We start from the raw sequence: 1153433 nt of genomic DNA, 5'->3' as shown, positions 1-1153433 counted from the left end.
TACAATCATCAAATTTTGGTGAAGGCTTGTTCCGAAGAAGATGCTTCTGTGACTGGAAATGATCATCCTGAAGTTCTATTGTGACAGTGGACAGTGAGGGAAGGGAAGGAGGCAGGAGCCCTCTCTGGTGGCTACAGAACATTTGAACAAGTGCACTTAGAGGAGACGAGGTTTAAAAAAAAAGGCCATTTATCCACTGAAAACTTTAAATGCACTGTTGATAAATTAGCCTAAATTAATCCACTGAGGATTATCATCTTTCTGCCTAGAATTAAACCCTTTATAAATCGAAATCACATTTGGTTTCATCTTTCGGGGCCTTCATTTTTCCCCAATTTTTGCTGCCTGGGTGTCTCCTCTATCAGTTATATTCTGCTCACTCCTGCTGTATCCGCATTTTCAGTTAACAGTCTTCAGTCATCTCAGCAGTTCTTGGACTGAAGGAATAGGGGCCCTACCCTGCAGGCCACAGTGGGAAAAACATAAAAACTGGAAGGGTCTGCTTTGAAATGGAAATGAGGAAAGGAGAAGATGAAGGAAGGGAAATACGAATTGAAGACAGAGCTTTCCAATTTTTTCCCTTGAAGTACGGCTAATAGAAGCAAGAAGGGAAGACATTGTGAATCTGGGGGTACAGCCTGAAGTAATCCATCACTCACACAGATTTCCTTTGAACTCTCAAGTTTAATCATTGAAAGTAAGAAAATTTGCATTCCATAACATAACTTTATTTTATTGGAAAAGTAATACTTAAAATGTCAATTTTGTTATGTTGCCACAAATACCCACCCCCCCAACCCCCGCCACCCCACCCCACCCCCACCCCACCGCCAATGCAATCTTTGATAAAAACACAGTAGGGGGAAGGTGCACCATGTTTAACTGGGGATTTCTCTGAACTCCTGACATCTCATAGAATACCTCAACTACTTATCAAAGAGGCCGCCTTAGACCTAGCCTGACTAAATTTAGGAAATTTGGTTGGTGTTCCTGATACTAAAACATCCTAAAATGCAAACATATTTTTACAAATTTTAACAATACACGTATAAGATGGCACAAAATTTCTCTCCATTTATCCATTTTCCATAAGGCTTTCTAGTTATTCATTTATTAACAGGTTCGACATTTTTCCTACTAACTTCATATAGCATCTTTATTCTATACTAAATACCCATATTCAATTTGGTCTATTTCTGGATTTTCTATTCTGCTCCATTGGTTTGTCTAATGACGCAATAATATTAAATTGTTTTAAATTGTGGGAAATTCATTGTATAGTAACCTCCTCATTCCCTATTTGTTTTTCTTCTTTTTCAGCATTTTCTTGTTTATTCTTGCCTTTTGTTTTTTCCAAATGAATTTACAATCATATTGACTAGCTGAAAAAGTAGTCTGCTGGTATTTTATTGGGATTTATTAAATGTAATTTAACCTAGGGAGAACTGGTAACTTTATAATACTGTGTTGTCTTATTCATGAATAGGATATGTCTTTCCATTTGATCAATTCTATGTACTTCAGGAGTATTTTTATATATATTTTCTCATATGCATTTTTAATATTTCTTGTTAAGTTGTGCATAGGTGTTTTATTTTCTTTTCTGTAACCATAAATGGGGTTATCTCTTTTATTATATCTTCTAACTGATTTTTATTTGTATATTTAATGACTTGATTTTTGTTATTAATATATGCCAGTTATATTACCTTCTGTTTACTAAATTCTTTTATTGTTAGTAAGAATAGCTTTTTATGGATTCTTTTGTGGTTTTCAAATATCTAATCATATCACCTGTAAATTGAACTTTCTTTGTTTCATTTTGATCTTTCTTTCAGATTAATGCACCTCTAACAGATTATCTATCCTAAGTGCCTTGGCTAATTCTTCCAATACAATGTTAAAAAGTAGTGGAGATAACGGGATACTTTTCTTCTTCAAGAATTTTGTAGACAATTCTTCAGTGTTTCTCTCTTAAGGAATATGCTGCCTTTGCAACTGAATATATACACTTTTCTTGTTAAAGAAGTATTCATTTGCTCCTATTTTTTCTAACTGTCTTTAACTTGAGTGAGTGTTGAATTTTGCCAAACATCTTTTCTGGCTCTATAGAGAGGATCATATAATTTTTCTTCTGGGTTTATTAATATGAAAGATTTTATTAATTGATATCTTCATATTACACTACCCTTGTATTCTGGAATTAACTTCACTTGGTCATGATGCATAACTTTTAAATTGCTATAGGATTCTGTTTCCTAATATTTAAAATGTAACATTTTATTTGATGCTATACAGTTCACAGTGATTTATTTATTAGTTATGCTTTTGGGTTTATCCACTTATTTATGTAAGTGGAATCATACAATATTTGTCTTTTTGTGTGACTGCCTTATTTCATTGAACATAATGCTTACAAGATTCATCCATGTAGTCGTATGTATTATAACGTCATTCCTTTTTATGGTTGAAAAATATTCCATTGTATATATACCACATTTTGTTTATCCACACATCTGTCCACGGGCACTTGAGTTCTTTCCACCTCTTGGCTATTGTGAATAATGCTGCTATGAATATTGGTGTATGATTATCTGATTGAATCCCTGATTTCAATTCTTTAGAGTATATAACTGGAAGTTAAATTACCAAGTCATATGGCAATTCTATGTTTAAATTTTTGAGGAACCACCTCAAACAGTTTTCCACAGTGGCTACACCATTTTACAATCCCACCAACAATGTACAAGAGTTCCAGTTTCTCCATATCCTTGCCAACACTTATTATTTTCCATTTTTTAAATTATAGCTATACTACAAGTGTGCAGTGGTATCTCATTGTGGTTTTGATTTGCACTTCACTTCCTAGGGAGCTTCTGAAACCAAAAGAGCTAGAGAAATATTGTCAAGAATATTTCCAAGAAAGCATACCCTGCATGTTCATAATGGCTTATCTGCTGCTTTTATATTTGAAAGATAGAATAGATGGATATTAAATCTGGCACTCATATTTTCTATCCTTGATTATTTTTAAATTGCCAACTGGCATAAATGTTTCTATTCACAACTGTGTCAAAAATTTGCTTTTGTTTCTCTAATAATGATTTGGTCTTTTTGCCATGGTACTCAAAGTAATTATTCTTTTTCTTTGAAGTCAATACTCTTACTAGAATAGGTGTTAAAGATACAGAATGTACATTTCGATATGCAGTATTCAAAATATCCCTAATTCAAGAAAGTTGTCTTGGATTTCACTTCTTTATATTTGTTATATCATATTGATTATTCATTAATGATAGTGTCTTATTATATAAATCCTGAGTCATCTTAGCCTATCTTCAATATCTATCACTTTCTCTTGCATTCCTTTAATTCTGTCATTTCTCTGTGATATCAAAAATTTTCTCCTTTCCATATTTTTCATCTAAATTCATGTCTGTTGTGTTTACTCATTTTTATGTTAATTCTGGTTTAGTCTCCATTTTTTTAAGAAAAAAAATTTCATTTTCAATTTTTTCCTGCATTTTTCACATTTATTTTTAGATCTTAATTTTTGTTCACTAATTATTTTAGTTTTCTAGTTGTCATTTATGTTGGTGTTTCACCTATTTTTAGTTTTCCTAGTGTGTTTTGGTTCATTTTGTATTTTATTTGCTTTGTGAGCACATCTTTCTAATTACCATTCATTTTCTAGGGAGTTGTTATTCCATTTCTTGTTCTTTTTTATATTATGAATACTTGATATGAGATTGATTCTACTCTATTTCTGTTTATTACTTTTTAAATAATATTTCCCTATACACTTAGAAGGGATGGGGTGCCAAAATTTCAAGCTTCATGATTCTAAGAGCTCCTTCTTCTTTAATTTCCCAAAGTAATAAAAAACATGGTGCCATATTTTCAGATATCAGTTTATTCTGCTTCTTTCCCTACCTTTATCTTACTGATCTATTTACTGCCTGTATTGTTTCTGCCGCATTCAGTTTAGATTCTACTCCCAGAAATTTCTACTCAGTGAAAGGCATTGCCTTTGAAAGGAATTCGACTTCTTAATATTGAGGGTTTACAAGGCCAGACTGTTCTTATACACCATTGCAGTCACCTGTGAGCTAAATCCTATACATTCACTTCCACATGCAGCCACTGTTCTGAGCTTGATGATTCAAGAATTCTCTTGACCTCAGGACTATCAGAAGCCCAATTTCTTTTTTGTTCCTTCTCAGATAGATGCTGACATCACTGCAGGTTTTACACCATTAGGGGTTTATTCATACATGCTCATGTCTGGAGATTTATGGGGATCCTCTTTATCTATTTTAATAATGACATTGCCTTTTGATCTGCTTTTATCAGGGGATTCAGGGAGTCTCAAGCGCCTCATATTTGCCATTTCTATCTTTCCATATTCATCTCATTATTAGAATTTAAAGTAGTTATTATAATTAGAATAATGTTACCTAGCATTCATTAAATTATAGTACTAGAATCAGAACGAAAACTGTTATAAAGATCAATAATTTTGGCACACAATTTCGGTAATAAATCAAAACAGTCAGTGAAATTAAGTGCTATTGACTGAAGAGAGAGCACTCTCAGTGTAAATGATGAGGTAATTAAAAAGCAACGTTAAAGTTAACACACCTTTAAATTCACCATTATTGACATTACTTTTATGTAATAACAGGGAAAATGCTGGTCATGTGGCTGAAAATCCAGTAGAGCCCTATTGCTCCCCTTAGCCAAGTCATTGCTGATTTTAAAGCACAAAGTATATTGCTAATTTAAGAAGTTAAGGGTTGTACACATTTTTAATTGCACTTCATATGTGACATTCCTATCTTATCATCCATCATGGATTCACAGTGGGAAGATCTACATGGAAAGAACTCAAGAACTAATTTGTCACTTTACAACTCTTGTTCCTCCTATGTTGTTAGACTCTCATTATCACCTCCCCTTCCCATTTTAAGGCAGTTTAATACATTGCCATCCAGTCAATCCTTTTTGGTTAGCTATTGAGGTTTTCTGCATTTATTTTATATTTTCTACAAAAATATATATATTTCAAAAATTTTGTATCTGTTTGGAGGAATTTGTCTTGAATTCCTCCAAACATTATGTGATATCTTCATAAAATGTGACTACCTGTTAATTGTTAGAAAATGATGATTTCTTCTAAACTTGGGCTTATCCTCTACAGCAATTGTAGTCCAAGTGGAAAATCTAAAAAGTAAAATTAAAGTAGGAAGGAGGGAGGCAGTTTGGGATCTATATCTACTAGAGATTGCCAGGCAGATGGTATTTTTAAATGACGATGACTTATTCAAGTTAGTATTACAGTTGAGATCTTCATACAAATTTTCTGTCTCCATTTTTAGTTTTCCTTCTTCTATGTCAGAATTACCCAAGTGAATATGCAAATATGTTGTATTCAAGTACGAAGTGAGCACTTACCATGGGGAAAGCATTTTGCTAGACATTTAGGAAGAGACAAATATCTGAAACAATAATTCTCAAAGGGGGGACAAGAACACTTGGAAGTATCTACAAATGGATCAGGAACTATGAAAATCCAAGGGTGTTTCCAAAGCATCCATTACTATTATGGTAATAATTAATAATATTTTATTTTCAAAATACTACATGTATATTATGGGATATAATATCAAATGGATAGGCATTTTAAGAAAAATATTTTTCTGATTTAAAGGTAGAAAAATTTGAGTTGTATCTCCACCTCTGCTGGTATGTGTTCATTTCTCATTGCTTTTGGAGTCCCTTGGTAGAAACATTTTTATTTTTAAATCCAGTATAATAAACTAATCCCAATACTTTATGTTGTAAAGAATTTACTCAAGGCCTAGTGCTAAGTTTACTAACTTGTCATTGTGTGTTTTCTATTATATATCATCATATATATATATATATATATATATATATACATGATGATATATAATAGAATATATATATATACGCACACACACACATACGCACACAAATAAATCATTGGGTTTTATTTTGTTTTGCTTTTTTGTTGTTGTTTAAGGTCTTCAACTTATATGACTTCTCAGGAGTTCTTGATGCAGTTAGCCAGCTCTACCTAAACACAGTCCCCTTCTATGACACCTTTCTTTCCTATTGCTGTGCCAGTGATAATGATCCTCTGCAAGTTCATCTTTGTGTACCCATCCCTAGACAGTAGTATCTATAGGGCTGGGTCCTGAGCTCTATTATCTTTTCACAGAACGCTCTGACACAAGGAAATCTCATCTTCTCCTATTGCCTCAAATACTGTTAAAATGCCAATGATATATATCTAGCTTCCACCTCTCTTTTAAGATTCCCATCTGTGTATTGAACTTTCCTCTTGAATTTCTACTTGGGTATCTCACAAAATTTTCACACATGGCAAGGCGCAAACTGACATCATCAACCTATTTCACTTAGTGGTATACTCTTTTTCTGATCCCTCAATTCAGTAAATAAAATCATATCTACCTGGCTACTTATAACTAAAAAATCTGGGAATGACTCAATAAATCTCTTCTCCCCATCTCCTCTCTACATGCAGTGCATCATAGGATGTTTCTATAATATATATCTCAAATCTACCTACAGTTGCTCATTTCCACAGTGCTGTAGTTCATGTTGCCATCGTGCCTGACAGTTGACACTAATGGCTCCCCTCCTACAGTCCATTCTGTGCAAAGCTGGTAGAGTCATATGTTCATAAGGCAAATGAATCATGCATGGTCTGCTGGTTTGAAACTGTTATGTACCCCACAAAAGCTATTTTTTTTTAATCCAATCTTGTGGGTGTGAACTTATTGTGGGTGGGATCTTTTGATTAGGCTGTTTCCATGGAGATGTGACCCACCCAACTGTAGGTGAGATCTTATGATTAGATTATGTCCAGGGAAGTGTGACCCTGCCCATTCAAGATGAATCTTAATTAGTTTACTGGCACCCTCTATGAGAGGATAAAAGGCAGAGACATTTTGAAGAGAGGAGAGACACTTAGAGAAAAAACACCCAGAGACATTTTGGAGACAGCCATTGAAACCAGATGTTTGGAGTTGCTAATCTAAGAGATGAAGCCTAGAGTTTGCCCTGGAGAAGCTAAGTGAGAATGCACAGATGATTAAAGAGAGGGCCTCTGGAATCAGAAGCTGAAAGCAATGCAGCCTGGGAGCAAAGGACCAGCAGACACCAGCCACATGCCTTCCCAGATGACAGAGGTGTTTCAGATGCCATTAGCCTTCCTTCAGTGAAGGTATCCTCTTGTTGATGCTTTAGTTTGGGCACTTCAATGGCATAAGAACTGTAAATTTGTAACCTAATAAATCCCCTTTAAAAAGTCAATCCATATCTGGTATTTTGCATTCAGGCAGTTTTAGCAAACCAGAACATGTGGCCTGCTTAAAAATCACAATGATAGCCTGTTATGCTTAAGGTACAATTAAACTTCCTTCATAGGTTGTACAAGGATCTGCGTTAACAATGCTGACTCATCATCATCTTCATCTTGCAGTGCTTTCCAGTTCACTAAGGAAACACAAGCCCACATTGGCCTTCTTCAAGTTCCTCCAACAAACTGAGAACTTTTCAACCTTAGGTTTTTGCACACACCATTCCCTTCATCTGAAATACTCTACCAACCATCATTCTCTTGCCGAATGATCTCTAGTGCCTCCTTTGAGCTTCAGGTTAAATATCACTTAATTAAAGAGGTCTTTCTTGCCACTTCTCTCCCACCTGTCTCCAACCACAAGTAAATCCCTGAACTTTTCTATCAACACATTTACCTAAACTTGTAATTATGCTTTCTTTTGTATTTCCTTAACATCGTATTCCCCATTACTCTGTAAATTCTATGAGAACAGAAACTGTGTTTGGCTATATTTTTCTATGTCTTTCTCCAGAATCTAGCACTGTGCTTATAAGCATTCAATAGATAATTATCGAATAAAAGTACACATTCCTTCTCAATAATTTACAATAATATAAGCATCTTAAATGTAATATTTTTGACATTCTAGTGAGAGATACATTGCAGAACATTAAGTCATTTAGAAATGCACTGCATTTGTTAACAAGATGGTCAATGTCTTAGCCCGAACCTCTGGCAGTGAAGTAGGTAAAGAAACCCTGGAATTGCATAACCAATCCCAACTATGAAAAATATCACTGAAACCATCAATCCATAGCATAATCATAATTGTTTATACATTAAATCACAAAACAAATAACTACTGATAAGATTTCAGTTATGGCCAAAATGAGTCTGCTGAGGTTTTGTTATATTTGATATAGCTTCATGAGAAAAATACCTAAGCATATTTATGAATGAGATTCCATTGTAACCAGTTGAACATTTGTAGTACATTCCTTGTTAGCTATACTCTAATCAAAAGTGACAAATAAGTGCAATAAAAATATCCACAAATATCATTTCTAGCAAAAACACTTCCCAATGGCTCTATGCAATAAACTAAACATTACCCCAGAGATCTGGAAATCATTCATTTACCATTTCTGAAAGACCTATCCACATATTTTCCCCAACTTCCCTTTTATAAAATATCTGAAGAAGCTGATACCTAGATTCATCAGGGAGTCATTAAGCTTCAATCAGGCCTCACCTTGGATACTCAAGTCCCTACAACTAGTTGATTAATATTGTATTTGTCAGCCATGAAAATTACATATCCAAGACCTCACATGTAATTTTTCCTGAGATGAAACAGGTCCAGAGGAGATGAGATGGAAGTATGTCTCTCCTTATTAATTCTTTCCTAAATGTGTTTGTATTGGAGTATCTTGCTAGTTTCTTTTGGACTTTTGTCCTGCACTGCTTTAGTAGCTAAAATAAGGTTAGATAGATTAGATTTCATTTCCAAATGCAATGCTAAATAGTCTGTTACTAATTATGTGGTAAAAATAGATGGGGAAATAGAAAATGAAAGGGCCTAGAAAGCAACTATTACAATTAAATATTTTCATAAATACTATCATCAGTCCAAATACTCTGAGGTTTTGGAGCTGATGACTGGGTTTGAGCAAAGGACTACAATTCAAAGACACCACAGCTATTTTTCAGCTCCATCAATTTTGTAGTCAATTGAAGATGCCTATCAGCACCATTATTCATTTTACATTCATTTTTAAAGTTTTACTTGAAGATGAAACCATGCATCTTTACTAAATTAAAAGGAGATGAATTGTAGAAGAAAAATAAAAGGTAAATTGTTTAAAGGAAAACTGAAATGGAAATCCTAAAAATGAATTTTTAAAAATTTATATATGTATATGTCGAAGGGCCACGCAGAGTAAGTAGGCAGGAGCTTCATCACTGTGCAACCATTAGCATATAGATTTCTTGAATATGTCACATGTCCTGACTGAGCTTCTATTTACTCTTGGGTAAAGTGGCAGTTAAGATTAATCATCATTTTGCTATGAGAATAAGGTAAGATATTCAATATGAATATATTTATATATTGTAAAATTCGGTGCAAACTTGTAACACTTAAAAGTATTATTATCTTCATTATCATCTCATAATATTCATTAATGTAATATTGTTTTTGGATTCTATTGACTATATTATTTATCTCTCCCTGATACTCTTCAAATTGTTAATAATCTTTTAAATAAATATTAAATATCACTGTCACTTTAAAAAATAATTTGAATTTGAATTCAATAAAATATAGGATTTTTTTTCATTTTAAATAATTTCTATTAAAGATATTCATGAAGTTCAGTTTCTATACTAATATATATATGTGAGGGGATTGAAAATGCCAGTGACAATTTGCAGTATTTCTTCCTCTGTACTACCTGCTAAGTCTGAAGGGGAAAAAAAAATGTCTAGTGCTGGAGCTTCCTTCTTTAGTTTTGTAAAATGAAACCATTGAAATAGAAGTTATGTTAACCTTGTGTTAAAGTGAGGAAACCATGTTTGGTTTTCCCATCAGTCTTCAGTTAGGTTTAGAACTAGCTCTAGGGAAGGGTGAATATTGACAAACTTCAGGACAGTTCTCTTCTCCCTTTGGTCATCCTTGACTACCTTTTCCTTTCCATTCCTGCCTCAAACTACAGTTATTACAGGTCCTCTATGACATTCTGCTTATATTCATCCCCAGAAGAGAGTCACATGCTCAGGGCATTTTCAAAACTGTTTCAACAAAGTTCCCTTCAAAATGATTCCAACTTTTCTTCCTTCCAGCCTGTGCTGCTCAATGCCCCTTTTTGTCTAACTTTCTATTTTCTCTCTGTAACCCTCAGACACAGTGCATCAAATTTATTGCCTCAGCTCAAAATATGTCCTTCTCCTTACAAACAGTTGCAGTGAACAAAAGAGGAAGTTCCTAACTTTTTTGTCCAGAATTTTAGGTTCTTTATATGCTGTTCCCAACATAACTTTCAATTCCTGTAACTCAAACTAGTAAATCCTTGACATGTATTAGAGGTACTTCTTCAATTCAACTAAAAAAAAAACACTTAAAAATAAGCCATGCGTTATGCTAAGCAATGGAATTAGCAGGTAACAGAGGAACCAAAAATACTGAATCTCCAACTTTGCAAATATCCTGATGTGATTTAATTGGATAAAGTATAATTATAAACATAGGTGACCTATTCAGACTCTTGATAAGAATGCTTAAATAGAAGCTTAAGTTCACTTATATAAAGAAGCTTGTCACTTGATTACATTTTCTCCACAGCCCTGGGTCTCACATGCACCCACTAGCTACAGAAAGTGTAAGATTCATATTTGTACTTCAACAAAAATTACAATTTCTTACCTGTAGTAGGTTTTTAGAATTTGTGATAGGTTGAAATATGTACCCTAGAAGAAAATTTTTTCTTTGTCCTAATCCATTCCTATGGTGTGAACCCATTGGAAATAGGACCTTTCGAACATGTTATTTTTAGTTAAGGTGTGGTCCACCTGAATGAGGATGGAGCTTAATCCTATTACTGGAGGCACTGTGAACAAAGGCCACATAGAGGAGCCAGAAGCTAGGAGTCAATAGCACCCAAAAGTGAAAGGAGAGGATAGTGCCACTTGGAGAAGCCAAGGAACCCAAGGAGTGCCGAGCAGCCAGAACACTACCGACTGTGGGAGTAAACAAGCCTCCTAGCCTCTGAGACCATGAACCAATAAATTTATGTTGTTAAGCCAACCAATTATGTGGTATTTGTTATGGAAGCTGGGAAACTTAGGGAGTATTGTTTTAAAAAATGTCAAAATTTAAATGCTTAAAACCAAGAATGTGGAGTTTTCCCTGAATTATCTATAATATATTTTACTCTCTCCCAGAGTTTTAAAAATGTTAACATTACTATTCTCAAGAGCTTTTTATTCATATTTATGCACCATTTTTCCTATTGTTTACATGATATTTTTATTTACATTGGCCTTAGAGCAATCTCTCCATCTTGCATGCTTTTATTTACCATTGCCTTATACCAAGCAATAGTACTACTGATGAGATCATTTAAATTGGCTTTGATGTAATAATTAGGCATTTATTTCTTACTAATATGCATTTTAATATATATATACAAACTGAATTGAAAACAGTCACCTGTGTATAACCTAAAATAATCTCATGTGTCTAATGGAATAATTTTTTTGTTTAACTTGAATTTTCCCTTTATTAGACTGTGTTTTAGACTTTGGCCTCTATTTAGAATGACCTTCTTTTCTACCCTACAAGGTTCAATTTCATTGTCCTTTGAAAGAAAACCACAAGTGATACCTTTTCATAATGTTTTCCTGGTCTTTTATTGCTTTTCCCACCACCCAAGTCAAAGCCATCTCTCCTTCTGTAAATACTCACAGTACATTAATTGCCTCTCCTCTTAGGATTACTCCTCCATAAAACAAATGTATTGCTTTAATGCAAAGGAGGAAATTGTTTTAGAGGGAATATGATTTAGAAAAAAGAAGGCTTATATTCTTTTTCATTCACTGAGCAGTGATTAAAAGGGAATATACCTAACATTCCCATTGAGACTACAAATAATAGAAAGACAAAGGGCAATTACAAACTAAGCACAACAATAAATGAAAGGTAAGAAAGATACTAGAGCTATTTTCTTTCTCCTTTAGCCTCTAACTACAACCAAAACTTCCCTACTATACATCCCATCCCCAAATACCAAGAGAGAGGGGAAGAAAAAAAGAATTCCTCTGTGTTATAGGCACTTGCCAAATGATTTCATACAAGGAGTACTTCATTTATTCCTTCATCATCACTTTCACTTAGCTATTATTTCCATATCAAAAGTGACAAGTTGGTATTCAGAAAGGAAGGAGAAGAAAAATGAGAAAAAAGAGGTAAGAGGCATCATGAAAGTCAATCATGAAAATCACATTCTAAGAATTAATTCATTTCAGTGGTAACTAAATCATTCTTTTTATATTGTCATCATCTCAGTAATTGGAAAGGAATGATAAAATGAAAGGTCAAAGATTCATGGGTCTTTGTATTTTTCCAAATTCTTGTTATGTTTCTTAAAGAACAAATTTTTTTGGTTTGCTAGATCTGATGAAATGCAATTTACCAGAAATGGGTTGGCATTTTCAGTGGGGATTTACTTGCTTATAAGTTTATAGTTCTGAAGCTGTGAAAAAATGTCCAAATCATGGCATCAACAGGAAAATACCTGGATCCTGAAGACTGGCTTCTGGCAAGCTTGGGCTCCTCTGTCAGATAGCAAAGCACATGGCAACATCTGCTGGTCCTTCTTTCCTGGGTTTCATTTCTTCCAGCTTCTGGTTCCAGCAGCTTCCTCTCTTGAGCTTCTCTGGAGCATTTTTCTGTGAGCTTCTCTTAATTTCATCTCTCATCTTCTGTATGTGTTCCATCCTCTTATAAAGGGCTCCAGTAAGAGGATTAAGACCTTGAATTGTGTGGGTCACATCTCAATTGAAATAACCTAAACAAAAGGCCCCATCCACAATAGGTCTATACCAACAGGAATGGAATAAGAGAACATGACCTTTTCTGGGTACATACAACTTCAAACTACTACAGAGATAAATATGTAATTATGATGCTCATTTATTTTTCTTCTTATTCACAAATAAATCACAGTATTTGATTTAATAAGTGAACTCAAGCCTCACTTATTTTGATGCAGCAGTTTGCAAACTTGATGTATTCTATGCAAATGAATTTTACTATGTAAGCAACCAAACTAGTGTTTAAACAATCTAATCTGCATGTTTTATCGTCAGATGTTAATAATGGAAAATAAAAGATTTGTATTTCTCCTTTAAAACTTTATTTACAATAGATTTTTCAGCATTAACTTTTCAGCATTAACATAGTGACATCAAGCTATAGCAATTAAGGGAACATCCATTAATGTCCTATACAATAAAACTGCTTTTTTGAATTCTCTAACAATGAATTACTCTAGAGGAGCCTAATTTACCAGGCACTAAATTAGATGCATATAAAATCCCAATCTTGTTCAGCTTATTTTCCTTTAGGAAATATGTGCCAGTAAATATTTGTTAAGAAACAACATTAAGTTACATATATAAATATCAGCTTAATTGAAATTGAATGTTTACTTCTAATTCATTCTTTATGCTTGAATAAGATAGTGAACCTATTCAGTTTTTATGACTTCATTTTTCCTGTACTTATGAGGGGAAATAAACAATGGGAACGTATCTCCCTAGATCTAAAGAGGTTAGGAAAGAAGAGGCTTCTCATCTTATATTCTTGGGGGACAGGAGGGACAGCAGGTAATCACATCCTAAGAATTAATTCATTTCAATGGTTACTAAGTCATTCTCTTTTTATTTTCATCGTCTCAAAAACTGGAAAAGGAAGGATAAAATGAAGGTCAAAGATTTACGAATATTTGTATTTTTCCAAGTTCTCCTCTGTTAAATCTTGCTAGCTTTCTTGGAGAACAGTTTTATTCAAGATCTTATTGTAGACACAGGCCCTGACATCTATGTTGTTATAAACTAGCAATGGAAGTGAGGGTATAGTTTCAATCTATTAGCTGAAAATCTAGAATTTAGGATTTAGGAGTTTAGAAACAGGGTACAAAGAATCTAGCTACAACTAAGGGCAATGAATGAATAAGATAAGCTTTTTATGATAAAATATCAAGGTTGAAGTAGTCTTATAAATTTCCTTCTTTTCCTCCCATTTCCAACCCTATGTATGTGGGTTTTTGCACCATCATATTAAGAGAGACAGAGAAAATTAATAGGCCACAAAATGGGAAGTTATTTTCATTTCAAAATCAGCAAAATCTTTAGGAAATAGTATCTCCACTGCTGAGACAATACTTAATTTTCATGGTGTGGGGTATGCCATATGGTTAATATAATTTCCTATTTTATTAGACAGAGGATTCTTCCTTATTTATGTTTCATATGTCCCTAGAGGCCACAAATAGAGAAAAATGGATCTTTGCAGCCAATAACGCCAAGAGCTATGAAGTTCCAACAGTGTGTTGCTACTTAAAAATAGATGCAAGAGGGTACACAATATCCTTATAAAGCTGTTTTTCCATAATAGTACAAACACTTTGCCTTAACAATGATATGATAGTAGTATAGTTTATGTAAAAATATACATCAAGCCATATTAATATGAGAAATATCAAGTGAGGTACAAACTCCAGTCAAATATAGCTCATATCATCAAGTTCAGTCCTTTGAAGATTCATGATGCAGATCAAGAATTATCTCCAAATGACATTTTTCCTGACTTCTCCACCCCTTCCTCAACACCCATTACAAAGGACTGGCCTTCCTTTGGTGCCTACACCGTACTCAGACCTACTTCTATTACAGTGTCTAAAACTTTAATAACATTTTCAGACAAAATTTCTCTCTAAATAAAAAGAACGGTGTTTTTTGTCTTTGTACCCCAGAGATAAGTGTTACCTGGTCTATGGTAGAACGAATCTCAGTAAACATTTGCTAAATTTGTTTGATCAAAGATATGAGTACAGAAAAACTCTATAAAGTGAGCTTCTGGTTTGAAACATCAACTGTGTTAGAGCTCTGGCTCCATCCCCACTCCCTGATTTTTCTTAATATTCACTGACCAAGAATTACCAAGTATTATTCATGATGTAGTATAGCTATAACTGGCAACCTTTGTGACATCTTGCCATTTCAAGCTCTCTCTTCTCTTAGAACTGATACTCAAAGCAGTGGGCTTATGCAGACTTGTTTGTATTTTGTGAACTCACTCCGCTCTGTCTGCCCTATTTCTTTATAACTAATAATCTTAAAAATAGTGGCTTAAACTAAAACCATTGTTTCGTATTATTGCTCATGGATCTGGGACTAGGCTTATCTAGGCAGTTCTTACACAAACCCTCCCAGGAGAATGTCAGGTGATGGCTGGGGTTGGAGACATTTCAAAGGCCTCCTTACTCACACATTTTGTATCTGGCAGTAGGCTGTTAGCTGGGACTGCAGGTAGGGCTGCCAGTCAAAACTCTTACATGTGGCCTCCCCATGTGGCCCAACTTCCTCACAGCATGGCTTCTGAGTTCCTAGAGGAAAGCATTCCAAAAGAACCAGGGAAAAGGTATGTTATCTTATATGACACACGTTGGAAGCCACTTAGTTTACCTTTTATCATACTCACAGGCCCACACAGATTCAAAGACATGGAAAGCAATCCCCTAGCTCTTGATGGAAAAAAGTATAAACATCTCATTGTAAGAAGATCACACAGGGTGGGAGGTTGTGTTGAAGCCATTTTAGAAAATGCAATTTCCCATGAGTGGTAGATAACTTTCTCAACTTGGGCCATATACTTCTTTCTGAGGACCTGCAATTAGCACTCAGGCCCTAGTTAGTCACTTCCTAAATTGGAGTTTTCGTGTAGCCAAAAAGCATAAATAGCCAACCCGAAGTGCAAGAAAGAGTGAAACAAATGCCAAGAGAAGAAATGATAAGTGTCAGTGTGAGCATGGGTCAAAAGAGAGATTAGCCATATTTCTAAATATTTTATTTTCTGATTCTAGTCTTTCATGAATTTCAACTATTTTTTCTAATTTCGGATTTTGCAATAAAACTGTATGATTTCCTAAAACCATCCCTCCGTCTTATTTTTAAATGAGGTTCTTTTCTCACTTTTTCATTAACAAATAGCCCTTGTTAACATATATTTTGATATATTTCAATAGTACTTTTCAAGTACTTCAAGAGGAAGTCTTGTTATGTTATTCCAAGTTTCAACATCATGATATCTGTGCTTTCATCAACATAAAAGAAAAATTACCTTTTATTATGACCATAAAGTTTCCTGCCCTTGTAATACATTTGATTCAAATAATTATTCCTCTCTAACTCTAGAGTAGCTTAGGGACAAGACAGTCCCAGAAGTGAGGGTTGATTAGAGTATGAGAGTTTGAGAGCTGATGCTGCCATTCAGGCCATTTTATTAATGTAAACTTTATGCCTGCTTTCACAGATATTGCCTTTTTATTTTGGGGCACATTCATATTCCACCTCATTCTACAAAATATTCAAGATGCAGTCTCAGACCAAATCTTCTGGAGAAAAATCCAATTATATACCGTCTTCATCCTCAGTAAATACTGATGAGACTGCATAGAGTACACAGTGTTAGGACCTGAAAATTCCACAGAGACCTAAGACAAATAGTACTCTAATCAAAAGAATACAATACATAATTTAAAAGAAAGAACCCATAAATCAATATAAATAATCATAGAAGAATGCATGTGATAAATAGCAAGTAAGTGGATTTGACACTTAGTGTTTATAGGAGTTTAGAAAATGATCTTAAGAGTTTATAACAAGTGGAAAATGTTTCATGACTGAAGGGACTCAAATTGGGCTTTAGATGAAAGATGGTACTTAGATAGTTGGGAGAAAGCAGAATTATTTTTAAAGGGTCAGGGCACAAATAGTAGAGGAGACGGCAGCAATGCTTCCTCACACAACTTTATTAGAAGTTATTAAAACTCTATTGCAGCGCTAGTTATTTCTAGGCTTCAATATGGCCTCAGGCTCTGATTTAGCACAGAACTTCAGGTAGACAGTACCAAACAGTGGGGAGCTTGGCATACAAATTAATATCTGCTTGCCTTCCAAGGGAGGGAAAGTCAATAGGAGTTGGAGACTAGAAAGAGCAAAGTTATTTCAATTCCACAAAATCCTAGCTAAGGCTTCATCTAATTAGCAACTAAAATTTTCAAAGATTTTGAGGAATAATGGGAAAAAAAGCATGACATGCTCTTTGAAAGTCACTGCATGTTTCCCACATGCAATTTTGTTCAATTGTAGTAGTAATTTAAAAAAATATATGTATAAGAATGGTTGGAAGACTTTGGTAAAGACGATGTTATAATGTAGATTGACAGTATCTCTTTCTCCCAATACTTAATGGAATTAACCAAATTTAACCAAATAACAAGAAGAACAAGAACAACAATAACAACAACAGGAACAGCACACTAGGAAATATCTATAAATGTATGCCTGAAATTTTATAAATTCTAGCCAAGGAAATGAACAGAAAATGCTACTGTACATTGACGTAATGCAGAATAGCTCCAAACCCCATTCTGCCCCCATTCCCCCAAAAAGTAGTATCTGGGGAAGGAGACAATTCAATATAATCATCAAACTTCTCACTATAAATTCAGAAAGTAGTAAGAAAGTCAAGGTAATACCTTTGAGAAGCCTCTTCATAACTCCATTGGACTTCAGCCAGGCCAGAAAGGGCTACCATGTTTTACCACCTTTCAGGGAACAGCCCTGAGGTGAGAAATGAACAAAATCCACCTGACTGTGAAGTTAGCCATAGTACATGCATTTAAAGAACCTCAGGGAGATTACAGAGCCCAGATCCCACTAAAGACTATCTACTGTACCCAACCCCAGATTTCACAGTCAAGATGCTGAAAAATAATCTCCAGTTCTCAAAGTATAGTTTTGTCAGCGGATCTGAGAATTTCAGTAGTTTTAAAGAAGTCAGAAAGGATTTTAAGAATATTCAACTCAAAAATCCTACACTAAATAACTAAGTAAGTAGTATGATATATAGGGAAATAAATACATAAATAAATAGAATTAATGTCCACATGAGGTTTCCCAAACTTTACTGCTCCCCTCCCTTGCATAAACAAGATAAAAATAAATGCCTTCATGTCACAGACACTATTAATTGCTTAACTATAACACTTCCCCACTCTGTTTCTACTGCCTACAAGAAAATCCCAGTTTCACTCAACAGTCTCATGTGCCCAGGTACAGAAAATGAAGCATGATTGGTTTAAGTCCTTTGCCAAAAACTGTTTTTTCCCAGTTTACTATCTGTGGATTGCAAAAAGACTGAATTTTGGCCGATTAGATAAACAGGCTTTTTGGGAAGACTCTTTTCCCCATGGATAACTTTATCTTATTAGTTGGTTTGAGGATATGATGACTTTAGCTTATAAGCTTGTTTGAGGATACAGTGATTACAGTTCTTCAGCTCATCATTCAAGCATGAGGAAAAGCCAATGGATACAAAGGAAGCCAATCCAGAGTGCTTACTATCAATATCTCCCCTGAATGAACCCAGAGGTGCCCACTTGAGTCTACTTGTCTTATAAATATTATGTGCCCTTTTGGTATAATCAAGTTTCTTTTACTTTATTCTAAACTGAATAGAATGGAAATTAGCAAACATAATACAATGAAAAGCAGAGAGGAAAGAAGGAAGGAAGGAAGGAAGACAGGTAAAGGAAGACTGCATGCAAAAGAGCAAGAATCCAATGAATTAATGTTTTCTAGCTTCAGCAACTTGATGCTTTAATATCTATAGATGCAGGTGACCATGTCCCATGTACACCTCTGTTATTTCTAGCTAATTTTGACCCCAGAACTGCTTATAAGTAAACAACGTCAAACTTGCAGGGATAGCACTTTCAAATATAGCCATCCAATCCCATGTTGGTGTACCCCTGCCTCACCCTTACATTTTCCCCATGGAAACCTTAATAAAGGCTCTTAGTTCTGCTTTCTCTCTGTCTTGTGACTCACACCTGGTGTCCTTCCTGTGAAGCCCAATGTAGTGTAGGGCTTTTCCCAGGGAGTTGTGAATATAATAAAACTTTAAAATTCTTTTAGTCTCTCTTTTGATCTGAGTCTGGCCTTACCATACCTCATACAAAGAGAGAGATGAACAAAAAAAAAAAAAACCAAGATAAGCAGAAAACAAGACTCTAGGAAAAGAAATACATATGCCTAGGAAAATTCAGTTCTACAAGAAAATAAGCAAAAATAGAATAAAATAATGAAACAAGTAAAACAATTATTGCAAAGAACAGAAATTCAGTATACCAACTTTCTCATTTTTGGTTCCTGTTCATTGCTCAAACAACTGCCAGAGACTTTGAATTCAACATAGGCTGGGGATTGAAATGAAAATGATAGCAGAGGAGAGAAGGTATATATTCCCAAAAGGTATTTATTCATTTACGGTATCTAAAATCTTGTAAATAGAATTTGAGTGTGCTCAACCAAGGAGGATTGAATTTACTTTGGGCAGAATACATTGATATAGGTTCCCTAACAAGCTATTCTTCAGGCAACATGCTAAGCTGCAGTCTTACTGATTGGTTTAGTTAATGCAAAAGTAAATCTAACCTTGTACTATATTTCATGATTTTCTAGGACAGAAATCTCATAAAACATAGAAGCAGCTATTTGAAGAATTTAGGAGGTAGAAGTGTTTTGTTTCACCTTGTGCTTACCCATGTCAAAGGGAAAAACTGTACCGGATATTGTGAAACAGGCAAGATGACTCCATCCATAGCTACCATGTAAGGCAAGAGAGAGAGTAGAATTCACCTCCAACAAGCTTTTAAAGGGCTTAAATGGGTTGGAGGATGGTGGGAGGGTTGATCACTGTGATGCATGAGTGATTTTGAGCTTGCAATCTGGACTACTTTGTTCATCTTATTTTCCTTTGCAATAAATAGGCCACTGGATTTTATAAGGGCTGGGATGGAGGAGAATGACATGAGGAAATACATAGGAACCTCTCAGGTGCATATTTATACTTACACTTACAGTCCCAGTATAAGGGTTAGGGTCAGAGGGAAGCCAAGCACCTGGAATCAGGGAGAGGTGTGTCTAAAACTTGATCAAACTAAAGGGAAGTTAAGGCAGTCCAGATCAGTGTCTCCTTTTCTTCAAGACAACTGGTATTTATTCATTGCTGAACAACTCAGAGGAATAATATATTTGGTTAGGATGAAGTCAAGTTTAAGAAATAGATTCTTGAAGACTCTTGTTGGCATTGCTGCAGTTGAACCATTTGCTGAAGGATTATGATAAAAGTCAGTTGTTTTAGGGTCAGGCATCTTAGAAAGTGATGTATTAAAAGAAAAAAGAGAAAAACTAATATAGAAAGGTTGTATTAATACCTAAAAGATTGAAAATCTTTTTATTATGTAGCATATAGCTCACTGAGTTTTTTGAAGCTAAGATGTATCTGCTGTTGGTGCTATTATCCAGTCATAGTTTTCTCTCTTAAAAGAGCATATATATCTTGAGCATTTTACCAGGCTTCTGTGGTGACCCAAACAGTGGCTTGTTCAGAGAAAAATCCAGTGCATGCATGGCCTGCTTGCAGTGCTTCCTTATATCCTGGGGAAAAGGCCAGCTAAACTTGGGTAGTCAGGTTCTAGTTTTCAGTGATGTCAAGTTAGATGGTTGAAAGGAAAATTGAAAATACTAATTTGGACAGTTCTAGCCAGATTTTGAAGGAAACTGTGAGAATAAGGAAATTGGTAAAGGCTGGCAATATGTATGTGGTAACAGGATCTAGTCCAATTTACAGGTAGATAACAAAACCATGACGCTAACTGCAGTTTACAAAGGAGGTGCAAAATAACTCAAAGGTAATGATGGAGCAGAATCAGAAAACCCACAGGAGTATGCTATAGTTTTCTAATGAAACAAAATTTTTCTCTATGCTCATCCATATTTTTAAGATTTTTTTAAATTTTTCTGTCACCTTATACATAATCTAACATTTCCCCTTTTAATCACACTCAGATACATATTTCAGTGCTGTTAATTGTGCTCACAATGTTGTGTCACCACCACCATTTGATCAAAGACAATCCAAGAGAAAGATTATTCTTTATAAAGAAATCTGGTTTTATTAGATTTGGCCTGATTATCTACAAAGCTGCAGCAAGAATGATAATTTACAGTATAGGCCTTTTAAAATTTGTCTTGTTGGCAGTTTTTAAAAGTAATCTCAGATTGAACTTTTTAAAGCCTCTCCAAGCTAGGATGCCAAGCCAAGAACTTTCCACCAGATTTCACCTTTAGTACTTACAGATTTGGGCAAATTCCTCTCCTTAAGGTACAACTCCAAAATCATGTGGTTCCTGGGCCTGTCAGGAAGTGACCTTCTTTACTTATCTTTACTTATTTACTTTAGAACTCTGTAAACCCAGGTAGCCCACCAGTTTTTTCAATGGGCTTTGTAAGCATTGATTCTACAAAGTCAACTTCTTCAAAAGTATCTGGTCATATCTGATTAAATGAGCATGATTCCAAAATATGGCATTCAAGGGATTAGATAGTCAATATTTCCCAATTATTTCCTATGAAAAAAGAGTACAGATTCTTACTGAACCAATATAAATAATCATATTGCCATGAAAATAAGAATAATCAAGAGTTTCTGAATCCTAGAGGATTCAGGCAGGGAAGAAAAAGATAACTATTTCATTTCTATTTAGAAAGTATAGTCTACTAATTTGTTGGGGGTTCTAGATGGCTTAAAGTAAAACAGAACGGGATTCCTTATATCTAGTAGAACATAAAAGTATTAGCAATATTCCAAGTAAAACCCTTAAGCATTCTTTATCAGGTCCCCAGTCCTATATAACTGATTCCTGTTCTACTTTATCTTCTATTAGCACTGTCAGGAATCCATTAACTTTGCACTAGAAATCTGGAAATTTTGACTCAGCCCAATGGTATGGTCTCAAAGCAATATTATTAGATGTTTGTGCCCCAGAGTAACTGGCATAGTTCTTTCCATGTGTCTTTGAGACAGTCATTTTTCTGTTGAAGATGAAGGGCTATGACCTATAGCTTATTGCAAGCACTTTCAGGGAAACATTAGAGTAAGGAACTGTCTGTAGATAATAGAAGAATTTAAATGGCCATGGTTAACTTATTACTGTTTTACAAAAGTAAAAGATCTGATGAGAGATCATTATAAAAATAGTGCAACTGACAAGGAAATTTGGTTGTTTCAATGGCATGTAAGATTTTTCAAGAGTAATTGAAATTAAAACCAATAACACTGTAGTCTTATTGTCGAATTTCAGAAAAATAAGCACTAGGACATGTATGTCATGGACAGTGATGGCATTGACAAATCACTCAAACTTTATACAATTTCTGAAATATTTATATTAATAACATTTTATCCATACAAGTTCAACCAAAGTTAAAACATCTCTTATAATTTGATAACACTTTCCATGCACCCCATAACTGATTAACCAAACCCAATTATTTTTAGCACCTCTCTTTTTACAAGGTGAATGAAAAAAATCCATTGTGATTTTCCAAAGGCCGTCTGGAAATTCCCAAAGATAATCAGAGAGCAAGAGGACATAATTTAGGATCTGATTCTGGGAAGTTGAAATGTGAAAATTATCAGGAATTTTGAACACTTGGTTAAATAGGATCATGGGTGACTGTGAAACAATAATTGTCTCTCTATTTAACCAAATGAAACAATGACAGATTTGAAAAGTAATTATAGAAGGTAAACTGTTTGTAAAAATCTTAGTTCGTTTAAAAGTGAGAAGACTTGAGTCTCTAAAATAATCAAGGACACCATAAAGTCAATATAACAAAGGAAATTATTTTAGTAAGACAGAGAAGATCTGTCTTCTAGGTCAATTACTCAGAAGGTAAAGGAAAACCTTTTATTAACACATATTAAGAGCAAACCAACAATCCAAGAAAGTTTTGTCATTTTAACAGGGAAAAAAATAAATTCTAGATTTGCATCAGTATCCTATTTGATATTAAGCCTTTAAAAATCTTAAAAATGAATCCATCAAATTTTACCCAGCTTTGACTGTGAAAAAAATAAAATTCTCTTTTTATAAATTTTTTATAACTTTCCATATCTATTTATATTTTATCCTGTACTTTCTTCTTTCTCATACTGTAGCAATTAGTCATTTAATTTAGGACAAAACTGTTCTCATTTTCCTTAAGAAAAACACACTTTGCAGACCTTTCATATTTATTTTAGTATGTATAAGATTTTAAATCATCAAAAAGTCTTTGAATCTACAAGGTGACATCCTACAAAATACAATTACTGTTGAAATAAAGTTTGTCAGAATAATTACTCAATTTGGTTAAATGCAAATTTATACATTTTTATTATCTTAAACAGCCAGTAGATGTAATGCTAGCTTATATAATCAGTGAACCTGAATAAGTTTAGGCAGAACATACCCAAATAAAATAAAAATGCATAAAAATATATGCTTGTGCTGTATCTCATACCGATATACTCGGAATACATATTATTTATAGTAAACAAATAATATTAAACTAGTCTTATTTTTCTAAGATTAATTTAAATTTTGTGAACCTGAATTCTTAAAACGTTTAGATTAGTGTTTATAACAATACTTTTTACATTGATTGTATTAGAAGTTCAATTTCTTTACTCTCTGAGATTTTAAAATTATTTAATTTATGATAGCATTTATTTTCTCTAAGCCAACTTGAATATAGTTCCTTTAAGGAATTGTATAAGTTAATTTGGTAATACTGACCAGAGGTAGCAAAATATAATACATATGATACATATACATAACTAAACATACAGACAGACACAAAGAGAGAGCTTATAGCTTCAATTCTAAAATTATCAGCCATAGCAGATATTGCCACCTGCCACCTCAGTCCTCCCACCCACAGCCAAGGTCAATCCAACTGTGTTCTTTGACATCACTGTCAAAGGTCACATTTGGTTGCATCTCCTTCCAACTGTTTGCAGATGAAGTTCCAAAGATAGCAGCAAATTTCCATGCTCTGAGCACTGGGGAGAAAGGATTTGGTTATAAGGGTTCCTGCTTTCACAGAATTATTCCTGGGTTTATATGCCCAGGTGGTGACTTCATACACCATAATGGCACTGGTGGCAAGTCCATTTATAGGGAGAAGTTTGATGATGAGAACGTCAATCCTGAAGGCATCTTGTCTATGGCCAATGCTGGTCCCAACATGAATTGTTCCCAGTTTTACATCAGCACTGCTAAGACTGGGTGGTTGGATGGCAAGTACATGATCTTTGGCAAGGTGAAAGAGGGCATGAATATTGTGGATGCTATGGGGCACTTTGGGTCCAGGAATGGCAAGACCAGCAAAAAGATCACCATTGCTTACTGTGGACAAGTCTAATAAATTTGATTGTATTTTGTCTTAACCACCAGGCTGTTCCTTCTGTAGCTCGGGAGAGTGTCCCACCACTCCTGGTATACTCTCAGTATCCTATCATCCTTGTGCTCTCACTGCAGTTCTTTGGGTTCTACATTATCCTCCCCTTCCACATCTAGCTGCCAGAGTTAAGTTTATGATTATGAAATAAAAACTTAAACAACAACAAAAATGTCAGCCATGAGTTAGACATAAACACAGAAATATAAAACTCACTATTTGAAATATGAATTGGCTTTTGTCTTTCCCCATTTTAGATTATTTTTATCATGGTTGTATACCTGTCTGATGGGACATGTTGAAGTCACTTTCTTAATATGAGAGTTAAAACTTTCCCACCAATATTGGTGGAGGAAATGCTCAAGATTTTCTTCACCCTGATATGTAATCGTGTGGAGGATATGAACTAAATTTTGGGTAAGGGACTAAGGAGAGATGAAGCAGCCATCTAGGCATCTCCAGAGTCAATCTGACTAGATTAAAATATGCAGTGTATTCCAAATTAAATATTATTTTTAGCTTCAGATGATTGCTTTTGGGGTCCCTGAGCCCCTGAAGAGCCCCAGTGGGGAGAAGGGCCCAAACCTCCAGTTCCATAGGGAACTGAGGGGCTGGAATGAGAAGAGAGAGAACTCAAAGTAGCTAAAAGAAAGGTTGGAGGTCATTAAAAGAAGGAAAGAGAAGAGAGCTTGAGAGAAGGCAGAGGTCTTAGATGAGCCAGTTTGGAGAGATCTCATTTCCTGAAGAGGCCACTGAAGTTATAGGAAATTCTTAGTGAAATCAAGCCATGGAGAAAGATAGAGTTAGCACTGTAGTGGCAGAGCATATAATCAACAGGAGTCTTAAGAGAAGAATCAGAAGATTGAGCATTTCCCATAGTGAAGGTGGCAGTAAACAAAGACCAAAATTCAAATGAGGACTTGAAAAAAGAGACATTTCAAAATTTAAATGAGATCTCAACACAAAAGACAAACAAAAGATAGAGGCCTAACTAAATGAACCAGGAAGAGTCCAGCTCAGCAGGAGGAATCAAGGGAGCCAAGACTTCCCTCCAGGAAGTTTCTCATTCAAACAGAGAGGAGCCAGAAAGAGACACGCTAAGTGGAAAGGGTTAGCAAGAAAGAGCCAGGAAAAGTCCAACTTATGGGAGTCATCAATAATAACCTCACTAAAAAAAAAAAAAAGCCAAGGCAACTTCTGTACAGGAAGCTTCCCAAATGAAAAGAGCTAGCTCAAATCAAACACCCAGAAATGTACTCTTAGCCAAAATTGAGTTCTTACAGTGCTTCAATGAACAAACTGTCTGGAGCACCAAATCAGGAGTCAGACGCTCACCAGGTTCCAGGCATCCAAGCAGGAGGAGGACAAGAGGTTTGTGTTGCATCTCAGTCCAGTTGAGAAGTCTATTGCCCTGTAGATGCTCTGATCCTACCCAAGTCACTGTGCCAGTAACTGTAAAAAAATAATTAAACCTGCATTGAACCGTGTGGCATAGGCGAGGGTAATGCCATCATTCCAGGCTGCCAAGGGAGGGGAGAGAGAGTGGAACTCAACTCCATTGAAACAAAGGACAAGCAAGCTTTTCTAAGGACTCAGAGTGGGTTGCAGGATAGTAGAAAGACTGATCACTGGGATGGGTGAGTGATTTAATGAGGTTGCAATTAAAACCACTTGATTCAGAGTGTTCTCCTTTGCAGTAATTAGGCCAGTTGAAGTCTGTAAGAGCTGGCAGGGAGGAATAAGGAGATAAGGAACTGCCTAATAGGAGGCTCTCAAGTACCTGGATGGTCTAAGGGCTGGAATGAGGGGAGGTCATGGGCCTGGAGTCAGGGAGAAGCCTGTCTAAAGTTTACTCAAGCTAAAGGGAAATTATGGCAGTCTTGGTCACTTGCCTCCTAAAATTAACTAAAAATAAAAATAAAAACTTAAAAGGCTTGTCCTTCATTCTGATTTAGAGTAACAAGTGGTGTGCCAGAATCTTAAAGAGCCCTATACTGTTTTCCTATCACGCATCTCTTGGTGGGAAGATTTGTAATTGATCTTCATAATTCCAGTTGGACTGGAAGAGGCTCAGGATTGCCAATCAACTGAAGCGAAGTGGATATGATGCTCATCATAGGTACTAAAAGAATCAGATCTCTGAGGATGATATAACCCATAGATAACTTAGATTTCATTTAGTTAAATAAGTTATCTCAAAAAAATAAAATCAACAGGCAATCCAAAAAGTATATGTGACTAATAAAGTATGTGCATGACTTAAGACACCATGCTAGAGAGTTTGGTATCAGAGTTAGGTATTACACGCAGAGCACTCTGAAGGTGAGGTTTTGTACCTTTCAGAAGAAGTCACACAAACTATGTGCCTATTGTGAATCTTCCTTTTAGCCTTCTCTAATAGAATTTTCAAAGTATTCCTGTTCTGGAGAAAGATTAATATCTATACCTATAGGGAACTGTTGAATACTGGCTCCAATTCTATATTAAATCTAAAGAACGTTGAATGCTACTTCAGACCACTGGTCAATGAGGTCAAGTGAAAAAGTTCTCACCTAAGTCCATCTCAAAATATTCCCCTTTAAAACTGAAAAACATTTATGTTTATTTACCAATTTCCTGAATAAATATAATCTGAATTAGTTTTTTTTAAATTTGTATTGAAGTGTAATATACAGCAGTAAAAGGTACCTACCATAAGTGCACAACTAGATACATTTTAACAACCAGAATATCATAAAAGTCATTGTGTTACTAGAACCTCAGGAGCTCCCTTTGTGCTTCCTGTCAGTTACTTACCCCTCCATTTCATAACTGCTTTCCTCACTTCTAACAGCATCAATTAGTTTTGCCTCTTTTTTTTTTGCACTGTGTATAAATGGAATCATACTATATATACTCTTTTGGGTTGGTCTAAATGTTATTTGTAAGTTTTTCCCCATTGTTGTATGTATTGTAAATCACTTGCTCCATTGCAGTAAGAATAGTATCCCTGTGTATGAATGTACCACTTAACCATTTATAAGGTTCTACTCTAGAAGAGCATTTGAGTAGTTTCCAGAATGAGCCTATTATGAATAGTGCTGCAATTTACATTCTTGTGCTTCTCCTTTGATGACATTTCTAGGTACACATATCTACTTGAATTGCTGTATCAATAGGTATAAATATAGTCAGCTTTAAGTCAACACTGACAAACTGTTTTATAAAGTAGTTATACTAATTTAAACTTCCGCTAGCCATGTATAGGAAGTCCAGTTGGTCCACAGGCTCTACTATGTTGTAGTACCATTTTCATTTCAATTTGCATTTCCCTGTTGATTGATGAAATTGAGCACCTTTTCATATATTTATTGTTTAGTTGATATCTAATTTCTGAGGTGCTTTTCAAATCCCTTGCCTAAGGTTTTTTTTTTTTTTTTTAATTAGCTTTTCTTTTTCATGGATATTGTGGATGTGCATGTCTATGCAACTCCTATTGGAAAAGTGCTTGTTTTAGTTTGCTAAAGCTGATGAAATGCAATATACCAGAAATGGACTGAGTTTTAACAAGGGGCATCTATTAGCTTACAAGTTTACAGCTCTGAGGCTATGAAAATGTCCAAATCAAGGCATCAACAGGACAATAACTTCTCCCTGAACAAAGACTGCTGGTGGTCCAGGACTCCTCTGTCAGATAGCAAGGCACATGGTGGTGTCTGCTGGTCCTTCTCTCATGGGTTTTGTTGCTTTCAACTTCTGGTTTCAGTGGCTTTCCTTCTGAGCTTCTGTGTGTTTCTCTCTTTTAGCTTCTGACTCTCATGGATTCTGTATGTCCTCTCTCATCTTCTCTGGCTTTTCTCTCTGAGCTTTTCTAGCTTTTTTTCTGTGAATTTTGTCTCTTATAAAGGACTCTAGACACACCTGGGGCATGCCTCAACTGAAATAACCTAATCACAAGGTCCCACCTACAGTAGATTTACACCCAAAGGAACAGATTAGCTTTAAGAACAAGATCTTTTCTGGGGTACATACAGCTTCAAATAATCACAGTTTGTGATCTTGCCATTTCATACTGAGCAACTAGATTTCCAGATACTTCTAACTTTGTTCATCAACTGAGCTAGATCTAGCTTCATCTTTATTCTGAATACACATTAATTTCCTAAATTTGACATTTTGATCCTTTTCCCCAAAATTCACTATTTCCCATATTTCAGCAGACTGAGATTTATCCCCCTCTTTCTTGCCTTGCCAAAGTATTTCCCTTTTTTTTTTTTTTCCACTTGTTTAGAAAATTTCACTGGATTCACAGCTGCTGGGTTCTAATAGCTAGGTACACCTATGCCAGTCACTACCAAAGCTTAGGTTGCAGGCTGCCCTTTGAGCTGCCTTAGCTATCTGAGGAATTGTGCTCCAGATGCCAAAAGGGCAGCAACATTGAGGACAGAACCTCCAGTAGCTGCAGCTGCTGTAGCTGTTTCTGTTTTTGTTTTTCAATCATTTCCTTTTCTCATTGTTTTTGTAATTCCTTTGCCCTTTCCAACCTCCTGGCTAAGGTTTCTTATGCATTGTTTACTGTGTTTCTACCTCTAAAGGCAGGTGAACTAGAAGTCCTGCTTAAGTTGCTGCTAAATCTTCTTGATTTTTCAATTATCTTCTATCTCAACTCCTACTCTTTGTCCTACTTCTGCTTCTACTCCTATGCCTGTGTGTTGATCTTGAGCAGGAAAGAGATCAGATCTGATGTTTTCTCTCCCTGCTTCTGGATCATGTTTTCTTCCTCTCTCTGCTTCTGAATTGTGACTTCCTCTGCCTCCCACTCTTGGATGGAGACTTCTGCTCTCTACTTCTACTACATGACACCTTTCATGAGATCTAGATCTTCAGAGACTTCTGCCTCTTGATGACTTTCTTGCTTTGTGTTTGTGTCTGTCATCACCATTTGATGAATTTAGTTACCCTCTTCTTTTTATCAGAATAACGTTGTTTGTCATTATGTTCCTCAGACTTGTGTTTCTTAGAGGATTTATCTTTTGATTCATGTCTTCTTGTCTGATTATGAAGTAGGCTTACTATTTTGCTATTTGAGTCTGCAGGGTCTTTAGTTCAGTTTCTTCATGCATTAGCATGTTCTTTGCTTCTGCCCTGGCTCCTGCGTTTTCTTCATTGGTTATCTGACTTTGGTTTTCTTTCTCTTGACCTTGATCGTGATCTTGAATAATGATATTTTGAGGTTCTAGGAGAAACAGATACATCTGACTACACTTTTTCTGGTCTGTATCTGGAGATATCTTTTCTGGGCTAGTCCATCTCATTCTGTATCACTAGACAATGCAAATTTTTATTTCTGTGAGGACAAATATTTTATAGCATAATGGAGGTGCCCAGAAAGAATAAAAATTAAATATTAAAAGTTTCTCTGAAATCTTCTCTAAGTATGGCTTAGTTTCAATTGAATAGGGACCCATGTAAATCTTAATTGCTAACTGCAAAACTGCTCTGTAATCTTCCAGCATTACTCTTTCAGAAAGCCATCTTTGTTCCTTAAAATTTATATCTTTTTTGAAAACTGCAACGATGCTCAAGACACAGTATACAAATATTCTCCCAGGGCAAGGAAGATAAGTACTGGATTTACTACTAGGCCACTTCTCCAGGGGATCGTGTCTTTTTATTGAAGGAGACACACTATACTCCAGACTCCCGGCTGCTACAGCCACTTGCCATTTTCAACAGTACCAACTGCCCCTAAGCTTCACAACAGACTCCATGCTTTAATCTTAATCTGATTCATTTTCATCTCACATGTGTTTCCCAATTTTCTCCCTGACCTACAATTTTCTGAGATGTCTAGACTTTAAAATCAAAGTTTAGACAACTGCTTTATTTTTGTTTTTCTCCTTAGTCTCACAAGTCCCTGAAACAGTGGTCATGGAATTGGCAAATTGATTTATAGGAAGAAAGAAATAACATGATAAACATCAGGGAAAATGGTATCATTTTCAAATACATTGTTCCTATACAATGAGACTTGTCTGAATTCTGCTTTGTTTTGTTTTTAACTTAGTAAACTTGAACAAGTTATTTAACCTCTCTAAACATCATTCCCCTCATATGGGAAAGAGGATTCAAAAGAGCAATATCTCAGAACTGTCATGATTATTAAATAGCAATCTACAAATGACTCAGCATGGTATCTGGCTCTTTTAAAACACTGAACAATAAATTTTAGCTACATATAAACCATATATTTATTAAATAATTTATAATGAACAGCTAAGAAGAGAGAAAGTCTGTAAAATTTCCCTATATTGGTCCTAAAAACCTAACTGCTATAGGCATCTTACTTGGGGTTCTGCTGCTGGGTATGCCACCAATAATTTCAGAAAACCTCTTAATAATAACTCAAGTCTAACAGACCTCCAGAAGTGGGGCTCTAAAAGTTCTGATATAAGTGACAACATGGATGAACCTTGAAGACATCGTGATAAGTGAAATATGCCAGACACAAAAGGATGAATATTGTATGATCTCACTGATATGAAATAATTAGAGTAAGCAAATTCATAGAGTCATAAACTAGAATACAGGTTACCAGGGACAGGGGTTGGGGTTAGAAATGGGGCAGTATTGCTTGATTGGTACAGAGTTTCTATTTGGAGTGATGGAAAAGTTTTGGTAACGGATGGTAGTGATGACAGCACAACGTTGTAAATGAAATTAACACCACTGAATTATATATTGTAATGTGGTTAAAAGGGGGGATTTTAGGTTATATATATGTTAGTAGAATAAAAAGTTTAAAAAAACAACAACATAGGAGTATACAACACAAACAGTGAACCCTAATATAAACTATGGACTATAGCTAATGGTATACTTATAATAACATTGTTGGATCAATTGTAATGAAGGAACCACACTAATGTAAAATGTTAATAATAGGGAAAATTGGGTGTTTGGGTATGTGTGCGTCTCTTTATCTTCTGCATAATTTTTCTGCAAAGTTATAGCTATTCTAATTAAAAGAAATTGAGGCTGTAGGATCCAGCCAGCTAACATAAGAATCAGCAAAATTGACAGCATCCCTAAAGGGAAAGGACAGGTTAATGCTCACTGCCAGGAATCTTTCCTCCAGCATTTTAAAGCTCAGATGAGGTCATAGATGAGAGAGCTCTCAGGGCTTCCTAAGGCTTTCTAATATTGCAAGTGCCCATGTGGGCCTATCATGTCATACATCAGAGATAAAAGCTTTCACTGTGCTGTCTCACAGCAAAACTCTATGGTCTTTGAATTTCAGATGTAAGAAGAGGCAGGCATACCAATCTGTTTACAGTGGCTTGAGGAACAAAACTGTTCCTGAAATCTTATTGAAAGCACAAAAACTTTAAATCTTAGCACAAAGAGGGGTCCAAGATTTCAAGTTCATCCTATACTGTTGAAATATAAATAATTTTAATATCACTTTAGGATTGTGTGTATGTGATATTCTTTATAATATAATCAAGGCACTCTTTTCCATTATTTTCCATGATCTATGTTTATTTTACCTAAATTTTAAATTGTAATTATATATTATATAAGTAGATTTTATATATAGCACATTTTTACTAAATATATATATACTATATATTTATCCACAGTATATTTCCATAAATTTGGGTTTTGCTATAGCCTATATAAACAACTGGAAACATTCAGTCCATTTTCATTTATTATAATTACAAAAATATTCACATTAAAAATTAATATTTATACCTATGTTTCCTTTTAAGAGTTTTATAGCTTAGCTCTTACATTTTTGTATTTGCTATATTTGGATTTATTGTATGTGCATTGTGTGAGATAGGGAATCCTAGTGTGCTTATGGTAGTTAATTACTGAAATGAGATCAAAGTGAAAATCACTGGAGTCGAAAAGGACAAACATAAGTATATACACCAAGATGGTCAATAATAGAAGGAGTTAGAATTAAGGGGAAGATCTAACAACTTGGTCCACAGTCTCAGTTTCTGCAGGGAGTACATCCATTTACTTTTCAATTTAGTGAGTCAGGTACTCTCTCAGTGCCTGTGTAATCTTATGTTGTTAGCAACCTTATCATGTGGTCCTGATTCACATGTATGTCAATTACAACACATTTACAAAATTTTATAGAAGTTGATTCGTACTTGGCTTTTCTCAAACTACGTGTCAGAATTTGTTCCTTGTGATCAGGTACTATCAATCTACCCTGTATCTATCTATCTGTCCATCTATCTATCCATCAATCCATCTAATTCCTAGAAAGAATATTTAAATCCAGGTTGTAGGAGGCCAACAAAATACAAGAATTCTGTGATGAAGATTTAATACAATTTTTTATGGAAACATAAGAACAATGAACTCTGAAATTAGTGTGTGCATATTGTAGGAATATTTATAAAGCATATATGTTATGACAGCATCTTAAGAGGAAACCACCCTTACTATGTTAACCTTGGCAAGAGTTTCAGCCAGACTCTGAGTGAGGACTTCTTTTATAAAACTGTGATGGACACTCAATTTACCACAAAATTGTTAACTTTGGGTATTGTCTTTGTCTACCAAAGGAAATCCCTGTGCCTTGTAAATGTTGAGTGTTTACTGGGGCACCAAGACCTCTTTCTTAAGTGGGGTAGGCAGGTTAATGGCTCTACTAAAATGTATATGGCCTAATCCCCAGAATTTGCTAATATGTTATGTTAAATGGCTAAGGGGAATTAAGATTGCTGATGGAAATAAGGTTGCTAATCAGTTTACTTTACCGTAGGGAGATGATCCTGGATTATCCAGGTGGGCCCAATGCCGTCACTGTGGTCCTTAAAAGTGGAAGAAAAAGACAGAGGGAAATGTGACTATGGGAGAAAGATACAGAGAGATTCAACATTGCTGGCTTTGAAGATGGAAAAAGGGGCCTTTAGAAGGTATAAAAAGGACAGACAATGGATTCTTGCTCAGAGCCTTCGAAAGGAATGCAGCTCTGAAAAACACTTTATCTTCTTTTTTTTTCCTTACAAGTAGTAATCCCAGAATATTTTTTTTTCTTTTTTCTTTATTTTCTATGGAAAAAAATCTTCATGTTCAGTTAGAAAGTTATAAATCAGTTTATATCCAGTGCTCCCCAAAAATCTAGATCTAATGATGTAGATACCATGATGATATCCATTTTACAGATTAAGAAATTAAGCCACCATAAATTTAATGTTGCCTATCACGAAGTTAGCACTTAAGGAAGCCAAGATTCAAACTAGGTAACTCAGTTGAGATTATCTACTCTTACTGAACTAGACAATCCTGATTTTCAGTATATGCCAAGAGATGAGTCTATGGCATGCGCAGTCTGAAAGCTTTCTAAGTAATTCTGCCATTGACTCCCAGTTGGGATGTCTTCCTCTAATCGAAAAACTCTGAGCCTATTGCTAAAACGGGATATAAGGTTTTTTTCTTCTTGATATAAAAATGGGTGGGGGAATTGACTAAAAAGTACAGTTGAAGTGTCTTTCTGACTTGAAGAGTAATGTTAAATTACATGGCATAATACTTCCAATGCAGGACAAGGAAACAGTTCTCATAAAACAGTAGTTTGATACCTTACTTTTAAATCCTGAATGAATATTATACAGAACACTCAAAAATGTGGCCCTTTAGATGCCTACCTTGTAGTGTGCTAAGCCTCATTGGTGTATGGCATGAGGACAATCTTCACACTTTGGGCAAACTGTCTAAAGTGATTTTAAAGTGCACTTTCATATCATTCATATCAGATTCTTTAGTGTCAAAAAGACCTCTTTCTTAGGTAAGGAATGATGGTTTTGTTTTCCCTATTTGGCCCAAAAAGACCCTAGTATAAGAAAGTGATAAACAGTGCTACTTCTGATTCAAAAAATTATGTCTTCTGAATCCTGATCTTGTGGTCTGCCTTTGATTAAAAATGATTCTTCTTAGATTTATGAAATTAAGGGTTTCAGTATTCAGCTTAGCAAACCATATCTCTTGCATATTCATTTTGAATAAAAGTGGTTCATAAATCAGGAGGCCATATAAAATGGGAAGATGCTATATAAACAAGCATCTGGTAGACATCAACAAGATTTACCATACCCTATATATGTAAGAAAAATGAGCCTTGGGCAGAGTAAAAGAAAATGCACTCACTGTGAAAGAATTCACCTGAATAAATTGGGTCTAAGGAGGCATAAACTGTTACTTTACCCTCTGTGAAGGGAAATCAAATGAACAGAACAGATGAAGCATCAGTAAAAACTTTGTTGTCTGGGGAAGAAGGAGAAAAGTACAAAAAGAAAACGAATGACTTAATTAAAATGTTTTCCCAACCTCTAGTATGAAAGTTAACAACAAATTCTTTTACTTAATCAAATTTTCTTCATATTAAAATTATTTTCTGCTGTTTTGCTTTGGGGACTTAGGCCAAGTGTATGAATCAAAATCAAGCATACTATCTGAACAAGAAATCTCATTCCACTCTGAGGATCCATGTTGAATTGTATTTTCCTGTCCTGCATACATGAAGACCATATTTTTCTTCTATTACCTTTTCGTTTATCTTCATAATGAACTGTGCGTTTCAAAATAATTTTATAAGAGTGAATAAAACTATATTAAAGAAATTTGAGTCTATTATACACACATTCAATCCAACAAAGTCGTGAATCTGCCTCCTAAATGATATTTCAAATATATTAAGATATTTCCTATATTTAATATTTTCCTAGTTCAAGCCACCATCATCTCTTTTCTAGCCAACATACTTTACTAAATGGTCTGTATGTCTGCATTCTTGATCCTTTAATCCATCTCTACATACTTCCTAGAATGATCTTTTTAAATGTTATGGTGAAACATTCCATAGCCATGTTAAATATATTTTAATCTTTTTACTGTGGCCTGTATAATAGAGGACCACATAATTTTTCTCCAAGCTAGAACACTTTTGAGACAAGTAGTGGGTTCTCCAAGGATGTCAGTTAAAAGAGTAAATTCCTTTTTTCATTCTGCTTTCTTCTTCAGTAGAATCTTTCAAACTTCCTTATTACCAACGAGCAATTGCATAAACACTTTAGCTTGGCATTCAAAGCCCTCTGCAATCTGTCCCTGCCCTGAATATCCCACGAGATACAAGCTACAAGCATCCCCTAAACTAGCAACGCAAAAGTTAAGCAGTTCCCATTGTGATAATCCGCACCCGGGGGAATATCGCCTTCTCCTGACTTTGCCTTTGTGCTTCGGCTTTTTTAAATTCCAAAAGGTTAGGTATTGCTCTCCCTCCAGGGACTCTGGCCTCTGACTGATCATTTCACAGCCATTTCCTCAAATTCCTTAGGTCATTTATTCAAGAGGATGAAATTAAGTGGGAAGAGAAGTGGAAAATTGTAGTGTGGTAAGGTAGAGAAATGAAAGTGGTTAGATAGGTAAACAGATGCGTAGATATAGAGGCATACATGGTAAGAGAAAAAATATAAAGTGTGGCTATAAAATAATGGAACTTATTTCATTAACTGTTTCTATTTTCTACTTTCAAAGAGGGGTAAAAATATTTTATCCAGGTGACTGTGTTAAATGCAATGTATTTGATGTATACTTACTTTTCTACAAATCTATTACCCTATCAACCTGCAGTGTCTTCTGGGTAATAAAATAACTTCAACTCTTTTTTACTGACTTAATTTAGAAATTATCTTACACATAATAGGTAACAAATATTCAGTAGTACACATGTCAAATGAATTTTATGATAATTTTGATGTGATCCTGCCAAAAACTCTTTCTAATTAATATAAAAATATGGTCACATAATTATATATATGTAAATGACCCTATTTATGATATGCCAATTGCATGCAAATTTGTATCTGTATAATTACCTAAGTATATTTATGATATACCAGTTATGTGAACATTTATATTTATGGGTGTGTTTGTATAATTCAATCCTTTAAAGATGCCTGACTAAAGGAAAGTAGTGTTCTGAGGAACAGGATGAGTGCATGCTGCTATAATGTAAGGCAGTGTGTAGGACTTGAGGTTGAAATCATCAAACCTTGTGGATTCAGGGTTAAAGTCAAAATATTGTGACTCTGAGTGTAGCCATTATCCATAGCAAAGCTTTTAATTTTTATTTATTTATTTTTTTTGAGATTATCAAGTAGTAATAGGATAGGAGATGAATGGTTAGAAATTTGGTGATGGTTGTGTCATTTACTTTCAAGATGATATCATCGCACACAGAAGCCAGTTGATATTTCTCATAAAAATGAGACAAGAGGACCACAGAATAGAAAATTTTATAAGTAATTTTGTGGTTTGTGCTACTATTCATTCTGTTTTGCTTGTTGTGTGCTTTGCTTTCAAAATCATAAATGCCAACACTGTAATCTTCTGTAGTTTTTCAACCATAGACAAATTTACAGTGGTAATAAAGAGCAGCAAACATGATTTTTTTCCCTTCAAATACCATTAAGTTGTCCAATGTTTCCATTATATCTCTTTAAAGTATACCAAAGTTCAGCCAATACATTTTCCTGCCCTTGCTGATAGTGCATCTGTTCTTTCTAATATATTGTCATGAAATGAAATATCAATTTAGATAAAGATTTTAAAGGATACTATGGCATTTCATCATGCTAAGCAAAATTTTATGTGAGTGTTGCCACCTGAATTTATTCATATATGCCTTAGAATGTTTAATACTGTTCATCTCATTTAAACATCATTTATTTCTGATTAAAAGAGAAGCTTAAGATATGGTGTGTTGAGGGGACATGATCTGACTCTTGGCAAAAATGTACTAAATATATGGTTGCACGTACTATAAAATCTGATCAATTGTATGTTAGGAAAAACGGCATAGGGATCTTGTTGGAGTGCTAGGAGGGAGAAATTACCTGCTGATAATTTTATGCTTAACAAATTAAAGTCATTTTTGTTAAGAATCTTTGGTAATAAATGTATTAATTTATACATTCATCTTTTCAATGTTTCCCTATTTTAACTGGCATTTTCAATTAGCTGATTAAATAGGAATGCATATTGCATCATTTTAGATATTTCTCTTGAAAAAAAATCAAATCATTGTGGAATACACATAGTCTTGGCAATCTGAATGTCTATCCTCCAGTAATCCTCAAAATATTCCAATTTCTATCCTTTTCTACTAATGACATCACTGTATATATTCTGTCTGTAGAGACTCAAAATTTTAAATCATTTAAAAAAAACTAATTAACTGAAATATACAAATAGGATATTTCACAAATGTTAAGTGTACAGTGCAATAAATTTTCTCAAAAGGAGCATGACCTGTACCCAAGCAAACTTATCAAGAAAAAGAACATTATAGCCCTCCAGAAGTCCTCAAAACTAATATGACCTAAGGCTGACTAAACACTGCTTTGAATTTTGACATCGTAGATTAGTATTACCTGCTTTCAACATTTATATAAGTGAAATCATAGAACATCAACCTTAATTAGAAGCTTCTTTCACCCAACTTTATGACCATGAGATTCATTCATGTTCTTATAGGCAGTGGTAGTACATTCTCATTGCTGCATAGTATTATATCATATAAATATATCATAATTAAGTTGTCCATTAAATAGCTGATGGCCATGATGTTTCCAGTTTGAGACTATTATGCATGGTGGCATTATGAAAATGTATGTTTTTTATGAATTTATTTTTGCATTTTGGTTGGATATATACCTAAAAGTAGAATTGCTAGGCTCTATCATATAAGTATGCTCAACTTTAGTATAGAGATTGCTATACCATTTTCCCATAGTGGTTTAAACTCTCACCACTAATAAATGAGGGTGAAAGTTGCTCTACACCTCTGCTAACTTTTGGTGTTTTCTTTCTTTTTGAGGATGGTAGAGTGCCATTATATGGTAGTTTGCTTTGCATTTTCCTGGTGACTAGTGATGTTGAGACTTTTAAATAATGATTCATGTTAATATCATACTGACTATCTCAGTTTTTGAATGAGTAAAATAATTTTCTTTCAATTTTTGAAGATATTTTCACTGAATATAGAATTCTAGAATGACAGTTGTGATATTTCAACAATTTTTAAATATTGTTTTATTTTCTGTGGTAAACGTATTTTCTACTGATCCTTTAAAGTAATTGAGTCTTTTTTCTCTCATAACTGCTTTTAAGAATTATCTCCATGTATGGTTTCATTTTTCCTGTGAAGAAAAGATATGTTTTCTTTCTTTCCTTCCTTCTTTCCTTCCTTCCTTCCTTTTCTCAGATTATGTTGAGCTTTATCTGTGCACTGATATCTTTCATCATCTTTGGCAAAAACTTTGGCCATTATCTCTGTAAATATTGCTTTTGTCCCTTTTCTTCATTTTCTTCAGAAATTTGAATTAAACAAGTTCCACCTTGCCCAAATATCTGTAGGGCTTCATTTTACATTTTCCAGTCTTCTTTATCTTTTTTTTTTTCTGCTTCTGTATGTTTATTTTAATTTGCCTTGATATCCAATTTACTTATCTGGTCTCCTGTCTCATCTAATCTACTGTTCCTAATTTCAGACATTACAGTTTTCACTTCTAGAATTTATGTTAGTAACTTCAATGTTGTGGGAGTTCCAGGCCCCCAAGTGTCTTGAAAACTGCACACAGCAGTTTGCTTGACCTAGGACAGTTAAGGTCTGACCTATTCTCCTTTAATATCAGGTGCTAAATGGAATCTATACCCAAAACTACCTCCTCCCTGAGATTCCTTGAGATATTGTTATCTACAAAATAATCTATAATCCTCCCTTCTTCCCTATTGATTACCATCAATCCCTCCCTACATTGCACAACCCCACTCCCCGCCTTATGCTCTCATACATATTGGAATGTTGAGCTCTTATAACCAGCTTATTCAGCCCCCCAAAGTGCAGACTATTTCTACATTGTGCTCTGAACTCACCACCATTCAGAGCAGTTCCTGAATCCATTTAGAGAAGCTCCTGATTTCAGGGCAACGTGACTCAACTTCCCCACCCTGTAGGCAAGTCCCATAATAAAAGCTCATGTCTCAGAACATGTCCTGTGCTTTCTTCTGTCCTTTGGCTACAAAAGCCCTCTTGGGCTGTGACAAATATTGACTCTAATTTTCTGCTAAAAATTTCCATTTTTGTTCAGTTTCTCCCACTTCTCAATTTTCTTCAACATATTAATCAAAGATGTGTCAAATTTCCTGTCATCTAACTCTAGCATCTGGTTCATATGTGACGCTATTCCTGTTATGCATTTTATTAATATTGTCCAAGAAATTTGTTAATGAATGCCAGAAATTGTGTATAAAAAATTATAAAGTCTCCAGAAAATATTTTCTTTCTCTGAAGAGCGTTCAAAATTTTTGATTAAACTTACAGAGTGATGGCTCACTCCTTAATCCAAAAAAGATTGGGATGAGGAAAAGCTGGATTATGGTTTTTTCATGTTTGGTCTTTTTTTGGCCTAACCTTCTAAGGTTTTCTAATAACAGCCTCTCTCCCAGTAAGGTACCAACCCATACTTTTGACTTTTGAGACTGCTGAAAGCTCTGCTCTGCTTTTTAGATGCTTTATATTTAGGGTTTTAGTCTCTTCTCTATATTATTCCCAAATTCAGCAGGTGTCCTAATGAAATAACTGTGCAAGTTTTTGAGTCCTCATTTCCCCAAAATATCCACATCCTACAGCAGCAGCATCCTACAGCAGCAGCCTTATATATACGACAACACATATTTTCAGCTTCTTACACCCAAAGAAAAGCAGTTTGGGATTCAATTCACCTCTCTGAAGTTCTCTCATCTCCAGTTCTTACCCCTCAGTTTCATGTTCCCTCAGGAGTTCACATATAGCTCTCTAATGAATTATTTCTATATTTTATCCAGATTTTCTTGCCATTCCTTGCAGAAGTTTTCATTCACCCCTAGCTAGACCCTTCTGCCATGATGCAGAAGTCCAAATGATGAACATTTAATGTTGATAAAATATTATCACCTTTAAAATACAAAAAACACAAACAAAATCAAACAATAAAACACCAAAAATATACCTAAATATTATGGTAAAAAACACTGTCAAGATGGCATCTTGGTAAAATAACAAATAATTTCAAGGGATCATAATCCATCTACAATTCTTTTTATCATGCAATACAATTCTGCCAAACCAATGTACCCATAAGATAAACATGCATTCATAATTGAGTGCAAAGTGCCAATTTATATTCTTTGAAATATGTCTATTTTCTTTAGTTAAAGCTAAAATATATTAGTGTATTTCCATTTATGTAGAATTCAAGAGCTTTAAGTTAATCTAACAATCTATCTTCATGATCATGTATAAAATATTTTTAAATTGGTATGAAAATTGTGCATACTTGAAAATATGCACAAGTTTGATAAAAAAATGCTTACTTGGCACAAAGGATCTAGCTTCATAAACGTTTATATAAACTGAAATTAAATCATTCTATATAACACATTTAGCACATTGAATTGTACAGCATGGACTATTTCGTGTTCTCTTAGATGCAAATATCTAGAGAAGGTGACTCAGAAATCATTTTTAAAATGACCTTCATTTTGTGAAAGCATTATTGTTTTTAAAGCTTTAATACAGATCAATTAATCTTTCATAAGTACTAGCAAAGTTTTCTAACAAATGGTAGAATAAAATATTTAGGATTTGAATATGGAGATTTTTAATTGTTTGAAGTTCCCTTTTTTCTTATGAGAGATATGGATTTTGAAATGTAATTCTTATTGGAGCAAAATGATTTTTTTTTTTTTAAGACATTGGTCTTTGTCTAAACATATATAAATAGATGTTGGCGACTTATGAAAACCTCATATACAAAAGATCTACATACAAATAGAAATAGTGGATACAATGTATCTTCTTATCAGATGGGAAATAGCTTCAAGGCTTTTTATCATTCTGTAGCCATCAACTCTATGGAGCTAGATCACTGCCCTCTTTTTTGTTGACAATGGGAAATGACTGCAGTTGCTGGGGAAAATATTGGATTTCTTTTTATTAGGGAACCTGAGTCCTCTAGGATAGACTGAATGGAGAACAGATGTAGAAGTAGTATGTAATGTAGTGGTTAAGAATGTGAGTACATGTCAATCAAAATATAGTTACCTTTTCTAACTTGTAACCATATGACTTTGAAGACATATCTATATCTGCATGTATAGCAGTATCTCTAACAATTTATATCTATTATCAGTTATATATCTGTCTTCCTCTCTGTCGTCTTCTCTCTATCATTTCTATCATCTCTATAGCTATGTTTTCTATCTATTCATTCTCTTCAAACCTGTTTCCTTGTACATAAAATGCAAATACATTTAGTTCATACCATAGAGTAATTAATGAGATCATGTATATAAATTGGTAGCCCAGTGTCTGGTTCTCAGAAAAAATAATTACTATTACAGTTTTTAAATTTTAAATTTTTCATAATGTAATACATTTTTCTGAAAGGAATGGTTTTATTTTGATTTACATTGTGGTTGTTTTTAATACGGTATATGGGCTAGGCTTAGAAAGTAAAGATAGTTTAAATCAAGGATTAAAACTATGGCATACTTGTCAACTCCAGCAACCAGCTCGTTTGTAAATAAAGTTTTACAAACTTCATTCTTTATATATTGTCTGTGATGACTTTCATGCTACAATAGCAAAGCTGAGTAGTTGTGAAAGATACAGTAAGGTCACAAAACCTGAAACTGAAATGTTTGCTATCTGGTGCTTTTCAGAAAAAGTTTGCCAAACTCTTCCTTGAATCATGATTTAAGTGGCAAAACAGATTTAGAAATTGTACAAAGAGCTAACAATAAACAAAGTACCAATTGTTAATTTTGAAACTTTCCATATGATTTTTTTTCAATTTAAAATTCATCTAAAATACAGGAATGTGGATGATTTTTATTCAGTATATTAGCATTATTGGGAACTCTCTTAATATGCTTACTTTTTAAAGTTACCCTGTTTTTCTCTACAGCCATTAGATTTCCATTTTTTCAAACTTTTACCTACGAAGATTAACAAAATAGTCTACTAGTTTCATTATTAAATATATTAAGTGTACTTTTAAGTGGCTCAATCAGATGGAATGCTCAGCATCCTGTATCCCTTGATCTTTTAAATTTTTCAATCCATAAATGTTCATGTCTTCTTAAGTTACTATTTTAAAGCAATAGGAAGGTTTTATTTACAAATTAATTCCTAAAGACAGATGATAAAAAATATTTCCTCAAACACTTTCGTTGGTTTACATGGCTATGCATCTCTGCAGTTGCCCATGAGAACTATCAAGCCATTTGACCTCTCCCTTTGTCTTCTGAAACACATAAGATGAGAACAGAGATTTTACTATACTTTTGTAATGTTACAGTTTTCTCCTTTTAAATTAGATCAATCTTCTACTGTGAAAGAGAAAGGGCTATTAAAGGGACATCCGGAATTCAACCAACCCCAAAGGTAACAAACTTTTACAGAAAAGTGAAGATACATTTGTTCACTAAAGCAAAGCAGGATGCTTGAAGTTTGAAAAATATTTACCAGGAGACCTTTGCTTTTCTCAAAATTCTGGGGTGAAATTAGCATCTAATTTCTTAAATAAATTATCTGACACTAAGTACCATTTATTTTCATTCATTATTCTTTCAGTCATTCAAAAATAGTCCTGGGTGCTTATTATGTGCCAGACAATGTGCTCAGTGATTAGGATACTAATGAAGGGAAAACAAGGTTCAGTTTATGACTCCATGATGCATAATCAAAAACTCACCTTGGGGGAGAGAAGCTAAGATGGTGCATAGAGAGGTGTGTAATTTAGTACTCTGGAATAACTAATAAACAATCATGAACAACTAGTAAATAATCTGGAACAACTGCTGGGGGACAACCATGACTGTCCACACTCATACACCAACCTGGATTGGGTGGAAAGGCTGGGATCGCAGCAAAAATCTGTAAGTAAATAGGGCTAACCCCCTCTGCCATGGCAGGCTGAGCCTCAGGACCTCACTGTGGGAGAAGCCAGCATTCCCTCAGCAAGTGAATATAGTTCAGTCCAGCTCCAACTGGGGTTTTCATTAACAAATGTGGACTGCTAAATACAAGCTACAAACATAGACAAGCAGCAAAGTACCCTAAGGTCACTCCCAGTGGGGCTGATAGAGATGAAAAAACATTAATTAAAAAAAAAAAATACAGACTTTTAGAGATTGACCTTAGAGAGCTGGAAAATATCTGTGCCCTGGGAGGGGGCACCTGGAAGACCAAGTGCTCTATCTGACCAATGGGCAAAATTTGGGAGCTGTGGACTGGATCTGAAAGGGGGCTTTCTTTCCCTTTTTCTCTCTCTCAACCTGAGTGGCTCAGTGGAGCCTGAGCCATTTTCAGTTTACAGCACTCTCACCCAGACAGGGGTGGAGTTGACAGAAGAAACTATTGAAATGCAGAAGATAACTCCCTAAGGGATGTATCTTCCCTAAGAGGAAGCTCAAGGGCCTGCTCCCCCTCCTCAGAACTCAGACCCCAGGGCTTTGGTGAAAACAGCCAAACAGAAACAACCTAAGTTAAAAATTAAAGAAGCCACACCTCTTTACACCATTTGGGAGTGATAAGATGACAGGTGCCACCTGCTAGGTTAGGAAAAGCACAGTGACTAGAGGCCTCGCAGGAAAGTCTGTCAATCTCTAAGACACACACTCAGGGATACTTAAAACTGAATATAACCCCATTCTGAGATCTGAACCCATTTTGGTCTGGGAAAATCTGATTGAGGTAACTGGGGAAGCCAGATGCCTAGACAATAGAGGACTACAAACTACACTGGGAAGGGCAAAGATATGACCCAGTCAAAGGAACAAACTTACACCTCAATCAAGATACAGTTGAGATATTCTTTCACTTTAATGAAACAGTCAATTAAAGATTTTCAAAGAAATCTGCTAAATCAAATGAAAAAACAAATCAACAAGTTCAGGGAAGATATGGCAAAAGAGATGAAGGATATAAAGAAAACACTGGGTAAACATAAGGTAGAAATCCAAAGTTTGAAAACAACTACTGGCAGAATTTATGGAAATGAAAGGCACAATATAAGAGATGAAGGACACAATAGAGACATACAACAGGAGAGTTGAAGAGGCAGAAGAAAACACTCAGGAACTGCAGAACAAGACACCTGAAATCCTACACACAAAAGAACAGATAGGAAAAAGAATGGAAAAATATGAGCAACATTTCTGGGAATTGAATGACAACATGAAGCACATGAGTGTATCTGTCATGGGTGTTCCAGAAGGAGAAGAAAAGGGAAAAGGGGAAGAAGAAATAATAAAGGAAATAAGAAATAAAAATTTCCCATCTCTTATGAAAGACATAAAATTACAGATGCAAGAAGCGCAGTGTAGCTCAAACAGAATAGATCTGAATAGACCAATGGAAAGACACTTAATAATCAGATTATCAAATGTCAAAGATAAAGAGAGAATCCTGAAAGCAGCAAGAGAAAAGCGATCCATCAATACAAAGGAAGCTTGATAAGACTATGTGCGGATTTCTCAGTAGAAACCATGGAGGCAAGAAGGAAGTGGGGTGATATATTTAAGATACTGAAAGAGAAAAACCACCAACCAAGAATCCTATATCTGGCAAAAGTCTCCTTCAAATATGAGGGAGAGTTTAAAATATTCTCTGGCAAACAGACAATGAGAGAATTTATGAACAAGATAGCCACCCTACAGGAAATACTAAAGGGAGCACTACAGACAGATAGGAAAAGACAGGAGTGAGAGGTTAGGAACACAATTTTGGGTGATGGTAGCACAACAATGTAAGTACACTGAACAAAAATGACTGTGAGTATGGTTGAAAGAGGAAGGCTAGGAGCATGTGGGACACCAGAAGGAAAGAGCAAAGATAATGACGGACTGTATAACTCACTGAAACCTAGAGTTCTCACAAATTTTGATAAAATGTACAAATATGTTTTTACATGAGGGAGAACAAATGATTGTCGACCTTGCAAGATGTTAAAACTGGGGTGGTATTGGGGGAAAAATACAATCAATGCAAACTAGAGACTCTAGTTGACAGAAACATTGCATTATGCTTCCTTTAATGTAACAAAGGCAATATACCAAAGCTAAATTTCTATAAGAGGGGGATATAAGGGAGGGGTAAGGGGCTATTGGCATTGGTGATGTTGCCTCTTTTATTGTACTTTAGTTTAATTCTACTTTCCTCTTGTTGTTTTTTAGCTGTCATTTTTTCTTTCTTTTTTTTTTTCCTTTGTCTCTCTACCTTCTTTGAATCTTCCTTTTCCTTTGTGGAAGAAATAGAGATGTCCTTATATAGATAGTGGTGATGGTGATGAATGCATAAATGTGTGATTATGCAGGGAACCACTGATTGTTTACTAAGGATGGAATGTATGGTGGGTGAACAAAACTGTCTAAAAAAAAACAGGATGATGAAGAAAACTTAAGGGCACTATATTGAGTGAAATAAGTCAGACACAAAAGGACAAATATTTCAGGGTCTCACTGATACGAACTAATTATAATATGTAAACTCATAGACACGAAATATAAGTTACCTGGTTATGTAACAAGGCTAAAGAATGGGGAGCAGTTGCTTATTATGAGCAGAATGTTTAACTAGATTGAACTTAAGTGTTTGGAAATGGACAGAGGTGATGGTGCCATGTTATTGTGAGAATAACTAACAGTGCTGAACGATGTGTGAATGTGGTAGAAAGGGGAAGTTTAGAGTCATGTATGTCACCAGAAGGAAAGTTGGAGGTTAAAATATGGGAATTTATTAAACAGTGAATCTGGTGGTGGACAATGTCCATGATAAATGTACAAATATTAGAAATCTCTTTCATGAACTAGAACAAATGTATGACACTGTAACTAGAATTTAATAATAGAGGGGTATAAAGGGAAAAAAATATATACCTATTGCAAACTATGTTTTACAGTTAATAGTATTTTAACATTCTTTCATCAACTGTAACAAATATACTATACCAATACCATGAGTCATTAATGGAGGTGGGGTGGGGTTAGGGGTATGGGAGGATTTGAGTGTTTTTTTGTTTGTTTTTATTTCCTTTCTGGAATAATGGATGCACAGCTGTATGATGGTACCATGGGCAATCGATTGTGCACATTGGATGATTGTATGGTATGTGAAGAATCTCAATAAAATTGAATTTAAAAAAAACTCACTTGTGGAATTGTGGGAAGATAGCAGAGTAGGATGCTCCAAGATTAACCCTCTCCACCACAACAGCCATTAAACAAGCAGGAACTGTCTGAAACAATCTGGAAACTCAAGAGTCCAGTGGAACACTGTAGAGCATCCAAGGAAGAGAGGGTGGAAGAGCTGGTAAAATACAGTAAAGACTAGTCAACTGCTCTCTCCACACAGCTCTGGTGCTCATCCCCACTCATGCATCAGGTCACCTTTGGTTCCGACCCCTGGCTAGCTCGCAGGTAACAGAGAGGGATGCAAAAATCCACCTCCCCAAGATCAGAGGCAGGCACAGCTGATCACTGACTGTGGATTTTGATTAGTGATTTCGGATCACTGGGGGCCCAGCTCTGAGGGTGGCCATTGTTCCAACCCACCTGACCAAGGTGGCTGAGAAGACTTAAAGACACTCAGGACTGCAGTGGATAGTTCAAGCACTGCATTTGCTGGGCAGGTCAGGGAAGCACATCTTTGGGGAGCTGTCTCCCTTTCTGATCCCTCCATAGGGCAGTTTGGATCCAGTATTTGTTCCTTTCTTGGATACCTGGCCTTGCTCCAGCTGGGAAGATTGACTTGAGAAAGCCTCTCTGGCATGTCCCTTCCCTCCCAGAATTTGTCCCCAGACAAAAGAATTTGAGACTACGAGAAAGCAGTGTTAGGAATGATTGAGTCAGACTGTGGAGGAAAGTTTACCTGTATCAAACACTGGAAAGTGGGAGAAGGTCTGCCTACTGGGAAATAAAAGGGGCATTCAAACTCCTGTAAACAGGGGAACCCTAAAGCAACTAAAAAGTACAAGCCCAGTTCAAGACACAGGCCCAGAAAAGAAAGTAAGCATCCTGCACTTTGCATCCACCTTAGGCAGACTTTGCTGATAGGAAGCCTGACACTCAAGAAAATCTTTGTCGTAATTTCTGTCCCCAGTAGTTTACAAAATCAAGAAACAGACATCTCAGGTAATAAACCTCAGAGATAATATTTTAAAATATAAAATGTACAGTGTGCAACAAAAAAGTACAACAAAAGAGTAAGTGCTCAATAAATAAATGTTTATTATTATTAGTTATTATATACAATAAGGAATATATATTTAGTTATATACAATAGGGAATATATATATATATATATTATATTAGCTATTATTCCAAGTTACTATAAATTTTTAGTTATATACAATAAGGAATATATATATACATATATATTAATTAGCTATTATTCCAAGTTACTATAAATTTCCTTGTCTGTATAAATAATATTAGAGAATCATACAGCAGGACTTCCACTACAAAATACAGAGTAAATAGAAATATGTGTTTCTGATATGTTGTATCAAAAATATGTCATATAATGAATAACACTGTTCTTTCTCTAAGGATGGAATTTTTACTTTGAATAGTATTCATTTCATTTCCAGATACTTCTCAGCCATGGATAAGGAAAAAAGTTATACAACTATTCAACATCGTAAAAGGTAACCAAACACATGAGTTTTTTAAGCTTCATTTATTTTTACTTTATGTATGTGGTGACACCAACATAAATATCAACTTTTATTTTATAAGGATTCGGATTTTAAATCTTGAACTTCAGTTTCATAGAATTCTAAAAGATTATATCTGTGTTTGCACTGTTTTTATAAGAACCTGATGTACATCCAAAAAGAAAATCTATAGAAATGTGTATGTTCAAGGGTTGTCACTGTCCCTAATAAAGACTAAACCAGATTATTATTTATTGATAATTTAATTCAAAAGAGAGCGATATCACATAAAAAGACGCTCAACATATTAGTCATCTAAAAAGGCAAATTAAAACCACTGATGACAATGCCAAGCATCTGCAACATTGTGCATTTCCTTTGCCTGTGAATAGTGTTGGATGTTCATTAGTTGTTAAAATAAAATTAATCATACCTTTGAAAACTATGTACTTTTTCAATTATTTTGGTTAATCACAATAATGTAATTCTCAAAGGGTTTTTAGAGTTTCAGGAAAGAATGTCATGATGATAAATATGTATCATTGTCCTTAATGTGATTTTTGTTTGTATTTAACTGAATTTCTCTCCAATTCTACCCAATACAAGGAATCTAACTGGAGATAGTGTTATGTATCATAACATTTTATTCAAGTAGAACAGCACATGCTTAAATGTACTCCAAAAAGTTATAAATATTTTCAGAAAGTAAGCTACATGTCATAGCAGAATGTTCTGTTCACTGGAAAAGGACTCAGAAAGTTGGTTTATCCACATAAAATCATTAATTTGCTGGGTGCCTTTGAGGGCATTAGTCTATAAGCCTCAGTTAAATCATCAGTGAATAGAATAAGTCATTTTAAAAATCACCTCCAATTCTATTTTTATGTGAGGCCAAAAAAGGGCTCTAGGATTTTTCAGAATTATCAAGTTTATGAATTTTTTGTTACCCATTTAAAAGAGTGCAATGTGCTACCATATTTCCCATTTCTTATTTTATATCAGATTCCTTGCAATGGTGATAAGTAGAATTTCCCTATTCTCCTGAAGAGGATGATGTGTGAGAAGTCAAATTTTTGTTCTTCCAGATAACTGTATGTGTACTGAAACAGCTTTAAAACAGAGCCAATTGTTTTAAAATAGCAGATTATTAAGTAAAGAGTTACAGATGTAGTTTAATTGTACTGTGATTTATTTGCATGATGCATTTTCTACTCATTTTTAATATAACAATCCAGCAGCAATTAAACATGGAAGCTTGTCTCTATAGTCTAATATTGTTCAATTTGTTCCTCTCTTAAATCTGTTACATTTGAACTTCTAGTTAATATTAGTTCATTTTAAAAAGAAATCTAACTACTGCAATTAGTATTTTAAAGATAAGTTCTTTAGTGTCCCCAGGAGAATATGATATAAGCATATAATGTTAATTTGTTTGTCTTCATATAGTACCATTTTTCTTTAATTAAGTAGATACCAAAAGTTTCAATGGGAACCTGTATAAAATGCTCATATTTGTAAAGATTACTCTTGTGTACATTAAACTTCATCAGTGAATCTAAAGGAAAATGTAAGTTAATAACTGAGAACAGTTAATTTTGCATAATTATTTTAATTCAATAAAAAATCATATAAATCTTTAATTTGAGTGGTATTAACTCATAGTATAAATAAGTTAAATATTTGTTCTTATAAGATAAAACTTCTCTTTATTAAGATTTCATTTCATATCTCACAAAACTGAAGAGAATGTCATAATCACTTTAGTTACAAAGCTAACTCAGCTCTTTAGTGAAAATCATAAAAATAATACTAGAAATTTTTTTCAAAATTACAAAACAGCAGGAAAATTTTGTGTGGCTTTAAATATCCGTAGTGTTACCTTATTTAAAAAAATATTTCTAGCATATAGCAATGAAAATCTATAAAAAGAGATTCTAAAACTGAGAAATAGAAATGTTTCCAATCACTTCCTTCATGACATCAAACCCTTACCAAAGCACAGTATTAGACCAAATAAACCAATACCTTTCATTATTAGAGCAGTTGTGGGTTTAAAGAACAATTATTAGTAAAATATAGAATTCCCATATACCACCCTGCTGTTAACATCTTGCATTGGTGTGGAACATTTGTTACAACTGATGATAGAATTTTTTAATTGTACTACTAAATATAGTTCATGGATTAACTTAGGGTTCACTGTTTGCATAGTGTATTTCCATGGATTTGTTTTTAAATTTTTATTCTGTTACCACATACACAATCTAACATTTTCCCTTTTAATCACATTCAGATATATATTTTGGTGCTCAATTACATTCACAATTTTGTGCTACCCTCACCATCATTTATTTCCATCATTCCAAATAGAAATCCTATACATTTTAAACCTTAGCTTCCCCTTCCCTATCCCCACCCCATCTCCTGGTATCTATATTCTAGATGCTGACTCTATGAGTTTGTTTATTCTAAAATTTATTAAGACATATTATCTTAAACTTATTACAAAGCCACAGTAATAAAAACAGTAGGGTACTGGCACAATGACAGACATGTAGACCAATGGATTCAAATTGAGAGCTCAGAAATAAACATTCACATTTATGGCCATCTTATTTTAGACAAAGGGACAAAGACCTTTTAATTGGAAAAGAATAGTCTCTTCAACAAATGGTGCTGGGAAAACTGGATCTCCATTTGCCAAAAAGAAAAAGGATTCCTACCTCACACTTTATATGAAAACCACATCAGAATGGATCAAAGACCTAAAGATAAGAAACCAGAATTATCAAACTCTTAGAAGACATAAGGAGGGAAGCACGTTCAGGAGCTGGTGTTAGGCAATGGTTTCTTAGACCTTACACCCAATGCACAAACATCAAATGTAAAAAATAGATAACTATTACTTCCTCAAAATTAAAAACTTTTGTGCTCAAAAGACTTTATCATGAAAGTAAAATAACAACTTACACAATGGGAGAAAATATTTGGAAACCGCATATCCAATAAAGGTTTACTATCCAAAATATAATAAGAAATTCTTCAACTTAACAACAAAAAGACAAACAACCTAAATAAAAAATGGGCAAAAGATTTGAAAAGATATTTCTCCAAAGAATATATACAAATGGTCAGAAATCATATGAAAAGTTTCAGTATCATTAGCCATCAGGGAAATTCAAATCAATATCACAATGGAATACCATTTCACACCCATTAGAATGCCTGCTATTAAATAAATGGAAAATGGTAAGTGTTGGAGAGACTGTAGAGAAATAGAAACATTCATTCATTGTGGGTGGCAATGTAAAATGGTGCAGCAATGATAGAAGCTACTTTGGTGGTTCTTCAGAAAGTTAACTACAGAACTACCATATGAACCCAGCAAACCCACTGTTAGGTATGTACACAAAATAATTGAAAGCAGGGACTCAAACAGATATTTGTATATTGATGTTCATAATGGCATTATTCATAATTGCCACAAGACGGAAGCAACTCTAGTGTCCATCAACCAATGAAAGGATAAATAAAATATGATATATGCATATAATAGAATATCATTCAGCCATAAAAAGGAATGGAGTTCTGATACTTGAGACAACATGGATGAACCTTAAAGAAATTATGTTGAGTGAAATAAATCAGACATAAAAGGACAAATATTGTATGATCTCACTGATTTAAATGAATGCTTTTAAACACAAGTATTTGGAGTTTATGTGGCATCTAACTGACCTCAATCATTGATTTCCCTCCTTCCTGAAACTGTGTTCAGTCATAATGGTTGCTGGCATCAGATCAAAGTACAAGGTCAAGACTGGATGTCCTTTTATCTTTTAGAGAAAAAAAACAAAAACATAAACAAAATAAAACAAAAGAAACAATAAGACACTTTTATTTACAGATTCATTATCAGGGACTAGGGTTAGGTTGCATGAGAAAATTTTGTTAAATATTAATAATTCTGGAGAATAGAAGCAGCAATCTTGAATCTTTAAAGTTTATGTTTATAATATATTTTACTCTTTATGTGTGTAACATATTTGCATTTTAAAATGACTTTCACTTGTGTTTTTATTTGCTCAATTCAATTAAGGAAGATATTTGAAGTACACACAAAGAGCACATTTACTCTTTATTTGTATATTTTAAATTTTATAGGCACCCATTTTATTATCATTCAAATGAGCTAATTTTCAACATCATTTAACAAAACCATTTTTCCCACTGTAGAACTCAAACATGACACAATAGGTTGCCTTTTAAAATATAACTCAAGGCTTAAATAATTTTAATTATATCAGTATGTAAGAACTATCACTGAAAGTCTATCTCTGTTTCTGGTCAAAATTTATTTGAACGTTGAACAGCATATCCTACTTGCAGCAACAATTGCCAAAATATATAATGTTTAATTTTTCATAATTTCTCTTTTCATTTCCATTTATGAAGGCAAATAAGTCTGCTAATAAGAGTGCAATTTCAATTGTATCTATTTAATTACATCATTTTGATTTTCCCAAATGGTCTATATTTGGAAGGTGTTTTGGTTTGCTAAAGCTGACAGAATGCAATATACCAGAAACAGGTTAGCTTCCACAATGGGATTTTATTAGCTTGAAAATTTACAGTTCTAAGGCCATGAAAATGGCCAAATTAAGGTATCAACAAGACCAATACCTTCTCTTAAGAAAGGCTACCAGCTTCTGGGACACCTCTGTCACAATGGAAGGCACATGACCTATGTCTGCTAGTCCTTCTCTCCCAGTTCAGCATCTGGCTTCAGTGGCTTTCTCTCTGACTTCTGTGAGTCTTCTCTTAGCTCTTCCAGGGCTTTTTACTGTCTAAGCAATCTGGGCTTTTTGTCTTTTATCCTCTCATAAAGGACTCCAGTAAAAGGATTAAGATCCACCTTGAATGGGCTGGATCACATTTCAATTAAAATAACCCAACCAAAAGATCCCACCCACAATAGGTCTGTACCCACAGGAATGGATTAAAAGAACATGGCCTTTTCTGGGATACATAACAGCTCCAGACTACCACAAGCTCTAACAAATGCCAGAAACTATTATAGTCATTTTAATTATAGTGTAGTCATTATCTTATTTAATGCACCCAACAAGCCTAAATGATAGATGCTCTTATTGTTGGGATTTCTTTTCATATTACCCCCAATCGGAAGACAAGTATTTGGAGTTTATGTGGCATCTAACTGACCTCAATCATTGATTTCCCTCCTTCCTGAAACTGTGTTCATTCATAATGGTCCCTGGCATCAGATCAAACTACAAGGTCAAGACTGGATGTCCTTTTATCTTTTAGAGAAAAAAAAACAAAAGCGTAAACAAAACAAAACAAAAGAGACAATAAGACACTTTTATTTACAGATTCATTATCAGGGACTAGGGTTAGGTTGCATGAGAAAATTTTGTTAAATATTAATAATTCTGGAGAATAGAATTTCCTATTAGGGTTGCTATTAGATGGTGTTACCTTGGACTGTAGCAGTGTGTTGGTATGTAGATGGCTTTGAGATTTGTTGGAGGTAGAGCAGACAGGACTTGCTCAGATATTGCTTGTAGAAGGGAAAGATAGGAAGTGATGGGCAATTATTGATTCTGAGGTTTTAGACTTGAACAAAATCATGTTTTGTGATTCCACTTGCAGATATTGGGATTACTTTCAGGAGAAGAGATTTAATTGGGGAGGGAATCAAGGGTTCAGTTATAGACTTTTAAGTCTGAAATATCTATCATATATATGATATGAAACATGCTTCTTCATAGTTTTTTTTCAGTTTGTTCTATTCCACCCCTTAATTAAAGAGTCACAGAGACTATTAATATCTCTTCAGCATGGTAACATTTAAAATACTGGAAGTCTTCTGTGCTCAAGTAATATTCATGTTCCTTCTAGCATTTGCATTAAGATATGTTTCCCCTACCATTTCATTTGCTCTCCTTTGAATATATTTCAACTTGCTTATATTAATCCAAAGTGGGAGCTGAGACTGCAACATAACTGGACAGAGACACATGGAGATATTTTGAAGAAGTGAATTTAATGCCTGAATCATAACCTGTCAAGTCCTCCTATTCTAAGAAATAACAAGCAAACAGAATTTTATTCTCTTAAGAAATATACATTGTCTGACTGAACTGACTAGCATATGCTGGTAGGTAAATAGAGACCAGAATATGCTCTAAGAATGGTAGTTTGTGATTGTGTACTAAGGAGAATGTCTGGATTGACAATGGGAGAACTCAGTTTCCAGTAATGAGGAGAGGAATATTTAAAGGCAATGGAAAGACAGATGACATGCATCAGAAAGAGACTGGTTTCTCTAGTGCAGAATAAAGTAGGATGATTTATGGAGTTTCTTGTAAACCAAGTGTGGGTGAAAGATGCTATATATATATTACTACTTAATTAGAATTTAATTGTCCTCTTTAAACCAAAAATTAAAAATAATGAAAAATAAATAAAAACAACACCCAAAAAGACCTTAAGATAAGGAATCAGAAAGGTCCTTACTCTTAGATATTTTCCTTTTTCTAGGCAAAAAGGGAAATCAACTAGGTGGTGTCAAGCCAGGGTTACAGCCCTGATATTTGAACTTTTAGATTTCTCAGTTAAAACAGATTTTATCTAATTCTGGCAACTTTCTTCAAGAAAAGTGGTTTGAGGTTAAGCACATTTAAATGTCATGCAAAGAGAGACTAAAGCAAATGGGGGTGTTTAGCCTGAAGAAAATATTTAGAGGAGGAATTACGGTTTTCTTCAGATATTGGAAAATTTGCTCTGTGGAAAAGGAATGAGTGAGTCGTTGAGTGGTCTAGTGGGTAGAACAGAGACTGTATTTGGTGGGAGGTACAGGGAAACTGTAAAGAAGAATGTTCTAAAAATTACAGTTATCCTCCAAATTACTTTGCTACATTATAAGAATAGAGATCTTCACCTCTTCTGGGAGATAACAAAGTTTGTACAGCCACTTGGAGTAAAAAGACATGGGGGAAAACAAACACTGAGCAGATATTTGAACAATGTGATCTTTAATGTTTTTTCCAGCTCTGAACTGTAAAATTTTGCAATGAAGAAGACAGTCATAGTTTAATTCAATATCTAAAGTGGATATTGAAACAGCGATTTGTTGAGACACAAAATAGGGGGAGAGGAAAGAGGGTAGAGTAAACCCATGCCTCGAATGCTCCTTTGTCAGATATCCGTGCGATTGAGTCATGAGCTGGAAGAGCCATTCCCACTGAATTATTCCTACTGGATGTTCCAGGAGAACAGTTTCCTTCCATGCAAATTATCCCTAAAACCAGGAGAAGAAGAATGGAGAGATGGGTATAGTCAATGCTGCTTTCTTCTTTCTTCCCATCTCCAACTATATTGAACTGTTTTTCTTGTTTTAAGCACTGAACAAAAGATATCCCATCAAAATACAGAGATGAGTTAGGGAGGATTCAAATAGGCTAGCTTAAATTTAACTAAGGTCTTCATAGATATACTCTAAAGCATTATTGATCATGTTATTTTCATTCAATAAAGAGCAAATGGAAGGAAGTTCAGCATAGCCATTAATGAGACTACTCCATTGACATTTCAAAATTTTCTTTTCATTGATCTTTAAGTACAAACAGGAAGAAGAGTGTTTCCAAAGGTGGACTACAGTATTACCTATTTTTTTTAACATTTTAATGTTAAAAACATTTAGCATTACTTCAAAGGCTATCCAATATTTGATATTCTCACAAAATTTCAGAAGTACTAATACTTCAAATAAATCCCTCTGTGTTCAGATACTGGAGGATAAGTAGTTATTAATACATGTTCAGCCTGTCATTTCTTCCTGCAAGTAACATTTATCCAGAATATCAAGTCCATTTATATCCATCAATAATGCATATTGTAGGCATTCCCAAATAATGAAAGTAAGTCCATAAGAATGATTTTTTCATTGGAAAATGAAAGACCAAATGATCTCTTCAATATAGACAATATACATATTTGGTATATATTAATGTAGCTTCAAAATTTCTTATTTAATCATTATCTTGAATCTTCTTTAAAAATATAAATATGGCAAAGGCTTTGTTGTTTCATGGTCTTTTAAAATTTCTGGCTCATTATGAAGCATAAATTTTGACTTTTCCTTTGTTATTATTAACAAAGGCCCTTTAATATATATATGTGTAATTATCAGAGAAAAATATAAGGATGTAAAAGGTGAAGAAAATTACATCATAAACATACATTGTAATCCTTATAAATATGAATATATATATGAATATGATATCAATATGAGGATAACTATGTCTATATGCACATAGGATTGGTTCAATCAAACTAACAGAGTTCACTAAAGTACATGCTAAATTAGTCTGACAGGAAAACAAACATTTAAGTGAATGTGTAATAAATCAGAGTTGCCTAAAGGCAAGAAGGGAAAATATACATTCTTGTCCCTGGGAATTTACTGGGGAGGATATCTGTTTGATGAGCAGTAGGGGACAAAACAAAACACAAAGATAATGAGATGATCACTTTGAATACTAGTGTGGTCTGTCAGCCTGAGTTATAAATACTTTAAATGAAGATGTTTCTCAAAACAATGTTCTTTAATGGTCAAAATTTATTTCAAGACGTTTAATAGGATTGCACTTAATCCATGCTCTTTTAAAACTGTTCAGTAGAAAAAAAATCTGCTATCTTCTGTTTTGCTAACTCCAAATTTCATTGAATTCTATTGATTGAAGCAAAATTTTCATGGTATAGTTTCTTTCACATATTTATTCCAATGATTCTATGAGGTTTTAGGGGTATGTTTCAGTTTGCTAAAGCTACTGGAATGCAATATACAAGAAATAGGTTGGCTTTTTCAGTGAGGATTTATTAGGTTGCAAATTTACAGTTCAAAGGCCATGAAAATGTCAAAATTAAGGCATCAAGAGGAAGATGCCTTCTCTGAGGAAAGGCTGCTGCCATCTGGTGTTCTCTGTCACATGGGAAAGCACATGGTGATGTCTGCTGGTCCTTCTCTCTTGGGTCTGGTTTCAATGGCTTTCTCTCTCAGCTCCTGTGGATCCTTGCTTATTTCTCCTGGGGCATTTCTCTCTCAGCTCTCTGGGCTTTTACTTTTGCCCTCTTCACAAAAGATTCCAGTAAAGAATTAAGAACCACCTTCAATGTGCTGGATCACATTTCAATTGAAATATCCTAACCAAAAGGTCCCACCCACAATAGGTCTGCCCCCACAAGAATGGATTAAATGAAAATGGTCTTTTCTAGGATACATAACATTTTCAAACTAGCACAGGGTACATGGAGGAACTGCAGAAGTTAACCTATAATGAAAGAGAACAAGGACAAATGGATAAGTTTTTGTTGAGAGTTTTGCAATCAGGATAGAAAGAATATTTAAATCATCCAGAGAAGGAATTATGATGGCAGATCCTTCTATGCAGTTCAGAGATAGTGTAATGTAATCTTTTTCAGATACTCTTCACTATGAAAATGCATAATATAGGTGGATAAATTGCAGAGCAGATAATTTTGTTGCTACTTAAAAATCTGTTTTTTGTGAAAGATAGAAAATACAAGATGACTCTTTGCCCAGGTGCTCCAATTATAAAAATGGTAATGGTAATAACAACCACTACCACACTAACAATACTATGAGAAACATAATTTACAGACTATCTCATCTACATTTATGTCAATTGATCCTCCAAACACCCTTCTGAGCTCATAAAGGAAAGTATTATTTTCACCATTCTATAGATGAGAAAAACTAAAGCTCAACATTCTACATGACCTGGCCATTAGTTATCAGTCATGTAAAGTCATAGTATATCCATTATAACCCTTGACCTCAAAATCATGGTATGAAATTTGCAATTCTCAGAGCTAATTATGAGAAAATCATTTTTATATGTTTAATTGTCCATTTGGATAATCTCTTTTGTGAAGTTCCTGTTCAAATGTTTGCCTATTTTTAAAATTGCATTGGCAGTCTTTTCCTGATTGATTTGCAGTGGTTATTTCATCAGATATATCAAATGTCTTTCTCACTGTGTATCTTGCCTTTACACTCTTTTATTGGTAATGTTTGATAAATAGAAATTCTTAATTTTAATATAGTCTAATTTATATTTTTTCTTCCTGAAGTCACTGCTATTTGTGTCCTAATAAATCTTTGTTTGTGTCTACCTAATAAATATGTTCCATTTTTTTTCTTAAAATTCTATTTCTTAACTTTTCACATTCAGATCTACAGTCCATCTAGAATTGATTTTTCTGTATGGTATAAAATTAAAATTTATTTTTTCCATATAAATTATTCTATATGGATAATTCATATTTTTTACATATGGATTAACCTTTTATTGAAAAAATACTATCCTTCGCCCATCCATTGCACTGTCACCATTGCCATATATCAACTATATATGTATGTGTTTGTGTCTCTACTCACTATTTTGTACAATTCTTTTGCATGTTTATCCTTGTACCAATTTCCCACTATCTTAAATACTGTCCTTCACAATAGGTGACAAAAGTCTAAACCTCTTGCTGAGGTCTTTTTGGGTATTCATGGCCCTTTGCATTTCCATATAAATTTTAGAATAACTTGACAATTAAAATTATAATCTTGTGGAATTTTTATTTAGATTCCTTTAAATTTGTATAGACCAATAATATAGATTATTTTTTTGCCTGTTCATTTTTTCATTACTTTTTGTCTTCTGGGATAGTTACTAGAGACCACGGTTCATATCACTTGGGTATTTAGAGGTCTTGTAAGTTATTGAACAAAACATATTTTCTTGGATAAGGATTAGTAGGTGAAGGGGGGGTCGCTTTTATTTTCTATGGTGCTTGCCATTCCATCATTTTAATGTGTTCATAATATTTGTCTGGAATGGTAGCAGTATGTATGTACAAAAATAAAGATGTTTAATAGTTCTCCCATGATTTTCTTCTATCTGTGGTATATACTCAATCAGAATTCTAAGCATTTCTATCAGGAGAGAGGAATAAAATCCCAAACCAATCTTCCAGTGATATTTAAAAATCTTATTATCAGCTCCCTTTGTCATTTCACAGTTTTTATTTTCATCCCCCATGGAAATTTGCTTATGTTAATATTTTAAACAATTTAGCATAATAAAACTATTTCTCCATATTTATTCAATTTGAATATAGCTGCAGTTGAATTGGGTGGAGAGAGAAGATTTTAGGGAAGGGGCTGCTGCTTTGTTAAAACTATTATTTAGAGATTTGAGATTTCAAATAATGTAAGATTTTTGTGTCAAAGACAAGCGTCCTCAGACTATAACCATTTCAGTGGGTTTAGCAAGAGGAGAAACTCACAAGAGTCAGGGAAGCTCATCTCATATCCATCTCTCAAGGAAATGGGCCCCAATACATTCTTTTTCATGAGAAATCAGAAGGCCTCTTCTACCCACAACCAGATAAATATCAAGGCACCTACTATATTAAAATTAAATCCTCTGAACTCATACTATTTTTCCCTAAACTGTCAGTGGTTGGAGGTAGTCTGGATTAAAATACACCTTTATAACTTCCCAGACAGACAGATTTTCAGTGAGTGGCCATTAAAATGAAATCTCACTTGACAAAATGACCTTCATAATGTCTCTTCATGTTCAAGAAACTACATTCTCCTAGTACACAGAGCAATTTATTTTAAGGTTTCCATGGTGCTTTCTTGTGTTCTCTCATTTATATCAGAAGTTTCCTGTGTATTTCCTTTTCTTGTAGAATTTTCATTAAGGGAATAATGGACAGATTCATGAGATCCCTACAGTAACATCAAAACCTGCTCTTATACCTGACATTGCCAAATTTCCTGCTAACTTCAACTTGTAAAGCTGCAATAAAGGGAAATCTGTATACAGGGCTCCTGGTTGGAATCTTCAAATAAACACCAAAACAAATGAATAAAAGATAGCTCAGGACCGTTTCTCAGCTTTCAAATTGTCAGGAAACACAAAGGCTGATATTGCCTAATGTTATTAAAGGCATGATGAAACAAGCAAAGTATAAAACAGCAAAACTTTTTGGAGTGCAAAGGACAGTATCTATCAAATTTAAAAATGCATTTGCACTTTGACATAGCAAATCCACTTCTAGGAATTAATTTTATAAATAAAATTGTAGAAGTGCATAAAATAGAAAATAGTTGCGCAGCATTGCTTATAGTAAGAAATGACTGGAATCAACCTAATCATCAATCAATGAGTGAAATAGATTATAGTACATCCATAAAATGGATTTCTATTAAATGATTAAAAGAATGAGATATATCTCTATTCTACTATTAAAAGGTTATCTGACATAAGGAGAAAGAATCTCAATAAAGCCAGGCAGTTTGTCAACTATGCAGTAAACTACCTAAGGTAAACAGTTTAAAATGAGCATTGTACAATTTATTTTCTTATAGAAATTTTTATGGGAATGTTGTACAGTATTTGTAAGATCATGACAAGAATATAACAAAAAAAACCTTCTTACTAGAAATTACAAAACAAAATCTTGTCCTAGATATCTACCCAGCTCTATTTGACTTTTTAATATATTATAATTAATCCAAACAAAAATACAGTGTGCCAGTGTGTGGGAAGTGTTACACAGCCAAATCCAAAGGACACAGATTATAAAAGAGCACTAAATTTTGCCTCAAGCTGCAGTCTGTGGTAGAAGGTATCCTGTTAAAAACTCATAAATGAACAACTTGCTATTCAATCTACCATGGTTGCTTAAAACATCAAAACTTTTACTAAATTTTTTGTATCATTTGTGTTGACTAGATGTCTGGATTACTTCTAAATTTGGGAGATATATATATACATGTATATATATATATATATATGATGTAGTTTGAAATAATAGTTTCTGCCATGTCTTCTAGCTATAAAGTGCTTTATGTATGATTATTCCACAAGTTTCAGAGGAAATCAAAGCATAGGTAGCAGCAGATCGAGCCTCAATATTTGCAAAGAAACTCCACAAATGCATTATAATAATAAAGGCTGTTATTTTGTATACAGTTAAATTTGTTAAGCAAAAGAAGCAGTGTGTCTTTATTACTGTGTATCCCCCACTAGGCTTCACCCAGTGAGCAGCTTTTCAAAACTCATTTGCTCATTGCCTGTGAGTTTCCTGCTGATATTACCATTTAATTCTCCATCTCTCTCAGCTAATACAATCTCATATTAGACAAGCTCTAGAGAGTAGAGAAACAGTAGAGTATATGACAGGTATTCAAACTTACAGTGTTTATTTTTTTAAAAAAAAATCTAGAGACAATATTATAACAACAGCAAATCTCAAAGAAAACAAAGTCATTTTTCTACCCCCTTTCAAACTAAATTTCCTGTCTTTATTGCCTTACAATCTTTTAATGTATGCATCAATGATTTTGATTAGTTGTAGTCACAGGTTGTACACCATTTTTATTTTGCACATAAGATATTTTAACATAAAATATTCAACTGTTCTGCACATTAGAGGCTGACCCTAGAAATTTAAAAAGAAAATCAGTAAATAAGTGAAATCAATAGATTAAATTGTAAATTAAATTAAATTAATAGATTGAAGTAAAAGTAAAAGAAGAGAGGGTTGTAAACAAACTTTGAGGTAAGCAGTGAACACAACCTTTAAATCCAATAAACATTAAAACATGGATTTTTCTCCTATAGATTAAAAAAACTCTTTAAATGGAGGTTTTAATAACATATAAGCATGTTTCATTTTTCTTAAAGTTAATTTACCTTAAGAAAGTGGATGCCACAAATGAGAGAAATGTTTAGAAATGTAGTAGGATACAGATAGGTAATGAATAATAAAAAAATGGTTAGGAAGTAAAATTGAAACCACATATGAGGAAAGTATTATAAAATTTTCTCTGAGTGCTTATTATTGGAGCTCTTTTTTCAGAGGAATTATTTGGATCTCAAAATTCCACTTTGGAAAATTAGGATTTTGAATCAAAGTCACTTCCAACTGTAACATTCTGTTTGTTACAACAGAATATACATCAAACAAGGTGGCCCAAAAGAGCAAAGGAATTGTGCCAAATTTCAAGCCATTTAAAATTGCCATGGATGGACAAAAAAAGTTAATTATTATTTAAAGGAACACTCAGACTAAATTATTACATTTCATCTTAAAAGGCAAAAGAAACATTCCATATATACTAATTTAAGAATTATAGAATATAAGTAATAGGGGCTCCATTTACCTTTGTGTTGTTGTTTGCTTGCTTACTTGTTTTTTGTCCATTTGTTTATTTTGAGTGTGCTTTTTTGTTTAATCACTACTTGAATGTTTGGTAGGAAAGAAATGTTACCTGAATAAATATCAAGCTAATGAAATGTCTGAGTTGGTGTTTAAACATAGGTCTATGTTCTTAAGTTTTCATTCCTATACCTAGTCAAAAAGTGCATTTCTTCTTCTTTTCTTAGTGGAAGCCATGTTGGAGGGAGGGGTGCATGAATCTTCTTAATTAGTTATAAGCAATTATTACACCTTTACAAAGAGTACTATAATTGAGATTAATCTTAATCTGTTTTTGAAGCCAGGTCATTAACTTCCAAAGAAGTTAACTTCAAATGAACTATTAATGTATTTGGTCTACATGCTAAATTTTTACATAGAATTTTGCAATTTATAAAACACTTTTATATACATGATCATTACACAGTACACGGAGTGGGAACTATTACCATAAATTTTCATGGACAGTAACAGAAACTCTGACAAAAAGTGAAGAAGAAATAAAAGCCAAGTTTTCTGGCTCCAAGTAACATATATCTTTTTAATTACCATACATTCATTTATCTCCCTAATGAGTCATGTTCAAGAACATTACTAGCTTCATGTGTTTCAAGGGTGAAGAAAAAATGACAACAACAACAAAAGCAAACAAATCCATGAGATATTCTATTCACCCAAAATTTACAGTAATCAAGGAGAAAAGATACTTGAAACCATATAATCTATTTATTTCTTCAAATTCAAAATACTTCTCTTTCATGGCTCAGTATCTTTATAAATACTGTACCTCCCAACCCCCTACCCCACACCTAGTAACCTCCTTTGTAGGGAAGCCTTATTTAAGTCTTAAAACTCTGTCTAATGTTTTTTCTTATTGCACCATGGAGATTTTTATTCTAATAATTATCACAGTTTTTGTGGAATTGTAGTCTATAATATTCTTTGAAATTTGTTCTCTACTTGTTAAATTGCACATGGAAAGTTATCACATTTATGTACATATGTTATATTCTACAATAAAAAATATGATAAAAATTATAATTTTAATTCTATGTTTTTGCAGAATTATTTGATTACTATCTCCCCCTCCCTTTTGTTGTAAACTCCATAAGACCAAGTGACATATTTAGATGTTGTGTATTTAACATTTATGGTTGGATTCTTGTCATTCATTTTTTAAATGTCTGACAAAAATATTGTCTTACATATGACTTTAGTAGTGAAAAGGCAGTGTGAAAGAGTTAGAATGTTCAAGGGAAACTTCCCTGATAAGGGAGACTTAAGTTAGGCTTACAATATTGGTAAGATGAGGAGAGAAAGGACATAAAAAGTTGACTTAATTGGATTTTCCTTTACTTGAAAGTATTCCAGATGGGGAGACAACATGAAAAAAAAGAAAAAAAAAAAAGAAAAAATGACTTCAAGTTTATCAGTGGGAGCAACAGGTATGTATGGTTTTAGTAAAAGTTCAGGTTAGTAAACATATAGGGCAGTATCATGGTTTTTGTTGTTGTTTTTCCCTCTTTACAAGGCTAAAATTACTTCACACACTTGTTTTAAGTGTTCAGTAGATCCAGGCTATCCCACACATCCACTTTTGCAACACTTGGATTGCAAAGCATTTAAGAAGTACGTAAAATCAGGTAGTTGGAGATCAAAGTGCCATATTTCATTGAATCCAAGATGCCAAACATTGTAAGACGTCATTATATTATGTATAAAAAGAAAGAAAAAATGCTTCCAGTTAAACTATGATAGTTATAGTTTATTTCTTTTCATTTAGTACTTGCTCTTACTCTTATCACATAAATACCCTCTCCCAAAGTGATTTTCCTCCAAGATACAAGGTAATTAGCATTGTCAATGGATTTAAATGAAGCCTACTGGCAGCAGGCTCTAGAGCTGCATAGCTGTGTCTGCTTCTCACAATGAATGGATATACAGGAAATCTAGATTTAGAAAAAAGATCTTAAAAGAAGCCACATTTTATCCTTTATGCATCAAGGCATTTAACATTAAGTTGTATAATCTTCTACCAGAGACAAAAGAAACTAGAATCACTTACTCAAAACAGCACTGCACACTTCAAATGCTTTCAAGCAGACTAAATAAGTCAAAATATTGGCCAACCTGAGATAGAAAACAAAACAAAAACAAACAAAGAATGAAGTTAAAAGATATTCTTCTTATGCTATTCCATATAAAACAAATAGCTCAGTATATGCAGTTAAGTGCAGAAGAATCAGCAGAAATTTCCTGAGATAATCCCCAGTTGATCACAATGAATTTTTATTCATTTTATGTTTTGCTGGATTCTATTTCCTAATAATTTATGAAGGATTTTTATATCCATAGTCAGGATGGATACTGGTTTATAATTTTAGTTTATTGTGATGTTTTTGTCTGGTTTTTCTATCAGAAAAATGTTAACCTCAGGATGAATTAGAAATTATTCACTTCTTTTCAATTTTGTGGAAGAATTTATGTAGAATTGCTTTTTCCCTTCCATGAATATTTGGTAGAGTTCACCCATAAACTCATAGGGTCCTGGAATTTTCATTATGGGTAGGCTTTTAACTACACATTCAAATTTTGAAATCAATACAGGGCTATTCAGGTTATTGATTTCTTCTTGAGGAACTATTCATAGTTTATGTCTTTGTGCAGAACTAGGGCATTAAACCAGGCAAGCTTCCTCTAAATCCTATACATGAATTACTGTGCAAGTTTAAGTTCATTTTAAAGATGCCAAAAGACTGCAATACAGAGAGAGATAGGAAACCAACAGAAGTTAATTAGAGTGAAGGTTTAGAGGATTCCTAAATTTCCCCATAATCATAGGCATTTTTTTAAGATTGCTGTTTTTTGTTTGTTTTGTTTTGTTTTGTTTTGTTTTTATTAGAGAAGTTGTGGGATTACAAAGCAATCATACATAAAATACAAGACTGCCATATTCCCATATACCACCCTATTATTAACACCTTGCATTGGTGTGGAACATTTGTTACAAGTGATGATAGCAAATTTTTATAATTATACTAATAACTAGACTCCATGGTTCTAGTCCCTGTTTTCACTTCTTTCTTTCAGGTATATACCTAGTAGTGGGGTTCCCAGATCATATGGTAGTTCTATACTAGGCTTCCTGAGGAACCATCAAATTCTCTTCCACGGAGGCTGCATGATTTTACATTGCCAGCAGCAATGAATGAGTGTTCGTTTCTCTGCATCCTCTCCAACACTTGTGATTTTCCATTTTTTAATAGCAGCCATTCTAATAGGTATGAAATGGTACCTTATTGTGTTTTTGATTTGCATTTCCCAAATAGCTAATAATGTTGAGCATATTTTCATGTGCTGTCTGGCCATTTGTATATCTTCTTTGGAGAAATATCTATTCAAATCTCTTGTCCATTTTTTTAATTGGGTTGTACTTTTTGTTGCTGTTAAGTTGAACGATTTTTTAATATACTCTTGATAATCAACCTTTATTAGATTTGTGGTTTCCAAATATTCCCCCCATTGTGTAGGTTGACATCTTACTTTCATGATAAAGTCCTCTGAGGCACAAAAGTTTTTAATTGTGATGACATCCCATGTAGTTATTTTTTCTTTTGTTGTGTGCATTGGGCATAAAGTCTAAGAAACCATTGCCTAATACAAGATCCAGAAGATGCTTCCCTATGTTTTCTTTTAGGAGTTCAATAGTTCTTGGTTCTTATAATTCTTATATTTAGGTTTTTAATCCATTTTTTTGCTTGATTTCTGTATAAGGTGTTTGGTAGGGGCCCTCCTTTTTTCTTTCTTTCTTTTTTTTTTTTTTTTTCAAATGGAGATCCAGTTTTCCGAGCCTCATTTGTTGAAGAGACTATTCTTTCCCAATTGAGTGATCTTTGCCCCCTTATTGATTCCACTGGTCTATATGTCTGTCCTTGTGCTAGTACCATGCTGTCTTCATCATCATGGCTTCATAATAAATTTTAAGATTGGTAAGTGTGAGTCCTTCAACTTCATTCTTTTTCAATGTGGCTTTGGCTATTCTGGGTCCCTATTCCTCTATATAAATTTGATGATTGGTATTCTAGTTTGCTAATGCTGCAGAATGCAAAACACCAGAGATGGACTGGCTTTTATAAAAAGGGGGTTTATTTGGCTATACAGTTACAGTCTTAAGGCCATAAAGTGTCCGAGGTAACACATCAGTAATCAGGTACCTTCACTGGAGGATGGCAAATGGCATCCGGAAAACCTCTGTTAGCTGGGAAGGCACGTAGCTGGCGTCTGCTCCAAAGTTCTGGTTTCAAAATGGCTTTCTCCCAGGACGTTCCTCTCTAGCAAGCTTGCTCTTCTTCAAAACGTCACTCACAGCTGCTCTCCCTTCAGTCTCTTTGAGTCAGCATGTTTTATATGGCTCCACTGATCAAGGCCCACCCTGAATGGGTGGGGTCACGCCTCCATGGGAGTATCCCACCAAAGTCACCACCCACAGCTGGGTGGGGCACATTCCAAGCAAATCTAACCAGCACCAAAACGTCTGTCCCACAAGACTACAAAGATAATGGCATTTGGGGGACACAATACACTCAAACCGGCACAATTGGCTTTTCCATTTCTGAAAAGAAGTTTGGAATTTTGATAGGGATTGCATTGAATCTATAAATTGTTTTGAATAGGATTGACATCTTAATGATATTTAGTCTTCTAATTCATGAACTGAAGATGTCCTCCATTTATTTAGATCTTCTTGATTTCTTTTAGTAGTGTTTTAAAAAATCTTTAGTTACATTTATTCCCATATATTTGATTCTTTTAGTTGCTATTGTGAATACATAATACATTCAAACCAGCACAAATACTTTTCTTGATTTCTTCTCGTTGTTCATTGTTTGTATATATAAACACTACAGATTTTTGGGTATTTATCTTGTATCCCACCACTTTAATGAATTCATTTATTAGCTCTAGGAGCTTTGTTATAGATTTTTCAGGATTTTCTGTATATAGGATCCTGTCCTCTGCAGATAAGGAAATCACATCCATTTTTAAAGCCAAATTCAAAGGCTTTATTCCTGAAATATGACTTAAGAAATACAGGTTACAGGTTTACAGGACATAGTATGAATCAAACCTTATGAATAAAGGGTTTTTGTAAATAGTAATTCTTGCTGCATTTTATATTTTCACACGGCATTTTTTCTTCTAAAAATCTGTTTCACTTGTGACATGAACACATAACCTTCACCATCCCGTGTTATTTTTCACAAAACTTCAACTATTCTGCTTATCCCTTTCTTAAGGCAATAAGAAATAACAATTTTTAGATAATCAAAATTGTTGCCTTTCTCTCAAGAACTGACTGATCTGCCTAGCGTCCTTTGATCTTACTTAGGCAGTAATTAATACATGCCAACAATCAGTTCAAATAGAGACAAGATTCAAGTTATTCTTGGTCCAAGCCAACAGATGATTTAATGTTTTCCTCCATTTTTTTCTCATTGAATTAAATGTGTTTTTTTTTTCCTGCAGTCATGTTGAAACAGACTACTAGTTAGCAAATATAGAATTCACTATTGCTCCTTCATGCACACATCCAATAAAAATTAATGGAATACTTGTAATGTACCAAATTGGGTTTTGAATAGTGAATAAGACACCCAAATTCCTGCTCTTTTTGAGCTAACAGTGAGTCATATAATAAAAAGGTAAAATTTAAACCAATAACATGGATACAGATGGTTATGAGTGAAGTGCAGCCATGAAATAAGGTATGTGATAGAAGAGTGATGGGGGGGTGGGGTCTTCTTTAACTGGGTTGTCAGAAAAGGTGTTTCTGTTGATTTGACTCTTTAGCTGAGAACTGAAAGTGACAACGAAGATGCCACTGCTGATATTAAATTAATTATCCTTTGATTTACCAACCTTCAAACATTAATTGTCAAAAATTTCAGAAATTGGTTATATTAGGCTGGTGCTCTGCCATCAGTGAGTTAGGAAATGACTCTTGAAGCAATTATCAGTTGCTCCACAATTAAGAGGCCCATCCCGAGGCAAGTCTAATTTAAAAATAGCAATAAATTCTGTTTGCATTTAAAGAGCACTATGTAGTATTCAGAGTACATTGGCAAGCATTAGTCTATTAAAACTTAGTGAGATAAATTTTATTTCTGTTCTAGAGATGAAAAATCAAAAGCTCAGAGAATTTAAAGCAAAATGAAAAGTATACAAAGCTACCATACATACTCATAAGTAATTACTTTAGTTACAATAATAATGATAAAAGCCACAGCTACTTCTCAATAAATGCCATTCCATTACTTAATGGCATCCTCACTCTGATTTTGCAAGTCGGTATTATCAACCCATTTTACAAATGATGAAACTGAAGCTAAAGAAGAGCTCAACCTAGTAAGTAAGCAGAACATAGTGATTAACCCAGTATCCACCACAAGCTGAAAATATAGCATTGAGTTAAAAGAGCATGGAACTGATCTCAAACCCCTAAATCTTCAAATTGCGAGCTGTTTGACTTTGAACAAATAGTTTAATTTTTCTGAATCTTATTCTCACCATCTCTAAAACTGAGGCTTACTCATACCTTATATTTTTATTGTGAGAACAATTTTAGAAAACCTCCATAAAAGTACCTAACAGTAGGCATTATTTTCTATTTATCCCCTTTTCTGTACAGAAGTCTTATATAGGATATAGGAAAATAAAACTATAATGGATAAATAAAAAAAAGAATTTCCAAATGGAGTCTCTATTATAGCTAGTTTTTGCAATTTATATTATTCTAATGCTAATTTGATGAAAATACATGCCGTTGAATATATATTCTCTTTTCATCACTTGAATATCTGTTTTAAGTAATTAATAAAAGTTTAGTGCAAAACCACTGTGAGGTGAATTCGTAATAAAGTCTGACTCAATTTTTGATGTTAGACACCTGACAGCTTTCAAGCTCCATACATCTCCTTTCCTTTCTTGTGCCATGTCTGAGAGAACCAGTAAAAAAGGCCTGGTACTCCCTCCCTTGACTAAGGTGGGAATATTCAATTCTGTTTTTTATGGTAAGCTCAGTTTGATATCTTTATCTGGAAACTCCATGGATATTTCAAAATTCACATGTCCAGAAGCTGATTCCTTCATTTTTCCAAGTCCTGTCTCAAGATTTCCAAATTGCATTTAATGGTGAAACTATCCATTAAATCTCACAAATAAAGATATATTTTAAAAAAAACCTTCGGATTATCTTTAATTCTATTAACATTCACATCTTAAGAGCCACAAATTTTTTTTCAATTCATCTTAACATGTCTTTTGAATCAAGCCCTTCTCTCTATTTTTTCCACTTCTATCTTACTTCAAATACTAATCATTAATTAGCTAGTTACAGAAAAAGAAAAGTTACTGTGCTTTGTATACGTTAAATTTGAGGTGTTTGGGGGAACCAGGAGGAAATGTGGTAACCTGTTTGGCATTTGAGTCTGGAATTTTATAGATAATTAGTAGCTGCCTATAAAATAAATGTTGTGATTGTTCTGATTTTTCTATGACAATGTTAACTATAAATTTTCACAATAAAGATTTGTGAATGATCAGCACATAGATGTTAGTGAAAATTATGAGGTAGGACTACAGCATGTTGAAAAAAAATGTAGATTTAAATAACTAGAAGAAAACCTGATTTCCTGTTCAAAACAATAGACTGAGCACAGTGATTTATTTCCTCTCTTTCCTCTTAGAGTAGAAGATATTAATAGTATGAAAATGAAAAAAATAGGCATGGGGCAAATGAACAATGTGTTACCTGATGATGCAGAGTAGTGTAGAATACTTGCAGAGTGAGCAACAGCCAAGAAGGAAGACAGTCTGCCCAAAATACCCACTTGGCTCTGGCATCAGCTGGTAGGTGACCAGAGAAAGTTATTTGCTTTTTTACATGTTTGTTGCTTGTTTTAGACTCTTAGGTAGACTTCCTTGGCTTTATTATACTTCTTTTATAATGTTCCCTTCCCCAGAAGCAGATAATTAATAAATGTTTAGTCACCTAATTTGATTCTGTCAAGGTGATTAACAAATAATTTCAGTTGTCAGAAACTCTTCAGATAAAAGGGAAAGATTCATTTTTTATTGAGCATTTGACAGATCTACGATTTTCAATATTTTCACATTTAAAGGTAACATCCAGGATGAATAAAAGAGGTTTAAAAGAGTCAATATTAGATATTTTACATAAAGTGACATTTTGAATTCATTATTTTAAAAAGAAGCATCTTAAAATCATTTTAATTTTCTACTAGTGTGGCTCCAAATAAGCCACTTTGACTCATTTTGGTTGTGAAGAAACCTGAATTCAACAAAACACTATTTAGAGTTCAATTTTTGCTATGACAAATTTCCATTTCCTACTAAGTGTATGGTCATAGTGTACATATTTCAGATTAAATCTTCATCCTAGTGATAGGTGTAAGTTTGGAAAATCTTAGAGAAAAAGTAAACAATTCAGAGAGGATGAAATAATAACATCTTTAAAGAAGTGAACACATTCTTACTTAGCTATTTGTTCTCTAAGTCTCCCATAGTTCTACGAATTCTTTTTCTCTTCTATCCAAAGTTTTTTTATTTTTGTCTTTGATCCTTCATTAGCTTTCTACTAGAAAAAAATAGCTGTGTTTCTACATTCCAAGCTTCTACCTAAAGTGAGTTCTGTTAATAACTTGGAAAAGAGCCTTCCAGAAGGAGAAAATAAGTGCAAAGATTAGTGACTGGGGGTTTTGTGGCATAGTCAGGAAAGAGCATGAAGGCCAGGATGGTCGGAATGAAATGAAGAAGTTGAGAGAGTGGTAAATGATAAGAGAAAACTAGCAGAAGTATCAAATTGTGTATGGTTTGCAGGGCACTGTAAGAATGTTATGTTAAACTTTAAGTGATTTGAAAAGCAACTGGAGGATTTTGAGAGGAGTGACATGACGACATCATTTTTAAAGGATCACATTGATTACCGTATGAATAACAGGCTTCGATGGATGACTGGAAGTGAAGAAGCCATTAGAAAGCTGTAGCAATAATTCAGGCAACAGATAATGCAGTTTAGATAGGTTAGGAATTGGGAGAGGCAGCGAGACTTGCCAACATGATTTGCTGATGGATTAGATGTGGAAAATGAAGGGAAAAACAGGCAAAGAGGTAATGCCAATTTTTTTGGCCTGAACATTGGTGGATTTGATGAGAGCAGTTTTCATGGAGCAGAATGAGTTCAAGATTAGATGGGAGCAGAGAAAATAGAGAACATGAATAAAGACCACTCTTCTAAGAGTTTTGTTAGAAAGAGAACAGATATAGGCAGTGGCAGCCAACCAGGGATATGGATTCAGGAAAATATTCTGCACTATTGATGATATTATAGCATCTGTATATAATGGTGTTTAAAACTTATAATAAAGGAGAAAGAAGGATAAACATTAGCACAAAGTTGTTAAATGGACAAGAAGGGATAGGAACCAGCACATGACGGGAAGGTGCCCCTAGACTCATGAAAAGTGTATTCTTTGGAAAACAAGAAAAAGCAGAATATAAAGGTACCATTGGCGGCAGATTGCTAGATTTGTTGAAACCATGTAGAAATTCTTTCCAATTACTCTTACTTTCTTTAGGAGGAAAAGAAGTGGGAGAGTATTTTGGGAGTTTGAGGAGAAAAGATGTGTGAAATAATTGCCTGTGAGAGTGGGAGAGTGAATTCACCAGGTTAAATAGAGTAGGATCAATGAATGGGTCTCACCAAGGACCATATGGTCAAAAGTTTAAATTTAGACCAATTAGTAGGCTTGTGTTTTTGTCTACTTACAGGACAAGAATAGGCAGAGATCAGAATTGAACTCAGATTCAGGATGTGTAAGGTGGGTTCTAAGATAGAGACAGAGGCAATGGGGTTAAGAGAATAAGCAAGTGAGTCATTTTAATAAAGGATTATTGAATCTGAAGTGGTGAGGAGTGAAACAAGAACTTGAGATAGATGATTGATAGTGCAAAGCTCAATAGATAAGATGTACCAGTGGGAATAAATTTTTTATTTTTTATTTTTTTTTTTAGTTTGGCTATTTGAGTGAGTAAGAGGCAAAGACAATAGGCAGTCATTGGAAAATGGGATGTTTAAAGAGTTGGGAAGATAGGAAATTACTGGAAGTAAAAAGATAGGGCCATGGTAGTGCTGGGACTTAGGGCCACAGGAGAAGAAAAACTTGAAGACCTGTAAATTCAGAGAGTGGGAGAGATCAGAGATAGGAAGGAAGAGACAGATTTCTATTAGAGTGAGAAAGTTAAGGGAATATTCAGACAAGACATTATGATAGAGGTTACTTTGCTGAAGCTATATTATGAGTTCCAGGAGACGTAGCAGGAAAGTTTGAGGGCATCAGGAAATGGGAAAGGAAAAAGAGTACTTCAGAGACGAATGAAAAATAAATTATGAGGATTGAATTTTCTGTGGTTACTGAGGTTAGTGTGAATACAGGGCATGGTGGGATTCATCATGAAAAGTCTCTTAGAGGAGGCCAACAATCCATTCTAATTAGTCTTCTTCCTGGAACTGTTCTGTTAGATTGTAATGGTCATTTGCATAGGATGAGAGAGAAAGGGGAATTCTGCCAAAATTTGCAGAGGTCTATGTGTTCCCTTTTTAAAAACTTCCAACAGCTGTGCCAATGCCAAGCAATTAAAATATTTCTCAAAGGCAGAAAGTTGCAATATCATTGCTATATTTATGTTTTGTCATGTTTTTTGAAATATTTGGCTAAAAAGTTTCAAGTATTCTTCTGTAAACAACAGGTTTCTTTATAAAAATAATTTTGTGTATGTATTTTTAAATAATACTGTGAAACATTTAAAAATGGTAAATATTTAGGTGTTTGCCTATCCTATGCGATAATTCAGTGCAGGGTTGGTTAGCAGGGAAATTGTGGAACAGTTTCTTATGTATCATCACTCCTTCAGCTTCTCATCACTTGAATCACATTGAAATAAATAAGATTATAACTTATACAAAACTAGAAATCCAAAGCACATATATAATTGTATATAATATATACTAAAAGATCTATGGAATATGTATCATACACACACACACACACACACACACACACACACACACGCACACACACATGCACACACATTCGATCAGATGTTCTCAAAATGTTGTCCAGGGATCAAGTTCATCAGAATCATCTAGGGTATTTAACATGCAGGAGTCTTCACACATCAAAGCACCACCTGAATCATATTCTCAGTACAGGGGAGGCTAAAATCTGTATAATTAATAAATTCATAAAGAGACTTACAGGTACACTAAACTTGACAACCACTGTAGAGCTCAGAAAGAGTAAGTTTTAGGTGAAGAGACCACATATTTATTTTTAAAAACATCAGAAAAGACTGCTATGACTAGGAATATAAACAATAAGGTTTGTTTTCATTCTTACCATATACTTAGTACTGTGTTAAGCATTGCCTTAAATCGGGATCTCCCAGAAGCACACTCTAAGCCCTGAGACAAGGATTCAAGTACAAGTAAGTTATCTTAGTGGTAAAGGAAACACCAATCAGGGATGAGGGAATTGTGGTGATTAAATACTGTGTCAATTATATTTCCCAGAACTACCTTCACTGTTTGGTTCCAGGTTAAAGTTGGCTGCAAGAGAAATATGCACAGAACCGAGAAGGCAGAAGTGACGTAGCAGCTATCATGTTTAGAGGGACACCTTAGAGTGCCAGGGATTAAGGTCACTTATGCATGTGTCACTGATTTGCTTGCTCACCTTGTTAGTGTGTGCAGCACCCAGGTCTGGAACTCCTCCAACTCCCATCAGATCTCCGACTCCACCTTTTGGATTGCTAGACAGGCACGTGTGCAGATTTGTGGCAAACAGTTTCAGGCTTCTTTGCAACCTACCTGGGCCACTGAGGTCAGAGGCAATGAGAGACAGATGAGGCTTTTCATCTGTCTTCATAGTTTCCAGTTTGCCTCTCTGTCCCCCACTTCACATCAAGCCTCTTCTCCTAACATACAGGCCTGCTGACCTAGAACAACTTCGAGCCTACCACACGATGCAAAGATAAGAACCTTCCTTAGACGTTTCTACTAGTTCTCACAACTTTGTATGTTCTAATCTCTATAAAAAATCTCTTATTCTTTATCAACTCGTAGTGGTCTCACATTCTTAATCAAACCCTAACTCATGACACAGGGAAGGGAAGAAAATCAGTAAAGGGAGCATTATTAAACAAGTTACCACTATAGGCAACTGGAGGGCAATCCCCACAAAACTTTGGGAGCCAGTGTAGAATATATATCTTGGAGTTATCCCACCTTGGCAAAGAGGGAATTGAAATGTTTGTCTGCCAACTTATGCCAATCATTAATTGAGAGATGCTCCCAAAGAATAATTCTCCAGAACCTCCAACCTGCCACATCTATGGGCAAAGCAGACTCCAGTGGCTAGATAAAGCCATCCAGCAAAGAAGCATAACTGCTGGCAGATGGAAATCAGCTCATCTGCACAGAAAGGGTGGAGGCCAAAGGGATGTGTGAGTTCTGAGAGAATCATATATGAGAACTTTGAGCCTTAACTCTTTTATCCTCACAACTCTGCAAGGTATTCAGTATTATTTCCCTTGATTTATGAGAAAAAAATTAAGTTTGGAGAGTTTAGGCAAATTTCCCAAAGTCACAGAGCTGATAAGTGGAGTTAAAACTTTAAACCCAGGTATAACTGATTTCCAAATCTGTGCTTTTAACCTTTATGGTAGCTGCCAAATCTAATTTCAGTTTCTTTAATACTATGTGACAGCATCACCACCCATGAATCTGTTAGTTCGGTGGAGAACGGCTTTTACTCTAACACATACCACAGATGTTTGTGAGTGCTTAATTCCCTGAACCTATCTACTTTATAGAATCTCATACTCCCATGTAGGTGGACCTTAACTGAGGATTTCACCTGAGAAGAGCCCAGAAAAAGGTAAGCTCACAAATCTGGTCCTATATATAAAGTGCACAGAGTGGGATTTGTTTGAAGCAAATTATTTCTTTATCTTATTCCATGTTTTCGCCGTAGACTCCAACTGCATTTGGGGGGAAAAGAGAAGATGAAAGACTCTGAAATTGCAAAGAATAGTTGGGTTAAGCCAGACATATCAAAAAGATATCAAAAAGAATGTATTCATGGGTGAAGGCAAGATCTAGCAACAAAGAGACAAGTTGTAGGAACTGTTGAACCAGAGGTTAGTTCAGCAATTGAACCAAGTTTAGTTCAGCAATTGAGTCAGGGACTAAAAATAAACATAATCAAAATAAGCTGGTCTAGAGAACATACTGAAAACAGGTGTCAAAGCAATACTATGAAGTCTGGGCCTACCTCCCCAGCCTCACTTCTCTCCAATTTCTGCCTTAAACAGTGCGCTCTGACTTGATTCCCAATGGTGTAAAGATTTATCAGCCTACTATACTCTGTATCTGGATCTCTGTACATATGATTTCTTTATTAGAAAACACTTCCCTTTATAGCTAACAACCTACCCAATAATAAAATATTGAATAACATTCCCATAATATCAGCAACAATACAAAGATGTCCAATCTCACCAATATTCTATTCGGTCTTGTTCTGGAGGTTCCAGTCACTACAATAAGGCAAGAAAGAGAAATAAAATGTATAAAGATCAGAAAGGATAAAATGAAATCATCTCTATTTATACATGACACAATTGCTTATGTGTAACATCAACATAAATGTATGTAGAATAAAATAATTATTAGAAACAAGAAATAAATTTAGCAAGCTTACAGGATGTATGGGAATATTTTAAGAATCAATTGCTTTTTATAGTAGCAGTACACAATTGTAGAAATACATTAAAGAAACAGAATAAGTTCTGAAAAACATAATACACAGAGGAATAATTTAACAAGCCATGTAAGACCACTGACATGCACATTTGCATTTGTTCCTAGTCTGTAAACTCATAATTTTGAAGAGATATTAAAGGGTAATTTTGTTCCAATTCTAAATTCATCCTGATATGCCCTTAAACCATTGAGACAGATGAGTTGTCAATAAATATTTAATAGCTCTCTCTTTCTCAACTTTTTAAAAAATTTAGTGTCTTTACCAGAAAAAAAAGTGAGACAGTTGGACTGTTACATCTAATGTCCCCTTCTACTTGTCTTTTTAATCTTCTATGACAACTACTTTTTATGTTTTTTATGGAGCTAACACGCTCCAGCAATTACAATTTTTTTGCCTACCAAATATCCTTGAATCAACTTTCTGTACAAAAACATAAGAAAAGAGAATGTTATGATCAAAAGTTGAACTTGGTGAATAAACTTTAAGGAAGGAAATGTGTTAAATATACATTATATGAATATAATATTATTATAAATATAAGTAAACATTCATCTTACTGCAAAAATATTTCCTATATAAAAATTGACACAATTAAAAAAAAAACAACAAAATAAAGCCCCTGAACTGCTAACGAATGCTGTTGAGAAAAATGAAAGATAATCTAAACAAATGTAGTAATATATTATATTCTTGAATTGGAATTCTCAATATTGTTAAGGTGGAAATTCTCCCCAAATTGAACTATATATTCAATTTAATCCCAATCAAAATCCAAGCAGGATTTTTTTGTTGTTGTTGAAATTGACAAGATGATTCTAAAATTTACATGAGCATGCAAATGTTCTAGAAGAGTCAAAACAGTGAAAAGAACAAAATTGGAGGCCTTGTACAGCCTCACTTCAAAAGAGTGTGATAATGGCATATGGGTAGACACCCAGATCAATGGAAGAAAATGGACATCAAAAGAGACCCACATATATATAGTCAGATGATTTCTGACAAAAGCACCAAAGCAGGTTAATGGGGAAAGCAGAGTCTTTTTCACAATTTTGCTGAAACAAATAGATACCCACATGGGGGGAAAAAAATGATCCCACAACACACACACAACAACAACTTGAAAATGATCCAAGCCCTAATTGTAATAAATAAAACTATGAAACTTCTAGAAGAAAAAATAAGAGATGGGATACAGAAAGTATGAACTTGAAAAAAAAAAAAAAAAGAATGGATAAATTGTACTTAATCAAAATTTAAAAATTTGCTCTTCGAAAAGCATTGCTAGGAAACAAAAATGCAATACAGTCTAGGAGCAAATAGCCATATCACATATATCTGACATATGTCTTCTATCCAGAATATCTATGTCGATCTATAATTATACTAATCAACAATAAATAGACAACCAACCAAATTCAAAATGTGAAAGATATGAGAACAATTTGCAAATGATACATGAATGACCAAGAAGCACATATAAAGATACTTCAAATTTTTAGTTATCAGGGGCATGCAAATTAAAACTGCTGAATGACTATATCAAGTGTTCACCAAATATGGAGCAATTAGAATTATGATACATTGTTGTCAGGAATATAAAACGATATCATACTTTCTTAAAAATTAAAGATATGCCTGCCCCCCACACAAGCTTTCCATTATTAGCTATTAACCAGTAGAAATGAAAACATATATCAACCTAAAAACATTGCATCTTTATTTACAATGATTAAAAACTTGAAATAATCCAAATGTCTATCAAGAGCTGAGTGGATAAATTCAACATGGTACATTCATTGCAATGGAATACTTACTCAGCAATTATAACGGGAGCAAATGACCGTTACATGCAGCAAATATAGATGATCCTCAAAATAATAGTGCCGTGTGAAGGAAGCCAGAAGTAAAAGAATACACACTTTGTGATTCCATTTATAAAATTTTATAAAAGTGAAAACTAATAGTGACAAAATGCAGATCAGCAGTTGCTTGGGGCTGGAGATGGAGGGACAGTTGCATCGCAAAGCAGACAGAGGGATTTTTTGAGTTGATGGAATTGTTCTGTACGTTGTTTGTGGTGGTGGTTTCACAATACATTAGTTTCCTAGGACTGCTGTAACAAAATATAACAAATCATGTGACTTAAAACAATAGAAATTTATTCTCTCAAAAGACTGAGATCTAGAAGTCTGAATTCAAAGTGTTGACAGGGCCATGTTCCCTCAGAAATCTCTAGGGGAGAAGCCTTCCTTGCCTATTCTGACTTCTGGTGTTTGCTAGCAATTCTTGGCTTGTAGGTGCATCACTCAAAACATCTGCCTCTGTTGTCACATTGCCTTCTTCTCCCTGTGTCCCTCCTCCTCTTCTCATAAGGATACCTCACATTGGATCAAAGCCCACCCTAATTCAGTATGACTTCATTTTAACTTGAATACCTCTGCAGCGACCCTACTTCCAAATAAGGTCACTTTCAAAGTTGTAAGGCTTAGGACTTCAACTTATCCTTTGTGGGGACACAGTTGAATCTCTAACGAATGGGTATATACAAAACGTCAAATTATGCACTTTAAATTTGTGTGTTTCATAATACATAATTTATATCATAACCAATTTGATAAAACTGGGTTCCATTTCAGTCACTGGTATTTTTATTTTAAATCAACCCAAATTATTCTTCTAATAGCAAAGGTTATGTAAGACATGGCATTACTTTGCATCAGTCAACTTGACACAGTACTAACCTATTTATAATTAAGACCTCATGTTACTAGAATAAAGAGTTAATAATACCCAGGTCTAATGATTTACTGTATCACAAAGAGAGGAAACAAACAAAAATCTCTCAAACACCTGCCTAAATAATAGCTTGACAACAAAATAATACAACTAAATTTGCTGCACCTTTAATTGATACCTGTGACACTATAATTATGCATACCAGGGTTACCAAAGTTAATAAATACTTGTTAATTGTCAAAAGCGATTTTTAACATTCTGTCTGATAATAACCCATAGTGGTGCCAGGAAATTGTTTTATTTGCAGCATTGAAAGCTCTGCAGTAAAGAGCTTCTGAGTATGTCATTTCACTAATAATTGATTTCCTTCCCTTTATTTTCAAGCAGCCTTTGAGTAGAAGAAACATTCACTAAAGTGCATTCATAGCATCAAAGGCAGAGATCTTTTCACATATTTGATTGTGATACTGACATTATATTGTGTTCCATCTCAATAACCTATGTACCATGTTTTACGTCTATAAATAATCTAATAAAAATCACTCCTCAGTATAACTCACTCATTTACTTTTATATTCTGCTTAAATAGTACTGATTACCTACTAAATCATTCAGCACATTTAAATTAATTATTTCTGAATGCTGTCTTAGCTCCTTGGAAAAGAGTTTATATCGCAGAACTCAGTTAATGTTTAATTCATCTCTTCATCTTTCTCTACTGAAAAGTCATGACTACATATAGTAGTAAATACCAGAAATAATTGCATCAAATTAGAGATTTTTGACTACTTTTGTATCCACTTTTTATTTCACTTGTACATATTAAATATCTACTTTATACAGGGTGTGGAGATCAATGTAAAGACATTTAATGCATAATTCCTTCTTTAAGATGCTCTTGTCATCTAGCATAATATGGTAATTCAGGTCCTTGGAGGAGAAGCAGCCAAGACATGATTACATGTGTTAAGAGACATATTTGAGGAAACAACTTTGAGGGAAAAATGGAAGAAAGCATGAAAAGTTGGGGACAGCTGTCAGACCTCAAGACAGGGCTGACATTTTTGAAGGAGAGCAGGAAGAAAGGAAGGTTGGGTATGAAGAGTCGTAGATATCAGTCAGTCCTTAAAAAGTTTAACCAAACAAATAGTGAGTCCTTGAGTTAAAGTTTTCTGTCAGAGGAACCCTATTTCTTGAAGGAATGGTCCAGAATTAGTATCTCTACCATGCACAGTCATTGAGGTACAGCTCATGAGAAGAGTGGGCTTGGCACAAGCATGGCTCTGAATCCACATTGAAATCTGTTGGTTTGTCGGTCAACTATGCACCTCATGATTGATCTGAACAGTGCAATTTCCTGACTACCACAGTTCACCCCTTCTACCACATAGTTCAACTTCTCTATGCAGGGCCAGGGAGTAGCTCTTCAACAGCTCCTATTGACCTCTTTCTACTGAGAGAAAACTTGCAAAAGGGATATAAACAGGAGAAGGGTCAGCCTGTGTCACTGTAGTTGGTCTTAAAGCTACTCTTCCACAATCCATTGTAAATTCCTTTCATCCTATCACTTTAGCAGGTCTTGGTGTTTTACTTTGCTCTCAAGTAAACTTGCATTTCTGAGCATGAAGGCCTTGGAAATCCTGTCCTTCTCTACCTGGTGTTGTTCCATATTTCCTTTCACCATTACAGTGGAGCAAGAGAATGCTAAGAAGAACTCAAGTGGACCACTTGGATTCCATGCATGGTCCTACCTGCCTCCATTGTGTAATAGGGTTCCTACCTCATCCTCCCTAAGTCATTTATGTTTACCCCTGTGAGGTCTCAATATCTGGTCTTCTTGTCCAAGGAGATTAGGAGTCTCAAGTGTTTGATGGCCATCATAGCATGTGGTTCAATGGGACATGTGCTATGTCCCCTGAAAGAGTGCACTCTCTCCCTTTGAGTGTTAGAACTTCTAACCATACAGATCCAAGTTTTGTGTGGATGTGAAGCACAAGATACTCCAGTGAGTTATCATATATAATGGCAAATGGGCCCATTCTAGTTTCCAACCTTGGTTCTCAGACTCATGTTTCTTCCTGTTGGGAACACAGAGCCATATAAAAGTCTCGGATTTAATGCATGTACTTTCAGAATGTTGCCTTCAAGCTAGCATTTCAGCTGAGCCTTTCGAAGGCCATTCAAGTGCTGGATGAACTTTTGCACCATGATAGCTCTTATATCACAGATCAAGAGCCCAATGTGGGCGTTACACTAACTGCTAAGAATATCAATTCCAAGTTTGCACCCAAGGATAGGGGAAATGACCACTGGGTAGGTTTGTGCACCCAATATGCCCTTTATGAGCTGTACCAGATTACCATTTATTATCTCTCCCATTATCTCTCTTGAGGTATCAATGTCATCTCAGACTCTGTGTTCTTCAAATGTCTGATTATTCCACTTTCTCTAATATACCATCACCCAAATAAATGGACGTAAATCCCATGGGAGAAGGACTAAGGGAATTATTGCAATATAATATTTGCTAAGGTTTTACAGCTTCCTTCCTCCTAAGACTTATCAACTTCTTTAGTCAATGGATTCTAGTTTGAAAATTGGCAAAAGATTGTAACTTTGTAGTGGATTGATCATATTCACAGCTTCTTGACTTTTCATTCCTGCCCTGTACTGGTTATGGATTTTTAGTAGGACACTTGATAGTTTCTCATATATTATTCCCTTAGGGAGGAAATGTTCTTAGCATTCATTTCCACAACTTCCTGCACACTGAGCTCCCTTGAACTTTCCTCTGACTGCTGATAATTGTAACCTCCTGGCTCTAGGCTGTTAAGCACTGCCATCTGGCCGTTATTACATTGGGGTCCCACAATCCCATTGGATATTAACAAGTACAGTTCTATAGCCAGCTCTCCTGCTCTCAGCCCTAGCCTGCACTGGAGAGTCACCCCTGAACTGTTTTGCGATATTGATACCCCTCTCACCAGTGCATGCCCAATGGCATTAGTGAAGGGTATGTCTTCTGGTAGGTCTTCTGATCTCACATAATAAATTCATTCAAGCATGCCTGCTTCAATATCTTTATATCTATCTTTAGAGTCTGCCAGGGGAATTTGGGCATTCCTTTCTCATTGTAGGCCAGCTTTCCCAGCTTCTAACAGACACCCAAGAATGGAGTTGGCTCCATTTTCTAAAGATTTTGGCAGGGCGTTTAAATCCTGTAACCTGAGAAAGTACACAAAAGTCAAAGGATCTTGCTTCTTGTGGTTACCTTGATCATGCACCCTCCAAATCTAATCCTAGTGCATCATCCTGGCCATGCCCATAAATAAATGCTAATTCTTGTAGCTCCTTTAGTGTACAACACATTTCCTCCCTTATTATGTCCAGCATTTATCCAGCTGGGTTATACTGTGATTTAACCATGGTTTTGAGGCCAGCTGCCTGGTAAGTTTGTGTGGGCAGCTTCTCATGGGAGCACTTGTTACTATGAAATGAAAAGGCCTCTTCAGCATCTTCCAGCACATGAGTAGTTCCAGCTTTTACTAGGGAAGGGAGGCCAGCTTCTGCAAGCATTTAGATTTCATAGGGTTCAACTGAGTAAATATGTGTAGGGGTTCCATCTAGATATCTCTATCCATGTTTCAGGGTTTCTGGTTTTCTTAAAGAGTGTCCCAGACTTATAATAAAAACATGCTTTGTTTGAGCATTTATATGTTTTTGGAGATCTGCAACCCTGACAATTAAGTCCTCAATTTGCTACTCAGCTGTTCAGGTTCTCCACTTCAGGAGATAAAATCCTCCTTTTAAGCTAACAAAAAGTTCTTCTGGCTCTCATATTTAGTCTTTACTTGTTAATAATAGTTTATCATCTAAACCACTTAGGAGTAACCAGCCAACTATATTGGCTTTGTAGGAGTCATTTAGAATAGACACATATTTCAAATACCTGAATCATTAAACAGACAGAGATCTGGTGGTGTTCAGATCACCAGGAGTGAAGTATTTAGCAAGTGGGCTAACCCCATATGGCAGGAAATATCTATGCCACACATATAATCTATTATGATGGTGCCCTCTTTGCCCCCAGGTGGTAAGTGATCCAGTCTCCAGACTCCACCTTACCGCTCATTTCCTTGGAACACTCCTGGTACCACTTGTGTTATCTTGGTCCTCTAAAAAGCAGATGACAAGATAGGATTAGACATGCAAGAATCGTACTGGGTGAAAAGTCTGTGAAGAATAAAGAGGAGCAAGCATAAGAAGAATATAGCCTTTAGACCATGAGAGAACACTGACAGGTATGAAAAGAGGAAATGAAGGACTTTTGGTTAGAAAGAATCTCAATCTGCAACACAGTTCTAGGAGTTTCTTCTAAGCCAGAGTGAATTTCTCAGGCTAAATTTTCCCAACCAGAGCAGTTCACTCTTTTACAGGAATGGACCTCTATTAGTAACTAAACCACGTGCAGTCATTGATTGGGAGTAGACGGTAGGAAGCATGGGCTTGGCCTATATGCAGTGATGAAACTTGGAGGGAGCAGCTGAAGCTGTCAGTCAAATATGCTCCCCATAGCAGATCTGAGTGATGCATTTACACGGTTGTTTCAGTTTGCTAAAGGTGCCAGAATGCAATATACCAGAAATGGGTTGGCTTTTACAACGAGTATTTATTAGTTTACAAATTTACAGTCCTAAGGCCATGAAACATCCCAATAAAGGTATCAAAAGGACAATACCTTCTTTGAAGAAAGACTGATGGCATGCAGGATCCCCTTTCACATGGGAAGGCACATGGCCGATCCTTCTCTCCTTGGTTTCATTGCTGCATTAATCAGGGTTCTCTAGAGAAACAGAACCAATGGGAGATATCTGTAAATATGAGATTTTATAAAAGTGTCTCACGCAACTGTAGGGATGCCAGAGCCCAAAATCTGTAGGGCAAGCTGGAAGCTGGCAACTTTGATGAAAGCTTTTGATGAATTCCCTAGGAGAGGCTGTCTGACTGAAGTAGAGATGGAAATTCTCTATTCTGACTGCTGAATTCATCACCTCTCCTTTCAAAGACTTTAACTGATTGGATTAAATGTGGCACTCTTCTTAGTTAATTCTAGATGTAATTAACCATAGTTGCAATCAATTTACTGATGATTAAAGTCCACAAAATGTCCTCACAACAAGTTAGGCCAGTGCTGGCTTGACCGGACAACTGGGCACCCTCACCTGGCGAATTTGACACATGAACCTAACCATCACAGTTGCTTTTAGGTTCTGGTTCTTTCAGTTTCTGAGGGTCCTTGATGGTTCTCTCAGGGCTTTTCTTTCCAAGCCCTCTGGGTGTTTCTCTCTGAGCTCTCTAGGCTTTTTTCTGTCTTTTATTCTATTCATAAATAACTCTAGTAAAAGGATTAAGTCCCTCCTTGAATGGGGTGGGTCATTTCTCAATTGAAATAATCTACCCAAAAGTTCTCACCCACCAAAAGTCTGCCCCCCACAGGAATGGATTAAAAGAACATGGCCTTTCTGGGGTACATAATCAGCACAAAGCTTTAAACCAGCACAATTGTCTGCACATAGGGGAAGTAAATAAAATCTCAAATATGCAATGCAAAGTGTTGAGAACCGTAAGTGAGGAACAGATGAAATATGCTGGCAGTTTAAAGGAGAAGGTATTTATTTGAAGGTAGGAGAATAGCAGAAAAGTGCTGGTTTGGAAGAGGATGAATATTTTATGAAGTGAGTAGCATTGGAACTGACACTTGAAAAATGTGAAAGAGGAATGGGATTGGATTTGGAAGAACAGAGGAAAAGGACATTCCAGTTAGTGGGAACAGTTAGAGCAAAACATTAGCTTCTTTGGGAAATGGCCATGAATAGGGCTTGAACTATGTGAAGAGTTGTGGGGGAATTTCATGGAAGGGAAGTTAGGGGGCATCTGTTCTGCATTCTGACCTCTGACAGCACTTCCTACACTACTTAATCATGTTAATTGTGAGGTAATCTGTCATTTCCAGTACTGTGAACTCCTCAAGAAATCTGATTATGACTTTTATTCTCTTGCACCTAAGACAATGAGTAACAATAATGTTAATGTTGGATATGTCTTGAGTAAATCAATGACTAATGGGGATATTAATGGGGATAAATGGTATTGGATGCCGGTCTCACAAATTTGTACTGTTTCTGTGCTTGTTTTACTGTTATTTTCTCCTCTTGTGAGTCAGGTCAGTAAATAGTGAATGAGAGTTAGCTAAAAAAAAATTACTTTAAATAAATCTTTACAATAATTTATATTTCTAATTATCAACTCAAAAAGCAATAACTCATTATAATTTACTTCCTCCCATTACTGTGCTTATGTTTTCATTTTTTAATTACAACCTAAGCTACCTTTCAGGTTAATATTAGACTCAAAATGTAATATTGCTTTTCTGATTATAAATGTAATACATAGATTAAACTGTAATCACTGTAATAGCACTACAAAGAAATAACCTTAGTAGTTAATATTTTTCTATAGTTTCTTCCAATAATTCATTTTGGAAATTCTTTAATCCTTATATAAGATTTAATTAACACATAAGCATTTTTCTTTATATTTGCAAAATATTGTGTGAGAAGATATTACATTAAATATTAATGTGGTACTCATTTTGAAAATAACATAATATGAGTTATTATTTTGCCCTAAGGTACCAGTATGGTTCTTTCCTTTTTAAAAAGAGAGGTATGTGCATTCTAATATTCTCTTTATTCATTCTTGCTGTTAGGAAGCTCAAAGACAAATTTGATGCCTTAATTACAGCATCTTCTTTTACTATATATTCTCAATTTTTAATTTTATTAACCTTATTATAAAATTCCTATTCTTTCCAAAATTTGGGATAATTATTTCAATGGCTCTTTCTTGGATTTTTATTGTTTACATCCTTCGTCTATCCAGGGTAACTTCTGGAAATAATTCAAACACAGGTGGAATGTAGACTCCCAGTAAGTAAATGTTCACAGTATTCCAAAACATTTAGCTATTTTTCCTGATTACCCATAACTCATTTCATTAACGCCTTCTATTTTCACCAGTATTTTCAGCTTGGAGGGACTTGGTCACAAAAGCAAATAATTTCAAATTTTAAGGGGCTTATACTTATAGAAAGCATTGGAACATCTCTGCCTCTATATGGACTTTAGCTGCTTATTATTTTTTAAGTCTACAAGTCTACCATTGAAGCTATGTGGTTGTTTGGAGCATTGTGCCTCAGAAAAGCATGTTCTTAAACTTACTCCATTCCGGATGAGGTTACTTCAGTTAAGGTGTGGCCCAACTCAATCAGAATGGTTCTGCATCCTATTACAGGAGTTCTTTAAAAGCAGAATGAAATTCAGACACAGAGAAAGAGACAGACAGTGCAGCCAGAGGCTGGAAGTCAATGGAACCCAGACGAAAAGGGAGAGGCCAGGAAAGGGCACCATGTGCACTGCCATGTCACAGACGAGCCAGGTACTATGGATCACCATCAGCCAGCCCCAGAATGCCAGTCTTCAGAAGAAAGCATCTCCTTGATGATGGCTTGACTTGGACTTTTACCTTCAAAATGGTGAGCTAATAAACTCTCATTGTTGAAGTCAACCCATTGCAGCTTATTTGCTTTAGCTACAAGAAAACTATCATAAGCAACCTAATTTAAATTGAGGACTTCAAGAGACTCTTGGCTTTAGTCAATTGAGAGGAAACATAATTAACACAATTGTGGAGTACAATTTCCTAAAGTACTATTAAAAGAGTACAAGCTATTTGCATTTATGAAGTCACTTCTTTTCACATCAGTCTAAAAGCTCAAAGTTTTGTCCAATAAGGGCAATAAAGAAAATGAGTGTTTTAAATATTTTCTCAAAACAAAAATTTGAACATAGAGAACATTAACTTTTAGAATTAGAAGACATCTTAGAACATAAAGCTGAGTAAAATAAGCCAGACACAAAAAGAGAAATATTGTATGTTACCACTAATGTGAACTATGTAAAAAATGTAAAATAAATATTTTATATTATAGAATGTAGGGAACCTAGAGATACACAGCAACTAGTGAAGGGGGAATGATTATCTAATAAGAACAGATAAGCTATTGAGGGTAATCTCAATGTTATGGGAATGCTCAGGAATGATTATGGTTTGCAAATTTTCTTGGGTATAATAGGAATATGTTGGAAGCAATGTAGTTATTTTAGGTTATTTGTTTCTCTTATTCCTTTGTTTTGTTTGAAATGTTTTTGTTTTTTTTAATTTTTTGATAAAGTTATAAAAAAGAAGAGATCTAAAAATATTCTAGTAATTAGCTGGCAAATACATTTCTATCTCACATGATAAATCAACTTCATTGTTAGCAGCTGTTTTTAAGTTCTATGTTAAGAATAATTTTATAGCCAATATGTGTGTGTTTGGAGGGGCCTGTTGGCTGCATTCTGATGGGATAGCAGAACCAAAGATGTGAGGAATGGAAATGGTAAGACCTTTAATGGGTATGTGACAACTTTAATTTAGTTGTTTCAAAATTTATAACTGACAGATCTGAAGTACTGAATAACTGAATTTTTAGTATCATGAAGTAACAGTAGTGGAGCCCAGGATAGAATTTTGGCCTCCCACTTCCAATATCAGTGCTTTCTCTACTGAACCATGTTTCCCCCTGATAAAGTCCTGTCAAAGTGGTTGATAAACTCCCTACCTAAAACATCTATATAAATGAGAGTGTAAGTTTTAATTACAATATAAGTGATTCAGTATCAAATGTTAAGCATTTCATGAAGATACTTAGGGAATTTAATTTTTCAATAAACAGGGTAGCGATGTCTTGAGATTGAATATTATAGTTTGCAAATTTGATGCCTGAGTTCTATTTAATAATATCTCTAAACAAACGTGGGAGGAATTTAAAATAATTGACTTACCAAAATCTTTCAAGAATTAAATTTATTGAGGTCTAAATTCTGAGGTCAATTAAATCTAAATATTACTAAGTGATTAATAATTTTTTAAACTTTGCTTTCTACAAAATGAATTTCAAATTAATCAAGATATTTTAGTTATAGTGCCATCTATAGAGGATGAGACACCTGCCTAATGTGTTTGATGATTCACTTTAACATGAAAAATTTTGGTATGAAAATTTTGTTGACTTTGTTATTTGGAAAAATATGCTTGCAATAATGAGAATTTATTACAATAATAAATTCAAAATTTTGTGGGAATGACAAACAAAAGTGGATTTATGATGATTAGGCAATTGTTTATGAAACAGAAGTTATTAGGGAAACCATTCCTCTTTCTGTACTTTGAAGTCAAAGGATCAGAGGAATCAGCAAACTTTCTCCCCTTTCTTCTCACATGTGTGCTGTATCATCAAACATATTATATGGGAATCATTGTCACTGGCTTACATGATAGTCTGGAAAAGATAAAACAATAGAAAGAAAACAGGTCAGTGATTGTCATCAAGCAGGAATGCAGGGAAGATTTGTCCTTAAAGGGACACAAGGTAATTTTAGGGGTAGTGAAAGTGACTTTTCTTTACCTTGATTGTGTTAGTCGTTAAGTGACTCCATACCTTCCGAAAATTCATAAAATTGTACGTAAAAAATGGTAAATTTTATTGTATATAAAGTCACCTCAGTAGACCTGATAACAAAATCCAAAAACACAAAAGTGCATTTATAAAGCAATCAGAAGTTCAAATTCCTTTCTCCACCCCAATGAATGATCATTTCTGCCCCACCCTGTAGCAGGCTGAAAGATAAATGTGTGTAAAGTGTCTTAGAACCGGGAACACCAGACATAGTTGAGGATAGGAATATCATAGTGAAATAAAGATATTAAAGAAAGTCTACAGATTGAGATCACTAGCTTTCTTTTTACATGGCTTCCAGGCTTAAAACTCTAAGACAGGCTATCTGAATATTTGTCTCCAGATATTCTTACTAATTTATGATTAAATATTTAAAGATAATGACTTTAGGGGTTCTCTAATGAAAAGGGCCAACCAGATCAACATGTAGTGAACCTCACTATCAACAAGCACGAAACATATTTACATACCTTCGGTAAGTATTCTAATATCCTCCTTGTAAATAAGAGTGGACAACCCAAAATCCCCCTGACACCTGAGGAAAACAACTCATATTAAAGTAAAAGTCACAAAACAAACAAAACAAATACAACAAAAGAAAAACACAGAAGAAAGCAAACTGGAGGAAACAAAAACTCTGTAAGAAGAAAAACATTTCAAAATTTTAATATTCTTAGAGGAGATAAGAAAGTATAATTCATTCATAAATAGAGTGGATTGGTCTGAAAGAAAATATTCAGAAATAAAAATAAGTCCTGGAAATTAAAGAAATTATTACAAAATTTTAAAAAGTAGAAAGTTTGGAAAATTAGATTGTTAGATTGAGAAAATCTCCCAGGAAGTAAAACAAAAGGACAATAGATAGAAAACAGAGAATAAATAAAATTAAAGGACCTATTCAGGAGGTTTAGAAGGAAGTCAGAAAAAAGAAGAGAGAAAATGGCAGGAAGAAAATTCTCAGAGGTGAAGAACTTGAGAATCCAAATTGAAAGAACGACTAAAAGCCCTTTCAGCAATTAAGTAGCAGTTGAGTGTCTTCAAGCACATGATTCAGTTTCTCCAAGGTTTATCAAATACTGACATATTCTCTCTAAAACAACATCTTTACTTTCATTCATTACTAAGAAAGCAATGTTCATGGTGTAAAAACCCTAAATCTATCATAGTACTCTCTAAATAGTCATCTATCTTGAGATCATTGTTTTCACTTTGCCATGTACTTTTTACTTGCACAGACTGAAAATAATTTTCCTTGGAAAAAGATGAAAGTGTAATTGGAGCTTAGTAAGAGTGATTTTTTCTATCATTTGTCTAAAATTCTGAAATCAAACAATAGGTCTATTTATTTTCTTCTTTTGCATACTTCAAATAATAATCTTATGTTAGAGACCATACTGGGTTTTAACTCTAAATTCAAATTATTTTCTAAATTACTGTTAGATATTGAAATACCTGAGTCATGATGCTTTCTTATGTCTGAGTATTCAGTAATTTCTTAATTCATCTTTACAAAGGATTGGATTCAAGAAATGTATTGAGTTATTATAAATACTATGCTTTTTAAACCTAATTTTATAACTGTTTGATATATTTTAAAACTTATAGAAAAAAAGCAAAAGAATCCCCTACACCCTTACTCAGATGCATTATTTTCACCCCTTTGTTTTATTATCTTTGTTGTCTTTCTCTCTAAATCAATTGGAGTAAATTGAAGATACTGCACTTTTATACCTAGAAATTTTACTTTGTATTTCTAAGGATAGTATGATTATAATAATCACACAATTGTAGCATAATCTTTGATATAATTTTTTTATCTATTCTATATTCCACATTGAAATTTTATGTATTTTCCCAATAACATCCTCTGTAGTTACTTGATTCCCATTCTAGGGTCATGCATTACATTTAGTCATGGTTCTTCAGTCTTCTTTAACATATAATATATGTATAACATTTCTGCACTTTTTTTTGTTTTGTTTTGTTTTTCGTGACCTTGATAATTTTGAAAATAACAGTTATTTTAATGAACATCCCTCAATTTTGAGTTATCTGCTGTTTACTCATTATTAGATAAAGATTATACATTTTTATGGGCAGGAATTCTATAGAAGTGATATTGAGTCCTTCTTAGTCCATCATACTGCCTACACATGATATTGTTCGCTCCTATTGTTGGTGACACCAACTTAAATTTTTGCTTCAGTGATGTCCTAAAGATTTATCCACATCAATGTTATTATTTTTTCCTTTGTAATTAATGAGTAAATTACAAAGAGACACACTGAGACCATGTAAATAATGTTTCTCATCAAACTTTCACTTACTAATTTTAACAACCATTTATGATTTTTGTCTGAACCAATTATTACTGTAAAGGTTGTCAAACAGATATTTTCTGAGTTTATTAATTGATATTATACTTAAGAGATCTTCTTTCTAATTTATTTATAAATAAAAAAAAATGCGTTCTTATTTTATTCAGTGGGATTTCGTCCATTACATCTTTATTGATTTGGTGGTCATTTTGCCCCAGAGTTAGTTAGTGAGATTCCTGTGTCTTTAGGTATGTTACCATCATTATTTGAGCATTCCCTTCATTTCTAGCACAACAAGATATTCCTAGCACATTGTATACTTTTCCATTGTATACTTTTCCTCAATTCTAGAATCAGTCATTTCTCAAAGGATCTCTGGTCCCTTCTAATGGAGAATGGAATGTAGAAACCAAGATTTGGGCTGCTAAGTGCTTTTACATAGATTAATTTTTCTTCCTAACATTTGGTGGGAAGTAGCTATTTTATAGCTGAGGAAAATAAGGAATAGAGAGGTAGTTTTCCCAAAGTCATAAATCTAGTAACTGATAAATGAAAGAATTAGATCTCCACCTCCTGATTTCAAGTGGTTGTTTTATTTATTCACAGCAGCTTCCAATACTGTATTTCATAGTAAACTTAATCCATTAATTCTAATGAGTTTTATTGAGTACTTACAGGTATTTTCTAAGTACTGGAGATACAGCAATGAATAAATCAACTAAAAATCCCTTTGCTAATGGGAATTATTTTCCAATAGTGGTAGGCAAATGTGTCAACTTACATTCATATGACAACTTGGCTATGTTTCGGTGACCAAGTTTTTGGTCAAGCAACCACTGGCCTGATTGTTACTGTGAGGATATTTTGTGGACTTAAAACATCAGTAAATTGATTGCATCTATGGCACATTGCATCCAAAATCAACTAAGGAGATTGCGTTTAACAATGAGAGAAGTCTCATATAATCAGTTGAAGGCTTTAAAAGGATAACTGATGATTTCAGCAGTCAGAGGGAAGAATTTCCATCTCTATTTCAGCAAGCCAGCTTCTCCTAGGGATATCATTGAAAACCTTCATTGGAGATCCCAGCTTGTGGCCTGCCTACAGAATGTTTACTTGCCCAGCTTCACAGATGCATAAGCTAATTCCTGTAACAAATCTCAAAATATTTACATATATAAATATTTATTATTTTTATAATAATTTTATAAATTATATTATTTATATTTTTATTTGTATATGTATATGCATATATTTATATGCATGTGTGTGTGTGTATGTGTGTGTGTGTGTATCGCCTATTGGTTCTGTTTCTTCTACTATGAAGAAAATAAAAATAGGGAAGGGAAATAGGGCACACCAGGTGGGAAAGGATGCAATTTTAAATTAACCGATCCTGGAAGAAATTGCTGAGAAGGGACCATTTATGTGAAGACCTTAAGTGGGGGAGATGCCATGTAGTTATCTGGGGCTAGAGAATTACAGGTAGAGGAAAAGCATGTGCTGGGTACAGGTGTGATTGAAGAGCATAAGGAAAACAGTGCAGCCAGAGTGCCCTGGGAAAGGAGAGTGGTAGAGATGACACCTTGTGCTTCTCTTGAGAAAAAGAGAAGTAGATTTTAATACAGAGAACAAAGACACATTATAATAAGGAAAATGAATGACCACTATACTTTGAGAAAAAGCTTATAAAGAATTGAGAGAGAATTTTAGAAAACAAAAAGAATTTTAAGATAAACACAGTTTACAGGAAACAAAGAATCAAAGAATGGGGATAGGATGCAGACTGAACTTCGACCATGGTATTTTTAAGAGAAATTAAAAGAACATGTATTGTTCAACATTAGTAACTAATTAGATCAGAAGTTAGCATTAAGAAATGAATGAACACATAATGGAAGACTAAAAATGGCAGTAGTAATCTGCAGAATGTTGATTTGTTTTCTTATTTTCTCTCCTTATATATTTAATTTGTACAGCAAATATATTTGCTTTGATGGCACTCAAAGTCTATTTGAAAGCATATAAAACTAACATGAAACTCAGAACCCATCTCTGACAGGACATTCGTTGGCTAGTTTTTCTGACAATAAAACAAACAAATCAATAAATAAATAAACTGATGAGGCCACACTTACTACGCTTCCCAGAATGCTTTCCAGGGTTCCCTGAGTCATCACATGGAATACACTTACCAGGAAAACTGCTTTTCTGCACTAGAATTTAGAGAAGAAGAAATAAAGTTTTATTATGTTAAGTCACTGATATTTCACTTTTTATTTGCTGCATTGCCTCATTTTATTTAACAAATATTTTTTCTTACTTCTGTCCCTGACATCCCATTTTAAACTTTAAAGTTTTTTTCTGTTGTTATATGTGAAGAAACACAGGCAATGAATGAAATAATATGGAATTACAAATAATCCAGATCATTGAAATGCTTTTTCATTCTTGAATTCATTGCATCATTTCTCTATTCTCCCTGAGAACATAAATGAAAACTTTGAAGGCCCTCTGCCTTCTCAATTTATTTATTTTAAAACCTAAAATAGCATTTTTGCAAATAATTACAAAATACTGTATATTAATTATAAAATATTCCTCATAATATATTAAAGAAATATAGAGAAAATAACACTGTTTATTACCATATAGCACCAACCTCTCCTTGGATAATGTAATCAACAACATTCCTAGGTAACTTTTTATAGCAAAAAAATCTACATTATTCATTTCATTGGATTGAAATAATTTTTCTAACAACTAGTACTCAAGTTCTTCTTACAAAAAGATTAAAATTAAATTCTACATCTTTATAGATCATTTTGGAAGGGGTAGCTTGTCTGAGGGCATGATAATGAGGAGATGTGAATAAAAATGTAGGCTAAACTTCTATGCATAAGAAATTTGAGAAGTTGGAGGTGAGGTAGAAGCCAAAGAGAGGGGAGGATTCCAGCACGACAGGAAGACAGATCCTGTGGAAAATGGTAACTATTGTGAAATTCCTGTTTCCTAGTACAGTTCCCACAGGACTTTTAAAAGGGTATGTTAATAACTCTGTTCTAAGTACTTTGGGATTTATGAGATGTTTCAGTTTGCTAAAGTTGCCGGAAAGCAATATGCCAGAAATGGGTTGCCTTTTTCAATGGGGATTTATTAGGTTAGACGCTTACAATTCTAAGGCCATGAAAATGTCAAAATTAAGGCGTAAAGAGGAACCTACCTTCTTAGAGGAAAGGCTGCTGGCATCAAGGTTTCTTCTGTCACATGGTAAGGCACATGGCAACACCTGCTGATCCTTCTCTCCTGGGTTCTGGTTTCAATGGCTTTCTCTCTCAGCTCCTGTGGGTGCTTACTTATTTCTCCCAGAGCATTTCTCTCTAAAGCTCTCTGGGCTTTTACTGTCTTTTATCCTCTTCACAAATGACTCCAGTAAGGGCTTAAGACCCATCTTGAATGGGCTGGGTCACATCTCAATTGAAATAGCCTAACCAAATGTCCCACCCTCACTAGATCTGCCCCCACAAGAATGGATTGAAAGAATATGGTCCTTTCTGGGATACATAACAGATTCAAACCAGCAAATGAGACATAAAACACATACATTGCCCCAAAACCTCAGAAAAATCTGCAATTATATGCAAAGCTTTAGGGCTGACTTGTTTTGGGAACACCCAGTAAAAGGTGCCCCATTAAAGATCTCTGGCACAAGTCCAGCTCTTATAAGAGTGTGGAGCCATAACAAACAAGCATATAAGCCCAACCTGTCCTCCAGAAAGGTAACTGCCACCAATAGTTTTAATAGTGAACATTTTCTCACAACTTTGCATCTTGTTGAGGTTCCTTTAACCTTTGTTAAATTCGTTTATTCAACATATATTTATTGATTAATTACTCGTCTAGCTCCCAGGGATATAGTAATATACTAGGGAGGTTTCTATGCTCTAACAATATTTATACCATCTAGTGTGTGTGTGTGTGGGGGGGTGTATGTTTGAGGGATGGAGGGGGCAGTGAGGAGTTGAGATGAGGGTAGAATAAGGAATAAAGTACACAAGTGAAAAATAATTACATAAGTGATATAAATAATTGCCCAATGAGAAATGAGATCTCATTATGTTCATTGCCCTTTTATTTCTGAGGCTGGCTTTTCTAAACCTATCCTCTCTTTGTGACAGTAGTTGAGTACAGGATCTATTCTTTTGGTCTCACTCTAAGTCCTGGAGTTACCTCCCAGGAAGAAAGTGGGCAGAAATGAGGTGCAGCTCTGTTACCCCAGAAGTGATCTCCTCTTGGAATTTTCTCATATAGGGAGAATATGGTAATGTGTTCAGATCTTGTTCAAGAATCAAAAGTACATTTATTACTTCCTGCTGAATCACCTGAAAGCCTTTTTCCTCTTAATGCATTTTGCTGCCTCTAATCTCTTCAATAGATATGTCTAATTTCTTGCCTGTTTAATATGAACTTCCTTTTCTACAAGCTCACTTTTAATTAAACTCTCTAGTTTTTATGGTTGAGATCTTTTATCAATTATATTAAATCATGAATATTATCCATATATAGAATTACATCCCAGAAGCACACTCTTTCTATATTAGGCAGTTAACGAACCTCATAAAATCTATTTATTATGAATCCTATTTATTATGGTTTCACTTATGCTTGTTTGCTCATATTTCAGTGTTTCCTCATCATTGACTACAGTTGCATATGAACTTAAATTACTATTTTAAGGAATTCTTAGTGAATTTTGCCCTTAAAAGTTTGATTCCTGGTTTTTCATATCTTATTTGCCTTATGAAACTATTATATAACAGATTATGATTTTTTATTAAAAAAACAAAACTATAATTCATACATACAATTAGCAATAGATAAAAAGTTCAATAACTAACATTTATTACATGTTCTCCATGATCTGGATTTTGCTATACAAACATTACAGAATCCATTTCCTATAGTCCTTGTATTTTTCACTATTTCTTTTCTGTAGTGTGCTTGAGATGGCAGGGATTACTGCAAAAGATTTTCTATGAGTGAAAAAACTGATTTGTGGCTTGCTATGCTCTTTTGAAGAATAGCTGAAGTATATACTTCAGTATAGAAAAGTATATACTATAAAATCAAAATGTATTTTCACTAAAGTGCCAGGCTTTATTTGTCAGGAGATTCCAAGTCCATGCAGAAATAACCAAAAACTGAAGCATCAGACTCTTTTACAAGGCAAATACCTGCTTAATGCTCATCCTACTGGTGCACCAAACATTGGTAGAGGGGCTTTGCTCTTGGTAGTGTCTTGGGACCCAGGCTAATAGAAGCTTGTGTTAACATCTGCTTCCAAAACCACTTCCACCTGGGAAAAGAACATTGAGAATCTGGAAGTGGCTCGTAAAGCTTCCGCCCTGAAGGGACCCATGTCAGTTCCACCTGTATTTCATTGGCTGCTGCAAGTAGCATGGCCATGCCTAATTTAAAAGGGGGTAAGGAAGGACAATGCTTCTGTGTCCCCACAAGGGAGACAGCTGGAAATACTTGGCTAACAGCCCTTTCTACTGTCATGTATACAAAGCTTTATTTATCAACATCTGTAATCTGATGTTATCATTTCAAATGTCAGCCCCAACACATTTGAAAAATCACTACTTACAAAAATGACCCAAGATCCGACGGACTAAAATGATTATACAAAGAATTCTGTGATTGATGAAGGAGAAACATTTCACTGAAAAATAAGCTGATGGACTGAAAATCATACTTTTCCTTGTACATTAAACATGTTAATATTATTCACAATGGATCAGATTTTTCATTCAAATTTGATACTACTTTTCTTTTTATGCCTCAACGTGTATCTTTCTTTGAATTATTTTTAACATAAAATATTTTACCAATGTGCCAAATACACACAAAATAATAACCAACCTCCAAAATTTATACTCTTAATACATCAGTCATTTTTGTTCTCATGTATTATCTTCCAGACTTTCCTCAAAAACAGAAATATATTTTTAAAACGACTTTGCAAAAATTCTAGTTTCTATTTATTCTATTTCTTTATAAATGTTATATTACCTTTTGCTGATATTATGCTTATAAACATGGTAATACAGTAATTTATTTTCCTTAAAGAAATGAAATTTTAGCTGAGAACTGAAAGGTAATTGATGTGAATAAAGGAAAGGGAAGGAGCAAACTTCATTCCCAGCAAAGGAAATTGCATGTCAAAGGTCCTCAGGTGAGAAAAAACTTGGCTCATTTAAGAACTGAAAGAAGATTGCCTGGGGCATAAGGAACTAGAGAAAGAATGACACTAATGAAACCAGTTTCTCAAGCAATGCCCTTATTCTCTCCCTGTTATGCAAATTAATACACTTTCTCAAACACATTGTGCATTTTCTCTTTCCCAATCAGGTATCTCTGTCCACTCTAGCCCAACATTCTTCAGTCCATCCAAGAATTTCTATAGCATTTTTTCTTTGCATCCTCATTCCGAAATGTTCACATAGAGTCTGGTATTATCACTTACCTGATTGTCTTAACCACATCTGGTTTCCTAGTCATATTGTCCCCGGCGGGTTTGGGTCATGTCTCACATTTTAATATGTTGTCCTTGGCATCTGCCATACATAGTTCTTTTCAAATGCTGATTTTTCAGTTAATGCTGGCCAATTTTGTGAATTGCCATAAGGTAATGTGTACACAATATGAATATATTCTTCTTTCAACAAATATTTGAGATCACTCGCTCTGTGTCAGGCACTAGGCTAAGCATTGGGGGTGTAGGGAAATCACAGATACCTGTTAAATAGCCATCCTCAAGCCTTCAGCTACCTCCACCTCCTTTTCTATTGTGTGTCATTCCACAACCTGGGGGAAATGTTAAGTGTGATGAAAAAAAACCTGGCCAGATCTTAAACCTGGAAACTGGGAAGAAGCAGCCCCAGATGCTTATCAGAACAGGAATTCTCCATGGCAGGGCCCACTATTTCGAGGTGTGTAAAAACCACACTCAAACAGTATAGATTTGTCTCTTCTCTGGCACAAAGTGGGGCGTGCCGAGCTGCCATCAATGGACTCTGATCCAGAGCAGTTTTCAGCCACCCTGGAAGATCAGCTGCAATGAGGCTTCTTCCTTCTGCTCTTTTGGAATCTTTGTACTGTGTAAATGACAGAGATCATTTGCTCTTTCTGGACTCTTTATATTGTGCAAGTTATAAAGGGATCATCTGCTGAAAGTTTTGGTTGTGTCCTGAACCTGTGTTCTAATGACACACTGTTGTAGCAACTCACTCCAAAGGGGTTGCAATGAGTTTCTGCTCTCAGCAAGTCAATGTTCAATATTGTGGTCATAAGACATTAATGAAAGGCATTGCAAATGTGTTTGCCTGTCTAAGAATAGGAGAATACATATAGGAATAAGCAATAGCTTACACAGCTGGCCTGGGTTCGAAGGTGGTGGATTCAAGTGTATGGACTCTTATTTGAGGTGCCTCTCAGTTCTCATGGAATCAGGTCTGAGTTTAGTGGTCAATGAAGTCCTCACGGAGTAAGGAACCACAGGATAAGAAAAGTAAAGTAAGATCTGTCTTATTGCCCTTATCACTGGGAGATAAGGCCATGAGATTAAGCAAGGGTCACCTACTCTCCTTTTTGATGCTTTAGTCTAAAAAGTAGGTATATACTACTAGGAAGCAAACACCCATGAGGAGTTTACATTATAGTGGAGGCAATTTCTAGTCATTCTATAGTTACAAGCATTCTATTCCTTATTGTGTCAATTCCCATTGTATCAAGCATCCACAATCTATTTCCTATTGTGTCATTGGCCTGTACTAGTTCTGACCAGGGATAACTGCAGAGGACTAAGAATGCATCCCAATGTTTGAAATGCTTATGTCTAATGATTTCTAAGTACCACCATTCTACTTGGCATACTTCCTTCCCAACAGCTGCAAACATTGTGTGGTAATATAACATGAACCTTCAGGAAAGTAGAGACAGAAAGGAAGACAAGGTCACTGAGTGGCTTCCTCTTTAATAAAAGATCTCAAATGTCATATCCAGATGTCACAGTATTTGGAGTTTGGGTTTGAAGTTTGCTCTTTGTGACCTGAGAATAACTATAGTTCTGTACTCCCCAAGAATAGCTTTTCTGCTCTCTTGATAGGATTATGACTCATAAACTTTTGTAATCTTTCTAAAACATAAAATGTTTTTATCTCATAAAGGTTAAGGTGACAAGTTACTGGTCCTGTGTTCACTTTATTCGGTTGGCATTTGACTCATACTCCTCATGTTTGGGGCCCCAACCTCTACTCCTGAGGTTGTGAACCCATTTTTAAACAGAATCTTTTGATGAGGTTACTTCAGTTAAGGTGTGGCCCAACTAAATTAGGATGGGTCTTTGTACCATTACTGGAAGACTTACAGAGAAAGCCACAGAAAGAAAAGCCATGGGGACCAGCCAGAAGTTGGAAGTCAACAGAACCTGGAAGAGAAAGAAGACACTGCCAAGTGAATTACCACGTGACAGAAAAGCCAAGGACCAGAGGTCACTGGCAGCCAGCTCCAGAATACCACAGTCTTTGGGAAGAAAGCATCACCTTGCTGATGTCTCCATTTTGGGCTTCTTCTAGCCTTAAAACTATGGGCCAACAAATTCTTGGTGTTTAAGCCAACGCATTGTATGGTAATTTGTTTTTGCAGCATAGAAATTTTGCAGAAATGTCACAGCAAATATGTGAGACCTTAAGCAAACCTCCCAAACTTTGTCACTGCATGTAGGATGCTTCAGATGTAACATTTCATAAATTTAAAAACAGTAAATAGATTTGCTTTCCCTCAGTCCATAAGTGGAACTAGCTAATCCAGGCTATTACATTTAGTCCTTACAGCAGATATTTTCACAGTTACGTATACTCCTCCCTCCATTCAGGCTATGTACACAATTGTGTTTGTTAGACTGATATCAGGATCACACAAATAACCTCTCATCAGTAAAAATTTAAAAGTATTAACAAATCTCAGTGACATTATTCCACTTGATTCCAAATTAAAGTCATTATAGGAACTTTTTCAAAAGCTTGTTTTCTAGGAACTGTAGGCTAGAAACATGAGGAAATTAACAAGAAGCAAAATTATCAATGTTGGTATGTATAATGTCTTCCTGTTTTGGTATTGTGTTCTATTTCTAGATTTTGTATGGGATTCTTTTAAATTTCTTCCACTTCCAACAAACTGATGTTTTTTAGCACAGTCCATATGTTTTTTATAGCCAATACATACATCCTTTAAAAACAAACAAACACACATGGGCATTATGAGTTTGCAGCTTCTGAATTCTTTAATTTTACTACTGGAGCATGCATTGACACTATGATTAGCATATACCAGGGTAATAAAAAGGCAATACAAAATTGGAGGAATAAAATAATTTAGAATTATGGATAAATCAAATAACAAAATAATAATTCCAGTTGTAATTGTGTAAGAAATGACTATTTTGAATCTAAGAACTGTAAATGTAATGTTTTTAATATTAGAATTTGTTCTAGTTTGGTAATGCTGCTGGCACACAAAACACCAGAAATGGATTGGCTTTTATAAAAGGGGGTTTATTTGGTTACAAAGTTACAGTCTGAAGGCCATAAAGTGTCCATCAACAAAGAGTACCTTCACTGGAGGATGGTCAATGGTGTCCGGAAAATCTCTGTTAGCTGGGAAGGCATGTGGCTGGCATCTGCTCCAAAGTTCTGGTTTCAAAATGGCTTTCTCCCAGGACGTTCCTCTCTAGGCTGCAGTTCCTCAAAAATGTCATTCTTAGTTGCTCTTGGGGTGTTTGTCTTCTTTTAGCATCTGCGGAGCAAGAGTCTGCTTTCAACAGCCATCTTCAAACTTTCTCTCATCTTCAGCTACTCTCTCAGCTTCTGTGCATTCTTCAAAGTGTCCCTCTTGGCTGTAGCTCCTCTTCAAAATGTCACTCACAGCTGCACTGAGTTCCTTCTGTTTGTCAGCTCATTTATATGGCTCCAGTGATTAATTTAGACCCACCCTGAATGGGCGGGCCAACACCTCCATGAAAATTATCCAGAGTCATCACCCACCGTTGGGTGGGGCACATCTCCATGGAAACACACGAAGAATTACAATCTAATTAGCACTGATAGGTCTGCTCACACAAGATTACATCAAAGATAATGGCGTTTGGGGGACATAATACATTCAAACTGGCAAAGAATTATATTTTGTTTTTATTCAAAATTCTTCATGAGTTGGTCTTTTTTCAGTTGTTTACATATATGTACTTATTTTCTTCTTTGAGAACCTAATTTTTATGTGCAAAAACTGCCACACCTTCAAAATCCATTACATACACATGCAAGCAGACACAAAAGAGGAAACAGTGTGTTTTGTGGCTATTTCTGGTAAATGGCCTCACAGAGTATTTCAGGTTTTTAGAAAGTTTGAATCTGTGGATTGATGATGGGCAGAAATCTTTCATTGTAGCTAAGAGTGTAGCAGTAACCTTTTAAATTTAACCTTAAAACTGTAAGCAAGGTGTGAAGTTGAGCTCTTAGTGTCACAGAAAAGCAACATATAAATTTAAAGTCTGCACCCAGTTATAAATAGGCTTTCATCTATCATACCAGACTTGGAGGCTCCATGTCCAGGAATCATGAGATATAAATCCTAAAGGAAGCAGTAAATAACTGAAATAAGGAACTGATGGAGTTCTCCAGACGCTGTTGTCTGTTACCCAAGATGATTATCTTTCTTTGTCTCTAATGTCTATAAAAGCCAATTGAAAAATCACTACTGGAAGGTAGATTAGGGAAGTTTCTCTTGACCTCCCACTAGCATAAATAAGCCTCATTTTTTCCTTCTCAGCCTGTTCAGTGTGTCTCACATTAAGTTGCACCAAGCGATGAACCCAGATTGAGGGGGAAGGGGGAAAGTGGCAGGAGGCAGGGGACGCACATCTACAAGAGAAGATTTTTTTCCCTCTCCTGGGTGAAGAAGGAAATATGGCCAAGCCATTGTCAGAAAACAATATTGAAATGATGGAGCAGGGAATATGGTAGTGCTCATGGAGAAACAGAGCAACTTTCTTATTGGAAGATTCATAGATTTAGAAAGAAAAACACAGTTTATTAATAGTTTACTATCAAAGTAAACTCAAATTAAGGCTGGATCCCAGTAATCAAGGATAAAGCAGAAGGAATTGCTAACAGGATCCCTGGTAATAGAATTACTTGTAAAATTCCTTTTTCTTTTTCTGTCCAATGCCCGCAAGTATGATGTAAAGTGTCTAAATTCCATGAGAATGAAATGTGCATGAACACTTTAACATTATATTATAATATGTAGACTTAAAATGTATCAAATACAAACATGTACTTTTATAATTCTAAATTACTCTTCACCTGGTGCTGTCAAGCAAAGAATATTGGCAAAATGGTTTGAGTATAAACCTGACCTATTTTGGAAAGAGGAGAACATATCAGTGCAACTTTCCTATGTCATGGAACCTAATGGAATGTAGGTGACATCTACTTATTATTATTTGTTATTATTATTCATTAAAAAATATATTGTCCAAACTAAACTCAATTTCTCATTTACCACTGCCAGTTGAAAATTATCAATCTCCCTGTCATGGCCCGTGAGGGCTTTGCTAGTCCAGAGGCCAAAGAAGATACTGGGCATTTTCTGATAAATGAATTTTATTCAGGGCTCGCTTACAGGGTGAGAAGTGTGAAGAGATCATCATGGTGCTCTCTCACGGGCCAGGCATCACATTCACAGGGAAGTTGACCACGCACTTAAAGAGGGTAGCAAGCCAGTTATAAGGGTTTGAGATAAAGACATTCCTAAGGGTACAAGCAGGGGAACTGAATATTGTGGTGTGGGGGGTGGGGTGACGATCCAATAGATAACCACAAGAGTGTTAAAAAGGAAGTAAACTATTAACACTTGACAGCAAAAGGTCTCGGGACCATTTACATCTTGCTCCTTTGTAACACCAAGAGTTTCTCACCTCCTGCTTACATCCCATTTCACATTTTAAAGTTACCTTTTAAGGTTAATTTACCATTTTTTCTCTATTGGTTTACAAAGATGATAGGTTAAACATTAGCTGCCCAGGTCATGCAGATTGCTGTGGGATGACAAGTTCCGCAGGCCTGTTTTGTTCAGGCCAGGGGCTGCCACACTCCCTTTGTAGATTACTCTATACTTTGATATATGAGATTAAACAAAATGGAATTTCTACACCTAAGAGATTTAATGTGGAGTCAGAAGGCCATTCAGGAAGTTACTTAAGCAAATCTCAGCTAGATATCACAAATGTCCCAGGTATGCAAAACCAAAAGCAACAATGTATCTGAGGACATCTGAATGCCATGAACCAATTACAAGATAAAAAAAATCAGTGAACTGCCTAACTTGAAGGATATTTGAAAAGCCACATAATTCTTTGCAAACAACTTATGTAATCTTCTTTTTCTCTAAAAAACCCATGCTTGGAAGCCCCAAGATAGGACACAGTTTGAGTTACTACCTGAATCTGTGCTCCCCAAATAGCAATTATGAGACCCCAAATAAAAGCTATTGTTGCCTTGCAGCTCAATCTGTAATTTCCCAGTCGACAACTTAATAGTTATTGCTATTTTAGTTCATTTATTGTGACTGTGTCTCATCCGTCAAACTACATTTAAAGAACTTGAAGTTATGTGTAACTCAGGGGCAAACTTTAAAATTTTAGAACATTTTCTAATCTTATGAGCTATACAATTTTGTGAAATTCATTAATTTCTCTGAAGTTTAGTTTCCTCTTCTTTAAAATGACCACTTGCCTCACAGGAATTTTATTGGACTCAAATATGTTAATTTATATGAAAACACTTTGTTAACTTTAAAACAAAGTAAACATATTTTTGGAAATCTTATAAAGAATACACTTCAAAGATAGTCTATAGTGTTTTGTCATGAATGATCCTGTTCAACATAACTGACACCGTTTCAAGTCAAATGTTTCTTTCACTCCAGCCAAAATATTGAGAAACTGCCTGCTGAGAGTATATTCAAATTCTGCAAACAATATTAAAAGGTCCTACCTTTAAAGATTCACATTAAGCTACTTCTTATCTCTGTAAGGTGTTGATTAATACAAAGCTTCCTAGTGGTAGGATGTGGCCTTCAAATGAGCTGCAAAGGGATTATAGTATGCCATGAAATATCAATTTTTGTACATTTTTACAATAATAAAGGTTTTAAAATCATTTTAACAATCATTAAAATTTTTGTAACATTTGAAATTATATTTGAACACTATTTGTATGGCTCTCATAAAATTCCTAAATTGAATGATTTTTATCTGGGCATGAAGATTTAATGCACAGAACCAGCAGTCAGAAAACCTCTCTGCTGGGGCTGGATCTCACAACACCTCAAATTACCATTCCCCTTGAAACACCGAGAAAGTTTGATTATTGCTTTAGTTATAATTTAGATAGCAAAGTAAAGTTCTTTGTTTTTTATGAGTGTGTAAAAAGGTCAGGGTTTCTATTTAAATTGTTATTTTTCATAATATCTTCATAATGAAAATGTGATTGATATCTTTGATAGTTTTAGTAGGATTTGGTATTGGATATTTCTATATAGAATAAAATTGATTTTGTTGTTACTAGCTGACTGATTGTAGGATTTTGACAATAAAAATTACCTCAAATTCTTATTCATGATGGAGTTATGTTATGAATTAATGCCTGTTTTTCCAAAATACCAAATAATGATACTATTTAATCATTCATAAAATGGAAGATATTAGGCCTTTAGACATTCAGGAAATTATGTTTTCAAAAAGTATTTTACAATATTTGAATTTCATGGTTTTAAAATAATTGTTATTGAACTAAATGATAATTTATATAAAATATTTTCTATTCTCACAATATACTCAATTTAGGAAATTACATATAATATATTCAAATATATTCTTGGTGCCTCAGAAAACAGCTCAACTTTGTTTTTTGAATAATTTTAAAGCCGTAATGACCTATATTCCCCTGAAGTACACTGAATTTATTTATTCAATTAAATTTAAATTTATTTACCAATTTTTAAAAATTTTTTCTACTATAAAGAACAACTGATTAGATCAATAGTTGACAGATTTACAGGAAAAAGTTTATTTAAAAACAAAAATAGTTAAGAGACCAATTGGCTATATAAATGAGGATTATCTTAAATTTAATTCCTATTCTCCAGCACTTTTCCTTTCCTTAGTGGGAAGAGCTGAGTTGTTTTGTGTATGTCTGTGTGTGTTCAGGCCCTTTGAGCTATTTTTATTTGTGTAACAAATGCCCCATTTTGTTACTATTGTCCTATTTCCATGAAAAATTTATTAAATGGAACAATGGTGCCAGCCAGACCTCTATCACCTGATCCAAAAAAAAAAAGCCATTTTATACATACAAAGGAAAAGTTGAACTGATTTAAATTTCTAATAAGCACAATTTATAAAACAGTATGTTTCTATGAGCTCAGTTACAACATTTTCAGATTAAGCTCAAAAAGCTGTTTAGAAAATATTGCAATCAACAGCTAATCCCAAAATGTCTCACACAATTGCAAAATTGCTTGTTTCACCAGCCTACAGGCAATTTTCAGCACTATGGTTTGCACCAATTCAGCAAGGAAGAGAAAAAAAAAACAAAAACATTGCTATTAAAAAAAATCTTACTATAGGAATTGAAAACCTGGCAGATGACCATAAAGACAACACAAATCCAAATGATTACTAGATTTAGAAAGTGTTTGTACTGATTTGAATCTGTTATGTACCTCATAAAAGATTATGTTCTTTTAATCTCCTCTTGTAGGGGCAGACCTATTGTGGGTAGGATCTTTTGAGTAGTTTGTTTCCATGGAGATGTGACCCACCATATTGTGAGTGGCACCTTTTAATTAAATTATTTCCATGGGAGATGTGACCCCGCCCATTCAAGGTGGGTCTTAATTAGTTAGTGGAGTCCTTACGAGAGCCCAGGGAAAGAGAAAGAGACAGCCCAGAGCAGACACAGTCCCAGAGGCTGGGAGATGCAGACAGAAAGACATTTGGAAATGCTATAAGAGAGGAAGCCCAGAGTTTGCCCTGGAGAAGCTAAGTGAGGACCCACAGAAGTTTAAAGAGAAAGCCTCTTGAATCAGAAGCTGAAAGCAATGCAATCCAGGAGCAAAGGACAAGCAAACTCTAGCCACCTGCCTTCCCGGGTGACAGAGGTGTTCCGGACACCGTCAGCTTTCCTTCAGTGAAGGGATCTTCTTATTGATGCCTTAGTTTGGACACTTCTATGGCCTTAGAACTGTCAATTTGTAGCCTAATAAATCCCTTTTATAAAAGTCAATCCATTTCTGCTATGTTGCATTCTGGCAGCTTTAACAAACCAGAACAGTGCCCATTGCTTACTGGTGAATACAGATATTAGTCCCTGTGCTCCAATAATTGCATTGGATAGAATCCTGGAGGAGAAATACTTAAAAGAAATGTATTTTTTTCTGCAAAAAAATATGCCAAAATGAACTCTAAAGTGGTAAATTAATACTTTAGAACAAATAAGATATCTTGATAATCTGCTTAAGTGTGTGCAGATGCTGCAGTGAGAGAAAAGAGACATCTTTAAATTTTAATTTGGAAAACAGAGATAAACTGAAACATGGTTATATTCACTGAGAAGCTCCCACATGTAAATGTTATCCTGTAAACCTAAATTGCATATTGAGCGGAGTTATCAAATTGATGGCGCCAATAACATAAGTTACTAGACTTGATGTTTTCAGTTTTGATGTAAGGAAATTGGATCAGTGTAAATCTTTAGCTTCATACAGAAATTTTGTTGTTCAGAGGAACATATTGTAAAAGGAGTTTATGAGCTCAAAAATTTAGAAAATGAATCCCAAATTGCAGATTTTTAAAAGGATAGTCATTGCCCTTAATATGTATTTACTTAATTGACAATTTTGAACACCTGAAAGAACTTAATTGGAAATTGCCAGCATCGTGAATATAAATTAATGTATGCCAATGAAGTATATGGACTCAGGCAGAGGGGGTACCTAACTTTGGAGAAGTGAATTTGAAATTTTTAAAAAAGACAAGAGAACTGTGCATGCTTAAGGGAAACTTTCTTCATTACTTTTAAATAACTGACATGAAGAAATCTGGTTGAATTTGAAATTCATTTAAATTTTCACAAACATCAACATAGCATGTATCATTTTAAAAATTGGAATTTTATGTTTGAAGAATAATTGTGTCCTTGACATAAAATTTAAAGAAATAAAATTAATGGAATTTGGCTTAATGGTGAGAAAAATATTCCTGACAATGAGGAAATGAGTAATAACTATTTTTCTGCCTTCTGTTATCTGCCTACTTGTGCAAAACTTTCAAAAAAGTAATTGGAAACTAAAATGAAGGAGTGTTACTGAGCACTTTAATCAGAAATTATGCATAACAATTTTTAAATATATGGAAAATTGTGCTCATAGCTGTGAGCTCAAGTTTCTCCTCTAAAAAACAAAAATTCCATATTACATTGGAAAACAAACTATTTACATTTTGTCCTGAACCAAATGAAAATCCTTATTTATGGAAACTGTGATGTAGAGTAGGCTAAGTAGACTTAGAGTCTGAGTTCATACATTTTGAAAGCTAAATCAAAGGAAAAAGCTTTTTTACCAAGTTTAGTATACATGAGCTAATAAATTTCTTCTGGATAACCTTAAACAAAGTAATTCTGAAAATGAAAGACATTATTGTTAATAATTTTACCAGGACCCCAGAAACCAAAACTCTCCTGAGCAAACCAGGAAATAAGGTGTTTTCATTTCAAGGTTGCTGAAACAAATGTCATATAGTGGATTGGCTTAACAACAGGAATTTTATTGGCTCACAGTTTCAGAGGCTAGAACGTGTTCTTCCTCCCAGGTTGTTATTTTCTGGTGGGCTGGTAATTGTTGAGGTTCTTTGGCTTTTCCGTAACAAGGCAGTGCTCATGGCAACATCTTGTCCTTTCTTTTCCAGGCTTCATTGACTTTGCACTTCTAGATGCTCTCATGGCTTCTCTGCCTGTATGAATTTCATTCTGCTTATAAAGGACTCCAGATCTAGATGAAACCCAGCCTGATTCAGTTATTCCACACCTTAATTGAAGTAACATCTTTGAGATTCTGTCTACAAGTCCACATCCACAGGACCAGAGGTTTGGACCTGAACATGCCTTTTGTGGAGGACATGATTCCATTCCTAGCATAAGGGCACCCTAGCAAGAATCACAAGAATCACAGCTAATTTTTTGCCATACAAAACTTCTGTGTAGCACAGCATCAGAGGACCCCTAGTAAACACACTATATTGTGCTCTGGAGGATACCGATCACTAAGAATTCAACACTAACAATGCCCTGTGGAGTTGTATGATGTGGTAGACCTGTCCTTACTATAAGCCAGGCACACTTCTGAGGTTTTTAAATTATATTAAGTCACTTTTTCTCAAAACAACTTTTTCTCAAAAACATTACAGATAAGGGGAAAAAGATACAGAAGTTGAAAAACCTGTCAGAGACACACAGGTATTTAGTGGTGGAGCTAGGATTTGAACCCAGGCAGTCTGGCACTCAATGACTACATTATATTGCCTCCCTATAAATATTCTTTCTTCAGTATATTTTCTTTAGCAATTAGATGTGAGGGTATAAAACTCTGGAGATGTATAATGCATTCCTAGAATTTATTTCTTTCAAATAATTTCCATTGCCTAATAGAAAACACACATGCTACAAATACACGAGTTGGCAACATTTCACAATGACTAGCTTGAAGTAAGAGACATTGTAAGTCAGAGCTTCACCTCAGACAGCTGTACTTTGAATTTTAAAGCAAAATGAACAAATCACATCACACACACACACACATTCTTAGAATTGTATTCTTCTCTTTATTATTCATATTTCATATTTCCAGGCTCAATGATGATGAAAGGGGACACTCATGAAAAATTCACACCTTCCCTCATTCTGACACAGCCATTCAACTGGCACAATCTAAATGTGCTCCCAATAAAATATTTCCTGGAAGGAAGAATTCTAAATCAACCTTAGTTAAAAATGCAGCAAGACATGGGTAAGGTAAAAGGTTTGGTTAGTATTCCTGAGTGCATAACATTTAAAACTCACATTCCATATAATTTGTAGCTATGCTTGTTATCAGCCCCAGGTGTAAATATGCAAATCACTGCAAGGGAAAAGTGAAAGCATTACCAAAAGAACCACAAACTGCCGGGGAAGGGGTCCTATGCAGAAAACAGCAAATATGTGAAATAAGAGTAAGTGTCCACTCCCAAACCATAGTCATATTATTAGGACTTCAAGCTTAAAATGAAACTAAAATTTCATCTACCAAACATATTTCCTTTGGGTAAGGAACTTTGATAATTTAAAGCAGTTTCTGTTATCACTTAATCTTTATTCATTATTGTTTCTGTATGTATATAAATCCTTCTGGATATAAATCAAACCAGATAATGGACATATATATGTATCTATTTGTCCATTATGTTACCATGTGAAAAAGATTAGGTGAATTTTCTATCTCTGTCTGTGATTAGGATGGTCTGGCTTAGGATATATATTATATGGAATACCAGAATATTACTTTGGGTCCCTTGAGAAGCTTCCAATAGTCCTTCAGAATTATTTTCAGCTGTGCTAATGAGCATCTAGGGTAATCCAGGGGCCTTGGAAATATCAAAGTAATAGTACATCATCAGGCGAAGCAACCCTGAGGGATGTACAAATAAGAAACGCCTATGAGATTGCTTACTAGGGGAGACCTGGCATAGTACTGGTATGTTACAAATAAAGAAAGCAACAGTGGTTCCAAATATGAAAGTCAAATCAATTATCATGAAGATTAATGCTTTGAATTGCAGGCATCTATTTTGAAGTCAATTTTCTTCTCATTTGTTACACTGTTCACTAAGCTCCAAGGTGAATGGCATAAGGATGGTTAAAATCTTTTCAGCAATACCAAGGGAGCCAACCAGCCTGTTCATAACATTCCACTGGAAAGCAGTCCTACTTCCAGTGCAGCAAAAGTGCATGCCCTCTTCTGGATACAGTTCAGAAAGCACATGTGCCCCACTGGCAGTTACAGGCACGGAATCATGCAGACTCTTTGCTGTTAACAGAAGTTCTATTTCTTTATTCAAAATGCATTACCATTTCTGAAAAGCAAAATTCTTGTTACAGAAATTTATAAAATTCAGACACTTAATAAAAGTAAGAATGCCAAAAGTCATGTTCCACTCAAAAAGCCAAGAAATTCAATATTAGCCCCTTCTTTATCAGAGAAATGAAGTAAGAGGACCCGACTGAAGTTGTATCAATGTTTAAGTCTGTATCTTCTATGCAATGATTTTTTTTTTATTTTTAAGGTTTATAGTTGTAATCATAAAAAGTAAATCTGATTAATAAATGACATAAGGTAAGTTTATAGTTTTTTGTATGTACTAAATTCACCAAATGACCTATTGATCTTTATATGTAAAGAAAAACTATGTATAGCCATATATTTGAATCTAAGTGACTCTCTACTGACAGTTGGCATAAAATTAAAGGAAAACACTATTAATTAAAATCAAAACTTCATAACAGATCTGATATAGAAGTTCTTTTTTTTAGGAATTCAAGGGAAGTCAAGTCCTTATAGTCTTTGCCCCCAATCAAGTGTACAACTGTGATATCTTACAACTCTCTCCAAGTAGTTGTGACACAAAAAGGAATACCACTATCAGTAATAACATTTTTACTAGGGTTTTATTAATGTAAATTATATTTTAATTTATCCTAATGTTATAAAGGCATAAGATGAGTAATTTTAGGGGAATTTTTTCCAAGTTACTTTTCCGAGTTGCTTGACATATATTTCTACGAAGTTTCCTGTGGTTACTGAGCACTCATTGAAAACAAGTCAAACTTTAATAAATGTCCCTGTATTCCCAGTTGCTTCTTCTAGACAAATTACTTCATTCCATTTTTGAATATTCTATTTATCTCAAGATAGTTACATATCCATCCCTATTGATTTTCAGCTTTGAAGATTAATATCCCATATAACAAGGTAAGGGATGGTTCTCCACTTCTGGATCCATCATTTTACCCAAACTTCTCATGGCCTATCTTGTGACAGAATCAAAACTGCACCTGAAGCCTACTACAATATGTCAAGAGAGGTGGAGGAGGAGGAGAAATATATTTTTCTCATTGTTTTTCTGCCAGGGAAATGAGAGAAGGTCAGAAGCAAGCCCATTTTAATAACAATATAGTTGGTAAAGGTAAAGCTTATACCCACAACATAGATTCATTGAATACTTTCTCTTTCTAAACCTAGGGAAAGAGGATAGTGGTTGGAGTAGTATGGACTGGGGAGACATGACTGACCACAATTAAACTGCCCGTAGAAAACATGTGAATTAGAGTCAGTGTCAATCTGAATATTGAGTAGGTATGTTTTATTTCTTACATTTTATATCAAAAATAGAATATTTCTATCAAGCTTCCCAAGGGATCATACTGTGCACCCCTGGTTTGGAAACCACAAAATTACACAAAAGAAGCAGTTATTCCTCAGGTGCTAGCAGTTTATTATATCTAACTATTGGACTAGATATATTTTAATCAATTTGGCAGAGTAAACCAGAATTAAAACCAGAAAATATTAGTGAATACCTTTATTTGTAACATCACGTTAATAATAATTAAGTGTCAGGAAATTTCCATGGGTTTCAGAGAGCTTTATTTTGTTTCTAAGTCATTGTTACATCCCTGATCCAAATTAGTTAAGCTTCAGTGTGTGTGGGAGTCAAGAGAAAGTGGAGAGAATATTATATTGGAACTGGGCCAAGGCCTAGCTGTGGATTTTTAATTCATTTACTATTCATTAATTAATGCAAACACCAGCCTAGGCACTAGGATTCGACAGTGGAAAAACCACATAAATGATCTATCATCACAAGGCATTGTACAATTCACTTCACTTCACCTGGTCTTATTTTCCTCATTTTTTTTTACTAAACTCTTAGAGTTTCAGTGACTTGTTCTTTGTATTTATAGTACCTGATATCTAGTGAGTAATTTGAATATATTTATTCAAGGACTGAACAAAAATACAATGAAGTGGAGAAGTTTAGATAATCATTAAGATCCCTTTCTGCAGAAACATCCTGTAATTCTAAACACGTCTTCAAAAGTAGAAAACAAACTCAAAGTTTATTGCCTTACTAATGCTAAGGGAGTAACATCAGGCACATATATAAAACAATATTATGAAAGAAGAGAGTTTTAAGGCATAGTGCATCTCCTCTCTAGAAACATTCATAAAAACTGAATTTATTGAAAACCAAAATTCTATAAAGTCTTGTATCTTGGTAGAGAATTTGCTAAAGAGCACACTTCTTAAGATATTACCAACAATTCCATAAATCCAAAAAGAGAACTGCAGATGTCATATTAAATTAGTCCATCATTCAATAAAGTAATTTTTGTTCACTTTCTTTGGGAGGTTTTTATCCAGATTGAGTAGATTTCTTGGTGGAAACTCAAATTGCTTCTCAAAATTAATTTTTCAAATTTATATTTAGGGGAATGCAATCAAATAATCACCAGTTTTCAAACTAAAATCTTTGGCTCATTTTTTGTTTCTTTAGATATTTCACTTGGATAATTCCAGCTGAGTTAAGACAGAAGCTACACATAAGAAAGAACTAGGAATTTATTCATTCTATAGCTAATTTTATGAAAAGTATATAGGCCACTGACAATTAATTCAATGTCATTTCACTTATTTGACTTACTTTAAAGGAGCTAAATACATGTAACTAATAACAGCCACCATCCCTCTTGATGTGCTAAGTGCCTTCACAGGGGGATCAGTAGGCAGTCAACTGTGATGATGTAACACAAAGGGTAAACCTTTATCCAAACAAAATGTACGAATTTTTCTCTCAAAATGGACAGTTACATATATTTAAAGTTAGTAGTTTCTTTGGGTTTATACCTACCTATCTATCTGTCCATCTGTCTAGGTATCTATTTTAGCTATCTTTTTGAAATACATTTATACATATAAGTACAACTGTGTTTGTCTACAAATATATGTAAATGTCATTCTCCTGTCTAAACTACCTTCTAGGATTCCAAAGAAAATGCCACTGTAATAGAACCCAGAATGGAAAACACCATAACACCATGACACCATTTTGGAAACAAAAATTTAAATAATTCAATGTTCAGCACAAGCTCAAAATTTTCAATGTCTTCTATCTCTTCACTAATTGGTAACTCCTGGTAAATGTTATGCCCATAATACTCATCCTACCCTGTGGAACCTGAGCATTTTTTAAGGTAGGAGTTACTTTTCACTTGCCTTCATATTACTGACATCTACATCAGTGGTTCTCAAACTTCTTGGAACAACAGAATCAACTTGTAGCTAATTTAAAAAAAAGAAGGATTCCTTGGTTAAACCTCAGATTTCCAATTCTATGGGTATGGAATCTAGAACGTATTTGAAACAAGTGTCCAGTTTAACTGATAGAACTAGCTTCCACACAGACATTTAGAAATCACTACACCTGTAGCACCCATAATGGTGTTGTATATTGTTAGTGATTTTTTTCATAACCTCATATATTTTTTCCCATAGTTTCTAATTCAAATCCTAAAGAATGAATCTGATGGCCCAAGTTATCCCTATTTGACAGAACCTTAGTTTCTATACCACCCCAGAGTTTATTGGCCAGATAATAGACTGTCTGCTTTTAGTTCACATGTCTAACCTATTTTAATACATTTTAACTTGAGTGAGTTGAGTCATGAGTTACTAATGTGACATCTTAGAGTTTGCCTGACATATAAGATAATGTTCTTTAAAGGATCATTGCAGGAGGATCCTGTGATTCCCAATAAATTCTAACTAACAGATACAATTTTTAAAAAAATGTAAAAATAAAGTAATAAAAATATCACATTTTATTCCAGCAATCATTTCACACCTGAAATACAAATATACATTGTAAAAATCTCATTAACATGTCATAGTTTACCATGTAATAATTATTTCTTGAATATCATCCAGTGCTTTAATTTTCATTGATTTACTCAAGATAAAAAAAATGAGTATCTTCCTCTTTCTCTCTCGCTAAATATATATCTACCATGTTAAAAATGTGTTTGAAACCAAACCAGAAAAATAAAAATAAAATTCAAAGAATCTGAGGAACATTTGGAAACAGGTGAGAGTGTAATCAATGAGGGAAGCCACCTTAGAGCCATACATGTCACATCTGGGGCACAGATCTTGGTGGACTCTTGCCCCAGTTGATGAGTCCTGAGAGTAATTAATGTGTGAGAAGATTGGGGCAGCTTCCTGAGAAAAAATTCAACTATGACCTGTAAAAGAACACACAGGGGTCCAAAATGTACCAGTTTAGACATTTATTTATGAATACGGCATATAATGAAAAATTACCAGATATATAAGGAGAACTGGAATCTCAAGAAAGAAGAGCAAGCTGAAGGCTAGGAGAAAATAGACCTCTTCCTCCACTATCACCACAGAGAAAAAGGTAACCCAATATAGAGAGAATTAACTATTAAATACATTATAATTACAGTGATACTGCAGAACATGTTACATTCACAAAACAAGACTATTTTAAGAACTGATCAATCAGAAAAAGAACATGTTCTTGTAAGTAAACAGCATCTAGGTATAGTTAAATAATCCAAAGGGACAGTGTTTAGCAAAATAGACAATGCTGAAAATTGAGTTAGAGAATTATGTCAATTTAATTTCTGAGGCCAAAAATAAGAAGGAAAAAGAAGAATGAATGAAAGAAAAACAAAAGGAATAAGAAAATATTGAGGAATACAGAATCAGAAAAATTAATGTTCAAGAGATAGGAGTTACAAAAGAAATTCTGGAACAGTTTGAAAAGAAACTAAAATCAGAAGATATTTTTTCCCACCTGCAAGAAGATTGGATTTTTAAAATCAAAAACTTATCAAGTTATAGTAACAATTACTTTAAAAAGAAATACCTCTAAATATCTGGACATGTGGATATGGTAAAATTAAAATAAGTAAGATTAAAATAGCTAGGATTAAAGGAAAATTTGTCAATCATTTATATTTTAAAACCAGATGCAGTAGCTTGGAGCTGTTATGTACCCCCACAAAAGGCCGTGTTCTTTTAATCCACTCCTGTAGGTGCAGACATATTGTGGGTGACACCTTTTGGTTAGGTTGTTTCAATTGAGATGTGACCTACCCAACTCAAAGTCAGGGTTAATCCTTCACTGGAGCCCTTTAAGAGAAGATAAAAAGCAGAAACACTGAGAGAGCCCAGAGAGAGAAATGCCCCTGGAGATGTTAAGGGAGAACCCACAGATGCTCAGAGAGAAAGTCACTGGAATCTGAAGTTGAAAGCAACAAATCTGGGAGTGAAGGACCAGCAGACACTGGCCATGTGCCTTGCTGTCTGACAGGAACCCTGGATGCCAACAGCCTTTCTTTAGAGAACGTGTCCTCTTGCTGATGCCTTAATTTGGACATTTTCACTGTCTTAGAATTGTAACTTGTAACTTAATAAATCCCCATTGTTAAATCTAAAATACTTCTTGTGTATTGCATTCCAGCACCTTTTGTAAACTGAAACACCAGGTATTAATAAAAGTAACTGAACCAATCTCATATCAGATTTCTCAATTGTTATAAAAGATGACCAAAAAAAAAAAAAAAAAGAAAAAGAGAGAAAAGAGAAGAAAAAACATATTTAGATAGATCTGAAGGAAAATTATCAACTTCAGATTTATCTTTCAATATATAGCATCTCGAAAAATTATCCCTCTATTTTATTCATTATTAAATAAAATTTTGAAAACCTAATATGTGCCAGAGTTCTAGATGTTGAAATTGTCTCTTCCAATACTGCTATGAAAATAAAGATTCTGCCCTTTAGAATATTTTCATTTCTGAAAAAAAGAATAATGTATTCAAAGAATTATTCTAGTCAAATAAACATAAATAAGAATCAAAAAAAAGGAAGGGGAAGGGACATATAGATATATATGAAACAGTTGTGAACAATGTAGGCAAATATAGAATTAGGGCAAAATAGTTTTGGTAACCTCATCATATTAATAAATTCAATTTTTAAGAAAATATTTTGAAAAGTAAGATGCTTCTTAAAGTTTCTATATAGAATAAAAACTCTAGATTTTTACAACAAATGTTGAACTTCAGAAAGGGATGACGAATAGGTACCATTTTGCAAAATTTTGTCTTTTTCAGCACAGGCAGTGAGAAAATAAAGATTATTTTTAGTGTATTTATTAAAAATACAAAGTAATCACCTATAAAATTCAACTAGGAATAGAAATAGAAATTTGAAAATAAAGCAAAAACCATAATTAAATCAGAAAAATCAGGAAATAAAACAAAGGGGGAAAAAGCATAACAATGAGGTAACATAAGGTAAGAAGATTGGAATAATATCAGATATATGTGTGTTCACAATAAATTCCTTGTTTAAAAAGGCAAAGAGCCATAACCCAAGACCTAGGAATTATCCTTTATAATTCCCTCTCCCCATCACCCCATCCAATGCACCATCCATTCCTGAAGATTTTTGACATCTGAGTATCTCACAGACACATCTATTTCTCTCCATCCCTTCTCCTGTAGCCCTAATTCAAGACCTTTGTTCAAGTTTGCTAATGCTGCTGTTGTGCAAAATACCAGAAATGGATTGGCTTTTATAAAGGGGGTTTATTTGGTTACAGATTTAGAGTCTGAAGGCCATGAAAATGTCCATATTAAGACTTCAACATGAGTATACCTTCACTGAAGAAAGGTCAGTGGAGTCCAGAAAACCTCTGTTAGCTGGAAAGGCATGTGGCTGGCATCTGCTGATCCCGGGTTCTGTTCTAGCTCCTCTCTCAGCAACTGTACATTCTTCTTGGGGTGTTTTGTCCTCTCTTAGTTTCTCTGGAGCAAACACTGGGCTAGCATCTCCAAAGTGTCAGCAAAAGTCTGCTTTCAGCAGCCATCTCCAAAATGTGTCTCTCAGCTGTTCTCCAAAATGTCCCTCTCAGCTACTCTGAGGTCCTTCTCTTTGTGAGCTCTTTTATAGGACACCAGTGATTAAATCAAGACCCACCCTGAATGGACAGGGTCCATATCTCCATGGAAATTATCTAATCAAATGTTTCCCTCACAGTTGATTGTGTCACATCTCCATGGAAACACTCAATCAAAGGTTTCCAACCGAATCAACATTACTACGTCTGCCCCCACAAAACTGCATTAAAGAATATGGCATTTTGGGGGATATAATACATCCAAACTGGCACATATATGCATGAAATAGTTTCTTTAACTAGCTTCCTTACATCAATTCTGGCCCCACTCAAACTATTCTCCATCCTGCACCTAAAGCACTCACTTCAAATCAAAGATCCAATCATGCCTTCCATTTCTCTCACACTTCTCCATTGCTTACCACACTACTCTTGGGACAAAAACCAAAATCTGTCCATCCTCTTTTCACTCTATCAGTCTCTAAATTTCAAACTCAATGATGGCTTCCTATTTCTCAAAATGGCCACACGGATTTCCACTTTCCACAGGGCTCATCTTTTCTGCCCCCTCTGAGTTAACTAATATTCATCCTCTAAATCTCAGCTCTACTGTTAGCCCAATGGTCAGCATAGAAGTTTTTCAGACCCACCAGTTTAGGTCAAGTTCCATTGCTAAATGCTTTCATTGAATCATGTTCCTAAAACTCATGTTTCTAGCTTTAATTCATAAGCACTCTCTTCTTCACCATGCTGCAATTTCCATGTGATCCAGGGCGAAGTCTCCTTTGCTGGCTACTTTACTACTTTAGCACAGTGGCCAGCACCTCCTCAGTGGGAAAACACTAGAGACATATCCACTGAGATTAAGATCAGGGAAGAATTACCCACCAACTCTGCTATTATGCAAATTTGTATTGCAGGTCTTAGCCAGTATAAATGGGTCATAAAATTGAAAAGGAAAAAAATAAGACTATTTGCAGATTGTATGATAGTATACCTGGGAAACCCAAGAAAATTACTTAAAACATAAAAAAGAGGCATGCTTGAATTCTGTAAGAATAGCAGGTAAAAAAAAGTACATGTAAGAATCAACCTTCATGTACACAAACAAAAGTCAATTAGGAGACATAGTAGAGGAGAAAACACTATGATGGCAATGAAATATTATCATACTTGAGGAAAGAATATAATTTTGTGAAAGTCATAAAACTAGATGTGAACAAAGGGATCACAATTGTTTGTTCTTAGACAGGAGGACTCAACATTATAAAGATTTCTAATTCTACCTATATATGTGCCATACAATCTCAAGAATTAACTGGCAAGTTAATTTTTTCTTTCCTGGATCTAGAACAGTTGATTCTAAAGTTCATATTGAAAATATAAATGCCAGAATTATCTAAAAGAGAAGAGCTATAAGGAGACACCAGCACTACCAGATAGTAAACTATATTATAAAGCCCTCATAAGTAAAATTGTGGTACTAGAGGAAGAACAGACAAACATAGACAGACTAATGAAACAGAAGAGAAATTCAGGACATAAGCCAAAGAACATTAGGAAATTTCGTACAGGCATACCTCATTTTATTGTACTTCACTTTATTGCACTTCACAGATATTTTGTTTTTTTAACAAATTAAAGGTTTGTGGCAACTCTACATTAAGCAAGTCTATCTGTGCCATTTTTCTAAGAGCTCACTTGAGTCTCTTTCACATTTTAAGTCAAGTACATTGTTTTTTTAGACATAATGCTATTGCACAATTAATAGACTATAATATTGTGTAAACATAACTTTTATATGCACTGGGAATGCAAAAAAACTCTGTGACTTGCTTTATTGCAAAATTCATTTTATTGCAGTGGTCTGGAACTGAAACTGTTTCTGAGGTATGCTGTATGCCTATATATGATAAAGGAGTTATCTCGAAACGCTAAGGAATAGATGAGCTATTACTGTGGATGGGATCATACCACTTTACTTCTGAAGTTATTGAGTTTATTTTAGGATATTTTCAATGAATAAAAAGTATTATATTTGTAAAAACATGAGTGTTGTTGTTGTGTTTAATTATGAGCAAAGAGGAATTCAGACATGGAATAGGAAAGGTATGGACAAACCCTGGGGGCTGGATTTAATTAGAAGTACTGGTATTAAATTACAAATTTTATTTTAAAGAATTATTCCTACTCTGTCTCTTAATGGACATAAAGACAATAATATTCCATAGTATTAAGCAGAAAGAATGCCCATATCTTGATTTCTAAATGCCATTTCCCTATAAAAGGAACCAGAGCTTCTTAGAAAAATGGCTGATTCCAGGTTAGGCAGGGAAAAATACAAGGTATCAAATATCACGTTATGACACAAAGTAAGACAGAACTTAAAGGCTTCTAGGAACATGACAATAGACCCTATAAAAGATCAATGACTCCTAATATTTGATGTCCCTCTCTTGTAAAACATCCCACACTGCATGTGCAAGCAACAACACCTGACTTTATTATGTTGCCTATGGGAGTTGGGTTTCAGGGAACTGTTAACAGATGTTCTTTTGGCTACTGCTGTTGCTATGAATAGCAAATTGCTTTTTGTCTCTGACCCCAGAGCTTCACGTCTTTCTACCAGTATCAATGAAACTTAGGCTATTGGCTTGCTGTAAAATCTCAGACTGTGCACAGTTCTTTAACTGACACTACATATTCAAGGATAAACTGAGAGAAATTTTTTAAAGAGTTCATGTACTTACCCAAAATGAGTAAAGTCAAGATAAGTTTTTCTGTTACTTCTACCATCTCTTAACTTGGGAGGGTCTTTACCCTAAGGAAGGAAAGAGAAATACTTTCAGGACTGTGGTCAGGTATACTGTATACATGTTTCTTGATGAAGAAAACGGTGTTTGGGCATAATAGTGGCAGCTGGCAGCCCTGTTAGTAGTTGGCATTTGTTTGGATTCCTCAGATTGCACTGAAAGGATTTTACCGAGTACTCCAATTAAGACGCATAAGAAAGATCACCAAATAGCAACAGCAACAGTGTAGAACCATACTTTTGTAACACAAATGTTTCTATATTTCCATATGTAACACCTTCTTTTTCCCATTGAGTCTTCTGTACCACTCTTTAGAGTTTAGGGAAATAAATATTCCCAACTCTTATCATCTCTTCCTCCTAAAAGGGATTGTCAACAAAAGCAGTCCCGAACTTCTATGGTAAATAAGCCTTTGATATAGTCTAGCTTTATTTCTTCACAATGTGAAGAAGAAGACGTACTTGCATTTGCAGAGTTGTATGTACATTTTTACTAGTATGTGTTTATTCATGTGTATATGAATTTATTTTTGATTTTCTCAATAATTTCTTTAGAAAATTCCTGCTCTACTAATTTGGTTTCATTTCAGTGCTTCATTCATAAAACTCCTTGAATTACAGATTGAGCCAAAGAAGGCACAGGCATACTTCTATCTAGAATTATATTTTTTCATAGAAATGAAAATAAAATAGTTTCTAGGAGATTGAACATGTTCCATAGCAGTTTCTGGTATAATCTAATTCATCATATTTAAAGAAATTATGATCCTCATATATATGTCATTGGCTTTAATAGAGGATTTACATAAGAAGATGATGAGAGAGAAGATTGGAAAGAAAGGTTGTTGTCATCTGAGCCACCTATTCCAGACTCAAGCCATCTGCCATGCTCACAAAGACAGATTTATTAATTATATCTGTTCTGCCAAATAGGTTAAAAAAGAAAATTTAAAATTGTTGCACTTATTGCATAATTAGTTTGGTACTTTCCCCAAGGCAAATTTTCCTCCTAAGTCATCACATTACTTTTCCATTATAAACACAGGGCCTAGATTTGAGGGCTACTCACAAACAGCTTTCCAAGTAAACAAAAATTAAAAAGATGATGAAGAAAGTTTATCTGAGGATGAAACTAAGTGTGAGCCCAATAAAATATCTATTCTAGTATTTATCCATTTTCTATCCAAATCGTTTTGGAGAAAGTCTTAGAAGCATAGTGTTCATATTTTTCTGGGTCTTTTTCTACTACTCTCCTGAATGCTTAAAGAATCTTTATGGCCTTTGAGTACAGACCACATTTAACAAACTTCTTTATATTTCTGATTCAGTCAACCCTCCCATCTTGTAGTGAGATGGCATCAGAGGAGCAAGACATGTACAACGACAGAAATCCATACCCTCACATGTCCCAGGGGAAACATATCTTGTTTCAAGGTCTTAAAGTAGATATTTGGATTCCACCAGCAATAAAAATTTACTACCTTCACAAAACAAGTTGATAGCAAAATTTTAGCTTTCCCCTCTTCTCTGTGACTGGGTCATGATCAGTTATCTAGTAGACATGGCCATAAAGATGAATCATCTAATACTTTGTTTGTAGTCATTTCTCCAGAAATGAGGATCATATAAGTAAAGAATGGCTTGTTTCAATGAAAATAATTGTAACCAGAATTTTAGTTGTGTACAACAATAAAGTAAATAAATATTAAGCTTAAGCTGTCTGGTTTTTTTTTTTTTAAATATAAAAGTCAGTTAGAAGAACTTAGGAATGGAAGAAATAAATATGTTATTCTCTCAGATCAGATTTAAAGATCTTAATAGTACATTGATCTGATATTTAAAAATTGTCCAAGGATTTTTTTTTAAGATATAGCTAATGACTAAGAATTAAAAAAAAAAAAAAAATGGATAGTCTATGAAGATTTTTCTACTTCCTGATAATTCTTTTTAAGTACTTAAGTATTCATTCCAAATCTGTTGTTTTAATGCCTAAAGACCAAAGTGTTAGAAATAGTTTTTGCCTCAGGTTGTCCCCTCCAAAAAATTCTCCCAAAGGTAAAAGGTCCAGAACCTTGCTGTTACTGGTGGGGTTACCTAGCAACCAACTCCCATTCATGATGCTGGATCCAAGAGCAACTAGCCCCAAATCAATTACTAAGACAGAAAATGAAGATAAAAAAGAAAAAGTTAGTGAAGCACCACATGGAATAAAATAGTATTCAGATATTAAAATGCGAAAAATATTGTAAAATACATGTCCATATTTAATTTTCTTTTCAGAAACACATGTGCACAAATACCTTAAGAGAGAAAACTCTACCAGTACAAAATTCAGAAGTATTGTCGGAATCTGTGGTTTCTTTACACTGCATCTTGGCAAGTCCGGAGTTTACAAAGAACATTTTGTTTCTGGTTATTTCTTTTTAAATTCAGATATCTTTAAAACCAACAAAAATTATAACAAACAATAAACAAACCCCTGCTAAGGTGTTTTGTGTGAATACTTTGTGCTGAGCACTTTACAAGACTCACTATTGCAGTTAATCCTCACATAATGAAAATTAGTCAGTCAAGCCCCTTTTAACTGTACGCTGAAATACAAGAGTACATACTGTGTGGTTCCATTTACCATAAATGAAGTTCAACAACTGGCAATACTAATCCATGCTAATTGAAGTCAGAACAGTGATTACAGTTAGTAGGGGGCAAGTATTTACAGGAAGGGGAAGAAATAGACGAGAAATTTCAGAAGTGTTGGAAATGTTCTATAACTTGAGCAGAGTAAATAAACAGTTGTTTACATTTATAAAATTTTATCAAGCTGTACTTTTAAGATTTGTGCATAATTTGTGTTATAATTTTAAAAACAGGTCAAAATAAAAATAAAATAGAAACAATATTTTAACCTATGAAAACTTCCTTGGGGAAGCATTCTTGAATGCTTTAGACAGATTTAATAAAGAAGGAATGCTTAAAAAATTTGTCAAGCAAGCATGGGAGTAGCAGTTATAAAAGATTGGGAGAAAGCTGTAAAAATCTAGAAAAAATTCCCGTTCATGTTGTTTCCATGCCTTTATTTCACTCAGAGGATATATTATATCTATGTTTAATTTAAAAATAAGAATCAGAACATCATTCAACAGAACCAAGTTGAAAGCAAGTTTCTTTGATTACCATTCAAACATATATTTGTATGTTTTAAGTTCATATATTTTAGTTTAGGCATATATGTACATTTTAAAATTTATTTCCCCTTACCTGAGTTTTTTATTAACCCACAAAATTTCTAAAGTGATTGCATTACAATGAAACATTTTCAGTATACATACTAGTATTACTCCATTGTATGGATAAGAAAAATTCATCTTAAAAAGCTTAATAGCATCTCATACTTAGGATGTTGTGCCGGTTTGAGTGTATTGTGTCCCCCAGATGCCATTATCTTTGTGGTCTTGTGTGGGGCAGAAATTTTGGTGCTGGTTAGATTTGTTTGGAATGTGCCCCACCCAGCTGTGGGTGATAATTTTGATGAGATGTTCCCATGGAGGCGTGGCTCCGCCCATTCAGGGTGGGCCTTGATCAGTGGAGCTATATAAATGAGCTGACTCAGAGAGAGGAAATTCACTGAGTGAAGCTGGGAGTGACGTTTTGAAGAGGAGCAAGATTGCTAGAGAGGAACGTCCTGGGAGAAAGCCGTTTTGAGGCCAGAGCTTTGGAGCAGATGCCGGCTGCCTTCCCAGCTAACAGAGGTTTTCCGGACGCCATTGGCCATCCTCCGGTGAAGGTAACCGATTGCTGAGGTGTTATCTTGGATGCTTTGTGGCCTTAAGACTGTAACTGTGTAGCGAAATAAACCCCCGTTTTATAAAAGCCTATCCATCTCTGGTGTTTTGCATTCTGCAGCATTAGCAAACTAAAACAGATGTAAACTTAACTTCTGAGTTGATCTTCATGCTATATTGCTTTTCAAAAGTTAGCTAATAATTACAAGGTTCAGGCAAAAGATGATGCAAGCCTGATTTAAGGAATTCAGGAAGGAGAGATCAGAAAGAAATTCTATTCCAAATTCTACTTTAAGATCAAAAAGAATAAAGACTCAAGCATTATCATCATATGTATCATTAGGTATTAAACTTAATTTTATGAAAAGCACAATTTTTAAATGACTTATTCAGTGATTTCTTTTCATTTAAAAAATATATTTTAAATTTTAAGAAGATGCTAATGTGAAGTTGTAAAACATACAAACAAGCAAATTAGATAAGAGTTTACCAAAATGGTGGAATAAATTCTAATTTAGAAAATGCCTAGGTACCAGGGTAGGTATTTTTCAGGTACTCATGACTGTGACTATGGAACAATTTCCAGCAAATGGTTCATCATGCCATCCTTTACCACAAGCAATTAAAGCAAAGTTTTAGGTAATTGAAGAAAATCAATATGAAATTGTATCAAGCAAAAAGTGTTTTGTTCTTTAAGAAATAATAACAGCAAGCTGCATTTGTGAAAGTGAGAAAACATAGTCCGAATCTTCCTATACCCTTCTACAATATACTCATTTTAAAAATGAGGGACAGTTTCTTCTCTGGGTATATTCTGTAAGACCTCTAAAATTATCAATCTCTTGCAATATTTGTAAGATGATAAAGGTGAAAATTCATATCTTAATATCAATGAACACTGGAGATCTTTTCAACAGAATGTGTTCCAATTTAGAATGTTACATAATAATGGCTGGCACCTTGTTCACTGAAAGCCCAATCATCTGAGTAATATGACATACAGGGACTCAGGTTAATATGGTTTCAGAAAATCATAGAAAAGGATAGTTTAATGTTGTCCAACTAACAATACTGGAACAACAATACATGCTTTTTTCATCATTCCATAGAATGTTTTTATTCTTGGGTAGTTCTTTTCTATATTGATTTATTTTCTTTACTTTCTACAGAACTTCTGTAACAGCATGTGTCTGGCTGCTAAATAATAGTTTCAGTTCTCTCTGCTATGTAGTTTGATTCAAATTCTAATAGATACAGTTAAATCCTGTCTTTGTCAATTTCCCCTGCATCAGTCAACCTCTAAGGATGAATACCCTCAAGTACAAAACACTTGGTAATTCTCTCAATATGAAAGTTTTGATCCACTCAGTATTGATAACTACAATGAAAAACAGAAAAGCTCTGTAGCACTGTTTCTTAACTTCACCATGCATCAGAACACCTGGAGAACTCATGTCCTCCTCAAATCCCATCATGTCTCCCGTTTTCTTAGACCATTCCCGGAGCTCTTTGGGTTAGTTTAGGGCCTTCTGAGAATCTGAACCTAAAACTGGATTGAGGTTATAAGAGATGCCTGGGGGAAATGTCTGGTAGGGATGAAGGGGAGGGACTTGGGGAAGGCAGGAAGAACCTTCAGATAAAGATGTAGGTCTGAACCCAGGGAGGGAGAGCAGGCAGGAAGGAAAATTTTGCATGAAGAGTCTCATTTGCCAAGAAGTCCTAAGAATGTTTTGGCCGGTCTGATGGAAAGTCCTGGAGCCAGAGTTTCCCTTTAAGAGTCCTGCATCTTGCAGGAATGGGCCTAAATTAGTATGCCTATCCGGTGCAGTCATTGTCTAGGAGTGGCCATTGTGCAAAAGCAAGGGCGGGGTGGAGTGGGGCCGAAAGGGCAGCGCTTAAGACCTTCAATCGGTCATGTTCCCTACAGCAGGAGATCTGAGCAGCACATTTTCATGGCCAACACAATTTACAAAAGCACAAATTTCTGGGCTCTACCTACAGAGCTTTGGATTCAGTTGGTCTGGGTATGAACCTGAGAATTTGTATTTTGAACAAGTTGCACAGGCTACTGATCCAGAGACTACAATATGAGAACCATTAATAAAAATAATGGGAACTTGTTCGTCCACTTGCCTCTTAACATCTCAATACATGTGCCAAAATAAACTCTTTTGAAACAAAAAGTTTCTATAGAGAGTCACATTAGTAAGCGTTTTGATGGTTCAGTGAGGTTACTTTAGAAAATAGCATAAATGCCGCTGGATGAAACTGTTTCAAAAGTACTTTGTTGGTACAAAAGTAAACCCCTGGGATTCCTTAACTGTTTTGTCTTATTACCTCAACAAAGAAATCCTAGCTTTATTCTGTTGCATTTTAATAGTTAATAGCCTGTATATTGAAACAATACATTCAAAATTCATAACACATACAAGGACGAAGCTTATGGTGGTAAGACTATGGTTGAGGAAAGGAAGTTTATTTAATTCATAAAATCTACCTAGCGCTAAATTCCACTGCGTTGTTTCCACAACAGGGGAAATGAACAGACTCAAAAATCCTTTTGTATCAGGGGCTCTCAAATTCCTCCTGGGTATTTTCTTACAAAAAATCTTGAGCATGAATTATAAGGAATAATTTGGAAAATCACACATTATATCTAGGACTTTAGCAATTGGCTGGATGGTTTTCCTTATCAACATGGAAACGAGTACAAAATGAGATCTATCACTTGGGACAAGGATGAGAAGAAAACAGAGCTGGAAACCAAAGAATCCTCTGATTATGAGGTAGCGGAGATACTTAGTGCTCCTCAACAGAGTACTGCATCTTTCTCATGGTTGAAAACAAAGAAACTGCTAGAGCAGTGAAGGAGTCCAGCCCCAGAAGCGGTCAGTCTCTCAATTACTAAGTTCAATAAGATGACTATTATTTAGACCCCTGATTTGAGAACTAGAATAAGGAATAAGGGGCCGATGCCCCATTCAATCTCATGAATAAGCAAATAAGCAAATCAGACAGTAAACAATTAGCATAGCTAACAGCAGAGATGGAAAGTCACTTGTAGACATCCACTGGACTCTTAAAAGATTTCACTGAAAGCAAGCACATAAAAAAAAAAAAGACTGAGAATATCCCGCAATTAATAATAATGGTCCCAAAGCTAGAAGAGAATATCTAGGAAGAAGATAATAAGGCAAAGAAAATTTATATTCAAAGAATAGATGAAGCATCAACCAGAGACTCTTCCTTTAATCACACAGTTGAAGAAACTTCACTGTTTTTTTTCTTGTTTTTTAGTTAATGAGATTTCAGAAGTGTCATCAAAACAAATTACGTATTTCCTGTGGGTCATGCCATATAAGTATGGATAGTCAGTAGTATAGGATTTGCACTATGGAATGTGGGCACAATCAGCTTTAGCTTTGGATTTCTTCAGAAAGATCCCAGTGAAGAAATCTCTGCATTATTGCTTTATTTTTCTAAGTTTATATCCAACCTTTTTTTTTTAAGTGATATGTTTATAGAGAGAGACAAGAACAAGATAAATCCCACTAAACTTTTACCACAAACTTTCTAAAACCTGAAAAGTAAAACATATTTAAAAATTTTGCTAGTAAACTTTTATTTTAATGAAGTTAGCCCTACCTGAGTGTGATACAGGATTTTTGTAAAGTTTATATAGAGTTTTCTAAGTCCAATTATGTGCTACAAGTTTATACAATTTCTAATATTAATTTTTAGTTACTTCTCTGTAGGATTTGCCAAAAACCTTAGCTAGGACACCTGAGAAATATGGGTCTCTCATCACTTTCAGATCATCCTCTTCTTTGAACCTGACATGGTTCTTGCCCCACACCTAATTATGGTGGAATCTTAATCCTCTGTTCTACTTTGCTAATGCTGCAGAATGCAAAACACCAGGGATGGATTGGCTTTTATAAAAAGTGGGTTTATCTGGCTACACAGTTACAGTCTTAAGGCCATAAAGTCTCCAAGATAACACATCAGTAATCGGGTACCTTCACTGGAGGATGGCCAATGGCGTCCGGAAAACCTCTGTTAGCTGGGAAGGCACGTGGCTGGTGTCTGCTCCAAAGTTCTGGTTTCAAAATGGCTTTCTCCCAGGACTTTCCTCTCTAGCAAGCTTGCTCCTCTTCAAAACGTCACTCACAGCTGCACTGAGTTCCTTCTCTTTGAGTCAGCTCATCAACCACGCCTCCATGGAAATATCCCATCAGTTATCACCTACAGTTGGGTGGGGCGCATCTCCATGCAAACAACCTAATCCAAACGTTCCAACTTAATCCCCACTATTACGTCTGCCCCAGAAGATTGCATCAAAGAATATGGCTTTTTCTGGGGGACGTAATACATTCAAACCGGCACATCCTCCATATCGGGATCTTTACTACTAAGTGCTGAGAAAATTAAGTTTTATATAGCATGTGTTCAATATTTAGTCTTCAAAAATAGAAAATTCATGAACTTATTTTCTAAAGATATTTTATTTTAATCCAATAATATAAGAGAAATGCCTGTAGACAGGTACCTGAGAATAGCATATTTACATTAAGGTGTTAAAATGAGGTATTACATTTTTGTTCATGTGTTCTTATCCATGAAAAATAACTTCATGCTCTCTTTCTTTGTTCAGATTCCTCTTCATCTGCCCTGTGTCAGAAATTAAAGGTACAGGAGTAGGAGAGTGTGTTATAGTTTACGTTTGACTTATTTTTGCAGCAAGAGTGACAACCAAATTTGGTGTGCACTGGAAATTACCCCCAATTGAGAAGTCATGGATAACATGAGGCACTATTAGGAAACTTCTTGGGCTGTTGCTTGGAGTTTATTATTTAATTTCAAACTCATCCTTGTTTACGTTTTATATATACAGGGATAATAGTGGAGGGCAGAGGTTAGGAAGAATTTTCAACATTATACTGCAATAATGTTCTAATTCTCTCTCCCTCTACACTTCTCTCAACTATTCCATCCTGTTCTACAATGTAATGTTTTTCTGGGTCTCATACAGACTTTGGCTCACAGATTAAGTAATAAATATATGAACTGAATGCTAGAGAATCGGTCAAAACATAAAACTAAATTGTTAATGTAGAAAATTTCAAAAAACCCCAGAAAAAGGCTAATTACAGGAGCAGGTGCAACCTTTACTCTTGAAAATAAAAGACACTAAAAATCCTACTAATGATTAGTATTAACTCTGTATGTCAAGCAGCCACTTACTAAATTCTTGGCAAAGCACTACGATAAGTCAACAGATACATGTTGACTGAAAGGCCTGAGAGGGAGTTTAGAGGGCATCTAAACAATGGACCCATCTCCTACTATATTATATGTAGGGAAATGGAGTCCAGGGATAACAAGTGATAGTAAGTGCAACGGTGAATTCAGAGAATGGCCTAAACTAGAAACCAGGCCCCAAGATGAGTCGCACACTCCAGCAGAACTCTACAGCTAAAAGAAGGGATTTGGAGGAAGACAAACTGAGTGTGCTTCCAGCTGTTCCCCTTCCTAAGTATGTGATCTTGGAAAAGTTTTTCATAGATTTGGGGTTTTAATTTACTAAGCCATAAAACAAATGAGGACAAACCCATAAGAAGTTATGATAAGTATTTTATATATATGTATATTATATATATAAATACAAATAAAATTACTTAACTCTTCTTAGCAGCTACAAACACTTGATTATATTTTTATTTTTTTAACTTTGGGGGCTGTATACTGCTTAGAATGTTGTACCTTTTGCAGACATTAGAGCACTGTGAATAGAGTGGACTCAGTGAGGACTAACTGAAGCAGTAAGTTGTAGTCAATGAAAGAATGGACAAAAATTAGGCACCAATTGTCATTTTGGGAATCCCGTCTCATTTCCGTCAAAAACGTGAGCATGATGTAAGATATTATATGATGAAATGCCAGGTTGAATGGAATAGAATAGAATTTTTTTAGTGAGATTGTTCACATACTATACAATTATCCAAAGATCCAAAGTGTACAATCAATTGCCCACAGTACCATCATACAGCTATGCATTCATCACCACAATTAATTTTTTTTTCAGTTTTAGAACATTTTCACTACTCCAGGAAAGAAATAAAGACAAAAAAAGGAAACTCAAATCCTCTCATACCTGTAACCACCCTACCTCCATTATTGACTCATAGTATTGGTATAGTACATTTGTTACTGTTGATGAAAGAATGTTATAATGCTATTAACTGTAGTATAGAGATTCCAATAGGTATGTTTTTTCCCTATATGCCCCTCTATTATTAACTTCTAGTTATAGTGTCATACATTTGCTCTAGTTCGTGAAAGAGATTTCTAATATTTGTACAGGTAATCAGGGTCATTGCCTACCACAAGATTCACCATGTTATACATTCCTATCTTTTAACCTCCAACTTTCCTTCTGGTGACATACATGACTCTGAGCTTCCCCTTTCTGCCACATTAACACACCATTCAGCATTGTTAGTTATTTTCACAATGTGCTACCATCACCTCTGTCCATTTTCAAACATTTAAGTTCAACCTGATTGAACATTCTGCTCACATTAAGCAACCACTCCCCATTATTTGGCCTTGTTCTACATCCTGGTAACTTATATTTCATGCATATGAGTTTACATATTATAATTAGTTCATATCAGTGAGACCCTACAATATTTGTCCTTATGTGTCTTATTTCACCCAATATTGTAACCTCAAGGTTCCTTCCTCAACCCATTTTTTTAAGGTGGTTTTGTTCACACACCGTACATTCTGTTCTAAGCAAACAATCAATGGTTCCCTACATAGTCATGTATTTATGTTTTCACCACCATCACCACTATTTATATAAGAACACCTCCATTTCCTCCACAGAGAAGGAGAAAGAGTCAAAGAAAGTAAAGAGACAAAAGAAAAAGAAAAAAGAAAGAGAAAAAAAATGACAGCTAGGAAGCAACAAAAGGAAAGACAGCATCAAACTAAAGTAGAATAGTCATACATCATCAAGTAGGTCAAGAGTCCCATACCCCTCCCTTATGTCCCCCTTTTATATGTATTTAGCTTTGGCATATTGCCTTTGTTACATTAAAGGAAGTGTAACACAATGTTTCTGTTAATTATAGTCTCTAGTTTGCATTGATTGTATTTTCCCCCAATGCCACCCTATTTTTAGCACCTTGCAAGGTTGACATTCATTTGTTCTCCCTCATGTGAAAACATATTTGTACATTTTATCACAATTGTTGAGCACTCTAGGTTTCACTGAGTTATACAGTCAGTCTTTATCTCTTCTATTTACTTCTGATGTCCCACATGCTCCTAACTTTCCTCTTACAACCATATTCACAGTCATCTTTGTTTAGTGTACTTACATTGCTGTGCTACCATTACCCAAAACTGTGTTCCAAACCTCTCACCTTTGTCTTTTCCTATCTGTCTGTAGTGCTCCCTTTAGTATTTTCTGTAGAGCTGGTATCTTGTTCACAAACTCTATCATTGTCTGTTTGTAAGAGAATATTTTAAACTCTCCCTCATATTTGAAGGGCAGTTTTGCTGGATATAGGATTCTTGGTTGGCAGTTTTTCTCTTTCAGTATCTTAAATATATCACACCACTTCCTTCTTGCCTCTGTGATTTCTACTGAGAAATCCACATGTAGTTTTATCAAGCTTCCTTTGTATGTGATGGATCAGTTTCATCTTGCTGCTTTCAGGATTCGCTCTTTGTCTTTGATGTTTGATAATCTGATTATTAAGTATCTTGGCATAGCCCTGTTCAGATCTATTCTGTTTGTGGTATGCTGTGCTTCTTGGATCTGTAATTTTATGTCTTTCATAAGAGAAGGAAGATTTTCATTGTTTCCTCTATTATTGCTTCTGCCCCTTTTCCCTTCTCTTCTCCTTCTGGGATGCCCATGACATGTACATTCATGTGTTTCATGTTGTCATTCAATTCCCTGAGATGTTGCTCTTATTTTCCCATTCTTTTCCCTATCTGTTCTTTTGTCTGTAGGATTTCAGGTATCTTGTTCTCCAGTTTCTGAATGTATTCTTCTGCCTTCTGAGATCTGCTGTTGTATGTCTCCATTGTGGTTTTCATCTCTTGTGTTGTGCCTTTCATTTCCATAGATTCTGCCAGTTTTTTTTCAAACTTTTGAATTCTACCTTATGTTCACCCAGAGTTTTCATTATATGCGTCATCTCTTTTGCCATATCGTCCCCAAACTTCTTGAATTGATTTAGCATTAGTTGTTTCAATTCCTGTATCTTAGTTGAAGTGTAAGTTTGTTCTTTTGACTGGGCCATAACTTCATTTTTCTTAGTGTAGGTTGTAGTTTTCTGTTGTCTAGGCATCTGGTTTCCTTGGTCACCCCAATCAGGTTTTCCCAGACCAGAATGGTCTCAGGTCTCAGAGAGAGGCAATATTCAGTATCAGGTTTCCCTGAGGGTGTGTCTTATAAGATTGACACACCCTGTGAGGTCTCAAGCCACTGTGCTTTTCCTAACCTGCCCAGCAGGTGGCACCTGTCAGTCTGTCACTCCTGACTGGTGTAAGGAGGTGTGGCCTACTTATTTTCTGTTTTGGCTGTTTTCCCCCAGGCTCTGGGGTCTGGTTCTGAATGGAAGGCCTGTAGTATAGATGGGTACCACCTCCTTCCTCTTAGAGAAGATATACCCCCTAGGGAGTTATCATCTGCATTTAAATAGGTTCTTTGTCTCTCTGACTCTGCTATCTCCACCCTTGTCTGCATCAGAGTGGTGCAAATTGAAAATGGCTGAGGCTTTTTCCACTGAGCCACTCAGGTTGAGAGAGAGAAAAAGGGACAGAAAGCCCCCTTTCTGGGCCAGTCCACAGTGCCCCCCAATTTCACTTGTCAGCCAGAGATAGCACCTGGCCATCTGGGCTCCCCCTCTCAGGACACAGACATCTTCTGTCTCACTAAAAGCCTCTGACTGCTTGTTAGAGATTTGTAGCTTGTATTGAGCTGTCCATGTTTGTTAATTAAAACCCCAATTGAAGCTGGACTGAGGTATATTAGCTTGTTCAGAGAGTGCTGCTTTCTACTACAATGAGTTTTTTCAGTTCAGGCTGCCATGGGGGGAGGGGGTTTCTGGCTTTGGTCCACAGTTTTTACTTACAGATTTTTATGCTGTGATCTCAGGCATTCCTCCCAATCCAGGTTGTGTATGATGTGTGGGCAGTCATGGTTGTCCCCCAGCAGTTATTCCAGATTATTTACTAGTTTTTCTTGGTTCTTTATTAGTTGTTCCAGGGGGCTAACCTCCACTCCTCTCTATTCTGCCATCCTCTTCCTCTAGAATATAATTTTTAAGAGATAATGTCAATTATACTGTGTTAACAATAACTGCCTTTATATACTACTTTATTTCAAGCATACATCAAATAAATTCAAAGAGTTAAATTGTGCATGGTAAAGCAAATTAAATAGAAACCTCTAGGGACATTATTGACAACAATATTCTCATAAGAAAAATATGTAGAAGGATGGTTTAGTTCTGATCAACCAAGATGATGGTATTAGATGCTTTGGGTGCTGTTTCCCTCCAGAGTCTGAACAACTAGAAAAACTGGGAGAGCCGTCTTCCTCAAAATTATGGAAAGCAGTTAAAGGGTTATAGTAACTGGGCAAATGCTGAATCAACAAAATGCACTTTTAGCAGTAGAAACTCCTGGAACTCTTGATGGGCCCTTCTGCAACCCCATTCTGGCATAGTGTGGAGCTGGGCTTCATTCCCATTGTGTGTCCCTGGCTCTGTTCCAGAAGGAACAGAGTAACCTCTATGTGCACACTGGGATACTTTATATATGTGTCAAACTATGTGGTGGCAGTCAAAAAGAATGAATGAAGAAGCACCTCTCTAGCTTGCCCTCCCATAACTTGCCCTGAAAGCAGAAGCAGCTTGCCAACAACAAAAACAGAGAAAGAAACAATTAAGTTAAAGTGGATTGAAGTAAAGGGTTACCTGCTTTATGTCATAAAATAGACTTAAAGGGAGAGGCGTCTATTTCATAAGGAATGCAGGGGACATTTATAAATGAAGGGATTCTTAAGATGACAAAAAGCACAAGTCCAGGACAAGACAAAGGCTCAGAAAAGACAGATAGGACCTCTAGCCTATCACATTCACTTGGGGATGATCTTTTTGATAGGAGGACTAAACTCTGAAGGAGAGCACCAACCAACACAGAGCCAATTTTCAAGGACTGTGAAAAGCATTTTTTTGCATTTGTTTGTCGTTAGCTTCTGGCACTCAAGGAAATCTCTGCATTTCACTATACCGTATTTATACCTTAAATACAAAGTTAAAGAACAGACAGCTCAGGGAATAAATACCAGAAATGAACTTCAAAATAAAATGCACAGTGTGCAATTGGAGATTACAAGACAAAGAAACAGGAAATGATGACCCATCCACAGGAACAAGATAAAAATCTAGAAACCATCAACAAAGAATACAACATTGGATGTGCCAAAGATTTTTGAAAAAAATCATCCTTTATATGCTAAAGGAAACAAAGGAAAATGCAAAGAAAGAACAAAATGATATCAGTAAAACAGTGAATGAACAATACTAGAATCTCAATGAAGAGGTAGAAGTTTAAAACAAACAAACAAACAAAAAAAACAAACAGAAGTACTGGAGTTGAAGACCACAATGAAAAATCCTCTAAAGGGTTTCACTAGCAGATGAGAGCTGACAGAAGAATCAGTGAACTCAAAGACAAGACAACTGAAATAATACAGGCTGCAGAGCAGAAAGAAAAAAAAAAAGAAGGAAAAAAGTGACTAGAGCCTAAGAAACCTGTGGGGCACCATCAAGTGTATCAATTACACATTGTGGGCATCCCATAAAGAAAAGGAGAGAAAGGGACATAAGGAACATTCAAATTAATAATAGCAGTAAACATCTAATTTAATGAAAGACTTGAATATGCATGTATGAGAAGTCAAGCAAATCCAACAAACTCCAAATAGGATAAACTTGAAGAGAACCATGCCTGGGCCATAGTAATCAGTCAAATGCCAAGGACAAGGAGAGAGTGATGAAAACTGCAAGAGGAAATCAATGTGCTAAGCACAAGAGAGTCCCCAAAAGAGTAAATGATGCTTTCTCATCAGAAACCATGAGTCAGATGAAGTAGGAAAATATTTATAAAGCTGAAAGAACCAATTGCTAACCAAGAATTCTGTGTCTGGTGAGACCAAATTTCACAGTGAGGGAGAGATGAAGGTATTTCCAAAAAACAAAAGTGGAAGGAGTACATAACCAGAAGATTGCCCTACCAGAAATTCTAAAGGGAGTTCTTCAGATTGGAAGTAGAGGCACTACACCATAGACCAAAATGACATAAACAAATAAAGATCTCTAGTAAAGGTAACCATATAGGTAATTATAAATGTCAGTACTATTGTATTGTATTTTTTGCTATGTAAAAATACTTTTTACTTCTTACAGGTAAGGTGAATGCATAAAAGTAATGATAAATCTATGGTTTTGGAATAAAATGTATGAAAATATAATTTAAAACAAGTACAAAAAAGGTGGGAGAGAAGGTGGGATAAAGGAACAATGTATGTACATGCTATTAAAATTAAGTTGGTATCAAATAAAATGTGATTGTTATTGATTTAGGATGTCACATTAAGCCCCATGGTAACCAAAAAGAAAATATGGGAGAAATATATATGGAAAATGAGAAGATACTCAAAATGGTGCAATACAAAAAAAACAAATAAATATGAAAGTAGGCATTAGCAGAAGTATTCGGGGGTGGGGGGGGTGTAAAAGGTATAAGACTTTCCAAGGCCAAATAAAACATGACAGAGAATGTCCTGTATTATCTTTAGTCACTTTAAATATAACTAGATGAAACTCTCCAGTCAAAAGGCAGAGATTCAAAGACTGGATCAAAAAATGTATGACATAACTATATGCTGTTTACAATAGACTCACCTTAAGTTCAAAGACAAAAGTAGATTGAAAGCAAAAGGATTGAAAATATATGCCATGCAAATAGTAACTAAAAGTAAGCTGTGATAGCTACACTAACATCAGGTAAACTAGATATTAAGTGACAAATTAAGGGACAAAGAAGGTCATATATGTTGATAAAAGGTCAATTCAACAAGAAGATATAACAATTGTAAATATGCATGCATCAAATGTCAGAGCCAAAATATATGATGCAAATGTTAACAGATTTGAGGGAGAAATAGATGGTTCTACATAAAGTGTGGGAGATTGCTAGAGAAGTCACAAACACCTTTCAAGAGGCAATTGCCCAGACCTCACCCACCCACACCTTCACTGGGGAAGTCACAAGCACATGTTAAGCAGCCAACCTCTGGCCTTCCACTCCCTCCACATTCTTTTCTATTGTGTGCCATTCCACAACCTGTGTGTTTTAGTTTCCTACTCTGTTGAAGTAAATACTGTGAAATGGTTTGGTTTAAACAATGGAATTTATTAGTTTATGGTTTTGAGGCTAAAAGAAAGTCCAAAGCAGGGAATCCTCAAGGTGATACTTTTTCCCTGAAGACTGGTATTCTGGGGCTGGTTGCTGTAATACTTGGCTCTTCTGTCACATGGCAAGACACGTGGTGGCATATCCTGGTCTATCCCTTCTCTTCCAGGTTCCAGTGATGTTCAGCCCCTAGCTTCCTGTGGATTATTTTTCCTCTGAGCCCGAATTTCATTCCATTTATAAAGGACTCTGGTAATAGGATTAAGAACCATCTCAATTGAGGTAAGCCTCACCTTAACTGAAGTAACCTCATCAAAAAGTCCTACATACAATGGGGGAGATGGTAAGTCTAATGAAAAGACATGGACAGATCTTAAACCTGGAAACTGGAAACAAGCAACAACAAATGCCATCGGAACAGGAATTCTCAGTGGCAGGGACCCTCCCCTTGAGGTGGTTAAGAGCTACACTCAGAAACAGTATAGATTTGTCTCTCTTCTCTGGCATGAAGTGGGGTGTGTGGAGCTGTCATAGAGCAGTTTTCAGCCACCAAGGGAGACCAGCCATGATGGGACTTCTTCCTGTGTTTTTGTTTTTTCTTTTTTTTGACTATGCAAGTGTCAAGGAAATTTGCCCTTTCTGGACTTCTTATTCTGTACAATAAAGGGATCATTTGCTGAAAATTTCTGTTGTGCCCTGAAGCTGTGCTACCAGGAGCACTTAATCGTGTTATAGTAACTCACTCCACAGAGACTTCAACAAATCACTTTCAAATATGGATAGATCAGTGTCTTAAAATGTATAATATAGGGGACCTAGAGATAGAAGCTAGAGAAGGAGGAATGATTACCTAATATGTATAGACCTATTAACGAGGTTGATCATAAGGGAATGGGAATAGACGGGCAATAGTTCATTAATGGGATTATAAGTACTAGTGCCATACCACAGGCAAACATGATTGCAAGGGGTTGTTTAAAGGCATGTATTCCACAGATTAGCACTACAAATATAAATAAGTGTTTGCATGATCTACTTCTAAGGTATGACAGAGGTACAAAGAGTTAACAGCAGAGTGATATATGGGTATATGGAAAAAACTACCTATTGCATGCTGTGGACTATATTTAATAGGATTACTTTACTAGTAACAAACTAATACTAAGGATAAATAATTAGGGGGTGATAAGAGCTTTAGGGTGTTTGGGGTTATGATAATCGTTTAAAATTGAGAGTGATGATGATTGTACAACTAAGTGAAGATGGTGTGAGATTGTTTATCTTGGACAGAATATATCCTATGTGAAATTAGGAATTCCCTATTTAATAAGTCAGGCCCTTTATCTTGAGGCTTGCTCTTGTGAAACTTATGACTGTAAAGGGAAGGCTAAGTCTACCTATAATTATGCCTAAGAGTCACTTACAGAGAACCTCTTTTGCTGCTCAGATGTAGCCTTTCTCTCTCCAAGCCCAGTTCTGCAAAAAAATTCATTGTCCTCTCCCCTATATGGGACATGACTCCCAGGGGAGTGGGTATCCCTGATGACATGAGACATGACTCCCAGAAATGAGCCTTGCCTGGGCATCATGTGATTCAGAGTGCCTTCTTGACCAAAAGGGAGAAAAGAAAGGTAACAAAATAAGGTTTCAGTGGCTGAGAGATTTTAAACACTATCAAGAGGCTATCCTGGGGGTACCCTTACACAAGCTTCAGCTAGATATTCCAAATGGCCACAATAGGTCAAGCCCAAATCAACAGAAGTCCCAAAAATCCTAAAGAATACCCAGGTCTCTATTGGAGACTCTGTAAAAGTTTCACTCACTAAGTTCATTTCTCAGAAACTTTGATCCTCCAGGATCTTCTTATGCCAGAAAAGTCCCAAAACCCAGAGGCAACAGACTCTTCAAGAACATCAACCAGATGCATCCCCCTTCAATATGAAAAATTTAGGATGGTCATTGCCCAGATATCCCTGAAGACTGAGACAGTGACGAAATGAGCAAAAGGAGGGGCAACAGATAAGATAGGATTTAACAAAGGATTATGAAAACTGAATCTTTATATAAATATTTATTTTCAGTATCTAGGATATTAGAACAGCTAGAAGGAAATAACTGACATGTTGGAATGGTAACCCATAGTATTCTTTGCAATTTGCTCTTTAACTGTTTGTTAAATTGTACTTTGAAAGTTATCACTTTTCTGTATATATGCTATATTTCACAACAAAAAACGTTAATAAAAGTCTCCAGTCTTCAAAATTTAATTAGAATATGCAAATTGCATTTCAAAAATGAAAAAAAAGATATGGATAGAACATCAAGACAAAAGATCAATAAAGAAGCAAAAGACTTGAACAATACTCTAAACAAACTAGACCTAACAGACATATACATCCAATTTCCCCAACAGCAGCAGAATACAGATTTTCCTCTAGTGCACACGGAACATTCTCCAGGATAAAACAAATGTTAGTCTCAAAAAAATTCTCAATAACTTAAAAAATATTGAAATCATACTATATATCTTCTGAAACTGCAAAGGAATGAAGCTCAAAATCATGAAAAAGGGAGAATTGGAAAATTCACAAATACGTGGAAATTAACACACTCTTAAATAACCAATGGGTCAAAGAAGTTACAAGGGAAATTGGGAAATATCTTGAGGCAAATGAAAAATTAAAAAAAAATAGAAATTATGACATGCAAAAAAGTCTGCGCTGAGAGTGAAATTTATAGTTCTAAGTGTTTACCTTAAAATAGAAAGACCTCAAACCTAACTTCAAAACTGGAGTATCTAGAAAAAAAGAAGAGCAAACAAAAACAAATTGAGCAGAAGGAAGGAAATAACAAAGATTAGAGCAGAAATAAACAAAATAGAGAACTAAAAAACAATATAGACAATCAACAACACCAAAAGTTTGGTCTTTGAAAAGATCAATAAAATTAACCAACTTTTATCTAGACTGACAAAGAAAAAAAAAAGAGAAAATGGAGCTAACTAAACTCAGAAACAAAAGAGGAAACATTACTACTGACCTCACAAATAAGAAGGATTATAAGAGGACACTATGAACAAATATACACTAACAAATTAGATAACCTAGATGAAAAGGGCAAATTTCTAGAAATAGGCAAACTATCTTCACTGACTCAAGAAGAAATAGAAGACCGCAACAGACCAATAACTAGTAAAGAGATTGAATCAGTAATCAATATCCTCCCAACAAAAAAAGCCCAGGAACAGATGCCCTCACAAGTGAATTTTACCAAACATTCCAAGAAGAATTAACACCAATTCTGCTCAAACTCTTTCAAAAATTGAAGAAGAAACTCACTAACTCTTCTATGAGACCAACATCACCCTCACACCAAAGCCATATAAAGATATCATAAAAAAAGAAAATTACAGGCCAATATCTCATAAATATGCATGCAAAAATCCTAAACAGTATACTAGCAAATAAAATCCAATAGTAAAATCAAATAATTACATAACATGTTCAAGTGGATTGTATCCCAGGTATACAAGAGTGGTTCATCATAAGAAAATCAATTTTTGTATTACATCACATTAACAAAATGAAGAATAAATCAACATGGTCATCTCAATTCATGCAGAAAATGCGTTTGGCAAAAATCTAGCATCCCTTCTTCTTAAAGATACTTAAAAAACTAGAAGCAGAAGAAAATTTCCTCAACATGATAAAAGGCATCTATGAAAACCCCACAGCTAGCACCATACTGAATGTTGAAATACTAAAATCTTTCCCTCCAGATTAGGAGCAAGACTAAAATGCCCACTGTCCCCACTGTTATTCAACATTGTCCTTGAAGTTCTATCCAGAGCAATAAGAATAGAAATAGAAAGAAAAGTCATCCAAATTGGAAAGGAGAAAGTAAAACTTTACCTATTTGCAGGTAACATGACCTTAAATTTAAAAAATCCTGAAAAAGTAACAACAAAGCTTTTATGGCTAAAAAATGAATTGAGCAAAGTGGCAGGGTCCAAGACCAACACCTGAAAATCAATAGTGTTTCTAACCTGAAAATCAATAGTGTTTCTATGCATTAATATGAATAATCAGAAGAAGAAATCAAGAAAAAAATTCCATTTAAAATAGCAACTAAAAGAATAAAATATCTAGGAATAAGTGTAACCAAGAATGTAAAGGACTTGCACACAGAAAATTACAGAACATTCCTAAAAAGAAATCAAAGAAAACCTGAATAAATGCAAGCGTATTCTGTATTCATCGATTGAAAGTCTGAATATGATTAAGTTGTCAAGTCTACCCGAAGTGACAGATTCAACAAAATCCCAACCAAAAACCCAATAGCCTTCTTTGTAGAAATGGAAGAGCTAATCATCAACTTTATATGGAAGGGTAGGGGGTAAATCCAAACCATTTTGAAAAAGAACAAGTTGGAGGACTCATATTTTCCAATTTAAAAACTTATTACAAAGCTACAGTGGTCAGAACAGCATAACACTGGCACAAGGACAACCATATGGAACAACGGAATTGAATCGAGAGTTCAGAAATATGGCCTTGTATCTGTGGCCAATTGATTTTTTACAAGGGTGCCCAGGCCACTCAGTAGGGACAGTTTAGTCTCTTCAACAAATGGTGCTGAGAAAACTGGATCTCCTCATGCAATTAAATGAAGGAGGACCCTCAGCTCACACCATATATGCAAATTAACTCAAAATTTATCAAAAATCTAAATATAAGAACTATAAAACTCCTGGAAGAAAACATAGGGAAACATCTTCAGGACCTTGTGTTAGGCAAAAGTTTCTTTGTCTTTACACCAATAGCATAAGCAACAAAACCAAAAATATAGACAATGAGACTTCATGTAAATTAAAAACTTTTGTGCATCAAAGGAATTCATCATGAAAGTAAAAAGAGAGACTATAGAATGGGAGAAAATATTTGGAACCAGGTATCTGATAAGGGTTTAATATAGAGAATATATATGGATATCCTACAATTCAAAAACAAAAAGCAAAAAATCCTATTTTAAAAAAAGGGCAAAAGATGAAAAGACATTTCTCCAAAGAAGATAAACAAAGGCCAAAGGCACATGAAAATATGCTCACATTCTTAGCAATTTGGAAAATGCAAGTCAAAACTAAAATGAGATATCATTTCACACCCATTAGTGTGGCTACTATTTAAAAAAAAACAAACAGAAAATAACAACTATTGGAGAGAATATGGAGAAATAGGGACACTCATTCATTGTGGTGGGAATGTCAAATGTTGCAGCCACTGGGAAAAACAGTTTGGCCCTACTTCAGACAGTTAAGAATAGAATTACCAAATGACCTGGTACTCTCAATCTAGATATATCTCCAAAACGATGGGAAGCAGGGACTTGAACAGATCTTTGCAAACTGAAAATCATAGCGGCAGTATTTGCAATTGCCAAAAGATGGAAACAACCCAGGGGTCTGCCAATGGATTAATGGACAAACAAAATGCAGTATATACATAGAGTAGAATGTTATTCAGCTGTAAAAAGCAATGAAGTCTTTGTACAATCAACAATTTGGATGAACCTTGAAGATATCATATAGATGAAATAAGCCATAAAATAGAGCAAAAATTGTATGTGCTCACTGATACGAAAAGAATAGAGTGTTCAGGGTTCCAAGGTAGGGGTAGGGAATGGAAAATTAATCCTTAATTGGTGCAGAATTTCTGTTGGGGTAATGGAAAAGTTTTGGTAATGGATGGTGATGATGGTTGTATAACATTGAGAATGCAAATAATGTCACCAGAATGTGGTTAAAGGGAATTTTTAAGTTGTATATGTATTACAAGAATACAAATTATTAAAAAATATATATAGGATGGTACCACACAAACTGTGAATGCTAAAGTAAACTATGGACTATAGCTAATAGTATCATTATAATAATATTTCTTAGTCAGTTGTCACAAAGGTACTACACTAACTCAGTGTTAATTACAGGCAAAACTGCATGTGTGATTTGGGGTATATGGGAACTCTGTACTTCCTTCATGATTTTTCTGTGAACCTACAACTTCTCTAGTAAAAAAATTTAAAATAGACTGAACATCTATACAAATTTACATTATCAAGGAAACTAAAAACCTTTATTTGCTTCACATATGGTATGCAAACATGCTTTCAATCTTAACTCATATTTGCATACTATTTACAAAAGACATAAACTGGATAATCTTATAATTAATCAATATAAATAACAACTTTCAATTCTAAGATGAGAAGTCCTCCCCCAACTGTATACCTTATTTGCCCAGATGCCTAAAATTGAAATTGCCATCAATAGTAACATGATTGCCTCATTGAATGAATGAATATAATTTTTAAAAGTTACATAGAAGTAGCATTAAATGGAATCAATTTTTGGTATAAGGGAAGTTAAATTAGAAGTTAATGCAGTTAGTTATATAATAAATTAATTTTTAGCCTTAATCGGGGATCAAAAGGAGTTGAGAGAGTTTAGAACTTCATCATTGCCTCCTCAGATCCATATTTGAATACCCATTGAGTTCCTCTTTTAATTTTTTTCCCCATCAAGATTCTTTAAATTAACATTTAATAAAGCATTGAGTGTACTGAGATCTCCACTAAACATACCTTCATGCACACACCAGGACACACAAACCTTCATTTGACTCTGGCTACCTGTTCTACCTGTCTCCTCCATTTTGTAGATAGAAAGAGTTGTCTATAGTTACTCAGTTAATTTCATAACCCTATGGCAATCTCATCCTTGTTCATGACTTTGGTTATCATCTGTACACTGATCATTCATACATTGGGTTTCCAGATCTCGCATCTGAGCTCTATTCAAGTGTTTTTGTTTCCTAGGCTGCTCAAACAAATACCTGAAATGGGTAGGTTAAACAATGGGAATCAATTATCTTACAGTTTTGAGGCTTATAGGAAGTCGAAATCAAGGCATCAAGGTGGTGCTTTCTTCCCAAGACTGGTGTTCTGGGGCTGGCTGCCAGTTATCCTCGGTCCTTGGCTCCTCTGTCACATGACAGTGCTCATGGCCTCTCCATCGTCTTCTGGATTCTGTTGAATTTCAACTTCCTGCCTCCATGGGTCTTTCTTTCTCTGTCTGAATTTCATTCATGCATTTAAAGGACTCTAGTAATAGTATTAGGACCGATCTTGATTGAGATGGGCCACACCTTAATTGAAGTAACCTCATCAGAAGGTCATACTTACAATAGGTCACACCCTCAGGAATGGATAATATTTAAAAACATGTTTTTCTGGGGTTACATAGCTCCAAACTACCTCATTAAGCGTTGAGATCACCACTCTAGTGTTTCAAAGGTTTCTTTAGGGGTCCTTTGACTTTTCTAAGTAGGTCATTTATTTGGATAAGTGCCCCCAGAGCACTGGCATCAGTCTATTGCAATTGTTGTTGTCATGTTGCATTAATTTGTGTTATTATTTATTATTGTCTGCCCCATTGGTTGGGCCATAATTTCCATGAACGCATCTATATTTTTTTCTTAATTTTAGTTTTATATTTCTTGTCATCCCTTTTAATCCCTAACACTTAGCATAAAGCATTGAGTAAAGTAGTGCTTAATAAACATTTCATGAATGAATGGATATATTTATAATAAATACCTAAAATAAAGCACAAAATTATAAATAGGAATTAAAATAATGTGACTATTGTAAATGTAAAATAATATTTGTAGAAAAGTTAGGGGAACAAAGATAAGCAGTTTTTAATAATCTGCACATTTGCTGCAACTAAATGTAAAATTGAATCTTGCAGTGTCTCAATAAGAAAAAAAAATGGAGAAGCATGGGCAAAAGCATGTTAGTTCTTCAGAGAAAGCTAAGTAAAATTTCTTTCTCAATACTTAGATCTGAAAAAGAATGTTTTTATCTGAGCCTTAACATAATATAATGATTGTCTAAACATTTCTTCTCCTCATCCCTCTTCTGGAATTAATACTCTTTGGGTATATGAGAATAATCATAGTTGCAAACACGTAGGTAGCCTTACTAGATACCTTGCACTGATCTAAGCACTTAACTTACATTGCATTGCAGACTTTTACCTATCCATTTTATGACAGTGACATTAAGCTACATATGGATTAAGCAATCTGGCCAAGGTTCTAGGGTAGAGAAACAAATGGAGAAAGCCTGAAGTTAACCTTCCAGTTAATAAAATAAAATATAAGTTAATAAACACAACTTAGTAATAATAAACAGATAACATAATACAATTCACAGGTGATCCTCAAATGGTTTAAGCTGTAGTTCTAATTCCCACTCTCTATATTTTTATTTTATTCTGATCAATTCCAGACACTTTTTCAGTTGTCTATTGCTAAGTAACAGGCTCTCCCAAAACTTGACTGTATGAAACAGCGTTATTTATTTCTCATGATTCTACAGGAAGATTGGGGTTAGTTTTGTGGTTCTTCTGCTCCAAATGGCATAAGTTGGTGTTATTAATTCAGATGCATTCATTGCATCGTGGGGCTAGACTGGAAAGTGCAAGAAGGCTTCAGTTATGGTGCTTTTCCATGGGGCTTGACTTCCTCAGCATATTGGTCTCAGGGTAGTCCAGCTTCTTAGGTGGTAGCTAATTTTAAGAAGAAGGAAGTGATATTGTTAGTTCTAGTGATGGGTGGATGGGCTTGTACATCCCAGAAGGTCACTATTACCACATTCTATTGACAAAGCCAGGCACAAGATGAGTTCAAAGTCAAAGAAAAGGGGAATTAGACTCTATTCTTTGATACAAGGAGTAATTACATATGGGGAGTGAAAGAATTATTGGGACCTTCAAGGACTCTATCACAGATTCATCCGTTTTATTATTCATTTTTAAAAATATTTACCTGTCTACTCGCTTTGAAGCAGTGCTGAAAATAGTAGAATGTAAAAAAGAATATAACAAGAAAGAAGTAGTTTAATGAAGCTACACAAACCAAATAATTGTATTTTAGTGTGAAATTTGAACTGGCTCTGAAAATCCTGGGTTTTATTTAGGCTTATGCAGGAGCAAGAGAGAATGAACAATTTGAGCATAGGGCCAGAGGCAAAAAAGGAGAATGTGATTTGGGAGAACTGCCTGTAAGTCAATAAGATCAAATAAATACATAAATAAATAAAAAAACCAAGGTGCTTATTGAGTATATTTAGAGCAAGAATGGAGAAGAAGGTAAGGGACAAATTTCAGAGGATGTTGAATGACAGGTTGAAGATCTGAACTTGACATTTTTGCCCAGAGCAGTCCTGGGCTTATTCTTTTAAACTCAGTAAAGACAATGTAACTAAGGGAGAATTTGTAAGATGTTACTTCTGACTCACTAAGAAATGTCCAAATCTTGTCAAATACTTCACCTGTTTTTAAACAAATAATTCCATGGTCTTGAAATGCTATGCCAAATGTTTCAGACAAGCATATTTGTGATAGTGCCAAGTGAATTCTTCTGATATAAAATGCTTCAGTAAAGGGTCTTGCTCAGAGGAAGGATTTAAAAGAATCTTCTTAGAATCACAAAGTTTAAAGGCATTCTGAAAATGATATATTTTCCAATTAAAATAAAATATTTTTAAAAGCTCCAACTAATAAGTGTTGTTAGTACTATTAGTTATTATGAACAACTCAGGACCAAATTTCTACTTTATGAAGACAGGATGCATTACTGTGTTCCCCGCCCCCATCACGCAAACCCAACACCTGCTTGGATAATGGCAGCCAGGCACATACTGCTAATAAGAGAAAATTTGAAGGGAGAGGTAGTGACTAGATTATTGGCGCAAACTTCATTCTTGTTTTTGATTGAAAGATCTTGTCAGTGAGTAGGGAACAACTGAAAAGAGAAGGAAACTTGCAGATTTTCAAATATAATTTGAGTTGTTCATTATTTAACAAATACTTATTTAGCTCTCTATGTGCCTGATCCTCTCTGAACACTTTATAAATACTGTTTCACATAATCCTCATAAGAAACTTACGTAGCAGTTACTGTTATTCCCATTTTACAAATAAGCCATAAGAGGTAATAAACTTGTGGAAAGTCATGAATCTTGTTAATCATAGAACCAGGGAGTCAAGTTCTTTTCCATTAGAGTATGTACTTTTCAAGAATTCTTTTAATTTTCTTTTCCCAGAAGGAATCATAAATGTTGTCATTCACATATTCACCAAAATTCTTAGTTGTGGGGATACACAGGCAAACTTAAAATCAAGTCTCTAACTTCTTTGCACTAACATTCTCATTGGAGGAGACAAGAAGTAAATAAAAGCATAAATTAAATAAGAACATTTCATAACGGGATTGGCACCATGAAGAAAATAAAACATTTATTTGATGTGAGTGGATCACTTTTTGGTTAGTTGTCAAGGGAAAGTCTCCCTGAGGAGAAGACATTTGAATTGAAACATAAATAATGAGAAAGAGTGTTCTAGTTTGCTAATGTTGCCAGAATGCAAAACACCAGAGACGGATTGGCTTTTATAAAAGGGGGTTTATTTGGTTACACAGTTACAGTCTTAAGGCCATAAAGTGTCCAAGGTAACACATCAGCAATTGGGTACCTTCACTGGAGGATGGCCAATGGTGTCCAGAAAACCTCTGTTAGCTGGGAAGGCACATGGCTGGCATCTGCTCCAAAGTTCTGGTTTCAAAATGGCTTTCTCCCAGGATGCTCCTCTCTAGGCTGCAGTTCCTCAGAAATGTCACTCTTAGTTGCACTTGGGGTATTTGTCCTCTCTCAGCTTCTCCAGAACAAGAGTCTGCTTTCAATGGCAGTCTTCAAAATGTCTCTCGTTTGCAGCTCCTGTGCTTTCTTCAAAGTGTCCCTCTTGGCTGTAGCTCCTCTTCAAAATGTCACTCTCAGCTGCACTGAGTTCTTTCTGTTTGTCAGCTCATTTATATGGCTCCACTGATCAAGGCCCACCCTGAATGGGTGGGGCCATGCCTCCATGGAAATTATCCAGTTAGAGTCATCACCCACAGTTGGGTGGGACACATCTCCATGGAAACAGTCAAAGAATCACAATCTAATCAAAACTGATACATCTGCCCACACAAGGTAACATCAAAGATAATGGTGTTTAGGGGACATAATACATTCAAACCAGTACAGACAGCAAGCCATTTGAGTTGCTCAGCCAAGGTGGCCAGAGGAAGAGGGAACAAGGCCCTAAGAAAAAATGAACTTGGTGCCTTCAAAGAACAGAAAAAAGGACTATAGTTAGAATATAAGCCTTGAGGGAGAGAGCTGGAGGGAGGAAAGATTGGAGACACAGGTGGCAACTGACCACAGTGAGGCCTGTACACTGCAGTAGGAAAGTAATTATGTTATTATTAAAAGACAGAATCCAAAAAGAAAACAAAAACAAAAACAAACAAGCAAAAACAAAATACATCCTGTCAGACAGATTGAGTCAAGGAAGAAATGCTACTGGAGAAAAGATTCACTCAATGCTATTTTACTTGCTAGATTATAAGGGTGAAAAATAGAAGTCATCAAAATTTAAGGTACTGCATGCACTCAGTACTTCCTATTCTATTGAAAAGCAGATTGTAAGAATGTGCAGATGTAGGGCTATATGTAATAGAAGTTTATTTACATTAGTGTACTGGAAATTATGGAATATGGATTTATCTGGCATACTTCCCTGTATTATAGAGGTGGTGTATAGAGTGATTACGAGTTCTTGCTGTGGACTCAGAAGACTTGGGTTCAAATCCATCTCTGCTACATAGCAGCTGCATGTCCCTGTGTAATTTACTTAATCCCTTTGGGCATCTTGGTAGAATAACAATAGTACCAATCAGAATTTGTGTGAGGATTGAATGAAAATAATTAATGATGAGCCCAGAATGTTTAGCAAAGTACCTAGCAAGTAGAACAGACTTGTTACATGTTACTATTACTGAAAGATCATTGTACATGGGCCCACTTTGTGTTTTGAGCTTCTAATTAAATTGGCTTGAAACATCAGCCCACTTGTTACATGGAACTATCAATGGTCACAATCATTTGGGGGATGTTTGAAGTAGCTTGTATTTCTGTTTTTTAATCTTTAGAGGCAAGTTTCTAATTCTACCAAGAGATTAATTTTATGGGATCATCTTCACTTGTGCCACCTCAGTCCTTCAGCCACCTAACTTCACTGGGTATCACCTCAATCCACTTAGTCTTGGAAGTATCACTATCTTACAATAGGATACACTACACAACATCAACAAATTAATGCTGAGATCACACTGTTTTAACATAATAAAGTTTTATTTCTTACTCATTCTATGTAGAATGTGATTGGAGTGGCTCTTTCCTGTTTTTCCTGTAATATGTGGGTTCCATGGTTGCTCTGTGTAACAGGGGAAGAGAAAGCCAGAGCACTGCAGATGGTGTTAAAAGGCCAGGTTTGAAAGGGACTCAGAGTGACTTTGCCCACATCCATTGGGCAGATCCTGATGCATGCCCCCAACCTAACTGTCAGGAAGTGTTTTAGTTTCTTGGCTGCTAAAACAAATCCCATACAATGGATTGGTTTGACAACAGGAATTTATTGGCTCATGGTTTCAGAGGCCAGAAGCCTTGTTTCCTCCGAGGTTAGGTATCTTCTGACTGGCCGCCAGTCATGGGGGTTTATTCAAGTGTCTTAATGATTACTGATAGTTTCATTTACATCTTTGATACATTTAGAAATTATTTGGTTAAGAGTGAAGGCATTTACATTTTTTATTTCTTTTGTTCTCAATGTTTAATTCAATAATAAAACTATTTAATAAATAATTACCAGTAGTTAGCTAAATTTGTGGTTAGGGATATAGTCCTCCAAAATGCCAAGTCTGCTCAAGACTTCTGACGCAAATTCTAAGCTCAGGGGTTCCTGAAAACTACCCTCAAGTTCAATAGTTTGCAGGAATGACTGACAGAATGCAGGAAGATGAAGAGCTCAGTTTTATTATTGCAAAAGGAACAGACCAAAGGAAAAAACACACAGGGTGAGGTAGGGGAGTGTTCCATTTGCAAATCATCTGTCGTCCTCAAGGAAGCATTACCATCGTGGCATTCATGTGTAGCAATATGCACTGACTGATAACTGCCAACCCAGGTTGCTTATGAGCTTCAGTGCCCAGAGGTTTTACTGGAGTTTCGTTATGTCATCACTACTGATTGAATCACTGCCCAGTTGGTTGAACTCATTCTTCAGCCCACTCCCCTCCAGTTCCAACCCTGTAATCGAATGCTGTCTTCTGGGAGTAGCCAGTGGGCTGGCTCCACCCCAAGTCATCTCATTAATATATACTATTGTGTTTCCACTATTAGTCACCTTTGTCACATAAACTATCATGTGTGGTCTTGGTTTAAGGGGCCCAATGGAAATATCAGAAGCCTTACTATTATTCCAGAAAATTCCAGGACTTTAGTGGATACTCTTGAGGTGCCAAGAAAAAGGCTAGATCTCTGTTTAGGTGAGTCCAAATTCCTTTTTACACAATAACTCAAATATTCCTTGTCAATGTAAAGAAAATAAATATACATTTAATCTCCATACTTACTCTACTATTTCTATACTGTCTACATTAACTTTCTTATTGCTTTATGTTATTATTTTTAATTCCACCAAGAACATATCTTTTTTTTTCTTAATTCCCTGCTTATTTTCACCTGTTCACTCTTCCAAATGAATTCAAAATGACTTCAGTTAAAAAAGAAAAAAAAAGATGAAGGAAAGAAAACATTTTAGAATTTTGATGAGTATTGAGGTGGGTGTACATTTTAATTAGGGAAAATCAACATCTTTACAATAAGAAGTCTTCCTGCCCAAGATGAGCATATACCAACCATTTTTTTTCAAAGATTGTTATTTTTGGATATATCTCAGTAGAATTCTATACTTTCATTTCAAAATGTTTCTACATTAGTACATTTAACTGCATCTTTGTGTGTTCTAAAATTTTTTGTTGTTGTTTCGTGTTACTCCAAATTTCCTTCTTAATACTCTGAACTAATTCACTGACTTAGAAAATATTTAGCTCTAAAGAAAAAGATTATTTGTTCTGAGAAATTAAGTGAATAGTATATTTTAAGCCCAGTTTTGACTATTTTATACATTTCTTCCAAAATTATTTACTGAGTTCCATTTTCTAAATCTTCCTGACTATAGTTATATTTTCTTAGAAATGTATAACAGTAACTTAGATGTTCATATATGTTAATCTAAAGATATAAGAATTAGTCTTTCATAGCTTTGCAAATTTCTTCTCCCCTCCCTACAACATATATGAGTTTCTTCCTTCTGATATCCTTATGCTTATTTTGATAGTGATTTGTTTTGTTGTTATTATTTTACTTTCTTGAGTTTCATTATTTATTGTTTAGAAAAATGTCTTTTTATTTTCAGTGTTCTTATGATTGTGGATTTGGCAGCATTACACAGTATTAGATGCTATATTTAGTTTTTCACTGTTTCCTAAATATTTACTATTTGGGGGTTTGATTTTCAATTTGACCTTACATTTGGGAGGAAAAGCCATTTATTAAAATTCCCATTAATTTTTTTTTTCTCTTTGTATTTTTTTAATATATCTCTGATTTCTTGGTGGAAAGAATATGTGGTTATTGCTGTGCATTTTTTATATTGCACTGTGCATTTCCTTAAGGAGTCTTGCCCATAAACCAACTGTGTTCCCAAACTGCCAGCCCCTTCACCTACCCTCACAAGGACAGAGGTAGGAGAAAGGTAGAGGCAGGGCCTTGCATATTCGGTTTCTACCCCCAAATTGACCAATCAGGAAAGTCGTTTCTGGGAGGTTAGGAGAGGATGTAGAAGGAGGTCAGTAATGTCATGTTAATTTCCTGACCCATGGAAGAAAACATAAGAATAGAGATAAAATGTTCCTCCCTAGCAAACTCAAAAGAGGAAAAATGTTCAAAATTGTTTAAAGAACTTATGCTGTGTCTACAGTAGAGTATTTCGATCTCTGCAATACTAACATTTTGGGCCAGATTATTCTTTTCTATAGGGATGGATGATTAGGAGAGACTATCCTGTGTAACTTAGGATCTTTAGTAGCATCCCTGGCCTCTACTCACTAGATGTCAATAGTGCCCTCAAGTTAAGGCAATCAAAAATGTCTCTAGACTATGAAAATGTGCTCCCAGGGAGGGAAATCCTCCAGGTTGAAAACCACTGCTCTATAGGATGATATGCATAAATGTTCCAAATACTAGATAGAGTACATGGGATATAGTCATTTAATTTCTGACATATTTTGATGTCTTATTTTCTTTAGAATATATATCACTGATATTTTTATTGGTAGAATGTTAGGCTAATAACAATCAAATCATAATCTGTCTTGATGACAAGCTCAAACCATGTCATCAGAGCCTAGGACAGTGCCTGGAACATAGTATCAATATATATGATTTCTTAATTTTGATCAATGTATTAATTGACTTGATGAGACCACCCAGTACTTATTTACAAAAGATTTATGTGTGATATATTTTTTAGTACATGTTCAGATGAGAATAATCTGTTGCTTCCCATGTAAACAGAAACAGAGAAAAGAGAATATGGATAGGAGGACAAAACCAAGAATAAAATCCAAGAATTAGAGAAGAAAATTTTCAAAAAGAAAGTCTTTCTATCAAAAAGCCAATCAAGATGGTATAGCCTTTTTGGAGGACAGTGCAGTGGTTCCACATGAAGCTAAGTATGTGGGTGCCATAAGGTCCTGCAACCTCATCAGGGGCATTTACTTGGAAGATCTGAGAGCAGGGACATGAATGGACATTTGCACACTGGTGTTTAAGGAGAGAGTAGGCATGATTTGCAATGGGTGGAGGCGGCCTAGGGGTATACCGATTGAGGAACAGAATGATGAACTGTGGTGTATGCATACAATGAAATACTGAGCTACTGTGAGAAGGAGTGAAGCTATGAGATATGCAAGGAGGTGAATGGATCCTGTAGACAACATTTTGAGTGAAGTACACCAGAAACAAAGGCAAACACTATAATGCCTCACCAATATGGACTAACTACAATGTGTAAACTCAGAATTGAAACTTAGAGCACAGCTTATCAGGGAAATGCTTATTGTAATGGTTCCTAGATTGTAAGCTCTTATAGCAGTCACTTCTATTCCTGAATTGTAATGGCTATCTCCAGATCCTGAGATGCTGATCCCTTTGTGTATAACCTGAATGATCCCTGGAACTCTGGGTATCTGTGTGACACCTGAAACTCAGAGTTAGAACTTGGCAGACATGAATGTCAGCATTAGCACATATAGCAACTGCTAAAAAAGCTGAAAAAGAGTCCAGACTTCAACTAGAGATATGAATGAAGCAGATGCGGTTAGAACAAGGGCAAGTTGGGCCTAAGGGTAAAGGACAATACTGACTGCATTTTAAACTTTCAAACTCCATGTGAGACCAAGGGAAGAGATGTTCAGTTGGTGCAAGATGTATATTTCCTAAAGAATTTAACTCATGCAGTTTGTTCAAATACCATAATTACATGGAACTTTTAATAAGAAATGAGACTTGGTAAGTTTGCATAGGTTATTGTGAAATAGCAAGACACTCCAAAGTAATTTGAACAGAGAACAAAAATATATATGCAGGGACCCCCTGAGGAGCTGGGGGAAAATGCAGGGGTTTTGGGCTTCCTCACCTGGATTGTTGCTGATATTCTCACAAACATTGAGGACTGGCAGTTTGATGTGCCAAGCCCTCTATCATGGGACTTGCCCTTATGAAGCTCATTACTGCAAAAGATAGGCTGAACCTACTTATAATTGTGCCTAAGAGTCTCCCCCTGCGTACCTCTTTGTTGCTCAGACGTGGCCCTCTCTCTCTAGCTAAGCCAACTCAGAGGGTGAACCCACTGCCCTACCCCCTACATGGGATCTGAAATCCAGGGTTGTAAATCTCCCTGGCAACGCAGGATATGACTCTCAGGTATGAATCTGGACCCAACATCATGGGATTGAGAATATCTTCTTGACCAAAAGGGGTATGCAAAAGGAAACAAAATAAAGTTTCAGTGGCTGAGAGATTCCAAATGGAGTCAAGAGGTCACTCTTGTGGGCATTCTTATGCACTACATAGATAACCCCTTTTAGGTTCTAATGCATTGGAATAGCTAGAAGTAAATACCTGAAACTACCAAACTGCAACCCAGTAGCCTTGGCTGTTGAAGAAGATTGTATAACACTGTAGCTTACAAGGCGTGACAGTGTGATTGTGAAAGCCTTGTGGATCACACTCCCTTTATCCAGGGTATGGATGGATGAGTAGAAAAATGGAGACAAAAAAACTAAATGAAAAATAGGGTGGGGGGGATGATTTGGGTGTCCTTTTTTACTTTTATGTTTTATTCTTATTTTCACTCTATCTGGTACAAGGAAAATGTTCAAAAAAAATAGATTGGGGTGATGAATGCATAGCTATATGATGGTACTGTGAACAATTGATTGTACGCTTTGGATGATTGTATGGTATGTAAATATATCTCAATAATTTGAATTAAAAAATAGGATTTGTATTCAAGAATTTATTGAAAGCAAGTGCACTGCAGTCCTCAAAAACTTAAAGTCCGTAAGATTCTAGAGGTTACTAAGTCCATCCATGTAGTGAGGTTGTTAAAAACTTAGGATACATGAGATAATACACGAAATATAGGACGGACTCCAGTGATACATTAGAAAATATATGAAAACAACCTGGCATTGGTTTGAAGTCTAAATGGTCTCTATTTAAAATCAAATAACTGTCACTCAAGTCCATTTCTAAGGACTTATTTCAAAGAAACACCTAGAAACAATAAATTACATATGTCTAATTTTACTCATTAGTCTTATTATTGTAATAGGAAGCATTACATATATGCTGGAGCATGGATAAAGTAAATTATTATGTTAAGTATAAAGGAATACAATGCCTCTATTCATAATGTCTCATATATAATTGCAGTTTTCATTTCCACATATTGGTTTACAATTAAAAATCTGATAGTATACACAAAAAACATGGTTATCTCTATGAAATGTGATTAAAGTTAGATTCTTCCATCTTCATAAAAATTTCTTGTGCTTTCTCAATTTGTTTAAAGTGAACATGTGCATGTATGTGTACATTTGTCATGTGGAATTAAAACAAATGCCTATATTGGTTGACTAGAAAAAAAAAAAAGCCAATCAAGGATTGAACATGATGAAGAAATAAATTTTCACATTCAGACAAAATCACAAAGAGAATATCCTAAAAGTTTAAGAAGACGAAACAAATAAGCAAAAAGATATCTGATTACATCAAAAGAATAGACCCAGACTGATAAGATTTTTCTTGCTAGACAATAAAAGAGCAATAACTTTTACATTTTGAGAGATAATGACTTGAATCTAGGACTGTATACCCATGTGCTACTAATAGTACTCACATTATCTTACAAACTCTATCTGTACTAAATGATTTATGTGATAGTCCCATTTCTCAGATGAGGATTTGGAAGAACAGAGAAGATAAGTAACCTTTCCAAGGTCACCAAGTGGTGGGACTGGAATTTGAATACAGCCCTTCTGGTTTCAGGGTTCTTCTACCCACATTTTCATTTAGTTCCATGATGTCCATATCAAGTGACATGGCAAAATAAAGATGGTTTGGCAATTCAAGGACTTAGAAATTTTCCACCGCACACATCCTTTATGGGGGAAAAAGTATTTGGTGAACTAATAAAGCCAACTATGAAAAGAATCCAAGAAAGAGAAGAATATTTGATCTAAAAACAACATCCTTAACAAAGCAATGTATTCAGAAAAGTCATCATAATAACAGACTGGCCTAACTGGGCCAGAATGGGGCTGGAGATTAGAGTGCTCCAAGTAGGATGTTGTTTAAAAAATAAATAAAAACAAATAAAAACAAAAGAGACATAATGCAATATGTAGTATAATTAGAATATAATTAAGAGAATAATAATTATTCTCTTAATTGTACTAAGAATTTATTCTCTTAAATGTCTTTAAGACACATACATTTGCTGTTATAAAAGCAGAAGGGCAAGAAATAAAATACAAAAACTCCAGGAAAAACAAAACAAAACAATATATAAGAAAATCTGCATCCAAATATTAAGCAAACTAAATTTACTAAAATTCTTAATTGATGGGGTAAAAGAAAAGATAATTAATTCATTCTTCACACTCTAAATCTCAGCCTTGAAGAGGCCCAGCTAAGTAACACAGATTAGTATTTATATTTTTTAGATCCAATAACATTACTTAGTTCTGTAATAAACCATAACTATATGAATACAATAATGTTAATGCTGTTTATTGCCTTATTTCATTCTGTAGGTTAAACTTGTAGGCAAATCAAAAAATATTTCATTATGGCTGCAAAATAGAATACAAATGTTGTAAAGCTTAAGAATGCAGCAGCAATCTTATAACTGATAGATAATAGGAGGTAGAATGGGTGGAGAGATAGACAAAATTGTAGGGATGCTAATTTTCTCATTTTACATGGTGTGAAGTAAAGAGATAGCACTTAATTTTAATTGACAAAGAAACAAGTTTAAATATGTCTTAAAGTTATAAATGTAACTGACAGAAAAATGTAATATGCCAATCAAAAATTGAGAGAAGGGTAGGAGGCTGGATAGTGGCTATGGTGAGTTCATTAATCATCTCTGATTTTGACAAATCCAGTTTGCCACAAGGGAAAAATTAAAAATCAAAATTGTTTAATGTATCATCCTTCAAGACTTTGTGCTAAAGTTTGGGTATGAAAAAAGATGGTTTGCTAATGTAGGTATGTCTCTCTATATAGTTTAAAATTATGTTGGCACAAATATATGCCTTATCAATAATAATTTATATCTTTTGACTGAAAAATTATTTGCTTACACTTTCAGTTTAAAACCTTCCTATCAAAACATGCCTCTTACTGTCACATGCAGGGAAGGAATGTGGGATTGATTAGGTCACTGGGGTGATCCACAACACCCATTCTCAGAGTCCTATAATGAAAGTTGGCCAAGACGCATGGACAATTAGGTCATGTCTAAGAAACAAAAGATGAAACCCAATACATGTATTAGGATTAAAATCCCACATGCCAAAATCTCTTTCTTACCATAGCCACTGCTTTGGATATAATCCAATCCACTGATCAAGCAACACACATATATAAAGTACTTTAATCTTCCCCAGCAAGTAGAAAGTTACTATTAATATTTGAAATACATGCTTATGTATTCATTCTAAGCAGATATTATTTGGCTCAAATAATTTAAGATTTTCTTATTTCTAACATCTTAATACACTAAGCACAGATTATTTTCATTTAATATAATAAACTTCTTCCATCTCTCAAATGATTCTTTTCTGACAAATATTGCTCTTGTGTGATTAAGAATTGAAAAGGCAGCATAAGCTTTTGTGGATCTCCTTAATTCAAAGCTGGCACCCACCTCACTCTGGATTCCCAAGTTGATGAGTTTATTATATGTGGCCTATTTGAGTTTGAAGAAATTATATTTTACATGCAGGCAAATTGCTTTTGCTTCAACTAAGCAAAATAGAAAAATGTATTAAATTTTATTTGAGTACTCTGAAATGTACAACTTGCATTTCTACTTATCATCTTTTCTTAAAATGTAAGAGTAACCAGCCTATTTAAGCCTTACTATTAGTAGAGAACAGAAACTGAATTTTAAATATCTCTAAGGACACTATATTAAAGTTGTATTCTTAATATTATTTTGGTTCAAAAATCATACACTCAACAAACAGCATCTATAGATTTTACAGGTGTTGAGTGCAATTGCTGATAAATAGGTACAATTCTGGAATACCTAGCAATTTGCCACCCCACTGTGCTCAGCTAAAATTAAGTTAAAAAGAGGAGTGCATCCTATTGGTCACTGGCTAGCAAAATAATATGAATTGATCATTTTAGTGATGCATGGCTTCATTTAAGCATAGGGAATGTCACAAGCATTTTTTAAATAACTAAGGTGATTTATCAAGAGCTGTAAAATTGCAGGTAGAACTTAAACTTAATGGAAGACAACCTTATCAAAGCACTGCATAGCCATACCTTGGTGATAAACAGAAAATTAAATTAGCTTTCAAAGAGTCATTCAGAATTGTTATCAAATCATCAAATCTCTTACTAGCAGGGATTTGTACTGAATAGACCCATGCTTGATTCTGTCATTGCCTCTTTTTTCTTTGCTCTGCATCAACAACATTATCTCAAAGCAGGTAAAACGGGAAATCCATAATAAAGCAAGGAAGCACACTAGGTGTCTTAGTTTGCTAGGCTGCTATGACAAATACCACACATCATTGGCTCAACAAAAGGAATTTATTTTGTCATGGTTTCATGGCTTGAAGTATAAAATCAAAGTGTCAGCAAGACCATGCTTTCTCCCTAAAGTCTGTAGTGTTCTAATGCTGGCTTTCCGCAATCCCTGGAGCTCTTGGATTGCATCTCTACCTCCTATCACATAGTGAACTAGGTCTCTTTGTTTCTGCTCTTCTGGTTTCTGCTGATCTCTGGCTTCTTCCTGTAGCCTTCTCTTACTGAATGTGTTCAAATTTCTTCTGCTTATAAAGGACTCCAGTAATATGGGTTAAGGCCCATTCTGTTTCAGTTAGGTCACACCTTAAGTAAAAATAGCATCATCAAATAGGTTCTTTCTACACTCCTAGGAAGATGAATTAAAATTAAGAACATGTCTTTTGCTGGGGGTACATAATTCAACTACTACATTGAGGAAAGGGCACAAAGCAAGTTAAATTTATTTTGTTTATTCTGTTGTGCGTTTCCTTTTTGGCACAAAACCCATGTGTTTAACTCACATTCAAAAATGGAAAAGTTCTGTATTGACATCTGAGAATAGCACAAACAAATCATAGATGTAACAGTATATGAAAATGAGATTCTCCATTTGCAAAGGGCAAGGAGTTCATTTCTCTTCTGTTTCTTTGGAGACATGTTGAATTTGAGTCCAAACTCTAACTTTTGGAATAGGGATAAATCTCTGGATTAAGCCCATCTTCCTATTTTTTGTTGTCATTGTTTAAATAAAGGGATATTTCCAGGTTCAAATCAAATAACCTCTAGAATATACTTCCAGAATTAGCTCAAGGATCTTTCATGAAGCAGAGAGAAGACTGCCATGATATACTTTCTTCTGCTTTGCTGTATAAAATACATGAGATGCTACTTTCATGCTCCCTTACATGCATGTCAATTTGTTAGTGCTTACTCAAAACTAGACTTTGTTCTCTCTCCTCTGCATAGTTACCAAGGGTTTTTTGCTGACAGGATTATTTCTCCAACATAGGTAAAGGTGATATGATTCGCAAAATCCTGTATCAGTAAAGTAACAAAGTTAGATTTGAAGTCAGGTCAGTACAGTCAATACTCAGAAATGTTAAAGAAGCCAGCAATACTGATTATTGGATATGATGGTACACCACAGCTGTGAACATGTTCTAAAATAACTCAGGGAGGAGACTATATAAACAGTTGGATTTTCCATTGGAGATTCATGGAGGTTTTTTTCTTTTACCAGGCTTATCCATAATCTACATTCCTAGTTGTTCCAGTTTGCTAATGCTGCTCTTATGCAAAATACCAGAAATGGATTAGCTTTTATAAAAGGGTTTTATTTGGTTACAAAGTTATAGTCTTAAGTCCATAATAGTGTCCAAGCTAAGGCATCAACAGTAAGGTGCCTTTGCTGAAGGATGGCCAATGGCATCCGGAAAACCTCTGCTAACTAGGAAGGTACGTGGCTGGCATCTGCTTGCTCCTAGATTGCATTTCAAAATAGCCTTCTCCAAAATGTCAGCTCAGGCTTTCAATGGCCGTCTTCAAAATGTGTCTGTAAGTTGCAGCTGCTCCCGGGCCTGGCATGACTCTTTTTAAAGTACTCCAGTAAATCAGTCAATACCCACGCTGAATGGGTGGGGTCACACCTCCATGGAAATAATCTAATCAAAAGTATTACCCACAGTTGGGTGGGTAATACAAACAATCAAGAGGTCACACCCTAATCAAAAAGATTAATCAATCTGCCCCCACAACATTGCATCAAAGAACATGGCTTTTTCTGGGGGACATAATATATTCAAACCAGAACACTAGTCTTCTGAGATGTCTTTTCCTGAACTATATGGCACTATATACTTACATAGATTTATTGAAATTATTTATCTCCAAGTCTGTCTCTTCTACTTGACTGTAATGTGAATACCAAAACCCATCTATCCTCATTACTCTGCCTGGACAGTGAAACAAAATTACCTCTGTCTACATTAACATGACTTTGCTATTCTACTCTCTTCATTAGTATTTCTTTGCTCTTCCTGTACTGTCCTGCCAAAGCAAATGATTTGAATGTTCATTACAGGAACTTGCTCTGGAAAAATCCATTAACTCTTCATGGAAAGCCTCAGCAGATTACTTCCTGTGAATTCTTTGAGTTCCTTATCTCAAAATCATCACCTTTCTGTTTCCACCAATCCTGGGCTGTTGTATCATGATACTGATCTGATCCCAAACAAGCCTTCATTTTGACAGGTCCACTTTAAATCAAGCTTCCAATTCCCAGTAAGTTTTGAGTCCTCCTTCTTTCCTTCTGCCTGCTGCTGTCACTTCCAAGAACAGTATATGGTACTATTTTGTCTTATTAAAGTCAGTAAATGTGCTTTCTTATTTTATTAATCAACAGTTACTAGAAAATACCTCCAAGTAACCGTTAATTGTCTCAATTACTTGTGATTTGTTTATGAGGTGCTTTCCAAAGATCACTGCAGGCATGCTTTGGAAATATGGACATATTGGCTCCAGACACTCCCCTGTCCATCTACCACCCTCCAATAAAGCCAATATTGCGATAAAGGAAGTCACATGAATTTTTTAGTTTCCCAGTGCATATAAAAGTTATGTTTACATTATACTATAATCTATTAGGTGTGCAATATCATTATGTCTAAAAAAACGATGTATATACCTTAATTAAAATGTGACACAGACACAAATTAAGCACATGCTGTTGGAAAAATGGTCCTGATAGACTTGTTCGACACAGAGCTGCAACAAACTTTAAATCTGCAAAAAACACAATATCTTTGAAGCACAATAAAGAAAGCTCAATAAAATGGGGTTATATATATATACACATTCTCTTTAAACAATAAAAATAATCCAATGGGATGAATTATATACCACTATTTTCCAGGTATTTGCAATTTAGGATCCTGTGAAGTAGAAAGCGTAAGAAGTATGTGGCTGCAAATATCTCATAATTTCCCTTAAAGCAGAGCACTCCGCAACCTTTCCATTTCTAACATATAGCACAGTGCATAGTATATTATGCACTCAAAAAGTGTTCATTAAACAATTTTATGCTAGGTAAAATGGCAATAAGTATTTATTATGCTAAGGCAACCCCATTAAAAATTATGGAAACTAAACTAGAAGAGGAGAGCCATTTTTTTTAGCTTTGTAATAACATGGCAAAATTGATTATCATAGAAAAGTGTAGTTTCTCCGAACGAGAATAATGTGAGAACCTAAACTCCTTTAAAAAGAGCATTCTTTAACACATATTTTCATAAATTTTAAAGATGCTTTCCAATGTGGAATAGGGTTGGGAGCAGATCTGATTCTGAGCACTTCAGAATTTCAGGAGCCTAAGCAGCAAATGACATTTTTAATATCATAGATTTTCTCACTTTTACTTGACACCTGTTTTCTCGTATTTATGAGGGGGCTGCCTCTCCCATAAGGCTTTTGGAAAGATTCAATGAGTGAATATAAGTGAGTTATTTAGAATAGGACCTCATACATAAGGTGACTGCTATGTAAGTGTTATCTATTATTATATGCCTTATCATGATTTAATCCATTTAATTTTTGATCTTTAACAGGGTCTTTACTATTATTCCCAGTAACAGGTTTGGAAATTTTAAGAAATAGCACTCCAGGTGTATTAAAACCAAGATATATAATGAAGTACAATTTTCATATGCTTTCACTAAATTTCTAATTCTAGATTCCCTCACCCTCCTTAATTTATTTGCCAGTGGTATATTAATTCTATCAATATTAACAAATAAACACAACTGAGTTATACACAGATTCAAGTTGAGCATGATTAATGGCATTTTTCATTTATATCATTTTTCTGGGTTATTTTCATTATCTTTCTGAAGAACATAAGAAAAATTTAAGGCTTTGGAATAAGCAAAAAATATTACTGGATATCCTTTCAATGGAATGCTAGAGTCTCTGAGGGATTATCTGAACCTCTAAGAATATGCATATGTACTTTTTTTGAAAGGGCTATTTTACAATTCTGTGAAGATTATAAGATGTAGATACTTGACGGTAATGCAAAATAATTCTTCTTCATAGATTAACAAAGAAATTATGTCTTGGGAAGGTGTAATTGACTTTCCCCTAACAATACCACCATGGAAAACCAATTTTATGTTCATTTGCAAAGTCATTTTAATATTCCTTACCTATGTATATATCTCTGGATTTTCCTTTGCATCATTTATAACATCTTAGTGGTTCCCTCATTTAGTTAATAAGTTAAATAAAATATTTAATGCAGGTTTATTTGATATATGCAAGAAAGCTAAAATTTTTCTTGAAAATTATTCTTTAACAATATTATTTTTTTAATTATTTTGTCCAATTTAAGTAATATTTTCATTTTTTCTTTATAATTTTAATTTCTGACCATTTAAAGAAAAAAACAGGACACCTTAAATTATACATAATAATTTTAAAAACATATTATTAATTATAATTTTCAAGCATATTTAGACTTCAGTACTGTACTCCCAGAGCAGAAAACCATTCAGAATAAATTTGATGTTCAAATTAACATAATCCAATCTTGCTGCTCATTGATGGCATTAAACCATCAATATAAATAATTATGTCACCCAGTAGTCTTACTTGAAGACAAAATTAAACTAACACAAATTTAACAGAGGCCATTTATCCATAAACTTGTAGCAAGGGAATCCATCTGATGTCACTTTTTCTCATCAGCATTTCAGAGATGTCAGAAAGGAGGGTAAGTTTATAGAGTAAAAGGAAGAAAGACTGAGACAGTCTCTGTTGGACAAGCCGTTCTATAAAGGTGACATTTTTTGAAATGGGCAATGGGTCTTCAGGCTCACTGGCAGTTATTGGTGGCCTACAAGGAGCCAAGCAAGCAGTTTGGGGACATTTCAAAAGAGGAAGGCGTGTTCATAATTAAAGGAAGAGGACTTCCTGTGACCAGTCAAATTCTGGGACAATTGGGAGTCAATGGGAGGATGTTTTTGCTGTCAAACTATCATAATGGTCCTAGGGGACAGTTTCTAGGTCCCTACATGTTTCTCTCCTCCTCTAAATTCCCATTGTTAAGGCAATTCACAGATAGCTGTTCCATATACACTATCTTTTAGGTGGTTGCTTTGTATAATACTACTTAAAATTTAATAAAATTTAATAAGCATATACCCTATATATTCCCAACTTTAAATGCAAACACATAATTTTCTAAATTTCATAATATCTAGAGTCCCTAGAACAGTGTTTATTAGAATCTTAAAGATAATATTTGGATTGTGTGCTGCTTTGAATGTATTATGTCCCCCAGAAAAAGCCATATTCTTTGATGCAATCTTGTGGGGCAGACATATTAGTGGGGATTAAGTTGGAACCTTTGGATTAGGTTGACTCTAATGGGATGATTTCCATGGAAGTGTTGCCCCACCCATTAAGGGTGGGTCTAAATTAAATCACTGGAGCCATATAAATGAGCTGACAAACACAAGGAACTCAGTGCAGCTGAGAGTGACATTTTGAAAAGGAGCTACAGCCAAAAGGGACACTTTGAAGAACATACTTGAACTGATAGAGGAGCTTCAGAACAGAGACATTCTGAAGACGGCCGTTGAAAGCAGACTCTTGCTCCGGAGAAGCTAAGAGAGGACAAATACCCCAAGTGCTACTAAGAGTGACATTTTTGAGGAGCTGCAGCCTAGAGAGGAACATCCTGGGAGAAAGCTATTTTGAAACCAGATCTTTGGAGCAGACACCATCCATGTGCCTTCCCAGCTAACAGGTTTTCTGGACGCCATTGGCCATCCTCCAGTGAAGGTACCTAATTGCTGATGCCTTCCCTTGGACACTTTATGGCCTTAAGACTGTAACTGTGTAACCAAATGTTCTAGTTTGCTAATGCTTCCAGAATGCAAAACACCAGAAATGCATTGGCTTTTATAAAAAGAGGGTTTATTTGGTTATTCAGTTATTCAGTTTTGCTTCTCTGGAGCAAAAGTCTGCTTTCAAAGGCTGTCTCCAAAATGTCTCTGTAAACTGAAGCTCCTCTCTCAGTTCCAGTGCATTCTTCAAAGTGTCCCTCTTGGCTGTAGCTCCTCTTCAAAATATCACTCACAGCTGCACTGAGTTCCTCCTGCTTGTCAGCTCATTTATATGGCTCCACTGATCAAGGCCCACCCTGAATGGGTGGGGCCATGCCTCCATGGAAATTATCTCATCAGAGTTATCACCTACAGTTGGGTGGGGCGCATTTCCACGGAAACACCCAAAGGATTCCAATCCAATCAGCACTAAAATGTCTGCCCTACAAGATTGCATTAAAAGGTATGGCCTTTTCCGGGGGACATAATACATTCAAACCAGCACACCAAATAAACCCCCTTTTATAAAAGCCAATCCTGCTCTGGTGTTTTGCATTCTGGCAGCATTAGCAGACTAGAACAGATTGGATTTGAATGTTTGTCTGACCTGTTTCCAACTCATTCACTTTTGAAGCTCAAATACAAGTAAACTCTCCATTTAAGTGAAAATCAACAGGTTATTTCAGAATAACCATGTATTATTTCATATTTTCTGACTTTGATCAAATTTAAACCAGTAAATCAGAAAACTATAAACCTACTTTATCACTTTGATGACTTAGCTGTTTTCCAAGTGTGTGTAGAGGTTGAAAGCTTAATTCCTAATTAAGTTAAAAAGTTCGTTTATGTTTGTGTGTGTGTGGAGATATCTTTCCAACCCATTACTGGTGTTCATGGAGGCAGTAATCATGATTTGCAAAGGGTGTGGATGACCTGAGGGTACACTGACTGAAGAATGGAATGTTGTAATGTGGTGTATGCATACAGTGGAACATTGAGCAACTACAAGAAGGAGTGAAGCTGTGAGAAACATAATGAGGTGAATGGATCCTGTACACAGTATTTGAGTGAAGTATACCAGAAATAAAGGCAAACAGTTTAATGTCTCACCAATGTGGACTAACTACAATGTGTAAACTCAGAATAGAATCTTAGAACATAGCCTAACATGGACATAATTATTGTAATAGTCCCTAGATTGTAAGCTCTTACAGCAGTTAACTCTATCCCTGAATTGTAATGCCTATCTCTAAACTTTGAGATGCTGATCCCCTAGCATATAACCTGATTGGTCTCTGGAACAATGCGTATCTCTGAGACACCTGAAACTCAGAGCTAGAGCTTGGCAGATATGAATGTCAGTATTAGTGCATACAGTCACTGTTAAAAAAAAAAAAAAAAAGCTGAAAAAGAGCCCAGACTTCAATTGGTGATATGAATGAAGCAGGTCTGGTTAAGACCAGGGCAAGCCAGGCCAAAGGGTAAAGGTTGAAACTGACTGTGTTTTAAAACTTCAACTTCCAAATGAGACCAAGGGAAGAGATATCTATTTGGTATAGGATCTAAGTTTTCTAAACAGTACAACTCTACAGTCGATTTGTTCAAACACCACAACTGCATGGAACTTTGAATAGGAAGTGAGATACGGTAGGTTAGTATAGGCTGGAGTGAAATAGTGACACATCCCAGAGTAATTTGGGCAGATAATAAAAAACATATTTACAGCCTCCCCCTCCCCAGCCCCGAGGATCTGGGGGAAGGTGCAGATGTGTTGGACATCCTCACCTGGACTGGTGTTGATGCTGTCACAAACATTGGGACTGGCGGTTTGATGTGCTGAGCCCCCGAGCATGGGACTTGCCCTTATGAAGCTCGTTACCGCAAAGGAGAGTCTAAAGTTGTATGTAATGGTGCCTAAGAGTCTCCCCCTGAGTACCTCTTTGTTGCTCAGATGTGGCCCTCTCTCTCTCTAACTGAGCCATCTCGACAGGTGAACTCGCTGCCCTCCCCTCTACGTGGAACCCGACTCCCAGGGTTGTAAATCTCCCTGGAAATGCAGAATATGACTCCTGGGGATGAATGTTGACCTGGCATCGTGGGACTGAGAGTATCTTCTTGACCAGAAGGGGGATGCAAAATGAGATGAAATAGTTTCAGTGGCTGAGAGATTCCAAATGGAGTCGAGAGGTCACTCTGGTGGACATTCTTATGCACAATATAGATAACACCTCTTAGGTTTTACTATATTAGAATAGCTAGAAGTAAATACCTGAAGCTACCAAACTCCAACCCAGCAGTCTGGACTCCTGAAGACAATTATATAATAATGTAGATTACAAGGGGTGACAGTGTGATTGTGAAGACCTTGTGGATCACACCCCCTTTATCTAGTGTATGGATGAGTAGAAAAATGGGGATAAAATCTAAAGGACAAATGGGGTGGGATGGGGGGATATGATTTGGGTGTTCTTTTTTCACTTTTATCTTTTATTCTTGTTCTGGTTCTTTCTGATGTAAGGAAAATGTTCAGAGACAGATTGTGGTGATGAACGCTTAACTATGTTATCATACTGTGGACAGTTGATTGTATATCATGGATGATTGTATGGTGTGTGACTGTATTTCAATAAAACTGAATTTAATAAATAAATAAATACATAAATAAACCTAACAAAATTTCCTTGCTTTATTATGTTGCTTTTATATTATTTATTCCACCATTGCAGATTTAAGCACGAGTCAACCACCATATTGCTACTGCTATCTAAAAGAATTTCAATTGTTTCATAGTAAGTTGGGGTTAATTAATTTACATAGCAAGATTTTATGTTAATCTCTAAAACAGATATAACCATTCTCTAATAATGTCAGCGTATCTCTCACAGAAACCTTAGTTTCATAATAACATCATCAAAACACTTTCAGATTCTGATATGAAAATGAAAATCAGAAAAGAGAAAATAATATTCATAGATAGTGAATACATACCCAAATTTATAATACACAGTGGGGAGGAAAGAATGAGGGGAAATACCTCAATTGTACAGTTGCTACTAATTTTGAAGAATTCTGTACCATGAAAATAAAAAAAAAATCTTTACAGAAATAATCCTTGGTGACAGGATTTTTATGAAAACACAACAATTTACATTTCAAATAAATACCTCTAATTCACACATTTAAAGGAAAAAGAGGATATGGAGTTAAAGTTTTGGAGGTAAGACAACGAAGAAGACACATCACTGCCACCAAGTAGCAAAATTTACAAAGGTATTGACGAAAGAGGTTGCATGGTGCAAATATTTATGTCTCTTCATACACACATAATGTAGTTCTTTACTTGGAATCATGCATCCAATTACTGTATGTCTCTTACCAGAAGAAAATAATACAGAAAAATTATTTTCTTATTTTAAGAGCTGAATCAGAAATAACTGTAGACTGTGATCATTGATTTAATGCCTGGTCATCATTGGATGATATGCCTTTGGACATATAATTATTAGGATAGAGTGTCAGGAAATGATAAATATAAATATTTCATGGTGGATATATAAGTTTTTGAATTAACATTTGCCTCAGGGACCATGGCCCTTGTAGATTAAAGTAACAAAATATACTCGGAGATCCTCAACACGTGTACTCTCGAAAAGAGGCCTCTGCAGAGTAGCCAGAATTTTAATATTTTTTAAAAGAAGGCACACTTGAAGAGAAAGAGATCTGCACTCTTACCCAAACAACATGGAGAAGACTGATGCTCTGAGAAGTTACGTAACTTACTGATTTGCTAGAAAACATGTGGGTGCCAAAACTCTGTGGTAGCAATGGATTTTCCCAATAAAAGCATTTCAGTAAAATGAGCACAGTAGGTAAATGGAAGAATTTCCTGGTCATCTATTATTAAAAACTACATTGTATATTAAATATACTTATAAGTTAAATTTTCTCTCCCCAGAACACAGAGAGAAAGAAGCAGGGAAGGACTGAGATTTACAAAGGAAAAAAAATCTTTAAAATATATTTGATGTTGGTTGCTGGTGGGAAGGGATTTTTGGAGATGAAGGGACTGTGATTTTAAATGTTAGTGAGTCAAATAATGTAGCTTGTGCAGAATGCTGAAATTTCTGTACATTAGCAGATAATAAAAACTTTGCTGACATCTTAACAATATATATATACATACACATATACACAAAAATATATATAAAATCAGGACTTATGAATTGCCTCTAAAAATAAGTAAGTTTGATAGTGCAGCAGCATGGAAGAAAAAAAAAACTGTAAGAACTCTGTGTCAAGATTTGTTAAAGATAAAAATTGACATCTATAAATTTCTGGTTTTTCTTCATTAATTGGTTGTTACTAATGTATTTCTTCAGTTTTACAATTAAACTGATGGCTCATCGATTTATGTGAATATGTACACTATAATCTAGAGCTATCCAATCTCTTTCCAAGTTGCTTTTCATTCTTGGCCCAAATGCCATCTAAAATTAAAATAAACCAAAATTATTTTGAAGATATCAACTAAATTTAGCAAACAATTATGCTTGATTTAGTATTTCCAAGTAAAGAATCATGATGGTTAAACAGTTGGCTTATTAAAAGAATATTCTAGATTTAAATATTGAGGGAAAAGGTGGTTCAAACTCTTCTTCCTCTAAGATCTTGGAAAACACGGTATATCTGAAGCTTGTAATTCTGAATTTCTGCCAACTATTACCAACACAAATATTGCCATGATTTTGACTGTTTGATATAAAGATTCATATGGATATTAATCTTTGATAGGTTAAATACCTGTGTCATGCAGAAATGGGCATATGGCCAGAGGGAAAACACACCAGTACTGTTGTAGCCCCTTTTATTGGAAAAAAAAGGTCATCTGAGTTTCCCCCATTGCTCTTTTATTTAAGGGAGTGTGCTGGTTTGAATCCATTATGTACCCCATAAAAAAGCCCTGTTCTTTAATGCAATCTTGTGGGGACAGATCTATTTTGGTGGAATCTTTTGATCAGGTTGTTTCCATAGAGTTATGGCCCCGCCCATTCAAGGTGTGTCTTAATTAGTTTACTGGGGTCCTTAAGAAAATCAAACCAGACCTGGACACTTGGAGATGCAGACAGAAAGGCATTTGGAGATGCTAAGAGATGAAGTCCAGAGTTTGCCCAGAAGAAGCTAACTGAGAACCCACAGATGCTTAAGGAGAAAGCCACTGGAATCAGAAGCTGAAAGCAATGCAGCCCAGGAGCAAAGGACCAGCAGATATCAGCCACGTGCCTTGCCAGCTGACAAAGCCTTTTCCTCAGACAAGGTGTCTACCTCTTGATGCTTTAATTTGGATGTTTTCATGGCCTTAGAACTGTAAATTTGTGAACTAATAAACACCCAGTTGTAAAAGCCAATCCATTTCTGGTATATTGCATTCTGGAAGCTTTAGCAAACTGGAACAGGAAAGTTCACAAAGATCTAGCAGGACCAGAATATGGAAACGGATTCTGACCCTAGTTTTGTGGCACATGATTAGGGAAGCACCAGTTTCTCCTCTGCTGTGATTACAGGCAGGAAGCATAGCAATGAGACATGGCAGAACGTAGGCTCCAGCAAGCACGGTTGAAAATATAATTAGCTCCTCCCTGGAGTGATCAGGAGACAGAGATCTAAACCTTGACCAATATTGGTTGCCTTCGATATTGAGTTTTCATTGACCTTTCTAAGAAGCCGACTCCTTTTCTGGGAAGTAACTTTTGAGAGGATTAGTCTTGGATAAAATAAATTTACTCTCAAATATAACAATATTTTTTGTTAAGTTCTTCACCCATTTATAATATTTTGGAGTATTCTTGGCATAGAGTTAAATTGCTTCAATTGATATAAAATAAGATTTGGCTATGTTAATTCAGTGGTTACTAGATGAAGCTGGCAGGATCCCTTTCTTATGTTGCTAAATTATAGTCTTACATATTCATTTCTTCCCTTGTGAAACATGAGGATGAGAGTCTTTCTAAATTTGCTTTATTTTCCTTGCAACCAGCCCTCCTTATTACAATATTCCAACCACTCTGAGTCCACAATCAGATGGTTTATATCCTGTCTTTAAGGATGTACAATTGACTTGGTTCTCTTTCACTATCTGCCAATATTCCCATGTATTCCTCAGTCCCCATTAGCATACAGAATAAGTTTTACTAAAAGGAGAGTTGGGACCTCTATTTATTTTCTCTTTCTGTAATTGTCCTCTCTCTTCTTTACCAAATATTTGCCCTCCTATTCCTTGTAGTTAGAAAGAAAGTAGCTTTGAGCATCCCTAAAGAGCTTGAACACTCTATCTTACTGACACTCCCTGCAGTGATTCCAACTCACCATATATATACGCTGGGTCAAGTCTGCATCAGTCAGTATGCTTAAGTCAAAGGACTGGAGTTGGAAGCCAGGAAGTGGAGTTGTATAATTCATTAGCTATATGACATTGAACATGTCACTTCACCATTTAGAATCACAGTTTTCTCATCAATAAAGTAGAGATAATGAAATCAACCTCTTGGGATATCTGTGAGGATTCCATGAAATATGAAATGCTTGTAAATTTCTGAGCAAAATGTGACAGAGCTTGAGAAAATACCATGAAACTGCTTTGTTTTCCTTTTTATTCTAAGTACTATTTTCTCCATATATATATACATATATATATAAATATAAAGTATATATATGTATAAAGTACAGATGAAGTGAGGAATACAGACAGATACCCTTGGAATCTGATAAAATCACTGAGAGTTTTTAGCCCACATGTGAATGACAACCCGTCTAACCAAACTTCAACAAATAAAAGTCCACATTCAATGATTCCATTAAACTAGAACATTAAAAGATAACTTAAAAGACATCAATATACTAATTTCAACCTGAAAATATACAAGACAAAGATTTCTCTTTTTTCAAAAATAATCTCTTTGGGGACAGATTCTGTGCCATATTCATCTTTGTTCTCTGAGTAAATATATCTCAAGGAATAAGTGACTCCCTGTATACTCGTATATTTAGAAACTGTTAGGAATGGAATATAATTGATCACAGGTCAAATGTTAATATATTTGAGAATATAATTTGAAACTAATTTTTCCTTTACTTGATAATTTTTTAATATATTTTAAATCTTCTTCAGATTGTTCGTGGTACTGAAAAACTAAGAGTACAGTCAAAATATTCAATTATATGAATTGGAAGTCTTATTTTCTTCTGCTTTGTATATGTAAGACAAGAATGAAGACACAATAAATGGTTAAAAATCCCAAACACTGCAATTCTCTGAGTGAAAAACCTCTGTGTGTGTGGGTATGGGAGGGGGGAGGGGCAGGGAATGATATCAAATTACTTTATTTGAAGGAATGGTAAAAATGAAAGAACTTGGGGGATTGATACCACTGTGGAAAATGTAAAGGTAGACCCATCACATATGCCCTGCTGTGGTGACCATACTTACGGGGAAGCCAGCCTAAGGCTGAGCTCTCCTCATCACTCTTTCCCAGGGTGTGCCTGTCAAAGAGATAACTCTGCCAAGCCAGACTCCAGAGCCCCCATCTTGTGCAAATTGGTTACTAGTCACTCAATTCTTTGATGAATTTCACCTGCTCATTCAGGTAATGAGTCTCAATGAAGTCAGCAGAGTGGAGAGCCTCTTTTTCAGTGGTCACTTTGTGCAGTTCCAGTAATGACCGAGTCAACATTTTTTCCTAAGTGTGAAGCACACTCCATTGTCTTCAGCCCGCCCTCCCAGTTCTAGCGCTAGGGTTTCTTGTTATACTGAAAGAAGAGTGGGTCATCTCTCTGGTTCTGCAGCTCCATTAGCTTCTTAGCATATTGCCTCTTTCCATGAGATTGGTGAAGAAAATATTTGACAAAGTTCTTCAAAGCCACATCATCATGATCAGAGTGGTAAGGTAGACAGGTAAAAGTCTACAGGTAAGAGGCATAGAGCTCCGACATGATGGCGGCCTCTGAATTCTAGTTGCAGTTCTGGCTTTGTGTCATGCCAGGTGGCTGAGGAAAGGCTGCTGTGGGGGCTTTGGAGTGGTCAGAGGATATTGTGGGGAGTTGACGAAGGCTGGCTTGGATTTGCTGAGGGGGAAAAACGCAGTATTCCCTTCAAGCACTGCTGAAGCAGGAAAGCCATGGCCACTCTCTGTGAAGATGTCTGACCTAACTGAAAATTTTGTACAGCTTGATTCTCTTACAGTACTTTAAGCAGAGTAACAGAACACCGTGGTGAACCAGTGTTTGCTTTCTTCCTGGGGTCTGTTGCCCAGATACCTTTCCTTCAGGAAACCAGTTACTTTTTTCTCTTATGGAAAAGGGCTCTTTTTGAGACATACATAGTCCACCCAACTGTGAAGAAAGCAGCCAAAAAAACAACTGCCAAAAGCCTTTTAATGTGAATGCCAACCAAACAAAACTATTTGTAGCACAAAGGTAATAAACTCAGTCACGGGATAGGAGTGCACACTTAGGGCAGCGTGCACCTATAGCAGAAGCAGAAATAATTTGGCATAGAATGTTTTTTTCCTCTGCTGAGTTCGGGTCTGAGACTTGAAGTGGCTACTGTTTTGTGAGAGTATCTGTCAGAACTCCTTAGCAGGGCATATATCCTGGCCCCAACTTACTGTTCCAGCCAAAACTCAGGCGTCATTACCAATGCATCCCATATTGTTTTCTATGCTAATTATTATTCCCTGAATTTGCTACCATCCATGCTGTTTAATCATCCAAAGGAATTATGATCATCTCTCCCTCTGACATAATCTTTCTGGACTGATCAGTACCAGTTTAAAGATCTTCTCAAGTACTTATGTTCATTAAAAATATTCTGATTCAGATATCTAAAACTAAATTTTAGCTCCAAAGCATTCCTTTAGCACAGTGAAAAGAAATGTTACTCTTATTCTTCTTACTGCAAAAGCAATAGAAACATATAGATATGCAAAAATCTTACTGCGAAGGCAGTAAATATGCATATAAAAAGAAAAAGAAAGGTGTTCCTTAGGATAACAGTAAAATAGACCATTTAGAAATCACTCATTTATTCCTCAAATATGTCTTGATCTCCTAATATGTATCATGGCTAATATGTATATCCTAATATGTATTCATGGCTGACCATGAATACTGCCTTTGCTACAAGAAACATATGCTCCTACTTTCCTTTGGGTTTCTAAATTGTGTGAGACTGCCTGTCATTGGGTTGCATTGCAGCAGAGACATCCTGAGTTTAGGGATACAGATCACTTACAAGGGCTAATAAGCTTGCTACGTCAAGCACCTTATACCTATTGTTTCATTTATTCCTCATGACATTTCCAGAAGCTAGGTCCTACCATTACTCTTAGACTTGTTTGTGAACTTGCCTACCTCACATCCTTATTAAGGAGAGGAAACAGGATTTAGTTAAACTTGATTCATGACACTGTGTCCTTAACTGTTTTAGTTTCCTAAGCTGCTAAAACAAATACCATACAATGGGTTGGCTCTGGAGTTCAGAGGCTAGAAGTTTTGCTTCTTCTCAGGTTGGTATCTTCTGGCTTCCTTGGCTTTTCCATTATATGACAATGCACATGGTGATGTCTTCTCCCTTCTTCTCTGGATTCTGCTGACTTCTTACTTCTGGCTGCTTGCTGTGTTTTTTGTTGTTGTTTGTTTGTTTGTTTGTTTTCTCTGTCTGAATTTCATTCTGTTTTATAAAGGACTCCAGTAATGCTTATTAACGTCCAATGTGATTCAGTTGGGCCACACCTTAACCGAAGTAACATATTTAAGAGATCCTATTTACATTGGATCCACACCCACAGTACCAGGGGTTGGGGCATGAATATGGTTTTTGTGTGGGACATGATTCAATCCCCGACACTGAGCAGTTTGTATGTATGTAAAGATACATGCTTACTAGTTTTGAGCTCTTGGGTAAATTACCTAACAGTTTGCTTATTGGTAAAATGGTACCAATCTCAAATATTTGTAGTAAGTAAGAAAGCATGTGTCCAATTCTGTATATGTCATTCAAATGTAAACTTTGGGCAGGTCTGTCACTTTTCTGAACATCTTGTGAATGAGGAACTGAATGCTCTTTGTTCAAATTATCATTTCAAGGATGTTTGTATAGCCAACAGCCTTGGAAGACAAGAGACAGTGTCTCTCTCCAAAGCAGAGGGCAGGAGTGCTTATTAGCCCTTGTAAGTGATCTGTATCCCTAAACTCAGGGTGTCTCTGCTGCAATGCAACCCAATGACAGGCAGTCTCACACAATTTAGAAACCCAAAGGAAAGTAGGAGCATATGTTTCTTGTAGCAAAGGCAGTATTCATGGTCAGCCATGAGACTTTTAATCAGCTTCTGCATTTCCTGGTGAAGGTAACTGTAAAAATTGTTAATAATTTCCTGAACTAATGACAAAAGCAACTTCCTATTCTGTTACAAAACCTGTGGGCTAGTGGTTTGCTTTCCAGACTATTCTCCGGTTCTTCCAGTGATTTTGTAAGCAGCTAAATTCTTGTGTGAAATTCCTCACTGCTTGAATATTCTACAAAAGGACTCTGACTGATACCAGAGACAAGAAAAGTATCAGAATACAATCCTTTTTTCCTGGTTGGCTTTCACTTGAGAAATCAGTATGCACCCTGAAAATAGAAAGAAACTTCAAGGCTAGAGGTAGAAACAACAATATATTTTATTTATTCAGTGGTCATCTTTGAATAGAAAGATACTCTTCATGCATTCTGAGATGGGTCCCAACCTCTTTTCCCAAAAGGCAGAATTATATAAATTAACTCTATCCATAATAACTTCATGTCAGCATCACAAGCCTAAAGATACATGCTAGAGTTTCTCTCCATCAACTCAATAACTTATGACCGTGAAACTTGTCCAGCTAATATGATAAAACATAAGTTCAAAGAATAAGATCAAATTATCTAAGTCCTTATTAAATGATTGTATAAAGTTTCAATGAAAGAAATTTGAATTAAGACTAGTAAGTGAAGAAGTGACTTCTTTCCAATTCCAACCCCTAAATCTTTAAAGAAGTCAGTTTCAAGTAATGGAATGTGATAGTTGCAGCTCTCTTTTTTTTTTTTCCTTCCAATCATTAAGTAGAATAGGCATTTTGTGGATATGTCCCTTGTTTGTCCTCTGTATCCCCTGCCAGCCTCTTGTGTATCACTGAAGTGTCAAAACTTCTATTTAAAATTCTAGACCAACTTCTTCAAGGTACACTTAAAGAACTAAGCCCAGACAATGGCTTTCCTATGATTATGCCATGAGCTTGTAGCTTAGGCCAGTCCCAAAGAGATTCAGAATTATGCTGCTCCCACATGCAAAAAGTCCCTGGTTTTTTATTGTAATCCTGGATTCAACAATGTACTCTGCTGACACATCAAAAATTATATTCTATTGACTCAAAAATTTTTAAAATTTGATATTTGAAAAACTGATCAATGTTATATACCTGAAAAATCTCTAGCAACAATAATTAGGTTCTATTAGAGAGAGAGAGAGAAAGGGAGAAGAAAACAGAGAAAGTCAGGAAATTCATTCCGTTCATTTAACAATATTTATGGAACTCCCATTTTGTGCCAAGGACAGTTATAAATGGTGGAGGCGGAAATAGAGCAGTAAATGAATGACAAAAAAATATTCCCTGTTCTTTTAACTGATAAGTCTTGGAGAACAGAAAACAAGCATAAAATAGCTTGGGTGGTGATAAATGCCAAGAAGAAAAGTAAAGAAGGGCCAGGTGACAGAGTGTAATGGTAGTGGTGGTGGCTAGATGTTTATTTTGCAGTGTTAGGAAAGATCTCTTTGATAAGATCACATTTGTAGTGAGACCTAAATTAATTGCAGGAGTATGAGTGCAAGGGATACTTGGAGAATTATTAGTGCAAAGGTGCTGAGGCAAAAATGTGCCTTGTGTTCTCAAGAAAGAAAAAGGTGTCCAGTGTCCCTCTAGCAGAGTAAGAAGAGGAGTGGTTAGGGAATGAGGTCAAAGTGAGGGCCTGCTAAAGTTGGCCCTGAAGGCCAAGGCAAGAACACTGGCTTTATTTCTGATTGAAATGGGAAGCCATTGCAGAGTAATGAGTAACTTGATCTAATTCATATTAAAAAAAAAATGATTATGCTGTTTTAAGAAAGATTGGTAAGAGTCAAGTGTGAAAAACAGTGAAAGTACATGGCAATACCTCATATCTGATAAGGAGAAATATTCCTTTAAATTTAGAGGCCAGATCATGTGTTGATGGTAAAGAGCATAGGGATAGAGGAAGAGAATGGCGAGATGTGGAAGAGCCTCAGTGAGGAACGGGAATAAGATTGTGAATCACTCTTGTGGGATCAGCTCTAACTGACTGCATAAATCTTCAGCAGTCATCTCTCAGTCAAGTGAGATATTTTTGCTGATAGAATGGAAGTTGAAGAGAAGAAATATGAATTTGCTGATCTAGAGTTGGAATGATGGGGATTTAAGTGATATATTGTGGGATTCTAAGATGGATAGCGATGAGAGGAAAAATCCAAAAAACTTGAGAGAGGAATCAAGAGACTATCAAACATGATCAAGTAGAAAAGAAGATAATGAAAGAACAAGGAAATGAGTTTCTAAATAATAAGGTTAGGTCAGAGTAGGATAATGGAATTTCAGTTTTTGGCAATAAAGCAGTTATTAATGAGGTAAAACTTGAGAGTATGGGGATTGAAATAAATGTTTAAAATAGTGGAGTTGGAGGTGATTATGTTTAAGAATTTTAGAAACTTTTGGACTGGCATGTTGAAATCCTTCAAAAGGTTAAAAGAAGAAGTGGCCTAATTTTAATTAAGAATTCTTAACATGGTCCATGTTAAGAAGCAATCTAGAAGTCAATAGACAGCAGAACAAAAAGGGTTAGATTAGATGTAATAGTGGCAGAAAGCATTAGCGTGGAATGGCCTACAGATGATACTACCACTTGAAAACATCATTGGGCAATGGGATTGGGAGAATTAACCTCTTGAAATGACTGCTAGACTGCACTTTATAAAAGAGCTAGACATACATTTAAGCAAAATAGTTATAGGATGAAATCTTTGAAGAAGCAAAATATATAGGGGAAGTCTTCAATGCCAAAGATCCTGATAGAAAAGCTTGTGACATTGACATGTGTTTCGGTTTGCTAAAGCTGCCAGAATGCAATATACCAGAAATAGGTTGGCTTTTACAATGGGGATTTATTAACTTACAATTTATAGTTCTTAGGCCATAAAAATGTCCAAATTAATGCATCAAGAGGCAGATTCCTGGACTCTGAAGAAAGGCTGCCAGCATCTGAGATACCTCTGTCAAATGGGAAGGCACATGGCTGGCATTGGCTAGTCCTTCACTCCCGGGTTTCCTTGCTTTCAGTTCTGGTTTCAGTGGCTTCCTCTGTGGGTCCTTATTAGCTCCTCTGGGACTGTTCTCTCTAAGTTCTCTTGGCTTTTTCTGTCCTTTATCCTCTCATAAAGGATATGAACAGCAGTGTCATCTCAAGATTCTGAATCTAAGTCAGTAAAGTCATTTTTCACTAGTTCTGTGGGTATGCTAGCTACTTTTTCAAGCCAGAGGCTTGAGGCTAAGGTTAATGATCTGGAAGCAATTGTGAGAAGCAATGGTGATGATGCATGGTAATAACATGTACGATTTTAATTACAGAGGACGTTCAAAGTCTCTGCTATCAAAAGAGAGATATTTTTCTGATTATAAAAGACAAGTTTGGAAATGTTTAGATAGCAATTGGAAAATGAAGGAAACTTAATAACAAAGTGAATAAAGCCATAGAAAGCATGGTAACATGAGCGATGGACTTGTTGAATAAACTTGGGATGAGTTGGAGAAACTCAGATTAGATCACCATTAGCAGATGCATTTCCCCTTGACCAACTCAATTTCAGAACAAAAGTGATGGACATTCTGTGCATATTATCAGCATGCAACCTCAGACTTGCACTGTGGATGTTTCTGATTTTCTAGGTTAGGCTTTCTCCAAGGCCACAGTCTCTCAGCCCAGAATTGTGTGTATGGGGATGGAGGTTAATGCCCCCAAAGACGGTCTTCAGCTAATGGGGGGCAAGAGTCCATAGACAAATTCACAGCCTCCCTGTCTTTTGGTATGGAAATTCTGAGGTAAGTTCTACAAGGCTTCTCAGAGGTTCTCCAATGGGATTGTGTTCCAAGTGTCCAGAGGAATAACAGCTCAATGAGGTGTGTACACTTCACTGACTTTTACTCTTACCTGCTCCTTCACTTCTGCTTCCTGGAATTTCCTCCTAAGTAATCTAACTGCCAGTTTGCATGCCATGCTCTGCTTTAAGGGAATCCAAATTAATATAATACTTTATTTCAACAGTAAACACTTTAGTAATGAGCATTTATGGATAATGAAGAATGTCCAGAAAACAATACTGTGGTGGATATTCTAGGAAATTCACTGGCAATGGATTATAGTGAAGAGCAGCTTTGCCTTGACATTTATAATCAGGCAATCCCTTGGGTGAGTTTTCTTCTTTCTTTTGTGATACATTTTGATTTCATTGTTTGGGATTGTTACCTATGGAATCCCAAACTAGCCATTCTCATCGATCCCTCCAAGAGATGTTCCTTCATAAAATGCTTGGAAACATTCAAGGCCCTGAGCTCAAAAGGAAGATGGTGGTGGGTAACTAGATAAGACTGAGGAGACAGTTTTGCAGAATGGCAAGGAATTTGAGAGGGAGCAAGAGACTATTCTAAGAACCATTATCTCTTCCTTACCCCGTGTCATTTAATCATTTTCTTTTTAATCTGTTGTCCACCCTGAATACATTAGAGAATTACCAACAATTATCAGATAATTTCTATGATGGATACATAAGAAATAAGGTAAAAATGGCTTTTCCTAAATTTAAGGATTTAAACACTCAGAGTGGAATCTCATAAGGCACAAATAATCCCTAAAATTGACATGAACTTTTGAATGGCCCTCACTAGAATAAACCCACCTGATGATTGGTGGCTGATTCTTTTTAGAATTCTGAGTTGGATTTTGTCATCTGATTTAACACTTATTGTACCTAATTCCTGTTAGAAAGAGTCCTATATCTTTCTTCCTATAGCCCCATTCTCTTAGGGACAGAGAGGGTTAATTTGAACTAAACAACAGATTAAAACTCTTTTCCCTTTTCCCAACTAACTCTCCACTTGCCCTCTTTTCATTCAGTTAAACACTAAGCTTCTTGATACTCAACTGTTGAATTTAGAGCCTGACCAGGGTTTAGAAATTATTGGCTTCCCCTGTGTAGGTGCCTTCCTAAAGTTACCTGACATAACATCACAATCTTCAACTACTATAAGAAGAGGTTAGTATATTAATTAAGAATATATGGTAGAGAATTAGGAACTCCAGGAGCAGTGAGAGGCAGTGTTTAAGTGATATATAGTAATGATATTCTGTCTTTTCTTTCTTAATTGAACAAAGGAGATAAAATTCTAATTTGCCATAATTGTTTCATGCATGAAGATGCTTGTGGGGAATTTTCAAAAGCAGGCACAAACAATTTTTCCCTTATTTTCCTGTGTGATTTATTGTCTATGCATTCACAGTTGGTTGCCACCCAAAATTTGATACACATTAATGCAGTTCTAAGGATAATTTGCATTGCTCCAGTGAGATACTGTGCATCTTTCTCCCTGTGAAGGCACTATAATTATACTGAAGTCTTTTGTGTATAACATTGGCAGTTTTCCTAGAGTGCACACATCTTCCAGCATCCTGAAAATGTTGCTCAAAGTTAATCTAGTGGCAAAGAATGTCTGGTTTTGTTCACATTCTAGAAATCACTAGTGAGAATCTGAGTGCCACCACTTTTATCTTTGTCCAGTTGGAGTTGTATGAAGTAATTTCTTTTTACTTGTTTAAGTCTTAAATGAAATCAGGCTTTTGATTATCCTGATAGATAATTCCCAGATTTCAGGAATTCTTTGAAGTACTTATCAATTTTTATTACTATTATTGTTATTTTCTTTTATCTATAATCTGTATTCCAAGAGATTTTTGTTATTTCTCTATTACTAACAGGGGTTACTGTGACTCATTCTTTTTTTAAAACATTTTTTGTTGATAAATTTCAAAATACTCTTTAACAGGTAGTTATAGAGCAAATTTCAAAGTATAGTATAGGTTACAGTTCCACAATTTCAGGTATTTCCTTCTGGCTGTTCTAATACACTAAAAACTAAAAAGAAATATCTATATAATGATTCAGTAGTCATAAATATTTGTCAAATCCCAACTTCTCTGTTACAACTCCTCCCTCTACTTGATCATTTTCTCAGTCTTCAGGGATATTTGGGCAATGACCATTCTAACTTCTTCATGTTGAAAAGGGGGGTCAACATTATGGGGTAGTGGAATGCAACTGCTTGATATTCTGGGAGAGAGACTGGTACCTCTAAGTTTCAGGGCTTATCTAACATAGGAATGATCTGGAGGTTTTAAGTTTCTGGAAAATATACTTAATAAGTAAAACTTTTATAGGGTCTTAGATACAGTCCTGGGTTTTCTTTGGAGTTTTCAGAATACTGTTGGTTGGGGTTTGACATGCCGTGGCAACTTGTAATATCTGGCTGAAGCTTACATAAGATAACCTCCGGAATGACCTCTCAACTCTATTTGAAATCTCTTAGCCAATGTAACCTTATTTTGTTACATTTTCCCTTTTTTTGGTCAAGAAGGAATTGTGTGACTCACTTTTAATCTTAAGCAAACTTATTACAAAATAATGTGTTTTACTTGTGAAAATTTGATGTCATTGGTCATTTTCTCTATATATGGTAACTTAATGGTAAATTGAATTCAGATTTAATATTCTGGAACTTTGTACTCATTTCCCTTTACCTTCTGGAAAAAAAATTCAATGACCAGAATTAGAAAAAAAAAAGTAGACATCTAATTATCTCAATATACTTCAAAGGGAGAAGTCACTTTGCTACCAAAGGAACTGATGAAAGTTGTTCTCTGGAACCAAATAATTTCTGACAGTTAATGAAACTAATTTAAGAGTGAACAGATGAGAGAAATGAATTATTTCATGGATATAGAAAGTTGGAAATACTGGTGTCATGGAGGTGAACATCTGAAATTACTCTAATTTCATATTAGAAAATAGCAATTTTTAGAATATTTCCCTTAAAATTAAAAAAAAATATATGTTCTATTCCCAACATAGGACAAACATACATATGGGGGTGAGGTGAGAGAATAATCTACTAGAATCCCCTTTACGTATCCAAGTATCTAGGTAACTGGTGGTTTCAAGCTAACCAGAGAAACATGTCCTTAAATTTAATCCATTCCTGTGGATGTGTACTCTTGTAAATAGGACCTTGTGATGAGGTTACTTCAGTTAATGTGTGGCCCAGCTGTATCAGGATGTGTCTTAATGTGATTACTGAAGGCCTTATAGGGAAGGTGACAGAGAGAGGGAAAGCCAGGGGGAGCAGCCAGAAGCTGAAAGTCAACAGAACCAGGAGAGAAGGGAAAAGTCATTGCCATGTGACAGAATATCCAAGGACCAAGAATCCCTGGCTGCCAGTCCCAGAATACCACAGTCTTCTGGGAGAAAGCATTGCCATGATGACACCTTGATGTTGGACTTCTCTCTTAGCCTCAAAACTCTGCGAATAAATTCCCATTGTTTAAGTCAAACCATTGCATGGCATTTGCTTTAACAATGAGGAAACTTAAACAGTGTCTAAAGTTCAATCAGTTGCATAAGCCCAACATAAAAATATCATCCTAAGTGTAAGGAAATCAATGAATACACCTGATTTGGGACTTTATCAATGACCACATCTATTATCATTTTGAAATCTCTTTGTTCATAGGTGTTCCAGTTTGCTAATGATGCCATTATGCAAAATACCAGAAATGAATTGGCTTTTATAAAGGAGGTTTATTTGGTTACAAAGTTAAAGTCCTAAGGCCATGCAAATGTCCAAACTAAGGCTTCAACAAGAAGATACCTTCACTGAAGAATGGCTGATGGAGTCCAGAACACCCCTGTCAGCTGGGAAGGCATATGGCTGGCATCTGCTATTCCCAGTGTGCCAGTTTGATGTATTACATCCTCCAAAATGCCATTATTTTTGATGCAATCTTGTGTGGGCAGATATATTAGTGTTGATTAGATTTTGGAATCCTGTGGGTGTTTCCCTAGAGATGTGATTCAATCAACTGTGGACAAGATCTTTGGTTGGATAATTTCCATGGGGTGTTGCCCTCCCATTCAAGGTGGGTCTGAATTAAATTACTGGAGCATGGTATGAACTCAGACAGAAGGAGAAAGCTTGCTACAGCCAAGAGGGACACTCTGAAGAACGCACAGGAGATGAGAGAGGAGGTACAGTTACAGAAACATTTTGGAGATGGATTTTGAAAGCAGACTTTTGCTCCAGAGAAGCTAAGAGAGGACATACACCGTAAGAGCAACTGAGAGTGATATTTTGGAGAGACACTGAAGCCGAGAGTGGAACATCCTGGGAGAAAGCCATTTTGAAAACAGAACTCTGGATCATATGCCTGCCACGTCCCTTCCCAGCTATAGAGGTTTTCCAGACACCATTGGCCAACCTCCAGTGAAGGTACCCAATTGCTGATGTGTTGCCTTGGACACTTTATGGCCTTGAGACTGTACCTGTGTAACCAAATAAATGCCCTTTTATAAAAGCCATTTCATTTCTGGTGTTATTTGCATTCCAGCAGCATTAGCAAGCTAGAACAGATTTTGGTACCAGAGAAGCAGGGTGCTGCTGTGTTTGCAAATACCAAACATGTTGGAACAGCTTTTTAAATGGATAAAGGGAAGGTTCTGGAAGAATTGTGAGGAGCTTGGTAGAAAAGGTCTAAAGTGCTTTGAAGAGACTGTTTGTGGAAATATAGAGTCTAAAGATACTTCTGATGAGACCTTGAGCAGAAATGATGAATGTGTTGTTGCAAACTGGAAGGAAGGTGATCCTTGTTTTACAGTGGCAGAGAAGTTGGCAAAATTGAGTCCTGGTGTTGGATGGAAGGCAAAATTTGAAAGCAACAACCTGGAATATTTAGCTGATGAGATCTCCAAACAAAATATAGAAGAAGTAGCCTGGCTTTTACTTGCAGCTTATAGTAAAATGTGAGAGGACAGAGATAAGCTGAGAAATGAACTCTTGGTTTCAAAGACACCAGAAACTGATGGCCTGAAAAACTCTGGGCTTTCAGGAGGTGAAACCCCAGAAACTACAGCCCAATGTGAGGGTGTAACCAAACATGGAACCCAGCCACCATTTCAGCACAAGCCAAGATTGGCAAAGGAGTTAAGCAGAAAGGATTTGTGGAAAGTCCTATTGTCTGGTGGCTTTGAACCCTGTGCGCTTCATGTGAAGCCAACAGAAGTTTTGTGAGCTCTTTAGAGGCAGAGCTGCTGCTGGTCGGGACTGGAGAAGACAGACAAGGAACAAACTGAAGGAAAAATTTTTTCATAGACAGAGCCATGGAGGTTGAGGTCTGGAGTCAAGAGGTCTCAGGCTGGGTGAGTGGAGTGGCCCATATGCACAGAAAGGGTGAGTTTGCCCTGGAGGTTGAGGGTGGGCATTCCACCTTGATATTCAGGAAAGGTGTTGCCACCTCAAGCCCCAAAGAGGCTGGAGCACATTCCCAGGGGACTGGGGAGAGCCTGGCCACCACCCCACTGTTCTGAAGGGGTTGAGCATGTGCCCCAGAGATGGAAGAGAATCCAGGTGCTGCCCTGATATTTGAGGAGGGTGGGGCTGAGAAGAAGGTGGTCTCCCCAATGTGAGGATATGTTGGAACACTCACCCCAGCATTTGGAGAGGAAAGGGCTGCTGCAAAAGCCCTTAGGAAGGGTTAGACACCCGCTCTCTCAAGCCCCAAGGATGCAACGTCATTCTGTAAATGATTCTCAGGCTTTGAAATCTAATGGAGTTTGTCCTGTGGGTTTTAGGAACTGTTTTGGTCCTGTTAACCCTGTTTTCCTTACTGTTTCTCCTTATGGCAACGGGAATGTTTATCCTATGAATGTCCCTCCTTTGTATATTGGAAGCATGTAACTTGTTCCAAGTTCACAGATCCACAGCTAAAGAAAAACTATGCCTTAAGACTGACCATGCCAATAATTGATTTTGATGGGATCTTGCACTTAACTATTGTTACTAAAATGATTTAAGTTTCTGTGAAGTTGTGGGATGAATGTATTTTGTATATGGAAAGATAATGTCATTTTGGGGTCCAGTGGGTGAAATGTGCCAGTTCAATATATTATGTGCCCCAAAATGCCATTATCTTTGATGCTATCTTGTGTGGGCAGGCGTATTAGTGTTGATTAGATTTTGGAGTCCTTTGGGTGTTTCCCTAGAGATGTGATTCAGTCAACTGTGGACAAGATCTTTGGTTGGATAATTTCCATGGAGGTATTGCCCCACCCATTCAAGGTGGGTCTGAATTAAATTACTGGAGCACTATATAAGCTCAGAAAGAAGGAGCAAGCTTGCTACAGCCAAGAGGGACACTTTGAAGAATGCACAGGAGATGAGAGAGGCGCTACAGCTACAGAGACATTTTGGAGATAGATTTTGAAAGCAGACTTTTGCTCCAGAGAAGCTAAGAGAGGACATACACCCTAAGAGCAACTGAGAGTGACATTTTTGAGAGAAGCTGAAGCCTAGAGAGGAACATCTTGGGAGAAAGCCATTTTGAAACCAGAACTCTGGAGCAGACGCCAGCCATGTGCCTTCCCAGCTATAAAGGTTTTCTGGACACCAATGGCCATCCTCCAGTGAAGGTACCCAAATGTTGATGTGTTACTTTGGACACTTTATGGCCTTGAGACTGTACCTGTATAACCAAATAAACCCTCTTTTATATAATCCAATCCATTTCTGGTGTTTTGCATTCCGGCAGCATTAGCACACTAGAACACCCCAGTTGCATTTCAAAAATGGCATCCTCCAAAATGTCTCTGGGCTTATCTTTCTTAACCTTTTCAGCTCCTGTGCATCTAACCATCTGGGGGTCCTCTCTTAGTTCCTCTGGAGAAAATTCTGGGCTAGTGTCTCTTAGCTTAGCATCTCCAAACATCCTTCTGTCCGCATCTCCAAGCATCAGCTTTCAACGGCCTTCTCCAAAATGTCTCTCTCACCTGCTCTCCAAAATGTCCCTCTCTTATAGGACTCCAGTGATTTAATTAAGACTCACCCTGAATGTGTGGGAGTCATAGCTCCATGGAGATAATTTAATCAAATGTCTCACCCACAGTTAATTGAGTCATATCTCCATGGAAACAATCAAAAGGTCACACCCTAATCAGAAAGATTAATAAATCTGATCCCACAAACTTGCATATGGCTTTTTCTGGGGGGCATAATATATATAAACTGGCACAATGGGGTTGTAAGAATTATCAACAAAGTTTTAAATAACTAAAAATTCACGGTAAGGCCAAAGCCACATATTGGAGATGGCAACCATCAAGAAGTTGTGAAAAATCTCTTTATTGTCCCTTCATTTCTCCATGTCCATGAAAACTGAGGTTTCTAATGATCAGAATAGGGGTGTGGACAATTCTAGGAAATATACATTTTTGGAAACATATAGTTTAACTGACCAACCTGCAACTCTTTTTTGAACCATGATGCATATTTAAGGGCTTCCACAAAAAAAAAACAAAAACAACAGCAAGAAAAAAAATACTTGTTTCAAGGTGTTTTATAACATGTGTGATACCATTTAGCAGAAAGATATTCTTGTTCTCTGCAAGTCTGCATTCAAAACAATTTTCCAGAAATGGTAAAGTGTTTCATTAAAAAATTTGTTTTTGGAAAATAATGAGTTCCTGCCACAAGAATTTAAGCAAGTGCCAGCAAATGACTTTTCCAGGAGCCTGCAGTGATGAATGCGTTGGAAGACTGAATTACTGGAATGGTTCCCAAATCTTCCTACATATCAGAATTACCTAGTGAGCATTTAAAAAGTACAGATACTTGACTCAACTAGGAACTAATGAACTCAAATTTGTAGGGAGCAGGTTCCAGACATATGTGTTGTTTATAAGCTCCCCAAGTGATTCTGTACTTTCTGGTGCATGAACATTAGAGAAACACAGAATTAGAATTTTTTAAAGACTTTAGGGAAATTACAAGTGCACCACTTAATTACAGAATCCTGGACTGTAAAGATTAAAAGAAAACCCAGTTTTGCCATTCCAATCTGGCTCTCTATTGGTTGATGAAGTGATATGAATTCCAGATCTCAGGGAAACTAAGCTTTAGAGTTTCATTCTTGCAACTAGATTTTTTATCTTGCTTTAAATAAAAATTTGTTGAACACTTTCTAAGAACCAAGCACTATTCTCTTCAACTCCCTGAGACCCTAGAGTCATTGCTTATCAAATTCTGCCCCCCACTCCTAGAGTCTTCTATAGTCTTCTCTTCCCTTCCTTGTTACTTACTCCATGGAAAGGTTGGTTACTTCAAATGACCCATCTATTTTTAATGATGTAACATATGTGAGTAAGGAGAACAAAGCTTAACAGGTAGATCACCTGCCTCTCTGGGGACATCACTGAGAATGACATGCAGCCTGGGCCCTGCTTGAAGCTCTGCACAGCAGATGGCAACACATAAACAGTAGGAGTTCCCAACCCTGACTCAATACTGAATCTACCACACTTAAATATATATCTATGAAAATAATTTCTGGCTTATTTACAACTAATGATGCAATGGAAATTCAGAAGAATGCCAAATACAGAGATGCTAAATAGGGTTGAGTGCATTGCCAATGGCTTGGTACAGTTTCTTAAAAAAAAAGGGAAAAAAAAATGATGATGTGGATAATGTAACAAAAGAAATGCTCCTCTGTAAATATAAAAAACAGCTTTTCATTTAACCATCTGCCCCCCAACATGTATAGTATAAAACCTGCATTTTATAAAGGATTTACCTCATTTGCTAGGTACTGGCCTCATGGGACTTGCATTTATGCTACCCTATCTGTTTCAAGATTACAGTTGTTATTCACTCAACTACTAAGCAGCTTGCAAAATAAGGGAATCAAATATCAAAATTATTTTGTTTGAAATTGGTTAAGTCAATAACATTAGAGAGAGGGTCTGTGTTCACCTAATGCCTTTTTCATACCTGCAAAGTGATTCTCTCATTGATGGTAAATAGATTTCAGTTCACATACCAATATCAAATGATTGGTAACAGCTACTTGAAGCAATGTCTTGAGAAAGATTGTGAAGCCAAGCCTAGGTTCACAGAAAATTGTGTATGTCTGCCTATGTCAGTAAAGGGCTCTGGTGACACTTGGACTTGTATGCCAACCACACTCGGTAATCAACATTACCCTATCATATTAAAATTTTCTTTCTACATCTTGTCACCCTACCAATATAAGCTTCTGTGGGCCAGGAATCATATGTTATACATAATCATATCATTACTTACTTAAACAGTTCCTGCCTTACAGTAGATACCAATAATTATTTTAGGAATAATTGTTCTTTAATAGTTGTCAAGCAGTAATACATGGGGACAAAAAACCAAGAATATCAGATGTCTGTTCTTGTGCAAAATATGGTCAAGTCTCCCTGCATGGTGATTGAAAGACCCTTCCCAATCACTCCATTGTCTAGCTGAATCTAACGTCTGTCTCTGAACTCAAACCAGGAACTATCCTAATACCCCCATCACTCTAAATTTTTGTAAATGAATTTCTAGGAATTCCTAACCATGTGATTTTTCTGTTGTATCTATTATATCCCAGTCCTTGGATTCCTCTTGAAGTTAAGATTTTTGCCTTTTTTGCTATCATCCTATTAAAATTATATCTTTGTTTTTTTAACAAATGTTTCTAAATTTCAAAAGGCCAATAATATTAAAATTTAATTATTAGTTTGAGATTTGCGTATCTTGAGGAGTAAAGAAATTAAGCACCTAATTAAGATAATTACTCATTTCTAAGATGTTTATTTATCATACACTGTTAGAACTCAGCTAATTCAGAAATGGCATTTTGATCAGATAAACCAGATTGCTTGCCTCTTCTTTCTCCTGGTAACCATCTAATTTTTTTAATTTGATTTTTTTTTACTAATTCCATTATCAAGAAGAAAAAATAAAAGTGAAAACTACATCTATCATTTTTTTCTTGTTAACATCATTGCGCTAATAAATCAAAATAGAGTAAAATGGAGATGCATGAGTCTTTGGAGGTATATTAAATAACTCTATTCATCATATGTGTGAATACTTAAGCTTTTTTTAGTCCAATGAGATTGAAATGATTAGCTAATGTTAGGGAGAACATTTGTTCCCCAGAATATATCGCTGTCCTCCAAACAACTTCCTTCTTTTTAAGCATTTACTCATCTACCACACATTTACTGAGTGCCTTATAAAGAAAGAATTTGGATGGATGTAAATAAGTCCATATCATGTTCTGTATGCCTAAGGAACCTGCAGTCCATCTGGGAGGTAGAGAGCATCCACAAAGAGATAAGGAAAAAATACAGCAAAGTAAAACAAGAGCTATCTCACAAGTGGTTTAACCACTGAACATAGGAGTCATCCTTGACACATTCACCCACATCTAATCAATCAGCAAATCTTGTCAATAAAACATGCCAAGTATTTCTTCAATCCTTCCATTTCTCCCTCTTTCTACTTCCATTTCTCTCTCTTTCTACTTACCTAAATTCCCCATATATCCAATAACTTCTTTAAGGATCCTCTTCTGCACAGCCTCTGGCCCTTTCAATTCACATTCTTGGTTTAAGAGTGATGTTCTTAAAAAGACCATTTGAACCTGTTACCATCTTGCTAAAAACCCTTGGTAACCATCCATTTCCCTTAGAGAAAGTATCTTTTAGATAATGTCTTTTGTCTGCAGCCTCCTGACCAGCTTCAACCTGTGTAAATCTCCCTTTTGTTGCCTGAGTTTCTACCATCCTGTCTTTGCAGTAAAGACACCAAAAGATGTTTTTGTTTTTGTTTTTGTTTCTACTAAGCAGCAGCTTTTTAAATTTGAGCACATTCTTCTTAAGGACATACCTACGACACCATAAGTTTTTAAGCTCAGGAACATTGCCACTTTCTTTCTTATGCCCCTCAAAGAATTGAGATGATACAAAACATGCGGTAGGTAAGTTTTCAGGAAATATTGAGTAAAATTAAAGAAAATTGAGGCAACATAGTGGAAGGGCTTGGAAATGAAACAGTGAGAAACGATTGGAGGAAATATTTATTTTGCCCTTTCTGTATTCAAGGAATTTATCTCATTTACCTTTTTGCTTATTTCCATAGAGAGAGGCAATTCTGTAGACAATGAAATTGTCTTTTACAGAAGTGAAATAATTCGTGCAAAATCACAAAATTATTAAGTGGCAAAGGTGTAATTCAAATCCAGTTCTCTGCGACTTGTTCTACCATCTCATGCAACCTAGGGTACTTTAACTTTACCCTAAATGAAAAGGGGAGCCATGTAAAAGTTCTTAGCCATGGAATAAAATGACCGGTATATTAGAAATTTTAGTATGGCGAAAGTGTGTATGAGTTAATTAAAGAGAGGAGAGACTGAATGTCATGAAAGGAGGAAAAAAATCAACGCAGTGAGTGAGAGGGATGTAGGCTAGGATTGAATGAAAAGGAAAGGATAGCTGCTATACATTATACTGCAATGGAGGTATGCTTCTGAGAATTAGTTTTTCCTATGCATACATAAATAAATAAAAAAATAAAAATAAGTAAGTAAAAACAAGTTCAGATATAAACTCAAACTCCAAGGGTATTACAAAAATAAATGTATGGGTGCAGTTAGCCTCAGTTAGAAAAAGTGCTGCAAAAATAAGCCAGTTTCTGGCTGTGCTGTAGCTCATCCTCTCTGTCCTGAGTAACTGTAGGAAAAGGAAATTAAGGTTTTTTGCTAAGAACAACCAACCATCAGGTTAAAAGGAAATGCAAGTCCATAAAGTAAAATGTATGATTTCATTTGGCAAGATGCTTGAAAAGTAATCTTGAATTACACTGCTAGGAAGCAGCTATTACAGAATCAAAAACAGAGTCAAGTAAAAGGTTCATGAACCCTGATCATAGATCCTGACTGACAGATCTGAAGAGCTGTCGATTAGCCAGCCATCCTCCATTGAATTCAACCACCTTTTAAATGAAAAAGGTGATTATTAAGAGATGGTAATAAGGTCTAGATGGCTTTAATAAGAATACAATTCACAAAAGCTGGAAGAGAGATGATATAATCTGAGAACTGTAATTATGAATTTTACAGAAATGACAGCAAAGAGGAGCACAACGATCAAGTAATTTTTAAAAGGACAGGAAAAATTAACTTTCATACTATCTCTTGGCCACAATAGAGTATAATTTACCATTTTCTGGCATTTGTGAATTTTAAGATAGAAATTTTACTCAACTTTACACTTTTTTATAAAACCCCTCAATAATGCAGTCTTCATTGTTTTCAGGAAATTAATGCTAATATAAGAGGAATGTTTACATGATCACTAGTTTCATAGGACAGAAAAGGAAAGCTATTCATATATAAAAGCAGAAAAATATATACACTGAAAATTCATTGTAGGATTTGGGCTAACAGCAGAAATTAAGAAATAACATAAATGTCCCATGTTAAGTAACCCAAATATCCATCACATTCCCTGGATGAAATTTTAAGTAGGCAATTAAATGTCAGAAGTAAAAAAAAAAATCTATTCATTTGAGATGTGCTGTCCACATGGCAGCCACCAGCCATATGTGGCTATTTAAATTTAAATTAATTAAACTGAAATAGAATTTAAAAATTAGTTCCTCAGTATTACTAGCCACATTTAATTGTTCAATGGCCATTTGTGGCTAATGGCTTGTATATAGGGCATGAAAATAGAGAACATTATTGCAGAAAATTCTATCAGACAATGCTGTCTAGAAAGAAATAAACAGGAACATAAAAACATTATTTGTTTCAATGGGATTGTGCACTTATTTTCTCATTATTTTAACTTTTAAGCCTTATGATGTTCTCATAAATCATATAATTTATAAATTTATAAATTTAAATGCTAAATTCTTTCAGTGTGATATAGCAAGATATGAAAATGACATGAATGATACATAAAACGATAAAATTATTTTGAATCACATTTAAATGTCATTTTTTCTTGAGCTAGTCTGGTTGCCAAAAGCAGGGATTATGTCAGGGATTATTTCTGTGTCCCTGTTAATCAAAGTACTAACACACAGAAGTTGCTCACAAACCATTCTAATTGGTAGTGTGGTTGTTAAAGGTATGGATTTTGGAGCCAGAGGGTCTGATTTTAAAGCCAGATTTGCCACTCACTGGCTGGGTACCCCTGAACAAGTTTCTTAAGTATGAATGCATTGGTGCCTTCATCTGTAAAATGGTTTAGTAAAAATAACAATACTTACCTCTGCTATGAATATTAAATATGTTGACACCTGTGAAGCATTGAGATGAGTGTCCAGAGCAGAGTTAAGTGCTCAAGAAAAGTTAACTATGGTTAGGAGAGGAATGGAATTTTATTTGCTGGTCTTTCTTCTGCAATTGAAGCAAATTCGTCATCTGATTCACTGTTGCAGACCCCGTACCTATCACAGTGCTTGGCAGATCCAACAAATGAATCAATGAATCAATGAAATAAAGAATGAACTTTGTTGGTGTATTACAAAAGGCTTTATTCATGCATTTAATATTATTTATAGTGCCAACTATAAGTCAGAGCTTATGCTAAACATCAGCCCATAGTGACCTTTTAGTCTCTATCCTTCAGGACTAAAGAGACTAATGAGGAAGATGGACACATAAAGGGAAGATGAAAGATAATCAGTTTTCTATTAGAGGAAGGTACACAGGTTTATGAGAGGTCACAAGAGGGGAACTAATTCATTCTGGAGAGGTGGGGATAGAGAAATCTTCTTGGAGGAGACCCTGCCTTAGTGTCGGGAATAAACAACAAACAGAAGAAACACTGGAAGAGGAAAAGGTGAGAGAACTTTTCTTTGTTAAGCAAATAACAGTTCATGGTATTTGTGATAGCAACTCTGGAAACTAAGACACCAGTGTTTATTAGGAAGTATTTTTCTGTGCTACAGTCATACATGAAAAAGTGTCTGTTAAACTTTTATTTTCAGGCCAAGTAAAAACACAAAGAGAATGATTCCCTTTACTGATAATCTATTCCATAGACACTGCTCTTTACAGAAGCAGAAGAAATAAGTACAAAGTCAAGCCCCCTATAATAAATCTACCAGGACTGTGCTGGCTGTGAAAGTTGTCATTCTTTTGTAGTGGACAGTGTTTGTATCCCATAGACATCCTGCAAAATAGAGACATTTCAGCACATCTCTTGTAGGACTAGAAATGATAATGAAGTAGGAAAAAATAATAAGTTTTGCCTCTGGATGCCAAGCTAGATTGCAAAATAAAAACCTGGAACTGCATTAACTCAATTATCTGCATTTTCAAGCTGTTAGTAAATAGCGGGCTAAATGAAAACGGATTTGCACGTTCAGTACAATTGTACTGAAACAGAAATAGTAGTTAGCTATTCAAATATGTAGTGACTATGTTCTCCCAAAACAGAATTTTCCACCAGAAAACAAAGTGTTAACAACAGATTTTTTTTCTTTTAAAGAAATTACAGAGTAAGTGCCTATATGAATTTTGTTCTATCATGTCATCCACAACTTCACCAGCAAGTCTTATTTCCTTTCCCCATTCATTTAAATCTATGAATGCTTAAGTAGGAAATGTGATCTATCTCAAAGGGGTAGGACCTTGCTTGGGTCCTATTAGGAGTTCAACAACTTCTCCACTAGAGCTAAAATTTCAGATATGAAACTGCTCCTCATCCTCAATTAATTGATGTGTATCAAACTATATTTTTTCTCTTCTCTTCACACTACCTACTCTGACTGGCTAATCTTTGAAAAAGTAAGACTGGAAAAGAAAGATCTCAACATTTTTATAACATAAACCACTAAAGTTGAGTTTTTTTTCTAACTTTTCAGCAATGAATGTAAATTTCAGCATCAACTAGTGCATGCTGCCTTTCTTGATGGTTGCTTTTTATTAAATACACATATGGAAAAAAGCACTTTTGGTATATTCAATTTCTTTTTATTATAACTACAGCTATTCATTCCACACTTACTATACTAGTTATTTTGCTATTGTTTTACATGCTTTAACTTGTTTAATTTGCATAAGAACCACATGAGCTAAATAGTACTGTTAGTGCACTAATTAGATTCACTATTTAAAAGTAAATCAGTCTGAACCCTGAATCTTTGCTCTTATCCACCAAATTATGGTTTCCTATGTTGCTATTAAGGGATGCTTGCTGGAAGTTGAGCAAATGTTAATTAAATTTTAAATTTAGGTAAATTAAAAATTTATGCTAAAGACAATTCTTTATAGGGAAAAAATTTTAAAGCTTACTTTGTAATTCTAACCATAAACTCCATTTGTTTCTCCAAAACAAACTAGGATTAATCCAATTAATACTTACTGAGTACCTACCACATGCAGATCATCCTGTGTTAGGGAAGCTTGGCTCCCATGATTGCTGGAGGAAGGAGATTCAGGACCCTCAAGAGGACGAAAGTGAAGTTCTAAGGGGGAGAGCAGGACATATCTGAAATTGTAAAAATAAAATTTGAGTGGATACTTGTCCCTTTCATCACATTTTCAAAGGATCAGTGGCAACCAAAAGTGTTAATCACCACTATCCTGTAGGAAATGGACCTAAGAAGTCTTTTAGACTAGGCCGCTTAGGACTCTTATCCTAGGTGAGATGAGTCCTCCATGTACTTGTGTTCCAGGATGTCCATTAAAACCTAGGGTTCACATAGGGGTATAAATCTCAACTCTATCATCCTGCAAAGTTTGAGTTTTCCCGGAGACCTACATAAGAATTTATTGTTGTATAAATTAGCATTGCAGAACTTACGTTCAATCCTCTTTCTAACCGTGCACCATGAAGACCCAAGTAACTCAACAACTACTTTTCCAGGAATGATGGAAGGACTTGAAAACCACTGGCATCAGCAGAGTTAGCACTGAGGGCAGTTTTTTGAGTCCATCCTGCCTTTCAATAAAGATTGTTTCAGGGTCAAGCAATTCTCTACTAGATATATAATTCCCTATTAGGTATATAATGTTAAGGAAATGCTGGGAGTATTGAACTGTCATCTTTTAACTCTTTAAATTAGATTCCCTCCAACCCCCATCCCTAGGAATAGCAGATTTAAGGTATAACGAAGTTAATGTGTTGAACATTTTCTTTATTAATATATAAATCAGTCTGTCATTTTCCACTATACTTATTTAATGTGAAGGTCATAGTGTGAACACACAGTTTTTCAGAAAAGAATTACTGGAGTATTAAGGCATCATCTCAGCTATACTCTCAGGGATGTAGTTGGATGATGCTGTTTGAAAATCAGTCTGCTTAGATTCCACCTCCAATTTTGTATTGATTAAGCCGTCCTCCTCTTGCCATCCTCCAGTTCTGTTATATCTAACGAAACTAAGAATATCGGTAGCAGTTGTATGAGCTTAGCATAGACATACGCAAACTTCAAATCTTTTTTGAAGAAAGTTTATTACTCTGGGGTATCTCATTAAATTCCAAGCTTAGCAGAATTATTTGCAACATTTGAAATACATGGAGCACTTACACATGATAAGTGGTTGTATACACAGTATTTTTTAGTTTGCCAGTTATAATTTTCTTTTTATAAATGAGTCCTTTTGAAGAAGGTTGACAATACCTAATGTTACTTTTCATTGAAAAGAAAATTTTTTTCTTATTTTGTCTTGCCCTCTGTTCTAGTTTGCTAATGCTGCCCTTTTGCAAAACACCAGAAATGGATTGGCTTCTATAAAGGGGGTTTATTTGGTTACAAAGTTACAGTCTTAAGGCCATAAAGTGTCCAAGGTAAGGCATCAACAAAGGATACCTTCACTGGAGAAAGGCCATTGGTATCCAGAAAAACTCTGCTAGCTGGGAAGACACGTGGCTAGCATCTGCTTGCTCCCAGGTTGCGTTTCAAAATGGCATTCTCCAAAGTGTTGCTCTTGGGATGTGTTGTTCTCTCTTAGCTGCAGCTGCTCTGCCTGTGTGGCTCTTTCTAAAGTAGTCCAGTGATCCAATAAAGACCCACCATGAATGGGTGGGGCAACACCGCCATGGAAATAATACATTGAAAGGTCTTGCACATAGTTGATTGAGTCCCATCTCCATGGAAATACTAAATCAATAGGTTCCAACCTAATCAACACTAATACATCTGCCCCCACAAGATTGCATCAAAGAATATGGCTTTTTCTGGGGTACATAACATATACAAACTGGCACATTCCACCCCCTAGACCCCAGAAAAACATATTATTTCCAAATACAAAATACATTCATCCATCACAATATCACAAAAACTTATTTCAGTAACAATAGGTAAGTACAGATCTCATAAAAATCAGTTGCAGTTGTGGTCTGTCCAAAAGCAAAATTCCCCTCTGGCTCTGGACCTGTGAAACTTAGAATAAGTTATCTGCTTCCAATATACAAAGGAGGGACAATCATAGGATAAACATTCCCATTGCCATAAGGAGAAACTGAAAGGAAAACAGGGTTAACAGGACCAAAAAAGTTCCTAAAACCCAAGGGCAAACTCTATTAGATTTCGAAGTCTGAGAGTCATTTATAGAATGAAGTTTTATCCTTGGGTCTTGAGAGAACAGGAGTTCAACCCTTTCCAAGGCTTATGCAGCAGCCCTTTTCTCTTAAAACACTGGGTGTGTGCTCTGACATAGCCACACACTGGGGAGACCACCTTCTTCTCAGCCCCTCCCTCCTCAAACATCAGGATGCCACCCGGACTCTGCCTATCCAGGGCAGAGGCTTGCCCCACTCTTAACATTGGGATGGTGGCCAGGATCTCCCCAATCCTTGGGGAATGTGCTCCTCCCTCTCTGAGCCCTGGGGTAGCAGCACTCTTCCTGAGCTGCAAGGCAGAAGGTCTGCCCTCAGCCTCTAGGGCAAATTCACCCTTTCAACATGCAGGAGGTGCTCTGTTCTACCTGCCAGAGACCTCTTGACTCATCCATCTCCATAGCTCTTTCTTTGAAGAAATTTCTCTTTCAATTTGTCCCTTTTCCATCTCCTCCAGTCCAGAACAGCAGTGGCTCCATTTATACAGATTTCACAAAAATCTCATTGGGTTGGCATGAAGTTTACAGCGGTCAAAACCTTCAGACAATAGGACTTTCTACAAATCTTTCTGGATAACTCCATCTCCAATCCTGGCATGTACTGAAATGGCATCGGTTTCCATGTTTGGTTAAATCTTCATGTGGGGCTGTAGTACACCTCTGGGGTCTCACTTGTTGGAAGCCCAGAATTTTCTGAACTATCAGTTTCTGATTTCTCTGAACCCAAAAGTTCATTTCTTAGCTTATACCCCTCCTCTCACACTTTCCTATAAGATTCAAGGAGAAGCCAGGCCACACTTTTGATATTTATTGTTGAAATCTCTTCAGCTAAGTATCCCAGCTTGTGGTTTTCAAATTCTGCCTTCCATCTGACACCAGGATTCAATTTTGCCAAATTCTTTTCCACTTTAAAACAAGGATTGCCTTTCTTTCAGTTTGCAATGACACATTCAACATTTCTGCTCAAGGCCTCATCAGAAGTGTCTTTAGAGTCCATATTTCTACAAACAGTCTCTTCAAAGCAATTTAGGCCTTTTCTATCAAGCTCTTCACAATTCTTCCAGAATCTTCCCCTTAACCACTTAAAAAGCTGCTCCAGCATGTTTGGTATTTGCAAATACCCACCTCTCTGGTACCAAAATGTGTTCCAGTTTACTAATGCTGCCATTTTGCAAAACACCAGAAATGGATTGGCTTTTATAAAGGGGGTTTATTTGGTTACAAAGTTACAGTCCTAAGGCCATAAAGTGTCAAAGGTAAGGTATTGAAAATAGGGTATCTTCACTGGATAAAGGCCATTGGCATCTGGAAAACCTCTTTTAGCTAGGAAGGCATGTGGCTTGCTCCCAGGTTGTGTTTCAAAATGGCATTCTCCAAAATGTCTCTGTGTCAGCTTCTTGGGGCAAAATCTGGGCTAGTACCTCCAAAGCATCAGCAAAACTCTGCTTACAATGGCCATCTTCAAACTGTCTCTGTAAGTTGCAGCAGCAAGCCCCTTCTGTCCGAGCTATTATATAGGGCTCTAGTAAACTAATCAAGGCCCGTGCTGAATGGACAGGGCCATGCCTCCATGGAAAGGATCTAATCAGAGTTATCACCTATGGTTTGGTGGGTCCCGTCTCCATGGAAACAACCAAATCCAAAGGTTCCAACTTAATCAACAGTAGTACATCTTCCCCCACAAGATTGCATCAAAGAACATGGCTTTTTCTGGGGGACATAATATATACAAACCAGTACACCCTAAAGCATAGCTATGGGCAAAGTAAAAATGTATATAAAACATTCACTGGTTAAAAGTCTTTGATAGCTCAATTTTGTCTGTAGGAAAGTGTCCGCCAAACTATTATAACTAGCTTATAATTCCCTAGTTCCCACGCTTTGGAGGGTCACACTCAGGATCTCCTGTAGCCATACCTTTACCCAATGAATAAAGAATTTGTGTTGTCAAGCATAAATGGTCACCAGGTGCCATCTACACCCCTTTTATTACTCTCACCATCCTGCCAAAATGGAGGAAACTGCCTCTAGGGCTTGCAAATTCATCTTCTCAAAGTCCATCTTCCCATGGGTGAACTGTGTCCTGTAAGTGTGCATCTCGAGTCCTGATTAATGTCTGCCAAATATTTATTTGTAGGGCATATGGTGGAGCTTATTGGCCAAAGTGATCATACACATGCACAATAGGCCCCTTGTGGTGCAAGGTAAAAAAGAGGCAGACCATGGGCCAGACTTCTTGTTGGCCCATTCTGGTAAAGAAGACCAAGAAGTTCAAGATTTCTAAATAAAAGTCTGGCCTGCCAGGCCATTATGGTGGTATATATATCATGTAGGAAGACAGAGTATATTCTAGTTAACAATTAGCTTGACCTTTAACTTTTCAAATATTAGACATATGGTATCCATGTGTACTCTTTATCTGCATCCCATTTAAGGGCAGCCCTACTTCCTAATCTAATCCTGACCCCCAAGACAGTGTCAAATTTGAAATCACTTACAGAAAGACAACAACAAAATCTCCAAAGTATAAGAAATTAAACAATTCACTGCAAAATATTCCATGGGTCAAAGAGGAAGTCTCAATGGAAATAAAACTTATATATAGACTGAATGAAAATGTAAGACAGCATATCAAAATCTGTTGAATTTAGATAAAGCAGTGCTGAAAGGGAAAATGATACCATGGAAACTTTACATTATGAAAGTGGAAACCTATCATATCAATAATCTAAATTTATATCTCAAGAAATTGGAAAAAAGCAGTGCAAAAGAAGCGCTAAACAAACAGTTGGAAGAAAGCAATAAAGATAAGCACAACAGTAAATGAAACTGAAACAGAAAAACAATTGAAAAATTAATTAAACAAAATCTGGTACTTTGAAAAAAATCAGTAAAATTGATAAATTATTAGCAAGATTGACAAAGATAGAAAGATTGAAAACACAAATCAACAGTATCAGAAATGAAGTAGGAGATATATTAACAGATCTTGCAGCCATTAAAAGGATAATGACATACCAAAAGCAACATTATACTCAGAAATTCAACAATGTAGAAAAAAAGGATCAAATTTTCAAATACCACAAATCACCATAACACACCCACACACCAATGCCAGATATAGACACCACAAGTAAAGAAAATTATAGACTAATAACCGTTATGAATGTAGATGTAAAAATCCTCAACAAAGTACTAGCAGAGCAAATCCAACAGCACATTAAAAGAATTATACATGATGATCAAGTAGGAATTATACCAGGTAAGTAGGGTGTTTCAACATAAGAAAATCGATTAATGTAATAAACCAAATTGATAGAATGAAGAGGGGCAAATCACCATCCCAACTGATATAGAAAAGGTGTTTGACAAAATCCAGTGCCCTTACTGGTGGAGAAAACAGGGAATGAAAAGAAATTTCCTCAGCATGATAAAGGGCATATATGAAAAACCTATAGCTAACATCATACTAAATGATGAAAGTCTGAAAGCATTCCCTCTTGAAAGTCAAGAACAAGACAAGGGCACCCACAGTCACTACTTTTATTCAACACTGTACTGGCAGTGCCAACCAGAGCAATTAGGCATGAAAAGGCAAAAGGAATCCAAACTAAAAGGGAGAAGTAACATTTTCCCTATTTTCAGATGACATAATCCTAAACATAGAAAAATTTCAAAAATCAACAACAATGCTCCAAAAGCTAATAAAGGAATTCAGCAAAGTGGTGGGGGACCAGACCAACAGCGAAAAGTCATTAGTGTTTCCATATGCTAGTCATGAACAATCAGAAGGAGAAATCAAGACAAAAATTTCCTTTACAATAGCAACTAAAAGGATAAAATATCTATGAATAAATCTGACCAAGGATGTAAAGGATTTTTATACAGGAAACTGTGATTCATTGCTAAAAGATATCAAAGAAGATCTGAATAAATGATAGCACATTCCATGTTCATGGAGTGGAAGACTAAATATTATCAAGTTGTTAATTCTGTCAGAAGCAATTGACAGATTCAACACAATGCCAATTGAAATTCCAAAAACTTTATTTGAAGAAATGGAAAAGCCAATCATCAAATTTATACAGAAGGGGTAAGGGGAGACAAATGGCCAAAGCCACCTTGAAAAAGAACAAAATTGGAGAAATCACACTTCCTGATCTTTAAACCTATTAAAAAGCCACAGTAATCAAAACAGCATTTTATAGCACAAGGACAGAAAAATAAAATGAAATTGAGAGCCCAGAAATCAACCCTCACAATTATGACCAACTGATGTTTGACAGGGGTGTCAAGGACCACTCAATTGGCAAAGAATAGTCTCTTCAACAAATGTTGCTGTGAAAACAGGATCTTCATTTCCAAAAGAATGAAGGTGAACCACTACCTCATTCCATATGCAAAAGCAACTCAAAAAGGGTCAAAGACATAATATAAGAGCCAGAAATATCAAACTCCTAGAAGAAAAGAAGGGAAGGCTTTTCAGGACATTGTGTTAAGCAATAGTTTCTTAGATTTTATACCCACAGCAAAAAAACAACAAAAGAAAAGCAGATAAACAGGACCTTATTAAAATTAAAAACTTTTGTGCATCAAAGGACTTTATCATGAAAGTAAAGCAACAACCTATACAATGGAAGAAATATTTGCAGACCACACATCTATAAGGGCTCTATATCCATAATATATAAAGAAATCCTTCATTTCAACTACAAAAAATTCAAACAACCCAATTAGAAAACAGGCAAAGGACTTGAATAGATATTCCTCCAAAGAAGTTCTACAAATGGCCAAAAAGCACATGAAAAGATGAACAGCATCGAGACTCCACCCCCAGACCCAGAGACTTCCAGTGCACACAGAGGCCTGAGGCCTTGACTGGACTGGTGCCATCAACAATGAGAGGGGCAAAAAAGAAACTGCAAGAGAAATTGGTCAATATCTGGAGATGAATGAAAATGAGAACAAGACATATCAAAATCTATGGTGTGCAGAGAAGTCAGTGCTGAAGGGAAATTTATAACTCTAAATGCCTACATTAATATGGCAGAAAGAGCTAAAACCAAAGACCTAACAGAACAACTGAAGAAACTAGAGAAAGAGCAGCAAACTAATGATTAAATCAGAAATAAACGAATTGGAGAAAAAATAGAATCAATAAAACCAAAACTTGGTTCTTTGAGAAGATCAACAAGATTGACAAATCCTTAGCTAGACTGAGAAACTCAAAAAGAGAGAAGATGTAAACAAAACAAAACAAAACAAAGATAAACACTGCATTCCTTGCATACCCCAAGAAATATGCAAGACTTTATGGCATGTAATTGAAGTGTGCATTTTACCCTGGCTTCATCTTTTTCGTCCCAAAAGAAAAAAAAAAATTGCAAATTTATTGCACTTTTTTTTCTGTTGCATTGGATAAATCCAAATACATCATTTCAAATCATTTTTGAAATGAAGCAGAATATAAATAAGAATAAAATCAAGAATGGCTCTCAGCCTGCTCCAAATATTAGCAATATATAAGTAACATCCATTCTTCATAATTGTTACCCATTTATGTGCACTAAAATCCCTTCCATAATAGAAGTACCTCTAGGCCAAAATTTTTGACCATTTCATTTTGACTTTCCACACAGTGCCATTCCTAGAGTCATGCCACTTAATAGGTTCTCAGCAGGCATTTTCAACATAGTTATATATGGGCAGAGACAAAAAATAAAAACAGCAGTCTCTGTATACAAGTTGAAGTCTGATAGGAAAATATCACCCCTATATAAAACAATTATTATATTTTAGAAATTCATGCTTTGGGTGTCAATACAGAAATGCTGGCCATTCTGTACTTGACAACAGTAGAAGTTTTAGAGGGAGTATTAAAAAGATAGTCTGGCAATTTAAAATTAATGACAGTATTTCTCCAAATGTCATGCCTTTATTTCTAATCGATTTAATCTGCTTATATTTTATTCAGACCCTGAAGTGGATTTAGTTTATTTTGCCTCTATCACTGTTTTTCTGTGTGTATTATTAATAATGATTGTGGAATATCTTCTCTACTTATTTCAAAAGGTCGCTATGCATAAGAAAAATTTTGTATCACTTTAGAATGTTAAAGAAGCTTTAAAAATCAAACAATCATAACTCTTGTTCTCAGATCATTAAGCTTTCTTGGCTTTCCCATCAGTCCATAAAAGTGAGCCATGAATGATTTCCAGCAGTTTGTAAACCCTCTTCTTACTTCATACCACCCACATGAAATTCAGACTTTGTCTCATCTTTCCAATACCAGACAACTGATTTAAAATACTGAATTTCATTTCTTCTCCAGGCATCCATCAAATTATTTACTCTCAAAACTACCTTCTGGACTTTTTATGAAGTTGAGGAGGGAGAATGGTAATTCATGAAATTGAATTCTGGAATTATATATTTTTAAAATAATTCTTCCCTTTGATTTCAGATGCTGCATAATGCCTCCAATAACTATATTCAGAACTATCCAGATGAAGTGGGAACTAAGGAGAAAGATTGATGGGAAGTAAGAAACACTGAAGGGAGTGGAACCACTTCATTCATTCATATTGACCCATTTTTGCCATCATCTGTTCATTTGTTCATTCTTTATTGAGGTAAAATTTAGGTACAATAAAATGTGCACTTTTCAAGAGAACCATTAAATAAGTTTTGAAAAATATATACACCCAAGCATCTCAGTTGAGATATAGAAAATTTCCATCACCCCAAAAGTTCCCTTTGCTGCCTATTCTCCTATCCACTAACTCAGACAACCACTGGTCTATTTTTATAGTTAATGTTCCCTATTCTAGAACTTCATATAAAATAAAGCATATAATAGATACTCTTCTGAGCCTATCTCACGTTGCTCAGCAAAATATTTTTTCCAACAAAATGTTATGAGATGCATCCATTTTGTTGTATGTTGCAATAGCTCATTCATTTTATTGCCATGTAGTTTTCCATTACATGACTGTGCCTTAATTTGTGTATCCTTTTACCTGTTGATAGAAATGTTGTTTGTTTACAGTGTTAGACTATTACAAATAAAGCTGCTGTACAAATTTTGTAAAAATATTTTTGTGAATATACATTTTAATTTCTCTTAGATACATATCTAGGAGTAGAATTTCTGGGTAGTATGGTCAGTATGTTTATTTTCATAAGAAACTCACATACAATTTTCCAAAGTGGTCATACCATTTTACACTCCCATCAACACTGTATTATAGTTCCAGTTGCTCCACATCTTTGCCAACAACCATTAGTATTGTTGGTCTTTTTCATTTTCATTTCCCTTATGACTAATGATATTATTAATTTCTTTATCTTTTGTAAAATTCCTGTTCAAGCTTTTGTCTTCTTTATTTTTGACTGTTATATTTATCTATTATTGGGATTCTTTAATTGTAATAGTCCTTTATGTATTCTAGATAACAAATAATTAATAAAAATATAAACAATGAAAGTATTTTACATCAGTGATTTGTTGTTTTTTTTCTTAATTTTCTTAGCAATGACTTTTGAAGAGGCTTATTATTAATGAAATCCAACTTTTCAATTATTTTTTTCTTACATGGCTATTGCTTTTTGTGGCTAAGAAATATTTACATACACTTAAGTTGCAAAATTTTCCCCTATGTTTTCTTCCAGAAATTTTATAATTTTACTTTATATATTAAGATTATGATACATTAGAAATTATTTTTGTGTGTGGTGTGAGCGAGGGGTCAGAATTCAATTGTATCACATGGAGATCTGATTGCTCCAGTCTTTGGTCAAAAAGAATTTTCTTTCTCCACTTAATTAACTTAGAACTATGCATTAAAGATTAACCTTGTCCAAAAAAAGGCTTTGCCTTTGCATGGCTTCTGGGAAGTAATCTCTAAGCCTTTGAAATGTCTGACTTGATAAGAGTGTTTTGGAGACACCTGGGGACTTTGAACCACACCAGATAGTCTGCACTACCAATGTTATTTATGGTGGGGACCTTCATATCAGCTTGACTTCTGGAGGGACTGGAATCTAAAGTCAGCCCTGTAGGTGGTCATCCATGCCTATTTCACTGAGGCCCAATGAAAACCCTGGATAGCAGGCTCAGTGAGCTTCCCTATTTGGCAATACTCTGTGCAAGTTGCCCCACATTGTTATTGGGAAAAGTAAGTGTTGTCCACGTGATTCCACTGGGAGAGTAAAACTAGAAGAATATGCCTAGAACTATCCTGGACCTTGACTTATGTGACTTTTCCTGTTGCTGACCTCAATCTGTATCCTTTGTTATAATAAAATAAAACCGTAAGTATAACAGCTTTGCTGAGTTCTGTGATTCCTTCTAGTGAATTACTGAACCCGAGAGTAGTCCTGGGGACTTTCCAAACTGCAAGTTCCTTTGTTGAAAATAAATTGACCATATACATGGCCAACTGGACTCCCTATTGTTTCACTGATATATTTGTCTATCTAACTCATTGTCTTAATTAGGTTAGCTTTATATTATGTTTTGATATCAGGTACCATATGCCTTACAGGTTTCCTTTTTTTTTTAAAAAAAAGTTACTTTGGCTAACCTAGATCCTTTGCATTGCCAAATAAAGACCAGTTTGGAGAGCACTGAAATCTTAAAAATATTGAAATTTCTAATTTATGGACATGGATATCTCTCCATTTATTTAGGTGTTCTTAACCTTCTCTCACCACTGCCTTCTCACTCTGTGACTCTTTGCAAGTACCTGTCATTCAGGAACATATGTTTCCCAGTACCAGAACTAACGTGAGTGATTTATAACTGTAAGAATAAAATGTTTCTCTTGCCATGACATTAGAGGAGTTCAAGGCTTGAACCACTGACAAGACAATGTGGGCCTCTGTCCAAATCTGAAGTAATTTCCGAGTATACACTATTATGACAACACTCCAGTAATCATTAAATTTAAATAATAGAAGGAGGAAGGAAAAACTGGAGGGAGAGAGGGAAGGAAGAAAGGAAGGAAATGACAAAAGGAAGTATGCTTTCTTGGCTAGATAACCTCTTGGATAATAGGCACTGTGTATTTTACTTTCCTGCTTTCCATACAGGGCCACCCATACACACACTATAAACTTTCCAAAGAGATGAAATAAAATTTGAAGTAAACCATTAATATATTTAAGATGTGTATTTCTGTCCTCTTATTTTCCATAAACCGAGTCTTTAGTATATTTAATATTTAGAAGATATTAAAAATGTATGCAACATTCACAACCTTGATACATTTCTTATTTTAATGTAAGTAGTAACAACTCTTATAACTTCAAAACTACCTTTATAGAAAACATATAGAAAAGAATTTTAAACATGATTTATGTATTTTTTAAACATTAGGTAGATTTCCAAGTTTTACTTGAATTAGGGTTTGACTGCCAAAAACACATCTATCTGAAAAAGATGACAGTTTACATCAACAATACTTAAAGGAAAATTTGTCAAAGGTCCATCATATATTTTCAATTGATTTTTTAAAGTGAAAATGATGTGTACTACAAAATCTTTTAAAATTATTTTTTTATTTAGCCTCCAAAACACATTTTTTATTTACCTTCCAGAAAAAATTGTTATTTATGTTTTTAATTTTCATTTTAAAGTGGATGAAGGAAAATCCTGTTAACTATAAATTATCAGCCTCCCAACATACTCAGGTCCTGTACATTAGCTTTGACACCTTATTAATTTAAGATTGGTAGAAAAAACTCAAGAAAATTCTTTATAGTAAATGTGAAATCAATATCAACTTCATGTTATTTGCAGAATACTTGACTTGTACAAATGAAAAAAGATAATGATTAAACATCTTTATAAAAAACTTCAGCAAAGCACAAGACTTGAGGAAAATATCATCCAGTAGAGATTTTTTGCATTCTTTCTCCAGATGTCTCTTCTTTTGAATAAAAGCAATAAGGAGGAAAACAATATATGCTGTGGTTATATGTGTGTTTGTTATTTTTACGTATGTTTGGTAATGTAATTATGAATTGTAACATTAAGCATGAAGACCTTTGTGTCACATGGTAATGTTCAATTGGGTACATCAATCACAGAAAGAGCACTAAAAAAAAAAAAACGTAACAAAGTAACTTGGGAAGTTGAAGTCAGTCACCTTCTCTCATTAACCAGCCAATGCTGGTCTAATTGGCACATTAATGAAGTAGTCATGGTGGCATGTATGGAGGCTGTGCACGGGTCCAATAGCATGGCTCCCTAATTACAAAGACTGATCTCACTATTGAGTTTCTAATGCAGCACTGCCCCTGAAGAATTCACTTGGCCACTTGGTGGTAAATTGACTTCATTAGACCCCTTCCAACCTGGAAGAGGTGACAATTTACTATGACAGAAACAGACAAAAAAAATTAAATATGGGTTTGCCTTTCTTTCCAATATTGTACCAATGTGGCTTAGAGAGTTTGTTCTAACAACATGTGATCCCATCTAACATCATTTCAGACCAAGGAACCATTTTACAGCCAAGAATATGCAAGAGTAGGCATATGTTCATGGGCTCTACTGGTCATATCACATGTCCTACAATCTAGACTCTGCTGACTTGACAAATTTATGTAACTTCCTCCAAAGGGCAAATTGGAGGAAGCATCAGTTTGGAGTCACTACTTTGCTAGGGTGTGTGTTGTCCTCAAAGATGCAGCTAACAATTTATGTCAACATTTTTTTGGTTCCAATAGATAGAATACATGGTAACAGGTATGAAGAGTAGAAGCAGAAGTGGCCCCACATCCTTCAATATCAGTAACTCATTTGGGGAATTTGTGCTTCCTGTCTCTGAAGCTCTGAGATCTGCAAGTTTTGAGGTCCTACTTCCCAAAAGGGAAATACATCTTCCAGTGGAAAAACAAGAAACTCATTTGTGTCAGTTTGAAACTATTATGGTCCCCAGAAGAGCCATGATCTTTTAATCCAACCTTCTTGGGTGGAAACTTTTGATTGAGTGTTTCCATGGAGATGTGACTCACCAGCAGTGGGTGAGACCTTTTGATTAGATTATTTCCATGGAAGTGTGGCCCTGCCCATTCAGGGTGGGTCTTGCTTGGTTCCCTATTGTACTTAAGAGAGCTCAAGAGCTGACACAGATGCTGACACTTGGAAATGCTTAGAGATGAGGACAGAAGGATGTCTGGAGATGCTAAGGTAAGAGATGAAGCCCAGAGTTTGCCACGGAGAAGCTAAGAGAGGACCTCCAGACATTTAGTGAGGATCACCCTGGGAGAAAGAAGCAAGGACACACAAATGCTGACAGAGAGGAGCTAAGATAGAAGCCCAGAGACATTTTGGAGAAAGCTATTTTGAAACCAGAACCTGGGAGCAAAGGACCAGCAGACACCAGCCACATGCCTTCCCAGGTGACAGAGGTATACCAGATACCATCAGCCTTTCTTTAGTGAAGGTATCCTCCTGTTGATGCCTTAGGTTGAACACTTTTATGGACTTAGAACCATAAATTTGTAACCTAATAAATCCCCTTTATAAAAGCCAGTCCATTTCTGCTGTTTTGAATAACAGCAGCATTAGCGAACCAGAACACCACTGAACTATTTTACTTCAGCTGTGGCTTCAACATTGACTTGCCAAGTTAGATAGAGCCACTGATACATACTATGGTCTGGGAGAAATATTTGTTTGTATCCAGGTGATCCACCTGACTAATTTTTATGGTAAGTGACAAGTGGCAAGCCTGTATTGATGGTGGTAAGGAGTTTGGTTCCCTCAAGGTTGAGTATGGGGCATGTCAACACATAAGTCCGTAAAACCACCAGAGGTGTTAACTGAGTATCCTGAAATCTAGAGTTTATAGTAGAAGGTGGTGATGTATATCATTTGTGTCCCCAGTACCAGCCACAGTGGCAAAACCTTAGCCTAGCCCTCCAATCTTCATCTTCCAAGTTTTTCCAGAGAAAGATAATCAACTGGAATCTTGGAGGAGCTGTTTCCAGATCTTAAAAAGTGGATTTCAATGGTTCAAAAAATGGTGAGATAGACATTTGATATGCTGCCAATATTCTTTTTTAGCAAAGAAGAACTTGTAGTCCCTGGTGCTGTAAATGCTGCTGGCAGCAACTTCAAACTCTCAGTTCCTTTAAAAATTGCCTCAGCTAAACAGAGCAGCCTTGTCCAAGGACATAATGCATTTGCTGGGTAGTATGCATCCAGGGACTTGTGGATGAAGGAATATAAAGGCTGGCCCTCTTACCCCAATGCAGGTTGGTTCTGAAAGGTCATCTCAGTTTCAGATCTCCCTGCCATATAAACTGAATCTTCAAATGAAATTGTCCTGTAGTGCATCTTCTCCAGTGTCCAATACTTACCCTCTTCCCTCCCATAATGCATGGGCACCCCTCCTTAGCACTCCTGTTCATTAATTTCCATCTCAGGGTCTGATTCCCAGGAAATCCAACCTGAAAAGTGGCTTCATGGATGCTAAAATGGTAGTTTAAAGTAATTAAAATTGAAAAATGTTATTCATTTAATGACTCTTTATGGGTATTACAATAAGAGAAATAAATAAAAATAAAGTATCTTTTTTGATTCACATTAAGCTATTTTAATGATAATTTGATGTCTTAATTAAACCAAGACTATATTTCAAATAGACTTTGGAAGACATTGTTCTAACTATGTAATCTATAAATCTTTGGATCAAACAATCTCTATTTTAATACTGGCTGATTTATTCACTCATTTAATCTATTTAATGATATAAATTTTTAAAATGACATTTCTATAATAAAATATATCAAATATTTATAACATTTATGCTTATGATGGCATTTTATTGAAAAATGTGAAATATGGAGAATGATAGGAAAAAATAAAAAATTAAGAAACACTTCACTTCTGGTAAGCATGAATCAAAAGTAGGACATAAATGTCAACAACTCAAAACACATGAGAATGAAAAATTCTAGAAAGATGTTTACCATCCATGATAAATAATCTTTATTTGAGAGACATAGTAACACGATTGAATAAATGAGTATTGTCAACCTAATTTTCCTACAATTTTCCACTCTTTCACAATAAAGCTAATTTTAAAAAACTAAATTGCTTTATTCTAGAGTTAAAGATCAGTATAAATGCCTATAAAGTAGTTTTCTTTCAAGTGTGTTCTATGAGCTAAAGGTCTCTTTTAAAAAGAGAGATGAAGACTTCTACAGACAAAATTTAGAAAACTGGACATATTATACCACGTCTTGGATACTGATAGTTCCCATCAACATATCAAATCATTTGAAGAGAAACCAATAACATATTCTTAACTGTTACCTGAGACTTTAACAATTTAATTTACTTAATTTAATAACTTTGAGTCATCCATTTACATTACTACAAGGCATGAAATAAGTTTTGGGAAACACAAGTCTCAAGAACTTTCTTCATTTATTAATGTTTAACTAATGTTCAGTGAGCACCTAAAATGTACAAGAAAGTTTAGCTACAAAAGGAAATAAGAAAAACATAGCCCCAGACCATCTAGAACTTTTACTCAAGTGAAATATACAAAAGAGAAATAGCTAAGTAAAATAATTATAATATATGCTAAGTACTATTAATAAAATTAACAACAAAATTTAATTCTAAGTAATTAAACATTAAATTATAAGTGAGAAAACAAAGTCAAATAACAGAGATTGTACTAAATCATTATTCCAACTTTCATAAAATGATTTGGTGTGCTTACATTCATGACACTAAATAAAACAGCTTTTAAAAGATGTAATTACTTTTTTGTTATTTAATTTAGGTCATGAGTCTTTAAAGAAAAGTCCTATTTGTGAATTCTTCACTTCTGGTAAGCATGAATCAAAAGTAGGACATAAATGACAACAACTCAAAACACATGAGAATGAAAAATTCTAGAAAGATGTTTACCATCCATGATAAATAATCTTTATTTGAGAGAAATTTCAAATTTATTATTTTCTCCCAGAAGTTCATTACATGAAAATAATATTTGGCTTCAGTTTTGGCCTGGCTAGAATATGTGTTTTAACACTCAGTCATTTGGTGTTGAAGAGTTGGATAGAAACTGGTATGTTCCCTCATTCTAAATAATTAAAATTCTACAATGTATCATTTGTTCATTTTATATATAGGTGTTCAGAATGCTCAGTCAGATTTACAGGTTAATTCCAATAATGATGTTAACTTCTGTCAGTAAAAATTAGCTTTCTCAAACCTTGACTGTTCTTTTGCTTCTCTAGTTTCTTTATTCATTAAATTGTGAGATATTTCAAGCAAATTGAAAACATAGAAAATAATATAATAAGCCAAAATTAAATTTTTTATCTGGATCTAATCTTATTTCCAAGAAACACACTAAAAATACATCCTGCACCCCCATTTCATCCTCCACATATCCTCCCCAAAGAGTCAAGTGGTTCAAAATTGGTCTTTCAAGATGGGAAATTCAGTGTAATTGTAAAATGTTTGTGACACAACATTTAGAAGAGGAGCAAAACAGAATGCGAGTCTTTAAAAAAGTCTTGAAAAGTAAACACTTTCTGATAAGTGAGCTGTTTGCTCAGATGAGCAGACTTCTATTTCTGATAAATTGATCTGTAGAACCTTCCTGTTGCCAAGTTATTTGTTAGTTTATAGACAACCTCCAAGACAAAGTTTTCCTGGAACAAACAACTAAATCATAGTGGCATAGATATTCTTATATGCTGTGGTTCGTCATATTTCTAGAACTAAAAATATGCCCCTTTCTTAACCTTTTCTTATAGAATATTGTCAGACACTAATTTTAAAAAGACGCAGAATAAAACAAATTCTAGAGTATAGAAAAGTGCATAAATTGCATCTAGTATTACATAGTATTATTTTGGCTAGGTCTTCTTTCAGCCATGTGTAAACCCTTAATCTCAGAAAGTAAGGATCATATTTTGGCAGATCAGTTATTACCATTAGTAATTTAATCAATAAGCAAGGCTTTCTGCAAGTACAGCCACTACACAGTACTAGTATGAGTTTGATCTCATCAAGTTTGAATAAAAAATATGATGCAAAATGGTATCTAAAGACAAAAAAATTTCCCCATCTAGGACTAACTCCAGCACTTAGGCAGATGGCTAACTTCAATCTACTGTATTTTGCACTATCAGAGTTTAACAGAAAATAAACTTCAAAATTTATATTTATGGATATGCAAAGAGACAGCTGGCAACTAAGAACCTAATTATATTTTAAAATTACAGATATGAAGAAAAACTCAAGTGGTAATTTGAGTGGGAATTTCATTTATAATGAATGAATTGTTGCAAATACTAAAGACTCCATATTTGCTTTTTTCTTTTTAATCCAGTCACGTGTATCTATAGATTAAATATGAAAATAATTTCACAAAAAATTCTTTCATGTTCATCTACATTTTATGTATCAGGAAAGCTTTTAATAATTTAAAAAACTTTCAAATACAGAAATAGCTATGAAAAAGAAACAAAGAAAAGCATTTTGTATTCTTGCTTCAATTAGCCTTCTTTTTCTGTGTTTACCAGTGTAATGTTTTTCTTACTGCTCTGGTTTGCTAATGTTGTTGTTATGCAAAATACCAGAAATTGATTGACATTTATAAAGGGGATTTATTAGGTTACAATATTCTAAGTCCATAGAAGGGTCCAGAAAAAGACATCAACAAGATGATACTTTCACTGAAGAATGGCCAATGGTATCTACAACACCTCTGTCAGCTGGGAAGGAATGTGGCTGGCATTTCCTGGTCCTTTGCTCCCAGGTTCTGGTTTCAAAATGGCTTTCTCCAAAATGTCTCTGGGCTTCTGTCTTAGCTCCTCTCACTCAGGATTTGTATGTCCTTGCTTCTTTCTCCAAGGGCATTTCTCTCTAAGCATCTGGGGGTCCTCTCTTAGCTTCTCTGGGGCAAACTCTGGGCTTCATCTCTTAACTTAGCATCTCCAAACACCTTTCTGTCTGCATCTCCAAATGTCTCCAAACATTAGCATCTATGTTGGCTCTTGAGCTTTCTTAAGTAGTCCAGTGAGCTAATCAAGACCCACCCTGAATGAGCGGGGCCCACACCTCCATTGAAATAATTTAATCAAAGTTCTCACCCACAGTTATGTGAGTCACATCTTCGCAGAAACAACCTAATCAAAAATGGTTCCAGCTTAATCAAAAGACTAATAAGTCTGCCCCCACAAGATTGCATTAAAGATCGTGGCTTTTGTGGGGGACATAATAGATTCAAACCAGCACACACTTACTAAAAGTAAACAAGAAAGAAAGATAGTAATGGAATGATCAATCATTCATCAGTTTTTATGTCCCAAGGGTTGGTGGGAAAAAAAAAATTAAAAAAAAAAATAAAAACTTTATTACTGTAATTGAAAATTTCATAGGTTGAAAGTTTTCAGAGATGATATTCACATATTTGAATTGATTTTGTTAAGGTTAATATTCTGAAGAGCAAAGGCAAACCTTTCCCACTGTCTCTATTTAAAGCAGCCATAGATGTTACCGGCAAATTTCTGGCTGAAAACATTCCAACAAACTTTGCTCCAGGAATTTTCAATTGCCGAATGGACAAGATTTTTCTTGTCAAGCTAAAACAAATAACAAGAGCTCAATACTGGCAAAGAGCACAGAGCCAACAGCAATTGGCCACTGGCAACTAATGAATTTGTAATTATAACTCTTGCAAAATTGATTAGCTCAATGACAAACATGGAATGAATTACTTATTTTCCTTCCTGAAAGGTCTAAAACATCCTGGGACAAAAACACAATTTGAAAAGGTTGAACATTATAAGCAAACTGGGTTAAAATTACCAAGTGAATATCAAAACTGAGTTTAAAAAAATCTATATTTCATTATGAACACATTCATATTTTTAGCTGTTTTTTTAAATTATTATTTTCTGGCAATTGCTTATAATGACCAACTTTGAAGAAATGAGCTCTCATGTAAAATATTTTATAGGATTGCTAATTATAAATAAATTGAACACTTGGACATGTAATTATCTATTCCCTAAAAGTGAAAGTCTTAGACTCAATTCTTCTGCAGAATAACCTTGTGTTCATTGTTGGATAACTGTATTTTCCCTTATTAATAAAATGAAAAAAAATAAATATATTGAAAATACAATTAAAGTTGGCAACAAAACTTAAGTTTCATAAACATGTAAAAATTTTTAAATGACTACTGGTATTTTCTATGCATTCTTCAGGTAGGATAGGAGATCCCACAGTTAGAGAAATGTTTTCCATTTTCTGCTCAATCCCTTTACAATCACTTTCTGTTTCCTGAGCAAAGCGCTATATTAGGACAGACATGCAGATAAATATTATTTCTGACTGTGATTTTACTCTTTCTTACTGTAGAGAGAAAGGTGGTAACTGTGAGATAAAGAGTGCACATGTCCAAGAATTTCCAGGAGATCCAGGCCCCACTTAAATAGGCCACAGATGTAGTGCAATCTAAGGGGATATTCAAAACAATCACAATCCTACTTGCTTAATTCACAGTATTAATAAAAAAAAAAAACTTAAAGAAAATAGTTGAACACCTTTATTCAACATTTACAAGTTAAAGGTAGTACAACTGGTGCATTCAAAATTGGTAATTGTACACACAAGCAGCTATTCTGTCTCAGTGAGCATCTGCTTGCAGATGCAAGTATTGTGGTTAATGGAAAAGGAAATTGTAGAGAAATGGGAACATCTGTCATTGAAGATTTAGCACATAGAATCAATACACACTAAGCATTTATAAAACTTTCCACAGTTCCCCAAGACTTTTTTCTATTTGCTAAAAATGCTCCTTGCATTGAAATCTTAGTAACTGCAACCAATAATGTATATTATTGAGCAGCTACTATATTTTAATTCCTCAGGAAGGTGCCCTGGACAAATATATATGAATGATCCCTACTCTAAGAGAGTGTGCTGGTTTGGATGTATTATGTCCCCCAAAACTCCATGATCTCTCATGCAATCTTGTGGGGTCAGACCTATTAGAGTTGATTAGGTTGGAACCTTTTGATTGTTTCCATGGAGATGTGATTCAATCAACTGTGGGCGAGAACTTTGATTGGATAACTTCCATGGAGGTGTTACCCATCCATTCAGCATGGGTCTGAATTAAATCACTGGAGTCATATAAATGAGCTGACAAACAGAAGGAGCTCAGAGCAACTGGAGTGACAGTTTGGAGAGCAGCTGCAGCTTAGAGACATTTTGGAGAATTCCATTTTGAAATGCAATCTAGGAGCAAGCAGATGCCAGCCACATGCCTTCCCAGCCGACAGAGGTTTTCCAGATGTCGTTGATGTTCTTCAATAAAGGCACCTTTCTGTTGATACCTTTGTTTGGACATTTTCATGGCCATAAGATTGTAACTTTGTAACCACATAAACCACTTTATAAAAACCAATCCATTTCTGGTATTTTGCATGAGAGCAGCACTAATAAACTGGAACAGAGAGTAACATTGTTAGGAAGGTAAAGCTAAATTCATGTCAAAAATGAACAGTTTACACTGAGTGTATTGGTAATGGGATTTAATAGAAAGAAGAGAGGATTTAGAGTTAGCAAATCTAGGTTTGAGCCTCCAGATTTCTGGTAGAAACAATGTAAACTTGGGTACATTACATTACTACTCTGATGATTAGCTTCCATACCTGTATGAAGGAGATAGTGTTATCATGTCTGGAATTGCCTATTGAGCCTCTCTGTGCAGGATACTGTTTGAGTATCCTAGGGCTGTTGAGAGACCCAAATATCCAATTTCAAACAATATGGACTCCTACTGTATCCCATGGCTAGGAAGAGCAGCCATTGCAGAGATGAAAATACTAGCCTTTGCCATGGGAAGGTCACAAGGTGAGTGGTCAGCCCGGCCATATTGGTGCCTGTTGTCTTCCAACCTCCCATCTCCCTAGCTTTTATGTAAGCTCAGTGAAGTTGGCAATCTTTGTCTGTTTTGTTCACTGATGAGTCCCAAGAACTTGAAACATCTTATTTCTTAAAGGACTGGATAAAGTATTAGCTGATGTTCAGGATGATTCCTAGTTACCATCTTGAACATATTTTTGAAATAAAGACCACACACACCATAATAATATGTTTTAAAACTGTATTATGTTTGTACTTTTTGTTTGTTTTTCAGAGTGATTGCATATAATCTATAAAGCCTGAACCAATCTAATAAGCAAAAGAGTAGAAGCTAGAACTAAAGAGAATTAAACTTTAAGAGACTGAGTGTAAATCTGGGTCCCCAGAGAATGAGGTTGTAAGACAGAAGAGCTTTGAACTGGCTTGCTGCCTTTTCTAGATAAAAGGTCTTAAGAATTTCTTACACACCATCCAACATAAGTGCTTGTGTAGACTAAATGTGATAATGGATCAGAAGTGCTTAACTGAACTGAAATGGACTTGTATGATTGTAGTACTCTAATCTGAGTAACACAAACTGCAAACCTCATCAGAATTCCAAAAAAGACTTAGGATTTGATTACAGTTTGGATGAACAGAGGCAAAAGAAAGAGTGTAGAATGGTCACTTCAGGAAAGAACAAAAGTCTGAGTGAAGTTAAAAGCCAGGATAAGCATGCTAATTCATAGGAAATGGAGTAATCAATCAGAGAAGAGGATTCTGCTCTCATGGCTCCTCTGTTCTCTAATGTTATTCATGTGCTGCTGGAAAAAATGCAGGGAGGTCCTGGGCCAAATCCCTGACAAAGATTGAAACTGAATTAGGGCTAGAAGTGCCAGTTCATGTGGTAAGAAAGTGATACGTATTGTGGAGGACTGGAAATAGCATTGGCCAGGAACCAAAAAAGTCAAAGTCATTAGGAAAGAGCATAATTAAGCACTGAAACATTAGAAGCCAGGGAGCCACAGAAGGTAATTGATTGGAGGAGCAAAATGATGAAAGCAATGTTTAATTGATGGTGGTAGCCCATAGAAAGAAGGCAAGATGTAGGCAATAGGGCTTTAAAAACAAGTCATTATGATGTTGTTCTAGTTTGCTAATGCTGCAGAATGCAAAACACCAGAGATGGATAGGCTTTTATAAAAAGGGGGTTTATTTTGCTACACAATTACAGCCTTAAGGCCACAAGGCGTCCAAGGTAACACATCAGCAAACGGGTACCTTCACCGGAGGATGGCCAATGGCGTCTGGAAAACCTCTGCTAGCTAGGAAGGCAGCTGGCATCCGCTCCAAAGCTCTGGCCTCAAAATGGCTTTCTCCCAGGACGTTCCTCTCCAGCAAGCTTGCTCCTCCTCAAAACATCACTCACAGCTGCACTCCGTTCTCTCTCTTTGAGTCAGTTCATTTATATGGCTCCACCAATCAAGGCCCACCCCGAATGGGCAGGGCCACGCCTCCATGGGAACATCTCATCAAAATCATCACCCACAGCTGGGTGTGGCACATTCCAAGCAAATCTAACCAGCACCAAAAACGTCTGCCCCACAAGACTACAAAGATAATGGCATTTGGGGGACACAATACATTCAAACCGGCACATTCCACCCCCTGGACCCCAAAATGACATCATCTTTCCAAATACAAAATACATTCATTCCATCACAATATCACAAAAAACTTACATCATTTCAGTAACAATAGTTGAGTACAAAATGCCATCAAAATCAATTTAGGCGTGGTCAGTCCTAAGGCATAATTCCCCTCTAGCTGTGGATCTGTGAACTTAGAACAAGTTATATGCGTCCAATATACAAAGGAGGGACATTCATAGAGTAAACATTCCCATTGCCATAAGGAGAAACAGTAAGAAAAACAGGGTTAACAGGACCAAAACAGTTCCTAAAACCTGCAGGACAAACTCCATTAGATTTCAAAGTCTGATAGTCATTAACAGAATAACGCTGCATCCTTGGGGCTTGAGAGAGTGGGAGTCTAATGCTTCCTAAGTGCCTTTGTGGCAGCTGTTTCCTCTCCAAATGCTTAGGTGAGTGCTCCAACATATCCACACATTGGGGAGACCACCTTCTTGGCCCCACCCTCCTCAAACATTGGGGCAGCTCCCGGATTCCTTTCCATCTCTGGGGCACATGCTCAACCCCTTCAGAACAGTGGGGTGGCAGCCAGGCTTTCCCCAATTCCCTGGAAATGTGCTCCACCCTCTTTGGGACCTGAGGTGCCAAAACTCTTCCAGAGCATAGAGGCAGAAAGCCCGCCCTTGACCTCCAGGGCAAACTCACCCTTTCCATGCGTGTGGGCTGCTCCGCTCTCCCAGCCCGAGAACTCTTGACTCCAGACCTCAACCTCCATGGTTCTGTCTTGGAAGAAATTTTTCCTTTAAATTTTTCCTTGTCTGTCTCCTCCAGTCCAGACAGGCAATGGCTCTGTCTATAAAGATCTCGCAAAAATTCTGTTGGCTTTGCATGAAGCACACAGGGGTCAAAGCCATTAGACAATAGGACTTTCCACAAATCCTTTCTGGATAATTCCATCTCCAATCTTGGCTTGTACTGAAATGGTGACTGGGTTCCGTGTTTGGTTACGTCCTCAGGTTGGGATTTAGCTTCTGGGATTCCACCCCCTGGAAGCTCGTAATTTTCCAAGCGATCAGCTTCTGGTCTCTTTGAACCCAAGAGTTCAGTTCTAAGTTTATCTCTTTCCACTCGCATTTTACTATAAGCTGCAAGGAGAAGCCAGGGTACCTCTCCACATGTAGTCTGGAGATCTCTTCAGCTAAGTATTCCAGGTTGTCGCTTTCAAATTCTTCCTTCCATCTGACACCAGGACTCAATTTTGCCAAATTCTCTGCCACTTTAAAACAATGATCACCTTTCTTCCAGTTTACAACAACATATTCATCATTTCTGCTTAAGTCCTCATCAGAAGTATCTTTAGAGTCCATATTTCCATAAACAGTCTCTTTAAAGCAATTTTGGCCTTTTCTATCAAGCTCCTCACAACTCTTCCAGAATCTTCCCCTTATCCATTTAAAAAGCCGTTTCAACATGTTTGGTATTTGCAAACTCAGCAGCAAAAGCACCCCACTTCTCTGGTACCAAAATCTTTCTAGTTTGCTAATGCTGCAGAATGCAAAACACCAGAAATGGATAGGCTTTTATAAAAAGGGGGTTTATTTTGCTACACAGTTACAGCCTTAAGGCCACAAAGCATCCAAGGTAACACATCAGCAATCGGGTACCTTCACTGGAGGATGGCCAATGGTGTCCAGAAAACCTCTGCTAGCTAGGAAGGCAGCCGGCATCCGCTCCAAAGCTCTGGCCTCAAAATGGCTTTCTCCCAGGACGTTCCTCTCCAGCAAGCTTGCTCCTCTTCAAAACATCACTCACAGCTGCACTCTGTTCCCTCTCTTTGAGTCAGCTCATTTATATGGCTCCACAGATCAAGGCCCACCCCAAATGGGCGGGGCCACGCCTCCATGGGAACATCTCATCAAAATCATCACCCACAGCTGGGTGTGGCACATTCCAAGCAAATCTAACCAGCACCAAAAATGTCTGCCCCACAAGACTACAAAGATAATGGCATTTGGGGGACACAATACATTCAAACTGGCACAGATGTGGAGGTTGATTATTCCAGGTGTGAAGAATTTAATCAGAGTAGGGGCAATGAAAAGGAAAAAAGTTCATTGTGAAAATGGATAGTTTTAAGAAAGCATCAATTATCTTGTTATGTAACTGAATATAGAAGAAGACAGAAAGGAAAGGTTAAAGATGACTCCATTATTTTGGTTTTGAATCAAATTAGAGTGGCTAAAAAGAAGAAAAATGGAAAGGATAACATAGAATCAATCTACCAGGCAATAAGAAAAACAGTTTAGATTATTTCTTATATCTACAGCAGGCCTATGAGGTATTAAAAGTTCCATTTTACAGTCAAAGAAAAAGATTTAGAATTTGAGTAATTGACTCTTTGTCACAGTCACATAGGAAAAAATGTAGACTGACAAAATTCAGGTCCAATGACTGTCCAATTCTAAAGCCCATGTTTTTCTCTAAACCATGCCTCAAAGTACCTCTCACTAACAAAAATTAATGCAAAGGGACTAGTGAAAATGATATCCAAGTCCTGAGAAAGAATGTTGCTAAGGCAATAATAGAAAAACAAAACTTGAACATTTAAATGTCTTAATACATAAACTCATGTTAAATAAGCAGCGTTAAAATATGCATATTAAATTGAGGCAAATGGTTAGCTGAAATTAATGGTTTTCATTACTATCATAAGAAATGTAAAGGTTTTTGGTATTTGTTTAGGTTTTGATTTTGAACTGATTGATATGTTCATTCTTAAGTCAGAGGTCATCTATTTGTGTTAAAATATGTGAATGAATGGATTTTTGTCATACCAATTGTAACTCAAGTGTAATTCTGTTGTCCCTACTATGTCCTTATAAAATCTTGTGCATACGTCTCTCACCACACATACTGTAATTGTGGATATATTTTTAATCTCTCCAACTAGTTGGTTATCTCCTTGAGGGTAGGAACTATCCCTTTGCCTGTGTATACCCAGAACTTAGAAGAATGAGAAACAATAAAAAGTTAGAATGAGAAAAAGAAGACCAACAATAGAAGGGGTGTTTCCCAAATCTGGGTTCGTCTCCTGGCACGGCTAATAGAAGTCACACAGAACCAGGCTGAAGAGAAAAGATGGTTTCTTTACGCTGGTGGGAAGACAGGGGAAGCTTTCCCAGATCTGCCTCCCTGAAGTGTTTCTTCAATTGGTTTTTATACCCAGAAACAAAGAGAGTTAATTAATTAACATGCAACAAGAGTGATAGACAAAAGGCAATATCCCCCAAATGATTCTTTAATTGACTAAACCCATTAGAGACAAAGGGAGGTAATCATTTTGGTTAACATGTAACAGGTTGGAGAGCTTCAGTAATTTAGTTTTTCCTGTTTTCTTCAGGAACTAGGTGACACCTGTGAAAGGTGTAAACTTTACATTTACATATTATTGCAGACTTTATATCTTGCCCTTTTGTGAGACCAAAGATCCTTGCCCCCTGCCTACTTCCCATTTTAAGATTACATTTTAAGGTTAATTTACAATTTCTGGCTTGCTTACAATTTTAAGATTATATTTTAAAAGTCACTGTTACACAACTAGTATTGAGAGCGCACCATTGGCCAAACATTGGTCTAAGCACCATGAGTCACTGTTTTATTTAATCCTCACAACCCAATGAAGTAAATATTATATTTCTCCCATTTTAGAGATATGAGAATTGAAATTTAAAGGAACAAACCCATTTTCCCATAATCACAGAGCTTTTAAATTGTGGATTCTATGTTTGAACCAAGGAATCTGAGTCCAAAATCAGTATACCTATCACCAGGATATACTGCTTTTATAGTCAATAGACATTTGGTCACTGTTTATTCAAATACATGGAACAACTAAAATAAATAATTATGTAATTATAAATGGAAAGCATATCCTTTTGATCTATTACAGAATTATTTATTGGAGGAGGACAATCATAGTCCAACAATTTATGGACCCATATGCTTATCTAATGAACATAGGGCACATTTCAAATTTCAATTCACCTAGATTTTTCAAAAACCATAGAAACAGTGGCTATATGAAAAATATTTTTACCAGAAGATGCATAAACTCACACATGCATAAAACTCAAGACTCATGACAGGGAATTTGTTGGAATTTAAGACCTTGAAACCAGCTTAAAAAAATGGAAGTGCTGTTATTTTTGTTGTTGTATATTTGGTAGCATATGCACATTTAAACTGAAGTTGTGGGGGAAATGAGAATATTTGCAATTTTTAGAGATACATTATATGCCTTACTATTCTTGGGAATATAAATAATGTCCAACTTTTCTATTGCAATTTGGCTTCTTCACACTGTATGTCTTTTATACCTACCAAACAACCTTAAGAATAATGCTTATCTTGAATGCAACACTTTTAAAAATTTTAATTATCCCTTAAGAAATGGAAAATAAAGAAATTTTGATTAAAATACTTCATTATATTTAATTTGTGTGTATAGTTTGCAAATTGCTGAGTTTATTCTAAAAGCTTATTTATCATTTGATTTTAGGACGAAAGTTTCATCTGTATGTTTCTGAAATTTAAGTGACATTAAAATAAATTTTACTGTCACACAACAAACACAAGTGCTCCATAAACTTTGAGGATTTTTGCAAACCACTGTTAAACTTCCTGTGACAATGTTGCTATCCTTGATTGCACCCTCTGTAAAGTTATCAGGGCAAGGTAGTTGGATTCATGTAGGTAATAAGCCTGAGGAATTTTGAATAAAGTTTGATGAAATCTTCCATATGTATTTAGCTGAAGAAGGATTAATGCATACACTAATACACTATTTTCATTCATCAAAGGATCAAGTTTTGACTCTTCCAAATATATTTTTAAAATTTATTTTATTATTTATTTTTTCTAATTTATTTTGTTTTCTAATACAGGATTCCCAGATACTGCCCTATTGTTAACAACTTGCATTGAGGTGGTACATTTGTTACAACTGATGAAAGCACAATCGTATAATTGTATTATTAACTACAGTCCGTGTTTTAACTTTGGGTTCTCTGTGTTGTGCAGTTTCATGGATTTTTTTTCATAAATTTTTATGCTAGTAACATATACAGCCTAAAATTTCCCCTTTTAACCATATTCAAATACATAATTCAGTGCTGTTTATTACATTCACAATTCCAATTAGATTTTGAACTATTTTAAAGGAAACAGCAAAAATTCTTTCTATGATCTTACAAAAAATTAACAGAGAAATTAAATTTATCCCTATGCCAGAACAATTAAATTATTTTCCTTGATCTGAGTCGCCAATTTTAAAATTTAAGTCCAAGTGTATGAAAATAAAAGATTATATAAGAATATTAAATATTTTACTATTGACCATTAACTTAAACAAAAATCTTTGACTCTAAGTTTTAAGAGGACATGATATGTGTCTCAGTTTGCCAGGGCTGCTTCTACAAAACCACAATATGGTTTGCTTAAAAAATAGGAATTTATTGTCTCACACTTTTTGAGGTTAGAAGTTCCAAATCAAAGTATTAGTAAGGCCATACTTTCTCCCAAGTCTCTAGTGTTCTGGTGGTGGCTCGCTGGCAATTCTTGGTATTCCTTGGCTTGTAGATGCATTTCTGCCTACATCATAAGGAAATCTGTCTTCTAATGTCCCTTCCTCTGGCTTTTAGTGACTGTGTCCAAATTTACTCTGCTTATAAGGTCTCTAGTCAAATTGGACTAAGGCTCATCTTAAGCCAGTTCTACAAACGGTTCACACTCACAGGACTAGAGGTTAGGACTTGAACATGTTTATGTGGGTGAAATGATTAAATCTACTATAATAGGGTACATATTTTTAAAAATCTAGACTCTTAAACAATTCAGAATGGAACAAAAAACTCATCTCACCCAACTCTCTCATTTTACATAAGAAGAAATTCAATCTTGAGGAGCCAAAGTACCCAAAACTCTTAGTACTCACTGATCTTCCCCGGGGATACCAACACTTAGGAGCTTCTGATGTCCCTTTTTCACACTCATATTCACAGTCTTCAATGACTTAAATGGGCCTCTGTCCAAATCGGAAAAATGGACCCACACTGGGAAGATAAATAAGAAAAGTTTCCACCACACCCACCCACCCATCTTATCAGGAGGAAAAAGGGACTCTTCTGTGAAAAAGGTACTCCTTCTCCTTCCTCCTTGCTGGCTCAGTACTTCCCTGGGCACAATTAGCCAGCAAAGCGCAGTCAGAATTTCAGAGTCTCCTTGCTTCTCAGCCAGGTATCTTTGTCTGATATGCAAAAGGCGTAACCATCTGAGGTTACTCTGCCCTTTATTAAAATAACTCTGTGTATAAGCTTTCTTTAAGGTTCTTTTCATAAGAGTTTGGTATAATTAACCCAATTGTTTTCTAGTATTACTAACAGTGGTGGATTTGCCTTATAAGTAATTCTCATCCCTTATAATATTACTTTCCAGTTAGCCTTTTACAATCATTGTGATAATCTTCCCATGCTATCCTTTTTTATTTATTGAAACTTAATTAATTTTCAAATTGTCACTTCTATTCCATAGACATAACTTCTGTGATCACTCTTTATCAATAAAGATATGAAATTGTACTAAGGAAAATTATTAGCCCATATGTAAATAGCTCTACAAATAAACAATCATTTTCATTTAACAGTGGTTTGTCATTTTAAAATATCCTGAGATTTATTACATTTTGTCTTTTATACTGCCAGTAAAACGTAACCTATTCTTTCTTTTACCTGAGCACAGAGCCATTTTTGATTTCCCAGCCTCCTTTGCAGTTGGTGGAGGTCATGTGACTGAGTTGTAGACAAAAGAATGTGAGAAAAGTAATTGAGCCACACTTAGCACTGGACTGTGAAAATTTCCCAAGTTGTGATGCTCTTTCCTACTCACTGATTTTATGCAGACTATCACTGCAATCATGGAATTCACTTGAAGATAGTGGCACCACACATTGAAGAAGAATCACCCATTAATTGAAAAGCCACTGCCCTATTGTGTGTGCTAAAATTAAGCAATGATTATGTTTGAGCCATTATGTATTTGCTTATTTGTTGTTCTTTTTTCTAGAAAGTGACATAAACTTAACAAATACACAATCCTTACTTTAAATTAGCAAATATCTTGCCTTGAAAACAAACTGAAGCTTCTTAAACAAATATAGGCTCCAGGTTATACACATGTCAACAGGTCATATTTGGATGAATTTTTTATATTATATATATGTGTGCATATATAATATGAATACATATTCTGTATAATATGTTCTGATATATACACACATGTATAAAATATATATGCAATTTATCAAAATTTCTTAACAAAAGAAACAGAGAGAGAGAAGCTGTCAAGCATTCCAACACTGAGAAAAAGTGATTCTACTGGAAATACAGAGGGCAGAACAGTAGGAATGGGGAGAAATGGCATTTTTATCAGGCATTATATTAGGTTTGCATGTTTTAAACTCCTATACTTCATTTTTACAGTATCTTTTGAGTATATATATATACACATATATATATATATATGTATATATATATATGTATATATATAAAACCCAAATTTTGTAAATGAAGCAAATGGTGCTTATCTTACTAGTGTGATGCACATTTCAATATTTAGGAACTTCACATTTCAATATTTAAGAATTCTATGCAACAAAGTCTGAAGTTGGAGAACTGCTTAAGTCTCAGATGGTTAAACATTCAAATAAAAAGTATATGATTTCTTATAAAACTCTGAAAGTTTAACTTTTTAAAAAGTACTAGATTAAGATTCAAGTCAACCCTTAGTTGTCAGAAACAGATACTTTTTCTCAAATGTGTCTTTGCCACTTTAGAGAAATTAATATCTGAAAGTGTTGTCCATGTTCCCCTTGACAACTTTCAAAGGAAGTTGGAGTTAACCAGAAAAATCTATATATGTTTTCTAGACAAAGGACAGAGGAGTAATGGTCTTAGGAAAGCAGTAGACAGCAAGACTATTGAATAGACTGTGAATAGTTAGGAAACACTTTATGTCAAAGGCATGTTCACATTTATAAGAATGCTCAGTGAATAATTTAAAACAACTTTATTAATAATTTACAGTGTTGAGTCCTTTAATCACATCAGCAACCATAACCTGCTCAGGCCTCTCTTCCAGCTCCATTCTCTCAAAAGTTCACCACACTTCCAGTGAGTCAAACTTCAGCCCAAATAGTTGCCAAGGGCAGCTTTTGATGGGGTGTGAACTGGGTGAGCCTGGATGTGCAGGCTGAGGCATCTACAGTTGTGCTCTTGAGGCCCTTCCTTGTAGGGATGGAGCAGGGAGGTAGGAATAAATGGTGTGGATCATGAGCTGGGGTCCTGGGGCAGCTCTCCCTGGACCACCATTTCCCTAGGCAGAACTTTGTGGATTCCAAGTATTCTAAATTATAATTCCAGGTCATTATGAAGATATATTTCCCAAGATAGAGAGAAAATATTTTATTTATTTCCTACTCTTTCCCTGCACCCAAAAATATTAGGAATTGGATCTTTCCTTTCTAATTCTGGAAAAACACATTCCTACTCCTTATAATATGCTACTTCTTCAAATCTGTTATAAGATGTGTGGAAGAAAATGACAACACACACAATCTTAGTTTTAAGGTGATAAAGGAAAGAAGTACTTTCCCTTATCCACTCACATGTATTTTATTTACATTATATTGGACAGCTCTTTAAAAGATTGATAAAAATGCAGTGGAGTTCCAAAGCTGTGAATAGAGAGCCAAAATCATGATATAAAGAATCATGAAGCAATCCTTAAATCATTTAGCTTGAAGTGTATCTAAAACAAGTACACTAAAATATAACCCATTTGAGTTTTCCCAGCCTTTTCTCGGCTATTACCATTTTCCCCAACCCTTTGTCGAACATAAGGAAACATAGCGAGTTCAAGTTTCTTTACAGGTTTTCACAGTATTGATCATGAAATTTTGCACCTGAAATGCCCTTCACATAAATTTTTATTTTACTATATTTTAATAAATGGAATCCAACATTACACTAGCTATTTTATCAGGTTAGCAATTCATCTCATAAAGTGTCTCACAGTGAAGAATTAGTATATCATTTGGTCCATCAAAAAATGCCTCCAATTTCAAGATTTTATTAGCTTTGATGTTAGTAGGAACATATAAAGAATAGCCAAAGAGAATAAGGAAAAAGAGACAATCATAAAAGATAAAAAATTCTTACCAAAAGTAGAACTTCACATCTCCAAAATGAATATTTTTATTAAAAGTTAAAATACCTCTATTTTGAAAATTGAGCTCTAAAAATCTTACTCACACATGAGTAGAAATAATGAACTAGTACTGTACATATCCAACCAGTAGGAAAAGAAAGAGCTTCAGGAAAAGAAAGAGCTAATACAGAAAAAGTTCCAAACCTTTCTGAATCCCATTACAAAATTTTTATATGATCATTTTAATAAGCTTTGTTTATTAGAAGATCATTATTTTATGAAGCTGAAATGGAAGTGCTTGCCAGATCTAGCAAACTCCTTTTAAAACATCCTCAATTCTGTAGGAAGAGGCCAAACTGGAATGCTTAATCAACTTTTTCTGCCCAACTTTTTCTGCTTTCTTACTTGTATTGTATTATGCATTATTGTGTTAGAGTACAAGCTGTGATTACACAATGCCAGAAATGTTCGTAGAGTGAAAATTTTCAACAAATATTTGATTTGTTGGATAAAACAGTTTGACTAACTTTATCCTTTCACAGAATCAATGAATTTGGGAACTCATTAAAATCATCACAAGTTCAAATTTATATGATTAAATGCTAATCAAAGGACTTGGAAAAGTTCGTTAGGGGCCCAAACAGGCTTTTCTTCTAGTGAGACATCTTACACTTTGTAGCAGCAAAAACGTACATCGATGGCAACATTTAAAAAGTCTATTTATGGGAGGAACCTAAGACAGTGACTAGGTGAGACAGAGAAAAAAACACCTCCATGGAAAACACTAGATAAAAAACCAGAAAGGACCCAGAACACCACTTCCAAAGTAGCACCAGCCAGACAAGTTCTGCTAAAGCCACAGAGAATGTGCGTTTGGTGAAACCAGGAGTCTGCATTCTGAAACGAGTGAGTGAGTAGGCTGATCCATCGGTCATGCTGCAGGGGGGGAGATGCTGGGCTGGTGTTTTTTTTTTTTTTTTAAAAAGAGAGAAGCCCGGGAACAGCTGCAGATAAGACGGGAGCAGTCTGGACTAACGCCTCGGTGTCTGAGGTGGAGGATACCCCTTCCCACACCCACTGCAGATTGTCTCAGGTCCAGGGAAACAAAGGGAAGAAACCCAGCCTCACAGCCGTCACCCCAGCACACGGGGCTGCTCCTGCCTGGGGCCAGCACGCATCCCAGGGCCGAGCACACAGTGCAGAGCCAAGCCAAGAGGCCCAGCCTCACAGCTGTCACCCCAGCGGACAGGGCTGCTCCTGCCTGGGGCCGAGCTCACAGCACAGAACCAAGCTGAGAAGCCCAGTCTTGCAGTCGTCTCCCCAGTGGGTGGGGCTGCTCCTGCCCAGGGCCGAACACACAGCAAAGAACCGAGACAAGAAACCCAGCCTGACAGGGAGTCTTTCCCGCAGCACTGTTCACATGACACAATATCGGCCGTGGACAGTGGCCTTGAATACACCCACAGCTGATTGTCCTGGAGATGGAAGGGCTGAGCTGTGTGGAAAGGGGGAAGTTAACACGTCCCATTCAACCATCTTTGAAGCGGGCTGGGAACGCCCCTACACAGCCCGGTGGCCCAGGGCTTCCCTGGAGGCCGGTGCTCACTTGTGACATGGCATGGCCCTCCCCCCATCAACAGAGGTCCTGGAAAAGCACAGCAGGGAGGGGGGAACCACTCGGAAATCCCAGGGAACCTACACCATTACCAAGGACTTTTGTGTCAGCAGCAGAGAACAGCCTTAAATCTCTGGGAACACCTGGGAGGTTTGATTGTTAAAACTGCCCTTCCTCCCTAACCACTCAGGCACACGCCCCTCACTGAAGGCAGATAGCACCAACAACACACCCAAATTAAATGCACCAATTGGACCCCAAAAGAATCAGATCCCCACATAACACAAAGTTGGGGAGAACTGACTTGAGGGGGATAAGTGACTCATGGACGCCATCTGCTGGTTAGTTAGAGAAAGTGTATGTCACCAGCTGCAATTCTAACAAATTAAAGGTCAAGTAAAGCAAATGCCAAGAGGACAAAAACAACAGAAAATCTTAAAGCATATGATAAAACCAGATGACATGGAGAACCTGAACCCAAACACTCAAATCAAAAGATCTGAAGACACACAGTTCCTGGCAGAATTAATCAAAGAACTACAGACAGGCAAACAGAGCATGGCATGGGATATAAAAGACTTGAAGAAGAGCATGGCACAGAATATGAAAGACATAAAAAAGACCCTAGAAGAGCATAAAGAAGATATTGCAAGAGTAAATAAAAAAATAGAAGATCTCATGGAAATTAAAGAAACTGTTGGCCAAATTAAAAAGACTCTGGATACTCATAAAACAAGATTAGAGGAAGCTGAACAACAACTCAACCTCCTCGAGGAGCACAGAACAGAAAATGAAAGAACAAAAGAAAGAATGGGGAAAAAAATTGAAAAAATCAAAATGGATCTCAGGGATATGATAGATAAAATAAAACATCCAAATTTAAGACTCATTGGTGACCCAGAAGGGGAAGAGAAGGGTCAAAGTCTAGAAAGAGTATTCAAAGAAATTGTTGGGGAAAACTTCCCCAACTTCTACACAATATAAATGCACAAAGCATAAATGCCCAGCGAACTCCAAATAGAATAAATTCAAACAAACCCACTCCAAGACATATTCTGATCAGACTGTCAACTACTGAAGAGAAGGAGCAAGTTCTGAAAGCAGCAAGAGAAAAGCAATTCACCACATACAAAGGAAACAACATAAGACTAAGTAATGACTACTCAGCGGCCACCATGGAGGCGAGAAGGCAGTGGCATGACATATTTAAGATTCTGAGAGAGGAAAATTTCCAACCAAGAATACTTTATCCCACAAAACTCTCCTTCAAATTTGAGGGAGAGCTTAAATTTTTCACAAACAAATGCTGAGAGAGTTTGCTAATAAAAGACCTGCCCTACTTCAAATACTAAAGCGAGCCCTACCGATAGAGAAACAAAGAAATGAAAGAGACATATAGAGACTTTTAACAGACATATATAGAATATTACATCCCAGGTCACTGGGACACACGTTCTTCACTAGTGATCACGGATCTTTCTCCAGAATGGACTGTATGCGGGGACATAAAAACAAGCCTCAATAAAATAAAAAATATAAAAATGAATTTGTTCAAAGAACATTCTCTGCCCACAATGGAATACAAATAGAAGTCAAGAACCATCAGAGACTTGGAGAATTCACAAACACCTGAAAGATAAAAATGAGGGGGAGATGAAAACATTCCTGGACAATCAAAAGCTGAGGAACTTCATCACCAGTAGATCAGTCCTAAACAGGCTCTAAGGAAGGGACACTAAACAATTGACTGAAACCACATGAAGAAATAAAGACTTCCAGTAAAGATCACATGGTAGATATAGAGACCAATACTACTGTATGGTTGATTTATAACTCCACTATTTACTTCCCACAGGATCTAAAATACATAAACTGTAATGATAAATCGGTGGTTTTGGACTCAATGTAAAATATGTAATTCTTGACAAGAACTACATAAAGGTGGGGGAATGAAGGAGTATAGGAACACAGTTTACATGTCCTATTGAAGTTAAGTTGGTTTCAAAGAAAAACAAGATTGTTATAGATTTAAGAGGTTAAATTTAAGCCCCATGCTAAACACAAAGAAAGTATCAAAGAATATGACCAAGGAGATGAAAAGTAGAGTAGGGGTTCCAAGAAATGGGGGAAGGGGCAATGGGGAGTTAAGAAATGAGAGTAGGGGTTTTGGTTTGAGGTGAAGGGAAACGTCTAGAAATGGATGGTCAGAAGGTGACAGCATTGCAGCATTCTAAATGTGATTAATCCCACTAAGGGAATGCTAGGGAGGGGTGGAATAGGAAGATTTAGGCTATATATATCTTTCCAAAATTGAAAAAAAAAACAAGACAGTCTAAATAGATGACAATTAAATGCCAAGGATGATCCTGGATGGGATCTGAGGCCGGAGGAGAGGAGGCTCAAAGGGACACAGCTGGGACACAAGGAAAAAAAAAAAAGGAAATATAGAAAGCAAGCTTTATATCAATGTTGAATTTCTTGAACTTCTTAGCTGCGTTTAATGAGATTGCATAAAATAATGTTCTTGTCCATGGGAAAGGTGTATGCGAATTATATTGCCTGTTCAAAGATATTAAAAAAAAAAAAAAAAAAAAAGTCTATTTATATCCTTGGAGAGAAAAGAATGTTATCAGTGTCATGAGTTTTTTCTCTTTGTCAAAAATCACTTAAGATATTCAGTACTGAATCTGATTCTAAAGACATATAAAATGAGTGAAATCAGGACAAGTTTGAAAGGGTTATTTATAAGAACAAATATGAAAAACTAATTGGAAATAGATAGGCAAAGCAAAGATTTCAAGAGTTTGCAAATCTTTTCCCTTATTGTCACTGATTAACTTCTTTTTGGTATTGGGCTAATTCATGCTGTTCATGTTCATATATATATATAAAATTCCCACACGTCTCCTTGAGTTAAAATCAAGATAGCCACAGGGCTAGGCTCCTTACTGGAGGCTCTGGGGAAAATCAATTTTAACTCACTCAAGTTGTTGGTAGGATACAGTTCCATAAGATTGTAGGACTGATGTCCCTGTTTCCTTGCTGGCTATCATCTGAGGCTCATTCTTAGCTTCTAGAGTCCCCCACATTCCTTGGCTTTCCCGTCTCCCTTCATTTTCAAAGGCAGCAGTTGTGAAAAGAATATTTCTTATGTTCAGATCTACCCATCTACCTCATTGCTCTTCTGTTTTCCTATTTTTCTCCCTAACTCTGGATGGGAGGCTAATATGATTAGACTGGGCTTATACAGACAATTCATGAAAATCTACCTATGTTAAAGTGCATAAACTTAATTATATCTGCAAAGTCCCTTTTGCAATGTAACATATGACATGTTCACAGGTTCCTGAGATTTCAGAATGGGCATGCTTGGGTGGTCAGTATTCTGCCTATCACATTGTGGATGGTGAGCAGGTATGTTTATATATGACAACATGAATAATGGTATTAGGATAGTGACAGAGATTTTCCAGTCTCAAAATATTTTTAAAATTTGCTCTAATACATTCTCAATAATAAAGGAAACTCACCATTGAATAAATGTTAATAATGTGAATTCAGTTCACACAAAGGACTATTTTGCATTGGAGTAACTAGTATCATGGCAGCAGTTTATTATAAAACATGGCTTTAAAATAAAGCCTTTCTAGGAAACTAGCATGCAAAACTGTATTTTTAATAAAATTAATCAGAATAACATAAGAACTCTTTGCCCATAATAATATGTAGTCATGAGTATATATGACAAAATACAAACTCGTCATGAAATCCTAGTTAGCTAAAGAAACAGAGTTTTGTGCAGTTTAGCTACTTTGCTCTAAACCGTTCTAGAATTCTAAACACTGAGTGAAAAATTAAAGATAACCCTGTTACCAAACTGTGTGAAGCGACTCTTATGGATGCAGAAGTGAAAAATTACATTCAGTGTTTCGTTGTGCTAGAGCTGCCCTTATGCAAAATACCAGAAATGGACTGTATTGGCTTTTATAAAGGGGATTTATTAAGTTACAAATTTACAGTTCTAAGGCCATAAAAGTGTTCAAACTAAGGCATCAACAAGAGGATACCTTCACTGAAGAACGGCTAATGGTGTCTGGAACACGTCTGTCAGCTGGGAAGGCCTGTGGCTGGTGTCTGCTTGTCCTTTGCTCCTGGGTTGTGTTTCAAAATGGCTTTCTCCAAAATGTCTCTGGGCTTCTATCTTTGCTCCTCTCTCTCATCTCCTGTGCATCCTTGCTTCTTCCTCTGAGGGTGTTTCTCTCTAAGCATCTAAGGGTCCTCTCTTATCTTCTCTGGGGCAAATTCTGGGCTTCATGTTTTAGCTGAGCATCTCCAAACATCCTTCTGTCTGCATCTCCAAGCAACTCCAAGCATCATGGCCTATGTCAGCACTTAGCTTCTCTCTAAAATGTCTCCCTCAACTTCTCTGAGAAACTTCTGTCCATGAACTCTCTTAAAGGACTGCAGTGATTTAATTAATACCCACCCTGAATGGGTGGGGTCCACACCTCCATGGAAACCATCTAACCAAAAGGTCTCACCCACAGTTTGTTGAATCACATCTCCATGGAACCACTCAATCAAAAGATTCCCAACAAGATTGGATTAAAAGATCATGGCTCTTCTGGGGTCCAAAACAGTTTCAAACCAGCACATTCAGAAATTAGCCATGATTTGTGGAGAAAAAAATGAAATCCACAGAAAGAAAGAAGGTATTTAAACAGTGGTGCAATCTCATGAAATAAAACCTTAAGAACTCAGTGAAAGTTCAGAATCCTATCCAAATGTCCAATCGTATTCAATTTTTTTCTCCCTCTACTATTATTGCAGTCAGTGAAAAAAACAGTTCATCATCAGGGCTCTAGTCTCCAGGTTTTAAACTTTGTATTCCAAGAGACTGTATCCATCACACAAACTGAGATATTTTAAAGCTTTAAAAGAAATTAGACCAGAAATGCAAGCAAACCACAATCTCACAGGTGATTATACTTCCATGTAAGGCATCCCAGCACCAAGTCAATTAGATCCTCTAATGTGCTATTGCCAAAGGGAGATAAATATTATTCTCTAGCTTCCCATTTCTGTTACCTTTAATCCTTTTCGCAAAAGAAAAAAAAAATTAAAAATGACATTAACCATTGGACCCTGAATTTAACCTAAAAATCATCAAAATGGTAGCAGAAGTGGGTTTCCTTCTTTCCTATACTAGCTTTTAATCTTAAAGCCGATAGTGCATGAGGCCATAGATTGGACCAGTGTTTCCTCAAGTGAGGTGTGTGTATAATGGGGGCACCAGAGATGGTTTTAGGTGGTACCTAGATGGATATTTTTATATTAATAGTAACAATTTATAATATATATGAGAAAAGGAACATAAGTAACACATGGAAATAGTGGTTTTATGATTATTAATACTTAACCCAGGCTAAATAAGTCATCAATTTTAGGGAAAATATTAAGTAAATAATAGTTCTGGTCATATTCTGATAAAATAAAAACTAGTTTGGATATATTATGTCCTGCCAAAAGCCATATTCTAATGCAAACTTGTGGGGGCAGATATATTGGTATTGATTAGGTTGGATCTTTTGATTGAGTGTTTTCATGGAGATGTGACTCAATCAACTGTGGGTGAAACATTTGAGTAAATCATTTCCATGGAGATATGGACCCCATCCATTCAGGGCGGGTATTACTTTAATCACTGGAGTCATATAAAAGGGCTCACAAACAGACGGACATCAGAGCAGCTGAAAGTGACATTTTTGAGAGCAGCTAAGAAAGACATTTTGGAGATGGCCACTGAAAGCAGACTTTTGCTAGCACTTTGGAGATGCTAGCCCAGTGTTTGCTGTGGAGAAGCTAAGAGAGGACAAAATGCCCTAAGAGCAACATTTTGAAGAAAGCACAGGAGATGAGAGAGGAGCCAGAACACAACCTGAGATCAGCAGCCAGCCACTTGTCTTCCCAGCTAACAGAGGTTTTCCAGATACCATTGGCCTTCCTTCGGTGAAGGTATACTTGTATTGATGCCTTAATTTGGCCATTTTCATGGCCTCAGTCTGTAAATTTGTAACCAAATAAACCCCCTTTATAAAAGCCAATCGATTTTTGGTATTTTGCATAATGGCACCATTAGTAAACCAGAACTGTGGGTAGTGGCTAAAATGAGGGAAACATTAGATTAGGCCATCCTAGAATTTCCCCCAGTCTTCAGGAGCAGACACTGAGGTGTCCAGGTCATTGCTATGTCAGAGAGTCCAAATAAATGGCAGGGTCTCATAGAAGGATGGTCACAGAGATGTGGAATCCAAGGCAGTGGCCTCAGAAACCAAAGAACAAATTCAGAAATTATAACAGGAAGTTTATGGACTTGAAAACTAACAAACTGCTCTTGGGGGTCAGAGAGAGTATAAGCAGCATTTACTGCCAAAAAGCCTTTGCTGCCTCATTTTTATACTTCCCTGACTGTTCAGTCCCTCTGTGGTCAAAGGATTCTGATCCTGTCTCTGGCTAGGTATTTTACTATCATTTTAGCCAGCAGTACCATGTGCTCCAAGGACTGCAGTAAAGAAGAAATCCAAATCATCTGAGGCTAGAATTTGGGACTCGGAGGCAGAACTGAAAGTGTTTCTCCTTGGTGCAGCCTCTATGAGTGGCCCTAGGCTGTGGCTTCAGGGGCACTGATACTCGACACCTTACAGCTACCTAAAGCACACAAGATGCCAAGTTGCCTCTAACAGCCTCAGTTGTAGGTACACTGCCAGATATCTCATTTCTCTCATAATGTACTTGACAATGTCAAAAGCTTCCATGATAATGAAATATAATTTATTGTTAGTGATATGACTTCTGAAACAGTGACTTCCTTAAGTAACACCTGTATCTCCAACTCAAACACACACACACATATACAAGCATACATACCTGGCTGGATGATTCTGAGAATAAAATGCATGTTTTTTCTAGAAACACGTATTATGTAGTTGAATACCCTTGGAAGCATATTTACATTAGTCAGACTAAACCATGTGATTAAAATTCAGTGCAATCACTATACAGATAGACTCACCATAGAGTACTCAAGTTAATATGTGGAAAGAAATGCACCCAACCTGTATAAAAATGTGCAGCCTCCTCTGGAAGCCTAGACTGAGGGTAGAGTTCTGTGATTCTCAGAGAGGTGATCCACCCCCACAACTCCCTCAGGGGCATTTGGCAACATCTGAATGCGTTATTGGTTGTCACAACTGAGAGGGGTGGGGGGAGGGTGTTTCTGGCATCCAGTGGATAGAGGCCAGGGAGGCTGCTAAACATCCTACGATGCACAGGACCACCACAAAAAAGAATTATGTGGCCCAAAACATCAACAGTGCCGAGACTAAGAAATCCTGCCCTAGAGGGATATTGTATTTCTGATTATCTGTCCCAGCAGCCCAGTCCCTGTGACTTCTAAGCATGTTGTTACGGAAAGTGACTGCTGGGGTGTTTGTTCCACCATGTCATCTGATGCTATCTTTTACAAAGACAAACTTTCAATAAATAAATTAGCTTAATTGTCTGAGTTGTTTGTTTGTTTTTGTTGTTGTTGTTTAATCTGATTGGCTCACAACTGTATTCATTGCTGTGAAGCTAAATTCCAAGCAAAGCAACACATCTAGCTTTTCTGATGACAGACGATCTCTTTATTGCATTCAAGGAGATAATTCTGCCATTGAAACTGGCATGGGTGGGCTTTCAGTTAAGTGTGTTTACGTGTACACGTGTGTGCATTCATGAATGCCAGATGTCTTCCATTTACACCTTTAGATCTCTCTCTACCATTTGCCACTTTACTCTTTGCCCTGAAATGCTGACCTACATCAATGGATCCTGTGTCTTCTGGATCTTGCTCAGGTTTAGCAAATGGGGGTGCCCAAAAAGATTAAATGGAAAGAAAAAAGTAGGTTAATATATTTTACCCTGGTTCCTTTGTTTCAAGTGAGATGTTTCCTTAGTCCAAAGTCACTAATCTTCTCTATATGACTTTCTCTTCCCTGGGTCCCTTAAAAACCACCAAAACCACTCCTTCCCTTTCCCTTTTTAGAGCTAGGGTTGTTAACAGCTCCACTGTCATGAACTCGGGGTCACAGACCTCTCCTTTGTAGTTCTCCTCCTACCCTGCTCCCAAAATATTGGTATAATTCCTTTGTAAATAAAACCTTCTTGAATTTGAGTGAGTCATTGATTTACTGATAGGCATCAGAGTAATTCAGTTTTTGAATGTCTGTGTTTTGCTATGTGTTCCAAGTATGTATCTTTCCCTTCATTTCATGCCCACCCAAATGTTCCAATAACATATACATACACACATACATACATGCATGCAAATCTTTAATATGTAGGCATTGATTATTTTTCCCACATAAGAAACTAAATTCAAAGACAAATTATGAACATTTCCTTCTGGAACTATCATGTCAGGTTGTGCCTTCACCCTACCTTATGCTTGCCATATGTCTCCTCCAAGCCCTTACAACCCTGAACCTGGACCAGTGCAGCAGCCTTCTAACTTGTGAACCAGTATCCAATTTTCAAACCCACTATGGTAATCAGTAAATTAATGCTATTTGAAAGCAACAAGTTGATTACTTATCTCCCTCTCCCCACAATTTTTTATTGCTAATGAATATTGACTAATTTCCTTAATTTGGCATGCAGGGCCTCCTGTGATTTTTCCTCAGACCTTTCCAACTTTATCTCACAGAATTACTGTTGGGAACCTAGTTCTACCCAAGTTAAAAATGACAGACTCACTTCATATGATTCTGAGAAAATGTGTAGTTTATCTGTTAATGACTCTTTAAGTAAAAATTGTGTTTCATGAAAAAGTGGCTAGTCCATTTTGCAATTCAAATAAGCAACTAAGTGGTTTACCTTGAGATAACCATCATACTCTGGCTTGCAGTGGAATTGTTTTATGCATACTACACATTCTATTGCACAAATATTAAAAATAGTCAGGATTTAATAAATTAATTTTCTGTGCTGCTTCTTATGTGGAGAATGCCATGACTATTAGTACAATCTGATACCATTGTACTGATTTATTCTGAGTCACTAGCAGTTAACCCATTATTGTTTTCATATCACCAGTGCCCAGCAAACAGCCTCTTGGGAAATAGTTTTGACGTGCAGACACCCTGAAAGAGTCTCAAGGATACCTACCTATGGTTCCATGGACCACATTTTTATAACTTTTGCTGTAAATGTTGCATAAATGTTAGGTTCTTCAAAATCTTTTCCTTTTTTCTCGGAAATTCTGAGCAGCAGTTGCAGAGGACAAGAAACAACTAGATGAGGAGGAAAGAAATGAAAGTAGGAACCTTACAGTCCACTCTTCCATCTTGTTTGTCCAGGGCTTTCATTGTACATCTTGTAACCCATGTGTGCAAACAGAAGTTGACCAAGATGTCACTCTTCTCTGGAGATTTACGTAAAGCTTTCTGTATTTTCTTAGTGTTTTAAGCTGGCAAATTAGTTTCTGTCATACTGATTACTCTTCTTAGTTTTTGATGTCTTTCTTCTTTGATAGAATGTGAGCTCCTGAAAGGTAGGAAACATGTTTTATTCATTCTTGTATGCTTATCTAGTACATAAGTTGGCTCATGTTAAGTTTCAACAAAATGCGTAAGTGAAAAAGTTCAGGGTCAGTGGAGTGCATGGCCGTGGTTAAGTTCTTATAGCATTGAACATAAATTGAAACAGTAGTAGGTATCATTTACTGAGAGCTTACCATACAACAACCATATATCTCTTTAATCCCTACAAAAATTCTATAGGGTTGTAAATTATCATCTTCTACCTGCATTTTGCAGAAACAAAAACTAAGGGTTAAAATGTCAAGTGAAACTTGGATGGGATTGGAGGATAGAGGACAGGTGGCTCAAAGGGACACAGTTGAGACATAAGGTAAAGGAAATATAGAATGTAAGCTTTGTATCATTGTTGAGTCTCTTGTACTTCTTAGCTGCGCTTAATGAGATTGCATAAAAGAATGTTCTTGTTCATGGGAAGTGTATATGTGAATTATAGTGTATGTTCAAGGATGTGTGCAGCTAGCTCTCATATGTTCAGAAGATAGAGCAATAGATGATGGATGATAGATAGGGAGGGAGGGAGGGAGGGAAAGAAATAGTGATGTGACAGCATGTTAAAGTTGGTGAATTGAGCTATCGGGGGAGGGGGGTCAGGCTATGATGGAATTCTGTGTATGGGGTTAGTATTGTTTTTGCAACTGTTTCTATAACTTTGAATTTATTTCAAAAAAAAAAAAATGTCAAGTGAATTTTTCCCCACACTCACCCAATTAGTATTCAGTATTCAGTAACGTGACTCTTATCCGAATATCACAGACTTCACATGTAAGAAGTAAAGCATGTAGCTAGGGATTGTGTCATTGAACATTATTTGTTTGTTTTCACTTGAGAACATCTGTCAGGATGAACTGAGTTTATTCTACCCTGTTATGGGGGCTGCTAGATACTGTGCAGCAGCAAGTGGGATTCCAAGGTATTTCTATGCCTCTGACTTGTGATTTTTTACCAAAATACACATCTGTATGAAGCACTTTTCTCCTTCTCTGTTAGCTTCTTCCTAAGAAGCAGGTCTAAAGTTGTGTCATGTAGCCTGTCTTGTAGCTCAGTGGCCTTACAGCCCATTGCTGTCAGTTACTGAGGCTGAGGAAGACGAAAAGTCAGCCTTAAGGACAGACTCTTTCCTGATTGCTGGGACTAATTACTAAATAAGCCTCTTCTTCCTAGACTCTGTGATGTTCCTATTCTCCAGATGCAATTATCTGCTGATAGCAGATTTTTCCAAACTGGCCTCAAATTAGAGAGACAAATGAGACAGGGTTCCATATGTTGTATTTGTAATGGGAAGGATCCCTTCCTAACGAGGAGAATGTCTGAGTCTCTGATATAGGACATCCCTTTCCAGCAGGAAGATATTTATTTAGGCAGCTAGAGTTTTCATCAGAAGCATACTTAGTAATCCTGAATTAGAATAGTTTGGAAGAGCATTTCCCTCAAGATCCTAGAGAAACTAGCCCCTCACAGAGAGTTTCTCTCCAGACTACAGAATGCTTGAAGTTTTTTGTCTGTATGTTTATTTGGTTTTGTTTTCCTCAAGCAGTGTGTACTCTTCTTATTACAGTTCGGGATTCTTCTCTATACTCCATTTTTCTAAGATGGCAACTCCCTTTCTGTTCACCTCACCATTTTCAGCTTAGACAATGCCATGACAATGTTGTATGTTGTTCTCATAGCAGTTTTCAAATCATGCTCTGTCCTTGGGGCTGTGGCCCACAGTAAGATGTGCATTTTACATCACAACCCACCTGAAACAAACTTTCACAAAGGAATTTTTTCTCTTATTATGCACAATGTATTCTGGCATTATCGTATGTATTTTGAGCCTTTAAATTGGTTTGATGATTCACTAATAGGTCATGTCCTTCAGTTTGAAAATGACAACCTATACCATGGTACTGACTCTCAACGTAAAGGAAAGTTAAAAAAAACCTAGATAATATTCCCGAATAAAGAGAAAAAGAATCTATTTACTATAAGGAAACCAGTAGGGCACTGGTTCTATATCCTTGTCACGCATCAGAACCAACTAGAAAGCTTCCTAAAACACGAATTACTGGGCTCCAACCCCGGAGATCTGATTCAGTACATCAACTTGAGGGACCTAGGAATTTGCATGTTTAACAAGTTTCCAAGTGAGGTAAGTGTTGCTGTTTCTACACTTTAAGAACCACTGGTTTAGGGAGAAAACCCTGATTTCCTCCCACTGTTAATTTTAATAGATCCTTCCTCAGAGTTCTGTGGATGCCCCCTTGTGGCAATCCAAGGTAAAAGTTCAGAAGCCAATGCTTCCAAAATAGCACTAAGTGATAAAGGCAATAGAAACAAACAAATTTAAGACGTCTCCTCCACCTTCCTTGGGAAAAAGAACAATAATTGTTAGGCAGCAGTTAAACATAGTAGTTTAAAGGTCAAAATGTAGAGTCAGAAGAACCTGAGTTCAAATCTACCAATTTAGTGTACAGTAGTGGGCAAGTTACTTAACTTCTCTAATTTAAAGCTTCATCAGCTGTAAAGTGATATAACAAAAGTCCTTTATATATATCATAATATTGTTTGGAGAATTAAATGCTGTGGTAGTTTCCTAAGGTTGCCACAGCAATGTACCACAAATTGGGTGGCTTAAAACAATAGAGATATATTCTCTTTCAGTTTTGGGGGCCAGAAGTCTGAAATCAAGGTGTCCACAGGGCCATGCTTCCTCTAAAGGCTCTAGGGAAAACCATTTATTGCCTCTTCCTAGCTTCTGATAGTTGTCAGCAATCCATGGTATCTCTTGGCTCATAGACACATCACTTCAAACTCTGCCTCTGTCATCATATGGCCTTCTTCCATCTGTGTTTCTGTGTATGCTCCAAATCACCTTCTCCTGATAAGGACACCTGTCATTTAATTTAGGACCCACCCTAATCTAGTCTGACCACATCTTAATTTGATTACATCTGCTTAGATCCTATTTTCAAATAAAGTCACATTCATGTATACAAAAGGTTAGGACTTTAACATACCTATTTTGGGGACAAAATTCAACCCAGAACAAGTGCATTAAAGTATAAATACTGGAGCACTCACATTTATAATTTAGGGTGTGTAAAACAGTCTCTACTTAATGTCCAGGAGTACAACATTTGAACACACTCATACCCACATTCACATTTTCCAGTCCTCTACCTAATGCACCTTTCCCCAGATATATCTAGGAATAAGTACTTACTCATGCCCAAAGGACCAGTCTGGATTCAGAACTCAGATGGCCTCTTGACTCTGGACAATTCTAGCACTGCTGCTGTTGCTCAAATTTGATTGCTCCAGGACATGACACTGTGCTACATAGATTGTGGCAGAGATCAAAGCCAAAGGCTGACAGATACAGCTGACACCAAGACATTCCAAGGCATCTTCTTCTCACTGCTGCACACCTGTCTGAAGTCCATGGTTAGAACTGAGTACCATGCTCTGAGCCTTGCCACTGCCACTGATGCAGGTGCCTGCTCCAACTACAGTGGTTATTTGAGGTACAAGGCTAGAACAGCTTTCCCCTCAATGTTGTGCTCAGCCAAAGATGTGCAATAGAAAGACAGGTCAGAGCCTCCAGCATGCAGCTCTTTAGGTGGATTCACTCAGTCATTTTCTGTTACACAAGCCTTGACCTCCCATCTCATGAATGAAAAACATTCATTCTTTAAAAAACAGACAAAACAAAATCAACTGCTTTAAAAAAAAAAAAAAAAAAAAACGATCAGGACATACATCTTCCATCAGTAATGATTTATCCATGTCACACTACCTGAATACAATGAAGTTGTAAATTTAATGAAGTTAAAATGATCAATCCCTGCCTTCAAGGACCTTGCTATATAAGTAGGGAAATAAAAACTTATTGAATTCCTTTTATCCAAAGATAATTACTTTCCCTCCATTTTAATATTTTTGAAATCTAGATGACATTTTCAATGCTGGTAATGTTCATATTTCCCCAAAATGAAAGCCTTTAATAAATCAACACTCTATTTATAATGTGTATCATTTCAGAATCAAATAAAGGAAAATTAGAAACTAACTATATTAAAATATGAGGGCTTATATGTAGGTCTGGATGGATTTTATTTAGGCTACACATTCAATGGGAAACAGTTTTGAATAAAACACATCTTGGAATTGAAAATGTGGACATTCTTCTTCTACACACATACACACACATAAGCACATGAAAATACACATACATACCCCAACACCACCACTGTCACTACTGCCACCATCATAATTATGGGCCTTAAAGTGTTTTGATGTCAGAGGTGTCTATACTTTATCTCTAGGAACCAACCTACTCCAAAACAATGCTAATTATCATTTAATTCTCTTGTAAGTATTTTGAAATTGTAATATAAAAATAAGTCTTAGCACAAAAACAATAAAACTCAACCTTAAAGATTAAACATGTTAATAAAATACAAATCCTGTTTTCTTGGCATAAATAAATGCATGTGACTAATGTGTGGGGTTTCAAAACTGAAATTTGAAATTCTAATTGCAGGACTCAGATTAAACAAAAAACTGGAAAAGGAAAAAAAATAAAAAATTTACAAAGAAATCTACATTGTTTACAAAATGATAGCAAACAAATTAGTGATGCTGTGTGAGAAACAATGTCATTCTTGAGGAAAGTTTAGCTTCTGGGCAGGCCTTTAATCAGGTAGCTCCAAACTCTGTTGTCAAGCTGAAGCCTTCTATTGGTGGTATCAAATATTCACCTCTAAATGCAAACACAGATTTAGAAATGCACAATTATCCTCTGAAGTAAATGTCCATATTTTATCTGCACATTGATCTGTGATATTTACCAGGAAAATATATATATATATAAGTTTGTCGCCAGAAGCATTTTTCTTTACAATGCATCTTTTATTTCTTCATCATTTAAGAATTTCACAACCACATGTGATGCTAAAATGTTTATGTTTATGAATGATGCTCAGTTCTCTATCAGAATGACTCATTCAGTACACATAAGCAGATGCAAAGTGCGTTAGACCTATTTAAAGAACTACAACAATTATCAACATAGTACAGCATGAGATATTAGGCTTAACATTAAAGAGAGCTGGATAGGATAGTGGTCCTCCCACGTATTACATGACCTTTGGGCAATCACTTAAATCATCTAAGCTTTAGTTTGTTCATATCTAAAAGGGAAATAAAAATACCCATTCCACACATTGTTGAAAGGACTTAATAGATCATCTATACAAAATGTCACATCTGGCACCTATTAAAGGCCCAACAAATTATACCTTCATAGAGATAGATAGATGGATAGATAGATAGATAGGTAGATAGATATTGATAGATAGATGATAGATTAGATAGATAGTAGGAAGGAAGATAGATATTCAAGGTAGTGTAGAAGATAGACATTGCATGAACTCCAAGGTTTTCATATTTTAAAAATTTATGCAGAGAAAAATTATGTATAAATGCAATACATTAGAGGATGCTTACTCTCACTTTACAAAGAAAGCCACTAGAGAATTTATTTAAATATCACATTTCTCTCACTCACTTAAAACCTGATTTTTAAATTTTGGATTTGTATGCAACTTTGCAGGAGTTCATATGAAGAATGTTCTACCTGTAAGTCTTTTCAAAATGCAAAATTTTTGTGCATTTAGACTTGTAAAATAAAACATATTCTAGTCTGAAAATTTCTGTTTCAGAAGAGCTGTTCATTTCTAGTAATGGGAATTGTGCAGTAATAGTCTGTGAAGTAAGTGAAATCTGAGCAGGGAGATATGAGAACAAAAATATCCAGCCACATAAAATACATACATATTTGACATACATACAATCCTTACTGGGAGAGGAGAAGGCGGGAGGTAGAGCTAGAAAGGAGAGCTCCATGTCCTCTACAAATATGCAGTCAGGGCATATATAGAATTCTGACTCATTAGCCCTCTGGGGGTCTCTTAGTAAGGGATACCAAAAGAGTTGTTCAATGGCAAGAAATGGTTTTAGTCTTACATGCCTTACAAGCTTAGTTTAAAACTAGAGATAATGTGAAGGAAAAGCATGATTTGGGGGTACTCAAGAGTATGTGTTATTTTTATTTTCTTCTGGTTCTTCCTCTTTTCCTTTCCCCTACTTTCTTTGTGTAAGCACTTATGCCAGAGTGATGCTGTAGTCAAAGGAAGGAGAAGGAGAAATAAGAAAAAGGGAGAGAGAGAAAGAGGGAGGACTGATATTTTAGTATAACAGTATGACCACACAAAGTTCAGCATTGGAAGCCTACAGAAGAATCAGAGCTGACTTCATGGACAAGCCACCTGCGCAATTGCAAGGGCCCCATGCTCAGAAGGGCCAACCATCGATTTACTGTTCTGTTGTCATCACCCTGAAATTCTTAGTACAAAATTTGTGTTTCAGTGAGCAAAGTCAAATGGAACAACGCAACATGCACATGGACAGAGGAGATAATCTAATATGCATGACTTCATTGTGTTCATGATTCTACAAGAGCACAGAATCTGGGACACCATGGGTTCAGTGAGACTCAAAAGGAGTGCAAGGTAAGTATGTTATGTTTACTATGGCTAAATTTGCAGGGGGTGCTGACAGCCCTGAGAGATCTAGTCAGTATGGACCCAAACTTTCTTCAAACTCAGAAAGAAAGCAGTGGTATTCACCTATCACATCCTTTCATTTTCATCTTATTTTCCTTTCTTAGCCAATCAGTTATACCAAAAATGATGACATAGAAAGAAAAAGGAAAGATAGGGCAACCCATTGTTCATTTTATTTTCAGTCCTCCTTACCCATCAGTTAGCCGAATATAAAGTTTTGATAGAATGTGCATATATCAAGAGATAAAATGGAAACAGCTGAGTGAGTTTGGTGCAGCATTTTCACTGTTCTTGTAAGAAGGAAATGCATATACGTATGCAAGCTACAGAATATAAGTTGGGTAATTTCAATGATTCTGCATAGGAGTTGAATGCTCTTATATTTGCGTTTAAAATGAACATTGCACAATATAAATAAAATAAATGGTAAATATCATGCTAATAATTAAAATTTCAGTGTTCTTTACTTAGAACATGACTAAATAGTAATTTAAAAATGCCATGACAAGTCAAGAGAGATAGACTACAGAAGAAAGGAAAGAATTTTATATTTCAGTGCATGTAACAGCATGTTTTCTACTTTGTGAACGAGGAGCCCTGTGTAAAATTGTCATTTTGCACCAAGCCCTGCAGCTTGTGTAGTTGGCTTTGGACAGTTAATATGATATAAATGGGAGAGAAGGGAGAGAGTATTTTCCTTACATCAACAAACAAAGAGTATGGATGCTGTGTCATATCCAGAAACACTGACAAGAAAGCCTCTCTCTTATCAATCAACTGGTTTAGGAAGTCTCTGGTCACTTTTACAAAGGGACTATCAAATATGGTCTTCCTATCTGCCATATGACTCCCTCTACATTGCACTGCCATTAATTAGCCTCATGGATTTCCATATCTTACTTCAGGAGCATCCCTTTATGAATATCATTGCTACTTTACCATACGTCCTGCTTTCAGTCCTAGGTCTGGAGAATCACATGTTCCCCTACAGTAATAGGCTACCCATTCCATTCAAACTACTATTCTCAGTTTCATGTGAAACTCTGGCTTGGTATTTGCTGGAAGAAGGTTGTGAGATTATCTAGAGGGGTGGAATACAAGTCCAGGACCCACTTAGATCCTCTGGTTTCAGGGTTTGGTAATTGAAATCACAATATGGACTCATTGTCCATTTGTTGTATGCTATATCTAGGCTTTATTTGTAATCATAAACAATAACCTATTAAATGTTGGACCTTGGGCATGGAAGGCAACAGTGTTTGAAATAGTATGAGTTTTGAGATCTGTCATGTGTTGGAATAATGATTCTGCACTTACTGAAAAAATTAATCATCCCTCTGAATATGTCTCATTAATAGAAAATCAGTTATATTGATATGCTATTTTTCTTACAATAGTCAGACAATTATAACTGAAGCACAAACAGTGAAGTAAAAAAAAAAAGGAAGGAAAAAAGATGACTGACTGTTATTCTTTTGGTAATCCAGAATATGAACCCATTTGCTGCTACATTTAAGACATTTTCTCCTTATGAAACAAAGGCTGCATTCCTGAATTAAAATATAAAATGTTAGATACTGACTTTCTTGGCCTCTCCAGCAATAAGGTACTTTGACATAATGGGTTATGAAACAATGGATTTCACATAATGAAATAACTCCAATTGACATAATGACATAATTGACATAACTCTAATTGACATAATGACATAATGGATTTGATATAATGACATAACTCCAATTGCATGCATCTGTCCAAGATTTTGAATAATATCCTATTGATGTGAAGAACTGAGCACTGCCCAGAATATTTTCTGCTGAAGCTGGCATTATCAGTCACAGCTACATCAGGTTCCAGAAGCAGCGGTGGTGACCACTCCGAAGGCAGCAGCACTAATGTCCAATGTCAGTGGTATGAGCTCTGGTGACCAAGCCCAGTGGCAACAACAGCAGCGTCTATGCCAGGGCAGTACTACACCATAATTTGGAACATCATTCCTCTACTGCAAACGTCTCCACCTTGGAACTATGTCCTTCCTACTTCCTAGAAATTGTGTTTTCCTTCCTAGAGATTTTGAAAGCAGCCTGACAACTTTTGAAAAAATTTTGGGCTTATATTAGTTAGAGCTGTTTTCTCTTGCTTGAACTAATAATCTTGATTGATGTACAAGTTTCGCATAAATTCAGGTATTCTAAGAGGGCTTGACAAATGATGTAGAGATAAATAATGCTTCATTTCTAAGTGAAGATTTCTATACTCTGCTTTGGAAAGGTCAGCCAAACCTTATAAATGACTATGCTTTTGAGGAAAAACAATGGATGTTTATTTCATGTTATGTTAGAAGAACAAATACTGAATCTGAATGTGCAAAATTGTTTTTAAAGGGAAATGCTAGCTTAGGGGAAAGAGTGTCCTTTGCTTTATGTTTGTGTGAATTATACAGAAATCACTGTGCAAAATGGCATTGTTATTCCTAAAAGAGGACAGCCTAAACAGAACCTCGCTCATAGAACACATTTAGGAAAAGCTTTTTAATTTGACTCTATAAAGCACAGTTTATGAAAATGTCCTAAGTATATTCTTGGCATCTCACTTGCCAAACAGGAAGGGTGATTCAGCTGATGGTTTTAGAACAGAAACCAGGAAATTACCTATTTGGAGATATCTGATGTCTCTGAGCCTTCTCCCTAACACAAGGTGTTGTATGTAGCACAAGACAAAGGAAATGAAGAATTGAAAGATTGCTGCAATTTTAGAAGGAATAATCCATATATCTTTCTCAATCTAGGCTTTTGAGGCAGATTCACTCACTCCTTTGGTAGTAGAAGGGAATTGAATAAGTACCAGCCTTTGGCATCCTAAATTTCCATGGAACTTATTTAACCTTCTTACCTGACACTTGCGCTAGCTACTGTTCTCTTTGGAGGATCTCTGAGATTGTTTTGACACTTATTCCAAGTCCCGAGTGCACTCCTAGGACTTTATATAAGACATTGTTTTTCCTCTGTTTAAACTCTGAGATTTCTATGATTTAAGTGGCAAATAGCTATAGGCACTTTTTATTCCTTCAGGACTTCAGATTTCCATCTCCTCCTGACCCAGCTTTGTCTCGCTAGACTGCTCTCTGCTGTCATTCCACCCTCTCCAAGGGGCAAGGTGGGAGGAACCAGATCCCACGTTAATCAATTAAATGTTTTCAGGTGCAAGAAACAAAGTCTCCAGATAAAACAGGTATAAACATAGAACAGGCACTTACTATATCTTTAATAAGAAATATGGATATAGGAACTTCAGAACTAGTGTAGTCAATTAACAATATCATAAATGACCCAGATACATCCCATACTTTCAAATTGTGGAGGAAGTTTTGGCAATATCTCTTTTAATGGACCCAAGATTTTGGTCATAGATCCAGATATTAAAATCTCATAGGTCAGGGAAACTTCTGGGGAAATGGCAGAGTAGGGAGCTCCAGAACTCAGGCCTCCCACCAAAACAACTGTTAAACAGGCAGGAACTGTCTGAAACAAGTATTTTTAAACTCCAGAGGCCAGAAGAACACTGTACAGTATCCAGGAAAGAGAGGGAGGAAAAGGAACATAACTTTCAGTAAAGAATTGTAAATTACTCTCTCCCAGCAGCAGCTACTACCACTGCCCCCACCCCCCACTCCACTCTGGGTGTTCTCCAAAATGTTGCTCTAGATTTTGGGAATACAATGTACAAAGGCCTGCCAGCATCAAATACCCAAGAGAGGGAGCTCTGTGTTCTTGGAAACAGAGGGGATAACCAAACTGCTGTAAACAGGATAACTCCAAAATTACTAAAAAGCAAAAGACCAGGACAAGACAGAGGCCCAGAAAGACAGGGAAAACCATGGAGACTGCATTGGCCTAGGGCAGACCTTCTTGATAGGAAGGCTGAAGTTCAAGAAAATCTCTGTCTTACCACCAGCTCATTACAAAACCAAGAAACAGACAACCCAGGGCATAAATCCCAGAATTAACATTTTAAAATATTAAAATGTTCAGCATGCAACCAAAGGATAAAAGACAAAGAAACAGGAAATGATGGCCCATCCAAAGAAAGAGGATAAAAATACAGAAAACACCAATGAAGAAGATGAGAATGTGGGCATACTGAATAAAGCCTTTGAGAAAATGGTATTAAAAATGTTCAAGGAGATGAAGGAAAATACAGAAGAAGAACTAAAAGCTATTAGGAAAACAATGAATGAACAATATGAGAGTATAAGTGAAGAGCTAGAAATTTTTAAAAGCAACCAGCAGAACTACTGGAGTTGAATACCACAATAACTGAAATGAAAAATGCCAAGGGGGGTTTCAAGAACAGAGCTGGGAAAAGAAAGAATCAGTGACCTTGAAGACAAGAAATTTGAAATGAGTCAAGCTGAGGAGCAGAGAGAAAAAAGAAATATTAAAAGCAAAAATAGCCTAAGACATCTAGGGGATACCATCAAGCACACCAATACATGCTTTATGGGAATTACAGACGGAGAAGAGAGAAAGGGGCAGAAGGAACAGTCAAAAAAAATAATAACAGAGAACTTCCAAAACTTAGCAAAAGACATGAATATGCACATCCCAGAAGCTCAGAGAACACCAAACAGGATAAACCTGAAGAAAAATACACCCTTTGTCATACAGTGATTACACTATCACATACAAAAGACAGGTAGAGAGTTCTGAAAGCTGCAAGAGAAAAACAATGTGTTATGTACAAGGGAGTCCCAATTAGATTGAGTACCAATTTCTCACCAGAAACCATGGAAACAAGAAGACAATGTGTTGAAAAGCTTAAAGTGCTTAAGGAAAATAAATGCCAGTCTAGAATTTTATAGCCAGTAATACCCTATTTCAAAAGTGAGGGAGTATGGTATGTGAATATATCTCAATAAAAATGAATTTTTAAAAAATGAGGGAGAATTATGATATTCCCAGATAAACAAAAGCTGAAGGAGTTCATCACCACTACACCTGCATTACAAGCAATGCTAAAAGGAGTTCTTCAGACTGAAAGAAAAGGACTCTATGCAGTGGTTCAAAACAGCATAAGGAAATAAATACCTTTCCTAAGGGTAATATTCTGGTTTGCTAATGCTGCCATTATGCAAATACCAGAAATGGTTTGGCTTTTATAAAGGGAATTTACTCGGTTACAAATTTAAAGTTCTAAGGCCATAAAAGCATCCAAATTAAGGCATCAACCAGAGGATACCTTCACTGAAGGAAGGCTGGTAGCATCCGGAAGACCTGTCAGCTGGGAAGGCACATGGCTGGCATCTGCTGTTCCTTTGCTCTGTGGTTGTGTTTCAAAATGGCTTTCTCCAAAATGTCTCTGGGCTTCTGTCTTCACTCATCTCTCTCAGCTCCCAAGCATCCTTGATTCTTTCTCCCAGGGCATTTGTCTCTAAACATCTGGGGGTCCTCTCTTGTCTTCTCTGGGGCAAACTCTAGGCTTCATCTCTTAACTTAGCATCTCCAAATATCCCTGTGTCTGTGTCTCCAAGCATCCCCAAGCATCAGCTTTCAACGGCCATCTCCAAAATTCTCTCAGCTTCTCTTGGGGCATTTTTTCCTCTCTGCTCTCTGTGGGACCTCTCTTTAAAGGACTCCAGGGATCTAATTAAGACCCACCCTGAAAATGAGAAGTCCACATCTCCAGGGAAATATTTCAATTGGAGGTTCCACCCTAATCAACAGACTAATCAGTCTGCCCCCACAAGATTGTATTTAAGAATATGGCTTTTCTGGGGGATATAATATATCCAAACTGGCACAGATAACCATTTGGGTAAGTATAAATGGCAGTAGTATTGTGCTGTATTGTTTGATATGTAACTCTGCTTCTTACTTCCTACAATTGCTAAAATGCAAATGCATAAAAGGAATGATAAATCTAGATTTTGGGAATACAATGTACAAAGATATAAATGGTAACAAGTACAAAAAAAAAGGTGAGAGGCAAAGGGGTATAGGAAAATTATATGTGCATGCTATTGAAATTAAGTTGGTATCAAAACAAAAATGATTGTTATATATAATATATCTTATATACATATACATATATATATACAAATATGATTGTCATATATATTATATACATATATATATATATATATATATATATATAAACATATATACTTCTATATAAATAATGTTAAATTTTAACCCCATTGTAACCACAGGGAAAATATAAGAAAAATATGTCCAGATAGAAGTAAGAAGGCATCAGTAAGATACAACATACAAAAGCAAATAAATTAAAAGGTAAGCTTTCACAGAAGTAGGGTACAAAAAAAAAAAAAAAGATATAAGACTTACAATGACTAAATAGCAAAGTGGCAGAAGAAAGTCCTGTATTATCAGAAGTGACTTTAAATGTAATAGGATTAAATCCCAGTCAAATGGCAGAGATTGGCAGAAGGAATTAAAAATCATAACCAACTATATGCAGTCTGCAAGAGACTCACCTTAAAGTCAAAGACAGAAGTAGGGTGAAAGGATGAAAAAATATATACCAGGCAAATAGTAACCAAAAGAGAGCTGGGGTGGTTATAATAATATTGGAGAAAATAAACTTTAAGTAAAACCAGTTACATGGGGGAAAAGATTAGCATTATATACTGGTAAAAGGGACAATTCAACAAAAGGATGTAAAAAATTATAACTATATATGCACTTAACATCAGAGCCCCAAAATATATGAAGCAAATACTGACACATTTGAAGGGAGAAATTGATGGTTCTACATTAACAATAGGAGACTTTAACACACCAATCTCAATAATGGATAGAACATCTAATTGGAAGATCCAAAAGAAAATACAGCACATAAATGATACACTAAACCAATCAGACCTAACAGAAATATATAGAACACTGCATCCAATGGAAACAGAATACACATTCTTCTCAAATGCACATGGGTCATTCTCCAGGATAGACCACATGTTGGGTCACAAAACAATTCTCAATAAATTAAAAAATATTGAAATTGAACAATGTATATTCTCCATCCACAACAGAATGAAGTTAGAAATCAATAACAGAGAAAGAAATGGAAAATTTGCAAATATGTGGAGATAAACTAATATACTCTTAAACAACCATTGAGTTAAATAGGAAATCAGAAGGAAAATTAGGAAGTGTCCTGAGGCAAATGTAAAAACAACATACCAAAATTTATGGGACGCAGCAAAGGCAGTACTGAGAGGGAAATTTATAGCTCTAAATGCTTACATTAAAAAAGAAGAATGACTTCACATCAGAGATTAACTTAAAAACTGGAAGAACTAGAAAAAGAAGCACAAACTAAACCCAAAGTAAGCAGAAGAAAGGGAATAACAAATATTAGAGTAGAGATAAATGAACTAGAAAACAAACAAACAAAAAAGCAATAGAGAGAATCAACATCTGAAGTTCATTATTTGAAAGATCAATAAAATCAACAAACCTTTAGCTAGACTGAGAAAGAAAATGAGAGAGAATACAAATAACAAAAATCAGAAATATAAAGGAGGCCATTATTATCAATCCTGCTGAAATAAAAAGGACTATAAGACGATAACATGAACAATTGTATGCCAATAAATTAGATAACTGAGATGAAATGGACAAATTCTTAGACAAACAAAAATTAATAAAATTGACTCAAGAAGTAATAGGAAATCTAAACAACCAGTTACCAGTAAAGAGATTGAATCAGTAGTAAAGAAAACCTCCCAACAAAGTAAAGCCCAGGACAGGTGAATTCTACAAAACATTCCAACAAGATGTCACTCCAATTCTGCTGAAACACTTCTACAACATTGAAGAGGAAGAAACACTGCCAAACTCATTCTACAAAGCCAACATCACCCTCACACCAAAGTTAGATAAAGATACCCAAGAAAAGAAAACTACAGATCAATATATCTTATGAATATAGATGTAAAAATCCTCAACAAAATTCTAGCAAATCAAATCCAATAGCATATTAAAATAATTATATACCATGATCAAGTGGGATTTATTCCTTGTATGCAAGGTTGGTTCAACATAAGAAGATCAATTAATGTGATAAGTACATTAACAGAATGAAGGGGGAAAAAAACGCATGATCATCTCAACTGATGCAGAAAATGAATTTGACAAAATACTGCACTCTTTCTTAATAAAAACACTTAGAACACTTGGAATAGAAGGAATTTTCCTCAATATAATTAAGGGCATATATGAAAACTCTACAACTAACATCCTACCTAATTGAGAAAGACTTAAAGATTTCCCTCTGAGATCAGGAACAAGACAAGGATGTCATTGTCACCATTGTTATTCAACATCATACTGGGAGTTATTAGAGCAGTTAGGCAAGAGAAAAAAAAAGATGTTACAATAGGAAAGGAAAAAATAAAACTTTCCCTATTTGCAGATGACATGATCCTACGTACAGAAAACCCCAAAATCTATCGCAAAGCTTCTAGAGCTAATAAATGAATTCAGCAAAGTGGCAGGGTAAAAAATCAACACCCCAAAATCAGTAGTGTTTTTATACACAAGCAGTGAATAGTCAGAAGAAAAAATAAAGAAAACATTCCATTCACAATAGCAACCAGATGAATCAAATATCTAGGAATAAATATAACCAAGGATGTAAAGGACTTGTACACAGAAATCTATAAAACATTGCTAAAAGAAATTAAAGAAGACCTAAATAAATGGAAGGATATTCCATGTTCGTGGATTGGAAGTCTAAATATCATTAAGATGCCAATACTACCCAAAGCAATTTATAGATTCAATGCAATTCCAATTCAAAATTCCAACAACCTTCTATGCAGAAATGGACAAGCCAATCAGCTAAAGCCATCTTATAGTAGAAGAATGAAGTTGGAGGACTCAGACTACCCTTTCTTAAAATTTACTGCTATGTCACAATAATCAAAATAGCATGGTACTGGCATAAAGTCAGAAATATAGACCAATAGACTAGAATTGATAGCTCAGAAATCAACCCTCACATTCATGGCCAACTGATTTTTTACAAGGTGACAAGAACCACTCAATTGGGAAAGAATAGTCTCTACCAAATGGTACCAGGAAAGCCAGATCCCCATTTTCATAAAAAGGAGGACCCCCTACCCCACACCATATACAAAAAAAATCAACTCAGAATGGATCAAAGAAACTAATGTAAGAGCTAGAACTCTCAAACTCCTCAAATAAATTGTAGGGAAGCATCTTCACATCCTTGGATAAGGTAATGGTTTCTTAGACTTTACAACCAAAGCAAGAAACAAAATAAAACATAGGTAAATGGGACCTCATCAAAATTTAAAAATTTCTTTGCTCAAGGGACTTTATCATGAAAGCAAAAATGACAACCTACACAATGGGATAAAATATTTGGGAACCACATATCTAATAAAGGATTACTATCCAGAATATATAAAGAAATCCTTCAACTGAGCAATGAAAAGACAAACAACCCAATTAAAAAATAGGCAAAATACTTGAAGAGACATGTCTCAAAAAGACATACGAATGGCCAGAAAGCACATGAAAAGATGTTCAACATCATTAGCCACTACAGAAATGCAAATCAAAACCACAGTGAGATATGATTTCACACCTATTACTTTTCTGATATTAAAGAAAAAACGCAACAGAAAATAACAAACATTGGAGAGGATGTGGAGAAATAGGCTCACTCATTCATGGCTGGTGGCAATATAAAATGTTGCAGGCAATGTAAAATGCTGCTGTCACTGTGGAAGATGGTCTGAAAGTTTCCCAGAAAGTCAAAAGTATAGAACTACCATAAGACCTGGCAATCCCACTACTAGGTATACACCTAAAAGGATTGAAAACAGGGACTCACACAGATATTTGCACACCAATTTTCATAGTGGCATTATTCGCAATTGTGAAAAGATGAAATCAACCCAAGTGTCCATTAATTGATGAATGGATAAATAAAATGTAGTATATAAAATACAGGAATGAGGTCCTGAAACATGTGACAATAGGGTGAGCCCTGTTCACCATGCTGAGTGAAACAGACCAGACACAAAAGAACAAATATTGAATGATCTCATTGATTTGAAATAATTGGAATAAGCAGACTCATAGAGTCAGAATCTAGAATATAGGTTATAAAGGACTGGGATGGGGATAGGGAATGGGAAGTTAAGGTTTAAAATGCACAGGGTTCCTAATTGGAGTGATGGAAATGTTTTGGTAATGGATGGTGAGGAAGATAGCACAACACTGTGAATGCAACAAACAGCACTGAAATACATATTTTGAATATGAATAAAAGAGGAAATGTTATATTGCGTACGTAACAGGTCAAAATTTTTTAAAGAAATACATACAGCTACACTATACAACCAGTGAACCCTAAGTTAAACCATGGACTTTAATTAACAGTACAATCTTAAAAATGTACTATCATAAATTGTAATAAATGTTCCACACCAATGCAAGGTGTTGGTTGAGGGGTGGTATGTGGGAAGCCTGTATTTTTTCATGATTTTTCTGTAATTCCACAGCTTCTGTAATTTAAAAAAACTCATATGACAGCTCCCCAAATTGGAAGGAAGGGTGCAAGGGATTAAATGGACTTACTTTGTATGACTCTCCATTTTTGTTGCGTGTGGGGGGGGGGGGGGCGGTTTAACCATGAAGGGAAATTTTTCTCAGAATCTGCATACCTCCCCTCCAGAAAAATAACTAGTAAATGCCCTGGGGATTTCCTTTACAACACAAACAAATCCTGTATTACTTTATCAGCAAAGACAGTTTTAACTAGCTTATTGACAGGTGTCAACATTGTGTGCCATGCTATGGCTGTCAACAAGCTAGAGAGAAGCATTTTCTTACCACATAAGTCACACTTTAAAATTACATGTTTGGGAACATGATTCAAGTTTCAATAAGCAATCCATTGTGACTGGTGACATAAATTATAGGATTCAATCCTAAAAGTGTAACCTTTCAGTACCTGTGTCCTTTCATTATATTCTGACCACAATATAAGGCAAGGTGATGCTGCAGTAGCAGTAGAGCTGGGACATCCAAGGAGATAAATCAATCCAATGCATTTTTCTGCAGGATCCTGAATTACAGCAGATCATGAGGTGAACACTGCATGTGGAGAAACCTTGTTTTGTATGGGCCACTCCACCCTGAACAGCCAGTGCAGACATGGTGATAAATTTTAAAGAAAGAGAGAATCAGCTGAGAACTATTCTGACTGCACCACAAAAAGTGTTGCTGAATTCTGGGATATCTGCTAAAATAAAAGGCTTTAGGATAGGTATCTGCATTAGCCAGGATTCTCCACAGGAGCAGAACCACATGCATATATGATTTATTATAATTAATTGACTCATAGGACAATGGGAGCTGGCAAGTAAAATTTTATAGGGCTGGTCACTAGCTAGAAATACCAACAAAAGTGTTTGCTGAAGCCCTTAGTCCTAATTCCCCTAGGAAAGCTAGTTGGCTAGGTATTCTATCAAATACAGTGCTAAAGTTGAATCTGAATTCCTCCCCTTCTGACCTCTGAAATCATCAGTTATGGCTTTTAATACTTCCAACTAATTGCATGAAGAGATTACCTACACTGATGAGGGCAATCTCCATTCTTGATTGTAGATGCAATCAACTGATTATAGATCTAAATCCTATCTCAATTTACCCTCATTAACAAGCAGGCCAGTGCTTGACCTAACTACTAAGCACCATAACCTAGCCAAGTTGACACATAAAATTAACTTTCACAGTCCACCCTTTGTCAACTTGGCACCCAAACACATCTCCTTAAACCATATGAAATCTCCCCAAGACAGTATTAGTCATACTCTCACTTAACATGATACAATTTTCCTGCATACAATAGAAAATGCACTAGCCCTTTTCCTAGAAGAGGATACAAATCCTTGGTGATTCACTCCTAAACTTGAGATCTTGTAACTTAAATAATATGTGAAAATAGACCTCATTTCTGCAACTGGCCATGTGGTTGTAGCTGGTAGGTATAACTACTTTCATCCACTACACATGCCATATTCCCTTTACCCTCAGCAATCACCTCAGCTGGTTGTGGTTCTTCACCTGGTGGAGTGACCCAAAACTTCATTCCTGAAGGGTCTGGGCTATTAGTAGTCATGCCTGGATTGAGCTATTATAATTTTCCAACGACTTTAATCACAGGGCATGGTAGAACAAAGAGGTGCCTTAAGGGATCTCTTGTATTTCAGACATACTTTTCCTTACTTCTATTGTATATTAGCAGTCCAATATCCACTTAGTAATCAGGATTAATCACCCATGTTAGTATAGTAACTTTCTTCTTTGCCTACTGATTCATGGATATTTGGGTATGAAGAGCCCAAGTGGCTGAATGACCATCTTCCAGGTCAGTGGAATCTTTGTTGTCTCCTGATGGAAGCCTTTCTCCCTTTGGAACTAAGTTCTCTAGACCAGCAGAATATAAACTCGTGGGAACAGGAAGCAAAAATTTTCCTAGTGTATCACTAGGGTGATAGCGAATGAATAACTCTCCCATTTCCACCCCTTGATTCCTGAATCATGAGTCTTGGCTGTGGAAGAAACAGCACCATACACTGGATGCACTTTAGAACATGTATCATCTTCTGGAGAACACTGCCCCAGCCCTGCAAGGTATTGCCAAAGAATTGGCACCAAAATTGGGTCTTCAAAAGGCAATTACACTGTTCCATCATTCCAAGTGCTTCAGGATGATAGGAAATACGGTAAGATCAGTGAATTCCATGAGCATGGGCCCATTGCTCCATTTCATTTGCTGTGAAGTGAGTTCCTTGATCAGAGGAAATGCTGTGTGGAATACCTTCATTGTGGATGAGTAATTCTATAAGCCCATAGATGGTAGTTGTAGCAGAAGCATTGATGCAGGTAAGGCAAATCCATAGCCTGAGTAAACATGCATTACAATAAGAACAAAATTCTTCCTCTTCCATGATGGAAGTGGTCCATACTCAACCCTCTACCAGGTAGCTGGCTGATTACACTGGGGAATGGTACCATAATGGGGACTGAGTGTTGGTCTCTGCTGCTGGCAGATTGGGCACTCAACAGTGCCTGCAGCTAGGTTGGCCTTGTTGAGTTGAAGTCAATGTTGTTCTAAAAAGGAATTTATCATAGCAAGATGGTTCTCAGTCACTATCCATGTCTGTATAACACAGTTTGCAGTTGATTACCTATGCAGATGACATAGGCTGGACTGTAATAATCCCCACAGAGTAGAAACTTCCTTGTAATCTTTTACTCATATTATCTACTCCAGAATACCATCTTGAACTCGAGTCACCAATCTTATTTCATCTTTAACAAGTGTGTTTGTCAATATAAAATGACCCAGCAATGTTATTAGCAATCGATTTTTAAGGCATATTACTCTAGCAGTTATGATAAAATATAAGGAAATCTTTCACTGACATTTTATTCTCCTGTTGGTGTGAACTAGCTAAAAATAATATTGATAATTTCTTGTTAACCTTGTGCTAAGGACCTTCCCTTCATGCATTATTTTTAGTGGTTATAAAACTCTGTCTCAAAAGTAAATAAACCAGGGCTTAAAGTAATTTGCTCAGGGCTATGCAGCTAGTGAGAGAGATAGATTTGGTCTTCAAATCCTAGGTTTGTCTGACTTCTAATAGATTGCCTTAGAGAAACCAGTGTTTTACACAGTACCCATTATAATTTGGAACAATAACAGATACCTGCTTCCATCTTAGGGTGGCAGGCATAAGGAAAGGAAACGGAAAGAATTACAAAGAAAATGAGTTACTGCTTACTGCTCTTGCCCCAAATGAAGTGCAAAAAAGAACTGAGCAAAAGGCTGATAAAATATTGCCTCCATGGCAGGAAAGTGGCAGTTGAGAAATTGTTGCACTAACTATTGAGAAAATATAAACTGAGGGAAATTAAATTAACCCATTTTTTTTTTACCACTGATCTCAATATTGGCAACATTCATAAAGCCAATCCTTTTCAGTAAGTATATGGAGTGGTATCACTTTCATTCAAATAAGTTAACTAATATAAACTTCTCAAGGAGTATTAATTTAGTCACTTAAATGCCTATTACTATTAATCATAATGTCAATACAAGGGTTATTATTAAATTTATTAAAGCTGGGTTATATCACGCTTATCTGATGGGTGGATGAAGGTGAGTTCTGTACCTCCAAGAGTATTATTCATCTCTAGGATAGCATAAATAGGATAATTTACAAAAGTTTTCAGATGATTAATGGTAACTTGGGAATGCAATACATGCACATTAGGGATGAATGAAACATAAACTGCAATGATTTAAGCAAATATTTTCAATGAAATTTATTTCACCTATTATGTATTTACATTAAACATTTTACTGCCTAAATGTTACATAGGCTCTGAGCAAAAATATGGATGGGATTTTGTTCAATGAATTAAATTGAAATAAGTTGGTTATTCCCAAGAATAATGAGGGAAACGTACTTTTGTGTCAGACCTGAATTCCAGAATCTGCTTTGTCAGTACCCATTAAGACACTGAGAAAGTTGAAAGCTGAAGAGTCCTAATCTATTTATCCTGATAGTTATATAAACTGGTTTTTAGAGTTGTGAAGATTAAATGATCACATGTGAAAGTGCCAAGTCATATCTGAGTATAGTCTCCCAGTAATTGATGTTTCCATTTTTGTATTTTTTTCAAAGCTTAGGGGAACACAGGGGAACAGTTCATAACTTTATGGCTTCATGAGACTGTTCATTATATTTTGCATCATTTACATCCTTTACTTTGGTATCTATATAGCTAGATAAGAAATAAAATTTATCTGTTCCTCACCCCCACCATGACTGGTGGCCTGCACACACACACACACATACACATGCACCCTTGTGAAACATGGCATGCAATTATACATTCTGAAATTATCGTTACTAGAGATCCCTACAATGAGTTATTGTCCACCATAAGAAGACATCTTACATTGTCCAAAAGGTAAAATATGCTTGAAGTACACTGCTTTATAGAGGAATAATAGGCTTCTCAAAGATGCCATTGAAAATACCAGAACGATAAGGTGAAGAAATCAAACACAGATAGGAAGAGCGTGCCTGACCTTTGTTCCAGTCATTCTCTGATTTACCACACATAAATGTCTTTGTAAAAAATGTAATTTGTTTGTTTTTTTATTTTATAGAAATGTTACATATTTATTTGTCATGCTTTTTTAACTCAACATTATCCAATATTGTTCTCAAGATTCCTCCACACAGATGTGTTATATGATATTTAAAATGTAAATTGGCAACAGCAACTGCCACACTAGATTTGGTAGACAGAAAATGTATTTTATGATCAATATTTCTTTCTACCTAAGGGAAATAAGATATATTAAAATATTCATTTTTTGATTGCCACTTCCTCCATCCATCATCTATTTTGTAGCCTGAAACTCTCACAATACTAAAGTTAATTTTGATTCCAATGATGCAAACTCTACTTTCTCAAGCCCAAATGTAAGGTAACATTATAATTTACCCCACCCCCCACCCCCAGGCATTTTGAACATTAAGCTAACCCTGATCTACCTGCAAGAGTAACCATATTTGGAAATCAGCCATTAAGACAAATGAGCATGCATGTCTGTGGGAGGCGGGGAGACCCAAGCTCTAGGCAGAGAATTTTAAATATGCTTTCCAAATTTTGAAAATGTCATATTTACTTTCGTGAAATTTGGATCAGTAATTTTGTTTCTTCCAAGTTTTAGATAAACTTTATTTTGTCATATGCTTACTGTACATACATACATAGTGAAGACAAGAATTGCAAATTTCCAAATGAATTGACCCAAATAATTTTTTCTAATGAATTTAGACATGGCAAAGAAATGTTTTGCATAAATAGACACTAAAACTCTTTCTCCTTTTTGCTTGTGTAACACTATGCTAGCTAAATTCTCTTCCAATTTGCTTTCTAATTACTCTGTGAGATACACTAAATATTCTGATTGCCTTTGTATGTGCCAGGTACTTCTTGGAGCAAGGAAAAAGCAATAATGAACAAGACAGAGAGGAGTCATTGACTGTCTTTGTCGAAAACTAAGCAGATAGAGCCCTATCTGGGTCTTAATGAGGCAAGAAACTTTTACTCTTAGTTCACCTGAAAAAAAAGAGACACATTCTAATGTTTAGATCTAAGACATGAGAATGACAACTAATAATTTGGAAATTCTTAAAATAAATATTCTTTAGTTATATGTAGATAGTTTATAAACAAAGGGTGAGCTTTGTTGTGGGTGGTTGGGCACATTCTGCAATAGAATCCTAGTGCTTGCAGAACTTAGCCAATCTTTTCTTGCCCTGAGTAATTTCTCAGACCTCAAACTTCAATACTGAAAGCTTATTAAAAAGGAAAATGCTAAAATTAGCCAGACTCACCTTCCTCTGCATTTCCTAATGATATTAAACATCTTTACACACCTTTTAAAAATATAATTTCATTATTTTTAAGTGCAGTGTGCTGTGCAAACATATGCAGTTTGAAACCACTGCACACTGCTTTAACTTTGCAGTTTCCCATTTGGAGTTCCACTAATTTTCTCAACAATTTCGCTTTTATTGAACATACAAATAATCTCAAACTTGTGCTCTCTCTACTACCCTAGACTGCCTTTACACCTAGAATCAGGTACATATGACAAAACAATTAAATGGAGCTGGAAAGGACATACTCTATATTGAAAGATTGCCACAAAGAACCCAGTAAATGGTTGGAGGCACTAATGAGCTAGGGTTACAAAATAAGAGCAAGTTCATTAACATAAATCCTGTTCAACAGAGCCAGGCAAATCCAAGTTTGCCAGACCAAGGTCATCATATCTGTAGCCAATCAGATAAGGAAGATAGGCTCCATTACGTGTTTGAAAGACAGACAGAGAACATTCCACAAAAGAGGATCACAGCTCTGGAAAGGAATTCCAAATAAATTTCTGCTCTAAACTGCTTTTCCAAGTAATAAATACCCCTTTTTAAGCTCTACCATTTTTAGAAACTAATTACTAATATTGCTACTTTCACCAACCTCTACTACAAACATCATGTATGTGCCTTGCCACTGATTAAGAACCAGTCACCACAATACTGACCTCTCATATGGTATTTTAAAGAATCTGCAAAACTAGTTCCTAAAATAGATCTGGCCCAACTTTACAGGGACGGAAACCCAATAAGAGTGTTTAGTTCACATGACTGATTTCACATTATTCAGATTCTATCTTAGAGGATACCTGCTTAATCTCAAAGAAAACATCCATTCCTTGCACAGATACAACCATATTTTCTCACCTATTACTTGTCTGACTTCCCAAATATTGCTACCATAAGCATCAATGTCTATCATGTCACCATTTTTATTCATGACAACTATCATTTTCTGAAATTATTTTTAAAATTAGCCATTGTCTATTTTTCCCTTAAAATACCCAGATCTTCAGAGACGGGGCAAGATGGATTAGTGAGGTGTATGTTTTAGTTACTCCTCCAGGGAAGAAGGTAGAAAGCCAGGAACTGTGTGGACTGGACACCGCAGAGCAATCTAACTTTGGGCATACTTCATACAACTCTCATGAAAACGTGGAACTGCTGAGATCAGGGAAATCTGTAAGTTTTTGCGGCCAGGGGACCCGAGCCCCTACCTGCCAGGCTCAGTCCCGTGGGAGGAGGGGCTGTCAGCTCCCGGGAAGGAGAAGGGAGAACTTCAGTGGCAGCTCTTATCGGAAACTCATTCTACTGATCCAAACTCCAACCACAGATAGACTGAGACCAGACACCGGAGAATCTGAGAGCAGCCAGCCCAGCAGAGATGAGATAGGCATAGCAAAAAAACAGCAAGACAAACTCAAAAATAAAAGCGGATACTTTTTGGAGTTCTGGTGAACATAGAAAGGGGAAGGGCAGAGCTCAGGCCCGCAGACTCATTTGCAAAACCCAAAGAAAAGCTGATCTCTCTGCCCCCTGGATCTTTCCTTAACAGCCCTAATTGCTTTGTCTCTTAGCATTTCAATAATGCATTAGATCTGCCGGGGGAGGGGGGGGCCCTTTTTTTTTTTTAATCTTTTTTTCATTTTCTAAAACAATTACTCTAAGAAGCCCAATACAGAAAGCCTCAAAGACTTGCAATTTGGGCAGGTCAAGACAAGAGCAGAAGTGAGCTCTGAGACAAAAGGCAATAATCCAGTGGCTGAGAAAATTCACTAAACACCACAACTTCCCAAGAAAAGGGGGGCGTCCTCTCACAGCCGTCATCCTGGTGGACAGGGAACACTCCTGCCCATCACTGGCCCCATAGCCCAGAGCTGCCCCAGACAACTGAATGTGACGGAAGTGCTTACAATAACACACATACTCCACAAAATTGGGCGTGGACATTAGCCTTCCCTGCACCCTCTGCTGGTTGTCCCAGACTTGGGAAGATGGAGCAGTGGGAATTAACAAGCCCCATTCAGACCTCATTTCAGCAGACTGGGAGCCTCCCTACACAGACCTGCAGCCCAGAACCACCCTGGGGGGATGGCACTCACCTGTGACATAGCACAGTCATCCCTCAACAGAGGACCAGGGGGTGCAAGGCCTGGAAGAGGGACCCACTCACAAGTCTCAGGGGCCACACGCCAATACCAAGGACTTGTGGGTCAGTGGCAGAGACAAACTGTGGCAGGACTGAACTGAAGGATTAGACTATTGCAGCAGCTTTAAAGCTCCAGGAACACCAGGAAGATTTGGTTGGTAGAGCCGCCCCCCTCCCTGACCGCCCAGACACATGCCCCTTATACAGGGTGGGAAACACCAACTATACACTCAAGCTTGGTACACCAACTGGACCACACAACTTACTCCCCCATTCACCACAGAGGCAAAGCAGGGGAGAACTGGCTTGAGGGGAACAGGTGGCTCGTGGACGCCACCTGCTGGTTAGTCACAGAAAGTGTACTCCACGAAGCTGTAGACCTGACAAATTAGAGATAAGGATTTCAATTGGTCTACAAATCCTAAAAGAACCCTACCAAGTTAAGCAAATGCCAAGAGGCCAAAAACAACAGAAAATTTTAAAACACATGGAAAAACCAGACGATATGGATAACCCAAGCCCAAGCACCCAAATCAAAAATCAGAAGAAATACAGTACTTAGAGCAACTAATTAAAGGACTAAAGATGAACAATGAGACCATGGCACGGGATATACAGGATATCAAGAAGAGCATGAAACAGGATATAAAGGACATCAAGAAGAACCTAGAAGAGCATAAAGAAGACATTGCAAGACTAAATTAAAAAATAGATGATCTTATGGAAATTAAAGAAACTGTTGACCAAATTAAAAAGATTCTGGATACTCATAGTACAAGACTAGAGGAAGTTGAACAACGAATCAGTGACCTGGAAGATGACAGAATGGAAAATGAGAGCATAAAAGAAAGAATGGGGGAAAAAAATTGAAAGAATCAAAATGGACCTCAGGGATATGACAGATAATTTAAAACGTCCAAATATAAGACTCATTGGTGTTCCAGAAAGAGAAGAAAAGGGTAAAGGTCTAGGAAGAGTATTCAAAGAAATTGTTGGGGAAAACTTCCCAAATCTTCTAAACACCATAAATACACAAATCATAAATGTCCAGCAAACTCCAAATAGAATAAATCCAAATAAAACCACTCTGAGACATATTCTGATCACACTGTCAAATATGGAAGAGAAGGAGCAAGTTCTGAAAGCAGCAAGAGAAAAGCAATTCACCACGTACAAAGGAAACAGCATAAGACTAAGTAGTGACTACTCAGCAGCCACCATGGAGGCGAGAAGGCAGTGGCACGACATATTTAAAATTCTGAGTGAGAAAAATTTCCAACCAAGCATACTTTATCCAGCAAAGCTCTCCTTCAAATTTGATGGAGAGCTTAAATTTTTCACAGACAAACAAATGCTGAGAGAATTTGCTAACAAGAGACCTGCCCTACTGGAGATACTAAAGGAGCCCTACAGACAAAGAAACAAAGGAAGGAGAGAGAGACATGGAGAAAGGTTCAGTACTAAAGAGATTCGGTGTGGGTACATTAAAGGATATTAGAGATAGAGAGAGGGAAAAATATATACAACAAACATAAACCAAAGGATAAGATGGCTGATTCAAGAAATGCCTTCACGGTTATAATGTTGAATGTAAATGGATTAAACTCACCAATTAAAAAATATAGATTTGCAGAATGGATAAAAAAAAATGAACCATCAATATGCTGCATACAAGAGACTCATCTTAGACACAGGGACATAAAGAAATTGAAAGTGAAAGGATGGAAAAAATATTTCATGCCAGCTACAGCAAAAAGAAAGCAGGTGTAGCAATATTAATCTCAGATAAAATAGACTTTAAATGCAGGGATGTTTTGAGAGGCAAAGAAGGTCACTACATACTAATAAAAGGGGCAATTCAACAAGAAGAAATAACAATCATAAATATTTATGCACCCAATCAAGGTGCCACAAAATACATGAGAGAAACACTGGCAAAACTAAAGGAAGCAATTGATGTTTCCACAATAATTGTGGGAGACTTCAACACATAACTGTCTCCTATAGATAGATCAACCAGACAGAAGACCAATAAGGAAATTGAAAACCTAAACAATCTGATAAATGAATTGGATTTAACAGACATGTATAGAACATTACATCCTAAATCATCAGGATACACATTCTTCTCTAGTGCTCATGGAACTTTCTCCAGAATAGATAATATGCTGGGACATAAAACAAGGCTCAATGCATTTAAAAAGACTGAAATTATTGAAAGCACATTCTCTGACCACAATGGAATACAATTGGAAGTCAATAACCATCACAGACTTAGAAAATTCACAAATACCTGGAGGTTAAACAACACGCTCCTAAACAATCAGTGGGTTAAAGAAGAAATAGCAAGAGAAATGGCTAAATATATAAAGATGAATGAAAATAAGAACACGACATACCAAAACCTATGGGATGCAGCAAAAGCAGTACTGAGGGGGAAATTTATAGCACTAAACACATATATTAAAAACGAAGAAAGAGTCAGAATCAAAGAACTAATGGATCAACTGAAAAAGCTAGAAAATGAACAGCAAACCAATCCTAAACCAAGTAGAAGAAAAGAAATAACAAGGATGAAAGCCGAAATAAATGACATAGAGAACAAAAAAAAAAAAACAATAGAGAGGATAAATAACACCAAAAGTTAGTTCTTTGAGAAGATCGACCAGATTGACAAGCCCCTAGCTAGACTGACAAAATCAACAAGAGAGAAGACCCATATAAACAAAATAATGAATGAGAAAGGTGACATTGCTGCAGATCCCGAGGAATTTAAAAAAACTATAAGAGGATACTATGAACAACTGTATGCCAACAAACTGGATAATGTAGAGGAAATGGACAATTTCCTAGAAACATATGAACAACCTAGACTGAGCAGAGAAGAAACAGAAGACCTCAACCAACCAATCACAAGCAAAGAGATCCAATCAGTCATCAAAAAGCTTCCCACAAATAAATGCCCAGGGCCAGATGGCTTCACAGGAGAATTCTACCCAACTTTCCAAAAAGAATTGACACCAATCTTACTTAAACTCTTTCAAAACATTGAAGAAAATGGAACACTACCTAACTCATTTTATGAAGCTAACATCAATCTAATACCAAAACCAGGCAAAGATGCTACAAAAAAGGAAAACTACCGGCCAATCTCCCTAAGGAATATAGATGCAAAACTCCTCAACAAAATACTTGCAAATTGAATCCAAAGACACATTAAAAAAATCATACACCACGACCAAGTGGGGTTCATTCCAGGCATGCAAGGATGGTTCAACATAAGAAAATCAATCAATGTATTACAACACATTAACAAATCAAAAGGGAAAAATCAAATGATCATCTCAATAGATGCTGAAAAAGCATTCGACAAAATCCAACATACGTTTTTGATAAAAACACTTCAAAAGATAGGAATTGAAGGAAACTTCCTCAATATGATAAAGAGCATATATGAAAAACCCACAGCCAGCATAGTACTAAATGGTGAGAGACTGAAAGCCTTTCCCCTAAGATCAGGAACAAGACAAGGATGCCCGCTATCACCACTGTTATTCAACATTGTGCTACAAGTGCTAGCCAGGGCAATCCGGCAAGACAAAGAAATAAAAGGCATCCAAATTGGAAAGGAAGAAGTAAAACTGTCATTGTTTGCAGATGATATGATCTTATATCTGAAAAACCCCAAGAAATCGACGATACAGCTACTAGAGCTAATAAACAAATTTAGCAAAGTAGCAGGATACAAGATTAATGCACATAAGTCAGTAATGTTTATATATGCTAGAAATGAACAAACTGAAGAGACACTCAAGAAAAAGATACCGTTTTCAACAGCAACTAAAAAAATCAAGTACCTAGGAATAAACTTAACCAAAAATGTAAAAGACCTATACAAAGAAAACTACATAACTCTATTAGAAGAAATAGAAGGGGACCTTAAAAGATGGAAAAATATTCCATGTTCATGGATAGGAAGGCTAAATGTCATTAAGATTTCAATTCTACCCAAACTCATCTACAGATTCAATGCAATCCCAATCAAAATTCCATCAACCTACTTTGCAGACTTGGAAAAGCTAGTTATCAAATTTATTTGGAAAGGGAAGATGCCTCGAATTGCTAAAGACACTCTAAAAAAGAAAAACGAAGTGGGAGGACTTACACTCCCTGACTTTGAAGCTTATTATAAAGCCACAGTTGTCAAAACAGCATGGTACTGGCACAAAGATAGACATATACATCAATGGAATTGAATTGAGAATTCAGAGATAGACCCCCAGATCTATGACCAACTGATCTTTGATAAGGCCCCCAAAGTCACTGAACTGGGTCATAATGGTCTTTTCAACAAATGGGGCTGGGAGAGTTGTATATCCATATCCAAAAGAATGAAAGAGGACCCCTACCTCACACCCTACACAAAAATTAACTCAAAATGAATCAAGATCTCAATATAAAGAAAGTACCATAAAACTCCTAGAAGACAATGTAGGAAAACATCTTCAAGACCTTGTATTAGGCGGCCACTTCCTAGACTTTACACCCAAAGCACAAGCAACAAAAGAAAAAATAGATAAATAGGAACTCCTCAAGCTTAGAAGTTTCTGCACCTCAAAGGAATTTCTCAAAAAGGTAAAGAGGCAGCCAACTCAATGGGAAAAAAATTTTGGAAACCATGTATCTGACAAAAGACTGATATCTTGCATATACAAAGAAATCCTACAACTCAATGACAATAGTACAGACAGCCCAATTATAAAATGGGCAAAAGATATGAAAAGACAGTTCTCTGAAGAGGAAATACAAATGGCCAAGAAACACATGAAAAAATGTTCAGCTTCACTACCTATTAGAGAGATGCAGATTAAGACCACAATGAGATACCATCTCACACCAATTAGAATGGCTGCCATTAAACAAACAGGAAACTACAAATGCTAGAGGGGATGTGGAGAAATTGGAACTCTTATTCATTGTGGGTGGGAATGTACAATGGTTCAGCCACTCTGGAAGTCAGTCTGGCAGTTCCTTAGAAAACTAGATATAGAGATACCCTTCGATCCAGCGATTGCACTTCTCGGTATATACCCAGAAGATTGGAGAGCAGTGACACGAACAGATACCTGCACGCCAATGTTCATAGCAGCATTATTCACAATTGCCAAGAGACGGAAACAACCCAAATGTCCTTCAACAGATGAGTGGATAAATAAAATGTGGTATATACACACGATGGAATACTACACGGCAGTAAGAAGGAATGGTCTAGTGAAAGATATGACAACATGGATGAACCTTGAAGACATAATGCTGAGTGAAATAAGCCAGGCACAAAAAGAGAAATATTATATGCTACCACTAATGTGAACTTTGAAAAATGTAAAACAAATGGTTTATAATGTAGAATGTAGGGGAACTAGTGATAGAGGGCAATTAAGGAAGGGGGAACAATAATCCAAGAACAGTTAAGCTATCATGGGTAAATTTAATGTTCTGGGAATGCCCAGGAATGACTATGGTCTGTTAATTTCTGATGGGTATAGTAGGACCAAGTTCATAGAAATGTTGCTATATTAGGTTACTTTCTTGGGGTAGAGTAAGAACACATTATAAGTAAAGTAGTTATCTTAGGTTAGTTGTCTTTTTCTTACTCCCTTGTTATGGTCTCTTTGAAATGTTCTCTTATTGTATGTTTTTTTTTTTATTCTTTGTTAATTTTTTTTATTTTTCATAAAGTTGATTTAGAAAAGAAAAAAAGTTCAAAAAAAAAAAAAAAGGAAAAAATATGAAGTGCCCCCTTGAGGAGCTGGTGGAGAATGCAGGGGTATTGGCCTTCCCTACCTCGATGGTTGCTAACACGCCCACAGACATAGGGACTGGTGGTTTGATGGATTGAGCCCTCTACCACGGAATTTGCCCTTGGGAAGACTGTTGCTGCAAAGGAGAGGCTAGGCCTCCCTATAATTGTGCCTTAGAGCCTCCTCCTGAATGCCTCTTTGTTGCTCAGATGTGGCCCTCTCTCTCTAGCTAAGCCAACTTGAAAGGTGAAATCACTGCCCTCCCCCCTACGTGGGATCAGACACCCAGGGGAGTGAATCTCCCTGGCAACGTGGAATATGACTCCCGGGGAGGAATGTAGACCCGGCATTGTGGGGATGGAGAACATCTTCTTGACCAAAAGGGGGATGTGAAAGGAAATGAAATAAGCTTCAGTGGCAGAGAGATTCCAAAATGAGCCTAGAGGTCACTCTGGTGGGCACTCTTACGTACAATATATACAACCCTTTTTAGATTCTAATGAATTGGGGTAGCTGGTAGTGGATACCTGAAACTATCAAACTACAACCCAGAACCCATGAATCTTGAAGACAGTTGTATAAAAATGTGGCTTACGAGGGTGGACAGTGGGATTGGGGGGCCATGGGGATCACACTCCCATTTGTCTAGTTTGTGGATGGATGAGTGGAAAGGTGGGGGAAGGAAACAAACAAACAAACAAATAGACAAGGGTGCCCAGTGTTCTTTTTTACTTTAGTTGCTCTTTTTCACTTTAATTATTATTCTGGTTATTTTTGTGTGTGTGGTAATGAGGGTGTTGGGGATTGATTTTGGTAATGAATGTACAACTATGTAATGGTACTGTGAACAATCGAATGTACGATTTGTTTTGTATGACTGCGTGGTATGTGAATATATCTCAATAAAATGAATTAAAAAAAAAAACCTTCTGAAAAGTACCAGATGATCCTGCACAAGAAGAACTGACCCATCCAAAGTGCCAGGAGTTCCACCATTGCACAGCACTGAGCCGAAGGTTGATTTTTGAACATTTGCATTGTTGGCAGTTTTTCCCTATATTAAAGAAGGCAGCAACAACCACCCTCATGCATTCTGCATACTTGTCTGCTCCTCTCCTCAAAAACAATTCCTTGGAACAAAAAAAAAAAAAAAAAAAAAACCCAGATCTTCAACAGCCAAAGCTTAAATTTTATTTCTACAACATTAAATGGCCTCTTATTTTAGCATTATCAGGTTGTCATGACGTCAAACACCCCAATTATTGAAGAGCCTTGAATGGTTAAAACAAACTCAGCCTCCCAGGTATGAGAGAATTACCACCAGCTTTCATACCTGAGGTAGAGTCAAATTGGAGGATTTGATTCTTGGCAGAGAATGTATGACTTCTTGGAGATCCACTAGCTTTTAACCCAGATGAGATTCTTAAAGAAGAAACCAGTCTCTCCATCATTGCCTTCAACCACAATCATTCTTGAGCTATCAAGGGTTGAAACTCAGTTCAGTTACTGAAAAATACAAGCTAAAGTAGAAATTTTAAAGGCACTTTGAGTGGGATTTAGTTGATTTCAAGCTTAATATTAACTGAAAAGACTGTGCAGTTATTAAAATAGCTAACAACTGTAGATGTCATTAAAAGAGAAACCAATGTTTCTAGGCCTCAGAATACTTTTAATTTACTAAATTTTGCAGAAAACATCTGGACAAATAGGCTTATTCAGTCATGTATTCATTCAATCAACAAATTTATTGAGGAACTACTACATAGTTTTATAACACTGGAAACAACATACAGTTGTGAGGCCACATGTCAAAGGGAATGCTGATTAATTAATATAATAGATTAATTTAAATATCCAAGTAAATGGAATATAACAATTACCAATCTATTTTAAAGCTGTCCTTGTTTTGTGGATTTTGATCATTTGTAGGGGAATGTATCACATTATATCTGATACGTCAATTTTGTTCAGATATTAGTTCCTTAACACTAATGAAAAGACTTGCTGAAGTCCCTCCAGCTCTGATTTACTAGCTTGCAAATTCTTCATTTAGTCACAAGCAGAACTTATATCTGATTGCCCAAATCTGTTTTCCAGGCTTAGGCCATTAATTTAAGTCATCACTACTTGTTCAACTTCAATAAGGTATTTGATCATTCAAACAACTATAGAAATCAACTCTCTGATGTACCCTGTTACTAACTAAAAACTAAGTACTTACTGAGTGCTTCCACTCAAGTGTAAGATATTTTGATAAATGGGTTAAGGGAAATTCTAGTTCCAGGAAAGTGACAGGAATCCAACAACACATTCATCATTTCCTTCCCAAACCCCAACAGAAATATCTCAAAAGTTCATCTGTCTACCAATAGTCTCCACCAAACAATCTAGGCCTTTTCTACCAAACACCTCAAAATTCTTCCAGCCTCTACCAATTGCCCAATCCCAAAGCTGCATTTTTAGGTATTTATAATAGCAGCAACCAACTTACTGGTATCAAAAACTGTTTTAGTTTGTCTGGCTGCTATGGCAAATGCCATACAATGGGTTGGGTTAAACAATAAGAATTTATTGGCTAACGGTTTTGAGGCATCAGCAGGGCAGTGCTGTCTCCTTAGTTTTTTTTGTTTTTTTTTTTTTTTTTTAAATCATTTTATTGAGATATATTCACATACCACGCAGTCATACAAAACAAATCGTACTTTCGATTGTTCACAGTACCATTACATAGTGGTACATTCATCACCTAAATCAATCCCTGACACCTTCATTAGCACACACACAAAAATAACAAGAATAATAATTAGAGTGAAAAAGAGCAATTGAAGTAAAAAAGAACACTGGGTACCTTTGTCTGTTTGTTTCCTTCCCCTGTTTTTCTACTCATCCATCCATAAACTAGACAAAGTGGAGTGTGGTCCTTATGGCTTTCCCAATCCCCTTGTCACCCCTCATAAGCTACATTTTTATACAACTGTCTTCGAGATTCATGGGTTCTGGGTTGTAGTTTGATAGTTTCAGGTATCCACCACCAGCTACCCCAATTCTTTGGAACCTAAAAAGGGTTGTCTAAAGTGTGTGTAAGAGTGTCCACCAGAGTGACCTCTCGGCTCGTTTTGGAATCTCTCTGCCACTGAAGCTTATTTCATTTCATTTCACATCCCCCTTTTGGTCAAGAAGATGTTCTCCGTCCCACGATGCCGGGTCTACATTCCTCCCCGGGAGTCATATTCCACGTTGCCAGGGAGATTCACTCCCCTGGGTGTCTGATCCCACGTAGGGGGGAGGGCAGTGATTTCACCTTTCAAGTTGGCTTAGCCAGAGAGAGAGGGCCACATCTGAGCAACAAAGAAGCATTCAGGAGGAGACTCTTAGGCACAAATATAGGGAGGCCTAGCCTCTCCTTTGCAGCAACCGTCTTCCCAAGGGTAAAACTTATGGTAGAGGGCTCAACCCATCAAACCACCAGTCCCCTATGTCTGTGGTCATGTTAGCAACCATGGAGGTGGGGTAGGCGAATACCCCTGCATTCTCCACAGGCTCCTCAAGGGGGCACTACATCATTTTTTTTTCCTTGTTTTTCTTTCTTTCTTTTTTTTTTTTTTTAACTTTCCCTTCTTTTTTAAATCAATTGTATGAAAAAAAAAGTTAAAAAGAAAACAAACATACAATAAAAGAACATTTCAAAGAGACCATAACAAGGGAGTAAGAAAAAGACAACTAACGTAAGATAACTGCTTAACTTCCAACATGTTCCTACTTTACCCCAAGAAAGTTACATAATATAGCAATCTTTCTGTTAACTTGTTCCTACTATATCCATCAGAAATTAACAGACCATAGTCATTTCTGGGCATCCCCAGAACGTTAAAAAGCTTATCTGTTCTTCTTGGATTATTGTTCCCCCTTCCTTAATTACTCTCTACTGCTAGTTCCCCTACATTCTACATTATAAACCATTTGTTTTACATTTTTGAAAGTTCACATTAGTGGTAGCATATAATATTTCTCTTTTTGTGCCTGGCTTATTTCACTCAGCATTATGTCTTCAAGGTTCATCCATGTTGTCATGTGTTTCACGAGATCGTTCCTTCTTACTGCCGCGTAGTATTCCATCGTGTGTATATACCACATTTTATTTATCCACTCATCTGTTGAAGGACATTTGGGCTGTTTCCATCTCTTGGCAATTGTGAATAATGCTGCTATGAACATTGGCGTGCAGATATCTGTTCGTGTCACTGCTTTCCGATCTTCCGGGTATATAACGAGAAGTGCAATCGCCGGATCGAATGGTAGCTCTATATCAAGTTTTCTAAGGAACTGCCAGACTGACTTCCAGAGTGGCTGAACCATTATACAGTCCCACCAACAGTGAATAAGAGTTCCAATTTCTCCACATCCCCTCCAGCATTTGTAGTTTCCTGTTTGTTTAATGGCAGCCATTCTAACCAGTGTTAGATGGTATCTCATTGTGGTTTTAATTTGCATCTCTCTAATAGCTAGTGAAGCTGAACATTTTTTCATGTGTTTCTTGGCCATTTGTATTTCCTCTTCAGAGAACTGTCTTTTCATATCTTTTGCCCATTTTATAATTGGGCTGTCTGTACTATTGTCATTGAGTTGTAGGATTTCTTTGTATATGCAAGATATCAGTCTTTTGTCAGATACATGGTTTCCAAAAATTTTTTCCCATTGAGTTGGCTGCCTCTTTACCTTTTTGAGAAATTCCTTTGAGGTGCAGAAACTTCTAAGCTTGAGGAGTTCCCATTTATCTATTTTCTCTTTTGTTGCTTGTGCTTTGGGTGTAAAGTCTAGGAAGTGGCCGCCTAATACAAGGTCTTGAAGATGTTTTCCTACATTATCTTCTAGGAGTTTTATGGTACTTTCTTTTATATTGAGATCTTTGGTCCATTTTGAGTTAATTTTTGTGTAGGGGGTGAGGTAGGGGTCCTCTTTCATTCTTTTGGATATGGATATCCAACTCTCCCAGCCCCATTTGTTGAAAAGACCATTATGGCTCAGTTCAGTGACTTTGGGGGCCTTATCAAAGATCAGTCAGCCATAGATCTGAGGGTCTATCTCTGAATTCTCAATTCGATTCCATTGATCTATATGTCTATCTTTGTGCCAGTACCATGCTGTTTTGGCAACTGTGGCTTTATAATAAGCTTCAAAGTCAGGGAGTGTAAGTCCTCCCACTTCGTTTTTCTTTTTTAGAGTGTCTTTAGCAATTCGAGGCATCTTCCCTTTCCAAATAAATTTGATAACTAGCTTTTCCAAGTCTGCAAAGTAGGTTGATGGAATTTTGATTGGGATTGCATTGAATCTGTAGATGAGTTTGGGTAGAATTGAAATCTTAATGACATTTAGCCTTCCTATCCATGAACATGAAATATTTTTCCATCTTTTAAGGTCCCCTTCTATTTCTTTTAGTAGAGTTATGTAGTTTTCTTTGTATAGGTCTTTATGTCTTTGGTTAAGTTTATTCCTAGGTACTTGATTTTTTTAGTTGCTATTGAAAATGGTATCTTTTTCTTGAGTGTATCTTCAGTTTGTTCATTTCTAGCATATAGAAACATTACTGACTTATGTGCATTAATCTTGTATCCCGCTACTTTGCTAAATTTGTTTATTAGCTCTAGTAGCTGTATCGTCGATTTCTCAGGGTTTTCTAGATATAAGATCATATCATCTGCAAACAATGACAGTTTTACTTCTTCTTTTCCAATTTGGATGCCTTTTATTTCTTTGTCTTGCCGGATTGCCCTGGCTAGCACTTCCAGCACAATGTTGAATAACAGTGGTGACAGCGGGCATCCTTGTCTTGTTCCTGATCTTAGAGGGAAGGCTTTCAGTCTCTCACCATTGAGTACTATGCTGGCTGTGGGTTTTTCATATATGCTCTTTATCATGTTGAGGAAGTTTCCTTCAATTCCTACCTTTTGAAGTGTTTTTATCAAAAACGGATGTTGGATTTTGTCAAATGCTTTTTCAGCATCTATTGAGATGATCAATTGATTTTTCCCTTTCGAGTTTTTAATGTGTTGTAATACATTGATTGTTTTTCTTATGTTGAACCATCCTTGCATGCCTGGAATGAACCCCACTTGGTCATGGTGTATGATTTTTTTAATGTGTCTTTGGATTCAAATTGCAAGTATTTTGTTGAGGATTTTTGCATCTATATTCATTAGGGAGATTGGCCGGTAGTTTTCCTTTTTTGTAGCATCTTTGCCTGGTTTTGGTATTAGATTGATGTTAGCTTCATAAAATGAGTTAGGTAGTGTTCCCTTTTCTTCAATGTTTTGAAAGAGTTTGAGTAAGATTGGTGTCAGTTCTTTCTGGAAAGTTTGGTAGAATTCCCCTGTGAAGCCATCTGGCCCTGGGCATTTATTTGTGGGAAGATTTTTGATGACTGATTGGATCTCTTTGCTTGTGATGGGTTGGTTGAGGTCTTCTATTTCTTCTCTGGTCAGTCTAGGTTGTTCATATGTTTCCAGGAAATTGTCCATTTCTTCTACATTGTCCAGTTTATTGCCATACAGTTGTTCATAATATCCTCTTATAATTTTTTTAATTTCTTCAGGATCTGCAGTTATGTCACCTTTTTCATTCATTATTTTGTTTATATGGGTCTTCGCTCTTTTTGATTTTGTCAGTCTAGGTAGGGGCTTGTCAATCTTGTTGATCTTCTCAAAGAACCAACTTTTGGTGATATTTATCCTCTCTATTGTTTTTTTGTTCTCTATGTCATTTTTTCTTCTTTAATCCTTGTTATTTCTTTTCTTGTACTTGGTTTAGGATTGGTTTGCTGTTCATTTTCTAGCTTCTTCAGTTGATCCATTAGTTCTTTGATTTTGGCTCTTTCTTCCTTTTTAATATATGCGTTTAGTGCTATAAATTTCCCCCTCAGCACTGCTTTTGCTGCATCCCATAAGTTTTGGTATGTTGTGTTCTCATTTTCATTCGTCTCTATATATTTAGCAATTTCTCTTGCTATTTCTTCTTTAACCCACTGATTGTTTAGGAGTGTGTTGTTTAACCTCCAGGTATTTGTGAATGTTCTAAGTCTCTGATGGTTATTGACTTCTAATTGTATTCCACTGTGGTCAGAGAATGTGCTTTGAATAATTTCAATCTTTTTAAATTTATTGAGGCTTGTTTTATGTCCCAGCATATGATCTATTCTGGAGAAAGTTCCGTGAGCACTAGAAAAGTATGTGTATCCTGGTGATTTGGGATGTAATGTCCTGTATATGTCTGTTAAATCTAATTCATTTATCAGATTGTTTAGGTTTTCAATTTCCTTATTGGTCTTCTGTCTGGTTGATCTATCTATAGGAGAGAGTGATGTGTTGAAGTCTCCCACAATTATTGTGGAAACATCAATTGCTTCCTTTAGTTTTGCCAGTGTTTCTCTCATGTATTTTGTGGCACCTTGATTGGGTGCATAGACATTTACGATTGTTATTTCTTCTTGCTGAATTGCCCCTTTTATTAGTATGTAGTGGCCTTCTTTGTCTCTCAAAACATCCCTGCATTTGAAGTCTATTTTATCTGAGATTAATATTGCTACACCTGCTTTCTTTTGGCTGTAGCTTGCATGAAATATTTTTTTCCATCCTTTCACTTTCAGTTTCTTTGTGTCCTTATGTCTAAGATGAGTCTCTTGTATGCAACATATTGATGGTTCATTTTTTTTTATCCATTCTGCGAATCTATATCTTTTAATTGGGGAGTTTAATCCATTTATATTCAACGTTATAACCGTGAAGGCATTTCTTGAATCAGCCATCTTATCCTTTGGTTTATGTTTGCCATATTTTTCCCCTCTCTCTATTAATATCCTTTATTGTACCCATACCGAATCTCTTTAGTACTGAACCTTTCTCCAAGTCTCTCTGTCCTGTCTTTGTTTCTCTGTCTGTAGGGCTCCCTTTAGTATCTCCAGTAGGGCAGGTCTCTTGTTAGCAAATTCTCTCAGCATTTGTTTGTCTGTGAAAGATTTAAGCTCTCCCTCAAATTTGAAGGAGAGCTTTGCTGGATAAAGTATTCTTGGCTGGAAATTTTTCTCACTCAGAATTTTAAATATATCGTGCCACTGCCTTCTCGCCTCCATGGTGGCTGCTGAGTAGTCACTACTTAGTCTTATGCTGTTTCCTTTGTATGTGGTGAATTGCTTTTCTCTTGCTGCTTTCAGAACTTGCTCCTTCTCTTCTGCGTTTGACAGTGTGATCAGTATATGTCTTGGAGTGGGTTTATTTGGATTTATTCTATTTGGAGTTCGCTGAGCATTTATGATTTGTGTATTTATGTTGTTTAGAAGATTTGGGAAGTTTTCCCCAACAATTTCTTTGAATACTCTTCCTAGACCTTTACCCTTTTCTTCCCCTTCTGGGACACCAATGAGTCTTATATTTGGACGTTTCATATGATCTATCATATCCCTGAGGTCCATTTCGATTTTTTCAATTTTTTCCCCATTCTTTCTTTTATGCTTTCATTTTCCATTCTGTCATCTTCCAGGTCACTGATTCGTTGTTCAACTTCCTCTAGTCTTGTACTATGAGTGTCCAGAATCTTTTTAATTTGGTCAACAGTTTCTTTAATTTCCATAAGATCATCCATTTTTTTATTTAGTCTTGCAATGTCTTCTTTATGCTCTTCTAGGGTCTTCTTGATTTCCTTCATATCCCGTACTATGGTCTCATTGTTCATCTTTAGTTCTTTGAGTAGCTGCTCTAGGTGCTGTGTCTCTTCTGGTCTTTTGATTTGGGTGCTTGGGCTTGGGTTATCCATATCGTCTGGTTTTTTCATATGCTTTATAATTTTCTGTTGTTTTTGGCCTCGTGGCATTTGCTGAACTTGATAGGATTCTTTTAGGGTTTGTAGACCAATTGAAGTCCTTATCTCTAATTTATCAGATCTACAGCTTCGTGGAGTACACTTTCTCTAACTAACCAGCAGGTGGCGTCCATGAGCCACCTGTTCTCCACAAGCCAGTTCTCCCCTGCTCAGCCTTTTTGGCGAGTGGGGGAGTGAGTCTTGTGGGGTCCAATTGGTGTACCAAGCTTGCGTGTGTAGTTGGTGTTGCCTGCCCTGTATGTGGGGCGTGTTTCTGGGCAGTCGGGGAGGGGGGGTGGCCCTAACAATCAAATCTCCCTGGTGATCCTAGAGTTTCAAAGCTGGTGCAATAGTCTAATCCTTCAGTTCAGTCCTGCCACAGTTTGTCTCTGCCACTGACCCACAAGTCCTTGGTATTGGCGTATGGCTCCTGAGACTTGCAAGTGGGCCCCTCTTACAGGCTGTGCACCCCGGGTCCTCTGTTGAGGGGTGACTGTGCTATGTCACAGGTGAGTTCCGTCCCCTCAGGGCAGTTCTGGGCTGCTGGGCTGTGTAGGGAGGCTCCCAGTCTGCTCAAATGATGGCTGAATGGGGCTTTGTTAATTCACACTGCTCCACCTTCCCAACTCTGGGACAATCAGCTGAGGTTTCAGGGAAGGCTAATGTCCACGCCCAGTTTTGTGGTGTGTGCCTGTTATTTGAAGCCCTTCCATCACACTGGGTTGTCTGGGGCAGCTCTGGGCTATGGGGCTGGCGATGGGCAGGAGTGTTTCCTGTCCACCAGGATGGTGGCTGTGAGCGGATACCCCCGTTTTCTTGGGAAGTTGTGGTGTTTAGTGAATTTTCTCAGCCACTGAATTATTGCCTTTTATCTCAGAGCTCTCTTAGTTCTGCTCTTGACTTGACGTGCCCAAATTGAAAGTCTTTGAAGCTTTCTGTATTGGGCTTCTTAGAGTAATTGTTTTAGAAAAAGAAAAAAGGATTAAAAAAAAAAAAGAAAAGGGTTCCTCCTCAGAGATCTAATGGGTTATTGAAATGCTAAGAGACAAAGCAACCAGGGCCATTAAGGAAAGGTCCACAGGGCAGAGAGATCGGCTTTTCTTCGGGATTTGCATATGCGCCTTAGGGCCTGAGCTCCGCCCTTCCCCTTTCTGTGTTCACCAGAACTCTAAAAATCCTCTGCTTTTATTTTGGAGTTTTTCGTGTTGTTTTTTTTTTTCTATGCCTGTCTCCTCTCTGCTGGGCTGGCTGCTCACAGATTCTCTGGTGTCTGGTCTCTGTCTATCTATGGTTGGAGTCTGGATCAGTAGAATGAGTTTCCGATAAGAGCAGCCACTGCAGTTCTCCCTTCTCCTTCCCGGAGCTGACAGCCCTTCCTCCCATGGGACTGAGCCTGGCAGGGAGGGGCGCGGGTCCCCTGGCCGCAAAAACTTACAGATTTCGCTGATCTCAGCAGTTCGACATTTTCATGAGTGTTGTATGAAGTATGCCCAAAGACAGATTGCTCTGTGGTGTCCAGTCCACGCAGTTCCTGGCTTTCTACCTACTTTCCTGGAGGAGTAACTAAAACATACAGCTCACCAGTCTTCCATCTTGCCCCGCCTCCCCCTGTCTCCTTAGTTTTTAACATTCTGCTGCTGCCTGCAGGCAATCTTTGGGTTCCTTGGCTTTTACCAAGACTTGGGTATCACTTGGTGATGGTGTCTCCTTTCTCTTCCAGGATCTGTAGACTGCCGGCTCCTGCTGCTCTCTCTCTGACCCTGGCTTCCGGTTTCTTCTCTTTATAAGGCCTCCAGTAATCAGACTGAGGCCTACCCTGCTTCAGTTGGCCACACCTTAACTAAAAAGAACATGTGCGAAAGGTCCTATTTACAAGGAGTTCACACACACAGAGATGTGGATTAAGACTAACAACATTTTGAATTGGTGAATACAAAATTCAATCTACCACAGCCCCTATGGAAAAAACAGGAAAGTCAACAGAAAAATTATGGAGTCAATTAATGGTTTCTGCAATGTTGCCAGATATAAAATCAACATAAAGTTCAATTGTATACTTTATATCAGCAAAGGGACAGCTATATAATGCAATATAAAATGTGATGTTTATAATAACAATAGAAAATTTAAGATGTTTGGAAATAAATCTAATATGTGGATAAATATCATGGGGAAACATATAAAATATCAGTTAGAGGCATCACAAATGACCCAGTTATTGATTTGCTAAGTTCTTGAAAAGACAAACTCAGAATCTTTAATTAGTCAATTCTCCTGTAGTTTTTGTTTAAATTCATGTAATTCCAATTATAATCACAGCAAGGTTTTTAAAATTGAAATTTAACAAAGGGAAGACAAAAATTATATAGAAGCATAAAGGTCTATTAATGGTTAAGATAATTTTGAAGAAAAGCAAGGTAGAGTGAGTTGATTACTTAATATCAAGAATTATTCTAGAGCTATATGAACTGAAAACATAACAGATTGTCTTTGATATAGACAGAGAAATCCTTACAATAAGGAGTCCAGAAAAATACATATACATTGGTAAATTGTGTCTCCCAAAAGGAAATGTTCAAATCTCAATGCTTGGCCCCTTGAATGTGAATTTATTTGGAAATAGGGTTTTTGAAGATGAGGCTAGTTAAAATGAGGTGAAGCTAGATTAAGGTGGACCCTAATCCAATGTCATTGGTGCCCTTGTAAGGAGGAAAGAGAAGACAGAGATAGATACAGAGAGAAAAGACAGTTATTTGACAACAGAAGCTGAGACTGAATTATGCTACCACAAACCAAGGAATGACAAGGATTTCTGGCCAGAATCCAGGAGAGATGTGAGGAACCAGTTTTTCTCTGTAGACTTCATAGGGAGTGTGGCCCTTGTGATAACTTGATTTCAGACCTCTAGTCTCCAGAACTGTGAGGCAATAAATTTGTTGTTTTAAGCCATTCAGTTTGTGGTACTTTATAAAAGCTCCCCTAAAAAACAAAGATATAGTATTAAAAATAATAGTGAAGTGCTTTTCTTTCCATTTTTGCGTATTATTTTAGCTGAGGACAGGAGCAATAAATTCTGCTTTTAAATTAAAACTATTTTTAAATGTATAAATATAGGTGGAATATCAAGGCAATATAGTTGAAAGAAAGCTACATTGATTTAGGAGACCTAATTTAAAATATAGCTATGCCACTAACAAAATTTGACTCAGTTTGAACAAAACAAAAAAGAAAGAAAAGAAAAAAAAACTCAAACATGTTTATTTATTGTTTCAAATATCAAGCTGCTATATTAGATACAACAGAGTATACGAAAAATAATAAAATAACCTCTGCCCTCCAGGAACTTCCAGCCTAATGAGGGCAGAAAAGAGAGCTAAGACAAGTACACAAATAATGGCACTAAAAGTGAATCTATCCTGAACCCTCAAGGTTGGATAAGAAAGGCTTGTGGGAATATAGAGGAAGAAGGGATCATGACCTACTGGAATAAAAGAGGAGGTAGGAAAAGCTTCCTTAAAAAGGACATTTTAATGCCCAAGACTTAGAAAGTGATGAAGGAAGGGACAGGGTGTGCCCTAGGTAAATGGAACAGCATGGCAGAAGCACAAAAGAAAGAAAGTAAGGGGTCTGCGTGGTTAGTGAACAGGATGCAGCAGAAACTGGCAGGATTGTGGGGTCCTGGATGCTTGACTTTGGGAAAGTCCCTTTCTCTTTCTAAGCCTCAGTTTCTACTGTGAAATAAGGGATTTGTATTGGATAATTATGAAGATACCTCTGACTTCAAAAATCAATCACAAAATCTTAAGATACATTCATAGCTCAATTAGGTAAGAAAAGTATGGCCCAGGGTTAATGCTTGTTTTTACTTATTTAAATAACTTGCAAATATATATTCTTCAAATAAGGAAAGGAAGACAACTTTTGAAAGAAACTAAAAATAATAATAACCAAAAAAAAAAAAAAAAAAAAAAAGACAGAAAAAGTGATATTGCATTTGGCTTTGTAGCTCAGTGGATATAAATAATCCAAGACATTTTTATTCATTCTGGTCTTGCCAATTCTGCTCCATTGAAAGCCACTGAAGTGGAATCCCTTGGTACTGGAGTTGGAGCCAAAATAGTTGTAACCATTGCAAAACAAAGGCTTTGTGCTACTGAAAGTGGAAAAGAAAGTGTTATTCTAATTGCCACATACTAAAATAACAATGTTGTTTCCATTGTGGGTGGTCCTAAGGGAAAGTAATAAGGATATATTTTCAATATATATTTTCAATAGTGTTTTCTAGCTTGTGTGTGCTAGTATAATTTTATTCACAGCTAGTAATGGGTACAATTAACCAATTTGTGTATTAAGTACTTGTCCCTAAAATGAGCCTGTAAACAGCCCTTGAAATTTGGCAGCATTTAGCTGTCAATCTTCTTTGAAACTTAGCTCTTAAAATCACATCAAGTGAGTGAAGTTGACTGTCAGCTTTTTTTTTCCTTTTTCCAAAATTCCTGCACTAGCAAGGCATTCATTAATGGTCTCTGTCATCATTACATAATTAATTCATTGTCTAACCACACATTACGGCTATTGAAATTCCAAAGGAAGGGCAATGTTTACTTTTTATATCTTACTAAATTCACACACTCTAGGGAAAATACTTTCAGCATCAAAATAAAATAAACTGTGACACATCACATTAAAGATGAATTTGTATCTATTAACTTTCCACAAATAGAGTGTCCTGCTCAGAAATGAGTCTTGAGAAGGGAAGGTATTCAAATTAGAGCTTAATCTATCTGATGCATTCTCACTATTCTTTTGGCTGGTCTTTTTGTACAGAGGTAATATTCATGAAGAGATTGTCAGAAAGAGGAAGAATTTTCCCAGCTGATGCTTAATTATAAATGCAAATAAGCACATTGCTTTCTTATGCATGGGGGAAAGTTCAAAAAACGGCAACAAAACTGTGGTGGACTGGGAAGAATATCTGGCGAGGGGTCAAATAAATGCACCCTTGCACTGAATGGCACCTCTTGGAGTCTCACTCCCTTATCTTTAGAAATGGAAAGAAAAACCTTTATAATGATGGAATATTTTGCATCCTTCTGGGACCATATTATTTCTAATAGATATCAGGATTACAAATGCTGGAAACTTTAATAGAAAATATATCTATTTTCAATTTGTGAAACTTGAAGAATGGGAAAACTGTTCTGTATCCTATAAATTAGTTTGTGAGCCTTTTGACAATTTTGTTGGGTTAAGCTATTGCTATGCTAATGCACCTGTACTAAGGACAGCTAACTCAGGGAGGATAACATCAGTCATTCCTGACTTAGGCCATACATGGCTGAAAGTAAAGTGAATGACTTAAAGGATTCAAAAATCATTAATCTTAGAAATGCACTTCATATTAAAATGCAGAAAAAAAGTCAGGTCTCACATATTCTGGTATTCTGTAGCACAACAATTATTATCTAGTCCTCCAGGAATTATTTGACGTCTTTTTAAATACACATTCAGATTTCAAAATCATACTATTTTGCTTCTGAAAAATAGTATCTGCAGGTTTGGAATAAAATGGGAGAAATGCAATTTTGTCGTACATCAATTAATAATTTCCCACTCATGTTAGAACTAGTATAAGATGTCCCATAATAATATTGCTAAGTGATACATCTTCAAAATGGGAAATCTTCAAAGCACAATTAGTTCTAATAATTTATTATCATATAAATGAGACTTGAATTGTGCCTGGATTCACTGGACTTACCAACTACCTTCTGAGTGTTAGCATTTTTCCTCCTTTGCATAGGAAATACCCATACTCAAATATAAAACTCAAATATATTATAAATGATAAAATATATGTGTGTGTAATATTTACGAAGACAGCAGAGTGTATGTAGCAGAGGTAAAATTCATCTCATCTATTTTTGATGGTATAATCCTTCAGTTAAAGATTTATTTAAGCTGGTAAAAATGAAAATTACAATGATTACTTGCCTAAATTTTGCAATAATTTTTTCTTTCTAGCATTTGTTTTTTGCATTTTCCAATTTTTAGTCACAATCTGGAATTTAGAAATTAGAAATCTAGAATTTAGATATTAGAGAAAAAGTTAACTGAAAAAGCAAAGAGAAATGAAATAGAAAGTGGAGTCATTTCATACAAGTTTCTCTGAATATATGTTTCCAAACCGATTATTTGATCCTAATGTCCTTGTTCAGAATTATTCATTCCTACCCAAAAAGAAATGTATAATTCTTGCCAAAAGATGCAATTTCTTGAATTTTTTATGAACTCAGCATTTAGGGAAAAAAACTTTCCCTCAAAACTGATTTAGGTATTACATTCTATTTTTTTGCATTGGCTTTCAAGTCTTCAGATTTGAAAATTCTGCCATTAAAAATGAGATGATTTGACACGAAATGTTGGAAATGTTTCAATTTTAACAAAATTTGAAGCAACACTATATGGCAAATAATTTTACAAGATGGTGTCTAGATTCTTGAAACATTCTTATTTTCAAAAATAGCTCCTTCAGTTGGGTTAAGAATGTTGCATGTGTCATCTCCTCTGATAAAACATTTCTATAAGGAAGTTAATATGTTCATTTTAAAGATGAGGATATTGAAGTCCAATAATGAAAAACTTTGCCCATAGTATTAATAATTTGCAAGCCTATCTTTAATTTTTAAAACCCCATCATTAATCCAACAAAAATTCTGAGCAGACTAGTATATGCATTTTGGATGTGGTGAACAGTTAATTGTCTACTCACCTCCCTTCCCTTGTTTTGTAGCAAACATATTAGTTGGTGGGACAGAAGCAATCCCTCACTACAGGGATTAGGCCTTTACTGACCTATCCATTCAGCAAAGTACCATTTCCCTTACTATTAGTGTTTTGGAGAAGGATTTATAACCCTGGTTTATATCAATCACCAGCCAAAATGACTCCATCAGGAACAGCCACCTAAGTTGCTCAATCAGGGTGGATCTTTGTTCAATGTTTGGAGAAGATTCCACAGTCATTCTCGGTCTGAACAGAGATGGATGCTGTTTCCAGAGCAGATGGCAGCCACCAATTAAATCGAAAGAGAGCAAGTATTGACTTAAGGTGACACTTAAGAATGCAGAGCAGAGAGAAAGAATGATCCTGGGTCCTTGAATGTCATCAATTGAGAGGGTGCTGGATCAAAATGATGCTGATGGTCTCCCTTCTTCTAAATTTGCAAGCTTCATGAACTAGTTAATTCCTTCCATTGTTTACACCAGTTTCTGTTGGATTTACTCTCCTGAGAATTTCTAGTATTATGTTATGTGTTGAGCTAAAGAGTGTTTTTTTTTTTTTTTTTTTTTTTTTGGCAAAGGCAAGCTAATAAGACTTTGTCTCATTTATAGTAGTAGGATTTTTAATTTATAAAGATGGGATATTTGATGTTTTATCAACTTTGACAGTGTATCTTGTTATTGATTTTTCTTTTGATTCTTTGCACTATAAGACATGATAAGCAGTAGTTTTTCTCAAATGAGTTTCTTGAAGGTGGTGATAAATTCCCAAATGCTCCTTCTACCAGAGATATGCAGGAAGTTAAGTTCCTGCCAATCATTCTCATGGACCAGAACTGAAAGCACCATACTCATCACAAGATAGTTGCCAGCCTGAAAATTACCACCCACAGCTCAGGACCATTTTGCATTAATGACAAAATGATTGAAGCTGGTTAAATGCATACTTGCTCATATTTTGAAGTATAGCCATGAATGAGCTTTGCTGGGCTAGACAAAATGAACAAGTGCAGTACATAAAGTCATAACCCACCTTAGAAGCAGATTAAAGCTAGCCAACTAAAGGCAGAAATGACTTGTGTTGTGGAATGGAACCCCTAGAGCTATCCACACCAACGTGTTACTTGTAATGCTCAGAATGTCAGAGGCCAGGGGAGAGACTTGGATCTTTAAAATTAAAATGTAGTAAGCTTTAAAAACCAAGACAACAGAGAGGTGTCAAATCAAGGTAGTGATGCATATATGAGTCATAATGCAATCTGGTTGTGAGAAAGGTATATAAGACCCAGATAACTTTGCCATTTAAGAAGGATCTCAGTCCCATCCTCCCTACCCTTTATCTGCTAGCTTATTTTTAATATATGGAACTATATTTCCTGTGTATGATATCCAGGTCCATTCATTCCTCTTCTTTATGAAAGGCCTGTTATCTGAAGCAGGTATTCCCCTTTACCCCTTCAGTTTTAGGCTATGGTTTCACCGGATTAGATATGTAATAGAGTGAATGTGGTGAGGAAATTGTGTTATACTTATTTTCAGAGGTGCCAGTATCATATACAGTTGTGTAACCATTGAAAACAAGGCAAAATGTATTCCACCATTCCCAAAAAATTCCCTAATGCTGCCAATTTTTACTTAACTCCTCCCCTCCACACCCAACTGCAGGCAGTCATTGACCTGCTTTCTGTTCTTGTAATTTTGCCTCAATAAAATTTCATATAAATAAAACATATAGCATTTAGCCTTTTTAATGTGGCTTCTAATACTAAGCAAAATATGTCAGATTCATCAATGTTGCACACCTAAATAGTGCATTCCTTTTCATTGTTAAGTAGTAGTTAGAATATTTCAAATCTATCCCATGGTATGTATGTACTATATTTTATTTATCCTTTCACTAGTTGAATAACATTTGGGTTGCTTCCAGTTTTTAGTGACTATCCACAGGGCCACTATAAGCATTCAATAAATATTCATATACATATTTTTTGTGAACATAAATTTTTGATTCTGGTAGGTAAATACTTCAGAATAGGACTGTGGATTACTGTGGTGAGTGTATGTTTAACTGTGTAAGAAACTACCAAGCTGTTTTCCAGAATAGCTATACCATTTTGCACGAGTTCCTTGATATTCTCAGTTCTGTTTTTTTGTTTTGTTGTTGTTTGTGTGTGTGTGTTTGTGTGTGTGTTTAGTAATTCTAATAGGTGTGTTGTGTTATCTCATTTTATTTTTGCTTTTCCCTAATGACTAATAATATTGATCAAATTTTCATGTGGCCATTTGCCATCTGGATAGCCTCTGTGATGAAGTATTTGTCCAATACTTTTGCTTATTTGTTACTGGGTTGTTTGTTTCTTGTTATTATGTCATTTATATAGTCTGAATACAAATTCCTTATCAGATATTTGATGTGCAAATATTTCTCCCAATCTGTTGCATGTCCCTCATTTTTGTTGACAGTTCCTTTCACATATTAGAAGTTTTAAATTTTGATGAAGTCCAATTTTATCAATGTTGTTTCAATGATTGATATTTGGGTTCATCTAAGAATGTTTTGCCCAAACCAAAGTCACAAAGATTTTCTCCCATGTTTTTTCAGCAGTTTTATAGTTGTTTATTCATTTATCTATGATCGTTTTGAGCTAATATTTTATATATTTGGCTTGACAGTTAATTTTTTTTTGCTTATGCGTGTGCAAATGTTCCTGCACAATTTGTTGAAAAGACCATACTTTTTCTACTGAATTGCCTGTCCACCTGTGTCAAAATCAGTTAAACCTAATTCTGTGAGTCTATTTGTACACTCTCTATTCTGCATCATTAGTCTGTGGGTCTTTCTTTTTGCCAACATTACTCTGTATTGATAAGTGCAGTTTTACGGAATCCCTTGAAACCACTTAGTGTGAATCCTCCAATTTTTTTTCAAAATTCTTTTGCCAATTTTAATTAATTTACTTTTCCATAAAAATTTCTGAATCAAATTTTTGATATCTACAAAAGTTTCTGCTGTGATTTGATTAAGATTAGATTGAAACTATAGATAAAAGGGAAAATCAACATTCAAACAATACTGAGTCTTCTAATACATGAACATCATATGTCTCTCCATTTGTTTAGCTCTCCTTTGCTGTCTTTCATCTCTGTTTCTAATTTTTACCAGAAGGATACTACAAATATATTTTTAAACTGATATCTAAGTATTCTATGCTTTGTTTTGTATAATAAATGATTAGTTCTTATTTTTTATTTTCAATTATTAATTGATACTACATGAAAATTAAATTGATTTTTTATACTGAACTATCCTGTGACATTCATAACCTCACTTATTATATGATCCTTTCTGATCTTTATGCCTTCTTCTTATTTGTATTGCCTTATTGCCTCCAGGAGGACTTCCAGTACAATGCTGAATAGAAGTTCTGAGAGCAGACATTGCTGCATTGTTCCTCATATTAAAGCAGAAGCATTCATCATTTCATTATCAAATGTGGCATTAGATGTTTTTTTGTAGATGACCTTTAGCAGGTTCAGGAAGTGCCCTTATGTTCCTCATTTGTTGAAAGTTTTTAGCATTAATAGATGTTGAATTTTAGTCAAATTATTTTTCTTCATCTCTTGAGAGGACCATATGATTTTTTTTCCTTCTTAGATCTTGACATGATGAATTAAATTGATTAACTCTGAAACATTAAACCAGCCTCCTATTCTTTGGATAAACCCACTTGTTCATGATATTTTAGAAATATAGTTGGATTCATTTTGTTTGTTTGTTTTGGTTTGGTATTTGTTGTTTTCATTTTCATGTTTATGAGGAATATGTTTCTGTAGTATCCTTTCTTGATAAAACTTTTGTCTGTTTTTGGTATTAGGGTATGTTGGCCTCAAAATATGAGTTACTAAGTGTACCCTCCTATTCTGTGTTCTGGAAAAGTTTGTGTAGCGTTAGTATTATTTCCTCTGAAATATTTAATGGAATTCATTAATGCAGTCACCTGGAGTTCCCTTTTTTTGGAATGCTTTTAACAACAAATGCAATTTCATTAATAAACTTAGATGTATTCAGATCATCAATTTCATCTTAAGTGACTTCGGTAGTTTGAGTCATTAAAGAACTGGTCCATTTCACATAGTTGTAGAATTCATGGTTGTTAATTTATTCTTAATATCCCTTTATTTTCTTTTAGTGCTGTAGCATCTATAGTGATTCTGCTTTGTAGTTCTTGGTATTGAATATACGTGTTTTCTCTCTGTATTTTCATGATTAGCCTGCCTACAGTTTTGTCATAGGTATTTATCATTTTTAAATAGTAAGCTTTTGGTTTCATTGATTTTTTCTATTGCTTTTCTCTTTTTGATGTATTAATTACTTATTTTCTTTTCACTGGTTGCTGGGGATAGAATTTTTTTTTCACTGAGTTTTAAAGTGAAAACTTATAGCATTGGTTTGAGACAGTGTTTCTCTAAAAAGAGCATTTAATACTATCACTTTCCCTCTAGACTACTTCAGCTGCATCCCACAAATTATGATGTGTTGTATTTTTACTTTGATTCAATACAAAATGTTTTCTAAATCCCCTTGTGACTTCTCTTTTACTCATGTGTTACTTAGAAGTGTATTCCTTTAATTTCCAACTATGTGAGGGTTTTTCCAGTTATCTTTCTGTTATTGATTTCTAATGGAATTCTGTTGTTGTCAGAGAATATATCTTGTATGCTTTCAATTCATTTAAATATTTTAAGGTTGGTTTTATTGACCAGAATATGTTATAATATATGTCTTAGTTTACAGAGTGCTAAAACAATACCATACCATGGGCTGGCTTAAACATTGGGAATTGAGGCATCATCAATAAGATGCTCTCTCCCTGCAGACTGTGGCATTCTGGGACTGGCTGCTTGTGATAATTGGTCCTTGGCATTTCTATCACATAGCAATGCACATGGTGGTGTCTTCTTTCTCTTCCAGGTTCCACTGACTTCCAGCTTCTTCTCTACATGGCTTTTTCTCTCTATGTCTGAATTCCATTCTGACTATAAAAGACTCCAGTAATCTGGTTTCAAGACCAATCTGATTCAGTTGATCACATCTTAACTAAAAATATAATCTTCCCAAAGTCCTATTTATAATGGATTCATACCTACATCATAAATTAAGATTAATAACATGTTTTTCTGGGGTGCATAATTCAATCTGCCACAACATACCAAATGATATATGAGTACTGGAAAAATAAAAATGTGTATATGTGTACTCTTCTAATGTTTTCAGGTAGACTGTTTTATAAATATAAATTAGGTGAAGTTGGTAATTGTGTTTTCACGTCTTTTGTAATCATGTTGATTTCTTTCTACTTCTATTTATTAGTGAAAGAGAGATATTGAATCTCAAAGTATAACTGTGGATTTATATATTTCTCCTTGTTTCTGTCAATTGTTTCATTTATTTTTTTTTTTTCATTTTTATTGAGATTGTTCAGATACCATACAATTATCCAGAGATCCAAAGTGTACAATCACTTGCCCCTGGGTACCCTCATACAGCTGTGCATCCATCACCACACTTAATTTTTGTTCAAATTTTAGAAACTTTTCATTACTCCAGGCAAGAAATAAAGTGAAAGATGAAAAAAGAAAAAAAGAAAAGGAAACTCTAATCCTCCCCTATCCCTAACCAACCCCCCTCAATTGTTGACTCGTAGTATTGGTATAGTACATTTGTTGAAATACTACTAACTGTAGTATATAGTTTGCAATAGGTATATATTTCTTCGCTATATGCCCCTCTATTATTAACTTCTAATTGTATTGTCATACATTTGTTCTGGTTCATGGAAGCGATTTCTAGTATTTGTACAGTTGATCATGGACATTGCCCACCATAGGATTCAGTTTTATACATTCCCATCTTTTGACCTCCAACTTTCCTTCTGGTAATATATATGACTCTGAGCTTCTCCTTTCCACCTCATTCACACACCATTTGGCACTATTAGTTATTCTCACATATTGCTACCAAACCCCCTGATCATTTCCAAACATTTAAGTTCATCCTAATTGAACATTCTGCTCATACTAAGCAACCACTCCCCATTCTTAAGCCTCGTCCTATATCTTGGTACCTTATATTTCATGTCTACGAGTTTACATATTATAATTAGTTCCTATCAGTGAGACCCTGCCATAATTGTCCTTATGTGTCTGGCTTATTTCACTCAGTATATTGCCCTCAAGGTTTTGTCATCAACCCCCCTTTTTTTTAATATGGTTTTGTTCACTCACCATACATTCCATCCCAAGTAAATAATTGATGGTTCTCTGCATGGTCATACGTTTATGTGTTCACCACCTTCACCACTATCTATATAAGGGCATCTACATTTCTTACACAAGGCAGGAGGGAGAGTTAAAGAAGGTAGAGAGGCAAAAGAAAGAGGCAAAAAAATGACAGCTAGGAAGCAGCAAAAGGAAAAATAACCTTAAATCAAAGTAGAGTAAAGAATCAGACAATACCACCAATGTCAAGTGTCTAACATGCCTCCCCTATCCCCCCCTCTTATCTGCATTTACCTTGGTTTATCACCTTTGTTACGTTAAAGGAAGCATAATACAATGATTCAGTTAGTTACAGTCTCTTGTTTATGCTGATTGCATCCCTCCCCCAATGCCTCCCCATTTTTAACACCTTGCAAGGTTGACATTTGCTTGTTCTCCCTCGTAAAAGAACATATTTGTACATTTTATCACGATTGTTGAATACTGTAGATTTCACCAAGTTACACAGTCCCAGTCTTTATCTTTCCTCCTTTCTTGTGGTGTCTCACATGCTCCCCACCTTCCTCTCTCAACCGTATTCATAGTTACCTTTGTTCAGTGTACTTACATTGTTGTGCTACCATCTCCCAAAATTGTGTTCCAAACCACACACTCCTGTCTTCTATCACCCTGTAGTGCTCCCTTTAGTATTTCCTGTAGGGCAGGTGTCTTGTTCACAAAGTCTCTCATTGTCTGTTTGTCAGAAAATATTTTGAGCTCTCCCTCATATTTGAAGGACAGCTTTGCTGGATATAGGATTCTTGGTTGGTGGTTTTTCTTTTTCAGTATCTTAAATATATCACACCACATCCTTCTTGCCTCCATGGTTTCTGCTGAGAGATCCTCACATAGTCTTATTAAGCTTCCTTTGTATGTAATGGATCGCTTTTCTCTTGCTGCTTTCAGGATTCTCTCTTTGTCTTTGACATTTGATAATCTGATTATTAAGTGTCTTGGCATAGGCCTATTCATATCTCTTCTGTTTGGAGTACGCTGTGCTTCTTGGTTCTGTAATTTTATGTCTTTCATAAGAGATGGGAAATTTTCATTAATTATCTCCTCTATTATTGCTTCTGCCCCTTTTCCCTTCTCGTTCTCCTTCTGGGACACCAATGATACGTACATTATTGTACTTTGTTTCATCCTTGAGTTCCCGGAGATGTTGTTCATATTTTTTCATTCTTTTCTCCATCCGCTCCTTTGCGTGTAGGCTTTCAGGTGTTTTGTTCTCCAGTTCCTGAGTGTTTTCTTCTGCCTCTTGAGATCTGCTGTTGTATGTTTCCATTGTGTTTTTCATCTCTTGTGTTGTGCCTTTCATTTCCATAGATTCTACTATTTGTTCTTTTGAACTTTTGATTTCTGCCATATATATGCCCAGTGTTTCCTTTACAGCCTCTATCTCTTCTGCAATATCTTCTCTAAACTTTTTGAATTGATTTAGCATTAGTTGTTAAATTCCTGTATCTCAGTTGAAGTGTACGTTTGTTACTTTGACTGGGCCATAATTTTGTTTTTCTTATTGTAGGTTGTAATTTTCTGTTGTCTAGGCATGGTTTCCTTGGTTATCCAAATCAGGTTTTCCCAGACCAGAACAGGCTCAGGTCCCAGAGGGAAGAAATATTCAGTATCTGATTTCCCTGTGGGTGTGTCTTAGAAAATTGCTCCACCCTTTGATGCCTCAGGTCACTGTGCTTTTCTGCCCAGCAGGTGATGCCTGTTAGCCTATAATTCTTGACTGGTGTGAAGAGGTATGGCCGTGTTCCCCCAGGCTCTGGGGTCTGGTTCAGAAGGGAAAGGTCCCCACCCCTTTCCTCCTAGAGAAGACAGACCCCCCAGGTGGAGGTCATTAGCATTTCAATGGTCTCGCTCTCTGCTTGTGCTGTCTCCACCCTTCCCTGAGTCACAGCCCTGGAAACTGAAAATGACTGGGGCTTTCTCCACTGAGCCAAAATAGAAACAGATAGTCCCCTTCAGACCCAGTCCAAGGCGACCCTCCGGCTCTCCAAGGTCAGTCATCACCCAAAGCCTCTGTCTGTTTTTTTGGGGATGCGTACCTGTAGTGAGCAGTTCACACTCGCTACTTAAAACCCCAGTTGGAGCTCAGCTGAGCTATATTCGCTTGCTGGGAGAGAGCTTCTCTCTGGCACCATGAGGCTTTGCAGCTCGGGCTATGGGGGAGGGGGTCTCGCAACTTGGATCCACAGGTTTTACTTACAGATTTTATGCTGTGTTCTCGGGCATTCCTCCCAATTCAGGTTGGTGTATGATGAGTGGATGGTCTCGTTTGTCCCCCCACAGTTATTCTGGATTATTTACTAGTTGTTTCTGGTTTTTTGTAGTTGTTCCAGGGGGACTACTTAGCTTCCACTCCTCTCTATGCCACCATCTTAGGGGATGATCTGTTTCATTTATTTTAAAGCCCCATGGTTAATGTCATACACATTTAGGATAGTTATATTCTCTTAGTGAATTGTCTGTTTTATCATTATATAGTGCCCTTCTGCATTCTTAGTACTTTTTCTTGTTCAGACATAAATCTAATTTAGACCAATTAGATTTAATATAATTATTGATATGGCTGGATTTAGGTCATCCATTTCATTACCTATTGTACCAGTTTGGATATATTACGTCCCCCAAAAAGCCATGTTTTTAAAGCAATCTTGTGAAGTCAGATTTGTTAGTCTGTTGATTAGGGTGAAAACATTTTATTAAATTATTTCCATGGAGATGTGGACCATACTTATCAGGGTGGGTCTTAATTAAATCACTGGACTCCTTTAAGAGACACTTGGGTGCCTACAGTGATGCTAGGAGCCCACCAAGATAATTGCTGATGCTTAGAGATGCTTGGAGATGCAGACAGAAAGGCATTTGGAGATGCAAAATGTCCCAGAGACATTTTGAAGAACACCATTTTGAAATACAACCCGGGAGCAAAGGAACAGCAGACACCAGCCATGTGCCTTCCCAGCTGACAGAGGTATTCCAGATGCCATCAGCCATCCTTCAGTAAAATTATCCTCTTTTTGATGCCTTTGTTTGGACACTATGGCCATAGAACTGTAAAGTAAATTTGTAGCCAAATAAATCCCCTTTATAAAAGCCAACCCATTTCTGGTATTTGCATCCCAGCAACACTGGCAAACTGGAACAGATTTTGGTACCACAGAAGTGGGGTACTGCTGAGTTTCCAAATACCAAACATGTTGGAATGGCTTTTTAAATGGATAAGTGGAAGTTTCTGGGAGAATTGTGAGGAGTTTGGTAGAAAAAGTCTAGATTGTAGAAATATGGACTCTAAAGACACTTCTGATGAGTCCTTGAACAGAAATGTTGAATGTGTTATTGCAAACTGGAAGAAAGGTGATCCTTGTTTTAAAGTGGCAGAGAATTTGGCAAAATTGAGTCCTGGTGTTGGATGGAAGGCAGAATTTGAAAGCAATGAGCTGGGCTGTTTAGCTGAAGGGATTTTAAAACTAAATATGGAAAATTCAGACTGGTTTCTCCTTGCAGATTATAGTAAAATGTGAGAGGAAAGAAATAAGCCAAGACGTGAACCTTTGGGTTCCAAGAAACCAGAAATTGATGGTCTGGAAAACTCTGAGCTTCCAGAAAGTGAAACCCCAGAGGCTACAGCTCCAAGTGAGCATTTAATGAAATCTGGAAACAGCTAGTCATTTTGGTACAAACCAGGATTGGAGATGGAGTTATCCAGAAAGGATTTGTGGAAAGTCCTATTGTCTGACACTTTTGACCCCTGTATGTTTCATGCTAAGCCAACAAATTTTTTGCAAGATCTGTATTAACAGAACCACTGCCAGTCTGGACTGGAGGGGATGGGGAATGGACACATAGAAGGAAAAATTTTTTCAAAGACAACCATGGAAGTTGAAGTCTGGAGTTAAGAAATCTTGGGCAAGGAGAACAGAACAATGCATGCATGTGGAAAGGGTAAGTTTGCCCCAGAGGCAGAGGGTGGGCCTTCTGCCTTGATGATCAGGAAGAGTGCTGCCACCCCAGGTCTCAGAGAGGATGGAACACATTCCTCAGGGGTTGGGGAGATCCTGGCCACCAACCCCACTGTTTGGAGAGGGGAGAGCCTTTGCCCCAGAGATGCAGAGTCTGGGTGGCACCCTATGTTGAGGAGGGTGTGGCTGAGAAAAAGGTGGTCTCCTCAATGCATGGATATGTTGCAGCACTCACCCCAGCAATTGGAGAGAAAAGGACTGCCATGAAGGCCCTTGGAAGGGGGTGGATTCCTGCTCTCTTAAGCCCCAAGAAGAGGGTGTCATTCTAGAAATGACTCTCAGACTTTAAATCTAATGGAGTTTGCCCTATGGGTTTTAGGAACTGTTTTGGCCCTGGTGAACCCTGTTTCCTTTGAATTTTTCCCTATGGCAATGGAAATATTTATCCTATAGCAGCCCCTCCTTTGTATATTGGAAGAGGATAACTTGTTCTGAGCTTCACAGGTCCACAATCAGAGATGAATGTTAGGAGTTTGTACTTATTTATATTGTGAGGGAATTAATGTATTTTTGCATGTGGAAAGAACATGTCTTTTGGGGGGCTCAGGGGTGGAATGTGCAGGTTTGGATATACAAACATGTTTTTTAATGCAATCTTGTGGGGTCAGATTTATTAGTCTGTTGATTAGGGCAGAAACATTTGATTAAACTATTTCCATGGAGATGTGGACCCCACCTATTCAGGGTGGGTCTTAATTAAATCACTGGGATCCTTTAAGGGATGCTTGGGTGCCAACAGAGATGCTAGGAGTCCACCGAGATATTTGCTGATGCTTAGAGATGCTTGGAGATGTAAACAGAAGGATGTTTGGCTATGCTAAGCTAAGAGAAACTCAGAGATATTTTGGAGAAAGCCATTTTGAAATGCAACCTGAGAGCAAAGGAATAGCAGACACCATCCACATGTCTTCTCAGCTGACAGAGGTAATTCAGACACCACCAGCCATTCTTCAGTGAAGGTATCCTCTTTTGATGCCTTAGTTTGGACACTTCTATGGCCTTAGAACTTTAATTTTGTAGTCAAATAATCCACCTTTATAAAAGTCAATGCATTTCTGGTATTTTGCATAGCAGTAGCATTGGCAGACTAGAACACTTATGTTCTGTTTGTTCCCTCTGTTTTTTATTTCTCTGTTCCCTTTTTCAGTCTTTTCTTTTGATTATTTTAATATTTTCAGTATTTAATAATACTATCTAGTGCTTTTCTTGTTCTTTTTTGTTTGTTTGTTTTAGTGCTTCCTCTAGGAACTAAATTATATGTACCTACCTTTTTACAATCTATTTAGAGTAACTGTTTTACCATTTTAGTTAAAATATAGGTTCTCTTACTGTTCCAGTTTGGATTTATTATGTCCCCCCCCAAGCCATATTCTTTAATGCAATCTTATGGGAGCAGATTTATTAATCTTTCTGATTAGGGTGTGACCTTGTTTGAATGTTTCCATGAAGATTTGACCCCACCCATTCTGGGTTGGTCTTGATTAGTTCACTGGAGTATTTAAAAGAGAAGCTAAGAGCAGATACAGCCCCAGATTCTGGCTGATGGTTAGAGATGCTTGTGGATGCAAACAAAAGGATGCTTGGAGATGCTAAGCTAAGAGAAACCCAGAAATATTTTGGAGAAAGCCATTTTGAAACACAACTCAGGGGCAAAGGAACGGCAGATGCCAGTCACGTGCCTTCCCAGCTGACAGAGCTGCTCCAGATGCCATCGGCTATTCTTCAGTGAATGTATCATCTTGTTGATGCCCTGATCTGGGCACTTCTCTGGCCTTAGAACTGTAAAACTGTAACCTAATAAACCCTCTTTATAAAAGCCAATCCATTTCTGATATTTTGCATATTGGCAACATTACCAAACTGGAACACTTACTTTCCCACTTTATATTATATTCATTGTGAGTAGATGTATAAATATATATATAAAATGTATATGTATATGTATATGTGTATGTGTATGTACATATATTCTATATGCATTGTGAACCATTCCAGACAATTAAAGTTTGTACATATTTTAAAGAAGTTTCAGATAAAATTGTATTTTATGTTTACGTAGATATTTACCATGTCTGTTGCTCTTTAATGTTTCAATGTTTCTAGTGTTTCAAGATTTCCCTGGTACTGTTTCCCTTTGATCTGCTTAAGTACATTTAGCATTTCTTTCAGCGCAGATCTGGTGGTAAAGACTTCTCTTATTTTTCATTCATCTAAAACTGTACTGTTACATCCATGCAATGGAATATTATTCAGTGATTAAAGGAAATGAGCTATCAATCCTGAAAAGACATGTAGGAAACTGAAATGCATATTACTAAGTAAAAAAAGATAGTATGAAAAGGCTATATAACATATGATTCTAACATATATGACATTCTAAAAAATGCAAAATGATAGAGGCAGTAAAAGATCAGTGGTTTTATAGTGTTTCAGTGAGGTAGGAGGAGGAATGAATAGGTGAAGCACTGGGCATTTTCAGGACAGAGACAGTATTCTGCATTGTACTGTAATGGTGGATACATGGCATTATATATTTGTCAAAATCCATAGAACGGTCAAACAAAAAGTAAACCCTTCACTACCTATTGATTTTAGGTAATAATAGTACATCAATATTGTTTCATCACTTGTAATAAATGTAGCACACTAATGCAAAATGTTAATTATTTTACACTGAAGGGGATGCATATACAGAAACTCTATACTTTATGAATTTTCTTTAAACCTAAAATTTTTTATAGTCTTTACTTTGTCTTCATTTCTGAAGGATATTTTGGTTAGATTTAGAATTCTGTGTCAACAGTTCTTTACTGTAAGTACTTTAAATATGTGCTGTGCCCCTTCCTCCATGGTTTCTGAGGAGAAACTCATTTGAATCATTGTAAACCTATGTTAAATGCAATGAGTATGATGAGTATTGTTTTCCTAACTGCTTACAAGATTTTTTCTTCATGTTTGGTTTTCAGCAGTTTGATTATGATGTGTCTAGGTGATTTTATTTTTTTACTCTTTTTGTATTCATCTGTTTGGATTCACTGGGATTCTTGAATCTCTAACTTTGTATCTTCCATAAGATTTGGGAAACATTTAGCTGTTATTGCCTCAAATACTTTTTCTGCACCAATCTTTCTTCTTTCCTTCTGGGACTGCAGTGACACAAATGCAAGACCTGCTGACATCATCTCATAGGTCTCTGAGGTTCCACTCATTCTTTTTCAATCATTTTTTCCAGTTTTTTTTTTTAAGTTTGGATTTCTTAAATCTATTTTTAGTTTCACTTACATTTTCTTTTTTATGTCCGTTCTGCAATGAAGCACATTTAGCAATTTTTTTTCAGGTACAACACATTTCAATTCTATGTTTCCATTTGGTTCTTTTTTTATACTATGTTTTTCTCTGATTAGAGCTTCTATTTTTCTACTCATTTCAAGTGTGTTTAACTTTACCTCCTGAAGCATAATTTAATAGACTTTTTAAAGTCATCTCTAAAAATCCCATCACCTAGGTCATCTCAGGGTAGGCATCTGTCGCTTATCTATTCCTTTCAGAATTGGTCACATTTTTCTGTTATTGCGATTGTTTAATGTCTAGTAATTTTGGATTGCAGCCTCAATATTTTGAATATTTGATGTGAAATTCTGGTTCTTTTAAACATATTTTATGCTTTTTTCTTTTTTTTTTTTTTTTTACAAGCCCATTTTTCTTGTTTTCTGGTCAGAAAGGCATGGTTTGTCCTGGAAGTCTTACTGCCCACACAGCTGCACCGCTATGCAATTTGAATCTGCCCTCAGGAAAAAGCCACAAGAGAAAAAAGTAACCATGATATTCATGTTTGTACGCATTGTTTCTTGAACTTTTAACAATCTGCTTCAATCTCTTTTTTTTTAAATTTCAGAGTTCCAAAGTAATTTAATTTTTATTTTATCCTGAGTTTTTGGGTGTAATCTATAGTAAAGATAGACTGTTAGGGGCTTATTCCATCTTCACCAGAGCTAGGAGTCAAGAACTTAAAACCTCTGAGATAATATGATGAATAGTGTCTTAATGTTTTCTCTAGAGACCATGATGATAACCTCTTGAGGAAGAGGAGTAACCTGCACACAGGCCATCAGGCATCCAGTTCCTCATCTGCCTCTCCTGCCTCTCCTTTGGGTTTGAGTGGGACTGGAGTATGGGGGGGTATGATGGTTTGAAACTGTATGTACCCCAGAAAATATCAGGCTCTTAAAGCTAATCCATTCCTGTGGGAGTGGAACTATTGTGGGTGGGATCTTTTGGTGAGGTTAATTCAGTTGAGGTGTGTCCCAGATGGGTCTTTATCCTCTTGTTGGAGTCCTTTATAAAAGACAGAGACTGAAGACAAAAAAAAAAAAAGTCCCAGAAACGCCAAAAGAAAGAAGCCAGAGACTGAAAGCAATGAAACCTGGGCGAGAAGGACTTGTAGATGCCCTGCTGCAGAGGCACTGAGAATCACTGGTAGCCAGTCTTTGGGGAGAAAGCCTTGCCTTTTGATGCTTTGATTTGGACATTTTTACAGCCTCAGAACTCTGAGCTTGTAAGTTAATAAATCCCCATTGCCACAGCCAGCCCATTTCTGGTATATTGCATTTTGGCAGCTTTAGCAAACTAAAATAGAGGACCTCAGGAGTAGAAGCCTGAATCCTGGCACAGGCTCTGACCATGAACAAAGCTAACTGTCCTCTACCTCTTACATTCTGATGTATACACTGTACAGGTGCTTGCAGATCTCAATAAGAACTGACTTTAGCTTTTGATTCATCTTTAAATGCAAATATTCCTGAAAAATGTTAATCTAAGCAGTTTTGTTTATTTACACATTAGTTTGCAGGGGCTTTTAGGAAAACTCATCAAGGAGAGCAAGGAAGAGAAAGCAGAAGATAGACCACCTATATTATAAGTTTGGCTTTCCTGAAATATGTAATCAACTTATGCAGGCATAGTGTTCAGATACACAGCAAACTCAAATAGAGTAAAAGCAAGTTTATGGACAATTGTCTATCCTGCGGTCTATGAATAATTCTGGTAAGATCTTTCTAGTAGCAGGCAGTACTATACTTGCATAATGGATGTGCTTCTAAAAACATGTTTGAATGTCAGCATCTGATTTTCAAATAAAAACCATATATATTTAAAGAGAGTTTGTTTTGGAGAGCTAAAAAAAACTCCATAAATCTCAAATGGTTATTTACATAAAACCTTCTTTCAGGCATAGACAAACTAAGTAGTCAAATGAAAATTAAAATGTGCAAAAGCTGTGGACTGCCTTTACATGTTTGAAAAAAAATTTGACTTAGGAAAAAAATTCAACAAAAAGCAGTTTATTGGTGAGAGATTTATGAGCAGCTGAAAATTATAAAGTTACAATATAATGACAATTTTGCATTATAAATAGGTGCAAATATTCTCTGAGACCTGATGTTTGAAATTTTTGCATTTTCTGATTAAAAACAATAAAGTGGGTAAATTTCTTTTGTGCATTTGTTTCTAATGGATAAGTTAACTCAGAGGTTTTGTTTCAGGTTTTTGTTCATAAAAACCTCTCAACAAAAAATACATTTGAACTTATAGGTCCACATTTTAAAAACTTTTTAAGGGCTAAAATAACATATAATTTCACTATATTTTCTACTTTTAACATCCATATTTGATGTTATAAAGGGATTTTTACCTGCTTTCTTCAATGTATGCTTATGGTCAATATCATTGTGGTAGAAAAAATAATGGCTCTCCAAAGTTGCCCATACCTGAATCCCTTACAGACAGAATTGACTTTAGAGATGTCATTAAGAATCTTGACATGGAGAATTCTCCAGAATTATCTGAGGGACTCAATGTAATCACAGAGGCCTTTATAAGAGAGAGGCAGGAGGGTCAAAGCCAGAAGTGAGGGTCATAGTTAAAAAGAGAAACTCGAAGATGTTATCCTGCTGGCTTGAAGATGGAGAAGGGGCCATGAGCAAAATCAGGTGGCAGGCTCTAGAAGCTGGCAAGGAAATAAATTCTTTCTACAGCTTCCAGAAGGAACACAGGCCTGTCAGCATCTCGATTATAGCACACCAAGACTGAATTTGGACTTCATTTGTCCATAACTTTAAGATGATCATTTATATTGTTTTAAGCCATTAATGATAATTTGTAACAACAGCCATAGGAAATTAATACAATCATTCTGGTTGTTACCATTATCAAAATTCTCATTATTTTGTTGGATTCACCACCAGGCTCTTCTCTCCTTCTTATCTTTAGCCAATGGCCCAAAATAGACATACATTAGAATATATAATTCAAAGAACAAAATGTATTACAAATTGAGTAACATTTAAAATCTAACATGGTGGGCATTATTACTGGCTTAGGGACTAAATAAATGATTCACATGGTGGCTTTACAACATGGTCTAAAAATTATTTGACCCTGTTACGTTCAAGACAGGTGTCTATGCTGCTTCTGTAGAATCTGGGCTCTGGGACTGCTTGAAAATTAAATATGGTGGAAGAAATGTTATTCCAGTTTCTGGGCCAAAGCCTTAAGAAACTGGTAGCTCTTGGAACTCACCTACAAAGTTGAAGCCAGCAGATGGAGAGGCCCACACAGAAAGGAACCAACCCAGCATCAACTTGCCAGCTATATGAGACAGCCACTTTGGAACTTAGTCCACCACCCTAAGTGAGGCACCCCAAATGATGCAACATGAAGCAGAGATGAGTTTTCAGTCACTGAGACCAGCCCCAAATTTGGATTCATGAGCAAAAATGATTGATGTTCTATTAAGCCACTGTGTTTGGAGGAGGATTTTTATACAGCAATTGTTAATCATAGCAAGTCATAAATTTTTTAAACTGATCTCCATCTTATAAGCACATGGAGTTGTTAAAGAGTTTCCATTTAAGTGAAAAATACTTAAATAAATATACATTTAAGTAATATAAAAACCAATCTGAAAAAAATACTATTGCTTCTTTTAGTAATGTAAACAGAAATTATTTTGTGAATTTTGTAATGTGTTAGGAAAATGTATCATTATTTTGTAGTATGTGTTAATTACCTCACTTTAGATAGAGGAGAGGAAAAGTACAGTCTTGGAATAAAAAGTATATCATGTCTACCATGTAGCTAAATAAATATATCCATTCTGTATCATCATATAATATATATACTGATAATATTTCTTGGGCTAGATGTAAATATTTTTAAGTAAGCAATTATATAGATTTCTTTGCTCTTTCTGTTATCCATACAGCTATATAAATATATCCCTTCTGTATCATCTTAATAAAATATACCCTGATAATATTTCTTGGTTTAAATGTAAATATTTTTAACTAAGCAATTCTATAGATTCCTTTGCTCTTTCTGCTATCTTCAGAACCGTTGCTGTCTCTCAGGTATCTCCAAAGAAGGAAGTGCTTCAGTCTTATTTATTTTTTTATTTTAATTTTAAGAGTGCAAAGGGATCATTTCATTATTAGAGAAGTTGTAGGTTTACAGAAAAATCATGCATATAATAGAGCGTTTCCATGTATCTCCCTGTTATGAACACCTTGCTTTATTGTGGTACCTTTGTTACAATTCATGAGAGAACATTTTTATAATTTTACTATTAACTATAGCCCATTGTTTACAATAGGCCTAAAAGATGACAAGCAATGAAAGTCATAAGACTAAGTTTGCTTTCTTGTTATTTGTTCTGGTTTGCTAAAGCTGCCATTACGCAAAATACCAGAAATGGATTAGCTTTTATAAAGGGGGTTTATTTGGTTACAAAGTTATATCCTAAGGTCGTAAAAATTTCCAAACAAAGGCATCCACGATAGGTACCTTCACTAAAGAACACCTATGGTGTCCAGAAAACCTGTCTTCTGGGAAGACACAGGCCTGTGGCTGGCATCTGCTCCGGGGTTCTGGTTTCAAAATGGCTATCTCCCAGGGCATTCCTCTCTAGGCGTCGGGCATGTTCTCTTAGTTTCTCTCAGGCAAACTCTGGACTAGCAAAATCTACTTTCAATGGCCTTCTCCAAAATGTCTCTCTAAGCTGCAACATTGTGCTCTTTCTGACCGAGCTCTTATAGGGTTCCAGTAATCTAATCAAGACCCATGCTGAACGGGCAGGACCACATCTCTGTGGAAATAATCTGATCAAAATTATCATCTAGAGTTGGGTGAGTCATATCTCCATGGAAACATCCTAATCCAAATATCCCTCAAGATTGGATTAAAATATGGCTTTTTCTTGAGGGACATAATATATCCAAATTGGCATATTATTGTACTAATTTACATTCAGTAGCTTCACCTTATAAACCTATGGTGTCCAAGTTCCTCTGCCCACTTCATACAATGTCCAATAGAGTCTTTTCCAGTCACGGCAGAAGCAACTCTCAAAAGATAGTGTGTGGAATTGGTGTTTAATTAGTGTTTTGTACTGAGAACTACACTTCCCACATACATTTGAAGACCTTCAAAACTAATATTAGTTTTTATTCAAAATTATATAAAATAATCATAAAAATATAATTATTATGGGGTTTTTCCATCCTATTTCATGACACTTTTTCTGGATTTACTACAGTCATGTGTTTTGGATTCCTCATTTTTAGATGTGTCCTTATTCCTCCATGAATTATGAAAGTGTACTGGAAATGCCACAACTTCGGTGTTTCAAAACTGTCTTCTTTCCTTCACAAACAGTAAAATTATTTTAACATATCACATTTTTTTCATAAGAGGGATAAGAAGTTTTCCAAAATAAGTTGCCTCGGGCTATTTGCTTCTGGATCAATTCCAGGGAAAGTCTTTCATTCAGAGAAATTTAATAGAATTTAAAATAAAATTTCAAAAGTGGTCTTTCAGCTCTCAGTTGGCATCTCATATAAAGTTTAAATCATACTCAGATTGAGGATATTTGGTCAACATTGTTGGCACTTATGATATTAATAATTATAGCAACTCCAATACCTCATGTCTAAATGCATATGCTTTTAGAAATAGACCCATTCCAGTCATTATGCGATTTAGAAATACCTCTAATTTACACATAAGTAAGTTCATCATTCTCTATTTTCAAAAATGTTCTCATTGAATATCTGAAAGGAATGCATTTAATTCTCTAGTATCACTACTCTCTTTATTTGCAGGGGGGAAAAAAAAAAGGTTTTCTCTATGGTGATTCATTCTCCCTGTTTGGGAATGTGTACAGTAACCAAATGAAGTGACTTACATAAAATTGCAATCTTTATCCCTCCCTATAGGTATACCATTTGCCATGTGACTAAATCCTACCAAATGGGTGGAGTGTTTTTCCATCCCTTCACTGGGGGTTTGTAACTTGTTTTAGCCAGCTGAGTATGGTAGAACTGACCATTTTCCAGTCTCGAGCCCAGGCCTCAAGAGTCATTGTGTGTTTCTGCTTGTGTGCTCACTTCTATACAATCACCACGAGAACATGCCTGTTCTCACTTGTTTGTCCCTGGGGAAGGATGAGCAATACACATGGAATAGAGCCACCCCAGGTGACAACAGATGTATGATATGTGTTTTTCTGTTGTTGTTAAATCAATTCAATATTTATTGAATTATGGAACATTGTGAAAATTGGTGCAATCTGAGGCACTCACATACATCCTGATCCCTAACTCGGTTCCCTTGAAATGGAAGCATGAGGCAGGACTTCCCTCAAACTCCAGTGTTAGAGAGGGAGACAAGGCAGGGGTGGGAGGTAAGGGAAAATGCAGGGAGAGATATCAAAAAGTGAGGGATAGGCATGTAGTAATACTAACGTGAAAAAGCTTGATACCTGGTCCATGTATGTGTCATGAGTACACACACACACACACACACATACACACACAGACTTCCATGCAGAAACAAAGGCCAAAGTGATCATCTCTGTCCCTTCCCATTGGCCATGAGAACATCAGGAAAAACCAGGTATCCACAGGAAATTTCAATCCTTTATTTTATAAAGAGTGTGCCAAAGTGCTCTGGGCCAACATTCCTGTTTTCTGCCTCCAGGATATATTAGCTCTGAGCCAAGGAAGTTTTGATGCCATACACCAGCTTCAGAAAATCGTAGTCTATGTCCATCCCATTTCTTCTTGGAGTGAATCAATTTCCCTTCAAACATCATTTCAAAGTTCCCAGTGGCTGGGAATCCATTCACTACTGCTGTGTTCCCAACTTATCCCAACCTCTATCAGTCAACCTTTGATCAACATGTAGACTATGAGTTAAATGTTGGGATGGCTTGTTACTTCTGATATCCTTCCTAAGTGGTTGGTGTGGAATGAATACTGTGGGAATCAGTATCTTTTTTGAAAAAGCTGTGGTGAGATAAGAGTGGAAAATATGGAAGAAGAACGTGGAGATGCCTTATTACACTTATTACAAATGGTTTCGGAAATTGAGTCCTAGAGTATGGATTTATTGATTGGCAAATTTTAAAGAGGGATGAACATTCTCTGTGTATTCACTTCATGCCCTGGGTCAAAAATTGATATACATATATATTAATTTACTCAATCTCTCAGTAACACTGAAAAGTGAAATCACTATACCCATTTTGTACTTAAAAATTTTTTTTTAAATGTAAAGATGAATAATTACTATATTAGTCATTAGGGTTCTCCAGAGACAAATCTGGCATATCTGCATATGAGATTTATTATAAAGAATTAGTTCACATGACCTTGGGGCTGGCAAATCCAAACTCCATAGGGCAGGACTCTGTCTGGAAACTCTGTTGAAGATAGTGTTGAAGTCCTTAATTTGAATTCCCCAAGGGAAGCTGGCCGGAAATTTCAGCAAGAGCCACTGTTCAGTTGGGGCAGAAATAATTCTTCTGGGCTCTGACACCCTCAGTTCTGACTTTTAAGACCTCCAAGTGATTGGATAAGGAAATTACCCACATTGCTGAGGATAATTTCCTTTGATGATTGTATATACAATCAACATGTTTTTAGATGGAAAAAAAAAAAAAAAGCTGATTGTAGATGCAAATTCCATCAAGGAAACACCTTCCCAGTAACAAATAGTCCAGTATTTGACTAAATAACTGAACACCATAACCCAGCCAAATTGACACGTGAAATTAATCATCACATACAGCTAGTGTTGAGCTTAGCTTGAGTTTGAACACAGGACTAAGCAACTGGAAAATTCCAACTTTCCCTATTTATGTCATGCATAAAACTCTAGTAGAGTTTGTAAGAGAGGAAGGTGAAGAAAGGCCTTGCTGTTTTTACAGATAAGTAAATTTCACTACATAGATTCCCTGAGCTCTGCATAAAGCTTTACTATAATATTATTCCTCTAATAAGCATTTGATGAAGATGATATACCTTCACCATACTGCTGTTCATTTTTTTAAATGCTAGATTCAATGAGGAAAATTCTGGTGTCTCAGGCCTAAGATAAAAGAAAAGTTAGAGATTTGTGTAGATTTAGTACTCCTTTGGTATTGGCTATACAATGGTAAAGATGTCAAGGCAATCAGCTCTAAATGGACAGTAAAGTACCATTTTCTCTCTTTTTCTTTCCTCCAAATATTAGATCTTTATAGCAAAATTGAGCCAATCTTCTGCTTTTGCCACTTTGAGGCATGCTGAAATGTCTGACCTCCCAAAGTCAGCACTCAGCTTCTACTGATGTGGAGATGCTGATCTAGTTCCCTGCACAAGCCACAGTCCTATCCCACAGTTGGCGTTCAAATTCACTCTAACTCAGCAATTCTCAGTCAATATTCATGAAGCCGAACCATCCTCCCAGTGGAAGCTCTGAGGGGAATGCCTGTCACAGTGAATCTGTTAGGCAAAACTACCCCCCTGACCACACACCCCCTTCATCCTTAACAAATATTCCACAAAGCTGTCCCCACCCACAACGGATGTGAGTGTTTACATAAAACCCACTCTTAGCTAACATAGCAGAGTGACCAAGAACAAAAACAAAAAATTTCCATAATGTAATAATCTCCTGATGTCAACTCCTTACTTCTCTATCTTACCCCAACACCCTTCCCAAAAGCTATAAAACTCTACTTCCCCAATTGTTCAGGACTGTCACTATTTTTTTGGCTTCAGTCCACCTGCACATAAATAACACTTTGTCCAATTGAACTTTGGTCTCTTCTCTTTCCTATCAAAAAACCTCACAGAATCTATTATGCCCCCCACAAAAGCCATGTTCTTTAATGCAATCTTGTGGGGGCAGATTTATTAGTCTTTTGATTAGGGTGGAACCTTTTGATTAGGTTGTTTCCATGGAGATGTGACCCTCCTGACTGTAGGTGAGACCTCTTAATTAGACATTTCCATGGAGGTGTGACCCTGTCCACTCAGGATGGGTCTTAATTAGATCACTGGAATCCTTTAAGAGACATTTTGGAGAGAAGCTGAGAGCCGGCATAGACCCAGACGCTTGGAAATGCTGGGAGATGCAGACAGAATGACATTTGAAAATGCTAAGTGAAGAGATGAAGCCCAGAGTTTGCCTCACAGAAGCTAAGAGAGACCTCCTGGATGCTTAGAGAGAAATGCCCCAGAGGAACCAAGCAGAGAGCTGAGAGAAGCTAAGAGAGACAGAAGCCCAGAAACATTTTTGAAGAAACCCGTTTTGAAACACAACCCAGCCTCACGCCTTCCCAGCTGATAGAGGTGTTCTGGATGCCATTAGCCTTTCTTCAGTGAAGGAATCCTCTTGTTGTTGCCTTAATTTGGATACTTTTATAGACTTAGAACTGTAAATCTCTAACCTATAAATCCCCTTTATAAAAGCCAATACTTTTCTCGTATTTTGCATGCAGCAGCTTTAGCAAACCATAACACATAGCTCTTCCAGAATCAAAATCAGTCCTTGCATTAGCCAGCCTCCATGGTAATCCTTTCCTTGTAGTATTTACACTCTTTTGTAGTCCCCTCCTACATTCAATCAGGGGTGTCTCTGTGTGGCCAATGATGTTGTGTTACTCCCAAGATAAGGACATAAAAGAAAATATCCTTTGCCTTTGTCTGTTCAATAGCAAATTCTGGAGGAAGTTAGTGTCCTGCCACAAGGGCATTCAGGCAGTGATACAGAGAGGAATGGAGTCTGCAGGAACTGAGAGTGAAGGAGTGTCAGGGTAAAAAACAAATTAAGGGTGTAACTATCCAACAGGTGTCAGAGAGACTTAAAGCTTCCCCCTAATAAGAGAGAGAGAGGAAGAAAGAGAGACAGAGAGAAGAAGACAAAGAAGGAGGAGGAAGAGGAGGAGGAGGAGGAGGGAGGAAGAGAGAGAGAATTACAAAGTTTTGTACAAAATATAAAGAAGAGGCAAAGAAAAATACAAAGAACTAAGTTTTAAATGCCAAAGAAATCATGAGTATAGGATCATTTAGACTGAACTCACTCCTAAGTCACCAATTTTCTTTAAGCAATAAGTAGGCTGAGCATACTGTACTACCTTCCAAAGAAGGTGTATTTCCCAATATCTTTTACAGATGTAACCAAGGTGGATAAGGGAGGTGTTGAAAAGACTCCTATAAACTGTGGTCAAAAACCAATGGAGGAAAATGGACAAAGGAATATTCTTTAAAAACATCATCAGAAGATAATCATGGGCTATTACCCATTCCAGTGGAGGAAGCTCTTACAGAAATCTTTATAAAAATCTGATTTCTCATATTTGCTAAGATACTGGTATTAAGCTAATGACATAATAATGTTACTTGGTTTTAAGTAGCTTTTCCATGTTAAATCTAAGAAGAGCCTTGCTCAGGGCAATTATTTATTATGTTTAAAATTGTAAAGTATTATTGCATTTAAATTATTATTATTGCAAATAATTTAATCTTATTTTTGGCAACTCTGGCAGGCCAGCGGTATACATTTCTAAAAACCAAGTAGATTTGAAAACTCAAAGTTTGCTAAATTATTTAAAGTAATAAATCAGAACATACTTTCTTTGATCATTACAGCTAGTTTAGAATAACTCATGGGGGGCGGTTTATCTTAATTCAGGCAGCATTTTCAATTTTTAGAGAATAGTAATTAGAAAAGAAAAGATGGTAAATAAAAATTTCACTGTTCACAACTTACTTCCAACTTTCTTTGTCAATAAACTAAACAAAATGCTGTACTTCCTGACTTATACTGTTCCTCCAAAGAGAAAAGTCAAAGACGACATTTCCCCAAGCTGTTTTCTCTCAAACTAAAAGTTTTAAACTTGATCTTTAAAGATATAAAGTAGTTTGCTTTCAGCTTTTACTATAGGTCAGGTGGGCTTTGTTTTGGTGTCTGGAACTAAGTTTACTATATGTTTGATATATAAAAACCATTGTCTTAATATGTCCATCCACATACTATTCTCATTTATCTCAAGTCTCTTGTACCAGGAACATACTTAATATTTGCAGATCATCTCATATTCTGATCATCATTGCAAAAAAGGTAAAGGAAGTAACATTGTATAAATACCAAAATATGTCACAAATATTTCACATTGTGCCATATATAATTCTCTCTGTACCACACAAACTGGATGGCTTAAAAAAACAAAAATTTGTGGTCTCACAATTCTGGAGGCTAGAAGTCTGAAGTCAATGTGTCAGAACGACCATACTCCCTATGGAGTCTACAGAGAATGGGTTCATCTCTCCTGGACTCAGGCAGTGGCCAGCAATCCTGGCTGTTCTTTGGTTTGTGGAGCATAACTCAGTCTCTGTCTCTATTGTCAAGTAACCATCTCCTCTTCTGCATCTGCCTGTATCTCATTTTTCCTCCTTACAAGGGCCCAAAGATATTGGAATAGGATCCACCTTAATCCAGCTTGGCCTCATTTTAACTAATCTCATCTTCAAAAACCCTATTTCCAAATAAGTTCACATTCTAAGGACCGAGGGTTAAGATTTGAACATATCTTTTCAGGAGACACAATTTACCAAAGTATATGTGGGTACTTGTCTGGACCTCCTGTTAAGTGGATTTCTTTATATCCAAGGGCACATTATCTTCAGTTCATATAGCTTTAGAAAAATTCGTGATATTTGGTAATACTAATCCCTCCAATTTATTTTTCTTCAAAATTACCTTAACTATTATTTGGTCTTCACTCTTCTATATAATTTTTGTCTTTTGTTTGTTAAATTTCAATTTTAAAAACTCCTGCTGCAATTATAATTGAAATTACACTGAATTTAAATAGTAAGTGTGGGATAATTGACATAATAAATCCTGAGTTTGTCTTTTCAATAATTTAGAAAATGAATAACTGGGCCATCTGTGATGCCTCTATTTGATATTTTATATATTTCTCCATAAAATTTATCCACATGTTAGATTTATTCCCAAAGATCCTATATTTTCTATTGCTATTATAAACATCACATTTTATATTGTGCTATATAACAGTTTCTTGGCTGGTAGAAAGTGTGCAAATGATCTATAATTTGATTTTATATCCAGCAACATTGCAGAAATCATTAATTAATTCTATAATTTTTCTATTGACATTCCTGTTTTATTCCTGTGATGGTCTGAATTTTGTATCCCTGATTTCAAGGTATTCTTAATCTTAATTCATAACTCTGTGCATATAAACCAGTTGTAAATATGACCCTTCACAGATGTACTGTCTTTTTTTTTTTTACTTTTTTTTTTTTATTGTTATTGTTCAATTATCCAAAGATCCAAAATGTATAATCAGTTGCCCCCAGTACACAGATAGCTGTGCATCCATCACCACACCTAATTTTTGTTCAATTTTTAGAACATTTTCATTACTCCAGAAAAAAGACAAAAAAAAGGGAAACTCAAATCCTCCCATAGCCCTAAGCACCCCCCCTCCATTGTTGACTCCTAGTATTGGTATAGTACATTTGTTACTGTTTATGAAAGAATGTTGAAATACTACCAACTGTAGTATATAGTTTGCAGTAGGTATGTATTTTTTCCTATCTGGACCTCTATTATTAACTTCTAGTTGTATTGTCTTACATTTGTTCTGTTTCATGGAAGAGATTTCTAATATTTGTACAGTTAATCTCAGACATTGCCCACCACAAGGTTCATCGTTTTATACATCCCCATCTTTAAACCTCCAACTTCCATTCTGGTGACATACATGACTCTGAGCTTTCCCTTTCCACCACATTCACACACCATTCAGCATTGTTAGTCTCACAATGTACTACTGTCACCTCTGTTCATTTCCAAACTTTAAGTTCAACCTTAGTTGAACATTCTGCTCATACTAAGCAACTGCTCCCCATTCTTTAGCCTCATTCTATGTCTTGGTAACTTATATTTCATGTCTATGAGTTTACATATTATAATTAGTTCCTATCAGTGAGACCCTGCAATATTTGTCCTTATGTGTCTGGCTTATTTCACTCAGTATATTGCCCTTAAGTTTTCGTCATCAGCTCATTTTTTTTAAGATGGTTTTGTTCACACCCCATACATTCCATCCTAAGTAAACAATTGATGGTTCCCTGTATAGTCACATATTTATGTGTTCACCACACTCACCACTATCTATATAAGGACATCTCCATTTCTTCCACAAAGCAGGAGGAAGAATCAAAGAAGGTAGAGAGGCAAAAGAAAAAGAAAAAAGAAAGAGAACAAACAAACAACAAACAAACAAAAGAGCAACATGACAGCTAGGAAGCAGCAAAAGGAAAGATAACCTTAGATCAAAGTAGAATAAAGAGTCAGACAACACCACCAATGCCAAGAGTCTCACACCCCTCCACTATGCCCCCTTCTTATCTGCAATTACCTTGGTATATTGCCTTTGTTACATTAAAGGAAGCATTATACAATGATTCTGTTAATTATAGTGTCTGGTTTTATGTTGATTGTATTTTTCCCACAATACCTCCCTATTTTTAACACTTTGCAAGGTTGACATTCATTTGTTCTCCCTCATGAAAAAAACATATTTGTACATTTTATCGCAATTGTTGAACACTCTAGGTTTCACTGAGATATACAGTCCCAGTCTTTATCTTTCCTTTTTTCTTCCAGTGTCCCACATGCTCCTAACCTTCCTCTTTCAATCATATTCATACTTATCTTTGCTCAGTGTACTTACATTGCTATGCTACCATCACCCAAAATTGCATTCCAAACCTCTCACTCTTGTCTTTTCCTATCTGTCTGCAGTGCTCCCTTTAGTATTTCCTGTATAGCAGGTATCTTGTTCACAAACTCTCTCATTGTCTGTCAGAAAATATTTTGAACTCTCCCTCATATTTGAAGGACAGTTTTGCCAGATATAGGATTCTTGGTTGGCAGTTTTTTTCTTTCAGTATCTTAAATATATCACACCACTTCCTTCTTGTCTCCATGGCTTCTGCTGAGAAATCCACACATAGTTTTATTAAGCTTCCTTTGTATGTGATGGATTGCTTTTCTCTTGCTGCTTTCAGGATTCTCTCTTTGTCTTTGACATTTGATAATCTGATTATTAAGTGTCTTGGCATAGGCCCATTCAGATCTATTCTCTTTGGAGTACACTGCACTTCTTGGATCTGTAATTTTATATCGTTCATAAGAGATGGGAAATTTTCATTGATTATTTCCTCTATTATTGCTTCTGCCCCTTTTCCCTTCTCTTCTCCTTCTGGGACACCAATGATACATACATTCCTGTATTTTGTTTTGTCCTTAAGTTCCCAGAGACATTGCTCATATGTTTCCATTCTTTTCTCTCTCTGTTCTTTTGTGTGTAGGTTTTCAGCTGCCCTGTTCTCCAGTTCTGGAGTATTTTCTTCTGCCTCTTAAGATCTGCTGTTGTATGTTTCCATTGTGTCTTTCATCTCTTGTGCTGTGCCTTTCATTTCCATAGATTCTGCCAGTTGTTTTTTTGAACTTTTGATTTCTGCCTTATGTACGCCCACTGGCCTTTATCTCTTTATAGCCTTTAAGGCTATCTCTTTATAGCCTTTATCTCTTTTGCCATATCTTCTCTAAAATTTTTTAATTGATTTAGCATTAGTTGTTTAAATTCCTGTATCTCAGTTGAAGTGTAAGTTTGTTCCTTTGACTGTGTCATAACTTCATTTTTTCTTAGTGTAGTTTATAGTTTTCTGTTGTCTAGGCATCTGACCACCTTGGCCACCCCAGTCAGGTTTTCCCAGATGAGAACAGACTCAGGTCCCAGAAGAAAGAAATATTCAGTATCCGGTTTCCCTGATGGTGTGTCTTAGAGGATTGACACACCCTGTGCTTTTCTGCCCAGCAGGTGATACTTGTCAGCCTGTCACTCCAGACAGGTGTAAGGGGGTGTGGCCCATGGCCATTTTCCCCCAGGCTCTGGGGGTCTGGTTCTGAATGGAAAGCCGGTAGTAGAGGTAGGCCCCACCTCTTTACTCTTAGGAAAATATGCCCCATAGAGAGAGGTCATTTGCATATAAATAGATTCTTTATTTCTCTGACAGAGTGCTTCAAGTTTGAAATGGCTGAGGCTTTCTCTACTGCAGAGCACTGCGAGATGAAAACAGTTGAGGCTTTCTCCACTGAGCCACCCAGGTTGAGAGAGAGAGAACGGGACAGAAAGCCACCTTTCACGATCAGTCTACAGCCCCCGGATTCACCCATCAGCCGGAGATAGCACCCGATCCTTTGAGCTCCCTGTCCCAAGACAGATACGTCCCCTGACTCTCCAGGGTCAGTCATCACCAAAGGCCTCTGTCTGCTTGTTGGGGATTCATAGTTTGTATTGAGTGGTTAACATTAAAACCCCAATTAGAGCTGTACTGCAATATATTCACTTGTTGAAGAGTGCTGCTCTGTAGCACTGCAAGGCTTTGCATTTCAGGCTGCCATGAGGGAGGGGGCTCTCTGTTCAGGTCTGCAGATTTTACACTGCAATCTCAGGTGTTTCTCCCATTTCAGATGCATGATGTGTGGACAATAGCGGTCATCTTCCAGCAGGCATTCCAGATCTTTTACTGGTTGTTCTTTGTTTTTTATTAGTTGCTCTGGGGGGACTAACTAACATCCATTCCTCTCTTTGCCACCATCTTCTCCTTCCCCTCACAGATGTTCTTTTTAGTTAAGGTGTGGCCAACTGAAGTAGGGTGGGCTTCAATCTGGATTATTGCAGGTCTTCTAAAGAGAAGGAAACCGGAAGCCAGGGTCAGAGAGAGAGGAGCTGGGAGCTGGAAGTCTACAGAACCCAGAAGAGAGAGGAAATGCCATCACCATGTGATACCTAGGCAGTGATAAAAGCCAAGAAACCCCAATTACTGCCTGTAGGCAGCAGCCAATTGTTAAAATCTTTGAGGAGACAGCACCATCTTGCTGACTGTGAGCCAATAAATTCCTGCTGTTTTAATCCAACCTATCGTATGACATTTGCCATAGCAGTCAGGCAAACTAAAACAGATTTTGATACTGGAAGTTTGGGTGATGCTATGATAAATACCTGAAAATGTGGAAATGGCTTTGTAATTAGATAATGGGTAGAGACTAGAAGAATTTTGAGGTGCTTGGTAGAAAAAGCCTTGATTGTTTTGAGGAGAATTTGGTAGAAAGATGGACTTTATGGTCCTTCCACTGAGGTCTTTGAAGGGAATAAATGAATATGTTATTGGAAACTGGCAGAAAGATGCTCTTTCTTACAAAGTGATAGAGAACTTAGGAAAATTGTGTTCTGATGTTGGTTTGAAAGTGGAACTTGTAAGTGACGAAGTTGGGAATTTAGCTGATGAGATTTCCAAGCTAAGTGTGGAAGGGGCAGTCTGGTTTCTCATTGCAGCTTATAGTAAAATGCAAGTGGAAAGGGATAAACTGAGAAGTTAACTCTGACACACAAAGGAACCAGCAAATGATGATTTTGAATATTGTGAGCCTATCCAGATGGTGTGCTCTGAAGCTAGGGCCAGAAACAGCTCCATCAAGGCCCTCCCTTAGCTTCCGGGAAATGACTCCCCAGAGAAGAATTCTCCTCAGGGGGGTTTAACTGAACAACCCCTTACTAAAGAGGGTGTGGCTGACCATGATCTTGTCAGCTATTTCAGAGGAAGTCAGGATTGGAAATGCAGTTTTCAAAGAAGGATTTGTTTTCTCCAGGAAAGTTTTTTTGTCTGGTGGTTTGGACCCCTTGAATGGCACACAAAGCTGACAAGGTTTTTTGGGAAAGTTGTATGAACAGAAGGACTATCATCCTGGACAATTTCTGCCTCATCTTCAGCCAGCCAGAGTCTTTTATGGAATACAACCTCCCCTTCATCCTAATTTCCAGCTTGCAGCCAGCCCTACAGAGTTTGTATATAACAGATTTCAGAATCGCCTTTTTTCAAGTTTCCCATTTGTGGGCCAGCCCTACAGAATTAGAATTTGCCAATCCCCAAGGTCAGCCAGTTCCTGTAATATCTCTTTATATGTGTTTCCTGTTGGTTCTGTTTTTCTGGAAAACCCTGACTAAAAAATAGGCTATCATCATATCTTTTCCAAGCAATGACTATTTGGATTTCTTTCTAATCCTTATATACGGTTGTTCTTTTCGTGTATTATCACTTTGGTTGTAGTTCTGGTTCAGAGAAATATAACTGATGATATTGGCTTTCTTTTCATTCCAGATCTCAAAGTGAAAGTTTTAAAGAAAGAGTTTGCATAGTTTTTGTTAGATAGTCTTAATAACTTAAGGTGGTTCCCTTTTGTTTCCTAAGAAATTTTATCATGAATCTGAGTTGACTTATTTTTTTATGTATTGACTTTAGTAAAATCATTATTAAAATGCAAAATGCAGGAAAAGGGACCACAACTATATAATTATCTTCTAAATCAAGAAATAAACATTAACAGTATCCACAAAAGACCCCCTTGTGCTCTGTTCCAGTTATTTTCCCCTCCCTCCACCAAAAATGGTGACTACTTTCCTGACTTCTAAAGACATAGATCAGTAATACCTGTTATAAAATTTACATAACTGAGATCATATCATGGATATTCTTTTGCTTTAGGCATCTTCTGCTCAGAATCATGTGTGTGATATTCATCTATGTTCAGTGTTTCTGTAGTTCCTTCATTGTCATTGCTAAATAGTATTATTTTGAATGTTACATAATTTATCCATTCCAATGTTGTTGGGCATTTGGGTTGTTTCCAGTTTTTAATATTATGAATCATGTTGCACTGAATATCTGTCTACATGTATTTGTGGGAAAATATGTATGCATTTCTATTAGATACATATCTAAAAATTGTAATTGCTTAATCAAAAGGTATGTATATTTTCAGCTTTAGTAGATATTGCAAAATAGTTTTCCAAAGTGGTTTCATCAACTTACACACACCTCATCTGTGTATGAGTGATGATTGCTCTACATATTCAACAAAATTATCTATCTATCTATCTATCTATCTATCTATCTATCTATCTATCTCTATTATCTATCTACCTCTACCTATCTAACGGGCATGTAGCAGTCTTGAATTATGGTTTTAATTTGTGCTTCTTGGATGATTAATGTTTTTTGGTCAAAATGTATACCATCATTTATGCAGTACCTGTTCAAGATTTTAACAATTTTTCTATTGCCTTGTCTGAATCTTTTTCTTAGTGCAGAAGATCATATATTTTATAAAGTTCTTTGATAGCTGTACATCCTACAAATATTTTCACCCACTCTAAAGCTTGCCTTTTATTTCCTTAATGGTGTTTTTTAATGAAATAAATGCTTATGTAGTCCAATTTACTATTTTTTTTTTTTACCTTTTGTAGTTAGTGCTTTTCTATTCCTGTTTTTAAGAAAACTTTTGCATAGACTCAAATTGTGAAGACATTCTTCAATCTTTTATTCTAAATTTTTTTATTTAATTATAATTTTGACCTCCAGGCAATTACTCTGTGATTAATTAGTTTTGCAATTACTCTGTGATTAATTTTGTCTATGGAGTTGTATTAGTTTTCTCTATCTATAATAAATTGTCACAAATTTAGTGGTTTGAAACAACACAAATTCATTATCTTTTATTTCTGTTGGTTAGAAGTCTGACACAGTCTCACTGGAAATATCAGCAGGGCTTGATTCAAAATTAATTCTCATTAATTTTGAGATATTGGGTCCCTGCTTGGGTTAGGGTCTCAAGGATTGCTTCCTATAGTTACAGTCAAGCCACTGGTCAAAGATATTGGCAAAGCTTGACTGATGCTGGAGGATCACTTTCAAGATGGCTCACTCACATGGCTTTTGGGAGAAGGCCTCAGCTCCTTGCTGGTTATTGGCATGACACTGCATTTATCTCCTTGCCTTATCCAGTTTTGAGAGAGTCCTCTTAAGGGCCCTTGTGATTTTTTGGGGGTCTACAAGGATAACTCAGGAAAATCTTCCTCTTTTAAGATCAACAAATTAGCAACCTTAATTCCATCTGCCATCTTGATTCCTCTTTGTCACATAAGGTAACACATTCAGAAGTTCCGGGGATTAGGATATGGATATCCTTGGCAAGCCATTTCCTGCCTCTTGTGGGTATGAAATAAGAGTTTAAGTTTTGTGTTGTTTTCATGTTGATATAGGATTGACCCAGAATTATTCACTGAAGAGACACTACACTCATGTGTCAAAAGTCACAGATGTCCATTTGAATTTGGTTCTATTTCTGAACTTTTTTTTTCTCCTCCACCTGACTATTTTGGTGCTGATACCATGTTTTCTCAATTCCTTTCCTTTATAATACCTCTTGATATATGGTAGTCTTGCAGGTAAATTATTCTTACTTAAGATGTCTTGGCTTATCCTGGTCCTTTTAAATATTAGAAATATTTTAGAATGGCATTATCAATGTCCAAAACATTGATAGGGTTTTGATTCAGCCTGTATTAAATTTGGAAGAAACTGATACTTTAAAAATACTTATTCTTGTATTTAAGTCTTCTATAGATTCATTTTTCAGAATAGAGTCTTACAAATTTTTGTTTGACTTATTTGTAGCTATTTAATGTTTTATGGTCCTCTTTTGAATGGTTTAATTGTATTTCTATTTATTGTTGATACATGAAATGTAATTGATTTTCCTATATTTAACTTTTATTCAGTGACCTAGCTACATTCACTTACCAATTTGAATAGTTTGTCTATTTACAGCCAGAGAGCCTGCTCTTCTTTTGAGAAGTTTTCGACTTAACTCTGTAGGCTTTTATCCTAGGAAGCATGAGAATTCATCAAAATGACATAACTGCACATGTGACAGGCCAATTAATTCTCCAGTTTTATTATCACACACTTCTAGATTTTCTGTTCTTTACCAGCTTCTTTCTGCCCAGGTAAAGCCTTGATTCTTCGTAGCCAGTCCAGACCAGAAGTTAGCTGACTTCTTAATGTAGGTCCCTCACAGAAATCTTAGCTCTCTAGTACTTCAACTTAGTACTTCCATAGCTCTTTAATTCTATTAAACATAAGAATTTTGCCTTTTATCAGACTTTTGTAGTTTTACCAGGTCTTATTTCAGTTTTACATCGAAGTGGATATCACCATGTTGGATTTTATCAAATTGTTCCCATAAATGTATTGAAAAGAACATATGATTTTTCTTCCATAGTATAGAATTTCTAAAATTAAAACAGTTTTGCATTCCTTTGACAATCCCATTTTGGTAAGTGAAATTTATCTTTATGGATTCCTTTCTTCAAATTTATTGGGTTTATTCTTTTACTTATTTCTCTAACTTGAAAGCTTAGTTTATCAAATTTTAGCCTTTATTTCAAATATAAATATGCACATTTATCAATTTCACTGTAAACACCATTTTAGCTATATTGCAAAGTATTAAAATACATCATTTTAATTTTATGCAATGTAAATTTTTAAAACATCTAATGTGACTTCTTTTTTGACTTATAAGATATTTATAAGTATTTATCATTTTAAACATTTATGGGGCATTTTAGGTGTAATACTAATATTGAATTCTGATATAATTGGATCGTGGTTAAAAAAACATGACCTATATAATACAATCTTTTAAAGTTCATTGAAATTTGCTTTTGATCAATATTTAGTTCATTGTTAAATATATTCCTTTGTGTTTGAGAAGAATATGTATGCTAAATTTTGAATACAAGTTTCTATATATGTCCAGCAGATCAACCTTTGAATAATTGTGTTATTTAAGTCTTCGGCATCCTGTTATGTAATCCTCCTAGAGGTTGATTTTTTTTTCCTCCCTCACATATTCTATTGCAAAATTCGGTTTCTGAGTCTATATTTGTCAGAACTTTACAGGTGGGAAGTTTTTTAATATAAGTCTGGCTTGAGGGTTTGTCTCTCTACAGCCATTTATCTGGCTCCTGCCAGTCTCCAAAGAAGAGCTATTAGCCTGACAACAGCTTTTCAGTTAAATTCTTTAGAAGATTATATTTACTAATGCTTACTGTATAATAAATTGCCTTGTATTATATTACTTTTAATCAACAAATAAAATATTTATTGTCATTTATTATCATAGCATCATTAATTTTGAGATATTGGACTCTGCTTGGGTTATGGTCTCAAGGATTTCTTCGTGAAGTTGCAGTCAGGCCACTGGTCAAAGATATTGGCTGAAAGCTTGACTGATGCTGGAGGATCACTTTCAAGATGGCTCACTCACATGGCTATTGGAGAAGGCCTAAGCTCCTTGCTGGTTATTGGCAAGATGCTGCAGTTGTCTCCCCATGGACCTCTCCCAGGATTGTTTGATGTGTCCTCACAAACTGGCAAAAGCTTACCCCAGAGGAAGTAACCCAAGATAGAGAGAACAAGGAAGAAGACACGATGCCTTTTAAGAGTGAGTCTCAAAAGCTTCATATTGACACTTCTTCTGTATTCTGTTCTCAACATGCAAGGGAGGGGAACTCACTCATCTTTTGAAGGGAGAAATACCAAATGATTTATGGACATATTTTTAAAACACCGTAGCAGTTTTAAAGAATTTTAAGGGAGTATAAATTCAACTGTGATGCCTGAGTATGGGTGTTTGGTGGTGGTGGTGGGGGGGGGTTACTACTTTTTAGAAGAAACACTTTCCCTGGATGAAAGCTGAGAGACACTCTGTCTTTCCTCTTTCTTAAGAGGAATATACTGACTAATTCAGTATATTCATTTTCCCTAGACTGTCCTTTTCTTCTCTCTTTTGAAAATTCTGCCACCTACGGTGATGCATGTAACTCTTGCTGGTTTCATACTTTTTGAAGCTAGCTGATAACCAAGCCCTTAATATCTCACCTTATACATAAAATATACCAAGTTTGTTTTTTTGTTTTTTTTTTTTTTTAACAAACTTAATTCCCTCTCTAGGAGACATTCTGGTGAAAACTATTAAGATCATATTTATCTTTATATTAATCAATGTATTTAAATATCTGTCAGTGTATTCTTCTAGTTATACCTTTCTGACATTAAAATATTAACATTGTAAATCACCATTTGGCAGAATAAGTGGGTACTCAATATTTACCAAGCACTGAGTCAGTCACTGAAGAAATAAATATGGAAAAGAATCTAGCTCTTCTCTCATAGTGCTCAAATTAAAAACATAAAATAATAATAATAATAAACTTTTGATTACCCAATCTACTGCAAAACCTGTGTTTTTTAAGTTTGTGTTATTTAAGTCTTCGACATTCTGTTATGTAATCCTCCTAGAGGTTGATTTATTTTCCTCTCACACATTCTATTTCAAAATTTGGTTTGTGAGTTTATATTCATCAGAATATAAATGTATTAGGGAACAATAATGAGAGAAGGAAATAATTCTCTATAAACTAAGATAGGAGAGAAGGATAATTAGTAGAGAATACTTTGCAGAGATATACTTTGACCTATGCCTTGAAAGATGGAAATATGTTCTTTATTTGGAAATGTGAGCTGGTAGCGGCAAGGAGGGTTGTGCAAGTAAAGGCACAAAGGAAAATACATGAGAAAGAGGAGTCTCAGGAAGACAAAATTAAGAACAAGGAAGGGAATGAAGGCATGAGAGCCCAATGCACATGCAGGCAACAAAAAATATTTAATTACATAATATAAATTATTATTTTAAATCTCTGGATTTTAGGGTCCACAGTGATAGAAAGAGGGAAGATGCAGAATGGTAGACTAGTTTGAATTTTTAAAAGGCTTTGAACAGCATGATGTTTCCTTATCCCATAGAAAATGGGATATAAAGAGGTGGTGAGTGACTTCAGGTAAAAATGAAAATTCACCTGATGAAGTCTTAGAATGCTAAATGTTCAAGATCTTTGTTAAACATGCATATATGAGAGACTGGCCTTTTCAGGCTAAATTGACATTTGTTCTGAAGGTTTGCTTTTATTTATTTTTATGGTTTGGTGTTGATTGTTGTTCTTGACATACCTGAACTACTTTCTCAGATAAGCAATATTCTAATATTAAATTTTGATTTTGTTTACTTGTGTGTTATTAACATAAAAAAAATTAAATCTGGGGAGAGAAAAGATAGTAATTTTACCTACTTGATATGGTATTTGTGAATTTGAGATGACAATATGTAAAAGAAGAAAGAATAATATCCAAAATTGACACTGCATAATTTTAAACCAACTCATAATATAAAGTAAATGCCTGGTGAATGGGTCCCTTAAAATCTCATGAATTTGGTACAAATAAATCTCTCTATTTCTTATTTAACCAAGGGTCCCTTTCATTGCCTTCCTTACATGGTGTTCTAGTTTGCTAATGCTGCTGGAATTCAAAACACCATAAATGGATTGGCTTTTATGAAGGCGGGTTATTTGGTTACAAAGTTACAGTCTTTAGGCCATAAAGTGTCCAAGGTGACACATCAGCAATCAGGTACCTTCACTGGCCGGAAAACCTCTGTTAGCTGGGAAGGTGTGTGGCTGGCATTTGCTCCAGAGTTCTGGTTTCAAAATGGCTTTCTCCCAGGACGTTCCTCTCTAGGCTACAGTTCCTCAAAAATGTCACTCTTAGTTGCTCTTGGGGCGTTTTTCCTCTTAGCTTCTCCAGAGCAAAAGTCTGCTTTCAATGGCCATCTTCAAACTGTCTCTCATCTGCAGCTACTCTCTTCTCAGCTACTGTGCATTATTCAGTGTCCCTCTTGGCTGTAGCAAGCTCACTCCTTCTGTCTGAGCTTATGTAGTGCTCCAGCAAACTAATCAAGGCCCATGCTGAATGGGCGGGACCACACCCCCATGGAATTATCCAGTGAAAGATCTCACATACAGTTGAGTGATCACATCTACACAGAAACCTCCAATCAAAAGTCTCCAACCCAATCAACACCAATACATTTCTTGCCCACAGAAGACTGCATCAAAGATAATGGCATTTTAGGGGACATAATACAGCCAAACCAGCACATATGGCTTAAGATACTGTAGTAAAATCATGGCTCATTGATGAAAGTTGTCTTAGACTGCATCCACTTATTTTGAGGAAGTACTAATTCTACTAGATATAATTGAAACAGAATCATATCAGTCAAAGTGGTTCTAGTTGACACCAGCAGGGATTTCCACCAAATCCAGCTTTTGGGTTTATATTGCAGTCATATGTATGTTGTATGGGCCTGCTCTCCCTAACAGTTGCTAACTGGATGAGACAAGGACACCTGACCTTAGCTTAGCCGATCAGATTTTCTCTTTAGAGGATATAAACTAAAAGACACTGAGAAACAGAATTGTAAGTGGAGACACTCATGAAATAGCTCTATAAAGATGTACAAAAGCCAGTAAATCCTTTGACTAATATCTCTAGATCGCTTTTCTCCCATTACCCAGAGAGCTAGTTGTTCAAGATTGACTTGGATTTTCATGAATAGCTTGTTCCATAAATTGTTTTACTTATGGCAGCTCTAGGTTTTGTCCCTGTTGTTTACAACTAAATAGTCTTACATAATTGTAGGGGAGGGACTTTCTCCATGAAAGAAGTGTCCATTACCACTCACACTGCCCTGAGGACATGTTAGGAAAGAGCTTGTCAACCCAAGTTTACAGTTCCAATAGGTTCTTCATTAACTTTGTTTTGGTAAATACAAATTTAGACCCAGTGGAGAATCTGGCTTTATTATGTAATGACAGTGATGGAAACTATTTGATAGTCTCTGCATTGATTATTTTCCATTAAATAAAGTCATGAAAAATCTGAAAGTTAGACTGCAGAAATCAACATTTGTTGATCTCTCCCAGAAAGGTAACTAATATTTTAGTTGGGGTTCATGAGATTTTAAATTCAAGATAAAATATCTGAAGTATGATACTATGATGCCTTAGACATATAGCACTCTGTGAGATGATGACTTCCTACAAAAAGGTATTATCTTTGATGGAAAATGTCCCCTGAGTGACTTCTGTGAGGCTCAGTTTCTCTGTCAACTCTATCCATCACCACCAGAAGTAGTTTTATAGTTCTATATTTTTCCCCAAGCCATATAAATCCCTTTAGCAACCAGAAATTATGTTTAAGACTAAAAGCTTTCGATTTCTCTAGAATGGAAGGGGAGAAAAAGACTTTCATTAGGATGATTCTGAATCAATGAGAAGATGAACTCTGAAATTTAGACCAGCTTGTTTCAGTTTCTTTCTTTGCCATCAACTAATGCTGCGATCTTAGATAAGATACTTAAATCTTCTTTGGCAGGATTTTTTGTCTGATTCACTCACTGTTGTATCTTCAGCAGTTAAAACAGTGTCTTATAGGACTTCAATAATATTGAATGAATGAATAACTGATTGAATGAATGAATTATCTCATGTTTAGTTTTAGGACTGAATGAAATAATATACTTTAAAGTATCTTTGATAGATTTATCTTCAAGAAAAAAGAGAAAACAGCTAAAAGTTGCTAAAACAAATGAGAAGATAATCAGGAAGAATTATTGGTTTATATATCAAAATGGCAGCCTGGCCAAAAGTGAAAAGCTGGTTAGGGATCATTGGAAGCAAGGCATGAACAATAAAAATGCCTTTTCTAAATCTGTATTCTCTGAATGCTGTCTTTGTTCTAAGAGACAAGATTCTCATGAAATAAGGGTCATAGTCTTATAGCTTATAGTGAAATAAAGTTGTTGATCCCCACCCCCCAGCTAAAGTTTGAAAAAATGTTGCAGTAGCATTCCATTTGGAATGGAGGATTTAGCCCTCTTACCTTAAGAAGGACAAAGATTCTTTGCAGGAAAAAAAAATAGCCACTAAAAAAAAATACTTAACACAATGCCTGTCACCTATCAAATGTTCACTACACATCAGACAATATATTATTGTTTTCATTTGGGATGGGAGTAGTGAAACTGTGTGAGGAACTGGCAATCAGAAAGTTTATGTTCTAATCTATCTTGTTAAAAAAAATTAACTCTGGTATATTGCTTTACCTCCTGGAAACTTGGGTGGATGTCAACACTAGCTCACTGAGTTATTGTCTTGGAAAAAGAGATGAAATTTGGTTCTAGTGCCTACCACAGTGTTGGATCCATGGGGGTTAATCAATAAATGCCAGTTCACTCCTTTGTCCTCTTTACCAGATTGTGGTTTTCTTCCAAGTTCACACACTAGCTATGAGACTTTAGAAACTCAATAAACCTCTGTCCCCACCCAGTCCTATTAAATATGGAATTAATTCCTTCCTGATAAAACTGTTTGAGGGTGGAATGTAACAGTATATATGATAACAGTTAAGAAGTTAATGTAATGTATTTAGACATAAGGGATTTTCATAGTAGATGAAAAATGTTCTTTTTTTTCTTTGTCACTTTAAAACTAATAATGACTCATTCACTAACTGGAGACAATAAACTAAAGAAGACATTGTAATGTCCTATAACTTGATATCACCTGTTTATATGTGAGATTTATAACAGATTCCAAAATTATTATATAAATTATTGATGATCCATAAGTGAATGGTTATCACGATTAAACCTGTTTTTTAAGGAAAAAAAATGACTAGAAATAAATATATATTAGAGTCCACAGATGTTTCTTCTGTTGGGTTAAGAATAATCTGTTTCCTAAAAGTACAGTATGTCAGAAGGCTTTTAAGTCTAGCCAAGCTCTTGGTCAATTTCATAGCTCTATTCACATGATCTATTCTTTTTTTTTTAATTTTTATTTTGAAATAATTTCACACATATAGGACAGTTGCACATACAATACAAACCCGACATAGAGAACTCCAACACCCCCCCACCCCCAGATATCCGTATTTACCAATTTTACATTTTGCTGTCTTTGCAGTACCTTTCCTTCCCTTTCCTTCCTCCCTCCCTCCCTTCCTTCCTTCCTTCCTCTATCCTTCCCTCCCCCCTCTTTCTTTCAACTATGTCTATTATCTATCAATTATCTATCTACTCATTTATCATCTTCTGAACATTTGAGAGCAGGTTGCAAATATCATACTCCTTGAACTCATAACACTTCCATGTACATTTCCTACAAACAAGGATATTCACTTATGTCATTAACTTAACTGCAGTTAATTCAAGGAAATTAATATGGATATAAAGCTTAAATTCCATGTTCCAATTTTTCCTTATGCCCCCTTTGAGCTTTTCTCCTCCATTCTTAGATCCACTACAGTATCATATATTGCATTGATTGTCATTAACTCTTAATTAACTCTTTTTTTTAAATTAAATATAAATTTTTTAAAAGATATACAATAAAAAAACATTTCAAATAAACCATAACAAGGGAGTAAGAAAAAGACAGCCAACCGAAAATACCTATTTTACTTCCAACATGTTCCCACTCTACCCCAAGAAAATAACCTAATATACCAACATTTCTGTGAGCTTGTTCTTACCATACCCATCAGAAACTAACAAACCAAAGTCATTCCTGGGCATTCCCAGAATGTTAAATTTATCCACAATAGCTTATCTGTTCTTATTGGGTTGTCATTCCCCCTTCATTAATTGCTCTTTATCCCTAGTTCCCCTACATTCTACATGATAAACCATTTACTTTAGGAGTGTATTGTTTAACCTCCAGGTGTTTGTGAATTTTCTAAGTCACTGATGGTTATTGACTTCTAATTGTATTCCATTGTGGTCAGAGAATGTGCTTTGAGTAATTTCAATTTTTTAAATTTATTGAGGCTTGTTTTATGTCCCAGCATATGGTCTATTCTTGAAAAAGTTCCATGATCACTAGAGAAGAATGTGTATCCTGGTGATTTGGGCTCTGATGTTCTATATATGTCTGTTAAATCCAATTCATTTATCAGATTGTTTAGGTTTTCAATTTCCTTATTGGTCTTCTTTCTGGTTGATCTATCTATAGGAGAGAGTGATGTGTTGAAGTTTCCCACAATTATTGTGGAAACATCTATTGCATCCTTTAGTTTTGCCAATGTTTGTCTGATGTATTTTTTGGCACCATGATGGGGTGCATAAACATTTATGATTGTTATTTCTTCTTGTTGAATTGCCCCTTTTATTAGTATGTAGTGGCCTTCTTTGTCTCTCCTAACATCCTTGCATTTAAAGTCTATTTTTTTCTGAGATTAATATTGCTACTCCTGCTTTCTTTTGGTTGTAGCTGGCATGAAATATTTTTTCCATCCTTTCACTTTCAATTTCTTTGTGTCCCTGAGTCTAAGATGAGTCTCTCGTATGCAACATATTGATGGTTCATATTTTTTGATCCATTCTGCCAATCTATATCTTTTAATTGGGGAGTTTAATCCATTTATGTTCAATGTTATTACCATAAAGGCATTTCTTGAATCAGCCATCCTATTCTTTGGTTTATGTTTGTCAGATATATTTTTCCCTTTTCTCTTAGTGTCCTTTATTGAACCAATACTGAATCTCTTTAGTACTGAACCTTACTCTAGATCTCTCTCTCCTTTCTTTGTTTCTCTGTCTGTAGGGCTCCGTTTAGTATCTGAAGTAGGGCAGGACTTTTATTAGCAAGATCTCTCAGCATTTGTTTGTCTGCAAAAAATTTAAGCTCTCCCTCAAATGTGAAGGAGAGCTTTGCTGGATAAAGTATTCTTGGTTGGAAATTTTTCTCTCTCAGTATTTTAAATATGTCATGCCACTGCCTTCTCGCCTCCATTATGGCCACTGAGTAGTAACTACTTAGTCTTATGTTGTTTCCTTTGTATGAGGTGAATTGCTTTTCTCTTGCTGCTTTCAGAACTTGCTCCTTCCCTTCAGTATTTGACAGTCTGATCAGAATATGTCTTGGAGTGTGTTTATTTGGATTTATTCTATTTGGAGTAGGTTTGGGAAGTTTTCCCCAACAATTTTTTGAATACACTTTCTAGAACTTTATCCTTCTCTTCCCCTTCTGGGACACTAATGAGTCTTGTATTTGGACATTTTATTTTATCTATCATATTCCTGAGGTCCATTTCGATTTGTTTTATCTTTTCTCCTATTCTTTCTTTTCTTCTTTCATTTTCCTTTCTGTGGTCCTTGAGGTTGCTGATTCATTGTTCAGTTTCCACTAGTCTTGGACTATGAATATCCAGAATCTTTTTAATTTGGTCAACATTGTTTTTATTTCCATAAGATCAACTATTTTTTAAATTTACTCTTGCAATTTCTTCTTTATGCTCTTCTAGAGTCTTCTTCATGTCCTTTATATCCTGTGCCATGCTCTTCTTCATGTCCTTTATATCCTGTGCCATGCTCTCATTGTTTGTCTTTAGTTCTTTGATTAATTTCTCCAAGTACTGTGTCTCCTCTGATCTTTTGATTTGGGTGTTTGGGTTTGGGTTATCCATATTGTCTGGTTTTATCATATGCTTTAAAATTTTCTCTTGTTTTTGGCCTCTTGGCATTTGCTTTAATGTAGGATTATCCAAAGATGAATCTCTAATTTATCAGATCTACAGCTTGGTGGCATACACTTTCTCTAACTAACCAGCAGATGGTGTCTGTGAGTTAACTACTCCCCTCAAGTCAGTTCTCCCCAACTTTGTCTTTGTGGTGTGTAGGGGTCTGATTCTTGTGGGGTCCAATTGGTGCACCAAGTTTGGGTGTGTTGTTGGTGCTGTCTGCCCTGAATGTGGGGCATGTGTCTGAGTGGTTAGGGATGCAGGGCAGCTTTAATAATCAAACCTTCCAGGTGCTTCTGGAGATTTAAGGCTGTTGCAAGATTCTAAATCTTCATTTCAGTTTCACCACAGATTGTCTCTGCCACTGACCCACAAGTCTTTGGTATTGGTGTATGGTCCCTGGGATTTCCAAGTGTGTCCCTCTTCTGAGCCGTGCCCTTCTAGGGTCTCTGCTGAGGGAAGGTTGTGCTATGTCACAAGTGCATGCCATCCCTCAAGGGAAGTTGTGGCCACCGAGCCATGTAGGTTCATTCCCAGCCTGCTGTAAGGATGGCTGTATGGGGCATGCCAATTTCCCCTTTTCGCACAGCTCCGCCTTCCCAGCTCTGGGACAATTAGCTGTGGATGCGCGAAAGGCTATTGTCCACACCTGGCACTTTGGCATGTGCATGTGCCACTGGAAACTACCCCTATCACACTTGGTTTCTTGGCTTGGCTCTGGACTGAGGCCCTGGCGCTGGGCAGGAGCATTCCCAGCACACCAGGAAGATGGCTGCAAGGGGTGTGTTTTTTTCCCCTTTTAGCAAACCTCTGCCTTCCTCACTCTGAGACAATTAGCAGCAGGTGTGCAAAAGGCTATCTTCCATGCCAGATATTGAGGTGTTCACACATCCCGTTCCTGCCATGCTTCATTGTGCGGTTCTCACTGCTGTATCTGCAGCCGCTTTTGGATTTTTTTAAAAAGAGCTAGTCTGCCTCCAAATGCCAACCCTCGGTTTCCCCACACCGCAGTGTGGCTGCTGTCTATTCAGCGGCTTACGCACTTATTTCAGAATGCAGACTCCCGGTTTCACCAAGTGCATGGTCCCTGCAGATTTAGCAGACTTGTCCAGCTGGTGCATCACTGGAACTGGTGTTCTGGGTCACTTTCTGGCTTTTATCTAGTATTTTTCACGGAGGGGTTTTTTTGCCCTGACTCACCTAGCTGCTATCTTAGGTTCTCCACATGATGAATTCTTAACATCTTTCTTTTTTATAATCATATATATGCAAAATTTCAAAATTAATTATTCTTTGCTCATTATGCTAGAAAATCCCCTTTAACATAAAAAGAACTTGGCTGCTACAATGGAGGATGCTCTAGAAATGGATTATTTAAACAGCATCAGGAGAATGCAAGACTTTTGTCAGAAGTAAGACTCATTTATACCTACAGGGACTAATATTTTCAAGGTCCATAAGATTCTTAAGGTAAAATGATCCAGACCAAATGCCATGAAGAAGTGTAATTGAATGAGACTGTTAGAGAAAAATCTGGGATTTTGAGAATTTTCTGGATGTGAATAGGCTGTCAAAGGATCCATTTGATGAACAATGAGATTTTGGAAAGAAAGTGACATTTGAAACTAGAATTTTATGGCCATCCTTGGTGAATCATGGAAGGAACATAAGCTGCCTACCCTATTTTGAATAATTTGATTTTCTGATATATTCCTCCAGTCAGTCACTGCTGCTCACTGATAACTTCTCCAGGCCCACATACTGTGTGTATCCTGGTTTCCATGTGTTGGCTAATTCTGTTACTCTACCCAGAATGCATTTCCCAACTGCTTCTCTTTTTTCAAAATCCTTATTCTTCAAGACTTATGAATCATTTCCCCTTTCTGTGGGAAATTCATTCTTGGAATTTCTATTGCTTTTATTGAACTAATTTTCTTAGCACTTAACATGGTTCCCGGTATGTTCAATGGTATTTGTTTATTGTTAATTAAATTTTAAATTTTGATATAATTTTAAATTAAAATGCAGTTGCAAGAAATAAAATGAGAAGATTCTATGTAACCATTTATCCAGTTTCCTCCAAAGATGACATCTTGAAAAAATATAGTACACCATTGACATTAATAACCATTGCAATAAACAACATTTCCTTCACCACAAAAATTTATCATGTTGCCCTTTTAAAGCCACACCCACTTTCCTACATCACCCACCCTCCACTTACTTCTGACAGCTAGGAATCTGTTCTCCTTTTCTACAGTTTTGTCATGTCAGGAATACTCTATAGATGGGCCCTGAGGTGACGTCTGGGTCTCTGAGGCGTGATCTAACAGCAGGTACTTGGTAAAGAGTGTTGGGAGTGGGTGGGACCCCCCCCACCCCCCACCCCCCACCTCTGGGGATACCCATGTTCAGGTCCCAGGGCCCACTGAGCTGCTGGGTCATGGAAGCTGTCCAACACTCCCTTGATCCAGCTCCTTCAGCCAGCTGCCTGCTACATCCCAGGACTCCCCTGAAATGCTACCTCCAGGCTCACACTGAGCGGGCTCCTGCAACTGCCCAGAAGACTCTGGGCCAGGGACCGTGAGCATGGCCTTTATTGCACCAAACAGCTAGCCTATGCACCAACAACTGGCTTCACCACTGCCTGACCCCTCATAAGATTATTACCAGCTTCCCAGAAATGGACTTGCCTATGGTGTTCACACTCAGGAAGATGGGTGTGAACTTGACCCACAACAACAAAGAGACTGTATGGCACAGCGATGTCCTGTCCCTTGCAGTGACCTGCACATCATCCTGTTCATCCTGGATGAGATCCCGGCAGACATCAAGGCCAGGCACATCGTGGTCTCCTGTACAGTCGGCGTCACCATCAGCTTTGTGGAGAAGAAGCTGATGGAGTTCTGGCCGGCCCCAAAGGTGATTTGCTGCATGACCAACATGCCTGTGGTGGTACGGGAAGGCACCACAGCGTACACCATGGGCAGCCACACCCTAGTGGGGGACCGGCAGCTCCTACAGCAGCTCATGAGCAGCATGGGCTTCTGCATGTAAGTGGAGGGGGACTTAATTGACACCATCACAAGGCTCAGGTTGGGGTACTGCCTATGTGTTCATGGCTCTGGACACATTTGGCTGATGGTAGGGTGAAGGAGGGACTCTTGCAGCATCTGGCGGTCCTATAGGGGGCCCAGGCCTTAATGGGAGCCACCAAGATGCAGATAGATTTGGAGCAGCACCAAGGCTAGCTCAAAGAGGATGTCTTCACCCCTGGGTATGGGGGGAGGACCATCCACATCCTGCACTTCCTGGAGAGTGGGGGCATCGGCTCTTTGCAGATGAAGCCTCCTGCATCCGAACCCCAGACCTGCAATCCATGGCTGACCAAGAAAAGATCTCCTCAGCTGCCCTCAAGAAGACCATCCTGGATAGAGTGAGGCTGGAGTCCCCCAGTGTCCACACTGACTCCTTATAGCCCATGGAAGCTCCTCACAAGAAGAACTGGGAGGCAAGAAAGACTAAGGCAGCCTCTGCCCTCCTCTATGATCTAGAACAGGGAGAAGGCATCCTCAAGCAGTTTTTGGTTCTTGGGATAAAACCTCATTAAATCTGTTCAGATCAATCTAGCTAGACCAAGTGGCACTAGTTTCTTCCTCTGTCTCAGGTTGGAAAATTGCTCTATGGGGGCAACTGATTCTAGAAGCCAGCTGTGATCCTGCAATCCTCTAAGAGGCTGGGGCTGCAGTTAACCCAGTCTGGGTGGGAATGTCAGAGAGGACCTTCAACTAGGGTCCTCCAACTGGAGTCCAAGGCAGGGTCAGCAGAGACACTAAGTCAAGGAGGTGAGAGAGAAAAACTGTAACAAGGGTTTTTCTCTTTGAATTCATAAACATAAAAGAACCAAGCAAGTTAGATTTGTCCCAATGAATCAGAGATGTAACAAATTAGATTATGCTTGTGTATTAGTGTCCTAGGGCTGCTGTAACAAAGTACCACAAACTGGGTCACTTAAAACAATAGAAATTTATTGTCTTACAGTTCTGGAAGCTAGAAGTCTGAAATAAAGGTGTTGGCACGGCCATGCTCCCTCTTCCAGCTACTGGTGGTCCCACACTTTCCCTTGGCTTGTAGATGCATCACCCCAGTCTCTGCCTCAGTCAGCAAATGCCTTCTCTCCTGTCTTCCTCTTCTTACAAGAACACCAGTCATATTGGATTAAGGACACACCCTAATCTAGTATGCCTGCATCTTTTTTTGTTGTTTTATTATTTTGTTTTAAATTCAGTTGTATTGAGATATATTCAGAGACCATACAGTCATCCACAGTGTATAATCATTTGTTCACAGTACATTCATATACTTGTGCATACATCACCACAATCAATTTCTAAACATTTTCATTGCTCCAAAAAAGAGATAAAAAAAATAAGAATAAAAATAAAAGTATAAAAGAACACTCAAAACTGACTCCCCCCATCCCACCCTATTTTTCATTTAATTTTTGTTCCCATTTTTCTAGTTATATGTCAAAGGGAATGTGGTTAAAGGGAATGTGAGCCACAAGGTTTTCACAATCACAAAGTTACATCATGTTAAGCCACACAGTTATACAATCATCTTCAAGAATCAAGGTTACTGGTTGCAGTTTGACAGGTTCAGGCACTTCCTTTTATTACAATACACTAAAGACTAAAAAGGATATCTATATAGTGCATATGAATACCCTCCAGAGTGACCTCTTGACTCCATTTGAAGTCTCTCCACCACTGAAACTTTATTTTGTGTCATTTTGCTTTCCCCTTTTGGTCAAGAAGACTTTCTCTATCCCATGACGCTGGGTCCAGGCTCATCACTGGGAGTCATGTCCCGTGCTACCAGGGAGATTTACACTCCTGGGAGTCATGTCCCACATAGGGGAAGGGTAGTGGGTTGGTTTACCTATCAAGTGGACTTTAGAGAGAGAGGCCATATCTGAGCAACAAAGAGGTTCTATGGGGGAGGCTCTTAGGCACAATTATAAATGGGCTTAGCTTCTCCATTGTAGTAACAAGCTTCATAAGGGCAAGCCCCAAGGCTGAGGGCTCAAGCTGCCAAATTGGTAGGGCTCAACCTGCCAAATTGTTAGTCCTCTTGCAAGAACATCAGTAATAACCCAGGTGGGGAAGTTTAATATTTCTGCATTTTTCCCCAGTTCCTCAGGGGGGCCCTGCAAATACATTTTATTTACTGTCCAAATAAATGTACTGGGATTTCACACTAACCTGTACAAACCTACCAAATCTCACTCCCTATTCAAAGTTCCATGTAATTATGGTGTTTGAATAAATTGACCATACAAGTTAAATTATTTAGTGTGCTACAGAAAATATAGATTTTGCACCAAAGAAACACTCTTCCTTTGGTCTCACACAGAAGTTGAAGTTCATATAAACAGTCTGACTGCATCTTAACTAATTACATCTGCAATGAACCCATTTCCAAATAAGGCCACATTCTGAGGTACTAGGGGTAAGGACTTCATACAGATTTTTGGGGACACAATTCAACCCATAACAGCTTGTATTTAACTATTGCTTTATACTGCTGCTATGTTTAGGTATTTTAATAAAGTTTTATTTAAAAAACAAAATAATACTATATAAAAGGAAATCATAGTGTATGTATTCTTTCAGGAATGACTTTTCTTACTCAGCACAATTCTCTGGGGATTTATTCAGGTTTTTCTGTATATCAGTAGCTCATTCTTTTTTATTACAGGGTAGTATTGCATGCTACAGATCTACCACAGTTTAACCATTCATCCATTGAAGGACATCTAGGTTCCTTTCCAGTTTGGGGCTATTACGAATAAAGCTTCTGTAAACATTCGTCTACAGGTTTGTGGGTGAACATGTCTTAATGTATCTGGGATAAAAGCCAAGAAGTGCAATTTCTGAGACATATATTTAGTTTTTTAAGAAACTGCCAAACTTTTTTTCCAAAATGGAAGTACTATTTTACATTCCCAACAGCAAAGTATAAGTGATTGAGTTTTTCTGCATCCTTGCATGCATCTGGTGTTGCCATTTTATTTTAGCCAGACTCATAGTGTATAATGATATCTTGTGCTTTTAATTTGCATTTCTTTAATGGCTAATAATATTGACCATTTTTTAATGTTTCATTTTTGTTATGTGCATATCATTATCAGTGAAATGTCTCTTTCAACCCTTTGCCCATTTTCTAATTGGCTTGTTTGATTTTCTATTTTTGAGTTTTGAGAGTTCTTTTTGTATTCTAGATACTAGTCTTTTGTGGTATAGGTGGTTTGCAAATATTTTTTCCTAGTCTGTAGCTTGTCCATTCATACATTTAACAATTCTTTCACATAAAAAATAATAATTCTCGTAAAGTTCAATTTACCACTCTTTGCATCATTCTTTTGTTGGTAAGTGTAAGAACTCTTTGCCTAACCCTAGATCCCAAAGTTTTCTTCTATATTTTCCCAAATGTTTTATAGCTTATGTTTTACATTCAAGTCCATGATCCATCTTGAGTTAATTTTTGTATAAGATGTGAGATTTAGGTCAAGGTTCACAACCCCCCCCCAATGGATATCCAATTATTCCAGCACCATTCATGGAAATGGCCATAATTCCTCCATTGAATTATTTTTGCAGTTTTGTCAAAAATAAGTTGGGCATATATAATATTAATATATATCAATATTTAATGGATTGTTAATATTAATATCCATTAATATTTATTCTGTTTCATTGATATATTTGTCTATCTCTCCAGCAATACAAGTTTTGATGATTATTGCTATATAAAAAGTTTTGAAATCAGGTAGACTGATTCCTCCCACTTCATTCTTCTCTTTCAGAAATTGTTTTAGTTATGTTATCTGCTCTGCTTTTACAAACAAATTTTAAAATAACATTTTACATATCTGCAAAAAAAGCTTGCTGAAATTTTGATAGTAATTGTGTTAAATCTGTATATCAGTTTGGGGATAACTAACATCTTTAATACACTGAGTTATCCAATCCATGCATGCAATATGTCTCTCCATTTATTTAGATCTTCTTTTATTTTGTTCATCAGTGTAATTTTCAGCATAGAACTCTTTTATGTGTTTCTTTAGATTTACACATAAGTGTACCATTTTATTGGTTAATTTTGAATGGTTTTCTATTTTTAATTTCAGTGTCCATGTATTTTTTTGCTAGTATATAGAAATACAATTATCATTTTAATGTTATCTTGTACCATAAGACCTTGATGAACTCACTTATAAGTTCTGGATAGGGGTGTGTGTGTGTGTATAGAAAATCATGTCATCACCAAATAAGGGTAGTTTTTTTTTTTTTCCTTCCTTTCTGATCCATATACTTTTAATAACTTGTCTTGCCTTATTGCATTGGCTGTAATTTCCAACACTATATTAAATAAGAGTGGTAAGAGTGAACATCATTTCCTTAATCCTGATATTAAGGGAAAAGCATTAAGATTTTACCAGTATTACTATATTATCTATAAGTTTTTTTTCTGTTTTTTTTATGCTTTGTCTTTAAATAAATACCATTTTTCAAGTTGAGCATGTCCCCCTCTATTCATAATTTTGAGAGCTTTTGTAATATTTGGGTGCTGAATCTTGTCAAATGATTTTTCTGCAAGTATTGTGATGGTCATGGCCGTTTTTTCTAATAAAAATAAGGTTACATAACATTTCTTAGAGCATTTTTGTTGTTTCTTAACAGCCTAACCAAAATATTTATTGATTTCTACAGTGAGCACTTCAGCTGTTATGGTTATCTTCTCATGGAAGTTTGAAGTCTTATCAAAATTAATACTTTTAAATCTAATTTAAACTTTTTTTCTTTGCCACTAGTATGATATTCTGCCATTTCTATATCTATGCAACCAACAATGTTTACCAGATAATGGTCAGAGTTGCTTAATCATCTTAATAACCTAGGAGGTGGGAAGAATCTTAGTAAATCCCTAAAACTTATTTCCTTCCAGTTTTCTAATATTTATACAGTTTAAGACATGCTCAGAAGTTCCAGTTGTCCTCGTCATTTTCAAATTTCTGCTCAAAATCAAGCATTTTCAGAACTATTAGCAAAAGAGAATAAGAATCACCTCATCAAAGCTAATCAGACCAAAGTTACCAAAATAACTCAATGTCTAACATGCAGCTAAACAGACAGACATATATGTAGATAAGATGGTATATATTGAAATTAAGAACCAAAGTGTGGGAAACAAGTAATGTTTAAACTGATTAAGGATGCAATAGTAAGATTTGTTTTAGTTTTGTGTTGATTAAAAATACATTCAATTCCATGGAAAATACAGAAAATACATTTAGGCTCAAATCTAAAGAACAGTACCTACTTAGTTTTCCCAAGTATTAAGGAGTTAGTAGTGTTGCCTAGCAATGTGCCAGATTAAGTCGAAACTGTAGTTTTGCTTCATATTTCACATAGGCATAAAATACTGAAGTCACTAACTTCTGTATTTACCTTCTTGTGATATTCTTAGTTTAGCGCAGAGTCAAACTTTTTGCTCTGGGAACTAAATATTTTGAGATCAGAAAAGTATTTTTCATGGTTTTTTTTTTTGTTTGTTTGTTTTGTTTTGTTTTTGCCTGAAACATGGAAATTTATGTGATGTTACTAACTTCAGAGGCATCCAAATAATTGCTTCTCATTGGTGTTCTTAATTGCTATTTCACTAGTCTTTGTATCTACCGTCTACTCTTAAAGACATTTACTGAGATAGGTAGAGAATCTGGTAAAATAAGTCTTTCAAGAGATTAAGGAAATGTACTACTGTCACTTTACAACCCTTCTCAAAAATATAAAAAATTAAAAATAAAACAAAAACACTTCGTGCTAGACTCTTCTGAACCCTGCCCTATATGTGCCCTCCCTCTGAGGATTTTAATGTGCATCCTTTCACTCTAATAAGTCATAGCCATGAATTTAATGGCTTGGCTGAGTTTTATGAGTCCTTTAGCAAATTACTGAAACAGAGTGTTGTCCTGGCAGCCTGAACTTGCAGTTATTGTCAGAAATGGTTGGTCTTGGGGACCCCCAAACTCTGCATTATCTATTAGGTATATTGTTTCATATAGTTTGGGATATCTTCCTGGTATGGCAAATGGTTTTTTGATTGAAACCTGAATATTTGGAGTATTATGATTGGAGAGTTGATCTTATTTAAACCCTGTTTTAGCAGGCCAATTCTGATAGTGCTCTGGTAGTGGAAAGAGGGTGGGTGGGGCGGGCAAGCTGTTGCTTCATTTGTGATGGCTATACCAGAAATGCAGATTCCCAACTTGTCCTTGATTAACACTTGCAGGTATGGTATTTCTCTTTATTGCTGGGTGGAGGTGCAGGTTACAGCTCCCCATTAGACCTCCACTGATACCTCCCTGGCTGGAATGGGTAGAAGTGCCTCATTATTGTTCCCCATGGCCTCCATTAATACCATGAGGGCAGGGGTTGTGGCCTCATTACCACTGGGCAGTGATGAAAGACCTAACTCTCCATCAGGCCTACTCTGACACCACCCAGCAAGTTGTGGGAACAGTGCTTCATTAGTGCCATGTAGAGGTAGAAGTCATGACTCCCAGTGTGGTATCCTCTGATAATATGGGCAAGTGGATTGGGCACCTCCTTATAGGTCAATGAGGGAGAAATCTAGGATCCCCACTCTATCTTTGATAGCATGATTAGGATTGGGGCCCCAGTTCTTCCGTGGTGTTTTATAGGAGTATAGCCATTATTATCCAAATGATTTCTCTCTTGCCAAGCTGCCCCTTTCCTTGTCCTTTGGTTAGAAATAGTAGGGTTTTATTGGGTTTTTGTTGTTGTTCTGTAACCATTAACATTTCTGGGTTGCCAGCTTCTTTGTCTCCAAGGGTGGGATATTTGAGGCAAAAATAAAACTCAAAGCATTCACCACCATGTCTTCCCTTAGATCCTGAGGTCCTTAGCCTGTCTGACTTACTGTCTTTAATTTTGGAGTCTTTTTACATTTGTTTTTTATTAATGTTCAGGGTTTTTAGTTGTACTTATTATAGCATCTTACTTAATTTTGTGGTGGGGAGCCTATTGTTTTTTCCACCTCACCATGCCCCTTGGGGGCTGTAAGCAAAGACGGCCCCTCTGCAGTCACATCTCTGTTGCAAGACTCTGGTCTTATGGCCATGCGTAGGCATCTGGCTCAAGCTGGGCCATTTGCAGTCCTGTCCCAAGAGATTTAAATAAAAGAAGGGTATTTAGGGAGAGGGTAGTTGCAGGAATCCACAGAGAGGGATTGAAAAAAGTAAACAGATGGTTTCCACCTATTGAGGTAACAAGTAAAATTTAGAACTGAGGGTAGCTCTATTCTTCCATGTGTCTGAGGACGGTGGACTCTAGAAATACAAAGAAGTGTGCTATGCACAGAGAAATTGTAGGGGAGAGACATAGAGATTGCTCACTGTCTAGGTTACTTGTGTTATGATCCTTGTTCCAAGTCCTTCTTATGGCATGCACTACTTCTGCCTTGTTTTACATGCTTCTTGTTCCATCCTTCTCCCACTGCAACTGAATTTGGTTTCTGTTATTTGTCGTCAAATAAAATGAAATAATTCAATAGTTTGTGTATTGTGTGCATATTTATTAAACTTTATGGAGTTATATTCCATAGTTTCTCTTTCACTTTAAATTATTTTCTTTTCCTTTCTTTTCCTTCTTCCTTTTTTCTTTGTGTTGACAGTAGAAGAGTAACAGAGTAGAGAAATATTAAGAAGAGAATATTTACGTTTCCTTTTCCTACATCTTATATCCTTAAGACTCATGAAATACTCATTATAGCAGCTATAAAATCTGGTTCATATCCAGGATCTGCTAGCAGATAGTAATACATTAAAAAGTATCCATTAGTTGGAAGCAGTGGAAGGAGACTGATGTTCATTCATTTTGACAATAAATATTTGCTGACCACTTTTGATAAGAGCAATAATGTTGGAGGCACTTTGGAGCTATAAAATATTTACATACAAAGTCTTCTGACTTATGATTTTAAATAGCCACTCCAAGTATGTTTTGAGTGACCTTCTGACATTTTGATTTTATAACTGTTTACTTCACTCAGAGGAGAGTTTTCAAAGGTGCCTATTGCAAGCTGTAAAAAGGAATGCCTATTTCTGTAAGCATGATGGCTCATGAAATGGTGGGGAAGGGAATTTATCTTCTTCTGATACAAGATTTGGGGGAATTATAGATAAGATCTTGGAAGTCCCAGGTAATATCTAGGATCATTGTTAATGTGAACTTAAGATGGTTCCTGCAATGAGAAAATTTTTGATCTGAGGTGGTTTGATAATTTTCTCTCTTTTTATTATTTCCCTAGATAGTCATATACCCTTACTTAACATTTGCATCTATATTACTATATTGCTAAAAGCAATAGTGGTACTCTTGCAGATAATTAAAACCAAGGGTCAACCAAACAAAAAGAAAAACTTTAAGGGCAAAACATATCTATAACATAACCTCATGGAACCTCTAATATATTGGCTACTGTGATTTTTTTTCTTTCTGAAAATTGCTTATATTTTAGGGTATATTAGAACTGGCAGAATGTTTATAAATGGGCTAGAAAAAATGTCATCTAGAAATTAGGATGAGTGACACCCATAATTTTAATTTTAATCAGCACAACATAGGCTGGACCTCCTTTACTTTAATTTAGATTGATAAGACAAAAGATAACCAGGCATGATTGATAAAATGACAATAATTCATAGAGCTGCAACTATGGGTCTTTCATGGTGCAATGAGTTCTCCATCTTCAACATCTCCATAATTCCCAAAAAGTGAATGGAAACAGAAGTACTATTCATTTCACATGTGAAGAATCTGAGGATTTTATAGAGATTACAACACTAGCTTATAGTCACATATTCAGGAAGTGGCACAGCTAGGAACTGAACACAGACCCAATTACAAAATATGTTGTGTTAATCAGACTGCTATATTGTCTTTCCCTCAGAGCCACAAGATTTTTTTTCTTCTCTCCCTTCCCTAGACTATTTGCATTCTCAACAGAGAGTTTTAGAAAGAGTTTACTTAGTGGTTCTGGTCTTCTAGTGTTTCTCTTTAATTAGCAGAATCCTTCTGGAATCCCTAATTTCCTTTCATTAAGAATTGTTTTAAATCATCTGCAAATGATAGGAAATGGTCTCGTTTACCTTAGGCATCAATGAATGATAAGAAATTGAATTCACCCATCCAATTTAAGCCATCATTCTATTTAAATAACTAAGTGTATGGATCCCTCCCTTGCCCAATCTATAATTTTCATTTATACAAGCTGAGACTTAAAAGATGCATTTTTATAATCATTTTATATTGCATGGCCACACAAGATATGGCAATAAACCTATGGCAGTTGGCTAGAATAGTAAGAGCATCATTTTTACAACTTTATTCCAGGAAAAGAATTTTGATAAAGTCAATAAGAACAATCAATTAAATTGAACATATATTAATTTTGTAAATAATTCATGCATAGGCCATAAAAAAGCAAGATCCAGGCTCTGGTCCCCAAAAGAAAAATGTCATATGATCTAACAGAATGACAAATTATTATACCAAGAAAAACAAATAAGAAACTGTCGGATTTCAAAGGTGATATCACATGTGGTGGGAAGGCTGAGAGGGGGAAACCACTAAAGCTCCATAGAGGAGATAGTCAAGGTAGGTCTTGAAGGATAGCTATGATTGAATCAGTTGGGCAAATATGAGCAAAGATACAGACTTAGGAAGAGTTCACAAGGAGATGAGGCACTGGAGAACAGTACTATAGATCTAGAGCAGGTGATCAAGGTGACTAACATTAAGGTTATGTGGAATGCCAGACTGAAACTTTTGTTTTGTCTTGTTTGGGGGATAGGGGAGCCCCATAAAGTAAATGATTAAATTGGCAATTGTTTAGGATAGTTAAGCCAATCTGCGGTAATAAGGCATTACTTAGACTCATCAAACATGGCCCTTGACATTGATTTAGAGTGGAGAAAAAATCCAGAAGAGCTAATGGAAATTGTCTAGGCACACAAAGTGAAAAGCTAAATGAGGTTTAGAAAGGAAAGGTTCTGTTCTAGAGATATTATTAAAGTAGAACCCTTTTGTCTTTTCAAACGATTATATGGAGGGGACAAAGGAGTCAATTACATTTATGAGCACTTTAAGAATGCCTCAAAAAGAAGCAATGTGTGAAGCTCTTTCTATTCTTAGACTGGCTATGGTAATTGAGATTCTATCAAAATAATATATGTGGTAGTAAAGATATTTCAAATCTAGCAGGACTCCAGAATTGTTGGCCTGATCAAGACTGGACCATTCATGATTCAAGGCTCTGCTAGATGACAGGATGTCTTGTAGTCCCTGCCGCATAAGGAATTTGCTGATATCCGCTCTCGGGCTCTATATTAGATGAGCATAGCCTCTGTGTGACTGCATGTATTGGTGTAGCTTTTGTTGCAGTTTCCACTACGAAACCATGATCCTCTTTCCATACCTATGTCTTGAATCCAAAGGGAGGGAATTTGAGGGACCAGTTTGTACTCCTTCATCCTTGCTGTCACTCCTGCCTTACAGACCATTTGCCAGTGGTATCTGTTAGAATCATTCTGGGCTGAAAATAGGAAAGCCTCAAGAAATAATGACTTATACAGAGGAGATGTGTTTTTCCTTTATGTTAACCAAGTTCAGAAGTAGGGCATCCTGATGTGCCGTGGGAAATTAGTAAAGAAGAAGTATCCTTCTTTCTATGGCTACCGTGTTCAGGGTCATGTCTTAGCTGTGGCATTCCAGCCATAAAATTACTTCTCCAGAAGGGAGAAGTAAAAAGGGAACTTCATAGCTAGAACTACTTGCAAGCATCTTTTGTTGCTATCTTTATTTCTTCTTTTATTTCATTGTTCAGAACCTTATCACAATGTTAAACTGCAAAGACTGTTGAGTGACGTAATTTGTCCACAGGACATCAATGCTTCCTGTTAAAAATTGGGGATGATTTACTAAATAAGAAAAAAAAAAGGCATTTGGTAGCAGATAGCTGTGTCTGACCAATTTTTTTTATAGGTTGGTTGTGCTTGGGTGAAATGCTCACCACTGGTCCAAGCAGCTGTGTTTGGGGTTAGCGTTAAGACAAAGAAAGCATAAACCATGCCCAGCTGAGGACCTGCCTCTGCTGTTAGCTGGATTTGGCCAGGCAGTTTCCTTCAGACAAACACTGTAAGCAAAACAGGCCCCATGATTGGTCTGCCTAGGACAGGAAAGTAGAATAAAGTGCAGGGTTTGAGTACACTAGCTGGGTAGTGACAGGGAATAGATGAGATCAATTTTGTCCTCATTAAGGTTTACTGCTGGTGGAACACAACTGCCCAAAACTCTGATTCTGCAGGCCAAATACAATTATTACAAACTAGGCTATAATAAATATTATAATAGTAACGTGGAGTCTTGGCAATCAGCTTTTATTTCCCAAAGGGGACAAACGGCCTAGTATAGTGTGAGTAGGCACAGAATTGCTCTCCCTTCCATTCTAGCCATAGGCTTTTTCTGCACTTTCACCCCTGAAATCATGCTTAACGGGAACTCCACTTTTAACTTGCAAATGGCAAATCCTTGTTGCTTTCTAATGCATACTTCTACTTCACAAATAATGTGACAGGGGTCAGGATCATGACTCATTTGTGGCCTCAAATGAGCTAAAAGGGAGAATGGGTTTCCTAGAGGAGAATTCAGAGGCATTTTATTTTTTTCTTATTAAGGAGCTCTGTCAGAAAGGCTCGAATAATCGAGGCAGGTCTAGAGTGGTGAGGTATAGACCTTTACCAATAAGGCTTTTCTGGAACTATGTCAAAATCTGGAAATATCATTCCTAAGAATAGAGTTGTATTGGAGGCTGGAGCCAGAAAAACATAGGAGCACTTGGAATAAATTTCAGAATACATTGGCAGATTAACATTTAAGAATTTTTTTTGGATACTTTTAGCATAAATGTTATACTAAGTGGTTTTCTGTTACTGACATATACCCTCACACATACACTCACAAACATGCACACAGGATACTCTTCTTGTGCCTTCAAAACGCCAACTCTTTTTTGACATAAGTTGTTCACTTCAGTTGGAGTGATCTAATGGTCACAAGAATGTTGACTCCTCTGAGCCTATGTTTATGTTTATATCTCTATCTATATATCTATATCAATATCTAATTTCTCTATATCTATCTATATATATATCTAGATAGATAGATAGATAGATAGATAGATATCAAATGATCACCTTGACCTGGAATGTCCTTGTCCTAATTGTAACTTAACCCCAATCACTCCCAACCTTTTGTGTTCAAAGTTTAACTTCTCCATCTTGCTGAATTTGACTTGTTGCTATCTTTATTTCTTTGTGGTATTCTCATATCATTAACTGGAATGCTATTATGACATTTTGTTCCTATTTATTCTATAGCAGGTATTTTCCAACTGCACACTGGAAACAGGAGCTAGTATAAGTTCAATAATAGTTTTAAGTATGAGAATAGTGATGGTTACTGCTATAATTTTCAGTCATTAATTTATTGATTAATTTAATTGAAAAAATACTCATTAAGCACTTGTGTATTTCAGCCAAAATGCTAGATGCTAGATCTAATCTTTTGGATCTTCTACAACACATGGGACATACTAAAAAGCAAAAAATGCCTCACCCACAGTCTCAGTCTAGGTTATTCATTAGTATTTATTTGCAATTTTAAAAATAATCAAATATGTTATTAATCATATACCATGTGTATGACTGTATGTTGGGTGCTTTAGAAAATTTCATTGAAACCAAAAACATAGCTTCAAAATATAAACCCATGTGAAAATGACTAATAAGAAAAGGTAGGTAAAATAAGCTACTTGAGAATAATCAGGATACTAAGGAGTCAGAAGAGGCAAAGATTATAATTGAAATGAGGAGTCTGAAATAAGTTTTGAAAGACTAGTAGAATTTAGAAAGATAAGAGAACTGAGGGTGGACAAACAGAGGGAAGAATATAAACAAAATCATGTTGGGGAAAAAAAAATACAAGCTACACTTGGAAAAAAATGGCAAACCTATTTACTTACGCTCAGCATCTATGTTGACGAAGTAAAAGGCATGACTGGAAAACTAGACTAGACTGTTATCCAGAAATCCTTGGATGTTGGGCTAAGCAACAGGATGCTACTGAAGATTTGCAAGTGGAGGAGTATCAAGAAGAAAATGATAATTTAGAAATTACTTTTTGTATTAAGCAAGTGTGAAGAAAGAAACAGAGACAGACAAGTAAATAAAGTATAAATATTTGATGATTAAAGCCTGTAGCAGACATCTCTGCTTTCCAACTCAAAACCTCTAGGTAGAACTTTTCTCTAGTGAGATTATCACCTTCTCCTAGAAACAAACCAACAGGGTCATGTTTTGCTTCATGTCTGAGCCTTGCACCCTAGTATGACCCCTGCCTCATGTCAGTGTCTCTCCCTTCAGGGCCTCCTTTTTGCTACTGAGGCCTGAGAAAAGATGGAATCAGTGTTGTGCGTGTACAACAGGAAGTTCAGGGCTGTAATTTTTCTTGGTTGTGAACCAGTGGCCAATGTGGGATATAAGCCAAGAGAATTTCCCTTATTTCCATGGATAGACTGTCTTGAAATGGAGTAGACTTGCCATTTGCTTAGCAATGTTAATTTATTCCTGAAATTCATGAGTATAGTTTAAAAATTATTAAATAAAAAAGAAGTTAAATAGAAAAATTATTTTCTGTAATTTTGATGAGAAATATGATGTTGCATGGCATCGTAACTTAAGGTAACTAAATGATTTTTAATAAATAGTATAATATATCAAATGAACAATACAAACAAGTATATATAAGCAATAAAGAACACTTCAAACATTAAAAACTATAGTTGTAGATAAAATGTGGTATAATGGAATATAAGAGTTGTACATTGCAAGGAGGAAGAGAAGATTTGGTAATGTGGAGTGGCTGGCAGGAGGTGAAGGGGTCAGTCCATGGCAGGTACATTATTTTTGTTTTTCTGAATAATTTTATCCATCTAGTTTTCAACCTTATTGGAATTAATAGGTATAATACAATTAGACTACACTTAAGAATAGTCATTGCATGGACATTTTCTTTATGACACAATAAGGCTAAATATGATCACGCCCATAGAAAGAGTACTTACAGATAGACAAAAGTGTCCTAGATGTGACCTCCTCATCTTTCTAGCTGTGTGTATGTATTTAAATATGTGTTTCATTCATCCTTAATTCCCCAATGTTGTTGATTTCTTCTAAATTAGTTTTTCCTCTGTCCTCGTGTGTTTCAAAAGGGTTGTTTTGTGTTAAATTTTCTCCATTCAAAATATCACTTCTTTATACTCTATATCTAATGTTGTCTTGAGAAATCTTATCATCAGATTTTCTTTATAGCTGTTTTCCTCTTCCTATTGCAAGCTTCCAGAATTTTCTCATATTAGTGTTTGCAAATTTCACCATAACATGTCTAATTGTATTTTTTTTTCCTTATATAGCCTCTTTTTTACTCTACAAGCTTTGTCCAGCTGAAATTAGGTATCTTCCTATAATTCTGGGAGATTTTGCTAATTATTTTCCACATTACTTAGTTTTTTTCTATTTCTGGGATTCCGAATTTGTATATTGGTATTTAAATCATCTCTTATACGTTCATCTTTTTATTCCTTGTAGAAGAGATCTACAACCTAGAAGAGATCTACAATCTAATCCTCCAGCTCATTCTTTTATAGGATATTTCTGTTATTCAAAACATCAGGAGAATTTTTTTCTTTTTTCAATTTTCTTTTTTTTTTTTTTAATTCAGTTTTATTGAAATATATTCATAAACCATACAGTCATCCATTGTATACAATCAACTGTTCACAGTGTGATCATATAGTTATGCGTTCATCACCACAATCTATTTCTGAACATTTTCCTTACATCAGAAAGAATCACAATAAGAATAAAAAATAAAAGTGAAAAGAGAATACCCAAACCATCCCCCCATCCCACCCTATTTGTCATTTAGTTTTTACTCCCATTTTTCTACTGATTTTTTTTTTCAATTTTTTAACTTTGTTTATCAAAAAATTAAAAACAAACAGGCAAACAACAACCAAAAAAACCCCCACAACATTTCAAACAAAGCAATGGATTAAGGAAAACAAATAACCTAAAATAACTACTTTGCTTCCAATATGTTCCTACCATACCCCAAGAAAATTAATAAACCATGTCCAAACAGAGGAGTAAGAAAAACAAATAATCTAAAATAACTACATTGCTTCCAGCATGTTCCTACCATCCCCTAAGAAAATTAACAACCCCTAAGAAAACAATGGAATAAGAGAAAAAAAAAATCAGGAGAATTTTTAATTGCAATAATATATTTATCATACAGAGCATCTCAGTTGGTTCCTCTTGTTCTTTCTGTACTATGTTTTCATTATCTGTTCTTTTGTCTGTGTCAGGGCTCTTCTCCAAGGGTAACTTGTGTGCTCTTCTTTGCTTCCCATTCCAGCCAGGCTCCAGTGTTGCTATGATATTAACTTGCCATTTCAGGCTGGCGCCAGGGTGGTGTGGCTGCCTCTGCTCCACAGTTGCTAAGGGCAATAGTCTGCCAAGAGCAAAAGAGGTAAAGTAAAAGACATAACTACAAAAGTTTCCTCCAACCTTCCTCTCATAATGACAAATTTGGCCTCTTCTGCCCACCATTCTTAAAAACTCAACCAATCCTCCATCTACCATGTTCCCAATGATTTATTTTCTTAATCAACTGTTTCCTTCTCAGCTCTGTGGCATGAGAATTGAATTTAAAGAGTAATAGCCAGAAGCCCATGCTAGTTTTCCATCTGGGCTAGAAACTGACACCTCTAATTAAATATTATCTCTGTTTCATTGTTAACCTTCCCCATAGAATCCCCTTTGCTCCACTTGCCAAGGGCCAAATGTGGCCATCCCAGCCTGGCTTTTCCTTTATTCTCACTCAGCTATGGCTAACACTGGAAAATCTTGTTTCTCTGTGTTAAAATTTCAAATAACCATTATGGAAAATATATATGGGTCGAGGCCCACCCTATTAGAATCAACTGTGATTAAGAGGATTTAAAGATGGGGAGATTATTCTGATACAGATTGTGGGCAGACTTAAGAAGGAGGTGTGGAGACAAGAGAGAAAAGATAGAAATTTATTCATTCAAAGAATGCTGTTTAAGTGCATCTTATTTGTCAGGCTTTCAAAGCAACTGTAATTCAATAGTTTAACAATATGTCTATATTACATGTATATAATGGTAGTTTATCTACAAAAGCTCTGGATTAGCAATCAGAGGTCACTGTTTTTTAAGTTACATTCTGCCATGGAATAGTGCTGGGACCTTAAGAAAATCAACTTTCCACTCAGGGACCTAATTGTCTCATCCATAGAGTGGAAAATTGAGATAGATAAAACCCCAAAGTCTCTTCTTCATCTGAAATTCAGTGGCACTAATTCCTTTGTGTGGCATTTTATGATTCACTTGCAAACTGAGAAGGTTTGCAGGGGTACCTTACTGCAAAGACGAAAAAAATATGTTTTTCAAATACATTGAGTGTTATATAAATGCAGAGCAGTTGCAGGTAGGTTTAGATATGTTTAATGCTCTATTGTTAGCTTTCATCAGAACACTACAGTATTTGAGCACCTGTTATATTTCTTGCTCTATATTTATTTATTATTTATTAAAAAATATAAGAACCCAGTTTATGAACATGTATTTACTAGAATAGGTCCAAAACATTTTCCCCCTGGAAAATAAGATTTAAAACTGTAAACTGAATTACTACTGCTATGTTTTATTGATGTTATAATTATTATTATTATTTTACTCTTTTCTTGCGATTCTTCTCTTCCTTCTGCTGCTTTTTGGAAGTCTTTTAGTTGTATAAGATAGACTTTTTATTTTGTTTCTGATAACTTCTTTACCTTCCAAAAGCTGATTTTATTTTTGCTCTTGAAAAGTCTTGCATCTTTCTCCCTTCACCTTTACACACTTGGTGACAATTGATTGGTAGTTTTTGAGGCCTTGGGACTAATAACTCAGGAATGTCTTTACATTCCTGAGTTACTAGCAAAATCGGCTGGAAATTCATGCAAAAGCTGAATTGCAGAGTTGCAGAGTCTGTTGTAGTATCCCTTTGTTTATGGCCTAAGAAAATCTGTTTTCTATTGCAAACTTTACCACTAGATACTCTGTACTTATACAGTGTTTTTGTGTTTATTTATTTATTTTTAACATTTCTGAGTCTCTAAATTCTTATTAGGAAAATAAAAATACAAAGAATTGTAAGTGTAGTAGCCCCTGGCCTGAACAAGACAGGCCTGCGGACCCTGGTGCACAGCAGTCTGCATGACCGGGGCAACTAATGTTTAACCTATCATCTTCGTAAACCAGTAAAGAGAAAATGGTAAATTGACCTTAAAATGTAACTTTAAAACAGGAAGTAGGCAGGCCGTGAGAAACTCCTGATTTCACCAAGAAACAAGATGTAACTGTCACCAGACCTCACGCTGTTGTGTTAATAGTTTACTTCCTTTTTGACAATCACCACCACCCCCCAAGTCACAAGACTCTGTTCCTGATCTTGTATCCTTAGTATTGTCTTTGTCTCAAATCCTTATAACTGACTTGCTGTCCTCTTTAATCATATGATTTGCCTACCTGCCAAATGCTGCTCCTGCCGGGCAAGAGAGAGCCTTCATAATCTCTACAAGACTTCTCACACTGTAAGCAAGCCCTGAATAAAAGTTCTTGTCTCAGAACATGTCTGGTGTCTTCTTTAGCCTCTGGACTGACAAAGCCCTCACGAACCTTGAAAGTAAGCACATAGCAAATTGCTGGATGTATTTCATGTGTTCAAGAAAAATATAACATGTTTTTCCACACGCCATCATTCTCAATCCCCTTGGCATGTTTTTACCTTTCTTCATAGCATTTAAGAAGAAAAAAGTAAATATGTATCAAATATATATTTGTAAACTTGCATATTGTGTGATTCTGAAACTAAGTTTCCAGGAGCATGGATTTATCTTATTCATTGATATAGTTCTAGGACAGTGTATAGAACAAAGTAGGTTGTAAGTATATATTAGTTAAATGAAACAATGAGAGACATTTTAATTGTGGTGTTGTTGTTATCATGATTATTACAGAAAATGCCTAGAATTTAGAGTTTATACTGACCTACATTCATAAAACAAAAAATAATAATAGTGAGGAGCAAAAAAGACACTGTCAGTTCTTACACTATCAATGTTCTATATTCACTAACATTGTAACTATAGGAAACAGCAAGGTAAGGCAGTGTTTTCTACTTTTCCACTGGTTTTGCTCTGTTAATCCACTGATAAATATAATGGTTGAATTTTAACAGAGGCCATGAAATCCTCAAGCTATTATCATCTTCATCAATATGATTGGCCATCCACATATTGATTGTGTGCTAATGTGTATTGAATGGAAGCTAATCAGAAAAAGGTTGTTTCTTTGTCCTTTTAACTTTTACACTGTTAGATAGATATATTCAAATATTCATTCAACGTACATTCTTTGTGTGTCTATAAGTCTACATTGGTTCAGATATTGTGCTATGTGTTTGAGACTAAGAGATAAAATAAGCTCGTGCTTTACACCAAGAGCTCATAGTCTGGAGAAGGAGTCATACAAGTAAATCAGCAATTATTTTACTGTTTTATGTAAACAATGATAAAGATGTAAACAAAGTAGGAGGATAGGAGGAAGAAAGGATGTGGTGATCAGCAATGACATCAAGGATTATGAATACATGAGCTTAATCTTAAAGGACATGTAATCATTAATTAGACCCAAAAAGTACTTCATGTGTAAAGAAAAAGTTATGAGTATGTATCTTTGTTTGGTCAGTAGTAGTTTTGTAGGCCTAACAGGTGGTGCATCCTGGGAAGTCACAGGTAGTGACGCTGGAGTGGTAGACCAGACTTAAAAAATCTAGTGTGTAAAGTTGAGTTCTAACAGTATATTTCATGCTATGAAGACATGTAGCATGGCAATGTGACAAAATTTGTATTTTAGAGAGATCATTCTTTAGAAAGCACTATGGAGATGGAATGGAGAGAGTGCTGGAAACAGGGGCAAGTCATTAGCTAGACTCTCAAAAGAACAAACAGATGACTCAAAATCCAAAACCACACGCAAAATAGTATTTTGAATTAAACATTAAGATTTTTAAAGACTACATGTTGGAAGTAGAATATGACACATGGAAGATGGTATAATAAGCTGTCCAGATCCACCTTCCAGAATGAGCATGTGTTACCCAGCAGCTGGATGTGGTGTTGGCAGACACTCCTGAGCTGCTAACCTCCTTTGGGAATTGCCTTGGTCTGAAGTAAGCTACCCTGCCCAAGGTTAAGCTCCCTGCCTGAGGTTGCCTGCATCCAAAGAGTAACTGATGTGGTAGTTGGGCCCTCTTACCTCAGCACTGAAAAAGTTCTAAGAAGCTCTGAAAGGTCATATCATCTTCAGAACTCCCCACTGGGTTCCATTGAGCTGCATCACAGTTCAACCTCTCCCTTTGCCCAGTCCTGCTTACTTCCCTTCCCTTTCACAAATGTTAATTCCAAAAGCACTCTTTAATCAACCTCCTTTATTTGAACTTCTGTCTCAGAGTCTGCTTTTCACAGACAAAACTAGAAACATGAAATTTTATTTACCATATAGTTCCATTTATGAATTGCATCTTGTTCTTCTTTAATAACAGAACCAAATATTTCTATTACTGATTATAACTGTATTCTACTTTTATAATGTCTAGTCATTTCAATTATCCAGCAACAAAATTGAAAATGTTGCTGTTGACGCAATCATATAATTGTATAATCAGTTGACAGAATGAAAACACTATCTCTTGTATCACACAGGAATTTTGGGTGCTTGGGCTTCAAAATCTTCACACTTTTAGTAAAAATTCAAAATTGTAACATCATAAAGAAAAATAAAAACATGTCCCAAATTTTATAGATGGTTCCTGATCAAGATTCTGTATATTAAAATATTAAAAATAAAATGGATTTCTTGCCTAAAAATAGATATCTAAGAGTATTAAAAATATCTAAGTCAAGTTAAGAACAATACTGACAGTCTCCTTAATAAGTTGTATTTTCTCATTCCTGGAGGCACTCTTGAATACCCAAATCTAAGAAGGCTATAATTATATCAATGACACAACTATAATCTTAAAAAAGGTGTGGTATGTAATAAGAATCAGCATCATATGGATATACTATATTAATAAATCATCTGTGTTATATAACCCAAGGATTGATCAAGAATTTTTCAGTGCATTTTGGATTGCAAATCTCAGTATTGTTGGCCTTTACTAAGTGGCTTTTTATCTGGATAAAAGACAAGAGCTAAAAATATTTTCTGTCCCAGCAACTCCCATTTGAAAACACTTCCAAATGTCGAGTTTCCTAGTTACAAAAATAACTAGGATAGTTAACCAACTATTTCTAAAATCTTAAACAAATTATTCAACTTTTCTGGTTCACAAACTTCTCTTCAATAAGTAAGAAAATACAATTAATTTTTTTCTGGGATTCCTTTTCACATCTTATTGAATTTCTAAAATTTCTAGAATTTATAGTAATATTTAGATAAGCCATTATTCTGTTATTTCGTGTGAGACAATCACTCCATAAATATTCATGGGCATATTTTGCCATTCTTAGAATATGTAATGATATTTCAAAGAAAATAGTATGAATAAAAAAATTTGAAGAAAGCTGAGCAGACTGGTTTGCCGTTGGGTTAAGATTATTATAATGTGACTATTTTGGAATAAGGATCATATGGGGATTGTCTAGAAATAGGGAAAATGGAGAAGGATGAGGAATCTATTGGAATAATTTCCATTAAAGGTGATAAATGTCTTTCCTATTCATGCGTGTTTAAATTAGATATAATTACTCAAGGCTGTCCCTCTCTCTCTTCCTCTTCTCTATCTCTCCTGCCAGTTCCCAGATACAGAACACAGTATCTGGCATATACTTTTCACTTAATAAATATTTGTGGAATAAATTATGTCCTTTTAGAGAGGGAGTCTAGTTTTTTATAGAAAAGTATTGTATATATTTTAACTCTAACAGAGTAATGGAAACATAGATTATATATAATGAGAGCATTTTACTTCTTAATGTCATCCAAAGTGTATGCTACATGGAAGCATCAAATGGTTGAACTTATTTCCAATACTTGAGACCCAGAATATATCCACAACTAAAACAATACTTTATATATTATGAGAACACAAATAATGTGGAATAATGCAGGTCCTATACATTTAAACTGTGTTGACAGAACTTCTATCTTTTTAGACAAAATATATATATCAAAGGAGATATTTTGCTTGTGCTTCCCAAAATTCATTCTTTCAACAAAATATTGATATGCCAGATAATATTGCACATGCTGGCAGTGAAGTCATGATCAGAAGAAAGGAAGTCTCTTCCTTTATCATCACACATGCTAATTTGAGTATAAGGTCAAGTAACACCAAAACTAAATATGCAATCATTGATAAGAAAAGGAGGAAAATAAATCAGGGTAAATGTATGAGACAAGATCTAGTCAGGTGACAGGAACCACAGTAGTACTGGAAAAAGGAAATTTAATATATAAGTAATTATTTTCCAGGTTTACTTTACTGTAAGGGATAAAAATAGAACTCTAAAGTACAACAGGGGCAGCAGCTACAGAATGCATTTGCCATCCCTAGAGCTGAGGAAAAATTGAATAAGGAAGAAAATTAGAAAATCAGAGAAAGGTCCCCATAAGATTGATATTCAGACCGCAAAGGAGATTGCTCACCTGCTGTCAAAACACATTGCCTATTGCCACAGTGAGGAAGAAACTTGCTGGACGTTGCCCATGAACTGCAAGAGCAGCCTGCCGCCACAGAGAATGCTAAAGAGGCCATCTGTATGTAGAGCCACTTCTCACTCCTGGAGAAAGAAAAAGGTAGCTCCTTCTTCCTACTCCAGCCTTGCCTTCTCACTCCAGTGCCTCCTATTGCCAAAGAAGAATGGGTGTGGAGTTAAGAGATGATAAATTAGTAACTAGCTCAAATCCCTGATAGTATGAGATTTCATTGGAAATATACATGAAGTAATGAATCTAGTAATAGGCTTCTCTGGAAAAAAGAAGATTGCAGTCAGAGGCAGCAACAATTTCAAAGATCCAAAAGTTGGAACATAGTTGGTAAATTTGGTGAATAGCCAGGAAGTCAGTGTTGCTGTAAGAGATACAGGAGGTACATTCAGAGAGATAGCAAGGGAACAGTTCATGGAGAGACTCATGGTGACTTTCTAAAGATTTTAGCTTTTACTCTGAGTGAGAAAAGAAGTGACTGGAAGTTTCTCATTAGAGTAATGACATGATCTGAATACAGTTTAAAGGTATTATGTTGACTGCTGTGTTGAGGGAAAAAAAATGCATATGGTCATTAGGAGAATCATAAGAAAAGATGATCCAGTGTGAGAAATGAAGGTGGTTTGGATTGAAGCATTTATAGTGGAGGTAGTAAGAAGCTGTGAATTGAAGGTGTATTTTGAAGGAAAAGTTGGCAGAGTTTGCTGATGATTGTAGGTTAGATATATGAGAGGAAGAGAGAAATCAAGGATAATGCCAAAGCTTTTTTCTGATCTGCCAGGGGGATAGAACTGCGATAGGGAAACCAATGAGAGTAGCAATCTATGGTTTGAAGAAATCAGGAAGGAGTTCAGTTTTATATGTATTAGTTGTGTATGCCTCATGGAAATCCAAGTAGAAATGTGAAATAAATTCCAGGGTACATTGTGTTTAGAGGAGTGGTCCAAGCTAGAGTTGTACAATTAAAGTTATTGGTATTTAAATGTATGGATATCATATGCTATGAGATTTGTTAATATCACCTAGGGAACAAATGTAGAGAAAGAAAAGAAGAGACTAGAGAGTAGTTCTGGGGCACTCTTAATATATACATGGCATGGATATGAGGAGAAACCGACAAAGAGAATGAGACAGGTTGACCAGTGAGGTCGGATGAGACCCAAGGAGAGTGGTTTTACAGTAGCCAAGTAAACAGGTATTTCAGTAAGGAGAGAATGCTCATTTGGGTCAGATGTGGTTGACAGGATAGTAAGAGAGGGATAAATAACTGACCATTGGATTAAGACCAATTTGCTACCCAGACTGCCTCCTCTCATGAGCTACAATTTGTATTGACCCTAGAATGCTTTCCCTAGATCCAAGGAGAATGAACTGGATAAAATTTTCCTTTTAATAATCTAACTGCATCCCAGCTTCAAGTTTTAAGTGGTTACTTGGTTACTCAGCTACAGACTGCTTTTCCCAATCTCCCTTGCTATGTAACCATGCACAGCCAATGGAATGTAAAATAGGTAATGAGTTGCTATTTCAGGATCATGTTTTTAGAGATTTGTTCCTTCATCTTTCTTGCTGTTACATAAATAGGCTTATACCATGTTCTAAATGTATTTGCTTTTGTTGGTATATTCCAATGTTAATGTTAATGTCATTTTCATATATGTGACGGGGTGATTTAAAATAAATCAGAATAATACTAGAATTTAGGACAATAGCTGACTGGTATTGCTTTCTTTAGAAACATAATTTAATTTGCTGAAGATTTAGGGAATAGTTCCCATTTCCTTTTTGGCAGAACTACAATATTATAGTGCAGTTTCCTGTGTGGAATATATTTATTTTTTCTGAAAGAGATAGCTGTCATATATCAGTAACACTCTTGGTCTTGCCTGGAATAAGAAGACCTAGTTTTGCTAGGAGCTAAGTGGAGTCTTTAAACTGCTGTTGGCCTGGAATCCTCTTACATGCATGAGGGCCATTGTATGTTTACACCCCTGTAGATCCAAGCCACGTTCCTGCATTATTTTTATTCAAATTATGGTTCCTTCTTTGACTGTTCCTTCTTCGGCTTTCAGAACTCACTTTAGCAGGTTCTTCCTGAGAGAAAATGATATTGACTCTCACAATATTGTATCTTGAATCTGTTGCGAGTTGTGCAAATCTCTTCTTTCTGGACAATATGGTGCTATTTGCCCCAAGGTGCTATTTGACTTTTGTCAACTTTGAGATCCTATTAGGCTGTGAATAATAATAATGGCTAAACTATAGTGAGTAACTCTTATATGTGAGATACTGTTGAAATTACTTTACTTTACACCTGTAATCTTCACAACCACCCAATAAAACGTACTATTATTATGCCCATTTTACAGATGAAATATCTGAGGCAAAGAAAGGAGTGTGAGTAATTTGTTTCAGGTTGCATAGCTAGTATATTTTAGAGCCAGGGTTTGACAGCATTTGGGCAGCAGAGTCTGAGAGTGTTAACCCCAACTTTATATTTAGATTTGAACTATAAAATATTCTACAAGTAGAAAGTTGTTTTTTATCTCTAGAGTTTGCCTTTATGTACTTGTGGCTTACATAGTTGTTTGGTCAAGATGTCCTTTGAAATTGCTCGTAAAGGTCAGGAATTGTGTTCCTAGAATATGAATAAAGGTCTGGGGAATTAATACAATACCTTGATTTTATTTTCCATCACTGGGTGTTTTTACTGAGAAGCATCTTAATGCTGTTTTTCTCCAACTAAATAACAGTGAGCTTATACATTTAGTTCATGTGATACATTTCACGTAAGAATCTCAAAGGGCTCAATAATTTTATTAACAATGTCATCATCTCTTGCTCACACAATTTGTTTCCAAAGGAGGTGGCAAATAATTGAAGCTCACCTGTGTAAGTGAGTTATCCGAAGTCACAGACCCAACCCATCATAAACAACAGAGAAAAAGATGTAGTTTATTTTCTCTTTTCTTGCCACAGTAGTGTATACCAGCCAAAATCTTTCCTTAATTATGGTCCTTGACCTAGAGTTGCACCCTTATTTCAGCAGATCCTAAGACGAAAAATTATGACCTAGATATAGTAATGATAGGAAAAATGCCTTATGTTTGTGTGCTAGGAAATGAGAGTTTGGTCACTTTTATTTCAACATTCGATCTCCCAGAAGTCCTGGGAGGAAGATATTGCCATACTGAGACTGAGAATAATGATTACTAAATTTACTGTTTACTATATTTAGAATGATTTACAAGTAGTATCTTCCAATTCTCAAAAAAATTCATGTAGTAGGGACTTATAGTATCCTCCATTCTGTTTATGAAAAAACTGTGACTTAAACATCTCAAACATGTTAAGTAGTTTGTAGGGATTCCAAGCAGACTATCTTTTCCACTACTGTTTATTTAACTCCCAAACTACAGGAACTGAAGTCCCACCTAGTCATTGGTAGAGGTAACTCTGGGGGTGGATATCATCAGCGTCCCACATACAACCCCCCTCCCCTTCCGCCATCACTATTATCATCATCAGTGTCTAATATTAGGTTCCCTGGAAAGACTCTGAGTATAAAGTGTTCCATGCAGGTTTATTGGGGGAACTCTTGATAGACATACCTGAAAGGAAGTAGAGAAGGCAGATTGGACAGGGGAGAAGGTGACCTGCAATGCAGCTGCAGCCAAAGCATGATCAGACCCTGTGGGGAATTTTGTTGTTGAGATATTGCCCTTCAGAGTTGTCCCAAATTGAGGCAAGAAGTCAGGCCTCTGTATTAAGACATTGGTCAAAAGACAGAATGAGAAAGCAACTCTGATCAACTCAGTTCTCTATGAAGATGACAGTTTCCAGTGAAGGAAACAGTTATGTTTGCAAGAACACACAAGTTTCAACTTTAAGCTCAACCACCATTGTATACTGCCTCCCTATATTCAAATGCATTATTTCCCATGACCCAAGTTTGACAGGTTTCTTAATTTCTCTGAAATTGCACAGACTACATCCATATCTCCAAATTAGCAGACTATATGGAATTAAGTGAGGCAGAAAATGCAAAGAATATAACATACCGTCTGGTACATAGAAAGTGTTCAACAATTAGTACTTCACTTTCCTATCTGCCTATCTCAAACAGGTTGGTTTTGGTTTTGTTGAACATTTATGCCTCCTTAGGACATAGCATTTCCCATCATAAAGTGATAAAATAAAGATCTTCACACCAATTTAAACCGAACAATGACACTTTATTAAATGAGTAACTTACTTCATGCTTCTTATTGCCCAAACTACCAGATCACTTCTGATATCTGAGATAAAATTCAGAAGGAGACCTTCCTGTACAGTAAAATACTGAAATTTTCTCTGTTTGGGCAGTGAACCTAAGCTCAATTCTTTTGCCACTCCCTATTTGGCATCAAGAGTTTTCATTGTTCACCTGAGAGATTCTATGTCATGATCAGAAGATTCTGAAATACATTGTAAAATGGGATACAGCATTTTCTAATAGAAATGGAGGATGAGGAGTGACCTGTAGTCTAATTAGGAAACTTTGTTTTTAGGGTTTTATATGGCACTTAGTCCACATTCAAATAAGTAAAAGAAGAAAACTATTACCAAGGGATTCTAGGTCTCCTCTGGGATGAGATGCCAATCTTACCAATTCCTGAGTTCTTTGCATTACCTAAAAGAATGCCTAGGATAAAGCTGGTACTCCATCAAACATAGTTGGAGAGTGTTAATTGTATTTAGACCAGTAAACTGGTTTTCTTTTTTTCGTATTAAAATCTGAACTAACTTATCAGCATCTGGGGTGACTTTGGGATATGTCTTACCTCCCTGAACTTTATTTTTCTATCCACTATAATAGTACTACTTGCTTTTATTTCCTACATACTTCGAGAGTTTCAGAGTGCTGTAAAGACCGAATTTTATTATCCAATTACATTTTATGCAATTGTAACCAAAACTTGTGCAATTGGTTTCTTTCTTAGAAGTACATTCTCTATTTAAATCTGATTGATTTTGCAATGAAAAACTGAGGTCTCAGCATAAATCCAGGTGGTCATTTAGTAGCTGCGTGATTTCCATATATGCTATGAAAATGTAGTGCAATGGATATGAATTGAAGGTAAATCATAAAATAAAAGAGAGAGACCTGAACTAAATACCGACTTAAATGTTACATGGATTTTGCAGTCACTTTGTCATTCAGGAGTCGAAGTGCCACAATACAAGGAAGGTAAATGTTCTGAAGGTAATTCCAATGAGGTAATGCACTGAAATACTAGAAATTTCAATATTTCTAATCTCAAAACAAAGAGCAAGAAAGTGGAAGTGGAAATTTAGGGAAATACTCATATGGAAAGTAAATTTTGGGAGCTCTTTAAGGTGAATGTAAACAAAGTCTGCCATAACAGAGGTGTCATAACCAGTTGCTAACAGTGGAGGGAAAAACCAACGGAATAGGCAATGGCCATCACTTGGGAATTTCACAGAAGCTACAAAAATCAAGTAAAATGTAGGTTTTCAAATATGGTTTAGAAAGGTTTAACAGACTGATGTGATGTTTGAGATGCACTGTGTAGCATAGATTTATGTGCATGGTTTCTTTATACACATAATACCTAACTCTAAACCAATTTTGTGACCAAGGTATAGAATTTTTTGGTTAGCCATCCTTGAGGTACATCCCTGCCTCTGAAACTAGGGCATGGTGTTGGCCCCATTCAAACCACCTCTGAAGGAAGATAGAGGTGTTTCTCCAAAGCAAAATCAATATTTATTTCCAACAGCAGAATAGCAGGCAAAAACAGCAACTTTCTGCTGAGTGAATATAATCACATGCTTTATATGTAAATTAAATATATCAATAGGTAGTTATATATAATATATGCATGTTTACACACATATGTATTATAATATATGTATATATAATTATAATAGATTCATTCACCTATTTCCTAGTCAGAAATTGTATTAGTTAGGTTTCTCAAGGGAAACAGAATCAACAAGAGATATCTATAAATATAAGATTTTACAAAAGTGTCTCACGCAACTGTGGGTATGCATGAGTCCAGATTCTGTAGGGCAGGCAGCAAACTGACAACTCCAAAGAAGATGGTCGATAAATTCTTTAGGCAGCAAACTGGCAACTTCGATGAAGGTGTTTGGTAAACTCCTCAGAAAACAAACTGGCAACTTCAATAAACTCCTCAGGAAACACTTCGCTAGTTAGCCAAAGAAGTGGGGGTCCTCTATCTGTCTCGCTTGAAAGTCTTCAACTGATTGGATTAAATCCAGCTGATTGCATTCTCTCATTGTGGAAGACACACCCTTCATTGATGTAATTAGTCACAGCTGCAGCCAATTGACTGATGATTTAATAAACCAGCCACAAATGTCCTTGCAGTAATGGTTAGGCCAGTGCTTGCTTGACCAGACACCTGGACACCATCGTCTGACCAAGTTGACACATGAACCTAACTATCACAGAAATGTAGTAGGACAGCAATAATTTGGTCATGAGATCTACATGGGTTTTTAAAAATTTTTTGAGAAGTTGTAAGTTTACAGAAAAAAACATGCAGAAAATACAGACTTCCCATATAAACCCCATAACATACACAGGTTTCCCAATTATTAACAATTTGCATTAGTATGGTAAGGTTTTATATAATCAATGAAACAAGATTATTACAAATAAACTATTAACTATAGTCTATAGTTTACAGTATGATTCACTGCTTGTGTTGTGAGGTCCTATGGTGTTTTTTTTCTTAATTATACTAGTAACATATATATATATGCATATATAAATATATCTCCTAAAATTTCCTCTTTTAACCACATTTGAATATTTGAATATATAATTCAGTGCTGTTAATTACATTTACAATGTTGTGCCACCATCACCACTACCTAGTACCAAAGCTTTTTCATCACCCCAAACAGAAATGCTGTACCAGTAAAGCATAACTCCCCATTCCCTATCCCCACCCTGATACCTCGTAACTTGTATTCTATTTTCTGATTCTATGAATTTGCATATTTCAATTATCTCATATCAGTGAGATAATGCATTTGTCCTTTTGTTTCTGGCTATTTCACTCAATATAATGTCTTCTATGTTCAGCCATGTTGTCATATGTATCAGAGTTTCATTCCTTTTTTATGCGAATAAAATTCCATTGCATATTATAGATAAATACCACATTTTGTTTATCCATTCATCTTTTGATGGACACTTGGGTTACTTCCATCTTTTGGTAGCTGTGAATAATGCTGCTGTGAACATTGGTGTCCAAAATTCTATTTTAAATCTTTCCTGTCAATTATTTTGTATATACTTCCAGGGGTTGGATTGATGGATCATATGATAATACTATGCTTAACTTTCTGAGGACCCATGAAAGTGGTCTGCACCATTCTGCATTCCCACCAACAATGACCAGATATTCCTATGTCTCTATATCCTCTTCAATACTGGCTATTTTCTGTTATTATTATTTTTTTTAATAGTAGCAATTCATGTGGGTGTGAAATGGGATCTCATTGTGGTTGTAATTTGCATTTCCCTTATGGCTAATGATGTTGGGTATCTTTTCATGTGCTTTTTGGCCATTTCTTTGGAGAGATGACTATTCAGATCTTTTGCCCATTTTTTTAAAGATTGGGTTGTCTTTGTTGAGGAGTTCTAGGATTTATTTAAATATTCTGGATATTAAACCATTATCAGATAATTGGCTTCAAAATATTTTCTCCCATTTTGTAGATTGTCTTTTTACTTTCATTACGAAGTCTCTTGAGGCACAAAAGTTTCTGCTTCTGATCAAGTTTCATTATCTATTTTTCTTTTGTTGTTTGTGCTTTCGGTGTAAAATTTAAGAAAACATTGCCTAACAAGGTCTTGAAGATGCTGTCGTATGTTTCCTTCTAGGAGTTTGATAGTTCTGAATCTTATATTTAAGTCTTTGATCCATTTTAAGTTAATTTTTCTATTTGGCATGAGATACAGGTCCACCTTCATTCTTTTGCATATGGATATCCAGTTTTCCCAAAACCATTTGTTGAAGGGATTATTCTTTCCTCATTGAATGGACTTGGCACTCTAGTCAAAAATCAGTTGGCTGTATATATTTAATTCTGAACTCTCAATTTGATTCCATTGTTCTAAAGTTCTGACCTTGTTCCAGTTGTGTGCCATTTTGATTACTGTAGCTTTGAAATAAGTTTTAAAATATGGAAGTTTGAGTCCTTCAACTTCATTCTTTTTTTAAAGATGTTTTGGCTATTCAGGGTGGCTTACTCTTCTTTCAACAAAGAAGGATGTTGAATTTCAATTGGGAATGCAATAAATCTGTAAACTGCTTTCAGTGGAAATGTCCTCCCATTTATTTGGGTCCTCTGCGATTTCTTTTAACAATGTTTTATAGTGTATAAGTCCTTTACATTCTTTGTTAACTTTATTCCTACATAGTTGATTCTTTTAGCTGCTATTGTAAATGGAATTTTTTCCCTCAATTTTCTCTTAGATTGTTCAGTATTGGTGCAGAAAAACACTACTGCTTTATTCATGTTGATCTTGTACCCCGTCACATTGTTGAATTTGTTTGTTAGATCTAGTATCTTTGTTTGATTATTCAAGATTTTCCTGTATATGGTATCATGTCATCTGCAAGTAAGGAAAATTTCACTTCTTTCTGTCCAATTTGTATGCCTCCTTTTTATTTTTTGACCAATAATTCTGGCTAAGACTTCCAGTACAGTGTTGAGTACCAGTGCTGACAGTTCACACACTTGTATTGTTCCTAAACTTAAGGAAAAATCTTTCACTTTTTCACCATTGAGTATGATGTTGACTGTGGATTTTTCATATATTCCCTCCATTATGTTGAGGAAATTTCCTTCTATTCCTAGTTTTCTAAGTGTTTTTATCATGAAGCAGTGCTGAATTTTGTCAAATGCATCTTCTGCATCAATTGAGTAGACGATTTGGATTTTTCCTTTGTTCTATTATTGTGGTGTATTACATTTATTGATTTTTTTAAAATCAATGAATACATAACTGGGGTAAACCCCACTTGACTGTGGTGCATAATTCTTTTAATGTGCTTTTGGATTCAGTTTACTAGTATTTTGCTGAGGATTTTTTCATCTATATTCATAAAGGTTATTGAGCTATAATTTTCTTTTCTTGTGCTATCTTTAACTGGCTTTGGTATGAAGGTGACATTGACTTCATGTAATGAATTAGATAGTGTATCCTCCTTTTTGTTTTTTTTTTTTGGAGTAGTCTGAGTGGGATTGTTGTTACTTCTTTTAGAATGCTTGGTAAAATTCATCAGTGAAACCATCCGACCCTGGGCTTTTCTTTATTGTGAGGTTTTTACTGACTTATTCTATCTTTTTACTTGTTATTGATCTGCTAAGATCTTGATTCAGTGTAGGTACTTTTTGCATTTCTAGACATTTTTCTATTTCATTTAGTTTATACATTTGTTTGCATATAGTTGTTGATTGTATCCTCTTATAATCCTTTTTATTTTAGTGGGGTCAGTAATAATGTCCCCCTTTCATTTCTGGTTTTAGTTATTGTGTCCTCTCATTTTTTTCTGTGTCAGTCTAGCTAAAGTTTTGTCAATTTTATTGATCTTTTAAAGAACATAATTTTGGTTTCATTGATTCTATTGCCTTTAAAAAAAAAAATCTATTTCATTTATTTCTGCTCTAACCTTTGTTATTTCCTTCTTTTTGCTCACTTTAGGTTTAGTTTGCTGTTCTTTTCTAGATTCTCCAGTTGTGAGGTAAGGTCTCTCATTTGAAATACTTCTTTTTTTGAATGTAAACATTTAGTGCTATAAATTTCCCTCTCAGCACTTCCTTTGTTGCATCCCACAAGTTTTGACATGTTGTGTTTTAATTTGCAGTTGCCTCAACATATTTCCTAGTTTCTCTTGTGATTTCTTCATTGACCCATTGGTTGGTTGTTAAGAGTGCATTGTTTAATTTACATATAATTGTGATTTTCCACTTTTCCCTGTTACCAATTTGTAGCTTCATTCCATTGTGGTTGGAGAAGATACATTGTATGTTTTCTTTTTTTTTTTTTCTTTTTTCTTTTTTTAGTTTCTTGAGACTACTTTTTTGATGTAATATATGGTCTATCCCGGAGAATGATCCATGTGCATTAGACTAGAGAAGAATTTATATCTTGCTGCCATTGGATGAAGTGTTCTATATGTCTAGTTGATTAAGAGTGTCATTCAATACTTCTATCTCCTTATTGATCTTTTGTCTAGATATTCTATCAGTATTTGAAACTGGTATATTGAAACCTCCTAATATTAATGTAGAACTGTTTATTTCTCCCTTTATATCTGTCAATATTTGTTTAATATACTTTGAGGTTCTGCCATTAAATGTGTTTATATTTTAAATTATGTTTTTTTGTTGAAATGAACCCTGTATCAGTATATTGTGACCTTCTTTGTCCCTCATACCAGTTTTTGCCTTAAAATTTGTTTATCTAATTATTAATTTAGCTACCCCAGCACTCTTTTGGTTATTATTTGCATGGTATATGTATTTTTTCCTTTCACTTTGAACTGACTTTGGTCTTTCAATTCTAGGTGAGTCTCTAGTAAACAGCAAATAGTTGGGTCAGGTTTTTATTTTTTATCCATTCTGCCAATCTCTGACTTTTGAATGGAGAGTTTACCCCATTTACATTTATAGTAATAATGATAGTGTAGAATTTTCTTCTTCCACTTTGCTATTTGGTCTTCATAAGTCTTATACCTTTTTTGTTCATCAATCCTTCCATTAATGCTTATTATCATATTTATTTGATTTTTTGTAGCTTACTACTTTGAGTTCTTTCCCATTTATTTCTCAATATATGTTCTTATATTTTCTTTGTGGTTACCGTAGGGCTTAAATTTAATATCCCAAATCTATAAACAATCACATTTGATTTGATACCAACTTAACTTCCACAGCATACATGTATCCTGTTCTTATGCCCCTCTGGCCCCACACCTTTTTGTTGTACTCATTACAAAGTTTATCTTCGTATGTTGTGTGTCCCAAACCATAGATTTATATTTACTTTTTATGATTTTGCATTTTAGAACCTATAAGAAGTAAAAAATGGAGTTATATACCAAAAAATACAATACAGTAATAATGGCATTTATAATCACCTACATGGTTACCTGTAACAGAAGTCTTTATTTATTTATTTATTTTATGTGATCCATTGTCTATTTTTCTTTCCCTTCATTTCGAAGACTCCCTTTAGCATTGCTTGTAGGGCATGTCTAGTGGTGACAAATTCCCTCAGCTTCTGTTTACCTGTTAATGTATTAATCTCTCCCTCATTTTGGAAAGACATTCTCAGTATAAAATTGTTGTTTGATAATTTTTTTTTCAGTACTTCAAATATTTCTTTCCACTGCTTTCTTGCCTCCATGGTTTCTGGTGAGAAATCAGCATTTAATCTTATTGCAGTTCTCTTTATACACAACACATAGCTTTCCTTCTGCAGTTTTCAGAACTTTCTCCTTGCCTTGGCATTCAGAAGTTTGACTATGATTTGTCTGGGCTTAGTTCTCTTTGAGTTTATCCTCTTTGGTGTTCATTGGGGTTCTTGAATATGTATATGTTTGTCTTTGGTTAAATTTGGGAAGTTTTCTGCAATTATTTCTTTGAATATTCCTTCTGCCCCTTTCTCTGTTTCATCTTTTCTGGGATGAAAACTGGGACTCCCATGATGTGTATATTGGCACATTTGATGCTGTTCCAAATGTCTCTTCTATTCATTTTTTTTTCTTTGTGCTCCTCAGTCTGTATCATTTCAGTTGTCTTGTCTTCAAGCTCATTGATTCTTTCTTCCATCTAGGGAATTATTAATATATATATATTTTTTATTTTAGTTATTGTAGTCTTCAACTCCAGTATTGCTGCTTGTTACCTTCTAAAAATTTCTATGTCTTTATTGAGATTCTCATATTGTCCCCCTCATAGTTGCCATGATATCCTTTATTTCTTTTTCTGCATTTTCCTTTATCTTCTTGACCATATTGAGGACCTTTTATCAAAGTCTTTGATACATCTAAAGTCTGTTTTTTGTATCAGTCATCAATTTCTGTTTATTTGTTTGTCTTGTAAGCTTTTGTTTCACACTGTACATTTTAATATTTTAAGATGTTAGCTCTGGGATTTTGTATCTGAGCTATCTATTCCTTAACCTTGTATCAAGCTAGTGATATAACAGAGAGTTCCTTGAGTCTCAGAAGCTAACACAAAGAAACAAACCAAATCACAAAACACCTTTCTCAGTCTTTGCAAATGGACTCTGCCTTGACTGATTCTCTCCTTTAGAGTTTAGTCTTCCTATCAAGAAGATCAGCCTGGGTTAATATGAAGTGAAGGATCTCTCTGTCTTTGTCCTGGGCTTGGGCTTGCTCCTGGCCCCTAATGCAGAAATTCAAATGCCCTCTCTATTTCCTACCACATAGACTTTCTCCCCATCCTGGGTGCTCTATTGTATAACAAAGTAAATAATCCTTTCTCCCATGCTATATTAACTTAATTGTTTCTTACCCTGCCTTAGTCAACTGCACACTGCTTCCACCTGCAGGTCAATTCTAGGAGGGCAAGCCAGAGAGGATGTTCCTGGTTAAGTCTTTCAGGCTGCCACAGAATTGATTGGCACCAACATACAGGTACCCCAGTATGCACTTGGGGTTACTCTGTTATCTCTGGAAAAGAGCCAGGGACCTGCAGTAGGAGCACAGGCCAGCAGATCACCATGCTGAGGAAGACTGGGCAGGGGGCAGCAAGGGTGCCACAAGCTTCTTGTACTGTTTTAAAGCTGCATTTTCTTGATTTGGCACCTTCCCAGTTACTACAACACTTTATCTGTTTTCCAGAGTTTTGAGGATGATTACTCTGCCAATTTGAGCTAGTTGTTTAAAGATTCTGTGGGAAATAGCACCCTCGAGCATCTTACACTGCTGTCTTGAAGACTTCAGTTGGGTTTTAATATGACATTTCATCAGCACATTCAGAAGCCTGTTTGGTAATATGATTTGCTTAAATGTAAGACTTTGCTAATGTGACTGTGGTCTATTACATTTCTTGGTCTGGCCCTTTGGAATAAATGCTCAAATCAGTAGCTAAGTGCATGATTTTCTTTTTTTTTTTTTTTTTTATGGAAGAGAAATAGGAAAGACTGAAGCAAGTATTAACTCTCCCTAGCAAAGGGAAGATAAACTTGCATACATCAATAACTTCTTAGGTCCTATTCTAAAGATACGGATTTTTCATTACTATATTTCTCCCTAAGGAATAAATAAAGCCAAGATAGTGCATTTTTAATAAAAGTGAGAAAAAAGCTATTTTACCCACATAGAGAGTGGTGAAAATACTGCATGGACATTTTTTTTTACTGCAAAAATTTAAAGTTGGAAGAGCTTAAGTTAGTTAGGGAACACCTTCATTGTGTGATTGGTTGTTTTAAACAGGTATTACAGCTCTATTATTTGGCACATACAGTTTTGGATATCAGTAATCCAATTAAGAACGGTCAAGGAATAAGTGAAGATCCCAAAATATTTACTTGGTGTACATACTGATATATATGTACATAGACACACACCAAGGTAGAGAGTATGCTTCTGGAGTTATCGAGAAAATAACTGATAAGTAGATCAGAAAGCAGAAAACCTGAGATTAAATCCTCCACAGGTATTTGTGAACTACTGATGTTGGGCTAGGTACAGTCTCTTAAATTTCCTATCTCTAAAATACAGAGAAAAATTGAAGTCAAGCCTAAGCTCTGATATTTATTAACCATATTACCTTGGACAATTATATAACTTCCTGAGCTCAGCTTTTATATTTATACATTGGAGATAAGAATTCCTACTCCACATAATTCTGGTGAGGATTGAATAATTTATTATTCTTAAAAAGTAACTGTGTAAATTTTAAGACATCATATGAAAGTTAACACTTACTGAATAATACAATGTCCTCTTGAAAAATAATTAACAAATAGATTTTTAAAACGGTTTGCAGTTCTACATCTTAAAATTTTAGTAGAATTTATTATGTAAAACACAGGATCCATCCTTTACCTGAAGTAAGTTGTAATATGAAGGTTTTGGATACACATTTGATCATATTACAGCTGTTTTAGTGTTTCTATAACAGCTTCAAATGAATAATGTTTGTTATTTCATAGATTCTGTTGGTCAGGAATCTAAGGGTATCCTAGCTGGAGAGATCTGGCTCAGGGTCTCTTGAGTTTGCGGTCAAGTTGTCAGCCAGGTATGCAGTCATCTCAAGGCTTGACTGAACTAAAGCATTAGCTTCCACGCTCACTCACATGGTAGTTGGCAGAGCTTGGCTCCTCACCATCTGGACCTCTCCATAGGTCCCCACGTTGCAGCTGAGAAAGAGAGAGAGAGACAGAAACCTCAGTGTATTTTCCAATTTAATTTCATAAGTGACTTACCATTACTTCTACCATATTCCATTTATCACAGGCATCCACCTCAGGATTATGTGGGTGGGAACTATGCAGTGGTATGGGAATTCCCAGGAAGTGGGAATCATCAGGGGGCATCTTTGTGGCTAGCATAACATACTTATTTAAAATCTTTCATTGGCTATCCATCATTTCCAGAATAAACTTCAAGTTCTTTAGTCTGATAATCAAGACCTTTTATGACATTGCTTCTTTATATCTCTCCAGTCTTATTTCTAACACTCTGTCACCCACATCTAACACTCCATTGTAACTACTACTGTAGTATTCTCCACTTTAAGCATAAAGTATTTGCAATTTTTGAATGATATATTATATATTGAATATATAGTTTTATATTATTATATCTAAAATTTATTGAGTACTTTCTGTAGCGTTTTATAGACGTATTTAATCCTCCAAGTAATCTTATGATATAGATACTATTATTTTCCAGATAAACAGGTTACTTCTCAAGGTCTCCAGGTGAGGAAAGGATGAACACTGCAGATCTGAGCCTTGTATGCCTCCATGGGGGACAGGAACCCTGATTGACATTTGGCCAACTTTTAGGAATATGGCCCTTTGCTGTCCCTTATATTAGTGATTCAAGATGTTATGTTGCATGCCTGGGAAGCAATGAGACAGCTTATTAGGATTGCTTAGCAAATGTATCTATGCTGAAGTCCTGAGTTTCAGTTATCATGGCTGGTCACATAATGGGAATGTGCCGTTGTGACCAGCCCTCCATAAAAGTCTTAAACATGAGTGGGCTTCCCTGTATTTCAGTGCTAGAGAGAAAGTACACCCTGTGCAACTTTGTGAGGGAAAGACTCAGAAGCCTTGGTCTGACATCTCTGGATTCTGCCCAGGGAGTATTTCTTTACTTTCATTTTGCTTGTCCTTTGCTGTAATAAACCTTAGCTGTGAACATAATCTGCTGTTGAGTTCTCTGATCCTGCTGGCAAATCACCGACCTATAGAGTAGTCACAGGATCCCCCAAACCACATCGAATCCTCCCAGCAATTTTATGATATAGGTGCTATTATTTTTCAAAGAACAATTACTTTCCAAAATCTCAAACTAATGAGAAGCACAGTGATATTCAAACTGAAGCAGTTTGTCTCTAGAACCAGAGCCCAGATCTCAGATATACTGATTCTTCTTTGCTTAAACTCCTTCTTGTCTGCCATGATTTATCCAGGTGTTACCTTCCTGGAGAAGATTTCTTGACTCCAAAAGCTGGGTTAAAAGCCTCCCACCATGTTTTTTACTTATCCTTTCAGAACACATATAATTATCTTATAACTGCATGTTTATTTTAAGTGCAGCTCCACTAGAATCCTTACATCATTGGTTACTGACTAGTACAGTGCCTAACATAAAAGATGCTCCCAAAAATATTGTTTGAATGGATGTATAGACGGGTGGATGGATATATAGTTGGGTGGATGGTTTCCTAGTCCATGTATAATTAGAAATTAGAAGCACTATCATCATTGTGATGGTTAACTTCATGTGTCAACCTGGCTAGGTTATGGTATCCAGTTGTTTGGTCTAGCAAGCAGTGGCCTGATTATTACTGTGAGGATACTTCATGGATTTAAATAATCAGTCAGTTGATTTCATCTGCGACTGATTACATCTACAATCAACAAAGGAGACTGCCGTCTGCAATGAGCAAGGTCTCATCTAATCAGTTGATGGCTTTATACGGAGAATTGATTATTTCAGCAGTCAGAAAGAGGGAATTCTATCTCTATTTCAGCCACCCAGCTTCTCCTGGGTAATTCATCAGAACCTTCATCAGAGTTCTCAGCTTGCAGCCTGCCCTGTGGGATGTGGACTTGCAAATCAATCCCCACAGTCATAGGGGATTCATTTGGATAAAAGTAAGTAGAGCAACTGTTTTCTTTATTACTGCACTTTTCTACTTCTTACTTCATGTGAATAGACCCAGTCCCACAATAACTCACACACATGGTGATTTCAGAAAAGAGGAAGACATGAGATTGTTTCCAGGGCAACAAAGATAGTGAATGGTAGAAGAGATCCCCGAGCTTCTCTCCTTACTTGGAGAAGTCAATTTGAAGGCTTTTGTGAACAAACTTCTTATCATTCATGTGAACAAGCAGGATGAGGGATCGTGGAGGTGGGGAATCAATGGGTCAAAGCCATTCAGAACAGAAATCTCAAAATAACTATTAAGTATTGGTTATTTGCTTTGTTTTCTTTTGTTGTTGTTATTTTCTGTTTTATTTTGCTTTTATATTTTTTGTTGTTTTGTTTGCATGAAGCACAGACACCTGAATTAGCCTGATATTATACTTTCCTTTACTCTATTAGGAGCTTTTAAAAATTTTTTAATGAATAATTGTCCTTATTAGTAGGAATTTCCTTGTAGATGGTTTTAGTTAGCAAGGAAAAAACTGTGAATATTGAAATGGGAAACATGTTTTGAATGAATCATGTAAGTCATCTTTTTTTAGTTCTTCTACTTCCAGGTTTCCAGATATATGAATAAAATTAGTTACTGGCTTAGAAAATACTCAAAAAATTATAATTTCATACATTATTCTCACCTCCTTTTACAAAGAGAAAAATGAGAAATGTTCCTCTCCTATTATTAACGTATTTATAATACAGTGAGGAAGAGAGGTACAGAAACATATAATTACAATGTAACATTGTAAGGGTAGTAACAGATCAAAACCATCACATGTCATGAGACTCAGAAAAGGGAGAGCTCACGAAGTTCGTAGTGGCAGATGGGCTAGGCAAAGTATTCTAGAAGGAAGCTATGTCCTTAATGAGTCTTAAACGATGTAAAGTAGTTATTCAGGCAAAATGAGTCAGAGAACACCTCATGAATCATAAGGACACATCAAGGGAAAATTTTCATTATTGTATTTGGGGCTCAAGATGAAAGTTAAAGAAGAAACTGGAATAGGCATGTATTGAAAATATTTTTGGAGCCATTTCCTCAGAACTTTAAGACAAAAGAGATTTGCATTTTATATGGACAGTACTGAGGAAATGGATTTGAGGTAAACACCAGGGAAGAATAAGTAACACACTTCAGAGTCAAGAGATGACAAATCCCTAAATAGAGCCTTGGTGATAGATATAATATAGATATGACTGGTATCAATAAATGCTTAGTGATTATACTCTGTAGGACTCATCCATTGGCTCTAAGCAGGGAGGTAGGAGTAACGGATGACTCCCAGGTTTATAACTTGGGTGATCTGATGGAGGTATGAGGAAATATACAAAAAGAAGATCAGACAGAGGAAGGAACACAGAGAGGTCAGTGTGATTGAGTCTGAATTTATGGTACCCTGAGGAAACCTAGGTAAGGGCTCAGCAAAGAAGTTTAGGCTGGAATAAATTTTGAGACTCATCACCATGTTGGGGAGAAGAAAAACAATAACAATAATAAGTTCAATTTGGGAAGAAAAAATAGAATTTTAAAAGAGGTGGATCAAGGATGAAATTCTAGGGGTATCAGGATTTTGGATACAAAGTAAGAGAAGGATACCAAGAATTGAAAGAAAAGTATTACTCTGAGAGAAAAATAATATAGAGGCAATAAAAAGGGGGAGGTGAGTGGATAAAAGTAATAATTATAACAAAATTGGGGCCAGAATAACTTTTTAAATAAATGATGCTGGGACAACTGCTTACCAGCCCGCAAAGGAATGAAGTTGCAACCTTACTTCATACCATATACCAACATTGACTCAAACTGGATTACAGACATAATTGTAAGAGCTAAAACAATAAAATTCTTAAAAGAACACATAGGAAAAAAAAATCTTCATCACCTTGGGTTAGGAAAAGCATCATTAAATATGATACCAAGAACACAAGCAACAAAAGAAAAAATAGATAAACTTCATGACAATTAAAAACTTTTGTTCCACAAGTAATAACATGCAAAAGTATTGGGAAAAAAACATTTTCAATTCATGTGTCTAATAGGGGAATTGTATTCAGACTATAAAAAGAAGTCTTACAACTGAACAATAAAAAGACAGCTCAATTAAAAATGGGAAAATATTTGAACAGAGAAATAGGCCATTCTATTGGCTCACTGGCCAATAGAATAGCCATATGAATGTCCAATGAGCACATGATATGATGCTCAATATCATTAACCATTAGGTAAATGCAAATCAAAACCACAAGGAGATACCACTTTTCATCCACCAGGATGACTATAATGAGAAAGTAATAATACTGTTGGCAAGGATAAACTGGAAACTTCATACATTGCAGGCAGGAATGTAAAATGGTATAGCTGTTTTGGCAAACATTTTGGCCCTTCCTCACAGAGATAAACAGAGTTAATATGTGACCCAGTAATTCTAATCCAAGGTAAATACCCAAGAGAATTGAAAACATATGTTCACACAAAAACTTGTATATGAATGTTCACAGAGAATTATTCCTAATAGCCAACATATGGAAACAACGCAAATGGCCATCAATTGATGAATACATAAGCAACATGCGATGCATCCATTCAATGGAACATTATCAGCAATAAAAAGGAATGGAGTACTGATACAGGCTACAACATGGATAAACCTTTAAACACAAATGTGAAAGAAGCCAGTTACATAAGACCACCTATAATATGATATAACTAACATGAAATATCAAGAACAGGCAAATAGAGACAGACATGAGATTAGTGGTTGCTGGGGATGGGGGAAGGGAGGGATATGGAAATAGAGAGGGATTGCTAATGGGTACAGGGTTTTCTTCTGGGAGTGATGAAATATTCTGTTATTAGGATAGTGGTGATTTCATAATCTTGTGAACATAGTGAAAACCACTGTACTGTACACTTTAAAATGGTGAATATTTTGGTATCTGAATTACATTTCAGTAGGACTTACAAACAGCCTAAATGTCTTAATCTTAATACTTCATGGAGAATCGATTATCAGTTTAACCGCATGGGCTTTCTTAATGTACTTTATCCAGACTGGGGTGTAGTTGCTGCAGATAACTTTTGCTGAGCCAGTGTTACGACTGAGCATAAGATAAGTGGTGCCAGCTAAGTAAACCTGCTCTCTGCACTACTAGACCTTTAAAATTCGTATACCAACTCTCTGAAGCCATCAATCAATTATGGACGAGTTTTCCTGTGACAATGTAGACAGAATGTCATGGGTGATGAAGACTTACAGTCCTGTAATTCCTTGAGAAGAAAAGCCTTCTGCTGAGAGGCAGATCTGTACTAGAATTCAGAATATAATACTTCAATCCTCTAAATCTGCAGGACTTCCCAAAATCTCACTTCCAATATGTGTTTACTTGATGCTCTCTAGCCCTGCTAACTTAGTTGTCTCTTCCTGCTTGCAAAAACCAACCAACCAAACAAACAACAACAACAACAACAACAACAAAACAGAAGTCCAAGGGGCCAAGAAACCTTGTGATCTTTTATGGGTATCCAATACAGAGGTGCAACAGAACTCAGAGGTGCAATCTAAAAAAATTTCATTCTGATGCTTCCCTTTCGTGGCTGGCAATCTAGGGGAGTCTGATTGTTGTTTCATTTTGTGTGTCTAGTAGAAATAATATTTAAGCTAAGGGAAATCTTTTCTTCCATAAGTATACAAACAACTAGTTGCTCAGTAAAACAAGTTGTGGAGTGATACTGGCTGAGTTTGAATACCATTTTCACTACATTAGTTATTGAGTCACTATGAGAAATTGCTTAAACACTCTGAGTTTGTCACCTCAACTGCAAAAGAATAGAATAACAAAAAATGATTAGCACACTTGGCGCCATTAGGACTTTAAAAAAGTGAATGAAAACTTCCTATTTAAACAAAAATGTGTTCTACAAATGAGTGTTATTTCCTGTTTTTTTTTTTTGTTTTTTTTTTTGTTTTTTTTAATAACCAAGTACCCATATGTCCTTGTTGAGCATGCAACTAAAATGATCACTTTGCAAACTGAGCAGCAAAGCTATTGTTAGAAAACTGGCAGAAGCATATTGAAATACATGTTTATCCTTGCAGTCAGAGTTTTGCTTCAGAAAAGTGTGGTGTCATGTTTCTTTGTAAATGACATGAAGTTCACAAGTGAGTTGGTTTGTATCTACCTAGTTTAACTGTTGTGGCTTTTAATTGCCCAAGAGGCTAAGTATCCAGTTTGCAAATGTTCTTACTCATCTATTTTAACAGCCTGGGGTTTTAAAGCAATATCTGTTGTTTTTGAATGTCTTAAATTTCAATCTTATTAAAAACAACAAAACAAAAACAGTAAATTACATGTTTCTCTTTAAATATGTCCTCTTTAAAATAAAACTTTACAACAGATGCATTTTTCCTACAAATAATATCTTCAAAAATGAGATTAAAGTGGCAAATTCTTACTGTAAACTGTAAATTGCTTGCCCCTGAAATACAGAATATGAGCTGAATCTTCTGGATAAGAATTCCTGGAGGCCAGCTGATCTCTATACCCTCTGCTATTCTTGGTGCACCTCAACATCAACTCTGTCAACCACTGGGCTAAGTGTGGTGTTTAAGGCAACAGTAGGACTTGCTTGTAATTTAGAAGAAATCAGTACTTCATTTAAAAAAAAAATCAAAACCCAAGCTCAGATCTTGATGGGCCTCAATTTCCTCATTTCTACAATGAGGATAATAACTCCTGTTTTTCTAGGATGGTTGTTATGAAGGCACAAATGAAGTTAGATACGGAGAAGTGTTTGTAAAAGGCTATTTAACAAGAATATTCTGCAGAAAGATCAAAAATATATAATGTTGTAAAGATCCTAAGACGGAACATCTCAGTAGGTGAGGTTAGTTCTGTTTTCCAGAATTACTTTTGCAAAATGTTATTTTTTATATTTCGCTTTTTAAATTTTTTTCCAAAATAAAGTTTATTGACTATCAAATTTTTTTATAGAAAACTTGGAAAACATAGACAATAAAATGACACGCAAAATCCTCTTCCTTACAATTCCACCACTCTGAGTTAGTGCTAACATACTGATGAATTTCTCTTCAGTTATTTCTCCTTGTTGAGTCTCACCAAAGGAAAAGAACCCCTTCGTGTGAATGAACTTGGGTGACCAGCTCCGAATTCACCGGCTGCTGCAAGTAGGATCAGACAATTCAAAATCAAAGGAAGATCCAAAATTGTCAAAACCTAGAAAGCAGCAGACGTCTTCACAGCTCCGAAACCTCTTTATAGTCTACTTCTGCGGGTTAAGAAGCTTGCGCGATGGCATTATGGGCTCCGGGTACATTTCCGGACGCTGCTCACTCCTGCACTCCTTCCACTCGCATCTGGTGGATCCTTGTGCACTTTTAATTTTCAATATTCTAAAAGCCCTCTCCAGAGCGCAGTTCCTCCACTTACTGTTTAATCAGGTGAGGGACACCTGCCTGCGACCTTAAGCGTCTTTCCGAGTGAATTTAGTCTCGCCTCGTGTGGAGCACGCCAGTTCAATTATTGGCAGATTAGATTTCTCCTCGCCCTGGCCCCGCCCCTCCCCATCCTCCGGAGAAGCCCTGGACGGTGCGCAGCCCGGTGACCCGAGCGCTGGGGGCGGCCGCTGGGCACCCCTCCCGCTTCCCGCCACCGCCTCCAGCGCGAGTGACAACGCGCCCTCCGGGCTTGGCAGCTGCGGCGCCCAACAATCCCGCGCAGGGTTCGCCTCGGCCGCCGGTGACATCACTCCCGGAGCTCACTCCCCACTGCTAGCCTCTGCCTCCGCGAGGCATCGGTCGGTTTGTCCATCTCTGCCTGTCCGCTGCTGTAGAGGGCTCGCCGCCGGCCGGGGACAGAGCCGGGCGCCGAGGAGCGACCGGACCCGAGGAGGCTAGAGAAGGAGGCAGCGAGGGAAGGAGGACCCCGGCAGGCAACAGCATGAAATTCAGCCCCGCTCACTACTTGCTGCCTCTCCTGCCGGCGCTGGTCCTCTGCACCAGGTGAGTCCAGGAGCCGGGGTGACCGGAGCCCAGGGGCGCTGCCGGTGCGAGGTTGTTCCCACTGCAGGTCGCCAGTGGGGGCTAAGGACAGTTCAGCTGTTTGCATCTCCCGCCTAAGTTAAAGGGTCCCTCTATGATTTGGGCTCTGAAATTCTTCTGGGGAGAGCAGATCTCTTTTCTAATTAGAACAGCCCTTTGTAGAAAGTCTCAGGACTGCTCCCAGTGCAGGGACCAAAGCTTTTCTATTCCAAAGATTTGTTTCCCTCCAGCCCTGGTAGTAGTGAACAGACAGCATGCTGGTATCAGAGAGACCAAAATAAAGAAAGGAAATAGACAAGAAAAGGAATGTCACCAGGCTGTGTTCTTACACTGGAGCTGTCTTAACAGTCAGCTTACCCTTCTCCACCCCCCTCCCCCCCCTCCACAAGTGAGTCTGATTTTAAGGTCCAGGAAGCCAAAGAAGTAAGATTGATACTGAAAGATGCTAAGTACTTTTCAAAAGTCCCTGGACTCCTAAAATGGTCTGTTTTTTGGGTAGCCTTAGGGGTTAGAGAATCGTGAGTTTTCATTGGGCTGATCTTGTGAGAAAATCTAATTAAAGCACACACAAGGCCATTAAAAGTTAGAAGACACTATCAGAGTGCTGATGCAGAGACCCTAGTCAGAAACAATTGAGTACTGTATTCCATCACTGGCCATAGATGGGACTTTAAATCCGAGCACAGAGGAGCTATTTTTAGTGGAGGTCTAAAATGCAGTGATGGAGAGTTTTGTAACTCTTCACTGTTGATCAAATCCCGAAGTTGGTGATGGGCTTGCTTTCTTTCTCCACAAGAGCAGCACAACGGTGAACTGTTTCATTGCCCAGGACTGAGTCTTTATTCTGCTTGCCCTTAGCTCATATTGGCAGAAACCTCTTTCCCTTGGCTACTGTATAATAAAATAACCCACACAAAATGAATCTACATGAATGGAAACTTTATCTGATTGTTTAACAATGGGAAAATAAAGAGGGGAAATAAGATTATAGCTAATTCTGATATTGAGAAAGATGAGGAAAACTCACTCCCTCTGAATAACTGAGATGGTGAAATTATGAGTCCATTCTTAATCTACATACCTTCTTTTGAGTCCATGAAACCAAACTTGACTCCAGTGTGGCGACTCATTTAGCTCCACTAGTTGTTGAATTTAGCCTTCCCTTGCCTAACAAAGCCCAGGTGACTAAAATAGAATATGATTTGTATTCTTTATTTCCTCTAGGGTTTGCGTTTAACTTCCGTTCATAAAATAAAAGAAAACCACTTTGCTCCCCAGAATCATAATAACTTGCTCCAATTACAGTACTCATTTTCTGTGTAATATTTGTGGTTAGCTCTAAAGAGCTCAATGCAAATAGTGCATCACAGTTATTTTTTGAAGCTTCTTGCCATTCACTCTGAACTTGTGTTGTGGTTTAATAATTACTTTGGGATTATTCTAGAGAAAGGAAATTCTCAAAGTTTGGGAGCTTAGGAAGATGCCTGGCAACTTATGCATAAAATAGTAAATATATAAACAATGGAAACCCAGCCCGCAGTGGTTTCAAAGACAATGAAAATCCCTCGTGTTCCCTATGTACATTTGCTTTTTAAGCATGCTATTTTAAGCTTTTTAACCACTAAAGTATCTCTAGCTTCCAAAGCTTTAATGTTGGTTGTATAAGTCAAAGATAAAAATCATCTCTTGCCTTTTATGTAAATACTAATTAATTTCTATAGGGATAAAATTCTTAAAATAGTCAACACATTTGTTATAATGAAGATAGTCATTTCTAGTTTACTTTGGATATGAAACTTCTGCAGTGTTAGTTGTGTGTTAAAACTGTTACAGGTTCTTTTTAAAAATGTCTCTCAATTGCCAATTCATCAAAAAGAGCATGCTGAACTTGAAAATGAAACCGTTGTAATAGTGGCACGTTTTGTTAGTGTGATTACTCTGTAGCAATTTATTTTACTGCATAACCAGAGAACCTTGTGACAGTGAGTAAATTTGAAAATTTATATGGTACTATCGATATGTCATTTCACAAGAGAGATGTATTAATGGACTCTAACAGAAGGCCATTCTCCTTGCAACATTTAAGAGTTCTTGTAAGCATATGGTTAATGTGGAGGTTAGAGTCTAAACTGAACAAGTTTAGAAGAACAGTTGCATTAGTAGAGGTGAGCTTATCTTCCTCCTGGGAAAAACTGTGTAGCTCAACCATAGCCACCTGTAACAGTGGGTTTTTCAGCCAAAGAATTCCATTAACTTAGTTTCTTAGTCAGTGATCCTGTATATGAAGCAAATGCCTTTTCACGTGCTTAGACCTCTATGAATTCATTAGCAGATGGTGGCACCTGCCAGTTTTATCTGTAGCCTTTGGGTGGTGTTAACCTGTCCTCTATTGTTAAGTTCTTTTCAAAGCGTGGGAAATGTGGAGCTGAGATTCTTTATGCAAAATATATATATATTTGTTTAGACATATCTTTCTCTGAGAATAGTTCCTTAATACCTTGCTATTACCCTTTCCAATAGGTCTAGATTTCAGTCTGTTTTAGGTAATATATTAACTGAAGCATATGCTGTAATTAGAGAAAAGACAATCACTGTACAATAGTTTTCTAGCTATAGGGATGAAAATTCTAAAACAATTCTGCCTTTTAAATATGCACTTTTGAATAGTTTTCTGTTTCTGTTTGTTTCGTTCTTCCCCACCTTTTCTATAGCAACTTTAGATGCTAAAGCACAAGAAGTCCATAATTTTCACCACAGTGAACACCAAATGCCTCCCATCACAGTTGTCTTAGTTATCCAGAAAGAAAGCTAAACATTCACCTTCAGTAATAGCCAAGAATGTTTCTATGCTTTACTGGTAAACCCACTGAGTTAAAGTGAGCTGTTAATTACTTGGCATATTGTCTCTTCTGCTCAGAAAGTGCACATAAACCCAGAGAAAGCAAGTTAATGATATGAATAATGTAGCTAATACAAAAGCCCACTTAACCTGTGCACAAATAAATGCAGTCAAAGAAAGCAAACACGTCATTTGAATAGCTACAGGGTTGAATGAATGCACTTTTTAAGTAGCCTCCTTCTATAGAAATATTAAATTGCTATTCCAAGGCAGCCAGTAATTCACTTTAGAAAGTAGTCAAGGTATTGAAAGGAATGGTAGGATGAGAAATTCTTTAAAAGTTCTTGGTGAAAAGGGAACCATGGGGTTCTGGAGAAGGCTTGTGCTTTAGTCTGCTGAACCTCTGTTCCTTTATGCTGTGGTTCTACTCTTGATGCCTTTGGTTTGCTAAGTTTTAAATGACCTAATAGGGAGAGAGACATGGCAGGGAAGAAGTGAAGGTCTACTGACTTCTGGTGATTTTGCATCAAGCAGGAACTTTAAGCAGATGGTTGGTTATAGTCCTCCCACTAGGAGTCACCTTACAGGTCTCTTGTAGGCCCTCTGATTAGCAGTCACACCACATGTTTACTTCTAACTCCATTTTTAGTCTATACTATGTATTAAAGATGCCCCAGGCTCCTATTTGCTCTGTGCCTTCATCTAACCTCAGGATCAAGTTGAAGTGTAGGAGAGAGGAAAGGACAATAATGACAATAAGGACAAAAAAATTATTTCTAAACAAATTAAATTAGATGTAGAAAGCAGTTATTTTTAAACAAATAAATTAGATGTAGAAAGCAGATGTAGAAATCCTACACACAAAGTGGAGCTACCAGACACACAAGTTTCTACACCCTTATGTACATTAGTATATTTGTCATATGATCTGCACCACTCTGTGTAATCGGGTTAGGGAAATGTCTTTTTCATGCCAAGAAGACAATACCAATCAAATATTTTGACTTCTCAAATTTCAATTCTGGATTTCAGTTTTCTCCAATAGCAGTTTTTAAAATTTGTTTTATGAAACATGATAGGGACATCTCAATATTTATGATTTGACTGGAAAATTGTCCTAAACTGAGCTCTATATAATAAAGAGTAATTTGACCTTCCAATAAGGAACAAAAATCACTGAAGTGATTGAAGGGATATGGTTCTAATTAAAAGATGTTTTCTCATGTGTGTTGTGTGTGTTTGTGTGTACGCTCATGTGTATGTGTGTGTGTGTATATTTGTTACTAGGGGACCATCCTTTTTTCAGGGTCTAGCACCTAACACATTTAAGTAAGTTGGTTGAACAGAGAATGTTTAAAAATTATGTTTTCTGGGAAATCCAAAACATCCATTTTAACTTGTGTTCATTCCTTTAGAGATGTCTTTGATGTTTTCTTTATCACACATTAAGAATGAGCCTGCAATGAGTTAGTTATTGCATGAGGCTTCGGGTCAATCAAACTTTATAAATTACTTACAAATGCATGTCCTCATCATGTAGCTATCTTAATCATTTAAGACAAAACTGGGTAAATTTTTAAAAAGTTTTAAACAAAGTTCTATGTATGGATGGAGGAGAAAGCAAATAATGCCAAATAAGGAGTATCAGCCATGAATTCTATTTTCCGAAAACAATGAGAGGAATAATATTTTTTAATTGACTCCAATATCATGTACCATTTGCTAGCTATGTGACATTAGGCAATTACTTATCCTCTCTATGTCGGTTTCTTCATGTAGAAAACAGGACTGCTCATAGAGCCTGTCTGAGTAGATTGCAGTAAGGGCTTGAATGAGTTAATCTGTGAAGAGTTTAGTTTATTCCTGGAACACAGTATGTGTTCAATAGGGGTTAGCCTATGTGCCTATTACTCCATTGTTATAATCATTTCCATGAAATGCTAGTATCTGTGATTCAACTGGGCACAGAAGAATGAATAGAAACATGGATTTAATTCAATTGGATGAGACTAAATTAAGAAGCACAGTCATCATCCAAAAGAAAGGAAAGGTTGACAGAGAAGAGAGGAAACAAGAGGTGTAATGAGGATTACCTGGTACACAAACTAGTTCTTCTCAAAAGTATTTTGGTGGCAAAGTGCCTGGATAGTGCTATGTACTTATGTGAACACCATGAAAAATTGAGATATTTAATTCAATCATATAGAATGTGATTTAGCACAAAAGTATAAATTTAGCTATTTAACTTTTATACCTATTTAAAATTTAATTACATTTACACTGTATAAATCATAATACAAGAAATCCATGAGCACAGATGTTAGTGAACAAAACAAGATGCTTTCAAGCTAAATAGGTAGGGTTAATTTAAAAGTCTCTATGACTTTATTTGCTACTTGGCTATTGATTTAACCATCTAATAGCAATCTCTAAGAGCTACAAACATTTAGAAGAATTAGAAGAAGAAAAAGTAACATTGGGATTTTTTCCTTACTCACTATGGAGAACAATTTGAAAACCTTTGACAGAGAAGCAGCCCAACTGTTATGTCTTAAGTACCACCAGATCAAAGGGACTTTATACTGAGCCAATCTTGAGAACTGCTATTTTGGAAATCATCTAGTCTCAACTAGTTTGCATGTGCTATATTATAAACTCTTCACAGAAGTGCTGGGAAGTTCTGATCATTACATGAAAACTATATATTTTTGCCATTTATTACTGTGGTCTTAAGTGTGTGTTTCCATCTTGACAATGGCATCCTTCAGCTGAGTGGATCAGAGCGCGAGTTGTGATTTGCTGCTAAGAGGAAACAAGCGGCCTAGATCCTGTCAAGTTTGTATCGTTGAAAGTGCACATGTATACTGGAAATTGTAAGAACTGTACTTTATGAGTATAGGATGCAAAAAATTATGGAGAATAAACCATTTCACTCAGACACAAGCTGAAGGGCAACCAAGTGAATTGTGTGCTCTGACAATGCTTTCATTAATACTGGGAGACATCATTGTACCATAGGTAGTGAGAGCAGCACAATTATGCCTGAGTTGTGTGGTGTTGCTTTTGAGTGTTTTAATCTCTTCAAGTGTAGTTTAAAGAGTCTGTAATTGGGAAACATGCTGTGAATACAAGATTGTGCTGTACTTCAAAGCCCTTCATCTTAGATGTGAGAAAACTGAGGCCCAGAGTGATTGAGACTTGTCCATAGCCACAGAGGGAAACCAAAACTAGAACTCAAAACTTTCTGCAATGCTCTTTCTGTTCTATGGGTGACTGCTGTCCATGACATGTCATGTCTGTAATCAGTCAACATGTGTACTTTGTGCTTAAGTGTATTCAGAACTATTCCAAGTATAGTGGAGAATAAAGTAATTTAAAAACAAATTCTCTGATAACATGGAATAATTTGGAATAATTACTTATATTCAAAGGGAACTATAGTAATGAGGAATTGAACACCATTTCTCAGCCTATATTCAGTTGATTTTTAAAGACTGAGCTGACCTAAAAAATATTCCAGGTCGTTTTCAAAACCCAAAGAGAGTCATTAATGAGTTCTCACTATTGTGAGCAATTTCTCTTTAAGATATATATGTATAATGGTTTCTCTTGACCTTTCAGTTCTATTGTAAAGTGATATTTTTGGTGCTTTTAGGAGCTTTTCATTGAAACTATTTCCTATAAATATAATTCCTAGACATTTGTTCATGTATTTGTCATCTTTTAAATCCATGCTGCAACTGTGTGGTATTGCTCAACCAGCAGCATACTTGCTATTGGGCAAAAATGAGTTCCTAAATATATTCACATCCTGCTTTACTATATGGCCATATTACATTTTATTTGGATTACATGTATTTATATTTTCACCATGGCTTATATATAATATTTGGGGTCAAATGAACTTGGATTTCATCTTATCTGATCATATCACAATCTCTGTGCCTTTGGATAGGTGTCTTCACTGCTCTGAGACTTAAATTTCTCGAATATAAAATGTAAAATGTACAACATATATGGTCAATAGGATTGAAGAGATATGTTTAATTACAGTGCATGGCACGTGTGTATTTTATAGTCCCTCAGGAAATGCTAAAACTTGTTAACTATTACTATACAAAGATGTTATAATTTATTGTGTTGATTTTACATAGAACATCTGAAGCAATCCATATGTGTTTGAATAATCTTATTAAAAATCAAAATAATTAAATTCCTCGAGTGAATTTCAAAGTCATAGCCTGGTACAGCCAAAATAGTAAAATCATGGTTTATTTCCTGATAAGATTCTGCTTGATATAATGAGCTGGCGGCAAGATGGGTTGGGAATTAAGCCCACCAAATCATCATTTCATGAAGATATGAAAAATTACTCCTTTGTGTGGTAGAATATATTTTAGATAATACCTGAAGAGAAAATGCTGTACCCCAAATTCTAATCTTTGCTGATAATTTAAATGAGGATTAAAAGCATTTGCCGTCTCATCTTCAGCTTCCTCTTTTTATTTTCTTTTTTTCCTCTTACTCAGGGAACAAAGGGACTAAATATGTGCAACGGCTTACAGTCTTCCAAAGTAGTCCTGGCAGCTGAGCTAAGGTATTGGCAAGGGCTACTACAGATTCTGGGTCAGCCTCCATGTCATGTCCCCTTTGTATAGAGGACTCATCTTCCTGTGACTTCCTCCTGCCCAACCTCCAGAAGAGTTTGAGGCTTTCTTATTCCCTGCCCTCCAGACTTTGAATGAAATTATACCCAGCATTTAGAAGCACTTCATGGCTGATTAACTTGGAGGATGGTACAGATATTTGCCCTGTCATGTGGAATTGCCCTGTCACGTGGAATTAAACCAAGGAATATGGTACCAAACAGAAACTATGGATCAGCCTTACTTGCTATGTGACTTTAGAAAAATCAGTTAATATATTTTAGCTTCATTTTTCTCATCAATAAAAGAGGTGATAACAGTACCTCTCTCACAGATTTACTAAGAAGATTGAATAAACTAATAAATATAACACTAATATAAATATATATTTAAATATATATATTAGCATATAGAAGTGCAACTCAATATATTGCCATTCTTTTTTATTCTCTAATTGGAAGGATTAGAGAGCCTACTAGAGTCTCCTTACATTTCAGAAAATGTGGTCCTTAATAAAATTTAATATCTTAACTGTTATGGGAAAGGGAGTGTTGGAGCTCCAAAATCTCCTATCTTATCCTCTTTTATTACATACAGAGAAAATAGAGTGGAGATGGTATCGTTTTTCCAAGCTCATGCAGATAATTTGAGGCCAATATGGAAGCCTGTTCTGAAATATTTCATCCCCAATTTGGGAATTAGTTTCCCACTAATTTAAAAAGAAATAAAATAAGGCAAGTCACCTTATATATATAATAAGGCAAGTTTCACTTGACTTCCATTCTAGTTCTAAGAGCTCTGAATTATGTTGCCTAATATAGTTGAACATTGAATATATTTATTAAAATTACTTGCCCATAGTATATAGGATGATAGGTATAAATATAATAAAATTATATCCCACATTTGTGCCTTTAAAATAAGGTTCACTGTTTGCATTTACCTAAAGATGGCAGTGCTAAAGGGACACATCTGAAACTACAATAATGTAAACAGCAACAAGCTTTTGAGAAGTTGAGGGTCCTGGACTTTCATAGCTAAAGCCACAGTGGTGTCAGGAAGGTCATGACCCACTCAGAATGGTCCTGGAAGAGAGCTGGGGTGGCAGAGAGAAAACAGAAGCGTGTCACACCGGGGCTCTTTGCATGTTGGGTGAATGGACAGAGCTGGTAGGAGAGGGCAGTAAATCCATAATCACTAGTTTTCCTGCTCTGTTTTAATTTTCTCTTTTTAAATGTTTGCTACCATTCATTGCTGAACTTTGTAGTATTCTAGCTGTTAGCAGTGGGCAAAAAAATCTTCTAAATTGCAAAAGAACCATGAAAAATGCATGAAAAATTGAAGTGACATGTTGGCATGAATTAGAAATGGTTTAAGAAAGTTTATATTGTTGAGAGCAAGTAGTTTTTTTCCTTCAGATGCCACAACGTGTGAGCTTATTCTACAAAGAAGTTCGTATAAAAATTGGGGGAGCCATCCTTTATCTGACACTATATTTTAGAATGATATTGAATCCCTTTTGTGTGATGTGTATGTGTGTCTATATATATATCTATCTTTATTTCAGTTGGTCATTTTATACAACATGCGTGTTATACATTCAACCAGTACTTTTGAGGACTAACTATAACCCTGAAAGTGTGCTGGTTACTTATTTTCTGTCACATAATCCTTATGACCTTGTTGCACATTATACCTATAAATGTTTTATTACTAGGGAGACTGAATTTTAGATGCAACAAAGGACTAGCCCATGTTCCTTATCCTGTAAAGTAGTCAGATACAAGCCCACAATTCTGATGATTGTTTTATGAATGGAACTGTAGTTACTGTCCCATAGAAGCTACTCTCTGTATAAAAATATAGTGAAGAAAAGAAACAATGTATACTACAAATTAGAATGTTGATGCTAGATTAACTGCTTGTTTTCATGAAATGGTCCAGGCTACATTAAAAATATTCTTGAAATAAATCATTCAAAGTAATTTATTAATTTGAAGACCAGCCAAATGCAAGCTTTTATTATAAATACATAAATTTGCCAACTAATTTCAACCTTGCTATATAGAAACTATATGTGCCCTCTGATCAGTATTTCTCAAAGTATACTCCTCAGTTTACCTGTATCTCTGGGGTTGCTTCTTAATAAGGCAGATTATTGTTCTCTAACCTAGATAAGATTGGATTAGTCTCTGAAAAAGCAGCCAAACAATTTTTATTTTAATGGGCAACTTCATGTGTTCCCTTTGCACACTAAAGCTTGGAAACCATTTCTCCAATACATGAGGACTACAGACTTTAGAGTGACTTGATCTCTTTGGAATTTTCCCAACATGCAAATCACAGCTGAAGTTGGGGATGTAATGATGGGGATTTTTTGGCAAAAATTGCATGTATTGTCATATGTTTATAAATACATTTAGTGAATATCTAGTCATGCACAAGGCTGTATTTATCGGTCAAATTACATGAAAATAATTCTCTGCCTTCTGTACATTTCTGCAAAGGGCTGAGGAAATTCTCAAATTAGCTAAATTATATCAAACTATTTTACATGGATTAATGAAGGGGACACACTCTGTTTAGAAAGCAGTTGATAGTGAAGTAGAATCTCTTAGATACACTGAAAACAATGAAAACCTGTCTCCACCCTTTACCCCTTTTCATTGCTCCAAGTTATAGGGTAAAGAGGTGATCAGGACAAGATTTATATAAGAGGTGATATAAATGTTTGTTGCTTTTTACTTAGAGCAGGAAATCTAGGTTTGCAGACCAATGGAATTGATGTTTACTCTGGTAAAAATGAAAGTTTTGATCATCTGCATTTTTTTTCTTCATCAGCAGCAGTTTTCATATGATGTTGAAAAATGAATGCCCTTTTCTGGATTAAGCAGAATGTGCAATATGCCTTAGTGCTTTTCCTATCAGCAGCATCAGATATATATATATATATATGTATATGTATATATATATATATTTTTTTTATGGAGTAATAAAGAACAAGAATCAAAAGATGATATGATAATTAATAAGATCTAACCATAATATAATACTTTATGCCATGTAAATCATCACAAGAAATTTGTGAGGTGGCTGCTGATATTGCCCCATTTTATAGATGTAGAAACTAAGGCATGTCGAAGGTAGATTACTTGCCCATGGTTGTAAACGCTGGAGCTAATACTCAAACCTATGCCAAGTTTCACCAGAGCCATGCTCTTAACCACTATGCTAGCACCTTCTGGTATGTAAAGTAAAAACTGGGGTGATCTTTTGAATACCTTGTTTTTGCCCCTGTTTTACTTGTATGCCATCTCTAAAAAAAAATTAGCAAATAAACAGGTAGCTAGAAATTTCTATGTGATGAGAGAAGGAAGGCAGAACGTAACTTCTCAAGTTAGTTTAGCTTACAACTAAAGATGACAAGATCCTTCCCATAAAAGTCTAACTAAAAAATGATTATTTCATTTTGTTTCTATACTGAAAGAAAAAGAATCATATATAGTCTTGTCTTTATTTGCAGATGTTGTTGTCCAAAGTTGCACCAATAAAGTACAGTGTTCTGTGGCAGGATTCCTGATGACTTCCAAGTTTTAACAGTGGGGTTTAAGAACGAGTGAGTAGGATTCTGACCATCCTGCATTCTAATTGCAGCTCTTCACGGTCTACACCTGTGATCCTGGGAAGCTATCTCAACTTCTCTGATCCAACATTTAATTTTGAAATAATTTGTAATAGTAGCTGAAACTTATTTTGTGTTTGCTATGTGTGAGAATTGTACTAATAACTTCTCTAGGGTTATTTTATTTAGTGCTTTCCAGTATCTCATTAAAGTACTGTATAGATTAGGAAATTGAGTATTAGGAAAGGCAATTAGTGTATCTAAGGTCACACAATTAATAAGAGGTAGAGATTGAATCTGAGTCCGTGATTTAAAAGGCGTAAGTGTTGAGGTCAGTGCCCTCAGATTATATAAATTACACTAAAATTTGTGGGGTCCAGGCATTTGGCAAGAAACTCAGAGACAAAAGAGTTGATGAGAAATGCATGCAGACTGGTGTAAAAAGGAGCTTGTGTCTTATATAGATGCGTGAGTCATGTGAGTGTGCAGTTCATGGTAGCTGCCTGCCCCGTTTGCATGCCAATTCTTAGGACAGGTCCCTATATGGTAAATAGTGTCACTTTTGTTTGACAACTGTGAAAAACAATGGACTCATCATTTGAACTCAGTCTGTCTGGAGAGCTTGGACTAATAATGATATCAATAATCATCTTCATCATAATTGCCAGATTTTCCTTAGAAAGCGTTAGTGCTGAGGTTTTACTGGAACTGCACTACCTATGCTAACCAGGAGATGGCACTGTGAAGTACAGTACTGCAGAATCTGTTCTAGATTTAACCCATTTGTAGACTGCCACACTCATTTCAATTTTTATGGCTAAAAATAATTGGCAAAATCATTGACATAGGGGTATATATAGGTATGCATGTATATGTGTATGTATGTGTGTGTTTACATTGTGTGTTTAGGTATATATATGTGTACCTATCTCTCTACATCTTTATATGTTTCTCTGTCTCTGTCTCTATGTTTTCTACACTTATGTATTTTACAGTTCTTTGAGAACTTTTCCATGAAAATAGGTTTTGTTTGGTAACACAGTACTGTTAACATGGTTCCATTAATCAATATAGCGATTTCCTGTCTGTTCACCAAACTCCCTAAGGGAAATCAGACCTGAGAATTTATTAATGTACCCATTTCCACTAGATGTACTTTTATACAAGTGACATCACACTAAAAGAATTCTCAAGGACAGCCTTGAAAGGGAGGAGCCATCATAAGAGGGAAATATAATGATACCTGATTCATTTTTATAACATTTTCATTTTCATTTATGTCCATTCATCTTTACAGCACCCTATATAGCAACTAGTGATAATCCATTTTATAGATGAGGAGGCTGTAAGCAATGAAAGCTAGATGGCCCCACCTAGTGCTCCCTCAAAGCTGTGTTGGCACCTAGAAAGTTGGCGTGTAAAGGAGGTAGAATTGCTACCTTGCCGTAAAGAGAGAAAAAGAGGAGCATCTGATGGCTGAAAATAATCTGGGCTTATGTTATGGTGCCCACTGTTATAATATTTGGAGGATGACACTAAGGCTATTAACCTGGCAGGATTAAAGGATGCAGTGCATATGAAGTGCTTAGCACATTACGTGGACCATACTTTGGTCCTTTGTTTTTGTACATTATATAAGGCAATGTGCATTTCTGCCTGAAGCCCTTGCCACCTTAATCAGCTGAGATTCAGTTCTTAGTGACAGAAAACCCCTAATTATAGTGCCTTTAACAATATATTCGTTTATTTTCTCACATAGAAAATACACCCAAGGGAAGGCTGGTTGATTCTCAGGGGTTCACAAGCAGGGCTGCATTGCACCCTTTTTTGGTCTGGGGCACTTTTGCCTTGTCAGACCTTCCTCCAAAAAAAAAAGATTAATAAGTTCATTTTATGACTGCATTGGTAAAAAGATGAATATAGTATTGTGTATTAAACATTTTCTTTAACTTAATATTTCATTTTATTCTTTTTATTTTCAAAGAAATTAAAACATGTTCATGGGTCCCTAAAAGTATTTTTGGCCCCAGGCATTGTGCCTACTGCACATGGCTAAGGTGGCCCCATGAAGAGGGAAACAGGCTCCTTACAGCTCTCTGCTCTGCTGAGGCTCTTGCCCTCTTGGAACAACCTGGCTGATGGGGCTCAAATCATCTTTTCAAACATCATGGAAGAAGGACACACTGACTATCTTTTACAAATACTTCTTACTTGCTAGACTTAGTAGAATAGCTGCATCCAGCTAAAAGGGAGACTGGGCTGGTAGTTTTTCATCTATGCATTGTGTTCAGGTAAACATCAGGGATTTTTTACTAAGAGAGAAAGGGAGAATAGATTTTGGAAGAAGGTATTTTCTTTTGTCATATTAATTTTGTCTTCCCTTCTGACTGCTTCTCCAATTCTCTGCTAGGTAAATGATTCCCATTTTTCCAATAAGTGCAATGACGTAGAGTGCCCTTTTGAGTACAGTGTAGTAAAAGCTGGCTGCCTCTCACGAGGGAAAATGAAAACATATATAATAGCACATATTGTGGATTAAAGTTACTGTTTTAGTTTACAGGGAAGATAAAAGTTTATGCCATTAGGGTATGGACCAGGAGATGGTAACCAAACTAAGAAATACTTTTAGCTAAAAAATAGGTGTATCCGTAACTAATGATTGTGTGTTACTCTTAGATATTTACCAAAAATGAAATATTGATAAATGGTACAACACTGAATAAAATATAGGCTTTCTGAAGGTGAACACTTTAAAGGCAAGGTTCACATGTATCTTATGGCTACATACTGTGAATTACACGTAAGGTAACTTAAATAGTGCTTAAGTGTTTACTAAATAACTCAAATTAGATTCTTAATTGTTTTGCCTTGTTTTTTTCTATGGATGGAAATCAAATACATAGAGAGTATGATGTAGATTATTTTTTAAAATTTAATTAAATCATACTTTTTTAGAGAATTGTACCTACTATGCAATGGATATGTTTATTCTACTCTTGGAAATGACATGTTTCTATATAGTAATTCCAATCAGATAAAAGTTCCTTATTTGGAGATTAAGCCTTAGACACCGTGGATACTGAGACACAATTTTTAAAGCATAAACTAGGAGGATATGGCCCTTACTTATGCTTTATCTGACTTTCATAGTATTCTACAAAATGAAATATTGGTTTTTAAATGTTCTTAGACAAGGGGTGAGCTCTCTAAGTTACCTCGGTCCCTACTCATCTCTATTGTTACATCCAACCCACCTTACTCGTTTATGTTTATGTTACTTGCTAAGCTTCTGAAGCAATCTGAGTTTTTAATCTCTATGGGGCCTATTTTTCCCCGTAAGCCTTGCTGACTGCTGGAATAAAAGTAAAGGGTCTTTCTCAAGATTAACATCCAAAGCACACTGTGATGATATTCATTGGTATCCACATTTATCTATGTTTGGATCTTGGCTTACCAGGGACTGCAATTTTCTTAAATTATCCCTTTGCAAGGAACTTTTCCCCAGGGGATGGGGAGGAAGGAAGTTTGGGGAAAAAAAAAAAAATGTCTCTGCATTTTTTACCAGTTGGGAGAAGGATATCTTGGTCATGATGAAAGATTGTCTGAAATAACGGACCACGGATTCTAGGTTGACAAGGGAAGGAAGTGAAGTCAGGGGGTTCCTAGTAGCAAAGGAAGAAGCCAAGGGCTCTATCTCTCTACAGGATTAATGTAGAATGTAGTGGAGGTCAGAGGGCTGAGAAGCCAAGTAGTTGTGGCAGAAGCCTCAAGAACTTTCTTATAATCCTGACATTTCAAATCTTAGTGAGGTTTTACTTTCTGCTCCAGTCCTTCATTTTATGAATGAAGGCTCATAGATGTCAAGAAACTTATCAAAAGAGATACAAATATGTAATAATATAACCAAGATAAAGGAGAAAAAGCAAACGATGATACTTTCAGTACATGTTTTATTGCCTATGCAGCATCAGCTTATCCTAAAAATCAAAAGAATTTCACCTAAATATGACCTCACCAAACAAATGAAAGGCTTTTTGAAAATTTATAAATGAGTAATTACATTGTTTTTCACTCCAAATATGTAAATTGTTTGAGTAAAATAAATGCAAATGTCAAAGTAACTCAAATTACTTTGAGTTTTTCCATGTTCTCATCTAGAACTTACCACAAAGTTCAAAATTAATTAATATATAATAAATATAGCTTGCCTTATCAAATGGGTCTTTTACTTTCTGGATCTAACATTTTCTCTTGTCTTGCATAGCTTTTACTTTGTTTTACTGTTATTAATAAAAGTAGATGGTGATAGTTTTTTGCCACCTGAGATATTGAAATGATTTTCCTTAAATTAACAGAGACACACCAAGACCACAAAACTTCTCTTTAAGATAAAAGAATGAAAAGCGTATTGGCTGACATTCTGTATAGCTAAATGTGAAGTCCCTTTTGCCTGCCTTGGGATTCATCAAGGATTTCATCAAGTCTGGGCTGGGAACATCTGTACATAAAGAAAATCTTCAGAGTCATTAAATGGTTAATCTTCATATTGTAATAGTAATTGGTAAAGTTTTAATTTATTTTATATTTATAATAATGTACAGTTAGATGAAGAAATAGATGAAATTTGTCTTGGCTAGCAACTATGTCTTAAAGCACTTTCAGGTACTAGGAAAACATGAATTTAGTCAGTAGACAGTTTTTACCATACTTCTATCAAGACTGTCTCTTTAAAAAAAAAGTAAAGTATAGAAATCATCCATTTTGAATATGCTCAGGGTCTGTATAGTGCAGGAGCCAAATGGTTTGTTTGTGGCTCCTTTCTGTTCATCATCACTGACAGCTGCAATAAGTTTCTGGGCCAAGATTTGGGGCTTAGACTGTCACGCTCCATAGCCTAGGTTCTATCATGGAAGCCTGGGCTGTACAGGGGAGGATTTGTAAACTTTATTGACTGCTGGGGTAGTAGTGAAGGGTCTTTCTCAAGACTAACCCCCAGATTACACTGTGATGATATTCATTAGTAACCACATTTATCCATGGTTGGATCTTGGATTATCAGGGGCTACCATTTTTTCTCAAAAGCACACCCTTCAAACAACCTTCCCTGGAGGAGGGGGTAGGGGGTGAGGGATGGAGGGGAGGAAGCTTGAAGAAATGAATGGATTCTATTAGTACCAAGCCAAGGCTGCATTCTGATAGAAATAAGTGAATTGCTCTATTTTAGAAGTCGCTGGCTTTTTCTACGCGTGACCTTTCAGGTGTTGAATGCAGTGTTTATCAGAAAGGCATGATGAAAAGGTGATATGCTGGGAAAATAGCAGTTGCCAAACAGAATACTAAATGCTGGACCAAGTGAGAATGGAGTTGATTTTGTGTTTTCATGTGTGCATGTATAGTACATTTTGCTAGATATGAGGGCTGTCCCTAGCTATGTGTTATAATAAGAGCATCTGTGGGAAAAGTTGACCGTTGGAACATAATGAAAGCAGAATATTTTAGAGATGAGTGGTGAGCTCAGTACCCTTAACAGATGCATGTGGTACCTCACTGGCATTGAGCAAGAATGTGCGGGGTAGGTGTCTGGATTGGTGGGAGAAAAATCCTCCAGTGAATGCAGAGAGTGACTGTTTCTCTGGCAGTAAAAGCGATACACAAGGAAAGCTGGCAGAAAGCAGATGATAAATAGATGATGAAGATGAATCCCTGATTCCTCATCCCCAGGGGAACTGAGAGTATAGTGGCATGAGAAGAGTTTAAGAATAAGTGAGCTTGCCTTATAGTTGAGTGATCCTGAACACAGTTTCCTCATCTCAGAAGAGCTGAGAAGAATAGCCCTGAGGTATTGCAGCACAGAATGAGGAAATTATGCTGTGATATTAAGGGAAAACACATAAAAAGATAGTTCCCCTGCCTCCTTCCAGCTCAACTGTCACCTGGATGATTAGAATTTTATGTTGTGGGGGAAGGTATGGAGCCATCTTTATAAACAATGCATGTTTATTTGTTAATGTAAAGGCAATTTATTAGCAAAAATCATAGTTAGATTTTTTGGACCTTTTTAAAAATATATTCTCAAAGATGTGTTGAGTTTATGACAACAAAAAAGAATTGTATGAAACTAATTACCAGGCAGTTTTTTAAAGAATTTTCCGTGCTGGGGTTAGAGAAAGTAATGCTACTGAATAGGCACCTCAGGTGAGGACAGTTATGCTGGAATAACCTTGTTCAAGACAAACCAAACACACAAAAGCAATTAAGGGATTGGTCAAGTGATTTATGGTAGAATATGAAAGCTGAGTTTTCATTACTTTGGGTCACAGGTCCCAAAGGGGAGAGATCCAATGAAATACTATTAGTAAGACCAAAAACTGTGCTGAACAATCTCTGCCATTAAAACCTTTCTGCTGATTTGAACTCTGAGTGCTTGCAAATAAAGGATGTCGGGAGGTCAATTATTTGTGGTTTCCCAGACATCTGGCCAGAGACTAGAGCCAGGAAACCAGTAATAAATTCTTGGAAATTAAGACAGGATTTCTGTTGCAGGTATTACATATTCATCAAGTTGTTGTTATTTGTTTTTTTCTGGAGTAGATTATGGAATCATGTACTGTGCTCCATATGTGATGAAGAGGAGGCTAATAGAATAGGAGATGTAGTTACACTGGGGAGGCCACAACCTCAGTAACTTCCAGGACAGGTATACTGTCCTGAACTCAAGATCCCTAGCTATAAATGACACCCTTGACAACCAGCAATAGGAATGATTTGGCATTTTGTTTAATAGCAAAATAAAGATATATAAAGTAATTCAATTAACACTTACAAAGAACCTGGTAAATGCCAGGAAATGATGCTAAGTGTTCATGATCCCAGATACATAAAAGATGGACCTTTCATGGCAATGACGTAGACCAGAAGTTCACACAGAAGAGGAATTCTCTTCACCTGTCAGATTATAGGGGTGAGAGCTATGGAGGGTGTCATAGAAATAAATGACTTTCCCATGAGTTTCAGAAACTTACAGGAAATTTTTCAAGCAAAAGAGTGGTTTGAAAAAAATAAAATCCTGGCAGAAGAACAGTAATGTGTAGGGGCACTAAGATTAAAAAATAAAAAGTCATAGTTTATAAGAGAACAGCGAGCTTAGGTGAAAATAGGAGCCAGTTATTTGCCCCCTGACATAATAAAAAGTTATCCTTCTTATGGTTATTATTTTAGGATGCTTATTAATCCAAATGTCATAAACAACATTCTGAACAAGACAGAAATGAAAACAAATAAATGAAGAAACCATGAGAAAATTTGAGTTAAAATTCATCCTTTGTAAAATGAATTTTACGTTACTTGAACAGTCCCAGAAAATTCTACCTGAAGGGTTTATTTATGCTTAAAATATATTATCACTATCTGAAAATATGTATTATTTTTGTATTTTTAAAATGAGTAGGCTACTTCACTGGGATCACAAAGTAATCAATGAGACAGACTTGCTTTGGAGCAGGCAGCACATACACACACACACACACACAACACAAGCAAGAGAGGGTGCTACATCTTCAGCTTTATACACAATTGTGTGACAACTCCACTACCCCACCTGCGTCAGGTGGGGAGTCTTGATCTCTGAGGATGCTTGGGTGTCCGGCGCTGCCCCGCTCGGTCCCCGGTTCCCGGCCGGCGAGGGGAAACAGGGAAGGAGAGAGAGAGATGCAGACTGCGCGAACTAACCTGGTCATGAATCACGACTCGAACCACACGGCAGTTGTGAAAGCAAGCCCTTTACTACAGCTAGATGAACATTCTGTGTTACTGGTTCCCACACGGGGCACGGCGCCTCGTGGGAGAGCAGCCTCGATGTGGCCGTCAGGCACGGCTCCTTGTGGGCTGTCTCACCCTACCCCGTCCGGGTAAGACCTTTTATACACAATTAACAACCAATAAGCTTCTAGGCTAGTATCGCGTATACAGGATTTCGATTGGTAGGAGCGGGTGGCGGATACATGCGTCACTATGCGGAAACAGGATGCAGGCGCCATCTTGGCTCACTCGATGGGCGGGGGTAACTCTAGAGCAGGCTGCAGCGCATACGCTAGGCCCGATTCGGGAGGCGGCTTTCCACATCTCCCCCTTTCTTATTTATTTTTGACCCAGTGTCTCCAGTGATGAGCGTGCTCCCGTGAACCCAAATGGTTCACAACCTCTTTGGTGCTTTGGGGAGTCTGGACTAGGCCTCAGCCATCCAGCGGCGGAGCCTCTAGCACCAACCAGAATGCTCACGTCATATGGAGACCGGAGAGTCCGTAAGCTGGAAGCAACGTGACTCTCCCTGCAGTGCTTTGCCTGGCAACTGGGGAACAACGACGGGGGCAGGAACAGCAGTAACCAGAGTCGGGGGTGTCACTAGGTGTCTCTGTGCAATGGCTAGGGTCCAGTCTGGCCACAACTAGGACTCTGCCCTAGAGACCCACCTGAGACAAAATTATGACTACTGGTGTCGCCTTTTACACTCGAGAAACAGCCATGCGATTCGCTACAAATTTTGCTCCAAAGCGCCCCACCTGAGGCGACCAGGAAGGGGTATGGTTAATAAATCGGTCACTATCGGGGGTAACAGAGGTGGGAGTCATAGCCATCATAGTGGTAACACGCAATTGCTGCTGCGCTTGAAACAGGCGTTCTAGCAAACATTTAACAACGACTAATCCCACCAATAATCCCACTGCAATGAGGATCCAATTAGTTAAATTGGGCCAAGAGAACCAGGAAGAAACACTGTGCAATAGTTTCTGTAGAACCTCGCCTAACCCGGAGAGATCGACTTTAACGGGTTTTAACTTGATCCCCCCAATTGTGTCTAAACTAGATTCCACCTGTTGGGAGAGATTAACAAATTCAGGAAAATATGACCTTTTCAGCCAATCAGAGACTCTGGAAATGCTTCCGGTCACGTTGGCCCTGACAGGAGTGACACAGAGTTTAACCGTAAGCCACCGGGTGTCACATGTTTGCTGAAGCACTCTCCAGAGTCCATCTATTTCCAGTCCAAGTTCATCTATCTCCGCTTGGAGTTTCTGAATGGCCTGGAAATTTAAGTTCAGCATCTGATTGTGGCGGCGTAGCACGTCTCGGGTAAGGTTGACCAAGCCATTTACCGTTTCCATCGTTATGGCGAGCTGCCGATCTGTCCATGCTTGTAGCACAGCCTGCCCGATCGTTGGGACAAACAAAGAGGAAGCTACACTGGCAGCATTCGATAGCCATTCTTTTATGCCTCTTGGACGCCTAGACTTAGAGAAGGGGATATTGTTAAGTGAAACAACTTGAGAAACAGGGCCAACCCAGTCGGTTGCCTTGACGGGGAGCCAGACATAACTTGGGCGATACACTAGGATAGCGGGGCGGCGAGGCATCCGGGTCTTTGGAACGGTTGCAGACTGTAGGAGCAAGCCCTGGAAGGAAAAGGCACCTTTGAGTCTCCTTTTTACTCAAGATCCCTTCACAAGACTGGCGGCTCTTCCCTGTAACGTTAAGAAATTCAAGCAAGACTCCCTTACTTAACTCGCCATTACCAGTTTCACAAGTAGCATTCGCCGCAACTGTGGTGTTGACAACCTTGACAGAGAGGTTAGCAAAAGAGAGGATCAGTGTGTCATTGGTGAGGGGGAAGGACTCGTTGAAGCTTGTGGAGGAAATATAGTTCCACTAAAAAGAAAAAGGCAGATTAGAAGGATTGCTATAGGAGAGCAAAGAACAGAGTTACCGATCCTCTTTTTGGGCAACCGCGGGGTGGTCAGTCCTACTATTATCGTCTTGTCGGTCGTCGCCATCATCAGCAGGGTCGGAGGCTTGGTCTAATGGTTCAGGTTGTATATTCGTTGGCGTTTCTGACAGCTGTTCCTTGGCTTCTTCAGGTGATGTCACGGTTCTCACCAGTCTTTCCGGAACCCACACTGGTTGACGTCCTGGTTCCTGGGGAAAAACACAAACAGAGCCTCTGGCCCAGCTGAGCACCGGGTCAGGGCCTTTCCACTGCCCCGACAGGACATCCTTCCAACGGACTAGACCTCTATGCGGAGGACTCGGGGTGGTGTGTTGCAGGGCAGGTGTCATTCCTTGTGAATTTTCGTTTAAAAAATTATATGTGAGCAAGGCTACAGACAGTCGAGCTTTTGGGGACAGGCCGTGGCCTATACCCTCTTTCTGTTTTTTAAGCAAGTCTTTGAGAGATCTGTGCGCTCTTTCAATGATTCCTTGCCCCTGAGGGTTATAGGGGATGCCATGTTTTAATTGGACATCCATGTTGTCACAAAATTTTTGGAAGGATTTACTAGTGTAGGCAGGCCCGTTATCCGTCTTTAACGTCTTTGGCTTACCCCAAGCTGCCCATGCAGCAAGGCAGTGTGCAATGACGTGGGAGACTCTTTCTCCTGGTTCAGCAGAGGCAAATAAAACTTGGGAGCATGTGTCCACCGACACATGTAAGTACTTGATCTTACCATACTCTGAATGATGAGTGACATCCATCTGCCAAGTATCCCCTGGGGTGAGACCCCTAGGGTTGACCCCAACCGAGGGGACTGCTCTCTGCTCTGCACAATTGTTGCAGGCTCGGACAATATCTCGAGCAGCTGCACGTGGTATGCTGAACCGCTTAGCTAGGGTACCTGCATTGATGTGAAACTTGGCATGGAATTCTCGGGCTTGTTGATACGGTACCAGCGTCGGAAAGATGTGCAGCTGTCGAGTGGCTACATCTGCGCTATGGTTCCCCTGGGCCATAGGGCCAGGCAAACCTGTGTGGGCTCTAATATGGGTTATGTAAAAAGGGTGTTGCCTGGTCCATATAACCTCCTGTAGTTTGGCAAAGAACGTCCTTACTGTAGAGGAATGTTTAACAATGCCCACCGTTTCTAAAATTTGTACAGAGTTCACAACATAAGCAGAATCCGAGACGACATTTAAGGGCTCGGAAAGGCTTTCCAGGACTGCAATGATAACCTGCAGTTCTACCCATTGAGGCTTTTGTGGTTGGAAGAGCACTGTTTTAGGAGTGTCCCCCTCCACACAATACGCCCCTGTTCCAGAGCTGGAGCCGTCCGTGTATACGGTGGGGGCGCCTGCTAGTGGCCTAGGAGAGGTTACTTTGGGAAAAATCACTGGGTGCCGGGTGACAAACTGCAAGAGAGGAGCCTTAGGGAACTGATTGTTAATGGGACCAAGAAATGTACACCGGAGAATGGCCCATTGATCTATGCATCCGGTGAGTATCTCAAGCTGCTGGGAAGAATAAGGCACCCTGAGATTTTTGGGCTGCTGACCGAAATGCTGCACAGCCCTTTTAATGCATTCTAGGGCCAAGTCTGCAACCGCTGTAGGATAGTGCTCTAGGACTTTTTTGGGGGAAACTCCAGGGTGGACCCAGAGCAGCGGCCCCCGCTGCCACAGTACCGCAGTGGGCTGTAATTCTGTCGGCAGCACGCAGGCTTCAAAAGGCTCATCAGGGTCTATTCTCTTCAATGCAGCGCCACTGAGCGCCTGTTCCACCTGGCATAGTGCTCGCCTTGCCTCTGGAGTGAAGCTTCGAGGTGAGTTTATATTAGAATCCCCCTTCAACAGGTCGAACAAAGGTGTTAGTTTGACATTGGGTATTTTTAGGTATGGACGGATCCAATTGATATCCCCCATGAGTTTTTGTAGATCATTGAGAGTGTGTATATTGTCTAGCCTGAGAGACACCTTTTGGGGGGAAACATGAGTGGGTGCGACTTTCGCCCCCAGGAAAGTGGTAATGTCAGTCATTTGGATTTTTTCAGGGGCAATCTCTAGGTTAGCTTCTCTAAGACTAAGGACTAAATGTGACAAAACTGTTTTAAGAAGATCTGTGTCTCTATGGGCTAAGAGAATGTCATCCATATAATGGATGATTTTCACTTGAGGGAACTGCTGCCGAGTGCTAGCTAGCTTCGCAGCGACATACAGCTGGCACATGGTAGGACTATTAGCCATGCCTTGGGGCAGGACTGTCCATTCAAAGCGTTGACAGGGCTCCTCTTGATTACTAGAGGGCACAGTAAAGGCAAACTTAGGGGTGTCTTCAGGGTGGAGCGGAATAGAAAAGAAGCAATCTTTCAGATCTATGATGAAAATCGACCAGTGCTCCGGTAATGCCGAGAGGAGGGGCAGTCCCATCTGAACGGGCCCTAAAGGCTCCATGCAATCGTTAATAGCTCTTAGATCATGTAGCAGTCTCCATTTACCAGATTTCTTTTTTATTACGAATATAGGGGTGTTCCACGGTGACGTGGAAGGGGCGATATGGCCCTTTTCTAGTTGTTCTGATACTAGGGCGTGCAACGCTGCAAGTTTTTCCTGTGGCAAGGGCCACTGAGGCACCCACACCGGAGCCTCGGTTTTCCATTTTAGTTTTATAGGTGTGGGTGGGAATCTCTCCTCAGTGGCCCCTATGAAAAACCCAAGCCTCGTCTGTCAGACTTGGGGGCAGCTTGTATAGGCTCCGCACGTCCGTGCAGTGAAGCTCCTAAACCCTTGCTGGGGGTATACCCCATTTCTTTTAGCAGTCGCTTAGAGGTTGGGGAGTAGCCGCTAATTAAAGTAACGTCCATTTGGGTCAGAATGTCTCTTCCCCACAAAGACACAGGCAGGGCTAATACATAAGGCTGGAAACTGCCTTGGTGTCCTTCTTCATCGGCCCAATGAAGGGCAGCTGCACTGAGCATGGGCGCTGAAATTTGGCCTATTCCTCTAATGGGCTCTTCCGCCCTGCTCGTTGGCCAGGTGGGGGGCCATTCTTGTTGTCTTATGATAGACCGATCGGCCCCTGTATCGAGCAGGCCCAAGAAAGATCTGCCTTGCACCTTAATGGTTAGCATAGGTCGAGACTCCAGGGACATATGGAGTCCCTCAAAAATCGCTCCACTGGATCCGAACCCTTTTTCCCCTCTCTGTCTGATTCTGCTTGGAAAGACTGCATGTAAGCTGGGTAAGAGCAGGAGCTGCGCCAGCTTATCACCTTCTGCAATGACTAAGGTGCCCCGCTGAGATTGAACCATAACTTGGGCACGGCCTGTGAAATCTGAATCTACAAGTCCTGGTATAACTGTTAATCCTTTCAGGGCCGTGGATGCTCTTCCCAATATGAGCCCTACAGTACCAGCCGGTAAGGGCCCCTTGAAGGAGGTCCCTACTAACTGGACACCCATGGAGGGGGTTAGTACGAGTCTGGAGGTGGCACAGAGGTCCAGTCCTGCTGAGCCGGGGGACGCACGAATTTGATCGGATCCTGTGTTGTTGAATGGCATGCAAGGGGGTCCGTCGAAAGGGCGGACCCCCTCTTCCCGTTTTTTGGAATCTGCTCGGGGCGGCCAGAGAGGCGTCTACCCTGCGCATCAAAAACCGATTTACAGTCTTCTGCGCGGTGGGGGCCTTTGTGGCAACGGCCACACGGCCTGGTTGCTGCACCTGGTTCGCCAAACCGTTGAGTGGCAGGGGGCTGACGTCTATTGGGACAATCTCTCTTAAAGTGCCCTGATTGGCCACAGCCATAGCACCCGTTAGACTTTGCCCCTAAGGTTCTCGGGCTTTTTGTAGCCACCTGTAGGGAGCTGGCTAGCATGGCAGCTAGACCTGCATTAGTTAAAGGGCTGCCAGCATCTCTACAGAGCCTGACCCACTCTGTCAAATTTTTTGCTCTGTTTTGTGCCAGGATAACTTTGCACTCCTTGTTGCACTGCTCAAAAATCATTTGCTTAACCACAGTCTCTGCTACTCCTGGATCTGAGAAGATTCTCTCAGCTGCGGTTTGCATCCTGGCTACAAAATCCGCAAATGGTTCTGTGGGGCCTTGGTGTATATTGCTGAGTGAGGCCTGAGCCTCTCCCTCACCTGTTAGCTTTTTCCAGGCACCCACAAAACAGCGGAAGATCTGGGCATAGACCTCTTGTGGGAAACCCGTTTGGTTCTGGGCATGGGCGCCTCTCCCCAACAGCATGTCAGCATTCCACCCGCCACGTCTCCCCGCCGCATTCCTTGCGGCCTGCTCTTCAGCTAACTCCTCAAACCATGCTTTCCAATCTATGAATCGGCCTGACGGCAAGCAAGCACGGGCTAGCTGAAAAATATCTGCGGGTGTATGATTTAGAGCAGAGAGGTTCTCGATCATGTTCAAGGTATAAGGGGCATTGGGGCCATACTGATGGACGGCCTGCCTCAATTCCCTCAATAGTTTGTAATCATATGATTCGTGCCGATTGCCACCTTGGGGATTGATAATAACCGGGTACATTTCTGAGACTGGCTGCGGCTCAAGTGGCTGGTAGCCACCCAGCATGCCAAAAGGTCTAAATGTTGTGAAAGGGTTCCATCTCCAGAAATGTCTCCCACCACTACCTAATGGCAAAGGGTCCTGAGGGCCTGTATACTCGGGCGGGGGGTACGGCAAAGGTTGCCCCTCCCCTGACCGACCCATCGGGGTTTCCGGGTCTGGCAGCAAAGGATAATTACATTTACTGGGCATGGCCACTAGAGGGAGCTCTCGGCAAGGTCCTTTGGTGGGACCGCCCAAGGCGTCAGTTGGGAGCTGGGGTGTCCCTGGGGGTGCAGCGGTAGACATTGGCGGGGCGGAAGGCCGCACGGGTGTGGCGGGAGGCTCCTCCCACTCAATTAGCGGGGATGCTTCCGCCTTCTCGTCAGTATCGCTATCTGACTCTGAGTCAGAGTCACTGGACTCCGGCGGTTTGCCCTTACAGGAGCCGTCCGCTGACGAAACTGACTGGGTTTCTTGGAGCGCGCACCGTGCTTCTTGCAAGACAGAGGACGGGCTTAGGCCGGTAGCCGATTCTAGTTCAAGGACCGCACGGACGGTCTCCCATATGGGTACTAGAATCGGGTCCATACACACGCCCGTCTGGCGCGCTCGGTCTATGTCGCGACCGAGCTTCATCCAAGAGGGTAGGCTAAGGCTGCCGGTGCAGGCAAACCAAGGGGCAAAAGTATCAACATCATCAAGAAAACGCTGAAGGGAGCTTTTCCTGACCGAGATACCCCGTTGTTTCAAAAGGTTCTTTAAGGGAGCTAAGAGAGGTGAACTTCCGGACTGCCCCATGATTGCAGTCGGCACTATACTTCAGTCACTCGGAGAGCTCTTCCGAGTCCCCCGGGGTCACCTGAAAACCCACGGGCCCTAACTATCATGTAATAAGACGCACTCACCTTCTCGCGTTGATCAGGCGCGGGAAGTCCGCCGTAAGCTCGACGCGCAGCGCTGCTCTCCTCACAGAGGGACCGTCGAGAGCGAGGCAGGAGGAGGAGCTTCCCCGTACGGGCCACCACTTGTCCGGCACTGCCCCGCTCAGTCCCCGGTTCCCGGCCGGCGAGGGGAAACAGGGAAGGAGAGAGAGAGATGCAGACTGCGCGAACTAACCTGGTCATGAATCACGACTCGAACCACACGGCAGTTGTGAAAGCAAGCCCTTTACTACAGCTAGATGAACATTCTGTGTTACTGGTTCCCACACGGGGCACGGCGCCTCGTGGGAGAGCAGCCTCGATGTGGCCGTCAGGCACGGCTCCTTGTGGGCTGTCTCACCCTACCCCGTCCGGGTAAGACCTTTTATACACAATTAACAACCAATAAGCTTCTAGGCTAGTATCGCGTATACAGGATTTCGATTGGTAGGAGCGGGTGGCGGATACATGCGTCACTATGCGGAAACAGGATGCAGGCGCCATCTTGGCTCACTCGATGGGCGGGGGTAACTCTAGAGCAGGCTGCAGCGCATACGCTAGGCCCGATTCGGGAGGCGGCTTTCCACACTTGGGTGCCAGGAAGTCTTCAAGGTTAAGCTCTCATCTCCATAAGGAAAGCACAGAGTTAGAGAGAAAGCAGCAAGCAGGGTAAATAACATGGGGGCGGTTTAAATAATATTTTAGAAAGATGGCAGAAAAATTCAAGAAAATTCAGCCCAACATAGTACCAAATAAATAGTCATTATGAAAATGGAAAAGCATGTATTTTAGAGGCTGTGGTAGATCTTCTTGGTGCCTCAACCAGAACCCTTTCACCAACCTTGTCACCATCTTCCAGATGCTGCACTAGTTACTGATAGCTAACAGATGCCTGCCTCCAGAAAATGGTCCTGAGCATAACGGGTATGCCTTTCCAACCCCTGGGTATTATTATGTTTCTTCCCACTCACTGATACCCCGCCCTTCCCTTCACTCTTCTGTGCTTAGTGAGGCTTCCTACGCCCACCCCCACCCATGGCAGTATGCACCCTCTCTCCTTCCAAATCCACCATTTCAAGTCTTCCCCTGCCCCCTGGGTATTTTGCACCTTCTCCGTCCATGACACAATCCCCACCCCCTGCCATCAACAGCTATGTGTCTGGCTGATGTATAGGTAAAAACAGAAAAACAGCAGTCTCCCTTACCTCAAGGTGGGTCTAAGTCTGGTGCAATTTGTCCAGTGCTTCCCTAGGGAACAGATGAATATGGTATTAAACTGGGACCTCTTCCTCCCTTGCTTAGCTTTCTTTGCCTGTCTCTGTTTCTTCTCTCCTTATGAGGAAAGTGCACACCCCAGTAAATCACTTTCCTGAAGGAGCCTACTTCGTAGGCTTTGCTTTTAGGGAAACTGACCTAAGACCAATTGGGTTTGAATCTGTCATCCACATTACTAGTTACATGATCTTGGATTGGCCGTCAGAAGTTTCTTATGGCAGACTTTCTTCATTTAAATTAGAAAAATAACCAATTTTAAAGTGCTGTTGTGAAGATTACAGGTAACATTGAAAATACCTGGCATTTAGTATTGCTTAATATATGCTACTTAGCCATATCATTCAAATATGGAAATGGGTGCAAAACCTAAAACTACTTCTATGAGATGTGAGGAGGCCTTATATGAATTTGAAATTTTGTCACCACCACCAAGGTAAAACCAGTTCTGTGATGCAATCCATGCTCCAAAGCTTTCCATGTGGCTTTTTTTCCCACTGGTTTGATCATTTCTTGTTACCATGTATGTATTGTTTTTTTCTTGTAATCCTTTCTAATACAAAATACAGAGATTCTTTTAAACATGTTTTCTGAGTTCTAAGTTGAAATGTATAAAAGAAATCTTCTTTGCAAGAGGCAGTTACGTATCCAAGGAATTATTAGTAAAGGTTAAGAATCCCAAATGTGACTATTATGTGTTTTGTGAAAACATCAGATTTTCTCATTTTCTTATTTGTGTTTTCTTACATATCTCAAAATGACTCCAAAAACATTAACTACTCTAATGAGGGCATTCATTTACATTTCTGGCATAACTTTAATTTAATTATTTGAGCCAGTTTCCATAATTTACTTTTAAAAAAATCCATTTAAGAAAGTTGAATTTATCAGATTTCTTTTAAGACAGCTAAAAGAGAATTTAATCTTGGCAGTGAAAAATGACTTTATGTTGCTGCCCAAGGAGATTCTCATGTTGTGTCTGAAGAAAGAAAAGTTTCCTTTGGTGTCTGACTCTAAAGGTGTATAAAAGAGGTTCTAAAATTTTTAATGATATTGAAGTCCTTTCTTTTTATCACTGAGAAAATAATTTCCCTTCTGCGAAATAATAATAATCCTCATCATTTGGTTTTCAAAATGACATTTCCCAGGAATTAATTTTGCAATGTGGGCTACTTCACACTTTATGTCCATTAAGGTTCTACTGACTTGGAAAATAAAATGGAAATGTTTTAGGGGAAACAATTATTTGAGACTGAGTATGTGGTGGTTGGAAGTTGTATGTATTGCAGGAAAACGTATTCTTAAATCTAAACCATTCCTGTGGGTGTGAACCCATTGTAAGTAGTAGGATCTTTTAATGAGGTTACCTCTGTTAATGTGTCCCAGGAGGATCTTAATCCTATCAGTTGAGTTCTTTACAAGCAGAGGGAAATTCAGGCAGGCAGAAAGTCACAGGAAACAAGAAGCTGAAATTCAGTGAACCCAGAAGAGAACAGAGAGGCCAGGAGAGGTTGCCACGCGATGGAGGAGCCAAGGACCAAGGATCGCCGGCAGCCAGCCCCAGACCCCAGTCTTCAGGAAAAACCATTGCTTTGATGACACCTTGATTTGGTCTTTCTTTTAGCCTCAAAACTGTAAGCAAATAAATTCCCATTGTTTAAGCAGACCTGTTTGGTGATATTTGCTTGAACAGCTCAGGAAACTAAAACAGAGGGGCTAAAAAGTCTGGAATTAAATTCACTTTATTAATTAATAAAATAATGAATCGTAATAGAGACAGAGCTTATGTGTCTGATATTGCATCATTTAATCCATTTTGCCTCACTTAGTTAATTTATTATTAATTTATTATGTGCATCATGCAAAGAGGTATATTAAAGCTTAATCAGCTAGTCAGTAGTAGAGTCAGAATCAAAGCCAGGGCTGTCTGAACCTAAAAAATAGGCTCTTTACCACTGTGGTCATAGTTTTTAGGCTTTTTGATTATTTTGAAGGGACACCTGATATGCTTACTTTTTTTCCCTATAACATTCCATTTTTTTAATTTGAACTCACAACAGATAGCTAATCTGAAGGTATATTATCTGCTCTATAAATATTCAGTGAGAAATATCAATTAATACATATTTAGCATGTATTTTAAGTACCTGCCTCTGTCTCACTGTTTCTGTCTCCTTCCTTCCTTCCTTCCCACTCTCACTCCCTTGGCTTCCAGTGCTTTCCAAGTAATTTACTAGAATGAATGAAACTTCTAAATGAGGATTTGAGAAAGTAAAGAGGCTCTTAGTTTTAGGTATTTGGGGTAATTTAGGGGTATTCTAGTGATGGAAGATGATAATTTCAGAAGCAAGAGAAAAGTATTTTATACCAAGAAAATCTAAGGAAATTTATAGCCTGGTGATATAGTTTCCTCCTTGCTAAAGCAAATGCAATGCAGTGTTTTGGCTTAAACAATGGAAATGTATTGGTTCATGGTTTTGAGGTGAAGAGAAGTCCAAATCAAGGCATCATCAAGGTGATTCTTTCTTCCCAAAGACTGGCTTCCTTGGTCCTTGGCTCCTCTGTCACATAGTAATGCCCGTGGGGGGCTCTCCAGGTCACTTTCTTTTCTTTCTGTTTCTGTTGACCTTTAGCTTCTTGCTACTTGTGGCTTTCTCTCTGTCTGAATTTTATTCTGCTTATAAAGGACTCCAGTAAAAGGATTAAGACCCATCCTGATTGAGTTGGGTTGCGCCTTAACTGAAGTAACCTCTCTTCAAAAGGTCCTACTTAAATGGGTTCATACTCACAGGAATGGCTTAAATTTAAGAACATGTTTTTCTGGGGTACAAAGCTCCAAAACACCACACCTGGGCAAGAGGAGTGTCCTCCTTGTCAATGAAAAAAATCTAAGACAAACTGTTACAAATTATTAAAGGGCATACTTATTGAGTATCCCCAGTATAGTACTGCGATTAAGTTGACAATTGAAGCAGTAGCAGCAGATGGTGGGTCTTAATGCAAATCTATTAGGATTGTTCTCTTCTTGGTCTTTCTACTATTCACTCATAGTTCAGAGCTAGTTACTAAACAGTGAATAATAAACTATTCTCTCTTAGAGTCATATTGTCCCCTTTCCTGAGCCCTTGTTTCATATTTTGACTACAGTCATTCTTCAGACCATTAGAATTATATTTAAGGAATTTAAGGACAGTTTAACATCGCTTCTCAAATACTCTAATACTTTATGTATTTCTTGGGGGAACACAGTTTGTCATTTGGGAGAATCTAGGAAATATGCATAACCAATGTTAAAGATAAATCTGATCTAGGTTTAGGGGGAAAAATAAAATTTTGAATGAAAGTTTCTTTCCAGGTTTTACTGTTTTTACATATTTACCACACTGTTTCAGTTTGCTAATGCTGCTGTCATGCAAAATACCAGAAATGGACTGGCTTTTATAAAGGGGGTTTATTAGGTTACAAAGTTATAGTTCAAAAGCCATGAAAATTTCCAAATAGAGTCCTTTTTCACTGAAGGGAGGCCATTGGCTACGGAACACCTCTGTCAGCTGGGAAGACACGTGGCTGGCATCTGCTGGTCCTTTATTCCCAGGTTCTGGTTTCAAAATGGCTTTCTCAAAAATGTCTCTGGGCTTCTATCTTTGTGCCTCTCTCTCAGCTCCTGTGCATCCTTGTTTCTTTCTCCAAGGGCATTTCTCTCTAAGCATCTGGGGGTCCTCCCTTAGTTTCTCTGGGGCAAACTCTGGGCTTCATCTCTTAGCTTAGCATCTCCAGATGTCCTCCTGTCTGCATCTCCAAGCATCTCTAAGCATCAGCTCTGTTAAGTACTCCAGTGAACTAATCAACACCCACCCTGTATGGGCAGGGCCACAACTCCAAGGAAATAATTTAACAATTTGACACTCAATCAAAAGTTTCCACCTTAATCAAAAGACTAGTAAGTCTGCCCCCACAAGATTGCATTAAAGAACCTGGCTTTTCTGGGGGACATAATGTGCTTAAGTCATGAAAATATTAAAGCAAGGAACTGTGAGTTCTCCAGAGGTGGGGTGGGATTGTGAACATTTTAGAATAGCAGTCTGTGCCAGTTTAAATGTATTGTGTCCCCCAAATGCCATTATCTTTGATGTAGTCTTGTGGAGCAGACATTTTGGTGCTGATTAGATTTGCTTGGAATGTGCCCCACCCAGCTGTGGGTGATGACTCTGATGAGATATTCCCATGGAGGCATGGCCCCACCCATTCAGGGTAGGCCTTGATCAGTGGAGCCATATAAATGAGCTGACAAGCAGAAGGAACTCAGTGCAGCTGTGAGTGACATTTTGAAGAGGAGCAAGCTTGCTAGAGAGGAACGTCCTGAGAGAAAGCCATTCTGAAACCAGAACTTTGGAGCAGATGCCAGCCACATGCCTTCCCAGCTAACAGAGGTTTTCCGGACACCATTGGCCATCCTCCAGTGAAGGTACCCGATTACTGATGTGTTACTTTGGACACTTTATGGCCTTAAGACTGTAACTGTGTAGCCAAATAAACCCCCTTTTTATAAAAGCCAGTCCATCTCTGGTGTTTTGCATTCTGCAGAATTAGCAAACTAGAGCACAGTCCTATTACATCTTTCTCTCAGATTGTCTGTGAAAATCCTTGGGAAGGCTGTTTTGCATCCATCCAGGGTGCAGTTTGAATGAGGCAGTTTTGCACATGCACTGGAATTTGCTTTCTTCTTATGACTTGATTATCTTGGGGATTTATGTATTTATTGTTATTTATTTATTGTTTGTTTTGTGAGAAGTTGTACTTCAGATTTTAGTGAAGTATTGCCATCTTAATATAGTTGAATTACAATAACAATATGTGTTTTCTAGGAAAGAATAAATGCACAAAACCACACTGTGTATTTTTCAAGAAAATATTTTAATATATCTTTCAATTTGTGAGCACATAATCAGCAGGAATTTTCAGTTCACTCATGGAACTAAAGATATTCATGAAACATGAAGATATTCATGGGGCAGGCCTAGAGTATATCTCTGCTCCTCTCTATAAACTCAACATCACGACAAGAAGTATTGTTGTCACAATTATAAATGCTTTACTTTTATTATTTGATTTCTTTAATACTTAATAATACCAAAATCCCTATTCCAAAATAAAGAATCTGGGGAATTGAATAGGAGGATTTTGGAGATTGGCCAGTGAATGCTCAGAAGGGGAAATCTGGTAGAAAGGCGCCTCAAGAGTCATTAGAATTATTACCAACAGAATTTAATGAATCACACTTCACAAAAGGTTAACTACTCTAAAACCCCTGTGTATAACCAAAAGTTATTATTTGAAAATGGAACTGTTATCGTCATAAAGGGGAAGTAGAATTGAAAAATTACTGAAATGAATATTTATGATTAGGATAACTTTTGAAAATTACTTTGATGTTTGATGTGTGCTGGCATAGCTGTCAGGTGTGATTTCTGTGTTTTCTTATCCAGAAAGAAAACATATAAAGAAGTTTGGGACTTACTGAGCTTGCAGAGAAGAATCTTTTGGTAAAGTTAAATTTCAGTAAGCTTCTAAATAATAAGTAGTAGAAATTTTTTCACTAATGGAAATGGAACTGGAAAACGATGTCTAATCTCTCACCAAAATTTTCCTGTTAGTTTATTCAGTCATTTTTTTTTTGGGGGGGGAGGTACAATGAAATATGGGTCAATATAAATTCTACTTATAAAATAACTGAGGCCTGTGATAGACCAGGTTTAAGAAGCTTGAGTGTTGCAATTAGGCAAGCCAAAGAAGACCATCAAAGGGCTAGAAACTTAATTTTTATCAACATATCCAGAAATGAATCAAACCAGTAAAGAAGAGGTTGTGCACTCCTATTAGCTACAACCACATGAGATTGAAATATAAACTAAAATTCCAATTTATTTCATTGAAAATGGGAGCTAAAAATACAACAATGCTGGATACTAATGTTTTCCATTCAGCCCCTTATCTACCCACTGCAAAATCTTCATGGGTAGCCAAATTATGAGCAAATAGTAATTACAATAATGAAAATAGAGGTAGGTGCTACTCTCCTTTATTGAAATATTTTTCATGGGTTTTAGCATCAGGCTTACCTCTTCACATGTATCACTTTCTTCTGTTAACTTCATACATAAATTCTATTATCACAGTCATTTTACAGACAAGGAAACTATAAAGATTGGAGAAGTTCAGAATCTGCACAAATCCCACAACTGGTCAATGCCACATCTAGGAGTTACATAACAGACCTATCTGATGCTGGACAGGTTAAAAGCCTGAGCTTTACCAAAATCCATGTGAGTAGAAGTAGGGAGGTGAGTAATCCTGAAGAATGTGTCATCCAAGACACACGGGGTTTTAATCACCCCATCCCTATCTCTAGAGAACATCTGAGTAGTGGCTACTTATTCATGTTACGTTTTTTTCTCTTGGCCAGTGAAAAATGTTCCTTTTTTTATTTCTCAGTTTCTTAGGCTCCAAAGCCTAATTGATGTGATATGGTAATTCATATACTTTCCCTTAGCCTTCTCAATATTATATTTAGGTCATCCTGACAAAGAGTTATATATAGTTATTCCTTCCACATTGTGTGGGGTTGGGACATGGTACCCCACAATATGGAAAATCCAGGTAAAAAAATTTTTTTCAGGGTTTTAGGAAACTCCCTAGCTGCCTCTTGATTGGCAGAACTGCTTCTCCCTTTACTTTTACATTGTGAAGGTTAAAACTTTAAAAAAAAAAAAATTCAAACCAACCTTTGCTGGCCTGAAAATCTGTAGGGTAGATCCTTCACCTTCATTTTCTTTTAGAGAATCATATAAGGACTTAGCCTTTTCTCCTATGATGCCAGAGTCCACCGGAATGCCTTTTTTATAACAATTCTGCACCCAAAAGAATGTTGCAATTTCTGGGAGAGAGAGATGCAGATCTTGTAGTTTATGCAAATTGTTTGCAGTTGTTGGTGCAGCTGCAGCAATGACTTTGCAGATTTCTTCGTGTGTTGCCTGTGGCTTCGGCAAAATTCCCCTGAAATTCCCGTTTAATTTCTTATGCCGACCCACGATGGGGAAAGTTGAGATGTGGAAGGGATAACTGTATTCCCTACCTTCTCATTCACACATTAACGTACTTCCATCACCTAAAATAGCTACTTGTCTTCATCATATGTGGACTTTACTAGGTGATCTCTGAGGTAACTGTGTTAACCTGTTCTTCAGATGTAGCACTGTCATCTCCTCCATGACTGATTCATGTCATTGTCCATATCATACTCCATAAAATCATCTGTTGGATCCATATCTTGAATGAGAGTGATTGGTCCAGGTAACCATTGAGTTCTTTGTAAAATGGAATAATCTGGGCTGAATTTACGTAAGAATTTGTACTTAGAGGGAATCTGATTTGGTCTAAAGTGAGAACTGGAAAATTTGTCTTCAATAGCTTGCAATTACATTTTTAGAATCTATAACCTCCACCTCAGACAATCTAGATCCTCCCTTGTGATGTATTTTTGGCCACCTGGACCCCACCAAGATAATACTGCTAAACATACCCAACCTTGTTTTGAAGAGTCTGAACTGTAGTCCAAGACAATGAACTCTTCTTTCAAAATTTGACATTGTGCATTTCAAACAAAACTTGCTAGTTTATCAACTTATGCTTGAGTATCACTGAGGGATAATGACTTCATATGCTAACCCTTATCAGACCTCTAAAGGGAAAAGCACTCGTCAAATTGGTGGTATTGTAAACCTCACACATAGGAGAATTTGTGAGCTGACCCACCTCTCAGTTTTACCCCCTGAGACTACAATAAGTATTCTTTGAGCCTTAAAGAAAAACCTAAAAAAAGAGACAAGGTAAGGATTTACAGAAAGTTTTAACTGAAATAGTTGTGTGCCTACAATAGCAAAAAAAATAGAATTGGTGATGAATTAAATTTGGTAAACATTGAGTTAACAATACAAAGTGAGCTTCTTTATTGCTATTTTGGATTTTAAAGCTTCATGGCAGACATAGGGATTTAATAAGTAGCTTTTATAAATTGACTCTTAAAAATTTTTCCCTTAAGAGCTTGTTGGATACACAAATTTTCTACTATTGGAAAAGTCAAAATATGGTACAGTATTTTTTGGAATGAAAATTAATATGCTGGTCAGTACTGTAGGTTTGCAGATGCCATTACTTATAGACCCTACAGTCTAAGAACATACAGTCCAGCAGGTGAATTTTTTTTTCCCTGCACAGAATCCTAATAAAAAGACTACAAAGTAGAATACACATGTGAATATGCATTTCAGATGTTATAAAGTAAAGAACAAGGATGAACTTCCATTCTGTCCTGGTAGGGAGAAAAGGCTAATCAAGAAAGTTCTAATCGACACTAATCTTTTGAGCTGGGAATCTGGACTTTGTATCTGAATTTAAGTGGCATATCATTGATTATATTCACCTCTCAGTCTGCTGGAGTTTCAGATCTTTAAACAGATCTCCAACTTGGAGGTTATGGCAAATGCTAAGGGATTCCCAGGGTTGGAGTCAAGTCAAGAGGATGGAGATACTGGCCCACCTTATACCATGGCTAGCTCTGGAGGGAAGTTTTACTATGTTGAAAGTAACATAGTACTTATGTTTAGTTAAAAAACATAGTTTAGTTAGTTTAGTTAAAAAAAACTATGTTTAGTTTAGTTAAAAAAACAAACAAGAAAAGCAGTTTTTTATTGCCTAAATATGTGCTTCTGTACTTAAATCTTTTTGTCAACAGGCACTGCCATTTGCTGTAAACTTTTAAAGAGCTGGATTGTTCTGCAGCAATATAGTTATACTTGACAACACCAGAAGAATAAAAAGAAGCCAGACTGAGTCCCTATGGCAATGTATATTTCAAGGGAAAAAAAAATGATAGTATTTTAAAGTTAGGGAGGGAAAGCTTGATTATAAAATTGTAGACTTACTGTATACCTACTTTATGAATCAGTTCATGAATGGCCATCTTACTTTACACAGAGTAATGAGTCAACTTTCGTAGAAGTCATCACATATACTTTAACCAAGAGGAGATATATTTGGAATTATAAGTTTAATAACTCTGGTTTCAGTGAAGCAGATCACAATGAGGGAGCAGCTGCTTTACAATGCAAAATATATGATGCTTTTAAATTCAGATTTCTCTTTTGGAAATGACATGTCTGTTGAATGCCATAAGAGCTATGGCTTCAAGTCTTCTATGTCATAAAACACATTTCTCAAAAAATAATGTTGGAGATGTCTTATAGTTTGCATGCATGATTCCCTTTGACCACTGATTCGTAACCACTACCAAATGAAATACTGGAAATAATACTATTTACGTTTTACAAAGATGGAAGAAATTAGGTACTGCATAGGGATCTGTTTCAATAGTTAACTATTTAGCAATAACTGGCCCAGAGTTTTTCTAACAGATAAAAATGGCTGCTTTTAGTAGTAACATTAAAGTGCTAGGAATATATAGCATCATCTTGTTGTTCTTGATGCTTTCAAAACACATGTATCTTCTTCATTATTTATAGCTTTAAACTTGTAACAGAACTTGTAATACCTTGGGTCAGAAGATAGGGGATTTGGCATCGATAGTCATATGATTTGCTGAACCTAATTCTAATAACCACTTCTACTGAATTTCTGTCTCAGATTGCAGTGTTTTGTTTTTTTTTAATTTTCCTTAAAGAGGAAAAATCACTCTCATTCATCTAATTCTACAATGCAAAGGTATGAATTTATCTGTGGAGCATGTTAATTGAATCTGTAAGCATGTACTGGATGTAAGAACAAGGGGTAAGGCCCCTTAGTTTGAAAGTTCTCTGCAGCAGGGCCTGAATTGTAGGCCACTTATTGTCCTGCAGAGCTCATTGTCAAAAGACCAGCTCATGTGTTGAATAAATGTGTAATATGATGAATTGTTAGATTGCCTGCATTATGAGGTGGCCTCTAAATCCTATTCCAAGTCCTAAAATGCTCTGTCTCTTGATTTTTGTATAACCAATTGGGAAAAGTTAAGAGAATAAATAGGGTTCTACAATGATCCTTTTGACAGTAAGAAGCTCTTTTGGCTTTTTAATTGCGTTTTTGGTCTTGGTGCTGAGAATTTTATGATAGTTTAAAACAAGAGTTACCTAGTAAAACTGTTCTATAGTCATGATTTAGAGGAGTCCATGAAGACATTTTAAAACACTTAATCTTCCTACTCTCAGTTTCTGCCCCCCAAAACCACTTTTCTGATACACACAAACCATTGTGCCCTTACTTGTTCCTTTACCCATGCAGTAAACTTAATATGAAGATCTTGATGTCTCACCAGTCATCTCATTTCATTGTCTCTCAGAAATCTTCCTTAGAGATTTCATGTTATTCCATGATAAAGCTTCCCTGACCTGCTTTCAATCAGCATCTGATTATACAGTGGGAATCCCCCTGGCATGTACTTTTAATATGTGCAGCCTTATAATTGCTTCGTAGTTTAAGAAACCTAAGTGTCCTTCACATTATATGTCCCTAAAGAGTATTCTTAATATTGAACTGTCTCCTCAAATTCAGGGCTATAAGAAATAACTTCTTTCTCTTTAAAGTAATATTTTATTTTCAAAACAAAAATATTTTATATTCCTAACATTGTAGACAATGTGGAAAACATAGAAAAGTACAAAGAAAAAAGCCTCTACTCTATAATACCTTTAAAATTTTGTAAAAAATCTTCATATATCAGGGATCATATATAGTTAAGTTTTGAATGGTGTTTAGTGAATAGATGTATACATGTTAATTCATATAAAATAATTTTGTCATAAATAAGGCTTTGGTTTATTTATAAAAAGCAATTAATTTGAAATTTGTTAATTCACAAATAAGAAATTGCTACACTGCAGGCATTGAAAATGGTTCTTATTTTGTCAGGTTAGCACATTTAGATTGCCTACTTTGCTCTAAGTCTAGATCCTGGTAACCAGTACTCATGGCTAAATGCGCCATTTGGAGATGACAGTCTTACTTAATTGAGGTGCTATCTAATCAATCTGGATAGGTGAAGATTCAGTGGGCTTGAGTTTTATCATAAGCCTGAATCATTACATTGTAATATATTAACTCTAACCCTATTGAAATATCTTTAATCTTAGGCCTTAGAGAAAGTAGGGAAAAGCATTAGATGAAAGTTATTTATATATTTTTAAGTAATGCAAAATGAAGGTTTCTTAATATAGTCTTCTTGAGTCCAGCCTCCTTAAAAAGTTCAGTATCAGGTGAGGCATAATGGCAGTGAAGGACTGAATTGATATCCCCACTTATTTACTCATGAATGAGTAAGAATCTAATTTATCCTAAACAAGGATGTTGCACGGATGTTGATACGTGATGAGTCTGGTTCTCAAATTATTTATCTTGGATATTGGAAATGCTTCCAGATTTAAGCTGGCCAGTGCCACCATTTTCTGCCAAGTGATAAAGATGTTAAATGCCCTATTTGATTACAAAAATAATAAGCAAACAAATTTTTAATAAATCATAGTTTTTATAACCTGTACATTGCTATTCAAGTCATGACTGATGTTCTCTTGTTCTGGTCACCCGAGGTGATATAATGTGACAGACAGAAAAAAAGCATGGCCCAATTATAAGGATGATGTGTCCCCAGGAGAATGTAAGCTTTGATGAAATGTGCTGGCAGCAAGGGCTTTCCTTTATAGACAAGCATTCCACTTTACAAATATTCTGTTCTATAGACTTCTGAGGCATACAGTTGAAAAAGTTACTCTAATTCAGAACTCAAATTCCTTAGATGGAGTTTAGTTAATTATCATCAGTACTTTCTGTGAAATCTGAAACTGTAGAAATAATCACTTTTACTGAGCAAGAGCAGCATTATTTATAATTTAGTTCGTGAACTCTTTCGGATTCCATGGCACAGTGCCTGTGGAGGAAGTGACTGATACCACAATTACAACAAAAGTGAATTGATTCAATTAATTATCAGCTATTGAATAGCATTTAAAAGAAAATGAAATGAATGGGGTCAGTGTGATAGGCTGGTTAGGGGAATATGAAAGACCTGGCCTTGAATGTCCTGTCATTTAAATCAACTCTATTTCCATTTATAGGATCAAAAAATGGCTACATTTCATCCTTTTCTGATGTTTCACTATCATGACTTCAACATCATTGAATTGCAAACATTTGGCCCTGAGACTTATTGAATAAACCATGGGTAATGGAATAGACACAATTCAAGTGTCCTTGAAAAGAATTCAGTTTTCTCTGACTTTGCCTTTTAATATTCAAGATTTTGATACCGAGCCTTCACTGAAGAGTAACCTCCACTGTAGGGAAAGTGCCACCTGATTTGACAGAGGCTGTTAGGATCATATGGTTTTCAGAAATTAGTTAAGTAAATGTAGAATGTGAAGGAAGCTTAATGGTAATGATCTCTAATAATCAGGCACATTCTCTTCTCTTTACAGTAATTCATCAATTACTTCTTGGTTTTGCACTATTTTTATTTGTGATTTAAGGTGGCTCAAAAGTAAACATACACACACACATATATATGTGTGTGTGTGTGTATATATATATATATACACACATATAGATAGAGATATGTAGAGAGACAGACACAGGGACAGCTATGTAGGTATATGAGTATATGGGTATATAATGTACAGTCAAACATTAACCAAAGAAAAGAAGAAACTAAACCATTCTGATATTAAATAGGTGAGCAAATGAGGGCAACAGAATAAAAAATATATATGGATAAGTACCAGATAAATCCAGTACACTTGCTAGAAACTGGCCATACTTAACTCTAAAAGATTGGTAAGCAACACTGAAACACAAACACATGCAAATATGCTAAAATTATATGATTCACAGTTACTACATACTATAAGGCCATTCTTTTGTTCAGGAAAAGCACATTCTTGCCTATCACTGAGACCAAGATAACCTTCTTTCATGACTTCCCAGAGCCGCTAGTGTATGATATAGTAAAGAAGTTTCTCTTCAATATTCTTAAAATTAATAGAACAATGAGTTATAAGAGACTATTTTTTTTCTTTTATGATATTTTAAATTAACTGTATAAAGCTGAGGCAGGATTCAGCAGTAACACTATAGCTAGGCCAAGAGTTCTTAGGCATGATACCAGAATCACAACAATTCATTAAAAAAAATGGATAATTGTACCTGTCCAAAATTTAAAACTTTTCTCTGTGAAAGGCACCTTTAATAATGGGAAAAAACACAAACCACAGATTGGAGATAATATGAATCACACATCCTATAATGGACATATCCTGAATATCTGAAGAACTCTCAGAACTCAACACTAATAAACCAAATAATACAATTGGGAAATGGAGAAAAGACATGAACCAACATTTCAGCAATGAGGATATATAAATATCAAACAAACATGTGAAAAGATGTTTAAATCATTATCTGTGAAGGAAGCACAAACTAAAACCACAATGAGATACTGAAACACACTTACCAGAATAGATAAAATGCAGAGAGGATGCACAGAAATGGGATCATTTGCATATTGCTGGTGTGAATATGAAATGCTCCAGACACTCTGGAAAACAGTTTGGAAGTTTGTTTAAACAACAACAACAACAAAAAAAAACTAAAACTAAACATGCAACTACCACATGACCGATTGCATTGCACTCCTGGGAATATTGCAGAGAAATGAAAACTTATGCCCACACAAAACATGCATAATTGTTCAAGTTAACTTTATTTATAACAGCCAAAACTTGAAAAAAAAAAACAAAATGTCCCTCAACAGGTGAATGGTTAAACAGTGGTACATCCATAACATGGGATATAGCAAGATGAAGGAACATACTACTAATACATGTAAGAGCTTGGATGAATCTCCAGAGAGTTATATTCTTGAAAAAGTCAACCCCAGAAGTTTACATAGTCTATGATTCCATTGGTATAACATTCTTGAAATGACACAATTATGGAAATGGAGAACAGAGTATGGAAATTGTCTTGGTATCAACTTGTGTGAACTGAATTACTCTTCACTTAATAGTTTTTTGTTTGTTTGTTTTAGGTCAACTCTTTTATTTTGAGAGATACTTTACAATCACTGACTTGAATGGAAAACAAGTTTCATTTACCATTGCAAAAGAGAAAGCTGTAGAAATGAATATATAGCTATTCAGTGTTTTTGAAATTTATTCTTGTACTTAGAATCTTCACATCTAATGTATGTGTGTCATGTTTGTGAAATGTTATTTGGGAGTCGTGAACTCTTGAATAAATCCTTAATTTCTAGATTTATATGACAAATATTTTCTACAAACACATTATTTTGGGGGATGAATATATGACGACTCAAAAATGAAAATGATTGTAAACACATATAAAAGAAGGTATGGAAAGTATAGCCTCTAGATATAAATTTTGTTTACCTCATCTAATTTTGAGAAGTATTGTTAGCAAAGGTCACAGTTATATTCATAAGTGTTTGGAGAGCCCATTCATTCATAAATTATTTTATTTAACAAATATTTAATGAATTCCTGATGTACATCAGGCACTCTTCTAAGCAGTATAAAATCAGTAGTTAAAAAAACAGAACAAAATGTCTCCCTATGGCACTCAACTTTTCCCATTGCTGGTCATTAAATACAGAATGTTATGTTTCACGAGAAGCATTCTGTCATGTCCTGTAGCCACGTTTCTTTGAATCCTGGGATGCAGTGATGTAAGAACTTGAATGGCTGCCAAAATCTTAGGAAGAGATAATAATTGGTTAATTGGAATGCCTTAAGCTGTGGAAGTGAAATAATGTCCCGCTTCAAACCTAATTCAGAAGACAGAGCCTTTTACAGGTATTTTTATGAGCATGAAAATATCAATAACCTCCCCAGTTTCCTACCATAATTTCTGCAGCTTGCTGGAATACATTATTGAGAACAGGACAAGGGATAAACAAGTGGAAGTAACCTGTCCAAAAAAGATGATTTTGGGTTGTAAGTGTTGCCCGCTGCCTTAGGAACTAGTACTACTTGGGTTCTTTAGTATTCTAAATAGGCCACACCAAACTTCAAATATTCTAAATTTTAAATTTTTGTGTGCTATAATAAGGAAAACACATTTACTTTTAAACATATGTCTATCTTTGTTGGGTTGCACATTTCTGAGATATTTTGACCAGAAGTAATATGTATGCTGAGTCTTGAGAAAAGGGAGATTTTGATTAGAAAATATCCTATTATAGAGCTATTGATAATCTAAGTGTGGAATGAACATCCTTCTTCTGTGAAAATTTTATTAATAATAGTATATTAGTAATTATAACACTTAACGTTTTTATTTAGCAAATATCATACTAAGCATTTTCTGCCAATTACCATTTTCAATCCTCACAAATGTGTGAATATGCATACTATGACTTGACAAATGAAGGACCTGAGAAAGAGGGAAGTTAAATTTCACAATCACTGCAAAGGCAGAACTTCAGAGCCCAAAAATCTTAGCTATAGGCTAACCCTAGAAGTCATAAGATGACTGAGAGTATTTAGTTAGTTTTATAAAATAGTTTTATAAATTAGTCCTCCCAATATAAGCTACTTCCCCTTCCTTGCCATAAATAAACACTGATGTTTAAGGGGAATACACTACGGAGGAAATGACACAGAATACTGAGATTTGACCAGCACCTTCCTTACACCTCCAACGTAAAAGAGATTAGGAGCGCAAATGTGTGAGAGGGGAAGGGAGAGGAGAAGAATGGGGAAATCGATTAGACAAGACACAAAGGAAAGTGGGACAAAGAGTGCTTGCCCCTACTGGATTTATCTCCTACAGTGTCCAGGATGATGCTTCGCCAACTCTATTGCTCAGGTCTTTTTTGTCTGCTTAAGACAGCTCTGCCTGTTGCCTAAAGACTGTCTCAATCAATACCTAGAGTATTGTTTTCTTTTTCTTTCCCCACCCTTTCCTCCTCTGCCCCAAGCACTCACCTTCCATATATGTATCTCTTTCTTATTTTTTGTTTGTTTAAATGGTGCTAAAGGTTAAATGATGCTACATTTCATTCTCACATCACACTAGAGGGTCATGGATCAGAATTATTTGATGTCTAGTTTAGAATAGTTTTGATATTATGATCTTCTTATGCAGACCTGTCTTTAACCCAGACTGACTTCGAAGCAGAGCAGACAGTTCAGGCAAAATAATTGGTTCTCATTTTGGGGAGCAGAATGAAGTTCATGTGACTGTAGTATCCAGGACATGAATGTTTTCATAGGTAGACTCAGATTGGGGGTCCCTTTTTGTGATGCAGAGAAATTGGGTCTTACCTTGATGCTGGTGAAACTAGGGGGAAGTAATAATAATGGATGGATTAGGATATTGTTAATTATTTGTTTATTTTTTGAATTTTTCTCCATTAGAATAGGATTTCTGCTCTCCAAATTCTGATATTTTGTGTATATATACACACACACACACGCACATCTATATATGCATGTACACACATCTGTCTCTCAACACATAGATAGATGTGTGGATGTGGATGTGTGTGTATGTGTGATCCTTCCAAGTAACAAATGTGTGTTTAAGAAGAACCTCTAGAAAATCTTGTATATGCTTTTCTGACATATATTGGTGAGTTTCTATGAAGTAAATCCTTGGGTTTAAGCAGGAAAGAGTGGGTGTGATCTAGGCTTTTACGTGAGATGCTTAGAAAGTAACACAGTGAGTCAGTCCTGTTACCCTTTTTCATTTTGTTCATCACTTTAATGAAGCCCCAAACCCAAAATCTAGCATACATGTTTCCAAATGCTGAGGCCAATTCAGTATCTTTTTAAAAGTATGTTTTCTTTCCTTTTTACAGAAGATTAACATTGTTCTAAGGGAAACATCCATCACTGTTCATGAAATCATCTGTTTCTCTTTGTGCTTCCTAAAGCACTCATTCTGCTTGAATGAGTACTATGAAGTGCTCCACTTTCTGCAGGGTTCCAAAGCTAATAAATCAGTTAGCCTCAATTAATTATCTAACACATGACACCAGAAAAAAAAGTGCGTAATGCCACTGGCATTGTCAAAGCATTTCTAACTGAAACCTGAATAACACAACTCATTGATTAAAAATGCTATGGTATTTGGACAATTAATGATTAAATTAGGTATCTAACTTTGGATTTGGGATGCAATTTTTATCCCCTCCTCCCCTTTTCCTATGATACGATGTAATATTGAAAGGCAGTTTGAGAATTATCAACTATCTCCTGTCACTGTTTATTTTGGTCTTGATGATCTATGATCATAAGCCTATGTTCTTCTATTTCTGTGTTCCATATGGTTTTATTAATGCATCTCTGCTTAAAGAGTATATTCAGCCATATACTCTTAATATATGCTAGTACTTGACAGTTACTTTGATGTATTAGAAGCTAATGATTAACCTGAGTTTCATTTCTATTTGAGTACCTGCCAAAATTAAGTGATGTTTTCTCTCTTTCTGTGCCAGACCTTACTTTGATCTCTTCAATGTGATTAACATTGAGGCAGAAGTTTTAGGCCACTAAGAACACAGAGAAATCCATCAAAGATTTCTGTTGTCCCTTTTTCCCCATAAAACACAATGCAGCAATATTGAGCCAATATTTCACGAGACCCCACTGTTTGACTTAAAGGTGGAATTCTGTGCTGCTCTAAGTGGTCCTGCACATGAACAGGCCTTGCTTACTTGGACATGGAAGTAGTGATCCCCCAAAATTTGTCCATAGCTAATATCTTTGGGGAATGGGATTCTGATACATTTTATTATCTTTATTAGGATAAAAACAATGGACCAGTGGTAGCCACCAATCATTAACTATCATTAGATTTAGAATTCTAGGACCCAAGTTTCTTTTCTTTAATGGAGGCATTGAAAGGACCTGGCATAACTTCTAGTTAAGGTGTCTCTGAGACAAACCTTCTGAAGATACTGCTTTTCTCCTTCCTCAATATGTTTTATCTTCTGGTAGAGTCACACATATCTTTGCTTGCTTGGCTGAAGAGGGGCAGGGCAATAGTTAAAATTATCCTGAAAGTCTCCATAGGAATATAGATTGAGGTGACTTGCTAAGTGCAAGTAAAAAAAGCATTGATTTTGATTAATTATATAGTAGTTGAAGAGCATTTTCTCCTTTTTGAAATATTGTAGTTTTTCCAAGTTTCAAGGGTAAAGAGACACAATCCTTCCCCCTCCCCCTCAACTATCTATCTATATCTCTCTCTGACAGCTAGCCAGCTGCACATGTGGATAAGGTTTTGAATATTTCAGGCTATAATAGTTTAATAGAGATTTTCTTTTACTTTCCTTAAATAAGAATTTCTTTCTCTCTTTCTCACGTCCCACCTCCACCCTGTGCATGCACACACATATACACGATTTGCAAATTGTTAAAATATTTTTCTGTTCTTTCAGTGCCTTTATTCTTCAGTTCCCACATCCATCCCACACACAGACCCTACTTAATCCAGCCTTGAGAAAAATCAGATCTTACATTGAGCATGCTCTTCTTTTCTTACAAATTGGGTCACTCAGCAGTCTGCTTCTGGGTCATCTCCTCATTTTCTTTGCAAATGCTTCACTCTCCTTTAGAGCTTTAAAAATTTCCCAGGGAAAAGTTCTAAAAATCTTTGAAATGCAAAGCTTAGAATACAAATGGAGCTGAATAAAGTGCATTTTATAATTGTTAGTGCTGGAGGATTTGGGTTTGTGACTATAGAGATGGGTATCCTCAGAAGCAGGAAATTGCAAATTCACAGGGCAGTGTTTCCTATTCCTGATGGGTTGTCTTTGCAAAGATCTGTCAAAGTGCATGTTATTGAAGGTATGGCTCAATCCTCTCTGCTTAGTGGGTACAGGCATTTTGCTTTTGTTGACAAAATATAAAAGTTTCCTTTCATGAAAACCTAATGGTGAATTGAAAATGCAAAAGGAAGTAAATCATTCTTACAGAGTCAAAATCAGATTTCTCAGCATGTTTCAAGGAAAACTACTTTCAGTAGACATTAATAGGCATTAAATGAACAAAATAATATTCTTGGGTGGAAACAGTGGATTTAAGAAAGAAAATAACTTTTTTTTTTTAACTGCAGAAGTTCTTATAATATTTGTGGTGCTAATCCACAATAGGAATCTCTACGGATAGAATAACTAGGTAGACATTACCAAATTCATTTATCTACCAAAGCATATCTCATGAAAGCAGTGTTCTTTAAAATATATTTTAGGAAATGCTGTTGTAAATTCTGATGGCATAAACATTTTTAGGCTGATTCTAGCTTGGAGAAGCATCTCTTTTCTGGAGATTGATACTGACCTGTCTGAGGACAAACTTAGTCCCTCATTAATGCCCATCACAATTTTCCATTTAATTTGCTCCTAGCACCTGGTGCTTTGCTACAGAGTGATCGTAACAAAACATCTTGACAATTCTGCTTCCTGGGAAGAGAAAATAAAATATATTGAAGACAACATCCACCCATTCATACATACTTTCCAAAAAACATGCTTTCCAACAAATTACATTAAAAGATTTTTAGATTTTTCTGGTCATGATTCTCTAGCTGCTATAAACATTTAATAATTCCTTACCGTCATCAATAAAGTCCTGAAAGATAGAGGTACTTTCTAATACCATATCATAGTCTCTATACCGAGTATTGTTATATACTTAGTAATTGATTATTGAAGGCAATTGAGGAATCCACACGACAAATGAAGTATGAGAAAGGGCACTTGCTCTTGGAATTCACTGGCCTTGCCATGTTCCCCATCATCCTGAAGCAGCTGGGTTGATGGCATGGTGGAAGAACCTTTTGAAGATTCAATTACCATGCCAACTGGATGGCAATACCTTGCAGGCCTGGGGTGATGTTCTCCAGGAGGCTGTGTATGGTCTAAATCAGTGTCCACTCTATGGTGCTGTTTCTCTGTAGCCAAGATTCTCAGGTTCAGGAATCAAGAGGTAGGAATGGGAGTGGGACCATTTGCTGTCACTCCTAGTGATGCACTACAAAAATTTTTACTTCCTATCCCTGAAACCTTAAGCTCTGATGGACTACAGGTCTTAGTTCCAAAGGGAGGAGTGCTTCCACCAGGAGGCACACCAATGATTCAATTCAACTGGAAGCTGAGACTGTCACCTGACCACTTTGGGATCCTTATGTCTATGAATCAACAGGCAAAGAAGGGAATTACTGTACTGGCTGGGTGATCGATCCTGACTATAAAGGGGAGATAGGACTGCAGCTACAAAATGGAGGTAAAGAAGACTGTACCTGGAATACAGGAGATTCCCTAGGACGTCCCTTAGTACTGCCATGTCCTGTGATTAAAGTCAATGGAAAACTGCCACAACCCAATCCAGGCAGGACTACCAATATCTCAGAAACTTAAGAAATGAAGTTTTGGGTCACTCTACCAGGTGAGGAACAATAGCCAGCTGAGGTGCTTACTGCACATACAGGAATATGGAATGGATAGTGGAAGAAGGTAGTTATGAATATGAACTATGACCACGTGACCAGTTACAGAAATGAGGACTGTAATGGTTATGGATATTCCTTCCTTCTCTTGTTATGAGTATGAAATCAGATATCTTTGTTTTTTTCCCTGTTGTGTCATCTTATCATATGACAATTGTTTTAGCTTCTTGTTATAGTATTTAAGTATAAGAGTGAACATTACTGAATAACTTGCACCCTAATTCTGGGGGGAGAGTTAGTGCATTTACAACAGTGCTCAGGACAGTTGAGTATTGTTAGGTGAAAATATGACTGTTACTGTTTTTCTGTATTTAGTAAGCATGGTTTAAGGAGATGTGTATAGCTGCCAGGTTGACAAGGGGTGGATTGTGATGGTTAAGTTCATGTGTCAACTTGGCCAGGGTATGATGTCCACTTGTTTGGTCAAGCAAGCACTGCCTGATTTTTTACTGTGAGGATGTTTTGTGGACTTAAATCATTAGTAAGTTGATTACATCTATGGCTAATTACATCTACAATCAACTGAGGAGATCGCCTTCAAAAATGAGAGAAATCTTATCCAATTAGTTGAAGGCTTTAAAAAGAGAAGGGATGATTTCAGCAGTCAGAAGAGACAATTTCCATCTCTACTTCAGCCAGCTAGCCTCTCCTGGGGAATTCATTGAAAACCTTCATCAGAGTTCCCAGCTTGCAGCCTTCCCTAAGGAATTTGGATTTGCCCAGCCTCACAGTCACATGAGACAATTCTTATAAAGTCTCACAAAATTTAGCTGTATGTGTAGCTATATCCCCTGTTGGTTCTGTTTCTTTAAAGAACCTTGGATAATACAGTAATCAATTGGTAATTGTAGCATGCTGGATTAAATCCAAATTAAGCTTCAAATGCCTTACCATTGTTTTTAGTTTTAGCACACAACCTATCATCTCTCTCACCACTTCTTCAGAGACATCTGCTCCCATCCTCCTTTCCAAATCAGTCATTACCTCATTTTTCTTCATCATGGCATATTCAGTCTCCCCCTTATAGGATTCAGTTCAGTTTGTAATTAGGTAATTATTTGTAGAATTTATTCCCCCCTACTGGACAATATGTTACATACTCAAGAGAATGTTTTGTTCATCCTCTCTTTATACTCAGGACTTAGCATAGAAACAGGTATTCTTGCTAGTCAATAATTAGAATGAGTAAGTAAATGAGTCCATGAATTTGTTTTTTTCTTTATTTAGGTGCTCAGTTCATGAGCTTACTTTGCTTACACCCAAGATGCAGCAACAAACACATTATGTATTAGCTTTCCAAAGGGGAAAAGCTTAAGTATGAATCCATGAATGATAATCATACCCCCCTGAAAATGCATGTCATAGTTCTTACCCCTGGGAAAAAAAAATCTGTAAGTAGTGGTTTCTGAAAAGGACAGCACATTAAAATATGAACACACATGATTAATGTTCATCATTAGAAAGAGACACTATTTCTGCCAATAAGTTGTCCCAATTCAAAGTTTAATATATATGTAACTATTATAATATATATATAATATATATTTATAGAAATAAATCAATCAATTTAAGGTTTTTAATTACCTTACGTTAAATTATAAATGAATAGGAATCTATTTTTGCTTGAAATGACTGCTAATATTCTAGTAGTTCTCTACAAATGGTGACATTTTCCCCTAGTAAAGCAAATGGCTCTGACTTTTTTTAAAGTGTACCAACAATACAAAATGTGGTGTCAATCATTAAATAGAAGTAGCCTTACAATACTATATAAATAAATGCATGAAATATTTTTAAATATTTTGAAGTTATGAGAAATTTTATTCTTTTCAAAACTCATATGTGTTTCCATACCACTAATAGATTATCATAAATTGTAAATATTCATTTGTCTCTATAATATACGTGATCCCCAAAGCATTCTGAACAGAGAACACAAATTTGAAGGTTTTTTCTCTGAACAGAAAAAAACAAAAAACAGAAAATGAAAAACAAAAAAACCCCCACAGCTTTGTTTTGGACAGACTTTTCTTTTTGTATAAGAGTTTGACTGAAATGTTCAGTAGACTTTGGGTCCTAATATACATTAATCCTTTTCATTTTCTCCCCTTCATTTTCTGGCTGCAAATTTTAATACAAGTAGACCTTTTCATTTAATTCCATCAGAAGTATCCTAATTCTAATCACAAAGCATCCAAAAATTTCAAGTGCAACAAACATGATCATGAATTCACCTAGGAGATTTACATTATCCTCATTACTTTGGGAAATCAGGGCAAGTTATTGGTCAATTGACCTGCCAGTTTTTTTTTGTTTGATACCTATAGCAGTTGTTCAGATCTGCAATTTGATGTTTGATGAAACACTTGTGCTAAGTACCAGGCTGCTCTTCATGTATTAATATTTGTGTGTGTTTCTATAAATATGTATGATGTATAAATATATATATGAAATGTAAATATATAGTATCCTCCACGGAGAAAATTAGCCTTTTGATTTCTCATTCTTGTCTTACTGCTCCCCAAATTTTCACTTCTCCGTCACAAAATTCTTCTAAAAAGAAGGGTCTGAATTGGATCTTTTTAGTCCTCATCACCCTTTTCCTCTTCCACCCATTTTAATTTGACTTCTGTCCCATCACTCTATAGAAACTTATCTTTTCAAGGTTTTCAGTGACTTCCATGTTGCCTTTCTGTTGTTGTTGTTTCTTATACTGCTTCACCTCTAATCACCAATTGACCTTTCTGACTGATCCTTATATTTTAAAATATTTTATTTTCTTACTTTTATTACTCCACTCTCCTGATTTTGCTGCTTAGTGGATGGCCTTTTCCTCAGGTTTCCCCACTGATTCTGTCTCTTTGTCTCTGAATTCTTATTATTTTTCTTTACTTGAATGAATCAAACCAAATTTCATGGCTTTATATAGCATCTACAGTCTGATTATTTCCAAATTTAATTTTTACCTGACCTTTCCCCTAAACCACTAATGGCTTATTACCCTAACCTTTTAACATCCCAACTTGGATGATAACTAGGAATTTCTAAATCAGCATGGCTCTAATACAGTGCTATTTTAGTAAATGACAATGATGTGTACCACATATGTTAAGACCAAAACTTGAAAGTCATTCTTGATATCTCTCTTTCCCTCAGTATCACCTTCGTATCTGATTCATAAATAAACCCAGTTACCAAAAATAACCCCAATATATACAGTTCTCTCAATTCCCACTGCTACCACCCTAGTCCAAGTCATTGTGATTTTTTTAATTTAAAAATTTCTGTTTTTAATTTTGGTTACGAAATCTATAAAATAACTGCAGAAGAGAAAATATAATTAACTTCCTTTTGCCTTTCATTAGCTTTAATATTTATCAATATTTGCTACAAATTTTTCATCAGTACCATCCCACCTGTGCACTGCCCCTTCTTCCACACAAGAATATAGTCTTAAAAAATTAAAAATTTTAAATAAAACTATTATATAATCCTTAACCTAGTAAAATTTTTAATAAAATTTTAAATACATAGTCCTTGTTTGAGTTCCCTGATTGTCTGAAAAGCATGCCTGTTTACATTGATTTGTTTAAATCATGGTCCAAAGAAAGTTCACGTATTGAAACTGGCCTATATGTGTCAAGTCTTTTTCAATCTATCAGTTCTCTCTTCGAAGTTTTTTCATATCATGGACTTACTGAAGAGATAACTGATTGCATCATTGTGATGGCATGATTTTTTGCAGATAGTTGGACTGCTAGAGGTTTGATTTAATTCAGGATCAAACTGTTGGCATATTTAGTGTTGTGAACTGCCTAATACATCACATCAGCCATGTCAGGTTGTCCCACTTCAGATGAAGTAAAGATTTATCAATTGATTATTAAGTATTGTAGTCTAATTCATCTATTTTAGTTCTCCATTAACAATTAATATTATGGTTAACAATGATGATCCTTACCTTGATCCACTGTTTCTTTAAGAATATAAAATGTTAAGTTTTTAATTCTACCATTCTACCATGCAATAGGTGAAATTGAATATGAAGAACACTTTTTTGCTTATCAGTTATTTTTTACTCTGAAATAGCTTTTATGGAAAAAGTGGGATAAATAATAGTCATTATTAAATATTGATTACATCCTTAGCAACTTCCAAAGGAGGTCATTGATAATACAGCTTTGATATTAAAACAGGCATGGGTTTTAACATTTTGTATGTTTTAATGAGTCAAAATAATTATGATTTTTCTTATTCAAAGTGGTGTACCATCTTTAGCCAGCTTTAGTCACTTTATTATGACCACAATAATCTTTGAGAACAGCCTTGATTTCTGGCACAAGATGTTATACACTCATGTATTTTCTGCCCCAGACATGGAACAGCCATCACTCCAAGGAGCTCTGGTTCTGTACAGTGGAAAAAGAAATAGAAAATACAATTTTGTTTCCGGGACTACTCACCACTACTCTGGGTTATCTTTCCTTCTAAGTCTGTTCAGAATTCAAAGCCAATTTTTTTTTGAAAAATGTGTGGTGATTTTATTTTGATATTTCCAATTCAAATTTAAGCTTTTAATATTATCATTTATCTTTTTCCATTTTATATTCACATATTTTATAGTATATTTTCTGAAAAAGTTGATTTCTAGTAAACATTGTTTACTTATCAATTTGCCATATATATTAATTACAATTTAATAAAAAGTACAGTATTAGTAAGAATATGATAACTAAATGCAGTTCAAGGTATTCATGTGGGTATTTTTTTTACTTAGAATTAGATAGCCTACTAAGGATGTCCCAGTCATACTATTCTTCTAAAAAAGTCATTTGAAACAACTTTTCTTTTTTGTAGTTATAACATCAATTCAATAAAGTTAGGTTCATCTGTTTCATTTTTATTTTAATATTTAAAGATTGCTTTAAAAATTTAATTCAAATTTGCTTCAGAAGTATGTAAAAATTTTGCATAGTTCCAAAGTCAAAATTATGAAAAGATTCATTCAGAGATGTCTGCTTCTTTCTCTGTCTTCTATTTTCTCTATGTAGCCATTTTTTATTAATTTTTGTTTTTTTATTCCATTATTTTTAAAAAGAAGCAAAAAATATACATAGATCTGTTTTTCACCATTTAGTTTTTCTTCCCCTTTGCTGCAATGAATACTCTTGGGTAAACATCACTTTTTATTTTTATCAGAATAATTTGATATATATTTTTGGGACGTGTTTCAGTTTGCTAAAGCTGCTGTTATGCAAAATGCCAGATATGGATTGGCTTTTATAAAGGCGGCTTATTAGGTTACAAATTTACAGTTCTAAGGCCATGAAAGTGTCTAAACTGAGGTATCAACAAGAACATACCTTCACTAAAGGAAGGCCAATGGAATTTGGACCACCTCTGTCAGCTGGGAAGTCATGTGGCTGGCCTCTGATGGTCCTTTGCTCCCAGGCTGCATTTCAAAATGGCTTCCTCCAAAATGCCTCTGGGCTTCTGTCTCTCTTAGCTTCTCTTAGCTGTCTGCTTGGTTCTCCTGGGCTGTTTCTCTCTAAGCATCTGGTAGTACTTTCTTAGCTTCTCCAGGGCAAACTCTGGGCTTCATCTCTTAGTTTAGTATCTCCAAATGTCCTTCTGTCTGCATCTTCCAGTGTCTCCAAGCATCTGGGTCTGTGTCAGCTCTTAGCTTCTCTTGAAGGACTCCAGTGACCTAATTAAGACCCACTCTGAATGGGCAGGGTCACATCTCCATGAAATATTCAATGGAAAGTCTCACCCACAGTGGGTGGGTCACCATCTCCATGGAAACAACCAAATCAAAAGGTCCCACCCACAATAATTCCACATCCACAAGACTGGATTAAAAGAACATGGCCTTTCCAGGGTACATAAGAGTTTCAAACCAGCACAGGAAGATAATTTGGGAATAAACTTTAAGATTTTTGCCAGTCTTATAGAGGTAGAGTTAATAATTTTTTGGATATATTTAAAGTCTATTGATGTTTCTTTTTATATGAAATATCAGTTTAAAAATCCTGCCCTTTCTTTCTAAGATTTTGGTCCTTTTTCCTTAAAACATCATAAGTTAGGTAGAAAGATAGATAGATAAATATTACTATATATATATATATAAATATATATATAGTAAGATAGAGATAGTAATTCTTTATTGGTAATAAATGTGGAAAACATGATTTTCAAAGTTTTCCATATTCTTTTTGCCACCTAAATGTGGTCCCCTTTTTCCTTCTGCTATGTCTCTTACCCACTTTGACACATTGCATTATTCTCCCAAAAAGTATTTATAGTTTTAAAATGTTAATCAGATAACCTCACTCCCTTGCTTAAGTTCTCACTGAACTTAACAATAACTTAAAAAATAAAATCTCCTTACCAGTCTCTGAAAGATCTTACCTGATCTGTCATGTACCTACGTTTTGCATCCACATGGTTTCCAGTTCCACTTTGCTTACCATTCTTTGTCTACTCTGATAATGGCTTCACTAAGCATCTTTCTACTTTGGGACCTTTGCATTTGTTCCTTCTACTTTAAGCTTTTTAACCTAATTCTTCAAAATACTAGCTTTTTTCTCACTCTTCAAGACTTAGCTCACATAACACCTTCCCCGAGAGGATTTCCTGACTTTTTATCTTAAGTTGCTTCTTTTCCCTTCCTTTATTCTCTAACATGCTGCCCCTTGTTATCATTATTGTGGCACTTTTTACTGTGATCAGATGGTTCATTTATTTATTTACTTATTGTCTTCCTATTCTCCTTGCTAAAATGTAATCTTTATTTCCAATTTGTGTGTCCACTGATGCAAACTAAGCTCCTAGAACCATTCTAAGTATATGATAAATATTTATTAAATTGATTGGGGAATAGTTCCTCTAAATAAAATGTTTAACATTGTAACAAATATTTCAGATAGATACGAAACTCAGAAGTAAAACTGTATTCAAATTTACATATTTTAATAAATTATTTGTAAATAAAATATTTATTATGGCCATCCTTTAATTAAAGTGAAAGTTCTAATCATCCACCTAAAATAATTTGGGGAAAATGAAAATATCAATATTACCCAACACTCTGCTTTTTGAAATATATATTTAATTCCAAAATTTAATTCATACATGAAGGATAAATATACTTTTTGTTTTAATATCTTCTGTTCTGCAGTAGTTAGCTCTCTTACAATTTAGGCTATACTGAAATGTTTGTTTCTTGCATTTCTCTACCCTTAATCTCTTGAATCACATAATGCTGTACTTAACAAATATATGCCATTGAATAATTAATCACAGGTCAACTTTCTAAAACTCTTTCAGTGGTTGTTTAAGTACCCTTTGCATACATACATAAATTTTAAAATCAGTTACTTAGTTCAAATATTCTATATTCATTTCTTGGAATGTGTTTCTAAGAAAATTCTTCAATTGTATAAAAAACCACCTGAGATTTTATACTAATGTATGTGTGCTGTGTTTAAATGAAATACATATGTATTCAAATAAAAAAGATCATTTATTTTTTAGTAGTACAGAGTAAGGTCTACTAATATAGAGACTTTTACTTAAAGATTTACATCACTTCTGAAACAAAAAATGTGTCATTTGTTAAATTATACTTTAGAAGTTAAGCTGTGAAGCCAAAATCAAAAGCTTTTACAAATTTTTACAAATACTTTATGCAAATACTAGTTATCATGCCATTTTAATACAAAATAATCTGAACATTTCCTATGAACTACTTGCATGCTTATTTTTCTCAAAGGTATTTACAGTTTGTTTAACGTCACTTCTTCTAAAAAAGAGAAAGTATGGGTGCATTTCCTCCCTGAGTTGAAAAAAATCACACAAATAGAACAAGGACATGAATAGACAATACACTGATGACTATGTGAAAACTGAAATTAAACACATGAATATATATTTATCCCAATTTATAATCTGTGTTGTTCAAATCAAAAAATAAGATCATTTTCACATATCAAATTGGCAAAATTAGAATAGCAATGATTAGCAACTGGATTTCAACACACAAAGGATGAATCTGGCCCTCTACCTCATACCATATATAAAAGTTAACACTAATGATAGATGTAAATATGAGAGTTAAAACTATAAAATTCTTGGGAAAAAAACATAGTAGTAAATCTTTATGACCTTTTAGGAATGCTTTCTCAGATATAACATCAAAAGCACAAGAGCAATTGCTAATGGGCACACAGTTTCATTTTGGTATGGTGAAAATTTACTAAATATGAATATAATAAAAAGCACTAAATTGTACACTTCAATGAAAGGGTGAATTTTATGCTATGAAGGTTTTACATCAATAAAGTTATTTAAAAATATAAAAATGATCTGTGAATGGTAGATAGTTAAAAGAACTCTTCTGTGTGTGTGTGTGTGTGTGTGTGTGTGTATAGTAGTTACTGGTATTACATTAATATTCTTTCACCAGTTGTAACAAAGATACTGTATTAATGCAAAGTATCAACAATGGGGGTGGGGTGGGGTTCCGGTTTGCTAATGCTGCCAGAGTGCAAAATACCAGAAATTGATTGGCTTTTATAAAGGGGGATTATTTGGTTACAAAGTTACAGTCTTAAGGCCATAAAGTGCCCAAGGTAAGGCATCAACAATAGGGTACCTCCACTGGAGAAAGGCCATTGGCATCTGGAAAGTCTCTGTTAGCTGGGAAGGCATGTGGCTGGTGTCTGCTTGCTCCCAGGTTGCATTTCAAAATGGCATTCTCCAAAATGTCAGTGTCGGCTTCCAAAGGCCATCATCAAAATGTGTCTCCCAGCTGCAGCTTCTCTGAAGTCCATCTACTTCTGAACTTTTATACAGCTCCAGTAAACTAATCAAGGCCCACACTTCCATGGAAATTATCCAGTCCCAGTTATCACCAATAGTTGGATGGGCCACATCTCCATGGAAACAACCCAATCCAAAGTTTCCAACCTAACAACACTAATACATCTGGCCCCACAAGACTGCATCAAAGAATATGACTTTTTCTGGGGGACTTAATATGTATAAACCAGCACAGGGAGTATATGGGAATGCTGTATTTTTTACCTGATTTTTCTGTAAACTGTAACTTCTCTAATTAAAAAACAATAATAGTAATAAAAAAGAAAAGCTCTGCCTACCTCCCCACACACACCCTAGAGATTCTTATGTATATATATATATATATATATATATATACACATTTGTGTCAAATAATATGTCACTCTGATATGTGATGCAAGTATATAAAATGCTTATTCATCAAGCTTTTTTTTTTTTTAATTTATGAGACTGAAGATAGGAGTTTTCTTTAGCTAAAGATAATTTAGGTGACTGTCTTAGTGCTATATATCCCAGGTAGTCCATTCTGTAGGTACAAGCATGCCCACTTACCTAGTTTAAACTTACCCAGTATTTCCATGGTCATATCTAGATGTACCAGTTGGGCAGGCTGTTCGTAAATCTTTGACTAAATTTAACGATAGTAATAATAGTGACTTAACCTTTGGAGAGGGGCTTAGAGTTTACAAAGCACTTTCACATTTGTTATCTCTTAGCTGTTAGTCATTTTGGGGTGGGAGGTGGTGGGCGGTGGTGGGGGGCAAGCAATGAGTCCTAGACCTTCAAAAGCCTGATTTGAATCATTACAAGGCCACTAATCCAAGTTAAGAACTCCTAACTTAAACAGAAACTTTTTTACAGACTGCACTGGCTCAGGTAGAAACCACAACTCCTTATGTATGAATTTGCAAAGTAAAAGACATTGAACATCATTAGAAATGAGAACTGCTTGACCCTGAATGTCTGGTTTAGAGCCCACGTGTGAGGAACAAAGTCTGAGTGGTTTTTCCTACCTTTCATGTTTAAAGCAGAACCTTCTAATCACTTGTAATATATGAAGTAATGCATAAGCTAATTACAGGTTCATTGATGTGAGCTTGGTTGGATAGTAGCATAAAGATGGAACTTGATGGAAATGACTTAATTGTAAAGCAGCAATGGGGAATTTTTTTTTCTGTGTTTAGTTACAGACACATACGAGGTCATTTGTGAGTTCCATGAAAATTTTAAAAATAATTATTTAGTTTTCATTTTAAGTGTGGGAAATATAAGATCTGAAAACACTAACCAAGATTCAGTAAATACTGAATAATATTGAGTCTATTGCATTTCTATGTCATGCCTGGTTGGGAAGGAAAAGGAAAAAATGAGAGAAAGGAAGAGGGGATAAAAGGAAGAAGAAAGAGACAAATATAGAGGGACTAAAATACAGGGGAGGCAAAGATGAAAAAGAAGGAGAGGGAGAGAAAGGGTGGGATTATATAAAGAGTACTTTAGAAGTAGGAGAAGGATGTCAAAGTAAATTTTAAAATAATATTGAATAAACTACTCATGTTACACCCTGTCGCTAATTGACCCATACCACTTTTTTTAAATTCATTTTTGTTGTGATATATTCACATACCATACAATCATCTAAAGTGTACAATCAGTTGTTCACAGTGAACCATCATATAGTTGTGCATTCATCACCCTAATCTACTTTTTGAGCATCTTCCCTATACCAGAAAAAGTGAGAAAAAGAATAAAAAATAAAAGTAAAAAAAAAACACCCATATCACCCCCCACCCTATTTTTCATTTAGTTTTTTGTTGCCATTTTTCTACTCATCCATCCATACACTGGATAGAAAGACTGTAATCCACAAGGCTTTCACAGTCACACCATCACCCCTTGTAATCTGTATTGCTAGAAAATCATCTTCAGGAATCAAGGCTACTGGGCTGTAGTTTGATAGTTTCAGGGATTTATTTCTAGCTATTTCACTAAACTAAAACCTAAAAAGGGTTATCATATAGTGCATAAGAATGCCCACTAGAGGGACCTCTTGACTCCATTTGGAATCTCTCAGCCACAGAGACTTTGTTTTGTTTCATTTTGCATCCCCCTTTTGGTCAAGAAGATGTTCTCAATCCCACAATGTCGGGTACAGATTAATCCCCGGGAGGCATACCACATTGCCAGGGAGACTTACACCCCTCGGAGTCAGTTCCCATGTAGTGCGGAAGGCGGTGAGTTCACCCGCTGAGTTGGCTTAGCTAGAAAGAGAAGGCCACATCTGAGCAACAAAGTGGTACTCAGGGGGAGACACTTAGGCACAATTATAAGCAGGTTTAGCCTCTCTTTTGCAGTAATGAGCCTCATAAGGGTGAGTCCTGTTATAGAGGGCTCAGCACGTCAAACCATCAGTCCTCAATGTTTGTGAGAACATCAGCAACAATCCAGGTGAGGAAGCCCAACAACTCTGCATTTTCTCCTGGCTCCTCAGGGGGGCCCTGCATATATGTTTTTATTCTCTGCCCAAATTACTTTGGGATGTGTCACTATTTCACCCTAACCTATGGAAACCTGCCAGGTCTCATTACTTATTAAAAGTACAATGTAATTATGGTGTTTGAACAAACTGTGTGAGTTAAATTGTTAGGAAATATAGCTCTTGCACCAACTAACCATCTCTTCCCTTAGTTTCATATGGAATTTGAGGTTTTAAAACACAGTCAATATTGTCCTTTACCCTTTGGCCCAGTTTACTCTAGTCCTAAACACAGCTGCTTCATTCATATCTCTAGCTGAATTCTGGACTCTTTTTCAACTCTTTTAACAGTTGCCACATGTTCTAATACTGACATTTATGTCTGAGTTCTGAGTTTCAGGTGTCACCCAGATACCCAATGTTCTAGAAACCAATCAGGTTATACAAAAAGGGATCAGCACTTCGGAGTTTGGAGATAGCCATTACAATTCAGGAATAGGTTTGATTGCTATAAGAGCTTGCAATCTATGGACCATTACAATAATTGTTCCCCTATTAGGCTGTGCTCTAAGATTCAATTCTGAGTTTACGTGTTGTAGTTAGTCCATATTGGTGAGGCATTATAGTGTTTGCATTTGTTTCTGGCATAGTTCAATCAAAATGCTGTTTACAAGGTCCATTTACCTCGTTGCGTGTCTCACAGCTTCACTCCTTCTTGCAGTAGCTCAATATTCCATTGTATGCACACAACAGTTCACCATTCATTCCTCAGTCGATGTACTCTTACGCCACCTCTTACCGTGGCAAATCATGTATACTCTCTCCATAAACACCAGTGTGCAAATGTCCATTCATATCCCTGCTCTCAGATCCTCCAAGTAAATGACTGCTAATGAGGTTGCAGGACCCTATGGTACCCACATATTTAGCTTCATGTGGAACCACCCCACTGTCCTCCAGAAAGGCTATACCATTCTACCTTCTAACCAACAGTAAATATGTACATCCTTCTCTCCATGTTTTTTCCAGCACTTTCATCCCTTTTTATATTTTTCCATACAATTTTATAGAGCTGTATTCACAAACCTTATAATTACCCACAATGTACCATCAGTTGTTCATAGTATCATCATATATTTGTGCATTTATCACCACAGTCAGCACTTGAACATGTTGATTACTACGAAAAAAAAAAAGTTTTTTTTTAATGAATAATAAAAAAGGTAATGAAAATAAAATAAAATATCATATGATCCAATATAATAGTAGGGTCAGACAACACCACTAGCAAGAATTCCATATCCCTCCCTTATATCCCCCCTCATACACATGTAGCTTTGGTATATTGCCTTTGTTACATTTAATGGAAGCATATTATAATGTTACTGTTGACCATAGACTCCAGTTTTCTTTGATTATATTTCTCCCCAATGCCATCCCCTTTCCAACACTCTGCATGGTTGATATTCATTTGTTCCCCCACATGCAAGAAGAGTTTTATATTTGTACATTTCGTCACAATCCTTGACCAATCCAGTTTTTGCTAAGTTAAACAGTCCCAGTCTTTATCTTCTATCTTTAACTCAGGTGTCATTCATGCCCCTAGCCCACCTCTTTCAGCTTTACTCATGGACATCTTAGTTCAGTGTAGTTACAATATTGTGCTACCATCACACAGTATTATACTATCTATTTCTGGATCTGTACAGTCAATCCTGCTGAACATTCTGTAGTCCTTCAGCATCAAATGCCCAATCTCTACCCTCTATCTATCTCCTGGTAGCCTGTGTTATCAGCTTTTAACTCTCAAAGTTTGCTTATTAATGTTAGTTCATATTAGTGAGACCATACAGTATTTGTCTTTTTGTTTCTGGCTAACTTCGCTCAACATGATGTCCTCAAGTTTCATCTACGATATTATATGTTCCATGTCTTTGTTCTGTCTTTTACAGCTGCATAATATTCTATCATGTGTATGTACCACAGTTTGTGCATCCACTTTGATGGACATTTGGGCTGTTTCCATCTCTTGGCTATTGTGAATAATGCCACAATAAACATTGGTTTACAAATGTCCATTTGTGTCTTAACTTTTAGTTCCTCTGAGTTTATACCTAGTAATGGAATAGCTAGGTCATATGGAAAATCTATACTTAGATTCCTGAGGAACCTCCACACTGTCTTCCAGAGTGGTTGCACCATTCTACATTCCCACCAGCCATGAATAAGTGTGCCTCTTTCTCCACATCCTCTCCAGCACTTGTAATTTTCTGTTTTTTGGATAATGGCTTTCTGGTAGGTGTGAGATGATATCTCATTGTGGTTTGGATTTGCATTTCACTATTAGCCACTGAAGTTGGGCACTTTTTGATACATTTTTGTGCCATTTGTATTTCATCTTCACAAAAGTGTCTGCCAAGTCTTTTGTCTGTTTTTTAATTGGGTTGTTTGTCTTTCTGTTGTTGAGTTGTAGGATTGCTTTCTATATTCAGGATATTAAACTCTTATCTGACATGTATGTGGTTTCCAAATATTGTCTCTCATTGTGCAGGTTGCCTTTTTACCCTTCTGACAAAGCCCTTTGATGTACAAAAGTGTTTAATTTTCAGGAGATCCCATTTGTCTATTTGTTCTTTGGATGCTCGTGCTTTGGGTGTAAGGTTTAGGAAACCACTTCCTATCACAAGATTTTTAAGAAATTGCCCTACATATTCTTTTAAGAGTCTTATGGTCTTGGCACTAATGTTAGGTCTTTGATCCATTTCAAGTTAATTTTTGTATAAGGTGTGAGATAGGGGTCCTTTTTCATTCTTTTGGAAGTGGATATCCAGTTCTCCAAAGACCATTTATTTTAAGAGGCTGCTCTGTCCCAGTTGCTTTGGCTTGAATGCCTTATCAAAGATCAATTGTCCATACAAGTGAGAGTCTATTTCTGAACACTGAATTCGATTCCATTTGTTGGTGTATCTATCCTTACGCTAGTACCTTGCTGTTTTGAGCACTGTAGCTTTGTGATATGCTTCAAAGTCAGGTAGTGTGAGACCTCCTACTTTGTTCCTCTTTCTCAAGATATTTTTGGCTATTTGGGGTGCCTTGCCTTTCCAAATAAATTTGGGTTTTGGTTTTTCTATTTCTGCAAAGTAAGTTGTTGGGATTTTAATTGGTATTGCATTGGATCTATAATTCAGTTTAGGTAGAATTGACATCTTAATTATATTTAGTCTTCCAATCCATGAACATGGTATATTCTTCCATTTTTTAAGGTCCTGTTTGATTTCTTTTAGCAGTTTCTTGTAGTTTTCTTTGTATAGGTCTTTTGTGGCCTTCGTTAAGTTTATTCCCAAATACTTGATTCTTTTGGTTGCTATTGTAAAGGGAATTTTTTTCTTTATTTCCTCCTCTTGTTGCACATTGCTTGTATAAAAAACCACTACAGATTTTTGCATGTTGATCTTTAGCCCATCACTTTGCTGTATTCATTGATTAGTTCTCATAGCTTTGCTCTAGATTTTTCTGGATTAGCTACGTATAGAATCATGTCACCTGCAAAGAGTGAAAGTTTTACTTCTTCCTCTACAATTTGGAAACCTTTTATTTCTTTTTCTTGCCTAATTGCTCTAGTTAGAACTTCCAGCACAATGTTGAACAACAATGGTGACCATAGGCATCCCTGTCTTGTTCCTTATCTTAGAGGGAAAGCTTTCATTCTCTTTCCCATTGATTATGATGTTAGCTGTGGGTTTTTCATATATTGCCTTTATCATATTGAGAAAATTCCCTTCTATTCCTATCCTTTGGAGTGTTTTCATCAAGAAAGGATGTTGAATTTTGTCAGGTGCCTTTTCTGCATTGATTGAGATGATCATATGGTTCTTCTGCTTTGATTTATTCATGTGGTGTATTACATTAATTGATTTTCTTGTGTTGAACCATCCTTGCATACCTGGAATAAACCCCACCTGGTCATGGTGTATAATTGTTTTAGTGTGCTGCTGGATTCTATTTGCGAGTATTTTGTTGAGAATTTTTGCATCTATGTTCATTAAAGAGATTGGTGTATAATTTTCTTTCTTTTTAGTGTCTTTGTCTGATTTTGGTGTTAGGGTGATTTGGCTTCATAGAATGAGTTGGGTAGCTTTCTCTCCTCCTCAGTTTTATTGCAGAGTTTGAGTATGTTTGGTACTAATTCTTTCTTTAATGCATGGTAGAATTCACATGTGATGCATGTGGCCCTGGGTTTTTCTTTTTGGGGAGCTTTTTGATGACTGACTCAATATCTTTACTTGTGATTGGTTTGTTGAGGTTGTCTGTTTCTTCTTGGGTCATTGTTGGTTGTTTATGTTTGCCTAGGAAGTTGTCCATTTCTTCTAAGTTGTCTAGTTTATTATCGTATGGTTGCTCATAATATCTTCTCATTATCTCTTGTTTCTGCAGGGTCAGTAGTTATGTTTCCTTTCCTGTTTCTGACTGCATTTATTGGCATCTGCCCTCTCTGTCCCTCTCTCTCTTCTTCTTTTTTTTTTTTTGTTAGCATAGCTAGGGGTCCATCAATTTTGTTTATTTTCTCAAAGAACCAACTTCTGGTTTTGTTGATTCTCTCTATTGTTTTCTTATTCTCAATTTCATTTATTTCTGCTCTAATCTCTTTCCTTCTGTTTGCTTTGGGGTTCATTTGCTGTTATTTCTCTAGTTCTGCCAGATGAACAGTTAATTCTTCAATTTTTCTCTCTCTTCTCTTTTAATATAGGCATTAAGAGCAATAAGTTCCCTCTCAGCACTGCTTTTGCTGCATCCCATAAATTTTGATATGTGTGTTTTCATTGTCATTTGCCTTGAGGTATTTACTAATTTCTCTTGTAATTTCTTCCTTTACCAACTGATTAACTAAGAGTTTGTTGTTTAGTCTCTATATGTTTGTGATTTCTACACTCTTATGCCTGTTATTTATTCCAACATCATTCCATTATGATCTGAGAAAGTGATTTTATATAATATCAATATTTTTCGATTTGTTGAGACTTGCTTTGTGACCCAACATGTGGTCTATCCTAGACAATGTTCCATGAGCATGTGAGAAAAATGTGTATCCTTCTGTTGTAGGGGGTAGTGTTCTATAAATGTCAAGTCTAGTTCATTTATCATACAATTCAACATCTCCATTTTCTTATTGATCTTCTGTCGAGATGAGCTATCCATTGATGATAATGGTATACTGAAATCTCCACTGATTATTGTGGAGTTATCTACTTGTCCTTTCAGTATTCTCAGTGTCTGCCTCATGAATTTTGGAGCACTCTGGCTTGGTGCATACATATTTATGATTGTTATGTTTTCTTGATGAATTGACCCTTTCATTAATGTATAGTGTCCTTCTTTGTCTCTTTTTATTGTTTTACTTTTGAAATCTAATTTGTCTGATATTAACATAACTACTCCCACTTTTATATGGTTGCTGTTTGCATGAAATATATTTTTCCAATCTTTCACTTTCAGCCTACTTTTGTTCTTGTGTCTAAAGTGAGTTTCTTGTAGACAGTATATAGATGGGTCCTGTTTTTAAATCCATTCTGCCAGTCTGTGTCTTTTTATTGGGGAGTTTAGTCCATTAATGTTTAGTGTTATTACTATAAGGATGGTACGTTCTTCTACCATTCTGTCTTTTGGATTTTTTATGGCATGTCTTATTTTTTCCTCTCTCTCCTTTTACTCATCCTGATAATCTTCATTTCTACACTTTTCTCCAAACCTCTCTTCCTTGTCTTCTCCTATCAGCCTGTAGCACTTCCTTTAGTATTTCTTGTAGCACCGGTCTCTTATTCACAAACTCTCTCAATGTCTGTTTGTCTGAAAATGTTTTAATATCTTCCTCATTTTTGACTTGATTTTTGAATTGATTTAGATTTGCTTGAACATCTGCAATTAGTTCTTCCTTTAGTTAATTTAATTTATTTAGCGATAATTGCTTCAACTCCTATATCTTGGTTGAACTATTAGTTTGTTCCTTTGGCTGATCCATATTTTCATGTTCCGTAGTATTGCTTGTTATTTTAAGCTGTCTAGGCATCTGACTTTCTTGATTAGTTCATTCTGGAGCTCATTTTCACTCTTTTCCCTAGGATTTTCTTGTTGGTTGGCTTTTTCTCTAACCTTTGGTGTTCAGTCCAGCTTATTCTAGACCTCTAACTTAGATTCTGTTTAGTTGATCAGAGTTTTTCACCTCTTGTTTTTCTGTTTCTTGCCCTGCCTATATGTAGCCTTTTTGTTTGAGCGTCTTCTCAGATATGGTCAACCCCAGTCAGGTTTTCCCAGTCCAGAGGGGCCCAGGTCTCAGGAGGAGGGTATGGAGTTTCCTCGAGAATGAGACCCTTCTGTGAGGCCTCTAGACTCTGTGATTTTCCTATGCTGTCCAGCAGGTGGTGCTTGCCAGCCCACAGTTTCCCCACTAGTGTGAGGAGATATGGAGACTTTAGTTCTCCTGGTGACCCTGACCCTGCCTGTGCCCAAATTGCAAGTCTTTGAGGCTTTCTAAATAACTTACTTAGAAAAGTTATTAAAAAAAAAAAAAAAAGAGTAGAAAAGATGAAAAAAATGAGGATGGAAAAAGAAATGCCCAGTATAGACTATTTAAAGGCAAGCCCTTAATTCCATCCTTGCAGTTCTGATGGGCTATTGAAATGTAAAAAACAAGACAATTGAGTAGCAATCATGAGACCAGAAAAACCAGCTTTTCAGAGTTTTCCCTGGTTTGCAAGTATACCAGGCTCTTTTTGAACCAAGCCCTTCTCCAAAAGTCTCTGTTTTTGTTTTTGTTTTTTCTGCTGATTTTGCTAGCCCTATCTCCTCTCTGCTTGGCTGACTGCTCTCAGAGTCTCCAGTGTCCGATCTCAGATTATCTATGGTTAGAGTTTTTGTTCAGCAGTCTGAGTTGGTTAATCAGTGCTGCAACTGCAGCTCTCCCTCCTGGTTCCCAGCACTGATGGCCTCTCCTTCCACAGGAGACTAGCCACAAAACAGTCTGTTGTGCCTGGCAGGGAGGGGTATGGGTCTCCTGGCCAGGAGAACATACAGATTTTGCTGATCTCAGCTGGTCCATGCACTGGAGACTGTTGTGTGCCATGGGTCCAAACTCATATTCCTCTGTGGAGTTCATTCCACACAATTCCTGGCTATCCAGCAGCTTCCCCAGAGTAGTCACTAAAAGACACACCTCACCATTTCACTATCTTGTCCTTCCTCCCCTCTTCTATATAATTTTTAAGCAACATAAAGTGGTATAACATTTGTGGAGGGAAATTTGTTAGTATATTATTGACAAAATATTATTGTTTAATGTATTAACTACTTTAAACAATTCCACTTCATGTACTTTATTTTATAGAAATACATGTGAAAATGCACAGTCACATGAGTGAAGGATTTCACAACACTATTTGTAATAACGAAACAGGAGAAATAGCTTAGGCATCCTTCAGAAGGAAGTTGATTAAATACATTGTGTTATGCACATTCAAAGAATATAGCTGATTTACAAAATGAATAACTGCATAATTCTCACATGGAAAGTATCTGTGATGCATGTTAAAGAAAGCAAGCAAGTTGTAGACTACATATAAATGTTTTTTTTAATCATTTAAAAGATGAATATTTAGCTTATACACATAAACACACAGGTCTAGAATACCTGACAGATTATACAACAACCTGTTAACAGCGTTTACTTCTGGTATAGAATTGGTTGTTTGGGGGGTTGAGTTAGTTTGAAGCTGTTACGTGCCCCAGCAAAGGCTGTGTTCTTTTAATCCATTCTTGCGGATGCAGACCTATTGTAGGTGGGACTTTTTGTTTAGGTTATTTCAGTTGAGGAGTTGCCCCAAGGTGGGTATTAATCCTTTTATTAGAATCTTTTATAAGAGTTGAATTTAAGAAGAGCTCACATAGAAAACCCCCAGAGAAGCTAAGAGAGGACCCACAGGACACAAAGAGGAATCCACTGGAACCAGAGGCTGAAAACAATGAAACCCAGGATCAAAGGAAGGCAGACACTGGCCATATACCTTCCCAAGTCCAGGTATCATCCTGCTTATGCCTTGAGTTGGACATTTTCATGGCCTAAGAACTGTAAATTGTAAATTAATAAATCCCTATTGTAAAAACCAACCCATTTCTGGTATATTGCATTCCAGCACCTTTAGCTAACCAAAACAGGGGTATTTCACTTTTTATTTCATATATTTTTTTATAAATTAATGAAAACAGTTGTATATATCTGCATTTTTAATTTTAAAAATGTCAATTTGAGACAAGCCAAGAATATTCTGACTTTGTCGAAAGTATCTATTGTTCTAGAATCAATAATCCAGATGTAGCTACAAGACTGTTGTTCCAATGATGTGGAATAACAGTAAAGATTAAATATGTGGGTGCCAATAGGTCTTTGTTGCCATAGATATCTAAATTTATATGTGCTACCTGGTGTAAGTATTAATGATATTTCCCCCTTTCACGCTAAAAATATCTTAGTTTTGGCAATAAATTGTATGATTAAACTAACTGTAATAACTAACATGCACATCCTGCCTAACATGCACATCCTGCCTGAACCTTTCAAAGTGTAGATGTGTCAGGTAGGAGAGTCAGATAGTTTAAAGCAGTCTTGAATAATATATACACCCTGCTTTTCACAAAGAAATATTTGTTATTTATACTGTATACAGACATAAGGAAAAATCGAGTAATCACATAGTATCCAAATTATAGACTCATGGAGAGAAAATTTATATATATATACACATATATATATGTATTAGCCAAATATAGCTTTTAGCTTTGACTTAAACCACCAATTGTAATAAAAAATGATCACCTCATTCACAAGCTATGTGCCTAAACATTCAGTAGCTACTAGGCATAGGAAGATTGCATGGTTGAGATCAATCCATAAAAATATATAGGTTGTGTGTGTGTGTAGAATAATTTATGTAAACTTACTCTCAGTGTGAAAGTTTTATTACCATATAAAACTTAGATTACTGGAATAAATATACTATTTCATATTTTCATATTTTTATATTTTTATGAAAATATAAAATAGAATATCAAAACACAAAATAAGTGAACTATTTCTCTCTTTTCAATTGTGACTGTTCAAATATACAAAAGGATCAGTAACAGCATCCTATGTTTTCTTTATAAGACATTAAAAGTAATTGTTATGTTAGTACTAAGCTAATCCTGCAGGGATGGAGGATGGAAGAGGAGGAATTTGAAGACCAATGTTGTGGTGCCTTCGGCAGTATATTTGGTATGATGGTAGTTATGGAATGCTTTAAAGGGATGCAGCTTTATTATGGTTATAAAGGAATTAACCCCCCTCCCCAACTAAAACAAAACACAAAATATTGAAAAAAAAATCATGAAACATGCTTAACTATTTGAAAAATGCCAACATGAAACTTTAAGCAGTGAGGTAACTGCATCTATCTACATGTTGTCCAGCCCAGAGGATGATATGTCAGATCACTCCTGGCTGATTATAGAAAAGAACGTTGACTAAGATTTATCTTCATAATAATTTGTCAGCGTATCTCTGACAGTTAACCTAGATCCTGTAAGGAGAATATTTTCTGATGTAGACATTAAAAAAATGATCATTACTTGACTTTTACCGTCTTTATTTATTTTCAGCCTTTATTTATTTTCAGCCTTTTACCATCTTTATTTATTTTCAACCATATTTCTAGCAAGAGTTTTTCTACTCTCAGCTTAAAGCCTCCCTTATGCTTATACGTTCGTTCACAAGCAATAGATTACCTGGGGAAAGGAGACTTTGCTTTGGGAGTGAAGTGGGGGCAAAACAGATCTGTGTTCAAATCCTGCCTGTGCCGTGCATTCATGGGCACAGCCTGTTACCCCAATGGTGAAGTGACAACCATAAGGATAAAGACCTGTCCTTGAAGAAAATATTGCATAAAGATAAATGCAGTCAAAAATTCTAAAACCATCACTGAGCAGCTTTACCATCCATGGAATATCTGCTTTTGGTTTTCTATTTATATAAGGAAATCATAAACATTTTTGTTTAAGTCACCTTAATAGGAATTTTTGTTATACTTGTAATCAAGTTAAAATACAATTGGTTTACATTTCAGGGAATTAGTGGTGCATAACAGAGATGAATTATTATTGAGTTTACTGATATAAAAATGCCAAATGCACATGCCACACACCAAATTATGGGTACTTCCCAAAAATACATACTGGAAAGGAAAAGAGGCCCCAAGGAAGCCAGAGGTAGCCTGACCAAGAGTTGAAAATTGATAAAGAGGAAAGCAGTGATAACAAATACTGAAGTTTAAAGATGATATACAACAAAGGTGCTACAGTATTACCATCTCTACCCCCGTCCCCAACAAACATTGCATGTTCCCTGTGCTGGAAGAGAAAGGGCCTGAGTTGCATGTAGACAGCTGGGGTAGACGAGCACACAGCAGGGAGCTGCACGTGTATGAGAGTCACCATTTTGAATGTAGTGAGATGACAACCACAAACAATGCTTTAAACACATTCACCCCTTCAGACACAAGAATGTAGACATGTATGCCCATAGGAATTGAAATGTGGTTTTCATATGACGTTTAACAAACTGATGGTTATATTATTACTGAATGCTAAATATCAGTTTGCATAGTTCTCCTTTGTGGGAAAGTGCTACTTACAGCTATTACAAGGAGTGCTTGTACTCGGCAGATAGATCATCCATTTCTATAGTTAATTGAACACAGGAATTTGGATAAATGCTGGGAGAGTGCCCTTATTTGGGTGCTACCCATGAATATACAAAACAAATTTTGGTTATACAGTCATTTGCAACTTTAATAATATATGCTAATTAATTGCTTTCATTGATAAAAATAGATGGGTCTTCATTCTGTTTAATGCCTGTGTTAATTTTTAACAATGTAGCTATCACTCTCAGATTTGTGGGGAAGCATAAAGCAAAAGACTTCATTTATTTACCAGGGGGCAAATTTTCAGCTTGGGCTTTCCAAGTATCATGGGGATTCTTTCTTTCCTTTGAAATAAAAAACAGAAGAATGGAGCTCAAGGGGAGATGATGGCATGTAACACAAGGTTTCTCTATAAGTAAATTGAAATGCAGAGGAAATCTTTGTTACCTGTCAGTTTATGACACTTTGGGAAGATAGGGCATTACAGTAAATATCCTTTAATTTTTAACTGCTGGAAAAATTGTGTCAAAATAAATATTGGGGGAGGATATTGGCTTATATGCATTCATTTTTGGATGTATATGTATTTAGTTATAAGAGAGACAATCATAGTAGATGGTTTAAGTTTGTATATAATAAAACTGATACTTTAGGAAGAGCCAGAAAATTTTTTTGATTTTAAAATGTAAGGAATGAATCTGTGAAAGGGATTCTCAACTTACTCTAGCTGCCTTAACCAGCATGTTTATATTTATATGGGAGAATGACTACAGATCAATAAGGAACTTGAGAAAGCGCTGGGCTATTCCTAAAAACCTAAGCACACCTTGTTTTATTCTCACATGTGTATCACTGTGTCTATGTGACCATGTCTTTTGAGAAAAGATATTCTAGGCCTTATGCACTATCCCAGAGCTTTTTGGAGACTTCCAAAGAAAATGGAGAGCTATCCAATATTTCATATGAAAAATGACAACAAGCACAGATATGATCAATGTGAATTGCAATATGTCTGTAAAGTGATTGTCAGGATTTTTTGAAATAGGTAACTTTGAATGAAACCAATTATATGACTCCAATATGCAAAATTTTAGCTAAAACCAACTAAATATTTGAGTTGCTGTTAATAGTAGTTTTGTGTCCATCAATTGGACGATTCAGTAAAATATAAAAAACAAAATTATTGTGATTTACAATGAAGGAACAAGGAGGAGGTATCAGGATTTGGGCAAGAAAAATCTTATGAGTAAATGTAGAAAGGAGAAAATCCACTTTCTCATGAAATGCCTGACTTCTAAAAATGTGACTTGTGTGACTATTTTTTAAAAATACCCCTAAAATTATATTCAGTCTTTTAAATGACTTGGGTAGAGAACATTTATGAATCCATTTCACTGTTGTATAGAGTAATATGTCAAAATCTTTACAATGACTCAGATGTCTTAGCCCTTCTAACACTAATTGCTATAAATGACAGTATTCTAGAAATATTTTAAAATAGAATCTGCCTACATTTATGTATTAAAAACATAAATCTAAGACATAATTGGAAGAAAATTTCTGAAGTTTCATTTTGTTTTATTTTTAAATTGTTCCCTGGCTTCAGGAAAGAAAGGAATTGCTTACATTGTTTTAAGTTTGGCTAACACAATTATAAGAGAGGGACTGGTTGTATTAGCTGGATAAGCTGTCAGAACTGCTTAATAGAGTATCACATCCTGATGTTGAAAGAGAATTTGGCTTATCTCATAGTCAACCTTCCAAACTCCACTTGAGGCATCTTTATACGTATCAGATATCCATGCAACTGGGCCGCTTCTAGAGGCAGAGGGTATATTCCACTAGCAAAATCCTTTGACTATTAGCATATTAAATCTTGTCAAAAGGCTAAACAGGATTCCCTTGCAGCCGTCTCTCACTGGTTCTACTTCTGCCTTCTGACGCGGGACAGAATCTACCTTATTCTCTTGTGTGTGTCTCTGTGTATGTGTCTACATGGAGTCACAAAGTAAGAGAAACTATTTTTAATGACCAAGGAAATCAAACAACAAAAATTTGAGGACAGTTATTACTTTAACTTTTTTTTTAGGTATGCAATTTTTCATGAGACTATTTCTCAGATTGCAAAATCAGTTTTGTTGTTGCTTGTTTTAGAAAAAGTTGTCACAGAATTCTATTTTAAGTAATTTAGGAAACTATGGGACATACCAATCTCTGATTGGTCCTTTATCTGGTGTAATTTAAAAAGCCAGCCAGCATCAAATTGAGATCTTTAATATATGTCTGTGCATCCATTGTTGGCAACTCCTGTGCTTGGAAAGACAGTTACTGGGGATGTTTCTTCTAGGGATGGGATGGAGTCTGCTTTCCCATTTTGAGACAGAGTAGGTAAACAGTGGCTGCAACAATTAGCATATACAATCAGATAACTTATCTTTTTTAAGATTCAAAGTGACTCAAAAACTTTGCCACAGATAAATAGCTTCTACTTTTACCAATAAACAGATTTTTGAAAGAATATATGTGATGATCATAGGAAATAAATATTTTACTGAGAAATGACATTTCTAATGATTATTCTCTATTGAAGCCCCAGTGAGAAAATCACTGAATTGACAATAACAGTAAAGCAAACTGTTTTACTGCTCTCACCAATCAAAATAGTAAGTAATATATGTCATGTTGCTGGGGATGAATCATATCACGGTTTGATTCAACCGTGAAATTTCATTTATTCTTATGTTTCTTTTGTTTTGTTTTGATGTTTTTATTGAGAGAGGTAGATTGACCCTCCAAATGTTTTTAATTTTCTACCAAAAATACATGGTTGTTTTATAGTTTCTACCAGTAGCCAGTTTTTTTCGACTTTGATTTCAGAATAATAGATATGCTTTTTATCTGGTTACTTTGGTCAACAATGATTTTACATCTGGAGAGAGAAAAAATGTTCCCATGTGTAATCAAATGCAGCTCCCACATGATATCTGAAAAAGTAAATGTTAAAATTGCAGTGAATTAATTAGGCAAATTAAATATTGTGATAGAGTAAAATTAAATTATCACAAGAGGATAGATTTTTTTTTAAATCACATTAAGAAACTGTAAAATATAATCCTAAATTATCCTTTGATTAAAACAGAAATAAATAATAAGAAATTTTAAACATAGATGACACAAAGTGGTATATCTCTACTCTGGAATATTATTCAGCAATAAAAATAAATGAAGTACTGATACATGTTACATCATGGATAGAACTTGAAAATTTTAGGTTAAGTGAAAGAAGCCAGTCATAAAAGAGCATATATTTTGTAATTCCATTTATGTAAAATGTCCAGAATAGGCAAAACCATAAAGGTATAAAGTAGATGATTGGTTGTGCCAGGGGCTGTGGCTTTGCTGGGGGAAGGGGACAGGAAAGGACAGTGACTTCTAATGGGTATGGGTTTTTTGGGGGGCGTGTTGAAATGTTATATAATTAGATTGTGGTGATAGTTGCACAGCTCTGTTTATATACTAAAAACCATTGAATGTACAATTCAAATGGGTGAATTTTATGATATGTGAAATATATCTTAATAAATCTATTTTAAAACCTGAATAAATAGCACAAAATATGTCAAAATATGAAAGACTCATTAACAGCTGTACTTAGAGGAAAATATATAGCTTTAGTTATTTCTTATCTTGATAAATATCTCTAAATCAATGAAGTATTCAAGAAGTTGTTAGGTGCTACATAATGAAAGAGAAAAAAAAGGAAAAAGAAAAAAGAATAAAGGTAATAGAAGATATAAATGAAGTAGGAACAACAACAAAATAGAAAATTAACAAAACCAAAAATATATAGCAAATTAAGAAAGAGAGCTGAGAATGAGGGAAGGGTAATGAAAAACCCAAAGCAAAAGAAAAAAGCAAAAATGTCTATTTACCCAATGGATATGAAGAGAAATTGAATACTAGTTTGAACAACTCTATATTGCTAACTTTGAAAAACTAAATAAAATTGTTAAATTTCTAGATACATTATATAACACTAGAAAATTAGCATAAGAAATACATCTTGAATAAATCAATGTCTTAAGAAATCAAAAATGCAAAATAATATATCACATTCTCCACACCCCTTTAAAAAACAAATAGAGGAGCAAACCAAAAACACAAAACCAGAAATACAAAACTCAGGACTAGATTCTTTTACATGTGATTTCTACCACACTTTCCAAGAGTACTTAATTTTTGTAGTAAATAAGCAACTCCAGAAAATAGAAAAAGCACAAAAGTTCATCAGTTGACTTTATGAGGCTAGTGTAATATTGAGTATAAACCTGACAAGCAATATTGAAGAAAAGAAAACTGTAGGTCTATGTTCCTTCCAAAGGTACATGCAGTATCTTAAATAAAATATCAGCTAAACTTATTGAAAAATTCTACTTAAAAATGCATCCCAATTATATAGTGCTTAACTTAGAAATGTCAAGCTGTTTCAACATTTAAGTACAAATATGCCATATGGAGAAAAATAATTTGACTAATTTCAACAGCTTTTAATGATAAAAATTCTCAGCACTCTAGGAATGAGTGAAACTTCCTTATCTTGGTTGTGGTTTTCCATCAGAACTTTATAGCAAATGTCATACAAGCAAATATATATGCTATCTACGACTGTGGCCACTGTTTACCATAGTTTTGGAGGATATGGTCAAAGCTATAAAGAAGAAATATTATTCAGAGTATTCAGGATTGTAACAGAAGAAATAAAACCACCATAATTTGCAGGTAACAAGATCTGAAAATTAAAAATCAACAAACTGCAAAAGCTACTAAAATTATGCAGCAAGGTTACTGGATACAAGATCAGCTTCTGGAAAATCAATAGCAGTTCTTGATAACAGCAACCATAAAATGCAATAAAAATATGTTATTCCCAATAGCAGCATAAAATATAAATACTTTGGAAAATAAAAGAAGAAAATGAAAGACCTCTAGGTAAACTTTTGAATCTCTGACAAAGGTCATAGAAGATATAAATGAAGAATATTTCCATAATCTTATATGGGAAGACATAATAAAAAAAGCCATTTATCCTAACAATAAGTAAATTTTACATGAAATATCAGTGAACTCCATTTTATTTTGTAAATTAACAAAATAACTTTATATAAATTTATATATGGGGAAAATGTCTATGAATACCTAAATTGACCTTAAAAAGCTACAGTAAAGAGACCTGCCCTACCAGACATTAAGATATATTACACAGCATAGACTATGAAGTCATAATAATAACAAGAGTATGTTACTTATCCAAGTACAGACAAGTAATCCTATGGGAAAAAAAAGAGATCAAGATGTATGTGTGTGTATAGAAGAACTCAATATATAAGAAAGGGGGTACCAAAAAATAAGGTGAAAAGGATGGGTAATTTGTGTTGGACCAACTGGCTTGATATTTGAAGGGAAATAAATTGAATCCCTATCTACTACAACATCATAATTTAGACTCTGGATGGATTAAAAACTAATGGATAAAAGGTAAATTGTAAAATTAAGAAAATGTAGTGGTATATCTTGAAATCTAGGAGCAGAAAATATTTCTTTAAAAAGCACTGAAAAAAAAGGAAAACAAATTTTGAGGAGGATAATACCAACATTAAAGATACCCTTACTAGCTTTTAGAATGGGAGAAGGTATTTTCAGTATTTAAAACCAAGAAGAAATTCATATCTAGAATATCTATAACATACTAGGGTATACATTGGGTATATAGTGAACAAATTAGATGTCATAGCCATGTAATACTACATATATGACTCTTTGCTGATAAAGTCACTCCTCAAATAATAACCTGATGTTTAAAATGAGGCCCCTCTTATTTCTTGTCAGAGTTCAATTTTCACTTGGAATGAGTTGTGTCGTAGACCCGAGTCATGACAAAAGAAACACCACAGTCTTGAGCTAGTCTGCGGTATGTCCATACCTACATCATCTTTGGCTTGTGCTTCTGCCTTTAAATATTGATTTAAAAAATCCATTTTTGTATTTGCTTTATTTGAGTAAGCCATCCTCCTTAGTGACAACTTCTCTCTATATGACAAAAGAGAGGAAAACTTCTGTATTCATGAATGCCCTCTAATTCTCTTGGGGCTGGAAAGACCTTGAAATTATTCTTTCCACAGTTCTGAGGAAGAAAGCCTTTGTTCTGGCCATGCCAGGGAACAGTTTTTCCTCTTGGCACATTTACTCTGTAGTGCTCGGGAAGACTGGAAGTTTGATGTTTGCTTTTCTTTGTAAATGTGATGATAAAGTGCCAATGGCTGAGCTTAGCTCCTGTATCCAGTTTAAAATGCCAAGAGGGAAGACATGAAAAGCTTAATTTGAGCACTGCAACTGCAAAAAAACAAAATCATATGGGTAGGCAGAGCCCTATTTTCTAATAAGCTGCTTTTCTTACTCATTGCTCTAAGAATATATGTATAATATGGTGGTAAACATATGCTATAGAGTACAGTTCCAAACTAAAGAGGATATTATTTTATATGTTCAGATTAAAATAAGTAAGTTTATCAATTATATTTTGACATTAAAGTAATATAAACATTAGTTCTCGTCAAAATATTTTTACATAATAATAGTTAAAATTGTTTTCTGAAGAAATGTTATACTGTAGTTTGTGCTTAAAATTTTAAACTTCAATTTCATTTTATTAACTTTCTTTAATAAGAAAATAATCTCCTTTTAGGTGTTTTTCTTCACTTTCTCAATGTAGTTTATTGTGAAGTCCTTTGAAAATAAAATTTAATCTCTAGATGTTCTTTCTGACCACTCAGAAAATTCTCAGAACTTTTTGTCAAAAATATTTCATTAACAAATAGATTACTAATGACGGATTATTTGAAACTCAGGTAGGAAATCTGTGATTATTTGACATAAGGCACTATATCCCTGGCTGGTCTTTTTTTTTTTTTTTTTTAGTACAGATCTTTTGGATTCAGAATCTAGAAAGACTACAACAGGCTATTTAAAATTGGCCAATTCTGTAGCTATTCCTCAAGTTATTCAAGTCCTGCAGTTGTTTCTAATAGTAGCCAAATTAGAAAATTGGAAAGATGCAGCTATGCAGGTTAGAAATGATCTTTATCATTTAGAATAATTATATAATTCTATAGTTTCTATAATATATAAAAACATCTTTATAAGCTTAGCCATAAATTTAGTAAGATATCAATATGATTTGGCTATCCAGACAATTATTATGTTGTCATGACGTACAAAGTACCATATTCTGAGTAAAGTAGATGAGACTCCCACTTGTCTGACCAAACAATATGGTGTGCTGTGTGGAACTTATTACTATGTTGAAAGAAAAATGGAGAAAATATGAGGCCATTCAAGACAATGAGAGCATTTAAAACACATTATTTTGACAAATAGTTGAAGAAGCTAAGCATATTTAGCCTAGAATATAGAAGAGTTAGAAGACATGGAAGTCAGCCCCAAATCGTGGGAAATAGCGTGTAAGAAGCAGGTTTGCCTCATCTGCAGAAGTAGAACAGTACTGAAGACTTCTGTATGGAAAGATAATGATAAAAAGCATGCATAATGTTCTTACTTAGTAAATCCTCAATAAATATGCTTCTTGCTGTTATACTTTTATAGATCCTTGCGTTACACAGAGAAAAAATCTCTACACAGGTAAGTCTCAACTTAGTTCAGCCATCATATAAATATTGCATTCACATCAGAGATGGAGAAGTGAGAAGCAGAAGTTGTAGAATGCCAAAATCAAACTCTCTCTGATAATCACCATGGACCAGTCTAGTCCTTGGTATGTAATTGCACAGAAGGATCAAAGTCAGAAGGACTATTTTCAGTGCTATGAAACCAATGCACTTAGTTCATAGATGTTTATTCAAATAACTGACTGAGCTCACAGTCCTGAGAACAAAATGCTGTTCAAAATTGGATATAATCACCCTTCTTTGTTTCCATTTTCATGGTTGATTCACCTGCAAAGTAATGCAGTGTCCTTCAGACTACCTGAATGGTTAATGGTGCTTTTCAATGGAAAAATATCTAATTTGCAGCTTCTGTGGTGTTAGTTTACAAAAAAATTGAAATTAAAAAGAAAAATCATAAGTAAATTGTCATCCTTGCCATCCTAAACCAAGTTCAAAATATGGAAAATAATGTATTATTGTGTATCTGTTTGTTATTATGGCTTGAAAGTTTTCTGAAGAACCATATCATTCTTTTTCTTAGTTTTCTGTTGTGCCTAACACAATATTCTTCAATTATACAAATTATGAAACAAATATGTTGTAAAGGATGCTGAAATAATTAAGATATAACATCTCCCCTCAAGGATCTATATTAATGGGAGAAGCTAGGCTTTTCAAATATCTATATTTCAGGGAAGATTTGATGTTTTATATCAGAGATAAACAAGGTTATGCATATTCAGAGAAAGAAGAAAGTGTGTTTGCTTAGTGAAGGCAATGAAACACTTTACAAAGGATGTGGCACAGGTAGGAAAGCCAAGGAATGTGTGGCGTTAAGGAAGAGATAGGAAAGGGCATCTCAGAGAAAGAGAATAATCTGGAATATTCTTACCAGATGTTCTGGCTTAACTGGAGTACAGACTGTTTGTTTTTATTGGAAACTAATAACATAGTGGCATTTAGCAGGCTCCAGTACTGGTTTAGATCATGTTCATCTATATCCTAAATATGGTTTATAAGAGACTAAAATATTTTGCTCCAATTCATCTGTCTCACTTCCCTTCTTGCCTCTGTAACACAAATGTACATGGACATATTCAAACACACACATAAACACACTCCAGCCATATGGTCCCAATTTCTCTTCCCCAAATCTTCCAAACTTTTTTTTTTTTTGAACTCTGAGGCTTTGTATTTACTACTTGCTTCCCCAGGGAATGTTCTACATTTCCCTCCATCTCCTCCATTCCACTTTTCTCTGGTTAGTTTTCTCTTCTCTTTCGTGTTTTATCTTAGCTATCATTTACCTCAGAAAGCCTTACCTGATCTCCCACCTCATGGGCTTCCTACAGTATCCTGAATTTCGTCGTTAGAACATTTACCCCACTGTGTTGCAATTATTGCTTATCTTTGTCCCCTGTCAGGCCAGGTACTATGATAACAAGAGCCCTATTTTTTTTTTTTTTTCCTTGTCTCCAGAAATCAGCAGTGTAGTTGGAAAGTAATAAATAAGTGATAACATATACTCCTGAGTCAGTGAATGGATGAGTGACTATGTAGTGGAGAAGTCAGTACACTGCCAAATTGTGAGTGTAAGCAATATAGATGGAAGGAAAGAAGGTATTTTGTATTCAGTGCACAGCACAGATACACTAGAAGTCCAAGATCTTGATGATAAAAAAGGGATAGAGAAATAAAGAATGTAACTTTATTTTATGAAGGGATGTATCAAATTGGGTATCATGAGTAATGTCTAGTATGGATAAGTGAATTTCTAAATAAATATGTTGCCCTTATACTCTTATCAAAGTAGCTTCTGTGGAATATTTAGACAGTTGAACATTTGTCAAAAGAAAAACTGCTCGTTATATTTTTAGATGATGATAAATTAGACATTGTTACTAATATTCCAAAACAGAGGCAAAAAGTCAAGACAGTTTTGCAAGTGAAAAAAATCAATCCCATAACTTGGTAATAAATTTTAGAAGGAATATGTTCATCATAGAAGTCTTCAGAACAATAAATACACTATAGTACTGTGAATAATTTGCTGCGAATAAATATATTAGTACAGTGCCTGTAGATTATCGTTGACCACAATTCAAATGCAAATTGATTGGATATTGAGGATAGCATAAGAAAGACATCCAGGATTTTGGTTTGGGCACATCTGTAGCTGGTGATGCCATTAACTGGATCAGAGGAAATAGAAAGATGGATGGAGTTGGGTTGTGAGCATAATAGAGCTACCTGGATTAGAGGCATTGTTATTAATAATCTCATATTATTTCAAGGGCTAACAAAGAAATAAACTGCACTATATCCTCAGTTTGGCAAGCCTGTTTTGTGCCTTGCAGTGTGCTAACACTTTATGAGAAATATCTTACTATTCTATAAAATACTGTGAATTGGTCTTAGAATTTTAATTTTACAAATGAGGAAGCTGAGACTTTGTAAAGTTAGATAACTAGCACAACATCACAATACCGAACTAGAATTCTAACTATGCTGACAGTTCTTAGGAATTATGTTAAAGGAGTCTTTTGGAACAGATGAGAGTCCTAAAGGACATGATATATAAATAGGTTCTTGAATTATGTGAAAATTTTGCCAAGAAATATAGGAAAAGTATTCCAGAAAGAGACAAGAGCCTATGAAATATGATGTTGTTTTCTGGGAACTAACAAGAAATTATTTGGGACTAGAAAGTAATATGAGAGGGAGATGCCCAAAGACAAGAGTGGAGATGTGGGCGTGGGAGGGTTAGGTTAGGAGCTTTACATGCAGAATCTAGTTTTGTTTGTTGCATTGAAAAATGGGAGAAAGGGGATATAAGAACACTGAAATTTACTGGATGGATTTTATAAAGAATTAGAAATCTGGAAAGTAAGTCTACTAAAGGATGCCTTTCGTAAAACTGAGAAGTATTTCCACTGTATATTTAAATTGGGAAGGCATGCCTTATAGTATGACAGGGATAATGGTAAAAAAACAGAGAATTGAAACTAGAACCTCTTTTCTGACTGATCAGGATCTTGGGCTGTAGCTCAGTGTTAGTTGCTGAAAGAAAGTATTATCTATTTGTTAAGGCATGCGACCCAAGGGATATATTACATACCAATTTTTCTTCCAGAGTTAGAGCTTTGGTCTCTATCATGAGTCCTGTCAAGAGAAAATCAGAAGCCCATGTCTAGGAGAGGTTTTAGATATAATAAGCCTACCAGAACAAGAACCTATCAGCAGGGACAGATACAGAAAAAGGCTACAATTGATATCTGGTTCATGAGATAGAGTATGGATGAAAAGGAGTGATTATAGGAGCTAGGAAGAAAGTAAGAATCAAGTTATTTAAACTAAGATCTTGTCTTTAGGAACAATAGTTGTAAAAATGGTTTGAATACAAAGCAAGGGTTTGAAACTGGAGCTGATTAAACACCTTTAAATGAAACACTGGTTTTTGAAAAGTGAGATAAGAGGAAACTATATATGTAAACCAAGTATCTCACCTGAGCAGAAAGCAAGGCAGATGGATGTAAGGAACCAGGGTGGGTCTGACCATTTCCTCTTCCTATATGAAATTGGGAAAGAATGACTAGGAAATCAGAGTAGCTAGTGAAGAATGTAAAAAGAATATCAAAACATAATTCATAAAACATGCTTCATATTAAGGACCAAGTGGTTTCTTTTCAAGGAAGAGCACAGAGTGGCTGTTATGTTCTATGATATTGAAAATTTCATGAAAAAATAATTTATTAAACACATATTATCGAGTATCTGCCATATGCAGGTGTTCTTTTAGGTTCTGGAGATACAACAGTGAACATAAGAGACCTTATTCTCATAGACTTAACTTGTTAGTATGCCTCAAGTTCTATTGTAAGTTAAGGATAATTTCACAGTGCTGCTAGAAAGATTAAGTGGAATTCTGTCAAATTTCTCATAGTTGGCAATCACTTCAGGCCTTTCTTATTTTAGAGTTCCTTCTATTTCTTTGATTATTTCAAGGCTATTGTGTTATGATAATGCAGATTTTTTCTGGGAGTAATTTGACCTTAACCTCAATGCTAGGGAAAGGAATTCTTTGTTAACATAGGAATAATGGAAGACGATGAGGGGAAAAGATGGTGAGTGAACATAGTAGGATTTAAAAAATATAGATTAGTATAATTATAAAGCTAGATCGCTCATGCTCTATAATTTTACTCTATTTTTATTTTATATGTTTTATTTTTTTTATGAATTATTCATTTTAACTATGTTGTAATTAAGGTTATCCAAGAAGCCGAGTAATGATTAAATGGAATGTGTCTTGAAGTCTCAAAATGCAAGCCTCTTCCTTGTTTTCTCCTTACAAAAGAGGAAATGAAAGCCTATGGAGAGTACCTTAGCTGCCCAAGTTCAGAGTTAGTTGAAGTTACTCCCGAGAAACAATTCAGCTTGACTTTTACTGCCGTGATCTGTCTCCTTTTTCTGTCTTCATCTCCTTAGGTTTTGCTTCCAGATTTGAAAGTGTGCAGGGCATGTTGTTTGAATATGCAACTTTCCTTCTCAAAGATATTTATCAAAATAAAAAATAAACTTTGTATTATAGCTTTGAGCTCTTTCAGTGTACTTTGCAGTCTTTAATGTGCAAATCTCTAAGTTCTGAAAGTTCTCATTCTTCTTTCAGAGTGGGGGTTATAAAAGTAAAGCCGGTGTTATTTGATGTCTAAGCACCCTGGTTTTAGGATGTCAGCACAAAGTGTACGACTAAAAACATATATATATTTTTAATACCATTGAAATTAGAATTTAGGTTTTTAGAAAGAAGACTTCAAATTGACCACATACACACACACACAAACATTATTCTGCTTGAACAGTTAAGGGAATGCAAAATAATCTTGACAAAGCCTTGAAAAAAAATTTTTAAGATGACATCCTCAGACACATTTTGATACTGAATATTTTTTATAAGGCTTCCTGTATAAGCCTTCACAAAGAACATCATATTTGCATGCCCTAAGCAGAAGCCTGAGCACGATGGGGGCAATCATCCACAGCCGATAAATGTCACTTGCCTGGGAGCTGCAGCTGGTACAGCAGCTGAGTGGTAACCAGTATCTGCTTTTAGGTAACAAGTAGATCAATAATTATTTTGCTACCAGCAGAAAGAAAATTTCTCACAGTCTTTTGAATGATGTTTGATCTATTCAGCTAATAATGTCCTCTGAAGATGAGTAATCAAGGAGCGTTTTGTTATTTTGGTGAGCCATAGGATAAACGTTGCAAGTGTGTATCTTCTTACGACTTTGCAAGTGTGAATTTAAGAGAAACAGTCCAGTGATCCAAAAAGGAATGGATACTTAAAAGAACCTGGACTAGTAAGACTGTCTAATTTAGAGATTCAAGATCTAGGGATGGGGACAGACACAGAGGAAATAGTGAGACCATTTCATTGACAAATTAGTACTGTTATTTGGTGTGTTCTCTACATTAGAGTGCATGGAAAGAGGAACTAAGTTGTTTTCCACGACAGCTAACGGCATCTCCTGCCACAAAACTGGAGTTTGTCACTGACATGCAGGGCAGCTAATCACAAAGAAGGCTAGATATAGTCGTCCTCTGAACTTTGTTTATAGGCCTGACAAAAGAGGGAGCTTGCTGCATATGTTGGCTCCGAGAACAGCAGAATCAGCAAACGAAAAAACGGCCTGGAGATACCAACTCTTTTTTAACTATCTTTGAGGCTTAAGATCCAAAAGAGATCCAAAAGAAATCATGTAGATAGTTAAGAGAACTGGGGAAGATCTACTCACTGTCCTTGTAAGCATTTATGAGAATTGAAGGAAAGGAGTTGGGGGGAAAACAGCAAAACAAAATGTGGTCTAAGAAAATTTGTGATGCTTAGAAAGAATACTCTGAACTTAAAATTAAAGCTGTCAATTTTCCTGTCTTTGATGGAGAGAGTCACTAGAATTCTCTGAAATTTTGTGCAATAGGTGTTTTTCTTTTTAATTTAATGGCAGCCATTATTAGAATTAAAATCAAGGTGTAAACTTCCAGGGACAAATAAATAAAAAAATCAAACACAATTTACTTAGCATTAGATATTATGAAAACGGCAAAATGTAAGAGGTCAAAATTCCTGGATTAAATAAACACAAAGAAATAAAAAACATTAACTATGATGATAAAGGCAAAATAGTTAAAATGACCTATTAAAAGATCATAGCTTTAAGTTGGGTTAAACAAATATTGATAACAACCATATACTTTAAGAGAGACTGATAAAATATGACTCAGGTTAAACATGAAAAATTTAAAAAAAAACTTACATTTTTGCATATGTATATGTGTATTCCAGAAAGAATCTGTAAAACCCCTCTTGGTGGTTCTACAGGTGCTATAGAGAATGCATCTGATCAAAGGTTGTACTAGGTGTCTCTTAAGGCCTTTTCATCTCTGAGAACCTATGATTTATTATACATAAGGAAGTGGCCTTTTTTGTTGGTATTCCCCAGGCTGTGGAAGGTTAACTTTAAGAAATTTGAAAGTGTCCTTCTGCTTGTCTGCACAGCCATTCAGGGTTTTTCTCTGGTGAATACCTCTTATGCTTCCTACCATCTACTGGCAAAGGTGGTCAAAAATCATAAAAGATGTATCCTTCTATTTTCCTTGCTGAAATTTTGTGTTTATCATAGCAAATAAATTTAATTCAAATGCCAGCTCTAAAGTACAACTACTGGCTGCCTAGACAGTTGTGTTTCAAATAATTCTGCTGCTTAGTTTTGGTTCAAAATAGGAATAGAAGGCTTTAAACCAGGTATTGGATATCCCTGGTATAAATCAATAAACAAATTAATTTGATATGTGGAGAATGAAACACAATCTGATGATTTAATAGATTAGAAAAAATGTGAAATTACACTAAGCAGGCATTTATTTTTCAGCTATGCTTTTCAAAATTCAAAATTTCTTTTCTTAATTTCTTGTGAAGCAATTGTTGGTAGGCTCTTTGTACCTTTACTGATTTTTACTAGGCTTCTGAATGGCTTTATCCATTTGTTAACACCAAACTTTCCCATCAGAATCATGTGCTTTGACTTCCTCTAAACTCACTCTAAGAAGGCATTCCCAGGAAGATGATTCCTTTTCTTATGTGTAAATAAATTACATATCTCTTTTGGAGGAGTGGACTACCGTTATGTTACTCTATCTATACTACTCTCCCTGAAACTCTGCAAAGTTATTTTTTTTTTATTCCCATGTTTATAAGTGGGAGAAAATATGTGTATCTTTACTTTTTGTTCTCTAGAGATCTATGCATATATGCAGCATAAAATGGACATAAGATGAAACACATAAGAACCATAAACAATAGTGGAGAGTGGATCTATGGGATGGAAACACAAAAAGTAATATTGTGATGATGTCAGATTATCATGATCGCTTTGCTTAGAAGCAGCATTTAGTAGTTTATTCCCAAATATAGGCTATCCTAAATGAGCTGAATTATTCCAATTTTCAGATCAATGTAAAATTCATATTTTTATTTTTGTAAATGCATTTAAAAATATAACCTCTGCTGATTAGATTTGCTAATTCAAACCTTCCATATTTTCTTGTCATATTAATCAGACATATATGGTAAAATATATATAGAGCACAACCAATTAAGGTTATAAAATTTTCTAGAAAGCAGAAGGGATTTAACTCTAAGGAAACATTGATGTCCTTCTTTGCAATATCTAAAAATGGATTTCATTATTACTCTTTGTGTGAACATAGATTTACTTGATGCAGAATGGAGAGCGGAAGTTCTGGTTCTAAATCTGACAATTCACAAACCATGGATAGCCATTTTTTTCTTCTCAGTTCCTCATTGCAAATGAAACCCCACTCTGTGTGCCAAAAAAAAAAAAAAAAAAAAAAAAATTTTGAAAACAAAACTAAAGAGTGAAGCCCAGAAGCTGTGAGACAGATTGATTTCTGTTCTTTGTCAGAGGTCTCAGATTAAAGTATCCTATGAAGGACTGACCATTCATAATTTAGCCTCTCTGGTTTTTAGAAACATCTAATTGCTCAGGTGCAAAATAATTTCAAATGATCTGCAGACACAAAATATTCTGTTTTTCAAAAACTTTCAGTGTATAGACTGATATTTATTTTCTTTTCCTCTTAATAAAATAGAAAATACTGTTACTTTTCCAAGTGTGTGAATGTACATGAACCTGAGAAGGGTCAGCTTTAGAGAGCAAACAAAATTTTTTTAAGTATTTAAGCCAAAGAGAAAGACTGTAATAGCCTTTATTGGCTTCCAAATGATATGTGAGCAGACAACAGCATCATGCCATGATAGGGTTTTTTTATTATTATTATTATTAATAAATAAATAAATAAATAAATGAAATACATAATTATTTTCAAGTGTGTCATCTCAAAACAGGAAAATGCTCAAAGAATGATAGGTACTTAATAGCTTTAAAAAAGATTATTTAAAAAAAGCTTCTGCTCTATATTGCAAAAGCTCATACTTCTACACTTCTGTAGCACATGAGGGTCTCACATACTCTTCTTTTGTTTCTTACACATATTGCAAAGCTCATGACTTAACTCAGAGTTCAGGAATCATGCTCAGCTGGATTTACATTCCAGTTTTGCAAATTACTAATTCCATGTAAAATGGCAAAAATAATCAGGCCTTCCCAAAGTCCTGTGAAGAGTACTTTTGTTTTTTTTAAATACATGTGAAGGGCTTACCACTGTATTTCACCTGTATGTACTCAGCCATTTTTAGTTATTATTATCTGGCAGTTGTCTATTACCATGTTAATTAGGAATTCTAATTTTGCTCTACACTTCTAGCTGTTATTCCATGACACCACACATTCAATGCATGGTGTGTTCTCTTGGAATAAGGAATTTAAAAGTGACTAGGGTTTTCGTTAAATTACTCACCAAAAAATGAGAGATTCATTGGTCCATCTCTCCACCTCCCATGCTGTAAACCATCTTTGCTTCTCCACAGAGATTCCCAAGGATACATTGTATACCAGGAATAGTAACTTTAGAAAACCCCAGGTCATCTGTTCCAAAGAAATCTTTATTAGATCTAATTAATTTTTTCTGCCTTAACTTGTGCTTGAGCTCCTTTCCTCCTTTTTTCTCTTGCTAGTTTTTTTTTTTGTGATGTGGAAAATAAACACACACTTTGCTCTTCAGAAAAAATAAAGAATCATGTTAATAATCTTGCAAACTAATGGAATCACTTTTTAGATTATTCTTTGCCAAATTAAACAACTAAAGGCATTCTGTCATTTCCTCATAAAATTTTCTTCCATCACTCTCTCTCACTTTTAGAAACTTTGGCCAATTTTCATTACATTTCTTAAATTAAGGTAGCCAAATAGGAACCAGGGCTCTAAGGAGGAGTGTGCCTATATATATGTGTATATATGTATATATATGTGTATATATATATATATATATATATATATATATATATATATATATATATAAAAAGTGAAGATAAGAGTTTTCTTGTTTTCTTTCGGGTGCTTGCTTATCCTGATTCTTTTTAATTCTATTTTTTTTATTGCCCATCTTGACCCTACAGGTTTCCTTCTAAATATCTTTGTTCAGTTCTTCCTTTTCCTATATTTACATGGTTGTTTCCTCTTTTGGAGCTCATTACTTCAGCTACATATTTTGGGTGAGTTTATTTAGTATTTATAACAACAAGCTTATTTAATTTGACTTCATTATATGTCATTAGCTTGGTCTTATTTTCTTCATTTATGTTATTAACATGGACTTTAGGATCGAATAAATGAGAAGACTCACAATTTCCATGTTATTTTCTGCTAGATATTAGCGATTGCCATGTTTAAGTTTTACTCATTACCACTTTAAGTACTTTAGTTTGCTAATCTATTTAATCCCCAAATTATCTAATGGAGCAAATTCTATTATTCCCCTATACAGATGAGGAAAATTGAACAATGAAAGAAAAAGATCACATTTTGTTAGTTTAAGAGCTTGCCTTCAAGGTCAGGTTTATCTTCCACCACAGACCCTGCGTCCAGTGACCAAATAACTCTGCTTCTTTGCCATCTGTCCTCTCCATCTTTTCTGCAACGTTGCCTCCTTCATTACTTCTTCCCTTCCATTTCCCTTTATTCTTTTCTCTGCCACATTTTTCTCTTTCTCTATAATATGCTAGGGTCTGAGGATTCAAAGTTGAGTTGGGCAAGCACCCTGCACTCAAATAATTCACGGGCTCCAACTTTATTTTAGAATAATACCACATATATAATTGGCTTCACTAAATGCTTTTAATTACTCCAAGAATGAAAGAAATGACTCTGTTTAACCTAAAGAGGTCAGTTCTCCCATCACATTTTCTAGTAAAGCATGCATTTAAAAATACCTTCAAACTTCTCAAGTAAGCTATCACTAAGGTCTAATCTTTCTGTAATCTGGTATATTTATTTTAGATTGTAAGCATTATAGTATACATCTTAGATTTTGAAAATGACAAGATTAGGGGAGTTAGGGAAAGAACAACTATTAGATTCAAGATATTATAAGGATTTGTTAAAGAGAAAATATATCATGCTCAATTGTTAATATCAAAAATTGATTTTTTTGGAAGTAATTGCAAAAGTGACAAAAAAATACCTAAATAACAAATGAAAGCCAGTTATCCAAATTATCCAAGAATAATATTTTTTCTTTCAATGGATCATCAAGAATTAACTTCTGAGGTGTGTCTGTAAAAAATAGACAAATAGATAATATGTAGATAGCTCAATAGAGATAGGTAGGTAGATGGCACAGTAAAAATAAGAGGAAATGTGGTAAATGCCCTTATTTAGCAAGTTAATTTAGTTATTTTTACAGACATATTTTTGACATATGACATGAATATTGTAATAAACCTATTTTTAACTTTCATGGTTACCTAGAAATAATTAAAAGAAATATAATTACTTAAAAATTAATTGTATGTTAAATAAAGGAAATGTGGCTCTGGTTAAACAAAACTATCCTAAAAACAAAGAATAAATGGAGCATCCCTTCATAAAACATATAAGGGCCATGCTTTTGGTATTGGTTTGTTCAATTTGATAGATTTTACTTTAAATTTACTCTCCATGTCATTAGTAAATTTGCTATGATGAATTTGTTTAATTCGTTATTCAGAAGAGAAAATCAGCTGCTACCTAAAATGACACCACTTCTGCTTTTTTAGAGTCTTGTAAAAATCAAAATATTTTAACATTATCCATTGGTAAAGTATGGATTCCCAGATTGAACTGATAATTTTTATTTATTTATTTTTTAGTATGCCTTCATGGAAACTTTAGTTCATCTGGTTTTAGCACAAATTTCTTTTCTGTATTTTGAGGTAAATAGGAATGTGTACTCAGGATTTTTCAAGGCTGTAGAATCAGAGCAAGTTTTAGGAAAAAATCAACCGTTTTAAATAAATGCATTGTGTATTCCTTCCCATAAGGCAGACAAATAATATGCCTTGTAAATTTTCTATTTCATGACTATATGCATTGTTACAGTTAAAAATAAAAAAGAGACATGACAATACAAGACTAACCCATTCTTATTATTAAGCCATCAGATATCTAAATGCCTGTCTTGTTTCATGGGGTATAATAAAAGAAGAGGAAAAAGTAAGAAATAAAAAGAAAGACCCTGCTTTTAAGTATCACATACAAGTAATAATAATTAATAAAAGTCAATTCTGTGGCAGCCATTGTGGTAATCAGTTTACTTTTAAGTAATTTTGTAGTTATTGATGTTATTCTTTGTAATTTAATTTTCAAAAAAAAAAAAAAAAAACAAGCAAACAGAGCTAATTATCACTGTTACACTAACTATGGATAAAGAAACTGAAATTCAGAGGTATTTGTCTTCATGGTCGGGTCTGTGGTGATGCAGTTAATATATCAGTTTGAAATTGCATTTAATTGCAAATAACAAATTTTCAAAACAGTGGCTTTAACGTAAAAAGAGGTTTTATTTTGTTCTTATTGTGAGAAGTCTGGAGGAAGTCATTCCAGGCCTGTGGGGTTGCCATTAGGCTTCTGGATTTCTTTCTAAAAGAGCTCAGCCATCCTCATCATGTGGCTTTTTCCTCATAGTGAAATCCAGCATATTGTGGTTCTTTCAGGCTGGAATGAAAAGGGAATAAATCAAAACATGAAAGCTGTGATTCTCCTTCTTTATTTGATAAGCTTTCTCAGAAGTCCCATGTAACAACTTCACTTATACTTTCCAGAAATATAAGTCATGGATCATAAATATAGCTTTTTGTATGGGCACATTGTTGTCCAACAATTAGGGATACTTCAAATAAAGATTAAAGGAAGAATGTGTATTTTCAGGTAACCAGAAATCTCAGCCCTAGTTATTAAGAGGTAGAACTAGGATTTGAACCCAGGTGTCTAATTATAAACACAGGGCTCTTAATATCTATTTTATAGAATACCGTATTTTTTTCCTGGTATGCAGTCACATTTACAAATTTACATAAAATATGATAGAATGCTATATTAATGCTATATTAATGTATATGTGAATTTGGTGAATGTGGTATATTCATGAAATCATTAGGAATTAAAGGAATATTGAAACTGATATAAATGTGTTGATACATAAAAGATATGAGAAAAATTCACTTTTTAATTTTTTGTTTTTTCTTATAATTATGACTTGTAAAGTGTTTGTAATTTGTGAGATTAACCCTTCTTGAGTGAATTTCAGTGTAAATGTCAGAAGACAATTTTGAAACTTTAAGAATGTGAGGACAACACTCTGTAGTCACAAGACACAATTGCATTTGGTATTTCATTAATGTTAATAACTTCCATAGCAAAGGACATTTATTATGTTCTCCATTCTCACAGTTTTACAGAACATAGATGCCTATCTCTGCAGAATTCCAAAGGATGAAATTGTAAATGGTCAAACTGCTGATGGTATCAACTTTTGATTCATTGCTCTACACACACATACACTCTACTTAACTATTTAGTGATGGTAGAAATGAAATCCGTTTGTGATGAAATGGATTGTGGTTCTTAGTCCTTGGGAGTCAAGGAGTTCAGATGACATATTGATTGGGTAAACTGAAGAGTAGATAGAGGTCACACAGAAGTGAGTTGACAACTCTTCCACAAAAATACATTAAAAAGAAAATTAGTTGTTAGTTAGGAACATGACAGTGTAGAAAATCAGTTTAGGTTCTTTTTTTTTGATATATGTAGACAAAATTAAGATACAAGTTGACAAATTTGGTAAATCCAAAAACATTTTTATTTTCATTAAAAAAAAAGTGTCAAATCACAAGGCAAATACTACCAATATATTGTATTTAGTTCATTCATATTACAAATACTGATTGAGTACATATTTTGTACTATGCAATAGTCTTACTCTAATAAAAGTGGTCTTTATCCTAGAAATTATCTAAAAAGTAGACTGCAAGTGATTGTAGGCAAGAAATAGATCTGTTCATCAAGTTCTACTTATGGCAAGCATAGTGATCAGTATAAAATAGGAGTTATTATGCATGGATAGATAATTAGATGACATTTATTAAACTAAATTGGCTAAGGATTATTTAAATAATTTGAAGGTTCTTCAAGAAGTAGGGAGTATCCTAGTCGTCATCATTTTTCTCTCTGTTTAGTAAGATTTAAGCTTTCCTGAGTTCCCCAATGTTTAATGGTGATTGAATATAACCCACAGATGTTTATGCACACATCTTGCAAATTCTTCTTCTTTATTAAGTTCTATGAGACCAGTCAACTTACTGAGAAGGAACTTTTATTACATTCTAGTTCTGCTTAAGGACAGCATTGTTTAAATTATAATTGTTTCAAAAGTTGTAGATCAGGCAATTAGAAGCAAAGCAGCTGTGTTTTGTTGCCTGCACTACTAGAAAGATTCATTTTCCTTCTCCATTGCCTGTCATTTCAAATAAACAGGCTGAGACTTTATCTGTGATAAATGCACTCTATTTAATGCAATGGGACAGTACCTTAATTTGAGCACCTAACACAGTGTCAATCTAAACCTCCTTCTGCTGATTTTATTAGCAAAACTCCATGTTAATCATATTGCAGTTAAACTTTGGAGTCTCATAGTTGAAAAAAAAAATGAAACCCTTAAATAAAACAGCAAAAAATTAAAATGAGCCCAGTAATAAAAGGAATTTAAATGTATTTTTTTTTGTAAATGTGTTAAACAGTTGATGAATTATTCAACACTTCGTGTTGATGGCAGCTCTGCAGACTTGATGAGTCTTCCTAATTCGACTTCCATACTGAATTATAAATTTTATTCCATGTTTATGAATGGAAAAGTGTTCATTAGCAAAATGCATTCATCAGTGTACTATATATTGTTAATAAGGAAAGTGCCTTTCTTTTTATAACTTGCCAGGAAATTTTGCTTTATTAACAACAGAATTTATTCTACTGATAAAATTGTTTTATACCTATTATTCATTTTACTGCCATAGGTATGGTGAACAAAATATAATTGGAAATCTATTGATTTTGTTTTTTTTATATTTTATATATAGAATAATTGCACAGATCAAATATATATATCTCAAAGCTCGGAGAATGTTTTACTTCACCTTAATCTTGAGCTGCATAGTTCAGAAAAAGCTCTAGTAAGTGAGACTCCTAGATCTTCAAAGCCTGGCATCATAATATTTTTTCACAAGGCAAGAACACATTTCTCAGTCCTTGGCTATACAGTCTTTTCTGGGGAAAATAACAGTTCGAGCTATTTAATGCTGAGGAATAAGCTGTCTTCAAAAACAATATGAAACAAGAAAAAAAAACCCACATATTTCTGGTTTGTGCATTTTTAAAATTCTAGCATTTATTTAAATTGCAAGAGCTGCATTAATAATCTGGACATAATCTGAATATAAGAATGTTCACTAACATTTATTGAAAATATACTATGTACTTGCCATTGTAATTTGTACCTTACAAGCATTTCTCATTTAATTCTCATAACAAAGAATATTAGGAGTTAGGGGGCTATTGTACTGTTTCATTAAGAGGAAATTGAAGCTCAAAAAGTTGAGCAGATTTCCCTGCTACTATCAGGGACCCTGGTAGAGCAAGTGTTTGAGCCTAGTTCAGTCTTACTGGAAATGCCATGTAGTAACTGCTAAGCCCTACAACTCTCTGTAAACCATATGGAGCCGGCTTTCTACAGAGCTTCAGCCAATAATCTATTTTGAATGGTTTCACTTTAGGGGATATAAGTTTTGTGTTCTTCTAACATGTTAGTGAAATGGTTCATGAAACTTAAGTTGTTAGGTCTGCTAACTTGACCAGTGCTGGCCATTTACTATCTAATTATAACTTATTTATTATCTATCACATTGTTATAAAACTTTTTTTCCAAAAATATTTGCCATGGGTGTTTTAGGCAAATAGTTCACACATTTTTTTTTTAATTCAGTTTTATTGAGATATGTTCACATACCATAGAATCATCCATGATGTACAATCAACTGTTCACGGTACCATCTTATAGTTGTGCATTCATCACCCCTATCTATTTTTGAACATTTTCCTTACACCAGAAAGAATCAGAATCAGAATTAAAAACAAAAATAAAAAAAGAACACCCAAATCACCCCCCCATCCCATCCTATTTTTCATTTAGGTTTTGTCCCCATTTTTCTACTCATCCATCCACACACTGGACAAACGGAGTGCGACCCACAGGGTTTTCACAATCACACTGTCACCCCTTGTAAGCTACATTGTTATATAATCATCTTCAAGAGTCAAGGCCTCTGGGTTGGAGTTTGGTAGTTTCAGGTATTTACTGCTAGCTATTCCAATACATTAAAACCTAAAAAGTGTTATCTATATAGTGTATAAGAATGTCCACCAGAGTGACCTCTCAACTCCATTTGAAATCTCTCAGCCACTGAAGCTTTATTTCGTTTCATTTTGCATCCCCCTTTTGGTCAAGAAGATGTTCTCAATCCCATAATGCCAAGTCAAGATTCATCCTCGGGAGTCATATCCTGTGTTGCCAGGGAGATTTACACCCCTGGGAGTCAGGTCCCCCATAGAGGCAAGGGCAGCGAGATCACCCACCAAGGTGGCTTAGTTAGAGAAAGAGGGTCACATCTGAGCAACAAAGAGGCACTCAGGGGGAGACTCTTAGGCTTAATTATAAGCAGGTTTGCCTCCTCTTGCAGCAACAAGCTTCATAGGAGCCAGCCCCAAGACAGAGGGCTTGGCACATCAAACTGTCAGTCCCCAATGTTTGTGAGAACATCAGCAACAATCCAGGTGAGGAAGTCCAACACCTCTGCATTCTCAACCAGCTCTTCAGGGGGGCCCCAAATATATATTTTTATTCTCCACCCAAATTACTTTAGGATGTGTTGCTATTTCATTCTAATCTATACGGACCTACCATAGCTCACTTCCTATTCAAAGTTCCATGTAATTGTAGTGTTTGAACAAACTGACTGTAGAAGCTATATTGTTTAGAAATATAGATCTTACACCAAATAAACATCTCTTCTCTTGGTCTCACATGGAAGTTGAAATTTGAACTCAGTCAGTTTCAACCTTTACCCTTTGGCCCGATTTGCTGTAGTCTTAACGAGATCTGCTTTATTCATATCTCTAATTAAAGTCTGGTTTCTATTTCAGCTTTCTTTTTCTTTTTTTCTTTTTTGACAGTTGCTATATGCATTAATACTTATATTCATATCTGCCAAGCTCTAGCTCTGCGTTTCAGATGTCACACATATACCCAGTGTTCCAGAGACCAATCAGGTCATATGTTAAGGTATCAACATCTCAGAGTTTGGAGATAGCCATTACAAATCAGGAATAGATTTGACCGCTGTAAGAGCTTACAATCTAGAGACCATTATAATAATCATTTCCCTGTTAGGCTGTCCTCTCAAGATTCAATTCTGAGTTTACACATTGCAGTTAGTCCATATTGGTGAGGCATTATAGTGTTTTTCTTGGTTTCTGGCGTACTTCACTCAACGTGCTGTCTACAGGATCCCTTCACCTTGTTGTGTGTCTCACAGCTTCACTCCTTCTCGTAGTTGCTCAATATTCCATTGTATGAATACACCACAGTTCACCATTCTGTTCTTCAGTCAGTTTACCATTAGGCCACCTCCACCCATTGCAAATCATGGATACTGCCTTCATAAAAACCAGTGTGCAAGTGTCCATTCAAGTCTCTGCTCTCAGATTTTCCAAATATATACCCCATAATGAGGTTGTAGGACCTTATGGCCCCACATACTTAGCTTCTTGTGGAGTCACCACACTGACCTCTAGAAATGATACACCATTCTGCCTCCTCATCAACAGTAAATAGGTACATCCCTCTCTCCATCACACATTTTTTAAAGGAGGATTTTGGCCTACTGTAACCTCTAAACTGTTTTCTGCCAAGGGACATATTTGAGAGATGGTTGGAAATAGAAACAGACTGAAGCCATAGACTACAGGGAGATGTCCCACATTTTAATGTATAATTTTGTTCTAGGATTCTCTGAAATGAATTATACTAATCCATAGCTTTTCTTCCACTTTCATCAATTTTATTTTTATATAAAATAAAAATAAATTGATTAACTTTTAAGAATCCATCTAAAATCCTTGCACATAGAAAGGGCTTAAAAAATATTGGTTTTCTCTTGCCCTCACTTGGAACTGTATAAATGGTATCCATTGGCAGTATGTGTGGTTAATACTACGGTTTTCTATTAAATTCACAATTATTATTCATCATGTAAGTCTAGAAAAGTTGTTCCTGTTTCCAATAGTTTTTCATGTCTAGGTTGGTAACTTATAAGTTTTTTCTTAACATTTGTCTTATTACATATGAAGTGGCATCTTATAAGTTAGTAAAATGAGGCCAATTATTCCTTCAATCATTTGATAACAGAAGGACTGTAAAAAACTAGGCTTGATATTCCAAATGGATTTACATTTGAGATAGGAGTCTAGAAGTGAGAACATCTGGGAAGACAGAGCATAAGCAGACATTTCTGAGATTTGATGATGTTGTCAATGGATAATCATGTCATGAAAGAGCGTATCGACAAGATACTTTCATGGAATCTTCTGTGTCCAACTCTTGGTCATCTTCCAGCCTTGTTTCTTGGCATTCCTCATAGTTTTTCTAATGATTTATATATAATAATTCTAGAATATATAAACACAGTAACGTTGGGCTATTAATGAGTCATTTTAAAGTGCAAAACAAGCAAGCAAACAAATGTGATTTCTTTGCCAATTGCCAAGGAATGACTTAATGTCTGTCCCCTTATTCTCCACTCCATCAACAGGCTATGTTCTTTTTATAGTAGGATCTGGACTCTGGATGGAGGGTCCACTTTAATTGAGGCAGTAGAGCATATTGGTTAAGAACAGGAAAACTGGGGTGGGGACTGCACTAAGTGTGGAAACTATCAGGAGAGAGAATGGGACATGTTGCCATGAGCTGTCTTATTTATACTTTTAATATTCCAAAAAAATATGGAACAGGCTACTTACCCTTTGTCCAACCCATCCAAACTCAAAATTCTAGATTTTATTTCTCTAGTAAGAGAAAGCAGGCATTCTTCATTTTTTTATCTTCAGACTTGTTTTGAGGGGTCTATATCTGGATCTAAGATATTTAGCAGAGGCATTCTGACTCATTCCGACTCAGTTACCTAGGAGTAAGAGGAACAAAGGAGCGCCATTATTCAGATGTTTTGAAAGAGTACTCGGGACAGCTCTCCTTGTTCTTCCTTGACCAAAATCACCCCTTCTCGTTTGGGTGTCCAAGCAAAGGAAGGTCTATGCAATCCATACAAGCAGATTCAGGGCCTTTTAGCTCAAGATTCTTCATGTATCAAGTGTCTGGATCATACTCTAGAAAGTCTTTTGTCCTCCCCAGTCACTATGTAGCTATAACATCCAATAATCCTTGAGTAGATGGGGTATTTGAAACTTGTTCTTTATATTTAACTACCTACTCAGGCTGAATTGAGAACCATTTATTTGTATTCACCAAAGAAGAAAACAGCTGGACACTTTTCATTCTGTAATTATACATCTGATCTATTGCTCCCTAAGTGGTTAAAGATAGAAAAATGACTTAATATCTCATGATCACAGAGGCTTCAATAAAAAGTTGTTGCTGTAATGGCCTTTCCACAATGGTTTAGATTGCCTGACAGAAGTTACTAAATTCAAATTATTTTCATATTAGTAATTAAATTGTGTTCCATTTTGTGTGTATGTTCGCTCCTTGGTGGCAAGTTCTGTAGTGATTGAGGTATCAGCAGCACCTAGCCTAGTGCTGTATATGTTGCTGCTTAATAAATATCACTGCAAAGGTGAAAATAGCTTAAGAATAAATAAAATTTCTGAAGAAAGCGAAGAAGACTTGAACTTACACTTAAGACCAAAAAAAAAAAAAAAGAAAAAAAAAACACTAAAACCATTGTTCGTAACTGGCCATTAATCTCACAAACACATGTGGTGTCACTGAAAAATGAGCAAGCAAACTGCGGAAATGCAAATATGGTACTTATTTGAAAATGGGTTAGAAGAATCAATCCTGTCACCATTTATTTAAGCCTCTGTTTTTGTTATAGGCACAGTTGTAGGTCTGGAAATGCAAAGGTGATTGCAGGTGGTCCTTTCCCTTATGGAATTCACCGTTTATTCTAATCAGAGGTTATGAAATCACTTGCACACATTCCACCCCAACAGGAAATTTACATAACAACAATATAGCATAAACCCCATGATAACAGTATGAACCATGCTATGTGTGGTTTACTGCATAAATTTGCATAAAATTTCAAAGAATAAGAATGTAACATAACATTTTTTGTGCGTTGCTTTTCTTTTGGATAAAAGGAATCTCAGTGTACTGCAGTAGTTTGCTATCGTCTTTGTGGTCATTGGCAGAATTGAAAATATGGAAGGCTTATTGAAATTAGGCCAGATTTTTCTAAAGTGTGTTAGTCAAGACACTATTCCTTTTAGATATCCTTTGAAAAAGGATTCCATGGTCAAATAATTTTACACAAAGCTTGCTGAATTAATACAGTTTTTCAATAAAGAAACTTGTTTAACTTCAGTTAACCAATTATTTATCATACTTGACTATGAGTAATCTTTGTTTTCCCCTTGTATTCATGGCTTGAACAGCACATGTTCTGAAGATAATCTTTTCTTAGGCTCTGTCTCTATAGATGCCAAGACAGCTTTTGGAAGTTTCAGTTATTGGTATGTTTATTGCTTTAGCTAAATGTTCCACATAAGCTTTTTAACTTGTTGTTTATTTTTCTAATAGTACAGTGCTGAATATTTAAAGGAGTCTGGTTTCTTTTATCTCCAATAATTACATTCCAGGGGGAAAAGAGGCAGTTTTCTGTTTAAGGTGCATATAATAACTGTTAGATTTTAAGTTTGATAAATATGGAGACTCTATATTTTATTTTTATGTTTATATACACCATAGAGGTTCCAGTGTGGGTATTTAGTTTCTCAAAAGCTCTGTGCCTTGCCCTTGTATTTGACAAAAAGACTGCTATTTAGGGACCTCTCTCCTAAATTTCACCATGAAATATGTTTATGGCATATTCTAACAGAAAACCCATAAAGGTGAAAATTGCTTAAAAATAAATTAATGAAACCTCTGAGGAAAGCGAAGAGGACTTGACCCTACAATTAAGAAGACAAAAATTAAAACAATTGTTCTTAACTGGCCAGTAATCTCACACATTTAGAGTTCTTTATAGCCAGAAAATAGCCACTGTTTAGAAAAACAAAATGAACTACAAACCTGTATGATGTCACCTATATGATCTCAGTTAATCTTCCTGAGAACTTTGTGAAATAGATAGTATTATTCCTATTTTATTTATAAGGGCTTATTTTCTCAAGGTCACACTCAGTATATGGCTGATCCTGTGTTTGAAGGTTAATGACTCCCACTTCTCTGGTAAGCACTCACAAAGAGCACTTAGATACTTTCTCAATGTGGTCTGAATGCCTAAATATTTCAAAAAGAGTATAAAAATGGGCAAATTCAGGGAAAAGAGGGAAGTATGCAAGCAGACTCTTCCTTCCTCAGGCTGTATTGAGTGTTTACTTAATTGACTTACACACGTTGAAACAAAGTAAGGAGACCTCAGTATTGCTGCTTCTAAAAAAATGTTTCAATCTCTACAACCAATGAAACAGTATTTGACTGGGCTTGTCCCCCTGCCATCAGCCAGAATTCAGGACTAAGGCTTTCTTGTGAATCAATGGCCAGTGTCAGGTCCAAATTGAATTTTATTGCTGTTAGTTTTGTGAGTCATCATTTTATGTCTCACTTCATTGCTTGAACCAACAGAAGGATTTTTCCAGCTCAGGATTCTTTTTCCCCCACTCTCATCTCGGCTCTACATAAGCTGTTTTATTCATCATATCCCTTTTAAATAAGTGGCATGTTTTCTTCTCTTTTAAATTGACAATATTAAAAAACAAATTTTATGTTCCTTGACCTCTGCTGGAAAGGCCTTTCTTAGGAGTTCTTGGGAGTCCTTTAATGTTAATGAACATAGCAGTAACATGTGGTAAGGGGAGAAGAAAAATACCAAAGTGACTCCTTTTCTCTTGGGGTCTTTGAGGAGTTTCATTTTCTAAATAATTGCAAAGAAAAATACATATTTTCCTCAGGCATTACCAGAATATTTTAAAGATGGTTTCAAACCCCCATAACGAGCATAATATCTCAGTTTCGAGGACATGGATTTCAAAAAGCAACAACCGTGAAAAAGTCATATATTCTCATGGAGTAAGTTTTATCTGTTTTCATGGCTAATAAAAGATAAGTGACCTTCTTTATTATCATTATGATTCAGTATTCCTATCTTAATTTAGACAGAAAACCGTGAATGGACCAGATATGATACCTTTAGTTTTAAAAATTCAAATGGGTGTAGCAGTAGCAGCCACCTGTCTTACGGAAAAAACAAAAAATACAAAAAAAAGCGGGGGGGGGGGATTGTTGTCTGTATTGAGGGCTTTGTTCCTAGGCTTGTGATTTGGAGAAACCTACAGTCAACTGATTCCATGGGCTTTCCCATCTAGAATCCCAGGGATGGGGAAGTGAGATTGTCTCTTAATTTCATGAAGCCAACTAGGAAATACAACAGTATGAAGCTTATAGGAACATATTTAGAATGCTTTTAGAAATTGCAGGCCCCTTTTGATGACTAAATATTCATTACCTATTTCTTGAGTACCTAGTAGACATTTGGCACTGTGTTTGATAGTGCAGATATAGAAACAAATAAGATAAAACCTTTCCCTTCAAGAGACCATCAGCCGATAGCACTTTTTAAAAGTAAATGAAATATACATAATCAATGTTAAAAGCTATCAGAGAAGAGGGAAAGCAAACAGCTTGTATTGCACTGAAGTATTTCAGAAAGGGTTTTCCAAGATGATGCCCTACAGGAGCTGGACTTGATAGGTGTGAGAAACAAACACTATTCCTGAAAACGAATAAACGCTCAACCAATTGTGGAGAAGAAAAGAATTTATTCAGGATCTTGCAAGAACAGGCGCCGAACCAAAATCTGGGGGGATGGCACAGAACGATAGACCCAGCAGTATTTATTCCCTCCCCTGTTTCTCCAGTAGCTGGATATTTCAGAGGTTACATTCTATTCCACAAGGCTAACTAGCCAATGCAAATTTGATACATGCAGCCAGCCCAAATTGGAAACATTTGAAAAAAAGTCTCCTGCACAAACTTGAAACATTTGAAACAAGTCTCCACCCCTCTTTCCTTTGTTCTTTAACTGCAGAGCCAGTCTGAGCTAGTTTGGTAACAGCTGATGAAGCTATTTTAGGAAACTCTACCTCCCCTCCCTCCAGTCTCCACCTTGCAAGGACAGTGGGTGGATAAACAGGAGGACCAGACACCGATTATAGCTTGGCTTCTTGACCCTCTGCCATTCCCCTGAGCTGCTCCCCCCCTGTGTAAAAGCTAAACTTAATCTAACTCTCACAACTACCCCCTTTTTCTTTTAAACTCTTCTTGGCTTTCACATTTTAGTTTCTTAAACCTCCAAAGAGCTTTCTCACATTCCTCATCATAAAGATCCTCCTCCTTGACGGGGTACAAATTGTTTTGTGTGTATTGAACCAGCATTTGTTTGGTTAGGGCTGTCTCAATAAATCTTTGAGTCAATCCCCATACACATGGGCTGATGTAGCACCTGACTGTTGTGAGTACTTCAGCTACAATGATAAGAGAGGTTAAGATGGACAGTGTCACCTCTTTCCACTTTCCAAACCAGCTTTCCAACCACCCAATAAGGGGGTTATTAATACCTGAGTTCTCTGTTAGAACTGGCAAAGCTTTGGTGCTGTATTATTTGGCATAAATGTACAACAGCTACTGCCAATCCTTACATAAATGCCTCCTTTTTCAGGTAGCATCATGTCTAAGGCTATTCTGTTTTCCTATGCCATTCGACTAGTAGCATCTTGCTGCTCTGTGATGCCCTTAACTGCATTCTTGGTGTAATTGATAAATCTTTGTGGGTTAATTAATCCAGTCTACATTCTTATTAATCGTGACGCACCAGAACAAAAATGACTCAAATCTTGCAGCTACCTGATTTCTAGCCTTAAACTCATCTGGATTCCCTGTAGAACTCCTATACTGTCTAAATAGATTCAGTCATTGAAAGGACCAGCTAAGCTTTTTTCCTCCCTTTTCTCTTCGGTTTTCACTTCCTCGCCTCTCTCAAATGCCAGGGTGACTGGGATGGCCAATTGAATGGGAGCACAGGTCTCTTTCCACTTTTCAGGTAATACTGGTTGGAGGATGCCCTTTCCACAGTACCACCAAAGGTCTGCTTGGGGTATGGTTAGACTGGAGAAATGGCCAGTACTATCCTCAGTCACATCCCACACTTGGGTACATGAGGCCATGGTTCCAAGATCCTGGAGCCCCTCACCTCATCTGGAGAGATAGGCAGAGTGGTTTTCTACACCAAGGTGGGGAGCTGGATTGGCCTTGGTGTTTCCTCTCCTGATTGGAGGAAAAAGGAAGGACAATGTACTACAATTTTCACCAGTAGTAGTATTCCAGAAAAGAAGTACCACACGCTTGAACTCCTTCTCATGCTTTTCCATACCAAAGGGAAAGGGCACGATCTGAGCAGTGGGTCACCTGTGGCACAAGCATAGCAGTTACTTTTGTCTAGGCTCTGGACTGTATATTTAACCCATTCTACCCAGGCATTTGCATCCCCGTATCCTGTTTCTATTTCTATGGTTTACTTTAAGTTTTTTGCTTTGATTATTTTAATTACCTTGCCCCCTTAAATATTACCGAAGGGCTAACTGGAGAGAACGTTGTTAATGACAAGTTTAATGGAGGGGAAAGGACTTGTAGATGAAATCTCCCCAGAGGATCTCTACCACTAACCTCTACCCCTGTGCCATATCCCCATCAATTCCCCCACTGGTATTCGGTCATTTATCAGTTCCTTTAATAGTTATTACCACTGGGTTGCATTGAAGATTCCTCCAATTTGGTGGGGTATTACCTTTATAAAAGGTTATTTTATCCTTTAATTTCCAGTGGGTTGGGCAGATCCAACCCTATCTATGGTCTATCCCTTGTATTGGGTAGTTCACCATACATCAGCCCTAGAGAGGCAAGGGGAGACTCAGCTGTAAACATTCCTTACTGGCTCCAGGCATAGACATTTATCCTTCCCACTCAGCCACCGCTGGTACGCCAAAGTTCCACAGTCCACTACCTGACATGTGTCAGACTGCACTGTTTGAAACTCTATGCCCTCAGTTATGTTTATTACTAGTTTGGCAGGACTCATTGCATTCTGAACTGGGAACATTATGGCTAGCATAATTATCCCCATTCCTAGTCTGAGCTTTAAGCTGCCCATCCTTCAATTTTCTAAAGCACTTGACCAAGTGGTATGGAGACACAGGGTTTGACCTGCCCCCTACCTTTTCCGATATTCCCTCCCAGCCATTGTCTTTTTAGAGAGACCCTTAGGGATCTGAGGTTGGAGTTATTTTCCAAGATTTGGGCAGAGTTGCTGGGTACTTATCATCCGGTTCAGATACTGGTCCCTTTACTCGAGTGTAGTGAGTCCAGCCTTTCTCTGCCATTTAAACTGCTGTTTCAGTTGTTAACAAAACTTGATAAGGTCCCTCCCAGGCTGGTTGAAGTCTGGACTCTTTCCATGACTTGATCAGGACCCAGCTGCCAGGTTGGGGTTGATAGACAGCAAATTCAAGGGGCGGAGTCTGGGCCAGCAAACCAGGATGCCTGAGTGATGACAGAGTAGGAGACAAAGCCAGTACATAATTTTTAAGGAAGAAGTCCTTTGAATCTAAGGAAGGGAGATCTCTAGTTTTAGCTGCCCCAGTAGGGGCATCTCAGTGTAATCAACTTGAATACTCTGAAATGGCCTGAGGTCTGGTTCCCTTCCCCCATGTACTTGTTTCCTTAGGACTTTTTTATTAACCCTTTGGCAAATTATGCATCATTTACTTATTTGTTTAGCTACAGTATAAAGGCCCACACATCCAAAATGCTTATGAACCAGATCACACATGGTCTGTACTCCCCAATGACTCCCCTGATCTACAACTGCTAACACCTCCCTCAGGTACAGACACCCCTGAACTCATTTACATGAAGCACAGAAAGAATTTACCAACATTTAAGGCTATTTACTGGTAAAAAGAATGGAGCAATTAAAGGACAACAATAATTCAGAATAACCCAGGATTAATGAACAAAAAGGTTCACCATTCCCAAACACCCACTAAAAATCCAGTCTTCAATACACCCAGTTCAGTGATGCCAGAATATATCTGATTCACACATATGTATACCTTGAACACACACATAAGGTTTGCTGCCAGTTGAGTAATAACCCACTCTTCAGGAGGAGGAGGAGAAGCCTTGGTGTGTGGCATTTGACAATATAAGTAGTGCCTCTATTCCCACCAGAGCCAGTTTCAAGCTAGCAACCTGGCATCACCAAACGCAGAGCTGGGAAGAGATATGCACCACTCACTGTCCCAAGTTTGTTCAATGCAGCTTCAGTGAACCTCAGCCCCTTTTACAGAAACATGTGCATACAATCCACTTGCACCGATTATGAACCTTTTACTTTTGCCCAAAATATATCAGCAAAACCATACTATAAATCACAAGAACACACAGCCCCTTATATATTTGGAACAGACAGACACATGCAACTTGCACATACTTAAACCACTTCTACCTAACTAAGGGAAAATGCTGCACATAGTAAAATTCATATATACACACCCATAACCATACAAAACCACACATTATGCCCATTTACAAGCATGTACAGCCAGTTTCTTTCACACTTTCAAGTAGAGTTGTCTCATTCTCCACACTATTGTGAACCTGCACACAATTGCCCAGCGTTGGAGTACACACAAACTAGTATATGCTACAAAGACATAAAGAAATATCTCCAGTCTACCATAGATGAGTTCACAGGAAATCTCTGCTAAGTCCCAAACCATACACTGACAAACTCCCGCGGCTTTAAAGACTCCTACATAATCGTATCACATGCTTTTATTACATACAAATATAATTATCCCACATCCCTGTGTAAACATACAACCCAAACTTCCATTAGATACATGAATCTTCAACTCCCAGAATGCATATGCTAAAATATGCAAATTTATCCACCAATACTTATTCAGCCCCACATCACTTAAGTATACAGATAGAGAATCACGCAAACCCCATGCCACAGAATCCTTAATTCTGAACATATATGACACCCCACCAAACCCAGAAATTTCCTTATTTCCCTTTTTGTCTGGGGAAGAGGCAAGCCAACCATGGCCTGAATTCCCTCCAGACCAATCTCCCCTCTTTCTTTCTAACTGGCCCCAACTGCTTCTCTATCTTACCCCTGTCTTCTCCCTGCTTTGCCCCTAATCTCTCCTTGACCATGAGGTCAACCGTGCTCATCATGACCTTGGCTTTCTGCTTCTGCTTTTCCTCCTTCCTTCTCACAAACACATTCTGAGACTGTCTCAATAACTCCTCCAATGGCTTATCCAGCCATCCATTCATTTTCTGGATCTTTTTCTGAATATCAGGCCAAGAGCCCTTTACATAGCTGACCTTTAGCATTCCCTGGGCCACAGGATCATCAGGGTCCATTCCTGAGTATTTCCTCACCTGGCCCCTCAACCTTTGCACGTAGGCTGACGGGGTCTCATCTTTTTCCTGATTTTCTTCAAAGGCCTTACTTAGGTTTTGGGATTTGGGTACAGCCAATTTTATTCCAAGTATAACTAATTATCTAATATCTTTCATGTGTATTCTATCCCCCTGATCATTATTATCCCAATTGGGGTCCACACTGGGGAACTTCTGCTCTGCTGCCCTCACCCCTTGTCCAGGCAGGTGCTGCCTCTCCCATTCTCTCATAGACACCCTCCTCACCATTCCCCCCTCTTCTCCCATAAAGAGGATATTCAGTATGGACGTAAGTTCTGACCAGGTATATAAACTGGGGCCTAAGAATTGATCTAATTGTTTGGCTGGCCTCGCTGCATCTTCCATTAATGATTTCTTTTCCCTCTTCAAGTTCCTTACTTCTGTACTCATCAATGGGACATTTATATAACCAATTTCTCCTGGTCTAATAGGCACTTCTCTGAGAGGGTACAATGGCTCAGCGGGTTTCTATGCTCTCACCCTCCTCTCCTCAGAAGCCTCTGGAAATGGAAGCCTCCAGATATTTTTCTTACACTGTTCCAATGTTTTTCTTAACTGTTGGTGGGTTGTAACCAGTGGTGCAGTAGGCCTCAATTAGCTCTCTGATTGCCTGGGGTCGTGGCCTGGTTTCATTGAATCTTTGTGGTTCAACTGTTCCTGCCCCAGTGGGGGAGGAGAAACATAAGGCAGGGGAATGCTTAACAAAGGATCCCAGGTTTTAGTTCCTCAAGATTCAGTCTCTGAATCTGCATTCTTAACTTTCATGGGATAAAAACTGGTCTCTTTTCCCTGCAGCCAGCACATGGCATAGTCAGATTCCTCTTTGGAAAAAGGTTTCTTTTTATTAACATAACGCACGAGGTCGGCACAAAGCCATTCTTCATCTGCCCCGTATTTTGGCTAGAATACATCGGGCGGCAAAATGCTTGCTATTGTCCAAACATGACAACAATATTTAATCATTTCCCTTTTATCCTTTTTCTTGGTCCGAACACTTTTGGCCCAATGTTTCAAGATCCTCCCCAATAGACTATCCAGAGGAATGTTTCCAGGGGACCCTACAGGTACCCCCTTCCTTTTTTTTCCCCCCGGCCAGCCGATTGCTTCTAGTCCCCAATCTGAGTCTTGTCTCGGTGTCTTTCCCTTAGGATCAGCCTCAGACTCATCAGAATGTCTCCACCACCAAGGTAATACTTAATAGTCCTTTTTTTCTTACCTTGGTCTGTGCACAGAGTTACCTGGTTGCTGTGAGGCACGTTTTTCCTTCCCCCTTTCTTGTCCACAATTGACAGACCTAAGCGTCTGATTGTGGGTGTCACCAGCAGTCAGAGGTGGGCCCCCAATGACGGAGTCCGAGACCGCTCAAATGGCGGGGCACACCTTCCCTTCTTCCATCCCAGGGGTCCTCCTCGATGCTTCAGATCCTGGATGAACCCCCAAGAATTGTGAGAAACAAGCACTATTCCTGAAAAGGAATAAATGCTTACCTGATTGTGGAAAAGAAAAGAATTTATTAATGATCTTGCAAGAACGGGCACCCAACCAAAATATGGGGGATTGGCACACAGAACAATAGACTCAACGGTATTTATTCCCTACACCTAACTCACAAGTCCCTCCCTTGTTTCTCCAGTGGCTGGATATTTCAGAGGTTACATTCTGTTGGACAAGCCTAACCAGCCCACGCAAATTTGAAACATGCAGCCCACCCAAATTGAAAACATTTGAGGAAAGTCTCCTGCTGCAAACTTGAAACATTTGAAACAAGTCTCCATCCCTCTTTCCTTTGTTTTTTAACTTCAGAGCCAGTCTGAGCTAGTTTGGTAACAACTTATGAAGCTATTTTAGGAACCTCTACTGCCCCCCCCTCCACCTTGCAAGGACAGTGGGCAGATAAACAGGAGGACTGGACACTGATTATAGATTGGCCTCCTGACCGTCTGCCATCCCCCTGAGCTGCTCCCACCCTGTGTGAAAGCTAAACTTAATCTAACTCTCTCATAGGTTCATGTGGATTTTCCTTTTATGAAGTGGGGAGAGGCCATCCAGTACAGATGTAAAGCAAGCTGAGAGCAAGGTCTAATATGTTGAGAAATATGGAAACCTTTAGTGTAGAGGAGAGAGAGTTTCTTTTTATTTATGTGTTTTAACCTTTTTTTTTTCTTTTTGCTTCCCTTGTCTATATAACTATTTACAGCTCTGCTCCTCTCAGCTGTCTTCAGATACAATGTATTTTTTTGTTTCAATTGTTCACTTTAGCTTGAAGAAAACAAAATCCCCATATTAGGAGACTCAGCATTTGTCCCTCAAGTATTAAATGAGTAAATGCTAGAGCCTTCTATTTGTCAGTGAATTAGAAATCTCACCATGAGCAATGAGTGAGCTTCCCTGAAGCTGAGATTGACAGTGTTGGCATGGTGTGAATGGTCACTTGTGGCTTCATTTAATTGGGCTTTTGTGAATGTCAAGGGTGTTGATTTTTTTTTTTTAATTAAAAAAGTGGTTGCAAGAGAATGTGGATAGGAAAAGGAAATTTAATTATTCCCCTGCTTCATTTAAACTGCTGCCCCCAGAAGCTCCAGAGCCGGTAATGTCATAGCCATTGGATATGCCATCTGATTGCTTCTGGGACTGTTCCATAGATTTCTAGTGATTCCTGGATCTTTAATTCATAACCATAGATACCTCTGCATTTTCTATTGCCTGTCTTTAAGATCCTGGTATCCTTAGAAGCCCCCCAGGTATTCTGCTGCCTCCAGCTATCTACCACAAGATACCCTCTCTGTGTTGTTTCCCTCATTATCATGTCCCTACCTCATAAAACTGCTGTGAGAATAAGTGAGATGTATGCAAAATGTTTTAAGAAATTTAACACCCTTAATTTCCTCCTTGCTAAACTGAAGAGGATTGGACTAGATAAAGTCTAAAGTTCCCCTGGCTCAGCGATTCAGTCATAAATCTGTGATTTATTAACTTGCTATTTAAGTGCAAGGTATTCCTGACATCAAGTTCCAAGTATCTTAGTTTATTGCTGAGATAGACTCTTGTAAGCTTTATATAAACCAAAGGAGAAATAGAATGAACCAAAAGGAATTCAAAAGATTCTTTATATTAAGTCATTCTGAAGCTGGTGCTTAGATGAACAGTTTTAGAGGTCTCCCCACTTCTTTCAAACTGGGTGAAGAAGATATATACTTGTAGGCCAGTATCAAGATAGTCAGGCAACTGCTTAATATCAAAGATGAGATAGTAATTCATCCTTCTTGCTCAGTCTGACTATGACTTGTTGCCTCATTTTTTTTCAATTTGTTTTACAATTGGATATTGTGGAAGGCTCTTTTCATCTTATCTGATTCCAAACTGAACACTTTCAATTTAAACACTGAATCTTTGGCATGAAATGACATCAACTGTGATCATGACTGAAATGATTGGGGTTTGAAATGAAAAAAGAATGTTTTCTCCTGGAATATTTTAGTTTGATTTATGTACACTTATAATTGTTCCATTTTCTCCTCTGATTCAAAAGTATAAAACTTATCTTTCTGGTAATTGTACTTGGCATTCAGCTTTCCTTCAAAAAGTATGAATTCTTTTACAGAATCATCTACTTATCAAAATTAATAATTAAATTTGTACAGCTATAGCAGAATATAAGACCTTTTATAAGCTGTGCCGTATTCTTAATATGGTGATATAGCTACTGTGACTACAAACATTTTGATTTCTTCACTAAGTGGTTAGGTTTAATTGCATATCCTCAATTAAGAATGGGATAGTTATTGTGTATTGATACTTCTAATTTAATTTCTGTTAATGACTTTGTTATCCACCATATCTTGCAATATAGATGAAATTTCATGACCAGTAATTTTTCACTAATTTATAAAGATTTATCCTCTTCCTCATTATAAAATGGCACTTAAAAGAAATCCATAATGTTGTTAAATATTTTGTCTGTCACTTTATTGGCAAATGTGTATATCATTAAGGTGGAATTTCAGAAAGGCAGGGAAAAAAGAATAGGAACTCCATTAACCATATTCATGCCTTCTAATGTTAATCCCAAGATGTGTGTTTTTTTTTTCTGTGAATGTCACAGATACTACCTTTATCTGTTTTCAGCATGGAAGGACATGTAGAGATTTGTGGTAACATTCCTTCTTTGACCTATGTAGAGATCTGAAATGAGAGAAATATTGATAATTACTAGTTTTGATCACTTATAGTATGTGCCAGAAAACTGATTTATATTATCTTTAATTGTTCAACAATTCTTCAAAATAGGCAGCATTACACTATTTTTATATGGGGAGACTGAACTGGAAAAGATCAAGTGCTTGATCAATATCACACACCAAGTGAAGGATAGAGCCATGCTTCAGCCCAAGTCCAAAGCTCAAGGACTTCTCATGTCTCATCCCTGCTACAGCTTTCAAGAATCACATATGGATAGTTTTAGACATCAGAGAAATTAGTGACTTCTACTTCTATAACTTTTGAAGCCCAGATACCTTAGTCATAATTGCTATTTCCCTGCAGTCTTTTGGGCAGATAAAAACAAACTATGATAATGGGAAAATGCAGTGAGAATTAACTTAAAGAGTTGACTTCCTTTAAATTCTGACCCTGACTCTTTAATTTGCTCCACGAAGCTGGATAAGATGTGGAACTTCTAAAACCCTAACTTTCTCACCTGCAGGCAGGGTTGTTAAGATTAAATGAGATTGTAAGGAGGATTGTAGTAGGTACTGGATACTGATATATTGTTCACTCTCTCTTCCAAATTATGAAAGGCATGGCGGCAGCTTCAGACTAAGTTTTTAAACTTGAGCAAGTTAGGCAGCTTCCCAGAATTTCTTTTGCCATCTAAAGCATTGTGATAATAATAAATGACACATGGATACCATTCTGTGATGCTGAATGCAGTCAATCCCACATAGCAGGCTACATTCCGAAGAAGGCTATTGCAACATGCAATAAAATAAGCAACAATAACTTATTTTTCTTTCCCTTTAATTTCATTTTTTTTTGTTAGAGAAGTTGTGGGTTCACAGAACAATCAGGCTTAAAATACAGGATTCCCATACGCTGCCCTACTACCAACACCTTGCACTGGTGTGGAACATTTGGTACAATTGATGATAGCACTTTTTTATAATTGTACTATTTTTTAACAGTAGTTACTTTTGTTAAAATTGATGAAAGGTTATTAAAATAGTACTTTAACTATCATCTATGGTTTACTTTGGGTGTATTTTGCCCCATATTCCACCCTACTGTTGGTTAACACCTTGTATTAGTGTCCTACATTTGTTACAATTTGTGAAAGAACGTTCTTATACTTGTATGATTAACTATAGTCTATCATCTATAATAGGGTTCATTGTTATACAGTTCTATGTTTATTATTTTAATTTTTATCATAGTAACAAATATGACCTTAACTTTCTCTTTTTAACCACAATCACCTATAAATTCAGTGCTGATTAATTACACTCACGATACTGTGCTACCAATCACTATTCTGTTTCAAACCTTTACAATCAGCCTAAATAGAAATTCTGTACAAATTAAGCCTCACATCCCCATTCTCTAAACCCAGTCTATTTCCTGGTAACCTGTGATCTAGATTCTAAATCTATGAATTTGCTTATTATAATTAGTTCATATCAGTGTGATCATATAGTATTTGTCCTTTTGTTTCTGGCTGATTTCTCTCAGCATAATGTCCTCAGGGTTCATCCATGTTGTTGTTGCATGCATCAGGACTTCATTCCTTTTTATGGCTAAATAATATTCCATTGCATATATATACAACATTTTGTTTATCATTCATCAGTTGAAGGATACTTGGGTTGCTTCCATCTTTTGGCAATTCAGAATAATGTTCCTATAAACATCGGTGTGCAAATATGTATTTGATTCCCTACTTTGAATTCTTCCAGGTATATACCTAGTAGTGGGATTGTTGGGTCATATGATAATTCTATACGTAGCTTTCTAAGGAATTGCCAAACTGTCTTCCAAAGTGGCTGCACCATTTACATTCCCACCAGTAATGAATGAGTGTGAAATGATATCTCATTGTGGTTTTTATTTTCATTTCCCTAATAAGTAGTGATGTTGAACGTCATTTCATATAATTTTTAGCCATTTGTATAGGTTCCATGTAGAAATATCTATTCAAATCTTTTACCTATTTTTAAATTGGGTTGTTTGCCTTTTTATTGTTGAGTGTAGGGTTTCTTTATGTATTCTGGATATTAAACCCTTATCACACATATGGTTTCCAAATATTTTCTCCCATTGGGTAGGTTTTCTTTTCACTTTCATTACAATGTCCTTCAAAGCACAAAAGTTTTCAGTTTTGATGAGGTCCTGTTTATCTGTTTTTCCTTTTGTTGCTTGTGCTTTATATGTAGTCTAAGAAACAATTGTCTAACATAAGATCCTGAAGATGCTTCCCTACATTTTCTTCTAGGAGTTTTATAGTCCCAGATCTAATACTTAGGTCATTTGATCCAATTTGAGTTGATTTTTGTATGCAATATGTGATAGGGGTCCTCTTTTATTCTGTTGTATATAGATACCCAATTCTCTCAGCACCATTTTTTAAAGAGACAATTCTTTCCCAATGGAGTGGATTTGGCAACTTTGTCAAACATCAATTGACCATAGATTTGAGGGTCTAGTTCTGAACTCTCAATTTGATTCCATTGGTCAACATATTTATCCTTGTGTTACCATATTGTTTTTTCTTTAATTCAATTTTATTGAGATTATTCACATACCATACAATCATCCAAAGTGTACAATCAGTTGTTCACAGTACCTTTATATAGTTGTGTATTCATTACCACAATTAATTTTTTTTCAATTTTAGAATATTTTCATTGCTTCAGAAAAAAAATAAAAATAAAAAAGAAAACTCAAATCCTCCCATACCCTTAACACCCCCCCATTATTGACTCATGGTATTGGTATAGTACATTTGTTACTGTTGATGAAAGAATATTAAAATATTACTAACTGTAGTACATAGTTTGCAATTGGTGCATTTTTCCTCATATACCTCTCTATTATTAATTTCTAGTAATAGTGTCATACATTTGTTGTAGTTCAAGAAAGAAATTTCTAATATTTGCAAAGTTGATCGTGGACATTTTCCACCACCAGATCCACTGTGTTCTACATTCCCAAGTTTTAACCTCCAACTTTCCTTCTGGTGACATACATGTCTCTAAACTTCCCCTTTCCACCACATTCACAAACCATTCAGCACTGTTACTTATACTCACAAGAATGTGCTACTGTCACCTCTGTCCATTTCCAAATGCTTAAGTTCAACTTAGTTAAACATTCTGCACATATTAAGCAACCACTCCCCATTCTTTAGCCTCATTCTATATCCTGGCAACCTATATTTCATGTCTATGGGTTTGCATATTGTAATTAATTCATATCAGTGAGATCATACAATATTTTTCCTTTTGTGTCTCACTTATTTCACTCAAAATAATGTCCTCAAAGTTCATCCATCAATCCATTTTTTAATATAGTTTTATTCATGCACCATACATTCCATCCTAAGTAAACAATCAATGGTTCCCTGTATAATCATGTAGTTATGCATTCACAAGAACCATTATCTATATAAGAATATTTCCATTTCTTCAACAAAGAAAGAGGAAGAGTCAAAAAAAAGTAGAAATACAAAAGAAAAAGAAAAAGAAAGAAAAAATGACAGCTAAAAAGCAACAAAAGAAACAATAAAATTAATATAAAGTACAATAGTAAAGCCAGCAATATCACCAATGCCAAGAATCCCATACCTCTCCCTTATATCCCCCTCTTATAAGCATTTAGCTTTGGTATATTGCCTCTGTTACATTAAAGGAAGAATAATACAATGTTTCTGTTGTCTATAGACTCTAGTTTGTATTGACTGTATTTTTCCCCAATACCAGTCACCCTATTTGTAACACCTTGCAGGGTTGACATTCATTTGTTCTCCCTCATGTAAAAACATATTTGTACATTTTATCACAACTGTTGACTGCTCTAGGTTTCACTAAGTTATACAGTCCCAATTTTTATCTTCCCTCTTTCTTTCTGGTGTCCCACATGTCCCTATCCTTCCTCTTTCAAACATACTCACAGTCATCTTTGTTCAGCATACTTACATTATTGTACTACCATCACCCAAAATTGTGCTCCAAACCTCTCACTCCTGTCTTCTCCTATCTGTCAGTAGGGTTCCTTTAGTATTTCCTGTAGAACAAGTACTTGTTCACAAACTCTCTCATTGTCTGTTTGTCAGAGAATATTTTAAACTCTCCCTCATATTTGAAGGACAGCTTTCCCAGATATAGGATTCTTGTTTGGTGGTTTTTCTCTTTCATTATCTTAAATATGTCACCCCACTGCCTTCTTGCCTCCATGATTTCTACTGAGAAAACATCACATAGTCTTATCGAGCTTCCCTTGTATGTAATGGATCCCTTTTCCCTTGCTGCTTTCAGGATTCTTTCTTTGTCTTTGATGTTTGATAATCTGATTATTAAGTGTCTTGGTGTAGGTCTATTTGGATCTATTCTGTATGGGGTACACTGTGTTTCTTGGATCTGTAATTTTATGTCTTTCATAAGAGATTGGAAATTTTCAGTGATTATTTCCTCCATTATTGCTTCTGCCCTCTTTTCCTTCTCTTCTCCTTCTAAGACAACCATGACACATATATTCATGTACTTCATGTTGTCATTCAATTCCCTGAGATGTTGCTCATATTTTTTCCATTCTTTGTCTATCTGTTCTTTCACGTGTAGGATTTCAGGGTCCTGTTCTCCAGTTCCTGAATGTTTTCTTCTACCTCTTGAAATCTGCTGTTTTATTTCTCCATTGTGTTTTTCATGTCTTGTGTTGTGCCTTTCATTTCGTTCAAACAACTGGTTCTGTCAACTGTTTTTTTCAAACTTTTAAGTTCTTCCTTATGTTTGCCCAATTTTTTTTTTAAGTCCTTCATATTTTTTGCCATCTCTTCCCTCAACCCATTGAATTGGTTTTTGAATTGATCTAGCATATTTATTTGAAGATCTTTAATTAGTTGTTTCAATTCCTGTATCTCAGTTGAAGTGTAAGTTTGTTCATTTGACTGGGCCATATCTTCATTTTTCCTAGTGTGATTTGTAGTTTTCTATTGTTTAGGCATCTGGTTTTCTTGATTACACCAATCAGATTTTCCCAGACCAGAACGGGCTCAGGTCTCAGGAGGAGACTGTATTCAGTATCAGGTTTCCCTGAGGGTAAGTCCTAGAAGATTGACAGACTTTCCTGTGAGGCCTCTAGATTCTGTGTTTCTCCTAACCTGCCCAGCAGGTGGCACCTGTCAGCCCATTATCCCCACTGGTGTTTAGACGTGTGGTCCCTTTAATTCTTAGCAGACCTCATCCTGGCCAGAGACCGAGAGTGTCAGAAGCCAAGCTTAAGTTAGTTCTGGTTTGATTGTTTATTTTCCCCCAGGCCCTGGGGTCTGAGTTCTGAAGGGTGGCAGCCACTTGAGATGGGCCCCACCCCCATCCTTTTAGGGATGATACATTCCCTAGGGAGTTATCTTCTACACTTGAATTACTCCTTTGTTTCTCTGACTCTGTCAACTCCACCCCTGCCTGGATCAGTACTGAGAACTGAAAATGCCTGAGGCTTTCTCCACTGAGCCACTCATATTGAGAGAGAAAAAGAGTAGAAAGAGAGAAAGCCCCTTTTCAGAGCCAGTCCCCATCCCTCCAGTATCACCTGTTGGCCAGAGGTAGTACCTGGTCCCCCATATTCCTTTTCTAGGGACTCGGCCATCTTCCAGAACTCTAAGCTCAGTTGACCTCAAAGAACCTTTCTGCTTGTTAGGGATTTATCTGTGCTTGTAGCTTGTATTCAGCCATCTGCATTTGTTAATTAAAACCATAGTTGGATCTTTGCTGAGATGCACTCCCTCGCTCCTGGCAGGGTCTGCTGATTTCTCACACAGCAAAGTTTTGCAGCTTAGCCTTCTGTGCAGGTGGGGGAAGGGCGATGGTTCTGAAGTTTTTACCTACAGCTTTTATGCTGTGATCTTAGTCATTCCACTCAGGCTGCTGTATGATGTGTGAATAGTCATGGTTGTCCCCCAACAGTTGTTCCAGACTATTTACTAGTTGTTCCTGGCTCTTTACTAGATGCTCCAGAGGACTAACTAAATTCCACACTTCTCTGTGCCACCATCTTGCCCTGCCTCTCCTACCATGCTGTTTTGACCACTTTAGTTTTATAATATGTTTTAAAGTCAGGAAGTGTTATTCCTCTGACTTCATTCTTTTTCAAAATGATTTTGGCTATTCAAGGCCCCTTACTTTTCCCCTTGAGTGGCTTTGTGTTAAGGCTCTTCTTTGATGCTTGGACCAACTAGTTCTGGACCTTTAGAATAGCCCAAATTTAACTGATCAGAATTTCTCAGTTCTTCATTAGATTCTTGCCCTGGATATTCAATATGATTTTTAAGATTGCACTTTTTGTATAATTGTTTCATATCCAGGAGAAAGCTTCCTTTCCTCCGTTCCTTCTCCAGGAATCTTACTCTGTTATGTTTGTGTTTTTTTGCAGAATTTTCTTCCCAGGTCTTATGATTTGTTTAAATTCTCTCCCTTGCTCAAAGCCCCATTTTCCTTACACTTTTCAGTTCTAGCACCATCCAACCTTGCAGCAGTTCGTTTTAACACTTTCTCCCCTTTTTGTTTTCTCTGTGAGCTTTTATGACTCTGGTTTCTTTCCCATTATGGTGTCCCACCTTGGGGAGCTAGAAAGGTGGGTCACTCCAGACAGATTTGCTTAGGAAGCCCTGTCCATTGTAACTGGATTGAGTGAGTGCACCACTTGACAGCCACTGTTCCACCATGGTTTTATTTTTTCTCTCTCTCTCTTTTGTTTTATTCCCCTTAAGGCCATCTTGTATGTAGTACTCATTAGCAGCTTATGTTCTGCCCTGGATCTCTGAAGACTTTGATCCCTGTGCCTGGATATGCATGCTGTTCTAACACTACTGTGGGTTCCTCTATACTCTGTGTCTCCTGTGGTAGGGAACTCCTGCCTCTGGACAGCTTCCAAGCATCACAGGGCTGAGTGAGGAGGAGGGAACAGGCCCGGTTGGTCTGGTACATACGTTTTCTACTTGATACTTTTCTCTTTTTTTTGATTTCGCATTTGTGGAGTCCTTCTCCAGTCTCTATCATGCTCCAGAGTTCTCAGAAAGTGGAATCTGTCCTTGTATTTGCTGAATTTCTGGGGAGGTTTTTGAGGAGATGTCTGAAGTCACTATGTTGATGACATCCCACACCAACAATAACTTTAAAATATTTGCTTCCAAGGTATTCACTAAAATATTTGAACAGTTGTCTAGGACATATTGTCCTTTGTTTGAAAACCAATGCCTGCCAGTTTTCATTTATGATCCATTTCAGCAAATGGTGACTGTCCATTGAAATACCTGTTGCATCTCATTCAGATAAACAGAGTCTTTGGGGAAAATCAACTGTGTGTGAGTAGGCTAACAGGAAATGGAAAAACAGGGGCACCTATTTACTGATTGCACTTTTCACTGTGAATTTGTTGGATTTATCCTAAGCAAACGTTAACTATCACAATTGAGATACTATGCTAGCCCTCTGCCTTATAACAGGCATTACTAATTTACCATGCCGTAAGTCTCTTGGTGTTACATTCAACCAGCTCTATTTTTTCATGAATCTTGGTAATTAGAATTTCTGGAACATTTCACATTTGATTTGAGATTTTTATTTTTCAACGAATTTTTGGCCAATTTACTACAGCATTAAAATATCTTTAAATGCTATTGCTTATTTCAGAGATTGTAAACAACATGAGAGACACTGATTAAGGAAAGATGTGTTTCTGCAGTTTTACATTTTCCTTATTTCTCATTGTCTCAGTGGAGCTGTCGACATTATACATGACCTAATACATATATGGAAGATTTTTCTGAGCCTGACTTAGGGCCCTTGCCTGATATGGTCTTCTGAATTCTAAATCCTTAGAAAAGACGCATTTGCTGCTCAGCCTGTATAATTCAACTGAAGCAATGGCAGTGTGCTAGGAGAGAACTTTGGGTGTCACCCTCTGGGTTGAAAGAGAGCATAATAGAATGACAAAATAAAATGTTGGCAGTGAAGGTATTACCTAGTATGAAGAGAAGTAGTAAAATATATCTTTTAATAATCACAGTCATATAGTAACGGGTAGGCAATGAGAACTAAAATTTTGGAGAAAAGAGGCCAGTCTTTCAGTAAAATACTTTGAACCTTTATGAACAGAATCCATTACAGACATCTATCAATGATGCGCACAAGTCAAACAATGCCCATTGTTTAGTGTTCTGCTGCCGGAAATGGTCTTTTACTTTTTTCCTGTATGATTTGGACAATTTTGAATATGAAACTGCTTTTAGAGACTGGTCATCTAAGTTTCAAATTTTTAATGAAAAAGTAGTAAGATAAATGGAGAATTCTATTTATAATAGGCTTGGCCTTTTCAGGGTTTTTAGGATAGTTTTCACACAGTAAGCCTCAGGGGGATGGTGGTAATGCTCTCTTAGTAGGAATCGTCGTTTCTCTCATGGCCCCCAAGCATGCTACACAGGACTATTAGATTAATATTTATAAAACTTGCCTCTTTCCAATTGCTTTCTACATAAATACAGTCAAGGTCTTCCATCATATGGTTCAGTTCTCAAATTAAAGTATAACTTCACTATTCCCTTATACTTACCACTTTCCTGTCTATTTTCTCACTTCCATCCTTTTTATTTCACTGTACATTGTATCTGCAATGCTTTACCTTCATTGTCCCTTCTGCATGTCCATATGTGTCTTTCTATGACCATTATTTCCTTCAAAATGCCTAGTCTGATCACCTCTATCTCTTCAGCAAAAATCAATTTTCCTGTATTCATAACTCTATTACACTATATTTCTATCTTTCAAATAGCATTTTTCATTCTCTTCCTTACATCATATGCATTTCATTACAAATATAATTTACCATTGCAAATATTTGGCTTTGTATTCTATTATTCCTCTTACCATTAGCTTAGTAATAAATTGCCCCAACAACAATCTGTTATTACCTCTCATGATTCTGTAGTTAATTGAACTCTGCTTCATAGTTTTTGCTTAGGGTCTCTCATGAGGTTGCAGTCAAATGTCAACTGAAAGCTGCCTAAGATGGCTCATTTGTGAGGCTGCAAGTTGATGTCTAGCTATCTGCTGGAACTCAGCTTGGCCTGTTGCCTGGAATGCTGCTAAAGGTCTTTCTTTTAAAGTGATTGTTTTAATTTCCTGACCGCTAAAACAAATACTAAAAATGGGTTGTCTTAAACAATGGAAGTTTATTGGCTCATGGTTTTGAGGCTAGAAGTCCAAAATTGAGGTGTCAACAAGATGATGCTTTCTGCCCAAAGACTGTGGCATTCTGGGTCTAGCTGCGGGTGATACTTGGGCTTTGGCTTTTCTGTTACATGACAATGCACATGATGGAATCTTCTCCTTTCCCTTCTGGGTACTTTTAACTTCTGGTTTTTTGCTTCTCCCTGTGGCTTTCTCTTTCTGTGACGCTTTCTACACAGCCTCCAGTAATAGGATTAAGATCCGTTCTGATTCAGTTATGCCGTACCTTACATGAAGTAACAAAATCAAAAGATCCTATCTACAATGGGTTCGCACCTACAGGAATTAAGATTAAAAACATGTTGTTTTTTTCTGGGGTGCATAACTCCAGGACACCAGATTGACTAACTTGCCTTCACTAGCCTGGGACTTGCCCGGTTTTAGCACTAAAAGTTCCACATCCTGGGAGCACCCACAGTCCTTGGTAAAATGGGGCAGTTGGTTGCCCACTTGTGACTTTGGCTTCGTATAGCTTGGAGAATGGGTTCCAAAGGGCAGTATCTAAAGAAGAATCTTCTAAGAGTTTCTTGCAGAAGCTCCAAGGCTTCTTGTTACCTAACTTCAGACATCACAGATCATCACTTCTGCTGCATTGTTTTTTTCTTTTCTTTTTTTTTTTTTTTGGTTAAGCAAGTCACTAAAGCCAGCACATAATTAAGGTGAAGGGAACTAAACCCCAGCTCTTGATCATGGAATAGGAAGGTCACATGGCAAGAGACAAATTGGGATGGAAGGTATTGTTGCAGCTCTCTTTGGAAGATGCAATCTGCTGGATCATGTGTTACATAATTTTCCTGAGGGCAGGATTCAATTCACGTTTTCATAGCCTTTTTTATATCTCCCAGAGTACCTTGTACTTAGTAAGCAGTTAAGAAATGCTTAGATAAAAATAGATATTTTGATCCTGAATTTATTATTACTTCTTACATAGATAAAAATTACATTGCATTTTGTTCAGATGTTGCCTAATATGTGTAGTTGAAAGTGAAAAATTTTGATCAGGACTAAGAAGGGGAAGTCAAAAGAGAAAGTGTCCTAGAGAAAAGCTTCTTGTGCTAGTATCCATGCTGAGCACTGTTAAGGGCTTGTTAATGATTTAAGATTTTAAGTGGTATTTTGATAGAGTCATGGATATTGTTTTGAAAGGCAGTAATATTAGGCACTACTGAGAAACTCATGCATTATTTCATGCACCTACAAGTATAGAATTTCAAAAATAATTAACAAGAAACCACCAATTCTGCGTTAACATTTTCCTTTACAGTTTGGGTGCCCTGAGGACAAACATACTCCCACGTTATGGACTATCCATACTTTGGTGTTCCAGTAAGACCTGCCTTCCCTGTAGATGAACAACCCTACTTTCTCCTTCTTGTCTTGTATTAGATCCTATTTATTTCCCTCAAAATGAGCTCTGTTAAATCCCAGGCCCAATTCTGTAAGCAAAAATATACTCAGTTGGCAATGATTGACAATTATATCGTGTGCAAACCTCTCCTTAGTAACAGATTTTTACCTAAATATTGGCCTTGATGAGGTAACACAGAAGCTAGGCATTGAATGTGGAGGTTTCAGATGCTCTGATAGATCCTTGGAATATTTTTCAGTATTGGGAAATGCTGTGCATTTCATAGTCTACCACAGAGGCAGCTTTAATCTTTGTCAGTAAATAGGGTAAACTCTATTAGATTCTCAAAAGAGGGGTAGTCATAGTTTGTGGGCAGCTGTGATGGCTTTTATTACATGGGCTGAAGCACGGAAATTCAGCTCTGTTGAGTACCAACATAGAGTGCATTTTACAGAGCCGGATGTCCCCTAATTGCTTTAAAATGTCAGGTGCTCCAAGTAGGAGCAAATAAGCACCAGTGCTGAGTACTAATTTGTATTGAGACATGAAAGTTTCATAGGTCACTGGTTTATATTAGGCTCAGGTCAATAGTAACTCAGATTCATTCTCTTCAATGGTAAAGTAGTTCATGGAAAATCAGGTATAGCCCAAGTCCAGTTCGTGATGGACTGTGTGTGCACTATCAAATCAAAGTGCAGCTGTCAACTTTGTTGACATTAAGGGTTATTCATTGTTAAGATATTTAATTTCAATATTAAAGTATTGCACTTTAGGAAATGAGTTCCTCTTTCACAAAAGCCAATTAGGAAGGCAAAGACATGGCTATTTACAAACAAGTGAGGCCATCATCAAAACATTCTGGAAGTCTCTGCAGAGAGAATGCAGGACCTTAAGCTTATTATCACTTTCTCCATTTTCATGAAGACATGACAAGTGAGTCTGAGAATGGAATTTAGATCAGGAAGTACGTATTGCATTGTTTTCAAGGAGCTCAGAATCAACATAGGAGGCCTCATGCTAGTGCCTGTGCTGCTGAGATACTTTGGCACTGGAGATATGGAGTTAATTTAAAGATTTTGATTGTTGAAACTTCTAGAAATTTTTACCTTATCTTAGCTCAGTTTACCTAGCACAGGAGACTCCATGTGCATGTTGTAGTGTTACGCATACTGCCTTCTCTATATGCCAGAATGGATTAGCTGTATCCATGTCCTGGAGAATTTAGAAACTGCTGTAGTAGAATCTTACAGGAGACCTGGAAATGTCTCCATCTTTGTCCTATACTTCATCATATGCCACAACAGATAGGAATATAATCCCAAAGTTTTGGCTTTATGTTTTTGGAGACATCAATTCAATAAGCTCAAATTTGTTCTGAATTTTACCTTTCCTTTCTTTATTAAGCAATTTATTTCCCATATACCTACAAATAATGATAATATAAGACAGAATATATTCTAAATGGATGTCATCTTCTGTAATAAGAGAGTAAAATATCATTTCTGTTGGGGGATTAGGTAAAATTCATGGAGCGTATTGCATTTGAAGTGACCTGTGAGAGATTTTTATATCAGTAATAGGATCTAAGGAGGAGACTTCCGGGTGAGGGAATGCAGAGCCATAGCCAACGATGGCAGAATGTAGTGGATATTCAGGCACATATAATATTTATTTTATTGGGAACAAGGAGTTTATTAACAAATTAATTGGAGATTGGTTAAAGTAGCCTGTTGCCTTACTGTAGAGCACCTAGAATGACATCCAGAGAACTAGTTTTTGATCAAGAAAGACAGTGACTGCTTGCAGCAGACTTCAATTCTGTCTGGTTTAATTTTTTTAAAAAAAGACTTTATTGGAAGGATCTCTGATGCTCAGAGATTCTCAAAGAGAATAAAATTTTGGCTTGTGAATCATCAGGAATCAGACAGACGCAAGAGACAAGAAGTAGGAACCAAAACAGCAGGAACAATCTAATTAAGATAACCCTGCTCAGCAGAAATTGAACTCCAAACATTTTTAATCTCTGTTTTTCAGCTAAAAGCCAATTCTGAGGAAGATACATCCAGCTGGTCTAGTTGGTCTTGCTGTGTCATAAATAAAGGATGATGGGGCCACTGCTTACTGTCTGTTTTAGTGGTGAAGTGGTAATTGCAATAAAAGATTGCCATTAGGACTGCTATTAGAAAGAGAAAACTGGTAAAGTCAAAAGCAATACATATGTATTACCAAGGAGTTGTGAGTTATTATGGGCAGACATAAAAATGAAGTGTAAAAATATTGCATATGTATAAGGTATATATGTAAATTTTTAATTCTCAGCATTTTCTTCAACAGTTATATATATGGATATAAATACAGTTACACACAATACTTTAATAATATGTGTTTAACTTGTGTGTTTATTTGATTCATTGGGGAAATCTCTTGCATAGTAATGCACATGATTACTGCAGCATACTTCCTTCAAAGAGTTCCATATGGGAAAAGACACACTTAATTTTCTTTAATCCATATCCTGGGTCAGTGGATAGCCTTTATACTCAGAAGTATCAGACTTTCTGACCAGATGTTTGGTGTTTCCCATCATATACTGGGTGCTATGGTTTTGAAGATTCTTGACTGCAGGCAAATTTGAGTGAACAAATCTAATATGATTCAAAGGGAAGGTGGGACATAATGTATTTCCAAAAGGAATAATTACTTTTGGTGATGAAAATGAGTCAAGGCACCAAACTCTAGAAAATTGATAGGATTGCCTTTGTATTCATGGCTGGAAGTCCAGTGATGAATGAAACTGCTTTTTCTTGTTATGTTCCTTGGATTAAACTCCTGCCCTCCCATTGCTCCCATCCTCTGCCCAACTTATAGAGCATCACATTGGTGGGCAGTTCAGACTAAAAGAGTGATATTCATTCATTCTTTAGTCATGGGGCAAACATTTTTTAAGTGCCTCCTCTGTGCCTTGTAGAACAAAATTAGAAAACTAAAGCCTGGGAATATGGAGAGGGAAATAGAAGTTTCTTCCTCTCAGAAGTAGCCTTGTGGGAGAAAAGTAAACAGATTAGTGTCATTAGTAAATAAGAACCATTAAAACATTTGGGCACAAGTATACTAAGCAAGTAAATAAAAACAAGAGTCTTATTTTCTCTGCAACTTTCATCTGCTCGAACTGCCTTCTGAGATACTAAGCATGCAAGAGTTCCTAAAACTGCAGACAGAAAAGGTGAACAGTGTAATAGTTGGCTTCTCATAGAAGCTGATGCATTATTTACATCTTTAAGCAAATTTGGCATTAGTCAGATGAAAAGTATGAGTACACTGACAGATGGAAGATGGGGAGGGACTAACAACATGCAAATATCCATATCTTACTGTGTTTAGATAACATGAAAATGATGCTTTCATATTGCTCTTGAGAATAAGCTGACCATTTCCAGAGAAAGGATATTATTAGGAAAGATGGGTGCAAGGCAGCTTATAATATCCTCTTCAAAAACAGAGCCTTGCAATAATCAGGAAGCAGTCTGGTTTTGTGTCTACCTAAAGCAAATCCTTATGGTACATCAGAAACCTGCTGCTATTGACAGCACAGTGGGATGTCTGTGCTTCTAAAAAAGGAATCCCAAAGATAGGCTTGTGGCCAACACTGCAGGCTTGCTGACACCAGAAAGTCAGGGACAAATGAGGGGTTGGCATAGTAATTATAGTGAAATGTCTGGGTCTGTTCAAATGGTTAAAACGTCGTTTTTCATTCTCCAAGTCATTCAGTACATTTTGGAATCTTTTTTTGAATCAGTCATCTAGGTAGATAATAGATGGAGAAGTTTCTTTGGTGTTGTGTTAATTGGATTATCCACCACATTCGCAGCTGTCAAATGCTGAGACTCAATTTGAGGGGAAAATGTTTATTCCATCAACAAAGCAAAGTGGATGTGAAGACAATCACCCTTTAAAGTCTTGAGACAGTTAGGTTGAGGAAAGGATATTAACACATAGATTCCAAAGGAAAACTGCCTTTCTAGAGTTGAACCAGAAAGAAAACCTACTGTGCTACAGATTCTCAGATGTGAAGTTTCATAACCCCAGCTAGCTCTCAGTTTATAAGTGAATCCCCTCCATACGATCACTTACTAGGGATGATCTAACTTCTCTTGATAGTTACTCTTCCCTTATGTAGAAGCTCCTTTCATCTTTGGGCCATTTTAATTTCCAGAGAAGACTTGCTTATTTTTCCTGCAAATGACATCTCTTTAACCTACCCTTCACAGTACCATCCTCTGCCTAATCCGTGTTCTTCCTCAGATTCTTTCAATACTGAAATGTAGCAAGTATGGGTAATTAGCCTTTGCCTGTGCAGGATAAATAGCTACAGGTCCCTTGAATTCATTTTCATATCATGCTATTTGTGGTCTTTTTCTTCTTCCTCAGTAAACATGTTGTACAGTTTGTCTACATTCTTCGTAAAATGTAGAATGATCAGAAAGTCTCATTATAGCTGAGATATACTGAGATATTTGTCAGTAGTATCCCTAGTATTCTGATGATATTCATTTAAGAAGTATTTGGAGAAACACAGACTTAATGTCATTTGTAATGCTTGTGTGACGTTCAGTGGGTGAAAATCCTTTGCCACTCATTTTCACGCATACATATCTTTTGCTGGTGGTGAGAAAGACAAATTTCAATACTCTGCTCCTTTTTTTCCAAGTAAATTTGAAATAAAAGTAACCCTTTTTTGGCGGGGAGGGGATTGATACTTTTCAGGCTAGAAAAAATTTTCATGAAGTTTTCAGATTAGTGTAACATAGTTCACAGCTCAGAAAGACCAGAGTTCAAATCCTAATTGTTCTACTTAGATAATATGTACTTTACAACAAATCTGTTCTATGGAGACAGTGGCCACTTAACTGCATTTTATTTTTTAGGATTAAATGAGACCATGTGTATAAAATGCTCAGCGCCTTGACTGGTTCCATGAAAATGTAAGCACGAGGGCTGGGAGGGAGTGTGTGTTAACAATACACATTTACATTACCAATTTAAAAAGAATGTGGATTTTTTAGACTTGAGAAAATTAAGGTCCAGAAAGATAGAATATCTTGCCTAATGTTATACTGTCTGGTTGGCAGAATTTTAATCTTCAACCACTGGTGTTAACTCCCATGAATGTTACCTTACATGGTAAAGGGGGCCTCAAAGATATCATTAAAATTACTAATCACTTTACCTTAATATACGGAGATTATCCTGGATTATCTAACAGCTCAGTGTAATCACATGAGTCCTTAAAAACAAGGCTTTCTCCTAACTGAAGGCAGAAAGGGAAGTCAGAGAGATTTGAAATACTAGAAGCAGTCAATGTGCCATTGCTGACTTGACAATGTAGGGTGTCATGTATCAGCGAAACAGGAACCTCATTTCTATAGCCTCACACTGAATTCTGCCAATATCCTAGATGATCTTGGAAGCAGATGATTTCTCAGAGACTCCAGACAGGAAAATGGCCCTACCAACACCTTGATTTTGGCCTTATGAGACTCTCAGCTTCTGATCTTTAGTAGTGTGAAATAATAAATGAGTGTTATTCCAAGTTGGTATTGTTAAGCAGCAATAGAGAAACATTACCAGCTTCCTTAATAGATTAAAGCTGTTTTTGTGCTGAATTAAACAAGTGTATCTCTGAAAAAGTTGAATATGAGAAGTCATGTATTATTGTATTTGATACCCTATTCAAATTATTTTAAATGCTATCTCCTGAATAAATTCTAAGATACCACTAGGTAAAAATTTTTAATTGTGTTTCATTTCGTATGATGGACAAGATTAAATGAGTATTTATTACTAGCAATTGCCAGTGATAAAGACATCACAACTTTAAGTCACTTGAATTTCTATGTCAATTCTTGAGCAAGATGGCAGTGCAAAGCTGTTCACAGATAGATACTCATACATAAACATAGATAAATATATCCTGTACATATACAGTAAAAGGAGATGCAGGCATTGTTGGTGCATGTAATTTTTCTTATAAAATCAAAGGTGGATCTAAATCTGAGTATGTTGAAATGCTATGTGTGCATTTACCTAACAAATTCAGAAAGGAGTTTGTGCTTCTCTAGTCCATTATTTCTGATTTTGTGTGTTGCATTTTGAGGGCAGTAATTAAACACAGCCCTTAAATTCCTCCTAACTTGGAATCAATTAAAATTTATGTGTAGGAAATGAAAATATGTGTTTTAACTAAAAATGCTGGACTGCAAATGAGGCTTAGGTGTATAGCTACACCTGGGCTCTCTTACATGTCCTCTGATACAGAGCTTGCTCACTAGTAGTCTCACTCTAGGAAAAGCTATTCTTCAGTTCTTGGGGCGAGAACTCAAGTAAAATTATAGGAACATGGAAATCCCTTTCCATTATTTCACAAAGGATGAAAATTACTTCTTTATGGTAGAACCACTGTTTTAGTTTCCTAGGCTGCTTAAGCAAAAATACAATGAAATGGGTTGGGTTAAATAATGGGAAAGTACTTGCATATGTTTTTTTTTTTTAATTTATTTTAATATTTTTAAAGTTGGAAAATTGTTATTTACATATATATTCATGAGGTGAGATGTGAAGGGCAGTGTTATGAGTGATAGGACAGTATTATGATCATACAAATTCTTAGAGCAGGTGACTTGCTTAAGTCATCCTATTTAAATAAAATTCCTTGCTGAAATTGCTAGTTTCCTGGCTGCTCACAGTTTCGGAGGCTAGAAGGCTTGCTTCCTTGTGGGGTTGACATCTTCTGGCTGGCTGGCAATCTTTGGGATTCCTTTCCTTTTCCATCACATGGCAATAATGCACATGGTGGCATCTTCTTTCTTTTCTGGGTTCCATTGACTTCCAGCTTCTGGCTACACCACATGGCTTCTCTCTTTCATGTCCAATTTCCTTTGCTTATAAGGACTTCAGCATATTGGATTAAGACCCACCCTCATTCTGTTTGGGCACATCTTAACTATTAACATTTTCAGTGGTCCTATTTACATATGGGTTCCCACCCACAGGACCAGCGGTTGGGACCTGAACATGCCTTTTGTAGGGGACACGATTCAGTCTCCAACAATCACCTAGGCTTTTACAGCTCTGTCCAAAAAAAGACCATTTCCTGTCTGTGGCAGCAGTGATGCCTGAAAGATTTTGACATGTGATGTGGTTCAAAGTTGACTACATTTTATCCTCAAAGGATGCAGCAAGAGAACTCTGCCATTCTACCACCGACTATCACATAGGAGGATGGAAAATAACTGTCTGTATATCGTGAAGCTATGAGTGTAGGAGGGAGCTGCAAGGAGTGATTCTGAAAGTGTCTAATGCCACCTCATTCTTTTTGAGGAGCCATTTAATACAGTGGTTAAGAATGAAAAAAAGCCATAGGTCCTGGGTCCAGAGCATGACTTTGATACTTCCTTGCTCTGTGACCCTGGACAATTTTAATTTTTCCTACTCTGAGCTGCTTTTCACTAATATGTTCCTTTTATGTTTTAATAAACCTCTTTTCATCTGTGAAATCATTTCTATGGCTGTTTGGCATACAATCATCCATTAGCTCCATAATGAAGTTGGATGAAGTTACATACGTGCTGTCAGAACTGCCCAGGCTTCAGAGGCTTCTTTTTGGATTCCAACTTGTGCCTGAGACCTGAAAATTTATCAGGTAGAAAGACTTGAACTGTGCCCACTTGTCTTCTGGATGACCTCCCACTGAGGGCATGTGGCCATATGTATTTGGGCAGAGAGAGAATTGCTGGTGTGTTTTCTACTATCTGCTTCCCTGATTCACACAACTACTCTCCTTCCCCGCCACCCCCCACCACACTTGTGGAAAGAACCACTGCACTAGTGACCCATAGAAGGTGATAAACGAACAAATGGAATTTGTATGTTTACATGTACTACACATGTACATATACTACATATATATGCATGCATGTCTGCATGTATGTGGTGGGTCATGATGGAACATATATTTCTTCTTGTGGGTCATGGCTTTTGGACTACAGGACGTTGAAAGCCTCTCTAAGTCTCTCATATTCTTATTTCCTGACTTCTGGACTTACAGCTTTGCCCCACTAGACCATGTGATTTGGTTCTGGATATACTATTGTCATTCAGACTCCAATTCTGGTTCTATTTCCAGGCTGTGGCCCACTGATTCCTCATCTTGATATATATTTTGATATATGGGAAAAAAAATTGAGTCATAAGGGGATGACGCAGAAATCAATATGTTTGGTTGTAAGCTTTTAACCACCCTATATGCTTGCTGCTTGTAATTTTCAAAAATCCTTAAGGACAGGTGATCTAAACCAGAGCTTGGGGAACCATATGTGACTTGTGGTCCCAACCTGGCTTGCTGCCTGTTTTTGTAAAGTTTTACTCATAAACAGCTATGCCCATTTGTTACAGCTGTGCCATTTCCTGTGGCTGCTTTCTTTTTTTTTTGTTGTTTTTTTATTAAATTCAGTTTTATTGAAATATATTCATATGCCATACAATCATCCATGGCATACAATCCACTGTCCACAGTATGATACATAACATAGTTATGCGTTCATCACCACAATCTATCTCTGAACATTTTCCTTACATCAGAAAGAACCAGAACAAGAATAAAAAATAAAAGTGAAAAAAGAACACCCAAATCTTCCCCCCATCCCACCCCATTTGTCCTTTAGTTTTTATCCCCATTTTTCTACTCATCCATATACTAGATAAAGGGGGTGTGATCCACAAGGTCTTCACAATCACACTGTCACCCCTTGTAATCTACATTATTATATAATTGTCTTCAGGAGTCCAGACTGCTGGGTTGGAGTTTGGTAGCTTCAGGTATTTACTTCTAGCTATTCTAATATAGTAAAACCTAAGAGGTGTTATCTATATTGTGCATAAGAATGTCCACCAGAGTGACCTCTCGACTCCATTTGGAATCTCTCAGCCACTGAAACTATTTCATCTCATTTTGCATCCCCCTTCTGGTCAAGAAGATACTCTCAGTCCCACGATGCCAGGTCAACATTCATCCCCAGGAGTCATATTCTGCATTTCCAGGGAGATTTACAACCCTGGGAGTCGGGTTCCATGTAGAGGGGAGGGCAGCGAGTTCACCTGTCGAGATGGCTCAGTTAGAGAGAGAGAGGGCCACATCTGAGCAACAAAGAGGTACTCAGGGGGAGACTCTTAGGCACCATTACATACAACTTTAGACTCTCCTTTGCGGTAACGAGCTTCATAAGGGCAAGTCCCATGCTCGGGGGCTCAGCACATCAAACCGCCAGTCCCAATGTTTGTGACAACATCAACACCAGTCCAGGTGAGGATGTCCAACACATCTGCACCTTCCCCCAGATCCTCGGGGCTGGGGAGGGGGAGGCTGTAAATATGTTTTTTATTATCTGCCCAAATTACTCTGGGATGTGTCACTATTTCACTCCAGCCTATACTAACCTACCGTATCTCACTTCCTATTCAAAGTTCCATGTAATTGTGGTGTTTGAACAAATCGACTGTAGAGTTGTACTGTTTAGAAAAGTTAGATCCTGTACCAAATAGATATCTCTTTCCTTGGTCTCATATGGAAGTTGAAGTTTTAAAACACAATCAGTTTCAACTTTTACTCTTTGGCCTGGCTTGCCCTGGTCTTAACCAGACCTGCTTCATTCATATGGCTGTATGCACTAATACTGATATTCTTATCTGCCTCTAGCTCTGAGTTTCAGGTGTCTCAGAGATATGCATTGTTCCAGAGACCAATCAGGTTATACACTAGGGGATCAGCATCTCAAAGTTTAGAGATAGGCATTACAATTCAGGGATAGAATTAACTGCTGTAAGAGCTTACAATCTAGGGACTATTACAATTATTATGTCCACGTTAGGCTGTGTTCTAAGATTCATTTCTGAGTTTACACATTGTAGTTAGTCTATATTGGTGGGGCATCATCCCTCTCACCATGTTTTCTCCAACACTTTTACTCCTGTATATATATTTTCCTACAATTTTATAGAGTTATATTCACATACCATACATTTATCCACAGTGTACAATCAGTTGTTCACGGTATCATCATAAAGTTGTACATTTATCACCACAATCAGCACTTGAACATATTGATTACTACAAGAAAAATTGTTTTTTTTTTTAGCAATAAGAAAAAAATGGTAAAAAGAAAAATAACATGTCATACAATACAATATATGTATTTCTGGATCTATGCAAGCAATCCTAAACATTCTGTAGTCCTTCAGCATCAAATGGCTGGTCTCTGCCCTCTTTGTATCTCCTGGTCACCTGTGTTGTCAGCTTTTAACTCCCAAAGTTTGTTCATTAATGTCTTTTGATATTAGTGAGACCATACAGAATCTGTCCTTTTGTTTCTGGCTAACTTCACTCAACATAATGTCCTCAAGGTTCATCCACATTATTACATGATCCATGTCTTCGTTCTGTCTTACAGCTGCATAGTATTCCATCATGTGTGTATATCACAGTTTGTTTATCCACTCGTTCTTTGATGGACATTTGGGCTGTTTCCATCTCTTGGCAATTGTGAATAATGCTGCAATAAACATCGGTTTACAAATGTCTGTTTGTGTCTTAAGTTTCAGTTCCTCTGAGTATATACCTAGCAATGGAATAGCTGGGTCATATGGCAAATCTATATTTAGCTTCCTGAGGAACCTCCACACTGTCTTCCAGAGTGGTTGCACCATTCTACATTCCCACCAACATGCATAAGTGTGCCTCTTTCTCCACATCCTCTCCAGCACTTGTCATTTTCTGTTTTTTGGATAATGGCCATTCTGGTAGGTGTGAGATGATATCTCACTGTGGTTTTGATTTGCATTTCCTTAATAGCCAGTTAAGTTGAGCATTTTTTCATAAGTTTTTGAGCCATTTGTATTTCCTCTTCAGAAAAATGTCTTTTCATGTCTTTTGCCCATTTTTTAATTGGATTGTTTGTCTTTCTGTTATTGAGATGCAGGATTCCTTTATATATTCGGGATATTAAACCCTTATCTGATATGTGGTTTCCAAATATCATCTCCCATTGTGTAGGTTGCCTTTTTACTTTTCTGACAAAGTCCTTTGATGTACAAAAGTGTTTAATTTTGAGGAGATCCCATTTGTCTATTTGTTCTTTGGTTGCTCACGCCTTGGGTGTGAGGTCTAAGAAACCACCTCCTTTCACAAGATCTTTAAGATATTGCCCTACATATTCTTCTAAGAGTTTTATTGTCTTGGTGCTAATGTTTAGGTCTTTGATCCACTTTGAGTTAATTTTGGTATAAGGTGTGAGATGGACATCCTCTTTCATTCTTTTGGAAATGGATATCCAGTTCTCCAAACACCATTTATTGAACAGGCTGCTCTTTCCCAGTTGCTTCGGCTTCACTGCCTTATCAAAGATCAGTTGTCCGTAGATGTGAGAGTCTACTTCTGAACACTCAATTCGATTCCATTGATCAGTATATCTGTCCTTATGCCATTACCATGCTGTTTTGAGCATTGTAGCTTTGTAACATGCTTCAAAGTCAGATAGTGTGAGACCTCCCACTTCATTCCTCTTTCTCAACATATTTTTGGCTATTTGGGGCACCTTACCCCCATTGTGTCCAAGAAATTAGGTTGTGATCAGCTATGTACTGTTTCAGTTACTCAACTGATTTATGATCCAGTCAAACTCAATTTTTTTCTATGAAACCTTTCTGTGAAGCAATAAAGGGAGACGAATATAGGGATATGGGGTTTGTAATCAGTCAGAGGACCTGGTTTCATGTACAGGGATTGCCATTTCTTTTTAATTTTGTGATATTAGTCACGCTGCTATATTACATAACTTCTCTAGGACTGAGTTTCACCATTTGCAAAGTAAGATAAAAAGACAATATCTGCAACATATTTAATTGTGGAACTGAATTGACATAATTGTATGTAGAAATCTGTGTAAATTACAATGCAATAAATAGCTGTTAGTTCGGCTTTCCTTCCAGCTACTTATTAAATAAAATGGAGAGTTTTAACCTCTGACATTCTCCAAAATACTCGTCCTATAATCCTTAGCATTTGCTGTGATGTCTTAATAGTTTATTCCTAAAGTGTGAGGTCATTGAGGACAGAATTTACTTGATTTGTCTATTATCCTTCACTGTACACTATGTATCTATATCTATGTCTATATTTATATCTATTTTTCTATATCTACAGCTGTCTTGTGGCATGCACATTACCATCTGATAGATAAATTAATTTATTTAACGGTTAGTTATTGAAGATCTGATATGATCCAGGTTATTTTACATGATAAGAATACAATGTTAAGCAGTAAAGAAGAGGTGCCTATTACTCCTGAGTTGAGAGTTTCAAGGTATAACTAAACAAAACAAAAATAAATAAAATTACACTGACATTAAAATACTTTGTAGCTTTCTCTTCCACTAGTACCTAATACACCTTTTTTATCTTCTATAAAAACTATGGGAGTAGGTATTATGTGATAGTCTGTTGAGAAAATGAAGACAATGGTAAAAAGAAAGTGATAGCATGGAACAGCAACACAGAGAATAACAGCATGTTCCCTGACGCTGACTGCCTGGGTCCCAGTTCTAGCTCTGCCATTTACTATCTTTGTGACCTTGGCCAGAATATTTAACTTCTTAGTGTTTAAGTTTTCTCAAAGTAATGACATTAATGTAAACAAGTCATAATCTTGCATACTTCTCATACTATCAGTCTGTAAAATGTTCACTTTTTTGATATTTTCTTTGAGAAATCTATGCATATATTTTATTTTTTTTTTGAGGAATCTACACATTAAACTCTGGATACATTTTCTCCAGTCACCCACCATGATTTAATGAAAACCTTCCCCAGTCTAATTGCGTGCTTTGTTTGCTATTCAAGGAGCTATTTTAGGAAATATTTTAACCCAAAGTCTTCTTTCGGGTTTTACATTTTATTTTAATAAAGCTGGAGAGAGATCTGTCAATAGAGAGCTGGGAGTGTGTTGGAGTTATACACACACACACATGCACACACACATAGATATGCACATACACACTTGCACAAATATATGTATTATTAATCATTCCATAGACCAGATTTTGAATCTGACATTAGTGTAAAGTCAGAATCACACATCTCCTCCTAGGGGTTCCACAATAAATTCTAATTAACAGTAGTGACGTTGAAATGTCTCATATAGTGTGGAGTAACTATGAAAGGACCATGCTGAATTTGAGAGGTTCATGGCGTGGACATTAATCTGAATCATTTCATAGTAAGAAGACCTACTTTATAAGCAAACACATTCTCTAATTTAGCTCAAGAGATTAAATAAAATTAAAAAGCACATAATTATTTCTGAAAATATTTACTTTTCAGACCAAACTTTTGAGGGTATATTATTCTGAGTATTGTAATCCTTTGACTTCAAGGCATTTAAAAAAAATTTTTAAAATTTCACAGTTTTTTGTTTTGTTTTTATTTGTCAGGGAATTTGTATAAAACAATTATGATTATCAGGATATTATTGTCCTGAGAAACTCACTTCTAACATTTCATAATTTATTTTAAGAATTAGGGTATGGAATAGATATAATTATTCTGGGAAAGGTACTAGATAGTTTTCTTATTTATCAGGGATTCCTAAAATGCATCTATAAATAGAGTTTTAGTAAAAATGTATGTGCCTAATATATTAGGGTGTATCTATTCATTTATTGATTTATTTTAATTTAGGGAGTCATAAAATTGTTTAAGGTACAAAACAGCAAATCAAAAAATTGGCAGTCTCTATTCCCTCTTCAGCTTCCAGCCCCACCCCATCCTCCATTTATTGAATCTGCAGCATTACCTGCCAGTTTAGCAGCATGTGAATACATTTCTGCAAAGGGTACTGGAAGATAATCAGGTACTAAACAATGTGACATAAAATCAGAGTGGTTTTTAATAAAGCTCACAGTTTCTGTGATGCTCAAAGTAATAGTAAATTTGATAGCTTAGCAATCTATCTTGATTTGACTTGATGCTATCATTTCACCTGGTGCAAAACAAGAACAGGTAAAAAAAAACAACAAATGGCATTGATTTTAGTAAGAGTTTGTAAACACATTTGGAAAGAGCTTAGACTAAGAAGAAAAATTAAGAGTTTTAAGAGTTTTGGCATGTACCGATTTTCTAAGCAGGAGTTTTAGGAGTTAGCATTGTGTTTTTTATTAAGGGGGAGTGAACTCTGAGTTTTCAGTTTATACACATGCATTCACACACACATGCAGTTTCTTGTTTTTTATATGCCTTTATGAAACTTAATATCTAAACATTAAAATGATAAAAATAATGAAACTATAGATTTAAACTCAAAAAGTCTTTCAGTAAGGTGCAGTTATCTTCCAGGTAATAAGGGTTGTAGAATAGCAACATTTTTGAAGAAAGAAAGTAGTGAAAATTATTCGGAGTTATTTTTTTTTTGAATATGTATACAGGAGGCCTCCAACCAAATACTTTGATTTAAAACATTTTGGGGTGTTTGCTGTGATAGTGGGAAGCTTCCTACAGGTGATGAAGGAAGGAAATTTGTTAGAAATGGAAGATAAAGGCAATTTCCAGAATGGCAGCATAAGGAATTCTGCAAACTCACTCCCCAGTGAAGCAACTATAACTGGTGAAAATGATTTAAAATACACACACATACGTACATGCACACATTTTAAATCTCTGGATGTTTTTCTAATGGCATACAGTAAATGAAGAAACATTTCTTCAAGAAAAATCTTGTTAAGCACAGTGAGAATCTTTGAGCAACAGCCTGCTCTTTCTCTTCCCCATCCCAACTCAGTGGGATGGAAGTTCCACGGCTCCTCTCCCACCAGTGCCCAGTCAAGGGCTGTGGTATTTACCCAGGAGGGGCAGGCTGGTAGCACATGAGTGCAAAGAGATAAATCATAAACCAGTTAGAAATTAAGAGAGAACCAGGGAAAGAGCAAGCTAAGAAGAGCCCTACTGGAATTACAACAAACCTCATAGACAGACATCAAATATTACCCCTCTGGAAAGGCCTGCAATTAATTGGAACTTACTGTGGAACAATTTATGCACAAATCATAACTGAAAGCAATAGAGCAATCCACTGTCAATTAGTGGAGGGTAACATCTGGGTATGATAACAAATGAAGCAGACAGTTTAATAGAGATATCATGGAAAGAGGCAGACTGTCCCCATAAATCTAGTTTTATCTGAGTGTAACTATGCTAGTGCCCAACTCTGCATTCTTTGAGGAGTAACATCAAAGGCTTCATACTGTGGGGGGAAATAGACTTTACTAAAATAGTTCAGTTAAGCCACTAAACAAGTACACAAGCAAACAACAACAGTAAGCCCTGTGTAGGGGGAAGGTGCTGTTCAGTATACAGAATTGCTACAATATATTATTTTAAATGTTGAATATTAAATAAAATACTATTATACATGCAAAGAAACAGGAAAGTGTGACTTACACAAGAAAAATGCAAGCAGTAGAAATTTCTTTTGAGTTGACCCAGATGTCAGACTTAGCAAAGACTACAAAGCAGCTATTAGAAATGTGCTCAAAGAGCTAAAGAATACCATACTTAAAGAAGTAAAGGAAGGTATAATGATAATATCTCATCAAGTAGAGAGTAGCAATAAAAAGAACTAAATGGAAGCAAATGGAAATTCTGAAGTTAAAAGGCACAAAAAAGAAATAAGCAAAAGGAAATTCTGAAGTTGAAAAGCACAGAAAATGAAATTAAAAAATTCAGTAAAGGTAAAAAAACAGAATATCTGAGCTGACAGAAGAAAGAATGAGCAATGTTGGAAAATGATTGATAGATATGCAATCTTAGGAAAGGAAAAAAAAGAAAAAAAAATCGACAGAGCCTCAGAGAAATGTGTGTCACCATTATGTGAACCAACATACACATAATGAGAATAAGAGGAGAGTCGATATAGAAAAGAGCATAAAAAATGAAGAAATATTTGAATATTCTGAAATTTGATGAAAATACTAATGTACATATGCAAAAAGTTTAATAAACTTCACTTGAGAAAACAAAATTAAAAACAAAGACAAAACAAAGAAATGCACACCAGAAACATCACTGTACAGATCTTGAAAGCCAAATACAAACATGTAATCTTGAAAGCAGCAGGAAAAAAATGACTTGTCACATATAAGGGAAGCTCAGTAAGACCAATAGCTGATTTCTCAAAAGAAATGATGGAAGCCAGAAGGCTGTGGGATGATATATCCAAAGTGCTAGAAGGAAAAACCAAACCAAAACAAAAGTCTTTACACAAGAATATCTCCAGCAATGCTATCTTTAAAAATTCAAGGTGTAATAAAGACATTCCCTGGTAAAGAGACACTGAATTTATTGCTCTCAATCAACTTTACAAAAAGTACTAAAGGGTGTTCCTTGTGTTGAAAGCAATTGATCCAGACAATAACTCATGCAAAAACATGCTAATGTAAACAAGTGATCAAATAAATAACAAATTTGGGATAATAAACAAATATTCCTTGCTAAAGAATCTTAAGTTTATGTAGATGCTTCTCCCTCAAGGAGGGGGAGTATAATTCCCACTGCTTAAGTGGAGTTATGACAGTGACTTCATTATAAAGAGTATAGTATGGAAAGGAGGAAATACAGTAATTTTACAGTGGAAAAACCTGACACACTACCTCAGGCAAGTAATCAAGGTTAATATCAACAGTGATAAGTCATGTTAATAGTATGTACTCTTCTTAAGATCTGATGAATGGCATTTTTCATCTGTGGTCTTCTTCCCAAGACACATAGAAAATCTAACCATGAGAAAAACATTAGACAAATCCCAAGTGAGGGACATTCTACAAAATATTTGACAAGGACTATTGAAATTGTCAAGGTCATCAATAATTAGGAAAGTCTAAGAGACTGTCATAGTCAAGAGACCTGAGTGTACATGACTAGCTTACGTAATGTGGTGTTCTGGATGGGATCCAAGCTGGAAAAATAAATAAAGATGACATTCAGATTGTAAAGGAAGATGTAACATTATCTGTATTTGCATTTAAAATTTTATCAATAAGTGTAGAATATTTAGGAATAAATTTAACAAAAGTGGTGCAAAACTTATATTCTGAAAACTGCAAAGTATTGTTGAAATAAAATAAATAAGATCTAAATAAATGAAAAATCCTCCAATGTTCATGGGTTAAAAGACTTGGTGTTTGTTAGATGAAAATATTCCTCAAATTGATTGACAGATGTGTTGAAATATCTACCAAAATCTCAGCTGCCTTTTTCTTTTTACAGAAATTTACAAGCTAATCCAAAAATTCATCTGAAAATTCGAAGAACCCAGACCTGCCAAAACAATCTGAAAAGAAAGATCAAAGTTCAAGGACTCATACTTTGCAACTTCAAAGCCTACTTTATAGCTAGATTATGGCAGTCTGGTATTGGCATAAGGTTAGCTATATGGAGAAATCAATGGAATAGGCTTTCAAATCTAGAAATAAGCCCTTACATTTATGGCAAGTGATTTTCATCAGGGGTGTCAAGGCAATTCACAGGAGTAAAGAATAACCTTTTCAACAAATGATGCTCAGACAACTGCATATACACTTGCAAAAGAATGAAGTTGGAACCCTTCCTCATGTAATTCATAAAAAATAACCCAGAATGGATTATAGACCTCAAAGTAAGAGCTTGAAAATGTTTGGAAAGAGATATAAGGCTATATCTTTATGACTTTGGGTTAGACAAAGCCTTTTTAGGTATGACACTGAAAGCACATGGGACAAAAGGAAAAATAGATAAATTAAACATCATAATTATAAACTTTTTTGTTTAAAAGGACATCATCAAAAAGGGAAAAGATAACTCAAAGAATGGTGGAGAATATTTGCAAATCATACATCTGATAAGGGCCTTGAATCTAAAATATGTAAGGAATGAACAAATATATAAGGAATGAAAAAATGTGATTAAAGTGGACAAAGAATCTGATTAGACATTTCTTCAAAAAAGATGCACGTATATGAGAAAATACTCAACATTATTAGGTATTAGGGAAATGCAAATCAAAACCTCAATGAGATAACACTTCACACTCATTAGGATGAATAAAATAAAAAAGACAGATAATATGAAGTGTTGGTAAGGATGTGGAGAAATTGGAGGCCTTGTGCATTCTTGGTGGGAATGTAAAATGGTACTGCTGCTTTTGAAAAGTGTCTAACGTTTCCTCAAAGAGTTGGACATAGAATTACCATAGGACCCAGCAATTCTACTCCTTGGTACAATATCAAAGAGAAATTAAATTATATGTCCAAGGAAAAACTCGTACATGGATGTTAATAGCAGCGTTATTTATAATAGCCACATTTGGAAACAATCCAAATGTCCATCAAGTGATGAATGGATAAACAAAATGTGGTATGTAATGGAATAGTATTCTACCATAAAAAGGGAATGAAATAGTGATAATGCTACATGAATGAACCTTAAAATATTATATTAACTGAAAGACATCAGTAACAGAAGGCCAATATTATATGATTCCTTTCATATGAGATGTTCCAAGCAGGCAAGACCTATAGAGACAGCCAGTAATTTAATGGTACCTAGAGCTAAGGCAATAAGCTTGGAGTGGAGGGAAACGTGGGTATGGGATTTCTTTGGCAGATAACAAAAATGTATTAAATTTGGATTGCCTTAAAGGTTGCACAACTCTGTGAATATAGTAACAACCATTTAACTGCACACTTTAAGGAGTTTAATTGGGTGGTATCTAAATGATAACTCACTAAAGCCATTTAAAAAATACTCCAGCATACAAAGAAGTAGGGTTAGGGGAAGATGAAACCACAATGGAAGAAAGGTGATGGCAGTTGAAGCTTGGTTCTGCATACACAAAAGTTTACAATACTATTCTTTTAAGAAATATATGTGTTTGAAATTTTCCATAATAAATAATTATATATTTTTAAATTAAAGGTTAAAAGTTTAATCTTGGAAATCCACTGTCTCTCCTTTATGTCAAGCTCTCACTTCTATCTATGCCACATACTCTTTCTCTCCTGTCACTTCTCTCCAGAATACCCCTCATGCAAAACCTTGAAATGTCCTTCTGCTGAAATTTGCTAAGGAGATCAACCCATTCTCATTCTTCCTCAGTCATTCAACATGCCAAATTACATTGCAGGTGTTTTTATACTTAATCTTCACAACAGTTTTGAAAAAGAATATTATTTGCAGTACATACATGATGACACTCAGGTACAGAGAATACACAGCTAGTAAATGGAGGAGTGGGATTTTCAACCTCCAGAGCTCCTGACTACTATATTATGATTTTATGGATGGATATAGTTTCAACTGGTTCAGTAGTTTTCCAGTTTTACATTATTTCATTTAATCCTAAATTAATATGATAAAGTCATTTTAATCTTCTCCAGTTTAAGATTACCAATTTTATAGGAAACTTGGGCTGAAAATGGGATAATAAACTATCCCACATTTATCCAGTAATAGGAGAAATAAGATGCTGTCCCATTTACAATTGCTTTTACTTTCTGAAATTCAACATTCTCTTGTCTATCCTCTAGTTTATTTGGGCATTCTTTATCCTCTAGGTAACTATAAGCAAGGACTAGAATTCAAAAACATAATTGTCTTTAAATGGTCAAAAACTTATGAACTCAAGAGGGCCTTTTTTCCCCCACTGATATAGCATAATAGCATCTTGGTACCTAGATAGGCAAAGTACACATTTTTATGAGACATAAAGATGACCTGGTTTTTATTAAAACTCGTTTCATCTCCTGTGGGTTCATTTAAGTTCCATGATGAGGCATTAGGAAAAACTTGCACTTGCACCATTTTATTTTTCTACAGACTGTTCCTTTAGTCTCTTGGATGCTAATGCCCTTTGGTTATGGACACAGGTTTTTAGCTATTAAATCTAAAAATTTAGTGCTTTATAGTTAATATGTGATATTTAATAGCAGTATTTACAAATAAATGGTGAAATCACATGACTGACAATATCCTGATTCACTGGAAAGGCTGGTTTTTAGTATAAATTCATACATATTGGATGTTTGTTCTCTCTCTCTCTCTCTCTCTTTCTCCGTGTGTGTGTGTGTGTGTGTGTGTGTGTGTGTGAGCATGTCTGGTTTTTAGTGGCAGGGGATAGCTAGCCCATCTCCCCTCTGATTCCATTTATCTGATCAGCTCTATGAACATATCCTGTGCTTGACACTTTTGCAATGTGCAAAAGGCTGTAAGTTGTTTCTTACGCTGGGGCATCCTTTCTTAAGTTCTGTCTGTGGCCCAGTCACAAACCAACAAGGAAGCAAACACAAAAGACTGTGCCAGAGAAAAGCAAAGAGTATGACATTCTCTATGCCTGGATTTCCCATTTCAGAAGCTCCAGGGACTGACACAATTGATTTTCTTAGGAAATGTCATACATGGTCTTTGGAGTCAAGCAGAACTCTAATTCCACCTCCATTTCAAACTAGCTATATTTGCTTGGGCAAGTTATTTAATCTTTGTAAGCCTCCTCTATAAAATGAAATAAGGCCAACGTTTCCTCTGGTGATTTTTTCAGTTTTAAAGAACTAATCTATTTGTTGCCTAGAAAAAAGCCCGGAAACTTGTGTTTTGTCATCATTGGTTCCCTTCTCTTTGCTCACTCTTAGCATTAATTAGAGCCATACTTTACACATACATTGATGTATTCCTAAAAGTGAACATTAACAAGTTGGTGTTTGCCCTTTTCATGCAACTCTGTCATTGTTGAGAACAAATTTCCTCCTCAGGCTCTTCAATTCCAAGGTCAGTTTCATGCCTCCTGTTTAAGTTTCATAGTGACTGTCCCGTAACCTGATGGAAGATTCATCAATCTCTTACATTTCATGATATACCAGGGCCTTTAGAGTAGATAGTAAGCTTTAGAGTGATTGCTAGTTCATTATGTGGTGCATCCCATGCTCTTTAAAAGATGTCTTGTTTCAGGTGTCAGTGTTTCAGTGTTAATACAGAGGCATCATATCAGTTCTCTAATTAAACTAATTAGAGTGAATGCTATGTGATGAGTCATAACTTTTCTGTCCTAGTTTCATGATATATGCATTTAAAAAAATGAAAACCAGGCCAAAATAATTAATTTGATATTATAAATCTAAGTTTTTCTTCTAAGTCAGATTGCCCCATATCAGAGGCCAATTATTTTTTCTGATAGTTCAGCTTTGTTCTTATAAGGTGCAGGATTCTTTTTTTGATTATTTAATTTTTTCTGTTCTTGAAAATTGAAGCTGTATTTTCGCCTCATACAAAGACAGTGTCCTTGTATGTACAGTGTGTCCATGTGTCCCATGTGGTACAGTGGAGAAAAATGTCAGATGAGGAGGCCCAGGATTTAGTTCTATCTTTGATACTATCTAGCCACATAATCCTAAAGTTAGTGACAAAGGTAGATTTATATTCCTATTCTTGGTCTGTTTCCCTGTGTGTAAAATGTTGCTACTATCTTCCTGGAACTCTTTGTAAGATTATCATAAATCTCTAATGGGAGTAAATGATGCTCCTGCTATATTAGAAAGAGAAACTGAATTACAAAGACTTGGCATAAAGTCCCAGTTCAGGCTCTTAATTAGTTGAATAAACTTTGTAAGTCACTTAACCTTTATGAAATTCACTTATCTACCAAAAAAAAAGAGAGCTTTAATTAAATCTCTGAGAATTGCTCTGGTTCTTACTGTGTATTATTCTACAATGTAACATCTGATACAAATTTAAAGCTATATTTATAATCGTTATATTCTGTATATATTAATATACTATGTAAATAGAAAACAAAATTTTCTTTAAATATGCTTTAATTATATTTATGAGAGATGTAATTTGGAATTCTTGTAAGATATATTCATATTATAATGAAGGTTAATTTGTATTGAACTTCAATAATATCTAGATTAACATCAGCATGTGGAAGAAAGCCTGAGTTTATATATAATCTCAGCTATTTGCTGTTTGTGTAAAAAGCCCCAAGTGATTTAAAATTCTTGAAGGTAATACTCCCTACTCTGTAAAATGAGACTGATGAATATCAGAATTTTATTGGGAGGATTCCGTTGAGGCACATATGTGACAACTTTCTAAAGTAAAGGCCCTTGGTTTTTGAGATGTTCCATTGTGGAATAATACACAGTCAGAACCAGAGAAATTATCAGAAATTTAATTAAATCTCTCTTTTTGTAGATAAATGTGTCTCAAAGAGGCTAGGTAATCTTGTTTACTAGTAGACATAGATGGATGTTCCAGAACTTTCCATCATTTTACCCCTCGCTTTCCATGCTTCATAACCCATTCCTGGAGGGAAGTCTAGAGAGAGATGTGAGCATGGAGCATGAGGGAGTTCAAGTTGAGTCCGATTTGAAACTGCATAGAATTCAATGAACTATAGTAAGTATTAGCCGTATCCTCAGAGGTTAAATATGAAGAAGTGGTAAATACTGTTATCAAATCCAGGAGACTGTAAGGACTGGAACAGGAAACAAAGACAAAAGGGTTGGAGACCAACAGATACTGAAAATATGCAGCACTCAGAAGCAAGTGTAGAAGCAAATCATAAGGGTTAATTAAATTTCCTCAATGTGGCCACTAAATAGACAGCTTTGTTTATTGCTTGCCAGCCATTGTACTGTTTTAGAACCGTAGTTAAATCTGTTCTTCTACGTCTGGTAGGCAATGTGTGTTCCTGCACTTTAAGAGTGATGTTCTATAAATCCAATGCGGAGGAAATTTCAATGGTGTGATGGATATAAAAATACATTCAGGAAGTTGGGATTATAAAGAGACCTTCATATCACAGGGAATGGTGGCCATTTCATTTTATGCATTCAGGTCGGGTTTGGTTTTGTGTGGTGATCAGTTCTGATGAGCATAGGGTATGTGTTAAAGGAATACTTACCTCCTGCACATTGAAGACAGTAGCCACTCTGTGTACCGTGTTAAAGACAGACAAACATGACTACTTAGATCATTTAAGATTCTGTGGCTGGCTGTCACATATCCACTTGAAGTCTTTGTATTCTTGCAAGGAATGTACTGTTATTCTTAGCACTGAGAGACACAATGTGGCCAAGAGAAGGAGCTTCCCATTTGTAGAAGCCATCAGTGCGGACAACTCTCTCTGCAGTAATGCCATCCATTACCAGGAAGATGACACATGGGAAATTCAGACTGAACTTTTGCAAGACTGCAAAGTGTGACTTGACCTGATTGAAAGTTGTGTCTCTACAAAGAGCAACATGTGGTCCCAAAGAGGAAATCATTAGCTTCTAGTGCTTGGAGATCTCAAGCTCCATTTCTAGACTTATTCTGTTGATCTAAGGTCAGAAAGAGGAAATCAAGAATTTTCTGTACCAGTAGCATCTCTATGGTGTGTGACAGTTCATTTCTACAATCTTCAGGACATCTTAGAAGCTTGATTGCTTGACTTCCTGATAAAGATTCTCAAGTTCGCTAAAAAAGACTTGGAAAAAATTTTAAAACAGGGAAACTCTCAAGGTAATAAATGGTAGAAAGAATCATGTAAGGAACTGTAGGCTGGGGGAAGATGCCTATATGAAGTGGACTCATCCCTATTTGTGCCTTTAAAAAACATCTTGCACTTTCAGTATCTATCTTTAAGAAACTTGTTGGAAGTAAGAGCTATTCTGGGGTATGGTAATTCTACTTTCTCAATAATTCCATAACAAATGAATTTGGCTTTCCATTCTTCCTGTTTATTATGTGTAGAACTCAGTCCATTTCTCTAACTGTTTACAGAACTGTTATCATGGGCCAGGCACTGTGGTAGGTAGTAGAGGTAGGATGATATTGACAATATTAATAAATGTTTAAGGAGTGCATACTATTGCATTGTCTCATTTGATACAACACAGTGATGTACACACTTTTATATCCCCATTTTACAAATGAGAAATATAAGAAACTTGTTAAAGGTTGCATAGCTCATTAATTACATAGCTTGGCTTGGAATCAATTCTCTGTGACTAAAAAAAACCCTATTTTTAACCAGGATGCTGTATTCCCCCTCAAAGAAGAAGACACATCCCTTGAGCCAAGGGCTTACTTCAAAGTAGAAGAATGAGACATACAAACACATTGCTTTGATGTATAGACTTTCCTTTGACTTCCAAGTGCACTTAAGAAAAATACTAAAGCCTCCATGTGGTCTCTTAATTTTCTTCATGATCTGATCATTAACTCCTTCTGTATCCTCATCTCCTATCACTTTCAGTGTACTCAGTACCAGCCATGCAGGGCTTCTTCACTCTCTCTGCCCCCCTTTCATATTGGGTCCATCTCTCTGTCTCAGTCTTCATTATTTAACTATTACTTGATATGGGGATCTCAGCTTAAATGTGATTTCCTATGAGGCATTCTGCACACACAAATCTAAATTAGTTCATACTTTTGTATTCTCCTATGTCACTTTGTATGTTCTGCTCATATCCCTACACAATTTATAATTTTAAGTTTATCTTGATTATTTATTTAATATCTGTATCCCCAATAGCCTTAAAACTCCTTGTGGGGAAGCATCATGTAGAGTTCATGAGTATCTTATAAAAACACACTATATTAATCATTATGTTACCATGCCAATACATTTGTATCTTGTATTTAAGAATGTAAACTTTAGGAAACAACATCTGCGATGATAATCAAAAATAAAGCAAAATTTCAAATCTCCATTTTACCTGGTCCTACTATGTTACGGATTAGGAAGCTGTGATTGGATAACATTGATGAATCAGTAAATATTTGTTGATTGATTGAATGAATGAATGCAGACATTCTAGCTCTGTAAGGAGACATTTTTCTATGGTACCCAAAAAGTAAATTCAAGGGCATAAAACCCCATAGAATCCAGTAATTCTGATTATATTTTATGAGTTGGTTCCAATTTAGCTAGTGGCTAAAACTCTTTTCTGTATTCATATCTTTTAAGAATTGAGGCATTTAGAGTTGCTTAAAGAGCAACATAGTGGAAAGAATAATTTTTGATGATGTCTTTGGGTTCAGGAGTAGTACTTTTTTCTAATCTAGATATTATGAATTATATGTATATGATGTTATGGTTTAAGATCTTGGATTTTTGTAATATGCTTTCTTTGACTTAAAACCTTTTATTTGCTGTATAATGTAAAAGAAAAATGTTTTAATTTTTATTTTCCTAAATTTTGTGAAATGTAAGCATTTGTGTCATTCATTAAATATTCAACACATACTATGTGTCAAGGTTGTTCCAGCTTGTTTGAATATGATGATTAAATAATGAATAAGGCACATGATCAATCTCAGGGAACTCAAAGTTTAAGAGAGGAAAATAATAATACAAACTAATAATTGTGTAATGTGTTATTCAAAGCAATTTAGTTATATGACTCATTTATTATTCACAAAATCCAGTGGTATATAATATTTAATCCCATTATATACACATACATGCAGATTTATAATATATAAATATTTTGTACACTAACAAATTTAGATATTTATAATGCAATGTGATATGTTATATAATAGATATGCATCAACTCAGGCAAGGTTTGTTAGGTTTTGTGAAACAAAAATTGAATAAGAGTTTTCCAGGCAGAGAATTATGGTGGAAAGGAAGGATGCTCCTGGGAAAAAAGAGGCATTTATAAAAGTATGGTGATGTTCTTCGTCATCATAATCATCATCATCATTATCATAATCGTCATAATTTCTATATTAGTTTCCTAGCTGCTAAAACAAATACCATGCAATTGGTTGCTTATAAATAGGAATTTGTTGGCTAGGGGAAGTTCAAAATCAAGACGTCAGCAAGGCATTGCTTTTTCCCCAAAGACTAACCATTCTGGTACTTGCTGCTGGCTATCTGTGGTCCTTGGCTTTTTGGTCACATGGCAATGCACTTGGCAACATTTTCTCCTTTCTCTTCTGGGTTCCATTGACTGCCGGCTTCTGGCTGCTTCCTGTGGCTTCTCTTTCTGTGATCATTTTCCTTTGCTTATAAGTACTTCCACAACCCTCGTTCGGTTTGAACGCAACTTAACTAATGTCCTATTACAAGTGTAATGACCTTTTTACAAGTGTGTTCACAACCACAGGACCAGGACTTGGAATCTGGACATGCCTTTTACGGGGGACATGATTCAATTCCAAAGAAAATGTAATATTTATTGATCACTCAACAGAATATACATATTGCTGAGTGGCATATATGGTTTAACCATTTTAATCCTCACAACAACTGAATGTGTAACTCCTACATTTTCACCATTCTACAAATGAGAAAGCAGATGCTATACATATATGTATATATATATACAGAATGACTCTTCTAGGATCACAGTTTACCTAGGAAGTGAAAAATAATTTCTAGTGGTTGGAATATTAAGATAATCCTAGGTGATAAGAGATATAAAAATAGTTCTGGCTCAGACCATATTTATCATTGCAAAAGTTTGGACTTTCAAAACTATGATATTGATTACTTCATGAAAAAGCATGTTAGAATTTATGTGGTTTCAGAAGATTATGCACTAGAAGATGTGAGCAAGAGACACAAATTATGAGAAAATTATGAAGGTCTAAGGCAGGAAGGATGAGAGTTAAGATAAAGGAATAGTTGTGGGAATAGAAAAAATAAATTCAAAACCAGTTAAATTTAGCACAGAATTGACAGATGGAGTGATCATTTGGATGGCAAGAGGGTTAGAGAGAAAAAAAGGAGAAAGTAATGTTGATTATATAGTTTCACTCTTGGGCAAATTGGTGGAGGGGATGGGTTTATCATCCATGTTAGGGATTGCAGGGGAGGAACAGCTGTGAAGGAAGTTGATTATTTTAGTTTTTAACAGGTTGCATATAAAATGTCTGTGGAAAATGAAGACAAAATTCTAGAGTTGCTTAAAGCTTCCTTTATTTGAAAAATGAAATCAAATTTCTGACTTCAGAAATCCATACTGTTTATATGTAAGGGATCATTTTGTCATGTATTTTTGATCCATTTTTAGTTTCTATTGTAATCATGTTTTATTGAATGTAATCTATTAGCACCTATGTTTTCCTTCTGAAATATAATTTGATACTTAGATCTCAACTTTGTTTGTACACTATTGCAGTTTTGTGTATGGGACTAGTTTCACTTTACTTTCAAACAGAATTTATGATTAGCAAAACATCCGTAAATAGATGAATATTTGATTTATTTGTTGTCTAATAAGTATAAACATTCCAATGAAATAAGAATATACTTCGTCATTCAATCCATTTTTCTTTGTTTTATTGGTAGTATTTAATATCCTCTGGGCAAACATCTGCTATCAGGGACATTTAATGGCATCTTGTTTTACGGATTTAAACAAAAAAAGTCTTTCTTGCTTGTTTGTTTTTTTTCTGTAAGACGCATTTGTCTCCATCTCCAGTATTAATCTACCCACTCTTTTAAACCTTTGGTTTGATCTTCGCTTCCTGCTATGTTTGAGAACCCTAGTGGTGCTAACAGATGTTCAGAAAATAAGCAGTTGAAGCATCTCTTTGAAGAATCCACAGGAACAAGTGTTTCTGCAATTTCTAATTTAGGGATGCACTATGAACATTTGCAGATGAGATCTCATTTATCCTTCTCTATGTCCCTCCTAGTTTCCTGGAGACCCCTTCCATTTCTCAACTATAATAGCTCCTGGGATAGCAATTCTACTTGCATGGTCAAAAATGTTTCCCTTGCATTAGAATTCTAAGAACAAATGAAATGTCAGATACACATATAGTAAAGGGGAGGCTGCTGTCCAACCTAGAGGTGATGATTTCTTATTTGGCCAGGAAAGGACATTAAAACTCTCTCTCTTGCTTACTCTCACTGTCCTCTATTAAAAATCATTAGAAGAGTAATTTCAAAGCCATAAAAGCAAAAATAACATGACAGAGAATTTTACAAAATGAATATATGTAGTTAAATTTAAAAGCTCACTACATTTACCCTTTTTCATTATTTCAGCTTGGAGTGGGGGAAATTGTGTCATTAATGAGTTCTAGTTGCCATTCTTTCAGGAAGATTTAAGACCTTGGCATGCTGAATTTGAAACGTATGTGAGATAGTAGTTACAGAAAGTCCAGAATTAGCTGAATCTATACATTACTTAGAGAATGAATCCAAATGTAAGTAAAGAGACTGTGAATAAGTATTTCTTAAGAACTTGCGAAAGGGAGAGAGTAATGGCATGACTTTTGTTTTTGTAAACAGAGAAGTAAAAAGAGAAATTACAATGTGAATGATACTAAAAGATCACAAGACTATAGTTCAGAAAACATTTCTAACTCTGACTTGGTCACTAGCTGTTTAGCACATTTTCTTTTTGCCTTTGTATACACATTAATTGGAGAACCTTCCAAAAATGCCCCCTATACAAATGGAAAACATTTATAAATTTTTAAGTTCCTGACAAATCACATTTTCTCAGTAAATTTAGAAGTTGTTCCTGACATCCCACGCAGAGCTAATTGCTTCCTTCACTTTGTGTGTTCCGTTTGAGTCCATGATGCCGGTTGCTATCATCTGTGCTTACATGCCTGATTCCTTTGCTACGCTAAACTCCTTCATTATGCAATAACACAGCACTTGTTATGTGATGAGCCTCATAGATGCATAATAAATGTTTGTTGAATAGATAATTGAATTAACATTATCTTTGAAACTTAGTTTCTTTAACTAAAAATAGCTAGATTGTACGGTTGCCCAAGCTAAAACCAAGAAATTAGTCTTGATTCCTCTTTCTTACACCCATTCAGTCCATTCAATTTACTTGCATGTCCTCTTTATTTTAGAAGCCATATCTTTAATCAACTTCTTTCCATCTCCACTATCTCTTTCATCATAACCCAAAATGTCATCATATCTTTCTTTGACTACTACTTAAAACTAAATAAATTTTAACTAGTGTTCTTGCTTTTATTCTAGATCCACCCACAATCTATTAAACATTTTTAAAAATTCAAAGCATAAAATTTCACTTTCTACATTAACTACCCCCCCTCCAACACACACACATAAGGCTTTTCATCATCAATGAGAGTAAAATTCAAATTCCTCAATCTGGAAAATAGGGCTCTACACCATCTAGCCCTGGCCTATTTCTCAGACATCATCTCTCAATTTCTCATCTCCACTCACTCTGGGCGACAATGTCTTTCTATTCTGCAAATGCTTGCAAATTGTTCCTGATTAAGGCTTTTGTGCTAGATTTTCCCTCTGTGGAAAAATCTTCCCCCAGAACTTCAGAATGCTCAATTCTTTGTGTGTTCAGAGGTTTCCTGATGATCCAGCTTAAAATAGATATTCCACCCATTTTTGATCACAGCATCACCCAGATTTACTTTCTTTACCCTTAGATTCATCATCTTTTAAATTCACCTTTTTAATTTGATCAAGTCTTTATAATTTCTCTCCCCAACTTAAATATAATTTTATGACAGCACCAACTTCATCTACCTTGTACTCAGTTCTTTCAAAAGCAAGCAGAATAGTGTACAGCAAATAATAACATTCAAGGGTTACGTGTTGAATGAATAATTGAAAGAATGAATGAATCTTCAAGTCCTCTTCCAGTTTCAAGAATTAAAATTTACAGCCTGACTTTAAGAAGAGATTTTGAAATTTCAATTTTGGAACCACACCTAATTGTTATTCAAAAATGTATATTATGATCATTTTTATTAGAAAACTTGTTAGTTTAGCGTAAAATCATGTGTAAATATACAGTGTTTCCGAATAACACCCTATTATTAGTATCTTGAGTTGGTATGGCATATTTGTTACAGTTGATAAAAGTGAATTTTAGTAAGTGTACTATTAAATATAGTCCATGATTTAACTTAGGGGTCACTGTGTTACACAGTCCCATGGATTTTTTTTTTAATTTATTACAATAAAATATATAAAACCTAAAATTTCCACTTTTAACCATATTCAAATATCTAATTCATTGCTCCTAAATTATATTCAAAATGTTGTGCTAAGATCACCACCATCCACTACCAAAATCTTCCATTTGTCTCAAATAGAAATTCTACGTTTTAAGCCTTAACTCCTTATTCCCTACACCCACCCACCTGTCACCTAGTAACCTATATTCTAGATACTAGATAAGTTTGCTTATACTAATTGTTTAATACCAGTGTGATCATACAATATTTGTCCCTTGTGTATGACTTCATGTCTTCAAGGTTCATCCATGTTGTTGCATGTATCAGAACTTCATTCCTTTTTAAGGCTGAATGATATCCATTTTGGGTATATGCCAAGTTTTGTTTATACAGTTTATCCATTCATTGGTTGATGGACACTTGGGTTGTCTCCACCTTTTGGCAGTTGTGCATAATGCCTCTGTGAATATCAGTTCAAATATCTATTTGAGTCCCTGCTGTCAATACTTTTGAGTATATACTGAGAAGTGTGAATGTGGGTTGATATGGTAATTCTACAATAAACTTTCTGAGGAATGGCCAAACTGTTCCAAAGAGCTGCAGCAGTTAACATTTCCACCAGCAAAGAATTAATGTACCTATTTCTCCACATCTTCCCCAACACTGTTAATTTTCCATTTTAAATAGTTGCCATTCTAATAGGTTTGAATGGTGCCTCACTGTGGTTTTGTTAAATGCAATTTTATCGAGATGTATTCACATACCAGATAATCATACATAATCAGTGGTTCACAGTACCATCATATAGTTGCTCATTCATCACCACAATCAGTTTTTGAACATTTTCATTACTGAAAAAAAAAATAAATTAAAATAAAAGTAAAGGTAAAAAAGAGCACCTAAAGCATACCACTCCCCCCCCATCCCACCCGATTTTTCGATTAATTTATGTCCACATCTTTCTACTCATCTGCCCATACACTGGATAAAGGGAGTGTGAGCCACAGGGTTTTCACAATCACGCAGTCACACCATGTAAGATACGTAGTTATACAATCATCCTCAAGAATCAAGGCCACTGGGTTGCAGTTTGACAGTTTCAGGTATTTCCTTCTAGCTATTCCAATACACTAAAAACTACAAAGGGGTATCTATATAGTGCATAAGAATGCCCTCCAGAATGACCTCTTGACTCCATTTGAAATCTCTCAGACACTGAAACTTTATTTTTGTTTCATTTTGCTTCCCCCTTTTGGTCAGGAAGACTTTCCCAATCCCACAATGCTGTGTCCAGGCTCATCCCAGGGAGTCATGTCCCACATTGGCAGGGAGATTTATGCTTCTGGGAGTCATGTCTGATGTCGTGGGGGTGGGGTTGGGGGGGTGGGCAGTGAGTTACCTGCAGAGTTGTATTAGAGAGAGAGGACACATCTGAGAAACAAAAGAGGTTCTCTGGGGGTGACACTTAGGCATACTTTATAAATAGACTTAGCTTCTCTTTCAAGGAAAAGGTTTCATAAGGAGAAGCTCCAAGATCAAGGGTTTGGCCTATTAAATTGGTAGTCCCCAGTGCTTGCCAGAATATCAAGAATTTCCCAGGTGGGGAGGTTTATCATTTCCACATTTTTCCCAAGTCCCTCAAGGGGGCTGTGCAAACACTTCTTTTATTCTCTGTCCAAATTACTCTGGGATGTATCAGAGTAACCTATACAAATCAACAAGATCTCATTCCCTTTTCAAGGTCCCATGTAATTATGGTGTTCAAATAAACTGACAATAAAAGTTAAATTAGATAGTGTGCTATACAAATATAAATTTTGCACCAAATAAATATCTCTTTATTTGGTCTCACACAGAAGTTGAAGTTTTAAAACACCATCAGTATCGTCCTTTAACCTTTAGTCTGATTTGCCTTAGTTCTAACCAGATCAGACTTCATTCATATGTCTAATTGAAGTCTTTTTCAGCATTTTAAATGGTTTCTGTATGGGGTAATACTGACTTTCATAGCTGCAGGATGCTAGCGCTGAATCTCAGGTGTCACACAGGTAACTGAAGTTCCAGAGAATGAACAGGTTATACACAAAGAGCCCAGCATCTCAGAATTTAGAAATAACCATAACAACTTAGGAATAGAAGTGACTTCTATAAGAGCTTACAATCTAGGAACCTTTACAATAAGCCATACCTTTATAGCCTATGCTCGTGAATACAATCTCAAAGTTTGCAAATTATATTTAGTCCATATTAGCAAGGTGTCATAATATTAGTCTTTTTGTTTCTGGCTTATTTCACTCAACATACTGTCCTCAAGGTTCTTTCCTCTAGTTGCATGCCTCATAACTTCATTCCTTCTTGTAGCTGCTCAGTATTCCATTGTGTACATACACCACAGTATTCCATTGTATACATACACCACAGTTTGCCCTTCTGTTCATCAGTCGATGTACCCTTAGGCCACCTCCAACCATTGCAAATGGTGAATACTGCTGCTATATACACCAGTATGCAAATGTCCTTTCATGTCCCTGTTTTCAGTTCTTCCAAGTATATATTTAATAATGGTGTTGTAGGGTCATATGGCAACCCTATACTTGGCTTCCTTTGGAAGCACCATATTGCCCTCAAGATGGGCTGCACCATTCTACTTCCTTACCAACAGTGTATAGGTACAGCCCTCACTCCACATTTTCTCCAGCAACTGTGTATTTCTGTACTTTATAAGCAGTTTTAGTCATATACCATATAATCCATATATAATCCATATACCATATAATCTATCCTAAGTAATCCATCCTAAGTAAGTAAGAAATCACTTAGTTATGCATTCATCAGTACCATTTTTATGTGGAAATTTCCATTTCTCCTTCAAAGAAAGAAGAAGAGGGAAAAAATGAAGAATAAAAAGTGAAAAAAAAAAAAAAAGAGAAGCAATAACATTAAGAATTCCATACCCTCCATTATAATGCACTCTTCCAGACATTCAGTTTTATTATATTTCCTTTGTTATATTTCATGGAAGTATATTACAATGTTACTGTAAACTGTAAACTCTAATTTGCATTGATTATATTTTTTCATATACCCCCCCATTTTTAACACCTTGTAGTGTTGACAATCATTTGTTCTCCTTCATGTAAAAATATTCTTATATTTGTCCATTTAATCACCATCGTTGTCCACTCTAGGTTTTGCTAAGTATACAGTCCTAATCCTCATTTTCTGTCTTTCCTTCTGGTGTCATACATGCCTCTAACCTTCTCTTCCAACCCTACTCAGACTCAGCTTTGTTCAGTGTACTGACAATGTTGCGCTGCCGTCTACCATTTTGTCTTTTGGTTTTTAGGTGTTCTATTATATCTATCTATCTATCTATCTATCTATCATCTATCTATTTATCTATTTATTTCCATCAGCCCTGCCTCTTCTCTGCTGAGCAAGGACTCAGGGTTCCTGTCCTGCTTGCTCCAGGGAAGTTTATCTGTGCTCTTAGCTTGCATTCATTAGTCCCAATTTGTTAATTAAAACTGCAATTGGAGCTTGGTTGAGCTATCTTCTCTTGCTCCTAGTAGAGACTTCTTTTTCCCACAAGGAAGTGTTCCAACTCAGTCTGCCACGCCCGTATGTGGGGGACACCATCCTCTGTCTTTTGGGAAGCTTTAGTTACAATTCTACACTATGGTCTCTGCCCTATCAGCAATTCCAGACTGATGTACAATATGTATCCAGTCATGGGTGTCCCCCAAACAGTTGTTTCAGACTATTTATTAGTTGTTTCTGGCTGTTTACTAGCTGCTGTAGAAGACGAACTAAATTCCACACCTCCCTATGATGCAATCTTCTCATTGTGGTTTTGATTTGCATTTCCCTAATGACTGATGATGTTGAGCACCTTTTCATGAGCAACAAGTGCTTTTTGGCCATTTGTATATCTTTCTTGGAGAAATCTGTATTCAAGTCTTTTGTCCAGTTTTTATTTGTGTTTTTTGGCTTTTTGTTATTTTAAGTTGAAGGATTTCTTTATATATTCTGGATATTAAACCTTTAATGTATAAGTGGTTTCCAAACATTTTCTCCCATTGTGAATGCTTTCAATTTACTTTCATGATAAATTCCTTTGAGGCACAAAAGATTAATCTTGGTGAGGTCCCATTTATCTACTTTTTTCTTTTGTTACTTGAATTTTTTATGTAAAACCTAAGAAACCATTGCCTAACACCAGGTCCTGAAGATGCTTCATGCTTTCCTCTATATAGTTCTTCTATTTAGTTCTGTCTATAAATTTAGATCTTTGATTCATTTTTAGTTTATTTTTTATATGGTGTGAGGTGATGATCCACCTTCATTCTTTTTTTCATATGGAGATATAGTTTTCCAAGCACCATTTGTTGAAGAGACTATTCTTTCCCAATTGGTGGTCTTTGCCCGTTGTCAGAATCAGTTCATTATGAATGTGAGGGTTGAATTCTGAATTATCAATTCAATTCCATTGGTCTACATATCTATACTTGTGCCAGTAACAGGCTGTTTTGATTACTGTGACTTTATGATGAGTTTTAAACTCCAGAAGTGTAAGTCCTCCAACTTCATTCTTCTTTCTCAAGATGGCTTTAGCTATTTGGGGCCCCTTAACTTTCTATATAAATTTGATAATTTCATTTCTTCAAAGAAAATTGTGATTTTGGGGGGAATTGCTTTGAATCTGTAAATTGCTTTGGGCAGAATTGACATCTTAACAATATTTATTCTTCTGGACTGTGAACATGGAATGTCCTTCCATTAATTTAGGTTATCATTTATTTGTTTTAATTATATTTTGTAGTTTTTTATGTGCATGCCCTTTACAGCCTTGCCTATATTTGTTCTTCAGTATCTGATTCTTTTAGTTGCTATTTTAAATGGAATTCTTGATTTCTTCATCTACATCAATAGTGTATAGTAACACCACTGATTTGTGGCTGTTGATATTGTATCCGGCCAGATTTTAAAATTAATTTATTAGATCTTGGAGTTTTTTTGTGGATAATTCAGGATTTCATGCATGTAGGATCATGTCATCTGCAAATAAGGAAAGTTTTACTTCTTCCTTTTCAATGTGGATGCATTTTTTTTCTTTTATTTGCCTTAGTGCTCTGGCTAGAACATCCATTTTCTTATCGAATAATAGTGCTGATAGTCTGCATCCTTGTCTTATTCCTGATCTTAGAGGGAAAGTTTTTAGTCTTTCATCATTAAGTATGATTTTACTTATGGGTTTTTCTTATATGCCCTTAATCATGTTGAGGAAGTTTCCCTCTGTTCCTAGTGTTGTATTTTTTTATCAAGAAAGATTGCTGTATTTTGTCAAATGCCCTTACTGCATCAATTAAGATGATCATGTTTTTTCTTCTTTCCTAATGTTAATGTGGTGTATTACATCAATTGACTTTCTTATGTTGAACCATCTTTGCTTTCCTGGGATAACTTCCACTTGATCAAGGTGTATAATTCTTTTAATGTGCTATTGGATTCAGTTTGCTAGTATTTTTTGAGGATTATTGCATCTATATTTATAAGACTTATTCATCTTAATTTTTTCTTCATATCTTTATCCAGCTTTATATGAAGTTGATATTATCCTCATAGAATGAATTAGGGAGTATTCTCTCTTCTTCAGTTTTTTGGAAGAATTTGGACAGGATTGGTGTTACTACTTCTTTGAATATTTGACACAATCCTCCATGAATACATTTGGTCTTAACCTTCTCTTTGTTGGAGATTTTTGATTCCTAATTCAATCTCTTTCTTTATTATTCATTTGTTGTGATTTTCTTTTTCTTATTGAGTCAGTGTAGATAGTTTTTGTGTTTTTAGGAATTTGTGTATTTCATCTCTGTTATTTAATTTATGACACACAGTTGTTCACTGTATCCTATTATAGTCCTTTTCTTATTTCAGTGACTTTGATAATAATGTCCTTTCTTTCATTTTTTTTTTTTAATTTTAGTTATATAAATATTAACATAATTACCCCAGTTCTCTGTTGGTTACTACGTGCATGGTATATTTTTTCTACCCTTTTACTTTCAATCTACTTGTGTCTTTAAATTTAAGATGAGTCTCCTTTAAACAGCATATAGTGAGGTCACACTTTTTTATCCCTCTGCCAATCTCTTCCTTTTGACTGGAGAGTTTGATCCATTTCAAGTCACAAATGATAATGCAGGACTTTCTTCTGCCATTTTGTTACTTATCATTTGTAAGTGTTATACCTTTTTCCTCTGTCAATTCTTCAATAATGTCTACTTTCATATTTATTTGATTTTTTGTATTGTACCATATTGAGTCCTTTCTCATTTCTATCTGCATATATTTGTCATGTATGTTCCTTGTGGTTACCATGGGATTATTATTTAACATCCTAAATATTTTATTTGATACCAACTTGACTTCAATATCTTATACTTATACTGTTCCTATACTTCTCTGTCCCCCCACCTTTTTTTGTCCCTATTACAGTTTATATGTTCGTATATTGTATGATAGATTTTTCATCATTTTTAAACATTTATATTTTAGTACCTTTAGGAAGTAAGATTTGCAGTTACATATGAAAACATACAATGAAATAATACTGGCATTTATAATGACCCAAATGGCTACCTTTTCCAGAGGTTTTTAATTCTTTATGCCACTTTGAATCACTGCCTATTGTCCTGTCATTTCAGTTTCATGAATTCTCTTTAGCATTGTTTGTAGGACCAGGTTTAGTGGTGATGAACTCCCTCAGCTTTGTTTATCTGGAAATCTCTTCTTCCTTTCTGAAAGACATTTTCACAGAATATAAAATTCTTCGTTGGTAATTATTTTCTTTCAGCACTTTAAATATTAAATTCCACTTTCTTCTTGCCTCCATGCTTTTTGATGAGAAAACAGCACCTAATTTAAGATTTCTTTTCTCCTGAAGCTTTCAGAACTCTCTTCTCCTTTGCATTCAGCAGTGTGATCAATATGTGGTGGCACATATTTTATTCAAGTTTATCCTGTTTGATGTTCTCTGGGATTCTTAGATGTGCATGTTTATATTTTTTGCTAACTTTGGGAAATTTTCTGTCATTATTTCTTTGCATATTCTTCCTACTTCTTTCTTTCTTCTGGGGATCTCATAATTTGTATATTAGTGTGCTTAATGGTGTCCTAGAGCTCTTTAAGTCTATTTTTGCTTTTTATAATTCATTCTTTTCTTTCTGCTCTTCAGTCTGATTCATTCCAATTTTCCTGTCTTTGAGTTCACTGATTCTTTCTTCTGCCGGATACAATCTGCTATTGAAACCCTCCTGGGCATTTTTTAATTTCAATTATTGTGGCCTTCAACTCTAGTACTTATGTTTACTTCCTTTTTAAAATTTCTATCTCCTTATTGAATGTCTCATATTGTTCATTCATTATTTTCCTGATATTTTTAGTTGCTTCTTTGTGTTTCTCTTCATCTTCTTGAGCATATTGGAGATCATTTTATTTGGAACTTTTTGTCCACTATGTCCACAGTGTCTTCTTCATTGAAGTTTTCTGGATTTTAATCCTCTTCCTTTGGATTGGCCATCATTTCTTATTTCTTTATCTTATGATCTCATTGCACACTGCACATTTTAATATTTTAAAATGTTACCTCTGATATCTATTCTTGGATATTTCTGTTACTTGAGTTTATAGTCAGCTGGTGATATTACAGAAATTCTCTTGTGTGTCAGGAGCTAATAAAACCAAGCAAATTTGAGCAAAAAATACCTTTCACCATATTTGCAAATTGGCATTGTGCTCACTGGTATTCTCTGTCAGATGTCAGCCCTCCTATCAGAAAGGTCAGCCAAGGCAAATTCAAGATATAGCGTCTTCCTTGTCTTTTCTGGGCTTGTGTCCTGTTCTGGGCTTGTGCTTGCTAATGGCATTCAGAGTTTCCCTGTCACAGGAATTTGAATGCCCCCTCTACCCCCAGGGGTTGTTCCACTACAAGACTTAGGGCAGGTATTCCTTTGTTCCAGACCACCCACCTCAATTGTTTCATTCACTGCTTTCCTTATTTCTTGTTGCTTTTGTCTGGAGGGAAAATTTGGTGGGGGGAGGGGGAGCATGTGAGAGAGGAATTTTCTGTCAGTCTTTCTTAGCTAGTACAGGTCCAGGGACCCAAGAAGGGGGAGCAAGCATGCCCAAAACTTCCTTGGGGAGGGAATGAGGGAAGGGACATGAAGGATGCTAGGAGCTTCTTCCACAGCTCTCCAAAGCTTTACTTTCTTGATTCAGCACCTGACCAGCAAATGCACCCCTTCAATCGTCCTCTGCGGTTCTGAGGAAGCATACTATCTTTAAGTCTCCTCTGCTTTCTTTATCTGGGTCAAGTTGGAATAATGTTTGCCCTCAGAGCTGGGTTTCCAGCATTCCAAAGTTGCTAATCAATAGCATGGATCTGTGATCAGACCTCTCACCTACCTCTCCCATTCTTGGGGAATAGGATTTTTATGTCTCTTTCAGGCACTGGCCAGCTATGCCAAGGACAGCACCTACTGCTTCCAGCCATGGTTTCTGGGGAATAGGAGACAGTATCCTCCATGAATTTACTGGCATTTACCATAATTTACTAGCCTCTTCCTCTTACTTCTCCCTGGAGGTTGTACAGTGTTCTACAGGATTCTGGAGTTTCTATATAGTTGACTTAGACATTTCCTGCCTGAATAATAGTTGTTGCAGTGGAGGGACTGATCCCTGAGCTTCCTACTCTGCCATCTTCCCACAATTCTGAAGCCCTTATTTTTTAATTAAATGTTTTCTTTTGAAATAAGTGTGTATTCATATTCAGAAATAGTACAGAAAGCTCCCAGGTACCTTTACTCAGTTTTGCTGGAAATCTTTAACCAGTTTCTCCCAATAGTAACTGTGGTAGTTTGAGGTCATATGGTAGTTGCATTTTAGTTTTTGAGAGGAACTACCAAAATCCTTTCCTGAGTGACTGCACCATTTTAACTTCCCACCAGTATGTGAGTGATTCAAGTTTTCTATAACCTCACCGGCATTTTGTTTGTAATGTTTTTGTTTTTGCTTTTTTAATTTTAACCATTCTGATAGGTGTGTAGTAATATCAAATTGTACTTTCAATTTGCATTTTCCTAATGGCTAATATTTTGAACATTTTTTTCAGATGTTTATTTATCATCTTTGTATTCTCAGTGGTGAACTACCTCTTCCTGACTTCTGTCCATTTTCTAATTGTTTTCTTTCTTATTGTTGAAGTCTGACAGTTATTTATGTATTCTAGATATTAGTCTTTTGTGTTATATGTGGCTTACAAATATTTTCTCCTAGTTTGCAGTGTGTCTTTTTTTTTTTTTTTTCTCTTTCAAGGTCTTTCAAAGAACAAAAGGATTTTTAAAATATAAAGTCCAATTTATCAATTTCCCTTTTATGGTTCATACTTTTGGCATTAATTCTGAGGATTTATTGCCTAGTCCTAGATTCTAAGGTTTTCTCCTAAATTTTGTTGGTCATTGATAGTTTATGTTTTGCATTCTAGTTCATGATCCATTTTGAGTTAATTTTTGTATAAGGTGTGAAATTTCAATGAGATTTCATTTTATTTTCCCTATGGATATCTAATTTCTCCAACACCATTTGTTGAACAGGCTATGTTTCTTCCATTGAGTTACTCTTTTAAAAATATAAGTGGAAGTACACCTAATTTTAAACTCCTGTTAATTGAGTTTCCTTCAGTCACTCATTCCTCAAAATTAAAATTTCTCCAGAAACTTGATATCATGTTTCAGCCAAATGATATAATTGCATTCTTTAAACTTTTATATCTTTGCCTTTCATAGGTGTTATATTTTTTAATTATACTTAAGTATAATTTTACATATAGCTCTTTTTTATGCTTGTGCCCAATTTCCTGTATTAGACTGAGAACTCCTTTAGAACCTGATTTTGAAACCAGATTTTGCTTATCCTCAGAGCTACTGACCCAGTGGATTTCACAGGAAATACATTAGCAATTTTTTCTGAATAGATGAGTTACTTGTGTTTGTTTACATTTCATCAGACTGGGTGAAATGTTGGAACTACTAGACTAAATTATATGAAAAAATGCTATTAAAATAGTGTACGTGTATACTCAAAATCAATAGTAATTATTGATTACTATATAAAAGTATTTTGGAGCTATAGTTTCTAAAATAAGCATGATTTCTCTGTTTTTCTCTATTTATCATTTGGAAAGCTTGCTGTTGATTGTGGACTCTAGTTTCAGGTTTAATTAAAAAGACACATTTTAGTTAGAGATACCAAAACCAAAATCTAATTATCTAGAATTCCTTGGAAAATAGTCTACTGAAACAACAGTTTATGGAATGAGAATTTGATTCCATCATTTGTTTGTTTTACTCTTATTAGGAAATAGTAATTTGCAGACTTTTTACCATGAAAATTGAAAGTAGAATTCTTAAGCTTTTTTGATTTTGGGGAATATTAATATTAAGAGAAAATGCATTAACTAAATAACTTTGCAAAAAATATTATGTTTATGTTTTGATCATCCATGTTAAGAATACAAATAATAATAAAAGATAGACTAACAGAGATAAGATAATATTCTATTCTTTGAGCAATTAGACAAACTTTCTAATTTGGGATAGCCTCAAAACTAATGAAGATAAATGTTAAGCCCAATATTAATTCCGCAATTGCAAAATATTTCAGGGATATGTTAAGATATGCTGAGATAATCTTCATGCTATATCATTCTAAACACATTCAAGATAAAATTTTAAAAACAGTGTAATAAGAAAAAGGTGAGAGAAAAATGATGTACCCAAAATATCTAATACCTCTATTAACTTCAGCTGAAATAGAACAAGTTATCACACATGAAACTTGCATTACAAGAGTGCAAAATAAATAAAGGAATGGTGGGTGCTGGGAAGTTTGTGTTACAGTCCAGTTATAACAAATTTGAAAATTCTTAATGTGATTTCATTGAGATATACTCATACAACATATAATCCAATTAAATATACCATCAGTGGCTCCCAGTGTCATCATATAGTTGAGCATTCATCACCACAGTCAATTTTAGAACATTTTCATTATTCCAAAATAAAGAAAAAAATAAAAATAAAAAAGAACACACAGACCATCCCATATACCTTAACACCCTCTATCATTTCTATATTTGTTGACATTATTTTATTACTCATCTGTCCATATACTGGGTAAAGGGAATGCCAGTCACCAGGTTTTCACTATTACACAGTCACACAATAAAATCTATGTAGTTAAACAGATATCATCACGAATCAAGTCTATTGGATTATTGTTCAACAGATTCAGGTATTTTCTTCCAGCTATTCTAATACACTAGAAACTGAAAAGCAATATCTGTATAATGAGTAAGAATAATCTCCAGATTGACCCCTCAATTCTATTTGAGATTGCTTGGTCACTGAAACTTTAATTTTGTTTCATTTCTTTAATGCCTCTTGGTCAAGAAGGCATTCTCCATCCCATGATGCCAGGGCCAGGCTCATCCCCGGGAGTCCTGTCCCTCATTGCCAGGGAGACTATACCCCTGGGAGTCATGTCCCACATAGTGGGGAGGGTAGTGAGTTTATTTGCAAAATTAGCTGAGAGAAAGAAGCCACATCTGAGCAACAAAAGAGGTTCTCTAGGGGTGAATCTTAGGCATAATTATAAGTAGTCCTAGCTTCACCTTTGCAGGAAGAAGTTTCATAAAGACGAGCCACAAGATCGAGGACTTGGCTTATTAAATTGGGGTTCCCTAATGCTTCGAGAAATATCAGGAATTCCCAGGTGGGGGAGTTTAATATTTCCACATTTTTCCCCAGTCCCTCAAGGAGACTTTGCAAATACTTTTTTTATTTTCTCCCCAAAATACTCTGGGTTGCATTGGGTATCACATAAATCTGTATAGAATAACAAGATCTTATTCCCTATTCTAGTTTCCATGCAACTATATTATTTAAATAAACTGACCATGCAGATTATATTAGAAAGTATGCTACAGAGAATATAAATTTGTAACAAATAAACATCTCTTAAGTAACAGTTAAATCTCAGCAATAGATGTGACTGCTGTAAAAGCTTACAAACTAGGAATCTTTACAATAAGCCTCATTGTACACTCTGCTCTCCTCCATCATTGATTGCCAAATCTCTGTTGATGTTCTATCCCCTGGTATCTATGGCTCTCAAATTCAATTCTCAGCGTTTTCTCATTATATTCAGTTTATATTAGTGATGCCTTAGAATATTTGCCCTTTAATTTCTGGCTAATTGCAGTCAACATAATGTCCTCAAGGTTCATTCACCTAGCTGCATGTCTCACAACTTCACTCCTTCTTGAAAACATTCGATATTCCATTGTATATATACACCACAGTTTGCCCTTCCATGCACCCAGTGACATACTATTAGGCCACCACCATTCCTTACAAACCGTGAATACTGCTTCCATAAGCACTAGAATTCAAATGGCTATTCCTCTCCCTGCTTTTCATTCTTCCATGTATATACCAAATAAAGGGATTGTGGGATCATATGGCAGCCCTATACTTAGCCCCCTGTGGAACTACCACACTGCCTTCCAGAGGGGCTGCACTGTTCTACTTCCCTACCAACAGTGACTAGGTATATCTCTCCACGTCTTCTGCAGCACTTGTATCTTTCTGTTTATTTTTTTAAACAGTTTCATTCACACACCACGCAATCTATCCTAAGTGAACAATCAATAGCTCCTGGTATAAACACGTAATAATGCTTTCACCACCACAATCTACATGAGAACATTTTTCATTTCTTTCACAAAAAAAGAAGAAGGAGAAAAGAAATAATAAAGAATAAAATAAAATAAAAAAAGGAGAAACAACAATAATGTGAATCCCATACCCCTCCCTCATATCCTCTTCTGTTGACATTAACTTTGTTGTATTGCTTTTCTTAACAATTAATGGAAGAATATTACAATGTTATTATTAACTGTAGACCCTAGTTTTCATCGATTGTATTTTTCCCATATAACATCCCAGTTTCGACATCTTGCAATGTTGTCATTCACTTTTTCTCCCTCAGGTAAAAACTCTTTTATATTTCCATGTTTAATCACCATCATTGTCCACTATAGTATTTGCTAAGTGATACAATCCTAGTTGTATCCTCTATATTTCCTTTTTGTGTCATACGTGACACTAGCCTTCCTCTTTCAACCATACTCACAATCAGCTTTGTTCATTATACTTCCAATATAATGCTACCATCACATGGTATTGTACTATCCATTTCTGGTTATTTCCAACCGATCCTATTGAACATTCTGTATTCCTTCAGCATCAAATGCCTAATCTCTACCCTTAATAATCTGTGTTCTTAACTTGAACTCTCAGACTTCGCTCATTATAGTTAGTTCATATTAGTGTGACAATATAGTATTTGTCCTTTTGTTTCTGGCTAATTTCACTCAACATAATTTCCTCAAGGTTCATTTATGTTGTTATATGTATCATGTCTTTATTTTGCCTTACAGCTGCATAATATTCCATTGTATGTAAATACAACAGTTTATCCACTCCTCTGTTTATGGACATTTGGGCTGTTTCCTTCTCTTGGAAATTGTGAATAATGCCACTAAAACACTGGTTTACAAATACCTGTTTGCAACCTAGCCTTCAGTTCCTCCAAGTATATACTTAGCAATGGGATTGCTGGATCATTTGGCAATTCAATGCTTAGCTACCTGAGGAACTGCCAAAGTGCCTTCCAGAGCAGTTGCACCATTCTACATTTCCATGAACAGTAAATAAGTTACCTCTTTCTACACGTCTTCTCCAAAACATGCAGTTTTCTGTTATTTTGATAATGGCCATTCCATTAGGTGTGAGATAATATCTCATTGTGGTTTTGACTTGCATTTCCCTAATATCAAGTGAAGTTGAGCATCTTTTTCATGTTTTTGAGCCATTTGTATTCCTTCTACAGAAAAGTGTCTGTCCATTCTTTTGCCCATGTTTTAATTGAGTTATATTTTTGTTGTTTTGTTGTAGCATCTGTTTAAATATTCTGGATGTTAAACCCTTATCTGATAAGTGGTTTCCAAATATTGTCTCCCATTACATAACCCGCCCTTTTACATTCCTGACAAAATATTTGATGTGCAGTAGTTTTCAGTTTTGAGGAGATCCCATTTACCTATTTCTTCTTTCCTTCCTTGTGCTTTGGGTGTAAGGTCTAGGAAACTACCTTCTATCACAAGATGTTTAAGATATTTTCCTACATTTCTTCTAAAATTTTATGTTCTTAGCTCTAATGTTTAGGCCTTTGATCCGTTTTGAGTTATTTTTTGTATAAGGTGTGAGGCAAGAGTCCTCTTTCATTCTTTTGGATGTGGATATCCAGTCCTCCAAGCACTATTTGTTGAAGAGGCTGCTCTGTCCCAGTTGAGTCCAGTTGTCCATAGATGAGAGGGGCTGTTTCTGAACACTCAATTCAATTCCGTTTGTCAGTATAAATATCTTTATTGCAGTACCATACTGTTCTGACCCCTGTAGCTCTGTAATATACTTTAAAGTCAGGTAATGTGAGACCTCCCACTTTATTTTTCTTTCTCAAGATGTTTTTAGCTATTTAGGGCAACCTGCCCTTCCAGCTAAATTTGATTTTAGGTTTTCTATTTCTGCAGATTTTAATTGGTATTGCATTGAATCTGTAAGTCAATTTGGGTAGAATTCATATCTTAACTATATTTAGTCTCCCAATCCATGTACATGATATTTCCATCCATTTATTTCCATTTATTTAGGTCATCCTTGATTTCTTTTAGCAGTTTTTTCTTTCTTTTTTGTAGTTTTCTGTGTATAGGTCTTTTATGCCTTTGCTTAAATTTATTCCTAAATATTTGATTCTTTTGGCTGCTGCTGTAAACGGGATTTTTTTCTCTTGATTTCCTTCTCAGCTTGCTCCTTACAGGTGTATGGGAACACTACTGATTATTGCACATTGATTTTGTATCCTGCCACTTTGCTGTACTTGTTTATTAACTCTACTAGCTTTACTGTAGATTTTTCTGGATTTTCTGCATATAGGATCATGTCATCTTTAAACAGTGAAAGTTCTATTTCTTTCTTTCCAATTTGAATGCCTTTTATTTCTTTTTATTGCCTAATTGCTCTATCTAGAATTGCCTAGTGCAATGTCCAACAATGGTGACAGTGGGCATCCCAGTCTTTTTCCTCATCTTAAAGTCAATTTCCCCATTTAGTATGATGTTAGCTGTGAGTTTTTCATATATTCCCTTTGTCATGTAGAGGAAGATTTTTTTCTACTCCTATCCTTTTAGGTGTTTTTATCATGAAACAATGTTAAATTTTGTTGGATGCCTTTTCTGCATCAGTTGAAATTATCATGTGGTTTTTCCTTTTTAATTTATTGATGTGGTGCTTAGGCTAATTGATTTTCTTGTGTTGAAGCACGCTTGCATGCCTGGAATAAAACCCATTTGGTCAAGTTGAATAATTTTGTTAATGTGCTACTCGATTTGATTTGCAACTATTTTGTTAAGGATTTTTGTGTCTATACTCCTTAAAGAGATTGGTCTTCAATTTTCTTTTCTTGTAGTATTTTTGTCTGTCTTTAGTATTAGGGTGTTGCTAGCTTCAAGGAAAGACTTAGTTAGCTTTCCCTACTCTTCAATTTTTTTGAGTTTGAACAGGATTGGTACTCATTCTTTCTTGAATGCTCAGTAGAATTCACATGTGAAGCCATCTGGTCTTGGGCTTTTCTTTTTTGGGAGCTTTTTGATGACTGATTCAATCTCTTAACTTGTGATTAATTTGTTAAGGTTTTCTATTTCTTCTTGAGTCATTTTTGGTTGTTCATGCTTTTCTAGGAAGTTGTGCATTTCATATAACTTGTCTTCTTTGTTAGCATCTAGTTATTCACCGTATTGTCTCATTATCTCCTTAATTTCTATGGGTTCATTAGTTATGTCCACCTCTCCCATTTCTGATTTTATTTATTTCCATCCTCTCTCTTTTTTTCTTTGTAAGTCTAGCTAAGGGTCCCTCAGTTTTACTGATTTGGTCAAAGAACAAATTTCTGGTTTTATTGATTCTCTCTGTTGTATTCATGTTCTCGGTTTCATTTCTCTCTGCTCTAATTTTTAATGATTTCTTTCCTTCTGTTTGCTTTGGGGTTGGTTTGCTGTTCTTTTCCAAGTTCCTCCAGGTGAGCAGTTAAGTCCTCAATTTTTGCCCTTTCTTCTTTTCCATATAGGCATTAGGGTGATAAATTTCCCTTATGGTGATAAATTCCCCTGTCCCTCAGCAGTGCTTTTGCTGCATCCCATAGATTTTGATACTCATAGTAATGAACACACAATGGGGGATGGAGATATTAAATTACTACAAAGTAAATCAAGGCAAAAATCATTAAGCTATGACTTGACTTACCAGTCATTTAAACTAAATCCAGATCTGATATTCAATTAGCCAATATAAGTTGATCATGCCTGTTGCTAAATACTGAACTATGCTTATAACAGTTGGAAATAGCACTGCCCATAGCCTTCCAAGTGTCCATGCCTACAAGACCACCTTGACTTGTTTCATGGGACCCTTCCCCTTAGTACACCCCAAATAACACGTGCGTCAGCAGGCACTTCCATGACCCTACTCCAATGATAAAGCAGCTGCTGCCCTCCTTGGTTGGTGCTTTGTTAACTAGTTTCTCAATTTTCCCTTTATCTTTTTGAAGAATAAGGATGGAAAGTTAGATAAGACTGTGTTTGGCCTAAAGTTTGCATAGTCTTGTCAACAAAGGGACAGAAAAGAACTGAACTTCCAAATTTAGCCTTTGTTTTATCTCTGGCCTCCTGATCTCTCATCCTTCAACATGTATATCCAAAGACTGGCTCTACTGGACAATAACAGTATCCTTTGGGACACTGTATCTTTGTCTCTGGTCTGTAGTGCTTTTCTGATGTCTCACTAAATAACTGGTATTCATCCTTCCTCCAGACTCACTGTTCTTCTTCTGCCTGGAAGCCTTTATTGACATCCCAGTCAGAACTGGGTATCACTCTTGTAGTCTCATGGTTCCACATACTTAACCTCTTTATAGCATGTACCTCCTACACTGTATTGACTGAGTTACTTATATGTCCTTTCCTCTAAATTTCATATCCCTTAGGGCAGGAACTTTAGTCTCAAGAGCTTATGATGTCACAAATGAATGCATATGTAAACTCAGTCAGGTAAGATTTGGTACATGACAGTTCCTATGCTAGGTTCTTTCTAAATTTTATTCTGTATAATTCCTCTTGTTATAAAGATGGGATTTGAGATTCAAAGACAGACACCGACCTGCAGAAGGTTATATAACAATACTGCCTGAATTTGACCCAGAGTCTGTTTGACTTTCAAACACCCATCCTTTGCAGCAACATCATATTGCATTTGTAGAGAAATGTGTCTTCCTGGGCATTAATTAAGCCTCTGTGGACACTGAGTGTTGATGGCTCACTAAGTAGGAGCCTTAATCCCTGATTTTATTCTTTTCATTGAACAGTTTATCCCGTGTGAATCCTAGCGACATGGATTCCACAGCAATCAAACTCAAAAGTCACTGAAGTCTCCATTGCCCTTGGTTAAAAACCAGAGACTCTTACTCTTGAAAGCTTTATGATTCCCTGTTCACTTTCATTTGTTCTTTTCTGTCTTTATGGCATATTTTTCCTTAAATGTTTTGCTGTTTCAAGCATTTTATGATTTACATTACTGTCACAGAAGGGTTACAAATAGAGTGCTATGTGGTGTCTGCTTTCTTTTCACTTTAATAGAACAATGTCTTCACAACTCTTCTCTTAGCTGGCCTTAATCTTCCTTAAACCTGCAAAAAGGAAAACAAACATAAATTCAGGCTAGTGTTCCTTGTGATCTCCTCTCTTATATTGCTATGTCTCTTGTTCTTTCTTTACGTATACACTATTTGTCAATACCATTAAGAAAATCCTCACATACTTTCGGCAGGTAGGTTTACAGGATGGGAAGCAGCAGGGACTTATATTAAGGGTCGCTCAATTAGCTGTTTAAATCCTGACTCAACTGCTTACTAACAGTGTAATCTTGGGCAGTTTATTTTATTTTGTTGAGCCTCAGTTTACTCATCTGATAATTAGAACTAGGAGAAATAATACCCACCACCTAGGTTTATTGTATAGGGGCCTTCTGTATCCTTCTGTATTTGTTATTCCTCTCCACCCCTCTCCTTCACTTTGCAGAAGATCATATCTCTGTCTTAAAAATTTTTTAAATTTTTTCTTTTAGATTTTATAAATACATGTAGAATTGTTCTATAATCAACATTGCAATCTGAAGAAAAAAGAAGAAAAACTGTTTGGCAGAAAGAGCCAGTTCTGCAAGTAATTTGCATTTCATTAATTTTCTTTCCATAACAATGTTGCGAAGAAAGGAAAGTACAGACTTCACAGTGTAGATGTGATAAAAATGAGAAATAAGTAGACATCTTCTGAACAAAATAAAACAAGCACCAATTAGTAAAAATCCTGTTCTGATCCCAGTAAGAGTTATAACCATAAAAACTCAAGGAAAAGTGTTTATATTAATTTAAAAGGGTTACAATAACCTAATAAGCCAACACTGACCTAAAAATAATAAAGTGTTTCCAGATGAAAGATGTCTCATTAACTTTAACTACAAATAGAAAATGGAGACTTTTTTTTTTTTTTTTTTTTTTTTTTTTTTAGGTTTTTATGCTGTTGTTGTTTGGATTAGTATGACATAGATTTCTGTAGAAACACAGAATGGAAAAGGTAGGCTTTGATAATAAGGAGCCCAAGAACCTACCTAGTGTACTCCCTTTAGAAGATATGCCCATTTGATCTGAAAATGTCTGTTTGGTCACATCTATGTCCCCATCACCTAGAGCACTGCCTCACACTTTTTGGTGCTCAGTAATAACTTGTGGAATATTTTTTGTCTAATGTTCATCAATTTGTCATTGCCTCTAAATGATATTTTAAAGAGACAAATTTCTCTATTATTAAGTGCTGACATTTTATAGCTATAGTTTCATCTTATGAATAACTTTTAAATATTTTAACTTTTAAAATACTTAAAGTATTTAATTTTAAGAACACCTACAGGATGACTATTCTTTCCAATTTGCAATGAGGAAAATTGAGACCCAGATAAGTGAAATAAATTTGCCAGCTTCACTCACATATTATGAGGTCAGTTCCAATCTCAATGCCAGAATTTCAGTCTTTATAATCTTGTCAGTATTTCTCCATTAATGCATTTTTTCATTCATTCATTAGTAATAGGAAATATCCCATTGAGTACCTAGCATTTGCTTGGTGCTGGGAATAATAAATAAGAACTCATATTTTAGAGGTAGAGACAAAAACTAAACCAATGAGTACAATAAAATAGTGTGTAATTCCTAGTCAAAGATAGGTGGCTGGACATACTTATATCCTTTCTTACAAGATTCTATTAAATTGAAGGTACAGGAATTAATCATGGATAAAGTCTTGTTGCAGTGATGAGCTTTCTTATGAATGGCTTCACTGAAGAACAAGGATGGAAGTTTGTTTTATTTTTGTTCAGAAGATGCCTACTTGTCAATACCATACTTTTGGCAGGTAGGTTTGCAGGATGGGAGGCAGCAGAGACTTACGTTAAGGGTCACTCAATTAGCTGTTTAAATCCTGACTCAACTGCTTACTAATAGTGTATACTATACTCATGGTAATAAGTATAGTGCACAATATGGCTCTATGTCAGGAGGCAACAACACAGAGTGAAAAAAGGTGTGGTTTTTGGAATGGGAGATGCAGAGCTGCTCTCTCATTCTACTTATCTCATTGTTTAGCTTAATAGTCATAGATGTTTTCTTCACTCAGCTCCGAGTCCCAGATGTGATAACAACACAAAGTGCTTTATACGGTGCCTGATATGCAGATTTTCTAATACTATTTTATTAGGCTATATTTTGGAAGTAAAAAATAAAGGGGATAATAGAGTGTGAGAAAATGAAAAGATCAACACATGGGAGAAGAAGAGTAATATAGTGATGAGTGTGAGATGTTAGAGATTTAAGATCTCATAGGTGCAACATTTGAGGGAAATGACAAAGTTCAAATGCATCGTTCATTTGTGAAGTGAAGGTGAAAGTCCTTGGAGAAAAGATTGAGGAGCATTAGACTGAGAAGTAATTTGCATTATCCACATGGGTATTAAATTGTTTTTTAACTTCAGGTCCAGAGTCCTCAAAGTAGGGAAATAACTATATGTGCAAAGGATATAAACAAAGAGACTCAGAGAGCAGATTTGCTGGATGGCATTAAGTTCAAAGAACATATCAGTGCAGGAAGATGGAGAAATATCGAGTAGCAAGCAGTGATCAATTATGACTTAGAGAATACTGATGAATCCCCTCCACTGGCCTTAGGGTGAAGGGGCAGTGGTGTTAAGAGCCAGGGCTTTGAAATTCAAATGCTGTTGCATTGTGGCTCTTTCACCTTGAGCAAGCTGTTTAAGGTCTTCCGGTTCTCAGCTTCTTCTACCATGAAATGCCAACTACAGAGGGTTATTGTCCTGATAAATGAGGTAAGGTCTATTTCATATTGAGCAAAGGACTGGGCACCAGTGATTCTTCAACAAATGGAAGTATCTCAATTATCCTGCTCCACTGAGGAAAGCTGGTTCTGCCAGTGGTTCTGGGGGAGAATCAGGTTTCAATGATGATATGGAATATCAGGAAGAGCCTGTATTCTTTCAATTGTGCCATCCTATCATTTAGAAAAAAATTCAACATTTGTTAATGCAGCATCCTGCCGCAATCAGCTGGCTTTAAAACACTGGCTTAGAGGCAGGAGAAAATAAATGAAAACTACTCTCTCGATTCTGAAGTCTTAAAACAGATTCCTAAGTGTAATTTCACAGTGAATCACATTTTTCCCTTTTAGACATTCCATCAAAAGTTTCTATTGCCTTGCCTCCCAGAAGACTTTCATCAAAGAGTAGGTAACCTTTCAGTCAGTTATAAGGCTGAAGTGGGATACCAGCAATCAATGAATCACGCACACTTTGTAAATGACATTGTCTGTTTGATAATCTCTAACCTTTACTGAACTTTAGCCAATTATTAGTAAAGGAAAGACCATTGTGAATCAACTGCACAAGCTAATGGAATGATGAAGGCTAATCAATAGCAAATTGACTGTTAAAATCAATAGAGGGAAGACAGCTTGTTTTTTAAACTCTGCCCAACATTAAATTAATTGACATTATAAAATTGAATATTTGTTTTATGTTATTAAAGCTAAAAATGTAAGCCTTTCTTCAAAATCCAAGATGGGGTGTGACAAAATATATAAGAATTACTCACATTGTTACTTCAGATGCCGTATGAAATGACATGTTCTAGATTGCTCCCTATCAGAGGTCTGCAACTCTGCATATCTGGCCCATCTCCTATTCGCTAATAGGGATACAGTCACATTTATTTGTTTATATATTGTCTCTGGCTGCTTTCAGACAGAGTTTTTTGACCCCTGTTGTATATAATCAGGAAGCTTTGAAGAATATTAAACTAACATTTACTCCTTTAAGAGGCAGTAATGGGTTTCCATATCATATAGGTGATACATTATTCTCTATTGCATGAATGTTAAAATCACACATTGTATGTTCTATATCCTAAAAACACCAGAGAATATTTTATTTTACTTGAACATAGAAATCTCATTTTGAAAGAGAACCAAGCTTCCACTTTTTAGTTTAGATGCAGTCTATCATTATTATTATTACTTTTTGACAGTAAAATTTCACAAAGTATGCTTGTCTCTGAGAGGTTGATATTTTGATTAATTGAAGATCATAAAAGTAATTTCAGATAGAATTTTAAAAAAATACAGTATCACACAAACTTGAATTAAATGGAGTTTGGGGCTGTTTTTGATATTTATTATTTAATAAACATAAATTTTGATTGAGAAGGAAGACAAAAGCAAATCAGTCTTCTTAAAACTCTTTTTGTGCAAGTTGTGAATGCACAAATGCTAGAGAGACCTAGCATTGAGTCTCCCTTGGGACAGGGCTCTTGTTTTAGTACTACTCTGTCTCCCCTGAGTGGCAAGTATATTTCTATAGCAGAAATGAAGATGTTCCTCTTATATTAGTGCAGCCAAATATTGGACAGTTAAAATTGACTATCCTTGCTCTGGTCCCATATTGACCAAGACTTTTCCACTAACCATTTCTCTTATTCTGTAGAGAAAGAACACAAGAGTCAGATGTTCTCTGATAGTAGATACTTAACAGGTGTTAAGGTTTCAAACACCTATCTCTATTTCTGAAAGCTTTCATAACACAAATGTTCCTTATAAAATGGAACCTATTTGAAGTCTTTGCAATTCAGGTGTCTGAGCCTGTGGGGCTGAGAGCCAGACTCCTGAACTGAGGTGGCCACACAGTGTAAAGCCATCCTTGACACCTCTTGGATAACAGACGCTGAGTCACTTTTGTCACTATTCATAGCACACGATATGGCTTAGTCCTTTCCAAATGTAATGCAGTACATTACACTCCCCACCCAATATATATGTGTATTTAACTGAATTTTACTGATTATTATGACATATTTTAAATGAGCTAATCATAAACCAATATGTGTTGTCTGGAAGATTTTCAGTCTTTGGCACCATGTTGAGCTGATGAACAGTTGATCCACAGTGAAGCAGTTATAAAATAAATTGTGAGTCACTCAAAGAGAAGGTGTGGGGGTTGAGGATATCCCAGCACATACGTCTTAGTTGCATGCAATTAAATTGTTAAACAAAGATAATTCTTGTAAAATTCTCACACAAACATACAGAAACATCCCTGTGTACTATGCACTATCTGTTCTTGGTAGTTTATTTTTATCTTGAAGACTCTGGCCTTTGGTCATATATGCTTTTTGATAATGCCCTGTTCAAAACACTGCAGAGACTTACTCAATCATGTATCATGGAGTTCTATGATATTGAGAATTATTTTCTTCTCTGTTACATCATGGAGGTTGAATCCTCTCAGAATGGGTCCACTAACACATTAAAGACTTTTGACTGGAGTTGTGGCTTTCATCTTTGAGGTGCTTGTTTCTTTTCTCAAGATAGGTGCAGCTAGGTCCTGATTTATACATTACAAAAGCATTTCTTAAGTAAATACCTCCTACAAGTTTGCTACTGTTTGCAGAGGAATTAAGACAACAGAGTACAGATACATACACACATGCATACACCCCCCCACACAGCAATAGGACCAACATAAGAAATTAACACAATAGAATATATATACTATATATATGATTATGCATATTATATATATTATATATATTATTATGTATATTATATATATATATGCACATGCAAAAATGTGTTAATTATGTAGGGAATGCACAGCTTTCTATGGCAAAGTTTATTCACTCAGCCAAGAATACATGTCAGTATAGGAAAGAGGACATGTGAATATAATGTACCCCTAGCAAACTTGCTTAACTTCTAGAAAATCTGCTGCTGCCTCTTTGGGCATTAGAAGTAATCCATGAGAGAAATGTACTATGGATAAGCTTTTATTGATTATTCTGGAACTGAGGCATTTGTAAGTATTCGGTATTTTAATATTCAGAATAATTGAATTAGGATGGTTGGCATTTAAGGATATGTCAATAAATAGGCATTTCATGGCTAAATTGTAGTCAGACAAATTTTGAGGGACTCATGTAGGTATCAGACAGCTGTCATATAAAATCAAAAGAGAGTAATTATTCACATATTCAGATATAAGGGATATTGGAAATATTGAATATTTAGTGGTATTTTGAAGGAGCTAGGCATTTTCTGATCCAATAAATATTTTCCAACAAATGACTTAGAATGCATCTGGACCAAATGTCTTCTAAAAAAATAAATTAAAAATTTTTAAAATTATGCACTTTGCATACAGACGAAACGATTATTAATGATTATCTAATCTACACCAAATCATGATAACTTGTACACTCTAAGAAGTAAATTATATTATCAGTAGACTAGAACAAATGTATTTTTTGATGTTTTTTTCTTCAGAAATCTCATGTAAGAAACACAGATCTTCCTTTTGTGAATCCCTGATGTCCACTAATTAGCACTTGAACATCCCCATTTGCTTATCAAGACAATCCTAATATGTGGTAGATTGAATTATGTACACTGATTTAGAAATGTTCTTAATCTTTCTCCACATTCCTTTGTGTGTGAATCCATTGAAATCAGATCTCTTGAAGATGTAATTTTAGTTGAGGTGTGGTCCAACTGAACCAGGGTGGGCTTTAATCTGGACACAGTCAGAAAAAGCCACAGGGAGGAATCAGGAACCTGGAAAGAAAGGAAAGGGCATTGCCATGTGATGGCAGGAAGCAGGGAAATAAGCAGAGGAACACCAAGAATTGCCCGCAGTTAGCACAGAATGTTATGCACTTTGAGGAGAAAGCGTGGTCTTACTGATGCCTCCAAGTAAGCATCAAGATCTCACAAATCCTTCCTAGCATATGTGGAGAATGTAAAGAATTATGACACTTTAACCTTCATTACAAAAAGAGGCTAAGTTTTCTAACATGTAAGGAAGTGCAGGGCACTACCCAGAATATAAATCAAGTTGAGGAGAGAGCCCCAAATACTCAGAGATATTTATCTTTCAGGCATTTGGGAGATATTAGGACTCTTCCAATCTTGTTTCAGAGACCACCTTTTTAAAACTCCCTCAATTAGGCAGTATATTAAAAAGTTTTAGGGAGTATAACAGTGGATAGTAAAGCTGAGTTCCTCGGTGATAAGGAAATATGGGACTGTGAGAAACGGCCAGGTCCAGGAGGAAATCTCAGCCACAAAAGTAAAATATTACACTTGTTTGATATTAATTGCTTCTCTCAGTTCTGATGATTGCCTAGACTCCTTCACACCGGCCACATTTAAAATTACCTTTATTTGTATGTGGTGTTTTTACAAATTTATTTCTGTTTATCTTGTGCTCACATTCAATGGCATTTAGGAGTAGAGGACACACAAAAACAGTCCATCCAAAAAACAATGAAATGGAGCTGTCACAATGCTTAAGTTAAAGCTTTCACACATTTAAAAATAAATGTAGGATTTATAGGTCACCTTAAACCAAACTGAAATATACTAAGGTTGACGTTAGATGTCACTTTATTCTTAGCAAGGGTTAACAGATTATTCCATTCAAACATTTAGAAATCAAAGCTTTCTGCAATGTCAGGTTTCCATTGCAGTTAAGTAACTACCCCATTAAAAACATCAATCAATCAGAATCTGATGAAGTATAAGATAATTGAAAGAAAAAAAAGTCATGGAAATACATGTATTTTTTTCTAAACAGTGTATTTTATTATGTCCTGTCATTGTAAAGAAATCCTTAATAGTATAAACTCTTAAGTGGGACTCAAATTCTCATTCCAGAAGTACAATTCAGGTCAAAGGATATTAAAATAAACACAGTTTTGTGTCGTCAATAGTCTTATGTAGAAAAACATGTTGTGTTATAACTTATGACCTATTTTATATATGCTAACATCACATGTTTTCTATCTGAAAATGAATGAGTAAATGTCCCCAAATGTGGCTACTGATTTGTGTAAAATTATATAAAACCCAGATGGATTTTTTCTCTCTCATAAAATGAACCATTGCTTTTTTTGTAAAGGACAGATACAATAACTACAAACCAATATTTTCAGCATCTTTCACATTTTGGAAAAAAAAAAAAAACATAAAATGAATCTTTTTTGTAACTGGTAAAATATTTGTGTATATCTATTAAAAGATAATGAAGTCTAAACTAGTTTGACTATTTAAGCAAAGAAGTGAAGAGCACAGACTGAAGCAACAAAACCCTGGGTTTATATAGAAAGGCACAAAATTTACTAGAAACATGATCCTGTACAGATTCTTTAACTTTCTGCACTTCAGTTATCTTATATGTAAGTGATTATATGAGCTAATAAAGGACTTAGAACAATGCCTAGCCATGATTAATGTTCTATAGGTGTTAGTTAATATTATTATTTCTATTAATTGAAGAGATTTGTCTTATAAATTCAAGCAATAAAATCAAATTCATTGTTTAATTGTCTTGCTAGAAAATAATAAAAACAATATATGTTCATAAAATGTTGCAATCTTACAACATCTAAATTACTCAATTAGGGAATGTTGTCACTTATTTCAGTGATGGGGCCAGTTCAATAACCCTTAATTAAAATTTTCCATTAAAGCCTGCAAAAAAGCCCTTGAGTGATCATATTGAATGAAAGCAAATTCCCATTCTTTTAATTTGAGTATGATTTAAACATGAAATGGAATCAGAAGAAATTAAAGAGTGATTTGTGTTTCTTATCAACTTACTGAGGGTGGAATTTACAAAATACCATGGAAGAAATGTAAAACCTTCTGAGGTAGCTATCTTGGAAAGCAGAGCTCATTTGAGTGTAACTTGCTTAGAAAACGAACACAAAAATAGCAAACACCTTAGGCAGGCATACATACCTCCCAATGTGAAACAGTTTATGACCTGCTGCTTCAAAATCCATATTTAACTGCTTGTAATTCAATTCCCACTTGAGTTCCATCTAGATTCAGTTATTCCTGAGCTATTTTGGGTAGGCTTCCTCAAATAACTTCCAATTATGTTGATTTTCTGAAAATCAGAATGAACTGAAAAAAATCTTAGAGAAGGAGTAGAATTTGAACATTGTTCTTGGATCCAAGAAGCCTGAGGGCCTTTATCGGTGTGTTTGCTTCTTGTTCCTTCTCTCTCCTGACCCACTATTCTACCTGAATTGTTTGATGATCCATAGTTTCTACTTATTCATAAGTTCAGTAGCTCCTAGCCTGTCTTCACTAAACCCCTTCAATTTCAGTTCTTCCTGCTAAAGCCATGATTTCTTCAGTGTTTCTTAGTAAAAATCTCCAAGAGACAGAATCTCATTGAGTCAGTTCATTTTTTCATATCAAGATTGTAAAAACATGTCAACCTTCGTCCAATGGATTAGCAAGAGTTAGTCAGGTGTCCACAATTGATTTATTCTACTTGGTTGGAGATGGGGGCAGTTTCTGGCTAAGGGTAGCCCCATCAGAAGGCTCTGAGGAACAGATACATGACCAACACCTACTACCATAAATACTTTTGTAGACATTATTTAACCTTTCTGAGCCCTAGTTTTCTCCCCTTTAAATGTTTGAGTCAAACCTCCTAGCAGGAAAGCAATGAGTTTTATAAATTATAGTATGTGAAATTTCTGTTGCATAGGGATGCCAGAGAACTAGTGCTTAATATAGAGGAGGAATTTGTTTTATCCATTTGTAGGTCCCCCATCTCCTTTCTCTCATCCATTACTATATATATATATAAATATATGCCTTTGAGAGGCTATTTTACTCTTTTTAATTTCAGATATCTCATTGATTTAGATACCCTAAGTTACAAAAGGCTGATTCTAAATCCCATTTATCCAAATTGTCTGACTTGTTTTAAGACACGTTTCAGCCTCAGACTTTCAATTGGATGGGTTTATAAAGGGAAATAAACCTGAGAGCAGATAATCACTCATTCAGTGGTCTTTTAATGAATATATTACTTCAATTTTATTGAGTATGACACTGAGTTGAGTTTTAGAAATATGAAATTAACATTGAAGCTGTTTCAGCAGAATTGCTGAAAATGGTTATGTGGGAAAGACACATAGTGCTTGGTTGATATCATGTTTCTGGTTGATAGCAATACACACAATAGGTCATCCTTCCTTTGTGTCATATCTGAGGTACAAATTGGAAACAAAACTACATGGATGATAGTATTTTGTCTGCTACATGGATGATAGTATTTTGTCTGCTTTGACCAGAACCTTGCCTGAAATATTAGGACTCATAACCTTTCCAGATGTTATAAATGAAGGGAAACAACTTAGGTATAACATTGGCTATGCATTTGAAATATATCTACATGGCTCACTCTTGCCATATATGAGCTCAACAATGTGGAAAGAATTGTGACAGTTATTAACTCATTTAAACCTTACTCATTTTTTGAACAGTGTAAGATACAGTGACTTCCAAATTTCTCAGATATGAAGCTTAGATTTAGAGAGTTTAAATGTTAAATGTAAAGAGCCTTATGTTAAAAGTCAGCAGATGTGACTTCTTACAGGTCCATCTTTTAGAAATTATGTGATCCTAATTAAATGGCTACATAGTGTTGAATCTATTTCCTCATTTATAAACAGGAGATAATTAATACCTTCTCCATGGGGATATTAATGTAGATTCAATGAGTAAATATAGTGTTTATAAAGTTGGGCACCCCATCCAGAATACCTGTGTTTGGGCTCTATGATTCCATGTCTTAGGTGTCTTGATTTGGGCAAGTTACATAACTTCCTGAACACATAATGTGCTTATGGATATTAAATGTTATATTAAAGCAAGTCTTTGAATAGTGCCTCACGTGGAGTAAGCATGAAAATGCTGATGGTGATGGTATAAATTTTCTAGCCCTGGGCTTGGAACATATGTCCATATGTGCTAGTGTTATTTTCCCACATTCCTATCTAACTTACACTTAGTGTCCACACTGTCATATTCTTTATTTAAAGGAATTTCACTGCTTTTGTGTTTCTACTGGAAAAGGGAGAATATTCAGCATGGAAACTTTCCTTTGCAATAGATGTGATGGTAGAATACAGACTACATGTTTACAAAAAAAAAAAACAAAAAAAACCCAAAAAAAAACAAAAAAAAAAAACCAAAAACTGACACAACATACTTGATTTGGTTCAAGAACCATCTTAAACTGAAAAATGTTTCAGGTATTTTCAAATGCTGTTTTTTTAAACTGTTGAGACAGTCAAATATTTATTGATCATTCATAACTTAACATGAAGACATTTCAGAACTATTGATCAGATATGAAAGATGTGCAATGAAATGATAGGGAAACAAGCTTTAAATTCCTAGTTAACATTTGTTAATTTAACAGGGGCATAGTAAAGATGAAATGAAATAACACCCCAAAACTAGAGTTTTCTAAATTAAAGAATTTCAGCTTAGTTTTGATTAACTTCAGGGAAAATCAAATTAAATATTTTACAAAATGGACTCTCAGAAGATTGGAACTTTCTATACTTTTCTTCTCTGCATCTAGTCCTGTGTTTACTAAATACTGTGAAAAGCCTTTGAATTTACCAGTGTCGTTAAGGGGAGACTCAAGGGCTTATACTTAGTTATTTAACAGATCTCTCTCAATTATTACCATATTGAATAAACTATGAAAGGATGTAATGAAATGGGGCAAAAATAATTGTCTCCACAATGCTTTCTTTCTTGGAAATAGGAAAAAAAGTAGCTTTGGAATAAAGTCTCGCAGAATTTGAAGGAACTCTCTTGGCAACCTTGAGCAAATGTTTGTCTCTGCAAAATTTTAAGCAGAGACAGAGGAGAGGGAGAAGTGTATCTGAAGAGTACTTTGGAATTTAGAGTAGAATCTTACAGCATGCTGAGGTAGAGAAAAGGTCAAAACTAGGAAGAAAGAGAGAGTTCTTTCTGCAGTGAGTTTGAAGTTGAGAGAGCACTTTTATTCTGGAAGAGTTAACCTGACCAAAAGAGGAGGATTCCTGTACTAATAGGCACAATATTTTTTGGCCTCAGCATTCCCAGCTGGCTTCTTTCAGGATCGATTCTCCATAAAATTTTCCACTAAACTGCCTTTGCAACTAGCGTATTTCTTTTCTAGTGCTTCCTTACTATCCAGAGTCATGAAGAACATATTCTCAAGCAGTGCAAGAAGCAAAGAGCTAAGGGATTCAGAAATATTGGAAAGAGCGTTTCCTTTCAGATCTCGTTATTTGAATGAGAGTTTTAATTTCTGTCTTAGGAAACAGGAAAATTTAGAAAGGGAGGATTTTATTAAAATTGAAATCAAGGAAGACAACGGAGAAGGAAGGCAGTGTAGAGAGGAAAGAACAAGTGAGTCTTATGTCCTTCTTTGGAGTATAAATTTTACTACTTACTAAGTATTTGACCTTTGAAATATATTTAAGCTCTTTATGCCTCAGTGCCCATTTCTATAAATAGGGACAATCATATATTTTTTTCTTGGTTTTAGAAAAGGTTATTTAATCAAATATACGTGAAAGAGCTTTATGTAGTGTGCATCACATTGTGTAGGCAAGCACATATCATATCATCTTTCATGATAAAATGTGCAATAATTGAAAAAATATTTATAGTGTGGCTACTAGATGTGATAATAACTGTACTGGCTTCTGATGATGTGGGGATGAATCAAACCTATAAATCAGACCAAATTTATTTTTAAGAAAACAAAGCCAAGCAAATGGATAAGATAAAACATCATAATGTAAAAGTTTGACTGGATTGAGGGAGCTACAATGAAGTCTAGTCAGATAAAACCTCCTAGAGAAGGTGAAATTGGAATGAAGGCAGATTGATGAGGAAGAATGAGGAATGGAAGACAGTGGGGGTGGGAGGTACAGATGAAAACTTCTGAGACTGAGGAAACAATTTCAGAAAAACATGGAGTGAAGATACGCTTAACATGTTTAAGAAACAGAAAGTCACAGTGAGCATGGGGGAGAGTGGAATGAAATGAGATGGAGGATGATTCCTCAGTGGCGTTTTGCCTACTTGCTATTTCTTTTTCAAGGAAAAAGGGAAGCAAATAAACAAAAACTCATAAATCCCAACTGCAGAATAAATAACATCTTCTATCAGAGCTGAACTAAAACTTCAGAGGCCTCAAGCAATGAAAAGTTAATGGTGCTTCTTCACCATATGTAATTCAATATTAAAACTATAAATACTAACCATATAATGGGTGTATGGAAGTATAACAAAATGGTTATGTTTCCCATGATGACTACTAGCATATCCACTAAAAGTAGTGCATCAAATGACTATTCCTCTGTTTCTTCCCTGTTAACAAAACCTTGATAGCATTGTGGGGAGCATGGTCTCCAAATAAATACTTGCTTTCCCAGCTACCTGTATGGCAGAAAGGAATCATTAGACAGAGATATGATCAATGGGATATCAATAAATTTTTTTGAATGGTTGTGGGAAATAATTTGTGTTCCTGATGGAGGAGGGACAGAAGTAATTGGGAGACTACATAGAACAATTCTTCCTTAATTACACATGTATATGGTGGTTGCAGGAGGAGCGGTCATCTTGCAACCATGAAGCTACAAATTACAAGAGCATGAGCCAAAATCCTAAAATGGTTAAAGCGTTAGGATTGAAAAACCTGTGTCCTTGATGGTGTCACTGAGCAACTGAACCAATACCCTTCCTGATTTCTTATTTAAGAAAGTAAACCCTATTATTAAGACACTGCTAGTTGGACTTTCTGTAAAAAATAAACATTTTCCTAATGGTTACACATTTTCCTAATGGTTACACACACCAATATAATATATATATTTTATGTATACATATAAAATCAAGTATCAGATATCCAGTTTTACTGTCTAATTTCTGGGTGCACATTGTGCTTTTCTCTGTCTGGTTATTCTGAGCTCAATGAAAATAAACATAGAAAGCAACATTGATTGAACTCTTACCAAGGACCAGGGTAAGCCCTTAAAGCAGAGTCTGCAAATCACTACAGCAACCCTAGTTAGCTGGTGTCATTAACATACACATTTTGTAGATGGGAATCTGAGGTTCAGAAGTGTAACCACTCCAAGGCCATGTAATTCATGAATGATAGGTTTAAACCCGGATTTGTTGTCCTCCAGAGACGCTGATTCTATTCACCATGCTGTACTGCCTCCACCTCTTAGAATGAATGAGCCATTTGATTACCCACAGTTTAATGGATCAAATTAATGAGATTTTAGGTATAAACGCTTTATTTTAGATGGGAAAAATAGAAAAATAGAATGACTCTCTCTACAGTTATATATGTGTAAATCCATTCATACACACATATGAACACAGACACACTTTATATTAAATAGCTTTTGTTTCCTTTACATAGTTTTCTACATAATTATTACTTAATAGTCTTTCAAGAAATAATTGTAACAAGGCCCCATTGAAATTGAAAACAGCCAAGTAATCTATATTTTTTACATTTTTTGTAAAAGCTATTTTAAGGAAAAAATACTGACAGATTGTTAAGAGAGTAAACTAGTGGGTACTCTGCTAATTAGGTAAATTGAACACAGTGTGCTTATGTTTGCTTTGGAAATTGAAATTTGTGGAAGCATTTGAACACTGGGACTGCAGCTGTTAAATGCTCTTTTGTGAAACAGAAGTTCCCCTATTGCTATGGCATAATTTCAGTGTTCTGTGTACCCAAGAATCCCAAGAAAATCTGCAATTCAAAGCAACATGAGTGACTGCAGTCCTGACAAGTCAACACTGTACAATTAGGTAAAGCATTAATTTGATAGGAAGGAGTCTTTTAAAATAATTAAACACCTTTTAAACAAATGTTACAATGTATTCAAGAGAAGTACCTCTTATTTTTCTTCTTTAGTGGAAAGGAGGGTGGGGAATAGTTGAAGACCAGACGGTACTGTTGTCTGTGGCCTCTCTTTGAAAACAGATTTTCATCTTTCTGAAATTCACAATAGGCAGAAATTGACAGTCTGATAGTAAGCCAAAAATACAAATATTATTTAACACAATGCAGTGTGCACAATCACTATTATATAAATAAACAGTTTTGAAATGGAGAAGAAAGTTTTAGATTAGAGTTAAACAAACAAACAAAAATGGGCCAAAATAATAAAAATGACATTTTATTCAGGATTAAAAGTGATTTTCATGAAATATTCACTACCCCTAAATTTTTAGCTCAATAAATTAGATGTACATTGTAATTTTTTAAACTTTTTTAAAAATCTGAAATGCTTCACCAGCAACTATTGTTGAAGTTTTTTTGTACTTGGTTCTTGCATGATTTCACTAAAATAACAAACAGATAAATAAAATTAGAATTCCAAACCAAACTAATGAAAAAGAATGATCAAGAAATTTATATGTTGACATAGCCAAGAAGTCCACCTGCCTTCCCTTCTTCCTTTTCCTGTGACCTAGTACTTGCTAATTCAGCTGACTGAACACTGGCATCAATGCTGATGTTGCGTATCTAGCCCTGCTTTAATCCTTCATTTGATTGCTCTTTCATTCGCTTTGTGATCTAAATGAAGGATAAAAATCATGCATAAAACAAATGATCCACTGTAAATGGACTTGCAATTCCTCTAGCCAACTTTCTAGGTACTCCCATTTGGTTTGGGTAGCTCTGCAAAAAAGGTGGGACTGGGAAGGGGAAAGTGTGTGTAGCATTCTGCTTGATGCTAGGTGAACAGGATGAGAACAGCCGTTGAGATTCACCCTGCACTGCACAATTGTAGACAGGAGTTGAGTGGGCTGTACTGAAGCTCCCAGGGAACGCAGTCTGTGAGGGACTCCCCTCACGCTGTTCCCAGCCCTTATCTGAGATGCCAACAAGGGAGTGTGCAAGCAGGCTCAGCTGCCAGCAACTGAAATTATAGAAACACAAAGCAGACCTCAGAATTTCTTCCATCCAAACAGCACAATGGGAGTGTTGGATAGAAAGTATGAATAGGTTCTGAAAGTCTAGGAATGTTGCAAAAAAACTGCAGAAATTTCAAAGGAAAACAGCTGAGAATTACTTCACTTGTATATTCAGTTCCTGGATGGAGGTTATTCATCCTATAGAAATGATTATTTGTTACGGAGGATAAATGTGAAATTTGCCTACATATTTTGAAACAGTGTTATATGGAAAAGGAAATATAATTTGTCTGTATGACTCTGGAGTTTAGGCAGACCTGGCAACAATTATAAAAAGGAAGGAGAATTAGAGTGTGAATGTAAAAAGAAAACTATATTAATTAGAATTATCCCAGAGTGGAATGGGTAGCCATGGGACACAGATAGTTTCCCACAGCTGAATATATTTAAGAACAATCTCCAACAAAAATTATGTAGAGAACCTTCTTAACAGGTTCCTTCTTACAGAGTGACCAAATTGGGGATTAAATGTGAGTCAAGGCTAACAAAGCTATTCTACCTGCTTCTACTTGTCTTAACAAAGCAAGTTCCCAGTATTGTTCAAGATCATTGGCTCACCTTGTTATTGATTAGTCACTGTATTCCAAGTTCAGTGAAATGATCAGAAAGCCCCATGTAGTTGGCATGAGTTTGGAAGAGATTTTAAGGGTGGACAGAAATCTGCCTTATGTATTGACAAGATAATTAATATTTCCCTAGCAATCATCAGGGGGGTCAAGCAGCCTCATTTTGTGTGGTCTAGTAGAAAAAACAGGTACTTACGTAGTGCTCGTTCTGCCAATATGTCTTATACTTATGGAGCATTTACTTCCTTTCCCCAATGCTGGCAGTTATTGAATCATCCTGATTTTACTTTTGAAACATTTCTGAATTTGTCCAAGCCCTTAATCTCCTCTCAATATCTAGTTTTCAACTCTAATAATCTAGGCTGCTATCACATTATGCTTGGATTTCAGCAGGAGTCTTGAATTCCTTTTGCCTTCCCACAGTGCAACCCAAGTGAGCCATTTAAATTCAAATCTGAGAATGCTATTTTCTCATACAAAAATATTTACTGTTTCCTTACTTTCCATAAAAGTTGTTTCTAAACTTTCCTATCCATGGAATCACATAGACAAAAAAAAAAAAAAAAAAAAAAAAATTGAATGATTTCACAGCAAAAACACTGAACTTTAGTGTATACAACTTAAAAAAAAAAAAGCAGATCCTAGGATGGAATGCAGAATGTGACAAAACAATCTAACTGTACTACAAGTATATGAAGCAGGTTCACTGCAGGAGTGGGACAAGATGCTGACCTCAGTCACTTTGGAAATTAATGGAAACTGTAAGACTAAAGGCAAAATAAAATGTATATAATCACAGTACTTGAGTTGATAAAATTTTTTTCCATGGGAGTGTGGGTTAAGAATTCTGATACCACTATGCATGCATACTGGAATTGAACAATTAAGTAAATAGATGGCTGATGGTAGGAGCACATTTCCCATTTTGGAATGGAAGTTTACGGAAAAGCTTGGGGAGGATGCTAGAATGATCCATGTGGTAATGGCTTAGAGTTGGAGACATCAGTAAGAACTAATATTTAGCTTAACATAGATAGAGATAGTCACACAGAAATGTTTTAGATACATGTATTTATGTGGGTTAGCGTGCATACATATATTGCTCGTTCTGTCAGCTGAGAGGGCTTAGTAGCAATGAGCACACCTAGCACCAGCATGATGGTTTCTAATACTGTTCTTCAGTAAAAGCTGTGGGAACTCTTTGGAGAAATGACTGATTCTAGGACTAGGGAAGGAAATATACAAAATGTTCCAGGAGCATCTTGTAATTCCATAAAGTAAGGAAAGCTTTAAAAAATGGTGGAGTTATGTCAAAATGGGCAGAGGAGCCAACCAAAACAGCACTCAGTTGTCAAAGCTGGAACAATTTGAGCAAGAAAATAAATCAAATAGTATTAGATTATAACCTAAAGTATAAAATAAATATTTATATGTTGTTGCTGAAATAAATAAATGTTTGGGAAAATAATTAAAAGGAGTAGAAAAGTCTCCTATGCAGAAGAATTCTGAGTGATTTATTCATATGCTCTGCCTTCAAGGAGGTGGATCATAACTCCATGCTCCTTACAAAAGAGCCATACATAGTTACTTCATTCTAAAGAATACTGTATGCGGCAGAGAAAACTGACAGCGCCACCTCAGCCTGGTGATCAAGGTTAACATTAACAGTGATAAGTGCTGTTGATAGTATGCACTGTTGATATGATGTGATGAAAAGGGAAGTTTACATCTGTGGTTTTCCTCCCCCAAAAGATATGACTCCAGCATAATGAGAAAAATTTAGTGAATTTATTTGCAGAATTGGCTTAGAGAGAGGCCACATCTGAGCAACAAAAGAGGTTCTCTGGGGGTGATTCTTAGACATGTTATAAGTAGGCTTAGCTTCTCCTTTGCAGGAATAAGTTTCATAAGGGCAGAACCCAAGATCAAGGGATTGGCTTATTAAAACAGGATTTCCTAATGCCGGTGAGAATATCAGGAATTCTCCAGGTGGGGAAGTTTGATATTTCCACATTTTTCTCCAGGTCCTCAATGGGACTTTGCAAGTACTTTTTTATTTTCTGCCCAAAATACTTTGGGATGTATCATTACCTGTACAGAATAACAGGATCTCATTCTCTATTCTATGTTTTATGTTGTTTAAATAAACTGGCCATACTAGTTAAATTAAATAGCGTGCTGTAGAAAAATATAAATTTTGTACCAAATAAACATCTCTTCCTTAGGTCTAACACAGAAGTTGAAGTTTTTAGCTACTGTCAGTATCATCCATTACCCTGTATTTTGATTTACCTTGGTCCTAACCAAGTCTGTCTCATTCATATCAGTAATTGAAGTCTGGTCTCTTTTTTAGCATCTTTAACAGTTGCTCTAGAGAGTAATGCTGACTTTCAGGGCTGCAGAGCTCCAGGTGTCATACAGATACCCAAAGTTCCAGGGAACTACCAGGTTATATGCAAAGAGCTCAGCCTATCAGAATTTAGAAATAGTTGTTAAAACTCAGGAATATATGTGACTGGTGTAAGAGCATACAATCGAGGAACCTTTACAGTATGTTTTATTGAACATTCTGAACTCTTTAATCGATTGTTGAATCTCTGCCCACTTTCTATCCCAATAGCCTATGCTCTTGAATTCAGTTCTCAGTGTTTGCTCATCATAGTTGGTTTATATTAGTGAGGACTTACAATAGTTCTTTTGTTTTTGGTTTATTTCACTAAACTAAATGTCCTCAAGGTTCATTCACTTAGTTGCATGCCTCACAACTTCATTCCTTCTTGCAGCCATTCACTATTCTGTTGCATGTGTACACCACAGTTTGCCCTTACATTCTCCCATCAGTGTACCCTTAGGCCACCTCCATTCATTGCAAATCATGAACAACACCATGATAAACACCGGTGTGCAAATATCTATTTGTGTCCCTGCTTTCAGTTCTTCCAAGTGTATACCAAATAACAGGGTTGCAGGATCATATTGCAACCCTGTACTTAGCCTCTTGTGGAGTCACAACGCTGCTCTCCAAAGGGGCTGCACCATTCTATTTCCCTAGCAACAGTGAATAGGTATAGCTCTCTCTTCACATCTTCTGCAGCACTTGTATCTTTTTCTTTATTTTCTAAACAGTTTTATTCTCACATAATACAGTCAATCCTAAATGAAAAATCAGTGGCTCCAGGTACAATCACATAGTTATACCTTCACCACCACAATCTGCCTAAGAACATTTCTATTACCTCTGCAAAGAAAGATGGAGAAAAGAAGTAAAAAAAAAAAAAAAAAAAAAAAAAAAAAGTTGAAAAAAAATACAAAGGAGAAACACCACCAACAACAAGAATCCCATACTCCTCTCTTATGTCCCCCTCATTGACATTTAGCTTTGGTATATTGCCTTTGTTGCAATTAGTGGAAGAATATTACAGTGTTACTGTAAACTATAGACCCTGGTTTGCATTGATTGTGTTATTTCCCTTATACCATCCCAGTTTAAACACCTTGCAATGTTGACATTTACTTATTGTTCCTCATGTAAATATTTTCTTATGTTTGTACATTTTATCATCATCATTGTCCATTCTAGATTTTGCTAAGTTATTCAGTCCCAGTTTTTAATTCTCTATCTTTTCTTCTGGAGTCATACATGCCCCTAGCCTTCCTCTTTCAACCATACTCACAATCAGCTTTGTTCATTATACTTACAGTATTGTGCTACCATCAAATAGTATTGTGCTATCCATTTCTGGATCTTTAAAATCAATCGTGTTAAACATTCAGTACTCCTTCAGCATCTAATGCCCAATCTCTACCTTCTTTCTACCGCCTGATAATCTGTGTTCTTAGCTTTAACTTCAAAGTTTGCTCATTATAGCTAGTTCATATTAGTAAGTCCATCCAGTATTTGTCCTTTTGTTACTAATTTCACTCCTCATAATGTCCTCAAGGTTCATCTATGTTGTTGCATGTATAATGACTTTATTCCATATTACAGCTGTATAATATTCCATTGTATGTGTGTGTGTGTGTGTGTGTGTGTATGCATGCTACAGTTTATCAACTTGTCTGTTGATGAACATTTGGACTATTTCTATCTCTTGGCAATTGTGAATAATGCTGCTGTAAACATCAGTATACAAATGTACAAATGTCTGTGTGTCCCTGCCTCGATTCTTCCAAGTATATACCTAGTAATGGGATTGCTGAGTACAGGAAGTACAGCTGTACTGCCTTCCAGAGCAGTTGCACCATTCTACATTTGCATGAACAGTGCATAAGTGTGCCTCTTTCTTCACATCCTCTCCAGCACTTGTAGTTTTCTAATTTTTGGTAATGCCCATTCTAATAGGTGTGAAATGATATCTCATTGTGGTTTTGATTTGCATTTTCCTAATAGCTAGCTAAATTGAGCATCTTTTCATATATTTTTGAGCCATTTGTATTTCTTTTTCAGAAAAGTGTCTGTCTGTGACTTTTGCCCATTTTTCAATTGGTTGTTTGACCTTTTGTTGTTGAGTTGTAGGATCTCTTTATATATTCGGGATATTAAACCCTTATTTGATATGTGTTTTCCAAGCATTGTGTGGTTTCCAAATATTCCAAATATTGTCTCCCATTGTGTAGGCTGCCTTTTTAGTTTCCTGACAAAGTCCCTTGATGTACAGAAGTATTCAATTTTGAGGAGGTCTTATTTATCTATTTCTTCTTTCATTACTTGTGCTTTGGGTGTAAAGTCTAGGAAACCACCTTCTATCACAAGATGTTTTAAGATATTTCCCTACATTTTCTGCTAAAAGTTTTATGTTCTTAGCATTAATGTTTAAGTCTTTGATCCATTTTGAGTTAATTTTTGTGTAAAGTGTGAGATAGGGGTCCTCTTTCATTTTTTGGATATGGATATCCAGTTCTTCAAACATGATTTATTGAAGAGGCTGCTCTGTCCCACTGCATCAAGTTGACTGCCTTATCAAAGATGAATTGTCTGTAGACGAGAAGGTCTATTTCTGAACACTCAATTAAATTTCATTTTTCAGTATACCTGTCTTTATGCCTGTTCCATGTTTTGACCACTGTAGCTGTTTTGAAGTCAGGTAGTGTGAGAGCTCCCACTTCATTTTTCTTTCTCAAGATACTTTAGCTATTTGGGGCATCCTGCCCTTCCAAATAAATTTGATTATCTGCAAAGTAACTTGTTAGGATTTTAATTGGTATTGCATTGAATCTGTAAATCAATTTGGGGAGAATTGACGTCTTAACTATATGTAGTCTTCCAATCCATGAATGCAATATGCCCTTCTATTTATTTAGGTAATCCTTGATTTCTTTTAGCAATTTTTTTGTAGTTTTCTGTGTATAGGTCTTTTATGTTCTTAGTTAAATTTATTCCTAAATATTTGCTTCTTTGGATTGCTGTTGTAAATGGAATTTTTTTCTTGATTTCCTCCTCAGATTGCTCCTTACTAGTGTATGGAAATACTACTGATTCTTCCATGTTGATATATCCTGCCACTTTGCTGTATCATTTGTTAGCTCTAGTAGCTTTGCTGTGCCATGCAACTTTGAAGAGTGTCCTTTTATGTGTAACTGTTTCACCTCCAGGTGATCTCCTTTCTTGGTTTCCTTCTCTGGGAGCCCTGTGCTGTTCTGTTTCTTTTTTATCAAACTTTTCCCCAGCAGCTATCATTTGCTCAACTGCTTTACCATGCACAGTGTCCCCTTTTAATTACAACTTTCAGTCCTGGAGCCAGCCTGCCTTAACAACACTTCAGCTATCCTTATTTTCTGTGATACTTTTCTGCCTCTGGTAACTTCCACATTAGGTTATTCCACCCCAGGGAATAAGATTGTGTCACCGTTCAAAAACACCCATTGTTTTGTTTGTTTGTCTGTTTTGGTGCTCTAGCAATTTGAGCCCAAGTTAGGTTTGTGCACCATTTACCAACAGTTACAACATAGTACTTTTTTTCCTGGACTTTTCCATTTGTACCATCTTGCTGCCTTCTTTGGCTCTGCACTAGGTCCATGTGACCTTGGGCCCACATGCCTGAATGTGCAAGGGGTTCTAAGTTACTCCTGTGAGTGGTTCTGTGGCCAGCAACCATGGCAGGAGGTGCCCAGGCCAGAGTGCTGCCATTGTGTATCTCTTAAGTGCAGGGGACCCAGTGAGGGGGAGGGGTCCAGGTTGACTGGTTAGAGCCGCAGAGCCTACTACCTTCTTTTTTCTTTTTTGAGTCAGCATTTGTGGAGACTTCTCCAGTCTCTGTCATCCTCCAGATTTTGTAATGAGTGGGATTTGCCCTTTTATTAATTGTCTCTGAGGGAAAACTTTCCTAAGGATATCTTATATTGCCGTTTTGATGATGGCAGTTCCTCATTCTGTTTTTATCTTTTATTTAATTGTTATGTGCAACGCTATGAATTATTCTTTGAGCCCAGTTTTATTCATGTATTAAATTCTGGATACTTTAAATTTTCATTTTTATTTTTTTCTTATATGAAATTTTAGCTGAGATGTTTTTGCTAATCAACTCATTTTGTCCCAGGGAATCTTTGGAAGATATGTTTCATTTAAAAACCCTGGAATTTGAATATTTGTACTCTGATTTTTAAAAAAAATAATATTTGCTAATATTTTTTACTGTCATTTTATGATGGATAAAAGTTTAATCTGCATAATTTCTACTTTGGAGAATTTATATTTTATATATATCTAAATATATGAATTTTATAGGTATTTTGTTGGCAATTTTAAAGGAAGGCTCTGTTTCTAAGTTATGATAGTTAATACACCATTTTTATTGAAACTATCTTTTAAAAAATATTTTTCACATATGCACATATACCATCACATTTTGTTTTCATAATACAGTCTTTGTTTTATCATGGATTAGGTAAAGTAACATGGTTTCATAATACTTCTATGCTTCTAATTCTTATGTATTCTCTTGCTTTTTCTTTTTAATTTTAAAAAGATTACGAAATTAATATATTTCTGATTTTTTTGTTTTGGTAGCGTATTATTTTTAATTTCTAGCTTGTTACATCAAAATTTTTGCTAGTGTTTCTTTTCTTAAGATTTTTTTTAGAAGATTCTTAGATTTAAAGAAAAATTGCAGAGAAATGTAAAGAAAGTACAGAGAAGTGCCATACAAAGTCCTTAGTTTATACTAGGGCTTACTCTTTTTGTGGTGTAGTTTTATGGGTTTTGACAAATGTGTAATATCCTGTGTCCACCTCAATGGTATCATACAGAATAGTTTCACTGGCCTAAAATAAGTTGTGTTCCATCTATTCATTCCTCCCCCTTCCCTAGTGTTTCTTATATATGTTATAAAATTATTAGGTTTTAAAATTCAAGTTGAGACTCTCTTTTTCATAATAAAAACATGGTTTTATCCTTTTCTGTTTTTTTTTGAAATTGCAAGTATGTTTGGCCTTAGTTCTTTCATATTACCTTATGAAAATACTTTGTTTTTAATGCTTGCTTTATTTTCTAATTTTTACCATATAACTCTCTCTGGTTGTGAATAAGCTAATCTATGAAGGATTGATTGAAGGGTGGAGGTGTGGAAAGATCAGAAGCATAGAGACCATTTAAAAGACTTTAAAAGTAGTCCTACCGAGTGAAGATGGTGGACTGGATTAGAATGTCGGTTGCGCAGGTGAAGAAAAGATGCTACAACTTAGATGTGTGAATCTACAAAGGATTTAAAAAAAAAAAAAAAAACTTATCCTGAAAAATCATTATTTGAAGTAAGTGACATACATTAGCATATCTAATATTTCCATAGGATGAGTCACTATTTTTCCACATTTTATCTATGGGAAAACAGAGACGCAGAGAAGGCACTCAGTTTATAGGTGACAGAGTTGGGATTTGAGCCCAGCAGCCTAGATTCAGACTCCACACTCTTAATCTTTTGCAAGTAAATTGTAGTATCTATGCCTGGAATCCCTCCTGGTTCTTTGCAATTATTATTCATTAGTTTTGAGTAGGGAGTTTCCTTACCAGTCCATGCATTTGCTGAGAAGTTGTGTTGAGATAGACCTGAGGAGTAAGCTGGGCCTGAAAGCATCTTCAACTTGGAATGCTGATGCTGATTCAGAATGCCATCGCGCCAACTCGTCATTGAACACTGAGTGTCCTTTTGTAGTTTGCAATCCCTAGGACAAAGAATAAAACCTGCCTCATTCCCAGAGAAACCTACTTGTCCAAGATTTTTTAGGGGAAATTTAAAATCATTTTATTCCCTTTGGCTTACAGTGATTAGAAGCTACAGAGTATATTCTCACCCCGTGTACCTCCATCCTGCCACCCTAACAACCTGTCAAGATGGCATATCTCTCTTTTTTCAGCCCTGGCTTTCCAATCATTCTGCAGAGTCGCCCAGTGACTGGATAGGCTCACAAAGCCCTCTTGCCCCCTGGACTTGTATTTCAAATAAAGTACTGCTTTGGGGCTTCTCAGGGCATTGAGATACACCTTTAAGCAATGCTGTCTGTGCGCCTCAAATCTCAAATCCTCCCTAGCACCCTGTGTTAAATTTGTCCCAAGTTTCACTGTGTCTCACATTCTCTTGTCTCTGAGTTTCATTAAAGACAAGTTTTCTTCTCTGGTTTTATTTTATGATTTATTTTTTTTAAGTTGGATTTTGATTGCTTTAGAGAAGACAGTAGGATAGAAACACTTGTATTATGATACCTTTAACCAAATTATCATTAGTTTGATTTAGTTTAAATTTATTGCCTAGAAAAAAGTTCGTGCTTTGTATACAAATGTGTTATAAATCACATGGCTGGATGTGTTTAGCTTGGTGAACAAATATATTTTTAATGTATGTACGTACCCCTTTCATGATTTGATGATTTAATGTTACATAATGCACCCTAAAGTCAACTTTAAAAAGTTTTTTTGTGTTTTGTGGTGGAAAGAAGAGAGCAAGTGTTTCCAGTTTTTTTTTTTTTTTTTTGATAGTAATTCTTAAGTTGCACTGTGATTATTCCTTTTATTTGCAGAAGCAAAAGGCAAATTAGTAGAGTTATTATTTCACATTCATTTTCACAATGATTTTTGATGTCTTGATGTTATGTTTAAAGCTACTTGGCAGCCAATCAAGGTCAAATCAGCAGCCAGCTGAGCTATTGAGGGAATGAGTAACAAGTGTGTCATCTACTCTCCACTACATAGTGCTCATCCTTACTAGATTTACGCTAGGAAGCACTTGGATGTTCAAAGACAAAGAACAAAAAAAGAAAACAATTATTCTATTTAATATTTTGTTGGAAAGAAAGAAATGAAACAAGATATCAATAACGTCTTTAATTTTTTGAACTCAGGCCCCCTTTTCTCTCGCACTTGCAAACTCAGCTGCATACCACAGTCAGGCAGGTAAGGGAAATGAGTGAAACAGATGACATGCAAGGATAAAATTATATGGCTTTGCCAGTTTATCCTTTAGTTAACATTTTTTATAAATTCATGATTTAAAAAATCATTTACTGTAAATGATGATTACTTGGTTCCAGTATGGTGATGAGACATGATACTTGATCCCAGTAGTGGGGAGATAATAGGTAGTGGGTACTTGGGAAACTGGAAAGCAAATTCTTGATCTAAAGTGGGTTCCTAATACTTGGCATACCTTCTGAGAGCTAAGCGTCAGCCACAATATCAATTAAAATAAATTATGTAGATTGATTCTATGCCAGACACATAGAACACATCCAGACCGCAGGCTGACAGTTTATGACCTAGACTATAATGTTTGGTTCTGGTTTTGATATATCCTCACTCTAATGATTTAGAATGGTACTTCCAAGGTCTATCAACCACGTTCTAAAGATACCCAGTAATGGGTATCTGCAAATATGTCAACATTTAATTTAGCATATACCTAATTTAAAGCACCTTGATTTATTTTTCTGCCTTCAAACACTGATGGTTTTTGTTTTTGTTGTTCTGTTTTCATGTATAAAGTAAATTAATCAAATGACTAGAGAAAGAAAATTATGAGAATTCTGAGCAACCATTCCATAATTAAATAAACCAAAAATGAAAAAAAAAAAAAAAAAAGAAATCTCTTTTGAATTAAAACTATTGGAAATCTAATGGCATTACTTTTCCTAAAATATGTGTGCCTAACCAATGTATGACAATTCCAGGGAAGTTCTGGAAGTGCACTGTTTTCAACTTGATGAAGTAAAGTGCAATGTAATTAAGTTCTAAACATTTTACAATTGGAAATCACTCAGAGAGAAACAAATGTCAACACCACTTTGAGCGTGTGTCCAATGTTATTAAGTAACTTTCTCAAATTATTGATCTGCTTTTTTTGTTTTGTTTATTTTATCTCAAGGATGATGGCTCTCATTGTGATTGTCTCTCATTTCTGAGATACTTGGTTTCTGAGTGTGTGTGTGTGTGTGTGTGTGTGATTTCTTTAACTGCTTCAATTAACTTGTCATCTTGTTTATGTTTTAGCCAAAAGATGGAACAACTGTACTATTTTTAAATCGCCTTTCCCCCTCTAAGTACCCTGGAATCCAAGAGCCACATAGTCTGCCCCTCCCCATCTCCAGTCACTCTAATGAAGCCTGGAGGCAACTGATGATCTTACCAAACTACGTATCCTCATCTTCATCAGTGTCCATTGAAATCTTGCCTTTTCAGCCTCCTTTCTCCATTTGCTCTGCCAGCTTCTTTCTTCCTCTGAGAATGCCAGCCTCCCTCTCCATAGGTCCCATGGCTTCGCCTATGTTTCTAGTATGACGTTTAATTCTGTAACCTAGCTCTGATCTCTTTCTAAGTGTCAAATTTATGTTCACAACTGACACGAATATTACATTTTTTAAATGCATATTATTACTTCAATATTTTCAAGGTTGGTCTTATCTTACCTTTATAAGCCTAGACACTGCCACTCTTAAAATTTCTATCCCTTTTATCCACTGGTTTTAAATTGTTTATCATTTGCATTTTCCTCTAAATTCACCTACTCATGACCACTTCAGTTAATCCAATATGCATCACCGAACACATTGTCTTTCTTTTCTAGATGAAAAATCAAAATGCTCAGCCTCCTAGCCCTCAATCTCTCTTCCTCTTTCTCTACCTCTTTATCTCTGTCTCTTCCTCTTCTTCTTCCATTCCTTCTCTACTACATACTACATGCGTAAGATATTAATAGTGAAATTCAGCTGTTCTGGTGTGTGCAGTAGAATGATATCCTTCCCTGTTATCTATCTAATAATTTACATGAGTGTTCTTCATCATGCTGGGAAATTAATACATAAGCAGGTTAACATACCCATTCCAATTTATATGGATCTATTTGGTTAACCTGAAATAGTAGATAACTTCCAGAACCTAAGTGCGAGTGGAGTGTTTTAGTTTGCTAAAGCTAACGAAAATGCAATAAACCAGAAGTGAGTTGGCTTTAAAATGGGGATTTAATAACTTACAAGCTTAGAGTCCTGAGGCCATGAAAATGTCCAAATCAGAACATCAAAACGTAATGCTTTCTCCCCAAAAGATCAGCTACTGGCAATCCTCAGTTCCTCTGCCACATGGCACCTGCAGTCCTCTTCTCCCAGGTTTCGTTGCCTTTAGCTTCTGGCTTTTCTCTCTCATCTTCTCTGGGGCTTCTTTTTTTTTTTTTTTTTTCCTGTGTATCATGTCTTTATTTTATCCTCTTATAAAAGACTACAGTAAGAAGATTAAGACCCACCCTAAATGAGGTGGAACGCATCTCAAGTTAAGACCCTACCCTCTAAAAGACCCTGCTTACAATGTGTCCACATCCACAGGAATGGATTAGCTTTAAGAACATGATCTTTTCTGGGGTACATACAGCTTCAAACCATCACATGGAACTTTAAGCCTCTCGACCTGAAGGCACCACAACAAAGAAGTATAATTTAAGAGTGAAAATTAGTAGTGTGGGCAATGGTTCAGAATGGAGTAGTAATCCTGTGAACTGTATAGATAAGGGCTATATAAATAAATTAAAATGGCTATATTATTAAATTCCTCTACTCTACAAACTCAAGTGGGCAAAAAATATCCCACAACTTATTTTCAATGAAACTTTCCACATATTTTCTTTCAATATGTGAGGAATTTATTTTTATTCATTATTGAGCATCCCTCTTTGCAATAAGCAGAATCCAGAAGGTGTGCTTTCCATTTTGTCACAAATATCCCCTAATGTAAGAAAGCCTAAAGCTTGGATATCTGCTTAAAATTGGGAAGGGCAAAATATGAGAATATATACACCTTGAGCCACGGCCTCCCCTTATAAAGCTTTTCATCCAAGCAAAGAAAGCATATTCCCCTTCCTTGGCCCTCTCCCTTCCCTAAGATAGAGTGATTTTGCTGAATGACCAGAGTGAGGCTTCCCAGTAGAATCTTGCCTTGCTAAGTAGGTCATAGTTTTCCAGAGAACCCAATGGAGCTCCATAGGGACAATCAGGGTCCTGGATATCTTTCTTGCCTATTTTATTTAAGAGATAACTTCCTTCAAAGAATATAATTTCTATAACCACTGACTCAATCCCACCTCACTTGTAGCAGCTCTTGGTTCTGGATGAACTTATTAAATGGTTAGAGTGAGGACCGCTTTTTGGCTTTAATGGGGTTAATGTAAGTATTGAATTTCCAGTTTCAGATGACTTCGTGTGCAAGACACCCAATCTGCATCTTCAATCATATTCTCTTTTCTATAATGTCTTTTTCACTGAAGCATAATTAAGTGTTTAATGATCACTTTTGAAGCCTGAACTCCAGGTATTCAAAGAGTGACTAATATAGTTTGGCTTTAGGTAATTTCCATCTCTTCTATTTTGGTACTGTGCCTTCAGTAATAGTCATGGATGTCATTGCCTACGTCTAGGATTTTATTTGGGGGGTAGGGGGACTGGGTTGTGGGACTATAGTTTCTAACAAAAGATCATTTCTATCAGAGGCAAAAAAATAAATAAATAAAGGCTTCTTCAAAGTCTGTTTCTGCATATGCTCTCAAGTTGTAGGTCATATTTCCAGGTTTGGGATAATCGAATTATTAGTATTAATTCCTAGATTTCTGGCCATTGGGCTACTGTAGTAATCTCCTTTTTTGGAACTACATATTTTCAGGAATTTATAGAGTTAAACAGAACCTTAAAAATCACCTGTATTCCTTTCCTCTAGAGAACCAGCAATAAATTAAGTTTTGCACCAAATTCTAAGATTGCATTTTACTGCCTTCTTACTTTTGCTGACCATCTTAAATCTGTTCAGGGCTATTAAGGCCTTCTGGAGAGTGCCCAACCCATCCTTTTACAATCCTTTGTTATTCCCTAAAGTAATGGTGGTTTCATTTCCGTAACCAAATCTCCACCAGGATCATGGCCTTTTCCCAAAATGAATTGGCTAGATGTGGAAATGTCCTTACATAAAGTTACATGCCTCACACAGGTTCTTAGTCATCTTAGACAGCATCTCATGCTAGTATGCAGTCCATCCCATTACAAAGAAGCTAAGTTCCCATGATTTTTACAAAACATCCAAATCATTTCTTATACTTTTGGGGGCATAGCACACCCCAAAACACATACACACACACACACACACACACACACACACACACTCATATACATAAACTACAAATGAGCAAAGTAAAGAGAGCAAGTGATTCATTCACTGCATTTTAAAAGATTCTGATGAGCCATCACCACACTGGTAGTAATGAGATATTCTTAAGAAATTGAAGCAGCAGAAGCCAGCGGTGGCAGAGCCCAGATTCATGAGGCCAAAACCAGTGCAGCCCAAAATGAACGATTAATGACCGCTCATTAAATTCTCTCTTAGGGATCTTAAGAAATATTTGAAGGTCTGCCTTGCAAAGTGCTGGAATGTCTGCATTGATATATGGGATTTAGATCTAATAAAATTTTGTTTAACTGTTAATGTGAAGGCAAGTGCTGTAATAAACTGGGAGCCTGAATACTTTTGGGTTAATAATGCATCATAAACTCTCCAGGGACTTCTTAACTTTATTACCTTGGGAAAATTTCTTAACTTCTTTGTCTCAATTTCCTCATTTCTTACAAAAATAAAAATAACTCTTGAAGTGCCTAGCACTGGTTCTATAGGTGCTTAATAACTGTTACTTCCCTCCCTCTTTCTTGTTTTCTCATGCCAAGCCATTCCCACTCTGTGCCTTTGTCCTTGTCTCTTTTCCTTCTATTAGTATCCTCTCCTCCACTTTTGCTTAAAACATTTATTCTTCTAGGTCTGTTTAGCCTCATTTATCTTATAAACTGTACTGTAGTAGCTTTACTTAGCTCACACTAACCAACTGCACCAGAACACTATACTCTAATCTAATATGTGTTCATGTTCAACCTACCACATTTTGATAGATTGCTTTTACTTGGCTTTTTATTTGCAGCATATATTAGTTCATGCCATATATCAGGAGCTCATTAACTCACTGGTTTTATTTGTTTGTTAAAGCACCTGGCATGGTGCTGAGTATTTAGCAGTAAGCAGGTAGTTAAACACATGTACATACAGACACATACACACACACACACGTTCACACACATATGCTGAAACAAAAAAACACTTGTTAGTCATATTCAATTTAATGAGATTTTACCAATAGCAGGGGGAGGGCAGCTGATGTGTTTTGAATACCTTCTAGGATACTAGGCCAGATAATCTGCCTATGCTATATATTTAAGTTTTCACAGTAACCACGTAAAATATGTTTACTGCCCTCATTCTAAAAATGAAGAAGCTGAACCTTAGAAATGTGTTAACTTGCCCTAAAGCATGGAGTAATGTAACCTACAAAGAGGAGAATTGAACCTTTTGTAAAGCTGAAGTCCAAGGTCATTGCATTCTACTATCTGATACAGTTTCCTTTAAAAGGTATTATTTTTATGAAATACCTATAATAAGCAAACTTCTTAGAAACAGGTAGATTACAGGTTACCAGCAACCATGGCAACAGGAAGTGGGAGGAGTGGAGGGTGTGGGGAAGGGGGAGTTATTGCTCAATGAGTGCAGTTTCTGTTTGAGGTGATGAAAAAGTTGAGGTAATGAATGTTAGTGATGGTAGCACAATATTGTGAATAGATTTAATGCCAATGAATTGCATACTTGAAAGTGGTTAAAATGAGAAATTATGAGTTGACTACTTGATAACTACAGGTAAAAAAAAAATATATATATATATATATATAAATATTAAATTGAAAAAACAGTTCTATCTCCCACCGCAATTTTCTACCTCTCTTCCCAATAGATAACCAATGTTACCAGTTTCTTGAGCATCTTTGGAGAGAAATTTTAGACATAAACAGGTCTCTGAATTTGTGTCCTTTTCCCACATAAATGGTAGCACATGCTACATAGAGAAGGCAACTCTTCAGGAGACTTCCTGTGTTAGCATACTTTCTCTCCGTTCTTATTGCAAGTATTCAGTCCATTGTTGAAGAGTACAGGTCTGTTACTTTGTAGAATGTCACTCAATTTTGTTTGTCTGGTGTTTCCTTTATGATTAACTTAAGCATGAGCATTTTTGGCAGTAACAACACAGAAGGGATACTGTGTCTTTCTTAGATGTTTCATATCATGAAACACCTCATGTCAGTCTGTATTATTGTTGATAAAGTGAATTTGGAACATTTGGTTAAGGTGGAATCTGTCAGGTTTCTCTACTGCAAATTTACCAGTTTTCCTTTTGTAATTAATAAGCAATCCATGGATAGATTCTTTGAGATAATATATATCTTGTTCTTCAGAAAACATTTACTTTGTGATTTTCACATACACTGATGGTTTTTGCCTGAATCAATTATTACTGTGATGATTAGAGAATGATATGTACTCATTTTATTTTCACTGTCCTCAAGCTCTGCTGAACTGTAGATCCAGGTTGGGTCAGTAGCCCTCTGCAGTGCCTCTTGGAACTGTCTCTGTCTCCTGAAGTCTTGCTTACCATTTCCAGAATGCTCATCGTGCAGTCTCAGAGGAAGGGTGCATTCCCAGGAAGGGTGAGAAAGATTTGGGGCTTAGGATGATGGTATCAGATACACTGAACTAGTTTCTGTGCCCCTTCAACCTGGTTCCAGAGAAATAAAATATTGGCTAGTGAGTTTGTTGATATTTTTTGTTGCTTCTATGCCTTGAACTCTCTCATCTCAGATTTTTCATCTCTTGTCTTGTATTTGTCCTAAGATTTCATCAGGTTCTCTTTTTCTCTGGACAAGGAATCTGGGTCTTTGGTTTTGAGACCAAATTTGGGCTCTTGGCTCTGGAACCCCAATTTCTTTAGCAAGTCATTCTCTGCAGTCAGTCCCAGGGTAAGGGTTGTTCTTGAATACCTTGACGAGAGTGCATAGCTGGGAAGAGGTATGGGACATATGGCACCGTCTGGCTTCTCTCTCTTGAATCTCTGCAGGGGGGGTTTGCCTGTGGGCGTGGCTTGATTCTAAGACCTGCTAGGGTTCTGTTCTTCTTCAGAATCAGTGTCAAGCTCTTCGATTCTGAAATCAAATCTGGATTCTAGACTCTTCAGCATTAATTTCTAAAGCAGGTTTTTGTTTGGTAGCATAACCTGGGTAAGGTTTTTGGTTGAGAGTGTCAATGAGGATTTTCAATTGATCAGCTATGATTTTGGTGTGACTGTGCCTTCGATGTGTAGCGATCTTCTTGTTTGTGGAGTTGTTCTGGGCCAAGTTAAAAAAGATTCCTGGTTGTTCAAACATGTGGCCAAGAGTCTAAAAGGTATTATTTTTAAATTGGGAGATGTGGATACAAATAGCTGTAAGTCAAGGAGGAAAATGTTAAAATATATTTATACAGGTATATAAAATAAATAATATTAATTTTTAAAAAGGCAATTCAAACTGAGAGAACTGTGTAGAGAAGCTAGCATTTTAGATGGACCAGGAACTATATTTAGGGTGTATCAATGTGGAAAAGGAAATTACAGATATTTATTCACAGGAGAAGAGTAAGAAAAGCCCAAATATGAAGATCTATAGATAATAATTAAGAAATTTTGCATATGTCCTGTTTCAAAATGAAATGTAAATGAAAAGAGTTTATGTTATAAGAAATTATGCTGGAATAAAATTCATTTTGGCGCCTAAACTGAGAGACTGAGCGATTCAAAATGCTTTGTAAGAAAGCATTGAACTGTTTTGTCTTTTGTAGACAATGATTCAAATGTATTCAGATTTGTAGCTATATAAAACATATTTATTTTAAAGTGCTTTAAATGATGCTTTATGCATATACATATGTATGCATGTGTGTGTATATGTGTGTGTGTGTGTGTATATATACATATATATATATGTGTATATATATATATATATATATTTTGCCTAATTGAATGTTGGGAGGGAAAGTATAAAATTTTTCTTTTTTTTGGCTTAAGTAACTACAAGGTTTTGGCATTATACTCAGAAGGGAAATACTGAGGCAGGTTTGGTGGGTGTAGGGCATTCAGAGATTTGGACATAACAGTGTTTTATATGCCCATTACACATCCAAGTGAAGATGTCAGGTGGTCACTTTCCTACATATGTCTGAACTCAGGGAATAGGTTCCACAAAAATCAATTTTGGAGTCTTTAGCATAGCTGCGATATTAACTGAGATTATCTAGAGAGTAAGAGTAAACAGAGTAGAGATGAGGTCTTCTGTCTGATCCTTGGACACTTCTCTATCCTAGGGCCTCAGAGTATGAGAAGGAAATTACAAGGGAGACTGAAAAGTAATGCACACTGACGTAGGAGGAGAACCAAAATTGATGAGCCCCTAGAAGCAAAGAAGTTTTGAGAAGAAGACAAAATTTATTTCAAAAGTCCAATTGATATAAGTCTAAGAGAGAGTAGGAGAAAAGGCAGTGGAGTGTATATAACTCCTTCAAGAAATTTTGTACCAAAATGAGCTAGAGATATCAGACAATAAGTGGATGATGCTGTGAGGCTAAGAGAGCTTTTTAGTGCTATATATTTGTAGCAAGTATGTAACTTCAGAAAAATTGTGCTATAGAAGAGAGAAGGACAATTACTAGAGTGATGTCCTTAAGCAGAGGATAGAATATCAGGTACTCATATTTACCTAACTCATTTTGAAATTTATTCTAATCGGAGTTAGAATAAAAACCTTTAAACAATTATACCAATTTTCTAGATATTTTTCTCCATGCTTTAGTGAAATGAGCATGGGAGTTAGAGATTTTCAAACCTTTTATTTACTTCTTCTAAATCTTAGCTCTACTACTGTGTAATTGCATATCATTGTGCAAAATGTTGAGAAGGAGCCCAGACAGTTCATATATAGAACTGGAAGGAAGATGATATATAGGTAGAGAAGCCAGTTAGTTGGTGGATCTTATGATAAGAACACATGGAAATTCTCTTAAGGAATTTCAATGTCTATTTAATATTCAATAACATATGTCTAATATCCTACTTAACTAACTTCCTTGTGTTGGAAATCTTTGTTCTTATCCTAAATAATTTCATGAGAATGAATTTCTAGAAGTGAAACATTAAACTCAGTTGGTTTTACTCTCACCAACCATCGGTTATTATAATCAAAACTCTACTTTTTAAAGTAAATACATTTATTAACTTTTGAATGTTATCTGAATACAGAATTTTTCAGAAAGTTCTTCCTGGAAAAATAAAGATGTAAATTGACCTTTAATGCATTTATTTTCTCATTTTGGGGGACATTTAGATTGAACATGAACTGAGACAAAAAATAAATAATCAACAACTAGCTCCTATATGATTTGACTACATTGAAATATGAAGACTAATGTGCTTCAGAAAAATATAAAATTAAGATTTATAATCCATTTGAACAGCAGTGAGGTGGCTTTGTTGTGAAGTGGTAATTAACTTTGGAAAAGAAAAATATTGTGTTCATTTTGACCTCTTTGTTTCAAATTTAAAACTGGTGTAATTAAGACCTCAAGCTCAGTTGTGCCAATGTGGAGTTTTGTTAGAGCTTAAGGCAAAAACTGGTCTTTGGTTTTATATATTTGATGGTTAGAATTTTAAATATGAATGATTTCATTACTTCAAACACCTTCAAAAGCTGAAAAGAGACTTCCAAAAGAACTGTCTGCCTGTGTATATCCTGACACAGTGATATCAATATTGCTTTTTTTTTTTTTAACACTTCATTGACTAGCTAGAGATACAGGGCATATTTTGGATTATGATCTGGGAAATGAACTGAAAATGATAGATAGCGTTGAAACTTTAGGGCCTAAAGATCATAATCTTTTTAGATTGTAGGTTCTTGAGAAGGTGTTATAAAAGGTAATAGCATAAAAATTGGTAAAGTAGAATGTAAAATATTTACTTTTGAGATCATGAGGAAATGTATGCAGAGTGGAGTGATAAATTATTGAGTTTATACACTATGTAGGAAATCTCAAGCAGAAACAAATATGTGGTTTGAAATGCTAGAGGAAAGAGTCAGTGTTTGGAATTTAGAAATAGCCTACCTGTCCACTGGAGTTGGCAGAATCCTAAGTGATATTTCCCCCTGCAACTTTTCAAAATCCTTTATTGTATTCATTAGCAATCTCTAGGACAAGCCTAGAAAACTAATACTTTTTGTGCATCTGCCCCCTAAATGGCTGGCATTCTGCTAAGTGAGCTTTTTGTAATATAGCTCTATTATCCTCTAAATACTCCCCTAGTTAAAAATTATCCACATTTTGCAAATAAGGACACTGGCATTCTAGACTCTTTAATGATTTGTCCACTGTTACAAATTAGTGAGATTTGAACAAAGTTTTGTGGGACTTCTTAGTCTCTGCTCAGTTTTCTGAGTAATGAAGGCAAATATCCAACAACGTGTTATAATTCTTTTTTAAATTTCTATTTGTCTCTAAATTGAAATTGGTAATATTCAAAACAAGTAAGGTAAATCTATTAATACCAGATCCCTAATATTGTTCAAGGGTGTCCTAACTGTATAGGACAAATACATTTTAAGTACTTGTGGGCTACCTCTAATTGTCAAAAGTAATATCCCCATCATATTAATTTTCTGATGTGGCATAATAAATTACAACAAATTTAACAGCTAAAAATGAAGGAAAAGGTCCATGTGTTAAGCAGAGTAAATAAGGAATAAAAGAGAAAGTGTACAGTTTAGAGAGGTAGGCAGGGACTTGGTTACTTAAGCCACAGGGGATGATAGAATGTTGGTTTTCTATTGCTTCAGTATAAATTGCCACAAACTTAATGGTTTAAAAACACACATACTTACTATCTTACAGTTCTATAGTTCAACAGTCTGACACATACCTCACTGTGCTATAATCAAGGTGCTGGCAGGGCCTTGTTCCTTATTCATGAGTTCATTCATTCACAAGTTCATTCATTCACAAGTTCATGAATTGTTGGCAGAATTCAGTTCCAGCATATTGGACTGAGTTTGCTGTTTCCTTGCTGCATGTTGGCTGTGACCCATTCTCAAATTCATGAGGCCTCCTATGTTCTTTTGTTCATTGCTCCCTTTCTTCAACTTCAAAGTTGATAATGGCAGGTCATTCCCTCCTCACACTTCAAATCTCTGTGATTTACCCTCTGATTCTTCCCTTCATTTCTCCTCTAATTGCAGCCTGAGAAATTCTCTGTGTCAAAGGGCTCATGTGATTAGATTGGACCCACCTGTATAATCCAGGATAATCCCCCTATTTTAAAGTCAGCAAAATTAATTACATCAGTAAAGTCCCTTTTGCTGTATAACTGTTCACAGGTTCCAGGTGTTAGTGTGTGTAATTTTTGACAGGGATAGGGTTGTGCAGGAGTATTATTCTGCCAAAGTCCTTGCTTCACAGCTATAATAAGTAATATTAGATTTTTTTTTTTTTACATGTATGGCAAGCTAGTGAGTCGAGTCTTCTATGCAGAGGTAGAACCTGATTTTATTTACATTTTTTTTTTAAAAATTGTGCAATGTTAGAGTGGAGGGCAAAAATAGAAGCAAGAAGACCACTTAAAGGCTATGTTAGTGTAGTTGAGAGATAATGGAGGCGCAGTTTTGGTAGATAGTAGAGGAATTGATAGAAATAGTTGAATTTGAGATATATCTTGAAAAGAGGGTTGACAAAGCATGCTGATATATTAAATATGGGTTATTAGCAAAAGCAGAAGCAAGATGAGTGAATTTGTTGCTTTTAGAGCTAGGATTTGCAGTCATTTTTGTTCCATACATAATTTTGGCATCCTATTGAATCCTATGGAACCCTTCTTAGAAATAGTGCTGTTTTTTAATACATAAAATTCATAGGATTTCAAAGGAAATAAATTATATTGAGATATTTTATCAAAATATTTTAAAAATATTTGTGGTATTATAATAGATATGCTTCTTCAATTAGTACATTATATAATGTAGGAGGCAGATTTCTAGGATAGTCTCAATTTCCTGCTCCCTAGGATACCTGCCCTGTATAACCCTTTCTACTTGACTGTGAGCAGGACCTCTGAATTTGATGAATGTCCCTTCTGTGATTTGGTTATATTATATGGCAAATGTGAAGGGATTTTTGCAGATGTAATTAAGGTCTCTAATCAGTTCTTTGTTGGTAATCAAAAGGAAGTTATCCTAAGTGGGCCTGACATTATCAGATTAGTTCTTTGGAAGAGATTCTAAAGGTCAGAAAGTGGAAGCAACAGAGACCCTCCATCTCATGTTGGTCCTGAAGAAGTAAGCCACAATGCATTCTACAACTGCAAGAAAACAAATTCTTCTGACAACCATTTGAACGTGTAAGACCCCGAACTTCACATGAGATTCACAAACATGGCTTGCTTGCAGCCTTGTAAGAACGTGAGCAGAAGACCCACTTAATTCATGCCCAGGCATTGGACCCCTGTAGTTTAAAATATTTGTTCTGCAGCAGTACAAAATGAATGTACATAACAGGACCTAGCAATGGGTTTGTTAACTTTTGTGATTTTATGCTACTGATGATCAGAAATAATGTTTCTAGATTATCTACAACAATCAAAATATGATATGAAAATATTGTTGCTTTCTATTTTTGACAAAGTCAGAGGAACTGTCAATCCTACTCTGTCATACTGCCTACATTCACAAGGAAATGAATTGCTAAATTTCAATTAAAAGTTAGCAAAAATAAAGCTGTAAATTTTCTCCATCCAAGTTCACAGATACTGTGGATTCTATCTATGGATTTCTTGGGGAAAGTGTATGGACTCAGGTTAAAAATCCCTGTTCAAAAAGATTCTTTCTGTGTAAGAATGTGTGCGGAGGATCTAAGATGGCGGCATAGAGAGGAGTAGAAGCTAAGTAGTCCCCCTGGAACAACTGAAAAAAAAAACCAGAAACAACTAGCAAATAATCCAGAATAACTGCAGGAGGACAGATGTGAATGTCCAATCATCATACACCAACCTGAATTGGGAGGAATGCCCGAGATCACAGCACAAAATCTGTAAGTAAGAACTGCGGATCTAATTCAGAAGACTCCTCCCCCATAGCCCGAGTTACAAAGCCTTGTGGTGCCAGAGAGAAGCTTTCTCCCAGCAAGTGAATATAGCTCAGCTGAGGTCCAACTGGGGTTTTAATTAGTGAGTGTGAACTGCTCTCTACGAGGTGCAAATCCCCAGTAAGTAGACAGAGGCTTTGGGTGACAACTAACCTTGGAAAGCCAGAGGGTCTCCTCGGACTAGCTCTGTTCCTTTTTCAACTCAGTGGAGAAAGCCTAGGCCATTTTGAGTTCCCAGTTCTGTGACCCAGACAAGGGTGTGGCACAGGCAGAGAGAGACCATTGAAATGCTAATGACCTCCCCCTAAGGCATCCATCTTCTCTAAAGAGGAAAGGGGTGGGTCCCAGCTATACTGCCTGCCTTTCATTCAGAACTTATACCAGTCAAGAATTATAGGCTAATCTTTGCATCAGGCAGACAGCGTCCCTGCACGGCCCGGCAGCTGGGGCTTAGCTTGAGGGACGACATGCACAGCCTTCCCTCAGCAGAGGTCCTGGAAGATCACAGCTGAGAAGGGGTTCCCACTTGGAAAACCCAGGGACGCTATGTCAATGCCAGTGGTATGTGGGTCAGTGACAGAAAATCTGGGGCAAAACTGAAAATGAAGGCTTAGACTCTTGTGGCGGCCTTGAATCTGCAGGAACCTGGGGGATTTGAATATTAAAGCTGCCCTTCCTCCCTGTCCACCAATACACACACCCCACATTCAGGGCGGATGGCTCCACCAACACACCCAAACTGAGTTCTCCAACTGAACCCCACAAGAATCATTACCCCACACACCACAGAGACAGAATTGGGGAGAACTGACTGGAGGCATATAGGTGACTTGCAGATGCCATCTGCTGGTTAGTTAGAGAAAGTGTACGCCAACAAACTGTGTTTCTGAAAAATTAGATTGGTATCTTTTTTTTTACAACTTGAAAGAACCCTATCAAGCAAAGCGAATGCCAAGAGGCCAAAAACAACAGAAAATCTTAATGCATATGATAAAACCAGATGACATGGAGAATCCAACTCCAAGTTCCCAAATCAAAATATCTGAAGAAACACAGTACTTACCAAAATTAAGCAAAGAACTACAATCAAGGTACGGAAACATGACAAAGGATTTAAAGGACATCAAGAAGACCATGGCCCAGGATATAAGCGACATAAAGAAGACCCTAGAAGAGCATAAAGAAGACATTGCAAGAGTAAATAAAAAAAATAGAAGATCTCATGGAAATAAAAGAAACTGTTGGCCAATTTTAAAAGACTCTGGATATTCACAATACAAGATTAGAGGAAGTTGAACAACATCTCAGTGTCCTAGAAGTCCACAGAACACAAAATGAAAGAACAAAAGAAAGAATGGAGAAAAAAATTGAAAAAATCAAAATGGATCTCATGGATATGATAGATAAGATAAAACGTCCAAACTTAAGACTCACTGGTGTCCCTGAATGGGAAGAGAAGGGTAAAGGTCTAGAAAGAGTATTCAAAGAAATTGTTGGGGAAAACTTCCCCAACCTTCTACACAATATAAATACACAAAGCATAAATGCCCAGCAAACTCCAAATAGAATCAGTCCAAATAAACCCACCCCAAGACATATTCTGATCAGACTCTCAAATACTGAAGAGAAGGAGCAAGTCCTGAAAGCAGCAAGAGAAAAGCAATTCACCACATACAAAGGGAACAACATAAGACGAAGTTGTGACTACTCAGCGGCCACCATGGAGGTGAGAAGGCAGTGGCATGACATATTTAAACTTCTGAGAGACAAAAACTTCCAACCAAGTATCCTTTATCCAGCAAAACTCTCCTTCAAATTTGAGGGGGCTCTTAAATTTTTCACAGACAAACAAATGCTGAGAGACTTTGCCAATAAAAGACCTGCCCTACTTCAGATTCTAAAGGGAGCCCTACCAACAGAGAAACAAAGAAAGGAAAAAGAGATATAGAGAATTTTAACAGACATATATAGTACCTTACATCCCAAATCACCAGGACACTCATTTTTCTCTAGTGATCACGGATCTTTCTCCAGAAGGGACCATAAGCTGGGACATAAAACAAGCCTCAGGAAATTAAAAAAAAAAAAAAAAAATGAATATACCCAAAGCACATTCTCTAACCACAATGGAATACAAATAGAAGTCAATAATTTTTGAATTGTAACTCCACTATTTACTTTCTACATGATATAAATTACATGAAGTCTAATGACAAATCAGTGGTTTTGAACTCTGTGTAAAATATGTAATTTTAGACAACTATGTAAATGTAGGGGAATGGAGAATATAGGAACATAGTTTAAGTGTCCTATTGAAGTGAAGGTGGTCTCAAAAAAAAAACAAGATTGATATGGATTTAAGAGGTTAATTTTAACCCCCACAGCAAACACAAAGAAATTATCAGAGAATATAACCATAGAGATGAAATGTAGAGTTTGGGTTAAGAGAAATTGGGGAAGGGGCAATGGGGAGTTAAGAAATGAGTGTGGAGTTGCTGTTTGAGGTGAAGGGAAATTTCTAGTAATGGATGGTGGGAAAGAGCATTACAACATTCTAAAGGTGATCAATCCCACTAATGGAAGGCTAGAGAGGGGGTAGAATGGGAAGATTTAGGCTGTATATATGTTTCCACAACTGAAAAAAAAAAAAATCTAAATAGATGACGATTGAATGTCAAGGATGAACTAGGATGGGATTGGAGGATAGAGGACAGGTGGCTCAAAGGGACACAGTTGAGACATAAGGTAAAGGAAATACAGAATGTAAGCTTTTTATCATTGTTGAATCTCTTGTACTTCTTAGCTGTGCTTAATGGGATTGCATAAAAGAATGTTCTTTTTCATGGGGAGCGTATATGTGAATTATAGTGTATGTTCAAGGGTGTGTGCAGCTAGCTCTCATATGTTCAGAAGACAGAGCAATAGGTGATGGATGATAGGGAGGGAGGGAGGGAGGGAAAGAAATAGCGATGTGACAGCATGTTAAAGTTGGTGGATTGAGCTATCGGGGGAGGGGGGTCAGGGTATGATGGAATTCTGTGTATGGGGTTAGTATTGTTTTTGCAACTGTTCCGATAACTTTGAATTTATTTAAAAAAAAAATGAAAAAAAAAAGTGTGCTGTGTCTTTCTTGAAAGAATTTGCATAAACTATCCAAATTGAAACAGAAAATGTACTTATTGTACTTCTTAGTTAGAAATATTCAGTTGATTTGTGCAGCTCCATCAGTTAATATGTATTTTACTATAGAGGAATGGCTTGGTGATATTTCCAAACTTTATTCTTTTGTTATTAAACTACTTCCAAAAAGGATTTAAGGCATTACATGATAAAAGACATGAAGATGCTGCTTAAGTAAATTGCGCATTTACAAGTTTGAGAGACAGTGTAGATAATTTTATCAGGAATCTAGGCATTCAGTTATCATGCGCATTTCCTTTTTGTTAAAGTAAAAAACAAACAAACATTTTCTGCAGGGATGATTATCACACATTGCTCAGTAGTTTTATTCTAATTAAATATTGAAGCCATATCCTTGGGAGGAAAAAAATGAACTTCAGAGACCATATCAATTTTAGCCACCACATTATATTTATTGGTGTTTTAAAACAGAAATATTTCACACCATTATTTTCAAATTTTTTGAAATTTCATGCAGTAATTTTCTAAAACTACAATACGGATTTTAATCTTGTCCCTTCAGAAATGTTCTCTCCTATCTGCAGGCAAAAATAAAATACTAAATCACAAGAGAATTGTCCCTTGAGCCACTCTGCTTATTGGGAAAAAAAAAATGCAATCTTAGCATATGACGTTAAAAGAAACTTTGAGAGGATTGTGCCAACTTAGAAACACACTCAACACCAGCTGCCTTTTTGAAGCAATTATCCCTGTTAGATTCTGAAGAGTCTGCTTAATGGGCTGCTGACAGATGCTTGAATCAACTGTCACCCTTGTGTCACTGGGCTGCAGAGTCAGCATGTACCTTTCCACTCCATTCTTGTCTCTTTGTCAACCCAGCTGAATGTTTCAGTATTTTTGGTTTGAGTGTTGGCAGCATTACTGAACTCAGTTTTCCATTGTGTTGAATGTTCATCTTATATCGGTATCTATAAGCTTCTGTTTCTTGGGTTGATGAGAACTTGGTTCACGTATTTCTGTGATTATGATTCTGTATTTAACCATCTCATTTTAAAACAAGGCTTTTACAAATTTGATGAAATGTTAACAATTTATGGTCCTAGATAAAGGGCATTTATGGGTCCATTATACTGGTCTTTAATTTTTCTTTGAAGTTGGTTAAAGAAACTAAAAAATAATATTACTTGTAGAAAGCCCCATGGCCATACCTGATATAGCTATATATTACAAAGGGGAGAGGGGATGGCATATTCCTAGGAAAAAACATCAATCATTGGACCACCCCTTTTTCTTGGCACTCTTCCACAATGACAATTGTTATGGTTTGCTAATGCTACCATTGTGCAAAATACCAGAAATGGATTGGCTTTTATAAAGGGGATTTATTAAGTTACAAATTTACAGTCCTAAGGCCATAAAAGTATCAAACTAAGGCATCAACAAGAGGATACTTTCACTAAAAAATGGTCAGTGGTGTCCAGAACACCTCTGTCAGCTGGAAGGCATGTGACTGGCATTTGTGCTTCTCCAGGGCAAACTCTGGGTTTCATCTCTTAGCTTAGCATCTCCAAACACCCTTCTGTTTGCATCTCCAAGCATCTCTAAGCATCAGCAGCATCTGGGGCTGTGTTGGTTCTTTCTAAAGTACTCTAGCAGACTAATCAAGACCCAGTCTGAATGGGCGCAGCCACACCTCCATGGAATAATGTAATCAAAAGTTTCACCTACAATTGGGTGAGTCACATCTCCATGGAAACAACCTAATCCAAATATACCACAAGATTGGATTAAAATATGGCTTTTGGAGGGACAAAATATATCCAAACCAGCACAACAATATGTAGTTTATAATACACTGAAACAATATCCATGGTCAGGCAAACAAGGAAATTCAAATGCTTAAGTAAACCAAAAGTCAACACTCACCAACAATTTCTGGGAAAACAATAAAAGTATTGGATGAGTAGCTCCAAAATCAACAAACACAAACATGAATGTCTGAATAATGAAACTTTAAAATAAGCTCAATTCATAGCTTTAGAGATATGAGAAGGCATCACATCCAGAAAACAACGCAGTTTGCCATGAAGACCAAGAAATTGTAGAATATGGAGATTCCTTATCTACTTATTTTTCTAATGGCAAAATAGATAATTAAAATGAATAACTTTAAATACCTAAATTTTAAAATAAGAAAATAGATATTTTTTAAAAAATCCTAAAATAACAGAAGGAACTCAGCTGGAACATAGATTTAAAAATAGACTATCCATATAAACAATTCTCCAGAAATCAGCAGAATATAAAAAAAAAAAAGTTTTCATACCAATGTCAAATGACTTGAGGGTATGATCTTGTAAACTTATTAGCTCTCAAAAGTTTTCTGGGGGAAAATTTAGATAACTGAAGAAATAAATTATTCAAAGAAATCATAATATTTTAAAACTGTCCACTGATGACGGACATTCCAAATTTTCATTAATAAAGGATCCATAGACTACTAAGCATGATAATGATTATAAAAGTCATTTGTAGACATTATGTAACATTTCATAAAAATAAAATTAATACAAAATCTTAAAAACTCCTCTGGGAATTCAAAAAAAAAAAACAAAAAAAAAACAAAAAACACCCAAAGTTTTGCTTCAGGAAAAGATAAGACTAAAAACATTCATCAAAATGGCAGTATCTTGGTCAAAGAAAATGATCTCCTATATTCAGAATGGCAGGCAATAATTATCTTGTACTTAAATTCTATAGTCAAATTAGTATACAAGTATGATGGGGAGTTAAGACTTTAAGTAAATAAGGAGCTAATTAAACTAATTAAATGATTTGGAAAAATCAGGGAAGAGGAAAAATGCTCTAAAATAAACAAACAATAATAATAGAAATTTTAAAAACACTAATCTTGTCTTCCAAAGACAATCACTTTTTATATTTTGTTGTATTTGTTATAATCAGCTGTCAATGCACATATTGCAAATGCTGTGATTGCATTTCATAGAAAATTTTATAGACCAATTTTCCCTTAACATACATTTTACCTTAGTAAAAATATTTTACAAATATGTTTTCAATGTCTACTTGTTGTTCCCTTGGCTGACTAAAAGCAGTCATTCACTTAATTATAGTCTTATAGATGGTTACTTCTATTTTTTTCCTATTACATATAATGTGATGATCATTGTTACGTATGTTTTAGGCTATTATTCCTTACAGATTTCTAAGTGTAAGATGTCTGGAACAGACAGTCTGATCATTTATCAAATATTTCTGCAACTCTAAAAAATTATTTTACAAAAGAATTTTACTCATTTATGTTCACAGTGAGAGTTGAAAGCTCCTAGTTTTCTAAACAGGAGGCACTGGGATTATTCTGTTTAGAAACTAAGGTTGAAGCTGTATTCATGGGACATTATAACAAGAAAAGAACAAATCAATGGGTATTATCGAAAGCTTGGACTTCTAAATGGAAATGGGGAACTTCAGGGAATGAAAATCCTTTTAAACAGGGGTAGCACCCAAAACCAATATATGTGTGCTTACGTGTAACTTCTTCCTGAGGAGAAAATTTATGAAAATATATAAATATACAGGTGAAGGTTGCATAGGGGATTTTACCAAAGCCTTTATATCAGAGAGATGAAAGTTTCTAAAGAAACCCCTTTAGTAGTGGAAAAGAAGGAAAGAGTTGAATAGATGAGAGCTTCTTTGAAAAGAGTCCCTATGTTTACATTCAAATATGAGGTTAAAATGTATATAGGCTCTGTTCTGAAATGGTTTAATTTCCTAACATTGTATATAAAAATCTGAAAACAAGAGGAGGTTATAAAATTGAATCATTTCACCTGCCTGGGAGAGAAGTTTCCCTCAGACAGATTGATATTTGAATCAGGGGAAACGCTGTGCACACATAAGGATGCATTATTAAAAAGCACTCTTGTCCTCAAAGTTTGGAAATCAAACCTCTCTTAGTGTGATGAAGGATAAAAAAACAAACAAAGTAAAAACTAAACAACAACAGCAGCAAAACAGCATCCTGTTGGAAAATTGGGAGGAGCAAAACATGGTGGAAAGAATACATGAACAAGCTTATAATTCTGTTTTCTTGGTCTTCATTTCATTATTTGCTTACTCTGTGGCTTTGTATAAGTCACTTAACCTTTTCAACCCCCTTCATCTGTTTTTATGTGAAATTTGTGTGAGGATAAAATGAGAGAACATGTGGAAATATTCTCTGAAAATGGCAAAGTGCTACTACTTATATATTAAATGATATAATTAATATTCTTCAAAATGATCCCCCAATTATTCATCTGTTTATTCAAAATAAATAGTACCTCAGCCACCAAAATATGTTCTTAATTATATAAAATTAAGCACACAAGTTGAATGTGTACTATGTTAAAAGCTTTAAACTATACACTCTGCAATACAGTCCTAAGAACAATTAATTCCCTGCAGCCAAGGATCTTTTGGGGGCAAGTAAGCACATAAAGCAAGGATAAAAAGGCTTAGTCAAATGTATAAAATATACAGCATGACTAGATGGAATTTTGTGAAACCTTGAGGTTCAGCAATAACTTTGAGAGTGTATCTGTTTGCACTGGCAAAGAAAGATTAGCTTCTCAGCAATGCAAATACCCTGAAACTCAAGTCTTCTGACTTCTTTGTGTTCTGAAAGGAATAAGTTCTTGGATGCAAAAGTTTAAAGAATGAAAAAGATTCACAGGGTGAATACTTTTCTCTAAGAGTTTAATTACCTTTACAGAAATGAGAACTGTAGAGGTGAAAGTGGCAGTAACTAATATTAGGGTCAAGATGGCAAGCTCTGTATTGAGTACTGTATGGGGCAATAGAAAATTCCTCTTGCCCTCAAAGACCTCACAGCAAAAATGTTATTGCATTATTAAGGAAAACCACCCTGATTTCTTGCCATTTCAATCAGTGGTTTCCTGCTGGTACTTGTTCAGGAATCTTTTATATGCACGTTACAGAACTCTAACTCCAAGCAACTTAAGCATAAAAGGGACTCAATTGGTCTCATTATTGAAGAGCCCAGGGTAAGTCTGTGCCGTTCCAGTCCTGACTGGATTCAGGAGCTCAAGGAGTCTCCTAAGGATTCAACTGGTATTTGTGCTAGTTTGAATCTGTTATGTAACCCAGAAAAGATCATGTTCTTTTAATCCATCCTTGTGGGAGCAGACTTACTGTGGGTAGGAACTTTTGGTTGGGCTATTTCAACTAAGATGTGACCCAGTCCATTCAAGGTGGGTCCAAATCCTTTACTGGAGTCCTTGGTGAGGAGGATAAAAGACAGTAAAAACCCAGAGAGCAGAGACAGAAATTCCTGGGAGAAATAAGCAAGGACCTACGGGAGCTGAGAGAGAAAGCCATTGAAACTAGAAAACAGGAGAGAAGGACCAGCAGACATCACCATGTGCCCTTCCACATGAAAGAGGAACCCCGGATGCCAGCAGCCTTTCCCCAGAGAAGGCATCTTCCTCTTGATGCCTTAATTTGGATATTTTCATGGCCTTAGAACTGTAAATTTGTAACCTAATAAATCCCCATTGAAAAAGCCAAACCCGTTTCTGTTATATTGCATTCAGGCAGCTTTAGCAACCCAAAACAGTATTTCTTTATCTCTTGTCTTTCCCTTGTAATTTGTTCTCAAGCTGTCTGTCTTCAGGTGGAAGCCATGGCGTGCTGGAAAATCCAGAAACATATCTTCACAATTTAATAACTGGGGTAGAAAGAGATTGCTCTTTCAGTCCACTGTATCCTGAAAAACTTTTGGGATACCCTCTGGACAGATTGGGCCCATGTCACCATTATTGAATGAATCTCTGTGGCCAAAGGTATGGCAATCTCTAATTGGATTTCTAAGTGACAGAGGGCTGGACAGGGTGATGTCCCTAAGTAAATTAAGGTACTCTTTCTAGAGGAGGATGCATATAAATCAGCCCTCCCCCCAAAAAAAACACAAAAAATGGATGCCTATTTTACTGTACATCCATTGTTCTGTATTATTTATGAATGGCTTAACTTTGAAACTCAATTTTCCTCATGAAAAATGAAATGGACAAAATGTAGATGAGAAGAAAGGGGACAGGGATTAAAGTATGGGTTTACATAGTTAGAACTTGAGTATATCCCAGATTTTCCTGGATAGTTAAATGTTTATTATGTCCCCTTTTCAAACCAACAAGTTTCAAATTTTTTTTTTATCAGAAAATGCAATCAAACTTGAACTTAATCTCTTTATAGTTTTCCATTAAACTGCTTTTACCTTTAACCAGAAAGGCTGAGATTAAGTACCTAGTGAAGTAGAATCTCATTAACCTGGCACTGGCAAGCATCAATGTGCAATACTAGAAAAAGAAATCAGAGGAACTGAGCTCAAGACCCAACTCTAACAGAAACGACTATGTGACTTTGGAAAACATTTTCTTTGACTTTGCTTTCTTATCACTATACTGAGGGAGTTGGCAAAAACAGTGCTTGTTTCCTGTTTTATCCATAAAATATAAGCAGATTGCTTCTATCCCAAGCACCAGCTATTCCCCTCTCCTGAATTAATTCTTTATTATTTTGTACCAGGTTGTTTTCAGTTTTATCCAAGCATACTTCACAACTCAGTACTTTTCACTGCTATCTCTGGGATAAAAAAAGTAAATTCTGTCTGGACTTGCTAAATGTTTTCCTGGTTGTTTTAAATGGTTTGCTTTTAAATTAGCAGTGCATCTTCACAGAACTAACCTCTGGGTATTACAATTAATGCTATGCTTGTTTCAAACCATTAGAGGAATGAAAATGCCAGTGATTATTTTTTTCCTATTATTTTTTTCCATTCCAGTGTTCTGTGAAAATGGCCACTGTCATATTTATCAATGTCTTTCATTTCATGGGTGGGAGGAAAGGATGTTTTGGTTTATTTTAAGTATACACATTTTATAGGAACTGCCAATAGCTACACTTCATTGATTTTATTGATACAATGTTCATGTTCGATAATTGTACTTTGTTGTCCCATGTAAAGTAGGCACCTGCTATATTCTTACTATATAAAGGAGGGATATTGTGGAGTTAGTACTTGAACTTTGAAAAGTCTTTTCCTAAAGAAAAGAGAGGAGAATTATGATTTCAGTTGATGACTTTTGTTACTGATCAGCTCTCCTTTAACTACCTTTGACCATGAACGTCACTCTTTATCTAAAGATAGGATAGTAAACATACAGAGACAGCAATAAACTGTATGTTTGTCTGGCTTTATTCTGAAATAAAAATGCTAAAACATATTTCCTTGATAGCAATTTATTTCCAATGAATAACTTTAGTTACAAATAATGCTGTAAATTTAAATTGAAAGAACTAAATGTAGTCCAGTTAATGTTCCTTAGAGAAGCTGCATCATATAGTCTTGCATTTTTATTGTTGTAGTTACAAATTCAGTGTTCACAGAAGCAGCACTAGGTTGGAGTCAGACACACTGGACTTAGGTTGCAGCTCTGAGTACTAACTCTGTGGCCCTGGACATGTTACATCACTGCTATTACCCTTTTGTACTTTTTTCAATAGAAATTATTTAATATATTTTCTTAAATAAGGATTATTATGGTTTCAGTAACCTTAACTGGTGCTACAAAGTATCATCTATGATGTTATCATTCCCATTTTATGGATGAGTAAAGCTTCCAATAGTCAAATACTTAAGATCAATGATATCAATATATTAAGCCAGTCCCAGTGGTTTCCATTGTGTAGGTGTTACAAATATATTATTTATCCATTAAATGTCCAACCAACCTGTCTAGTTTAACTACTGTTCCTGTTTGCTGATGCTGCCATTGTGCAATATACCAGAAGTGGATTGGAGATTGGAATGGAAGGGAATTTATTAGGCCAAAGAAGTGTCCAGACCATAGCATCAACACAATGATAACTTCACTGAAGAATGGCATCCAGAATACCTCTATCAGCTGGAAAGGCACATGGCTGGGGTCTGCTGGTCCTTTGCTCTGGGGCTGTGTTTCCAAATGGCTTTCTCCAGAATGTCTCTGGGCTTCTGACTTTGCTCCTCTCTCTCAGCTCCTGAGCATCCTTGCTTCTTTCTCCCAGGGCATTTCTCTCTAAGCTTCTTGGGGTCTTCTTTTAGCTTCTCCTGGGCCAACTCTGTGTTTCATCTCTTAGCTTAGCATCTCCATATGTCCTCCTGTTTGCCTCTCCAAGCATCTCTTAACATTGACATCTGTGTCAGCTCTTCAACTCTCTTAAGTGAACTAATCAAGACCCAATCTGAATGGGCAGAGTCCATACCTCCATCGAAATAATCAGTATTCTTACCCTCAGGTGAGTGGGTCACATCTTCATGGAAACACTGATCAAAAGTTCCACTCAACAAGATTGGGTTAAAATATCATGGCTCTTCTGGGATCCGTAAGAGTTTCAAACTGGCACAGCTACCTACAAAATGGCTGCCTTGGAGTAACTCCTAATTTACTATTTTTAAAATACACACACACACAGACACACACACACACACACACACACACACACACACAGGGGCCAGGATTTTTATATCTGTTGTTGAATTTGTACTTTTTTTGGTTTCTAGAGTTTTTAATTAAATTCATAGAAAGACCCCTCATTTAAAGTTATTTTTTTAAATGCTTCCTTCTAATAGGTGTAGATTCCTTTTTAATTCTTTAAAACAATATTGGCCTATCAAGTACTCATTTTAGTTTATGTGAACTAGGTATTTTTCTTAAAATGGCTATGGTTATAGTTTTAAGAAAAATACCTAGTTCACATAAACTAAAATACCTAGAACTCCTGTCTTAGTAATCCAGTTTTCCCTTATTAATTTTGAGATTGCTTATTTCTATTAAGTTTCTTGTGGCTGTCTGTCTGTAATTAAATCAATGCTAATATGAATTTACTTTATAAAGCATTTTCATTTTCTATTGAAGGTAGTTCTCCCTCATTATTATTTCTTCTCAAAGATGTCCTGTCTGCTTTGTATATTTTTATCCTAATGAATTTTAAAATAATTGTATCAAATGATTTTCAAATTTCCTACTGGTATAGTAATTAATATTGTATTTTATTACTAGTTTAATTTAGAATAATTAGCATACTTACTACTACAAGGCCCCATTTAGAAAAAAACAAAAATATGCCTTTGCATTTATTCAAGTTCTCTTTTATATCTCAGCATTGACTTTTTATGTTACTTTCATGTAGATCTTGACCATTTATTATTTCACTTATTCTTAGTGGTTTTATTATGTTTCTTTTATAAATTATATCTCACAGTTCTCTCTTTAGACTGCAGATATTTCCCTGGCACAACCATAATTGTCTTCTTATTATTGAATTAGGTTTCTTCAGCTTTTTGTTCTTTTAAATAACAACTCTATTTGGGTATCTGCATATGAAAGTTTAATTTTGAAGTTGTTGATATTCAGATGGAAATAAGAAAGTGCTAGAAGATAAAGTCACAAGGAGTTTTTCTGCCTTTCTTGACCAAAATAATCTTTCATCTAAAGAACACACACACATACATAGTCACACACACACTCATACACACTCATAGATACATACTTTTAAAGCAAATTTCAGAAGTTTAGCACTGCCTGCACAAGAACTTTAATGCTCCTTCATGGGTGTCATTTTCAACTTAAGAGTATGTCTCCTGGAAGCACTAGAGAAATGGTGATCTTATACAGGAGAGTCAAGCAGAGGACCATTTCATAAACATCACACTAACCTGCTTGAAAATGTGTATGTTACATCTTCTAGAACTTTAAGGCTTTACTACTGATTATCACATGTAAAAGTAACTGAAGTGATGGAGAGACAAATTAATGAAAGGTAAATATTTTAATTTAGCTTCCAAAATAATTGTAGGTGATGTTTATTACTTTCCCCTGTATTACTTGCTCTCGGTAGGAATAAAGGCACCCCCAAGTTGACATGCACAGAGCTTATAATAGACTGACAATAAATACTGTTGAGTATGGGCTTTCTGGCAAAAAGCATTCTGGAACAGTTTCATTTGTAATTGAGAGGTGTTCTTATAGGACGCAATTTATTAAATGTTTTGCAATTTAGTTGTGTACAGGAATTGTATAAATACTTACAGTGCTGGGTGAAATTGTATTAATATATACTCAATTACCCAGTGAACCCAACTTTTTCTGCTTACTTTAGGAAAATCTTCTACTGAAGTCTTTGGTCCCTTTGGAGGCTGTTGCAAATGTACCAGTTTGGTGAAATTCGTCTCCCTGGATACAATAAAGTACTAAATATTAATATAGGGTTAAAGTGTAATTTTTGTTAGCCTTATTCATTTACTGTTGTTTTGGGGATGCCACAATGAATTCACTAATTTTTATCTATTGAAGACAATTAATATTTAGTGTGGATTTACTGTATACATTGGCATATGCTATTTTATTTCATTACTAAAGAAAATACATGTGACAAATATTAGTCCCTTTTAAGATTAAGTAAGTTGTCTACAATTATATAACTTGTAATTCTGAAAGCTGTAATTAAATTCAGGACATCTTTCTCTTAAAAATTCCTCATTTACCATGTCTTCTATCACTTTACAAATACAAAGTGGGAAAATGTTTGCCAAATGATACACTGTAAGTCAAAATTAAAGATGGCATGTCCACAGTAAAAAAAAAAAAAAAAATCCTTTCAGTTTTAGAGTCTATCAGATATTCTCTTTCATTAATCCCCTGAGCTGTATAGTCTTATTTGCGGACTATACGTCTGAATCTTTCTTACTGGGGAAAAAGTCACTGTTATGTGAAACCTTTGCGGGTGCTTTTTTTTTTTTTTTTTTTTTTTTTTTTTTACTTTTTTTTTTTTTTTTTTTTTTTTTTTTTTTAATCATCATTTTATTGAGATATATTCACATACCACGCAGTCATACAAAACAAATTGTACTTTTGATTGTTTACAGTACCATTACATAGTTGTACATTCATCACCTAAATCAATCCCTGACACCTTCATTAGCACACACACAAAAATAACAAGAATAATAATTAGAGTGAAAAAGAGCAATTGAAGTAAAAAAGAACACTGGGTACCTTTGTCTGTTTGTTTCCTTCCCCTACTTTTCTACACATCCATCCATAAACTAGACAAAGTGGTGTTTGGTCCTTATGGCTTTCCCAATCCCATTGTCACCCCTCATAAGCTACATTTTTATACAACTGTCTTCGAGATTCATGGGTTCTGGGTTGTAGTTTGATAGTTTCAGGTATCCACCACCAGCTACCCCAATTCTTTAGAACCTAAAAAGGGTTGTCTAAAGTGTGCATAAGAGTGCCCACCAGAGTGACCTCTCGGCTCCTTTTGGAATCTCTCTGCCACTGAAGCTTATTTCATTTCCTTTCACATCCCCCTTTTGGTCAAGAAGATGTTCTCCGTCCCACGGTGCCAGGTCTACATTCCTCCCTGGGAGTCATATTCCACGTTGCCAGGGAGATTCACTTCCCTGGGTGTCTGATCCCACGTAGGGGGGAGGGCAGTGATTTCACCTTTCAAGTTGGCTTAGCCAGAGAGAGAGGGCCACATCTGAGCAACAAAGAGGCATTCAGGAGGAGACTCTTAGGCACAAATACAGGGAGGCCTAGCCTCTCCTTTGCAGCAACCGTCTTCCCAAGGGTAAAACTTATGGTAGAGGGCTCAACCCATCAAACCACCAGTCCCCTATGTCTGTGGTCATGTTAGCAACCATGGAGGTGGGGTAGGCGAATACCCCTGCATTCTCCACAGGCTCCTCAAGGGGGCACTACATCTTTTTTTTTTTTTTTTTTTTTTTTAACTTTCCCTTCTTTTTTCAAATCACCTGTATGAAAAAAAAAGTTAAAAAGAAAACAAACATACAATAAAAGAGCATTTCAAAGAGACCATAGCAAGGGAGTAAGAAACAGACAACTAACCTAAGATAACTGCTTAACTTCCAACATGTTCCTACTTTACCCCAAGAAAGTTACATAATATAGCAACATTTCAGTGAACTTGTTCCTACTACAACCATCAGAAATTAACAGACCATAGTCATTTCTGGGCATCCCCAGAACGTTAAATAGCTTATCTGTTCTTCCTGGATTATTGTTCCCCCTTCCTTAATTGCTCTCTACTGCTAGTTCCCCTACATTCTACATTATAAACCATTTGTTTTACATTTTTCAAAGTTCACATTAGTGGTAGCATATAATATTTCTCTTTTTGTGCCTGGCTTATTTCGCTCAGCATTATGTCTTCAAGGTTCATCCATGTTGTCATATGTTTCACCAGATCGTTCCTTCTTACTGCCGCGTAGTATTCCATCGTGTGTATATACCACATTTTATTTATCCACTCATCTGTTGAAGGACATTTGGGTTGTTTCCATCTCTTGGCAATTGTGAATAATGCTGCTATGAACATTGGCGTGCAGATATCTGTTCGTGTCACTGCTTTCCGATCTTCCGGGTATATACCGAGGAGTGCAATCGCTGGATCGAATGGTAGCTCTATATCTAGTTTTCTAAGGAACTGCCAGACTGACTTCCAGAGTGGCTGAACCATTATACAGTCCCACCAACAATGAATAAGAGTTCCAATTTCTCCACATCCCCTCCAGCATTTGTAGTTTCCTGTTTGTTTAATGGCAGCCATTCTAACCGGTGTTAGATGGTATCTCATTGTGGTCTTAATTTGCATCTCTCTAATAGCTAGTGAAGCTGAACATTTTTTCATGTGTTTCTTGGTCATTTGTATTTCCTCTTCAGAGAACTGTCTTTTCATATCTTTTGCCCATTTTATAATTGGGCTGTCTGTACTATTGTCATTGAGTTGTAGGATTTCTTTGTATATGCAAGATATCAGTCTTTTGTCAGATACATGGTTTCCAAAAATTTTTTCCCATTGAGTTGGCTGCCTCTTTACCTTTTTGAGAAATTCCTTTGAGGTGCAGAAACTTCTAAGCTTGAGGAGTTCCCATTTATCTATTTTCTCTTTTGTTGCTTGTGCTTTGGGTGTAAAGTCTAGGAAGTGGCCTCCTAATACAAGGTCTTGAAGATGTTTTCCTACATTATCTTCTAGGAGTTTTATGGTACTTTCTTTTATATTGAGATCTTTGGTCCATTTTGAGTTAATTTTTGTGTAGGGGGTGAGGTAGGGGTCCTCTTTCATTCTTTTGGATATGGATATCCAACTCTCCCAGCCCCATTTGTTGAAAAGACCATTATGGCTCAGTTCGGTGACTTTGGGGGCCTTATCAAAGATCAGTCGGCCATAGATCTGAGGGTCTATGCCTGAATTCTCAATTCGATTCCATTGATCTATATGTCTATCTTTGTGCCAGTACCATGCTGTCTTGGCAACTGTGGCTTTATAATAAGCTTCAAAGTCAGGGAGTGTAAGTCCTCCCACTTCGTTTTTCTTTTTTAGAGTGTCTTTAGCAATTCGAGGCATCTTCCCTTTCCAAATAAATTTGATAACTAGCTTTTCCAAGTCTGCAAAGTAGGTTGTTGGAATTTTGATTGGGATTGCATTGAATCTGTAGATGAGTTTGGGTAGAATTGACATCTTAATGACATTTAGCCTTCCTATCCATGAACATGGAATATTTTTCCATCTTTTAAGGTCCCCTTCTATTTCTTTTAGTAGAGTTATGTAGTTTTCTTTGTATAGGTCTTTTACATCTTTGGTTAAGTTGATTCCTAGGTACTTGATTTTTTTAGTTGCTATTGAAAATGGTATCTTTTTCTTGAGTGTCTCTTCAGTTTGTTCATTCCTAGCATATAGAAACATTACTGACTTATGTGCATTAATCTTGTATCCCGCTACTTTGCTAAATTTGTTTATTAGCTCTAGTAGGTGTATCGTTGATTTCTCAGGGTTTTCTAGATATAAGATCATATCATCTGCAAACAATGACAGTTTTACTTCTTCTTTTCGAATTTGGATGCCTTTTATTTCTTTGTCTTGCCGGATTGCCCTGGCTAGCACTTCCAGCACAATGTTGAATAACAGTGGTGACAGCGGGCATCCTTGTCTTGTTCCTGATCTTAGAGGGAAGGCTTTCAGTCTCTCACCATTGAGTACTATGCTGGCTGTGGGTTTTTCATATATGCTCTTTATCATGTTGAGGAAGTTTCCTTCAATTCCTACCTTTTGAAGTGTTTTTATCAAAAAGGGATGTTGGATTTTGTCAAATGCTTTTTCAGCATCTATTGAGATGATCAATTGATTTTTCCCTTTCGAGTTTTTAATGTGTTGTAATACATTGATTGTTTTTCTGATGTTGAACCATCCTTGCATGCCTGGAATGAACCCCACTTGGTCATGGTGTATGATTTTTTTAATGTGTCTTTGGATTCGATTTGCAAGTATTTTGTTGAGGATTTTTGCATCTATATTCATTAGGGAGATTGGCCGGTAGTTTTCCTTTTTTGTAGCATCTTTGCCTGGTTTTGGTATTAGATTGATGTTAGCTTCATAAAATGAGTTAGGTAGTGTTCCATTTTTTTCAATGTTTTGAAAGAGTTTGAGTAAGATTGGTGTCAGTTCTTTCTGGAAAGTTTGGTAGAATTCCCCTGTGAAGCCATCTGGCCCTGGGCATTTATTTGTGGGAAGATTTTTGATGACTGATTGGATCTCTTTGCTTGTGATGGGTTGGTTGAGGTCTTCTATTTCTTCTCTGGTCAGTCTAGGTTGTTCATATGTTTCCAGGAAATTGTCCATTTCTTCTACATTATCCAGTTTGTTGCCATACAGTTGTTCATAATATCCTCTTATAATTTTTTTAATTTCTTCAGGATCTGCAGTTATGTCACCTTTTTCATTCATTATTTTGTTTATATGGGTCTTCTCTCTTTTTGATTTTGTCAGTCTAGCTAGGGGCTTGTCAATCTTGTTGATCTTCTCAAAGAACCAACTTTTGGTGATATTTATCCTTTCTATTGTTTTTTTGTTCTCTATGTCATTTATTTCTGCTTTAATCCTTGTTATTTCTTTTCTTCTACTTGGTTTAGGATTGGTTTGCTGTTCATTTTCTAGCTTCTTCAGTTGATCCATTAGTTCTTTGATTTTGGCTCTTTCTTCCTTTTTAATATATGCGTTTAGTGCTATAAATTTCCCCCTTAGCACTGCTTTTGCTGCATCCCATAGGTTTTGGTATGTTGTGTTCTCATTTTCATTCGTCTCTATATATTTAGCAATTTCTCTTGCTATTTCTTCTTTAACCCACTGATTGTTTAGGAGTGTGTTGTTTAACCTCCAGGTATTTGTGAATTTTCTAAGTCTCTGATGGTTATTGACTTCTAATTGTATTCCATTGTGGTCAGAGAATGTGCTTTGAATAATTTCAATCTTTTTAAATTTATTGAGGCTTGTTTTATGTCCCAGCATATGATCTATTCTGGAGAAAGTTCCGTGAGCACTAGAAAAGTATGTGTATCCTGGTGATTTGGGATGTAATGTCCTGTAGATGTCTGTTAAATCTAATTCATTTATCAGATTGTTTAGGTTTTCAATTTCCTTATTGGTCTTCTGTCTGGTTGATCTATCTATAGGAGAGAGTGATGTGTTGAAGTCTCCCACAATTATTGTGGAAACATCAATTGCTTCCTTTAGTTTTGCCAATGTTTCTCTCATGTATTTTGTGGCACCTTGATTGGGTGCATAGACATTTACGATTGTTATTTCTTCTTGCTGAATTGCCCCTTTTATTAGTATGTAGTGGCCTTCTTTGTCTCTCAAAACATCCCTGCATTTGAAGTCTATTTTATCTGAGATTAATATTGCTACACCTGCTTTCTTTTGGCTGTAGCTTGCATGAAATATTTTTTTCCATCCTTTCACTTTCAGTTTCTTTGTGTCCCTGTGTCTAAGATGAGTCTCTTGTATGCAACATATTGATGGTTCATTTTTTTTGATCCATTCTGCGAATCTATATCTTTTAATTGGGGAGTTTAATCCATTTACATTCAACGTTAAAACCGTGAAGGCATTTCTTGAATCAGCCATCTTATCCTTTGGATTATGTTTGCCATATTTTTCCCTCTCTCTATTAATATCCTTTATTGTACCCATACCGAATCTCTTTAGTACTGAACCTTTCTCCAAGACTCTCTGTCCTGTCTTTGTTTCTCTGTCTGTAGGGCTCCCTTGAGTATCTCCAGTAGGGCAGGTCTCTTGTTAGCAAATTCTCTCAGCATTTCTTTGTCTGTGAAAAATTTAAGCTCTCCCTCAAATTTGAAGGAGAGCTTTGCTGGATAAAGTATTCTTGGCTGGAAATTCCTCTCTCTCAGAATTTTAAATATATCGTGCCATTGCCTTCTCGCCTCCATGGTGGCTGCTGAGTAGTCACTACTTAGTCTTATGCTGTTTCCTTTGTATGTGGTGAATTGCTTTTCTCTTGCTGCTTTCAGAACTTGCTCCTTCTCTTCTATGTTTGACAGTGTGATCAGTATATGTCTCGGAGTGGGTTTTTTTGGATTTATTCTATTTGGAGTTCGCTGAGCATTTATGATTTGTGTATTTATGTTGTTTAGAAGATTTGGGAAGTTTTCCCCAACAATTTCTTTGAATACTCTTCCTAGACCTTTACCCTTTTCTTCCCCTTCTGGGACACCAATGAGTCTTATATTCGGACGCTTCATATTATCTATCATATCCCTGAGGTCCATTTCGAGTTTTTCAATTTTTTTCCCCATTCTTTCTTTTATGCTTTCATTTTCCATTCTGTCATCTTCCAGGTCACTGATTCGTTGTTCAACTTCCTCTAGTCTTGTACTATGAGTGTCCAGAATCTTTTTAATTTGGTCAACAGTTTCTTTAATTTCCATAAGATCATCCATTTTTTTATTTAGTCTTGCAATGTCTTCTTTATGCTCTTCTAGGGTCTTCTTGATTTCCTTCATATCCCGTACTAGGGTCTCATTGTTCATCTTTAGTTCTTTGAGTAGCTGCTCTAGGTGTGTCTCTTCTGGTCTTTTGATTTGGGTGCTTGGGCTTGGGTTATCCATATCGTCTGGTTTTTTCATATGCTTTATAATTTTCTGTTGTTTTTGGCCTCGTGGCATTTGCTGTCCTTGATAGGGTTCTTTTAGGGTTTGTAGACCAGTTGAAGTCCTTATCTCTAATTTATCAGATCTACAGCTTCGTGGAGTACACTTTCTCTAACTAACCAGCAGGTGGCGTCCACGAGCCACCTGTTCTCCACAAGCCAGATCTCCCCTGCTTAGCCTTTTTGGTGAGTGGGGGAGTGAGTCTTGTGGGGCCCAATTGGTGTCCCAAGCTTGCGTGTGTAGTTGGTGTTGCCTGCCCTGTATGTGGGGCGTGTTTCTGGGCAGTCGGGGAGGGGGGGTGGCCCTAACAATCAAATCTCCCTGATGATCCTAGAGTTTTAAAGCTACTGCAATAGTCTAATCCTTCAGTTCAGTCCTGCCACAGTTTGTCTCTGCCACTGACCCACAAGTCTTTGGTATTGGCGTATGGCTCCTGAGACTTGCAAGTGGGCCCCTCTTCCAGGCTGTGCACCCCGGGTCCTCTGTTGAGGGATGACTGTGCTATGTCACAGGTGAGTGCCGTCCCCCCAGGGCAGTTCTGGGCTGCTGGGCTGTGTTGGGAGGCTCCCAGTCTGCTCAAATGATGGCTGAATGGGGCTCTGTTAATTCACACTGCTCCCCCTTCCCAGCTCTGGGACATTCAGCTGAGGTTGCAGGGAAGGCTAATGTCCACGCCCAGTTTTGTGGTGTGTGCCTGTTATTTGAAGCACTTCCGTCACACTGGGTTGTCTGGGGCAGCTCTGGGCTATGGGGCTGGCGATGGGCAGGAGTGTTTCCTGTCCACCAGGATGGTGGCTGTGAGCGGACACCCCCCTTTTCTTGGGAAGTTGTGTTGTTTAGTGAATTTTCTCAGCCACTGGATTATTGCCTTTTGTCTCAGAGCTCTCTTATTTCTGCTCTTGACTTGACGTGCCCAAATTTCAATTCTTTGAAGCTTTCTGTATTGAGCTTCTTAGAGTAATTGTTTTAGAAAAAGCAAAAAGGATTTAAAAAAAAAAAAAAAAAAAAAAAAAAAAACGGCCCTCCTCAGAGATCTAATGGGTTATTGAAATGCTAATAGACAAAGCAACCAGGGCCATTAAGGAAAGGTGCCCTGGGCAGAGAGATCAGCCTTGCTTCGGGATTTGCATATGCGCCTCAAGGCCTGATCTCCGCCCTTCCCCTTTCTGTGTTCACCAGAACTCCAAAAATCCTCTGCTTTAACTTTGGAGCTTCTCGTGTTGTTTTCCTTCTATGCCCGTCTCCTCTCTGCTGGGCTGGCTGCTCTCAGAGTCTCTGGTGTCTGGCCTCAGTCTATCTATGGTTGGAGTTTGAATCAGTAGAATGAGTTTCCGATGAGAGCAGCCACTGCAATTCTCCCTTCTCCTTCCTGGAGCTGACAGCCCCTCCTCCCCCGGGACTGAGCCTGGCAGGGAGGGGCGCGGGTCCCCTGGCCGCAAAAATTTACAGATTTCGCTGCTCTCAGCAGTTCCACGTTTTCATGAGTGTTGTATGAAGTATGCCCAAAGACAGATTGCTCTGTGGTGTCCAGTCCACGCAGTTCCTGGCTTTTTACCTACTTTCCTGGAGGAGTAACTAAAACATACAGCTCACCAGTCTGCCATCTTGCCCCGCCTCTCGCGGGTGCTTTTTTAAAAAAAGAAAGAAAGAAAGAAAGAAACTGTTGTCTTTTGCTCTCTGTTTCTTTTTTCTTTTTCTTTCTTATTTTCTCTAGGAAGCCCGATATGACTTGAAAAGCTATCTCACAACCCCATCTCTAAACCAGCTTTAGTCTTTTCACCTGGTCCTTGGGGAAGGGGATCAGGGAGCATAGATGGCACTGGTGGGATATGTGATAGGTGTTAGAGAGACCTTCCACTTGCAATTCCAATCCTTCCTTTGTGGAGATATTTTTTCTTTGGTTAAAATTTACCTCTCTTGTATATTTAACTTCAGGTGAATGTGTTCCTATTTTTTCAGCCTAAAACAAACAAAAGGTTTCCAACTTAGGCATTATTGACATTTTGGGCTAGATAATTCTTTTTAGTGGAAGGCTGCCCAGAGCATTGTAGGATATTTAGCAGATGTGACATTCTTCCCCAAGTTGTATTAACCAAATTGTGGTTGGTTAATATTGCTAAATATCACCTGGAGGGCAAAAGTGTCACTGGTTAAGATGCACTGCTCTAGATGCTTCTCTTCAAAGCAAAGGTCTTTAAAATCTAGGATTCTCACCACACTCATTTCCTTAGCACACATTCTCTTCTCAATCCCTTGCCATTTGGCTTCCACCCCTTCCTTGGTACTGAAATTTTGCATTAACAGTGTCATTAAATTTGCAACTGCTAAATCCTTTAGATGTCCCTGTCTTTCTTTTTACTTCTGAATTAGTTGGCATTGCCAACTGCCCTCCACTTAATGAAATGACTTGATAGGCAGCCACGATTTAAAAACTAATAATTATCTTAAGGGATGTTAACTAGCACCCACTATTTATTACTACTATTAGTCACTGTGATTGGCCTCCATTCTATGTATTTTCTAGGCATCACAATAAAGGTAGATTTGGAATATTAGACCTTCTTGACACTCTTGACACTCTTGGCCACCATCTACTTCTGTCATGGGTCCAGACTCTTTGGTTCTTTTATTTCCTTTTGCCACTTCCCCAGGAGAGTTAGCTTGTGACCCTCTTTTCTTGGTAGACACGCACATCTCTTTCATCCTTTAGGTAGTTCTTCCTGTGTGCTCGGCTTGCAGGGTGAAACCCAGTTTCCTCATCTGCTCCTTAGAAACCCCCTACAGACAATTGTCTCCATCTTTTTTTGTGTTGTCAGTTATGCTGGAAATCATCAGGAGGATAACAACAGAACAACACAAAGACAAAACAAATTGTGAGGAAGTGACATGGTTTTGAGAACCCTAAACATGTAGAATGTGCTTTGTAGTTTATGATTCTCTGAGATATAATAAATGAGGTCAGTTTTACTTCTTTCTGTCTGCTGCTTGGGAAGAATGGATTACTCAAAGCAGCTGCCAGGAAGACTAACAAACTGTCTCTCAAAAGGTTTGATTTCCTCGTTTCTCTCTTTCACAAGATAAAATAATCTGACCAGCGTTCTTTCTTGCAAATGATGTTCATATTAATGTACAATATTTTTTTTGTCCTGGTCTTCAGTTGAAAGCAAACGGGAAATGACTGCAATGACCGTGTTTTATAGTAAGTTAAGGTGTACACAGTGACATTTATACCCCTTCTATTGTTTTCTTTAGTGCACATTTGAAAATTGTCTTATTTGGAGTAAATGAGTCTATATGCCCATGTGCACCTGTCCCAAACTATTCCCCCATAATCCTGAGCAACAAATGTTACTGACCTTGGACATGTCCAGAAGAAAAATAAACAGAGTTGGATATTCTATTTCCATCTCTGTTTTTCCTTGTAAACCTTTCCTCCCATCACTTACCAATTATGAACCACACAATTAAAGGGTGATTCCCCTGGTGTTAAAATACTACAGATGGAATTGTGGTATTTCCAAAACTTTAGTTAGCAAGAATCTTCTTCCTTTCCCATATAACAAAGGAAATTAAATGTTAACATTCTAACCTAAAAATCTAAATTCAACTTTTACCTTGAAATATTGCCCATGTAGTAGGCATATTATGGCGTGATTGGACTTCTTAGGTTGGTCTGTAGTAAGTCAGCCTTTTAAATTTTGCTTCCTTGAAGTTAGAAACTGTGATACAGTCCCATCTTCACATTAGACATGACCTTGATGTTTGTTTTTATCCTGTAATCACTTTAATAGAATTAGGCTGTTGTTCAGGTACCAGGAAAATCAATAAACCCCTTAAAGTGGTATTGGGTTATCTGAACAATTTTAAACCATGGACCAAATGCCTTGGGGACAAATAGACACCTTTTCTTTAAAAGACTTACAAAATGAAACATGTTTGGCATTTCTGAATTTTGGACTGTGAGACTTCCAAATCTGTTTGCCATTAAAGGAATAGAAAATATCTCATTTTTCCTGAGACATTTTATGGCAATTTTAGGGACCATAGATGATTTCTGGTTATTATTATAAAAGAAAAAGTAATCTCCATAGGTTCAAATTTTAGTTCATTTGGGATATCATAGAAGTTTCACATTATGCAGTGTGTTATAAACACAGGATTACTGAACAACAAATCAGCTTACCATAGAGGATTGTCAAAACGGAACCATCATGGTTGAGAATGGGATCTTATCTTTATAATCTTATCCTTATCCAGTCTCCTCTGCATAATCCCCATATTTGAATAAAAATTGTATTAATACTCTGTGATTTTTTAAAATATATATGCATTGTAAATGGCAACAATAATAAAAAAAAGAGAAACATTTTCACACCTTGAGAGTTACTTCAAAGAAATATCTGATTGGTCCTTTTCTTAATTATTATTGATGTCTCTGTCCTGCAAAACACTGAAATATTTTTTATGCTTCTTAGGGCATGCAAAACCTAATAAAATGCTGGAAGGGTTGTGGGACGATGGTAGAGTAGGGAGCTCAAGGATTAAGTCCTTCCACCAAAACAACTTTTAAACAGGCAAGAACTTCCTGAAACAACTATTTTGAAACACTGGAGATCAGTAAAACACTGTACAGTATCCAGGGAAGAGCAGGAGGAAGAAGCTGATAAATTATGATAAAGACCAGTAAACTGCTCTCTTCCCGCCATGGCTACTGGCACCCATCTCCCACTCCCATGGTGGTTCACCCTGAGGTTCAGCCTCAGTCTTAGGGACATAAGTCTTCCTAAGACTATGATAGGCAGGGCAATTCACCGATCATGATTTCACATTGCTTGAAGTCTAGCCCTGAGCATGGCCATTGTTTTAATCTGTCTCTGACAAAACAATGGAGGATACTTGGAGACATTGGGCTTCCTCAGGACTGCAGGGGAGGGTTGTTTGGGGGGCTGTGTTTCCAGGGCAGGCCAGGAAAACGCAACTTTAATGATCCATGGAAGAAGCTCTTGGCGCCCTTCCTGAGCACCTTCCCAGGGCACTTTGGAACTGGTCTGTGATTCCTTCATGGGTCCCTGACTCTGTTTCAGCTGGGAAAGACTGACTTCGGAAACTCCTCTCTGGCATGCTTTTTCTCTCAGAATTTGCCCTCCTGTTAAAAGCAGCTTGAGACAGTGAAAGGAATGTAAGAAATTAGAGGTGGATGGTACAGGGCAAAAGCTTGCCCACCTTAACCAGCCAGGATAGGAAGGTCTGTCTCCTGGGAAACAGGGGACATTCAAACCTCTGTGTACTCCAAAACAACTAATAAGCACAAGCCCAGGAAAAGACACAAGTATAGAAATACAGGGAGGACAGTGTACACTGTATACCCTTGGGCAGACCTTCCTGAGAGGAGGGCTGAAGCTAAAGAAAATTCTCTCCAATCACCTGATGGTTACAAAATCAAGAAACGGACACCTCAGAGAATAAATCCCAGAGCTAACATTTAAAAATATTAAAATGTACATTGTACAACAAAAGAGTATAAGATAAATAAAGATACCAGAAAGATAGCCCATACAAAGGAAGGGATAAAAATTCAGAAAGCAACAGTGAAGAAGACGAGAATACAGACATACCAAACAAATCCTTTAAAAAAATGATTTAAAAATTCTCAAGATGATGAAGGAAAACACAGAGAAAGATCTAAAGGATATCAAGAAAACAATGAATGAGTAATATGAGAATCTTAGTAAAGAGATAGAAATTTTAAAAAGGAAACAAAGAGAACAACTGGAATAGAAGACCACAATAACTGAAATGAAAAATTCCCAGGAGAGTTTCAAGAGCAAATTGGAGCTGGCAGAAGAAAGACTCAGAGAACCCGAAGACAAGACACTTGAAACAAGACAGGCTGAGGAGCAGAAGGAAAAATAAAAAGTGAAAAAGCCTAAGACATCTCTGGAACACCATCAAGTGTACCAATATATGCATTATAGGAGTCCCAGAATGAGGAGAAAGAGAAAAAGGGCAGAAGGAATATTCAAAGAAATGACAGAGGACTTCCAAAACTGAGCAAAAGACATGAACATGCACATTCAAGAAGACAGAACACCAAACAGGATAAACATGAAGATAAACACACCCCATCATATACTGTTCACACTGTCAAATAAAAAGGATGAGTAGAGAGTTCTGGAAGCTGCAAGAGAAAAGCAATGTGCTATGTACAAGGGAATCCCAATTAGTTTGCTGAATTCTCGCCAGAAACCATGGAGGCAAGAAGGCAGTGCATCAAAATACTTAAAGTGCTAAAAGAAAACAACTGCCAGCCAATAGTTTATATCTGGCAAGACTTTCTTTCAAAAATGAAGGAGAGATTAAGACAGTCCCAGATAAACAAAAGCTGAAGTAGTTCATCATCATAAGCATTGCTAAAAGCAGTTTTTCAGACTGAAAGGAGAGAACACTAGACAGTGGTTCAAAGAGGCATAAAGAAATAAAGACCTGCAATAAAGGTAACCATTTATGTAATTATAAATGCTAGTATTATTGTAGTGTATTTTTTAGAATTCAACTCCACTTCTTACTTCCTCAGGTGCTAAGTGCAAATGCATAAAAATAATAAGTCTATGACTTTGGAAATATGATGTACAAAGACTTAAGTGGTAAGAGGTAAAAAAAGGGTGAGGGGATAGAGAAGTATAGGAAAAGTATATGTATAAAATATTGAAGTTAAGTTGGTACCAAACAAAATATGATTATTATATATTTAGGATTAAATTTTAACCCCGTGGTAACCACAAGGAAAATATATGCAGGATATATCTAGATATAAAAGAGAAGACACTCAATATGGTGCAACACAAAAAAATACATAAATATAAAATCAAACATTAATGGAAGAATCAAGAGCCAAAAATGTATAAGAAGTACAAAGTCTAAATAACAAAATAGCTGAAGAAAGTATAGTAGTGACTTTAAATGTGGATGGATTAAACCTTGCAGTCAAAATGCAGAGATTGAAAGAATGGATAAAAAATAAAATGGTCAACTATATGCTGTCTGCAAAGGACGTATCTTAAATTCAAAGATAAAAGTAGGTTGCAAGTGAAAGGATGGAAAAAATATGATATGCAAGTAGTACCCAAAAGAGAACTGAAGTAGCTGTACTAATAGCAGTTAAGCTAGACTTTAAATCAAAAAGTCAGGAAGGGAAAAAGACTGTTATTAAAAACTAATAAATGGGTAAATTCAACAGGAAGATATAACAGTTATAAATATATATGTACATAACAACAGAGCCCCAAAATATATGAAACAAATACTGATAGATTTGAAGGGAGAAATAGACAATTCTACATTAAAAATGGAAGATTTTAATACCCCACTTTCAATAATGGATAGAACAGGTAATTAGAAGATAAATAAGGAAATACAAGACTTTAATGGCATTCTAAACCAATTAGAACTAACATACCAACATAGAACACTTCATTCATCAAAAGCAGAATACACATTCTTCTTGTGTGCACATATATCATTCTCCAGAATAGACCATATATTAGGTAACAAAATAACTCAGAAAATTCAAAAATGCTGAAATCATAAAATGTCTATTCTCCAGTCACAAGTGGATGAAGCTATAAATCAATAACAGAGGGAGAAATAGAAAACCACAAATATCTGGAAATTATACAACATACCCCGAAGCAACCAATGGATTTAAGATGAGGTCACAAGTGAAATTAGGAAATATCTTGAAGTGAATAGAAATGAAAATACAACACCAAAACTTACAGCATGAAGAAAAAGAAGTGCTGAGAGGGAAATTTGTAGCTCTAAATGCTTACATTAAAAAAGAAGAAATATTTCTAATCAGACACCTAATACCCAGACTGGAAAGATGAGAAAAAGAAGAGCAAATTAAACTCATAATGAGCAGAAGGAAGGAAATAAGAAAGATTAAAGTGGAGGGAAAAGAAATACAGAACCAAAAACATAAGAGAATCAACAAAAGCAAAAGTTAGTTTCCTTTTAAAGATCAGTAAAATTGACACATCTTTAGCTAGAAAAAAAGAAAGAGGATACAATTGATGAAAATCAGAAGTGATAAGGGGAGCATCACTACCAACCCCACCGAATTATAAAGGAGTATAAGAGGATACTATGAAAACTATACCAATAAATTAGATAACCTAGATGAAGTAGACAAATTCTTACAATCATGCAAACTACCTATACTGTCTCAAGGAGAAATAGAATATCTAAACAAACCAATTACTAGTAAAGAGGTTGAATCAGTAATACAAAACCTCCCAGCAAAGAAATGCCCAGGACCAGAAGCCTGGAAACGAAATTTTAGCAAAAATTCCAGAAGATTAATTTCCAGTTCTTCTCAAACTCTTCCAAAAATTGAAGCAGAGGGAACATTCCACAATTCATTGTACAAGGCCAACATCACCCTTATACCAAAGCCTGTATGGATACCACAAGAAAACTACAGACCAATATCTCTTATGAATATAGATGCAAAAATCCTTAGTAAAACACTAGCAAACTGAATCCAGCAGCATATTAATAGGATTATACACCATGATCAAATGGAATTTATCTCTGGTGTGGAAGGTTGGTTCAGCATAAGAAAATCAACTAATGAAATGCACCACATTAACATAATATTGGAAAGAAACAAAACACATGATCATCTCAATTGATGCAGAAAAGGCATTCGACAAAATCCAGCACCCTATTTCATAAAAACACTTAGAACACTAAGAATAGAAGGAACCTTCCTCAACATGATTAAGGGCATATATAAAAAGCCAACCACTAATATCCTACTCAATGGTAAAAGATTGAAAGCTTTCCCTCTAAGATGAAGAAAAAGACAGGGGTCCTCACAGTAGTCTCCAGTTATTCAGCACTGTATTGGAAGTCCTTGCCAGAGCAATTAGGCAAAAAAAAAAAAAAAGAAAAGAAAAAGACATCTAAGTTGGAAAGTGTGCTGGTTTGAATGTATTATGTCCATTCTGTCCCCCCAAATGCCATTATCTTTGATGCAGTCTTGTGTGGGCAGGAAACTTATTGGTGTTGATTGGGTTGGAGACTTTTGATTGGATGTTTCTGTGAAGATGTGATCACTCAACTGTGGGTGAGATCTTTCACTGGATAATTTCCATGGAGGTGTGGTCCCGCCCATTCAGCATAGGCCTTGATTAGATTACTGGAACACTATATAAGCTCAGACAGAAGGAGCAGGCTTGCTACAGCCAAGAGAGACACTTTGAAGAATGCACAGAAGCTGAGAGAGTAGCTGTAGATGAGAGACAGTTTGAAGACAGCGTTGAAAACAGACTCTTGCTCTGGAGAAGCTAAGAGAGGACAAACACCCCAAGAGCAACTAAGAGTGACATTTTTGAGGAACTGCAGCCTAGAGAGGAATGTCCTGGGAGAAAGCCATTTTGAAACCAGAACTTTGGAGTAGATGCCAGCCACGTGTCTTCCCAGCTAACAGACATTTTCCAGACACCATTGGCCATCCTCCACTGAAGGTACCTGATTGTTGATGACTTACCTTGGACACTTTGTAGCCTTAAGATAGTAACTTTGTAACCAAATAAACCCCCTTTATAAAAGACTATCCATTTCTGGTGTTTTGCATTCCAGCAGCATTGGCAAACCAGAACAGAAGGGAAGATGGAAAACCTTCCCAAATCACAGATGACATGGTTGTAGATAAAGAAAATCCTGAGAAATCCCTAACAAAGCTCCTAGAGCTAATAAGTGAATTCAACAAAGTGGTGGGGTACAAAATCAACACACAAAAGTTAGTAGTGTTTTTATGTGCAGGCAATAAACCATTAGAAGGAATCAAGAAAAAATTCCATTTACATTAGCAACTAAAGTAATCAAATATATAGGAATAAGGATGTAAAAGACATGTACATAGAAAACTACAATGCGTTGCTGAAAGAAGTCAAAGAAGATAAAAATAAATGGAAGGACATTTCCTGTTCATGGATCAAAAGACTAAATATCATTAAGATGTCGATCCTGCCCAAAACAATTTGTAGATTCAATGCAATCCCTATCAAAATTCCAACCTCCTTTGCAGAAACGGAAAAGCCAATCATCAAATTTACATGGGCGGTAAAGGACCCAGAATAGCCAAAGCCGTCTTGAAAACGAAGAATGAAGCTGGACCACTCACATTTACTGACCATGAAATTTATTACAAAGTCACAGTAATCAAAAGAGCATGGTATGGGCACAAGGACAGACATACAGACCTATGGAATCAAATTGAGAATTCAGAATTCAACCTTTACATTTATGGCCAACTGATTTTTGACAAGGGGGCAAATAATAGTCTCTTCTACAGGTGATGCTGGGAAAACTGGATTTCTGTTTGCAAAAGCCAAAAAAAAAAAAAGTAAAATGGAAAAAAACAAGTATTTGAGAGGACGCCATAAAATAGGAACACTGATTCATTGCTGGTGGCAATGTAAGATTGTGCAGCCATTGTGGAAGACAGTTTGGTTGTTCTTCAGGAAGTGAAGTATAGAATTATCATATGACCTGGCAATCCCACTAGTAGGTGTATACCCCAAGTAGTTGAAAGCTGGGACTTGATATGACATTTTCACACTGCTGTTTGTAGTGGCATTAATCACAATTCTCAAAATATGGAAGCAACTCAAGTGCCCATCAAATAAATGTGGTGTATACATGCAATGGAATATTAGCATTGAAAAGAAATGAAGTCCTGATACATGCAACAATGTGGATGAATCTTGAAGATGTCATGTTGAGTGAATTAAGCCAGATACAAAAAGATAAATATTGTATTATATCATGGATTAGAAACAAATAAAAGAAGCAAACTCATAGGGTCAGAATCTAGAATATAGGTTTCCAGGGTTTGGGGTGGAGATAGACAATGGGAAGTTAATACTTAAAATACCTGTTTGGATAGATTGAAAGGTTTTGATAATGGATGGTGGGTATGGTAGCACAATATTATGAATGTAAATATCAGCACGGAAATATAAATCTGAATGTGATTAAAAGGGGAAATGTTAGATTGTATATCTGGTAGCAGAATAAGTTAAAAAAAATCCATGGAATAACAGAAAGAATAAACCCCAAGTTAAACTATGGACTGTAGTTAGTAGTACAATTATAAAAATGTGCTGTCATCAGTTGTAACACATCAATGCAAGGAGTTAATAATAGGGTGGTATATGAAAATCCTGTACTTCTATGCATTATTTTTCTGTAAACCTACAACTTCTCTAATATTTTTTTTAAATAATTAAAATGCTAATGGAAGACTTTATTTCTTCTTTATCTCATGTGACAGAATTGGAAGAGAAGAGTAGATATTGAAATAATACTGGATCATGAAAGAGTTTTTGGTGGGAGGTAGTTTCTGGAGGCTGACTTTTCCCTGTGAAGTCCAGATGACTCTACTGATGAAGCACCTGAAACCTCCATTAATAATTTATACCCTGTTGAAAGTGTCCTTTTCCAGAAGTATTATTTACAAATATCTTCTCCAGAAGACAAGGCATTAGAGTGTAATGCAAATGCCTTCCATAAAATCTGTTTACCCTATCATTAAAATGTATCAATTCTAGGATTGGAACATAAATTAAAAGTGATGGTTAACTCCAGTTAACAGGTGAGGAAAATGAATGAAACTGATATAACCAAGATCATACATTTTTATTTCATACAGAAGTAGAGCTAAACCTCCCATAGTGACATTAATTTTCTAATATTCCATATTAAAGCTCTCATAATTTTTATACAACTTAAAACTCTAAAAGAATATTATAAATAATGGAATTGAATATTATTATGAAGAATACAAGCCAAAGACTGATCAAGTGTCCTGTTCTTTTTTTTTTTTTTTTGGCTCTAAAATATTTAGCAAATTTGTTAATTTATGTTCATTTCCACTATCACCTTTTCAAGCCTCCATCCTCAGATGCCTGGAACTAATCTAAGAGTCTCCCTACTGCTTCCATTCTAAATACCCTCCAATATATTCCCCACTTACAACACATCATTATCTTTGAAATCATAAATTACTCTTATTGTTTTTTTGCATGTAGAGTAATTTACCAGTATTCATCAAGATCTCCTCAAGTCCCCCATGATCCTGTCCTTACCTGTTCCTTTGACTCATCTCATACTACTCTTTCCCTTTTTTCTAGCCACAGTAGCCCCCTTAATTATTTTGATCACTCCAAGCTTGCAGTGAACTCAGAGCTTTCACACAATCTCTTCCCTCTATCTGCAATTCAAAACCCCTGCTCTTTGTAAAATGGGCATTCTTTCATTCTTCAAGACTCATCAATGTCACTTTTCAGCAATATCTTTCCTGACCGCTCTATCTAGGCAGTTCTGTCTATATTGTTCCCCCCTCATTGTACTTTGTTCATTTTCTTACAGTATTTATCATAATTTGTAAATATGACACAAGCATGTACATGTCATATACACACATAGGTAAATATATACGCTTGTATACATGTGTATGCACATATAGAGAGACAAGAAGAGAGAAAGAAGTAGTAGGTGGGCAGGTAGGTAATTGTGTTAGTTTTAACTTGTTTATTTGAGTGTTACTAACTTCATAAGTACAAGAACCATATGTGTTTTATTCATTAAAATATACCTAGCACGTAGCACAATGCAAGGCCCATGGTAAGTATTCAATAGATTTTGGTATCATAAATGAGTAAGTGAATTAATGAATTAGTGAAAGAGTGAATGGGTACATTTATACAGCTAGATGCCAAGTCTTATGAATCTCAGTCTGAACCTTTTCTCCTATGCAAGATTGGACTCCAAGTCTTGGCTGAATTTCCCCTTTCTCTTTCAGCTTTTCCTGACTGCTTCAGTTAATGTTATTTTCTCCTTTTAAATAAATTCCCAGTGTGTTTGTTGAAGTGTCCTAAAATCAAATATACTATTCGACACTCTGATTTTGTCTTTTGTTTTATGTCCCAACTACTTCTAAGCTATTCAGTAAATAAGCTCCAGTCTCACATATTATATCCTTTTAAAAAAATCTTCCGAAGTATATAACAGAATCTGTCCCTAGGCAGATTCTTATTTCTAATATATGCTTATTAACCTTCAAATGTATCAGAAGAGAACAAGGTTGGCTCAAAGGCAGGACTTTCAGTCCCTCTGGAAAGCACGGCACATCTCCCAGTATTAATTTACGCTTGACAAATGAAGGGTGAATTTATTTGTGAGAGTTCATATCATCATTGAAAAGCATTTATTCTTCTTCGAAAGGTTATTTTCTGCAAAATAAGATACAGTGCTGCATCCAGGCATCCAGCTTTCTTGGCAAGAGAATGATCCTTGGCATTTAGACCAAGTTTTATGTCCTCCAGCTAGGAAATGCGTTGCGAGTAGTATTTTTCAATTCGAACTTCTGATCTTAGTAACATTTTCTGTAACTTTATAAGGAGGAAGCCACTACTAAGCAAATATATTTTTACTGGGTCATAAAATACATACAGGTGGAAAGAATACAGTTATTTCCTTAGTATAAGGAATTTTGTGTAATTGGAAGGCAGTGATCTCATAAGTCGAGTCCATATCACAACTATGACCTTTGTTGTATGCATGACGTGTGCCAACTTATTTAAACTTAAGTTTATGTGCTTATATGCTGTTTCATACCTTCCTCAGAAGGGTGCTAAGATTTTTGATAACATAATAGATATGTAGTAAGTGACAATTTTAAGTAACAACAACTACAATGTAGACAAGTTATATTTCATAAAATACCAGAGAACTGTGATATGGAAATAAAGAAATTGAAATGCTAACTATTCCTATTATGTGACAGGCATGAGGTAGGTATAAATTGTTTAATAAAATCACACAGCATCTGCACTTACAGAGCTTGCACTCTACTTTTTATGCTGTTATAAACAATATAAGAGGCATTCACTAGATAAATATTTAATGAATGAAGGAATGGACAGATGAGTATTTCCAGTGATTACATGTTAAAGAAGGTATGGTCTAGAAGTTATCACCTCATTTTGAAAGACTGATGTAAGAAGAAATGAAAAAAATTATGCAAATTTGGAGATCTACATTGATGACATTTTTAACGTCCACTAAAAAGCCAGTAGAAGTGAATATTGGAAAGTGTAATCAGTCTAATATGTTTGCTTCAAGTTGCCAGATTATCAAGGTATTTTTAGGATATCAATAATTTCCATAAATCAATAATTTCCCTAAATCAATAAGGATAACCCTCTGTACTGCCTACTGACATGTGTGACAGGGATAAGATGATCAACTGAACTCCAAAATAGTTCTGTAAGTACTCACAGTCTTGTTATAACTCAAGAAATTTAAGAATCTGACTAGGAAAGAGAGTGAAATGAAACAGTTTGACTTCAGCACTTCTATTTGTCTTTAATGGTTAAAAATAATTGGGGAAATACTGGTAAGAGAACCAAAAGAAGAAAACTAAAAAGCTTAGAAAAATCTCCCATAATCTTTCATTTCCTGAGTAGTTAAGAGTTGGTATATGCTTGGCTTTCCCATAAATTGTTTCTGTACATAGTCATAACATACCTTCCTTAATTTGGAGGGGAAAAAAAAAAAAAATATATATATATATATATATATATATATATATATATAAAATGAGTCAAATGTGTCATACTGAATTTCTTATTTGCTCCCTTTTTGTCTTTACATGTAATATGTTGTTATTTATAGCTTCCATTCATTCATAATAAAAGCAGGTGAAAGTGAAATATCTTAGAAATATGTACTATCATCTTTAGCTCTAGACTGTCTTTGTCTTTTTATAGATGGTTTTCTTGTCTTCTTAAAAATGTAGTGAATGTGATAAAAATCAATGGGAATTTGTGGTGGTATAGGAACTCTTGTTTCTGACTAAAGAAAAATTACACGTGTCTCTACATGCATTTGTATGTTTTGCATTTGAACAAAAGACCCTATTTCTTAAGGTGATATTTTCTTGTTTCAAAAGTGCAATCTTTTCCTGGAAAAATACCATGAATGCACATCAAATTAGCTTTATGGTAGTGGTGAACTAATGTAAATGGTGTACCATGCAAATAAATTGAAATAGATTATGGATTTTGTGAAAATTAAAACATTTTATGTTATTATAAACATTGTACATATCCAGTATATTAATTCAATATGTTTTAAAAATGAAGCTAATTCTTCTTATTGTAAGCTATGTAGCTCACCATTATTTAACGAAAAAAGACATGGATGAATACAAAACACAGTAAGACTACATCTAAACCAGATAGGCTGGATAATAAACAAACAAGATGTAACTATTATTGATATATCTACTCTCTCTCTCTACACACACACACACACATACACACACACACACACACACACAGATCTATATGTAATGTCTATTTTGTTCCTACTATCATCTCCTAAGAATGAGGTAGCAAAGGTAAGGATGTTATGAATACAAGTTATAGAGGCCATTATGGAGTGAGAATTCTCTTAAGTACATGGAAGTTCAAAAGAAAAATTGCTCCCTCTTTCACTTCCCAACTCACATGTCTTTGACTTTCTAAATCTCTCTTCTTTCTAAGCAAGCCAAGTACCTTAAAACCTCTCTAAAAATGAAGGCTTGGGAAGGCTCCCAAGATCACAGAATCTTGGAAACATGGTTTTTTAGAACAATAAGGGAAACATTCACTGAGGGTGTTCATCAAGATTTAGTCCTTTATTTTTGCATGACAATTGGAGTTAGAATAGTCCAAACTCTGAAAAGCAGTTCCTGGTAGTGGAGAATGTATGGACTGGGGAGTCAGGAAGAACTGGGTCCAAATCCCTATTACACCATAATTAGCCTTGTGACCTTGGACATGTCAATTGCATTTAGTTTCTGGACCTCAATATTTTTATTTGTAATATGAAGATAACATCTCTTTCACATGGATTTTGTGAGTATTATTCAAATAGTGTGTATAAGGTTCCTGTCTCAGAGTCATTATGGTTGTCTTGAGCAGAGAGATCTGCAATCACTGGCTCCCCAACAGGATATTTCCTGTTAGTTATCTCAAAGCACAATTATAAATCTAACATCAGCAACAATGCAGGCAGAAGTAGAGAAGGAGCGTGATATCCTTTCCTCTGCCATCTCACTTGCTGTCCAACCTTGAGACACTAACTTTGGTCCACTGATCATTTATTTTCCCTTATAGGAAATGAAGTAAAGTAAAGCTGGGGCCCTGAGATGACTGGGTTGGACTTCAACTTCATTCCCACCGAGGAAGCACCCTGGGGCACTATTAATCCTGATCTGTGAAGGGAGGCCCTGGAGCGATCTTTTAAAAAGATTTAAAACGCTTTGGACATGTTTGCCATCTAAGGAAGTCCAGCGCTGCAACAGAAGCACTGGGAAGCTGGGAGCAACTTCACAAAGTATAGAAATAATGAGCCTTGTTCCTTGTCTGCCAGCAGAGTGTTAGCACGTCTGTGTCCTTCCTTTTGTGTGCCTGGAGGGGAGAATTTACTATTTTCCATACTTCTTTCTGCTTTTATTCCTCCCTTTCTCTTCTTTTCTTTGCTTTTTTACTTTCATTCTGCTCCCCACTCCCAGTCAGGCAGTATGAATTGATATCTACTGTTATTAAGCTCCCACCATGCAGCTTTCCTGATTTCTGTGCTTTCCCCCTCTTCTGACCCCTGTGTGCCTCTCTTGAATAGTCATTGCTTTCTTTTTTACATAGGTGTATTTTGTCTTTCCTAATAAAGTTAGGTTTCCTGAGAAGCAAGAGATTAATCGCTTCAGCTTCATATCTCCCATACTTCTCTGTCATACCAAGCGGTATATTTGAGTTCCGTTACTAAAAACAAACAAACAAAAAGCTACTTAAAATTGAAAAAAAAGAAAGAAACTATAGTGTAAGCCAAGGTGTATAAAGACTGCAAATGTTAATTACTCTTGTCACTCTCTTGTCAGCATCTCCTGGTAGAATGGCTGTGTATTTCTAAGAAATAGCACCTCTTCTCTCAGCACTGCCTACCTTGGTCCCTTGACTTTTATTAAAGATACTTGTTTTACCATCATCATACAGATATTATTCATTTCTCTTCAATGCCACCCTCAAATCACATATCCACTACCAGCACCTTATACTGTGTGTGTATGTTTGTGTGTGCATGTGGGCACACACACATGTGCCTGTCAGTAGGTCATTTATCCCTCCTTTTATCTAATTATTTTCTGCATGAAAGAATTGTTTGATTGTCTGGGCTCTCCTTAGGGAAAATGTTGCATTAGGTCAAAAATAAATATCTTCATTTATAATAGTTTTCGCCTTGGGGCAGCTCTCAGTGTGCAGTAGAAGAGGAGAAAGGCCCATGTGACACAGCACTGGAGTCTGTGCAAGTGAAATTTTGAGCACTGCCTCCACATTCCCTCCTCCTTCAATTGCACAGTAATATTGCAATGCTTGTTTCCCTCCTATTAGTTCCCATGCATTGAAAAAATAGCCTTCAGTTCTGGAAAAGCCAAATTCCATTTGAAGTGTGGATCAGGATCATCTTTTTTAATACATTCAGAATTCTGACCATGTACTTGTTCTGGCTTCTGTTTCAACTAGCCTTTTGGGTTGTCATAATTTGCCCTCATTCAGTATCTTACTCCTTTATTCTTTTACCACTATTCACACAAAATGCTGCACAAGCCACTTGTCTATTTAACCCTCTTTCTAGTTGCATGGATGAGAGGCATGGGTAGGCTACCTCTGGTGCCTGCAGTATATTGTGGCATGGCTCCAGTCTCAGATACCTGTTGTCCACAGTCTTCCATTATTCAAAATCATCCTTATCTTAGATATCTTTTTTAAAATGGCTCAAGTCACCATCCCACATATGTGAAGAGCTCAGCACCATCCTATTACCTATTAATATTTCTAAAATTTGTGAAGGCTTATGTTTTTCAGAAATACCTTGCTCTTATTTCCCTTATTGCTGAATTCCATTAGCACACCATAATGGATTCTTTTATTTTTTCATCTTTCTTCTTGAAAGTACCACTTCAACAAAGCTCACTGTCTCTCAGATTTCACTGAGAATTTTTCTTGCATTGGAACAGGGTATATTGCATCACAACATTGTACACAAGTAATATATATTAGTTTCCCTGTCCATATGAATGTCTGGGTTAAATTACACAAGCATGCCTTATTTATTATCTCACTTTACTCCTAGAGTCCCAATCTCCTGACCCATTTTCTGGAGCTCATCCTTACCTTAAATTTATGTTTTTATTGTAAACTCTGCTTTCTAGCCTAACCAGATTTCTCTTATATTCTTTTCAACAACATTTTACCCATAAAACTCTGCTGTTCAGATGAATCCTTTGGACATAGTAGCCAGTTATCCATTGCTTTCTGAACAAAATTCAAATTACTTAGCTCTTCATGATCTAGCACCTACCTCCCTATTGTATCTTCTCATGTCTCACCCCTCACCCAACACACTTGAAATGTTAGCAGGCCCCAGAAAGTACTACACTGTCTCCCCTATATGCCTTTTCATGTGCTATACCTTCTAGTTGTGGCAAGGTACTTGTTTCTTCCTCTTCCTTATTGTTACTGATATCAGACATCATTTTCTTTCTAAAATCCTCTGTGATCGCCTGCCCACTTATTTGGGTGTTTCCCCTATAAACAACTGCAGCATCCTGATCATGCCTCAGTTGTTACATTGACTATGATGAGTGACTTCTTAATTGTCCTCCACGTACAGTATGATAGACTAAGAGATCTTTCAAGGCAGGGTTTGTGTGGTATCAACAGCCCTAACATGATGATTTCTGGCAGATATGGTATGGTCTTAGTTTCCCAGGGCTGCTGTAATGAAATACGAAAAACAGGGTGTCTTAAAACAAGAGAAATGTATTATACCACAGTTCTGGAGGCTATAAATCTGTAAACTGTAGGGTAGAAACCTTCCTTGTTTTTCCCTAAGTTCTGGTGATTTGGTGGCAATCCTTGGGCTTCATTCTCTGCCTTAGTTATCACATTGTGTTCTCCTCTGTGTCTTTCCAAATGTGTACTGTCTGGCCATGAACATACAGAACAGGTTACACCAAAGTTTGATGGGCACTGAAGACTGAAAAATGAAGCAGGTCACTCCATCTAGAAAATTGTAACAGTTTATTAGAGAATTTAAAGGCTGGGCAGCTGGCCCTGGGTGGCTGCAGAAAATTCAGAGTAGCACTCTGCACTACCCAGCGGTTACAGGAGGTTATATAGGGCAAGAAAAAGGAAAGTACAGAGCAAAGTTGGGATTGGCAATATCATAAACATGTCTCTCTGAAGTTACTGATAGGTAGCAGTAGTAGTTTGGTACGGATAGGTATCGTGCTTAGGAATGTGCACATGAACTTTAAGATATACTTCCTGGGAAGGAGGAGTGTGCCTTATCCTGGAATTTATGGCTTCTCTGGCCTATGGCCTCATATTTTGTCCTCAAAAAAATAAAACCCACTCTTACATTCTGCATGCCCCTCTTCTGCAAGTATCCCTGGAGGCAGAATCCACAACAGTGTAAGATACATGTACTAATTCTTATGCCTGCTAATGTCAAGAAGAAAATTAGTATAGCAGATCCCCAAACTCCATTCTATTAGGTTAAAAGACAATATTGTCCAAGGGATTCTGTCTCTGGCAGAAGCCGTCAACTGTCCACACACCCAGCAGTCAGTCTGGCTATGAGTTGCAGCCACTTCGGTTGCCGATTTCAGGAATTCATTTCTTTCTGTTATAAAAAATTAGAAACACAAACCTAAGAACAAAATACAAGATGTTTAGTAGGAACTAACATGGTAGGTAATAAGCAACTTACAGACCCATCTCCTGGCAAGATAGTTCTTAACGCTTGCTTCTTTCCCAGGGAAGTGTACAAAACTTTTGCCCCCGGGGGTTCTATGGAATCAGGTAGGACATTATACAAAGGAGCCTGTGTATTAAGTCATAATAGGAGTGTGACTTCTGCCCTGGTTTCTATAGAGGAGGCTGCCAATAAACAGAGCCACAGGGACCTTCTAAAACGGGTCAGAGTTATTGCTAATTCCTTCCCCTGTCCTCAAGAAATAAAGTATCTATCCACTTAGGTGGGGTTTTCCAGCTTAAGCCCCACCAAATTTGGTGGATGCCATTGGGTATGGCCTGTGGCCATCTCAATACAAGTCCCTGTTCTGGAAGAATACTTTTTTCTGATGTCACTTCTATTCTTATTGCTGTTGGAGTGGATATCAGCATCCTGAAATGTTCATATGCTGAGATTTATCCAGTCATCCATACAGTACTTATTAGCCTATTTTCTTCCTGTAAACAAGGTGACCATCTATGTAATGAGTAGCTTGGATATAATTGCTGTAGCTCTGTTGATTCAAAATACTCTTCTTTCTTTCTATCAGGCCAGTGGCCTGGGAGTAGTATGACAGATGAAAATACCAGGCAATTTCTCTTCCTTGCACCCAGTCCTGGACTTGGTGACCTGTAAAATGGGTGCTTGTTTGTTGTCAATGTGTTGTGGGTACCTGTACATACAGGAAGTTTCTTGAGTCCTAGTATTGTTGAAGCTTGATTCGTTCATCAATACCCAAAAGCCTATAGAATGCCTAAAGCAGAATCTACACAGGTTAATGCATATTTTTTGTCCATCTGATAGAGGAGGAGGTCCTATGTGGTCTATTTGCCAGCATTACCTGGCCTGTGTTCCCCTCAGTATCTGCCCTATATTATGGAATTAAGAGGCGCCTCTGTCAAGTGCATGTTGTACGGCACTCACAGACTGTAAGCACATCTCTATATTACAAAGGGAGATATGATTTTTTTAAAATAATTTCCATACAGTCTTAGGACCCTTATGTCCCAATTTACAATATAGTCAATCTTCTTGGTCATGGTTTTTCTCAACCCATCTAATTTTAGCTAGTGTATCAGTTTCCAGATTTCCTGGAGGCATGCATGAAGCGTGCACTAGAACGTGACAGATTGTTATTTTGGCATTGGGATTTTGTGCTCGAACCCAGGGCTATGGTCCATTTCTTCTGTTGCCCATCTTTTCCAGAGAGTCAGGCCATGATACACGGCCCAGCTATTGATGCATATGGAAATTGGCACGAGTTCATGGACTATAACCATCCAGACGGCTCATGGCTCAGTCCATTGATGACTCTGATGTTCTCCTTCTCCATCTATATGGTGTCTGAAGTTATTTGAACTGCTATTATGTGCCGTCAGGGGGGCTGTTCTCTGCAGGAACATCAGTATTCCAGGCATCTTCCGATGGGGCTCCTACACTCTCTATTATTGATGTTGCTGGATCTATTGCTGGCATGGATGGTTTAGGTTTAGATGAGTTCAGATTCTCTATGTATGTAACTAGCCTCAATAATCTATGTAACTATTCAGTTAGTGGGCTAGTATGGGGAGAACTCCATTGTTGCAAATAAGCATGCAATTTTTGTTGTGTGCCAGCCTGTGTACAAGCAGTCTTAGGCCTAATACAAGTGTCTTTGACCCACCCACTTATTGGCAATGACATTCATATGATTATTGGCAAAGTCATTGTTATAGGCTCAGTTTGCATAAGAGCAAGATATACTGCAAACAGTTGTTTTTCAATAGGAGTATATCATTGTTCTATTCTTTTTCATGGCTGGGACCGGAACTTGAGTGGTACTCACTCCCCATTTTGCTTTTGCCACAGTCCCTACTCAAACCTTTTGGGGTAGCTGGCAACCTCCAATTCACAAGCTTTCCCTGCTATTAGAATACCTGGTGACTGGATCTGTTTTATAGCTAATTTTGCCAGTGAGTCCCCTTTTTTAAAATCAATCTATATAATGGTTGAAGTATTTGAGCTAGGTGAGGTATATAGGATCTCCTGTAATTTTATTTTCCATGATTGCATTTTTAGTATCTCCATGTTTTGAAGCAGTTCATGACCAGCAGAGTACTTTAGGGCTTTTTTTTTTTTTGAGAAAAAGGCAAGTGTTCCTCCAATAGGTAAGGTAAGATCCCACACCCACCCTTGCTTCTAAGGGAGCAGCACTTGTGGGGGCTTGTGGGGGCACTCCAGTAACATGCAGCAGGGCAACCCTTAGCCTCCTGACCTCCTCATTGCCCCTGTTCCTTCAGCAGCTGGGATGAGGGCAACATATACCTCACAGGTCACTTGGTCTTGAGGTCCTTTAGGGCTGATTTCCCCGATTTCCCCCACCTATTGTGAAATTGTGTCTGCAGATTCCCCTTTCCCTTGGCTTGTTTCATTTTCATTTTCCTGGCTGGCTTGCCACTCATCTAACTGTGAGCCTATAGGAAAGGTTCTGCCAAATTTTGATCGATGTCTGATGGGCTGGCTGGGAGTGGTTAGGACTGAAAAACAAAGCAGGCCACTCCACATAGCAAAACAGTAATAGTTTATTAGGGAACTTAAAGACCAGGAAGCTGATCCTGGGTGACTGCAGGATGTCCTAAATAGTATTCCATGCCACCCAACGGGCTACAGGGATTATATGGGGCAAGAAAAAGAAAGATATAGAGCCAAGTTGAGATTTGCAAGATCATAAATATGTCCCTTTGAAGTTACTGATATGTAGCAGGAGTAGTGTAGTATAGATAGCTATTTTGTGTAGGAATATCCTTGTGTGCTTTAAGATGCACATGCAGGGCTTTTTATTTTTGTTTTTTCCTCATCTAGTAACTTATGGCTTCTCTAGTTTATGGCCTCACTTGTACAATTCTCCCTTTGTTATAAGAACAACAGTCATATTGGATTAGGGCCCACTCTAATCCAGTTTTGCAACATACTAACTAATCCCATCTTGGATGATCCCATTCCCAACTAGGGCCACATTCATTATACTTAAGGTTAGAACTTGAAAATGCTTTTCAGAAGGACAGAATTCAACCTATAACAGGCATATAAATTAAATACTTGCAGAAATTTAATTTACATATGTGTAGTTCTCCTAATGTATTTTCCAAATATTTTTGAAATAGAATTAAAACAAATATTATATTACTCCATAATTAGTTGAACTATAAATGAAGCTATAATGTTTCATTGACACTTGCACATATTGCTGTTTTTAATCCTCCTAAATTTAAGAAATTATTTTGTATCATCATTACTGAAGGTATAGATAATACAAACAAGTTGGTAAGTATTGAGACTTGGGAATTCCATCTTAATCTTCTATTTTCAATATTCAGTAAAGCAAAAGCAACATTATAAAATATTCAGTCATGTTTAGTAGAATTTATAAAGAACAAGTGGAGTCTGCACAGCAAAAATTTGATTGAGTTGGTTTTTTATCGTTTGAATAGCTTACTGTTTTAGCTTCTGATTTGCTCTTCTATAGGCCATATTCTCTGTTTAACTGTGGTAACATTTAGAACTTGGAACAGTTGTTCACAAGGTACATCTGCATCTGCCTGGCCACTGAATCTGTTCTATTCATCCCATCTAAATAGCCTCACATCTGTTATTTGTAGCTTAAAATCTGCAAATTCTCAGAGTTAGGTTTCCCAAATGCTTACTTCCAGCTCTGTAGGCAGTAGGGGCTATCCAGTGCTTTTGAACATAGTAACTCCAAAAATTTGCCACTTTTAGGTGAATGTTTTTTAATTCTTACAAATACCTGAGCCTCAACTTCCTCACCCCACATCTGGAGCTCTTAAACATTTTATTCCGAACACCTGACCTCCCTTGTGCTGCTTTCTTTGCTTCCCCAGAGTTGCTGAGTAATTTAACATGGAAATCCAAATTTGAAATTTCCCAGCAGAGGTTTAGTATTTGCTTATAATGCAAAGGGAACCAGCTGTGTTGTGCTTTATAAACTGGTCTGTGATGAAGGTTTCATGGGTTCGTGATAAGATTAGAAAAGAAACACAGAAACATTGTACTGTAGAGTTTTCCAAGAAGCTTAATTTGACTCATTTGAAGGATGTTTGTTTCCTACTATACTTTTAAAATTCCTAATTTTTTCACATTAAAATATCTTAATTGCATGTAATAATATTGATATAAAATTATAGTTTATTTTAAAAATTATCTTGTCCATGATAAGAATTAGGAAAGAAAAACAGAAACATTGCACTGTAAAGTTTTCCATGGAGCTAAATTTGATCAATTTGAAGGATGGTGTTTATATGTTCCTACTATACTTTTAAACCTCCTAACTTTTTCACATTAAAATATCTTACATCCATGTAATAATATTGATATAAAATTTTAGTTGATTTTCAAAATTATCTTGTTGGCAAAATAAAAATTGAGCAAACCTCTATTGGTCACCAAAATAAGCTTTGTAGGAATGTTGTCATTTTCTGAATTTCAGAAGTAGAGGAATCATCACATGCAATAGCCATTCTTGAGAAACAATGTATAAGTTAATATCATATAACACTTCCTATGTGCCAGGCCTTGTTCTAAGTGCTTTACCTGTATGAACTCATTTACTCTTCACAGTAGACCTCTGAGGTAGGTAACTTTATTAGGTCCATTTTACGATGGACACACCGACTCTCTGAGAGGTTGTACATCTTGTCCTAGATCACAGAGCTGCTGAGAGGCACAGAAGGGTTTGACTTGGTAAGGTTTGGCTCCACTGATGGTATCTTTATTAAGAAAAACAGCTACAGAAGGCAGAGGAACTTATTTGTATACTTAACATCCTTATCTAGGGTTATTTTGAGAGATTAATCTTCTGATTTATCCCATCTATTTCCTGGCATTATAGGTTCTTCTCTACACATGAACAGGCATAATTGTTCATTAACATGCAATACGTCAATCCTTTGAGACTCAGTTTTCTGTGAAATCTGAATGCCTTCTCCCCAGAACTGGTCTAAAGGATTAAATGTATTCGAAACAATTAGGTCAGTGCTTAACGCAGAGAAATCACTAAATAAATGGTAGCCATTATTATCCTTTTTCAAAGGGAAGATTTACACAAGCTTCACTTTTTACGGAAGCTTTCACTGTGCACTTGGCACCCACATAGCTTGCTGTCTGGAGATTGATTCCTGCTATGGCTTGGTTTCAATGAAATCTTTCCTTCTCTTTGCCAATCAGTGTCATTCTCTGCTGGGGCAGTCCACCTTTAGGGAAAGAGCATTGCTTTTGTACCAAATTAAGTATATAATAATAAGAATAGCAAAAACAATAATAGCTAATATTCCATGGACAAAGCTTCACTGTTCTAGTTTGCTAATGCTGCCAGAATGCAAAACACCAGAGATGGATTGGCTTTTATAAAAGGGGGTTTATTTGGTTACAAAGTTACAGTCTTAAGGCCATAAAGTGTCCAAGATAACACATCAGCAATCAGGTACCTTCACTGGAGGATGGCCAATGGTGTCTGGAAAACCTCTGTTAGCTGGGAAGGCATGTGGCTGGCATCTGCTCCAAAGTTCTGGTTTCAAAATGGTTTTCTCCAAGGACGTTCCTCTCTAGGCTGCAGTTCCTCAGAAATGTCACTCTTAGCTTCTCTTGGGGTATTTGTCCTCTTTTAGCTTCTCCGGAGCAAGAGTCTGCTTTCAATGGCCATCTTCCGAATGTGTCTCATCTGCAGCTCTTGTGCATTCTGCAAAGTGTCCCTCTTGGCTGTAGCAAGCTTGCTCCTTCTGTCTGATCTTATATAGTGCTCCAATAATTTAATTCAGACCTACCCTAAATGGGCTGGCCAACACCTCCATGGAAATTATCTAATCAGAGTCATCACCCACAGTTAGGTGGAGCGCATCACCATGGAAACACTCAAAGAATTGCAATCTAATTAACACTGATAGGTCTGTTCACACAAGATTACATAAAAGATAATGGCTTTTGGGGGGACATACTACATTCAAACTGGCACACTGTCCTAATGCTTTATATACATAATCTCATTTATCTTTACAATAACCCAGATATCATTGTGATCCTTGTTTTACTAATAAGGAAAACACAGAAAAATTAAGTGTTTGCCAAACACCACAGAGCCTGTGAGATGTATAGTGAAGATTTATTCTCAGGTAGTTGTTCTGTTTTGGAGGCATTGTACACAACTGTGAGAAGGTCAAGACAGACACAAATCTGTGCCTATTCCACAGCCTCATAACTCAACTTAAACTAGACCTTTAAGATTTTTATCTACACATTATACCTATTTTAACAAAAGGACCTTATTATTTATGTATTTTGATAAGTGGGACACTGCCCTGATTCTCAGGCTCATTTTTCAAGGGTTCTCTTTAAATCTTGCTCCCAATTTAGCAACTGGGCCTACCACCAGCTGATAGATATTTCCACTTTTTACTTTAATTCCAGTGTAGATTACTGCATATAACTGATACACTTTTTTTTTTCCTGCTATGCTTATTTTTAAGAAATCAGTAGCCACAGATAAGACCCTGGTGCCAGGTGTATTACTGGACTCACATCTTGTCCTACCTCCTATGTACCATGCTCCCTTTGTTGACCAACGTTACCTAAATTGACTCTGCTAACTCACTCCCAAATCTACTCCATATTTCAGATGACAGATCCAGTTAGAGATCCCAGGCTTTGATACTTGCCCTGTCCTACTTGTCCTGTCCCACTGCAGTCAATATTTTTTATTATATTACCATCTTTAGATATTATCTCTTTGACTCTTTAGAAATGGGCTTATGCTGCTGAGCGAAGTGGTTCTTATAAATTCACTCCTTTTTCATACTGCTTCCCATTCTTACCTGATTTTTTCTTCCCGTCTGTCCTTCTCTATCCCTCTTAGCCAAATTCTTATTTGTCAACTCTTTAATAATTTTCCTCCCAGAATTTTAGAAATTGTTAAAGTAGATGTAGTGAGAATCCTCAGAGATCATGAGGTCTACATCTTGTTCCTTTTGCATGTAGTTCTCTACTCTTAGTAGGGATGTGAAGTCATTGATCTGAGGTGGAAAATAATGTTGAGAACTCACTTCTCTTAAGTCTGGGGACTGAATTCTCTATGTTTAATTTTGCCAAGGTTTCAATTGTGTATTGCTTAGAGACTTGGATTGCTATAAAATTAAGAAACACATTAATTATTTATTGATACTAATTAAGCTATTTGGTAATTCAGACTTTTTTTTTAATGCTTCTCTTCCCCAGGACTTGGTGCCAGGTCTTAAAGGCACAAGGGCTTTGAATGAAAAGATTTTGCATAATAATTTTGATTTGATTTTTAAAACAGTTTTGCTTCTAGATTTTGAACTTTGCCACAGTTCCATTTTATACAAGGGTCTCAGATGCAGCTAATGAAGATTAAACTCTGGTCCCATCCATTGCATAAACTCCTTCCAAGGGCCCAGAAAGATTCAGCAGTATGTTCACATGGTTGTCTTAACATGAAGTTTTAATTTCAATTGGTGGTTTGTTTCCCCTCTGACATCCCTCAAAGATGCTTCTCCTGTGTCTAGTAGTGTTGCAGTAGCATTTTCAGAATCCATATAAAGTAAAAGTTAAACTGAGGCTATTTTACATATTTTACTCTACACTGTCTGGGGCTTGTAAATACACTACTCCTATCACCACTGTACCAACTCCATGGGTGTCACAATGTGGAGATGAAGGGCCAGTGGTCTAATCAAGACCTGAGCGTGTTCTTCATGCCCAGCACCTGAATAGTGATAGAGAAACAAGGCTTGAAATACACAAACCAGAAAATGTACAGGAAAACTCCTACAATTCGTTAAGAGTTCATATTATAAGCAAAGAATTCTGTTTTCATCAACCCCTACTCAGTACAGAGGTTCTCTTCTCTCAGGAATACACCCAAGTAAAGATGCAGCACTCACAATTATAAACATACCATACATTTGTGTTTTCTTTATCTTTATTTTTTTCTTTAATTTTATTGAGATTGTTCGCATACCATACAATTATCCAAAGATCCAAAGTGCACAATCAGTTGCCCATGGTACCCTCATACAGCTGTGTATCCATCAACACAATTAATTTTTTTTTCAATTTTTAGAATATTGTCATTATTCCAGAAAAGAAATAGAGACAACAAAGAAAACTCAATTCCTCCCCTACCCCTAACCAACCCCCTCCATTATTGACTCATAGTATTGGTATAGTACATTTGTCACTGTTGATGAAAGAATGTTAAAATACTGTTAGTTGTAGTACATAGTTTGCAATAGGTGTATATTTTCCCTATATACCTCTCTCTTATTAGCTTCTAGTTATAGTGTCATACATTTGTTCAAGTTCATGAAAGAGATTTCTAGTATTTGTACAGTTAATCGCAGACATTGTCCACCACAAGATTTACTGTTTTATACATTCCTACCTTTTAACCTCCAACTTTCCTTCTGGTGACATGCATGACTCTAAGCTTTCCCTTTCCACCACATTCACACACCATTCACCACTGTTAGTTATTCTCACAATAACATACTACCATCACCTCCATCCACTTCCAAACACTTAGGTTCAACCTAGTTAAACATTCTGCTCATGATAAGCAGCTGCTCCCCATTCTTTAGCCTCATTCTATATCCTGTTAACTTATATTTCATGTCTATGTGTTTACATATTATAATTTGTTCATATCAGTGACACCATGCAATATTTGTCCTTATGTGTCTAACTTTTTCACTCAATGTAGTGCCCTCAAGGTGTCTTCATCAACCTTTTTTTTTTCCCCTGAATGTGATTTCGTTCACCCACCATACTTTCCATCCTAAGTAAACAATCAACGGTTCCCTGTATAGTTACTTATTTACATATTCACCACTATCACCACTATATCTATATAAGGATATCTCCATTTCTTCCACAAAGAAGGAGGAAGAGTCAAAGAAGGTGGAGAGACAAAAGAAAGAAAGAAAGAAAAAAACTAAAAAAGCAATGAAAGGAAAGAGAATTAAAGTAGAATAAAAGAGTCAAACAACATCACCCATGCCAAGAATCCCATACTCCTCCCTTATGTCCCTCTTATAGGCATTTAGCTTTGATATTTTGCCTTTGTTACATTAAAGGAAGCATGATAACAAAGTTTCTGTTAACTATAGTCTCTAGTTTGCATTGATTGTATTTTTTCCCCAGTACCACCCTATTTTTAATACCTTGCAAGGCTGGCATTCATTTGTTCTCCCTCATGTAAAAACATATTTGCACATTTTATCCCAATTGCTGAGCACTCTACGTTTCATTGAGTTATACAGTCCCAGTATTTATCTTTCCTCTTTCCTTCTGGTTTCTCACATGCCCCTAACCTTCCTCTTTCAACCATACTCACAATCATCTTAGTTCAATGTACTTACATTGTATGCTACCATCACCCAAAATTGTGTTCCAAACCTCTCACTCCTGTCTTTTCTATCTGTCTGTAATGCTCCCTGTAGTGTTTCCTATAGAGCAGGTGTCTTGTTCACAAACTCTCTCATTGTCTGTTTGCCAGAGAATATTTTGAACTCTCCCTAATATTTGAAGGACGGTTTTGCTGGATATGGGATTCTTGGTTGTTGTTTTTTTTTCTTTCAGTATCTTAAATATATCACATCACTTCCTTCTTGCCTACATGGTTTCTATTGAGAAATCCACACATAGTCTTATCAAGCTTCCTTTGCATGTGATGGATCACTGTTCTCTTGTTGCTTCCAGGATTTTCTGTCTTTGATGTTTGATAATCTGACTATTAAGTGCCTTCACTTAGGCCTATTCAGATCTACTCTGTTTGGGGTATGCTGTGCTTCTTGAATTTGTAACTTTATGTCTTTCATAAGAGATGGGAAATTTTCATTGATTATTTCCTCTGCTATTGCTTATGCCCCCTTTCTCTTCTCTTCTCCTTCTGGGACATCCATGACATGTACATTCATACACTCCATGTTGTCCTTCAGTTCCCTGAGATGTGCCTCATATTTTTTTCCATTTTTTCCCCTATATTCCATTCTTTTCCCTTCCTTATTATTGACCTGTGTTCTTTTGTATGTAGGATTTCAAGTTTCTTGTTCTCCAGTTCCTGAGTGTTTTCTTCTGCCTCTTGACATCTGCTGTTGTTTGTCTCCATTATTTTTCATTTCTTGTGTTGTGCCTCTTATTTTCATAGATACCGCCAATTGTTTTTTAACACTTTTGATTTCTACCTTATGTTTGCCCAATGTTTTCTTTCTGGCCTTTGTCTCTTTTGTCATATCTTCCCTGAACTCATTGATTTGTGTGCTGGCTTGAATGTATTATGTCCCCCAGAAAAAGCCATATTCTTTGATGCAAACTTGTGGGGCAGACATATTAGTGGGGATTAAGTTGGCATGTTTGGATTAGGTTGTTTGAATGGAAATGCACCCCACCCAACTGTATATGATAACTCTCATGAGATAATTTCCATGGAGGTGTGGCCCCACCCATTCAGGGTGGGCCTTAATCAGTGGAGCCATATAAATGAGCTGACAAACAAGGAATGCAGTGCAGCTGAGACTGACATTTTGAAGAGGAGCTACAGCCAAGAGGGACACTTTGAAGAAAGCACAAGAGCTGCAGATGAGAGACAGTTTGAAGACAGTCATTGAGACCAGACTCTTGCTCTGGAGAAGCTAAGAGAGGACAAATGCCCCAAGAGCAATTGAGAGTGACATTTTGAAGAGGATCTGCAGCCTAGAGAGGAACATCCTGGGAGAAAGCCATTTTGAAACCAGTACTTGGAGCAGATGCCAGCTGCGTGCCTTCCCAGCTAACAGAGGTTTTCCAGACACCATTGTCCATCCTCCACTGAAGGTACCTGACTGCTGATGTGTTACCTTGGACAGTTTATGGCCTTCAGACTGTAACTTTTATAAGTTAAAACCAAATAAACCCCCTTTTATAAAAGCCTATCCATCTCTGGTGTTTTGCATTTCAGCAGCATTAGCAAACTAGAACAGATTTTGGTACTGGAAGTGGGGTGCTTTTGCTGCTGAGTTTGCAAATACCAAACATGTTGGAACGGCTTTTTAAATGGATAAGGGGAAGATTCTGGAAGAATTGTGAGGAGCTTGATAGAAAAAGCCTAAATTGCTTTGAAGAGACTGTTTGTTGAAATATGGATTCTAAAGATACTTTTGATGAGGCTTTGAACAGAAATGATGAATGTGTTGTTGCGAACTGGAAGAAAGGTGATCCTTGTTTTAAAGTGGCAGAGAATTTGGCAAAATTGAGCCCTGGTGTCAGATGGAAGGAAGAATTTGAAAGTGACAACCTGGAATACTTAGCTGAGGAGATCTCCAGACTACGTGTGGAGGATGTATCCTGGCTTCTCCTTGCAGCTTATAGTAAAATGTGAGCAGAGAGAGATTAACTTAGAACTGAACCCTTGGGTTCAAAGAAACTAGAAGCTGATGGCTTGGAAAATTACAGGCTTCCAGGGGTTGGATTCCCAGAAGCTACAACCCAACGTGAAGATGTAATCAAACGTGGAACCCAGCTGCCATTTCAGTACAAGCTAAGATTGGAGAAGGAGTTAAGCAGAAAGGATTTGTGGAAAGTCCTATTGTCTGATGGCTTTGACCCCTGTGTGCTTCATGCAAAGCCAACAGAATTTTTGCAAGGTCTTTACAGACAGAGCCATTGCCGGTCTGGACTGGAGGAGACAGACAAGGAACAAATTGAAGGAAAAATTTCTTCAAAGACAGAGCCATGGAGGTGGATCTGGAGTCAAGAGGCCTTGGGCTGGGAGAGTGGTGAGTCCCACATGCATGGAAAGGGTGAGTTTGACCCGGAGGTCGAGGGTGGCATTCCACCTCGATGCTATGGAAGAATTTTGCCACTCCAGGTCCCAAAGAGGGTGAAGCACATTCCCAGGGAATTGGGGAGAGCCTGGCTGCCACCCCACTGTTCTGAAGGGGCTTTGCGTGTGCCCTGGAGATGGAAGGGAATTTGGGTACTGCCCTGATGTTTGAGGAGGGTAGGGCCGAGAAGGTGGTCTCTGCAATGTGTGGATATGTTGGAAAACTCACCCCAGTGTTTGGAGAGGAAAGGGCTGCTGAAAAAGCCCTTAGGAAGGGTTAGACTCCCACTCTCTCAAGCCCCAAGGATGCAACATCATTCTATTAATGACTTTCAGACTTTGAAATCTAATGGAGTTTGTCCTGAGGGTTTTAGGAACTGTTTTGGTCCCTTAAACCCTGTTTTCCTTACTATTTCTCCTTATGTCAATGGGCATGTTTATCCTATGAATGTCCCACCTTTGTATACTGGAAGCACATAACTTGTTCTAAGTTCACAAATCCACAGCTGAAGGAAAATTGTGCCTTAGGACTGACCATGCCTATAATTGATTTTGATGGTATCTTGTACTTAACTATTGTTACTGAAATGATTTAAGTTTTTGTGATATTGTTATGGGATGAATGCATTTTGTATTTGGAAAGAATATGATTTTCTGGGGTCCAGGGGGTGGAATGTGCTGCTTTGAATATATATGTGCCCCAGAAAAAGCTATATTTTTTGATGCAGTCTTGTGGGGCAGACATATTAGTGGGGATTAAGTTGGAGCATTTGGATTACATTGTTAGCATGGAAATGCACCCCACCCAACAGTAGGTGATGACTCTGATGAGATAATTTTCATGGAGGCGTGGCCCCACCCATTCAGGGTCAGCCTTGATGAGGGGAGCCATAAAAATGAGCTGATAAACAGAAGGAACGCAGTGCAGCTGAGACTGACATTTTGAAGAGGAGCTACAGCCAAGAGGGACACTTTGAAGAAAGCACAGGAGCTGCAGATGAGAGACAGTTTGAAGACAGTCATTGAGACCAGACTCTTGCTCTGGAGAAGCTAAGAGAGGACAAATGCCCCAAGAGCAATTGAGAGTGACATTTTGAAGAGGATCTGCAGCCTAGAGAGGAACATCCTGGGAGAAAGCCATTTTGAAACCAGTACTTGGAGCAGATGCCAGCTGCGTGCCTTCCCAGCTAACAGAGGTTTTCCAGACACCATTGTCCATCCTCCACTGAAGGTACCTGACTGCTGATGTGTTACCTTGGACAGTTTATGGCCTTCAGACTGTAACTTTGTAACCAAATAAACCCCCTTTTATAAAAGCCATTCCATCTCTGGTGTTTTGCATTCCAGCAGCATTAGCAAACTAGAACAATTTGTTTTTTTATTTGATTTAGCATATTTCTTTGAAAATATTTACTAGATTGTTCATTAAAGTGAACTTTATCTTGATTGAGGTGTAAGTTTGTTCCTTTGACTGGGCCATATCTTCATTTTTCCTAGTATAGATTGTATTTTTCTTTTGTCTAGGCATCTGGTTTCCTTGGTTCCCCAGTCAGATTTTCCCAGAACAGAACGGGATCAGGTCTCAGAATGGGTTATATTCAGGGTGTATCTTAGAGGAATGACAAACTTTCCTGTGAGGTTTCCAGTCACCGTGCTTTTCCTAACATGCCCAGCAGGTGGTGCCTTTCAGCCTGTTGCTCCTGACTGGTGTAAGGAGGTGTGGCTTCCTTAGTTTCTGTTTTGGCTGTTTTTCCCCCAGGCTCTGGGGTCTGGTTCTGAAGGGAAAGCTGGGCCCCACCTCTTTACTCTTAGGGAAGATACACCCCCTAGGGAGTTATCATCTGCATTTGAATAGTTTCTCTGACTGTTATCTCCACCCTTGTCTGGCTCAGAGTGCCGCAAACTGAAAATGGCTGTGGCTCTCTCTTCTAAGTCCCTTAGGTTAAGAGAGAGAAAAAGGGACAGAAAGCCCCATTTTGGAGCCAGTACATGTCCCCCCAGTTTCACTCATTGGCCAGAGGTAACACCTGGTCTTCTGTACTCCCCCTCCCAGGACAGATGAGTCTTCTCACTCTTTAAGGCCAGTCATCACTAAAAGCTTCTGTCCACTTGTTGGGGGTTTGTAGCTTATATTCAGCAGTCCACATCTGTTAATTGAAACCTCATTTGGAGCTCAGCTGAGCTATATTTGCTCACTCAGAGAGTGCTGCTAGTTTTTACCATAGTGAAATTTTGCAGCTTATCTTGCCATGGGGGAGGGGGCTCTCAGCGTGATTCCACAGCTTTTACTTACAGATTCTATGCTGCAATCTCAGGCATTCCTCTCAATCCAGATTGGCGTATGACGTGTGGACAGTCACGGTTGACACCCAGCAATTATTCCGAATTATTTACTAGTTGTTCCTTCTTGTTTATTAGTTGTTCAAGGGAACTGACTAAATTCCACTCCTCTCTATGATGCCATCTTTCCCCCTCTCATTTTTCTTTATTTTTTGATGGGAATCCCTGGGAATAGAATTTATCATAATATTTGTGTTTTGTTGTGAAGCCTCACAAGCCACCAAAATGGCCTGAACTCATCTTGGTTCTCAAGCAAAAGTACAACATGCCCAAAGTAAAAATAGGCACCAAAGGATTCTGATGTCCTGGCTGCACCTAGATGGTAAGTTTTGGCAAAGAAAAACCATAGGCAGACCCCGTAACTACAAACAAGAGAAAGCCTGGTTTATAGTTTCCGTGGAATTAGAAAACTTATACTCTTAATGACCTGTGGTTGCTTATTATTAACCAGTGTAGCATGAAATTTGCTTATTCCTTCAGTTCTTCTAAACAATAAGGTGGAAGAGTTAGCCACTTGTGAGAATGTAAGCGACAGAAAATTATGGCATCAACTGCTGCCATTTGTAGCCTTGATCTGGGTCACAAGTCAGCCTGGGAATTGTATCACTCAGGGTTCCAGTTAGAAATAGATGACTCACTCAGATTAAGATGTTTGACGTGAATAAAATAAGACAATATTTATAAAGATGAGAGTATCATGTAAGGATAATGCCTCCCCTGGGGTTTGTAACTGCATGGCTCCAGGAATATCCCTGGTCATGGAGATACAGTAGCAGTGAGTAGTAGTAGATACAAGAGACATAGACTTATGGAGAATGCAAGTTGATAAGAGCTGAGACCTTTGGTTGAGAGATGCACACTGGAATGAATACTCCAGCCTCACTTTATGATCTAATACCAAGGTACTTTATTGGTGAGATCCAACACAAAGGTGGAAGGGAAACTATATATATCAGTCTCTGGGGAAACTGAGCAGGCAGGGTGGAGAAAAATCCAGAGTCAATCTTAAGGGGAAAACAAGTTTCCCAGTATCGAAGACAGAAAGTTAAATTGTCTCAATATGAACATTGTATGAATTTTTTCTTACACTTAATAGATTATAAACTTGATGTTGACACAAATTAAGCTAAATATTACCTTTAGTCCTTACCAAGGATAATAGTAAACCATTACATTCTAATATACAGGAAAGGAAAATACATTTGACACTAACATCACATGACGGAAGGCTCCTGCAGTCAGGTAATACGGGATCTATTTCATTTTCAGAGCTGCTGTTCCACTTTTTCTGTGGCAACCCTTCACTTTTGAAAGACAGTTTCTTTTCTATGTTCCTCCTTTTATTTTCCAAAGAAAGCCTGAATTATATGTTCCTCACTGAAAAGAGAGTAAACATTCATTTTTCTCATATACAAGGTACCATTGAAATGTACTGATTAAGAACTAATAGTCTTGACTATCTTCTATTTAATGTATTGTTTGTTTTTTGCAATTTTGCTTTTGCTCTCCAATTTCCCTCATTCTTCTCTACCCCTGCACTCTTTATGCTCGAGAACTATATTTCTGGAAAGAAAAAAAGCATGACTTTGCATGCATTTGATGATTTACTGTACTATTAGACCACTAAAATGACAATATTTCTGGTAAATTTTAACATACTAGATAATAAAGACAATTGATCACTTTCACAGGAGCATCCAGGCAACAATCCTTCAAAGATGATTGGATAGAGGGTTTTAAAGATGATGCCTTGAGGAGAACAAATGTGTGATTAAGGGCTTGAGTTACCCTTTCACATAATTTTTTCTGAAATTCCGTACATGATTATTTCTGAACATGGAAGGAAATTAAATTCTATGTTAATCAAAAGTAAACAGAAACTGGTCTTCTTATTTTCGTACTGTGAGAGCTACACAATAGAACATTTACAAGGGACACGAGATTTTTTTTTCCGTAAAATAGAAGTATCTATTTCATTTATTACTCCTTTGAACAAAGATTTAATTTCCCTATACTCATATCTCATATCCCTATACTCATATCTCATATCCTTATACTCATATCTCATATCTTACAGAAAGTGTATTCAAGGTCTCCTCTACCCATCATAGAGGATTTAGCAGAGGTGCCTATGAAAGGCCTCAGTTTCCAGATCCTGATAGGGAACCTCCAGATGAAGGTGCATGGTCTAGGAATGCACATATGCCCAAGAGCATGATTGGCCTGATGAGCTTGATTCCTTGACTGTGACTCTCTTCAGAGACTGCAATGCTCTGGTAATGTCCACCAGGCCTGTTTATGGGGAGAGCAGGTTTTCCCCATGAGGACTGTCAAGTAAAGTCTTTGTAATTGCCTCTGGTCTGGCCTGAAATATCACAAGTAGGTTTTCGGCCAGGATCCACTTTCCTCAATGTTCATATAAATATGTGTGTATATACATATGTATGTGTATATATGTATGTGCACATTTATACACATAGCTATCTAGTTGTAGATATGTGTATATATTTGTATATATGCATATACATATACCCATATACATACATGTAACCACACACATACATACATGCCCTACTTCTCCCTCGCTCCCAACTTTCTATTTATTTTCTTGCTTTCTCTGCTGAGAAGGCTTAGAAGCAATGTCATCCTCATAATAATGAGCATACCTAGTTCTCAGATCTTGGACTCTTAGCACCATCTTCCACTAAAATAAATCAGAGTACCTTTGATAAACGGCTTATTCCAGAGAATGAGCAGGGAAGGTACATGTTTCTGCACTACAAAGTAGTGAAGGTGTCCACAAATCAAATCATACCATAATTATTAGAAAATTAAAGTACTGTTAGAGATTTATAGGTCCAAAACCAAATTATTATATAAAATCTGTTATGTAGTTGCTCATTAAAAGTTATAAACTCTAAATTAATGAATTTATTTTATAAATTAACTATAAATTGAAGATATGGTGAGAATATATGAGGTGCAAATTCAGAAAAGGAAGGAACTACATAGTTCTAGGAGGATATTTCTTGGAAGAAGTGAGATGAGTTTTTCTCTTTTAATCTGGACTGAAAAGCAGAGACTAGGTGAAGGTACTATGGGCTGATGTAAGAATTCAGGCAAAACTAGCAGTGAGAATTCATTCAGGCACAATGTGCTGTCAAATAAAAACAATCAGAACTTAAGTACGGAGAGACTTATTCAAGAGCTATAGTAATAGGAAGAACACCCCAGCCATAAAATCTTTAAGTACTTCAGGGTGAAGGAAGATACAGATTTCTTTTGTAGGGTGAAGTAAAATAAGGCTGTAAGAACTGGGTGTGAGGAAGTGGGGTGAGCAGGTGGCATGATAGAGCAAATGAACAGGAAGTGTTTTTCTTTACTGTCAGCTTATTCTTAGAAGGGACCATTACGGAAGGGTTGTTCCATGTTCTAATGCTCTCTGAAGCCCCCATTGCTTTCTTAAACTCAAGGATGGGCTGACATTTAGGAGCCAGCAGAAAGAAGAGAAGCTTGATGAAAATTTGTTCTAGATTAGTCAGTGGGGACAAACAGTTCAGCTAATCATTTATTAGTTAAAGAACAGGAATTGGGCTTTTTATCTGGCTTTGCTTTAGGTAAACAAGGGGTTCATCTGTGAGTCTTATTGAAGTCATGTGCTATAAATGTCCTGATAATGACCTGATAGGAAGGTTAAGACTTGGGGAAGAGTCAGACAGTGATGCTCAAATACTTATGGTTGAAGGAGAAACAGGATTTGATCCAGGAATTGATTGTCTTTGAGGACCAAGGAAAATAATTACATAAAAGTGGCCTGAAAGCTACCATTTTTAGTGAAGATGGACAAGCATGTTTTCAGTTATTCTTTCTGCAGAAAGCAGTGACAAAAAAATGTACAAAATGTAAAGTAAAAATTCCTTTTAAGGCATTGGCTGTCAAGGTACAAGGTAGAAAGTACTCCAAGAGCCAAAATCTCTGAGAAATGAAGTACAGAGTAAACCCAGCAATTGGGACTATGTAGCAGATTGTTTGCATATTTGGCCAAAATTATTATTCTCCTTATATCCATAGCCATTTATAATGTGACTTGGAAGCATTTTCCATCAAGAAGTGAAGTCTATTTCTCTTCCTCTTGAATCTGGCCTGGATTTGTGACTTATTTTGTGATCCTACAACATAGCAGAGAGGATGTTGTGCTAATTCTTAGCCTAAACGTGAAGGGTACTCTGATGTTTTTGCTAATTCTCTTAGAACCTGATCAACCAACTGCAATGTGAACAAGCCTGGGCTAGTTTGCTGGGTGAAGACAGACATATGGCAGAGGTGCCTCTTCTTCAGGCTTTGGTTCAAATTCATGTGTATTCTACCCATCTTTCTTTCTGGTAACCAGCCTGAAGTGACAGCAGTTATCTGGGGGGATACCAACACATAACCATTAGTAAGAGAAGAAGAGGTTAAACAAAATCACACAAACATTTAAAGCCTTTGATGTCTCATGTCCACTAACATTCCTTTGACAGACATAACAAATATCAAGATTTATATTTTGCCTATATTTGCATCGTGGCAAAGATACGGAGGGAAGAAAGAAGTGTACACAAAAACGGTAGCTATAAAAATGATGATAAAAATGTTTGAAAATATTCAAATTCCGTTCATAATTAAAATCAAAATATTAAAAAACTAGGAATAGAAGTAAACATTTTTAATATGATAACACAAAAAAACCTAGAGCAAATAATATATTTATGCCTAAATATTGAAAGCCTTCCCCCTGGTATCAGGAATATAACAAGGATGCCCCATCACCAATTCTATTGAACATTATAACATAGATTCTTTGTAATAAACTGAGATGAGGGAGTAAAATAAAAAATTTAAGGATAGGGAAAAAGAAAAGAAATAAGCTGCCATTCTTGCAGATACTATGATGATATATGTAGAAAATTAAAAAAATTCTGCAAGTAATTTTTATAATCAATAGTTAATACAGAACCATAAACGAAATTCATTTTTCTCATGTAAAACAAACTTCTAATTGTAAATGCATATTGAAAAAGATAGCATTTATATAGTAGGGTCAAATTTATTTCAAATACATTCATCTAAGAGGTATAAAAACCCTATGCAGAAAACTGTGCAATATTATTGCAAGAAAATTTTATAAACCATGAATATATAGAAGTATATATCATGTTTTTTAGAGTAGAACACTCCATATTTTCAAAATATTAATACAATTCATCAATATCCAAATGGCTCTTTTCTCATTGAATTGACAAACCAATTCTAAAATGTATATAGAAATGCAAAGGACCATGAATAGGCAACACAATCTTGAAGAAAATGACAAATTTTGGTTTCTTATACAACTGGATAGCCATACATTACACCATTATAAAGCTACATTAATTAAAGGAGAGAGGCATTTGTAAAAGGATAGAGAAACAGACTAATAACAACCATTATGTGTTTGACTAAATAATGTAAAACAGACCTATATTTATATTTAAAAAATTTATTTATGAAAATGCTATTTATAGTTACATTTATATATTTTACATTTACATTCTCAAAATTTTCAATAAATAGTGCCAAGTGAATTGTATATAGATATAAAAATAAATGTATCTCCATCCCTGACTCATGCAGTACAGATAAAACACATTCCTATGGGGATCACAGATCTAACATGTGAAAAGATAAATAAACAAAAAACCAAATAATTAATATGCTCCTAGAACATAAGATAAGTAAGTAGACCTAAGTTGCTTTAACAGTATGCAAAAAGTACAAACCCTAATATGAATGATTTATACTACAGTCTGTATGTTATCAACATCCATTCATCAAAGGACACCATTAAATAATTCAGAAAACAAGCAGCAGCATAGGAAATTATATTTTCATTAAAAATTTAGCCAGCTAAGGACTCATATAGGGAATAGATATCAATAACTTCTACAAATCAATATCAGTGGGCAAACCAATGGAAAAACAGCAAAAGGCTTGAGCAGGAATTTTATAAAAGATAATCCATAAATATCATCTTTTGTGAAGTGTTCACTTTGTGAGTTACCAATAAAATGCAAAAAAAAAAAAAAGAGATACTATTTCACAGATTACAGAACAGCTGAAATTAAAAAAAATACTGAGAATACCAGTTTTGAAAAGAGTGAAGCTATCAGAATTTTCCTATTCTCTTACCTTAAAACTGATCTGGGAAATTCTTTGGCAGGATTTGCTAAATATGAACATCTGCGTACCCAGTAATATAGCCACTCTCTTCTTAATTACATGGTCAGCAGAAATGCATTCATATATTAACTGCAAGGCATATAAAATACTGATAGCAGCATTATTCATAACAGCTAAAAACTGGAAAAAAACCATGCGTTTATGAGCAGTAAAATAGATAAATTATGGTATACACAGCAATAAAATTAACTATTTCTACACTCAACAATAAGGAAAAATCTCACAAAGTCAATGTTAAACAAAGCAAACATACAATAATACACATTCAATGGTTGCATTTTTATGACGTTCCCAAATAGGCAAAGCTATTATAAGAAAAGAGAAGTCTTAATGTTGATTATATTTAGGGAGGAAAATGGAGGCAATGATGGACAAGGTCAAAGGAAGGCTTCTATTTTCAAAATTTCTTGTGTGCTTAGTAATTCATCATGTTTCCTTAGGATTGGGTATTTTTTGTTTTCTACATGAACGTTTTACCTCAATAAAATTGCATTTTAAAATCAAAGTCTGAGATGAAAGATATCATCTGAAAATCATAGAAAACCTTTTACTCAGTTATGCAACAAAACTTATATTTCTATCTTAAAGCAAGGATCTAAATAAAAGGTCATCTATCATTTCCTCTACTTGCCATTGTTTTGGATATCTAAACCAGTACAATCAGCAAAGAAAAATAAATAAAAGTTATAGCTTTTAGGGAAAGACATGCATGATATTATTCAAACAAAATACTGCCTCCCACTTTAAAAAGCCAAAATAATCAATTGAATAACTATGGCAACTAATAAGGATGGTTAATAAGATATCTGGAATCAGGATCAACTTAAAGAGTCAATAGCTTTAAAAGCAACTAGCAGTATTCATTTAGGCAACTGAATGGAAAAATCCACAATAGCAGCAATAAATCTAACAAGAAATGAATAAGATCTCTAGTAATAAATGTAAAGCATTACTGAAACATATAAAAGTACTAGAATAATCTATGAGAAAATCTATGTTTCTAAATGAGAAGATTCACTATTATTAAGATTTCTATTTCCCTAAATATAAGTATAATGTGAAGGCAATTTCAATTATATTCCCAGCAGTTTTTATTGAGTTGACAAGCAGATTCTAAAATCCATTAAAAAAAAAATGTAGAAAATTTGTCATTAAATCTATCATTAAAAACAATAGGGGTACTATTAGGAAATGTCAAAATGTATTACAATATTTTAATAATGAAAACATGATATTGCATTGGGGCAGACAAATCAACCCATGAATCAGAATAGAGCTTGAAAAAAATGAAATATACAAGGAAATTCAATATATCATGAAATTGTCATTTCAAGATCAGTGGGGAAGGAAATGATTGTCCCCAAATGGCTACCACATCTAAGTTAGATTCCTGCCACTTTCTATATATAAAATACATATCAAAATCAATTATCTAGTTAGCAACAATTAACTACTAATAAATTTCCATAAAATTACAAGAACAATCCAAATGCTATAAAGGAAAAGATATGCCTACATATAAATTTGAAAGAAATTGGTAAGGGAAGTCTGACATAAAATATAAATGTAGAAAGGAATTAAACAGATAATTCTTAATGGAAGCTATATAACTGGCTATTAAAGATATAAAAATATGATCAATCTCTAATGAATTTAATGAAAATTATATCTGAAAGGAAGTATCATTTTCTACTCTTGAAATCAGAACATGTTAAAAGGGGTGTGTGTGTGTGTGTGTGTGTGTGTGTGTGTGTGTGTGGAATATCCAGTTCAGGTAAATGTGCAGAAAAGGAAGAGAATGACTATTACTAATAGATATTTAGACTAGAATAGCTTTTAGGCAGTAATTTGCTAGCATCTTTCAAAATTAAGTCTATTATCCTTTTAATGTATTATTTCCATTTCTAAGAACATGTATTACCAAAATATCCAAGAATATATATTTTTGCACACATGCATAGATTTCAATATTTTTAAGAGAGAAATAAAAATTGGAAACACCCTGAATGATCAGTTGTAAAACATATTGTTAACACCTATATTAGATTATTTATACACAGGCATGGAAAGAGCTTCAAGATAAGCCATTTTCAAAACATTAGTGCAGGAGAATCATGTATGTTTTGGAAGAAAGGAACATTTATTGGAAGATGAGCATGCACTCGTTTGTAAATGCACATAAAATCTGGTAAGATGATGAACAAATGAGTCCATTATGATTACTTTTACAAAGAGTGGTTAGAGGGAGTGTATGTGTGAAAGGAACTTGGAACTTTCATTTTTTATTCTACATGTTTCTTCTTTGTTGGACTTTCTAAGCAATAAAAAAGTTAGAGAATTAGTTCCAAAAGTTTCCCAGTACTTAGGTAAATAAATACATATGTGCATATATATAAATACAAATATATTCATATGTATTTATGTACATGGGTCTATATAAAAAGGGAGACAGGAGATTTTGTTTTTTTTTTTTTTTAAGAAGATGCCCTCCTTGTGAATGATTCAATGTAGAGTACTATTAACATTTCTGTTAATTAACATTACTGGATATATGTTCCTGAGAAATTGTATCCTATTCATGGTTCCCAGTGTATTCACTAGGAAATAGAAATTTAAAGTGGTTCTCCTTTCTTCATGAAGTTATTTGAAGGCTAAATAAGATTATGGAATTAGAATAATGTTTATAATTAATACAGACAAAAAATAGAAACACTATTCAGAATTTCATCTAATGAAAAATAGTTAATGAGAAATAAATCCATTAGAGAAAACTTATAGATGTAATAGAGGAGGAGGATGGAATCTACTATAAATTCTGTGAAAGGCACAGTGAACAGTACGTGTGATAACACAGAGCTGGGTCTGTGGTCTTTATGGTGTAGTGGTTGAAAGCATCGTCTTTGGGGGTTGACTGATACATCACTTACTTTTTAGCTGTATGTCCTTGGAAATTACACTATCCCTATAACTCATTTCTTCAACTGTAAAATGGGGTTAATATCTGTGCTTACTTAATGGAATTGTGCTGAACATTAAATTAATATTTATTTCTATCACCATCTTGCGTGTGCTACATGGTCAGTAAATGGTGCCTATCATTAGATTTAAATGTGTTTATCACAAACATTCAAGAGAAACAAACTGTGGCATGAAGTGAGGTTGTACAATTGTTAGGAAATGAGAATGTGCCTTGCCATTCATTACTTGATTTTGCTAGTGAGACAGAAAGGAAACGTGGGACATTAGTAACTGTCTGATTACTGGCTGATTGCTGTTCATCAGTGTAAATCACAAGGCCAGGGAGAAATAGTTTGGTTCTTAGCAGTGGTCCATTCCAATTTCTTTCAAACAAAAAGAATATGAGGATTGCTAGAGACCTATAATACAAAAAGTGGGAGAAAAACATTTAAGTATACTAGAAACCTATTCTAGATGGGACACATTATTAATTATCACTAAGGTCATTGGCAGATTCAGTTTCTATGTACTTCTGCAGAAAACATGTAAAGTGCCATGAATTTCTTAGTCATAGAAATTATATATATAATATATATTAATTGAGTACCTACTGGGGTTCTAATCTTCGCATAATAACTTCCAACATTTAACATTCATAAAAGTTTGAGTGAGTTCAGTGTTAGTATTGCATTTTACAGATAAAGAAACTAATCAAGTTTCCACATTTGAAAGATTTTTCCCAAACGGGACCTGACCACATCAATCCTGCATAGAACCCTTCAATTACTTCTCCTTGTTCTTACAGTAATGTCCAAACTCCTAACCATCACTTGAGAGACCTATATGCTTTTGTCCATTGCTTTAGTTTCCTGGCTGCTAAAACAAGAGCATACATTGGGTTGGCTTAAGCAATGGGGATTTTTTGGCTCATGGTTTTGAGGCTAGGAAAAGCCCAAAGTCAAGGCGTTAGCTGAGGACCGTGGCATTCTGGGGCTGGATGCCAACCATCTTTGGTCCTTGGCTTTTCCGTCATATGGCAATGCACATGGTGGCCTCTCCTGGCTTCTCTCTCTGTTGGGCATTCATTCTGTCTATAAAGGACTCCAGTAATCTAGATTAAAGCCCAACGTGATTCAGTGTGGCCACACTTTAACGGAAGTAACATCATTTAAGGGATTTCATTTGCAGTGGGTCCACACCCACCAGAATGTGGCCCAAGGCCAAGAACATGCCAAAACTGGGTTATACAATTCAATCCACAGGACTATTCTTTCTGCTTCCTCATTGCAGCAGTAAATATCCCATCCCCTAATTAGGACTCCAAACCTTGCGATGTTTTTTCTCTTTCTCTTCCTCTCCCTCCTACTCCTCCTCATCCTCCTCCTTTTCTCCTCCTTTTTAAAATCCAAGTCTCATTTTCATTGGTATTTAGGCATGCCTTCCCCATTTGTATGGCTAATTTCTGCTTATCTTTTAGAGAGCAACTTACATATTATATGTGACTTCGTCGAAGAAGGCTTCCCTAGGTTCGCTGCTCTCCTGTGTGTTCCAATTAGTATTTGAACCTTCCTCTATCAGTTGCAGTTTTAGGGTATACCAACAATTACCTATTTCCTTATTTACACCTCACTCCCCCACTCACCAATGCACACATACGCACTTCTTGCTCATTCCTTCCTTGAATAGGACCTTGGGGTAGCAACTTGATCACTCCAAGCCTAAATTTTGCATTTGCAAAATGAGAATTATAATAGCTATCTTGCAGTCTTGTAAAGACCAGACGAAAAACATGGAAAAATATATGTATGTCCATATGTATGTATGTGTGACACTGAGATAGCTATGTCTTTCTTTCATGTTCGTTATTAACAAGTATACTCAAAATTCATTATAATTACTGTATACTGTATATTAAATCACTCTAATACACTAGATATTACTGTATATTGACTACTTTTCAGAGAGTTTGCTTCTTCCAATACCTCTTTATTAGCCTTGGGGATTCTTAGATATGTATGGAAGGAGGAGCCTTTTCAATGATAGGCTTTCTTCCCTATAATCCATGGGTTAAACTCCCTTACTCTTTGTTCCGGGTCTGCCCCCAGGTTTGCTCCCCCAGTGTCAGAACATGTCTACGTTTGGGAGATACGCTGGATCAAATGATATCACTTGCTGTAAAATTTCAAGGAGCTTGACAAAAGTGCGTGATGTCATAGAAAAGTATATTTTCCAAAGATCTCTGATAAACTATGTTACATGAATGGAAGGTGTACGATATTGTTCTGGAATCTCTCTGGAACCTGAACACTGCTCACTGTGAAATGAAATCTTTGCTATAAAACTGTTTTGTATTTCAATATTCCCCTTTTAGAAGGAAGAATAACAAGAAAACACCCCGGTGGTTAAGATTTCAATTAATCTAGATTTTGCTGTAAATGGAAGGGTTAGTGATTACAAGGAAAGGGTTGCTTCTGAGGGGAAGCTTGTGTGGGCTCTCATGCCTTTTCTTTCTGTGTTAGACAGGACTATGAAGAGCTAGAAAAGCAGCTAAAAGAAGTCTTTAAAGAGCGAAGCACCATCCTCCATCAGCTGACAAAGACATCAAGAGAACTTGATGGAATTAAAGTCAACCTTCAGGTGAGATGAGTACTCATTTTCCCAGCATCAATCACATGGTTTGCCTCTGTGTACTAACATGTTAAGGCATCTGCATTTTAAAAAATAATTTTGAATGTATTTCCAATCCCACACATAGGAATAGTTATTTATTATTACATAAACTTTGAAAGGAAATGTAATTTGAAATGCAGTTTGGGAATATTTGTTTTGCTATTACAGGAATGAAAAAAAATACGTGCTTGGCAAGGTCATCAATTCAGCAGAGCTTCCGAGATCAATTTGACCCCTGTGTTTTTCGTATTTCAAAATGATGAAAGTAATTATGACCAAGTGTTATGTGAGTATAGGAATGATCTCCACAAGATAATTTTAAATTCCCCACAGAGTAGTTCTAAAGATTCTTTAATAAACCTCATTACTGAAATGGGTAAATGCCTTAGAAAGGAGAGTGTCATCTGTTAAAATGCATTAATACTCAGAGAAATCTCAAGCAAAAAAACCAGAAGCAAGATCTATATCTGATAAGTACCGTTTTAAAAATGTCTGATAATGCATATTTTTGAAATTCAATTTGAATATTTCATTTATTGAGTACCTATTGTTTGTGAAGAGCTTAGAATGTATTATCCAATTTAATTCTCACACCATACCTATGAAGTAGGCCTTATTATTATTTTTCGTGTTGCACACGTGAAACCATACTTAGAAAAAATGTTATTTTGGATGTCACGAAACGAAGCCAGTATTTAAGTGCAGTCAGTCTGGCTCCAGAAACTGTCTCTTAGTTATTGCATTTTAGTATTTCTGAAACATGTGGACTCATCATTGTCTACAATCTTGTCCTGAGCTTTCTATTCCAATGATGATGATGATGGTGATGGTGATGATGGTGTCAGTAACCACTACAGCTTATTGAATATGGTTAAGGTTTTGTATTCGGTACTTTCTATAAAATGAGGACTCTATCTTCATATTATAGAAAAAAAAAACTGAGTTACAGAAAAATTAAGAAACTAAGAACATAGTGATAGGAGGCAGAACTGGTATTGGGACTTAAAGCCTAAGCTCTTGTACAGAATTTGTGTTACATCTTGAAAACATGGAAATAAAAGAGGAAAAATCATCCATACACCAGAGGGACAGAGACACAGGTGGCAGTATGATGGCAGTATAGGAATAACAGCGCTATGATTGAGGTGTGCACTGAACTTTAGGGGAAACACTGCCTAGGAGGTGCTTGGATGGAAGTGGGTACAAAGTGGTTTCTGCAGGGATCTGATATCTAAGTTGCACCTTATGTTGAGTGGAAATTTATCAGGCGAATAAGTCTGGAAACAGTATTTAAGACATCTGCGTATTATCAGATGCATGAGACACCTGGGACTTGGAAAGCATTGCAAGCATGTAGTGAAATGTCCAGGAGTACCTTAGTGTTTACAGCATTTCCAGGACATTTGGTCTCTCTATATGAGTAGCCTAATTCAAGACACCTAATTAGAGAGTACAAAATTGCTTGATAAAGGAATAATTCCATAGAGTTATCTCTTCTGAAGGATAACAATCCTACCACTAAGTATAGTTACAAATTTAAGTGCCTTTGGTATGCCAGCCATGTACAAGCTGTTTCTCATTTTTTATCTCATAAATCCTTTTAACAACCTCTTTGAAAAATTAAGATATTATTATTTGCATCATACAAATGAGGAAACAAGGTGAAATAAGTCACAGGAATTATGCAGGAGTCATACATCTAATAAATGATGACTCCATGTTTCAATCTCATGTTTCAATGACTCCATATCCCATTGCACTGATTTTTTTTTTTTTCCAGTGAAACTTCAGGAAGGCAGGAGGAGGTTTGAAAGTCATGCTCATCTTTGTATTCACAGCACCTGGAGGGATGATATATTAGGGTGAACAATATGCATTATTTAGATTAATAAGTAGGTATATCTACCTTTGGTGTCCTTAAAGGAATCAAGATCATTTTCCTTGGATACCCACTTCCCTGGAAATTCCTGGGAAAATAAAAGATACTCTAGTTATTCTGGCTGGTTACTCCTTTCAAACCACCACCTGTATATCTGCTCTTTTCATTTATCTCGGTTTTTGATTTTTTACTTCTCTGAGGATAGTCTTCTGCCTTTTATATCTTGGTTTCTCCTCAGAATGCCCAGGGTATAGCAAGAGTTCAATAAATTAACAACCATATTTTTATTGTACTTTTTACCAAGTGATTTTACACATTTATTATTTCCTTTCATTTTCCAATAACTGTCTAAAATAGGCCCTTCAGAATTCTCATCAATGTTTTTTGGAAAAGGAAGCCTAAGGACAGATTTTGTGGCCTGCCCAAGGTTTCATGACCATGATGTACTCCCCTAGTTGGTGACTCTTTCCCTAATATAATCCCTCTTGTTGCATTCTTTGTACTTTATGTGGCATTACTCTTTCATACAGTCAGAACACCTTGTACTGGCTACTTTCTAATGATAACCTCTGACTCATCAGTCAGTCAGTGTAGGGAGATTCTTCTCATCCAGTTCATCCCATTATATCCCTACTTAGCATATTTTATTCAAATGGTCTGTTTTTAACAGACCGAAAAATTTGTGATGGTAGGTTTCATGCCTTTATACAGGTCTTTGTATAATTTGTGATGTTTGTTAAATATTGCTAAGTAAACAAAGAGTTTGTCCTTCTTCCTATTGTCAGTTCCCTACTTATGGCAACTTCTCTTCCTGCAAGCAATTTTATTGACTCTCAGTTTCAACATTTTATTCAAGAAAGACAGGTTACATTACCAGTTAAGTAGTTTACTGAGTTTAAATACAAAAGTTCTTAGGGAAGGCTTAATGGAACAGTTTCTCTTTTAAGAAAATTCTCTATGGCTTTTTATTGTTTTGTTTTTTGTTTAATTTATGATCTGTGGATGTTGAATTGCCAGATTAAATAAATATTAATGATTATACATGTTATATTTTCCTTTAATATTTGACCTGTACAGAGCAGTTAAATTTTTACATGGCCCTAATTTTTTCTATGAGTCCTAATGCATTGTTTACAAATAACAAATGGATAAGACCAACAGGTGCATGTGTTTTGATTGCTTTGATCTTGAATTTTGTTATTTCCTGACTTTTGCTGGGGACCTTTTATGTCCCCTTGTATTTTTGGAAACTAAGCCAGAGCTGATTTAACATGCCTGCAGCAAACACATTAAAACTTCACACAAAGAGCAGACCATATATTTTATATTCACCTATAAAGAGAGCTAGATATTTGGAGAGCAGTTTCTCCTCGAACTTCTAAAAGTCTGAGGCTCAGCTCATTCCTTTTGACCTCCTGGGTAGCACATGCACTAGCCAGTGTAATAAATTTCTGTGTATGTCCTTAGAGCCACCAGGACTAGTGTGGCCTCTTTTGTACATTCTTGTTCCAGGGCATACATGCTGGCATGTTATCTGCTATAGAGTCAAAGCTGAATGGAGCCTCAGTTTATCACCTCAGTATGACCTCCTTTTCCCATTTTTCCTATCAGTCTTTGAAAAACGATGAGCAGTCTGCCAAAACTGATGTTCAGAAACTTCTGGAATTAGGACAAAAACAAAGGTAAGACTCTGCTTCCTTTTTTATAATTCTTTTTGCTATAGTGTTTTCTGTGAAATTTCATTTTTCCCATTTATTCTGTGAAATGTACTTCACCCATGTAAGCAGAGAGAAATGTCCGGATTGTTTTAGTCTCTCATAAAGTGTTAGATGATGCTTTCTATCCTTCACTCAACAGCTGAAAAGTAAGAAGATAACTAAGTTCATACATATAGAATGAACAGATTCTACCGAAGTTTCTGAATGTAGTTTAACTCCATAGCTATCTAAAGCAGGGGTTCCCACATTTAAATGTACATATGATTCACCTGGGGATCTTGTTAAACTACAGATTCTTATACAGTAGATCTGGGGTGGGGCTTGGAGATTCTGCCTTTCTAATAAGCTCCCTGGTGATGCTCCTTGTCTGCAGATGACAGTTTGAGTGTTAAGGATCTATAGAGTACTTTCCTCTACTTTTCCCTGATAAGTCTGCCTGTCAATAGAGACATCCAATAAGATTGACTTTGGTGGACCATTTTAAACAATATAAAAACTTGATCATGATGATAATGATGAGGGTGCAGGTGAATGTAAGAATGGGGTAATCTCACTAACAAATGTAGAATTTGTACAATAATATTAGTGCTTACGTATTTCTGAAAGAAGAATATTATCAGATTTCTAAGTATTACCAGGATTTTTTAATTGCTTCTCAAAGAAAAATAAATTTGCGAAGATAATTTAAGACAGAAGGAGAAAAACAAGCTAGCATTTTATTAAGGGCTTTGCTGGATGCTATATATATAGTCTTGCTTAAACTCACAACTACTTCTTTAAAAAAATCAATTTTATTGAGATATATTCACAAACCATACAGTCACCCACAGTGTACAGTCGGTTGTTCACAATAACATTTTATAGTTGTGCATTCATCACCACAATCAACTTTTGAACATTTTCATTAACACACAAAAAAGGATAAGAATAAAAATTAAAGTAAAAAAGAGCACCCAAAACATCCCATCACTCCCTATAATTCATTTATTTTTTGTCTTCATTTTTTCTACTCATCTGTCCATGCACTGGATAAAGGGAGTGGGAGCCACAAGTTTTTCACAATCACACAGTTCCACAGTGTAATCTATATAGTTATACAATTGTGTTCAAGAATAAAGGCTACTACCGGGCTGCAGTTCAAGTTTCAGGTATTTCCTTCTAGCTATTACAATACACTAAAAACTAAAAAAAGATATCTTTATAATGCATAAGAATAATCTCTAGAATAACCCCTCTACTCTATTTGAAATCTCTCAGCCACTGAGACTCTAATTTGTTTCATTTCTCTTTCCCCTTTTGGCTCATGAAGGCTTTCTCAATCCCACAATTCCAGGGCCAAGTTCATTCCTGAGAGTCATGTCCCAAGTTGCCAGGGAGACTTATATCGCTGGGAGTCATGTCCCACATAGTGGGGAGGGCAGTGAGTTTATCTGCCGAATGGGCACAGAGAGAGACAGGCCACATCTGAGCAACAAAAGAGGTTTTCTGGGGGTGAATCTTAGGCAAAGTTTTAAGTAGGCTTAGCCTTCCCTTAGTAGTAACAGACTTCATAAGGGTAAGTCCCAAGATTGAGGGCTCGGCATACTAAACTGGTAGTCCCCAGTGCTTGCAAGAATATCAGGAATTCCCAAGCTTGGGAAGTTTAATATTTCCACATTTTCCCCCAGTCCCTTAAGGGGGCTTTGCAAATACATTTTTATTCTCTGCCCAGATTACTCTGGGAAGTATTGAAGCTTCACACTAACCTGTACAAACCAACCAGATTTCACTCCCTATTTAAAGTACCATGTAATTATGGTGTTTGAATAAACTGACCATACAAGTTAAATTATTTAGTGTGTTACAAAAAATATATATTTTGCATCTAATAAACATCTCTTTGGTCTCACACTGAAGTTGAAGTTTTAAAACACTGTCACTATTGTTCTTTACCCTTTAGTCTGATTTTCCTTAGCCCTAACCAAGTCCATTTTGTACATATCTCTAATTAAAGTCTGATCTCTTTTTTTCAGACCCTTTAACATTTGCTGTATGGGGTAATGCTGACATTCATAGCTACCAAATTCAGGCTCTAAGTCTCAGGTGTCATGTCACACAGATACCGGAAGTTCCAGGGACCAACCAAGTTATACCCAAAGAGCTCAGCATCTCAGAATTTAGAAATAGCCATTGCAACTCAGGAATCAATGTAACTGCTGTAAGAGTTTACAGTCTATGAACCTTTATAATAATAAGCCTTTCCTTGATAACCTATACTCTCAGATTCAATTCTCAGAGTTTGCACATTATAGTTAGTCCATATTAGTAAGGCATTATAATGTTTTTCTTCCATTTCTGGTTTATTTAACTCAACATACTGTCCCCAATGTCCACTCACATTCACCTCACAATATTACTCCTTCTTGTAGCAGCTCAATATTCCATTGTATGTATACACCACACTTCGCCGTTCCATTCATCAGTCGATATACACTTAGGCCACCTCCATCCACTGCAAATTGTGACTAGTGCCACCATAAACCCCACTGTGCAAATGTTATTTCCCTCTTTTCACTTCCAAGTATATATCCAATAACAGGTTTGTAGGATGACATGGCAACCTTATACTTAGCTTCCTGTGGAACCAGCACACTGCTCTCCAGATAGACTGCACCATTCTACTTCCTCACTAATGGTGATTAGGTAAATCCCTTTCTCCACATTTTCTTCAGCACTTGTATCCCTCTGTTTTTGAGAGGATTTTATTCACACACCATACATTCTATACTAAGTAAACAATCAATGGTTCCTTGTATAATCACATGGTTATGCATGTGATTATAGCACTATCCATTTCTTCCACAAAGAAAGAGGAAAAGGTGAAAAAAGAAAAAGAAAGAAAAAAATGACAACTAAAAAGCAGCAAAAGAAAACATAAAATAAAACACAATAAAAAAGTCAGACAAGAACACCAAGGATCACAAACTCTCCCTTATATCCCCTTCTTATAGACATTTGGCTTTGGTATATTGCCTTTGTTAGAATTCATGGAAGCATATTGCAATGTTACTGTCAACTGTAGACTCTAGTTTGGATTGATTGTATTTTTTCCCCAGTACCGTCTCATTTATAACACCTTGCAAAGTTGACATCCATTTGTTCTCCATCATGTAAAAACATTCTTATATTTGTACATTTAATCATTGTCATTGCCACTCTAGGTTTCACTAAGTTATACAGTCCCAGTTTTTATCTTCTATCTTTCTTTCTGGTGTCCTACATGCCCCTAACCTTCCTCTTTCAACCATACTCACAGTCATCTTTGTTTAGTGTGCTTGTAATACTGTGCTACCATCACCCAATATTGTACTATGCATTTCTGGGTCATAGTCAATCTTGTTGAACATTCAGTACTCCTTCAGCATCAAATGCCCAATCTTAACACTCTTTCTATCTCCTCATATCTTCATTTCTACCCTGTTCTCCAAACCTTTCTCTCCTGTCTTTTCCAATCTGTCTGTAGCACTCCCTTTAGTATTTCTTATAGAGGAGTTCTCCTATTCACGAACTCTCTCAGTGTCAGTTTATCTGTAAATATTTTAATCTCTCTCTCATGTTTGAAGGACTGTTTTGATGAATATAGAATTTATGGTTGGCAGTTTTTCTCTTTCAGTATCTTGAATATATCATACCACTGCCTTCTCACCTCCATGGTTTCTACTGAGAAATATGCACTTAGTCTTATTGAGCTTCCCTTGTGTGTGATGGATTGCTTTTCTCTTCCTGCTTTCAGAATTTTCTCTGTGTCTTTGACATTTGACATTCTAATTAGTAAGTGTCTTGGAGTAGGTCTATTTGGATCAATTCTGGTTAGAGTACACTGCATTTCTTGGACTTGTAATTTTATGTCTTTCATAAGAGTTGGGAAATTTTCATTGATTATTTCCTCTATTTTACTTTCTGCCCCCTTTCCCTTCTCTTCTCCTTCTGGGACACCTATTACACATATATTCATGCACTTCATGTTGTCATTCAGTTCTCTGAGACCCTGCTTCTATTTTTCCATTCTTTTCCCTATCTGTTCTTTTGTGTGCAGGATTTCAGATGTTCTGTCCTCTAGTTCAGTAATCCTGTCTTCTGCCTCTCCAAGTCTGCTGTTTTATGTCTCTGTTGTGTTTTTTGTCTCTTCTATTGTGCCTTTCATTCTCATAAGTTCTTCCTTTTGTTTTTTCAAGCTTACAAATTCTTCTTTACGGTCATCCAGTGTCTTCTTTATATCTTTCATCTCTTTTTTCACAATTTCTTACAAGTCATTGATTTGATTTAGAAGATTTGTTTGAATATCTTTAAGTAATTGTTTCAACTCTTGAATGTCAGTTGATGTGTTAGTTTTTTTTTCCTTTGTGACATATATCTTTGTGTTTCCTGGTGTGGCTCATGATTTTTTGCCATCTAGGCATCTGATTTTCTTGATTAGTTTATTCTGGAGGTTGTTTTCTCTCTTTTGCCTTGGGTTTTCTTGTTGGTTTTCTTTGATCTCTATATTTCTTTGTTTCTCTTGCTGGCAAGTTTTCAGATTGGCTCTGCCCCTCCTTCTTCCACCCAAATCAGGCCTGCTACAGGGATGGGACTAAGGCACTGGGCACCCCAGCAAGTTCACTATCTGTGGTAAATACAGACCTTCTGGCTTCCAGTGGTGCTATTTTTTCTGCTGGTCAGCAAGACCTGGGTTTGTTTTAGAGCCCTACTTTGACAGTTGGGTTGTCCATACTTCTTGGCCAAAACTGAGTTGTGTTTCTGTGCAGGGCAGGTAGACCAGCTCCTGTGGTCCTAATAAAACGTCTGAAGCATCTTTTTAAAAGAGTTTCTATCCCCTTTCACTTTCTGGACTGTCCAGCAGAAGGCACTGTTCAATTACTTTATCATCATCCTCAGAGACTGCTTTGCCTCTGAGCACAGGCTGCATCTACACAGGCGAGCTGAAACTGCAGGATTCCTATACCCTCACTTTACTGACCAAAATCTGGCTTGATGTAGGGCTACACCTGTGGCAAAGTACTCCCTCACTGATCCATTACCTCAGCTGTCCCCAAGGCAAGGAAACGGTTGCGAGCTGCAGCTTCCCTCAAGGGTGGGGAGAAGGGTTTTCTGATCCATGGCTGGAAATGCAGTCCCTGTCCTCATTTTCTCAGTCTCTTTGTCCCTCACTGACCAGGGCCTTGAAATGTCCTCTCCTGTCCCCCAGGTCTTCAAACAGTGGGCGTATGTCTCACTACAATGAGAGATTTTAAAATCTGTGTCCCTGGTGAGAGGGGTCCCATCTGCTTATTCTGTGCCTTCCCCATGGTGAGCCTGAGTGATGGGGAGGAGAGAGGACCAGCTGGTCTGGGACAGAAAATTCCTGCCTAATATTTCTGCTCTTTCTTCAGTTCAGCATCTGCAGGTTCCTTCTCCAGTTCATATCCTCCTCCAGAGTTTCAAACAATTCAGAATTGTCCTTTTTTGGTTTAATCTCTGGAGAGGAGTTTTCAATAGCTATTTATGTCACCATGTTGATGATGCTACACTTCCACAACTACCTTTTGCAGTAGGTTATTATTATCTGCGTTTTATGGTTAGGAAATTGTTTATCAAAATCCCTAAATGAATTACTGAGAATCATACTAACTGCAATTTGATTGTGAATCCTGCTAGCCTACTCAATATCCACATTCAGTGTTAGCACACTGATCAAAAAGCAAAAGGCCATTAAAAGGTGTATACACAGATGCCAGGTCAAGTGGAGTAAACTCCAAGTCCCTTCTCACCATTCTATATCTTCTTCACTGACTTGGCCTCTTAGAAACTTCACATTGACATGTCTTTGGATTAAGTCAATGGCCTCTGTTAATGTCAAACCTAGCATCTTTTACTGACTATTTTGTGATTTACAATGAAAGATTACTATTTATTGAAAATGAAATTTTCTCAAAATCCAGTATCAAAAAGAGCTTGAAGAAAATATTGGTATAAGTGCATGCTTTCAAAAGTGCATCATTTAAAAGGTTTTTTTTTTAAGTTTGAAATAAGCCACATCTTAAAATACCTTAAAATGTTTAATGTTAAGCAAATATTTGTGGTTCACTGAACTAGTGATAGAGGATTATAAAAATGATTTTGAATAGAAATAATTAGTCAGAGGACACCAACTAACATGGAAAACAATGAGTTTCTCTCCAGGATGGGAAAGGGGAATAAAGAAACTATAAAGTAGAAATGGCCTCTGCATGCTGCACATGCAGCACATATGAGAGGGCTGCAGGGCTGAAGAGGACATGGTGAGTCAGGGAAGATCAGAAAATAAATTGGATCCATAGAGTGATACCTGAGGTAAAACGCTTAAAGGTTGACCCAGGTTGGACTTGAGTGACAGGCAATAGAGAACCCATTTTGGTTAGCTCTGTAGGAGAATGATATAATTAAGGAGCATTCTAGGGAAATTATTCTACCAATACTGTGCAGAATAGAAAGGAAGGAGATGTGGACCAGGGTGGGGAAAGAGGGCTTAGTGATGGGAACAGGGAGTTGGCACAGTGAGGAACACAGAAGAAAAGGGAAGAGCCTTAGGCAGCCTTGATGCATCCCATGAAGGACACAGATAAGGAGAGATGATGCATGATGTGAATAAGGGAAAGGCTATTTCTTTAGTTTGCTGATATTTTCTTCAATTCTGTATGGCTATTTTATATGACACACAAAACACTCAGACAAACCAAGAAAAACATGGTTAGGTTTATGAGGAATTTCAAATCATCATCTATACATTTAGTGTAATGTATAAATTATCTAGATGTTGGATCGAGTCTCTCATTGCAAGAACCAGGTGGAACAGTTATTTTGGAATTGTGATTTCTATTTCTCCAGTTACAATTTTTTTTAAAAATGCATAACATTTTATGTACAGAATTAATGTCAGAATGGAAAACTCAATAAATTGTAACAATAAAGAATTCTTCAAAATAGATGACATTTAGTATATTAGCTTTTAGTTGTTTACTAGAAAGATGAATTTTAATATCACAGTTATTTGACTGTGAAGGAGACTGAGAATCTCATTTCCAAATATAGAGATATTAGTAAACAATAAAAGAGGGAAAACATCGTTTCAAGATATCAAAAATATGAATTGTTTGCAAATTTGGAAGGATTGCCTGAGGTAGAAAGAATGTATTGTGCTGTAGATGTCATTTGGTTATGTGCCCAGCTCTTGGTTATCCACTTGTCCACTGGGATGTTTGGCTTCTGGCCTTTACCTGAAAGAGCGTGACCTAGAAGCCATGCTTATTTTTGTTATTGTTGGTAACTTTTTAGTGTAGTTCCATATATACAACTTAAGTTTCCCATTTTAAGCAATTTCAAGTGTGCAATTCAGTAGCATTAATTACATTCACAATATTGTGCTAACCTCACCAATAAACCATGGCCACTTATAGTGAGTTTGAATTTGAGGATTTCCAAGTTGACCAAGAAAAAGATTTGAGAACTAGATGGCCATAACACACATGCAGCTGCTTCAGGAGGTTTGCATGGAAGGGGAAGTTCCTCACAGAGGGGAAACCTTCCAAAGGCCAGCCGGGTGCAAGAGGGAGCCGCCAGAGGGGAAGGAGGTAAGAGGAAATCCCGACACTCTCAGGAAAGGAGAAAGGAAGGTGGGGAGCAGTCCTTGTGACCAGGTGTCACAGAGTCAGCACTGCAGGGATCCTCTGGACCAGGATGCTCCGAGGTGCCGAAGTGGCTGGGAACCTTGTAAGTCCAGGGTCTTATCTAATCAACTAAGAACAGACACTGCATGAAGCTGGGCAAAATTCTGTGAGGTATGCAAATAAGTTCACTCTAAAAGGCTAAAAGTTGCTTATTTCAGCTATCTTTAAGACAATTAGATGTACAAAAATTTGAGTTTGACACTAGTGAGTTTTTCTAACAGACCCAGGTTGCAATGGCAAAATTAACAACATGCAACTACCGTAACTGTGAGTTACATAGGTGAGTTACTATTCATTTATGTATCACGACAGTTAATTGTTTCAGAGCTGGTCACTCAAACAAAACTGAGTCAATTGGAATTTCCCTCTTGGAATTGTAACTAAGAAAGAGGCAGCTAATCAGTCTTTCTGTGTATCTGGAACTAGAACTGTAAGTAGACTCAGGGGATACATGTGGCCATATGCAATCATGTAGAGAGAAAAGCAGAGAGCATCTTTTCTCCCGAGGATGGCAGAGGGGAGGACTCTTGTGTTGGCTCTTGAATGTTACATTTTCAGAAATACTAGACAGCCTGGATAATATAAATAGAAGAGTCTCCAGTAAGATGAAAAGACCATGTGAGGAATAAGGGTCTATAACCCTACAAAGGACATTCTCTGGGATTGGATAGTTCTCTGAAATGTCTGAAACACTGACTTCATCGGGGCAGAGGGAAAGAGTAAAATGTTTTTTTTTCCTCTGTGGTGGTTGCTGGGTGGAGGTTCCATAAAGGCAATTTTGGACTCAGTGTAGTAAAGGATTTTCTTAAAGACTGCTTGGAAAAATCGCAAGTTCTTCATCTGTGATGTTACTAAAATAAAAGCTCGTGCCCACTTGAAAGAAATTTCATCCTGAAGAGTGACTTGGGTGAGTGTATTTTTATCTTGTAGTTCAGAATGGGAGAGGTGCAAACTATTCCTAAATTTCTATGCTAAAATGTACTCAGTATTTGGAAAACCTATTGTAGGTGCCACTGGGGGAACCAAGTCTTAAGAATAACTTGAGTTCAGTACCAAATAGTTTCCTAGAGTAGCTAGACATAGTTTAGGCAAAGCCCAGTTGGTGGAGAGGTGTTGTCCTATAGCATTTCAGGACACCTGGGGAAGACCCGGGAGCGTAAATTTGTCCACAGTCCGACACTATAGGTTTGGAGCTGCCTAACACATGAGAAAATTGAGAATATGTAGAAATAGGTCTGAAAGGTGAAAACAGAGATGGAGAGATGCTGAAGACAAAAGGCCTACTTTACCATTCATCCTGCTTGCTTTTCTTGGTGTGAAATGCACAGAATACTTTCTGCAGTTCCTGTTACAGATTTTATATATAGTTTTTGTTCCCACATTGCCTATAGATGATGTAGGTGTTAACATAGGGGATATTTTTGTAAAAAGCAAAAACAAAAACAAACAAACAAAAAACTAAGCATTTTTAAATGCAAACAACTTTGGATTAAAAATAAGAACTAATTTAGAACTAATTATTATAACATTTTATTATAACATTTCTTAAGGAAATATAATTGTTTTATTGTATTTTATTGTGTTTATTGAAGATTTGAGTATAAATAATATTTTATGTAGATTTCATCTTCTTTTTGACCTTCTTGTCTGCCTGCCTTCCCTTTAGGCTTTAATTCTTCCATTCTCCCTCCCTCTCTCTCTCTCTCTCTTTCCCTCTCTCTCCCAGTAGAAGTTGTATGATGCCTCTGTAGGATTTGAGAGGACAGGCTCTAGAACCCAGACTTTCTGGGTTTCATCACAACTCCCCACCAATATAACCATCTGGTTTTCTATCCATAATATTATATCATAGGTAGATATGAGGCCTGCAAGAGAGCCTAGCACACTGTAAGCATAAAATATATGTAGACATTCCTATAACATTTATTACATTATATTGTAATATAGTGTATGTTACATTATATTATTCCAGAAATGCTTTTTGTAGAAAATATCTGAAGTAATATGGAAGTTCAGATTTTGTGTCTGTATATGAAGAAGTCTGATAAATAAAACACTTTCGAGGCAGTAGTGGAAGCTGAGACTTAAAATCCACTTTAAGCAAAAACATGTTATAATATGCTTCCCCCAAGCAAGCAATAGATCATTCAAGAACCAAAATTATTGCAATTACTCCATAACTTGTTCCCATTGTATTTTACCTTGCGAAACAAAGGCCAAATTGATTCCAACAAGTACACAGACATTCACTCACATTCTTGAAACTGAGACTGGAGCTGCTGTGAATTTCTCAAGTAAGAAATCTGGGACCAGCATTAACTCTCTGGTTGAAAGTGCTGCTTGCACGTGTGTAGGATATGGAGGTCAAAGAATGAGTACTGGTGGTTGTGGAAATAATCTAACAATATATAAACAATTCTTTTTCAAGCATTGTGCTAAGTATTTTGCTTACATTATATATTTAAACCTCACCATAAAACGATGAGGAATTTTGCCCTTAAGCCCATTGTATAGATGAAGAAACTGGGTCTGAGAGGTTTTGCCTCACTTGTCCAAGGTTCCAGAACTAGTCTTTTGTCATTATGTTGAGAATTTTAAATCAGTTCAAGTGCTGGTAAAACTAGAACAGTTTTCTGTTTTGTTGTTGTTGCTAATTTGTTCCTCTAGCCAGAATTAACACATACATGCACAGACACACTTACACACACATACACTAACTCTCATCTAATATCTGATCCTTTTGAAGTGATGGCTTGGATGACAGCAGCAAGACACAGAAAGGTAATATAAATTAATTGTAAATGAGTAAATTCTAAACTCTTTGGAGTGATGTGTATTTGCGGAAACATTTCTATTTTTACTGAGTGGGACAAGGACCATATCTATTACTGAACTTAATACTGTGTTTGCGTATGTGTCAGTGTGTTTACATGTGTGTCTATATGTGTGTCAAATATATTTCCTTATTTTGTACCCAATAAATGAGGCAGCTGTACAGTTAGAAATAATTCTCTTTTCCCTTTGTTTTTACAAAAAAATTCCAGGTCTCATAAATGATGTCTAAAGCACAGTGTCTTAGAATTAATCAATTTGAAGCATCAGAGAGGAACAGTAATTTTGTTCAATCAGCAAGACTCGAGTAACTTTTTCTAACTGGCATGTTCATATACTGGCATGCTGTCAGTGCACTTAGTTTTTCAACTTGAATTATTGTGCGGATTTGATTTAACACATTATGCAGCTCACAGGTGATTCACACAGTGGGATTCTTATAAGACACAATAGTAAGGCGATTTCCTTTAAATGCAACTTGCTTTTAGTATTTGCATATAAGACAAGGCCATTTATTAGCAGAATCCTTAGATACAGTCTGTATGCTTAATTGTGTTTTTTTGCAATACCAGTTACCTGTTTCCTAAATGTAGGTTTTTTTTAAAAAATTGCCTTTTCTAATGTACAGAGGAAATAACAGAATTTTTATATTTCTTTGTGTTGTTGGTTTTCAATTAAACTAGAGAAGAAATGAAGTCTCTCCAGGAGGCCCTTCAAAATCAGCTTAAAGAGACATCTGAGAAAGCAGAAAAACACCAGGCTACTGTAAGTGTGTTTCTCTTTTGTGCCCTTTGCTTTAGTACTTGGTAATTGTTATTTTATTTTTCTAAAATCACTATGCAACAAACACACTGACCAAAAAATAAAAATGAAAAGAAAATAAACTTCAGACACTTGAGCAGAATGATGCTCCATCAACATTCATTCCAAGAAAGGACTAATGCTGTATTTGATTCTCTGGAATCTTCTAAGAATCTTCTAAGGTTCTCATACCCTTCCTCTCATGGATGAGAAATGGAAGGCAAAAGTGGAGCTGGGGAGTGGGGCAAGATGGCGGAAAGGTGAGGTGTGGAATTTTAGTTTTGCTCCTGTAGGGCAGCTAGTAAATAGCCAAGAACTATCTGGAACAACTGTTTAGGGGCCTTCTGTGACTGGACACACATTGTACATCAGTCTGGAATGGGTGAAACAGCATAGATTGCAGTGAAGAACTATAAGTTTCTCTGGCTATGGGGCTGACACCCCCTCCCCCCACAGGCATGACAGACTGTCTGGGAGCTGTTACCCGAGAGAAAAAGAAACCGTCTCTGCTGGGAGCAAGGAAGGGGGCCTCAACCAGGCTCCAACTGCAGAATTAATTAACAAATTCAGATTGCTGAATAAAAGCTTCAAGCACAGATAAATCAAGCACAAACATGAAAGATTTTGGCCAGCAGAGAAGAGGCAGGGCTAACAACAACAGCAACAACAGAAAATAGAGACTTTTGAAGTTGAAGGAGCTCAAAATACTGGAAAAGGGCTGGGCCTAATAAAAAGGGGCACATAGAAACAGGTACCAACTCTGGCTCTTGATTGGCAAACCCGGGAAGCTGGGGTCTGGCTCGGAAAAGGGATTTTCTTTTCTTTTCTTTCTCTTTGATTCTTTGTTTTTTTACTTTTCAATAGCCCATTAGAGCTGCTGTAATAACAAGGTTTCAGCAAACCCTGGACAAGGGCGGAATTAAAGTTGTCTGAGAGTAACTAGTCAGGTGAAGGAGACAGTTTCCTAAAGGGTGTATCTTTAAATAGTTACTAGTGGGAGCAAGGGAAAACAGCTGGGCAAAGCTAAAATTGTGGCTTTAATCCTGTCATAGAGGAATTGGGGCTGACAGAAGAAAATAAAATGAAATAAAAGAAAAAAGAATAAAGATTGAGGCTTTTGGAGTCAGCCAAGCTCAGAGTGTTGGAAAGGGGCTGTGCCCCAAGAAGGGGGGTGCATAGAGCTGGGTACCAGCTCCAGCTCTTGACTAGTGAAACTTGGGGGCTGGCAAAAGGCTCTGAAAAGGGATTTCTTTCTTTTTTTACCCTTTTATTTTCTTTTTTTAAAAACTATTTTAAGTAGCCCAGTAGAGAAAACCTCAGATATTTTCAATTGGCAGCTGAACCCAGGCAAGGGTGGAACTAAAATAGGTCTAGGAGACAAAGCAATGTGTCTAGTAGGGGAGATAACTCTCTGAAGGACATAACTTCCCCAAGAAAAGGGGTGTGGGCCCAGCTCAATTGGTGGCCCTTCTTCAGAAAACTCAGAAACCAGGGGCTGGAAAACAGGAACAGCTTGAGTCAGCCACTCCCCTGGCAGGGACAGAGGCTGCTGACAATTAGAGGCACTGCATCTCTTTACACCTGTGAGGAGCTGCAGGCTGACAAGTGCCACCTGATGGACAGGATAGGAAAAGCACAGTCTAGAGGCTTCATGGTAGGGTATGACAACTTGCAGGGTCTCATTCTCAGGGAAACTTCCTATGGAATACACCCTGCTCCTGAGACCTGAGCCTGTCTAGCCTGGGAAAATTTGATTGATGTCTATCATATCTGGGGAGACCCCGTCACAAAAAAGTTACATAGAGGCAGGGAAAGAACCAGAAAAACAAGAGCTGAAAAATTGTGATCAACTAAGTAGAAGCTATGTTAGAGGTCTAGAATAAGTAAAACTGAATGTCAAAGAACAGATAGAGATTAAAGCCAAACAACAAGAAAATCCTAGGTAAAAGAGTGAAAAAGAGCCAGAATAAACAAATCAAGAAAATCAGATGCCTACACAGTTAAAAGTAATGAGGCATACTAGAAAACATGAAAATATGGAGCAGTCAAAGGAGCAAACTAACACTTCAACTAAGGAATTGAAACAAGTAATTAAAGATGTCCAACAAATCTTCTAAATCAAATCAATGAACTGAAGGAAAATGTGGCAAAAGAGCTGAAGGGTATAAAGAAGACATTGGATGACCATAAAGAAGAATTTGTAAGCTTGTAAAAACAAATGACACAAAATTTGGGAATGAAAGGCATAATAGAAGAGATGAAAAACATAATGGAGAAAAATACAACAGTAGATCTGAAGAGGCAGAAGAAAGGATCCATGAATTAGAAAACAGGACATCTGAAATCATACACACAAAAAGACAGGCAGGGAAAAGAATGGAAAAATATGAGCAGGGTCTTAGGGAACTGAATGACAACATGGAGCTCATGAATATATATGTTATGGGTATCCCAGAAGGAGAAGAGAAGGAAAAATGGGCAGAAAGAATAATAGAAGAAATAATCAATGAAAATTTCCCAACCCATATGAAAGACATAAAATTACAGATTCAAGAAATGCGGCATGCCCCAAACAGAATAAATCTGAACAGACCTACTCCAAGACACTTACTGATCAAACTGTCCAGTGTCAAAGACGAAGAGAAAATTCTGAGAGCAGCAAGAGAAAAGTGATCTATCACATACAAGGGAAGCTTGATAAGATTATATATGGATCACTCTTCAGAAACCATGGAAGTGTGAAGGCAGTGTATGATATATTCAAGACACTGAAGGAGAAAATCTGCCAGCCAAGAATTCTGTATTTGGCGAAATGTCCTTCAAAAATGAGGGAGAGATTAAAATATTTTCAGACAAACAGACACTAGAGAGTTTGTGAAGAGACCTGCACTATAAGAAATACTAAAGGGAGTGTTTTGCTACAGGCTGATAGGAAAAGACGGGAGAGAGAGTTTTGGAGAAGGGTATCTTAGTGACATTTGAGACTCAGAGCTAGAGTATAGCAGCTATGAATGTCAGTAATTATCCAATACAGAAACTGTTAAAAAAGCTGAGAAGTAGTCCATACTTCAAATGGAGATATGAATGAAACAGATCTGGTTAGGACTAAGGCAAATCAGGTTAAAGGGTAAAGGACAATATTGACGATGTTTTAAAACTTCAACTTCTGTGTGAGACCAAAGAAAGGGACGTTTATATGGTTCAAAATGTATATTTTCTGAAGCACACAAAATAATTTAACATTTACTGTCAGTTTATTCAAACTTCATAAGCACATGGAACTTTGAATAGGGAGTGATATCTGGTTGGTTTGTACAGGTTAGTTTGAAACCCCAATATATCTCAAAGTAATTTGGGAAGAGAATAAAAATGTAATTCCAAAGTCCCCTAGAGGAACTGGGGAAATGTGGAAATATTAAACTTCCCCACTTGGGTAACTAGTGATATTCTCACAAGCATTGGGGACTACCAATTTAGAAGGCTGAGCCCTTGATCTTGAGGCTTGCCCTTATGAAGATTGTTACTGCAAAGAAGAGGCTAAGCCTATTTCTAATCATGCCTAAGAGTCTCTCTCAGAGAACCTCTTTTGTTGCTCAGATATGGCCTCTCTCTCTCTAAGCCCACTTGGCAGGTAAACTCACTGCCCTACTCCTACATGGGACAAGACTCCTAGGGGTGTGTACCAGTTTGAATGTATTATGTTCCTCAAATGCCACTTTCTTTGATGCAATCTTATGTGGGCAGATGTGTCAGTGTTGATTAGATTGTAATTCTTTGAGTGTTTCCATGGAGATGCACCCCACCCAACTGTGGATCATGACTCTGACTGGATAATTTCCATGCAGGTGTTACCCCACCCATTCAGGGTGGGTATAAAGTAAATCACAGGAGCCATATAAATGAGCTGACAAACAGAAGGGACTCAGTGCAGCTGAGAGTGACATTTTGAAGAGGAGCTACAGCCAAGAGGGACACTTTGAAGAAGCTGAGAGAGAGTAGCTGCAGATGAGAGATAGTTTGAAGATGGCTGTTGAAATCACACTCTTGCTCTGGAGAAGCTAAGAGAAGACAAATGCTCCAAGAGTAACCAAGACTGACATTTTGAAGAGGAGCTGCGGCCTAGAGAGGAACATCCTGGGAGAAAGTCATTTTGGAACCAGAACTTGGAGCAGATTCCAGCCACATGCCTTCCCAGCTAACAGAGGTTTTCCGGATGCCACTGGCCATCCTCAGGTGAAGGTACACTTTGTTGATGGACACTTTATGGCCTTAAGACTGTAACTGTGTAACCAAATAAACCCCCTTTTACAAAAGCTGATCCATTTCTGGTGTTTTGCATTCCAGAAGCATTAGCAAACTAGAACAGGATGTAAATCTCCCTGGAAATGTGGGACATGATGCCCAGAGATGATTCTGGACCCAGCATTGTGGCATTGGGAAAATCTTCTTGACCAAAATGGAGAAGAGAAATGAAACAAAATAACATTTCATTGGCTGAGAGACTTCAGATATGATCAAGAGGTCATTTTGGAGGTTATTCTTACGCATTATGTAGATATCCCTTTTGAGTTTTTGGTGTTTTGGAATAGCTAGAAGGAAATATCTGAAACTGTTGAACTGAAACCCAGTAGCCTGGAATCTCGAAGTTGATTGCATAACTGTGTAGTTTACATGGTGTGACTGTGTGATTGTGAAAACCTTGTGGCTCCTACTCCTTTTATCCAGTGTATGGCCAGATGAGTTGAAAATGGGAAAAAAAATTAAATGAATAATAGGGGGAAAGAGGGTATGGTTTGGGTTTTCTTCTTTACTTGTAGTTTTATTCTTATTTTATTATTTTTTTTTGGATTAATGAAAATTTTCAAAAATTGGTTTTGGTAATGAAGCACAACTATACAATGGTACTATGAACAATTGATTGTACACTTTGGGTGACTGTAAGATCTGTGAATATATCTCAATAAAACTGAATTGAAGAAAAAGGACAGGGATAACAAGTCTTTTTGAGGGGCTGGGATGATTTACTGAAATGATACGTATAAAATCTGAGCCTTGCAAAGAATAAATAATCAATGAATGGAAAAGAAAAAAAAAGTGGAGTTACAGTGCTGGTATCAGCTCCCACATCAATGACTTGATTGTGGGGTGAATCAGAACTGACTATGTAGTAAATTAAGCTATGCAGATCCCTAAGCTACATGTTACATCCACTGACTAGGAAACTCTCAGGGGCAAGGCCACAGCATCTGCATTTTTAATCAACTCCAAAGGTGATTCTGATGCATGTCAAAGTTTAAGAATCAAACTGTTAATTGCTCTTTTTCACTTTAATTATTATTCTTGCTGTTTTTGTGTGTGTGCTAATGAAGGTGTCAGGGATTGATTTAGGTGATGAATGTACAACTATGTAATGGTACTGTGAACAATCGAATGTACGATTTGTTTTGTATGACTGTGTGGTATGTGAATATATCTCAATAAAATGAAGATTTAAAAAAAAAAAAGAATCAAACTGTTATACACATTTTCTCTCTCCAACGTGGCATTCACTTGATCTCACACTCTTCAGTTCTTATGACTGACACTGACCTGTAATCACTGGTTTTGACACCAATTTTGAAAACTATATTTCCACCTTATTACTCAGACCCAAAGCTTATCTTATGAATTCTATTTGGGGACTGGACTTTTTCTCTTGTTTCTAGACCTGTGTCTATATCTAGGTAAATTATCTGGGACCTGATCCCTCTAAGACCTCACAGCATGCCTTTCTTTTTAACAATCTTAATTAGGATGTGGAGTTTTGTTTCTGAAACTGAAGCCTGTCTTTCAGCTGGGATACTTGCTTCCTGGGAACAGGCTTTCTGTTGATAATTACTGACTTTTGTAGGTTCGTGATTGTTTCCTGTCATGGATTCATCATTATCTGTCCTGCCCACCTACCTGTAAGGGCATGAATGTCGGTTCTCTGCTATGCTGTGCCAACACTAACTGCTCACCAGTAATGAGGTCTAGCATCTGGCTCTGGACACAATATATTAAATACTAGAATACACCAATTTGGAGCACCAATATGCTGGTCTCTCCCCTCAACATTTGACCCAGCATCCTGAGTGGCATTAATTACAATTCCATTTCTGCTTGACCTATAATATTTAATCTGGATTTTTTTTATAATCTGGTCACAAATGGTGGCAGGCAGAACAGAAGTGCTTACACGTACTATTTTCTCAGATCCTTATAATAAAATTACGGAGTAGGTTTTTTTTTTTTTTTTTGTCAACTTAAAAGGAATATCGCAGAGCTGGTAAATTTCTAGCTTGTATTTATCCTGGTGAGGAGTAAAGACATGAACTCATATTTGTTCTATTAAGTTTTGCAAATTTTCATCTAAAATACAAAGTAGGAAGTTACAACTTTTGAAAGTGCAAAAAGGCAAATTTATAATATCCAAGAGTGGGAAATATCATTAACAGGAATATGTAGCTGGGAAAAGGAAGGAGGCAGGAATGGCTGCTTTACCCTTGACCTCATCTCAGTGTGCTTGCAGTGACTTCCTTATGGCTCATTCAAAGAGGCTGTTCCAGTTTGCTAAAGCTGCTCTTATGCAAAATACCAGAAATGGATCAGCTTTTATAAAGGGGGTTTATTTGGTTACAAAGTTACAGTCTTAAGCCATAAAGTGTCCAAGGTAAGTTATCAACAGGGTACCTTAACTGGAGGATGGCCATAGGCATCTGGAAAACCTCTGTTAGCTCGGAAGGCACATGGCTGGTGTCTGCTTGCTCCCAAGTTGTGTTTCAAAATGGCATTCTCCAGAGTGTTGCTCTTGGGGCATTTCATCCTCTCTCAACTGCAACTGCTCTGCAAAATGTCTCTCTCACTTGCTCTGCTTCTTCTGTATGCCAGCTCATTTATATGGCTCCAGTGATTTCATTCAGACATACCCTGAATGGGTTGAGTAACACCTCTATGGAAATTATCCAGTCAAAGGTCTGGCCCACAGTTGACTGAGTCACATCTACATGGAAACACTGAACTAATAGGTTCCAACCTAATCAATACTAGTGTGTCTGCTCCCACAAGATTACATCAAAAAACATGGCAGTTTGGGGGACACAATATATCCAAACTGGCACAGAGGCTATTACCACCTCCCCCACAAAATGTTCTACCAAATCAGAGATTGCCTAAAGCATTTATACCTTAGCATGTATTTCAGAATAAGATATTCCTGGGTTTAAATTCTTAGTGGGTTATTTACTAGTTCTGGGGACTTGAGCAAGCTCTTTAACTTCCACAAATTTCCTTACTCATAAAATTTAGGGGTTGATTGAATTAAAGTAACATGCATAAATTTTCTAGAATCATGTCTGGCATATAGTATATGCTAAACTAACCCTTCTCTCTCTCCAGTGCATTTCAATTTCATCTCCATCATTTCTCAGCTGGATGAATACATGCAAGTTCTGTTATTTCTCTGAAGCTCTTTCATTATAAGGAACATGCCAATACTACTTTTATCATGGTTTATTATGATGATTATATGAAGTGATTCATGCAGTGTGTTTAGCAGAATCCATAGTAGATTGTAAGTAAGCATGATATGGTAGCTTTTTGTTCTGTTTTGCTAAAGCTGCCAGAAATGCAATATACCAGAAATGGATTGGCTTTTACAATGGGGCTGATTAGTTCACAAATTTATAGTTCCAAGGCTATGAAAATGTCCAATTTAAGGCATCAGTTGGTAGACACCTTTTCTGAGGAAAAGGCTGATGGTGTCCAGAACACCTCTGTCAGGTGAGAAGGCATGTTGCTCATGTCTGCTGGTCCTTTGCTCCTGGGTTGCACTGCTTTCAGCTTCTGATTCCAGTGGCTTTCCCTTAAGCATCTGAGGATTCTCACTTAGCTTCTCTGGGGCAAACTCTGGACTTCATCTCTTAGCTTAGCATCTCCAAATGTCTGGTTTCAATGGCTATCTCCAAAATGTCTCTGGGCATTTTCTCTCTAAGTGTTTGTCTGCTCTCTTTAAAATGTCTCTGCCTGCCTTTTATCTTCTCATAGAGGGGGGCAGTAAACTAATTAGGATCCACCTTGAATGGGTGGGGGTCACATCTCCATAAAAATATTCTAAACAAAAGGTCCAACCCTCAATTGGGTGGGTCACATCTCCATGGAAACAATCCAATCAAAAGATCCCACCCACAAAAAGTCTGCACCCACCAGAGTGGATCAAAAGAACATTTTCCTGGGGTAAACAATAGTCTCAAACTGGGACACTATTATTGTTATTATTATTATTACTGCTACTACTACTATTTTCTAACCATTTAAAATCTTTGTCATCCATTAATACTACAGGAAGAATTATCAGGAATAGATATTCAAATAATGTATTCCAGTATTTATAATTTAGAATGCTTTGTTTCCTCAACTCTATATTTCTGTGTGATGTACCCTCATATTTTCTATTCTAATCTATTTTTAATATTAGTCTTGAGTGTCTGCCCTTTCATGTTCAAAATATATGGAAAATGGTCAGGTTCAATGCTGTTTTTTATCTGGGACCTATAGCTTATACATTCCTTTAACAAACACTTATTAGCATCCTACAGTGAACCATGAATTCCAGAATGAATCATCTCCTTTTTTCTCTAATTATCATCAGGAGCACATATTTGTGAACTTTCTCTCAAGGTAACAAACTGATGCCATTACAAGTTCCTTTCCCCCCCAAATCAGCCCTTCGGAAACAATAGAAGTTAGAGGCAAACATGGACCTAGGAACTGATAAAAACAAGTGAATAACTCAACCAAAAATCATTTGCTCCTACAAAAAAAACAAAAAACAAAAAACAAACAAACGAAAAAACAGACAACTCAAAGGAATGAGCATCCTTATGTTGGGAAGGGTTATTGCTGTTGTCCAGGACAGAGGACAGCACTAGGATACTTGAGAGGTTGGGTGGAAGACAGCTGTAAGTTCTGCTCTTCTTCTCTTCCCCACTCTTGCTTGGGAGTATCACTTTCTGCCCTTTCATCCTGGATATCGGCAGCAACTGCTGATGACTGTTGTCATCATGGTAACATCAATGCACAAAATCAGCCATGCCAAGGGGAGGAGTAGGAGGAATCAGGAATGGGGGAGCCATTACCAGGCCTACCCTTCCCCCCAGCCCCAGAACATTCTGTGGTTTTGAGGTTTGCTTCCTGGACATTATGTCCTTCCCTCTTCTCATCAAGACATCTGACACTTTTTTTTTTTTCTTTTCCAATACATACTGTGGCACAGAGTAATTAATAACCCAAAGAGAAAATTAGCTCTGAGGATAAAGTAAGAAGACATCCAAGTTACCGAGCTACTGTAAAAGAAAGATGAAACATTGAATCACTCATCCAGTCTGAAGCAGAATTATTGGAATAGATGAATTAAGAATTTAAAGTAAACATTTTAAGCACTGTTAATACAAAGGAGGTATTTACAATAAAAGCAAGAACAAGAAACCATAAAAAATGAGCTCATTGGAAATATTACGTATGAACAATACCTGATAGCTGAAATAAAGGAAATAAAGCACACAATAGATGGGATAAGTAACAGGAAGAAAATAGTAATTGTGCCGGTTTGAATGTATTGTGTCCCCCAAATGCCATTATCTTTGATGTAGTCTTGTGAGGCAGACGTTTTGGTGCTGATTAGATTTGCTTGGAATGTGCCCCACCCAGCTGTGGGTGGTGACTCTGGTGGGATACTCCCATGGAGGCGTGCCCATTCAGGGTGGGCCTTGATCAGTGGAGCCATATAAATGAGCTGACTCAAAGAGAAGAAACTGAGTGCAGCTGTGAGTGACATTTTGAAGAGGAGCAAGCTTGCTAGAGAGGAACGTCCTGGGAGAAAGCCATTTTGAAACCAGAACTTTGGAGCAGACACCAGCCACGTGCCTTCTCAGTTAACAGAGGTTTTCTGGAGGCCATTGGCCATCCTCCAGTGAAGGTACCTGATTACTGATGTGTTACCTTGGACACTTTATGGCCTTAAGACTGTAACTGTGTAGCCAAATAAACCCCCTTTTTATAAAAGCCAATCCGTCTCTGGTGTTTTGCATTCTGCAGCATTAGCAAACTAGAACAGTAATTATCACAAAATTCACAGGAAATATTCATAAAAGAGGACCAAAAAGAAAAGAGAGAGGAAATAGAAAATAAGCATTAAAAAGCATGGATCCTAGAAGTAGAAATGCAAACTATATGAGTCATAGAATAAGAGGCCAGATATAAATAGAAACCTTACCAAGTTATAGTAAAATCTAGAATATAAAAACAAAGGTATCGTTAGTAGTTATAAAAGCTAACAAAAGAATGAGCAGATCACCTACAAAATGGCAAGAATCAGATAGATTTCGGACTTCTTAATAGTAAAAATGAGCCTGAGAAGCTGATGATGCAATATTGTTTAAAGCATTGCTTCTAGAATCTTCTGTCCAGCTAAATTGGTGTTCGAATGGTAAGGCGTAAGGGTAAATATTCTCAAGCATGTAAGTATCAGAAGGGTTGCCACACAAAGACCCATTTTGAAAACCCTCTGCAAGGAAATATTCAAAATAGATATAAGTACAGCACACTATGGAAAAAGAAAAGAAAGGAAAAGTTCAAATAAGATGGCAAAAGTAAGCTCCTATATATTAAAATTCTAGAAATCATAATAAATTGAAATTGGTTAAATTTATTAATTGAATTTTTAAAGTGGTTCAAAAAAACTAAAATTAAGAGGATGGGCAATATATGCAAATGTATTAACTTTAAAATTTGAAAAGATTATATTCTTAAAATAAGAAGATAGGAAAATATTTACAAACAACATTAAAGAAAGAAGCCACAGCAATATTAATGCCTGGCAAATAGAATTTAAGACACAATGTTGTCATAAGGGAAGACATTATATCTCAGCAAAATATAAAATTAGGATGAGATGACTTGAACTATAACCGTCATAAATATATATGCAACTAACAGTGCAGCTTCAACATCCACCAATCTATAATTGATAGCACTTCCCAGGAGAAATAGATAAGCAGATACATAGAAGATAATAAAAATGCAATTAATAATTTGAACTATTTAGATATACAGAGAAATCACCAACAAAGTGCATGTATTCTTTTTGAGCATACACAAAACATTTTAGGAATAAAATATGTATTAATCCATAAATGAAGCTCTAAAAATTAAAAATACATATTAATAGCATATATTTATATAAGTATTATGCTCTTCAAACATATTGTTGTAAAATTAAATATAAATTTTTAGAAATGACCCGACTATTCCTTAGGTTTTGAAAATAGACAACATATTCTCTATTAGCCTATTGGTTAAAAAGAAATCACAAAATAAATTAAGAAATACCTTTGGAAGGTAGCATAATAATGATGCTACCTTCCAAAGTAATACTTGAAAAGGAATTGATAGCTTTAAACACATTTATCGGGAAATGTGAAAAGATAACAACATTAATTCAAGAAGTTCATAAAAGAACAAAAGCTCAGATGGTGGAAAAAAGAAAGGCAAGAATTAGGCTATGGCAGAAAGTGATAAAATAGAAAACAAAGAAACAAGAACAAAATCTAAGATCTTTGAAAAGATTGTTAGGATAAAGAAACATTTGGTAAGACTGAACAGTAAGAGAAAGAAGATCCAGATTTTAAAAAATTGAATAAAAAGGGAAAATATTCATATTCCCAATAGGGTTTTAAACAAAAGTCTTATAAGCGACTCTCCAGTGATAAATTTAAAAATATATAGGTAAATTCTTCCAAATTAATGTATATTCCAAAATTTCTGAAAGAAGGAATAAAGAACTTGAACAGACCAATAAAATGTTTACATTATATTGAAGCAAAAGACCTCTTTTCCCTAAAATTCTAGGGAAAGGTGGTTTCAATGGTGACTACCATCTAACTTTTAAGAACAGTAAACTTCTACCATACACATGTATTTTCTGGAAAATAAAATTTTCATGTCATGTTATGATCCCTAAATCTATTAATGAAAATGTACATAAATAAACCCATAGATATATTTCACATATGAAAATTGTTGTAAAAATCCTAAAGTATTACTCAAATAAATGCAAGAGTATATTAACAAAATATACATCATCCATAAATGCAAATATCTGCAACTAAAATAAATTACATATGTACTTACATATATGCATACTTACATATTTATCTCTGCATGGTAATGTATATGTATTGAATTGAAACCTTAATAAATATGAGAATGACTTATGCATATTATAATTTTGAGTTTTTAATTGCTAATGTACTTTTTTATCATTTTATCATTTTTTTTGTTGACTATTACATATATACATAGAAATGATAACTTTTCAAGTAGTTAGAGAGCAAATTTCAAAGAATATTATGGGTTACATTTCCACAATTTCAGTTATTTCCTTATTGGGAAATATAACCTATATGCAAAAAGGAATGTCTTTCAAAGTATGCCTTAACAAGTAATTATATAGGAAATTTCCAAAAATGTTATGAGTTACAGCAACATAGTTTCAGTTATTCCCTTATTGTAAAATATAACATATATACAAAAAGGTAATAAATTTCAAATTACAATTTAACATGCAGCTATAGAACAAATTTCAAGTGAAGCTATGGGTTACAGTTCACCATTTCAATTATTTCCTTCTAGCTATTCTAATACCCTAGCAAATAGTATTCATAATCCTTTGTTCAATTCCATCTTGTCTGTTGCTACCCCTTCCTCTATTTTAATTGCTATCCTGATCTTCAGGGATGTCTGATGTTAATGCACTTCTGATGGAACTAGGGGAAGGTGTGTTTCACACCACTGAGAATCTCAAACATCCTTCCAAATTTTGGTAAAGACTCAAACAGAATACTTCGTGCTTCTGTCTCCCTATTTGAAGATGCTAAGTTAACTAAGGATTAAGCTACACATTTTTTAAACATTTTTATTGTAAATAATTCTAAAATTATTGTCTCTTGATTGAAGTAAATTCAGATACTTGTAGTTTCTTTCTCCCCAAAGGAAAGAAAAAAATTTATTCTATAAATCTTGTTATGTAATTATAGATTTAAGAGCAGATAATCTTAATGTGCTGCCCTCAAATACATAACTAATCACTTTGCCATTTGTTCATGGAAATGAAATACTTTATATTTTATGTGAAAGATGTTGCAAAAAAGTGTCCTCAGTGTTTGATAAATTCATGATAAAATGCTGTGAAACATGAAGGTTATCTTGGTTTATTATATTACAAAATATAAAAGAAGATACATTTTTAGAATATTAATTGAAAAAAGAAGTGTTGTCATGAACTTCTTTATAAACATTTTCACATTTGTTTTTAGCCCCAAGCAAATGATGGAGTAGCAGATCTTTCAAATGTGTGTTCTTCATGGAAAATGCCGACAGCAAGGAAGAATGATCTCTAGGTGTAGCCATAGTAATTAAAGATATTAATGCTCATTGGATGCATTACACTACCCTTGTTAAATTTTATGGCTTAACTATGTGAGACATAATTAGTCTAAAGGTAAGAGCTTCAAGCTTTCAAGCCCCTTAAGAGTATCGAATTGCTATATTCTTCCATTCTTTATTCAAAGTAAATAAATGATATTTTCTGTCTCTGAGGGTTATTTTCTTAACCATCTGCTAGGAATGCTTATTTTTTTTTCCAGAGATGCTAAACACTGTCAGGATTCCAGACCAATGGTCTCAAAATTCTAATACTTCTGAGATGTTCTCAGTAATTTTTAGGTCTTGAATAATTAAACATTGCCTTGTCATAGATTTTTGGTCATGTTTAAATTTTAGATGATTATCCTCTCAACATTTCAATATATTTTCATTTTATGTTTACTTACAAATAGTTGTTATTTGACAGTTACTTTACAGAACCAAAATGTGAGAAATCAGGGAAAATAGTATCAGTGAAGAGCAATTTATTAATATAAGCAAGATAGCCTTAAATAGTTCATGACTTAAAATTAAGACTAACAAAGCCAAAACTTACAGTACTAATAAAGTGCTTGCATAGACATAGGTGTAAAGGCTGTACATTGGGAGGCACAATATTGCTCTGCATACATGTCTAATTGTTGCGTGGTATCAAGTACATCCTGGTGGTACCTTTGTTCTATCAGCAACTTGATTTACTTGATGGCATACATTGTGTGATAAAAATTTTTTGGTTGCTATCCATACCTTTCCAGTTCAAATTTGCCTTGAAAATTAATATGGCCAAAACAATGGGCATGATATGGTTTGGATAGGGTATTTTGGATAATGGGGCTGCTTCTGTTTACATTGTACTTTCACTATCAAAACATTTTTGTTTGGGGTTTCCATACCATTTCAAGGAATGATAATGCATGGAACCCCGTAGAAGGCAGAAACGAGGAGGTGTTAACAGGTGTTTACAGGCTTCTAAGGGGACTTTATGGAAAGGCAAGTCCAGGAGTGAGAAATGATGAGACTTCCTCTTCTAATTAATTATTTGTACAACACTTGTCTTACCACTGCCTCAGCATTAGCCCATGACATCCTTTATCTGCCACAGCTGCTAACTAGCCTGTCCTCTCTGAGGTTCTTAGTTCAAATCTCCCAGAGAAAATCAAATAGGTCCAGACTCTAGTTTGGAGCCAGAACTCACGGATTGTACTTTATTCTTGACTCTGGAGTTTCTCTTCATATGTAGTGGTTGACAAATAGCTATGATGGAAGAAACTGTGAAAGTAATGATTGGGTACAGCGGAGGCACCTGCACAACAGCTCTGGACCACTGACACTGGACTCCAGGCCTGGGTTACATATCTTGACATTATTATATGCCACTCCAGGCCTGGGCTACATATCGTGATACTATTATATGAGAGCAGTACAAATATCCATCTTACTTAAGCCACTGCATTTAGAAATTTGTTGGTTTGTAGTAGCTTAGCCTTTACCATGAATAATTCAGTAATTTGTACCTATAATTGTGATAACTACTAATACAAAATTCACTAGTTACAATAAATTATCTGGTTTTATATAAAATACACATGGTTAAATCTCACAAATGTAAAGTTGACTTTATAAAAGGAGTAAGTTGCAGAAGATTGCAGCACATATTTCCTACAAATTGTTAACACAAAGAAATAGTGTTCATTTTTCATGGGAACTTTCACAATAAATAAAATGTACAAAAATATGCACAGGACTAATCACATCAGAGATAATATGGATTACCTCTGGAGACAGAGAGGGGAAAATAGGTGGGGCTTTCATAGTATCTGTAGCATTTTCTTTACAAAATGATCTGAACAAATTTGGACAAAATGGTTACACCTGTATGCACTTCACATATTACCTCTTGTTCTCTTTATGCTTGAAGTGTTTCAGAACTAAAAATAAGAATAAATAAAAGTAAAAAGTGTAATATACATTGAAAATTAACCTTCCTACTCAACTTGATTCCCAGTGCACAGTTTCAGTCTCTTCCCAGAGAGAACTTGTATTACCATTCACTTCTGTATCATTCTGAGGATCCTCTAAGACTTTGCTGTGCAATACATAGGCACTAGACAGACACATAAAGCTATGGAGCACTAAAAGCACGGCTAGTACAAATTGGGATATGCTGTTTGTGCAAAACACACATAGGATTTCAAAGATGTGTTACAAAAAAAGAGGCAAATTATATCATTAGTAATTGATTACATATCAAAATAACAATTTGAATATACTGAATTAAATAAAATGTTAATAAAATTAATTTGCCTTTTGTTTTGCTTGCTTGTTTTAGTTGGTTTTTTTTTTTAATATGGCTAGCAGAAAATTGAAATCTGCTGTACATGTGGCTTGCATTATATTTATTTTGGTCAGTGCTAGTCTGAGCCCTTTCTACTCAAGATTGTGGCCGGAAGTTTAACAGCATCAAGTGTATCACCTAAAACATGTAAGAAATAACCCTTCCAGATCTACTAAATCAGAATCTGCATTATTGACTGTAACTAGAGGTGATTCAAATGCATATTAAAGGCTGAGAAGCACTAGTCTAATCCACTCCTTTACATATTTGGCTGTGTCCTGGAATCACTTGGGGCATTTAAAAAATACTGATGACTGTCCCACCTCCAGAGATTCTCATTTAATTTGTAGGGAGTGTGGTCTGACAATATGCATATACCCATGCACCAATGGTTCTAAAGCACTGTTCTAAACAACTGTGTGTGAGTGTGTTTCTGTGGGTACTGGGTATGTGTGTTTAAGTGTGAATTAGTTTTTTACACAAATGTTAGCAATTTTATTCTGTTTTGCACTCTCATTTAAAAATATATCTCAGAATTGTTCCGTGTTAGTATTTACAGATCAACCTTATTCTTCTAATAATTGTATAATATTGCTTTAGGAGAAGCACCATAATTTATTTCAGTAATCCCCTATTGTTTTATATTTGGACTCTTTCCAACAATTTCTTGAACAATGATTTTTGTGGTGCTCTTTTTGCAAGGAATGTTTTGTAATACATCTTTGCCTGGAATGCTTTGCCTTTATCTCATGAATTTTATATAAATTTGGACCTGCAGGAAGTGTTTAGTTACATTTGCCAATGATCATCTTTTTTCTGTCAACACTTCTGAAGCACTACTTAAATTCATCCACAGTTGTTAAAATTACAGGAAAAACAACAGTGAAATAAAGCAAAAAATAAATACTTCGAATGTAAATCAGTTTTTGGTTAGTGAATTGTTCCCACTATCAATGATGATAAGGCTTTGGTACTAGTGTTTTATACATTGCAAAGTTCAACATAGCACTACACCTTAATATTGAAGAAATTAAATGTTTCATTGACTATTGTAAGTCAGCTTTTATCATTAGTGAACCAGCTGTGACTATAAAGTCTCAAATCTTAACCGCTGTGTAAAATGCTTTTATATCACAGTACTCAGGTCAGGTAAAGCTGCTATTTTTATGTAAATATAATTGGAATAACTGGCCTGAATTACAGATTCTGACAAAATCATATTCAGGAAGAGTCATCATGGTATCTTAGGTACAGTGATCATAATCCACCCTTTTGGGGTAAGGAAACGCACTACACAATTGATCTCAAACCTGGCTACAGGTCAAAATTAGCTGGAAAGTGTTTTAAAAGAGAAATTTGGGCCCAAACCTAGAATCTATTATTTTAAAAGAACCACATTTTTATTGAGGTTTACCCAGGTAAGAGAATCACAGTCATAATGTGCATGGTTTCTCAGATAAAAGACATTATTAACCTTTTATTACATGAGAAAAGATTGTTTTTATATAATTGGAAAATATATGTATGAATTGAGTAACAAATATTTTATTTAATGAAAAATTTAATCCTTTGTTCGTTGTCAATATTTGTTGAAAAAGAATCAATTGTTTTGCTATATGCCCTAAATCATGGAAATACATTTACCAAAGGTATGGAAATGAATTTGTATTGCACTTACACAATATTCTCTTCATTTTCAGATTAATTTTTTAAAGAGTGAAGTGGAAAGAAAAAGCAAAATGATCCGAGATCTCCAGAATGAAGTAAGATTTATATTTTGGGGAAATTTTATGTAAATCAAAGAATACACATACACATATAAATTTGCCATAAGTTTGGAATATTGATCCTATGCATACTTGGCTCTCATTTATGTACTTATGTGTAGTGGCCAGAAACTCTAAGGCTAAGAATTTCAAAGCCTGTGGATAATCCCTACATTTAAATGTTATTAGTCTAAACCATTCTAGATAATTTTACTTTCTGATTATATTTTCTTTGGTCTAATTTTAAAATTAATTTTCATTTCATGAATTTGTATACTAAATGGCATCACAGGCGTAAAGAAGAAAGGCAGCTATAAATTGGCTGCATGATACAGGAGAAACAATCTAGAATGAAGAATTTATTTAGGATTATCCCAGAGTAATGTAAATTTGACCATATAAATAAGCTGAAACCTCTTCCATTATAGCCTTTCAAATGTAAGGACCCTATAAAACATTGTGTTTTTTTTTTTTTCTCTTTTGATTCTTGGTCTGTCTTGTTATACAACTACTTTATGTTCTACAATTTCTCTGTCTCTTTTCTATTTCTACAATTTTACTTTCTTTATTCTTGGATGCAATTAGTTAATTAGCATCATTAATCCATGGATATTAATGATAAATCTTCCTTGATCAGTCCACTACTGATGGTTTATTTTCAATAACAAATCAATCTCTTCAGCATTCACTAATCTCTTTTCTTCCTTCCTTCTTTCCTACTTTCCTTCCTTCCTTCCTTTTTTTTTAAACAGACATTTAAATGCAGATGAGCTGCATTATTCCAAAATGATTTCTACCTTATGTTAAATTTAAAAAATGGGCTGTACAAAATTGTTGGTATCAATATTCAGTGCCAATACTCTTGATTATAGCATGAAAATGGGTTCTCTGGCATGGAGATGAAGTACAGGAGAAAATAAAGCAAGAATTTTTCAGTGGTTTTTGATATTATGTATTTTCATTTCTTCTAGTGGTCTTTTTCTTGACACTTCTTGAATGTGTGATGAGGTGGACTTGAAAATATTTCTCCTGATTCTTAAATATTACAGATTTCCCTTTTATGGTGAAAAATAGCAGTGGACTTGAATTATCAGAATACTGGGTATATTGACTAATTTCTTGTGGACAGAGGTTTAATAAGGGCTCAGTTAGAGGGCAAGATCATTCAAGCCAATAACTACCAACTGACCATTTACAGCAATGGAAATAAAGCTAAAATGATGTTAGAGTCAATATGAAAATAAGTTAAAATGTGCTTGTGCACAGTACACACACATACACACACAGAGTGCAATATGAACCCAACTGTGTGACAATGAGAAAATTATGGGTTATTTTATATATATATATGTGTGTGTGTGTGTATATATATATATATATATATATATATATATATATATATATATAGCTTGTTTTAGTGGGATACTTTTATAGTGTAATCTTATTTTTCTAACTGGTGGGATAGAGAAATTATAAAAGAAATGCAACTCTACTACTACTAAATGTAACAGTTTACATTTACTGCTAGTTAAATTTACTAGTACTCACTTTATCATGTTGAAAATCTGTGGGAAGAAAATTGATAGAAAAAAATGTTTGGACTGTTTTAAAAAACCTAACAGTGAACAGTATATCATCAACTGTTACTGATTAAATTTATTATTTTCAGTAAAGACCACTGGGTAGAGATTCAGGTGGATTTATTGAACAAAAAATATTTGACTCCTACTCTGTACAGTAAAAGTATAAGGGCATTGCCTGAAAGAGTCTTAATTTAGAAGCAAGGAAAACAGGTAATTTGATTACACAAAATCAAAGAGGTGTGGGAGAAAATATGGGAATAAAAAATATCTTGGAGAAGTTTTTTGTTTTTAGTTCAATTTTATTGACATTGTTCACATGCCATAAAATCATCCAGTGTGCACAGTCAGTTGCCCACAGTACATCATTCAACTGTGCATCCATTGTTCCAGAAAAGAAATAAAAACAAAAAAGAAAACTCAAATCCTCCCATGTTCCAAGCCACACACCCCCTCCATTATTGGCTCATGGTATTAGTATATTACATTTGTTACTGTTGATGAGAGAATGCTAAAATACTACTAACTGTAGTACATAGTTTGCAATAGGTATATTTTTTCCCTATACACCCCACTATTATTAGCTTCAGTTATAGTGTCATATATTTGTTGAAAGAGATTTCTAATATTTGTAAAGTTAATCACAGACATCATCCACCACAAGATTCACTGTTTTATACATTCCAATATTTTAACCTCCAACTTTCCTTCTGGTGACATACATGACTTTAAGTAAGCTTCCCCTTTTCACCACCTTCGCACACCATTCAGCACTGTTAGTTATTCTCACAATAATATGCTACCATCACCTCTGTACATATCCAAACACTTAAGTTCAACCTAGTTAAACATTCTGTTCATAATAAACAACCACTTCCCATTCTTTAGCCTCATTCTATATCCTGGTAACATATTTCTAACTATGAGTTACAGGTTATAATTAGTTTATATCCGTGAGACCACACAATATTTGCCCTTTTGTGTCTGATTTATTTCACTCTATATAATGCCCTCAAGTTTTCTTCATCATCCCATTTTTTAAGGCAGTTTTGTTCACCCACCATACATTCTGTCCTTAGTAAACATTTGATGGTTTCTTGTATAACCACGTATTTATGTGTTACCACCATCACCGCTATCTACAAATATCTATATTATGACATCTCCATTTCTTCTGCAAAGGAGGAGGAAGAGGAAAAAAAAAGAAACAACAAAAAATGACAGCTAAAAACAACAAAAGGAAAGACAGGATTAAACTAAAGTACAATAAAAGAGTCAGACAACATCACCAATGCCAAGAGTCCCATAACCCTCCTTATGTCTGCCTCTTATATGAGTTTAGCTTTGGTATATTGCCTTTGTTACCTTAAAGGAAGCATAATACAATGCTTCTGTTAACTATAGTCTCTAGGTTGCATAGATTGCATCTTTCCCCAATACCACCCCATTTTTAACACCTTGTAAAGTTGACATGCATTTCTTCTCCCTCATGTAAAAACATATTTTTTCATTTTATCACAATTGTTGAGCACTCTAGGTTTCAGTGAATTATACAGTCCCAATATTTATCTTTCCTTTTTACTTTTGTGCCCCACATGCTCCTAACCTTCCTCTTTCAACCATGCTCACAGTCATCTTTGTTCAGTGTACTTATATTGTTGTGCTACGATCACCCAAAATTGTGTTCCAAACCTCAAACTTCTGTCTTTTCCTATCTGTCTGTAGTGCTCCCTTTAGTATTTCCTGTAGAGCAGGTATCTTGTTCACCAACTCTCTCAGTCTGTTTGTCAGAGAATATTTTAAACTCTCCCTCCTAGTTGAAGGACAGTTTAACCGGATATAGGATTCTTGGTTGGTGGTTTTTCTCTTTCAGTATCTTATATATATCATAACACTTCCTTCTTGCCTCCATGGTTTCTACTGAGAAATCCACACATGGTCTTATCAAGCTTCCTTTGTACGTAATGGATCACTTTTCTCTTGCTGCTTTCAGGATTCACTTTGTCTTTGACATTTGATAATTTGATTATTAAGTGTCTTGGCTTAGGTCTACTCATATCTATTCTCTTTGGGGTATGCTGCACTTCTTGATCTGTAATTTTATGTCCTTTATAAGAGATGGGAAGTTTTCATTGCTTGTTTCCTCTATTATTGCTTCTGTCCCTTTTCCCTTCTCTTCTCCTTCTGGGACACCCATGACATATACATTCATGTACTTCATGTTGTCATTCAATTCCCTGAGACGTTGCTCATATTTTTTAATTCTTTTTCCTATCTGTTCTTTTGTGTGTAGGATTTTAGGTGTCTTGTTCTCCAATTCCTGAGTGTTTTCTTCTGCCTCTTGAGCTCTGTTGTTGTATGTCTCCATTGTGTTTTTCATCTCTTGTGTTGTGCCTTCCATTTCCATAGATTCTGCCACTTGTTTCTGCAAACTTTCGATTTCTACCTTATGTTTGCCCGGTGTTTTCTTTATGTCCTTCATCTCTTTTGCTTTATCTTCCCCAAATTTGTTGATTTGGTTTTTGATTTGATTTAGCCATTTCTTTGAAAATCTTTAGTTGACTGTTTCATTAAAATGAAAGAATATCTCAACTGTATCTTGATTGAGGTGTAAGTTTGTTCCTTTGACTGGGCCACATCTCCCCCCTTCTTAGTGTTGTTTGTAGTCTTCTGTTTTCTAGGCATCTGGCTTCCCTGGTTACCCCAATCAGATTTTTTCCAGACCAGAACAGGTTCAGATCTCAGAATGAGGTTATATTCAGTTTCAATCTCCCTGAGTGTGTGTCTTAGATGTTGACAGAGTTTCCTGTGAGGTCTTGATCTGCTGTGCTTTTCCTAACCTGCCCAGCAGGTGGCACCTGTCAGCTTGTCACTCCCAACTGGTGTAAAGAGGTGTGGCCCCTTTAATTCTTAACTTAGTTTTCTTCTGTTTTGACTGTTTTCCCCAGGCCATGGGGTCTGATTCTGAGGGGAGGGCAGGCCCTTGAGCTGGGCCCCACCTCCTTCCTCTTAGGGGAGATACACCCCCTAGGGAGCTATCTTCAGCATTTCAATAGTTCCTTTGTCTCTGACTCTGTCAATTCCACCCCTGTCTGGGTCAGAGCACTGTGAACTGAAAATGGCTGAGGCTCCAGTGAACCACTCAGGTTGAGAGAGAGAAAAAGGGAAAGAAAGCCCCCTTTCAGATCCAGTCCATGGCCCCCCAATTTCACCCATCAGTCAGTTAGAGCACCTGGTCTTCTGGGCTCCCCCTCCTGGGGCACAGGTGTTTTCCGGCTCTGTGAGGTCAGTCTCTAAAAGTCTCTGTATTTTTTTTTCTTTTTTTAATTAATTTTTTTCCTCTCCATCAGCCCCATCTCCTCTCCACTGGGAATGACCCCAGGGTATGTTGCTGCTTCTCTATGTTTGTAGCTTCTATTCACCAGTCCATATTTGTTAATTAAAACCCCACTTGGCACTAGGTTGCACTGTATTTGCTTGCTCTGGGAATGTTCCCTCCTCCCGCAGTGAAGTCCTGCCACTCAGTCTGCTGTTGGGGGTGGGGGTGGAATGTCCCATTGTGGTTCCACAGTTTTTACTTACAGATTTTATGCTGCAACCTTGGCCTTTCCACCCAGTCCAGGTTGGTCTATGATGTGTGGACAATTATGTTTGTCCCCCAGCAGTTGTTCCAGATTATTTACTAGTTGTTCCTGGTTGTTTATTAGTTGTTTCAGGGGACTAACTAAATTCCACACCTCTCTATGCCACCATCTTGGCTCCTCCCTCTGGAAGAAGTTTGAAATCCCCTGGGTGATTACTTCTAAGTGAGGTACTAAAGAAGTTCTGCTAGAAGAATTTTGAAGAGTCTATTGAAGAATGGTTAAAATTTGTTCCAAAAGTGAAGGCAAACATCTTAAAAGACACTTTTTCATTAGCACCTGGTAATTTAGATTTAAAATATCCATTGGAGGGGGAAAAGTCATTCTTTTTAACAAAACAAATTCCATGTAGATAAGAAAGTATTTTGATTTTTCGCATCCAAGCAGGCTTGGGAGCCTGTGACTGAAGGATTGTAAGGCAGAGACTTTAGAATCCAAAATCTTAGTGGGGAAAGAATACTGGAGAGTATATGGAACAATGTTTGTATGAAAGAGAAAAGAAATAGTGAGTTTTTTTGTTTTTTGTTTTTTTTTAATAAAGACTATGGGCTGGAAATAGTGCAAGCTCTGTTACTCAGAACATCTCAAGCATCTTTATTTAATCTGTCTTTCCATCTTTATCTTTACTAAGACACCACTTTTTTTCAATTTTATTTTGAAATAAATTCAATCTTACAGCAAGAGTTGCACAAACAGTACAAACCCCATACATAGAACTCCATCATACTCTGACCCCCCTCCGCCGATACCCTGATCCACCACCTTTAACATCCTGTCACACCACCATTTATTTCTTTCCCTCCCTCTCTCCCTCCCTCCCTCCCTATCATCCATCGTCTATTGCTCTTTCCTCTGAACATATGTGAGCAAGCTGCACATATCTTTGAACAAACAATATAATTCACATATACCTTTCCCATGGACAAGAACATTCTTTTATGCAATCCCATTAAGCACAGCTAAGAAGTTCAAGAAATTCAACATTGATACAAAGCTTACATTCTGTATTTCCTTTTTTGTGTGTGTGTGACCCATCTGTGTCCTTTGAGCCTCCTCTCCTCCATCCTCAGATCCCACCCAGGATCATCCTTGGCATTTAATTGTCATGTATTTAGACCTTTTTTTTTTTAAATTGTGGAAACATATATAAGCCTAAATCTTCCCATTCCACCCCCTCCCTAGCATTCCATTAGTGGGATTAATCACATTTAGAATGTTGCAATGCTATCACCTTCCCACCATCCATTTCTAGAAGTTTCCCTTCACCCCAAACAGAAACCCTACTCTCATTTCTTAACTCCCCATTGCCCTTTCCCCCACTTCTCAGAACCCCTACTCTACTTTTCATCTCTATGGTCATATTCTCTGATACATTCTTTGTGTTTACCGTGGGGCTTAAAATTAACATCTTAAGTCTATAACAATCTTGTTTTTCTTTGATACCAACTTAACTTCAATATGATACATAAACTATGTTCCTATACTCCATTATTCCCTCATCTTTATGTAATTCTTGTAAAAAATTACATATTTTACATTGAGTCCAAAACCACTGATTTATCATTACAGTTTATGTATTTTAGAACCTGTAGGAAGTAATAGTGGAGTTATAAATCAAAATGCAGTAGTATTGGTATTTATATTTATGATGTGATCTTTACTGGAAATCTTTATTTCTTCATGTAGTTTCAATCAATTGTTTAGTGTCCCTTCCTTTCAGCCTGCTCAGCTGCCTTTAGCATTTCTTATAGAACTGATTACTGGTGATGAAGTCCCTCAGCTTTTGATTATCCATGAATGTTTTCATCTCCCCCTCATTTTTATCCTCCAGGTGTTTGTGAATTCTCCAAGTCTCACATGGTTATTGACCTGTATTTGTATTCCACTGTGGTCAGAGAACGTGCCCTGAACAAATTCATTTTTGTTTTAATTTTTTTATTTTATTGAGGCTTGTTTTTATGCCCCAGCATACGGTCCATTCTGAAGAAAGATCTGTGATCACTAGAGACGAATGTGTGTCCTGGTGACCTGGGGTGTAATATTCTATATATGCCTGTTAAAATTTTCTATGTCTCTCTCTCCTTTCTTTGTTTCTCTGTTGTTAGGGCTCACTTTAGTATCTGAAGTAGGGCAGGTCTTTTATTAGCAAAATCTCTCAGCAGTTGTTTGCCTGTGAAAAATTGAAGCTCTCCCTCAAATTTGAAGGAGAGTTTTGCTGGATAAAGTATTCTTGGTTGGAAATTTTTCTCTCTCAGAATATTAAATATGTCATGCCACTGCCTTCTTGCCTCCATGGTGGCCGCTGAGTAGTCACTACTTAGTCTTATGTTGTTTCCTTTGTATGCGGTGAATAACTTTTCTCTTGCTGCTTTCAGAACTTGCTCCTTCTCTTCAGTATTTGACAGTCTGATCAGAACATGTCTTGGAGTGGGTTTGTTTGGATTTATTCTATTTGGAGTTTGCTGGGCATTTATGCTTTGTGTATTTATGTTGTGTATAAAGTTGGGGAAGTTTTCCCCAACAATTTCTTTGAATCCTCTTTCTAGACCTTTACCCTTCTCTTCCCCTTCTGGGACACCAATGAGTCTTAAATTTGGACGTTCTATTTTATTTATCATATCCCTGAGATCCATTTTGATTTTTTTTTTAATTTTTTTCCCCATTCTTTCTTTTGTTCTTTCATTTTCTGTTCTGTGGTCCTCAAGGAGGCTGAGTTGTTGTTCAGCTTCCTCTAATCTTGTATTATGAGTATCCAGAGTCTTTTTAATTTGGCCTACAGTTTCTTTAAATTCCATAAGATCTTCTATTTTTTTATTTACTCTTTCAATTTCTTCTTTATGCTCTTCTAGGGTCTTCTTTATGTCTTTTATATCCTGTGCCATGCTCTTCTTCATGTCCTATATATCCTGAGCCATGCTCTTGTTGCCTGTCTGTAATTCTTTGATTAATTGTGCCAAGTAATGTGTGTCTTCTGATCTTTTGATTTAGGTGTTTTGTTTTGGGTTCTCCATATCATCTGGTTTTTTCATATGCTTTAAGGTTTTCTGTTGTTTTTGGCCTCTTGGCATTTGCTTTACTTGATCCCTAATTTGACAGAACTGCAGCTTGGTGGCGTACACTTTCTCTAACTAACCAGCAGATGGTGTCTGTGAGTCACCTATTCCCCTCAAGTCAGTTTTCCCCCACTTTGTCTTTGTGGTGTGTGGGGGTCTGATTCTTGTGGGGTCCAATTGGTGCACCAAGTTTGGGTGTGTTGCTGGTGCTGTCCTCCCTGAATGTGGGACATGTTTCTGGGTGGTTAGGCAGGCAGGGCAGCCTTAATAATCAAACCTCCCAGGTGTTCCTGGAGATTTATGGCTGTTCTCTGCCACTGACCCACAAGTCCTCGGTATTGGCGTGGGTTCCGTGGGATTTCTGAAGGGTTCCCCTTCCCAGCTGTGCTCTTCCAGGACCTCTGCTGAGGGAGGGCCACACCATGTCACTAGTGTGCACCGGCCTCCAGGGAAGCCCTAGGTCGCTGGGACATGCAGGGGTGCTCCCAGCCTGCTTCAAAGATGGTTGAATGGGAAGCGTTAACTTCCCCCTTTTTGCACAGCTCCATCCTCCCAGCTCCGGGACAATCAGCCGTGGGTGTATTAAAGGCCACTGTCCACAGCTGATATTGTGACTTGTGTGTAGTGCTGCAGGAAAGATTCCCCATCACACTGGGTTTCTTGGTGTGGCTCTGGGCTGTGGGTCTGGCCCTGGGCAGGAGCTTCCCCCTTCCGCTGGGGAGATGGCTGCAAGAAATGTGTTTTTTTTCTCCTTTTGGATCCCCTCTGCTCCTCTGGTCTTGAGACAATCAGCAGCGGGTGTGGGAAGGGGTATCCTCCATGCCAGACATGGAGGTGTTAGCCCAGCCTGCTCCCGCCCTGCTTCACTGTGCAGCTCTCCCCATTGTGTCTGCAGCCGCTCCTGGGCTTTTTTTTTTAAAGAACTAGTCCATTTCCAAATGCCAGCCCACTCTTTTCCCACATTGCAGCATGGCCACCAGACTTTCAGCTGGCTCACTCACTCATTTCAGAATGCAGGCTCCTGGTTTCACCAAAGGCATGTTCCCTGTGGATTTAGCAGACCTCATCTGGCTGGTGCATCGCTGGCAGTGGTGTTCTGGATCACTTTCTGGTTTTTATCTAGTATTTTTCAAGGAGGTGTTTTTTTGCCCTGTCTCACCTAGCCGCCATCTTAGGTTCTCCTAGGACACCACTTTTAATCTGTGCCTTTGATTGTTGTTTACATGAGCTATACTGAGATTTAAGTTGTCTACAAGTTCTAGACCATGGCCTTCTGCGTTTCTGTTTACATTCTGATTTATGGAAATTAAAGTCCAAATTTTTTCTGCCTCAGTGCATATATATTTGTACAAATCCCCATATTACCAATGAAAACATGTTGGAAAAATGTAGTAAAAACTCAGATCACATTGGTTTACATAAAAATTTACTCCACTATGTATCCTCCATGTCTGGCATGGAGGATACCCCTTCCCACACCCACTGCTGATTGTCTCAAGACCATGTTAATGTTTGAAGCAATTGGTAGAAGACCTTGTCAAATTTTGGAGAAACCCTTAGCAATATAAGGAGGTAAGAAAAAGGTTACAAATATACAGAAGGGACTCTCTTTAGTACTTATAGTGATGATTTAATGCCTTCACAAATTTCTATTCTTTTCACTGCACCAAGCTGTGACTATAGAAGAGGCTACTTACACATATCACCTGCATTGTCAGTAAAAACACTATAAAAAATATTTAATTCATGATAAAATAGTCAATTCCCTCTAGGATCTACAACTTGAAGGTGGAAAGACTGAGTCCTGGGTGTAAGGCTGTTAACAATTCACTGACTAGGATGGTGAGGAAATGCTGGAACATATTAAATTATGCTTGCATTTTTATTAGTATTTGTTTTAGTTTGCTAATGCTGAAGAAACACAGTATAACAGAAATGGGTTGGCTTTTCTAGTGGGGATTTATTACCTTACAAGTTTACAGTTCTGAGACTGTGGAAATGTCCAAATTAAGGCATCAACAGGTGATGCTTTCTCTCAGAAGACTGGCTACCAGCTATCCTCGGCTACGCACATGGCCAGGCACAGGGTGATATCTGCTGGTGTCTCCCTTCTCTCCTGCATTTCATTGCTTCCAGCTTCTGGCTTCAGTGGCTTCCTCTTTTTCTGTGGTTTGTCTGTTTTCTGTGTGTCTTCTCTCACCTTCTCTGACTTTTCTCTCTGAGCTCCTGTGGCTTTTCACTCTCAGCTTCTTTGTGTTTTCTTTGAATTTCATCTCTTATAAAGGACTCCAGTAAGAGGATTAAGAGACACCTGGGGCTGGGCTCAACTGAAGTAACCTAATCAAAGGATCCCACCCATAATAGGTCTGCCCCCACAGGAATGGATTACCTTTAAGAACATGATCTTTTCTGGGGTATTTGCAGTTCTATGCCTCTAGTTCTTATCTTAATCAGTTCAAGTATTATTTTCAGAAATGATCACTGGCTAGAGATCTAGTTGTGGCAAAAAGAATCCTTTGATAAGCTGCAAGCTCCAGAACCACATACCCTGCTTTTGCATCAGCAGGATGAATACCATCTACCTTGTTTTCTAATGTAACTAATTTCTGTATCTACATATTGCAAGGGTCATAACTGATTAGCAGAACCTAAGTCATGCTTGACCTAGATCTGCAATGAACTTTGGAAATAGAAGTATTTTGTCTGTTTATTTCTGTTTATTTATTAGAACTATTGGTTTAACACTGGAAAACTTTCACATTGTGGAAGCAATATTCTAAAAAGTGGGTAGCCTGTATGAAAGGCAGTTTTTCATAGTGAAGAGGTTTAGGTCTTGGTGACCAGCTTTAGAATACAGCAAACCATCACTGAAGGATTCTGTATAGTTGAGAAACATATTCTGAGAACCACTGTGAGAGCACTCAATTCTCCATGTGTATGTTAAACATCTTATGTGTGCATACTCCATCTTCTCGATTGTTACCCTGTGATTTCAACTTTGCTTTTGGCTGAATTATTTCAACTGGGGCAGACCCCTTGAAGCTAGAAACTTATTTTCCCAAGAAACTTATAACTCACATTCCTCAGAGAAACAGCACAGGGTTAGGCCTCTGTGCACAGAGGGAATATTTAAGATTACATTTAAGTCTGTTTTTTGCACCAAATGGTAAGAACACATTGTCTTTCACTGTATGTTTGAATAAATCAAGGAAACATTGAACTCTATCTCCAAATTTAGAAATTGAGGCCTGTGCCAGTTTGAATGTATTATGTTCCCCAAATGCCATTATCTTTGATGTAATCTTGTGTGGGCAGACATTATCAGTGTTGATTAGATTGTAATTCTTTGAGTGTTTGCATAGAAATGCGTCCCACCCAACTGTAGGTGGTAACTCTGATTAGATTTTTCCATGGAGGCATGGCCCCACCCATTCAGGGTGGGCCTGGATCAGTGGAGCTATAAAAATGAGCTGACGGGCAGAGGGAACTCAGTGCAGCTGAGAGTGAACTTTTGAAGAGGAGCTACAGCCAAGAGGGACACTTTGAAGAAAGCACAGGAGCTGCAGATGAGAGACAGTTTGAAGACGGCTGTTGAAAGCAGACTCTTGCTCTGGAGAAGCTAAGAGAGGACAAATACCCCAAGTGCAACTAAGAGTGACATTTTTGAGGAACTGTATCCTAGAGAGGAATGTCCTGGGAGAAAGTCATTTTGAAACCAGAACTTTGGAGCAGACGCCAGCCATGTGCCTTCCCAGGTAACAGAGGTTTTCCGGATACCTTCACTGGCCATCCTCTAGTGAAGGTACCCGATTACTGATGTGTTACCTTGGATACTTTATGGCCTTAAGATTGTAACTGTGTAGCCAAATAAACCCCCTTTTTATAAAAGCCAATCTATCTCTGGTGTTTTCAATTCTGGCAGCATTAGCAAACTAGAACAAGGCCGGATTCCAATTTTGATATTTCAGAGAATTGGGATGCTCAGTGACCCTATATGTTAGAAAGATTGGTATCAGGGAATCATTTTCACCATCCTGAAATGATACACAAAAAGAAAAATGGTATATGTCCACATGTGCATTTTCAACAGAGTCTGGATTCCTAGAAGGAGTCCATGACCTAAACAACAAATATTTAAAAAAAAAGGTCAATAACCCCCGATTGTGAGAAAATTCTAGTGAATTTTAAGAGGAAAACTCATTTTTGTCCAACTCTTCTGGCTGTAAATCTTTCTGAAATGAATTATTCCATCTTCTTGCCTCAATAAGCACAGTGAAGTGAACATGATGGGATACTTCATAATGTGCTTCAGGGTTATCAGTTTGAAAATAGATTCTCATGCCTGCCTGCAGATGAACAGGTGTAGGAGTTTCAGTCAAATATATACTGAGTCCAGGACATGCCCAGCATGTTTTAAATTATTTCATCATAGCTTTTCACTTTAGTCCTGGTGATTGGCCTCTCTTAGGTCATGATTCCTGAGAAATTTTGGTTAGCTGGCTGTTCCGGTTTTGAATCCAGTATTTAAAATTTTCTATAAACCATCTCTCACATTTTGTGTATTCTAGGAAAACAGCTTAGCCAATTGTTTTAAACAGGAAAGAAGGCATGTGGATTATTTATCCATATATTAATTCATAGAATATTAGCATACAATATTTCTCTGATATTGTGCTAGATTCTGGAGACATAAAAATACATAAAAATATTATTACATTTCATACAAAACAATCCAAAACCATGAGGGACAAAAGGAATAGTATATATTATTATATAATAGAAAATATATTATGCCATAGAATATAAAATGATATAATAATATTTACAAATATTGCACAAATAACTACAATACCCAACAGAATGGGATAAGTGTAGTGTAATAAAATTTGTAAGGGGCAGTAACTTATTCAGGTGTGATGGCCACTGGAGTGGCCTTTGAAAGGAATAAAAGGATTAGAACATATGGCTAGTCATTCACAACTGGGAAAGCCAACATGAACATGGTTGATGTCTCAAAAGTTCCTCTGCCCATGAACAGATTGTTACTTATTTATCAACATGTATAAGGCAGCTGATTATTTTTTAAATGATGGTGCTGATCAATATTTATTTACACTGAAAGCTATTTACAGTATATATTGCTAAATTAGGAAGAAAATTGAGACACAATATGTCCAGTCCCATTCTTAAAATAAAACACAACAAATAAAACTTTTTGGAAATCTTTCTATCATTATTTGCATAGAAATATATGATGCTTGAGATAGGCCAATATGTTAATATTTGGGGAGGTTTTAATATCCAGCTGGCTGATTTCTAGATGTATTAATTTATTATCATGAGCCAAAAGAATAAACTTGCATCATATTCCAAGCTTTCTAAGGTCATCCAAAGAGAATTACTGTCTTGTCAAAATTGGAGCTCCATTTTCTCAAACAATGGCAATACATCTCATGCAAGGCACTGCCTATTTTTCCTTAACTTCCAACCCAAGTGGGAAGCACTGCATGAATTAGACTAATTTAGAAAGTCCATTCTTGCAAGGGCACTAATTTTGATGCTTTGTTGTCGCTGGACCCAATCTCAGGCCAGCCTACTTGCAAAGAAGATGTTTGCTGTCCCCATATCAATGTTGTAGATATTGGCTGTGAAAAGGCATTTGGGTAGCCATTCTGATTGATATAGCCAAAGTATAATATCCAGAAAAATAAATCTGAGAAGTCCCTCTATCAGATACAAGCACATCGCTAAACTTTCAACTTTGCAAGGACAGAGAATTGTTATTCAGCATTTCAGAGGTAAGTCAGGACTGCTGCCTTAAGGGAGATTACAGTCTATCAAATTCCATTTTATTTACTTTTTCTCTAAATCAGTTCCCTGAATTCTAATTTACTGCTGCAGAATATTGGCTTGCTGCCTGCATTATATATAATCTTAGGAATAACTCACAGTTGAAACTGTACTCCCTCTTCCCCTGGCTGCATTTGGGTTATTATTTCTGTTCTCTCACACAGGGCTGTCTAGTGTTCTCTGCCATGCTTCAGTGATTGAGAAAATTTGATTCCTTATTCTTATTTATTTTGAAAATAGTATTCTATGTATTTTATATTTTATGTACCTTAAAGTGTTGATAGTTTAGTAAATGAAAAAACAACGCATCTCAGACATTTAGCACATATTAAGCTCTCGACAAATGCAAGCTATTATCATCATTATGATTATTGTTGTTCTGGGGTTCTGAGGTAACTTAGTTCATCAATAAGTAATATTTATGAACAAATAAGGATTTGCATGGAATGGGGTTCTAAGCAAGCAAGCAAATAAAAAACCTCACCATATTTCACTTAAAATGAAAATTCCAGGGTAAAAGGGACTTTGTCTTTCTAACTTCTAGACAGTTTTATTCAGTCTCTCAAGGTGTGTCTCTTTGCATGTCAGACAAGAGCAACAGCTCTGATTTCACATCCTACAATCTTAGAAACAATAACCAAATGAGACAGCCTTTGCAGATTGCGCCAACAGAAAAATTCCAGGGAAGATTTTGGGTTGATCGTATGCCTGAGCCAATCACTCTGGCCAAGGGATTTATTCACTCTGATTGGCCAAGTCTGAGGCATGTATCTACCCTTATGACAGATGCAGTCAACCCTACTCAAAACACAACGGACTAGATATCACTCAGAAAAGAAAGGCTTATTATAGATGCGTGGCTAGATACTGGAGGGTAAAATAAAATATATCCAGAAAACCATCAAACACTCCTATTACTCACCACTATCCTCACTTATTTCCTTACTGTCTCCCAGATCAGCGCATGGAAGTAATATTTTACTCATTTATGGTCTCCCAAGTCACGCATGATGCATTTGCATCACCATATCTTTGTTAACATTGTTCTCGTATCTATCATTCCTCCCTCACTCCAAGCAGATTCAGGATCTTCACTCTTCAAATTTTATAACTTGTTTCATTCAGACTCTCAATAAAAATAGCACTAGGAAAGCTAGTATAACACTAGGTAAATGATTATCTCCATCTTTGTAGAAGGAAATGGGAGAGCTGGTTTCTTTTCAATCTTCAGAGATTCATTATTCTGTTCATTTTGCTTCTCTGCCCCTCTCACTCCATTACCTCCTCCTTTGTGCATCATGGATCCAGCATTACTAAATATACCTTTCAAGTCATCATGTCCTGACTTGACATGGATCTCATTCCATCAAAGACACTTTATATAGGCTTGACTCAAAAAAACAGACTGGGTTGGGGATGGTAAGGGGGCTACAATTTATGAGAGGAAGGAATTCATAGGAGAGATCCATATAAGCAAGTTTGAAAGGATGGAAAGAGCACAACTTACATGATGGAGTACGTGTGAGGAGAGAAGCAAAGAAGGAATCAATCCAAATAATACATTAAAACGTACAAAAATTATAAATACATACATTTTATCCATGTTAATCCATAATGGAAATCCACAAGACAGAAGTTTTGTGGGTTTTGTGTTAGGTTTGTTTCACTTTAATAATGACTAAAAGGAGTAATTCGTCGTCTATGGGAACTTTTAAAAATCAAAGAAAGTTGATTCATATTTTTCCAATGCTAAATACAATGGATTCAAGTTATTATTCCTTAGTAGTTTGAATACATATATATTAATTTGTAGTTTGAATACATATATATTAATTTGTATATAATTAATTTATAGTGTTTGTTCTTTAGGGGAAAGTGGCAGGGTGAATGACAATTTTCTGAGCTCATCTTTATGTAGTTTCATTCTAGAAAGTCACAGCATGGCCAAAAGAAGTCATTGTTTCAGGGGTAAAGGTGTAGACATTTTTGTTCTATATCCAAGTAAAAAACTACAAAAGTCTAAAAACCCATTTGAATCAATTCATTGTGTCAGTCTAAAATCTGTGTGTAACAGAAAAAAGTCTGATACCTCATCTTGCTTTTTTTTCCTTCAAAACAGTTAACATCTCTTGAAATTATAGTATATAAGTCATTAATTTATTTGTTCATTTTCATTTTTCTCTCCTGATTTTTAAAGTGTTAAGGATTAAATAGTTTGTACCCTTCATGGCACATAGTAGGTACTTGATAAATATTTTTGAGTGAATAATAAACATGCTTAAATGGAATATATATATATAAAATGGGCTACTATCCATAATCCATAGGAATTAGAAACCCTAAAATTGTAGGAAGTGGTTTTCAAATCAAATTTTAATTACTTTGAAATTCATAGATACTCAGAAAACATCATATTGATTAGAACTTGCTTAAACTTGTATTCCACATCTTTTACGTATTGGGCTGAGGGACAGAATATTACACCTTCAGTTCCTGAATGTTGTACTGAAGGAGAAAACAAAAGCATAAGAAAATATATAAGGCATGAAAGAACCCCCCCCCCACGCACACCCACACACACAAATTAAAAGTAAGAAGGAAAGAAGGGAGGGAGAGGAAGGAAATGTGAGAAATGTGAGAGAAGAAAGTTGGTTTGGCCAGAGAATCAAGAGAGTGGGGCTTTGGTCAGCATCCACCATTTATTCATTTACTTTGTCACCTCAGGAAAGTCACAACTTTTGAGTGTCACAGGTGAAATAAGAAATTTTGATGAAGTGATCCCCATGATTCTATAAATTCAAACTTCAAGATGCAAAGACTTAATTCTTAGTTCTTAGAAACAACAGCATATCAACTGTGAGTTAACAGTATCTGAGTCCTAAACTCAGAAGGGTAAATCCCAGGCTGATGGCCATTAGAATTTCAAACAAATGCCCAAGGAATGAAAAATGTGTTTGGTTTTGCCTAGAGCTTTTCTGAGTGTTATAGAAGTATTTTTTTTAAAGTGAATGTCAGAGTATGCAGTTCTCTAGTGCAGGTCGTAAATGAGTATACCAGGGACAGTTATCAGATCACCAACCAAGATTATTTTAAAAGGGCTTCATTATTCAACCTATATTTATGGTGGTAAAATTTTAACATTAAAGAAAATTGATTTATTTTCTGGTTTATTTCTAGTAAGAATGCAAATTCAGAGTGTTGGAAACATTTTGAAACAATATGCAAGTATCCAATAGGAGATATATAAAAATAAAGGCAAATAAACTGATACGCGGGAAATTTGCTAGCAGTGGGATCTAATAACAACAACAACAATAAAAACCACATTAAGAGCAGCAGAAGCAACTAATAGTTTACTAGTATTTATAATGTGTTTCCTACCAACCAGGTTACATATTACCTTATTAAGAACTGTACATGCATCATTCCACTTAATTTGAGCAATCAATTTTCATGTAATGCTTTTAAGTGCACAAAATGACATCAGTTATAATATGTGGTTTGTGGCACACCTTCATCACTGATTCTACACTGTCCTTTGAAATTTGATTATTTTTTATAAATGCTAGCGAAGGCACCAACCAACATGTGAGCCAGAACTTGTCAAAAATCCCTTTTAACATCATTATTCACAATTGATAAATGGAGGGATTGAGGGATAGACAGATAAAAGTCCCGCAGTCAGTCATGCAGCTGGGGTTTGAAAGCACTGTCTGCCTCAAGAGCTAATACTCTATGCTCATTACTAAAAAATAATATTATGGATTTAAGTTACTGTGTCCCCTCTCTCACAAATTTTGCATTAAGCCTAATTCAAGTTTGAAAAATTGTCTACCTGTTTTAAATGTAGTTTCAACCATCAGCTGAAACAACAGCCCTACTTTTGCTTCCTCTTTCGTTTCCTCTTCTCCCTCCTGTGAATGTACTGCCCCTTTTGATATAAATGAAATCATAGGTTTATTTAAACCTCAGAGAAACTTAAGTGATGTTTTGAACTCAGAACTAAAATAAAATTTTTACCATTGTTGAAATAGACTGGGCCTATACTACCTGGCCCCTCAAAACCATATCGAGTCCTCTCCCACATTATATATGAAACTAGATGAAACAATTTTCTCCATTGCCCATTGAGACTCTGTGCTCCAAGTATCTTTATAGCTGGACATAAGAGAAATTTGATAATTTTATCTTTTTATTCAAAAAATATTCCTGTTAATAACACATCATAGTGCATATTAATAACCTAAAACTAATATCAGGGAATTACAGATGAGCTGCTGCTATTTTATAGGAAATGGAAATGGAAATTTACGCACATGGAAATTTAATAACATTAAGAACCATGCTGCCTCTAAAACCATGTGTTCCAAGCTATTTAAATTTAGCATTTTACATTAACTAACTCATGGCTAACTTCTTATCCAATGCATTTTCTGAAAACTGGTTGTCCTCCACTGCACTTATGAAACTTTAATATGCATGAGAATCACCTGTTTATCTAGCAAAAATGCAGATTCTGATTTATAAGGATTCTATATTTCTCAAAGGCAAACACTATAATGTCTCACCAACATGGACTAACTACAATGTGTAAACTCATAATTGAATCTTAGAGCACAGCTTATCAGGGGAACGCTTATTGTAATGGTCCCTAGATTGTAAGCTTTTATAGCAGTCACATCTATTCCTGAATTGTAATGGCTATCTCCAGATTCTGAGACGTCGATCCCTTTGTGTATAACCTGATTGATCCCTGGCACTTTGGGTATCTGTGTGACACCTAAAACTCAGAGCTAGAGCTTGGCAGATATGAATGTCAGTATTAGCACATATAGCAACTGTTAAAAAAGCTGAAAAAGATTCCAGACTTCAATTATAGATATGAATTAAGCAGATCTGGTTAGAAACAGGGCAAATTGGGCCAAAGGGTAAAAGATGATACTGTGTTTTAAAACTTCAACTTCCTTGTGAGATCAAGGGAAGAGATGTTTATTTGGTGCAGGATCTATATTTCCTAAACAATGTAACTCATTCAGTTTATTCATATACCATAATTACATGGAACTTTGAATACAAAATGATACCTGGTAGGTTTGTATAGGTTAGTGTGAAATGTGACACATCCCAAAGTAATTTGGGCACAGAATAAAAATATATATGCAGGGCCCCCCTGAGGTGCTGGGGGAAAATGTGAAAGTGTTGGACTTCCTCACCTGGATTGTTGCTGATGTTCTCACAAACATTGAGGACTGCCAGTGTGATATGCCTATCCCTCTATCTTGGGGCTTGCTCTTATGAAGCTCATTACTACAAAGGAGAGGCTAAACCTGCTTATAATTGTGCCTAAGAGTCTCCCTCTGAGTACCTCTTTGTTGCTCGGATGTGGCCCTTTCTCTCTAGCTGAGCCAACATGGCAGGCGAACTCACTGCCCTCCCCCCTACAGGGGATCTGACTCCCAGGGGTGTAAAATCTCCCTGCAATGCAGGATATGACTCCCGGGGATGAATCTGGACCCAACATTGTGGAACTGAGAACATCTTCTGGACCAAAAGGGGGATGCAAATTGAAACAAAATAAAGTTTCAGTCACTGAGAGATTCCTAATCGAGTCGAACAGTCACTCTGGTGGACATTCTTATGCACCATATAGGTAACTTAGGTTTTAATGTGTTGGAATAGCTAGAAGTAAATACCTGAAACTATCAAATTCCAACCCAATAGCCTTGATTCTTGAAGACGATTGTATAACAATGTAGCTTACAAGGGGTGACAGTGTGATTATGAAAACCTTATGGATCACATTCCCTTTATCCAATGTATGGATGGATGAGTAGAAAAATGGGGACAAAAACTAAATGAAAACAATATGATGGTACAATGAACAGTTGATTGTATACCACTGATGATTGTATGATATGTGAATATGTCTCAATAAAACTGAATTTAAAAAAAAATAAAAAAAGACTCTGTATTTCTAACAAGCTCCCAAGTGATGCAGAAGCAGCCAGTGCAGGTAACACACTTTGAATAGCAAGCCCCTAAACAATTGACTGTCAAATGCTACTCAATGGGCAGGTGCTCCCTGGCTACAAATGCTCTTATTGAGAACTTATTTAATTTACAGATTCCTGAAAGCTGTTTAGATTCAGAGTCAGTAGGGTGACTTGAGGTTTGGCCATTTGCCTTTCTTAAATTTAATTAAAAGGGTTTCTGTTGTATAGAAGAAGAGTTCACAGAAATGACCGAAAAGCTGCTGACTCAATAACCCTGAAGGGCTGCTAAGGAAAAACTTCATGAGTAGCCTTTGTAGCATTAAAGTGTGGTCGAAGTGCCTTGTAGGTCCAGTGAACTCTTACTGGTCAAAAGAAAGAACGAGACAATGGATTACGTGGTCTGCTCAAACCCTGTTCAATGAGCAAGAGATAATTCGCAGCAATAAATTTTGCATGTTGGTAAGATCAAATGTTAAATAGTCATAACCAACCAGTAGACCTATTATATAACGTGGATAATTTTAAATAATTTTATGGTCACAGAGAATAGGGCATCTGAAATGCTAAGAAACAAGATTCAGATTGGTGAAGCACTGCTCTGAAGCATATATACTCCTGGTGCCCTGCAGAACCACTGTCTTACGTTAATATTCCCTCACTTTCCCATCCTCTGCCTCCCTCTTTTCCTCCTCCTCTTTCTCCTTGTTATCCTTCTCTTCCTCTTTTTCCTCTTTAATCACCACTATCGCTACCATTGAGGAACCCAGGGCCTATCACCTAGTAGACACTCAGTAAATAATTTTTGAACATGTTATTGCTAGCTTTGTATACTGTTACAATAAAAATAGCTTCCCTAAAAGGAATTAGAACTGTCATTGCCCCTGCCACTCCAGTGCCTAACGTGACACGTGTGTAGCTGCATTTCTGTTGGCAAGCCCTTTTATATACATGCGTTTGCTCTGTCTTTGCACAGTTCAGTAATTCAGGTGGAACACATTCTGAAATGAAAGGAAAATGGAGGAAAGAGAAGGAAAACTAAATTTCAGAGATTCTCCAAATTGCTTAATTTCACAGAGAAGAAGTGTGAAGAAAGAACCAGCCGCCCAATTTTCCTTCTAATTTGCATTTGCTCTTCCCACTAATCCTACTGTTCTTCCATCCCTATGGCCATACGATTGGAAGTAAATGGGAAACTAACCACTTGAAGAACTATTTCTTTCAGTCGTTCTAAATATCACATGCAGTGTCTGTTGTCTAAGTCCACTAGTCTTGCCACAGTGCTGAGAAAATAAACTCTTTTCATTCTTTAGAGAGCATGATTTGTCATGTTAGATGTTACACCTTTCATACTTCCATAAGTTTCTTCTTTTCTACATAAGATTAAATTTCACCTTATTAACAGAGTAGAGAACTGCTACTGGCTTTCTATAAAATTATGTTTATCTTTTTTTTTTTCTACGCAAGATCAACAAATTTTTTTTAACTTTCCCCAAAATTCAAGCTTGCTTGAGAAATATAGCTCTTAGGTATAATTAAAAATCAAACCTATTTTGATTTTTGAGTTACAAAAATATTTTTTAAAATCTCAAATATCATGTATTATTCAATTTCCAATTAAGGTTCTACAGTTTTCTGAGTTTGAGTACAAGGTTCCATATAAAAATGACTGCTGGCATGTGTTTTCAATTATTTTACCATAAAAAGAAGGGAGAAAACTTTTATTGTGCAGAAATAATTAGATAATTAGCAACTGAAAGTTTGTTTAGAATAAGGTTTATATCTACTTTCTATTTTTTAAACTGCATTTCTTAAACTAGTGCCTTTGGATAAGGCATCATACATTTTCTAGTTTAAGAAGGTACTTATTTTCTTATATAATTATTTTCTGCCACTCCCTGCTTCTCCTGGTTACCAGATGACTTTAAAATAAGGTCGTGTGGCAGAGACAGTAAAATTTCCATCAGTTTCTTTCCCCCAGTCTTCCTTTCGGTAACAGAACAACAGTGCTCTAGCTGGAAATCTGTAGCTACTTGTCCAGAGATTACATTTACTAGCCTCCTAGCATTACTTACAGTTAGGCAGGGCCCTGTGACTCTGTTTTGGCCGATAGATGTGAGCAAAACTATAATTTTTGTACATCACATATAAAACAGAGAAATCTATGGTTGCTACAGATAGTTCTTTTTCCCTAAAAGTTTGTGATAACCTGAATTCCCTATGGCTAAAGGATACATTTATGTCCCAAAGTGTTCTTTGTTTATACTATCTGCTTTTTGTTTTGCTTGAGAGTCTTCTTATCTTTGTATTTTCTTATGGTCTTGCTCCAGTAAGGCAAAGTATTATCTTCAAAACCTGAATCTTTTATCTTCCGATTTTGTGGAAGACTTTGTTTCATCTGTATAGTTTCTGCCAACTCTTTATCAAAACTAGACTTCTACTCTGTGTGTTCCTATGGTGCTAACACTTATCTTAATTTATCTTCACATTATACTTATCATATACGTGATAAAACTTACCCACTACCTCATGTGCAGTGCCTTACACAGGCCTCCTCTCCTGCACTCACTCACCAGATAGAACAATTCCCCCTTTTTTTTTTTTTTTAATCTTCATTTTATTGAGATATATTCACATACCACGCAGTCATACAAAACAAATCGTACTTTCGATTGTTTACAGTACCATTACATAGTGGTACATTCATCACCCAAATCAATCCCTGACACCTTCATTAGCACACACACAAAAATAACAAGAATAATAATTAGAGTGAAAAAGAGCAATTGAAGTAAAAAAGAACACTGGGTACCTTTGTCTGTTTGTTTTCTTCCCCTATTTTTCTACTCATCCATCCATAAACTAGACAAAGTGGGGTGTGGTCTTTATGGCTTTCCCAATCCCATTGTCACCCCTCATAAGCTACATTTTTATACAACTGTCTTCGAGATTCATGGGTTCTGGGTTGTAGTTTGATAGTTTCAGGTATCCACCACCAGCTACCCCAATTCTTTAGAACCTAAAAAGGGTTGTCTAAAGTGTGTGTAAGAGTGCCCACCAGAGTGACCTCTCGGCTCCTTTTGGAATCTCTCTGCCACTGAAGCTTATTTCATTTCCTTTCACATCCCCCTTTTGGTCAAGAAGATGTTCTCCGTCCCACGATGCCAGGTCTACATTCCTCCCCAGGAGTCATATTCCACGTTGCCAGGGAGATTCACTCCCCTGGGTGTCTGATCCCACGTAGAGGGGAGGGCAGTGATTTCACCTTTCAAGTTGGCTTAGCCAGAGAGAGAGGGCCACATCTGAGCAACAAAGAGGCATTTGGGAGGAGGCTCTTAGGCACAACCATAGGGAGGCCTAGCCTCTCCTTTGCAGCAACCGTCTTCCCAAGGGTAAAACCTGTGGTAGAGGGCTCAACCCATCAAACCACCAGTCCCCTATGTCTGTGGTCATGTTAGCAACCATGGAGGTGGGGTAGGCGAATACCCCTGCATTCTCCACAGGCTCCTCAAGGGGGCACTACATCTTTTTTTTATTCCTTGTTTTTCTTTTTTTTTTTTTTTTTTTAACTTTCCCTTCTTTTTTAAATCAACTGTATGAAAAAAAAGTTAAAAAGAAAACAAACATACAATAAAAGAACATTTCAAAGAGACCATAACAAGGGAGTAAGAAAAAGACAACTAACCTAAGATAACTGCTTAACTTCCAACATGTTCCTACTTTACCCCAAGAAAGTTACCTAATATAGCAACATTTCTGTGAACTTGCTCCTACTATATCCATCAGAAATTAACAGACTATAGTCATTCCTGGGCATCCCCAGAACGTTAAATAGCTTATCTGTTCTTCTTGGATTATTGTTCCCCCTTCCTTAATTGCTCTCTATTGCTAGTTCCTCTACATTCTACATTATAAACCATTTGTTTTACATTTTTCAAAGTTCACATTAGTGGTAGCATATAATATTTCTCTTTTTGTGCCTGGCTTATTTCGCTCAGCATTATGTCTTCAAGGTTCATCCATGTTGTCATATGTTTCACGAGATCGTTCCTTCTTACTGCCGCGTAGTATTCCATAGTGTGTATATACCACATTTTATTTATCCACTCATCTGTTGAAGGACATTTGGGTTGTTTCCATCTCTTGGCAATTGTGAATAATGCTGCTATGAACATTGGCGTGCAGATATCTGTTCGTGTCACTGCTTTCCGATCTTCCGGGTATATACCGAGAAGTGCAATCGCCGGATCGAATGGTAGCTCTATATCTAGTTTTCTAAGGAACTGCCAGACTGACCTCCAGAGTGGCTGAACCATTATACAGTCCCACCAACAGTGAATAAGAGTTCCAATTTCTCCACATCCCCTCCAGCATTTGTAGTTTCCTGTTTGTTTAATGGCAGCCATTCTAACCGGTGTTAGATGGTATCTCATTGTGGTCTTAATTTGCATCTCTCTAATAGCTAGTGAAGCTGAACATTTTTTCATGTGTTTCTTGGCCATTTGTATTTCCTCTTCAGAGAACTGTCTTTTCATATCTTTTGCCCATTTTATAATTGGGCAGACTGTACTATTGTCATTGAGTTGTAGGATTTCTTTATATATGCAAGATATCAGTCTTTTGTCAGATACAAGGTTTCCAAAAATGTTTTCCCATTGAGTTGGCTGCCTCTTTACCTTTTTGAGAAATTCCTTTGACGTGCAGAAACTTCTAAGCTTGAGGAGTTCCCATTTATCTATTTTCTCTTTTGTTGCTTGTGCTTTGGGTGTAAAGTCTAGGAAGTGGCCGCCTAATACAAGGTCTTGAAGATGTTTTCCTACATTATCTTCTAGGAGTTTTATGGTACTTTCTTTTATATTGAGATCTTTGGTCCATTTTGAGTTAATTTTTGTGTAGGGGGTGAGGTAGGGGTCCTCTTTCATTCTTTTGGATATGGATATCCAACTCTCCCAGCCCCATTTGTTGAAAAGACCATTATGGCTCAGTTCAGTGACTTTGGGGGCCTTATCAAAGATCAGTCGGCCATAGATCTGAGGGTCTATCTCTGAATTCTCAATTCGATTCCATTGATCTATATGTCTATCTTTGTGCCAGTACCATGCTGTTTTGGCAACTGTGGCTTTATAATAAGCTTCAAAGTCAGGGAGTGTAAGTCCTCCCACTTGGTTTTTCTTTTTTAGAGTGTCTTTAGCAATTCGAGGCATTTTCCCTTTCCAAATAAATTTGATAACTAGCTTTTCCAAGTCTGCAAAGTAGGTTGTTGGAATTTTGATTGGGATTGCATTGAATCTGTAGATGAGTTTGGGTAGAATTGACATCTTAATGACATTTAGCCTTCCTATCCATGAACATGGAATATTTTTCCATCTTTGAAGGTCCCCTTCTATTTCTTTTAGTAGAGTTATGTAGTTTTCTTTGTATAGGTCTTTTACATCTTTGGTTAAGTTTATTCCTAGGTACTTGATTTTTTTAGTTGCTATTGAAAATGGTATCTTTTTCTTGAGTGTCTCTTCAGTTTGTTCATTTCTAGCATATAGAAACATTACTGACTTATGTGCATTAATCTTGTATCCCGCTACTTTGCTAAATTTGTTTATTAGCTCTAGTAGGTGTATCGTTGATGTCTCAGGGTTTTCTAGATATAAGATCATATCATCTGCAAACAATGACAGTTTTACTTCTTCTTTTCCAATTTGGATGCCTTTTATTTCTTTGTCTTGCCGGATTGCCCTGGCTAGCACTTCCAGCACAATGTTGAATAACAGTGGTGACAGCGGGCATCCTTGTCTTGTTCCTGATCTTAGAGGGAAGGATTTCAGTCTCTCACCATTGAGTACTATGCTGGCTGTGGGTTTTTCATATATGCTCTTTATCATGTTGAGGAAGTTTCCTTCAATTCCTACCTTTTGAAGTGTTTTTATCAAAAAGGGATGTTGGATTTTGTCAAATGCTTTTTCAGCATCTATTGAGATGATCAATTGATTTTTCCCTTTCGAGTTTTTAATGTGTTGTAATACATTGATTGATTTTCTTATGTTGAACCATCCTTGCATGCCTGGAATGAACCCCACTTGGTCATGGTGTATGATTTTTTTCATGTGTCTTTGGATTCGATTTGCAAGTATTTTGTTGAGGATTTTTGCATCTATATTCATTAGGGAGATTGGCCAGTAGTTTTCTTTTTTGTAGCATCTTTGCCTGGTTTTGGTATTAGATTGATGTTAGCTTCATAAAATGAGTTAGGTAGTGTTCCATTTTCTTCAATGTTTTGAAAGAGTTTGAGTAAGATTGGTGTCAGTTCTTTCTGGAAAGTTTGGTAGAATTCCCCTGTGAAGCCATCTGGCCCTGGGCATTTATTTGTGGGAAGATTTTTGATGACTGATTGGATCTCTTTGCTTGTGATGGGTTAGTTGAGGTTTTCTATTTTTTCTCTGGTCAGTCTAGGTTGTTCATATGTTTCCAGGAAATTGTCCATTTCCTCTACATTATCCAGTTTGTTGCCATACAGTTGTTCATAGTATCCTCTTATTATTTTTTTAATTTCTTCAGGATCTGCAGTTATGTCACCTTTTTCATTCATTATTTTGTTTATATGGGTCTTCTCTCTTTTTGATTTTGTCAGTCTAGCTAGGGGCTTGTCAATCTTGTTGATCTTCTCAAAGAACCAAATTTTGATGATATTTATCTTCTCTATTGTTTTTTGTTCTCTATGTCATTTATTTCTGCTTTAATCCTTGTTATTTCTTTTCTTCTACTTGGTTTAGGATTGGTTTGTTGTTCATTTTCTAGCTTCTTCAGTTGATCCATTAGTTCTTTGATTTTGGCTCTTTCTTCCTTTTTAATATATGCGTTTAGTGCTATAAATTTGCCCCTTAGCACTGCTTTTGCTGCATCCCATAGGTTTTGGTATGTTGTGTTCTCATTTTCATTCGTCTCTATATATTTAGCAATTTCTCTTGCTATTTCTTCTTTAACCCACTGATTGTTTAGGAGTGTGTTGTTTAACCTCCAGGAATTTGTGAATTTTCTAAGTCTCTGATGGTTATTGACTTCTAATTGTATTCCATTGTGGTCAGAGAATGTGCTTTGAATAATTTCAATCTTTTTAAATTTATTGAGGCTTGTTTTATGTCCCAGCATATGATCTATTCTGGAGAAAGTTCCGTGAGCACTAGAAAAGTATATGCATCCTGGTGATTTGGGATGTAATGTCCTGTAGATGTCTGTTAAATCTAATTCATTTATCGGATTGTTTAGGTTTTCAATTTCCTTATTGGTCTTCTGTCTGGTTGATCTAACTATAGGAGAGAGTGATGTGTTGAAGTCTCCCACAATTATTGTGGAAACATCAATTGCTTCCTTTAGTTTTACCAGTATTTCTCTCATGTATTTTGTGGCACTTTGATGGGGTGCATAGACATTTACGATTGTTATTTCTTCTTGCTGAATTGCCCCTTTTATTAGTATGTAGTGGTCTTCTTTGTCTCTCAAAACATCCCTGCATTTAAAGTCTATTTTATCTGAGATTAATATTGCTACACCTGCTTTCTTTTGGCTGTAGCTTGCATGAAATATTTTTTTCCATCCTTTCACTTTCAGTTTCTTTGTGTCCCTGTGTCTAAGATGAGTCTCTTGTATGCAACATATTGATGGTTCATTTTTTTTGATCCATTCTGCGAATCTATATCTTTTAATTGGGGAGTTTAATCCATTTACATTCAACATTATAACCGTGAAGGCATTTCTTGAATCAGCCATCTTATCCTTTGGTTTATGTTTGTCATATTTTTCCCCTCGGTCTATTAATATCCTTTATTGGACCCATACCGAATCTCTTTAGTACTGAACCTTTCTCCAAGTCTCTCTGTTCTTTCTTTGTTTTTCTGTCTGTAGGGCTCCCTTTAGTATCTCCAGTAGGGCAGGACTCTTGTTAGCAAATTCTCTCAGCATTTGTTTGTCTGTGAAAAATTTAAGCTCTCCCTCAAATTTGAAGGAGAGCTTTGGTGGATAAAGTATTCTTGGTTGGAAATTTTTCTCACTTAGAATTTTAAATATATCGTGCCACTGCCTTCTCGCCTCCATGGTGGCTGCTGAGTAGTCACTACTTAGTCTTATGCTGTTTCCTTTGTATGTGGTGAATTGCTTTTCTCTTGCTGCTTTCAGAACTTGCTCCTTCTCTTCTGTGTTTGACAGTGTGATCAGTATATGTCTCGGAGTGGGTTTATTTGAATTTATTCTATTTGGAGTTCGCTGAGCATTTATGATTTGTGTATTTATGTTGTCTAGAAGATTTGGGAAGTTTTCCCCAACAATTTCTTTAAATACTCTTCCTAGACCTTTACCCTGTTCTTCCCCTTCTGGGACACCAGTGAGTCTTATATTCAGACGTTTCATATTATCTATCATATCCCTGAGGTCCATTTCGATTTTTTCAATTTTTTTCCCTATTCTTTCTTTTATGCTTTAATTTTCCATTCTGTCATCTTCCAGGTCACTGATTCGTTGTTCAATTTCCTCTAGTCTTGTACTATGAGTGTCCAGAATCTTTTTAATTTGGTCAACAGTTTCTTTAATTTCCATAAGATCATCCATTTTTTTATTTAGTCTTGCAATGTCTTCTTTATGCTCTTCTAGGGTCTTCTTGATTTCCTTTGTATCCCGTACCATCGTCTCATTGTTCATCTTTAGTTCTTTGAGTAGCTGCTCTAGATGCTGTGTCTCTTCTGATCTTTTGATTTGGGTGCTTGGGCTTGGGTTATCCGTATCATCTGGTTTTTTCATATGCTTTATAATTTTCTGTTGTTTTTGTCCTCGTGGCATTTGCTGAACTTGATAGGGTTCTTTTAGGATTTGTAGACCAATTGAAGTCCTTATCTCAAATTTATCAGATCTACAGCTTCGTGGAGTACACTTTCTCTAACTAACCAGCAGGTGGCGTCCACGAGCCACCTGTTCTCCACAAGCCAGTTCTCCCCTGCTTAGCCTCTTTGGTGAGTGGGGGAGTGAGTCTTGTGGGGTCCAATTGGTGTACCAAGCTTGCGTGTGTAGTTGGTGTTGCCCGCCCTGTATATGGGGCGTGTTTCTGGGCAGTCAGGGAGGGGGGGTGACCCTAACAATCAAATCTCCCTGGTGATCCTAGAGTTTTAAAGCTGCTGCAATAGTCTAATCCTTCAGTTCAGTCCTGCCACAGTTTGTCTCTGCCACTGACCCACAAGTCCTTGGTATTGGCGTATGGCTCCTGAGACTTGCAAGTGGGCCCCTCTTCCAGGCTGTGCACCCTGGTTCCTCTGTTGAGGGATGACTGTGCTATGTCACAGGTGAGTGCCATCCCCCCAGGGCAGTTGTGGTCTGCTGGGCTGTGTAGGGAGGCTCCCAGTCTGCTGAAATGGTGGCTGAATGGGGCTTTGTTAATTCACACTGCTCCACCTTCCCAACTCTGGTACAATCAGCTGAGGTTGCAGGGAAGGCTAATGTCCACGCCCAGTTTTGTGGTGGGTGCCTGTTATTTGAAGCCCTTCCGTCACACTGGGTTGTCTGGGGCAGCTCTGGGCTATGGGGCTGGCGATGGGCAGGAGTGTTTCCTGTCCACCAGGATGATGGCTGTGAGTGGACACCCCCCTTTTCTTGGGAAGTTGTGGTGTTTAGTGAATTTTCTCAGCCACTGGATTATTGCCTTTTGTCTCAGAGCTGTCTTAGTTTTGCTCTTGACTTGACCTGCCCAAATTGCAAGTCTTTGAAGCTTTCTGTATTGGGCTTCTTAGAGTAATTGTTTTAGAAAAAGAAAAAAGGATTAAAAAAAAAAAAAAAAAAAGGCCCTCCTCAGAGATCTAATGGGTTATTGAAATGCTAAGAGACAAAGCAACCAGGGCCATTAAGGAAAGGTCCACAGGGCAGAGAGATCAGCTTTTCTTCGGGATTTGCATATGCGCCTCAGGGCCTGAGCTCGGGCCTGAGCTCTGCCCTTCCCCTTTCTATGTTCACCGGAACTCCAAAAATCCTCCGCTTTTATTTTGGAGTTTTTCGTGTTGTTTTTTTTCTCTATGCCTGTCTCCTCTGTGCTGGGCTGGCTACTCTCAGATTCTCTGGTGTCTGGTCTCAGTCTATCTATGGTTGGAGTTTGGATCAGTAGAATGAGTTTCCGATAAGGGCTGCCACTGCAGTTCTCCCTTCTCCTTCCCGGAGCTGACAGCCCCTCCTCCCACAGGACTGAGCCTGGCAGGGAGGGGCGTGGGTCCCCTGGCTGCAAAAACTTACAGATTTCGCTGATCTCAGCAGTTCCACGTTTTCATGAGTGTTGTGTGAAGTATGCCCAAAGTCAGATTGCTCTGTGGTGTCCAGTCCACGCAGTTCCTGGCTTTCTACCTACTTTCCTGGAGGAGTAACTAAAACATACAGCTCACCAGTCTGCCATCTTGCCCCGCCTCCAATTCCCCTTTAAAAAACATCTCTTCTGTGATGTCTTTGGTGACCCTTCCCATGTAAACTGATTTACTTCATCATTAGTTCCTCTCACATTTGGTGCATATCTGTCTATTGTGGCTCTAACTACATTACATGTGAGTTTTATCTGCTATACTGTACAAGAAAGAAGGAAGAAAGGAAGGGAGAGAGGGAGGTGGGAAAGAGGGAAGGAATTAAAAATTTTAAGCTTGAATAAAGGAATGAGTGAGAAGATTTATGATATGATAAGGATGTTCCAATTTTGACTGTGTCAATATGTGAATTATTAAATAAAGTGTGAGCTTTGCTTGGAAATGTTTAACCAAATAATTTAAACAGCCTGTGACCTGCTATGACATTGCTGTTTAGATAGGAATGTTAATGTTACATCTGTAGAAGAGTCTGACATTTCATTAGGAAGTTTAATGAGGTTGACAAGATGATCTTGGTGGTCAATTCAAATCCTAACACCTTATTATAATATGTTTGGAATGAAAGTGAAAGAAAAACTCATTTAAGAAATATAAATGATTATATCTGACAATAAAATGATGGCTGTGATTCTACTTAGGTGATACTATATAAACCATTAGAGCCAGGGAGACCTCAGACAATATAGAGCCCATCTTTTTCATTTTAACTTGGAAAGTTTGAGGATCAAAGAGGCTGGACCGACCCTGTGAGATTCTTCTGTTTATCCTTGTAAACACTTTATTTCAAATTGGTACTAGTTATAGCTCACAGAAACTATGCTCATGACTTCCTGCAAGCATTCTCCAAATGTAATTCTTTGAGTTTGTGCTTACACACTTTAGGTTTTTACCCTTCAGGTACTGTAGAGAGTTGTGGCCCTAAGAACACATTTGTGTTAACATAGGTTTGCTTGATGAGAGCATTTCTTACCCACTGGCACTTGGGAAATGATCATGTTTTTTAATCTATGCTCTCACAAAGCTCTCACTGTTGTGAATAGATTGCAATGTATATCGCAGGGAAACCTAAAAGTAGAAGTTTATTATGTATTTCATGATTTATACTTATGTATACGCAATAAATAAATTTATCAAGACCTTTTAAAAGGTGCTTTGTTTATGAATTTTATTCCCAGCTCATGTTCATAATAAAAACAAAAAACCAAGAACAGAGAAAAGAACAGAAAAGTAATTGTCTTACCATGCAATAAAATATAGTTAGAATATATGGGGACATCTAATAAATATGTTTAAAGTATAGTTGTGACCCCTTCAGAGATAGACTATATTCCATGTTTTGTTTCCATTTGATATACAATTTTTCTCATGGTACCAAAAATTCATGAGTAACAGGTAAACATCCTATGAATGGCTGCTTAATTATAACACCTGTTCCCCTCCCCTGAAATATCCTACATGCACACATGCACACACATGCAAACACATGATATGTTTAATTATTTCAATCTTTCTTCATTTGTCAAAAATTTCCATCAGCACAAAAGATTAAACATAGATGTTTTATGCCCCCCCTCCACCTTTTCTGTTGTAGCAATTAGAAAGTCTATCTCTAATCTGGAATGAATTAAATATTTACCTATATTTTCTTCTAGTTATTTTTTTCTTTATATTTTTATGGTAAAACAAATTTTCAATAAGAAAACACTATATCGGTAAATAAAATGATGCTATCCGTACATAATTTGTAGGATTTGTACACGTCGAAAATAATGACTGTCACTAAAACGTAGCAGGATTGACAGACTTTCTTATCCAACTCAGACCCAATCAATCAAAGAATTGAGGAATAAGTGTTTGGGTTAATTGAATGTTGCTGTTAATTCACGTAACACATTTTCGAACTCATACTACTTGATCCCCACAAATGATTAAGAAAAGACCTTATTTCAACAGCTATAATTGGGCATCCTTCTGAAACTGTGGCCAATTAGTATCTTTTAAAATTAATCTTCTTTGAATGTTTGGAATCTTCTGGAGCCTCAAGCTTAAGTATTAATTGTGTATTTCCATGTCTCAGGATGTTGAAGTTAAAAGAGAATGAGCTGACTGTGTATTGATTCTGTAAATTCAGCAGGGTCTAGTAGCATTCTTGTCTTATTTCCTTCAACTATAAAATAGAGAGAATCGTAATATCTACCACATAAATTTATCGTGAGAACTAAATGTATGGAAAGTGTTAAAACTAGTCCCTGGCATACAGTCAACATCCCATTAATTTTGTCTATGGTCACCATGAATATTATTATCGTTGTTACTTAAAAGTAAAATGGGTAAAATTACATCTAGTTTGTAGGTGGTTTTGTATTTGTATCTGTTAAAAGACTTAGTGTCAGTGATGATAGGACTGTGGAGGGAAGGTCTCCATTGGTGTTTCTGATTTATTTGTTTCTGGTTAGGGAATTTTCGTGATTCTCCCTCTACCCCCTCATTTATTTGCTTTGCAGACTCCTCCCTTTCCTTACATTTATTTTCTTTTCAGTTTCTTAAAAAGAGCAGCAAAGTCAGGCTTTGTATTCAATAATTGTCCTTGCAGCTACCAAAATTAGGTCCTCACTACAACATTCTTGATTGTGGTGTACCTGGGGCATCAACATAATATTATTATAAAAAGCTTTTTATATATTAATTGACATTCTTCACATACCATACAACTATCTAAAGATCCAAAGTGTACAATCAGTTGCCCATGGTACCATCATATAGCTGTGCATCCATCAATGCAAATTTTTTTTTTTTCAATTTTTAGGACATTTTCATTACTCTAGAAAAGAAATAAAGACAAAAAAAAAGGAAACTCAGATCCTCCCATATGCTTACCGACTTCCCCCTACATTATTGACTCATAGTTTTGGTATAGTACATTTGTTACTGTTGATGAAAGAATGTTAAAATACTACTAACTGTAATATATAGCTTGCAATAGGTATATAGATTTTCCTGTATGCCTCTCTATTATTAACTTCTTGTGATAGTGTCATACATTTGTTCTAGTTCATGAGAGAGAGTTATAATATTTGTATAGTTAATCACAGACATTGTCCACCACAAGATTCACTGTTCTTTACATTCCCACCTTTTAACCTCCAACTTTCCTTCTGGTGACATATGTGACTCTGAGCTTCCCCTTTCCACCACCTTCACACACCTTTCAACACTGTTAGTTATTTTCACAACATGCTACCATCACCCTTGTCCATTTCCAAATGTTTAAGTTCACCCTAGTTGAACATTCTGCTCATAATAAGCAACTACTCCCCATTCTTTAGCCTCATTCTATATCCTGGTAACTTATATTTCATGTCTGTGAGTTTACATATTATAATTAGTTCATATCAGTGAGACCATGCAATATTTGCCTTTATGTGTCTGTCTTATTTCACTCAATATAGTGCCCTCAAGTTTTCTTCATCAACCTGTTTCTTTTAAGATGGTTTTGTTCCTAAGTAAACAATTGTTGGTTCCCTGTATAGTCACATATTTATGTATTCAGCACCATCGCCACTATATAAGGACATCTCCATTTCTTCCACAAAGATGGAGGAAGAGTCAAAGAAGGCAGAGAGGCAAAAGAAAAAGAAAAGAGAAAGAGAGAAAAAACAAACCAACCAACAACAACAACAACAAAATAACCAGGCTTGATAGCTAGAAAGTGACAAAAGGAAAGATAGCATTAATCTAAAGTAGAAACAGTCAGACAACATCACCAAGCAAGGAGTCCCATACCCTTCTCCTATTCCCCTTCCCCACCCCACCCCCATGCATTTAGCTTTGGTATATTATCTTTGTTACATTAAAGGAGGCATAATGCATTTTTTTTCCGTAAATTATAGTCTCTAGTTTGCATTGATTTTATTTTGCCTCTAGTCCCACCCTATTTTTAACACCTTGCAATGTTGACTCATTTGTTCTACCTCAAGTAAAAACATATGTGTGTCTTTTATTGCAATCGTTGAGCACCATAGTTACACAGTCCCAGTCTTTATCATTTGTCTTTTGTTCTGGTGTCCCACATGGTCCCAGCCTTCCTCTTTCAACCATATTCAGACATTGTTCAGTGTACTTACATTGCTGTGCTACTATCTCCCAAAATTGTTTTCCAAACCTCTCACTCCTGTCTTTTCCTTTCTGTCTGCAGTGCTCCTTTTAGTGTTTCCTGTAGAGCAGGTATCTTGTTCACAAAGTCTGTTATTGTGTTTGTCAGAGAATATTTTAAGTTGTCCCTCATATTTGAAGGATAGCTTTGCCAGATATAGGATTCTTGGTTGGTGGTTTTTCTCTTTCAGTATCTTAACTATATCATCCCACTTCCTTCTTGCCTCCATGGTTTCTACTGAGAAATCCACACGTAGTCTTATCAAGCTTTCTTTGTGTGTGATGGATAGCTTTTCTATTGCTGCTTTCAGGACTCTCTCTTTATCTTTGACATTTGGTAATCTGATTATTAAGTGTCTTGGCATAGGTCTATTCAGATTTATTCTGTTTGGGGTATGCTGCACTTCTTGGATCTGTAATTTTATGTCTTTCATAAAAGATAGGAAATTTTCATTGATTACTTCCTCTATTATTGCTTATGCCCCTTTTCCCTTCTCTTCTCCTTCTGGGACACCAATGACATCTACACTCTTGCTTTTCATTTTGCCCTTAAGTACCCAGGGACATTGCTCATATTTTTCCATTCTTTTCTCTATCTGTTCTTTTGTGTGTAGGCTTTCAGGTGCCTTGTTCTCCAGATCCTGAGTGTTTTCTTCTGCCTCTAGAGATCTGCTGTTGTATGTTTCCAGTGTGTCTTTCATCTCTTGTGCTGTGCCTTTCATTTCCATGGATTCTGCCAGTTGGTTTCTTGAACTTTCAATTTCTGCCTTATTTACGCTTAGTGTTTTCATTACATAGTTCAGCTCTTTCACCATATCTTCCCTAAACTTTTTGGATTGACTTATTATTAGTTGTTTCAATTCCTGTATCTCATTTGAAGTGTAAGTTTGCTCCTTTGAGTGGACCATAACTTCATTTTTCTTGGTGTAGGTTGTAGTTTTCTCTTGTCTCGGCATGGTTTCCTTGGTTACCCCAATCAGGTTTTCCCAGACAAGAATGGGCTCAGGTCCCAGAAAGAAGACTTATTTAGTATCCGGTTTCCCTGAGGGTGTGTGTGTCTTAGAAAATCAGTGCATCCTGTGAGGCCTCGGGTCACTGTGCTTTTCTGCCCAACAGGTGGCACCTGTCAGCCTGTAATTCTAGACTGGTGTAAGTAGGTGTGGCCTGTGGCTGTTTTCCCCCAGGCTCTGGGGCTGGTTCTGAATGAAAGGCAGGTAGTAGAGCTGGGCCCCACCCCTTTCCTCTTAGAGAAGATAGACCCCCTAGGGAGAAGTCATTAGCATTTCAGTGGTCTCTCTCTGCCTATGCTATCTCCACCCTTTTCTGGATCAGAGTACTAGGAACTGAAAATGGCTGAGACTTTCTCCACTGAACTGAAACAGGGACAGAAAGTCCCCTTCAGGGCTAGTCTTTGGTGACCCTCCAGCTCTCCAAGGTCAGTCATCAACCAAAGCCTATGTCTGCTTGTTGGGGATTCGTAGCTGTAGGGAGCAGTTCATACTCTCTAATTAAAACCCCAGTTGGAGCTCAACTGAGCTATATTTGCTGGCTGGGAGAGAGCTTCTCTCTAGCACCACAAGGCTTTGCAGCTCGAGCTGTGGGGGGAGGGGTCTCCTGGCTTGTATATGCAGTTTTTACTTACAGACTTTATGCTGTGATCTCGGGCATTCCTCCCAATTCACATTGGTGTATGATGAGTGGACAGTCACATTTGTCCCCCTGCAGTTATTCCAGATTATTTACTAGCTGTTCCTGTTTTTTTTTTATTAGTTGTTTCAGGGGGACTAACTAGCTTCCACTCCTCTCTATGCCACTATCTTAGATCAAAGTGTAATTAAGTTTTCACAACTAGTTCATGCACCTCATTATGCAAAAAGTACAAGTAAAGTTATGAGATGAAAAAGCAGGAGTGAAATGCATGTATTCAGTATCTCTAATTCAATCTCCAATTCCATTTTAAATAACCATTTCTGTTCAACATCTTTAGTTATCTATCCCTTTAATATATCTTGTACCATATATATGTATTTATCCAAATAAATATCTATTTTTATATTAACGTTGTTATATTCATATATACGCATACTGTACTTAAACACAGGTGTGTATGAAGACTGTGATCCCAAACTTTATTTCTTTAACTGTTGGAAATGTTATTTTCCTAATACTGCTTAAAAATTTTCTATTCTCAGGCATAAGACTGCATACTGTTATGATTTCATTTTCTTTTTAATGAGAATTACTGTTTACATATTCTCTTCACAGAGTGTCTTTTTTGGGGGGAATCAGTTGTGGAAGAGATGTGAAATAGTGGAATCAGTTAGGTATTTCTACCAGTTTACATCTCTGTAATAATCAACAAAATATATATCTTTTAAGAAAAAGTGCCAGGACAAAATATTTACTTTATTGAAGAATAATGTGCTCTTATTTCTTAGTTAATAAAAACGTATGGAAACTATCTCAGGTTTTTGATTTGCATGTTTGTGTGACCTTGATTGCCAAATGTGCATCCAGTGATCTTGCTACCTTTTCACTGTCTCTTCATGTTCTTCTGTACCTACTTTCCCATCCTAGATTGCATTGCTCAACCTAACAATCATTCTCTTGCTTACTCTGTCATCTTCTTCATCCCTCTCTCCCTTTGTCAAATGCACATGGCTACATCTCTATCCCAGCTCAGTCTCTCTCAAAGGAGGAGACTATGGGTAGGGAAAATTGAAGAGCCATGGTGACTGATTTCCATTATAATTTATGATAAATAAACCTCAAGTGGGCCCTTACTGCTGCTGAGCACTCCTGGATGTGTCAGAATCCATTAATTCTCCCACTATGATGAATGGCTATTTTATACCTTTTGCCCTCTTCTTGAACTTCAAACTCCTCTATCTAAAACACACATTAGTGACATCCCTGATTCTTAATTCATTAAGAAAATAGAAGCCATCATTCCAGATATTGTTCTTTTACCTTTCAGATCCACATTCCACCCTTTATCCTTCTGTGAGCCCCAGTAATCTGTATAGCATGGGCTATCATTTTGTCTCCTTGCCCTTTGGCTTCCAATTGGATTGAGCCAAAGGAAAACCCTTGCAACAGATTGAATGGAGAAGAGTAGTGATGTCAGTATATTTGTTTACTCTACCTATAGAGTAAAGGTCTTCAACCAATGTTTATGCTCCTCTCATGACCACCCTATTTATATAACTTTCTCCTCTTGGAATTATGTCCACTCTCTTTTCTTGTCCCTTCAAAGCTCTTGTGGTTTCCTTTCACACTCACTGCATCTTGGTAAATATTCCCTTAATTAAACATGCTCAATTTATCTTATTTTGATTGTCCTGTCTATTTCCTGATGGAACCCTGATTAATACTTCATAAAAATAATTTTCTACATGCTCCCAGCATACCTACCAATCTATCTGCTTTGCTGTCTATTTACTTGCCCCCCTTACTTATGATAGGTGAATGATCCATGCTCAGATATAAAGTCAGTGGCTCCACTTGTACATTGGAGATAGGATATGTATGTGTGTGGGGGTGTATCACTCATACCCAAGGATATCTAATACTTTCTCTCTTATGTATCATCAATTAACTCTCTCTGTTCTATCATTTTCATAATATTATGATGTAATATCACCCATCTTTGAAATAACTTCTTTCAACCCTACGTTTTCTTACCATTTGCTGCCCCATTTCACTGTTTGTTATGTTTTGTTTTATTTATTTCTGTAGCAGCACTCATTGAAATACTGCCTATATTCCTATATATTTTATCCTCCAAATTCACCCTTGAACTCATTCCATAAAGATATCTCTTTCTTGTCAAGGTCAGTAGCAACCTCCATATTGCTAAATCAGAAAGTTAATTCCCAGCTCTCCTCTTCCTTAAATTATCAGCACGTTTTGTACAGTTGATCACTGCCACATTCTTTTTTTAAACAAATTTTTTTATTGTAGAATATAATATATATACATAAAAGTGATAACTTTCCAAGTGCAATTTAACAAGTAGTTAGACAGCAAATTTCAAAGAATGTTATGGGTTACAGTTCCGTAGTCTTAGTTATTTCTTTATTGTGAAATACAACATATATGCAAAAAGGTAATATCTTTCAAAAAGTATGCTTTAATAAGTAGTTATATAGGAAATTTCCAAACTTGTTGTGAGTTACAGTACCACAGTTTCAGTTATTTCCTTTTTGGGAAATATATATACAAAAAGACGTTAACTTTCAAATTACAATTTAACAAGTAGCTGTAGAACAAATTTCAAATGATGCTTTGGATTACTGTTCTACCATTTCAGTTCTTTCCTTCTAGCTATTCTAATCCCCTTGCAACTAAGAAGAAGAAAATTATATAGCGATTCATTATTCATGATCCTTTGTTAAATTCCATCTTGTCTGTTGCTACCTCTTCCTCTAGTTTAATCACTATCCTGATCTTCAGGGATGTCTAGGCAGTGACCACCCTAACTTGTTCATGTTGAAAAATGATGTTGATGTTATGGGAAAAAGGGACACATCTGGTTGATGTTCTTGAAGAGGCTATTGCCTATGGGTTTGGGGACTTCACTGGCATAGGAGTTCTCTGGACGATTCCAACATTCTTAAAACACTTGCTTTACTTTGTTTTAAGACACCATGTCTCTGGGGTCTTTTCCCATCTCACTGGTCATTTTCCTCATTCTCTTTTGGTAGATATTCCTTATGTTTCCCACTGTTTTATTGCTGGAGTACACCAGACCTCAGTCTACAAACCTCTTCTCTTTTCCATTTACATTCACACCGTAAGTCATCTTTTCTGTGTCAAGTTTGCAAGTACCATTGACATATATATCTCATATTCATATTTTCTGCACAGCCCCAAGATCAAACCCAGGTTATTGATACCCAAACAGCTACTCAACACATCCACTTTTATGTATAAATGGCGTTTCAAATTTAGGAGGTCCAAAATCAATGCTTTCTACTATCTTTCTCATATACAGAAGTTACTGAGACAAAATGATTTGTAGTCACCTTTGATGCCTCTTTTTTTCTCACTCCCCACATACTAAATCCTTGTTGGTGTCTCTTACAGATATAAGATGCTTTACAGATCTTATACTAAACCCCACCAATTTTATTAATGTAAATATTGCTCGATTAAATCTTATTCGAAGTCAGATAAATCCTTTTATGTTTTTACCTATCATATTTTCAAAAATATTTCCCATTATAAATTTAAATTTGTGTTCAAAGCTATAATTTCAGTAGGACTTAATGAGATTTTTAGTGATGCTTTAAAGTGGTTTCTGCACAATATATATAAAGATTTGCAGGAATTACTGGTAAACATATTTTGATGATATTGTGTTATGATATGAAGGAAGCTGCTTGAAATTCAGAGCCAATACTAAAATCTGAATTATGATCTGCCTATACCATCACCTATGTTGTTAATTATTCTAAACAAAGTTGGAATAAACAAGTTCTTAAATTCTTTACTTTAAAACCAAATTATTATTGTTATTTAATTTGATTTGTTTTCCAATCTGCACAATTTCTATTTCTGGCTTCTTCCCCCCCCCCCCCCCCGAGAAGCAATAATTGCATGTTAAGCAGCTCTTACGTTTTGTTTAAACATACTCTTTAACATAAACTCAGGATTCTATTCAATACGTATATGCTCACTATATACCAAGACCTTTGGCTCAGTGCTATAAGGATACCAAAGAAAAAAACTGATGAATAACCATACCTTACATGAGTTTCCAGTCTAGTGGAATAAACGTCACTATCAGCTAATATTTTATTGACCATAGAAACAGTTAAATTAACCCCTATTCTATTTTAAGTAAAGAACTTACTAGTTATTTTCTTGTGTAGGAGGGGGAGAAAGATTTATGAATTTTAGAATTTCCAAAGTGTAGTCCTATTATTTACAGAGCCTTATAATTACTAAAAACACTAAACAGAAACTTGTAGACTTCACTTCTCTGTGATCCAAATTTTAAACAGTGAAAACAGCAAAGTTAAGTGAGCAGAATCTTTAATATTGTAAATGTCAATGATTTTCTTTTAACACTCAGGACACTTCAAGTGAGTGATTTTTTGCCCAATCTAAATAGATATCAGGTTCTTCTTTTCTTAATCTTTTATTTCTTGAGTGCTTAGAAATGGAATCTTTCACTTAAATATCATTCAAACACTTCTTCCATGCATAGAAAAGTTATTATCTCTTGTGTTCTATCATTCTTGCACTTCTATTTTAAAGGACATGCTAGTAATACTATAACAAAACAGCTATTACTACCTTTATTGGGCACCTACTTCAAGCAGAGTATTACATTAAGTATTTTTTCATGTCTTAATTCTTATCGTCATAGCAACTCAGTGAGGTAAAGCATCACAATCTGTAATTTACAAGAAAATGTAAAGAAGCTGAGAGAATTCAGCATACCTACGTTTATCTAAATAATGAAGAGCAGAGACTGAATTTCAATCAAGGTTTCTGGCTCTAAAATACAGATATGCCCATTAATAGTCTCTTTAAGTAAAGTTCTGAATTTTCCCATATAATTCCCATTCTTCACCTACCATCCCCCACCACAGAACTCATCCCACACCCTGCTTCCACCTGTGTGGACTCAGTGACAGCTTTGAATTGGTTCCTTTTCCTAGCAAAGATATAACCAGGCCGGGAGAGAAATTTACCCTTGAAACGTCTCCCACAACTTACATTCTTAAATTCCTTCTACCGAATTTCCAAGCCTAAAGGTCTTGGCTTCTTGCTCCCTGGAAGGCAGGTCTCTTTTTTTTATATTCATTGTCTTTTATTGCCATGACTGGAGAATTCCTGTTAGATTTGACTTTGAAGCTTTGCTGCTTAGTAACTGTGAGTAAGTTTCTTCATAGTACCTTACTCCAATGACCGGTGGGATTCTTTGCTCTGTATTGATCTAAGTCTCACACTGGACTGGTGGTAAAGTTTGCTTTTAAAATATAGAGCCATTCAGCCTTCTAGATGCATCATCTATTGTATCTTTATTATATTTAGATTTTTTGTTGTGATTTATTTCTAAACTGTTCTGGATAATACTGTGGTGCTCAATCTGTGCTCTATAGCACTTCCTTCACATGTAAACATGGTTAATGTCGCCTCCTGCAAATATCTGTGGATGTGCTCTGCTCACAAATGGGATGCAGTGAGAAGAGATTTATGGATTGTCTTGATGCTCAGCTGTGAAAGAAAAAAGAAAACTCTGACTAAATCTCATTGCCTGTACAATACCACTCATTACTCATAATATTTTTCCTCTATTTCGCCCTTGATCCCTGCTATTAAAAAACCCCTGGGCAGTAGTGGCTATTCTAACGTGATTTCACTACTGCCTTGAGAGGCTTTATCTTTTTCAAACCTAGATAAGAGAGAGATGTATTTACATATACTTCTTTCTCCTTTGTGTTCTTATGACCAGAATCATGTATTAATAGAAAGTCAGAAAAGCATTCTTCCTAATGCTGAGCTTGAGAAGAAATCAGAATCTCTTTTCCTTTACCCTGGCCTTGTGTCTCTCTTTTCAGATAACTCTTAGTTTAAAAGAATGCTTTTAAAATGTCAAATTCTGATCCTAAGTAGAAGGTTAAGAATCTCATCTGTAAGTATGGCCTTGTTAGCCTTGTCAGATACCCTTAGCTGTCTTATGTATAGTTTAAAAAGAAAGTGCCATTATATCCTGATCCATCAAAAGGGAAACATCTCAAGTTGAATTGCATACTATGAAACTCTACATATTCTAGTGTGCTACTCTACATAAGCCACATATTATACTCCTGGCCACTAGAGGTGTTCTTCCTTATATTTTTTGAGTTTGGATTCTGTGACATATTGAATTATGTATCCCAGAAGAGCATGTTCTTAATCTTAATCCATTCCTGTGTGTGTGAACTCATTGTAAATAGGACATCTTGATGAAGTTAATGTTAGTTAAGGCAGGGCCCTACTGAATCCAGGTGGATCTTAATCCTATTACTGGAGACCTTATAGAGAAGGCACAGAGAGAAAGCCACATGGTGTGTGCATTTTCAGGATGGCTGGGAATCAAGTTCATAGCAATGGAATCAAGAACTCCTAACAAACATAATGAAAACCAAAACCCCAACCTCAATCTCCTGGCCATTGTTCTGTACCAACTTGAGCTCATATTTTTATATCTAGTACTTTATATAGAAACAGGAACTACTGCTGTATAAACTGGTTAGGTATAATTTAGTGTACTATCATTGAGACAAAGGAAGTGTGTCATTTTGTTATTGATGTCCATTATGCTTAACCTCCTCATCTATTAAATGATAGTATTGTGTGACCTACCTTTCTTAAAAGTTTCCTTCAAGGAAAGAAGTGTGGAATTGTCAGCACATTTGGAGCTAAAGCGTTTGAGAGGTCCTGTCAACAATAAGATAGATGAATATTAAATTTCTAATAATCTTGTTAGTCTAGAAGATAGTTTCAAGAATTAGAAGATTTGGGAACTTGAATGGATTTGGAGATAGTTTGGCCATAAATCACATTTTCTTTTCATTGCAGACATTGGGTGGAGGGAAGTTATATATCATTAAAACTCACTCAGAAAAAAAAAAGAATTCTAATTTAGTTCCTAGACTCCTTGGCCCAGCTCACTCTTCAAAGATTTTCCACTTAATTATGACAGCTTATAATTTTTGTTTGTTTTTAGACCATGAATATAATAATCATATAGATAATATACACAATTTAATGATAAAACATATTATTATGAACAAGTTGATGCTATTTTGTACAAGTTTTCGTCATTCCTGTTACATAACGTGATCTATAGCTTCAGAAGTACTGTTTTTTTCCCCCTTCAATTTTCATTGGTTTGTTTGCTTTTTCCCCTAATTTTCTTCTCTTTCGTAGAAGAATTTTTTCTCTTGGTAGAAGATTCGTCCCTTAGTAGAAGATTTTCTTCTCTTTTTTGAAGGTCAGCAATATAATATTTATTTTTATAGTCATTAAGTTCACTGATTATTCATTGACTGCATCTGATATCTACAAAATTAAAAGAATGGAATAAAAGGGTAATGGTAATAACAATCAACAACTGTAAAGAGAATACCTTGTCTTACTGAATATTTTTTATGAATTTTACTACAGAAAATTCTCCTAATGTTCATGTGAATTTTAATGTGCTATCCTCATTTCACTAATTAAGGAACAGAGATTCTGATGATTTAAATGAATATTCATAAATGTTACACATAAACTAGTCTTGTGACTTTGAAGCCTGAGCTCCTTGCAGGTCTGTGTACTATTGTGTTGTCAGTATTGCAGTGTCCTAAAGCTCCTCTCCTCTATTTTTGCAGTGCTCGTATGTAATTTAGATTTAGAGTCTTGAGATTAGTGCTAGACTACATGGAGATCAAATGTCTCACTGGTGATATCTCATTGCCAAGCACTCCGCTATCACACATCATCCCATTCGGTACTGCACATGACACCTTGATCCCAGGCGGCTGCAGGGAGCACTGGCATGTAGTGACTGTGTCCTCAGTCCCATGGACTGTGAGAGCTTATGATCCAAACTACTTACTGTACTTTCCCAGGGACCTTCAAAAGATCCATTTCCCTCTACAGAACGGGGCTTTCAGACACTGAACAAAATTATGTTGGGTGGGCTTTCTAAAATGCAACAAAGCTTTGTGTTCTGAGTGCGTTTGAATTTTGGACCCAGACAGAATTCATTTGAAGGTCAGTGTGGTGAATACAGTTGTTGAAGAAGCAGGAGGCAATTTGTTTTAAGAGTAAAATTCTTTGGTGCTTTCAAGCCCTTAAGCAAATGACACTTCAAAGCCCTTCCAAAGTCATCTGTGTTTGTCTTTTGTTAAAACCTCAATAATATTTGCTATGTTTGCCTTTTTCTATTTTTCTTTGTCCCTGTTACTCTTCAAAATACACTTTTTTTCCTGATTAAGCTAGGTTGCTTATAAAAGGTTACAATAATTATAATTATAGTTTGATTTTGGAACAATAACAATGTAGGTTGATGCAGTGTATTTGTATTTGTTTGTGAGAGCAAGGGATGGAGAAATAAAAAGCAAAATAAGCCAAACTGATAATAAGAGAAAAGAGTTCCAGAAGGTGCATACAATATCCATTCCATCTACAGGCTAAAAAGCACAGGAATGGTTGTAACTAGGCAACTGGTGAGCTCTGATCTGGTCTGATTTTCTCTGGTCAAATTGGGCTGAACTTTATTAGCTGATATCAAAAACAAACTCCTAAAAGAGCTTTTTAAAGTGAAGTATTGCTTCCTATTGCTATCTAAAGTACACAGATTGTTTGTTCTGAAGTACATACCTAGCAAATCTCAACTGAATGGATTAGGCAGATACATATATAAATAAAATAAATCCCTCTCATGAATAGTGCAAACTATCTATATATACATGTTTATCGTGTAGAGCAAACCATACTTTTGTGAAGGAAGCAAGTATCATTTTGGAGAAAACAAAGTATGATGGATTGGGGTTCAGGCTCTCAAATCACAGCATCTATGTTTAAATTCCAGTTCTATCACTCATTGGCTGTGTGACCTTTGGAAAGTAATTCAGACTCTCTCAGCCTTAGTGTCCTTATGAATAATGGGAGGGGCAGATAGTATCACACTCATAGGGAAGATGAGAGAATTAAGTTAATTGCTATGTGTAAAGCAATTAAGACAGTGTCTGCCACACAGTAAGATGTGAAATGATGAACCATTCTGAATTTTCATTTTGGTTGAGATGACATTTCCTGTGGCTCATGTTCTAGCACTCATTTTGATGCACTTTCTGATTGCCACAGTAAGAGACCAGCATCTTTGCTCTGTAGCTTCATTATTGCCCCAAACTTTACAACTAAATAGTATGCATATTGCTTATCTTACTTAGATTTGTCCATTAACATTCTCTAATCCCTTTGACTAGTATTTGGAAAGCTCTTGGACAGTTAGTTTTCATTTCAAAGCATTATGTTTTTCTTCTTTAAGTAGTTTCTGAATGGAATATTGTAAGTATTACATTAAATATTTTGGGTAAAGTATCTATTAACTGATAGAAGAGCTTCCAAAATTTCTATTTGTATGATACCTATAAATCATAATAAAATTGGAAGGTGCAACTATGATATTTTCCAAAAACTGCATTTGTAAAGCAAGCATACTGTTTTTAACTTAGATTGTATTTTTACTGAAGAGTCAAGGGGTATGGGTGTTAGCTTAGAGATGGTAGGAGGGCAAATGTCCACCCAAACATATCACATAGCACTACCACTGGTGCCTGCCGTACAAAAGGGGCTTAAATGTAAATCCCTTCCCTATAAAGAGATTTTTTTTGTTAATTTAAATATTTACAAAATTGTCCTCTTGTTTATCAAAATATTGTTGTATTACATTCACAATTAGACTCTGATTTGATGCAGGTTTTAGAATTCGTCTTTTTAATCCAAAGAAGTTGGATATTCCAAAAACCACAGTCAATTATAGATGATACTGATATAGATGGTGGTGATTTTTTGAACATTTAAACTGGCAGACACTGTCATTGAAGTTTCTTTTATGTACATTATTTCATTTAATCCTCCAAAAATAATTACAGGAGTGCATTTTTCTTCCCATTTCACACACGAGGAAATAGAGCTCAGAAAGTTAAAGAACGTAGACCAAATGAGCAGCAAAGCCAGAATTTGAACCCCATAGATCTTCCTGTCGGTGAGCCTACCAGTCCGTCATGAAGATGCTCCCCTTCTATTCATAGATGATCTTGGAGGAAAATGTTGTTTCATTTGCATGTTAATTTCTTGTTGCTACGATAATAACTTTCAGTATTGATCCCAGAAAATCTACAAGACAACAGACATAGATTAGTTGTTCCATTCATTGAGCAAATTCTCTTAATCTGCTGTCAAGACACTGTTAATGTGAGTTTTGGTGTAAGTTGACACTCATCCACCAAATTGCACATTTTCCCCTATTTATTGTTTTCAAAATATTTAAGAAACATCACTATTTGTAAGAGAAAACAATGGGGGTCTGTGCCTGATACAATGTTAAGAAAAAAACAAAGAAGATCATCTGAGAACAGGACCGATTTTCCAAATTCAATTACCATAATAATGGAGGAAGCTTTGTTTTGATTTTCTTTGTTCTGTTTTATTAAAAAGTCTTTTTTTTTTTTTCTTGGCTCTGGTGCTCCCTAAAATACAAAGGTGCTTTATCTGTATATCTATCTTTCTAGCTATTATCTATCTATTTCTAAAGTTGAAATATAAGTAACTTCTTTCTGTGAAGCCAAAGACATCTTATATTTTATTTTGCTTTACTTGGAGAGTCTTCCCATCAGCGTGCATCACAGTAATGGAGATATCCTCAAAGTTCTCATTTCCCTTACAAGAAATACAAATCAGAAGACACAGGGATGTTCAGCTTAGAGACTTCAAATGGGGCATGCAGACTATTCCTTTGCAAACTATATTTACAAGCTGTAGGAGCCAGGGACTATCTAGCCTGCTGGTTGATAACCCTCATTTCCCCTGCTCTCCATTAGGAGAAGGAAAAGGATTCCCTAGAGCTGGGTGGAGATTGGGAGTGAGGTAGAGACGTAACTGCATATGTTGCTTCTGGAGTGGACCTAAGATTCATTTCCCCATAGAAATGAGGCTCTAAATTTTGGTCTTAGCAGTATAACTAGTGCAAGAATTACACAGTGCAGCGAGATTATTTTGGCTGTTTGAGCCTCCTTACCATGCATTTATCATTGTTTCAAAGGGAATAGGATTTTCTGAGATGCAACTAATTTACAACTTAAGTTTTATTTCAGGGGTGGAAGCTTCATCCATTGGAGATAAAGCTGTTTTATCACTAGAAGATGTGTGCTTCACTGTCATCTTCTCTTTTTTCTGCTTCTCCCTGATCATCATTGTTATCATCACCATCCTCAATATGAGTAACCTAACTGAGCTCTTTTAACCTTCCAGGCACTATTCTAAGTGTTTTGTATGCATAACTCAATCAATTATCACAGAATTCCTATGAGTTATAAACTAATTTTATCTCCTTTCTATAGAGGAACCCTAGGGACACAGTGGGGAAAAAAATTTTATGCATTTCTAAAGCTGTTAAACTCAAATCAGGCCATCTGAATTCACATTGTCTCCCTGGAATGGTTTTAGCTCTTGGTTCTAGAGTCTGGAAGAAGTTGGTTTTACTGTTAGCTCTTGCCGAACACCAACTTTGTGACTAGGATAAAGTTACCTAGTATCTTGAACCTCAGTTTCTTCATTCATTAAATGGGTTCAATAGTAATAGCTATTTCTAGTAATTTTGTGGACATGATTATGGTTCCTAGTAGTGGGAATACTACTAAGGCACAAATGTTATATTTTACTAATTTTCCCAGAATGAGTTAATAAAATTTAATGTTCCCTTAAGTTTAAAAATTGAAGATATCTTGCTGATTTATTGTTACAGGGTATTATATCTTTAATAGAAATGTTTAATTAATTAACTAATGAGCTAAAAAACTGCTAGAGTAATTGGAAATAAAGCTAGGAAGGTGTCTAAATTTGACCCCTTTAATTCCATTCTTGAACACTGCAACAACTTTCTCTTTTCTTTGTCTTACTTCCCATACTTTGGTCTCCACAACCCCCACACTTTTCCTTTCAGGGTTCGATTCTGGCAAGGGGAGGATATTTCAACTCCCTTTTCCTAATCACTCTCCATGTACATGAGTAAAGTCTTGAAGTTAATATCATTGAAAGCTTTCCCCTTCTGCAGCCTTCTTGTCAAGTGTTTGTTGGGAAATTCTTGTGAGACAACCATGTGATACCCTATGTTCTAGTTTGCTAATGCTATGGAATGCAAAACACCAGAGATGGATTGGCTTTTATAAAAAGGGGGTTTATTTGGCTACACAGTTACCGTCTTAAGGCCATAAAGTGTCCAAGGTAACACATCAGTAATCAGGTACCTTCACTGGAAGAAGAAGCCAATGGTGTCCGGAAAACCTCTGTTAGCTGGGAAGGCACGTAGCTGGCGTCTGCTCCAAAGTTCTGGTTTCAAAATGGCTTTCTCCCAGGATGTTCCTCTCTAGCAAGCTTGCTCCTCTTCAAAATATCACTCACAGCTGCCCTGAGTTCCTTCTCTTTGAGTCAGCTCATTTATATGGCTCCACTGATCAAGGCCCACCCTGAATGGGTGGGGCCATGCCTCCATGGGAATAGCTCATCAGAGTCATCACCCACAGCTGGGTGGGGCACATTCCAAGCAAATCTAATCAGCACCAAAGCATCTGCCCCACAAGATTACATCAAAGAAAATGGTGTTTGGGGGACACAATACGTTCAAACTGGCCCACCCTACTTCTGCCTTACCCATCCTTAACCGTGTGTCACGTTGTCTTATACTGTGATATTGCTTCACACTAAGTTTCTACTTGACAAATTCAACAAAAACCACATGGGACCATGCCATTATGTTACCATCAAAACATGCTGAATGGATGAAAAGCAGAACAATAGTTCAGAGAGGGATCCTGGATTCCCTAGAGGGATGGGAAGATGGAGTGAATGCATTGTGAGCCATTCCGTGTTATATTCCCATATCCGTTAGTCAATTCATTGGCGGTTCTGGGAAGGCTAAGGTGGTTTTGCTTTCCAGATCATATGCTCTTTCATCTACAATGTGTTGTTCCTACTAGGAGACCGAGCAGCACCTGACAGAACTGTTTTCTGGAACTTCATCTTAGACAGGTTAGGAAACTCATGAAAATAACAATATAGGCAGAGGTTGAAAGTTCCTAAAATACAGGAGACAGAAAAAAAAAAAAAAAAGGTTTCCTGAAGTCATTTTCTGTTAGAAATAATATTTTTTTCCTCAGATCTTGTAGATGTTTTTTTTTTTATCTGAATCTATTTTATGGTTATATATTTTTAGTTTCAAAGGTATTTCCAGATGGCTGTTGTGAATTCCGGTTGCATTTGCCTACTGAATCAAAATGATTTGTAGCAAAACAGCAGAGAAGATCTAACCCTTTTTTATTTCATGTTAGATCATGAAATTTGTTTCTGTTTCTTTTTTAATTGTGCTTGTTTCCAAAATGTAAATTTGCTGAAAGGACTTTTGTTTATAAAACCATTTTCTCTGAGGGTTCATGCACTCCAGGGGAAGATTGGTTCTGCTGAATCAACATGCAGCCAATCGCATCAGAGCAGTACTGATAACAGAATTTCTAGATATTTTCTCAACAAAGGTAGTTTCTTTTGTTTTTTTGTTTTTGTTTTTGTTTTTGTTTTTTTTTAATGCTGACTGACAGGAATTTCCTTATTCTTAGAGGAGAGCTGCCTTCTCCCACAACCCAAATCCTCAATGCATTTTCAGAGCCTCCTAGATATGCAATTAAAGAAATCTTTCATTGAGATCTTCCAGCTGTCATCTAGTCATTAAAAATAATGGTTTCCAGGTTTTGGTGTTGTGCTATATTCTGGAAAAACTGTATCAGTCATTTTAGATATGTTAATTTATATGACCATTGCAATAATATTTTGTAGTTTGAGATATTATTATTATGTAAAAAGGACTTTGCATGCTAAGTATGTGAGACAGAAATTCAGCTAACAAAAAAGAGATTTGGAACAATTCTTATCCATTCTGCATACTGCTTCACAAAGGACTCTGGGAAAATGTTCCCTTGGGAGTTTATTAAAAGGAACTTACAAAGCCCCAGGTAATAATATCCTAATATGGGATGTTTTCAAGTTTTCCTGAAACTTCTTTCCCTATTTTTAAAAAATATAAGTGTATGATGTAATGAAAAGTGCCTACATTTTTAGGTCATATAGACTTCAGTTTGAAACTTGGTTCTGCCTCTTAATAACTATTCCAATTTTGAAAAATCACTGACTCTGCTTCATCTGCAAAATGTGTTTAGTAATATCCACTCCAAATGTTTTTTTAATTCATTTTATTGAGATATATTCACATAATATGCAGTCATACAAAACAAAGCATACATTTGATTGTTCACGGTACCATTACATAGTTGTGCGTTCATCACCAAAATCAATCCGACACCTTCATTACCACACACACAAAAATAACAAGAATGATAATTAAAGTGAAAATGACCAATTAAAGTATAAAAGAACACTGGTGCCTTTGTTTGTTTGTTTTTCCTTCCCCCATTTTTCTACTCATCCATCCATAAACTAGACAAAGGGGAGTATGGTCCATATGGCTTTCCCAATCTCATTGTCACCCCTCATAAGCTACATTTTTATACAATTGTCTTCAAGATTCATGGGTTCTGGGTTGTAGAAAGGATATGAAATAACCTTCAGTGGCAGAGGGATTGCAAAAGGAGCCGAGAGGTCACTCTGATGGGCACTCTTACTCACAATATAGACAATCCTTTTTAGGTTCTAATGAATTGGGGTAGCTGGCAGTAGATACCAAATGGTTTTTATAAACACTGTTATGTTAAATAAGTATCTAGTACTGTGTATGGTAATTTCAATAATTAACATTATGATTGAATTTATAAAGAAGTTTTCTTGCCAGTATTGAAGGTGAGTTGGAAGGACTTATGAAGAATGAGTCAACAATCTGAAGACATCAAGAGGAGTGTACTGAGAGATTGAAGTACACGCAAAGCAAGAAGCAGGCCAAGAATTGGCCAATACAAGAGGCATTTTACAGCAGCCAGGACACTCAGATAAAGTCTAAATTTCTAATAAGTTTCATAAATTGAGGTTGGTTACAGGAAACATCCCCTGACTTCATAGTCTTTCCTTTACCTGTATCTCTTGGGATTTCTCTTGGGAAGAATTTATTAATACAGTGGTCATTATTAAGTGACATAGCAGTTAAGCATGGATAAAAGTTACTGGAGGTTTACAGCCTGACAGGGTCAGAGATAATATCTTGCTGTATTTTGGTCTTTGAAAATGGGAGTCCAAATTGGCCATATTGCTTATCTAGCCTACCATTTTCCAAAAGGTAGCTTAGTTTGGATTTACACTATGCAAACCTGAGACAAAAATTCACAAGCTATTACTGTATTTGGGAAGAATAATAAACCATGGGAGGGGAATGCAGAATTAAGAAGACAAAGGAAAGGCAGCAAATTCAGGCAATGGAGAATATTCATCCTAGTAAAATTTTAGAAGCCAGTGTAAAACACACACCATGGTGTGAAGGACCTGGAATATTTATACACCAACTTCATTAGATGGAGGCTGCTGCCAGGGATTTTACTTTCATGACATTTATGTCTTGCAGCATAAGCAAGCAAAGCATGCTTTGGAATAAAACCCATCCACCCACTGCCAGCAAAGAAATACAGGTATTGGCAACTGGTTGTTGAGCTGATTTCCAAGAAAGACAAGATAGGGAAAGACCACCAATATCATCTATTAAAGTGCACTAAATAGATTTTTAGTTGTAAAAATGTTTAATATTCAAACTCTTTGGGAAAAAATGAGGTTAAGCAATGATAAATACTTTCTTTACTCATTTCTGACTGGATAACTTCATGATAGGACCATACAATGTTTTGCTGGAGCTGACACTTATCAGTTCGAGAGAATTGATTGATAAATATTCAGGAATTTTGTGAATCAGTTGTTAAATTGTTGGAAAATTTAAATTGTCCATGGTGGGAACATTTACATCACATAAATTGGCAAACATTACAAATCAGATCGCCCCTCCCCCTCTCCCAATCTCAGATCTTGTTCACCAGCACACTACTGAAACTGAACAGATTTTTGCAAACTATTTTGATCATCAACCCTCAAATTACTGGAACATCATGCAGGATCTGTGTACTATGTGAGACTCACTGACTAAATCCAGTTGCCTCTTTTTACAAACGAGGAGCATTAGATCCATATTGGTGGTAATTTATTCATGAAGAGAAATTTGCCACAATGTAGAAAGAGTTGATTGGGAGATAAACTTTGACCTTTTATTTGCAAAGAGGTAAGGCAATTTGGGCCCAGAATATATCATTTCCATTTGCATATAAGTATCTTGACAATGCCCTTATATTATTTCTACCAATTTACCTAATAGTCTGTTTCATGAGACCAGAATTTGGAATATAAAAGTCATCCCAGACAAATTTTTAATTATTGATAAAGCTGAAGTCCTCTCCTCAGAGGGACCTTTATGAAATAATATGAGTTCATTATAGGATAGGGGATGGATAATTAACATAAGCAAGAAAAATAAAACAGAAATAATCACTCACTTAAAACTTTATTAAACACATTGGAGTATAAACAGATTGATGTACTCTCCCTCAAAGAGTATAGGACTAAAAAGGGAAAGAAGTTGTCTGGATATTTCACATGGGGACACTCTCTGGTTACAGCCATTGAGATGTCCATGCTATTGCCATTAGCAAAAGATGAGGAAGCCAGTGTTTACAGTGTTTACCCTGAAAAAATGGAGCTATGATCAGAAGAGAAATAAAAGTACATTCATCAATGCAATCCAAGTCACACCATAATTATTGTTGTGTATTATTTAGCAGATGGCTTGAGTTCTGCATTTTCTAATTGGTGGATAGGTTGTAATAATAGTAATTCAAATAAAACCAATAATGCATATTTTATAGTATTTTAAGTTTTATAAAGCATTTTCATTATATGATCATCAATACTAAATAAACAAGTAAACCTTAGAAGCAGATAATGGCAATATAGATACTATTGACATGCCCTTAAACCCAGTACTTGAAATAATTTTTTGGGTGTAGACAGTATAAATTCTGGTAATGTTTAGTTAATGTCTCTGCATTGGTCACTATTGTGTCACTGTATATTTAATTAAGTTTCTGACAAGATTTGCAATGTATTTGGTTCTGAAAGTTGATAAATTCCAATGCTCATATAACCTTTCCTGTTGACATTATTTAATTAAAAAAATAATAAGGCTAAGAAACTTTATTCTTTCTCCGCTGGTCTGTAGAATGGAAGAAAAATATTTCAAATGCCCAATGTCACGTTATCCTTTATAGATAAGATTTAGAATGCAAATTTCAAACCCTAAAACCTTGATTTATTGAAAGCCCTTATATAGAATTATTCCACATTCAAAAAATAAACCTATCTGATTCATGTATTAATTTAAAATTTGTGTTTACTCCATAAGGTGGCCTCCACCTTTGATACCACTCAACATGAAATTGAATATCTGTAAATCTTCAACCCCTGGTATGTTGAAGAACAACATGTAACCAATTTCAGCTGTCAACTCTAAACTTAAAAAAAAAGTCTTAAATATTTCATGAGTGTTCAGTTTAGGATATTCCATTATATAAAATGAAGACAACTATCTTTTAACCAATACATCAGATGACTTTAACACAAAAAAGGCTTATACTTGCACAACTAACTATAAGTGTTATATTTTACATGTAAGATGTTCTTTTATTTGGTCAGATAACTTTCTACATGGAAAACATGCTCAGAGAGATCCATATAAAAGGGAATATTTTGACATGAAATCTTCCTTTTTTCTCCATAGGTTTGGAAAACAAGTTTATGAGTTGAAAAATTTAAGGGTAATGCAATAGCTTGGGATGCCTGATAGATTAAAACAAGTAGCTAGAACCTTGAGAATGGCAAGCCCTAATTCCAATTTGGGAACTCCGATGAAGGTTTCGTTGATTCTCCAGGAGAAGCTGACAGACTGAAGTAGAGATAGAAATTCTTTCTGACTGCTGAAATCATCAGCTCTCTCTTTAAGGCCTTCAACTGATTGAATGAGACTTCTCTCATGGCTGAAGACAGTCTCCCTTGTTGATTGTAGATGTATTCAGCCATAGATGAGCTCAACTGACTAATGATTTAAATCCATGAAATACTCTCACAGTAACAGTCAGGCCAGTGCTTGCTTCACCAAACAACTGGACACCATAACCTAGCCAAGTTGACACATGCTATTGATCATTACATATGGCTTTAATTTGAGAGAATAATAATATTTTAATGATTTATGCTCACTTAAATTCCTCTTGATATATAGGTGAGGTCAATCATTTTGGATAAATAGAGAAAAGACAAGTCTTTAATTACCTGCTCACTAGCATGTTTTCATATTAAGAATTTATGGCATGGTTTAGTTGGCAGAGCAAAAAGCTTAACATCAAAGAGATCTAGGTTCAAATCTGACTTCTATCACTTATTAACTGAATGACTTTACAGCTGCATCAAGTCATTTTTTGCCACACTGCGAGGTAAATAAATAAATGCAAATTACTTTGCAAAGTTCTATTAACCTCAAACTGTTCACACGTAGAGTGGAAACAGGATAATCATACCTTGTAGAATTGCAGAAGAAAAGAACTAGCATTTTTCTGATATGTTATAGGTTATGATATGTTATAGTTTCCTGGATTTTTTCAGTTCCTCCTCATTTCAGCATCCATTCTCATTTAAGCAGCTCACCTGAACCTGTCTCCCTAAATTCCAAGGACACCTTTTGTTCCTTTATCATACCTACTGACTCCTATACGTTGACATCCATTTTCCCTTAGTTTGAGCATGCTTAAGTGTACGGAAGAAGTAGACTGGTTAAGAATAGCACAACCAATAGCTAAGGTAGTTGGGAATGAATAATGAGAAATATATATGAGAATCAGCCTTTTAAATATGAGTGTTAAACTTACTGATCATCATTGTACACTCAAGGCTCAATTAACAGTATAACTTCTTTCTTTTCCCTTTGTGCTCCCCTGTAAGAAGAGGCAAATTCAGAGATTTTTCTTTCTTTTTAAATGTGCATTTGATTATTTTTCAATGTGAAATAGTTGGATTTTCTCAGAGGATGATTATGTAAAAGTGAATTATAATGACATAAGTGTATAAATGAGAACTTGACTCAGTATTTCAAAATGTCCAGGAAATTATATTGAATTACTCTTTTTATATTTCTACAATAGGGAAAAAGCTATAAAATGATTATCTTTTCATGATTCTTCAAAAGCTCAGTGGAGTCCAGATACAAACTCTTCCCATTAAGATACTGAGTGCCAGCATTTAACCGGCATGTTACTATAGAAGAACAGTTGATTTCACAAGTGGTTGTGTTTTGGGTAGTTGACAGGCAATTTTCTTTATCTAAGTTACCGGTAACCATTTAGTTTGTAGATTTCAGAATTGGGAACTATATTTATAAACTTCAGGAAGACAAAAGATAAAGTAATCATTATGCTCACAGACAAGTGCACACACATGAACTGACCGATTTTATTTCTGGGTTTATTCAGATTGCAGTGCCTTTTTCCTGGGTACTTAGCATGTATTTTGAGCCATATTAATGTTGCCATTTTTATAGGCCAAAAAGAATTCTAAAAAGACAATTTTCATATGGCTCAACTTGATAGGTGAAATAAACACTGCTCTTTTCAGTGACATACATCATAACAGTTTCTTTTCTAAAGAAACTGATCAATACAATTTGTGAAATTTTAGGTCATTTTATTTAATTGTAAAATGATTATTCCTTTATTCAGTTCACCAAATACTATTGAGTGCCTACCATGTGCTAAAATTCGGAAATCCTATCTAGACAATATACTCATTCTCATAAAGCATTCATTCTAATGGATGTGACAGAAAATTAATAAGATACATAAGTAAAATATATGCCTGGTGTGTTACAAAAGGAAAAGTGATAGGACAAAAATAAAGCAGGAGAAGGGGATTTTTTTATGAGGGTGTTATTGCATTTGTAAAGAGGGTGGTCTGAGAAGGCCAGGAGAAAAAATAAAATCATGAAGGAAATGAAAGGCAAGCCATGTGAATGTCTGTAGAAAAACAGCAGCCATTATGCTCTAAAGATTGGTGTAGTGTTCCAAGTACTGCTATGGAACATGACCGGTGTCACTGTTCCACCACTCAGCTTGTTGATAAGGGTCAGTAGCCAGGTTTATAATTCTTCCACCTCCCCTTGGGTCTCCTCTTTCAGCTCCTCTGAATCCTGGGTCAGGAGCTGTATATGGCAAAGGATACTGGCTTCTTCAGGTCACACTCATCATTTATGTTAGAGACAGAGATTAATATATTTGGGTCTCAGTTTGTCCTCATGAGTTACACACACACACACACACACACACACACACACACACGTTTTTGCTTGTTATTGTGGGCTTTACTTTGTTCTTATTCATCTGTTTCACTTCCAGATTTTCTTATTAACTGCCAGTCCTGCTGACCTAACTGTCAGATGCAGAGGTAACAGCCTTCATGGACTTCATCACCATCTGTGATAATTGTGAAACTTCTAATTCCTAAACCAAATACCATATTTCATGTCATTTGTGATAGTTTTGCTTCTATGTTGAATCCTAATTGATAACTTTTCAACCTTGATATCTAATAGGGCTTTGAAATGTAACAAATCCACAACCGAGTTTCTGATATTCTTTCTAGTGTAGACTTTTACCCCTCACAATCTTATCCAGCATGGTTCATAGCAACTTTACCCTTCCTGTTGTTCACCAAAAACCATTAGGTCATCTTTGATTATTCTTTTTTTAGGCACACTACATATTCTGTCTTTCTGGAAATCCTGTAAGCTCCACCTTTAAAATATGTCTGGTCTCTGGCCTCTCCTCATCTCCCCATAGAACCCCACTCTGGTCCATGCTACCATCATGTCTTGCCTGGATTAGATGAAATCATCTCTAAGGAGTGAGTAAAAGAAGAAAAGGCATCCAAGGGGAGTTCCAGATTTTAGAGATCAGAGAATGGTGAGGTCAACCAAGGCAGCTGAGAAGGAGCTATCATTAGGGTGGGAAGAAATTCAAGAAAGTCTGGGATCCTGAAAGCCAAGAGAAAACAAAACCAAACCAAACAAAATTTGGTTAAAGGAAGAGAAAGGGCACATTTTCCGTCTCTCCTCACAACTGATGTGGACTGATGTGCTCCATCAGAGTTGCCTACCAGGGCATAATAAGGAAGGTAGGGCAGAGCCTATCCTTATGGTATTATTAGATGGTAGAAATTTCTGAAAAATTCATTTCTGTCCACATATCTATGAATATTTCATTGATTTCAAGTATTACCTGGAGGTTGCTCCTTATTGACACCACAGGTCAGAGGATGTTTACAAGGAATTTAGAAAAAAGTTACATATCTGAAAAAGCCATCCTCAATTCCCCTTTTGCTCCTAAGTTCATTGTTTAATTGTAAATAAATATTCCAACAACTCAAGACATGTGAAATATTAATAATCATTTGCCAATGTCTCTTTCACGTAAGATGATTCTAGAGACTGAACTTCTATTTCCAGCTCCCCAGATGAGTAACTTAACCTCTCTTTACCCTTTTAAGATAGGAGTAAGTTGTCCTTGGGGCACCTTGTGGAATAATGGGGATATTGCGAAGATAGTGTCTGTGAAGCAATTTGAACGTCTCACAAAAAAGTTGACATATGTTTTCACAAATGACCTAGTGGGTTATGTTTCCCAGAGCTGATGAGCAAACTCAGGAAATTAGATTCTTCTTGTGGCTTTACATAGATTAGAGATGAAAGGAGATTTCTTTTTCTTTTTCTTTTTTTGGCTTACAAAAAAGGAAACATGATGATATATTTTTGCCCAAAAAAATGATTAAAGAAAGTGGCATCTTTTCTCAGAGAAATTTCTAGTGAATAGATGATGCTTTCATAAATGTTCACTAGGCATATGCATATCATAAAGATGCATATGAAACCCTTACTGGCAGGAAACCTGAGGGCTCTGACTCCTTGAAAAACAACTCCCATCCTTGTGTCCTGGTGTGTAGCACACAATGTACCAAGTTACCCAGGTTATATACCGAGGGATTATTCTAGTCTTTTCCATATTCACTCACAATATCCATTCCTTCTCAAAAGTGTATGCATTTTTTCTCCTTAGGGTCTTTCTAATCACATTTGTTAATCTTGCTAATTGCCTTGTTGATATTGTTTTATTTCAGACTGCCACCATTCTCTCATCTTGACTATTGTGATCATCTCCCATCTGATCTCCTGGTTTACAGTATATATTTCACAATTGCTTTCTCTAAATTCCAGGCATGCACAATCCTCCTTATCTGATCCCTCATTTTTCCAAAGAATCTTATACCTGCCACTTCCTGAGTACAGCCTTTGCTCCAGATATGCTGAACTACTCAGTGTTGTTTTGTACTGCTGACTTTTGAATATATATTCTGCCTGTGACTCTGCTCATTCCTTTTACACGGGAGGGAGCATAATTTAGTGGTCAATAGTAAAAGCTTTGGCTTGTTTTAAAATACCAGCTTTATACTTAACTACATGACTATGGCAAAGTTCTGAGCTTCTCTGTGCTTCAGTCTGTCATGTGCAAAGTAGAGACAATAATAATACCTAACTTAGGGGGTGTCAAGAAAATGAGATGAGAAAATTAGTATTTGTAAAGCCCTTAACACGGTGCCTAGCATATAGTAAGCAATTAATAATGTTAGCTATTTTTATTATATTGTGGTGAATTCCAATATATACCTTTTGTAAGTGAAAATTTGCTTATTTCTTTTCTGTGAAATCTTTCCTCCCACTTCTCTCTTGCTCTCTTCTAGACTAATTACTCCCTCTTTTGCCCTAATCTTCTACATTGTACATAAAACACTGAGAAATGTTTTGAATTATTTATTTACTTATCTGCCTGTTCATCGGACTGTGAAAACTTACTTATTTCTCCATCCATCTTTCTTGATAAAGGTATTTAATATATATGTAATAAATGAATTTAGTAACAAGTGAAATCAAGTGGTCTCTATCAAAAATAGCTCAGGGAAATAACTGAGGAGCTCTTCTCCTTGCTTCTGTTGACTATGTGATCCTCCAGGGCTTCATGAAAGCAATGGGCTTTTTTCCAATTCATGTGAATGCTGTCTTTCCTTGTTATCTGAAATGAATTTTCTATAGAGAGTGGGCAATTTTTTCCTTCCAATTTTACCCTAGAGAAAGTCCTCCTACATTTTCTAGTGACTTCGTCTTTAACCACAAAGCTAAAATGGTTTGTTGAGTTCCAGTTGGCTTGTGGTATGTTGCAAAGTAGTATGCTTGAAAGAAGTTATCTGGATCGCAGAGTATTAGGAGTTTTTCACTGTTAGTACTAGAACAAAATGGGAGAAAAATTGATTATTAATCTGTTTCCTAAGCTACATTTCTTAGCTTAAGAATGGGAGTCTTTGTTATTAAAAATACATGTTTAAATTTAAGAGTGGAAATTTGTTTAATTCCCTATAATTGGACTCTCTTATACAAATTTCCTTATAAAAATTATGCAGCAATTGGTCTGTAACATTATTTATATGATTTAATTACAGAATTCTAAATTATTACAAATTTAAGTAAACAAACTGAATTGCCCTTCTATTTTCAATGGTTACATTCAGTATTATTCTTACTCTTTCTGAAAACATTCTCTATATTGGTTTTGATGCATGTTAAAAGAAATTACAAAGTATATCTCAGATGATAATCAAAAATTTTAATCAGGAGTTTATCTTTAGACATTTTGAAGAATATTGGAAAGAATTTCTTAATACCTTAACAGTTGACTTAAGCAATGGAGTTAAAAAATTTAGTAACAAACTGTAGTTGCCTCAGTGACAACGATACAACTCCCAAGCCATTGGGACCATGTAATCTGAGCTGAGTATAGACTGCGTCTAGAAGATTCTTGCTTCTTTTTGAACAGACTTCAGCAAGTTAAGGCAGCAACATCTCTCTTATTGCAAGAACAGATGGTTTTGTTTTCAGCCTCCATATCTCTCAGCCTCCACTTAGCTCAGTGACTCATCCTCCTGGAGGACTGTTATAGCTCTTCAACGTGAGTTTTCAAGTGCTTTATGCTCTGTGTATTACTAAAATAGCATGTCAAAATGTCCTATATAAAAACAGGGATGTCATACTCAAGTTTCCAAATCAGATTATCGATCAGAGCCACAGGATGAAGTTAAGATGTATTTAAACATTTGAATAGCTAAATGCAGTATCATGGATTCTGTGCCAGGAGGACATGTTGAAGTTTCTATTCAGGTGCATGGTTGGTTGGTTTGTATCCATGCATCTCTCTTACCACTTCTGTTTTTGTTTTGTTTTGTTTTGTTTTCTAATAAAGACCTTTATGACTTTTATGAGCCTTGTACTGTCATTTACAAAATGTACATTGGTGGGTGACATATGAATTTTTAACCCTTGCTTTTCTTATATAAAATGTGTATCAAACTTGACTTACAGGCATTCTGTGAGGATTAAAGATAATTTTTTGAAGGCCATAGTTCCATGCCTGACCCAGAATAAGCACAACCCTAATGATAGTTATAATGGTTCACAGAAGTCCTTTATTCTTTGGAGTTTTTCCTTCTCTGTATTATGGTGATTGGACCACATTAGCTATAAAATCTTTTCTTCAGATTTAAGATTCTATATCTTGTGATAGTGATGCCTCGAAGATACATGTCTATATTGCAGCAATGATTGGTGGGATGAAGTGGAAAAGAGTGTTTTTACGCCCTTTAAACCATATTTAAGATGATGTGAAAATATCTAGTGATGTTACTCTAGAATCAGAATTCAAGTAAAATTTAGTGGCATTTATACAATTTTTATACTGCAAAAATACCATGATCACATTTAATAATAATAGTAATAATAATAAAACAATAATAAAAACATATGCTACATATATTTACTATTACAATATTCAGACAAATATGGCAATATAGCAAAACAAAAATCCTATCCACACCCAGGATTGACTTATTTTTTTTTTTTTTATTGATGCTGGAGAGAGCTGATGCAGTTTGCATAGCTTCCAAGTTATGTCTAAAACATTTTTTCTGGTATCCAATATCATTCATACTTCAGCCAAAACTGAGAAAGAAAGAATTGTTTTTTAGCATATTATTATACTCTTTAAGACATAATCCCTGATCTCAGGGATTAAATATAAAAAGATAAATTCTTTAAAAATTTGAGAACAGTATAGCACTGGGGTTCTGTGCTATGGATTCAGATGTCTGAATTTAGAATTTGGTACATCGTTTGGTAATTTGAGTAACAATACTTCTTTGAGAATGATTTTCATCATCTGTAAAATGAAAAAAAATAATAATATATCACTTTTACATGTTTCATTGTGATCAGTAAATGATTGTTATCAATAATAATAATAAAAATTCATCCAGTGATGCATCAAATATACTAACTAAAATGTGTCACACTGTATATTAGTGTACTCACTGCATAAACTCTAATCCTCACAATAGTCTTGAAGGGCATTTAATATCCTTAATTACAATAAGGAACAGGAGAGAGGGGCAAGATGGCGGCATAGAGAGGAGTGGAAGCTAAGTAGTCCCTCTGGAACAACTACAAAAAAACAGAAACAACTAGTAAATAACCCAGAATAACTGCGGGGGGACAAACGAGACCATCCACTCATCATACACCAACCTGAATTGGGAGGAATGCCCCAGAACACAGCAAAAAATCTGTAAGTAAAACTTGCGGAACCAAGCCGTGAGACCCCCTCCCCCATAGCCTGAGCTGCAAAGCCTCGTGGTGCCAGAGAGAAGCTCTCTCCCAGCAAGGGAATACAGCTCATTCTGAGCTCCAACTGGGGTTTTAAGTAGCGAGTGTGAACTGCTCACTACAGGTACGCATCCCCAAAAAACAGACAGAGGCTTTGGGTGATGACTGACCTGGGAGAGCAGGAGGGTCGCCTTGGACTGGGTCTGAAGGGGACTATCTCTTTGTTTTTTGGCTCAGTGGAGAAAGCCCCAGTCATTTTCAGTTTCCAGGGCTGTGACTCTGGGAAGGGTGGAGACAGCACAAGCAGAGAGTGAGACCATTGAAATGCTAATGACCTCCACCTGGGGGGTCTGTCTTCTCTAGGAGGAAAGGGGTGGGGCCCTCTCCATTCAGAACCAGACCCCAGAGCCTGGGGGAACACGGCCATACCTCCTCACACCAGTCAAGAATTATAGGCTAACAGGCATCACCTGCTGGGCAGAAAAGCACAGTGACCCGAGGCATCAAAGGGTGGAGCAATTTTCTAAGACACACCCTCAGGGAAACCAGATACTGAATATTTCTTCCCTCTGGGACCTGAGCCTGTTCTGGTCTGGGAAAACCTGATTTGGATAACCAAGGAAACCATGCCTAGACAACAGAAAATTACAACCTACACTAAGAAAAACAAAGTTATGGCCCAGTCAAAGGAACAAATGTACACTTCAACTGAGATACAGGAATTTAAACAACTAATGCTAAATCAATTCAAAAAGTTTAGAGAAGATATTGCAAAAGAGATAGAGGCTGTAAAGGAAGCACTGGGCATGTATACGGCAGAAATCAAAAGTTCAAAAAAACAACTAGTAGAATCTATGGAAATGAAAGGCACAACACAAGAGATGAAAGACACAATGGAAACATACAACAGCAGATCTCAAGAGGCAGAAGAAAACACTCAGGAACTGGAGAAAAAGGCACCTGGAGGCCTACACGCAAAGGAGCAGATGGAGAAAAGAATGAAAAAATATGAGCAACGTCTCTGGGGACTCAAGGATGAAACAAAGTACAATAATGTACGTATCATTGGTGTCCCAGAAGGAGAAGAGAAGGGAAAGGGGGCAGAAGCAATAATAGAGGAAATAATTAATGAAAATTTCCCATCTCTTATGAAAGACATAAAATTACAGATCCAAGAAGCGCCGCGTACTCCAAACAGAAGAGATATGAATAAGCCTACGCCAAGACACTTAATAATCAGATTATCAAATGTCAAAGACAAAGAGAGAATCCTGAAAGCAGCAAGAGAAAAGCAATCCATTACATACAAAGGAAGCTTAATAAGACTATGTGCGAATCTCTCAGCAGAAACCACGGAGGCAAGAAGGAAGTGGTGTGATATATTTAAGATACTGAAAGAGAAAAACCGCCAACCAAGAATCCTGTATCCAGCAAAGCTGTCCTTCAAATATGAGGGAGAGCTCAAAATATTTTCTGACAAACAGACAATGAGAGACTTTGTGAACAAGACACCTGTCCTACAGGAAATACTAAAGGGAGCACTACAGGGTGATAGAAGACAGGAGTGTGTGGTTTGGAACACAGTTTTGGGAGATGGTAGCACAACAATGTAAGTACACTGAACAAAGGTAACTATGAATATGGTTGAGAGAGGAAGGTGGGGAGCATGTGAGACACCAGAAGAAAGGAGGAAAGATAAAGACTGGAACTGTGTAACTTGGTGAAATCTAGAGTGTTCAACAATTGTGATAAAATGTACAAATATGTTCTTTTACAAGGGAGAACAAGCAAATGTCAACCTTGCAAGGTGTTAAAAATGGGGAGGCATTGGGGGAGGGATGCAACCAGCATAAACTAGAGACTGTAACTAATAGAATCATTGTATTATGCTTCCTTTAATGTAACAAAGGTGATATACCAAGGTGAATGCAGATAAGAGGGGGGGATAGGGGAGGCATGTTAGACACTTGACATTGGTGGTATTGTCTGATTCTTTATTCTACTTTGATTTAAGGTTATTTTTCCTTTTGCTGCTTCCTAGCTGTCATTTTTTTTTCCTCTTTCTTTTGCCTCTTACCTTCTTTGACTCTCCCCCCTGCCTTGCGGAAGAAATGTAGATGCTCTTATATAGATAGTGGTGAAGGTGGTGAACACATAAATGTATGACCATGCAGAAAACCATCGATTATTTACTTGGGATGGAATGTATGGTGAGTGAACAAAACCATATTAAAAAAAAAAAATGGGTTGATGACAAAACCTCGAGGGCAATATACTGAGTGAAATAAGCCAGACATATTAGCACAATTATTGCAGGGTCTCACAGATAGGAACTAATTATAATACGTAAACTCATAGACATGAAATATAAGGTACCAAGATATAGGACGAGGCTTAAGAATGGCAAGTGGTTGCTTAGTATGAGCAGAATCTTCAATTAGGATGAACTTAAATGTTTGAAAATGAACAGGGATGTAGGTAGCAAGATGTGAGAATAACTAACAGCGCCGAATGGTGTGTGAATGAGGTGGAAAGGGGAAGCTCAGAGTCATATGTCACCAGAAGGAAAGTTGGAGGTCAAAAGATGGGAATGTATAAAACTGAATCCTATGGTGGGCAATATGCATGATCAACTGTACAAATACTAGAAATCACTTCCATGAACCAGAACAAATGTATGACAATACAATTAGAAGTTAATAATAGAGGGACATATAGGGAAGAACTATATACCTATTACAAACGATATACTACAGTTAGTAGTGTTTCAACATTTTTTCATAAATAGTAACAAATATACTATATCAATACTACGAGTCAACAATTGAGGGGGGTTGGTTAGGGATAGGGGAGGATTAGAGTTTCCTTTTCTTTTTTTCTTTTTTCATCTTTCACTTTATTTCTTGTCTGGAGTAATGAAAAGTTTCTAAAAATTGAACAAAAATTAAGTGTGATGGATACACAGGTGTATGAGGGTACCCAGGGGCAAGTGATTGTACACTTTGGATCTTTGGATAATTGTATGGTATCTGAACAATCTCAATAAAAATGAAAAAAAAAATAAGGAACAGTCTCAGAGGAGCTAATAACCCACTAAATGTTATACTACCAATATACAGCAGAGTTGGGCTCTGAAATCCAAATTTCAAAAGTTCTATCTTAAAGCCCACATCTCTTCCAATTAGTGTGCCAAAGATTGGGAAAAAGCTTTTGAAGAATAAAGTCAGTTTTCCAAAATCCCTGAGGATATTGTGAGAATTTAACTTGTTGAAGAAAGCCATGAAATAAGGTACTAATATTTTTAAAGTCAACAGCAAATGGTGCAGATTCTGTCTCTCCTTTAGAAAGGCAAGATATGGCACTTTTGTCCAATTCCAGAGTGAAATGAAGTAAAGATTGTTTTCAGGAAATGGAATTAGCAAGTGCATCACAATTCCTTGCACTACTTATTTTTCCCCTTCCAAGAGGGTGGCCTGTCATACATTGTGTAATATTTTTTGTGTTATAGACACATCTTCTGGCTCATTTTTGCAATTTGTGGATAATAAGATTTGCTGGTGCTGTTGTGTTTTCTGTCCCTACTCTAGATTACATACACACTTACTGAATTAGTGCCTTAAAAAATTGGCAGGCATGAACCACATTATGATCAAATAAATGTATTTAGACACTAGGATAAAAAATTCTCCAAGCTCTTTGAGTGGCAGCAACTTAGTTCTTTAAAACAACATTGGCTTCATTCCTCTAAATAAATTGGCAAAATAGTGTTAGCTCTCAGTAGGAACATTTTCAAAAAATCTTTGCAGATGGATGACCAGTTGGATAAACTGTCTTGCAGGTGGATGATGTTCATGATTGTTTTGCCAACAAGGCAAAGAGTACAGATGATTGAATCCTTAGCAAAGTTCAGATCAGGCAATTTCCTTTGTCTTGTGGCAATTACATTATTAGCCAAAATGGAAATTACTGCACACATTTCATTTCTATATCGTATCTAACAGATGGGTATTTAGTAACTGACATAGTCCTGGGATAGCAACATATCACACATTTTTCAGGATTTAAAAACCAGTGTCCTAGCTGTGTGAGGTGGAGTACAGCTGGGACCACAAATATTACAGGAATCTATGGTAGTGTTTTGTTAAAAGTAAGAGATCTACCCTGAGCCATTAAATATTCAATTTCTCAAAAAACTGTCAAGAATTTTGCAGAAATTATATGGAAAATTGGGGGATAGTCTGAATTTGTCATTTATTCACGCATTCATTCAACAAATATGGACTGTGCATTGGCTATATTTCATACTCTGTGTTATGTAAAAGGGAATCTTTTTTACTTATCCTTGCAGTTTTAACATTCACATCCACAGAGATGCCTTCCTTGACTCCTGTACCTCATTTGATCCTCTGTAATATATTCTCATATTTCCCTCTATTCTCAATCACACATTTAATTGTTAGTACTTATATAATATCTGTTGGAGATTGCATCGTGTCCTTCACAAAAGGCATGTTCAGGTCCCAACCCCTGGATTGTGGGTGTAAATTCATTTGTAAATTAAAGATGTTATTAGTGCCCCAAATGAATGAGAGTGGGCCTTAATCCATATGGCTGAAATCCTTATAAGCAAAAAAAAAAAAACAAAGAGAGATGCCACAGGGAGCAGCCAGAACCCAGAAGAGAAAGGAGAAGGTGCAGCCATGTGCATACCAGGTGTCAGAAAAGCCAAGCAAGGAGCCTCAATAATTGCTGACTAGCCAGAAGATACCAACCCTGGGAGGAACCAAATCTCCTGGGAAGCAAACTGTGAGCCAATATATTACTGTTGCTAAGTCAACTCACTGTATGCTATTTGTTTTAGCAGCTAGGAAACTAAAATAATATCCATCTTTCTCTGTAAACTTGCAGAGACCAGAAGCCATGTGTGCTGTTTATCATTCTAATTCCAGTATGCAGAGCTAGACTTTAATATTTTTCAAGTAAATTAATAAGGCATACACACAAATAATGAAAATTTCAAATAACACTAATTTTAATGGCATTTTGTTAAAAAGTACAGTGGACATACAAGACAGGCTTCATGAGGGAGATGTCTTGGAGATAACTTTTTTGTTGATTTTTCTGGGAAGTAAAGGAAAGTAGATGAAGTGGGAAATAAAAGAAAGTTCTGTGAGGGGAGCATGGTTGAGAAACTGCAAGCTGGAGCCTTGAGAATTAGGGTAGATTATCAGGAAATGAGTCTAGGCAAGTGATGAGAAAAGAACTGTTTGAAGTTTCCTCCATTCTAAGAAGACCTTGAGGAATTGTAAGAGGGAAAAGGAGAGGATTTGATTTTCACATGAGGAAAATACCCCTGTAGTGGATTTTAGGGTAAGCTTCTGCTTCTGGCTTCAAATATCTCAAGATGATATGCCTGGGACATGCAAGGAGTTTCATCATTTACACATCTCTGTTGACATATAGGCTCAGAAACCCTTGGAGGAATATAAATTATAATTATGCCTGATGTTTAATACTTGCTTTTTTGTCCTTTTTTTCCCATATTATCTAGAGTGCTTTATCAATTCAAAATTTTGAATTATTTCTCACATTTTACATTTTACAGTCCTTATAACATTCATAGTATACAGTGTGATTCTATCTGTTAATCAAATTTATGTCACCCTCCCGGAAGCATGATTTTCCTTTAACACATTCATCCAGAGATTTTTCCCCCTCACTATGACTTACAATAGAATTGGTATTTTTAGTAAGCAACAGTATACATCAGAAACTTAAGTTTTGCAGTTAACACTCAGATGTTTCTATAGTAAAAATCTTTCCCACAATGAAGGTTTCTTCTGCTCTGAAACTTTAATGAAATATTTGCAAAAGACATTTGGTATAGAAAATAAAAGTGGCATTTGTATCTCCTGTGACAGATGTTAAATTGAAATTATTCATAAATTTTATTCATGGGGGAAGGTGGGTATATGAGGAGTCACGGCAGCAGAGAGTGAGAACGGATCCAATTACTCATTTGACGTTTACTGACTGATGTACCCAAGAAAAGTAACACCGTACCCTCAAGGGACTTTTAGCCTAGTGAGAGAGAGAAAGGGGAGAACCCCTGGAACTAAAATGTGGAAAGTAGTACACAGTAGTTGAATGTACATGCATAGCCTATGGACTTGAGATCAAAGTTTCATAAGGGATGTGTCTTTAGGGCTCTGTTGTGAGCATGCACGGGAGCTTATCAGGCAGAACCTAAAAGAAAATGAGTGAAGTAACAGCACATGACCTTATGGAGCTGTGGAAATACACGTCAGGTTCAGGGAGGCATGGAGTGTATTCGTGACTGTGTATAAGCAGCAGGTGGGAGGGAGCAAGTTCACAAAGTCACAAGAAAGTAATAAATAATGCAAATGCAAAATTAGGTCAGAGCCAGAGGTGATAAAAAGCCATAAGTCAGTTCAGATCTGTTCTAGGAATTATGGTAATAAAGTAGCTGGTAATGGGCAGTAGTATATAAAAAAGTCTTTGCCAGCAGGCAAATTAGGCCATAGCTTTTTTGGTACTGTGTCCTTGCTTTTCAAAGTTTTTTCCCACCTCTCTAAACTTAAATGCTCACTGTTTTGATAATAGAACTTACCTTCTTATCTTGCTGTTCTCACACCCTTCTTTATCCTAAAGCTTGCCCAGTCCTGCTAAACAGTATTTATGTCAATAGACATCTTTATGTTGTTTCTTTTGATGGACCTATGTGGTTGCTGTCTTCTGTCTTCTATTGGCCCCCTTGAAGACAATTTCCAGTGCAGAATATCTCCTGAAATATTTTCAGTTTTAACAAAAAGAAGTGTATCAAGTAGAAAGAGCACATTTTCTGGTTTCCTGAAAACCTTCTGAGGAAAAGAGTTAAGAAAGCTGGGGGAACTGTAAGTGGGCGTTAGCAAAATATAGTGCTTCCAGTGCTTCCAAACATTTTTCACTGCATGGCACATATTGAAAATGATGACATTACCATCCAGCAATGTTAACAAAGAAAAATGAATGCTTATGAATTAATATTAATACAGGAAAAAAGAATATAAATTTTGGAACCATACCCAATTCCGTTCACATCTGGTTTTACTGTGAATCTGTTATATGGTCATTAGCAGTTTAAGTAAATATCCCTCCAGGCCTTTCCCTGGAAGGATGGGGATATGATATTTCCTTTCTAGAGTTGTTATGAGGAGTAATTGCAAAGGCTCGTATGCAGTACTTCATACAGTGTAGCAAAGAGAGGGCCCTCAGTTGATATTACATCTTTATTAAGATAATATTTCCACTACTGTAGGAGTCTGAAAGAAAATAATGGTTTCCTTTCTTTTTTTTTTTTTTCCCCAGTGGTATGGTAATATATTACAGACTTGCATTTATCCTTTACTCCTGATCTAAATGGAGCCTAGGAGATTGGTTTTGCTGGCTTTAGCCTTCTATCATCAAATATGTCATGTGTTTTGTATCATTCTTCCTTAGATCTTCCTCCTTGCATATTTTGCACATGTCTTGTTAGGGTCTTTTCTCATCTCAGGGTTGTATTTGTGCACGTGTGTAAATTAGATGAAGGGCTTTCCTTAAATTACACTCATTTTACTCAAGAGTGTTAGCTCTTAATTAATCAGAATAATCCTTTACTCATTCCCTATTTTTTGCAATGGGTATTGTTCCTTTAGGATTTGAAAGTCTACAGTGTTGCCTTCCCTTCACTGAGGATCTTTATTTGAGAGATGAAACATTTTTCTCAAGGATCTCAGCATGTCTACCTCCCCAACCCATTATTCCCTGGTAATTGAATATAAATCTAGGGCTGCACTTTTCCATATTGCTTCCTTTCCTTTTGAGAAATAAATCTATAAGCATGGTTTAAAAAATGAATCTCCATATTTTGATGAAGGAGGTTTTCAGTGGCTTTAATGAAGGTTGATATGCCCTTCATAATTATTGTTTGCCTACTTTACACTTAAAAATTTATATTACAAAACCTGTTTTCTTCTCCATTATTTCTGTTAAATAAAGGAAACTTGAAAGTAAATGTTCTTCAATAGTTGTACAAATAATCACATTCATTCATTCCTTTATTGGGAAAATATTTTGGTATATTTTTACCATGTATCAGGAACTATTCTAAGGCTGGAGACATGGTGAAGAACTAGCCAATAATATCCCTTTTCTCATGGGACATACATGGTACCAAGAATTTCAGGTAGTGATAAATGCTATGAAGTTAACATAGCCAGGTTATGTGATACAGGATAATGAGGTGGGGTCAGTTGTCATAGTCATTTTCTCTAACGTGACAACCAACAGTTTAGCTGAATCCTAAAAAATGAGGAGGTGGCCATATGACAGTCTAGCAAAAGTGTTTTCAATGAAGAAATGACAGAAATCCAAAGGCACTTATTTTACAACAGTTGGTGTGTCCAGGAATGCTAATGTAACTGTGGGTAGCTAGCCAAAAGAGAATTGAAAGAGAGTGGGTTCAGAGTGATTTGAAAGTTTTGGCCATGCAGGATCTTGGGGTCATAGAAGGAAAAAGATTGATTTAATTTAAGTGTAATATGAAATATTAGAGAATTTTAAGCATATTAGAAACTTTAAGCCCATGAAATAAGCAGAGTTACATAAACTCCATGATTTTGTCCATTGTGTGAAGAATGGAATGTAGAGGGGAAGGAAGGGAAACAAAAGTCAAAATTGGCAACCTCTGCTATATTCCAGGTTAGGAGGACAATACCTCAGACTATGGTAGCAAGAGTGAAAATAGAGAGAAGTCACAATATTCTGGAGCTAGACTCTATAGTACCTATTGGAGGTGCTGGGAGGATGTTTATATCCAAAAATAATAATTGCTCCTGAGTTTTGAGGCTGAGCAAATGAGTGGTACCTTTTATTGGTGATGGAAAAGACTTGGAAATACTTTCATTAGGGAAGATATGTTATATTTGAGAAAGACACCTAGAGTAGAACTCAGAATGCTGCATTATGGTTAATATACTTTCTTTAATAAAGAATAAGCTAAGAAATAAGTCACAAAACTACACTGAGGTTTAGTTTTATCAGGGGACTCATGGCTCTGTTCATTTAGGTGACTGCAGTGTGTTTGCTGCCAATATGAAGTCTTATAATAAGATAAAAATTGAACAAATCACAAATTCCAGTACTTTTCCCCAAAGCTCTAAATATAATAATTGTATTATTTATCTGTTCTATAGTTTTAAAAAACAGTATTTTTAATTTTCCAAAATATATTATGGAATTTTTGAACAATAAATCTCATTTAATGATAATGGTACCACTATAAATTATACCATTTTTTTTACTTTTTGTTTCAAAAGGAAACTAGCTTATCATAGGTTATCCCTTGGTTAATAAAAATAGGCACTCTGAATTTCATGTAAATTGTATCAAGAGAAATAATGTCAAATTTGATGCTTGGAAGACACATACAGATAAATGTGGATTCCTACGCAAGGCTGTAATACACACAGACACACACATACACAATTCATGGCACAGAATTTATGCATTTACCCATTTTGCACAGAATATTTAGGCTACTATGTCATGTGATTTAAGTCATGTAATTCTAAATGTGGAGTCTTTCTATATTTATATTGCAATATATTTACAACAGAAAGATATTGAGTATAATGAAATGTTTCTATGGAATTTTTCTATTAAATAATGGTCAAATTATGAGAGAAGTTTATACTCCCACTGTATTTCTATCCTTTTAAGACAACAACTTACAGGGACTACTTGTATTGTTATAATGTAGTATCCCCAAGGTAATACCAACATATTTATCAATTCCCTCAAATTGAAAATACAATAACATTTTACTCCCAAAACCTTTCTTCCCCAAATTCACCTCCCCTGAATCTATCTCCCCTCACCTACTTTTGCTACTTGGTCACTCCCAACAATGTTCCAGTGTGGTCGTCAGTGTGTTTTTACACACTTTTCATTTTGAAATGCACTGGACTTGACACTGTCCTTGGCATTGAAATGTCACCCAGCAAAATCTTATCAGTAGGACCTAAGTAGAATGATACATTTTGGAATAGATGTCACTGCATTATTGGCTAGAAAGTTGTTCAGAGCTATACTACAAGTCAAGTGCATTTCTAACATTCACAAAAACATTTGGGTTGGGGAGTAATCTCCAATCTCATCTTGATTTGTGTTACTAAACTTTTAAGACCAGTACTCTACAATCATAGCTTTATACATCTAAAAAGTGATGTAGTATTTGTGATGCTTTGAGACTCAGGAATGGCTTTAAGGAAGAGGGAAACCATATTGACTGCCAGTGTTGGAAATTTATGGTATCCCTATGAAGCCAAAATGTCATACCACAGACCCAAACTCTGATATATTAAACTTGCCTCAGGATTATAAATTCACAGGGTACTAGAAAACACTTCTCTTAGGAGAGTATTAAACTATTTTTCTTCTTACTCAATTTCATCTGCCTTCAAACGTAGTGTCAATACCACCTTCACCAGATAACTGGTGTTGTGATAGCAACTCTAATAGGATAAGACAAATCAATTCACCACTACGTTATTCACCATCTTATTCTAAATACCTGCCTGTCCATAAACTGAAAGATCTGTAGTTTCACTGCAGATATTTCTGCAGCGAATAGACCCAACTCTTACCTAATTAAACAATAAGTATTCTAAGGCGGTAAAAGAATTTCTTTTCTAAGCAGGTGACCTTGTTCAGTTTAAGATTAAAGACAGGAATGAGGTATTCTTAAAGAGAAACTAAAGAAAGCTGAAATAGTTTCAATCCTGGGCAATTTTAAATCCAGCTCCTGATGCTAATGTTTTGTTGAGGAGTCCATGATATGCAACTCAGCACTATTAAAACTGTCTTGACATATAAGGGAATGATAAAACCTACCAGGATGCATCTGCTTGTAATCTCTCTCAATCATGGGGGCATTTGGATATTACTGGAACGACTGCTTTGTTTTGTTTTGTTTTGTTTTTTTAATGTTGAAGAACACAGGCAACTTAGAAAGTGCTGTGGATAGTTTAGAAGTATTTTTGTAATTATCTTTACACAACCCCACTGAACATATAAAAATCCCCCATGCACAGAGGTTTAGAGTGGAAAAGTAACTTCTCATAATAACTTCTCATAATAAAATTCTGAGTTAGTAATTGGTCAAAATTGACATTTAATTATTGATCTGCTGCTCAGCAGATACTTTGCATTGCTTCCATTCCTGTGGCAGAAAAACATGGCTCCCAATATCATCTGTCTGGCTCAGTGGACTGCCGTATTTTTATCACCTTCAGCATGATTTGTCATAACCTGGGTGAATCACAGAAAAAAATTTAAAACACTGATGTCTCAGTGTCTGCCCAGTATTTGTTTTCCATAAGCCAAAGGTGGAGTAGAAGCTGCTACCAAGGGCCCTTTAAGTTGGGCAGGAAAATCTGTAGGTGGCTATTACGGTTAAGAGGACATAAAGAAAAGTCAATTTACTTTTCACTTCTTTTTATTTTACTGTATGCAGGTGTTTATTTTGAATTTATAAAAAGCAGCAAGTAGGAAGTAAATGGAACACTGAGATTGCTGTAGGTGGGTGGACAAAGAGAGAATAGCCCTGAGTTGCAGCTTCAAATCAAAGGGAAAGAACAAGGATGTTGACGTGTCCTTCTGTGTCTTTTTCAAAGGAAGCTAGTGGCATGATGAAGCCCTGTTAGTTTCCTTCAGGAAGAAGTAGCTGACTGCTGAGATAGAAAAGCTCCACTGGCAACCGTTTTATTTCCTATGAAAAGAAGAGCAGAGGGAGGCAGATATACCTGAGTAAACTGCTTCAAAGAGCAAACAAACAAATGACAAAGGGGATAAGGGTTTTAAATAAGAAAGATGGAAATAGGAGAGAATACCTAGCAAGATTTTTGCAGAAATAGTTTGGGGGAAGTAAAAGAATCATCACAAAATTGAAAACTGCCATGAAAACCAGAAGAGAAGTGAAGGGAAAACTCCAGAGAAGGATAACACAGCTCTCTTTTTATAGGCTTGAGAATTTAAATTTGAAAGTAAATTAACTTGTATTAATATGCATGATATTCAAAGATTGTGGGAACAAGATGGAAATAGGTTTCCTTAATGTTACTCTGTTGTACACAAAGGGATGATGCTAGAATCTTAGCAATAACTGGCAAGTCCATTGCTGTCACAAGCTCACTCCTGAAACAGTTAGATACTGGATGGATATCTGTTCAGATAAATGCTGATAAATTGTGTAAATAAAATGGAAGAAATACGTTAGACTGCTATCTTGTTAAAAATTACAGAGAAGAACCAAATCATGTTGTGGGGTATTAGCCAGTATGTGTGTTAGTTGCCTGGGTGTCTGGTTTTGCAATTTCCTGATGTTCTACGTAACTGTGATTTGATCGGCCTGGGGTCAACAACTGATACTAATTTCCTGCAAGGTGCATTTTTGGATGGATGAAACTTGCATCTTATTGTATTTTTCACTGAGACATTTCCTGCTTTCTGTTCTGGCCTTCGCATGGTAGAAAAGGTAGCAGTGATTGAAAGCTGAAACTGAAACTCTCTCACTCTGTCCTTAGGAGTTGGCACAGTGAATGACACATAGAAGACATACAGAAATATTTTAAAAATGGCAACAGCTAGTACTTATATAAAGCTTATCATATGTCAAATATTGTTATTAGATATGTTAACTTTTTACATACATTAAATTATTCAATCCTCTCAGGAACCCTATAAGGTAAAAAGTATTGTCATCCTTATTTTGTATATGAACAAAGTGGGGTTTAGTAACATGCCCAGTGTCTTGCTCTTGTGAGAAGCAATCTCAGTCAAACTCAAGATGCTTATTTCCAGGAGCTTTGTTATTAAACATTATGCTGTACTACCTCTAAAATCAAAGAATAAGGAACAAAAGACTTAGCACTCATCAGGTTATATTGACACGATTTGCTTGTATATAATCTCTAGCAATAGAAACTCCTTGAGAGAAAAACATCTTATTCGTACCTGGCATCTCATCATAGCACAATGTCTTGTTCATAGTTAGAGTTCATAAATTCCAAAGACAGAATGCTTCAACTGTAAACCTTATCTTGAGAGGTTGGACTTAAAAAGGGACATGAAATGTAGTCATTTCTGTAGGCATTGTCCTTCAGAATAATTTAGTCCTTAAATGAGGCTAACAAATCTGAAGAAGAAACTTTTTAAAAGCCTCATAAACTCCCTTGAGAAAATCAGAACAAAATGCATTTCGGAGAGCTTTAAAAGAAGGTACACACAGAGTAGTTATTCCTAAACAAAGAAAGTTTCTGAAATACATGGGGGATCATCTTAAATATTACCAAAATTTATAAAGTTTCCAATTAGTATCTCCTTAATATTGTACAAAAGAAGAGCTTGATATAGGGGCCAAGCATGCAGATTATATTACTAAGAATATGCTAGAATGTTGTTTAATAATATATGAATAGATCTCTGTTGGGTGGACTTATCTTTCATACAGTGAGAAATCAGTTCTGGTGAAAAGAGAAAATCTTTAAAAATGTTGGAAAGGCCAAGGAAAAATAGCCAGTTTTTTTTTTTTCCTTTGTTTCTGTCTACCAAAAGAATGCCTTTTGTGAAGAAGTCTCCAGTTTAAGTGTGTTGTATAGTGTGCATGCTAGTATGTAGGATTCTAGGAAGAGACTATGTCCAATTGAAAGTGGTCTCCATGACAACAGTGTCAGTATATTCATTATTAAATCTCTAGTGTCTAGAACAGTGACAGATAAATATTAGATGAAAAATAAATATGAGAAGAATGAATAAATGAATGCATGAGAAAAATATGAAGGTCTCTGTCTCCTAAAAGTTTAATTTCAATAAGGCAAAGTCTAGTGTAGTGTTCAATACCATGTAACACAGCATTTGTTTTATAGAATCAAAGAGAAGGGAAGTCAAATCCATCTGTCATTTAATGAAAGCCATGATTAACAAAATGGATGTTCAGAAATGAATAGAACAAAATATTAGAGAAAATTTCACCCTGTAAAATTTTGGTGTTATAACTTGACTTATTAAATGATCAAATTATCCTTTATAATATCCCTGACCCTCAATCAAAAGATAAATGAAAAAATAAATAAAAAGTTGTCTGCTTAGAAGAAATAATGTGACTTTAAGGTAGTGAAATACACTTTAAAATAAATATAACAGCTCTTTTATTTTTCCAAGTTGTTTTGGAAATATAATATTGAATAACATATACCGTATCATGATTTTCTGTAATATAATGTTAATGATCATTTTTGTCATTAAGAAACTATGGAACTTAACCTTCCAAATATGTAAGAAAGTCATGTTATGCAAAAGTCATTAAAGCCATGTCAACTGAAGATTGCAAAGTCCTTTGTTTAAACAAAATTCTAAATAACATTATAATTAGAAAGTAACGAGTTTTGAATACATGTGTGTCTTATTAGGTGCCTTGCTGTAAGTTCTAAAAGAGAAAATTAAAAAATCTGTACAACAGTGTCAGAGTTGAAGGAGAACAACATGCATTACTATATATTTCTATTGAATTTAAATAAATAGATAAGTACATGAACAAAATAGAATGAGTCTCTTATACCTTGGTACATTGCATTTGAAGGCCAGAGATTTGAATTCCAGTCCTGTTTTATTTTTGACCGACTATCTGAGTGACTTTGGACTAATAAACTTCACCTACCTGGGCTTTAGTGAGCGGTATTAGCAGTAAAATAAGTTGAATAAGGAGATGTCTGATGTTCCTGTAGCAATACTGTGATCTTATTGTTATAACCATAGTTAGCAAGAAAAGAATGAATGTAATGGCATGTTATAACCTAAAGCATGTTATTACAAATTATTACTTATAATAGAAATAAAAAAACTTATAAAGGTGTCTCTGATTGATAATCATCGAACACTGTTTCAAATTGATGTCTTATCTCCTTTGTACCAAAGAAAAAAATCTCAGTAGTAGTAGAACAAAAGAGAACTCTAAAAGATAATATTCACCAATCAAACTGCTAACAGTAAAACATCAATACTATTCATTTTGCTTAGTAAAATGGGTTTCCCATAAGTATTATTCGGTTTGTTGAGAAAAACATTTGTGCATTTTCACTCTTAGGTCTATGCCTCATTGTAAGAGGTCCCCAAGGGCTTTGGATTCCCAATCACTTTTCCTAGTTAGCCACAAGCAGAGCTCTTTTAGCTCTAACCCAGAGGTTCTCTACCTTGTCTGTCAAATAGAATGTTCATTCCAGGACCCAAACCAGAACAATTGAATCAGAATTTCTGAGTGAAGGCGTTTTTAAAAAGCTCCCCATTTGATTCTGTTGTGCAGCCAAGTTTAAGAGCCACTGAAGGCTCCCTGTCTGCTGCTCATTAGGGATTTAATGCATTTAGAAAAGAAGATTAAGTTTAGGCTTGGATCGATACAGCTGATGCCCTTCACCAATCACAAGAAGGTGAATACAGCCACTGTATTTCTACCTTAGCATTTTCTGTCTAAAGAGACATAGAAAAAGGTCTGGGTTACTATCCCATAAGAAAGGAAAACAAACTATGTGAGTTAATAACATGTTATGGTATTTGAAAGTACCAACTCTTTTATACTTAGTTAAGTTTCACATTTTATTAAAACTTGAACTTTTAAAGTAATAGTTTACTTTCATGATATCATTCAGATATGTCAGATTACAGGTAAGAAAATTAAGGCTTAGAGAGGGAAAATGGCTTGTGTAAGGTAAGAGAGCCATAAAATTGACAGAGCTAGACTGGGAGCTCAATTTTCCAATGCCCGTTTCATTATTGATTAAGCCCTTTTGCCGCTTGATGTTTTATATTCCTAGCAAACAAAGGACAAACAAATTTTATCACTGGCAGGAAAATGGTATCCTAAATTTGGCATCAATAATCTTAGGGTCCTAAATTCCTTCATACAGAATGTGTTTCTACATATTAGCTGTCAAAGTAATATTTATCTTTCAAATGAATGAATGCCTACCACAACTTTGCCCCTTTCTTTAAGTGTGTCAAGAATTTCTATAAACTAAGAAACTAGTCATAAAAATGTCATTCTAAAATTCTGAAGAAAGACTAAAGGAAATCAACAGCAGGACATACTGACCTCCAGAAGGAGAATGTAGATTTATATCTGAGAACGCGAGACAAACAGGAGGTTTCTAGGATATCTTGGGCAAAAGGTGGTTACTTAAGATGAATAGGATGTTGTTTAAAGCCTCTGGACAGATAAGGCACAGCAAGCACCTTCAAGTTTGTATTCATGAATTTTCTGAGTCCTGAGGAAGCTGTTGAAAGGCCATCATTAACCAGATACATCTGGAATAAGGGTGAAAGTGGATGTTAAGGAAATAATGACCAGGAGGACTATGCATAAAAACTATCTGGGTGACAGCTGCTCTATATTTTTTAAATGACTTGTGGTAAAACATTGTTTCATACGGGGAAATCCATCTAGCTGGAAACACATAGCAGTTTATTCCACGGTGAAGAGATTCAGGCCTTAAAGACAAGATAAACTCCAGATTTGCCAAGTTCTTTCAATTCTCATCATCTTGGTGTCCTTATCTGTAAAACTGATATACCCCATGGGTTGTTATGAAGGCAAATGTCTTCAAGTATAAAATGATCTACATGGAATTGAATGTCGTATGTGCTCAATATATGGTAATTTCCTCTGTTACTCCCAATCTTAGCATTGTGCTTTCCAATTTCCATAGTGCTTGTATTTGATGTTTACACAACTCCTTGATCTTTCAGATCAAGAAACTAGACTGCAGGTATTGTTGCATCATAATTTTGTATAACAATAATAACAGGGAAAAGTTATTAATCACATATGGGATCAGGTACTAATGTAAGCCCTTCACATATAGCAATGCTATTTTTATATGTTCTTTCTTCAACATGTGATTAAACTAAGGCTTAAAAGAAAGTTTATGTAGTTTGCCCAAGACCACATTGCTGAAATATAGTACAGCCAAGATAAAACCAAGCCTATCAGATCCCCAAAATTCAGAGAATTACTACGCTCTGTTGCCATTACTGTGGACAAACAGGTGGATTTTGCCATTGGTGTTAATAGTAATAACAGTAACTCCCCATTTTGCAGCATTTAATTCTCTACAAAATATTTACATGTTCCAATTTATTGAATTCTTACAAACTTCAGAAGGAGATTTGGCTCAGGTTATCTTAATTTTCTTTTAGAGAGATTTGGATATTTTCAGTCCCTTGTCCAAGATTGTAGATTAGCAGAGACACAGTTCATGTCTTCTGACACTAAACATAGGGCTCTTTCTCATTTTCAAACATTGGTTATCAATGCATTTTTTTTATGAGGACTTCGTTTATGGTAGGTTGTGGGAGTAGTAATAGGGCCAAGAGCATTTCAGTTCATGTTTTTGGCTGATAACTTTGAGATTATTTTACCATTCAAAATTTTAAAGAAACATTTTTTCTTACCAAATTATTAGATTAAGCTCTTTGAATTAATATTTATCTCCCTCTTTCAACTGCATTCATATAGCTTTGTGAGATATTCTTTACATCAGAGGTATTTAAAAATATTTTAGGGCCACTTACAACTTAAGAAAGACAGAAGCTTTGGACCCTCTCCCTGGAGAAATGCATTTACTCAAGAAAGGATTGCATGCATTTTCAGGCATTTCAAAGTCTCCATGAAGCCCATACTTGGACTCCAAATTAAGAACGCTTTTTCCTTCATCTACACTATCAACATGCTACCACTGACTGTTAACATTTGTGTGCCAGACATTGTTCTAAACACTTTATATGTCATTTCTGATTTTATAATAATAGCAGATATATGAGACAGGTATAATTATCATTCCAATTTAATATATGAGGAAACAAAATTGTAGTTTCTGTTCTCATGAGCATTTCTCTTTCCAAAATTACAAGATTTGAAACACATCTCTGATTTTTTTTTTCTTTTTTGGGTGTGTGTACATCTTCTTCCAAATAATTTATTAAAAATGTATTAAAATGTTGACTCTAACTGGTCTAGCATTAATCCTCTGAAATGTCATTATGTGAATTTCTCTACCCATGAAAAATCCCTTTTATTTCAAATTTGCTTTTTGATTATTAATCTGCTGTCATTGATGGTGTACTATTTTCTGGAGCAAAGCCCATGCCAATGGATTAAACGTCTTTGTTCTATTTTTTCTCAGATTTATTAAGAAAGCATCTATTTTTAGAGAGGCTAAAACTTTCAGGCTTTGGAGACTGAAAGTCTTTGAAAAGTGGTGCTAAATATAATCAAGTCAAGTTATGAATCATTAATATCCCAAATTGCATGTGCTCCTGAATTTAGTGCTATAATACAATTCAATAATGATGAAGAGAAAAATCCTTAGGCTTTTATCTTTGAAGAATCCTTTGTCACTGCTAAATGATCATTGTAATTGTTCTTGAAGACAGTCTGGAGACTAATCTGTTCATAGGCATCTTACTGTTAAAATGAAATTTCTTTCAAAGAATATGAATTCCTGTGAAACTAACATAGAACTCAAGAAATTGTACACTCCAGGGGCAACTTTGTTTAACAGTCAAATTACGGATGTCTCAGTTTGTTCTTCTCAGCTCCTTCAGGGTCCAGAGGAGAGAATCAAAATGCTAGTGAGTTAGTCAGAATGTAAATGGAAATAAGGCTTAACTCTCATTCTTGTACTGATGACACAGCCTCATGGTGTAATGAGAACAATTCTGGACAAACCCCTGCTTAAATCTCTGTTGACTTTTGACTCAAAGATCTTGGCATCAAGCCTTCATATTTTTCAACAGAGGGAGATGAGTAGAGGTTTGCTTTCCCCCATCATCTAATAATGCGGATAAATTGACAAAGAATACAAAGACTTCTTTGTTTCATGCAATAGTACCTTGAATTTGTGTGGAAAAAAAAGGTGATTTTTCTTTTCTACAGTCATATTTAAATCACAATGATTGCTAAGCAGCAGAGACACAGAGCCCAAGATCAGTAGACTTTTGCCTCAGTGCTTATAACTCAATTAATACCCATATTTTTATTTTCCTCAACCCTTCCTTCTTATACTATTTATACCTTACATATGCTTAGTCTTAAAACAGCATAAGTTTGTCCAAGTTCAGGATAAATGTCAACATATTTTATAACAGGAGCGCACTAGAAAGGGAAATATCAAAAATGATAACCAGGAGTACTCTGAATTTTGCTCAAATTAAAAAAGACTATCTACAGGATCATAAAATATGAGAATAGGAAAGCATCTCTTAACGATTATATGAGTCTATAACCCTTTTTGGAGGTGGGAAAGCACTTTATGAGATAGCTTAAATTATTAGGTTTAGTCGTGGCTCTCAATCGAATCACCTGGGAAGCTTGTACAACATCTTGACTCAGGCCTTTCCCCTAGAGATTCAGATTGTTGGCTCTACTCCTGAGAAATTTAATCAGAATATTCTGACATGGAGACTAGACACTGAATTTTTTTTTAACACAAGTGATTTGAATGTGCAATCAAGATTAAGAATATAGGGTTAAATGATTTTCTCAAGTCTGTAAATGTATTAAATAAATAAATGACAGCAGAGAAAGCATATCTCTGATGACCTGAGATTTAGTTCATGGTTAATTCCATGACTTTTTAATAAATTGAATTTTCAGCACCATTCCTTCCATCAAGAGCCAGAAATTTGCTAGCCAACATGTTATTTCAACACTGGCCAACAAACATTTGTGCAGGTTATTAGACTTTGCCAGGACTTAGATACAATTATTGAATTAAATACAATTATATGAATTATTCATTGCACAATTTGCGATGGCTTTAGTATGCCATGTGTCTTCTAAATTCTCAACGGAATAATATAGTATGCAGTAATGTGATGACATGGGGGAGCCAGTAGTACGGGGCAGATGTGTTGAGTAAGAAATCAAGGAAAGGAAGAGGCAGTGGGCAGAACTCTACTTCTGGTCATGTGGCAAATTAGGTATGCAGAAAAATTCTGCCTAAATATATTTAAATTTTTAGACATTACAACAGATGTACTTTTTTTTTTGTAGGCTAGTTAGTTTTTTTTTAATTGAGATTGTTCACATACCATACAATTATCCAAAGATCCAAAGTGTACAATCAATTGCTCATGTTACCATCATACACCTGTGTATCCATCACAATTAATTTTTTTTTTCAATTTTTAGAACATTTTCATTACTCCAGAAAAGAAATAAAGATAAAAAAGGAAAACTCAAATCCTCCCATACCCCAAACCCTCCCCACTCCATTACTGATTCATAGTTTTGGTATAGTACATTTGTTACTTTTGTTGAAAGAATGTTAAAATACTACTAACTGTAGTATAGAGTTTGCAATAGGTATATTTTTTTTCCTATTTGCTCTTCTTTATTAACTTCCAGTTATAGTGTCATTACACTTGTTCTAGTTCATGAGAGAGATTTCTAATATTTGTACAGTTATTCATGGACATTGTCCACCACAAGATTCACTGTTTTATACATTCCCATCTTTTAACCTCCAACTTTCCTTTCGGTGACATATGTGACTCCGAGCTTCCACTTTCCACCACTTTCACACACCATTCAGCACTGTTAGTTATTCTCACAACGTGCTACCATCACCTTTGTCCATTTTCAAATGTTTACGTTCACCCTAATTGAACATTCTGTTCATAATAAGCAACAGCTCCCCATTCTTCATCCTCATTCTGTATCCTGGTAACTTACATTTCATGTCTATGCATTTACATATTATAATTAGTTCATATCAGTGAGACCCTGAAATATTTGTACTTATATGTCTGTCTTATTTCCCTTAATATAGTGCCCTCAAGGTTTCTTCACCAACCGATTTTTTTTAAGATGCTGTTGTTCACACACCATACATTCCGTCCTAAGTAAACTATTGATGATTCCCTGTATAGTCACATATTTATGTATTCAGCACCATCGACGCTATTTAAGGACATCTCCATTTCTTCCACAAGGATGGAGGAAGAGTCAAAGAAGGTAGAGAGACAAAAGAAAAAGAAAAAGGAAAGAGAGAGAGAGAAAAAAAAAAAAACATGACAGCTAGAAAGCAACAAAAGGAAAGACAGCATTAACCTAAAGTAGAATAAAGAGTCAGACAACATCACGAATGCCAGGAGTCCCATACCCTTCCCCTATGCCCCTCCCCCTATATGCATTTAGCTTTGGTATGTTGCCTTTGTTATACTAAAGGAAGTATAATACAATGTTTCTGTTAATTATAGTCTCTAGTTTGCATTGATTGTATTTACCACCCCCCAAAATTTCCCTATTTTTAACACCTTGCAATGTTGACATTCATTTCTTCTGCCTCATTTAAAAATGTATTTGTACCTTTTATTACAATCGTTGAGCACCCTAGGTTTCACTGAGTTATACAGTCTCAGTCGTTATCTTTCATCTTTCGTTCTGGTGTCCCACATGGTCCTAACCTTCCTCTTTCAACCATACTCACAGTCATTGTTGTTCAGTGTACTTACATTGCTGTGCTACTATCTCCCAAAATTGTTTTCCAAACCTCTCATTCCTGTCTTTTCCTTTCTGTCTGCAGTGCTTCCTGTAGTGTTTCCTGTAGAGCAGTTATCTTGTTCAAAAACTGTCATTGTCTGTTTGATAGAGAATATTTTAAGCTCTCCCTCATATTTGAAGGACAGTTTTGCCGGATATAGGATTCTTGGTTGGTGGTTTTTCTCTTTCAGTATCTGAAATATATCACAGCACTTCCTTCTTGCCTCCATGGTGTCTACTGAGAAATCTGCACATAGTTTTATTGAGCTTCCTTTGTATGTGGTGGATCACTTTTCTATTGCTGCTTTCAGGAATCTCTCTTTATCTTTGATGTTTGATAATCTGATTATTAAGTGTCTTGGCATTGGCCTATTCAGATCTATTCTGTTTGGGGTATGCTGCACTTCTTGGATCCGTAATTTTATGTCTTTCATAAGAGATGGGAAATTTTTATTGATTATTTCCTCTATTACTGCTTCTGTCCCTTTTCCCTTCTCTTACACCTGTGACACTTACATTCCTGCATTTTGTGTTGTCCTTAAGTTCCCAGAGGCATTGCTCATATTTTTCCATTATTTTCTCTATCTGTTCTTTTGTATATAGGCTTTCAAGTGTCTTCTTCTTCAGTTCCTGAGTGTTTTATTCTTCCTCTTGAGATCTGCTTTTGTATGTTTCCATTGTGTCTTTCATCTCTTGTGTTGTGCCTTTCATTTCCATATATTCTGCCAGTTGTTTTCTCGATCTTTTGATTTCTGTTATATACACCCAGTGTTTTCATTATACGTTTCATCTCTTTTGCCATATCTTCCCTAAACTTTTTGAATTGATTTAGCATTTGTCGTTTAAATTCCTGTATCTCAGTTGAAGTGTAAGTTTGTTCCTTTGACTGGGCCATAACTTCATTCTTTCCTGTGTAGGTTGTAGTTCTCTGTTGCCTAGGCATGGTTTCCTTGGTTACCCCAATCAGGTTTTCCCAGATGAGAATGGACTCAGGTCGTGGAAGGAGGCAATAGTATCCGGTTTTCCTGAGGGTGTGTCTTGGGAGATTGGAACAGCCTGTGAGGCCTCAAGCCACTGTGCTTTTCTACCCAGAAGTTGGTGCCTCTCAGCCTGTAGCTCCAGACTGGTGTAAGGAGGTGTGGCCTGTGGTTGTTTTCCCCTAAGATCTAGGGTCTGGTTATGAATGGAAGGCAGGTGGTAGAGCTAGGCACCACCTTCTTTCTCTCAGGGAAGATAAACCCCTTAGGGAGAGGTCATTTACATTTGAATAGTCTCTCTGCCTATGCTATCTCCACCCTTGTCTGGGTGAGAGCGCTGAGAACTGAAAATGGCTGAGGTTTTCTCCACTGAGCGAAAAAGGGACAGAAAGCCCCCTCCAGGGCCAGTCCACCGCCACCCTCCAGCTGTCTGGGTCAGTCATCACCAAAAGCCTCTGTCTGCTTGTTGGGGATTTGTAGCTTGTATTGAGCAGTCCAAATTTGTTAATTAAAACCCTGGTTGGAGCTCAACTGAGCTATATTTGCTTGCTCGGAGAGTGCTGCTCTCTAGCACCATGAGGCTTTGCAGTTCGGGCCATGGGGGAGGGTGTTCCCAGCTTGGATCTGCAGTTTTCAATTACAGATTTCATGCTGCGATCTTGGGCATTCCTCTGAATTCAGGTTGTTGTATGATGAGTAGACAGTCACTTTTGTTCCCTGACAGTTATTCCACATTATTTCCAAGTTTTTCCTGGTTGTTTATTAGTTGTCCCAGGGGGACAAACTAGCTTCCACTCCTCTCTCTCTACTGCCATCCATCAGATATACTTTTAAAAGAATTACTGATCTCTCAAGAAAGTAAACCAGTTCCTAAGGGCAAATAAACAGTTGAAATAAAATTATTAAGTGAACTTGAAATCAAGGATAGCCTGGGGACAAATGACAGGTACAAGATTAACTGGCACATAATGATTCTAATCCTTGGGCCCTAGAAAAGTTTTGACTGCTAAACTTGAAGTCCTTGAATGAAACTGGGATTCCTACAGGGATTACAGTCACAGTAAAAGTGTAGGCTGAGAGTGAGCAACTTTTTGCCTCTTCAGTGTCTTGGGGGAAAAAAATAATGTTTCTTTTATAGCATATAAATATTAACATAGCAAATGTAAATCCATATACATCATCACAATAGATGTAAATCAATGAACACTTCCATTTAGAACATCTGGATAATCATTGACTAAAAATACAAATATATGCTATATATAAGTACACAGAAATATTGAAGGTAAAAGGTAGAAAAATACATATGAGAAAAGTGCTAACTTAAAGAAAGTTGTAGTAACTATATTGATATCAGATTAATAAAATTTAAGACAAAAATCATTGCTGTTAAAAGAGCAGCTCATAATTTAATATTCAATTCCCATTATTCAATTCCCAAGGTGATATAATAGCTTTAAACATATATGAATCTGATAAAATGACTTTCAAATATATAAAGCAGAACTGCTATTAGAAGTTGAGATATAGTACATGAATCCCAATATTAGATAGGTCAACTAGGAAAAAAAGTAAATGAAGATGTACACTATTTTTATAACACATTCAAAAAAGTTAGTTCCATAAGCAAATATTGAATTCTGTACCCAACAGTTAGAGAATACACATTCTTTTTAATCCCCAAAGAATTTGTAACCTGGAGTCCACACTTTCTGGTCCTTAAGCTAGAAATCAATAACAAAAATGTTATTTTTTTGTTCTTTAGAAATAAACACTTCTAAATAACTTATTCATCAAAGAAGAAATGAAAATGAAAATTTTAAAATACCAAAGTGAATTAAAATAAAAATACAACATCAAATTTTGTAGAATACAGCTATAATAAAAATTCAAGAGAAAGATACATTTACAATTTTATATTAAAAATAATAACTAAATAATTTCATTGAGAAATAATATGGATTACAGTTTATAGGTTACCAGGGTTGGGGGTTGAAGGGAATAAGCTATTGCTTTATTTATGTTAATACAATACAAAAGAAGGAAGGGAGGGAGGGAGGTTAAAATAGGAATGAGCCCCAAGCATCCAATTTAATAATTTAGGAAAAGGAAAACAAATTAAATCCACCCAAAAGAAGCTAAGAAATCACAAAGAAAAGATAAGAAATTGATGAAATGGAAAATAAGGAAAAAGTAAAGATCAACAAATTCAAAAGTCCAAAGAAATAGACTCTGCATCTCTTGGTAAATAAATAGATGACTAAAATAAGCAATATTATAAATGAAAAGTGATATAACTATAAATGCTAAATATATTTAAAAATAAAATATATATATTGTGAGAAATGTATGACATTTTAACATGCAAATATCTAGATACATGTAATTGCAAAAATTGACACAAAAATGTAGTGAATTGGCATAATCATTATCATTTTAAAAACTGAATTGTTAGAAATCTTTCCAAAGAGAAAACAACACACCCATTTGGTTTTAGAAGTAAGTTCTACCAAAATTTATTAGAACCGATTTCCTTAATCTTACACATCTTTTCAGAAAATAGATATGGATGAATTTTTCTCAACAATTTTGACATAATATTAATATGTAACATGAGAATATTAGAAAAAAGTATAGGTCATTCTTTGTCACAATAATAATTATAAAGATCAGAAAAAAATATTTATAAGCAAAATCTCACACTTTGAAAGTTATAATAAAAGATGAGCAATATGTATCTAGCAGGTAAAATACAATGTTTTAACCAACCTGACATAGTAAAAAAAAACAACAAAAAAGAACTATAATCTTTCCACAAGATGCAGAAAAATATTTGCTATCGTAAACCTTTTTTTTTAAAAATTTGAACAAAATTGTATTAAAGGAAATTTACTTAATCTGATGTAATATATTTACTAAAATCTTTCAATAAGCATCGTATATCATGGTGAATTACTTAAGTCTTCCATTATAAGTAGGACTAAAACAAGGATGAATGAATAGTTAGTTATAGTGCCTAACCATCACAGAGATAAATAAAACTGCAAGGATGGAAAAGGAAAGATTCACTGTCAAAATGTGGTGATCAAGTGATGATCATATGAGCATAAGAACTGCACTTTTCTAAACCAGTAAGAGATGAGATGCCAAATCTTGAAGGATGTAGCTAAAAGTATGCTTAGAAGCAATTGCATAGCCTTTAGTGTGAATTGGTAATCTTAGTTCCCATTTTCAGGAACTGGAACTGTAAGAGCAAATCAAAACCCAAAAATGTAGAAAAACATAATAATGAATAGATTTAGTGAAGTAAGAAACAAATAATTATACAACAGAAAGAATTCAGAAGATCAAAAAATAGATGAAGATAAATGAGAGAGCATAAATTCCCAAGAGCAATGTTGAAAATGAAATCATTGGATACTCCACAAATCATAAATCCATTGATGACTTCCGCCTGATTTAATCACCTCTGTAATTATTGCCAAATACTGATTTTCCATTTCCATGATTCCTTCTATAAACATTAACTGACATTCTACTGTAAGAAAGAGCTTTCTCTCCCTCATTTACTTAAGTTAATATGGACTCAGGGATTCGTATTTTAAATAATGAATTATATTCTGTTGCCATCGCTATTAATTTTGATTCTTAAATTGTTCCAAGTAAGGTCAGCAGAAGCCTATTTGAGCTGATGTCTTTGTTTATGACACATACTTATCATGTTTTGAATACTTCCTTACCATCTGATACATAAGACTATTTGTACTCACTTTTTACTTTCTCTGACTCAGCCCTGAAATTGGTCAGATTAGAAGGTAGTGTTTAGAAACCATCATCTTAGGACTCATTTTGCTCATTGCTACTGAGGTGCCATTGCCTCTAGACCTTCTTTGCAAACAGAGCTAGGATATTATATATCCAACACACTGACATACAAACACAGAGATATACAAACTCACATTTATGTACTATCCATTTATCTATGTTTCTGTCTACAGCGTATCATCTCTATCTATATTAAAACATGTTTTTGCACAAATCCTACAAATCTAATTGAACTCTGAGATCTTTCTAGCCATTCCCCTTTCCATTTATATATAAATAAATCCTTTCGTTGATACTAAGAAATGTATCTCCCGTGATTCTCAGTATATTTACTTATTTGTTCAATTAGTCTCCTGACCATGACGGCCACCTCTTTGCCCCCTGGATCTTCAGCCCCCACACTCCCACCCCTGCCTCCTTTCCCCTCCACATCCTCAGCCTTCAGCCTTCAGCCTTGCTTCTTCTTTCTTAGCCCTACCGCTTTCTCCATTCCTAGCCTTGCCTCCATCTTAGTCCAATCATGCTGTTGTTCCCTTGCTTTGCTTCCTCCTTTCCCCCACCCAGCAACTGCCTCTTTGGCTCTGTCTTCATGGTGTCCGATCTCACAGCTACCTCCTTGACTAATAAACATATGGCTGCCACCCAGGCTTTGCCATCTTTCAGCTCTTGACCACACTTTCACCTTTACAAGAAGAGAAAGAAAGAGATTGCTATAAAAGAATCCTATTCTTTAATGAGGATAGCATAACTTGATTCCCAAAAAAAGGGCAATTACAGACAAGTTTCACTCTTAAAAACAGAAGCAAACATCTTAAGCAAAATATTATCAAATAAATTTAATGAAACATAAAAAAATTGAGGACATTTATAAAAGTGATGTTTATTTCAAAAATGTCATTTAATAGACTACCCTACAGTACTGTCAAAATATTAACCATAACAGGGAGAAAAGTCATGTAGTTATAAGTTCATATAAATAAACTTTTGCTACATGTAGCATCATGAATGAATCTCACAAATATGTTATTTGGTGAAAAATACAAGACACAAAGTGCGTATAGTGTATGATCCCATTTATATAAAATCCCTAACATGCAAAACCAATTTATTTTGTCAGAAGTCAGTGTATTTCTTATGTATTGAGGTGGTGACTGACAGCATAAGTGGGCTTTTGGTTTGCTGGTAATACTACATTTCTTGATCTGGGTTGGATACAAGGTGTACTCAATTTATTAAAATACACGAAACTGCAAACTTATGATTTATGTTATATTCTGTATGTTTTGTATACTTGAATAATAAGTATAGTTATAAAACAAAGTAAATAACATTCATCTAAGTTACTGGATATAGAAGTAATATACAAATTGCTACAAAAATCAATTACATTTTTGTATTCAGAAGAAATGTTAGGAAAAATATTTTTAAGAAAATTACCATTTTCAGAGCTATAACAGCATGTTGTTTCTTTATGGAGGAAATTTTAAGACTTTATTTCCCATAGCTTCTACTCTGAATATATACAGCCTTATTGATTTCACCACTACCTTTATCTCTGGCTTCGTCCACTATATATTCACTCATAAATCTCTTGTTCAAGTTCCCACAGCATGTCATAATAACTTAAGTCTGCATGACTTCCTGCAATTATTCTGTTTAAAATGTCCTCTTGCTCTTTGTCTATTTAGAAAACATTTTCTGGTCCTTTGAGTCTCAGCAAGAATAACATCTGCTTGATAAAGCCTTGCCTGATGCCCTCCCTCACTTAGGCTTTGTTGAATCTCTTCCTCTTTCACTGCACTTTGAAAACAAACACCTCTATCAGGTTAATGTTATCCTACATTACTTTAATTGTTTGTGTATATGTCATCTCATGAAATTGAGGCTCTTTGAGGTAGGATACATGGCTTTTCATCTTTGCCTTTCCAATTTATAGCATAGTTTCATGCTTATATTAGGTACTCATCTATATTTGCTGAATAAATTTTGTGGATGAGGTTAATATAATATGTCTTACAGATCAAAAAGAAAATGAGGAGAAAAACTGAATAGATGGCTTGTTCCTGTCTGACAATTGGTGACAGAAGTGGGACTGGTCACGCACAATTCACATAAGGCTGACCAGCCACCTCTCTGTCTCTCCTGCCACTGCAGCTCAAAAGTGAGTCTTGCCTAATGCATACAGAGTTAATCAGTGGACACTGTGATTTTGAGAAGACAAAAAGTTTATTTACCAAAGGCTGGTCTCACAAGACAGGACAAGAAGGCAGTCCTCAAATCTTTCTTCCCAAAATGGAGAAACTTTCAGTGTTTTATAGCATTCAAACAAAGGAGGCAGACTTAGGATAATAAGCAAGCAGTTTGAGATGACGAGGTCAGAGATAGTCTAATTACTGAGTATGTGCAGACAGAGTAATTACATACTTAAGCTATTGCATATGTCAGGTGTGCAAACCTTGATTTGAACAGGCTTGGTTCAGCAAAATAATTTAGGAATTTGAGGTGTTTAGTTCTGGGCTGACTTATATTAATCAATAAGGGGCTATGTGCAAGGACACCCACTTCGGGTTGCTAAACAGATAAGAGCATATGGGCTGGAGAAGTTGTCCAGTTATGAAGTGCAGTTTCAAAGCATGGCATCAGCAAAACAAGGCATCTGTGTCACAAATTAGTGAGTGTGATTTTTGCTGTTATAATTAGGCAAAGTTTTCTCCTGGATTAATTTTTTTTTTTTTTTTTTTTTTTAACTGCCTATGTCTTTGTGGTTAAAGCCAATTAAAGCTGGTCTGGCTGGAGTTGTTAAAAACAAGAACTTATCTATGGGGTGTGTAGGTGGGGATTTTGGAAACTGGAGAAAAGAGAAATGGAAACATCTGCAACTTAATCAGGGAGGGAGTTGCTTTGGAAAGTGGGTCAGTGGGCTGACTGGGGGCAGGGTATGAAAAATGGGCCAGTGTCTGCTACACTGCCAATATCAACTCATAAGGAGACCACTGAAGCACTCAGTAAATTTTTCTAGATTATTATTGAGCTAAATTTTGCAATGATCACCTATTTTAAGGAGCATATTAATGATAATTCCTTCTAAAATATTCTTTACAGTGTCGTCAGAATAATCTCTTAATAACATAAATCCCTCCAGCGGTTTGGCATTTCATTCAAAATGAATCTGAACCACATAATACGGTTTATAAATCTCTTTTCGTCTGGCCCATTTCATTGAGAGCTACTTTCCCACTACCTTCTTAAAAAACACAAACAATCAAAAACTACCCGGTTATTCATAATGTTTACTCTGCCTAGAATGGTGTCTTTCCCTATGCCAATTCCTTTTGAAAAGCTTTCTCTAAACATCCCAAAAAGGTTCCCACCTCTCACCACAATTTACTACTATTGTTACTTGTTTTCCTCATTAGTATCAACAAGGTTTGCAATGTCTTATTTTCATATTTCTTACTTGTTTATAGGCCATGCACTTCCATCCCTAAACCAACCAGAGTGTTGAGATTCAGGACAGGAGGTATATCTATTTTTTTCAAAAATTATATCAAGTACCTAGTATAATATATATTATAGGCATCCAATAAGTATATCTTAAATAAGCTAGTAACATTTATTTGGCATATGTTTAATTATTTGTAGATTCACAGTGCCATATATTTTAAATTCCTTTTTTATAGACTCCATACTAAATTTTATCTTTTAACTCTTTGTTCAAAAATGAGAGAATATGTCTTGTAAAGCAAGCATTAACTCTCAGTTCTACACAATATTTTAGAGGAGAGACACAGAAGACAAAATTAACCTGTTGAGCATCAGGCATCTGTTGAACTGCTTCCAATGATGGGGAGTTCACATCAAATGAAACATTTATGCTGTGGTAAGACAGCTCGATTATAATAAAACCTTTCTCTCTATTGAGTCAAAATCTGGTTTCCTGCATATTTTACTACAGAGGCTATATAGCATATGGAGGTGATAACATGGTCTCTGTAAGCCAAATTGTCTTGGTTGGGATTCTGGCTTTACACTTTTCCAGATGCCTATCCTTGGTTGAGTTAGTTTTCCTGTCTGTGCCTTTTAGAATTGTGAATGTGAAATTAATGTTAATATATGCAAAGCACTTAGAATAGTGCTGGCACAGTGTAAGCACTTCCTAAACGTGAACTATGAGTCAGTGAATTCCTTATGTAAATACCATGAAGCAGTCATTTTATTATTTAAAATCATTTAGCATGTTCCCTGCCACTCACAACCCCGTTACTACCACGTCACCATAAGTCTTGTGTTTTTCAAGCTACAATCCCTGATCTATTTAATAGGTCTTCATATCATCTCATTTGGTCCCAGCAATTGAGATGGTTGTCCTCACTGGGGTACAACCTGGCTCAGGTATTCCTAATCCAGTATATATGCATGGGATTCGGAGAGTCTCTCATGACCCCTAAAATGACAGCATGACCTTACATATAAGTATGCTTATGTTGTTTTGTTTTTGTTTCTGGTAAATGACCTATAGCTTTCATCACATTCACCAGTGTCCTGTCTTTCAATGACTGGAAATGTTGTCACTATTAATATTGTACTCAGAAAAGAACACACAATTCAACATACCCTGTATCTACACTGGTTTCAGTAAACCCCCTAAGGATTCCTACTTTAGGGATAATTTTTAAGACACATTTAGGATCCTGATCTCCTGAACAGCCTGTGTTCCTGAAACTGAATTTTGTCATCCTGTTCCTTCCCCAGAATGGGAAACAGAATTTAATTTTCTGCATTACTTTTCTTTCCTAATAAATTATAGCCACTATATTGAGAGATAGTATCTCTCTTTAAAGATAAAACTACTCTTTTCAGGTAGCACAATGGTTTCCATGGTAATCCAAGTAACTTGTTGGGACAAAGTCTTTTTCCTTTCTCAATGGGGGAGAAAGTTTTTAGCAGATGGTATCATCACACCTAGAGAAAATGGAATGTAAAATAATGTCACCTTGCTCCGTATATCTACCTGTGTTGACTGTCTCAGCAGGAGCATGTTGAAAAATAAAAGAGCTGTTGTCAAATGCTAAAAAATTTAACAATCCATGTAGAGTTAGAAAACATTGCTACATGCTTGGCTTTTGAATGATACAAAGTTTGTGAAAAACATAGTCCTCGTCATAGATACATGAGCCTACTTCACAAAGCAGGATGAGGCGTAGTTTAGAGAGAAACAGCTGGCACGATTTTTGAGGGGGGGAGTCGCAAACAAATAGCATCAACAAAAGTACAAATAAACAAAACAAAATTTCCCAAAATAATTTCAGTCCTAGGTCTGTACCTCCACATTTGGGTTATCTTTGATTTATTCCACCTCCATTTGAAATGCAATATTCATTTCTGTTGTTGTTTTTTATTTTTTAAATTAGAGAAGTTGTAAGTTTACAGAAAAAAAACATGCAGAATATACAGAGTTCCTAGATATCTTCCTATTATTAATTCCTTGTATTAGTGTGGTACCTTTATTACAATTCGTGAAAGAATATTATTATAATAAAAAGAATAAATTATATTCTTTGGGCAAATTTTAAGTTGAATTTAGATTCAGTTTCTGGACAACCAGCTATCACCAGGCTCAGTTGGCTTTTCACCTCTACCTGAAATTACATTAGGGTTTGCTGTGTTCTGCAGTCTTATATTTTTTTATTCTAATAACACATGTGCAACCTAAAATTTCCCCTTTTAACCACATTCGAATATATAATTGTGTTGTTAATTGCATTCACATAGTTGTGAGACTTAGTATAACACATTTAATAGTTACCAATCACAAAAGCTGAACTCAATCACATTTCTGTGGCTTGTTATAATCTGAGAATTTTAATATTCTGCATCTATCTCTACTCTCAATCTACTGATAAGCCAGAAATAAAGGCAAAACAAATGACTCCAGGCATTCTGGTTCTGTTCTTAACTTCTGTTACTGTTCCCTATCACCCCTCACCTCCCTCCATACTTTGCTCTAACTCTTGATCTCACTTCCTCTTTTCTTCAAATAGAGGTCTTTATAAGTATATCCTACAAAGGTGATCAATATTTATCTATACTTCTGTAACTCAAAGAAAATAAACTTTATTGTGGCATAAATTAATATTAGAAGGCTTCATAGAAGAAGAGGAAATTGAGTTGAAGAATGAATTACTAGTTGTTACAAATCACTTCCTATGTATGCACTTTTGTTACAGAACTTAGCACATTTGGTTGAACATTCTACATTTCCTGAACCTCTTGTGTCCCCCTCCCCTTCCATTCAGTGCCCTATCTAACCCCACTCAGCTAACATAATGATTTCATATAAAATTTGTTTTTACACCTTTAGAAAAATTAAATAATAGCTAGATTTGAATTGAAAAAAAATTAAGAGAGAGGGTAACACAACTAAAGATGTCATGATGAAAAGAAGATACTAATTGTCTTCTACTAAATGATTTTGAAGAAAAGAAACTGAGTCGGGGTTTTAGTGGTTTTTCATGTTCTAATATCTGTGTGTTGACATTTGGACAATCATTAAGTGTGCCATTTGTGTTGTAGATTTAATGATAAACTCCATTAAGACATGTTCTAGTCCTAACCCCGAGTCTTATGGGAGAAAAATCATTTGCAAATGGAATCTTCAAAGATCCTATTTAGATGAGGCCAAATTCAATCAAGGTGATCTTAATTCAATATGGCTAGAGTCTTATAATCAAAGGAAATTTAGAAATGGAAGTAGAAGCCACAGATCACCATGCAACAGAGGCAGAGATTTATTTCCATCAAGCCATTACCCAGATGCTAGACTATGAAAAAACCATGGATGGCCAATACCTTGATTTTGGACTTCTCACCTCCAAAACTGTGTAACAATAAATACTTGTTGTTTTAGCCAGCTTGCATGTGGTATTTGTTACAGCAGACCTGGCAAACTAAGACAATGTTTGATATACACCAAAATGTTACTTTTATGACTCTCCAAAGTGGGCACATGGGCAGCTCATCCTCTGATTTATTATGGTAGCTCATAGTTATTCATTAAACTCAGATTTGGCATTCAATCTGCAATGAAAGGAATTACCTTGTTCCTCCTAGCTAGATTGTTGTGTTGCTTTCCATCATTTTTCTAGTGGGGTTACTTGTTTGCAACAGTGATACAGTAATTCTAAGTTTCTTCTTTACCATAATAGAACACCACTTATGAGTTCTAATAGCAGATTCCATTTTTTTTTTTTTTCCAGGTCAGTTGCATTTTCTCCTACTGCCAGTAGTGTGAGTAGAGGAGAAAGTTGTACAAAAGCATTGGGCTTCACAATCATTTCTGAATCACCCTCTCTGGTTTGAATAAATTGGTTGTTCTTCATCTTTGGTAAATTAATGAGAAGGCTGAGCCCTTCTTGATTTTAATTTGTAGGCCCCTAAACTCTGGTGTTCTAAGATTGAAAAAATGAAAAACATTTTTTGAATCGGGTATCTGCATTGTCTGTCTGTCACAGGCAGATACTGCTTCATTTTTATTGTCCCATGATCCTGGTAAGGTTAATAACTGTCATTTGGATAGTATATTATAGTTTCCAGAAGCCTGTCACATTATCACCTCATGTGCTGAATACAGACTGTATCCTTTCAAGGAGAAGGCAGATTGCATATTAAACATTCATCCATTCAGTTTTCATTCATTCATTTATCAGTCATTATGGCAGGACATTTTAAGTTAAATTCTCATGGCCCGTCTGCACCAAAATTGCCTGGGGTACTTACAAGGAGAAAAGACAAATTTCTGTGTCCTACCCTAACTTACTGAAATAAAGGGGGGTGAGGATGATTAATAAAGTGTAGCTTAAGAAGCTTTCAGGAGATTCTTGTGAATATTATAGTGTGAGAACATTGGATTTACAGAGTAACCATCATGTATGGTGTATAATGCCAAGCACTGGGAAAACAGAGGTGAATAAGGTGGCAAAGTCATTTAGGAAGACAGGGATAAAATAAATCTTATAAATAAAACAAATAAAATCTCATGAAAAACAAAGGACTGGCACATTTTATTCTGTCTCTTCAAGGATATATAGAAGTCTTTGAGGAAATGATGGATATATTTTAGATCCCAGAAAAAGAGCAGGAATTTGCACTTGGAAAATACCAGGAAAATCTCCATCTCATTCATTATTATCCATATTTTTCACTACATACTTTCAGAAGGTAGTGATATTTTTCCCAAGGGAAATCAAAGGTCCAGTCAATTAAGACTGGGGAACGTGAAGTCCACAGGTGTTTTTCAAAATCTCAAAGATAATACAGGGGATCTAGAAGGTAATGCACATATGCAGTTGTATGCATTTCCAGGGAAGACCTGAAAAGGCCCAACTCTCTCAACTCTGCATGACTTTGTGATATGTGTAAGCAGGCAGTGAAGGCAAAGGCAGGAGAACTGCATGAAAAGTCCCTAAACACACACAGAACATGTCAGCAAAGTGTTTAACATAACATGTTATAAGACATTCAAGGAAATCATTGTGTAATCTCTTCAGCTGACCACTAAGGTAGCTAAATGACTACACATGATAGGGAATGCAGACTTTATTAAATTTGTCCAGAAAAATCACCAAAAGAACAGCAAGAACAAGCCCTAGGGATGGAGTGGTGAGTCTGATTTCTAGGGTTATCATATTATACTATTTAAAATGTCCAATTTTCAATAAAAATAACAAGACATGCAAAGAAACAGGAAATTTTTGCCCAATACAGAAAAAAAAAAAAAAAAAAAAAAAAAATCAATAGAAACTATCCCTAAAGAAGCCCAGACATTGGATTTTCTAGATGAAGAAATTAGTTATTTTAAATAAATTCAAGAACTAAAGGAAATCTAGTCTAAAAAATAATAAAGGTAAGTATAAGAATGATAACTCAATAGAAAGAATATCAAAATATGATAGAAATTTGTAAAAGAAAATAATCAAATAGAAATTCTGGAGATGAAAAGTACAATTACTGAAATGAAAAAATTTACTGGAAGAGCTTGACAAAAGAAGGAAGCAGCAAATTTGAATATAGACCAATTGGAATTATTCAGCCTGGGTAATAGAAAGGAAAAAAAAAAAAAAAAAGAATGAAGAAAAATGAACAACAACAACAACACACACACAGAGAACAGAAAACAAAACTCAGAGACCTCTGAGACTTCGTCAAGCATACCAACACACATATGATGAGACTCCCAGAAAGAGAGCAGAGTTAGAAGTGGGATGAAATATTTGAAGAAATAAGGGCTGAAAACTTCCCAAATTTGATGAAAAACTTTCATCTACACATCTAAGAAGCTCAACAATTCCACCACAAAATGACACATCATTATCAAACTGTTGAAAGACAGAGAATATAGAAAGATAGAAGCAACTCATCAAAGGGATCCTCGGGATGATTACCAGCAGACTTCTCATCAGAAAGTGGAGACCAAAAGACAGGGCTTGCTGAACGAAAATGACTGTCAACCAAAAATGCTACATCCAATAAAACTGTCCTTCAAAAGTGAAGGAGAAATTAAGATCTTCTCAGATCTATAAAAACTGAGAGAATTTGACACTAGCAGGACTGCCTTATAGGACATGTTGTGCTGGTTTGGATGTGTTATGTCCCCCAAAACACCATGTTCTTTGATGCAGTCTTGTGGGGGTAGACATATTAGTGCTGATTAGGTTGGAATGCTTTGATTGTTTCCATGGAGATGTAATTTAATCAACTGTGAGTGAAATGTTTGATTGGATAATTTCCATTCAGGGTGGGTGTTACTTGGATCACTGGAGTCCTGTAAAGGAACTCACAGTGAGAAGGACCTCAGAGCAGCTAAGAGTGACATTTTGGAGAGCAACTGAGAGTGACATTTTGAAGAGGAGCTGTAGCTAAGAGAGAACAAAATGCCCCAAGAGCAACATTTTGGAGAATGCCATTTTGAAATGAAACCTGGGAGCAAGTAGATGCCAGCCACATGCCTTCTGAGCTAACAGAGGTTTTCCGGATGCCAATGGCCATCCTTCAGTGAAGGTACTCTATTGATGCCTTACCTTGGACACTTTGTGGCCTTAAAACTGTAACTGTGTATCCAAATAACCCCCCCCTTATAAAAGTCAATCCGTTTCTGGTATTTTGCTTAACAGCAGCATTAGCAAACCAGAACAGATTTTGGTACCAGAATAGTGGGGTGCTGCTGAGTTTGCAAATACCAAACATGTTGGAAGAGCTTTTTAAATGGATAAGGGGAAGAATCTGGAAGAATTGTGAGGAGCTTGATGGAAAAGGCCTAGACTCTTTTGAAGAGTCTGTTGGTAGAAATGTGGACTCTAAAGATACTTCTGATGAGGCCTTGAGCAGAAATGTTGAATGTGTCACTGCAAGCAGGAAGGAAGGCAATCTTTGTTTTAAAGTGGCAGAGAATATGGCAAAATTGTGTCCTGATGTCAGATGTAAGGTAGAATTTGAAAATGACGAACTGGGATACTAAGCTAAAGGCATTTTGACACTAAATATTGAAAGTGTGGCCTGGCTTCTCCTCACAGCTTATAGTAAAATGCAATAGGAGAGAGATAAGCTGAGAAACGAACTCTTGAGTATGAAGAAATCAGAAACTGATCATTTGGAAACTTCCAGGATTCCAGAAAGTGAGACCCCAGAGGTTACAGCTCCACGTGAGGATTTAACCAAACATGGGACCCAATTACCATTTCAGTACAAGCCCAGACTGGAGATGGAGTTATCCAGAAAGGATTTGTGGAAAGTCCTATTGTCTGATGGTTTTGACCCCTGTGTGCTTCATGCCAAGCCTACAGAATTTTTGCAACATCTGTATAGTTGGAGACACTGCTGGTCTGGACTGCAGGAGACAGACAAGGAACAAATTGAAGGAAAAATGTCTTCAAAGACAAAGCCATGGAGATTGAGGTCTGGAGTCAAGAAGTCTTGGGCAGGGAGAATGGAGCAGCCCACACACATGGAAAGGGTGAGTTTGCCCCAGAGGTCGAGGGCAGGCCTTCTGCCGCAATGTTCAGGAAGAGTGTTGCCACCCCTGCCTCAGAGAGGGGGAGCAAATTCCCCGGGGATTGGGGAGAGCCTGGCCACCACCCCAGTGTACAGAGAGGGTAGAGCCTTTGCCCCAGAGAGGCAGAGTCTGGGTGGTACCCCAATGTTTCAGGAGGGTGGAGCCAAAAAGGTGGTCTCCCCATTGTGTGGATATGTTGGAGCACTCACCCCAGCATTTGGAGTGAAAAGGACTGCCGCAAAGGCCCTTGGAAAGTGTGGGAAAGTCACTCTCTCAAGCCCCAAGGATAAACCGTTGTTCTATAAATAGCTCTCAGAATTTGAAATCTAGTGGAGTTTGCCCTGAGGGTTTTAGGAACTGTTTTTGATCCCTTAAACCCTGTTTTCCTTAAGGTTTCTCCTTATGGCAATGGGAATGTTTACCCTATGAATGTCCCTCCTTTGTATATTGGAAGCAGATAACTTGTTCTAAGTTTCACAGGTCCACAGCCAAAGGGGAATTTTGCTTTAGGACAGACCATTCCTATAACTGATCTTGATGGGATCTTGTACTTAGCTATTGTTACTGAAATGATTTAAGTTTTTGTGATATTGTGATGGGATGAATCTATTTTGTATTTGGAAAGAATATGTTTTTCTAGGGTCCAGGGGGTGGTGTGTGCTGTTTTGTATATATTATGTCCCCTAGAAAAAGCCATATTCTTTAATGCAATCTTGTGGGGGCAAATGTATTAGTGTTGATTAGATTGGAATTCTTTGATTGAGTGTTTCCATCAAGATGTGACTCAATCAACTGTAGGTGAGAACTTTCATTGGATTATTTCCATGGAGGTGTCACCCCATCTATTCAGAGTGGGTCTTAATTAGATCACTGGAGTACTTTAAAAAGAGCTACACAGGCCCAGATTATGCTGTAAATGAGAGACAGTTTGAAGACGGCCGTTGAAAGCAGACTTTTGCTCCGGAGAAGCTAAGAGAGGACAAACGCCCCAAGAACAACTGAGAGTGACATTTTGGAGGGGTTGCAGCTTGCAGAGAATGCAACCCAGGGGCAAGCAGAAGCTTAGAGAGGAACATCGTGGGAGAAAGCCATTTTGAAACCAGAACTCTGGAACAGATGCCAGCCTTGTGCCTTCCCAGCTAACAGAGGTTTTCCGTCACCACTGTCCATCCTCCAGTGAAGGTACCCAATTTTTGATGCCTTACCTTGGATGCTTTATGGCCTTAAGACTGTTACTCTGTAACCAAATAAACCCCCTTCTATAAAAGCCAATCCGTTTCTGGTGTTTTGCATTCTAGCAGCATTAGCAAACCGGAACACATACTAAAGGCATTCCCTTTGAAATGAAAGACCGCTAGACATTAAGGCAACTCCACACAAAGAGCTAAAAAGTATTGGTAATTGTAGCTATATAGGTAAATATAAATGCAGCATAGATTTTTTTTGTAAATTTCTTTTCTGTTGTCTAATTTTAAAAGACAACTGCAAAATGCAATGATTATAAAAGAATATTAATGGGATTATAATATATAAATATGTACTTTGCACCACAATAATAGCAAAGAGGCAGAAGGGAAGAACAGATTTATGTTGGAAAAAGTGTTTGTATAGTATTGAAATTAAATTGGTTATCAATCTAAACTAGGATTGATATAAATTAAGATGTTAACTTTAATCCCGAAGACAATATCTAAGAAAATAACTTTGAAAAAAAAGTTAAAGACACAATAAGGGAATTAAAAAATGGTATATGAGTAAAATGTTTGTTTAACTCAAAAGGAGGCTGCAATGGAAGATTAGAGACCAAAAACTACATTACAGATAAGTAAAACAAAGAGAAAAATGACAGATACAAATCTTACATTATTAGTAATTTAATTATATTTGAAGAGACTAAACACTCCAATCAAAAGGCAAAAATTCACAAATGGATTGCGCAGGGGGAGTGTAATCCAAGTACATGCTCTCTATGAGAAACACAGTAGATTCAAAGACACAATTAGGCATAAAAGGAAAAGTTGTAGAAAGATATACCATGCAAACCATAATCAAAATAATTCTGGAGTTACTATACTCAACTCAGACAAAACAGACTTTAAGACAATACTTGTTACTATGCTGATAAAAGTCAATCCATTAGGAATACATAACAATTATAAATATATATGTATACCACAAGAGAGCACCAAAACACGTGAAACAAAATCTGACAGCATTGAAGGGAGAAACAGACAATTAAACAAAAATATTTAGCAAGTTCAGTGCCTCATTTTCAGTAATGAATAGAAATAAGCAGAATATCAACAAAGAAAAAGAAGATTTGATCAACACTACAAATCAAATAGACCTAACAGATGTTGATAGAACACTTCACCCAACAAGAGAAGAATACATGTTCTTTTCAAGTCACATGAAAAAATTATCCAGATTTGACTATGTGCCTAGGCACTAAAAGTAACTTCAATAAATTTAAAAAGAAATGAAATCATATAAAGTATGTGCTATAGCTACAATGGGATTAAATTAGAAATCAGTAAGAAAAGGAAATGTGAGAAATTCACAAATATGGGAAAATTAAACAACACACTCTTAAGTAACAAATGGTTTAAAGAAGTCAGAAGGGAAATTATAAAATACAAGATGAATTGAAACTAAAACACACTATGCTTTACAGTTAATGTAGTGCTCGGCAGAAAGTTTTTATCCGTAAAGGCCTATGTCCAAAAAATCAGTGTTCTAAAATCAATATCCTAACCTTCCACCTTAAGAAACTATAAAAATAAGAGCATATTCAACCAAAAGCAAGCAGAAGGAAGGAAATAACTTAAATCTAGATCAAAAATAATTGTAATGGAAAATAGAAAAACAATAGAGAACATCAACCAAACCAAAAGTTCATTCTTTGGAAAGACAAAAAAAACTGACGATTTATTAGATAGACCAGAAAAAAGGGAAAGAGAAGACTTAAATTACAAAATCAGGAATGAATGGGGGCATAATTATCACTAAAGACTTTATTAAATTAGAAAGGATTCTAAGAGAATACTATGAACAACTGTATGCCAGCAAATTAAGTATTCTTAATAAAATGGTCAGATTCCTAAAGAGGCACAAACCATCAAAACTAGGTAAAAAAAATTAGATAATGTATAGGAACATACAACAAGTACAGAGATTGAATTAGTAATTTATAAACTTCCCACAAAGAAGAGCCTAGACCCAGTTGGCTTTACTTGTCAATCCAATAAAATGTTTGAAGAATTAGTACTACTTCCTGACAAAATTTTCCAAAAAACAGAAGAGGGAATATGTACCAATTCATTCTATGAGACCAGTATTACCCAAGTCAGACAAAGACATCAGAAGTAAAGGAAACTAAATATAAATATACTTTATAAATATAGATGCAAAAATCACCAAGAAAATACTCAAAAAACAAATCACAACATATAAACATACAGTTATACTCCATGATCAAGTGGAATTTATTCCTGGAATGCAAATTTGGCTTACTATCCAAATGTCAATTCATAAATATAATTATTAGCATAATTAATAGAATAAACACTTTTAAAAAATAAACACATGATCGTAGCATATCTGGCACCCAGATCTTGGTTTCTAAGATTTCTTTCCAATAAAAGAAACAGAGTCCCCTTGGGAAATGATTGTTGTAGGACCATAGCAGGAAATAAACCAAGTGACCTTGGAGCATCTTGTTCCAGAAGTAAAAACGTATTAAAAAAAAAAAAAAAAAAAGGCACTGTAATGATGAGGTATGTCAAAGGAATGTATAAGTCAATGGGAAGAGCCAAAGCTGAAAACTTTGGGGCAACAAAATAAATAAAGTAACATTGGATTATAACTCAAAGTATAAAGTAAATATCTCTGAGAGTCCATACTGATATGAATAAATGATTGAATAAGTAAATAAATGGGGCAGAATAGGCAAATCTTCCATATAGAATTAAAAAAATATATATAGATAGATAGATAGATAGATACTCTGCCCTCGAGAAGGTGGAATATAACTCTTCACTCCCTCCGTGTGGGCTGTACATAATGACTTCATTCTAAAGAGTACAGTATGGAAAGGGGGAGGGGAAGGAACAGCAGAGAGCAGCAGGGAAACTTGATAAATACTATGATAAATATACTACCTCATTTAGTTGACCCAGGTCAATTTCAATAGCAATATGCCATGTTGATAATATGTATCCTTGATATGATATGATGAAAATGCACTTTATTTCTGTGACCTTCTTGCTCCCCAAACCCACAACCCCAATCTAATCTTGATGAAAACATCACGCAATTTCGGTAGAGGAACATTCTATAAACTACCACATTAGTAACCCTTGAAACTGTCAAGGTCATCAAAAATAAGAAAAATTTGAGAAAATGTCACAGCCAAGAGAAACCAAGGATACATGACTGCTAAATTTAATGTGTATCGTAGACATGATCTTGGAACAGAAGAAGGACAGTTAAAAGCTAAGGATATTTTTATAAAACATAGACTTAGTTAATAATAATATTGGTTAATTAATTATAACCAATATAACAAACTTATGTAAAATGTTACTGAGCAGTAAAACTGGATGTAGAATCTCTCTGTACTAATCTCACATTTTTTTTTTCTGTAAATGTAAACCATTCTAAAAAGCAGTTTTAAATATAAAAAAGTCATCTCAATGGATGCAGAAAAATACCTATTTAACAAATTTCAACACCCGTTCATATTTAGAAATCAAACAAAAACACCCAACAAACTATTAACTGAAAGGAACTTCCTCAACTCAATAAAGATCATCGTCAATAAAAGGTAGCAAACTTAATGGCAAAAGACTGGGTGCTATCCCATAAGATCTGGAAAAAGATAAAGATGTTTGTTTTCACTACTACTATGCAACATTGTGCTAAAGTTCTACTTAGTGTGATTAGTCAAAATAAATAAATAAATAAAGGTATCTGGATGGGAAAGGAAGAATTGAAAGCATTTTCAGATGGCATATTCTTGGGTATAAAAACATCATAACGAATTCTATTAGATGAATACAAGATACTGGCAAGTTTGCAGGGCACAAGATAACTGTATCAAAATCAATTGAATTCTATACAAAAACAATGACCAATTCAAAAAAAGAAATGAGGAATCAATTCCATTTACAATAATATCAAAAAGGAAAAACTATTAGGAATAAATTTAACAAAAGTGCAAAATTTGACACTGAAAGCTAAAAATCATAGTTAGGAAAAAAGATCTAGATAAATGAAAGGCCTTCCTATTTATGGACTGGAGAATTTATACTTACGGTGACAGCACATTCCAAATTGATCTACAGTGGCAAGGTAGTCCATATCAGATCCCAGGTGCCTTTTTCAGAAATTGACAAGCTGATCCACTAATTCATATGGAAATGCAAGAGACCCAGAATAATATTCAAAACAAATATCATAACTGTAGAAGTCACAGTTTCCATTTTCAATGCTTACTACAAAGCTGCATTAATCAAGGCAGTGCAGTACTCGCATATGGTTAGATATACAGGTCAAGGAAATTGAATACAGAGTCATTTCTGTAAAGAAATGAGTCTTTGCAGATGTGGTCAATTGATTTTCACACAGCTGCCGAAATCATGACTGCACAACTCAAGGGACAAAAAAAAATAGCCTCTTTGGCAAATGTGCTGGAACAACCACATATCATCATGTCAAATGTAAACCCTACCTCACACCATATACAAAATTAATTCAAAATGAATCATAAATTTAAATATATGAGCTAAAACTATAAAACTGTTAGATGAAATAATAGGAATAAGTATTTTTGACCTTGGGTTAGTCAATGGTTTCTTAAATACAGCACCAAAAAGAACAACTAATAAAAGAAAAATAGATAAATTTTACTTCATCAATATTAAAAATATTTTTGCTTCAAAGGGCACCATCATGAATGTGAAAATACAACCTACAAAATGGGAGGAAATATTTCAAATTGTATATCTGAAAAAGGATTAGTATCAATAATTGTTCTGCTTTACTAATGCTTCCATTATGCAAAATACCAGAAATGGATTGGCTTTTATAAAGGGGGTATATTTGGTTACAAATTTACAGTCCTAAGACCATAAAGGTGTTCAAACTAAGGCATCAACGAGAGGATACTTTCACTGAAGAATGGCTGATGGTGTCCTAAATACCTCTGTTAGCTGCGAAGGCACATGGCTGGCGTCTGCTGGTCCTTTGCTCCTGAGTTGCTTTGCTTTCAGCTTCTGATTCCAGTGGCTTTCTCTCTAAGCATCTGGGAGCCTTCTCTTAGCTTCTCTGGGGCAAACACTGGGCTTCATCTCTTAGCTTAGCATCTCCAAATATCCTTCTGTCCACATCTCCAAGCATCTATAAGCATCTCGGCAACTTCTAGTGTCTCTGTCGCCTCCAAAGCATATTCTTAAAGGATTCCAGTGATCTGATTAAGACCCATCCTGAATGGGCAGGGCCACACCTCCATGGAAATATCTAAAATGTTTCACCTACAGTTGGGTGAGTTCATCTCCATGGAAACAACCTAATCCAAATATCCCACAAGATTGGATTAACATATGGCTTTTGTGGGAGACATAATATATCCAAACCGGCACAATAATATATGAAAGACTCTTACAATTCAATAATAAAAAGACAACCCAATCAAAAATGAGCAAAGAATAGACATTTCTTCAAAGAAGAAATATAAATGACCAATAAAAACATGAAAAGCTGCTTGGCAATCATTATTCATTAGGGAAATGCAAATCAAAACCACACTGAAATACCACTTCATGACCACACACAAAAATGGCTTAAATTAAAAATACAGACAATAATAACTGTTTCCAAGCATGTGGAGAAATGAGAACTCTCATTCTTTGCTTGTGGGAATATACGATGATGCCATCCCTTTTAAAGTCAGTTCCTCAATATTTTAAACATAGAGTGATGGAATGACCCAGCAATTCCATTGCTAGGTATATACCTAAAGGACTTGAAAACCTATGTCCATCCAAGAACTTGTGTATGAATATTCATATCAGCATTATTCATCATGATCAAAAATAGTCTATCAACTGGTGAATGAATAAGGAAAACATAGTATGTCCATAGAATGGACTATTATTTGGGAATAAAATGAAGGAAGTACTAATACATACTATAATATGGGTGAAACTTGAAAACATAATACTGAGTCACAAAAGATCACACATTGTATCACTCCATTCACATGAAATTTCCAGAACAGGCAAACCTATAGATATGGAAAGTAGGGGTTTCCAGGAGGGGTGGGGTGGGAATGGGCAATGACTACAAATCGGCATAGGGATTCTTTTGGAGGTGATTCAAATATTCTAATATTAGATATTGGTGAGGGCTGTGCAACATTGAATATACTAAAAATCACTGAATTGTACCATTTAATTGAGTCAATACTATGATGTGTGCATTATATCATGATAAAACTGTTATTTAAAAAAGTCCCAAGAAATGTTTAAGAATAAAATTATCGTTCTTCCCTTAACTTCAGGAAGTGGGTATTGCTTGCCTCTTTTATAATTGAGGATACTGAGGTCCTTGAAGGTGATTTATCCAAGATGCCACTATTAAGTTCCAGAATGATGATTCAAGTCTAAATATTCTAAGACTACTGCAATGTTATTGAATAACAAGTTGTAATTACTTGCAGGATTATCTTCTGAATGGAAAAGAGTTTATTTCAGTGAAAGAAATAAAAATTAGAGGCAACAAGGGTCTGAAAGGACTGTGTATCACTAACACATTTTTCTATCATTCCAGCATAATGTAATTAAGAAAGGGAAACAATAATTGTCAAATGTTTTTTTTTTTTCCCAATAATTATGGCAATAGTATCACTACTAATAAGAATACATATAATGAACTTATTATGTGTTGAGCGTTATGCTAAACCCAGTGTACATGTTTGAAATAACTATGAAATAGACTCTGTTACATCTCCATGAAGGTTGAGGGTTATTCTCATGGTCAAATGCACAATGAGAATCCAATTTACCTTAAAATAGCTTGGCAAAGAAAATTACAGAATTTTGAGCTCAAAGTGAAGTCAGAGATCATCTATACCTATCTACTTGTAGAATTTATAATAGTGTATGTTATGATAGAAAACTTAGACTTAAAAATTAAAAAAAATAAATAAATATAAAGGCTGTCATAAACTTTCAGCACTACACTTGGTTTCAGACCCATCTAGATATGGGAATCAAGGGATCTTGCCAAGGCTGATGTCTTTGTTTCCATTTCTGGTCTTAGCTTTCCATGTGGTGACTTCATTCTCAGACAGGCAGTTTTTGCAAGTTTTTGGCCACTAGCATTCAATGCTAGTGTCAAAGAGGAAAAAGCATTTTGACTAAAAGTCTGGAGATTCACACTGATGGGATCAGTTTGTTCATGAACCTCTCAATCTAAACAGAGCAATTTGTTGTGATGACTGTTTTATGTTTGTTCATGTATTCTACTCCTTGAGATGGAAAGGGCTGAGAGTCATGAAGAGGTGGAGCCACAATCCAAAAATGGGTGTTTTTTCCCCACAAGAATGGATGTAGGATAGGAAAACAACAAATGTGATACTCAGAGAATTGGAGATTTTTTCAGGATCCTGTGACCGGGTATTGGTGGACCAGGGCTTGATTATGACACTCTAGACTCTTTGCTTGTGTGCTTCCCTTTTAATACATTTAGTATGCTTATGTGCTTCTAGTACTTACGGGTATATGTATTGGTGCTAGTGGATGGGGTAACGATGGGTGCTGAGGTAAACTTCACACTGTTAGGTCATTCAGGAATCCACACAATGCAGCGAGCCATGTAAGTTTAAGTAGAGAGTTTAAGGTTTATTAGAGGAAGAAAGCAGAAGAAAGCAGGTGGGAGCCAATGAAAAGAAAGAAAGGAAAAATAGCTCTGGCCCTCTTTCTGAGAGCAGCATTTTTTAAAGGAAAAACCCACGTTGGGTGTTGGGGGGGAAGGGTCCTGCTGAGTGTGTTCTGGGCCTCGATTGGGTGAGTGCTTATCAGTGTCTGCTGACTGGTTACTAGGGTTCTAACACACTACTCTTCTTTGATATGCACTGTATTATCTATGTGGAGGAAGCAGGCCTTTTGGCTTGTTTGTGGTCATTCATCTTATGGACATATCTGATCTTCCCTTGTCTGCCTCCTGGAGTCTAGGTGCCACTGTGACTGGGATTCCTAAAGCAGCCTTCAACCCTTAGTTTATGGCGCACCTGGTATCTATGAGATAAGCAACAGGGCCCCTGGATCAGACATTCCTTCTAGATGTTAGACTCTTTTTTCTGGGGTCTGACACACACTAAAGGTAGATTGTAGCATGGTGGTATAAACCAAGGGTTTTAATTCTTACGCACTACATAGAGAACACTTTTTAGGTTTTAATGTATAGGAATGGCTAAAAGTAAATACCTGAAACTACCAAACTCCAGCCCAGTAGCCTTGACTCTTGAAGATGACTATATAATAACGTAGATTACATGGGATGACAGTGTGATTGTGAAAACCTTGTGGATCACACTCCTGTTATCCAGTGTGTGGATGGATGAATAGAAAAAATGCGGACAAAAACTAGATGAAAAATAGGGTGGGATGGATGGGTGATTTGGGTGTTCTTTTATATTTTTATTTTTTATTCTTATTCTGATTCTTTCTGGTGTAAGGAAAATGTTCAAAAATAGATTGGAGTGCTGAATGCACAACTATATGATGGTACTGTGAACAGTTGATTGTACACCATGGATGACTGTATGGTATGTGAATATTTCTCAATAAAACTTAATTAAAAAAAAAAAACAAGCAAGGGTTTGAGTCAGAGCAAGTTGAGTATGAATCACAGCTTTGTCACATACTATTTGTATGAACTCAAAAATGGGACTTAGCTTCTCTAAAGTATTATCATCTGAAAAGTAATGTTAGTTGCTTAGCATAGTTCCCAGAATTTTTAAAACACTTAGTAAATATTGACAGATGTTTTTGTTTTTGTTACTATATTGCCTCAGATTTCTCATTTACAAAGTGAGACAATTTAATCTTAAATGTTTGTTGAAAAGTTTAAATAGTGTAACTATAAAATATTTGGCCTGGTGCCTGGCACATGGCAAATATTTAGTAACTAATGATTTTCTAAATTAAAATATAGGTAGTCCAAGTTTTTGGCTGCTTCTTTCCTAGTCACTTTAAATGACCCTGGCTTGCCTGTCTGGCACAGGCTAATAAAGGCACAGCAGATAGAGTGTGCTTTAGCACTCTGTCTCTTTGATTACCCAAAGCCACCCTCTACTGCTACCTGCTCTTCCTTGTTTTCTATTTAGTTGACTGTTGGACAGCTTCCCCTCACATATTTCTACTAAATGTCTTTACCACACTTTTCCCATTAATTTTCTTGGCCCTGTGGAATGATGTATTTTTTAAACTCTCTTTTTAATTGTCCCTTGTATTCTTCCTCAGAAATTGTCATGAAAATTCCTTAGTCCTTGTCTTCTCCCATATGTCTCCATATGGCTGTATCTAATGAGCTCAGTACATTACATGGCTCACAGGTAGAATTGAATAATCTTGGGATAGTGGATAGTGATTCTCTGTCTAAACACTCCATTAGTGAGGGGAATTAAACATATTACTTGCCGCAGCCCACAGTGATTCTCTTAATATTCTAATTGTCCATGACAACCAGCCTGGAATAAGATGTTCTAAGACAAAACTGTTCAAGACTTTCTTTCAGAAGCAAAGTGATATATGCTGGATTTAATGACCCATTTAGAAACATACAAAAAACCACATTTTTCTCTCAAATAGTAAATTCATTTGATAGAGGAAATGTGGTAGAAAACTGAATACTACTTTACTAGGTACAGAGAGGAATAGAGCAAAGAGAAGCCATTATCCCACCTTAAAACACATCACCGCATTGGGGAAGCTAGACGTCTCTGTGAACTTACTAGAAGGCATAATAAAATTAAGACAATTGTTTGGTAATTTGGAAATTCAGGAAGACTTCACAGGAGTGGTGACATTTTTGCTAGGCTTGGTAGACTTAGTAAGGTTTCAATCTGTGGAGAAGTATAAAATGTGAAGAAATAACAAACATATATTCACAAAGCTTGGGGAATGCTCAGCTTAATTAGAATATGAGAATGCCACTGTGACTGCAGCTTGGTTTGAGATGAGACTGGAGGTAGACTGAGGCCAATGCTGAGATGTGCATCAGTTTCAATTGGCTAACAACATCAATTCTAGTCTTGAAAACTGTTTCCCAAGAAAGCAGATCACTGAGGAAAGTTGAATAATGTAACTTGCCTTCAAAAAGTCTTTTGAAGAGTTAGTAGGTAGTCAAATTAAGTGACAGAATATAAATTATGAGCCATAGTCTTTTTTCTTCAAGAGTATAAATTAATAAAAAAGGACATTTCCACCAAAGGAAGGAAGAAGGATTCCTTTTATGAGGCAATAGTAACCATTTGTATTCTCATCTTACGGTAACCTGAGACTTCAGTTGGTAGATGATCTTAGATTTGGAGCCTCCAGGATGGATCATGTAGAATTTTCACTTATGCCATGGTATGCATTAGTGGCTATTCTTATGTTTTGAAGTATCATTCCCTATGGCACCATTTCAAAAAATATGTATAATAACATCAACACTGGGTTTAGTGTATGTATTTTTCTGAAACTGTTTCTGTTTTCCTCCCTCACCCACATCTCCTTTCTCTCCTCTTTCTCTTGCCCTCTCTCTCTTGCTCACTCTCTCTTGCTCTACCCCCCCCTTCTCTCAACCAGTTAAGTTTTGATATTGGTCTCACTTCCCACTGATAGTTTTAATCAGAAACTGCAGCAGTTGAACTTCTCCTTGCTACAGAGCTTTACACTTACTTTACATGTGGATATAGACAGCAAGCTTCTCTGCTTTTTTTTTTTTTTTGACAGAACTGTTTCACTCTCATGGCCACTTGAAATACTCTTGGTATTTTTAGGTGTCCTATGAGACCTGCTCTTGCTGCTTCAAATTCTCACAGTGCTTGCTTGTCAAGGAACTTGGGACACGTTTTCAAGGATGGAAGATTCCAGGAAATTTCACTTTTTCTTACCTAAAATGGGGAGGAACATGTGTCCCTCTACTTATCCAAGCCAGCAGTTGTCAAACTAGAATGTAAATGAATCAATCATGTGGGGTTCTTTTTTTAAGCATAAATTTCATTCCTTATTTCTCAATAATACAAGTTACGAGTTCTGATGTGGAACCTTAATGGAACCTCAGTTGTAGAAAAGAACTTCAGGTAATTCTCATGCAAACCAATCAAGTGCTACTTTTTGAGAAACACGTATATAGACATTAAATCTCCCTGTTTGGATACATAATCAGGATCCCCATAGCTCATATTAAAGTTTGTTCATCCCTCTCATGTACAAAGGGTATATTGGTTAATTTATTGTGTCAGCTCGGCTAGCTTATTGTGTCAAGTTGTTTGGTCAAGCAAGAACTGGCCTGATTGTTACCTAGAAATTATTCATAGATGGATTTGTGTTTATAGTCAGTTGATTGCATCTATGGTTGATTGCATCTATGGCTGACTGCATCTACAATCAACAAATGAGATTGCGCCCTCAGTACTGAGGGAAGTCTCATCCAACAGTTGAAGCTTTGAAAAGCCCGTAACTGAGGAATTCAGAAGTCAGAAAGAATTTCTGCCTCTACTTTGGCCAGCCAGCTTTTCTTGAGGAATTGAACTTCACCTTCATAGGAGTTTGCAACTTGTGGCCTGTCCTGTGTATCTTGGACTTACCAATCCCCTCAGTCATATGAACCAATTTCCGTAATAAATCTCGTATTATAAAACAATGTGTTTCTGTTTCTCTGTTCCTCACCTCCTTTGAACTGCTCTGCCTAAGTCTTTTGCTATGTGTGTACTCGCTTCAAGCAGACTCACACTCTTTATTAAAGACTAACTAGCAGGGTGTTAAAGATGATGACAAGAGCAGCAAAACAGGGAGAGAAGCAGAAAGCAAGCAGGCAGACATCCAAGAATTTGCACAGGGAACAAATATCACTGATGTGGTCATGTATTTTTGGCATCCCTGTTCATTCATCTTTGGAACTTAGTAGCTGCAAAAATGAGAGAAGTTTTCCACTCTAAGACAAAATCTTCCTTTTGAAGTATTGAGAGCCAGTTGGATGATTTAGGCAGACGTAGCAATAAAAACACTGCCCCTCCCCTCCCCCGACACACTAGCAAAGCAAATCAGAGAACCTGGTAGATTTCAGAGGGTGAAACAGTATTGATGATGGGTAGGAGAAAAATAAAATAGACAGGGTCCCCTAAACAGAAGAGGATTTGTTTCCTCAATCTACATGAGGTTGACGTTTCTTTCTGTTTCTTTTTTTTTGAGTACCCCCCTCTTTTTATCCCTAAAATGGAGAAAATTGTTTCATGATGAAATCAGTCAAGCATTATCATATTAATATAGATGGATATATAGATACAGTTATATAGATAGATGCAGATACATAGATATACAAACATATATAACACATATATATACATTTATAAAGCACATAGCCAATTTCCCCATTACAAATTTTAATCCTGTCTGATCTAAGTATAGCCCACCCCTCCTCCAAACTGAAACTGACCAGACACATTTGAATTTCCTTCCCTACCCATGGCTGTGAATCATGATAAAAGTTTTTTCTTCCTCCTATTGTTGACTCAACGTGTTTTTGTTTGTTTGTTTTAATCCTCTCTCAACTCTTCTAATTGGATTTGAGATTTCAGATAGCTTCTCAGTCCCTGAGCCTCTATTGTCCAGGTTTGCAAACTTTTCTAAATTTTGCTCCAGTCCTACCCACACCCATGCTCAACTTTGGCTTGCAATAGTGCTAGCCTGAGTCAAAGGTCCAGGCTTCTTGCTTACTAATAGTGGAGTTTAGACCCCATGGATTTATGTGTGGATCATGCCTTTCTGGGAGTGGAGGGGTAGGAGTGGAGACATTGAGAGAGAGAAAGAGAGAGACAGACACCTACTGCAACTTCCATAACTTAAATATTAATTGTTCTGAGAAGCCTTCCCAGCCTTCTAGCAATGCCAATTTTCCCTCCTTTGGGTTCCCTTAATATACTGCTGATATAAATAATTAGCATTTACCATGTCAGTAGATGAGCTTGTTCAATATATGGCTGTATTTCTGAATGCATTGTGTACTGAAGGCAGGGTGCATGCTTCATTCATCTTCAAATACCAGTTCCTATCAGAATGTCTGGTTTATAGCAAAACTTCAGTAAATATTACTTGGATTGGATAAGACTGAAGGCAAAATGAGGCACAATCTATCTATCCTGGTGTCCCAGACATGTGATCTCTTTAGAGAAATTTTTTGTAAAGACTTGTCAGAAGTATTAAAAGAACAACAGGCTAGGAGAACACATTGGATATCTTAGAGAAAAAAATCACATTGAAAATTTTCTAGTCAATGAGAGAACTGACGTGAAAAAATTATACCCCCTTTTAATGGATGATGCCATCCTGGACTCAGTGACTTTCATTCCTAATATGACATCTAGGCAGGAACCAGAGATATCGATCTAACTATCAAATGGAGAGATAAATTGAACACAAACAAGTAAGGCCCCATAGGCAAGCCAAAATAAAATCATCTGACAACTCCTGTGAGTGTGATCTAGTTTATATTAATCTGGGGTAGGAATGACCAGAGACCCCTCAAAGGGAGAGAAAATCCTCTATGAAGTTCATGGTTTTTTGATTGTCCTTGGTGAGCACCAGGTAGCTCTGGTTATTTTAGCAGTCTGTCAATTTTTTGCTTCAGAAGAATCCAACACATCCCCTCTTCATGTTAATCCCTTTTTCTCCCACTGATGGGAATCTTACTCCTTCTGTTGCCTCCAGAAACAAAAAGAAGCCAGACCTTTCTGCTTTTGTACCCTTGTAAATCTCTTTACCCAAGACTTCTGATCATATATTTCCTGCTGGAGTTTTGAATTTTGAGCATATGTTTTGGAATTCAAGTTAATAGTAGCTGCAGTGTAGTCTTGATGGTTATTTTTCTGCCCAAACTCCAGAGTTCTCTTGGGTCCTGCCTGTTTTCCTACCTGGTCCTCCAGTCATCCAGTAATTATCAAAAACTCTATGAACAAACCTTTTCCTTTATATATGTGGAAGTGATATATCTCATTGTGCCAGTTTGGATGTATTATGTCCCCCAAAATGCCATGTTCTTTGATGCAATCTTGTGGGGGCAAACGTATTAGTGTTGATCAGGTTGGAACCTTTTGATTGAGTGTTTCCATGGAGAAGTGACTCAATCAACGGTGGGCAAGACTTTTGATTGGATAATTTCCATGGAGGTGTTTCCCCACCCATTCAGGGTGGGTCTTAATTAAATCACTGGAGCCATATAAAATAGCTGATAAACAGAAGAAACTTACTGTTGCAGCAAAGAGAGACATTTTGGAGATGGCTGTTGAAAGCAGACTTTTGCTAGTCCAGAATTTGCTCCAGAGAAGCAAAGAGAGGAAAAAATGCCCCAAGAGCAGCATTTTGAAGAATGTACACAACCTGAGAGAGGAGCTGGAAAATAACCATGGATCAGCAGATGCCAGCCCTGTGCCTTCCCAGCTAACAGAGGTTTCCCAGACGCCATTGGCCTTCCTTTGGTGAAGGTATATTCATGTTGATGCCTTAATTTGGACATTTTCATGGACCCTCAGACTGTAACTTTGTAAACAAATAATCCCACTTTATAAAAGCCAATACATTTCTGGTATTTTGCATAATGACAGCATAAGCCAGCCAGAACAATCATTATCTATCTATATCTATCTTTCTATCCTTATCTATCTTTCTAACTATCTATCCATACACACACACACTTTTTTGTCCACCTGAATTTATCCCCTCTAGGCACTTCAGTTTTTTATTTTAATTTAGCAAAAATGATATTCCATGGGGACTGAATTCCACTGGAAATACCATCAACTCTAGTCTGCCCTGAAGACTCATCAAGCTTTCTTTACGTCAGGTTCTAGTTTGTCCTTCAGCAAAGAACAAAGTTAGTTAAATTTTAGTCACAGAATTGTTTGTGAATAATCACTATTATTATTCCATAGAGCTAATATTCACTTGAACCCACATAAAAAAATTTAATTTTTCCAGGAAAAAATATTTAACTAAGAACTTCATGAGCTCAATCTAAACATTTCTTTGAGAATCACTGGCCTACATTTGGGGCGAGCCTTAAGTACAATGTTCCAGGCAGTTACTTGAGGAAGTAGTTTCTCCAAACAAACTATAATGATACACAGTGAAGTACTCAACAATGCTCTTCTATTTCTAATCCATCCCACCTTGCAAAGGAATGATGGAAGCTGGGCATTCCATTGGCTACATTTGATTCTGGTGTCCTATGATTCTCCTCATCCTCCTCCTTCTTTTCCTCCTCCTACACCCTCTTGTCTCTGTTCCCCTCTTCTCCTCCACCTTCTTCTTCCTTGTTCTTTACATTGTCCAGGTTGTTTTGATTCTCTTTCATGTGTGCAGACATTGTCCTTCCCAACACCACTCCACATTGGGCTTATATCAGGGTAGTCTTATGGATTGTGGATTTTCTGCCTTTACTTAAAATTACTGTCCTGTCCATACACTTTATGTATCAATGCTAGTCTAATCCAGTAACATTCTGAAAGAGGTTACTCCCTCCAATATGCTCTGCATAGTGTTTGCTACTAATTATGTGTACTTATACCCATCTGGAATGACTTCACACTGTATTTGTTTGCTCTATTTGCTGCATTTTTAGCTGTACTCCCTAATCCAAGCACTTTGTTCTCTATCCTGGCTATAGCAGCTCAGTAGTAAAACTAGTAAACCATTTTGGAGTATTAAACATTTTGGGGGTTTAAAAGCATATTTAAAATGTTAATTACTTATCAGTTCTTTAATATATTCCTCTCTTCTTGCATGTTTTTACTTCTTTTTATTCTAACTAAAAATGGAGAGTAATTAGAAATATGGAGCAGTAGAAGACTACATGGATTTTTTTATTCAACCAGGAAAAACCCCATATTTTAGGAAAATCCTACACCCTGTAGATTTTATATTATGCTTCAGTTTCAGTGACATGAATACATAGCATATGCCAAATAACATTTTTTAGACTTACAATGCACTTGAACATTTACTGTTTCCTTTTCTTGTCACATTAACATAAGTGAAGAGACAGATGTTATTACAGATGGAGAAGCCGAGGTTTAAAAATGTTACAGAACAGATACGTCCATGGTGACAGCTTGTAAATGGGAGACTCAGGACTAGAATGTAAGTCTTGTGAATTCTGTTCCATGCTTTTTCCTCTTAATGCTCTATCAAACAATAAAAGTGAACACCTTGGTTTTTGACTGAAAGGAGAGTGGTATTGGGAGACTTTTTTTTTCACCTTGTTCTTGTCTAATCAGCCAAGTACAGGTGCACACTGCATGAGCAGATGGAAATGGGATTAAGACAGATGTGATGACAGTTCATTCACTGACTCTAATGCTTTCAAACCCCAGTGCTAGTCTAAAAGTACAGATCACAGCAGGCATACGACAGGAAGAATCAAATGGGGCTGCAAGATTTGTACAAGTTGTAGGGTATTTTCCTGAATTTTGAAAATGAAATGGCAATTAGTGATTTTAAAATCCCACATCTATTCATAATTTCCTTAGTGGTGAATATTTTCCAAACTGTTGTACCAAGAAAATAATTAAATAAATAGAGGATCACAGGTCATGTATAAGCCATGAGTCCAGCAGAAGATAATTCAGAATCATAGAATGACAAATGTTATGGTCTTTAGAGTCTGTATGTGAGTTGTTGCATCAACATTAGCTAAAAAATCTAGCTTAGTGCTTGTAACAGGCATTTGGCAAGTATTACTTCACTCCCTCTTCCCTCAGGATAACACTTTAACTTCAGATATTAATTGCATTGTTAAAAAATGATGAGTGGGCCTTTTTTGATTTGTATTTATTAGCAAGTTACCTAGTTGATTCTGAAGAGGACCTCAGTGTGAGAAATATTAACTGAATCCTTCGTCTGCACATGCAGCCTATTTCACACTAGCTTGATAATAAGTGCCTTGGCAGCAAGGACCAGAATCCATATTTGAAGATCCCCACCGCATTATAGAGTGTGACACACATGGTGGAATGTTTGTTTCTGAAAACAGGTGACATTCATGTTCTGCTAATTAGCTTTACTACTGAAGATTTGTTATTTATCACTTTTCACTTCCTATTTTAAGAGGTAAGATCCAGGTACTAGATTGAGACAAGAGAAGACTAGAGAACTGTAGCTGTAGCAAATATTGATAGTTTTCCCCCAAGAGTTGTTCTCCCTGTTCTAAAAACAAACCCCATTTCAATCTAAGCTTGTGGCTACCCATAATGAACATTTACTAGCCTACTTTGCAGCTTGGTGGGATCCTGTGCTTAAGTTTTGACCACCAGTATATGAACACAATGATGTTGGCACTTTCCATGTGTGTTTGTAAAGGAAAAACATGTTTCTCCCCTTCCTCTTTCCACCTTCCTTGATGGTAGAATATAGACATGGAGGTGAGGCATCATGGACCAGAGGCAAGAACAATGCAGTGGAGGTAGCAGCACATCAAGAGAGAAGGAGCCTGGATAATGACAGTTTCAAGGATAGAGTGGCAACACTTAGACTTTTATACGAGAAAGAAATAAACTTCTGTCTCAATTAACACTCTGCTATTATGGATCACTATTAGAGAATTAAATCTAGTTTATTCTAACTGATGAAAGCACAAAATGGGCATCCAGGATTAGGACAATGCAATACTATAATGTGAAATCCACAGCATTAGTTACCTCATCTGCAAAATGGAAATAACAGCACCTATCTCAAAAAGCTGTTAGGAGGATCATAAGAGATATTTATGTGTGCAAATAAATAAAATGCCAACTTTGTAAGTGAACAGTATATTCTTTTTATTATTAATGACTGATTTATAAATTTTTATTTGTGATTATAAATCATTGGCTCTGTGATAAAGATACTTACTACCTTAGTTTGGTAGAATAAATTTGATAGGGGAAATCCACCTCTCACTCTAAGATTTTAGTGAGACTCAAGTACACTCCAGGCTATAGACTTCTAGTAAAGAACACTAATGGGATCTACATTTGTTATCAGAACCCTGGTGAGCTCATTGAATGCCATAACTGAAAATCAAGTACCGGCAATACTGAGTCCCAAGGCTCTTACAAATATCAAGGAGATGTGTGAATGTGGATATTAGAAACGTGATTGGGGTGGCTGAGAGATCTCAGCACAGAGTTTGAGTTTATTTTTCATGAAGAATGTAGTGTGCAAGGTTTATGTTCAAGGCTTTTTGAGTCATATCCCATCATGAAAAATAGCCCTGTCACAATACTGCTGCCAAACAGATTTATGGGTGTGCTTTTCTCATATTTGAGAGGGCTGCTTTAGTAATGATGCTACAGAAGCATTTGTGGGTGGTCATGTGTTAGTCAGTAACATGTAATATTTAAAAATTACTTACATGGGGGATGGTCAGGTGAAAGAATGGGAAGAGTCAAATTGAATTATGTCAAGTGATAAGAACTAGAGAGATTTTCCTTAGCTGTGAACAAAAAAACCAGAAACAAAATGCCTGCTAGATTCTGGCTATATAGATCTGGGGCTTGTTATTACAATTGCCGACAGAAGTGCTTGTCATGTGAGTGAGCATCAGACTCCCCTGAAGGGCTTGTTAAATGCCAATAGCCTGGCCCACTCTCAGGGCTTGTGACTCAGTAGATGTGGATCAGTTTGCAGCTTAAGATTTTGCATTTCTAATGAGTACCATTTCTAATGAGGTGTTGATGCTGTGGTCTAGGGGCCACATTTTGAAAGCCACTGGCTTATAGGAAGTCCCTAGTGGAGTCTGGTAGGCAGGCAAATTCTGTGTTGAGATCTCTCAAGACTGTAAGCTTCCCTTCGTTCTCTACACACACAGGTGTTAGAATGTAAAATACTTGATACATAAAGACTGTGTCTTGTTTGTTTTCATAATTCTGAGTCTTTGACCACTGCTGGACACTTAACTGTTCAGAATTTTTTTTTTTTTCCTAATAGAGAAAGTCTCCTTGCCTTTTCTCCCTCACTGTGAAACTGTTTCAGGCAATAATCCTCATTTTCAAATGTATTTGCATTATGCAAAGTGCTTTGTATACTTATAGCATGGAAATAATTGCTTCACAACAGAGAACTCCTCCTAAGCTGAGTTATGTGCACAGATGTGCTTTTGTACAGGAAGTGAAGATATATATTTATATATTTTTTACTGGTTACAAATACTTCATGTAATTTTTGTAGTAGTGGCTCTCCCGTAAGACAAGGGTTTTAAATGTCATCCACAAGTTTTCAGAGACTACAATAATTTTTTTTTTTAAATAAAAATCATACCTACCTAAAAAAACAAGAACTGTAACTGCTCTATTACTCTAATGCTTGCCCTGGCAAACAACTCAATTAGTGCCACTTTTTCACCCAAAGGCTACTGGTACTGCAAAGCAGCTGGTTTCACAGTATTCATGCTATTGGAAGCAAATGGAACAGTTTAATGAATTAGCTAATAAGGATTCTAATCCTGGGGTCTAGGGACCTTGGAAAGGGAGGGTATCTATTAAACATTCAACATCAGATACAAAATTGTATATACTTTTCTGGGGAGAGAATGCATAACCCTTAGACAGTTGAAGGGAAAGGTGATCCACAAATGTTAAGAAGCTTGGATAAGGTCCATAAGGGTCCAATTCCTAGCCCATGGGAGAGAATCTGATGCTTCTATCCCAAAACTCAAGCCTAGGTCACATCTGAATATTGTAATGCAACTCAGCTGTAGCAAGGAGGGGAAGTAAAAAGAGACCTCTCTTCTCCCACCCCCATTCTTTACATCCCATTATTCTCTTCCCCCAGAATAAGGGTGGGAGGAAACCATAGCTAGTTGCACATGCCCCAGTCTGAGGTATGGTGTTCTGAATGGCAGAAGAGGTAGGAAGTGGTTTTTAGTGGCACAAGTTAGGAGAGTTAGAGCTGGCAGCTGAAGATGAGCTGGTTGGCCCCTGATGGGAGTTCTCACACTTAGATCCCCTGTTCCTGGGAATTACTCTCCATATTTACGAAAGGACACAGTCATGACCCAGTCTATGGTATAGAAGGCTTCTTACATGCCATCACTGTGGTGAATATCAATGTCAATATACAGCACCCTCTGGTGATACTTTAGCAGTTCCAGGATGGCCAAGACAATATCATTGACGTAACAGAAGCCAGATGCCTCGGACTTCTTTGCATGGTGCAGGCCCCCAGTCCAATTAACACTGATGTCCATCTACTGCTTATTAAGTTTCACAGCACTTGCCACAGATCCATCAGTAGATAACCGATAGAATTCAAACAGGCCTTCCAATACTGGACAGTCCTCACCAACATTGAATCTCTGTATCTGCTTGCTGTACTCAGATATGTTATCTGGGCAGATGGAGCACAAGAATTTAATGTAGTCATCACTGTGGTACTTGGTCATCTGCTTAGCTTTGGCTTTATGAGGACCATAGATTTCCATCTTCTGGTAGACACTGTAGTTGAGCAGCAAATTGTGAGTCATGCAGATTCAATGGGGCTTCATTGGGTGACCTTGTTCATAATAGTAATTTCCAACATCCACATTGTAGTAGTAACAGACTTTCTTCCTGGTGCCCTGAATTTGCGCCATCTTGCTCACCTCCCTTCCCTCCCGTCAGTTGATCCATCAGCCGTCTCAAGATATAATTTTAATGAGCCTGGGCCTTGGAGACAGAAAGACCTGACATAGGTCAAAATCTGTATTTGAATCTTGGCTTTGTTTTTAACTTGCCATATAAGTCTAAGAGATTTATTTAATCTTTCTACGTGCCTCGCCTTCTATGGGGTTAATCATTCGGAGTAATCATAACTTTATGTATGAAGTTACTTCAAGTCTTGATTGAGTTAAGGCATTTAAAGTACAACTGTATCATTGTTTCTTTACCAGAGAGACTTTTTTGGTTTTGTTTAAGGGAAATAAGAGTTATTATTAATAAACATGTTTAGGAATAATAGAAAGGATGGACTGAGCATTGGTAAAAGAAAATAGAGACAGAGCAGATATCTTAGCAAAAGGAAGTTTGTGCAATAGAGCAAAGATAAATCTAGGCCTGAGCAGTTTTCTCCAGCTGTAAGGTGGGCAGGATGGCCAAATTACATGTAAAAGGGCCAGTGGTATGTGTTTTGGCATGAGACCTGCAGGGTCAAAGTTAAGGATCTAGAATTTTATGTATTTGGGATGTAAGTAAAAAATGATTGGACAAGATTGAAGGCAGTATGATAGTAAAATCAAAATACAACAAATATACAGAGAAGGGTAAATCACATTTACATTTATCCACCATACATATTACTTTCTCTTGCTTGGACCACAATGCTGGAAGCAGGAGTTGAAACTTTCTGAGTCATACATTTTTTAAAAAAGCACATAAGAGAGGCGGGGCAAGATGGCGGAGTGGTGAGGTCTAGGTTGTAGTTACTCCTATGGGGCAGTTGGTAGAAAGCCAGGAACTACATGGACCGTATATTGCAGAAGAATTTGGGATTGGATAAACTTCATACAACACTCACTAACATGTGGAACTGCTGAGATCAGTGAAATCTGTAAGTTCTCATGGCCAGGGGTCCCATGCTCCTCCCTGCCAGGCACAATCCCAAGGGAGGAGGGGCCATCCATGCTGGGAATCAGGAGGGAAAATGAAAGCTGCAACCATAGACAAACTGAGAGCAGACACCAAAAAATTTGGGAGCAGTCAGCCCAGCGGAGAGGAGATAGGGCTAGCAAAACAGCAAAAAAATAGAAAACAAAATAAAAAGAGAGACTTTCTGGAGTCAGGTGATCATAATATGGAGAAGGGCAAGGCTCCAACAGAATCAGACACATATGCAAAGCCAGGGAAGGAGAGCCCTTGTCTGAAAAACCAGCCTCTCTGCTTTCTTGATTGCTCCTTAATCACCCTCAACTCCTGGTCTTTTAGCATTTCCATAGCCCATTAGATCTGCAAAGACTGTAGATAGTCCATACTGGGCCCTTCCTTTTTTTTTTTTTTTAAATTTTTTTCTCTTTTTCTTAAACAATTACTCTAAGAAGCCCACTATGTAAAGCCCCAAAGACTTGCAGTTTGGGCCCAGGCAAGAGCAGAGCTAAGATAGCTCTGAGAGTCAAAGCAATAAGTCTAGTAGTGGAGAAAATTCGCTAAACACCATAATTTCCCATCCCTTTTAGGAACTCAGATGCCAGGGTTTGGAATTCATTAACTAGCTTCAGTCAGCCACATCCTAGACTGGGTTAGGGCCACCTGGAGAACTAAAGGCTCCCCACCTCCTTACACTGGTGGGGGGAACTGCGGGCTGGCAAGCACCACCTGCTGGACAGCATAGGAGAAACACAGAGTCTAAAGGCCTCACAGGAGCCTCATTTTCAAGCAAATTCCATACCCTCCTCCCAAAACCTGGGCCTCTCTGGACTAGGAAAATCTGACTGGGGCTGACAATATCTGAGGAGATCACCACACAAAAAGGCTACATACAGGCAAGGCAAGAAACAGAAAAACAAGAGGTGAAAAACTCTGATCAGCTAAACAGAATCTAAGTTAAAGGTCTAGAATAAGCTGAACTAAACATCAAAGGTTAGAGAACAAAGCCAACCAACAAGAAAATCCTAGGTAAAAGAGTGAAAACAAGCTTCAGAATAAACTAATCAAGAAAGTCAGATGCCTAGACAGCTTAAAATAACAAGCAATACTATGGAACATGAAAATATGGATCAGCCAAAGGAACAAACTAATAGTTCAGCTGAGATACAGGAGTTGAAGCAAATATTGCTAAATCAATTAAATGAGCTGAAGGAAGAACTACTTGGAGATGTTCAAACAAATCTAAATCAATTAAAAAATCAAGTCAATGAAATGAGAGAAGACATAGCAAAAGAGATGAAGGATATAAGAAGGACACTGGATGACCATAAAGAAGAATTCATAAACTTGAAAAAACAAATGACAGAACTTATGGGAATGAAGGGCATAATGGAGGAGATGAAAAAACAATGGAGGGATACAAAAGTAGATTTGAATAGGCAGAACAAAGGATCTGTGTATTGGCAGACCAGACATCTGAATTCATGCACATGAAAGAACAGATTCTGAAAAGAATGGAAAAATATGAGCAGGGTCTTAGGGAGCTGAGTAACAACATGAAACATGAAATGCACAAACTTACATGTTATGCATGTCCCAGAGGGAGAAGAGAGAGGGAAAGGGGCAGAAAGATTAAGAGAAGAAATAATCACTGAAAATTTCCCAACTTTTATGAAAGACAGAAAATTAGAGATTAAAGAAGTACAGTGTACGCCAAATAGAATAGACCCCAATAGACGTACTCCAAGACACTTACTGATCAGATTGTCCAATGTCAAAGACAAAGAGAGAATTCTGAGAGCAGCAAGAGAAAAGCAATGAATCACATACAAGGGAAGCTTGATAAGACTACACAGATTTCTCTGCAGGAACCATGGAGGTGAGAAGACAGTGGTATGATATATTTAACATACTGAAAAAGAAGAACTGACAACCAAGAATTCTATATACAGCAAAACCGTCCTTCAAAAATGAGGAACAGAGTAAAATATTTTCAAACAAACAGACACTGAGAGAGTTTGTGAATAAGAGATGAGCGCTACAAGAAATACTAAAGGGAGTACGAAAGGCTGATAGGAAAAGACAAGGGAGAGAGGTTTGGAGAAGAGTGTAGAAATGAAGATTATGAGAAGGGTAAAAAGAGAGAGAGGAAAAAATAAGACATGACATATAAAATCCAAAAGACAAAATGATAGAAAATACTGCTCTTATAGTAATAACACTAAATTTTAATGGATTAGACTCCCCAGTAAAAAGACACAGACTGGCAGATGGATTAAAAAACAGGACCCATCTATATGCTGTCTACAAGAAACTCACTTTAGACACAAGGACAAAAATAAGCTAAAAGTGAAAGGTTGGAAAAAGATATTTCATGCAAACAGCAACCAGAAAAAAGCAGGTGTAGCTGTATTAATATTAGACAAAGTAGACTTCAAAAGTCAACAAAGAAGGACACTGTATATTAATAAAAGGGTCAATTCATCAAGAAAACATAACAATCATAAACATTTATGCACCAAGCCAGAGTGCCCCAAAATTCATGAGGCAGACACTGAAAACACTGATAGGAGAAGTAGATAACTCCAAAATAATAGTTGGAGATTTCAATGCACTGCTGTCATCAATGGATAGAACATCTAGACAGAGGATCAACAAGGAAACAGAGATGTTGAATTCTATGATAAATAAAAATACTTGACAGATATGTATAGAACACTACACCCCGCAACAGCAAGATACACATTCTTCTCGAGTGCTTATGGAATATTTTCTAGGATAGACCACATGCTGGGTCCCAAAGCAAGTGTTAACAAATTTAAAAATATTGATATTATAAAAAACACTATCTCAGATCATAACAGAATAAAGTTGGAAATAAATAACAGGCAGAAGATTGAAAAATTCACAAATATATGGAGACCAAACAACACACTCTTAGAAAACCAGTGGGTAAAGGAAAAAACTACAAAAGAAATTAGTAAATACCTCTAGGCAAATGACAATGAAAACACAACATATCAAAACTTATGAGATGCAGCAAAGGCAGTGCTGAGAGGGAAATTTATTGCCTTAAATGCCTATATTAAAAGAGAAGAGAGAGGAAAATTTGAGGAATTAACTGTCCATCTGGAAGAACTAGAGAAAGAAAAGCAAATAAACCCCAAAGCAAACAGAAGGAAAGAAATAACAAAGAGCAGAGCAGAAATAAATGAAACTGAGAACAGGAAAACAATAGAGAGAATCAACAAAACCAGAAGCTGGTTCTTTGAGAAAATCAAGAAAATTGATGGACCACTAGCTAGGCTAACAAAAAAAAAAAAAAAAAAAAAAGAGAGAGAGAGAGAGAGAGCAGATGCAAATAAATGCAGTCAGAAATGGGAAAGGAAACATAACTACTGACCCTGCAGAAATTAAGGAGATAATGAGAAGATACTATGAGCAACTATAATAAACTGGACAACTTACACAAAATGGACAACTTCCTAAAAAAGCATAAACAACCAACATTGACCTGTGAAAAAATAGAGGACTTCAACAAATCAATCACAAGCAAAGAGATTTAGTCAGTCATAAAAAGCTCCCAAAAAAGAAAAGCCCAGGACCAGATGGTTTCACATGTGAATTCTAGCAAGCATTCAAGAAAGAATTAATACCATTCCTGCTCAAACTCTTCAAAAAAATTGAAGAGGAGGGAAAACTGCCCAACTCATTCTATGAAGCCAACATCACCATAATACCAAAATCAGACAAAGATACTACGAAAAAAAGAAAATTATAGGCCAATCTCTTTAATGAATATAGATGCAAAAATCCTCAACAAAATACTCACAAATTGAATCCAGCAGCACATGAAAAGAATTATACACCACAACCAAGTGGGGTTTATTCCAGGTATGCAAGGTTGGTTCAACATAAGAAAATCAATTAATGTTATACACCACATCAATAAATCAAAGCAAAAGAACCACATGATCATCTCGATCGATGCAGAAAAGGCATTTGACAAAATTCAACATCCTTTCTTGATGAAAACACTTCAAAGGATAGGAATAGAAGGGAATTTTCTCAATATGATAAAGGCAATATATGAAAAACTCACAGCTAGCATCATACTCAATGGGGAGAGACTGAAAGCTTTCCCTCTAAGATCTGGAACAAGATAGGGATGCCCACTGTCAGCATTGTAATTCAACATTTTGCTGGAAGTTCTAGCTTGAACAATCAGATAAGAAAAAGAAATAAAAGATATCCACATTGGAGAGGAAGAAGTAAAACTTTCACTGTTTGCGGATGACATGATTCTATATGTAGAAAATCCAGAAAAATCTACAGAAAAGCTATTACACCTAATCAGTGAATACAGTAAAGTGGCAGGCTGCAAGATCAACATGCAAAAATTTTGTAGTGTTCTTACACACAAGTAATATGCAACAAGAGGAAGAAATTAAAAACAAAAAAATTCCATTTACAATAGCAACCAAAAGAATCAAGTATTTAGGAATAAACTTAATGGAGGCCACAAAAGACCTATACAAAGAAAATTACAAGAAACTGCTAAAAGAAATCCAACAGGAACTAAAAAAATGGAAGAACATGCCTTGTTCATGGACTAGAAGACTAAATATGATTAAGATGTCAACTCTATCTAAACCGATTTATAGATTCAATGCAATACCAATTAAAATCCCAACAACTTACTTTGCAGAAATAGAAAAACCAATAATCAAATTTATTTGGAAGGGCAAGGTGCCCCGAATAGCCAAAAATATCTTGAGAAAGTGGAATGAAGTGGGAGGTCTCACACTACCTGACTTTGAAGCATATTACAAAGCGACAGTTCTCAAAACAGCATGGTACTGGCATAAGAACAGAGATACCGACCAATGTAATTGAATTGAGTGTTCAGAAATAGACTCTTGCATCTATGAACAATTGATCTTTGATAAGGCAGCCAAGCCTAATCAGCTGGGACAGAGCAGCTCTTCAATAAATGGTGTTTGGAGAATTGGATAACCATTTCCAAAAGAATGAAAGAGGACTCCTACCTCACACCCTATACAAAAATTAACTCTAATTGGATCAAAGACCTAAACATAAGCACTAAGACCATAAGAGTCCTAGAAGAAAATGTAGGGCACTATCTTAAAAATCTTCTGATAGGAGGTGGTTTCCTAGACCTTACACCCAAAGCATGAGCAACCAAAGAACAAATAGACAAATGGGAGCTCCTCAAAATCAAACACTTTTGCACATCAAAGGACTTTGTTAGAAAAGTAAAAAGGCAGCCTACACAATGGGAGACAATATTTGGAAACCACGTATCAGATAACAGTTTAATATCCCGAATATATAAAACAATCGTACAACTCAACAACAAAAAGACAAACAACCCAATTAAAAAATGGGCAAAAGACATGGACAGACACTTTGCTGAAGAGGAAATACAAATGGCTCAAAAACATAGGAAAAAATGCTCAACTTCACTGGCTATTAGGGAAATGCAAATCAAAACCACAATGAGATACCATCTCATACCCACCAGCAATGAATAAGTGTGCCTTTTTCTCCACATCCTCTCCAGCACTTGTTATTTTCTGTTTTTTAGATAATGGCCATTCTGGTAGGTATGAGATGGTATCTCATTGTTGTTTTGATTTGCATTTCCCTAATAGCCAGTGAAGTTGAGCAGCCCAAATGTCCATCAATGGACAAGTGGATAAACAAACTGTGGTGTATACACATGATGGAATATTATGCAGCTGTAAGACAGAACAAAGACATGGAACATGTAATAACATGGATGAACCTTGAGGACATTATATTGAGTGAATTTAGCCAGAAACAAAAGGACAAATTCTGTATGGTCTCACTAATATAAAATAACACTAATGAGCAAACTTTGAGAGTTAAAAGCTGATAACATAGGCTACCAGGAGATAGAAAGAGGGTAGAGATCAGGCATTTGATACTGAAGGACTACAGAAATGTTCAGCGGGATTGATTGTATAGATCCAGAAATAAACAGCGTAATATTGTGTAATGGTAGCACAATATTGTAAGTACTGGAAAAAAAGATATCTGTAAAGCTGAAAGAGGTGGGATAGGGGAATGTATGACACCAGAGGTAAAGATAGATGATGAAGGCTGGGACTGTATAACTTGGCAAAAACTGGAGTGGCCAATGACTGCTGCTAAATGTACAAACATAAATATGTTCTCACATGTGGGAGAACAAATGAATGTCAACCATCCAGAGTGTTGAAAAAAAGGGATGGTATTTGGGACAAAACAAAATCAAAGCAAACTGGAGTCTATAGTCAACAGTAACATTCCAGTATGCTTCCATTAAATGTAACAAAGGCAATATACCAAAGTTAAATGTGTATAAGAGGCGGATATAAGGGTGGGATATGGGATTGTTGGTAGTGGTATTGTTTTTTACCTTACTGTTATATTGTATTGTATAACATTTTAATTTTTCTTCTTCTTATCTTTTTTATTATTCACCGAAGGGAAAAAAAAACACTTTTTCATAATAATCAATATGTTCAAGTGCTGACTGTGGTGATAAATGTACAACTGTGTGATGATGCCGTGAACAACTGATTGTACACTGTGGATGGTTGTATGTTATGTGTATATCTCTCTATAAGATTGTAGGAAAAAATATAAATAGAGGTAAAAGTGCTGGGGAAAACATGGAGAGAGGGATGTACCTATTTACTGTTGATGAGGTAGAATGGTGTAGCCTTTCTTGAGGTCACTGTGGTGGCTCCACATGAAGCTGAGTATGTGGGGCCATGGGGTCCTGTGACCTCATTGTGGGGTGTGTATTTGGAGGATCCTGGAGCGGAGACATGGATGGACACTTGCACACTGGTGTTTGTGGAGGCAGTGTTCATGATTTGCAATGGGTGGAGGTGGCCTAAGGGTACACTGACTGAGGAACAGAATGGTGAACTGTGGTGTATGCATACAATGGAATATTGAGCAACTATGAGAAGGAGTGAAGCTGTGAGACACACAACGAGGTGAACGGATCCTGTAGACAGCATGTTGAGTGAAGTACACCAGAAACCAAGGCAGACACTATAATGCCTCATCAATATGGACTAACTACAATGTGTAAACTCACAGTTAAATCTTAGAGCACAGCCTAACAGAGAAATGATTATTGTAATGGTCCCTAGATTGTAAGCTCTTACATCAGTCAAATCTATTCCTGAATTGTAATGGCTATCTCCAAACTCTAAGATGTTGATCCCTTAATGTATAACCTGATTGGTCTCTGGAACATTGGGTATCTGTGTTACACCTGAAACTCAGAGCTAGAGCTTGGCCAATATGAATATCAGTATTTATGCATACAGCAACTGTTAAAAAAAAAAAATGCTGAAATAGAGCCCAGAGTTCAATTAGAGATATGAATAAAGCAGATCTGGTTAAGACTAGAGCAAATTGGTCCAAAGAGTAAACGTTGAAACTGACAGTGTTCACACTTCAACTTCTATGTGAGACCAAGGGAAGAGATGCTTATTTGGTATAGGATCTATATTTTCTAAACAATATAACTTCTACAGTCAATTTGTTCAAACACTACAATTACATGGAACTTTGAATAGGAAGTGAGCTATGGTAGGTCTGTACAGATTAGAATGAAATTGCAATACATCCTAAAGTAACTTGAGGGGGGAATAAAAATATATATTCAGGCCCCCCCTGAAGAGTTGTGGGAGGATGCAGAGGTATTGGACTTCCTCACCTGGATTGTTGCTGATGTTCTCACAAACACTGGGGACTGACGACTTGATGAGCTGAGCCCTCTGTCTTGGGGCTGGCCTCTGTGAAGCTAGTTGCTACAAGGAGAGCTAAACCTGCTTATAATTGTGCCTAAGAGTCTCCCCCTGAGTGTCTCTTTGTTGCTCAGATGTGGCCCTCTCTCTCTAACTAAGCCACCTTGGCAGGTGAACTCACTGCCCTCCCCTCTATGTGAGGCCTGACTCCCAGCAGTGTAAATCTCCCTGGCAATGCAGGATATGGCTCTCGGGGATGAATCTTGACCCAGCATCTTGGGATTGAGAACATCTTCTTGACCAAAAGGGGGATGCAAAATGAAACAAAATAAAACTTCAGTGGCTGATCGATTTCAAATGGAGTCGAGAGGTCACTCGGGTGGACATTCTTACACACTATATAGATAAGACTTTTTAGGTTTTAATATATTGAAATAGCTAGAAGTAAATACCTGAAACTACCAAACTCCAACCCAGTAGCCTTGACTCTTGAAGATGATTGTATAACAATGTAGCTTACAAGGGGTGACAGTGTGATTGTGAAAACCCTGTGGATCTCACTCCCTTTATCCAGTGTGTGGATGGATGAGTAGAAAAATGGGGACAAAGCCTAAATGAAAAATAGGGTGGGATGGGGGGGGTGATCTGGGTGTTCTTTTTTTTATTTTTATTTTTTATTCTTATTCTGATTCTTTCTGTTGTAAGGAAAATGTTCAAAAATAGATTGGGGTGATGAATGAACTATAAATGGTACTGTGAACAGTTGATTGTACGCCATGGATGATTGTATGGTATGTGAATATTTCTCAATAAAACTGAATTTTAAAAAAAAGCACATAAGATCTAATGGAAATAAAAATTGAAGTAGAAAAAATGTTTGCTAATTTGCATGGTATTTGCAATAAAGCAAGATACCTTTACAAACATAGTATTGAAGTTGTGAATAAATCATGTGAAATGTTTATAAAGATCACAGAAGATAAACACAATCAATTGTATAAATTTTACTTAAGCTATATATATTTGTCATAATTATTTAGTTTGAAAAAGTGATCATATCCCCTTTATTTACTATGCTTATTACTTTTGTTTTATCTTAGCAAACAACCAAATGGGTATTAACAGTATAATTTGTGATCTCTTTTTCACAATTCATTATCTCAATAAGATCTAAATTTCTTAATTATTAATCCACTTTAGGAATTTTGAAAGACTTCTCTGTGGTGTAAGTCACTTCATGCAAATGAAGGTGATTTTAGTATAATGAAGTTTTAAAATATTTTTATTAATATCAATCTCTTTACTCCTTGTAACAATACTGATGTTACACATTAAGGATTATGTATTTTACATGTAAGGTCCAAAATACTTGGTTTAAATGGAGAATATACCTTTTATTTCATTTGAATGTTCTGTACATTGTGATGTGAAATGTTGTATATTGATGCCTTCTTTATACCTTGTCCTTGACTCACAGAAGCAATTCTTCAGTGTTTGAGGAAAGAATGAATGATAAAATTAATGTAGAACAAAAGGACATCTGGTGCTAACTTTAATGGTGAAAGCTCAGACACCATTAAAGAACAAGCTAGAGATGGAGAGAGGTAGCTTTGCCATGGAGTGTTTCAGCATCATCATGTGAACAGGTGCCTCCTCAGCCTACAGAGTGCACTTTGAACACATATGTTTCCTCCAAGATCAAAATACTCACATGCAAAAAATGCATACTGATACAGCTTCCTTTCAAAGGAAAATTCTGCATAGCATGAGAAGTCACTCTTCTCAGAGCATGCCCAATCACTTGGAAAATAACAGCATTTTTTGGTTTAAAATGAATAGAAAAAGAAATACTGACAGAACACTTGTCATTTTAGGTGCACAAGCCAAGACATTAAGATCAGAATGAACAAATATGCATAAGATACAAATAGTAGTGATAAATTTGACACTAGATAAAGTACATTTTGATTTTGGTGTCAGGCTTTCTTCAAACTTCTCTATCTATCCATCTGAATTTCTTTTGTTGAATAGAAAGTGCTAAGCAGTTCATCTTTAACTGTTGTCAGTTCTAACCTGGATTCAAGAATGGGTTGAGCAAACATTCAAAAGAAACCATCAAAACAGTGCTAAGGACTCACGATAGCTTGATTTGTTCTATTCATTAAGTCAGGTAAAGTCCAGTTGTTCTGTAATAATAAAAAGAAATTAACATCCTACTGAACCGAATGGTGCTAATTATACCGAAGTGCTTTCTAAGGAAGAGCCAGCATTTGAATCAATGCTGCTTTGGCCTAACCTCAGCTACAGCAACTCAGAGTAGGAATTCTCTTTTCACCCATATCTATGAAGCACACACATCTACCTGACATTTGAAAATAAAGCAAAACTCCCTGTTTTAGAAACTTTTCCTAATAAACCTATGTAAAACACTGGTGGTTGCTCTTCATAGACACCTTTCTTCTCATCCTTTCAGAAGCAACTATTTGAAAAGTTATGTTTGGAAAAAAATAATATAGTGCTACACTTCATGGAAGCATTATGCTTGTCATTCATTATGGTCTATCTCAATATAAAATTGAATATTGTATTTTAGAAAAGTCTTTCAATGAAAAATCTTTACAGTTTAACAGTTTCTTATTTAAGAATTGTGACAGAATTTATTTTTAAACCATACCCTAAATTAAGTCCAGCACTGAGGAATATAATGACACAGCTGTGGAATGTGAAAGAAATATGCAAATTGAGAATTATCAGAATATAACTCAGAGAAAAACCCTTTATATATATATATATATATATATATATATATATATATATATATATATATAATGAAACAACTGATATTAGGGTAGTTATCATATATCAAGTTATATCTATAAATTAATAATGGGTTCAATAAGTTTGCACATCAGAATCTCTCTGCATTGGAAAAATTTATCAGTAACAAAAAAGTCATATAAGTTTGGCTCAAAAACAAGACAGACATTTCCACAGGCTGGAAACAGAAGACAAATGCACAGCAGCGGTTGTCGGTCTGATCCTAGCAGCCCCCAGGGCACCCTGGAATGAGGCTTTTGGGTCACTATGGGGACCAAAATAGCTAAGAACAGGGTTGGGATTCTCCCTATATTTAAAAGGAGGAAAAACCAAACAAACAAAAACATCTCTACTACCAGTAAGAACTGATGTAAACTCACTGCCTGGTGCCACCATCTTATAAGGAGAAGTAAAATGGCCTTGAGATGCCAACAGAACAACGACAGAGCATGCAACCTCTAACTGAGTCCAGTCACTTCCTGGCTTGATGACTGGATCTATGATATTACCAATATCTCCCTGCATCAGGAATTCAACACTTCATTCAAAGACCTGTTCTGAATTTGGGAACATGAGGGCTAGGAAGAGACAACCATACAAATGCTTAGGCACAGATATTGTTGAATGTACGTAGATAGAGGAAAATTAAAGCAAAATAATATGACTAAAACCTCTACCTCAAAATGAGCCTGTGCACCCAATTCCAAATCACAGAAGAAGTCTAGAGCTAAGAAAGACACTAAATAAAGTTAACCAATAGAATTAGTGTACATAATATTAATTTTATGGAAGAGGTTGACAAAATGGTAATCATTGCTAGGGATGGTATTTAACATCATAAGCACCAGTGAACTCATTGAAGCAGTGAGAGTAAATAGAGAAAAAGAACAAGTACTGAACCATGGGTTGCTCAAAAATGGAGAAGTCTGGGAAGAAATGGAGATTGACCAAAGGACAGGGAGGGACAATTAAAATTGAAAAGAAAGGAAGCAAGAGGGGAAGAGGGAGGGAGACAGAAGGAGAGAGGGAGAGAAGGAAGGAGGCAGGAACAAAGAAAGAGAATAAAAGGTGTTCCATAACTTAAGTGGAAAAACAAATATCTCAAGGAGAGGGAATGATCAACTGTGTCAAATGCTGATGATAAGTATAAGAACAGATAATTGTCCAATGTTTTTAGCAACAACAAGGTCATTACATAAAGTTATCATACATTTAAATAAGTGCACATATTGTTTCTGGTTACCTACACATTTAGAATTACATACTAAATTCAGGCTAGTAGCATATAAAGCAAACTTGGTTTCTCTTGCACTTTGACAAGACTTGTCCTTTATTAGTGGAGTCACATTTATGGAAATACTGAAACAAAAATATTTATTCTTTCAACTTCCCAATCAATTCAATGTATAAAACTAACGTCTCTGAGCTAACAGCTCTAAAGGAAGTGATAAGCCTATACTCTTAGCCTCCATACTCCCTGGAATTTTCTCAGAGGAAAAATTAAACCCCAAATATTAAAATGACTCATATTCTTTGAAAATTATAATAGTTAAACTTCATTGTTGGACTTGAAGTATCAAATGAGATGCACACTAGTAATAATTTAAGAAAGAATTGCTCACAAGAGTCAATATTTTGCAAGCTTCAGTTAATTCATAAATAATAAACCAAGTACAAATTTATTTTCATAAGTGGGTATTGATGACTTATGGTCAGCGTGAATGTCATGTTGACTAACAAATGTTGAAGAAAACATTTTTAAAGATAATGACATTAGCATTAAATGATATGGCTTTGATATATCTTATGCAGATACAGTGCTTGTCTTTGAATATGCATATACACAGAACTCTTTTATATCCTAGGCCTGAGAAATAGGTACGATAAATTTTGATAAAACTCCTTAAGTATTCAATTCTCCCACAAAGTTGAAATAAGACGGAGATCTGCTCTCAATTGCTATGGTTACTCATCTGCATTCCTGATGAAATGGCTTTATTGGACTGGGAATTCCCAGCAGAATTGCAAGGATTGGGTGGCAGGTGTTCAAATCTTAACTGGGTAGGCCAGGATAAGACTATTCTCAGCAGTAATTATGGGTGAATTAACTGGTCTTTCCTAATGCTTTCACAACAAATTTATTTCCCTAGTTACTGCTCTAGGTACTAAATTGTTTTATAATTTTTGTAGTGTCTAGGAGGTGGTTGGATTGACTCATATCTGGAAGTAAAAACTCGAAGACTTATTTCATGTTCTTATACATTTTGGCTATTGATAGTCAGCTCATTTGTCCTTGCGTTATTTAGCAGAATGCAAGGACTTGAATTTATTGTGTTTTATTGATTGGTTGATTGGTTTTTGCAAGCAGAGGAGAATTGGCAAATATAATACTGCATGATGGAGAAGACCATGAGCTCTGAGAGGTATTAGAGTTGACTCCAATCCCAGCCTTGCCACTTAGTAGCTGTCTGACAATGTCTGAAGATTAAAGTCATTAAATCTCAGGTTTGTCATTGCTAAAATGGAGATGATTAAGATGTTGCCTCATAAGACTACAGTAAGGTTCAATGAAATAACATTTGTAAAGCACTTTTTATAATGTCTGCACAAAATAAGCACTCAGTAAATTTAGTGTGAACACATACACACAGCACCCAGCATTTTTCTTCCTCTAAAATACTGCCTAAAACTTAACTGCCCATTCACTCTATCTGGAGGCAAACTTTAGAATGTTACTGAATTTGAAATCCAAAATTCTCCCTATCTGAACTTCCTAAAGGGTAAATTGGATTATGTGACTTTCATGCTTAATAATCAATGCCATGGCTTCAGTGGCATACAAGTCTCTGTGAGCCTGACCCCTGTCTCATCTGTAAGCCCTTTCGTCAGTCCCTTAAGCATGGTATCACTGAACATCTTGATGTTCTAGTGCGCAAATTCTCTACTCTCTCCTGCCATTTCTGATTATTTGACCAAATCATTCATACACCTAAAGACTTGGCTTAGTGACAATGGCTACTTGAGTAGATGCCTCGCCAAGTTCTAGAAGCACCAAAACATACCTATTCCAGAGCCTTTGAATGTTACTGTTAGGCTCCTTCATGGATTGTGAACTCCCTGAAGAAAGGAATTGATTTTTCCCATTTCTAGAATCTAGAGGGCTGTTGATGTGAATATGAATGAGTCTTTCTCAAATAAATTTTCTGGAGTAAATGTTATCCCATATATTAAGTCACTATTTTTAACCCACCAGGATTAGAGGTCTCTGATAGGGAAAATGAGTTATTAATGACAGAAAAGCAGATTCTATTGTCAAAAGAATTGTCTGTTTAAGAGGAAAAGCAAATCAGGCAAAGAGAGATATATCAGCAAGTGCAATGACTTTAACAATAAATTTTTCTATATCCGTAAGTCAAATTAGAGGGCTTATTAGCCAGAAAGTTTCCTGTAACCTACTGAAATAATAGATACTGATTTTGATGATGTTGAAACCCTGTACCATCTTGAAGTGCTGTCATCACAAAAATTTACTTTTCTTCATGTTTTACAAGAAGAACAGAATTTTATTGCAAAAAAAAAAAAAAAAAAAGAGCTAATGTTTATTGAATGCTTGCCACGTGCCAGGAACAGATAGAAATGCTTTTTTACCAGTATCATCTCATTTAATACAACAATATCATGAAGTTGTTCATATTTCCTCCATTTTATCAATGAGAAAACAGAGGCTCAAGAGGTTACATGATGTGTCCAGTGTCACCAAGTTTGTAATAAGTGGGATTCAAGTCCATGTCATTCTTACCCAAGAAAGTACACACAGCTGCTATGCTGTATTATAGCTATACTATTTGGAATATCACCTTGTAGGTGTGAGATGAGGCTAACTAGTACACAGAGTACCTAATTAATTCGCTCAGTAAATGGAATTATGTTGCAGATTTTTCTCACCTGACGTCAGAAAAAGTTATCTCATGTCCCTCATGTCCCTAATCACTAGTAGGACAATGGACATGAAGTTGCCAGAAATCAGAGACAATTTAGACACGCTGTCTGATTTCACACATGTGGGCACTCAATGTCTGTGGGTTGAGTTTATATAAACTAGGACTTAGAACTAGTTTGATGCTAAAGTAAGAATAGAAATTCTGTGAAGTCTTCTTAAAATTTCTCATGGATTTAGAGCCAAGTCCAACATCTCACCCCCTTTCTTGAGTTTGAGTGTTTGTAAAACTCTTTTTACATTGACCACCAATCAATTTGGCAAAGTCAAAACTCAACCAGTGTATCTGCCACCACTTGGATAATGGTGTGACTGTCTGATTGTTTCTCCTAAATGTTTATAAAATGAATTTGTCAATCACATCTACTCAGTTCTAAATTTTTCCCAATAGGTTGGTTTAAACAATGGGTAATTACTGGCTTGTGGTTTCAAGGCTAGGAAGAATTTCAAAAGCAAGGCATCAGCAAGGTGATGCTTTCTCCCCAATATCTGTAACATTCTGGTGCTGCCTTTTATCAGTCCTTGGGATTCCTTGGCTTTTATCACTGCGTCATGTCACATGGCAATGTCTTCAACTTTCTCTTCTGGGTTCTGTTGTCTTCTAGCTTGAAGCACTTTCCATGGCTTTCTCTTACTATGTCTAAATTTCTTCTGTTTTTAAAGGACTCCAGTGGTCTGGATAAAGGCCCACCCTAATTCAGTTGGACCATATCTTAGCTGTAAATAACATCTTTAGAAGGTCTTAAATTTAATGTGTATAAACCCACAGGAATGCAGATTAAGATTAAGAATATGTATTTTTTCTGGGGCATATAACTCAATCTACCACAGTACCTTCCTCACTACCTATATTATATATTCCTGAAATCTCAATAATAAGATCTCTAAATCTTTGTTTAACCAAAGGTATTTCAGTTGTGTACAGTTCAGCATTAATATCATGGATTCTGGGTGTCTGATTCCCTTTGATCTTTTTCTCTATTTTCTACTTGAAACAATTTCATAGACAATTTTAATTCCTACCCATTTCATAACTCTACTTTCTGCTTTTGTGGTATAGAATAAATAAAAATGCCATGCATGCATTCCTTATGATAAAGAATTATTGTGTCTCTAAATCTTTCTAAATGGGAGGAAAAAAACCCACCACTTTATTTGCATCTTTGGCTGCTTCCTTAATTTTAAAACAAGAATATCTGAAATAACATTGATTAAATCCTAAAGTACTATCAATTTTAAGGCATGCTGTCTGATTTAACAACTTTCTTGGAGGGGGGAAGTGAACCACAAATACAAAGTGAAAAGGGCATAGCATTTTAAGACTTACATGATTTCAGAAATATTAAAAAATAAAAAAGTGTGCATCTAAAGATAGATGAACTAAATATTCATGGCTTAGATCTAAGTCAACTATCCCATCAATTTCCTGAAATATCTTCAATAAGCATCCTTTAAATATTTGTAAAATTTTATGATATCTGAAAATGCTATAGAAGCAAAGGATTTACATTTATGTATTATTGCTAAACTCTGTATCTTTTCTTAATTCAGGATAGGATAAGATCCCCAATTGCAAAGTGACTTCTTTGAAAGGGCACACTCATTCTTCAGTCTTTTTAGCAATAAAATGGAACAATTGTGGATCTCAAGCAGTCATGTAAAGTGGTTTCTACACAATCAGTTTTAGGAAGTTCTAAAATAGGGATGCTTTCCACGGTGGGACATGACAGTCTCTGATTTTATTTTGAATACCTCTGCAGGTGTTTTTGCTCTTGGTTTAAATTTAATTGCATTTTGGAGAAATCAATGTATGTTTTCAGCTGCCTGAAATGAATGGGTATGTTTAATTTCAATCTAAAAATAGTGTAATAAGCACATTTACATAATTTATTATATTTGACAATCTTAACTAGTCCCAGATTCTGATTTTCACCATGAAAATTCATTGAGGACTCATCATTCCATCCTGTAATTATGAAAAGTGATATACAGTCTCTCATGCAGTTATTCAGTCATCACAATAACTGTATTCCTGTCTTGAGATTGTGGGTGCCTCATCCTGCTTGGTTCTTGCCTATTTTCTGAAAAGGATTCTCCAGGCTTTCTCTTGATTTTTCCCAAAATCATTTCAATGAATTACTTTTTTTTTTTTTTGCATGATTTAACCATTAATGGTTTCTATTATTTGCAAACCAAAACCACAATTAATACCTAACTTCATCTGAAAATACTATGTAAAATGAAGGCACATAGTGCTTTTGGAACTTTTACATTTACATGAAGCAAGTTTATAGAGATGTACTAGAATTATAATCATTCACCTCTGTTTAAAAGGTCAGAGTTTTTTTTGTCAGATTTGGGCTACTTTGTAAGCTATACTGAAAATATGATGTTTTAAATTTCCAATCAAAAAGCAAATCTATCTTAACAGAGTATATTTATTAAGAAAGATTTTTTTGTCACTGTCAGATTTGAGTTTGGATTTTATTATGTAGGCAATGGGAAAATATTAAATTATATATATATTTTTTAGTTCAGCTGGCATGTATGCAAGCTAAACTCCAAGAAGGATGTAGGTAACACCATTCTTATTCAGAGGTATTTCCTAATTAGGAGGTATACAAGATCTTTCTTCCGCCTACGGAAGTCAAAACAATTTTATAGACAATTTTAACTCTCCATTTCAGAACTCACCTTTTTTGCTTCTATGTGACTTAGAATAAATTTAAAATGCCATGTATGCATTCCTTATATTTCCCTAATTTCTACATATAGAGGGGCATATGTAGATACAGAGATGGAGATGGAGATGGAGATGGAGATGGAGATGGAGATGATGGAGATATGGCTAGGTTCTCTGCCCATATCCTGGTAGCTGTGGCATCAGCATGAGAGTTAGGCTTGGTTCCTTGGCTGCTGTTCTTTGCTATTCTTAATCTTAAGTAAGTGACAGAATTATATGACTCTGTAAGATGAGTAGGGCAAAAAGACTCGACCACGGTGTCAAGAGACCTGGGCATTGATGCCAAATGCTTGTCACTGAAAAATCTAGGAATATTAGATTTAGGCATAGCTGTTATCTAGGAGAGGCAAAGAATGTCATCAGGTTTCAGTGTTTCTCTATCCATATTCACATCGTTTTTACATATTAGATCTATTCTAAGACAAGCTCTGCCTTAGTGACAGTCCTGCAAAATTTTTACCCAGTAATTCTAGAAAAAAAAAAGATTAATATTTGATTCTCATCAGCAATGCATGTGTTACTTTACCAGATAGGAACCAAGATTCTGATTGTTTAGGCACAAATCCTACCTCTTCCCTTGATTTAGCAGTTGGAGTTAGTGTTACACATGCCACATGGATTTAGCATGGAGAATTATTTTCTATTTAAAAAAATCAGTTTATGGTAATCAGAATAAGGAATAGTAGAAGCTTGGAATCAGAGACATCAGACATTTGATACATTTGATGTCTCTTTTATACTCCTTTTCTTTATATCCCCTCAAATGAGGAATAATAATAGGTCCTGGAAATTTGGGTGGAAATAAGTGTGAGTTGTTATTTTAGTTCTTGTTGTAAAAAGGGTCATTGGGTCTCCAAGGTATGAGAACCACTTCTTAGAGGATTGATGAAAACAACAGAAGTCTAATTTACCACAATGTGGAAACTGTGTTCTCAATGCTTAAGTAATGTCAAGCCATAAATGTTTCTGGAATTCAAGAAGTTCACTAATCATGATTAAAAAGGTTAATCAGCAAATGGTTTGAAAATCAGCACCCCCTCTTCGGTCACCTGTGCCATCCATGCTTCTGAAGAGCCTGCCACCTAGAACAATCTCAGCATGGTCCTTAACAAGGGCATCTCCTGTGTCCTCTGCAGCTTTAGGCACAACGGGCACAACTGTGGCTTCTTGTGATTAATTATATCCAGTTCTGAATATATTTCAAAGTAGTGAAATATTCTAATTCTTAAGGTCTGGAAATAACATTTAGCTTAATGGAAACATACTACTTCACCCAGTTGCCCAGGATTACCAACTGCCAGAGCAGACTGTGGCCACAAATTTTAATCACTGCTCATTTGTGGGTGGCCACAAGGATATCCACGTCTAGATTTGACTCTCTTCCCTATGCTGATCTAAGTGCATTGTCCAAGTCTGTAATAAACAGTTCAAGTGAAGCAATGTTCGTTTCATTCTTTATTATCTTATAATCAGATAGAATGAACAAAAGGAAATTCAAGTGATTTCTTTTTGCATTATCTGAGATAAATAGGTTTTCTCAATAGAAGTCAATATATTTAGATGAAGACTGAACTAGATATTATGCAAGTTTTCCTTCAGATCCATGAAGTCTATAATCCTGTAACACTCAATTGAGAATTAATAAATGGGTGATTACATTATAAGAAAAGAAAACCTAGTATATACTAGGGAAAAACAAAAAGAGATACTAAATCCTACTGGTACCGAGAGTGATAATAGACAAATGGCATGCAGTCTTCAAAACAGATAGCATGCTGTTTAATAAACTTAATTATATGACAATCAGAAGAAGCACATGAACAAAATGAAGAAGTGATTGAATCAAGTTCTCACAGGACCTTTTCCTAAATATACTTTTTAGTCTACAATAATATTTTCAGATATATTGTAGCTGAATGTCATGAGATTGGTAAGCTAGAAAAGTTTATGTGTATGTATATTTGTAGAAGACGCACTTTGTTAAAGTAACAATGTTGAATCACCATTTATAAACCAGACATTAGTGTGGAGACTAAGGAACAGAGTCACTGAATACAAATAACCCGGTAGGCATGATTTATAAATGAGGATTTTATGGTTGCTAAAGCTGAAGTTAAAGTTGAAGGGACCATTCAAAGGGAGTGATATGAGATTCTCAGATGTGAACTCAACATAAGGCACAAGGAATTCCTTACACACTGGGATCAAAAAATGAGTTAGTTTTTTGGGAGAATCAGGTAACTTGGATTTATTTATTTGTGTTCTAAAATAAATTGTTTCTCAAGTGATAATTGTAAAATTGTATTTTTAATATTTTAGTGAACAAATTGTGCATAGAAATAAATGTGTATATGCACATATCTTCATGTTATACTAATATAAATCCCTAAAAGTCAAATATAGGAAATAATTTAAATGTTCTGGGGCCATATACAGGAGGTGTAAAATTTCCTACAACCCTCATTAATGCCTAATGGCCCCTTGATTGGCATCTGATATCAAAACTGAAATTCATAATAGAGAATCTATGCCATCATGAAAATGTTAAAATATGTTTAGTATGTTGTTACTGTTTAATAAAGTAGAGACATATATAAATCTATTTGTTAGCAGGTCTGCCCTCCAAAATATTCTATTCATAGATAAATCTTCAATATTTCTATTTAAATGCTAATCTCTTGAAAGTGTCTATATTCAGCAGACAATCTAATATGTGCATCCTGAAAGCAAAGTAATGTGTATACTTGTGCCAGCTTAGTCCTCATCAATAGCATAATTTTCATTAGCAAGTATTCATTGAATAACTACAAGTAGAATAATGTTTCTGGCCCCAGACACTCAGAAAAATCACACATATATTCAGCTTTCAGTTTAGATGAAGGAGCAAGAAATGAATATAAGCAATAATAACAGAAAAAAACAATAGCAACAACAAGAGTACTAATTCAATACTCAGCAAATTTGTGTGGAGTGAATATTTAGACACTCAGCAGCACTTTTATGATGTTATTTTACATTTTCTCTTTCATATTTTAATTTGAATGATATTTAATTCTGAAAACTCTTTTGTAATATTACATTCCATTATAACAATAGAAATTCTCAGAGAACATTGCACATAATCACATCATATAATCACATAAAGATTATTTGCTCATCTTGCCCCCTAGATTTTTGTATAAGTTTTACACATTTGAATTAAAAATACGAATAGTCATTTATCTTCTATGTTTTCACACAACATTACAATAGAATATGTAAAGGCCTGGAGTTTATTTTTTTCACTTCCATCCAATTTCATGCAGACACACAAATGCATGAACACATATTTATATGATTATAGTTTTGGTTTGTTTGTTTTTCAAAACCTGGACCAGCGTTTCATGCATTTCCCTGCAAATTGTTTTTCTCCAATAACAATTTAATCTGAGCATCCATCCAAGAAAATAGTTATAAATCTAATTTACGTTTTTTGATATCTTTATCAATTGTTTTGTACATTCTCTGTTTCAGTTGTTTGTCTTCATATCTGTAGTCCACACTAACATAGCATGTGAGATTTGTGAAACAGATAACCCCCCTGTGGTGTACTTGTATTCTCAAGATTTAACACAGTGTCAGATACATAGGGGTCAGTGGATATCCACAAATGAATAGCATAGAATTTGCATAAATGAATTAATCCTTTGATAAAGAAAAACTTGTGTCATTTATATATTATGTTTGATAGAAATTCAAAGGGAGGAGCTATCACAGCAAGAAGGTAGGGCACAAAGTTTTCAGAAGCAACCATAGGAACTGAAATTAGAGTAGGCATTAGACACATGGAAGGAGGGGAGGAGAAAATGCAAACTGGGAGAATGCTAGGTCAAATCAGATTCAGGGATTAGGAATCAACAAAAAAATTAGGGGATAGTAAATATTAGTAAGGAAAAACTCTAGAGTGAGATGGTCAAATTTTATGTCCCTGGAAGGTCAGTCTACTTAGAAGAAATTCCAAGGGAGATTTTCAGTGGGGTGTGGCATGATTCTGGAAGGTTTTGTGAATATGGCTCTGTGAAAACAGTATGTTAAATACATTTAGGAATGGAAAATATTGGCATTTGCTAGTATTTTGGCTCTTTGAAGAACCATGCAGTTGGGAAAATGGGCTAGCTGAGGGACAGTTGAATGAAAATTTAGGAATATTAATGAGAAGCGACATGAAAGAAAATTAATAAGATTTTATGTCTGACTTTTTCCCCTTCCTTTTGCTTTGATTTTAATATGGACCACCCCCAACTCACCCACCTTTTTTAATGTAGTTGATTTGATCTGGGTGATTATCCTGTTACAGAAAAAGGAAAAAAAAATCTTCAAGGTTGTACAATGCTTTATACATCTTCTTTTTTGCCATATCTGTAATAAAATATCCATGTTCTGGTTTGCTAATGCTGCCGGAAGGCAAAACATCAGAAATAGACTGGCTTTTATAAAGGGGGTTTATTTGGTTACAAAGTTACAGTCTTAAGACCATAAAGTGTCCAAGGTAACACATCAGCAATCAGGTACCTTCACTGGAGGATGGGCAATGGTGTCCGGAAAACCTCTGTTAGCTGGGAAGGCACGTGGCTGGCATCTGCCCCAAAGTTCTGGGTTCAAAATAGCTTTCTCCCAGCACGTTCCTCTCTAGGCTGCAGTTCCTCAAAAATGTCACTCTCAGTTGCTCTTGGGCCATTTGTCCTCTCTTAGCTTCTCTGGAGCAAAGGTCTGCTTTCAACAGCCATCTTCAAACTGTCTCTCATCTGCAGTTACTCTCTCAGCTACTGTGCATTCTTCAGAGTGTCCCTCTTGGCTGTAACTCCTCTTCAAAATGTCACTCTCAGCTGCACTGAGTTCCTTCTGTTTCCAGCTCATTTATATGGCTCCAGTGATTTAATTTAGACCCACCCTGAATGGGTGGGGTAACAGCTCCATGGAAATTATCCAATCAGAGTCATCACCCACAGCTGAGTGGGGCACAACTCCATGGAAACACTCAAAGAATTACAATCTAATGAACACTCATATTTCTGCCGACACAAGATTACATCAAAGACAATGGCATTTTGGGGAACATAATACATTCAAACCAGCACAATCTGTAATGAGCAAAATGGCATTAAAATAGATTCAGTAAATCTGAAGAGTCAAGCAGATCTAAGACACCAAGTTTATTACTTATTAACTTTTTTTTATCTAAAAATTGGACTAGTATGTCAAATCTTCCTACTTGTTTTCAGGGAATCTGGCCAGATGGGAGAAACATTGTCTTTTAAGAATAAGTCTAGAGGCGGGGCAAGATGGCAGACTGGTGAGCTGTATGTTTTAGTTACTCCTCCAGGAAAGTAGGTAGAAAGCCAGGAACTGCGTGGACTGGACACCACAGAGCAATCTGACTTTGGGCATACTTCATACAACACTCATGAAAACGTGGAACTGCTGAGATCAGCGAAATCTGTAAGTTTTTTGCGGCCAGGGGACCCGCGCCCCTCCCTGCCAGGCTCAGTCCCGGGGGAGGAGGGGCTGTCAGCTACGGGAAGGAGAAGGGAGAACTGCAGTGGCAGCCCTTATCGGAAACTCATTCTGCTGATCCAAACTCCAACCATAGATAGACGGAGACCAGACACCAGAGAATCTGAGAGCAGCCAGCCCAGCAGAGAGGAGAAAGGCATAGAAAAAAAACAACACGAAAAACTCCAAAATAAAAGAGGAGGATTTTTGGAGTTCTGGTGAACATAGAAGGGGGAAGGGCAGAGCTCAGGCCCGAGCTCAGGCCCTGAGGCGCATATGCAAATCCCGAAGAAAAGCTGATCTCTCTGCCCTGTGGACCTTTCCTTAATGGCCCTGGTTGCTTTGTCTCTTAGCATTTCAATAACCCATTAGATCTCTGAGGAGGGCCCTTTTTTTTTTTTTTTTAATCCTTTTTTCTTTTTCTAAAACAATTACTCTAAGAAGCCCAATACAGAAAGCTTCAAAGACTTGCAATTTGGGCAGGTCAAGTCAAGAGCAGAACTAGGAGAGCTCTGAGACAAAACGCAATAATCCAGTGGCTGAGAAAATTCACTAAACACCACAACTTCCCAAGAAAAGGGGGGTGTCTACTCACAGCCATCATCCTGGTGGACAGGAAACACTCCTGCCCATCGCCAGCCCCATAGCCCAGAACTGCCCCAGACAACCCAGTGTGATGGAAGTGCTTCAAATAACAGGCACACACCACAAAACTGGGCGTGGACATTAGCCTTCCCTGCAACCTCAGCTGATTGTCCCAGAGTTGGGAAGGTAGAGCAGTGTGAATTAACAAAGCCCCATTCAGTCATCATTTCAGCAGACTGGGAGCCTCCCTACACAGCCCAGCAGCCCAGAACTGCCCTGGGGGGATGGCACTCACCTGTGACATAGCACAGTCATCCCTCAACAGAGGACCCGGGGTGCATGGCCTGGAAGAGGGGCCCACTTGCAAGTCTCAGGAGCCATACGCCAATACCAAGGACTTGTGGGTCAGTGGCAGAGACAAACTGTGGCAGGACTGAACTGAAGGATTAGACTATTGCAGCAGCTTTAAAACTCTAGGATCACCAGGGAGATTTGATTGTTAGAGCCACCCCCACCTCCCTGACTGCCCAGAAACACGCCCCATACACAGGGCAGGCAACAACAACTACACACGCAAGCTTGGTACACCAATTGGACCCCACAAGACTCACTCCCCCACTCACCAAAAAGGCTAAGCAAGGGAGAACTGGCTTGTGGAGAACAGGTGGCTCATGGACGCCACCTGCTGGTTAGTTAGAGAAAGTGTACTCCACGAAGCTGTAGATCTGATAAATTAGAGATAAGGACTTCAATTGGTCTACAAATCCTAAAAGAACCCTATCAAGTTCAGCAAATGCCACGAGGCCAAAAACAACAGAAAATTATAAAGCATATGAAAAAACCAGACGATATGGATAACCCAAGCCCAAGCACCCAAATCAAAAGACCAGAAAAGACACAGCACCTAGAGCAGCTACTCAAAGAACTAAAGATGAACAATGAGACCATAGTACGGGAGACAAAGGAAATCAAGAAGACCCTAGAAGAGCATAAAGAAGACATTGCAAGACTAAATAAAAAAAAATGGATGATCTTATGGAAATTAAAGAAACTGTTGACCAAATTAAAAAGATTCTGGACACTCATAGTACAAGACTAGAGGAAGTTGAATAACGAATCAGTGACCTCGAAGATGACAGAATGGAAAATGAAAGCATAAAAGAAAGAATGGGGAAAAAAATTGAAAAAATCGAAATGGACCTCAGGGATATGATAGATAATATGAAATGTCCAAATATAAAACTCTGGTGTCCCAGAAGGGGAAGAAAAGGGTAAAGGTCTAGGAAGAGTATTCAAAGAAATTGTTGGGGAAAACTTCCCAAATCTTCAAAACAACATAAATACACAAATCATAAATGCTCAGCAAACCCCAAATAGAATAAATCCAAATAAACCCACTCTGAGACATATACTGATCACACTGTCAAACACAGAAGAGAAGGAGCAAGTTCTGAAAGCAGCAAGAGAAAAGCAATTCACCACATACAAAGGAAACAGCATAAGACTAAGTAGTGACTACTCAGCAGCCACCATGGAGGCGAGAAGGCAGTGGCACGATATATTTGAAATTCTGAGTGAGAAAAATTTCCAGCCAAGAATACTTTATCCAGCAAAGCTCTCCTTCAAATTTGAGGGAGAGCTTAAATTTTTCACAGACAAACAAATGCTGAGAGAATTTGCTAACAAGAGACCTGCCCTACTGGAGATACTAAAGGGAGCCCTACAGACAGAGAAACAAAGAAAGGACAGAGAGACTTGGAGAAAGGTTCAGTACTAAAGAGATTCAGTATGGGTATAATAAAGGATATTAATAGAGAGAGGGGAAAAATATGACAAACATAAACCAAAGGATAACATGGCTGATTCAAGAAATGCCTTCACGGTTATAACGTTGAATGTAAATGGATTAAACTCCCCAATTAAAAGATATAGATTCGCAGAATGGATCAAAAAAAATGAACCATCAATATGTTGCATACAAGAGACTCATCTTAGACACAGGGACACAAAGAAACTGAAAGTGAAAGGATGGAAAAAAACATTTCATGCAAGCTACAGCCAAAAGAAAGCAGGTATAGCAATATTAATCTCAGATAAAATAGACTTTAAAAGCAGGGATGTTTTGAGAGACAAAGAAGGCCACTACATACTAATAAAAGGGGCAATTCAGCAAGAAGAAATAACAATCGTAAATGTCTATGCACCCAATCAAGGTGCCACAAAATACATGAGAGAAACACTGGCAAAACTAAAGGAAGCAATGGATGTTTCCACAATAATTGTGGGAGACTTCAACACATCACTCTCTCCTACAGATAGATCAACCAGACAGAAGACCAATAAGGAAATTGAAAACCTAAACAATCTGATAAATGAATTAGATTTAACAGACATATACAGGACATTACATCCCAAATCACCAGGATACACATACTTTTCTAGTGCTCATGGAACTTTCTCCAGAATAGATCATATGCTGGGACATAAAACAAGCCTCAATAAATTTAAAAAGATTGAAATTATTCAAAGCACATTCTCTGACCACAATGGAATACAATTAGAAGTCAATAACCATCAGAGACTTAGAAAATTCACAAATACCTGGAGGTTAAACAACACACTCCTAAACAATCGGTGGGTTAAAGAAGAAATAGCAAGAGAAATTGCTAACTATATAGAGATGAATGAAAATGAGAACACAACATACCAAAACCTATGGGATGCAGCAAAAGCAGTGCTAAGGGGCAAATTTATAGCACTAAACGCATATATTAAAAAGGAAGAAAGAGCCAAAATCAAAGAACTAATGGATCAACTGAAGAAGCTAGAAAATGAACAGCAAACCAATCCTAAACCAAGTACAAGAAAAGAAATAACAAGGATTAAAGCAGAAATAAATGACATAGAGAAAAAAAAACAATAGAGAGGATAAATATCACCAAAAGTTGGTTCTTTGAGTACATCAACAAGATTGACAAGCCCCTAGCTAGACTGACAAAATCAAAAAGAGAGAAGACCCATATAAACAAAATAATGAATGAAAAAGGTGACATAACTGCAGATCCTGAAGAAATTAAAAAAATTATAAGAGGATACTATGAACAACTGTATGGCAACAAACTGGATAATGTAGAGGAAATGGACAATTTCCTGGAAACATATGAACAACCTAGACTGACCAGAGAAGAAATAGAAGACCTCAACCAACCCATCACAAGCAAAGAGATCCAATCAGTCATCAAAAATCTTCCCACAAATAAATGCCTAGGGCCAGATGGCTTCACAGGGGAATTCTACCAAACTTTCCAGAAAGAAGTGACACCAATCATTTGAAGAAAATGGAATACTACCTAACTCATTTTATGAAGCTAACATCAATCTAATACCAAAACCAGGCAAAGATGCTACAAAAAAGGAAAACTACCGGCCAATCTCCCTAATGAATATACATGCAAAAATCCTCAACAAAATACTTGCAAATCGAATCCAAAGACACATTAAAAAAATCATACACAATGACCAAGTGGGGTTTATTCCAGGCATGCAAGGATGGTTCAACATAAGAAAATCAATCAATGTATTACAACACATTAACAAGTCAAAAGGGAAAAATCAATTGATCATCTCAATAGATGCTGAAAAAGCATTTGACAAAATCCAACATCCGTTTTTGATAAAAAAACTTCAAAAGGTAGGAATTGAAGGAAACTTCCTCAACATGATAAAGAGCATATATGAAAAACCCACAGCCAGCATAGTACTCAATGGTGAGAGACTGAAAGCCTTCCCTCTAAGATCAGGAACAAGACAAGGATGCCCGCTGTCACCACTGTTATTCAACATTGTGCTGAAAGTGCTAGCCAGGGCAATCCGGCAAGACAAAGAAATAAAAGGCATCCAAATTGGAAAAGAAGAAGTAAAACTGTCATTGTTTCCAGATGATATGATCTTATATCTAGAAAACCCTGAGAAATCGACGATACAGCTACTAGAGCTAATAAACAAATTTAGCAAAGTAGTGGGATACAAGATTAATGCACATAAGTCAGTAATGTTTCTATATGCTAGAAATGAACAAACTGAAGAGACTCTCAAGAAAAAGATACCGTTTTCAATAGCAACTAAAAAAATCAAGTACCTAGGAATAAACTTAACCAAAGATGTAAAAGACCTATACAAAGAAAACTACATAACTCTACTAAAAGAAATAGAAGGGGACCTTAAAAGATGGAAAAATATTCCATGTTCATGGATAGGAAGACTAAATGTCATTAAGATGTCAATTCTACCCAAACTCATCTACAGATTCAATGCAATCCCAATCAAAATTCCAACAACCTACTTTGCAGACTTGGAAAAGCTAGTTATCAAATTTATTTGGAAAGGGAAGATGCCTCGAATTGCTAAAGACACTCGAAAAAAGAAAAACGAAGTGGGAGGACTTACACTCCCTGACTTTGAAGCTTATTATAAAGCCACAGTTGCCAAAACAGCATGGTACTGGCACAAAGATAGACATATAGATGAATGGAATCGAATTGAGAATTCAGAGATAGACCCTCAGATCTATGGCCGACTGATCTTTGATAAGGCCCCCAAAGTCACTGAACTGAGTCATAATGGTCTTTTCAACAAATGGGGCTGGGAGAGTTGGATATCCATATCCAAAAGAATGAAAGAGGACCCCTACCTCACCCCCTACACAAAAATTAACTCAAAATGGACCAAAGATCTCAATATAAAAGAAAGTACCATAAAACTCCTAGAAGATAATGTAGGAAAACATCTTCAAGACCTTGTATTAGGCGGCCACTTCCTAGACTTTACACCCAAAGCACAAGCAACAAAAGAGAAAATAGATAAATGGGAACTCTTCAAGCTTAGAAGTTTCTGCACCTCAAAGGAATTTCTCGAAAAGGTAAAGAGGCAGCCAACTCAATGGGAAAAAATTTTTGGAAACCATGTATCTGACAAAAGACTGATATCTTGCATATATAAAGAAATCCTACAACTCAATGACAATAGTACAGTCGGCCCAATTATAAAATGGGCAAAAGATATGAAAAGACAGTTCTCTGAAGAGGAAATACAAATGGCCAAGAAACACATGAAGAAATGTTCAGCTTCACTAGCTATTAGAGAGATGCAAATTAAGACCACAATGAGATACCATCTAACACCGGTTAGAATGGCTGCCATTAAACAAACAGGAAACTACAAATGCTGGAGGGGATGTGGAGAAATTGGAACTCTTATTCATTGTTGGTGGGACTGTATAATGGTTCAGCCACTCTGGAAGTCAGTCTGGCAGTTCCTTAGAAAACTAGATATAGAGTTACCGTTCTATCCAGCGATTGCAGTTCTCGGTATATACCCGGAAGATCGGAAAGCAGTGACACGAACAGATATCTGCACGCCAATGTTCATAGCAGCATTATTCACAATTGCCAAGAGATGGAAACAACCCAAATGTCCTTCAACAGATGAGTGGATAAATAAAATGTGGTATATACACACGATGGAATACTACGCGGCAGTAAGAAGGAACGATCTGGTGAAACATATGACAACATGGATGAACCTTGAAGACATAATGCTGAGCGAAATAAGCCAGGCACAAAAAGAGAAATATTATATGCTACCACTAATGTGAACTTTGAAAAATGTAAAAGAAATGGTTTATAATGTAGAATGTAGGGGAACTAGCAATAGAGAGCAATTAAGGAAGGGGGAACAATAATCCAGGAAGAACAGATAAGCTATTTAACGTTCTCGGGATGCCCAGGAGTGACTGTGGTCTGTTGATTTCTGATGGATGTAGTAGGAACAAGTTCACAGAAATGTTGCTATATTATGTAACTTTCTTGGGGTAAAGCAGGAACATGTTGGAAGTTAAGCAGTTATCTTAGGTTAGTTGTCTTTTTCTTACTCCCTTGTTATGGTCTCTTTGAAATGTTCTTTTATTGTATGTTTGTTTTCTTTTTAACTTTTTTTTCATACAGTTGATTTAAAAAAGAAGGGAAAGTTAAAAAAAAAAAGAAAAACAAGGAAAAAAAAATATGTAGTGCCTCCTTGAGGAGCCTGTGGAGAATGCAGGGGTATTCGCCTACCCCACCTCCATGGTTGCTAACATGACCACAGACATAGGGGACTGGTGGTTTGATGGGTTGAGCCCTCTACCACAGGTTTTACCCTTGGGAAGACGGTTGCTGCAAAGGAGAGGCTAGGCCTCCCTATGGTTGTGCCTAAGAGCCTCCTCCCAAATGCCTCTTTGTTGCTCAGATGTGGCCCTGTCTCTCTAGCTAAGCCAACTTGAAAGGTGAAATCACTGCCCTCCCCTCTACGTGGGATCAGACACCCAGGGGAGTGAATCTCCCTGGCAACGTGGAATATGACTCCCGGGGAGGAATGTAGACCTGGCATCGTGGGACGGAGAACATCTTCTTGACCAAAAGGGGGATGTGAAAGGAAATGAAATAAGCTTCAGTGGCAGAGAGATTCCAAAAGGAGCCGAGAGGTCACTCTGGTGGGCACTCTTATGCACACTTTAGACAACCCTTTTTAGGTTCTAAAGAATTGGGGTAGCTGGTGGTGGATACCTGAAACTATCAAACTACAACCCAGAACCCATGAATCTCGAAGACAGTTGTATAAAAATGTAGCTTATGAGGGGTGACAATGGGATTGGGAAAGCCATAAGGACCACACTCCACTTTGTCTAGTTTATGGATGGATGAGTAGAAAAATAGGGGAAGGAAACAAACGGACAAAGGTACCCAGTGTTCTTTTTTACTTCAATTGCTCCTTTTCACTCTAATTATTATTCTTGTTATTTTTGTGTGTGTGCTAATGAAGGTGTCAGGGATTGATTTGGGTGATGAATGTACCACTATGTAATGGTACTGTGAACAATCGAATGTACAATTTGTTTTGTATGACTGCGTGGTTTGTGAATATATCTCAATAAAATGAAGATAAAAAAAAAAGAATAAGTCTAAAATGGAATGAATCAGAGTGGTATACATATTCATCCAAAATGTGATGGTTTCATCAGTAAAGTGTGTGTTTGTTTTAATACAATTTCTAACCTCATATGAAAATTGCAAATCTCTACTCATCAAACTTTTTAGGATGAATCCCAGAAATCCTTGTGAGGCATTTGGGAATGGACTGGAATACTGGCAAAAGTAGGCAGGAAACAAAGACAGAAAAGTACAGATTCCATCTATTAAATGGAATCACATGTTGTTCTGGTTTGCTAATGCTGCCAGAATGCAAAACACCAGAGATGGACTGGCTTTTATAAAGTGGGTTTATTTGATTACACAATTACAGTCTTAAGGCCATAAATAAAGTGTCCAAGGTAACACATCAACAATCAGGTACCTTCACTGGAGGATGGCCAATGGTGTCCAGAAAAACTCTGTTAGCTGGGAAGGCACATGGTTGGTGTCTACTCCAAAGTTCTGGGTTCAGAATGGCTTTCTCCCAGGACATTCCTCTCCAGGCTTCAACTTCTCTCCAAAATCTCTCCATTGCTCTTGGGGATTTTACCCTCTCTTAGCTTCTCCAGAGTCAAATTCTGCTTTCAAAGGCCATCTCCAAAATGTCTCTGTAAACTGCAGTTACTCTCTCAGCATCTGTGCATTCTTCAAAGTGTCCCTCTTGGCTGTAGCAAGCTCACCATTCCATCTGAGCTTATATAGTGCTCCGGCAAACTAATCAAGGCCCTTGCTGAATGGTGGTGCTACATCTCCATGGAAATTATTCAGTGAAAGACCCCGCCCACAGTTGAGTGATCACATCTCCACAGAAACATCCAATCAAATGTCTCCAACCCAACCAACACCAATACGTTTCCTGCCCACACAAGACTGCATTTTGGGGGACATACATCCAAACTTGCACACATGTTAAACCCCAAATTGACATGGCTTGATTGAATCATTTGCTGACATTGAAAAAGAAATATAGACCTCCTTTGAACCTGTTGAAAAGATGGATAATTTTTATAATTAACATGAAACTATACAGGTATTGGCAATTTTCTTCCACTTCATCTAAACTGGATAAAGAGATGCAGTGGTGCACACTTCTGATAATTGAAGGGTTTAGAAATTCCTTAACTGATTCATATGTATTTATAGTTCATTTCTAAGGGCCATATCAGAGATTCTTTCTCGGATTCATTTACTCTGAATTATATGTCCTTTAGTATTTTACCATGGTTCACTGGTCTTCAGCTTTTTGGTATGTTGATATATTTTATAAGTTGTAATTCAGTTATTCTCTAGATGAAATGTGATGTACAAAGTGTGAAGTCATACAATATTATTCTAAATAGACTTCCATAATTTAAGGATGAATATTGACAGCCCCAGAGAATCCACTATAAATAATAAAAGAGGTGTATCTAAAATACCATGTAAGAAGATACAGGAAGTAATGATGAATATCAATTAATATAAAAGTAGATTTGGAAGGAGCAATGGATAAATGAAAAACAAATAGGATAAATGAAAAACAAATAGTGTGTAGATGAAACAAAATCACACTGATCATATTATATAATATGTAAACATCTAAACACTTCAATTTAGAGAAAGAGATTGTTAGACTATACAAAAATGTTAGATCCAGTTATGTGGTGCATATGAATGATGCACTTTCCATATAAAGACACAGACAAGAAATTAAAAAATATGAAAATATGTATGCCATTAAGACTGCAAGCAGAATAAAGCTGGATGTCTAATGGATAAATTAGCCATGGCAAAATATACTAGCAATAAAATGGAGAGTTTATCATGTTAAAGGGGCAGTTTATCAAGAAGATGTAATTCTTAAATTTGTAAGCCCCTAAAAAGAGAGCTTCAAAATACATGAAGCAGTAAGTGACAGAATTGAAGAAAGAAAAAGACAATTCCACAATAATTTTTGGATATTTTAATATCCCACTCATACTAGTAGTTAGAAGTAGACTAAAAGAATGTTTGCTTTTTCTCTTGAGACTGTTTTTTCCTTGTATTTTAGCATGCCTTGCAATATTTTGTAGAAGTCAGGCATGATATAGCAGTTAATAAGAACAGAGAAGAATAGGATTTTAGGCTGAAGTTGTATTGTAATTGGCCTAGAAGTTAGGCTATGTTTAATGTTTCATGAAGCTGTAGGTTCTAGAGGCTTCAAATATCCCTAATGTTGTTTTGCTTCCCCCCCCCATTGTCTGTGGCCTTCTCTATATGCCTCCTTAGATAGGATCTGTGCCCTGTAGCTTTCTCTGATATAATCCACTGTTCTGGTTTGCTAATGCTGCCATTTTGCAAAACACCAGAAATGGATTGGCTTTTATAAAGGGGGTTTATTTGGTTACAAAGTTACAGTCTTAAGCCCATAAAGTGTCCAAGGTAAGGCATCAAAAATAGAGTACCTTCACTTAAGGATGGCCATTGGTGTCCGGAAAACCTTTGTTAGCTTGGAAGGCACGTGCCTGGTGTCTGCTTGCTCCCAGGTTGTGTTTCAAAATGGTGTTCTCCAAAAGGTTTGTCTTGGGGCATTTTTCCTCTCTTAGCTGCAGCTTCTCTTCAAAATGTCACTCTCAGTTTCTGTGTGTCTGAGCATGTGTGGCTCTCTTTAAATTACTCCAGTGATCCAATAAAGACCCACCCTGAATGGATGGGGCAACACCTCCATGGAAATAATCCAATGACAGGTCTCACTCACAGTTGATTGAGTCACATTTCCATGGGAACACTGAACCAGTAGCTTCCAACTTAGTCAACACAAGATTGCATTGAGGAACATGGAGTTTTTGGGGGCATAATGCATCCAAACCAGCACACCCACTATTCTGGTTTGTTAATGCTGCCATTTTGCAAAATACCAGAAATGGATTGGCTTTTATAAAGGGGGTTTATTTGGTTACACAGTTACAGTCATAAGGCCATACAGTGTTCAAGGTAAGGCATCAACAACAGGGTACCTTCACTGAAGGATGGCCGATAGCATCCAAAAACCTCTGTTATCTGGGAAGGCACATGGCTGGCGTCTGCTTGCTCCCAGTTTGTATTTCAAAATGGTGTTCTCCAAAATGTCAGCTTTCAATGGCCATCTTCCAAAATGTCTGTTTTAGCTGCAGCTTCAAGCTCCTTCTGTCTGAGCTTATATAAGGCTTAAGTAAACTAATCAAGGCCCATGCTGAATGGGCTGGGTCACACTTCCATGGAAATTATCTAATCAGACTTAACACCTACAGTTGGGTAGGTCACATCTCCACGGATACAACCTAATCCAAAGGTTCTAACTTAATCAACACTAATGCATCTGCCCGCACAAGACTGAATCAAAGAACATGGCTTTTTCTGGGGACATAATATATACAAACCGGTACACCCACCGTGACTGTACTGGAGAGTCTGTTGGTGTGGTGGTAAGGTATGGGGAGGGAAAACACTCTATAATCTTGTGATTTAATCTCAGTCTTTTAGTGGGCCTGTGACCATGGACTGTGACTTTCACAACATTTCTTAGCATCCTCTCTCTCTACCTATTTGAGACAAGACAGCTGGAGAGAGCTGAGGTTGGGAAGTGCTTTTCCCCCAGATTGGATAAGGTTGTGGCAACATCTTTTCCTTTAAGGAGTAGGCTTTTGCTAGGGGGAATGATCTGGGGTTATTTCACAATGATTATTCTTCCTCTCCCTTTGCTGGAGTTGAGAGGGGACCTTTCTTGCCTTTCACCATGAGAAGCTGGTAGGTAGAGTTCTTGGAGATAAAACCCAAGAATGAGGCCTCCAAGAACTTTTCACTCTCATACTTGGCCATTTTCTGCCTCCAGCAATTTCTAAAAATTACCATTTAGGTGTCCCTTCTGGTATATGGGTCCAGTGGCTTTTGCTTCATGGCAGCACATCTCAGCTGTGACTTTTCTGTATTCACCTTTCTCTCTAGATTTCAAGGTGGTCTTTAACCCTGAGACTCCAGTTCTCTAATGGTCTAAGAAAAGTAGTTGTCTTTCAGCTTTTGTGTTGTCATAAGAATGAGTGTGGCAACTTCCAAGCTCTTTACAGGTCAGTATTGAAACCGGAAGATTCTTTTCTCATGTTTATAATAGCTATTTTAAAGTCCTTTTACCATCTTGGGCCATCTCTGGCTTCTCTGGCTCTGTTTCTGTACACTGATTTTTTTTTCTGTTTATGGATCACATTTTCCTGCTTCTTTTGTCTAATAATTTTTATTGAATTCTGAATTGTGAATTTTGTAACTTTGAGTCCCTGTATTTTATCTTCTTATACTATTAAATTTTAATCTAGTAGATATTACTTGTTATTAAGTGTGATTGTTTTGAATATTGTTTTGTAAACTTTATAAAGTTCATATAAATTAGCATTTACTGTAAGACTAGTTTAGTGCTATTGATGAGACAGGACTTTCTGAGGTCTTTGCTGAATGCCTTAGTTGTTTGATAAAGTTCTTCCGTTCTGACTGGTTGGAAATCGAATATCTCTCAGTACTGTGTGAGCTCCAGCGATTTTTTAGCTTGCAACTCCCTTGTGGTTATTCTTTGCCGGGCCTTGTGGTAAGTCACTTTATGCATATGCAGATTTGTATTAGTCTGTAGAGACAATGAGACCCCCTAAATATAGTCCGGAGCCATTTTTCTGCATTGTTTCTACCTCCTTCATATTCTGCCACACAAATTCCACCTGTTCACCTTCCCCTAATGCTGAACTCTTTTTTTCTCAGCTAAGTAATACTTACTTGTTCTGTTTGGGTTCTTCTTCCTGTGTTGTACTTGTGAAATTACCTCTGGGTAGAAAGCCATGGCAACTGTAGGGGTCATTCTGCTCATTCCACCTCTTATCAGGGATCACGGTTTAGAACTTCCTATTGTCCGATGTCTGAAAACATGTGTTTCAAGTATTTTTGTGCAGTTTTCCAGTTCATTACAAGAGGGCTGGTGTGGTTCCAGATGTTCTATCATAGCCAAGAGGAGAGATTTACTCAACTGATTTTTGACAAAGGCTCTTGGGTATTTCAATGGGTTATAGAATAACTGCATATTTGTATTAAAAACAAAAAGTGAACCTTAACCTCTACCTTACATCATACCAAAAAATTGTAATTCAAAGAGCAACAAACAAACAACAATAACAAAAACAATTCTAAAACTCCTAGAAAATATTTAGGAAAAATTCTAAATGACTTTGAAGTAGACACAGATTTCTTGGAAAGGATTCAACAAACACTAACCATAAAAGTAAAATAATGTCTTTATCAAAAAGCACTAGTGTAATTTTTTTTGCCTCCTTTGATAAAATTGAATATCAGTATATTCTTGCTGCTGTATTTCCCATTCTGTATTCCGTAAAATTCCAGTAAAGAGATATATTCTTCAATCAGAAGTATTCCACAGTCATGCAAATTTAGAAAGCATGACACGTATAGTATGAGAGAATAATAAAGGCTCAAAGAAGACTGCAGAAAAGAAACTTAACTTTTGCTCAACCCATATTGCCACATCATCAAGCCCCTGTCTTTTTTTTCTTTTCTCTGGTAAACATTATTAACATCTAATTTAATGGTTCTGTGGAATACCTTTGTAGAAACATTTACTTCAGTTAGGAAATAGAGAGGCTCTTGCAGAGTCACTGATGGTGTGGAAAATCAAGCACTATTTGACACTGTATGAATTTGGCAAGCACATCCTAGTGCCTGAAAACCTATTCCAAGTAATTAAGGAATACTTATTCTGGAAACTCAATCTTCTAAACAGACAAAAAAAAGAGTTAATATAATAAATAGTAGATTTAAAAACTGGTACTGTGTAATCTATCCTACTTAAAATTAACATTTTCTATTTCTGAAAAATGTATCATCTGTGATGGATAGAGATTAGAATATAATATATAACATTAACATTTGTAACATGCAAATCAACATTCAAAATTCCCACGAGTGTTAGCAACCTGAATACATGCCTTGTTAGTTTCTATGCTACCAGAAAAAAAAAAAAAAAAAAAAATCTGTGTAGAGATTGCAGATATGTAAGTAGAGATGCAAATTTTAAGTAGCAGACCACACGGAGCCAGTTTTTAAATATATTATTATATTGCTAACTTTGTTCATCTGTAGTTGTTTCTAATCATTTGTAACAGTGCACTGCACTGTTTTTTTTTTTTTTTTTTTCCTCATTTTAAAAGAGGGTAGTTTTTCCTCTACAATCTGAACAATGCTGCAGAGTTGGAACATATCAGTATATATTCCTGCCTTGTAGTATATATGCCTTTAACTATAGGGGTAATATATACATCGGATTCTCTTTCAAGAGACTATTTTGTGCCTAGATTTATGATGAGTACAAATTTTTGCAAGAGGACATTACTAAATGAATCAAGATACCTTTCTCCCCATTTGTGTAAAATATTTCATGGTATTGATATTCTAAAGAAGCTCTTTAGAATTTCAACTCTTAAACAAAGAGAGAAAAAAAAGACAAAGGTTTTTTTCAAACTAGGACAACTGTACCCCCTTAGTGCTTGGTAGGAAAACAAAAAAGGAAAGGACTTTCAAAATCAGGTGGAAATTGTGAGTAAAGAACTCTTAAATTTGATGTATTCATTCAGTCATTTATTTATTCACTGTGCATAAAATGCTCATTTTTTCTCACAGTGCTTATAAAATCCACTCTATCTTCAGATTCATTATGTATAAGATGTACTTTGTCATTACACTGTTTTCTCTGGTAGAGCCAGTGTGAGATCGAAGTCCTGATGGTTATACAAAGTTCTCTGAATTCCTTTACCTATCCATGTATTAAAATGTGCCAGGGGGCAACTTTGGGGTTTATGTATAGTAATGACACTAACAAAAGACAGAAAAGCTTGAGTATAATGAGGTAGATAAAATTGAACAGCTATGGGGGGTTATAGTTATACGGTTGAGATCACATGGTTTCCATATCAGAAGGAATAGATGTGAATCTAGGTCAATTATGGAAGGTTCAAAGGGTTAACAGATCTGCTGGTACACATGGCCAGCAGAGAGAGCTCACCTACAGATGTTTGGAAGAAGAAATGATTTCTGAGCATCAAGGAGCCCTTTGAGTACAATATTCAGGAATATAAGATGAGTCTCAAGCCATAGTCCTCAAAGGGAAGATAGACCCTCTGATGAGTCTGTTTATATTATGATAGGGCACCCTATGATCAGCATCTGCATGATAGTAGGAATAAATGCTTTCTCTTTCACAGGGTGCTTTCAGAAATTAGCACCTATTGCAAATTTGATACTAAAAGTATTTTACAAAATAACATATAAGAGAACTATTTAGAGTGGAGTGGGGCACTACTGTAAGTGATGAATGGTTTCCCTTTTTTAAAAAATGAATGTGATAACTCTAATCCTAATTTTAACTGAATAAAAATAGCGTTCTTTACATTACAGATTTAACTTAGCTTTATATACATTTATCACATCTCACATCACAAAGTTATCTGTGAACAAAGCATAAAACAATGGCGCTGTCAAATCTAAAGAAATTCTTAATATTTTATCACTTCTTAGCAGTAATATTGTATTTCTTGCCTCAGAATAAAAGCTTGAAAAACAAACTCCTGTCAGGAAATAAGCTGTGTGGACTCCATGCAGAAGAGGTGAGTAAAGTTTTTCTTATTCCAGCTTCAAGTGGATAATGACAATATTCGTGCCAAATTTTTTATTTAACCCTAACATTTGGTAACATTTTTTGCTAACATAAATGCAGACAATTAAATATGCAAATGAAAACACACTTTAAAATCTTAGATATTTCTGAATGTTTTAATATCATATACCCCACCCCCACCCAAATTGAGCAACCTCTTGTGTAATAGGTGAAGTATGCAGATAAAGAATACTTATTAAAGGACTTCAGTTCCTCTAAAATAAAGTATATAAGCTTTTCTAATTTATAAAACCGCCCTGGAATCTGTATTCTCGCTGATGCCATTTTGGTCATTGTTTATGTAATCCTTATGTCCTGCAGGTATATTTTATCTGAGTGCTGACAGGAAACAGAGACCAGACACCTGCTCAGCAGAGAAAAGGGGCTATATCCATCAGGGTCACTGCTCTCTGATCAGTGAAGAGGCATCCACTACAGCTTAGGAACCAAAAGAACCTCCACATATTGGGCACTTAATTTATTAGTCTAAGTGGAAGGGTTAAAGAACCTCAGAAAGAGAAAGGAAAGAAAACAAGGAAGTATAAGAAAATCCTTAGTTGGAACAATACAGAGATTGTTGAGTTGCAAAGATAACAGGCTTAACAATAGTAATAATGACTCCCATTATTTACATGATTAAATTTAAAACAAGTTTCTAAGTATTAATGATTTATCTGAAATTATTCCTTTAAATTTTCCCATGCCATTGCCATTTGTCTGTATACAAAATTTATTATATTAATTTCTTCTGAAAGATCAAAAGACAAAGGGATTAGATGACACAAAGAATTTTTTTTAAGTATTTACCATCTCATACCTAAATAACTGTTTTCTCAGTAGCCAAGCCAATGGGAACAATTTAGATAGGATCAAAAATAATAATAATAATAACACTTTCCTAAGATGATTTTCTGGAATCTTTGCTTAATTAGGTTATTGGGATTTCTTTAATAGCATATATCTGAAGGTCCACTAAATTTTCATTTCTTTATATCATCTATGTGACATACCACTTATCTATCAAGTTTTGTGATAACAATTGATCTTCAGAGTGGGGACTCTGGGGTTGACCTTAACTTTACTCAACAAATACATTAGTTGACTCTACTTCTGGAACAGGAAATTTGTCTCATATTCATCTTACTAAAAAAAAAAAAAAGAAAAAGCTTTTAAAAAAAGACATTCTGGTTAATCCAGTTTTAACTAAAATACTTACTTTCCTGTACTCCTCGTTTCCCAAATGTATCTATTCTTTATGATTTTGTGTTTAATGTGATAGAAATGTACTCATAGTAAATGTGATTCTTTACAGCTTCAGGAAAGAAGACACAAATCACTCTGTTTTTCAGGTCCTACAAGAAGCAGATGAAAAGATAGTATTAGATGTGCAAAAAAAAAAATATTATTGAGAAAAGTCTGTGGATGATAAAATGGAGGGACAAGGAACAGGCAAGAGATATTTCATACCATGATGCAGATTTGACACTTGTGGATGTAAGGAGGAGGGGAGAAGGCTTGTGTAGAACATGCACAGTGGCTTCCACACGATAGAAATTTGCCTGTTTTTCATAGTAGTCTAGAAGTAAGTGGCTCAGAGCTGATGGAACAGCTTTCCTATCCTCCAAACATGGATCCACCTCCAGTTCTAAAAAAACCTCCTGTTCTTCACATTTTCCTACAGAAGAGGCTGTGATGATGACCTAGTGAAGCACAGGCATTCCTTTTTAGGAGCCCAGTTAGGAAGTGTTAGCACATGGAGCATTGCACCCTATTTGCCAGAAATAGATCATATGCCAAGCCAAGTTGAAGAGAGTGTATAAAATGTTATATCTAGGTTGGCACTCATGGGTCCAACCAAAACTCAAGGTTTCTTTTATTAAAGAAGGTGAGAATATTCCTTGGTGAATAAGTAAAAGTCCTTATCACAATCACTAATGTTCAAGTCTAACTTGCAATAGAGTAATCCATTTTAGAATAAGCTTTTCCAATATTATTATGTAAAAAAAAAAATGGAAATTTTAAACGCATTTCTTGTATACTAAAATGTAGGAAGGACAATTTCAGACCAAAAGATAAATTAACTTAGCTAAAATGATCTATCGTGACCTCCCCCTCTCCTTCTCCTCCTCCTCGTCCTCCTTCTAATCATTGTTATTGTCATTGTCATTGTCATCGCCATCATCATTACCGTCTTTAATTTTGCTGTGTGCTGGTGAATCATTTGCTGTAGACTGGTAAAAACATCATGACTGACAGGCACTAAGTTTTAGAATTGCATTTAGAATCGCTAATATAGTAAAAATAAAATTGCTGTAATTCCAAATATAATGAATATCAATTGCTTGATGTTATCCGTCTGACAATTTTAACTTTTCACAATGTTGCTAAGAAGCTTAAAGGAAACAAAGCATCAACTGGGTTTAAATCTTATGTTCATCGCAACAAAGAGATGCCCTCACTCGGGGTGTATTTACTCTTACTTTGCATATTCTTTTATCAAATCCTGAGATGGAATTTTGCTTTTTAACTCATGGAAAAGGTCTGAAATATGCAATGCAGGGAAGTAATGTGTGACTGTGAGGGAAAAACTCTTAAAAATTATTTTTAAATCATTATAAGCAAGCTCAAGAAATCTAGCTGTTCACCATCATGTAATGCAGAAAAACAGATCTAGGTTTTAATGTAGGTTCTGAATGAATCATTGCATAATACAAAAATTAATGTTTTAATGATGAATCCATGTTATGAAGAAAAGTTTAAATTGTATTCTGCACATTCAGTTTAACTAAAAAGTGTATAAAAATGAAAACCCAAAGGTTAAAATGAGCCCTTTCTGTCACTTGAATGATAGAAGATAAATAACATAACAGAAGTAGAGTTGGGCAAATGATGCATACTTTTTATAGTGGTAATCTCCCATTCCCTGTTGACACCAGTCAACATTAGTTTGAAAAATAAATGAAAGTCATGTTTTCTTGAGAGAATATCCTGACTGTAAATGGATCTTGCTGAGTAGACTGGAGCAGAAGAGAGGAAATGTCAATCAACTATGCCTTTGAATTTGGGAAAGATGAGAGAACTGGTCCTTTTCTGAAATCAGTAGCCCAAAATTAATGATAGTCATGTAAAGGAGGAATTGTCTTGGAGACTAAAATTAATTTAATAAGATAAAGGTGCTGTGTCTCAGTTACAACTCCCCCATCTAATTTTTTGGGTCAGTTTGAAAACTTTATGTGGGGAGGGGCAGAGCTATAGTAGAAGTAGAATCCTGAGGGCTGAAGGGTAAATATTCATTCTTAACAGCCAGCATTGAACCCCACAGGCAACACTGGTTTTTCGTCTTCTTGGGCATTGTATCCAGTATTTCACTTGCATTATCTGTATCAAGGAAAACAGGGCCCCTTTTCACGGAATTGGAATCATTAACTAGTTTGTAATAAAACACAAACCCTTGCTGCTTCTGGATTCAGTGTTGAATTGTGTAACCTAGAATTGTCAGTGTGTCAGTCTCTATCTCTCTCTTCCCTACCTGTCTGCTTTCCTCCCTTCTTCTGTTTCTCCCTTCATTTCATTCATTTCATTTCATTTCATTTATTTCATTTCAAACTTCATTCCATTTTCTTTTGTTCTCTCTTATCAACTTCCTGATTCAATAGATCAGGAAACGCAGGTGGTTAACCATCAGAATGTCTGTGTAAAGCTGTGTTTCCAATATGAGAACCTGTCAGTGATTTATCTTTACAGCACCTTTAAGTTTCCATTCTAATTGCACTGGGACAATGATTTTAGGATTATGGCCTCATCATAACATAGCCTCCCACTTTGCAATCTGCTACATGGCATGGCTAGAAATGCTTTGAAGAAACTGAATCACAGTACCCTTGCAGTTGGAAGACACAACAAATGCATGATTGTAAAACTATAATATTTCAAGTAGCTAGGTCTCCTTTCCTTGTGAAAAGAATTTCAAATAATTATAGTTTACTTGGATCTAATAGTCTCATAACAATTTTGTGTTTTTTAACTTCCATGGCAAAGTGCTTTTTAAACTGAATTTTATTTACATATAATTTATATACAATAAAATCCCCCTCCCTTAGGAGTACCATATGATGAACTTGACGGATTTATGGAGTCATATACCCAACACTGAAGCCAGGATATTGGACATTTCCCATCATCCAAAAAGTTTCCTCTTAACTTTTCTTTGATTTTTTTACTAGAGAATTTGATTTACAAAACAATTATGCATAAAATACAGGATTCCCATGTACCACCCTACTACCAATGCTTGCATTGGTGTTAAAAATTTGTTATAATTGATAATACTTTTTTTGTAATTCTAGCATATTTTTATTATTCATCTACCCATACACTGGATAAAGGGGTTGTCAGTCACAAGGTTTTTACCGTACACAGTCACATGATAAAAGGCTACTGGATTACAGTTCAACAATTCAGTTATTTCCTTCTGGCTATTCTAATACACTAGAAACTAAAAAGAAATATCTGTATAATGAATCAGTAGTTACAATCATTTGTTAAATCCTAATTCCTCAGATATAACTCCCCCCTCTCATTTGATCATTCTCTCAATATTCATGAATATCTGAGCAATGACCACTTTAACTTCTTCATTAGAAAGGGGGAATCAACCTTATGGGGTAAAGGAATGAAATGGTTGATGTTCCTGGAAAGAGTGGTAACTCTCAGTATAAGGGCTTATATGGCATAGGAAAAATCTGGATGTCTTAAGTTCTGAAAAAATAAACTTATTAAGCAAAATTTTTCTAGAGGCTTCAGTAGAGCCCAGGGTACTCTTTAGGCTTTTCAGGAATACTGTTGGTTGGGGCTTGGTATACTGTGGCAATTTGCAATATCTGGCTGAAGCTTGCATAAGAATAACCTCCAGAATGGCTTCTAGACTCTACTTGGAATCTCTTAATCACAGAAACTTTATTTTGTTTCATTTCTTTTTCCTCTTTTGATTGAGGAAGTGTTCTCAATCCATGATGCCAGGGCTGGGGTCATGCCCGGGAGTCATGTCCAATGTAGGGAGTGGGGAGGGTAGTGAGATTATCTGAAGAGTTGGCTTTGAGAGAGAGGCCACATCTAAGCAACAAAAGAAGTTCTCTTGGGGTGATTCTTACACATAATTATAAGTAGGCTTAACTTTGCCATTGCAGAAATAAGTTTCATAAGGGCAAGACTCAAGATCATAAGGTCAAGGGCTTGCCTTATTAAATTGGGTGTCCCTAAGGCTTGAGAAAATATCAGGAATTCCCCAGGTTGGGAAGTTTAATAGTTCTACATTTTTTCTCCAGTCTCTCAAGGGAACTTTGCAAAACCTTTATTACTTTCTGCCCAAAATACTCTAGAATGTATAAGGTTATTACATTAACCTGTACAGAACAACAAGATTTCATTCCTTTTTCTAGGTTTCATGTAATTAGATTGTTACATACAGGTTAAATTAGATAGAAATTAAATAGAAAATTTAAATTTTGGACCAAATAAACATCTTTTCTTTGGTCTCATACCAAAGTTGAAGTTTTAAAACATGGATAATATCATCCTTTACCCTGTATTCTGATTTACTTAGTCCTAACCAGATCTGCTTCATTCATATCTCTAATTGAAGTCTGATCTCTTTTTCAGCTTCCTTAACAATTTCTGTATGGAGTAATGCTGACTTTCATAGCTGCAGAGCTGTAACTCTGAGTCTCAGGTATCGCACAGATACCTAAAGTTCCAGGAACCTACCAGGTTATAAACAAAGAGCATGGCATCCCAGGATTTAGAAATAACAGTAAAAAACTCAGTAATAAATGTGACTGCTGTAAGAGCTTATAATCCAGGAACCTTTACAATGAGGCTTTTTGAACTTTCTGTACCTCTTAACCATTGATTTCCCAATCTCTGCCCACTTTCTATACCTTAATAACATATGCTCTCGAATTCAGTTCTCAGAGTTTGCTCATTATAGTTAGTTTGCATTAGTGAGAGCATATAATATCTGTCCCTTCATTTCTGGCCCACTTCACTCAACATAATGTCCTCAAGATTCATTCTTCTAGTTGCATACGTCATGACTTCCTTCCCTTCTGCAGCCACTCAATATTCCATCGTATGTGTACACATTTTGCCCTTCCATTCATCAGTTGATATACCCTTAGACCACCTTCATTCATTGGCAATTGTAAATAATGGCACCATAAATACAAGTGTGCAAATGTCTATTCATGTCCCTGCCTTCAGTTCTTCCAAGCATATACCTAATAATGGAGCTGTAGGATCTTATGGCAAACCCAGGACTAGCCTCCTGTGGAACCACCTCACTGTCCTCCAGAGGGGTTGCACCGTTCTACTTCCTTACCAACAGTGAATAGGTATATCTCCCTCTCCACATCCTCTCCAGCACCTGTATCTTTTTGTTTATTTTTTAAACATTTTATTCACACACCATGCAATCCATCCTAAGTGTGCAATCAATGGCTCCTGGTATAATCACATACTTATACATTCACCACCACAGTCTATATGAAAACATTTACATTTCTTCTGCAAAGAAGGAAGAGAAAAAAAGGAAAAATGAAAGGAAAAACAACAAAAATTCCATACCTTTCCCTTGTATCCCTCTCTTATTGACATTTAGATTTGTTATATTGCCTTTGTTACAAATAATGAAAGAATATTACGTTGCCGTTAACTAGAGGCTCTAGTTTGCGTTAATTGTATTTTTTCCATATACCGTCCCACTTTTAACACCTCACAATGGTGACATTCATTTGTTCCCCCTCAAGTAAAAACTTTCTTATATTTGTACATTTAACCACCATTATTGTCCATTCTAGGTTTTGCTAAGTTATACAATCCCAGTTTTTATCCTCCACCTTTCCTTCTCGTGTCATATATGCCCCCAGCCTTCTTCTTTCAACCATACTCACAGTCAGCTTTGTTCATATTACCTACAGTATTGTGCTACCATCACTTGATATTTTGCTAGCCATTTCTGAATCTTTATAATCAATTCCATTGAGCATTCTGCACTCATTCAGGATCAAATGTCCAATTTCTACCTTCTTTCTCTCTCCTGATAACCCGTGTTCTCAACTTTAATTCTCAGAATTTCCTCACTATAATTAGTTCGTATTAGTGAGACCATACAGTATTTGTCCTTTTGTTTCTGGCTAATTTTGCTCAACATAGTGACCTCAAGGTTCATCCACATTGTTGCATGCATCATGACTTTATTCCATCTTATAGCTGTGCAAAATTCCATTGTATTTATATACCACAATTTGTTTATACACTTGTTGGTTGATGGACATTGGAGCTATTTCCCTCTATTGGCAATCATGAATAATGGTGTTATAAACATCAGTGTGCAAATTTCTGTTCCCATCCCTGCTCTCAGTTCTGAATATATACCTAGTAAAGGGATCGCTGGATCATATGGCAATTCTATACAGTATTTAGCTTCCTGAGGAACTGCAAACTGCCTTCCAGAGCCATTGCACCATTCTACATTCCCACCAACAATGAATAAGTGTATATATCTCTCCAAATCCTCTCCATCACTTGTAGTTTTCTGTTTGTTTGTTTGTTTGTTTGTTTTAAATATAATGGCCTTTCTAGTAGGTGTGAGATATCTCATTGTGGTTTTAATTTGCATTTTCCTAATACCTAGTGAAATTGAGCATCTTTTCATTTGCTATTGAGCCATTTGTATTTCCTCTTTGGGAAAGCATCTATCCATCTCTTTTGACCATTTTTAAATTGGGTCATTTATCTTTTTATTGTTGAGTTGTAGGATTTCTTTGTATGTTCTGGATATTAAGCCCTTATCCAATATGTGGTTTCCAAACATTGTCTCCCATTGAGTAGACTACCTTTTTACTTTCCTAACAAAGTCCTTTGATGCACAAAAATATTCAATTTTGAGGAGACTCCATTTATCTATTTTTTATTTCATTGCTAGGAAACTACCTCCTACCACAAGATCTTTAAGATATTTCCTTTCATTTTCTTCTCCAAATTTTATGGTCTTAGCTCTTCTGTTTAACCCATTTATAAACATATCCAAAACATATCCAAAAAAATGTACCTCTTTGATCCATTTTAAGTTAATTTTTATATAAGGTATGAGATAAAGGTCCTTTTACATTCTTTTGGATATGGATAGCCAGCTCTCCAAGCACCATTTGTGAAAAGGCTGCTCTGTCCCAGTTCAGTGGACTTATCAAAAATCAATTGTCTGTAGAAGAGAGGGTCTATTTCCAAACACTCAGTTTGATTCCATTGGTCAGTATATGTATCTTTATGTCAGTACCATGAGTTTTTGACCACTGTAGCTTTGTAAAATGTTTTAAAGTCAGGTAGGGTGAGAAGTCCATTTCACTTTTCTTTCCCGAGATATTTTTAGTTATTTGGGCACCCTGTCCTTACAAATAAATTTGTTTATTGGTTTCTCCATTTCCGTAAAGGAAGTTTGGGGATTTTAATTGGTATTGCATTGGATCTATAAATTAATTTGGGTAGAATTGATATCTTAACTATATTTAATATTCCAGTGGAAGTTATGTCCTTCCATTTATCTAGGTCTTCCTTGATTTCTGTTAGCAATGTTTTGTAGTTTTCTGTGTAAGGTTTTTATGTCCTTGGATAAATTTACTCCTAAATATTTGATTCTTTTGGTTGCTATTGTAAATGGAATTTTTTTCTTGATTTCCTCTTCAGATTGCTCATTACTAGTGTATAGAAACACCACTGATTTTTGCATGTGAATCTTGTATCCTCCCACTTTGCTGTACTTGTTTATTAGCTCCAGTAGCTTTGCTGTAGAGTTTTCTGGATTTTCTACATATAGGGTCATGTCATCTGAAAACAGTGAAAGTTTTACTTTTTCCTTTCTAATTTGGATGCTTTTTATTTCTTTTTCTTGCCTAATTGTTCTAGCTACAACTTCCAGCTCAGTGTTGAATAGCAATGATGACAGTGGGCATCCTTGTCTTGCTCCTAATCTTAGAGGGAAAGCTTTCAGTCTTTTTCCCATTGATCATGATTTTACATGCGGGCTTTTCATATATTCCCTTTATCATGTTGAGGAAGCTTCCTTCTATTCCAATCCTTTGAAGTGTTTACATCAAGAAAGAATGTGAATTTTGTCAATACTTTTTCTGTATTAATCGAAATGATTATGTGTTTTTCCCCTTTGATTTACTGATATGAGGTATTACATTAATTGATTTTCTTATGTTGAAACATCCTTGCATATGTGGAATAAAGCCACTTTGTCATGGTGTGTACTTTTTTTCATGCACTGCTGTATTTGATTTGCAAGTATTTTGTTGAGGATTTTTGCATCTATAGTCATTAAAGAGATTGGTGTGTAATTTTCTTTTCTTGTAGTATCTTTCTCTGGCTTTGATATTAGGGTGATGTTGGCTTCATAGAGTGAGTTACGTAGTTTTCCCTCCTCTTTTTTTTTTTTTAAGAGTTTGAGCAGGATTTGTACTAATTCTTTCTTGAACACTTGGTAGAATTCACATATGAAGGCATCTGGCCCTGGACTTTTCTTTTTTGGAAACTTTTTGATGACTGAGCCAATCTCTTTATTTGAATTGGTTTGTTGAGTCCTTCTATTTCTTCTCAAGCCGGTGTTGATTCTTTATGCTTTTCTAGGAAGTTGTCCATTTCATTTAAGTTGTCTAGTTTTTTATTATATAGCTGCTCATGATATCTACTCATTATCTCCTTTATTTCTACAGGGTCAGTAATTATGTCCCCCCTCAAATTTCTGATTTTATTTGCATCCTCTCTCTTTTATTTTCTTTGTCAGTGTAGCTAAAGGACCATCAGTTTTATTGATTTTCTCAAAGAACCAGCTTCTGGTTTTCTTAATTCTCTCTATTTCATGTTTTGATTTCATTTGTATCTGCACTTTTTATTTCTTTCCTTCCATTTGCTTTAGGGTTAGTTTGCTGTTCTTTCTCTAGTTGCTCCAGGTAAGCAATTAAGTCCTCAATTTTGCCTCTTTCTTCTTTTTTAATATAGGAGTTTTGGATGATAGATTACCCTCTAGCACTGCCTTTGCTGCATCTCATCAGCACATTGTATTCTCATTTTCATTGCTATGAGATATTTATTGATTTCTCTTGTAATTTCTCCCTTGACCCACTGGTTGTTTAAGAGTGTGTTCTTTAGCTTTCATGTATTTGAAAATTTCCCAGCCTTCTGCCTGTTAATGATTTCCGCTTCATTCCTTATGATCCAAGAAAGTGTTTTGTATAATTTCAATCTTTTTTAAATTCATGAGACCAACTATGTGACCCAACATGTGGTCTATCCTGCAGAATGATCCAAGAGAACTTGAGGAAAATGTATATCCTGCTGTTGTTGGGTGCAGTGTTCTGTAAGTATCTGTTAAGTCCGGTTCATGTATCATTTTATTCAACATCTCTGCTTCTTTATTGATCCACTGTCTAGATGTTCTATCCATTGATGAGAGTAGTGTATTGAGGTCTGGCTCTGGGAGGAGTGACTCCCTATATAGGATTGACCGCAATCAGATTTTACTATTCAAGACCAGCCCAGGGCCCATGAAGGGGGTGTAATCAGTATCAAGTTTCCCTGGGGATGATACCCTGCAGGGTGCCAGTCTTTCCTGTGTAGCCTCTTAATTCTGTGCTTTTCCAGTTCTGCGCAGTAGATGGCACTTGTCAGCCTGATGCTCTCCACAGGTGTAAAGTCGTACTGTGCCTTTAATTCTCAGCAAACACTGTCCTGCCAGTGAAATGGTTGAGACAGAGGCTGAGGCTGAAATCAGGCTTAATCTCTGTGTTTTACGGTTCCTGGGGTCTGAATTCTCTTAACAACAGTTACCACTTGTGCTGGGCCTTGTCTCCACTCTTTTTTTTTTTGAGGGGGTGGGGAGGAGGAACAGCTCTTCAGTCCCTGGTTCCCTGCAGGCTGTTAACATTACAGGTCTCTCAAGCAGCCCCCTTTCCCCACTGCTAGGAGCATTTTTGAGACAGGCTGAGCTCCACTTTTTGTAGGTTGAGACTACTACCGGTATCCTAGCCCTGGGGTGTAAATTCTGTGAACGAGAGCTGCCACTAGTGCTAGGCCCTCACCTCCACCTTTTCTTGAGGAACTATCTTAGGGAACTATGTCCTCCACCTGATAAGTGACTTTGTCTCTCAGTCATTCCTAATTTCCACCCTTTCCTGCCTACTGCTTTCTTTAATGGGCTGAAAAAAAAAAATAATAAAGAAAAGTAAAGAAAAGAAAAACCCTTCTCCAAGCTGGTCCCTAGCCCACCAGTTTTGACAATCAAGAGCTGGAGTTGGTACCCAGCCCTGTGTGCTTTTTCCTGGAGCATAGCTCTTTTCTAGTATTTTGAGCTCAGACAGCTCCAGAAACCTCTGTTGTTTGTTCATCAATCCTGCCTCCTCCCTACTGGGGATGGGCCTGCTATAGATGTCTTGGTTTCTTTCTTCTTTGCTTTGTAGATTTAACTGTGCTTGGAACTGGTATTCAGCAGTCCAGATTTGTTAGCCAAATCTGCAATTGAAGCCTGGTTGAGCTCTCCTTCCCTTGCTCCTAGTAGAGGGGGCTTCTGTTTCCCACCAGGGAGACTCCAGGTCAACCTGCTGTGCCAGTGACAGAGAAGCAGCCTCCACAGCAACAAAGAATTTACTTACACTTCTGTGCTGTGATCTTGGCCCTTCCACTCATTGCAGGCTGGTGTGTTATGTGTGTCTAATCATAGAAGTCCCCAGAGAAGTTATTCCAGACAGTTCCTGGCTATTCACTAGCTGCCGTAGAGAACAAAGTAAATTTCACAGCTCCGTATGCCACCATCTTTCCTCACCTCTCCTCTTACCCTTTTATATTTAATCCCTATCCCAACCCTTAGCCCATGGTAACCACTGAACTGATTTGGATCCCTATCCTTTTCTCTTTCCTAGAATATCACATAAATGGATTTAAACAATGTATTGCCTTTTGCAACTAGATTATTTCACTTGGTATAGGGCTTTTGAAATTCATTCATATTGTTGCACACTTCAGTATTTTATTCCTTTTTTTCCTCAGTAGTATTCTGCTTCATGTCACCCGCCAGTTAAAACATATATGGGGTTGTTTTCAGCTTCTGATTATTATATTACTGCTATGTACAATTGTATATACTTTTTAAATTTTTTTCTCTTGAGTAAATACCTTGGAAGTATTGTTGTATCATATAGTAGATACATGTTGACTTTCTAAGTATCTACCAACCTGTTTCCCAAAGTGAATTAACATCTTACATTCCCACTCAGCTATTTTTAATTCACATTTTTTTATTTGACTCTTATGACTTATTTGTTTGTGTGTTTTTTCCTCCTGAGTGAAGACAAAAATCTATAATATTTGGAATATAATATTAGATATAGATGTCTGAATAATACTGATGTACTTATGTCTGAGTTTGAAATTGTGTCTGCCTTGGAAAATTGGGAATGCATGATCATCATCTGTGGCTTCCTGGAATCTATTTCAATACTGGCTGACAGAAGATTCTCTGTTAAGCACTTTTATATTTGTGACAGCCCTCTTAAAAAGTACATTCTTTGATGGGCAAACACACTTTACCTCATTATTTTAACATTCTGGCTGCTTTCCTCACTTCTTATCACATTTGCTTCCCCTTGGACATATATCAAACTCAACCTTGGTCCTCAATTAAAATTTACCCATATTTTATCATTAAAGAAAGAAAGTAATGCAAAATAAACAGTGAAAATTGAGGCATGCATATGCACAGATATATTTAGCATCTAAAATTGGATTGTTAGCCGTGCTTGGGTAGTTAAATTTCTGGATGGGAAACGGTAACCCATTTTCTTTAAATACTACCTTTTAAACAATATGCTTTCTTTGAACAGGCTTTGGGTTTTTTCCTTCCTGCCTAATTTGTCTAGAAGTCTGAATCACAAAACAAAGATTGTTTTTCTGTTTCACTTCCAAATTTGTTGGTTTCTTCTTTTGTTTGGTTGCAAAATTCACTCGTGTAGTTTAAAACCATTCTTATCTTCAAGATTGAAAATAAAAAAGAATTAAGGTACTAATCCATGTTTCTGTTCTTGCAGTCCAAAAAAATTCAAGCCCAGCTGAAAGAGCTTCGTTATGGGAAGAAGGATTTACTATTTAAGGTGAGCACCTTTCTCCCTTCCCCCTCCACCTAGCCTGCGCAATACCTAAACTAACTAAAATATTATTATTTGGATTTTCTGAAGAAGAATAATTATATTTAACTGCATTGAAGATACTTTCATTTTTCTTGCTTACCTAATTAAAGGAGATAAATGCAGTTCTCATTCCCAGATATATTCATAATCAAAGCCAGACATCATTCCAAAGTGTTATAAAGCCCTTTTTAACCTTTTATTACTTTAATATAATGTTGAATATATCATATTTTAGAATAAAGCATCTATTGAGCAGGTTTCCAGAGATGTGGTTTATTGATGGACCTATATTCTTTACTTCAAGAGATTTCTGTATGTCTATTATAGAATGTCATTATATTTAATCACTCACTTTTGGTTATTGAGACTTCCCTTTACAAGGCTATATAGTAAAAAGTCTATGAATATGTGTATGATGAAAATGACACCCCAAAGGTATTTACTTCCAAATCTTTGGAACCTGTGAACATCACCTTACATGGAAAAGGAACTTTGCAGATATTAATCAGCTAAGATATTGATATCCAGAGATTATACTAGACTGGGTGATCCCTAAAGGCACAGGAGTCCTTGTATGAGGGAGACAAGAAAATCAAAATGTGACAATGGAAGCATGAGGGAAAAATGCAATGAAAAGGATTCTCTCCTAGAGCTTCTGGAAAGAACCAGTCCTACCAACACCTTGATGTTAGCTCTATAATTGTCATTACAGACTTCTGACTTCCAGAATTGTAAGAAAATAAGTTTGTGCTTTCATAAAAATAAGTTTGTAATATTTTGTTATAGAAGTATTAAGAAACCAATAGAAATACTTTCCTTTTTCCACTTGAGCAGGTGAGATAAAAGGCTTTTAATTGTTATGTTTTTGGTACATCTTTACTGTCGAATGTAGGATGATGATGATAGAGCATTCAGCTCTTAGCAGCAGGAATAATAATTTAGTTAATAAACTACTAATTATTTGGGGTGTAATATTTCCTCTCTCTACTCTTGATTTAGTGTCATGGGAAGATTTCCCTGTATGTTAACCTATACTTATTAAACACTCATTCCATGCAAAACATGAATCTGGGCATATATTACCATTTACTCTTTCATAAATAGGCCATTCCTTAGACTTCATTTATAACAAAATATTTTCCCAGCATTCCAAGAGAACTGGGGATTAATTCTTACCAATGCTTACTGACCCTCCCACCCAAGACTCCCCTTATTGTATATAATCAATAAGGTAAAAATATGAAATCCAAGTCATTTACTGTCTATCTTTAATCTTTCATTACTGAGACTGATAAATCTAAGGAATCTTCATTCATTCATTCAGGCTTGCATTCTCTCTTTTTGATCATCAAAACTTAAATAGTTGAGATTACCCAAAAATAATGGCATAGTGTTTGTTTTCATTTGCAATGAAAGTCTTAGTTCCTCAGCAAGTTAGTTTCCTGGCTGCTAAAACAAATACCATACCATGTGTTGGCTTTGAAAATGGGAATTTATTGGCTCATGGATTTGAGGCTAAGGGAGGTTGATAACCAAGGTGTAAGCAAGGCAATGCTTTCTCCCTGAAGACTGTGGCATTCAGGGGCTAACTGCCAGATATCCTTGGTCTTTGGCTTTTAATCACATGGTAATGCACATGGCAGCATCTACTTCTTTCTTTTCTGGTTCCATTTACTTCTCACTTCTAGATGTTCCTCATGGCTTCTCTCTCTAAATATTTTTCTGTTTATAAAAGACTCTCATAATCCAAATTAAAGCCCAATGTGATTTAGTTGGGCCACACCTTGACTGAAATAACATCTTGAAGAGATGAGATCTTAATTACAATAAATCCACATCCTAAGATTTACCTCTTTGCAACATACTAATTCTTGAATGTAGATTAGTGATTTATTAACTTTCAGAAATTGTCTAATTCAGGATTTGTTGAAAATCTTTATGACTTGGAAAACAAGATATATCATTTATGAGCCTTGTTTTTTCATGCTGCTTGGAGAGGCTAACTCACAAAGAAATAGAGTAGACCAACCCTCAGGATATTGTATTAACTAGGATGCCTTCAGCAATATTCCCCCCCAAAAAAAGCTGTTTAACAGTAGTAGTATTTTATTAACACAAATAACAAAAGGTCTAGAAGCAAGACAACTTTATAATTGATTCATTAGTTCAACAATGTCATCAAGAACCTAGACTTTATTTTTTCACCCTACCTTTCCATATCATCACCCTCAACTTTCTGACTTGTCCTTAGTCTTGATTCCTTGTAACAAGAAAGCTGCTAAATATCTATGTGCTCTGTCTTTACATAACTGTGCCCAAAGTCAGAGAAGAAATGGATGATATTTACCCTGCAGTGACACTCTTTGTTTAAAGGAGGAGAAATTTTTGAGGAAGACCCTCTAAACTGGGGCATGTGTCCATGAAAAAAAGTGAGATCTTAGTATTTTTAGCTTCTGTTGAGAAAGATTGTTTCTATTAGATATAAAGGAAAAGGAAGGGAATGGCTTAGTGGAAGACATAAAGAGTTTCTGCTATAATGTACTCATCTCCTCACTGAGGGCAAAACGCATCTGATTTGCTTCCAACTATATTGAGCTAACATTTTAGATCTTGAATAAACATGTTAAATAAATGAGTGAATAACGTCTTAAATAAATGAATGAATATCCAGGCAGTGGATAGTATTAATTCATATATGTAGCACTAAAGGGTATGTAACCACAGCAATTGACTCATGCATTTTTGAAAAATGAGTCTTCGAAATATCTTTGGTGTGAATTTTAAGTTGCTGAAACATGAGATAAGCAGTGGAAGAAGATTCTGTTTCAAAGAAGTTTCTTTTTAAGATCTGTTCCATTTTGAATTGATTTAATGTTTTGTAGCATAGACAGGCTTTGAAGGAACAATGCTTGCTGTTGAAGCACTGAACTTTTCTCTTAAAAAATAATGCTATGTGCTAGAAATTGCAAGACAGAATGATGAATGCATTGTTCCTATTAATGTTTGCGAGTTGGCATTTGCTTGGGGAAGGCTGCCAACTGCAGTAAACATTTTCCACTAAAGAAGGAGTAACTCGGATAGCTGTTAGCAGTCCAGAACTTGAGTTATTGAATCCTCCTTGCTTTTATTTGGAGCTGATATTTTCTGGTATACCTCTTTTCCATTTTGGTGTTTAATTTTTTTACATATACCCTTTTTTAATTTCAAAAGCGTTATTTGCTCATAGCCGAAAATTTTTAAAAGTGTCAAAAACTATAAAACTTAAAATGAAAACACTTAAAATCCATCACTCAGAACAAATGCAAACAATACTTTGACGTATTTCCAGATAGTTCCTTTCATACTAGTCGTAATCTGCTTTGTGATTACTTTCTACATATAATTTTTATATTATTCTTTTTCATAGGAATTTAAAACCTAAATATATCTTTTCATTATCACTGTTTAATTAACATTCAGTTGCATAATCTTCTAGGATATGAATATGCTAAGCTAGTTAACATTTCCCATATTTTTGATAAATCTATGTTTTTCTTGTTTGTTTTGAGTGAGGTGGCTGTTACAAAGGTGCATTTATTTTATTAATTTATCTTTTTTTGTTTGGTAGGTTGTTTGTTTTGTTTTGTCTTTAATCAGAAAAGTTGCATTTACAAAAAAGTCATGCATAAATACAGGTTCCCATATACACCCTATTATTAACACCTTGCATTGGTGTGGTACATTTTATTACAATTGATGAAAGCATATTTTTATAATTGTACTACTATTAACGCTAGTACATTGTTTACCTTAGGGTTCAATGTTGTATTGTGCAATTCCATGGAATTTTTTGAATTGTTATTCTAATAATGTATATATAACCTAAAATTCCCCCATTTAACAACATTCAGTTCAGTGGTGTTAATTTAAGTTCACAATGTTGTGCTACCATCACCCCATCCATTATCAAAACTTTTCCATCATCCCAAACAGAAATGCTATACAGTATGATTTTAATTTACAGTTATAAAAAAAGACACATTTTTTTAACTTTATGGATAGTTTTATTAAATAGTATCTAAAAATTAAATAATTTACTAAAATTATTGAATAATGCTAATGCTATTGATAACTAGTGCAAGTTACTTTTAAGAAGATTGTAACAGTTTATTTTCCAACTAGTGGAGTTAAGCAGGAAGAAAAGTTTCGCATTTTATTAAGACTTCTGCAATACTGTTAGTCTCATTAAACAAACAATAAATACAGACAAAAAAGCGATGACATTGGTATGTTGAGATGTTATTAAATGGAATTTACTGTTTTAATGTTTCATAAAAAAATTATTGGGAAGCTCAAACATTTATTTTAATAGATAAGCCATTTAATTCCCTTTGCCTACTTTTGTTTTGTTTTTGACAATTTCAGAAACAATTTCCACAGGGCTCCTCAATCACCTGAAATCCAATCTATTAACTTCCCCATTGAGGTGAGGAATGGAAGGAGAGTATTTAGGTTTTGTGATAAGATTTTCAAAAGGAGACATTGCTAAATTTAATTGGAAATTATCTCTGAATTCCATTTCATGTCTTGTAGGGCTAAGGATTAAATATAGTCTGGGCAGGAAGTTTCTCGAACATACATTTTAGCAGGGACATTTTTCCTGAACTGAATTTTTCTCTATGGAGACCAATTTATTTTTATTCCATTGCTGAACTCTTCTTCAATCCTGTCTGATTTCTAACATTTGGTCTTTTGAAATCATAAAGATGATGTCACACCACAATTAATATTGCATTTGTGGTATGTGTGCATTTATAAAAATAATACATAAAATGTTCTGCATGCATGTATAATATTTTAATTTTACTGCTTTTGTCGAGATGTCTAATCTTGAAGCTTTTGAAATGGAAACTCTTTGGTAATAATTACTGATATATATTGTCCACTATGTACATATAAGATATTTTGCTAAGTGCTTTATATGCACTTAGCAAAATATCATTTACTCTTCACAACATAGGTACTACGAAGTATTGGATCTGTGTGTGTGTGTGTGTGTGTGTGTGCATGTGTATATATATATATACAAGTACATGTACAAGCATACTCGAAGATATTGTAGGTTCAGTTCCAGACCAGTGCAAAAAAGCAAATATCACAATAAAGTGAGTCACACAAATTTTTTGGTTTCTTGGTGCATATAAAAGTTATGTTGACACTATATTATAGTCTATTAAGTGTGTAATAGCATTGTGGCTTAAAAAACAATGTGCATACTTTAGTTGAAAATACTTTATTGCTAAAAAAATGCTAACATTCTGAGTCTTCAGTGCATCATAATCTTTTTGCTGGTGGAAGGTCTTGCCTGCATATTGATGGCTACTGACTGATCAGAGTGGTGGTTGCTGAAGGTTCTGGTGTCTGTGGCAATTTCTTAAGATAAGGCAGCAATGAAGTTTGCTATGATGATTGACTGTTCCTTGCCCAAAAGACTTCTTTGTAGAATGCGACATTGTTTGATAGCATGTTGCCCACAGTCGAAGTTCTTTCCCAAGTATATGTAACATTGTAAATCCTTTGTTATCATTTCAACAATGTTCATAGCATCTTCATCTGGAGGAGATTCATTTCAAGAAACCACTTTCTCTCCTCATCCTTAAGAAGCTATTCTCATCTGTTAAAGTTTTAAGATGAGATTGCAAAAATACAGTCACATCTTCAGGCTCCACTTCTAATTCTAGTTCTCTTGCTATTTCCTTCACTTCTTCAGTTACTTTCTCCACTGGAATCTTGAAACCCTCAAAGTCATCCATGAGTGTTGGAATCAGCTTCTTCCAAACTCCTGTTAATGTTGCTATTTTGACTTCCTCCCATGAATCACAAATGGTCTTAATGTCATCTCAAATGGTGAATCTTTTCCAGGTTTTCCATTTACTTTGCCAAGATTCATCTGAGGAATCACTATCTATGGCACCTATAGCCTTATGAAATGCATTTATTAAATAATCAGACTTGAAAATTGAAATTACTCCTGGATCCTTGAGCTGCAGAATGGATGTTGTGTTAGCAGACATAAAAACAACATTAATCTCGTTAATCTCATTGCACATATCCATCAGAGCTCTTTGGTGACCAGGTGCATTATCAATGAGCAGTATTTCTTCCTGAGAAGTAGGTATCCAAAGTGGGCTTAAAATATTGAATAAACTATATTGTAAACAGATGTGCTGTCATCTAGATTTTGTTGTTCAATTTGAAGAGAGCAGGAAGAGTAGATTTAGCATAATTCTTAAAGCCCATAGGATTTTGGAATGGTAAATGAGCATTGGCTTCAACTTAAAGTCTCCAGCTGCATTGGCCCCTAACATGAGAGACGGCTTGTCCTTTGACGCCTTCAGACCAGGCATTGACTTCTCCTCTCTAATTATGAAAGACCTAGGTAGTATCTTCCAATAGAAGGCTGTTTTGCCTACATTAAAGATCTATTTTTTAGTGTAGCCACCTTCATCAATTACCTCAGCTGGATCTTCCTGATAATGTGCTGCAGCTTCTATACTAGCAGTTGCACTTTGTTATTATGGAGATTGTGACTTTCCTTAAACCTCATGATCCAACTCTGCTAACTTCAGAATTTTCTTCTGGAGTTTCTGCACCTCTCTCTGCTTTCAAAGAGTTGAAATGAGTTAGGGCCTTATTCTGTATTAGGCTTTGGTTTAAGGGAATGTTGTGACTGGTTTGATCCATCCAGGCCACTCAAATTTTCTCCATATTCAGCACTTTTCTTATTATTCATGTATTCACTGCAGTAGCACTTTTAATTTCTTTCAATAACTTTCCCTTTTCATTCACAATTTGGCTAACTGGCACAAGACACTTAGCTTTCAGCCTGTCTGAGACATGTCTTCCTCACTGAGTGTAATCATTTCTAGCTTTTGATTTAAAGTGAGACATATGCAAATCTTCCTTTCACTTGAACATTTAGAGGCCATTGTAGGGTTATTGCTTGCCCAATTTCAATATTGTTTGTCCCATGGAATAGGGTGTCTCAAGAAGAGGGAGACAGAGAGGAACGGCCAAATACACAGTATTTATTAAGTTTGCTGTCTTGTATGGGCATGGTTTATAGTGCCACAAAACAATTACACTAGTAACATCAAAGATAATTGTCCTGGCCCGCGGGACGATCAACGGAGGCTCCAAGTCCTGCGAGGGAAGAATGGTATGGGACAAGAGAGACGAAGAATGACAGCAAGACAGGTTTCTGATCAAGCTGCAAAATTTTATTGAAGAGGCAGGGTATATATACTCTAAGGGTGGAGGGAGTGGCTAGTAACAACAAGTGGCGGTCTGGGATTGGTGGCTGCTGTTGCTGGGGTGGATGGCCAATGGGCGGCTACTGTTTAGGCGAGAACTAGCTACTGCTTAGGCGGGAACTACTGTTACTTCCTTGAAGAAGGCTAATTATAGCTTAGGCTGTTCTTGCATCAGCCCTGGCGGCCATGTTGCATGTTACTGGTATCGCTGAAGGTGAATATTATATATGCTACCTTAATTGTCCCCAACAGATAATGGATCACAGAACACCATAACAGATATAATAATAATAATGAAAAAGTTTGAAATGTGGTGAGAATTACCAAAATGTGACACAGATACATGAAGTGAGCATGTGCTGCTGGAAAAATGGTGATGATAAACTTGCTTGATTCAACGTTGCCACAAACCTTTGATACATAAAAAAAGCAATATATATGAAGCATAGTAAAGCAAAGTGTAATAAGAAGAGGTATGCCTGTTCAAATGTGTATATATAATATATATTTATACTATAGAGAGGAGTGAGTGTGTATATACATATATATATATACAAATGTGCATGTATATAATATGTATACACATTATATAGAGAGAGAGGGAGGGAGAGAAGGAGAGAAAGAGTGTGTGTGTGTGTGTGTGAGCGTGTGTGTAAAGTGAGGACTTAGAGAAGTTAATTGTTCAAGCTCATTGAGATAGCATGCAAGCAAGAAAGGATTCAAATCTGTCATATGCATTTAGGATCTATGTTTGATCACCACACAGACAACTGATATTGGAAATTAGAAATGACAGTAATTTTATCCATTATGGGAAGAAAATATTAATGTTCTTTGCTAATTCAGTCTAAACCTCCCTTCCCTCTTCTTTCCTTCCTCTTACTTCCTGTGGTCACCCTGGTGAATGACTCTTCATGTGGCTATTTTTTCCCTCTCTTTACCCTCTAAAATCCCATCCATGTTCCTATGGCCCATGAGTTGTAGCAGTTATTGGCATCCCCTATTGCTCTGTCCTCTGGCACTTATGAACTCCATGACAGTGTCCTGATCTTAGGTTTTGGATGGATAGACTATTTGGTCCCAGGTCTGTCCGAGCCCTTCACATTGCAATATTTTGAAAGATTCAATGTGGATGCATTCTATTTGTTTCTCTGAAAGAGCTGTGACATACTAGATTCCCTCACTGAGTTTTTTCATTATTCCTGTTATTTATTGAAAAAACCAATGGAATAATACCATGTTTCATTCAGTGTTTGGAATAAAATGGTGGAATAAATAAAGTACTGCGTTTAAGGAGTTTATAATCAAGTGATGAAAATAATACCTTATATATATATATTTCACATTTTATACTTTTCCCAGTGTTGTGATGCATCAAACCCCTATGCACCAGAGAAGGGATGCTGTGAGATCTATTTCACAGTAAGCAAATTGAAGCCTAGAGAAGTGTATGCTTACACAAAGCCACAAAATTATATACTTGCAAAGCAGATTTATGAGACTTGCCATCAGTATGGCTTTTATTTTTTTAAAAATTGAACTGATTTATTGAAGAATAGTGAATCAAGGTATATTTTGCAGAGCCTTATAAATATAAAATATAAAATTCTTTATTCTTTTGATAACTATTCCATAGCATATATTTATGTCATTGCATTAAAATGCTGACAATTATTCTGGCATATGTAGTGATAGACAAGATGCAGCTGTTCTCCTGAATCTCAGACAGCAAAATGGTGAGTGCTTTCATTGGTATTTTCTCCAGGAACCAGACCTTCAACTTGGTGTCTCCATTGTTGTATGCTACTATAAATAAGGCTACAACCATAGGTATTTCTACTTCTGGATACCAACAAATGTCAGATCCTTTTCTGATGGTTTTAGTTCTCTCAGGAAATTCTGTGAAGCAGTTGCTCCTTAATTTTTAAACTTGTGTAATTTAAAGTATTTTATGCATCTATTTATGATTAATTTATACTTATCAACATTTAAACTTGTTGTTTAATGAGCAAAAGCATTTCAGTGCCATTCATTCAAGTGTCAGTCTCCAGTTAAATGGGCTTTAGTACCAAAGCATATGGGCACCTTACACAAGAAGTTTGAGCGGTTACTGATTTTATTTTCTTACATGATTCCAACAGCTCTAGGGTCTTCAAAACATATTTGTTCATGCCTCAGAATAACTGTGAGCCAGACAGGGCAGGTCATATTGTCCCTATGTCATGAATCAGAAAATCAGGGCCCAGAGACATTAAAAGAGTTTTCTGAAATTTTAAGGTAAGTGGAAGAATCTTATTCTAATCTAAGTCTTTTGACTCTACTATATCACATTTTTCCAGCTATATTTCGACTTGGTATCTTAGGGCAATTTTTATATTATAACTTTTGAAATATTTTCTAATATACTCAAACATCTAAGGTCACACCTGCATATAGGCTTGACAATATGAAAAATAATCCAGGATATCTGTTGGTAGATAGAACTCAATGCATTTCCTTAAAAACATAATCATTTTGATTACCAGAATTTAATGCTTTCAGTTTAGAATTGGTAATTATTTGGAAATAAGGACTCTTTTCTATGGCTCCCTATAATCTTATGCTTTACTATACCAGTTTTAGAGACCTACAGGTTAGGAAACAGGAGAAAATTAATTGGCCTTGTCAGAGCCAACCCAACTTCTTAGTCTTACTGCCACTATGCTTAAAAAACAAAAGCCAACTCGCCACACTTATTTTTTCATTATTTACCAGGCAATGGAGTAAATATAGAGGTTTCTCAAAGTTTACATGTGTTACTTATCAGAAATCATACCAAATTAACATTATGTAGACATTAATTTTCTCCCAAAACTTTGAGGATTCTCTAAATATTAGGAATCACTAAAAGTACAACACTTTTAAATAATGCATGTAAGTGTTATATTACTTTATAATTTTAACATTACTTCAGGTTTTGAAAAATGTTATCACACAGGAAAACAAAGCAGGTTAATGGTGTGAGCGTTTGTAAATGCTTTTTAAAATATGAATCTATTTGCTTGTCTCCATCCCCCACATTGTACCTACCACACCTTGCTAATGGGTCATAGCATTCTTTTCCACAGAGCTTGGATCTTGCCTCAGAATCTTTCTCAATCCAAGACTTGAAACTAATCCTAAAAGTTAGAGCTGTTACTTAAGTTACTGCTTATTTGCTATTCCTGAATGAGCTCTAAATATTTTTTTCCTATAGCAAGTCTCCAGTCCCCAGAGAGAGTTAGTCTGTCAGAATTTACTCACCAATGTCCTATGATTGCAAAAAAATAATATTTGTTATATTTGTGCAGACTTTGGAATGAATATAATCTGTAAACTAAGGAATGTTAGAGAATGGGACATGAGTGGTAATCTTTGTGCACTAAACCTAAACAAAGAAAGCTAACTTTAGATTAGCTCTAGAATATTTTTCTTTGGATCTTAGAGGTGGAGTGAACTTTGTGTCACTGAAATTCCCTACCTACGCTTGCCCAGGGAGAGGAGTCCATTGCCGTATACATATAATAATGTATATAATACTATAACTGAATTTGCCCATTTCCTTTCTGGAGCATATTTGGATTATTGGTGCTCTCAAGAGTCCCTTGGGGAAAATCACCCCCTTGTGTAACTTGCCAAGGCTGTTAGCATTTCCATTCTAGGGACAGAACTAGCCAGTTGATGAACTGATTTTGTGTTGTCCTAAAAAAAAAAAAAAAATGCTTTTTCAATGGGAGATGCCTTCTGTATCTTTAGAGCATACTGAAGATCAAGGCACTATTGAATGTAATATATCTTAGGTTCTGAAATTTTACACTGGAAATGATAGCCTGTTTCAGAGTCAAATTTGAGCACTCTGGAAGTACTACTCAGGGACACACTACAACTCAAATAGCTTTTCATCTCTAATTAAAATATAGAACAATCCCAGTGTGGATCTCTATTCTAAACATAATTTTTTATTTTGAACATAAAATAGCAAGAAGGAACAGTGAAGAAAACAGAGTAATTTCACTCATTATACCTTTTTTTAATGCCTTGTTTCCCGTATCATTTATCTTAATGGTGCCAACTATAATTTCAGAAAACAAGAGCAAGTTATTGCTCTCCTTTGAATACTACTTTTGGCAACACATTTAGATGTTCCTCCGTGTCATGACGGGAGACATTTCAAAAGCACATTTGTGAATTTGTTTATTTCACTTCATTTTATTACTCTTCCTCAGTTACAATGATGTTTGTTAGCCTACAGATGATAAAGAAGCCAATTACCTCTGAAGGTAATTATTTAGAAAGCCACTAAAACAGGCACAGTTTAGAGCAATTGATAAAGAAAGTTATCCATAAAATTCATAATTTATCAAAAGGAATGTACAAATGATGAAGGCAAGGTAGAATCGCTAAGTAGTACATATACACTGGCAGTCTTTAACTCCTGACCAACACTATCAATTTAATCACTCTACCTGGAAATAGTTCTTTAAAGAACTATTCTTTAAAGAAAAATGCCAGGTATCTCAGTCCCTATCCTTTGTCCTATGGACCTAACAAAACCTATTTGAGGACCAAGTCAGAGCAGTTTATTAAATAAATTTTCAAGAACACAGGACCTTCATTTTGTAAGGGTCCAAAATCTTCAATTTCAGTCTCATGCATGTGTGGGCTGTTCTCCCCTATAGAATTGCCTCTGATTTTGTTGGATTATCCCCTCCTGATTAGAACTGGTTTGCTAAATTTTTTCTCTGAATTTCACAGAGATGCCAGGCTCACATCTATTAGTAATAAAAAAAAAAAAAAAAAAAAAAAGTAATGTGCGTTTTTTTCCCCTCAGTCTTCCTGCTTTGATGCTTGCTTTATTTTTTATTTCTCTCTGCCCTCTCTATTCTCTACGCTTACTTTCCTAAAATCCCTTTGGAAAGAGAATTTAAGCTCATGATGCAACTGTTTTTAGCTAAGGATAGAACTCAATTTATTGCTAATGGTGGAATAAATTGGAATAAACAGGGAAGGTAGGATGGGGTGCAGTATTTGGGGAGGATATGAAGATAATTTCAAGTGCTCTGATCTCATGCTGCTTAGCCAGAAGCCAAAATTTACAGCCAACAATACTCATGACCGCATAATCCCTTTTTGTCAGTCTCACAATTAGCATATCTCCTCACCCTGCCTTTAACCATTGCTGTCCCACCTTCCAGAACTGGAAGAATGAAAATTCCCTGAGACTGGAAATATCCATATGGGACATAGTATATAATGTGTGGAAACACCATGCATAAAACCTTTTTGCTCAATCAGTGATTCCTGCAGCAAGTCAGGCAAGCCACATAGCACAGTTAAGATGTACCTGCTAGAGTCTAGTACTGCATTGCATGCTGCAAGGGACAGAGAAACTTATCACGTAAAGAAAGACTGTTTTACAACTTTTACTAATCCTTATAGAAAAGTTTGTACTTACATCTTGTATTATCATCATTTACTCATGCCAGTATCAATTAATTGTTTTTTTATTCAAAGGGAAATGTATTTCATAAGATATTGCTTGAAAACTTTTTCAGAGTCTAAAAAAATTACTGTTCTTATTCTCATTCAAAAAATGCATCACATTTTCTTAACTTGGGCCCTCATACTTGTCAGTCTCTGGGATATCTAAAACCATATTCCAGGCCCCTTTTCCCCTTAAAGTACAGAGGTGGCTTGGAACTTAAGGAGACAGCAATTCATGCCCTTCCCTGAAGGTAAAACTCTTTGTTTTATTTATCTAAACATTATAAAGGCAAAAGAACCTTGAAAAAATGAATTCCAGATACAACACAGCTCATGTCTGTTTAGTATTTATTAGGCAATCAAAGACTTAGGGCATAATACTTTTTCAGAAATGAAATTTTAAGGTTATATACTTTTGTTTTCCTGATAGAGATTTTATATGAGTTTCTTTATTAAAAAAATAAATGAATTTAGGTACCAAGAGCTAAAGAAAATTTCTTAGTTGTTTTTGCCTATTATCTAGAGACATAAATCTGAGTGATTACATTCTCCTTTTCAGCTAACTTTAACATGTTGTATGTGGGAATAATAGATGGAAATTCTCTTTAATCTTGATGCATAAGGAGCCTTTACTATAATAATTTTGTTTCATGATTGATTCTATCCTGAAAAAACTTGATATGCTGATGTCTGATAATTTATTCATTAAACTCTGTAAAATCTTCTAAAAATAAAATTACCAAAACTAGCTCCTTGGATTTTTTTTTCCCCCAAACTGAGAAGAAACTATATTAACTCAATATTCATTCCCCTGCCCTTTATTTTTTTCAATTTGCTTTTAGTTTAGGATTGGGGAAAATTATGGCTCCATATTAATATTTTCATTTATTTGAAACCCTTTATTTGCATATTTTTTGGATTTTAACATTATTTTAGTCTGCAAGAGTTTGGTAGCAATCAAGCATAGGCTTATAGATTGTCCATTCAATTCTGGCTGTTTTGTATTACTACCCAGCTTAGCTATACTGCATGCAGGTGCTCTGTTGGTGCACCACAATTTTAGCATGTGTAAAAGTCACCTGTGTACCTTGTAAAAAGGAGACTCTGATTCAGTAGGTTACAGATAGAACTTCAAATTCTGCATTTCAGACAAGCTCCAGATGGTGTTGACTGATGGTCTATGGGCCATACTTTAAGTTGCAAGGTCTTAGGTGTTTAAGGAATCTTTTTTGTAAGGGTTGGGTTTTGGTTTTCCTCTTTCTTAGTTTTAAAATTCTGTAGACATTGATGTGATAGAAAGAACCACCCTTTGAAATCAAGTGATCAGAGTTCCCTTTCGGCACTGCCATTTAAGTTACTAGTGTTTCTTTTGTATCTGGACCTCTGAAAGAGCATATTTACATTTATTATTTGGCATCATATCTTCAATCAGTGCCCCTGATATCTTGTAGTAGACACAGGAACCCTTAGTCTATTAAGGGTGACAAAGGATTACAGTTAATTTTACAACAACATGGTGTTTTCTAAGCCCTTTATCCAGCTCTCCCGGGAGGGAGATCACAGTGAAGAGTGTCAAAGATGAGGAAACCTTGGGCAAGCTTCATGGAAGAGTGACATTAAGTTATACCTTTAAGGTACTGTACCAATGCTTATGTTTGGTGGATACTCAATAAATATTTGTGGATGGAATGAGGGAAGGAAGGAAAGAGGTATTAAGTACAGAATACTGCTTTATTGAGACAAGTCTGGCCAAAGGGATGGTGGTTTGGAATTCATCACTATTTAATAAAGTACCATAGGAACTTGCTGAAATATATGGTACCTGTGGAGAGAGGCAAGAGGGGAGATGAGGAAGATAGGTTGGTACCAAATCATTATGGGCATTGATGATGATGCTAATACATTTTAGAGGAAAATGTCACACTCATGTATAGTACATCTTATTAATGGTGGAAACAAGGCTGAGTCTGCTCTTGGCTTATATAAGAAAATCAGCTTCTGCTTTCTGATTTTCCCTTCTCCTCTCTTGGGGCCTGGACATGGCTTGCCATGCCAGTCAGCCAGGCATTTACCAGCAGCAACTTGGCACCATGCAAGACAACTGACTGATCAGCAGGCCCACTGGTCCTGACTCTCCTTTTCTTTTACTAGTTACTAGTTACTAAGTAAAATATCTCTTGACTTAAGGTAAATATAGGACAAAAGAAGGGAGGAAAGGAGGAGGTTGATGATATAAAGCATTATACCCAGAAAAGAGGCAAAAAAAAAAACCATTATAATCTAATATTTTCAATTTCTCTTTAATAAACAATTTAATGAGGGTGGAAACTGTATTGCTATTTAATGGGGTATGAAACTTTTCTCATTTAAAATTACCTACTAGGTTATGAAAGAAAATGTGGATTCAAATGCTCTGGGTAATAAGAAAAAAAATGAGAGTCCTTGCATTGTTGTTTCCTATTTTAGGCATTCGTTAAGCCCACATTTTACTCACAACTGGGCTCATTATCTTTATCTTCAACCCATATAAGAGGCAGGACTGTGCAGCATTTAAAAGCAGAAACTCTGGAGCCAGAACACTTTTATACTGAGCTGTCAATTACTGTGTGAATTTGAACAAACTATCTTTTTTTCCCATTTGTAAAATAGGATCAATAATAGGTTCTAATTCATGGAGTTATTATGAGAAATTAATGAGTTGATGCAAGTAAATTATGAAACTATAATAGTTCCTGGAACATACTAAGAACACGGTAAGTGTTAGTATTATTCAAAGAAAGAAAGTTGAAATTTAACTTTCTTTTTGTCGTAATTTTGCTAATCAAGTATTTTGGGTTCTGATAGAACTTTGGATTCTAATCCAAGCTCTTCCTACTCTTGAGTGAGTTGCAGAACCTCTCGGAGCCATTTTCCAAACTACAAAATGGAAATCGTCACTGAACTATAGAAATGTTGTGATCAAAAAGCCTTAGGATATGTGAACTAACAACGTAGTAGGCACTAAACAAATATTGATTCCCTTGCCTTCCCTTCTAGTTTTTTTTTCTTTTGAGTATATGTAGACAAGTAAATTGAAAATATAAAAACAGGGTTTTTTCCTCTTTCATGTTGCTCACAGGCAAGCCTGAGGTAGGATTGAAATGTACTGTTGTGTTTAGATAGGAGGACGTAAATGGGATCCACTAGGTAGCCCACTGGGTGCAACTTTATGAATCCTCACGTTTCAAAGGAAATATGGAAAATCCGCATCTTTCCACATCATGTATGAAAGTGCTATGGCCTCCACAGGTGTTGGTTATCAATGCATTACACTTCATGAATCTAATAAGCTCCCTCTTGTATCATAATTGTGTTTTTATGGTAATTATGATTTTCCAAAACAGTGATAGGAATTTCGTTGAAAATCTTATACAACAAATCATGTTATCATTCCTTTTTTTAAAGTTTAATCATTTTAGTTTCCCCGTTGAGAGAAAAGGATATGCATCATGTACCTTCTTAAGGCACAGATATGAAAAAGAAAAACAAGACTACAAGTTAGAGCTAATTAGCTGGGGTCAAAAATGATTAATCAATTAAACAGATGTTTATCAAGCACGTTTTAGCATCAGATACTGTGTTTGATGTGATTTATATAGCAGTAAATAATCCAAATGTATTGCAGAGAAATGGACTTTAAGTAATGCCCTACTTTCTAGACGAACTATCATTTATATAATATATTCTCATATTCTGACTTTCCTCACACTTTGTATATCTGCTGAAAAAAAATACTAATTTTATTTATTTATTTATTTATTTACTTATTTATATTATTGAGTCATAATTTACATTCAACAAATCCACCAATTTTTTTTGGATAATCCAATGAGTTTTGACAAATATATACATTTTGTAACTGTCACAAAAATCAAGATCTAGAACATTTCCATCATCTCAAAAATTATCCTGGGAAACCTTGCAGTCAGTGTCCTTACTTCAATCCAGCTTGTGTTTTCTGTCACTATAGTTTTGCCTTTTCTATATTATATAAATGGGAACAGTTAGCATATTGCCTTCAGGATTCATCCAGGTTGTTGAATGTATCAATGAATATGTCAATATTTTGTTGTTTTTTAATGTTGAGTAGTTTTCCTTTCCATGGACATGCTACAACGTTTTATCCGTTTACCAGCTAATTGGCATTTTATTTGTTTACAGTTTGGGACTACTGTTAATAATGGTGCCAAGAACATTCACCCAGAGGTCTTTGTATGGACATGTAGTTTATCTTTTTCTTTTTTTGATAAACCTAGGAGTAGAAGAGTTGGGTAATTTGATAATAAGTACGTGTTTAATTTTATAACAAACTGCCAAATTGTTTTCCAATGTGGATGCTCCATTTGCAAGTCCCATTTGTATCCCCACCCGCAATATTTAAGAGATCCCATAGCACTGCTTTCCCATAAATACATGGATTGGTCTGTTTTTGTTTTTGTTTTTGCTTTTGTTTTTTTTTAATTTAGCCACTCTAATGCATGTGTAGTGGTAGAGCATTATGCTTTTCATTTGCCATTCCTTAAAATTAATGATGTTTAATCTTTCTCATATGCTTATTTTTCGTTTCTACATCTTTTTTGAAGTGTCTGTTCAATCTGTTCAACTGTTTTGCTCATTTTTTGTTGGGTTATTTGTTTTCTAATAATTGAGTTGAAAGTATTCTTTTTATATTCCAGGTTCAAGCCTTTTCATATTCTTTTGATATTCTTTTTATATTACAGGTGCAAGATATGTTTTTTGTTTTGAAAATGTTGTCTCCCAGTATGTGGCGTAACTTTTCGTTTTCTTAATATTGTCTTTTAAAGAGAAATAATGTTTAATTATTTATTAAGTCAAAGTTATAAATTTTCTTTGGGGTTAGGGATTTTGTGTCTATCTAAGAAATCTTTACCTAACCCAAAGCATAAAGGTTTGCCCCTGTGTTTTTTTTTCTAGAATTTTTGGCTCTTATATTTAGGTCTGGAATCAAATTCAAGTTCAGTTTTGTATATGGTGTGAGTTAAGGGTTTGAGACTTTTTGTTTCTTTATAGGATATCCAATTGTCTAGTTTCATCCTTACTTATTTTAACTTACTAACAATTGAACTAATTCACTTGATAAATGTAAAGACATACACACAAGAGTACCCAAATTATAACAGTTCTCTATAGCCAATCAATTCATGGATTCCTTCAAAAAAATGTCCATATAAACCTCTTTAGATTCGAGAGAATTGTTAGTTCAACACAACACTAAAGTGTTCTAAACCTGGAGAGGAAAAAGAATCAGATTTCAGTTCCTGGATTTGCCATACATTAGAATTGTTGGTTTTGTTTGTTTTTAAAGATGTGGGGGGAACAAAATTTTCATCTTCTGGGTCTCAACTTCTTCATCTGTAAAATCAGGATAATAGATTATGACTTAGTGCACTGCCAGGCAGAGAATCAAATGCTTTATAAAAGTTAGCTCCTTTATCCTCCTCTTCTTCCTCTTCCTTCATCTTCTTCATCAGCTCCTGTGTATAATCGGGGAAAGTGCATTAGCCCAGTTTTCCTCTGTACTCTCATAGTGCTCTGAGCTCAGATGCCGTGCACTGTGTTTTACTGTGCTGTGCTGTGGTTGTCTCAGTATCTGCCTCCTCTCCCTGTGGGACTGTAAATTCCCAATTTGGGGGAAGTTTAACAAATACTATTAACTCTAATACATTCAGTCTAAAAGCATTTATTGAGTGTCGCTATCCCTATATTAAGTAGCTCACCTACGTTCCATGAAAAAAAAAAGTAATAACAAGTAAGGTTTTTACATTCCTGAAACCCAAAATATTTGAAATAATACTAACAACCATTTCTTAAATGCCTAGTATGGCCCACACAGTTTGCTCCTAACTCATACACACTTGATTGCACAAAACACAAAAATTTTAAGATGGTTGTTCCCAAACTTGTCTGAACCTTAGACAGACAAGGTGATCTTTTAAAGTTTCTAAAGCCAAGGCTCTAAAACTTTCTAGGGATGGACAAAGGCATAAGTATTTTCTCAAAGTTCCCCAGTGTATTTCATTGTGCAGACAAGTTTGGGAACCAAGGCTTCACGGCCAGTTCTAATATCAGTAAACCCATATCTTAGAGAAGGTAACTATGGCTGTTAAAGATTAAGGGCAGGATTAAATATTTGGTGCCAGATACTTTACTAAAACAAAGTCACTATGACTCCTGGATTCCAGCCTTCCAAACACTACATTATATACCTTTCAATATTAAAAAAACTCTAAATATATACATATGATTTATGCATACATACAAACTATATGTACACATAAAATATACTTATAAATAACATATATTATATTATAAATATATAAGATAATATAAATATATTATTCTGATATATTTCAAAATGGAAATATGTCAGAATTGATATAGTACAGAGTAGGAAAACAGGAAAACTTAATATCACTTTTGGGAATGGTGGGGATGTTTGGGAGGGTGTGATTGGAGTATTTAAGAAGCATTTTGAAGAGAAGTTGAGGTTTGAACTGAGTTTTTAAAGAGAAGTAGCCAGGTGGAAGAATTGGGGAAGTTTCTTTGAGGCAGATGGACCAGCAGGGTTAAAGGGTCTGAGACATGAGACCGCAGCTGGAAAACTTGCCTAATTCAGGTATTGGAGGGTCTTATATTCCAGGATAAGAACATTAAACTTTACTAATTGTCAAATTTTTGCTGACTTTAATAGAAAATTACTGTGTATAGATTCATCTTAATTCACATTATATGCTAATAACTACCTTTATGTCAAGTTTTGGTTTTGAGTACACTGCTGAAAAACAGTAAGGTCCAGTTCTTCTCTTTAAATCTGTTCATTGAAATTCTAAGTTCTTTGCAAGCTGGAAACCACATTTCAGTATTAATTGCCAGATGCCACTGGCAGGAGGCACACTTGCGAGTTTCAGAGATTAGCAGTGTAATTGGATGTCAGAATGCATCCTTTCCACAGCCTTCTCCACTCCTCCCTGCTGTTTGCATAATGGGAGCGCCCAAAAGGAGTGAAGCCGCTGATCTTACCTGTCTAATTCTAGAACACAGAGACCTACAATAAAATGCAGAGAGACATTTTTAATATGATTGCAAATTTTATTTATGATCACACAGAAAAATTGTTGTGAATTTCCTTCTAAATATTTTTCTATACCTTCACATAGTTTGTGTTAGTTCAGGTTCTCATCACTTCTGAATCACTGACAGGCCTCCCTGCCTTCAGTCTTCTCCAAATTGTCTTCCACACTATAGAAAAAGAGTTGTCTGTTTATATTTCCAATTTGCTCATTTTTTCACTGCTAAATCCATCTTGATATATCCAGTCCTTATAGGTTTATGTCCAACCTCCTTAGCCTGGCTTGTAAGACGTTCCATGAACTACCCCAACCTACTGCTTTGGTCTCATCAATATCAAACTGGGTTAGTCTTGCATTTCTTACAGCTCTTCATTTCTTTTCTCTGTTTTTCTTCTCATGTCTGTCTCCCTTGCCTGAAATAGCCTTCCAATTTTTCATTATTTGGTTAAATCATACTCATTTTTTAAACAGCTTTATTGAGATATACTTCATGTAACATACAAGTCACCCATTTAAAGTATACAATTCAGTGGTTTTACTAAATTCACAGGCTTATACAGCCATTGCAACAATCCAATTTTAGAACATCTTCATCACTACAAAAGAAATTCTGTGCCTGTCAGCAGTCATTCCCTTTTCCCTTTTCCCCATAGGCCTAGGAAATTACTAGTCTTCTCTCTGTCTCTATAGATTTTTATATTATGGATATTTCATATAAATAGAATCATATAATATGTCATCTTTTATGACAGACTTCTTTTTCTGAGAATAATATTTTCAAAGTCGGCTATGCTATAGCATGCATCAGTACTTCATTCCTTTTTATTGCTAAATATTATTCCATTTGGTGGATATACACATTTTGTTCTTCCACTCATCAGATGATGGGCATTCAGTGGCTTCCACTTTGGGATATTGTGAATAATTCTGAGACAAAATATATTGCTCTCTTTTTTGTTTAAATCCAGTCTTGCAATCTCTGCCTTCTGATGGGATTATTTACAATCAATGTTAAAATATAGTTAGATTTATGTCTGCTATTTTTATTTTGTTTTTTTGTATGTCTCATGACTAGTTTATTATTCTGACACTAATTTACTTCCTTCTTTTGTATTATATGATGTTTTCTAATGTAACATTCTAATTTATTTTAATGATTTTAACTATATATTTGAGCTATATTCTTAGGGCTTCCTCCAAGGCTTATGATATGCATCTTAAATTATCAGAATCTACTTCAGTTTTACATTAACTTAATTCAAGTAGACATAGAATTGTATACCAATATGACTCTTGCCCTGTATTGTGATTTTTATACATATCATGACTATATATGTTATCTTGTATCTTTTAAAGAAGCTACATGCTAAGAGAAGAAAGGAGAGCAAGTATATACTTATGGAATGGCTATATTAAAATTCTTACTTATAATTTCTGTTTCTCTTCATTTCTTCCTCTGAATTCAAGTTGCCATCTGGTATCATGTGCTTATTCCAATTTATCTGCTTTGTCCCCACCTTTTCCTTTGTATGGTTATTATCAAATACATTATATTTCTTTTTTGTATTTGTTTTAAAATCAGTATCAGTAAAAAGAGAAGAAATGTACAAGAATATTGTGTTTTATAATTACCTACTTAATTACCTTACCAGTGTTCTATTTTTCTCCCATGTGTATTTGTGTTACTGTCTGCTGCCAATTGCTTTCAGCCTGAAGAACTCCTTATAGTATTAAGTGTAAGATAGAACTGCTTCCTATAAGTTATCTGTTTTTGTTCATCTGGGAATGTAATTATTTTGCCTTCATTTTTGAAAGATAGTTTTGCTGCTTATAATATTCTTGATTATTTTGTGTTTTTCTTCACCCCTTTGAATATGCCTTCTGGCTTCCATGTTTTTTGTAGGACATCAGCTGTTAGACTTATTGGGGAGGTCTCCTATATTGATGAGTTGTTTCCCTCTTGCTGGTTTCAAGGTCTTTTTTGTTTGTGTCTCTCAATATTTTTAATATGATGTGCCAGAGTGTGGACCTCTGCTTTTATCCTACGTGAAGTTTGCTGAGCTTTTTGGATGTGTCAATTAATATTTTTTCTTCAAATTTGGGAATTTTTCCACTATAATTTCTTCAAATTTTTTGCCTGCTCCTTTTTTTCTCCCCTTTTCTTCTGGTACTTCCATTAATGTACGTTGTTATGCTTAATGGTGTCCCAATTTCTTTGAGGTTCTGCTGATTTTTCTTCATTCTTTTTTTAGCTCTGCTGTTCAAAGTGCATACTCTCTATTGATCTCTCTTCAGATTCGCTGATTCTTTCTTCTACCAGATCAAATCTACCACTGGGCACCTTTAATATATGTATTTTTTTCATTCAGGTTATTGTAGTTTCAATTCCAGAATTTCCAGTTGGTTCTTTTCAATAATTCTGATCTTATGAATGCTATTCCCTATTTGATAAAATATTTTCATCATACCATAATTTAATTATTTAAGCATAATTTCCTTTAGTTCTTTGAATATATTTGTAATAGCTACCTAGAATTTTTTGTCTGCTAAGTCCACTATCTGGGTTTTGTCCAGGGCTGTTACTTTCACCTGCTTAGTGTCTGTGTATAGGTCTCCTGTCTCTTTGCATCTCCCATAATATTTTTTTGAAAACTTGACATTTTAGATAACATATTATTGCAAATCTTGACACTGATTTCCTCCTTCTCCCAAGAATTTATGTTGCTATTATTTCATTGATTATTTGCTTCTGTTTTTGCAACTTGGCTAAATCTGTCAAGTCTATTTCTCCCTATCAGTGTGTGGCCTCTAATGTTCCTGCTCAGAATTTTCCCTGTCATGTTCATCTTTTAGGCTTGTTACCAAGGGGTCACTCCTGGGTCGGTGTAAGGAACTTGTTGGTTAAATGTGCATGAGCCCCAGAGTCAGTTATGTTTTCACATGAATATGTATGAGGCTTGGAGACCTCATTCATAGTTAAAGGAATTTCCAAATTTGCCTCATGTTCAGCCAGTGACTAGAAGCTGGAAAGTTTGCTCCTCTCTGCCTGCTCCTGAGAGAACACAACCTTAGCATGTGTACTGTCTTTCCAGGCATGCACACATATGTCATCAGGGGTGACTGATTTTATTTATAAACCTGGCTTCCTAAGGGTTGCATTGTATCAGAGTAACTTACTATTCAACCAGTGTTTGGTCAGAGGTTGTGCTTAAGCAACTTGTGCCATTGCTGTTTCCAGCCTTTGTTGATTGATCTGTATGTGGATTGGGAAAAGTATCAGTCATTCCATATCCTACTCTGATTCCTCCTGAGTGAATACAGCCTGGAATATGAGTGTAGTTTCATGACTCCTAGGATAAAGTGTGATCCCAGGAGGGCTCTTCCAGGCTGCATTTTCCCTGGTTCTATCTATTAAACCTCTGGCTGCTCTGTTGTTTCTCTTTTTGTTAGAAATACCATGAAGCTACCAGCTCATTATTAAAAGTCCTCCACCATGACCTCCATTATTTCCTTAAGCACCCTTAAGCATGAAAGTCTTTTTTCTCTAATGAAAAAGTCAGTCCAGAGTTCCTAAGGCTGTTCTCTCTCTTTTGGCACAAGATCTGAACCAATACACCAGAGCTGGAGATGAAAACAATGCCCATTTCTCCTTAAGTAACACCCCTGCTGTACAAGTGAGAGAGAGTGGGGTTGGTGTTTTGATTTGCTCCTGGCTGCACGGAACTTCTGCTCTGTGAGTAACCTGGGGCAGGAGTGACTGCTCAGAATAGAACTTCTGTAACATGGTCCTGGTAGATGGTGAAGCCATAGTCAGACCCTGGGACCTGAGGGAAGAAAAGCATCCCATCTCCTTGGCTTTTCTCTCCTGGAGTAAATCACCTGGCATAGAGCTGTTATGTGGAGCTGGAACAGTGAGGGGTTGGATCAAATGCCACCAACCTCACTGTTTTTACCAAGATGTAGTAGATTTTTCTGAATGAATATTTCTTCATTTGCTGTATGTATTCAGGACAATTTCCAGAGACTTTAAATGGTTGTTATTTTTTATAATTTTCACCAATTAAATGGTTGTTTCACTGGGAAAAGGTCTACTGAGCTCTTCAGATTGCTATTCTGGGAATCTTGTTTAATTCTTACTCAATTTTTAAAATAGACCTCAGATGTTATCTCCTTCCACAAACCTTTTCTGAGTCCCTAGTTGAAACTGTGGGCTCTTCCTATCTTCTTACATCTTATTGAAAGTGTATGTGTCTCTTTATTCTCTTCTAGTTCTAACTTTCTCAAGTCCTTTCCTAACCCTTCACCTTGTCCATCCTTACTTAGTCTTCAAAATGCAATTACTGTTCATACTCATTAGAATTCTCCTCTTTCTTTTCACCCTAAATTCTAGAGATATACCCCTATGCTTTGTGAGTATCCCATGTATAGCTCTGTTTTAGTTCTTTTAGTTATATTTAAATTATATGTTTGTTTCACCTCACTAGCGTGTGCAAAATTTTCAGATGGGTTTTGTTATCTTTGTGAACCTAGTCTATGGGGCAATGCCAGGAAAATAGAAAATATGCATGGATTAATTCAATGGATGCATAATGAGGGCAAAATATATGCCACATTCTGGACAAGTTATTGAGGTTATCTGTACTTACATTCCTGTAGCAGATGGCCTAGTGAAAAAAACATATATTGTTGAAAGTGTTACATAACTGAATGAAACCATGAGAAGTAATGGAGTGAAACTGTACCTAAAGTTCAAAGAGTAAATGATGACAACTGGTATACTCAGAGAGATAATGATAAAATTGATGAGGAAGCATAAACTGAGATGAGGAAAAAAAATCAAATATTATTTTATTAGGTAAAGAGGATTTGTGGAATAGAGTTCAAAGAAGAGGGTTATTCTTATCAACTGCAGTAGTAGAGTGAACACAGAGCTCCACAACCTAAGAGCTGTGTGTGGCTGGAGCACATGGTATAAAGGAGAATAGAGTGAGAACTTTAGTCGGAGACATAGGGTAATGCTCAGATAATGTGTGGCTTGTAAGATATGTTCAACATTTTGGCTTTTATCCTAAAACAGCAGTATACAAGCTATGGCCTTGTAGACCAAATCCAATCTGTCATTCTTTTGTATGGCCTGCATGCTAAGAATGGATTTCATATTTTTAAATGATTGAAAAAAAATCAAAAGAAGAATAGTAATTAGGGACGTGAAAATTATAAGAAAGGCAAGTTTTCGGTGTTGAGAAAAATGTAGTATTGGAACATAGCTACATTCATTCTTTTATGTATTGCATATGGCTCCTTTTGTGGCAGAGTTGAATAGTTGTGAAACTGAGATGGAGACTATAAGGCTCTCAAAATCTAAATTATTTACTCTTTGACCATTTACAAAAAAAAAAAGTTTGCAAACCTCATTCTATAGTAATGGAAGATATATAAATATTTTCATGAAAACATTTGAAGAGCAAATAATTAAATCATCATGTTTTATTTATGGAAGCAGGGGACAACCTGGAGGATGGGGTGTTGGGAGTCTCCAAGAGTAACCCAAGTTCAACAGTTTGCTAGGAGGACTCACAAGATTCAGCAAGCAGCGTACTCCCAGGTGTGATTTATGACAGCAAAAGGATACAAAGCAAAATCAGCTAAAAGTAGTCGTATGGGGAGAAGTCCAAAGGATACCAAATCCAAGTTTTCAAGAGTCTTATCACAGAGGAGTTATAAAGGACATGCTTAATTCATCCAACAATGAGCTGTGAAAACAAGTGTAAATTGGTGTCTCTACCAGAGAAGCTTGCCTGATTCCAGGAGTCCAGGCTTTTTATTGGAGGTTGATCACCTAGTCACCCACTGCTTATCGTATACCCAAACCTCAAACTACCAGAAGGGAAGCAGGTGTTCAGCAAAATCAATGTTGTTTGCACAAATGGTTTAGGGACACTGAACTATTCTTATCAAGGAATGGTGGAAACCCTCCTGAAATCCAGGTTCTCAGATACCAGCCAAGGCCCAACCTAGCAAGCAGACCTCTCTAATGATAGCATTTTCAGTCCTATTAAGGGAACTTTTTTTCGGCACAGGAAGTTGCTGCAGCATTCCTGACAGAAAAGGTAGTAACTTGGACCAGGTTGCTAAATTGTAAATGGAAAAAGGTGGACAGAGTTTTCAAATATTTAAGCAGTAGTATCTATACAACTTAGCCATGGGAAAGATATGTCAGATGAGAGGTATGAAGAAGTCAAGGATTACCCAGGAATCTGGCTTATCTGTAAATGTTAGTATTCTGATCTCATTTAAATCTTGTAGTAATTCCAGTTGAGGAAATAAGTTGAGATGATGGATGAGGTGTCTCTGCTGATCAGTCAAATAATCCTATATTTCAAGGAATACCACAATTTTATATATGAATTTTTATATGATTGTGGGTACACACACACATATACATATACATATATACATATACACATACTTTATTTTACATATGTGTATGTACACATATAACTCAGGACTGTCTCTGAAAATAATATTAAAATTACACCTTTAACTTTTATGGTATGAAATAATTGAAAAATAGCACAATCATCAGATAGATGGAGATCTAATATCAGGTTTATTCCAAGATTAGAGGATGAGAATGTAACTACAGCAGGCAAATTTAGGCCCTTTAATTCTGACCTCATTTATTCCCAGGCTACTTTCTGAGTTCATACCTGTGTGAGAGAAATGGTTCTGCAAGGCACATACTAACCTAACCATGATGTAAACCACATTTTACAGGCACAGAGTCATGGAAACAGTAGACTGCTTATAAAAGGCAAGCCCTGGGCCTTAAATTATCTCAAGCATGTCATTCACAGATTAGGAGTTTAAAATGAGGCTATGAAGGGAGAAAAATGCCAATCTTAAGTCTGCTGAATATATTTAAAAAAAGCACAGACACACACATGGATACTTAGACTCTGGGCAATCCACCACTCAAAAAATACCCTCCTGAGTGAAAAATAATGAAGAGAAGGGAGAAGATCTAGAAATATTTCTCCCATACTGTTGACTTTTGGAAAGTGAAGTCAAAAAGGAGAAGCTTCCTCTTGAATACAGGAGAGAGAGAGAGGGGGAGACAGGGAGAGAAAGAAAGAAGTGTTTGGTGGAGACCAATAGTTATGCTGGTTTAATTTAAGAACGTATATTTACAAAAAAAAAAAAAAAAAGAGTATATTGATATTGTGGTTACCTCTGTCTTCGGAATATATGGGTTATATATTATTTGCTCAACACATCTGAAATATGCGGGTATTCTACTGAGGCATGCCAGGGGAAATATTCTCTTCAATGAAAACACTGTGTGTGCTTCTTCTGGGGTAGTTGTTCTTAATGTTGACTTTGCATCAAAATCCAAGTGCAGATATTTTAAAACACTGATGTGTAGGCTCAATTGGTTGAGAGTCTCCTTCAGAAGTTTTGGGCTGGAGAGGGTTTTTTTTTTTTTTTTTTTTTAATGCAGCAACTAAGGAGTCATAATTTAAATGAGTAGAATTTCATAGCTTAGAAAGATCAGATTTCTTTGGAAACAGTTTTCAAATGTTTTGAATTCTCTAACTGAAAGAAATCAAGCTTCTTTCCTCACTTGACTAAAATAAGCTTAATATAACTCCTCCTTGTATCTCAAATGTCAATCCTAGGCAGGTTGGATGGGTGACTGGCTTAGGTACATGAATGGGTGGATGGCTAATGGATGGATATAAGAATGAATGTAGCGGCTCGGGGAGGTGCTCGCTGTCTCGGTCTCGCTCTCTCGCTCGCTTCCCCCGGCTCCCTTCGGTGCCCCCCCCCTCCCGGTCGCCTGCGTGCCGGAGTGTGTGCAAGGGAAGGGGAGGGCGTCGGGGGGGTGGGGGGAGGCGTTCCGGTCCCCGGGAGACCCGCGGAGGGAGGCGGAGGCTGCGAGGGACTCCGGGAAGCCATGGACGTCGAGAGGCTGCAGGAGGCGCTGAAAGATTTTGAGAAAAGAGGGAAAAAGGAAGTCTGTCCTGTCCTGGATCAGTTTCTTTGTCATGTAGCCAAGACTGGAGAAACAATGATTCAGTGGTCCCAATTTAAAGGTTATTTTATTTTCAAACTGGAGAAAGTCATGGATGATTTCAGAACTTCAGCTCCTGAACCAAGAGGTCCTCCCAACCCTAATGTCGAATACATTCCCTTTGATGAAATGAAGGAAAGAATACTGAAAATTGTCACTGGATTTAATGGTATCCCTTTTACTATTCAGCGACTGTGTGAATTGCTAACAGATCCAAGGAGAAACTATACAGGAACAGACAAATTTCTCAGAGGAGTCGAAAAGAATGTGATGGTTGTTAGCTGTGTTTATCCTTCTTCAGAGAAAAACAATTCTAGCAGTTTGAATCGAATGAATGGTGTTATGTTTCCTGGAAATTCACCAAGTTATACTGAGAGGTCTAATATTAATGGGCCTGGGGCACCCAGGCCACTTAATCGACCAAAGGTTTCTTTGTCAGCTCCAATGACAACAAATGGCTTACTGGAGAGCACAGATAGCAAAGAGTCAAACTTACAGCAAAATGAGGACAAAAATCACAGTGACTCCCTGACATCTGGATCAGAAAGTTCCTCAGTGAGCCCTATAAAAAACAAACATCCAGATGAAGATGCTGTGGAAGCTGAAGGGCATGAGGTAAAAAGACTCCGATTTGACAAAGAAGGTGAAATCAGAGAGACCGCCAGTCAAACAACTTCCAGTGAAATTTCTTCAGTTACGGTAGAAGAAACAGAAGTATCAGCTTCATCTCAGGATAAAGACAAAGAAAGTAGTTGTTCCAGGCAGCACTGTACAGAAGAGGATGAAGAAGAGGATGAAGAGGAAGAAGAAGAGTCTTTTATGACATCAAGAGAAATGGTCCCAGAAAGAAAAAATCAAGAAAAAGAATCTGGTGATGCCTTAACTGTGAATGAAGACACTTCTGAGGAAAATAATCAAATGGAGGAATCTGGTCTGTCTCAAGCTGAGAAAGATTTACATTCTGAAGGTAGTGAAAATACAGGCTCTGTAAGTAGTGGCTCTGACTGTCATGAAACAGAAGAATTAGTAGGATCCAGTTCCAGTAAAAAGGGAGAGATTCTCTCAGAGTCATTCATGGAAAATGACGACGAGTCCACAGAAGTTACAGATGAACCGATGGAACAAGACTAACTATTTAGAAACATTTAGATGCAGTATTTTACCTACAGTTCTGGTTTTACACTGTATAAAACTTTTATGTAATAAAGTGGACCTTTATAAAGTTTTGCAAGAGAAGCAGGTTGTAAAATAAAGTACTTTATGGGATAAATCCTGAAAGAGTTGTACATGTGAGAACTGTGACTATCAGCTCCTCTGGATCCTGCTTACCACTGACTTTTTTTGGTCTGGTCAAATCAGTGGTTTGTGTATAGATTTTTTTTTTTTTTTTTAATTTAGAATTAAAGTTTTTAAACTGGAAGGTAATAATTATAATTTTGAAAACCTTTTGGAAATTATCACATTTAGTTTATACATATGCAAGAGAGCTTTTTGTCTTGTCTCTTTCTGACAACTAGCAGTTTTCATATTTTGGTCATAGTTTCAGCATTTTAACATGGGAATTATAGGGTTTCATGCTGGTTTCCAGATTTTATTGTTTGACTATGTACAATGGAACTTTAAGTCATATATACATATATATATATTATTCTAAGGGGGGAAATGTTATATTTTTCTGTTTCTATAAGAGATAAATAAGGTGGATACTTTTTTATTGGTAATGATTAAGTTCACCTCTTTCAGAAGAGTTACTTCCTCTTCTGAGTAATTTAAATAAAATTTGGCCCTTGTGAAACCCTGTAAATCTTAAGTCTATTGAAATACCAGGTTAAACACATTCCAAGTGATCTGTCCAAATTAAAATTCTTTTGTATACTTCTGAGGTGCCTGAGAAAAAGACTTCATTATTTATGAGAAAATGTGCTTTATCTTGGAAATTGTGTTCAAACGTTAGCTTACTATTTTGTAGAATGAATGCTTATGAAGCTGACATAAGACCATCTCAGAAGAACCGGGCAGGTTCCTTGACCTTTTGCTTGCTTTTCTAAACATTGTGAATATTACACATTTCTTTCTAAATTATTCTAGAGTATGCAAATATCAATGGTATGAAACACCACTGTACTGGAAGAATTAATATATTACTTTAGTAATGTACCTGAGCTAAATGACTGAAGCTTTAGAGATACATAGAAACCAACATAATTTGTATGACATTTTGAAGTGAATTAAATATTTTTGAACATGCTTCTTCAACAGCCAGTGTTATATTTTTCAGATCAACACAAAGCACAATGATTACTCTAAACTCAATATTTTCAAATTCACATATTTAAAGTCATGCAAGCTGCAACTTCCCTGTCAAAATTACTGGCTGCCAAATTTATACCTGTTTCTCCAGCTGTACCTTTTGATATTTAGAATTTTTAAATTTCTGTAAAGTAGATTTTGTAGAATGTAATGTGTTCACTGCCTTTGTGAAGTGGTATATAATTGTATAATTTCTGTGTGTAAACTGAATGCTTGGGCTTTCAATACAGTATTCATATAAAGCAATAAATATAAATGTTATGAAAAAAAAGAAAGAATGAATGAAATGAAGTGTAAGTGGATGGATGTTTGAGTAGGTAGATGGGGGAAATTTGTAGATACTGGGTCAGTAGTTACGTATGTGAGAAGAAGGATAAATGATTATTGTATGTGTTGAGTAGTATCTGAATTGATGAATGGAAAGATTGAATGAATGAAGGATGGAAGGAATAAAGGGCACATAAAGAAAGAGGAACAGTAAAACTTATAACACCTCCTTGCAATGTTTAATCTATCAAATTGTCCAGAAAAAATATTTTCCCATGCTCGGTAAAATGTGTCATTTAGAAGAGATTTATTCATTCATTAATTACCCAGTTGTGAATTCCCAGATTTACGCCATGATCATGACCCAGGAACACAGTAAGTCCTATGGAGGCTAAATAAGTAAAGCAAAGTGACAGCTGCAAGGCAGGTGAAATAAATATTTTGACCCCCATTTTGACAACAACAATTTCAAGGCATGTAACCTCTCTAACTGTAAGGATAGACCAGTGACAGATGGGAGAGGAAAACAGAAATCAAGTAGTTCTTTTTGTTTTCTTCAGGGAACCAATGAAGCTAAGGAATTGGATTACAAAGACCATTTTTGTTTTTGTTTTTGTTTTTGTTTTCCTGAAATCAAAGCTACAGCTCTAACTTCAAATAATTATCTCAAGGACCACACACAAAAAAATGTTGTGCGTCAGTTCTTTTGAATTTATTAACTTCTTTAAGCCTTAGAACAATCGTTTGAGATAGTTAAAATTTTAGTACTGTTTTATTGAGAAGGAAAACCCAGTGAAGGATAAGATTAATTATCACCCTAAGGTTCTTTCTAGTTCTAAATTTCTTAAAATTTATGACACATACTGCATATGAAAATTCCATTAATCAAGACAACAGTGTGAAAGTTTGTTGTTTTCTTTATGTGTTATCTGTGGTGGTTTTTATGAAATATGCCTCAGGTGAAAACCCCAGATTTTATTTCAACATTTTTGTTCCTGATGAAATGAGAAGAGGAGGAGTTTGTATCCCATTGCAGTTTAATATAATTTGGGATGCTGTGAAGCCCAAAATGGTGTGATAATTGGGAACAATTAACCCATTGGCTTAAATAGAGGGGGGTATTGGAATCAAGCATATGAGTACTGACCCTGCTTTGTACTAATAATGCAACCATGGCCACACTGACTGTGTAGCCTCTTTATAGCTCTCTTGCCTGCTTTGCAAAGTGGTTGTAACAATGATGCTTATATCACAGTGTTTTCTAAAGCTTAAAAACGACAGTCCATTGAAATATCAGTACAGTTATTGGCACATGGTAAGTTTCCATTAATTTTCATTGGTAAATGAAAGATTAGAAAACTAAGAATTAAAAAATTAAGTGATTTGTCCATAATCTCAAAGCTAGTTAATGAAAAAAGACTCATAACCAAGTATTTTAACATACATTTCAGAAATCTTTCTAATATCCTTAATCAACAGCATTTAATGAAAAAGATTAGGTTAAAAGTTCACAATGTTCATGTACACGTCCTGTGTAGACCTGTGCTTAGGAAACAGTATTTTTTTTATCCTTACTAGTGGCTCTTGTCATTATCCTAATTAGCTCAAATGGGATATATTTAAATATTTTTAAAATTTATGCTATTAGAGATCAGAAGATATTCAGTCAACTTTTCTCATTTAAAAATAAAATTGGAAAGCTAATTTGCTGTAGCATGGAAAAAAAACTTTTATTCCTCTAGCCACCCTTAATGTTGTAAAAATAAATCAAAATTGACAACACCAGAACTTCACACCATCCTCTATTCTATCACATATACTATTTTAAATGGGAAGTAATTGTGAGTTTGTATACCATATCCTCCACCAAGAAGCATGTTCCTGGAGCAAAGGATCACAATTTTATGCATCTTTATAATCCTCACTGTTTGCATATTTACTGGCCCATGGAAGGTAATTGATAAATATTTGTGGACTCGAACTGAATTGATTTGAATACAAATCATCATTTTTCTTTTAGCAATTCATCAGATGTTCTGGCACCTGTGGCTGAGGAGAATGTAAGATTTGGTAACAAGATTACCACATATTGAATAATGTAGTAGTAGCTTGGTTAAAAACAATGAGACCATTTGTTTTTAATCATCATTATAATAATAATTATTAGTATTACTATTTTTATCAATTATTGAGAAGCAATGACATGCTCTGTGTTCTGATCATGTTTGAAATAGTGTTTCTAATCCTAGGAAAGACCTTCTAGGCTATATCATAGTGTAAAAATATTTCATTCAATCAACAAATTTTTTTTTGAGAAATTATTGCCAGGGACTTTCCCAGGTAATTATATGACTGTTCCTGTTTGCTAATGCTGCCTTTTTTCAAAACACCAGAAATGGATTAGCTTTTATAAATGGGGTTTATTTGCTTACAAAGTTACAGTCTTAAGGTCATAAAGTATCCGAGGTAAGGGATCAATAATAGGGTACCTTCACTGGAGAAAGGTCATTGGCATCCAGAAAACCTCTGTTAGCTGGGAAGGCAGGTGGCTGGTGTTTGCTTGCTTCCAGGTTGCATTTCAAAATGGCTTTCTCCAAAATGTCAGAATCAGCTTTCAACAGCCATCTTCAAAATGTCTCTCTAAGCAGCAGCTCCAAAATATCACTCTTAGCTGCTCTCTAAATGTCACTCTTAGCTGCTCTGAGGCCTTCTGTTTGTGAATACTTTTAAAGGATTCCAGTGATTTAATTAAGACCCACCCTGAATGGGGGGGGTTAATACCTCCATGGAAATGATCTAATCAAAGTTCTCCCCCACAGTTGATTGAGTCACATCTCCATGGAAACACTCAATCAAAGGATTCCATCCTAATCAACACTAATACATCTGCTCCCATAAGGTTACATTAAAGAACATGGTGTTTTGGGGGACACAATACATCCAAACTGGCACAATGACTCAACAGTGAACAAAAGAAAAAAGATTTCTACCTTGGAAGAGCTTGTGTTCAAGTACATGTAGATAGTCAGTACTCAACAAACAGAAAATCGGGGATTGGGGTTTGGAAAGCCAGTTTGGGAAGAGAGGCAAGTTGCATTGCTAATAGTCCAGAATGGACCTCTTTGAGCAGGTAACACTCGCAGTAATAATTGAAAGAGATGAGGAATTTGATAGAGATGAGGGTGGGATTTGGAATCATCAAGATCTGTATTTGTTTTCTGTTTCTGGCACTTATTACCTATATAGTTTACTGGACTTCCGCAAACTTCTGTTTGCAAATCTAGTAAATGGTCAGCTGTTTGGCTGTTGTATTATTTATTTATAAATTGTTTAGAATCTGACTTGCATTGTTCTGGTTTGCTAAGGCTGCCATTATTTAAAATAACCAGAAATGGATTGGCTTTTATAAAGGGGATTTATTTGGTTACAAATTTACAGTTTTAAGGCCATAAAAGTGTCCAACCTAAGGCATCAACACGAGGATATCTTCACTAAAGAAAAGCCGATGGTATCCGGAACATCTCTGTCGCCTCTGAAGGCACATGTTGGTGTCTACTGGGCCTTTGCTCTCAGTTTCTGGTTTCAAAATGACTTTCTCCAAGATGTCTCTGGGCTTTGGTCTCTCTTAGCTTCTATATCTCAGCTCCTGTGCATCCTTTCTTGTTCTCCCAGGGCGTTTCTCTCTAAATGTCTGCAGAGTCTTCTCTTAGCTTTGCCAGGGCGAACTCTGGACTTCATCTCTTAGCTTAGCATCTCCAAATGTCTTTCTGTCTGCATCTCCAAGCATCTGGGTCTGTGTCAGTCCCTGATTTCTCTTAAGGACCCATCTTGAATGGGCAGGGCCACACCTCCATGGAAATAATCTAATCAAAAGGTCTCACCCACAGTTGGGTGGGTCACATCTCCATGGAAACAACCTAATCAAAAGATCCTACCCACAACTTGTCTGCCCCTATAAGATTGCATAAAAGAACATGGCTTTTTCTGGGGTATGTCATACATACAAACCAGCACACACATGCATTAAGTGCTATTTAATGTGTGTTAAAAATAGAAGGTGCACAAAAATGGTGGCTCTAGTCATTATATCCCATTACATGAAAGGTGAGAAGTTAATATAGATTGAAGAGCATTTCTTTACACCTCTGGAAACCCCATATCTCTAGGGCTTCAGGTATTCCCTATAGTTTTAATCAACCCTTAATTGCTAATTCTGTATCTGTTGGTTCCACTTTTAAATTGAAGAGAAAAGGAAAAAAAAACAAAAACAAAACTGTGAATTGGGAAATAGATCATAGATTAAAAATCCCTATGAACTGTATTAAAAATGAATTCAAAGGAAAAATGTTTACTTTCAAAGTGAAAGGAAATTTTCCAAGTCGTTAAGTAGATATTTCAATATTTGCTGATTTTTAACAAGAGAATTCACTTGGTGGAATCGAGTTTTGAATGAATACTTGGGATAAGCATATAGTACAGCTGTCATACTTTTGCAGTGAAAAAAAAAAAAAAAAGATTGGCTCCATTCATCCTTGAAATGGCAGGAGGACTTGCACAAATAGAGGGGACCATGACATTCAATCAAATTCATGTAGGAAAAAAAAAAGTACCTATAGGAAATATTTACCACTGACTGAATAATCCTGACATGTACATAATTTTATGCTGGATTTTATCCAATGCCCGCTCTGCACTCCGGTTACTGATGTTAACAAAACATCAATTTCTGTGCCTGTTAAAAGGAAGTTCAGCCCTGTCTGTCACATCAATTACCTGAAAGAGAAAAGAGATTTACATGATAGAATGAAAGCTTCTCAAGGAGAATTCTTGGGTCTGTTAAAATGAAAACTCACAATCTTCAAAGTGTTCAACTACTCAGAATTCTTGTAAAGACTGTGGCACTTCAGACACAAATCTGGAAACAAAAATTGTAATTGATCTGGCAGAATATAAGAAACCTGTTTTCTTAGTACAGAATGTGATGTCGGCGTGAAATTTATTCACTTGCTCATTCGTTCGTCCAAAATTTATTAAGCATCCACCAGGTACCAGGCACTGTCCTGAAAATTGTGGACTCAATGGTTAACACAACTGAAGCAACCTCTATTGTGACTAAGCCTGTTGTTCAATGAGGGAATCAGGCATAATACAATAAAATAGATAAACAGATTGATGGCAATTGTAATAATAGGGATGGAACTAACCAGTATACACTAGTACAATCATGCAAGTTGTTCAAATGTTAAAACATTTCTGTTCCAATTGGAAAAAAGCCATTCCCTCAGTCAACTTGGCTCATCTCCTGGAACCCTTCCCTGCCTCTCCTCCCCCGGAACTTAAGTGCAATTCAGTAATAAATGGTTAACACCTGTTTTAGCCCAGTGGCTCTGCCACAATGCCCTGAGAACCTTGCAGGTCTCCACAGAGGTCACAAAGGCAAGGCTAAGCTGTAATTTGACCTAAGTCTTGGTGGAATGCCTCATGATCCTCCATAGAACATAGCAGAGTAGGTAGTCTTGTTAAGATCTGTGATAAGGCTGTTTCTCGTCAAACTCCCTCTCTTGTAGCAGGTTTCTATCTTGCATGAGGCTGCTATGAAGTTAGTCTCTCATCTGCCTCCTTCCACGGGTGAGGCAGGGGCTTTCCTTTTTGCCCTCCCTTTGTGTACAGATTCAATTTATAAAACTTCTTGGCTGTAGTATAGAATTGGCTCCTCAATGGCAGAGACCTGCCACTTGTGTTGTCTATCATCTGGCACCCCTGGATTGGGGTCATCCAGTGGGACTAGGAACATGTGCTGCTAATGGTGTGCAGATCTTCCTTATATTTTAAATGTGAGTATAAACTTTCCAAATTAATTTGGACTTGTCTTCTTACTACTGAATCTGTGGAATTGTGGCAAGACAGTCTAGCAGCTGTCATCTTGCTGTTGCTTAGATATTGCTTGATTGCTTGACATCTGTCTAGCAGGGATTCCCATACTGCTACAGCATTCAGGACACACTGATATTTTATTGGTTGTTTCCATTCTATCAATGGTTATACATTTTGAATACCACAACTGTTGAAAGTACTAGGAAGAAAAACATAATATGCCACAGGATAATAAGAATACTAAATTTTATTTGGGGTTCAAAAATGGTTCTCTAAGAGAATCAGCATTTCAACTGTAAACTTTTCTAACCAGATTGTTTGCTTTCTGGTTGTTGAGTTTTTAAAATATTCTTTGCATATCTTCAATGCAAATCCATTATCAAATATGTTTTACAAATATTTTCTGTCTATGGCTTGACTTTTCATTTCCTTAAGGGTGATTTTCACAGCGCAGAAGTTTTAAATATTAATGAAGTCAAACAATTTATCAACTTTTTCTTTCATGGATCATGCTGTTCTTGGTTAGCCTGGTTAGAGATTTATCAATTTTGGGGGTCATCTCAAAGAATAAAAACCAGCTTTTGGTTCTGTTGATTTTTTCTATTGTTTTCCTGTTTTCAATTTCATTGATTTCTGCTCTAATTCTGGTTATTTCTTTTCTTCTGCTTATTTTGAAATTAATGTGCTCTACTTTTTTCTAGTTTCTTGTGTTGGAAGCATAGATTACTAATTTTAGGTCTGTTTTCTTTTCTAATATTTGCATTCCATGCTGTGAATTTCCCTATAGGCACTACCTCTGCAGCACCCCCAAAATTTTGATAAGTTGTATTTTCATTTTCATTTGGTTCAACATAATTTTAAATATATCTTAAGACTTCTTTGACACATGTTACTTAAAAATGTGTTGCTTAATTTCCATATATTTTAGGATTTTCCACCTGTGTTTCTGTTATTGATTCATACCCTAATTCCACTATGGTCTGAAAGTACATTTTGAATGATTTCTATATTAGATTTGTTAAGGTATGTTTTATGGCCCAAGATACGGTCTGTCTTAGTGAATGTTCCATGTGAGCTTGAGATGCATTCTGTTGTTGTTGGTTGAAGTATTCTATAAATGCCAATTAGATCCAGTCAGTTAATAGTGCTGTTCAGTTCAACTATATCCTTACAGGTTTTTCTGCCTGCTGGATCAATTACTGACACAGTGGTATTGAAGTCTCTAATTATAGTAATGGATTTGTCTATTTCTCCTGGCAGTCTATCAATTTTTGCCTCACGTATTTTGATGCTCTGTTGTTAAGGCATATACATTAAGGATTGTTAAGTTTTCTAGGAGAATTGACCCCTTTTGTCATTACGTAATATCCTTCTTTATCTCTGTCAATTTTCTTTGTTCAGAAATATGCTTTGCCTGAAATTAGCATAGCTACTCCAGTTAACATGGTACATCTTTTTCCATCTTTTTCATCTATCTGTGCCTTTATATTTAGTGTTTTATTTTGTAGACAGCATATAGTTGGGTCTTGTTTATTTTCTACGATAGTCTCTGTCTTTTTAATTGGTTCATTTAGACCATTTACGTTAAAATGATGATACAGTTAGGTTAATATCATATTTGTAACTGTTTCCCTCCATCTGTTGCCCTTGTTCTTTTTGTCTTTTTTTTTTTTTTTTTTCTGTCTTCCATTGTTTTTATGTCTCTTCTGGTTTTAATTGAGCATTTTAGATGATTCCGTTTTCTCTCCTCTCTTAGCATAATAAGTATATTTATTTAATTTTTTTAATGGTTGCAACTAATCTATGTCACTTTCAAATAACATTATCTTGCTTCACAGATGGTGCAAATACCTTTTAACAGAGTATTCCCAATTCCTCCTTCCCATCCCTTATAACATATTCTCATGCTTTTCATTTGTTCTTTAGCCATAATCACCCAACATATTGCTGCTGTTAATTTGTAAAAATATTTTTCAATTGAAAATAAGAAAAATAAAATTTCATTTTACCTTCATTCTTCTCTTCTCTGTGCAGATCTGAGTTTAGGACCTATGTCATTTTCCTTCTCTCTGAAGAAGTTATCTTAACATTTCTTGCAAGGCAAGTAGTCTACTATGACAGATTCTCTCAATTTTTGTATTTCTGAGAAAGTCTATTTTTCCTTCACTTTTGAATTACAAGAATTCTACTTTTTCAAAGTTTTCTCTGTCTTTGGTTTTCTGCATTATGGTATGCCTAAGTTTGAAGTTTCTACTATTTATCCTGCTTGGTCTTCTCTGTGATTCTTAGGTCTGTGGTTTCACATCTGTCAGTTATTTTGGAAAATTTTCAGCCATTTTTACTTCAAATATTTATTCTATTGCTTTCTCTCTTTGTTCTCCTTCAGGTATTCCCATTACACACATGCTATACCATTTGTAATTGTCTCATAGTTATTGTACATTCTGTGCAATCTTTTGCATTATTTTTCCCTTTTGCATTTTGCGGAGCAAGTTGCTACAGTGGTGCATTATGGGAAAACAGTTTCAAGGCTCAAAAGAAATGTCAGCAAATGATTTCAGTTTTACTTACACAGCACAAAGAGTCCACAAGAGCAGAGGAAGAAGTCCCACTATGGATGGCCTTCCAGGGTGCCCCAAAACTGCTCTGGGACAGGGTGGATGGATGGCAGCTCCATCCACTCCATTTTGTGCTGGAGAAGAGAGACCAAGCTATCTCTTTATTACTTGCACAACACAAAGAGTCAAAAGGGCATGGGAAGAAATTCCGTCATGGCTGGTCTTCCAAGGTGGCCAAACTGCTCAGGACAGGGTTAGTAAACAGCAGCTCTGCATGCCCCACTTCGCTTCAGAGAAGAGAGACAAGTCTATACTGTTTGATTGTGGTTTTTATCCAACTTGTGGGGAGGAGTCACTGCCACTGAGAATTCCTGCCTTAATTAACATATGGGGCTGTTTATTCCCAGTTTCCAGGTTTATGGTCTGATCAGTCTTTTTCATTAGACTTAACATTTTCCCCAGCTGTGGAATGGCACACAGTAGTAAAGGTGGAGGGCTGGAGAATGGTCACTTAGTGTGTGTTTGTGACTTCCCCGGGGAAAGAGATGGGAGTAGATGAGGTCTGGGCGATGGATGCTTAATAGGTGTCTGTGACTTCCCTAATACATTTCAGTTCTGGAAATTTCCATTGACATATCTTAAAGCTCACTGACTCCTTCCTTAGTCGTGCCCAGTTTACTGATGAATCCAACGAAGGCATTCTTGATTTCTCTTACAATGTTATTGATTTTTGATTCTTTCTTAGAATTTTCATCTCTCTGCTTATATTACCCATGTGTTCTTGCATGTTATCATTTTTTTTCCATTACAGCCTTTAGCATATTTATAGTTATTTTAAATTCTTGGTCTGATAATTCCAATATCTATCATATCTGAGTCTGGTTCTAATGCTAGCTTGGACTTGATGTACTGAGTGAAAAGGTGAATAGGCTATCAGTAGAAGGATTTGTAGTTTTCTGGCTAGGCTGTGTTTATTGTTTATTGTAGCTACAGGTGTCAGAGGCTAAAATTTCCTTTGCTGTCCTTGTTTCTCTTCCCATTTGTCTTTGGATTTCCCTAAAGACTTCCTAACTAAGGTTTTTGCTTTGACATTATTTCCTTATGTTATTATGCAGGAGCCCCACTGATGTGGTGAGGGGTGAGGAAAACCAGTCTGTAATCCTTTAATGTGGTCAATTTTTTGTGTGCTTGTGCCCCTGGGTTGTGACCTCCCAATGACTTCTCATCTTGTTTTCCTGCTTTAAGTGAGACACAATGATCAGAAGGTGCTGCAGTTGGGTACTTCCTTTCCCCCACATCGGTTAGGCTTTGATAAAACCCAAGTCAGTTAGGCTATGAAAAGTAGTTTCTTTTGAGGGCAATCCTATTGTAAAGAGAGCAGAATGCTCTGAGCATATTTTGAAATGGTTACTTTTCCTTGGCCCTTGCTGAAAGCATGAGGTGAATTTTTACCTGTCTTCATTGTGAGAAACTGGCAGGGGAAGGAAAGCATGGGAAACTTCCTAAGATTTGTCCCCTGGAAATTTTAATTCCCAAACTGGTCCACCCTGAGCATCTAGTAATTTGTCAATTATGATATAATTATTATGGTTCCTGCTGAAAGGGCAGTTCCCAGACTTCTCCTCTGGGTAGGCTCTGATTTTCTATATCTCTTCTTTCTGCAGATTCCAGGGGAACAGTTTTCCCTGTGATCTCAATTCTCTAGTGGATCCAGTAAGTTTTTTTTTTTTTTTTTTTTTCAGTTTTTCTGATTTATTATTGTTAGGGTGAAATTGAGGACTTCCAAGCCCATCACATGCTAGATAAGAAACCAGAAATCCTCCTCTTCCTATTCAATTTTCAACTTAATTTTCCCACTTTTTCTACCCTCTTCTCTTTCAGGGACACCAGTGAAAAAATGATAATTGTTTTGTATTGTCTTAAAAATCTCTGAGCCCTTTCCATGTTCTTTAAACATTTTTGTTCTCGCTGCTCTATAGAATGGAAAATTTCTGTTATTCTTACTTCATGTTTAATGACCTTTCTTCTGCCATCTTCATTTTGTTGTTTATCAAATAATACATTTTTCTTTCTAAAATTTTATTTTTTATTATAATAATATTTTTGCTGTGATTGTCTCATTACTCACTAATAGTACATTATCTTTGAGTTTTGGTAATATTTTTATAACCATCTTAAAGTCTTTCCTTGCTAAATTCAATATATGGATCCCGTAGAGATTGAATTTCATTGTCTACTCTTTTGTTTAACTATGGGTCGTATTTTTTTGAATATCTAGTTGGTTTTTATTTTGTGGTGGACATTGTGTTTGATTCTTTATAGAGTCTCTGGATTTTATCTTCTGAAGATTGTTGATTTTTGATATAACATGCAGTAAAGTACTGACTAAACATCTTTTTGTTCTTTAAGGCTTGCTTTAATACTTTGTTAGGACAGATACAAGAAAAATCTAAGATAATTTCAAAGTTCCTCTAACTTGACTAAATTAAACGCCCAAAACTCCACCCACCACCCCAGAATCTTGTTTAGGTTTGGATCTAAACTTTCTTAAGGGGCCTAAGGTGGGCAATATTCTAGGGCAGGGGTCCTGAAAATATTTTCTGTAAATGGTAAGACAGTAAATATTTTAGACTTTGCAGGCCATGTGGTCTTTGTCACAACTATTCAGTTCTGTCATTGGAACATGAAAGCAACTAGGCAATATTTAAATAAATGAGAATGGGTGTGTTCAATAAGATTTTATTTATTAAAACAGGCAGTGGGCCAGATGTGGCCTGTGGCATGTAGTTTGCAGACCACTGGTCTAGTGCCTGGTTACTAATATAAAAGCTGCTCTTCCATTGCCTGTTATGTTAATGAGTTTTATGGATGTCTCTGGAACTCTAACATCCTTGTGTAATGCTCATCCTTCAGTGTTTATGTTCTGATCTCAGCTGCTTTGTAATCAGCCTTGCATAATATTGTATAATATCTCCCTTTATATTTGTGGCCCAACTTTCAGCCAAGCATTTTCAGGAACTCCACATACTTCCCCTATCACCACTACATATACAGACTTTTGGGAACCCCATCCCTGCTCACCTTTCTGTTCTTTGATGTTCTGGCCTTCATGTTTAAACCATTTAATCTGCCCTATAATCTGAGCTCTGACTCCAAAGCCCAGTGCAGTTTCAGTGGTCTGCTTGGGCCCCAGTTCCCTGTACTTCAGTGAGAAAATTGTCCCAGGCAGAAAGCTGGTGCAGTTATGGGTCTCAACTAGGGAGTTTTCTATATTTCAAAGAACAGAGCATGGGTCAATGGGCTTATAGTTGTCGATGGGGAGAGGACTAGTCTAATACTGTTTACTCTGTCATGTCTAACTCAGAAATTTTGAAACTTTTGCTACTTATGATAATATAAAATTAATATCTAACAAAAAATGAACTAAGGAAAGAAATTAACATTAACCGAAACATGGAAGGTTCATTGGTATCAGATTTGGTTTGAAACAGAGATTTTCAAAGTCACCAGAGCCTGATGTGTGTTTGGTTTCTATTTTTCTATGCTCTTTTTTCTTCCATAGGACATCTTAGCCTTGTATTTTTCTCTTATTCTAGCATCAGACCTCAATATTCTCATACTACACTACAGAAAGGAAAAACATATATATGTATATACATGTTTATTTTCCTCACTTGGATCGAAAAGAGGGATAACTTTTATTTCAGAAGCCATCAGTATATACAGATCAGTACATATAGATTCCTAAACCCAACCAGAATCATTGTCTCCAGAGTTGAGATAGGCTTATTGCTTTAAGAAATTACAGCCCCATCCCTGGAATTTAGGATTGAATTAATCTCACCCAAAATGTATAGTTGAGAAGGAGGGTGAGGCAAATTACCCGAAGTCTAGGTGTCTAGTCTAGGAAAATAGGAAGTCAATATCAAATGCATAATACAATTATGTATTACAATGTATTTTCCATAAGTGACCATTAATGACACATGCATCTATATGTACATATGATAAAAATAATAAAAAAATAAATTTGAAGAGAATTATATATTCCTTTTCTTGTTTCTCAAAGAAAGGCTTATTTATCTTATAATTTTGATTTATTAAAATTCACTTTTAATAGCACTTAGAACCAGATGTTATGCTAAGATATTCCTGTATAATTTGGGATCTAAATTTGGCCTTTATACATATGTTAGTGATTCAAGGCCAAGTCTCTCTGTATTACTCCCAAGTTATTAAAGTTTAAATGAGCAGGTGTTGAATCAAAGAATATGATTACCAAAGTTGATCTTGATTTTATGACCTTGTACTTTTTGGGGGTTGGGGCTTAAGAAATAGAATGGGATTGTTGGCTTTCTTTCTTCTAAATCCTATTGTAAAATATAGAGCTGATGACATTCAGAAGTGATAGTAAATATAGAGATACAGAGATGAAGGCTATAATGGTGGTGGTATTGTTATGTTTCATGTTTCTCAAGTACTATCTATGGCTTCTGGGTTAGTACGGCTGTGCTCCATATGCTAATTGATGAATTGAATCCTATATAAAAATTCAATCCTATCATTATCCTTTCACCAACGACCAAGTTCACCTTAGTAAGCTCTTGAGAATATCACTTGTCATGAGATCATTATTCTCATTAGATGAATAATCTTCAACACATGTTCTTCCAGTCTTCTGCGTGTTCTCCAGTTTATCATGCATATGATCAATAAATTTTGAACACATTCTATTAAATATGCTTATGTTTATCTGTTATAACTTAGATGCACACATATCTTTAGTGGTTAGGAGGAACAGACATGGATCCACACTACCCAGGTTTGAAGTTCAGATCCATGTCTGCTCATTTCCAGCTTTGTGACCTTGAACAAGTTATTTCCTTAATCTATGTCTCACTTTTGATCAATTAAAAAGAATGAAAATAATGCTACTTACTACATACAGTTTCTGTGAGGATTTATCTATTTATTTATATCTACCTATTCATGTATATTTATCTCTTATCTATTTATATTTTAAAATAATCCCACCAAAAGTTTAAGATTGTATTATTATTGTCATTGTTATTTTACTGCCATATTTTGTACATTGTAAACATGTAAAAACACTTATGACATTAAAATATGCATAAATATAAGTTCTAATATTTTTGTGTATTATACTAAGGAATATAGAATGTGGAATATTTTGTATAATAACATATATTAAAGTATTAGAATTTAGAATTATAATGAAGACTTTCTAATGTTTTCTTCTCATAACTCAATGGATCTTCTCATCTACCCATTGTCCATAGTACTGCTTCATTTGCCGAAATATACCTACAGGTTGTTATTAGTTCCAAAATGTCAGCAAGTAACCATATTAATAACAGTCAAAGTAGCATTGCATTTGTTAGAAAACTTCTAAGGGTTTCTGCCCTTCTTTCATTGAGGCTGCTTAAAGACCTGTTACAAACCCTTCCATTACATCCAGATTCAGCCACTGTAGCTCTCTACCTAACTGTGTCCCTGTGATGGCTAATTTCATGCATCAACTTGGCTAGGTTATGGCATCTAGTTATTTGGTTAAGCAGGCATTGGCCTGATTGTTACTGTGAGGGTGCTTTGTAGACAGATTTAAATCATTAGTCAGTTAATTGCATCTATGACTAATTACATCTATAATGAACAAAGGAGATGGCTTTCAGCATTGAGAGTAGTCTCTTCATCCAGTCACTTGGAGGCCTTAAGTAAGAATTGAGGATTTTAGCTTTAGAAAAAAAAAATTTCTATCTCTACTTCAACCAGCCTGCTTCTCCTGGGAAACTGAATGTCACCTTCATGGGAATTTCCAACTTGCATCCTGCCCTCCAGAATCTGGACTTGCCAATCCCCAAGGTCATGTGAGCCAATTGATATAATAAATATCTTAATAGTTGTATATATACATGTATATATACACATATATGCACATATAAATACAAATATATTTAAGAAGTATACATAGTTCTCTTTCTCTGTGGAACCCTGACTAATACTATCCCCAATAATGAGTTAGGGTAGTCTTCTAACTTTGGGGAAATCCTCTTCTTGTTTATTTAAACTCTGCAATAGCAAAAATGCTTTGAGAAGGATCTGTCCTCTATTCTATATACAGAGTTTCTTATCTGGCCTTATGTGGGATGGTTTCCACTTCAGTATTTCCAAACAGGAGGCAGTGCTAGAAAAGAGCCTGACTAGATGTCTTTATACTGATACCCTTGCATTGTTTCTTTTCCTATGTTTTATTATAGGGCAAAAAAACTGATACTATAGGAAGCATTCAAAATCTGTGCTGGTCCCCACATCTGTCTTCTCAATTTAGCCCCAAATTGTCCGAGATTTAATTTTTTAAACACCATTTATTCATTATGTGTAAGGCACTGCTGACTGTTAAAACTCTAAGGTGTTTATCACTCACTTATATTTCAATCTATCTTCTAGAATGGGTGACAACCAGTTGAATTATATTGTATGCCCTAGGAAGCAAGTCAAGTTCATGACATGCTCAGCTTGATTTTTGTGCCTTGGTGATTAAAAAAAAAAAAAAGAAAAAAAAAGTAGTATCCTGGTATTCTAGATGTTGCTGTTGGTTTGAGACGAACTGTGATGGACCATAAATTTTGTCTTTTTTCCTTGGTTCCCGGGGGGAAAAATTGATTTCCTGAATTTGAATTATGAGATTTATTAGAATTTCATTTTAGAACATATTGCTTTGTACCTTTTGTGTCTCTGGTATATTAATTAATCCTTGACAATGAGTATTATGGATTTAAGAGCATTTCTGTTTACAACTGACTTCCAGAAGACTTGGAAGAAAATTTATAGCTCAGCCAAGGCAAATGGATCTAACCTTATGTCTCCCTTCTTACCTGAACTTGATAAGTATTATTTGCATTTAATATTTTATCTTTAGCATGAAAATTGTCTTATGTCCTCTTAGAAGGTAGGACAGAGATATTTTATATGCTATAAACTACAGGGATATTCATCAGAAAACTGAAAAAGAGAATAGCCGGATATTCTTATCAGAATAGGGACTGGAGAGGGAATTAAAAATAAATGGTTACTATAGGTTTTTCAGAAGTATTAAAACACAAGCCTGATGTATGAATGATTAATTTGACCCTTTCTAAAAGTAATTTGAATCTTACTTGACAGAACTTTATACAGGGGTTCATTGATAATTCAGATAAAGCCATCAAGGTCTTTATTTCTACTCCATCACACCCAGCTATACTTCCATGTTTTTTAGAAAATAACAGAGAACTTTGTGCATTAAATTTAGCACTGGTGACATCATTCACAATCTAGGTCTATTTAAGGTGGATTCTTGAGGAAGAGATCACGAAAAAGCACAAGGAACACTACACATGGAGCCAAATCAGACTCCAGCATTCCATGACCAATGAAAACTTGTATCTCTGAATCTCCATAAATTTTCAATAAAAGAAATTAAGAAATATGATGTAGACTTTTAACTTCCAAATGAGAAAAATATACATGTTATGAGAAATTAAATGTTATAATTAGTTGGTAAAATAAATTATTAGGCAGAAAACATCTTCCTTAACTTCTCGGGCCACACTGAGGAGCCCCTTCCCTCTTGTCTCATTTGCAGCTTATCCACACATCCAGTTTAGCAGTTAGTATCTCATATTGTGATTTTTTATTTTGTGTATTGTACTTTAAGTACCCTAATAATAAGTACTTATTGTACTGTAAGTACCCTAAGAATGGGGAAAGTATATTTTCTACCATGTGTTCTCAAGCAATGTTACATAGTTTGAGAGATTAAGCACTTCATAAATAATTATTTAATGACTTAATGTGAAGAAAAGTGTTCCGGTTTGCTAAAGCTGCTGAAATGCAAAATACATGAAATGGATTGGCTTTTACAATGGGAGTTTATTAGTTTACAAATTTACAGTTCTAAGGCCATGAAAATGTCCCAGTTAAGGTATCAATAGGACAACACCTTCACTGAAGAGAGGCTGATGGCATCTGGGGTTCCTCTGTCACATGGGAAGGCACACAGCCAGCATCTGCTGGGCCTCTACCGCGGTTAGCTTCTGGTTTCCTAAGCTTTCTCCAGAATGTCTCTGGGCTTCTGTCTTAGCTTCTCTCTCTCAGCTCCTGTGCTTCTTTACTTGTTTCTCTCTGTAAGCATCTGGGGATCCTCTCTTATCTTCTCTGGGACAAACTCAGGATTTCATCTCTTAGCTTCTCTCTGGTTTCAACTGCTATCTCCAAAATGTTTCTGGGCATTTTCTCTCTAAGCATCTCTGTGTGTGTCGGCTCTGAGCTCTGTCTGTCTCCCTGAGCTCTCTTAAGGACTCCAATAAAGTAATTAAGACCCACTTTGAATGGGCAAGGGCACATCTCCATGGAAAAAAAATCAAATAATAAAAGGCCCTACGCACAATTAGGTGGGTCACATCTCCATGGAAACAACCTAATAAATAGATCCCACCCACAGTAAGTCTGCACCCACAAGATTGGATTCAAAGAACATGGCTTTTGTGGGGTTCATAATAGGTTCAAACCAGCACAGAAATGTATTCTAGAATCTTGCATAGATATGTCAAATGTCCCTGTGTTTCATTTTTACAAGTGTTTGCATCAGTTTATCTTGATTGAATGTAAACTGTTAAAATACACTATCTATAAATTCCCCCATTTTTATGGTTCTCCTGATGGTTTAACACTCAGAGAAGTGTTCTCCTGGTATATACTTTTACAGCCACTGTATATGAATTAATCCAGAAACTGATCCTTTAAGACTAGGGCCACAATATGAAACACTGTTGCAATTGCAGTGATTTCTTTCTTTACTCTTTCTGTAACCTCTGTCTCCCAAGATCTCTTGGCTAGTTTATACCAGGTTCAGTGCGGTACTAAAAATATTAAATAATTGAAATCCTGGGAACTAATGGCTATGTAGGTTTCAAATATATATTTATTATTCCTGTTGAAATCCATTGTTCCAGCCGTGATGCAAGCTTTCTGGATTGCTATACTGGCTAATTTTGTAATGTATTACTTATAGGTTAATTAAACTATATTTATATTACTTATCATACATTTATATACTCATGATAAGCCGCGTACTCTTCTATGTGTTTTATATATGAACTCATTCAGTCTCCTAACAATCCTATGAGGTAGGTACTATTATTATCCTCATTTTTTACAGAAGAGGAAACAGAAATGGAGAGGTTAACTATATTTCCCAAGGTATTTACAATTAGTAAGGGGTAAGAGCCACTGATCAAACTCCAGGGGTCTAGCTCTAAAATTTATTTCCTACCATCTCTGCTCTATTGCCTTTCCATAGCAGGTAACTAGATAGAGAAAGAGCAATGTACAACTTCAAAAATTACTGTTTTCTTTAAAAATACAGAAAAAAATGAAGAATTACATTTAACTAGTCCTTTCTGTTTACTGCAAATAATCATTTCACCTGTAAAATGGAAAATATAGGACTCAAATATAGGTTTACCAATTTGAATTTTCCAACTTTTTGTTCACTGATTTAAAATAATATCCTTACCAAAGCAAATAAGCCACTATATTATTTGACCCTTTCTTGTCTTCTTTTTTATCTCTTATCCTCCTGCTCAATATGCTCTAGATACACTAGCTTTGTTTTCCCTCAAAAAGTGCTGTTGTCTCCATCTTAGATTCTTAAAAATTTCCAGATTTTTGTATTATTTGTTTCTTAAAATTTCAGGACCCTGCTTAAATTTACCTAATCAGAATAACTCTCAACTCTCTCAATGACCCATATCTATACCAATTCGTTTTTGTTATGAAATAAACCACCCGAAATCTAGTTGAGAATATTTATTTTTATGTATCACAGACATTTTGGTAGACTGGGGTGGGGTGGGGTCAGTGATCTTGGCTGGGCTTACGCTCTTATGCAGGGCTGTGCAGATCTGCCATCAGATTGGCTGGAGCTCTTGGTCTAAGCGAGGCTTCACTGCAGCAGTTTAGCTCACACAGCTCTGTTTTATCAGGCTAGCTCAGTCATGTCCTTCTCATGGTGATAGAAAATTAACAAAATAACTAGCCCAATTTTATAAGAGTTTTTTGCATGCCATTGGCCAATGTAATTTACATAATCAGAGTAAGAAGAAAGCCGTGTAGCACAGGATATGGATACCACGAAAAGGGAAATGAAGAATTTGGGATTTGACTACTCATGAATATAAACTCTAACATGCTCTAGTCCCTCTTTCAGCTTTATTTTGTTGATAATTTATTCTTGATAGCAACTCTCACTATTTGAATATACATGCATATATACTGTCTCTCTTGAGGTCAAGGATTATACCATCAGTCCACATAATAGTGTCATATATATACATATATATATAATCTATATATAATATATATTTAAATAACAAGCTCAAAAATATTTGTCAATTTAGGAAATGATTGAAAGAATAAAGCAAATTAGAATAAATGCATTTTATTATCTTGCTCACAATCATCTGGAAGAGATGTACAAATTGAACAAATAAGTTTGTAGGTCATTAAAGGGAAATATTCTATTTTTAATAACTTCTTCAATTTCCAGGGCCTAGTATAGTGCCTGGAATAGTAGAGAATCTGGAAATAAATTAAAGGATGAATTGATGTATGAGATAATAATGGAATGAACAATGATGGTAAGACCGTTATGTGCAGGCTTATAATGAAATTTTGAAGTTATCACACTTTCATTTGTTCACTGGTGGTATGGAGTAGAAAAACGTTGTCATTTCTAGGTTAGAAAACTCAATAGCTTTGCCCAAGATCAAATAGCTAAGAAGTGGTGGAGCAGGATTTGAATACACATCTTCCTAATCTAAGGCAATTACTCCTTTCTTTTAACAGCAGACTTAGGGCATTTGCAAAGATTCAGAGATACGATGGAATAGAGAAGTGTACAGGATTAAAATTCAGCAAATAAAAAAAGAGCAAATACTAGAAACATAACTGATGTATTCAAATCACAAATTTTCTAAGACTTGAGCTGAAGTTTTGGAAGTAGACAATTTGGTCCAGTGAAGCTTTCTGTGTATATTCATCTAGCAAGTATCATTTTCTGCAGTCTGATCAAATGACCAAGTAATATAATATTTTTAACCTGAATTCTAAATGAATATCACAAGTTAAAAACATTTTCTTTTTCCTTTTTTTTGGGCAATGAATGACAAATGCTTAAAATGGAAGGGGAGATTATAGAATTTACTGAAGGATTTGTCTTTTTTTCATTTTACAGGCTCAACAGCTTACTGATCTTGAACAAAAATTGGCTGTAGCCAAAAATGAGCTGGAGAAAGCAGCTCTTGACAGGGTAAGTTTATATCCATGGATGATCACAACTTTGGTTTTAACAGCAGAAGTTAGGGTGTGCTCATTCTTTTCCCTTGATTTATTGATGTACTTCCAGCTGCTGTGCAAATACAATGGTTATAAAATTTAGGAGTGCTTGATAGTCCCTTTGGAATCCAATTCTTTCCTTGCTTTTTTCTGCTACAGTTGTCTCAAAGTTCAGGCTGTGTGAGTTCATGGCTTTATTTTTCATTTTCTTAGTGCATTTGTACTATATTGCCATGATTAAACATGCTTTAAAGCACCAACTAAGATGCTGTGTATTAACTTTGAATGAATGAGTTATGAAGGGAATGGAAGTGTTCATTGACATTTTAATATGAGTAGTCTTAAATTAGAATTTTGGGTGTAGAGGCAAAAAAGAAGAAAGATTCTCTTAACCAATTGTGTTTGTATAAAGATAAAGTAAGAGATGGTTACAGTCATTCTTTTTTACAACAACGTCATTGAAATATAATTCAAGTACCATAAGATCTATGATTTTAAATTTCTCAGAGTTGTGCACTTATCACCATTATCTAATTCCAGAAGATTTTATTTACCCCTTATTGATTTATTTTTCAGTTTGGTTTTCTTAATCTCTACAATTGTGCATGCTCAGGATCAATCACAATCTCCATCTGATGACAAACTTTGCTTTTCAATGTTCATCATCTGAGGCATACATGGAGAAGAAGGAATTGGTATAAGGAAAGGACAATATAATATAGAGTAAGGAATTAGTTTTAAAATACTAATTACCATTCTGTGATTAATAATTATCATGTTTTGCAAAATTTCTTAATGCCTCTCCTTCTCAGTATATTTTTTCACTTTTAACCTACTTTACAAAGTTGTAAAAAATAATCTTTTTCTTCCTTAGTTACCTCAGAGCAAATGAGTAGAGTGATTTTAAAATCATTTCTCTCTTTGTTCACTCAGCATCTGTTCTGGTATGCTAAAGCTGCCATTATGCAAAATACCAGAAATGGATTGGCTTTTATAAAGGGGATTTATTAGGTTACAAATTTATAGTTCCCAGGCCATAAAAGTGGCATCAACTCTGTAGCCTCTGTCAGCTGGGAAGGCATGTGGCTGGAGTCTGTTGGTCCTTTGCTCCCTGGTTGTGATTAAAAATGGCTTTCTGGGCTTCTGTCTTTGCTCTTCTCTCTTAGCTCCTGTGTGTTCTTACTTCTTTCTCCCAGAGCATTTCTCTCTAAGAGTCTGGGGGGTCCTCTCTTAGCTTTTCCAGGGCAAACCCTGGGCTTCATCTCTTAGCTTAGCATCTCCAAACATCCTTCTGTCTACATCTCCAAGCACCTCCAAGCATCAGCAAGCATCTTGGTCTGTGTCGGCTTTTAGCTTCTCTCTTAAATACTCCAGTGAACTAATCAAAACCCACCCTGAATGGGCAGGGTCCACACCTCCATGAAAACAATTTAATCAGAAGTTTCACTCTAATCAACAGACTAATCAGTCTGCTCCCACAAGATGGCATTAAAGAATATGGCTTTTGTGGGGGACATAATGTATCCAAACTGGCACAGTGTCCATTTATTGAACATCTAAGGTAATATTCTCTAATAGCTAGAACATATCTCCAGCATATATTAACATGCAAAACTCTGAATCTGAGAAGTGAATCTCCCTAGTATCTCAGACTTGAGGAGACAAAACCCTGCATGGCCCTCAGTCAAAAGCATGGAAGGCTTATATCTGAGCAGCAGAAACAATATAAGAGTAGCCTGAGTTTTACTCAAAGTTTAATCCATTCCTGATCAAGATCACTTCCTGATTAGGTTAGGGTGATCAGCATTTGAAAAGTAGACTCTTTCTGACAGAGGATATCATCTGGAAAAATGTATCTTTAATTTGTATACAAATCAGACACATAATAAAAATAATTTAGTCATATTTAGAGAAAATAACATCTGATCAACACACAAGAGGAAAACAAACAATAGAAACAGAACTAGAGCTAATTCAGATATTCAAGTTAGAAAGTAAGTAATAACAACTATGATTAGTATGTTTTAAAATACAGGAAAATAGACAAGACAGATAAAAGAATAAAATATTTACCTAGGTTTGGAATCTATAAAATATAAAACAGTTAACATTCTAGATTAAAGCAATATAATATCTGTAATTAAGATTTCAACTGGTGGGTTCAATAGCAGATGGACACTGTAGAACTGAAGACTAATGAAAGAATAATTAATATAAACTAGCTAAACAAATACATATAAAGTAAGAAGTAATGGAAAGCAAACAGAAACGGAGTAAAAGTAATATGGCACAAGTTCATAATTTCTCTAATATCTATAATTGTCTTTCCAGAAGGAATAAAGGAATAGGTTAGAAGCATTACAGAGAGAGATAATAGATGAGAATTTTTTACAGCTTTGAATGAAGTCAACCACAGATTCAAAAATATCAATAAACCACAAAGTTTCTTGGTTAAATACAAAGATAACCACATGACAGTCAAATTTTTGGCTATGATAATAGATGTGCTAAATATAAAATAAATAGTAAAATGTAGTTATCAAATTAAGTATATAATTAATTATATTAAAAATAAATGGTTGAAATACTCCTAGAACAGGACTAAAATTATCAGGCTGGATAAAACAAAAACTCTACAATCCTACAAAAGACCCACTTGAAAGATAAAGACATAGAACATTTCTATGTAAAAAAAAAAAAAAAAAGAAGCTGTGAAAACACTAACACCCCCCGCAAAAGCTTGTATATAAATACAAATATCTCACATATTTCTTAGCTTTGTTATGACTAAACCTTTTCATAGCTAATGCAGCTAATTTCTCAGACAGGTTATTTGGAAAGTGTTTCAGTAGAGGAATCAGTAAGGAAATTTTATGAATGCTATCTTATTCATGATCATGTTTTAGATCCTCAGGACAAATGTGGCTTTTGATGAATGATTAGATTTTTTATATCATCTTCACTCCTTTGTGATTACTATTTTATACAAATTTATACAAATAATTAACATTTAATAGTTTTAGGTAGGTCTGCTTGCTGTTTTAGGAAATAATTCAAGTATAATTCATCTTACCAAAATCCCAGCTTTATGAGATTTTTAATTTATGAAAAAGAAATCTATACCAATTTATGTTCATCTCTGACCACGTCCAATTCATACCGCATAATATTACTTTTATAAAGGTATGTGACTGTTTCTTGGATTGATGGAATCAAGAATCAGAGGCACATAAAATCCTAAAGTTTAACTTATCAACTATTATTTGAATCCTTCCTCTGAGATGCTTGTCACATATCGGCAATATGCTTTGTTGAATTCCCATAATCATGAGGCATCCCAGTCTACTCTGTGGTTTTGCCAACTCTTGAATATTGGAATGTTCTTCCTTGTATTGAATCTTCTCCCTGATTTGCCTTTGTATCATCCTTTCTGTCATTCAATGACTGAATAGTTTTCCAGTGCCATTTGTGTGACCATCCTGTGATAGCCGCTATGGGAAATATAAAACACATATGAGACAAGGTCTTGAGCCCCACATCTATCACAGTTTTTGGGGTATCTCAATAATTAGAAAATGACTCCATGCTGAGACAAGAGGCACAGAAGCACAGGGATTTTAATGTATGTATATTTTAAGCACACGTGGGAGATACAGAATGGTGTAGTAACAAAAAAAGTCTTTATACTACACTGTAAAACGAGGAATACAATAGAACTTATTTGATAAGGTTGATGGGAAAATTGGATGCATCAAAAAAAGTAAAGTACTGGGAGCAATTCCTGGCACATGGAAAGCACTCAAGTTTTTTAGTTATTATTATCAGTGAGCAAGCTCACAGAGATGACTTCTCGTGCTAATGATTCCATCCCTAACCTTCAGAATCTTATTACTTCTTTTGGCACTATGAACTGTAAAAGCATTTCTTATAACTGGAGGTTGATTTTTTAAAAAAGATCTCATCTGAGATAACCAAGAGGTTCATAAACTGCAGCCATACAAAGCCAAGTAGAAATGCTATCTCGCTGCAAATGGATAAAAACTACAATTTAATGAAATTGCTTTTCACTTCTCCCCATCATCTTTATATGAGGCTGTTTATGCTCTTCAGGTGTCTAGCTCCTAAGAATGCTTTATCTGGGCTTCAAATAATCTTAAACACCTCATAAATATTGTGAAAACAACATCTTTACACTCCAACTTGGTTATGAGGGCATATTTAATGAAAGAAGTCTCAGTTTGCTAAGCTAATATAAGCCATAATGCTCTCAACATCTAAGAAACAGCCTTGAGTTTCCTAAAGAATCAATTATTTGTCAATATCTTATGAATTATAGTTACAGGAATTTAACTGAATAGCTACAGGAATTTAAAACAGCTTTATGATATGGAAATCTACCTTTCAAACTTTTATATTAAAAATATTTTTATCATATCTAACTCTTACAAAATTTGGTCCTGGAAGGCATGCATTATTACATCTGTATTACAGGTGACATAAAGCGAGGTGACTTACACAGGCTCCCAGGACTAATCAGAAAGAGAATAGAAACTCTTAGACTGGCACATTGCAAAAGCATCATAAATAGTTATTGACTGAATAGATAAATTAATACTTTATTTAATGAATAAATGAACAACATGGTATTCCCCACACATACTAGAGACCTAGAAGTTAGCTAGAGCTGGTATTCAAAATGGTGAATGACTTTCCAGTGTCCATAGAACTGGTTTCATCACAGAAATGAAGTAAGGGCAAAGCTTTTGAATCCACAATTCCTATGGTCTTTCCAAGGCCATCGGCTGATATTACAGCCAGGTCTTTCTGGGGACTTCATGTATTCATGTAAATTAATTAAGATGAATATGCATAAAGTTTTTGGCACGAGATGAGAAATTAGAGCCACAGCACAGTTGCTTCTGCAAGGTATATCTTGTTGCCCCACAAATACACATACAAGCAAGGTTGCCTTCTAAATCTCTTCTAAATTTCATAAATGTTCCATCATCTTATGATCACATGTATACAGAATGATGTCTTATAAGATATACATATTATGCAGCACAAAGGACAGGATTTTGAAATAATTTTCTTACAAAATCTAATATACAGGATAAGATGAGAAATGTTTCTTTATTATCCCATGTTATACAGAACCAGCTTTTATCCTCTGGAGGGTTTGCTTTATTCATTCAACAAATATTTGTTGAATTTCTTCTATATGACAGTCAGTGCCGTAGAAACTGGTAATGCCAAAGAAAAGGTACCTCTTCTCAATGAAATTACATTCTGATAGGAGTAGATAAATAATAAACATATAAACAATAACTAAGATAATGTGAAATACTAATAAGGGCTACATATGACACACATTGGGATATGTGATACAAACTTGAGGATGAAGCATTCCTGGAAAAGGTGATCGGTGTTTGTGCTTACAAGTGGATAAAATGTGTGTTAAGATAAAAAATGGAAGTGAAAGGTAGCTATGTTAGTATTTGGAAGAAAGGTTGTGCAGGAAAGGACACAGCAAATATGAAGTCTCTAATGTGGTAATGAGCATGGAATGTTTGAGAGGCTATAAATAAAGGACATATGACAAGTAGCGTATTTTAGGTAAGGCCTTTGTGTTTTATTTTATTATTATGTGGCAAAGCAAGTGGGAAAGCTGTTTTGGTGGATGGAGGCAAGAAGACAGGACAAAAACAAGGGGTCTTGGGAGGGAATAGGTTGCAAGATCTAGGGTAAATTATACTTTACAGGATTTGCAATATCTTTCATTAGATGACAGCTTGTCCCAGTGAATTTCAAACTGAATGGTAGCCAGCAGCTTCAAAATCGACTACACCTAGCAGTAAAAATCAAAATGTAATGATGTATTATAAAATGTTTGGATCCTGCTCATGGGACTACTTCAGGCCCAACCTGAATAGTGTCAGTAACTGGCTTCATTAATTTAGAAGACTTAATGGGGGTTAGGTAGAAAGATGACCAAATTAGGGCAGGGTTGGTTCAAGGCAATAGATGGTCTCTGGCAAGACAAATCTACAGTGTTTTCAAGGAATGAAGCCAGAATCTAAGATAAAGAGCCAAGCCACAGGTTTGTGCCTTGAAAGAGAAACAGAGTCAGAATGTAAGAGATTAAGAGTAGGTTAAAATATAACAGCAAAGATAGTTCACTACCATGATCATGAGAGGAGAGAAAGAGATGGAGGTGATATTTATGTGATGATGACCCTGTTGGTCTGGGGTGATCCTGGCGACATCTGAAGGCCTAGAAGAACAGAATATTGCACCAAATTTCAGATCATTAAAAACCTATTATATATATATATATATAACTTCCCCAAATGCTCTGTTGCAAAAGTTTTCTTGCCTAACTAGTGTCTACTAAAAATAAGTGTCTGAAACCATTAACATAATGCTGCTCATTATTTCTTCTCATCCTCTGAATTCAGTCACTACTCAGTCTTAGGGATTTGTACTACATAATTTTATAGTCTATTTTGACAAAATACAACTTAAGCCTATAAAAGATCCAACTTTTTTTGATATGTATTATAGTAAGAGGGGCCAAAATATGAATAAAGTTAACCATTTCTTGCTTCTTGCCTGACCTGAGCATTTAAAGTCCACATTTCAGAGCCATGCAAGTTTTGGGTCCTGGCCAAGATGTGCCTGACCCTGTCACATTTACTCTATCTGCATTGCCTCACTGTAATATGCAAAAGAGAGCATATTTCATTTGCTTAGTGCCTCCTGACTTACTTCACTACTGACCCAGCATTCAATTCCCTGACCTCCCAATGTGCACTTAGAGAAAAGGAGGGGTCAGCCAACATGGCAGCAAAGCACTAATAGAAAGATGAAACTGAACTCTTTCTTTTTTATTATTTATTGAAAGAGATTTAAAATTATGAGTTTCCTTCTATGACATACAGAAAAAATTTTTCTCTTGACTTTTTAAAATCATTTATTCAAAAAAGTAATTTGTTGAGTCCCTTAGACTGTGTCAAGAATTGTGCTAAGTGAAGGATGTACAGTTGCAAACAAATTAGGCAAATTGCACATGTGTGTATATACAAATAAATTAAAATTAGTAAAAAATTATATGAAAAACACTCAAGGTCAATAATAGAAAATAACCGGGTCAGGGAGGGGGGCAGGAAATCAGGCTTTCAAGCAATTCAAAGGAACCACATGAATAAAAATCTTCAATCCTAAATACCATCATTAAGCTTAGCCCCTCCTGCCCCACTTTCCAACATCCCTCCACCCCAGTCTATCAGGTTCTTATTCTGTCATAGATAACTCGATTGGACCAAATTAATGAAAAAGAAATGCACATCTGTCCTATACCTAGGACTGTTGCTTCTAGTTGCTTCCCTACAGCTGCTTTTTTAAATGTCTTGAAATGTTCAAAAGAGAGAGATTTCTTGAACTGCTATTCTAGCAATAGGCAATGTCAATTTCTAAAGCTTTCATTTTTTTTTTAAGTTAGAGAAGTTGTAGGTTAACAGTGAAAATGCTCTTGGAAAATTATCACTTCTATGTATATATGTTATACCCTACAATAAAAAATATGGTTACAAAAATACAGCATTCCAATATCCGCCCCCCCCCCATTATAAATGCTTTGCAAAAGGTAATGTCATTTTAAAGGTAAATGTCAACATATACTACATAAGAATGGGAAGCATAATGATAGGTAGGTATCAGGAAAGATATGTCATAGTCTTCACTGCAAAGAGCTTGGAATATTGTTCTATATTATGCTAATATAAGAAATGTTAATATTATCATTTGCTATCACATCAGATTAACTCCTATCATTTAACAAGACCTAGAGGAAATCAGAGTTTTATCAGAAACCCAATTTATTTTTTCCCAATATATGCAGAAATTGAGTGTAGGTACAGGCTAGCCTGAGAAACAGGAGCTGGAGGAGGTTTCATAATAAAGGAGGTTGATGCTAACAGAAAGATGTCGGGTTTCAAAGAAGGCCATATTCTAGTTCAGAGTGAGCCATGTAAGCTATCAGGATTGAAATCATGCCAATTGAAAGGGAAAAAGTCAGATTATATCTCTTGAATTTAGGTGTTCAGAATATATAATGAAGCACAGATGCCTGGAAACAGACTTAGTATGGATTAGTTGAATTTATAAATAGGCAATTACTTTTTTCCCAGTTGAATAAAGTATGAAATTTATTTATATTTCACCTTTTAAAAGCCAGACTATAACAAACTTCCCTTTCTGGAAAGTCATCTTATTAGAAACACATGAAGTGCACTACATACAAGAAAATAAGTAAATTTTCTGTTCCACCAGTGATATGGACATGCTCTAATCAGTTCCCTCAAGTGAAGGTTTTGTCAAATTTCCCCCCAAACTTTTGCAAAGATAATCTCAACTCAAGGAGTTTTGAGTCAACTTTTTCCAGAAATTACAGTGAAGAAGCTGATCTTAACATTTGGGTCCTCCCAAGCAACAGCACATTTAGAAAAAATTATTGCTCCAGACAGGCCCAGTCTTGGGTGGTGACAAGGCACCTGCAGCGATTTACTGGCCAGCAGGGGGAGGCCCACATCAACAGGGCACGGGCCCAAAGCACTGCACTATTTGCAAACTCAGCCACTGACTAGAACAATTTCTATATGTAAATGATATTTGACATGAAAAAAAAAAAAGGACCTAATTCTCACATGCCTTCTAGTTGATTGGAGATTCTGTTCCTATAGTTAGGCTGACAGCTTTTTAGCCTATGTTTATTAATATTCTTGAAATACCTTTAACTTCAAGTGTCTTCATCTGTTACCAAAGCAAGTTTCCTGGGGGCCACTTTTGTCAACAACTGCTCCTCAGGAGATGCATTTCGCCTTTGTGAAAAAGCGGTTTTATCATGGGAGAAAACAGGGTGGTGATATCATATTTTCCTATAACCTCTCTTTGCATTTAGAAAGCGGGTATCAAATCCATTTAGGTTGAAATCAGGTTCAGAAGGTGTGCCAGTTTGAAACTGTTATGTGCCCCAGGAAAGACTATGTTATTTAATGCAATTTTATGGGGGCAGACTTACTATGGGTGGGATCTTTTGATTAGGTTGCTTCCGTGGAGATGTAACCCACCCAACCATGGGTGAGATCTTTTGATTAGATTATTTCCATGGAGGTGTGACCCCACCCATTCAGGGTGGGTCTTGATTAGTCTACTGGAGTCCTTAAGAGAGCTCAGGGGCTGACAAGACCCAGATGCTTGGAGATACAGACAGAAGGGCATTTGGAGATGCTAAGCTAAGAAGCCCAGCTTGCCCCAGAGATGCTAAGAGAGGACCCCCCCAGAAGCTTAGAGGGCAGTGCCCTGGGAGAAAGAAGCAACGATGCATGGGGGCTGAGAGAGAAGAGCTAAGACAGAAGCCCAGAGATATTTTGGAGAAAGCCATTTTGAAACCAGAACCTGGGAGCAAAGGACTAGCAGATGCCAGTGATTTGCCTTCCCAGGTGACAGAGGTTTTCCAGACACCATCAGCCTTTCTTCAGTGAAGGTATCCTGTTATTGATGCGCTAGATGGAACACTTTTATGGCCTTAGAACTGTAAATTTGTAACCTAAAAAATCCCCTTTATAAAAGCAAATAAATTTCTAGTATTTTGTATAATGACAGAACCAGAACAGAAGGAAACTATTTGTAATAGAAAAACAATGCTGAGTTTAATTTAAGATACCAAATGGGAGATAAAAGAACCAGTACCCACTGGAGTCTCCAAGTTTCTTCCTTCTTAATCACTTGAGGACTCCTTTTTGTATTTAAAGGATAAGAACATAAGCAAGTTCAAAATAAAGAGGTATAACAGACATTCAAAAGTACCTCATTAGCTTGAAAATCAGAACCAAAAGTTATGGCCCTCCCACAACCTAGCTGAACCTCCTCCCCACTTAGGGATATATGGATTTTTAATGTTCCTAACCTAGAAACACCTACTTTCACTAAAGATATATAATTACACCTTATCCTACAAAGGCACCATGAAGAATTTAAAACTGAATCAGTTAATTTTAAGGATACGCAGGGGTAGTAGGAAAATATGACTAACTGAAACTTTCAGCATCAGACCATGCTAAATCCAGAATATTCACCCCAACAGAATGCCTGAAATGCTCCCTAAGATGGTAACCTCAGCTTCAGCCAATGACCAACCAACAAGAAGTATCATGGCACACTGGTAGCTTCATCATGAATCAACGTGCCACTGCCAGAACTCACACATCTCAGGGACTAGGGAAGAAGACGCATGTCTCATTTGTGCTATTCGTGTCCCAGAAAAGATCCTAGCTGGCTTGGAGGACCAGAGAGATGAACATTGGATTGAAAGAACAAGTGTAAAACAAGAAAAGGTGAAGAAGCTGAATTTTCTTCCAGAAGTAACTCTAGGAAGTAGCTGAGGACCAATAAAGACTACATCATGTGACATGCAAGGTTAACAATAGGGCAAAACAGCTTTGGCAAGAGTCCAAAGGAAAAAAGAGGGCTCCGAGCTGGGGACCTGTCCTGGCTTGGAACTGTTATGTACCCCAGAAAATGCCATGTTCTTTTAATCCATTCTTGCGGGTGCAGACCTAATGTAGGTGGGACCTTTGGTTAGGTTCTTTTGATTGGGATGTGACCCACCCAATTCAAGATGGGTCTTAATAAGCCCTTTATGAGTGGATAAAAGGAGAAACAGAGAGAGTACAGAGAGAGAAATGTCCAGAGACATTTGGAGACAGCCTTTGAAACCAGAACCAGGAGAAAAAGACCAGCAGACATCACATATGCCTTCCCATGCTACAGAGGAACCCCGGATGCCAGCAGCCTTTCCTCAGAGAAGATATCTTCCTCTTGATGCCTTAATTTGGACTCTTTCATGGCCTTGAAACTGTAAATTTGTAACCTAATAAAACCCCATTGAAAAAGCTAACCCATTTGTGGTATGTTGCATTCCAGAAGCTTTAGCAAACTGAAAAAGGACCCTATTCCCCTTTCCTTAATGCCATGGCTCAATCCCAGGCCTGTTGTATATTGAGGTGTATGAGTTGCATGCTTCAGTCTTAACACATGATGGAATCTGTAAAACATGCGATGCAGAGTAGAAACTCTGCTCACTGATCAATGATGGAGCACCCACATCATAATTCCCAAAAGTGTCGAAATAAAGCTGATGCCAGGGCTGGATGTGCTTTATGAAGTTGGCGCTGCAGTAGTTGGGGTCTCCCATGCATAGAGGCACATATGGGACAAACCACAGATGTGGTACCTGTGCTGTGGGATAATTTGCATTGTTCCACAAGTCCTTCCTGATCAAAGTTCTTCTCAGGACAGTAAGGGCAAGGAAAGGTAAAATGGTTTGGGGCATTCTTTGGCTGAAGGGATGCATCCTTTGTGATGGTCTTCACACCCTCCATGATGTAATTCTGGTATTTGCAACAGTTAGCCACGTGGGCCCGGAACTTGGATAGGAAGACACTTTTATGGCAGCCATGGCAAGAAGCTGCTGTGCTCTCAATTTGCTGATGGAGCTCCGCGCTCTGAGGCCAGGTGCCAGAGTGCTGCAACACACCCCACAAACAGGTTTCTTCAGCTTCAGACATCCCTGATGCAGGCATGCAAAGCAAAAGACATGTTGGCAGAGTACCTTCACCGGCTTGTCGTATACCTGCAAGCAAACCGGACTCATGAAATGGCCCAGGGGATCGGGCTCTATTTAGCCTTGGCCCCACCAGCTGTGCATGGCCTTCAGTGTCCTGCTACTGCTTTGCCTCCTTGCTGCAGCTGAACAACTAGGCAATCATTTTTGAAAACTGATATATGGAGAGTAGTGTGGGGTAGTGGAAAAGGAGAAGCAGATAAATGGTGACCAGACCACACAAAAATCAGTAAAAACGTGATGGCTCTTTGTTTTTTCCATAGGAGTCACAGATGAAAGCAATGAAAGAGACGGTACAACTCTGCCTGACATCTGTTTTCCGTGATCAGCCTCCCCCTTTGAGTCTAATCAGGTCAAATCCAACTCAGATGATACTTCCACCCAGAACAATTGACTCTAAGATTCCCGCCACAATAGTAAAAAGCCAGGTATGTATTATTCTTGCTTTGAAAAATAAAATCAAGTAATGTACTGCCTTGACAGTTCATGCTATAAGATCATCAGAGTGGAACTGAGAATATCAAATTCACTGAAAGATTGGGAAGTAAATGGAAGACAGTGACCTAGTTTGCAAAATCTCCATGGTAACTTGGAGAACAATGGAGAGCAGATTTTCTAAGAGGGCTTGCTGTTTCTTAGGCAGAGTCATTTAAATAATAATTTTAAAGTAAGTTAAATTTTAAAATATCTTGTATTATACTCAAATACATACCATATGTTTATTATTAAAATGCATTTTCTATGGATATGAACAACAGCCTTACTAACACATATTCTTATGTTTTGTTTTTTTTTGTTTTTTTTTTTTGTTTTAAATTAAGTTGCTAGTTTTTAATCCTGGCTACTGCACAGTAGAATCACTTAGGGAATTTGTTTAAAAAAAAATCCTGACACCTGAATTGTGACCCCACCCTCATCCCACTAACTAATTCAAATTCTTTTAGGTTGGGCTAAAGTCATCAGTATGTAGTTTAGTGTGCATCAAAGTTTGAGAACAGCTGACATAAGCAAAACTTCCTCCATATCCCCAACACCACCTACTGCAGACAGGCAAAGGAATGCCTCAGTGCTGTTTAACCTTCAATCTTAAGAAACTTCAATTTGTGAACTCCAAATTTAAAAGAATCTTAACAACCTGAAATAGTTATGGGAGCTTAATTACGGAAGGTATAACTGAGGGTAGTGGCTCTCTGATCACTTGCCTTATAATTATTTGCAATAGAATGAAGACTCTTGATACCAGCCCAACTTGTCAATGAAAATCTCCACATACGGGCCCAGAATCGTGCAATACATCCAGGATTTTCTTACTACTCATTTCTGTGGTTCCTGTGTTTGCATTAAAAGGATAAGGATTGAAGATAAAGAAATACTATTTTCAGAAGGAAAAAGAGTCAAAAACAAGCTAAACAACATAAATCTTCTAAAGTTCTATTTTTATCTGCAATTGGGCAAGTGTATGGGTTAAAGAGAATTAGCCTGTGTAATTTCACTATGAAAGTTCGGTATCTTTCTCTGTCAAAAATGATTTTAAAATATGTTACAGTTTTGTTTTATTTTTTCTCTTTGGTAGTATATACTGAAGCCAATTATTTTTCTCTTTTATTTTTTCCTGTACCTTTTCTGAACATACCAGGTCACAACAGTTCTAAAGTATCTGTTCACTTAACCAAACTCAGGCAATAAAATCACATAATGCATTTTTTTTTAAATTCATGAAAAATCCTAGGTAAACTCTTTGAAACTGGTCATTGGTAAATTGCACATGTATCTACCCATACTCACCTACTTACAAGGGAGCCCTAACCTGACACCACTTAGTTTCAGTGCCTAAAGGAAGAGCTAAGGTTCACTCTCATTAAGTCTGAAGACTTTGGACAAAACAGCTTTGTGATTCTATGGACATGTTACATTTGTCTCTAACTCAAAGTGTATTTGGTTAACCAAAGTATGTTTGGTTAGAGACAAACTGGTCTCTTTCTGATCCTGAATTGGAGGGGGAATTATTGTTTGTGACTTTAACTGATTGCATAAATGTATGACCTGTTATTGAAATAAATAATACACTTTTTTTTTTTAAATTTCTCTTGGCATATCACTGAAAAACAAAGGAAGCATTCAGATGAGCCTATTTGGGGGATTGCTCATTTTTCACAAAACAATAACTGAAAAAATACAGTTGTTTAAGATAGAGCTCAATAAATCTAAAATAATATATTATAAATCAATCTATTTTATAGATTAGCGTTAAAAGCTTGCCTTGTGTTATATAGTGCCCTTATTCTTTTTCTTTATAATAGTGGCAGAAATTATATGTTATGTATAGTTGGGACTTATTCTCTATTCAGGTACCTCGCAGATAGTATTTTTAAAGTCCTTAGTAATAAAGTGTGCTATGAGCTTTAAGAGAAACAGAAACTTCAGTTAAGGAATAGTTTTCCTCTATATACAAAAACGTTAATGTTTCAAATGAGGACATTTAACTGGTTAAGTCTTCACACTTGATAATTATGTTATTGCCCAAAGGGGGCTCACTGCCCAATGCACAGAGGTCAATACTGTGACAACAGGATTTCCAGAAAAGAGTTTATTGTAAGCAGCTCATCAAGGACACAGGAGGTAAACCTCAGATTGTCTCCCTGAGCTGAAGAGCCTTGAGATGTTTATGCAGTTATAGTAGGTGTGTCTAGGGAAGTGGTTTATGATAAGGTGAGGTGGCGTGTGTTAAGGGGCAGGCTTAAGTGGAACATGCACGGTTCCAAATCATTCAGCTTTATGTGAGGCATGTTAAAAAATGGCAGCTTAGCCTGCTGGGTGGCTGTGATTTTTCTATTATAGTTAGGCAAAGGAAACGAAAGTTGGGGCTTCTCCTGACTGTGCATGCCCCAGTGACTAGAATCCGTAAGAACTGGCTTTAGCAGGTGCTACAAAGGCAAAAGAAATGGTAACTTTTATTGCAATGTAGCAAGTTTCTTCTGAATAAACATGAAGAGGTGGGAGATCAAACAAAGGAAATAGAAACCTCTGCAAGGCCAATAAAAGGAGGGGCTATTGATTGGGAAAGTGAGTGCAGTTGAAGTTATAGCCACAGTGATATGATCTGCCTGACTAAAGCTTGTAGAACAACCCATCACTTAACCTCTCTGTGCCTTTGTTTCCTCAGTATCTATCTCAGACTGTTGTGATACAGGCATTAAATCAAAATAATCATTTTATTTTTTATTATATATGGCCAGTTTCACTATCTTGTTTCATTTCATTTTTGTAAACGTCAACCCTTCCTTAGATGATATTTGAATGATTTTTTTCAAGGCACATCCCAGTAAGCAATTTTCCAGCACAAATGTGGAAAAAGACAATATAGTCTCCAAAAGTGTTACTTTTATTTGGGATTTTTTTTTCTTCCAGGAGATTAGGTAATACAGAATCAAATTCTTGATTCATGTGTACCTATGTACACACATACATAAAAATACACAAATATTTTATATATACATAATCACTGCAGATTTTAAAAGTCACAGGTTTCATTGGAAAGGGATTTCAAAATTACAAGCATTTACTAGAAAGAGCATAGAAAACGGTTTATATATTACCCTGCCACTGCCATTTGTGTGTGCACATGTGTATGTGTGTGTGTTTTATTTCTGGAGCATGACCAGTTACATAACCTTTTAGTCCTGTAGTTGAAGTTTCCTGCTGAGGGCTCTCCATCAAGTCTGTCGGCTTCATTGCATTCTCCATAGTTGCTGTGCTTGCTTCTCTCTGATTCAGGCAAAATTTTTCTTACTCTTCCAGTTAGAAATAATTATGCTGCTCTCAGCGCTGTAATAGCACAGTGTTTACAACTCATAGCCCTTGATCATGCGTTGAATACAATGACTTCTGTATATGCCTCTCTCCTCTAGGGAGATGACTGCTTAGATCATCCATCTGCTCTACAGTATTCACTATTTAGAACAATGTTTCCAGAAAAGTTATTTGAAATGACACTTCTATGCATCTCACTCCTTACTGGTCATTTTCCTTATTTAGAAGTTAGAAAAAATGTATATGTTTTATTGAATGCTAATTAAACGCTTAATACTCAAATAAAACTTTATGTTCCATCTATGTGTGGAGATCCTGCTAGTCACTGGGATGCAAATTAGAAGTGGCCCAGCCCTGACCTTATGGAGATTGCAGACTAATTGTCTGTAAAGAGAAAACAAGAAAAATTCAGGGGGTATTCTCAGTAGTAGATCAGACCATCTTTATTTTCAGTGTTTGGAATTCCATATTCTTAAAAGCTTTGATTAATGATAAAGATCTTGAAGATGCTTGGGATCAAAATGCACATGAGATTATGTCTTTGCTATGTTTTTTGCATAGAAGGGAAAATATTGTTCCTGCAGAGTTTATGAGCTAAGGTATATATAGGTCAGGAGATTTGGAGTCTAGCTAGAGCAGAAAAAGACAAACCAGTAGGAATCTATTGAACTGATCTATGCAGGAGATGATGGTGACTTGAGCTATGGTGTAGAAAATGGAAATGAGTTTCCAGAAGTAATTGGGATGCAGAACTGGCATGGTTCTATGGTGAGATGCATGCAAGGAGGCAATCAAGAACAATACACAGAAGGATGGTGCTTGCATTCATTCACTGCAATGGGAAGGGAAAGAGGAGGTGTTGTCTAAGGGGGCAGCTAAATATATTTGTTTTTCAACATGATGAATTTTGGATGTCTGCCATAAAATAAAGTGTCTATATCCAGTAGGTGATTCAGTAGTTGAATGTGGAACTCAGGGAGGACATCTGAAAGAAGACATAAGTTTTTGACATCATCATCATGGACAGCAATCAAATGTTGGAAACAGAAATAATTAACTGATGAGAGAGACTGTGTAGTATGAGAGAATATGAGAAACCCAAGGGATGCCACGCATGACAAATAACTGTAGTATGATTTTATGTATAATATAAAAGGGTAAAAGCACATCCCTTTTTTTAGCAGTAGCTGTGACACTCTCCATTATATATTTGGGTTGAGAGCCAGGACTTTTTCATGGCTGATTTACTAGTACAAAATCATAACATGCATGTAGTTATGTATCTTGAGAACAGTAAATACCACTTCAGTGATCTGTTGGAACTGACTCATAACGTGCTTGCAAAAGCTGACTGTTATATTTCCAGATTTTTTTCCTAGTCAGCTATTAAACACAGTCATTATTAAATATTAATTATAAAAATTTATAATTAAGCTATATTAAAATAAAACATGGCATATACTCAAAATTTCCTAATTATTTTACTACATTCTGCTATTATCTATACTCTTGAGGATATTGTGTCTTTTAAATCTGTATGCTGGAAATACTATATAATAGCATGCAAATGCACATCTCTTCCCAATTTCACTTTCAGTGATATGTTGGTAGTTTAACATTGTAGTATTTTTACCACGGAAATTGGCAAACACTACTAATCAGGGACCTCCCAGTGCTAGTTAGTAACAAGCTCCTGTCTGTGTATATGAGTGTGGGTGTATGCACATGTGTGTATGTTAAGCATTTAAGACAGGCCTATTGGTCTCATGTATAATATGCACACCATAGGTAATTGAAGATTTACATACTTCTTTTATTGCTTGTGTGTAGAGCTAGATACATATTAAGTGCTCAGAAAAGCCAAAGTAATAATATAAAAAATAAATTTGTTCAATTAATGGAAAATTCTGAAATTAAGTTTTATTAAGGATTTATTTATTTTAATTTTACAATAAAATTTCAAATATGACTTTCTATTTTAGAAATATGTAAATTAAATAAGAAAGTCTATATACAGCATTTGCATGTGTACTAGTGCCCGATACACTAAACGAAAGTATGAAATGAGCATTATGATAGCTGGAACCTTAGATAACACTATGAGATGACATAAGGAAGGTTATAGGTAGGGTATTACTTTAAAACAAAACAAACCAACCAGTTTACCATGTTGTATTGGTCAGGTGTGAGAATATAAGAAGTTCATTCAAATAAGTGAAATTGCAGGGTTTTTTTTTTTTTTACAGTAAAATTACAGCAGAATCATCACAGTACAATTACAGTACACTTAATGCCACACATTATGAAAACAAGCGACATGTAAAAAGGTAGAAAACTGAAGGCTGCAGAAATGAAAAACACATCAGATAAGCAATGCAGATAAGAAAGTTTTGAAATTGCATTATTAAAATCAAGAATTTCATCCTCTTTCCAGGTGGTTAGTGTTCTTTTTCTGTCTTTGCCTTTTTTTTCCATGCCCCTCACTGCCTTGGATTTAGCTGCAGTTAACACTGTTAGAGGTCACAATTGTAGTATCTGCTTAATTGGATAAGGATGATTTGTTAATTTTTTTTCAAGTTTGTTAGAAATGCCAAAATCGTGCTAGGGCAGGAGGCAATCATGGCCCTATTCAGGAGCTTAAAGACATCCAAGTGGAAAAAAAAAAAATTGCATTCTGCTTGATGCCTGAAGGTTTAGAACAAGCTGGATTTGCATTTCCCTTTTCTGTGCCAGAAATCTGTTGCAAAGTAATTTCCAAGAACTCTCAAAACAGTGCACCTGGAATCATCATAGATCAATGATTCTCAGCAGGGGCTGAATTTTTAATCGTTGGGAGATTCAAAATACAGTCACACTTGAGTAGATGTCAACCGAAGCAATTCTGATATAATTCAGCAGATTTATAGGATCCTAGTTTGGGGATTGTTTAAAGCTTCTCAAATTATTCTAATTTATAACCAAATTTAGAGCCATTAATATCCTTACTTTAGGAATAAGAAAAGCCTCTAAGAAGCAAGCCTGTCCCTTTTCCCCACTTTCCTGTTTCTAGAAGAAAAGGTTTTTCAACTAGCAAAGAAGTGATTCATTATGGACAGGTCTGTTTTCCCATCTGCTGTCTGTCATTAGCTAGTCAATTATTTATCTGTACCCTGTGTATTCCTTCAATACCCCAGACATATGTTTTATATTTTTGTATGTCCATAGATATTGTGAAATAAAAAATGAAGAAATGAAGACTTGGGTCTAAAGCATTTTGTATATACCGCTAATTTCATCTAAGAATTTTGTCTGGATTTGTTATTGGCCCTAGGAGGAAGGTCCTGAAGCTTTGTCTAATTACTCCCCAGCAGACATGGCATTTCTGTGGCAATGAATATTTTAAGTTAAAATAAGACATACTTTACAGGTTGGTTATATGAGCACGTATATTTGCACATAAATGCTTACATGCTTATATGTATAATTTATAAGGTATATATTTAAACTGGTAAATGTATAATTTGAACTGACAAGGACTCTGAGATGTTTTCTTTTTATTTCTGGTAGGTGAGTTTATATTTAGGAAGGCTCTGAAACTATATCCAATTAAGGTTTTATTTATTCATCATTCATAATAAATCCCTAATGAGAAAAGTACCTATAGAACTAAATTACTAGGATGTTTTTGAACTTTTTTCAAAAGCTTTTGTTAATCATCTAAGGAGATAATTAATTTAATCTTTCCAAAATTAAAATAGGAACAATACTTTCTTGGTAGAAATTTTACTTTACGTAATTCTCAGAAGTCATATTTATATTCAGAGAAACATCACTACTGAATATCTTTTTTTGTCACAAAATAATACTCACCAGGTTCCATTTTATTTTCCTATATTTTCATTAGAATTTCTAGGGCATTTGCCAATTAGTGATGACTTTCATGGTATCCCCAGTATAACAGATGTAAGTAATTTTAAAGGTGTTTTAAATTAGCTTCTAATGGCCATTTGGCTGGTAATCAGTTAGAAAGACAGTGGTATCCCTTGATTTATTTTCAGTCTGAGGGGCATTTTTGCTTTGAAACTAGAAATTCTTATTTAAATTTCCCCATGTCTCTTTATATCCAGTATAAACTCTTAAACATAAAAATTCCATCTGCAACAGATCTATTTCCTCATAACATTTGAAATAAGAGGGCACCTAAATGCATTTAATAAACTTACCGTGTTATTTAAGTCATCAATCCTTTTGTTCCCTCATTCATTCGTTTATTTTTGAGGCTTTATCTTGAGGCCAACTAAAAGCTTTTAAAGGGAAACCTGACCTGATGAAATTTTAGGAATATAGCTCTAGTAGTTATATAGAGGAGAGGATTGGGAGAACCAGACATTAGAAGTAGACAAATTTGTTGGGAGAATAGTATCACATTCTTGGCAAGACATAATGAGATAATGGCAAAGGGAAAAAAGAGGTGGGGATGATTTGAGAACTACAAAGGACATAAAATCTTGACAAATGTGTAAGGAAGTGGAGATGACATGAATGGATGATTCTTTAAAAAAATTGGCTGTGAAAAGGAAAGTAGTGGATAAATGTTACTGGAAGATTCTTTTTTAGAATAGAAGAAGCTTGAACACATTTTTAGTAAAAGGTAGAGGTAGGGGTGAAAAAAGATAATGAAGGCATAAAATGGATATAAGTAATAAGAATGTAAAGTTCTAGAAGAAGCATCAAGAACTGTCACCAGAATCACAAGATTAGTATCTTGTGGAAAGGAGTAGAGATATACCACACTCTGAGATGGGAGACAAGTAGTTAAAGATGAATGAAGATATGGATACATTTTTATGTAGATCATAGGGAAGTTCAAAAGGTGTGACACCCCATGACCTGTAGTGTCCTAGTGAAACAAAGGTCCTGACTGAGCCAAAGTGCTCTGACCCTCTAGACAAATGTCTTGAAAAACCTTGATCTGCCCTCATCACATATACACTAACTCCAGTTCCTGAATTACCTTCTATACCACACCTGTGATTATCCTGTTTTGTTCTTCTAGAAAACAAATATGATCAAACACACTTTCTCAACTTCCTCAAGAGAGGTGAATTTGGGGCACCTGAGATCCAATGAAATGAAGTGTTGCTTCAAAGAAAAGCCTGCAAAATAAAAACAGTCATTGTACTGAAAGATGATGCAGACTGTAAAAAATAAATTCAAAATTTAGCAACAAATGCACTATAGCATTAAACTCACTTAGAATTTATAGTTTATTTCCTAAAATAGTATCATGTCTAAGATAGAGATAAATTTTAAATCTCCTCTGTGTAATTAGTGTCATACTACATGTATGTATAGAGAGGCTAAAAATATACTTTTATGAACATAGGTTTATGCTGATTTCCAATGGTCCTTGTAAGGCAATAGGAAGTTCGTTGTTAGGTGGACACTCTTTATGTAGTATATTCTCTCTTTAACGCCACTGTCCTTAAAGTCTTCATTGGAATCTTTCACCAAATATCAGGTACCCAGTGCCAAGAGTTATGAATAGGATCACGGATTTTGGAATTCAACAGACAATTTGAAGTCCTTGATTCTGCCAACTATTTAATAGTTATATGAGGCCTTGAACTAGAGAGTTTGAGCATTTCTTAGTGAAATAAAGCTAAAAATTAGAAAAAAGAGTGTAAATCATAATACACTGAGATATATGTGGGTGCTGAGTTTATAGCACATTATCATGTCTAGTGTTTAAGAGCATGAACTATGAAGACGAATTGTCGGGATTTGATTCTGAACTCTGTCATTTATTGGCTATGTAACAATAGAACCTTTTTAAACCTATTCCTCAACATTAATGTTGGAATAATAATAATATTTCCTCAAAGTATTGTTATGAGAATAAACTATGTTATTTTAAGAGAAGTGCACTGACCCATAGTATTTAATAAAAATGAACAAAAAATTCTTGATAATGTCTGCTCTAGTGCTAATACTTATTCTCTAATCTGTTTGCTAAATCATAAGCCAAAAGCTATAAACTCAACTCTATAAGAATCACTTCCAATACTCCCTGAGACTCTCAAGTTTCCACCTGGGTGTCTTTTTCCTTGTTGCAGAGTATTGAATATACCTGATTTTATTTTATTTTTTTATTACTGCAGGCATGATTCTGGTGGTATTTGACTGATGAACTATGAGAGATGCAGGCCTGAATTTACCTTTTATATGTTTTATAGCTATCCTCAAATGAACTACCAGCCTTTTTTAAACCTTGGGTACTTTAAATATCCATACAATGAATTTTAATTATAATATTCTCAATGCTCAAGAATGATGTGAAGCAAAGGCCAAGGCTTGTCTTGAATAAAGCAACAGACAACTAGCTCATGCTGATTTCTAGTGTATAGCTCTTTATTTTCAAAAGATTGTCCCTTAACTAGAAATCTAGAGGGAAATATCTATTAACTGAAATTACTGCTAAAATGGAATTAACTTTCTTTTTGTATTTTTCAATCCTACTTTTAAAGTTTAAAGGTCTCTTTGAATTCATATAAAACAGTGGTTTTATACGTAGGAGCAGTCCTCCTGTTCTGCTTTGGCTTGTTTTTTTGTTTTGTATTTTTCAAGTAGATATCATACCATAAACAAAACATACAAACATAGACCTGTTATCATTTTTTGTGGGGAATTAGGGGATTCAGATGTTCTCTACTCAGGCTTCCCCTTCCTGAAAAGGCGTCCCTGATACTTCTGCAGAAATCTAGAAATACAAGGTTGCAATTTGAAAAATCATCCATGTAAACCAATACTCTAATTTTGTAGTCCAAGTAATGTGAAACTATATTAATATTAGATTCAGACATATTTTGCTAATAAAATATTGTTGGATAATCATATCTGTGAAATTGTCCATCTCCAAAGTTTAAATAGAGTTTGACAATAAGAACATAATTCAGGCATTCCCCAAAAGAATTTCTGTAAAAGAAATTCCAGTGTGTGGAATATCAGCTCTACAAATTTGTTGAAAGTAATTAGATTCTTTGAGCTAGAACTGAGAGACCAGAGACTTATTTGTTATATTGATCCACCATCAGTGTACTGTGAATTGGGTTGAGAGTTTCAGACAAAATTAGAAGTAGTAGCCTTGCTTTTCACACTATATGAGGCACATTGAATTATTCATGATTTTGTGAAATTACAGCTAGTTTATTCAAGTCCCATACAGTACTGGTATTAGGCTGTCACATGACATATTTAGCCTTCTTTGATCTGCTCTTTATAATACAAGAATATTTAATAAGTGTCTATAGCTCCCTAACTAGGAAGTTATTCACATCAATTATAAGCCATGTTCAAGCTCTCACCTTTCATAGGATATTGCATGAATTTTATCCAAAACAAAGATATGTGTATGTATATATGTGTGTTTATAGGTAAACATGTGTATTTATTACTATGGAAATGTTTCATTAAGGTGATCTTAACCAAATCAAAACATTACCATTTTCAATGACTATGTTCATAGCATGTTTTCAGTATATAGTCACTCATTTTAATGAACAGACAATTAAAATCTATTTACAATTTACTCAGACCTGTGAACTTAGTAGAATTTTTTTCTTTTGTAACTTGTTGGCATAATTTGTGATTTATATATTTTTTATCTATGTCTGTATCGTATGACCTGTTATATTACTTATGAAGATTGGTTTTATTCATATTTTTATGCCATCTACCTAGTAGAGTGCTTGAAGCATAGTATGTATTTGAGAGACTTGTGACTGAAATATTCCTAAGAAGGGAGAGATGGAAAGTCAATGAAAAATTAATTCACAAAAATTTATAATAATGCTTTAAGATTACCTTAAATGCACATCTAATATCAGATATAAACTTAATTCCAGGTTATAAAATTAATCATGGGGGGTTGGAAAAGCAAAAGCAAGTAGATTCCAAACATAATTTAACATCTTATTAAAGTGTGAAATGCATTTTTAAAATATTAATCCCATACTTTCTTATATATTGTATTATATATTCACATTTTATTTTATGAAGATTTTTCACCCAATTGTACAGTAATTATGAGTATAGTGATAAATTTAATTAGCATAGCCCTGTATGTTTATTGTGATAAGATATTTTATTCGATCATCACAACAAACACAGCAGATCTTATTGTAACTATTTTACTTAAAGAGGAACTACAAACTGTATACAGCCTTTTATCCCATGTCTCTTGCATGAAACCACACTACCAAAATGTACAGTATTTAGATCTTAGAGATATAATAAAAAGGGGTGAACCTTTAAATGTACATTTCTTCTTCTACTCTCATAGCACTGATAAAAGGTATAGAGGGGGGATCCAAGATGGTGGATTGGGAGAGACAGAGCAAAACTCTCCTCTGTGAAAAACACTTGTTAAAAGAAAGAAAGTGCTCCAGAATAGTGGTTCCAGGATTCCAATGACTGGGCAGGGATTTCTACATCCATAGTGACTGTCTACTTGGAGAAACCAAGAGACTGCATTCTGAGTCATTTGAGTGTTTGATCTGGAGAGCCGCTGGAGAACTGGCATCCAGAGTCATGCTGCAGTGGGAAGAAACCGAGAGACTGTGTTCAGAGGCAGGTTAGAGTAAGATCCGGAAAGCAGCTGGAGAGCCAGCCATGGGAGCTGCAGTCAAGTATAGTGGGGAGTGCCTTTCATGCCCCAGGCATCTGTCTCAGTATCTGGAATGGGTGATAGCCCTTCACACACTCACAGCTAAGAACCCCCAAGCCAAGAACGAGCCACTGCAGAAGGTGGAGGATCATGGAAGTGGGTAGTTTCCACACCCCATGCAGCCATCTTTGCAGTTGGCTGGGAGACACCCCTTCACACCACAGTGGCTGAGAGCTTCCTTAAGGGAATTCTGGATTCGGCTGGCTTTTGATGGTACACAGTACTGCAGAAGACCATGGGGTGCACAGCCTAGAGTCAGGGGTGCCACATGGAAGTGCCAGGTGCCCTACATCAATCCCAGGGACTTGTGGGCCCATGGCAGAGAGGGACTGTGGGAAATCTGAGCTGAAGAGTCAGACGCATGCTGCAGCCTCAGGGTATTCCAGTCACAGCCCCAGGAATGGCTGGGAGTACTGGGTCTTAAAGGTGTCTTCCCTACCAAACTGCACAGGACATACTCCCCACCCACAGGGCTGGAGATCCCCACTGCACACAGAAAATTGGGGCACTCGTTGGACATCCACACGGTTTGGACCCCACTTGCTGCATAAATAAACTTGGGGAGAAGTGGATTGAGGGTAAGAGGTGGCTCAGGAGCACCATCTGCTGGTAGGTTGGGAAAGTGCACTGCACCAAGCTGTAGCGCTGTCAAATTATAGATAATTGTATAAATAAATCTGCATATCCTAAAAGAACCCTATTAAAATAAGCAAGTGCCAAGAGGCCAAAAACAAAGAAAATTATAAAGCATAGGAAGAAACCAGAAGATACGGATAACCAAAATGCCCAAATTAAAAAAGAAACAAAAACAAAAACAAAAAAACAGAGAAAACACAGAACTTGGAGCAACTAATCAAAGAAGTAACTACAAACACCAATACCATGGCTCAGGATATAAAAGACCTCAAGAAAACCCAGAAGAACAAGAATAATAATTTTCAAGAGTAAATAAAATAGAGGTTCTTATGGAAATAAAAGAAACTGTTGATCAAATTAAAAAGATCCTTGAAACACAAAGCAACAGATTAGAAGAAGCGGAGGAACAAATAAGTGAACTTGAAGAAAGTGTATTGGAAAGTGAAGGCAAAAAAGAATTAATAGTGGGAAAAAAAAGAAAAATTTGAAATGGATTTCAGGGATATGATGGACAACATGAAGTGCACAAATATAAGAATCATTGGTGTTACAGAAAGGGGAGAGAACGATAAAGGACTCGGAGGAGTATTCAAAGACATGGTTGGGGAAAACTTCCAAATCCTTCTAAATGACATAAATACACAAATCATAGATGCCAAATGAACTCCAAACAGAATAAATCCAAATAAACCCAGTCTGAGACATATTCTGATCAGGTTGCCAGATGCTGAAGAGAAGGAACAAGTTCTGAAAGCAGGAAGAGAGAAGCAATTCACCACATACAAGTGAAACAACATAAGACGAAGTAGTGTCTACTCAGCGGCCACCATGTAGACGAGAAAGCAGCAGTGGTATGACATATTTAAAATTCTGAAAGGGAAAAATTGCCAACCAAGAAATCTTTATCCAGCAAAGCTCTCCTTCAAATTTGAGGGAAAGGTTAGCTAAGAGAATTTGCTAACAAGAGACCTGCCCTACTAAAGGGAGCCCTACCAGTTGAGAAAAAAAGAAAGGAGAGAGAGGTCTAGAGAAGGGCACAGAACTAAGCAGTTTTAGCAAGGGTACATTAAAGGAAATAAAGAGAAAGGGGGAAATATATCTGACAAATAAAAATCAAAGGATATGATGGCTGATTGAAGAACTGCATTTATAGTAAAAGCATTGAATGTGAATGGATTAAGCTCCCCAAATAAAAGATATGGATTGGCAGAATGGATTAAAAAGTATGAACCATCAATATATTGCTTACAAGAGACTCATCTTAGACCCAGAGACACAAAGAAATTGAAAGTGAAAGGATGGAAAAAAATAATTTCATGCATGCTATAGCCAAAGAAAGCAGGAGCAGCAATATTAATATCAGATAAAATAGACTTTAAGTGCAAGTATGCCATAAGAGACAAAGAAAGACACTATATACTAATAAAAGGGACAATTAAACAAGAAGACATAACAATTACAAATGTCTATGCACCCAATCAAGTTGCCCAAAAGTACATGAGACAAACATTGGAAAAACTGAAGGAAGCAATAGATGTTTCCTTAATAATTGTGGGAAACTTCAATACTTCACTCTCTCCTATAGATAGATCAGCCAAACAGAGGACCAATAAGGAAATTGAAAACCTAAACAATTTGAGAAAAGAATTTGACTTAACAGACATATACAGAGCATTACATCCCAAATCACCAGGATACACTTTCTTCTCTAGTGCCCACGGAACCTTCTCCAGAATAGAGCATATGCTGGGCCATAAACAATCCTCAATAAATTTGAAAATATTGAAATTATTCAAAGCATTCTCTGGTCACAATGGAATACAACTAGAAGTCAATAACCATCAAAGATTTAGAACATTCACAAATACCTGCAGTATAAACAACACACACCTAAACAATCAGTGGGTTAAAGAAGAAATAGCAAGAAAAAATTCTAAATATATAGAGATGAAAGAAAATGAGAGCATAACATATCAAAACTTATGGGATGCAGTGAAGTTGATACTGAGGGGGAAATTATAGCTCTAAATGCATACATTAAAAAGGAAGAAAGAGCTAAAAACCAAAGAACTAATGGAACAATTGAAGAAGCTGGAGAATGAGCAGCAAAATAATCCTAAACAAAATAGAAAAGAAATAACAAAGATTAAAGCAGAAATAAATGACATAGAGAACAGGAAAAAAAAAAAAAAAAGAATAAATAAAACCAAAAGTTGGTTCTTTGAGAAGATCAATAAGACTGACAAACCCTTGGCTTGACTGACAAAATCACGAAGAGAGAAGACCCAAATAAACAAAATAATAAATGAGAGAGGGGACATTACTGCAGATTCCATAGAAATTTAAAAAATCATAAGAGGATACTCTGAACGACTATATGCCAACAAACTAGACAATGTAGAGGAAATGGACAATTTCCTTGAAACACATGAACAACCTAGATTGTCCAGAGAAGAAATGGAAGACCTCAACAAAACAATCACAAGTAAAGAGATTCAATCAATCTTCAAAAACCTTCCCACAAATAAATGCTCAGGGCCAGATGACTTCACAGGGGTATTCTACCAAACTGACAGCAGTCTTAAACTCTTTCAAGAAATTGAAGAAAGTAGAACACTACCTAACTCATTTTATGAAGCTAACATCATTCTAATACCAAAACCAGGTAAAGAGGCTCCAAGAAAGGAAAACTACAGGCTAATCTCCCTCATGAATATAGAGGCAGAAATTCACAAAAAAAAACTTGCAAATTGAATCAAAAAACACATTAAAAAAATCAAAAACCATGACCAAGTGGGGTTCATTCCAGACATGCAAGGATGGTTCAGCATAAAAAAATCAATCAATGTAATGCAACACGTTAACAAATCAAAAGGGAAAAATCAAATGATCATCTCAATAGATGCTGAAATAGCATTCAACAAAATCCAGCATCCTTTTTTGATAAAAACACTTCAAAAAGTAGGAATTGAAGGAAACTTCCTCAATATGATAAAGGGCATATATGAAAAACCCACAGCCAGTATAGTACTCAATAGCGAGAGACTGAAAGCTTTCCCTCTAAGATTAGGAATGAGACAAGGATGCCCACTGTCACCACAATGATATTCAATATTGTGCTAGAAGTGCTAGCCAGGGCAATCCAGAAAGACAGAGAAATAAAAGGCATCAAAACTGGGAAGGAAGAAGTAAAACTGTCATTATTTGCAGATGATATGATCTTATATTTGGAAAACCCTGAGAAATCAACAACACAGCTACATGAACTAATAAACAAATTTTGCAAAGTAGCAGGATACAAGATCAATGCACACAAGTCAGTAATGACCTAACTAAAGAGTCACTCAAGAAAAAGATTCCATTCTCAATAGCAACTAAAAAATCAAATACCTAAGCATAAACTTAACCAAATATGTAAAAGACCTATACATAGAAAAGTACGTGACTTTACTAAAAGAAATAGAAGGGGGCCTAAAAAGATGGAAAAATACTCCTTGTTCATGGATAGGAAGATTAAATGTCATTAAGATGTCAATTCTACCCAAACTCATCTACAGATTCAATGCAATTCAAATCAAAATTCCAACAACCTACAATGCAGAATTGGAACAGCTAGTTATAAAATTTATTTGGAAGGCAAAGTTGACTCAAATTGATAAAAACATTCTAAAAACAAAAAACAAAGCAGGAGGACTTACACTTTCTGACTCTGAAGATTCTTATAAAGCCACAGTAGTCAAAACAGCATGATTCTGGCACAAAGGTAGACATATTGATCAATAGAATCAACTTGAGAATTTGGAGATAGACCCCCAGATCTGTGGTTGACTGATCTTTGATAAGGTCCCCAAACCAACTGAACTGGGACAAAACAGTCTTCAACAATTGGGGTGGGAAAGCTGGATATCCATATCCAGAGTGAAAGAGGACCCATACCTTACACCCTGCACAGAAATTAAAGTGTATCAAATCCCTCAATATCAGAGATAGAACCATAAAACTCCTAGAAGATAATTTAGGGAAATATCTTCAAAACTTTGTATCAGGAGGCTGCTTCTTAGACCTTACACCCAAAGCACAAGCAATGAAAGAAAAATAGATAAATGGGAACTCCTCAAAATTAAAATCCTCTGTACCTCAAAGGAACCTGTCAAAAAGGTGAAAAGGCAGCCAAGTCAATGGGAAAACATATTTGGAAACCATGTATATGACAAAAGATTGATACCTTGCATATAATGAAATCCTACAACTCAAACATAGTACAAATGGCCCAATGATAAAATGGGCAAAAAATATGAAAAGACATTTCTCTGAAGAGGAAATACATATGGCTAAAAAACACATGAAAAAAATATTCATCTTCACTAGCTATTAGGGAGGTGCAAATTAAGACTACAATGAGATATTATCTCACACCAATTAGAATGGCTACCATTAAACAAACAGGAAACTACAGATGGTGGAGAGGACATGGAGAAATTGGAAATCTTATTCATTGCTGGTGGGACTGTACAATGATACAGCCACTCTGGAAGACAGTCTGGCAGTTCCTTAGAAAACTAGATATCAAGTTACCCTTCAATCCAGCAATTCACTTCTCGGTATATACCCAGAAGATCTGAAAGCAGTGACACGAACAGGTCTTTGTACACCAATGTTCATAGTGGCATTATTTACAATTGCCAAGAAATGGAAACAATCCAAATGTACTTCAACAGATGAGTGGATAAACAAAATGTGGTATATACACACAATGGAATACTACGTTGCAGTAAGAAGGAATGAAGTCATGAAACATATGACAACATGGATGAACTTTGAAGACATAATACTGAGTGAAATAAGCCAGACACAAAAAGAGAGATATTGTATGTTAACACTAATGTGAACCCTGTGAAAAATGTAAAATAAGTGTTTTATATTGTAGAATGTAGGGGACCTAGAGATAAACAACAACTAGCGAAGGGGGAATGATAATCTAATAAGAACAGATAAGCTATTGAGGACAATCTTAATATTATGGCAATGCTCAGGAATAATTATGGTTTGTAAATTTTCTTGGGTATGGTAGGAACATGTTGGAAGCAATGTAGTTATTTTAGGTTGTGTTTCTTAATTCTTTGTTTTGTTATGGTTTGTTAATTTTCTTGGGGTAGGGTAGGGACATATTGGAAGCAATGCAGTTATTTTAGGTTATTTGTTTTTCTTATTCCTTTGTTTTGTTTTGTTTGAATTTGTTGTTGTTGTTGTTGTTAAATAAAGTAAAAAAAAAAAAAAATACAGAGAGCACTTCCTCTAGGCCCAGCTCACTACTAAGGGCTTGACACACGTTCTCTTAGTTAAAATCCAGAACATTGTCAGGAGGTACTGATAGTATTCCTATGTTATATGGGAGAAAACCAAAAACTCAGAGAGGCTAAGAAGCTATCAGAGTTTCCACAAGTTGGTCATTACCCACTGAGGTTTTGTAGAGGGGTGGGTCTGGCTTTAAAATCTGAGAACCTGACTATCACTTCACATCTGAAGATGCAGTTCCAATACCACCTCACTGCATTTGTAAATACATGTAGGTAAGCATTTGGAAACTCTTCATTAGTCTTCCTTCTAAGTATCTGTAAAATAAACAAAATTTTTAAAGGTAATAAACATATTTTAATTCTAAGAAAGTGCCAACTAAGTAACAGGGTACACCTGCAAATGTTTGAGGGATTTGAAGATTAAAATTAGCCATAATATATGGATCTACTTCATCCTTCATGAGGGATGAGGTAGCAGGAAGTTAGGGTCTCACAGGAGATGGTAAACCCAGTGCGTGCTCTGTCATGTCCATTGTATATTCAGGGCTTATAATACCATTCTGCTAAAAGAACGTCAGTAACTTATGAAATTCCCTTTAGTGAATACCTACCAACTTCCTGTTTTTTCTGTTTCTTGGAGCAAACCCAGCATGAGACGATAGAATCTTTGTTAAGTGGGAAATAGAGGTAATACCAGGTACTCTAATGAAATGCTTTTCCCCATTTTAATGAGAAAGAATCTGTAATTCAAAGAAATAAAGTAATTTTCCATTTTAATTTTTCAAGGCCTCAAAACCCATGTGCTTGTTACTGTAGTATGATAGCAGGATTTACAGATGCAAAATACACATGAAACATATGCAAAGGGTAATATTCAGTTAACCACAGATAATAAGACTATGTAATATGGTAATTTGTATCCTAGTGATAAGGTACTATGAGTTTTGATCATTAGACCCTCAATGTCCCTTTCCTGGGTTATGTATTGATCAAATAATTTTCTGTATTTTGAGTGTAGTAAGCAATTCTTAGGACCATTACACACTTCATTTTAGTCATGATACCTATAAGAAAGATAATATCTTATTTTTATACTCAAGGAAGGTGAATATTAAAGTTTTGGAAGATACCTTCTAAGCTATTTGTTTTTATTTTGTTCTCCAATGAGTTGTAAAATGAACTTAGACATGTATAAGATGTGTTGCGGGAGATGATTGTGACGGAAAATGGGGAGGGACCGGAGGAGGCTGGGAAAGTCATCAGGCCCCAATGTAGATCTGGCCTCTCTGGAGGAGTAAGGAAAGGAAGAGAGGTTAAAGTATGTTCTTTTTTATTTTAAAATTTAAATTTAGCTAAATTGAAAATTCAGGTCCATTGTTCAACTCAGGTTAATTGTTTAGAGCTTCATTAGGAGTCATTCATAATTTACTGTAAGGGAAATTTATTAATTTAGTTTAAATTCTGAGTGTAAATAGGGTTTATTTCATGTAAATTTCATTTCTGGTTCATTAGAACTTTGGGGGCATTGGACCTGATATGGGATAAAAATCATTGCTTTAGGTGGTAGAAATCTATTAGTTATATTAAGATTGCAAGCAATTTGTTTAGCTGGATCTTAGCAGCAGCATTGTGAGTGAGGGATTGGAAGATGGTGGTAAAACGAGGCAGGGAAACCAGTCATAAGCATGCTGGATTTGTCCAGAGGACAGATTGCAGGAGTTCCATTAAGACAACAACTGGGAATGGTGGGGAAGGGAGAATCACCTGAATCACCTGGCCAGAACGCTTGGGTGGTGTGGAATGGGAGAAAACTCAATGCCAGCAAATATGGTTTACCTTGGCTTCCAGTTATATAGAAATAAGTAATTATTGAATAAAAATTACCAGAGTTAAAAAGTCAGAATTTAAAATACAATACCAGAACCCTATCTATGTGGTAATGATTCTCGATATTCATAACCTTCATCTAGGCCCATTGGACTTCATTTGCCTATTGGTGACACATACCTTACCTGCCTTTGCATTTTCTAGCCTGTTATTAGGTGCATTGCTTCTAGGCACATAAACATTTAGAAATCTTATGACTTCTTAATGAATTCACCCTTTTTCCTTTATGCAATTTATATTTATCCTTTTCAATGCATCTTGCCCTAATGCCTAATTTGCCTGATATTAAGATATCAACCCCAACTGTCTTGAGACTACTTTTATATGGTACATCTTATACAATTCTTTTACTGTTAACCTATTTGGTCTTTATTTGTAAAGTCGTTTTCTTGTAGGTAACGGATAGTTGGATCTTCATTTTTTTCATCTGATCTGAAAAAAAATTGTCTTTTAATTGGAATATTTAGATAATTTATGCTAATTTAGATAAATTATACTAATTATCTAAATAGCTGAGCTGCTTTCTAAATTCTTGCTTGTTTCCTCTTTTTTCCATCTGTTCTTTGTTTATTTCTTCTTCTCTTAGCAATTTCTTTTTAACAGCTGTGTTCAGATATAATTCATGTACCTCACTATTCCCCCATTTAACCTGTAAAATAAAATATTTGTGAATATATTCAAAAGTCTATGCAACCATTACCACAGCCTAATTTTAGAACATTTTTTATTTCCCTCTGAAGAAATGTGATACCCATTAGGAGTCACTCCCCAGCCTCCTGTCCATATCACACTTCACCCCTGGCCATGGGCATATTCTGGGCATTTTATATAAGTGAATTCATAAAAATATGATCTTTGCAAGTGGTTTCTTTGACACAGCATGATATTTTCAAGGTTCACCTAGGATGTAGCATTTATCAGTGCTTCATTCCTTTCTATTCCCCATTTCCATTGTATGGATATATCACATTTTATTTATATGTGTACAAGTTGATGGATGTTTGGGTTGTTTCCATTTTTTAGCTATTATGAATAATTCTGCTATGACCATTCATAAATAAGTTTTTATGTATAGATGTGTGAAAATATGTGTGTGTGTGTGTGTGTGTGTGTGTGTGTGTGTGTGTGTGTGTGTGTGTGTTTTCATTTCCCTTGGGAATATATTTAGGAATGGAGTTGCTGGGTCATATAGTAATTCTGTGTTTAGGATTTTGAGTAACTGACAATGTTTTCCAAAGTGACAGTACCATTTTAAAATCCCGCAAATGGGTACATTAGAGGGTAGATTTATCCACATCTTTGTTGACAATTTCATTGTCTTTTTTTATTTAAGCCATCCTAGTGGATGAGAAGAAGTATCTCATGTTTTTTATTTGCATTTCCCTAATGAAGTTTGTCATTGAGTGTCTTTTTGTGGGCTTATTGGCCATTTGTGTATCTCCCTTAGAGAAATGTCTATTGAGATACTTTGCCAATTTTTAAATTGTCTTTTTTATTGTTGTCAGCATGTTTTATATATTCAGATACAAGTCTCTTATCCAGTATAGTGTTTATAAATATTTTCTCCTATTTTAAGTGTTGTCTTTTCACTTTATTGTTTAGTTTTCAGCACAAAAGTTTTTAAATTCAATGAAGTCCAATATAACTATCTTTTCTTTAGCATTCATGTATTTTATGGTGTATATAAGAAAACTTTGCCTAACCCAAGGTAATTAAGATTTACTCATATGGTTTCTTCTAAGAGTTTTATAATTTAACTTTTACATTTAAGACTGTGATCTTTTTTTAGTTAATTTTACTTATGGTGTTCTGTAGGGCTCCATCTTTATTCTTTCGCAAGTAATTTCCATTTGTCCCAGCACCATTTATTGAAAAGATTGTTCTTTACCCCATTGAATATCTTGGTATCCTTGGCAAAAATTAATTAACCATGAATGAAACAGTTTATTTTTCACTTTAGTTCTATTCCATTCATCTATACCTCTACCCTTCTGCCAGTGCAACAAAGTATTCTTTATTGTAGCAGTATGTTTGGAATCAGGAAATATGAGTCCTCCAATTTTGTTCTTTTTCAAGATTGTCTTGGCTATTTTTGCTTCCTTACATTTCCTTGTGAATTTTGTGATAGGTTTATCAATTTCTTGAAAAATAAAAACCTAGCTGGGATTTTCTTAGGTATGGCATAAAACCTATAAATCAAATTGGGACTATTACCATCTTACAATATTAAGATGTCTGATCCATGAACATGGGAAGTCTTTGCAAATATTTGGATCTTTACTTTTTTTCAAACATGTTTTTTAGTTTGAAGAGTACATGTTTTGCATTTCATTTGTTAAATTTATTAAGTGTTTTATTCTTTTTGAGGCTATTGTAAATGGAACTGTTTTCTTAATTTCATTTTCAGAATGTTCATTGCTAGTGTATAAAGATAAAATAATTGTCAGATTTTTAATTGTTTGAGTATTTAGCTTTCCATTTGATTTGAGCAAAACTGTATGTTTTGTTCCTGTATGTTTTATAACTTGTTCTAGGGTTTACAATTTTTCACTTATCACTATATATCTTTAAATCATAAATTCTATTTTAAGTCACATAAATATAAGAAAGTTACAACATTATAACTCTAGTTTTCTCTCCTGGTTTTTCTTGTTATACTTGTCATATAGGTTAATTACACATTGTAATAAAGCACACATTGCATTGTTTTCTTGTAATTTGACTTTTTTTTAATCTTCATTTTATTGAGATATATTTACATACCACGCAGTCATACAAAACAAATTGTACATTCGATTGTTCACAGTACCATTACATAGTTGTACATTCATCACCTAAATCAATCCCTGACACCTTCATTAGCACACACACAAAAATAACAAGAATAATAATTAAAATGAAAACAATTAAAGTAAAAAAGAACACTGGGTACCTTTGTCTGTTTGTTTGTTTCCTTCCCCTATTTTTCTACTCATCCATCCATAAACTAAACAAAGTGGAGTGTGGTCCTTATGGCTTTCCCAATCCCATTGTCACCCCTCATAAGCTACATTTTTATACAATTGTCTTCGAGATTCATGGGTTCTGGGTTGTAGTTTGATAGTTTCAGGTATCCACCACCAGCTACCCCAATTCCTTAGAACCTAAAAAGGGTTGTCTAAATTGTGCATAAGAGTGCCCACCAGAGTGACCTCTCGGCTCCTTTTGGATTCTCTCTGCCACTGAAGCTTATTTCATTTCCTTTCACATCCCCCTTTTGGTCAAGAAGATGTTCTCCGTCCCATGATGCCAGGTCTACATTCCTCCCCGGGAGTCATATTCCACGTTGCCAGGGAGATTCACTCCCCTGGGTGTCTGATCCCACGTAGGGGGGAGGGCAGTGATTTCACCTTTCAAGTTGGCTTAGCTACAGAGAGAGGGCCACATCTGAGCAACAAAGAGGCATTCGGGAGGAGGCTCTTAGGCACAATTATAGGGAGGCCTAGCCTCTCCTTTACAGCAACTGTCTTCCCAAGGGTAAAACCTATGATAAAGGGCTCAACCCATCAAACCACCAGTCCCCTATGTCTGTGGTCATGTTAGCAACCATCGAGGTGGGGTAGGCCAATACCCCTGCATTCTCCACAGGCTCCTCAAGGGGGCACTACATATTTTTTTTCCCTTTTTTTTTTTTAACCTTTTTTCTTTTTTAAATCAACTGTATGAAAAAAAAAAAAAAATACAATAAAAGAACATTTCAAAGAGACCATAACAAGGGAGTAAGAAAAAGACAACTAACCTAAGATAACTGCTTTACTTCCAACCTGTTCCTACTTTACCCCAAGAAAGTTACCTAATATAATAACATTTCTGTGAACTTGTTCCTACTATATCCATCAGAAATTAACAGACCATAGTCGTTCCTGGGCATCCCCAGAACGTTAAATAGCTTATCTGTTCTTGGATTATTGTTCCCCCTTCGTTAATTGCTCTCTATCGCTAGTTCCCCTACATTCTACATTATAAACCATTTGTTTTACATTTTTCAAAGTTCACATTAGTGGTAGCATATAATATTTCTCTTTTTGTGCCTGACTTATTTCGCTCAGCATTATGTCTTCAAGGTTCATCCATGTTGTCATATGTTTCACGAGATCGTTCCTTCTTACTGCCGTGTAGTATTCCATTGTGGGTATATACCACATTTTATTTATCCACTCATCTGTTGAAGGACATTTGGGTTGTTTCCATTTCTTGGCAATTGTGAATAATGCTGCTATGAACATTGTTGTGCAGATATCTGTTCGTGTCACTGCTTTCTGATCTTCCGGGTATATACCAAGAAGTGCAATCGCTGGATCGAATGGTAACTCTATATCTAGTTTTCTAAGGAACTGCCAGACTGACTTCCAGAGTGGCTGAACCATTATACAGTCCCACCAACAATGAGTAAGAGTTCCAATTTCTCCACATCCTCTCCAGCATTTGTAGTTTCCTGTTTGTTTAATGGCAGCCATTCTAATCGGTGTGAGATGGTATCTCATTGTGGTCTTAATTTGCATCTCTCTAATAGCTTGTGAAGCTGAACATTTTTTCATGTGTTTCTAGGCCATTTGTATTTCCTCTTCAGATAACTGTCTTTTCATATCTTTTGCCCATTTTATAACTGGGCTGTCTGTACTATTGTCATTGAGTTGTAGGATTTCTTTATATATGCAAGATATCAGTCTTTTGTCAGATACATGGTTTCCAAAAATTTTTTCCCATTGAGTTGGCTGCCTCTTTACCTTTTTGAGAAATTCCTTTGAGGTACAGAAAATTCTAAGCTTGAGGAGTTCCCATTTATCTATTTTTTCTTTTGTTGCTTGTGCTTTGGGTATAAAGTCTAGGAAGTGGCCACCTAATACAAGGTCTTGAAGATGTTTTCCTACATTATCTTCTAGGAGTTTTATGGTACTTTCTTTTATATTGAGATCTTTGGTCCATTTTGAGTTAATTTTTGTGTAGGGGGTGAGGTAGGGGTCCTCTTTCATTCTTTTGGATATGGATATCCAACTCTCCCAGCCCCATTTGTTGAAAAGACCATTATGACTCAGTTCAGTGACTTTGGGGGCCTTATCAAAGATCAGTCGGCCATAGATCTGGGGGTCTATCTCTGAATTCTCAGTTCGATTCCATTGATCTATATGTCTATCTTTGTGCCAGTACCATGCTGTTTTGACAACTGTGGCTTTATAATTAGCTTCAAAGTCATGGAGTGTAAGTCCTCCCACTTCGTTTTTCTTTCTTAGAGTGTCTTTAGCAATTCGAGGCATCTTCCCTTTCCAAATAAATTTGATAACTAGCTTTTCCAAGTCTGCAAAGTAGGTTGTTGGAATTTTGATTGGGATTGCATTGAATCTGTAGATGAGTTTGGGTAGAATTGACATCTTAATGACATTTACCCTTCCTATCCATGAACATGGAATATTTTTCCGTATTTTAAGGCCCCTTCTATTTCTTTTAGTAGAGTTATGTAGTTTTCTTTGTATAGGTCTTTTACATCTTTGGTTAAGTTTATTCCTAGGTACTTGATTTTTTTAGTTGCTATTGAAAATGGTATCTTTTTCTTGAGTGTCTCTTCAGTTTGTTCATTTCTAGCATATAGAAACATTACTGACTTATGTGCAGTAATCTTGTATCCCGCTACTTTGCTAAATTTGTTTATTAGCTCTAGTAGCTGTATCATTGATTTCTCAGGGTTTTCCAGATATAAGATCATATCATCTGCAAACAATGACAGTTTTACTTCTTCCTTTCCAATTTGGATGCCTTTTATTTCTTTGTCTTGCCGGATTGCCCTGGCTAGCACTTCCAGCACAATGTTGAATAACAGTGGTGACAGTGGGCATCCTTGTCTTGTTCCTGATCTTAGAGGGAAGGCTTTCAGTCTCTCACCATTGAGTACTATGCTGGCTGTGGGTTTTTCATATATGCTCTTTATCATATTGAGGAAGTTTCCTTCAATTCCTACCTTTTGAAGTGTTTTTATCAAAAACGGATGTTGGATTTTGTCAAATGCTTTTTCAGCATCTATTGAGATGATCATTTGATTTTTCCCTTTCGAGTTTTTAATGTGTTGTAATACATTGATTTTCTTATGTTGAACCATCCTTGCATGCCTGGAATGAACCCCACTTGGTCATGGTGTATGATTTTTTTAATGTGTCTTTGGATTCAATTTGCAAGTATTTAGTTGAGGATTTTTGCATCTATATTCATTAGGGAGATTGGCCAGTAGTTTCCCTTTTTTGTAGCATCTTTGCCTGGTTTTGGTATTAGATTGATGTTAGCTTCATAAAATGAGTTAGGTAGTGTTCCATTTTCTTCAATGTTTTGAAAGAGTTTGAGTAAGATTGGTGTCAGTTCTTTCTGGAAAGTTTGGTAGAATTCGCCTGTGAAGCCATCTGGCCCTAGGTATTTATTTGTGGGAAGATTTTTGAAGACTGATTGGATCTCTTTGCTTGTGATGGGTTGATTGAGGTCTTCTATTTCTTCTCTGGTCAGTCTAGGTTGTTCATATGTTTCCAGGAAATTGTCCATTTCCTCTACATTATCCAGTTTGTTGCCATACAGTTGTTCATAGTATCCTCTTATAATTTTTTTAATTTCTTCAGGATCTGCAGTTATGTCACCTTTTTCATTCATTATTTTGTTTATATGGGTCTTCTCTTGTTTTGATTTTGTGAGTCTAGCTAGGGGCTTGTCAATCTTGTTGATGTACTCAAAGAACCAACTTTTGGTGATATTTATCCTCTCTATTGTTTTTTTGTTCTCTATGTCATTTATTTCTGCTTTAACCCTTGTTATTTCTTTTCTTCTACTTGGTTTAGGATTGGTTTGCTGTTCATTTTCTAGCTTCTGCAGTTGATCTATTAGTTCTTTCATTTTGGCTCTTTTTTCCTTTTTAAAATATGCGCTTAGTGCTATACATTTCCCCCTCAGCACTGCTTTTGCTGCATCCCATAGGTTTTGGTATGTTGTGTTCTCATTTTCATTCGTCTCTATATGTTTAGCAATTTCTCTTGCTATTTCTTCTTTAACCCACTGATTGTTTAGGAGTGTGTTGTTTAACCTCCAGGTATTTGTGAATTTTCTAAGTCTCTGATGGTTATTGACTTCTAATTGTATTCCACTGTGGTCAGAGAATGTGCTTTGAATAATTTCAGTCTTTTTAAATTTATTGAGGCTTGTTTTATGTCCCAGCATATGATCTATTCTGGTGAAGGTTCCGTGAGCACTAGAGAAGTATGTGTATCCTGGTGATTTGGGATGTATTGTTCTGTATATGTCTGTTAAATCTAATTCATTTATCAGATTGTTTAGGTTTTCAATTTCCTTATTGGTCTTCTGTCTGGTTGATCTATCTATAGGAGAGAGTGATGTGTTGAAGTCTCCCACAATTATTGTGGAAACATCAGTTGCTTCATTTAGTTTTGCCAGTGTTTCTCTCATGTATTTTGTGGCACCTTGATTGGGTGCATAGACATTTATGATTGTTATTTCTTCTTGTTGAACTGCCCCTTTTATTAGTATGTAGTGGCCTTCTTTGTCTCTCAAAACATCCCTGCATTAAAGTCTATTTTATCTGAGATTAATATTGCTACACCTGCTTTCTTTTGGCTGTAGCTTGCATGAAATATTTTTTTCCATCCTTTCACTTTCAGTTTCTTTGTGTCCTTGTGTCTAAGATGAGTCTCTTGTCTGCAACATATTGATGGTTCATTTTCTTTGATCCATTCTGCACATCTATATCTTTTAATTGGGGAGTTTAATCCATTTACATTCAACGTTATAACCGTGAAGGCATTTCTTGAATCAGCCATCTTATCCTTTGGTTTATGTTTGTCATATATATTTTCCCCTCTCTCTATTAATATCCTTTATTGGACCCATACCAAATCTCTTTTGTACTGAACCTTTCTCCAAATCTCTCTGTCCTTTCTTTGTTTCTCTGTCTGTAGGGCTCCCTTTAGTATCTCCAGTAGGGCAGGTCTCTTGTTAGCAAATTCTCTCAGCATTTGTTTGTCTGTGAAAAATTTAAGCTCTCCCTCAAATTAAAGGAGAGTTTTGCTGGATAAAGTATTCTTGGTTGGAAATTTTTCTCTCTCAGAATTTTAAATATACCGTGCCACTGCCTTCTCGCCTCCATGGTGGCTGCTGAGTAGTCACTACTTATTCTTATGCTGTTTCCTTTGTATGTGGTGAATTGCTTTTCTCTTGCTGCTTTCAGAACTTGCTCCTTCTCTTCGACATTTGACAGTGTGATCAGAATATGTCTCGCGGTGAGTTTATTAGGATTTATTCTATTTGGAGTTCACTGAGCATTTATGATTTGTGTATTTATGTTGTTTAGAAGATTTGGGAAGTTTTCCCCAACAATTTCTTTGAATACTCTTCCTAGACCTTTACCCTTTTCTTCCCCTTCTGGAACACCAATGAGTCTTATCTTCGGACGTTTTATATTATCTATCATATCCCTGAGGTCCGTTTCGATTTTTTCAATTTTTTTCCCCATTCTTTCTTTTATGCTTTCATTTTCCATTCTGTCATCTTCCAGGTCACTGATTCGTTGTTCAACTTCCTCTAGTCTTGTACTATGAGTGTACAGAATCTTTTTAATTTGGTCAACAGTTTCTTTAGTTTCCATAAGATCATCCATTTTTTTATTTAGTCTTGCAATGTCTTCTTTATTCTCTTCTAGGGTCTTCTTGATATCCTTTGTATCCCATACTATGGTCTCATTGTTCATCTTATTTCTTTGAGTAGCTGCTCTAGGTGCTGTGTCTCTTCTGATCTTTTGATTTGGGTGCTTGGACTTGGGTTATCCATATCGTCTTGTTTTTTCATATGCTTTATAATTTTCTGTTGTTTTTGGCCTCTTGGCATTTGCTGAACTTGATAGGGTTCTTTTAGGATTTGCAGACCAATTGAAGTCCTTATCTCTAATTTATCAGATCTACAGCTTCGTGGAGTACACTTTCTGTAACTAACCAGCAGGTGGCATCCATGAGCCACCTGTTCTCCACAAGCCAGTTCTCCCCTGCTTTGCCTTTGTGGTAAGTGGGGGAGTAAGTCTTGTGGGGTCCAATTGCTGTACCAAGCTTGCGTGTGTAGTTGGTGTTGCCCACCCTGTATATGGGGCGTGTTTCTGGGCAGTCAGGGAGGGGGGTGGCTCTAACAATCTAATCTCCCTGGTGATCCTGGAGTTTTAAAGCTGTTGTAATAGTCTAATCCTTCAGTTCAGTCCTGCCACAGTTTGTCTCTGCCACTGACCCACAAGTCCTTGGTATTGGAGTATGGCTCCTGAGACTTGCAAGTGGGTCCCTCTTCCAGGCCGTGCACCCCCTGGTCCTCTGTTGAGGGATGACTGTGCTATGTCACAGGTGAGTGCCGTCCCCCCAGGGCGGTTCTGGGCTGCTGGGATGTGTAGGGAGGCTCCCAGTCTGCTGAACTGATGGCTGAATGGGGCTTTGTTAATTCACACTGCTCCACCTTCCCAACTCTGGGACAATCAGCTGAGGTTGCAGGGAAGGCTAATGTCCACGCCCAGTTTTGTGGTGTGTGCCTGGTGTTTGAAGCACTTCTGTCACACTGGGTTGTCTGGGGCAGCTCTGGGCTATGGGGCTGGCGATGGGCAGGAGTTTTTCCTGTCCACCAGGATGATGGCTGTGAGTGGACACCCCCCTTTTCTTGGGAAGTTGTGGTGTTTAGTGAATTTTCTCAGCCACTGTATTATTACCTTTTGTCTCAGAGCTCTCTTATTTCTGCTCTTGTCTTGACCTGCCCAAATTGCAAGTCTTTGAAGCTTTCTGTATTGGGCTTCTTAGAGTAATTGTTTTAGATAAAGAAAAAAGGATTAAAAAAAAAAAAAAAAGGGCCCTCCTCAGAGATCTAATGGGCTATTGAAATGCTAAGAGACAAAGCAATTAGGGCCATTAAGGAAAGGTCCACAGGGCAGAGAGATCAGCTTTTCTTCGGGATTTGCATATGAGCCTCAGGGCCCGAGCTCTGCCCTTCCCCTTTCTATGTTCACCAGAACTCCAAAAATCCTCCGCTTTTATTTTGGAGTTTTTCGTGTTGTTTTTTTCTATGCCTGTCTCCTCTCTGCTGGGCTGGCTGCTCTCAGATTCTCTGGTGTCTGGTCTCAGTCTATCTATGGTTGGTGTTTGGATCAGTAGAATGATTTTCCGATAAGAGCTGCCACTGCAGTTCTCCCTTCTCCTTTCCGGAGCTGACAGCCCCTCCTCCCACTCCTCCTGAGCCTGGCAGAGAGGGGCGCGGGTCCCCTGGCCACAAAAACTTACAGATTTCGCTGATCTTAGCAGTTCTACGTTTTCATGAGTGTTGTATGAAGTATGCCCAAAGTCAGATTGCTCTGTGGTGTCCAGTCCACGCAGTTCCTGGCTTTCTACCTACTTTCCTGGAGGAGTAACTAAAACATACAGCTTACCAGTCTGCCATCTTGCCCTGTCTCTCCACAATATCTGCTTCTTTTTTATGTACCTGATTTTTCTCTTAATTTTTTCATGTTTTCCTTTAAATGATTGACATAATAATTTTAATATCTTTAGTTAAAAATTATGTCATATCTATTATTTCTGGTCAGTTTCTATTGAGGAATTTTTCTCATAGTATTGAGTCACATTTTCCTCTATCTTGACATATTCCATTATTTTGACAGTTTATTATTGTTTCTTAAATCTAGATTGTGTGTTATTACTTTAAATAACATTGAGCTTTATTTCCTGTAAGACAGTTAAGCTAAGCTACTTGTGTATCATTTTGATCTCTCAAAGGTTGTTCTGAAGTTTTTTAGAATGTATCCAGTGCAGGCTTCACTCCATTCATAGTTCTTCCCTCCTATTAGATTGTGATCCTTCTGGGATTTCCACCACATGCCACAGATCAACACTGAGGATTTCTACTTGGTAGTCTCCCACCCTGTGTGAGCTCTGAGAACTTTTCAGCCTACAACTCCCCAGTTATTCTTTCCATAGTTGTGTTTAATTTCACCTTATGCCTGCACAGCATGATATTCGGCAAAAACTCAAGAGAAGCAATCAGATTTCTGGAATTCCTTCTGCCTAACTCCCCACTCTCTAGATCTATGCAACAACAGTCAGAGAGGCCCCAGTCATCCTGAACTCTGATCTGCCTCTATCCAACTCATCACATTTGCTGTACTCTGTTTGGCGTATCCCAGCCTGGCTCCTTGGCCAAGAAATTGTCTCCCAGAAGAAAGCCTTAGTGATTATAAGAATCATCTTCCTTGCTGTTTCCCTTCTCTCTAGGATCACAGTCCTGCCCTATGAGTAGTCCAATGTTTGAAAAGATTTATTTCATAAATTTTGGGTGGTTTTCAAGTTGTTTACTCTGGCAGAAAAGTCCAGTTGTCACACCAATCTATTTGGAAGATGAAGACCTTTTTAACTATTTTTAAACCAAATTTGCTTTCTGTTAATAGTCATTGCCACTGTTTTTCTCCAGGTTATTGCTAGGAAGGAATGTTAATTTTTTAGTCTAGTTTTGGAAGTACTGTTTGTCCATATATATCTGTAAATTCAAGACATTGATAAAACAAAAGACCAGTGGGCCCCTACAACATTCCAGATATGATTATGGTCAAAATTAGAATGTCTTCTGCTTAACAGTTTACACTGTATATACCTCCTTTCCTCCCCCCACCCCAACTAATTATCTTCAGTTACCTTATGGTCATTTAGTTAGGCTTCTGAAAGATAGGAGTTGTATTATTTTCCAGATTCTGGAAAATACTAAACCATGGGTAGATGTATAGAAGTTACAAAGAGATAGACTATAGAAGAATTTTTTTCTCCTATTCCAGAAAATAGAAATGTCATTCCTGTATATTTTCAGGAAGTGAGTCCTAATTTCACCCAAGGCTTTAGACAAGTGTAAATTTAAAAGGCAAAGCCTCCCAGGATATTTATTCATCCTTTCCACATGTTATAAATTATGAGGCCCTCTGCAATGGATAAGATGGCTACTCTTCCCTCAATGTGGCCTACTCTACAACGAGGGCTTTCACTCCAAAGGCGAAGGGATGTCTCTGCCTCTCGGAAAATGCCCTGGCCAGGCAACCTCTCCATTGGCCTGAGACTTCCAAAAAATCTTTATGCAGAAGTGAAAGATGAGAAATAATTTGCAAGATCAGACAGTAAACAGTTAAAACTTAGAATTATTTTTTTGAAAATTTAAAAAAAGTGGGGTCTGCCTCATTTTCCCATCTAAAAAGAAGTAGCCTCTGTCTCAGAAGCCATGTAATTCATAAACAAAGGGCTCTAGGATTCTCATTCTCTTTTCATTTAAATTCACGATTTCTTGGAAAAAGTCAATTACCACTATGATTAAGAGAAAAAATCATCCTGAATTCAGGAAAGAGAACTTCTTATTCATACTTTAAGTAGATATTTGGAAGAGTTTCTTCTTATCTTAGAAAAATTATGTTTGATTACCCATGACCACAATATAATTCTCTTGTATTTATATTTTCCATTGAGTTCTAACTGCCACAGCCTTAGATAAGCTCCAGTCCCTGAACTGGACTGTCTGCTTCTGATCTCTTGTCTTATTCCAGTATTTTCCTTCACACTGTTACTTTCTCCTTCCTTATTCACTGATTTAAACCATATACTATCTCAAATTGGAACCACAGTTACCTCCTCAACAACTATAGGCTCTTTACTACGTGCCCCAAGCTACCCTTCTAACTTTAATTTCTTCTGTTCAGTCCCACAGATTTTGTTCCCCAATCACACTTAACAACTGGTTAATAGCTTTCATGGCCTTTATGCCTCAGGCATTCATTCGTTTTATTCTCTCAGCTTGGAGTGTCCAAAACATAGTGAATTAAATTTCTAGAAGTTTTCCACTTGCAAAGCAAGCCAGGTAAAAAAATTGCCTTTGATAAGGAATCCTTCTCAATCACCACATACAAAGGTCTATGGAAATTTACTGTTAGGTCTTCATTATCTGAGGCAGATTTTCCCATAAGGCTTAGGCCATATGCTTTTCTTTTAAAAATTGTGAACTAACATTATGAGTTTAAAATTTAGTGCCTTCACATTATATTCTCTTATTATTTATTTGTTTGTGTATTTGTTTACATATCCCTTAGAAACACTGTCTGCATTACAAGCAGAGCTGTGGCATGTTTACCCCTTTTCTCTTGAAAGGAAGAAACATAACCTGGTATTGTCTCATCACTAATAAAATAATGGCTATCCTTTGAGGGATATCTGCAATATTCAAGATGCTTCTAAGCACTTCTCATGGATGAATTGTTTTAATACTCACAATAACCTAGTGCATTAAGTCCCATCATTATCCCCATTTTACAAATTAAACAAGCAAACAAAAGAACAGAATCTAATACCCTGCCAAACACTATAAACTAGTAAGTGGCGAAGCCAGAGTTTGAATCTCCCCATCTGGTTCCGGAGTCTGTGCTGTTCACCATTATGATGAACTAATCCTCAAAAATGCCCACATTGTCTCTGAGGATGATTGCTTTCATGTTCTTATGCTAGATGATATGAACTTATCTAGATATATAACATATTAAGAATATTAAAATTTTGGTTTACAAATATTGCAAAATGTTTTAAATTGGTAAAATAAAATTGGTTAGGAATTAAAATGTTTTAAATTGGTAAAATAAAATTAGTTAGGAATTACTGTAGTTTATGATGTAATTAGTTTTCCTCACATTCACTGTGAACACAGTTTCTTTGGAGTATCCAATGACTTTTTATATGTAAGAGGCCCTCAAACACAATACTGTAATTAATGATTTTTGAAATATGAATAAGCAAAAATGTAAAAAGCTTTAAGGCTTTGCCTTTATGTACAAATTGAGAAGGAGGTATCCAAATGCCAGTTTAGGCTGTGTGCATTCTAACAACTCTTTTTGGGGAAGTGGGTGGGTGTGGGAAATAGATACTTTAATGCCATGTAACTGGTATGGCTCATCCTAATTCACTCATTTATGCTTAACTGTATGTCAGAATGTGTACTGAGATATATACATTAAATATTTTCCTTAATCTTCAGAGAAAAAAAGCTATGTAGTGACTCCTGAAATTTTTCATAATTAAATATTGTAAAAGTGGCCCATTGGCCATGAGTTATGTATTTGCACCTAATTATTTGTATTCTCATATATGGCATGGTGCATCACTCTCAAATATTTAAATATTATGTACTAAAATAAAATCTGCATTTTTGGAATCTTAATTACAGTGCTTCATAATTTAGTAGTACCTTTCATTCAGTAACAAAAGAAAAGCTTAAAAGTATTAATTAAGCCTTTCTGTGATTTTAATTTCCTTTACAATTTGTGTGGGAAGGGATCACTATATCGTTACAACTCACTAGAGATTAGAGACACTTGAATAATTTGATTTTAAGTCAACAATTTTATCTTTTACTTAATTTTCAGAAAATTGAGAGGACCCTGACTAACAAAGTATATTACCTTTTTAACAGATTGTCTGTATTTAGGAGTAAAGTGTTTAAGAATTCATCAAAAGGAAGTGTCTGTTATATTTTTATGGAGTAAATATAACTATTTCAGTCTCCAATAACTTGGTCTCAGTTGTGCTATTCTTTGCCTCCTCATCCCCAAATATGACCTTTCTCTCTCCTCCCATTTTTGCTTTCACTGTGGACATTAAGGATATTTCACCCTACCATGGGTTTCTTTGTTTTAATGCAATTTTATTGAGTTATACTCACACACCCTATGTTCCATCCAACTATATAATCATTGGCTCTCACACTATCATCCTCTAGTTGTGCATTCATTGCCACAGTCAATTTTAGAATGTTGTTACTTCAAAATAAAGAAAAAATTAAAAATGAAAAAAGACCCAAACCATCCCATACCCCATACCCTCTGACTCTATTATTTATATATTTTTGTCATTATTTTATTAATCATCTTCCAATACACTGGGTAAAGGGAGTGTCAATTATCAGGTTTTCAATATCACATGGTCACATGATAAAAGCTATATAGTTGTAAAGTAATCATCAGCAATCAAGTCTACTGGATTACTGTTCAAGAAATTCAGGTATTTCCTTCCAGCTGTTCTAATATGCTAGAAACTAAAAAGGAATATCTATATAATGCATAAGAATAACATCCAGATTGACCTCTCGACCCTATTTGAGAACTCTCAGCCACTGAAACTTGATTTTGTTTCATTTCTTTCCCCCATTTGATCAAGAAGACTTTCTCAATCCCATCATGAGAGGCCAAGTCTTCCCTGGGAGTCCTGTCCCTTGTTGTCAGGGAGACTTACACCCCTGGGAGTCATGTCCCACATAGGGGAGGGCAGTGAGTTTATTTGCAGAGTTGTTTGAGAGAAAGAGGCCACATCTGAGCAACAAAAGAGGCCCTCTGGGGGTGACCCTTAGGCAAAATTATACATAGGCTTAGCTGCTTCTTTGCAGGAATAAGTTTCATAAGGGCAAGCCCCAAGTCTGAGCGTTTGACTTATTAAATTGGGATTCCCTAATGCTTGCAGGACTATCAGGAATTCCCCAGGTGAAGAAGTATAATATTTCCACAATTTTCCCCAGTCCCTCAAGGGGACTTTACAAATACTTTTTTTATTTTCTGCCCGAAATACTCTGGGGTGCATTGGAGTATCACATTAACCTGTACAGAAAGAATAACAAGATCTCATTCCCTATTCTAGGTTCCATGCAACCATGCTGTTTAAATAAACTGACCATGCAGGTTATATTAGGAATGTGCTACAAATAATATAAATTTTGTACCAAATAAACTTCTTTTAAATAACAGTCAAAACTCAGGAATAGATGTGAATGCTGCAAGAGCTTACAATCTGGTAACCTTTACAACAAGCCTCATTGAACACGCCACACTCCATCATCGACTGCCTAAACTCTGTCCGCATTCTATCCCTTAGTACCTATGTTCTCGAATTCAATCTTCAGCATTTGCTCATTATAGTTAATTTATATTACTGAGGCTTTCCAATACTTGACTTTCGTTTCTAGCTTATTTCACTCAACATAATGTCCTCAATTTTCATTCATCTGTTTGCATGTCTCACGACTTCATTCCTTGTTGCAGCCATTCAATATTCTGTTGTATGTATACACCACAGTTTGTCCCTCCATTCATCCATCAATGTACCCTTAGGCCACCTCCATTGATTGTAAATCATGAATACTTCTGCCATAAACACCAGTGTGCAAATGCCTATTTGCATCCCTGCTTTCAGTTCTTCCAAGTATATACCAAATAACAGGGTTATAGGATCATATGGCAACGCTATACTTAGCCTCCCGAGGAACCACGATACTGCCTTCCAGAAGGGCTGCAGCGTTCTGCTTCCCTACCAACAGTGAATAGATATATCTCTCTCTCCATATCTTCTCCAACACCTGTATCTTTTTGTTTATTTTTTAAACAGCTGGATTCACACACCAGTAATCCATCCTGAGTGACCAATCACTAATTCCTGGTATAATCACATAATTACGCTTTCACCATCACAATCTATATGAGAACAAGTCCATTTCTTCCACAAAAAAAGAATAAGAGAAAGGAAAAAAAAAAAGAAAAAAGTATAAAAGAATAAAGAATTAAGAAAAAAAAAAGGAGAAACATCAACAAGAATCCCATGCCCCTCCCTTATATTGCCCTCTGTTGACATTAGCTTTGGCATATTGCCTTTTTTAAAATTAATGGAAGAATATTAGAATGTTATTCTTAACTATAGACCCTAGTTTTCATTGATTTAATTTTTTTCATATACCATCCCATTTTCAACACTTGCAACATTGGCATTCACTTGTTCTCCCTCATGTAAATCTTCCTTATATTTCTGCATTTAAACACCATCATTGTCCACTCTAGTTTTTGCTGAGTTATATAGTTCCAGTTTCATCCTCTATCTCTCTTTCTGATGTCATACATGCCCCTAGCCTTCTTCTTTCAACTATACTCACACTCATCTGTTCATTATATTGACAGTATTGTGCTATCATCACATAGTATTGTGCTATCCATTTCTGGATCTTTGCAATCAATCTTGTTGAACATTCTGTACTCCTTCAGCATCAAATGCCCAGTTTCTACCCTTTTTCTGCCTCCTGATAAACTGTATTCTTAATTTGAACTCTCAGAGTTTGCTCATTATCTTTAGTTCATATTAGTGAGATCATACAAGATCATACAGTATTTGTCCTTTTGTTTCTGCCTAATTTCATTGAACATAATGTCCTCAAGATTCATCCACATTGTTATAGCATCATGACTTTATCCTATCTTACAGCTGAGTAATATTCCATCATATGTATATACCACAGTTTGTTTATCCACTTGTCTGCTGATGGACATTTGGGCTGTTTCCATCTTGGCAATTGTGAATAATACCACTATAAACATCAGTTTACAAATGTCTATTCGCATCCTAGCCTTGAGTTCCTCCGAGTACATACCTAGTGTACTGATTTGTATATATTGTGTCCCCCAGAAAATGCCATGTTCTTTGATGTAGTCTTGTGGGGGCAGACATATTAGTGGGGATTAAGTTGGAATGTTTGAATTAGGTTGTTTCCATGGAAATGTGCCCCACCCAACTGTGGGTGATGACTCTAATTGAATAGTTTCCATGGTGGTGTGGCCCCGCCCATTCAGCATGGGTCTTGATTAGTTTACTGGAGAACTATATAAGCTCAGACAGAAGGAGCAAGCTTGCTACAGCCAAGAGGGACACTTCGAAGAATGCACAGGAGCTGAGAAGAGAGGCACTGCAGTTTACAGAGACATTTTGAAGATGGCCATTGAAAGCAGACTTTTGCTCTGGAGAAGCTAAGACAGAAAAAAAAGTCCCAAGAGCAACTAAGAGTGACATTTTTGAGGAACTGCAGCTTAGAGAGGAATGTCCTGGGAGAAAGCTGTTTTGAAACCAGAACTCTGGAGCAGACTCCAGCCATGTGCCTTCCCAGCTAACAGAGGTTTTCTGGATGCCATTGGCCATCCTCCAGTGAAGGTACCCAGTTGTCAGTGCATTACCTTGGACACTTTTTGGCCTTAAGACTGTAACTTTGTAACCAAATAAACCCCCTTTATAAAAGCCAATCCATTTCTGGTGTTTTGCATTCCAGCAGCATTAGCAAACTAGAACATCTAATAATGGGATTGCTGGATCATTCGGTAATTCTATACTTAGCTTCCTGAGGAACCACCAAACTGCCTTCCAGGGCAGTTGCACCATTCTACACTCCCACCAACAGTGAATAATTGTACCTCTTTCTCCACATCCTCTCCAACACTTGTAGTTTTCTGGATTTTTTTTTTTTTTTTTTTTGATAATGGCCATTCTAGTAGGTGTGAGATGATATCTCAATGTGGTTTTGATTTGCATTTCCCTGAAGCTACTGAAGGTGAGCATCTTTTCATATGTTTTTGATCCATTTGTATTTCCTCTTCAGAAAAGTTTCTGTCTGCATCTTTTGCCCATTTTTAAATTAGGTAATTTATCTTTTTGTTGTTGTGTTGTAGTATCTTTTTATATATCCTGGGTAATAACCCCTTATCTGATATATGTTTTCCAAATATTGTCTATCATTGAGTAGGCTGTCTTTTCATTTTCCTGACAAAGTCTTTTGATGCACTGAAGTTTTCAATTTTGAGGAGTTCTCACTTATCTATTTATTCTTTCATTGCTCATGCTTTGGGTGTAAAGTCTGGGAAACCATCTCCCATCAGAAGATCTTTAAGATATTTCCTTATATTTTCTTCTAAAAGTTTTATAGTCTTATCTCTAATGTTTAGGTCTTTCATCCATTTTGAGTTAATTTTTGTATAAGGTGTGAGATAGGGGTCCTTTTTCATTCTTCTGCATGTGGATATCCAGTTCTCCAACTCCATTTGTTGAAGAGGCTGCTCTATCCCAGCTGAGTCAACTTGGTTGCCTTATTGAAGATCAATTGTCCATAGATGAGAGGGTCTGTTTCTGAACACTCAACTACCATGGGTTTTAAAAATATTTTTATTTCTTAATCAAATGTTATTGGAGCAATATTAAATATATGAAAAAGTATAATTTTACAAGGACATAAGTTTACTAATGTTCTACTTTGACAATAACTGCACAGTGTCATTTCAGAACTTTTGTAACTTACACTGTTTTTAAAACTACCAGACAGCATAAAAAAGTTAAGACCAATCAGTTTCTACTCAGGTAAGCCTTAATTCAAGTTTGCTTTCCCACTTCTTAATGATATAATGTTGGGCAAGTCTTTTGACATCTTTCAATCTATTATCTCATCTCTAAAATGGGTGTAAGAATAATACTAACTTTGCAGGATTTTAGGGAGGATTGACTAAGATAAATAATAAATGTAAGCTTCTCGTAGGTAGTCAGGTAATAGAATTTCAGTTAAGCCCATCTTTCTATTTTACACCAAAATTATTGCCACTGTTCCTTTTGGGAATTTACCAATGATTCTAGTAATTGGACACATCATAATTATGGATTAATTCAGAACAACAAACCCCTTCACATTTATTGAGTTTACACATGCCAAACTAATTATTTTAGTGGTCCCAATGTTTATTATATATTGTGACTCTCAGTGAATGTTTGATGAATGCACAAATGAATAAATTAATGAATGAAAGATTTCATAGAGGGAATGGTTTCACAGTGGCCAAATTATAATAGATACATGAGTGCAGTATCTTTCAAAGACTCTATACCCATAAAGTTGTTCTCTCATGGAGAGAAAACACATATATTTTAATGACAGCAATGGCTGTGATTTTCATATTAGGCACATGCTTTTTTGATATTTCATTATCAGTAACATATATGCTGTGAATTTCACTTCCTATGATGGGAACAGCTTTACCTTAATCCACCTTCCTATGCTGGTTATTTATCCCTTTTAAGAACAGACTAGAGTTAATAGAAAAGTGAACATGGGGTTCAGGCCATGTGCTCTACGAAAGGTTAAATAAAATATTCTAATTTTATTTTAAAGCAAAACATGTAACAATTAGTCCGTAAGTGCTTCTCCATAGATGGTGATACACTATTATATTTAAGTTATCTGAAACTCAATAAACTATTTTTTTAAATAAACTTCTACTCATTTTCCACATCTTGATCAAAATAAAGAATGAGGATAATAAGTTCACTGAAACCCAGGCATCCTTTCTTTAATTTTGCCACCCCCAGTTCCCCATAGCTAATTACCATTGGACATTACCTGTAGACTCTGATCCATTCCTGGAATCATCCCTGATTGAGTTAAGACATATATGGAGACTCCTTCTCACCACCTGCAGTGCCTTGCTATAAAAGGACCTACGAAAAAGGGGGTTCCCTGGATGATTATGTTTAGTTACAAGGGGCAGCATTTCCTATCCTCTTTTCACAATGTTGATCACCAGTAGGAATCAGCATTTTTATTATTTTCATAGATTGATAATTCAGTTTCTTATCAGGATTAAGATTAGAGTCCTTTCTTGAATGTCTAATCTGCTTTGCTGAATACCTGAAACACCCTTACTGACACTTTTTCATGGCTCTCACTTAGGAAAAATATATTTTCTACTCCCTGTGTCTTCATAAGTCCCTGACCTGAATTGTCATATAGCATAAATGATAATGTTGCTTAATGGTTTCCATTAATATGTGCTGCCTGTAATGCTATGTTCTACCTACCTGATATAACCCCTATGGTGAGTTTGAATTATGTACCTCAGAAAAACATGTTCTTATTCTCCATTCATTCTTGTGGTAGGCAAAAGGACCTGGAAGGTAAAGAAAAAGATGCTGCCATGTGCATTGCAATTTAGTGAAAAGCCAAGACTCAAAGATCACCAGCAGCCAGATTCAGAATACTAGTCTTCTGGGAGAAATCACCTTGCTGACTCCTCTATTTGGACTTGACCTAGCCTCAATAAATTCCCATTGTTTGAAACAACCTATTCTATGGTATATTTTTCAGCAACCAGGAAACTAAACAATGCCCTTCCACTCAACCTCCCCACATAATTGTCCAACCAGGCCTAAACTTGCTGCATCTATAACACACTAAAAACACTGCACCGCCATCTAGAACATTTCTTTACATTGGAATGTTGTTTCTGTCTCCCTGAGACACTAGTCCTCACTTCCTCTGCAGCTCTCCTGCCAATGCTGCTGAAGTCCCAACAAGGTCCCATTATAATTACAAATTTTACTGCACCAGTGCTGAGACAGACAGATACGTGACCTTGGTCTCATTATGCTTGCATCTGATCCTTATTAAAGAGACCTCCTCTAGCTTCTCCATGTGTTTAGTGTTTTAGTGGCACAAAATGGATGTTTTAATGTTCAACACTAAATGTGTGTGTGTATACATTAACTATGACATTCCTTATATTCGAATTTTTTCCTTTCACTTTTGTCCATTTGTTAACGTCTGTGAGATAAACTTATTATTTTGAACCTATATGCAATATCAGTTATTTGTTATATTTACATGCTCATGGACATAGGACAATGATTTTAAATATCAACTAATTTTTAAAATTATATTATTATTTTTTATTTTGAAATTCATTCTTATTTCCTTATAAAATTTTAGAAAATAATGTTAGAGTATTAATCATAGTAGTTGACATTTATTGTTAATACATGCTAGGCTAAGTGTTAAACCCATATGAACTTACTTAATCCTCATAAAACTATACAAGAAAGATCAAATTTTATCTACATTTTTCATTTGATTTATACATTTACTAATTTCTGAAATTTTCATTTTTTGTTTTAGTAAACATATAATTGAAATTTAAATACACATCTGTCTTTCACTCTATCAAAATAATGAAGTCCATAAAGATGGGGCTCTGTTTTGTTCAGCTTTCATGTCCCTCTTTCATCATTCATCCCTTCCATCACTAGCATTTACTACAGTGCCTTATACCAACATAGTCATTGTGCTGGTTTGAAGCTGTTATGTACCCCAGAAAAGGCCATGTTCTTTTAATCCATTCCTGTGGGTGCAGATCTATTGTGGGTGGGACTTTTTTATTAGGTTGTTTCCATTGAGATTTGACCCAACCAATTTGAGGTGGATCTTAATCCTTTACTGAAGTCCTTTATGAGAGGATAAAGGACAGAAAAAGCCAGAGAGCTCAAAGAGAAACACCCAGAGATGCTTAGAGATCTCAGAGAAAAAAGCCCCAGGAAAAACAAGCAAGGACCAACAGAAACTGAAAGAGCCAGAACCTGAGAACAACAAAACCCGGGAAAAAAGGATCAGCAGACCCCGATCATGTGCCTTCCCATGTGACAGAGGGACCCTAGATGCCAGCAGCCTGTCTTCAGAGTCAAGTCTTGTTCATGCCTTAATTTGGATATTTTCATAGCCTAAGAAATTTAAATTTCCAAGCTAATAAAAGCCAACCCATTTCTGGTATATTGCATTCCAGCAACTTTAGCAAGCCAGAAACAGTAGGTAATCTATAATTGTTTTTTTGTTTTTAATTTTGAAATAAATTCAAAGTTATATGAACAGTTGCAAAAACAATACTAGCCCCATACACAGAATTCCATCATACCCTGACCTTCCTCCCCCGATAGCTCAATGCACCAACTTTAACTTGCTGTCAGATTGCTATTTCTTTCCCTCCCTCCCTATCATCCATCATCTATTGCTCTGTCTTCTGAACATATGAGAGTTAGCTGCACACATCCTTGAGCATTCACTATAATTCACATATACACTTCCCACGAACAAGAACATTTTTTCATGCAATCCCATTAAGCGCAGCTAACAAGTACAATAGATTCAACAATGATAAAAAGCTTACATTCTATATTTCCTTTTCCTTATGTCTCAACTGTGTCCCTTTGAGCCACCTGTCCTCTATCCTCCTGTCCCATCCAAGTTTATCCTTAGCATTCAATTGTCGTCTAGTTAGACTTTTTTTATTTTTTCAGTTGTGGAAACATATATACAGCCTAAATCTTCCCATTCCTCTCCCTCCCTAGCCTTTCATTAGTGGGATTAATCACATTTAGAATGTTATAATGCTCTTTCCCACCATCCATTTCTAGAAATTTCCCTTCACCTCAAACAGCAACCCTACACTCATTTCTTAACTCCCCATTGCCTCTTCCCCCATTTCTCTTAACCCAAACTCTACTTTTCATCTCTATGGTTATATTCTCTGATAATTTCTTTGTGTTTACTGTGGAGCTTAAAATTAACCTCTTAATTCCATATCAATCTTGTTTTTCTTTGATACCACCTTCACTTCAATAGGACACATAAACTATGTTCCTATACTCCTTCATTTCCCCACCTTTATATAGTTGTCTAAAATTACATATTTTACACTGAGTTCAAAACCACTGATTTGTCCTTAGAGTTTGTGTATTTTATATCATGTAGGAAGTAACTAGTGGAATTACAGTTCAAAAATTATTGACTTCTATTTGTATTCCATTTTGGTTGGAGAATGTGCTTTGGGTATATTCAATGTTTTTTTAAATTTCTTAAGGCTTGTTTTATGTCCCAGCTTATGGTCCCTTCTCGAGAAAGATCTGTGATCACTAGAGAAAAGTGAGTGTCCTGGTGATTTGGGATGTAAGGTACTATATATGTCTGTTAAAATTCTCTATATCTCTTTCTCCTTTCCCTGTCTCTCCTCCAGCAGGGCTCCTCTCAGAATCTGAAGCAGGGCAGGTCTTTCATCGGCAAAGTCTCTCAGCATTTGTTTGTTTGTGAAAAATTTAAGCCCTCCCTCAAATTTGAAGGAGAGTTTTGCTGGATAAAGTATTCTTGGTTGGAAATTTTCCTCTCTCAGAATTTTAAATATGTCATGCCACTGCCTTCTCGCCTCCATGGTGGCTGCTGAGTAGTCACTACTTAGTCTTATGTTGTTTCCTTTGTACGTGGTGAATTGCTTTTCTCTTGCTGCTTTCAGAACTTGCTCCTTCTCTTCAGTATTTGACAGTCTGATCAGAATATGTCTCGGAGTGGGTTTATTTGGATTTATTCTATTTGGAGTTCGCTGGGCATTTATGCTTTGTGTATTTATATTCTGTAGAAGGTTGGGGAAGTTTTCCCCAACAATTTCTTTGAATACTCTTTCTAGATCTTTATCCTTCTCTTCCCCTTCTGGGACACCAATGAGTCTTAAGTTTGGACATTTTATATTATCTATTGTATCCCTGAGATCCATTTCAACTTTTTTATTTTTTTCTCCATTCCTTCTTTTGTTCTTTCATTTTCTGTTCTGTGGGCTTCTAGGACACTGAGATGTTGTTCGGCTTCCTCTAGTCTTGTATTGTGAATATCCAGAGTCTTTTTAATTTGGCCAACAGTTTCTTTTATTTCCATAAGATCTTCTATTTTTTTTATTTACTCTTGCAATGTCTTCTTTATGCTCTTTGAGGGTCTTCTTTATGTCACTTATATCCTGGGCCATGGTCTTCTTGATGTCCTTTAAATCCTTTGCCATGTTTTTCTTCCTCGATTGTAGTTCTGTGATTAATTTTGCGGGTATACTGTATCTTCCGATATTTTGGTTTGTGTGTTTGGAGTTGGATTCTCCATATCTTCTGGTTTTATCATATGCATTAAGATTTTCTTTTGTTTTTGGCCTCTTGGCATTTTTTTTGCTTGATAGGGCTCTTTCAAGTTGTAAAGAAAAAAGGATATCAATCTAATTTTTCAGGAACACAGTTTGTTGACGTACACTTTCTCTAACTAACCAGCAGATGGCGTCTGTGAGTCACCTATATCCCTCAAGTCAGTTCTCAACTTTTTTCCGCTCTGTGTGGGGAAATGATTCTTGTGGGTTCAGTTGGAGAACTCAGTTTGGGTGTGTTGCTGGAGCTGTCCGTCCTGAATGTGGGGCGTGTGTATGGGTAGCCAGGGAGGAAGGGCAGTTCTAATGTTCAAATCCCCCAGGATCCCGGAGATTCAAGGCCACCACATGAGTCTAAGCCTTCATTTCAGTTCAGCCCCAGCCCCTCTCTCTCGCTGATCCATAAACCACCAGCCTTGGCGTAGCGTCCCTGGGTTCTCAGAGCGGATCCCCCTCCCAGCTGCGCTTCTCCAGTAGCTCAGCCAAGGGAAGGCTGTGCTATATCACCAATGCACACCATCCCACAAGGGAAGCCCCAGGCCACCAGGCTGTGCGGCGGCGCACTCCCAGCCCGAAGCAAAAATGGCCGAGTGGGGCGTCTCAGCCCCCTCCTCCTCGCAGAGTTCCTCCTTCCCAGCTCCGGGACAACTGGCGAGGCTTTGGGCTGTTGGCACAGCCCTGGGCAGGAGTTTATCCAGCCCTCTGGGGGACAGCTGTGAGCCGCGGGGTTTCTTTCTGCTTCCAGCTCTCCCCTCCGTTCCCCCGAACCCAGGGGTATCTGCTGCGGGCTATCTTCCCAGCCAGACTGCAAGAGGCCGGCCCAGACCCCTCTTGCTGTGTTTTACTGCGTGGTTCCCACAATTGCTACTGGAGCTGCTCCTTTTTTTTTTTTTAAACAGCCAGCTGGTCTCCATACGCTGAACCCTGGCTTCCCCAGCCCGCCGTGCGGCTGCGGGTCTTCCAGCCAGCTTACTCACTCGTTTCAGAATGCTGACTCCTGGTTTCACCAAGTATACAGCCCCTCTGGAGCTAGGAGCCCTCATCCAGCTGGTGCATTGCTGTAACCAGTATTCTAGGTCACTTTCTGGTTTTTAGCTAGTGTTTTTACAGAGGCATTTTTCTCTCCCTGTCTCAGCTAGCCACCATCTTAGTTTCCTATAATTGTTTTTTGAATGAATAAGCACCCAATATGTCATTGAGCTTAAGGTTTTGTCAGGTATACATGTGAAGCTGACATGATGGAGACCCAACTTCTGAGGTTTCTTGAGAAGACTGTCAGAAGCAGAAATGTGAGCAGAACAGCACATTGTTTTGATCTAGTGTGACCCACTTTACCTTCTCAGACACTTCTGAAGCATTTCACTTGCTGGAAGGTGTTTTTAAAAAATATTATTTAAAGCTTTGTAACATTTTGGGAGTATTTACAGATTCCCTCTGTGCTCATTACCATCTGTGAACTGCAGTAAGCACATGATCACGGTTCCAGACCCTCTTGAGAATCCAGTGTGTTTTATGAAGTTTAACATTTTTTTATGTATTAATGTGGGAATTGCCCTATAGAAGCTTTACTCTGATGGGCACAGAAAGGAGCAACACACAAAGGACCTTTACTTTAAGGAAAATTACTTTGTCTGAGAGCACATACTCTACGTAGTTTAATACCACTAAAGTCATTTTCTGAACTTTTTTAAAAAAGAAATGCTCAAGAAAAGACTAGCCTTCCGTTTGTGAATTATCAATAAAATGTGATCACTCATCTTCCCATTTTCAACTAACCATATTATACTCCCGAATACCTACTATACCCAGCCTATTTTCAAATACTCCTTTTTCCAAAACTAATTATGAGGTATATAGAACAAAGCTCCTCTGTTTTTAATTTGAAGAATCACCCTTTTTTGCAACACTATGCATCCTTTTACGTTTTTCTAGTCACGTCTTCCTTTCTGTTGTCGTCACCAGATTAATGTTTCTGGTGTTAATGTATATAGCAATAAATGAATTCTGCTATTATCAAACACTTTCAGCTTGGATTCTACACTTAATCACTCATAAATGCTATTTATTTTCTTCTATGCTTCTCTTGCATAAACATTATCTCTAAAGAATTTGAATACCTACATATTTTTTTAAGCTTTGTACATCTTTTGATCTATTAGGGCTCTCCCAGGAGATAATTTCTCTTGGGTTAGTACTTATTAACTTTTAAATTTATTCTATTGACTTGGCTCTACCATCTATAATAAATAAAATATGTTAAAACATATGGGTAATGTCCAACCAATAGAATAATTTAGAAAGTTATCAAATTAGAATTTCTACAGCCATCTTGCAGTTGTGAGGGGACATTGTGAGAAGAGCAGAAAAGAAATATGCAAAGCTCCTGGACCCTGGCAGAATTAACCAACTCTCAAACTACTCCACCTTAAGTTTCATTCATGAGATACTGAGGCTTTAGAGTTTAAGGTATTTTAGTTGGGGTTGATATTGTTGAAACTAAGTGAGTTCTAACTATGCAGAGACCCCAGTATAGTAAACGGGAAAGAAAATTAGAATAGACTACAAAAAATAAAATATGTTCATGAAAAATAAAATATGGTTCATGAAAAAGAAATCTTATAGAAGCACAGAGGTTGACAAAATTTTGATCTGCTGTGAGAGAGTTTGGGAAGACTCTTCAGTGAAGGTTATTTTGAAGCTGTATTTTCAAGGATAAGTAGGAATTTATCAGGAAAATGAGTTGATAGAAGGTAGAAGGAAAAACCATGGGCCTAGAGACATGGGTAAGAGAAATGCAGACATGAAAGCACCTTGTTGTGTGAGAAGGAGGGAGGGAGGGAGGGGGAAGAGAGAGAGAGAGAGGAAGGAGGAAGACCGGGAGAGAAGAAAGAGGAAGGAAGAGAGACTGGATTATCAATGGTGAGAACAGGGCAGGGATAAGAGAGGTTGAGGAGGAGGTTTTGAAGGACCTCCTGTTTCCAGGAGTCAGGAATTTTCATATTAGTCTGAGGGTAGCAGAGAGCCTGCAACATGATCAGCTTCAACTGTGTCCTTTCCTACATTGCTCTGTCAGCATCTGGAGGATGGACTTTAGGGAGTCAGTGAGGTATCAGGGGTGAGAATGGGGCAGGGGGTGGCAGAACTGGAGACAGCTATGAAGCTCTTACTATGTACTATTGATGACCTGGGGTGGTGCTAAATGTCAATGTAGGAATTGAGAATTAGGCAGGTATTAATGAGATCCATGCCTTCCACTCTTAACTGGAGTTTGCTCTGCTCCTCCTTTTTCTCCAGTCATGTTGTTCTCTTTTGGTTCCTTAAGGTTAGAGGGATTCCTTCCTCTTCAGTCTCTGTGGATCCCCTCCCTTTTCCAGGAAGTCTCCCTCTGGCCTCTTCATCAGGGTAAACACTGCTCATCCTTCAAGTCTCAGTTTCAGTGCCACTTCTTCAGGGAAACCTACCTGACCTTCCAGATGGGTCAGCTTACCCTATTTCATGCTTTCAAAGCAATATAAAAATTTGTCATAATAATTACTGAAATTGTATTCAAAGAGTTTTGAAAATACTTGCTTTCCATGCAGTTCTTCTATCCAGCCTAAGCGTTCCATTGGCAGAGAAACTATGTCTTTTTGGTAGTCTGCCACATTCTGGGCACATCATGGTCGTTCAATAAGTGTTTTATTTAATGAATGGGCAAATAAGTGAATGGAATACTTGCTATTAGCCTAAATAGGGAGCCAATGTACAAGGCCTCAGAGTTGTGGTGAAAATAGGAAACCTATTTTAAATCAGTTGTCCTTAATTGAGATTTTACATCTTTAATAAATCATAAAATCATTGGAATTTCCCAAGAAAAACTATCTCTTTCAGAACAATGGACATGAAGTTAAGTCCTATTTTAAACAGTATTAGAAAGGCACAAAATTGAGTTTAAGCCAGAAAATTGAAAGTTAGCATGGCAGTCTATGTTTCTGAGAAACATAACTGCACAGGGTCCAGAAGCATCTATCTATATCTCTTAAAATGTGACAAAGGCAAATACATTTAAAATTTTAACAGGGTGCTGATGTTCTCAAAAACACTGGGGACTGACAGCTTGACATGCTAAGCCCTCTGTCTTGGGGCTGGCCCCTGTGAAGCTAGTTACTGCAGAGAAGAGGCTAAATCTGCATTTAATTGTGCCTAAGAGTCTCCCCCTGAGTGCTTTTTGGTTAATTAGATGTAGCCCTCTCTCTCTAACTAAGCCACCTTGGCAGGTGATCTCACTGCCCTCCCCACTACTGACTTCTAGGGGTGTAAATCTCCCTGGCAACACAGGATATGACTCCCAGGGATGAATCTGGACCTGGCATTGTGGGATTGAGAACATCTTCTTGACCAAAAGGGGGATGCGAAATGAAACAAAATAAAGCTTCAGTGGCTGAGAGATTTCAAATGGAGTTGAGAGGTCACTCTGGTGGACATTCTTATGCACTATATAGATAGCACTTTTTAGGTTTTAATGTATTGGAATAGTTAGAAGTAAATACCTGAAACTACCAAACTCCCACCCAGTAGCCTTGACTCTTGAAGACGACTGTATAACAATGTAGATTACAAGGGGTGTCAGTGTGATTGTGAAAACCTTGTGGATCGCACTCCCTTTATCCAGTGTATGGATGGATGAGTAGAAAAATGGGGACAAAAAACTAAATGAAAAAAGGGTGGAATGGGGGGAATGATTTGGGTGTTCTTTTTATATTAATTTTTATTCTGATTCTGATTCTTTCTGGTGTCAGGAAAATGTTCAAAAATAGATTGGGGTGATGAATGCACAACTATATGGTGGTACTATGAACAGTTGATTGTACACCATGGATGGCTGATGATATGTGAAAATATCTCAATAAAACTGAATTTAAAAAAAAAGAGCTAAAAAAATTTAACAGGAAAGTTTCCAAATGGGCATGGGGCATGGGAATTTATGCATTAAAGTTTGGTAATTGCAAACCATTTAATCTCTGGAGATGAATTGTTACATTGTGAATACTGTTCCAAGATGTTCTATTTGGAGGGTGGGGTATAAGCCATGCTGGTAATAAAAAAAGCAAGTGTGTGGACATAGATGTGAATTTTTTTTTCCTAATTAAACTTTTCAAATGTCCAATCTGAGAATTCATTATGTGGTCCAGTGGTTAAAGAAATGGGTGCTTGAGTGATCTCTGCTCTTTTTTGGTCTTGTTATTAATTTAGACAAGTTTCCTGAACTCTGAATTGTAGTTTTCCTCATCCTTAAAAGATAGCATGATGGGTTGCTGGGACACAATGTACATTATTCAATTATTTATTTATTTGGCATATTGCAAGGGCTCTATAAATAGCAACTATTATCCTCATGCCCCCAATTGCTTTTCTCCCCAAAAGAAAAAAAAACCACTTTTTTCCTTAATTAATATCCCTTTTTTAACCCAGCAAAAGCCTTTAGTCCCACCTAATAAAACTTGTCCTTACACTCTTCTAATCCATTTGCAAATTACCCCACTTAATCCACACATCCTCAAATATAATGTCATCCAGATTTGTGATTTTTTCTAAGATCTTGATATTGACAGCCATATCTTAGGAAACAATGTATTCACTGATCATTCCTCAGAATTTATTAGTAAAAGGAAATCAAAGATTGCTAGATGGTCCATTCTGATGTAAACAAGGTTTTATGTCATATTGAAAGACTAATAAACATTTATTAATAATAGAGTAAGTATTAATTCAGTTTACTACAGCAATATTCATCTTCAAAACACTTTGGAAGCACTAATATCCTATTTCTCATGATTAATTTAGAATAATTCACTTGAATAAATAATGTATTCTATTATTTGCAATACTTTAACATCATCATTTATAACCAACTTTATGTTATTTAGAAATGAATTTTAGGAACACCCGTAGAGGCTTATTTTCTAAATCTTCATAACTATTATTTTTATGTAAAATTTTAACTGAACTGAGGATGCATTACTATTGTTCCATTCTACAACCTCACCAACACAAAGTATTTCAAGACTTAAATTTTGCTGATCTAGTGTAAAATGGTAGCTTACTTGGGCCTTAATTTGCATTTCCTTGATTACTAGTGAGGTAGAGCATCCTTTCCTAATTTTATTCATAATGTATAGTTTTCTTTCCTGAGATGGAACTGTTCGTGTATTTTGCCCCCTTACTTATTTAAATTTTGTCATTTAATCATTGAATTATAGGAGTACTTAATATGCTGTGGATGCCAATCTTCTGGATTCCTAAAGGCTACTCCCAATTTGTGTATGTGATTTTTTTCACAGTCTTTAATTTTTTAGATAAAGAGTTTTGAATTTTCATATAGTAAAATTGATCAATTTATTTTTTGATTAGTTCTTATTTCCTGTTTTAAAGAAACCATTCTATATCCTGATTTCATAAATATCCTACAATTTCTTCTAAATATTCTGCATTTTTTTTCTTTCATTACAATGATGAATCCATGTAGATTTGTTTTAGACTACACTGTGATTTAGGGATGCAATTTAAAATATGTTATTATGGATCCTTGATTTTCCCATAAATTGCCAGGTAGTGCACATTTTTCTGGTGACTTGCAATCCACTGCTCTGTTAGCTAATGTCCAGTTTCCACTTTTTATTCTTAAGAAAGAATTGAAAAGTTATGTTTTTCTAGAAATTTTCCAATTTTACTTGTGGTTTCAAATGGATCAACTTTAAAGTATTTGTGTATTCTCTTTGTATCTTTTAAATTTCTGGTATAAATAGAATTATTTTTACATTTCTACTAGTCTGTCTATTAGTATTACATTAAAACTGTCTACTATATTAATATTTTCAAAGAAACATCTTTTTTTCTCTTCATCCTTTCTATTCCAGCTTTGCTTTCTTCATAATTATTCCTCCATTTACAGCCACAGTCTCCTTTGTTTTTCTCTCTCCCCAACTTCATAAGTTTTTTAGTCTTTTCACTTTTTTAATATAAGGATGTTTAAACCATATATTTTCCTTTAAAGGGTTATTTATCTACATTCCACATATTTAAAATATAGCATTTTCATTGGCAGTCAAGATTAATAACTTTAGAAAATTCGTTATGATTTCTTCTTGAACATTTGCGTTATATAGAAGCATATTTTTTGAATTTAGAGATGTATGGGGGATTTCTTTTGTGTCATATAATTTTACTTTGTTTAAGAGAGTTTGATCTGTAGAATGTTAGTCAAGTTTTTGAAATGAATTGAGACTTCTTTTATGATTTGCTATATGGTAACTTTTCAATAATGTTTCACATGTCCTTGAGAAGACTGAGTATAGTCTAATTTGTATATGGCTTTGTATACTTGTCAAAATTAATTTTAGTTGTAAATTGTTATTCAAATGTTTCATATTTTTACTAACTTTTGCCTATTATAACTGAGATAGTATTCTAAAATCATCTGATACATGTGGGTTTGTTTATTAATTTCTGTTTTGTTTTCATGTTTGCTTTATATATTTTAGCCATTTATCTGTTTATAGTTTTTATACATTACTAGTAATTGAGGCATTATTTTGTTATGAAATATCCAGATGAATTTTTTTTGTCTTTAAAACTATTTTATGTGATATTAATATAGCTATTTCTGGTTTGTTTGGTTAATATTCTCCTATATATATGTTTTCCTTTCAACATTTTCAGATTTTATGTATTTTCAATCAACCCATTATTGAATTTTACTGTCTATATGCACTCAGTCTGATAGTTTCATTAGCATTTTAATCCATTTATATTTTTTCAGAATACTTCTTATTCTTGCCTAATATTTGCATTCTGCTTTTCTTAAATCTAAAGTATTGTATAATATTTCATAATCATATTTTATTGCAGTTTTTATTATTTTATACAGGCAATATTTGTTTAGGTTTAGCCCCATGTTTACCACTTATTTCATAACCATTTATATCTCTTTCAGAACATTTATTTTTTGTTAAGATTGTTTTTTCATGTTTCATTTCTTCCATTGGCTTGTGATTAATTTTTGAAAAGACAGGATTAATGGCTAATTCAATATTTCTTTCCTCAGAGCACCTGTGTGGTTGCATATAAGGTACTACAAAAATATTTCTTAACTTAAATTCAACTATTTGAATGGTGAAATCAAATTGACTAATTCAGTAAGAGTATCTACACTATTAAACCAAGTGCTTTTTAAAAGTATCCACAGCAATTTAAAGGGTAGAAATTAATTTCTAAAAATGCCTTTTACTTTTTTGGTACTGACCTGATCATCAAAAGCTATATTTTTTTTAATTTAGTATTAATTTTTATTATTAAAGAACTGACAGACCAGATTGGGGCTGGGGGATAAGTAAACCTACAATTTGTGTGTGGCTGTGCAGATATAAAAAAGGTTTCCATCCAAAAGTAAAATCAAAGAATCTTGATTCATTTCTTCCATTGTATAGATTTTTGCAGACAAAACTGGTCAGAACATAAACTGAAAGCAAATGAGACAATGAAAAGTAACTGGGGAGTTTTACTATTGTCCATCCAGGAAAATGTACAACAGTTAAAAAATTTGGGCTAACCTGGTTCTCCGCTCTCACCCTACGCTAGGACCAAAAACACTTTTGCTAAACACAGGTTGTTCCCCAAATGACGAAATTTCCAGTGATGCCAGCATGAATGCGGTCAACCTTTTGCCTTAGTTTCAATTATGATATATTTCAGGCAATCGCAAAGGAAAGAATGATTTAACAAACACTTAGGTATCTACCATCTTGTTTTGGCAACACTTTGATTTCTATAACTATAGATTACCACAGCAAATAAAAAAATGTATATGAAACATAAAATATAGTACAATAAAAATTTGTGATGATTATCTGAAATAAAAATTTTGAGGCACCCAACAACCAAATGTTGAATTCCTAGAATATATATTGCATTATTTTCCTGTTTTTCTGTTTCCTTATCTCTAAACATAAATGGTACTAATAATAGTTCTTACTTTATACAAGTATTGTGAGTATTAAATTAGTGCTGCAATATAGAAGGATGCAATAAATATTAACTATTATATTATAGTTGGTTTTTAAAAAACTTATTTTGATGGACAGAACAGGAACATTTTTGGAAAAAAATATGGTGAAGCTAAGATATGTTGGATGAGTGGAGCCTGAGTAAAATATGAAAAATAATCAGATTAACAGGTACAGACATAAGAACTGTGTATGAGAGAAATCATTGTTGATTTTAGGCTCAGTAATAATAATAATAGTTTATGTTTATTGATTCTTGCAATATTCTAATAAATATGCTGTATTCTCTCCCTATGATCTTGTTTAATCCTCATCAACCTGTGATAAGGGACAAGCATATTATGAACAGATGCCTGCCAACATCTTAATTTTAGCCCAGTTAGCCCCATGTCAAATTTATAACCAACAAAGCATTAAGATAATAAGTGTGTGCTGTTTAAAACGGTTAAGTTTGTACCAATTTGTTTCAGCAGCAGTAGGAAACCAGAACAGTGGTTTGCAACAAAATTTAATAACAATATGATCTTGGAAAAATGACTTCATCTCCATCTGGAGTTCAGTTTTCTTTTCTGAAAAATTGAGATTTTAATGAACCATTTGTCTTATTCATATTTTAGCACTATTGATATGAAAATATATCATAAAATTGATTTATAACTTTGACACTCCCCTCCTCCAGAAATGCTTTTATATGCTATTGTGTCTTCTTTCACTCTTTAGAATCAAATAGCTACTATTACACCTACCGTAGGCATTAGGAAGTGTTTGTGAAAGAGGTGTTGATTAAGTCCTGCCCTATAGTACTGGTAGGACTCATCATCATAGGGTGAGGGAGGTAGCAAACTGGGGAGAAAAGAAGCAAATTAAACAAAAGCACAGAGGTAGGATAAAATGGAGCTTGCTCAGAAAACACTGAAGTTGTAGCAAGGAGTCATCAGACACACTTACTTTTCTTTGTAATTGGGAGACTGATTATTTACACTATGCATCAAAGATGATTTCTGCTCACATTAGCACAAAGGGAGATTTGAGCAAACTCCAAGATTTGTTTTTGTTTTTTTAAGTCAGCTTTTTAATTTCTGGGGAAGGATTTTTTGGTTCTTATTTAGAAATAGCTCTATTATACAGAATCCCACATGAATGTTTGTTTTCCTTCTTAGCAATCATCTAACTGTGGCAAACAATCTCAGACTTGAGAGCTGTGTGCTCACTGGAGAGAAAGAGAATCCCAGAGGTTCTTCAGGAAACACCATAAGGGTGGGGAAAACAGAGGTACCAAGGACAAATGGTGCATGTGTTTTCTGCAGAAGCATAATAGAGGGACTAGAAAGGCATTTGCTCTGCTTTGGAAAAGGTATATTAACTAATAAATACAGGTATAGATATAGATATATTTTATTGTAGCAAGTTTCCTAACCCTGAGGAGAGGAAATACTTGCCATTTTAACTTTTATTTCTTTTTCATACTCTTGGCCATCCTTTTTGAAAAATTGCTTTTAGTTATCACCACAGACCATTTCTCTGACCACTCTCTTAGCTTTGTCTTCTATATTTGAATTAAAGTTAAAGAATGGATGATTTTAGAAGAATATGGGTGGATGCAGCCATGACACCCCTCCTTATGATTTCAGCCTATGTGTAAATTTATTAAATCATCAGCGATTTCTAGTTGGCCAAAATTATTAAAGATGGAGAAAAAATGAATAAAACAGTTACCAAACTTTAAAATGTTAAAAATATCAGCATTTGCATTATTCATGTAAGAACATATGTTTTGTGTCCTTCAAAGTTTTTTTAATTGATTACTACTTTGCCAAAAAGAAGCCTTAATGAAATTAAAGCATATTTTAACAAGCTATACTCTATACATAGGGTCCTCAGTAGAGGCCCTCTCTCTTCTTACCAATAGCGCATAATGCAACAACTAGACCCCTGAAGAAGTCATTACACAATTTAAGAGTGAGGAAGGGGCTTCAGAGAATGGTGACAATCCATGTCACTCACTATCATATCTAGTGGGGACATATTGAGATGGACTTGGAAGAACAAATAAATTGGATTCTGACAGCATGGGTGAAATCATTAGCTCCATTGTCCGTAAGCTATTTGATTATGGCCACTCAATGGACCTCTCAGAGAATTGGGTTCTCCAGCTATAAAATGGAACTAATAATACCTGCCTCATAGAATTCAGGTAAGATAATATAACTGAAGAGTTCTGTGATGTTATTATTCATTTACAAAATATGGAGCAAATTATTTTTGTCAACCTTGATGCTAGGTATAAACTGGTATAGAGACGAAAAGAGCCATTGTCCTTGCCTTTGAAGTCCGTGCACTCATTTTTTTTATCAGGATCCCTAAGATTTAAACAAAATAGTAGTTCCAATCATTTCATTTATCTTCATGGTTCTCATTACAAGAGAGAGGTGGCCCATAGTTTAACCCATACTCTGGAGACATGTACTCTGCTAAATGTTTGGGACTTTGGCATAACCGCATTGTAAGTCAAATGGGTCTTAGGAACCCATCATTTCCCACTCTTTCAGCTCTTCATTATCTGCCTTTTGGCCCCTACTTGCCACTGATCCAGGCCCTGTGCACTGCCCCTCATTGTCTGTTGATCAGTTTCTTTAATAGTGTTGTTGTTGTTGCTGTTTCAGTTTATTCACTGTTTCAGGTGGGAAAGGAAATCTGACCTCTGGGACTACATCTTGGTGAGATGTGGAAATCAGTCTCATTCTGTTTTAAGACAATTAAATAAAACATTGCATTTAAAGTGCTTAACAATCTGTTGAAATATAGTGAATGATTCCTATATATGTATATATACCTATTATCCCCATGAGGAATCTCCTTAGCCTATAATCAAAGCTATTTTTTCCAGGACGGCCACTCTTACCCTCTCTGATTATTCTTATGAATCTTTCCACTGTTATTCCACTGAATTTCCAGTTCTCTCATGTTAAAAATATACAAGATATAGAAAAATTCAAATTACATTAGACAAAAAAACACATATGTAATATCCATGCTGTGCTTCATCCAAAGTTCATCAGAGGACAAAAGATAAGTCATTTATTCTGGAATTCTTGATTTGACAGGTACCTTACTCAGAATTCTAGTTTCTTGGGTTTATACAAATGTGTTATGTGAGTCTTTCCTAATGCTTGACACGGATTCTCAGTGTTGTTTGAAACGTTTAGGCTTTGGGCTTTTACATTAGTCAAGAGAGAGCCTTGAATATTCTATTGAGGGAATATTAAACTATTTTTCTTTCAAATATTAAATTATTTTGATCACAAAATATATTCAAAAGCTAGAAAAATGAGTCTAGCTTATTTCTAAATTACTATAAGGAGTAGTTGAATTAGTTTCCTGTGGCTGCTATATCAAATTACCGCAAACTTGGTTACGTAAAACAACAGAAATTTCTTCTCTAACAGCTTTCGAGGTAAGAAATATGAACCCCAGCTAGGCCATCCTCACTCCAGAGGCTTTAGGGGAGATTCTTTTCCTTGCTTGTACCAGCATCTGGTGGCAGCTGATGTCATGTACACTGACTTGTGACTGCCTCACCCCAATATCCGCCTTTTGTCTTCACGTTGCCTTCTCTGTGTGTTTATGTGAATCCTCCATCTTCCACTACATTAGGAGGATTATTGGGATGGAATTTAGAGCCCACCAGGATAATCCAGGGTTATCTCCTCATCCCAGGATCCTTAATTTAGTGACATCTTTTGCCATATAAGATTATAGTCAAGCTTTTGCCTTATAAGGTAGTATTCATAAGTTCTAGGATTAGGAAATGGGCCTATCTTTCAGGGCCACCATTGGACCCACTATAGTGTCAATCTCTTTCAGACCCACACCTCCCTAGAGGAAGGTAGAAGTCTTTGTTCAAATAATCAAATCCTCAAGCAGAAGCTCTCTCTGGTATAATGCCTAAGAGATCCAGGCCCTTTTTTATTCAGTTTCTCCATTCCTAAAAGCAAACAAACAAGAACACTGCAGTTTAGGTGTTCTTGACCTCATTGGACTGAGCAGAAAACTGAGGCCCTGCTCTAAGCCCCATTTTGTTAAACTGGCAGATGCAGAATTAGAATCCAAATTTCTCTGACTCCAAACCTCATTATGTTTCCCCAAAGTCAGTTTTCATTCTACTGTTAATTTATCAGACTCAATAAGGCTTCTTTCCACAAGGTGCCATCCCACTGACAAAAGGGACTGTCTTGAGGATTATATTTATTATGTTTAAGAGCAAGCAGCTCCTGATTCATTAAATACTGTGTTTTTGTATTCAAAGTAATTTAACTTTTCATGCTTTGTTGCTTATGCTGATGAAGTGATGTAGAATTTCTTCCCATTGTTAGAAGTAATTCATGTATTGACTTTTTTTTCTGAAGTGAAATTAAGTGAGATAACTTCAGTCTTGATATAGAAGTTTGCAAATCAAGGATCCATTTGTTTAATATATAAACACTGGTTAGGACAGTCCTTGGCAAACTTGTGGAGGAGGATAAGTTGCACTATCATTCCCTTCCCTTGCTCTTTGTGACCTAAATATTTAATGAAGCCTCTTCTATCCTCCATCCAAAGTAGCAAGGGCACACAAAAATAAATGAATACATGGTATATATAGATGATAGATAGATAGATAGATAGATAGATAGATAGATAGATAGATATGGAAATACATAAAACCTTTTATTTGAAAAATTCCCTGCCACAGCCTCTCCACCAAAAGCTGGGAACATTTTCAAAAGTGTGCAATTTTTCTATGAAAAAGTACAATTAATAAGCAAGCAAGAATATTTTCCAATCTGATAGTTAACTGAGACATGCTAAATATAGTATTATATTTTTCATCAAATTTATTTAGCATTAGTTGCCTCCACTCCTGTGTCTCAGCTGAGCTATTAGTTTGTTCCTTTGGCTGGTCCATGTTTTCATGTTTCCTGGTATGGCTTGTTATCTTAAGTTGTCTAGGCATCTGATTCTCTTGATTAGTTTATTTTGGAGCTTGTTTTCTGTCTTTTACTTAGTGGTTTTCTTGTTGGTTGGCTTTGTTTTCTTGCCTCTGTTATTCAGTTCAACTTATTCTAGACCTCTAACTTAGGTTCTATTTCGTTGATCGGAATTTTTCCCCTCTTGTTTTTTCTGTTTCTTGCTCTGCCTCTATGTAACCTTTTTGTGAGTGGGTCTCCTCAGATATGGTCTACCCTAGTCAGCTTTTCCCAGTCTAGTGAGGCCCAGGTCTCATTGGGAGGGTATGGAGTTTTCCTGAGAATGAGACCCTCCTATGAGGCCTTTAGAATTGGTGCTTTTCCACTCCTGTCCAGCAGGTGGCGCTGGCCAGCCCGCAGCTCCCCCACCAGTGTAAGGAGGTATGGAACCTTTAGTTCTCCTGGTGACTCTGATCCTGTCAGGGGCGTGGCTGACTGAAGCTGGAATCTGAATTCCAGCCCCTAGGGTCTGAATTCCCAGAAGGGGACTGCCAGTTGAGCTGGGCCTCCCTTCACTCTCCCAATCCTCAGAATTCCAGTTGTCTCTCAGGGGCACTATTCCCTTCTCCTCTCTTCTCTTTGGGGCCTCTCCAGGTAGATTCCTTGGTCAGCCTGAGTTGCCAATTAAAGACGGGGGTGGAGGCCTTCAGTAGTGAATACGGAATTCAAAGACACTGTAGGTACTCTGTCTCCCCTCAAGCCCAGCCTAGTCCCTCAACCTGGGCTTTCCGATAGAAAATAACCACATATATTACTTTTAGATTTAAAAAAAAAAAAAAAAAAAAAAGTAGAAAAGAAATCAAGAAAAAGAAAAAAGGAAAAAAAAAAAAGTCTCTTTTAAAAGTCTTTCCCCAGCCTGGAAGTTTTGTCAGTGTCAGAATAGAGCATTTAAAGATATGCTTTGGGCTATTGTCTGATAATTACTCTCCAACCGCTTCACTTCCACCCCTGCCGGGGGCTATTGAAGTGCAAAAAGATAAGAGATCAGCTAGAAGCCAGAAGGGACAAAATGTAAGGGAAAAAAAAAATGGCTTTTTTGGAGTCTGGGAATGGGTGCCCGCTTTTACGTGCCCCCACTTCTTGGAGCCCAGCCCTTCTTTAGCACCCCAGCTCCCAAAGTTAGTTAATTAATTTGTTAATTAATTCTGCAGTTGAGGCTGGGTTGAGCCTCCCTTCTTGCCCTCAGCAGATTGCTGTTTTTTGTTTTTTTTCCCCCCCTTTCAGGGAGCCGGCAGCAAGACAGTCTGTGAGGTCTGGGTGGGGAGGGGCGCCAGACCCCTGGTCCAGGGAACTTACAATGTTCGCTGCGATCTCAGCTTTTCCTCCAATTCCAAACTTGTGTCCAATGTGTGACTGGTTACTGGAGACCCCGAAAACACTGTTTCATATAGTTCTTGGGTAATTGCCAGCTGCTCTAGGGGAGAGACGAAATTCTGCTCCTCACCACTCCGCCATCTTGCCCCGCCTCTCGATGTGTATTATATTTTTATGAATATATTAAATATATACTTTAAAATAATGTGTTCATCAATGATGAGCCTGGTAATATTGTTTTTGAACTGGGTTTGGTTTCTCTTCTGTTGGTTTCCATGGCAAACCTCTATCCCAGCACTTACATTGTATTGTCAGTTTTAATTTAGTTTGTCTCCCTCTCTCATTCTCGCATTCTTGATTCCATGCCAGAAACACTGACTCTGACCAAATTTAACAAAAGTGATTTACTGATAGAATATAAGAAGCTCACAGTATCAAGGAGAAGGTAGGTAGGAACAATAGTTGCTCCAAAAGACTGGAAAGTATGAACCATGGAAAGTTTTAGTTATAGGAACAATTTGGGCAAGGTATCATACTTCACTGAATAAACCTAACAATTTGTAGCCTTTCCTCAGTCTTATCAACATTTGAAGTCCAAGGATATAGCATCCAAAGACCCACCTTGGGTTATTTGCCCATGTCTTGAGTAATACAGGAAATTTGGTACTCAAAACAATGCTTGAAATATATTACACCATGAGGGAGAAGTTACTCTCCAGAAAACAATCAGAATCTGTTAGGGAGATAGAAGCAGTGATCAGCAGTCAATGAGTAGCAAATGGGAGCTCTTTGATATCACAAAATAGGTTTGTAATCTTTGATTTCCAGACACAATACTGTCACAGAGTGGTGAGCAATGCTTGTTGACTCATATTGCTGGAAGTAACTCAAATTGCCTCATTTTGGAAACAGTCTTCTGAACATGACTATATGCATTCCTCTTGATTCAATACTAACACTTAATCCTTATCTCCTCTGCATCCTAAGAAATACATCCTAAATAAATAATGAAAAGGAAAAACAAGTAAACAGTTATTGAGTAAAAATTATGTATAGCTTCAGAGGATGCAGCAAGAATATGTCTTCCCTTCAGGAGTTCCCAGGCTATGAAGAGAGTCAGACATTTAAACTATTGACTAGGTTGATAGAAGCTGTCATACAGGCTGGTATCCAGTAGACTGATATTCATTGCAATATAATCTATGTAACACAAAACTGAAACAACCAAAATCTTCAACCATGATATATACTTTTGCGAGTATGTTTATGGAATATTATTTATACCTATAAAATTATAGATATAAAGCCTAATAGCACTATTTATATATTATATGTGTAAAAATAGAATAAAAACTGGTATTGCACTATAACTGTGACTATGTAAAATATTCATGCATGTGGATATAGACAAAGACTGGAAGGCAACATCAAGAAGTAAAACTGTTGCTAGAATACTGAATGAGTTTTATTTTTCAATTTCCTTTAATGCTGTTGTATAATGAATGAAATTTACCAGAAAATGTTGGGACTATTATTCAGCTATCTGGTTGTTCAACAGAAGCAAATATATTAAAATTGGTCCTTTGCCTGTTAATTAAACTTAATCCATTCATTAATTTATGTTCGGTGGTCACTACTATACACACCAGGGGAAACTATCCTTCAGTATCAGCATTTGTTTATTCCTCCTGTTCTTTTTAACTTGTTTTCCTCAAAACATCTACATAATGGGGGCTATGTAAAGACAGGTGTTGTGTGATTATTAAATTTTAGCTAGAATAAGTGGCTGCTCGACTCTTAAAAATTTATACTGATACCCAATACTTCACACATATTTAGGAGTCTCAAGTACTTTAAACTCTCTGTTAACAATATAAAATCACTCTTCTTGCTACAAACCTTTTTTCCAGTTTTTTTCTGTTACTGTAGAATTTTAAAGTATGTAGGTTCTTACCTTTGCTCCCAAAATATGATCAGTACTTGATCTCTTCCTGTTGTCAGTGTTAACACCTCAGTTCAGCCTCTGTATCCATCCACTTGATCATTTTTTTTTTTTTTTTTGCTTCTCTATTGAGTCTTGACACCCCCCACTCCCACCCCACCCCCAATTCCCTTCTGTTCCATTTATGCCTACACACTACTGGCTGCCATGTGGTGCTGAGAGGGGGTTCTATTGATGTCATATCCCTGCTCTAAAATGTCTAAAGGTGCTTCCGTTGGATACTAAATTAAGTGCAAACTTTGTAGGTCACATTTGGAATTCCCTCCCTACTTTGTAGCATTTTATTTTACATGATTACCCTACTCCTACCTATCAACTTGCAGGCCAGAAATTGACTCTTCCATTTCCATGTCTTTACTTATATTGTTTCCTTTATCTGGAATTCCTTACATCATTCTTACCATAATCATTCAAAGGTCCATTTTAAAGATGACCCTTTCCCTGATGCCATTTCTTATTATTCCAAATGAATTTGACCTCCATACTTTCAAAATATATACAATTCTGTTTGTGCCCACTTTTACTTAATATTTTATGTAAATAATAATACAGTTCTGTAAATTCTACAGACACAAAAATGATGCCTTTCTCATATTTGTATTCAACATCATCTAGCAGATATCCCTGGCTTCTTTGTTGGCTTCAATTAAAGGGCAATGCCAAAGTTTATTGAAGAGATTTAACAGGATCAGAAAGAAGACATTTTGTTTTCCTTCTTAATTATCTTTCTTATTCAAAGGGAAGGTACAGATGGGAGATCAAAAGGCAGAAGTCCTAATAAGGAAAGAAGGGAAAGAAAGTGGAGTAAGGGAGGGGATGATTGTTGCCTTCTGAAATTCACACACCTAAATTAAACTTCTTTAAGTATAGAGAAAGAGGATTTGTTTTGCTTCTTTCTTTATTTAGTCAATCATTTTGCACCCCATCTGATAAAATGGGTGGCTTAATATAGGAACTATTTTAGTAAACTAAAGTGCTTTATTTTCAATTGTTTCTCTGTTATTCTACTAGTTTGATTATTAATATTCAGCTTCATTAACTATCCTTGTTTTTATTTTTATACACATACTGTTTTGTAACACTATTTCCCTGCTAAGGAATGCATTTACCAGTGGAAAACCAGATCACTGCTTTGTAGAAACTAATACAGCTGGAAAACGGGTATGTGCTTTGAGTCAGTGGACTTCGCTTTGCTCTGACCCCACCATGTCTTCCTGGGTTCCCAATGGTGGAATCTTCTTTTCCTCCTTCCCTTTGACCACTGTGATCAAAGTTGCAGACTCAAGCAAGTTAGCATTTACTGTGTTTATTCTTTGTCTATCCTACAATAGTACCTTCCCAAATTACTGGAATTAACATCATATTCAAATCAATTCTGTTTAAGAAACAGAAATTTGAGTGGAAAATTCTAAACCTGCCTGTAGGAGTGTTTTTGTACATTAGTCATGGCATATATTCACCTGGCCAGAGCTGGCTTTATTTTTTTTTCAAATTTTTTTATTGCAGACTATAATATTTATATACATATAAGTGGTAACTCTCCAAGTGCAATTAAACAAGCAATCAGAGAGCAAATTTCAAAGAATATCATAGATCACAGTTCAATAGTTTCAGTCACTTCCCCATTGTGAAATATAACATGTATACAAAAAGGTGATATCTTTCAAAGTATAGTTTAGCAAACAGTTATATAGGAAATTTCCAAAGTTGTTGTGAGTTATAGTACCATAGTTTCAGTTATTTCCTTATTGTGAATTAATTTGATATTCTCAAAGAGATCAATTTTAGAACAACATTTAGCATTTCAAGAAGTTTATAAGGTTTTAAGTTATAAAGCAGGGCTTGGTTATTTATTGAAACATTAGAGTGAATATAATCCACCATGTAAATTGCATTGAGATATTTCAATACATTGCCTCTCTCATTGAGAAAACAAGGTATGTGCTATTGGCAGTTAAAATAATGAGAGACAACAAGATTCCTGCTTTTGAAGGAACTGGGGTATTTAAGATAAAATCTTATTATGCAAGAAACATATTTCCCAGTGGGAAAATACTCCTACTGGACATTACCAATACAAAATTAAACAGCAATAATTTGACTTAATTTCAAGGTTAAGTATTTTAAGGTACAAAGTTTAAGATCTCTGATATGTATAAATTTCCACTTTACTCTTTTTCTTTGAATGCAATATTACCATAATGCTGACAATGTATATATTTTACAATAACCATGTTGATCTATTTGTTGAACCTATTTATTTGTTTTTAATGTTCTCTCTCTCTCTCTGTCTCTCTCCCTCCCTCCCTCTCAAGCCTCAAAAAAGTGCTCCTGGAAAAAATGAGAGCTCTCAAGTTGAGTCAACAAAGGAAAAAAATACAAGTACTACTGTGTGTGATTCTCAAAATGTAAGATTAACTTAAAATGGTTTTAATGATATTCAACATTAAAAAAAGGACTTAAGCATCTTAAAATTTCTAGTTCATGCCACCAGGAAACTTTCTATTTTATACATACATATTATCTAAACAAAATAATTTTAAGTGTAACAGAGTTTCTTGGATGTGAATCAGGCAGGTTTTTCATTAATAGGTGTAACCAGGGTGTTAGGGCTACTCTGAATGTGTGCTGTCAGAAAGGTGTGAGTGACCCGCGGGCTCACGATGAAGGCACAGAAAGCTGTTAAAAATAGGAGGAAAGAAGACAGGGTGTGATTCTGTAATATTCTCCCTCATAAAGAAAATAAACCCAGCATTAAGAGCCTCACAATAAGGAATGGAGATTACTACCATCAAATGACAACAGTAAATATAGAACTTTGCCGTGTGTTTTTTCGCTTATAAGAAATGTAATGAAATTTTAATTCTAGAACTTTGGCATAATCAAGTTTATAGAGCTGTCATGCTTGGATTTGAGAAACTAAAAATGACAATAATTGCGTTGAATCCATGCAAAATTAGGCTTCAGTCCAGTTGATGAAATGAAATGTGCCTGCTGAAAATATTGGTGCTTGCAAAGAAATAAGGCTGCAGATAAAAGAAATGAGGCAGAATAGAAAAATAAATTTACCAAGTATTCCTCTTTTTCCTTTGCTGACTTCCGAAGTAGGTTTAGAAAATGAACTCCTCAGTAATCTTGTGTTCAAATATTAATGTATTTAAACATGTACCCAAATAATACAAGTTAGAACATAAGTTTACTGAGAAGTGGCAGTAATATGCTCTGTAATTTACTTCCAAGGTGGGGTAAAGTTAGGCCTTGAGCAGGATGGAGCATTTTTGCTGTAGCTTGAAGGATTGGATAGGTCTTTGACATTGGAAGCAAATGTGCCGAGGCAAGAAATAGCAGAGCAATATGGTTAGAGTATAGGGTACAGAGAGGGCTGGGATTTGTATTTGTGAGGAAAATTTGGGACTAGAACATGAGGACCCTGGAATCCCAAGCTAAGGAGTTTGGTCTGAATTATAGAGAGACTTAAGGTTGTCAAATATTTATGTCAAACTGAGTGAAAAAACAATGGAGTTAAATTTAAGGAGGGTGTTTTTGTTTCTTCATATATTTTCCTGAAACTTCACAAAGAAACCTTGATAGATCATTTAACTTGTTCTCATAAGAGGAAAAAAAAAAAAAAAAAAAAGACAGCAACTCAAAATCTCTCTGTGTTTTGCTAAGATTTCCCTAAAAGCAATATTCAGTGTCTATTTTTCTTACTGAAGGTGGGGCCTCCTCAAAATCATAAACTGTCCTTTGTTTATTTGTCTGTTTTTTGTTTTCTGGTGAAATGTTTATTCACATCTTTTACCAGTAGATCTTTTACAAGTGTTTTCCCTGGGTTATTTGTATTCTGAATTTTGAACTGCAAGAATTCTTTGTAGGTTCTGGATATAAATCATTTATCATATATATGAATTGAAAGTATTTCTCTTGGTCTATGTTTTTATGTTTTTTTTTTTTTTTTTTTAAATTCACCTCCTATTCACCCCATTGGTGAGAGAGGGATTCCTGGCTGAAGATTATGGGGATAGCCACAAACAGGACACCCAGCACTGGTCATATAGATTAACAGCAGTTTATTAGTCACATATGATCACAGCCTAGGGGAGGAGAACACCACATACCATTCAGGGCCACGTGGGGTTTCACTCTGTAGCAAAGTGAACCATAAGGAACTGTGAGAGTTGGTCTTTGTTAGCAACGAGAGGGTGGAGTACTCGCCTTTCTCCTGGGAGGATGTGATTTGCTTGTTTGGGGGTAGCAAGGACCTGAAATCCACTAAACAGTCATAAGCAGGACTGTGCCTGATTGGTTCTATAGGGAGGGCTGTATGGGTAGGAGGTCTTCTCTTTGGGAGTGGAGTGGAGAGGGGAATTTGAGATAGGGCCATTCAGGTCCCTATTGGATGTCTCCAGATGTGGAGCCAATACATAATATTAGTCTTAATTTTAGGCCTTATACCATGTATTGTCTTGGAGCTATCCACCCCTCAAAAAAAAAAAAAAAAGCTTCTAATCCATTCCTGTGAGTTTTAAACAGGACCTTTTGATGAGGTTACTTCTGATAAAGTGTGGCTCAACCAAATCAAGATAGATCTTAATCCATTACTGGCGTCCTCTGTAAGCAGAATGAAATGCAGACACATAGAGAAAAAGCCACAGAGAGCAGCCAGAAGCTGGAAATTAGTGAAGCCCAGAAGAGAAAAGAGAGGCCAGGAGACACTGCCATGTGCATTGTCATGCGACAGAAAAGCCAAGGACCAAGCATCTCCAGGAGCCAGCCCCAGAATGCCATTGACTTGTGGGAGAAAGTATTGCCCTGATGACACCTTAATTTTGTACTTGTAGCCTCAAAACTGTGAGCCAATAAATTTCCGTCATTAAAGCCAACCCATTGCATGGTATTTGTTTTAGCAGCCCAGGAACTTAAACACCATGTATGGACTGTGTTTTCATTTTCCTAATGGTGCTTTTTGAAGCACAAAAGTCTTAAATTCTTATAAAGTCCAATTTGTTATGTATCTTTTCTTTTATTGACTGTACCTTGATGTTGTATCTAAGAAACATCACCCAATTCAAATACACAAAGCTATTCTCCTGTGTTTTTTTTTTTTGTTTTTTTTTGTTTTTTTTTGTTTTTTTCCTAAAAGTTTTATAGCGTTAGGGTGGTGGGAAAGAACCATCATGTTAGCATCCTTTTCAGCTCTAGGGATATATAATCATCAGCAACATCAGTGAAAACTGATAGGAGCACACACACTCTCTCAGTGAATAAATAGAAAAGATGTTGCATTTTGATTCCTGCTGGTCACACCTGAAAATAAGTAATATAGCAAAGAAAGCCTGGAAATTCCATAAAACCTAGATCTGAATCCTAACTTTGCTGTTTCCTAAAATTGTTACTTTTGGCAAGTGAGCTTATTATTCAGCTTCCGTATCTACATATTGTAGATCAATGGTTTTCAAACTTTAGGATGATGAAGAGTCATCTGGTCAATCTGTAAAACTGTGTATCCTCAGACTCTACTTCCTAAGATTATAATTCATTTAGTGTATAATGTGCATTATTTGAATAAATACATCTTGATTTTTTCTCTGTCAGGATTTCTTGTGAAATACTTTGAGAAACATTGATGTTGATATCTCTCAGACTTATCATGATGACCATATATGATAGATATTAAATGCACAGTGGTTAACCACACCATGGAAGTCCTGTTTAGTTCTTTCTAAAACAGCTGCTCTGCAATTTTTAGGATTCAGTGTCATAGCATCTTCCATGACCAAGGTTTCAAACTAGGAATTAGAGAGCAAATTTATTCTTAGTTATCTTTGTGGGTTCATTCCATTTGCTACCTATGCCTTCTGTAAATGAGACAAGGTCACTTAGGAAAGTGGCCTCTGGATTACTTGGTTCTTTTTTTAATAGACTTAAAAACTTGAAGTGGATCACTAAGATCTCAGAGGCATATTGAATTATCAGTTTGGCGTATGTTTAAATTACTTTTAAAGCAGCTTTGCTTAAATGATAATATTGGAGACACACTGGGAAAGCAAAGGATGTACCTGCTCATCCCATTGTCCTGCAGCTTGCAAATACACCTCATATTGTTTAATAGTATACTAAGAATTAAAGAAAGTGTGTATTTTATTCTAATTTTCACTTAGGGGTTAAGACATTCCTCAGTGTACATGTGTTTTGCAATGTTTTTGACTCCCATAGGTAGGAACCATTTAATTTCTCTTAATGTGCTGAGAAAATATAAAACAATGACTGCTTATGATTAGCACTGGGAGTCCTCACTAAGTTTTCTGCTATTACACCTGCCTGGCAACTGCCTGACCAGGGGAAGTTTATTCAACAGCAAAGAATGGTCTAGGGAAATGAGAGGAGAAACTTGCCGAAAATAAATTCTAGAGTTGCAGTTAGAAAATTGTGCCAACTTTTTCAAGTAAAATTGAATTTTGGCAGAGATTTGAAAAATCCTCATTTGCTATGGTATCTAATATTTATTGTGCAGCATTTGATGGCCTTGTGAGATGTTGGCAGATGCTTGGTTAACAAATTATTCTAGACAAGTCATGCCCTGCTGTAATTGAGCTCAGAGACCACACACGATTGTCATTCTGGGCTCCTCTCCATCACACCATCTGAAAAGGTTGGCTTCATATGCACAATTCTTCATTGTGCTACTGTGATATTTTTCAAGAAGGAGCTGGCATTCCTCCAGATAATTTAGGAATGGAGTTTCTGAAGTCTTCAGAACAATTTGCTGCTTTTCTCATTAGGTTTTAATCTCCATATTTCTTTTCCTATAATACTTTAATTTAGAGCATGCAAAAATATGAACCTAATTGTGATTTCCAACAAGAGATATATGACACCTTAAGTGTAATGTTTAACTTATTAATTTGGTGAATTAAAATAGCACAATGAGCATGATAATATTTATTATATGGATACCAGCCAGTCAGTGATATGAAAACATAAAGATTAGTCTGATCCATATTCTGCAGGTCCTCTTCCTTCCCATGGGTTCCCATAGTATTTTGTTTACACAAGTATTGCATCCTGTATCACACTCCACTTTGCATTTCAATTATTTGTATGAGGTTCTCTTTTGCATTGTGTTATAAGCAGTTTGAAGACAGGGACTATAAAAATCTGTGTATTCCCTTCAGAACCTATGAAAAGGCTTATTTCAGCAAATGCTTAATATTTCTCAAAAGCCCAGAATTATGAAATCAGATGATACTGCATTTTTCATAAATGTAACTATTTCACAGGAAAGATGAAAAAATTATGATTCAGAGAGGGAGTGTGACTTGCCTAGACATGCCTAGTTAGGGAGCATCAGTATCAGACCCTCATTCTCCCCCAGCCTAACATTCTTCCCATCAGCTTCATTAAGAAAATTCAGAGACACCCCTTGCTTCAGCATTATATTTTCAATACTATAACTTATTGCTATTTCTCTATTGTCTTCCAACTTCTGATTTTTTAAAGAGTAATATTGCAGCACTACTCTGTAATAGATATGACAAATCCATTTCATACACAATAATGGTATCTTAGTAAAAGTAACTTGATATTTAATTTCAATTTTTTCTCCTTTGGAATATTTTTAAAATTTGTCCCATCTCTTAATTAAATCAGCAGAGGGAAATGGTTTATACCTGTCGTATATAGTTTTTGTTGTTGGAATTTCTGGTTGCCCAGTTATTCGTTTGTGATTAGTTACATTGAGTCCGTTAAATGATTTAGAGAAAGGTCATGAGAGATTTAACTAACTCTCTTATAAAGGATAACTGAGTGTTTAATACCAACAACAAACTTAGAGTAATTGGCAGGGTCAGAGATACAAGCTCATTTAAGACTTGGTGATGAATCACTGATAAATCATTCCAACTTCTTTAATAGTTTGCTTTTATTTATTTCTGAAAGAAGAAATAGAGTATAGTTAACAATAAGCAAAAAAGAAAAAAATGACCTGCTCCTTTTCTAGGCTTTCCAATGGTTGCTAATTCAATCACAGTGCCCTGTGGAGAAGATCATTATAAACACAAATTTATTTTCATAGTTTCCAAATAAGATGTTTGCATTGAAGCTAAAGATGTAGATGTATCATAATGAAAATCTTCTGAGCATCTGAAGCCCTACGGTAGATTGTATAGGCTGATCTGATAATTCTGATAATTCTTATCTGATAATTTGAAGAGAAAAAATGAAAGGAAAAAAGGATAAAATGTGTCCACCCAGGTTGTAGTTAAACAAGAAGGATGACATTTAGTTAATGAGTATTTTGTCTTCTCCTGTTGTATTATGTATGAATGAAATTGGATTAAAGGGGAAGAACCATAGACCTGGAAGAAAGCAGCAGCAAATACATTGACTTTAAGATTCTGTTATGACCAGAGTCCATGTGTTGACACTGGGTTTGCAAACTTACAGTGATTGAATATCAGTGTTTCCATTCTCATAGGCCCTAACCATCTATTGACAAAATAGATGAATTTTCATTGAAGGAAGGGAAAGCTGGAAAAGGGAGAGAGAGAATAGGAAATAAATTTAATTGAGCACTTAATATGTGGAAAATATTTCATTAAGAACGTTCATGTATCTTTTTTTATTTTATCCATCTTTTATATTTTATCTTACTCTTTGAACTCTTGTGATAGGTATCATTTTGCCTATTTAACAGATGAAGTATCAGAATCTCAGAGAGATGAAGTCACTTTTCCAAATTCACACAGCCAACAATCAGTAGAAGAATTCTAACCTAGGATGGGTTTAACTACTCTTTTCACCTCAATGTGTTACCTACACTATCTCATTTCACTGTGATGTCAACATTTTGAGAGTAAGCGTAATTATTTCCATTTTATAAATGAAGGTAAGAGGTTAAATTGGTATTTTCCAAACATCATTCTTATAAGCAAGTGCTGTTCTGTGATGGAATTTTCAGTGGTAAAGAGATGTAGAAAATGAAATGGAATAGAGCCAAGTAAGAACACATTATTGGATTTTTCATGAATCAATCAATCTCCACCCACCTCTCTGTCTCTCTCTCTCTCTCTCTCTCTCTCTCTCTCCCTCCTTTATTTAACCATAGGATACTTTATATATTTTGAGTATTAAAATGCTCTTTCTTTTCTGAGATATTGTTGAGAATATTAACTTACTTTCTTAGTGGGTTTATTTGTTCTAATGTCAAAATTTGAATTTGGCAATCCCAATTTTGCTTACTTTAATTTTGTTTAATCTTGTTCTTCTGTAAAATACCAATGTCCAGGAACCTCTGAGTTCATTAACTCACACACATTATCATAGCTAGTAGGAGGCAGAGATGAGACTCGAATTTATTTGCATGACTCCAAACCTGTTTTCTTCACACTACAAGGAAGCCCTGCTAACAACTGGGGCCACCCCAGTATAATAATCTCACACACCATCTTGTGATTGTGTTTTGTTTTCCATACACAGAAATAAGTAACTAGCATTACTTGACTCATCTACATAGATTCATTGCTACTTTGCCTGCTTTTGTGACCATGGCATGATATTTTGGCAGATGGTAGTTTATTGTCCAAGGCATGGGGGAAATGTATTGATTACTCTGCTACTGTTCATAGAGATTGTGTACATGAAAGAGAGTGTGCAATCATTTGCAAAAATCCGTGTTCATGGCTCATCCAATTATACAGTTTACAGATTGATCTGTGCTCCTCTCTCATCTCCATAATTGAATGGGTGAGCTGCATATTGAAGCAGCTGAATTTCTGCATGCTTTCATGATTGGCCTGCATATTTTATTACTTGAGTTTCTAGAAACAGGTACTTTATTCATCAGAATTAATTTCTAATTAATTGTGGTGATGGGAATATTTGGAAGAGCTGTACCTAACCTTTGACTGTAATGTTTTATGTAATTCTAGAAACTATCATTTACATTTTTGTGTCTTTTAAGACAAAAAAAAAGTTCATTTTTTTAATTAATCATTCAGTATACCTATTAATTCTTCCCCAAGTAAAATTACATTGTTTAACCTTAACATGCATGAAAGGAAATGGCATTTGGAATGGCATTTGAAAATTTCCTTTTCCTTTAGTCTAAGAAAAACATTTGGGGTACAAATTGATAATGAAGGAAATACCAAAGTTTCCAGGCACTGCTACAGTTTAAACATCATATTTGAGAACATTTACAAACATATCTATTATCCTATAGGCCAAATATACACAATAAACAGTTTTTGTGTAGATGGGCACATCTAATGAAAACTGACAGATCAGCCATGTGCTGGTATGGATATATGATGATCCCCCCCAAAAGCCATGTTTTAATCCAGTCTTGTGGGATATTTGGTTTAGGTTGATTCCATGGAGATGTGACCCAACTGTAGTGATACTTTTGATTAGATTATTTCCATGGAGGTGTGACCCTGGCCATTCAGGGAGAGGGTCTTGATTCTTTTACTGGAGTCCTTTAAAAAGAGGAGACCCAGATGCTTGCTGATGCTTTGAGATGCTAACCCCGAGCTTACCCTGGAGAAGCTGAGAGAGGACAAAATGCCCCAAGAGCAACTGAGAGACTTTTGGAGAGATGCTTGGGAGCTGACAGAGATGCTCAGAGATGCTTGGAATTGCAGACAGAAGGATATTTGGAGATGCTAAGCTAAGGATGCACAGGAGCTGAAGAGGAGCTAGAACACAACCTGGGACCAGCAGAAACTAGCCACATACTTTCCCAGCTGACAGAGTTGTTCTAGATGCCATAGGCCTTTCTTCAGTGAAGGTATCCTCTTGTTGATGCCTTAATTTAGACACATTTATGACCTTAGAACTGTAAATTTATAACTTAATAAACCCCTTTATAAAAGCCAATCCATTTCTGGCATTTTGCATAATGACAGCATTAGCAAACTGGAACAGATTTTGGTACTGGGAGTGGGGTGCTGCTGAGTTTGCAAATACCAAACATGTTGGAACAGCTTTTTAAATGGGTAAGGGGAAGATTCTAAAAGAATCATGAGGAGCTTGATAGAAAAGGCCTAGATTGTTTTGAAGAGACTGTTTGTAGAAATATGAACTCTAAAGAAATATGAACTGTTTGTAGAAATATGAACTCTGATGAGGCCTTAAACAGAGATGATTAATGTGTCATTGTAAACTGGAAGAAAGGTAATCCTGGTTTTAAAGTAGCAGAGAATTTGGCAAAATTGAGTCCTGGTGTCAGATGGAAGGCAGAATTTGGAAGCAATGAGCTGGAATACTTAGCTGAAGAGATCTCCAAGCTAAATATAGAAAATGCTGCCTGGCTTCTCCTTGCAGCTTATAGTAAAATGCAAGAGGACATAGATAAGCTGAGAACTGAACTCGTGGGTACAAAGAAATCAGAAATTGATCATTTGGAAGATTCTGGGCTTCCAGAAAGTGAGACCCCAGAGGATAGTCCCCCACATGAGGATTTAAACAAACATGGAACCAGCCAGCCATTTCAGTACAAGCCAGGATTGGAGATGGAGTTATCCAGAAAGGATTTGTAGAAAGTCCTATTGTCTGATGGTTTTGACCCTTGCATGCTTCATGCCAAGCCAACAAATTTTTTGCAAATTCTATATAAATGGAACCACTGCCAGTCTGGACTGGAGGGATGAAGAAGGAACAAATTGAAGGAAAAATGTCTTCAATGATAGAAACATGGAAATTGAGGTCTGGAGTCAAAAAACCTCAGACAATGAGAGTAAAGAAACCCATGCATGTGGAAAGGGTGAGTTTGCCCCAGAGGCAGCAGGTGGGCCTTCTGCCTCAATGCTCAGGAAGAGTGCTGCCACCCCAGGCCCCAGAGAGGGTGGGCACATTCCCTGGGGGTTGGGGAGAGTCTGGCCACCACCCCACTGTTCAGAAGGGGAGAGCATTTGCCCCAGAGAGGCAGAGTCTGAGTGGCACCCTGATGCTTGAGAGGATGGGGCCTAGAAGAAGGTGGTCTCTCCAATGCATGGATATGCTGGAGCACTCACCCCAGCTTTTGGAGACAAGATAGCCACCATGAAGTCCCTCGGAAAGTGTTGAACTCCTGTTCTCTCAAGCCTTGAGGATAAAATGTCATTCTATAAATGACTCTCAGACATTGAAATCTAATGAAGTTTGCCCTGCAGGTTTTAGGAATTGTATTGGTCCTATGAACCCCCTTTTCCTTTCAGTTTCTCCCTATGGCAATGGGAATTTTATCCTATGACTGACTGTCCCTTCCTTGTATATTGGAAGCAGATAACTTTTTCTGAGTTGCACAGGTCCACAACCAGAGGGGAATTTTGCCTTAGGACAGACCACGCCTGTAAGTTAATTTTGATAAATTCTTGTACTTACCTATTGTTACTGAAATGATTTAAGTTTTTATGATTTGGGGATGAATGTATTTTGTATATGGAAAGAATATGACTTTTTGGGGTCCAGGGGGTGGAATGTGCTAGTTTCGATATATTATGTCTCCCCAAAAGCCATATTTTAATCCAATCTTGTGGGATATTTGGATTAGGTTGCTTCCGTGGAGATGTGACTCACCCAACTGTAGTGATACTTTTGATTAGATTATTTCCATGGAGTTGTGGCCTTGCCCATTCAGTGTGGGTCTTGATTCATTTACTGGAGTCCTTTAAAAAGAGCAGACCCAGATGCTTGCTGACGCTTTGAGATGCTAACCCTGAGCTTGTTCTCGAGAAGCTAAGAGAGGACAAAATGCCCCAAGAGCAGCTGAGAGACTTTTGGAGAGATGCTTCGGAGCTGACAGAGATGCTCAGAGATGCTTGGAGTTGCAGACAGAAGGATGTTTGGAGATGCTAAGTTAAGGATGCACAGGACTGAGAGAAGAGCTGGAACAACCTGGAACCAGCAGATGGTAGCCAGATGCCTTCCCAGCTGACAGAGGTGTTCTGGATGCCATAGGCCTTTCTTCAGTGAAGATATCCTCTTGTTGTTGCCTTAATTTGGACACTTTTATGACCATAGAACTGTTAATTTGTAGCTTAAGAAATCTCATTTATGAAAGCCAGTCCTTTTCTGGTATTTTGCATAATGGCAGCATTAACAAACTGGAACAAGCCATATACTCAAGGAAACGGAAGAGAAAGAAAAACAGAAATGGAAGGAAGGAAGGAAGGGTGGAGGGAGGGAAAGAGGGAGAAAGGGAGGGAGGGGAGAAAATGAAGGAACCCCTTGTTTTGCATTGTCGTGATAATTTTATCTATATAATTTTGCATTATATACTTTCAGCATGAGCATTTCTCACATTATTAAATATCCTAAAACCATTGTCATCAGGTTACAATATATTTCATCTTATTATTATGTCATTATTTAGTTAATCATCCTACTTATATGCAACCATCAGTTTGTTTTCTATTATACTATGCAATCACTATAATGAACACTTATGAGTACAAAGTTTTTTGGTTCTTGTTGTTGTTTTCAATTTAAGATTATTTCCTTCAGAGAAAAAGCATCCCAAAATGAATATACTGAATTATTAATACAAAAATATGTTATGTAGCTTATTAAATTACTTTTCAAAATATATATATTAATTTATTTTCATGCCAGCATTGTCAAAGGGAAAGAGGAGAATGTGTCTATTTCATCACATTTGAGTGAAAATGGAATGTATCAATTTTTTTGTTTGTTTCCTTGTTTGGCAGGAAACATATAATTTGTTCTTATTTTAAAGGCCATTTATCATTTTTGTATGGTTAGATCATAAGTTTTTTCTTCAATGATGTGAAGATGGCATTATATTAATCTAAATATATCCAAAATATTAATATAGAACTGCATTTCTTCACAAACTGAGTAAACCACATCAATTATTATATAAATAACTAACATTTTTTGAACACACGATATCAGGGAATTTGTTATGATAACAATAGGTAAGACTTATTGAGTATCTAGTATGTGCCAGGTGTTTTATTCCAGGCACTTTGCCCAACTTATATATTACCAAAAATCCCATGACTTTGGATCTACTACTTTTCCCCATTTTATAGGTATCAAACATGAGGCACAGGACCCAGAGAGGTTGAGTTACCAGCCTAATATCATACAGTGACCCAGTAATAGAGCCAGACTCAATCTAAAGCTTTCTGAGTGCAGAGCCTGTACTTTTCACTGCCTAGGAACTTGGCATTCTGTCAGTTTATCCTGAAATATCTTATAGGATAAGCATTAACTCTATTTTATACATTTGGAAACATGAGGGAATTGTAGCCAGATTCACTCCCTAGTCTCCCTGATTCCAAAGCACTTTTTTCTACCAGGCTGTACATTTTCAGCCCACATACCATATATGATTATTTTATTATTCCTTGTAATTCCACCAGCAATGATTTCCCTAAGGAAAGAACACATTATACAACCATCGTTTCCTCATAAAGTCTAGATCAGTGCTCATCTGTAAAATATTGTTGGTATTATGCTCTATACAGAATGTTGCTGACATTTAAATAGATAATGATTGTATTAAATTACCTCACACATAGAAAACTACTTTGTAATCGATTGTTAAACCTAAACCTCCAATGTGAGTAATTTCATTATTCCTTTAGTCACTTCATTTTGCTTAAAGACTGGCTTATGTAACATGAACAAATGTTTCAATATTTCAACTATGCAGAAATTCAGAAACTTCCTATCTAGCTTTTATTTTAAAACAAAGTATTGTTAGCAGATACATTTGAGTTTTGAAACCTGGAAAACCAACTGGCAGACCTCCTGTATTCCATATCACTACATAGAACCTCAAATTTGGGAGGAGCTGCAGAGATGAAAGAATCCATCCATTTCATGAAACTAGCCCAAGAAGTTGGCCATTTTGGCTTGACATAAACATTTCCAGTTAATGCTATTTGGGAATACCCCTCAATTTTAAGGATATGTTCTTTGCATTGATCCCAATGTAACTGCTCTGTCATCCTCGGCACGTTACTCAAGGTACGCAGACAAGGTCTTACCCTTCTTCCTTCATGATAGCCCTTTACACATTTGATTGTAGCCCCTAATTCTCCACCATTTTAATAACATTTTTGACTTGATAAATTTGCTAATGTTTGTTGAAAAAGTAGAAAGTATTTTCTAGTTTCCAAGATCTACTATATTATAATACAAAACCATAATTCTAACCAACTACCCAGGCAAGTCTGAATCAGTGCTTTGCTTGGGAAAGAAAGTGACAGGCATTTTATAGGAGAGAAAGTATTCAGACTTCCTCTAAATATAATTTACTCTCTGAATTATTCTTTAAATATCTGAGAATAAGAAATAAGCCATAAAATATGGCATATCTGCATGGGGTCATGCATTGTATCCGGGTTGTTAACCTCTCTGTTAACAGACACCACTCAGCACCTGGCACACAGTCAGGACTTGGTGCATCCAAGGCACTAATAATATAACCTGCTGCCTTCTTTGCCTACAACATTCATACTTATCATCATCATCATCATTGATCCTACAGGATTGTGAGATTTTACTGGCTGAGAGGCAATGAGATAAGTGCTTTCAATAATTTACTTATTTAAACTTTACAGCAATTTACAAAATAGAATTATTCCATATTTTTAAAATATGGAAATTGAAAAAAAAAAGAGTAACTTGTCCAAGGTCACAAGGCTTGTAAATAGTAGACTTAAACATTTAAACACTGGCTCAACACAGTCCCCTTAACCCACGGGTTAAACCCAGCATTATACTGTGTTGTCATTAAATCTTGTATATACAGCAATACTTTTTGTCTCTTCTATGAGTTATTATTGCGTTTCAGGTGGTAAGAAGTAAAATAATGCAATCAGTAATTTCTCTAGGCAGTTTTGGGGAATGAGACAAAGAAAAGAAAACATCAGTGTGATAAAAGCCCTGTGTGTATGTGTGTGTGTGTGTGTGTGTGTGTGTATTTTGCAGTCATAAGTAAAAGAACATCTGTGAGTCTGAGTAACAAGAAAGACTCATTCATTTTTTTTTATTATTTTTATTCAATTTTATTGATATATTCACATACATACAATCATCCAAAGTATACAAGCAATTGTTCACAGTACCATCATATAGTTGTGCATTCATCACCCCAGTCTATTTTTGAACACTTTCCTTGTGCCAGAAAAAGTGAAAAGAAGAATAAAAAATAAAAGTAAAGAAGAACACCCAAAACAACCCCACCCTATTTTTAGTTTAGTTTTTTGTCCCCATTTTTCTACTCATCCATCCATACACTGAATAAAGGGAGTGTGACCCATAAGGCTTTCACAATCACACTGTCACCTCTTGTAAGCTACATTGCTATACAATTGTCTTCAAGAGTCAAGGCTACTGGGTTGCAGTTTGATAGTTTCAGGTATTTACTTCTAGCTATCTTGGTGCATTAAAACTTAAAAAGGGTTATCTATATAGTGCATAACAGTGCCTATCAGAGTGACCTCTCGACTCCATTTACAATCTCTCAGCTACTGAAGCTTTATTTCATTTCATTTTGCATCCTCCTTTCGGTCAGGAAGATATTCTCAATCCCATGATGTCAGTTCTAGATTCATCCTCAGGAGTCATATCCCACGTTGCCAGGGAGATTTACTCCCCTGGGAGTCAGATCCCACATGGGGGGAGGGCAGTGAGTTCACCGAATGAGTTGGCTTAGCTAGAGAGAGAGGGCCACATCTGAGCAACAAAGAGGTACTCAGGGGGAGACTCTTAGGGACAATTATAAGCAGGTTTAGCCTCTCCTTTGCAGTGATGAGCTTCATAAGGGCAAGTCCTGTGATAGAGGGCTTGGCACATCAAACTGCCAGTCCTCAATATTTGTGAGAACATCAGCAACAATCCAGGTGAGGAAGCCCAACGCCTTTGCATTTTCCCCCTGCTCCTCAGGGAGATTCAGCATCTGTATTTTTATTCTCTGTCCAGATTGCTTTGGGATGTGTCGCTATTTCATACTAACCTATGCAAATGCAGCAGGTCTTACTTCCTATTAAAAGTTCTATGTAATTATGGTATTTGAATGAACTATGTGAGTTAAACTGTTTAGGAAATATAGACCTTGCACCAACTAAACATCTCTTCCCTTGGTCTCACATGGAATTTGAAGTTTTAAAACACAGTCAGTATTGTCCTTTACCCTTTGGCCCAATTCACCCTATTCCTAACCACATCTGCTTCATTCACATCTCTAGTTGAAGTATGGATTCTTTTTCTGCTTTTTTAATAGTTGCTATATGTACTAATACTGACATTCATATTTGCTGAGTTCTAGCTCTGAGTTTCAGGTGTCACACAGATACCCAAAGTTCCAGGGATTCATCAGGTTATACACAAAGGGATCAGCATCTCAGAATCTGGAGATGGCCATTACAATTCAGGAATAGATGTGACTGATGTGAGAGCTTGCAATCTAGAGACCATTACAATAAGCATTCTGATGACATGCTGTGCTCTAAGATTCAATTCTGAGTTTACACATTGTAGTTAGTCCATATTGGTGAGGCATTCTAGTGTTTGCCTTTCTTTCTGGCCTAGTTCACTCAAAATGCTGTCTACTGGTTCCATTCACCTCATTGCATGTTTCACAGCTTCACTCCTGGGCCAGTTTGAATGTATTATGTCCCCCAGAAAAAGCCGTATTCTTTAATGCAATCTTGTGGGGCAGACATATTGGGGATTAAGTTGTTATTATTAGTGGGGATTAAGCTGGAATGTTTGGTTTAGGTTGTTTGAATGGAAATGTAACCCCACCCAACTGTAGGTGATAACTCGGATGAGATAATTTCCATGGAAGTGTGGCCCCACCCATTCAGGGTGGGCCTTGATCAGTGGAGCCATATAAATGAGCTGATGGGCAGAATGAACTCAGTGCAGCGGTGAGTGACATTTTGAAGAGGAGCTACAGCCAAGAGGGACACTGAAGAAAGCACAGGAGCTGCAGATGAGAGACATTTTGAAGACGGCCATTGAAAGCAGACTCTTGCTCCAGAGAAGCTAAGAAAGCACAAATACCCCAAGTGCAACTAAGAGTGACATCTTTGAGGAACTGCAGCCTAGAGAGGAACATCCTGGGACAAAGCCATTTTGAAACCAGGACTTTGGAGCAGATGCCAGCCACGTGCCTTCCCTACTAACAGAGGTTTTCCAGACACCATTAGCTATCCTCCAGTGAAAGTACCCTATTGTTAATGTGTTACCTTGGACACTTTATGGTCTTAAGACTGTAACTGTGTAACCAAAAAAACCCCCTTTTATGAAAGCCAATCCATCTCTGGTGTTTTGCATTCCAGCAGCATTAGCAAACTAGAACAACTCCTGCTCACACTAGCTCAATATTTCCTTGTATGTGCACACAACAGTTCACCATTCTATTACTCAGTACATGTACCCCAGGCCACCTCCACCCATTGAAAATCAGGTATACTCTCTCATAAACACCAGTGTGCAAATGTCTGTTCATGCCCCTGCTCTCAGATCCTCCAAGTAAATGCCCCCTAATGAGGTTGCAGGACCTTATGGCACCCACATGCTTAGCTTCATGTGGAACCACCCCACTGTCCTCCAGAAAAGCTATACCATTCTGCCCCCTAACCAACAGTAAATACATACATCCCTCTCTCCATGTTTTCTCCAGCACTTTTATCCCTTTTTATATTTTTCCATACAATTTAAAGAGCTATATTCACATACCATATAATTATCCACAGTATATAATCAGTTGTTCACGTATCATCATACAGTTGTGCATTTATCACCACAGCCAGCACTTGAACATATTGATTACTGCAAAAAAAGTGTTTTTTTTAAGGAATAATAAAAAATATAATAAAAAGAAAAATAAAATATCATACAACACAATATAATAGTAGGGTCAGACAACACCACTACCATGAATCCTATATCCCTCCCTTATATCCCCCTCTCATACTTATTTAGCTTTGTTATATTGCCTTTGTTACATTTAATGGAAGCATGTTACAATGTTACTATTGACCATAGACTCCCATTTGCTTTGATTATATTTTTTCCCCACTACCATCCCCTTTCCAACACTCTGCATATTTGACATTCATTTTTTCTCCTACATGCAAGAACAGTTATATTTGTATATTTAGTCACAATCATTGACCACTCCAGTTTTTGCTAAGTTAGAGTCCCAGACTTATCTTCTATCTTTACCTCAGGTGCCATACACGCTTCTAGCCCACATCTTTAAGCCTTACTCATGGACATCTTTGTTCAGTGTAGATACAATATTGTGCTACCATCACACAGTATTATCCTATCAATTTCTGGTTCTATATAATCAAGCCTGCTGAACATTCTGTAATCCTTCAGCATCAAATGTCCAATCTCTGCTCTATCTCCTGGTAGCCTGTGTTATCAGCTTTTAACTCTCAAGGTTTGCTCATTAATGTTAGTTCATATTACTGAGACAATATAGTATTTGTCCTTTTGTTTCTGTCTAACTTTGCTCAACATAATGTCCTCATCCATGTTATTATGTGTTCCATGTCTTTGTTCTTTCTTACAGCTGTGTAATATTTCATTGTGTGTATGTGCCACAGTTTGTTTATCCACTTGCCCATTGGTGGACATTTGGGCTGTTTCCATCTATTGCCTATTGTGAATAATGCCATGATAAACCCTGGTTTACAAATGTCCATTCGTGTCTTAATTTTCAGTTCCTCTGAGTAAATACCTAGTAATGGAATAGCTGGATCTTATGGAAAATCTTTACTTAGCTTCCTGAGGGACTGCCACACTATCTTCCAGAATAATTGCTCTATTCTACATTCCCACCAACCATGAATAAGTGTGCCTCTTTCTCCACATCTTCTCCAGCACTTGTAATTTTCTGTTTTTTTTTGGATAATGGCCATTCTGGTGAGTGTGGGATGATATCTCATTGTGGTTTTGATTTGCATTTCCCTAATAGCCAGTGAAGATAAGCATTTTTTTTTCATATGTTTTTGAGCCATTTGTATTCCTTCTTCAGAAAAGTGTCTGTCCATGTTTTTTGCCCATTTTTTAATTGAGTTGTTTGTCTTTCTTTTGTTGAGTTGTGGGATCCCTTTATATATTTGGGATATTAAACCCTTATCTGATATGTGGTTTCCAAATACTGTCTCCCATTGTGTAGGCTGCCTTTTAATTTTGCTAGCAAAATCCTCTGATGTACAAAAGTGTTTAACTTTGAGGAGATACCATTTGTCTATTTGTCCTTTGGTTGCTCATGCTTTGGGTGTAAGTTCTAGGAAACCACCTCCTATCAAAATTTTTAAGCTATTTCCCTACATTTTCTTCTAAGAGTCTTATGGCCTTAGCACTAATGTTTAGGTCTTTGATTAATTTTGAGTTAATTTTTGTATAATGTGTTAGATAGGGGTCCTCTTTCATTCTTTTGGAAATGAATATCCAGTTCTCCAAATACCATTTATTGAAGAGGCTGCTCTTTCCCAGTTGCTTTGGCTTGGCTGCATATCAAATATCAGTTGTCTATAGATGCAGGAGTCTATTTCTTAGCACTCAATTTAATTCCGTTGGTCAGTATATCTGTCCTTATGCCAGTGCCATGCTATTTTGAACACTGTAGCTTTGTAATATGCTTCAAAGTCAGGTAGTGTGAGACCTCCCAATTTGTTCCTCTATCTCAAGATGTTTTGGCTATTTGGGGCACCTTGCCCTTCCAAATAAATTTGGTTATTGGTTTTTCTATTTACACAAAGTTGTGATTTTAATTGGTATTGCATTGAATCTATAAATCAGTTTAGGTAGAGCTGACATCTTAATTATATTTAGTATTCCAATCAATAAACACAGTATGTTCTTCCATTTTTTTAGGTCCTGTTGATTTCTTTTACCAGTTTCTTGTAGTTTTCTTTGTATAGGTCTTTTGTGACCTTCATTAGGTTTATTCCTAAATACTTGATTCTTTGGGTTGCTATTGTAAATGTAGTTTTTTAAATTTCTTCCTCTTGTTGCACATTACGTATGTGTAAGAACATTACAGATTTTTGCATGTTGATCTTGTAGTGTGCCACTTTGCTATGTTCACTGATTAGTTCTAATAGCTTTCCTGTAGATTTTTCTGGATTTTCTACATAAAGAATCATGTCATCTGCAAAAAGTAAAAGTTTTACTTCTTTTTCTCTAATTTGGATGCCTTTTATTTCTTTTTCTTGTCTACTTGCTCTAGCTACAACTTCCAGCACAATGTTGAATAACAGTGGTACAGTGGGCATCCTTCTCTTGTTCCTGACCTTAGGGGTATAGTTTTTGGTCTCTCCCCATTGAGTACATGTTAGCTGTGGGTTTTTCATATATTGCCTTTATCATATTGAAAAATTTCCCTTCTATTCCTATCTTTGAGGTGTTTTCATCAGAAAAGGATGTTGAATTTTGTCACATGCCTTTTCTGCATTGATCAAGTTGATCATTTGATTCTACTTTGATTTATTGATGTGGTGTATTACATTAATTGGTTTTCTTGTTTTGAACCAGCCTTGCATACCTGGAGTAACATCATTTGTTCATAGTGTATAATTCTTATAATGTGCTGCTGGATTTGATTTGAGAGAATTTTGTTGAGGATTTTTGCATCTATATACATTAAAGAGATTGGTCTATAGCTTTCTTTTTTTGTAGTATCTTTGTCTAATTTTGGTATTAGGGTGATGTTGGCTTCATAGAATGAGTTGGGTAGATTTCCCTCTTCTTCAATTTTTTAAAGAGTTAGAGCAAGATTGGTATTAATCCTTTCTTGAATGCTTGGTAGAATTCACATGTGAAGTCATCTGGTCCTGGGCTTTTCTTTTTTGGGAGCTTTTTGATGACTAACTCAATCTCTTTACTTGTGATTCGTTTGTTGAAGTCATCTGTTTCTTTTCAGGTCAATGTTGGTTGTTTATGCTTTTCTAGGAAGTTATCTATTTTGTGTAAATTGTCTAACTTATTAGCATATAGTTGCTCATTGTACCTTCTCATTATTTCCTTTATTTCTGCAGAGTCAGTAGTTATGTTTCCTTTCCTGTTTCTGATTGCATTTATTTGCATCCACTCCCTTTTGTTTTGATTTTTTTGTGTGTTTTTGTTTGTCTGTTTGTTTGTTTGTTTTTGTTGTTGTTGTTCACCTAGCAGAGATCCATCAATTTTGTTGATTTTCTGAAAGAACCAACTTCTGGTTTTTTGATTCTCTCTATTGTTTTCCTGGTCTCCGTTTCATTTACTTCTGTTCTAATCTTTGTTATTTCTTTCCTTCTGTTTACTTTGGGGTTACTTTGCTGTTCTTTCTCTAGTTCCTCCAGGTGGACAGTTAATTCCTCAATTTTGCTCTCTCTTCTCTTTTAATATAGGCAATTAGGGCAATGAATTTCCCTCATAGCACCACCTTTGCTTTACCCCATAAGTTTTGATATGTTGTGTTTCATTGTCATTTGCCTCAAAGTACTTACTAATTTCTCTTGTAATTTCTTCCTTTTCATATCGGTTTTCTAAGAGTGTGTAGTTTAGTCTCAATATATTTCTGAATTTTACAGTCTTATACCTGTTCTTTATTTCCAACTTCATTCCATTATGATACGATAAAGTGTTTTTTATAATATCAGTGTTTTTAAATCTGTTGAGACTTGCTTTGTGACCCAACACGTGGTCTATCCTAGAGAATGTTCCATGAGTACTTGAGAAAAATGTGTATCTTGCTGTTATGGGGTATAGTGTTCTATAAATGTCTATCAAGCCTAGTTCATTTATCGTACAATTTAACATCTCCATTTCCTTATTGATCCTCTGGCTAGATGTTCTATGCATGGATGAGAGCAGTGTATTGAAGTCTCCAACTGTTATTGTAGAGGTACCTACTTCTCCTTTCAGTGTTCTCAGTGTTGTCTCATGAATTTGGGGGCACTATTGCTTAGTACATAAATATTTATGATTGTTACGTTTTCTTGATGAATTGATACTTTTATTAATGTATAGTGTCCTTCTTTGTCTTTTTAAATTGTTCTACTTTTGAAGTCTAATTTGTCTGATATTAATATAGCTACTCCTGCTTTTTTCTGATTGCTGTTTGCATGAAATATCTTTTTCCAACCTTTCACTTTTAGCCTATTTTTGTCCTTGTGTCTAAGGTGAGTTTCTTGTAGACAGCATATAGATGGGTCCTGTTTGTTAATCCATTCTGCCAGTCTGTGTCTTTTTATTGGGGAGTCTAATCCATTAGCATTTAGTGCCAATGGATTAGCACTAAATGCTAGTAATATTACTATTACTATCATTTTGTCTTTTGGATTTGATATGTCATGTCTTATTTTTTCCTCTCTCTCTTTTTACCCCTTCTCATAATCTTCATTTCTACAGTCTTCTCCAAACCTCTCTCCCTTGTCTTTTCCTATCAGCCTTTAGCACTCCCTTTAGTATTTCTTATAGCACTGGTCTCTTATTCACAAACTCTTTTAGTGTCTGTTTGTCTGAAAATATTTTACTCTTTCCCTCATTTTTGAAGGACAGTTTTGCTGTATATAGAATTCTTGGTTGGCAGTTCTTCTTTTTCAGTATGTTAAATATATCATACCATGTCTTTTCACCTCCATGGTTCCTGCAGAGAAATCTGTGTAGTTTTATTGAGCTTCCCTTGTATGTGATGCATTGCTTTTCTCTTGCTGCTTTCAGAATTCTGTCTTTGTTTTTGACATTGGACAATGTGATCAGTAAGTGTCTTGAAGTGTGTCTTTTTGGGTCTACTCTGTTTGGGGTTCACTGTACTTCTTAAATCTGTAATTTTCTGTCTTTCAGAAAAGTTGGGAAATTTTCAGTGATTATTTATTCTATTATTCTTTATGCCCCCTTTCCCCTCTCTTCTCCCTCTGGGTCACACATAACACATATATTTGCATGCTTCATGTTGTCACTCAGCTCCCTAAGACCCTGCTGGTATTTTTCTTTTCTTTTCACCATCTGTTCTTTTGTGTGTATGAATTCAAATGTCTGGTCTTCCAATTCACTGAACCTTTCTTCTTCCTCTTCAAATCTACTGTTGTATCCCTCCATTGTCTTTTTCATCTCCTCCATTATTCCCTTCATTCCCATAAGTTCTACCATTTGTTTTTTCAAGTTTATGACTTCTTCTTTATGTTCATCCCGTGTCTTCCTATATCCTTCCTCTCTTTTGTTATATATTCCCTCAGTTCATTGACTTGATTTTTTAATTCATAGGAGATTTGTTTGAACATCTTTAGTTCTTCCTTTAGTTCATTGAATTGATTTAGCATTAGCTACCTCAACTCTTGTATCTTAGTTGAACTATTAGTTTATTCCTTTGGCTGGTCCATATTTTCATGTTTCCTAGTATGGCTCATTATCTTGAACTGTCTAGGCATCTGAATTTCTTGATTAGTTTATTCTGGAGCTCATTTTCACTGTTTTATCTAGGGTTTTCTTGTCAGTTGGCTTTGTTCTCTAACCTTTGGTGTTTAGTTCAGCTCATTCTAGGCCTCTAACTTAGATTCTATGTAGTTGATCTGAGTTTTTCACCTGTTGTTTTTCTTTTTCTTGCCCTGCCTCTATGTAGCCTTTTTGTGTGAGTCTCCTCAGATGTAGTCAACCCCAGTCAGATTTTCCCAGACCAGAGAGGCCCATGTCTCAGGAACAGGGTATGGAGTTTCCTCAAGAATGAGACCCTCCTGTGAGGCTTTTAGACTCTGTGCTTTTCCTATGCTGTCCAGCAGGTGGTGCTTGCCAGCCTGCAGCAACCCCACCAGTGTGAGGAGGTATGGACCTTTTAGTTCTCCCAGTGACCCTGACCTTGTTGGGGGCATGGCTGACTGAAGCAGGTTTCTAGATTCCAGCCCCTGGGGTCTTAGTTCCCCAAAGGAGGGCTGCCACTGGAGCTGGGCCACACCCCACTTTTCATGGGAAGTTATGGTCTTTAGTGAATTTTCTTTGCCCCTAGAATTATTGCTTTGTCTCTCTCAGCTGTCTTAGCTCTGCTCTTGCTTGGACCCAAAGTGCAAGTCTTCAAGACTTTCTGTAATGGGCTCCTTAGAACAATTATTTAGAAAGAGAGAGAAAAAGATAAAAAAAAAAAAAAAAAAAAAAAAAAGAAATAAAGAAAAGAAAAAGAAAAAAGAAAAAAAAAGGGGCCCACTATAGACTATTTAAAGAAAAGCCCTTTAATTTAGTCTTTGCAGTTCTGATGGGCTACTGAAATGCAAAAAGACAAGGAGTTGGAGGCAATTAAGGAACAATCAAAAAACCAGAAATCTGGCTTTTCAGAGAAGGGCCCTGGCCCCCTGGGTTTGAATATGTGTCTGATTCTGTTTGAGCCTGGCCCTTCTCTGTATTATGTTTACTCCCAACTCCAAAAGTCTCTGTTTTTATTTTTGTTTGTTTGTTTGTTTTTCTGTTTTTGCTAGCCCTATATCCTCTGTGTTGGGCTAGACTGCTTCCAGATTCTCTGGTGTCTGGTCTCAGTTTATCTATGGTTGGAGTTTTTGTTCAGCAGTCTGAGTTTGTTAATCAGTGCTGCTACTGCAGTTTTCCCTCCTGGTTCCCAGCACTGATGGCCCTTTCTCCCTTGGGACTGTGCCTGACAGGGAGGGACACGGGCTCCCTGGCCACAAGAACTTACAGATTTTGCTCATCTCAGCTGCTCCACACATTCATGAGTATTGTATGAAGTATGTCCAAATTCAAATTCCTCTGTGGTGTCCTGTCCACGCAGTTCCTGGCTATCTATCAACTGCCCCAGAGGAGTTACTAAAACCCACACCTCACTATTCTGCCATCTTGCCCCTCCTCCTGACTCTTTTTTTTTTTTTTAATGTCCTTGCATTCATCTCATGAGCATTTGCTGGGGTTCCTCCAAGTAAGTCTGTTAGCTGAGCCTCCTGCATCACATCACACACGTTTAAGCAAGTGGTCTCTGAGTTCCTCGTTTCATCTGTCTCCTCAGTCCTCACTGACTGCTTCCTCACTTGTTACTCCTGGCACAAGCAGGGAGAAGAGCATCATGGAAAATTTGGTAGGGCCTGTGCTTTTCACATAACTATAAAGGCCTCTCAGGGTTTGTTCAATCAAGTGCTGCTAGGGAAGCCAGTTCAGTATATTTTTCAACATGGGTGTCATTTTTCTTCTTTGGGGTTCTTCTTTTCCTCTTTTGGGACTAGAAAAACTCTTCACTCTTCTTACCAATTATGTGTGACCAAAAGGATATTTGAAGAGGAGACACACTGCGATTAGTTTAGAATTGTCTCATTATATTCACAGGTAGAGGAACATGGGAGGTAGGAGGGTAAAAAAGGTGCAGACAGTTTTTTAACACCAAATTTAATGAGAAACAGATTTATAATTTGAGCTCATTAAATGATACATAAATATTTATAACATGAAGTCAATGCATCATTGGTATTTGGGGCCTATAGAAGCCTGCACAAAGGTTTGGAAATGTGGCCTTGCATGTCAAATTTGAAGACGAACAAGTAAAATATTGTGGCTCCTACACTCTCTATGAGGTCAGAAATGTTGGAAGAAGAGGCTCTAAATATAGCCATATTATGAAGTGTCTTCTGTGCCATTTAAAGAAGTGTTTACTTTATTCTGTAGGCAATGGGAAATCACATATTTATGTGTGGGGTTGTATTTCTGATTTATTTTGCTTGACTGATTTTTTTTCTGGTTGAATAAAGTGGATTTTTAAATTTTTTAATTAGAGAAGTTGTGGGTTTCCAGAACAATCATGTATAAAATACAGAATTCCTATATACCACCTTATTAATAACAGCTTGCTTGGTGTGGTACCTTTGTTGCAATTGATGAAAGCACATTTTTATAATTGTACTATTAACTCTACTCCATGGTTTAACTCATGGTTCACTGTTTGAGTAATGCATTTCAATGGATTTTTTTCTATTTTTATTCTATTACCACATATACAACTTAGCATTTCCCCTTTTAACCACATTCAGATATATATTTCAGTGCTCCTAATTACGTTCACAATGTTCATTAATTTGTAAGAAGTGGGTTTACATGACCAAATCTGTTTTAGGAAGACATTTCTCAAGGCTGAGCTATAGATGGATTAGAGAAAGATGAAGTTAGAGAGACTTAGAGTTTAATTAAATAGTTTAGGAAAGAAATAGTATACTCCATGATCTTTGAAAGAGAGATGAGGAACAGAGCCTAACATACTGAATTCCTTCATGAGAAGTGGTTTATAGCCTTGAACATGGAAGAGCCCTCTGTGGCTACATCTGCAAATTTTATTTCCACAAGCTGAGATATAATCCTCAAACAAAGGCTTTTTCTAAGTCCCACCTACCAGCCTCCACCCACATTATGGGGTACTGAATCTGTATGTTTGTGGCAATTGAACTAGATAAGCTGCAACAACTACTGTTGAGCTTCTCAGTTTTCTTTAGGTAATGGTCAATGAGTGTAAAGGGAAAACTCTCAATGTTTACTGTCCCTTGAGTACTGATACACGATCATTGAAGTGATAAGAGCATAAGACGTCTCATTTACGATGAAACGTAGTGTATAAATTTCAGGCACAGAGAGAATGTGAGTTATTCGAAAGTGGGAATTTTTCATTATTGTTCTTTTCGGTTGGAAAGTTTAGTTTAGTAACGCACTTATGAATTCAACTCTGAAACTCCTATTGCCAAGTTTCAACTTCTTGTCAGCAGGTCATCTCCAGAATAGTGTGAGTGAGAAAGGGATTCTTATGAAAATGGAGTGGATTCCAAACCTTTCACTGAACCAAGAAGGGTCTTACCGGTAGCATTTTTCAGCAAGTGTTTTAAGAAATGATCATTTTAGAATCCTGTTCATGAATCTATTTTGATTCAAAGTTAGAGAAAGCATTAACTTGAATCTTCTTAGAAAAGTAAGCTTGTTTCTGCAATATATTTACAATATTTACAATATAATTGTTTATTAATAGCTACTTAAATGAATATAAACATCACTGCTTGGCCTCTAAGTTCCATGGATTGTTTCTACTCTAGTCATCTGTTATTATTTCCCATCTCAGCTAACCTCATCACTATATCCTATGGTATATTCTCACCCCATCACCATGTGATTGTTTCCACTTCTCCCTTGCCTTCACGACTCTGTTCAGTTCCTCCTTTACTTTCTTCACAAATAAATCCCTGGTTACCCTCATTAGATAAGAGTCTTATTTCCATCTTTTCTAGATTATACATCTGACTGATTCATCAGGTCCCAGTTGGTAACCTCTATTTACTTATTGGTCTTGGTAGAATATTTAGAAAGTATAGTATGAGAAATCTTGTTTTGTTGTGTATTGTGTTGTTAACTAAAAACTAAAAAAGATCATACTTCGGAGAGAATGAAATGTTATTTTTGCAGTTTGTTTGCTTCTATTATTAATATTGTCAATTCATGGTTTCTTTGCAGGAAACTTTTTAAGTCACATACATTGTAAGTATTTTGATAAAACCAGAATATCTATAAATCACAATCTTTTTATTTGGGCATAGGTGAATTGCAAGACATCTAAAGTGCTCAAAGTGAACAAGTGAGTAAGGGTCTCTGCATTGTGAGGTCCCTCTGCCTTGTAAGTTCCTATGTGATACCTCATGTATGCTTCATGACATGTGGTGAGCTGACTGAGTTAAGACACCAGTGCCAAACATTATGTCAATTACATAAAAAAAAATCATTTCTTATTACTTTGCATGAATTTATGAGTATTAATAGATGTTCTATTGTTTTCTTCCTGTTATTCCATTGATATTTTTTACATATGTGATAAGTTGTTTGCATACAGTATGGAGTCCACTCTTTTAGAAGTTGAGATGAGCAAGGACTCCAGGAGATTAGATAATAAAACATTAAGGTAACAGAACAATCAAAGGAAGAGGGCATTTTGAGAAGATAAAAACATCTTGCCTTTTTATTTAAGGAGAAAGAGGAATTGGGAAAAGATTATCTGTTACTGTTCCATTAAAAATTAAAAATTATCTATAAATTGCATTCATACAACTGATTGAAATTATTTGATCCTCCTAAAAATTGTTTTTATACACAACTTATGCACTTTCTATTTTTAAAAAGTGTGGAAATCTTTATTGTATCTACAGTCAAACCATTATACCAGACAGGATTCTCCAGAGAAAACATCCAACAGGATATATATGTGTACGTATACTGTCAAAGAAAGGAACTGAACAGTAGTTAAAGTGGCAGGGTGGGCTTTACTCAAACTGCTGCAGCATGGGAGAAAAGAAGCCAGCAATAGCTGGTCTCAACCCTGATTAGAACATAGGTAGCTAGATTTTTTAAAGGGTATAATAGGGAAGGGAAATGTGGAACTGTGAAATTACTGGGGAAGGTCTGGAAGGGAAAAGGGAAGTGGAAAATTGCTAATAGGGGTCTGGGAAAGGTCAGGGGATCTGGCACTGGGCTTATGGAAGGGGTCGGGTAGCTGTGCAGTCTTTCTGAAAATAGTATATTCTGTGATTTAGACAGTGTTGCCTGATGGAATCAGTGGTTCACCCAGGGACATGGCCTAGCATTAGAGAAATCCACACTAAAGTCTGGACTATTCTTTAGTGAAAGTTTGGACAAGTAGCAGGGTTGAGCAGAGTATCTTGTAAGGATTCACAATACACACACATACATAAAGAGATTTATTTTAAGATTTGTCTCACACAATTTTGGGGGTTGACAAGTCTGAATTCTGTAGGGTAGGCCAGCAGGCTGGAAATTCCAGTAAGAGTGAAATCAAAGTCTTAAAGGCAAATTTCTTAGAGCAAGCTGGCAGGCTGGAAATTCCAATTAATAGTTGATGTTGAAGACTTAAGTCTGAAATCTGTAGGGGAGACCAGGAGGCTGGAAACTCAGAGAAGTGCAAAAGTATAGTCTTAGGGCAGAATTTCTTCTTGGAACCACAGTTTTTGTGCTTAAATCCTTTCAACCTATTGGCTGAAGCCCGTGTTGTCAAGAGTGGTTGCTTTTCCTTAATCTCAACTGACTGTAGATGCTAATCACATCTGCAGAATGTCTTCACAGAATCCTCTAGGCTAGCTTTTGTCCAAACAATAATCTAGCCATACTGACACATAAAATTAACCATCACTACCATTAAAACAAAGCTACTCAATATGATACTTTAGGCTCACAGGATAAGACATATAGTCTCTTCTGCTATAACCTCTGTATTAATATTCTATTGCTGTGTAACAGATTACTATAAACTTATCAAGTGAGAAAGACACAAATTTATTATCTTCCCATTTTTCATGAGTCAGGAATCTGGCATATTTTAACTCTGTCCTCTGCTCAGGAACTCACAAGGTGTCTGCTAGTAGCATCCTCATCTGGAGTGTTGACTAGGAAAACTCAGCTTCCAAGCTAACTCTGGTTGTTAACAGAATTCATGTCCTTGTGTTCATATGACTGATGCCCCCTTTGTCTTGCTAGCTGTCGACCACATACTGCTCTTAGAAGACACTTCCAGATCTCTGTCACATGGTCCCCTCCATTGGTCTTCTCATATTTCTGAGCACTCTGATTTCAGGAAGGTTCCAGCCCCTTTTAAGGGCTTACCTGTATGATTTCCCTTTTTCTTAACTTAGAGTCAACTAACTGTGAGGTGTGATTTTTTCCATAATAGTTCTTTGTTTTTTCTTTATTGGAGGTGTTGAGGGTTTACAGAACAATCATGCATAAAATACAGGATTCCTGTACACCAACCACATCACCACCAACACTTTGCATTGGTGTGGGACATTTGTTACAATTGATGATAGCACATTTTTATAATTGAACTATTTATTAAAGTCTATAGTTTGGCTTAGGGTTCACTGTTTGTGTATTGTATTTCCATGGATTTTTTTTAAAATTTTTATTCTATTACCATACATAAGATCTAACATTTCCACTTTTAATCACATTCAGATATATATTTCAGTGCCGTTAACTGCATTCACAATGTTGTACTACCATCACCACCATTCATTACCAAAACATTTCCATCATTCCAAATACATTTTAAACCTTATAAACCATTTCCTATCCCCACTCCATTCCCTGGTAAATTATATTTTACTTTCTGACTGTATGAGTTTGCTTTTAAATACATGTTTTAAACCAATGCTTTTTTATATAGATTAGCAAGATTTGAAAATAGTAAATTTCAGACTCATATTCATGTCCTAGATTAGTTTGATATTAATAATGTCAAGTGTATATATTTGTTATTGTTAGCTAAAATTATAAATTGGCTGAAGAAACTAAAAAAAGTAAACTTCCTCCACTGCCCTTCACTTGCCACTTGGAAGATTTCCCTTCTTTTAAATACTGTTAGCCTTAACCTTACAATCTGTTTCTGCATCCAAGTTCCATACATTCCACAGATAATTGACAGAGCTCCAGTCATGAATACAGATAGCAAGCCAATCATTCAAAGCAGATGTGTATTTACTGCACTTTGTGAAAAATTAATAGTAGCCCATGTCATGAAAATTGTGTTTTGTTATGAATCCACTGAGGCATGGCCAATTTGTTTTATGAAAACTCAAATTATACCTTTTTTTTTTGTTTCCTCACACAATTTAGCACAGTTCCAAACTATAAAATGTATAAAACAGCAATTAAGTTGAAACAGAATTATCATTCTTATTTCAAGTAAATATCTTACTTATTATTGCACAGTTCATGAAAAAGCATATAAAGCTAAAGAAAATGGAAATAAAGAGGAGTAACTTTTGGCACCTGGAGGAATTCAACAAACATTGTTTGTAAATCTAAAATGTGACATATAAATACACTGTGCATATTAAACATATTCTAAAAATAAAACATAAATTCCCTGTGTGCTGGTTTGAAGCTGTTTGGTACTTCAGAAAAGGCCCTGTTCTTTTATTCCATCCCTGTGGGGGAAGACCTAGTGTGGGTGGGACCTTTTGATTACTTTGTTTCAATTGAGATGTGACTCAGTCAATTCAAGATGGATCTTAACCTTTTGCTGGAGCCCTTTATGAGAGGATGAAAAGTAGAGACATTTGAAGAGAGCTCAGAAAGAGAAAGCCCCCAGAGGAGCCAAAAAGAGCCACTGGAGCCAGAAGCTGAAAGCAATGGAACCTGGAGAGAAGGACCAGCAGATGACAGCCATGTGCCTTTCCAAGTGACAGAGGTGTCCCACATGCCTGCAGCCTTTCTTCAGAGAAGGGATCCTCCTACTGATGCCTTAATTTGGACATTTTCATAGCCTAAGAACTGTAAATTGTAAATTAATATAGCCCCATTGTAAAAACCAATCCATTTCTGGTATATAGCCTTTCGGCACCTGTAGCAAACTGAAACACCCTGATACAGATATTAATAGCCCAGTTTTCAGATGATTAAATTAGGGCCCCAAAGGTTACATGGTGTGTCCCCAAATAGATACAAGTAAGTGGAAGAACTAGGTTTTTGAGCACAGATCTGAAGGACCCCAAAGCCTGTGCTTTCGCCCTCCTGAAGGACGCCAGCTGCCCCAACCTTAAGGCACTACTGTCATTGCACTTTGATATCTCTCTGTATATGTCCTTGTTTACATGTTTATTTCTGCTTTCTCCACTAGAATATAAGCTCAATTGAGGAATAAAGATCTTGTCTTTTTCACTACTCTATTTCCAACCCTAAAACAGTGCTTGCTTACAATTGACACTCAAGAAGTATTTGTTGAATGATGACTGAAGTATAATAGCAGTTCTGGGGCACTCAATTTGGCTCTTAGTTTTTTGGAAGTTTAAAGATAAAAATGGTAATCCATTAATTATATCACCTAGATTTAATTTTGTGGCAATAAAATTAAAAACAAAAAATACAGCCCTTCTGCAGAGGCAAAAAGATACTCCTAGAGAACTGTGTTATCCCGGTTGAGAGTATTTTTCTCAGTAAAGATGTTCTTCAGTTCCCCTTTGCTTATGCAAGCCCTGCCTTACCAGGAGATTATAACTGCCCATCCTGATCTGGAGAGAATTTCATGTTGTCTTATTTCCCACTCTCCCTCTTACCATTCATGTGACCCCACATACTGTATAGTCACAAAGACCTGTTACAAGGGCACAGAGATCTCTGGATCCCAAAGTGCTTGTTAGCATAAACTATTTCTATTTTTTTGTTTTGCTTTAAATCAAAATGAGCTCATAATTGCTTTGCTTGTAAATGCTTTGATACACCCTGATCCTAGTTTGACTCCACATTGTGGAGATTCCTATAGAGTCTACAATAAAAAGTTGTGGGCTGACTAATATTTAGAGACAATATGGTTATTATACACTAATATAATCAAAACAACTGCAGAAGAGGATACGAAAGGAATAATACCAAGTCTAGCATTTATCCTTTAAGAACAGTTCTTCTTTGATCATGAAGTCCTTCCAGGAAATGCAAAATCTTGAGGATGCATTGCTTTTCTGCTTTTGTGTGTGGTGTACTATCACCAAACTTAACTTTCCTTATGATAACATTGGGATATGTATAAGGATTCATCTTTAGTAATTTTACTTCTACAATAATTTCCATATCTTGGAAATAGAAGGCTTTTTCACATGGTAACATAAACATCATATAATGGCACTCTTTCATATTTACTTTATTCGTATTTACTTTCTATAACCTAAAATTTGCTTCTTGCGTATAGGTTTATTTCTCCAAGGAAACAGCATGAAAGAACTGTATGCTCTCTTATTCTCACATACTCTTTTTTAAATTTTTAATGCATTTTTTTCTTGTGAACTTTAACATATATGAAAAACAGTGATAACTTTCAAAGTACGATTTAACAAGTAGTTAGAGAGCAAATTTCAAGGAATGTTATGGGTTAAAGTTCCACAATTTCAGTTATTTCCATTATTGTAAAATATAACATATATACAGAAAGGTGTTAACTTCCCAAGTACAACTCAACAAGCACTTATATAGGTAATTTCAAAAAATGTTATGGATTAGAGTTCTACAGTTTCAGTTCTTTCCTTATTGTGAAATATAGGGTATATACAGAAAGATGAAAACTTTCAAAGCACAATTCAACAAATAGCTATAGAGCAAATTCCAAAGAATGTTATAGGTTACAGTTCTACCATTTCAGTTATTTCCTCCTAGCTATTCTAGTACCCTAGAATATATATATAAAGTATCTGTATTTGTAATCCTTTGTTAAATCCTGTCTTGACTGTTGCCACTCTTTCCTCTCATTTAATCACTTTCTCAGTCTTCAGGAGTTTCTATGCAGTGACCACCCTAACTTGTTCATATTAAAAGGGGGTGCTGACAGTATGAGGAAGGGGGTTGCAACTGATTGTTGTTTGTAAAGAGGATGTTGCCTCTTCGTTTTAGGACTTGTATGGCATAGGAACACTCTGGTGGATTTAAGTTTCTGAGAGTTAAAACTTAGTGAGTGAATCTTTTATAGAATTTCAGATAGGGACCTAGGTATTTTGGGACTACTGGTGGTAAGGGCATAGCATACTGTCCAATTGATTTTTTTTTAATTAATTTTATTGATATATATTCACAGACAATACAGTCATCCAAAGTGTGCAATCAGTTGTTCACAATACCATTATATTGTTGTGAAATCATCACAACAATCAATTTTTGAACACTTTCATTACTGCAAAAAAAAAAAATAAAATTTCAGTAAAAAAGAACACCCAAAACATCCCATACACCCCATCCCCTCCCTCTTTTTCATTTACTTTCTGTCCCCATTTTTCTACTCATCTGTTCAGACACTGGATAAAGGAAGTGTGAGCCATAAGGTTTTCCCAATCACATGGTCACACAGTGTAAGCTATATAGTTATATAATCATCTTCAAGATTAAGGCTACTGGATTGCAGTTCAACAGTTTCAGGTATTTCCCTCTAGCTATTCCAATACACTAAAAACTAAAAAGGGATATATATATATAACACATAAGAATAACTTCCAGAATATCCTCTTAACTGCATTTGAAATCTCTCAACCCCTGCAACTATTTTGTTTCATTTTTCTTCCTCCTTTTGGTTAAGAAGGCTGTCTTAATCCCTTGATGCTGGATTGAGGCTTACCCCCGGGATTCATGTACCATGTTGCCAGGGAGACTTGTACTCCTTTTTGTTTTGTTTGTTTTGCTTTGTTTTTGGTAGGCCTTCTAGTTTTCTAGTTAACCACTGGGATTTCAGGAAATTGGGGGTAACAAAGAATAGCAGGTCTGACATTGGCCTTGTTAAATTCCATTATTTCACTTCATTCCCATAGCAACTGAATGAAACAAATTGTCTTATTTGTCTTAGTTAGATTACCATCTCCTAACCCTCCACCCCCAATGCTGACCCTGAAGCAAGGATGTAGGTTCAAGTTACTAATTTGAGAAATCACCCCAGGAAGTACTATAAGGGCATGGGGAAATGAGATAGATAATGAACTCAAGCCACTAAAAGGTGTGTTCGTGAGTGGAATACAACTGTGGGCAGTAGGGTTCAATTCCATTGGAGCCTTCTGAGATGCTCAGAGAAACACACTGAAGGGTGGAGAAACTCACGTATTTACCCACCATTTCACCTTACTCAGTGGCTGAGGGTCAACTACTGGGTCTCTAATTGTCTGTCACCTTGGGCTAGCCCCTGTGTTAGCTGAGCTTTCTCCTTTGGTTGAAGAATGACTTGAGTCAAAAAGGCCAAGGGAAGCCTCCAGTGTATATGAGAGCATTCTGCAGGTAACCTTCAGAATAGGTCAGCAGGATATGGGCAGGCATGGGCAGCAACTTCTGCAGGGTTTTTAGTCTCATTTTAACATATGAGGAGACAGCTTCCGGGAGCGAGTTAGGGACAGAGCGAGCACATGAATGGTAACCCCTGGTTTCCAAGGAATTGTTCTTTCTCGCTCAGACATTTGTGCTTGCTGTTATTTGGTCTGGTCTGGATCCATTATTGGTATTGTTTTGTTAGTAGCCCCAGTAGATCATACAACAAGGAAAACAAGTTACAAGAAATCTTTTTTAAAAAAATCCTCTTCATTTAGAAAAGTTATGCTATAGGATAAAAGATGTGGTCACAGAGGAAAGATAAACATGCATGCTGTAACTATAGACAAAAAAGTTAGAATGAACAGAGTTTAATAAGCAACTATCAGAATAATTTATTTAAATAAAAAAAATAAATCACTGTTGAAAGACAGAGATAAAAAGACTAAGAGAAGGAGGAGATTCATTCCACCTGAGAAGCATTCTAATTAATTACTATAATTATCTTAATATATAAAGATTCATTTATTTTTATTATAATAATTCAGTAAAATTTAAAATAAACTTCTTGGTTTTTCTTCTCTCATATATTTCTTTTTTGAGCTATATTCCCATCATATATTTGCATATATTGTTGCTGCATATATTACTGTTTTCATATATGGTTTCAGCCCACTGATTATTATTGGGATAAAAAGAAAAGGGAAGAAAGAATAGAGTACAGAACTTGGCATAGATCCAATGTAGTTAAATAAGACCAACTGAATTGAAATAGGATTGTTCTAGAAACAACTCCCACCAATCTGTTTTGATGGAGAAATATCAGTTTGTTCAAATCCTAGTAAGGCAACCCCTTTTAGTCGTTGAACATCTTCAACAGTTAAGAATTACATAGCATGACTCCAAAGCAGCTTCTCTGGAAGCAGACTCATTGGTTTAATTCTATAATAAGTGATATTCAGTGTCTAACTCCAAACTCCTTTCTTATTGGATAAATCTTTAAATATATAAACACAATTTGGTGAACCCTAGGAGCCTCCATTTTCTCAAGTTTCTTTTCCTGCCAAAGCAAAACATTAATTATGGTCATTTTTATTATTTTTTCTGGGTGTTTTCATCTATTATTATTGTCATTGTTTTTATTAGAGAAGTTACGGGTTTACAGAAAATTGTGGAGAAAATAGAGTTCCCATATAATCACTAGTATTAACACTTTGTATTAATGCAGTAACTTAGTTAAAATTGATGAAAGCTTATTATAATTATACTATTAACTGTAGTCCATAGTTCACATTAGGGTGCATTTTTTGTATTGTGCAGTCCTATGTTGCTGTTTTTTTTTTTAATTGTTGTTCTAATGACATTTGTATAACCTAAAATCTCCCCTTTTAACCACATTTAAATATATAATTCAGTGGTGACAGTTGCATTCACAATGTTGTGCTACCATCACCACCATCCATTACCAAATTTTTTCCATCACCCCAAACAGAAATACTGTACCAGTTAATCATTAACTCCCCATTTCCAACTGTTCCTCAACCCCTGGTACCTGTCTGTATTCCAGTTTCTGACTCTATAAATTTGTTTAGTGTAATTATTTTATATCAGTGAGCTCATGCAATATTTTTCCTTTTGTGACTGGCTTATTTCACTCACCATGATGTCTTCAAGATTCCTCTATGTTTTTGCATCTATCAGAACTGCACTTCTTTTTTAACAGCTGAATACTATTCCATTTTATGTATAAACTACCTTTTGTTTATACATTGATGTATTGATAGATACTTGGGTTGCTTCCATCTTTGGGCAACTGTGAATAATGCCACTATGATTATTGGTCAGCAAATATCTGTTCAAGTCCCTGCTTTCAGTTCTCTGGGGTATATAACTAGAAGTGGGATTCATGGGTCATATGGAAATTCTGTACTTAACATTCTGAGGCACCACCAAAATATTTTTCCAAAGTAGCTGCAGGATTTTACATTCCCACCAACAATGAACAAGTGTTCTCTTCACATTCTCTCCAACCCTTGTTATTTTCCATTTGTTAAATAGTAGCATTCTAGTGGGTATTAAATAGTATCTCATGATAGTTTGGATTTGCATTTCCCTAATGATTACTGACGTAAGCACCTTTTCATATTTTTTTTGTCCATTTTTATATCCTCTTTGGAGAAAGGTCTTTTCAAATCTTTTGCCCATTTTTTCCTTGGGTTTGTATTTCTGTTGTTGTATGGTAGGATTTCTTTATATATTCTGGATAATAAACCATTACTGGATATGTGGTTTCCAAATATTTTCCCCCATACTCTAGACTGTCTTTTCATTTTTGCGATGAAGTCTTTTGATGCATGAATGTTCTTAATTTTGACAAAGTCCCATTAATCTGTTTTTCTTTTGATGATCATGCTTTTGGTGTAAAGTCTAAGGGCCTGAAGATGTCTCCCTAATATTCTCTAAACATTTTATAGTTTTGGTTCTTGTTTGACCCATTTTGAGTGGATTTTTGTATATGGTATAAAGTAGGGGAAAACCTTCATTCTTCATATGAATTTCCAGTTTTTCCCAGCACCATTTGTTGAAAAGACTATTCTTTCCCAAGTGAGTGAACTCAGTACCCTTTTCAAAAATAAAATGGCCAGAAATATGATGGTTTATTTCTGAACTCCCAATTCAATTTCATTGGTGTCTTTGTCTGACATTGGGCCACTAATATTCCCTTTTGATTACTGTTGCTTTGTATTAAGTTTTAAAATTGGGAAATGTGAGTCCTCCAAATTCTTCTTTTTCAAGATACTAGACTGTTCAGGGTTTCTTAACCTACCATATACATTTCATGATTGACCTTTCCATTTCTGCAAAGAAGTCAGCTGGGATTTTTATTGGAATTGCATTGAATTTGTAAATTGCTTTGTGTAGAGTTGACATCTTAACAATGGTCTTCCAATCCATAAACATGGAATGTCCTTCCATTTATTTTGGTCTTTTTTGATTTTTTTAGAAATATTTTGTAGTTTCCCATGAATAAGTCCTTTACATCTTTGGTTATCCTTATTCCTATATATTTGGTTCTTTTAGTTGCTATTGTAATTGATTTTTTTTTTCTTGACTTCCTCTTCAGATTGTTCATTACCAGCTGTATAAAAACACTGCTTCTGATTTTTGCAAATCCTAAAATATCTTCCTCATGGCAATGATCTCAAGAATTGCCCCTCATAAAAGAGGGATTTTATTCAACTAGCTTCAGGAAAAATTCATATTTTATCCCCTGCTTTTCGATTTGTAATATATTTGTGCATTATGAAGAAATGGATCTCAAATTTCACTCTGTATTTGAATTACTGGGGTGTTGGTTATAAATGCAGGCCCCTTTTTCATAGACTGGGTTATTGCCCAGAAAATATTAATTTGTAACAATTATCTTGTGTGATTTTGTGTACTAATTGTCTAAGACCATGAAGCTGTGTTAAAGGCTCTGATAAAAACTACAGTAAATAAAACTTAAATGCTGTTCAAATCACCTTTCCCTCCAAAAGTTATGTGATCTCTGAGCTCCATTTTCCCCAAATGTATTTTGAGAAACCCTGTACTCTGAAGTTTCCTTCATGCATGGATCATTGTTTTTAGCTTACTTTCATATAAAATTTTAGTCAAATTTTCAAAGCCTGAATGCAAAGCTTTAAAAAAGCCAGTTGGATTAACACAATATAAACAGAGTAATTATAATTGTCCAGGGAAATTTGAGGTTCCAAGTGTACCTCAAACTTATTCACCTCATATTTCTTTTAAAGTAGCTTAGATGATTTCCCTATGTATCTGTGTAAAACTCCTTAGAATAAGGTAATCAGAGTTTTGACTACTGATTTATATTATTTTATTTAGAATATCACTTTTCCATTATATTCTGTTTTTGTTGAGAAGAGATTGTGTATTTCCACTTTGTAGTCCCTATTAAATATACGTAAGCCTGGTCATAAAAAAACATCAGTGGAATTCTAAAGGATTGAAGTATTTTCATGACTTCTGTCTGATTTTATTAATTCATTGTTTATTAAGAGATTATTATTGGGCACTTACTGTATGGTAGGAATCAAGCTGGGATCTTGGGCTAATAAAATTTAGGCCCTATCTTCAAGGAACTCACAGTAAGTTCATAAATCAGACATATGTAACTGTAGGAAACAGGTTTAAATTTCAAAGTTAAGTTACATGCATAGAACCTTGAGAATTGAAACAAGTGACTGAATGATGGAAATGATTGGCTAGTGGTAGAAATGATTGGCCAGGGACAGAAGATGTGGCTGGTTTTCAGGGTCTCTCAGTGCAAAGAAACTAAAGGAGGATAGGGAACGGAGAAGATGGCATGCAAAAAGGCAAGGAAGGGTGAGATAACATGGTGTGTGTTCAATTAAGAGTAATATAGCCAGAGAAAAGGAAGCATATAAAAGTGTCTTTGCTCCAAAGTATGGATTGGAGTAGGTAAAATCTCCTACAAAACCTCTTCAGTAACTGTCTACTTACGTAAATTATATAATATTAGATTTGGAAGCCAGTTTAGATCTTCATTCCCTGTTTGACCCTCAGGAAACAAATTGACTTTTAAGAGGCAGAGTTATCCAGTGGCCATGTAAAGGCATACAGGAAATCACCAAATAAAAAAATGTAGATTTGGGCACTAAATTAGTTTTACAGATACTTTTAAAATGTGTTTAAAATAAAGAAGAAAGAAATGAAGGAAGGGAGGAAGAAAGAGGGGAAGGTCATAGGAAGAGAAGCAGGCAGACAGACAGGAAGATAGGAAGAAAAGAAAGAAAAATTCAATATTTTAAGTTGGTTAAATGAAGCCTGCTGCCTATACTTTTTGGAATGCTAGCATTTTATCTCCTTCAAAACTGCTGAGCCTAATAAATGAAATGAGCTTTCCTGATGAGTAAAATATAGTGTCTTAGTTCCAGAATATTATCTTTTTATGATATTGAGGATTTTTTCCTAGGTAGTTTGATGATCATATTGATTAAATTACAGCCTGATTTGCAATATATATATGTTCCTGAATGCACATAGACCACTGACATATTTAAAACGTAGAATCCAGATGCACCAAGAATTCAGTCTTTTTTTTAATGCTTTACAGAGAAAGAACATTTCATTGGAATTGAACTTCTTTTTAGTAGCTGACTAAAGTTGTTGTTTAAGTGGCCATAAGTACCACTTAAACAACGATTAACACTTGATATCTTCTTGTGAATCCACTTACCTTGTGAGGATTTTGTCCCTTAGCTTTCCTTTTTAGCATATATCTAAGTAATGGAACACAATCAATGGGAAGAATTCAAGAGACTTCTTTATCGTTCCTTCTTTTAGTTTAACATCATTTGCGTGTTTTTAACAGTATATCATTTGCCTGCTTTCACAGGAGGGCAGGGCCTGTTCAATGAAGCACAAAGAAAGTCCCCCAAGCAATGCCACTGTAGAATCAGAGCCTGTCTCACAGGTAAGTTTTCTTTTGATTTGGTTTGGTTATATCAGAAAGCACTTCTTGGGTCCATTGCATTCAATGCTTTTCTCCTGATCCAGCCAGAGAAGTGATTGTATATTTGGTAGCATAAGCTAGTTCTTTCACCTGCTCTCCATGGCTGCTGTGCCTGATATTAGGCTTTTGGTTTGATTATGAGAAGCCCTCAGAAGATCAAGAGGGAATGAGGTTGGCTCCCACCCCCACCCCACCAAGCAAGCAAATGAACAAAAACACACAGAGGGAAAAGTTTTTAAAAGCTTGCACATATTCCTCTGGGACAAAGGAAATTAACAGAAGATTTGGGAAGCAGAATAGGTGGAAAGAAGTAAGAATACACCCCCCCCATCCCCACCCCCACCCTCCGGTAAAAAAAACAAGTAAACACAAGTCAAGAGTTCAATTATGAACATCCATTTGCAATATAATATATTTGACCAAAATGTTGTATCAGAGAAATTCCTAGTGTGTACTTCATTTAATACAATATTTTTTTACCTTTGTGTGAGATGAGTCAAAGTTGAATGGTTTGACCAAGTTTATCTCAAAATGGTTCTTGAAACCCCTTGCCATTTACAGACAAACTATTTTATGTACTTTCCTGAAGAAGTATTAGGAAAATTCCATGTTTTTTATTTTTGTCTATCATTCGTATTCTGTAAGATATTTGTTGAAAAATAGAAACTTTCTTTACTATTCTGTTAGGGTTCTAGATTTTTGCCTAAAAATTATATTTTTGACCCTTCTAATTTTCTTTTCTGTATTGTTTGACAGAAATTGCAAATGCCTCCTAGTTCTGAATGTGAGGTGAAAAAATCAGCAGAAAAACAACTGACCAGCTTTGAAGGGATGGCAACTAGAGAAGAAAAAATACTGTAAATACCAAGAAACTGTGTTAAATATATTTGTTTGCTTTTATCTTCATACTCTTTTTAGACCACTGGCTTGATGGAAATACTAAATTTCTAAAGCATGCACCTTTTTCACAATTTTATGTAAATTTATGAAGTAGTCTATAAAGTTTCCAAAAGATTCCAGGCCAATTGTGATCCTTCAACCATAACCTAATTGAAATGTCATTCTCAGTAAATTGTCCAGTATAGATTGGTCTAGTTTGAACCTAAATGAAGTATAACATTTAATTCTTCTGGTTTATTTGTATTTCTGGTCCTTCTGTGATCTAAAGGATGATGAAATGTAGTAGAACCTCAGCGTTTTTAGAATCCAAATTATAAACATACCATTAAAGATTTTGGTCCACACAAGTCAATTGAACTCACTTTTCTCAAGGTGTGAACCTATGACAGCTTGAATATATTGTTTACTTGAGGGTCATTATTGCTGTTCTTCTTATTTTGAATCATGTCTAAATAATGCAAAGCAGTACTGCCAAGGGTTTAGTCAGTTAGAAGAATTAATGAAATCAGATGTTTGCCATGATTTAGACAAAATATCTGGGTGAATAACTAAATTTCTTATTGAATTAATTAGATTTTTTTGGCATTCTATAGGCACATTTCCTGTATATGTTTACTGGAATTACTCCAATTTAGAAATAAATTCTTGACATGATTTTTGGCATGAATTTGCATAGTGGAATGTGGGATGGTGAGAAGGTTTTTAAAATGCAAACATGTAAGCAGATAGTATTTAAAAAGGAGATTTAAAACATGGAGATTTGATGAAAGTAAAACAGCCATGTAGTACCAATGAACCCAGATTCATATTTTTTTAAACAAATGTATTATAAAAACAAATCAATGGCTGTATTAATCCTTAAAATTGGGGATCTTGATAGAAACCTCACTCATCCAACAAATGTATCCCTAAATGAACTGAATATATCTCACAAGCAATGGGAACTGGCATTTGAATAACTATCTGATTTATAAGATCAATGGAGCATTGAATCCATGGACTGAAATCAATTGGTTAAATGATCCAGTTTTGATATCTGCACCAAATGTATTCACTTTTGCTGGATAGACTCATTTCTCAAATGTAAAGAACATGTACCAACCATTAGTTTCACAAAATGGATCTGCCAAACCATTATATTCATATTCATATTCTCCAAATGAATATATTTGGAGCAGTGCATCCTGGTGGCTGTGTTAGGATATTGTTAATAAAAATATATTAAATGAAGTCTATAATCAATAGGTGAACTTAAACTTTGGGACACACTGGTGCATCTTTGATCACATTGACATATTCAAATAAATTTAGTGATTTGGAGAATTGGGAACTATTAGGAATAAAAGTGATATTGTGGTATATCATGTAGAAATTCTACTTGCAGAGTAGTTCAATGTCATTTATCAATCTTTTTCACATTGTGGGATACCTAAGACAGAGAGAGGGGCATAAACAGAGAAAGAGAGAGAGAGAGAGAGAGAGAGAGAGAGAGAGAGAGAGAGAGACGGTTTTATCAAAAAAACCATAGAATGTTCAGATGGCATGACCAGGATAAAATAAAAGATCAGGATCCCAAGTTCCTGCTGACTGTAAGTAATCCTTTCCCCTCTCTAAAAATTACTTAGTTCTGTGAGGTGAAATATTTCTAGTCTCCTGAGTCCTGCTCCTTGCAATTTTCTTCATACGAAACCATACCAAGATGCCCTTAGCATCTCCTTAAGACTAGGAAAGGGAAACAAACAATTTAGTTTTCAGTTAAGTTCACTTCCTATCACCAACTTGTGCCAACCTTCCCCATTGGCCCCATGGATCCTAAGGAAAGGTAATCACCATTTTACATTAACAGAGCATGTTTTGAAGCATCTTTGGAAGTGTAAGAGAAAAATCAGGCTGAATTTTTCAAAAATTGTTCTGAGAGGTGGCATGTTTATAGATGAGTATCTGGCTTATAATTAATCAAATTTGAACTGATTTTTTTTATTGTTTCTTTTATCTCACTACGTTCTAAATTCCTATTCTAGAATGTGACATAATCAATTTTCTTCTCTTAATTCCTGGCATTATCAAGTGAGCTTTGACGTGGCATGAAGTATATTTTTTTCTTTAAAGATATACGGCATCATGCATTCACAGGGCTTACTATGGAATATTCAATGCATCATTTGTCCCAAATCAAAAAAGAACTTACAGTAGGAGAGCTTTAAAAGATACCTTTAAGAAATAGTTGGGGAGTTCCTTTTAATATCCAAGCATGGGATTCTTTTTTAATATGTTCTGATTGTGCTTTAATGAATGCATTTTATTTCTCTAAATTCTTAAATTTAAACCTTTAATCCTGCTATTGCTTCAAAATAGAAGCAGAGAGGTTTAAAATACTTTATTTACCTGTAGCTTTCCTTAAATGAGAGTTGCCATTTTCTTATTATTTCTTTTAATTAATGGCCCTGAACAGTTGTTTGTAGGGAGTTAACTTGCAGAGCCTAACTATCTTCATGTGGAAGATAATAAACTACATTTTGACTATAGATAGTATAATTCTTTTATGTACCTATAATGATGAGTAGGGAAAGATTACTTATTTTTGTGGACTATGAACTGATTACTATTGAAAAACAAATATACTTTCTGATGGACTAGCTTGTTTTAATATAGGTATTACCAGAAATAGTAAAAGAAAAATATTTCTTTCTTGTTTTAAAATACTAATCAATTAAATGTATTCATTTTTGGGTTAGAAATTTGTTTTGGACTCTGTGTTTCCTTTTCTATGCATTAACTGTATGTAAATTGAATCAGTGCCTAAACTTTGTAAGATCTAAATGAATGCTGACTGTTTCAACCCAGTGCCAACATGCTCGGAAGAAAAGTGACTAATTCAGTCACTCATCTGGTGGTTGTTTTCTGTGTGACCTCAAATATCTGAATACTGAAAATTCCAAATGGCTAATTTTTTTTCATTCTTGAAGTAGAGAGTAGACATCACAGCGCTGTTTCAGACATTATTCTGTTTCATAAAATATAGAGGATTACAACTCCAAGACAGTTATATGTGAAGGAGACACTTAATGTTTTGAATTGAAAATGTGAATAGCTGGATTAAAACAGCATCTTCTGTGAACTTTGCTGTAATGGAATCTTTTTATTTTTATAGCTCAGCAACTATAACTAGCACTGATTGCAGCAGAGATTGAGGTAATTATTGGCACCACAGAGTAGGGTGAACTGGCCAAACCTAGAATATGAAGAAAACATGTATTTGGTTACTTAGGGGACATTTTCTCATTTGTACAGCCTTAAAATTCCCCAGACTATGTTCATCTAGATTGTCTCACATATTAACGGTCAAGTGACAAAAAATAAAAGGTACTGAAAGATGCCCTATTTTTGTTCAATTGATATTTGTTACCCAAATCACAATGTATATTATCCTACATCAGTTTATTGGAAAATAGAATACTGAATTTAAAAATAGTGCTTGCTTCTGTGTATTAGGATCTAAGAAATTTTTTAGAATGTCGTCATGGAATTTTCTTCAATTTCTCTTTGCCAATGACCCAGACATCTTTGATTTTATTTGGACTTAAAAAAAAAAAAAAAAGAAAAAAAACAAAACAGAACTCCATGATGGCGGGGATTTTGTCTTTTTTGTTCACAGATGAATCCCACATGCTTAGAACTACCCTGCCTCATGGAAACTGTCAAATATTTGTTGAACAAATTAATTAAGACTCCGGGAAGAAGCAAGGAACCATATCCTGGCGTGGTAACAGGGAACCAGAAGACCTGTTTTTAGGAAGATACAATAAATATCATGGAGTTGTTATTGTTTGTTTCATTTTGTTTTGGTTTGGTTTTGTCTTTTTTCCTTCGCTCTTTTCTCCGAAAGGTTTCTCTTTGCGACTATGGCTGTGGTATAAAGCAGAGTAGATGTGATACTCCTGGATGAATTTTGAAAGAAAGCTCAATGTAACAGACATGATTTGAATGAGCTTTGGGAGTCTTTAATTGGAATCCAGCTCTGACATTTACCTGGCCTTACTCAGGTTACTTAACTTATTCTGGCATTCATTACCTAATCTCTTGGGCCTTAAGGAGTTGGACTGAAATCCAAGGTTTTCCTCTCCATTCTGCTGAGACCTACTCCTTTAACAGAAATAACTCAAGGACTGCCAAGGAGGTAAAGGAACACCCAGAGGATGGGGCTTTGGGCTCCATAATCCCCCCTACTTTGAACCAGAGTACCTATTCTTCATATTATTTATGTTTTGGGTTTAAACATTCTGCATATAATTTTAATGGAGAAAGGGGGTCCATGTCTAAAATAATCATTGAACAAGGTGATCTCTATGATCCCTTTTCCCCATTTGTTTATCTGATCATTCAATATAATATCCTTTGAAATTTTAAAATGTGCCTGCCATTCTGTTTATTGTTGAGGGTACAGTAGTAAGAAAAATAACAATTATGAATATAAATATTGCATTTATTTTGTTAGGTACTGTTTTAAGTGTTTTAAAAATTTATTAATTAAAACTTCTCAGGACTCTTTGAAATAGATATTACAGTTTATCCTTATTTCACAGATGAGAAAATCAAGTTAGAAAAATGTTAGTTAAATTGCTCAAAATCCCATAGCTAGTAAGAGGAAGAGCTGGGATGTGGACCTGGCAATGAGCTTCTGGTGTCCATGTGCTTAACCACCTCACTATACTGCCTCTCCAGAAAAAGCCAGGGCCCAGCCCTCATGGAGTTACAGTTTATTCTGGAAGAGAAAAACCATTACTCTAGAAAGCACAGAGATAAATGCATAAATACTATCAGAGAAATAGAGGATTCTCTTCAGAGCATGCTATGGGGTGATCTGAACACATCTGAGCTTTCTGAAGGATTCACTGTGGAAATATTAAGCTAAGGCTAATGAAAAGATAATATTTTGTATGGTTTCTCAAAACTTCTAAAATAAAATTTTATAATATCTCAGATACTAGCTTGTGATATTTGAAAGTGAATATTTGAATTGCAATAAACAGACAGCTGTGGATTAGTGCTGTGAAAAGAACAAGAGCATCATGTGGGAGAATTTTTATTGCTTTCTGCTCATTACAAAGTGCGACATTTGAGTATATTAGGTATAGATGACTCTGAAATGTTGGTTTTCTTTTCCATAGACTTATATTTTTAGGTTTGATTCATATGATATTCTCTCTCCCACTCTCTCTCATGCCCCCCCACAACAGACCAAAAATAAATAAATTAAAAACATAGTTTAATACTGAATGAGTGAACAAAAGTGGAGTAGGTCCCATGTACCATGACAGCATTTAAAATAGAAGGAAGTGTGTTGTGCCTATATTCCCCTTTTCTCCCATTCTTAGCCCCTCCACCCACTCCCAAATGCCTTTGAGTGCACTTCATACCACACAGACAGCATAGACAGACACAGTGGTATCTGAGGAAGGATAGTTAATACAATGTGTTTATTACCAGTAATTCAAGCATTATGTGTTGCTCTTGGCAGAAGCGATTGAACCCTGTGCCTGGTTAACTGCAGAATGCACATATTCTCATGGGCAGTATTTCTACCACCCGTGTGAAGATAAGAGGGCAATCTGCGGTGGGTTATATTCTTTTTCTAACTATGGCTTGTCTTTTTCCATGAGGAAGAGTCTGTCAAAATAATTCTAGAGACAGATGCGCAGCAGATGGGCCTAGGTCAAGTTTAGAAGATACAGCAGAATTGAAAAGTGGTTGGACAACTCTGATTATTGCCCTTTTAAATTAGCAGCACATTCAAGATGTATCTTTTCTTCCTGTAAATTTCAGTATGACAACTTTGGGCTTCTTAAATCTTGGTTATAAATCTTAAGGATCATTTGGGCTGGAAATTCCCAAAGCTGTCATTCATGCTTCTCCTTGGAATAATCACCCGAGTCTCTAAATCAGAGCATACACTTGGCACATATTCTACTTCTTGAGCAGTCATGTTCCCAACATGAGCAACAAAGAAACCACTTAGAATGACTGAGCACAGTGGATTTGACATAATGACAGAGGAACAGTAGGGATGTGGGTAAGGGGTAGGTTGAATAACAAGCGAATTTTAAATTCACTGTATTGAATTGTGAAATAAACCCTGCTGAAGTTAATATTGAATAAATAAAATTAAATGTGTTTACTGGATGTGTTTCTGGTCATTTGATAGATCTGTAGGCACTTTAGTAAATATTGTCCCAGTTAATGTGTGCCAGTTTGAAGGGTGTGAAATAGAGAATAACATTTTTCTAAAAGCTTTTGATATGGTAATGTCATCAGCATGCTCATTACTTTCCCACATTTAAATGAGCAGAAATGGAGACCAACGAGGTGTGTTCAAGAAAGCAAATTAGATCATTATCAAGGTGATGAAATGAACTCTGGCATCCTTGAAAAAGAATATGCCTTCTCATATTTTATATTCCTTGTGGTAATATTTTATATTCCTTGAGTGGCTAGTATGTCTTTCAACTTAACTTGTATACACAGAGCAAATGAAAAAGAAGATGTTAAAGAGGACATCTTAACTCTCAAAGAGCTCTCTTCATTCCTGTCATAAGGGAGACATAGACTAGTTTTTCAAATGAGGACTTAGATCTTTCTTCTCCACAATATTAAGCCCTGTGTCTGTCATTTCCCCTTTCATTATCACCTCATTAGGAGGGTAGGCATTTAAAGGCTTTTTTGTGTTTGAGTTTCTGAATAATTTTGAGATATTTCTAGGATGCATCTATTTTGTCCTTTGACATCTCAACTATTAACAGCAGTCTAACAATTTTTCATGTGTCTTCTCATACTGTATGTGCACTGTATCTGTTTATATATGTTTGCATGGGCCATAGTGGACATCATTTATAGATGCTTTTATCCACATTTTTAATCTCTGGCATTTGTGTATATTCTTACTTGTGGGTGCATTTGGTATATGAATGTCCCCACATGGGAACATGTCTGTATGTGCATGTCCAAGACTTTATGCTTGTATTCATAGATATTATTCAACAAAATATACATATAGCAAGTGAATACCATTTCTACTGCCCTAATCTATTTCTGTTTATATATTTCATGTCATTTTTTACAGAAATTCTGAAAACACAATAGAAAATTGTACATATGAAGTGAAGGCCCAGCATTGTTGCAGTGACCACACTGTGTTAATTCTGTCTTCCCAAATGGTCACACCAAATCCCCACTTTGGCCATTTGATCGAGACAAACATCCATATGCCTCCTATACATAGACTAGACACAGGTGTAACGCTTTATGTCTATTCATTAATCTACACATGGCACTACACTAGGAAGTTACTTTTGAGGTATTTGCTTGATGCCCTGAAAGGGAGAATTCCTTTAGCATGGCTCTGTATGAAGAGTTTCAAATGGATTTTATAAATTATCTGATTGTAATCAAAATACTTTTTAATTGAAGGAAAATGAGGGTAGTGAGTTTAATAGATGATAGATGATACCCACTGTGACTGTCCTGTATTAAAGGTGCACTGTTAGAGAGATAAGAGTGTAAGTATAAGGTCAAGGAAAAGGAGGTATTTCATTTATCTTGAATAGTAACAGGAGAATGTTCTTATGCCGGGAATTTGCTTTAGAAGTTTCTAAGCATTGATTACTTTTGAAATCACTATAATTTTGAAAACCAATGTCAATTTATGTGAAAATACTTTACCTAGGTTTTGCTCTTTTTTTCTTGTTAAAATAAAGTGATGCATTGTTGCTTTTTTCCTTTTGTGTTTTATTGGAAATTTGGGTTAAAGACAGTCAAATGTATGCCTACACATAAGACTGAAATACTAATTTCTCCATGGTGCAATTGCCAAGGTTAATTGGCTTTTACCTAAGATGTGGTTTGTATCTCATAATTTTCTTTTACCAGACAATCTGAGGATAGATTTGTCTGATTGATTCATACCGCCTAGTTTCTAAGAGCTGCCACTTTACTAGTTGGGGGAGCTAGAAGAAAATTATTGTTCTCTAACAGATTGTAGAGTTTATGCTTTCTCCTGTGCTCCCAAGAAATAAATTTACGTTTCAAGTTCACTGATCATCTTCCCTAAGTTTGATCTGCATTCTTTGCTTGGGCTAAGAATTGGGATGTGCATGGCAGCATTGGTAGATTTTTTTTAAGTGATCCTCAGAAGCCTTCCTGAGCGGAAGTCTTAATTTGGTGTCTTGAACTACACTATTTCCTGGTTAGATTCTCCAAAAGTTACTTCACTGCAAGTAGATATATAAATGTTTAGGAGTGCAAACAATAGTGTACTGAACTGTTGCAACATAGTTAAGATCAAAGCCTTTGGTGTCCTGCTTGCATTCAATTCTTCGTTCAGCCTCTTATTAACTGCCTGGACTTTGACAATTAGCTAAACTGTGTATGTTTCAATGTCTTCTTCAGTAAATTTGGAATAAGACAGCCCACCTCATGATATATGAGGTTATATGATGTTACATGAAGTCATATTAATAAAGAAACAAGCACATAGAAAGCATTTAATAAATGCTAATTATTGCTGCTTTAGGGGTATATACATATATATGCCCAATAGAAACATAATTACACATGTGGGATTGGACAAACATTCAGTCTATTCCTATTCGTGGAGAAGAAAGCATGATTTGTATTGCCCCCAAAGAAAAACATTTTTAGATTTTCTGAAATAAAAGATAGATTTTTCTAGATAGTGCTAAGTTGAACGCATATTTCTTAAGATGAAAGAATCAAGGTATGATGCTCATCCTTTTAAAACCTCTGAGTTGTGACATCAAGTAACTCCATTTATTAACACAATATCATTATGTGATTTTGTCACGCAATTTTTCTCCTTAAAAAATCTAATATAGTCCTCCTATTGTCAGTCACATACCCTAATTAAGGTTTTGTTTTCCAAGTTTTGTTTATTTTCCAAGCAATTTGCAAGAATGTGATAATTTTCTTTGCTTTTCTGGGGTAAATAATTTTTCAGATATTTCTTATTCATCTTAACATATATTTAATAACATCTTGGGAAAAACAAGGGTTTTATTTATCCTAATTTTCAACCATAATGATTTTAATAACATGTACCTTAGACAGGAGATATAGTACAGTTCTTTTTAAAATTATTTAGTAGGTGTATAAATAATATTTTTTCACATTCTCCAATGAGTTTTTTCATAGCAAAAGAAGAAAATATCTACATTTAAAATTGTCTTTTGTTTTCCAAGTTTTAAACTTGTGTAGGCTCCAGGAATAGTTTTGCTGGGATCTTCAAAACACTAATAAAACATTAATCAAAACCAAGCCCCATTTCAGATTTTATGGTAGAGATGATTTTACGCACACCATACCTTTTTTGAAATTAGATTTTTATTCTCTTTTGGGAAATTGAAGCATCAAGTTTCCTTTTCAATCTTTCTTCATTCACACTTCAAAACTTCAAAGCCTAGTGGACCCCCTTTCCCACTCTCCCTTTTATTAAAGGGAAGTATGTGAGCAGACTCTACCTGATGTTCCCGAAATTTCTTTTGAGAGAGTAAATGAGATAAGGTCTCCGTGGAACTGAAAGTCTCTTGAAAAGTTTGAAATTCATAGAACCAACACACTCTTCAAATACAAAGTTTTTGCAGCTCTGAAGTACTCTAATAGCCTTCTGAATTGTCATTCTTTTCACCCTTACCCCCTACAGTGTGTTCACGGCATAGTGTTCATACTGATTCTTTAAAAGAACAAAAATAAAATGTTAAATCATAACACTCCTCTCTTTAAATTTCTCCAATGTATTCCTATTTCAAGGAGAACTAGATTTTAAAAAATATAAAAATTTTTAAAAATTCCCATCAGGGCCTGCTAGGCCTTACTGTGCTGGGCCTACCCCTCTTGGCCTCTTTTCCCACCACACTCACTGTGCCTTGCTTGAATTTATGGAGAATCTCCTGCCTCAGGGCTTTTGTACTTGCTGGTCTCTCTGACTGGGATTTTTTTTTCTCTCACTATTCATAAAGTCACATTTGTCTATTCTCTCCTCAAATATCACTCAATTAGAAAGTTAATCCTATCTAAATGACAATACCACTCCCCAACGCCCTGCTTATATTACTCTCTACCATCTTGCCTTGCTTTTCTTTTCTTCAGAAAATGCTTCAGTTCCTGATGCTTTACTATATATTTTTTATTTGTTTAAGTCAGTCTCCTACTCCTAAAATATGCTATCCTTAAGAACAGAGGCTCTTTCTATTGTGTTCATCTCCATAGTCTCAGGCAAAGTGATGTTCAGTAAATATTGGTTGATTAAATAAAAGAAACATACACTTTCTCAACTGGCTTCACTGCTCCCTATCATGGCAATGTGGTGGAAGTCATACTTGAAATGCGTTAAAAGTCCTCAGGCCAGAGCCATGGCTCTGCCACTTGGAAGAAAATCAGCTACGTGACCTTGGATAAGTCACTCAAAAATGAGAGAGCATTTTTTAAGTATTACATTTTATGGAGATATCATGATCACTGGCATTTAATTTCCTTCATCAAAATCACCAGGAAATTCCAGATAGAGCTACTTACTGAAGGCTGGACAAAATTAAAATGTCTGACCCTAAATCTAAAATACAGAAAAGGAAAAAATAACCATAACACTTAGATGTTATGATGCAAGAATTTGAAACAGGGCTAGGTGACTTTCAGCACAAAATATAATTTTCATATTAGTTCTGCTTAACCAGATGATGAATATGATTGACCCCACATGTCCGGTGACCAAACTGGGATTGAAATGAGGAAGCCAGTGTTGCCTTAGAATTTAAGGTAGAAACCCTCAGGTTAGCATTATGAATACTGATTCCTGGGCCATGCCCTGGACATACTGAAACAGATTTTCTTGTACTGGAGTCAAGGACTCTGCATTTTCAATTGAAATCAAGATGAACCTATGCAAAGGAAAGTTTATACCACTAAACTACATATGCTATGCTGCCTATGGAATTATTATTCTTTTCCAGAGCAATCCCACTTTCCCTTTCTATGAGCCTTACCTGATTTTACAAATTTGCTAGGTTCCATGTAAAAAATACTATATATATATATATATATATATAAGCTCTTCATAACATAAGATTTTTCCACACACCCTTTCCCCAAATACTCCAGTTTGCTTGTCAGTATTGAACCAAAATTACTTGTCTTCCTGTTCCTGGTCCACCTCTTATACAGCAATCAGCATGCTAGACTGTATCACCAAGTTGGCAGTGTTATGGCTTCATTTCATCTTCCTGCCTGGATGTGTTAAAATATTGAATATGGTCACTGAGGATTGATAATACTAATAATCATTCTAACAACAGTTATCTAACTGGGTTACCAGGCAGGATGGCTGTGATGGAATCACCATGGGTCCATTTGGGAAGCTACTGATTTAATTTTTTTACATCATTGCATACAGTTTTGAACTGTAGTTTTAGTCCCTCACCCCCACCCGCAACACACACACAGTCTCCTTAGGGGTTTTTGGTTTAGACCATGCATTTGTGGCAGGGATTTCCAGATGCCTTTTAGTGGAGTACAGAAAATTGTAGACATGATCAAGGAAAAGGGAGAGAGAAATAAACTTCAGCAGCCAAAAGTTGCCTCTACCATCTTCAAAGAAGTGACAGTGAAGTAAAAATTTGATCATTATCAAGGATTGTGAAAGGAATTATAAAGTGACAATTTTAAATTAGTTTGCTGATTAAGGAAACTAAACTTTGACCATTGCCTGAATATATTATATTTTGGCTTTAGGACTTTCTGTATCTTCAAAGAAGATTAGGTAGTGGAGCTGGCCTTAAATTCAGTGAAGTTGTTAATTTGCATCCCTCAAGAAGAATTCCATTTTGTTTTGTTTTTTCGTCAATGGCCTTTGAATTCATTCATGACCTAAATCTATATAAAGCAATGAGAATTCAGGGATTAAATACATACCAGATCATTTCACTCTTTGTTCACAACGTTTTCCATTACTTAGACTCCAAACTCCTCATAAGGATTGCAAAACCCTATGAAATCTTACTTCTGGCTGTCTGGCCCCATCCACTCCTTGATCCTTCCAGTGCTCTCACTACTTTCCGGGAAAAGTGGCTGGCAGTTGCTTCTTTTAAGACATGAAACCAATACAATGCTACTTTTTAATAATAGCTAATATTTATAAAGTTCTTGTAATGTTCCAAGTATTATTATATGCACATCATGTATAATAACCCATTCAGTCCTCATCATGACACCATTAAATAGCTTTTATCAATTTCTCATTGATGAGAAAACTAAGATACAGAGAATTTAAATAAGTTATCCAAGGACACATAGCTAGCAAGTACCAGAGCTGGATTCAAACCCAGGCAGTCTGCATCCAGAGTACATATTCCTAACCACTGCATCTCTTTACAAACCAGAACTCAGTTTTCCCTTTCTTAACTCACTTGAAAGTCTGGACTTCCCACTTGAAATAAAAATCCATCATATTCTATATACTTCCTACTTCTTTGACTCACAAGAACAACTGCATAATTTGGGGGCCCAAAGCAGAATGAAAGTACAGGCCCTTGTTTAAAAATCATTAAGAATTGTGAATTGTAGGATAGTGGCAACAGAGCATGACCCCAAGTTTGAAACCCTTCTGAGCAGCAGTGTCCTGTACAACTGCAAAGGTGGTACACCCAGTGTGCCGGTTTGGATGTATTATGTTGCCCAAAATGCTATTGTCTTTGATGCAATCTTGTGTGGGCAGACGTATTAGTGTTGATTAGATTGTAATTCTTTGATTGAGTGTTTCCATGGAGATGCAACCTACCCAACTGTAGGCGATAACTCTGATTAGATAATTTCCATGGAGGTGTGGCCCTGCCCATTTGGAGTGGCCCTTGATTAGTTTACTGGAGCACTATATAAGCTCAGACAGAAGGAGGGAGCTAGCTACAGCCAAGAAGGACACTTTGAAGAACACACAGGAGCTGAGAGAGCAGCTGCAGATGAGAGACAGTTTGAAGATGGCTGTTGAAAGCAGATTTTTGCTCTGGAGAAGCTAAGAGAGGACAAACACCCCAAGAGCAACTGAGAGTGACATTTTGAAGAGCAGCTGCAGCTAAGAGAGGACAAAATGCCCCAAGAGAAACACTTTGGAGAATGCCATTTTGAAATGCAACCTGGGAGCAAGCAGATGCCAGCCACATGCCTTCCCAGCTAACAGAGGTTTTCTGGATACCAGTGACCATCCTTCAGTGAAGGTAGCCGATTGTTGATGCCTTACCCTCAACATCTGATGGCCTTAAGACTGTAACTTTGTAACCAAAAAAACTCTTTCTAAAAGTCAATCCATTTCTGGTATTTTGCTTAACAGCAGCATTAGCAAACCGGAACAGATTTGTTACTGCACAAAAATTATTTTCTGATACTTTAACCTATAAATATGACATATTTGTTAGTTCATTTGTGCATTGTCTGACTCCTTAATAAATGAGAGATGGACAATTTGAATCTCCATAGAGTAGTATCATGTGCACAGCAGGTGCTCAGTAAAATTTCCTGAATGACTTAATCAACTTAAAACAAGGACTTATGAGATACCTGAGTGAAAATAACAGAATAAGGACCTCCCCTGAATTTTCTCCACCATAAGAGCAATGAAAACACTGTCAAAAAATGAACATCAAAATCAGCTTTTTCAGGACTCCAGAAAGTATCTAAAGGATTGCAAAAGTTGAGGAAGAATTTATTGATCAAGATTGGCTTAATAGCCAACTTGGCAGGTGAACTCACTGCCCTCCTCTCTATGTGGGACCTGACTCCCAGGGGTGTAAATCTCCCTGGCAATGGAGGATGTTACTCCCAGGGATGAGTCTGGACCTGGCCTTGTGGGATTGAGAACATCTTCTTGACCAAAAGGGAGATGCAGAATGAAACAAATAAAGCTTCAGTGGCTGAGAGATTTCATATGGAGTCCAGAGGTCTCTCTGGTGGGCATTCTTATGCACTATATAGGTAACACATTTTAGGTTTTAATGTATTGGAATAGCTAGAAGTAAATACCTTAATCTATCAAACTCCAATGCAGTAGCCTTGACTCATGAAGATGATTGTATAACAACGTAGATTACAAGGGGTGCTAGTGTGATTGTGAAAACCTTGGGATCACACTCCCTTTATCCAGTGTATGGATGGGTGAGTAGATAAATGGGGGGGGGGGTACTAAATGAAAAATAGGGTGGGATGGGGGCAATGATTTGGGTGTTATTTTTACTTTTATTTTTTATCCTTATTCTTTCTGATATAAGGAAAATGTTCAAAAATGGATTGGGGTGATGAATGTATAACTATATAATAGTACTATGAACAGTTGATTGTACACCATGGATGATTGTATGGTATGTGAATATATCTCAATAAAACTGAACTTAATTTAAAAAAAGAATGGCTTAATAACTATAAACCAAAATCCCTTAAAAATAAAGACGCAAAAATCCTCACCAATATCCTGAAAAAACTAATGCAGTAACATGTTTAAGAAAAAGAATTATATACCAAGACCAAGTGGAATTTATCCCAGGAATGAAAGATTTGTTCAATATTTGAAGATCAATCAATATAATACACTATATTAATAAGATAAAGAACAGGAATGGGCAGGATCATTTTAATGGACACTGAAACAACATCTAACACCTATTCATGACAAAAAACACTCAACAACCTAAACATCCAACATAATGATGATAAACTGAATTTTTTTCTCCTTGTCCCTATGATCAGGAACAAGACAAGGGTGTTCATTCTCATCACTTCTATTTCAACAATGTTCTAGACTATCTAAGAAAATTAAAGCAAGAAAAATAAATAAAAGGCACCCAGATTGGGAAGGAAGGAATAACATTCGTTTTTTGCAGATGACATGATTTTTTGTGTAGAAAATCCCAAGAAACACAGACAGGTTCAAATAATATATCTTATTTCTAATAAACACATTCAGCATGGTTGTAGGATACAAGGTCAAAGTACAAAAAAAAATCTATTGCATTTATATACACTAGCAATGAATAAATTGAAAACGGAGTTAAAAATATTTATAATATCATCAAAAGGAATAAAATACTTAGGAATAAATTTCACAGATAAAGTGCAAGATGTAAACTGAAAACCATAAAACATTATTGAGAGAAATTAAAGACGACCTAAATAAATGGAAGGACATCTGTTTCATGGACTGGAAGCTTCATATTGTTAACACAGTAATGCTTTCCAAATTGGTTTATCCCCGTCAATGTCCCAGCTTTATTTTTTGAAGAAGAAATTCACATGAACATGCAAAAGACCAAGAAGAACAAAGCCAAAAGACTCTCATTTTCCAATTTCAAAGCTTATTATAAATTTATGTTAAGACCACGTGATATTAGCCTGAGGATAAACATGTAGAATGATGGAATTGAATTGAGGGTCCAGAAATAAACAATTATATTTAAAGTCAATAGATTTTTCAACAATGTGCCAAGACAATTTAATGAGGAAAGAATAACCTTTTTAAGAAATTGTGCAGGGACAAATGGATGTGTGTATGTATATGTATATATGTGTGTATATACACACACACACACACACACACACACACATTAAATATGAATATATATGAATGAAATGAGACCTATACCTCACAACATATACAAACATTAACACAAAATGGATCCAAAACCTAAATGTAAGAGCTACAACCATAAAACTCTTGAAGAAAACATAGGATTCATTCATATGACCTTGAATTACACAATGGTCTCTTAGGTATGACACCTAAGACAAATGTAAGAGAAAAATTAGATAAAGTTGGCTTCATCAAAATTTAAAACTTTTATGTTTCATAGAACACTAACAAGCAAGTGGAAAGTAAACACATAGAATGGGAGAAAGTATTTGTAAATCAAATATCTAATAAGGGAAAAGAATCCAGGTAAAGAACACTTACAGCACAACAATAAAAAGACAACATAATTTTTAAATGGGAAAAAAACTTTGAATAGACACTTTTCCAAAGAATATATAGGAAATTTACATATCCAGTAAGCATATGTAAAGATGCTCAACATCATTATTCCTTAGGGAAATGCAAATTGAAACAATACAATGAGATTCTACTCCGCACTCACTAGGATGGCTATTATTCAGAAAATGGAAACAAATGAGTGTTACTGAGGATGAGGAAATATTGGAATACTTGTACATTGTTGTTTTGAATATAAAACAGTGCAGCTGCTTTGGAAAACACTTTTGCAGTTCATCAAAAATTAATCATAGAGTTACCACATGACCTAGCAATTCTACTCTCAGATATATATCCAAGATCATTGAAAACCTATGTCCACACAAAAAACTGTACAGTACATTAGTATTCACAGAAGCATTTTCATAATAGAAAAAAGTGAAAATAATCCAAATACCTATTAATTAATGAATACATAAACAAATGTGGTCTATCCATAAGATGGAATATCATTCAAACATATAAGTGTATTAAGTACTGATTCATACTACCACCTGGATGGAACTTTGGAAACATTGTATAAGCTAAAGAATCCTGGCATAAAAGAATACATACTGTATGATTCCATTTATAAAAAAATATCCACAATATGGAAATTGATTTTGACAGAGTGTAGACAAGTGGTTTGCATGATGTGGTGTGTGTGGAAGGAACAATTAAGAATGACAGCTAATGAGTATGATGTTTCTTTGGGGAATGATGGAAATATTCTGGAATTAGATAGTCTGTGAATATACTTAAACAACTAAATTATACACATTAAAAGTATAGATTTTATAATATGTGAAATATCTCTCAATAAAAATGTTAAAAAGTGAGCGGGATCATTTTGAACACCAGAAAAAAAGGCAAACAAACAGGAAATTTGTTTATTCTCTCAAGAACTCTAAATTTAGGAAAAGCACCCTAAAATTCAGTAAATTGGATTCTGCTATTAGCCAAATGTGAAATTGACAAGTCACCCAACGTCTGTGTTTCCCGAATGGGAATGAAGGAATTCACTCTTACTTCTTGGAATGCTTGGAGGATCAAGTGCGATAAATTATATTGGTTTTATATGTATCATAATGATAATAACAATTCATAGTCTGACTATTCAAAGTCATGCACTCTGTGAATTACTTCACATAGGGTTTAGTAGCTGAAATGGTGAAGTTCGTGTGTCAACTTGGCTAGGTTGTGGTGTCCAAATGGTCAAGCAAGAACTGGACTGATTGTTACTGTGAAAATATTTCATGGATTTAAAGCATCAGTCAATTGATTGCATCTATGGCTGATTACATCTACAATCAACAAAGGAGATTTCCTTAAGCAATGAGATGAATCTCCTCATCCAATCAGTTGGAGGCCTTAAAGGAAGGACTGATGATTTCCATCTCTACTTCAGACAGCTTCTCCTGGGGAATTCATTATAACTTTCATAGGAGTTCCCAACTCAGGGACTGACCTAAGGAATCCAGACTTACCAATTCTCACCATTGTGTGAGCCAATTCCTATAATATTGACACATATATTCATATACATATACATATATGTTAATTCTGTGTCTCTGCAGATCCTTGACTAATACAATAACATACAACTTTTATAGGTCACTATAAACATCAATTTCACTCTCAAATGAGAGCGGCATTCATTATTTTATGTGTTTTGATAATATTCACTTATTCAGTCCTAGACCGACCCTATAATTGAGGTACTATTGTTAGTCCATTCCACAGATGAAGAAAATGTGATACAAAAAAGCTAAGTTACTTGGCTAAGGTAAAAATTCTTTAACGAACTGATGTAGTCAGGATTCCAACTCAGGAAGTAGGGCTCCAGAGTTCACATTCATAACCATTATCTTTAATTTCATTAACAAAACCTCAAAGAATCCTGCAAATGTGATAAGGCATCACCCATATTATTAGGTCACAAAAGACTGTAACTTGCATTTTGCTGAACTTTCTCTATTGCCTTCCTGGCTTGCATATTTTGATGAAGCAAGTTGTCATACTGAAGAAATCAATGTGGCAAAGAATTGAGGGTGGCCTCTGACCAATTACTGTGAGGAAATGAGGCCTTAGTTCAATAACTTTCTGGAAACTTAACCCTTCCAACAACTATTAGTGTGAGCTTGGAAATGGATTATCTTCCAGTCATGGCCTGAGGTGAATGCAGCCCTGTTCAACACTTTAATTGAAGCCATGTGAGAGATCCTGAAATGGAGGAGTCAGCGAAGTCACACCCAGATTCCTGACACATAGAGATGGTGAGATCATAGTGTGTGTTGTTTTAATACACTAAGGTTTAGAATAATTTATTATGCACCAATTGATACCTAACTTTTTAATACTAGCAATAATTTTATTTCTAGTTTGCTCATAGAAAACCTGTGATATGGAATTATGAGCCCCAGCAAAGACATGTTCTTAATCTTAATACATATTCTTGTGAGTATAAACTCATTTGTAAGCAGGACCCTTTGAAAATGTATTATCAGTTAAGTTGTGGACTCACCTGTGAATAGGATCTTCTAAAATCTATTAGATGTGGCCACACTGAATGAGGGAGGGCCTTAATCCAGATTACCAGAGACCACACACAAAGGAGTCAGAGAAGGCCATGTGAAGAAGCCAGAAGTCAGCAGAAACTGGAAAAGCAGGAATAAGGGGAGAAAGATCTCCATGTGACAGGAGGCAGAGATGCAAGGTAAGGAACCCCAAGAATTGTGGCCAGCCAGCACCAGAACACTACAGACTTTGGAAAGAAAACATGGCCTTTCCAAAGCCTTGATTTTGGATGTCTAGCCTCTGAAACCATGAGACAATAAATTCCAATTGTTAAACCAACCTACTGTGTGGTATTTGTCATAGAAGCCTTCACAAACAAAGATAAACTAACCTGAGCATTAGAGCAGTTTATTAACTGGTCCAATCCAATATTTCAGAGCTTCCTACATGCAGAGCTAAAAAGTGGCAAAGCCAATACTCAATCCCAGGAGAGACTTGCCAGTATTTTCCCTTGATTTGCTTAGATGATTAATATATATTTGTCTGAAGCAATTTTAAACTTTAGGGGAAACAGTTTCAGGTATTAGCTAATATGTATCTAATTTATATCTGCTCAGCACTTAGTGGGAGTTGAGAATCTGGTGATTCTAGTACTGAAGGAATTGTTGTTAACAGGTATGGTATATATTTGTTCAATGAGAAACATTCAAAGAGTACCTTGTCTATATATGTCTTAGGTGCTGTGTCTGGATGAATCCAAATATTGTAAGCAAAAAAAGGAGCTTATGACACAAGAGTTCACATTTCCTGATTGGGTATCCTTGACAGAACTGTGAAGATATAGATTTTTTACATGCCTGAAATTTCTGAACTATATTTTCAAGTCTTGTGGATAAGGAGACTAATTATGAAGCTATCATCCATCTCTAGAACTATGTGACTTCATTCAATCTTAGATCACAAAAAAATAACAAGGGATATTATGCTCATGCTTGAATTCTAAGTTTCTCCTGTACAGTAGACAAAGCTTAAACAACAGGAATTTGTATCTCAGGTTAGGAGGCTAGAAGTACAAAATCAAATGTTGGCAGGGCCATGCTTTCTCTAAGTCTATAGTGTTCTAATGGTGGCTCATAGGCCATCCGTAACTCAATATCTCCCTTCACCACATGGCCATCAATTTCCTCATCTCTCTCATCCTGTCTTCCACTAGACTGCTAAGAGCTCCAGTCATACAGTATTAAGGCCAACCCTTAGTCCATTGATCATCACCTTAACTACCATCATATTCAAAGGTCTAAATTACAAATGAGTTCACATGCACAGTGCTGGGTGTTAGGACTTGAATATATCTTTGTGATCTTTCATTCCTACACACAGAATAACTTCTCCCCATTCCAACATCCCATACAACAAGCCACAAGCCATTTCAATTACAACTTTAAGTCCTAATTTAATCTAAATATGTAATGGGTGTGGTACATTATGGGACAAAATTCCTTTCCATCTGTGGGCCTGTGAAACCTAGAAAATAAGTTACCTGTGAAATACAATGGTAGTTCATCCATAAGATAGATATTCCCATTCTGGAAGGGATAAACTGGAAAGAAAAAAGGGGTCATTTGTCCCCCAAAAATCTGAAACCCAGCAGGGCAAATTCCATTAGATTTCAAAACCTGATAATAATCTAAGGCTGAATAGTTTGTCTTCTGGGCCAGCTGGAACAGCAGCTTTGCCCTTTACAAGCACTAGGCCAACATTCTCAGCCTCTCTGAACACTGCAGTGGCTTTACACTCTTTCCAAACACCAGGATGGAGACCTCTCCCACTGTGAACACCAGAGTCATGGCCATTTTCTCTTTGAACACTGGGGCAGAGGCGCCACCCTCTCCAGACACATGGGTGGCCACACCCTCTCCATTTGCCAGTGTAGTCCAGTCCTCACTAAATATCAGGGTGATGGCCCCTCTCTCTCGCCTCAAGGGGGTCCCTTCCACCCAGTCTTTTGCATCCATGGTTCTTCCTTGAAATCATTTTTCTTTCATTTTGTTTGATCTCTGTCCTTTCCAGTCCAGGCTAGCAGTGCTTCTGCTGACCCAAACTTCTCAAAGACCTGAATGGTCCTTTGTGAAATTCAAGGGGGGATCCAAGCTGTCAGACAAAAGTATCTTCCAGAGATCTTTCATTAGATAACTGCATTTGCATTCCTGACTTACTCTGGGATGGTGGATTGGATCCAAGAGTCATATGCCTAATCTCTAGCAAATGCTTGTTCAGCCACACCCTCATGCAGAGATCATGATCTGGAAAGTCAGGGGAGGCCCTGTTAGGGTCAATTCTTGCCCTAGTCCCGCACTGTGCTATCCAGGCTGAGAATTTTCCAAATAATCAAGTGCTGTTTCCTTTTTCTTAAAAGCTCAGTCCTCAATTTATCTTTTTCTTCTCACATTTTAATACAAGCAGCAAGGAGCAAACAGGCTGTGCTTTCCACACTTTGCTTGGAAATCTTATCTGCTAAATAATCAAGTTCATTGTTTATGAGTTCTGCCTCCCATCCCACATCAAAATACCATTTCAGAATCAGAGGCAGGGCAAGATGGCGTGGTGAGGAGCCGAATTTCGTCTCTCCCCTAAAGCAGCTGGCAATTACCCAAGAACTATATGAAACAGCGTTTTCGGGGTCTCCAGTAACCAGTCACACATTGGACACAAGTTTGGAATTGGAGGAAAAGCTGAGATCGCAGCGAACACTGTAAGTTCCCCGGATCAGGGGTCTGGCGCCCCTCCCCATCCAGACCTCACAGACTGTCTTGCTGCCGGCTCCCTGAAAGGGGGGAAAAAAACACCAAAAAACAGCAATCTGCTGAGGGCAAGAAGGGAGGCTCAACCCAGCCTCAACTGCAGAATTAATTAACAAATTAATTAACTAATTTGGGAGCTGGGGTGCTAAAGAAGGGCTGGGCTCCAAGAAGTGGGGGCACGTAAAAGCGAGCACCCATTCCCAGACTCCAAAAAAGCCATTTTTTTTTCCCTTACATTTTGTCCCTTCTGGCTCCTCACTGATCCCTTATCTTTTTGCATTTCAATAGCCCCAGGCAGGGGTGGAACTGAAGCAGTTGGAGAGTAATTATCAGACAATAGTCCAAAGCATATCTTTAAATGCTCTATTCTGACACTGACAAAACTTCCAGGCTGGGGAAAGAGACTCCTTTTTTTTTTTTCCTCCTTTTTTCTTTTCTTGATTTCTTTTCTACTTTTTTTTTTTTTTTTTTTAAATCTAAAAGTAATATATGTGGTTATTTTCTATCGGAAAGCCCAGGTTGAGGGACTAGGCTGGGCTTGGGGGGAGACAGAGTACCCACAGTATCTTTGAATTCCATATTCACTACTGAAGGCCTCCACCCCCGTCTTTAATTGGCAACTCAGGTTGACCAAGGAATCTACCTGGAGAGGCCCCAAAGAGGAGAAGGGAAAAGGGAATAGTGCCCCTGAGAAACAACTGGAGTTCTGAGGATTGGGAGAGTGGAGGGAGGCCCAGCTCAACTGGCAGTCCTCCTTCTGGGAATGCAGACCCCAGGGGCTGGAATTCAGATTCCGGCTTCAGTCAGCCATGCCCCTGACAGGATTAGAGTCACCAGGAGAACTAAAGGCTCCACACCTCCTTACACTGGTGGGGGAGCTGCGGGCTGGCCAGCGCCACCTGCTGGACAGGAGAGGAAAAGCACCAATTCTAAAGGCCTCATAAGAGGGTCTCATTCTCAGGAAAACTCCATAGCCCCACAATGAGACCTGGGCCTCACTAGACTGGGAAAATCTGACTAGAGTCGACCATATCTGAGGAGATCCACCACACAAAGGTTACATAGAGGCAGAGCAAGAAACAGAAAAAACAAGAGGGGAGAAATTCTGATCAACTAAATAGAACCTAAGTTAGAGGTCTAGAATAAGTTGAACTGAATAACAGAGGCCAGAGAACAAAGCCAACCAACAAGAAAACCCCTAGGTAAAAGACAGAAAACAAGCTCCAAAATAAACTAATCAAGAAAATCAGATACCTAGACAACTTAAGATAACAAGCCATACCAGGAAACACGAAAACATGGACCAGCCAAAGGAACAGACTAATAGCTCAGCTGAGACACAGGAGTGGAGGCAACTAATGCTAAATAAATTTGATGAAATGAAGAAAGATATAGCAAAAGAGCTGAAGGATATAAAGAAGACACTGACTGACCATAAAGAATTCATCAACTTAAAAAAACAAATGGCAGAACTCATGGGAATGAAGGCCACAATGGAGGAGATGAAAAACACAATGGAGGGACACAACAGTAGATTTGAATAGGCAGAAGAAAGGATCAGTGAACTGGAAGACAGGTCATTCAAATTCATACACACAAAAGAACAGATGGTGAAAAAAATGAAAAAATATGAGCAGGATCTTAGGGAGCTGAGTGACAACATGAAATGCACAAATATACGTGTTATGGGTATCCCAGAAGGAGAAGAGAGGGGAAAAGGGGCAGAAAGAGTAATAGAAGACATATTCACTGAAAATTTCCCAACTCTTATAAAAGACAGAAAATTAGAGATTCAAGAAGTACAACGTACCCCAAAAAGAATAGATCCCAATAGACCTACTCCAAGACACTTACTGGTCAGATTGTCCAATGTCAAAGACAAAGAGTGGATTCTGAAAGCAGCAAGAGAAAAGCAATCCGTCACATACAAGGGAAAGTCAATAAGACTATGTACAGATTTCTCTGTAGAAACCATGGAGGCAAGAAGACAGTGGCGTGATATATTTAAGATACTGAAAGAGAAAAACTGCCAACCAAGAATTCTATATCCAGCAAAACTTTCCTTCAAAAATGAGGGAGAGATTAAAACATTTTCAGACAAACAGACACTGAGAGAGTTTGTGAATAAGAGAACGGCACTACAAGAAATACTAAAGGGAGTGCTACAGGCTGATAGGAAAATACAGGAAAGAGAGAGTTGGAGAAGAGTGCAGAAATGAAGATTATCAGGAAAGGTAAAAGGAGAAGAAAAAATAAGATATGACATATAAATTCCAAAAAACAAAATAGTAGTAGAAAGTACTGCCCTTACAGTAATAACACTAAATGTAAATGGATTAAACTCCCCAATAAAAAGACACAGACTGGCAGAATGGATTAAAAAACAGGACCCATCCATATGCTGTCTACAAGAAACTCACTTTAGACACAAGGACAAACATAGACAGAAAGTGAAAGGTTGGAAAAAGATATTTCATGCAAACAACAACCAGAAAAAAGCGGGAGTAGCTATATTAATATCAGACAAGTTAGACTTCAAATGCGAAACTATTAAAAGAGACAAAGAAGGACACTATATATTAATAAAAGGGTCAATTCATCAATAAAACATAACAGTCATAAATATTTATGCACCAAACCAGAATGCCCCAAAATTCATGAGGCAAACACTGCGATCACTGAAAGGAGAAATAGATACCTCTACAATAATAGTTGGAGACTTCAATACACCACTCTCATCAATGGATAGAACATCTAGACAGAGGATCACTAAAGAAACAGAGATGTTGAATTGTATGATAAATGAACTAGACTTGACAGACATTTATAGAATACTACATCCAACAACAGCAGGATACACTTTTTTCTCAAGTGCTCATGGAACATTCTCTAGGATAGACCACATGTTGGGTCACAAAGCAAGTCTCAACAAATTAAAAAATATTGATATTATACAAAACACTTTCTCAGACCACAATGGAATGAAGTTGGAAATAAATAAAAGGCAGAAGATCATAAAATTCACAAACATATGGAGGCTAAACAACACCCTCTTAGAAAACCAGTGGGTAAAGGAAGAAATTACAAGAGAAATTAGTAAATACCTTGAGGCAAATGACAATGAAAACACAACTTATCAAAACTTATGGGATGCAGCAAAGGCGGTGCTGAGAGGGAAATTTATTGCCCTAAATGCCAATATTAAAAGAGAAGAGAGCAAAAATTGAAGAGTTAACTGCTCACCTGGAGGAATTAGAGAAAGAACAGCAAACTAACCCCAAAGCAAGCAGAAGGGAAGAAATAACAAAGATTAGATCAGAAATAAATGCAATTGAGAACAGGAAAACAATAGAGAGAATCAACAAAACCAGAAGTTGGTTCTTTGAGAAAATCAATAAAATCGATGGACCACTGGCTAGGCTAACAAAAAAAAAGAGAGAGCAGATGCAAATAAATGCAATCAGAAATGGGAAAGGAAATATAACTACCGACCCTGCAGAAATTAAGGAGATAATGAGAAGATACTATGAGCAACTATATGCTAATAAACTAGACAACTTAGCTGAAATGGACAACTTCCTAGAAAAGCATAAACAACCAACATTAACTCAAGAAGAAATAGATGACCTCAAGAAACCAATCACAAGTAAAGAGATTGAGTCAGTCATCAAAAAGCTCCCAAAAAGGAAAAGCCCAGGACCAGATGGTTTCACATGTGAATTCTACCAAGCATTCAAGAACGAATTAGTACCAATCCTGCGCAATCTCTTCAAAAAAATTGAAGTAGAGGGAAAGCTACCTAACTCTTTCTATGAAGCCATCATCACCCTAATACCAAAACCAGGCAAAGATACTACAAAAAAAGAAAATTATAGACCAATTTCTTTAATGAATATAGATGCAAAAATCCTCAACAAAATACTCACAAATCGAATCCAGCAGCACATTAAAAGAATTATACACCACAACCAGGTGGGATTTATTCCATGTATGCAAGGCTAGTTCAACACAAGAAAATCAATTAATGTAATACACCACATCAATAAATCAAAGCAGAAGAACCACATGATCATCTCGATTGATGCAGAAAAGGCATTTGACAAAATTCAATATCCTTTCCTGATGAAAACACTTCAAAGGATAGGAATAGACGGGAACTTTTTCAATATGATAAAGGCAATATATGAAAAACCCACAGCTAACATCACACTCAATGGGGAGAGACTGAAAGCTTTTCCTCTAAGATCAGGAACAAGACAGGGATGCCCACTATCACCATTGCTATTCAACATTGTGCTGGAAGTTCTAGCTAGAGCAATTAGGCAAGAAAAAGAAATAACAGGCATCCAAATTGGAGAGGAAGAAGTAAAACTTTCACTATTTTCAGATGACATGATTCTATATGTAGGAAATCCAGAAAAATCTACAGCAAAGCTACTAGAACTAGTCAATGAATACAGCAAAGTAGCAGGCTACAAGCTCAACATGCAAAAATCTGTAGTGTTCCTATACACAAGTAATGTGCAACAAGAGGAGGAAATCAAGAAAAAAATCCCATTTACAATAGCAACCAAAAGAATCAAGTATTTAGGAATAAATTTAAACAAGGACACAAAAGACCTTTACATAGAAAACTATAAGAAACTGCTAAAAGAAATTGAACAAGACCTGAAAAAATGGAAGAACATACCATGTTCATGGATTGGAAGACTAAATATAGTTAAGATGGCAATTTTACCTAAACTGATTTACAGATTCAATGCAATACCAATTCAAATCCCAACAACTTACTTTACAGAAATAGAAAAACCAATAACTAAATTTATTTGGAAGGGCAATGTGCCCCGAATAGCCAAAAATGTCTTGAGAAAGAGGAGTGAAGTGGGAGGTCTCACACTACCTGACTTTGAAACATATTACAATGCTACAGTGCTCAAAACAGCATGGTACTGGCATAAGGACAGATATACTGATCAATGGAATTGAATTGAGTGTTCAGAAGTAGACCCTCACATCTATGGACAACTGATCTTTGATAAGGCAGTGAAGCCGAAGCAACTGGGAAACAGCAGCCTGTTCAATAAATGGTGTTTGGAGAACTGGATACCCATTTCCAAAAGAATGAAAGAGGATGTCCACCTCACACCTTATACCAAAATTAACTCAAAGTGGATCAAAGACCTAAACATTAGCACCAAGACCATAAAACTCTTAGAAGAAAATGTAGGGCAATATCTTAAAGATCTTGTGAAAGGAGGTGGTTTTTTAGACCTCACACCCAAGGCACGAGCAACCAAAGAACAAATAGACAAATGGGATCTCCTCAAAATTAAACACTTTTGTACATCAAAGGACTTTGTCAGAAAAGTAAAAAGGCAACCTACACAATGGGAGATGATATTTGGAAACCACATATCAGATAAGGGTTTAATATCCCGAATATATAAAGGAATCCTGCATCTCAATAACAGAAAGACAAACAATCCAATTAAAAAATTGGCAAAAGACATGAACAGACATTTTTCTGAAGAGGAAATACAAATGGCTCAAAAGCATATGACAAAATGCTCAACTTCACTGGCTATTAAGGAAATGCAAATCAAAACCACAATGAGATATCATCTCACACCTACCAGAATGGCCATTATCCAAAAAACAGAAAATGACAAGTGCTGGAGAGGATGTGGAGAAAGAGGCACACTTATTCATTGTTGGTGGGAATGTAGAATGGTGCAACCACTCTGGAAGACAGTATGCAGGTTCCTCAGGAAGTTAAATATAGATTTGCCATATGACCCCGCTATTCCATTGCTGGGTATATACTCAGAGGAACTGAAACTTAAGACACAAACAGACATTTGTAAACCAATGTTTATTGCAGCATTATTCACAATTGCCAAGAGATGGAAACAGCCCACATGCCCATCAAAGGACGAGTGGATAAACAAACTGTGGTATATACACATGATGGAATATTATGCAGCTGTAAGACAGAACAAAGACATGGAACATGTAATAATGTGGATGAACCTTGAGGACATTATGTTGAGTGAAGTTAGCCAGAAACAAAAGGACAGATTCTGTATGGTCTCACTAATATGAACAGACATTAACGAACAAACTTTGGGAGTTAAAAGCTGACAACACAGGCGACCAGGAGATAGAAAGAGGGCAGAGATCAGCCATTTGATGCTGAAGGACTACAGAATGTTTAGGATTGATTGCATAGATCCAGAAATAGATAGCATAATACTGTGTGATGGTAGCACGGTATTGTAAGTACACTGAACAAAGATGTCTGTGAGTAAACCTGAAAGAGGTGGGATAGGAGAATGTATGACACCAGAGGTAAAGATAGACGATAAAGACTGGGACTGTATAACGTGGCAAAAACTGGAGTGGCCAATGACTGTCACTAAATATACAAATATAAAAATGTTTTTGCATGTGGGAAAGCAAATGAATGTCAACCATGTAGAAATTTGAAAAAGGGATGGTATTCAGGAAAAAACATAATCAAAGCAAACTGGAGTCTATGGTCAACAGTAACATTGTAATATACCTCCATTAAATGTAACAAAGGCAATATGCCAATGCTAAATGTATATGAGAAGGGGATATAGGGGAGTAATATGGGATTCTCGGTAGTGGTGTTGTTTGCTGTCCTTAGTAGTATATTGTATTGTATGACATGTTATTTTTCTTTTTATCATATTTTCTTATTGCTAAAAAAAAAAATCAATTTTTCTTGTAGTATTCAGTATGTTCACATGCTGATTGTGGTGATAAATGTACAACTTTATGATGATACCATGAACAACTGATTGTACGCTGTGGATAAATGTATGGTATGTGACTATAACTCTATAAAATTGTAGGAAAATATATATATAGGAGTAAAAGTGTTGGAGAAAACATGGTGAGAGGGATGATGCCTCACCAATATGGACTAACTACAATGTATAAACTCGGAATTGAATCTTAGAACATAGCCTAATGTGGACACAATAATTGTAATAGTCCCTAGATAGTAAGCTCTTACAGCAGTTAACTCTATCCCTGAATTGTAAGGCCTATCTCTAAACTTTGAGATGCTGACCCCCTAGCATATGTTGTCACAAACATTGGGACTGGCGGTTTGATGTGCTGAGCCCTCGAGCATGGGACTTGCCCTTAGGAAGCTCATTACCACAAAGGAGAGTCTAAAGGTGTATGTAATTGTGCCTAAGAGTCTCCCCCTGAGTACCTCTTCGTTGCTCAGATGTGGCCCTCTCTCTCTCTAACCAAGCCATCTCGACAGGTGAACTCGCTGCCCTCCCCCCTACATGGGACCCGACTCCCAGGGGTGTAAATCTCCCTGGCAACGCAGAGTATGACTCCCAGGGATGAATGTGGACCCGGCATCGTGGGACTGAGAGTATCTTCTTGACCAAAACGGGGATGCAAAATGAGATGAAATAGTTTCAGTGGCTGAGAGATTCCAAATGGAGTCAAGAGGTCACTCTGGTGGACATTCTTATGCACTATATAGATAACACCTCTTAGGCTTTAATGTATTGGAATAGCTAGAAGTAAATACCTGAAACTACCAAACTCCAACCCAGCAGTCTGGACTCCTGAAGACAATTATATAATAATGTAGATTACAAGGGGTGACAGTGTGATTGTGAAGACCTTGTGGATCACACCCTCTTTATCTAGTGTATGGATGAGTGGAGGAATGGGAATAAAAACTAAAGGACAAATGGGGTGGGATGGGGGGATGATTTGGGTGTTTTTTTTTCACTTTTATTTTTTATTCTTGTTCTGGTTCTTTCTGATGTAAGGAAAATGTTCAGAGATAGATTGTGGTGATGAACGCATAACTATGTTATCATACTGTGGCCAGTGGATTGTATATCATGGATGATTGTATGGTGTGTGAATGTATTTCAATAAAACTGAATTTAATAAAAAAAATAGATTGGATTGATAAATGCATAACTATATGATGGTACTGTGAACAGTTGATTGTACACCATGGATGATTGTATGGCATGTGAATATATCTCAATAAAACTGAATTTAATTGGAAAAAAAAAAAGAACCTCTAATCATAACCCCCAAAAAAAAAAAAATACCATTTCATGAAGTTCTCTGCCACTTTACAACAAGGACCACTTCTTCAAGTTTCCAATAACACATTCATCATTTCTTTGTACATCCTCACTAGAATTGCCTTTATTGCCCACATTTCTTTGGTTCCTGCAAAATAATAAAGGGGAAATTTTCTCTCCAGACATTAGACCAAAAAAAAAAAAGGTATAATTTTGAATTGTTTGAAACTCTGGAGGAGGATATAGACTGAAGAAGGACTCTGCAGATGCTGAATTGAAGAAAGACAAGAAATGTCAGGTGGTGCACCACATTGAGCCAGATTCTGGCCAGCAATATGAGGGCATAGGAATCCTACAGTTTCAGCTAACCTGTGTAGACACAGCCTGTGCTCAGAGGCAAAGAAGCTTCTGAGGATGATCAAGTTACCAAACATCTCCATGTGCTGGACAGTCTGGAAAGTGCAGGGGAACTGAACCCCTTTTAAAAAGATGCTCCAGACCCTTTCTTAGGGCCACCCTATAAGGAAACTGACCCTGTTTTGACTGAGAAATACAGAAGACCCAACTGTTAAACCCAGGTCTTGCTGGATTTTGGAAAACAGAGAACAATTTATAGCTAGCAGATTTGTATTACCACACTCAGTGAACTTGCTGGTGTGTCCAGTGTCTACCTCCCATCACTGTGGCAGGCCACAGTGGGTGCCTGATTTGGGGGGTAGGGAGACTGGGGGGCAGAGCCAATCTGAAAACTGGCCAGTGAAAAAACAAAGACAAGAAAGAGATCAAAGACAACCAACAAGAAAACCCTAGGCAAAAGAGAGAAAAGAATCTCCAGAATAAACTAATCAAGAAAATCAGATGCCTAGACAGCAAAAACTCATGAGCCACACCAGGAAACACTAATATATGGCCCAGTCAAAGGAACAAACTAACACCTCAACTGCGTTTCAGGAGTTGAAAAAGCTAATTAAAGACATTCAAACAAATCTTCTAAATCAAATTGAAAAGTTGAAAGAAAATGTGACAAAAGAGATGAAGGATATAAAGAAAACAGTGGGTAACCATAAGGAAGAATTCAGAGGCTTGAAAAAACAAATGACAGAAATTATGGAAATGAAAGGTACAAGAGAACAGATAAAAAACACAATGGAGATATACAACAAGAGACTTGGATAGGCAGAAGAAAGGATCAGTGAAATCCTACACGCAAAAGAACAGATAGGGAAAGGAATGGAAAAATATGAGCAGGGTCTCAGGGAAGTGAATGACAACATGAAGTATATGAACATATATGTTATAGGTGTCCCAAAAGGAGAAGAGAAAGGAAAAGGAGCAGAAAGAATAATAGAGGAAATAATCAATGAAAATTTCCCAACTCTTAAGAAAAACATAAAATTACAGGTCCAAGAAGCACAGTGTACCCCAAACAGAACTGATCCAAGTATTCCATGACACTTACTAATCAGATTTTCATATGTCAAAGACAAGGAGAGAATTCTGAAAGCAGCAAGAGAAAGGCAATCCATCACATATAAGGAAAGCTTGATAAGACTAAATGCAGATATCTCAGAAGAAACCATGGAGGTGAGAAGGCAGTAGATATTGAAAGAGAACAACTGCCAACCAAGAATACTATATCTGGCAAAACTGTCCTTCAGAAGTGAGGGAGAGTTAAAAATATTTATAGATAAACAGACACTGAGAGTTCCATGAACAGGAACCTTCCTCTATAAGAAATACTAAAGGAAGCACTACAGGCAGATATGAAAAGATAGGAGAGAGAGGTTAGGAGAAGAGTGTGTAGAAATGAAGATATCAGGAGATAGAAAGAATATAGAGAGCAGGCATTTGATGCTGAAGGAACATAGAATATTCAAGAGGATTGATTGTATAGATCCAGAAATTGATGGTACAGTACTGTGTGATGGTAGCAGAATACTATAAGTACACTTAACAAAGATGACTGAGTAACATTTAAGAGGAAAGTTAGCAGTAAGTATGACAACAGAAGAAAAGATAAAAGATAAAGATTGGGACTGCATAATTTAGTGAAACCTAGAGTGGTCAATGATGGTGATTAAATATACAAATATAAGAATGCTTTTACATGAAGGAGAACAAATGATTATCAACTTTTAAGATGTTGAAAATGGAAGGTATTTGGGAAAAATTATAATCAATGCAAACTAGAGTCCATAGTTAACAGTAACATTGCAATATGCTTCCGTTAATTGTAACAAAAGCGTTATACCAAAGTTCAATACAAGAGGGAGACACAAGGGAATGGTACAGGATTCTTGGAGTTGGCGGTGTTGTCTGATCTCTTTAATGTATTTTATTTTTAGTTTATTTTTAATTTTATTTTTTTAGTTGTAATTTTTTTCTTTTTCTTTTTCTTTTTCTGTTTTTTTTTTTTTTCCTTTTTTCTTCTCTTCCTCTTTCTTTGTGGAAGAAATGGAAATATCTTCATATATATTTTGGTGGTGAATACATAGCTATGCAGTTATACCAGGAACCTTTGATTGTTTACTTAGGAGGGAATGTATGGTGTGTGAATAAAACTGTTTAAAAATAAACAGAGGGATACAAATGGTGGAGTAAATGTGGAGAGGGATGAACCTAATCACTGTTGGTGGGGAAGTAGAACAGTGCAGCCCATCTGGGGGGCAGTGTGGTGATTCCACAGGAAGCTAAGCATGGGATTGCTTATGGCCCTGCAACCCTGTTATTGGGTATACTCTTGGAAGAACTGAGAACAGGAACATGAATGAATGTTCTCCCAGTGGGGTTTATGGTGGCAGTATTCATGATTTTCAATGGATGGAGGTGGCCTAAGGGTACATTGACTGATAAACGGAATGGTGAACTATGGTGTATACATACAATGGAACATTGCATGACTACAAGAAAGAATGAAGTTGTGAGGCATGCAACTAGGTGAATGAAACTTGAGGACAGAATGTTGAGTGAAATAAACCAGAAATGAAAAGACATACATTATAATGCCCCACTAATATGGACTAACAATAATGTGCAAACACTGAGAACTGAACCTGAGAGCGGAGGTTATCAGGGCAAGCTTAATGGTAAAGTTTCCTAGATTGTAAGCTCTTACAGCAGTCACAGCTATTCCTGAATGGCTATTTCTAAATTCTGAGATGGTGAGCTCTTTGTGTGTAACTTGATTGGTCTCTGGAACTCCCAGTATCTGTGTGACATGACACCTGAGACTCAGAGCCAGAGTTTGGTAGCTATGAACATCAGCATGACCCCATACAGAATATATTAAATAAGCTGAAAAAGAGTTCAGACTTCAATTAGAAATATGAGTGAAATGGACTTGTTTAGGACTAAGTTAAATCAGAGTAAAGGGTAAAGGATGATATTAACAGTGTTTTAAAACTTCAACTTCTTTGTGAGACCAAAGGAAGAGATGTTTATTTGGTGCAAAATTTATATTTTATGTAGCACACTAAATAATTTAACTTATATGGTCAGTTTATTAAAACACCATAATTACATGAAACTTTGAACAGGGAGTGAGATCTGGCTGCATTGTACAGTATAGTGTGAAGCACCAATACATCCCAGAGTAATTTGGACAAAGAATAAAACTGTATTTGCAAAGATCCCTTGCAAGACTGGGGAAATATGTGGAAATATTTAATTTCCCCACCTGGGGAATTACTGATATTCTCACAAGAATTGGGGACTACCAATATAAGAAGGCCAAGCCCTTGATCTTGGAGCTTGCCCTTATGAACCTTGTTACTGCAAAGGAGAGGCTAAGCCTACTTGTAATTGTGTCTAAGTGTCACCTGTAGAGAACCTCTTTTGTTGCTCAGATGTGGCCTCTCTCTCTAAGCCAGTTCTGCAGGTAAACTCACTGCTCTCCCCATACATGGTATAAATCTCCCTGACAATGTGGGACATGACACCTGGGGATGAACCTGGACCTGGCACTGAGGGATTGAGAAAGACTTCTTGACCAAAAGGGGGAAGAGAAATGAAACTAAATAAAGTTTCAGGGGCTGAGAGATTTCAAATGCATTTAAGAGGTCATTCTGGAGGTTATTCTTCTGCATTATACAGATATCCCTTTTTAGTTTCTAGTGTGTTGGAATAGCTAAAAGGAATACCTGAAACTGTTGACTAAAACCCAGTATCCTTGATTCTTGAACTGCTGTATAACTATATAGCTTACATTATGTGACCATGCATTTGTGAAACCTTGTGGCTCACACTTCCTTTATCCAATGTATAAACAGATAAGTAGAAAAATGGGGACAAAAAGTAAATGAATAATAGGGATGGATGTGGAGGAATGGGATGTTTTATGTGTTCTTTTTTACTTTAATTTTTATTCTTATTCTAATTTTTTTTGCAGTAATGAAAATGTTCAAAAATTAATTGTGGTGATGAATGCACAACTATATAATGGTACTGTGAGCAACTGATTGTACACTTTGGATGATTGTATGGTATGTGAATATATCTCAGTAAAATTGAATTTAAAAAAGTAATCTAGGCTTTTACAATTAAGTGGCCCCAAATCTTCCAGCCTATATCCATTACCCAATTCCAAAGCCACTTCCATATGTTTAGATAGTTTTTATAGCAGCACCTCACTTCTGGTACCCAGATTTGGATTAGACAGTGTGCTCCAGAGAAATAAAACCAACAATTTATATGTATATATACTGTTCTATATTCTGCTGCTTCTGTTCCTCTGGAAAACCTTGACTAATATGGCATACTTACTGTATTATTCAGCAGGTATTTATAGCAAATAATAAAAAATGCACTGGCATATCAAAATAAGTATATGACTTTTCTCCTCATGTCTACAGGTCATTTGCAATTAGCTGATGTAAACTGTGCTTGGATGTGTAACATTTCTTCAAGTATAAGGTTCACATGGATTTGGCTTCTTATTGCAGGGTCAGCTTTGATCACCATATGAACTATTCTGAACACTGAACATGATATACCTATACAAGTAAGTTCTTCTCATGGCAACGATGGAAGAAAATATTTTTTTTTTTTAAATTCCACTGCACAATCATATTTCAAGCATTTGCTTACATCTTATCTACTAATATATGTCAAAGCAAGTCACATGGCCAATCACAAAGTCAGCATTCAGGGAAGTATACTTCTTCTTTGGAGGTAGATTGTGGAGAATACATATTTTAATACAATGAGCCAATATGCAACATTCACTGCCTTTTGATTTCTTTTCTACTTTGTGAGAGTGAACACCACATAAGGACATAAATATCTTCTATTTATTTATCTATTAATTCAGTAGTTACAAATATTCTAGGCATTACTTTTAGCAATTTTTTTTGCAAATCACTCTGATTTTTTGCAAATCACTCTTTAATATTTCTACCATAAAAATCCAACATTACAGTCACATACCTGCAATATATTACTTATATTAAAATTGTGGCTCAATATATATTTACCACTAGCTCTTACCCAGCTCAAAATGTAAATAGTTATCATCTGACTACTTTTCACCGTGTCTACTGATGCTACCCTAGACTAAAAAACCTTACTTTCGCCAATAAAAGTGAAATATTTCTAACTGGACTTTCTGATAGTGCCTTTTCCACTTTCAATCAATTCTCAATCTAATACTTCTTAATACGTAAGCGATAATCTCAATATGTAAGATACATTATGTTTAAATGTTTTAGTATTGATGGAGTAAACAGAAGCTACTTTAGGTATTATAATCACGCAACTTGAAGCAGACAGGGATTTACTATAAGAATTGAATTTTTGCAGAATCTTTGGGAAGAATAAAAGAATGAGTTCCAAGTTGGGTCTCTTGGACTAGCTCTCAGAATACCTATCTTTCACAAAAGTGAGTGAATACTTCTGAAGCTGCTACTGGAGCTAGGCTGCTCTAAAATCTGGGCTTACTGCACAATCATAGCAGCCTCCAGACACTGAGGTTTTAGAATAGACACTAAAACTGTCACCAATATTAGAAAATTGGATCACAAAATTGGAAAATAAATGCTAGAACCTGCTGCATGAAAATGAACTTTTCCTACATAGCGCTAAAAAGCAGAAGCTACAGAAAAATTGCCTTATTTTTATCTTCCACAATTCACACTAGTGAATCTTTCTGGAGGAATGTTAATTAAATCCAGAACCAAGGTGCAAAGGGAACAGGATACTTTCAGTTCCCATCTTCTGGTGATTTAGGGACAAGTCGGGGAATGGATGTCAAGTGCCAGTGGTCACTACATAATACAGTCCACATGTTTGTATACTCCATATTCAAACACACACACACACACACACACACACACACACACACACACATTTAAATTTCCAAACTCCAATAATAGTAATAACTTACATATTGCACTATACTTTATACAAGCAAATGTTTGTTCACTCTTTCATCAAAAGTGTGAAAACCTAAACTCTGTTACTAAAGATTTTTTATTTCAACTTTGACATGTAAAAAGCTTGAAAGACATTGTAGCATAAGTCAGTCCTAGCTGGGACCCACATTTGCATCCTGAGTCAGGATCATGTTTATTGTCCTGGCAGGATAAAACCCAATCCCCTAGTACACAAGGAAAATATTCCACTATTGTCCTCAGTACATGTAAATATTCCCTGAGGACAGTCTGATTCTGGTGGACTTGTTTTGTGATGTTCAGTTCATTCCCCAGTGGTACATCGGTCTCTGGAAGGGAGGTTGGTGGGTTCTTCCACTGCAGAAACACATGAACACAAGAGACAGGTGCTGCGTGTAGACCCACTGACTATGGGGAATGGATGCCCACTAGTGAAGCTGACATTGCTCTGTCTCTTCTCTGAGTAAAAGTTCTTTCCATAAGAGCCTGTGTGAGCAGTGCTTTTGCTGGCATCCACGAAACTGTATTGGAGTGGGTTGCCATCTCTTTAGTTGTCACTCCTGACAAAAGAGTTTTAATTCCCATCCTCACAAGCAAGAACCTGAAGAAATTGAAAAATTTCTTTTTGTTGTTTCAGATATATTTTTTTTTCCTTTGGATTTTAGCAATTTTACTCTGATGTGTGTTTGTGAATCTCTTTTTGTTTATCATACTTGGAATTTATTATTAGATTAAGATTTTTTAAAGATAAATTTAATAAATTTGGCTATGCTTCTCTCTATTTACCTGCTTCTCCAGATTTCAGCATGTTGGTTCTCCCTGCAACCCTAATTCTTTACTGGGTCCCTGAAAATACTCTTTATATACAAGGGAATCAAAATCAGACTAACAGGCTTAATTCTCATTAGAAACAGTTGAGAAAAGAAAAAAAAACGGGATAATATGTTCAAAATACTAAAGTACAAGCAAACAAAAAAAAAAACCTCTCAACCAAGTTTCTTATATACAGCACAACTATTTTTCAAAAATGAAGTCAAAATAGAAGCTTTCTCAGATATAGAGAAATAGAGAGAATTTGTTGCCAGCAGACACACTTTACAAAAAAGAAAACTGAAGAGAGTTGTTCAGGCTGAAAACAAATGAGTCTTGATGGGAATTGGAAACCACATGAAAAACAAAAGGAACTGGCAAAGGTAAATATATTATTATAAAACATGCTATAAATGAATAATACTGTTCTTCTTACCATTGATCATCTTCTCTATAGAAGATGCCCTTTAATGAATATTCACATGGAAAGAAACAAAGCAAAAGAAAACATATCATAGAAGCACCCTGGCCCCAAGTTCTTGTATATGTTTTCCATTCATATTATCTTTTTAAAACTACTTTTCTATATCATAAATTGAGAAAAAGTCACATACCATAAAATTTTCTCTTTAATGTGGTAAATCCAAACAATTCAATGTTACTCAGTCGTAAAAGGGAATGAAGTACTGATACATGCTACGGCATAGATGAATCTTCAAAGACTTTTGCTAAGTGAAACAAGCCAGGCACAAAAAAAGCACATTTTACATGATTCCTTTTATATGAAATGCCCAGTGCAGCAAATTCATAGAGATGGGATGTAGGTTAGTTTTTGCCAGGAGGTAGAGAATGGGGTTTGGGGAGTGATGCTAAAGCATATGAGGTTTCTTTTGGAGGTGAAGAAAATGTTAATAATGGTCTTTCAAAGGCATCATTTGGTCTGGCTAAGCCTTTATTTCAGTTTCTACAGGGTGATTATTTAAATAAATATATGCCACTCTATGGCAGGGGCCAAATGTATATCCTATACCCTATTTGTTCTGGATCATATCAATATTTGTCTGATAACCTGTCGCAGCTTACCCACTCTTAAAGTATGTTTCCTGTAATCACTTCCTCTACCAAGTAATGACTGGATCCAGTGAAAGAAACAGAAGCAGGGAAATATTTAAAACACAGACAGTCAGATGCTTATAAAACTGGAAGTGTTGCAAGAAAGTTTTAGGTTGGCCTTTAGGAGCAGTTCCCAGAAGAACACAGAACTGGTCTTCTGGGGCAGCCACTATTTAACACTGGAGCTGTACACTAGTCTCAGCCTGGAGATTTCTTTAAGTCCCCTCAATCACAATTAGATTTCCTTCATACGGGCTCTTATATTAAATGAGTTTAAAATTGTAGAGTATGCCTTATTATAGCAATATACAAATCTTACTTTTGGCATACCTGAAATGCTGTCAATAAATTACATTCAAACTATTTCATATGAATGTACCCTATCTGGATCTATATCTTCTCCAGTGCCTCTCTTTTAAGTTACCTAAGCCTTTTTTTTTTTTTTTAACCCCAAAGCATATCCTTTTGTTGTCCAAGGAATATGATTTTTAATACCCTAGGATGTTGGAAATTGAAATCTGTACATAGCCACAAGTATTATTCAAATAAAACAAAGACATCTTCTAAAAATCTGTCCTGTAAGTTCATATTTATAATTTCAATATTTAATCATATTTACATAACATGTTAAGTATTAATTGAAAGGTTGTCTATAATTGTTCAATTGTGAAGGATCACTTTAGGAATAATCACTACATCTGCATTAAATTTTTTTGGCTCCATTTTTATTACTAAATTTTTAAGTCTTACAGAAGTATATTAAATAACATATCAAAAACCAATGTACCCAAAAACATATGAAAAAATGCCCAACTTCACTGGCTATTAGGGAAATGCAGATCAAAACCGCAGTGAGATATCATCTCACACCTACCAAAACGGCCATTACCCAAAAAACAGAAAATTACAAGTGCTGGAGAGGATGTGGAGAAGAGGCACACTTATTCATTGCTGGTGGGAATGTATCATGGTGCAACCACTCTGGAAGACAGTGTGGAGGTTCCTCAGGGAGCTAAGTATAGATCTGCCATATGACCCAGCTATTCCATCACTAGGTATACACTCAAAGGAACTGAAAGTTAAGACACAAATGGACATTCGTAAGCCGATGTTTATTGCGGCATTATTCACAATTGCCAAGAGATGGAGCAGCCCAAGTGTCCAACAATGGATGAGTGGATAAACAAACTGTGGTATATACACATGATGGAATATTATGCAGCTGTAAGACAGAACAAAGACATGGAACATATAATAATGTGGATGAATCTCGAGGACATTATGTTGAGTGAAGTTAGCCAGAAACAAAAGGACAAATACTGTATGGTCTCTCTAATATGAACTAACATTAGTGAACAAACTTTGAGAGTCAAAAGCTGATAACGCAGACTACCAGGAGACAGAAAGAGAGTAGAGATCAGGCATTGGATGCTGAAGGACTACAGAATGTTCAGCAGGATTGATTCTATAGATCCAGAAACAGCAGAATACTGTGTGATGGTAGCACAATATTGTAATTACACTGAAAAAAGATGTCTGTGAAAAAGGCTGAAAGAGGTGGGATAGGGGAATGTATGACACCAGAGGTAAAGATATATGATGAAGGCCGGGACTGTATAACTTGGCAAAAACTGGAGCGGCCAATGACTGTTATTAAATTTACAAATATAAAAATGTTCTCACATGTGGGAGAACAAATGAATGTCAACCATGTAAAGTGTTGAAAAGGGGATGGTATTTGGGGAAAAAAACATAATCAAAGCAAACTGGAGTCTATGGTCAACAGTAACATTGTAACATTGTAAGAAGCTTCCATTAAATGTAACAAAGGCAATATACCAAAGTTAAATGTGTGTGAGAGAGGGATATAAGGGAAGGATATGGGATTCTTGGTAAGTGATGCTGTTTTCTGTCCTTAGTAATATATTGTATTGTATGACACTTTATTTTATTTTTATTTTTATTATTAACTTTTTTATTATTCACACACACACACAAACACTTTTTCATAGTAATCAATATGTCCAAGTGCTGACTGTACCTATAAATGCACAAGTATGTGATGATACTGTGAATAACTGATTGTACACTGTGGATATTTGTATGGTATATGAATATATCTCTATAAAATTGTAGGAAAAATATAAATGGGGTAAAAGTGCTGGAGAAAACATGGACAGAGGGATGTACCTATTTACTGTTGATAAGGAGACAGAATGGTATAGCCTTTTTGGAGGTGACTGTGGTGGTTCCACAAGAAGCTAAGTACATGGGGGCCATAGGTCCTGCAACCTCATTATGGGGTATGTACTTGGAAGATCTGAGAGCAGAGACATGAATGGACATTTGCACATTAGTGTTTATGGAGGCAGTATTCATGATTTGCAGTGGGTGGAGGTGGCCTAAGGGTACACTGAGTAAGGAACAGAATGGTGAACTGTGGTGTATGCATACAATGGAATATTGAGCAACTACAAGAAGAAGTGAAGTTGTGAGACACCCAAGGAGGTGAACGGATCCTGTATACAGCATTTTGAGTGAAGTACACCAGAAACAAAGGCAAACACTATAATGCCTCACAAGTATGGACTAACTACAATGTGTAAGCTCAGAATTGAATCTTAGAGCACAGCCTAACAGGGAAATGATTATTGTAATGGTCCCTAGATTGTAAGTTCTTACAGCACTCAAATCTATTCCTGAATTTTAATGGCTGTCTCCAAACTCTGAGTTGTTGATCCCTTGGTGTATAACCTGATTGGTCTCTGGAACATTGGGTATCTTTGTGACACCTGAAACTCAGATCTAGAGCTCAGCAGATATGAATGTCAGTATTAACACATACAGCAACTTTTTAAAAAAAAAAAAAGCTGAAAAATAGCCCACACTTCAATTAGAGATATGAATGAAGCAGATCTTGTTAAGACTAGGGTGAACCAGGCCAAAGGGTAAAGGTTGAAACTGACTGTGTCCAACTTCCATGTGAGACCAAGGGAAGAAATGTTTATTTGGTTCAGGATCTATATTTTCTAAACAATATAACTTCTACAGTCAGTTTGTTCAAACACCACAATTACATGGAACTTTGAATAGGAAGTAAGATACGATAGATCTGAATAGGTTAGAGTGAAATAGCAACACATCCCAAAGTAATTTGGGCAAAGAATAAAAATATATATTCGGGTCCCCCCTGAGAAGCTGGGGGTGGATGCGGAGGTGTTGGACTTCCTCACCTAGATTGCTGCTGACGTTCTACAAACACTGAGGACTGACGGCTTGACATGCTGAGCCCTCTGTCTTGGGGCTTGCCCCTATGAAGCTTGTTACTGCAAAGGAGAGGCTAAACCTGCTTATAAGTGTACCTAAGAGTCTCCCTCTGAGTGCATTTTTGTTGCTCAGACGTGGCCTTCTCTCTCTAACTAAGCCACCTTGGCAGGTGATCTCACTGCCCTCCCCCCTACATGGGACCTGACTCCCAGGGGTGTAAATCTCCCCAGCAAAGCAGGATATGACTCCCGTGGATGAATCATGGCATTGAGAACATCTTGACCAAAAGGGGGATGCAAAATGAAATGAAATAAAGCTTCAGTGGCTGAGAGATTTCAAATGGAGTCAAGAGGTCACTCTGATGGACATTTGTACACACTATATAGATAACACTTTTTAGGTTTTAATGTATTGGAATAGCTAGAGGTAAATAAATGAAACTACCAAACTCCAACCCAGTAGCCTTGACTCTTGAAGACAATTGTATAACAATGTAGATTACAAGGGGTGACAGTGTGATTGTGAAAACCCTGTGGAACGCATTCCCTTTGTCCAGTGTATGGATGGATGGGTGGAAAAATGGGACAAAAACTAAATGAAGGATAGGGTGGGGATGATTTGGGTCTTCTTTTTTAGTTTTATTTTTTATTCTTTTTCTGATAATTTCTGGTATAAGGAAAATGTTCAAGGATAGATTGAAGTGATGGATGCACAGCTGTGTGATGGCACTGTGAACAGTTGATTGTACACCATGGATGATTGTATGGTATGTGAAGATATCTCAACAAAACTGAATTAAAAAACAAACAAACCAATGTACCCAGATAATTTTAAAAGTAATGTCATAAATATAATTATAGTCTCTTTTATTTCTCACCCTCAGTTGTATTGCATTTATCTTTTTTCTTTTCTTTATCACTAGAATATTTCATTACTACTACTATTAGTACTAGTGAAACTAATAGGGGACCTTTAGGAGTTAGCATTCTCAGGATCATCCTGTCAAATCCTTGAGAAGAGTCAACAAAACGTACTATGTTGTAAAAACCTATTTTATGACCACTGAATAGACTTCAAATGGAGGAAGGGCAGTGAGATCACCTGCCAAGGTGGCTTAGTTAGAGAGAGAGGGCCATATCTGAGCAACAGATGGATATTAGGAAACTATTTCAAAATAGTCAGTGCATAGTAAGTTAACATTGCAAGAAAAGAAACAATGTTATCATAGTGTTATGTAAAATAAGTTTAGGGTGAATTAAAATTTACTATATAGCACAATTAAATATTTCAACATCTGTTCTATGAAGTAATTTTTATTTGAGAGTATTTTATCCTCTTTTATTTCCTCTCCAGTACATTTACAAATTTGTCAGGTGGAGAAATGTCATTTATTAAACAGAAAGTAATTGAATGAAACACACAAGCAAGTATACATTTTGCTTGTAGTAAAAGCTCAAGAATAAAAATCTATTTTTCCCAGGTCCTAATGGGTTTTTTTACAAAAGTGTTTTCTCCACCTGAATTACTGCATGCCTGTCTTGAGTGGTAAGTTCTGCAACAAAAGTCACAAGTTGGTTCATACGGAGATGAGAGATATATCACATCAGAAAGACAAGTAAAATGATCTTACATTGCAGCAGCTGTGAATGACCTCAGCTATCACCTTTAGCTAACTTCATTGGTAAGAAAAACAAAAAGCAGTGACAATGAAACTGATCTGTTATTTAGTTTATAATTATGTGAGAGAGAGAGAAATGAAGTTAGGAGATAGTAAGAATTGATTTTTTTTTTTTTTTTAAACCCAACCATTGATTGCTCGCTATCAAATGCCAATATCTTCAAAGAACATTTCCAAATCCTAGTGCATCTTCTGGGTCTTTATAGAGAGATTTGCCCATGATTATTAATGTTTTCAAGTTAGTGTGTGCTGCATGTGATGACAGCCTGCATTCATTAATTATTCACTCAATACATTCCCTGGTTCCCTGTTGCTATATAAGGTTCTGATCATCCTTATACTACCCACTGCAAAATCAAGTTGTTAGATGGTGCTGTCAAGGGCAGGTGTGAAAATTTTGGTATGAAATTCACTGTTTGATTCTGCCTTTAACCACATCTAAATCGACGGACTGAATCCCATGTTCTTTTTGCAAATAAACATGATGTTTTCATAAACACAATACATTTTAAAATACAAAGTTGCTGAATATTTAAAATATATATATATACATTTTAATATCATCTAGCTCAGCAGAATCCCTCTGTAGCTAATACAAGCCTCCTGCCAGGACAACTTCCCTTCAGACTTCCTCAGTTATCTATATCATTTTGTTTGAGCTCATTCCCTGGACTGTCTGCTAGCTTGACAGTTACCAAGTAGTCTATTAGTGTGGTTTGGTCATGATTCTCGTCTGTGAGAATCATCTCCCAAATGTACCCTAACCATTATTTCTGGTCGGGCTCTGAAACTTTGGGGTTCAGTCTCCATCATCTGGGAAGAAAAGTAATTAATGATTTGTTGTCCCTTTCAGACCAATCGCAGTTCTTTCATTTTCTCATGGTGAAACTAATCAGAAGGCTTTAAGACTGTCAGAGCCCATTGAGCTTGTGATTATGGGGACTGTGCATGGATTCTTGAATCTTTGGAAATTTATTGTAGTAGTTGAAAACATCAGGGCACTCATTATTCTTTCTCAAAAGTCTTACCATTCTATCTAGTTACTGTCTCTCTCACTAGCAGATGGCTTAATCCTACTAGTATTTTATAACCCTAGTGCATTTTGTAATATCTCTGTATCTCTTATCTCAATCTATATCCTTCTCTCTCTACCAATTAACTTGTCTGCATATTTCTTCCCTCACACAGAGATGGTTAAAGATACATATTTGCATATAAATTTAAGGGGAAAACCATTTATATTATTGGGGACAATTTATAGACAAGAAGTCATATTCCTTTTCTCCTATTTAGGTCATTGCTATTTTAAGAATCGGAGCCCCGCCTGAGCACTGGGATCTTGGTTAGGCACTGTGCTCGCTTCCAGTCTTGGCTTTGGTTTCCTGGTCATGAAATAAGGGAATTGGACTGTGTTAAGATCCCTTCCAGCTCTAATCATCTGGAGTCTATGAGTCAGACCAATTTTAGCAGCTTAATGACAGCTTAGCAAAACAAAAGAGTAAAAGGAAGGATGTTTTCTGAGGAAATCAAAGATAAAACAGGCTCAACCAGCTCCATATTCTACAGTTCAGTGAATACTTGATTCACTGTCAATTTTTAAAAATAGAAATATTAACCATATCATTTTGATTACTGTTTAAGTAAATTGTCCCTTCCATATGTGGTTATTTAAATCAAATGCTATGAATTACTAACTATAGCAAGGATAAATTCTCTGTCTTGAGAAAATTTTAATCTAGTTGGAAATCTGCCTAGAGAAATAAAATTAGAAAGAAGAAAGGGGAAATGTCAGAGGGCCGCTTGAAGGTTTTCTCCAAAGCAGGTTTCATGAAGGTGTAAACAGAGATAAGGGAACTAATGTGGGAGGTGATGTTTACTGGCAGCTGTCACATCAGGAAGCTGCTACCTCATCTAGGCCTAAAGGAGCAAGAAGATGAAACCAGGTTATTGAAGAGAACCATGGAGAAGGGGGCATCCCACTGAATCTAGTATACCTTAGCTTGTAGCAACTGTTAGACCCTCAGCAAGGTAGAAAGAGAGTGTCAGGAGCTGGACGTGGGGATCAACATCCCTCTCTCTCTCTAACCTCACCTTCTGATATTCTTCTACAGCCTCTCCTTTATCTTCTGGAAATGAAAGGGCAAGGGAGCCAGATAATGTAGACTACAGAGTTTATGTCTCCTGGATCATAGAACAGGTGAATGAATATGGAGGGCAATAGAAAATACCAGTACAGCTGAGTATTTTTCCACTCGACACATTCTTATGTTTCGCTTGGAAGAATACACACCCTGAACACAGCCACCATATTCACAGCAGGTTGCTGTCAATTCAGATGTACTTACAGCTGGAATGTAAATTGCAAGATGAGCTACTACCAGTACTCTTTTTTCTTTTTTAAATAAAAAAACTCTGATAATGTTTTATTTTTATGAACTCTTATAAGATCTTTTCAGATTAGGAATGCCATAGATGAACAGAAGTTGAATTGCAGCTTTATATATAGAAGAAAAGTTAGTACTAGCCAAGAGACTTTATGTTAAAAATCAACAAACTATCATCTTGTCAAACCTTATGCTTCATGTAAAGAAATATAATTTTACTCATTTAGCTGACTAGCTCTACTAGTAATTTTTTTCTTTGCAATTTATTGAGCTATAGTCACATATCACACAATCATCCAGATGCACAATGAACAGTTCACAGTATCATCATATAGTTGTGCATTCATTACCATGGTCAATTGTTCTAGTTTGCTAATGCTGCCAGAATGCAAAACACCAGAGAAGGATTGGCTTTTATAAAAGGGGGTTTATTTGGTTACATGGTTACAGTCTTAAGGCCATAAAGTGTCCAAGGTAACACATCGGCAATCAGGTGCCTTCACTGGAGGATGGCCAATGGTGTCCGGAAAACCTCTGTTAGCTGGAAAGGCATGTGGCTGGCATCTGCTGCAAAGTTCTGGTTTCAAAATGGCTTTCTCCCAGGACGTTCCTCTCTAGGCTGCAGTTCCTCAAGAATGCCACTCTTAGTTGCACTTGGGGTATTTGCCCTCTCTCAGCTTCCCAGGAGCTAGAGTCTGCTTTCAACGGCTTTCTTAAAAATGCCTTTCATCTGCAGCTCCTGTGCTTTCTTCAAAATGTCCCTCTTGGCTGTAGCTCCTCTTCAAAACATCACTCACAGCTGCAGTGAGTTCCTTCTGTTTGTCAGCTCATTTATATGGCTCCACTGATCAAGGCCCACCCTGAATGGGTGAGGCCATGCCTCCATGGAAATTATCTCATCAGTGTTATCACCTACAGTTGGGTGGGGCACATTTCCATGCAAACAACCTAATCCAAATGTTCCAACTTAATCCCCACTAATATGTCTGCCCCAAAAGATTGCATCAAAGAATATGGCTTTTTCTGGGGGACATAATACATTCAAACCAGCGCTTCAATTTTTGAATATTTTCATTACTCAAAAAAAAAAAAAAAATAATGAAAATAGGAATAAAAATAAAAGTAGAAAAAGAACACAAAAACCAACATATCCCCCTCAATTATTCATTTACTTTTTTGTCCTCATTTTTCTACTCATAATTCCTTCCTGGATAAAGGAAGTGTGAGCCACAAGATTTTTCTACAATCACATGGTCACACTATATAAGCTATATAGTTACACATTCATCTTCAGGAATCAAGGCTACTGGGTTGCAGTTCAACAGTTTCAGGTATGTCCTAGCTATTCTAATACACTAAAAACCAAAAAGGGACATCTATACAATGCATAAGAATAACCTCCAGAATGACCACGTGACTCCATTTGAAATCTCTCAGTCCCTGAAACTTTATTTTGTTTCAATTCTCTTCCCTCTTCTGGTCAAGACAGTTTTCTCAATCTCACAATGCTGGGTCCAGACTCATCCACTGAAGTCATGTCCCACATTGCCAGGGAGATTTACACCCCTGGGAGTTACATCTTATGTAGGGGGAGGGCAGCAAGTCCACCTGCCAGGTTAGCTTAGAGAGAGAGGCCACATCTTAAAAACAAAAAGTTCTCTTGGGGTGACTCTTAGGCACAATTATAAATAGCCTTAGCCTCTCCTTTGCAGTAACAAGCTTCATAAGAGCAAGCCCCAAGATTGAGAGCTTGGCCTACTAAACACTGGTAGTCCCCAGTGTTTGTGAGAATATAAGGAATTCCCCAGGTGGGTAAATTTAATATTTCCACATTTTCCCCCAGTCCCTCAAGGGGACTTTTCAAAATTTTTTTTATCCTCTGCCCAAATTACTCTGGGATAAATCGGGGCTTCACACTAACCTACTACCAGTACCCTTAATATAAGATAGCAGGGAATAGCAGTAAAAGAAAAACAAAACAAAACATAAATCTTATTCTGTCATCTTTCATCTGTAGCTGGTAATAATGATTTGATAATCCCAGTTTACTTCTTTCACCATCCATCTTCCAACTTATCATCAGTTTGGGTATTCTTTCTTGGAAGGATGGAGTGGTAGTGAATCAAATCTTGAGCCCATGGCCCTAATGGCCCTATCTTTATTGAATATTTGCAGTTTACCATTGGTGATTATGTACGTAAGAATTCTGAGAAGTGACCCATCAAATTCATTTGAGACATTGATGTCCTTGTCTCCACTATAAAGCAACAATCCAATTTCTCTTTGAGAATAAAGATCAATCATCCCACCTAGGAGAAGTGGGAAGAGTACAAAATACTCAATTGGCATTCTCAAATTCTAATTTAATGGAATTGTACTGTGTTCTCTATTGGAAATTTTCCTCTTTTGGTCCCTACAATCTCCAAACTCACTGAGTTCAAATATGGGATTGTAAAGCAAAACATCTGTTAATCAGCCACTTCTTCCATATCTTGGTTTCTAGACCATTTATTCTGACCAGGGGGAAATACATCACACATTGACTGCTACATACAAAATCCAGTTTTGTTTCTCAGATTTGTAGTTACCAATCTTCATAAACCATTCTATCATTCCAACTTCTCCCAGTCATGGGACACATGCTAAGACAAGTAAATTCTGTTTGCCATAATACTTTCATAATACTGTTCTTGGTATATAGGAATATTTCGTGTGATACTACAGAGCCAAATACGCACTCTGTAAGTACCTAAATTGCAATGCTGGAACAATGGCTTTGTTTGTTTGTTTGTTTTAGCTTTTGTTTTTGGGGTAGTCAGATTACACACACACATACACACACACACATATATAAATATATATAATTTCTAAGAGGAGAAATTACTGATTCCCCCTTTATTTGCCTGATGTTAGCAACTTATTTCCTGATGGATGTCTGATTTCCCTGAGAAATTTGTGATGCTCATTATGGGCTTCTGCCAATGGCAGTTTGGGCAATCAACAACAACATTAGTCAGGTCAATCTTGGAGAAGGGACCTAATGTGCAGGTTTCAACCCTGCCACCATGGTCTCCTTGTACATGGACCTACTACGCTTGCTCTAGAGTGTCTAGGGAAAGAGGAAGAATGGCAGGTTAAGATGGTTCATCTCATCCATCTTATTTTTGAGAGATGATTAGATAACATTTGGTGATCTTTTAGGCAGGATGTAAATATTTTCACATTTTCTGCTCATCAATCCTCATCTCTCTTCTCCAAAACTCCATGTGCATCTTTTTGTTTCTTTGTTCAATTACATTCAACATGTTAACTACTATACATGAATGGATCTAGGTTTATGCTGTAGGCCATCTCTATTCTATACAATAAGGACATTATAATTTACCCTGGAAGGATTTTTCTTCATATTGTGTTTTAGAGAGGTAAGGAGGCTATAAAACATTTACTTCCAGTTGGTTGCAGCAATGGAGCAAACCCATCTGTAAACTTGGCCTTCATGGCCCTTTTTTACTCTTTAATTGAATGAACATAGGGGATTCCTATGAGGGCACTGGGATGGGTTGAAGGATAGGAGGCAGAGGAGGGATAGGTGTCATGGGAGTCTAAACCTCCTATTCATGCAATTTATTTTTGACTTTCAGACCTGCTTGGTTCCCTTCTAATTTATTCCATTTCCATTTCCATTTAATCAGTGAATGTTTCATGTACATCCCACTTCTGAATTTGTGAATCAGATATCATCTAATTAATGATAGGTACCTCAGTTTCCATAGTCCTTTTGGTCAGGCATTGTTTTCACCATGGACTAGTAGTAGGCAAAGAACTGATTTCCAAATGGAGAACAGTTGTAACCAGAAGAGGATGGTGACTTACCCCCAAATTCTAGGGGTCTTTACTTTAATTATCCTATTGGGGCATGTTAGATGTTGTATAGAGTGTCATTATTTGTCATTTCCAATACCATTGGGTATGTTGGATCATAGGCTTATGTGGTAGGCAAGCTTACCTAGATCTGCTGCTGAGTCCTCTCTTCATCTTGTCTATCCTAATTTTAATTTGGCACCTTTATGGGTTATCTAGTAAATAGGTTAAAACAGCACACCAAAATACAGAAGATATTGGCTTCAAAACCCAAGCTCTCCTATCATTGTACTTCATCCATCAATATGGTAAGTGTAAGGCAAAACAACTAGTCTCACTATATAGGGAATATCTGAGTAAGAGCTGTAACCTTGGAATAACACAAGTTGCTATCTATTCTTTTCCTCTGATAGTCTCTTGACTAACTACTCCATTGGCCAAAGGTAGCTGGAAATCAGATAGAAATAAAATCTATTTATTTCATAAGAGCCAATATTCTTGGGCACTGTGCAGAGAACAGTAGAGGATAAATCTGGGGGTCAGAGGATAAATAACACAATGTACAGAATTACATTTTTTTTTTTTAAGATATGTACATTTCTATTTTTTTTTAATCATCATTTTATTGAGATATATTCACATACCACGCAGTCATACAAAACAAATCCTACTTTCGATTGTTTACAGTACCATTACATAGTTGTACATTCATCACCTAAATCAATCCCTGACACCTTCATTAGCACACACACAAAAATAACAAGAATAATAATTAGAGTGAAAAAGAGCAATTGAAGTAAAAAAGAACACTGGGTCCCTTTGTCTGTTTGTTTCCTTCCCCTATTTTTCTACTCATCCATCCATAAACTAGACAAAGTGGAGTGTGGTCCTTATGGCTTTCCCAATCCCATTGTCACCCCTCATAAGCTACATTTTTATACATCTGTCTTCGAGATTCATGGGTTCTGGGTTGTAGTTTGATAGTTTCAGGTATCCACCACCAGCTACCCCAATTCTTTAGAACCTAAAAAGGGTTGTCTAAAGTGTGCGTAAGAGTGCCCACCAGAGTGACCTCTCGGCTCGTTTTGGAATCTCTCTGCCATTGAAGCTTATTTCATTTCCTTTCACATCCCCCTTTTGGTCAAGAAGATGTTCTCCGTCCTACGATGCTGGGTCTACATTCCTCCCCGGGAGTCATATTCCACGTTGCCAGGGAGATTCACTCCCCTGGGTGTCTGATCCCACGTAGGGGGGAGGGCAGTGATTTCACCTTTCAAGTTGGCTTAGCCAGAGAGAGAGGGCCACATCTGAGCAACAAAGAGGCATTCAGGAGGAGACTCTTAGGCACAAATATAGGGAGGGCTAGCCTCTCCTTTGCAGCAACCGTCTTCCCAAGGGTAAAACTTACGGTAGAGGGCTCAACCCATCAAACCACCAGTCCCCTATGTCTGTGGTCATGTTAGCAACCATGGAGGTGGGGTAGGCGAATACCCCTGCATTCTCCACAGGCTCCTCAAGGGGGCACTACATCATTTTTTTTTCCTTGTTTTTCTTTCTTTTTTTTTTAACTTTCCCTTCTTTTTTAAATCAACTGTATGAAAAAAAAAGTTAAAAAGAAAACAAACATACAATAAAAGAACATTTCAAAGAGACCATAACAAGGGAGTAAGGAAAAGACAACTAACCTAAGATAACTGCTTAACTTCCAACATGTTCCTACTTTACCCCAGGAAAGTTACATAATATAGCAACCTTTCTGTGAACTTGTTCCTACTATATCCATCAGAAATTAACAGACCATAGTCATTTCTGGGCATCCCCAGAACGTTAAATAGCTTATCTGTTCTTCTTGGATTATTGTTCCCCATTCCTTAATTGCTCTCAACTGCTAGTTCCCCTACATTCTACATTATAAACCATTTGTTTTACATTTTAGAAAGTTCACATTAGTGGCAGCATATAATATTTTTCTTTTTGTGCCTGGCTTATTTCACTCAGCATTATGTCTTCAAGGTTCATCCATGTTGTCATATGTTTCACGAGATCGTTCCTTCTTACTGACGCGTAGTATTCCATCGTGTGTATATAACACATTTTATTTATCCACTCATCTGTTGAAGGACATTTGGGTTGTTTCCATCCCTTGGCAATTGTGAATAATGCTGCTATGAACACTGGCGTGCAGATATCTGTTCGTGTCACTGCTTTCCGATCTTCCGGGTATATACCGAGAAGTGCAATCGCTGGATCGAATGGTAGCTCTATATCTAGTTTTCTAAGGAACTGCCAGACTGACTTCCAGAGTGGCTGAACCATTATACAGTCCCACCAACAGTGAATAAGAGTTCCAATTTCTCCACAACCCCTCCAGCATTTGTAGTTTCCTGTTTGTTTAATGGCAGCCATTCTAACCGGTGTTAGATGGTATCTCATTGTGGTTTTAATTTGCATCTCTCTAATAGCTAGTGAAGCTGAACATTTTTTCATGTGTTTCTTGGCCATTTGTATTTCCTCTTCAGACAACTGTCTTTTCATATCTTTTGCCCATTTTATAATTGGGCTGTCTGTACTATTGTCATTGAGTTGTAGGATTTCTTTGTATATGCAAGATATCAGTCTTTTGTCAGATACATGGTATCCAAAAATTTTTTCCCATTGAGTTGGCTGCCTCTTTACCTTTTTGAGAAATTCCTTTGAGGTGCAGAAACTTCTAAGCTTGAGGAGTTCCCATTTATCTATTTTCTCTTTTGTTGCTTGTGCTTTGGGTGTAAAGTCTAGGAAGTGGCCGCCTAATACAAGGTCTTGAAGATGTTTTCCTACATTATCTTCTAGGAGTTTTATGGTACTTTCTTTTATATTGAGATCTTTGGTCCATTTTGAGTTAATTTTTGTGTAGGGGGTGAGGTAGGGGTCCTCTTTCATTCTTTTGGATATGGATATCCAACTCTCCCAGCCCCATTTGTTGAAAAGACCATTATGGCTCAGTTCAGTGACTTTGGGGGCCTTATTAAAGATCAGTCGGCCATAGATCTGAGGGTCTATCTCTGAATTCTCAATTCGATTCCATTGATCTATATGTCTATCTTTGTGTCAGTACCATGCTGTTTTGGCAACTGTGGCTTTATAATAAGCTTCAAAGTCAGGGAGTGTAAGTCCTCCCACTTGGTTTTTCTTTTTTAGAGTGTCTTTAGCAATTTGAGGCATCTTCCCTTTCCAAATAAATTTGATAACTAGCTTTTCCAAGTCTGCAAAGTAGGTTGTTGGAATTTTGATTGGGATTGCATTGAATCTGTAGATGAGTTTGGGTAGAATTGACATCTTAATGACATTTAGTCTTCCTATCCATGAACATGGAATATTTTTCCATCTTTTAAGGTCCCCTTCTATTTCTTTTAGTAGAGTTATGTAGTTTTCTTTGTATAGGTCTTTTACATCTTTGGTTAAGTTTATTCCTAGGTACTTGATTTTTTTAGCTGCTATTGAAAATGGTATCTTTTTCTTGAGTGTCTCTTCAGTTTGTTCATTTCTAGCATATAGAAACATTACTGACTTATGTGCATTAATCTTGTATCCCGCTACTTTGCTAAATTTGTTTATTAGCTCTAGTAGCTGTATCATTGATTTCTCAGGCTTTTCTAGATATAAGATCATATTGTCTGCAAACAATGACAGTTTTACTTCTTCTTTTCCAATTTGGATGCCTTTTATTTCTTTGTCTTGCCGGATTGCCCTGGCTAGCACTTCCAGCACAATGTTGAATAACAGTGGTGACAGCGGGCATCCTTGTCTTGTTCCTGATCTTAGAGGGAAGGCTTTCAGTCTCTCACCGTTGACTACTATGCTGGCTGTGGGTTTTTCATATATGCTCTTTATCATGTTGAGGAAGTTTCCTTCAATTCCTACCTTTTGAAGTGTTTTTATCAAAAAGGGATGTTGGATTTTGTCAAATGCTTTTTCAGCATCTATTGAGATGATCAATTGATTTTCCCTTTCGAGTTTTTAATGTGTTGTAATACATTGATTGTTTTTCTTATGTTGAACCATCCTTGCATGCCTGGAATGAACCCCACTTGGTCATGGGGTATGATTTTTTTAATGTGTCTTTGGATTCGAATTGCAAGTATTTTGTTGAGGATTTTTGCATCTATATTCATTAGGGAGATTGGCCGGTAGTTTTCCTTTTTTGTAGCATCTTTGCCTGGTTTTGGTATTAGATTGATGTTAGCTTCATAAAATGAGTTAGGTAATGTTCCATTTTCTTCAATGTTTTGAAAGAATTTGAGTAAGATTGGTGTCAGTTCTTTCTGGAAAGTTTGGTAGAATTCCCCTGTGAAGCCATCTGGCCCTGGGCATTTATTTGTGGGAAGATTTTTGATGACTGATTAGATCTCTTTGCTTGTGATGGGTTGGTTGAGGTCTTCTATTTCTTCTCTGGTCAGTCTAGGTTGTTCATATGTTTCCAGGAAATTGTCCATTTCTTCTACATTGTCCAGTTTGTTGCCATACAGTTGTTCATAATATCCTCTTATAATTTTTTTAATTTCTTCAGGATCTGCAGTTATGTCACCTTTTTCATTCATTATTTTGTTTATCTGGGTCTTCTCTCTTTTTGATTTTGTCAGTCTAGCTAGGGGCTTGTCAATCTTGTTGATCTTCTCAAAGAACCAACTTTTGGTGATATTTATCCTCTCTATTGTTTTTTTGTTCTCTATGTCATTTATTTCTGCTTTAATCCTTGTTATTTCTTTTCTTCTACTTGTTTTAGGATTGGTTTGCTGTTCATTTTCTAGCTTCTTCAGTTGATCCATTAGTTCTTTGATTTTGGCTCTTTCTTCCTTTTTAATATATGCGTTTAGTGCTATAAATTTCCCCCTTAGCACTGCTTTTGCTGCATCCCATAGGTTTTGGTATGTTGTGTTCTCATTTTCATTAGTCTCTATATATTTAGCAATTTGTCTTGCTATTTCTTCTTTAACCCACTGATTTTTTAGGAGTGTGTTGTTTAACCTCCAGGTATTTGTGAATTTTCTAAGTCTCTGATGGTTATTGACTTCTAATTGTATTCCATTGTGGTCAGAGAATGTGCTTTGAAAAATTTCAATCTTTTTAAATTTATTGAGGCTTGTTTTATGTCCCAGCATATGATCTATTCTGGAGAAAGTTCTGTGAGCACTAGAAAAGTATGTGTATCCTGGTGATTTGGGATGTAATGTCCTGTAGATGTCTGTTAAATCTAATTCATTTATCAGATTGTTTAGGTTTTCAATTTCCTTATTGGTCTTCTGTCTGGTTGATCTATCTATAGGAGAGAGTGATGTGTTGAAGTCTCCCACAATTATTGTGGAAACATCAATTGCTTCCTTTAGTTTTGCCAGTGTTTCTCTCATGTATTTTGTGGCACCTTGATTGGGTGCATAGACATTTACGATTGTTATTTCTTCTTGCTGAATTGCCCCTTTTATTAGTATGTAGTGGCCTTCTTTGTCTCTCAAAACATCCCTGCATTTGAAGTCTATTTTATCTGAGATTAATATTGCTACACCTGCTTTCTTTTGGCTGTAGCTTGCATGAAATATTTTTTTCCATCCTTTCACTTTCAGTTTCTTTGTGTCCCTATGTCTAAGATGAGTCTCTTGTATGCAACATATTGATGGTTCATTTTTTTTGAATGAATTCTGTGAATCTATATCTTTTAATTGGGGAGTTTAATCCATTTACATTCAAGGTTATAACTGTGAAGGCATTTCTTGAATCGGCCATCTTATCCTTTGGTTTATGTTTGCCATATTTTTCCCCTCTCTCTATTAATATCCTTTATTGTACCCATACCGAATCTCTTTAGTACTGAACCTTTCTCCAAGTCTCTCTGTCCTGTCTTTGTTTCTCTGTCTGTAGGGCTCCCTTGAGTATCTCCAGTAGGGCAGGTCTCTTGTTAGCAAATTCTCTCAGCATTTGTTTGTCTGTGAAAAATTTAAGCTCTCCCTCAAATTTGAAGGAGAGCTTTGCTGGATAAAGTATTCTTGGTTGGAAATTTTTCTCACTCAGAATTTTAAATATATCGTGCCACTGCCTTCTCGCCTCCATGGTGGCTGCTGAGTAGTCACTACTTAGTCTTATGCTGTTTCCTTTGTATGTGGTGAATTGCTTTTCTCTTGCTGCTTTCAGAACTTGCTCCTTCTCTTCTGTGTTTGACAGTGTGATCAGTATATGTCTTGGAGTGGGTTTATTTGCATTTATTCTATTTGGAGTTCGCTGAGCATTTATGATTTGTGTATTTATGTTGTTTAGAAGATTTGGGAAGTTTTCCCCAACAATTTCTTTGAATACTCTTCCTAGACCTTTACCCTTTTCTTCCCCTTCTGGGACACCAATGAGTCTTATATTTGGACGTTTCATATTATCTATCATATCCCTGAGGTCCATTTCGATTTTTTCAATTTTTTTCCCCATTCTTTCTTTTATGCTTTCATTTTCCATTCTGTCATCTTCCAGGTCACTGATTCGTTGTTCAGCTTCCTCTAGTCTTGTACTATGAGTGTCCAGAATCTTTTTAATTTGGTCAACAGTTTCTTTAATTTCCATAAGATCATCCATTTTTTTATTTAGTCTTGGAATGTCTTCTTTATGCTCTTCTAGAGTCTTCTTGATTTCCTTTATATTCCGTACTATGGTCTCATTGTTCATCTTTAGTTCTTTGAGTAGCTGCTCTAGGTGCTGTGTCTCTTCTGGTCTTTTGATTTGGGTGCTTGGGCTTGGGTTATCCATATCGTCTGGTTTTTTCATATGCTTTATAATTTTCTGTTGTTTTTGGCCTCGTGGCATTTGCTGAACTTGATAGGGTTCTTTTAGGGTTTGTAGACCTATTGAAGTCCTTATCTCTAATTTATCAGATCTACAGCTTCGTGGAGTCCACTTTCTCTAACTAACCAGCAGGTGGCGTCCACGAGCCACCTGTTCTCCACAAGCCAGTTCTCCCCTGCTTAGCCTTTTTGGTGAGTGGGGGAGTGAGTCTTGTGGGGCCCAATTGGTGTACCAAGCTTGCGTGTGTAGTTGGTGTTGCCTGCCCTGTATGTGGGGCGTGTTTCTGGGCAGTCGGGGAGGGGGGGTGGCTCTAACAATCAAATCTCCCTGGTGATCCCAGAGTTTTAAAGCTGCTGCAATAGTCTAATCCTTCAGTTCAGTCCTGCCACAGTTTGTCTCTGCCACTGACCCACAAGTCCTTGGTATTGGCATATGGCTCCTGAGACTTGCAAGTGGGCCGCTCTTCCAGGCTGTGCATCCCGGGTCCTCTGTTGAGGGATGACTGTGCTATGTCGCAGGTGAGTGCCGTCCCCCCAGGGCAGTTCTGGGCTGCTGGGCTGTGTAGGGAGGCTCCCCGTCTGCTCAAATGATGGCTGAATGGGGCTTTGTTAATTCACACTGCTCCACCTTCCAAACTCTGGGACAATCCGCTGAGGTTGCAGGGAAGGCTAATGTCCACGCCCAGTTTTGTGGTGTGTGCCTGTTATTTGAAGCCCTTCCATCACACTGGGTTGTCTGGGGCAGCTCTGGGCTATGGGGCTGGCGATGGGCTGGAGTGTTTCCTGTCCACCAGGATGGTGGCTGTGAGCGGACACCCCCCTTTTCTTGGGAAGTTGTGGTGTTTAGTGAATTTTCTCAGCCACTGAATTATTGCCTTTTGTCTCAGAGCTCTCTTAGTTCTACTCTTGACTTGACGTGCCCAAATTGAAAGTCTTTGAAGCTTTCTGTATTGGGCTTCTTAGAGTAATTGTTTTAGAAAAAGAAAAAAGGATTAAAAAAAAAAATAAGGGCCTTCCTCAGAGATCTAATGGGTTATTGAAATGCTAAGAGACAAAGCAACCAGGGCCATTAAGGAAAGGTCCACAGGGCAGAGAGATAGGCTTTTCTTCGGGATTTGCATATGCGCCTTAGGGCCTGAGCTCCGCCCTTCCCCTTTCTATGTTCACCAGAACTCCAAAAATCCTCCGCTTTTATTTTGGAGTTTTTCGTGTTGTTTTCTTCTATGCCTGTCTCCTCTCTGCTGGGCTGGCTGCTCTCAGATTCTCTGGTGTCTGGTCTCAGTCTATCTATGGTTGGAGTCTGGATCAGTAGAATGAGTTTCCGATAAGAGCAGCCACTGCAGTTCTCCCTTCTCCTTCCCGGAGCTGACAGCCCCTCCTCCCACGGGACTGAGCCTGGCAGGGAGGGGCGCAGGTCCCCTGGCCGTAAAAACTTACAGTTTTCGCTGATCTCAGCAGTTCGACATTTTCATGAGTGTTGTATGAAGTATGCCCAAAGACAGATTGCTCTGTGGTGTCCAGTCCACGCAGTTCCTGGCTTTCTACCTACTTTCCTGGAGGAGTAACTAAAACATACAGCTCACCAGTCTGCCATCTTGCCCCGCCTCCAGAATTACATTTTGAAAGGTGGGGTGCTGCTAAGTAGGGAGGTTGATATGCAGAAAGATGCAAAGTTGGTTTAGTGCCATTAACTTTCTATACAGCACATTGTGTTTGAATGACACCAGATTTTTGCAGAGCTACTCAGAACAGAACTGGAACCTTTTATAAGTAATGTTGATCTAATGTATAGTAATTTCACTTTTTGTTTGTTTTGGAAAGTAGTGGGTACCCTGTCACCAGGGAATAAATTTTGTAAAAAAAAAAAAAGTGTCCCTGTTAAAATAACTCTTGCTTGCAGGTGTGGAAAAATATTTCTTGGAGAAGGAAATATATAAAATTAATATGTCATTATAATTGATATTTTATCACAAAATAATTGGCTGCTATTTATTTTTATATCATCCATAATGTAGAATGCTAAAGAGTATATTTGTGAAGTAGAGATACTTAGCTGGTTTGGACATATGAACTATTTGTGGCCAGAACCCATTCAGAATACATATTGTTAAATATTTTCAAGGTAATCCTGGGTGTAAATTTAATAAAACCCCAACCATTTAAATTCTTATTTGACCCTTGCAGGAGATTAGTTTCACTCTTAGACAATAAATCCTTATGTTACCTCAATTCAGTTTGCATAATCCATAAGGGAAGTATGTTTTACAGTAAACAATCAGGTATTGATAACTCTAGTGTTTGTCAAGGCATTATAATTATAATAGATTTTATTTTAGGCATATGTACATTATTCAGAAATATGAAAAGGGATATGAATCAATTCAATATAAGTCTATAAACCATTATCTCCATTACAGACTGGAGAATCTAGGAAAACAATGTTCCACTTGAAAGAAAATATTGCAACTCGTTAAAATGCATTCAGACTAGATGTTTTCTGGGAAGTGCTTGAGAATGGTACTCTTTGTACATCTGTTTTTTGAATTTGTATGCCACAATAGTTAATTAATAACCAAAGAGACACACTGCTTCAGAGAAGCACAAGGTTTCATTCCATAGCTCATCAAAACATACCCAAACATCCTGTTGTGATTAAATCTTCTCTCTAATTAAAAGTGTCAGCTCTCTTGCCCCTGTGAAATAGAAACATGGAAAAAAAATATATCATTTTGTTGTATTCCAGAACTTGATCTGAGAATTATACATCAATTGAAGTTATACTTAAAAATGCTGTAGTTGAAAGATTTTTAAATGTACAATCAGTATTTCTTCCAAGACACAAAACTTGTCTAACAGTAAAAATAATTCTCCACGAGGATAAAAAGAGTGGACATATTTATTGATGTCCAAATTCAGAGATTAACAATGACTATTACTTTTTCAGCAGACACTTGATGAACATTTATTATGTGCAAGGCCAGGATATGGAGCATATGCAGCAAATACAAAAGTCAATGTAATAAAGAATGAATTCTCAGCTAACATACAGTGTGTTAACAGTCATCAGGTAAGTATAAATATAGCTATATATATTGCCTCTGGTAGGAAAAGGCTTTGTGCATAATATGCTTTCAATGAGAAATTGTTCAATAAATCATGTTCAATTGTCTCATGAGCAAATTTTAATAAACATGTAAAGACAACCTGAATTTTCTACAATCTCACAATCTTTCAGGAAACAGAAAAGTTATATGCACTTACCAGTTCCTTTGACAATGCCATCATAACTCTGATACCAAATCCAGTCAAAGAAAACAACAACAAAAACAATTACAAACTAATACCCCTCAGTATAATAGACACAAAGTCCTTCAACAAAAATGTAAACACAGTAAATATAGCAATATATATAAAAAATAATATACCATGATCAAGTGGCATTTACCCAAGAAAAGCAGAGATGTTCAAATAATTGAAAATCAACCAGTGTAATATTATATATAACAGTTTAGAGAAGAAAAACCACATGATCATATCAATATATAAAGACATATTCTTTTCATGAAATACAACATTCATTCTTTATAAAACTCTCAGCAGCTAGGAATGAATGGGAAATATCCTTTCAAAGATAAAAGCCATGTACAGCTAACATTGTACTTAGTAGTTAAATAGTGAATCATTCCCCCTAAAATTGGGAGCAAGGCAAGGATGTCATCTCTCACAATTCCCATTGAACATTGTACTGGAAATCTTAGCCACAGCAATTAGTCAAGAAAAGGAAATAAAAATAATGTGATGTGAAAGGAAGTAATAATACTGGCCCTATTCACAAATGACATGTTTTTCTATGTAGAAAATATCAAGGAATATATATTGAAAATAAACAAAACTTTCCTAAAACTAATAAGTGTGTTAAGCAAGATTGCAGATACAATGTCACAAAAAAACAAATGAATTGTATTTCTATATATTAGTAATGTGTATACGGTAACAGAATTTTTGAAATAACATTTAAAATAGCTTTCAGAAAGAAATACTTACATAAAATCAAACAAAACATGTGCAGGATTTGTATGTTGAAAAACAAAACACCAGTGAAAGAAATTAAAGAACATTTAAAATGGTAAGACATATTATGTTCACTTTGAAGATTCATCATAGTAAGGGCATCAATTCTCCCCAAACTGATCTATATGTCAGTAATCATATCTACCACAATTTTTAAGTCTAGATGAATGAACTTCTCCCTCTGTTCTCAAACAGAAGTCAGAAATCTCACTTGCTTCCAAGACATACAGGAATATAAACCTTAGTTTCCATGGCAATTTCATGCAGAACTCAGCAATGTTTACAAACTCCTGTGATCTGACAACATTAGCTCTTAGACAAGTGTTAACTTACACTCCCTAACATTATGAGATTCAAGTCAAAGATTCTTTGAATTCAAAGCAAGATTCTTTGTTCAACTTCATTTATCCTCCTATGCATCCAATAACAAATATCTGTACTCTCTTCTGTATTTTGTTAACAGTAACAAATTTTCTCCCTTATTGTTATTCTCAGAATAACCTAAGTATGCTTCTAATAATCTAAGAGCATATATGAATTTGCAACATTGCCTTAGCTTATAAGAATAAAAATTTATTGTTCATGGTTTCATAATTTAATTCCACAGAAGCAGTGATGGTGTTTGGAACATAGTAGTCATTCATTACGTAAATGTTGTATGAAAAAGTGACTTCATATATATATATATTTATTCCTAAGAGGAAGAGGAGTTGTATTCATTGTGTAGCTCTTATGTGCCAAGCATTTTACCATTTACATTATAATTAGGTTACATTACTTCTATCATTTTACTACTATATCTTATGGAGAAATATTTATTTTCTTACTTTTATTTTAAAAATTTAAAATGCAGAGAGGATAACTTGTTTGATGCCGTAATAACTGCAAATGGCGTAATTATGACTTAAGTGCAGGATGTCTTAAGTACGGGATGTCTAAGTACAATTTACCTATAAGTTTTAATGCTTTACATAGTTTTTAAACTGGAATTATTCACTATTATTCCATTGTTATGCACATAATACAACTTTATATTTTAAAGGAAACTTTATTTAAATGGAAACTTTAATTCTACTTGTAGAGCTATTTGATGATTTGGAAAGGAATTTTAGGGCTAATGAATACTGCTGTGATGTGATTGAGGGTCATGTCAATATAAGGGTATTTAATCATTATAATTCCTAAAAGAGGAGACTAAAATGGCCTGAGAGTAAAGGCTAAATAAGTGGGAGCTACTATAAATGTCACTCCAGATGTGAGCCAATGAAGTGGTAGGTAATGGTTCAATACCATACTTTAAAACTATATTTATGCTCATTTGTAAAAAATCATAGTCAATCATTTTATGGAATAATTTTATGGAGTACTTTCTTTTGAAAATTGCAGCTGAGAAATGGTATGTATGTGACATTATTCATTTTTAAATGGATGTTGTAAAAATGAAAGGTATTGGGGAGAAAAAGGCATTAAAAGGAAACTCTTCTTCAAAGTAATTTCAGCCTGCAGTTGATAGACTATTAAAGAATAACCTGATGCTTGAATCATTATCCATTCTGGATTAAACTACCCAATGCATCTGATCAAGTTAATGATTTATATCTACAAAGTGATTTGCATTTATTTTTTTATCCCTTGACCTTAGGCACTCAAGCTGTTTCTGAGTTCATAGATTTCCTTTCACAGGCAGAGCCATCAGGGAAATATGTGTGGATAAGTTACCAGGCCACAGATAAATTAAAGGAAGTCCAGGGGAGATCTTGCTACCTACCTGAATGATTTGAGTACCCAAAGCAAGAACCAAGGATTGTAGGCAACTGTCTGGAACCGTACTTCTGGGAGGTAAGGGATACTGGGCAATTGCATGTCATGGAAATCCTGTGAGTGAATCCATTCCAAGGACCACATGTGCAAAGCAGATAAAGGGTTTATTCCATGTCCTAATAAGGAGCAGAAGGAAGAGGAGAAATTACCTTAGTTGCTAGTTTCCTAAAGTAATGATATACAGGCATACCTTGGAGATATTGAGTGTTTGGTTCCAAACCACCGCAATAAAGAGAATATAGTAATAAAGTGAGTCACACAAACTTTTGGTTTCCCAGTGCATATAAAATTTATATTTATACTTTATTCTATTAAGTGTGCAATAACACTACATATAACAATGTTAAAAAAAACCCAATGGACAGACCTTAATTAAAATGTGACACAGAGACATGAAATGAGAATATGTTGTTAGAAAAATGGTGCCAAGAGACTTGCTTGACTCAGGGTTGCCGCAAAACTTCAATTTGTAAACAAAAAAAAAATGCAGTATCTAAGGAGCATAATAAAGTGAACCACAATTTAATGAGGTTTAGCCTGTAATAATCACAATAACAGTAATGATAGGTAAATTGTATTAAATGATTTCTATCCATTAGACACAGTGCTAATAAAAAAAGACCCTATGAAAGAATTCTTTTATTTTCCATATTATATATATATATATACATGTATATGGGAAATGAGGACACTTGTGTGCCTGACATGTTGAACTTTACCCAAGTCCTGTGCTCCTGGAAAACAATAATTCAATAATTGTTAACAACTCTCCCCCATTTTGTGCCCTGAGATAACACTTGTCACAAAGAATTACACTTCCACAAATAACTTGGACAAGACTATCCAATTTTCCTCACGATTCCCATAAGACTCACAGGTGACTCCCTTGTTTACCTGTGACATGGGAAATCACAGACCTCCCCCCTTAGCCTGAACCCACTGTCAAGGCCAACCCAGGCCCTGCCATTCCCTGTTCTTTATCTCATGAATGACTAGCAGAACTGTTTGACCCCCAGAAACCAACTAGACAGGGGTGACCATTTTCTGTTCATGGATTAATTTTTACTTTCCTGGTAAATTAGTTCACATATTTTCTTCCCTACAAAAACGTAAGGCAAACCACCTTGTCAAAATACTGTCTTTCAGATATAGGGTGCTCTCCTTATTGCACTAGCCTGAGAAAAATAATTTTCCTTACATGTTTCTTTTTTGTCTTTTACAAATACAATGGTCCTTTCTGTTGATATGAATTAAGTTTATCCACAATGTTGCAGAGTATCATTGATTCCCAAAGTTACTAATTTTAAAGTAAAACAAACTATAGCTCAAAGAAGTTGTCCAACTGTGGAAAAGTATTTCTTGATTCCAGTACTTTTTTCTGAGCTGTACCAGAGTATTTCCCACCCCATATACAAGTGGTTAGTTTCTCCAAAAATTTTTTTAACTCAAAAGCTAACTTATTCATGAGGGAGGAGACAGCCTCTTAATCTGCAGATTTCAAATGTTTGCTGAGTTGTAGAGAAAATAACATAGGATTGAGGGCTGTGAAGGTATTTTTAGTCATTTGAATGAATATCAAAAGTTATAATTATTAATTATAGGGCACTGTATAGGAATAATTATAGCCTGTGATTTTGGCTAATTAGCTTGAGTAAGCTTATGTATTTTGCTCAGCAATATAAATAATGTAAATTTTAGTAGTGTTGATTTTGTTCTGATGAAGAAATCATTATAAAATAAGGAAGACAGTGTGAAGGTACAGTAGCCTTTGAACTGTGTATCCAGCACACCATGATGGTATGACAGAGCCATGTCCTGTGTGGTCTACTTGAGAGTAAACACTCTGCAATCATTTTGATGAAGGTAAAATGAACACCAATCATATACCATATCGGCTCTGGTGGAAGAACAGAGACATTTCATAAGATTTCCTTATCAGTAGTTCTGGCATTTGTAAAATCTTGTTTTTGCTCAAGACCCATGGAAAGCAGGCTATGAAATGGAATAATTTCCTTAAGGATAAAGCACTAGGGATGTGTAAAAGGAGCCACAATTTTAATGGTGATACTTTAAAAGAATGTATCATTAAACAGTACAGAATTCATCACATCTACAATATTTTAAGAACACAGTAACTTTTAAGGCAATGATTATTAATTAAATTTTTTAAAAATATTTTCCCTAGTGTTAAATGTAGGCCATACCAGGTATGTCTTAGTTATCTTATAGCTGAAAACCATCTCTTAATGGTGTCATGTGTAACAAAGGTGCTAATGTGGTTGAAGATTGCAGAATGATTTTTATTTTTAATTCCAAGTTGATTTTATTCATTTTGTCTATTAACTCAAATTAGCCAAAGTCTGTTTATTATTCTAGCTAGAACATAACAGAATCTTCCTATGAACTTCATAACTTTATGAGAAAAAGCCTATCTCAATCTCAACTGTCCAAGCCAAAATCTCAGGGCTGATTCTTATTAACCTAGCTTGAGTCAGACACACATTTTTATTAAAAAAAAAAAAAAAAAAAAAAAAAAGCGATCATGGAAATGGCATTCGGTTGGCCAGTTCTGGGTGACCTTCAAGTACTCTTTATTGCTGAGAATACATTCTGGCTCTTTAAACCACAGAAGTTCATCTTTCCTTTATGTGAAATTTGTGATAAAATCATTTGTTTGGGAAATGTAGTGGTTCATGTTCAATGCTTTTGAAACAATCAAAAGTCAACCAGAATATATTGAGTGAGATTTATGACCAATCTGAATAAATATAAAAGAGGAAAAATGAATTACTATAAGTTAATTAATATGGCATCCATGTCTCTTGGAGATTGATTTGGAATCTTTTTAAAATTGACTAAACTGAATTTTTGTACATAATTTTTATTGTATTTGGTTAAAATAGGTAATATAGATTTATAATCATATTCATAGATCTTAAACTTAATCCTGATAAAAAATTATCTTTATCTCTCTTTTAAAAGGTATTTCTCTCAATTATCAAAAATAAAAAGGTAAGCAGGATTGAATTAAATATAAAAAAATTACTTCAATTTTTTGGTCAAGCATGGATTATGAGAACTGTTCATCAAAACTAATATAAACAGCATGAAAAAACTGTGGAGTTATCTTACTATTGATTATAAAAGCAGAAGTATTCAAGAAATGTTACTAATTATAACAATTATTTATCTACATAGAAATACAGAAAATACTAACTATTATTATATTTTAGACCCTCACACATGAATATATTTTTTTCTATGCCAGCTAATGCAAGCGTTTTACCAGCATTTTGGAAGACTTATATGAATGTAAAAGCATATCATGTTCCTGGAATTTAAATATTGCCACTTTGTGAACTATCCACAGGTTGATTATTAGATTTAATGTAGCACATATCCAATCCCAGTATACTTTTTTCTTGTATACTATAAAACAATGTTTTAAAAATGCATTTCATAAATAAATTAATGAAAGAAAGTTCTGTTGACATTAGGAAAGGATTAACAAAGAAGAAGTTTACCATACATTTCAAAATATATGCTAGAGCAGCAACATTTAAACATTTGGCAATAATGTCAAACTAAAAATCTAGAACCATGAGTGAATCAGCATAGGGAACTGAGAAATAACTAATTTTACATGTAAATTCAATATACGTTACTAATCATAATAAAAAAAGGATTATTTGAAAATTATTTTGGAATATTTGGGAAATTTTTAGGGGCTTTATTTCAACTTAATTATGATTGCTATTGTTTCCCTATCCAGAGAAAACCACATTGACATTTTTATTTTCCCTTTTAGCAAGTTAAAGACATGCCATAGTCAGTTTTCTTCCATCATTTCTGATAAGTCCACAAGCATCCTTACCTTCGATCCTCTGCATATAATGTGCCTCTTTTCTCTGGCTGCTCTTACAATTTTCTTTTTATCACTGGGTTTCAGCAATTTGAATTTTACCATAGTATGGCTTTCTTTCTGTTTATTGTATTTCCATTTCATTTGTAGATTTATAGGTTTCCCTTTTTTTATTCATAGTTTTATAGTTTTCATCGACTTTGAAATATACTTATCGACATTATTTCTCCCAATAATTTTGCTGTCGTTACCCTTTCTCATTTCCTTCTGTGACTCCAATTACATGTTATACTGCTTGATACTATCGTACAAACTATTTATTCATCTGAGTATCTTCAAGTTCACTTTTCTTTTGTTCTACAAGCTTCTATCTAATGGTATGCACATCTAGAGAATCCTTATCTCAGATGTTATATTTTTTCTCAACAGTGATTCCTTTTCATTTCTTCTATTTACCACATTTTTTAATTCATAGTTTTCTTTACATTCTTGACAATATTTATACTAGCTGGTTGAAGTGTTGAGGGCTAGGAGAACCCTATGATTAAGGAGTGACCCCTCTAGTATTTCAATTACCACCTGAGTCTGAATTTGAATATCTCCCAGTCCTGTGCAAATTCTATTAATCGGTTTTCTTTGAGCAACCAATAGTTGCTCTTTGCCCAACATTGGGCAATCTCATTCTACAAATGTGTGGCTTATTATTCAACCAAAATTCAAGAGGATACCCTTGAAGACTTCTAGAATTGGTTCTCTCTGTAGCTTTCTCTTCTCCGTATTCCCCTCTACCAATTCTAGTTATTTTGAACTCTGTACCTCACCTCAGAAAGACTGTAATGCTCTCTTTAGGTATCATCTACTACCCCTTGATACAGAAACTGCTTCCATACAATAAGCCAAGGCAATACTGTAAGTCACCTTATTTGTGTAATCTTGGGGAAAGCAATATTACCTCTTGCCCATGTCTTAAATGGACATTTTATATATTGTGTCTGATTTTTCAATTGTTTATGATGGGAGTACAAGTCTAGTGTCTATTATTTCTTCATGACTGGCAATTTTTTTATTATGTCCTAGACAATGTTTATAATATATTGTAGAGAATCTGAATGTTGTTTCTTTCTTCTGAAGAGGGTTTGATTGCTTTTTAATTATTTTTTTTTTATTTTTGTCATAATAGGCATTTAATTACTGGATGATCACCTTGAACTTGGGTATCCGTGGTTTTATGCTTTGTTAAGGTAGATTTCTGGAAGTCCAGTATCTTGCCCAAGGCCACTATCTTGGGGAGATCCAACTTCAAAATTCAATCTCTCTTTTGCTCTTATGAGGGCTTAGTTTTAAGGCTTTGTTTGGATGTGTTTAGAGCAGGTGTTATTCTAAGGCATGTGTCTCATGCGAAAGGCATGGCACAACTGGTATGGTTGCTGGAAAGCTGGCATATATAAGACATGTTAAAGGGATAATTTCATTCTGGCTGGGCTGGGATGCCAAAGCCCCTCACCACTGCTTGAAATGTGATATACCTGTCATGTTCTACTCCCGTAGCACTCACTTGCAGATAATTCTCATGTATCCTCACCCTGTAGATATGCCACTTAGCTTTCATGCTTTCTGCAACCATCCCCTTCCTCGTCTATACACACAGAGTACCTTCTCTCTCCCAGCACTGTTTAAGAGCACCTACTCTTTTTAGCAAATTCCAGCCTATTGAGTAGCCTCGTTCTTTGATCTCAACCTCCTCATCATCGTGGAACTGTAGAAGTTTGTTTGGAATCTTGACTGCTGCAGCACAGTCAGAACATTTTATCCAGTGAGAAAGCCCAGAAATTGTAGTACTAATTTATGAGCTTCCTTTCTCAATTATCCAATTCCTTCAAAATGTTGCCTCATCTGTTTTTCACAGTTTTGTAGATATTTATCATAGTAGGACTAGTTCAAAGCCAATTGCTCCATAATAGATGGAAGCAGAAATCAAATCACACAGGTTTGTGGTGGTTTGATATGCAACATTATTTTAGCAAAAGTAAACAAATTCAGTGCCCTTTTGAAGTACTACCACAATACAATGCATTTTTCAAATTTTAGCATAAATAAAACTATAATGCAATTTTTAAATTTTATGATCCAGAACTAGCCTCTACACTCAAAGAAAGCAGGGTCCTATCTAAATTGCTTTCAGTTATAATCCTAGTGATTAGCACATTCCTTGGGACAAAAATGGATGCTTAATAAAACGTATTTTGATATTGATGGACAGGTTAAAAGAGTTTAGGAAGTTTAGACAGAAAATAGCAACTGAAATTGTATAAATGCTTCTTCCCTAATCACCCAAAATGTTTCAAAAGTATATTTATCTCTACCAGAGTATTGAAGAGGTCAATGCAGACAGTTGACCTCACTATTTTCTCTTATGGCTAGAAAGATTCTACCTCTCTCAGTCTTAGACACATTACCATTTGCATAAATCAAAAATAGCATAGTTAACCTTTGCCACTTCTAATTTCTTACCTCACTTTTAGACAAGTACTTTTTTAAAAAAAAAAGTAAAACAAGTTCTGACCCAAGCTGTATAAATTAAATATCCAGTGACAGAGGAAGTGTGGACAAGGGGACACTGGAAATGTTTGAAGAGCATTTTTATAACTAGAAATATTTTTTGTGTGATATGAGAGGTCATAGTTGCTGATATCCAATGGGGCAAATTACATAACCCCTCTGTGGCTCAGTTTGTTGCTTGCAAAACCAGACTTTGGGTAACATGCCATGCAAGGGTGTTTTCAGCTCAGAAATGCTGTTACTATTAATATAACCTACTTTATTACTAATAAGCATTCTAACTTCTAACAAAAAACTTTATTTTAATTAGAAAAGTCTTTAAGATTGTATTTTTGGCACTTTATCTAAGCAAATTTCTCCTTGTAGAGACCATATTCTGCCCCTTGTGGAGCGGAAGAAATTTTTTAATTCAATGCTTATATTAACAATTTTTTATTATTTGTGTTACTTCTTAGGCGACCAATGTAGGTATAAAGGAATTCATCAAATAAATACTATATCATGTTAAATTTTCTAGAATAATATGTGCATTTCCAAAAAATATCTTTGCCTGGTGGGCCTATCACCCATACACACTGCACACCATTAATACTTATATGTCATCAGCAAAATATTTGTATTTGGCTATGACTCTGTATATTATCTGAAATAACCTATAAATATCTGATATATATATTAGTGGAAGGGCTGTAACAATACGTGGTTTATTTGGTTTTCTTGCTAATCAGTGGATTTTTTCTAATTCTGCCATGAGGAAAAAAAAGTCATCGCTTGAAACTATCTTGAAATGAGAAGGAAGAATTTGGTGTAGATTTATAGAATTTCTCCTAAGGTAAGATTTTGAGTTTACCCTGGCTAGGAAGAGATTGCAAGGATGAAATAGACAATGCCACTGTAGTGCTAGATGTGCTACTGGTTTTAGCAGCCACACAAGAGAATAATGAACTTATTTAATAGACATGTGTTGCATTATTTAATGAGTGCTAACCATTTTTATTTACTTTGATTATTTTTGCGCTGTGTCAAAAAATTGTACGCTTGCACTACTTTGCATTTTCATCTCTCTCTATAAATATGCATATACACATCTATTAATATTTGAATAAGAGTTTAATACAATAGCATGTATCATAATTTTATTTCAATGATGCTAAATCTCATTAGTCTCTGAAACGTAGGTTGAATTCCAAAATGGCAAATAATAAATCTCTTTATTTAAAAATAAATCAAACATAAAATTGCAAAACATAGTACAAAGCAGCAGATGCCTGCAGACCTGGAAGCAGATCCAGTGAAATGAGGGGTACATTCTGGTGAGACAGTGTCCAACTTTCCGACTAGACCTGCATTTCGTGGCCCCTGAGATCCCTGTCCTGCATGCCCAGGGTCCGGGGGTTGTTGACGTTAAGATCCTCGCATCTGGATTAACTTCTCAAGACTGATTTTGCCTGAGAAAGAAGTTTCAGGAATGCTCTTTCCTAGATATCTCTCCTAAATGTACTCTTAAGGAATTGTTACCAAAAGAAGACATTAATAAGGGAAAATTATGCCAACCAGTGATATTGGAAAGACATGAAAGCCATGGTATCGAGGATTTTGATTTCAGGGAAGCTGGGGAAGATATACATGAATTTGAGAGTCAGTGGGGGTATGACAAAAGAAATTGCAAAGTAGTGCCTATGACCTATAACAAAATTCTCACTTGTAGAAAAGATCAGCAACATATCATGCCAGCTAATATAAGCACTTTACCAGCATTTTAGAAGACTTATATGAATGTAAAAGTATATCATGTTCCTGGAGAAATATTGCCACTTTGTGAACTATTCCCAGGTAAATTACTAGATTCAATGTCGCACATATCCAATCCCAGTGTACTTTTTTCATGTATACTATAAAACAAAGTTTTAAAAATGTATTTCATAAATAAATTAATGAAAGAAAGTTCCATTGATATTATGAAAGGAATAACAAAGAAGAAGAAAATTACTATACATTTCAAAATATATGCTAGAGCATCAAAGTTTAAACATTTGGCAATAATGTCAAACTAAAAATCTAGAATCATGAGTGAATCAGAATAGGAACCTGAGAAATAACTAATTTTACATGTAAATTCACTGCTTCAAAGATTTCCTCCTAATGTTAAAACCAACATTTGCAAAAAATATAGGAAGGTGTTCATGTAGCATTCATTGCTTGTGAAGCAACAGAAAACACACATTAGAGAAAAACCTTACAAATGCAATGACTGTGGGGAGGCTTTTAGCCAGTGCTCAATCCTCACTAATAATCAGAGAATTCATTCTGAGCAGAGACCTTACAAATGCAATGAGTGTGGCAAAGCCTTTAACCAGTTCTCAAACCTCACGAGACATCAAAGAATCCATACTGGAGAGAAACTATATAAATGTATGTGGCAAGGCCTTTAATCAAAATTCAAACCTTATAATTCCTCTGAAAATTCACACTGGAAAGAAACCTTACAAATATAATGAATGTGGCAAAGCCTTTAAGCAGCCTTCAAGCCTCACTAGACATCAAAATATACAACCTGGAGAGAAGCCACACAAATGTAATGTGTGTACTAAAGCTTTTATCAAATGTTCACACCTTTGGGATCATGAAAGGAATCATACTGGAAAGAAATCATACAATTGTATTGAATGTGGCAAGGCTTTTAGGCAGTGGTCTGACTTCAGGATTCACCAAAGTATTCATACTGGAGAGAAAACTTAGGAATGTAGTTAGTGTGGTAAGTCATGTAACCAATTCTTACAGTGGACTGTACATCAGGAAATTCCTGCTAGGGAGAACTAAGTATTTGTCCTTCTCTAGTATTCATCAACTCAGATGTTAAATTCTGCACAGTAATTAAAAGAGAAAACCATGTCAAACTCATGAGATGGTAGGTATTGATAAAGTAAGGAGATCTGTGGAAAGGTAGTTTCTTTGGTTTAGGAAATAATTTATTCTATTTGAGGTTTCTTGAAAAGGCTGTATTACTATTGATGACTTTCAAATTGAGGTTTGAAATCTGTTGATGTTATGCTTTCATCACAGCCCTTTCATTTGTCTCCATGAAGGTCTGCAGGAGGGGATCAGTAGGATGGCAGGGCCTACTTCATACCGGGGTTCATTTATATCTGTGTTCCCTGGAAAATCAAGGGCACTGATTCTTAAGATGCAGTATTATGTAAATGAGATCATGCAGAGTGGGAAAGAATATAGGTAAAACTATGGTCTAAATCATCATAATTAATGTGTTCAGGGTCCTCTTATAGAGATTTGATGGTACCACAGACTGTCGCTGGATTATCGAACAGGATTTCTCTTCAGGATTCCTGACCAGGAAACAGAAAGAGCAGGCCAGGACATTAAGAGACTGAGATTTTCATGGGAGCAGAATAAGTCATTAGAGACTGTTCAGGTGGCGGAAATTATTTGAGTGTAAGTGATGTTCACTCTCTCCTTTGGAAGGAAATTGTTGTTATATATCAAAGATTAGTGAAAAAATGAGTCTTAATCTTGGTAACTGAAGAGAAAGGAAAGTTTAATGAAAAGAAACAATATAGTGTGTGCTCTGGTTTGCTAATGCTGCCATTTTGCAAACCACCAGGGATGGATTGGCTTTTATGAATGGGGTTTGTTTGGTTGCAGAGTTACAGTCTGAAGGCCGTGAAAGTGTCCAAATGAAGGCATCAACACAAGTATACCTTCACCAAAGGAGGGCCAGTGGCTTCTGGAAAACTTCTCTTGGCTGGGAGGGCATGTGCCTGGAGTCTCCTGATCCTGGGCTGTTCGAGCTCCACTCTCAGATCCTGTGCGTTCCTCAAAGTGTTTCTCTTGGCTGCTGCAACTCCTTCTGTCTGAACACTTTTATAGGACTCCAGTGATTAAATTAAGACCCACTCATTCTCCATAGAAATTATCCAATCAAAGATTAGCCCACAGTTGATTGAGTCACATGTCCATGGAAACATTCAATCAAGGGATTCCAACCTCATCAACACTAATACATCTGCCTCCACAAGATTGCATCAAAGAACATGGTGCTTTGGGGGACATAATACATCCAAACCAACACATTGTGCATGTGCAAGATTCACATATAATTTATGAAAATAAACAATACAGTGTGTGTGTGGTGTAGGATTCACATTTAATTACTGCTCTGTATGCATTTGCTAGCATTTTGTTTCAAATGGATGATAGTTCTAGTGTTTCAATTAATAAAATTTAATCATTTTTCCATAAAAAATTGTACAAAGCACTTCTGTATGCCTTTCACCTGATATCTTCAAATATTACAACTTATATAACCATAGAATTGTTATTAATTCAGGAAATTAATGTTTATATAATACTATTAACTCATCTACAGACCTTATTCAAGTATTACTGATTGTCACTCTGATTTCATTTTTCTGGTCCAGGATATAATCCAGGATTTCACATATTAAATATTGTCCTCATGTCTCTTTAGTTTCCTTCAATCTTGGAGAGTTTCACCATATTTTTTTGTCTTTAATATCCTTGACACTTCGAGGAGTACTGGCTATTTTTTAGTATTTCTGTCAGTTTGAGATTGTCTAAGGTTTACTTGTGTTTAAATGCATATTGGCAAGAATGCCATAAAAATTATGTTCTGTGGCTTTCTTAAAACATCATTTCAGGAGGTACATAATATTGATACATCTAATTACAAATGATGTTACTTTCCACCATATCATTAAAGATTGTGACTTCTGGGTCTTTGTATTGTAAAATAAACGGTATTTGCTTTCTGAGTAATAAGTATTTTATGGTGATTATCCTGTTTCTCATCTTAATTTTGTACACCACTTTAACACCCATTGATAATTCTTGCCTGCAACAATTATTATTGTGGTGTTTGTTAAATTGTGACTTTCCATTTTAATCATTCCTTCTAACTTTATTTATTAATTAGAATTCTACAAACTGCTATCCCTTCCTGGCCATTTGTTATTTATTTATTTGTTTGTTTGTTTGTTTGTTAATTTCAGGCTTGACTTGTGGGTTTTTTTTCCCCCTTATGGATCATAATCTATTATTATAGTTATTTATTTTGTTCTCAAATTATTCCAGATGGATGATTTGAGTTCTTTCAAGTTAGGTCCTTTGGCATGCTCCCATCTTTTATTTTTTAACTTTCTAACACCAGGAGGTGTTCTTGATTCATCTTGTATTTTCTCTGCCTCAGCCCTAGAATCAGCAATTTCTGCAAAGAGGTCTGTTTCCTTTTCTTGGTAAATGGTATTTAGACATCTATATCCAGTTGCTAGGTATACTTGTTGCATATAGTCTCTCTCAGCAGACTATGGAATATATTATATAAAACACATAAACCCATCAATATTTTTTCTAAATCTGTGTGTGTGTGTGTGTGTGTGTGTGTGTTTTGTAAGCCATATGTTCATACTGATACCTCCTATTCCAATAAATAATGCAAGGTTTACCTGCCTTCATCCTGTTCATGTATAAATTTCTTTCTCCTAAAGTAAGAAACATCACTCTCCTTATGCCCAATAAATTTACTCATTTACTGAATTCTATAATACACATATATTAGTTTCAGAATTGAAAATCCATATCACTGTGAAAACATCTTTCTATCTACAGTGCTATATTTGTATACAGTTATTTTTTCCTTTAGAGCCAAACTACTTTTTTTGTGTGATAAGAGAAGGCTTCTCTGGAAAGTAACATTCAAGCTGAGACCTGAAGGATGAGAAGCATTCCAAGAAGAGAAGTCTGTGCAGTATGTGAAGATCAGAGGTAGAGAGAAACTTTATGAATTTTATAAAAAGAGAAAAGGCAAGTGCAGCCTTTATGAGATCTTCATCTTGTCCCCAAGAGCAGTAAGCCATGTATCTTGTGAAATCCAGAACTTCAAGGGACACAGGAAAGAGTGTAAATGTGACATTAGGGTCATATAAATGGCTTTACTTGAGGAACCAGATTATTTCAACTTCTTCCTCATGTATGCATTTTTGAAGTAGAAATAATATATGCAATTGTAATAATATCACCTGCTACACTCAGGACTAGATGAATAGCATAATACAATTATCTTCCTGTTGCTGCCTCTGTCTAAAACATGCCTATTTAGCTAAACAAGAACTTATTTTATTTATTTATTTATTTTTTATGAAACAGGGGAATCCAAAAATTGTCTGAGCTCCTGACATAGTAGTGAGTAAGGAAAACTCTGAGATCTAGTTATCATTCTATGGGAGTGCAGAAAGGGAGAATGACCAGTTTACAGACGATAACTAAAAATAATTCCAAACAACAAAAAAACATAAATAAAGTCTTGTTAAAACATATGGGAACAGTCAGTAAAGTACTGCTTCTATTGTTAAACACTTCACATTGAATATGTGATGGTTAACTTCTGAGGCCCCTTTGTTTGTGACTACTTATGTGCCAAATCTTTATCTGGGATGAAGTCACTCTCACACCTTGATCTTCAAATGCTGTGCATCATTTGAGTGCTGAGTTCCTGGACTTGGCTTTATCTTTCGTGGTAAATCCCGGTTGTCCCATCTTTACCAGATAGTCCTCTTACTTTTCTTCCTTATGGATCACTTTCAGAGTAGACCAGAAAAGAAGATTTTGAATTCAAAGGACTCAGAGTGAATTTTACAAGCATTTGCATAAATTTGGAGGCAGGTAGAAGAGCTGGAACCAGGGTTAGAGTCAGTGATGACTGATAATGTAACTGAATGTAGCACCTTGTTCTTAGCACTATGCAGGGAATGCTCTTGAACAGGAAATAAAAGAGTACTTCTCCCCAAGGTTCTGTGGCAGTTTACCATCAAGGTGATGTTGGCTTGTGCTTCCTTTTATTTCCTTCCTTTGTTGGCTCCTTACTTAAATACATTGATTACTAGTACTAATATTTTCCTCTCTTAATTACAGTTTTGATAGGCAAAACTATAACTAACTGGAAAAATCCTAATGTCTTCCAATTTTCAATGCCAGAAGCTGGAGGTACAAGGGAAAAATAAAGGAAATGGCTGACTGTTACATAAATTGGGTATAGTTCAAGGACCTTAAAATAAAGCAGCATCTCAGAATTGTCCCTGTGATATCTGAAGGTAGAAAAGCTCTTTCCACAAGCACTGCTGGAAAGGAAGGAGTCTATTTTGGGGGGTGGTGTGGGGGAGGGGCACAGAGAAGGAGAAAAGAGAGGCAGGAAGGATTGTATCTGTGTACACATGTGACAGAAGGAAATTTTTACTTTCTTCTGCGAAGAAGAGAATCTATCTGAAAAGACTTCCCTTGTTTGAAACCTATGGGGGCTGACTTGGCCAAGAATAATAGGCCTGTGTAAAATCTTGAATTGTTATTGGGAAGCCCTGGTGTGGCTTGTTTAAGCCTCATTTGGACCCTACAGTCTCTTGTTACAAATTCAGCACCACGCAAACACTTTCAGAGAAGTTGCTGATTGTTCCATGATCCCCTTTTCTTCTATAAAATGGCAGATGATTATATTGGTCTAAAGAGCTTGTGGGGAGAAAATAATGCCAAAAACTGCAGAATTCTTTGAATTTGGGTTTCACTGGTTGGTACATAAATATTACTTACTCTCTAAAAAAATAAAATCTCTTAGTAATAAATACAGATGATATATTGAAAGCTTAGAGATATTTTGTGAGTGATTTTTTGCATTTTCACAATTAACAAAAATATAATGTAGTCCTTGGCACACCAGATTCCATTTTTATATTTTATCATCTTTTTCAATAATGAATGAGATGTGTTCTAAATTAATCAGCACTTTCATGCAGATTGAAAATAATTGTGGATGAGCCCTATACTGCACAAATAATGGTAGTTTCTCAATTCTCGAAACGGTATTGAAATAAAATAAAACTAGACAAGATTTTTTCTTTCAGATATACCCAATTCAGCACTGAAAGAAGTACAGTATTTTACATTTACATTCCTTTAGCGATTGTTTAAATTTGCATTTTACAAATGAGCATGGAGGCAGTGGGATACAGGGAGAAGAACATTGACTTTGGAGTTAGAGGTGGATTTAAGAACCCATCTCTACCACTTACTGCTTTTGGATAAGTTATTTAACCTCTCTTGGTGTCAAAGTCTTCTGTAAAAAGATGATGCAACCTATTGCACAGGTTTGTTGTAATGATCAATGACATATTATATAACTTTATAATGTGCTAGAAAAGTTTAAAGGGTCATCATTTTTCTGTGTATATGCCCTTTCGGAAAGTATCACAGATACTTTCAAAAGGTTTTTATTAACAGAATGAGAGAGAAAGAGAATTATCAGACCTGTCGTTGACTGTCTCCGTTAATCGGGGCATGCTCCAAAAAGGTGAACTAGTCAACTCCTTGTTAATGCTAATGACAGAACTCTTGGCAAACACACAAATGGTATATACTACCAGAAAAGACCATATGTGAGAATATATTTAGCAGGATATATGTGGTTTATCTAGGATTGCTCTAACTCTAAAAACAAAAGCAAAAACAAAATCCTGGAGAATGTAAGTTAGTAGGGCATGCAAGCTATTTAAATATCAGAGTAAAGAATTGATACATTTGATGACCAAAATGTACACACACACACACACACACACACATACACCCACAGATATTCACACACACAACTCTGACAGCTTTTGTGTTAAATACAGGTCAGAGGTAGTAAACAATACCCGTGTTCTGTCCATTTCCTATTTCACCTGTGCCTCTCAATTAGCTTCACCATTGAAATTAGAGTAAATATTAATGCTGAGTAAGATCTTTGATTCTTGTGAGTCTTACTGGCAATTTAATCCTTTATGCTATCTCACACAGTTTAAAAAAATGTTTTTAACAACATTATCCACTGATTTCTTCAAGCTAGAAACCTTGAAATCATCTTTGATATTTTTTGCTTTCTCATCCCAGTATCTAGTTGATTATTATTTCCTAGAAATGATACTTCTAATTATGTCTTGGATGTATTTATTTCCCTCTATTGTCATCTAACACTAAGGTACTGTCATCTCATTTACAGTTGATGGAATAGTCTCCTAACTCGTCTCCTTTTCTCCACCACTCTCCTCATTCAATCGCTTTGCAACACTGCAGGCTCTCTGGTTAGGTTCCCAATTGTTTTCCTTCTAAAGGTCCAAATCGTTGCTACATCTTTTCCGGCTCCTGCCCACCCTCGTTTCTTCATTCTCCGTGATCCAGGTACCCCAATCATAATATTCCTTCTCAAGCCTATCAAGCTTCTTTCCACCTCAAATCTTAGTAAGTGTGGTTTCCTCTGCCCAGCACACTTTCCTCAGTTAATTCATTCTATATCTTAGGTTTCACTTTCTCCTGTAACTTTAATGTTACTTTCTCCTGAAACTAGGAGAAATCCACCTCTAATTATTATTATTACCATTATTATTAATTATAACTTCCTTTTCTTTATTAGAGTGTTTACCAAATCTGAAAATACTTTGTTCCTTGTGTAGCATTTAATTTGTTTTAGTTTTCTCTGTGAAGTAAATTTTAGTGCATGACCCTTAGGATGAATTTTTTTAACTCTTCAGAAAACACTTTTCTCCTCTCTCTGTTTCAGATAATTCATGTTAGATGAATTCATGTTAGATGTTTTCTAATGAGGTATTGTATATGGTTTTCTAATGAGGTATTGTATATGGAATATACATATACCTCTTCTAAATTTTTCATTTATGTTATTATAACCATGCATGTATACATACATTCATACATATGAAATGTAATATATATATATATATATATATATACAATATTGGATTATACTCAAACAGATTAGCTTACTTACTTTTTTCTTTTGGAAATTCTATACTGGGTCTAATTTTTAACTATTAGTTATCAGTTACGATAATTTTGCTTTAGAGAGAGGAGGAATTTAACAGTGAAGTAACATTAAAATGGACTATCAATGAAATAAACACCGACCATATCTAATTTCACACTAAGATAAAAATATATTTTATTATTAATATCATGTAGCTCCACTTATATAAAATACTTTTCAGTTAGAAAAGATTTTGGAATCTACTATGTAAAAGGAATTGTGCTAGCTAGCAGCTGTAGGGAGACAAGACTTAATAGCTAAGGATACTGAGATTCAGGTGTTATTTGCAGGTTGTGAATGAGGAGAGGTACCCAGGGGAGGTAACTTTTAAGTTTCTGTGGAAAGATAAGTAGGGATATTACATTGTTGACAACTCACTCCAACAAGGGTAGGTACCAATGTACCAAGGATGCAGGTAAGAAACACATAGTATACTCTTCTCTACCTTCTTTCCTTTCTTCTGCTTTCAAGTGAGTAAAACTGTGGAAACAGATGATATTTGCATATTTGATCACTTGGTTTATTTTTGGAATAATTATATTATTATTTGTGTCAGTTTGTATATATTATATCCCCCAGAAAAAGCCATATTCTTTAATGCAACCTTGTGAGGGCAGATTTATTAATCTCTCTGATTAGGGAGTGACCTCTTGATTGTTTCCATGGAGATGTGATTCACCCAACTGTGGGTAATACCTTTGATTAGGTTACCTTCTTGGAGGTGTTACCCCACCCATTCAGTGTGAATCTTAGTTAAATCACTGGAGCCCTATAAGCACACACAGGCAGAAGGAGCTTGGTGCTGCAGCTAAGAGAGACCTTTTGGAGACAGCAATTGAAAGTAGACTTTTGCTGATGCTTTGGAGAAGCTAGCTCAGAGTTTGCTCTGGTGAAGCTAAGAGAGGACAAAATGCCCCAAGAGCAACATTTTGGAGAACGCTATTTTGCAACACAACCTGGGAGCAAAGGAAGAAGACAGCAGCCATATGCCTTCTCAGTCGACAGAGGTGTTCCAGACATCATTGGTCATTCTTCAGTGAAGGTACTGTATTGTTGAAGCCTTAGTTTGGACACTTTTATAGCCTTAGGACTGTAACTTTATAACCAAATAAAACCCCATTTATAAAAGCCAATCCATTTCTGGTATTTTGCATAATGGCAGCATTAGCAAACCAGAACATTATTATTATTGTTATTATTATTATTAGTTACCTATACAAAGGTTAGTGAAACATAGAGAACATTAATGAATAAAATGACCTTAATTAAGATGTGATGCCATGGAATAAATGAATGTCAGATTTTGTATTTCAAGGTGTATTTTAGGCATTTACTGTATTAGTGTGTGTGTGTATGTATGTGGATATAAAGTATAAGAACATGACCTATATTAAACTAGTCTTTACTAGGTAGAATACATATGGAAAATTTGGGAGATTGATGGGTGAGACAGATGCTATAGAAAGGGAGGATTCCTATTTTTTTTTCCTCGTCAGTGTCTTGCCAAAAGTAGAGCAAGAAGGATATATTGAACATTTTTCAACACCAGTTCCATGTAAAAGAGTATGTATGCATTTTTGTATTATCTTTCTGCTTTATTATATATTTGTTTATAAATGAAAAGTGTGTGCCTTCTGATTCCTTTTTATTTCTCTCAGAAGCCTTGTATAAGTGCTCTTCAAATGTATCAGGTTGGTGTGGTTATGTGGTTGCCAATTTAGGTTAGATTAGCAATAACCACTTAGTTGAAAAACAGGGAAGAGCAATAGGGGCCAAATAAGAAAGCAGATGCAATATAGCTGGAATAGCAGCCAAAGACATGGAAATAGTTGCTAATGCATGTCAAACCCACTTGAGCCTGATACCAATATATGCTGCTTCCACTTAATGATGGAGTGTTGCTGGGCATGCCCAATATTATGGCTTGGATGATCAGACAACACCTGGTTAGGCAGCTCAGTTCACATGGTAACTTGATGGACCATGGAAGCCTTCCATCTTTTCTAAGGTTAAATAATCCAGAAGTTGCTTCTCCATTGACTAGGTTTCTATATAGAGTGACATAGCTTTGCTCTGAAGTCCTAAAGTCCTATGCTCTGATTACCCCTTAGGGGCCCACAAAAGTCTCTATATGGCATTCCTATTCATCACAGATACTTCAAAAATCATCATATTTCCTGGGTCTATATAGCCCACATTGCAAAACAACTTCTTACCAGCCAGGACCCATTACCGAGACTTTTCTTGCTTTTAGTCCCACTCAGAATTGTCAACCTTTTGAATTACTTGTCAAATGGGATGGAACAGATACTCCAAAAAAGGCATATACTCAGCCAAAATTCAAAGAGGCTCACTAAGTGTTTGTGCTGTTCTTCATCTTAGATGAAAATAACTCTATGTGCCTAAGATAAATTGCCCTTTGGAAATTTATCAAGACGTAAGGGCTTTGGATTTCCCTTGTATTTATGTCCTATCCTTCAGCACATATATTGTTACTTCTGGTTCACCAGATGCAATCTGCATAGCATCATCAATGTAGTGGATATACATGATATTTGAAATGGAGAGGGGACACATGTCCCTGTGGACGCCATTATGACATAATTGATACTCTGGGATAAGAGAATGGAGCTGCATTACTGGTTTTGTCAACTTTTTGCAAACTGTTCCCAGTATCCATACTAATAGGCAGAGAGAATGACACACTCACCAAATCAATATCTGACTATCAGGTTCCAGGGATGTGTTGATTTGTTCCAGGAAAGAAATCACATCTGGAGCAGCAGCTGAAATTGGAATCACCACCAATTAAGTTTCCAGTAACTTGTAAACTTAACTGTTATTCTCCAAAATCGATTTGCACAGGAAAATAGGCTAGTGGAATTGGGACGTGGTTGGAATCATCAGTCCTGCATAACTTAAGTTTGTGATGGTGAAACTAAACTTTCAGTCCCCCTAGGAAGTCCCCCTAGGAAGTCCCCCTAGGAAGTCCCCCTAGGAAGGCAGAATTGCTTTTGGTTTACCCTGTTTTGGTAGGTAAAGGCAACTTAAGGCTTCTACATGTTTTGTTTTGTTTTGTTTTGTTTAAATTTCATCAAAAATAGCCCTTACTCCCCAGGCTGATTACTAAATGTGGAGATCATTCCAATTGCTGTCTATGTCTATTCCAATTATGCATGGCAGAATTAAGGAAATAACTGCAGCAAGTATTTGAAGGTTCCACCACACCCATTGTGAAATGGCCTTGAGACAACTCCATTAAGCATACGGTTCCAATAACCTCCTGTAATGGATCATGGTGGCACATTTTGCTGTTAGGAATTAGTGCCACTTCAAAGTCAATGCAAAGTAATCTCTGAAAAATCTAATTATTTGTCCTTTCTCAATGAATAATTCCTTGGGGAACATCTAGGGGATAGATTTATAGGATACAATTTTGGCAGGGTAACATTTCTTCCTTAAGGGAATCCATTCTCTTTTCTTTTTAGGGGTTGCAGCAAGGTAGACTGGTTCAAATATGGAAAATGATTGAAGAGCCAGAAGTCTCTTCTCTACTTTGAATCTCTACTTTCATGATTCAAATGGGATTTCTAGTCACAAGAATTTGAGTTTTTCAAGTAAAAATTTAATAGACTGGCTGTATATTTCAGTCCCAGGTATGCTACAATAAATTAACCAGAATCAAAGATCTCTGTAGCTCTCTGCTGCCCATTACAGTAACCACATGCAACTTGTCTCTGGCAGTTAAGTACAAGCCAGTTTCCCCTACAACACTTATATTCGTCATTTCCATTGAACTCAGGAAAGGCTCACCTGATAGTAACAATTCCTAGCCTGTAGAGAATAGTCATTGCAAAGCTCTTTGAGGAGGTTGATGCTCCACTTACCAATTTAAGCTTTATGTTTTGGTGAAGGAATTGTCCTGTGAGCTCATCCAACAGACAAATTTAGAGATTGGGTAAGCAGATTTCACATAATATATCCACTTCAGCATTCCAAACTCAGTGTGCTTTAGAATACCTTCCTCCAGTGCAGAGCTGCACAATAGAACTTCCAGCAATTATGAGACTATTCTATATCTATGTTATCCAATAGAGTAGCCACTAGGTATATGTAGATATTGAATACTTGTAATATGGCTAGGACAACTGTGAAACTGAACTTTTGATTTCATTTAATTCTAATTATTTTTAATTTTAATAGCCACATGTGTCCGGTAGTTATCACATTGGACAGCATGGCTCTATAATATAGCAAGGAAGTTGTGACTTCTTAACTTCATTTTGTTACGTTTGGGTCCTTATTTCAGGCAACCAATTAACCAAACTCTGGTGGTCACAACCAGCTGCTTGAAGTCAGACTCTGATTAATGCATGCATATCAGCTTGAACCAGCATTACATTTCTTGCACCCTGATCCAGCATCCTTAGAATTATGTATTTTAATGTAGTCAAATTGAGGAGCCAGTTCCATGTTCCTATAATTAAGGTTTTTTCCTCGGGAAACACTGCTAGTGCTAACTGTTTTAGCCAAGCTTCAGTCAGGGAAGAAGAGTCACTACGAATATTATGTAATAAGATATTTATTATAGGAATTACACCTTACACAGTTGTTGAAAGGGCTTTGGAAGGAAGAGTTGGAGGTTCAGGGAAAGAGTAACCAACTAGACTTCCTGAAGCATTGGCCTCAATACACAAGCTGAAGTTTGCCAAGAAATCTGAGGAGCCAAACATGGTCAACCACTGAAATGGAACCATGAAGCAAAGTTTTTGGAGACATCTCTGGGAAGCTGTTGATTCTGGTGAGCTGTCATGATGTAGGGTCTGCAGCCGAGCGTCTGGTGGTGGGATCAGCAGGACGAGCAATTGCAAAATGAGTGCTGTGTGAACAGAGAGGAGTGAGAACAAGCTAGTACCTGTGGCGCATCTCTGCATCTTTCACCACATCTGTGGTGAAAACTTGAGATTAAGGACCACTTTTTCATGGAAGCTGCTCTTTTGACACTCTCTAACCTAGAAATACACGGAGAGTTGTTCTGGGAACTGCATTCCAAGTGTAACCAAGTTGACATTAGTAAAATCTAGCACTCTTCCCAATTTGCTTATATACTTCATAGATTAGTAATTACACATTCTAAACAATATCTGTTGTAGAGTTCCAATGAATGGTACCTGAAGAGATTTTTGTAGGGGTAAGTAGTGTATGGTGTTAAAAATTCCAAACTTGATTTTTCTTTAATGACATTGATAGAGAATAGGTTCTTTTAATGAAGGCATCATCTTGCTTCCTGCTATGAAATAGCCTTTGCATTAAAGAAGGGTACATCTGTAATGGTACTTGCCAATACAATGATAGTCATTAGTCTGCAAATATTTTCTAAGCTCCTGATTTAGGAGAGCCACCTCCTATGGCCATTGCTTTTTAACTTCATGTAATCTCCCCAGGCTATAACTTATTTGAACAGGTAGGTACATTTATTCAGAGCTGGGCCAGCGACGTTCTTTCTTATGGGAGACTGGCATTAGGACCAAAAGAGAGTTGCATGATTTTCACTGTGTATTGCAAACTGAGGAGCTGTGAAACATCTTTTATGCCCTCTGGACCTGATGAACAAAGTGAGTCAATCTCAGAGAACCCCTGGGAGTGAGAAAAAGAGATCTAAAGCTAATTTGCTGTGAGATGTGGAGTCTAGAGAAAAAGAAATATTTATTTCTGCCTTGGCTTCCAGGGAAAACCTGTAATTTTTTTTCCAACAAACTCTCTCACTATGCTTAAGCTAACTTGGGCTGGTTTGTATTAAAAGTCCCTTAACTAATTCGGTTCCCATATTTTAACTCCTCCAAATAGCAATATAACACAGGAAACAACCAGGAAGTCATTTATTTTCTTGTTTCTACTCTAGTGGATAGTTCAGCAGTGCCAGCTTCTCAAGATTGCATGTTATTACAGCTTCAGAAGATGAGTCAGGAATGCTATTAATCATACAAAGTAAAGCAGGGCTAAAATTAAATGTCAGTGAGTAATGTAGTGGTTAAAATAGCCAACCCTAGAGACAAATGGCTTTGGTTCAAATCAGTTTAGCAACTTATTTTTATTTCTCATTTCTCTTAAATATAAAATGGGGATGGTGATAAAATCTACCTGATAGGATAATTGCAATAATTACTTGAGTTAATGCTCATAACACTTAAAGCAGGACTCTGTTTAATAAATATTAAATCCTCAATCATATAAGCCTGAATTCTCAAAATGAGGGGCTTTTCATATTTGATAAGGCAGATAACATTATGAGAAGCATCCTTATGAGAAAATTGTTTCAAGCTCACTTTTTTCCGGAGAGCTGACGGCACCTCTGAAGTTGAACAAAATCTAGTTTTCTTACACTCCTTCTGCTAGCTGCCAGCAATTTCACAGCATAGATAAAATCATAAATCCTACCCTGGATTATGGTCCCAATTAAGCTGGCACAAAATTCTTTGAGAACAGGAACATACAAATGGTGATTTTCTAGTTTGTTCACAGGGCCAAGCATGTTTCCTAAGTTTCATTGCACATATGAATATGCCTTTTCAGTCTTTTGATTTCACCAAGGAAATTGTAGCAAACGGAAATTTGGGTGTATCCACAGAAACCGAAAAGAGAGAGAAAAAGCATTATATTTCAAGGAGTGCATCATAGTAGGTATAAAAAGAAGACTACCTAAAATCAGGGCATAACTTTTGGGAAATTAAAATCTAAGTCAGATTTGTGCAGGATAGACAGAAACTATGACATAATCACCTAAAACAATATAGTTAGCTATTTGCATTATTTTTGAAATAATACCTGCATTGTATCTCAGAAGATTTGGTAATTTATTGTTTACAATTTTCTCTAGCCTAGAAATCAGTGATGTGTCTAAAATCAGTGATATGCAATAATTATTCCATTTTCTGCACATAGTTTGTCCATAAGCTAGTATGCAGTTACATAATATTTCTGTAAATAGTTCTAAGTTAGATTGAATCACTTAAAGGAGTCTTTGTTTCTGATTTTTTTTGTTTATATTTATGAGTATTTTATTCTTACAATTATGAAATTTTAGTTTCTTATATTTTAGTGCTGTGTTTTCATTGATTTTTTCCCAATTGTATTGAGATATATTCACACACCAAACAAACCATCCAAAGTATACAATCACTGACTCACAGTATCATCACATAGTTGTGCATACATCCCATGGTTGATTTTAGAACATTTTCATTACTTCAGAACAGAAATAAGAATAAAATAATCCTCTTTGACCCCTTACCCTCCTCTATAGTTGACCCATAGTATTGGTGTAGTACATTTGTTACTGTTGATGAAAGAATATTAAAATGTTACCATTACTTATAGTCCATGCTTTGCAATAGCTAAGTTTTTCACATATACCCCTCTATTATTTTGTTTTTTACACTTGCAGTGGTTCATGCAAGAACTTATTTACATACATGACTTTAAACAACCACTTTCAAATTCACCTACAATACATTACTATTTCTTATAATTTCCCAAGAATGAGCTACTGTCACCTCTATCTATTCCCAAACATTTAAGTTCAACCTTGTTAACAATTCTGTACATATTAGGTAACTGCTCCCCCTTCTCTAGCCTCTGTCTGTCTCTAGGTACCCTATATTCCACACTTTTCCCCTGCATGTCTTTTTTTATATTAATCATCTAACCAGAGACTAGAAAAAGGGGATATGAGTCACAGGTTTTTACAATCAGACAGTCACAAGGTAAAAGCTCCATACTTATACAATCATTATCAAAAATCAAGACTACTGGGTTGCAGTTCGACCATTTCAGGTGTTTCCTTCCGGCTGTTATAATATACTAGAAATTAAAAAGAAATATCTTTATAATGATTCAGTAGTGATGATCATTTATTAGATCCTAACTTCTCTGTTACAACTCCTCCCTCTAATTTGATTGTTCTCTCAGTCTTCAGAGGTATTGGGCAATGGCCATTCTAACTTCTTCATGCTGAAAAGGGATATCAATATTATGGGGTAGAGGAATGCAAATGGTAAATGTTTTTGGAGAGACTGGTACCTCTGGGATAGAATAATCTGGAGATTTTAAGTTTGTAAAAAAATAAACTTAATGAGTAAAATTTGTGTAGAGTTATAGATAGAGTTCAGGGTATTCTTTAGGGTTTTCAGGAATATTATTGGTTGAGGCTTGGCATTCCATGCAAATTTGCACTATCTGGCTGAAGCTTGCATAAGAGTAACCTCCAGAATGACCTTTCAACTCTATTTGAAATCTCTTAGCCACTGAAACCTTATTTCAGAGGAAGCCTTTTTTGTTTTATCTTTTGTGTGTGCCTATAAACCCTAAACTTCCATTGTTGTTTTGCCAATACCTCTATCTAAGAACTCACCCCTTTCCTCCCTAGATATGATAAAACCTTGGAGCTGACAAAACAAGAGAGGTCAGCTAAGAACTATATATTTTTTAATAGTTTCCTCCTCCAGGAAGTCAGTTAGTAATGAGGTAATTTTCATTTTCTCAATGCAATTTTTCAGGACTCTTCCCAATTATGGGCCCTGGCATCAGTCTCCACAGCTGGAAGGGACCTTAGAGATTGCTTTATTTTATTTGTGTTGCTGCTAAGTCATCATTTAAATTGATGAGTTCAGGACTGCATATTGCTATTTTCTAAATGTGGGTAAGTATTTGTTCTCCCTGCACACATATTAGGTTGTTACTTTGAGCTCCTGGTTCAGTTGAAATGCATTGAATTTTTTTTGGCTTTACATTCACTTGGTTTTCCATGGTCATATGTCTGAGGAGGTTCAAGATGAGAGTGTGAGTCTTTCCATCCTCAGTGTGTTACAGCTGTGCTCAGGAGAATGCACTCTCAGATCAGCACTTGTGATGTTCCGCCTTCAGCATGGGTTAGGCAGGTGCTGTCAGCTGTTGCCATGTCATGCCAGTCTTAATGCAATACTTTTTTCCTACTGTCTTCATTATTACAATCACTGTCCAATGCTCCCTGGAAACAATAATGTAGTTTGGAAACATTTGAAAGCATAAATCTTTGTGGAGTAGTAATCTGCTTAATTGTGGGAGAATTAGATTATTAGGATTTGTTAATTTAATACATTAATGAATAGTATTTGTGGCTTTGTCCAGGTTGAGGCATATTATAGAGCATGTTATAATTTTTTCATGGTTGATATTAACACTGTTAGGATTGAAGAAATTAATATCCACATATTAATATTATGTTCAAATCAACACAAGTATAAGGCAATCACAAGCAGGGTTTAAATATAGAAGAACAGTAACTTCAAAAACATGGAATTTTATTATATTTTCATGTAAAAAAAATAAAAAGAAACAAAATAAAACATAAAACCTTGCTGATAAACATAGATCTGTTCTTGTGAATTTACATTAATTCTTTTCCTTCTTGATCCTGAGCATGCAGGTTTGACTTGAGAGGGCTGTACAAGCTCCAGCCATCACTTCCACATTTTAGCAAACTGGATTGAGAAAGGCACAAGGAAGGGCATATTACTTTTCTTTAAGGACATTTTTCCATAGTTGTGCATGCTAGTGACACAGTCTGTTGACTAGAACTTAGACATATTATTATATGTGTGGCTGTAAGTCTAGATAAACATCCAGATTTATTTAACCGAGAAGAGAAGTGTTAGGGGTGAAACGGATGTTAATAGGAACAAAAGAGAAGTGTCATGCACAGTCATCATGATGAAAAATTTATAATCAGAACTAAAGGCAAGATCATCAATCCACAAAGTTTACATACATTATGTCTTATTTTCTAGGGTATTATGGTACCACAAACTGGGTGGCTTAAAACAGTAGTTCTGGAGCCTGGAAGTCAGAAATCAAGGTGTAGGTAGGCTTTACTCCCTTCAAAGTCCATGGGGAAGAATCTGTTCCATGGCTCTTCTAGCATCTGACCATGTCTTGCTGGAAATACATGGCATTCTCCTGTCTGTCTGTCTGTCTCTCTGCCTGTATTCAAATTTCTATTTCTTATAAGGACACCAGTCATATTAGATTAAGGACCCAACTTACTCCAAAATGACTTCATTTTAACTTGCCTAATTCTACATGTAATGATTTTATTTGCAAATATTGGAGATGAGAACTTCAATGCATCTTTTCAGGGGACACAATTCGATCCATAACATGTGCCTTTGGGCATTATTTGGTTGCAAACAAAATAAGTGGACTCTAATTTGTCAAAAAACAAAATAAAAGATGGAATTTTCTTGAAATGATATGAAGGCCATTCAACAATGAAGGGTAAAACTAATGATGGTGGCCTCAAAATTTGTCCTTTTCTGTCTGACTTATTTCATTCAACATGATGTCTTCGAGTTTCATCCAAATATTGTATAATCTCATTGTTATGAAATAATTATAATAAGCAAATTCATAGAATCAGAAACAAGAATATAGGTTATGAGAGGCCAGGGTGGGGGTAGGGAAAGGGGAGTTAATGTTAAATTGTACAGAGTTGCTGTTTTGGGTGATGGAAAAGTTTGGTAATGCATGACGGTAATGGCAGCTCAACATTGTGAACCTTATTAATACTACTGAATTTTTATATTTGCATGTGGTTAAAAGGAGGAAATTTTACGCTGTATGTATGCTACCAGAATAAAAATTAAAAAGAAAATAACTGTACAACTGTACAACAGCGGACCCTAATGTAAACCATGGACTATAGTCAATAGCACAATTGTAATATTCTTTTATGAATTGTAAGACATGTACCACATTAGCTCAAGGTGTTAATAATAGGGTGTATATAAGAATTCTGTATTTTTGGCATAATTTTTCTGTAAACCTACAACTTCTCTAAAAAAAGAAAAGATCATGACCTCAAAAAGCATGAAGGCAGGTTAGGAATCTAGATAAATTTAACTAAAGACAGAGCATCTTCAAGATACCATGAGTGGTAGAGATCAGCTCCCTCAGATTTCCATCTAGTATAAACTCTTGAAAAATCAAATTCCTAAGTTAAGGATTCTGATTGTTTAGCCTATTTTAAGCTAGGGGATGGCTGAACACATTGAGAGAAACAGCAATGGTGACTAGAGAGGGATAGAAGCATACTGAAAAGAAAATCAGTGTGCTGAAGATGTTGTTACCAGGGTTAGAGGAAACGGGGAAAAAAAAAAACAAAAAAAAAACCCAATACTGGAGGTTCCAAAATATGCATCTCTAAAAATAGTCTAAATATTAAATCCAAATATATAAAATATAATAATAATTTAAAATAACAAGAATGGTACAGGAAAAGAAGCCTAACCACTCTGCTTGAAAATAATGAAAAAAAAAAAATAACTGAAGTAAAATGAAAAATATTTTAAATATATCTAGATTTAAATTATCTATTAATCCATTATAAACACAATCAAAATCCCAAGTGGAATTCAGTAGGATTTAATTCTCATGTTTATCTGGTTCAAAATATTCATAAAATTTGGAGGAAATAAAAATACATAGAAAGGATCGGTTCTTCAGTATCTCATTTAAAACTTGGTAGATCAAGTAAAATAAAGTTCTTATGTTTATCAAAAATGTGCATGCATACACATATAAAACACTTTAATTAAAGGCCCAAAGCTTAAATAGTTAGAGAATAGTGTATATAACTAAATGCAGACTCTTGAGGCAAACAGGGTATTCCTAAAAGAGGGCACAACCACTATAAAGGCAAAATTTATAATATGATAAAAGAAATATTGAGAAAACCTAAGCAGTGAACCAACCGTGTATTCTGACCTCATTAGAACCTTTTTTGACAACTCTGCACTTTTTAAGATAAGAAATAAACAACAGGAAGTAAATCACATAAGATATCACATTAGAATAAGCCTACTTTTATTCTATAAAAATTCTAAAACCCATATTTCTGAGGCTCCTCAATAAAGATCTTTAGCTTTTATTTTTTGCCATTAACAAAACAAGCAGCATTACACCATCTCCAAGGACCAAGACAGAGGATCCTGGGGCTTGAGATGATTTACTGTTTGCTTTGAGCATTGGGGACAGTTCCAAGCTAGTGAAACAGCATTCTGGGTGTCATCTGGTGGCCTTCTAATATCTGTTTTCTGCTTTTAGTTGGTCTTAAGAAATAGAGGTGGAGATGAGACATTCTGTACAATGTATAGTATCTTGAACAAAGTGAATTAATTTCAAGTTAATTGTGAATATGAATCATTTTCTGTATAACATTCTGTTTTTTGTAAAGGGGAGACTCTTTAGAATAAAACTTACATTTAAAGGTATCTTTGTTCTCTTTTGTCTCAATACAAATAGCATGAGATTTTGATGAAAACATAGATTGTGCTCTCCCTGAGTAATTCCAGTGTCATCTGGTACCAGCAACCACTAGCTCTCCATTCTGCCTTTTTAACTTTTAAGTTGACAAATTCAAGTTAAAATCCCTGCTGCCATCTCCCACCAAATTATATATAATTTGTGGGGGCAAGACAGTCTTATGTATTTCTCAAAATGCCTACTGTTTTTTACTTGTTTCTGTGGAAATTCTCTTCCCAGCCTTTAAAGTTTAAATCTCTTCTGCTTCAGAATCTGATTTTGAGAGTCCGTTGTGTGCTTCTAATTCACTGCCCTGTTCCACAATTGATCTTCTAAAATGGTTTTGTGACAGTCTCCTTCTGCAGCAGACAAATAAATAGATGAGATAATGCACACTATTTATTTACAAGGATTGTATTTTCATTGATTGACACCCAAACCCAAAGGAAATACGGTTTCATTTTCTCCAACAGGGTGAATCAAGCCTCACTGTCACCTAAATTCTCCCAAGCCAAACATCCTTTTTATCATTTCCAAGACAGGAAGATGTTTTCTACTAGCCAGAGCAAAAAGCTGAAGGCTAGCTCCTTGCTCCTATTTACCATGATTTGTTTGTATTTGAGAAGAGGACAATTAATGCACTTTCTCTTTTTGCTCTTATTAATTAGTAGACACTCTAGACACCTGTGTCAGAATTACAATCTTTCTCGGATTATTTTTTCTTCTTCCTTTCAGTTTTCTGGAAATGATGGTGCAGATTCCTTCTTTGAAGTTAACAGGAATTCTTAGCTTGGTTATTAGTGCCAGCAGTTGAAAACTGAACTATAAAAATAATAACTGGTTTCCACCCTTATCTGAAGCTGAGAATAGAGAAAGGGAAAATAATTGGTTGTTATGTCTATGACAGGTTTCGAGAACTATTTTAAGATGTTTACTTTTTACTCTTTGATATTCCCCATATACAGGTAACAGAATGAACTGAAATCAATCACACAGACAAAAAAAATCCACAAATCCCAACTTTCTTGAGGGAAATGTAAGATTTAGTTATTGTCAAACTAAAGGATGTTCAGAATCTTCCAAGTTTAAAAGAAGATACAGGGCTCAGACATTCAGAAGTTTTATACAAATCAGCCAGGATTTATACATCCATAGCCAAGTGACAGACTCATTAATTGGCCTTTTTTATAGCTGGCCTATACAACAAATACAATCCCAACAAAAGCATTTGGTGCTAATTGTGTTTGAGCATTTCACCTGTCACATGAAATTTGCCAGAATCCATATGAAGAGTCAGCAGTATTCTTATGCAAACACCTCAGTAAAGGGCTTCATTACCAGGAATATTAAGGAAAGCAAAGGAGGAGTGTCAAAAAATGGAAGTATACCACTAAAAAGATGCAGGAGAAGGCATATATTAACCATGAACTTATCATTAATGGTTAATATATAATGTAGGATGCGTGATAACACAGTCTGTGCTCGGTATTTCCTCTCAGACCAGACAAATTGCAATTCTCTGGCTGAATCCTGTTTCAGAAGATTTGTCTCATTCTCTTATTAGGGTGAGAAAAAAAGGGGAGATAATCCCAGGATGGTATCTTTCTTCATTTCCTACCCAGCAAAATCTAGTACAGTCTCGAGTTTGAAAAATAAAACAAAACAAAACAAAACAAAAAAACTAGCAAACTAGCTCACCTAATTCAACCTGCAAAGAAGTGCATTTAATTGCTTTACAGGCTTGCTACTCTAAATGTGGATCATGGACCAGCAGCATGAACATCATCTGAGAACTCAATAAAAATGCAGAATTATTCCTCTTCCCCCCATATTTTTTCAGAATCTTTATTTTAACAAAATACCAAGGTGATGAATGAACACATTATTGTCTGAGAAGCACAGCTTGCAATCTCTTCCAAACTTTCATCCAGACCTAACCTCTTCATTCACCAGAAAATCATGCCTTGGGGATTCTAGTTCATTGCTGAAAAACCCCAATGGTTATGAATGTCTTCTTTATATTAAGGTAAAAATCTGCTTGTCTGTTATTTTCTCCCAGTTAATTCAAATTATATTCTCTGTGGCCAATCAAAATAAAGTTCCATCAGAATATTCTTCTAGATACATGAATATTATCACTTGTTCTAGTCCCTTACTCTTCTCCACTTCCTTGGTGTCCTAGTTTGCTAATGCTACAGAATGCAAAACACCAGAGATGGATAGGCTTTTATAAAACAGGGGTTTATTTTGCTACACAGTTACAGTCTTAAGGCCACAAAGCGTCCAAGGTAACACCTCAGCAATCGGGTACCTTCACCGGAGGATGGCCAATGGCGTCCGGAAAACCTCTGCTAGCTAGGAAGGCAGCTGGCATCTGCTCCAAAGCTCCGGCCTCAAAACGGCTTTCTCCCAGGACGTTCCTCTCTAGCAAGCTTGCTCCTCTTCAAAACATCACTCCCAGCTGCACTCAGTTCCCTCTCCTTGAGTCAGCTCATTTATATAGCTCCACTGATCAAGGCCCACCCTGAATGGGCGGGGCCACGCCTCCATGGGAACATCTCATCAGAATCATCTCCCACAGCTGGGTGGGGCACATTCCAAGCAAATCCAACCAGCACCAAAACGTCTGTCCCACAAGACCACAAAGATAATGGCATTTGGGGGACACAATACATTCAAACCGGCACACTTGGTCAGTCTTCAAATGGTAAGGTAGTTCTTCCCTCAGCAATACTGGGTTCTCTATCTCAACTCTACCCTGATGATTGGGAATCAAGGTGTTATCTGTACCTTTGAAATGTAGTATTTCAATGACTAATTCAGATTTGAGCACAATTGTCACACCCTGCATCCTGCACGTTTTTTCTCTATTAATGTAGCCTAGAGATAGGATTGACTACTTAGATCAGGGTAGATTATGTCAACCTAAAGACTCTCTAGGACTCTGTGGCAGCGTCAGGCTGTATCACTATTTCCTCCCCCTTTTTATCCAATATATGTCAAATTGATTCATTGGATTCCAAAATGGAACTCTAGAATTTGACTATGCAGTATCACACAATTTTTTGCCTCCTTATCTGAAGAATTTCCTTGCTAAAATATATTATGTTAGACTGAATTCATCACCTCAATTTTGAATCATGAATTTTCCATGTTAAGCATTTGCTATTTTTTCCAATTTAAAAGAAACTGGAAGAATTTCCTTTCAAAAATGGGTGGAATTCTATGCTAACATAATGCACATCTAAGAGATTAAGATTTTCATCTATCTTCCTATATCACAATCTTTAACATTTTTAATTGAGATATTCTGTTCTGGCTACTTGTTTGTGTGTATGTGTATCCTTGTTTTTCCTGCTACCTTCTACTGAACAAAAATGTATTTTGCATTCCAATGAGCTAGCTGTAAGTGATATAATCACTATAATGGCCTAAAGGGCACCACATTAACTGAGGCATTGTTTCTATAACTTTATCTCCTGTTTACTTACCCTCTTTTTCTATCACACCCTCCTTGATAGCCATTTTGTAAATAATGTCTACCCTGACCACCCTGATACTTCTCTACTCTGTTTTTTGCATTTACTTTATCATAGCTCTTAACACTACTAAATACTAAATTTTACTTACTTATTTTGTATATTGCCCTGCACCACCCAAATGCATATTATGTGTTTTCTTCACAGTTTTATTTCCAGAACCTTGATCAATAGCTGGCTGGCATTCTGTAGGCACTCAAAAAATATTTGCTGGATGAATTAATGCATGACTTTGCCCACCCTTCCTTGACCCCATCTGAGCCTTACTTTGGTAGTTTGTAGTTTGGGAATAACATCGCCTATTTTACAATGTGGTTATGAGAATTCAAAGTATCTATAGAATTCCCAACCTATAGTAGCCCTAACTGCAGCTATTCCTATGATTTAGCAGTGCTAAATCCTGCTGTCCAACACTCCCAGTATAGCAAAATTGTCATGCGTAATGGGCAAAACCTGAAATCTCTTTTTCTCAACTTCTTTATAATTGCACCATTGCCAATAGTTATAAAAATTCTCAGAAATATTCTAACATATAAATAATTTCTGCTCAGTTTCTCCCTTCTGCTCGTTTTGCTGGAAGTCATCTTTTAACTGTTCCTTTTGGCTTATGAATTAATGATTTGGAAGGGATGAGAAATGTTGCCCAGCTCTGCTCTGGAGGAGTAATGGATCTTGGAAGAGCCTGCAGACATGATTGCAATAGCTTTTGATAGCGCTGCTACTTATTAGCTTGCCCCATACAAGCAGTGAATTTCATATGGACACTTTACATGTCAGTGCATTGTTTTTAATTTTGCAACCACAGTCTCCAAAAAATAAAGTTACTGTCTCTATATATGAATCCAGGTTTAGAAACTGTAATTAAGGGAAAAATATTTTCCCAGGTGTTTTGTATCCAAATTTGATCTTTGTATCATGCAAAATTGATGAATCAATAGCCATGTGCATTGATTTGTTTTTCTTTGCTAATTCCCACCCAAATGTCAGCCAAGGGAAATACTACTGCCTCAGTACTAGCTAGAGGTTCAGCATTTATATTTTATACACCATCACTGACATTCATCTCCAAAGTGTTAAAGATATCTTACTTTCTTGGGAAGATTAGTAAACATAGTGTTCAATTATGAGGATTTTTTTTTTTTTTTTTTTTTTTTTTTTGCAGTAACCCATCCAAAAGAGAAGATGTCTGGTGCTAGTAATAGCTAATGATGCATGTTTTAAATGAAGGGAGAAAGTAAGGGATGGAGGGAGGAAGGAAAGAAGAAAGGAAGAAAAGATATAAAAGAGAGAAGGAGGGAGAGAGTTATAAAGAAAATAAAGAAATTATCTGTTCATTACATGGAATGGGAATGTTTGAAAATTCTTTTGTTTAGATGTATTTATATTTGTGTAAGTTCTTATGTATTTTGGGGATTACAGGCACCAAAAGATAATAATTAAATCACTTTAATGTCAAAACTCACTGCACTTTACACAGTAAGCCAAAATTATTGATATATTTTTATTTATTTATTTTTTTGTTTACTGGTCTTGTAGGACACTTTCATATTCTCTTTGAAATTTTTGTATCTTCTCAGCTACGGCAACTCTACCAAAGATTAATTTCTCTCATTGTTGAATCATACGAAAAAGCACCATTGATAGTATTAGTGAGAATGAGATGGAAAAAGAGTAAAAGCTCCAATGGTGATGAGAGCAATGTAAATTCAGAGGAACGTGGCAGGGATATAGTTCTACTTGAGCAGTTATTCCTGCCCATTTCCAAATTTCCATCTCCTGTTGAGAACTATTCTCTGCTCTTGCTTGTCAAACATTTTTGTTTTTATCTTTTTGCTTTTTGAAATTTATTTACTTAATAAGGGACTTTTAATGCACAGCCTCTTTATCAATAGATAGTCTATTAAAATTGGTAGAGCAGGTCATTTTGCTTCCGTCTTGTTTTTGTTTAGGGAAGTCTTTTTGTCAGCATTGTTATCAGCATAGTACTCCAAACTTGGCATTAATATGGTGCCTGGTGATGGGAGAGCATACACTGAATTTATAAATGTAGTTCTCCTACCAGTAGCTCCCCAGACCAGCAGCATCAGTGTCATGAAACTTGTTAGAAAGGCAAATTGTCAGGCCCCATCCCAGACCTCTGGAATCAAAACTTTGTGGGTAGAACCCATTAATCTAAATCTTAACAGTCTTCCAGGTTACTCTATGAATGGTGATGTTTTAGAACCGATGCTCTAAATAGCAGATCTCAGACCTCAATGTCCATGAGAATAACCTGGAGATTCTTAGTAAAAATGTGCATGCATGGGCCTCAATCCTAAATGTTTGTATTCATTAAGCCTGGTGTGGTACCCAGGAATTTGCATCACTTCCAGTTTATTCTGAATATTGCAGTTCACAATCTAAAATACAGTTGTTCAAGTGTAATCTGTACACAGCACCTTTTAAAGGCCTGGTTCTTTACTTGCATGAGTTGGTCCTCATTAGAGTAAAAAACAAATAAACTAAAAAATGAACAAACAATATTATTATCCTATAAAAGAAAGTTTAACCTCTTCACAGAGGCATAATTCACTTACCATGATCTGCTCCTATCTCACCTGTAGACAGTCTTAGCCACTTCTTAATTGTATCCAACACTGTTTTCACCATTGTGCTATGCACTTTCTTACATCCATATACAGACAATTTTCATGGTGTTCCTTTTGCATGGAATGCTCTTCTTTCCAATTCTTCCTGTTAAATATCTACTTATTCTTCAAAGGAAACCTTACTTGGACCTTACATGGAACTCTAATTATAATATAAAAATAATAAAAGCTTAGCTACTCCAGTTGAAGATGGGGGTTCAGAAGGAGGGCTAGACCTTCCTAAAACTTAAGGAATCTATTCCAAGATTATGTGTGTATGTGTGTGTGTGTGTGTGTGTTCTTCTATTTCAAGTAAGTATTTTGAGATGTGAAAGCTTGAATATGTGCTATAGATTCAGGATTAAGCATTGTATTCTTACCAAGTTATGACTTATGTTAGTATAAGGTCTTTATCTACTGTTAGGCCACTTATTTTTTAATGTTGATTAAGTTCAAATGTGTAAGAAAAGCTTTTAAAAATGATCTGGATTAGTTGATGAAATCTCTTCCATCTCTGAACACAGCTGTTCTGTACCAGTGGGTTGGATTGTCTGTTTCCAAAGATATTTACGCCAGGTATGCTTATTATTGTAATCACATCATTAAATAAAATATTACCTTTGCTATAAAAAAAATTTGTGAAAGGCAATGTTCTGAGTGTTTGAAAAGGCCAATAAAACAAGGCACCAAAGTAATTTCTTTTTATTTAATTGTAGGCAAGACAATTATAAAAACTTGGGAAAAATTTAAAATCTAGATATATTTTGTGTAAGTATTGCTTCTTTGCATCTTTAAATTCTTACTCCATTTAAAAGGAACCAAAGACTTTATGGTTGTAATATAAAGTTTCAATTAGTGGGCTTTTTCAAAAAAGTCTCTATTCTAAATCAAAATGAGTGCTAAATGAATATATATTTGTATATTAAAGTTAAACTAAAATGTAATATATACCCATACATATATGTATGTATATGTATACATATGCATCTATATCTTTTAAAAATGATCCTTTGCTTTAACTTTTTCTATTAACTGCCACACTACTCATCTTAATGACATTACATAAAAAACCTCTTTGGCATATTAAATAAAGAGCATCCTTAAACCACTGAAAGTTCACCATTGCACTCAACAAATACAACTCACTGTCTTCCATTATATAACAAAATCAGAGGAGAAAAGTAAGTGGACATAACTTGCTTTAAACAACAGTGATTTATTTCTTGGTAATATCAGAAAAACAGATGAATTGGTATATTTTAACACTTATAAAATATAAAGATTTTGAAATAAATATCATATCCATAGTAATTTCAATTTAGCTAACAGTTGATTTTAATAGAGTGCTATGGATTTTCTAGAGCATGTCTTGGTTTGACGCAGGTTTTTATTGATATTTCTCAGAGTTATAAAGATAGTAATTTGCATCCCCCAAAGGCAGCAACATATCTTATGAGAAAGAATGGGAGAGTAATCACAACTAAGAGGAAAACACAATTGCATACTGTTGTCCATTTTACAAGAAAGCACACTCATTCTATTCTTCTGTTGATTGAGGTAGAGAAAATGAATTTGTCATGTCAGTGGTTATATACACTATACCTAAAGTATATTAATCCATTCTGGTACAAATAGCATGTCTTATAAGGCTGTGCCATCAAGGCTACTATTAGTTTGAGTTTGATATAATCTTCACTCATCTTCCAGTATTCCTCTGGTTTCTATAGGGGCCAGGATTAAGTAGAGACATAATAGTGGCCACCACATGTGAATATTTTCGATATTTAAGAATAGTACTAAAGTCTTCCATGCTCCCAGATATACAATATGAATCTGATTTTTTATTTTGGTTGTGGTGGAGGATAGTTTCAGAGTCTTCTACTTTGACTTCCTTAATATGATAGCTCTTATCTAATAGATAGAGAATCCAATATGGAGGTTATACTACCTGCCATATGTTTCAAATCCAATTATGTATACAGAGATCAGGAAAATGACTACCAAGTTGGTTTACAAATCCAGTAAACCCATTGTAAGTTATACCTTGGCTAGAAATCAATTTATTAATTGTCCCTCATATGAACTCACTGTAACAGAGAGGCTATCATAGCATTCTTAATATCTTGGATTCAAATTCAACTCAGATCCTGTGTAGAACAGTCCTCAAAATATACTAGTGAGCAGTTTACTGATAAATGCCACTAGGTCCCTTTAGGGAAGAAGTGGGGGAGTTATTTCAAAGTACACTTGCTGTGATTTTGGGAGTTCCTACTACGTGGAAACATAGGCACCACTTCCATCATTGGATTCTGGGTCTGCAAACTGGCTCAGGCCTGGAAACTGGAAAAGAAGTTATATTGAGAATATTTTCATTCATTCTACAGTCAACTGATTTTTTATAAGGCCCCCAAATACACTAAACTGGGACACAACAATCTCTTCAACAAATGGGGCTGGGAGAGTTGGATATCCATATCCAAAAGTATGAAAGAGGACACCTACCTCACACCCTATACAAAAATTAACTCAAAGTGGATCAAAGATCTCAATATAAGAGACAGCACCATAAAACTCCTAGAAGATAATGTAGGGAAACATTTTCAAGTCCTAGTATTGGGAGGTTGCTTCTTAGACCTTACACCCAAAGCACAAACAACAAAAGAAAAAAACAAGTAAATGGGAACTCCTCAATATCAAACGCTTCTGTACCTCAAAGGAATTTGTCAACAGGGTGAAAAAGGCAGCCAACTCAATGGAGAAACTATCTGGAAACCATGTATCTGATAAGAGACTGATATATTGCATATATAAAGAAATCCTACAACTCAATGACAATAGCCCAATTATAAAAGATATGAAAAGACATTTCTCTGAAGAGGAAATACAAACAGCTAAAAAGCTCATGAAAAATATGTTCACCTTCACTAGCTGTTAGGGAAATGCAAATCAAGACACAATAAGAATGGCTGCCATTAAACAACAGGAAACTACAAATGCTGGAGAGGATGTGGAGACACAGAAACTCTTATTCATTGCTGGTGGGGGCCATATGATGGTACAGTCACTCTGGAAGACAGTTTGGCAGTTCCTCAGAAAACTGGATATAGAGTTACCTTTGATCCAGCAATTTCACTTCTCGGTATATACCCAGAAGATCTGAAAGCAGTGACACGAACAGATACTTGCATGCCAATATTCATAGTGGCATTGTTCACAATTGCCAAGAGATGGAAACAATCCAGATGTCCTTCAACAGATGAGTGGATAAACAAAATGTGGTGTATACATGCATTGAAATACTACACAGCAGTAAGAAGGAGCTAGGTCATGAAACATATAACAACATGGATGAACCTTGAAGATATAATGTTGCGTGAAATAAGCCAGACAAAAAAGGGGAGATATTGTACATTACCACTAATGTGAACTCTGTGAAAAATGCAAAATAAGTTTCTTATAATGTAGAATATAGGGGACCTAGAGATAGACAGAAGCTAGAGAAGGGGGAACGATAATCTGCTATGCACAGATATGATAATGAGTATATCTTAATGTTATGGGAATGGACAGGTGTTGTGTGGCTCATTAATAAGATTATAAGTATCAGTGATACATTGAAGGTGAACATATTTGTAAATGATTGTTTAAAAGCATGTAACCCACAGAGTAGCACCACAAACCTAAATAAGTGTTAGCATGATATACTTACAAGGCATGACACAAGTGCAGAGGGTTAACAATAGACTGGTATGAAAATAACTACCAATTGAATATTAAAGACTATATTTAATAGGAATATCTTACCAACTCTACACTAATACTAGGGATGAATAATTGGCAGCTGATAAGAGCTCTGAGACATATTATGCTATGATAATTGTTTAAAATTGAGAGTGATGGTGATTCTACAACTAAGTGAAGATAATGTAAGAAACTGACCATTTGTCTTGGGATAGAATATGTATCAAGTGAAGTTAGGAATCCACTACTTAATAAATCAAGTCCTCAACTTGAGGCTTGCTCTCATCAAATTTAGAGTTGTAAATGGGAAAATGAGCCCTCTTATAAGTATGCCTAGGAGGCACCTACAGGGAACCTCTTTTGTTGCTCAGATGTGGCCTTCCTCTTTCTAAGCCCAACTTGGCAAATAAATTCATTAACTCCCTCTGCCCCCCCTCCCCCCACAAGGGACATGACTCCCAGGGGAATGAATCTCCCTGGCAACATGGGATATGACTCCCAGGAGTGAGCCTGGCCCTAGCAGCAAGGGTTAGAAAATACTTACTTGACCAAAAGGGGGAAAAAAGAAGGGTACAAGCTGAAATCACAGTGGCTGAGAGATCCCAAACAGAGTCAAGAGGCCATCCTGGAGGTTTCTCTTATGCAAGCTCCAGCTAGACATTCCAAATGGCCACAGTATGCTATGCCCTTGCCAAAAGTAGTTCCCAAATACCTATGTCCCTACCTGAGGTTCTATAAAAGATTCACTGTTTTATCTTTCAGAAACTTAAATCCAACAGAGTGTTCCTATACCAGACCAGTCATGAAACCCAGAGGTAATAGCCTCTTTAAGATCAACAATTAGATGCAGCTCACTTCCCTATACTGTCAATACCCCTTTTAATATGAAAAAGCTCACTGCCTAGACACCCCTGAAGATGGAGAAAGAGATTAAGTGAGAAGAAAGGCTAGCAACAAACAAGATTTAACAAAGGTCTATGAATGCTGAAACTTTATATAATTTTATATATATAAAATATAAATTTTATGTGGATGCTGGGGTGTTGGAAAGGCTGGAAGGAGGTAAATCTCATGGTGGAACTGTAGCCTATAGCATCCATTGGGATTTGCTCTATCTTGCTTGTTGAATTGTGACATATATCATATGTGTATGTCTATATATATATATATGGAGAGAGAGAGAGAGAGACACATATATACATACAAAGCATATATATATATTTTCTGCATATACCTTGTATTACATAATAGGGAAGGGACTGACTGTGGAACTGTAAGCCACACCAATTTTTGAAATTACCTATATATAACTGCTTGTTGAGCTGTACATTGAGAGTTGACACTTTTCTGTATATATGTCATATTTTACAAGAATGGAATTGGATGAAGTTGTGGAACTCTGACTCATGATATTCTTTGAAACTTACTCTCTAATAACTTGTGAAATCAAACTTTGAAAGTTATCACTGTTATTTATATATGTTAAAGTTCACAATAAAAAAAGTGAAAAAAAAGATAGGAGAAGTATATCTGGGATTGAGCATGAATAGGACCAGAGGCCCCCAATGAGCTACATGAGCAGGTAGTTAAGACCCCCATGACACTCATCACTCTTTAACCAATGCCCTTTGCTCAGGCTATGCCTACAGATTTCGGGGGATCCCTTACATCCACCTGGAGGAAGAGAAAGCCTGAGCTTATTTTACAGTGTATGGGTTCAAGCTGTGTGGGTTCAAGCTGATAAAGGGATATCCTCATTCAGGAATTCTCATTGAAAGACACTAGTAAAGGGAAATCCTCCCTACTGGGCAGAAATTCATACAGTGCATTGGCTTATTCACTTTGTGTTCATTGAAAAATGGACTGCCTGGCTGACCAGGAACTTTTAAGCTAAACAATTTGAAGATCATGGGCAAGAAGTTATGGGAAATTGGCATATGGACAGACATATGGACAAGGGAACAAAGTGCAAAGATTAAGGTATCACGTATTAATGCCCAGCAGAGAGCATCTGCCATAAAAGTGGCATTAAACAACCAGGTAAACACACTGATCTGACCAGTTGAAATCAACTATACTGTCAGTGGCAACACAGTGATAGCACAATATGAAAGTGAACCAATTGGCCACAGTAGCAGAGGTTAAGGCCATGCATGGGCCTAAAAGCATGGACTCCTACCAAGGCTTATTCAGCTACTGATGCCACCGAATGTCCAACCTACCTGCCACAGAGACCAAAACTGGACCTCTTATATGGAACTTTTCTTGAGATGATTAATTAACCACTTGATATCAAGTTGAGTACATAGGTCACCTTCCATTTCTGGAATAGCCAGAGGATATTTTCTCCCAGGAATAGACATTAAATTCCAGGTATGGAAATGATTTTCTGGCCCACAGTCTTTTGGGCAGCACCACCATCTGAGGGTTTATTGAGTGTTTGAGACATAATCATGAAATCTCCTATATCATTGCTCTGGACCAGGGAGGGATTTTTCAGCAAATGAAGTATGTGAGAGGGCCCATGATCATGGGGTCCATTGGTGAAAACAAATCTGGCACCACCCAAAATCTGCTGACTTGATAGAACATTGGAAGAGCCTAATGACAGCATAGCTGAAACATAAGCTCAGAGACAAGAATTTAAGATGTGTTTTAACTCCACAGGATACATCTACACATTAAATCAAAGATTTATATATGACACTGTATCCTCAATAGGAAGAATATATGGATCCTGGAATCAAAGGGTAGAAGTGGTAGTGGCTTATATACCATAGTTCCCAGTAAACAATTTGGGAACTTTGTGTTTTCTGGCTCTGCAGTGCTAGTCTTGGTTTCTAATCAGGGGCACTTTTGCTAGATGCCATAACAAGTGTTACTTTGCATTATAAGCTATAGTGGTTGTCAGATTGTGTGTCAAGGGACTAGCAGGCACCAAGAGGAATCACCACTTGGCAAAAGTAAACATTAGGAGGAAACAGGGCAGCAATTTTACAATATAGGCAAGGAAGAATACATGTGGTACCCAGCTGATCAACTTGACTTTCTCTTGGTACTCATTTGTCCAGTTGTGACTATCAAGAACAGGAATAATCATCCCAAGCTGAAAAGGACTCCTTGGCGTCTGCAGAACACAACTTGCAAGAGACTGCTACTTTTAGATAAACTGGATGCCCAGAGATCTGCTAAAATAAATAGAAACATAAAGATCTCCCTGTACCAGAGGTTGTTATACCTGGGAAAATGGTTGGATCTTAGGGGGGAGGAGGAGCCCAACATATGTCAGGCAAATAGTGCGTGGATTTATGCAGTGGTGATTTATGTGTGTGCACTGTATATTTTTTTTTTTTCCAGAGGAAGAATACACATATATTTACAAGAGAGAATCTCCATAGTTTTCATCAGATTTCCAAGGGGTATGTGGCTAAAAGAAATTTTGACTCACTGCAATATATACAGAGAGCATAACTATTTTTTCATAATCTTAGATACTAATTCCAGAATAGACAGGATTATGGTTTAAAGAGTTGAATATTTGTTTCCTAGGTGCTCAAATCAATTAATATGTTATGAAGTACCACCATGTGGAAATATAGGATAGAGAAAGAAATGGTTATGGACTGAGGCAAGTGTAAGAAGTTAAGATGAATAAGCCTCCTTCAGGAACATCCAATAAAGGTGTTTACCATATGAATATGATTTATTTTATTTTATTCAGGGACAGTATTTTTTTATGAATGCATTAAATGGTCTATTTTGCAGTATGGCCATGAACCTGTTTGGTAGCATTTTCTGGATTATCAGATGAAAACTGAGTTTGGTTCCATATGTTTGAGAATGCCAGAGGCTAATTTCTTGGTAATTTTATTAGTGAATTATGAAAATAATATGTAAATTGTATTCATTGTCTTATGTAGGCTGTTATACATTGTCCCAGGATCTGAACATCACTTTAATGCCTTGTGACCTCCTAAACTCGATAATTAATCAGCTTTGAATCCCTGGGCTATGACTGACTTTGAAGCAGGATCGTAACAAAAGATCACATATATAAGTTGGTTTGTTTATTATTTTTAAGATGTAAATGATATTATTCAGTCTTCACTTAAATAATAATTAAAATTATTTTAAGTATTTTTTATGTAAAGATTAAAATATAATATCTTTGTTCTGCCTACTATTTTCTTAAAGGAAGCATAAGTCACTTTATGCTAGCATGAATTAAGTTTTTAATTAACATGCAGAGAATGGTAGAATATATTTCAGTGATGCAGCACTGTGATGACATGCATCAAAAGAAACAAAGGAAAACTTTAGTTGGAGAGACGTATCTCCTAATTTTTTTTAATTTTTAACTTTATTGAAAAATTAAAAAAAAAATAGACAACAAAAAACTCACATTTCAAACAAAACAAAGCATAGGATCAAGAAAAACAAATAACCTAAAATAGCTACTTTGCTTCCAATCATATGTGTTTTTTGTTTTTTTTTTGCATTTTTTTATTGTGTTTGTTCACATCCCATACAATTATCCAAAGATCCAAAGTGTACAATCCATTGCCCCCAGGACCATCATACAGCTGTGCATCCATCACCACAATTTTTTTTTTCAATTTTTAGAACATTTTCATTACTGCAGAAAAGAAATAAAGGCAAAAAAAGGAAAATCAAATCCTCCCATATACCTAACCACCCCCCTCAATTGTTGACTCATAGTATTGGTATAGTACATCTGTTACTGTTTATGAAAGAACACTGAAATACTACTAACTGTAGTATATAGTTTGCAATAGGTATATTTTTCCCTATATGCCCCTCTATTATTAATTTCTAGTTATAGTATCATACATTTGTTCTGGTTCATGAAAGAGATTTCTAATATTTGTACAGTTAATCACAGACATTGCCCAACACAAGGTTCGCTGTTTTATACATTCCCATCTTTTAACCTCCAGCTTTCTTTCTGGTGACATACATGACTCTGAGCTTCCCCTTTCCACCACATTCATGCACCATTCAGCGCTGTTAGTTATTCTCACAATATGCTAACATTACCTCTGTTCATTTCCAAACATTTAAGTTCAACCTAGTTGAACATCCTGCTCATAATAAGCAACTGCTCCCCATTCTTTAGCCTTGTATTATATCCTGGTAACTTATATTTCATGTCTTTGAGTTTACATATTATCAATAGTTCATATTGAGACCCTGCAATATTTGCCCTTATGTGTCTGACTTATTTCACTGAATATAGTGCCATCAAGATTTCTTCATCAACCCATTATTTTTAAGATGGTTTTGTTCACATACCATACATTGGTAAACAATCGATGATTCCCTGTATAATCACATATTTATGTATTCACCATCCTCACCACTATCTATATAAAGTCATCTCCATTTCTTCCACAAAACAGGAGGAAGAGTCAAGGAAGGTAGAGAGACAAAATAAAAAGGAAAATAAAAGAGAGAGAGAAAAAAAACCATGACAGCTAGGAAGCAACAAAAGGAAAGAACATTAAACTAAAATAGAATAAAGAGTCAGACAACATGACCAATGCCAAGAGGCCCATACCCCAACCTTATGCCCCGCTTTTATATGAATTTAGCCTTGGTATATTGCCTGTTTTGCATTAAGGAAAGTATAATACAAAGTTTCTGTTAATTATAGTCTCTAGTTCACATTGATTGTATTTTTCCCCCAATACATCCCTATTTTTAACACCTTGCAAGGTTGACATTCATTTTTTCTCCCTCATGAAAAAACATATTTGTATACTTTTCACAATTGTTGAACACTCTAGGTTTCACTCAGTTATACATTCCCAGTCTTTATCTTTCCTCTTCCCTTCTGGTGTCCCACATGCTCCTAACCTCCCTCTTTCAACCATATTCATAGTTATCTTTGTTCAGTGTACTTATATTGCTGTGCTACCATCACTCAAAATTGTTTTCCAAACCTCTCACTCCTGTCTTTTCCTATCTGTCTGTACTGCTCTCTTTAGTATTTCCTGTAGAGCAGGTATCTTGTTCACAAACATTGTCATTGTCTGTTTGTCAGATAATATTTTGAACTCTCCCTCATATTTGAAGGACAGCTTTGCTGGTTATAGGATTCTTGGTTGGCAGTTATTCTCTTTCAGTATCTTAAATATACAACACCACTTTCTTCTTGCCTCCATGGTTTCTGCTGAGAAATCCTCACATAGTCTTATCAAACTTCCTTTGTATGTGATGACTCATTTTTCTCTTGCTGCTTTCAGGATTCTTTGTCTTTGACATTTGATAATCTGATTATTAAGTGTCTTGGTGTAGGCCTATTCAGATCTATTCTGTTTGGGGTATGCTACACTTCTTGGATCTGTAATTTTATGTCTTTCATAAGAGACAGGAAATTTTCATTGATTATTTCGTCTATTATTGCTTCTGCCCTTTTAGTTTCTCTTCTCCTTCTGGGACACCCATGACATGTACATTCATGCTTTTCATGTTGTCATTCGATTCCCTGAGATACTGCTCATATTTTTCCATTCTTTTCCCTATCTATTCTTTTGTGTGTAGGATTTCAGGTGTCTTTTTCTCCAGTTTCTGAGTGTTTCCTTCCGCCTCTTGAGATCTGCTGTTGTGTTTTTCCATTGTGTTTTTTGTCTCTTGTGTTGTGCCTATCATTTCCATAGATTCTGCCAGTTGTTTTTCCAAACTTTCAATTTCTACCTTATGTATGCCCAGAGTTTTCTTTATAGCCTCCATCTCTTTTGCCACATCTTCCCTAAACTTTTTGAATTGATTTAGTATTAGTTGTTTCAATTCCTGTATGTCAGTTGAAATGTAAGTTTGTTCCTTTGACTGGGTCAAAACTTCATTTTTCTTAGTGTAGGTTGTAGTTTTCTGTTGTCTAGGCATCTGGTTTCCTTGGTTAATCCAGTCAGGTTTTCCCAAACCAGAAATTGCTCAGGTCTCAGAAGGAAGAAATATTCAGTATCTGGTTTCCCTGAGGGTGTGTCTTAGAGGATTGACACCCCCTGTGAGACTTCAAGCCTCTGTGCTTTTCTGCCCAGCAGATGATACCTGTCAGCCTGTCACTCCAGACTGGTGTAAGGAGGTGTGGCCTATGGCTATTTTCCCCCCAGCTCTGGTGTCTGGTTCTGAAGGAAGGCAGATAGTAGATCTGGGCACCACTTCTTTCCTCTTAGGGAAGATATGCCCCCTAGGGAGTTTCTATTTGCATATAAATAGGTTCTCTTTCTCTCTGACTCTGCTATCTCCACCCTTATCTGGGTCACAGCTTTGCTAGCTGAAAATGGCTGAGGCTTTCTCTACCACAGAGCACTGCAAGCTGAAAATGGCTGAGACTTTCTCCACTGAGCCTCTCATGTTGAGAGAGAGAAAAAGGAACAGAAATCTCCCTTTCAGGGTCATTTTACAGCCCCCAGTTTCACCCATCAGCCAGAGATATCACCCAGTCCTCTGGACTCTCCCTCCCATGACAGAGAATTCCCCTGGCTCTTCGAGGTGAATCATCACTAAAAGCCTCTGTCTGCTTGTTGGGGATTTTCAGCTTGTATTGATCAGTCCATGTTTGCCAATTAAAACCCCATTGGAGCTGGACTGAGGTATATTTGCTTGTTCAGCAAATGCTGCTCTCTATCACAGTGAGGCTTTGCTGTTCAGGCTGCCATCAGGGAGGAGGATCCCAGCTCAGATCCACAGTTTCTACTCACAGATTCCATGCTGCAGTCTCAGGCATTCCTCCCAATCCAGATGGGTGCACAATGTGTGGACAGTCATGCTTGTCCCCCAACAGTTATTCCAGACCATTTTCTAGTTGTCCCTGGTTGTTTATTAGTTGCTCTGGGGAGACTAACTAACTTCCACTCCTGTCTATGCCACCATCTTCTTCCATCTCCAATCTTCTAATTTTTTGACCAGTTTCTATTATTTTGCTTCTCTGAAATATTAGTCCTGTAAATAAGAAAGAAACATGCTTCACTGAGTTTTAAATTTGGGAAGATATAGTTAAATTGAAGGTATTTCTAGATATCTTGTCAAGATCATCATCATATGAAAATACTTAAATATAATACAAACAATAATTAATTTTGATTAGAAAAAATCCAGCCTTTAAAAAAAAGAAGAAAGAAAGAGAAAAGAAAGAAAATGAAAGAAAGGGGAAAAGAAAAGAAAAGAAAAAAGAAAAGAAAAGAAAAGAAAAGAAAAGAAAAGAAAAGAAAAATTCTCTAGTGAGAGAGGTCCATGCAGGAATTTATCTTCTGTCTCTGAACTAGAGAGTCAATTCCATTAGCAATGAAATAACCCTTGAGTAGGAAGTGATTCTAGCTAAACAAACAGTGACTTTGAAGTACTGATGTGGGACTCCTATAATATAGCATGGCCTGCCTTACATGGGCATATCCCATACAGCCCAGACAGAGAAGTCAGTGTCTAACAGCAGTGACCTTGGAGTCTTTACATAAGGCATGTAAAAGCAAAACAGATCTTTATATACTCTTTACATACTGATTAGCATCAGTTGGAGCTATCAGGAAGGACGTTGTGCTAGAGGGAGGGGATTCCCACATTTTACCACCTCTTTCAGATGGGCATCCTGAGGCTCCTTTAGTAGATAGGCTGACCAAGTATGTTGGTATTCTGTTCTCAACAGCCAAACAGTTCATTAAGTACAGAGTCAGATTTTTAATAACATTGGTTTGGGCCATCTTTAATTATTTCAAACATAGTATTTATGCAGAGGTCATGTGGCTATTTTTCAATGATTTGACTCACTATTTAAGCATTTATGGAGCGGCAAGAGGTTGGAGGCAATCTAAACAATCTCTAAAGCCAGAACCAAAAGTGATAAGCTCTAATTCAGCAAGTATCTGAAATCTCATATGTTTATCGTAGGATTTATTCTGAATTAATAGACCTGAAGACCACTCCTTTAAGATACACAGGCTTAGAGCCTCTTCACATTAAGTTTTGGCCTTTGTAATGGTTGTCGTCACTTCATTATCTAGAATATATTAATGGCCTTTCTTGGGTACCAGAATATTACCTAGATTTGTAATGATTGCTAGTGAATACCTAACTTGAGAAAAGAGAAAATACAGAGATTTTGTTTTTGTTTTTGTTTTGTTTTGTTTTTCCCTAGATGTAAATTTAGTTGTATCACAAAATATGGCTGGCAGAGTTCCCAGAGGTGGAAAAGTTTGCATGTGACAGTATTTAAATCCTTTGGCATATTGTCTGGGTGTGCATAATTCACAGCCTAGAAAATAATCTGTATAGTTCTCTAGAGGTAGTAGTTTATCTCTCACAATTTACTTAGTTTGCTTGTTCACATATGAATTTTATTCATGCATTCAACAATTTTTATTGATTGCCTATTCTCTTCCAGACAATAAGTGAAGACAGATCCATGTCTCATAATTTACGTTGCTGTGAACTTCACAAATCCAAAAAGGTAGGGCCTTTAGAAGTCTTCTAAGCATTTTCATCAATCTTCTTCTGAGAAACAAGTCTCTGCAATGCATAGGGCATTCAGATTTCCCGGAGGGGCTCTGCTAAATGTGTGTTTTGTTATGACTTGACCTATTTTGCCAGTTCTTTCTCTTCACAAATTCCTTTCATTCACTGCGTTTGATTGCAGAAAGGCAATACCTTTGCTTATATCTCCTACTTTAATTTCTTCTTGGTTAGAAATATTTAAAAAGTCACTTTATAGATAGCCAGTAAAAAATGCCATGTTTTACTTGTAATTAATTTCTCACCCTCTGTGTCACATATATATATTTTCTTTAATGATCAGGGAAAGTTCATAGGCAGAGCCTGTTTGAAGGAGGGAATAAGTCAGGTGGACCCATGAGACCAACCAGAAACTAAAGGCTATGTCTTGTTAAAGTTATAACTCATATATAGATAGATGATAGCTAGCTAGCTAGCTAGCTAGATAGATATAGATAGAGAGATAGCTAGATAGATAGATCTTTTGTTCAAAGATGTCAAGTTTAAATTATGTTGGATCTTAAAACATTCCTAGTCTAACCTTGACCTTTTTAAAATTAGAAACAACCAGAATACTGAGAACCTGGAAAATTGACTGAGACAAGAATACACTTGGTGTCAGGCTGCCTCACAAAGCTTACAGCCTAATTACGGATTTTGCAACAAATGTTAATGAGTGATATAGAGTGACAAAAGACCAAGAAAAAAATAAAGAAAAGAAAAGAAAAGCATATGTGCAAATGTTCTAATTCCCAGGAAATTGCCTTCATCTTCATTGTTCTAAGCAGTGAGTGGTATCAAATAGGCATAGATGAATTAAATGTAACTCCTGCCCTCAAGTAGTATGTAATACAGCAGATCAACGGAGATATACCATTATAGCTAATGTCCTTGCATGAAGAATCATTGAACACACAGTGAGTGACAATGTGTTATGACAGACATTCTCATATAATCATCACACCACCCCTTCAGACTAAGTACCACTGTGATCTATACTGCGGGGGATCTACACAACATCCACCTCCTCTTCAGTGTACTTCTTGACATGGTGGATCATGAATGCTCTGAGCCAGTCTCAATAACCATGTTCTGTGATTTTTCAGCTTCTCTTGCAACAGAAGTAGCCATATGACCAAGTTTTGGACAATGATATCTAACTGCAAATCTGTTATTGGTAGTGAGTTTTGAGTCTTGAAGTTTTGTTTACTTTACAAAGTTTATGGGCAGAGACTTAACTGGAGCCTTGAACCTTGATGTGGCATCTTGATCTGCAGCAGTCATCTTGTAACTAGGACACAACAAAAATGAGGAAAATTAGCACACTAAGGATGGCAGTAGGAAATAAATAAAAAAGTGGAATTCCTGCTGGCAATGTAGAGCAGCCAGATCACTGGCAACATAGGTCAGCTGTATCAACAAATACAAACATATATTACTGGATTCTTGGTGAGAAAAATACATCTCTGTAATTGTTTCAGAAGCTGATCAATGGATATACTGTTACTTGTAGCTAAACACATTTCTTTCTAACAAAAATTTATCTCATTTTTGAGGGAAATATGGGTTACACAGACTAAGAGACACTAAGTGTGGGATCTGAGAATTGAGCTGATTCCAAAATTCATGCTCATTTCATCATATATATTTGGCTAAAAACAAAGGTAAAGGAATAACATATGTCTAGTACAAGAGATCAAGGAAAGATCCAAAGAGCGAATATGGTAGATGGATCATATAATAGCAGAATGACAACGTGCATTTTTAGAAATTCTTTGTTATACAAAGACATTTGATGAGCATCCGGCCTTCACCTTTTGGCAGTATTTAGGAAAAAAAAGGCCTTATTAAGATATCAAAGGAAACATTACAAATGATAGAAATGTACATATTTGTCTCTTTAAATTCAGTTTTTTTCAGAAGTAAGCTTAATTTCCTTAGTGAATATCCAACCTTTTTTTTAAAAAAAAAAACCTGAATGAAAGCTTTATTCTTTTTAAGAAGGTAAATGGACATGGATTTGAGCAGCATCTTTCCCTGATTTCTTAGTCAGTGATACACATTATTATGTAGAAAATTTATATGGATTTTTCACAGAACAAATCCTTCTATAGTTGAGCCCTGGTTGATTGCTGATTGTGCTCCATGATGGCATTTTAGCTTCTCCATTCATATTACGTGACATTTAAAATCAATTGTGCAAATACATTATGAAGCAAAGCAGAACACAATGTTCCAACAGCTAAATAATGGACTGCGTGGCCTCAGAGGTCATTGCTGTCCTGAATCTTTGTAGATCTGTGATTTTTCTTGAGCATAAATGAGCTCTGCTGATGCAGCTGCTGAAAACCTTATTTTGTTTGAGTCGTTTTGCTGCAAGTTTGCTCAAGACTTTCACTGACTTTTTACTACTGTCCTCTTCCATTTAGATTTTTTTTTCATTTTCTTAGCTTTTCTTTCTGAATTTTCGTATGGTAGTCTGTAATTTTAAAAATCTTTTTGCTTTTTTATTACTCAAGAAATTTAATTTTAGTTTACCTGCTCTTTTAATCATATCTTTAAGTGTATAGAGGTAGGTATATTTCTATTGCATATACTATATACTAAGAAATTTGAGGAAACTTAAAGGTATCTATTCAATACAAATTTAAAGTAAGAAATTAGAAGCCTGGAAAATATAAATTAAAAGCCATTGACAGGAGGTGTTTAGGGAACAAAATGAAGATGTGGGGGCCATATGTTTAAAGAAGCTCTTAAAATTGAGCTACAAATATGGTTACTGCATAAACTATTTACCAGACACTGAGCTACATCCGTTCACCTTACCATCCTCCTACCCCCAAACCATACCACCAGTACTAAGGAACCATTTTATTCCTGGGTTTACTTAGCCAGTGCTTGGAAACTGACAACATCGTAGTTAATTCACCTCTGAATTTTGGTATATCTGTTGGTAATGTGTTATCTATTTTATTGTAGATATGCATATATATGTAAAATCTATGCAGTACAGTTCTGAATATGCCTTTAGCAGAGTTGTAAACAGAATAGCTTCTGATTTTGACTGGGATGAATTCTTCTTTCAAGTTATTGGTTATTCTGAGGTTCTTTTGTGGTACTCAAAATTCTTACTCCACACCATCTGTGCAAAGATTCTAAGCATTCTTATTGCAGAAAATTGTTACTATTCACAGATAGCCCTTAATCTGTCCATTGGTAAAAATAATTTGATTCTAATTGAATTGCTTTGATATTTCTGGACTCTGTTCTGCTCCATTGATGTATATATCTACTTTAGGCAAATTCCACAGTCTTTCTTACCATAACAAAAAAGCTTTGAAAACCGGTAATATAATTTCTCCATCTTGTTTTTTAAAAGATAATTTCTTTTAAATATTAAATTTTAGAGACAGCTGGTAAATTACTAAAAAAAAAAAAAAAAAAAAAAAGCCTGCTGCTACTTTGATTAAAATTGACTTGAACTATGAATAAAACTGGAAAAAGCTGACACCTTAGTATTTATTCCTGTGATACATGGACAGGCTATTTTTCATGTATTCATTAATTTCCCTCAGCAATGTTCCATAATTTTCAGTGTACAGATTATGCAAAATACTGTCACAAATATTCCAAATTTTTGAAACTATTGTAAACAGAGCTTTTTAAAATAAAAATTTCTGACTGTTCATGTATATAAATGTAATTAATTTTAATGTTTTTATCCTCCAAGCTTGTGGAAATCACTTATTATTTTCAGTAGCATCTTTTTAGTATTATACTTTTTTAGACAGACGATCAATTTCTCAGTGAATAAAGACGGTTTTACTTCTTCCATTCCAAACCGTATAATTTTATTTCTTATATTTGTCTTAGAAGACTAGGTTGGAGCTACATTACAATGTTGAATCAAAGTGGTGAGAACAGACATTCTTATCGTCTTCCGGTTTTAAGGCATTCAGTCTTTCACCATTAAGTATAATGCAAGTAGTATTTTTGTTTTTTGTTTTTTAATAGATGCTTTTTAAAAGGTTCATGATGTTCTCTCCATAGTTTTTGAAATTTTTTTATCATTAATGTTTTTAGATTTTGTCAATTTCTTTTTTTTTTTTTTTGCATGTAGTGGGATGATCATATATTTTATTCATTTTTATTTAGCTAATATGGTAAATTATGCTGATTTCATTTTCAATGTTAAACTCACTTTATATTTCTGAGATAAATCTTACTTGAGATGACAGTTTGAAACTGTAGCTACCCCAGAAAATCATGTCCTTCAGCTAATCCATTCATGTGAGTTTAAACCTTTTGTAAGTAGGAACTTTCAATTGGGTTACTTCAGTTAAGGGATGGGCTAGGGTGGATCTTAATCTTTTACTGGAGTCCTTTATAAACAGAATGAATACAGAGAGAAAGAGAGAAATCCATGAAAGCAAGAAGCTGAAAGCAACTAAACAAAAGAGGAGAGACCAGCAGGCACATCCATGTGCCTTGCCATTGACAGAGGAGCCAGGGTTGGAATTGGAGGCAGCCCGTCTTCAGCAAGAAAGCATCACCTTCCCTCTAATTGTCCTCCCTCATTTCCACTCTCCACTTATGGTCCCCTTAGATTTTGCTTTTTGTTTTTTGTTTTTTTTTTCTACCCTTTTCCCTCTCCCATCCCAGCATACACACATCTCTGGGGTCCTAGTACCAAGTGAATTGGTTCCACACAGTTTCCCCCTAAGACCTCTGCATTGCTTTCAACTCTTCAGGTCCCACTTTCATGAAAGGAAGCTCAGTCTTCAGAGCAAAACTTCTCCAAGACAAAGACTTTCCCCCAAAAAATTTTATTATAAAAATTTCAATCATAATATGAGTTGAAGGCATTATGGATTATACAGTAAACAAGTATATACCCACCACCTAGATTCTATCATTGTTAACTTTTTTCTATATTTGCCTTACCACATATCCATCCATCAATTAATTCATCCTCTTTTTGATGCATTTCAAAGTAAGTTGCAAATATCAGTGTACTTCACCTCTAAATACTTTGCCACGCATGTCATCAACTAGATTCAATACTTTAGTTTTCTTGGTAAAAATTACATGTGGTGAAATGTTTGGACATGAGTTTTGACAAATACATCCAAGAGTATAACCCAAACCCATCACCCCAGAAAGTTCCATCAAGTCCTTTTTCAGTTTATTCCTATCTCCACTCCCCAAAGGCAACCACTTTTTAAAAATATCAGATTTTAAAAATATATTTTTTAAAAATAGATTAGTTTTTAGTGTTCTAGAACTTCATTAAATGATATCATGAGGTATGTACTCTTATGTAAGGTTTCTTGCCCTCAGAATGTTTTTTGAGATTCATCCATGTTTCTGTGTGTATCAGTGGTTCACTCTTTTACATTACTCAGTTGAATTTCCTTGTATAAATACACTGCAATTTGCCCATTGTCTTGTTCATGGGCACCTGGGCTGTTTCAACTTCTTGGCTATTATAAATAAAGCTGATATGAATATCCATGTAAAAAAAATGAAGAGAACATCACTTTAACAATGTCTTTATTTGGACAGTTTCACAGCCACAAAACTAAGCTTTTAAACTAATAAATTCTCATCATTAAAAGCCAACCCATTTTATGACAACTGCTTTGGGCAACTTAGCAAACTAAAACACTTGATCATGATGTATTATACTTTTATATATTGTTGGAAACAACTAGGTAAATTAGTTAAAGCATTTTTGTGTCTATGTTCAAATTGGGGTTGGTGGGTACTTTTCTTTGTTTGTAATTTATTTTTCTGGTTTTGGTATCTGGGTAATAGGAGTTGAGAAGTGTTCCTTTTTCATAAATTTTCTAGAATGATTTGTGAATTTGGGTTACTTCTTCCTTAAATGTTTAGTAGAATCCACTGGTCAAGTCACCTGGGCCTGTCATTTTATTTATGGGAATAATTTTAACTAAAACTCAAGGACTCAATATATAAAGAATTGTTTATGCTATATATTTCTGTTTTAGTGATATTAGTAGTTTGTGTTTCCCAATAATTTTTCCATGTGACCTAAGTTGGACAAAACTTTTGGCAAATACTTGTCCATTGTATTATTTTGTTTTCTTTTAAAAGACCATAGGATTGATATATCTCTATATCTTAATCATGATATTGGTAATTTATATCTTCTCTATCTTTTCCTGATCAGTCTGGCTAGAAAAATATCGATTTTATTTATCTTTTCAAAGAACCAGATTTTGGCATCATTAACTATTCTCTATAGCTATGATTATGTATTTTATTGATTTCTTTCCATATCTTTATATTTCCTTTATTCTACTTGATTTCTGTCTGATTTATTATTCCAGTTTTTCAAGAAAGAAGCATAGATAATGGAGTTAAGACTTTTTTTTCCTTTTTTTAAAATTATTTTACAATATGTTATAAATCCCCCCTTAGTACTATTTAGCTAAATCCAACAAATTTTGGTTTGTCATGTTTATATTTTCATCAGTTCAAAATAATTTGAAAGTAATTTTAAAAAATATTCATTGGTTATGTAGAAGTGTGTTGTTTGTCTTCTAAATATTTGGGTACTTGCCAATTATTTTTCTGTTATTTATATTCTAATTTAATTCCATTAAGATCACAGTATCTACTTTGTATTAGTTGAATCCATTGAAATTCACCCTGGCTTGTTTTATCATCCAGAATTCTTACTATCTCAGTAAAAGTTTTATATAAATTTGTAAACAATGAGTATATTGCCTTTTTGGAATAGTCTATAAATGTCAATTAGGCCAAGTTTGCTGATAGGATTTTTTTTCAAATATTCTAAATCCATATTAATTTTCTTTCTACTTTTTCTATATATTTGTGAATGAGGGTTTTGAAATCTCTAATTATAATTGTGGATTATTTAGTTCTATGTGTTTTTTATTTCATGTATTTTGAAGCTTTGTTATATAGAATTACTGTGTCTCTTTAATCTATATGTCTGATATTAACATAATGATTCCACTATTTATTTATATATTTGGCTTAATTTTAGCATGGTGTGCTGTTTGCCATCTTTTATTTTTAGCTTCTTTCTTAGTGTTCAAAGTGTATTTCTTTCTGGTAGCATATATATAGATCTTACTTTTTAATCTAATCTCTCAATCTCTGATTTTTATTTGGGGTGTTTATAGCACCTAAATTTGATTATTAATAAGATTGAGTTCACTGGAATTGTGGGATGGAGAATCCCTTTTTGACCAAAAGGGGGAAGAGAAAGGAAACAAAACAAAGTTCCAATGGCTAAGAGATTTCAAATAGCGTTGACAGGTCATTCCAGAAGTTTATCCTTATGCATTATATAGATATTCCTTTTTAGTGTCTAGTATATTAGAATAGCTAGAAAGAAGTTGAATTGTATTGCAGTAACCCTGATTCTCGATGATAAGTGTATAACTGTATAGCTTCTATTTATTTTTTATTAACTTTATTTATCAAAAAATAAAAAAAACATTTCCAAACAAAACAAAGCAAAGGCATTAAAAAACCCAAATATCCTGAAATAACTTTATTGCTTCCAATATACTCCTACCATACCACAAGAAAATTAACAAACTGTAGTCATTCCTGAGCACTCCCATATCACTAAGATTACCCTCAATGTCTATGTGTTCTTATCGATTATACTTCTAATAGATAAAAGATGAAATATATCTTTTTTAGATATATAGCTCTTATCATGTGACCATGTGATTATGAAAACCTTGTGATTGACACTCTTTATCTGTTGTATGGGCAGATAAGTAATCAAATAAAGAAAAAAAATAAAAATACTGGGAGGGGGGATGAGGGGTGTGATATGTTTTGGGTGTTCCCTTTTATTTTTATTATTTTAATTTGTATTTTTAGTTTTTGGGGAGTAATGAAAAAAAAAAGAGTTTAAATCTACCATCTTGCTGTTTGTTTTCTATTTGTCCCACGTTTTCTCTTTTTTTTTTTTTTCCTTGGGTTTGGACTACTTGGATATTTTTTAAATTGTATTTTATCATCTTTTTTGACCTGTCAGGTGTATCTCAGTTTTTTTAGCATTTACTTTAGGGATTTTAATGTTCATTTTTAAGTTTTCACAGTTTTCATTCAACTAATATTATGTCATTTCATATAGAACATAAAAACAGTAACTTAGTGCTTTTTCCCCTGTTCTATGTGTTATTGCTGTTTCATATTTTACTTCTACATTTCCTTATAAATTCTACTCAATATTGTTTTAATACTTTATTGAAATGATTATCTTTTAAAGATTTTTAAATAGTAATAAAATTAAATTTACTGAAATATTAACTATTTCTGGTACTGTTCTTTCCTTTATTTAGATCCACACTTCTGTGTTGTATCATTTCACTTCTGCCTAAAGGACTAAAGTATCCTTTATATAGTCTAGTTCTGAGGGCAGTGAAGAGTTTCAGCTTTTACATTTCTGAAAAAGTATTTATTTAACCTTTACTTTTGAAAGATAATTTCACTTAGTATAAAAATCTAGGTTGACTGTTTTCTTTCAGTACCTTAATGATGTTGCTCTATTCTTTTCTGGTATGCATTTTTCCTTCAAGAAATCTGCTATTCTTCTTATTTTTGTCTCTTTCTATCATTTGTGCTTTCTAGCTGTGTTTAAGGCTTTTGTATCACTGGTTTTATCATGTCTCATGAGCTTGAAGGAAAAGATGTTTTGTAATAGTCCATTCAATAAATATAATTAATCACAAATGTAGCTACAGGGTGGCCTAGGAAATGTATTGGGGAGAGTTGGAAAATGAAAAAAATGCCAGTGGTCAGAATGTCTGGTAAACTTGAGAGTAACATATAATAATTGATTTTATGTTGTTTATTATTGTTTTATTTCCTCATAAGATTTAATAAGTTTAAAAATCTACCTTTATTGCAGCAATTATCTAAAACTTTTAAAATATGCAACCCACATATTCTTTGATGTAATGGCATTTGGCAGCATTAACAGAAAATAAACATTCAAGTTGATATTAGTCAGAGACCATAGCAAATCTACAGACATCAAGAAAACATTATAATTTCCAAAATGCCAAAGGAAGAGGAAATTATATATAGACAACCATATTTGTCAGATTTGACCATTTGTGTGAAGATTGAAATTCCTGTATAATGTAGGAATAGTTCTCAAAAGCTTTATTGTAATGACAATATCCAAATGATGGAGAACATAGAGGCATGAAAACCAGACACCTTAGACAGTTATTTCAAATATTAGGAGAATATCTATGAAAACCCTTGCACAAATTATGAAGTATTCTACATACAATTTTATGAAAACCCTTGCACAAATTATGAAGTATTCTACATAGAATTTTATGATACACTCTGAGAATCAGAAGATATGGGTTCCAGTTCTGTTTCTGATGGGAGAATATGATTCAGAAAAAAGACCAGGTTGCAGTCTGTGTAATTAGCATGTAGAACTTTCCATCTACCCTAAAATGTTAAAATTATAAACACTATAAAATAGTTACCAGCTATGGATTAAAGGAGCCAGAATGCAGAGAAGTAAATTATTATTAGCTCTTCTTTCTTCATTATGCCCTAAATTTGTTTCCAGAGCTGGTCCCAGTTTTCATGGAGTCAGTTGTAGAAAAAACAATAACTCTACAGTTAAATACTAAAATATTTTAAATGGGATTCAAATTTAATAACAAATGTGATCATTTATTGAGCACCCAGTAAGTGCTGTTACATAATACACTCTTGTTCCATTGATTTTTTTTTTATATAATCTCATAGAATTGACTTTTCAAGTATATTTTACAGATGAGAAAAAAGTTGGTGTGCAAAAACTTATGATCAAGGAGAATAGCTGTTTAGGGTATGTCGCAGGAGAGAATTTGAAGCATATGTGTAAGCTTTATATTTCATCCATGAATTGCAAGGGGCAGGGGAAAAAAAAACTAAGTGAAAAATAAAAGATTAATCTTGCCTGAAGTGTCAAAAACTCTGACAAGACCAGAGGGACTTCTCTTCTCAGGAACGCTTTCTCCAATATAATGTCACAGCATTTTCAATCCCTGGAAACAGCTTGAAGTGAAGTGACAGCATCTCTTAAGAGAATTGCCTGTGTGTTTTGCCAAAATATTAAATATAATGCTACTTAGATTTTCAGATGTCCTGGGAATATTCCCAACTGTTTTTCCATATTTTGCCTTGCTTCAGTCAATACTCTATTAGCCACAACAGTTTTGTAGAACTCAGCCATGAAATTTTATGACTAGGTTTTCCTTCCTGTTCCATCATTAAAAGAAAATGAGTTTCTTTGCACAATTTACTATGAAACTTCAGAAAATAGTTATTTTAATGATAGTGAATTAAGCCAATATCACCAGTATTTCCAGATATTATCTGATATTGATTTTATTGAAAAGCAATTCTCATCAGTAGTAAATCACAGGCATCTCTTATGGATTTATTGAACTTGGTCAAAGAGAGGCTTTTGGAAGCTTTGTATAAATTTTAATACTCTCAGATACCTGACTGACATCTAGGAAGCCAGGTGAAATATTAAAAGCAGCTAAGAGATTTATGAAAAACTGTTTTTCACTTTATGAGAAATAATTCATAGTTTTATATGTGGCTGATATTTTGATATCAAGGTAATATCTCAAACATACTAAAAGTTACAAATTATCTTAAGTAGCAAGAATATTACATACAATATTTTTAATGAAAGTTTAAAATGAGTCTTCCTAATAAATGGTTTCAGGAAACTTATAAAGACTTGTGCAGTATAATTGATAAAAAAGAAACAAAACAAAATAAAACTGTACAAGAGGATAAGTGAAAGTTGCTATCTCCCAAATCTAGTTCCACATTGTACTGCATTTGGGCATTGAATTTATCTCTGAACTTCTTTTCTGTAAAGGTTAAAAAAAGTGTATATAAACATGTACATATGTATTATATTATACATCAAATGTATGAAATTACATATTGTATATTATAAATACATACATGTGTATATATTAAAAGTCTCAATTTATTTATAATAGCTAACATTTATTGATTGCTTAATATTTTAATATTTTCTTAACAGTTAAGTTGGGGTCCGAATTATGGTTGCTAAGGTACTTCTCCTAGGGGAAAACTCTGAGAGGAAAGGTGTCATGTACTGTGGAGACATTCCAAAATATGTCTTCCATAGTATTGTGCTGGGTGGCTTATGTGTGTTATCCTAAGCAATATTGTTGATAACCTTGCAGAGTAAACTAGTTAGGGAGCCAAAAAGCCAAGAGTCACTCAGTAGATGATACATATCTGTGATCTACATCTAGTGTGTTCTAATGTTTAGGCCCAATCAATCTCGTAGAGCCCAATCTAAACATTAGAGCCATTGAAAACAGTGGATATGTGAGAGAAGGTCAATTTTTCTTAAATAAAATATGAGTTGATATGGATAGTATATATGACATTAAATGTGTCCTTCCTGTGAGAGAGAGAGAAAGAGAGAGATGGGAGGTGAGGAGAAAAGGAAACAAAACAGTATTTATGGGTATTAAATTACTTTCTAGAAGATGAGCTATTTGTTAAATAGCTGCACTTATCAGGAATGTATGAACTATTATTCTTATGAACCTATACCCATGTTTTTATATAATTTCTTTTTAAGATGGTTTACATTTTAAGAAAACCAATATAAAATGTGTACCGAGGAAGAAAATTTCTAAATTTCTGTTCCAAGGAGGAAAAAATGGAAAATTATAGCCAGTTCTAGAACGGGTTTGGCTTACTTTGTTCTTATTTATACATTAGGTTTGATGGGCTATGTGTAGATAAATGGTACCATAATATGTTGTAATGGATGTGGTCTGAGGCCAAAGAGTTAGGAAAAGTGCATATTCTCTTAAAGCACCACCTTCCTATACATTAGGGAACCACTTTTACTACAATACATTCATAAAATATAACTCGAGTTTTTCAGGACAGCATGAAGAGTGTTTGGTATTTGAAAGAGTGGCTTTACAGGGAGAGACAATTCATTACATTAGTGTGACTCTATTAAAAATAGAAATTCCTCTTCCTCATATCTCATTCCTACTCTGCTTCAACTAAATGTCAACTATATATGACATAAAGTTTCAGATGTAGCAAGGAAAGAAAAAAAAATGAAGACAGAGAGAAGGTGTAAACAGAAAGAAGGAGGGAAGGAGGGGTGCAGAGAGAGGGAGGAGGAAGAGAAAAGGAAAGGGGAGGGGAGGGGAGAGAGAAGAGAAGGGAGGGGAGAGGAGAGGACTGGAGGGAGAGGAGAGGAGGGGAAGGATGGAGGAAGGGAAAGACAAGGAAGAAAGGAGAGAAGAAGAAAGAGAAACAACTTAATTAGCCTTGAAATTAGTTTGAGGATGATATATGGTGACTGCCAATTAATTGAAGTTTGAAATGCATTTATATGTCCTAAAATGTATAGCCATATTGTCTACAAAGGTAAAGTAATGCAGTTTCATGATTTAAAGTTTGAAAAGCATTACTTAGCTAGCCTTGACCTTGGAATATCAAGGTCAGCTTATCTCTAGCTGTATATGAGCAAAAGGTTGGTGAAGCATCTCAGCCAAGACAAAGTAGTTGTTCTCTTACCACATAATATCAGTACATCCCCACCTCCCATCTCTCTCTCTCTCTCTCTCTCTCATTGGAAGGACAGATTTAATCATACTAGAAATAGTGGCAAACTTTTTCCAATAAGGAAATATGATTTCTTCCTATATAATTGTGATGTGGGTTGGGAGATATGCTTAGAAAATGATCAGATCTTGCCAGATAAGGGCACTTTTGTTTTAGATAATCACTGCAGAAAAACTAACCCAGCCAGTGAAAAATACTCTGTAATATTTTCTCAAAACTTGACCTTTACCCTATCTTCCAACCCTCACACTGCCAGCTCCACTAGCACTCTTTTCCTATCCTAGGTGTTCACAGACACTGAATAAGATAAATTACACGCCTACTTCAGTAGCAGTATATGGGCAAAGATAGAGACTAAAATGTTTGTAAGGAAGAGACTGCAACCTGATTACTGCTGTAGAAAGGGATGGGGAATCATGAAATACAAAGGGAGGGGATGGAATTCCAGCAATATAAAGTAATTCAGGATAACCAAATATCCTAGTTTGCTTGAGACTGAGGACTTTCAGTTTAAATGTAAGAGGTTCATTTAAGGCACTTGCTGAACTCCCAAGTGGGTTCCAGTTAGGACATCATCAAGTTTACCCTGCAGACTTAGGAAATAAGGCCCGGCCTCTTATATTTAAGAGTTAAAAATGTAGATCAGGGACACATTTCCCTCCCTGACACCCTTCATAAATTCCAAAACAAACACACACTGTGTATAGTTTGATATATTAATCCAAAACCTTCTATGAAAAAACACTTTAAAACTTCTTAGGTCCTTATTCTGTATTTGCTTTGGGAGAAACATGTGACAAGGTATATGGATGAGTTTTCTCACTCCCTCCCTGGTCACTGATGGACAACAGCAGCTATATACTGATTTTCATCTCCTGCAAAGTAAGGAGTAGTGTCCGCAGGCAAAAGCTTAGTGGAAAGTACAAGAAGATTAATATTCCTGGTTCCTTTTTCCCCAAACCCATCCATTGAGCACCTGTTACTAGATAGGGTGATGACTTGGTGCACAGCACAAACATTCACTGTTGCTAGTGAAGCAAACAGAAATTGATCCTCTCTTTATGCATCCTACGATCTAGTGAGGGATGTTGGTATAAAATAAATACTCAAATAATATGCTAAGATAAATATTATGGAAAAAATACAATAGGGCACTGGGAGAACATACCATTTGGTTACAGAATTTAGAAATAGAGAGTAAAGGCTTTTCTGAGGAAGTAGCGTCTAAATTAAGACCGGGAAGACTGTGTAGGGATTATTTGAGAAAAGTGTGGGAGAGCAGCTGGCAAGGGAGAAAAGCATTTTCCAGGCAGTGGGAGCAGCATGTGAAACAGAGAAATTTAAAGATCAAGTCAGTGTGACTAGAACACAGTGAAGGAGAAGGAAAGTTGTATGAAGTAAATCCAGAATAGTAGAAAAGGAAGAGATCAAGGAAAGGATTCTGAATTTTACTCTGAGGGCTTCGAGGCATTAATGAAGATTAACAAAGAGAATTTTAGCTTGCTCTTACTAATATTTTTTAAATCTTGCCAAGCTCATTAGTAAACTAGAGATATATTTTACATAAACTCCATGCTTTAATCAAATCTTACGAATTTTTCATTTAACGTTACCTTTCTTTTCCAGGACCCAATTCATGATATGATATTGCATTTTTTATCATACTCCCCAATATCCTCTGGTGTGTGACAGTTTTTCATGATCTAGAGAGTATTGAGAGTATTGAGGAGAAATGGCCAGGTATCCCATAAAACATCCCCCAAGATGGGATCGTCTGATGCTCTTTTTCATGATTAGAACATAATTATGGGTTCTTGGAAGCAGCAGGGACATAAAGTGCTCTTCTTGCCACATAATATCAGAGGTATCTCCTATTCACAAGACATCACTGGTGAAGTGAACCTTCATCACTGGTTAAGGTGGTCTCTGATGTTTCTCCATAGTAAAATCACTATTATTTTTCCTTCTCCCTATTCTATTCTTTGAAAGCAAGTCTCTAGGTCCAGCCAAGCCTCAAGAGGTGGAGGATGGGAGGGGTGAGAGCAGGGACGTGTGGAGCAAGTTGCTACAACAGTGTGTGGTGGGAACATACAGTATGTTCAGGGAAAAACAGAAACTTTCAGCAAAAGATCCCTTTATTACTTGCACAGAATAAAGAGTCCAGAAACCACAAATAATCTTTTTTGACACTATTCAGCTCAAAGAGTCCAAAAGAGCAGGGGAAGAAGTCCCATCACACTGGTCTCCCAGAGTGGCCAACAACTGCTCTGTGTTGGGGTTGAAAGATGGTGGCTCAGCATGCTCCACTTCCTGCTGGAGAAGAGACCAATCTATGTTCTTTGAGTGTGTTTTTCATTCACCTCTGGGGAGGGGACCCTGCCACTGAGAATTCCTGTTCTGATACGCATCTGGAGCTGCTTATTCCCTGTTTAGGGGTTTATGGTCTGGTCTGGACTTTTCATTAGACTTAGCGTCTCCCCCAGATTGTTGAATAGCACTCGATTGAAAAAGAGAAGGGGTAATGGAAGGCAAGAGGATGGCCACTTAGTGTGTGTTTGTGACTTCCCCAGAGAAGGAGGTAGGGGTAGATGGAGTCTTGGAGATGGATGCTCCACAGGTATCTGTGACTTCCCTAGCAGCAGGAGTGCCCACATAATATTATTTGGAACTACTCTGTAAGGAAAATTTGTCTTTTCCCACCCATTTATTTGTTTATTTATTCAATAGTTTTCTATCAGCATAGTTTCATGTATATTGATTTTATGCTTTGGGTTGTAATCCAGTACAATTCTAATTGTAGTTTTGCTTGAATTGTTCCAGATTTGGACATGGTAAACTCTTTCAGATTGGCTGCTCTGTCTACTTGACATACCCCCATTCTTTAGTATTTTTTAGCACTTTCTTACTTTCTGATACTAAGAGATTTTCCAGGCTCACCTTTTATTTTCTGCACTCTAGACCTAAAATTTGTCATTTCTCCAAGGAGTCCTGGTTCCTTTTCTTGGAAGACGGTATTATAAACCAATATCTGGGCACTGTGAATGTTTATTGTCACTAGGTGTCATTGCTTCTGGGCCATCTCAGAAACAGAGAAAGATAATATATGTAAGTCATCTAACCCCTTTGTACACACAATTCTATAATTGTTTCTGTATTCAACCATCTATTAATCTCTCTATATATATACATAAATGCAAACATTAGTGCAAACTGATGTCTCTGACTCTAATTCAGTATTACAAGTTTTTCTCTAGCATTCGTTTCTAATCTATAACTTTCTTCTCTAACTAATAATGGGACACATGCTTCCACAATATAGGAATATTTTAAAAGACTTTTCTCATTATATTTTGAAGTTGTGATAACTTATAAAAGTTTGATTTTCCTCTCTGGAAAAATCTGCTCATAGGATAATAAGTCATGAAAGAAAAATATGTTTTTATTGCAATTTCAATTACAGTGTATCAACTGCCAAAGAGAGATGACTGAGAATTAGGCCTTCAAATTTGTGGAGAATCTGGATGAAACTTTTTAAGGCACATTTCTTGGTCTTTCAATGTCCACTTTGGGCTTCCAGACACATTCTAGCACGTAGAAATCTTAATAGTTCAGTTGTCAGAATATTCAGGATGAAAAGAACAATCATGAAACAAGAAATGGAAATAAGATGAATTTGAAACACTTTGGAAAATTCTAGCCTGGTTATAAAAACTCATCTGGAATCACTTTGCCCATGGAGACACCCTTATACAGAGAAAAATACAACAAATTTAATGTTAAGGAGTACATGAGGCTTCCTAGAGTTGTATGCCCTACAAATGGCAAAACTGAATGCAGCCCACAGTGACTTCACAGGGAAGGTTCAAAATATGGTTAATAAAATGATCCCCAGCCTCTGGAGCCTTGCAATAATGGGCTACAGCTATCAGCCTCTCCCCAACTTAGTGACAGCACCCTCTGGTCTATCAGCTCATTTTCCATGGTTTCACTTTCATCCCTAATTGCCCTATTTTGCATTATGTTTGGCATGTTAGTTGCTTTGAACCATTTTTATTTATAGAAAATGGTCATAAATCCTCCATGCATGCATTCATTAATACAAGTTTAATTTAAAAAGAAAAATCAGAAAATCTTTACATTTCTTGGAATTGTTGAGGAGAGATACATTTTATGAACTGTCAGACTATATTGAGTAAGATATATTAATGAGATAGTGAGATTCAACAAGCCTCATTCCATATTCTTCCCACATTAGGTTCTGCATGCTTTTTGAAACTGAGGTTCAAGAAGAGCAAAAGAAGTTTCTCATTGTGAGTTACACAAGTGACATTCTTCCTGATACTAGCATATGTCCACTTCAAATTCTATAAACTAAAGTCACAATTTTCAAAAAAACTCAAAAATACGAAACAGGAAATACATGCTCTTTTTGTATTTATCCTTTCTCTTCTATTGTTACCATCATTATCATTAGACAATTTTGGAAATCATTTGTTAAATACAGCTTTTTTTCTCAGTTTGAAATAATTTATTTTTGTGCAAAATATCATTATGCATTTTATTAATATGGGTTTTAATAATATAATTATCTCCTAGTAAAATTAAGTCAATTCAAATTATTTTAAATTTATTTTTCTTTCTGTTCTTAAAGGTGATTGAATTTAAATACCACAAAATTTTCTCACAGCCTGTAATCAATATAAATGGAGGTTATTGATTAGCTTGTTCTTATGTCAATAATAAATGTTATATATATATATATATATATATATATATATATATATATATAACAATTGTGTTTGGAAACAAACTAAACAAATATTTTAAAGAAAGATTTCAGCATTGGAAAACTTAATCTGGTTACTGCACATATAACATGCTTGCAATTTTAAAAAGACAGTCTATTTTAACAAAGCAATTATCATGCTCCAAGAAGTTATAATTGTTATCTCATTTGATTCTGACAATCTAATGATGTAGTATAATTATCTTCAAATTATAGATGAGAAAACTGAGGCACAAAGGTAGCAAATTATAAACCCAGAGCCATCTAGCAAATTATAGAGCCAAGGTTCTAATCCCTGCTCTTTGGCCCCAAAGCCCATCCTGTTGCCATTACCACAGTATTGCCTCAAAGTTAAAGTGCCATCAATCCAAGGAGGGAAGACACTCAAAGACTTGCATGAAAGGAAAAAAGATGTTTTGGAGAGCAAGAATTTTCCATCTTCCATAGCAGAAACATTATTAATCTAATTATATATTAAAATTGCATTAATATAATATTGATATAAATTACTAATTGATTATCAGTACTATTATTATATTTCTTTATAATTAAAAGAAAAAAATCCTTTAAGGAACAACTTACACCAAACCACTTCACTCTAACAAAATGATTTATGCTAGTCCCCAATAAGCCTGATATTATATGGGGGTGGAGGTGGGGCTCTGAGGCGTGTTTGAGTATTTTCAAACAGACACTAAGATGCTGAACACTCACTCCTGCTCCAAACCTTGTGGGGAAGGGATAGGAATCCTGACTCAGGGAGGGGGAGTCAAGAAGAGACTACATGGGCAGATGTAAGAAGCTCCACATGTGACAAAGATGAAGCTTTCCAACAGGCCACTGTTCTAAGGTTTATTTGCACTATCCTAAGAATTGACACAGAGTCAAAGAAGAACAAGGCTGATACAGTAAACTGAGTGCAAGGATTCAGCTGACTGATTCATCACTGAAGGTGCTGGAATGTTATTGCAACTTGTCACCAACTTATTTAAATACACATTGTTAGTGACTCCGGAAAGTGATATTTAACCCATTAGTACTTAAAATCAATCATTAGAAAGGACTGAAGAGAATAGCTGCATCCACACTATGAAATTAGAAAGACAGATTCTAAATATTAGTTTTATATGTAGTATACACTAAAGTTCTGGTATTATCTAGTGCTTCTTCATGAGGAACTGGTGAAATCATCAGGCAGGTATGACAGAGGAAATTAGCACTACCTGCTATATCCACACTCTTTTCTTCCCTAACTCATACTAATTCTACGCTAGCCACTGGTCTCGGGACTCATATCACTGCATTGAGATGTCTATTTCTCATGCTGAAGCTCATGAAGTAATTGTAAGATATTTCAGTCTCTCTGCATACAGTAGTTCTATCAGAGTTTTTGCTGACTACATATACTGGTCTTCCTATCGCGGTTCTCACTAGCTTCTGTGTGGGTTCATGTAAAGCTAAACTCTAGGAGTTTCTTTTCTCCAAAACTTCCTGCAGCAGCTGCCTGGAGTGCCTCCTCTGCATCTGAACAGTGCCTGGAGTGGTGATACAGGCTGACTTGTGCTGGAAGATTAACTTTGAATAGAATCCTCTCTATATAAGAATATTTTCCTGTGCAGACCTAACTGACAGTATTCTAAAGTCCCCATTGAGCCTCTCCACTACAAGAGCCCAAGATTTCATTGTATAATTCTTGTTTCAACATTTACATGCAGAATAACAATATTAACCAATCATGTTTATTATCAGTAATTTTTTTTTGTCACTTCGGTACAAGCACTATAGTTAATCAACTTGTGTATCTGCTCAATTCTGTACCTTAAGGCCAATTATTATATGTTGTAAGCTCTCCAAACAGGGATGAATTCTCTAGGGCAGACATACCACAAGTGAATTGATGTAACTGTAGGGTCTTCACTAGAATGCTTATTAATTACCCTAACCATGTTAAAATACTTCAATAAGATACACATATTAATTAGAAATATTGCAGTTTTCAGATACTTTAATAAGATATATATATTTATTAGAAATATTGCAATTTTCAGATCTTATATTATTAAGGTTATAAAAATCTGGTGATATTAGCAGCCTCCCTTCAGAGTAGAGCTCATGGCTTAGGGCTTAGACCTAGTTCTGGATTTTGTTATCTGACTTGACCAGAAGTGTAGCAGAACCTGCCATTACGTATCACTCCATCTACCTCAAGGGAACCTTTCATGCAGGTTATTTGCTAAAGTGCCTCTTAGCCAGAAAATAGGGACTTCACTGGCTTACAAAAAGACATCACATAATTACAAAAAATGCAAGTTGGATATTACTTTACCCCCCTTCTTTTTAAATGGGAAATATGAGGCATACACATACATATATATGTACATACTTGTAATAATTATAGAAATATAATTATATTTTATGATTTTGTAACATTACAAAAGCCACCCCCAACCATGGTTCCCTTTATTCTTTATATCTAGTCATTTAATGGCTTTGTAAACGTCAGTGGTATTAATATATCAGTTCAATAATATTTTGCATTTCAGTTATTTCCAGTCTTGTTATTTTTCTTTTTGATAATAGATTATTCATTAATTAGCATCTCTGTGCAACACACCATTTTGGAGTCTGTTGAATTATAACCATAGCATAAATTCCTGGATTGAGATCGTGAGGTCTTTACACCTGTGTGCCTTATGAGTATTGCTACACATTACCTTGCTATTTTCAGGAGTTTATGCCAATTTATAGCGCTAATGATACTAGTTTTATGCTTCAGTTTTACTGACAATTTGCTAGCAATGTGCATTCTAATTGAATTTTTTGATAAATGTCAGTGTAAAAATAGTGCCTCAAATTTGTTTAAACAAGCCATTGTGAACATTTTCCCAAGTTTGTGTTTATTCTTTGCTTTTCCTTTTGTTAATTGCCTTTGTTTTCATGTAACTTTTCAAATTATGATGTCAATTGTGAAAGGTTACATTTAAATATTTTCTTCTTTTGCTAGTTATCAATTGCTCCCAAGGGTAAAAGAGGGGGAAAAAGTTTCATTTGGCATTTCCATTTGCAACAATGCTACATCCATTAAGATGAATGACATATCATCCCGTGGAGATTGATACTTGGTGGATGACTGGGACAATTAGAGAGCAAAACTCTCTAGATCATGTTTAGAGTTTCAATGGTGCCAGATGTCCTTTGCTAAAGCTGCCTTATTGACAAAATTTGAAATTGCTGACAGGCAATATAAAATTAAAAGGAAAAAGTATGATAAATTATCATTTGAAAGACAAAGCCAAGGATCTCAACAGGTAACATTTCCCTTGAAACTGTATTTTTAAAAGACAGGCTATAATTTTTCTGAAGTACACAATGCAAATAACATAGAAGGTGTATTTAAAGTGTAATTGATTGCACTGCTTTCAGAAAACATAAATCAAAAGACAAGCAAAACAAGGGTGGGGCATATGGAAAGAAACTGGGATTACAGCATGAAAAAGATGAAGAGAGCCCCTGAGTTGTTAAGGAAATTATAAGCCACTTATTTATATATTTCCAATTGTTTTCCTAGATAGTGATGACTAAAGAGATGAGACAGTTGTATAGGAATTGATAAATAGCATACCTGGGCTAAGAGCTCACATGAGTTGATTAGCCCCACAGTAGAATTTTAATTTGGCATTAATTAAACAAATCTCTTTCTCTTGCTTGTAATGGAAGACAATAGGTAAGTGCTGAAGCAATATTATGGAGTGGTATATTCCCCAACAATTAGGTCTCCTACCGTGATTGACAAAGCATACCCTATAAAGTTTGATTCCTGCACTGAGGCTGACTCATGCTACTTAGGACTTTGGAAACATCTCCATCTATGCTATTTTTGCCATCTAGTTAATGTGGATCAGGGTGTTTCGTCTGTCACCAGGCCTGTCAAATCAGCACCTTTAGTATATTTTTATATAGCTGCGGAAGACAGTCGTGAGTATAAGTAAATGTATGTCCTGGAAGTTTTTGCTTGAGATGATTTCTGAGGCAGAATGGAGGCTGTTGGTATAAGAATTCTTTTGTCTTTCCAGACTATCTAGACTTTCAATCAGGCAGAACCAAATTCATATCCAAAATCCACCATCTCCTGGGGTGTGGCTCCCAACAGGTGATTTAATATTTCTGCATGCCCTTTTTTCTCCAACATATAAAACTGGGATGACATACCTTATGTGACATAATTGGAAAGATTAAAATGAGTTCCCTTTTAGAAATCTGGTACAAAAGCTTAGCACATGGGAGAAAAGTAGCCCCCAAATGTAGTATTTTCTTTCATTTATCATTTTTTAAATGGTGGTGGTGGAGTGACTGGTCTATATTCTGAGCACAGTTTTTCCCTATTATGGGAAGTCCCATAGAATTTACCAGTCCTTTCCTCAGTGTCAGGGTATTGCTAACAGAATTCTACTACACTTCTCTAGTCATCCTTGCTAAAATGTGATCCTTTGGACTGGGGTGGGTTTCTAGGAAAGCTATAGTTTTCCTCGTAGCCTGGGACTGACTCAGCCAATATGTACTTTTCCCCTTTCACTTTTCTTTCTGGGACAGAGATGGACTTCCTCCAGCAGAGCAGCAGTCATCAGGAGAGCATGGAGAAGAGGCACACTAGGCTGGCGGAGCTGGTTAGAAGGAGCTTTGCTCTCGTTATAATATGAAGTTTTCATTCCTACTCTATTGTCTACCTAAATGTTTTTATTACTGGAGAAAAATAATCAGCTCTTCCAAGATATTATAATTTGATTTTTAATATATGCAGCTGAAGTCAATTGTAATTGCTTTATCAAGCTCTTTCATTGTTCTCTCCCGTCACCCCCTCTATTTTCTCTTAACTTCCAGAACTTTTTTAAAATTTATTTTTCTGGATAAACTTGCAAAACAAGTCGCTTTTTTTATTCCCTAAAACATTTCATTGATATTTTGTTTGGAATTGCTACAAACCAAACTACAAATTAATTTGAGAAGAGTTGACATGTTTACAGTGTTTAGTCTCATCACAGGATTGCACATGATACACTTATCCGTTTAGTCATGTATTTTGTTTACTGCCTCTCAGTAACATTATTTTATTTCTTTGCACAAAGCTCCTTGGGTGACTGGGTTACCACTTCATTAATAACTTTGACTGATTTTTATTGAATCAGTGGAACAGAAAAGGTCAAAATGATCATTTCAAAACCACAGCTATGTACCATGAAAAATGAAATCAATCAACTGCAAATTATTCATATTAATACGCTAAATCATTAAGTCACCAAAACTGAAACAAATATCAAAATAGATACTGTTTTTATGTATATAGAGTAACCAATAAAATGATATAAAAACATTGTATTTCCTATTCAAAATAGCCACAAAACTGTTAAAATCTTAGAATACAAAAAAAAACAAAAAACAAAAAACAAAGAATAAGGAAAAAGGTATGGAGTACCTATAAAAATATAAATGGTTGCCTCACCAGGACTATTTTGTGTGAATGAGTGTTTCAGAGATTTGATAATGGGTAGCAACCTGGCTTGGAGAACTAAATGAGGCATGATGTAGAGACACTGGAAATTTTAAAACGCAGCAACAAACAAATAAAATAGTATGTGAAATCCATTTCATAATTGAACTAATGTGAAAAAATAAAGATATATGAAACTCTTATTTGATGACAATTTTAACACTTAATGATCCTTAGTGCTAGCTTAAATCCAAGATTTATATCCAAGACTAACATAACATGTTATAA

General features: G+C 36.1%; 2 protein-coding genes and 5 pseudogenes across 5 annotated transcripts; 3 read left to right on the top strand and 4 right to left on the bottom strand.

The window, feature by feature from the left end:
• Nucleotides 1–28538: 28538 nt before the first annotated feature.
• On the bottom strand, nt 28539–74609 carry LOC119536942 (annotated as a pseudogene).
• An 8028-nt stretch (nt 74610–82637) lies between these two features.
• Nucleotides 82638–171728, bottom strand: LOC119536941 (annotated as a pseudogene).
• A 156067-nt stretch (nt 171729–327795) lies between these two features.
• Nucleotides 327796–329973, top strand: LOC119536940 (annotated as a pseudogene).
• Nucleotides 329974–373726: 43753 nt separating this feature from the next.
• On the top strand, nt 373727–1028207 carry LUZP2 (leucine zipper protein 2). 4 transcript variants are annotated; one of them, XM_037839189.1, is made up of 13 exons: nt 373727–373984; nt 647148–647265; nt 650789–650859; nt 662132–662213; nt 679785–679847; nt 840495–840557; nt 853744–853806; nt 904146–904220; nt 916193–916357; nt 980618–980710; nt 1019476–1019553; nt 1020349–1020449; nt 1024148–1028207. In XM_037839189.1, the coding sequence occupies exons 1-13, from the start codon at nt 373923–373925 to the stop codon at nt 1024149–1024151; spliced, it is 1038 nt and encodes a 345-aa protein (XP_037695117.1). In that variant the 5' UTR covers nt 373727–373922; the 3' UTR covers nt 1024152–1028207. The 4 variants fall into 4 exon arrangements, with proteins under 4 accessions (XP_037695117.1, XP_037695119.1, XP_037695116.1 ...); XM_037839191.1 differs by lacking the exon at nt 1024148–1028207 and having other exon boundaries at nt 647152–647265; nt 1020349–1023610; XM_037839188.1 differs by lacking the exon at nt 1024148–1028207 and having other exon boundaries at nt 1020349–1023610.
• LOC119535847 lies at nt 574626–575276 on the bottom strand (annotated as a pseudogene).
• On the top strand, nt 881667–883179 carry LOC119536414 (serine/threonine-protein phosphatase 4 regulatory subunit 2-like). Its single transcript, XM_037839187.1, has one exon. It carries the CDS (start codon nt 881724–881726, stop codon nt 882969–882971), a length of 1248 nt encoding a protein of 415 aa, XP_037695115.1. The 5' UTR covers nt 881667–881723; the 3' UTR covers nt 882972–883179.
• On the bottom strand, nt 915270–916023 carry LOC119535845 (annotated as a pseudogene).
• Nucleotides 1028208–1153433: the final 125226 nt, after the last annotated feature.

This window comes from Choloepus didactylus, chromosome 6, assembly GCF_015220235.1.
Source record: "Choloepus didactylus isolate mChoDid1 chromosome 6, mChoDid1.pri, whole genome shotgun sequence".
Lineage (NCBI taxonomy): Eukaryota > Metazoa > Chordata > Mammalia > Pilosa > Megalonychidae > Choloepus > Choloepus didactylus.
This window is presented reverse-complemented; position numbering and strand designations above follow the sequence as displayed.

Excerpts from the sequence above, each read along its gene's own strand:
- LUZP2 (XM_037839189.1), top strand. The coding sequence starts at position 373,923 with ATGAAATTCAGCCCCGCTCACTACTTGCTGCCTCTCCTGCCGGCGCTG. Across the intron at positions 373,985-647,147 it reads GCGCTGGTCCTCTGCACCAG|ACAGGACTATGAAGAGCTAG; the intron begins GTGAGTCCAGGA and ends TTTCTGTGTTAG. Across the intron at positions 840,558-853,743 it reads GTGGACTCCATGCAGAAGAG|TCCAAAAAAATTCAAGCCCA; the intron begins GTGAGTAAAGTT and ends CTGTTCTTGCAG.
- LOC119536414 (XM_037839187.1), top strand. The coding sequence starts at position 881,724 with ATGGACGTCGAGAGGCTGCAGGAGGCGCTGAAAGATTTTGAGAAAAGA.